At 44.5% G+C, this 1153433-nt stretch overlaps 3 protein-coding genes across 7 annotated transcripts in view; 1 reads left to right on the top strand and 2 right to left on the bottom strand.

The window, feature by feature from the left end:
• Positions 1–381147, bottom strand: part of KSR2 (kinase suppressor of ras 2) — a 1667828-nt gene extending 1286681 nt beyond the window's left edge. For both annotated transcript variants that reach the window (XM_078667119.1, XM_078667120.1), the window contains exons 1-3: positions 379607–381147; positions 137328–137468; positions 44926–45076 (exon numbers count right to left, since the gene is read on the bottom strand). In XM_078667119.1, coding sequence (XP_078523245.1) covers positions 44926–45076; positions 137328–137468; positions 379607–379789 — 475 coding nt within the window. In that variant the 5' untranslated portion in view covers positions 379790–381147. The remainder of the gene's footprint in view (positions 1–44925; positions 45077–137327; positions 137469–379606) is intronic.
• Positions 381148–644326: 263179 nt separating this feature from the next.
• On the top strand, positions 644327–794084 carry RFC5 (replication factor C subunit 5). Its single transcript, XM_078667118.1, has 11 exons — positions 644327–644500; positions 652842–652906; positions 670666–670802; positions 679746–679825; positions 693308–693381; positions 694076–694235; positions 698089–698170; positions 703598–703727; positions 704737–704814; positions 775498–775552; positions 791872–794084. Exons 1-11 carry the CDS (start codon positions 644445–644447, stop codon positions 791966–791968), a joined length of 1014 nt encoding a protein of 337 aa, XP_078523244.1. The 5' UTR covers positions 644327–644444; the 3' UTR covers positions 791969–794084.
• Positions 776513–1143340, bottom strand: WSB2 (WD repeat and SOCS box containing 2). Of its 4 annotated transcripts, none has more exons than XM_078667115.1 (11): positions 1143158–1143340; positions 1134268–1134307; positions 1063203–1063374; positions 1027520–1027743; positions 984224–984355; positions 973089–973189; positions 958929–959101; positions 949464–949580; positions 907648–907755; positions 864108–864292; positions 776513–776527 (listed from the first exon to the last, which is right to left on the bottom strand). In XM_078667115.1, the coding sequence occupies exons 2-10, from the start codon at positions 1134305–1134307 to the stop codon at positions 864130–864132; spliced, it is 1230 nt and encodes a 409-aa protein (XP_078523241.1). In that variant the 5' UTR covers positions 1143158–1143340; the 3' UTR covers positions 776513–776527; positions 864108–864129. The 4 variants fall into 4 exon arrangements, with proteins under 4 accessions (XP_078523241.1, XP_078523240.1, XP_078523239.1 ...); XM_078667114.1 differs by lacking the exon at positions 776513–776527 and adding an exon at positions 853479–853519; XM_078667113.1 differs by lacking the exon at positions 776513–776527 and having other exon boundaries at positions 863264–864292.
• Positions 1143341–1153433: the final 10093 nt, after the last annotated feature.

Here is a 1153433-nt window from a genome sequence, read left to right as displayed (position 1 = left end):
CTTCAGTTGGGCGGCCCAGTAGTACAATTGCAGGTTTGGCAGCGCAATCCCCCCGTCATACCACCCCCTATGTAGTTTCGCCTGAGCTATGCGCGCTGGCCGATTGTTCCACATCAGACCTGACACCATTGCAGACACCCGCCTAAAGTACCCCGGAGTCACCGGATATGGCGTATTTTCTAGGATGTACAAAAACCGGGGCAGTGACATCATCTTGTATAGCGCCGCTCTACCCAACAACGTCAGCGGCAGCGCTGCCCAGAATTTTACGTCTTGTTTCAATCGTTCCAACGGCGGTGCTAGGTTCTTCTGGAAGAACTCGATTGGGTCCCTGGTGACATGTACACCCAAATAACGAAAGGAGGACCCTGCCATTTTCAGGGGAAAATCCTCGCTTAGTGCGGGTGGTGGGCCCTGTAGGACATATATCTCTGACTTAGTCCAGTTCAGTGTATATCCCGATATTCCCCCCTGCTCATCGCACAGTGCTAGTAGCGCCGGTATACTACATTCCGGCTTCATCAGGTATACCAGCATATCAACCGCATATAGGGATATGCGGTCCTCCCATCCCTCTGCCCAGGAGATCCCCTTCAGAAGTGGGGTAGAACGTATCAGCGTCGCTAATGGTTCCAGTGCGATCGCAAAGAGCAGTGGCGACAAGGGACATCCCTGACGGGTCCCTCGCTCCAACCGGAATGCCCGAGAGATATGGCCGTTCGCCACCACCTGTGCCATCGGTTCACTGTATAGTAGTCGGATCCAGGCAGTGAATTTAGGGCCAAATCCCATGTGTGCCAAGACTTCGAAAAGATATTGCCACTCTACCATGTCAAATGCCATCTTTGCGTCAAGCGCCAGTATGACCGCCTGTTCTGTTAATGAGTCCGCTCTGGCCAACACACCGTGCACCCTGCGCAGGTTGAGGGCGGTATTCCTGTGTGGCATAAAGCCTGACTGGTCGGAGTGTATAAGTTGTGGGAGGTGCGCTATCAGCCGGGTGGCAAGGAGCTTCGCCAGGATTTTAACCTCGGCGTTAAGGAGTGAGATGGGGCGATATGATGTACAGTCTTCTGGCGGTTTTCCGGGCTTAGGAATCGCGACGATGGTCGCCGTCCGTTGATCTAACGGAAGCTTAGCCTTCTCCAGACTATCTGTGAACATTGCCAGCATGGGTCCACTGAGTCCCTCCGACGCCGTCTGGTACCATTCTATCGGAATACCATTTGGTCCCGAAGCCTTACCCGACTTTACCGCATGAATAGCCCTTTGTATTTCCTCCTCCGTTATGTCTGTCTCTAGTTCTGTGACTGCTTCCGGTGTCAGTGTCGGAGTGGGGACATGGCCTATCGCTGCACGGGCCGCCTCTGCCGACACCTCCCTGACTGGAGTGTACACTCTCTCAAAATAATCTGCTAGGATTTCTACTATCTCTTCGGGGCGTGTGTGCACTGACCCCTGCCTGTTACAAATCCGCTGTATACCCCTGGTGCTACCTCCTTTCTTGTCTAACCAGGCCAACATTTTCCCTGCTTTATCCCCTATGTCGTAGATCCTATGGGTCGTCTCTACTATTTGAGTCACTGACTGCTGCTTCAAATACTCCCTGTAGTGCTGTTGCTTTAGGAGCAAATCGTGGGACGTGGCAGGAGTAGGATTCTCCTTGTGTGTCATGGTTGCGTCGTGTAGGGCCAGTTCCAGCTCGATAACTCACGTTGTCGTTCCCGTTTATGGCCCGTTATGGATGTTATAGCCTGTCCCCTGAGCACCTCCTTATACGCCTCCCACAGGACAGCAGAAGACTGTACTGACTCAGTATTCTCAGCAAAATAGTGGGATGTCGCCACTTTGAGTGCCTTCCGCACCTTGGGGACCTTAAGATACAATGCGTGTATTGGGTAAATCCTCCTACAGGATTTCTCCTGTGTGGACATTGTGAGCGTGACTGGGGAATGATCTGAGATCCCTCTAGGGTGTATGTCCACGTTATCTACGTGCTGCAGCCCCCCACCCAGCGCCAAGAAATAGTCGATTCGCGACAGACTGTTATGAACCGTGGAGTGGTATGTGTACTGTTTTGTTGAGGGGTGGGTGTGGCGCCACGTGTCAACTAATCCCATTGCTGTCAAGAACCTCTGAAATCTGGAAGGACCATTAGGCTGAGGTGCCTCCGGAAATCTGTCCACCCGTGTATCCACCGTTGCATTAAAGTCCCCTCCGATTAGTATATCCCCATCAGGCAGGTCTAGTAAGAAATCACCCAGTGCTGGTAGCATGACCGAGTGTAGTGCCGGGGGGATATATACCGATACCACGTTCAGGAGCCTCCCTTCCCACTGCCCTTAGAGCGCAGCAAAGCATCCCTGCATGTCTACCTTAGTGCGTAATGTGATGAACTGTGCCAATTTCTTAACTAAGATTCCCGTGCCTCTTGATCCCGTGGTAAACTCTGAGTGTACCGCCATTCTATATCCCTTTCTATCGAGAGCCTTGGTTGACCCCCCTGTGAGGTGTGTTTCCGGGACAAGTACCAGAGCCAGTCCCTGCCTCCTGATCGCGTTTATCACCAACCCCGTTTTAATCTTATCACCCAACCCTCTTACATTCCAAGACATAAGTCGAAGTGGCTCTACCCGTGATCTCAGCACCTCCTCTTCAGCTGTACTCATTTGGGAATCGTGCGTTGATGGCTCTATACTTAAAGCAGTGGAAGTCGGTTCCAACTTCCTGGGTGTACCCGCCTGCTACATGTCTCTCATAGCACATGCTTGTATTCGTGACATTAGATCTAACTTGTGGAATTTTAACAACTTCTAAACAAACCCCCCCTGCCGCCCCCCTCCCTGCCTCCCTGCTTAACGGGCTTTCAACCGCCTGCCTCCCCAACATAGCAGAGTGCTTAACCCATCCCGTTAACAGTTTACTTGCGCGCCGGGGCTGAGTGTCCTTCTGAGCAGGCGGCATCCCTGCCCTCCTCCGAGCTCCCCAGGCCAGTGTCCAAGCGCGCTCACCCTGGAAAGTTCCTAAACGAACAGCACTGCATCAGCCACCGGGGTTCAGGATTCTACTCCCCCCTCCGCTCCTAAGGATCCATGCGTCGGTGATCTGGTCACTCCCCCTCTGCCTGACCTTTGCGATCCCGCCTGGCTGTTTTGTCTGTGATTACGGTCATTCCTGTGTGTGCGGTGGGTTTGTCCTGCAGTTCTCCAGCCTTCAAGCCAGTCCTGAGCCGCCTCTGGTGTTTCAAAGAACCAAACTTTATCCTCTGCCACCACCCTGAGACGCGCAGGGAACAGCATCGAGTACGACAGTTCTTTGGCCCTCAACTCCTTCTTTACATCCAGGAATGTTCTCCTGCGGCACGCCACCTCAGCAGTGTAGTCTGGGAAGAAGGCCACTTTGGAATTTTGTATCTGGATGGCTGGAGTCACTCTCGCTGCCTGCAGAATCGCGTCACGATCGCGAAAAATGAAGAGTCTCGCCAGGATAGGTCTCGGGGGGGCCCCCAAGTTTGGTTTGCCACCAGGTACTTTGTGGGCCCTCTCCACCGAGAAAAAGTGTGAGAGGCCCTTGGGGTTTAATTGCACCTTTATCAAGTCCTCCACATAGAGGTCCAGTGCACCTTTATCTTCCGATTCCGGAACCCCCAGTATTCGGACGTTGTTCCTTCTCGAGCGCCCCTCCTGGTCATCCAACTTGTCCCCGAGCGATTTATTTTCAGCCATCACCTTCTCCATAGCCACTTTGAGTTCCGACACGTCCTCCACTAAGGATTTTGTCACCACCTCCACCTGTTTCACTCTCTCATTCATTTTTTGAAAGTCCGCTCTGATCAGGGTGACTTCTGTGGCCGTGGTTCCCACTGTTGCTTGTACCTGTGCTAGGGCCCGCATCACATCCTCCAGCGTTGCTTTTTTCGCCCCGTCTCCTTCTGGCGTCTTCCCCGTGGAGTGGCGGGGTTCCGCCTGGGGAGGGTTGTTCCTCTCGTAGGCGAACCTATCAAGTTTGGACTGCGTCGAGGTGTGTTTGGATCCCCTGCCCGTCATGTTCGGCTCCGGTCCCTCCTCGCTCCCATGCTGTGCGTTCGCCTTGCCCTGCGAATATTCCTGTGGTTCTCCGATCCTCCTAGCTGACCTCAACCTCCGGGTCGTTCGTGGTCCCTTGTTTGCCAGAGTTAGTTATGGGGCGAGCAGAACCTATGGGACGTATGCAGTATTTGCAGGGTGTGCCTTTCCACGCTTGTTGCGCTGAAGTGGCGATATCGCCTTCACCAATGTCTTACCCTCCGGTCCAGTGCGATGGGGGGGGGCAAGGAGGGGGGGCGAATATCTCAATGTTTCTTTTGATCTGTCAATGTAGGGCCACTAATGACGCCCTCGCGTTGTGTTTCGTGTGGCTGACCGGATCGCAGCCCCCACCCGTGCCTCTTCTCCAGACCCCACCTCGACGTGACCCAATTCCAGTCAGCTCTTCACTGCCCTTTTGACGGATCGCGCAACCAGGATGTTCAGGCCCTCTTTCCCTTTTCTGCAGGCCCTAGTAGTTGGTATCTATGTGTGGCCGTTGATTGTTACTGCTCCGCCTGCTGCATGTTTTCGCCTGATGCTTTTTCACCCCGCAAGTCAATCGGCCCGTTCCGAGTCCTCTGGCTTATGCACTCAGCTGCCTTCATTCACTGTTTGGGGCGCAACTGGTCCCTCCGTGCACCCTCTCCCCACCGTCTATTTTGGATTCCGTGGGGGGGGTTGGGGGGGGGGTGTCTCCGTCGCTTCCTTAATGCGGCTCACTGACCTCCGGCTGGATTTAGTCCTGAAGCCGGCGCTGGTCCCGCTGCCTTTCACTCTGCTCCCGGAGCCCCGCACCGTATGTCTGCTTCTTTGTCGCTGGCAAGCTGCTGTTGCCGCCGGCCTCCTCCGGCAACCCTCCGGTCTTCTGCAGATGACACCTGTGCCCCTCCGATTCCCGTCTTACTCTGGTTCTTGCTTCTTGCGCTGTTGTCCGGCGCCGGGGTCCCGTCGCACCTCCACTTCCGCCCGGCCAGTGCTCGTCCGCTGCTTGTCGTCGCCTTCAGGCCGCACCATACAGGGTCTCACCGCAGCGTTTCCCGGTGGCACGCGGCTTACGGACTTTTCCCGCTGGGCACCACTCGATCACCAACCCGGTTCGCCCTTCCGGAGTAATTATTTTATCGGATTTGAATGCCGGTTTACCGGGGGATGCCGCCTCACTCCTGGAGCCTCGCTATTAGGCTGCGGCCATGATCGGCTGCTAGCCACGCCCCCGAAATAAGTGTTTTTGAGTGCTATTTTACTACATGTATGTTGGATTTTTGTCATTTTGGTCTTGTTGAGTTTAGATAAAGATATTTTATTTTTCTAAACTGGTGTGGTGTGGTGTCCACGTATGGTGTCATCACTGTATTACTGTGTGTTTTGAGTACAAATACTTTGCACATTGCCTTTGGGATAAGCCTGTCTGCCCTTTCCAAGCTACTAAGAGGGTGAGCAGGGGTTATCTAAAGTGTGTATCCCCCTTAACCTGACTAGAAGAAAGGGTCCCTAATTGGACAGAGGTGTACACCTCTGCCAATTAGAGACCCCCAGTTCTAACATTCATGTTTTGCAAAATCGGCCACTCATCATTTCTGATCATAAATAAATAGCTTACTTTTCATGAAAAGTCACTAAGTTCCAAGAAACCTTTCTTAAATTATGCTTTCAAAATGACATGTGGTTTGCTGATATCTCACAAAGATGTATTTCACACGAGCACCCACCACACTTAAAAGAATCCATTAAGATAACTAAATGGACACTCGACTGAAGAGACAATATCTCTCTGTAGGCCCTTCTCTGTGCACACCAGTCTCTTGCATGTAAATATTATGCAAATTTGTGTAATTCAGAATTCTCCTCTTTAAGCAATTTTACAACTTTCATTGGAATAATTAAAATTTCACCTAGGCCTAATCATGAACTTGCACTGAATATGAGGAGGGCCTTCATTCAATGCTGGAGTCTGCTAGGACTGGAATAGTTCAGATAAGCAATCCTTCATGTGCAATCTGGAACTGCAAATTACTCATTAGTACTAAAGCACTGACATATTCAGTCTTCGCTGCACATGGTATGTCAAACTGTCCTCTCTACAGAAAGTACAAAACCTTTTGGCACTCTGACTGGATGGAATGAAATCAGATGTTGTGAGCATCGTGCCTATAGGTTTGCAGTTCGTGGAACAAGTACTACCACAAAGGAGAGACAAAGGTTAAAGGGACATACATAATGCATTCATTGCAAACTTTTGTACATATACCTTGTGAGTTTTCACTTGCACATGTGATTCTTGAACTTGTTTTTTATCCAAACTCAGTGTAAGGGTTGGGGAACATTGTTGGAGTGGTTCTCCTTTATAGGATTAACCACAACCAGTGGTTGTTATTCTTAAAACTGTGAGGCGTACTGTTAACTTCTATTGTTCCTTCTGCGTGTCAGCTGTGCTGTGCTGGACCTTGTGTAAGTCTAAAGATGCAATTGGCTACAATGGGCAGGACTGCAGCTACCTAATGCATAACTGGCAATCACGATGGTACCAGGGTCTCTTTAAAATGCATAAAATTGGGAGCAGTCACCTTAGGAGGAGCGACAAAACGAATTTAGATTAGGTGGCAAAAATACATGTCAACAGGGATGCTGTGAAAAATAATGTCACATCCAGCACTCGTTTTGGAATATATTTGTCTTGTTTGCCATCACAGTGGAAGTGATTTGGATGGGTGTCCGATGTGGAATGTTCAGTTTTGGAGAAGTCTGCACCCGGCCCTCGGCATCGTTTGCAGTTGATAATGTTTATGAGCTGCTATGACTGTTCCATCACCCCTAGGAGTCGCCAGGGGCAGCAGCCTGATCCGTGGCTTTCTCCTTGTTATCCCTAAGATTTCCTTTGCAACCACAGCCTCAGAGTGACAAAAGCAACACCAAAGACAGAAGGCAAAAAAAACAGTTCAGGCATTTGTTATTAATGAGATCTATATCAAACATGAAAAGAAAACACCATGCCACTAAACACGGTGTCATGCTTTCAAAAGCAATTCTATATTGAAAAGAAAATACGAATCATATACAATTTTAATAGAAAACTATGTGTTCTTCCAAGCAGACAAATACACCTAAACAGACAGGTATAGAAAACCTTTTTAGTTTTACTGTACATCACAGGAAAAAATGTTCCCCATTGGAGAAAGAAAAGAAACATTTAGCTCACAATGATTGCATCTGAAAACACATTTTGCAAAGTTGATCAAAATGAGGTGGCATCTCTTCCTAGAATTCAAGGTCACTTGTCATATGAAGTCACTACCTATGATGTTATGTCAGTCAAAGGACATGTGATGTCACTAGCGCTTCCCCTGAAATGTTTCTGCTTGGACGCCTATGTATCCATCCTACCACAATTACCAGGTTGATGAAACTCTCTCTACTCGACCTCTCATTTCGCTTGTAGACCGTAAACACTGGCGCGTGTATATTTTGGGGGGAACTATATGTCTTCAAGGCTCTCCTGTGTGTAAGAGTCTGAATACTTGCCCCAGCTCCCTGGAAAATTTGACTTTGAGGCTTGAGCATAAATGCCAACAGACCTGATCCAAGCGAGAGACATGATTTTTTTTTTTGGGGGGGGGGGGTTGGGAGGGGGTTTAAGATGCTCGAGCGTACACACAGAACCGGTCTCTTTCTCTCTCTCACACCCACTCCTCACCCTTCAGGAATTAAGCCAAACTCTCGCGGTATGCTGTCGTGCCACACGTATTTACTCATTCTTTAACACTTTCACTCGAGCGATACTCCCCAGATCAACTGAGGCGTTCTTCTTCTGAAGGTTTCCCTTTCAGTGTGTTACTGTTACAAAAACCTTTAGTCGTTTTTTATGTGTTTACTCCATAATGACTTGGAGAGGTTAAACACAGAAATGCGCTTGTATACCAATGATCCTTTCTTCACCTTCTATATACGCCTTTTTTGTGCTATAATCATATAACCCTCTGCTCTGTTTTTTTACATCCAAAAGTTAGCCATTCAATGAGAATCACACTTTCTTCGATGAAAAGTATTTAAGCTGTTATACAAAAAGGATTTGTGCATCTTTAGTGCCACCTTCTGTTTATACTTAGATTGCTTGTTGGCTTTTGATACATTCCCACTTCTTCTCCCTTATAATATATATCCACCGGACACATACTTCCATTGGTTTGCTTAAAAACGGGCTAGGGTTTGATGATTTCCATTCCTTCATCCCTCTTTCAAGGATCATCCCTCTTTCCCAACTGATGCCGATTTGGACATCAAACCCATGATTTTATCCAGGGGGAGTCTAGGTTACAAATGCGCATGCATCAGCGTCAATAGTGTTATCAGCTCATTTCTATGATTAATTTGGACTGAAGCTTCTATTAGTCCTGCCACTGTCTCTTTCATTTGTGATCACCTATTTAATTCCATAATACTTAAGATTTTGAGAGCCAGCATTTTAGAACTGTGCAAAATATTTAGCAGCGGGATATGTATAATCTTATTGATTTACGATTAATGAGGTATTCGTGTTTTCAATTATTGTTCATGCTGCCAACATCCTTTTTAAGGCAGGTGCATTCGATAGGTATTCGATAGAATCCCTCATATGATGTCATTGAAATCATTAAAAAGAAGTAATGCACGCCTTTGTTAAATATGATTCTTCTCACTCACATCAGTTTTAATGTAGTAGTATCTGTTATAAATTTAACTCCATTGCCGTTTTCCTTCTTCATATACATTCCATTCTTCTTCGGTTGCTAGAAGAGTAAATGATACCATGCTTTGCTCTTCAATCTTGGGTAGCCGCCGTTTAAAAATGTATGGGGTATCCCTGCCTTGAACTATGTCCTTATTATCGCAATATCTTCGGGCTAGAAGCATTTATCCGTACGGTATACTCCATGTCGGTGGGGTGGTTCACTGCTTCCCACCCTTTGGTGTCTGTCTCCTAAATAGAGGTCGATATCTTGCTTTTTCAATACTGAACATCACATCTATGAAGGTGGCATCTGTGTGTACTGAAGGAATGTGTACATCTTAGATTGTGACTGTTATTATTGAGCTGATCAGTGTGCTCCACAATCGACATTAAACTCCCATCCCAGATGAGAAGCAAGTCTTCGAAGCACCACTCCAGTAGAATAATGCCTACTGAGCTTCTAATATTATTGGAGTTTTATTAATACCTACATCAGAGAAGATTACATTATTGGGCTCCATAGGCAAGGTTAGCAGCAGTGATCACCTCAGCGCAACTGGCATGTGTGCCAGCAGTAAAAAATGCTCTGTCAATGTGGAATGCCCCTATGTGAGTAATGCATAACATCCATAGCTATAATGCCCCTAGCACCAAGTTAATAATATTATTGATAGGTCTTACCAGTGCTGCAGTACTTATCATTCAAATCTTAGCTTTAAGTATATTTTGGAAATCCAGCCATTTTTCTCCACTCATCAGTTTATGAGTTCTGAAACTACAAACATTTTCACCTCAAATACACACATTTTGTTATATATATATATATTAATTAAAGTAAGCAAAAGCTTCTAATTTAGTAGGCTGTGCTCTACACAGGAGAGCTACTTACAAGTTGCTAGAGAACTACCAATAGCTCACAAACTACTTTTTGGAGAACCCTCCCTTAAATCCTTCATACTGTTGACATCACTTCCCATGCTCTTGCTTCCTTGCTTCATGAAATTTCAAGTAGTACTCCCACCCAAAGAACGCCTCCCTGGGAACTTCTTTTAGGGTATAGATTCTTTAGGAACTGTCTATGAAACAGTGACACTAATTCAGGAGAATGGACAAAGGAGACCGGTTCCCATGATCCTTCAGAGGCATCATATCCCTTTCAGGAAATTAGATATTGCAAATACTCAAAATAAATGTGTGAATCTAGGATAGCTTCAAACTCATATTCTTTGACCTATCAACCAACTGCAGAGGAATCAGAGTTTCCCCTTTAGGCACAGCAGGCTTAATGCAGAAAATACGGAACACTTGATGAACACTCCATCTGTTGGGTAGTGTAAGCTATACGGCAGAAGCCCCACCAGTTTTAGAACAGGATATGGGCCCAAAAAAGCTAGGGTGATGTGAACCAGGAAATTATAGATGATTTGTTAAAAACCATACTTTATCTCCAATTTGATAGGTGGAAGCTAATCTACAATGGTGAGCTGCCTGTTCTGAATGGGCAGTCTTTGCCTTAAGAAGATGTTGATGAATGGAGTTTCTTACTTCCCTAATATGTGCTAATAAATTAATAACAGAGGATAGAGAGGTAGGACAGGACGGATGAAGCAGGAAATGTGTGAATGTATGGCAAAACAGCAATAGAAAAATGGTGGATGTATGGACTGAGCTATTATAGGCAAATATAGAAGTCCACTTGCTCCAATCTACTTGATGATCCACCAGAAAGCATATGAGATACTTTTCTATTGCCTGAAGGAGTCCCTCTGTGTGCCTACCCACTTGCAGTGAATGAAAGTGGTTGAGATCAGTTTGTTTCATTAATTCCATCAAGAGGGCAATAAACTGTGACGATACCATCAGGCCAGCTGAACCACTGAGTCTGAGCAGATCCCTTAGGAAGACTTGAAGTATTTTAACCGCTAACCTTGTGAAATAACACACAAGACTGCCATCAGAGAGTCAAATCTTGCAATGGTGGAAACTTCACCACAAAGTCCATTGAAATCATTGGCCAGTTTTGGGATGGCAACAGGAGGGGTTGTAAAAATACTGCTGGTTGGTGAGCATTGCTGGTGAAGAAACAGTCTTATAAAGTTCTTTACAGATATTGACATATTATGCCACCAAATATATATCTTTAATACCCCTGCATCTTTCTCTGTTCAGAGTGTCTACATACAGGACATTTAGGACAACATCTCACAACCTAATTATGTAGGAGAAGATGCAAAAGTCACTTTCTGTACAAAAATGTGTCCAGTTTCTTTCTCTTATCAGGTTCTTTGTGAAACCACTGCTGAACATCAACTTGTTCTTCTCTGATAGTAATGTGCTCATGGAACTTATCCGAGGAATGTGTGGCACCTGTGGTGAAAGATACAATAAGGAGAGCTGGAGAGGGATCTTCTAGTCCTCCTCCTTGTCTTGATAAAGCATCTACTTTGCCATATTGATTCCCTAACTCATTTGCAAGTTAATAATAAAACAAGAGAAGAGAGACCAATGAATGAGTATGTCATGCATTGAAGCATTTAATGGATTGCAGGCATAACAGGCTTTCATTAACAGTCCAAAACAAAATCCTATGAATTGCTCATTCCAATTAATGTCTCTATTGAGCAACCATCACCTCCACCATGAAATCCATCAACTCAGAAGCTCCTTCATACCCGCATCACATCATCAACCTCGGAAACCAAAGGATCCGCCAGAAACTCACCACCCTGCTCAACACCTTTATCACCACTGCAACATTTCCAGATGCCTGCAAACGCACGAAATCATACGCCTACTCAACAAACCCACTACCAAGCCAAGTGAACTCAAAAAAACCACTGGCCAATCTCCTTGCTACTATTCCCAGAGTAGGTACTGGAAAAGATTATCAACAAGCAACTAAGGACACACCTGGAGCAGGACCAGCTACTCAACGCCTCCCAATCCAGCTTACACATCAATCACCGCACCAAAACCACCCTAATCGTAGCCGCCAACATGCACAACCTCCACAACCAAGAAGAAACTCTGATCCTCCTCCTCGACCACCTTAAACACCGTATCCCACAACACGCTGATGGACATCCAAGGGTACATGGTCATATGGATCACCTCCTTCCTCACAGGAGGAACCCAGAGGCTCCACCTCCCATCTTTCACCACTGAACCCAAGGAGATCACCTGCGGTATCCACCAGCGCTCAATCATCAGCCCCATGCTCTTCAATACATATATGAACCTGCTGGCCAACATCGTCAGATCCCACAGTCTCAACATAATTTCCTAAGTGGACAAAGGCGCCAACTCATCCTCATATCGACCAACAACCCCACCAGAACAAACTTCCACAGATGCACAACAAATGTCAGAGACTGGATAAAGAATAACTGGCTGCAGCTCATCTTTAGCAACAGCAGGAAAACACAGAACGACTCCTGGTGGCTATCAGACCTAGGGCCCACAGCCACTCACTCCAACTATGCCAGAAACCTCAAAATCATCATTGACAACAAACTCACCATGAAATCACAGATCAACACTCTGAGTATGCTAAGTAAGATCTTCCAGTAGCTCCAAGGGTGTGGCATGACTATATACCAATGCTCAGGACATATTGCTTGGGGTCAGGGACAACAACTTTCATAATCACTTTCAGCTAAAGATCGATAAAATCAATAGCTTTTTTAGCACAGAGGGGGAATTAAGTGTGGGATCACACAATCCTGAAGATCCCATCTCTCCCCCTTTGGAGGCTTTCAACGCCATCACGTCGGAGCAAGTAAAGTCCTTGTTAGCGCATATAAAATCTGGCTCTCCCCTAGACCTGGCTCCTCCTTTTATTATCTCAGCTCTCGCCCCTGCGCTTGTGGCTCCGTTTACTGAAGTCTGTAATATATTGTTAGCCACCGCTACCTCCCCACAGAAATGGAAAAGGGCTCAAATAAGAGCCTTATTAAAAAAAAACCTGGCCAGCCCTTTGGATCTGAAAAACTATAGACCCATCTCTCTTCCTCCTTTTTTTCTAAAGTTATGGAAGCTCTGATTAACAAACAGTTAACTGAATATCTTGAATGGAACAACTCACTTGATTCTTCCCAGTCAGGCTTTCGCTCTTCGTATAGGACTGAATCCGCGCTAACTGAAGTAATGGATACGATTAGGCTGGCCTTAGACAAAGGGACACCTACTATGCGGATTCTCATTGATCTGTCAGCAGCGTTTGACACCATCTCTCATCGAATTCTAGTGCATAGGCTACAAGAGGTTGGTGTAGCGGAACGGCATTAAAATGGCTTGAAAGCTTCCTGGCTGACAGAACACAACGTGTCCAACTTGTTTAGTTTATATTGCAGACCACAGCTGTAGACAAAGAGGTTCCACAGGGTTCCATCTTAAGCCCCACTTTATTCAACATCTATGTGTCTTCCCTGGCCACTATTATTAGATCTTGTGGGTTTGATACCATCTCGTACGTGGATGATACTCAATTGATAGTTACTATTGATACGGATCCCGTGTTGACCAGAGAAAAATTTGAAAACTGCATCTTAAAAACAGCAGCATGGATGACTGCGAATATTCTACAGCTTAACACCAATAAAACCGAGATTCTGCTGTTCGGGAAAGTAGGGGAGCTCTGGTCCTCAGACTAGTGGCCACCCGGGCTGGGAGAACCCCCTACTCCAAAAAATTGGGTGAAAAATGTGGGTGTTCTAATTGATGATAGAATCTCCATGGAAGAACACGTGAAAGCATCTCAGGCCCATGCTTTGGCCTGATGCGAATGCTTAGGAAGATCTTTTACTGGATCCCTCTTTCAGCTAGAAAGTCCGTTATACAGGCACTTCTAGTGAGCAGACTAGATTATGGAAACTCCCTACTGGTAGGGATCAGGGAAGATCTACTATCCAGGCTGCAGGTTGTGCAGAACACAGCCGCCCTTCTCGCCTCAATAAGCCTGCTCATACCCCTTCGGAACCCCTCCTGCGATAGCTTCACTGGCTGCCCATTAAAATAAAAGAGCAGTGTTTAAGCTTCTATGTCTGGTATTCAAAACACTCCAGGGGAAGGATCCAGCTTACTTGAGGAAGAAGCTAAAACCATATATCCCCTCTCACCAATTGAGATCAGGTGTTCGACAGCTGCTGTGCCCCGTGAGAATTAATAGAGTCAGAATAGGTGGCCGTTCTTTCTCGTATCTCACCCCCTCTCATTGGAACAAACTGCCAGACAACATCCGTACATGTTCCAATCTCTGGCAGTTTAAAAAACTTCTGCTAAACCTGGCTGTTCTGTCTCTAATCAGCGGTCTCTGCTCTGCTTTGTCTGATATTATGGTGCAGAGAGATTCCCATGGGGATGATCCGTTTTGCCCCCAACAAATACAAATAATAATTATTATTTTGTCCTTGGGTCAAGTAGGCCTCCCCTACTTCCCTACTGCAGCACAAACCCCTTGCCTGCCAGTTTACTGTATCACATTATGGATCTGGGAAGGGCTTAGTCTGCAGTGAAAGTAACGTGTATCCATATTTAAATGCTTTTCAGACTTGTATTTATAGTTTGTTAAAGCAAAGTCTTTATTATTATGGTGATCACTCTAGGAAAATGAAAGGGCAGACTGCACTACTTACAATGGTTCTAGTATAAAAATATGTACACACGTTTGCAAAGTTTACCAATATGAGGGTACATATAATGCTCCCAGAATGCCTTCTGATTACCTGCAAATATTTGCAGGAGCTTGAAAGCAAGATTGATGATTCTTTGCTTTCAAAATGAAATAAATTGCACCAAGGAAAACAATGTTTTGCTAAACTGCTGTGAATTTTTTGGGACCATTTCTTTGAAGCATCATTTAGTAAAATGTGTTGATTCATGCTAGCATTTTCTAAAATAGTCATAATGCAAAATCAGCGCAACCACCAGTTTTAACGAGATTATGGGATACACAAAAATAAACAAGCATTTGGCAAAGCCAATCAGTCTAATATTTGTGGCAGACTTTTGGTATTTGTCAATGCGTGCCTTGTTTTGACTTGGTTAATGTAACAAGTTAATGTTGCTGGAGCTGCAAGGCCCACACCATTATAACAAAAATTGGCAAAAATATGTTTTGGTCTCAAAAGGTACCCATTGCCACAATAGTCCCTGAAACTGGAAAAAACTACTTTGTGTGCTGATATGCCCCTCGTGAATGAGTGGAATGCTTTACTCACAGTGAAGCCAGCTGACAGATAGACAGAAAGAGAGAGAGAGATAGAATTTTAATTAAAATAACATTTCTTCTTTAACACCAGATCTAATTAGGGCCCAAGTCTTAAAGAAAGACACAAAAGTGCACTATGGTATATGTTCTTGCATTAGTGCAGATTTATGGATTTCATGAAAGTACAAGAATTTACAGAAGTAGGCCAGGAAATGGTCCATATAGAAAATATCTGTGAACTATATTTAACCACTAACAAATATGCATGTGTAGATTTGCCTATGCGAAAATCTGCTGAACATTTAGAAACTCACTTTTCCGCCAACTTTTTTTTTCACCGTCCTGGAATAAGTTTTACTTCAGTCCTTGTCAGGAGTAAATTTCCAAACTTTCTCAGTGTGGAAAAGATTAGAGGAGAGCTTGTGAAAAGCCCTAATATATGCAAGTCAGTAGGTTTGCACAGACTCAAAAGGTCATTCCAACCCTAATACTATTGCTAACATCTACCTCCCAATATGAAGATCTGCAGGAATGTGGCAAACTCGGTGAATTGCTAGTATTCAAACCATACGGTAACATGAGTCCTGGCAAGATCAGAGAGGCTATTATCAGAGCTCTTTATTGAGATTGCTGCCATACTTTTTCACCACACTACATGGCACCAAAGAGACAAGTAGATTTATTTACAGGGCAAATAGATTTATGAAGCAACCTGTCCCATGGCCAAGTAGATACCTTATTAAACTCCACACCCCCGCCTACACATAAGACCCACCGTGACACAGTCCCTCATCACTAGCCGACTGGACTAAGGCAATGCCCTCTATGTAGGAATCATCACACACCTCCTACAGAGACTTCAGACCATACAGAATGCTGCAGCCAAGCTCATCCTTGGCCTACCGCGAAGGACCCACATCAACCCACACCTCAGGCAACTCTATTGACTCCCCATGCAGAAGAGATGCCAATTCAAGTCTGCTGGCCCGCACACACAAGGCTCTACACAACCAAGGAAATGGCTTCATTAACCACCACCTGAACGTCCACCAACCAGACTACGCTATGCCTCCCTCTCACTTCCCCATACTGCCTGCATCTACCAAAGCAGAAGAGGAAGACGCTCCTTCTCCCACATCACAGCAAAGACCTGGAACAACCTCCCCACGTAAATCCGGAGCATCACCTCACTTTCAGAATTCCAAATGGCCCTCAAGACCTGGCTGTTCGAATAAGCCTCTGGGACCTGTAAGCGGCTGGATACCCTGTAGGGTGATTTGCCTTGCTTTATAAATCCTGATTGACTGATTGATTAAAAACAACTTTTATCGCTAGTAATTCATAACCATAAATACAGTACTTGTATTATGATTAGGACAACATTCCCAAGGCTAGGATGTACAGTCTCTGATTCTGGATTTTGTTGGGACAAGACGGCGCCTGTAGCAAAGGATAATGTATGGGTTTCTACAATGATGAGAAGCTGCATGTTTGGAAGTGAAGATAACAGTAAAGGTTTAGGAGTGCGGCAGCACCTCCGGATATCCTGGTTAAACTTCAAAGGGAGAATAAATAATATAGAAACCATTTTTATTGGTGCATTTACTGTGCATGCCAAAACAAAAGTATCACATGACATGTCACATGACAAAAACTATATTTCTTTTTACATGCAGAGCTGTGTTCATTGTTCTGTTCTCTGACTGCAAATACAGGTTATTTTGTCATTTTAACCAGTGACACTCATGCAGAGGAATAGGTTAAGAGAGAATGTCAGAATAGTCCCAAGATTTCCTAAAATACATAAATAAAAAATATGTGCTGTTTTAAAAGTAAATTGCAAATATCTCAAAATAAATATCAGCAGTGTGGAAAGTTCAGAAAGTACACTAAAGTTTTCCAGTTCCACTAATGTTTGGATGTCTTAAAATTGGGTCAGCGGTGAATGCAGTCTTGGGAATCTGAAAGACTCTCTACTCATCTCCCATGATGAATGGTTGATCTTTCTAAGTTACTTGTGTGATGGAATGCATGACACTATTTATTTTTTATTCATATATTTATGTCCGATATTATTCTGCTAAGGCAAAACAAACAATAATCCATTTAAAAATCATCATCTATTTGAAACAATAAAAACATTTTCGAATGTTTTAAATACTAACACAAATGTCACTAAAACAATACTTCACTTTGCGATTCAAGCAAGCTTTCTAGCACGCTATCTTGTCTAACACTATCATATTTTTAATAGGGGGCCTGTAAAGGTCCCTGCTTCATTAATTTGTGCGCAATAATGTATAATGTGCAATAATACAACTGAAGCAGAGCTCAAAAAGACAAAAAACATCTTAAAATCATGTGCAAAATATATTAAAGTGAAAATATATAATAGCAGCAAAATTCACAAAAAGAGACAGACATTGACCTAAATGCGGTCATCACGCTCAAAGATACATTAATTTCCTTTCAATGGATTATATACTAATCACATGTCCAAGACAGGGTTTGTTAACAGTGTCCTCAAGCAGATCTGTTCAACAGGGATTTTCCCCTATCTTCACAATCCCATTACAGAAAAACGCTAGCCTAGGCAACGATATAATAAAAACAAAATTCCAATATTCCAAACAGGACAAATCTCAATTTAAATTGCATTCCTATCCCTTTTGTTAACTATAAAATCTGTAAAGGTTAGTTAATTGGAAATATTGTAATGTTCCTCCCGCTCTATTGTTTCATAAACACTGTTTAAGAATTTCTCCAGACTATAACACAGACTTAATAAATCAATAAAATCTTTATTTGGCATTTTTAAACCATAAAAGAAAAGTAAAGCAATATATTCATCACAATAATAAAAATATATTTTATAAAATGAGAAATAACTATACAATCCAATAATTTGACCCTATATAAAGTGGAAATACAGCAATAAAAAAATACACAATACTAGAAGTAATAAAAAATACAATCCAGTATAAGAAAGCCTTCTCTTACACTTTACTGCCTTCTGTGTTAAAAACATTATGGCAAAGCAAACATCAATAGATTACAGTTGGTGTGAGAATAGTACAGCTGGTCTATATAAGGTCTGAAAAGATGTTTGTTAAGCAGTGGACTCAGACAGCATATGTGTGATAATGTGCCCCTGTTGAATAATTGTTACAAAGAGTTTTGTAAATTTGGTAACTTGCGCAAAGACTTTCTTCACACTGAAGGGTAGGTCGCTATACAGTTTAGCGACTTGCCAGGATTTTTCCATCCTCGAAAAAAACTTTGGAAAAGTAAATTTGTTGTTTTAATCTAGATTGAATAGACATCACATGGGCAATAAAGAAGATATCTTGAACACTTTAGACGAAAATGTGTCATCATAAACCTGTGTCAAGGTTAGTCAAAGCTCCTAAATAGAATCGCATTCCCTCAATACTTCACATAAGGGCCAATATTGCTTACTATAGTTAGCTCATTCTGTGCCCTATTCTCCTCGCAAAAAGAATCAGAATTATCAAATGAGTCTGGTTTGCCCAATCTCACACACAATTTTTATACATGAGGTATCCAGGGGGTGCAAGCAGCATGGTCGAATGATAGACAAACACACAACACCAATCTGTTAAAGGTCATCTCAGGTTTACACCAATCATCATTCCACAAAAGGAGAAGTTGAAGTTTAATCAAGTCTACCAGATAAAGTAACTTTAATTCCAACTTTAGTGCCATAAACAGAGTGGGGACATGTCCTTGAAGACCTGGGGCCGCAGACCAAAGAACAAGTTTTGCTTAGCTTGATTTTCAAATCGAGATAATCTATGAAAGACATAAAAAATCAAGAAATGTTTTAAGGTCGTTCGCAGTGCTCAACAACACCACTACATCATCTGCATAAAGCAGAACCAGGATCGCACTCTCCCAATTGAAGCATGTCCTGACCTTAGCCACACACCCTTCTATCACTCCTCTCCATATCCTAAATCTTTCAGTGCACTCCCAATTCCGTCTAAAACATAGTCTGGAGATACATACGAAAACAGTTACCTCAAAAACGTAACTAAATGTTGATCCACCCCAATGTTTAACATGATTGACCATAGCTTTGAATGGTTCACTTAGTCAAAGGCAATCCTGTGATCCATTAAAACCAGGTTCATTAATGCTTTTTTAGCCTTTATTTGCCAATTAATAGGTGTAGGTTTAAACACTGTTACTCTGCGCCTCTGCCTTTCTAGAAACCATAATGGACATCTGCCTCGGCAGACTTCTCATTTGCCCAACTTTTCAATCTTGTCAGTAGTATTCGCGCTACAGCTTTGCCCACTGAGTTGAAGAGCAAGATTGGGCAGTGGCATTTTAGTTCTCTTCTGTCCTCTTTTTAAATTTTTTTGTACAATAATAGATTCAGACCATGTTCTAAGAAGACCACATTTGTACATAGCCCTCAAAACATTCATCTGTACAGGCATCAGGAAGTCAATGTTAGACTTAAACATATCCAAAGGAACTCTCTCGGGACCAGGGCCTCACCACTTTGGCTCATATTAATCAATCGCTAGGAGAACCTCAACTTAATCAAAACATGAATGAATTATTCAAAGGTGCATCAGTGATAAGATTATTGTCACTAGGGACAATGAATGAATGAATGAATTAATAGATTTATTGAGGGCGAACAAATGCCTGGAGGCGTCTTGGCGCTGGCTGACAATGTCATATGGAGGGTGGGCATAACTGCCCCCAAAATAATAAATGAAATTATTTGCAGTGATTTTAGCTTCCATAGATGGTACTGAGCCTCCTACATTAATAACCTTCCAAAATGCAGTGGTTTTGTTGCTACCTCTATCGACTGTGGCTCTCATGATTTGAATGGCATTTTTATAATTACGTAGTATCAAGAAAGGACTAGCTTAGTTGTGTTGGGAGACTCAGTGGTTACGTATGTCGGCAAACCAGTTGGTTTGATTATGAAGCCCTCACCCACCAACCTAGTTGGTGGCATGCTTCATCATCGGGCCCACCACAGTGACACCGAATGTGTCCCGGGTGTGCTTCGACTCCAGATTACTGAGGAGCTGGTATACTTGCTGAGTGTGCTGTGTTGTGGGTGTGAAGGTGAATTAAAAGCTATTCAGCGGGTCCCAGTTCCCGAGGGTATATGGATGACTTTAATGTCTGGGCCCCTGCTAGCAGATAAAAAGACTCTACCTTTTATATCTGTCTGTTCGTATCTTTATGTTACGTGTAGAGTAAAGCAGAGGGAATCCCCCTCTAACACCTTAGCGCGTGCGACACTTTTATAAAACAACACTAACCACTTAATATAGTTTATTTTTCACCACAGATACTCATTGGTCCTGAGGAAAGCCAGATGTAAACAAAAGGCCTGGCTGAAACATGTAGACCACACAGGACGTGGGAGCCCATAACTCACTCCACAGCGTCCGTTTGCCTTTTTATCTGCTAGCAGGGGCCCAGACATTAAAGTTATCCATATACCCTCGGGAACTGGGACCCACTGCATAGCTTTTAATTCACCTTCACACCCACAACACAGCACACTCAGCAAGTATACCAGCTCCTCAGTAATCTGGAGTCGAAGCACACCCGGGACACATTCGGTGTCACTGTGGTGGGCCCGATGATGAAGCATGCCACCAACTAGGTTGGTGGGTGAGGGCATCATAATCAAACCAACTGGTTTGCCGACATACGTACCCACTGAGTCTCCCAACACGACTAAGCTAGTCCTTTCTTGATACTACATATAAAGTAGGGGATCCGGACTAGCCTACCTAGTCCTTTCTCTCCATTTTGATTTGCTGATATTTGGCAGCGCACAGCTGCGAGAGATCCTTATATATACGACATGGCAGAAAATATAGGCCTAACCTTCACTGAGGATGATGTCAGCGAAATCCTCGCTGACCCCTCCCTCCTGGCAGATTTCAACACAGCTGCGACCATAGCACAGACTGGGACACTCTCACTGAGAAAAAACGGAACAGGATACGAACAATCTTACATGGTGTCATTCTCGCACAATACCTTCGCACTGACACAGCACCGAAAGGACTTCTGGTCACCAACGCACCCAGAATCTTCCTTGATGACGTCGCCTTCAGAAAGGATTGGGCACAGATTGCCTGGCATTGCACCAGGGATTGGCTCATACTAATTATAAAAACTGCTAAACGTCTTTCGGATGCTATGATCATAGAAATCCAGGCGACAGAAACCCATTTTAGAACTACACTTACGGGTTACAAGAAAAAACTGGATGACCAAAACCGTGAAATGGCTGAATATAAGGAATACCTTACCCAAACCAAGATCAAGAAATTCGAAAAAGACCTCAAGAAATTCAGCTATTCAAAGACCTACTTCTATGCTGATGACAATTACACTGCACCTACAAGAAGCACAGACAGCTCAGGAGACAGCAGCTCTGTCTCTAGCGGTTCTAGCGCAGGATCCACCAAAACCAGAGGGAGAGGACGTAGGGGCCAACATTGGCAGCAACCCTGGCAAGGGCCCCCACAACATCAAAACTTTGGGCCACCGCCCTTTGGACCAATACCATCACCATACTTCGGATATCCACCGCTATATGCCCCGGGACAGATGCCTTACTACCAAAACAACCAAAACCAGAGATATCCTTTTTTAGGCAAAGGCCGCAGACCACGCGGCAAGAGAAGGAATCCCCCCCCAACAAGTACAGTGGGCAACAGAAGAAGATCCGGTGAGTTCCAACACACGGAACAAATCCCGGGAACAAGCAGGACCCAGCAAATAACAACACCTCAGACCAGCAGCCCCCTGGTATTCAACATCTCAGATGTGCCTCTAACCAATGAGGAGACTGCAGTCCTCAACAAAGGAGTGTGCTTCGTCCCCACCACCAGACTGGACACCTTCAAACTCCATGTGGAGTTAGCCGAGTTCTTCAGGAAACTCAAGCTGAAAGCTTTTTTCGAAAAACAGGAGAAAACTGGTGACAACACAGAGAACATCAATGAAACAGGCCTGAGATTGAAGTCCAATTTCACCCCCCCACCAGCTAGCATACCAGTAGAAATTACAACATTCGAACTCGCAGTCTACTCAGAAATAGAGAAACTTCAACACAAAAATATGTTCAACAGCCTCTCCCACCAGGACCGGGAGATCATCAAGCGCTTACAAAATGATCCCACCCGTATCATCAAACCAGCGGACAAAGGGGGTGGAATTGTGGTCATGAATAAAAGCGACTATGACACAGAATGCCGCAGACTCCTGAGTGACACACGGAATTATAAATGTTTGAAAAAAGATCCTACTGAAGAGCTACAAAAGAGAATTAACCAGCTCATCAAAGATGCCAGCGATGCAGAATACATATCCAAACAGGAGGCGGATTACCTCTGCACACAAAATGCCAAAGTACCCTATTTTTACACAGTGCCCAAGGTGCACAAAGGGGTAACTCCGCCCCCAGGCAGACCGATTGTGTCAGGCATCCAATCTCTTCTAGAACCATTATCACGCTTCTGTGATTTCTATCTCAACCCGCTGGTCCAGAAGACACCGTCCTACATCCAGGACACAAAACATCTCCTAAACATCATCAAGGACATCGGCTTCAACCCAGAAACACAACTCCTTGTCGGATTGGACATAGAAAGCTTGCATACAAGTTTACCCCAGGATGCCACCTTACAAGTACTTCATGATGTCCTCATGGAGGATACTTGGCAACATCGTACCCCCCGGCACTTCATTCTTGACTGTGCTGCCCTGGCTTTGAAAGAAAATTATTTCAAGTATGAGGGCAAGTTCTTTCTCCAGACGAATGGAACGTCTATGGGGAGTGTTTTTGCCCCTAGCGTGGCAGGGCTCTATGTTCATCATTTTGAACGGACCCACATCGACACACCAACCAACCCCTACTCAGCAAACATTGTAACCTGGCGTCGCTACATCGACGACATTTTCATCATCTGGGAGGGAAATGAAGACACGTTGAAACACTTCCTGATATGGATCAATAACCGTGACACCTACCTACGGTTCACCTGCACCAGCAGCCCCACTGAACTCGCCTTTCTGGACCTCAACATCAGAGCAGAACAGAATGGCCTGACAACCACCACACATTACAAACCAACATCGCGAAATTCATTACTGCGATTTGACAGTTTCCACCCCAGACCGCTTAGGGAGAACTTACCCTTCGGCCAATTTTTGCGCATACAACGCAATTGCAGTAAGATTCAAGATTACAAATTACAGTCCAAAGCACTAGTCCACAAACTAGAGGACCGAGGCTACCCCACCAGAATCATCACCAAGACCTGCAAAAGAGCGCGGAATCAGAATAGAGAGGCTCTCTTGGAAACCATCATCAAACCACCTGAAACACCAACTCTGACATGTGTTACCACCTACAACACTGCCTCAAATCAAGTGTCCAACATAATCCGCAAAAACTGGAGAATCATCAATTCAGGGACAAGAGAGTGGGAGACCCCACGTTTCGCTTATAAAAGAGCAAAAAATCCAAAAGACCAATTGGTATCTACCAGACCAAGAACAAGCCCCCGTCCGACAGGCAACACGATCCTGAACGCCTGGGGCCTACCAAAAATAACTGGCCACCAACCTTGCAACAACTGCAGCGTCTGCCACCTGACTTCCCCCTCCAAGACACTGGCCCTGGAAAACGGCAAAACCTGGATACAGCGCCAGTTCACTAATTGCAATTCATCCAACCTGGTGTACCTTATCACGTGCCGGTGTGGCCTCAGATACATTGGTATGACTACCCGGAAAGTCAAGACAAGAATGGCTGAGCACAGAAGCACCATGCGCTGTGGTAAAAATATAAGTAAACTGACTGAAGACTTTCTCACCCACAATCACACCCCAAATGATTTTACGTGGACCGTGATTGAACAATTTGAAGTATCCAACTGCAATGAGAAAGCCCTCCTTACTAAAGAACAACGTTGGATATACCACCTCTCCACACATATAGATGGGCTTAATGATTCCATCCCGTGGAATTCGCTGACCACCTGATCAGCCACATCTATACATACCAACCTAGCCTGACCGTTTGTAGTCCTAGCCCCGTTCTGACTCGTGGACTGTTCCCAGTCTGTACCTTACTCCTGTTTAATTCTCCCATTTTTAAATCTCTGTGCATTTTTTAATCGCTGTGTAATTTATTCACTGTAAAATCAGCCACAAAACGGGCTGTTACCTCTAAGCGCTGCCACTATGCATGCGCCTTCGTGGTTCCCCACTAACCTGCAATGCGCATGCGCTGACCAGCACTGATCCCGCACAATGCGCATGCGCTACAACTAGCACTGCTCTCGCACACATGCGCAGGGCAGCAGATGACTCGGCGCTTTTTGCGCGACCGCACCCTCTTTCCCAATCCCTGCTGCAGGTGCTGTGAATCAAACGGGCTACTTAAACCCGACCGAGGACCGCACACTCATACTCGGGACACCGCAGCAGGACGATAGGTCTCAGGAGCACGCAGATCAGCAATTCCGTGAGTAACTATGCTGGTTCACCACCACGATCTAGGTAAGCAGCAGAATCTTTCTCCCTACAGGCTCGGCTCTACCCAATGCCTTTTTAAGATGCTTAGGGTCTTCTCCCGCTGCCAGGTGACCCAGGAAGCTTTAACAGCAAACAGCAAGTGTGAGGAAAATGTATAATACTTACCTGCACCTCACGCTCTTCTCGCTGTTTAGCCCACCACCCCACCCCGTTTTAAATGCTATAAACTACACCTGCCATGCAACCCACATGGCCACGCTCTACCTGCTGGTCTAGGTCGTTCACACACCTTAGAAGCCGGCAACAAGTTGTGTTAAAAGAATACCATTCTTATTGACTCTACCTTTTATGTCTGTCTGTTCGTGTCTTTATGTTACGTGTACAGTAAAGCAGAGGGAATCCCCCTCTAACACGTATAGCACCTTAGCACGTGCGACACTTTTATAAAACAACACTAACCACTTAATATAGTTTATTTTTCACCACACATACTCATTGGTCCTGAGGAAAGCCAGATGTAAACAAAAGGCCTGGCTGAAACATGTAGACCACACAGGACGTGGGAGCCCATAACTCACTCCACAGCGTCCGTTTGCCTTTTTATCTGCTAGCAGGGGCCCAGACATTAAAGTTATCCATATACCCTCGGGAACTGGGACCCACTGCATAGCTTTTAATTCACCTTCACACCCACAACACAGCACACTCAGCAAGTATACCAGCTCCTCAGTAATCTGGAGTCGAAGCACACCCGGGACACATTCGGTGTCACTGTGGTGGGCCTGAGGATGAAGCATGCCACCAACTAGGTTGGTGGGTGAGGGCTTCATAATCAAACCAACTGGTTTGCCGACATACGTACCCACTGAGTCTCCCAACACGACTAAGCTAGTCCTTTCTTCATACTACATATAAACTAGGGGATCCGGACTAGCCTACCTAGTCCTTTCTCTCCATTTTGATTTGCTGATATTTGGCAGTGCACAGCTGCGAGAGATCCTTATATATACGACATGGCAGAAAATCTAGGCCTAACCTTCACTGAGGATGATGTCAGCGAAATCCTCGCTGACCCCTCCCTCCTGGCAGATTTCAACACAGCTGCGACCATAGCACAGACTACAGACTGGGACACTCTCACTGAGAAAAAACGGAACAGGATACGAACAATCTTACATGGTGTTATTCTCGCACAATACCTTCGCACTAACACAGCACCGAAAGGACTTCTGGTCACCAACGCACCCAGAATCTTCCTTGATGACGTCGCTTTCAGAAAGGATTGGGCACAGATTGCCTGGCATTGCACCAGGGATTGGCTCATACTAATTATAAAAACTGCTAAACGTCTTTCGGATGCTATGATCATAGAAATCCAGGCGACAGAAACCCATTTTAGAACTACACTTACGGGTTACAAGAAAAAACTGGATGACCAAAACCGTGAAATGGCTGAATACAAGGAATACCTTACCCAAACCAAGATCAAGAAATTCGAAATAGACCTCAAGAAATTCAGCTATTCAAAGACCTACTTCTATGCTGATGATGATTACACTGCACCTACAAGAGGCACAGACAGCTCAGGAGACAGCAGCTCTGTCTCTAGCGGGTCTAGCGCAGGATCCACCAAAACCAGAGGGAGAGGACGTAGGGGCCAACATTGGCAGCAACCCTGGCAAGGGCCCCCACAACATCAAAACTTTGGGCCACCGCCCTTTGGACCAATACCATCACCATACTTCGGATATCCACCGCTATATGCCCCGGGACAGATGCCTTACTACCAAAACAACCAAAACCAGAGATATCCCTTTTTTAGGCCAAGGCCGCAGACCACGCGGCAAGAGAAGGAATCCCCCCCAACAAGTACAGTGGGCAACAGAAGAAGATCTGGTGAGTTCCAACACACGGAACAAATCCCGGGAACAAGCAGGACCCAGCAAATAACAACACCTCAGACCAGCAGCCCCCTGGTATTCAACATCTCAGATGTGCCTCTAACCAATGAGGAGACTGCAGTCCTCAACAAAGGACTGTCCTTCGTCCCCACCACCAGACTGGACACCTTCAAACTCCATGTGGAGTTAGCCGAGTTCTTCAGGAAACTCAAGCTGAAAGCTTTTTTCGAAAAACAGGAGAAAACTGGTGACAACACAGAGAACATCAATGAAACAGGCCTGAGATTGAAGTCCAATTTCACCCCCCCACCAGGTAGCATACCAGTAGAAATTACAACATTCAAACTCGCAGTCTACTCAGAAATAGAGAAACTTCAACCCAAAAATACATTCAACAACCTCTCCCACCAGGACCGGGAGATCATCAAGCGCTTACAAAATGATCCCACCCGTATCATCAAACCAGCGGACAAAGGGGGTGGAATCGTGGTCATGAATAAAAGCGACTACGACACAGAATGCCGCAGACTCCTGAGTGACACACGGAATTATAAATGTTTGAAAAAAGATCCTACTGAAGAGCTACAAAAGAGAATTAACCAGCTCATCAAAGATGCCAGCGATGCAGAATACATATCCAAACAGGAGGCGGATTACCTCTGCACACAAAATGCCAAAGTACCCTATTTTTACACAGTGCCCAAGGTGCACAAAGGGGTAACTCCGCCCCCAGGCAGACCGATTGTGTCAGGCATCCAATCTCTTCTAGAACCATTATCACGCTTCTGTGATTTCTATCTCAACCCGCTGGTCCAGAAGACACCGTCCTACATCCAGGACACAAAACATCTCCTAAACATCATCAAGGACATCGGCTTCAACCCAGAAACACAACTCCTTGTCGGATTGGACATAGAAAGCTTGTATACAAGTTTACCCCAGGATGCCACCTTACAAGTACTTCATGATGTCCTCATGGAGGATACTTGGCAACATCGTACCCCCCGGCACTTCATTCTTGACTGTGCTGCCCTGGCTTTGAAAGAAAATTATTTCAAGTATGAGGGCAAGTTCTTTCTCCAGACGAATGGAACGTCTATGGGGAGTGTTTTTGCCCCTAGCGTGGCAGGGCTCTATGTTCATCATTTTGAACGGACCCACATCGACACACCAACCAACCCCTACTCAGCAAACATTGTAACCTGGCGTCGCTACATCAACGACATTTTCATCATCTGGGAGGGAAATGAAGACACGTTGAAACACTTCCTGATATGGATCAATAACCGTGACACCTACCTACGGTTCACCTGCACCAGCAGCCCCACTGAACTCGCCTTTCTGGACCTCAACATCAGAGCAGAACAGAGTGGCCTGACAACCACCACACATTACAAACCAACATCGCGAAATTCATTACTGCGATTTGACAGTTTCCACCCCAGACCGCTTAGGGAGAACTTACCCTTCGGCCAATTTTTGCGCATACAACGCAATTGCAGTAAGATTCAAGATTACAAATTACAGTCCAAAGCACTAGTCCACAAACTAGAGGACCGAGGCTACCCCACCAGAATCATCACCAAGACCTGCAAAAGAGCGCGGAATCAGAATAGAGAGGCTCTCTTGGAAACCATCATCAAACCACCTGAAACACCAACTCTGACTTGTGTTACCACCTACAACACTGCCTCAAATCAAGTGTCCAACATAATCCGCAAAAACTGGAGAATCATCAATTCAGGGACAAGAGAGTGGGAGACCCCACGTTTCGCTTATAAAAGAGCAAAAAATCCAAAAGACCAATTGGTATCTACCAGACCAAGAACAAGCCCCGTCCGACAGGCAACACGATCCTGAACGCCTGGGGCCTACCAAAAATAACTGGCCACCAACCTTGCAACAACTGCAGCGTCTGCCACCTGACTTCCCCCTCCAAGACACTGGCCCTGGAAAACGGCAAAACCTGGATACAGCGCCAGTTCACTAATTGCAATTCATCCAACCTGGTGTACCTTATCACGTGCCGGTGTGGCCTCAGATACATTGGTATGACTACCCGGAAAGTCAAGACAAGAATGGCTGAGCACAGAAGCACCATGCGCTGTGGTAAAAATATAAGTAAACTGACTGAAGACTTTCTCACCCACAATCACACCCCAAATGATTTTACGTGGACCGTGATTGAACAATTTGAAGTATCCAACTGCAATGAGAAAGCCCTCCTTACTAAAGAACAACGTTGGATATACCGCCTCTCCACACATATAGATGGGCTTAATGATTCCATCCCGTGGAATTCGCTGACCACCTGATCAGCCACATCTATACATACCAACCTAGCCTGACCGTTTGTAGTCCTAGCCCCGTTCTGACTCGTGGACTGTTCCCAGTCTGTACCTTACTCCTGTTTAATTCTCCCATTTTTAAATCTCTGTGCATTTTTTAATCGCTGTGTAATTTATTCACTGTAAAATCAGCCACAAAACGGGCTGTTACCTCTAAGCGCTGCCACTATGCATGCGCCTTCTTGGTTCCCCACTAACCTGCAATGCGCATGCGCTGACCAGCACTGATCCCGCACAATGCGCATGCGCTACAACTAGCACTGCTCTCGCACACATGCGCAGGGCAGCAGATGACTCGGCGCTTTTTGCGCGACCGCACCCTCTTTCCCAATCCCTGCTGCAGGTGCTGTGAATCAAACGGGCTACTTAAACCCGACCGAGGACCGCACACTCATACTCGGGACACCGCAGCAGGACGATAGGTCTCAGGAGCACGCAGATCAGCAATTCCGTGAGTAACTATGCTGGTTCACCACCACGATCTAGGTAAGCAGCAGAATCTTTCTCCCTACAGGCTCGGCTCTACCCAATGCCTTTTTAAGATGCTTAGGGTCTTCTCCCGCTGCCAGGTGACCCAGGAAGCTTTAACAGCAAACAGCAAGTGTGAGGAAAATGTATAATACTTACCTGCACCTCACGCTCTTCTCGCTGTTTAGCCCACCACCCCACCCCGTTTTAAATGCTATAAACTACACCTGCCATGCAACCCACATGGCCACGCTCTACCTGCCGGTCTAGGTCGTTCACACACCTTAGAAGCCGGCAACAAGTTGTGTTAAAAGAATACCATTCTTATTGACTCTACCTTTTATGTCTGTCTGTTCGTGTCTTTATGTTACGTGTACAGTAAAGCAGAGGGAATCCCCCTCTAACACGTATAGCACCTTAGCACGTGCGACACTTTTATAAAACAACACTAACCACTTAATATAGTTTATTTTTCACCACACATACTCATTGGTCCTAAGGAAAGCCAGATGTAAACAAAAGGCCTGGCTGAAACATGTAGACCACACAGGACGTGGGAGCCCATAACTCACTCCACAGCGTCCGTTTGCCTTTTTATCTGCTAGCAGGGGCCCAGACATTAAAGTTATCCATATACCCTCGGGAACTGGGACCCACTGCATAGCTTTTAATTCACCTTCACACCCACAACACAGCACACTCAGCAAGTATACCAGCTCCTCAGTAATCTGGAGTCGAAGCACACCCGGGACACATTCTGTGTCACTGTGGTGGGCCTGAGGATGAAGCATGCCACCAACTAGGTTGGTGGGTGAGGGCTTCATAATCAAACCAACTGGTTTGCCGACATACGTACCCACTGAGTCTCCCAACACGACTAAGCTAGTCCTTTCTTGATACTACATATAAACTAGGGGATCCGGACTAGCCTACCTAGTCCTTTCTCTCCATTTTGATTTGCTGATATTTGGCAGCGCACAGCTGCGAGAGATCCTTATATATACGACATGGCAGAAAATCTAGGCCTAACCTTCACTGAGGATGATGTCAGCGAAATCCTCGCTGACCCCTCCCTCCTGGCAGATTTCAACACAGCTGCGACCATAGCACAGACTACAGACTGGGACACTCTCACTGAGAAAAAACGGAACAGGATACGAACAATCTTACATGGTGTTATTCTCGCACAATACCTTCGCACTAACACAGCACCGAAAGGACTTCTGGTCACCAACGCACCCAGAATCTTCCTTGATGACGTCGCTTTCAGAAAGGATTGGGCACAGATTGCCTGGCATTGCACCAGGGATTGGCTCATACTAATTATAAAAACTGCTAAACGTCTTTCGGATGCTATGATCATAGAAATCCAGGCGACAGAAACCCATTTTAGAACTACACTTACAGGTTACAAGAAAAAACTGGATGACCAAAACCGTGAAATGGCTGAATATAAGGAATACCTTACCCAAACCAAGATCAAGAAATTCGAAATAGACCTCAAGAAATTCAGCTATTCAAAGACCTACTTCTATGCTGATGACGATTACACTGCACCTACAAGAGGCACAGACAGCTCAGGAGACAGCAGCTCTGTCTCTAGCGGGTCGAGCGCAGGATCCACCAAAACCAGAGGGAGAGGACGTAGGGGCCAACATTGGCAGCAACCCTGGCAAGGGCCCCCACAACATCAAAACTTTGGGCCACCGCCCTTTGGACCAATACCATCACCATACTTCGGATATCCACCGCTATATGCCCCGGGACAGATGCCTTACTACCAAAACAACCAAAACCAGAGATATCCCTTTTTTAGGCCAAGGCCGCAGACCACGCGGCAAGAGAAGGAATCCCCCCCAACAAGTACAGTGGGCAACAGAAGAAGATCTGGTGAGTTCCAACACACGGAACAAATCCCGGGAACAAGCAGGACCCAGCAAATAACAACACCTCAGACCAGCAGCCCCCTGGTATTCAACATCTCAGATGTGCCTCTAACCAATGAGGAGACTGCAGTCCTCAACAAAGGACTGTCCTTCGTCCCCACCACCAGACTGGACACCTTCAAACTCCATGTGGAGTTAGCCGAGTTCTTCAGGAAACTCAAGCTGAAAGCTTTTTTCGAAAAACAGGAGAAAACTGGTGACAACACAGAGAACATCAATGAAACAGGCCTGAGATTGAAGTCCAATTTCACCCCCCCACCAGGTAGCATACCAGTAGAAATTACAACATTCAAACTCGCAGTCTACTCAGAAATAGAGAAACTTCAACCCAAAAATACGTTCAACAACCTCTCCCACCAGGACCGGGAGATCATCAAGCGCTTACAAAATGATCCCACCCGTATCATCAAACCAGCGGACAAAGGGGGTGGAATCGTGGTCATGAATAAAAGCGACTACGACACAGAATGCCGCAGACTCCTGAGTGACACACGGAATTATAAATGTTTGAAAAAAGATCCTATTGAAGAGCTACAAAAGAGAATTAACCAGCTCATCAAAGATGCCAGCGATGCAGAATACATATCCAAACAGGAGGCGGATTACCTCTGCACACAAAATGCCAAAGTACCCTATTTTTACACAGTGCCCAAGGTGCACAAAGGGGTAACTCCGCCCCCAGGCAGACCGATTGTGTCAGGCATCCAATCTCTTCTAGAACCATTATCACGCTTCTGTGATTTCTATCTCAACCCGCTGGTCCAGAAGACACCGTCCTACATCCAGGACACAAAACATCTCCTAAACATCATCAAGGACATCGGCTTCAACCCAGAAACACAACTCCTTGTCGGATTGGACATAGAAAGCTTGTATACAAGTTTACCCCAGGATGCCACCTTACAAGTACTTCATGATGTCCTCATGGAGGATACTTGGCAACATCGTACCCCCCGGCACTTCATTCTTGACTGTGCTGCCCTGGCTTTGAAAGAAAATTATTTCAAGTATGACGGCAAGTTCTTTCTCCAGACGAATGGAACGTCTATGGGGAGTGTTTTTGCCCCTAGCGTGGCAGGGCTCTATGTTCATCATTTTGAACGGACCCACATCGACACACCAACCAACCCCTACTCAGCAAACATTGTAACCTGGCGTCGCTACATCAACAACATTTTCATCATCTGGGAGGGAAATGAAGACACGTTGAAACACTTCCTGATATGGATCAATAACCGTGACACCTACCTACGGTTCACCTGCACCAGCAGCCCCACTGAACTCGCCTTTCTGGACCTCAACATCAGAGCAGAACAGAATGGCCTGACAACCACCACACATTACAAACCAACATCGCGAAATTAATTACTGCGTTTTGACAGTTTCCACCCCAGACCGCTTAGGGAGAACTTACCCTTCGGCCAATTTTTGCGCATACAACGCAATTGCAGTAAGATTCAAGATTACAAATTACAGTCCAAAGCACTAGTCCACAAACTAGAGGACCGAGGCTACCCCACCAGAATCATCACCAAGACCTGCAAAAGAGCGCGGAATCAGAATAGAGAGGCTCTCTTGGAAACCATCATCAAACCACCTGAAACACCAACTCTGACATGTGTTACCACCTACAACACTGCCTCAAATCAAGTGTCCAACATAATCCGCAAAAACTGGAGAATCATCAATTCAGGGACAAGAGAGTGGGAGACCCCACGTTTCGCTTATAAAAGAGCAAAAAATCCAAAAGACCAATTGGTATCTACCAGACCAAGAACAAGCCCCCGTCCGACAGGCAACACGATCCTGAACGCCTGGGGCCTACCAAAAATAACTGGCCACCAACCTTGCAACAACTGCAGCGTCTGCCACCTGACTTCCCCCTCCAAGACACTGGCCCTGGAAAACGGCAAAACCTGGATACAGCGCCAGTTCACTAATTGCAATTCATCCAACCTGGTGTACCTTATCACGTGCCGGTGTGGCCTCAGATACATTGGTATGACTACCCGGAAAGTCAAGACAAGAATGACCGAGCACAGAAGCACCATGCGCTGTGGTAAAAATATAAGTAAACTGACTGAACACTTTCTCACCCACAATCACACCCCAAATGATTTTACGTGGACCGTGATTGAACAATTTGAAGTATCCAACTGCAATGAGAAAGCCCTCCTTACTAAAGAACAACGTTGGATATACCGCCTCTCCACACATATAGATGGGCTTAATGATTCCATCCCGTGGAATTCGCTGACCACCTGATCAGCCACATCAATACATACCAACCTAGCCTGACCGTTTGTAGTCCTAGCCCCGTTCTGACTCGTGGACTGTTCCCAGTCTGTACCTTACTCCTGTTTAATTCTCCCATTTTTAAATCTCTGTGCATTTTTTAATCGCTGTGTAATTTATTCACTGTAAAATCGGCCACAAAACGGGCTGTTACCTCTAAGCGCTGCCACTATGCATGCGCCTTCGTGGTTCCCCACTAACCTGCAAAGCGCATGCGCTGACCAGCACTGATCCCGCACAATGCGCATGCGCTACAACTAGCACTGCTCTCGCACACATGCGCAGGGCAGCAGATGACTCGGCGCTTTTTGCGCGACCGCACCCTCTTTCCCAATCCCTGCTGCAGGTGCTGTGAATCAAACGGGCTACTTAAACGCGACCGAGGACCGCACACTCATACTCGGGACACCGCAGCAGGACGATAGGTCTCAGGAGCACGCAGATCAGCAATTCCGTGAGTAACTATGCTGGTTCACCACCACGATCTAGGTAAGCAGCAGAATCTTTCTCCCTACAGGCTCGGCTCTACCCAATGCCTTTTTAAGATGCTTAGGGTCTTCTCCCGCTGCCAGGTGACCCAGGAAGCTTTAACAGCAAACAGCAAGTGTGAGGAAAATGTATAATACTTACCTGCACCTCACGCTCTTCTCGCTGTTTAGCCCACCACCCCACCCCGTTTTAAACGCTATAAACTACACCTGCCATGCAACCCACATGGCCACGCTCTACCGGCCGGTCTAGGTCGTTCACACACCTTAGAAGCCGGCAACATGTTTTGTTAAAAGAATACCATTCTTATTGACTCTACCTTTTATGTCTGTCTGTTCGTGTCTTTATGTTACGTGTACAGTAAAGCAGAGGGAATCCCCCTCTAACACGTATAGCACCTTAGCACGTGCGACACTTTTATAAAACAACACTAACCACTTAATATAGTTTATTTTTCACCACACATACTCATTGGTCCTGAGGAAAGCCAGATGTAAACAAAAGGCCTGGCTGAAACATGTAGACCACACAGGACGTGGGAGCCCATAACTCACTCCACAGCGTCCGTTTGCCTTTTTATCTGCTAGCAGGGGCCCAGACATTAAAGTTATCCATATACCCTCGGGAACTGGGACCCACTGCATAGCTTTTAATTCACCTTCACACCCACAACACAGCACACTCAGCAAGTATACCAGCTCCTCAGTAATCTGGAGTCGAAGCACACCCGGGACACATTCGGTGTCACTGTGGTGGGCCTGATGATGAAGCATGCCACCAACTAGGTTGGTGGGTGAGGGCTTCATAATCAAATCAACTGGTTTGCCGACATACGTACCCACTGAGTCTCCCAACACAACTAAGCTAGTCCTTTCTTGATACTACATATAAACTAGGGGATCCGGACTAGCCTACCTAGTCCTCTCTCTCCATTTTGATTTGCTGATTTTTATAATTACGCCTACATCTCAAACCTCATCTTTGTCTCTTAGAAACTTAGCAAGGACCATCCGGAGGTTTCTGTGCTTCTGTGAACATGCACGGTCAAACCAGTCTGGTTGATTATCCCTTGAAGGGCATTGCCAACCTGATCTGTGAATGGGGGTGAGTGTCTGAAAAGTTTCAGAACTCTGTCGATCATCTCCTTGTGTTTGCTTTGTTCGCCCTAAGTTGGCAGGGTATGCCCAGACGTGGGTCCTTTGCTCACTTTGCCACTGGATTCAAGTGAGCCTGGCTGATGAGGGCTGTTAGTCCGAAACCGGTCCCAGGATGCTTGTTTCCAGTGCAGGAAATACATGGCTTGGCAGTTAACTAAAGGAGGGGACGTGTCAAAAGATACAGAGTATTTGTGCACACTTGGAAGCAGTAAGGTATAGTCTACAAAGAGAAGACGTCCTTAAACATGACATGCACTCACACAAGGTCTGCCTCCGGTCCCAGGATATGGAACAAGCGGCCTGCACCCTGACACAGGGAAGACATGGCTTGGCAGTTCGGGCTGGACTGTTCCCATGAGGCACAGTGTCAAGACTGATTACCATATAGCTGTGTCTGAACTGGGGTGGTGAAGTGAGCTAAAGAACGATGATGGATTCAACCCAGATCTGAGACTGGGGGTGATTCAAGCTAGCCTGGCTGATGAGGGCTGTTAGCCCGAAACCGGTCCAAGGATGCCTGTTTACGGTCCAGGGAAAACATGGCTTGGCAGTTCGGGCTGGACTGTTCCCATGAGGCACAGGGTCAAGACTGATTTGCAAATGGCTGGGTCTAAAATGGGGTGGCACAGGGAGCAAAAAAAAAACAATGGATTTAACCCAGATCTCTTGATTGGGGGTGAATGTTTCATTTGCTTTGCACTCCACCCATGATCTGTGTGTCTTTTGCTTCCTTGCCCTAAGGGTGCCAGGTATGCTCAGACGTGGATCCCGGACTCACTGTGTCACTGGATTCAACCTAGCCTGGCTAATGAGGGGTGATGCCCTGAAACCGGTCCCAGGATGCTTGTTCTGGTCCAGGGAGGACCTGGCTTGGCACTACTGGCTGGACTGCTCCCATGAGGCACAGGGTCAAGACTGATTTGCCTATGGCTGGGTCTAAACTGGGGTGGCATTGGTGAGCAAAAGAACGATGGATTAAACCCAGATCTCTTCACTGGGGTAAATGTTTGATCTGCTCTGCATTCCTTCCATCACCTGTTTGTCTTTTTCTTTCTTGCCCTAAGTGCGCAGAGTATGCCCAGAGTGGGTTCTGGGCTTACTGTGCCACTGGATTCAAACTAGCCTGGCAGATGAGAGGAGATGTCCCAAAACCAGTCCCAGGATGCTCTTTTCTGGTCCAGGGAGGATCTGGCTTGGCAATTCGGGCTGGACTGTTCCCATGAGGCTCAGGCTAAAGATTGATTTCCATATGGCTGGATCCAAACTGCAGTGGCATAGTGAGCAAAAGAACAATGGATTTAACCCAGATCTCTTGACTGGAGGTTAATGTTTTATTTGCTCTGCATTCCGTCCATCATCTGTGTGTCTTTTGCTTTCTCGCCCTAAGTGCGCAGGGAATGCCCAGATGTGGGTCCCAGGTTCACTGTGCCACTGGATTCAAGCTAGCCTGGCTGATAAGTAGTGATGCCCTGAAACCGGTCCCAGGACACTTGTGTTCGGTACAGGGAGGGCCTGGCTTGGCAGTTCGGGCTGGACTGTTTCCATGAGGCACAGGGTCAAGACTGATTTGGATATGCCTGGGTCTAAACTAAGGAGGCATGGTGAGCAAAAGAACGATGGATTTAACCTAGACCTCTTGACTGGGGGTGAATGTTTGATTTGCTCCGCATTCCATCCATCATCTGTGTGTCTTTCACTTACCAAGAAAGGCATTAACTGGAGGGCATTGAGAAGATGAAGCTGACAGCTGCATTGTACCTGTCTCTTTAGTTTGAGGAGGGCTATCAGAATTACCTGTCTTGTGTTACCTGTCCCTAACATCGTTTTATTTTGAGCAGACTTGGAATTGTGCATCACCTGGTTGCCTGCCATAATATGAGGTCTTGACCTTCAACCTTGGCTTTCAGCCCACGTGATGGCATAAGCAAACAAAGCACGATGCACTCTATGCTGTCCTGTAAAATATATTCTCAGTACAGGCGCTATTACCTTAAACAAATGTTTTTGCACAGAAAATTAGATCCCACATGGATGGTTTTATATTTCCGCTTGCACTGAATGATCACCAAGTTTGTTTTAATGTTGCTCTTTTTATTTTGAAAGCTGTGAACTTAAGGAAAAGTGTCATGTATTAGACTCCTTTGGAAGTATTTTATTGGTTGTATGGTACTAAATTAGGTATGTATCATGTGGATTAGCTGGAATTATTTTAATGTTATGTTAATTTACGTATTTTATGTACTTTCATGGTTGTTTTTAAAATTTGCCGAGCAAAGATAATTAACATGAACTTGATTGGATTTCCAACATATTTTTCTTTGGACAACTGTTTGCTTGACAATAAGGTGAACAGAAACAAATTCTTGTCTCACCGGTAAAAAGGCATGTCACAATAATTTGCTAAACATGGTATGCTTCAAAGACCTCACTCCATGAATTGAACCCACGACAGGGAGGGTAGTCCTCTGTTACTATGAGGTTGCACTTGAAGCAACCCTTCCATTTCAGGACAGAGAGCAGAACCTGTCACTGCCAAAGACTGGCCACAAGTCAATGCACGCACATGGAATTAGTGTGTGGCATGACATGACCAGAAGATAAGACAACAGCCTCTGAAAACGAATCCTTCCTTCTCCAAATGGTTACAGAACAAGAAACAATACAAGAACTAGACATATATCCAAGAGGTAGAAAACACAAGAAAACCAGAAGGAAAATTCTCTTGCACTAAGCAGGCCAATCAGGGAGCAAAGTCAACAAATGGAAGCTGTATTCTGGCACAATTAAATATGAGAAGAAAGTAACCGTAGACAGGAAAAAGAGACAGGCATCCCCAAGATCGAGCAATGAGTTGGCAAGCAAAATTGCAGTGGGCCAAGCACTCTTCCTAGTCTCCTTTAACAGGAGGAAATCTAAGTTAACCAGTGCTTAATTTAAGCCAGTGCTTGCCCGAGAGATGCTGTTGGCACTCATTTTTGGGGACTGACACTTAATTTTCTCACCAGACATTTCCAGAAAGCAAGAGACAGAAAAATATACTTAGGGGATTAAAAGAAAAAGAGTAAGGTGGAAAAAACATCACACATGGAGCTAGCAGGGACCTGCAGGAGGGAGATAAAGGCGGAGGGAGTGTCTTGCACTGGATTAAAGAGGCTTGAGATGGATTCAAGACTACGCAGCCATGCTCTTCGGGTTCACTGACTTTTAATACCTCCAGCCGCTGGCTTCTGAGCACAGCTTTGGGCACCGGCACATATTCTTCTACAAATTAAGCACAACGTTACCCCGTTCCGAAAAAATAGGAAGGCAATTATCAAAAACTAGGCTTTCCACTCTATCATCATTCTTTCTACTGTATGGTCTGGAAACTTCTCTTCCTAGACAAACGTAGGTCAGAAAAGATGACAAGCCATCATGCTACTGCTAAACACTACCACTGAATCCCAAGCCCTAGGTAAACAGATAATTAATAAATTGTTTATTAGGGCAGATTTACATTTACACATTTATTTAATTGATTGTGCTCAGCTAGACATTTGGAAGTGACTGGGCACAGAAAGGGCTAATTTAATGTGCTAAAGAGAGGGGGCTAAAACGTAATTTATTCCTTGTATTTGCAGTGTATATTCAAACTAGTCCTCCCACAAACCCAACTTCACTTTACCAGCGTCACAAGTGCCACATAGCACATCCAGGTAGTCATGTTTGGTACCAACCATCCCAAGTATATCAATAACTTGTTCTTTATATAGTGCCTCATAAAACTACTTTCACCCAATTTCATCAAATTCAGGGCCACATGAATTATAAAGCAGAAGAGAACCACAATAATGTGGCCGGGTTGACTAAATTATCTGGCAAGAAAAAGCAAATTATGGGTGCGTAATGTGGCACATTTTGTGATAGTATTACCTTATTCTTTTGTCTTTTTCACACATGGTTACACTGTTTGAGAAAATACTACACCTTAATAGTACCAATTAACACCCAAATACAGCAATAAGCATCTGAAAGATGACCACTCAACTTTTGCACGTCCTTCCAAAGCGCACAAACACGCCAGCATGTTTTTAGTAACTTTTGATCCGTTTTCGGTAGGAACAACTGCATTTTGTTAAAATCTGCAGATTATGCAGCAGATGATAGATTATGCAGCAAATGAGGCAAAACCATAATAAAGCGGAAAACACTGTGGCCTTAGACTAGCGTAATTCCAGTGGCTCCGATCAAATTCAATTTACTAACCTCAGAACGACGAGGACTGAATTAGCTTTGTTAGATTTTGCGTTGTGACCTGAAAGTGACAATAAAGTCACTAGCAAGCACTGAACTCACTGAGCCATCCTGCTAACTCTCATGTTTTTTAGTGCTGTGCATTCACTGTTGGGCCATACATGTGCTTCCTGTTAAACATCTTTTATCCAAAAGTTACTCTTCCTACTACATCTCCTGCCAGTTCTTCTCAGTCATCAGTGTTTTTGATCATGCATTGTCCCTTCTTTCACTTTGTAAAATAAGGGTGCCTATTTATTTTAAAACGTGCTTATTTATTGTCTAATACGTTCATTGTCATTTTATACGAGGCCTGCAGCCACGCTTTATATTTTGGGTTTTAACTTACGTTTTAAGGACGGTATATCACCATTGTTATGGATGTAGCAGTTCTTTTCCCGATAAAAGGTAAGTCTTTCCAGAAATACATGAAGTATTTTATAATCTCCATTCTTGGATCTTCTTTAAATTCTAGTCGACTACTTAGACCTTATCGTTCCAGATTTCTGGCTAGACCTGTTCAAAGTTTAAGCACCTCTGTTTTTATAGACACTGTTGTTAGACATGGCATCTTTTGCCATGGTTTCTCCTGTCTTTTTGATTTTTGCCCCCTGTTCTTGGCTGTGTGCTGAACTTTGTTTCAGCTAGTTTCAGGACTCTGGGTACTTTACCACTGCTGACTAGTGCTAAAGTGCATATGCTCTATGTCTTACATGTTATGACATTTACTTTCTCTTTGATTGGCATATTTGATTTAATAATAAGTCCCTAGTACAGTGCACTTTTGTGCCCAGGGTCAATAAATCAAACGTCTCTGGGTATTCGTGCACTTTAAAAGATGGTCCATTCATTCAAATACTACCAGTGGGACTGCAGCACTGATCGTGCCATCCACCTAGTAGAGAAGCCTGTTAAACATATCTTAAGTCTGCCACTGCAGAGGCTGTTGTTGCAGTTTTTAACTGCCATGTCGACCTGGAAAGCTCACCTACTTGTCAGGCCCAAAACGTGTCTTTTATTACATATAGGGCACCCTAAAGTTAGGCCCTAGTTAGCCCCATGGGCAAGGTACAATGTTTTTAAAAGGTAGGACATGTGCTATTGATGTTTTCATGTCCTGGTAGTAAATAAATGCTAAATTAGTTTTTCACTACAGCAAGGCCTACCTCTCCCATAGGTTAGCATTGGAGCTGCATTGTAACACTTTACAAGTGTATCTTCCAATTGGGAGCCAATAGAAAGTTGGAATTTTGTGTCGCTGAACTCACAATTTAAAAACACATCTTTTAGTGAAGTTGGTTTTAAAATTGCAGGTCTGAAATTGCCACATTTATAAAGTTGGCATTTTCTTACTTAAACCATTCTTTACATCTGCCTGCTCCTAGAATACACATCCGGTTGGATGACAGCCGGGCTTTGCAAATTCACTCTAGAAAGTCACACACAAAGGGAGCTGAGGTGTGCCCTGTATATCCTGATGGCCCATCACCAGGCTGGTGGTTCTTACTGAGCTAGAGTGGTGAGAGAAGTTGACACTTGAATCTGAATAGGGCTGTGCTTGTAGTGTGTCTGGAGCTAGGGCAGGAAAGGGCAGGGTCTTGTGCACTATTGTGTAATATCATAGCTAAATTAATGCTGACTCTGCACACTAAAGACCCTCTCCTTTCTACACTAGTTCACAATCTTAACCACATAATTGCCCCTTACTATACCAAAATCATTAACACCTCCCTCACCACTGGATGTGTACCTCACTCCCTCCAACTAGGACAAATCACTCCCATTCTCAAAAAACCTCACTGCTGACCCCAATAATCGTAACAATCTCTGACCTATCTCTAACCTCCCTCTTCTGGAAAAATGTGCCTTGCTCCAACTGGACAAACACATAAGCAATTTCAACTTACTTGACTCCCTTCAATCTGGTTTCAGGAAATTCTGCAGTACAGAAACCGCCATGCTGAACATTGTGGATGACATCCACAAATCCCTATATAATGGTGAGGCTTACCTTCTCATACTCCTCAACCTCTCTGCAGCGCTCCATAGAGTTAACCACTCTTCCTTACTTAATTCACTTCAAAACCGCTTTGGCCTTAATGGTGTGGTCCTCAAATGGTTCTCCTCTTTCCTCCAACACAGAACTCAACAAATCAAAATCAAAACCTGCCTCTCTAAGCCTACAACTGTCTTCTTGGGCATACCCCATGGCTCTATCCTCTCCCCCTCTTTCTTCAACCTCTTTATGGAACCACTTACCCTTATTCTGAGACAAGCTGGAATCAACTATCACCTCTATGCTGACGACACCCAACTCTACTACAAAATTAAATACCACTCTGATAGTCTTCATTTAAACAATACCCTGAGTAATATCCAATCCTAGTTCTACTCCAACCATCTTAAACCGAACCCTAAAAAAACTGAAATGTTTCTCTTATCACCTAAAAATAATCTGCTCCCCATTCAAGGATGGATCACAGATCTAAACGCCCTCATTTGCTCACTCTCCCTATCTGACTCGGCAAAATCCCTAGGTTTCACTCTTGACAAAAACCTGGATCTTAAAGACCACTTAAGAAACTCTGCAAAAGGAGCACTCTTCACTCTCCGACACCTTAAGAAAATCAAACCCTTCATTCCTTTAGATGACTTCAAATCGGTCATCCAATCTCTAGTCCAGTCAAAATTGGACTATGGCAACGCTATCCTCATAGGAACCTCAAAAGTTCACCTAGCCCCACTTAGAGCGGTAATCAACTTGGCAGCCAGACTCATCACTGATTGTAAACGCTTTGACCACATCTCCCCAGCCCTTAAAGCCCTAAATAGGCTCCCCGTTGAAGAAAGCTGCTTTTATAAGACTGCATGCATCACACACAAAGCTCTTCACCAACAAACCCTTTTTTACCTAACAAACAAACTCAATAAGGTGGGCTGTACCAGACTGATGAGAAGCACCAGTTCGCTCCTCCTCAGCCCGCCGCCTTTAAAAAAAAAATCCCCTCAATCGCGCTCCTTCTCCAGGAACGCCCCGTACATCTGGAATGCCCTCCCACATGACCTGTTCTGTAATCCCTCCTACCTCAACTTTAAAAAAGACCTAAAACATCACCTTCTCAACTTGTACTGGGGTCCTTAATCTCTCCTTTGACTGTTATTTCTATTTCCCCTGCATCGGTTATCTTCAGTTTCTTTCCTAACCCTCTCTTCACTCTCCTCCTTCACATATTATCCTCTCTTCTCTGACCTTAACTCCTACTCCCATGTCTATTAATTCTATGTTCTTCACCCGCCAACCAACTGGAATTCCTAATCCCCCTTTTCTTACATTGAAATGTACCAGCACGTTTTATTACCCTAAAGAATTGCCAAATTATTTTTGGCCACTTATAACTATATATGTGATGTATTCACTTGCTTTATTTGTTATCCTGCACAACTGGCATCCTTGATTTCCTCTGTTCATGTTAAGAGCTCTGCTACCCCCGGGTCTAGCCAGCGCTATATAAAAGCTTTCAAATAAATAAATAAACTACAAAGACCTTTCTTTGAATTCTCCCTACTCCAAAGACTAATATGGGTATAAGTGCAGGACCTCTGACACCATATACTCAGAACCCGTCTGGACTGAGGACATTCTGCCAGGAAGAAGAGCTGTTGTGCGGTCAAGAGGGATTGCCACTTTGCTGCTTGCTTTTCTGTATTGGCGTTCTGCTTCTGTTCTGAGAGTGAGAGGACTAAACTTCGCTCTCTGCATCCTGCGTTCCAAAGTTTCTCCAAGGGCTTTAGTTGAGCTTGCCTCCTGATGGAAGTCTCAGTGCCATCAAATACTTCAACTGCAGCACTTGGGCTCCTCTGCTCAGAGCCCTACTGTGCCATGTAGTGCCAAATCCAGTTCCTTTGACCTTGGAAGTGAGTTTGCTGTGACAAAAAGAAGAAACCAACCTATTGAATTTGAGTGTCACTTCAGAACTGGCGCCGCTCTTCGACACCGCACTGTTGCCTCCCTGGAGCCATGGTCCCCACTCAACGCAATGAATGTATCTTACGTCGCAGGCCTCAACGCCGCTTCAGCACCTCAGAAGAACCACCACAGCGGGAGTCTTGAGTGCCAAGTCACCGACGTCTGTGGCGGTCGACTCAGCAGCAGCACTTGTGGACCCTTGGTGTGACCTTGACACCATGAATTTGATGCCTTACGGCTTGACCCTCAGAGTTCCATCAACACTGTACCACCATCAGAACAGACACATCACCACAAACGTTGCATCACCTACCCTGTGTCCTGCAACATTCCTGGGTGTCCAAGGCTCAAAGACTCTGCACCCCCTCCAGGAACCAACACCTCACCGGCTTCAGTGGTACCTCACTTCCATTTTGTATGCATCCTCCTCAAGCGTCGATGTGCCAACGACCTGCATAGCAGTAAGGAACTGACGCCGTACCCGCCTCACCTCCCCGGCGTTTTTGCACCATCTTTGGTTCTCAACATTCCCAAGGTATTGTGACTGAGGTCTGCACGATTCTACAGCTAAATTGCGGTTGGCCCAAATGTGTGGATTCACCCTCGGCAAGAACGTCAAGAATTGCCCCAGCCAGAGCTATTGTTTTCTAAGAGCTAAAACTGCATTTATATTGAAAAATTCATATCTTGACTTCAATATGTTGGATCTTTGCTGTTTTGGTCTTGTTCTACTCAGATAAATATTGGCTATTTTTCTAAACTTGTGTGGAGTACGTTTGTAGTGTTTTCTCTGTGTTTTTGTGTGTGTGTGTACAAATACTTTAAACATTGCGTCAGGGGATAAGCCTGACTGCTCTGTGCCAATCTACCAAGGGGGTGAGCACTGATTATCTTTGATGGGTAACTTACCCTGACAAGGATTAAGGGTCCCTCCTTACACAGGGGCATACCTCTGTCAACTAGGGACCCCATTTATAATAACTGTCACAATATCTAACTTGCATCTCCCACTGCTTCATAATTAACACTGTTTTACGCTGAAAATGATTTGCAAACAAAGGACGCGTTGGAAATAGTTTGTCAATCTATTTCCTCCATTTTTGCAGCTGTGATTCAGTTTGTCTTTATTCTATTGGTTAAACAAGCATGAAAATAATGAAAAATGGAGCTGATATTTTTTTCACAAGTGCGACATTCACCAAAACCCCATTCTGAAGTGTAACGAGTGCAGTGGCAAGTTAAAAGTACTTGAATCACTTTTTTTGCAACAAAGTTATAATTATGTATTGAATAGCATCTTTTAAAAGATTGGAAGTACTATTGTTCTAAGAAGTACTTTGCAGAAGTAAGAGAAACTATGAGACGATTTTCTTTCGTTTCCTTCGTTTGTGCTTCGAGGCAACTGTCCTTTGGGGTACAAGAAATACAACTAATGTGTTCTTTGAGTGCACTGAAATCACGGTGTAGGGATGAGAACATTTCGACTGTTTATCGTATTATTAGAATGCCATCAATAAATTTAAAAAACGTGTCACACTCACCTGATTTATGGACACTCCTGAGGCAGGAAAGGGAGGCATTCAACCGTGCACACTCCTCGCTAGTCGCCCCAAACCTCGTTACCGTCTCGCTGACCTGCTCATCTGCCATTTCCAGCAACTCTTCCAGAGTCAGTTGACCAGGGTCAATTTCCTACAGAAATAAAAATAAAAAATATTAATGCTGATAAAGCAATTAATAACAGAGAAGCATAGCCTTGTTAATATACATTTTACTTCTCTTTTATTCGTCAGATATTAAATCCATAAAGCGCTGCTCAGGTGTTGGCCCCAAATATGGCGCTGAAATTAACTGTTGCACTGCTATGGACTCTCGTGCATTTAAATAATGTTCATAGGATTGGTGGCTTTCACCTAATAACATTTTGTGTCCTCCTTTGTTACTGCCTTGGAGCATTTAGGTTTCGCCCTAATTTTTGATTGGTTGAGTCTACCTGTGGTGTTGGGCCTCAGGCCCACATTACAGTAACGTCGGACACAGACACCAGGAGATGTATAGTAGTAACTGGCCACGAGCACGTGCACCCGGGCCATTTTATTGGCGGGGCCACGTTACTCGTGGCAACCATGATGGATGGGTGTGGAGGTGCAGTGTGTCCAGCCCTCAAGGGAGTGATTGTTTCTGTTCGGGAGTGCATTGTCCTTCCTTTTCTCTGCATATATCTGTATTCACCCCCCTTTCTCACTCTCTGCCCCTTCTTTCCCGCCCCTAGACTTTCACACATTGCTTCTCGCTTTGCATCTCCCTCGCTCTCTCTCCTTTACCCCACATCCTGTCCTACACGTTCCTTCTCAGTTGTGCCTAAGGTGTCAAAACAAGGCAGTTGAGCTTTAACTGCACGTTGCAGTGAAGACATTCAAAAAGCCATTAATCACCTGTGAGGTTATAATGTTAGATTTGGGGAAGGCGTCGCCTGATTGTCAACGTTTAGTCCTATGCACAGCACCCTGTCTTACTGTTCAAAGAATGCCTGTGACAAAGCAGCACCCTATTTTTCACAAACATGACAGTCATCTTGAAGTGGATTATATTGGATATGCCACCAATGGAGCATTTAAAAAGAATGTGGATGTTTCGTGTTTTTTCGAGATTAATGTGCTGCATGTTTAGTAGAGCAGTAAGTTATATAGAGTCTAATGCACAAAACACGTGTCCCAAAATTTCTGCGACTCGTGCGGAATTTTGCAAACTGACCTAAGTAATAATAAGCTGGTTTGTAATATTCTCATTCAGAGTGGGTCACAGCGCAGCCTATCTCATGAAAATTAATGAGGGAGGTTACAAATCAGAACTTAATCAAATCGACTGCCATCATCACAGGATAGAGGTCCACTGTGGGCAGCACACTACCATTTCTGTGATCATATTTAAATGAAGTAAATGCTTGTTCTTAAATGAAACCATTTGTTGGAGGGTTGGCAGTGTTCCCCTTGACCACTGCCTACTCTTCAACAAGCTCTTCTTTTAATTCACAAAGGGGACCCCTTACCTTTTTGCAAATGTATTACCAGCCCAACTCTGGGGTCAGAAAATATTCGGTGTTCTGCAACGGATTAAGTTGCATTGCGTTGCAAAGGTAAATAACCGTTACAACGCAACTTTTACAACGGACTACTTTTACAACGCAACTTTTACAACACAGGATCCATTACAACGAAGTACCATTACAACGCATTTTTTTACATCGCAGATACCTTTACAACGCATGCCATTACAACGTAAGTATTGGTAAGTATATAATTATAGTAAAAATGTTATAGGTTTTTGGGTAAATGGGTATTTTTAGGGTTCAGGGCTAGGTTTGGGTTTTTGGGTAAATGGGTATTTTTAGGGTTCAGGGCTAGGTTTGGGTTTTTGGGTAAAGGGGTATTTTTAGGGTTCAGGGCTAGGTTTGGGTTTTTTGGTAAAGGGGTATTTTTAGGGTTCAGCGCTAGGTTTGGGTTTTTGGGTAAAGGGGTATTTTTAGGGTTCAGGGCTAGGTTTGGGTTTTTGGGTAAAGGGGTATTTTTAGGGTTCAGGGCTAGGTTTGGGTTTTTGGGTAAAGGGGTATTTGTAGGGTTCAGGGCTAGGTTTGGGTTTTTGGGAAAAGGGGTATTTTTAGGGTTCAGGGCTAGGTTTGGGTTTTTGGGTAAAGGGGTATTTTTAGGGTTCAGGGCTAGGTTTGGGTTTTTGGGTAAAGGGGTATTTTTAGGGTTCAGGGCTAGGTTTGGGTTTTTGGGTAAAGGGGTATTTTTAGGGTTCAGGGCTAGGTTTGGGTTTTTGGGTAAAGAGGTATTTTTAGGGTTAAGTGGTAGGTTTGGGTTTTACATTTTTTTTAATTCCAATTAAATTACATTAAATTATATTAAATTTAATAACTTAAATTTTTAAAAATATTATATACTTACCAATACTTACGTTGTAATGGTATGCGTTGTAAAGGTATTTGCGTTGTAAAAAAATACGTTGTAATGGTAGTTCGTTGTAAGGGATCCTGCGTTGTAAAAATTGCGTTGTAAAGGTATGCGTGCTAAAAGTATGCGTGGTAACGTCATACATCCCGTTGCAAAGCATTGATACATCTCATACCGATACGCAATTTGGAAGAGAGGACTGCAACAGTCCTCTTCCAAATTGTGAATCTGCATGCCTTCGCAAATCCATTTTAGGACTCAGTAAATGTTTACTCCTAAAATGGGATTAGTACATAGTAAAAGCTTCTTTACAATTGAAAACTCACCTATTGTGAAGCACAGAGTTTATGATTGCAAAATAAGTCTGTGCATCTGCCCTACAGTGCTTTCAATAGAAATATGCTTTGTATTGTACATTTAAAGCATGAGTGGTGCCGTTTTGTCCAAGTGTGAAGCTTTTCAGATGGGTATGCCAAAGATATATTACGTAACATTGCAATCAGAATCTTTTGACTCTAGAATGTAGCTGATTTGTTCACATTAATATAATAACATATAATATGAAAAACCTAAGTTACTTTAAAATGTGGCCTTTAAAATATTGCTTCTTCTATTTCCTTGTCCTTTGATGTTTAAAACATACAAAGATTTGTGTCTTTACAGACTCTGAAGCCACTAAAACAATACAGCATTTGGTGCTTGTATTCTATGCACTCTAAACAAATGAGAGAGTGAGAAAAGACAGGAAAGCCAGTCCTTTGTCCTGTATTTAATGTATCCAACAAAAAGGACAAGCTTGCTACCATGCCATTCAACTGTCATTTATGTCGTTTAACTGACGTCACAGAAAAAATCATTAGCTATTTTAAAAGAACCCTCATCCACCAATGTATTTGGTGGAATGCTTCATCATCGGGTTCCCATCTAGATGCAGAGTGCATCTTAGGTGTGATACGATGCCTGATTACAATGGAGCTGGTTTCTTTTCGGTGATGTGGGGAATTTATGAGTGAGTTTTAAAACTGCCTCCAGGATATCCGCCCTGAAGGGACAACTTTTAATAGTGGATTCTTTAGTCAGGGTTCAAAACAGTGGTTGATGTGCAGTGATAAATTAGTGGTCCCTCACATTCTGGTTTTTGGTCTACATGCTTCAGCTAATAATGCATGTTGATTGAGTCACAGTGGCTTTCTTACAACATGTGTGCATGCAAAACTGGAAGCACTTACCCTGTTGCATGATGAGCATGTTGCATGACACACGCAAGCTGTGCTAGCTCTGCATTACCTTCATCAGTGCTTTTAACCTAGCAAGTTTTTTAACATAATTTCAGTCTTGCTGCATTCAATCTTTTCAGATACTATAGTAAGTTGGGTGAAAATCGTAAGTTATGGAAAAAAAACACACATGCCTTAGTCAGTTTGCGTTCACTGTATAGGGTTTTGTCCCTAGCACCTTGGTCCTGAAAAAGTCACTTTGACTCAATCAGCACGCATTATTGGTTGAAACATGTCACTTAAATACCAGGATGTGAGAAACCACAAATTCCCCACTGCACATCCATCACTGTTTTCAACCCTACCCAAGAAATTTACTATTAAAATGTATCCTTCAAAGGTGGATATCCTGGAGGTAGTTTTAAAACTCACTCGTAAATTCACCACATTACAAAAAAGAAACCAACTGTACTGTAATCAGGCGTCATAGCACACTTACCATGCAATCTGCATCTTAGGTGGGAACCCAATGATGAAGCATGCCATTAACTAGGTTGGTGGGTGAGGGTTTCCTTAAAAAACCCTATGGCTTGTTTTCTATGGCCAACAGTCACTCCATCTCCAAATCATCATGCACCTTATCACTTACACCACAGTACTCTTGCTCCCATCGCAGTTCTGCCTTGCTAGATACCAAACAACCAAAGGAATGTCTGGAAGGACTCAGATGCCCTCCTCTTACTCCACCAAGATGTGGAGCTGCTAGTAAATGGTGACCGCTCCCTGATCTAACTCAATATATTTCTATTGCATTTGCAACCACCTGCTAGCTCCAGTTCAGATCAATTCCCTCTGTACTACTGCCTTCCTCCTGCCCCACACCTTCCTGTACCCCACTCCTGCTCTCTCTCCCTGCTCCTTCGCCACAGCTGAATTCAAATTGTGACCTATTGGCTCTGCCAATGCTTGTTTTTCACTCAACATTGAAAGGAACCCTCACAAAGTAAGTCGGCAGAAGTACATGTAATTAGAGGAAGTTCTGACGAGAAAACATCTAATATTCAATATTTTGTTAATGCTGGTTTCAGAAGCAGAAAGCAAAGTATCAACCAATCGGTTGATACCTCCTTCACAGCAGAGGCGTAACTAAGGTTTCACCACTATCAAACTGTTTGTGGGTGTCAGGTGCAGCAAATCTACTTTTCTGGGACAAAACCACACAGTGGCAAAAAGATGGGCAATGTGGCATAGAAAAGCATGAAACATAAACGTTTTAAAACACAATACACATAATTTATGTCAATAACTTAACCACTAGTGTTACTTTATTCTTCGTTTAGGAAGGCAGTTTGATATTAAATTCAACAAAATCCAAAAGATGTTGCATTGCATTCTTCACCAAAAGCCGGAGCGCCAGCCAGACTGTGAGCTACTTTTGGTGGCCACCCATCATTTGGATTAATTCAGGTTTTCCATCCTGGAGATGATAATCTACATTAAATACATTAACAGACGAGTGCTGGACTCTGTGTACTGGAGGCTACTTGCGAGTAGACAGGATTCAAATATCTCAGGAAGGCAAATTGCTTTCCACGGTAAGCTGGTTATCAGCACTCCAAGTGAGAACTCTTACTTTTCACATTTGCGATTAGAAGAAGCTTGGATAGCACGAAACAGAGAGACGAGCTTTCCCTTGACAGGAAGGATTACCAGCAGGTTTTCTTTTCCATTTGCACAGGGTGCCCGTAAATGTACAGCACAGATATTAGTGATTTCAGGATAAAAACTACTTTTCCCAAAATATTTATTTTTATTGCGTCCTGTCCTCACTCCTTCGAACGCTGTCCTCGCCGCAGCATACACACAAGCCATCGGATACAATAAGATACAGAACTTCAAGACGTGTAGCTTTACATTTCAGAAACAACAATCTCTCAAGAGTGGTAAAGCCAGAAGGACAGAGGTTATTGAAGGGAGATACAGTACACACGTTATTAAACTCTGAGCACAAATGTCAAAGATTTGCGGGCTCCCAAAAGGAGTGGTACGCTGAAAACTTACACTAGGGAGTGGATTAAAAGTTTCAGTTCTAGCAGCTACATTTTAAACTCGGAATTATAGTTTTGAAAAGCAGCTGACCTGAAAACATCTTAGATAAGGTGAAACATGAAACGTAGTATTTGTCTGTACCTATTTGACCAATATACAGGTCAGCCATCCCATACCTGTACTTGAGATTTAATACCTTAAGTGATATGAGATCTAAACTGTTCTAAAGCATAGGCGCTAAAAAGCTCCTTCTGGTAGGTTGTCATGACTTAGTTCAACATAGGAAACCAAAGAAGCATCTCAAAATGTGTTTACATCTGTTCAGACACAAGCGAATCGGTGTTTTTTTGGAAAAGAAAACTCTTCTCTTGCTTTGCTACTGCAGTGCTTTGTCTGTAGTGTGTGTTCAAAAGATGTGGAAGTTGTATACTAAACATGAATATCGAATGCAGAGCTAGTGACAGTGTGACAGGTGAATCTACGTGTGCTCATTTCCTCAGTTATAACGAAAGAAAGCTGCAGATTACAAAAAATGATACTTCACTTGAGTGGCCATATTTGTGACCACAGTCGGGTCCTAATGAGTTCAGTTTGAGACTGACAAAAGTAGATTACCTCTGTGTCATCTTTTTGTCCTGCATTATTTAACTCATCAACAGAGGCTTTAAAAAAGAGAACCCATAATGGAGTTATGAAAATGTGTTAATATTGGAAGGCAGTTAACAATACTGGCCACTTATCCCTTAGATATCTCGGAGTGTATTGGTAAGCACTCGTACGTACTGAGTGACCAATGTAATCAGTGAGGAAGTTGTGGTATCTGTGTAACTATATCGAATTGTTTCATTCTATGTACTGTTTATGTAGGCAGTATCGTTATTGGTTAATGTAACATTCTATTTATTGTGTAAAGAAGCCATATTATTATTGGATAGTTTAATGTTGTGAATTGGAATGTACTTTGGTGATGATTAAATGTCCAGAGCAGTTGGTGGAGTCTCTGGGCCTTTTTCCATCTACACTAATGATGCTTTTGTTACTTCAATAAACTACTGTTTCTGGAAATGTACATTATGCTCCTGTGTGTACCTGATGCTTCAGAATCCCATCGAAATATTATTACACAACCTCAACAAAGATCAAGATATATTTATAAGTCACTACAAGGATGGTGTAGCGTGAGCAGGTGTCATCGACAAATGGCAAATCCTTATGCACTAAGTTAGGAAGTTGCATGAATAGCTCTTAAGCATCAATAAAGTGGCACAGACCACAAAATACATGTCAGTTGTTTTATGGAATAAAAATGATGACAATATTTGCAATAGGGTTTAAGATTCTAATTTGAAGAAAAGTAAAAAACTGAAGAAGAAAAGAGTTTGGGATTGGTTGATTTACACGATGACTATAATCTTAGTGCACATCCAAACAGATATATAGATGAACTGTTGCACAGAATTACACATTCACAGGTAACTGATGTTGGGAGCTGTAAGTGCTGCATTACATAACACTGTCACCCAAATCAATTCCAAATCAATTACTATCATATTTATAAGTATAGTGCCCTAATTTAGTTAATGGAAATCGACAGCACTGTGGTCTGCAGAATGGGCTTCTGTCTAGCGTTTCTGCGCACTTACACTAGTTTGTTGCTTTAATGAACGTTACTAGTGTAATGCTTGAGATTGTCATCACTGAGGCATTACTCAAGATCCTGTATCAGCTGTATCCCAGGAGGGGTATGAGCGATCACCACTATTATAAGCTAGACACGGAGGGTCTACACCTCAGTACGTAATAAAATGGGAAGCACATACCTTGAAGAATGCATCTTGGTATTAGCCAGAATCATATCAACACACCAACTGCTCATTCACACAAATGTAGTCCCCAACGACAACAAAAAATAGTCTCAGACGGGACAAACTTTTAGGGATTATGTTCCACCCCCTTCCTATCTCTCACTTGTGTTGACGGTCTCCCATGATAAAAAGGGTCAAGCACACCCGATTATGGAGATTATGACAGCCACAGTGGATGTGCAGTGTTAACGGGGCGCAAAACATCACCAAAGTGTAGTAAGAGTGCCTTAGGCAAAGTCTCCAAGCATAAGAAGGGCGAGCACACAAATTTGAAGAAATCCTCTATAGAAGTTAGTGACTGCAAGGAAAGAGGCTGTTACGAAAATAAGGAACCACATCACCTGATGGCACCGAAGCGTGATGAAAGAGGGGGCCACCACAATACGGAAAATTCTATCAGCACAGGGATCACAGGATGTTACATTCAGATGTAAGTAATCGCAATGCTGGCCTAAAAATCCACAGTCTCCTGTATCTTTGCAACTACTGATAATACAACAGATGCCAGTATTGCAACATGCTTTCTCGATACCATACTGCTAAGTACCGTTTTGATTCAGTAACATGAAATACTGCAGTTAGACACACAGTTCAGACAAAAGAAAGAAATCTAGATGTGGAAGAAGTCATCTTTATTAATATATTGTACATAGTGAGTATTGTGAGACATTACCCTATCTTTCTGGAATGCCTAGACCATGTGTCTACTGACTTTTCCTATATAGCCTGTTAGACCTGGCATCCTTGGCGTGGTTCCCCCTATCTTTTTGCCTCGACCTCCTGTATTTTTGATGCTGTGCTGGATTTCGTTTTTGCTGGTTTAGATGCTTTGGACACTCTGCCCCTGCTGATCAGTGTCAGAGTGTAAGTGCTCCCTGTGTAAATTGCTATTGTAATTGGTTATCCATGATTGGCATATTTGTATTACCAAGAAGTCCCTAATAAAGTGCACTGAGTGTGCCAGGGCTGGTGATAACAAATACTACTAGTGGGCCTGCAGCACTGATTGTGCCACCCACATGAGTAGCCCTAAAATGGTGTCTCAGGCCTGCCACTGCAGTGCCTGTGTGCAGTCTGTGAACTGCCATGTCCTTCTGGTCAGTGTCCCCACTGACCAGGCCTAACCCTTCCCTTTCTGTGCACATTGGTCACCTCTATGGAAGGCCCAAGGTACCCCCTTGGGTAGGGTGCAGTGTATGTGAAAGGTAGAGCATGTACTTGTGCAAGGGACATGCTCTGGTAGTGAATTACAGCCATTTTCGTTTTTCACTGCTGCAAGCTATCTTGCTCCATAAGCTATCATGGGGGATGCTGGCTACAGTGGCTACCAGCATATCTTCCCATAGGAGCAAGATAGGACATAAAAGTCTGGTATTCCTGAACTCAGAATTTAATAACACATCTTTTAGCAAAGGTGTTTTTTAACTCCTGTGTTTGAGAATAGCACTTTTAGAAAGTTGCTATTCTCTTGTCTGACCTTCCTGTGTGCCTTGGCCTGTTTGTGGGGCTGGGGATTCCCCAGGAGGCTGGCTGAGTCAGCCCTAGGCTGAATGACTGCATTTGCAACTTGAGTGGTGGGAGGAGATAGCACCTGGGCCTGAATAGGGCTGTGCCTGCCTTCCACAATGCTGGCTCCACCTCCTGCTGGGCGGCTGACGACCCTGCCCCTCACTCTGAAAGGAAAGGAGAAGCCAGGAAAAGAAAGTGCTCAAGGAACACCCAGAACTGGTTCAGACCGGGCTCAGGACCCACTTGCACAAAGAGAACAAAGACTTTTAAGGGTATAAGTACAGGACCCCTGACAACAGAAAATTAGATCATCCTGGAATCAAGAAGGAACCTCTGCCAAGGAGAAAGCTTAAACTGAAGAAGGAAGACTGTCCTAGTGTTGCTCTGCTGGACTGACCTGCTGTTGCTTTGCTGCCAAGGAGAGGGAAATGATTTTGCTTTGTGCTGTGTCCCCTTGCTTGAAGGAACCTCCAAGGGCCTGAGAGAGAGCTGGCTCTCTGTTATGAAGTCCCAGGAACAAAAGGACTTCGCCCCAGCTTCCCTGAACTCTACTGAGAGAGTTCTGTCCTTCCTGGAGTGCGTGGCCCATGTGTGGTGCCTCTAGAAGTTGTACCTGTGTTAGGAAGCTGGAAACCAAGCTTTTAAAGAACTTTCTCCAAGTTTTGTCGCAAACCCGGCAAAGCTAGGAAATTCCCACCGCTACGAAGACCAAGATCGTCGCATCGCCTGTCGCCGCTGCCTGAAAACGTCGCCAATTTCGTTAGCGGGAAGATTTCCGCCGCTGCGAACATCGTCGCAGAGCCTGTCACCGCTGGGTGAGATGACCACATCACGTCGCTGCGAGAATTGTAGCAGAGCCATCGCATCGAGGAACTGCGAGAGGAAGATTGCAGCTGAACCGCGCATCGTCGCAGCCCCTGAGAATCATCGCATCATGCCTTCGCGGGAGAAAACTTCCTACGGACCCTACGCACCTGAATCCATACAAGCCATCGCCTTCCTCTCCATACAGACCGGATTCGTCGCAACACATCCGCTGTTGCAGCGGGGCTGTCGCTAAAACCTCCCCAGGGTCTCAGGAGCAATGCATCACTTGTTTTCCACCTCTACAGCTTCTGTGCTTGGAACTTTTTATCGCTAACAAAGGTACTGTGGCTAAACATGACGCAACTGTGATCTTTTCACGCAACTGTGGATTATTTTATCGCTAAACCTAAGAACTCTTTTGCAACCATATTCTTGAACTGTGTATGTTGGATTTTTGTCATTTTGGTCTTGTGTAGTTTAGATTAAGTACCTTTATTTTTCTAAACTGTTGTGGAGTCAGTTTGTGGTGTTTTCACTGTGTTACTGTGAGTGTTGGTACAACTTTATACATTGCTTCTGATAAGCCTTGGCTGCTCGTGCCAAGCTACCTAGAGGGTGAGCAGGGGTTATCTCAGAGGGTTTCCTCCTTACACTGACTAGAGCCCCTATTTGGACAGTGGTACCTACCTCTGCCAACTAGAGACCCCCAGTTCTAACATAGCCCATAAGTGCTTCCCTTATATTCTTGCATTCCTGCCTCAAAGAAAACACACGTTATGGTCTTGCAACTAACAGCTTTAGCTCTCTCTTGGGGGCAGCGTTGTGCTCTTACTTTAACATTTACTGTACTTAAAGTAGTCTTTGAGTTTGTCCCTTGCTCAAGATTGACTAGACTTCTTTTCTATTACAATTCCCTGTCCCAATTCATTGGTATTCCTTCCTAATCTTGTGCATGCCCTGCTCCTTTCTATCAATCTCTCTTTCTCTCTGTCCACTCCAGTCATCCCCCTCCTCCACTTTCCCTTTGACTATTGCCACACAGAGCAGTGCTTGTAGAATTGTGTGCTGCAGCTAGACATAAAGTGACACCTCACTTGCAGTGTTTTTTTAGCGATGTTATTGTAAATTGTTATTGTGACACCATTCCACACGTCTAGATGCAAATAGAAGTAATCAGCAAAGAATACAAAATGATGCTCTGAGATAGCTGCCCACTGCTATTGACCTGTGCTGCAAATCTACAATCAATGGCAAAGTCGATGCTTGCAACATGTATTAGAGATCACACTAAAGATTGAAGCCTGCTCTTCCATTGAGAATTACCTGTACAACGTATGTTTCAGTTTCATAGATACTGCACCTCAATGTAAGTCTCAGACTTGGCAAAGTAAGGCCAATTAACTTTGCCTGTGATGATTGTGCTTCATAGATCAACTATATATTGCAGAGGGGGTCAATCAATCTACTATGTATGATTACAAAAATAGGCCAACTTGATGGCAGTCTTGAGATAGCCAATGCATCTCAAAGTAGAAAGGACTGTGATGAGGCAGAGAAGAACATGATATAATGAAGAACACTAAATGTACGTTGAAAGGGAAAACACTTTGTCCAAAAAGACTAGGCACATTTCTAACAGCTCCTTATCTTGGATAGTGGTAAACAGAACCAACCAGAAGAATCAACTCATGGATAGACAAAGACTCCCACAATTTATGGAGTGAGTACTGATGAGGGATGGCTAAACCGTGTCATAACACGAAAACATAAAAACAGTTATTGATGATTTCATCTCTGGGAAGCAGAAAGATTGATAGGGTGCTCGAAGGTGCTACATCAGGTGATGGTGAAGTCAATGTCGAAAAAAGCTGATAATGTACCAGTCTTGATGAACTTCTTTAGAATGGGTGCCAACTGCCTATAAAGCTCTCTTCTGGGACTATTTGTATGGAATATCAGGAAGAGACATCAATTAAGAGAAAGGGGTGCTCTGCCTACTGATCGGTATAAAGAATGTTGTTGTGCGGTTAAGTAATATTTAAGACCACTGTGAACAAATAATGTTTTAATGACTGACAGACGCAGAACAGGTGGTCCTGAAATGCCTGAGGAACACATTTTGATTAAAATGGTCCCTTCTAAATCAGAGAGTACATTAGTGTGGTCTTCAAGATAGGTGTAGGTGTGCATTCTTCTGCATTCGTGATGCATTAATAATCCACATTTGTAAAGCGCGAACAATCACCCGTAAGGATCTCCAGGCGCTGGGGGCCGTCAGGAAGATTAAGCAAGCTATTGCCCAGAGTCACATGGTGCTGGGCTAATCTGCCACCGGTGCCGGGGATCGAACCGTGATCTCCAGATTCCAGCGTCAGTCGCCCTGGCCGGGGCGCAACATCTCTTCCCCCGCAGCACCACACCTCTTCCCATTAAGCTAGAAACAAGCTTACACGTTCCATACTTCTTCTATTAAAACACAAGCCTCCTTTTTAGGTCACGCCTATGCAGCATGCATGCGCTGCATAGGAAAAAGACTTTTAGCCATCGCTACACTTTTGCAGGCAAAAACGTGCATGCATTGCATTGCTTCCAATGGCAACACGCGCACGATTGGTGATTCCCTTGCGGGAGCGAGCAGCAGCGCCTTATGTTATCAATTATCACGCCCTGCTGCTCGCTCCCACAAGGGAAACAGGTGCAGGCCCCTTCCTCTGTCCCCTCCCCCTTGTGCCAGCGCGAGGCTTGCACGCTTGTTTTTTCTGCTGTTGGAGGTCGACTTACTTCGCAGACCTTACTGGGGCCTAGTGCGCTGCAGTAGGTTACCTTAAGGTGGCGCTGTTCACCGGCCCCAACAGCTTTCCTGATGCTGCAGGACTTGTGGGGCATCTGGGATGTCTGTGTAGTGCTAGGAGCTTCTAATGTGAAGCGCTGTTGGCCCTGGAGATGACGGTGTAGGTACTGGTCGGTGTTGGCCGCTCAGGTTATTTTCGTTGTGAAGGGCCATTCACACGCTGCTCACAGCAGTTTTCCCGGGCCTCGGTGTGGTATATTCTTCAGTGCTGCATTTCTCTTGCACCCACTCTGGCTTCTGCTGGAACGTCCTCTCTTACCCCTGCGTTGAGAGAGGCGAGGCTGCTCACGCAGTGACTCAGACCGGTGATGATGAGCTCAAAAGCTCTTTGTTGTCTCGAGGGGCATTGCTGGCTCGTTCCTAATGCCGGGCAGTGTGTCATGTTATAAAACTGTGGAAACCTGTCGGCGCCGCTTCACAATAGTCCCTGTATATCAGGTGAAGTATACTAAAGCAGCTGTTAGGTGGTGCTGCTCTTTCCCTGATATGGCAGTCTCTCAATGAGCGCTGGGCTGGAGATGCAGGTGCAGGTAGTATTCACAGCAGTGCTGCAGCTACTCATTTCCCGCCGCTGCAGTCTCTCAAGCACTACAGGCCACGCAGGGCATAGAATTGCAGGTAGGGGGGCAAAGCTAGTTTTGGGTCGGATCGCTGCACACAAGTCCGGTACTTGCTAAGGTGCAGGCAGCGAGTAATTGCTAGTTGTCACTGTTGCCACCTCAGGAGGCCACAGCATCTTTCTTCCAGCTGCAGGCTATATTGCTTAGCTCTGTTGGACTTGCTGCAGGGTTGCGATATCTGCTCCTCTCACCTGAAGGCACTTGTGCTGCTGTATGGTGGAAAAAGTCTTCTCGCCCTCACGAGGGCTGCAGAGACAGGTGCAACCTCACGGGCAGCACGTTCACTTGGCAGGATGTTATATGCTGGGTCGCAGTAGTTCTCCGTGCCAGCTAACTTCTCTCATATGACCAGTTAAGAGATGATGGGGTGAAAAGGCGGTCACCACGGAGTTGCTCAGAGCCTCACCTCACTCATTTTTGGGAGCATTCTCCCACTACATTTGGCAGCCTGCCTTCAGGGGGTGTTCGAGCACAGCTTCCTCGCTTGAGGGCCTCTCCGTAGGGTGCAACTCTGTCACTTGCCTCCTTTCTAGAGATAGGGACTATGCTCAGAGCTATGTGCAATGCATTTTTACCCTCAAGACCACTCTCAGTAGTCTGCCGGAATGAGAGCAGCTGCAGGGATGTCAGCTTTTAGGCGACATCGTTCTCGCTTACAGGGTAGCCATATTCTTGCCAATGCTTTAAGTGGGATGAAAAAACTGGGGTGGGGGTCTCTCAATGCAGCGTGGCCGATATAATTAAGAATGTGGCTTGAAACACGTAAGTTAGAAATCTCAGTTTAGTATTATGTGGCGCACGACTTGTATGTTGATGCTTTTTTCTCACTTTCCATCCAGATATATAATTCAACAAGAAACATTACACCTGCAGAAAGCCAGGCCCCAGCCCACTTAAAGCCCTGGCCTTGCCCAGTTTCGCATCTGATGTTGCCATGCAAGCAGTGGGTGCCTCAGGCTATACTTCTCCCACTAGGCAGAGCAAAGCGGCAGGCAGCCCCGCTGGGGTCAGACCCGCTTTTAGCCATTGTAAAGGTATGTGCTCTTGACCCACATACTTAGTAAGAGGTTAAGACAGACATGGGGTGTGTGGTACTAGAACTGGTCCCGAGCACGTGCTCTCGGATCTTTTTTATTGACAGGGTCACCTAACCGGTGACGCCTGTGTTGGATGGGTGTGTAGTGGGTGTAGGGCCAGCCCTCAAGAGAGTGGCTGGTATACTAGTGTCTGTTGAGACACTAGAACGTGTACATCAGGACACTACAATTATGAACTATGAGAAGGCTTTTATCTGTATTAAATAGGCCTTACTTAAGGTCTGTGTTGGATAAATGTAATAGCATGTACTTTTCAACCACTTTAATGGGAGTCGTGCTTTGGCATCATGAATGATCACGCTATAATCCTCGAACAACCCGGTTGCTTTTACTACTCCCAGCATTCCTATTCATGTACTGATCTACATTAAGTTTAACTGAGCATCTTAGAATAATGTACCACTACCATCTTGCCCAAAAAAATGCAATTGGTTTCCTCACTGAGTCGGACAGGTCTGTTATTTATCATTTTCTGCAAATGGTCTAAAAAGACAGGAACTCAAATAGATAGTCAATTGTTACAGCAGGAAAGACAGAATTGAGTCTTTTATATGAAACTGACCTTCCTGTTGTGACATATTACCCCTAACATAGCTTTCAAAACTCTGAAACCCATATGTCAATGATAAAACTTGAGTCAGAAGGTAAGGGTTTTAAAGCAAGCCCTTATTTTGCACACCTGATTGAGAATGCCATGTCTGAATCAATTTGAAGTTTATAGTTTGGCTGTTCCAGATCCTTATAAAACTATCTCTTAATTCTGCTTTCTGGATATATTCTTAAGCAATTTGATGTTTACCCAATCCTGTGCCGTACAGAAACCAAATCGTGGGCATCATTCGTCATCATTCATTCAGCAGCTTCCTCCCTTCTTATCCACTCATTGTTTGGGGGGAGCTCTATGTCCAAGGTTCATGTCTCAGTGTTCGCTTGGGAGGCTCTAAGTATAATCTCTTCACTGAGGGTGAATGTTTGATTTGCTCTGCATACCATCCATCATCTGCGTCTTTCACTTTCTCGCCCTAAGTGCGTCGGGTATCCCTAGACATGGGTCCGGGGCTCACCATGCCACTGGATTCAAGCTATCCTAGATGATGAGGGGTGTTACCCTCAAACGAGTGCCAGGATGCTTGTTTCCTGTCCAGGGAAGACCTGGCTTAGCACTTCGGACTGGACTGTTTCCACGAGGAGCAGGGTCAAGGATCCTACTTCCCCTAATCTTCTCACTGATGTTACAGCCACAAGTAAAACAAGCATTGGCATAGCCAAAAGGTCTCGCCTATGGGACCTAATAAGTGTTTAGCCATGCAACACTTGATGTTGTTGCACCAAGGATATTGTGCTGGATAATTAAACACTTATAAGGTTCTGAATGCGAGACCTATTGGCTATGCCAATGCTTGTTTCTGCATGTCCCAGTTTTATTTAGAACTGGTCTTCAGATTTGGATTTGCTCTATATCCACATGTATGGCTTTAAAATAATCTCTTTCCTTTAAGAGAGAACTCCGCAGAACAGAATTATATATCACTCATACATAAACGTAAATGTTGCGCTAGGAGGCACTCTAAGATTCAAGGCATCCAACCTTAAAAAGAGAAGTAAAATGGGACCTTCCTGTACTTTGACTCCCCTATTGAATAACTGCGCCTCTGAGAACAGTGCTTCTGTGGCAGCACACATTTGAATAAATAATGAGAAAAAGCATTTACATGACAAAGTATCAATCAATATTTCCAATATGATCTATTTACATTTAAATATGTAACTAGGAAGATTAATGCTATTTGGGCAATATTTTCAATTCATAATTTTTCATTCCTGCATACTTCACTCAAGAATTGTAAGGTACCAGTTAACATTTGCAAAGTGCCAAGCAGAGCTATGCACTGAGAGTGCTTTGTTTCTTTAGTAACTTTAGATCCTTTTCAGTTAGAAACCAATTTTTTTTAATTAGCAAATTATGCAGCAGATGATGGATTACATGTATTTGGGTTATAATCATAATTATTAATAAAACGCAGCAATAAAAAAATTGCTTAATTACTGCGATCCTGTGTATGAAGCACACTTTAAAAGTCCCAGAAGCATATGATATTCTTTATTTTCTTACATGTTGCACGGCAGAGAGTAACTGCTTCTTGGTAATGTGGAAGAGAAGGCACATTATTTACAATAGTGGAAGGAGCGTGTGTGGTTCTGAAATTCTGGACCCTACTGTTGTCCCGGTATCGAGGTCCGATACCCGTGTCCCGAAACATCAACGTACCATGACGAATTTGGTGTCGACGAACCGATAATGATTAGGACATCATTCCTATGCATTTGCGTCATGATCGAGACATGCTAACACCCCTGAATCGTAGTTTCCGTCCCGACCCCTCAGGCTCCATTCTGTAAACGGTATCCATCTTGTGTCTTGCCCTCATGATAAGTCAATTAAAGGTCGAGCTTGATCTAAAAGGACACGTCCACCTTCCCTGACTCACCCCTGACCTGTCCCAACTGACTCCATTGCCTCCAGCCGAACCTGTTTGGGCAGCTCCTCGCCCAGTGGCCTAATACGATAGCATCAATGCATAACATGCCACAAACCATTCACTACATCCAGATCGTGTTTTCTACACACACGCCTGTCCGCGTTCCCTGTTTATGGCCAGTTTTATGACTAGGAGGTGCCTTCTTTTATTGGGGCTTCACCGATATCTGATGGGAGTTCCGGGCTTGGCTGGGTAATCTATCACGAATTGGACATCTAAAATACGGGCTTGCCTACATGACTTCGCTCTTTTGTATTATTGTAGAAATATGTGTATAGCCATATCATAAACTCAAGAATTCTTGCTTGCAGCTATTATTTCTGTATATAAGGAGAAGGCTGGTTCTGTAAAAACGAACAGTCTCCTGAGAACACATGACCCGTGTTTGTCGTGCTTCTAGGACACCTGTTACTTGGTAGCTGCCAATAAAACTTGATCTCTGACTGCGACTAGAAGACTCCGTGTTTCTGTGGTCCAGAACAGGAGAACTCAGAGGTCTTCGGGTGTTATCCCCTGGCTCCAAACGGGTTCCTAAAAACCCGTTACCTCAGTTGGCGCCCAACTCGGGGCGGTATCAAGCGGCGACGGTCCAAGCCAGATGTTCGTGAGGAGCTTCGTGTGAAAATTCCAGAGGACGGCCAGCCACTTCAGCGACCCCTGTATGTCGACGTGGTTCCGAAGGTCTTTGCTGCGAAGTTCCCCGCGTCCCGACGGCTACGAAGGACTGCTGCCCTGACTATCGCCTTGTTTTGGACCCAGTGATCCTTGGTAGAGCGAAACGATAGACGAGTCTTCTAGCGACGTCACCGATCTTCAAATACTTCAGTTAAGTATAAGTGGAGCGTCTCCCAGTCCTTAGTTTGTCCTTAGTTTTTGGTATCCTTGAGATACGCTTTGATTTGGTACTTGCAAGCCCCAAAGCCGAAGGACTTGTGTATTCACGAGAAATATCGTAACAGATAATCCTTTGAAGTTTGAAGCTAGACTAGTGAGCAAAGATGCCTGGTTTTAGCAGACTTGGAAACTTGTTTTGTCTTGGTTATAGTAAGGACTCCCGATTAGAGGATTCCTGTCCGGTTCCTCCGATTGGAACTCCAACATATGAGCTCTATGTAAAGCACGGCGTAGGTCCTATCACATATAATGAAGTGTGGATAAAATACACCCGCAAGGATGGTGTTTTAAAATGGCCCCAATATGGTAGTTTCGACTCAGAAATATTAGATAACCTAGAGGTCAAATTATTTAAGAGAAAAGCCCGGCCGGCGATGTTTGACTCTTTCCGCTTATGGCGCAAAGAAGCCAAACAGAAAGAAATAAAATTAGCAAAAAGGAATAAAAGAGGTATGTCAATGGTGCAAGCTGCCGTTGCATACAGGGATAACGAGGAAGAGCAAGAAAGCGAACAAATACTTAGGAGCAAGAAACTAGCAGTAGATAAATGCTACCCGATGTTACCAAATAAGGGACAAGGTCAAGAGGAGAGATCCGAGAAAGATCCATTAATGTCCCACTTATTAAGCTCACCTCCACCGTATGCGTTAGACACTACTACAACGCCAAAGCATTTTACTATACCGTGCCCCGGCGCACGTAACCCAGCTCTTGCACGAACGCCAGCTCCTCTTCAGCTGGTTTCTACTTCTCCGGCGCAGCCTTCTCAAGGGCCGCCATCTTTGCTACCTACTCCATCTACTTCTACGACTTTGCCTACAGCTCCAGCTATTGTCTATGATACTACGTCTGCTACTACTTCAACTTCCTCTGCTATTGCCTCTACTTCTTCTTTGCCTCAGCCTGTTTTTTCCGATGCACTTGCTCCTCCGGAAGGTTCTCCTTCTATTAGACAAAGAGTGACAGGTACCGTCACTGGTCTGCTTTCACCTTTCTTTGGGTCGCCTAAAACGACCCCTAGAACAGAAGATAGACAGTTACGTAGTCAACTGCCTGATTACGAGGAAAGAAAAGTGCTGAATGAACTAGCCCGTAAATGGATTACGGATACTGTTAGATATGATGTTCAGTCTGTTATGGAAGTTTTTCGTCAATGGAATGCACCCACTCAGAGATACGTATTTGAAGAAATGTGTGTATATCTGGGCGAAGATGTGAAGACAAATGATCCCAAATACACAATGAACGAACTATGGCGTACACGCTTTAAGTTCTATGAAGGTATGATTATAGGTGCAGATGTTGAGAAAGCGATAGAGTTATTGCTCTCTTATAGGAGTAAGGGAAACGTCTCTAGATCATGTCACGAAGACGATGCACCAGGCGGGAAAAGAGCGAGACAGTACCCCATGAGAGAGGTTCCTCCGGTTTGGAGGGAAGGTGATGCAAATGCGAATCCACCAATTCTGCCTCATTTCCAGCGTGTATGGGTACATGTCCCCTGGAAAAGATCCGATGTCTTAGCACTCAAGCAGACACTGCCTGATCCTCGTAAAAACCCGACTGGGTATTATAGGGAGTTATCACAAACTGCAAGCTCATGTATAATGAATTTAGCGGATATCGACATGTTGTTTGGGAACGTTGTTCCACATCCTCTATGGAGCAAAATACATCATACGAACCATGACCAAGAACTAGGTGACTCATGGGCGAACATTGCCGCTATAGATGCTAGACAAATTGGTGGTTCTAAACCTGAGCCGTTAATAGCTGAACTTCCCGGTAGAATTATCGCGTACATGAAAACGATAATGCCTGAAGTACGCGTAAACTGGGACAAGCTATCTGCGTGCAAGCAGAAGAAAGATGAGAATGTGTCTGACTTTTTCACAAGATTTGAGGAGACTTTCACCGATCATAGTGGTCAGGATATGGCTACCGAGGGTGGTCAAAGATTGTTTGTAGACAAATTCGTACATAATTTAATCCCTGAACTGTGTAATAAACTGAAAGATTCAGAGAGTGCTTGGGCTGTCTCTACGTCAGCGCAAATTTTAGCTACAGCCCAGTACTATGAAAATAGGCGCAAAGACGAGCTAGATAAAGTCGACAAAAAGACAAAAGATTTAAAAACTAAAGTTCTTCTCCAGCAAGCCTATCCGCCTCGTACGACTAGTCAGCCCAATTACCAACAACAACAGCAGTATTCGAGAAACGCGCAAGGAAACGAGTTTTCCCATCAGCGTATTGCTTATGGCCTGAATCAATGTGCGTATTGCAAAGAAGAGGGTCACTTTAAAGGTAATTGTCCGGCTCTTGCGCGACGTTCGAGCGGTGCTTCAGGTGTAAGGGGAAGAGGTGTTCAACATGCCCCTAGAGGTAGGGGCCGTGGAAATTTCACCCAGAATACAACTTCCTTTCCGCCTCAGAATTCGATGAACAGCTTTGACCAACAGAATAATGCGTCGTCCAGGTCAGCTCAGTACTATGCTGACGACTATTACACCGAACACGAAAATGAGGGTAACGATTGCTAGGACAGCCATGGACAAAGAGAGGGAGTTGTTTCAGTTCCAGTAGATCAGAATGGACCTTATGTCAAGGTAATTACCTCAGGAGTGTCAGAGCCATTTCTGCTGGATACTGGTGCTACAAAAAGTTCTATCATGCACTCGAAACTTCCTGGCGCACCTTTGGCGAAATGAATGTTTCAGTAGGTTTCTCTGGCGCCCCTGTTAGAAACCCGATCTCCAGTCCTATATCTCTTTCTATTGGCCCGTGCGAATTAGAAGCACCCCTCATTCTTACAACAGGTTGCGGTGAAAATTTGTTAGGTTTGGATTTGCTAAAAAGGTTATATGCGACTTTGTACTGTTCCCCCTTGGGAGTACAACTTACTTTAGGTAAGAAAGTCATTTCTCCAATGTATTTGTCAAAGGACAATATTCCGACTGAATTGTCATCACTTCCTGATATACTTTGGGCTAATGGCTCTAATGATGTAGGTCGTTTGGAGATAGCACCATATGTCATAACATTGAAAGCCAACGTTAGGTTGCCACGTATTCCCCAATACAAAATATCTAGCGAATGCGAAAATGCATTATTGACGATTGTTTATGACCTGATTGATAAAGACGTCATCGAAGAAACAACAGGAAATGTTTGTAACAGTCCAGTTCTGTCCGTCTTAAAGCGTACTGATCCTTTACAACCGCCTGTGTACAGGTTCGTGATCGACCTCAGAGAAGTGAACAAGATAGTTATCCCACAGTTTCCAGTTGTCCCCGACATTACTGCTTTATTGACGATGGTTCCAGCTTCAGCAAATTGGTTCTCGGTGATCGACCTGAAGAACGCTTTCTTCAGCATCCCGATTGCAGAGGAGAGTAGAGATATTTTTGGATTCAATTTAGGAGGACGAAGCTTCCGCTTCAAGTGCGCTCCTCAAGGCTACTGCGAAAGCCCATCAATATTCAGTCAGGCCCTGAAAACACAACTAGACACGATTATTCTACCGAATGGTTCAACTCTGATTCAGTACGTAGACGATCTGCTGATCGCTGCAGACACTGAAGAGATTTGCAAGAAAGCTACGTTATGCAAAGATACAACATGGTCAGTTAGTTAATGAACTCCACGAGTCACTGACCTTGCCACTACAAGTTGCAATTGTAAAATGCAGTGCACACAAAAAGATTCAGGATGATGTTGGCCGCGGGAATGCATTTGCAGACGAGGTTGCGAAAGAGACTGCAAGGAACACAATGAGTCGGATGTATGTTGTAGGTCCCACTAGATGGATTACTGATGTGGGAATGTGTGAGGACACCATCGAAAGCGTGAAATCTATACAAGCCGAGGCAACTGAGAAAGAGGTGAATGAATGGAGAGAAAGTAAGGGTAGGTTAGATGCGAATGGTTGTTGGGTCGAATTGTCAGAACACCAGCGATGGCTATTACCTAACGCCTATGTACTTGCAGTAGTAACAATGGCTCATGGATTTGCGCACATCAATTCGAGAGGAATCTGTAAAGTATTGGCCCCAGTATGGCAAAATAGCAATATCCCGAAATATGCAGAGAATGTGGTCAGAAACTGTATGGTGTGTTTGAAGTACAATCCCGGTAGGGGAACCCCAACTCCAGCTGGTCATTTTGCGCCTCCAACGTATCCGTTCGAGGTTTTGCAGCTCGATTTCATTCACATGGAGAGATGCAACAATCTGAAGTATGTGCTCGTTGTTGTTTGCGCTTTCTCCAGGTGGGTGGAAGCATACCCCCTTAAGGACAATACTGCCTTGTCAACTGCCAAAGCCCTTGTCAAAGAGTTCTTCCCGAGATTCGGCATGCCTAGAATCGTCTGGAGTGATAATGGAAGTGAATTCGTAGGACGCGTGATGAAGAGAGTGTGTGAGTGTTTAGGCATACAACAAAAGTTTCACTCTGCGAATCACCCCCAATCAGCTGGATTAGTAGAATGCTACAATGGCACTTTAAAGCTCAAATTAGCCAAGATCCAAGCCTGTACAGGGCTTAAATGGCCTGACGCCTTGCCCCTAGCACTCTTGTCAACCAGAATGACCGTCCATTCCAGGTTAGGACTTAGCCCCCATGAGATAGTGTTTGGCCGCCCAGCCAACGTCTGGGGCGTGCCAAGGCCAAAGAAACTCAGCGAAATAGAGCACCCCGTACTGCTTGACTATTTGTGCGAATTAACAACTAAATTGCGTGTTTTACACCAACAGGTTCACAGTTCCTCTCCGCCAGCCTCTGACGATCCAGGTCACTCCATCGAACCCGGCACGTGGGTCTTGGTGCGGAATTTCCAGCGCACAAACAACGGACAGCCGAGGTGGACCGGACCGTACCTGGTACTTCTTTCCACGAGATCAGCTGTTCGGGTGGAAGGCAAAAAGAACTGGGTGCACGGGACCCATTGTAAACGGGTCCCTCTGCCCCTTCCATACGACTGGTGGGTCAACGAAGGAATTGCCGACTCCGAGACAGAATCCATACCTCGCTTCATCCCTTTCAGCGATGCACGTTTAAAAGAAACTAGTACCGAAAAGGAGAGTGATCATATTTTACAAGGACTTGTGCCACCGTCAATGCAGTTGGACACTACCGAACCTGAGACATTGTTTGAAGACCACACCGTACCTGGGAAACAACAATATAATCTAAGGTCAAGACAAAGAGACTAATAAAAAGCAAACTAATGTGATTTCCCTTCCCCCAAGAACTATTTTTTGATTTTTTCAGCTCTCCCACTCTCAGGAAACTTGCTCATTTTTGATTTTCGAACCGCCATCCGGTTCTGCTGCTAGGGTCGCGGTTGAAGTCTGGGGAGTGCAACTGGGGACGTCTAGGTCAACGGTTCTGGTTGGTCCAAGGGAGTTACCCCGGACTGAACAGAGCGCACTCCCTGGCAGAACCAACCTACCACCGCGGGCAGCAACTAGAGGATGGAGTTTCCTAGGGTAAAGAGACCTACCAGACTCACGAACTTTGAAAGACAATTATGCACTGTACTGGCCAAAAGAAGGTTTTTGATAACGTGTATTTTAATGTTGTGTAGCATAACGATGTTTTTGACTGGTTATACTCTATTCGTATTCCAAGTTACTTTTTCAAATGACACCCGGCCACCGCCTCCTCCTACTATCTCTCCACACTACTTTCACCCTCTACCTGAACACGAGTCTGCCAGAAGACTCGAATTTGTAAATAACTCATTCATTCAACTTCTACACCAACACCAGTCCATAATGAACACATCGAACTGTTGGATATGTGGACTCATGCCACACACAACGGATAAGGGTATCCCATACTTCATCCTGCCATTCAGTTATTATGGTTCTCTGTGGGCTTTCCAGACCATGTTCCTATTCGCCCTAGAACCATACCCGACCCGTTCTACTGAGAGTGATTCCAGTAACAAGGCACTAGTAGCAGGGATAAGAAATATGAGTAGAGAGTTCGACACCTATCTTACGATTCCCAAAGATGAACTCACTCCGTACACTCGTTGGAACGTAACTAAATATGGGGTTTACCTGAGTAAGAGCCAGACAGCAAAGAAATCCCGCCCAGTTTGGATAGTACCCAACCGAGGTCACTTATGTTTACAAGGTATCGGCAGGGATCCCAAAGCACAATTAGGAAAGAGTATATGCACGGAAACCTATGTGTTCGCTTCCCGAACTTCCCCTATACTATTAGCAGCCAAAGGCACGTATTTCGTCTGCCATGACCAAGCTTACACCTGGTTGCCCCCTGACTTCTCAGGTACATGTTTTATCTCATTTCTGCTGCCTCCCACCTACACGGCCAGAGCAGATTACCATCGGACAAGGACAGCTAGAGGGGTCGTGAGTAAAGACGACACCGCGGGTCAGGAATTCGCTGGCTTCGCAAAGGGTTTTCTGCCATTTTGGGGGCCTATGGTGAACAGCGGGAATATTCGCCAGTTATCGAGGATAGTTGAATCCGCCGTGATTACAACGGCCGGAGCCCTTGGCAATTTGACGACCGAACTTCAGTCGGATCGACTTATGACCCTTCAGAACGGAGTTGCCCTAGATATCATACTCGCCGATCGTGGTGGTGTGTGTAGAGTGATCCAATCCAGTTGTTGCATTTTCATCCCTGATAACGCACTGACAGTGTACCAGGCCATCTCTAAGCTACACGAGATATCTGGTTCCCTTCACGTAGAAAAAGGGGACTGGTCCTTACTAGGGTGGTTCTGGGAACTGATCGCTACCTGGGGATGGAAAACACTGATCTTCATTGGGATGATCTTAGCACTTCTGTTTATGTTCTGCCTGTGTGTACAGTGCGCTCCTGCACTATGTGGCCTCTGTGCTACCTCATGTGTACGGAAGCCTGTGTCAAGGGACAAACTGAGCAACAGAATGATGCTACAGCAGCATCTCCACGAATTCCTTCATACAGACTTAGACTCGGATTAACATAAATTATTGCCTTATGTGAGGGCAACAGGAGGGTCTGTGGTTCTGAAATTCTGGACCCTACTGTTGTCCCGGTATCGAGGTCCGATACCCGTGTCCCGAAACATCAACGTACCATGACGAATTTGGTGTCGACGAACCGATAATGATTAGGACATCATTCCTATGCATTTGTGTCATGATCGAGACATGCTAACACCCCTGAATCGTAGTTTCCGTCCCGACCCCTCAGACTCCATTCTGTAAACGGTATCCATCTTGTGTCTTGCCCTCATGATAAGTCAATTAAAGGTCGAGCTTGATCTAAAAGGACACGTCCACCTTCCCTGACTCCCCCCTGACCTGTCCCAACTGACTCCATTGCCTCCAGCCGAACCTGTTTGGGCAGCTCCTCGCCCAGTGGCCTAATACGATAGCATCAATGCATAACATGCCACAAACCATTCACTACATCCAGATCGTGTTTTCTACACACACGCCTGTCCGCGTTCCCTGTTTATGGCCAGTTTTATGACTAGGAGGTGCCTTCTTTTATTGGGGCTTCACCGATATCTGATGGGAGTTCTGGGCTTGGCTGGGTAATCTATCACGAATTGGACATCTAAAATACGGGCTTGCCTACATGACTTCACTCTTTTGTATTATTGTAGAAATATGTGTATAGCCATATCATAAACTCAAGAATTCTTGCTTGCAGCTATTATTTCTGTATATAAGGAGAAGGCTGGTTCTGTAAAAACGAACAGTCTCCTGAGAACACATGACCCGTGTTTGTCGTGCTTCTAGGACACCTGTTACTTGGTAGCTGCCAATAAAACTTGATCTCTGACTGCGACTAGAAGACTCCGTGTTTCTGTGGTCCGGAACAGGGAGAACTCAGAGGTCTTCGGGTGTTATCCCCTGGCACCAAACAGGTTCCTAAAAACCCGTGACCTCACGTGAAGGTACTTGTAGTGATCGCCTTGCACTGCATATCCTTATTTCAGTTAATTGTACTGTAAAGTGCCTATTATCGGAATATCGATGTAATAGGCTGACATATTGCATTCACCAAGTTATTAGAAAGGAATGCATGTAAAGAAGCAACTAATTTTAGTTGTGCCCTGAAATGTATTACGATAGAGTTATTAAGTGGTGTTAATGGCTAAGATGCAGCTGCCTCTTCTACTCTTACACTTGCTTCTGGACACACTAGTAGGTTGCCTGTGAGAATTGAACGGGTTTGAAGAGAAGGTAGGTAGGGTTTAACCTTCGCATGAAGGTTGGTTGGAACGGATGAATTGCTCTCCCTAGACAGTTAACCAAGGTATGGAAACAGGTGCTTGCTATTCCCTTAAAGCCTATTGCAGATCGTAACCCAAAATCGAAATATAGACCTATCTCCCTGCTTCTGGCCCCTCCAAACATTCTCAACTCAACTTAGCAGCTTTCTGCTGACCTTAAAGCTCCAACTGCCTTGACCGTGTGTAGCTTCTCGTTGTGCTCTTGCTTGGTTTTTCCCATAATCAGAATGTCATCCTGGAAAAACTGAACACCGTCCACCTTCCGAAAGAGTCTGTGCATCAGGTTCTGGAATACCGCTGCGGCAGATGCCAGTCCGAACAGCATTCTCACGAACTTGTAACACCCAAAAGGTGTTATGAAGGAGGTTAAGTGGTTGCAGGTCGGATGCAGTTTCACCTGGTGGTAGGCCGACGACAGGTCTATTGTCGAGAACCATTTGACGTCTTTGGTCATGGCAAGCATTTCATTGATGCGTGGGAGCGGGAATTTGTCTACTAAAATGTTTTTGTTAAGCTCCCTGAGGTCTACACATAGCCTCACCTTCCCATTTGGCTTCTGAGCTACCACCAAGGGCGATAACCATTCTGCGCTCTCGATGTCTTGAATGACTCCGCTTTTCTCCAGCCTGTCCAACTCTTCTTGCATCGATTCTCTGCAGCGGAACGGTATGTTCCGTACCTTGTGGATGACGGGCTTCGCTCCTTCCTTTAATCTTATGGCGTGTTTAAACTTGGCCAATTCTCCTATTTGTCCACTGAACACTTTTGGATATGCCTTGTGCCAAACTTCGCTTTCCTTTCCGCCTTCCATGTCCATCAACAGTACCTTTTCAATCCCTCCTGGATTCAGCTGTATTCCCAGGGCGCCTTGATCCTTCCAACTGAGTACTGATGGTCCTTGTTCCGCTACATATAGTTTACACTGTGCTTGTCTTCCTTTAAATTCAAATAACAGTGGACAATATCCTAGCATGGGTATCCTCTGTCCCGTGTAGGTGACTGGTCTCACATCCATGGGGCGTAGTTCTTCCTTAACTCTGGTCATGAACTTCTCTTCCCAAATTTGTTGTTGCACGATCGTGATGGGGGCACCCGAGTCTGCTACTATTTCAATCGGGATACCTCCCATATGCATGTTGAGTCTTGGCTTGTCCGTTTCCTTGCAGCCCACATCTAGGACTTGGACGTCAATGTAGAGGAGTTCTTCCGGGTCGTCTTCTTCCTCTTGCGTTTCTTCCTCAGCCTGGCCTTCTTGGTCTATGTATTTGACCGTGGCTTCCTTGGTCTTTCTACGACACACTTTCTCATAGTGTCCGAACGCGCCGCAGAATGCACACTTCGCCCTGAACGCTGGGCATACTTTGTCGTTGCCTAGGTGCGACATGCTTCCGCATCTGTAGCAGCATGGTCTTCCTCCTCTACCTGTCTTCGGGTATGCTCCCCCAGTGGGTTGGCTTCTTCTGGTTTCTAGGGCTTTTGGTGGGTCACGTTGCCTCTGTTTATCCCCTTTGTTCTGTGTCATGATCTTGCAGACCGTTTGCGTGTTCCCGCTGTCCTTTATAGCGGCTAGTGCGCATCGCTTGGACATCTCTGCCTTCTTCACTAAGGCTTACACTTCCTTCAGGGGAGCGTCCCCGTTGACCCACAGTTTTTCTTGAACGTGGGTGCTAGTCGTGTGCATAATTATCTGGTCCCTCACCAAATCATCATGGAGGGTCCCGAATTTACAGGTGAGCGCTAACTTCTGCAGTGCTGCCACATATTCGTCCACCGTTTCTCCGCTGCTCTGTTTTCTCTGGAAGAATTTGTGTCTGTCAATGGCCACGCAAACCACTGGCCTGTAGTGCGCGTCCAGGTCCTCCAGGGCATGTTGGAAAACGTCCGTATCCGTCGCTGCCCTCGGGCTCTTCACTATGGTGTCGAGCACCCTCAGTCCTTCCGGGCCCAGATTATGTAATAGTATCTTCCTCCTTCTCTGGCTCGTGTAGGCGGCCTCACCTTCTTCTTCCAAGGCCTCCAAGTAATTTAGGAAGTAACGTTTCCAGTCTTCCCAGGGCATGGAGGGGTCTCCCCTCTTTGGGAGGAACGGCACCATGTGGGCCAGGGAAGTAGACGGCGTCGCCATCTTGATGTTGCCCCGTGGAACAGCCCGGGCGGGAACCACGTGGTTGGGCGGGCTGCCAGGCGGTTGTCGCGCTTCTCCGCGCTCCTCGTCGTCCTCTCTGCTGCCTGCACCGTCGTTCGCGCCACCCGATACTGAGGACACCTGGGGTCTGCCTCTGGTTGCACTGCTGGGCCCTTCGGCTTGCCCCTGCAGATCCGCCAGTTTGCTAAGGCCGTGGGATAGGAGTGCACTGCTCTGTGCTGGTGGCTCTGGGCTGCGTCTGGATAGGGTGGGGAGTGTGTGTCCTCCCTGTTCGTGATGGGCCCCTTTCACTTAATGTTCACCTTTGTGGCCCCTCGTCCCGTTCACACCGCCTCTCACCTTCTCCTGGGGAGCAGGTTCTGTGTAGATCCTGCGAGGTTCCTGCCGTGCGTCTCGCCGACTTTGGTGAATGGAGGGTGCTGCTCTGTTCCTGGCCTGCCTGCCGACCCTCGCCCTCTGCCGCGCTCTGTGCTGGGTTTACTAGTGCTCTTTATAGGGGTGGCCTGTGGGTTCTGCACCAGCCTCCTTTTTTTTTTTCTCGGGTCACTTGTCGTTATTGTGGACTCCCGTCCCGCCTCGTCGCCATTGTAAAGCTGCTGTTTACCCCCTTGAAAGAAGCACAGACTCAGATCTTGTGTGAATAAGTATTTATTGCCACGGAGCGCCGGGGATGTGCGTGCGCTCTGTATCGCCGCGGCCGCTACACAAAATGGCCGCCTTCCGGTTCCGGTCGGGGACTTCCGGTTCCGGCGCACCTCCCCAACTACTAGAACGTCACCACACATTGTTTTGTGCGGGAAGGTGTCCCTTCCTCCCAAAAATAATCCTGCCTGTAAAGGAGGCACACTTGTACTATGGTGCAAGGGTGCCTGCATCGATGATATGCTGCACTTAGTATGCTAGGGCAGAAAGAGAACATGAATGTACATATTTTATGGCACATTTCGGCTCTAGCCATTTGGCATAGTGCAGCGTAGTAAATTGTCTTGCTGCATTGGGTTGCGTCATATGTTTGTAAATCTGCCACTGTATTTTTAAAGCCCTTTGTATCCGTTTTTAGAGCCCCTTTTGCATCTGTTATCAGCATCCCCACTCCACAGGTCAAAGCTACATTCAGTGATAAAGACTCGGATTTGGCGGATGCTGTTCTGTACAAAAGGCATAATCTGGAATACCAGCCGTAACGGTCCACAAATAATTTCCTATTTTTTAAGTAAAAATTAAGGTTATTTACGAAAAACATGATACATATAATAACAACAAATAACATAAGAATGGCAGAACTATACTCTACCACTGTCTTGTGTCTTCTCTGGACAAAGGAAATCATTTCACTCATTTTGTTTTTTAAAGAGCTAAAACTAATAAAAACTGAGAGCGACATCTTTGCGTTACTCTACCGCCATCTTGTGTGTTATTTAGGAACTACGGTTGTTTCCTGAATTATACTCTTGCACAATTTATTATTTAAAAAATGTATTTCATGCTGAGCTTTGGAAAAATTCTTAACACGCCTTAATAGCCGAATAGTTTGGCAAATATTTATTTACTAGATGTTTTCGTATAGCACGATCCTAGCAACATTGGCAATAGAACTGTACGTGAAACAAGAACTATGTTGGCTTGGATGAGTTCGGCAGTCCCAGAGTAATCAGAGGTTGTTAGCCTCGGATTGCAACAAGAGGTGCTTTAATTTACTTTCAGATTCTTTGAGATTTCTTTAAAGCATTTATGCAAGGACACAGTCTCCTTCTATTTTCTCCCTAAGGCAGTGGCAAAAAATGGATTGGAATAAGCTATGGTTGCTTCTTAATCACTGATCTATCTGCCACGGTGTCAGCCAAAAGTTACTGAGCGGTCCCCACAACCCTGCATGCACTAGTACTTTTAAGTGTGTGGTTTGCAGGGATCTCCCACATAGTTATGTCATCCATGGCTCGGCTGCCGTATTTGCCCTTGAGTGTGGCCGCCACTGACTAGATCGTGACAGCCATGACGTGGTGCAAGCCCTGCCGTTTGCTGCGATGCTCTTTCAGAGGTGCGGTGCTTTGCTGGGCAGCGCTTCCGGAGCGAGGAAGGAGAGGCAGCATGGGACAGGTAACAGACGCCACCTTTGCTCCCGCTGGCCGGGAGGAGAGAAGTCCTCCTACCCGGTTGTCTTCTGGCCCAAAGCTCAAATGCGCCTCCCAAACATTAGAGCCCTCCACAGTCACAGTAGCGATCAAGCGGAGACTGGAACCACTGAAGTGTGGGCATGATTTCCTTTCTTGCGCCTCACCATCCTAGCTGTTCTTTCTTCTGGAGGTCGAGCCACCGAATATGGTCACAAGATTCCTTGATGCCAAGCACTAAAAGGCAGATATCTTCTAGAGCCAGTAAGAATAAGGTATCATTAACTATATGGAGGGTAGCTTCTTCTGTGCAGCATTTGTTTGGAATCCACATTGGAAAGGGGTTAGCAGGTCGTCGTTCAGTCTCTTGGAAAGAAGTTGTAGATAAGTAGCTTTCTCTAAATGTTTCCCACGGAAGGTGTATTTAGAGAATGGTGTCAGTTTTGGAAGTCATTGGGACTTGAGTTTTTTTAAAGTAATTGATCTTTCTAGATTTCTTTGAAGAGAAAAAATGCGCCTTTTTGTATTGATGAGTTGATGGTACTAATGATTAGTGGGACTATATCTAGGGCACGAGATGTTTTCAGGTTTGCTGAGATGGATAATACGTATATGATTAAGGTTCATGGTGGCTGTAGTTTGCAAGAATGAGTCATTGTCAAGTTCCTTGCATTTCGACTAGAGTATGTTTCTATCCGTCTTTAAACTGTTAGAATTGTGTATGAGCTCATGTTGTATATTGAGTATATATTCAAAAAATAATCTATTGATATTTGTTGATATGGTAGTTGAACCTATGGTTTTTGATTCCTGAGTTGGGTTAATGCAATGTTTGATGCTTTTGGAGAGGGTCTTTGGATGGTAAAATACCTCATTCATCTTTTTTAAACAGTTGACTTCGGTGAGAAAAATTAGGTCATTGTATATTTTAATTTGCTTTGTTAGATTTGAAGTGAATTAGGAGTTTGATGTTTACTACTTGTCTGATTGTTCTGTTGCTAGGGTTGAGTTCTTTGGTGTGGCAAGTTGAGTAGTGGTTTTCCTAGATGGAATGTTGTATAAGTAAATAATAGTACTATGTTTAAAGCACATGGCTACTCCAGAACGTGGTGTCCCAGCGCTTGGGAGTTGACACAATAAGCACTAGATAACCCAGTTTGATAGGGCGCTTACTCTAAACAATAGAAATAGGATTTTAGTTTCTTTCGGAACTGAAGTTCGAAATACGCCTGCCGAATTTCATAGGTAGGGCATTCCATGCTTTAGGAGCCAAATAGGCAAAATAACAACCTCCCACTCTAGCCCTTTTAAATTTTGGGACAGAGTTAAGTTTGGCTGTCACTGATCTCAGGTTTCTGATGAGCACAGATAAACTCCCCATTGAACAAAGGTAGTGAGGACCATTAAAAGAAAATGCCTTAAAGCAATAAGAAAGGGCTTTGAAAAGGACTCTATGTTTTATTGGAAGCCAGTGTAATTTCCGCAACGCTGGTCTCATGGAAGCCCTGCTGGGAAGCCTCAACAGTGCCCAAGCCAGCACATTGTGGACCCATTGTAATCTTTTAAAATGGGTCTGAGCCACACCCAGATAAAGGATGTTGCAATAATCCATCCTGGAGATCACTAGTGATTGGATCACAGTTTTCTGGGCGGCCTCTGGTAGGAAATGGAGGATTTTCCTCAGGGATCACAATATCCCAAAACATTTCCCAGCAAGGGTGGTGATCTGAGCATCAAACAATAACTTAGCATCAAACCAGATGCCTAGGTTTTTAACCTTACCATTGATTACATAAGCAGGCTTAGTTGATTGGCCCACCAAGCATTAGACCAGATGTGAATGTGCTTGCCGAAAACTACTACCTCAGTCTACCCCACATTAAGTTTAAGACATTTAGAGTCCATCTATACTGCAACTTGCAAGAGGAATTTGCATAGCGAGGAGGCCACCATATTGCAATTTGTTTACAGTGTTAGAAACGGGGGTCTCACGTTGGCACAGGTATGTATCTTTGTCCAAGTAGGAACCCTTTCTTCTAGTCAGGGTAAGGGGGATACACACTCTAGATAACCCCTGCTCACCCCCTTGGTAGCTTGGCACGAGCTGACAGGATTATCCCAAAGGCAATGTGTAAAGTAGTTGTACTAAAAATACACCATAATACAGTGATAACACCACAAATGGACACCACACCAGTTTAGAAAAATAAAGTATCTTTATCTAAACTCAACAAGACCACAACAACAAAAATCCAACATACATGTCGTAAAATAGCACTCCAAAATAGTTCTTTCAAGAACAAAGCTTGTAGAAAACAGATAGCCTTACCTAGGGTCATTACGACGTCATGACAGAAATAAATCCAAATACGACGCCGACCGCGAGGTGTGAGGCGTCGGGCACCGAGTCACATGGACCCCCAAACAAACGGTACCTTTGGATAATGAAGACTATGACGATGCACGGCGTCATGGAGATGAGGCATCGGTGCCGAGGTTGAGACCGGCTCCCTGGCTTCCATTGGGGAGGCAAGGCATCATGTCTGTGAGGAGGAGATGTGTCGAAATCAGGACAGGAGAAATCGGTTGTGTCGGCGGTGAGGCATCGGTTCTGGTGAGACGATGCAAAGTCGGTGAGTTTGTGGAGTCACTCTCGGCGGCTATTGGCGCCTCAATAACAGGATGCAGGTGCTGGCGATGACGGAATCAGTGTGAGCGCTGGTGTCGGGAAATGCTGATAATTGGGGGCATCGGAGCTGCGGTGCAGGCCAAGTGGTGCATCATAAACTTCATGAGTGGTGCCCCTGGCTTTGGTGCAGGTTGCAGCATCCCAACAGTGTCACTGACAGCATCAGAGACAGGTTTTGCTGCTTCTTTCAAATTGCTTCCAGCTCCGAACAGCAGGAACAACCTCCAAAGGCTCAAAACTGGAATATGCACCTCCTGGCAGGTCAGAACTCTCAACAATAGAGTTCAGGGGAGCTGGGCGTGAAGTCTTTCTGTCCCTGAGACTTCAGAAGAGGAGGCCAGCACACATAGACCCTTGGAGATTCTTCTTCAAGCAGGTGCTCAGCAAAGTTTCAGTCTTCATCCTTTCCTTGGTAAAAGCAGCAACTACAGGCCAACCCCAAGCAGCAAACTCAAAGGGGCAGCGCTCTCCAGCTCTTCTCCTTGACAAAGGTTCCTCTTGAGTCCAGAAGTGATCTAAAGTTCTGTGGTTTTAGTTCCACTACTTATACCCCATTTTGTTTTTGTTCTTCTTTGTGCAATGGTCTCTGAGCCCAGTCCAAACCAATTCTGTCCTCACTGGTGCAGTATGACAACAGGGGGTGGAAACAGCATTGTGCAATGCAAGGAAAACTCATACCAATACTCTAAATGCAGCCAATTTCTGCTCAGCACTGAGTCATCCAGGAAGGGCCAGGCACACCTCCCCCCCCCCCCCCAGTTGCTGTCTACGGTGAATTCACATCCCCAGCCACTGTCACTCCAAAACCAGGCAATCAATACACAAACAAGCAGAGGTAAACACAATGGTTAAACAAGAAAATGACTACTTTCCTAAAGTGGTACAAAAGGGGGTGGTGATGGACGGAGCATCTGAACCAATCAAACACTCACACCCAATCAAAAGAGCTGGGTTTAATCCATCACCGTTCTTTAGCCCACTCTGCCACCCCAGTTCAGACATGGCTATATGCAAATAAGTCTGACCCTGTGCCTCATGGGAACAGTCCAGCCCGAACTGCCAAGCCATGCCTTCCCTGAACCGGAAACAAGCTTCCGAGGACCGGTTTCTGGCATTACAGCCGTCTTCAGCCCGGCTTGCTTGAATCCAGTGGCAAAGTGAGCAAGGGACTCACGTCTGAGCATACCCTGCCACACTTATGGCGGCCAAAAGCGGTACAAAAGGGGGTGGTGATGGACGGAGCATCTGAACCAATCAAACACTCAACCCCCGTCAAAAGACTGATTTGCATATAGCCATGTCTGAACTGGGGTGGCAGAGTGGGCTAAAGAACGGTGATGGATTAAACCCAGATCTTTTGACTGGGTGTGAGTGTTTGATTGGTTCAGATGCTCCGTCCATCACCACCCCCTTTTGTACTACTTTCCTAAAGTGGCATTTTCAAACACACAATTTAAAAAACATCTTTACTAAAAGATGTGTTATTAAATTCCGAGTTCAGAGAGCCTAAGGTTTATTCATCTATCTGGTCCCAATGGGAAGTTATACTTGCAAGATGTTATAAAGTATCTCCCATGCTGTCCTACAGGACAGATAGCTTTTCAATTGTGAAAAACGAAATTGGCAGTATTTCACTATCAGGACATGTCACACACACCAGTACATGTCCTACCTTTCATATACTATGCACCGTGCACATTGGGGTACATTGGGCCTAGCTGAGTGGTGTCTTATATGTAAGGAAAGGGAAGGTTAGTGCCTGGTAAGTGGGAGAACTTGCCAGGTCAACATGGCAGTTACAAACTCCGTACGCAGACACTACCGTGGTAGTTCTGAAATACATTTACAGAGCTACTCAGGTGGGTGGCACAACCAGTTCTGCAAGCCCACTAGTAGCATTTGATTTACAGGTCCTGGTACTCTTAGTGCACTTTACTAGGGACTTACCAGTAAATCAAATATACCAATCATGGATAACCAATTACAACAACAATTTGCATAGAGAGAATATGCACTTTAGCACTGATTAGCAGTGGTAAAGTGTCCAGAGTCCTAAAGCCAACACAAACAGGTCAGAACAAATAGAAGGAATAAGCTAAATGCTTTTGGATAACCCTGCAAAAAAGGCCCTTTACAACACAGGATAATGACAATTTGTGTGTCATCTGCATATGAAATGATCGAGAACCCATACCACTTGATGACTTCCGCTAAGGGGCGGACAAACACATTAAAAAGTATCAGGCTAAGTGAAGAGCCATTTGGGACTCCCTGCTGCAAAGGGGGGTACCGAGCACGGTTTCTGAGCGACCTGAAAGGAACGAAGACAGCCAATGCAGTGCAGTTCCACCAATCCCGCAGGTCGAAAGCCTCTTCAACAGAATATTATGTGACACTGTGCTAAAGGCAGCACTAGGATAGACGCGGTGACACCCTCATCCATAATCTGACGCACTGATTTAGACGTCAGTAGCAGGGTGGACTCAGTGCTATATAGAGGATGGAAACCCAATTGGGTCCCATGCAATAGCTTGTTGGTGACAGCTTCTTGATGGTGTATACAGAGTCATTGTTGTAATAACTGGAAAGGTATTCAATGGAAATGGTCGAAGATGTTGGAATGTTCTGGAGAGCCGGTGCACTGAGAAGTCTCATAATGGTCGTTTCATGATATTTTCTTCATAACTATCAATTTTAACTATAAAGTCTTGGCATATGAAGGGCAAAATGGCTCAGCCAATAAGGCTTGAACTGTTTATCCATTTAGGGGATGTTTGTTGGTGAAATTATAAGAGCCAGGTTCTTACTCTGTTGTGGATTGACAAGGAGACTAATTGTGAGAGACCACGTAATGCGTAGGTTTATTTTAATTTAGATAACAGGGTTGTTGGTAATATTCTAATGGATGTTTTATTTGTATAGAATAATGTTTCTTTTATCACATCTTTTTATTCAGTGCTTCACAACAGGGGAAATATTAGTACAACAGATATTATCGGGCTTTTGTGGGCCCAAACATTTGAGACAGGAACTCCTACAATAAGTCATCATCACTACAGACATTTGTGACCACCCTTCCGCCCTTAGCAACTTTAGAGGACATCATTCCAGAGGTGGAACACAAACCACCCCAGTATTCATTCAAGTGACCCCAAATCTTTTCCCATTTATGGGGACAACTGCGACCTCATATATCACCTTTTCCGCCACCATACACTAGTCCATATCACGTTTCCTGTCCCTGTTGCTGTGGTGGTGATTCCGCTCCACAGAATCTAACTATATTCCTTTTAGCCACCATGGGGCCCAGGGTGATCCCTGTTTGTTCCATGTGGTCCAGATCTGTGGCCTCTCACACATTCAGATGGCACCACTTTGCCGGGGGAGACAAATCCCCAACTACAACACTGTTTATACAGGTCACTACTGAAGTCCAATAAGTCTGTATAGCTGGACAGCCCCAGAGCACATGGTAGACGGTACTTTCCCTCTCACATCCACACAGGCAAACTAAATCAGGTCTCCTGCTCATCTTGACCAATGTGTTGCAGGAGAAATATGCTCTGTATAGTGTCTTGAGTGGTATATGACAAAATCGTGATCTAGTCGCCACTTCCTTGGGAGAGATTGGGGCTTCCAGCCAGTCCTAGAATAATGTTGATTGAATATTATGTTGACTTGAAAGAAATACGTTTGTTAATATTTTCAAGTAAGGTAGTGGTGTCTTTGTGGGGAATGGTAAATTAATAGGAAGTAGATAAAGGTTTTGTTTTGATTTGATCTCGTGGTTACAGAAAGATGATAGAAGAATGGGAATGTTGGAGAGTCCACTGTTTTGCAACACCACGTTAAGGGCTTGTCATCCACCATTTGTGTGGGGTCTGCCTTTATAGAGGAATGTGTAGATGAGCTCTGTACCTAGGATTCACATGATGTTTAAGATGTGTGGGAGAGCCAGTTATGGAGATAAAACGAAGACTCAGAACCTGAGATATACTAAAGTCGTCAAGAACAAAGCCATGTAGATCTCACATTAATTACCATATGTTTTAAGGAGGTATCTTTGAGAGGTGATGTGTAAAGTGGAGTCATCAGACGAAGAGCGTCTGAAATACCCACAAGCTATCGCAGATGCACTCGCAGCCTACTACTCACAAATATATTTGTTGACTGCATCAACCTCGGAGCAAGACTCCTTGACCTTCTTGCGGATAGACCCCTCCTGGCCATATCACCAGATGAGGCTGCACTTCTAGAAAGTGACCTCACGGAGGAAGAAATCAAAAAGTCCATTCGATCACTACGGCTGGGCAAAGCGGTGGGACCTAATGGAATGCCAGTGGAACTGTACAAACTTATGGCATCCACCGTATGACCCTATATTCTGAAGATGTTTGAGGAAAGTCGGAAAGCAGGCACTCTTCCTGAGGAACAGCGACTGGCCTCAGTGATAGTAATTCAAAAAGAAGGTCGGCCCCCAGATCAAAGCGCCTCCGACAGGCCCATATCCTTACTCAATGCTCAGATGAAAATACTCGCCAAAACCCTGGCACTCTATTTGGTTCCATTAATGATGAAACTGGTTCATCCTGATCAATCAGGATTTATTCCTGGCCAAAACACTAAGTTAAATTTACGACGACTCCACGGAGTCCTTGAGCGAGCCCACAGAATAAAAGAAGATGCAGTGATTCTGTCACTCGACACATGCACAGCCTTCAATACGGTTTAGCGGCTATATCTTTTTGCTATTCTCCAACATACAGGTTTCATCCCAAACTTCCTCTCCAGGTTGCGACTATTGTATTCGCAGCCCATGGCACATGTGGTGGTTAATGGCAGGGTCTCAAGGGTTTTTAACCCCAACAGAGGAACACAGCTGGGTTGCCCTCTCTTCCCCCTGATCTTTGCCCTGATCCTCGAGCCACTAGCGGGATGGGTCAGAGAGGGTCCTATGATCCGGCGCTTGCGTTGGACAAAGGACAGGGAAGATAGAATATCACTGTATGCTGATGACATTCTCCAGTACATCGCCTCTCCCGGGTCCAATGTCCCCAGGCTAATGACCATTCTTGCAATTTCTGGTGAATACTCCGGGAATTTAATAAATTGGTCTAAATCAATGATGTTGATCCTCCACGGCTCAATGCCCCGCCTGCCCCCGGAATACAAGTTCCAAATGGCCGGGGAGAGTTTTCGGTACCTGGGTGTCCATATGACCACTAGGGCATTTATAGACAAAAACCTGAAGGGCCTCCAGGAGTGCCTCAAAAAGTAATGTTCGATACTGAAGATTCCTCCCACTCTACTTATTGGGAAGGGCAGTGCTGTTTAAGATGATAGCACTGCCTCGTTTCCTTTATATCCTACAGAGTTCCTCCTTTCCGATGCCAGACACCTATTTCAAAGCAGTTAATAGCGAACTCAGGACCCTGCTCTGGGATGATGGTTCCCCCCATAAAGCCATGTCAAAACTGACCCGGGGTTGGTACAGCAGCCCAACGGTAAACTACTGGGCCCATTATTCCAGAGATGAACTTGCCTATTTATAGATCATCTGGTCCTCGGCGCACGGGGTTACAGCCTTGCGCTATATACCAAATCACATCATCTATCCCTGGAGGGACCTACTGTCCTAACAGTGGCTCTTTGGCAAATTGGGGTGGGAGAGGATCACATGTGCTACCCCTTTATGGGATTCAGAACTCCTGGACACAATGGCAAATAGACAGGGTTTTGACAGGTGGGATCTGACAGGGATCATATGCACAACTAGAGGTGTGATCCCATTTGCTGATCTGCCAAACACATACGAATTGGCCCCCACAGAGACCTTCCGTTACTTACAAATCTGGTGCGCACTCCCAGCAGTACTTCCTTCCGATGAAGCCCTGCCAGAATCGTCTCTGAAAGATAGTTTGTTGGAAGAATGCTTCTCCACCAAGGCAACCTCACTCACTTACTCTGAACTTATAAACAACTCCCCAGACACTCTTACCCAGCCCAGAGAACGCTGGAACACAGATTTAGAAGACCTGCAAGAGGACTGGGCTGAAACCCTTGCCTCTCAGAGAGTGGTTGCTGTATGATTACGCTTTCGTTTAGTACATCTAAAATTCCTACACAGAGTCCACGTGTCCTGTACTACACAGGTCAAAATGGGCAGACACGGGGTGCCTAAGGGAATGAGGCCAACCGGGAACCTTTTTCAACATTTTGTAGGAATGCCCAAACATCTATAAATACTGGAACAGGGTGTCAACATGTATCAGCGAGGTCACTGGCACTACTATAGGACTATTGGCCAAACTATGCCTGCTCAATATTTGGGAGGCCACAGACTTGACCCGAGCAGACCAAACTTGGGTAACGCTGGGCATGATGGTAGCTAAGCGCAATATTGCACAAAAATAGGGGGCGACGGTGACTCCTTCCTTGAATTACAGGAAAAAAGACCTGGACTGGTGCATGGTGGTGGAGAGATCAGTATATGAGAGGAGGGGGTGCCCCAAAAAATGGTAGAAGGTCTAGGGTAGGTTTCAGACATCATTATTTAGCGATTCATTGTTTTGCACTATCGGCTGTTTAGGGGATGGCATTTGTATTGTTTTCCTTCCTTCCTTCATTCTTAGCGTTATTACAAGCTGAACACAGGGTTACGTCTTTGTATTATACGTTGCTTCCTTGTCATTGTTTTCTTTCTGGTCTCAAGAACTAACGGCACCGCCTACCACAAATGAATTATCAGCAGGCACGGCAACGTTGAAGCTAACTACACTTTATGTTGCACAAATGCAATACGAACAACCATATTGAATTTGACGAATATATGATGATACAACGAATTCGGTTGCAACGCATGCCTTTACCACGCATGCGTTACAACGGAATTCGTTTACCACGGATAAACTTTTCCTTGAATAATTGCGTGGTGACGTCATACGTCGTTAAGAGAAAACAGCATTTTTTTCCGATTTCTCTTAAACGACGCTGACGCCGACGTGACTTATGGTGAGTTGTTTTATTTGGGGGGGAGACCCCCCCAAGCCCCCCTTTTTTTCTTTTTACCTTTACCACATATGCCTTTACTACAAACATCGTAGTAAAGGTATGCGTGGTAAAGGCATTAGTGGTAACCACGCATGCGTTGTACTGCATGCGTGGTTAAAGATTTCGGGGAAACGGCTTCGTTGTAAAGGCCGTTTCCCGAATTTGACACCTTTGCATTATGTGTGTATCGACCACTCTAATACATAAGAAAATGTCATGTTGATTTGTTTTCATTTTAGATTCACCCCTGAAGATGGGACCTAAGTCCCGAAATGCATTGGGCACTTTGGGCCGGATGTAGGTCGCCAATTACCGGTCTGTAACGGCCGATTTTGGCCTTTACCGACCGGTATTTGGGTTTTGCTATGTAGGGGGCTGAAAATTACAGAATCGGTATATTTACCGATTCGGTAAAATTACCGATTCGGTAAATTACCGAATCGGTAAATATACCGATCCTGTAATTCCAAATGTAGGTGGCACAGTTTACAGTGCCACAGGCCCTTAGTAATTCGTTATTTACCATGTAATACTGTTGCATGGTAAATTACGAATTTCTGTGTACATGCACATCTGTGCATGTACACCTGTGCAATGTGACACACAGACATGCCCTTAGGGCATGTCTGTGTGCCACATTGCACACAAGGCAAAAACTGGGGTGCTACAGGGTGTCAAAGTCACACCCTGTCCTCCTTGGCAATTCGGTATTTTTACCGATTCTGTAATTACAGAATCTGTATTTGCCAGTGATTCCTATGGGCTTCAAGGCCCGTAGGAATCAATGGCAAATACCGATTCTGTAATTAAGGAAATCGGTAAATACCGAATCATACCGATTCGGTATTTTTTACCGAATGAATACCTACATCAGATTTACCGATTCATGAATACCGAATCGGTAAAATTCGGTATTTATGAAGCGGTAAATCTGATTTACCTACATCTAGCCCTTTGTCTGAAATCACAGAATGTCATGATTTGTGTTTTGTTGAAATGACACACGACTCTTTGCTTGCATTGTAGATTGATAAAAATTGTTTGTTCTGCTTGAATGAGAAAACGATTCTTGAAAGACCGTACTAAACAGTGATTGATTGTCTATTCATTTATTTGATAATGCGACTCAGTGCGATGCAACTCAATGCAGGACCCCGCATCTCTCATCAGCACTGATGCTGCACAACACATCTCAACAAAGGACTTTGCATTGCTCCTTGGATCCTCCGCTGCTCAATGCCCTGCATCAAAAATATAAGGTACCATTTTCAGCGGGCCTACCCTAATTCCTATTTATGGCCCATGCTCCATCGCGGTCGACCCTAACTTGTGACTATGTCCTGGTTCAGCATGATCAGATAACCACACTTGGGGCATTGTGCTTGTAAGCACTATTTTTAACTAAACCTTTACATTTTATATCGCTGATTCTACTAATTGGATTTTTGTCATTTTGGTGTCAAATAATTTATTAAACCACAAAAGTCACTTAATTAACCTGCACTTAACCCTTTGGTAGATTGGTATAAAAGCAGTCAGGTTTAACTTAGAGGCAATGTGTAAAGCATTTATGCAGCAGACAAATAGTAATAAAGTGAAAACATAACACAAAAAAATACCACACCATCTTAGAAAAATAGTTTACATTTTAAGAAACCAAATGATATCAGAAGACAAAAATCCAATCAGTAGATTCAAAGATATGCAATTTTAAAGAGTTTAGTAAAAATAGAACTTATGAGGACTAAGCGCCAACTGAGGGAATCTGATCGCATTTGATCAAGACAAAGTCAGAAGTTCAGGCCAACCATGATGGGGAGCAGGTCGGGCATAGGACCAAGTCTGGCCCACTGAAAGTTGTACCTTATGTCCTTGCTGCAAGATCTGCATGGCATTGCTTTGAGAGCCTTTGTGTCACTTTGCGTTGGTTCCAATTTAGCTTTCAGCTGTGCAGTAGGGCTTTGCAATGGTTTGCATTGTTTTGCAACAGATGTGAAAGAACCTAAAGTTAGGCAAGGAGGTGTTCTCTCTGACTGGTGCCAAGCAAGGGTCCAGGAACTGGGTAGGATGCTCTTGAGGATCAGGGACTCTCCCCAGCAGAGGCCAGCAGGGTTCATGCACGTCCAGTTGCAGGTCCAGGCAGGCCCGATGAGTCAGGTTGGCTGGGCAGTTGCAGGGAGTCCTTGTAGTTCAGAACAGGAGTAAGCCACCTGATCCTTGGAGTCACTTAGGTTATCCTGGGATGAAGGGATCAGGTCAAATCTTTCTTCTCAGAGAGCAGAGCAGGCCTCAAACAGCATGGCAGTCATGTGGGGTAACTAGGCTGGCCTCAAGCAGCAGGCCAGTCCTCTCGGAAACACAGCAGTCCTTCTTCTGTAGTGCACATAGTTTCAGGAGTGCACTGAAGAGGTAGTTCAGGAGGCCCAGTATTTATACCTGGTACCAGTCTTTAAACTGGGGTTGTGTGAGGAGGAGCCTGCTTTTACCCCCATCATGACCCCTAACACCGACTCACGGGCCAATCCGTCAGCGGTTATATGGAATCAAACCGAAAGGCAAGAGTTAACTAACTCAGACTCCTCTTCTCAACAGGAACGCCCGAGGAGAAAAAGAGCCAATGGAAGGAAGATCCGGGACATGGAAAGGTGGGACTTCCACCACGCGAAGAGACCCCGGAAGACGCCGTGAGTGAGGAGAAAGGCAAGCAGAGACCGGACGAGAGGAACATGTGGAAGGTGGAAATAGAAGATGTAAATCTTTACCCACCGGGATGCGAGAGGGACCGATCCGAGGCCGGCGCCGTCAACAAGGAAGAAGTGGACTACGTGCCTGCAGAGCCCGAGACCTGGTCTGAGGACTGGTGGACGCCCCCGAAGGACACCTTTACGCCGCCATAACTGGAGAGTTACGGCTCCCGCGGTACATGGTCCGGAAAAGGGAGTGAAAGGGGGGGGGGGGTGTTGGGTACGGGTGCACTGGGGTATCGGGACCGTTCTTCCTTTGGTTGTCTGGGGAGCACCAAATCTAGTATTTTTTTCACTCTCATTTAAAGGACTTCTGCCTTTAGGGCCCCGAAGGGCTAGTCGCTCCTTAGCTGGTGCCCACATGCACACCTTATGTTGTCTATGCTGACCCGGCAGCGTTTGTAGTGCCATTATTCTTTGCCCATTTTCTCGCAACCTGAAGTTAAGGGGCGAGAGTGTACCTACTCTACTTTCTTGTGAGCACATCCTTTTTTTTTTTACCCTTCTCTCATCCGGCAGTTTACCCTTACTTGGAGCACCCAATGTTTTCCACCCCTAAACTTGGTGACGGTAGCCTTTTCCCTTCTTTATGAGCTTACTTACATTCGGATAGTCAGATTTACCGCCTTTTTGTTTCTTCTTTTCCCAAGTTACCCGGGGAACGTTAACACCACTTACCTGGAGACAAAAGGAGGAAAGAAGGACACCAATCATCCGGAAAGAGAACCTAAAGACATTTACCTGTTTGTGTTCATCAATAAAATCACGCCATCACTGATCTACGCATAAGACCTCCTCACTTCTTTTTCTGCCCATCCCTCTCACAAGGTGACATACAGACTACCCACACATCTAGTTCTTGAAAGTTCTTCACTTCCCCAGGCAAACACTGGTGTCAGGTACTTTAATGTGTGTGCTGTATGCTGCCCTTTCAAATGTAAGTAAGGCCAGGAATACATCTTCCCCAACCATCCTGGCAGGATGGCTCATCCTGCCAAAGCTTAGTCCCCCTGTTAGAAATCGGGTTTCTGGTTGACAGAGGTATGCACCCTGGCTGAATAGGAACCACAATCCTAGTCAGGGTAAGTGAGATACACACCATAAATTTAACCTGTGTTCACCCTCTGGTAGCTTAGCACGGAGCAGGCAGGCTTAACTTAAGAGGCATTATGTAAAAGTGCTTGTCAAACACTTCAAACAGTAAAGCTTTGAATACACTACACAAAAAGATACCAGACCTGGTTAGACAAATAGAGCCTAGTTTAGTTAACAAAACAAGACCAAAACCGCTAATATCCAATACGTATTACCGGAGTTATGAATTTTTTAAAAATAAACTGAAATGTAGTGCTTAAAAGCATAAAGCACCAACCAGGCTATCTGTTTGAGCTGGACCGGGGCAAAGTTATGAGTTCAGGCCGACCATGAAGGAGTGTGGGTTCAGATGCAGGAGCCACACAAGGCCTGCTGAACAAAAGTACCTGGATCATGGTCGCAACAGTGAGATGTGGGGTGAAGCCGAGCAATTCATCATGTCGATCCCCCAGTTGAGGTGTATGTATGTATGTATTTTTATTTTTGTATAGCGCATAACTCACCGTTTGGTCTCAGAGCGCTCGCGAAGGACTGGGCTATAGAGGACTGGCGAGGGATTTAATTTCAGTTAAAAAGCCAACTTTTAAGGTTTTTACGAAAAGTTTTGTGGTTTGGGTCCGTTCTAAGAGATAAAGGAAGGGTATTCCAGGTGGAGGGGCCTATTTTGGAAAAGCTTCTGTCCCCATTTCTGACTGTCCTGACCTTAGGGACCTTTAAATAGTGTTTGTTAGATGAGCGCAAGGTTCTCCCTGGGCAGTAGCCTTGGAGTTTTCTCTGCAGGTATTTAGGTCCGAGACCATTGATGGATTTATGTACCAAACAACATATTTTGAATAAGATTCGCTTTCTTATTGGGAGCCAGTGAAGGGCCTTCAGGCATGGAGCTGAGGGGGTGCGAGGAGGAAGATCAAGTGTCAGCCTTGCAGCTGAATTTCTTAGAGTCTGGAGTTTGGTTAGAGCGCTATCATTTACATCAGCCAGTAGCGCATTACCATAATCAAGGCGGCTGATTATGAGACCCTGAATAAGAGGTTTACGGGAGGCAAGTGGGAGCCACTTGAAGATCTTCCTAAGGCTTCTCATTAGCCCTATACTGGAGTGGACAACCTTATTTATGTGTGGGGACAGGGACAATTTATCATCAATGATGACTCCCAGATTTCTGACTGAATTTTTTGGGGTTGGGCATAAGCCTAGAGATGGAGGCCACCATTCCTCTGTCCAAATTTTGTTTGCCATGCCAAACAGCATGATTTCCGTCTTTTCTGCATTTAACATTAAATAGTTGTTTGTCATCCATTCTTGGGCATCATGCACTGTTGGAATCTCAATTTGGCATCAGCTGGATTGGGGCCTAAAGTTATCAGAATCTGGGTGTCGTCGGCGTAGGATACTGTATCAAAGCCATATGTTTTGATCACCTTCGCCAGTGGGGATAGATATACATTAAATAATGTAGGGCTCAATATGGAGCCCTGTGGGACACCTTTGTCGTTATCCACATAGGAGGAGGAGAATGAGCCGATCTTGACCTGTGACCGTCTCCCTGATAGGTAGCTCTCAATCCATCTGTGCACACGACCTCCGACACCAATCTCCCCCAGCCGTCTTAACAGGACGCTATGGGAGATGGTGTCGAAGGCCGCCGACAGATCTAATAGGATCAGGATGGCAGATTGTTTAGCATCCAAGGCTAGCCGAATGTTATCAACTACCTCCAGAAGTATTGAGTTAGTTGTTTGTTTATTAGGGACTCCATTACTTTTCCATAGAGTGGAAGAAGGGAGATGGGGCGATAGTTAATAGGTTGCTTAAGGTCAGCATTATTCTTTTTTAAAATAGGTCTAACAATTGCTCTTTTCCATGACCCGGGAAAGATGGCCTGGGCCGTCGACAGGTTAAAAATTACTGTGATTTCGGTTAGCATGGCAGGGGCTATTTTTACAAGGATCTGGGCAGATGCTGGATCACTTGGGGAGCCTGATTTAGCTTTCTTTAATTTGTCGCTAACTTCCTCCTTAGTAAAAGTATTGAATTCTAAAAGGGACCTCGACATAGGAGTTAGTTCCGGAGTCGGTGTATTAAATGTGTTTATGACATTTTCTGCCCTGGTAAGTTGTTCAATCTCTTCAGGGAAGGCTTTGTGAATAACCTCTATTTTATCCTTAAAGTAGGTAGAGAGTTTATCGGCCCACTCCTGGGACTCAATAAAGGGGGCTGGCATGAAGGAGGATTTGAGAATTCCTTTACTATGGAATACAGTTCTTTATGGGAATTGCCAGCTTGTTCAATTCTCGTTCCTAGGTAATCTTCCTTAGCAGCGGCTATCTTACACATGTATTCCTTATGTGTAGATTTATACTGTTGTTTGTCCATGGCGTCCTTGGATTTTCGCCATTTACGCTCGGCACACCTGGGGGACCTCGTGTTTGGACGTTTAGTTTGCTGTTTTGGGGCAATATGATCTAATGCCTTAGTGATCGCTTTATCTAGATCTAATACTGCCTTGTCTGGGTCTGTATTAGAAGTCACAGGGGAAGGTGAGAATGCGCTAGCGAAAGAATCAGGGTTCATTTTATTCCAGGGCCTGCTTAATTTCATCTCCTTTACGTGGGCAGCTTTAATCATCTTCACACTAATGTTGAACTTTATTACCATGTGGTAAGACCATATAACTGGACAGAGTTCAACAATCTGAATACCTTGAGAATTGGTGCAAAGGAAGTCTAAAGTGCGGCCGGCATTGTGTGTGGGACCAGTTTCCAGTAACGTCATGCCCAATGCATTTAAGCTATCCATAAGTTCTAAGGTGTGAGTATCTTGCTGTAATTTAATATGGTAGTTGAAGTCGCCTATTAGCAAAAAATTATTACAGGCTAGAACATGCGGAGCCAGGATCTCCAGTAGCTGGGTCGCGAAGTGAGTTTTGTTTTCAGGTGGTATATAGACAAGCGTCAAAGGTGATGCATTGATTTTCTCCATGCAATGATGGCAATGCGCTGGTTCCAAAGACAAAGTGCCAGTTCCGAGAAGCGATGGTTCTGAAGCGGATGTGACGGGTTTCTCCACGCATTCATGGGGGATCAAATATTCACCCCCCAGTCATAGATCTGGGGAAAATTCATCATTTTTTTGCTCACCATTCCATTCCAGTTTGGACCCAGCCATATGCGATGGATTAAACACAGATCTGTGACTGGGGGTGAATGTTGATTGGTTCAGCATTCTGCCATCATCTGTTCTTTTTGCTTTTGTCGCCCTAAGTGGGAAGGGTATGCCCAGACGTGGGCACCTAGCTCACTCTGCCACTGGATCAAGCTAGCCTGACTGATAAGGGATTATACGCTGAAACTGGTCCCAGGATGCTTATTTCCGGGCCAGGTAGGAACTGGCCTGGCAGTTCGGGCTGGATTATTCCCATGGGGAGCTGGGTCAAGACTGATTTGCATACAGCTGGGTCCAAACTGGGGTGGAGAGGTGGGCAAAAAAATGATGGATTAAACCGAAATCTGGTAATGGGGTGAATGTTTGATTTGTTCAGCATTCCGTCCATTATCTGTTCTTTTTGCTTTTGTCGCCCTAAGTTGGAAGGGTATGTCCATATGTGGGTATGGTGCTCTCTGTATCACTGGAGTCAAGCTAGTCTGATTGATGTGGGGTGACACCCAGAAACCAGTCCCAGGATGCTTGTTTCTAGTCCAGGTAGGGCCTGGTAGTTCAGACGGGACTTTTTCCCAAGAGGAACAGGGTCAAGACTGATTGGCATATGGCTGGCTTCAAACTGGGGTGGCGTGGTGAACAAAAAAACAATGCATTAAACCCAGATCTATAACTGGTAGTGAATGATCAATGCATGATAATTGTCCATGCCTAAACCTTCCTTTTTAATACATGAAAGTCACCTATATGTAGGCCCTAAACAGCCCATAGGGCAGGGTGCATTGTATTTAATCATAATTCAGAAAGCAGGAGGGTGGAGGAAAGAGCTTTGGGGAAAGACCACTCTAAAGCTGTAGGGTCTAACATTCATGGGAACAGAAACCATTATAAAACATGCTGAACCCTGTAAATAGCCATGAGGATGTCCACAAAGCATTGGTCATAAAAAATAGGGAAAAAGCAGACAAATAATGAGACCACTAGAAACATGTTCCAATACAAAAAAACAACATGCATTAACCTCACTTACTTCTTTCGAATCACATTATCTCGAACATATTTGAGGAACTGATCTTTGCAGCTCTATTATTGCTGTAATTTTAAGGTGATTTAACACAGCTTTATGGTTAATGAAAAATGATTAGATGATTTTGGTGAGTTCACACAATGATAAGGGATGTGAATTAATGACTAGAGAGGCCAATTTTGAAGCTGGGGAACTAGATTTGAGTCAGGAGGAAGGCGCAAGCACCCTGTGATTCTGGGCAAATCACTTAATCCCCCCATGCCTAAAAATTTATGTGCCCGCCTGTAATGCAACTGGTGCTCATGTAAAGCACTCTGATACCTTAGGGTCGAGTTTACGCTATATAAAACTGCGAAAGAAAAGAAAATTAAAATGTTTCGAATTGCAAATCCCCTCTATCAAAGCATGAGGAAAGTGAGGCTATCGATTTGCTGTAAAACTGAAAAAACTATCAAATAATCTAGAAATTCTAAAAGAAGAAACGTCCCTTTCTTTTTGGATAAAGTTTGCAAGATGTGATCTCCCACCCTGCTAGCTCAGGGCACTTTGCTGTTTCGCACTGGTGTGCTGGGACGATATCATGTACCCTCCATCTTTTATTAAACTACTGAGACACTGGTAAAATTCCATCTCCACCATCCATTTCAGTATACATCAGAAAAGCAACTTTGGGGTTTGTGAAAGAGCACACAACAAATGAGTGAGCTGACTGTATTGTGGTAGCCTGTGTTCCTCGTTGGTAAAAACATCAAGGTGTGAACCACTGAGTGGTCAGTGGCACTTAGAAATGGGTCACGGTAAAATGTGTATGTAAGTGTTCTCCGAATTTCCACTCCATATTGAAAAAGCAAATCATAATATGGTAAAACTTCCAAGAAACTGTTAGTCTTCTAGTGATCACATGAAGTTGCAGTGTCATTTAAAGATCACTTTAAGAGGTAAAATTGCCTCATGGGCTTGATTCTCACCAAGATGAACTGGTAGTAGACGCTGTGCATTAACACGGAAATGTGTTGTGAAAATGTTGTATTAGTTGGTACTCGTCTTCAAACATAAAGAGACCTTCCTTTGAAGCGAATCCTCGAAATGAATATGAATATATAGTCAATCAAAGAAAAACCAAAGGTGATGATGGACGGAGCGTTGACAATACAAACACTCACCCCCAGTCAACTGATCTGGGTTTAATCCATCACCGTTCTTTAGCTCACTCCGCCACCCCAGTTCAGACATGGCCATATGCAAATCAGTCTGACCCTGTGCCTCATGGGAACAGTCCAGCCCGAACTGCCAAGCCATGTCTTCCCTGGACCGGACTCAAGCTTCCCAGGACCGGTTTCTGGCATTACAGCCGTCTTCAGCCGGGCTTGCTTGACTCCAGTGGCAAAGTGAGCAAGGGACTCACGTCTGAGCATACCCTGCCAACTTAGGGCGAACAAAGAAAAACCAAAGGTGCTGATGAACGGAGCGTTGACAATACAAACACTCAACCCCAGTCAACTGATCTGGGTTTAATCCATCACCGTTCTTTAGCTCACTCCGCCACCCCAGTTCAGACATGGCCATATGCAAATCAGTCTGACCCTGTGCCTCATGGGAACAGTCCAGCCCGAACTGCCAAGCCATGTCTTCCCTGGACCGGACTCAAGCTTCCCAGGACCGGTTTCTGGCATTACAGACGTCTTCAGCCGGGCTTGCTTGACTCCAGTGGCAAAGTGAGCAAGGGACTCACATCTGAGCATACCCTGCCAACTTAGGGCGAACAAAGAAAAACCAAAGGTGCTGATGGACGGAGCGTTGACAATACAAACACTCACCCCCAGTCAACTGATCTGGGTTTAATCCATCACCGTTCTTTAGCTCACTCCGCCACCCCAGTTCAGACAAGGCCATATGCAAATCAGTCTGACCCTGTGCCTCATGGGAACAGTCCAGCCCGAACTGCCAAGCCATGTCTTCCCTGGACCGGACTCAAGCTTCCCAGGACCGGTTTCTGGCATTACAGCCGTCTTCAGCCGGGCTTGCTTGACTCCAGTGGCAAAGTGAGCAAGGAACTCACGTCTGAGCATACCCTGCCAACTTAGGGCGAACAAAGAAAAACCAAAGGTGGTGATGGACGGAGCGTTGACAATACAAACACTCACCCCCAGTCAACTGATCTGGGTTTAATCCATCACTGTTCTTTAGCTCACTCCGCCACCCCAGTTCAGCCATGGCCATATGCAAATCAGTCTGACCCTGTGCCTCATTGGAACAGTCCAGCCCGAACTGCCAAGCCATGTCTTACCTGGACCGGACTCAAGCGTCCCAGGACCGGTTTCTGGTATTACAGCTGTCTTCAGCCGGGCTTGCTTGACTCCAGTGGCAAAGTGAGCAAGGGACTCACGTCTGAGCATACCCTGCCAACTTAGGGCAAACAAAGAAAAACCAAAGGTGGTGATGGACGGAGCGTTGACAATACAAACACTCACCCCCAGTCAACTGATCTGGGTTTAATCCATCACCGTTCTTTAGCTCACTCCGCCACCCCAGTTCAGACATGGCCATATGCAAATCAGTCTGACCCTGTGCCTCATGGGAACAGTCCAGCCCGAACTGCCAAGCCATGTCTTCCCTGGACCGGACTCAAGCTTCCCAGGACCGGTTTCTGGCATTACAGCCGTCTTCAGCCGGGCTTGCTTGACTCCAGTGGCAAAGTGAGCAAGGGACTCACGTCTGAGCATACCCTCAATCAGTCAGTCAGTCAGTAAAACTTTATTTGGGTTATTACAACCATAAAAGTATACACTATACATTTATAAAACTTTATAAAAACACGAAATCTAAAAATATATAAAATTGCGGTTCAGTCTTTTCCCGGAGGATAACCCCGACAACTTTGTTTCTAACAGTATCCTCCTGGGATGTTAAAATCACAAGGGTAAACATGAGAAAACATATCTGACTAGGCCTTCCAAACACAATACATACATTAAAGTACAATCTCGATAACATACGCCTATACCTCTGTATTCTGGAGAAACCCCCTAACTCGAATCATGTATTTCCCCAAAGCGCAGGCTATATCCAGGTTTCCCATCCCCACCAGGAGTTTTGCAGCTTGCTTCCTATTCGTAATCCTGTAATTTTTGAATAACGGGCCTAAAATCTCCTTACGTATATCAAGGGTCCTCCTACAGTCTAATAAAACATGAGTAATGTCACAGGTGGAACCTAACGTACATGTGCAATTGCCATTACTATTAATCATGAGGTTTTTAACCCTGGTATTTACATAGCAGGGATTTACACCCATTCTCAGTTTTAAAACCTCTCTTCTCAATTGCTGATTCGGCAACCTATCCAAGTACGGGTAGGGATGATCTTCTGAAATCCATACTTGGATCATATGGGACACTGATATTTTTTGCCGAAGGTCATCATGATCACATATACGGGACACCTCCACTCCCAATGACCGTAGTTCTTTTTTGCCTATATTGGAGTGTCCTAACTGGGTATCTAGTTCTATTCCTAACTTCCCATAAGCTTCCTTTAATGAGAGTCTTGCTTCTTTAGCCCAAGATAACTCACTGGAGGCAATTTCCTCTCTACACCACTGTGATATTTTTCTGGGCGCCTCCCCTGTCTCCAGAAGCTGCCAAAACCGTATTAGTGCCATCCTGGTTGTAATTGCCCAGGAAGTGACTCCTCTCCAATCTTGCTGCCTGTACCATAGCTGATTTAGGCAACGAGAATAAGCTTTTCAGGATCATACCCTCCTCTTTATCCCAACATTTTTTCTCACTGAGGAGGAGAACCTCTGATCCATATAGGAATTGCGCGGGGACCATTGCCAGGTAGGCCTATATAACCGGCCCGTCTGACACGTCTCCATAAAAGCTATTAAACCTTTTTACGCCCTTTATAGAAGCTGTTGCCCTAATTTTTAAAGCTTCCAGATGGGTGGTCCAATTCAAGTTACTCATGAACCATACTCCCAAATATCTATATTCTGTTACCCTCTCAAGAAGTTCCGTACCTAAATACCAAGGGAACCGGGTCTTACTTTTGCCGAAACATAGGATTTTGGTCTTTTCCATATTTACTACCAGTTTTTTATTTAAGCAGTATTTATGGAACATATCTAGTTTCCTCTGCAGGCCTATCTCCATCTGGTCCATGATCACCAGATCGTCTGCATAAAGCAGAAAGGATATATGGTTACCCCCTAGCTTTGAGCTCGCCCCTCTAACCTCTTTTAGATTCCAAGGTAGGTCCGCTTAAAACAGAGAAAAAAGCAACGGGGCCAATACGCACCCCTGCCTCAGGCCATTTCCAATCTGGATCCTACCAGATAATCCACCCTCCTCATCCAGGACTACCTGGGCCCAGTTGTCTGTATGCAAGGCCTGGATAAGGGCTAGCAGGTCTGCATGTAACTTATAGCCTTTCAAGGTAGACCATAGTTGCTCCCTGCTTACAAGATCAAATGCCGCGCGGAAGTCCACAAAGCAGCAAAACAGGTTACCCCTTTGCTCTATAGACTTCCGCGCTACCGCCCAGAGGGCAAAGCAATGGTCCACAGTTGAATGACCTTCTTTAAAACCCCCCTGTTCAGGAGGTACTATACCATTATCTTCAGCCCAATCTTTTAGCAACCCCAAAATAATTTTAGAGAAAACTTTTTCCCCAATGTCCAAGAGATTTATCAGGCGATAATTTTTGGGGGAGTTTACATCACCTTTTTGTGTATGGGTCTAATGATAGCCCCTTTCCAGCTATCTGGTAAAGTTCCTGTTTTTAGTATACTTAAGAACGTCTTTGCAAACAAATCCACCCATCAATCTATATTTGTTTTTATAATAATGGCGGGTAGATTGTCTGGGCCAGCAGCACGTGTTAAGTTTAAGGTGGCTATCACAATTTTAATGTGACCTAGGGAGAACTGCTCCATTACTTCATCCCTCACTCCTGGCCATCTAGATGGTTGTATTGCCTCCCTCCTTGGCCAATTGCCGTAGATCTCCTCAAGGTAGATTACCCACTTATCCTCTGGAACAGAACATTGCATGGTCCCTGCTGTTTTCCCTGTACATTCCTGTATCAGTTTCCAGAAGCCTTTGACATTTTTTTCTTCAATTGCCACTAATAGGCTCTTCCAGCAATTTTCTTTAAAAGATCTTTTTTTATCTCTAATTAATGCCTTATATTTTATCCTTAGTTTCGTAAGGGCTTGATGTTCTAATTTGTTATAGCTACGCCTGAGGCTTCTTTCACTCTTTCTAATAGCGGCCTTTGCTTTACGGCAAACTACATCAAACCATGGGTTACTAGTAGCATGAAATGGGAGTTTCGTTGTCAAACTGTGCTTCCCCCGTTTAATGTTTATTCTGAGGCATTCTACAAGTTGTCCTATCATATCCTCATACCATGGTAACTCTTCCCCCTTTATTAGGTTTTCTAAGTCAGCTACTATCTGAAGGTCCTTCAGTTTGTTTAGATGTTCTTCACTTATCCGAGTTGTAAGTCGCTTGGGATATTCAACCTCAACATTCAACACATTTTGTCTTGGCAGAGCCTTATTTACAATCATTTCTAACAATAATGGGAAATGATCGCTACCCTCTACTTGAAGTATTTCAAAATGTTGAATTGAGTGGAAGCACCAGGCCTGAATAAAAACATAGTCAATCAGGGACAATTGCTGTCCTATTTTAAATGTCCGCTTAGCGGGCCGATCTCCTTCTTTCCTACCATTCACACAAACCAGACCCATGGCCCCCAGCAGCCGTCCAAGCTCCACGTCCTGATTTGAGAGCTCTGTGCTGATGAACATTGCAGGCTCTATGTTATACGCTTTTAGTATGTCACTATTCCAGGCATCCGTTTTTAGGGGATTCAATCTATGATTAAAATCCCCCAAAATTAAAATCACATCTCCTTGGTAGAGTTCTTGTAAGTTCTCTAAATCCTTTTTTAAGCGATCCAGCTCTGCTTTATACTCATGTTTTACCCCTTTCTGTATGTACACGTTGATGATACAAAAACCTTCACCCCTTGTGTTGTTATTTAGGATTGACACTCTGCTCCCCAATGCCAAGATACATGTTAAGTTGAGATGGAGGATATCTCTCACTATCCTTGTGGAGACCAGCGTCACCTGACCACCTGACGCCCTACCCATTTTATTCTTTCTTGCAGGTTTTATGTGACTGGCAAAACCTTCCGTAACGGGGGTTTCGTCGCACAGCCATGTCTCCTGTAGGCACAAGATATCAGTCTTTCCGAGGAGATTTCTGAAAATCTCTTGAGGCCATATTCTTTTGTAGCCATTAATATTCCAAGACAAGATACGCAGGCTGTGCGACGACCCAATATATAGTCACGATGGTGATACTCTGTTATAAAATACACTCTTTAAATCAAATGACCAGCTGTACAAACGATTTTTGCACTCACATAGACTGCAGTGTGCTAAACACAAGTTTTATAAAGTGCAAACCCCCCAATCATAATGCATTAGTGAGGCTCAGTGAGTCACAATTACCTCTGCAAATCGTAATGTCTTGGGAATGGCTTTTCACTCTGATGAGGCTTGAACCCCTAGGGAGGCACGCCTCTGGGTGTTTGACTTTTTGGAGGCCAGTCCTTCTGGAGGTACTGACACCTGGAAGCATAGCTCTCATTGATAAGTAATCCTTACATCGGTAGCTTAGCTAGCAAGTTGACTCAGTGAGTTAACACAAAGATCAGACGTCTGGAGTAATCAGTCGGCTCAGCCACATATTTTTCTGAGGTCAATACATTGAGTATCTTTAAATTGGTGAATAATATTAACACCTGTTATTTAACAGTGCTTTAATAGAAGAAGTGTGGTATGTAGGGTGTAGGATCAGGAAGCCCCTGGAGCAGTAGCATGTGCCAGCCTGCTCCTCATGTACTGATTCTGACCCACCTTATACGTTTTTTGTGCTGGAGTCTACTGAGGGACATAACGTGTGACAAGTCTATTGCTCTTTAGTTGTACGAATACTGGAGAATTGCCATGGCAATAAGCTATCTGTAAAACGAGTCACTAATACTATTGATTTGTAGCCCAACTAGGTGTCATCTCATGCAACGCGTCATTTTAATTATATAATATATTCCGCTGCCATTATCATTTAGCACTCAGTGCAGACCACACAAAAAAATAAGGATATCCACGACAGATTCCAACACCTAGATGACATTAAAAAGTAAAAGAGGTAAAGTGAAACATACAAATTAGGGTCTTAATGGCAAAGTGCTGTACATTTGGATTATGGAGGTCCTTGGTTATACAGCTCGAGTATAGAGCTTTAAATATCATTCAAAGCAGCATAACAAAAAAGGGCTTAATGTACAACACCCTTTTGAAATTGCACACCTTACGATTTCCAAAATCACACAGGTTTCAACTTCAAAAGGGCTTTTCTATGTGTATAAAAGCCATTGTACAAGTCATAAGATGACTCCTGACTCTAAAATAGAAGGGGGAGGGAAATGGGCATGTCCCTCCTATTTTCAAATATAAAGTTGCAGTTGTAAACCATTGATCAGTTACCGGCCCCGTGTAGGTTGATAACTAATTTGGGAAAGGTTCCCCGAATCATGTTGGTAGTCTCAGGGAAGAAGGCAGTAGTGTATTGGACCACTGCGTGGTTCACCTGAAATTTTCCAAAACTTTTTTGGTATTAAGCAGCACTGGATCTTGAAAGAAACACAAACTACTTTTAAAATAAAACATGCAATCATAGGGATGAGGTCTGCTGTCTCTTGCCACCAAATTTCAACATTCTTAATTAATAATAATTAGGCAGGTCATTCTGCGACCTCCCTATTAATCGGTATTCAGTAACCTATTAGTACTTAAGTAATGGTGCACAATACTAATCCATTCGCAAAAAGTTGGTGCCCAATTTTTCACCACTTTTCGCTAATGGAATAATACTATATCAGGCTCAAAATGAGCAATGGTAGTGTTAATTTAAGCTGGTCTCTTCCAGGGTTTTTGGTTGACTAATCTTAAAGAGTTTAAGAACTGAAGCAGCAGTAGTTTATGACCGTAGGCAGTGTTATATTATTGTTTGACACTGGAACCTTAGGAAAACATTGTTTTGGGCTAAAGATATGGCAGCATATGTTGGCATCTCCTCTCCATAGTAATTACAGAGCACAACACAATATCATAGTACAAAGCAAAATAACAAAACAACATAAACACAGCACCACACATCATAAAACAGTTAAAACATAAGGCCGTACAACAAACACACTACAGCAAGATGACTACAGAGTGCACTAAAGGACAAAAACATGGCATTAGACAATCACATCACCACTACAGCACAAAGCACCATAACATATAAGCATATAAGTTCTAGTCAGATGTAACTACCTCCACAAATATGCTTTCGTAATACCATGGTAAAACTTATTCTATTTACCAGGCAATGTTTAACTTAGCACCAAGGAAACGTAATAGCAACAGTCAAAAACTATGTGCGGTCTGGGCCAGTGTTTCTATCGCTGTTACCAGAAATTTAAATTACATTGCTGATAAGGTTTGGGCGTATTAATATAATACTACAACATAGCCGCTTGGTGGCGCTCATATACCACTGTACTGGCATGAAAGTTGAAAATTCAAGCGCACGACCCGAAATACTCTAAACCTGCTTGTGAGTAAAAGATTGGCGCATGTATTCATTCCCCCTTTTTCAATTACTTGAAATTCAAGGAAACTTCAATTGAAAGGTCTATTCCTACTATGGGGAAACTGCTTTATTGCTGACAGAAGGAAGTCAGCGGAAACGTTTCATAAGAGCAGAAATAAAAAGTTATATCTATAAAATTAAATCAACTGCTGATAGGAGAAGGGATTATGGACTGGTCCTGTTTTTTTGTTTTGTTTTTCTTTGCAGTTCTTTTATAGCGCGAGCCTGGCTGAATGACATTAGTTCGCTTTCCAGAAGAACCAGGACGTTACAGATTCGCAGTTTTTTAATCAGAAGGAGATTAAATGATTTGTCAAGAATCACAGGTTGTTAAACCGAGCTGGATTCGTACCTGGTTCCCTATATTCTAAAGTGGCTCTTGCAACTAGGCCAAGCCCCTTATTACTCAAAATAAAATGTTCTCTTTATCAATTAACGTGCCGGCTCTTGTTAGACGGGTGGGCAGGGGGTATATAAACCCCCTACCGTCCAGTCTGAGTGAATCCAGGTGAAAAAATAGGAATGGACACTTCATTCAAACGCAGCCGCGGTCGATAGTGGGAGTACCTGCCGGGCAGTGACGTGTGGAGGGGGAGGGGCAGGGTGGGGGATAGTAATCTATGGATTACGGAGGTTTACAGGTAAGTAGGAGGAGAGGAGTTGGCCTAACGGCTAAGGCGCTCGACCTCGGACCTGGGACTCTGGGTTCGAGTCTCGGTAACGACGCCAAAACCTCCTGTGATTCTGGGCAAATCACTTAATCTCCCCGTGCCTAAAAATTAAAGTGTGTGTCCTCATGTAAAAACGTAACTTGTGCTATGTAAAGCGCTCTGATACCTGATTCGGTTTGGGTCTAGTTTGCGCTATATAAAACTCTACAAAAAAACATATAAATAAATACAACGAGTTTCGTTGTGCGCACTACAGTGCATTTGGGGATGCAGTGCATGCAACGAAATTCAGCTTGCACAACTCATTACTCCTGCCAGTGCTGCCCGTCACAGCACCAATACAAGAACTAACAATCACACCCCTACAAGCGTGACAATGCAGACTCTTCCAGGACCACACAGCTATAAGAATGAACGGGTGGCAGGTGTTAGTTGTTTTTAATGTATATCGATTTCATAAACTACGGTTGTTGAGCTCATCTCTAAATTAGACAAACAGTGCCGCCATGTGGCAAACTATCATAAGTGCTGTTGTTGACATTTCAATGTTGGTGCTGAGCACTGGAAACCACCGGCTCAAATTAAACACTAGTTTAAAGATGCATTCTTGGTACTTCTGGAAGTCAATCTGCCGGTGGAGGGCTCCTGGATAGAGGTGACAGTTCAGATTCAGGCAGGGCAGGATCAGCAATTCTGACAGGACAGTTGCGTGTGCCAGTTTTGTGAATGGGGAGGGGCTGGTGCTGTGGTGTAGTGGGCCAATTTAGTGGCTGTTTGGACATGTTTTGTGAACATCATTTTATAATGGCTTGAATACAGCAGCAGTCATCACTGTGCAGGTGGCACTGGTTCGGTGGGCTGGGCAAACTGAACAGCGTGGGACAGGCACAAAGTATGGAAAAAGCTGCATCATACAGCATGCAGCAGACAGTGCTTATGTAATTTGAAAACAAAATACCTGCCGTTCTGTCCATCATGACTACCGTATACACTTTCCATGAGTTCTTCAGTCTCTGACTCCAACTCACTTCAAGTCAGTCAATGTGGTGAATGCACCAGTCAATGCCCATTGCCTGATTCCACCTCATGCACTGGCTACAGCTAACAGGCTGGTAAGGGGAGGAGGGGGGAGATTGGGGGGCTCAGTGAACAAACAGGCTACTGTCGCTTGCCTGCAGGGCACAATAGCCACCTGCAATGCTCAACCGTGCTCTGCTCTACGGGGAGCAGCTGTTAAGCCAAGTTCATTTACTGATATTTACTTACTGTTTGTGTGAGTGAGTCAGGCAAAACCCCATTTCCATTTTATTTCATTTGTATAGCGCGTAAATCACCCGAAGGTCTCAGAGCCCATCTGAAACAGTGACACAGGCATGGCTGGTGCTATTAATGTCTCCCACCCCCGCCTTTGTAAAGTTGTAATTTCTTAATTTAAATTATACTAAGGTGTGTTGATTCTAAAGGAAGTGGAAGGAAGAAGTCCTCATGGCAGAAGAGTCTCACAGTGACAAGTTTAGGGCCATAGCTGAATCACTTAGTATGTACGTTCCACATTCAGGGAAGGAAAATATATTCCTACTGTAGGAGAGTAGGGTCCGCTTTCCTATGGTCACCCCATTTATTTTGCTTTTTGCTTCACTGGTTTTCGACTTAATGTGGCTGTGGGCCTGCTAATAAGACCCACAGCCCTGCTGTTCTCTCTCTAAATTCACACCATGTACTTTAGGTACATCACCAATTGGGATTTGGGTCACTCTTATGAGTCCCTGTACAGTGTACGATAGGTACCCAGGGCAAAGGTGCACCCAAGGCCTACCAGGGGCTGCAGCATATCTTTTGCCACCCCTGGCTGGCCATCCAAACTGACACAACTGGCTGATCACTCAGCTGGGGCAAGGTCGTGTAATCACCCCTTGCTTAGATATAGTATTCCTATATCTAACCTTATATCTAGACACATATACACCTATAAGTCAGTCACTCCTATGGCAGGCCTTAACAATCCTGAAGGCAGAGTGCTTGGTTTTATGTGAGATGGTGCTCTAGCATGAGCTGAACCTGTCTGCAGCTTTCGGAACCATGTCCTTACAGCTGTTCTAGGATATTGCCATACCATATACTCTTAAGTGCATTATGAACCTCGTGGTTAAATGCTAACTTTGGTTTGGCTTTATCAAAACATGTTGTGTAAGGTGTCATACGCTTTGGAATACTACCCCCTCGCCAGTCCTGGCGACGGGGCTAGCATTCCACCCTTCTAGAGGGAGAACACATGTTACTTCCACTAATCCCGGTTAAATTTAACCAGAGCCTCAGCATCACAATGTGGAACCAGAATCCAATCTGGGCCTAGTAACACATGTAGATTAGTACTCATAATTAGCGTGGTGTTGCTATTATGCAAATGTAAGGCTTCGAGCACTAATACACTGACACGCAAGATTGTTTTCAGAACTCACACACACCTTATTGCACGTTATTTTAGCTTATACGTAAAGCGCGGGTTGACCCGACAAGCACCATTTTGTGGCCTAGCTCGCTTTCGGCATTCAGCTTTAGAAAAACCCTTTCCAATGCACATCTTCGAGTTCCCTTCCCTTGTGAAATAGTACAACTGTAGCAACCTGCTGTTTCTGCACGTTAGGCCTGTCAAGGTTATAGGTGGGGGTGGATTGGGCAAGCACATTCCCGGGTAGCGCTGTTCGGACTCTCTCAAAGTTAGCAGAAGGGAGTCACCCGCTCGACCTTGCTATAACAAGCTGAGCTATATCTGAGAGGTTTTTGTGTTCCATTTATGGTCTTTCCTCTGCACCAACCTGTACCAGCCTGTCTTTTTCCATCTTGGGTAACAACTTTGAAAATGTAACGGTATATATGTAATGCGCTAACCATGTGTCAGCAGTCTTCTTGGCGGACCTCGTGGGGTTAGGTCGCAAGGAGCTCCTCTGGCAGAGTGGGTTTATTTGTAATAAACGATTGGACCTTCTACACTGCCAACTGACTGATTATTGGTAATTGGTATATGGGCTATTTGTAAGTATGGCTCTATTTGGGTTGTGATTATTTTTGTGGTACTTCAGTTGGCGACTCCGCCGGGACTCCGCGTTGGGGTCGTCTCCCTGTAATCAGGAAAGCTGGATATTGGAAAGGGCGATCTTGACCGGGGGAAAGGATCGGCCGAAGAATTGGGGTCCGCTCCGCTCTCCCGATCAAGAGAGCTCGGCTCCTAGTGACCCCACGCCAGAGTCCTTCGGTTGTAACCCGAGAACGGGCCACGTTGGTCCTCAGGAATTGGCAGTTGAGAACGCCCAATCGGACCAGAGTGCACCAGGTGAGTGATTCATCTTGTCTTATGTTGGATATCCTTTTGGATTTGGTATTTGGAATTTGGTGACTTTTGGTCAAGGAGAACTCGAAAAGGGGGTCTGACGGGGCAGTGTTGAGACTGCATGGGTAGACGCCCCTGCTTTGAATTTTGGAAGTAACTAGAGTATAGGACCAGACGCCTTGGTGTGACTTGTGGAAAACTTTACACCCGGCCGGACTGCTCTCGGAAACGCCGGCGGCTGAGATTGGGTAGCACTCGGACAGATCTGGAGCGGCGCTTGAGAAAGTGGGCTTAGCCAGAATAGTTCGGGAGGTGAGCCATGAAGGCCGTCGGATGGTCTGGAGGTCGGTCAGTGGTTCCGAGGAACCTGTGTGGCTATCTCTGGGCAGTTTAAGGACAAGACTGTTGGATTTCTTTGGGTCTTCTTGAGATTTGGAAAGAGTTCTCCATAGGTGGGAGTCCCCGTGGTAGACGCCCGTTTTCAGGAACAATGGGTGTACACTCCATGGAAGCGGATCGAGGTTCTTGCACTTTGATCGCAATTGCCTGACCCACGCAAGAATCCCACCGCCTACAACAAAGAGCTGACCGAAGCCGCAGCCTCGGCTGTAATGACGTTGCCGACATTGAGTTGTTTTTCGGATTATTGGTACCGGTTGACATATGGCAGCAAGTGCATGACACTGTTCATGGTGCCGAGCTAGGGGGGACTTGGATTGAGTTAAAAGAATGGGACCGAGACCGTAAACCTGGTGATACGCCTAGAAATGAAATTACTACCTTGCCAGCAAAAATCATAGCTTACATGCACACTCTGATTCCCCCACGGAAGGTTGACTGGGATAAATTGACAGCCTGTAGGCAGAAGGACGAAAGTGTTTCTGACTTCTTCACCCGGTTTGAAGGAGTCTTTATCGATTTTAGTGGTCAGGATCTAGCAACGGAAGGTGGGGTCCGGTTGTTTGTAAATAGGTTTGTAACCAATTTAGCACCTGAGATTTCTACACGATTACAAGCCGCCGAAAGTACCTGGACCACCTCTACCCCTCTGTGATACTGAGCATGGCCTAATATTAGGAGCATAGGGAGAATGAGTGCAAGGATAAAGTGGAGAAGAAGGCTAAGGATCTAAAAACTCGAGTATTGCTATGGCAAGTCGTCTCAGGACAAGGAGGGGGAGAGGAGTTCGATGGCCCGTATCCAGATGGGAGGGGACAGTCCGAGGCACAGGCAGAGGCGCAGGCGCAGGCGCAGGCACGGGCACGGGCCAACCGTTAGGGTTACATCAGTGTGCGTACTGCAAACAGGAAGGGCACTGGAAAGCTCAGTGTCCATTACTGCTCGCCCAGAACGGAGCTGTTCGGGGACGTGGCCGAGGACGGAGTGGGCCGGACCGGAGTGATATGCATAGGGAAGAGGCGGCTCAAGGCAAGTCTGAACTGAACCATTTTGACAACTCTCAGAGTAGACAATACTATAATGAGGATTACTCATTTTGCGAGCAACATAGGTATGACCACCCATAGGACAGCCAGGTACAGAGTAGAGGCCAGGTGTCGATCCCAGTCAATCAGCAAGGACCCTATGTGAAGGGGGAATTAATGGGGACTTCTGAAAAAAATTTAATTGACACAGGAGCAATGAATAGTTCGGTTGCTCGATCTTTGGTTCCAGGGGCGGCTCTGTCCGGGCATAACAATGTATCTGTGGGATTTTCCAGAGTCCCAGTGGTAAGCCCCATCTCTAAACCTCTCCCTTTCACGATTGGTCCTGCAACTATTGAATCACCGTTTTTATTGACTTCCTATTGTGGAGAGAATTTATTGGGTTTGGATATGTTGAAGAGATTAAATGCGAAAATATATTGCTCTCTGGACGGTGTTTATTTGACCATACAGCTTTACGCTGACAATATGAAACAATGTTTTGCCAAGAATGAGCCCCTCCCACCTGAATTTGATACTGTCCCTGCAACATTATGGGCCACGGGGGATGAGGATGTCGGAAAATTAGACATCCCTTCCATCCATATTACATTGAAAAAGGGTGCAAAATTGCCACGCATACCCCAGTATAAGATTTCACCGACGGGTGAGCGAGCCTTGCTTTCGATCATCCAAGACTTAATTGATAAAGGGGTGGTTGAGGAAACAGCTGCTAATGTTTGTAATAGCCCGATTCTCCCGATTTTGAAGAAATCATCCGAGTCAGGACCCCAGGGGCAGGTCGATGCCTATCGCTTTGTGATTGACCTGCGGGAGGTCAACAAGGTCGTGGTACCACAGTATCCTGTGGTGACTGACATCACTACCATACTTACTATGATCCCACCAACTGCTCGATACTTTTCAGTTATTGACCTGAAGAACGCTTTCTTCAGTATTCCCATTCATCCTGACAGCATGCAGATCTTCGGATTCTCATTATCTGGCCGAAGCTTTAGATTTTGCCGCGCATCCCAAGGCTATACTGAAAGTCCGAGAATCTATAGTCAGGCCCTTAAGGCCCTGTTAGACGACTTAATATTGCCTGACGGTAACGTGCTTTTACAGTACGTAGATGATTTGTTGATTGCATCCGACACTGAGGAAGGCTGTAAGGATGCCACAGTTAAATTGTTACACCATTTGGCGGCAAAGAGGAATAAGGTGTCCTTGTCCAAATTTCAATATTGTCGACAGGAAGTGACCTACCTAGGTCATCTACTGTCGAAGGAGGGTAGGCGTCTAACTCCTGAACGTATTACTACTATTTCTAACATGTCTGTCCCTTGCACCCAGCGTGAAGTTTGTGCTTTTCTTGGCATCACCTCTTACTGTCGTCAATGGATACCTAATTTTTCTCTTCTTGCTAAACCTTTGTTACAATTAACCACTAAAGATGTGCATGAACCTCTCCCTTGGACTGATGAATGTCAGCTTTCTTTTGACTCTTTGAAATCTGCTCTTTGTTCTGCACCCGTCTTGAGCACTCCTGACTACCGTAAACCCTTTGTACTCTACGTGCATGAGGTCGACGGTTGCTCGCTTTCAGTGTTGACTCAGACATTTGGAGGCAAACAGAGACCTTGCGCGTATTTGTCGGCTACCTTGGATAACGTAGCCAGAGCACTTCCTAGCTTTCTGAGGGCCCCAGCAGCTGTTGCGGTGGCCATCCGACAATCAGATGGACTTGTTCTAAATTCTAGTTTAACGGTGATGGTGCCACATGCTGTGGATGTATTGCTGAACAAAACTAAGACCCAGCACCTTACAAGTGCACGCCTCACTGGATATGAATTAACATTATTTGCCCCACATATTACGATTAGGCGATGTGCCACATTAAATCCTGCCACATTGCTACCTCTCCCTTCGAATGCAAATGTAAATGGTGTCCATGATTGCCTATTTCGGACTGAAGAAGAAACGAAGGGGAGGGTTGACCTCACAGACATTCCTCTATCTGACCCCAAAGGGGAATTGTATGTGGATGGGTCTTGTTTAAAGTTAACAGATGGCACAACAACAGCTGCATATGTAATTACCACATTGAAAACAGTAGTTGAGACATCCCGAGTTCCCTATCGATCAGCTCAAGCTGCTGAACTAGTGGTATTATTACGAGCCTGTGAATTAAGTGAAGGACTAGAGGTCAACATTTACACAGACAGCCAATACGCCTTCGGCGTGGCCCATAGCTTTGGGCGGCTGTGGAGGGAACGTGGTTTCCTCACTTCTCACGGTCAGTGAATACAAAATGGTTCCCTAGTGTTACAATTGCTAGATGCCCTGACTTTGCCTAAAAAGCTAGCCATAGTGAAATACAGTGTCCATAAGGCAGTGGTGGACGAAGTAGGTGAAGGGAACGCTTTTGCTGACCAGACTGCTAAACAAACAGCACAGTCCATGATGTCCAATATGTTTGTAACGTCCTCAGCTAGATGGGTGGAAGAATCTGACCTATTCGATAATACCATAGAAAGTGTGAAAGAATTACAGAAGGAAGCTACCCCAGCTGAATTAGAGAAATGGGAGAAGGAAGTAGGAAGACTGGACGAGAATAACTGTTGGGTTGATTTAACAGATAAACAAAGATGGCTGCTGCCCAATGCTTTGGTACAAGCCGTTGTAACTATGGCTCATGGACCAGCGCATGTGGGAGCAAAAGGGATTTGTGCCTTGTTGGATCCAGTGTGGAATAATCCTAACATACACCGAACAGCTGTCCGGTTGGTACAATACTGTATGATTTGCCTGCAACATAACCCAGGGAAAGCAGAAAGTGTGTTGAGTGGCAGCTTCGCACCCCCAACTCTACCGTTTGAGGTACTCCAGATGGATTATATCCACATGGAGCGCATCAACAACCTAAAATATGTTTTAGCAGTGGTGTGTGCCTTCAGTAAATGGGTTGAGGCCTACCCAACTAAAGAGAACACTGCCCTGGCTACAGCAAAGGCCCTAATCAAAGAGTTTCTACCTAGATTTGGTTTGCCCCGTTTGATTTGGTCGGACAATGGGGGGCACTTTCATGGAGCTCTAGTCAAGCATATCTGTAATGGCTTACAAATTAGACAAAAATTCCATGCAGCCCGACAACCCCAGTCGGCAGGGCTGGTAGAAAAATATAATGGGATTTTAAAGTAAAAGATGGCTAAGATTCAAGAAATTACTGTTTTGAAGTGGCCTGACACCCTACCCTTAGCTCTCATGTCATTAAGAGTTACCCCTCATTCTCGTTCTGGTCTCTCTCCCTATGAGATTGTCTTTGGGCCACCAGCTAACATATGGGGGGTGCCTAGGCCACGATCTTTTTCTGATGTTGAATACTCTATGTTGATTGATTACCTGTATACGTTGACTAAAGACCTTTGTTCTATTCATCAGCAGGTAGCATCTGTACAGCAGCCTCTGCCAGAGGGCCCCGGGCATCGACTGGAACCTGGCCAGTGGGTATTGGTCAAGAAGTACGAACGAGACACCAGCTTGGCCCCGAGATGGTCGGAGCCACACCAGATACTACTCGCAACCCGGACGGCAGTGAAGGTGGATGGGAGAAAGCACTTGATTCATGTCTCCCATCTGAATAAATTGCCGCTTCCGCTTCCCTATGATCAGCTGCAATCTGGTGAGATATTGACCCAGGAAACTGAGCGAGCCACCGCATTTGTTCCTTTTTCCGACGCCTGTGCAACAGAGAAAAGGCAAGAAGAAGGAGTGATGAGATTGGGCAAACCGGTCTCAACTGAATCCGCAAGTGCCCTTAATCCAGCTGTTGATATTTCGGTGGGCAGAGGCTCCAATGAAAGCAAGGTGCCCTCTTTGCTATTCTCTGATCAGGAAATTCCGGGTCATGTGCGATACAACCTGCGGCCAAGAAAACATCCCAGTGCCTCAGACAACACGGCCAGGAGTTAAGGAAAGACTTGAGTAGAAAGGGTTTGCTAGATCTTAAAGTCTGAGGTGCTGAGGGGGACACTGATCTGAATGCGTTGAGATCTGGAACTTTGGTTATTTTGCTCTGTTCAGAAATAAAGACTTGCACTTGAGAAACGGCCAGGTTGTACATCGATTCCTTTGATTCCTTTGATGAACGATAGGAGTCTGCCTGTGAGACTCTGACGGACACAGGGAGAAGAACCCTCTGGCAGGATGGACTGCTGCGCCCGAGTTTAGTTTTGGACTTTTAGTTAGGAATGTACCCTTTTGGTCGTGTTTTGCTTGAAGAAGAACGTCCTATTGCACCGCGTTATTTGCCATTTTATGAACCAATGTTTTCCACTTGGACCATGCGTGTAAAAGTGGCCTTTGTGTTAGTAATAGCCGTGATATTAGCCATCTTTATGAGTGTTTTTATATATCTAGAGTATAAGTACCCTATGCAAGCTATGATACCGTCTACCACTGCTCCGCCTGAACATTTGATGTTCACCTTAGCCCCACATAAACAGAGACACTGCCAGACCTATGCCAAGAATGTATTTGTTGAAATGCTCCAACAAACTCACAGTACCACTAATATAACTGATTGCTGGGTCTGTGGGCTCTTACCGTCAGTAATGCATAAACATGACTTGTTTCTCTCTCTGCCCTTGTCCTACTTAGGAAGCTGTGAAGCTTGGTTTCAAATGTTCTCTGCCATGCATAATCATTATGTAGAAAACCCCAAACACTACATCGAGAAAGACTACGGTATGATCCTAGCGTACATTGAGACACATCAGGGATTTGACCCAGCTGGGAATGGGGGAGAGGGTTAACTGGACCCTGGTGCTTGTATGAATTTGTACACTGCTAATGAGAACAGTACTTGGTTGAAGGACGAACTTTATGATTTTGCTAATTTCAACAATTCTCAGTATTTTCAGCATTTTGTTGCCAGAAATGTGACTAGTGAACGTACTATGCCTGTTCCTATTTTGAATACCACATCCGATTTCTGTGTCCAGGGTATGGGGCATGTTCAGGTTGGAAACAGCATTTGTAATTACACTTACAGAATGAAGATTTTCAGTAGCTCTCCATTGCTGACACCACCAAATTGTATTTCGTTTGTGGGGAAAATGCATACACTTGGTTGCCCCGAGGATGGGCAGGACAGTGCTACTTGTCTTTCTTGTATCCCCCAGTGTATATAGCACCTTCATATTATCACAAGACACACCAGCTCTATAGTACCAATCCAGTTTCTACTAGACAGCGAAGACAGCTTGACATGACAGAAATTGATCAGACCGACACCTCCCTGCAACCGTTCACGGACTTCACAAAAGGATTGGTCCCTTTTTGGGGGCCGATATTTAATAGTAGAGAGATAAGACGTTTGTCCAGGATAGTAGAAAATGTCATTAATATCACCACGGATATCATGACTAATATCACCGTGGAGCTTCAGGCCACGAGACTCGTTTCGCTCCAGAACCGGATGGTTCTTGACGTCATCCTGGCTGATAGGGGAGAAGCCTGTTGAGTGATCGGCAGTTCCTGCTGCGTTTACATCCCAGACTCCGCTCCCACGGTCCATCTGGCTATCCAGAGACTACATCGCATTGCCGCGGAAATTCACACTGAAAATGGGTCATGGTCCCTTTCTGGTTGGTTCTGGGGGTTATTGTCTACATGGGGGTGGAAACTCCTGATGATCGTTGCTGGAGCAGCCGGTATAATATTCACCTGCTGTATCTGTATGCAGTGTGGCCCGGCTTGCTGTTCTTTCTGTGCTACGAGAATGACCGCCATGTTCACCCCCTCTTCTGTCCCCACTAAAACTCAGATGCTCCAACAGGAGATTCGTGAGCTGATGGCCATTGACGAGGAAGTCTTCCAAGATTAGTACTCCCTATTAATTAGCTTCATCACACTAAAAGGAGGGTTTGAGGAACCAGAATCCAATCTGGGCCTAGTAACACATGTAAATTAGTACTCATAATTAGCGTGGTGTAGCTATTATGTAAATGTAAGGCTTCGAGCACTAATACACTGACACGCAAGACTGTTTTCAGAAGTCACACACACCTTATTGCATGTTATTTTAGCTTATACGTAAAGCGCGGGTTGACCCGACAAGCACCATTTTGTGGCCTAGCTCGCTTTCGGCATTCAGCTTTAGAAAAACCCTTTCCAATGCACATCTTCGAGTTCCCTTCCCTTGTGAAATAGTACAACTGTAGCAACCTGCTGTTTCTGCACATTAGGCCTGTCAAGGTTATAGGTGGGGGTGGATTGGGCAAGCACATTCCCGGGGAGCGCTGTTCGGACTCTCTCAAAGTTAGCAGAAGGGAGTCACCCGCTCGACCTTGCTATAACGAGCTAAGCTATATCTGAGAGGTTTTTGTGTTCCATATATGGTCTTTCCTTTGCACCAACCTGTACCAGCCTGTATTTTTCCATCTTGGAAATGTAACGGTATATATGTAATGCGCTAACCATGTGTCAGCAGTCTTCTTGGCAGACCTCGTGGGGTTAGGTCGCAAGGAGCGCCTCTGGCAGAGTGTGTTTATTTGTAATAAACGATTGGACCTTCTACACTGCCAACTGACTGATTATTGGTAATTGGTATATGAGCTATTTGTAAGTATGGCTCTATTTGGGTTGTGATTATTTTTGTGGTACTTCAACAAAATGGATGCTGCTGCCACAGACACAAGTCTGACCTCCTGCTGCTGGGAGTCCTTCCAGCAAGGGAGGCTTGGACAATAGGTTTCCTGTCTTGGGAGGTGCTAGCACCACCCCAGACAGGCTATAGTGTATTGGGGCAGGGAGGGCTGAATGAAATGAGACACTGCCTGGGGCACACAAGGTGTCCCATGCATAGTCCAGTTCAAACCAGTGCTGGGGCACTCCAGCCCCAGCTCTGGGGCGAAACTGGACAAAGAGAAAGGGGCGTAACCACCCCCTTCCTGGGTCCTACCCATAGGAGGGACCTAGCAGGTAATCCAGCCCCTAAATTTGGTATATAGGTAGGAGCTGAGTCCCGAGACTTTAGATTTATCCTGACTGAAACTCTGATACGAAACTCTGGACCTTCAACATCCTACTCGACATAGAAGACTGAAGAATCTCCCTTGTGGTCAAGGAGTGACCATCCTGCACAAGCAGGCACCATCAAGCGATCAACGCTTTGCTTTGTCGACGCTCCCGCCGGAGCCCGAGCACAGAGCCTGACAAGACCTGGACTTCCAGACTTCCAACAGCCCGATCCACAGTCACAGCAGAGCTGAGACCCATGGAGGCGTCAAGAGACGTGGGACCGGCCATCTTGGAAAGCCAGCGAATTGCTTTCCGTGCAACTTCTGAGGTACCCTCGAAGTTGTGCATTGGGGATTGAGAAGCCCCAGCCCCGAGCACCAACTGCACCTAAGATCAGCCCTCCACACTCCACGAGTTCTGCGTGGGGCCCTTCTGCATTATCATGCTTGACGCGTCTGTCCGGTCACTTGCCCGTTGGCTAGTGGCCTCTGTGACGACAAAATCTTTGAATTGCGCCACTGGTCTGGTTGCTCCAGACTGGTCCTTGCTCCCCTGAATAGGAGCAGCCCATCAGACATTGCTGGTGTGATTAGGAAGCATCTTCCTTTTCTGTGTTGGTTGCCTTTGCCAAGGCTTGTTGACTCCAATCTGGAAGCCGACACCGCCGACAGCGAGATCCTCTGTGGGACAGTCCGTGCCCAGCTCCTGGTTGTCGTTGACACCTCCTGGTCCACGTGGCGGCAGAGACAAGCTTCATGACATCACCTGATTGCTTCACGACATCGCCTGGTTCCTTCCTGGATCCATCCTGGTCACTGGCTAGTGACCCAGACTCTGTCCCCTCTGCATACAGGTACTCTTCATCCTCGAGCCGCCCTGGGATCCACCCGGACACTTCTCTCCTGGTCGCCTGCGGCATCTTTCTCCGAGGAATCAGCGACGAAACCTGGCACACTTTGACACCTATGCACCCGCTTCCTGTGGGTGAGGTAACGCGAGTATTTTGGTACTCCTGTGGGTATTGACTATCCTAGTGTCCTAGTTTCAAGTAGCTTTTCCCTAGTCCATCCGGAAGTGTCCTAAAAGAACTAGTTTCCATTTCTTTTGTTCCCATTCTAACCCTGTTGTAACTGGCGTGCATGTAAAGACACTGCACGCACATCCCGTGGGCCTCCTGCTCTCCATCCATTGGTAGGACAGTGTAGCCCCAGCGATTCTCCAGGCCCTAGGCCTTTCCTTTGTTCGTGACGTGGTTCTTATACCACTATTTTAGTATATAGTTCGAAGTGCCCCTTGGGCATTACTGTATTTTTTTGCAACTTATTGAATTTTAATTAAGTATCTTGTATTGTGCTGGTGCCTCTGACCTCATAAAGAGTTCAGAGGATTGTGTTAGAAATAAATACATATATATTTTGATATACAACCTGTGTGGTGTCCTTTCACCTGGTATTAAAGGGATTGCATATGGTAAAACAGCTGGCTTCACCTGCCCTCTTGAGTTTAGCCTAAGACTGCTTTGTCCATGCTACCACTAGGATAGCTGGTCTATAAAGTTGACTTTACAACCATCACCATAAGGGTTGTTTGGACTGATACAAGGTGCCCACTAGAATAGTGGACATCACATATCAGGCCAACTTCTCACACCTACTATTTGAAATAATCTCATTGTCTGTGAAAAAAGAACGCAGGGTTATTGTAAGTGTGGATGAAAATCTAGGAGTAATTGATAGTGCTGCAAAGCTGATAATGCTATGGTGGCTCATTTCGTTAATGCATCCACTGCAAGGATCTGTGTTCAACTTCATGGCCGCAGATTTGAGGCCCAGTAGAACCTCTCACTGTTTCATAGCCTGGAGGTCAAAACAAAGAGTACCATCGAGATTTGTGACGATATACTTCCGTTATTCAATCAAGGTGCGGAGTATGCCTTGGTCTAGGGTTATCAGTAGTTCTTCCTTCACATTTAGTAGTGTTGGTTCAGTGCCCCTCAGAGATCTGCTTATAGATTAAATTAAGGTTTATTTAAATTTAAGTATATAGAATATTGATGACTGCCTAATGCTAGGTGTGTATTTGCAGCACAGGATAAGCCAGAGATATCCCAGGTTTTATTAGCCTATTGGTGACATTGCAAAGGGAGGCAGGTTTCCAGTTTTTTAAAATTCTGATATTCCAATAGTTACCCATTAGGGAAAATCGCTTTCATAAAGTCAATATATTCAAATACAATTAATGACAGGACTGTTTCATGAAAAATCTCAAGATTTCTATATAATCATCAGTGACTGGTGATAATATGAGAAAATGGGTAGAACAAGCAGAGAGATGCTCTCTCTCTCTCTCTCTCTCTCTCTCTCACTCTCTCTCAGAAACATTCTTTTTGAGCAGAAGGAATGGACGTTGTCATGCAACTCTTTTGAAGACAGCTAGAGGCTTGTGTTAAACTAGAGGATGTCATCTTCAGAAATATGTAAATTTCCTTTGGTCGTTATCGCCCTTAGAAATGCAGGACTGACATTATGCTTTCTTAGGTTGGGTGCAAGCTGAATTGTAGCAGGCTGGAGGGCAAGAGGTGCAATGACATAGCAATTTTGATTTATTCCAATTTCTTCCCTGCACTGTTCCTTGAAGTTTCAATTGGGGAGGCCTATCTGTCTTCTATCTCACAATGCTAATGTTCATTGTAATAGTAGGCTTGTAGGTGGACAATGAGGCATGAGCATCTAATACCAAGTTACTTTCTTTTCAAGATGTACTAGGATTTCATTAAGTGTCTACAAATGGTTGGCTGATTAATCCAGAATCAAGTAGGTGTGTGAAATTAGCAGATTTGAATGTATTTATATCCCTGTGGAATGCAGTGTGTTATTGGGTGGCAGGGGGGGAATGATACATTTGATTTTTTTAACCATTCTGTCTGCCCATCAGTTTGTGGGTGATAGGCAGATAAGAGTTGGACATCAATGTCTAATGATGTGCAAAACTGTGCCAAAGTCAGTAAATGAATTGCGGCTCCGCTATCGGAAATGATGACCAAAGGAAGTCCATGCAATGGCAAGATTTGTTGAATAAACAGCATGGTGAGTGTATTGGCAGTGGGTATTTCTTATATGACTTTTGGAACAAAAGTGTGCCAACTTGGAAAAAAGATTCACTACAACCCAAATGGTTATATAGCCATTGGAGTCGGGGAGGTCAATAAAAAAAGTCCATAATTATGGTATGCCTGGGCACAGGCAAGGTTTGTAAATATTCTGATGGGGCAGAATGGGATGCCTTTTTTTGAGAACATATTGGGCAGGCATGAACATAGTCATGCACATCCTTGAACAATATGGGCCACTAAACCCATCACTGATAGTTTGTTATGGTCTTTTGGATTCCTGAAAGACCTGCTAATGGAAAGTCATGACACCAGGTAAAGGCTTCCTGTCTTAATTTTTTCGCGGGGACCTATAAGGTGGTGCCATGGTAAGGAAGCTCATGTGTGTACATGATTATCTTTTTCATTCATCCAAGCATTTATTTATTCTTGAATCATACTACGCCTGACTTTATCCAAGAAACTATCCTGGTCACAGCGCCCTACGATGTGTTCAGAATTTACAATGTTCTGTGGTGTTTGTCTCTGAGCGTCCTGATTTGTGTAACCCCATCTAGATAGTAGATTGGGCTTAGGCATTTAAACACTTGAGTAATTGTAGATTCTTATGATCAGTATATTTTGTGACAATATGCTGGGCCCCTAAAAGGTAGTGTCCATTTTTTAAAGCGTAGTTTGATTGGCATTAACCCCTTCCATGCTCATGTGCTCATGACGAGCTGAGCTCGTCATGGACTACGGGGATTTAAGGGGCACCAGCACCGGGGGAGAATTGCTGTAGCATTGAAGGTGTTAACTCTTGTTTGGCAATTGTGTAATTCTGTTCCCCTGGAATACCTTTTTGGAAAAAAAAGTCACTGGGTGCATGTGTCCTGTTGTGTTGTCGCATTGTGATAAAATACTTCCCACAGCCAACTTGGAGGCATCCACCTCTACGAAGAAAGGCTGCTTGGGGTCTGGATGTCTGAGTACTGGGGCCATTGTACATTTCTGATTAAATAAGTAAAAGGCACCATTGGCCTCCTGGGGCCAATCAAAAGATACCTTCTTTCGAATAGTTTAGTGATGGTGCTTATAGTTTCAAAAGAATGGGTGATAAATCTTCAGTACAAATTTGAAAAACCCATTAAATATTGTACCTCGTTTACCATGGTAGGTGCTGGCCAATCTAAGATTGCCTGGGCCTTCTTTTTATTCATTGTCACACCCTATGGGGGAAAGATATATCCCAGGAACTCAGCAGACTGGATATGAAACATGCATTTATCCAAAGTTTTAAAGTGCTACTTTAGAGGGCGGTGCAATGAGTGCCTCAGGTCTATTAGTAGCATTTCGTTTACAGGTCTTGGGTATATGTAGTACCATTAACTGAGGATTTACAAGTAAATAAAATGTGCCAATTAGGTGTAGGCCAATTTATCATGTTTGAAGGAGAGAGCACATGCATTTTAGCACTGGTTAGTGGTGGTAACATGCATAGAGTTCTAAAGCCATTAAATCCCAATTTAGCAAACAGGGGCAGTGAAGGCTGAAGGTTTGGGGGAATACCATGTCAAGGTTGTCAGCTCATCACTTTTTTGTTCGGGCTGTGAGCTAAAACATGAATTGTGAGATATTTTGGGAATGATTTTAGAGAGACTGACAGTGTTGCCCAGCTTGTACATGGGCTAAGATAACTGCAACCACTAGTGACCTACCCCCAATGGCTACCCACACAAAACATTTCCCAATGATCCAAACAGACTATAAACAACTCTGACCTACTGACTTTATCGTAACTTTTAATAATATACTTATCAGGTATATAGTTGTGATCATTGGCATGCCACCATAATCAACTGAACCCTGCAATATTGAGAATAACATTTCCCACAAGGTAAAAGTGCACCTCAAGCACCCTTTGTCAGTGGAAGCACAACTGTGCTGCCCAATCAAATAATGTACTCCATGAGTAACATGTGGCAGAGCAGAAGTTCATTTTTCAAAACTACTTCTGAAACAATTTTTCAGTTTAGATAAGGTGTGACAACAGCTATGCTGGCAACTGAAACCTAAAACAATAGCACCACTGGAGGGTCAGTGACAAAATGCTACTTGCAGAAATGTATTATATGCCCAATCTTTATCTGCACAACCTGAGATATGGAAACAGGTGGTGACTTGAAGAACTATGCCACAGTAGAAAAAATTGATATATTAATAGAAAGGGCAGTGTGGTTGGTGTGTGTGTGTGTGTGTATGTTTGTATGTGTGTGTGTTTGTGTGTGTGTGTGTGTGTGTGTGTGTAGGTGTGTGTGTGTGTGTGTGTACGAGTGGCACATGTCTGTGTGTGTGTGTGCATGTTTGTGTGTGTTTTTTAAACCCAACTCTTCACTTCTTTATCAGTCCATTCCATAACACTGGGCTTCAATGCTTTATCAGTTTATTCCATAAGAACCTTTAGCTCTGCCCTGTTTTATTTACATTTCAACATAAGCAGGCGACAGCAGCACAGAAGGAGTTTTTAGAAACGAGGACCAGATTACATAAAAATTATACCCATAAATATTTTATAAGGTGTCCTAAATTATACATGTATAGCAGAATGTATATATATTTATATACATATGTATTCACTGAAAAAAAAAGCTTACAGGGATGTTATAATTAGGTAATAGAATAAAATAAAACTAGTTAGGCTTAGGTTTCACTCGTACAAAACCAGTGAAATTCAGCAGTTACAACTACTGAATTTCTTTTTTTTTTTTTAAATGTTTTTATTGTTTGCAGGCATACAAGGAATAAGTACAGTAAGGCATAAATAATTAATTTTAACATACATAAATAAATTATTTCCATATAAAGCATAAACAAATGCAACTAAGTCATGAAGTGTTATTAGGGGGTAAAAAAGAGGAAAGGAAGAGAATAGATAAGCAAGAAGATAGTATCAATTTCTTTTCAACGATAATACAGATTGCGTAGTTCAGTCTATTTTCTACACCCCTCCCCTATATCGCAAAGAAAAAAAGAAAAGAAGGAGAAAAAATAAGGTGAAACATTATTGATCTATAAAGGTACCCCAAGTTTTTTCATGCTTTTTCAATGCTTGTAAGCCCCTGATCTTTGCTAAAGCTAGTTCCATTGAATGTATCTCGATTACCAGGGCCCACCATTCCCAGACCTTAGGTGTTTCTGGACTAATCCAAGCTCTAGCCAGAGTTAGCTTGGCGCAAGACATTAATATCGTGGCTAAAGCGGCTTGTGGGAAAGGTACCGAGTAAATGTCTAACAAAACAGAAGTAGCCGTAAGTGTAGGCAGCTGGATATATTTCAGTTTAAGAACATTTTCAATATCATGCCAAAAAGTTTTAAGATTCGGGCAAGAAAATAAGATATGTACCAAGTCAGCTGCTTCGGTAGAGCATTTAGGGCATTTTGTACGATCGCTGTGAATGTTATTAGAAGACCATTTAGAAATTCTTTCCGGGGTGTAATATAGCATACAAGTTGTTCTAAATTGTTGTAATCTGAGACTTGATGATCGTACTCGTTTATTGATATTTATTAAAGAATTCTCTATCTGTTTTGGTGTTATATTTGATCCCATCATTCTGCTCCATTTGTCAGCCAATTTGATACAGTCATTTGATTTAAATCCAACAAGAAGCCTGTATGCTTCGCTTATTGTCGATTTATTTTTGGATGAGTATAGACATGTCCAGATATCACATTCAGTGACCGCCAATATTTGTTTTTTATTAATCAAGTAGTTGTGTATCTGTAGATGTTTATATCTCATATTTTCAGATAGATTATATATTAATTTAAGGGTATTGAAATCTAGAAAACCTTGTGTTCCGTAAAAATCCCCTAATCCCGTGATACCCAATCTTAGCCAGCAGCTAGTATTAGTGTCGGAAAAAATATTTGGAGGCCCGGATTGCCCCATAGCGGGAGCTTGGGGTGAAAAAAGCTGGTGTTGCAAAAAGACAGTATGTTACCCCAGATCTTTGTTAAGTCTCTTATAGTTTTAAATCTAACCCTTTTGTAGTAGTTGGGGTTGTTAGTTCGGAACAAAAACATATTTGAATCGGATTTTAGCGTAAAAGAGTGAAAAAACAAAGTCCTTCTTTCATTTAATAAAGAGCGAAGACGGATGACAAAGGCAGACCAAAAGTATAATTTAAAATCAGGAAAATTGAGTCCGCCATGGTTCGTATTATTTTTCATAAGAGCCAGTGATCTTCTTGCCTTTTTATACCCCCAAATAAAACTGCTAAGTATTCTATCAAGTTTTTTAAAGAATTGATTATTTAATGCTAATGGTATAGACCGAAATAAATATACAAATTTGGGCAAAACCTTCATCTTGATTAAATTAATTCTGCCAGTTAAGTTCAGAGGTAATCTGTGCCATTTTTTTTAACAATAAGCTAGTTGATTTAATAAGTTCATTGTAGTTTAAATTATTGATTTCTTGTAGTTTAGCCGTAATTTTAACCCCGAGATATGTGGCAGTGTGGCAGATCTCAGGCACAGCCACTGCTGGTGTATAATTAGTTATTACTTGTGTTTTTAATAGATTTAGTTTATAACCCGCCACCTTACCATATTTCCCGGCTTCTAATGTTATTCCCTTTAGTGCTTCTACAACATCTTCAGTATAGATCGCGATGTCATCTGCGTATGCAGTTATTTTTAGTTCTTGTGTTCCCGATCTAAAAGGTACAATCTGATTTTGAAGTTGAAGGGCGGACAGAAAAGGCTCCAATGAAAGGGCAAATAACAGAGGAGATAGAGGGCATCCCTGACGGGTACCTCGTAAGATTAGAAAGTCTGAAGATATCAATCCTCCATAGCTGGTATATGCTGATGGTTTATCATACAGTGCTTGTATGCTCCGCAGAAATTGTCCTTTAAACCCTATTTTAGACAGTATGCACCAGAGAAAGTTCCACCCCACTCGATCAAAAACTTTTTCAGCATCTAATAGGATCATGCCAAGTGGGGTGGATTTCGTCTCTGCTACATCAAATGCAGTTATTGCCATATTTACATGTATAGTAGTGTCCCTGCCAGTTATGAAACCATGTTGTTGTGGGTTAATGATTTGGGGCATAATAGGAGCCAGTCTTAATGCTAAGATTTTAGCAAAATTTTGGGATCTGTATTTATTAAAGAAATGGGGCGATATGGCCCTCTCTCTTCCTTTAGTTTGTCCTTTTTCAGAAAGAATATTATTTTTGCCCGATTCCATGACCTAGGTGTCTTGCCTTCTAGGCCTACAAATTGTATGACTTTCAACAATAGTTGTTCAAGCTCTTCTAGGCAGAGTTTATATATTTCTAGGGGTATGGTGTCCTCACCCGCCGCTTTTCCTGCGGGTAATAGAGCTATCGCTAGATGCAATTCAGCCATTGTTATGTCCTCAGACAATGAGTCTATCTCTGGGCAATTCTGAGTATCCCCGGTATGCTCTTCCACATATTTATATATGTCGTCTAAATTATAGTCCACTTCTGGGGTATATAAGTTTTTATAGAAGTCGGCGAATTGTTCTAAAATATCTTGAGGTTGGGTGTAAATTTTATTGCCAGCCCCCCGTATGCTTGTAATGGTAGAGTTGGCTCTGTCCTCCGCAACTTTGTAAGCCAAAATTTTCCCAATTTTATCGCCCCCCTCATATTGTGTTATTTTAAATTTATGCAAGCTGTTTGTGCTTTTCTGAATACATTTTGACTTCATTTTATTTTTAATTGAGCAGAGTTCAAGGCCAATTTCTATACCTTTTGTTGCATTGTGTCCGAGTACTGATGATAGTTGTTCTTCTAAGGCTGTTATTTTCGTCAACAATAGATCGTTGTTTTTTTTGTTTTCATAATTTTGCCTAATTACGTAAGCCTGAGTGAAGCCCCTGATGCTTGCCTTACAGGCATACCAAACCATATCAGGTGAGGCTGAGTTGATATTAATGCCTATAAATTCAGTAAGATGTGATTTTAATTGCGTCATGAAGGATGTATCTGAAATCAGATGTCTCGGAAAGGAGAATAATCTTTGTTATTTTGATTGTCAATAGTATTGCGTTATGGTCCGATGATATTCGGGGACATAAAGCCATAGAGCTGTTTTTCAATAGATTTTCGCTTGCTAATGCCATGTCGAGCCTAGAGCATATTTTATGCGGGGCGGAATAATATGTATATCCAGGGTTATTAGCATATAAATGTCGCCACGCGTCTTTAATATTGTGTACACGGCATAGATCGAGGATTGATGATCTCGTTTTATGCATCCTTTGATATCGCCCAGAGCTGGTTGTAACAATTCTGTAATCCATGACGCAATTAAAATCTCCCATAATGATAAGTTCTCCCTCCAAACCCAAAAGTTTAACATTCAAATGATCAAAGAGGCTAGGCTCATCTATATTACAACCATAAACCACACAAAAAACGTATTTGACATTTTCGCACCTTATCTGCGCTATTGCCCATCTGCCATCTTTGCCACAAAAAGTCTGTATTGTCTCGGCCCTGAATCGCATGTCTTTAAGTATAACCACCCCTCTTGTAGATTGTCCAAAAGCAGAGCAAACTATAATGTCGTACCCCAGGTGTTTAAGAAGTTTTTTATCTTTCCCCGCAATGTGTGTTTCGGATAATAAAATAATATGGGGGTTATGCATTTTCAATTCCTCTTTAACCAAACACCTTTTATTTTTACTATTGAGCCCGGCTACGTTCCAAGCTAAGCATTTTATTTCATACATCTAGAAAAATAAAAAAATTAATTCCTTAGTTTTTAAGCATGTCTTACATTTTCCAAAGTAAATTTCATGATATCCACATAGCCTCATATATAGCATATTTTTAGTAAAAACAACTACTGAATTTCACTGGTTTTGTATGAGTGAAATCTGAGTCTAACTATAACATCCCTGTAAACTTTGTTTTTTACATTAAAATAAAAAAGAATACAGAGTATCCCACATATATATGTAGTTTCTATCGTGGTGGGAGAGTGTGCCACCAGTTGGAGACGCGGTTCACCGTATATATATATATATATATATATATATATATATATATATATATATATATATATATATATATACATATACATATACATAAAAAAATATATATATACATACATATATATATATATATATATATATATACATACATATATATATATATATATATATATATATATATATACATATATATTGCAAACAAACTCCTTCATGGAAAGAGGAAAGGCCACACTTGAGGAGGTTGGCGGAAGCGCTTTAATGTACTGCCCACACAGAGAAAATTCTGACACCCGTAGTGGCGGATGCATTTCGGCGATGTCTGCCTCTTCAGCGCCGGGTGGAAAAGTGTTCTGAGGGAGGGGATTGAGTGAAGGTTAAATGTCCAGCCTTCCCCTCATTCACGGACTGCAGCCACTCCCACCTCGATAATGTCACGTGCATATACTTCCTGTGGTCAGCTGGAGCCCCAGTGCCTACAGGTATATATATATGTGTATCCGGGAAACCGCGTCTCCACCCAGCACAAACAATTTCACCGAGAAAGAGATAGCACGGACACGGACCAAGTAAGTGCTGATGATTTATTTGCGCAAATTCAGCCGCATGACGTTTCGGCTCCGAAGAGCCTTGCTCACATGACAACATTCCCAATGCAAAAAACGCTCATTTAAAGTGCCAGTAATTAGTTGTAACAGTGTCACGTGTGAGGGCTGGAAATAGACATGGACAAAATAGTAGAGTTTAATTGACTCAGCAGAGATATTACACAAGTTAGTATCGACATTTTTACAATATTTAGCATAATGTATAAAGCTTGTAGTCAAATACTGTGGCTTCGATCTCTGTAATAGTAAAACAACATTTCATGGATTTAACAAAATGTATGGGCAAATTTCAAAAAAGGAAATCACGGTAAAATACCCGATGGTGTCTGCACCAATCAATATGGTTCGTGCAGCGCTGTGTAACGTTCAGATCAAATAAAGTTATATCCATCTAGTTGGCAGTTTAGTGAAATTAAGGTGCTACATCTCAGACTAAGTGCAAATCACTCAATAGTGCAAATTCTTCATCCTCAGATAATAAATCTCCTTGGATTTTTGTGCAAAATACGCAGCTGTGCAAATAGCTTTTCCTGTTCATATTAACAGTTAAAGTGCATATAATAATAGGTCTGTGCAAAATATGCAAATTTCACTTATTGCTAGTTATGTACAAATAACATTTCTAGTGGATAAAACAGCTACAAAGTTTTATCAAAATATCGATAAAACATCATAAAAGATTTCATCCCATATTTATATCATATATATATATATATTCACTGAAAAAACCATAGGTTATAGACCATATATAGTTAGGAATTAGCATTTACAAAACCTTGAAAATTCACTGAAAAAACCATAGGTTATAGACCATATATAGTTAGGAATTAGCATTTAAAAAACCTTATTTTACTCACACAAAACCATTGAAATTCCATATATAGTTAGTTGCACTAACTATATATCGCGCACCCGCAATCCACTGCTGATCATGTCACATATTACATCATTCATGACATGGTCAGTGACATCACTGATGACATCACTGATGACATCTCAAATGACATCACTGATGAGATCACTGATGACATCTCATTTGACATCAATGACCACATCACTGATGATATCATTCATGTGACAATACAATGCATCTCCTCACATTTTAATATAACCTCTGTTTCACCCAGTGTTAAATACAGAGTATAATTTTTGAAACCATTGACACACCAATACTAGTTACTACATACGTACTCACTGATTCCTACGTCTACACACACATTCACTCATTCACCCATACAATCATTCATACATACAATCACTCATCTTTACAACACTATCATATGCACTCATACACCTATACAGACACTCACACTCTGCCACTCATCCATGGAGTTACTCACACACCCAGTCAGTCCTGTAAAGAATCAATCACACTTAAACATAGAGCACCTTACATTTTCAAACATATACTAACACATACTTACTTTCTTATACAATCATTGATACAAGTACACATTGATCTGCACAGAGTCACACACCTCCCAGCCAGCCACACACACACTCAGTCTCCCATACAAATACTTGGACAATCAATCAATAACCCATATAGTTAATCATATAGCTACTGATCAACACATGCAGCAGTTTACAGAACAACAGACATAATGATGCACAAATTAAGACAGTTTAGTCACTAACCCATGCACTCAGTGAGCCACATTTAATCACTCACTCATACATTCAGTCATGCACCTACTAAATCCTTCGTCCAGACACTTATACATCTACTCATTCTTCAATATGTAAAACATATTTAAACTTTACAGAAACACACAGTCACTGGATGATGTCATCAGTGATCTCATCAGTGATGTCATTTGAGATGTCATCAGTGATGTCATCAGTGATGTCACTGACCATGTCATGAATGATGTAATATGTGACATGATCAGCAGTGGATTGCGGGTGCGCGATATATAGTTAGTGCAACTAACTATATATGGAATTTCAATGGTTTTGTGTGAGTAAAATAAGGTTTTTTAAATGCTAATTCCTAACTATATATGGTCTATAACCTATGGTTTTTTCAGTGAATTTTCAAGGTTTTGTAAATGCTAATTCCTAACTATATATGGTCTATAACCTATGGTTTTTTCAGTGAATTTCAATGGTTTTTTAATAGCAAATATCATAAGCTGTCGAATGTCAAGTACGTGGTAAGTGAAAACATTTTCGTGTTTATGCACACTGATCTGCTTTGAATGGTGCCCCCCCCCTCATTTCTATTAGGAGTACTCTCTCTTTGCACATAGTGAAGGGTAGTTAACGCAGGCCTTTGCCCCCGTTGTAATACGTCGTGCCTGCTTCTCTGTCCATTTGATTGATTGTTATCCAAGTATTTACTGTTTTAGAATTGGTTCTCTTTGGTTCATTCTCTATTTACAAACAAACACAGAGTCGCAATACTCTGTTTAGTCTTCGCAGATAACGAAAAATCGTGTAAAAAAAAAGAAAAGGAATCGAGCAAAATCAGTAGGCCACTAATGGGATCTCTTTTTGACCTCGCTAAAATAGAAACATTAGGAACAACCCCTCATGACAAATACAAAACTAGTGAGATGAACTGAACTCCACACAATGATGGCTGCAAAACAGCTTGGCTCCGCCACCCACCCCGCCCAAAATAACGATAAAGAGCGGCTGCCATGATTGGTTGCGGAATGGCCACGACGGAGCTACGAAATGGTGCTGCTCTCATGCTAACCCCAGCTTCAGTCTGAATATCCAGAAACACTGTAGACTACCAATTCGATCAGTTCCGGTAGCGCCCCAATGTAACCCGGTAGAGAAGAACTAGCCCTCCCCTCTTTGACTGATGGTTCTTGTTGCCTGTCCCTTCTGTTGTCATTTAACAGAACTATTTAGCCTGCTGAAAGGGGTTGTGTTCCAACCGCTGGTTGGTGGAGACATTTTGACTATATTCTGGACCTGCGTTGTCGCGTAATGCGTCATATGACGCGCCGCGTTAGCGCATCCGGAAGTCATCCGGGGCGCGCAGCGCGTAACGTAAGCATAACAAGTCATGTGACTTGTTAATAAAACTTTTCATTGGTTCATTTTACTTTTCTTATTCTAATGATGAAAGGCTTGGTCATATGACCTAAAAATTACGCTTTTTATTACTTCCGAACATTATTTTTTCTTAAATATATGTTATAATGTTCCAGGCTAATGTACTTTCCCGGAAAATTTACAACTGTCCTGCAAGTAAAATATATTCTTTTTTCGAGAAAAAGAGCGTTTCTTCGTCCCATGACGGAGCCGTTGAGCAAAAGAGGGTCGACCTGCTGTCTTAGTCGCCGATACGCCTGAATATGAGATTCTTATCGATCACTTTATGTTGCAGGAGTAGAAAACACAACAGCCCTTGACCATTTATCTTTACTGCGTTCCTTCGAATTATACCTTTTACCCTTCATGTAATTGGTCTGCTTTATTTCACTTGCCTTTTACTGATTCTAAAACAGTGACTATTATTAAAAACTTTACCAATGTATATACTACTACCATGTTTTCTTTTAAAAACCTTTATTGTGAAAATTTCATTATACAAATACGAGCCTATAACCACGTGGGCCGGCCACGGAGCAAACTGTAATCGTATATGATGAGTAGACATTTACACTGTAGAGGAACGTAACGGGCGGGCCATTAGGTTGCAAGAACTAAGGTGTCTAACAGTTACGGAATCGGTGGACGTACATTTTATAATTAAAATACGACAGGGCCAGTTACAATAAAATTATCTAGATATACATTTGCGGGCAAGTACCATGGGTGACGTTAATTCGAACTTTCAATAGTACAGTAATCAATAACACATCAGAACTTAATATCAATAGGGATGTCGAAATATTCAATCAATTCTCGTCCCCGCCCGCCATGTGCTTCAAAACTGCATACGTATCTCGTGATTTCAAGGTTCTGCAACCAGTACACAACAAGGAGTTACGAGTCCCATTTATTCCGGCGCCATTTTGGGCGAGGACGGGCAGGTCCAAGATATAGTCAAAATGTCTCTACCAACCATCGACTATGATGATCTTCATATGCTGTATTTATTAGAGTAACACTCATCTGTCCACATGAAATTAATTTGCCACAATCTAAACATGTCATTTTAATCTTTCCAAAGTTCTTCTAAATATTTGAGACCGTTTCCCTTGCCTCTGATGCTGTCAGTGCCACTTCTTTGATGAATGTACTAGCAGGTCAGGGGTTCTCCTCCAAATCTCTCTTTTATGCAGCACTATAATTAATTGGTGCCACCTCTCCATATGACGATGCATGGTATAGTTACCATAACTATATTTTTTTTCGGTTCCTCTGGAGAGTTCATCGTGGCAGATGAAGCGTGTAACGTACCGGGCATTTACCTTTTTTTGCATGTACAGGAAAGGAAAAAAAAAATCGAGCGTCCGAGTTCTAAGGTGTCCCAGGGCCATTTTAGTGGACCAGGCCCAAATCCAAAGAACAGGCCGCCATTTTGAGAGTCCTGTTGCAGCCGCCTGTCGCTGTAGCATCAAGAGCAGCCGAAACTCAGCTGAATGGCAACTGAAACGGTAAAGGGGCGCCCCACTACAGCAGACGAGCCTCCACCTAGGAAGGCCCGTTCACGCCGCCTCCCCCCCCCCCCTTCGGGCACCCCACGCCGTTATTCGGAGCAGTATTGTAGGATGGCCACACCAGTGCGGCAACTTGCTAGACATCACCTCGGTGGTAACCGAATCTCAGCCCCTTGTGGTGTCTCCTCTTCAGAAAATATTCTTGCGCTACCTTTGCCCCATTCACACATCGGTCCGCTACTGACGCCATCTCACAGGCTAATGGGGCGCCCCACGCCGAGTTTCAGCATTGTAGGATGACCACACCAGTACAGCAACTTGCTAGACATCACCTCGGTGCCATCCGGATCTCGGCGCCCCACTGCAGATGAAGTACCTCTCAACTATGAAACCACCACGGTGACATCCGGATCTTGGCGCCTTGTGCTGGTTCCGGCCTATTCACACATCGGTCCGCTACTGACGCCATCTCACAGGCTAATGGGGCGCCCCACGCCGAGTTTCAGCATTGTAGGATGACCACACCAGTACAGCAACTTGCTAGACATCACCTCGGTGCCATCCGGATCTTGGCATCTCAACGCCTAGTGGTATCTTCCATACAGAAAATATTGTTGCGCTGCCTTTGGCCCCATTCGCACATCGGTCTGCAACTGACACCATCTCACAGGCCAACAGGGCGCCCCACGCCGACTTTTACCATTGTAGGATGGCCACACCAGTACAGCAACTTGCTAGACATCAACTCGGTGCCATCCGGATCTTGGCATCTCAGCGCCTTGTGGTGTCAGTCAGAAAATATTGTTGCGCTGCCTTTGGCCCCATTCGCACATCGGTCCGCTACTGACACCATCTCACAGGCCAACAGGGCGCCCCACGCCGACTTTTACCATTGTAGGATGGCCACACCAGTGCCACAACTTGCTAGACACCACCTCGGTGCCATCCGGATCTTGGCATCTCAGCGCCTTGTGGTGTCTTCTATTCCGAAAATATTGTTGCGCTGCCTTTGGCCCCATTCGCACATCGGTCCGCTACTGACGCCATCTCACAGGCCAACGGGGCGCCCCACGCCGACTTTTACCATTGTAGGATTGCCACACCAGTGCGGCAACTTACTAGACACCACCTCGGTGCCATCCGGATCTTGGCATCTCAGCGCCTTGTGGTGTCTTCTATTCAGGAAATATTGTTGCGCTGCCTTCGGCCTATTCGCACATCGGTCCGCTACTGACGCCGCCTCACGTGCCAACGTATTTTCTCCGCATTTTATACCCTATGCCGCATAACAGGTCATGTGACTTGTTTATAAAACTTTTCATTGGTTCATTTTACTTTTGGTTTCCTAATGATGGAAGGCTTGATCATATGACCTAAAAACAACACTTTTCATTGGATGAAAACTTTTTTTTTTTCCCAAACGATGAAAGCCCCACCTTGTTTCTGGATGTTTCAGACTGAAGCTGGCGTCAGCATGAGAGCACCACCATCTCGTAGCTCCGTCGTGGTCATTCCGCGAGCAATCATGGCAGCCGCTCCCCACCAGAAGCCTACAGGAGTCGGGGGCCCCCAAAACTTTTGATGAATCCTCAAGGCAGAGGGGACGCTTTCGAGAATGGGGTCCAAGACCTAGCAGACAAGCGTCCGATTTCCAAGGTGTCCCAGGGCCATTTCAGTGGACCAGGCCCAAAAAGGAAACAGCCTGCCGCCATTTTGAGAGTCCTGTGACAGCCGCCTATCGTTGCACCGCAAGAGTGGGCGCAACTCAGCTGAATTGCAGCTTTTGACACAGTGGACCAAAAGCGGACGGAATGGCAACTGAAACGGTAAAGGGGCGCCCCACTACAACAGATGAGACTCCACCTGGAGAGGCCCGTTCACGCCGCCTCCCCCGGGGCGCCCCACGCCGTTATTCGGAGCAGCATTGTAGGATACCAAAACCAGTGCGGCAACTTACTGGACATCACCTTGGTGCCATCGTTCTGCTGCCTTGGAACTATTCGCACAACAGTTTGCTACTGATGACCCACCCCCCGCGACGCCCCACGCCAGAAATCTGGACGTTGTGCTGCGTTGGGACTATTCGCACAGCCGACCGCTACTTCGTTGTTTTTCCCTAAAAATGTTTATATGTTATTACTGTTTTTGTTTTCTTGTATATATTTATAAGTTATTAAAGTTTTATAATCTTACTACTTTGTTGGAGTGCTATATATTTTTAATGTGACACATAATTGTAAAAACTTTGATGTACAAAGAGTCATCCCTGGAATCTTCCGCTTCAGGCTCGGTCCCCTCCCCAATCACAATACAGGATGGTTTTCAGATAATAGGAACGCGTCTGCTGTGACGGATCTCATCGAGTGTGGGCCTTGATCTACTATAACTCCTTTGAAGAGGGGTGATTCTTTACAGCTGGGGCCATAAACTACATCTGCAGGGCTAGCTGATACCCTAGGACCGGCCTGGACAATCGGACACAGAGGAAAAGGAGTGTCAGAGGGTGCGGTAGTGAATAGGGCGAAAGGGAGGTGTCGGGCGGGCACAGGGTGTGATTCTCAGGGAAGAGCAGCGCAGATGGGGGGTGGTTTATTACCCATGCATAAGACAGAGAGCGGGGGTGACCACTGCCTGGGGGAGATGCTTGCGAGGGTGGGGAGTCATGCTAAGGATCGACAGCGTGCACAGAGTGGGTCTGGTCAAGGCATCTAAAATGACTGCCGTGCACGACAAAAGTGTGGCATTTGAAAAAAGGCAAGATGGCGCAGACAATGTTTTTCAACACTTCCTGATTTCCTTCGAATCGAACGTTAACAGACGTTGGGGCATATTACCAAAGTTAAGCGATATTTATCCCTAACGATGCTTAGCAACGATTTTTTTACCGCTAAGCATCGTCAGAAATTATCGCAGATAAACCTTGCTATTATCAAGGTTTATCGCAAATACGATAAAAAACGACCGCAATGCATTAATATCGCTGAAAACTCAGCGATATTCATGCATTACCGAGCTAATGCTCTTAGCCATGTTATCCACCTCCCATTGGATAACATGCCTTAGAACTGCTCAGGGCAGGTGCTAGCTTTTGGAGATATTCACGCTTATCGCGAATATTTCCAAAAGTTGATAATAGGAGATAGCGATGTTAGCGACTGTTTCCAGTCGCTAACATCTTGGCATGCCCACTTTGCATGTCATTAGTGATAAATATCACTCACATGCAAAGTGGGGCCCAAGATGGTCGCTATCTCCTACTAGCCGTCGCTAACTGGTGTTAGCAACAGCTAGGTAATACAGATATAATTTTATCTCCGCGAAGCGGAGCGCTGTTACAGATATATATCTTTTTTTGAACGTTAATTTCTCAAAATCCACTGGAGCACATATATTGAGACCTAGCAAAGGCACATCGGACTACCAGTCCCTACAATTTTGCCAAGTTTCGTGCAAATCCATTCAGCCGTTCGATTATTATTATTTTTATTTTTTTTGCCTCGCGGGGCCCTTTTAAAACCTCCACATCAAACCTAAGAGGTCAAGGAGGATCTACTATGCCCCCTTATGGTCATTTGCCCCTTCGCTTTGGCCTCCTCTTGTCTCTCGATCCTACCGAGAGACAAGATGGCGGCCGCTACGGACTGTTTGCAATGTTTACAGACGCCGGAGAACCAATCAGCTTCGCAAACCTCCGTTACGCGAAGCGGAGCGCTGTTACAGATATATATCTTTTTTTGAACGTTAATTTCTCAAAATCCACTGGAGCACATATATTGAGACCTAGCAAAGGCACATCGGGCTACCAGTCCCTAATATTTTACCAAGTTTCGTGCAAATCCATTCAGCCGTTCGATTATTATTATTATTTTTTTTTTTGCCCCGCGGGGCCCTTTTAAAACCTCCACATCAAACCTAGGGGGTCAGCGAGGATCTACTATGCCCCCTTATGGTCATTTGCCCCTTCGCTTTGGCCTCCTCTTGTCTCTCGATCCTACCGAGAGACAAGATGGCGGCCGCTACGGACTGTTTGGAATGTTTACAGACGCCGGAGAACCAATCAGCTTCGCTTCACAAAGCTCCGTTGCGCGAAAAGTACGCGAACTGGAGCGCTGCCCGGTCCGCTGTTACAGATATATATCTTTTTTTGAACGTTAATTTCTCAAAATCCACTGAAGCACATATATTGAGACCTACAAAAGGCACATCGGGCTACCAGTCCCTACAATTTTGCCAAGTTTCGTGCAAATCCATTCAGCCGTTCGGGCTAAAAGTGAGGCCAACCGCCCTATGGAAAACTCAATGTTAAAAACATGTTTTGGGACCCCCCTTTTTTCTCGGCCCCCCCTTGACGAACCCCCCCCAAATTTTCAAGGGCTGCTCAGAAACAAAATGTGCCATTTTCCTGAAAATTTCAGCCAATTCCGTCCACAAACGCCAAAGTTATTAGACATAGAATTTTCAAAAATCCCATAGGGAAAAAATCCTAACTATATATACCTACTGGCGACCGCCAGTAGGTAATATATGCGCAAAAGACTCCCAACAGCAACTCCCCATCCGCAAGTACTAGCAAGCAGGAGACAGACCACAGGATCTGATCGTAGGTCTTTATTCGGTCCGATATAAAAGACAGCAATGACGCGTTTCGGGCTCGAGAGCCCTTGATCACATGCAGAGAATTGCGGCTTCAATACATTTTAAATAGTGCAAAGCATAAGTGTTCTCCCAAAACTCCACCTCTGCTCTGGTCATGTGACCAAAGACATAGAAAACATCCCCATAGAAAAAGTAACATTACTTAATTCCTAAATCCGCATATCAAATACATAGATAGATGTATAAATATATAGTTAAATATATGTTATCCTAAAATCACGGCATAAATACGCCTAATGTCATATGTATAAATACATTTTACAACAGAAAAAACGCACGATAACTGATTCTTCCTATACTTCAATGTACTGACTGAAAAGACATTTATAAAAAAACATTTTATAAAATCAAATTCTAGGATAAATCCTGGGGCTAGAAGAGGAATCAGTATATATCATGCCTTAAAACATTCTGGCAATTGTTATACCAGAAAGAAAGGGGAATTCGGGATGAATGTGGGCAATACTTCATAATAAAGTGCTACTAACAGTGCCATAATTCATCAACAAACAGTGCAAAGAGCTGTACAATCTAAAGTGCTGAGTATAGAGGTAAACAGTGCATACCCTTATGATAAAAAGGTCAAAATGCATATGTATAAATATTGCTTTCATAAAAAACTGGTCAAAACCATATTTTCTATATAAAAAGTCAATTATAAAACATTACATTAAAGACAACAATTTCATCATATTTACACGTGGTGCAAACCTAATGTGGGATACAATTAACCATCTAAAAGAGAGGACCAACAGATGGATAGTCATGTAAAGAGAGGACTGAGGAACTGCTGAACATGGGAATAAGTAACAGGGAGCCTGACTACCTATGTAAGCCGGAATAGGCATCAAAATCACTTAGTATAGCTGAGGGGTAACGGAAAACCCCCCACAGGTAACAGGGAACCTGACTACCTGAGGGGGGAGGCCCCCCGCGCCCTCAAGGACAGGACCTTCTCCAATGTGAATCTAGATTGGATTCTACAGTTCATCTCTAAGGCTAATAAACCATGCGGGCGGCAACAGGCAAGGCTAGTCCCATAAGGAACCAAGATCAAAAAGGTTCTTATAGATATGTATGCATGTCCTCGGTATTATTCAGGCCATTTGGCCACTTACTATCAAACTCGAGTATCATGCGTGCTTCAAGCTGCCTGAATAATTGTTCCCTGTTGCCACCCCGTCGAGGCTTGAGGACTGACCCTACCACATAGTAAGAGAGACAGCTCACATCTTTATTATGATGTTTCATGAAATGGCGAGCTGCTGGGTAAGCTGCATCACTGTGCAATATAGCTCTCAGATGTTGCAGAATCCTGACGTGCACCTGCAGTTTGGTGCTGCCTATATAATTTAGGCCGCAGGTGCACGTCAGGACATAAACGGCGAACTCTGTCTTGCAAATGTGGTTGCCTTGAATTGGGATCTCAGTGGGGCTAAAAGGGGTCAGGTAATGTGTTTTATTGATCCCAAATTTGCAAGCCCTGCAAGTAGAACATTTGCGGAACCCTGCCATAGGTTGCAACCATGTGCTTTTTTGTTTCAATTCAGGACTGGCTCTGTCTAGGACAGACCCCATACTTTTAGCCCGGTGAGGTTGACTAGGTAACGATAAGCTTAATATGTTATCGGTTAACACAATGGGCCAATTTTTCTTCATGATAGCCCGAATTTTGTCTTCTTCATCGCTGAATACAGTGATGAATCGCGCGCAGTCATTGGGTTCCTTACCAGTCATAGTCTGTACGTCGATATTGTCAGAATGCGGAGAGTCTGAAAAAAACAGACTCTCCCTAGTTCTCAAATTAGCTTTAGCCAAAGCTTGACTGAAATTAAGGTCAGAATATCCACGTGCCTTGAGCCTCACCCTGAGTTCTTCTACACATAGATCAAAGTCATAAGTGGAACTACATATTCTCTTAAGTATCTCACCATAGGGAATACTATGAATGGTGTGTTTCGGATGGAGGCTGGTGGCGTGTAAGGTGGTATTACCTGCCGTGGGTTTTCTGTAAAGGGTGGATTGTATTCTGGAATTGGCAACATAAACCTTCACGTCTAAAAATTCTGTTTCTTTCCTGCTAATGTGAGACGTGAACTTCAAGTTAAGGGAGTTGTTGTTAATTTAATTTATAAATAGGATGGCTTCCTCTTTCTCCCCTTGCCACAGAATAAAGACATCATCAATATATCTCAAATATTTTATGATTTTTTCTTTGACCCACACCTTATGTGTGACGTTGAGAACCCGCTCCTCCCACCAGCCTACGTGAAGACACGCATAACTGGGGGAGAAGCAGGATCCCATCGCCACACCTCTAAGTTGCCTCCATGTACCCTTTCCAAAAGTGAAGTAATTATTGTTCAGACACCATTCAATTAGGCTTAGAATGATCTTATTATGTTCATAATAATCTGCCGATCTTTTACTCAGAAAGTGTTTGACAGCATTTAAACCGTTCGTATGGGCTATGCTTATATATAAGGACTCAACGTCCATAGTTATTAATAACATGTCATCTTGCCATTCCAAGTCACTTATTTTTTGTAAAAAGTCACTTGTGTCACGAACGTAGCTGGGTAAAGTAGTTACCAAGTCCTGTAGGAAGAAATCTATACATTCTCCAACATGTTCGCTTACACTCTTAATAGCAGAGATGATCGGTCTGCCTGGTATGGGGGTAATCCCCTTGTGAACCTTAGGAAAAAGGTAGAACACTGGCAACACAGGATGTTCGTTATGCAGGTATTTGAATTCATCCCCTGAAATTAGACCTTCTCTACGACATTTGTGTAACAATTTCAGGAGTGTTTCATTAGCTTTCATATCATTTTTATGCGTAGTTTTTTCATAACATAAATTATCCTGCAATTGTCTGTAAGCCTCCATGGTATAACTTTCTTTGGGCCAGATGACAGTGTTCCCTCCTTTATCAGACATTTTTATCACTATGTCCGGGTTGCTGCTCAATTTTTCATAAGGTTATTATACTATATATATATATATATATTTCTGACTGTAACCACACTTACTACATTTCCATCCACCCACAAGCGCTTGCTTTTCTGCTTTGGTTCTAACAATTCAGATGTCAGTGATATATGCATTTATTGTGAATATTCATTAGTTTACCTCCATGACTTCCTTGCGAATATCTGCGATCCTGAACCAGTGTGTAAGCTGCGGAAACCCTTCCAGCTCGGCATTGCGCTCTTGCAGGGCCACTTTCCGTTTGCAGGATAGCTGGCGACTGAAGTACTTTACCAGCTTGCTCTGAAAAATAAAAAGAATGTCATAAGGAACAGGGTCATGCACGCTCAACACATTCACATGGCTTTATTTATCAATGTTAATCAAAAATATTTTATCGTTTCCAGAAGCGACAAAACAGAAAAACTTGAGTTGGGATAATAACTTACACGCAAGGACACAAACCCCTGACAGTAAGCACTAAATAAATACTAAGGGGCCAAATTCACAAAGATCTTCCTCAGTCGTACCGGAGACTCCCCAGTTGTGGCACAGTCTCTGCACTCATGGAGGAATCTCCGCAATGAGAAACTGCTGTGCGGATATTACGCTACAACTGCAGAGGCTCTTTTTCAAGCGAACCCTCAGTTATCATTCCAAGTTGAGTCATGGAAAGCAGTTACTATTAATTAATATGAGCATTCATTTCTTGAGCTGCATCTTTATCCTATTCCTTTGCATTCCAGTAAGTCAAATTATCAAAAATACACATCATTTTATAATTTGTAAATTTAACTTCAACAAAGATTTCATTAAATCTTGACAATCAAATGTGCATATTATTAAAAAGTTTAGTCTCAGACTATATTGTCCTGTGGGCTCAATGATACAGAATGATAGAACGTAATGGTCCAGTACATACTGAAGATGAAACACCACTTCCGTAAACATCATGTACTTAGGTGATATTTGTAGAACACTGAGCAGTTCCTCATTCATTTATTGTGCTTAGCTTTTTAAAGTAATCTTTGTTAAGCCCACTTGTAGAGCTGGAGTTGGAATGAAGTAATAATGTTAACCAGTTGTAAAATCAAGCATTCAAAATTAGCTAATGAAGATAATGGAAAAGAGCTAGAACGAACAGACAGGATATGTAAACAAGCATTGGCAAAGCCAATTGGTCTGGTGTGGCTGCGAGTCTTGTGGCAATTCTTGTTTTGTTTTGTCATGGTTTTTACAAAACTGTATTGTTTTGGATTTTGCCAGACCCTCATCAATCAAAGAAACAAAAAACATTTGCAACAGGCAAAATTTTTCTGGTCTCATAGTACACCATGGCACCGAAGGGAACTACTTTGTTAGTGCATGTGTTCCTTGTGAAAGGGTCACCTGCCTCAACTCATGGTGAAGTCAGGCAATGGCTGAAGTGAGCTGATTCATTGCCCTTAATGGATGTTGGAGTGGCTGGAAGGGAAATATGAATATCACCAACCACCAACCACAAACTAATGGATGAATTCTGGCTGAAACCCGTATAAATAACTAAATATATATATATACTTTTATTAAAATCAAAAGATTTTGGATAACACAGACCTAAAATTGTCAAGAAGCAAGGCATTGGTTGAAAACCTCTTACCTGTGAGAAAGAAAGAGAGCAGAGAAGCAAGAAAGCAGATAAGAAAAAAGGTAAGAAAAATGTACGAGAAGGAAAAAGTAAGAAAGAAAGAAAACGAAAAAGAAAGAGGAATTTGTGTACATTTGTCATACTTTTGAAATCAGCTTTATACATGAAATAATGTTCATTAACTGTTATCCATCAGATAAAAAGTTTTATAATTCTTCTCTGGTTCTTGCGCTATGTATCGAATTATAACATTGTAGCCTGATTCTGTGGTATATGATCATTCAACGCCATCCCTCAAGTTATGGGATTTGAGACTGAGTGAGTTGCAAACTATTGTCAATCCATATTTGTAAAAAATAACAACAACATAAAACTTCAGAGTACATATATTTTCGTAGTAGTAGGTTGTCCTACAATACCAAAAAAACAAAAGACTCATCGATGTCATATTGGCAACCAAGAGGCAGCACACACTGGTTCTTATGCTAAGCTAAGCAGTAATCATATCTATAATTTCAGCCTCCTCCATCCCTCCAGAGAACATAACAATGGTATCACATAATGCAATGTGGCTTCTTCCAATGTATTGTTGATGAGTTAGGGAGAAGTAGTATTGGTCCCATCATGGGCCCTCTGGGGTGTATCTGGTGTGTCAGTTTGCAGGGGTGTAGATAAAATGAATTGATGTGAAAGGGGCCCATATATTTATGGGTTTGGATGCCGATGGAAGGAATGTAGCATCTAAATCCAACTGTTTGTTGCAATAAATTAGAAACTTGATCCAGGTCTTATATTTGGGTAACCTCCCATGCCCCCAGCAGCACGGCAGCAGTATTTTCACCTGTAGCAGAGCCAGGGCCATATATTTCTTATAAGTCAGTGGAATTTCTCACACCAACCCCAAAACCGCAACTTTTGAGTCCATGAGCACCTCATGGTCAGTCATTGCGGAGAGTGCCAAAAGCACCTTCTTCCGGTATAATTGACATGTACTACATAACCACGCCGGATGGAGGACGTTCACAGATGAAAGACCGTATCAGGTGCCTTTGGAGGACTCCGCAGGCCAAGCCTGTGCAGGGACAACAAAGTGTAATATGCCCGCTGTGAGAACTTGTAATATGTAATGCAAAGTCGGCTGCTACTATTGTAGGTGTTTTTCTGTGCCTTGTCAGGCTCAGGTGAGGAAAGGGATTAATAAATCCATGGAGACTTTAGTTTTTGAATTCTGTGGCAATCCATGGTTTAGTCAATACTAACTATATACACACAATTATGGCCCGTCTTGGGAGAAGCAACTGCCATTCAAATGCTTAGCTGTGGTCATCCAAGGACAACAAATTCTAGCTCTGGGATTCCAATTTTTATATAATTATTTTCCGGTTGGGACTGTACGTGATTCAATAGAAGCAAATCAAAAGTACAACTCCGGTGATGCATTATCGTGTTCAATAAAAGCCCAGGGTTGTAGTAGTTAGTTTCAGACGACTTTGAACTTGTATTAACACGAGTGACGTCGGGATGCATCCCATCAAATTCCTCAACAGCTATAACCATATTCTGAATCAGGTGAATAGGGCACAGCATACCTCAGCAGAGATTAGGATGTCATTGAGGTACCCCCAAGGAACAGATTTTGCTTCACAGAAGCAGGTTCGGCATTGAGCCTGAATGTCAAATCTTATGTGCATTATTTCCTCAAATGGCAAAGCAACGACCAAGCCATGAATGGTATAAAAGGATGGCCTTGCCCTCAGAACCACTTAGGCTACTGAGTTGTAGGAGTAGGAGAATTCTATTAAATGAAAAAGTAATCTCATAGATTTTGGCCAAAAAAGTGTCTGGCAGTCAATTGAGAACTGGTCCAATTTCAATGACAAAAACAAATCAATTATTAAAAGAGAATAATTGGTTATTTATAATAAGAATACTTTCCCTACAAAAAACGAACAGCAAATTCAAAGACACAACTATCTGAGATAAAAAAAGAATAGATTCCCAAAAAGTAAATTGTTTAAATAAAAAAAAAACATTAACACTGAAAAAAAGAATTATACCAAAAAAAAGAATCAAGATTCAGAGATCTAAATCTAGAAGGTAAAGATTCCTGGGAAATCAACATGCTCAGATTTTTAGCTCGATTCGAGTTCATAGAGAAAAAATTAAACATCCATGAAGGCCTAGTCAGATCATATTTTTATACTAACTATGCACTCTATCCTCGTGTGCTTTTCATATGCAAGCTATTCGATTCCTGTTTGTGTATAGCTATAAAAAATAACAGTATGGTTGATATAGGGCAATTACTTTCATGTGGGCATGTGATACATGTGATTAATGTGGTCATGTGATTCATGTGGTACAAGTACATTAGTCTGCATTCAATATATCTATCTCATTATTTATTTTTCTTCCTGTCTGTAGGGGTCACATTTTAGCATAGGGACTTCTAAAACATTTCTTGTATTTTGAAATAGGAATGGCTATCTTTGTTTTTATATTATAAGTGGACTCTAATAAGAGTATCACAGTACCTCTGCAAGCTACTCATCTACAGAACACTTGGGTTTTTCTAGTTACAGTAAGTTGGCACAACACCCTCAATGAGGGTTCAAAGAGAGCTTTTATCATACAAATGTTTAGGAAAAAATGGGACATAAACAGGGTCGGCTCCTCTGCTATGGCACCCACTGCTTTTAAGCAGTGAGAAACATAAAATGATAATAACTTGAAGTTATTATCATTTCATGCTTTGTTTCCTGCTATTGCAGTGGGCGACTGGGCGAGGCTGCTCTGCTCTCCCAGCAGGGAAAGAGAGGTCTGATTTTCCCACTTCTAAGTGTGCAATACTGTTTGGTTGGCCCTTTCGGAACACCCAAACCAGTCATGCGCACTTTCCCCCTTCTCCATGCAGGCTGCATTACAGCCTGCAAGGAGAACAAGCGCACCCCTCCAGCCCCTGGCTGAGCGCCGTAGCATGGCGCTCAGACCAATCACAATGCTGCACTCCTTAGGGGAGGGAGCCTGGCTGCCTGCTTCCTGTTCCTGTCAGTGATGGCGGCAGGAGCAGAGAAGACGCAGGACCTAGCCTCAAGGTAAGGTTTTTTGTTTTTATTCCGACCCCACCACTGCGCGTGACACCTGATCCTCAGCGCCTGCCTCACCACCTGTGATACATGCCGGTCGCCACTGGACATAAATGTGCATTACATCATAACTGAAATATAAACTCACTAAAAAGTTCACATATTGTGAAGTGAAAGTCTCAGCATATTCCAATATTTTCATGCTGTGCAAAACTATTGGGAGGGAACACCTTACTCAAGAAAACAATTATAAGACGATGGCTTCAGGTTGCACTTTTAACCACAATTTCCCTAAATATTGGTTCACACTGTGATTACGATCTTTCTTCACTTTCCCGTTCTATTTCCTTTCCTTTTTTCATGTTGTCGCTTCCAAGTAGATTCCTTGTCATATATTATAACAGAAAACCTACTTTGTAGGGGCAGGGTAAATGCTGCACACATCTCATACTCTTAGGCCATAGACAGCAGAATTGACAACTTTACATGCACACACTATCACACCAAATTGGTATCACTCAGGGTACAATGCCATCATGCAAAAGTAATGACAATATCATAAACAATTTTTATAAATATAGGTGGTGCAATGCCTTCAAGTGATTCGTGGGATAACAGTTATAGATGGGCGTCTCCTCTAGTAGTAATGAAACAACATAAACAATTTGCTTTCCAAGTCATTATGAATTTTCGCTCCATCACCAACCAGAAATATGTGTCGGAAATGCAATTATTTTCTTCTCAAACATCAGGGAGCCAATTTCGGAAAATAAATGCATGCTGCTATTAAAAAGAAACTTATTGTTTTGAATGAAAAACTCCACAATCTCACAAACAAATGATTATCATTTTTAAAATGGCTGGGTCCAAACTGGGGTAATGTGGCGAGCAAAATAACAATGGATTACACCCAAATCTGTTACTATGGGTGAGTATTTGAAAAGTTTCAACACTCCGTCCATCATTTTATTTTGTGATGTTGACATGGGGCACACACACACATGGAAATGTGCGGTTTTTCGTTCATGCTAATATAGTCTATTGGCTCTTATGTGTGTTGAGCTCGATACAGATTTCCTTCCTGGTAAACAAATCTTCTGCTACTAGAATAAGTTGTACAGTACACTAACCGATAGCCCCTCAGAGTAAAAGCACCAGTCAAAATATAATGTTGCCAATAATGTCCGAGTAGACTTTAGGGACACAGGGCCTAATTTTGAGTTTTTGGGAGGGGTTAATCCACAACAAACATGATGATATCCCATCTGCCATATTACAAGTGCCATAGAATATAACACACTTGTATTAAGGTGGACAGGCTATCCACTATTCAATCAATCAATAAGTATATATAAAATGCGCTAATCACCCCCGAGGGGTATCCAGGCGCTGCCTGTGTCCACCAAACTAATAATCCGGCTGGTAATTTGGAGGAGGTAGGACCCAAAGGTGGTGAGATGCAGGCCTTGTTAGCCTTCTTTGCAAAGACAATGTTGTGCTCTCATTTTTAAAGTTCACCGTGTGACATTCAGTATCCATTGCAGCTGGTGCAAGGGGTAATCAACAGCTAGAGTTATCCAGCTGAACACTGCTGACCGTTCAGAACCAGAGAGGATAGCCCCTTCTGGGAACTATAAACTCAAACCCAAAGGACATTTAGTGAAGGTGTTTAATTATTGGCTTTGGTGATCTGCAAGGATCTTATTCTGTTTCTGTTAGGATTACTGTACATTTTTGTGTAAGAAATGCAGTGCTCTATTGAAGTGTCGCCTAGGTTCACTCTTTAGATATATATATAAAACAAATAAATAAAGAACCAGTGTCAAATTCACTTCACTGTATGTACAAAGTAGTAATTAAGCAATGCTCATAGTCAACTGATATACGGCATACTCTGCTTATTGCAACAGTCTATCATGGCCACGAGGAAATTATGGGTTTACATACTTTTCATAACGAACACACATTTTTTAACATTATGTTTTCCAATCTAATGATCAGATCCGGTAACAAAATATAAGAAATTTTACTTTAAATTCTACATTACATGTACAAGACAAATGTCTCTGAACAATATGAAACACTCACATTAGCATTTCACGTTGTTTGTGGTTTAGCACTGTGCTGCAATTGAGATTCCTAGAGGGTCCATAATCTTTAGGGCTAGCTAGTGCCAAATTAACTTGATGATATGTAATGCAAACAAATCCATCAATCTACAGGATATATTTATTAAAACACTATTACTCACACAGTGGCAGCTGTTCATTGTAAGGATACTGATGTTCTGAATCTAATACATGAAATATCACCCCAACTAAAAACTGAAATTAAGCCTTTTTGGATAAGTATTTCTGAAAAAAACTCACAGAAACTGTAAAGATCTCACCAGGCATTGGATCAATTAAGGTAACGCGCACTTATCAACCTATAAATATTGTGTTGTAATCTTTTGTTCAGTATTATGCATCCTCCTCATTGATGTTCTGTTCTCTGCTGCTCAGCAAGTGAGTGAGGTCATTAGAATGTTGATAGTGCTTGAGTTTGGATACTGTCAGCTGGAGTGGATGGACTGAGCAGGAAGGATGCTGCACCTGGTGGGGCTTTACTTCTAACCTGTAACCAAGTTAAATAAAGCTATATTTATAACTTACAACGATCCATCTTCATTGTAATACCACTGAGACAGATGGATTGTGGCTGGTTTGGAGGAGGCTGTTTTACCCTTTGGGCGATGCAATAAAGAAAGTTATCTTCATAAAGGCATGGTGTTCACTCTCTTAACACTTGCGATGAAACAACCCTGCAAGCAACCCTGAGGATTTGGAAAATGAATTTCGTTTGGGCAACAAGTCAGCAAAAAGGATGTTATGTTTTTCCCATCACAATTGGTGAACTGCGTTGGTAAGTGATTTCCTCACAAGCGTGTGGTTCCTGGTGCATGTATTGTCGAATTTTGGGTTGAAATTGTGGTGTAAAACCATATCCCATTTTACAGGCCGTTGGGCAGCAAGCCACCCCATCAGCATTTTTAAATGATGCGGAGCATGTTGTGAAGCCAGCAGGCATGAGGATTCGCTGCAAGAAGGGAGGTGCACATTCCATCTGTGGCTGGCAGGCAAATGTTGAAGAGCTTGCATTGTTTCGACATTCCTGGATGCATGTCAGAAATGTGTGCACAGCGTTCTACGTCATAGTAGGAAGCTAGTGCACGCACCCGGGAATTGTGGCTATCAGAAGAGTTGTGTGGCAGAGTAAGTGCTCAGCTAGACGCACAATGATGGCTGTGGAGAAAGTGTCAAGGAGACACACAGTGCGCATTTCGGTTAAACTAAATTTGAATTCGGAATCAGGATTGAGCGACACTGAACTACATGGCCCCATACTATGGGTAAGGGTGCCAGCTCCTAACAACCAGGAGTGGGAAGTTGGTTTGTATAGTGATGCAACCAGGAAACATGTTTTGGATTTTTTGGTGAAAGGTTGGGCAAGTATTGGCAATATGCCTGATGATTCATAAGCTTTTTGGAAAGTGTGGAAGGAACTGAGTATTGTCAATTATGAACTGTTCAGGGGCGAGAGATTGATACCTCCTGACGATTCATAGCAAGAACATCAATTTGGCTCTCGAAGGTCACCTGGGCCAAAACTTAACTAAGACTAGAGTGAGAGAGATGTACTGGTGGCCAGGAGTTGACAAGCAAGTGGAAGGAGTTGTTAGAGATTGTTTATTATGAGCTGGTAATGAAAAATCTAAATCAATCCCAGCAGTGCCTTTGTTCCTAGTAGAGATCCCCGAGGAGCCATAGAGCAAATTTGTGCTTGATATTGTTGTGCAGTTCCAGTATAAATGTCTTGGAGTTTTTGAGGGAGGTTTTTGCTAGTGAAGGCATTCCCAAATCTTTTGTCCTGTTCATTTCTCAAAAGATGAAAGAATTTCTGAAGGATTTATTCATCAATCACCAACGCACTGCCCTCTTTCCACCTCGATTCAATGGCCTTGTGGAAAGCATGAATCGTTTGGTAAGGGCATGTGTGCACACTGCTGTGGAATGCAGCTTGTCCTTGAAGGGGATTCTGCAGGAAAAGTGATGGGCACAATATAACATACCTAACAGTGAAACAGGGTTTTCGCCTTTCAAGAGACTCAAAGGAACAATTGCTGGCTCAAAATTGAACCCTGTTTGGTTGAGTCGTGGTACTGGCTTGGTGAGTCGGTGTTCACAGAAGGTTAGGAATTATCAAGAGAAATAGAAGGTGTGTTTTGACAAGAAGCATGGTGCTAAACATAGCAGGTGGTAGGTTGGTGAGATGGTGTATTTAAAGAAACCTGTTTGGAAGAGAATCCTTGAACTAAAGAGGAATGTTGATTTGAAGGGAGGTGATGTGGGGAGTATGTCAAGGTTGTCCAAATACAATTGGAACGGCAACCAGGGCATAACAAGTGAGAAGAATATCCAGGGACGTCATGAGAGTCATAGGTCTGGAATCAGCGGTGAGGGTCTGGGGTGGGATGGCACGAGTGGGTCATGGAACACGCTCAGACCGAGGAGGCCACCAGCTTGTCTAAATGATTACATTGTGGAATAAGGTTCTTATTCTGGGGGTTATGTTGGCCTGAGTTAATGTCTGCAATTCTGGAATTGAATGTATACAATTTTTCTTTTTACCCTTATCCTATTTCTTTGGATAATTAGAATTTTTGTTTTCTTTTGGATATTAGTATTTCTTCTTTGTTCCTTTAACTAAGAATGAATTCTGTTCTCCATCCTTGTTACCCTTCCCTATCATATTTGTTATATTGCATTGTTGGAGGGAAAGATGTGTTGTAATCTACTGCTGCCTCTTTAACCCTACAGATTCTTGAACATGCTCTAACTTGGTGCTTATCACATGGTGCATGTGCCTGGGATATAGCTTCAGCCAGCTCTAATTTAGGGCTAATGCCATCCCCCAAAATGCTTTGTCACATGTAGGAGACTGTGCCAACCCTAAATCTGCACTTTTCACTTTGAAGTGTCAGTCCCCTCTCTCTGAGCCTGGTAAGGACCTTTTTGAGTATCACATCATGACTAAGTCTGTCCTTGGCATGCACTAAAATGTCGTCCTGAAAGTACAAGACTGAATTGATTCCTGACGAAAACCTCTTTCATCAACCTCTCGAAATATGCAGCTGCCAAGTCCAAACCAAAAAGGCATTCTCAAAGACCTGAATACTCCCAGAGGAGTGACAAAATAGGTTAGTGCTCAGAGTCCTCATGTAGCATTATCTGATGGTAAGCAGCCAAAAGTTCCATCACATGGAACACCTTTGCTCCCACTGGTGTTGCTAAAGCCTTACTAATGTTAGGTAGAGGTTGTCGAACCATGCATATACCCTGGTTTAGGTCCCTCAAGTCCTCCCACATCCTGATTTTGTTACCACCATCCTTCGGGGCTAAAACAACTGGTACCATCCATTCAGAAGATTATTCAATCTCTTCAATTACTCCCAGACACTGTAGTGTGACTAGTTCCTCTTGGAGGGGTTTTAGCATGAGGTTGGGTACCCTCCTTACTTTGAGAACAATAGGCTTAGCCCTTGATTTTAGGATTTTTGGTGTTTGAATCCTTTCAATAAATGTAATCTATCTTTGAACACTTCATGATTCTCCTGCACTACATCAGTGTCCTTATTGACATATGCTACCAGCATGACGTGCTCTGGTGAATTTGGGTTAAATGTGATGCCAAGGTCACTTTGATGGTTCCAACCTAAAAAATTGTCATCTCGTTTTGCCATGAACACTTTGACAATTGTTTCCCTGTCTTTAGATTTAACGGTCAACACAGTGTAACACAACAGATCAATTTTCCGACCACGAAACCAATTGGATTTATGTCACGTTGGTTTAACACAATAGCCTCCAACCCAAAAATTATTTCCTAATTGATATCGCCTATTAGAGTAAAAGGTGGTCCACAGTCTGCTAAGATTGGTACACTTTTGCCACCAATGGCACAATCACATTTGGGCATATCATTATCCACAAGTTCTGCACTTTCCATCATTCAAATACAATCAGATACATGCAAAATTGCATGTTGATGCAATTTTCGGTCACATGCAATACTGTTTACTTTCTGCTTTTTACACACACATGCACAGTGTCCCCTTTTCCTGCAAATCCTGCAGGTGGTTTCTGAGCATAACAATTTGGATCATTTGAAGAGTGATTTGGACTACCAAACTTGAAACACTTGAGCTTAGTGTCTTTGGTTCCCCCCTCGTTAGGCTTCTGTTTATCCATTTTAGTACATACTTTATGCCCTGTTTCCGTGTGTATATTAGTCTCACTATGCTCACGCTCATAATCAACAACCTCCACCACACAGGAAGGTGTCACATTAGCGGTACCCGGTGGTTTGCACATCTCCCTCACCCAGCAAGAAGAATGTGCCATGCTTTCAACAATGACAATTCTTTGAGGGAAGGATTCTTGGCTAATAATTTCTCCTGCACTTTGGGATTGTTTGTGCACTGCACAAGTTGGTTACGAATGAGGGAATCATTGATTGCAGCAAAGTTGTAATTTTGAACCAGGGTCTTCAATGCCACTACATAATTATCAACTCTTTCTCCCTTGGCTTGTACCCCCATGAAACATTTGTGCTGTTCCATAACCACATTGATGCGCTGCCCAAAGTGCGTTTGTAGCATAAGCACAGACATCTCATAGATGTCACCAAGTTCACCCTCACCATTACCCACAGCTATGGGATTCAAACTCTCATAAATATTGCGACCCTCTACACCTAGGTTGTGAAGTAGAACTCTTTGTCACCTAGCAGTGAAAAACATTTCACCTCCTTTGGCCAAAAGAACGAATCAAACAAGAGTTTCCACTTTTTCCAGGGCAACAATGGTTCGCCCCTCTCTGATAGAAACTGTGGAGGTTGACTAATACTGGCTACCATTCTGAATTTGTTGCCCAGGTGTATTAGCATATTATGTAGGTGTGATGTGCTGCATTTCCAGTGGCCAGTTGATTTTGTGGAATGCTTTTGTGTGGATATGATATGATATTCGGGTGAGAGGTCACTCACCTGAGTGGGGGTTTCTTGGGGTGTTACTAGAGTATATGTTTTTAATGATGGTTGTATGCTGTGTTGGAATAAACAGTTGCAGTGGTTTATATCAGTATTTACCATGTTTAGTGTTACCTCTGGTCCTGTTTGGATGCAGTAGAGGGGAAGAAGTGAGTATCTTTTGGTCCTGAGATGATACTGTGTTTAGTCAGTCCTTCCCAAGGGGTTAAGGATGTGGCGGCAGAGTGTTAAGCCCGGAGTAGGATGTAGGGGCAGAGTGTTAAGCCCAAGCATATAGGGGCAGTGTGTTAAGCCAAATGTTTTAGGGGTTTTGCGTATTACATCCCAGAGTTAGGTCAATCCTTCCTAAGGGGTTGAGGATGTGGGGGCAGTGTGTTAAGCCTGATGTGTTAGGGGGTATGTGGTTATGCCCCAAGTGCAGTAGAGGGTAGAAGATGCCCTGGTCCTGTCTAAGTGAATTGTGATTGGTATGCGTGTGATGCCCCTGTGCAGCAGAGGGTAGGAGAAACCTTGGCCCTGTTTAAGTGAGTTTGCATTGTGTGGGGAACATGGGGTTAGTTTCCCCCGTGGTATGACCAGGAGAGGATGCTGTGAGTCCCTGGTCCTACCTAGAGTTCTAAAGTGTTGTGGGGAACGTGTGTTTAGTTTTCCCTGATGGATGAGTAGACATGTTTGGGGTTACCTATTTGACCGTTTCCTATGTATTTCTTTGGTGTATGATTTATAGATTTTGTGGGACGTAGTACTTGGGGATCTTGCCATTTCACGTCTCATCATATTTTCTATAATCTCTATAAGGGGGAGATGTGTTGTAATCTTCTGTTCAGTATAATGCATCCTCCTCATTGATGTTCTGTTCCTTGCTGCTCAGCCAGTGAGTGAGGTCCTTAGAATGTTGAGAGTGTTTGTGTTTGGATGCGGTCAGTTGGAGTGGATGGGCTGGACAGCAAGGATGCTGCTCCTGGTAGGGCTTCATTTAGAACCTTTAAGCAACTTAAATAAACCTCTATTTATAACTTACAAGGTTCCATATTCATTATAACAGATTAACTTTTTGATTCCTCTTTCCAGTTCTTTGCCAACTGCTCTACAACTGTAGACTCCAGGCTCATTTGCTTTTTTACGGTTTAACACTGAAAATGTGGGTAATGTAGCAAACATCTGCAATTCTTGATTTTTAAAGGTCAAAAACATTAGCCATACAGCATATCCATCAGAAAATCCAGTACGCTACTAATGTTACTCAGGGTGTGAAGGTTTGACAAATTACATAGAAGACAGATGAGTGAAAAAGGTGGTTTTCTCTTTGTATGTTCTGTTTAGTTATGTATATGACGGCTAGCTACCGCCTCATAATGTTATCTGAAAAGCTGCATGTTAATGCAATTCGGTATACTGTAACTGAAGAAAAGTTCTGGTCTCGAAAACTAACTCAAAATGTTTTAAACATCTGTATATTATTTATTCGGATCCACTATGAAGTATCTTAACCTCCATAGAATCCACTACTAACAGTGCATAAACACACGTTCGCCACTAGATGGTAGCACAGGATGTACAATTAAAAGCTCTCTCCCAACATTAATCGTAAAACGGCCAGGTGTGAAAGACATAAACCCATATTTAAGCACATCAAAAATGTACGTCTGACACCTTTCGGTAATCGCGAAGATGAACTTCAACAAACAGATACTCAACCAGTCACCACACTTAAAATTAGTCAAAAGCTATTATGAAGCTGTGGAGCAAAAAAGTTATGTAATCCCAAAATATGCCATGGTCCCAGTACTAATATTTAAATAACACACCCCCAAAACAAGCCCATCAACACAATATCAATCAGCATTCCCATCCCAGTGGCATTAGTGTTAACATGACAAAATCCAGTCTCAAAAGAACTACAGCAAAAGAGAAACTGCAGAGGTCAAAATGCAATTGTAAAGGCAAACACTGTGCACTTGAAAATGATACCAAGATAAAGTACACAAAACGCACATGCATTGTAAAACAAAGAAAAAAAGTAATCATAAAAATGTATCATTAACATCAATGGCACAGACGTGTACATGGTATAGGAACACAACCGCAAACAAGAGATAGCAAACAGACAGCTTAAAGGCAAATCATGAATAGTCCCTATAGACCAAATCTCCCACCACGGTCCACACACTGGTTCATATCATATTTCCTCGTGACAGCTCCCCTTACGAGTGTTCTCCTGTCCAGCTTGCCGGCAGTCTAATACCCTCTGCTGCTAGTGTGCCTGCTGCCCTCTTTTTGCGCTTCCTCTGCCCATCCTTTCTGCTCATTTTCCTGCTGTTTTACGTTTTCTGCTCATTTTTCAGCCCTCTATTTTGCCTTTCCTGCTTGTTTTTTTGCCCTTCCTTTTGCCTTTAATGCTTGTTTTCCTGCTCTCTGTTTTTCCATCTTCTGCTCAGTTTTGCCTTTCTGCTCGTTTTTCTACCCTTTGTTTTGCCTTTTCTGTTAGTTTTTCTGTCCTCTGATTTGCCATTTCTGTTCGCTTGTTTTTCTGCCCTCTGTTTTGCCTTTTTCTCCTCGTTTTTCTCTGTCTTTTCCTCAAGACCCGGCTTTTAAACAGTGACCTCGCACCCCAGCGCCCAGATACCCCCAGGGGTGACCGTGCTGTGCTATACAAATGCTGATTGACTGATAATTATAGTCATACAACTTATCAAATCTTCCAAATAGGTTGATTTCAACATCCCGGGCTGTACCTATTGTGGGATAGTGTGCCACACCACAGCGCAGATGCTGGTATTTACAGACAGTGCAATCCTGATGGCCCAAACAGAAAATGCATAACTTACCTAACTGGGACGTTTGAGAACTGATGCAGAAAGGAGAGGTTGGTCATTAATTCAGCAAAATCCAAGGTAATTATAATTTACTCTAATTATTCCTCTAAACATCCTTTGCAGGTAGTGGGTGAAAACTCGGAGCTATTTAGCTCTGTTGAGTATCTGGACATCAAGTTCTCTACCACAGCCTCCTGTACCACACACTGGGTAAGGTATCATTGGCAAGAGGGATAGATGGGACCTTAAAATTCGACTATCGCTTTGGGAATTGTTCTGTCTCAAATGCCTAGGCAAAACCTGTTGCAGCTCCATGAAGCAGAACTATGGGGCCATTCACAATGTGGTGAAATAATGATACCACAAAGTAGGTGTTTACGATCCTTGCAGGACATAGAGCCAGGGGCCCCAATTGGATTACCGAAGATGGGCTTGGCCAAAATAGATTTGGATCAGTGCATGGCTTGAACCCTCTATATTTCTGGGTTAGCGTTGTATTGAGCTACCATACAAGTATTCTCATGCTCCACCCATAACGCTCCTTGCCCATTCTCAGAGTATGTACCTTTTAATATAATTTCTAGACTGTGGTTGAATGCCATAGTCAGGTGACACAGTACTGGATTAAGGATTGTCTCTTCTCAATAGGATTCTTAGCTTTGCAATAACTAGGGGCGATCTGGCAGACTGACACTTAGGGGCCCATTATGATGTCGGGCGGATTGCCCCCGCCAGGCTGGCGGTAGCCACCGCCAGCCTGTCAGGGGCAATCCGCCCGACATCCACACTTGTTTTCCCCCGCCATATTAGTATGGCGGGAGGGACCTCGGCGGACGGAAAGACCGTCCGCTGCTTTTCCGCCCCGGTCACCTTGCGGCCGGGGCGGAAAAGGAATAATATGGTGGCGGCAATGCCACCACGGAAAGGCATGCGGTCTTCACTTTGGGGCCCCCTTGCGGGCCCCCAAAGTGAAGGAGGGGTGGGGGGTGCCAACGGGGGTACCTATGGTACCTCCCTGCATTTGCATATACAATGCGGTAGGAACTGCGCGGGGCCTGCCGCATTGTGTATGCAAATGCATACATGCATTTATGGCATTGTGGCGGGTGGTGCAGAGAGCACCGCCCACCACAATGTTATAAATCCACTGTGGCAGCCGCATCCTAATGCCACCCACTTGACCCCCGCCCTTATGGCGGGCGGTCCCTAGTCCCGAAAGGGTGGTGGGCGAACTAAGTCCGCCCGTCATCCTAATGACCCCCCTAGTGCTTTATGCCATATACATGTGAAGTGTGAACAGGAGAGTAGAAAGAAAGTGCTGTTACCTCCTGTTAGGAGGCATCTTTGTGCTAGTGTGCTGTCTTACAGTGCGGACAATACACTGGGCAAGGAAGTAAGAGTAGGAAGAAAAAAGGGTGCTCCACCCATAAAATCGGCACTGGGGATGAAAGGATTTGTGTACAGCAAGGAGTATCTTTTCAAAGAGGAGAAAGGTGGCAAGGGAAGCATTCAGTTAAACTAAAGGCGCATTCTTAATGAGGAAGAGTGTGTGCTGAATTGAGAGCTTTTTCAATGTCGTGCAACATTGGTATAATGGTGGAGAAATGATCCATGACCATATTATTATAAATGTTAGAACAAATAATTACAGGAGCAGCTTTGGTATTGAAGGATGCTAAACTATATGGTGCTGTTGATATTGCTCAGGCAATTGAGCAGTCAGAAAAAGGATGAAAGTTGTAAGAGAAAATAAGGAGGGAAGGAAATGTTCAAGTACGTGTAGTGTGGCTAACTGAGTAGCAGAAAATGGAAATTAATTCTGGGGAATTAAGAATAACAAGAACTACACAAGTAATGCAGAGCAAAGTTACCCACTCTTTACAGGTCACAAATGAAAAATGCTAACATGATACCTGACACACAAAATGAACGTGCACTTTGAACATGAGCCTTACATGTCATAATGATTCATGCACACGTTGCATCTGACACTGCTGTTGTAGAAGAGTCTTTACTGTAGAAATTACCGTTTTACTAATGTCAAAATAAATATATTTGATGTTTAACTTAGGAACCATCTTCATTAAATTAGAGATGCATTTAATGTAAATGAACTAGCAAAAAATCATTTGATGTTGATTAATAAAGTGACAGATGTGTAACAAAAACATATATGCTTCATTATAACTAAATGGATTTACAGTTATAATGTTCTCTATTACAAATATGAATATTAGAAACGTTTAACCCCTTCCCATGCTCATGACGAGCTGAGCTCGTCATATCGGCCGCAACGCTCGCATGCGGGGCTAATTACCCCGCTGTGCTGAGCGTTCCAAAGAAACGGGTGTGGCTGTGACAAGCTCAGCTCATCATGAGCACAGCGCCACCGTGCTGCATGACGAGCTGAGCTCGTCACGAGCACCGGGGCGCTGTGCACGCCCCCTCCCCCCCGCCTCCCAGCACAGCGGGGGAATTAACCCCACGGCCAAGGGGTTAATACTCTGTTTCAAAGACAGTCCTCTTTACTTGATTGCTGAAGCTTCCATCATGATTCCTAAATGTGTAACTGTTAGAGACCTCGCTATTAGCTTTAAATTATTCATATATGCGCACAATCCTAATATAGGTCAAACGACAAGTTATTTCATGTGTGCATTAATGTTTCATGTATGTACTTTCAATCACTGTTCCCTGTCATACTTACTACTGTGCAGTTTGATTATTCATCATATGATGTACGCAATGTGAAGTAGATGAACTAAAGAAATATATTCATATATGTTTAAAAGCGCACAGGTATATTGAATGTGCACTCTTTATTTAATGTGGCAGGGTATGCTCAGACGTGAGTCCCTTGCTCACTTTGCCACTGGATTCAAGCAAGCCGGGCTGAAGACGGCTGGAATGCCAGAAACCGGTCCTCGGAAGCTTGTTTCCGGTCCAGGGAAGACATGGCTTGGCAGTTCGGGCTGGACTGTTCCCATGAGGCACAGGGTCAGACTGATTTGCATATAGCCATGTCAGAACTGGGGTGGCAGAGTGGGCTAAAGAACGGTGATGGATTAAACCCAGATCTTTTGACTGGGTGTGAGTGTTTGATTGATTCAGATGCTCCGTCCATCATCACCCCCTTTTGTACCGCTTTTGGCCACCAGAAGTGTGGCAGGGTATGCTCAGACGTGAGTCCCTTGCTCACTTTGCCACTGGATTCAAGCAAGCCGGGCTGAAGACGGCTGGAATGCCAGAAACCGGTCCTCGGAAGCTTGTTTCCGGTCCAGGGAAGACATGGCTTGGCAGTTCGGGCTGGACTGTTCCCATGAGGCACAGGGTCAGACTGATTTGCATATAGCCATGTCAGAACTGGGGTGGCAGAGTGGGCTAAAGAACGGTGATGGATTAAACCCAGATCTTTTGACTGGGTGTGAGTGTTTGATTGATTCAGATGCTCCGTCCATCACCACCCCCTTTTGTACCGCTTTTGGCCGCCATAAGTGTGGCAGGGTATGCTCAGACGTGAGTCCCTTGCTCACTTTGCCACTGGATTCAAGCAAGCCGGGATGAAGACGGCTGGAATGCCAGAAACCGGTCCTCGGAAGCTTGTTGCCGGTCCAGGGAAGACATGGCTTGGCAGTTCGGGCTGGACGGTTCCCATGAGGCACAGGGTCAGACTGATTTGCATATAGCCATGTCAGAACTGGGGTGGCAGAGTGGGCTAAAGAACGATGATGGATTAAACCCAGATCTTTTGACTGGGTGTGAGTGTTTGATTGATTCAGATGCTCCGTCCATCACCACCCCCTTTTGGACCGCTTTTGGCCGCCATAAGTGTGGCAGGGTATGCTCAGACGTGAGTCCCTTGCTCACTTTGCCACTGGATTCAAGCAAGCCGTGCTGAAGATGGCTGGAATGCCAGAAACTGGTCTTTGGAAGCTTGTTTCCAGTCCAGGGAAGACATGGCTTGGCAGTTCGGGCTGGACTGTTCCCATGAGGCACAGGGTCAGACTGATTTGCATATAGCCATGTCAGAACTGGGGTGGCAGAGTGGGCTAAAGAACGGTGATGGATTAAACCCAGATCTTGTGACTGGGTGTGAGTGTTTGATTGATTAAGATGCTCCGTCCATCACCACCCCCTTTTGTACCGGTTTTGGCCACCATAAGTGTGGCAGGGTATGCTCAGACGTGAGTCGCTTGCTCACTTTGCCACTGAATTCAAGCAAGCCGGGCTGAAGACGGCTGGAATGCCAGAAGCCGGTCCTCGGAAGCTTGTTTCCGGTCCAGGGAAGACATGGCTTGGCAGTTCGGGCTGGACTGTTCCCATGAGGCACAGGGTCAGACTGATTTGCATATAGCCATGTCAGAACTGGGGTGGCAGAGTGGGCTAAAGAACGGTGATGGATTAAACCCAGATCTTTTGACTGGGTGTGAGTGTTTGATTGATTCAGATGCTCCGTCCATCACCACCCCCTTTTGTACCGCTGTTTCAAAGACAGTCCTCTTTACTTGATTGCTGAAGCTTCCATCATGGTTGCTAAATGTGTGCTTTATTGTCTGTGTAACTGTTAGAGACCTCGCTATTAGCTTTAAATTATTCATATATGCGCACAATCCTAATATAGGTCAAATGACAAGTTATTTAATGTGTGCATTATTGTTTCATGTATGTACTTTCAATCACTGTTCCCTGTCATGCTTACTACTGTGCAATTTGATTATTCATCATATGATGTACGCAATGTGAAGTAGATGAACTAAAGAAATATATTCATACATGTTTAAAAGCGCACAGGTATATTGAATGTGCACTCTTTACTTAATGTTCAGTCAGCAACTTTGCTCTAAAGGCCTATATTTTCTTTTCTTACTCCTGTATTTTGCTGACTTGCTTTCCTTGCAGGTGGTCTCATGCTTTGCTAGTTTAGAATAGGTACATTTCTTGTAACAGCAATAGATACATGTCTGAGAAAGGAATTTAACTATGAGCTCTTGGGAAACCTGTGGACAAATAAAGGACTAATGTGCTCCAGCTTGAGCGTGTGCCCAAGACGGTGTCCCCATGTCTAGTGTGGGATTTTTCTTTACTGTTGCAGTGTACAATATGTGAACTCACATAAGGATTGAAACAAATACAATAGACTACGATTGATGATGCAACCAACGGGAAGTTGCCAATGCACTCTATCAATTATAAGTTATCGCTTGCCCTGGTTTATGCACGCAGAAGACTTTGGACTTTCTTGCAGACCGTATGCTGAACTTTCCTGCCGAACTCCTGCTGTAGACCCTATGCAGAACCTTCCTCAGACTCCGACCTGAACCATTTCCTTAATCCCCATTACCCTTGTTCGGACTCTGTAAGACATTCTCCTATGTCACATTGTCTATCTTCTAAGGGTGGTGTAGACTGACACTTATTACCAGTCTACTGGAGACTCTTGACCGAGCTTCTGCAATGCTACTGCTGGTGTTGCTCACACTCTTTTGCCTTATCCCTATTGTTTTGTACAGGGCTCTTTGATTTTTGAATTTGATCATTCCTGTACCTTGGTCTGTGATTGGAAGACTTAGGGCCTCATTTAGATCTTAGCAGATGGGTTACTCCATCACAACGGTGACAGATATCCCGTCTGATGAAATATGAATGTCTGACAAAATATCGACGGACAGAAAATTGAATTACAAAAATATCGACACAAAAATATCAAAGTCCAAACTACATAAAGGTACGTACAAAAATATTGAGAAAAAATATATATTGTTGTCAAAAATATTAATGTTAAAAATATTGTTTTTCTAAATGTTTTAACAATAATGTAACGTTAAGTAAATAATACATATAATTAAAAGAAATGTAATTATAAATATTAAAACATATTTAAAAATAATAACTAATACATATAATGTTAACATTAATTAAACATATACATAGAAATTAATATATATACTTAGTCCACATATTTCAACATTAGGGAAAGCATTGGATAGCGTCAGGGTAAAAATTACTATTCCCATTCCAGTGAGTGCAACATTAGGGAAAGCGTTGCATAGCGTAGGGGTAAGCATTACTATTCCATCTCTAGAGAGTGCAACAGTAGGGAAAGCACTGGATAGCGTAGGGGTAAAAATTATTATTCCTACTCCAGTGAGTGCAACAGTAGGGAAAGCACTGGATAGCGTAGGTGTAAAAATTACTATTCCCACTTCAGTGAGCCCAACAGTAGAGAAAGTGTTGGATAGCGTAGGGGTAAAAATTACTATTCCCACTCCAGTGATTGCAACAGTAGGGAAAGCGTTGGATAGTGTAGCTGTTAAAATTGCTATTCCCACTCCAATGAGCGCAAAAGTAGGGAAAGCGTTGGATAGAGAAGGGGTGAAAATTACTATTCCCACTCCAGTGAGTGCAACAGTAGGGAAAGTGTTGGATAGTGTAGGGGTTAAAATGACTATTCCCACTCCAGTGAGTGCAACAATAGGGAAAGTGTTGGATAGCGTAGGGCTAAAAATTACTATTCCCACTCCAGTGAGTGCAACAGTAGGGAAAGTGTTGGATCACCTCCTCCCTTAACTCCCCCTGGGAGCTATTTAAGATTGTGGACGCTCTGTGTGCCCTTCAATCACCTGACCCTATTGAGACCTCACAGTACCTCTGTGATCAAATCTCTACTTACTTCCACGAGAAGATCTCCAACATTTATTCAGGCCTAGAAACTCTTAACCATGACCTAGGGCCCCCCTCTGACCTGGAGACTTTTCTACCAGCTGCAACCTCTAGTGCACCACAGGGTGGTTATTTCTCTGACTTCCCTCTACTTACCCTAGAACAAATGAATCTGCTTTTGGACAACCTGAGGTCGGGATCTCCTCTTGACCCCTGCCCTCTTAAAATTTTTAAAGAATGCAGGGATGCCCTACTCCCTCCTTTCCTAGAGGTGATTAATCGGGCCATCCTCGAGGGAGTCTACCCGAAGCCCTGGAAATTGGCCATTGTTAAGCCCCTCCTTAAGAAACCTACCTTAGACCCTGGGATTCTTAAAAAAATTTCACCCAATCTCCCTGCTTCCTGCCCCAGCGAAAATATTGGAAACCCATTTAAATTTTCGTCTTAGTGCTTTTCTAGATCACTCCAGTCTTCTTGACCCATCCCAACACGGCTTTCGTAAAGCCCACAGTACCGAGTCCGCCCTGACAGTTGTCGCTAACTCCATACGTGCGAAGGTCGACAGTGGCCAGACTACCTTGCTGGTCCTGCCCGACCTGACCGCCGCTTTCGACACTCTGTCTCCTGCCATTCTGGCTGGGCGTCTGTGGGAAATAGGAGTGGACGGTCCGGCGCTTAGTCTCTTAACATCTTTTTTGACTCAGCGCAAACAAAGGGTCAAGTGGGGCGACCACCTCTCCCCCGTCAAGCCTGTGCAGTGTGGGGTTCCCCAGGGCTCGTCCCTTAGCCCCACACTCTTCAATATATATGTAACACCGCTTGCCAGGCTTGTCAGATCCTTTGGTCTGGAAGTCGTATGCTATGCTGACGACAGATCATGGTCTCCATCCCACATACCGCTGACATCACTGCCCTTAATTTCAAAGCCTGCATGAAAGCAGTAGCGGAGTGGATGGTAAGAAACTATCGGAGGTGATCATTTTTGGAGGAAAGCAGGAGATTTGGTCGGCGGACTGGTGGCCTTCCGCTCTTGGCACTTGCCCTACACCCACTCAGTCAGCTCGGAATCTGGGCATTATCTTTGATTCCTCGCTTTCCTTCGATAAACAAGTCAGCAGGACGGCCTCAACTTGCTGCGGGGTATTGCGAATTCTGAGGAAAATTGTACATTACTTGTCAATTGAAGCCCGTAAACAGGTCACAGTAGCCCTCATTGCTTCCCGCCTGGACTATTGTAATGTACTTTATCGGGGAATTTCCAAACATCTTGTCCAGCGTCTCCAGATCCTGCAAAACGCGGCCGCAAGGTTCGTTATGGATGCTCCTAGGCACTCATCAGGCTCAGCCATTAGGAAAGACCTGCACTGTCTTCCTATGCAAGCCAGGATTGACTTCAAGACCTTGTGCCTTACTCATCGTACCCTTCATGGGCTTGGGGCAGAAGACATTAGGCCTCTTGTGTCCCTCTATATCCCTGGTAGGGTCCTCGCTCAGCAAACAAAAACCTTCTCGCAGTTCCCAGAATTCTTAAGGCAAGATGGGGCGGGCGAGCTTTCTCCTCCCTTGCTCCGAGGATGTGGAACACCCTTCCTGCAGAACTTAGGGATCAGCCCTCTCATTCTCAGTTCCGGAAGGCCTTGAAGACCTGGCTTTTCAGGGAAGCCTATCTCTAATCGGCAGTTTTCTTTTTCCTCACATTCAGCTTTTCTTTCCATCCCTAGCGCCTTGACGCCCTCGGGTAAAGTTGCGCTATACAAGGCTCTAATCATCATCTAATCATCATCATTGGGTTAAAACTACTATTCCAACTCCAGTTAGTGTAACAGTGTGAAAAATGTAGGATAGCTTAGGGGTTAAATGGACATACTTATCAATTAAATAATTAAAAAAAATAACATATTAATAATTAATTAACAAACAAATTATTAATAAATACCAATAAAATTACAATAATATTTTTAAATAACATTAAATTACTTCCCACACTATTCCCCCTTTAACACACTACACATAAAACAAGCATTTGCAATGCAATAGGTCTTGCGTTTTCAAAACTTTGACCTATTGGTATTGTTATGTTATGTTATGTTATGTTATAAAGCTTTTATATAGCGTACGGCTACTCGGTTAGAGTGTCCCGACGCTTTCCACCAAGATCAGAGTAAAATAACACAACACAGCTAAAAACAGAAGACATCAGAGAAAATAAATAGAAGCAGTAAGCAGTGCAACAAACTAAGAGTTAAAAAGCCAGGTCTTCAAGCCCTTCCTAAACTGGAGCAAGTTGACAGTGCTGCGGAGTGGAAGTGGAAGCAGATTCCAAAGCTGGGGAGCTCTGCAACTAAAAGACCGTCCTCCCACACGGGCCTTCCTCACCCGCGGGACCACAGCTTTAAAAAGGGATTCCGAACGGAGGGAACGGACTGGACGGTAGAAAGTCAGTCTCCGCTGCAGATATCCAGCTCCTGATCCATGCAAAGCTTTATGCATCAGGGTCAAGGATTTGAACTGGATCCGCTTCCTGATGGGGAGCCAGTGGAGCGTCTGAAGCAACCCGGAAGCTCGAGCTCGTCTGCCTAGGCCAAAAATCACCCGGGCCGCAGAGTTCTGCACCACCTGAAGGCGCTGGACCAGATAATCAGGGAGGCCAAGAAAGAGGGCATTGACATAGTCTAGCCTTGATCCGACAAGAGCCTGCACAGTAATCCTCCTATGCTCCTCCGACAGCAGAGGCAAAAATTTGCGGAGCATTTTTAGGATTCCGTAGCAGGTGCCGGCCAGGCCAAGAATATGAGTTCGTAGTGACAGCTGATTGTCTAGCTTAACGCCCAAATTTTTGGCCACCAGGGAGGACTGTGCTGGAGGGTTCATGTCGGTCGGCCACCAGTGCTGCCACGCCGGATCGGCAACGCAACCAAAAAATAAAATCTCAGACTTGCCCGAGTTGGCCCTCAGACTGTTCCGCTGGAACCAGTCGAAGACCAGCGCCAGGCAGTCCCGGATTCTCTCTCCATCAAACTCTTGATCTTTCCCGCATGTGAAGAGGAGTTGCGTGTCGTCGGCATAGGAGACGATCTGGGCCCCGTAAGCCTCCACCAAGGCCGCCAGAGGGGACATAAAGATGTTAAATAACGTGGGGCTCAACACAGAACCCTGTGGAACCCCAACTCCCAATGGCGGCATCTCGGCGGAGCTCTGGGAGACCCAGACCGTCTGACGGCGGCCTTCAAGGAAAGAAGTAAACCACCTGAGCACCGTCCCCCTAAGGCCGATGTCATACAGCCTGGCTAAGAGCGCCTTATGGGGGACGGTGTCGAAAGCCGCCATTGTAAATGACAATGCCTTTTATTATTGCAGGTTTTTTAAACACAAATAAAAGGCATTGTCATTTACAATGCCAATAGATCAAAATCTTGCAAATGTGAGACCTCTTGCATTGTGAAAGCTTTTTTATTTTGTTATATTGTTTGCAAATAAAGTTGTGAAGTGTGAAATAACGTACGCATTAGTTTGTGATTTAGAATCATCCAAGGGTCTATGAGGTGTTTTTCCACTAAATAAATAATCAATTCTTTCAAAGGAGGCCGGTTCTGCTTAGCTGTAACATTAAGTCACGTAGGTAACACGTGGTTGTTAACAGACTTAACTGGTAGCGCTGCCATAGCACAGAGGTCTGGCATGTCACTTCCCCTCAACCACTGTTTCCCTCTGCCATAGAACCAAACAAAGAGCACTCTTCTAAGCCGTGGGGCAAGCTTTTTTGTAATTAGGTGAACTGATTGCCGCCATGACATTTCTTGGTTTGGAAACAAATGAATGGGAACACACAGAAGACTGTTGTTCTTGCAACAAATAACTTACAAGTGTCAGGTGATGGAAAATATACTCCGAGCTTTACAAATCTGAATCAGATTCAACAGGGGCCTTCTCGGGTAAGGGAGGAAGGTCTCGACCGGACACCGGGTAGCAACTAATTGACACAGCTTGAAGGCATGCAAATAAAAGATAGAACCATATACAGCTATTTTGTTACGTTTTACTCTTTTATAAAAGCTGAGCATGGTAGGTGGAAAACAAGCCCACAGAGCTTCCCGGCTCTACCCCGCCCCCTCCAGCAAAACTCGATCAGTTGGGGGAAGTGCTCAAAACACTGGTGATTGAATGCCCGTAGTATAAAAACACTGTCTAAATGAAAGTGGTATCATCTGAGCGGGATCCATGGCACTTTACTTGCAAATGTAAAATGCTCATGATTACAATTGTGTAATTGCGCCTAAAGTAGCATTAACCCAATTAATTAGTTCGACGTCACATAATATATCCCCCAATTGTTTGTAGTCTGTAATACCTACAAATAAAGACTGCTGCTCCAAGGCTTATGAATTTAAATTGAGAGCACTTGCCGGCAGCAGGCGGAAGCTATCTGAGGCAGCCTGCTCTGGTTACGCCCTGCCTGTCTTCTGTGGGATTCGTAGCCGCGGGAAGAGGTGGAAGAGACTGTGGGCGCTGTGCTGCGGTTTTGTGGTGGTGGGGAAAGGTGGAAGGGGCTGCGGGCTCCAAGAGGAAGGATGCTGTTCTAGGCAACCTGCTCGGTTTGCGCTGCACCTGCTTGCTGGGAAGAGGTGAAGGCAGCGGGCGCCGTGCAGAAATGAAGGTGCGCATGCTGTGATAAAGCGCGGTACTTGTAACTGAAATTAAATGCCACACTATAAAAAAACAAGGAACAATAAAGCAATACAACTAAACGACACAAAACAACACCAGGTCCAACAATTAAAACCACAGACTCGGAATGCATTCTACGTTTAAACAAGAGGACTTGGCACACAGGGGATGTAAAGCGGGAGCACCCGATTTGTTATCCCAGAGACTCTAGCACTCGTATGCCTCCTACAGTGTTTCACAGCCTCCCCTGGGGCGGGACTTCCGCGGGAAGCCTGCGCCCACAAAGTGACTGGACAAGAAGGGCAGAAGGCGGAAGTCCCGCCCCAGGGGAGGCTGTGAAACGCTGTAGGCACGTAGGAGGAGCAGAGGCCGCCAATGCAAGTGAGGGAAGCGCCACGTGACGGAGCCTGTAGCCCGGTGAGTGGGGCGGATGGGGCTTAGTTGTAAGGGGGGTGGGTGTGCGTGTGCCTGCGTGTGTGTGTGTGTTTGTGCCTGTGTGCGTGTGTGTGTGCGTGACTGTGGCTGTGTGTGCGCGTGCGCGGTTTATATGAAAGCGCGTCAACGGACCCTAATCGGCTCGTGCACCGTTCTGTATCACTTGGAAGGCAAGACAACCACAATAAGTCTGGCTGGCGACAGCGCTTTTGCGCTGCAATGCCAGGCGAGACCTAAAAATCAGTTAATTATCAATTAATCAAATAATAAAGATGAATAATAAAATTATTATTATTAATATAATTATAAATTACCCAATTAATAAAAATTCATTACCAATTAATAATTCATTAACAAGAAATTAATAATCAATAACAAGAAATAAAAACATATCCATTTAATGTAATTACTTCCCACTCTATTCACCTATAAACCCACAACCCACTACACATACAAAATCACAAAATTAATGTAATTAATAATTATTCACTTAATAAAAATACATCACCAATTAATAAGTAATTAACAATTAATTAATAATAAATAAAAATATATAAAAACATTAATTAATTAATTATAATTAAATTACTTCCCACCCTATTCCCCTATAAACCCACAAACCGTTCTGATACTACAATGCAAAATTTACTTTAACAAAATTGCTAATTTCTAAACATGTATAAAAAAATTATGAAAATACAGTACAAAAAAATTAAACATGCATATAAAATACCTAACACTAAAAGAAATTTCGATATTATTGACAAAAATATTTTTGCTAACGATATTACTTGCTTCGATATTACTTACTTCGATATTAAAAAAATGATATTACTTACCTTAAGGTAGATATTCTGGTCAACGATATTCTTTACTTCGATATTCTGTCCCTACAATATTAAAAACTTGATATTAAGGTAGGTCAATATTTAAAAATCGATATTTTGACTGTGCACCATGAAATATAAATCCCATAGAATATAATGGGGTTTATATCTCAGCGGATGAGATATCCATCCCCACTGTGAGGGAGCAACCCTTCCACTAAGGTCTAAATCAGGCCCTTAGATTGCTAATGTATAGAAAGGACCAATTGATATTGTTTTCCAAACACCAGGTGCTTATGTTGCTATTTTGTACAGCTGCTGTTCCCAGATTTCCGCGAAGTTACATGAAAACTCAGTAAGATTCTTCAGAGTTCAACATTGGCCGAATTGGCACAGTGCGCTGCTTGTGCTGACTTTCAGCACCAGAAACTTGTTGCATGCTGCAAAATCAGCATGAATGGCACCTACCAAAATTGTCTCAATTTGAATCTGAAGATTTAAACGCAGAAATAAGAATAGAAGAAGTAGAAGCAGCCCTGAAATCCTTGAAAAAAGGGAAAGCCGCAGGACCTGACGCCTTACCAAACGAACTCTATTTAGCCTTAAAGGACACTATATTACCACCAATGACGAGATTATTAAACAAGATCTATTGGGAAAAAGACAGAATTCCCGATACCTGGCATGACGCTAACATCAGCCTTATTTTAAAACCAGGGAAGAACTCGACAATCTGTGAGTCATATAGACCCATATCCCTGCTAAATTGTGACTACAAAATCTTCACAAAAATAATAGCAGGTAGATTAGCCAGGGTAATGCCAAAATTGATACACCCGGATCAGAAGGGGTTTATAAAAGAGAGGCAAATATCACAAATCACCCACAAACTTTTTTCAGCTATCGATATAGCAATTTGTGAAAAAAAAAACCTGACAATAATAACTTTTGATGCTGCGAAGGCATTTGACCGGGTTAACTGGTCCTTTTTAAACAGAGTCATTAGCAAATACGACCTTGGTCAAAACTTCAGTCATATGATATCTGAGACCTATAGAAACCCAAGAGCAAAGATTCTAGTAAATGGGTCTCTCACAAACAACTTTGCAATACAAAGAGGAACAAGACAAGGGTGTCCGTTGTCTCCCCTGCTGTTAAATCTCTACATAGAACCTCTGGCAGACAAAATTAGAAACAATGAATCAATAATCCCTTTCAAACATCAGGAGTGGACCAAAAAGGTGGCGCTTTACGCGGACGACCTAATGGTTTTTACAGAAAACTATCTAAATTCCTCCTCAGCAATAACCAAGGCAATCGCAGAATTTGGAAAGGTATCTGGTTATTTGACAAACGAAGCAAAAACTGAGTCAATGAGTTGGAACACGCAACATAATACTCCATATACAAAAGAGAAAATAAAATACTTGGGTATAACCATAGTAAAGGATCTCGAAAAAATACCACAACTGAACCTCAACAGGATCTCTCTAGAGACAAAAAAGCTTCTTACGGTATGGGACAAACTACCTCTAAACATGATAGGAAGATCTAACCTGGTAAAAATGTCGATTCTCCCTAAATTTACATACCTCTTCAATACTATACCTCTAGAGTTCAAAAAAGACAACCTGAAGAAAATTCAAGGAGATATAACGGCTTTCATTTGGGCCTCAAAAGGTTCAAGAATTGCTTGGAACAAAATAAGAAGGAAAAAACTGCAAGGAGGAATAGCTAGTCCAGACATTGTGGAATACTACAGAGCTTATCAATTCAAGAACGTAAGACCTCTCTTGAAAATCTATGAGCTTTGCCCCCAATATTTCCAAACATTAACCAACAAAACTGACCACTTTCTATTCAAATTCGGACATCCCAAATTCTTTAAAAAAATAAAACTAAAGGTACTAAAAAATTCGGCAAAACTCTGGTACCAAGTAAGAAGCTTATTAAATATCCCCTATTATAGCTCCTTGGCCCCAATATGGGACTCACCAGGCACACCTGAATGCTTAAAAGATGCCCTAGCAACCCCCCTAAGAACGGCAGGAATTAACAACTGGGGACAATTGATGACAGAAAATTCAATACTACCTTGGCAACATCTCACAGAAATCACTAACGGGACACTTTCAAAATTTAAATATTATCAACTCACAAGCTGGGCAAGTTCTCTGAAGGAGAAAAAAACCGGAAACCTGGACATAGAGAAGGAAATTACCAAAATATCTCCAATAAAAAAGGAAATCTCAACATGGTATTGGGCTATAGTCACCTCTGGAGACGATAAAGTCTCAATATCTGAACAAATTTGGAGTAAAAGCATCATAGACCCAGAAATTTCTAACCTATGGCAGAAATCATGTGGAAAATGTTGGTCTATTATTAAACCAGCTCGTTTAAAAAGAAACCACTTGTTTACACTACATCGGGCATACTGGACACCCAAAAAATTGTCAACATTTAAAGGAGCAACCGTAAAATCCTGCCCTAAATGTGGGCTAGAAAAAGCAGACGACGTACACATGTTTCATAGATGCCCATATCTGGATTCCTTCTGGCAAGAAGTAGGTAACATGTTATGTCGGATACTGGGAACAAACCTAAAAGTGAGTACAACATTAATTATTTTTGGGATATGTACCGAGTTTAATCTAAGTAATAATAAGCTAAACAGAAAACAAGAAGATCTATTATTTGTTTTGATACTCCTGGCTAGAAGGGAGATTTGTTCGAATTGGGTTAAATCAGTACCACCCTCGCAAACGGAATGGCTAAACTCCATAATAACAACTCACAAACTAGATAGAAAGGGACATTGCTCCAAAAAAATTAACTTCTGGGAAATTTGGGAAAACCACTGTATTAACAACATGTAGGGGAAATTGATTAGAACACCAATATGTCCAATGATTAAAGCGATGACAATAATTCAGACGGGAATAATTTCCCGCCGAGTAGCCTAAGAGGCTAGCTCACTCCCTTTTCGCTAAGAATTATTGAATGGTAAAGGATACAGGAGAACTGAAATATGACATTTCCACCAAAGGGGTACTCTAAGTGGTCGACAAAGTACAAGAAAAGAGTGAAAGAATAAAAGTGGATGTCTAAAAGTTCCCTGCTATACTCCTTTTACACTTCATACGCAAAATGAGGATTAAAAAAAAAAAATAAAAATAAAAAAAAAAAATAAATAAATGAATGGCACCATGTGGTGCGACAGAGTGTGCTGCTTGTCTGCTGCCACTCGAGTAGATTTTCTACTTAAACAGCAGGTTTCTCCCCAAAAACGGTCGCAATCACCCACGACCTGATGCGTCGAGAAGACATCTCACTTGGTGCCATCCTGGTGCCTGAACATCATGCTATGGGACGCCAATACTTCCTTGTGCTTGCAAACTTATTGTTGGCAAGCTGCTTGAGGGGAAAACCATGGCAGGCTTTTGCTGGAACTCCGCCTTACAAGCATAAAGCGGAGTGGGCAAACCTCCGTGAATTATGCCAGCAGAGCAGAATTTATCGCCCACCCCTAATCAAGAGGCACATGCATTGGGAGAGGCGGGCTCAAATCAGGACAATGGCAAATAGCTACTGATGCCCAGTAACATGACAGAATGAAAAGAAGCCATGGGTTCAATACTGACAATTGAGCAAATGGCAGTATTACTAATGCTCAGAGAGGACCAAAAAATATCCCTTTGCTAAAGTTTGAAGTATGGCTTGAAGGAAACACTTGGCCAGCTAAGGCTATCAGTACATGGAACATACATGCTTCACGCCGGGCAGCACAGCACACATATGAAATGTTATTCTAGAAAGAAGAAATCCATTTTCTGGCAACTGGTGTTACTTTTGCACTGTGCTCTGCATTGATACACAGTCTCAAAATCACTGAGTTGCAAATTCTTTACACTATTCTGAAAAAAAAGGCAGTGTCCAAGCGCACAATATGTAATACATTGTATATTTGTGTCTGACATCTCTCTTCGACTGACTGAAGACAGCATATTAAGACTCCATTAAAACTTTTAAGCAATTCTGAACCCTAAAGTCAGGGATTGCACTTTGTCAAACTGGTTCAACAACTTTCCCAGAGATTTCCAATGTGTTCCAAATTAGCTGTTGGGTTGCAAACAAATCAACTCACATAGTAAGTCATGAGAGCTTAATTGACTATCCCTGATAAGACAAAATAGGGCAAAGTGGGTAACTTGGCTATTAAACTGCAGGTCAGAAGTACCTGAAGCGCCGGACATCAGTGTTAAACAACATTAACTGCTAGGTATAATGGTCACACTTCAGAGAATTGAACAGTGAATGTGTCTCTAGAATGTATTCTACCCCCAGGAGTTCTGATGCTTAGCGCTTTTCATTCGCACAAAAATTGTAGCACTGACAAGCTCCCCTCATCTGCTTTAAGTTACACCCACTAGCAATGAGGGGAGCCAATGAGGTCCTTGTACACTGAGGCACTTCAGATTTGAAAGTGTCAGGATCTCAGCACGGATGGGAGCAGGAACAGGGTATGTCGCGCCTCATATAGGAAGAGGTCATCACATATTCATTCTTGAAGGGAATCATAGAATTATCCAATAGAGATAGCTGGGGTTGGTCCTAAGAACATCTAGATCAGTAACTACTGTTGGTTGGAAATTCCTAGTGTGAGAATCTCTTAGTGGTTAGTATGAGCACACTGTATTAGAATCGTCTAGTGATTAGTGTGAACACACCTTTGCAAACACCATTGCAAACATGGCTTAGTGTCTGACAACATCTTGTAGGTGTATTAACTAACCACTCCTGCACAATTTGTCCACTCTGCCTTGCATTCCAACACCTTTCTTCTGTTATTCCCTCAGTTCTCCGATGGTCCAAAACCTGCCTTTTGCTTGTGGATTTGCCTCTATTGTTTAAGGATTATTTTTTGTCTTTCAACTTGCTGCTGCTGTTGTTCTGCATTGCCTGCTCTCTGCATTCCTGGGGATTAGCTCTGATATCCTGGTTGATGTCCAGACTCAAGATTGTGTCATCTCTCTAGGAACAAGGTAGGATTATTGCAATAATCTTAAATGGCATTATAGTATCTCATACCTGCCTAATTCCTAACTTTCTGATACCTATCATCCTTTTATCAGTACCTACTCCACTATTAACCTTCATAAGGCAGGCAGCATATCGGCCCGGAAGCCAACGCCAGTCCAGTACGGGTTTTACCAATACAATCAAGCAGTTGCAAGTGCATATGTTTTTCTCGTACCCCACTGCATTTCCCTTGTCTACCTCTGCTGGGGTGGATGTGTGTTCAACCCCTCTTGAGAGAGACAGACAAGACTGGGGTTTGCACAAATTCATGTCTCATTCCAAAGAAGGAGAGGAAGGAAACGGCTTATTATTTCTTCCTGGTAATGACAGCATCGCAGATTTCCAACAGACACAACAAGCTCCACTTCTCCAGTAGATGCACATGCAAGCATCCCTAACCAACCCCAGTCGTAAAAGTGCCATGACATGTGAACTGGGTAAGTTGTTTTCAATCTCATTGACCTGGATGAGCATCAACATTCTTGATTATTGTAATATTGGCTACAGTTGGTTTCAACACCAATGCATGAAACTGAGTATGCCATAGAAATTGAAATCAACATGGCATGCAAGTCAGTGAAAGAAACTATGAGGAGATTGTAAAGGTGTTGGAGGTGCAACTGTTGAGTCATCAGATGCAGTGGCCCAGAAAAGACCTCAACATCATTATATGTAGAGAAGATGGAGAACAGCACAGTGGAAACTGAAAAATACAGGGCACATGCTTCAACGGCACAATAAATTAGTTAAACTACACCAGTACATATAGCATTGGCCTTAGTGAGTAACCATTCTAGCTCTGTTCAGGGAAAGATCTATTAAGATCTTCCAAGCACAGAAGCAGGTGTCTGGCTATAGCAGCTGTTACAACTTCGATTCTGTCATCTTTATTGTCTTCTCCATCGTTAATTTCTTCAGTTCCTATCCCTCTTGGCTTTTATATTTGTTTGTGCTGTTGCTGCTCTGTTTTCTTTCTTTTGGATATCTCTGTCTTTCATTTTAATTCAGTTTTTGGGTAGGATGTTGTTTATAGGCAAAGCACATCTGCAGCAATTATTGCTCTCACCCTGCAGATCGTTGCCTAACAAAAACAGCTGCATCAGGAAAGGTAATGCTATCTTAAACAAACTCTTGTAAGTCTACTGACAGAACAAGAAGATAAAACCAAGTGTTAGATTCTTCTGTGGTATACTGTCAGGAATGAATGAATATAGGCTTTATAAAGCGCGAACTTAGCCCAGGGGCATCAAGGCGCTGCGGAGAGGGATCAGGATCAGAGATGTCCCTAGGTAAAAAGGCTTACAGATTCAAGCTGGTGAAGAGCCAGGTCTTAAAGGCCTTACAGAACGACAAATGAGTTTCCAGAGTCGAAATTGAAGGAGGGATGGAATTCCACAGATTAGCTGCAGCCAGCGAAAAGGCCCCCCTTCTGGCCCCCCCCATCTGGATTTCCTAAACCTGGGAACTGTCACCAAATTCTTGCTGGCAGATCTTAGCTGCTTGCCGGGGACATATCTCCAAAACAGCTTTTTAATGCCTTCCGACCCCATATTGTAAAAGGCCTTGTGCACCAGGCACAGGGCTTTAAACACAATTCTCTGATCCAATGGAAGCCAGTGCAAGCTTCTGATGGTAGCCGATACAGAGTGAAATTTAGGAAGGCCCATCACCAGCCTAGCAGCGGCGTTCTGCACAAGTTGAAGTTGATGTAGGAGCCCCTTATTTAACCCCACATAAAGGGCATTGCAGTAATTTAATCTAGATAGCACAAGGCCTGTTTCCATAAGGGGAGGGAGAGAAATTGAAAGATCTTCTTGAGATTCCTTATCATCCCGAAGCAGGTAGAAACTGTTCTATTTATTTGGGGGCCCAGGGAGAGGGAGGTGTCCACTATGATGCCTAGATTTTTGGCAGTGACGCCAGGGCGAGGGCAGGGTCCAAGCATATCAGGCCACCAGGCCTCAGACCAAATCTCCTGTTTGTCTCCGAAAATTAAGATCTCAGTTTTATTCACAATGAGTCTTAGATAGTTCTCTACCATCCATGAAGCCACTACCAGCATGCCGTTTTTAAAATTTGCTGCTGACGCTTCGACACTCTCAGTGATGGTAATCATGATTTGAGTGTCATCAGCGTAGGATAACACTTCTAGGCCGAAGATCCTACAACTCTGGCAAGCAGGGCTACATTTATATTAAAAAGGGTAGGACCCAGTAAGGATCCCTGGGGTACCCCACAGAACAACTGTTTAGGAGCGGAGAAGAATTGGCCCATTTTAACTCTTTGTTACCGTTCCATAAGTAAGGATGTAAGCAGATTAAAGGCAAGGCCCTCAATCCCTGTTTCCCAGAGCCTCCCAGCCAATCTAAGGGGAGAGATGGTATAGAAGGTGCCGTCAGGTCCAGAAGGATCAGTAAGGTGGTATGACCAGCGTCAACCTGTTGTCGAATATTGTTAACACCGTCTAGGTACTGTGCTCACTTCTGAGCCATTGCTGCGAGCCATCGAGCAACTGATGATCCCCCAGATAAGTACTAAGATGGAGGTTCAGATGTTTCTCCAAAATTTTAGCCGGGACAGGCAACAGGGAAATAGGCCAGAAGTTATTTAGTTCCGCAGGGTCCAGAGAGGGCTTCTTTAAGAGAGGTTTGCCCACTGCAGTTTTCCATGCGGTGGGACACTGGCCAGAGGTAATGACAGCATTAAAGATTGAAGTCAAAGGTGGGGCAATAGCCTCCATATCGGCATCCCGGTCATTATTCATCATTGTTTAACATAGTCAGTTTTTATGGAAAAGGTGTGAGTAACATTCAGTCGTATTGTAGGCATCTACGTCCACTATAGCTTTCGCATCTATTTCGGGGCACACACATCCATGGGGATTGAGATTAACAGCGCACTTCATATCCCACCATTCTTGTGGCACACGAACCTCCCTAGAACTCTTTAAATTGCTGTATGGTATCCTTCCGAGGTAATCTACCACTACACCGTCAGTCAGTGTCGGAGATTGGAGCTGCTTCGATAGCAGGTACGGGGCTTATACTATTAGACACGGAGACTATTATAGTATCATTTTCGCTTTGTACGATATAATGGTAGTGATATTTTTGTGTCATTTTATGTTGTAGATTTTCCCAGAGTTTTTTCTATCGATGGCTATATTTTACTCCCAGCATTAAACCCGTTTAGTGAATGCTCGAATCCTTGAGGATTTAACCCCCAAATTATTGATCTTGGTTCAGTCAGTCTGCTTTTGCAGGTATGTGTGGGTTTATCCCTTTCTCACACCAAAGTAACGATGAGTTTTAGCCCGCAGAGCATTTGTAGACATTTGTGTTTTGTATTATTTATAGCTCAAGTAAACGTCAGTAAGATGACTTTCTTCCATATCGGCATATAAACGAAGTAATATTTGGACCGCAGGAGTATTACACCAAACGTTAGGTATGGGCAGACTTCCACCCGTTATTTTCGAGGTATGCACGAATGATGGTTACACTTAGTAAGGACAGTTTCTTCTCTTTATTTATGCAGTATTTGAACTATACATCGAAAGAAACATCACTGGACTTATTGTTTATATCTCAGCATATTGCTACTTAGTGGATTGTTCGAATCAGCTCCTCCTGAGGTATTACATTCTTTTATGTATTCGTGTATATAACAGTTCCTTCACAGTTTATCTTTTATCCGGCTTATTCTCATTTCTTCTCATTGTTTAGCACTGACTGCCAATCGTTCATGACTTTATTCGTACTGTTTACAATGCACAGTCTATCAGCAAGTAAGTTTATCCACTATATATACAGGATTTATCTCTAGCTTATGAGTGAGTACTTGAGGTTTCCAGCCACTAGCAACACTTACCATTCTATTTATGTATGAATATAGAGGTTCACCAATGAGCATTCTGAGGCTATTAAGGTGCAGTTCGATACTGTAGTTACTGGACATTAGAATATGCAGCCTTTTTTCGTTAACAATGATTTGCACAGGTTATGATTTTTGTTTATCTTAGGTTATGGAGCAGAATAGTTCATAATAATGCATCCCCTTTTGACTGTCAGATTGTTTTATTAAGATGTGCAAAATGTTCTACCAACATCCTCCTGAATAGTTTTTTTGTATATTTTAGGATTCCGCCCCTGAAGAAGGGTACCTGAGGGTCCCGAAATGCATTGGGCAACGCAGCTACAAAATTATAACTGTTCTTTGTAATATAATGTACATAGCAATGCCTTGAATTGTGTTTGTTACCACATCTGATTGTGATTGTGTACAAAAACAGGGATTTTGTTTGAAATAATATAATCCAATAGAGCATTGTATATGAAAAATTAGGTGTTAAATAGGTGAATAGGATTGATATATTCACGTTTTATTTGTTGAATGTATATACTTTCTGTCGTGAAAACTAGAAACTTTATTGCTTAACAAAAAATTGACAATGGCTTAGTTATTTTTGGAAAATGGAATGTTTCCACTAGGAACAGTGCTCACTACTTGTAGATCTTGATCTACTTTTCTGTTTGTTCACACATTATGTTAGCCAACATAATTTAGCAGTGAGCACCCTTTATTTAATTGAGTTTAGCATCTCAAGAATAGGATTTATCAAGAGTGCACCCCACTTACCCCCCTTTTTTGGCAATAGCCTCCATACCCAGTTTCAAGATCTTCAGGGGACAGGGCTCCAGGGGGAACCAGACCTAATTCCACTTAGCATCCACTCAGTGTCCTCTTGAAGTATAGGAGGAAAGGATCAGAAGATCTTTAATAACCACAAAACAGAGGAAAGATGAGTTACTGTATTGTGCTTTTATTGTCAGAAAACAGGGAATGTTTTAAAAGATCGTCAACAACTTTAGTGGGAAGCTTCGGGCCAGCAGTAAAGGATAAACCCCAGTTGAGTCCCAATCAAATTCAAAGTTCACCCCAATCTTGCAAGAATTTTGAAAACAATTTCAGCTATCTGCACAACTTAGAATGCCTCCGTGTCCCCTAACCACAATCGTTTTAATGTATTGCAGGGATTCGTTTGTTGTATGGTTCAACCCTGTTATAACCATTATCATCTGCCTAAAAAACAATGGTAAACACATGACACTATTGTAAACATTGTTGGTAAATCTTTTCTTTACAGAGGTGTTTCCTGGGAAACACCATGTTTAGAAATGGATCTAGAACGTGGACATTTAGAAACAATGACATTTTTTACATCATTGATATTTTTGCAAACTCCTTGGCTACATAAACATAATATTTTAATCAGCTAAAAAGAACAGACCATTATCACCAATTCCTCCACAAGTTAAGCTCAGAAATGTTTTCTGTTACATGTGGATATTATGCATGAGCATGACATGCTTGTTACATTTGTTCTTATTCCAATGTATGTTGTAACTCTTGTTACATGAGCGTGGCTGGTCCTTGCGTGTTCGTGACGATTCTCATATGAAGCATCTGGGGTTGTTCAATAGATTGCGCATCCTCGTGGGGCTATGTGTATTTAAACGGGTGGCTGTGTATATAGGGGTGGGGGTTGGCTGTTAAGATCATCATTTAGTAACATACTTGAAGAGATTATATCTGACTATGTAAAATAACTATGTTTCCTGGAAATCATTTACTTTGCAATGTGGCTCATTTCCGGAGAGTGGATTCCTTTTGTTACACTGGCGGCGAGCGGGTACGGATCGATGAGGGAGTTCCTTGTCCAGGTTATCGATAGTATTTGCATTTTCAAGTATCAGTGGTAGCTTCTGGCTGCTTCCATCACTGCAAAACATTGGTGCCTCTCACCAGTGTGGATTGCTATTGGTTTAATCTATTTTGGCATTGCTGATTAGTGGACGCTCATTTGTTTCGGTTCTGCCCATTTGGATATCGACAGCTTTTAATCATTTTGATTGGTTGGTGCCAGGAATTGAGGGAGTGGATGCTTTCACCAACTAGTCCAACGGTGCTTGTATGCGAGTTAGGGGTTGCAGTTACTAGTGAGTTCAACATGTGTACAACATACGCAGGGAGACTCAGATGGAGGGTGCCTCTACATTGTTTTTGTGTACTCATCTGCTTATTCTATATGTGTGTGGTGAACTATGTGAGAAATATACAGAGGGTGTTTTACAGTGTTTGCACGTCTTCTACAGTTTTGAAGTGCATCTTCACTCGGTGACGCCCACATCTTCAGGAGAGTGACAATGGTGACTACTTAAGTTGGTTATGTACAAGACGACGGTGACTACTTTTGACCTTTTATTGTAACAGCTTTGCATAATTTCTTGTGTGTACCTTGGTATTGTGTATAATAGTGGACGTTTAAAGGGAAAATGTCTGGTACTGTGCCACCTCTTTCGTTTTTCCCAGTACCAGGTGAACCACCTATGGTCTGGGAGGCAGTTTTCCTGGCATATGTGGAGATTTTGGAAGGAGATGATTGGGAACCTGAGAGGCAATAAGCATAATTGAAGCATTGTTTTGGGGGTTATAGGATTCAAGATGTTAAAAAATGTACCAGTATTAATTAATCCTGGAAACGTTAATGTGTATCAATATGCTTCTAAACAATTGAGTATATGGTATGGTAGGAAACTAATGTAGTAATGGAGAGGTTTACATTTTAATCTAGAAAGCGATGATCAGATGAAACCATAGAGGATTGTGTATCGGTGCTTAGATCTTTGACTGTGACATGCTATTTTGAGTTTATTACATATGGGCAGGTTTTGAGAGATCAAATTTTGATGAGAACTAATAACAAAAAAAACAAGACATATTATTGACTACAAAAGATATATCACTTCATGCTGGCATTGAAATTGCTAAAGCCATTGAGCATTCAAAGAAGTTTCTCCAGGAAATCAGAGTGAATTTAGAAAAATATGTTCATGTAGTGTCAAAAACTAATGGGGATAAATCCAAGCACAAAGGGGGCAAAATAATGAGATGAAACCTACATGGCAGGGTTAAGGGGTCAAAGTTTTGACTTAGGAGCCTAGGGCGTATTTTCAGGGGGGTGTATATCGTGGAACATCCCCCTACTCATATTTCAGTTGGGTCACAGCCGTTCAGCTGCTACAGTCTGGTCAATACGGGGATGCTGATTATTGGCAGGGTTTGTAATGTGCAGAAACGGCCCTGTGGTAGCCTAGTGTGGGTAAGGTTACTGTTAAAGTCGGGCACTGCTCTGCTAATATGACCCCAGTGATCCAGACTGATGCCACCCCACATTCCCACAGTGGACATGATAGTATAGCACCCGATGTACTCATTTCCTCGTTCTTGCTGCTGGAGTCGGGGCTCTGGGTAGACACTGCTACAATAGGCCAGGTTCTAGACTGCTGTTCCCCACTGCGGCACTCGCTCTCTTCTCCCTCCCCCTTGTGTAAAAGTAGATGTTGAGAATAGCCGAGCGCTGCTACAAGACAGCCAAGAATTTAATGAAGAAAAGAAGAAACCCACTGCGTCTATGCACAATACAGTACAGTGCGCCAGCCTAGGCCCATATTCCGGCAGACTGCTTCATTGCATGGTGTGCCCATTGCTCCTAGAGGCTGAGGAAATGCAATAAATAAACAAGCTATGGTAAATGAATTAGGTTTCACCTATGTGTTTCATAATAAGCTGTTCTCGTTGTTCATTGTAGCTTGGTGAGCAATTCTGCAATATAAGTTACTGAAAGTCAGCTAAAGTGTTATGACTTGTTTATTGATAAAGGTAATATATTGTGCTGGACACAGTGTCTGGAATGGTCAACATTTTGGCAGGGGCAGCTACCATAATGCTATGTGTGGACACATTTAAGCTATCATTATGCCAGAGGTGTACACCTCAATTCCAGCGAGAAATGGCTATATTAGGCCAAGGATGTACACAGTGTATCACAAATTTGTATTATCATGCCTAGGATAGATCTCTTAATGTCAAGAATGCATAATAAAATGGCAAGCATGACTATCGTTGTTCCAAAGATGCACAGCTTGTTCCAGGAAGGATTACAATTAGGGCTAGAATGTTCTCAGCATGCCAAGGATTGCAGCAAGCATTCCAGAGTTAGGTAAAGAATGCCTAAACCACGCCAGGAATGACCGCGATTAAGCCACTGGGCCACCATTATCCCATGAACGTCCACAATTCTGACAAAGATGAACCCCATCTGCGGAGGGGGAACCAGGGATTTCTGGTATTTTCAGATAGCAGGTATTGCTGTAGAGAGCGAAACAACCTGCTATGGGAGTGAGGACGTGGAGAAGGAGATACAGGGAGTCTGAGGGAAAGTGGGGCGCGCAGGTAAACAAAAAAGTGTTAGGCAATATTTTAAAAAATAGCTGCTGCCAATCTTCTTGGAAGGAGGAATGTGTGCACGGGATGGGGTGCCTTAATAGTTTTCGGGAACATAAACATAAGTCCAAAATTATGAAATCCACTTGAAAGTAAGAGGTTGAGCGTAGAGTAGTACAGAGTCATAGACAGTGCAGACAAAGATCTTGACTAAAGATAGTTTAGGCAGAAAGTGGTCCTGGAATGCAGAGAGCAATATTTAATACTATTGATATTGTGCAGAGACCAAACTTGATTGTCTTTAAGTGTAGCGCCAAGATTAAGCGTGGTCTGCTTATCCGCCTCTAATAACCATTCAAACCCCCTGAGTGAAAAGTGCATCTAATATTTACAAAGACTGAATGCGACTCACTAAGAGCTGTTAAGATGATATTGTCAAGTGTAAACTGTTAATACTTAATAAACTAACCTCACTTTGTAGAGAGGAATTTATATAGTGTTTACTACTCCTGACGAGGCTGCACTTCATGGGCTGTGTTTATAAGGAGGACTGTAAAACTACAAGTACCAGAATTCAAGGGTGTATAAACTTAAATACTAGAATAAACATCTCACCATCTAACGCAAGACCATCATATACTACTGAACCTACTATCTGCGTTTCCCCCAGATAACTAGATGGGTTGACATTGTCATGTTGTGTATGTTTCAGCATTTGAAAATGGTAGCTCCACTTCCTGGGTTAACATGTACGCCAGATTTTATTGAGAAGTTTGGGGCAGTCCTATGCAGTGGAGTGCTATGACATTGTTGGACCTGGCCCTTTTGGCAGGTTCACCCCGAAACTTTTAGCTTTTTCCTAGCCTATTTCTGTAACTTGGTGTTGGTGATGTTAGGCCTCTACGCACTTTTTCACTGTGTTACAGTGTAAAGTGCGTGAGCTCTCTGTGTATGTGTGGTGAGTGGCCTGCCCTCCAATAGGAATGCATGGGGAATATGTGTGACCATGGTAGTTCCTGATGTGTGGGGAGTGCAGGGTCGAGTTTGGTATGTGCGAACTCGTGAGATTGAATGCTGCGCGATGATGTGTGCGGCTTTAATGTGTCTAGTGTGGAAGTGCCACTTCTAGAAGTTGGTGTGTCTGTGCAGTGAATGTGCTGGCTTGTGATTGGCTGGAGCTGGCTGGTGTGCCTGGCTCCAGAAGTCAGGATGAGTCTGCCCCGGTGGAGAATGGGAGATCTGCATGATTGATGTGAGGGAGGAGTACACCTGGGACCTGAATAGGGCTGGGCTTTCCCCACACAATGCTGGCTCCACCCCCTGTGGTGCGACTGATTACCCTAGCCTGACTAGTGAATGGGAAGAGGGGCTGAGCACAACACAGTGCTCCAAAACCTGTTGCATCTGGTTTTCCCTTCACCCTGTAGCCACAGACAAAGGATTTTGCTGTATAAAAAGGGGGCTGTGACCCCATGAAAGTGTTCTTGTTTTTCCTAACTTGAAACAACCAGGGTCGTGCTGCTGCTGGGGCCCAGGGGAAGGCTTGCCTCCCTGGGCCCTGCCCAGCCCCTGGATACTCTGGATGCTGATGGACTTTCCTTTGTTGGGAGCTGCTTGCTCCATCTTTTTGAGATCCAGGACTTTGTGGGACCCTCCTGCCCTCTTCGCCTATGGGGGCTGTGTTTCTGGGACCCTTCTGGTTGTAGGGGTCATTCCTGTGGGCTTGTCTATGCCCCCAGCGCCTTGAGAGCGCTTCATTCTGCTTTTCTGGGCAGAGCGCTGTCGTTTTCCCTTGGAGGGAAGTGCTCCTGCCCTTTTGTGTGCCCGCATTTGTATTTTTTGGCTCGGGTGCCTACCCCGATAATGGCCGCTATTTTTATATTTCATTTAGAGGGAGCCTACCCCTCGCGTTTGACCCTGAGAAAAGAAATCACCGCTGCAGCCCGTGGAGCACCGGAAGTTGGAGTCCGGCCCGCTGCCTGGTTGTGGGCGGGCCGGTGTGGTGATTTCCGCTTCCCCCCTCCTATGGAGGGAAGCTGTGTCGCGTTGAATCTCCCGGGGAGAGGGAGAAGAAGCATGGCGGTTCTGGAGGGCTCCCATGAGCGGAGGGAGCTCTGCGGCATGGAGGAATTGACCCCACGGTGTCTAGAGGAGTCCCGGGTCCCAGGAGGGGGCCTGGGTGACGCCACGTACTGCCGCCTCCAAAGAGAAGCCGCACCAGATGAAGAGAAGCCCCCCCCCCCCACCAGGAGGAGCAGCCGGTGAGTAGATGCGGCTGAGGAGGCGGGCTCTGGGTGCACAATAAATGGTGCCTGACCGAGGCACCGTGTCCGGCCTGCATTTTGGGCGGCCCTGCCTGGCAGTGGGCCGCTCCAATGGGGTGACAGCTGTACAGTTACCCTTAGAACCTAGAAGGCTACAATGTGGCCAGATATGCTACGAGGGCCCGCGGGGGGTGGGAGGGGTCCCAAGGCCCCGTGGGTCCATGATGCCCCTGAAGGGCATTTGCTCAGCTGCCCCATGTTGGCAGGGGTCAGCTGCGACGAGGGGACATACCGATATTCCTGAGCCTGTGTGAGCTCCAATTGGAGGGCAGGTCCTCGTCAAACCCCGCAGGGGCCAGAGGGCACCGTGGTGTAGTGCCCTCATTCTTGGTTTCCAGCTGCCCCATGTTGGCAGGGGTCAGCTGCGATGAGGGGCATGATTGATTAAGGAGCCAGTGTGCTCCTAGCGGCATATGTTGTTTTCAGAGCCAGAGGGCTCCAATGTGCGCAATCATTTCCAGAGCCTAGTTGGCTCCAGCATTTGGCGCAGTCTTTGTCCTAGGGGCTAGTGAGAGCCCATGCCGCAGTTTGAAGTTTACAGCTGCCCAGCATGTAGTGGGCAGCTGCACCGTTTAGGCGCAATTTGAGTGAAAGTCCCTGGGAGGGACGGAGATGGCACGGAGGTGCCAGGCCTTCTACAGCTGCGCAGCACTTAATGCCAGCTGCAACGTTTAGGCCCTGTACGTGTTCTCAGCTGCCCAGCAAGTAGTGGGCAGCTGCACCGTTTAGGTTTGTGCCGGTGGCGCACCCCTGACTGGCGCTGTGTTGGCAGCGCGCCCTGACATCTGGACACAGGGCATTTGAGCCCCTTCTTGGATGGCCAGTTGGCCAGGGGGGCTGGTATGTGGGTAGGGCACAAGACCCTAATGTGATTTTTGCGCATTGTGATTTTCTACTATGAGTGTGATGATAATTGCCTTAGGTGATTTATGGGCTAGAGTGATGTGGTGCTAGGAAATGTATTGTTTATAGTATGTTTGGCGCACCCTGTATCTGATACCTCTAAAACTTTGGTTTATGATTATGAGGTTGTTTTACCTATGTAGGTTTATGCTATTGAGATGTTTTCACTCTGTGAGTTACGCCCCTAAATGTGAAATGTGAGTTATTGTTAGGGGGTAGGGTCTAATGTGTTTAGACTAGTAAGGAGATTGCCTACTGTATTTATGCTAGTTAGGCCTAATTTGATTGCTGCGTAATGTGCTTTGCCTTTATGCTTGTGTTATACTTCTAAATGTGCTCATGCTTAGAAGTTTACTTTGCCTAGTATGTTATACTAGTGAGTTTGTGTCCCTGTGTGATCTAGGCCTATGGTTATTAGTATTGCGTAGTGTGTACCTACCTTTACCAGTGGTGACTGGTGGTGTTCTACAATTGTCAGTTTGTGTTACAGTTATTCTAAGTGCTAGTTCTACTAAGTGCTGATTCTGACAGTGGCCCATGTGGCCCTGCCTGGTGTAAATAATCCCTTGTGAATATTGCCCGTGCCAGTTGGCACAATGTATATTGTGTGATTACTATCTGATGTGTTTTGACAATACAAAAGTTATTTTTATATAACCTTGTGTGGAGTTCCTTTTGTGGTGTGCCTGGGATGTTGTTGCTGTGTGCGTGCGCAAATGCTTTACACATCGCCTCCGGGATAAGTCTGTCTGCTCGTGCCAAGCTACCAAGGGGGTGAGCAGGGGTTATCTTGGCGTGTGACTCCCTTGCCCCGACTAGAATGGTGGTTTCTGCCTGGCTTTGGCGCAAGCCTTAGCCAACCAGAAATCCCAGTTCTAACAGACATCATCTGGTGTTCATGCAACCACGCATATATAACGCCTCTCCACTGTTGTAAATGTGTTGAATACAAAGTAACACTAAACAAACTAACAGTTTAGATGAAAATATTGTTGCTTCATGCCTTTTATAAGGTGGTGTAATCACGCAAATTGTTCCCTAACAGAACACACCTGGAACTCGTTTACACGCCAACGGTGCAGGCCTACAACCTTTCTGGCTCAGCCAATTGTTTTCTTGGTTGCTGGTAAACCACCGGAAGGTAAGGGGGCATTAACCCATCAATGAGGTAGTATTATATTTTTTTGTGTGCTAGGCAGGGCGTGCCGTGGATTATAGAGGCTGGTGGATGGACACTGTAGTAATTTTAAATAATGCTCACGTTCTGGCAATAGTTTCAATTTCCCTTCACAGAAGTAAGTTTAAAGTAAGGATTCTAAGTTAGCTGGGTGGTGGAGTTGAATTGGGAAAACCATGGCAGTGCTGGTGGAAAGTGGTAGAGTTAGTGCAACTCTAGCAATAATGGACCCGCATAAACTAATTGCAAACTGCCCGCTGGCTGTCCGGTCGCCTGAGGAAAGCACAGCTGTGGTACATATGTTTATTTTGTTTTTCAATTGTGTTTGACAAAGTAGATTGCTTGGTTGCCAGACTGGATTGAAAGCTAATTAAATGTGTACATTTTTGTGGTTTTCCGTAATTGGTAGCAAATCAAGCAACTTGGTATGAAAACGCCTGCCTGTTGTGATGCATTGTGATACGCTTACCATGCCATGAGAGTTAGGCTGCATGGGATAAGGCAGTTAGATGGTATTGGGGGAGATAACAAAGTGAAGCAAATCTTACCTAGGTAAAAACGCCTACAGTCACTTAATGCCGTTCTTCAAGCCACGCCTCTCTGGCAGCGCCTCCACGCGTATAACCCAGAGCAAGGCTCAGGGATGAAAGCTAGGCTTGGGGAAAGATTCATTCCAAGCCTTGTGAGCAACAACAAGGGGAAGTGAAACAAAGCCTACCTGGTAAAAATACCCACGTCACCCAATGCTGTTCATAAAGCCAAGAAGCGACCTGAAAAAACAAGCATACTTATTTACTTAAAATCAGGATGAGCCTCAAAAAACAAAAAATTGATGGATGTTTCTCTGGTGGTGCCACCATAAGCTTAAAAAAAGAGTCCCACAAAGCAGATAGAATAGTTCATGGGACATGGGAGACTGATAAGAAAAACACACAGAGGAACAACAGGAAATTGTATGCTACAGCCAATAAAAAATGAGTAAAAGTAAGTGGCAAGCACACCAACCAATGAAAAGTGAGGGCGGGATGTAAGCCATTTTAAGATTTGTATTAAACACAATAAATTTCACAAGCACTGCGCAAGTGCTGTGCAGGCAAAACCTAAAAAAAGGAGTATATTTAGGATGCTATAAAATTAACATGGTTTCAAATGAGAATTGGCTTTTGATTTTTTAAGCTGACATATGTATGATATGAAATGTAGCACTGATTGACAAAACAATTAGCTTTTAAATAAGTAGTACAACTCACAAATAGTGACACAAATTGAGCATGCATTCTCCCATTTGAGGGTGTGCCAGCCACACTGTTTTGGGAACTGAAGGATATCCCCTCAACACCCAGTGCTCGGTTGCTTGGCACCTGAAATGACTGATGTCTTCAAATGAATTTGCTATATGGATCAATATGCAGTTCTAAATTAGGCTTTTTGGTGACCTTTCAGGCTGTGACCCAATCCTTCACCTCTGAGAACCCAAAGCGTTCCCCTTAGGCTCTTCAAGGGCAGCCTACGTGACAGTGGAACCAGGGTTCTGATAATCTCAGCACAATACTAAGGACCCTATTCCCCCCTAGAGACCGGTGTATTTGCATTTAGAAGTTGGCATTTGAATAATTCGTTTTGACTGTAGCACTTCATGCCATAGTATCACCATGAAGCACTGTAATTAATGTTTGTTCCTAGTTCTATGTAATTTAATGCAATTTCTGGCATCACAGCTACTGTGGTCACAGACTGGTGTGTAACATCTTGTTACATGTCTGAATCTTCATAACATGTTTAGACGTTTAATGTGTCTGCTTCAGTGCGTTCCATGGAACCTTAAGTCACAGATTTGTAGTCTAAGACAGGCATGCCAGAGGACTAATTCCTTTGTTTAAGGTGTCCTTTTAGATTTCCTTATGGAAATCTGTGACACTCGTTATCTATTAGCCCCACATGCTAATCTTAGTTAAATAGTTCACCAATACTTACATTATTCAACATTTAGCCCTTTTATCAATTGGGGGAGGGATGTGTGTGGGGGGTATGATTCAGACCCAAAATGACACCAAGAGAGATAAATAGTATGACGTAAATGATGTCTGTATTTACTCCACTTACATCTCTGTTTAAGAGCAAAAATGTCTATCTATTCAATGATATAAGTACCCCAGTAGTTGGCAAGTCAGGCATACATTTAAAGGTATTGGACACTTCTGCTATGGCAACTAGCTGTAGCCTCTTGGCAGATTCATGCACATCTTTACAAACACTGTCTGAAGTCTCTAAAAAAGTCTTTGGGAAAAGCAGCTGTCGTCAACTTATCAGTAAGCATGGCAAATATGTATAAGAAAAGTGACTATCTCTGAATACAATGAGGGTAAGAACTGTATGAGTGGGTGCACAGTTTGACTGCTGGCCCTTTGAGAAACGCTCGCTGTATTGCTTGATGCCTTTTTCATGGCTGCCTCTCCTGGTGCACTGGGTATTAGGGTGGTGAATGGTGGAGGTTGGCAGTCTCCTGTGGTATGGTGCGGTTCATCGAGTTGCTGATGGTACACTTTAGAAGAATGTGAACTCCTAAAATCGTACTACTTTTGAAAGGGCTAACCCAAACAGTGATGCTGGAACACATTTCAGAGGGGAGGTAAAGCTATCAATTTTACAATGCTGCAGTCATAGGGATTGTGAAAAATCCAAGTGTCTCTCACACAGGTTCAGCAAGAGCAGGTGAAGCAAGAACAGTTGAAGCAAATGAGCCACACTCATTCAGGAGGAAAGTGGTAAGAGTGTAGTATTTAGCTGGTGGCGCATTTTAGACGACACTAACAAATATATTGCTAAAGCATGGTATGGCAGCACACTGTTATTTATAGACAACACATTTTCCGTTGAAATGGCCACTAAATTTCCAGAGACCTGTAGTTGTACTGAAAAAACTATATTGCTCACAAAATATAATTTCACTTCAACAAGTAAAGTGTCTTGATTTGATTTTATCATATTAAAACCTTTGTATCCAAAACGCATCAGAATTGCAAAAAATGTTTGCTTAATATGTACTTTCCTAACTGCTATTTAAAAAAAAATATTTGTACAGTTCATTTACATATATTTAAATATTGCTGTGTGTTATAAAATTATATAATTTACCCTAGCGTTTTACTCTCCCTGTACTTCAAAAAGATTGTTACATAGTTCCGTTTACAAAAGCCTCTCAATTTGCAGTCAGATGAAGAAAAGTAGATGCCAATTTCCCTGTTAAGGATGTTTATTTTGGGGGTGCTGTAGCACACCCAGCACCCCTACTGTCAGCGCCTATGAAACCAAAGGAAGGGAGTTTCCAATCATTTCACCTAGCAAGGTGACCTCCCACAGCTCCTGTTGGGACCTGGTAAACCCAAACCTCTTGACTCTGTATGTATACATTTTTCTACCTCACAAACTTCCTAGAATCTTGCTCTTTCGATATGGGAGGGATGAGGAGTTATGGAACTTTTGCACTTCTGGAGGAAAAGTTCCTGGGTATGCCTGCCCAGCGGGTTGGTCCCTCATCTCTGGTTTCCATGCCTTGAATGCACCCCTTTTAAAAGGACAAGCAGTGTCAGGTTGTTTATTTAATCAATGCTTGCTTATGTTTTGAGCCTAACAAAATGACTGCTGTTGTTTCAATGCATCTGCGACCATGGAGATTGCATTTCTTCTCCTTATGCTTCTCTCCCATAGGATAAACCCACATCCAGCTGATCTTATGATCAAATGCTCCACACCAGCAGTGCACTGTAGACACAACTCCAGTCACCAACCTGCACAAACCCAGCCCCATGCCACCCCTGGCTAAGCATTTGCCTGTCCAGATAAAGATATACTCATACATCACCCTGCAAAGAAAGTACATGTTAGACACATCTCATACAACATGGTTCCAAGCCATATAAATAGCTGAGCATGTGCCACCTCAAAAGCAAATCCAGATTAATCCACACTTGCACACTGTATACAAAAAAACACTTTCAACACTACTCCTTGCACCTCATGCACACAACACATTAAAATTCATATAGTTGACTAAGCCTTCTCCACTTCAAAAGTACATACATTCGGGTTATAGTGACTCATTTATAGTCTATCACAAATCTACGTATAAGCCATCATAAATTAGTAAATGTAAACCTGCAAAACCCACAAACAGTTACAATGACAACAAAGACATATGTACGTTAGAAACATGCTGGCCACTCTCCAATATAACCTACCATGACTATGAGTAAATCCATGGCATACGGCACACACGGTAATGCAAAGCTATGCAGACAATGTTGAAGGTGTCTTGTTGTCTGCATGATACAGCTGGACAAAGTGGGGACAGAAAGCAGATGCCACCAGGAACCATGGTTTTCCAGCTCGGGGATAGGTGCTGGAGCCAGAATCTGCCTGGTTTGTACTCATTCTCAGAGCTGAGTGTTATCACACTACCCCAGTTACTCAATCATAGCACAGTCATGCATTCCATCTGTTGCACCAACTTACAGTTGCCCCTAGCCCCTACCCCCAGATTAATTCGGAGCAGGTTCCACCAGCACTTGCTTTTAGTTCACATCATGTTGTTTTTCCTTGTTTCGGAGTGTGTTCCCTTTTGCCTCTAAATATAGTGAAAAACCTAGAATTTCAAGTCCCAGAATGTAAAGTGCTTGTGATTTAAAAGGAAGCTCAGACACGAAGCCAGCCGTGATCCTCCTCATATACTGTAGCCATCTTTTCATTGTCATTTCAATTGTGTCATTCTTGTATGTTCATGATAAAACGTTCATTTTCAAACAGTCTGGTTCAATTTTCACTTTAGTAATCTCTTGATATCATGATGTTTGCAGCTCCCATTGCCAGTGCTCTGCATCATAGGGTTACTTCCTCATTAAAACTGGTAGCAGGGTATTTTGCAGTTTAAATTGTTCTGCACCACCTAACAAGGTTAGGTCCATTTGAAGCAGCTTTATAAATGTGATATATTGTGATTTAAGAACAAAATCTCAGTGAAAACAATTATGTTACAAGTAATGCCTCAACATCAAAATGAAATCTGCAAAGACTACATCTACCACAATGCTATGGGGCCAAAGTCAAGGAAGACTTATTAAAATAACACATCTGTAAAAAGTGTCATGCTGCTTTGCAGGAGTGCTGGCACAATCAGACCACGGACCGTTTGCAAATCTGACCTGTATTGCTTCAAAGTTTATTAAAGTTTAGTAGAAGTTTATTAGTGCAAAAAGGTATTGTCTCTCCTGCTTGAAAACCACAAAATGATACGGTTATATATATAAATGAGCAGTAGCGGCTCATGGAGAGAGAGGTGCGGTGCGGTGGGTTGGGGTGGGATGGGGCGGGGCGGGCGGGGATCAGGGCAGGGTGGGGGGGGAGTAAACTCAGGCTCACGGCCGACCGGAGTAATGTAAGTAAATAAATAAAATTAGTTTCATTGAGCGCGCTGAAACGCCAAATGCGTTTCAGCGCGCTCAATGAAACTAATTTTATGCAATTAGCTAAACCTTGTTTCACAACAAAGGTATTTTACTGGAGCAAATGCTATTCCGTTTCTTCAAAGCCCTCGAGCCCACACTGACCCTCAGCCCCAGGGCTGCTTTGATCCATATGTGAGTTTTGAGCGTCTAGGCAGTCCTTTGACCTCTTAAAATACATTTTGAGCAGATCAAATACTTACTCAAATCACCAATCATATTCAAAGTTTACCCCAAAGTTTTGGTGAGAGCCATGAGCTCATAGTGCATTTTCAATTTAAGATGGCACATCATCATAGCAACCAGTTTTAATTGATACTGTTCTCCTGGGGCAATAAATTCAAATCATCATTGTCCTTGTCCCTCAAAAAACATTGTTAGAGGTCAGTAGGCTAGCCTTGATTTTTAGTTATATCTTTGCGAAGGTGTTGTTCAACATGAACACAATTTGGTCTGCCTGCACTGTTCTAGTTTGGATTGCTAAGCAATGTAAGGATCCTCTTTTTCTTTTATTTCATACTGGAAAGTGCAGACAGCATCTGAACATCATCAACTCTATGGAATATAAATGTAGGTGTCCCATACATATGGGGTGTCATCATCTCAAGTACACCACTTCACATTTCTCAAACACTATTTTAGATGATGCTCATTCAATTGGGAGGAAGAAGGGCTCCAGTTATTAACTAATAAATGGATCTATGAAGAAAAGAAAGCAGGAATTCTCCACAAAGAGATGAAGGCAAAAAGGGCAGGTAAACCCACTTGTATAATCATCGGTCGCCAATAGTTACGCATGCCATAGACTGGTCACTAAGTCAGCAGCCACCCATGTTCAAGGGAGTTCTATTTAGATGGATCCAAAATACCTAACAGCATTCTGTTGGCCAGCATAATGCTAAAATCAGGTAAACTAGTAACAAAGGTTACTAGCACAAGAAACATTTTGGACCGGCCAAAATGTAAAGAAGAGAAGCGCGTTGCCCCATGGACTCTGTGCAAGGGGCTTTTGCCCCTACACTGAACACAAGGAATGAGTTGTAAGACGTACCATATCAAGCTAATTAATCAATAATCTTCACATTAAGCAAGCATAGCATTAAAAACCATTAGGCTGCATTAGCACAAGATACCATATTACCCAAAGGTTCACAATGAAGACACCGAATGTCCACAATTCCTTATCTCCAACCACTCTTTACCAGAATTGGGAGAGCTCCTTAATTCTACTTCCATTGCTTTCCATGTAATTCTATTTCACGTACTCGTGAACTATTCCTTTGTTCCAGGATAGTTACTGGAGAAGCTCTTGGGATTCTTGTTAAACGGCCATTTACTGGCTCACAGACAGCTTCCATAAGCAAACACTTCAAAGGATGTCTTAATAAGCCCAGATATGCACATATATTGGAATGTACCCTGTCGGTTTCTAAAAATGAAAAAAGTCATTTTTTCATGCTGCACAATATGATACCGGATTACTGAAATTACGCCAACTAAGAGTGCTTTTATAATGCCAAACACAAACCCTAAAGGTGTGGGTCATATAGGCCTACATCTCTTCTTAATTCTGATTTAAAGCTTTTTTCAAGCAGATAGACTACACAAATAAACTCAACACTAAAAGAAGTAATGGGCCCAGAGCAACATTGATTTGTACCTGGCTAAGAAGTGCATAACCACATAATATACCTCATTACATCAGTTGTAATAGCGGAAGAAAAATAAATCATTTCTATCTGTGGCTTTCACTAATCTGAAGAATCCAATATGAAAAGATTTCCATTCTGCCCTAAGTACAATTTGTAATGCAATAAGTACAGCTAGGAATTCCAAAAATATATTTCTGAAATGTAGAACAATGAATTACTAGGTTTTTATGGCGAAATAAGACTGCTCGAAGTTCACATCAATCGTTTAAAAGCAAAAGGGGCCAGGTGCATTTGCGTTTCTTAACTTTTTTTTTTAAACTTTAAAGCTTTTAAACTTTTAGTAACAGCAACCTTTAATACTATTGCAATCACCTTCTTAACAGATGGTGAAGGTACTAAAGAATCCCTCTACAAAGTACTGCATCACTACTCATATTCACTCAGGTGTAGAGCTGGTATTAAAGGGAGATAAAAAGCAGATGGAATGTACTAGTACTCACCGAAATGGGGAAGCCCTGTGCTACCCGAGGCTTTCCATGACCAGCAGGGCTAAAAAATATTCAAGATGGGCTATTTATTTATTTATTTATTAATACAATTTGTAGAGCGCATACGTATGCCCGTAGGCGTCTTGGCGCTAAATTACAACATAGGATCTCTGAGTGGTAGCAACATACAGGCAAAGGGGTCCTTACTGGTTAAACAACCATGTCTTCACCTGTTTCCTAAACTGGAGAAGAGATTGGACCGATCTGATTGTCAGCGGAAGAGAGTTCCAGAGTCTGGCTGCAGACACCGTGAAACGCCGGTCGCCCCAGGTAACCGTTCTGGTGCGAGGTACTGCCAATTGATGTACTTGCATTGATCTCAGTTGTCTTGAAGGACAATAGATTGAGAGCTGCTCTTGCAGAAACTTTGGGCCTTGATTGTGAATCGCTTTAAAAGTTAAACACAGTGCCTTAAATTTAATGCGGTTTTTAATTGTTAGCCAGTGATATCTCTTAATTGTGTGACTGACTGATTTAAATTTAGGGGTCCTGGATAGTAGTCTAGCAGCCGCGTTTTGGATCATTTGAAGCTTGGAAATCAGTCGGGATTGTGCATTGGTGAATAGGCCGTTACAGTAGTCCAGGGAGGACAGCACAAGTGTGCTCACCACAGTTTTTCCAGCGCTATCAGAAAGAAATGGGATTATTTTCTTTATCAGTCTGAGTTTATGATGCACATTTGCTACTGTCTGATTGGCATGTGCTTCGAAATTAAGCTTCTCATCAAAGATTATACCCAGGTTTCTGACCTTAGCTGATGGAATTGGTAAAGCTCCCAAGGACGAAGGCCACCACGCTGGAGACCATTGTGGGGTGATTTTGCCAAAAATGACCACCTCCGTCTTTTCAGAGTTCAACCGCAAGCAGTTAGCGTGCATCCAGTCTTTGACTGCCATCATACCTTCTTGAAACAGTGCCGCTACCTGTTCCCCATCATTATTGATAGCGAGCACCAGCTGGGTGTCATCAGCATATAAGGTAAGGCTCATGTGGTAGGATTTAATCACTCTCGCCAAGTCCAACACGTAGATATTAAACAGTGTTGGACTTAGCGAGGATCCCTGGGGGCTCCACAAGGTAAGGCAAGTTCCGGTGATTTGAAGGATCCTAGCGTAACTGCCTGAGTTCTACTGGAGAGAAACGAGGTAAGCAGGTCCCTAGCGCTGGATCGGATGCCCAGATTTCCGACACGGTGAATCAAGATGGAATGATTGACCGTGTCGAAGGCCGCCGATAAGTCCAGCATTATAAGGACAGCTGTCCCTCCATGGTCTCTGATGGTTCTGATATCATCTGCTGCTTTGATGAGAGCTGTCTCCGTACCATGGAGCTTTCGAAACCCAAATTGCGTGTCATCCAATAATTTGTTTTGCTCAAGATAGTCGGCCAACTGCGTATTCATTACTCTTTCAAGCACCTTGGCAAAAAATGGGAGACTGGCAATGCGTCTGTAGTTTTTGAGCAACTCCTTGTCTAAAGAGGGGTTTTAAAAATATAGATATTTATGGAAAGATGGTGAAATGTACCCTAGAAAACACCGAAATGGGGAAACCCTGTGCTACCCGAGGCATTCCATGACCAGCAGGGCTAAAAAATATTCAAGATGGGCTATAAAAATATAGATATTTATGGAAAGATGGAGAAATGAACCCTAGAAAAGAATCTTATAAATGGGAACTAACCACAACGTAATATACATAGTTTCACTCTTTTTTTTGCCCCGAGGCTGAGAGGACTAATGGAACACAGAAACATGGTTGAAGACAGTTTGCCTGTAGGCTTCAACAATAAAAGATAACAAAGTTTTGATACTACGAAGTTATGCACTTCTACACCAACTAATGTAAGAGAAGTAATGGCATCAAGTTAGAAATGGATTACAAAAATAGGATAGGAAGTAAACCCATAATAATTGGATAAAATAGTCTATCTGCATTTGGAGGTCTGCAATATTGCTATGCAATGTACTATATACACTTGAAAAGAGGTTTAGAATTACATTTAAACAAATCAGACACCTGTACAAGATGTTAAACAGATTGATGAACATTGCTGCATGCGATTGTATGGAATGAAAAACATAATGAAAATCAATTAATAAGTACTTAAAAGACCTCTATCCTTCTAAGCAGGCCCTTCTAGGACAATAGTCCCAAGTACGAATCAACACTTGACCAGCAGTTAAGCAAGAAATAATACTGAAGTGGATACAAGCTGACAAACTGCAAGTAAATGCGCAGTGGAATACATTTATCAGTATTATGCAATAGGAACAGGTGGCGTGATCTCTAAAAGAAGTATGCCCAAAAAGAGGAAAATTGGTGAGATATGTTAGCTGAGGTGATTTAAGAGATTATTGAAAAAGCAGGAGAGTCACAAGGATAGGGAGACATTTTTTTGTTTTGAATAGTCTTTTAGGTTTAATAAAATTTAAATAACAAAGAAACTGTGCCATACCCTACTGTAAGCTGTTCCAAATAAATCCAGCAATAGCACAATGCCGTGCGGCATGGACGAGCATGGTCCTATAGCTGTATAAGGATGGAAAAAAGTAATTTGAGGGGATATAAAAACTAGCAATACTAATTCGACCATATCGGTCCAGGAATAACCTGGCCCCTTGTCCAACAACCAAACTGCGCTTCTTGGGATGGACGCACTTGAACTAAAACCAGTCATAACCTGTGTGCACTATAGCAGTCATTGCTAATGCAATGCATACATTGCGAGTAAGATGTTGTCACCGCATCCTATAAAGGTGGCTACCAGAGGCTCTAACCTTTGTGTATTTATTTCCTGAAAGTGCTACAATCTGCAACCATTAAGAGTTTCTCCTGGTTCATTTTGCCCCACATGCCAACTGATTTCATACTATTCTCGCAAGGGCATTGTTAGTCTGAAGAACAAAGGTTTAGGGATCCCAGAATCCTCTCTAAAGTTGGCAGCCATCCCTGAAAGGTTGCCAAAAGCTTCTTTTTGAAGTCCCCACCGAAGTCAAGAGCGGGAGGCATCAACTGATGAGTAGAGTATCTTGGTGAAACAGAATGACAAAGACAGAATACTCCTTCTACTGTTGCCTGCGTTTTAGAAAATATAAAGGCGGACTAGCATGGCAGTACTGAAAAAGGTAACGTGGACTGGCAAAAGAATAGGGAAAACCTACTGTATGCTCTAATGAGATCATATTGGAATCATCAAGAATTCTATGTGCTTTGTGTGTATTGACCTGTTTATGTTTTGCTTTAGAACTCTGGGACCTCAGCTGTGGGCGGATACCTGTTAAAAAGACCTCAGCCATATAAGCGCTACTAAAATCGCATACAAATGTTTGTCCAGTGCAACCATATCTTCCTGTCACTGTCTGTCAGGGTCGCAGGTTCAAAACTGGCAACAATGCCATATTATTGAGTACCCCATTGTAAGCCCCCAGTAAAAGTTAATGCCACTCAACCTGTTGCAGCCTAGTCAGTTATGGAACTGTGGAGTAGGATATGTTCCCTTCAATTCAAGGGGAATGTCATGAATCTTAGAAATCTGCAGAGACCATCCTTCAAAGAATAATTTAAAATATTTCCTAATTTAGATACGAGCGAATGGCCTATATGGCCATTAAAGTAATTTGCAAACGCTGCCTGGTGGTGGCACCACAGAAAGTGGCAGACTAGTGTGTTATATGATCTATTATGCAGACCTATAAAGTATGATAATGGGAGCATTATAAGCATTGCAATGCTAAAACTCCAGTGGAAAGTGCTTTTTCATCCTAGTAAGTTTCTTTCATGTAAGGCAGGTGTCTGTTTTCCAACAAACACAACCAATCGTCAAATAAACCTCTACCTCCATAAAGTGGTGTTTTAAATGCTAATGTATTTTGAGCAATGTTACTAGACAAAAAAATGAAACTGCATAAATTCACACTAGTTTTACCTGAAGTTGCTGAGACGAACCTTTGATTCCCCCATGTGAAAAGATCTTTCAACCCTAAAAGCAATGTTGCTGGAATAATGTGTTTTACATCTACTGTTTGCCACTAAATTCCCAATGCGCTTTTTTGGGGGGAAAAGTCCCAGACCTTCTTTTAAAACGGTATTTGGATCCAAAAAGGTGTGGCCATTGTTCTGAAAAGGTTGCTGACCCCTTACTTAAAGAATCTGAACACCTTGTGTTGTCATAATGTCATCCAGCATCACTTATGGTAAAACATCTCAAGCCAGCCAATGTTGCATCACCTGCTGGAGCAGAGGGCCTGTTGGCAGTGTACTTGGTGGAGGGGGGAGGGGGAGGGGGAGGGGGAGGGGGAGGGGTTCTGCTTCTGTTTTTGATGGTCCAGAACTGCCATCTCCACTTCCAGCTCCACTCTACTCTCTGTGTCCACGGTTCTCTTTTTCTGGTTAACCACGCCATGCCATGACCTTTGATATCAGCTACTGCTGTTCCTCTGCCCCATGAGCACTACTACTAGCACCAATGCAGCAGGCATCAACTTGGAGAAATTCAGCTTTAAATGCATAACCTTTAGAAAATGTTAATCGTGTAAATACGAGTGTACATTTGTGCCTTGCGCAAAAGCTCACTCACCTTCATGATATGCCCCAGAGCTCAGAAACAGAGAGAGGCAGACGCTTCTCACTCTTTTGGAAAGGCGGGGCCGACATCGGCCCCGCCGCACTTATGGCGGGGCGCACCGGCCCCCACTCGCCTCCGGGTTCCCTGGTGACCCAGAAGTGATTATGTCACTTCCGGGCCACAAAGGGAACAAAGGCCAGGCCGGTTAGATCCGGCTTGGCCTGCGAGGGGTTAATATGAATTAATATGTTAGTTTTGCATAGGAAATACCTTGTACTAGAAATATGTTAAGGTTAGCCATCTGAATACCTGTATATATCAATTTTAACATTTTCTGAGTAAATTGTGTAAATATTGTTTATTTCAATTTTGATTTATTTTGTATATTTTAATAAATACGGCCGGGGGGTCGAAAGATCCCCCGCCTTCCAAAGAAAGCCCTCTCATGTCCTGTTAATAATGTTATGTTGCTTAACGGAAGGGTGGGGGTCCTCCGGCAGTCCCTGGCCATACTGAACGGTGTGTCTGCGGCGCATACACTAACTCAAAGACATTCCCATTCAAATATATGTGTCCTACAAAGTGTAAACAGCATGCCTGAGTCCTGAGCGAACATGTACTTCATTGTTGCAGCCACAGGAATTTCAGCCACTGTGTTTAATTGGCAGTACATGTTAGGAAGAAACATGACCCAATGAATTGAATCTATATTCCTAAAAGTTGAACATCAAATTTGACGGATGGAGTGCCAGTCATGCCAACAAGGTACTATCAATACCTCACTTAGAAAGAACGCAAAACATCAACCCCCGTTAGAACTTAGTAACTCAATTAGATGAAGTTAAATAGGGCATTCTAGGGTGGAATGCATACTGGTGTTTTCACCTTCTTCAGTAAATAAGGCAGACATTTTAATAGTGCAGGCTTACAATGTAAATGTAAAAAATGTAAATGTAAATTGATACTTGTATAGCGCACTACTCACCCGCAAGGGTCTCAAGGCGCTTGTACGAATACCGCTGTGGAACCCATCCTGGCTTTCCCTGTGAGGTGTCCACTCCTGGGCACCCCCAAGGTGGAGGCCAGGCATCCTTAGCGTTGTGGGGGCCGTTGTGGAAATTAAGCAATCTATTGCCCAGAGTTGCAGAGTGGGACTCCATGATTGGAATAGGCACCGAGGCGAGAATTATCAGGTCCATGGAATTTTGAGCCCAAGACCTCTGCATCAGGGTCTGCCGCTCTAACCATTGAGCCACACTTCTCCATCAATGTAACATACACTCAGACACCTGGCCTTTGACCCTAACCATCAAAGATGGAGGAGCAGAGTTGCACAGTTCATGCTGCTGGTGTACATTTGCCTCACACGGAGTTTGCCCCGTCATGTCTGCAGTGGAACCTGACGGAAGTCCCGCCTCTTTCCCGGCTCGACCCCTGGCCCTCGCAGCTGCAGGTAACGTCCCTGAGCTCCGAGTGATGGGGATGCTCGCTGCGTTGGCTGTGCCTTGGAAAGTGCTGACGGTACGCTTTTGGCTACTTTCTGAGGAAGAGGAAGATATTATTTACAGAACTGAAGACAAGTCTGCATTAAACAAATTGGCTATTACCTACAATGTATGGTGCAGGCCCGATCAATGGAGGCATCTCCCTGCCAGCCATCTGAGGCCCCGGAGGGGCCATCAAGTAGAAAAGATGAATGAGGCAGAGCAGTGGATGTGACAATCTGTGTTTTCACTAATTCGTTCTGAGTAATTTACAACAATATTAAAAAAAAACACAACCTGACTGCAAAATCGTATTTTTTTATGTTTACAATAGTCACTAATATTTGAAAGGCTTGCGTTTTCCGGCACAATAGCGATGTAATCGTTGGCAGGTCACAGAATTCAGGAACATGATGTAAAAGGCAAAATTGCCTCCGATGGGGCAGAACGGCGCCCTCGCCTTTCAGCCATTCTTCCACGTGCCCTGTCCAGTATATACATATATCATTCTAATGTCTCCCTTGGGTATCTTAGTGGAATTCCTCCTAAATTCTTCCGACAAGAAAGCAATAGTACTTTATCTGCTGAGGGCACCCTCTGCTACCCTTCAGGCAGCATTAGGGTCAAGTCGGGCGTTTGCACAAAGTTCATCAAGAGCCGGCCTCAGCAGTCCCTATCGCTTCGCAGAAAATGTGTTCCTGTTCTCAAATTGCTGAACTGTGGCCTTGGTTCCATAGCCAGAATCCAACGGGAGCGTACCTGTCACCATTAGGCTTGTCACAGGAACTATGATATTTGACAGTCTCCAGCAGCAGGCTATTGGATTACTCAAAGCACATCAGGCACTGACGTTCCCTTTCCAAGCAATGATAAGTAGACCAACTGGCCTTCCTGTGCACCGCCTCTCCCAGAGGAGGCCTACAAGCCCAAAATGTCAATTTTGCCAGTGCAAATTAGCTCACAGGGGCTTTAAGCTGTGAGAAAGTAGTTATTACACGTGCCCTTTCCTTAATATTTATTACATAACCCAACGTTGCCATCACATTTTAATAAGTCACAGAATTGTTTTCTAGTGTTTCCTAGCCACATACATTATTATTTAATTTAATAGTGCATCCCAGTGTTTTTCTATGGAGCAGCCATCCTTGCTACAGTGAAAATATGTTTTAGGTGTCAGTAATTATAAAGACATGTTTAACATTAATTTCTCCATGCTGTACTTTTAAATACCATGCACCCTACTTTATGGACTATAAGGCCTACATATGGGTGACATTCAATCAATCAATCAATCAATCAATCAATCAATCAGGAAATTTGTAGAGCGCACTACTCACCCGTAAGGGTCTCAAGGAGCTGGGGGGTTGGGGGGGGGGGTGCTTCTACTGCTCGAATAGCCAGGTCTTGAGTAGCCTCCTGAAGGTTAGTAGGTCTTGGGTCTGCCGTAGGAGGATGGGGAGGATGTTCCAGGTCTTGGCGGCGAGGTAGGAGAACGATCTGCTGCCGTCGGTCGCTCTTTGGATGTGAGGGACGGTAGCTAGGGTGCAGTCGGCGGAGCATAGCTGGCGGTTAGGGGTGTAGAAGCTGAGTCGTCTGTTGAGGTATGCTGTGCCAATGTTGTGGAGTGCCTTGTGTGCATGGGTGATGAGCTTGAAAGTGATCCTCTTGTTGATGGCCAGCCAGTGCAGGTCACTTAGGTGGGGTGTGATGTGGCTGTGTCGAGGGATGTCGAGGATCAGGTGAGCATTAGTATTTAAAGGAACATTTTGACCTTTCAAACAAGTTCATCTTCAAAGTATGAAGTTAAGTGTTTACACTTCTTTAGTCAGGTTACAGTGGTAGGTCTGAAGCCTGTTTACACTGTCACTATTATGGATGGCACAATAGGTGCTGCAGTGCACAAGTGGCATTTAACTTACAGGTCCTGGGCGCATTTTGCGGTAAAAAAAATAGCACTAAAGGCCACAAGACACAAACAGAAGGACCCACCAGCTGCTCACACTATGTAAGTTAGTTGTTCCTGTGCCCCTGCAGAGGATGTTTGACCCCAAATTACTCTTAATTACTCAAGCTGGCCTAGTTGCATAATTTCAGCAATATCACATCACAAGAGTAATGTGTTTACTCCAAATACCAGGCCTAAGTGGGAGTAGACTGGGCTGAGGGGTTGGGTGCAGGGTGTGGCCAAAAACCAGTACCTGCTCCAGCACCCCACTGCACACCGCCGGAGGTAGAGGTTGGCGGCCCAAACTCAGCAGCCGACACTGCAGTGCACATCCTTGTTTCATAGATTGTGACTGCAACAATATATTACAACTATTTAGCAGTGGCACCCACCCAGATATGCGCTATCAACAGAAGCTTTGGGCTTCCTCACAGATTTTTGCTGCCACAGTCTTGGGCTTTACCCCATAACCGACTTTGAAACATAACTCTTCAACCTTATGAGATATCCTCACCCTTTACCTTGTTTAACATGGAGTGCTATCAGCATTCCAAACTTCAGTGATTTGCAAATGGTGCACCATATAACTTTAAACATGTTTAGACACACTTGCCTTTATAGCTTACGCTGTTTCCATGCCATGCACCCACATATGTACACACAGTAACTCTATGGGGCCGATTCTGATCTCAGTCGGAAGGGCACCGATTTGGCATTAGCGGATCGGATTTGGAGGCTGAACTTCCGTCTGGTTCGTACACGGGTCCGGACGTAGAAGTACGATGCGAACAAGCGTGAAATCTCCGTCCGAATAGTTTCCGGGTCCGAACCGCTCCGTACGTCTCGGCCGTAAGCTAACCGTTGCGTGCAAGGGAGGCGAATTCCAACCAAGCCAGTACGATGCTCGATTCGGACAGCCGGATCGAGTCGGAGCTCCCGGCTCGCATTAGCTCCCGGAGTCGGGGTTTGGGGGTCCGCATCGGACTCCCTGTTACCCGCAGCCTTATCGCAGACACAGGGGGACACTCTTGGGTCACCCCAACACAGGCATGTACACTGCGGATAGCACCAACGAGTACCCACTGTTGGGGGCGCACTTGTCCGCAACCTACCCATGCAGTCAATGGGAGCCCATGTATGCATCGTACGATTGGCTCCCATTGACTTCTTTGGGAGTCCGACCGCACCGAGTCCGACAGCATACGGCCGCATCTTACTCGCTCGGTCGGACTGCAGGAGTCCGGATCGGTTGGAAAACACCCCGGATCCGGCTCGGTCGGAGTGCTTTCCAACCGAGATCGGAATCAGCCCCTATGCCGTATATGTCTATGGTGTTATCAGTGATGTAAACAGTGAAGTCATTAATTGTGTCATTTGCAATGTCATTATACCTGATGTCATTTAACATGTTGTGAGTGATGTGATGGGGCAGGTCCTAAGCAGTGCATAGCAAAGGGTGTGATTTTTAAATAGCTCAAAACACTATGGGCCAAATGTATCAACATTCCGTTTTGCGATTCCTAAATAGCGATTTTTAAGGAATCGCTATTTAGAAATCGCAAAACGGTATGTATGAAGAAAATCGCTTCTTGTTAGCGATTTCTAAAAATTCCTTAATTGCGATTAGCAAATTGCTAATCGCAATTAAGGAATAATTTCCCATTCATTTCTATGGGCCAGGAGGCCCATAGGAATGAAGGGGAAATGTGCGATTCGCAATTTGCTAATCGCAAATTGTGAATATTTTCAAGGGTGCAGGGGCGTCCAAAGGACACCCTGTTGCACCCCTGAAAACTGCAAGGGCATGTATGTGCGTCACATGGCACTTTGAAAAAAGAAAAAATATGCATATTGAAAGGAATTCGCAACTTACCACCAACTAGAAGTTGGTGGTAATTTGCGATAACTTAAGGCCAATTTGCTATGTTTTTTAAGCTTCTTACATTGCATTTAAGGAATCACAAAATTTGTGATTCCTTACATGCAATCGCAAGATAAGGAATCACATATTTTGCGATTCCTTATTTCTCAAGCAGATTTGCTTGATGCACACCATTAGTCCAAATTGCATTTGCAAACGCCGAAATTCTGCGAATTTCGGCGTTTGCGAAGTCAATTTGGCTTGATACATATGTCCCTATAACTCTTAAATTTCAGTTTAAAAAAAATTAAAACATTTGTTTTTAATTTATTTCAACATCTAACTATAACATCACTTTAACCTATTATTTTTTTAGTGAATTAGTGGGTGCCTGGACAAAATATTGAGTTTTAAATATTGAAAAACATAAATATAGGGGAAAAAAGTATCATGATTCATAAATAACGTTGTATTTATTATCAATGTCAACAATACATTTTTGGGTAAATAACATAATTTTCATTAATATTCTGGTTTTTCGCGTAGTTTTCATTAATATAGTTGTAAAAATGTTTTTTTATTTAATTATTTTAATTTGTTTTAGTTCATTTATTAATTTTAGGTGCTACTAGTGGAGTGGTGTGGCTCACTGGTTAGAGGCGGCAGACCCCGAAGCAGAGAACGGCCCGGGAACAGGGTTCAATTCCCAACGCGGCAGGGTCGTGGACCAGGGTCAGCGGACCCGATAATTCTTGCCTCGGTGCCTACTCTAACCAGGGATCACACTCGGCAACTCTGGGCATTAGCTTGCCTCATCTCTACAACGGCCCCCCACATTCACCGGGGATGCCTGGTTTCACCTTGGAGATACCCAGTAGGGACCATCTCACAGGGATAGCCAGGACGGGTTCCCCAGCGGTCTACAGCACCACGACGTCTCAGGGCAGCAGTGCGCTTTACAAGACACATACATTTACATTTACATTTTACTATTATTGCCACAATTGTTAATACGTTTATACAATAATAGTTTGTAATTTTGAGTGATTTAGTATTTATTTTAAATATTATTAGTAATTTATAGTATCAAAGCAGGGTGCTGGGTTTGTAGGGGGCTACCGTGGGATGTTATTTAAATTAGAAATATTTTAAATGGAATGTTATTGTTGGGTTTTTCATTAACTATTATGTACATGTGTTATGTTTGGAATTTAAATTTGAGATTTCAAATGTTATTTTAGTTTTATTTTGATATTAGTATTCTATATGTTAGTAGTGGGCTTTTGAGTTTGTAGGTGTAGAGGGTGGGAAGTTAATTATAAAAATTGAAAATTAGTATTAATTCGTATTTAATTGGTAATTCTTTATTTAATTGTTTGCTAACTCTGTGAATAGTTTAATACTGATTTGTTTAAGTTATATTTTAGTTGTGAGATGATTGGTTTATAGGGAAATAGGGTGGGACATTAAATAAAATAAATGTATTTTAATGTTATGCCTATTTTGTAAAATAAATATTAATTGATTATTAATTATATAAATTACCTAATTTATTACTTATTCTGTAACATTTGTACTGTTTCATTTCATTTAATAAGTTTTCTGTAATATTTATATGTTTATTATACATGTATTTGAGATGCTGTGTTTAATTTTTCACAAATTGTAATTTATTAAATTGTAAGAGTTTGTTAAATTTTGTTTGTGCAATGATATTTGTTATTTACATTTTATTTGTTTTTTTATGTATTAACCCGTTACTGCGGCGACATTCGGCCGCAGTGCGGGCGTTCTACACAGTGGGCGGGGCTGCGTCAGCCGTTGGTCGTGCGCAGCACCTGGAAGGTAGTGCTCGCGTCGGCCGTTAGGACAGAACGGATTAATTGAAATTACATAAATAAGTAATGATTTCATAATGTTATTTTATTTGGTAGTTAGGAAAGTTGATATTATTTTTTCCTTATTTTTTTATTTGTATTGTTAATTATATTATAATTGTTATTATTCTTGTTAAAAAATATATATTTATTGCTGTATACTGAAATGTAATAATCTCTTATAGGAAGTGTTGGCATTTTTTTACGAAATAATTGGGCGTGTATTCACAAATGTAATTAATTTGAAGCCAACCGCTTTCCCTACTGTGGCTTAGACTGGTAATAGTAAATTTAACCACTCTGAAGTCCAACATCTTCGCTACTGTTGCTTAGATTGGAGTAGGTATAGTAAATCTAACCGCTTCAAATTCCACCAATTTCCCTACTGTTGTTTAGACTGGAGTGAGAATAGTAAAGCTAATTCCTCTGAAGGCCATGGCTTTCTCAACTGTTGCTTAGACTGGAGAGGGAATAGTAAATCACAATCCTCCAAAAACCAACGCTTTTCCTACTGTTGCTCAGGCGGGAGTAAATAGTAAATGTAACCCCTCAGAAGTCTGACATTTTCCCTAATGTTGATTAGACAAGAGTAGGCATGGGTATAGAAAATCTGACTCCTCCAAAATTCCAACGCTTTCCCAACTGTTGTTTAGATTGGAGTGGGAATAGTAAATGTATTGCCTCCAAAGTATAACATTTTCCCTACTGTTGCTTCACCTGGAGTGGTAATGGTATATCTAATGTTTCCGGAGTCCAACACTTTTCCTTTTTAGTGGTGAAATGGAATTTATATTATTATCAGTTTTTTATGTTCTGGTTCATTCTCATCTTACTTTTTTATGTTTTTTTTTATTTTTATTGAATGTGTTTTTCAGGGTTTTCATATTTTAGCATTTTATATACTGGTGAAATTAATTAATATATTTTGTTATTGAATTGTTCTTATTTTTATGTTGTTTTATATTTGAGTACGTGTGTATGTATACAAATATATATTCTTTTTATAATACTAAATGAAAAATATTTAAAATTAATAAAATGTAAAATACATATTTTTAGTGTGTTATAATATATAATCATGTACATGCATATATATATATATATATATATATATATATATATATATATATATATATATATATATATATATTTATTTATTTATTTATTTTTTTGGGCGCAAAAGGAGCGGCACACCCAGGATATTTTCAAAGCTTTTTATTAGAGCTTCACCCCACCAACGCGTTTCAGCCTCAACAGGCTTTGTTACTATTGTTGCGCAAAACATTTACATTTCATGGAGACAAGGCAGACTACGAGAGTGGCCACATTTTTACGTTTGCGAAAAAATATAATTCTATCAAATTTTCAAATTAAGTGGAGCATGCGATGCCAAATCGAATGCAGTGAGCAACAGTGGGAGACATGCAGGCTCCTCTACTTCGGATTTAAGCTCTGCCCTGGAGATTGAAACCAAATTAGACTCCAGAAATATCAGAGGCACGCAAGTTCCATCAAAACTGTCACTAGAAGAAGAACTTGATTTTTTTATGCTTGGAACGAAGACAAACTTTACGACCTTGACCCCAGCAGAACAGAAAGGGAAAAAAAGAACAACCAAGTGCAGGGAGAGGCGAAAAGCCAAGCGAAGGAGAACGAAAAAGACAAAATGTGCGCAAATGGAAATTCAAATAATGATCGATACAGTCTCCGACAACACAGTAATTAATCTAGCTAACATGAATCTTAATAAAGCAGAGAAACAGTTACTGTCCCTCGGGCTTTCATACTGTCCTGAGAGCACATTTAATAATGCAGCAACGAGAATGGACATTTTCAAGGGGGTACAAAAACTCAAACTTAAGAAATTTCATCTACTCAGGGAGAAGGCAAACAATGATACACAGACAAACTTACATATTGAACTGCCACAACCCTCACCCCCACATAATTTAACTGTTTCAGACCTGCCAACATTAAGGGTTCTACAGGAACTGGCCCAAGAAAACATATAACAGGGAGTGGAGGGCCCAATACCAACAGAAGATTTAACCTATAGCAGGAATGAACAACAGGCCGCAACCACCACTTCCTTCAAACCTAGATCAACATTTATCCCAATCATGGCAAGAGACTCAATCGACATATTTCAGTAACAAAACATAGCAGGAATCAAACGGCTCAACTACAAAGTAAGAGGAAACAAAAGAGAAAAACACAACAGAGGTCCAATACCAACAACTCATAGCGAAATTGAAAAACAACACCCAGAAATGCAGACAAAGAAGGAAATCTAATTATCTGGGGAAAAAAGAGTACATAGAGGAAGCCAGGGAGACTAATAAGACTGTAATTGCTACCACAAGTGTGACATACTTTCTCTAAAAGCAACCTACAATGCATACTACAATAAACTACTAGCATGTAAAAGCGCAGGTTTGCTAACAATGGAAGAATACACATTTATTTTAAATGACACACCAACAACACAGGTCATCTATTTCATCCCTAAGCTGTATAAGAAACCCCACAAGCCCCCAGGATGACCAATAAGTTCTGCAAGAAACAGTCTGACAGAGAAAACATCACAATATGTGGACCACTTCTTGCAAGAGCATGTTCAGCTATATAAAAGATACTGGAGACGTTTTAGCCAAAATTCAAGATTTTCAGTGGCAAAATGATTTTTTATTAATATCTATGGACATAACGGCACTCTACACACGCATCAATCACAAAGATGGAATAAGGGCTGTTCAACACTATCTTAGAAAAAGACCAGCCCAACATGAGCAGCACAGTAACATGCTCATTGATATGATTGACTTCTGCTTGAACAATAATATCTTTCTATTTCAGAGTGCCTTATACCAACAGCTACGAGGGGTCGCTATGGGGGCCAGCTTCTCCCCTAGCTGTGCTTGCTTACACATGGGTTGGTGGGAGGAGCAGGTCCTACAAAAATCTTTTGAGGAGATTATGCACAATAATGTAAAATTGTGGTTAAGATTTATTGATAATTTGTTTTTAATTTCGCACAGGACTGTGCCAGATGCACAAAGTTTTATAGATGATCTGAATAAGAATGACATTAATCTGCAATTTACAGCAAATATTAGTGCAGATACAGTAACCTTTCTTGCCATTCAGGTATATATCAAGGATGGCAAAATTGAAACAAGGGCACATAAAAAACCCACGTCCGGCATCTCGGTGTAGCATGTAGCCAGTGCCCATCCATGGAATCTCATTCAAAGCATCCCCTACGCGGAAATGATTAGGCTGAAAAGAATATGTAGCAACCAACAAGATTTATGGACAGCACAGCAAGCAAGCAAAGCCAGATTTCTTGAGAGAGGGTACACCATCAAGTGCATTAATGCAGCTATCATCAAGAGCCAGGTGCTGCACAGGGAAGACCTACTCAAACTCACCCAGTGCCAGGCATCCTCTAGGGCACCCACAGCAGCCGACAGGCCAGACACAGAAGGGGAACTTTAGAATAATAATTGGGTACAGTAAACAAGAAAAAGCAATAAATCACATTATTGACAGAAATTGGCCAATAGTAATAAACAATCCAATGATTGGCCACCTGCTACCAGCAAAACCAGCCATTACCCACAGTAGAGCCCCCTCCATGAAAGATTATTTGGTGCAGAACAACCCTGTTAGTAGAACTCATGAGACATGGCGGGCCCAAAGAAAAGGCTTTTTTAAATGGAAATCATGTAAAGCCTGTCATCATGGTACCAATGGAACAACCTATACAACACCATTCAGCAAACAGGAGCACACTATCAATAAGGCTCTCACCTGCAAAACCGACTATGTTGTGTATGTGCTTGAGTACCCCTGTGGTTTGAGGTATGTGAGAAGTACCAAACTACAGGGGCACAAGAGGATATTGCAGCATATTAGAGCCATAAGAAATCAAGACCAAACAACCTCGGTGGACCGCCATTTTGGTGAAATACATCAATATGACCCCAGAGAACTTAAATATTTTCTGATTGATGCCATGCAAGCTAACAAAAGAGGTGGGAAGAGAGAGAAGGGCCTGCGCAGATGAGAGACGCAATACATCCTGGAGTTGGACTCCAAACATCACTGAGGATCTCTGTACATGCCTATAGCAGAAACCAGGGGCCCGTAGGGCAAACCTCTATTTATTTTTTATTTTATTTTAAGAATTTATAAAGCGCGAACTGTCACCATAGCAGGCATCCTGGCACTTACAGAGTCTGAGAGTGAAGCGAGAAGTGGACCAGGTGGGGGTAGGCTACCCAGGGAAAAGCCAAGTTTTAACCTTTTTTCTAAACGGTAGGAGTTCCTTAATGTGCCTGATCTCGACGGGGAGGGAGTTCCAAAGTCTGGCGGCAGCCACCTCAAAGGATCTACCTCTGGCTCTGACCTTCCTAAATCTGGGAATGACTACCAGTTTAGCATCAGAGGAGCGAAGTTGTCTGGGAGCGGCATGCCACGCAAACTTAGATTGAAGGGGGGCTGGACCGGAACCATGGAGGGCCCTGAAAACAATACAGAGGGCCTTAAACTGGATCCTCTGTCTAAGAGGGAGCCAGTGCAGTTGTGCCAAGGCAGATGGTCCGTGAGATCTTCTTGGCAGCCCCAAGGCCAATTTTGCGGCCGCCGATTGAACCCTTTGGAGCCTATCCAACAGAAACTCAGGAGACCCAAGCAGGAGGGCATTGCAATAGTCCAACCTGCTCAGGATGGTACATCTAACCACTTGGGCACGGGCCTGAGTGGGCAGAAGGGGCAAGACTTTCCTAAGAGACCGTAGGATGGCAAAGCAGCAGGCCGATGTTTTTTTAACGTGGGTCTCCATGCTAAGCCTGTGGTCAAGCATGACACCTAGATTGTGGACAGAGTCTGCAGGCTGTACATTGGACCCTGTTTCCGGGGGCCAGAAGTTATTGGGAAACGGTCGGGGGATCCTCGAGCCAGTGTTAAAAAGCACCTCAGTTTTGCCTGCATTAAACTGAAGTGAGTTGTCCTTCAGCCACCTTGATGTTTCCCGCAGGCAATTGTGTAGGACCTTTATAGAAATAAAATCCTCCCCATCCAAGGAGAGGATCATCTGTGTATCGTCGGCGTAATTGATGGTTTTAATGCCGAAACGTTTGATAAGAAGGATTAGCGGCCTGAGGTAGACATTAAAAAGTATTGGGCTGATGGCAGAGCCCTTGGGGACTCCATACGTTACCGGGGAAAAGGCTGATTGAAAAGGAGGCAGAGAGACTGCCTGCTGCCTGTCCTGCAAAAAAGAGTGAAACCATTGCAGTGTTGTGTCCCTCACTCCTGCCTCCAGCAGCCGCCTCAGTAAGATCTTATGATTCACCGTGTCAAAGGCGGCAGACATATCAAGCAGTATCAAGAATGATGCCTGTTTTCTGTCTGCCCGCCTTTGAAGCTCGTCCATGGCGGTGATGAGGGCTGTTTCGGTTCCATGGGCAGGCCGAAAACCTATTGTCATCTCTAGATTTAACAAATAGAAGTATTTATACAATGAATGTTTATAACCCAAGGTAATTTCTGGGAAACTGCTGCCACGCCAATCGATAACACAGTCAAAAAATCATTTAATTTACCATATTTATATTTTTAGCTGTTTTAGCAATTTTTCACAGAGGAGGTTTTCAGCACTGACACTTTAGACAACAAATTCAACACTTTGTCACGTTAGTAGTCGATGTTTGTGCAAGCACCTTCAGGGATTCAAGATGGGGTCATCTAGATTACCCAGTCTAACCAGTACTGTATTTGGCAAATGTTTGCACATTTTTGTATTTTACAGTGATGTTCTTTTAGCACAGTTTTTCAGGCAATGTACAGTATAATTGTTTTTATTGTAAGGCATGTTAAACTGTTGATAGGCCAAATATGTTTTGAATAACTGGTATTTAAACCATCATTGATTTAGTAAATTTACGAAGTCATACTGATCATATAAGGACATCGCAATATTTGTACTGTATGTGTATATACTGCATTAGTCGTGATATAAAAATGGTGGCGCTTGCAACTATGTATACATACAGTATTTTGTCTGTGTTTATGGCTACATATCTTTTCAAGCACTTGTCACTTTAAAACTGGGGAAAAAACGGTATATAAATTAACTGTTGACTGTTATGCGTGTCATGTGATCAAGGCCCTCCAGAGCTGAAACGCATCGTGGCTGCCATGTAATGGACTAAAGAAACTACCAGCACTTACTCTGTGGTCCGTGCTCCATTTTTGTGAAGAAATCGCCAACCGGCGGGTGGAGTGTTTCTGATATATCTATATATATATATATATATCCTTGTCCGGGAGCATTCAGGCTTCCCCTACCCCTGCGTCCCCTGACATTGCCCAGCAGCTCGTGCCCCCACCCGCCCCGTCCCCCGCCTGCCCCGACCCCCGCCTGCCTTGTAGTCTGTTGTGTTGTAACTCCCCATCCCCCGCCTGGCCCGACACCCACCTGCCCCGATATTAACTCCCACGTCCCCCGCCTGGCCCGACACCCGCCTGCCCTGACATTAACTCCCCGTCCCCCGCCTGGCCCGACACCCGCCTGCCCCGACATTGTCCCCGTAGCCTTACCTCATCCGCCGCTCCTCAGTTCACTGCTCCTGGCCGCTGTGCTGCTCACCGCCTGTCCGCCGCCGCTCCTCCCCCGCGCCATGTCCGCCTCTCCGCTGCTCGCACCGCTGCTGGCCTGTCCGCAGCTCCTCACGTCACCGCTCCTCCCCCACGCCATGTCCGCCGCTCCTAGGACGCCGCTCCTCCCCGTGCTCCTGACGTGAGCACGCACGTCGCGTTCGGCGCTACTTTGGAGGGACTACTTTTTTTTAATATAAATTTTTTAAATAACGTTTATTTTTTATATTTATATAGCCTATAACCATCTACACACCCTGACGATTTCAACGGTGTATCGGGTGTGTAGATTGGCGCTGTGGTTCCCGAGTTTACCCGCCTCAAAGCCTGAAAGTTCTTACTTTATTATAGTAGTATAGATATATATATATATATATATAACCTGCATTTACTGTAAAATAATTGAGAAGTCAATACAAATCACACCAGCACTTTATATTTATTATATATTTATATTTATTTATTTATGCACTGTTGCACAGATTCCATCCCACTTGTATTTGTACTGGTAAAAAAAGAAAAAAATCACAAAGAAAACGTGAAAACTACCAAATGATGGCAACATATAAAAAATATGGGGTACTAAACACCTAAAACTAATAGGCCACGCTGATTGAATTGAAAATAATCGGATTTATCCGGGAATAATTTTGTATGGGCGCTGCAGCTATATAGGCAGTCTTGGATTTATCCAAAGAGAATCTTAAAATGAATTATATTTATTGTTTTATAAAAACTATGACACTTAAGCACTTTACATGTTTTTTAAAATTATTTTAAACATGTGTATATATATATCTAATGTGTCATGAAATATTATTCTGTCTATGGGGTTTAAACTACGAAATGATTGTCTTGTGGTTACCTCAGTCTGTTGTTTATGCCCATCTAGATGTGACCTATGATGTCAGAAAGTGGGAGTAGGGTCATTTCACTTTAAATAACAGATGGTGTTTTTTTCCACTTTTACACGTGAACAAGGGCTTACGAGCTTGAAACGCGTTGTGTTGGGTCACTGAAATAAAACCACACTTTTTGCCCATTAAACCTCGGAGGTCTGCGTCTCTTTCCTCGCCTAACCCGCTGTCGGCGGAATCAGGAAGTGGTTCGAGTTTCCAGGGGATATATATATATATATATATATATATATATATATATATATATTCCACAAGTTGTTGCTCGAAGAGATTCTGTACAACAAAGAGCCGACCCAAAAGAATGCTGGTGCAAATTCAAAATTTAATTCCGTGAAGCCAGCGCTGCCGCCATGACGCGTTTCGCCTCCAGGGAGGCTTGATCACATGACAAACTACACATGGTGTGTAAGGCTATTTAAAGTGACAGTGCAATTGAGATACATCATAGACATAGAAAATAAACTATGAAATGAACACGCCGCTAATGTGCAAACTGATCCAACCAATACCAATGGTACAACACAAAATGTATGTAAGGCTGACCGAAGCACAATCCATAAAGTCTAATAAAACAGAGTTCATGGAAACAGAGCAAGTTAGTCGGGCAAAAGGTACAACTTAAACAAATGAAGTATTTACATGATAAACAGTGTTACCCATGTAGCAACAATATATGTTTCCAAGATATTTGTGTAAAACACCCTTAGACAAGTTGCTCAAAGATAGACAATAGCAGCGTTTTTATCTAATGTCCTATGAAACTGATTCACAAGAATAAAGCCCAAGTGGGCAAGTCACTTCGAAAAAACTTTAGATAGCCAACAAAGTGCAAGAAGCAATAGTGCAAATATTCATAAAGTGCTGATAGTGAGAATATATAACGAGTGTTAAAATAGTTAAAAACAAATACCACAATATTACAGTATGTAGTAGATTCAATTCATCAATATATACAATTTTGCAGTGCTGAAAGGGAGCATAACAAGATCAAATGGAAAATTGCTATATCCGGACAGGTCTTAGATATTCTAAACTCCAACAATTCTAAAGACAAGTGTAGAGATCCTCCCTATCATTGAGGCCATAGGGGTTCTTGGTGTTGAGCTCCAAGATGTATCTTGTCTCAAGGAGGCGGAGTTTGGCCTCGCGGTCACCTCCCCTCCTTGATGGCTCAACACAATCAATCAAGAAGAATAGGAGTTTGTCAGGGACACCGAGATGTTTCTCCTGAAAATGCCTGGCAACCGGATAGTTCTGATCATGTCCCGTCACTGCCCTTATGTGTTGGAGAATGCGCCTGTGGGCGGGCAGCTTAGTGCTGCCCACATATTGAAGCCCACACGGGCACTCCAACACATAAATGGCGAACTCAGTTTTACAGTTCAACCATTTTGTAATGGCAGTAGGATGTTGTTGGAAGGGACTTTGGAAGTGTGTTTTATTGATGCCATAACGACAGGCTTTGCATTGAGGGCATGTTTTAAAGCCCTTCTTCAATGCCCCCCAGGTAGAGGAAACCTTGGGCTCTAAGGTGTTGCTCACCAAGGATTTTGACATGGACGGAGATTTCCTGAAAGTCAAGATTGGTTTCGTGCCTATTGTGTGACCATTTATAGGGTCGCTACGGACCAAATTCCAATTCTTGTATACAATCTTGCGTAAGGCACCCTGTTGGCGATTAAAGGCCAAAATAAGTCGAGGTGCACTCATTTCGCCCTTGTCTGATGTTAAACCCGGGTGGTTCCCTCTTTTGGAGTTGGGGATTAACGCTTCTTGCCTGCTTATGGAGTTGGAACGTTTAATAGCTTTCATGATGGTTTCTAAAGAGTAGCCTCTTTCAAGAAACCGTGCTTTACATGCCTCCTGTGCGATAGCACATTCGGCATCAGTGCTGCAAATCCGCCGGATTCGAAGCATTTCCCCAAAGGGAATGCTTCGAATCAAATGGGCAGGATGTTGACTGTTGGAATGCAATATAGTATTGCCAGCACTGGGCTTACGATAAAGCCGGGTATTCAGGGCACCGTTATTAACAAATATCTCCACATCCAAAAAACAAATCATTTCAGAACTCAAATTAGCAGTAAAATTGAGATTGACATTGTTTACATTGATCAAGTTCACAAAGGCCATGGCACTGTCCTGATTGCCTCTCCAAATAATAAAAACATCATCAATGTAGCGAAGATAAAGGGCGATGTGATTGCCTATCAATTCCTGGTGCTCTGTGGCGAGGACCTGCTCCTCCCACAGCCCGACGTGTAAACACGCGTAGCTGGGTGAGAAGCAGGCCCCCATGGCCACACCCCTTATCTGCTGATAAATCACGCCATTGAAAAGAAAGAAATTCTGCTCCAAGCACATTTTAGTCATTTCAATCAACATCTTGCTATGTGCTGTTGGATTAGGCAAATTGCTGTTAAGGTAAAGATCCAAGGCCTTGAGACCATCCACATGTCTGATAGAGGTATAGAGGGATGAGACATCCAAAGTCATGAGTACCATATCATCCTCCCATGTGAAATTAGCGATTTTATCCAGAAAATCAAAAGTGTCTTGCACAAATGAAGTCAAGTTCCTAACATGGGGCTGAAGAAAAAAATCAATGTACTTGGACTTATATATATATATATATATATAAATATATATATATATATATATATATATATATATATATATATATATATATATATATGAATATATTTATATAAAACACACAAATATGTGTGTTTATATAGGTACAAATTCCAAAGTTCCTCAGACAAAAGGATTTAATGCGCACTCGGAAGGAGGGTAGAAAACACCAAGTTTTATTCTTTGTAGTCGCTACGCGTTTCGAGACCCACCGGTCTCTTGATCACACAATACTCTTTGTCTACCGCTACATGCATAAATAGAGTTTACAAGTGATTGAGTGAATAAACATAAAAGAGGCATTTGTAACCATCTGATGTTAACTGAAACCATGGTGGCCATCTTGTAGTGGAGTATCAATAGTGCAAAGCTTGATTTGACATTCATGGTCATGAACCTATTACACCTTTACATGATTGTATACTTTTGCAAGTCTTCTTGTCATCATGTTTAAAAAACTATGTACATAAAAGTGCCTGAATCAACAAGTGTTCATATTTATACACGTAGGCAATTATATACAATAATAATAAGAAAATAATTGTGTAAGTTATTTTAACCACAAGAAATCCCTGTGACTTACGGGAATCTGGCAAGTGCTTAATCGCCTGCGCTTTTGTTCCACCTTCAGAACTTTTGAAATAATCCATATTTCCTGTATTCGGACTAGTGCCCGTGATTGCTATGCTTTAGGTCTAGTGCCTTAATTTCCAACTAGAAGCCGCTTGGCATGAAAGATATTATACCAACAAAAGCTGGTAATGGTACAATTTACCTCATTTCTTATGTATGAAATTTTAGAAATACACCCATGATGTGATGATATTGTGATTTTTAACATATATTAAATTATATTTTTCACATAACTTGAAAAACATAAATATATAAAAAAGGGGGAAAAATTAACGAATGTTCTAATGGTGTATTATAAATTGATAATAGCCTTTTTCTTCTTATCCTGTACCTTTTCGCCGGTCTAGTCTTATGAAGAAAAAGGGTAGGAAGCCGTGCATCTTATAAAGTGAGTTGTGAGAAAAGCCCCTTCCTTTTCCTCCTATAAATTAAACAGAAAGGAAAATAAGTATGTTAAAACCATGTTAAAAACCATATATATAGTCATATATATCATCAATTTTCATTTAAACAGACTTGTTTATAACAACAGGAATTCAAATTTTGTCATGTGTCATGTAGGTGGGTTGCTAGCTCTTCATCCAAATCTCGTCTCGAGCTCCATTATCCAGCTAGATTCTCTTTTTCTCAAGGCCATAAGTCTATTGCCCCCTCTGCCACTCGTATGTACTTGTTCTAAGGCAAAGTATTTAAGTAGAGCATTATTAGACTGATGATGTGTCTGAAAATGACGTGCAATGGGATAGTTTTTGTCAACATTGGTAATGGCCCGAAGATGTTCTTGGACTCGTTTTTTCGCCATGCATATGGTACTTCCCACGTATTTCAATTTGCATGGGCATTCCAAAACATATACCACAAAATTACTGCTACATGTTAGGAATTGTTTTATGTTGTGTTTCCTGTTAGAGCCTGGTATCTCTACTTCTTTCATCATGGTGCTAGATTTACATGCACGACAGTGTCCACAGGGATAAAACCCTTTCAAGTTATGTGAACTGACACTGTTTTTTGGGCTAATATCCCCTTTCACAAGGATATCCCTTAAGCTTTTGCCCTTTCTATAGGTTACAGAAGGTCGATCCCCTATCTTTGTACCAATGATGTTGTCGCTTTTCAGGACATTCCAGTTGTCAACTAATACTTTATTCACCTTTCTAGAATCTTCATTGAAAGTGGTGATAAGCCTTGTGATTGATTCTGTCTCTACTTCGGGAATTCTAGGTTCTAGGGTGCTTTCCCTTGTTCTCTGACTTACTTTGGTGACTGCCTTGTTGAGAACCCATTCTGGGTAGCCTCTCTCTCGGAATCTATTGAGCATTGTGATTTTTTCCAACTCATATAGATTTTCTTCGCTACAATTACGTTTGGCTCTTAGGAGCTCCCCGTAGGGAATGCTCCATTTGAGACTCTCAGGGTGGGCACTTTGGGCGTGTAGTAGGCTATTACCTGCGGTGTCTTTTCTGTACAGTTGGGTCGAAAGACGACCATCTTGTATTGTAACTTTGGTGTCCAAAAACTCGATACTTTCAGTGCTAGTATTCAGAGTGAGTTTGATATTATATGGGTTTTCATTGAGTTTTGTGACAAAATTCTGGGCTTCTTCCTCGGATCCGTTCCATACTACGAATAAATCGTCGATGTAACGGATCCATGTCCGGACCTTACTGAATTCCACATCGAGCTGACGATCTTTGCGAATCTCCTCCTCCCATTTGCCAAGGAACAGATTAGCCAGGCTCGGCGCAAAGCTCGAACCCACGCACCTGCCTATAGAGATCGCCATTAAACATAAAGATGTTATTTTTTAAACATATTCTTAGCATCTCCACAATCATGTGCGTATGGTCAAGGTATGATATGTCCCTTTCCTGCATGAAATGTATGCATGCCGTTATACCCTGCTCGTGATCAATTATGGTGTAGAGCGAGCTCACATCCATAGTCATGAGTGTGAGCCCTTCCTCCCATGTTATGGTGGAGATTTTACTCAGAAAATCCTTAGTGTCCTCAATGTGTGAAGGCAGTGCACTGACATAACCTCGTAAAAAATGATCGATATATTTAGAGATGTTTTCATTTACGCTGCCTATCGAGGACACTATAGGTCTCCCCGGTGGTCTCCTAGGATCTTTATGTACCTTCGGCAGAAGGTATAGAATGGGTAACTTGGGGTAATCTTTTTTTAGAAAGCAGTACTCATGCCATGTAATGAGTCCCTCATTCTGCCATTTCTCTAAATTCTCCCATGTGTTAGTGATACATTGGTTGTATTCAACAGTGTTACTTTTACAATAATAGTTGGCATCATTCAATTGTTTGTGAGCTTCAGCAATGTACATTTCACGTCCCCAGAGTACTATATTCCCCCCTTTATCAGAGGGCCTAATGACAATAGTATCATCTTCTGCTAATGATAAGATAAAATCTCTTTGTGATTTTGTTAGGTTGAAATTATGTTTACTGTTATTGGCAGTTTTATGTTTCTGTTTTATAAGCTCTTTAGTCACGACCTCATGGAAGGTATCTATACTGTCATGGGGCATGATAGGGCAAAAAACAGATTTAGATCTAAAGCTTGTATGTGCTGCCATATCAGTTCTTAGTACACCTGGAGTGTGTGATTCCGAGTTACTGTTATCTTCGCATGGTACATCACCTAACTCATATACAGTATGTAGCATCTCATTATCGCCCACAGTGAGTTGTATTGATCCAAATAACTCAGACTCTCCGTCTGGTGGTTTTCTATTGAACATTAAGTGCCATTTCTTCAATTTCAATTTTCTTACGAATTTAAAAATGTCAACTCGAGTATTGGAATAGTTGAACAGCTCAGTGGGACAAAATGACAAACCTAAGCATAATGTACTTTTCTCAGAGTCACTTAAAGGTCTATCAGATAGATTAATGATTGTTCTGTTTACCATATTGATATCCATCATTGTTTTCCCTTTTTGGAGCCACCACGCATGTTTCCCACGGGCTTTTTGTTTGTTGTTTCTTTGTTTTGCTTTGAGGCGTCTCTTTTTGGAGCGCCCCTGCCTTTTGGTTTTCCTCTTGCTCGACCCCGTTCTTGCATTCTCTGTGGTGTGTTGTCCCTGGTTTGTGTTAGTTCCTTTTTCCGGCGGGACCTGAGGACTCTGAACTCGTCTAAAAAAGTAGCTGTTTTTTAATGACCACTATGTCAGACATTGTACTTGTTATTTGAACAGATCCCTCTGTATCCGAGTCAGTGACTGATATTTGTTCTTGGTGATCTTCTCCACTTTCTACCGGTGAAGCTTCACCATTTTTGTCTTTTTGTTGTTTATACAAGTGATCGTATTTCGGACTGTATGTTAAAATCCTCCCGCTCTCATAATCTACACAATCTCTGTATAGTTTCCTTTGTTTTCTGTATTTTATATCATCCTCATATTTTTTCAATCTACTTTTTAATTCTTCCCGGAATTTTGTAATCTTGTCACTCTCTGAGCTTTTTTTCCCACTCTTCTTCTATTTCCTTTAATTCCAATAGTATTTTTTCTCGATCCTCCCACGCATATTTTATCAGGATACACAACATGTTTTTTGAGCTGTTTGATGAATTAGCCGCCAATCTTGTAACATTTGTGGAGTCATTGCTTCGTGTGAGGGGGTAATATAGATTCGCAGACCCCGTGGGACCATTTCTTTGTCCACATAATCCTGTAGTGAAATGGCTTCCCACCATTTTGATGTTTCTTGCTTTTTTAATTTTTCATATCTTTTAAATAACACAGTCACTCTCTGGTTGTTCTGATATAACTTTCACTCCTGTTGTTTTGCCAGGTGCCCTACGGGGAGCTCCTAAGAGCCAAACGTAATTGTAGCGAAGAAAATCTATATGAGTTGGAAAAAATCACAATGCTCAGTAGATTCCGAGAGAGAGGCTACCCAGAATGGGTTCTCAACAAGGCAGTCACCAAAGTAAGTCAGAGAACAAGGGAAAGCACCCTAGAACCTAGAATTCCCGAAGAAGAGACAGAATCAATCACAAGGCTTATCACCACTTTCAATGAAGATTCTAGAAAGGTGAATAAAGTATTAGTTGACAACTGGAATGTCCTGAAAAGCGACAACATCATTGGTACAGAGATAGGGGATCGACCTTCTGTAACCTATAGAAAGGGCAAAAGCTTAAGGGATATCCTTGAGAAAGGGGATATTAGCCCAAAAAACAGTGTCAGTTCACATAACTTGAAAGGGTTTTATCCCTGTGGACACTGTCATGCATGTAAATCTAGGACCATGGTGAAAGAAGTAGAGATACCAGGCTCTAACAGGAAACACAACATAAAACAATTCCTAACATGTAGCAGTAATTTTGTGGTATATGTTTTGGAATGCCCATGCAAATTGAAATACATGGGAAGTACCATATGCATGGCGAAAAAACGAGCCCAAGAACATCTTCGGGCCATTACCAATGTTGACAAAAACTATCCCATTGCACGTCATTTTCAGACACATCATCAGTCTAATAATGCTCTACTTAAATACTTTGCCTTAGAACAAGTACATACGAGTGGCAGAGGGGGCAATAGACTTATGGCCTTGAGAAAAAGAGAATCTAGCTGGATAAGGGAGCTCGAGACGAGATACCCGGGGGGCACAATTTGGATGAAGAGCTAGCAACCCACCTACATGACACATGACAAAATTTGAATTCCTGTTGTTATAAACAAGTCTGTTTAAATGAAAATTGATGATATATATGACTATATATATGGTTTTTAACATGGTTTTAACATACTTATTTTCCTTTCTGTTTAATTTATAGGAGGAAAAGGAAGGGGCCTTTCTCACAACTCACTTTATAAGATGCACGGCTTCGTACCCTTTTTCTTCATAAGACTAGACCGGCGAAAAGGTACAGGATAAGAAGAAAAAGGCTATTATCAATTTATAATACACCATTAGAACATTCGTTAATTTTTCCCCCTTTTTTTATATATTTATGTTTTTCAAGTTATGTGAAAAATATAATTTAATATATGTTAAAAATCACAATATCATCACATCTATGCACAGTGGTTAATCTCGTGGGTGTATTTCTAAAATTTCATACATAAGAAATGAGGTAAATTGTACCATTACCAGCTTTTGTTGGTATAATATCTTTCATGCCAAGCGGCTTCTAGTTGGAAATTAAGGCACTAGACCTAAAGCATAGCAATCACGGGCACTAGTCCGAATACAGGAAAAATGGATTATTTCAAAAGTTCTGAAGGTGGAACAAAAGTGCAGGCGATTAGGCACTTGCCAGATTCCCGTAAGTCACAGGGATTTCTTGTGGTCAAAATAACTTACACAATTATTTTCTTATTATTATTGTATATAATTGCCTACGTGTAAAAATATGAACACTTGTTGATTCAGGCACTTTTATGTACATAGTTTTTTAAACATGATGACAAGTAGACTTGCAAAAGTATACAATCATGTAAAGGTGTAATAGGTTCATGACCCTGAATGTCAAATCAAGCTTTCCGCAATTGATACTCCACTACAAGATGGCCACCATGGTTTCAGTTAACATCAGATGGTTACAAATGCCTCTTTTGTTTATTCACTCAATCACTTGTAAACTTTATTTATGCATGTAGCGGTAGACAAAGAATATCGTGTGATCAAGAGACCGGTGGGTCTCGAAACGCGTAGCGACTACAAAGAATAAAACTTGGTGTTTTCTACCCTCCTTCCGAGTGCGCATTAAATCCTTTTGTCTGAGGAACTTTGGAATTTGTGCAAAATTTACCGGCGCTGGGGTCCTGCCGGCACATGCGCCACCTGACTACGGGAACCATTCAGGAAGGATCCTCTTGTTTTATGGGTGTTTATATATGAATATACTTTTATATGTCTTCTATGTTCTTGCAATTTTAATTGTTTTCAGATCACATGTTTCCGGGGTCGCAAATGTTATTTTGTATAGAGAGTAGTTGTAAATTGGGTGACATATATTTTGCTTTATATCACTGTAATTCTGATATTTTATTCTTTTTGTGTAATATTTTGTAGGGCCTGATCAGATGTTCCTGTCCTATGGGCGTCTGAGTTGCGGTCCATCTATGGGAGAGCTGAAGTATCTCTTGTTTTTTCTTTTTCTTTTACGTATGCTTTTGTGTTTATCACTTCTATTTGAGTGGTAAGCATAATACCTACCTTTGTCCACAGGGGCTAGACTCCCATGCCCAATGGGGCAGTATCCTGTGGCTCTTTGAGTAGAGCATAGCACTGTGTAATCAGGAGTAGATACTATAATATATTTTGTTTATTTTTTCCTATCATTTGATTTTTATGCATATATTGAAAAATAAGGTACAGATTGTACTATTTAATTGTCTAAATCTAGGAATCAAGAGCTAGATTATTGCTGAATTATGCCTGATTTGTTGATGAGTAGAATGCAAACTGCACTGTGTACCTTCTCCAATATTTATTTTGGTGGTACTTTAATTTTGATAGTATTTTAATTTCAATTTTGGGATATATTGGTAATAGATATACTGTTTGTATTAGATATGGTGTCTATTGAAATATAAGTTGTTCGGAGGCAGGGTCCAATAATAACAAAAAAAATTATACGTAGTAATGGCACGAAAAATCATAACATTTTTGTTAAGAACGGTTGATGTATATTGTGCGAATTGTGATTTGTGCAACTTTACGATCTATGCCAGTGTATTTGTACACAGATTTACTTTATTTACAAAGGAGGGTATTAGAACATATTCATATTTTTTTCCGCTATAAGATGGCTGAAAAATGAGGATTTGAGTTTATATACCAAACAGTCACCCGTTTTCTATGTCTAGCACAATTACGTGTATACGTATATATGTTGCCTGGTAACCTATTGTCAGCGTCGTGACAAAGGCTCAACGTCGAAAGGCATAGACGCTTGAAACGATTTCTTTTTTGATGGAATAAAATTCACATCCTGATTTGAAGCCCCTTCGAGTGCCGCTTCTCTTCTCTTTTCGAGAGGATGAGATCTTTATATATATATAAACAAGCAAATGTCCCAAGCGGGTGGAGCGGCTTAACAGCTGGTGCTGGCGGCGAGGTTTGGGGCATCCTCGCAGAACATGCTTGAGCAAAAGACCTCCAATTTAATGAAGACGCCACACACCACTTCAACGGTTTAACTTCGGTTCTTTATTCCCAAAGTTCCTCACCTATGCGTTTCGAACAAAAATGTCCCTGATCACGGTTTACAAACTTGTTTTTTTTTGTCCGAAACGTGTTGAAGTGGCGTGCGGTGTCTTCATTAAATTGGAGGTCTTTTGCTCAAGTATATATATATATATATATTAAAGCTCTGCCTTGCCTCGTGTTCCAAAGAAAAGAGAAAGCACTCTCAGGAGCGGGTTCACAGTTTTATTTTCAAAAACCCACAGCGACCAGATGCGTTTCGGCGTTTTGCCTTTATCGATGGTAAAATGCGCGTCTGAGGCAGCCATGTTTATTTTACAAACACACGTGATAATATTAGACACAGAGAGAGGACGAACTGCAAGAAGTATAAGCGCCATCTTGGCATGGTCATATACAGTCATTCACATCCAACTGTCCACAATGATATCATTACAGACGAACAAAATTATCGTTCATTCTACTGATTCGTAAACATCACATGAAATCATCGCAATGTTTCAGTACGTTACAGTACGTTACAATAATGCCCTGGATGGGCTTATGACCAATTTATCCTCTCAGCATTGGGAAGGACAAACAATGCTGAGAGGATAAATTGGTCAAAAGCCCATCCAGGGCGTTATTGTAACGTACTGAAACATTGTGAAAATAAAACTGTGAACCCGCTCCTGAGAGTGCTTTCTCTTTTCTTTAGAACACGAGGCAAGGCAGAGCTTTAATTTACGGTGGGTGGCACCGCCCGGGAAAGCACCCGTCCCTTGAGTGCGTGAAGTAGGTGCAAAACGAGGCAGCTTCAATTTACGACCTCACGCACCACCGCCTGGAGAACCGTAACAATGATGTGAGGCACAACCAGCGGAACGGTGGGACGAAAGGAGCCGAAATTCGGAGGTAATCCGAACTTCCAGCGTACTCATTGGGAGAACTACTGAGTTACGATGTGCAGTAACTCGGAGCGTTGTGAGGCGGCGCTTGAAGTCTTTAAAAAGAGACCAACTACGAGTGTGCCCAACACACAAAAAGATGATCGGACTGTAACCACGCTGGCCACTCGATTTTTGGCATTGGAAAGGCTGAATGAACGCGAAATCCGCAAATGGTGGGAGGGCACTTCCCTACAAAACTATGTGGAGGTCAACAGAGTGCCGAGAGGCTTCCGCATCTATACCATTCCAGCCTACAAGAATCCTGATCCTAAATTGCTGGAGGAATGAGCGGAATTCACAGCTCACTCATGCAAAGGGATGCTATTAATTTTGATCAAATTCGCGTGGAGCGATCATGAACAAACAAAAAAGGATATTGACGATTTGGAGACGGAAATCGCCAAGGATGAAAATAAAGCAAGGCAACAGGAATTAAGGGAAGAAATGATCAAACGCCTGAAAAATTATGAAGGCAAAATCAGAGCGAGGAAACAAGAAAAATTCGAACGGGACGAGCGTGACTACGCACAAGGAAGGATAATCACCTTCGCCAAAAGGTATGATGCCCCACGGAAAGCGCTGCAGGAAAAGGCTAAACAGCATACAACAGTGCAACCCGAAACATCAGAGTCAGAGGTAACAACTCCAGAATTATCGGAGGAAGAAAATGTGGATGGCCAGGAAAACGTGACCAAAAGTTTTCCTTTTCAAGACGAGTTTCGTGTGATGTGACAGTCATTCCAGAAAACAAGGGGCAAACCACCAGACCAAAGAAACGCAGGCCAACGAGGAGGGGCAGCTACTGGCGAAAAAGGTCGACAATCTCCACCGGTAACCAGGAGCAAGAAGAAGCTCCACAAACGCAGGTGAACGGTGATGAACAGAATCAAGGTGAGAACCTCACTATTATCAATTTGACCTCGCGATCATTATCCCCAGTTGAAGAGAAAGTCCTAAAGTTGGGGTTTTCTTTTTGTCCTCAGAAGAACTTAGAGTATACACAGACTCGTATTGACCTGTTTAAGTTCGTAAGGAAGCTCAAACTTCATAAGTTCTTCAAAATGAAGCCCAGAAGGGATAAGACCCACAAAGAAGTAATCCTAGCAACAGATTTACTGGTGGGCCATGACCTAGCGGGTATGCAAACACTCGAAGATCTGAGAAATGAAAATGAATTAGACACAGAACAACAGGCGTCTGTAGGAATAGTGGGGGTGGAACAAGAAAGCGCCCTAACCATGTTTAAACCTGTATCCACATTCCAACCACAGATGCCAATAGACATTATTGACACTTTCTCAGATGTGGTTACGAAAGAACTTTGAGATACAAGAAACGGGTAAGACCTAAGAGACGTAACATCACTTATGAACAGATCCAGGCTTTGGAAGGGCTAAAAAAGGACAATACGATTGTATACAAGCCCTCAGATAAGGACGGCAACGTAGTAATCCAAACCTACGAGGCCTACAATACGGAAGCCCTGAGACAATTATCAGACGAGCTGTCATACGAGAAAACTAATAAAAGTGTATAACTTATGAGCATCAACAATTGTCATGCGTTACTTAAAAACTGGTATGAAAAAGGCATGATTGTTACAGATGAATATCTTTTTCTGAGGATTTTGAATCCAATTGTCCCATGTTTTTATCATCTACCCAAGGTGCATAAAAATACACTAGAACCACCAGGGAGGCCGATTGTCTCCTCACAGTCGAGTCTTTTAGAGCATGTTTCTATTTACATTGATCATTTTCTTTCAGAATTTGTGATGTCATTGAGGTCTTATGTGAAGGACACAAGGGACTTTGTTCAAACTATTGATGCTATGCAGTGGAGGGAGGGTGAAGTAATGATTGTAATGGATATCACCAGCCTATATACGTGCATTGCGCACACAGATGGAATTGAAGCAGTGAAGTACTTCTTGCAGAATAGACCGGTTAAGTTTACAACACATAACGAAATGGTCTTACAGTTTCTGGAATTCAGCCTGAATAATAACATCTTTTTGTACCAAGGACAATACTATCGCCAGGTTTCGGGGACCGCGATGGGCACCTGCTTCGCCCCCAGCTATGCGAATTTATTCGTTGGCTGGTGGGAGGAGCTGGTGGCCTGGGCGGAGACCAACCACAATTGGACCAAAAATATTGTTACCTGGCATCGTTACATTGACGATCTCTTTGTGATCTGGAGGGGGTCGATAGAAACAGCCTTAGAGTATGTAGACAGACTTAATGACAATGTGGTACATTTACATTTCACTGCTGAGATGAGCACCTCCTCAGTACATTTCTTAGACTTAGAGGTATGTGTAACAGATGGTGATATCCATACCAAATTGTATCGCAAGCCCACAGTGGGCAATTCTATACTGCACGCACAGAGTAGTCACCCCCAAAGTTGATAAGGAGTATTCCGTTTGGGGAACTCCTACGGATCAAAAGGAATAACACCAGAGAGATTGACTATCTGAAACACGCACAGGAATGCATCAATAGATTTAGAACACGCGGCTATGAGGAACGCACCTTGCAAGAAGCCTTTTGCAGGGTTAACAAAGTACCTAGAGAACAACTTTTCAAAGAGAAAGATAAGAGAACTGAAAATGGGAAATTCAGAATGATCACTACTTTTTCTGAAGATGCAGGGGATCTAAGGAAAATCTTTAAGAAAAATGTGAAATCTTATAAATATCTAGGGATCACGTTTGATGACGGTTTGATATTTAGACAACATTTTAATAACCTTGAAGCCAGGGGCTGCTCTCTTGCATTTGCTTTCAGGAAATTAAGAGACAAATTATTATGCCCTAATTATGATCATCTGATGAAGGTGATGAGAGCAAAGTTAATTCCATCATTGGACTATTGCTCAGTCATCTTTCGGGGCAAAGACGCGAAAGTGCTCGATGACATAGAAATTCGAACTTATAAAGCTGTTTTTTAAATCCCTAAATATATAAGTCGAGCAAACATAAGATTGGAATTTGGATTGAAAAACAAAATTGTGGCGCGTCAATCAGCATTTCTGAAGTCCTTAATATCATTAGCCCGCTCGGAGGAAGGATCTTTAGCAAAGCTAAGTTGGCTTGAAATTTCAGAAGGGGAATACTCAAAAAACTGGCAGCTGTACTTAACTGAATGTTTAGGTAACTTTGATTGTCCTAACTTAGAAGATGAAATGAGGAGTAAAGTAGTTTTTAAAAAAGAAATGAATCAAATGGCCACACTACTAACGATCATAGCTGACAAAGAAGAATTAAGGAAAATAAATTATTTCTGGACAATTGCTAATTCCTTTGGTAAGCTGACGCCCCAACCCTATTTAGCATATCATTTAAAACCAAGGTTTAAGAATAAATGTATGCACTTGAGGTTGGGAAGATATCCGACTAAGGATGGCATACCGAAATGGGAGAACCAATGGTCATCGAGGATTTGCAGGCTTTGTGACAAAGTGATGAATCAATAATTCATATAGTAACTTTATGCCCAGCTTTGGCAGACGCTCGGAAGACCATTCTAAAACCGATCTTTAATGAATTAGGAATTAGAACATGTAGACAAGCACTTACTACCTGTATGAGTGGAGCGAATATTAAACTTATTTATCTTTTTGTTAAGTTTATCATCATTGCAGAGAATAAACTTAAAGGCTTAGAATGGGTAAACAATTATATTGCGATATAAAATACGCAAGGAACATAATTTAACGAACATTTTATGAATGCAAAGTGTTAAGCTAGCTTAAGGTTCTGGGAGTATATTTTAATGTAATTAGGCACATTGCACTTTATTATCGCTTGCACATGGAACACAGCTAAAATTTGTTTTTTTTAACTACAACTGCCAACTGAAGTCACTTTATGTAAACGCTGCTATAATAGTTCTTGGTGCAATTATAAGGCATTTTAGTAAGCTTTATTTATTTATTTATTGCATAATATATTACTGTTGTACTTTACGCTCGCCTGTACATGAAATACTGCAAACAAATTGTATTTGTAATTGCATCTGTCAACACAAGTCACTTTAAAGTAAATGCTGCTATAATAGTTATTGGGGCAAATCATAAGGCATAGTTGGTTTTAAGGATTTTAATTATTGTGCATTGTATGAACGTTTTGATGGAATGGTCAACTACCAACGTATTATTGGAGTATCACTTTATGATGTTAATAGCACTGTGTATAGTATATGCTTGTTTAATTCGGTTGTTTTATCTTTCCTTGTTTGTAATGATTTTAATTAATCAACAAATAAATACTTTACTTTAAGAAAAATTGGAACCTGCTAAAGTTAGACCCAGTGATAGGTCAGGATATTCCCTCACAACCACTACTGACTTTTAGAAAGGCGAGGTCATTGAGGGACACACTTATGAGTAGCTATCAGGGTAAAAAGCTCTCTGCCCAGCTATCCACGAACCTACAGGGGTTCTTTCTCTGTGGAAAATGCAAGGCATGCGCTAGCAGTAAAAAAGTCTCCTCATACAGGGTCCCAGGGATGGACAAACCAAAAAAGATCAGACAATTTTTGACTTGCAGTACTCCATATACGGTATACTGCTTGGTCTGTCCCTGTGAACTTCAGTATGTTGGAAGTACCATCCACGAGACCAAAAAACGGGTCCTTGAACACTGTAGGGCTATACAAAACTGTGACATGACTTACCCGGTAGCCCGTCACTTTCAACAAAAACATAACAGTGACAGGGAATTGCTGAGATTCTTCATATTGGACCAGGTCCCAGTACCTCCAAGGGGAGGTGACAGATTAATGATGTTGCGTAGACTGGAGTCTCGCAACATCATAGACTTACAAACAAAGCACCCGGAAGGCCTTAATACCCATGAAGAACTGGCGGTACATTTGGGAAAATAATAGGTTCCTAAGTGAAATAGGAAACATGATTGTTTGTTGATCAATTTAACAATAAGAGAATTTAGTGAAAACTGAAACAGATATGGAATGTGATCATGTAGTGTTTGTACGTATATGTGGGCATTTTTGTAAATAGTGACACAAAAGAATTATGTAAAGACAGGGCCCATTCAGGGCGAGATTGAAGGACAAACAATGCTGAGAGGATAAATTGGTCATAAGCCCATCCAGGGCGTTATTGTAACGTATTGAAACATTGTGATGATTTCATGTGATGTTTACGAATCAGTAGAATGAACGATAATTTTGTTCGTCTGTAATGATATCATTGTGGACAGTTGGATGTGAATGACTGTATATGACCATGCCAAGATGGCGCTTATACTTCTTGCAGTTCGTCCTCTCTCTGTGTCTAATATTATCACGTGTGTTTGTAAAATAAAAATGGCTGCCTCAGACGCGCATTTTACCATCGATAAAGGCAAAACTCCGAAACGCGTCTGGTCGCTGTGGGTTTTTGAAAATAAAACTGTGAACCCGCTCCTGAGAGTGCTTTCTCTTTTCTTTGGAACACGAGGCAAGGCAGAGCTTTAATTTACGGCAGGTGGCACCGCCCGCGAAAGCACCCGTCCCTTGAGTGCGTGAAGTAGGTGCAAAACGAGGCAGCTTCAATAAATATATATATATATATATATATATATATACATATATACATAAACCAAGCTGCTTATATATATATATATATATATATATATATACTTCCCCACGGAGCTGGATGTTTGAGTGGCCGTCCTGCCACTGAGCAGCACCACCCCGAACCCAAGGGGGACACGGAGCGCGTGTGAAGCGCGTTCCTGCAGTGGAGTGCAAGGAGGGATTTAAGGCAACCGTGGCTTCTCGGGCTCATGTGAGAGCCTTTGTTTGGCAAATATTGAGGTGGCATCCATGCAGGACTTAAAGAGGACTCCATATCCCATAAAGCAACGTGATAATAATGTTGTGCTCATTGGAGCACACGATCAAGTTAAATGACGGTGATTGGAGGTCTTACATGCAACTTCTTGACTTGTACCCTATGAGGAAGATACACTATCGAAATGCGTCAGGCATTGTCAGGTGCCTTTAATTGACAGTAAGCACGTCTTGCCTATACCAAATAAAGCATTGGGGAAACGCTACTTGAATTCGAGTGAGGCTCAATTTTTGGACACTTCCCACGGAGCTGGATGTTTGAGCGGCCGTCCTGCCGCTGACCAGCAACACCCCGAACCCAAGGGGGCCACAGAGCGCGTATGAAGTGCATTCCTGAAGTGGAGTGCAAGGATGGATTTAAGGCAACCGTGGCTTCTGGGGCTCCTGTGAGAGCCTTTGTTTGGCAAATATTGAGGTGGCATCCATACAGGACTTAAACAGGACTCCATATCCCATAAAGCAACGTGATAATAACTTTGCGCTCATTGGAGCACACGATCAAGCTAAATGACGGTGATTGGAGGACTTACATGCCACTTCCTGACTTGTAGCCTATGAGGAAGATACACTATCGAAACGCGTCAGGCATTGTCAGGTGCCTTTAATTGACAGTAAGCACGTCTTGCCTATACCAAATAAAGCATTGGGGAAATACTACTGGCATTCGAGTGAGGCTCAATTTTTGGACACTTCCCCACGGAGCTTATATATATAAGCACCCTATATCAGAAACTAGAGAACACCCTTTGGGTAATATTTAAGTTATGTGCAATAATTGAAACCACTTAAATTCCTTCCAGTTCAATGCCCAGGCACCTATGTATATATTAACAGGAGATCAAAGGGTACTAAACCCATGATGTTGCCCAAGAAATGTTGAAAGAAAGCTGTGAAATGATCAATGTCTCAATACAGTAAACAGCGTTTCAACTTTCCACAATAACTATGACCAAGCTGAGTGAAGCATAAATTGTTTGTTTATTGTGTCGCAAACAATATGTTTATTTATGATTTAAATTGTGAAACGGGCTCTGTGTGATGTTGTAAACACAGAGCCTGTCTTTCATTTTCATTAAAATGACAGTGTTTGTGCCTGAGATTCGGGACCATGGTCATGTGACCAACAGTTAGACCCAGTGATAGGTCAGGATATTCCCTCACAACCACTACTGACTTTTAGAAAGGCGAGGTCATTGAGGGACACACTTATGAGTAGCTATCAGGGTAAAAAGCTCTCTGCCCAGCTATCCACGAACCTACAGGGGTTCTTTCTCTGTGGAAAATGCAAGGCATGCGCTAGCAGTAAAAAAAGTCTCCTCATACAGGGTCCCAGGGATGGACAAACCAAAAAAGATCAGACAATTTTTGACTTGCAGTACTCCATATACGGTATACTGCTTGGTCTGTCCCTGTGAACTTCAGTATGTTGGAAGTACCATCCACGAGACCAAAAAACGGGTCCTTGAACACTGTAGGGCTATACAAAACTGTGACATGACTTACCCGGTAGCCCGTCACTTTCAACAAAAACATAACAGTGACAGGGAATTGCTGAGATTCTTCATATTGGACCAGGTCCCAGTACCTCCAAGGGGAGGTGACAGATTAATGATGTTGCATAGACTGGAGTCTCGCAACATCATAGACTTACAAACAAAGCACCCGGAAGGCCTTAATACCCATGAAGAACTGGCGGTACATTTGGGAAAATAATAGGTTCCTAAGTGAAATAGGAAACATGATTGTTTGTTGATCAATTTAACAATAAGAGAATTTAGTGAAAACTGAAACAGATATGGAATGTGATCATGTAGTGTTTGTACGTATATGTGGGCATTTTTGTAAATAGTGACACAAAAGAATTATGTAAAGACAGGGCCCATTCAGGGCGAGATTGAAGGACAAACAATGCTGAGAGGATAAATTGGTCATAAGCCCATCCAGGGCGTTATTGTAACGTATTGAAACATTGTGATGATTTCATGTGATGTTTACGAATCAGTAGAATGAACGATAATTTTGTTCGTCTGTAATGATATCATTGTGGACAGTTGGATGTGAATGACTGTATATGACCATGCCAAGATGGCGCTTATACTTCTTGCAGTTCGTCCTCTCTCTGTGTCTAATATTATCATGTGTGTTTGTAAAATAAAAATGGCTGCCTCAGACGCGCATTTTACCATCGATAAAGGCAAAACTCCGAAACGCGTCTGGTCGCTGTGGGTTTTTGAAAATAAAACTGTGAACCCGCTCCTGAGAGTGCTTTCTCTTTTCTTTGGAACACGAGGCAAGGCAGAGCTTTAATTTACGGCAGGTGGCACCGCCCGCGAAAGCACCCATCCCTTGAGTGCGTGAAGTAGGTGCAAAACGAGGCAGCTTCAATATATATATATATATATATATATATATATATATATATATACATATATACATAAACCAAGCTGCTTATATATATATATATATATATATATATATATACTTCCCCACGGAGCTGGATGTTTGAGTGGCCGTCCTGCCACTGAGCAGCACCACCCCGAACCCAAGGGGGACACGGAGCGCGTGTGAAGCGCGTTCCTGCAGTGGAGTGCAAGGAGGGATTTAAGGCAACCGTGGCTTCTCGGGCTCATGTGAGAGCCTTTGTTTGGCAAATATTGAGGTGGCATCCATGCAGGACTTAAAGAGGACTCCATATCCCATAAAGCAACGTGATAATAATGTTGTGCTCATTGGAGCACACGATCAAGTTAAATGACGGTGATTGGAGGTCTTACATGCAACTTCCTGACTTGTAGCCTATGAGGAAGATACACTATCGAAATGCGTCAGGCATTGTCAGGTGCCTTTAATTGACAGTAAGCACGACTTGCCTATACCAAATAAAGCATTGGGGAAACGCTACTTGAATTCGAGTGAGGCTCAATTTTTGGACACTTCCCACGGAGCTGGATGTTTGAGCGGCCGTCCTGCCGCTGACCAGCAACACCCCGAACCCAAGGGGGCCACAGAGCGCGTATGAAGTGCGTTCCTGAAGTGGAGTGCAAGGATGGATTTAAGGCAACCGTGGCTTCTGGGGCTCCTGTGAGAGCCTTTGTTTGGCAAATATTGAGGTGGCATCCATACAGGACTTAAACAGGACTCCATATCCCATAAAGCAACGTGATAATAACTTTGCGCTCATTGGAGCACACGATCAAGCTAAATGACGGTGATTGGAGGACTTACATGCCACTTCCTGACTTGTAGCCTATGAGGAAGATACACTATCGAAACGCGTCAGGCATTGTCAGGTGCCTTTAATTGACAGTAAGCACGTCTTGCCTATACCAAATAAAGCATTGGGGAAATACTACTGGCATTCGAGTGAGGCTCAATTTTTGGACACTTCCCCACGGAGCTTATATATATAAGCACCCTATATCAGAAACTAGAGAACACCCTTTGGGTAATATTTAAGTTATGTGCAATAATTGAAACCACTTAAATTCCTTCCAGTTCAATGCCCAGGCACCTATGTATATATTAACAGGAGATCAAAGGGTACTAAACCCATGATGTTGCCCAAGAAATGTTGAAAGAAAGCTGTGAAATGATCAATGTCTCAATACAGTAAACAGCGTTTCAACTTTCCACAATAACTATGACCAAGCTGAGTGAAGCATAAATTGTTTGTTTATTGTGTCGCAAACAATATGTTTATTTATGATTTAAATTGTGAAACGGGCTCTGTGTGATGTTGTAAACACAGAGCCTGTCTTTCATTTTCATTAAAATGACAGTGTTTGTGCCTGAGATTCGGGACCATGGTCATGTGACCAACAGCCTGTGCGCTCGAAACGCTTCTGTTTTGCACGAAAATAAAACTTGAATGATAGTACCTGATCGGTGTGGCTCGATCTTTTCCTGATCTGGAGAAGCCTTTGTGGATTTTTGTGAGCGGTGGCACCCGTTCGAGAACGAGCCCCAACCCGACACGGAAGGGAGGAGAATCGCGCCATTGTGTGGAAAGTGACGTGAAGTCAAGTAATCTCTGCCTGCCGGCAGCTTGGAGATTGCGCCCGAAAAGCAGTATTGACCTTGCTCTATGCCAAGCGGACTTCGCAGAAGGTGAGAGGAAGAGCTGAAGGGTGAGCGGCTGCCAGGGCGCACTGGAATACTAGGATTAAAGCGCGATCCAGTACTGACACGGTCCAAGGACCGAATTGCATCTGGGCGATGGAGTTCTTGAAAGGGCGGGAGGCCTCAGCTGAACTAAGTTTTTAAAAAGAATACACAAAATGAAAGCGGAGAGAATGGATCTAGAGACACTGCACCTTCTGTTTTAACATCCTTGAAGCAAAAGGGAAACGCACTAGAAAGACTGCACAAAAAAGAGTTGAGCCGCTGGTGGGAAGCGACATCCCTTCAGAATTATGTGGAGGTGGTTCGCGTCCCCAGAGGATTACGCATTTTCATTGTGCCCACATTGAATAAACCAAAGCCAGAAGTACTAAAGGCATGGCTGGAGAACACGAGTGCATGCTCTAAAACAATGATGCAAATACTGATAAAAAATGTGTGGGAAGAGCACAACGAATTGGTAAAGGAAATACAGGAAATCCTAGATGATCTAGCCAAAGAACCTAACCAAACTGATGTCACAAAGACTTTATCAGCAGTCAACGACAGAATAGAAAAATTCGAGAAAGACATAATTGCCAGGAAGCAATGGAAGTTTGAGAGAGACGAGCGAGGTTATAGGTCTGGGAGGATCCTTACATTTGCCAAACAATTTGCCAAATTATGTACATCCCTGGTTAAAGACAGAGCTCTAGGTGCAGCAGATTAAGACAGATGGCAGTCTGGGACAAGTTTAAGCTCCGAAGCAAGCTCTGTTGAAAGCAATGTGCAATGCCCCACTGACGTAACATTTTTTTCCGAGGAGATGCGCCTCATGTTGGAGGCAAACGAACAGTCCATACACGGAAGAACACGATTTCAAGGCCAAGGTGGCAGAACAAAACCGAGAGACGGCGACAGCGGCGGAACAAAAATGAACAATACTGGAGTGGGAAACAGAAACCAGACACAGAAGACCAAGTAATGGAGGAACAAACACCAGAACTTATGGTAATGAACTTATCCAATAGACCCCTGTCCCCTATTGAGGAAAAGGTTTTAAAACTTGGACTGACTTTCTGTCCTGACTCACCAATAGACTATACACAAACACGTATAGATATGTATCTTTTGGTAAGAAAATTGAAATTGTATAAAGTACATTGTAATAGAGTTCAAGATCCGCAACTGCAGGACACTAGCGATAGACAGTCCCAATCAGAAAGTGAACTGTTAAGAGTACTAGAGAGCTTAAACAATGAGGAACCCCCAGATATAACCCAAACTCTGAACACACAGAACCCTACTCAACCTATTAGAACCTCAGGACCGGCCACATTAGAGACCCTAGGTGAGAACCCAGTTGCACTGAGCACAGTACCAACATACTTTAGAGCAAAATCTAAATATAGACCCCAATTACCAAGAGACAATATAGATGTCTTCCATGACCTTGTAAACAACGATATGTTACAACTCCTAAACAGACCGATAATAAGACAAAACCTAACCCCAGATATGAAAGCTGCACTTAAGAAATTGCAAAATGATGATACAATCGTCATCAAACCTTCAGATAAGGGTGGAAACATAGTGCTCTGGGAAAAGAAAAGGTATATACAGGAATCAATGAGGCAGCTATCTAACACCACATGTTACAACAGAGTAGACCACTCCTACCTTAAGAATCTACAGAGTAGGGTACACGAACACCTTAGGGGCTGGGCAAATGACGAACTATTAAATTGGGATGAAACCAAATTTCTCATCAATGAGAACCCGACGACACCCACCTTCTACCTTCTACCGAAGGTTCACAAGGAACCCCTACAGCCCCCGGGCAGGCCAATAGTATCCTCCATCAACAGTCTGCTAGAAAATGTCTCACATTATGTGGACCACTTTCTGAAAGATTATGTGAAAGACCTTACGTCACACATTAAAGACACAAAAGACTTTTTGCAAAAAATAGAAAATATCAACTGGGAGAAACACTTTTGGCTAGTCTGTTTAGACGTCGAAAAGTTATATACTAGTATTTGACACACTGATGGACTGAGAGCTTGTGAATATTTCCTGAAATCTAGGAGTATACACCTTGAAGCCCACTCAAAGATGTTGTTACAGATGATTGAATTTTGTCTGGTTGAAAATGTCTTCTTGTTCAATGGGGTACAAAAGGGGGTGGTGATGGACGGAGCATCTGAACCAATCAAACACTCACACCCAGTCAAAAGATCTGGGTTTGATGCATCACCGTTCTTTAGCCCACTCTGCCACCCCAGTTCAGACATGGCTATATGCAAATCAGTCTGACCCCCCCCGGCTTGCTTGAATCAGATGCTCCGTCCATCACCACCCCCTTTTGTACCGCTTTGGCCGCCATAAGTGTGGCAGGGTATGCTCAGACGTGTGTCCCTTGCTCACTTTGCCTCTGGATTCAAGCAAGCCAGGCTGAAGACGGCTGGAATGCCAGAAACCGGTCCTTGGAAGCTTGTTTCCGGTCCAGGGAAGGCATGGCTTGGCAGTTCGGGCTGGACTGTTCCCATGAGGCACACGGTCAGACTGATTTGCATATAGCCATGTCTGAACTGGGGTGGCAGAGTGGGCTAAAGAACGGTGATGGATCAAACCCAGATCTTTTGACTGGGTGTGAGTGTTTGATTGGTTCAGATGCTCCGTCCATCAGCACCCCCTTTTGTACCACTTTGGCCGCCATAAGTGTGGCAGGGTATGCTCAGACGTGAGTCCCTTTCTCACTTTGCCACTGGATTCAAGCAAGCCGGGCTGAAGACGGCTGGAATGCCAGAAACCGGCCCTCCTCGGAAGCTTGTTTCCGGTCCAGGGAAGGCATGGCTTGGCAGTTCGGGCTGGACTGTTCCCATGAGGCACAGGGTCAGACTGATTTGCATATAGCCATGTCTGAACTGGGGTGGCAGAGTGGGCTAAAGAACGGTGATGGATCAAACCCAGATCTTTTAACTGGGTGTGAGTGTTTGATTGGTTCAGATGCTCCGTCCATCACCACCCCCTTTTGTACCGCTTTGGCCGCCATAAGTGTGGCAGGGTATGCTCAGACGTGAGTCCCTTGCTCACTTTGCCACTGTATTCCAGCAAGCCGGGCTGAAGACGGCTGGAATGCCAGAAACCGGCCCTCCTCGGAAGCTTGTTTCCGGTCCAGGGAAGGCATGGCTTGGCAATTCTGGCTGGACTGTTCCCATGAGGCACAGGGTCAGACTGATTTGCATATAGCCATGTCTGAACTGGGGTGGCAGAGTGGGCTAAAGAACGGTGATGGATCAAACCCAGATCTTTTGACTGGGTGTGAGTGTTTGATTGGTTCAGATGCTCCGTCCATCACCACCGCCTTTTGTACCTTCTTGTTCAATGGGGCACTATACAAACAGATCGAGGGCACGTCTATGGGCACCTGCTTTGCCCCCAGCTACGCCAGTCTATTGGTAGGCTGGTGGGAGGAGAAGGTGCTTAGGAGCGATGCCTGGAGCACTGGACCACCAGGGTTAACCTATGGCTCAGATATATAGACGATGTCTTCTTTGTCTGGGAGGGCAATGAGAGAGACCTTCTGAGGTTCGTCGAACTACTGAACCAGAACAGTCTCAAGATGAAATTCACAATGCAGCACAGTCAGGAGAGTGTAGACTTCCTGGATATAAAACTAAAAGTGATTACCAACAGAATAGAAACAGAGATAATCAGGAATGAAACCGCTGGAAACTCACTACTGCATGCCTCAAGTTGCCATCCCCCCAGTTTTAGATGGGCCATTCCTTTTGGCGAATTCCTAGACGCTAAAAGGATTTGCAGCACTAAAGAGACATTTGACAAACACAAAAAGGAAATGCAGAAAAGACTCGAAGCTAGAGGATATCATGCTAATATGCTTAAGAAAGGAGAAGAAAAGGTTGAAAGTATTGAAAGAAGGGATGCACTGTATAAAGCGCCAAAGATCCTCCAGAAGAAAGTTGACTCACCAATCAGACTTATAACCACCTACAACACACAATCCCCTCAGTTCAGTCAGATCGTGAGAAAGAGATGGGATATTTTGTTGCAAGACAAAATCCTTAAGACCAAACTAGGACCCCATCCAGCTATAACCCACAGAAAAGGGAAGTATTTCAGAGATCTGATCGTAAATAGCCACCTAGAGAGTAAAAAACAATCTTGGCTGACAGCAAGGGGAGGAGTCCACAAATGTGGAAATTTTAAGGCCTGTAGCCATAGTGTGAACGTAAGGGAGGTGTTACCGAACAGAATCAATAAAAGGTGGAAAATACAGAAGAAGATCCAGTGCAACACCGACCATGTGGTATATGTCGTGACATGTCCCTGCGACAAATGGTACATAGGGTCCACAACCTTCCCCGTAAAAAAGTGGATACTAGAGCATTGGCGTGCTATTACCAACAAAGATTTCTTCTTTAGCACAGCAAGATATTTTCACACACATCATGATGGAGATTGGACACAGGCACAATATTTTGCACTGGCCTCAATCCCCAAGAATCCTAGAGGAGGTAACAGATTGATGGCCCTACGAAGGGCAGAATCTAGATTCATTCTCCAAGCAGGGACTGTCACCCCAATGGGGAAGAACATCGATGAAGAGATGTATATACATCTGTGATAGAACTAAATGATTTGTCTCCCGCTACCTGTTAGGAACCCGGTTCCGTACTTTTTGTAACTTAATCACTGATTTTTAAAACAACCCTTTTGCTTGGTCAACTTTATGAATTTATGGTGGGCTGTCTCTCTGTAAAGTACTGATCAATGTAACTGGATGGATGCAATTTATGTGATTATCCGAACTATGTGATTAACTGAATACTTGTTGGCTAGCTCTAGAATTGATAGGATGCTATTTACTAGTATTGTGAGATGGCACAACTTGTTCTACATGTTTTTATTCTCTCTAATCATGGTTGTCTCTCTCTCCTTCTCCTTATAGATTATTCCGGTTAATCAATCAATCAATCATGCCATTTGTATAGCGCACTACTCACCCGGGAGGGTCTCAAGGCGCTTGGGGGGAGGGGTATGCTACTGCTCGAACAGCCAGGTCTTGAGTTGTTTCCTGAAGGCGAGATGGTCCTGGGTCAGCCGAAGTTGGATGGGGAGGGAGTTCCAAGTCTTGGCAGCAAGGTAAGAGAAGGATCTTCCTCCGGCGGTGGCTCTTCGGATGCGTGGTACGGCTGCGAGGGCGAGGCTGGTGGACCGTAGCTGGCGGGTGGGCGTGTAGAAGGTCAGGCGGTCGTTGAGGTACTTGGGGCCCAGGTCGTGGAGAGACTTGTGTGCGTGGGTGAGGAGCCGGAACGTGACCCTCTTGTCGACGGGGAGCCAGTGCAGGTTCCTCAGGTGGCTGGAGATGTGGATGCGTCGGGGGACATCCAGGATGAGTCGGGCGGAGGCGTTCTGGATGCGCTGGAGTCTTTTCTGTAGCTTGGCTGTGGTTCCGGCGTAGAGGGCGTTTCCGTAGTCCAGTCGGCTGGTGACGAGTGCCTGGGTGACAGTCTTCCTGGTCTCGGTCGGGATCCAGCGGAAGATCTTGCGAAGCATACGCAGGGTGTTGAAGCACGATGAGGAGACGGCGTTGACTTGTCTGGTCATCGAGAGGGAGGGGTCCAGGATGAAGCCCAGGTTGCGTGCGTGGTCGGTTGGCTTGGGTGCGGTGCCCAGGGCTGGGGGTTATGATGAAGTAAATGAGTCACACATCAGCAATATGAGTTATGAGCATGAGATGTTGAATCAAACACTATCGATAAGAGATATGAGCACGGAGTTGGGTGATTTGGGTTACACAAATTGCACTCTCCTTTGAGATTTTATTTTGAATTTACTCACATGTATGATTCTTGAAACAAATGACTCGAAACAACTACAAGACTGTATGAGTATGTAGTAGGAGAGTAGTGAACGGAGCACTTATATGAGGCACAAACGGTTGGTCAGACACCATTAGCAAGGGTACTATACCCATGAATATAATTTTGAAAATCAAATTTTGAATATAAGCACCCTATATCAGAAACTAGAGCACACCCTATGGTTAATATTTAAGTTATGTGCAATAATTGAAACCACTTAAATTCCTTCCAGTTCAATGCCCAGGCACCTATGTATACATTACCAGGAGATCAGAAGGTACTAAACCCATGATGTTGACCAAGAAATGTTGAAAGAGAGTAGTGAACGGAGCACTTATATGAGGCACAAACGATTGGTCAGACACCATTAGCAAGGGTACTATACCCATGAATTTAATTTTGAAAATCAAATTTTGAATATAAGCACCCTATATCAGAAACTAGAGCACACCCTATGGTTAATATTTAAGTTATGTGCAATAATTGAAACCACTTAAATTCCTTCCAGTTCAATGCCCAGGCACCTATATATACATTACCAGGAGATCAGAGGGTACTAAACCCATGATGTTGCCCAAGAAATGTTGAAAGAAAGCTGTGAAATAATCAATGTCTCAATACATTAAACAGCTTTTCAACTTTCCACAATAACTAAATGACCAAGCTGAGTGAAGCATAATTGTTTGTTTATTGTGTCGCAAACAATACGTTTATTTATGATTTAAATTGTGACACGGGCTCTGTGTGATGTTGTAAACACAGAGTCTGTCTTTCATTTTCAATAAAATGACAGTATTTGTGCCTGAGATTCGGGACCATGGTCATGTGACCAAGAGCCTGTGCGCTCAAAACGCGTCTGATTTGCCCGAAAATAAAATTTGAATCATAGTAACTGATCGGTGTGGCTCGATCTTTTCCTGATCAGGAGAAGCCTTTGTGGAGATATATATATATATATATATATATAGGAACAAGATATTGTGGTAAATTATATTTCTGACACAATATTTTTGTCAATTATATTGTTTTCTACAATAATGTGTCATTCAACCAATTTGATATAAGCTAAGATCGTAATATTGTTCATTACTATTACATCAGTTTAACATTTATTTGACTCTACCTGGTTCCAGGTTAGCCTCTCTTCTTTATGGAGATAACAATACTAGTATGAATATAGCTCAGGGGCAGAGTAAGTCCTCTGAGTACTCTGCAGAGCACTCCCTTCTTTGGCCATAGATAATATGGAACTGGAACGGCAACGGGGGGAGTAGGGTTACATTTTCATTTCATAAAACTAACAGATAAGAGACGTGTAGACACTGTCTGAAATTGTAGAAACGATTTAGGGTGGCTCTTTAATCAACTGTTTTTTCCAGGCTGTTCTCCAGAGACAGCCTTTGTGTAGAGTGATGCTTCAAACAGCAAGGTAGGACCCACAATAGAGGCATGAAGAGTGAGGTTTCTGTACCTGCCTGCCATCAACCCAACTGAATGAATAATCATGGAAAAACAAAAGGGCTGGCATCACCTAAAGATTTTATCGCTTCACACAACTGAGTCTGCAGTCCTGCCCTTCACCCTACCATCCACCAAATGGCAGTGTTCATGAAGATGGATCAGCAGCTCCATGCTAACAGAAAGACCTAATCAAATATCTAAAGAAGACCTACCACCACTCCCTTCACTTGTGTCTATGTGTCCTCCCTCCAGCTTCTGGAATGTCAGCAATACAATTCCACTGTCTGGGAATACAACCTTCACCTCCATCTTGTGAAAGCTGGACCAGATGCATCTAAAACAAATTCTAATCTACAATGAAAGCTACAGATGAAAATGTTTCCATAATTTACCCTTTTACCCTAGTAATTTTCAAGTGTTTTCCCCCCAACAGTTAGTTCCTATAGGAAAAAACCTTGAGGAATCTAAAAAAATGACCCCTTGTTGAATTCAGAATTTTGTCTACATTTCAGAAATGTATAACTTTGCAGCAAAACCCATGGATTTCACACCTGTTTCTACCACAAACTGGTTGAAGGAGTCTGAAAGCACAAGAATACAAGAATTAGGACAAATGGGCTAGCCCTTAGAAAAATGTCAAAACTGTGTTATAGAGAATGTTTTTTTAATTCGGCTTAGCACCTTCCTTACATCTGGCGATTTTAACACAGCAACCCTTTGGTTGATGCCATTTTTAGGAGAAATTTTTTTTTTCTGGCACAGTTCTTTTTCTAATCCACATATTTTGCCATATTTAGGCTAATTTCTCGATTTCCTCCAGGGGAATCCACAGACCCTGGGTACCCTTAGGATTCCGATTATGTTGGGAAAAAAGGGCATAAATTTGACCTGCGTGGCTTATGCAGAAAAAAGTTATGGAGGTATAAGCGTTTAAGTGCCCCAAACTGCAAACATAAGGCTCAGCACTTGGGTGCAAAAGCCTCAGCAGGTAAGAGGTTAAGAAGATTTTGTTACACTAAAATGCACTGGGTTACCATTTGTTAATATCACTCGCCAAAAATTATTGCCAAGACTTGTGAAAAACCTAAACAATTTAGAGATATATTGGAAGTTTTGTTGATAATAACTTGATGTTGACAACACGGAATGAACCTTGATATTAAGAATTACATCAGTAAGTTATCAAATGGAAATAAAGAATAATTTCACACAATCAGAGTGTGCTATGTATGTGGTGTAAAATGACATTATCTTTGTGTGGGCACTATTGTTATGCCTTGGATTGGTCTGTGAATGGTCCACACGTAAGAAGAGTTTTAAACTCATGTGAAATTGAGTGTGAAGAAGAAGAATAGATTTGAAACCTTGGTTAGAGAGCAACTGGCTCCAGTTTTTTGCTCACTTCTCTATGGCTATTGGCTGGTCCCTTAAGAGAAATTAATAGGCTAGGCCAATTAATAAATATAGTCTTTACTATTTTAAAACAACTCCACTAAGGTTCTGACAAAAAAGGTGCCTGATTTGAAGGTATCTAAACAAATTCTTACAGGGTATATGATATTGTTCTTTCTAATTGGAGAACCTTTACAATTCTCCTTCAGAATAAAACTGAGGCACAAACTGAAGTTGACTACTCTTTCACAGTTTGCTGAGGTTAACAGCAAAGATTGAGCGGAAACAATTACTGTCCCATTAGGCTTATTAATATGTTTCTTAGTGGTTTTAAATTTTCGAAGTGGGTCTTGCCATATTCTATGAAATATTTCATTTGACTGAAACTCATTTTGGCGATTTCAAAGAATACACTTACCCAACAAGAGTTACGGTTAACCAATATCATAAAAAATACTGTACCAGAAGTAGTTGGGAGCATCCAGCCTCAACATGTTAGTAGCCTATTGACCTAGTTATGTCCAATGATAAAATTAGGCAAGGCTCAGCCACATTGAATGCAGGGCAAAAATAAATATCTCAGAGCATGCCTCATAACATTATGAATCGCTGGGTGAAATACACCTGGCTCATCTTCAGTACTTTGAAAAAGTGCCTGTGTAAACAAACAGCCTCCTGGAAACGAGGAGACTTGAGTAGAGCGCTATATCTGTGATCAAATTATCAGCACAGACACATCACCAGTGTGAAAAGCAACACTATCCCATGTTACACGTATTCATACCTCTAAGTCAATGTCTGAGGGAACAGCGTTGGCCCGAAGAGGTTTACTCAAGGGATTTGTTATTCTAGCACGGGGAAACAATGAGAATGTATAATTCCGTACAGGATTTTTAACACTTTCACTACAGTGGTATGCGGTAGTTTACAAATTCACCCTTGAGGTCAACGTGTATTGACTACTACATCCTAAGCGCATTAAATAGGAATACAAACAGTACAAAGATATGCAAGTAATGTGTATAAACCTATTGATGGATGTACTGTAAAGTTTCATTATCTAGATTATTGGAACAACTAAATATTTGCACACAAAAGATTGTCTCCAGTCCACAAATCAGATACAACACATGAAAATTCTTTAGAAACCCAGCACCAAGTACAATGTCCGTATCTCAGAGTGCGAAGTGTAAAATCATGGGGGCTCGCGCTGTGTTGCTCCACTTAAACCAGTGAGACTGTCCCTGTGCTATGCCACAATTGTCATCACGTTATTGTGAACATCTAAATTTAACAGAACAGCAGTAACATAGGATGTGCACCAAGGAGATCCAAGTGGAGTAGGTCAAAAAGTAATCTTTATCCACGCCTGTGTCTGGGTCCACCTTGCCTGCTAGTAGGGCACTATAGTCCTGTAAGGGGACACATCATGTCTGCTTCCTGCTGATAATTCCTTTACATAATGTGTTTTCCCTCTGTATAAAGTCAGCTTAGATATGATTCTTTCAATCATTCTTACTATGCTACACTTATCATGCCTTGATTGAGAATGACTGTATTTAATATTTTCTTTATGAAAATATTGTTATGATGAACATGTTATCACTGATAACTAGAGTGTATATAGGCAGGGGGTCAAGAATGTAATTTGTACTTTGAAATAACTGTTTGATTTTCGTCTTGTCCAAGAATAGGAGATAGTCTTGCTGATAGTTGGTATGTCTATCTTGTGTCTTTTTAGATTAGAGTTTTACTTAAAAAAAAAAAATTGTCATATAGTGGATACTAAAAGATATTTATCTAATTGTTCTTACAGCCCTGATGAAGTCCTTATCAGACGAAACACATTGCCTGGGCTGATGCATGCATTCTTACATCTGACTGTGAAAATAAAATGACATAAATGAATACAAGAACTTTCAAGACTCCTGTCTTCACATGTTTTTTAATTATATGAACTGAAAGATTCTAATTGAACTTAACATTGAATTGGATAGATCTTTATGTTCTTTGTGTGCACATGTACGTGCATATGTGTTTGTATGTCGGTAAAGAAGTTGTTATGGCATGTGGAATGTTGGTCTCCACATCTTTCTAAGTTGAATACAGAAGCTGAACACTTCAGCTCTCAATGGATTTGGCACTTTGTAGGTCTTACTTAATACAGTGGAGACATCTAAAGGATTGCATGGTGTGTACTATTGAGAAAACCACCAGTGCTTAAGACACAGGACTGGTCGCACTTTCTAGGGCTGGCTAAGTACCATGCAATGTGTTCAAGAAATGTTGCCAATTGGTTGATATGAAGATGGAGTTTACATTGCGTAAGAGGTGCAACTAGGATATCTTTGAAAGACTCAACCAAGGGCATGGGTAAAGCACTATTTTAGTGTAAGTTTGTTCCAAGGCATGTGTGAAGTACCACCACAAATGCCAGTTCTTATGGAGCAAAAGGGCTGAAATGACAACAAGTAAAACCATCCACAGAAAGCTGCCATCAAATATTGAAATGGGAATTGCCCACAGAGATGAAAGATTAGAATGAATGGAAATGAAAGGGAGGGGATTGATAGTGCAAAGGAACTTGATTACATCAATAAATTACTGCATACCGCGTACAGGCACTGGGGCACAGGCATGGTTTTTCAAAAATATTTCAATAATTTTTCAGAGAAGAAAATAGGAAATAAAGCAGTGTGCAAAGGATTGAAAGTTGCTTAGAAGTTGACGAAAAGACCAAAATTAGACTGCCTTTGGCTTATTTAGCTGGATGCCCTTAAACTTAATATTGAGGGGATTGTGAAAAAGTATAGCTGATATGTGCAAGAATCAGATGGCAGAAAATGAATGGCTTTAAGCCCATCACAGATGGATCAGGGAAATAGAGCAGTTATGAATGACATTTCTCTAGAGTCTAAGTATAAACAAAAAAGAAAGCTGTTCTGATTACTGAATGTGCAAACATATCAAAGCCCGGGTGCTGCTTGAGGTCTAATTTTAATACTCACTTTGGGATCACTCCAGAGGAAAAGCATTTATGTGATGTCTATGAAGAATGTTTACTGAAGGGAATGGTGCATGTCTCTTGTTGTGGAATCATCACGCCTGTTGATAAAAGGGATAGAAAATGCTCCATAAACTTTCGAAATTATTGACTTATTGGATTTGACTGGAAACTTGTTTTGCAATGTCTGAATAAACGGGCGCTGGAAAGTAATGTAATCCAAATAGAGCATTCAGGTTTTAGACACTAATGTTGAGGAACGTATAATATATTAATATAACCTGCTATTATGAAGAAACCATGGAGCAATATAGTGGATGCCATTAATATGGAGTTTATCAATAAAACAAGTGCATTTGATAGTATAACACTATTCCAAAAAATCACACGAAGGAGATTCTCATGGGCATTGCTGAAACCTTTTTATTGCAAGAATGTTAGTTCATGTTTTATTGGATCTCATCAATTGTTATCAAAATAACAAAACAGAAAATGTTTTATGCAAAGGCTCTATATTAGGAAGGAAGAAACTTTGGAATTACCATGGACTCCAAGCCATCAATGAATGCCCAAGTGGACAAATTAGCAAGATCAAGCTCCATTACAATGAAAACTATACAACGCATCTTCCCCCAGCTGGGATTTCCACTCAAGGTCCAGGCTACTCTCTCTCTCGTACTATATAAACTTGATTACGTCAATGGCCTCTACAACGAATAAGCTTCATCAACTATGAAAAGACTACAACGGATGCCAGAGTGCTCCTACATGTAAAGCCACAAGCCCACATCTCCCCTGCCTTGACAACCCTACATTGGTTATCGGTTGCCAGAGGATCCACATTCAAGCTGCTTTGTATTACCCACAAAGCAATACATGGAACAGGGATGCTTTTCATCAGGAAAAAAAATCACCCAATACATTTAACAAAGTACACCCGCTCCGTATTGGCACCTTGCCTCATAATCCCACCATACAAGAAAAAAAACATAGGTGGCACATCCTTTTCTGTTCAAGCAGTCAAACTATGGAACTCACTACCCCAAACATAAGATCCACGGATAACTATCTTATCTTGAGAAGACTACTCAAGAGTTGGCTCTTTCCTCCATAACCACTATACTCAAACACAAATGTACAGCATATCCCTGTGTATATAAGCATTTCATTTGATTACATGTATGTATGTAGATATGGGGTGGAGGAGTGAGCTAATGAATGATGATGAATTAAACCCAGATCAGTTGACTGGGGGTGAGTGCTTGCATTGTTCAGCACTCCGTCCATCATCACATTTGATTTTGCTTTGTTCGCCTTAAGTTGGCAGGGTATGCTCAGACGTGGGTCCCTTGCTCACTTTGCCACTGGATTCAAGCTAGCCTGGCTGATGACGGCTGATTAGCAAGAAACCGGTCCCAGGATGCTTGTTTCCGGTCCAGGGAAGACATGGCTTGGCAGTTCGAGCTGGACTGTTCCCATGAGGCACAGGGTAAGACTGATTTGCATATGGCCATGTCTGAACTGGGGTGGCGGAGTGAGCTAAAGAATGATGATGGATTAAACCCAGATCAGTTGACTGGGGGTGAGTGCTTGCAATGTTCAACACTCCATCCATCATCCCATTTGGTTTTGCTTTGTTCGCCCTATGTTGGCAGGGTATGCCCAGACGTGGGTCCCTTACTCACTTTGCCACTGGATTCAAGCTAGCCTGGCTGATGATGGCTGATTAGCCAGAAACCGGTCCAAGGATGCTTGTTTCCGGTCCAGGGAAGACATGGGTTGGCAGTTCAGGCTGGACTGTTCCCATGAGGCAAAGGGTCAGACTGATCTGCATATGGCCATGTCTGAACTGGGGTGGCAGAGTGAGCTAAAGAATGATGATGGATTAAACCCAGATCAGTTGACTGGGGGTGAGTGCTTGCATTGTTCAACACTCCATCCATCATCCCATTTGGTTTTGCTTTGTTCACCCTAAGTTGGCAGGCTATGCCCAGACGTGGGTCCCTTGCTCACCTTGCCACTGGATTCAAGCTAGCCTGGCTGATGACAGCTGATTAGCCAGAAACCAGTCCCAGGATGCTTGTTTCCGGTCCAGGGAAGACATGGCTTGGCAGTTCGGGCTGGACTGTTCCCATGAGGCACAGGGTCAGACTGTTTTGCAAATGGCCATGTCTGAACTGGAGTGGCGGAGTGAGCTAAAGAATGATGATGGATTAAACCCAGATTAGTTGACTGGGGGTGAGTGCTTGCATTGCTCAACACTCTGTCCATCATCCCATTTGGTTTTGCTTTGTTCACCCTAAGTTGGCAGGGTATGCCCAGACGTGGGTCCCTTGCTCACTTTGCCACTGGATTCAAGCTAGCCTGGCTGACGACGGCTGATTAGCCAGAAACCTGTCCCAGGATGCTTGTTTCCGGTCCAGTGAAGACATGGCTTGGCAGTTCGGGCTGGACTGTTCCCATGAGGCACAGGGTCTGACTGATTTGCATATGGCATATGGCATGTGTCATACTGTTTTTCTGACTAGTCTCACTGGGATCCTGTTAATCAGGACCCCAGTCTCTGGGCTTCCTTCCTAAATTGGCTATGGTCAGTTCCTTGGTACATTCCTAATTGGCTGCTGGTGTACACTAGTAAGTCGCTCATATACGGTACTAAGGTGCCTGGGTCTTAGGTACACCAGGGGTCCCCCATGGGCTGCAGCATACAAGGGACCCTCCAAACTCTGACTACAGACCTGCCATTGCAGCCTGTGTGAGTTGTTGCTTTCACCTCTCACAAAACACATAAGTTGCCTTATATCTAACAGCACTGCACTTAAAACCTATAAGTCATCCCTCTAGTAGGCCATCCAGTCCTAAAGGCAGGGTACTCAGTTCTAAGTGTGAGGGTGCACCTGCATGAGCAGGACACCCCTGCAACCTTCGGAGTCTATTCTCCCGGGTTGTCAGTGCATAAGCGATTACGATATATAGAGTGGCCATAAATCATTACGCGATGACCATCTCTAAACTGGCTGTAACGAACCCTGTCATTTTTGGTATCACACATGTTGGAATCATACCCCCACATTGTAAACGGTGTGAGAGGTATAATTCCAGGCACTGGAGAGTTAATTCAGTATGCCCTCAGTGCTCCTGCTACCAGTCTTCCAGAACCGGAGAGCAAGCTAGGGCTACTGCCGACCTGAGACATGATTCTGCCCTCCTGCTGCTGAGCCAACCTCAAGCAAGAGAAGGCAGAACAATAGGTATCATGTCACAGAGAGGTGTGACCACCTCCCAGACAGGGTTTAGTGTATTAGGGCAGGGTGGGGCACTTGCCAGTGCCAATCAGGCTGCTTGAGGGGCACATTTGGTGCCCTCCTTGCATACTCCAGCTCAAACCAGTTCAGGGAGCTGTTTGCTCCTGTTCTGGTGCAAAACTGGACCAAGGACATAAGAGTATCCCCCCCACTGTCCAGCCCCTCCTCTGGGAAGGATCCCTGAATCATTCCAACCCTTTCCTTAGGGTACTTAAGGGCTTACCTGAAGGTGGATCCTTAAAATAGTTGTGGAATTCGATTCAGATCAAACTCTGCGTCCTCTTCAACCATCTGGACATTCCGACCAAGTCGTGCAGACCACATTGGACAGACCACATCTGACTTTGTCTGCTAAGCCTGCTGCACTGTCAGTGTCCGTGCTCGATACAGGTCCCTTCCAGGTCCTGTGGACATCCAAAGACACCCGAAGGAATCTCCCTTCGAGTGAAGGAGGTACTCCCCTGCATTTGCAGCAGTGCAACATAAGCTGATCGATTGCTGATCCTGGTGTCCAACTGGGTCGGTAACACAGGTGAGGCTTCTACAACTTCCTCGAGGTCTTCAGAGGAGTCTCGCAATTGAAAACCTGGCAATTCGCTAGACTCAAAATAGTGCAGGTGAACTGCAGGTTTAAACCCGGAGTTAATGTCACTGTATTTTCAACGTCATCAAATTTAACAGATTTCATATTTTATCCTGTCTGAGGGCACAACAGCTGTAGTGGGAGGCATAGGTAACTCCAGGCTTGAGAGCTCCCTTGTCCCTATTAATAGCTGCTTTTGATAAATGCCACAGTGCATTTTCTAGGTAGCCTGAAAAAGAGAGACAATTACTCCAACATGAGGAATAAGCTAAACTGGTCAGCTGTTTGCATTGGATTGTGTTTAAAATTGTTGCTAATCTGTGTAAAGCTCTACGTATAATGCTTGTCCCTTTAAATTAAGGACAAGAAGAAATTCCATGCCCACAAGAGACCCTCAATGTAGCTATGTAGGGACTTTTGTGGTTTCCAACTTTAAACTCACCTTTCTGGGCTAAAGAAGTTTATAAACTAAAGCTGCTACTCTCGCCAACAATACATCTCCAAGGTACAGGCACAAACAAAATCCTCAGACTTCCAGAAAATAACTAGGGATTTTGCGGTTCAAAGCATTCTTTATGCTGAAGTTTTGCTCACATGTGCTCCCTTCAGTACTCTAAACTATTTTTTTCGTGAGAAACTGTGCCAACAAGAAATCTTCAGTGAGTAATGAAATAAAATGAGGAATTTATAAAGCGCTACAAAAACCTAAAGGTGTCTAGGCGCTAAATAGACAAGCAGGCAGTGGTCGAATTGTGAAGGTATGTTAGTAGAGCCCGGTTTTTAAGCGCTTCCTGAATTGAAACAAGTTAGATTCATTTTTGAGAGGAGTGGGCAGGGAGTTCCAGAGTTTGGCAGTGGTGTAGGCAAAGCTTTTACCATCCCATTTTACTCTTGTATCTTGGGGATGGACAGGTTGCCACTGTCTGATGATCTCAGTGATCTGGCTGGTATATAAGGTTTGAAAAATGGTGACAGTTACCAGAGACCCTTGCCGCGTATAGCCTTGAATGCAATACACAGAGCTTTGAACTGATTGTGTTTGCTGATGAGCAGCCAATGTAGCTCTGTGAGAGCCCTGGAAGCTTAATCATAGCGGGTGAGCCCGAGCAGGACTCTGGCAGCAGCATTCTGGGTCATCTGGAGTTTATGTATACTGTGCTTGCTCGCTCTAGTGAGAAGGGCGTTCCAATAGTCTAGCCTAGAGCCAATTAAAGCTGTGACTACTGTTTTCCTGAGTTCAAATGGGATGAACGGAGGTACTTTTTTCAGGATTTTAAGAATGAAGATGCAAGCCGCTATGGTGTGATTAAGCTAGGATTCAAAGGAAAGCTTGAAGTCAAAGAGAACTCCAAGGTTCTTTACCTTGTTAGCAGGTGTTGGGGGAGCACCCATGTGATTGGTCCACCAGCTATCTGACCAGATGATTGCTGTGTTGCCAAAAAGCATAACTTCCATTTTTGATGTGTAGAGTTTTAAACAGTTAACCTGCATCCACTTCCCTATGTGGCTCATGCAGTCTTTAAATCGAAATGCAGTATCCGTGGACGAGCTGTTGAAGGACACAATTATCTGTGTGTCGTCCGTGTAGGACACCAGCGTAAAATTGAAGGTTCTTATCAGCTTGGCCAGAGCGGTAATGTACAAGTTAAAAAGGGTTGGGCTCAATGATGAGCCCTGTGGGACTCCACAGGGTAGTGAGAAATCCAGAGAAACTAATGCATCATGTGCCACTGATTGTATTGTGATTCCCAGAGAGGCAAAGCGCTCAACCAACACATCGTGGTTGACCGTGTCAAATGCTGCCGAGATCTAAAAGGATAAGGGCAGCGCTCCCCCCTCTGTCAAGAGTTTGCCTAAGTTCCACCGTGGCCGTGATTAGCACCAGCTCTGTGTTAAAAATTAGCGCGGATCCAAGTCTACTCATCAGACCCCAGACCGCCCTCTGACCGCCGGACTTCGACGGCACTCAGACTTCCTTTCTATAGTGTCCCCACCGGGAGAATACAGTGGATCTTTTGACCCTGCTAATTTTTAAATCATCGACCCGGCCGGAACGGGACTCCGTTCCCATACCTTCCAAAAGCTCTCTGAACGCTCCAAACCCCTCGACTGAGCCACCGGACCGGCTCCCGCAGGCTGTTCCTACTTCTGCCTCCACCTTTGCCGTGACGGGGCTCCATCCACTCGCCTATACCTCCTTCACACGACACCCATCACCGGAACCATATACCGGACTCATCTCTCTTCACTTACAGGCCATAACGGGGCTCTGTTTTTGCGCCTGCCACTTTCTCACTCCCGTTAATTGGCAACCCGGTCCTGATGAAGATCCTAAATCAATAGGATCGAAACGCCATTGACCCACATTACAGCGCAACTCATGGCGTATTACCGTCTTCGGTTCCCAAACTAACAACAATTACCCATTCACAAAGGAGGAACCAACAATTGTGTATATATTGTTCTCATTTTGTCTTTTTGTGGCTACCGCTGTTTTCATCCATATGTCACTTGCACCATCACCGTTTGTTTCACTATCACGTAGTGCACAAAGTCCCCTTGGGTTGCCACCACATTACATGCTTCAAGTGCTGTTTCTCCAAACTGTTGTTTTGAATGTCTTGCAAAAACTGCCCTTTAATATATGATGCTATATGCACTTTCAAAAACTAAAATCCTGAGTCTCTCTTCCTTTTTGTTCAGATCCTTTGTAATGTCTTGTACATGCAAATATATCTGTTGCTCAAGTGAACCCAATTGAGATATTGTTGTTTTCTGATTTAGTCTGGGCATCATTTTCTCGCCTCCATTCCCTTTCAAGTCTTCTACAAATTTGTTTTTGTGCCTTCAATGACTCATTGAACCATGGTTCAGAGGGAGACTGCCTGACTGATCGCCGACTGAGACAACTGCTGCCCAGCAAGGACAATCCAGGAGAATAACTCCTCGCTGCCTCGTCCAAATCCACAGGGGTGGACTGAAGAGAGCGTATGAGCATCTTGTTTAGCTCTTCTCCCTCAACCTTTGCCAAGGTTGAAAACTAAGAATTTTCTCATATACATTAGGGGGCCTTTTAGGCGGCAAAGTGATTTTTAAACATTATTGCCTTGTGGTCAGGCCAGATAAGTGACAGAACTCTGTTCCATTATAGATTACGATGGTCAGAGAAGATCCCGTCCAGAAAATGCACAGCCGAGGGCTTTGGTGTCTTTGTCAGCAGTATTTTCGAGGTGAAAGTTGAAATCACCTAAAATAGTGAAGTTGGATTGTTTTGCATTCAGCTCCAGGAGCTGACCCATAGATTTAAAAAAGTTGGATCTAGCTGTTTGTGGACGATAAATAAGTGTGCCACTGAAGGTATTCTGACGTTCAAGCCTGATTTTAAAGGTAGCTACTTCATTCTCTATGTAATCAGAAATTTGTTTAAACTGTATATCAAAACCATTTCTGGCTATAAGTGCTATTCTTCCTCCCCCTTTCCCAACTCTGTCTTTCCTGTAAATTGTAAAGCCCTCAGGAAGAGCCCCCAGGGGGTCTGGTTCAGAGGAGGAGTCTGCCCAGGTTTCTGTGACGAAGGCATGCTCCTCCAAGAGGTCGTGAAATGGCAAGGAATTTTTAATAGGAGATCCAGTGTTGAGGAGTACACAGTGAGTTATGTTCAGTCTTTGATCTGGGATTCTTTGTTTGAGGTTCCAGCGTCTCGCTGGGGATAGTGAAAGACTGTAAACCACAGTGGTACTGTGGGGGCAGTGTTTTTTTCTGAGATTGAGTGAGGATCCAGGCGAGCACCCAGGCAAAGGTTGCCTGTAGGTCTAAGACTCAGTAAGGCTTCCCTGGAATACTGTATTAAAAAACTATTAGGGTCATCTGGGTTAAAACTGGAATAGTGGCTGGCGTTGTGCGCGGTCCGTGCGAGGATGGGCACAGACGGGCTTGCCTTTGGCGTGCCTTCATTGCACCGGCTGCACGCCTGCTGCGCGTCCGCTGCAGCATGAGACTCAAATAGGGCAGGTGCCGTTAAAAGGCTAGACCACCAACTTCCGTGAGTGGAAGTGTATGCAGAAGTGAGTGTCAAAATTAGGTCCCGCCCTCCACTCAATCGGCACCACAGTACAAGACTGAGGCTATGTTTCACAACAAAAGCCTGTAATGTAACATGTCTTTTTTAGAATTATAGAACTCAGTGTTTGCTGATCTAAATATTCTTTTGAGAAAACTTGAAGGTTGGAGTCTCCTAACATTTACTTTGAAGAGTATGGTATTGGCTAGCTTCATTATTTTCTTCCTATGAAATTACACCATCCAAACTTTTCTTAAATTCTATCTGATTCTCTACCGCACTGGTACCCCAGATTCAAAAGTAAAGTATATATATCCCTTTATACATCAATGATCTGTCCATCCTCAGTATTAATATTTCAAACATCTGTCAGCTATCCATCTGTGAAACTTTCGAACATTACCTACAAAAAGTAATTGTACATATTTGAAATAGCATATCCATTCCAAGTTGTATATCATTAAGTCCTTCATTCTTTGGCAAATCAAACATTATCACTAAATTATTTCAAAAGACACATATCTTAGTGGCTGCACATTTTCTCCCTGTATCAATGGAAACATACCAGTGGTGAGCAAAGTTTATTTTTCTCAAGCAAAGTTTTGTGAACGTCCCCGTTTGCAGTTTTTTTATCAGCAATAAGCATTGCAAAGATTCACAGTTTAATTTACCAACTTTTTTCATATTGCAAAATATTTTCCACCTCATTAGGAGATAATCTCCACTATGATCAAGATACGACAAGCTGAAAAGTGTATGTGGAATTTTTCTCTGTAAGTTTTACTTTTGAAAGGCATTTTTAAACACAATGGCATTATCAATGTGCAGCAGTCGAAAAAGACCGAATACAATGTTATTACTTTCATTAACCCCTTCCGCGCTCATGACGAGCTGAGCTCGTCATGAGTTGTGCCGCTCGCACGCTCATGACGAGCTCAGCTCGTCATGTAACGCGGCTTTTTGAAAAAAGCCGCGCAGCGCAAAAATAGCCGCCGCACGCATGCGGTAATATCATTGCTGAACCAATGACAGATCATGTACAGAAGATCCCCGGCTATGAACATTTTTAATTCCCTACTGGACCAGACTTTTACTGTCATGATATTTGTAGCACATTGTTTGGAACACATAACACAATTGCTGGTAGCCATACACTGGTTGTCTATCAAAAAATCCTAAATTGCATCACTAAGGTTTCCCAACCCATACATAAATAAGATGACTGTAGATGTCCTTTGCTGAAAATGGCCATCTTTTGTGTTATCCCAGCCCAGATTTATGCCTTGACTATTTCTATTGGCACTGCACATTTTACCCCTGCTACCCAATTGAAAAGTGCCTGTGATCCCCCTTTTCAGTATGATGAAACTGGCATACCCATGATTGGAATATTTTACTTGCCATAGTGTAAGTTGAATGTCACGAGTGGCCTGCAGGACTCAGTGTGCCATCCACTATAGTGGCAGTGTGTGACTGCACGCCTACCACTAGTAGCCTAGTGGTGCAGGTTTAGACTGCAAATTTGACCTGTCAAAATAACTTCTTTTGACTGTGCCCAGGAACTTAATTCTCTTCAAAGAGGCCTTACCTGCCACAGGCAAATGTAGCCAGCCCCTTCTGTTTTTTTCCTAAGCTAGTCAGGCACCAGGCCCTGTGGGAGAGGAGTTACCCCAGAACCGGTTTTGAGTGACCACAGAGGAGAACACATTTCCTTGGCCACGCGGTAGGGTGGGCACAAGAGCACTGCATAGGGGAAGAAAGATTTTCGCATATTGGATTTGGGCAGAGAAGGGTAGAAGACGGTGCACAGACATAATATCAACTCCACAATATCGAATGGACAAAATATCGAGTAAAACATATCGAACATAATAAAATATCGAGAACAAAAATATCGTTGTTAAAAATATCGATTACAATAATGATAATAAAATATCGAGTCCAAAAATATCGACTCAAAAATATCGACATGACAAAATATCGATTAATAGTCAAAGTAAAAAATATCGATAATATGTTGAAAAAAGGTAAAAAATATAAATAAATTGTAATACTAATATAAATTGTAGTTAATGTTTAGGAGCGGGATGTTGGGTTAATAGGGGATAAGGGTGGGGAGTAATTTAAAATAATTAATTAATTTATACATGTTAGTAAATATTTTTATATTTTAATTAATTGGGAAATAATTAATATTATTTAGTTAATTAATTTATATAAATTTCTATAAAATTGTATTAGTAATTAATTGGTAATTAAATAATATTAATTAGTTAATTGGAAAATAAATCATATTAATTAGTTAATTAATGAATATAATTGGTAATAAAATTTTATGTAGTAATTAATTGGTAATTAATTATTATTAATTAGTTAATTGGAAAATAATATAAATTAGTTAATTAATTAATATTATTGGCAATAAAAATTTATGTAGTAATTAATTGGTAATTAAATATTATTAATTAGTTAATTGGAAATAAAATATTATTTATTTAATTAATTAATATAATTGGTAATAAAATTTTATGTAGTAATTAATTGGTAATTAAATATTATTAATTAGTTTGGAAATAAAATATTAATATTTATTTAATGAATTAATATAATTGGTAATAAAATGTTATGTAGTAATTAATTGGTAATTAATTAGTATTAATTAGTTAATTACATTATTTAGAGTAATTGATATATATATAATATTTTGTTATAGTTCATAAAAAAATTGGGGAAAAATGTATTAATAATTACATGAAAATAATTACAGTTAATGTGCTAAAATATTTTCATCTTTGTTATTGGTATAAATTGTAGTTAATGTTTAGGAGCGGGATGTTGGGTTAATAGGGGATAAGGGTGGGGAGTAAATAAAAAGAAATAATTAATTATGATATGTTTGTGATTAATGTAAAATATGAATTAATTGGTAAAGAATAAATATTAATTTGTTAATTAATTCATATAATTTGGTACATATTTATCATTAGTAAATAAATAGTAATTAATTAATATTAATTAGTTGATTTAATTATAAATAAATAATTATTTTTATCATATTTTGTTATTATTAAATATTTGTTTGGGAATAAATATTATAAATAATTATATTTAATTAATTACAGCTATTTTGCTAATATATTAATTTCTTAATTATAGTTAATTAATCATTAATAGTTAATTAAATAATATTAATTAAATTTGGGTACAGGAGGAATTTTAGTGTTCAGGGTCAGTTTTCTCTCTTTAGGTAAAGGGGTATTTTAATGTTTCAAGGTCAGTTTTCAGTTTTAGGGTAAAGGGGTATTTTTTGAAATCAGGGTCAGTTTTCAGTTTGTGGGTAAAGGGGTATATTTAAGGTTCAGGGTCAGTTTTCAGTTTTTGGGTAAAGGGGTATATTTAGGGTTCAGGGTCAGTTTTTAGTTTGTGGGTAAAGGGGTATATTTAAGGTTCAGGGTCACTTTTCAGTTTTTGGGGAAAGGCGTATAATTAATGTTCAGGGTCAGTTTTCAGTTTTTGGGTAAAGGGGTATTTTTAGGGTTCAGGGTCAGTTTTCAGTTTTTGGGTAAAGGGGTATTTTTAGGGTTCAGGGTCAGTTTTCAGTTTTTGGGTAAAGAGGTTTATTTAAGCTTCAGGGTCAGTTTTAAGTTTGTGGGTAAAGGGGTATATTTTTAGGTTCAGGGTCAGTTTTAAGTTTTTGGGTAAAGGGTTATATTTAATGGGTCAGGGTCAGTTTTAAGTTTTTGGGTAAAGGGGTATATTTTTGGGTTCAGGGTCAGTTTTCAGTTCTTGGGTAAAGGGGTATTTTTTGGGTTCAGGGTCAGTTTTTAGTTTTTGGGTAAAGGGGAATTTTTAGGGTTCAGGGTCAGTTTTGGGTTTTTGGATAAAGGGGTATTTTTTAGGGTTCAGGGTCAGTTTTCAATTTTTGGGTAAAGGAGAATTTTTTGGGTTCAGGGTCAGTTTTCAGTTTTTGGGTAAAGGGGTATTTTTTAGGGTGGAGGGTCAGTTTTCAGTTTTTGGGTAAAGGAGAATTTTTTGGGTTCAGGGTCATTTTTCAGTTTTTGGGTAAAGGGGTATTTTTAGGGCTCAGGGTCAGTTTTCAGTTTTTGGGTAAAGGAGAATTTTTTGGGTTCAGGGTCATTTTTCAGTTTTTGCCTAAAGGGGTATTTTTAGGGTTCAGGGTCAGTTTCCAGTTCTTGGGTAAAGGAGTATATTTTTGAGTTCATGGACACTTTTCAGTTTTAGGGTAAAGGGGTATTTTTAGGGTTCAGGGTCTGTTTTGTGTATATAAAGTGTGAGAAAATGTTTTCTAAATATTACAAAGATTTGAAAAATATTTGTGAAAAATAGTTGCTCATTTTTATGCTAATAATAATTTTTTGAACTACTCAGCAAAAAATATACTACTAATATATGTTAATAATATTTATAAAATATATATAAATATTTGACAAATTTTACACTATAACATTATACTAAAGTAGCTATTCTAATTTATACATGGCCAGTCTTCACCACCTTTCCAGATATTACTTTCACTTGAGTAGGAATAGTAAATAATAATTGGTAAGTGTCCAGCAACTTCTCTGATAATACTTTGACTGGAGTAGGAATAGCAATTATTAATTGGTCAGTGTCCAGCACATTTTCATATAATTTTACATTAGTGTGTTATTATATTACAAGACAATGCAAAATGGATGTTTTCACAAAACTTTATTACAATTTTCCAATTTTTTCATGTGTAATACAATACAATCACTATCAAATATAACATAAACATTTTTGGAAATGTTGTATTTGCAGAATAACACATTATCATTTATGTACATGTTTTAATTTGTCACACAACATTTTTTCACAACATTTTTTATGTCAAAACAAAATATTATTATCAATCACTTTGTGTAACAAGTATTTATATAGAAAAAAATTAAAATCAAGTTATTTTTCTGTTTCTTCCATTTATATGTAATAATGTTAATATTATATATTAATATTATTAAATATTTAATTTTAATATATACATTTTTATAAAGTAACATGACAATTATTATATTTGCTCAAGATATGGAAATAGTAATTAAGACATTTTTTTTCACATATTTCTGACAATGTTGTTTTTAAATTATACATATAAATATATTATGTAGTTAACTTTATAACTGTAGAGGGGAATAATATGTTTAATAATAATATCTGGTATTGGTAAAAGATTATTTATGCAATTATATACTTTTATAATACTTAGACATTATTATAAATTTTTTTTAATTAATAAAAATAATAACAAATATATTTATTATTATTATTATTAATTAATAAACTTAAACATTTATTTTTTCTTTTCAGAAATATATACATTCAAAGAAATAAAAATACATTATTTAAGGGCATTATTTATATAGTAAATGGTTATAACTTTTATATTAATAATAATAAATAAGTTATATTATTTATTATTATTAATTATTTACAAAACAATTAATAATTTTTTGTTATAAACAAACACAAACTTATTCCTATAAATGTACACAAAAATAAATTTTTTACATATATTATTTCAAGTGTTACATACTTATTTAATATTAATAATATATATTAATTACTATATATTAATTAATATTAAAGAAATTAAAAAAAATTTAACAATTTAAATTATAATGAGTCTACTGTATTAATTTGTTACAATAACAATGTGTATGTATTATATTTTTATACTATAACATTGTATTTTCTATGATACCTTTTCAAAATTGGTTTAAGGGGACTACTTTTTTACCGCGTAAGGTTATTGCGCTTCATTCAAGACTGGAGAAGCTCGCGGTTGGGAGTTGCTTCGTGTGGAGAGAGGTAAGGTAAATTTTATATACCATTTATGACTGAGTGGTAATGTTTGAGGGTATATTCGAATTGTGTAGTGTTTTTGTGTGTATGTATGATTTGTTAATGTAGCGTTTAGGTGTAATGTCGTCGTTATAGATGCGTTGTGTATGTTTTAGTTCTAGTGTTATTTGAATTGTTAGGAAATGTCTTCTTACATGGTTAATGTTAATTGTGAGTGTATTTACAAATTTTATGGGCTATTTGTGGGTGGGTTTCGTTATTTATGTTTTTTAACAGGTTCCGGTTCCTCGCATGAAAACTACATGGAAGGAAGCGTGTTTTTTTTCGGAGATACTAATGTATGACTTATTATGGTTATATTTTTACGTGTATCTCCTATTTTTCGTGTTTGCCAGGAGCGGATTTTAATAATTTTAACCTTTTTTCTGGATTTTTGACGGTTTCGTATTGGATTGATACATTGGTATGCGTCACCGTTTTTTTTAAAGTTGTGTGTATATCACTTTAAATACTAAAGTGTCCACACTACTGTTTTAGGGATTTCCAGGAGCGTTTATTTTATTTTTACATAATTTTCGGGTTTTTGATGGTTTCCCATATTGGATTTTTCTTACTTTGTAATGGATTGTATGGATTGTATTTTGCTTCATTACGTCTCTTTCATCTACAGAAATTGTAAGTATTTTTATATTTCTATTTATTGGGTGGGAAATGTCGATCTTTATGTAATGTGTATGTGTGATGTAATTATAAATATTGCATATTTGTTCAGAAATATTGTGCAAAATTTTGATAAGTTTGTAAAACAAATATGTATTATTTATAATTGTTTAGAAATGTTTATGATGGTTATATGTATCATTATTGTAAGAAGATATTAGTATATTTTGTCGACATTTTTATAGTAGGGTTTTAGCTATTATTGACAGATATTCTAATCCTCTAGTTGTAGGGTATAGTGTGACTTGACTTTGCAGTAGTCGGAACATTTGTTTAGTTTGTTTACTTAGTTTTGGACCAATTTGGGTCACAGATTGTTCCATTCTTAGTTCTTGATAGCTTTGTTCTTTTATCAAAGCTTCTAGTAGGTTATGGAATGTGGGTCTTGTTCTGCTTGTGGTAGCTTGGAAAGCATTATGCCACCCTTCTACACTGTTGTTAGTTTTAGACTCTTGGTTTAAAGTACTAAGATAGACATTCCACCAAGGGATTTGGAATTTGGGTTGGCGTCGATGTCCAGACCTGTGCAACCTTCCCACCCAAGTAGCTTCGAAATAATCCAGTAATGGGGTTAGTTTATCTTCATTCCTCTTGTAATATGTGCTGTCAATTAATAAATTATAGTGTTCCGCTACATCGGTAACAGGAACGTAGGCCAGTGCTATCAATTTTTTAATTTGATAGGCAAAGGTGCTATCTGTTGAGTACAAAATACTTAAAGTTGATTTTTGGAGATGTCTCCATATGCTCTGATTGAAATGATAGTAGCAACCCTGGATTGCTGTGTGGGGAAATATTTTCAAAATGCTATTAATCATAGCTAATTCGAAATCAATAATTATTTTTTCTGGAAAATAATTATTGATTTCATTTTTGAGAACATTTAATATTTCTGTGTAAGTGTTTTGCTGTTTGTTTGTTAGCAAACAGTAAATGAAAGGGATGTTATAGTTATGGTATAATCCGTGGATGGAATATAGTTGATAAAAAGGTTTTGGGCATGGTTTAAATGTTCCATCCATCATCCATTGGGGACACTGTTGGATTTTTCTTAAATTACTTGCAGTTGCAAACATTATGATTCTGTGTGTACTGCTTTCATTGTCAAAAAGGATAAATTTGTCTTTATTGTGTGTGATGGACATTTCTGGTGAAATAATAATTTCCTCAAAAGTAGTAGGGTTGGGTGGGGTAGTGGAAGTGTGTCTTTTAGTGTATGCAATTGTGCGTTTTAGTGAGTCAATAGAGGGTAGTTGACCTGAAGCATGGGCTGGGACTTTTAACAGTTCCTCTTTAAGGATTTGTGTTGTTGGTCTATCACTTTGTGTGCTAGCAGTCTTTATACTTTCTAAAGCATCTCTTATTTCAATTTCTGTGACATTGGGGGGATGATTGTGTTCCCTGGTAAATAGCACATTTGTTTCCTCTGTAGTAGCCCTTCCATAACATTTGTTTGAGTAATATTTTGTACATTTCCCAAAAACTTTTCTACCACTTTGTCTTTCCTGGCTATAAACATAACCCATATAACATAACAGTAATTTATTTTTCTGTGACATAACAAATTCTGCACCTTCTGTCATTTTGTTTTACTTGTTCTAGGAAAGAGTAGAAAGAAACAAAATCAAATAACATATATTTCACTTAGTGGTGCTAACATAATTAATATTGTATTTATACTTACATTTACTAAAAGTAGTAATCACAAATGCAGAACTGTATTTTGAAGGAATTTCTTGTATGTATTTCTTTATTTACTGTTGGTATGAAAATATAGAAATGCTAAATTAATGTTTATACATAACAAACGTTTTTCCTAGGAAAAAGCAGTTTTTTAATTTGCTTAGTACTACATTTGATGTGAACATTACATATACTTACTTGTTTAAATAGTTGAGTTGTAGTATTTGGTGGAGTACATCAAGGTAGTAAAGTTTAGATCTGTAGAGAAGATAGAATAAATACATGTCACATATGATAAAAATTATTTTGAAGCGTTGGGAAATTGGAAATATTTAAAACTATACTAACTTCTAAATATGTAATTTTCTTTGCTGTAGGTAGAATAGATGTATGATGTATTCACAATATCTGTAGAGGAAATATAAAATACATAACATGGTGTTAAGAACATAGTTCTTGTTTTTATATGAAGTTTTAGACAAATTGAAGTATACTTACATTTTTTACAAGGGTAGTCTTGTCTTTTGGTATAGTTGATGTAGGATGTTTTTATTGGATCTGTAGGGAAGATGTAATATGCAAGATATGTTGTTTAGAAAATAGCATTTTGAATATTGGTTGTTTACTAACAAAAACATATATACTTACATGTTTAATTAGTGTAGTTCTATACATTTGTAGTGTTGAAATCGGAAAATCGCTGAATATCTGTGAATAAAATGTTTTAAATTAAGTATGAATCTTGTGAAATAATGTTTAAAAACAGCTGTTGTTGTATAACAGACCATTAATATATACTTACTATCTTATTTTGCAGGGGAAGAAATAGGAGCATGTATTAGGAATTTTTTTGTAGTAGTTTCTATCAGAAAAGTAGGAGGAGATAAAAATTAAATAAGTGGAAGAGTTAGGAGATATAAGTAAAATAATAGACTACTATTTTAGATTTTTAAATAATGGAATGTAACTTACTTGAATGATTAGCTAGTGAGCTGGATCTTTAAAGATGTTTGTTCAGGAACAAAATCTTCAGAGTGTTGGCATCTTCTTTCTATGGAGTTAGCAGCAGCAAATGGTAGAATGCATTTATCCCTTTTATAGTATGTGTATTTTGTGTGCTTGAATTTGATTGGTTGTAGGATGAAAGGAATGATTGTATAGGCTAGTTTGAATTTTTTTTATGTTAATTGGTGTGTTTGTTGATGTGAGAATGGTGGCATGTGTTGCTTTCCGCATTAAAGCAGGTTAGTTGTTAAATAAAATACATGTGAAAGTGTAAAAATATTATGACAATTTTAGTTACATGTAAAGATTCTTTTTAAAATGATAGAACGCATTTAATATAATATATAGCAAATGATGATAAATAGTAATGTTATAAAAGTCACAGGTATTATATGTAAAATGTTTTTTGTATAGAGCAATGACTTTTATAGACCATTAATATGGTATTTTAGACATGAAAGGGTACAAAAAATAACTCGATATTTGTTTAGAGACGATATTTTTGTACTCTATATTTTAGTAGTCGATATTTTTGTAGTGTTAGGTGTAATTTCATGAACAACCATATATTAGTAGTCGATATTTAATAAGACGATATTTATGTACTCGATATTCTAAATACTCAATATTTTTTAGTCGATATTTTTGTATTTTGTGTAATAAGTATACAAAGTCGATATTTTTGTAGTCGATAATTATTCAACGATATTATTGCTAGTCGATAATGTGACCGTCGATAATATTTCAGTGATCCGTAGAAGACACATTAAGTGCAGCAAAAGTGGGTAGGACTACGCCTGGGAACTTTTACTACATTGGTAAGCGAGTGGCCAGGAGTTCTCCCATCCACAGGCTGGTACTGGACATAAATGTGGCACCCTTAGGACACTCCCTCATATTACACCTGGACGTGTGGAAGAACAGACAAGTATTGGGCCTGCTGTCTGGGACCTGGGAAAAACCTTGAAGAATGGACCCGGTCTCCCCCTTGTGCCCAGGATAAAGAAGTGGGCCCAAAGGATCATAAGGGTGACCATAAGGGTGACCTCGTATTTGTGCTACAGGGACACAAGAAGCTTCAAGGGGTCTTATCCTGGATTCCAAGGTGAGAGACCGAGACGAGGCTGGCATGTTGAATAGATAAAGGTACATTGCTTCTGGGACAAAGATTAAGGCTACTCGCACTACTTTATTCCCCACAGCAGCAAATTCAGTTCAGCATGACCTCACAGAGAAGTTATCCAGCCTCGTGGAGCCCTCTTCGGCTACTGAGGTAGCTTTGCCATGCTTGAAGATTCCAAGCTCAAGTGACTAACACCAAAAGTAGAAATGTTCACCAGGGGAAGGCACAAAAATTATCAAGGCTACAAAGTACCTTCTCTGGGCACATAATTCTCATTTCTCTCACTTGTAGCTTTCCCGACAAAAATCAACATCAATAAATAAAACTTTTTTGTGTCAGTTGTCTTTCACTGTCTCCTTTCTTGGACGCTCTCTGAGGTCGTGGTTTAGCTGCATGTTCTCCACGTACTCTAAACTCTATCCCTCCTCTATACTGTTAAACAACAGTATAGAGGAGGGATTGGAATGGTAGGAGGTAAATAAAGATTCCAAAACTTTCTGAACTGAACAAGAAAAAGTTGAGGCAGGACCTAAATGTTTACTTAATGTTGATAAAAAAGAGTATTTTCTGAAGAAGAGAAGTTTGTGAGAAAATGTCAGGTTGCAGAGAACTCATATTGTAACAGCAAACCTGTAAAGGATTGGGCAATTACCTCTTCTGATGTCAGAGGTGCTAGTCCTCAGACATTTTTTGCTTATCAAATCACTAGAACTGCCAGAAATGTTTAACGTTTCTAAGAGGTAATTAAGGGTGTTGGCTTGGGTAGCTTAGCAGGAAGACAAATATCATTGTTACTTAAAAAAGAAGTCAGTACCACCAGCTCCGCTCACTCAAATAGGCCTGCCAGCTGTTGGACATCCCAGCTGAATTCTCAGAGCGGTCCCCACCGGCGGGTGGGGCGAGCGCAGGCAGGGGAGCTCGCAGATGGAATACCGTAGGCCGCTCTTCTGCTCAGCTCAGCCCAGATCCAGAGACAATGGCAGTGTTGGGATTCCTCCTCGAGGACTCCTCCAACTCGGCTCAGCCCTGATTTCTGCCACATCTCCCAATCACTGTTTCTGACATAACCTTGCTCTCCCTCTGCCCTTCTTTCTCTATCTTTCTGAACGCGTGGTGGGCCTGGGCAGGACAGGGGTGGAGTGGGGTGTCGCTGGCCTCTTTCACCTCTCTCATGGTATTCTTGCCCAGGACATTGATAATGTTTATTTTGTTGTGTTGAATATTTGGTGGGTTTCTATCGGGATGTTTGGTCTCCCTCAATCCCTGGGTTCCCTCATGGCTGTTCCCTCCACTGACACACCATTGTGCCACTTGCTCCATGGGGTCAGGGTCTCGATCCCCGGCCACCAAATTTAGACAGATAGCAACATCATTTAGATTCAATATATTGTCCCCTTGATGACCCCTGACCTTAGGATCACCACACTAAATTTGAAGGATCACATTAACCCTGTAAAGAGGGGCGCCATTCTCTCTTACCTGGAACATTCTTGGGCCCTTATATGCCTTCTGTAAGAGACCCACCTCCTCGCTGGCAATACCCATAGGCTTTGATCTTGGGGCATTCCCTCACTAGCTCTTCACCTCACTTACCACCAAGTCTGCGGGGTTTGCAATCCTTGTCTCCTCCGACTTCCCCAGGAAGGTTGGTCCAAAACAGGCAGAAATTAGGGGCAGGTTATAAGCTTACTCACTCTTGCTGGGCTCAGACACTTTTACAATGATTGTACGCCCCAGGCGATGGTTAGGAGAACTTTTTGCACCAGACAGCGGCAGTAGTCCAATTGAATGTTCTCTTAACACTGGACTATGGAAACTGATTTCTAATGGGCATTCCCAGAATTCACCTAACCCATCCAAAAGCATGCCTCAACTCTGCTGCCTGCTTAGTCTCCAGCACAAGATGATCTGATCACATCAACCCTGTCCTGGCCACACTCTAATGGCTCCCCATTGAAGTACCTTTAAACTCCCTGCATCATCCACAAAACCTTTCACAAAGGCTCAGTGAATTTTCTCACAAATCGACTAACTATCTGAGGAGGCTCCTACTCTCTCCGAAGTTCTGACTCCCTGAGACTGGAAGTCCCTGCCTTCAGAAAGTCTAGAACTCTGAAACAAGCCTTCTCAAGCTCTGCCCTCAAGATATGCAATGCCATCCCACCAGCCAACTGGCCCTACCCCTCCCATGTTTTCTTAAAAAAGAACAATGAATCCTTAACTTTTAACAACATTCCCCACCTTAAAAATTATAAGAACTACTAAACATTGAGTATGTTAATTCACATGTGTTCTTCAAGAAATAAGATTGTAATCTTTGTAATGAATCATATTGTAATACTATATTTTTGCTGATGACCTATGTAAGGTACTCCTATATCCTCTGGGGTCAGTTTGTGCTATATAAGACCGGGAACAAATAAAATAAATAGTATATCTGATTGGTAGAGAGCCATTGTGTTGGTTTTGTAGAGCCATTTAAAAAGCTGGATGGCTACATATTTTTAATTGTACAGTGTTGTGGATAGTTGGGCAATACATGTAGTGGAATTAAAATGTATTAGACTTTACTGCCCATAGAAACATAACGGTGTCAAAATGCAAATTACAAAACTGAACAATAACTTCTTAAGTGTGTTAGAATCAATCATACTACTTCGAAGGAATGTATTTAAAATATATAATCCAAAATAAAAAACGGTATTGCTGAAAACAGGGACTATTCAGAATTTCTTCCACACATAAGAAAAATAGGGCAGCATCAATTACTACCATGTGAGGCTAATCTTCATAGTGTATAATTCCGTAGTTTTATCTATGTTGCCTTACAAAGCAGACATGAAAGCATAATGTATCAGTTCAGTCGGTTTGTGTGATTCAAAGGGACATTTTGCAAAAATATTGTCACCAAATTAAACCATTTGGTGTGCACACCCTAACTGAAATCCTCACTGCAGATATTAGGAGAAGGCACATTTACCAGGTAATTCGTTACACGATTCTTCGTACCGTACAGAAATTTACCAAAGATTATTTTTTCTCGATAGTTTATTTATCAGCGAATGCATTCTGCTCCAGTAGGCTCTTTGAATCTTTCAAGACCTGGCTATTTAGGATTGCTTCTGGATCAAAATGCAAGCTATTTCCTGGCATAAAAGCTAAAGTTGCAGACACTGGATCCTTGGAATTTAGGATTGAATCATCCTGACCTTGGAGTTTGATCTGAGTTTCTGGGCAAATGACTTAATATCCCTGTGCAGGAAAATTGGAAATGTGAAGAGTGAAGTGCATTTGTATAATCCTTACTTGATGTACGCATTCCCGTAGATTGTTTATCATTCCCCTGAGTAATGTATAGTGTGCACTGTTGCTCCCTAGCTAGGTATGCCATATAAATCACTGCATACACACATCATCACTTCTTGAATTCTATCATGTTTTTAAGTAAGAGCTTTTCTCACTTTAGCCATAGATGTCACTCAGGATTAAGATTTGTTATTAAGCGCCAAGATACCCTTGGGTGAACATGCGCTTTACAAATACACGTTGTGTCGTATTAGGGGTCACTTGGTGTCACAGCAGTGACTCTTGGCTTGTTCCTTGCGACCTCTAGCACTGGTTTTGCGACCCATTGCCTCAGAGATCACAAAGGCAGTGTTAGGAACAGAAGGAAAACGGGGCTCAGATGACCTCGGTTTACATTATGCAGCTCCGCCAGAACTGGAATGTTTTATTTCATTAAAGTGTGTATCCCACTTCTGAATGTTTTTATTTTGCAAACAAAAACATTCTGAAGCTTGTGTAATGCACGCTCTAATGTATTAAAATGTTTCTCTACTGCAGGTTTATTATAAAAGCCTCATTTCATTTTACGGGTACGAAGAGCAACAGAGTCACTTTCACCTTCTCTGCTAATTTTTGCATGTTCTGTTTCATGGCCTCTCCCTGCAGGAGAGGAGAGAAAACAAAATTCTAGGTGTGACCGGGAAGGTTATACCGCCAACACATCGGCATATGGTCAGACATTTGGTTGCCTGCCTCTGTTCTGCTGCTGCCCACGCGATTCCTATTTGTATGCCATAGAAGCTTGATTGTGCCTTTCTTTGGAAGCTCTGTAGAAGAACTGAAGGCTGTGTGTGTGGGTACTGAGCAATGTGTCCGGCCCTTGACAGGGCCTGGGCATTTTGAGCTGTGTCTTGACATATAAGCCAGCGTATAGGCATGTGGGGATGCGTCATGCTGGTTGCATCTGGGTAGATGGCTACTGCATCCCAATTTAATTGTCTTATTCTACTTATCTTGTACATGTTTAATCTTTCATTTAGCGTTTTTTAGGTCTCGCCTAGCGTTGCAGCGCGCACGCACTGTCTCTCTGCTAGGCATATTGTAGGATGGTATGTTTTAGGAGTGGAGTTGAAGCCCTGCCCATCTTTTTCATTGGCTGGTGTCATTGTCCATGGTAAATGCTGGCTTCTGATTGCTAACAAGGCTTCTTAGTCCCTCCTTGTTACCGCCCTGTCTCCTTTTGTGACCGCTCATCAGGTTTGGATCTTTTACATGCAGCGTTACACTGTCTCCGTCATTAGTCAGTAGCCACAATTTTGTTCATTCGGCTTTGGCAAGGGTGCCTGCGGGCATCACTTCACGGAACGCCATGTTCATAAGTTAAGTATGCACGGGTGCCGAGCTATAGCACAACGCTTGCCTGTTTTAAAAATTGTCTGCTGCTTGTTTTTCCATTAATTTACTTTATTTCACGTTGGCGGCACACAAGCTTTACCTTTAGCCATGTTAAGCTAAAGCGTGGGTGCCGCGATTGTTGAAAAAGTAAAGAAATGGAAGTGGAAAGGTGCTAGCAGAAAGCCTCCTGGCTCTGGAACCTCCGCCGTGACCCCGGTTGATGAGCTCTCAGGGCCTGCTAATAGCATCTAACCAGCCCCTGATGGCCCTGCCCTGCAGCCCTCATGCAGCCCTCTCAGGGCTCTTAACGATCGGTGATAAGAGGCAGGTGAGACAATTGTGTCCCGGGCTCAGAAGACGAGGCCGTGGCTCATGGCCCTAATGTGAGAAGTGTATTGACGTCACTGAGAGTGATGTGTCCGGTGGGGCTCCTTGAAGTGGGGTGCTTCCCGCCTTCCTGTGGCCAGCGGTGGCCTTTACAGAGGCAGCACCTCCCCAGAGGTGAGACGCTAAACCTGCGGGGCTCCTTCAGGGACAGCTAGGTCCTTTCTTGAAAGCTCAAAGTCTCCGACTGAGCCCGGTGTGGATGCCCCCCCACCAACACAAACATGCCCTATTGCTACCTAGATAAGAAGGGGTGAAGGGCAGCGCTCTCACATTTCTAAATTACCTTTACCCCAGACATGGTACCCCCTCCCTCTGGCCGACTCATCCTGCACTCGCTTCGGAAGAAGAAAGAGTACATATTTTGTCCTGGCTCCAGACACCTGAAGCCTAAAATAACCCACCATCTGGGGCCTGTCATTCATCCGCCCTACCACGGCTGTACATGGTATCCAATAATTCAGTATTTATTGGCTCAATAGCGCTATATTTTCTACCCAAACGCGTGTCACACAGACTGGCAAATGTCAACCTCGCATTTATGATTTGCATTTGCGAGATTACCGCGTGCCTTTAATGATAACCGTCCGTGGGCGTTTACCTCTCACTTTCATCGTCCAGTCGCCTTTCTGCCTGTATTATATATTTTGTTATAAACTACACATGTGGCTAATATTTACCAAAGTGACACAGATCATACACTGTGGAGTTTGCACATTTTATTTAAAACTCCTTATCTTGTTACCGGTTATGTAGCTCCTTTTCTCCTTTGTACGGCCTGAGAGCACTCTGGGCAGTCGCGCACGCTTTACAATTACGTGTTTTTTGTTCCTGTTCTTACTGGCCCGAAATTTTCAAATTCAGCATTTGAGCCCGCAATACCTGCCCATCTGGTCATTGTGCGCCTCGATGTCCGGGAACATGCAAATGCAGCGCTAATCTAGCCTTGCTCTTCATGACCGTGGCTGCCACTTGCCCATTGTGGGCAGATTTTGTTTGGAGAAATGACCCTCCATCCTCCCAGGTGTGAGGATGGTCTACATCCGACCTATAATTCGTTAAGTGTCCGCCTGTGTCCACCCTCCCTTCATACCTTAATGGGGAGAAGCTTCAGTCACAAAGACCCGTGCGTCCAACTCCCAAATGCTCCACAAACACAAACGCTTGTGCAAAAAAGACAAGTTCCTCAGTGGCCGGCGAGTTAACCAACCTACGGCACAATACGGATTTCAGAAAGTCAACTGCGGGCTAAGACTATATTCATTAGGTTTCATGTGTTAGGCGGCCATGCTGTCACCAGGTCACAAGGCGACCAACCTCAGAGCACAGGGTGTTTTTCCTAGGGGCAGAGGGTGGCTTTCTTAGAAATACAAGGTGACTTTCCTAACGATGTACAACTACCAAATAAATATGCGAATAATGTCAAATCGTGCAAATTCACTATGGATAATTCACTCAAGGGTTCAAGAATAATTTTGGAAATATTCCAAGTAAAATTGTTCAGGAGAAGCAGGCAGTAGATTCAGGAATCTCAGAATTCCCCTGTTCCCTTACAGAGAGCTTCTAGAAGACACACACATTTGCTTAGGTTTTCTTGGGGGTGTTTATGATCCAAGGTGACCTTTTGTAATAACGAACACCCTGATAAAAGTTATTCAAGGGTACAAATATCATTAAGATTTTTCTGGTATTCCTAAAATAAACACCTCCAATAGTCTAAAAAATGCATTTCTAAATTGTTTTTGGAAGACAGCAAGCCTCTTTGACATCTCTTACATTACATTTGTTTTAATCCAATAGCAGAATTCTTCTTTGTTCTGGTGTCACCTTCGCCGCCAAATAGATTAGCCCAAAGCCCTGGGTAAAGTACATTTTAATGTGTTTAAGTTGGTGTATCAGCCTAAGAAACGTCTGAATCGCTGACGTCTGTTTAAAAAAATGGACTGCGCTTGATTTAGATAACACAGGTGTTTTATATTCCGCACTCCTTTTCTCGTTGCATGACAGGGACGGCAGCATCTTCGAGGCCGGATCCTCTTTGGTATAGAGCCCCGCCCCCCTCTGAGGCACTGCATGTAAAAGGCATTGTCATTTGCAATGTGAATAGCTCAAACTCACGTAAATGCGAGACTTATTGCATTGCAAATGTGTGTTTATGTCAGCTGTACCACTGCCTTAAAGTCATTAGGTCAATGGTCGTGTGACAACATTTTCAAACACCAGCAGGGCTAAAAGGTCATGTGTTTGTCACTTCTTGTAAGGACATCACCAGCTTAAAATGTAAATGATGTCACTTCTGCTACCCCTTGCATCTTAATGAGTTGACATCTATGCTTTTTGCATAAATCAGTTGGACAATCTGCAGGCACTGAATGGTTAACTTGTCTGTATAACCAAGATAAAAGTGTATACTTGCCACTTCATTTAATAGCACCAGGGGGCACAAACCCAGTGTGAGGCAAAGTTTCTCAACTCCAACTACGAAAGGCATAATTGGAGCCCTTTCGCAGAGCATGCCCTAAAAAGATATTAAAGTCTGGGCTGCCTTAAGACAAGTCCTGATAGACCATAAGTAGCAATTAGGGCACCTTTTGCCAAACAGGCCTTCACTATGAGACTATTGATAGTCATGGATAGTGGATCACCCTAGTCAGAGGAGCCCCGCTGCTGCGCTGCTTATTTGCACGTTTTTAACATTGTCTGTATTTTTAATTTTAAGAGAACTGCTGTGTGCCTTTTCTCGGGGAATATTTTTAAATACTGTTTATTCTTAGTTCTCGCCGCATTTTATTGGGGCATTCTTTTTACTTCTGCTCGCTGGCTTGGGGGTCTGCAGTGGGTCTTTGCTCCTTCTCTGGTCCACCACGGCTTGCCGATTGTGTGGAGGGAAGTGAGTATTTCACTTTTGCTCCTCCCTACCACTTCCTGCCGCAGCTCTACGGGCGGTGCTCTAGTTGTTCCAGGACCCCGCTATTTAATCGGCATGCTGGGCTGGACGCGCTGCGGATAGTGGATCACCCAGGTGAGAGGTGAGAGGTGCCATGCTGCTGTGCTGCTTATTTGCACATGTTTTTAACACTGTCTGTATTTTGAATTTTAAGAGAACGACTGTGTGCCTTTTCTGGGGGAATATTTTTAAATACTTTTATTCTTGGTTCTCACCGCATTTTATTGGGGCATTCTTTTTACTTCTGCTCGCTGGCTTGGTGGTCTGCAGTAGGTCTTTGCTCCTTCCTCGGCCCAACACGGCTTGACGATTGTGTGGAGGGGAGTGAGTATTTCACTTTTGCTCCTCCCCTCCACTTCCTCCCGCAGCTCTACGAGCGGTGCTCGAGTTGTTCCCAGTCCCAGCTATTTAATCGGCATGCTGGGCCGAGCGCGCAGCAGAAGCGCGCCAAAGGCAAGCCCGTCTGCGCCCGTCCATGCCAAGTTTGTGCCTTGTGCCAGAGATTCTGGCCAATTCATCTCAAACTCTGGCAAGCCCCTGGTTTATTCCAGGAACAGCTCCTGGAGCTTCAATCACAAAAGTGCTCGCAGTGTAGACCAATGAACTTTGAGCCTCCGGCTGACTTTCATATATATGATTGTGCCAACTGTTAGGCAGCTATCTTGCTGGGTGCAGCCAAGAAATCCCTTGAGGATAGCTGTCAGCCCCATCCCCGGTTTCTGAAACATTCCTTTATGGGATATCTCCTTAATGCTAGATCTCTGATCAAACATACAACAGAATTTATTGACTTTGCGTCCCTTCGAAAGCCCGATTGGGTTTTCATTACTGAAACCCGGGCCAGAGACTGTTCAGGACAAGATTTAGTGGAGGCCATTCCTTCCGGTTATTTCCTGTCTAGACTTGATAGGGAAAGGAGGATGAGGATGGGTGTAGGAGTACTTTATAAATCCATCTATTGGTGCTTCACCGAGGCCCTCACTTACCCCTCGGATCTCTATCAGGCCCTAAATTTCTCCTTGAAGGTCTTATCCACCAAAAGTTTCATTGGAGTTGTCACCTCTCGACCTCCTGGACCCAGAGTAATGTTCACTCAGAATTTCAGTAATCGAATAGAGCCCTATTTAGCTAGATCTAATGTAACGCTTTTGGGTGACTTTAATTTCCATTTGGAGAAAAACGCTGTGTACTGAAACGCAGGTTTTCTTGGAAACTATGGACTCCTGTGGTTTCCCTCAGTTGGTGAGGAGCCCCACGCATATGGCAGGACACATCTTGGATGGGATTTTCTCTAATGACCCTAGGATAGAGGTGATGGATCCCATTTCACTCTCCTGGTCTGATCATTTTGCCATCCCATTCCTTAAGGAAATGCCAGTATCTCACTCAGACCCTAATTTTAAGAACAGGATCTTCTTAATAAACTCAGCAACTATTGCTGACTCCCTCATTCGGATGTCAACTCTATCTATGACGACTTCTCCAACTGGCTGTCGGCGGCCTTGGACTATCTTGCCCCTCTCAAGAAGCACTATGTGGCCAGAAAACACCCCTCGGCCCCGTGGTTCTCTGAAAGGCTGAGAAAGCTCCGACAGGTCTGCCGACATCAGGAAAGAAAATGGCTTAGTGATCCTACCACAGTCGAAAGGGACCTGCACAAACTCAGGCTAAAGGAATTTACTCAGGCCATTAACGAGGAAAAGGTCACTTATTATTCCAAGATGACGGAATCCATTAGATCCCCAAGGGAACTTTTCACTATGATCAACTCCGTCTTCGCTCCCATGGCCACTGTTAACAACGAGGTTTCTCAGGATCTCTGTGATAAAATGGCATGCTTCTTCTATGCCAAAATCAAGGACATATACTCCTCTCTGGAGGGGTCCAACTCTGAAAAATTTAAGTCAGACCTTCTATTGGATCCTCTGGAAGCACCTCTGAAGGATTGCCGCCTGCGCCCCGTTCCTCTTATACTTCAGGAGGACACTGAGCTGATGTTAGGTGGAATCAGATCTGGGTCCCCCCTTGAGTCTTGCTCCCTTAAGAGTCTGAAATTAGGAAAGGAGGCCATTGCCCCACCTTTGACCTCCATCCTTAATACCGTCATTACCTCAGGCCAATTTTCCACCGCATGGAAAGTTGCAGTGGTTAAACCTCTTTTAAAAAAGTCCTCTCTGGACCCTGCGGAGTTAAAGAACTATCGGCCTATTTCCCTTTTACCCGTCCCAGTCAAAATCCTGGAAAAACACCTGAACCTCCACCTCAGTACTTATTTTGAGGAATATCAACTGCTCGATGGCTCGCAGCATGGGTTCAGAAGTGAACACAGTACGGAGACTGCGTTAACCATTGTTTTTAACAACATTCGACAACAGGTTGATGCTGGTCATACCACCTTACTGATCCTTCTGGACCTGACAGCAGCCTTCCATACGATCTCCCCCCTTAGATTGGTTGGGAGACTCCGGGAAATAGGGATTGAGGGCTCCGCCCTCAATCTGCTTTCATCTTTCCTCCTGAGCCGCTCACAAAGATTCAAGATGGGCCAATTTCTTTCCGCCCCTAATCAATTGTTCTCTGGAGTTCCCCAGGATCCTCATTGAGTCCTACCCTTTTTAATATTTATGTAGCCCCGCTTGCCAGCCTGGTAAGGTCTTTTGGCCTAGAAGTGTTGTCCTACGTTGATGACACTCATATCATGATTTCTATGACTGAGAGTGTCGCAGCGTCAGCAGTAAATTTAAAAAACTGCCTGCTGGTGGTGGCTTCATGGATGGTCGAGAACTACCTACGACTCAATGGGGATAAAACTGAGGTCCTAATTTTTGGAAACAAGAAGAACATCTGGTCGGAGGCCTGTGGCCGGACACGCTTGGATCCTGCCCTTGCCCTGGTTTTAGTGCCAAAAATCTAGGCATCATTGTGGACTCTTCCCTTTCCCTGGGCCCACAAATAAATAGAACAGTCTCTACCTGTTTTGGGATGATACGGATCCTCAAGAAGATCTTCCGATTTCTCTCCCTACCCTCGCAGAAACAGGCAGTTATGGCCCTTGTGGTGTCTAGATTAGACTACTGCAATGCCCTTTTATGTAGGGTAAAATAAGGGGCTCCTACACCGACTTCAACTTGTGCAGAATGGCGCTGCCAGGCTGGTGATGGGCTTTCCTAAATTCTACTCTGTTTCAGCCATGATCAGAAGTCTGCACTGGCTCCCTTTAAGGAGGAGAATTGTGTTTAAAGCCTTATGCCTGGTTCACAAGTCCTTCTACAATATGTGTTCAGAAGGCATTAAAAACCTGCTTTGGAGATATCTCCCCGGCAAGGAGCTGAGATCTGCCAGCAAGAACCGGGTAACAGTTCCCAGGATTAGGAGAGCTAGATGGAGGGGAGGGCCTTTTGACTGGAGCTTGTGGTTCTGAAAAATATGGATCCGTAATAGTACCGGACTCGAGAATAAAAAAACTTCGTCGAAATAGGACGAATTTGGTATCAAAAGACCGGAAATGACGAGTACATCAAGTACATGTATTTTCGGCATATTCGAGTGACAATTTCACCTCGAAATCGTCATTTACCTTCTGAACCCTTAGTTGCATGTTGCCCTCTACATAGGCCTTAATCCAGCCGAATTTGATTCCACAAGGACACATACTCCTTAATCGACTTCTTCCTGACCCCAGTACAAGTTAGAACCATTGCCCCAGGCCGAGCTCGTTAGGTCAGTTCCCTCCCAGTGGCCAAGCAAGATAATATCTAGGCCCAACCGGCCATAAAGCCATTTCAGCACGCACACCTGCCATATCTCGCTCACATCTTTCTTCACTCCTTTTTCTCTCTTATTTTATGGTGGGGAGGTGACCATTTTTATTAGGGGTCCAGCGATATCTGATGAAATGTTGGGCCTTGCCGGATGATTTGTTATGGGCAGCACGACGTGAAATATGTACATGTCATCATGACTCTGCTTTCTTTTTGTAATCAGTAACCATAAATGAAATACCACGCACCCAAGGAATGTTTCGCCAAAGGGTAAATATTGTGTATAAGAAGAGAAGCCTAACTTTGTGAAAGTGTGCAGTCTCCTGAATATACTTGTATCGTACTTCTAGGACCCTGTCACCTTGGTTGCAGCCAATAAACGAATCTTTGACTTCACCTGGAAGACTCTGAAGTTTCTGTGGGTCTGACTCAGGAGAACCCGAGGTCTTTGGTGTGTTGATCCCCTGGCACCGCTGGGTTACCGGTTCGGTACCGGTTCCTAAAAACCCAGTACCTCATTTGGCGCCCAGCGTTGGGGCGATTCCAGTGGTACCAATCAGCCTGAAGATCGTGAGGAGCTTCGTGTGAAAATTCCGGAGGAGGGCCCACCACCTCATCGACCCCTGCATGTCGTCGTGGTCCGAAGGTCTTTACTGCGAGGTTCCCCGCTTCTCGACGGCTACAAGGACTGCTGCCCTGGCTATCGCCCTGATGTTGGACCCTTGACATTTTCGGTAGAGCGAAACGCTGAGACGAGTCTTCTGGTGAAGCCATCGATAATTTTCAGTTAAGTATAAGTGGAGCGTCTCCTAGTCCTTAGTTGGACTTACTTTGTGATATCTTAGAGATACATAAAGGTTTTTATTGGTTCTTGCAAGCACCATAACCGAAGGACTCGTGTTTTCACGAGCAATATCGTAATCGATAACTCCTTTGAAGTTTTGAAACTAGACTAGAGAAGAAGGATGCCTAGTCTTAGACTCGGGAATTTGTTTTGTCTTGGTAGTAATAATAGGGACTCCCGATTGGAGGACTCATGTCCGGTTCCTCCAGTTGGAACTCCGACTTACGAGCTGTACGCTAAACATGGGGTAGGCCCCATCGTTTACAACGAGGTATGGATTAAATACACTAGGAAAGACGGTGTTTTGAAATGGCCCCAATATGGTAGCTTTGATTCTGAAATCTTAGACAACCTTGAAGTTAAACTCTTCAAAAAGAAAGCCCGGCCGGCGATGTTTGACTCTTTCCGCATAGGGCGCAAAGAAGCCAAACAAAAAGAAATTAAATTAGCTAAGAAAAATAAGAGAGAAGAGGGACTTTCAGTAATGCAAGCTGCCGTGCAGTTTAAAGATAATGAGGAAGAGCAGATAAATGAACAATTGCACAGGCAACGTAAAATGGCAATAGATAAGTGCTATCCAGTTTTGCCGTCTCTTCAGCAAGGGACAGCAAAAGAGCGTGAAAAAGACCAATTAATGTCGCAATTGTTAACTTCACCACCGCCCTATGCGCAGAATGCTACAGCACCCCCGCAACCTTTAGTTGCACAAGCTGCGCCTCTGGCTCTTCCACAGCACCCACCAGCTGTTCTTCAGCTGGCTCCTACTTCTTCGGTGCAGCCTCGTCCAGGCCCACCGACCACTTCTGTTGCCCCTGTGTTTTCTACGATCTTGCCTACTGTACTTTCTACAAATGCCCCTTCTATGATTTTGCTTAGTACCACATCTATTATTCCTCATACCTCTTCTGCCATCTCTGCACCCGCTTTACCTCACCCCGTTCTTTCATCTGTTTGTTCTTCCGTTTCACCTTCCTTTCGGCAGAAAATGGCCAGTACTGTTACTAATCTTCTTTTGCCACTTTTCGGGTCGCCTGCTACGACCCCTAACATAGGAAGAAGACAGTTGCGAAGTCAACTGCCCGATTATCAGGAGAGAGATTCCCTGAATAGTTTAGCTCGGAAATGGGTCATGGACACTGCAAAATATGATTTACAGTCTGTCATGGAAGTTTTCCATCAGTGGGAAACAGCGACACAGAGATATGTGTTCGAACAGATGTGTGTTTTTCTTTGCGAGGATTTAGAAGACAATGATCAGGATTGCCTCCCACAAGAGATGTGTCGTATAAGGTTTAAGTTTAGTCTGGGTATGATTGTAGGTCCCGATGTAGAAGAAGCAGTTGAAATGCTATTATCACATCGAAGTAAGGGAAGTAGTTCTGGGTCACCATCAGAATCTAGTGCATCTAGTAGGAAAAAGGCACGACAATACCCTATGAGAGAAGTTCCCCCACAGTGGAGAGAGGGTGACGCGACAGCTGTCCCACCTGTCCTGCCCCACTTTCACCGAGTATGGGTACATGTTCCATGGAAGCGAGCAGAAGTTTTAGCACTCAAACAAACACTACCAGATCCGCGTAAAAATCCTGCAGGCTACTATAAAGAATTGTCGCAAACTGCTGGATTATGTATTATGAATTTAGCCGATATCGATATGTTATTCGGGAACGTCGTTCCACAGCCTTTATGGGGAAAAATTCGTCATGAAGATCATGACCAGGAATTAGGTGACACGTGGGCTAATATTACTGTTGCAGACGCACGACAAGTTGGTGGTGCCAAGCCTGAGCCCCTGATAGCGGAACTACCTGGTAGGATAGTAGATTACATGAAGACAATAATGCCTGCGATACGTGTAAATTGGGATAAGTTATCTGCATGCAAGCAAAAGAAAGAAGAAACTGTGTCAGATTTCTTCACCAGATTTGAAGAAACATTCATTGACTACAGCGGTCAAGATATGACCACAGAAGGTGGCCAGAGATTGTTTGTCGATAAATTTGTGCACAATCTGCTTCCAGACTTGTGTAGAAAATTGAAAGATTCAGAAAGCTCTTGGGCAGTCTCATCTTCAGCCCAGATATTAGCTACCGCACAGTACTACGAGAATAGAGACAAGGATGAGAAAGATAAAGTAGAGAAGAAAACTAGAGAACTCAAAACGAAGGTTTTGCTACAGCAAGCCTATCCTCCACGTGGTGGTGGTAATAAAAATAATAATGGTCCGAATCACTGCCGGAACACTTTTCAGCAGCCTCAGAGAAACTTGCAGAGATTCGATTACAATCAAAACCGCGTAGGTCCCAATCAGTGTTTATACTGCAAACAAGAAGGTCATTACAAATATGACTGTCCTGCCCTGCCACAACGAACAAACAAATTTTCTGGTGTAAGAGGTCGTGGTAGTCAGCAAGCGCCTAGAGGTAGAGGGCGTGGAAACACCCCTCAGGACGCACGTCCCCTTCCACCACAAAACTCTATGAACAGGTTTGACCAGCAAAATAACGTATCTGACAGGACAGCTCAATACTACGTCGATGAGTATTACACAGAAAATGAGCAGTGGGAGAATAACGATTGCTAGGACAGCCTTAGACGAAGAGAGGGAGTTGTTTCAGTTCCAGTAGATCAGAGTGGACCTTACGTTGAGGTGATTACATCGGGTGTGTCAGAACCTTTTCTGTTGGATACTGGTGCTACAAAGAGTTCTATTATGCACTCCAAACTCCCTGGCGCACCTTTGTCTGGCGAAATGAACGTTTCCGTAGGTTTTTCTGGCGCCCCGGTTAGAAATCCGATTTCTGACCCTTTATCTCTTTCTGTTGGTCCTTGTGAATTCGAAGCACCCCTTATTTTGACAACAGGTTGTGGTGAAAATTTGCTAGGATTAGATTTGCTAAAAAGATTGTATGTGACTTTGTACTGTTCTCCCTCAGGAGTACAACTGACTTTAGGAAAGAAAGTGGTTTCTCCCATGTATTTGTCGAGAAATACGCTTCCAACAGAATTGGCACTTCTTCCGGATATTCTTTGGGCTACTGGTCCAAATGATGTAGGTCTTTTAGAAATTCCACCATATGTTGTAACATTGAAGCCGAATGTCAAAATGCCACGAATTCCCCAATACAGAATATCCAATGAGGGCGAAAAAGCTTTGCTAGCGATTGTTTACGAGTTAATTGAGAAAGACGTAATTGAAGAAACACGAGGCAATGTTTGCAATAGTCCTGTTCTGCCTGTTTTAAAACGAACTGACCCTTCTCAGCCACCTGTGTATAGATTTGTGATTGATCTTAGGGAAGTAAATAAGATAGTGGTGCCACAATTCCCAGTTGTCCCCGACATTACAACATTATTGACTATGATTCCAGCATCCGCATCCTGGTTTTCGGTGATTGACCTGAAGAATGCTTTCTTCAGTATCCCGATTGCTGAGGAAAGCAGGGATATTTTTTCCTTTAGTTTAGGTGGTCGCAGTTTCCGCTTTAAACGTGCTCCTCAAGGCTACTGTGAGAGCCCCTCAATATACAGTCAAGCTCTGAAAAGTCAGCTTAACGCAATGGTTCTGCCCAAAGGTGCCACTCTCGTACAGTACGTGGACGATTTGCTCATAGCCGCGGATACTGAGAAAATATGTAAAATGGCCACATTGGCACTACTGCGTCATCTATGTGATCTACATCACAAGGTGTCACTTTCCAAGCTCCAATATTGCCGACAAGAAGTGACCTACTTAGGTCATCTCTTATCGAAGGAGGGAAGGAAACTGACCCCAGAAAGAATTCAGGCAATAGCGAAATTAAATGTGCCAAGAACGCAGAGAGAAGTACGCGCTTTCTTGGGCATTACATCGTACTGTAGACAGTGGATTCAAAATTTTTCGTTATTAGCCAAACCCTTGGTGGCTTTAACGTGTACAAATACACCCAATCCCATTCCTTGGTCCGATGAGTGTCAGAAAAGTTTTCTCGAATTACGCACAGCATTATGTTCGGCCCCTGTGTTAGGTAACCCCAACTACAGTAAGCCTTTCACATTATATGTCCACGAGAAGGAGGGCTGTGCATTGTCTGTGCTGACTCAGTTATACGGAGATAGACAACGGCCATGCGCCTATTTTTCGTCAACTTTGGATCCGGTAGCACGAGCATTGCCAAGTTGTCTAAGGGCCACAGCAGCAGCAGCTGTTTCTATTCGACAGTCTGCAGGTCTAGTAATGAATAATACACTAATCGTGATGGTTCCGCATGCAGTAGACACGTTGTTAAATAGGACTAAGACACAGCACTTAACTAGTGCTCGACTGTCCAGTTATGAATTGACGCTACTAGCAAGCCATGTGCACATCAAAAGATGCAGTACTCTGAACATAGCCACATTGTTACCAATTGCTGAGGAATCGGATGTTTCAGAACAGCACGATTGTTTCCTCAGAACGGAGGAGGAAACCAAAGGGAGAGTTGATCTATTCGATACTCCTCTCGCTGAATGTGATGGTACATTATGGGTGGATGGGTCATGCTTTAAACTCCCAAATGGTAACGTGACTACAGCATATGCTGTCACAACTCTGCACACAATCGTTGAAACTGCGCGAATACCACATGGTTCGGCTCAAGCCGCCGAACTCGTGGCGTTAACAAGAGCATGTGCGTTATCAAAAGGAATGAAAGTGACTGTCTATACCGACAGTCAGTATGCTTTTGGAGTGGCTCATAGTTTTGGTCGATTATGGAGAGAGCGTGGGTTCCTGACTTCGCATGGAGCTAAAATTCAGCATGGTCAGTTGGTGAATGAGCTTCTTGAATCACTGACGTTGCCCCTGAAAGTAGCAGTTGTAAAATGTAGTGCACACAAGAAAGTGATCGATGATGTTGGTCGTGGAAATGCATTTGCTGATGAAACTGCTAAAGAAACGGCAAAGAATGTGATGAGCCGAATGTATGTTGCGAGCCCAGAAAGATGGACTGGTGATGTTGGAATATGTGAAGACACAATAGAAAGTGTGAAGTCCATCCAAGCTGAGGCCACGGAGAAAGAGTTAAGCATGTGGAAAGAAAGTACAGGGAGAATGGATGCAAATGGTTGTTGGGTTGAATCTACAGAGCAACAAAGATGGATGTTACCCGATGCATATGTGCCTGCGGTGGTTACAATGGCTCATGGGATGGCCCATATCAGCGCGAAAGGGATTTGCGAGTTGTTGGCCCCAGTGTGGAAGAATTCAGGGATTCCCAAGTGTGCAGAGAATGTTGTCAAGAATTGCATGGTATGTCTGAAACACAATCCTGGTAGGGGAACCCCAACTCCAGCTGGTCATTTCGCACCTCCTACGTATCCGTTCGAGGTTTTGCAGCTAGATTTCATACACATGGAGAGGTGCAACAACTTAAAATATGTGCTCGTGGTTGTTTGCGCCTTCTCAAGGTGGGTAGAAGCCTATCCCCTAAGGGACAATACTGCCTTGTCCACAGCGAAAGCCCTTGTGAAAGAGTTCTTCCCCAGATTCGGAATGCCTAGAATGGTCTGGTCGGACAACGGAAGTGAATTTGTGGGTTGTGTGATGAAACGAGTGTGTGAAGGGCTAGGCATTAGTCAGAAGTTCCACGCTGCAAATCACCCCCAATCAGCTGGATTAGTGGAATGTTACAATGGCACGCTTAAACTTAAATTGGCCAAAATCCAAGCGAGCACGGGTCTTAAATGGCCCGACGCTCTACCCTTAGCACTCCTATCCACCAGAATGACTGTGCATTCGCGAATGAAACTCAGCCCCTATGAAATAATCTTTGGTCGGCCAGCCAACATATGGGGAGTGCCTAGGCCCACGAAGTTTAGCGAGCTGCAACACCCCATTTTGCTCGACTATCTGTATGAATTGACGGCTAAATTGCGTGTTTTATATCAACAGGTCCACAACACCTTGCCTCCGGTTTCCGAGACACCGGGTCACTCCATTGACCCTGGCTCCTGGGTTCTGGTCAAGAATTTCCAGAGGACAAGAAACGACCAGCCCAGATGGACCGGACCGCACCTCGTCCTCCTGTCTACAAGGTCGACTGTTAAAGTGGAGGGAAAGGCCAATTGGGTCCACGGGATCCACTGTAAGAGAATACCTTTCCCTCTGCCACATGACCAATGGGTCCGGACAGGAGGCACTGACTCAAAGCGTACAACTGATGAACGTGTCAAAGAAGTTAAACGTGATTGTAACAGTAAGGACATTTTTCAAGAAACTACGCCGCCATCAGAACAATTGAACTCTGTGGAACCTGAGCTACTATTTCCGGACCAGACAGCACCCGGGAAAAGACGCTATAATTTCCGACCGAGAAAAACAGACTAAAGTAAAAGTGATTTATTTTTTTGATCCGAGAGAAAAACCTGTGGACTAATAAAATAATAAGTTTTTCCTTCCAAAATGCTATTTTGAAAATGCAGATTCTCCCATCTAGGTAACTTGCTTATTTTTGTTTTTTTCGAACCGCCATCCGGGTTCCGCTGCTAGGGTCGCGGTTGATTAAAGACTTTTGGGTGCAGCTGACAACAATAGGTTGCTGGTTCCAGTTGGTCGAAGGGAGCCACCCTAGACTGACGGAAGCATCCTTTAGCAGAAACAACCTACCGCCGCGGGCAGCACCTTAGAGAGGATGGAGTTTCCTGATGTGGAGAGAACTGCCAAACAAATGAACTTTAAGCAGAGACTTTTGAAAACAATGAGAAAGAATTTTTATAATGATGTGTATTTTTATGCTATTTAGCGTAATGGTGTTTTTGATAAGCTATGTTTTATTCTCTTCTCATATGACATTCACGCCTACTACATCGCCCATACCTCCCCCTACTGTTTCCTCTCATTCTTTCCACTCTTTGCCTGACCACGAATCAAATAGGAGATTAGAGTTCATTAATAACTCCTTCGTTCAGCTATTACACCAACACCAACTTGTAATGAACACAACCAACTGTTGGGTGTGTGGTCTCATGCCCCACACCACGGATAGAGGTATCCCCTATTTGGTCCTGCCATTTAGTCACAATGGGTCAGTATGGGCATATAGGACAATGTTCATATATGCACGAGAAATCCAACCCCTACGTTCTGTAAAAGACAACCTCAAGACTAGCGCCCTAGTGAAGGGTATAGTTGACATGATCAAGGAAGTGACTTCTTACGAAGATACCCCAGATGATGAGATACTTGCATATGTAGGTTGGAATGTGACCGGATATGGCGCTACATTGAGTGAGAAACAGCAAGCCAAGAGATCGTCCCCTATCTGGATCGTACCCCATCAAGGTCACCTGTGTCTGCAAGGTATTGGTAGGAATACCAGAGCTCAGCTAGGGAAGAGTGTCTGCACAGAAACGTATGTTTTTGGATCTCAGACTTCCCCTGCCTTCTTAGCCGCAAAGGGTACTTATTTTATCTGCCATGATAGAGCCTATACATGGTTGCCCCCTGACTTCTCGGGCTCATGTTTTGTTTCATTCCTGTTACCCCCCACCTACACAGCAGCGGCGGATTACCATCGGACAAGGGTAGTTAGAGGTGTTTTGAGTAAAGAAGACACTGCGGGTCAAGAATTTGGTGACTTTGCAATGGGTATTCTGCCGTTCTGGGGAGCCATGGTTAACAGCAGAAACATAAGGCAATTGACAAGGGTAGTTGAATCCACCGTGATTGAAACTGCCGGTGCCCTTAGTAACCTGACTGCTGAGCTCCAGTCGGATCGACTGATGACCCTTCAGAACCGGGTCGCTTTGGATGTAATACTTGCGGACCGGGGTGGAGTATGCAAATTGATCCAGTCCAGTTGTTGCATTTTTATTCCAGATAATGCTCCAACAGTGTACAGGGCCATCTCCAAACTACATAAGATTTCCGAATCTATCCATGTGGACAAAGGAGATTGGTCATTAATGGGATGGTTCAGGGGGCTGATATCTGCCTGGGGATGGAAAATTCTGATGGTCATTGGGATGGTCTTAGCCATTCTTTTCCTGTTCTGTCTATGCATACAGTGTGCTCCTGCAATATGTGGCCTCTGTGCTACATCATGTGTAAGGAAGCCTGTGTCAAGACACGAACTCAGCACTAGAATGATGTTGCAGCAACATCTCAATGACTTTAGGAATATAGATCTGGACTCAGATTAACATGAGGATAGATTAATTGCCTATGTAAGGGCAAAAGGAGGGTCTGTGGTTCTGAAAAATATGGATCCGTATTAGTACCGGACTCGAGAATAAAAAAACTTCGTCGAAATAGGACGAATTTGGTATCAAAAGACCGGAAATGACGAGTACATCAAGTACATGTATTTTCGGCATATTCGAGTGACAATTTCACCTCGAAATCGTCATTTACCTTCTGAACCCTTAGTTGCATGTTGCCCTCTACATAGGCCTTAATCCAGTCGAATTTGATTCCACAAGGACACATACTCCTTAATCGACTTCTTCCTGACCCCAGTACAAGTTAGAACCATTGCCCCAGGCCGAGCTCGTTAGGTCAGTTCCCTCCCAGTGGCCAAGCAAGATAATATCTAGGCCCAACCGGCCATAAAGCCATTTCAGCACGCACACCTGCCATATCTCGCTCACATCTTTCTTCACTCCTTTTTCTCTCTTATTTTATGGTGGGGAGGTGACCATTTTTATTAGGGGTCCAGCGATATCTGATGAAATGTTGGGCCTTGCCGGATGATTTGTTATGGGCAGCACGACGTGAAATATGTACATGTCATCATGACTCTGCTTTCTTTTTGTAATCAGTAACCATAAATGAAATACCACGCACCCAAGGAATGTTTCGCCAAAGGGTAAATATTGTGTATAAGAAGAGAAGCCTAACTTTGTGAAAGTGTGCAGTCTCCTGAATATACTTGTATCGTACTTCTAGGACCCTGTCACCTTGGTTGCAGCCAATAAACGAATCTTTGACTTCACCTGGAAGACTCTGAAGTTTCTGTGGGTCTGACTCAGGAGAACCCGAGGTCTTTGGTGTGTTGATCCCCTGGCACCGCTGGGTTACCGGTTCGGTACCGGTTCCTAAAAACCCAGTACCTCAAGCTAACCTGTGGAACTCCCTTACTCCCTAAATTTACTCTTTGGAAATACACTCCACGTTCCGTAAGGCCGTGAAGACCTGGCTCTTTACCTGTCCGAATCTGTAAGCCCTGTTAACTATGGACATTTCTGATCTTGATCCCTCTCCGCAGCGCCTTGATGCCCCTGGGCTAAGTTTCCGCTTTACAAAGCCTATATCCATTCATTCATTCATTGTATAAGCTCCAAAATGACAATTAAAGCGATAAAGTCCCATCAATGCTAACATGCCTTGGAGAGCAATTGTTGGACAGGGTCAGTGAATAAAGACAGCGCCTATATATTAATATAGTGTAACATTGTTGAAATTTAGACTGCTCATTCTTCAAGTAAATGGATTTTTTCTTTAACCAAATTGACCAAAATGCATAACCTTGATTTTAGTTGTTAAGGTAATGAGTCTATTCGCTGTACAATAATTTTCTAAAGCCGCCAACTTTTTCTGCAGTGCAGTCTGTGTGCAGTCATGGATTATATTTGTGTACAGCAAGAAATGTACTTGTGGGCTGTCTAATTTTGGAAGATTACCATTGGCTTTCTTTAAACGTGAAGACAAGTAATGTAAGAACATCAGGGTGGAAAGCACATACACATGCTTACTGACATCAACCCTTCCTTTCATTCCCCATCATAGAACACATTGACCTGTCCCTATGCACTCATATCTAGGCCAACTCAAAATGTCAGTAACATATTCAGCAGGTTCTTCAGAGCCAATTTAGACCTAGGGAGCTGACAATTCCCTATAAAAATCAAAACAAATATCTAATCTAACCCTTATGTGGAAATTGTTTTGCAGATCATATCATGGTGTGAAAAAATTAGGTGAAAGTCATCAGGTCAAGATTGAGCCCAACTAGTTTTTTAGAAATGAAGCCATTGATGCATGTCTAGTCTTTATCTCTCTCAATAGCAAAGAAGCAAACATGTTTGCCGGTGGCGGTCCCCTGTTCAAGTAATACAATTTAAAACTTATTTTAGGGTTTAGCAGAAGTGGGAGGTGTTCAAACCTAATTAGGCTTGTCTTGATAATTGGATGTTGTTCTAGCTTGTTTTATTTTACAGTAGTGTGTAAGTGTATGGTATCGCAGTAGGCTTTTTAGGGAAATGCATGTTTTATTTCTATTTTATGTGTATTTGTATGTTTAACATTGATTTTAATGCTTTTCTTGCTGTACTTTTATCGTAGGGTTGTAAGTCTATTTTGGGTGGGTTTGCATGTTTTTTCCTTTACAGGATTTTATTTTCGGATGTCTAACTTTATTTTAAACCTGGATGCACTTAACATTATTTTTAAGGAAAAAGAGTTTGTCATTTTTTAACCAAAATAATGTTTTATGTTTTCCTTGAAAGTTTTGTCTTTTTCTGGGACATTTATATATTTTTTTCAGTTTATTTTACTTATTTACTGGAATATTGGATTAATATTACATGTTCTAATTTTATCTCGTTTATTTTTGCATTTTTAGGGGTTCTTTGTTATCAATTTTTTATGGGAGTTAAATTTTTTGGATCGTCATTTCACTGACCACGACTTCAGCTACTTAATAGTGTTATCCTATTTTATTTATTTATGTTAATGGAGGGCAGTGTTAATATTTTGATGTGGTTTTTTATATATTGTTTATGTATGTGATTTTTATGGAGTTAGTTTATTTTTGTAGTTGATATAAAAGTGTTTTTAATTTAAAATAAAGGCATTATTTTGCACTGTATATTTATTTTTGTCATATATTTATTATAGTAAATGTTAATTATAATTCTGACTTTGTCTTTAGATTAATATTATACATTTACTTTAACAATGTTCAGAAATAAATATGATATTAAAGTATGAGTGTGTTTTAGGCTAGTTGCTTTGTGTTGCTGTCTGTGTTTTTTTTAAGCTGAGTTCTTTCTAATGACTCTAAATATGGTAGTTCTTGGTTGCTAGCAAAAAGTTGTACTTTGCATGCTATGAATTCAAGCATTTTGGAGATTTTTCAGTTAGATTGGTTTAGCGATTGTGCTATTCATAACTCCTTGTAGCTTTGTTATTTTTAAAGTATTTCTAGGAATTGGTAATGTGTAGTATGGCCTCTTTCAAGTTCTCCTTTTAAGGACCTGTGCCAATCTTCTACTGGGTTGGCTTTGATTATTGGATCAAGGTACTGTCAGACATTCCATCATTTGAATAAGATACTTGGGTTGGTGTCTGCGGCCTGATTGTTGCAGATGACCAACACAACTATCCTCAAAATAATTAATTAGTGGAGTTAATTTTGTTGAATGTTGTTGGTAGTATGGGGATTCAAATAACATTTCATAATATTTAGTGACTTCTGTTATAGGGACATATGATAAAGCTATTAGCTTTTTATTTCATGTGCACATTTTAGGTTAGTTGCATTTTCTATGTTCAGGGTTTATTTTTATAGGCACTTCCACATGCCCTGGTTAAGTGAGAGTTGCACCCCTGAATTAAAGTGTGCAGGTAGATACAAGTATTGTCTAAATATGTGTTTCCCAAACTGTGGGTCATGAGCTGTGAAAGTCCAAGCAATAAATAAAGATGCCTTTAAACTCTGTATTTAATTTGTCACATTTGCCAGTTCTTCCAAAACAAAGTTCAAATGTGAGGTTATGTCATCTGAAAAATTCCTACTTATTTATTTTCTAAAGGAATGGTGTTTAATTTCCCTTCTCTGACTGCACAGTGAGATGAGTTTTTAAAGTGAACGATGTGACAATCTTGCTGGAGTACAGGAAGGATGAAAGGTAAGGCTGTAAGATGTCTTGTTTTATGCAAAGCACAACACAATGTCCTGTCTTTAAATGACAATGTGCTACAACCCGATGCTTTAGTTACATTCATAAATCACCCCTCCTCATGGCCATTAAAGGTTAGTGGGTCACAAAAGTCTGTTGTTCTAAAAACTAGATTGTGGTTCTACAACATTCGAGAATCACTGGCCTACATCATTGCCTGTTCCAAAATATATGATGATCTTTTTGAGTAATAGTTGTATGTTAATATGTGTTGGCATTTCATTGTAAGTTGCACTTTGTTTGGTAACAGTGCACACACTAATGAGATGTTTGTATTTTGATATTGATCATGTATTCTGTATATATCTCTGAATTTTGGAGGAGAGGACTCAAAAGTGCCATCTATAATCCATTTGTTACATTGCATTAATGTTAGAAAATTGTTATTGATAGCATGTGCCGTCTCACATCCAGTGCACGACAGTATCCAGGAAATGCAAACATTTTTATACCACCTCCTCAGAGAACAAAACATTTTGGCCCTCTGTGGAATCTGGGTTTTAGACACCACTTGAGCCCTCTCACAGCCAGTGCACAACCGAGTCCAGGAAAGGCCATAAATCGATAAATGTCATGTCACCTGCTCAATGAACAAAACAGTCAACACTAGAGGTAGGTACAATATTGTGATTCATTCACTCCAACAAGGATTGTGACACTTTTCGGTGTGCCAGACTTTCTCAGAGAAGAAGTCACCCGTTACTCCTTTCAACATTTTTCAACAACAAACATGAAAGACATACTAATGTTCTTTTCAAACTGTTTACTCCATCATGAACGAGAACATGGTATAATGCATATGTATATATAACACTTCAAGATGTATCAAACAAAGGATTTGAACTTTGATACCCAAGTATACAGTGAGATGCCATTACCATTATACTAACCGTTTCCGCTGACGTGTTGGCCACAGGACGTATTGTTTTTTAAGGGGGGGGGTCAATGTGCCCCCCTCACAAGCCCTATTAGGCTCCTGAGACTTCATCCCCCAGGTCATCTTTTCTTTTAAGGGGAGGGCGGCCAGCATGACCCCCACCCTAAATCTTGTTTGGCCCTGGGGACACCATTCCCAAGGGCCACTACTAAAAATGAAGGGGAGGGGGCCACACAACCCCTTCCTGAGCCTTGTTAAGCCCTGGGGAGCCCATCCATAAGTACCCTTTTAACAAAATTAAAGGCAAATGGCCCCCCTCCCCAAGTCTAGTTGGGCACTAGGGACCTCACCCCACGGGGCCCCTTTTTTTTTTTTAATGAAAGCCACATTGCCCATCTCCCTGAGCCTCTAAAGGCAACGGGAAGCCCAACCCTAGGGCTGAAATTATTCAAAATGGGGAGGGTCTGTGCGCTCCCCCTCCCCGAGCCTTTATAGGCCCCAGAGGCGCTATTCCCTGGGGTGTGCTCTACTAAAGGTGTTTTCAAAGATCCTATCGGCTGGTAGGAAACTTTGTGTTTGCTCCTGCTTGGTGGGAGAATAAACAATGCTCCCAACAAACAGGAGGAAGCACAGTTTTTCCTGCCCGCTCTGCTGCAGGCAGGGAAACCATTATGCCCTGGGGGTGCGGTTGCCCTGAACATAGCATGCGAGCAGGCCCTAGGGAGTTGGAGCCTAGTGTCCATTAATGGCTCAGGAAGGGGGGCCGTGCAGTAATGTCAGCCCCAGGGGTGGGCTCCCCGGGCCCTTTAGAGGCTTAGGGAAAGGGGCCATTAAGCCCCCCTCCCCATTTTGAAAAATGTCAGCACTGGGTTGGGCTCCCCAGGGCCTGATATGGTTTGAAGAGGAGAGCTATATGTCCCACCTCCCCTTTTGCAATGATTTAAGCCCTGGTGGAGATCTCCCTGGGGCCTCTGATTGCATAGGGAGGGGGGCTGCTTGCCCCTCTTCCCACATACACTGTTTTCAGCCATGGGAGTGGGCTCTCTGGGACCTCTGATGGCTTGGGGAAGGGGTTGCATGTGCCCCTCCTGATATACATTGTTTTTATCCCAGAAGGGCTCTCCAAGGCCTCTGTTGGTTCATGCACCCCTCTCCCCATATATATTCATTTCAGCCCCGGGGTGAGCTCCAAAGGGCCTGTAGAGCCTGCAGGGGCCACACGTCCACAAAACAAAGCAGCCCAAGCCACCATTTTGTATTTTTGTGTTTATTACAAGAGTGTCTTAGGATTGCATCAAGTTTTGCCACTTTCGTTTTCTTTTTTTTTGCCCCCAGAGGGGTCCTTCTGCTCCTGGAGGCTAATTTGCCTGGCCGCAGCTGCCTTGCCATTGCTTGACATTAATGAGGTGTTAAAACTGCTCAATATGTAGAACAGTAGCTTATGCCTAGTGACGATATTGGCTGGGTATGGAGGAGGTCACCCATGTCAGCTCTGGAAGTGTAGCTGGAGATGTTTTGGGAACTTTATTAACTTGAAAGGGACAGAGGTGAAGCCTGACCATTCATAATAGAGTAAGGAGACACCACAGCAATGGGAAGCCTTTGCTCCATAGACCCAGCATAATCAATTGGGCACTAGCCCAGAGGGAGGTAGAGCTGGTCCCAGGAAAGGTTTGAGGTAGCTTAGGAGGCGACTACTCAACCCCATCAAACATACCCCTGTCAAGTACACATGCTCCCTCCAAGGGTACAAGCCCTGTGCCATCTTGGAATTCACCTAGAATACTGCATTTTGAGTCAGCTTCCAGTAAAGTAAACAGGATGTTCTATGAAAGTGGGTAGGGTTGCCCCAGGGACTTTTTCCCCATTGGTTAGGGAGTGTCCAGGAGTCACCCTTCCTGCCCCTCCACTGGTTACTGAACTACACAAAAGTCAACCTCACCACCGAATCCTCAGAACACTTTCTGGACCTGAGGAAGAACAGAAGTAGGATTTCACTTACTGTTTGAAATCTGTGAGGAGATCTGAAGGGCATAACCTACACCCAACTGTACCTAGGACAAAATTAGTGGACTCCAAGGATCAGTTGGCTGACCTCCTGTGGGGCTACAGGGACATCACACGCTACAAGAGATATTTTTCCTGGAGTAACCAGTGACCAATTGTAACTGAAAGAGGACTGGACACTCCTGGTGGGCTCTGCTGGAATGGGTCCAGATCCATAAGTGTTGTCCTTACGGTTCTGGCAGCCTTTGTGGTGGCAAGAAGAACTTAAAGAATGAAATCAGTGGCCCAGGATCAACCACTCAAGTCAATCCTACCAAAGAGCAACATCATTGGATAAGAAAATTAAGTTTGGCTCACTCATAACATTTTGCCCATCGAAAAACTTGTTCAGCAGACCCTCACTACAGGCCTATTCCATTTTACAACCTTCCAGAAACAAAATGCAGCGTTGCCCTGCTGGACGAATCTGAGCTCCAAAAAAAAGACTAATGAACAGATGTACGACCACCCAATTTGCACTTTGCAAATTGCATCGCAATTGCGAGTCGTAATTTGCAATTCACAAATTGGGATGTACAACAGTTAGCTATTCCCAATGGGGTTGCAAAATGGCAGGCTCATGAATATTAATGAGCCACTTGCAATTTGCAACCCCATTGGGAATGGCAGGCCATCCCAGGTATGGTGGCCTTCTGGGCTCAGCAGACCACTATGTCTGGGACTGCTTTTAAACAAAGTAGGGTTTTTTTGGGATGCAGCCGTTTTTCTTAAAGGAAAACGGGATGCATTTTTTAAAAAAATGTAGCGTTTTTGTTTCATTTTTAAGGGCAGGTAGTGGTCCCTGGGACCCCTGCCTACCCTTAAAAAATATTTTCAGAGCCAGTCACAAAGGGAAGGGAATGCCCCTTCCTAATAGCAAGTCGCAAAACCTATTTAGCGAGTCGCAAATAAATTGCGACTCACTAAATAGGCTTTGTACATGGCCCATGGAATTTTTGCATGAACAAAAGGGTCGCAAACATGTTTGCACACGCAAAAACAGGTCATACATCTGGCCCTAAGTTCTATCATAGATATTTTGACTGAGCAAAGGCGGCAAAAGTTTTTTACTAGAGGTAATTTGCTCTTTACCTGCTCTAAGTAGGGGTGGGCGGAATTTGCGTACTTGCGCTATGCAAAGTTCTGCGAAACGGCAAAAAATCTCAGCAAGCACGCAGAATTCCGCGAGCTTGTGGAATTGCTTGTGCCGCCATAAGAAATGTTGTCTCCAGTGACCATGTGTGTCTGTAACTTTGCCACTGCGCAGAAAAGCGATGGGGTCCCTTGAGTGAGTTGTCCATCATAGTGGGTAAAGGGCGGGAAGACTTGCATACCGCTAGTGTGTGTGTGGGGCAGGGCTTCAATGCAAGTTCACATGCCTCTTGTTTATAAGCCGTCAGAGACAGATCAGAGCAGTAGATGAGGAGAGAGAACCTCCTGGTCACACAAACAACACAGGGATTGCACTCGAGAAAGTCATGGATGCAAAGACCTCCATCAAGCATCACAGCTAGGTTTTGATGTTAGAATGCAGGTATGGGGAGAAGGAACACCTCCCAATCCTCAACCGAGCGCACAATTTTTTTGGGCTGATTAACGCGTTACCGAATTTGAGCTTTAACTCAGGCCCCTGCTTTATATCTGTAAGTGCTTCCTGTTGAGGCTTCATTTTTGTGACATGTGCACTGTGCCAGAATGAATCCTGCCCAGCATATTATTATCCAAGAAGATGCCACGGTTTTGAGCAAAACCTCTACACAACTGGAGTACTACTGGCTAATCAGTAAGTGCTACCTCGTTGGGTAAATGTATAGTGCCTTTCCCACACTACAGCTGCATAAAGGGCCACAAGAGTTGTCTCCAGTGACCATGTGTGTCTGCCATCGTGCCAGAATTAATTCTGCCCAGCATATTTATTTATCCAAGAAGATGCCACTGTTTTGTGCAAAACCTCTATTCACCATGCCCACAAACCCCGCTACGCCATGGATTACGGAATTTTCGGCAATTCCGCCTTCCAAATTGCCGAAATTTCACAAATTCCGCAAGCGAACCGAATTTACCACCCAACCTTAGCTCTAAGCATTTCCCACCAAAAACTAACTTCATTAGGACCTCTTCCAATGGCTATCCGGTGTCTAGAGTATTCCTTCACATAGAGTTTATAACTTTGCCACTGAGAGATCAAAAGGTAAAATCTTTGAATGGGATGAATCGTCTTGGTGTGTCCCAACCACAGTGCATCATGGTTGGCCTTAAATAGTGCTAGGTGCTTGTCATTCATGAACAGTACCTTGCTTTACAGCTTTACCTTTTCTTGGGGCATTTTTTCTTAAATCTTAAAACAATTATGTCTCCAGTCCCCCTTATTGGATTTTTGCCATATTATTGTCCTTTTGGCAATTACTTTTTTTGTTTTTATAAATTAGAGTGGAATTTTTGTTGTGTTGTCTTTTTGACTTTTTAACTGATTTGATGCTTCTGAATGCTTTGCATATTTTCTCTAAGTTAAGACTGTTTGCTGTGTGCCACAGCCATAAGGGTTTGAGCTCAAGTTTAACTTATTGAAATCTTTGCCTGGACCTACTAAGTTAGTGATTTTCCTACTTTTGGTAGATTACAATCCACCCCAATTAATAATTCACTTTCTTTAATGGGGTTCATTTTGTAATACAAATTATGGGTAGTGATCTAAAAAAGATAAACTGAGGACACATTTCCTTTCAATTCTTGAATATCCTCCTCATCAATATCAGAAAAAAAAAGTCTAGATGCTGAGGGAAATATGATTTAAAACACCAGCAGCATCCTTTCAATCTAATCCTCTTGTTTCTACTGCAGTTTAACCACAGTGGTCAAATGAACAACTAGACCGCCAACATTCTGTATTTATGACAAACATGTGGCACATCTGAATCCAATCTTGATGGAATCAAAGCTATAAAATTGAAAACATTTTCTTTAGAAATTAATGAAAAGAGGAGAATTGCTTAATTTTAGAAGTTTCCCAGCACAAGCATGAAGTGAAATTCATGAATTTATGCAAATTAGGCCAGTGTACAGTAATTTCACTGAGGCTTACTGAGGACACATTTAGCATAAATGTTCAAATATCTCCCACATCAATTTGAGAAAAATAGTCTGGTATACTGAGTGAAACGTACATTCTAACAACAGCAGGAGCCTTTAAGTTGATTTCTCAGTTTTCAAGAGCAGCTTCTTCACAGTGTTATAATGAACAACAAACATGCTAAAATGCTGTATTTATGTCAAAAGTGGCACACCTGACTGTCATCATGATGGAATCAAAGCAATAGAACTGAAAGCATGTCTTATAGGTGAAACTGCAGTAAATGAACAAAATGTGGAGGTTCTTTTTGTCACAGAAATTATGGTTAGTGCTCTAGAAAGCTAAAATCAGGACACATTTTATAAGAGTTATCAATTAGCTTCCTCATCCACGGCAGTAAAACATTCTAAAATGCAGAGGAAAATATGTACGTCCAACATCTACAGCTGGGCATTAGCCAACTCCCATTTGATCAAATGAAGCTCCACAACAGAGTTCTAAAGAACGACCATAGTGCTAACCTTTTGCATTCAAGATAAAAGTGAGGTATTCCTAAATGTCATTTTATTGGAATTGTTGGAGCGGAACTGTTGAATTTGAAGCCTTTCCTGGGGAACAGGCTGAAGTAAATGACTATGGAGCTGGTAATGCAGGTGTGAAATTAGTGGGTTAAAATGTGAGGGCAAGTGTGGGTTTCTAGTAATTTGAGCAATCATGTATATTTAAAGTGGCTAATAATGTTTATTTTATCTCTGCGTCCATTGGGAAATATCAGATACTTTCAGCAGGAATCCATTTACTATCAGCAGCATAAATGCACAAATAAAACGTATTTCTTTATAGTGGACTAGATGGATACAGAGTATTTCACTAACATAAGTCCTTAGTGTTAGCCGATGTTTCTCTTTAAAATGTCCAGATGTAACCGCTTCTTCTAACATAGAAAAGCGCAATCATGACGAGCTTGGTTCTTGTGAAAAATATACAAACAATGTACTCAAATCTGATATGCACTGTATTCAAAATGATTTATAGTACCACTGAACAGCAAAGTAATAGCACAATTTATTGGTCTCTATGGCTGGAAACTGTTGTCTGCTATGGATGAAGAAAGGTCTTGAAAAGCCTGCCACACTTTGCAATTTCATTTGTACCAGATGGGTTTTCTATCTGTTTAGCCTTTGGTAATCCAAACTTTGGTAATCTAGTCATGTAAGACTTGTCCATAATATGTAACCCCTTGAAGACCAAATTTGGAATATGAAAAGAAAAGTACTTCGGGACAAACGTGCATGCTTCATAATCACAAAGAATGACTGAACTATAATCAACTTAAGATAAAAGCTTCTATCTAAAACTAAGCAATAGCAAAAGTGACTTTCCAAGTTTTTCGGTCCAGAGCGTTCTCTATCATTTCCCAGAAAGAGAAAAATTACAATGTTCATCTTGGCATTCACAAGAAGCATTTATTATGCGTGATTGAAAAAATGACATTTGGTAGCCACCTGGTCCAAGAGCCACTAAAAGCCTAAAGACTCGTATCCAATATCCGTCATTCCAAACACCAAAGGGGAAACCTCCAATATTGAAACCTGACCACTAACCATCACTAAAAGTAAAGTCATTCAAGAGAGAAGAGCTATTGTTTGTGGTTGCAGAGCTACAGACAAATTGGAAAACCCGCAAAATTGCCAGGTAGCCATACTAATCAGAAGACATTTTCAATGAGTTCATTCTGGTTCTATGTAGGAGAAGACAAAGAAGTTGTTGAAGAATTAAATAATGTCCAAAAAGGAAGCATACTTATTCTTATTCCATATCTAGTAAGTAAATAGGTCAGTGGCCATGTTGAACTGACAAACCCACGCCCCAGGCCATGTCCATCCATTGACAGATTAAAATGTAATGAATGGTTTACCTCTGCTACTCAAAAATGAGGTTAGGCATGAACTTCCATACCCCATGTCAGTTATTTTAACACTATGTAATAAAAATGACCAAATCAACAAGCATCCCTTGGAAGGAAACTTTGTGAGTGAACTACCATGATACGAAATGGAATATAGTCTAGCCTTAAAAGTAGGAGGGTACAAATTATCTGACTAGAGCTATCTGGGTGACCCCACAACAAATATGAACTATTTTTCTTCTGATTTGACAGAAGAAGTAGCTTTCGAGGAGTTTAGTGCTGGCATCGATCAAGAACATTAGTCTTCAGAGGGCACTAAGGCTTATCTATAGTACATTGACAAAAAGACTAAAAGGGGGTACATCTTGATACTGTGGATCAAATCACATTTTGGTGCATGTTTCTATTTCTGCATTGGGTTTCAGTAGTATTTTCTGTCAAGTAATAGTAGTAGGCCAGAGTGTAAGTCAAATTAGGCTTGTTTGACTGGTGATGTGATTCACTGAGTTGGCACACCCATACTTATCCACAGGCTGGATCAGACATGAAAATGAAACATCACTGGTGACATTTGTTCTAAGATGAAGAAGCCGACTAGCTAACTGGTGGACATCTTTAAACCTGGCAAACCCTTCTGGTTGGGAGGCCTCTCTGTCCCAGACAGAATAAGAGGCTCTGCCTGCAGGGTAGCAGCACCGACTTGCAGGGACTGAGCCTCCCAGGTGAAAGCCATGGCTTGGCCAACCACTCATAGTTTAATCCACAGGAGCCCCAGACTTCTCCACGGTTCAATGGCAGTCTTCCCCTGGATGGAGGTAGCCCTGCCCGGTGCCAGGAGCAGTAGCCTGCGGAGACCGGTCCTCACAAGCAAAAGAGGCACCAGCAAGCTTTTCCGGGATGCCATAAGGGCACCTGTCACTACCACTCATGGTTCGGGGATCTGAACCCGGCTTCCTTTCGATCAGCTGAAGGCAACAGAGGCCATTATAAGCAGCACTCACCCATCTATTAGGACCATTTGACTCATGTTCAACTACTTTTCACATGAAACCCTTCTCCATTTAAGCCTAGTGGCCCCCAGGGAAAATGATCAGAAGACAACGGGGCCCCTTCATACCTTGATCTTTTTTATCTGTAGGAAGGCTACCTGCCTTTCTTGTAATCAGTGCACACCACGTGACAGAGAAGGCGGTTGGAGCAAGCACATCTGAACTCCTGGAGCCCTGACAGGGCTTAGAGAATCAAATTAGTCTCCAGCTGAACTTTAGGGCAGCCCAGTCATCTGGTCATGCCATTCATTCCTATAGCCCACAAAAACGGATTTTTGGGCTCGCGGCCTGCAGGACCCTGTCCTGTGTACTTTGCCCTATTGTAGCCTGGAGAATGGAGCCCAGGACAGGGAGTTCTACCCCTGAGCCAGCTGGAGCTGTGGCCAAGGGCACTGTGCAGGGCTTCTTCATCCAGAGAAGCAGGAGAGCCCCTTCATTGACCCCGATGCTTTGCATAGCAACGGCCTAGAGACTGGAGCCCAGGACAGGGATGTCCATTTCAGGTCTCGCCAAAGCTCTGACCTGGTCCTGAACCCTGTCAGGCCTTCTTCACTCAACCAAGCATGACAGTCTGCCCAAGGATTGCGGGGCTCGTTCCAGGACATTTGCAACAAGGAGGGCCCAGGATCCTCACCCTTTACCCACCAGAGTACTACCCATTCTTGTTATCCGTAAACACAGAGTGACAGTGGAGGACATTCAAGAGAATGTATCGGCTTCCCTCAAATGAGACGTCATTGAGACTTCCAGGGCATCTCGAAATTCTGAACACTTTTATTTTGTGATTTTTATATATATATATATATATATATATATATATATATATATATATATATATATATATATATATAGATATATATATATATATATATATATATATATATCTATATATATATATATATATATATATATATATCAACAAGTTTGCCTGCTGAAAGGAAGCCACAAACAGGTAGGTTTGATTTTCCCATTCTTTATTCAAATGGAGGAAAACAGGTTTCAGGCGGCTGCAGCACCTCGCTCAAAGTTATATGTCCTGCCCTACGCGTTTCGTGATGGAAATCACTTCATCAGGGGCTGTGGGCATTCAGCAATGAAACTCACAACAGTCTAATCGCACTCACTTTAAGTTTCGTTCTCCCGCCCTAGTGGGAGTGGCCACACCAATGGCCTGCTGGATCTTGGAGTGCCTTAATTTTTCCCAGTGGATCATCGTGTAATTTCATGAATCTGCCAAAATCAAATCTCCTCAGTGGGTTGCAACGTGACAGCAGATGACTGTCCTGTTTATGACATCCTCCATGGGTCAACCTGTTCCTTAATCTACAACGTCGTTTGGCGCTGCAGAGGACTGCACGACGCGCAGCAGGGCACTCCTCACGGCTCAGGCGGGGCCGCAACAATATCCATCAACAAGTTTGCCTGCTGAAAGGAAAGGCAAGCCTGCTGAAAGGAAAGGCAGCCACATCGCACCCCACCTGAGAGGCCTGCACTGGCTCCCAGTCAACAAGAGGATCGCCTTCAAACTCCTCATCCATGCACACAAAGCACTACACAACACTGGACCATCCTACCTCAACAACCGTCTCAGCTTCCACACCCCTATCCGCACCCTCCGCTCTGCCACCCTCGCCCTCGCCACAGTTCCTCGTATCCGGAAAACCACCGCCGGCGGCAGATCCTTCTCCTACCTCGCCGCCAAGACCTGGAACGACCTCCCTGCCAGCCTACGACAGACCCAGGAACTGCTAGCCTTCAGAAGACTTCTCAAGACCTGGCTCTTCGATCAGTAGCAGCCCCCCTTGCCCCCCCAGCACCTTGAGACCCTCACGGGTATGTAGCGCGCTTTATAAATGCTTCATTGATTGATTTATGGCATGGTATATGTTTACTATGCTAACGGAGCATACGTAGTTTGTACTAATTCACACTCTGCAAATTGCACGTAGTACAGCATAAAAACTGTACTTAATCATGTAGTGTAGCAGTTAAATCAACAGCATCCTGCTTTGATAAAGCAATTTTACATGCTAAGAAACATATAACCAATCCACAAAAGTGAACTTTTTCATTTAAAACATTAGTCAATGAGAGAGGTGATGGTTTTGGGGTCCCCCTAACCTAGGGAGAGTACCAAGCAGATGCCTTGAAAAGAAAAAGCACATCTTATTGAATGATTCGGTGGTAGTACCATCCTCTTAGGACCACCCCAAGCACAGTTATTGGCAAAAAAACAATCCCAAACAAAGGCCCTGCAAATCATTATGGGATGAGATTAGCAGTGGGCAGTGAATATTATATAGTATCCAATATCAAAATAATTCTACAAATAGCTGCAGTTCAACTGGTGGTTACTAGATGTCCCTCACGAGTCAAATGCAAAGCATTGAAATTATTCGAAACCAAGCTGCAGTTCCACTAGTCGTTACTAGATGTCCCTCACGTGTCAAATGCAAAACCATTGAAACCCTTTCATCAAGCATTTGCATTTGACTCGTGAGGCACATCTAGTAACCACCAGTTGAACTGCAGCTCTTTGTAGAATTATTTTGACATTGGATACTATATAATATTCACTGCCCACTGCTAATCTCATCCCATAATGCTTTGCAGGGCCTTTGGTTGGGATTGTTTTTTGCCTATAAGTGTGCTTGGGGTGGTCCTGAGAGGATGGGACCACCACCAAATCATTCAATAAGATGTGCTTTTTGTTTTCAAGGAATCTGCTTCGTACTCTCCCCAGGTTAGGGAGGATCCCAAAATCATCACCTCTCTCACTGCTTGCTAATTTTTCAGTTTCACTTTTGTGAAAGTACTAAATGCTCTTTAGCATATAAAGATAGAGATTCTTATTTTATCATAGGTGGCACTGTGCAGGATGCCATTTGCAATTATTTCACAGTGCAGACAAGTACACAGTGCTATCAGCTACGCTATGCAGTACTACGTGTACTACGTGTGGTTCAAAGTATACACTGTGAAGCTACGTGTAGTGCTGCTACGCAAACTATGCCCAGGGTTAGTTCTAATACGCTTTGCTGATGAGTGTTCCGGCAGACAGTTGTTGAAATTAAGTTCCTATATTGCTATAGTGGCTCTACTAGGTTTGCTGGGGCTCTTTCTTTGATTTTGCAAGGTTAAGGAAGGATGGGGAAGAGGGTGATGTAGTGGCAGTGTGCCCATTTATGAATCGCTTTATGGTATGGTATCTGAGGATCCCCAGAGTTAAGAGAGCCCGCATGGGAGGTAGGTCCTTTAGATGCCTAGCGGCATATAATTGGAATAAACTACCAGCGGACCTGCGCCTGGAACCGGAGGAAACGAGGTTCCGAGCTAAACTAAAAACATTCCTTTATACCAAATAAAGCTCATGTCTGCTCAGTTGTTGTGTCCCCTGCACGATGCCTCTCCCACTTTTTAGCGCGTGGACACGCCGGTGTGCGTAACGCAGCGCTTTATAAATGTCCCTAATAATAATAATAAAGTATGGTATGGTATATTTCTGGCAAATTCCCATGTTTTAATACCTTTTGGTGATGAGTGTTCCAACAGACAGCTACACAAGTTACACAACATTTCTGTGGATAACAAATCTTCGTGCTAAAAGACACTCTTGCACTGTGGTAGAAGGCTGCCAGCATTGAGGACAAATTATGAAACTGGTGCCATTGTAGATTTCAATGGAAGCTTAGACTATTTCTTTGTTACTATGGTGTAGTCAGGGTTTTAAGTGGGAAAAAACTGGCGGTGCTCTAAAAGGGGGGGGCAAACCTCTTAAAGGGGTGTGGGCTATGCAAGTAGGGGCTTGGTCTAAATCAAGATAAGCAGCATTGTGTGCTTTAGAAAATCCCCTCCAAATATCCTACTTTCGAAAAAACATTCTTTAAAGGATTTCCCTTCCTTCTACAACGTGGCTCACCTAGCATGATGACTCCAGTTCTCAGTAGTGAGCAAAATGAGCCTGCATACATCCATGTACATGCTCTGCAGTGACTATCTTTGCAAGGGCTGAAAATAGAGTCCAATAGAGACCCGTTTGGAGGCTCTCTGAAAATAAGTGCCGGTCCTCAAACCCGGCCCAATTAAAGCCCAGCATCCATCTATCCTAAGCACAGCGCCCTCCAACCATATTTTAATTGATGCATGCATTCCTACTTATATACATACATACATCTATTCCTACACTTATCTTAAGCATCTATGAGCCCACTCTCCTATGGTAAGCACTGTGCCATTCATGCAACCATACGCCTATATATCCATAGATACATCTGTCCCAGAACCAATCCTAAGCATCTATCAGACCACCCGTCTATCCTAAGTACTGGTCCATGCATTAATTCATCCTTCCATCCATCCATACATTGATACATCCATCCATTTACTTATCCATTCATCCATCTGGCCATACATCCACTCGCCCTGTATTCAACTATGCGTTCTTATTTCTGTGCACCCTCCGCCGCAATCCTAAATACGACATATTATACTCATCCACTCAGCCTCTTAAGGGGTCGAAAAGGCTGGCAATAAGCATTGACAGGCAGATGTTTCTTATAAAGAACAACAAAGCTTTGAGTTGCTCTTTGTGGAGCATACTTCACCACCCTTATCTGGTGGTGTATTAAACAAAGGTACATCTAGTGAAAGAAATGTAAAGGAGCATTTCAGTGTAAGATGTTAATTTAGAAACATAACGTTTTGTCGAGTTGTATATAGGAACACTGCTTTAAAGTGGCCGTGACTAACAGATACTGAATACCTGTACTTCTTACAATTGAGAAAGTATACCAGAGAGCTAATTTGGGGTGGTGAGAACCTGCAGTTCTATATTTCCACGTGAAGCACAGTATAGGAATATAAAAGTAATTGCAAAGCTTTTATCTTTATATTAAAGAGGGGGCGTGAGAACTAAGTGAGCCAGGCAAAGCATGTGTTTTCGTCGCACTAAAACAAGACAGTGTGTAAGGTCCAAGCTGGGTCGTGCGGGAGTTGCCTGCTTGTGGTTGTTTCCGGAGGCGCAACCAGAGCGAAATGTCGGGGGATCCTAATTCTTTGAGCAATAGGCAGAGTGGGGATCTAATGGCTGCAAAAAGGGGTGAAAAGAACAGAGTCTCATTTACAAAAAAAAGGTCTTCTGAAGACTTGTGAAGTACTCAGGTGCGGGTCTGTGTGTGCGCCCGGTAAGCTGTCTCAGAGAGTCCGGGTCAACGGGCGTTGCGCACCTGGTGGTCTGTCTGCTAATCACCCCACGATAATGTTGCTCCTGCGTTGCAAAAAGAGAACGGAAATCCTTAGAGAAAATGGCTCTCTTTAAAGGATTTCCCTAGTCCTACAATGCGTGTCACCTGGCATGATATCTGCACTTCTCAGTAGTGAGCAATGTGCATGCTCTCACAGTCTCACTGCAGTGCAATAAAACATTTTTAACGGATTATCTTTGCAAGGCCCGAAAATAGAGCCCCATAAAGACCTGTTTCAAGGCCCCCAAAAACAAAGTGCTGGTGCTCAGACTCCCACAGACACCCCTCCACTTAAAAACCCTGGGTGCATTGTTATGTTTGCAAAGTTGTAGATAAAATTGTTAGGCTAATAATGGTAATTTTTGTGTGTGCCGTTTAGTTGATAATATCATCCTAAGTACATAGATTACAATTTTTAAAAATACTATAAATAAAGTTGTCTGCGGTGGGTTTCAGGGGGAGTGCTGTGGGGTGGTGGGTTGCTGCGGAGAGATAAAAAGTATGAGGTAGTGCAGTTACATATAAATTGTAAAGGTGTATGTAAATAATTAAATAAATACTTGCTGTATGTTCTATGGCACTACTTGCCATCCTAGTGCTCCTCTGTCGTGCTCCATCACGTTGCAGCACTGGGTCTGGAAGTCTTTAGTAGAAGTTTTGTCATTGTATGTTCAAATTCAAATTCAAAAAAGCTTTATTCGATTTTCAGAATTAAAATCATGAAAGCATACATTAAAAAGTGCCGTAAACATTGATTATACGTTGTGCAATTGTAACATTCGCCAAGATTAAAAATCTTGTTAAACAGTACCTATCATATGTAAGTTCGTATACATTTTTAAAAGCCTGATGTTCCAATAAAAACAGGAAAATCTAAAAATAGGGTTAATTCTCATGGTTATTACAATTGAATTCCGGAACTTAATTTCTAGTTTTAAAAAGCTAGATACAGCATAGATGACAGAATCATTTTCTAGCTGTTGTAGCCTAATAATGCTAGTCTGCAAGTGCGAATCCCCCACGCCCTTAAAATTGGTTTCAGAAAAGCTCCCCTTGGTACCAGGTAAAATTTGCAAAATAATATACAGTGAATATCAGATTGAACAGAAATATCATCGCATGGGCATATTAAGTTTTCCCTTGACCAGTTGTTACAAACTGGAAAGGTGGTCAAGTGGAAAAAAGTACCAAGCCTAAGACGGGTCAGTAGCATGCGAGCGTAGCAGCTTTGTTGAGTTAGAAGATACCGTTGAGGCCCTTCAGAGATGGTAATTTGCTGCTATCCCATAACTGTGGTTTTGGCTTTTTCTAAGCCCCACCTCTTGTTAGCTAGATGGTCAAGGGCCATCTTTTTTAGTGACTTTCTGGCCACCACTTCCATGCTTAATGGCCTCGTGAAGTATTCTGGATGTCCAATCTCAGTTAGCATATTCTTTACATAAGTGAGCCATTTGATATTACTTGCTCCATCGAGTTTTAGGCAATCGGTGATTAAGTCTCTATTTAGTGATGTCTCAGGGGTAACCCATTTGTGCCACAGTAGTATGGGCACGATTTGTATGACGTCCGAGATATATGGTAGGCCTAGTTCGATGTGTGCGATGTAAGTGGCTGTTGATTTGGGGGCCCCTAATAAGTATCGAAGGTACTGGTTTTCACTTTGTTGGACCAGTTGTGCATTTTCAATCCCCCAAAGTTGTCTGCGGTGGGTTGCAGGGGGAGTGCTGTGGGGTGGCGGGGTGCGGCGGAGAGATAAAAAGTATGAGGTAGTGCAGTTACATATAAATTGTAAAGGTGTATGTAAATAATTAAATAAATACTTGCTGTATGTTCTAAGGCACTACTTGGCATCCTAGTGCTCCTCTGTCGTGTCCATCACGTGCAGCACTGGGTCTGGAAGTCGTTAGTAGAAGTTTTGTCATTGTATGTTATTATTTTAACATAGTGAACAAATGTGAAAAATAATTGAAACTATTTTTTGTTTTTCAGAAAATCATTTCGTTTGGATTAAAATTTGGAAATGCCTAGAAGAAGTGAAAAAAAAGAAAAGAGAAGAAAAACATATAATTGACTAAAAGGAAAGATCTTGAATTAGAAAAAATGTGAGTAGTACAGAAACAGTTTGTTCTACTAAAAGCAGAAGACAATTTCTGAAAAAAATATTGTGAACATTTACTGAAAAAAACATCACACAAAGCAAAAAGAAGAATTTTTCAAGTAAGGTGAAGCAGAGTTCAATTTCAAATTCCAGGAAAAGGAAACATTATAAAGATCTGTTACTCGGAGACAAAAGCCATTTCAAGAAATTCGTCAGATACTTTTTCGAGCTACAGTGATTTAGAATTTAATGAACACATGTTGCAAATATAAAAGGAAAGTGTTGCAATTCAAAGAGAAGCAGCATATTGAAAGTATAGTGGATACTGCTTTCAATTTAAAGCAGAAGTTATTCATTCTGATTTTGAACAGAACAAACAATTGGATAAAATAGTCAAATTGTTGAAAGACAAAATTAGAAAAAAGAGACTTGTGAACAGGACCAACTTTTGCAAAATCTTTAGTGGACATTGGAGACATACTTCTACTAGTGATCCTTTTTTTAATGAGGAAAGTTACTTCCAGGAAAATAGTTTACCATTTGCAGTTGATACTGGAGGTCGTTGCTATGAAGTTCAGGATGGTTGTCCTCTTCCAAAGGAGGAAATGGTTGGTAAAAGTGCAGAAGAGTTAATAGCTGAAGAAGTGCAAGGGAAATGCCCACAAGCTCCTGTGTATAAGTGGGGTTGTAGTAGTCTTTGTAGCATTCAATGGGACACTATTGATATAATGCAAATTTGCTACGAGAAAATACACAGAAAAGTATTAAACAGAAGATTAAGTAGTTACAAGGACTAGATCCATGTAATGTAAGTAAATATACTAGAAAGTATGGGCATTCTCTGGCTTGTCTTTCAAGAAAAGTTTGTAAAAGTGTTTTTCATCACTTGAGGATGTTAGCAGTACACCATTCAGAAATACAGAAGTTTGTAAGGAAACTGTACTATGTAAAAAGTCCTGCATTATGTTTAAGTGAACTGAACACATGTCTTTTATATGGTTCTTTATCAGATGTCCCAAAAAAGTGTGATGATATTGAAATGCGATATTTTGGTTCAGAAGAGCAGTCCGTAAAAAGTGAAAATTTGACAATTACAGATGTTGGAGGAAATGGAAAAGCGATTAGCACTAATCAGTTTGAAGAAGAAATTGTAAAGTTTAATGTAGCATATTCTGAAATACCAAACTATGTTTGTGTTTGTTGTCGACGTACTCATTATAAAAGTCAAAGTAGGAATGTTTTTTTTTTAACAATTCTTTTTATTGAAACAAAGCATTAGTGAAATTCACAGTACAGAGGAATATTGTCATATCAGATATAACACCTTCGGGGGTACAGGACATAAGAATACACACAATATCAGGAACTTCACGGGGATGTGGGTACATCAAAAACAGCATCCCTGAGTGGCACATAGATCTCTCCTCTATATCTATTCAGAGGACCCCATATCAAAGCCCACTTTCAAGGGCGGCCTCTTGCCATGAAAACAGTCGTCTCCCTAAACATACTCCAGTCAAAGTTATTTTTCCAAACCTCTAGGGTGGGAGGCTGTTCGGCTCCCCACAGCTGGGCAATATCCCTTTTCGCTATCATGAAACCCCATGTAGCCCAATGTGTCTGTGCAGATTTGAGGTCCGTAGGCTCCCATATGTTAAGGAGGCATCTCCTCGCTTCCGGCAGCAAGGAGACCCCCAAGACCATGTATAGTATTGTGAATCTTACGCCAGTACTCAGTGATATACTGATATTCCCAGATGATATGAAGGAATGTACCCACGAGACCACACTTCCGTCTACACAATCCTGTATCAGACAGACCCATATGTACCAGGCGGGGTCCCGTGACATAGACCCTATGTAGTATTTTTAGCTGAACGAGCCGCAGCCGTGCAGGAATGGCAGCCACCTTAGGAGAGGACTCAACCGATTGCCAGTCCTCATCATCCAGTTCTATTCCATCACACACCCACTTATCCCTCAACTCCCCCAGTAGATCAGCTCTGTGAATAATTAGCTTCTTATAGATCAAGGAGATCATTTTTTCGGGGAGGTGACCATCCAAAATTCTATCTTCGAGTGGCGAAGCCTCCGAGAGATCCGCGTCTACGGGCAAAACTGCCAGGAGTGAATGTCAAATTTGTGCGTAGCGGAAATACTCAAATCTCGTCAGCTCGAATTCAGCCTGCATTTCCTCGAAGGACTTAATCTTCCCCTTACCCCAGATGTCTCTGATGGTGGAGATCCCAATCAGGTCCCACTTATCAAATCCTTTTGTCCTCCAGAGCTTACCCAACTGCTCCGAGTCAAAAAGTGGGGTGGCCAACGTCAGTTTGTCCCTCCATCCCAGAGAACTCGTAGCATCATGCCAGATCCGAACAGCATGCTTAGTCGGCCCTTTCAAGTCCAGCTTAGTTGGCTTAGAGTACAGCGCCCTATTGTATCTACCGCCGGGGAGAAGCCATTTATCCATGGCATAGCCGGGATCGGCGATGGGACCATACGTTCCATGTTTGATCGTAACCAGCTGGGAGGCCCAATAATAACGATTAATGTCCGGGAGGGTAATGCCTCCATCATACCAGGGGAGCTTCAGCTTAGCTAAAGTGATACGGGGTCTGCCCTCCCATAAGAGACTCCGCTGCAACCCTTCCACCTCACGGAAATAGCTGTCTGGCACTACATCTAGGGTATTCTGTGGGGAAATAAGGAAACGAGGCAGAGCCATCATTTTAAAAAGAGCCGCTGGCCCCAACAACGAAAGCGGAAGTATCCTCCAGTTCGCAATATCACTCCTAAGCCTCTGCAGAGGGGGAAGGAGATTCTGGGCATACCTGATTGCTGGGTCAAGAAAGATGAAAATCCTCAAATACTTGAACCCATCCGTATTGATTTGAATGGGACAGTGCCGAGGAGGGACCGGGGGTTCCCCCCTAAGGACAAACAACAGGGATTTCCCTCAATTGATGGAGAGCCTGGAATTTTTACCAAAAGAGGCCAAGATCTCGCAAACGACAACGAGGGACTTCCAGGGAGAGGTTAAATAAAGCAGAATATCATCTGCGTACAAAGAAATTCAGTCTTCCCAGTCAGGGGACCACCGAATGCTCCGGATAGATGGTTCCCAGTGCAACCAAGCCACTAGAGGTTCCAGGGCCAGCGAGAAATGAAGGGGAGAGAGAGGGCAGCCCTGCCGAGTGCCCCGACCACGCTGAAAGGACGGCGAGACCTGATTATTTACAACTATTTGGGCAAGCAGCTCTGTATATAGCAACCGCACCCAGTCAATAAACTCGGGGCCAAATCCAAATTTAGTCAGGACTGCCCACAAATAGGCCCGTTCTTAGTATCAAAAGCCATGGTTGCATCTAGCGAAACAAGTATGGCTGGTTCCTGCAGAGTGTGGGCCCTGGCTATCACACCATGCAGTCTACGTAAATTTAGGGCCGTGTTCCTGTGGGGAATAAAGCCCGACTGACCCGGGTGGATCAGCCTGCTAACCACTTTCACCAGCCTATTAGAAAGAAGCTTGGCCAGAATCTTGGGCTCAGCATTCAATAAAGAAATGGGCCTATAAGAGGCACAGTTGGTCTTGGGCTTACTCACCTTATGAATTACCACCACTGCCGCAACTCTCTGATCACTGGTTAGAATCCCTTTTTTCCGGGCCTCAACAAACATGCATTTAAGGTAGGGTGCCAGCTTATCGGGTCTGAGCTTGTAGACTTCAATTGGGAGCCCATTAGGTCCCAACGCCTACCCGAGTTCAAGGAACGGATAGCTTGGGCTATTTTGTCAGCTGTTAAAGCACTATCCATAAAATCACGGTCTTCAAGGGACAGACACGGGAGCTGTATATCACGAAGCAGCTGATGAGAGTCATCCTCTGTTCGATCGGAGACCGAGGTTTAAACAGTTTGGAAGTGCGCAACAAAGCTATCTACAATGCTCTGTGGGTCCGTAAGCAAGGCACCCTCCTCTGTAACAAGTTCTGGGACATGCGGTCAGCCCAGTCCTTTTTGTCCAACCAAGCGACAAGTTTCCTTATCCCCTAGGTCGTAAAGCCTGCCCTGCTGCTCCCTACCAAGAGCCCTGGCTCGATCAGTGACCGGTGATTTATAGTCATACTGCTTGAGGCTCAGAAGATGCAATTTCTCCTCTGTAACCTCATTGTCCAGTTCCCCCTCTAGCCGATTAATCTCAGTTTCTGCGTCAACAACCTCCCTATTTCTCTCCTTTTTAGTTCCCGATATCAGTGACAAAGCCTGACCCCTAATGACTGTCTTAAAGACCTCCCAAAGGGACATGGAGGAGGACACGATCCCTCATTGTCTGTAAAATAATCATCTAGAGCCTTAATGAGGTTCTTGCGAAGTTTGGGGTTGTGTAGATACCAAGGGTTAATGGGGGCCACCCTCCCCGCCGTCCCCGGAGTGATACACAGCCAGAACCACAGCGGAAAGTGATCAGAGATACCCCTGGCAAGATGAACAGCTTCAGTGATGTAAGATGCCTGAGCCACCGGGACCAAACAGTAATCCAGGCGAGAGAGGCTGTTATGGGCGCCAGAGTGAAATGTGTATTGCTTCTGACCAGGGTGGAGCAATCTCCAGCCGTCTACGAGACCCATTGCGTCAATAAAATCGGGCACCCACCTCATAGCGCGCCCCATATCTTGCGGTGGATGCCTATCCATAACTCCAGAGACAACAGCAATAAAGACACCACCCAGGATCAAGAGCACAACCGGCAATTTGAGCAGAAGCCTTCCCAAGTCAGCAAATGAGGTGCACTGCATGCCCGGGGGAACATAGACAGACAAGAGGGTAAGAACATGCCCTTCCCACCGACCCGTAATACCAACATATCGACCCCTGTCATCCTCCCACGTGGAGTTTATCACTAACGGGAACGTCTTCCGAATTAGGATGCCCAATCCCCTGGAGCCAGACGTGAATCCCGAATGGTCCACAAACTTGTACCCCATTCTGTGCATGACCTTACATGAGTTCGATACTAAGTGAGTTTCCTGAAGCAAAACCACATCTGGTGCCTGTCGCTTAAGATACTGAAGGACCACGCTATGTTTAATTTTGTCCCCCAACCCATTTACGTTCCAACTCAAGACCTTTAGTTCCTTACCCCCATCATCGTTTGTAAAGAAGAAGTGACAAACCTCTGTCTGCTGCATACCACTCAAGTACAATATGCTGATGCCATCAACAATCCACCAAACTGGTGAACAAACTTCCCTCCCCAACACCCCCCAACCCCGCTGCCCTGCCCACTAGCCTTAGAACTGCCCATGGAAAAACGCAGAGTGCCTGTCGCCCTTAACACTCAAAAGAAAGAACAAGAAACAGTACTGAGGGGGATAGAGCATAAGAGCTATGTTCAGTGCCCAAACAGTCATAATAATGAGTCCGTAGAAAATACAATTATGCAAATGCTATACCTCCCACCCCCCCAATAAATCCAAGGATATGTAACGTCCCACCCCCCATACACACACACACCCACCATCCCCATACACAGCTAAGACATACGACTGGACATCCATTCAGGAAGGCCGAGTCTCTGAGCCATCATCTCCTCCCCCGTCCGCTTGAGCTGGAGAGCCCCGAAACTCAAGCCACTCCATCACTGTCTCCGGTTGATCAAAGAACCATGCCGACCATCCGCCTCAACTCTAAGACGGGCCGGAAACAACATAGAGTACTTTATGCCTCTCTCCCATAGGTCACGATTCACTGACAAGAAGGATTTTTGTTGTTTCTGCATGCTTTGCGTGAAGTCAGGAAAGAAGGCAATAGTAGCATTCTCATATTTAAGGAGAGTACTGTCCCTTGAGCACTGAAGAATAGCATCTCTGTCCCGGCAGTTAAGGACTCGGACCAACAGGGGCCGCGGGGGAGCGACCCGGTCTAGGACGGCCGCCCAGGACCCTGTGCGCCCGCTCAACGACAAAAAACGTACTGAGGCCCTTCGGCTGCAGGTGCTTGAGGATAAGATCTTCAACAAACAGGTCTGGGGCCTGACCCTCCGACTTCTCAGGCACACCCAGGATGCGCAGATTGTTACGGCGGAGGCGGCCTTCATAGTCATCCAACTTGAGGTCGAAGGCCACACGTGAATCGCGCAGCTCAACATCCTCCTTTTGCAACTGGGAGATGTCCTCAATGAGACTGGAGGTGGTAAGTTCCACCTGTTTCACCTTTTCGTTCAGTTTACCCATATCAGCACGAATGAGGTTAATGTCTATGGCCATTGATTCCATCTTATGCTCCAGCGAGGTTTTGACCCAGATATAGCATCCATGACGACCCTAAGAGAGAGCTCAGGTTCCTCTTCAGTCAGCTCCCCCTTCACCTTGTCCTCCGAGAGCCTTCCTTTTGGCATATCCTTAGTGACTGTATACCTGTCAAGCTTATTAGCTTTAACCGGCTTCAACACCCTGGCCCTGGTGCCCTTCACATGCTCCATGTCCCGATGGACAGTGCGCAATTAGGAGCGGCCTCAAGAGACAGCCAGATGTTACTACCAACTCAGCAGCTCAGAATGCGGGCCCTCTACAGACCACTGCACCAAGGACAGGCAACACAGTTCATCAACAATGCAGACGCTGAAAGGGGCCTTATGAGGGCATGCAGCGTCAGGGAAATAGGAACACAGTCAGTCCACCACCGCAGGGGGTCACCTGCCGCACCCCGGCAGCACCTCCAGATATCAGTCAGCTGTGCCTCAGTGCCGACTCTCCGCCCACACCCCCGGCCTAGCCAGCGCTTTTAGCCAAGAAAGTTTAGCCCACAGTCCTCATAGCCCACAGTGCCTCCTGAAGAGCAGACAAAGGAGGGGTGCAAAAGCGCGGGGGGAGGCTCCACCACCAATTCGACAGGCGCCCAAAAGAACAGTGGTGTGTGATCCGGGCCCACCTCTACACCGCCCCTCAAAGCTGCAACATACCTCCAAGGGAGAAGGCCCCCACCTCTTGCATGAAACCCAGCCCATGCCTCTGGACTTCACAGGCGATGGTCTCCATGTGCTACCAGTCATAGATTGCTTCTCAGCGTAGCGTTCCAAGGGCCCCGCCTGGAAGGGGGGGCACCAGCACAGCAGCCATTTAAAGGAAATGTCCCTGGGGCCAGCTGTCCGCCCCGCACCTCCTGGTACCACACAATGGCAGGTTAAGATGCACAGCGAAGGTTCACACTATCATGAGTGCGATCGGCGGGGGCCCTAAGAAGCTGCCGTTTGTCTCAGCACCTTTGTGCTAACGAGGTTTCCAATAAGTCACAAAATGGCCCCGATGATCAAGGAGAAAAAAAGGGGGGGCCAGTCCCCACAATCACCGCCTCACCACCGCCATCCAGGGTCCACAGGGGGGGGGGAAAGGACAAAGGGGACCAATAGCCAAAGGAGGGGGGGAGATCCACTCTCTACCCCGGGTCCAGCACTCAATGGCTGGAGCGGCGTCCGCTTCAGCCGCGGCCGCCGCAGCTCTCTTGCGGCCGCTGCTCCCTTTCCAGCTCCGCACAATCACTCGAGGAGCATAGAGCCACACAGTCTAACGGCGGCACCGGATAACGGTCCGATCGACCACTTCTCGCGCTGCGGCCCCACCTTCCGGCCGCACCGGAAGTTGCTTCTTGTCGGGCTGGAGCTCCCACTGTGGGCCCCGGCTTGAAGATCCGCACTGGGCTGTCAGCAAACCGCGGCCGCAACACCCCCGCAGGGACTGCAAACAGCTCCGGGACCGGCGGCCAAGGCTCCACTACACTTCCGGCACCAGGGGAAGCACTTCGGACATCAGGATGGGAAATGAGGATTGAATCAGGGCTCACCGAGCACGGAGCTCAGAGTCTATGCGGCCATTCCGGATCGCGCTTGGCCACGCCCCCCAAAGTAGGAATGTTGATTTGTATTTGAAAAGTGAAATTGAGAACAATGGTAAGTGGATAGAATTTGCAACTTACTTGTTGGTGGAAGGTCATTTTGAGTTAGGTAGTGATCAACATATATGTAAATATTGGAACAACAAATTAGAAAATAACAAAATGCCTGCTAGAGCAGTACATAATAAGTTAGAATTAGAAGTTATTCCCAAGGAACTGGCAGAATTGAATACATATGAGTCTGTTCTAATTCAATCTGTTTATTCTTTTCAAACTATAATTCGGTTGGAGCTTAAAACGGGTAAACTGCCACCAACAGACTTGCAAAGAGGGCTGAAAGGAAGAGTGGTGTACTTACCTTTGGATTTTAAGAAACATATTGAAACTATTGCATGAGAGAAAGAGGAAAATGAGACAGTAGTTATTTTAGTAAATGGTGTACCAACAAAGAGTCCGAAAATATGGCAGGAATTTGTGGATGTTAATAAAGTTGAAAAGGCTACCTTATATCTTATAGAGAACAATATTTATTACAAAAATGTAAATGTGGATGAACAGGTAATAAGTTTAGAAGATGAATCTGGAATTTCAAGTGGTCAAATAGAGAAAGTGGACAAGTTTAGGACTGAAGAGATTTTTATGAACATTACACAATATGTCCTTTGCATTCAAAAGAAGTAATAGGAAGTAGCATTGAGTTATTTCAAATGAAAAAAGCACAGGGAACTCCAATTAGTGTATGGGAGAAAAGCTTGGAAGCTCGTTATTTTCCACAGCTGTTTCCTACTGGAGACGGTGGAGGATATGATGACCGGCCTGTACGGATTCCAGCTTCAGAATATCGGTCAACAAGATTATATTCTGAAGATTATATTTTGACAGTGCATTCCATACATATTTCACCTTTTGTCTTCTCTGTCGTATGCAGTGAACCACATAATTAAAACTGGAGTTCATCAATCACTTCTTTCTGCGAAAGAATTTGTGGAGAAAGTTCAAGAAACAGCTGAAAATTTAGAAGCACAGTTAATCAATTTGATGGCATGTCAACGTGAAACAAATGAGTATTGGTATCGTCATCATGGAGAACTCACATGTGTATTATGGAACTTAGGTACACCAACATGGTTTGTCATACTTAGCTGTGCAGAGTATGCATGGGAAGAATTGCTTGAGTTTCTAAGAGAAGCGAATTCCAATATAATCAATGTTGAAATAAAGGCTCCTAGTGAACTGTGTTCATTGGATCCTGTAAATGTGTGCAGATATTTTAATCATAGGTTTCAAGCTATGATGTCTTTTATCTGCAATAAAAATAATCCACCTCTTGGAGAAGTTACCGATTTCTTTTGGAGAAAGGAGTATCAAGCAAGAGGTGCACCTCATATATATATGCTACTATGGATCAAGGATGCACCTAAACTTGGAAATGATTCTGATAAAATAGTATTGTCTTTTATCGAACAGTATGTGACATGTGAGATTCCAAGAGTAGGAGGAGATAGAAGCTTGAGACAGCAAGTTTTACGTTTCCAAAGTCATCGTTGTGGAAAGTTTTTCAGAAGAAAATACAAGTCTAAAGGAAAATTTTACACCAAATATCGGTTTGGTTTTCCCCATCCAGTCAATTCTAAAGGAAGAGTACATTTTTTCTTCTGTAAGGCAAACAATAACTCGTAAATCTCCAAAGAATACCTACAACTTAAAAAGAACAGTGTCAAAGTATATCAATGACTACAATCCAGTCATTTTAAAAATGTGGAATGCGAACATGAACATCCAGTAATTTCCAGATAACTCAATTGCTGTTGCACGTTATGTTACATTGTACATAACAAAATCAGAAATTGCACAAGAGAAAAACCTTAGCAAAACATTATACAGCTTTACTTTGAAAATGCTTTCCCACCCAGAAATTGGATCCTATGAATGTTCAGACCACTTCTTGTGCTTGTCAAGTTTATATTTAAAGTCATGAGGAATAATTTAGGTAAGTTTAGGTCTTGCCTGCAAACGAGTGCTGAAATCATTGGAAGAAATTGAACAATTAGCAGCAAATGAGCTAAACAGTACATACATTCTTAAAACTAATATGTTGGACACATACTATCCGAAAAGGAGTTGACATCTGGAACAGCTATGTCTGTATGAAGTACTTCAACTTTACATCTTCAAAAGAAATGTTTAACAGAATTATTTAAAAGAAGGAAAGTTTGCAGTAGTTGGATGTCAGGGTAATCTTATAAACCACAAGAAACTTAGTTATGAAACTCCAGATAAGCGAGAATTTTACTATTTAGCACTTCTACAACTGTTTAAACCATGGCGTAGCAAAGGTGAATTACTTGGAGAGTTTGACTGCTACGAAGATTCTTTTAATGCATGTAAAGATAGCATTGGATGTACAATTTCCCCTACATATTTAAAAATGTTGAATGATGAAGTTGAACAGGAAAACACTATTACAGCTGAGATAGCTCATCAAAGTTCTCAAGACACTCAAAGTAGTGGTCCATGTAGTCAAGATCCTCTTGGACAACCAATGCTGGAAAATGAAGCAGCGATTGCTATGCATGAAGTAGAAATTGCAATGCAACAAGCACACTAGGAAAATATTACATTGGAAAACTTAGAAGAGCAAGTAAATGTTGAACAGAAAGAAATATATGTGCAAGTGAGAGAACGGATAGAACATGGTTTGTTACATGGAAAAATAATGTGTGTGTTCATCTTTTAAACCTCTTCTGATGTACATTAGTGGTCAATCTGGGACAGGTAAAAGTTTTTTAATTAAAGTTTTGACCAGTTATCTTCAAAAAACTACTGGTTCACATTTATGTTGTGTGGTAACAGCTCCAACTGGATTAGCTGCACACAATGTTAAAGAAGTTATTTTGCATAGATTATTGATGTTACCAGTTGAGCATGATAATAAATTAGAATATCAGAAGTTGTCCGGAGAAGCTTGTTATGAAGTGTCAAGAGTGGTGAAGAAAATTAAACTTGTAATTATTGATGAGGTGATCATGGTCTCAAACTTAATGCTGGCTTTTGTACACTTAAGAATGCAACAGGTATTAAAAACAGATTACGATGTTCTCTTTGGGGGAAAACATTTAATTGTATTTGGAGATCTGCTACAACTAACCCCTGTAAAAGGAGAACCAGTGTTTAAAACTCTTCTACATACAATATTTGATTATAATGCTGCAAGCTGTAGACCAAATGGAAGAAATGTGGAAACCAAAATTAAAAGTTTTGTTGCTAGTCAAGTTTCTATTTTTGGAAGAACTTTTGCAACAGTTGCTATTGTTTTCCATGCTGGAAGTACTACTATAAGTGGACATTATACTGTTTATTTAAAGTGTAATAATGGATGGAGTCACTGCAACGATACACATTTGGAAATGAAACCGAGATTGCCTTATGAATTACCCAACTCATACTTGACATTTCTGAAACAAAGATTTTAGATACACCATTCTGGTTTGTGGGAAAGTGTAAAGGTACTTTAAGGAATTCATTCTGGATGCTTTCAAAGTGAAATTTGTGATACATTATTTGGCGTATTCGGAATATGTGCACAGAAACTACAAAGTAAAGGTAAGATTTAAAGATTGAAAATCCGTGTTGATTTTGTATTATATTTGTGAGAATTAGGGATATGTTTTTTTTAACAATCTAGTTGATTGTTTTTGTTCCCTGCTGTTTATGATGAAACTATTCTGACATCACTGTGAATAGTGAAGTTAAGTAGTAGCTGATGATAGCAAAAAAAGGGAGAAAAATTGTTATCTGAATGTTAAATTATTTTGTATTATTCAAAAAGTCATTGTGCTTTGTGAAATGTATTACATTACATAGCACTTTTGCAGTTTATTTTATGTAGTTGAAAAGTTACAAAAAACAGTACTAATGACCAATACACAGTCGTAGTTTGATATTTAAAAACCTTTGAAATTCACTGAAAAAAACAAAGGTTTTACAGACGTTATAGTTAGAAATTAGCATTTAAAAAACCATAGAAATTCACTGAAAAAACCATAGGTTTCAGGCACGTCATAGTTTAACTTACCCCCTCCGTAATGCACTGCTTATGACTTCACATATTACATCACTCATGACACGGTCAGTGACATCACTCTTGACATCTCAAATGACATCACTGATGCCATCACACAAGACACCATTAGTGAGTGGAAGTATTTTGTAAGAGTTTATGATTGCCAAACATTTATACTAAGGTACTACAAAACTTAAAGTAGTATAATAGGTGTATTATTAATGAGTGATACTACTTTTAATATATAATATGTGACTGGCTGCGTGTCTGTATGTATACTTGTGCATATCAGTGTTTGAGTGGCTGTATGGGTGTATAAGTGGTTGTGTAAGCAGTTGTGTGGGTGAGTGAGATGCTGTCTGAGTGTACTGTTGAGTGAGTGGGTGTTTCATTGGATGTGTGGGTGGGTAAGTGACAGTGTAAGTGGCTCTATCAGTGGGTAAGTGGGTGTGTAGAGACTGTATGGGAGACTGAGTAAGTGACAGGGTGTGTAAGTGGCTGTATGGGTAAGCAAGTGGCTATTTGAGGAGGTGTATTGTTACGTGACTTCATGTGTGAGTGACTGTATTGGACAGTGAGTGTGGCTGGCTGATGGGTGAGTACATGAATCTGTGAGTACTTGTATGGATATCTGAATGGGTGGCTAAGTGGTTGTGTGAGTGAGTGTATGAGGGTTTCTATGGGTGAGTGAGCAGCTGTGGATGACATCATCCAGTGAATGTGTGTTTTTCTGAAAATTAAATATGTTTTATATATGTATATCTCAAGGTCGATGGAAGAATAAATGGGTATCTACATTTTATTTTTTTGCTGAAAAATTGATTGTATAACGGACTGATTAAGTGTATCTTAGTGAATACATGGGTAAATGAGTAATGTTTAAATATGTAAATATCTATATCCGTCTCACACTTTGTGTTTAAGTGGCTGCATGGGTTGGTGAGTAGCTACATTAGTGTCTATATGGGTTATTACTTGTTTTTTGAGTATCAGTCTTAGTGTCTTAGTGTCTGTATGGTTCAGTGGGGGGGTATTACCTAGTGCATAGATGCACGAATGAGTGCATAACTGTATGTTTTGAAGACAGTATGTCTGCAGGGCAGTATGGGTGGATGAGTGTGTGTGTATGGGTGTGTAGGTGAGTGAATGACTGTCTCAATAGTGTCTTTATAAGAAACTACATATATTTTAAACTAGTATATGTGAGTATTAGTGTATATAAGTGAGTATATGTGAGAGTGAGAGATTGGAAGAGTTCCTGTTGAATAAGTATGAGTTTCTATAAGTGATTGTATAAAATCAATCAATCAATCAATCATTTGTAAAGCGCACTACATACCCGCGAGGGTCTCAAGCCGCTGGAGGGGTGCTACTGATCGAACAGCCAGGTCTCGAGGATCCTCCAGAAGGTCAGCAGGTCTTGGGTCTGTCGTAGGCTCAGTGGGAGGGTGTTCCAAGTCTTGGCGGGGAGGTGGGAGAAGGATCTCCCACCAGTGGTTGTTCTTCGGATGCGCTGGACGGTGGCGAGTGAGAGGTCAGCGTAGCGTAGCTGGTGTTTGGGGATGTAGAAGGAGAGCCGTATGTTGAGGTAGGCTAGGCCAGTCTGGTGGAGTGCCTTGTGTGCGTGGGTGAGGAGCTTGAAGGATACCCTCTTGTTGACGGGGACCCAGTACAGGTTTCTCAGGTGTGGGGTGATGCGACAGTGGCGTGGTACGTCGAGGATCAGTCATGCTGAGATGTTTTGGATGCGTTGTAGTCGTTTCTTGAGCTTGGTCGGGCTCCTGCGTCGAGTCTGCTGCTGACGAGGGCCTGGGTGACTGTCTTTCTTGTATCTGTCGGGATCCGTCTGTAGATCTTGCAGAGCATGCAAAGGGTGTTAAAGCAGAAGGAGGAGATGGCGTTGACTTGCTTGGTCACTGAGAGCATTGAGTCGAGGATGATTCCCAGGTTGCGCGTGTGGCCAGTGGGTGTCGGGGCTGCCCCCAGTGCCGTCGGCCACCAGGAGTTGTCCCAGGCTGAAGGGTTGGAGCCGAGGATGAGGACCTACGTCTTGTCCGAGTTCAGCTTCAGACGGCTGGTCTTCACCTAGTCGGCGAAGACCTTCATTCTTTTGTGGAGGTTGGCTTTGGCGGTGATGGGGTCCTTGGTGAGGGAGATGATCAGCTGAGTGTCGTCGGCGTAGGAGAATATGTTGAGGTTGTGCTGTTGGGCTACATGTGCGAGCGGGGCCATGTCAATGTTGAACAGCGTCGGGCTGAGGGAGGATCCCTGGGGTACGCCGCAGATGATCTCAGAGGCTTTGGAACAGAATGAAGGGAGGCAGACGCTCTGGGTTCTGCCGGACAGGAAGGAGGTGGTCTAATCCAGAGCCTTGTCTCAGATTCCTGCAGCGTGGAGGTGTGCGCGTAGTGTGTGGTGGCAGACAGTGTCGAAGGCGGCAGAGAGGTCTCGGAGGATGAGTGCTGCGGTCTTGCCGTTGTCCAGCAGGGTCCGGATGTCGTCGGTGGTGGCAATGAGGGCAGTCTTGGTGCTGTGGTTGCTGCGGAACCCTGATACTGAGTAGGGTCCAGGATTCTGTTTTCTTCTAGGTATCGGGTTAGCTGTCTGTTGACAGTTTTCTCGATGACCTTGGTCAGGAAGGGGAGCAGAGAGATGGGCCGGAAGTTCTTGAGGTCCCTTGGGTATGCCTTAGGTTTTTTGAGTAGAGCGTTGATCTCGGCATGTTTCCAGATCTCTGAGAAGGTCGCGGTCTTGAGGGAGAGATTGATGACGTTGCACAGGTGGGGTGCGATGGAGCTGATTGCTCTGTTGAAGACGTGGTGCGGGAATGGGTCTGAGAGCCGGAGTGGATTGTGCGCATGGTCTTGAGGATGTCATCAATGCTCACGCTGGCACAGGCTAGCGGGGGGTCGTGGTCGATGGTGTGTGGAGGGTCTGTTGTGTTGCTGTCTGTTGGGGCTGTCTGGAAGTTGAAGCTGTCGTGGATGTCTGCTATCTTGCGGTGGAAGAAGGTGGCGAGGGAGTCACACAGGGCTTGCGACGGCGGGATGTTGTTGGTGTTGGAGCTGGGGTTGGAGAGTTCCTTCACGATGTTGAAGAGCTCCTTGCTATTGTGTGCGTTGTTGTCCAGGCGGTCTTTGAAGGAAGTCCTCTTGGCCGCCCTGATGATGTGGTGATGGTTGCGGATGGCGTCCTTGTGTGCTGCGTGGCTGTCCGGAGTTTGTTCACTGTGCCATTTCTTCTCTAGTTTCCAGCAGGCTTGCTTGGAGGCTAGGAGTTCTGGGGTGAACCAGCTGGCCCTCTTGCTGGTGTCTCTGTGTGGGGGGTTCTTTAGCGGGCGAGGGTGTTGGCGCAGTCCTCGATCCAGCGTCTGAGGCTGTGGGCAGTGTCATCGGTGTTGGAGGGTTCGGTGGGTGGGCTGAGAGCGAGGTTTGCGTGTTGTTGGTCTTCGGTGATTTTGCTCCAGCAGCGGCAGGGGATCTGTTGGGTGCGGTGGTGTGTGGTGGGTTTCTGGAAGGCAAAGTGGATGCAGCGGTGGTCAGTCCAGAGGAGTTCGGTGGTGTGTCTGACGGGGACGTGCAGGCTTGAGGAGAAGACGGGGTGGAGCGTGTGGCCGGCGGAGTGGCTGGGTGTTGTGACGGGTTGCTTCAGTTCAAGGTTGGGGAGGTTGTCGATCAGGGTTGTGGAGTTGTTGTTGTTGTTGTTCTCAAGGTGAAAGTTCAGGTCTCCGAGGAGGATGTAGTCGGTGGTGGACAGGGCATGCGTGCTGATCAAGGCACCGATGGAGTCGCTGAACTGGGGGCGAGGTCCGGGGGGTTGGTAGACGAGGGTGCCTCTGAGGGTGGAGTTAGGGTCTGTGTGGATCTGGAAATGCATGTGTATGAGTACATATGAGTAAGTTTACGTATGAGTGACTGTATAGGACTGTTGGTGAATGAGTGGATGTGTATGTAGATCTTGGAATTACTGAATAACTTGTTGTAACTGGTATTGGTATGTCCATTGTTTTTAAAATTGTAGTTTCTTTTTTTGAATGTGTGTATCAAAGGTTATAATAGGGTGAGAGGAGGTCTGCCACTCTGTCACAAGGATGATGTCATCAGTGATGTCATCAGTGATGTCATTTGAGATGTCATCAGTAATGTCATGAGTGATGTCACTGACCATGTCATGAGTGATGTAATATGTGACCTCATCAGCAGGGCATTGCTGGCGCACGAGTTATAGTTAGCTGAATTAACTATAACGGGGGAATTTCAATGGTTTTGTGTGAGTGAAATGTCCAGCTAACTATAACGCCCATGAAACCTGTGTTTTTTTCTGTGAATTTCTAAAGTTTTTTAAATGCTAGTTCCTAACTATAACGTCCCTGAAACCTATGGTTTTTTCAGTGAAATTCGAAGGTTTTTTAAATGCTAATTTCTAACTTTAATTTAACTGAAACCTATTTTTTTAAGTGAATTTCAAAGCTTTTTTAAATGCTAGTTTCCAACTATGCCTACAGAGGTAGGACATGTGAAGAAAGAAGAAACAGCACACAGAAAGAAGAAAAACAAATGCAGAAAGAAGCAACAGAAGTCCTCAAAGATGAAGAATATTTCAGGAAGTAGGAAGACGTGCAGAAAGAACAAACAGAGGACCAGAAAGAGGCCTTGTTGCAAAATCATTCTGTACCCTCAACTTTTTCAGATGGGTACTGGTGGTAACTGACTCTGACTAACCAGTCCTAGAGCCAGTGCCATGCTAAAACACACTTAGAATATAGTTAAAACACCTACATACACTAGGGAACACTATGCGTCGGGGTACCCCTGTTATTAGCATGACCTCCTCTGTAAGCCCCTAATATATAATAGCGCAGGGGGATTAAAACTACCTCTTAAAATGCGCCACAGGGCGCGTTTACACACTGGTGAAGGGAGGGGGGTGGCTGAGCTGACGTGTGCAAACATGCCCTGGGGCCGTTTTAATTTGAATCCTTAGTGTCCCTTGGGTACAACTAGCCCATCAGGTATCTCTAGTTAGCACCACAGAGCTGCGTTGCAGAGAAAATGGGCACGGCCTGGGCCATCTCTCTGCAACGCAGCGCAGTGTCGCTTACTGGAAGCACCTGGTAGACTAGTTGGCCCCCATGGCCCTCAGGATTGAAGGGGCATTATTTTCCCAACTTAAAACGCGCTAAAGGGTGTCTTTGCACACATCACCTCAGGCCCGTCCCCTCCCTTCCCCACTGTGTAAACATGCCCTGTGGCCGTTTTAAGTTGGGAGATTAACTCCCCTTGAATCCTGAGGGTCCCTAGGTGCAAACCAGTAAGCACCATTGCAGAGAGGTGTAAAAAGAGGTACGGCCTGCACCACCTCTCTGCAACGCAGCGCAGTGGCACTTCCTGGAAGTACCTGGTGGGCTAGTTGGCATCCAGGGTCCCTCAGGATTGAAGGGGAATTATTTCCCCAACTGAAAACGCGCCACTGTGGCCGTTTTCAGTTGGGAGATTAAGTCTCCTTGAATACTGAGGGTCCCTAGGGTCCAACTAGCCCACTAGGTACCTTCAGTAAATGCTACAGAGCTGCGTTGCAGAGAGGTGTAAAAAGGGGCCCGGCCTCTGAACACATCTCTGCAACGCAGCTCCCTGGCGCATACTGGAGGTACCTGGTGGGCTAGTTGGACCCTAGGGACCCTCAGTATAGAAGGATAATTAATTTCCCACCTTACAACTCACCAGGGGGTGTGTTTGCACAGTGGTGAAGGAAGGGGGCGGGCCTGAGGTTACATGTGTGCAAAAACGCCCTGTGGCGCGTTTTAAGTTTGAGCCCCCCACATAGGTTTTTTCAAAACACAAGCCCAGGAGGGAGGTGGTGGTCCCTGGGGCTAGGGGGGGCCTTTGAGCCCCCCACCCATTTAATTTCAAAGCCCCGGGGGTTGGCAGTCCCCTGGGCTGGAGGGGCTGTGAGCCCCTCCTACATATTTTTGCAATGCCCCAGGGGGTGGTGGTCCCTGGGGCTTTTGAGCCCCCCACCCATTTAATTTCAAAGCCCCCCATTACAATATAACAATTGCCCTCGGGACTTGGCCCACACGCATTTCACCTTTTTAAAAAACAAAATCTTTTTTTGGCCCTGGCGGTCCTTGTGGGACCCCCTAAGCAGGACTAGGGGGTCAGGTGTTTCTACCCCGCCCCCTTTTCTTTTTTTTGGTGTTTGTTTTCCTGATTTCTTGTGCCTCGGTTCTACCGAGGCATAAGATGGCTGCCAACACTTCCTGATTTGGAGTGTTGACAGCCAATTAGCATGAAGCTCGTAATCTGGAGAGTGCACGGATCCTCCGAGGCCATAGATATTAAAACTTTCATAATTTTGATTTTCTCAGCAACTACTGAACGGATTTACACCATTTAACAAAAAGGGATCTTTCTGAATCAAGGGCTACCTTTTCGCCAAATTTGGATTAATTCCGTTCAGCAGTTCGGGCTGTAGCCGTGTCTAAAGTTTCCCATTGGAAATTGCATGGGCAAAACATGTTTTGGGACCCCCCTTTTTTCTCGGCCCCCCCTTGACGAATCACCCCACAACTTTCAAGATAGAAGCGGACCTGAGCAGGCCACCAGTTTTGAAAATTTCTCGAAGATTCGTCAATCGGTGCCCAAGTTATTTGGAATAGAATGTTGCGATTTTCCTATGGATAATAGGTCCTAACTATAACTACCTAGTGGCGACCGCCAGTAGGTAATATATATATATATATATATATTTTTTTTCTATCAGCATTTTTTTGCAGACTGCAGTGTAGTATATGTATTTACACACTTAAGCTGCAGTTACCCATTAGGGGATAATTGTCGCCTTCATTCCAACATGAATTTTTGTAAATAATAATTTTTATAAACATTTATATCTGCACTTTTTCAACACATATATAACACCTGATTGCACTATCCATTTTATAGCTATTTTTATAATAATGGTTTTTAGAGTAATTTTATCTCACAGGTTTTTACGGCTGTAGAACCAGGTATTAAAATTGCTAAGTTTGCACATTTGCACTAATGCACTTTACGTGACACGTATTTGAGGAGAAGGAGCCTAAGCCCACTGGGGTAATATCATTTACATAGATTTAGCAAGGGATCTATTTGCACAACCGAGGAGGCAGCCTAGCTATTTATTATACTCTTAGGAAACAGGTAGAAGCAATGTATATTATTTTACTAACTTTATCAACAGTATGGTGGTTTCATAATGACAACATTGTGGTCAATATAATATGATATTGGGGTTTGTAAAAGAAAAAAATTAAATGTTTTTTATTGAACATGATAAATATTTATGTATTGATATATTTATTTTTATGATTATGTATTTATACTATCATGCAAACCTATAAAGAAGATGTGAATTGTATCATTAAGGTTTAAGCTGGAAGAGAACAGACTGCGTTTTGGTTAATGAATGTGCAAATCTCTTCTATGTCCTTGCCTCAATTTCAATATGGTGTAGACGTAGCAGCAAGGGTGACTATAAAGGGTTAAAAAAAAATGTTCCAATCCTGTCATGTGATCAAGCCCTGGGATCAGGGTGAAATGCATATGGCGGAGGTGCGGGCAAAATAAAACAGCTTTAGCACTACTTTTGGGTCTGCATCCTTTCTTGCTGGAAAAGTGGATTTGGGAACAGAGGGAGCTGCCATTCCAGAAGCTCCCTCCGTACAGCAGCAATGCCGGATCCAGCAGGAGGCTGGGAACCAGGTGGGACCTTGGGTCCCTGAGGCTCCCCCCGTGGTCCCAGGTAAAAGAGAAGAAAGAGGCAAAATAAAGGTCATAATTAGCAGACAGAGGCAAAATAAAGGTCAGCCATGAGGTCAGAAACGAGCAAAAAGAGGCAGACAAAAGGTGAGAAACGAGCAGCAAGAGGCAGAATAAGGGTGAGAACCGAGCCCAAAGAGACAGAATAAAGGCCAGCAACGATCAGAAAGGTTGAGTAAAGTTGAAAAATGAGCAGGTAGAGGCAAAAGAAAAGTCATAAACAAGTAGACAGAGGCAAAATAAAGGTGAGAAACTAGCAGTAAGAAGCAGAATAAAGGTAGGAAATGTGTAGAAAGAGGTCGAATATAAAATAAAGGTGAAAAACAAGCAGAAAGAGGCAGAATAATGGTGAGAAACGAGAAGAAAGAAGCAAAATAAAGGTGAAAACGAGCAGCAAGAGGCAGATTGAAAGTCAGAAAGAGGCAGAATAAGGGTCAGAAATTAGCGGAAAGAGGCAGAATAAAGGTCAGCAATGAGCAGAAAGAGGCAGAATAAAGGTGAAAAACAAGCAGGAAGATGCGAAATAAAGGTCAGAAACAAACAGAAGGAGGCAGAATGAAGGTCAGCAATGCCAGAAAGAGGCAAAATAAAGGTGAGAAATGAGCAGCAAGAGGCAGAATAAAGGTAAAGAATGAGCAGAAAGAAGCAGAAAAAGGTCAGGGTTGAGCAGAAAAAGGCAAAATAACAAGCAGAATTAGCAGAAAGAGGCAAAATAGAGGGCAAGAGTGAGCAACGAGCAATAAGAGGAAGAATAAAGGTCAGAAACGAGCAGCAAGAGGCAGAATAAAGGTGAGAAGGGATCAGAAAAAAAGCAAAATAAAGGTGAGAAGGGAACAGAAAGAGGCAGAATACAGGTTAGAAAAGAGCAGAAAGAGGCAAAATAGAAGTAGGGAACCAGCAGCAAGTGTCAAAATAAAGATAAAAAACCAGCAGAAGGAGGCAAGCTAGAGGTCAGAAACCATCAGTAAGAGTCAGAATAAAGTTTGAAAATGAGCAGACAGAGGCAAAATAAAATTCAGGAGGGAGCAGAAAGAGGCAAACCAACATGCAGAATGAGCAGAAAGAGGCAAAATAGAAGTAAAAAACAAGCAGAAAGCGGCAAAGTAAATGTCACAAGGGAGCAGAAAGAGGCTGAATAAGGGTCAGAAGGGAACAGTAAGAGACAAAATAAAGGTCAGAAACAAGCAAAAAGAGGCAAACGAGGTTTCGAAACCAGCAGTAAGAAGCAGAATAACGTTTGGAAATGAACAGAAAGAGGCAAAATAAAGGCTAGGAGGGAGCTGAAAGAGGCACAAAACATGCAGAATGAGCAGAAAGAGGCAAAATAGAGGTCAGAAATGAGTAGCAAGAGGCAAAAGAAGACAGAAAGAAGCAGCAAGAGGCAGAATAAAGGTCAGGAGTTAGAAGTAAGAGGCAGAATAAAGGTCAGGAGGGGGCAGAAAAAGGCAAAATAACTGGCAGAGGAGCAGAAAGAGGCAAAATAGAGGGCAGAAGAAAGCAGGGAAAGCACAAAACGGAAGACAGTAGAGGGTAGTGAACTGTCAGCACGCAGGACAGGAGGACCATTACATGGGGACCTGGCATGAGGGCCAGTTCCCATGAGCCATCCTGCTTTTTTTACTGCATCCCACAGACAGACCCACTCATACACTCATGCACCCACTCACAGACCCACTTGTGCTCCCACTCACAGACCACTTATAGACTCATGCACCCACTGACACACTCAGACACTCATGCAGTCACTAACAGATCCATTCAAGGAGTCATGCAGCAACTCCCAGATACACTGAGAGACTCACACACCCATTCACAGACCCACTCAGAGACTCGTGTACTCAGTCACAGACTCATACACCCACTTACAGACTGACACAGACACTCACACTGATGCACAGAGCCACTCAGATATTCTTGCACCCACTCACAGACCCAGTAAGAAACTCATGCACCCACTGACTAACCAACTCAGATACTCGCTTTCCCACTCACAGACCAACTCAGACTCACACAACCACTCACAGACCCACTCAGTCACACACCCACTCACTTTCACACTCAGAGACTCATCCATCCACTCACTCACCTGCAGAGACACTCATGCATCTCCCCGCAGACCCAAAGACAGACTGGTGCATTGACTTACAGACCCACTTAGCCACTCATGCACCCACTAACAGGCCCACTCAGACACTCAAGCATCCAATCACAGACCCACTCAGACACTCATGTACTCACTCACAGACCCACTCAGACACTCAAGCACACACTCACAGATCCATAGAGGCACTCATACACCCACTTACACAGCTATGTACACACTCATACAATTACTCACACACCCACACACAGACCCATACAGTCACTCACACATCCACAAAACCACTTACACACCCATTTAGAGACCTACACAGTTACTCACACACCCACTCTTAAAGACTACAGGTTACAGTTAGGAAATAAATTAAAAACATTGAAATTTACTGAATAAACAAATGGTTACAGGGACGTTATGGTTAGAAAATAGAATCTAAAAAAACATAGAAATTCACTGAAAAAAACAAAGGTTACTGGGATGGTATAGTTAGGAAATAGAATTGAAAAACATCCTTAGAAATTCACAGACAGAAACAAAGGTTACGGTGATGTCATGGTTAGACTAAGATTTCACTCATACACAACCAGTGAAATTCAGCAGTTATAAGCTATCACTCATGACATGGTCAGTGACATCACTGATGACATCTCAAATGACTTCACGAATGACATCACTCATGACACCATCCACAGAACCACTCACACACCCACTCACAACCCCACAGAACCTCTGAAACACGCAATCCCACTCACACATAATCCCTCACATCCCCATTCGCAGACCCATACCAGTACTCATACAACCACTTGTACAACCATAGAGCCATTCATGCAACCCCTCACTCATACTACCACTCACACACCCACTACCTCAACCATACAGCCATTAATAAACTGACTCACTCAGCTATATAGCCACTCACACATCCAATCACAGACACACAGACATTTACACACCCACTCATATACCCTTAAAGGTTACTGGGATGGTATAGTTAGGAAATACAATTGAAAACAAACCTTAGAAATTCACAGACAAAAACAAAGGTTACAGGGATGTCATGGTTAGACTAAGCTTTCACTCATACACAGCCAGTGAAATTCAGCAGTTATAAGCTATCCCTCATGACATGGTCAGTGACTTCACTGATGACATCTCAAATGACTTCACGGATGACATCACTCATGGCACCATCCACAGAACCACTTACACACCCACTCACACCCCCACAGAACCTCTCATACACGCAATCCCACTCACACATAATCCCTCACATCCCCATTCACAGACCCATACCAGTACTCATACAACCACTCACTCAACCATAGAGCAATTCATGCAACCCCTCATTCATACTACCACTCACACCCCCACTACCTCAACCATACAGCCATTAATAAACCGACTCACTCATCTATATAGCCACTCACACACCCAATCACAGACACACAGACATTTACACACCCACTCATAAACCCTTAAAGCCAGTCACACTCCCACTCAATCTCCGATACAGAAACTCAAACAGCCACTCCCTAACAAATACAGGTACTCACACACCCACACGCTAACAACATAGCCAGTTACACTACCACTCACTCACCAATTCAGCTATTGATATACTTACTCACATACCCATACAGCCACTGACCGACCCACTCACATACCCACAGAACCACTTACATACCCATTCACACATCCATACAACCACTGACAGACCCACTCACTAATACTTGCAGCCACTCACACAGACATTCAATCTAAAAAAAAGCCACTCTCACCTATACACACAAAAATAAAAACAACTGCTCACTTACCCATACAGCCACCCACGCAGCTACTCAGTCACATATACATATACAGCCACACACACTCCCACCCATATACCTATACAGCCACTCACACAGCCACTAACTCAGCCACACAGCCACTCACACACCCAATTACTCTCCAAAACAACCACTCACTCACCCATACAGCTACTCAAATACCTACAAACACATCCATACAGCCACTCACACACCCATTCAGCCACTCAGAAATCCATTCACACACTGATACAGTCAAACAGCCACTCAGGTGAGATATATTAGAATACGTATGACTAATTACTATAATAGAAATAATCATAATCTACCTTATTCTGTAGCTATTATAGGCAGAGGATATAATCCTCAAACAACTTATGATCACCCCTCATTATTCCGTAAATCACAATGAAAGCAGTTCCATGTTGGTAGACTTGTGTCCGCATGCTTCCCAGAACCCACAAATTAAATTGTCACCCATACAGCTCCTCAAATACCTACAAACACATCCATACAGCCACTCACACACCCATTCAGCCACTCAGAAATCCATTCACACACTGATACAGTCAAACAGCCACTCAGGTGAGATATATTAGAATACGTATGACTAATTACTATAACAGAAAGAATCATAATCTACCTTATTCTGTAGCTATTATAGACAGAGGATATAATCCTCAAACAACTTATGATCACCCCTCATTATTCCGTAAATCACAATGCAAGCAGTTCCATGTTGGTAGACTTGTGTCCGCATGCTTCCCAGAACCCACAAATTAAATTGTCAATGTGTAGGGAATTAAATCAACACAGCAAACTGTCAAACAATGTCACAAAATTGACATCTCTTTTTTACAAGAACCCATTTAAATCACAGTTTGCTGACAACATTTGCCCTCAAGTGAGGTCATTTAATATCATTTTCCTCCTATAAAACTAGTTCGAGCAGAGTAGCAGCTGTAATGTGGAAAAATACAAATTTTCAATTGTTAAACACATTGCAGAAGAAAAGAGAGGCCATTCAATAGTTCTGGGTAAACTCAAATATTCTCAAACTCAAATATTCAAGGCAAATAAAACCTTTTCCATACAACATTCCTGATATACAGAGGTAATTTCAATATTATCCTATACACAAACCTTGATAGATCAAAACAGAATCCTATGCCACTAATGCATGCTGCCTAAAAAATCAAGCGAAGAATGCAAATCGAGGGATATATTGAAGTACTGGGTGTGCTACATTCGACATGAAACAATTTGCCTTCTACTCACTGGTCCAAGACTCTAGTTCACGCATCAACTACTGGTTACTCAACAGACAGCTAGCATCATGGGTATCATACATAAAAGTGCTACCCTGAACATTATCTGGTAACTCTCCAATGCTAGTTAGATTAAGGGTCCACCTGCCGCACCAGTTAGCTTTACCTAGTACTCCCGAGCAGATGCGCTACAGGACCCCACCTCTAAAATAGAGGTTCATAGAGCTATAGCAGAATACTTTCATACAAACGTTGGCTTGGATCAAAGTTCTGCAATAAATTGGGAAGGCGTTCAAAGTCCATAAAGGAGGCATCTGAATTGACAAGTAAGCTACGATGCTGCATTTTTTGACTAGGTTAACCCAGCTTGAGTGAATATATGCTGAAAAATGCTCTGGTCAGACTCTAGCGAAATCACTGACAACAATAGAGAGTTTAGAAACGTTGAAGATCAGGAGACCAATATCTTTCAGACAAGCTGGAGAAAGCGATAGACCTGTACATACACTAACCTTGATGCTGCGAGGACGATGTGAAGAATAGCATATATTATACATTTGAAAACCTAATGAACAAACAACATTTGATCTCACAGAATTCCTATTGATGTTCACAATTTAATATATTGAATCATGCAAAACCAAATGTGCTTTCTCCAAGCTGTATATAGCAAGTACCTATGAAAGAGAGACACTGGCATGGATTGACAGACATTTTGAGGACTATTCAATGCTCCAATCAAAGAAGAGGATATATATTTGGCAATTTAAAACACACCTTCTAAGAAAGTGTGGGGAGGCTCTGCAGATTGTAATTTTGCCACCCACTCTCCAGGAGGCATTTATCACAGTTTTACTTAAACCATTGATGGCAGCCTGAAATGTTATGCCACAAGAAGCAATACATAGAGAAAAATAGTTCCCAATTTAAGAGCCAGATTTGTACTATAGAACACCTGTAAGTTGTAGATAAACTTGTTTTAAATCTGCTATATGAAATTGGCAAATCACAGACAAAAACAAGACAAGCTGACTATTTTAGCCAAATGGTGTGCTTTTATGGACAGCTGTTTTTCAGCTTATCTGTATTTTGGTTCAGTATTGGTAATGGTTCAGTGGTGGTAATGTCATACCCACTGCAGGCGACCAAAGCAACATGATGATTTATCAGGCTGTAGTCACAGGAGATTGAAAATAGCTGCAAATTGTTTACCCCTACTCATCACCCTATACAGTAAATCAGCTGGTGAAAAAGAAGCTTAACTGCAACTGTTAATAGAAACTAACAACTTTCTTCCATGCCTTCTTCCCTCTACCTTGCTCTAAAGATAGAAAAAGTGACTATAAAAGAACTGCTCCCCCTGGCCTTGCCCAGATTGTAACACAACTACAACCTCCTTGGCAACTAGTTTGCAAAATATCATGACTCATTTTAGGGGACATTCTCCAGTAATGGGTAATCTGAATGGACTAAGAAACGTAATGAGAACTTAGGGCCTGCCTCATACTAGCTTTCAGAGGTTTGATCACATTTGCCTTGTGAGGGGGATAAAACAGAAATTACTATTACTGCTTACATCTTCTCAAACACAAGACAGACACATTTGATGGGTACTGTAGTAGGAAACATATTCTAAAATGACCAATGGTCTTTTGAGAATTGCACTCAAAAACGAGATTTCCCAGTGTAGCTCCCCCAATAAAGTGGTGATATTGCAATTCTAGTCAAAAGGGCTTGAGAGGTGATGCCTCCATACCAAATAGCTTGGCACCAAATGGTTTAGTGAAGACCTAGCTGCAGGTGCGCAACTCCCATAGGGCTCAAAGGACTTCAGCCTCCCCATCGTGTGTGTCAGCCCGGGCTTCCCGAGCACACACACAGACAGTTTTTTAGCTTATAGCAGACGCACCCGAGTACTTCGCAGGTCTTTAAAATACCAATTACATGTTAACAAGGCTCTGTTGTTTGTTCTCGCTGGGGCAGCGGCTTGAAGAGGAGTGACTGCCGGACGAGTGAGTTGCCACGTTAGTAGAGGGGTGTGTACTTCACATTCCGAATGGGGAATTGGTGTGTTTATATTTGATGCGCGGACTCTAGCATCAGAATTGAAGTAATAGCAAAGCGGTTCCAATTTGGGATTCATCTCATATTATTTATTTAATACGCTTGTGTCTGTTATCTGCTTTACATCATACAGGCATCTTTAAACACTATGCAGAACTTTAATCGACTGCAGCTCCAGTAAATGTTTGGCAAAGGTAACTCCCCAATAAGGAGAGGGGAAGTGAGGCAGAGACCATTCTCTGGAACATTATCATTTGCAGGTTTGAGCACCAGTATGTCAGAAGAAGAAACTGAGAGAAGAGCGGCTGCTCTCACCCTCTTTTGCAGGAAACCAGGTGGCGCAGGCAGCACCGGGAAAGTCACTGCTTCTGATCCAAAAAATCAATCTTTGGACGACAAGATAAGAAAATTAGAAAAACTAAAACGTTCTGAATTAGCCAGTGTATTATTTAACCAAGATGAACAGATAGCTCCTCATCCTTGTTAAGACCCAACGGTTGAACCGTGTCATATTTAATTATCATCCTAGTTTTTATCCTCAGAAAAACAATGAATTTATCGAAAAATCACAAAGTCTTCACTATCGAGAAACATCTATCTTGCAAATCTGACTATTGTGTCTATGCACTTTGCTGTCCATGTCCCCTGGTATATATCGGTAGCACGATACACCAAGTAAAGAAAAGAATCCTGGAACATACTAGGGCTATTACCAATGAGGATAAAAACTATCCTATTGCCAAACATTTTAAAGACTTTCACCAGAAGAATGTAAAACTTTTACAGTTTTGCGCCCTTGACAGGATTCCAATTTCTGAGAGGGGAGGCAATAGACTCAAACAGCTCAGGCAACTTGAATCTAGGATGAAAATTAAATATGACACGGTTCAACCGTTGGGTTTTAACAAGGATGAGGAGCTATCTGTTCATCTTGGTTAAATAATACACTGTCTCAGCCCACTTCAAATGTAATGATCTGAACACTGTAACACTCGAAATTGTTATCAGTTTTTATCTGTATTTCAATTTTAGTGATTGTATTTTCTTTGTTTATGTTTGTAGGAGACAAGTTGTCCATAGGCAGTCGGAAAGTGGACCTAGTGACAGCCCATTGAAAGGAAATGGAATTTATTAAGATGTCAAATTAAGAATACTGTGACAATTGGTGATGACATTGGCCCCCTTGGGCAGTATCCAATAATTAGAATAATCAGAACATCATGTATGACATTGGACAATGCCCACTGGGGCAAAACACAGTACAATTCAAACTTGTTTTTGAAAAACGCCCACTTGGGCTAAATGTTGGTGAACTTTTATGAACCTAAATTGTATTTAATATGAATTCAATTTGCAACGTGAATCAGTTCTGATGCTTAAATATGTGGTTATAATGTTAAGCATTCATTGCCTTGTTTCACCAATCTAAAGAATACATAATAGTGACATTGGTGGATTCCAAAAGACATTCAAAGATGGCCGCCACTTTCGGTCCTCAATTTAACCTGCTTTGGACTGGTAGTCCTACTTTTACTTTACTTTATTGTAATTTGAAATCACTTTATAAAAGCACTAATGTACAAACTGATGTTACCCGTGACCAAGGTGCGGCTGCACCGAAACGCGTCGGGCGTTTTGACCATTTTTGCTTAATTAAAATTCATCACGCTTATGCATTTGTGGTTCGAGTTTCCTTCTTTGAACTACGAAAGTTGGGGTGAAGAAATATTTGAGTATCGCCTCCTCACTCGAGCCCGCCGCCAACAAGCAGGCTGAGGGATTGGCGAACTTTGTTTCTTGAATATATATATATATATATATATATATAGTTGCCCCTGTGAGGATGCCTCCCAGAGTGCTGTAATCCTAAACTGGACAGTTGTAGCAGTGTCCATGCCCACATTCAAGCTAAAATCTTGGCCCAACGTGTTTCCAGCTTTCGCTCTTATTCACGAGCCATACACAAAAGACACCCAGCAGCCGTATCTTAAAAGCACCTGCTTTTAATCTTGAAATCCCGCCCTCAGTGGGCGCATCTTTTAAATCATTCATGAAGCACCCCAGTGCATTGTGGTCATAGCAGTTCAAGATAAGTTCAAACCTCAGTGGGTGGCGTTGTCGTGTCCACATTCATGAAATTACACCACAGTGGGTAGACGTAATATAACCACGGCATCCGATGCATTATTGACACTCCTCATGGTGGAGTACTCCGCTCCCTTTGCACTGGCATCAAAATCCTCTGAACGCCAAAGATCCACTGTCTTGTGGAGAGCCACCCTCGCGGCTGAGCAAGGCCGCTACGAATCCGAAATCAAGAGTTGCCCCTATGAGGATGGCCTCCCGGAGTGCTATAATCCTAAATGGGAGACTTGCAGCAGTGTCCGTGCCCACATTCAATCTGAAATCCACTGAGGACGGGTTTTCAAGAGCACACACAGCCACTCATGTATGCAAACAGTACACCCACCTGCTCCACCCCCACACATCTACTCACACAACCACATACACACCCACACAAACACTCACACACCCAGTCACACAGCCACCCACAGGCACTGACATAGCCACTCACATACCCACACAGCCACTCACACATCCACTCACAGAGCCACAAATTCACTCATGCACCCACACCCACACACATAACCACTCCCACTCGTAGACCCACATAGCCACTCACACACCCACTCACACAAACACATACCCACACAACTACTCACACACCTGGCACACCCATACAGTCACTCACACACTCATTCACAGACTCACAAAACCACTCACACATCCACTCAGACCCACACAGCCACTCACACACCCACATATCACTCACACATCTACAGAGCCACTTACCCATTTACTCAAAGACCTACAAAACCATTCACAGACCCACTCATAGTCCCACACAGTCACTCACACACGCAAACACCCACCTGCTCTACCCCCACACATCCACTCACACACCCATACAGACACTCACACATTCACTCACAAACCCACAAACCTACTCACACACCCACTCAAATACCCACATAGCCACTCCCACATACAATCACGCACCTACTAACGCACCATATAACCACCCAAAAACCCACTCATACTGCCACTCACAGACCCACTCACAGACCCCCACAGTCACTCACACACCCATATAGCCACTCACTGTCACACACACAGGCAGTGATAAACTTATAGAAATTGCAGTAGCATATGTTTGTATTAAATGTGTTGGTGTTTGAGTATTGACTGTGTGCTTTTGGTTGGAAACAAATCTGCGTATCCAAAGAATGATTTTTTTTTAAACGGTGCATTGTATTTATAGAAAGACTACAGAAGCCATCTTACCTTATTTTTTTATTTCAATATAAAACCAGACTGAATGTGGGAATAAAATATAGTTATACACATGTGAAATGTATTTAATAAACTGAACTTATGAGTTAAATCGTAGTACAATTTATATTTGGAAAAACAATGAAATTCACTGAAATTTCAAAGGATACAGGGAATTTATAGTTAGGAAATAGCATTAAAAAAGTAGAAATTCACCAAAAAAAACAAAGTTTACAGGGAAATTGCAGTTCGAAATAGATTTTAAGAAAGTCACTGAAAAAACAAAGGCTTCAGTTATAGTTAGGTTCAGATTTTACACGCACAAAACCATAGAAATTTATCAGTTATAGTTAGCTGAGCTAACCATAACTAATAGTCGCTGCAATGCACTGTTTATGACCTCACATATTACACCACTCAGGACATGGTCAGTGACATCACTAATGCCATCTCAAATGATATCTTTGATGACATCATCCAGCAAAGTAAAGTTCAATATTCTTCATAAACTACCATTTCATTTTTTTTTTTTAAATAAGAAAATGAGACAGGTGGGAGATATACAACAGAGAGCTCACTGTAACCGTATCAACTACTATACTCACTAATCACCCAGTCTGAACCACTACTCTAAACACTAATGACCAAAGTAAGACGTGTAATCATACAGGTTATTCTATTGCAAACCACTATAACACCATTTGTCAACCTGGAAGGAGGTTTTAGTGCAGGTGTCCGTTTTACACAAACCACTACAACACACACCAAGTACAGAGGTCTTAGCAGACAGGCCACTGTGTCACAAATCACCATTAAAATTACTCTTCGTCCGGGTGACAAGTGTCAGCAGAGAGATCAGTCCATTGCAAACCACTAGTACACTGAGCCATCACCCTACAGAGAGGTCTAGTGAAAAGATGAATTTATTGTAAACTACTAGTACTACATTCATTCATCACAAAGGTGAGAGGTCTAAGCAAAGTGATCAGTATGTTGTGAAACACAACTATATTCAGCCATTACTGTGGAGTGAAATCTTAATGAACAGCTTGGAATGTTGCAAACCACTGCTATACACATACATCAGCAGGGGACATGAGTCAGCGTGGAGACTAGTTCACTCATGAATAGTACACCTACTTTAAAAGCAGGATTATAGTTCAGGTGCTATATGCTGGAAATACTAACACTCAGTAGTACAGAAATTATATTAATTTAACTTATGCAGCGGGTTATATATATATATATATATCTTTCAGTGTAAGAAACTTTTATGAAACCAGCCCTGGTCCCGTGGATCAGTTGACTAATGCAGGGACCTGTCTTCGACCTCATGGTCACATGTTCATATCCTAGCGGGTCCACTCAGCCTTTCATCCATCTGAGGTCAATAAAATGAGCACCATTGAGCTAGGTAACAAAAAACTCAGCACCAAAATACCTGAGGGTGAACGTGCGCTTTACAAATACACGTTATGTTATGAAACACTCACACTCACTGGCTGATGTCATTAGGGATGTCATCAGTGATGTCACTGACCATGTCATGAGTTATGCAATATGTGAGGTCATAAGCAGTGCACTGTGGGGGGCATCAAATATAGTTAGCTCAGGTAACTATAACTACTCAATTTCTATGGTTTTGCGTGTGTAAAATCTGAACATAACTATCACGTCGCTGTAGACCCTGTAACCTTTAGTTTTTCCAGTAAATAACTATATCTATCTAGCTATCTATACTATAGATATATATATATTCTATATATATATCTATATGTAAAATATATACATATATATAATATTCACTGAAAAAAACATAGGTTTTAGGGGTGTTATAGGTAGCTGGACATTTCACTCATACAAAACCATTGAAATTCCTCCGTTATAGTTAGTTGTACTCACTATAACTCACGCGCCCACAATCCACTGCTGATGATGTCACATATTACATCATTCATGACATGGTCAGTGACATCACTGATGACATCTCAAATTACATCACTGATGACATCATCCAGTGAATGTGGTTTGGTTCGATATTTAAATAAGTATTGTATATATAGCAATCTGCATTGAAGACTGAGTGTATGTATAAGTGTTTGGATGGAGGATTTAGTAGCACTGTGATTGACTAAGTAACTAATTTAAAGTGTCTCATTAAATATATGGGATAGTGATTAAATTGTGTGAATACCTGTATCACTCGTTCTCTTGTGTAAACTACTACATAAGTTGGTTACAAGCTATGTGAAAGTCTATATTAGTTATTAATTAGTTAAGTGAGTATTTGTATGGGATAGTGAATGTGTGTGTGGTTGGGTAGGAGGTTTGTGACTGTCCAAAGATGTGTAAATAGTTGCTTTAGTAGGTATATGAATTAAGACTGTATGTGGAAACAGTTGTTTGGGTGAGTGAATCTCTTTATGGGTGTGGTGAAGAGTAAATATATTTCTCAATGATACATGTCCAACAAACTAGAAATATAAAAGGCAGTGTATTTGAAAGTTGTATATAAATAAGTATGCATAAGACTCGGTTATTGCATGAGTGACTGTATAGAAAACTGTATACCTATAATAGTGATTTTATCACACACTTAGTATGAGTTACTACCTATATGAATATATTAGGTGGTGTTTGTATAAGTGTGTAGCTTAGTAAATATAAGTATGATCAATTGTTTGTATGAGTGAATAGGATGGCTGCATAACTGAATAGGATGTGTACTGGTGTGTAATGTCAAAGTAGGTGTATAAGAATATTTAATAGTATTCTATTGATCTTTGTTAGCATGTATGAGTGAATGTATAGGTAAGTGTTTAGATGTGTGTGTAGATGTAGGAATCACTGAGTGGGTTTTTAGAAACTTGTATTGGTTTGTGAATTGTTTCAAATATGGAAGTCCATATTTTATAATGAGTGCTGAAAGGTTATACTAGTGTATGATGAGATGCATCACATTGTCACGGGAATTATGTCATCAGTGATGTCATCAGTGATGTCATTTGAGATGTCATCAGTGATGTCATCAGTGATGTCACTGACCATGTCATGAATGATGTAATATGTGACATCATCAGCAGTTGATTGCGGGCGCGTGAGTTATAGTTAGCTCAACTAACTAAAACAGGCGAATTTCTCTGGTTTTATATGAGTCAAATGTTCAACTAACTATAACGTCCCTGAAATCTATGGGTTTTTTTGTGAATTTCAAAGGTTTTTTAAATGCTAATTCCTAAAACCATAGGTCTGTAAAACCTATGTTTTTTCAGTGAATTTCGAAGGTTTTTTAAATGATAATTTCATATTTTAATGTTTCTAAAACCTATCTTTTTTCAAATATTTTTTTTATATTTTGAAACTCTATTATACTTCTTTTTTTAACTTTAAAAATTATGTAATGCTTTATATCTTCTTAAAAAATATGTATTTTTTTTTGGGGGGGGGGGGAGAAAACTACACTCCCATACTGGTAGCGTACCAAGCTCCATCACCACACGAATCCTACTCGCCATATTGCTAAACTCATGCATGAAGTCACCCCATATGCTACTTTGGTGTCCGACGGGTACGCAGTACCAAGCCACACATTACGTCATGTATGTATGGGGTCGCGCCTGCTGCGCTTTGCGTATGCGATGAGTACAAGCTACCAGGCCCTGTGTTATGGCACAGGCGTATAGTATCGGGCCGGGTATGCCATTCCCTTTTTTTTTCTTAGTTTCTAATTGAAAATTTCATACATACCAAATTAAAAAAGATTTATATATCTGAGAAGCTTGGTTGGAGCCACCGTGTTTGTTTTTTTTAAATATCTTTATTCAGCTGAAACAATAAATACAAATAGAAATGAACCCAAATGGTATCTATGACACAAATTAGAGATGTAATTGAAATTTCTTTTTCTCTTTTACTTGCCTGTAATTCCTTATATAGGTTTTTAGTGCCACTCTCTGGATTAAGATATACCAAACTGAAAGAGGTTGTTAAACAATGGCACAATATATTATTTCTTGCCACCCTCTACTAATAATATCTTTTTAACTATACAGATGGCACCCTGTTGAATTGGACCCCATAGAGATGCCATATGAGTATATCTGATGTGAATTATAGAGAATATACACTAAAAAATGGCCACAACACTGAAATTGAGTTAGGAGGTAGAAAATTTTACTGAAATAAAATGCTATTATTGCCTTTAGATACAAGTCTGGAGGGATCTTTCTAAAAGAAAAAAAGATAAGAACCTGACCATCAAGCACTGTTGTAACTCTACTGAGATAGAGAGGTAGGGTGATATTGTATGTTAAATGTGTAGATATAAGATGATATATAGTGTAGAAGGTTATTAACTGTAAATGTCAGCAACTCGGGTATGTCATAATAATTCAAATATTCTCCATTCTCTAGAAAACTGTCCTAAAGAAGGTGAACATCAACTGATTATCACTGAAATGCCGCGTCGACAGTTGTTTTCTAATAAATTGTGTATTTATTGCCTATGTTTTTATGAATTTTATGAGCAAATTGTATTTTAATCTTTATATGTGTAATAAATTGTACAAAATGATTTTTTGACATATCAAATTTTGGGTCTATTTGAATTATTCCGATGTTAGCTGACACAATGAATGGTTAGTTTCTTTCAACTGTTTAGTGTTTATGTAATGTGCCTTTTTGCTTAAACTCTGATGACAAATCCGTGTTTTTTCCTTTTGGGACTTATCTGATCTTGCTGTTGTACTTACCCAGTCCCTACTGTGAGTAGTAGGGTACCTCCCTCTTTTTGTGAACTGTTAACTGCACAGCTTGTTAGCTGGGGGGTCAGTAAATACCCCTTACATAAAATCAATGGAAGGGTTAAAAACATATGGTTTTTCTGAGGACCATTTCAATAGAATCATAAATGGCACCTCAAAGAATATTTCCACTGTAACCCTAGAAAATACTAATGAGGAACAGTGGAAAGTACTGTGGAAAATGAAAAAAAAAACATTAGAACGGAACTCCACGCGGACTTTTTGATACAATATTGTAAAAAGGGCATAATCCCGAAAGGTCTCCAGGTCACAAATGAACCAGGAGTTTTCATAAAGACTGCCAAATTTATAGAAAATTGGACATTCATCGCCAATAGGTGCAGTCGCGATTGGATGTTGCTAATCATCGAGACTGCCCAGGAGGTATTAATAATAGAAAGAGAGGAAATAGAGGAAATGGAAGGTAAATTGAAGGACATGGGTGCGTTAGATGAGGCTAAAAAGAAATTGGAGGAGATTGAAAGAGACATCACATGATATAGTGAATATATGGTAAATAAAAAAAAAAACAAATTAAGAAAAGATATCAACAACTATAATACAGAAACTGTATATCCATACCTCCAGAATGATTTTTATGAGAGGCCGAGGGACGATAGTAATTATAGAAAACCTTGGCAACATCAAACAAGAAATTTCCCGAATAAAAAGGTTCGTATTTTTGATACTTCGTATACCAGCTCAGATTCAGAAAACAAATCACACCAAGAACCCCAAAAAAATCAAGATAGGGAAATGGGTCCAACATCAAGTAGGGAGTCTTTATCTTTTTTAGATCAGCGTCCAAAGAATTTTGGTCCCCCAAGAGGCAGAGGGAGAGGGAGAGGCAACTTTGCCCCACAGAACCAATTCCCTCAACGTCCATATATGAACACCAGAAGTCAAACGAAATGGGACTGATGGAGAAAGCACCAATCATTAATCTTTCACATAGAGATCTCTCTAGTGATGAAAGGAATTTGTTAGAAAAGGGACTAGGGTATGCCATTGTTGAACCAGTAGATAAATACAGCCTAGAAAGGGATCTTCAAAATTTCTATAGAAAAGTGAGACTCAATGCATTTTTTGAAGGGAAAGAGAATAATAAAACAACACTCAATAAATCAGGCCTCAAATCTAAATCAACATGGACACCCTCAATCTCACAAGTAAATAAGGATATTGAGACATTTGAACGCAGTGCAAGAGCATTGAAGACCTTCTAAACAAAAAGTTGTGGCAAAATAGGAACTTAACTAAAAATGAATATTTAGCACTTAAAACTCTAGATTAGGACACGACCCTTACTGTCAAACCGGCAGATAAGGGAGGAAGCATTGTGATCATGGATACAATAGATTATAATGATAGAATGTATAAAATGTTGGATAATTTAAATCATTACCGTCGATCCAATAGATCGGAATGGCTTGAACTTGTTAGAAAGATAAAGGATATGCTGATTTATGCTAGAGATGATGAAATCATCTGCCATGAAGAATTTAAATACCTATTAAATGAAAGTCCAGGTATTCCGGCATTGTATGGACTTCCCAAAGTCCATAAATGCATGTCTGATCCCCCGATGAGGCCAATCGTATCGAGCATAAATTCCCTTACCGAACCACTAAGCCAATATGCAGACATTTTCCTACAAACTATGGTGAAGGAGCAAAAATCATACATAAAAGATACAACTGCAATGATTAAAAAGATTGAAAAAATTAATTTTTGTCCGGAGACACAATGCCTCGTTACATTAGATATCGAGGCATTGTATACAAATATTCCCCAAGACAGTACCATTGAGATGATCAAGAGATTAGTAACCCATAATGATGAGGATCCATCTGCACATGCAACTTTTATTATTGAGTGTGTCAGCATAGTACTCAAAAAACATTTTTAATTCAATAATGATTGTTATAGACAGGTGAAGGGGGCCAGTATGGGGGCCACTTGTGCCCCCAGTCTGCCATGCCTCTATGTAGCAGCTTTTGAGGAGATCCATGTTTTTAATGAGTTGACACTGTTTTTTGAAAACATCTCAGAATGGTCGCGTTACATTGACGTGTTTTTTATCTGAAGGGAAGCCGAGAGCTCATTGCAGACTTTATAGAGTGGTTGAATCTTGGAGATGTTAATCTCAGATTTACATCCAACATTAGACAAAACAAATGTGAATTTTTAGACATTTTAATCAAAAATGTGGAAGGTACTCTCAATGTTGAACTTTTTACAAAAAGCACTGATAGAAATACTATGCTGCACTATGGTAGTAACCACCCAGCAAGCCAGAGGGACAATATCCCTTTTGGCCAATTTCTTAGATTAAAACGAAACTGTACTGATATTAAAGATTATAATAGACATGCAGCCAACCTCACTCAAAAAATTTTGGAGCGTGCCTATCCGAAAAATTTGTAAAACGTGCATACAAAAGAGCAAAGTACTTCAATAGAGATAGTCTCTTTGAAGATAAGATAAAGAAAACAGAAGCGTCCAGACCTATTACTTTTGTGACAAATTTGTCTAACCTAAGCAATAAAATCAAAAATATTGTAAATAGGGGGGGGCGTGGCTAGCAGCTGAAGATGGCGGCAGCTTAGAGGGCGAGCTCCGAGGTTGAAGCGGCCCCTCTCATAAATCCGACTAGTAATCCGTCCACTGCAGCTATTCTGCGGTAAGGCACCGAAGCCCGGGACCGGGCGGCACACCCGGCAGCAACTGAAACGACGATCCGTTTGGGAGAAGCGGAGTAGGAAACGCTACTCGCCTGGGCTGCAAGGGGAACTGCGGCCGGGAGGCGGAGTGAATCCGGGAGCCGACAGGAAGTGCATCGAGCCGGGATCTGCGGCGCCGGAAGTGACCGCTGGAGGTGCGGCGCCGGAGACGAGAGGTTCACGCAGGCCGGGGTGGAGATCGGAACCTGGACGCCTGCGGCGCGGAGGCCGTCTGCCGCAAACAGAGACTAGCTGAGCCCCGGGATCTACCCAGCGCCACATAAAGAGGCAACCGGACCGACCTCGCCGGAGTACAGCTCCGCCATCTTGGACCCGGCTGGAGGTGGAAGGCGGCGAGTGTGCAGCCGTTATTAGTGAGGGGCCCAGTGATACCGTGGAAACCGGTAAGGAGTCCCTGCCCAAACCCCGGGAAGACTGGAGGGGGGGTTCGCCGAGGCGCCACTCCGGCCCCTTCGCCACAACAGGGGAGAGAGGTCCCGACGGGGGCCCTATCATCCGGGGCCCGTCACCACTTGCCCTGCACTGTATGCTGCCGCGAAACTGCGGAGCCATCACCCCACTATCTCGCCCGACTGCGGAGTGGACTGTATCACTGGGGTGGCCGCAGCGGATCGAGGCGACGTGGGGCCGTTGGCAGCGGCGGCCGGTGGGCACGTACCTACGACGGTCAGAGAGACCCCGACCGGGGCCGCATTGTTAACCGGGGTGAGAGGAGCGGCGTGTGGACCCAGGTCATCGGAATCATTACGGCCTGCACTGACTCATTTTCCGGGAGTGCCACACGACGTGTCTGCCTTCGGGGAGGGGGAGACTGTCAGAGAAGGAAAAGGGTGCACCCACCGGCAGGGCCCACACGTATCTATAACCCTCTGGACACTATAAACCATTGCCGGGCGCCCCCTACGCGCACTGCTCCTGTCATTTGTTCTCTGGAGGTTTCCCCCGGCGGCACCGACCGAAATGGCGGGTAAGGGGACAAAAGGTGGAAATACGCAGTCAAGACTCGAAAAGTATGCCTTTGAAAAATCGCAGTCCTCCCCGACAGACGCGAGAGTACCGGCTACCAAGACAGCCGACACGGCGGTAGGGAAGAAGGCGACGCTGGAGGATGTGATGCGGGCCTTGACGCAGGTCCAGGCGACAGTGGGGTCGATCTCAGCTGAGATAACACTAATAAGAGCAGACTTTCACAAGATGTCCGAAAAGGTGAAGACGATGGAGGTGGTAACTAAGTCGCTAGTAGAAGACGTCTCAGAACTACAAATCAGTATGGAACGGATCTCGAAAGAAAATAGAGAACTGCGTGACAAGCTGGACGAGCAGGAAGGGCGCTCAAGGCGGAACAACATCCGTATAATAGGGATTCCAGAATCGGAAGACACTAGAGCTATGGATCTGTATGTGGAAAACTTGATTCAACAAGAACTTAAGCCCAAGGGTCTCTCTGCATTTTTCTCGGTGGAGAGAGCACACCGAGTCCCTGGGGGCCGACCGAAAACAGGAGCTTCCCCAAGACCAATCATTGCTCGACTCTTCAATTTCCGAGACAGAGATGCGATCTTACAGGCGGCAAGAACCTCACCCCCAATTAAGGTCCAAAACTCCACACTGGCGTTCTTTCCAGACTATACGGCCGAGGTCGCGCGCAGGAGAAGAACCTTCTTTGAAGTTAAAAAGGAACTGCGAGCGAGAGAAATCCCATATGCAATGCTCTTCCCGGCCAAACTACGCATAGTGGCGGATAATAAAACTTGGTTCTTTGACACCCCAGGAGCGGCTCACGACTGGCTGGAGGGCTGGAGGACGACAGGACTGCCTCGCCGGTCCAATAGACCGCCCAAGCACCGACGCCAAGATGCACGGCCAAGCTCCCAGATATCCGGGGACGATGCGGAACGGTATCCACCACTGAGCGAGGTTCCAGAACATGCAGACAATGAGGAACAATGAACTCCTGCTGATCCACTTGTAATTCTGGCTGGGTGGGCCGCCGAGGACACTGGGCGGAAGTCCTCCGTGGACTGGATGAGGGGCCGCTGACTCCGGAGAGTCCTTCCCCCAGCGAGCAAGTACTGTGTTTTTGGGTTTGGGTTAGGCACTCTGCTGAGTTGGGGGGGGGCGGGCAGTTCCAAGTCCGTTTAGCAGGGAGGCAGGGAGGGGGGAAGTTGTGGGGGGGGGACCGCAGGTTGTTTTGGGGTTCGTGTTCGGGGCCAGTTGGTCCTCAGGGTTCAAAGTTTGACTCATACTCACACTAGACACAATGACAAGCTTAATACACACTGCCACGGGACTCGCCTACAGGCCCACGAAAGTGGATGTGCACTCAAGAGTAATTACATGGGCCACATGACACCTCACCGCTATGGCCAGGATAGATAACCTCGCCCCGATGACCCCATTGCACATCGTCTCTTGGAACGTAAGGGGACTGGGCGACAAGATCAAGAGAGGCCTGGTTATGCAGAGTATCAAGAGGTTGAGTCCTGCCCTGGTCCTGATACAGGAGACACACTTAGTGGGTACGGCCACACGGGCGTTGGATAGAAGGGGCTACCGCATGATTGCACACGCAGAGTTCACCTCGGGGTCTCGCGGAACCGGCATACTGTTACGAACATCCTCCCAATACATTGTGAAATCCGTTACGACTGATGACCAGGGCCGCTTCGCGGCGGTACATGGCCAGTGGGAGGGCAGGCCATTGAACGTGGTGTCGGTCTACATCCCGCCGGCGCTACACGCAGTAGCGTTGCCGGACCTCGGCAAGTTCCTCTTGAACCTCCCTGCGGGAGATTTAATCATTGGGGGAGACTTTAACATGACACTGCATGACACGCATGATAGATTCCCAACTCGACCACGCACGGGAGGCCCCAGTAAGTTCCATAGCTTTTTGGAAGCGCAAGGGTTGACAGATATATGGCGCCTGCTACATCCAGACCAGCGACAATACACCTACTACTCGGCCACTCACAATAGCCTCTCACGGATAGATTACTTCCTCACATTAGGGAGCGGTCTCTTTACCATAGACAAAGCGCAGATACATCCGAGGGGCATTTCGGACCATTCACCGATTACTTTAACTATATCTAACTCCGGGACATTACGCAAGAGGGTCTATCCAATCTTTCCAGGATATCTTAAGGTTCCGTCTATTCGTACTGACTTAAAGAAAGCTACCCGATATTACTTTGAAGAAAATCGATCTTCGGTACAATCGCCTTCGATACTATGGGAGGCGTATAAAACAGTTTTTAGGGGTCAAGCCATAGCAGCAATCACACACCATAAGAGAACGCAAGGGAGGGAGACCTCAGAATTAGACCTAAACCTAGAAATGGCCAACACCGCACATATGGCTGATCCTTCAGATGACACACTACACTCCCTGCAATTGCATCAGCGGCGCCTCGATGACCACCTGAGGCGCTTAACCTTGGCAGATATTGAAGCCACCAAACATAGGGTGTACGAAATCGGAGATAAGGCGAGCAGACTCCTGGCATGGCTCGATAAGAAACAGGGGGGCAATAGGAACATTTTGCAGATTACAGACTCACACGGAACAGCATATACCAGGCCGGACGACATTGTTCGTGTGTTGGCCGATCACTTTTCTGAGGTATACACCCCCACGATACTCGTGACAGAGGTAGAGGCTTGAGAGGCCCTGAACCATATCCCCGTGCCCACGCTAACTGAGGAGGCGGCAAAAGACCTCGATGCCGCTCTCACGACTGAGGAAGTTCGGTTGGCTATAAACGCACTCCACTCAGGCAGGGCTTTGGGCCCAAATGGGCTACCCATTGAATGGTTTAAGGTGATGTGGGAGTCCCTGAGCGCCCCCCTTCTCCGGATGTTCGAGGAGAGTAGAAGGGAGGGACCATTGCCCCCAGACCAGCGGATGGCAACCATAGTGGCCATTCCGAAACCGGGTAAACCACCTAATGAAGTCACGTCATATAGGCCTATCTCACTCCTGAATCCCGAAGCGAAAATTCTAGCGAAACTATTGGCAAATAGGCTCCTGCCCTGCCTTACCCAGCTGATCCACCCGGACCAGTCTGGATTTATGCCGCACCGGAGCACGGCATTGAATCTTCGTAGAGTGCAGGGAGTATTGGCCAGAACCCCACTGCTGCGGGAACCGGCGGCAATACTGTCCTTAGATGCCAAAATGGCGTTTGATATGGTGGAATGGAACTACATGTTCGCAGTGCTCACCCGCATGGGATTTGGGCCCACCTTTATCGCATGGATCAAACTATTGTATAAAGACCCAGTGGCACGGGTGGTGGCCAATGGACACATATCGCGGGAGATCAGTTTGGCGCGAGGGACGAGGCAGGGCTGCCCGCTCTCGCCCCTCCTTTTCGCATTGGTCCTAGAACCTCTGGCAGTTGCTATTCGAGGGACGCACTGTTGAAAGGGATTAAATGGGAGGAGAGTTGGGAAGACAGGGTGTCGTTGTATGCGGACGACATGTTGATATACCTCACCGACCTGGAAAATAGCCTTCCGAACCTCCTCGCGTTGTGCGATTCACACGGACGCCTGTCCGGTTACACTATCAATTGGTCAAAATCAACACTCTATGAGCTTAGGGGACCGCTCCCAGCCCTCCCGGAGACATGTCCTCTGGCGCTGGCGGGCGCCTCCTTTAAATATTTAGGAATACATGTCACCCGGGAGTCCGCCGACTTCATCACTCTTAATCTACAGCCCCCTCTTGTGCGGCTGCGCAGCGACGTACAACACTGGAAGGAGCTTCCATTAACATTGCTCGGCCGAGCAGCTTTATTTAAAATGATGGCGCTGCCTCGTTTTTTGTACATACTCGAAAATACCCCAATGCTTGTGCCCATCAGCTTCCTCCAGAAGGTGACGGCGCTGATTTCGACTCTGTTGTGGGGAACTCGCCCAGCGCGAATAGCTCACGCGAAGCTCAACAGGAGCTGGTTCGATGGCGGGATAGCACTGCCTAACATACAAATGTATTACTGGGCGGCCCAACTAAAGGTCATCAATCAGTGGATGCACGCCCCACAAAATGACCCGGCGTTCAAGGCGGACAGGATACAACTAGGAACCCATACTCTACTGGCACCACTGTATCACAGAGGGGTTGCAGCAAAATTGATAGGGCCCACTAAACATACCGTGCAGATATGGTACAAAGCTCACACTAAACTACGTTGGGAAGGGATCATTACGAAACTTACTCCATTGTGGGACTCCAAAGCGCTGGGGCACCTGAGGCACACGAAGGGCTTTACTCAATGGGATACCATCGGGATTTCTACGGTGGGAGACATGTGGTCCAGGGGGGGGGGTAATTTCATTTGCGTCCCTTCAGGACCAATATAAATTGGGAGACAATGAACTCTTTAGATACATTCAAATTAGGCATGCCCTCCTGGCAGTGATCCCTCAGGATTCTACACCACCAGAATCCTCACCACTCGAAGACCGCTTACTTACAGATTTTATGCAAGAGAAAGCGACATCATTGACCTACCGTAAGCTACTCCACAACATATCTGACCCCTTGGAGAAACTGAAAGAGAAATGGATGGAGGAAGTCGGCGATTTTGACGACTCTGAATGGAACGCTGCTATTGCCTCCCCACGGGAGGCTGGAATATCAGCTAGGTTCCGCCTGGTACAGTTGAAAATCCTGCACAGGATATACTACACGAGAACCACTCTACATAAGTTACAGAGGGCAGATCACCCATATTGTTTAAGGGGATGCGGTGAGGAGGGTACTTTCTTCCACACACTCTGGAGCTGCACTAGCATTGTAAGTTATTGGCAGCGAGTGCTCCGCACCATCACACAAACACTTAACACCTCACTAACACTAGACTCACGGGTATGCCTGCTCAATGTATGGGGGCCAACTGATTTGACTCTTTACGGGAAGTTGTGGGTCACGATAGGCCTCATGACAGCCAAACGGGATATCGCACAGAAGTGGGGGTCGGCTGAGCTCCCCACCCTGACACAATAGAGCAGAAATAAGGACATGCTCATGCTTACGGAAAGGACAGTATACCAATCACGAACTAGTCCGCGTAAATGGAATGGTATCTGGCTGCCCTGGAATACCTACAGAGGAGACATTTGTGATCCTTTGCCGGAGGATGACCTTGATAGTTCAGAGGGGGAGGAGGACCTTGAGTGATGATCAGAGGTTGTAATTAAGGCCAGGCATGATGGGTAAAGACTTTTCCCGATGCAATGAGAACAACAGGGGAGGGAGATCGGAGGGAGGTTTTGGCTTTTGTTGACTGATGGGAGGGACACACACTGGAGTAGCGTCTTGAGTGCAATGTGGGATGCGAGTTTTGTGAGATACGAATGAGTCATGTTTTTAGTTTATTACAAGTTGGAAGTAAAATACAAAATGCAAGATGCAAGATTTCAGCACACACTCAACTACTACCACCGTACGATACCCACACAATGCCTAATTACTCCTTTGCTACATGCCTGACTGAGGTGGACTGTAGAATAATCGATTGTAATAACGATGCTTTTGTTATGCCGGCCTCAGGGTTGTAGGCACATTCGTAAATACTTGGTTGGTATTGACAATATATGTTCTTGCGACAATAAAAGAAATAAAAAAATATATATATATTGTAAATAGAAACTGGCACTTAATATCTGATCGAGACAGAAAAGGATTACCTAAACCAATGTTCTCCTTCAGGAGGAATCGCACAATCAGAAACTGCCTGGTACATACCTATAGGGAATCCAGGAAAAGTGATCAATCCCACATATTTAACACTAGTTTACCAGTGGGTACGTTTGCATGCTGTGGCTGTAACAATTGCTCCAGTATCATAAAAGGACCATTGATAGCGGTGAATGAGGTAAAACATACTGTTAAGAACTTTATGAATTGCCACTCAAAGAACCTAATCTATCTAATCATGTGCCCGTGCCATCGAGAACACATAGGTGAAACAGGTAGGGAAATAAAAATAAGAATTGCAGAACACAAATCGGCCATACGAACCAATAAGAAAAACGCACCATTGGTCGAACATTGGCAAAACCAGAAACACACTGTAGACGAACTTAAATGGTGTGGGATTGAGGCTATAACAACCAGCTTCAGAGGAGGCAATGAATCTATCAAAAGGAAGAAACGTGAACAGTACTATATGTGTCTGTTCAATACAGGTAAAAGAGAGCTAAATAGTAGGGAAGATTGGGAAAGATTAATTCATTAATTCACTAAATCATATCTGAAACCTGAATATGGAAGTCAGCAATATAGGAGAATTAATTTACACCAGGATTGAATAATGTAATTCCTTATATAGGTTTTTAGTGCCACTCTCTGGATTAAGTTATACCAAACTGAAAGAGGTTGTTAAACAACGGCACAATATATTATTTCTTGCCACCCTCTACTAATAATATCTTTTTAACTATACAGATGGCACCCTGTTGAATTGGACCCCATAGAGATGCCATATGAGTATATTTGATGTGAATTATAGAGAATATACACTAAAAAATGGAAACAACACTGATATCTGCACATTATGGTGGCAGTATGGATAAGACAGAAGGAAGCAAGAACAGCACTGTTTAGTTTAGATTAGAGGGTATATAAATGAGGAACCATGTGTCCAGTTAATAATTGAGGCATATTTTCCCATGTAGATATACTTGCTGATCCACATGAACCACGACATACGATTGTGGTCAAACGTGGGTTAAATAGAACAATTAATAAATTCATCTCCAGTAGTACAAGTATAACTGAAATAAAGATGTAATTTATGCGCCTGTAGACAGACAAGTAACCCAATACTATGTAATAACATAGCGATATATTTAAAGATTAGACATGGTAAGAAGGCCGCCGCTATTACGCAACAATAGCACCAGTGTCTTAAAAATACTAGTCGAAAAAATAATACTGAGAAATTCCTTTACAAAAGATCCCCCGAATATATCAAGGGAGTGAGACATTAATGAAGAAAACACCCGATACAGAGATAGGTATAATCGATACCTGGGGTCACTATCGAGCAATAATAGTCACGTGACATGAAACGGAGATGGCTACTGCCATACTACATTACTTCATCATAGATCAAAAGAATAAAACACTAAATAAAACACTAAATGAATTTGAAAAGTTTGAGACGCTGATTCATTTGTTAAAAATAAGGGATACTAATCAGTGAGGTTATGACCTTTAACCTATGCGCCATGACGTAAATAGGACCCGACCGAGCACTCGGGATCATGAATCGGATCGGAATGCTGGTTGGATGCAGGGAGGCCGTATGACACAATCCAGGTAAGAAACCGAGTGCGAGTCAGTCAGTAATTAGAAGGGGGAGACTTTTACTGTAGCTATAGGGAGATACTTTGACTGTAGTTATCGAATGTCCAGGCAAACTGTCTCTTTTCCCCCCGGTCATAGTGTATTTCTGCCCGACTTACTTTAATTTCATCATAAGGAGTCGCGAGATTTACATATCTATAACCAATGATGACACATGAGATAAGAGAGCAGTATCCCTTGAGGGTGTATATATATATATATATATAAATAAATGAAGGTAATGAATAATGAAATAGGAGGTGGCCCATTCCCTAACATAGTTGAGTCTAGAAACCATCTAGTAAAGGGCATTAATACCCTTGTGTGTGAATATGAAAGACATAAATATACCACAATTCCTTTTATAATTACAGGTCCCCTAAAGAAAGATACATACACTGTCTTTCGCCTGCACAGATTGGTCTACTTAATCACAGGACCAGGTAATATGAAAAACCTTCTCCGTTGGGACAAGTAGGACATCATTACTGTCAGAGAGTTCAGGTTATAAGCAGCGCCCTACTTAAACTTATATATATTATTCTCTCTAGTAAGAAACCTCGATGAAAATTACACATGACGGTACCTCGAGTGGTTGGCAACATCTGAATGTGACTAGCAAGTAGACCCTATCAAGCTTCTTCATAAAGTTGTTGCTCTTTTAGGCAAGTAAAAAAGAAAAAGAAATTTCAATTACATCTCTCATTTGTGTCATAGATACCAATTGGGTTCATTTCTATTTGTATTTATTGTTTCAGCTGAATAAAGATATTTAAAAAAAAAAAACACGGTGGCTCCAACCAAGCTTCTCAGATATAGAAATCTTTTTTAATTTGGTATGTATGAAATTTTCAATTAGAAACTAAGAAATTGAGTTAGGAGGTAGAAAATTTGACTGGAATAAAATGCTACTATTGCCTTTAGATATAAGTCTGGAGGGATCTTTCTAAAAGAAAAAAAGAAAAGAACCTGACCATCAAGCACTGTTGTAACTCTACTGAGATAGAGAGGTAGGGTGATATTGTATGTTAAATGTGTAGATATAAGATGATATATAGTGTAGAAGGTTATTAACTGTAAATGTCAGCAACTCTGGGGGCATGGGGTCTGGGGGCATTGCTGGGAAGGTCTAATACCGGATAAAAGTATTTTTGAGAAAATCCATGGTGAAAGCGTTTTTCACTTTTCAGAGTTTTTGCTCACTTTCGTGTTTTCGGGGGCCTGCTTGGGGGGGTCCCTGGTGTTTGGTGGGGTTGGGGGGTCTTGGAGCAACACTGGCTATGTATAGTTTTGATTGCAAATGGGTTGAAGAAAATCCATGGTGGCAAAGGGGAGTTTGGGCCTAGCTGCAGAGCGCGCATGGAGTGATTTTGGAACTATGCCTAAATATTTCTAAGTCCCCGTTTTTGTCTTTTTGCTTTTTGCCTATTTGGGGGTCTTCGACTTTTTTGCGGGTGGGTTGGCGGGTCATGGGGCATTGTTGGGAAGGTCTAATATCGGAATCAAGTGGTTTGGACAAAATCCATGGTGAAATTTTGTTTCAGTTTTTGCTCACTTGCCTGTTTTTGGGGGGCTGTTTGGGGGGTTCCTGGTGTTTAGGGGTGGGTTTTGGGGTCTGGGAGCACTGCTGGCACAATCTAATTTTGATTGCATTTGTTTTTAAGGAAATCCATGGTGGAAAAGGGGAGTTATGGCCTAGCTGCAAAGCGCGTTTGGAGTGATTTTGGAATGAGGCCTACATTTTTCTAAGTGTGAGTTTTTCTGGTTTTGCTTTTTGGCTGTTTGGGGGTGTTAAACTTGTTTTCGTCTGGGTTGACAGGTCCGGGGGCATTGCTGGGAAGGTCTAATACCGGATAAAAGTGTTTTGGAGAAAATCCATGGTGAAAAAGTTTTTCACTTTTCAGAGTTTTCGCTCACTTTCGTGTTTTCGGGGGCCTGCTTGGGGGGGTTCCTGGTGTTTGGGGGGGGGGGGGGGTCTTGGAGCAACGCTGGGTATGGATAGTTTTGATTGCAAGTGGTTTGAAGAAAATCCATGGTGGCAAAGGGGAGTTAGGGCCTAGCTGCAGAGCGCGCATGGAGTGATTTTGGAACTAGGCCTAAATATTTCTAAGTCCCCGTTTTTGCATTTTTGCTTTTTGCCTGTTTGGGGGGGTTCAGCTTTTTTGCGGGTGGGTTGGCGGGTCTTGGGGCATTGCTGGGAAGGTCTAATATCGGAATCCAGTGGTTTGTACTAAATCCATGGTGAAAAAGGGGTGTTAGGGCCTAGGGTTAGGGTTAGGGTTAGGGTTAGGGTTCTAAAATCGCAGTTTACACTTTACACCTAGCTTGAGGGGAAAGATCCGCAAATTTCGCCCACACTTATTTATCCTTGAAAAGGAGACTCAGAGTACGCACTTTCGAAATGATGCTTGTATGTTTTGTAATACTGTCGACTCTGAAACTGAAGGTGTTATTTTTGCACTACACAGCGTACCTTATATTTTTTTTAACTGGTTCACTTACTGTTTTTTCCCATCAAAAATTACAGGACGGCTTTTACTATGTGCCATGGAACAAATCCTGAACTCAGACGCAATCCGCAATTACTCATCAGGCAGCCAGTGGACAGTGTGTCTGGTCACCAATATTCATCGACGGAGCGTAAGATGGAATGGAGGAGTATATCGCGAATAAGAGGAATGGCAGGATGCATGCAACTTCACCAATTCAACAGGACAACTACAACATAAAGTTACAGTATTCTCTCTTAACTTCTCCTTATCTTTTAATGTTATTGTTGTAAAATTGTTTAACTTCTACGAATGTGACTAAGTGCGTTTCTTTGTTCTCTGCTTCAAAGTCATCTCTCCAGCTATTTCATAAATTTCTTTGCTATTTTTATGCAGTAGTGCACTACCGTTATGTCCTATAAAAGATTTATGGATATCTTTGAATCCAAAAATGTGTTTCTCTTCATTTGTTGTTTGTCCATGAAGTGTTTTTTTTTTCTTCTCTCCACAAAACTTTTCCTAAAACACCCCATTCCCATCCAATTTTCAAAAACCCTAACCCTCTTCACCCGGGCTGTGTGGTTTTTCATTGAGGTATGACTATGACAACAAGAAATTCCGCACACTTGCAGGGGAGGATAAGGTCTAAGCAGCACCAGAAACATGTTGGGAAATGGACTTTCATGTGCGACATCGTGAATTGAGCATCAAATATCATGCTCGTACACATGACGAACCAAATGGTTAATTCTTATGTTTAAGTATCCTTTGCCTTCATAATATTTCTTATAGTAGGCATAGTCCACGAAGCTAGTAAAGTTACATTTAGAATACTTTAGCACTGCTTAGGCTACAATTTATGGCACTGTTCTGTAGCGTAATATCTATCGTACTATTTCTAATGATACGCTCAGGCCACTCAATGTTTCATTTCCTTTTTTTTCATATGCTGCTACTGCCAGTGTGTACCACTACTACTATCAGCACAACAATGATATTTCATCCGTCGAGGATACATGTCAACAACCAACCTTAATCAACATTTGCCATGCAGGCAGCCCTGTGGCTACCCCTATTCTGAAACACGAATCACAGGTAAGATAAGCATTTTGGAAATGTAGAATAATGGGCTAGGACTGGAGGAGAGCAGAGACTGGCAGTACTACTAGTAAAGTACTAGTAGGGCTACTGATTTTACTAACTTGGTTACTGGCACTTTGGTACATTTCAGGACTAGATGTTTTATTAATGCTGGTAAGTTGGAAGAAACCAAATGTCCAGTAACCACCGCTCACCCCCACACAAAATAATATGAACGCGTATACTATGTTTTGGTTTGAAAAATAATTATTAAGAAATATATCTATGTAGTCATACAATAAAATAAATTAACCCAACTCACCCCCCCAACCCCAAGCAATGTCCAAAATTCCAAAAGTCCCCTTTCCCAAACACCCAATTCCCACCCCCCCAACAGTCTTTAAAAAAGGGGCAAGGGACAGTCACTTCCTCCGGTGGCATAGTGTGGACAGCTGTTGCTGCACGTCCCGCAGCTCTTTGCGGAGGTCCCGGAGCAGGCGCTGTTGTTTTTCGGCCATCCGCTCCAGGTACTCCACTCTCTTACGGAGGCGGCGCTGACGTACCATCCAGGATCTGGGGGGGGCAGCTGATCGTGTTGCTGCTGTGCGGCGGCGGCGGGAGACTGTCGGGCCACGGCTCCGTTTGGCTGGAGGCTTCTGGCTGGTGGGCACGGGGGCACTGGAGGAGGATGCAGTGGTTGCTGTCTCCTCCTCCTGCTCCCGAGCCCACAGGCCGACGATACTTGGAACAAATAGCCTCCAGATTACGGGCCCTGGCCCGGACAGCCATCTCCATTCTGGTGAGCTTTGTTGGAGTAGCATCTATATGAAGAAAGAAAGAAAAATACTGTAGCCAATAGTCTTTAACATAAAGTCAAAATAATTTTACTGAAAGTTGACTCTCAGTAACACCAGCAAGTAGCAAACACAGTATAACATTTTGCCATGTATCTTTCCGCTGTCTTAGTAGGCCTGTGACATTACTGGGAGTTTCAGGAATTCCACTAGCAGGACTATGGATGGACTCACTAATACATTACATACATAGTCAGAGAGTACTAAAAAAAGTCTTCTGTTTTTTTCTCTTGTTTTGCAAAAGAAATTAGTGGTACATGAAATTGTGGTAGCCGGCATGGCAGCTAACTCAGCCATGATGACGCAGACTCGCAGTACTTTAAGCAGTACATGCAGGTGGGGATAGGAAGCTCATACTTTTTTATAGGGGTGGCTCTGCCACTGGCCATACTCGGTTACATCAAGGGCTACTGCTCAATGTAATGATATCTTTCGCACTGCCCCCCCGGGCCTTCACTACAACAAAAGAAGAATGAAGATAATTCAATTCTGATCATATATCATTATCCTGCCGATCACATGATCTTTGGTTATATGATGTATGCCTTTAGGTGCTTTGTTTTGATAGATTGAGTGAACTACAGCGATAGTCCACCCATGACACAGCTGAAATAAAATTATTACATAGGGAGTGAGTGTGGAACCCATAATTGGCGGAGGAAGGGACTTGACTTGATATAATGTTGTCAACTATACAATCCATACACAATAGATGCTGCGCTTGCAGAGTAAAGTACTGTACTGTTAGTCAAGGCAGGGAGTATTTGTGATCAATCACAAATTCTAGTATTTGGATTTCCTCAGCTTTGCTACTCTGGCACGGACATGCTGTTCAAAGTAACAATCTTTATCCACTCAGCATCTGCTCTACTACATCATACACCTCTGCTATCGATGAGGAAAAAGAAGATAACATCCAGGCTTCCAAAGTACGTCTATCATTCTTCTTAATGTCTCAAATGTCCTAAGTTTTCTTTTTCTCAACAACCAACTAACACCCTTTTCATTATATTTTGGAAACCACCGTCTTCTTCTCTTGACTTGCATTCAAAAACACCATTCTTTGCAGTCATCAATCAATCAATCAATCACACAATTTCTATAGCGCGCTACTCACCCGGTGGGGTCTCAAGGCGCTGGGGGGGAGGGGTCCGCTACTGCTCGAAGAGCCAGGTCTTGAGTTGCTTCCTGAAGGAGAGATGGTCTTGGGTCAGCCGTAGGTGGATGGGGAGGGAGTTCCATGTCTTGGCCGCTAGGAAGGAGAAGGATCTTCCTCCGGCGGTGGTTCTGCGAATGCGTGGTACGGTGGCGAGGCCGAGGCTGGTCGATCGTAGCTGGCGGGTGGGCGTGTAGAAGGGGAGGCGGTAAATGTTAAGACTCGCTCGTCCTTCGTTTCACCCTTCTTTCACTTTTCGTCTTCACATCCCTAAAGTACATCTGATATGACTTGGCTTCACGATAAAAGTTTGCCAGCTGAGTTGAAGTCAAATAGAGGGGGCCATTGCTTACCCGAGAAGTACCGCCGCTAATGCTATTACAAGTCAAGGTTGACTGTCTTCTCCGTGATAGCCAAAAAAGTAGTTCTAAATTAGTAACTGTTCTTAACAGTACAGTGTACTTATAATAGTGTAATGTACAGTACATCATATACTCGTTTGCGAGCCTACTCAAAAATGTCAATAAGTAAGGAGTATAATAACTTACCACCGTCTGCCGCCACTGAGCCTTCCCCCCCCATCTCCTCCTGGTGGCGCCACCGCATCCGCCCCTAGAGTGGAGCCCTCCGCAGTGCTGGCCCCGGCACTGGTGGTCAGCTATGCCGCATCAGATGTTGTGACGTCTGGAAAAAATATGTCATATTTTAGATGCCATACACAACCCCCTATTTCATCTCGTAATGGAAGGAAATGTTACATAACACATTTTTTATTACTGGAATTGAAAAATAGTAACGGTTTAGGGGAGGGTTTTAACTTTTTATATGCTTATTCCATTAAATGCTACACTTCTTAGGACAACTGAAGAATGCTTGCTTAACGTGCACCATTTTTCTAATTACAGAAAGAAGATTACATTGCCCTTCTCCCAAAAGGACGATTCACCAACTACTAGTAAGTCATCACCAGCAGTACCTTAAGTACTTTAAAGAAGGTGGTGGCTCCCGCACAGTTTTTCTAATAATTTCATGTGTCTGTTAACTATTACGTTAAAGTAATTTGATTCATGGGAATGTTGTTTAAACTTTAATGTCATCTATCAGCAGTGCTCGCTCCGAATACTACGCTATTAAAAATAAAATAAAATAAATTTTCATTTCTTAATTGAAAATAAAACTTTAAAACTAATAAACACTGTGTGGTTTTTGTTCACGAGTGAGTGAGCGAAAGGGTTTGGACTACTGCACTTAGATAGGCCGGGACTCGGCGGTAGTCTTCTTCTGTTGTTCTGGGTCGTAAAATCATTAGTCAGACACACTACATAGTTGGTCAGGGGATTGGGGGTTCAATTTCTGTTCTGGGTCAGAGTTTTGTTTAACACCGTTTGCCGACTGGGCAAGCTTAGCTTCCTACACAGACCGACTCATAATCGTAAATAGTAGTAGCACAGAGAGTGATGGTAGAGGCAGGATAAGAATGTAGAAAGTAGTCTAGATTAGAAGAAGATCAAAGACTATTTTGTAAAAAATAGAATTAGGAAACCGTTTGTAATGAATAGGAGCTGTAAAAGTTAGGGAAGTATAAGTATTAATATAACAATAGAACAACTTACTGAGGCCAGCAGAAGAGCCTGCAAGGGACTGCTGTGACTGTCCACCTTCTTCCACCAGAGTCACAATGGTGCTGCTAGTCGCCTTGCCCCTGGGAGGTGCTGATGATCATGAAATAAAGAAACACAACATGGATGATTGTTTTTTGAAACATTTGATTTCTTTGACCACAATCTAAAATTATCTCGGGGAAACAAATTAGCAAAAATTGCACTACATGTATTAACCTATCTGATCTGGTCAACTAGGAGGATACTACTAGTACAGAATTGCTGGATTCGCAGGGCGTGCACTTGGAAAGTTATGTAAATCACCAACTAAACCAACAACAAAAAGGTTCTACTACGAGTGCCAGCACTCAGCAGCACGCGACGTGACAGACACAGTCCGTCATCATGATTGCAGAGCACTAAAAAATGTCCTACTACTAATAACAAGACATAATATACTCAACCTATCAATCCATCACTATCTCTTCTTATTAGTGGTAGCAGGAGTATAAAGGAAGGACTAGACTTGAGTCTCTAGTCTCTCTAGCATTATGCAGTTCTGCTCAAATGAGCACAAAGTTGCAAACAAGTAAGCATTGGAGCAACGCCACTGAGCAGGCGAGCACCTGCAATCACAGAAGCTATTTAAACATTAATTTACTTGCAATGTAATCGAATCTACAGCATTCTTGCTCTTCGGGAAAAACATATATTAGCAATATAATAAAGAGCAGAAGAAAACAAAGTAGTTATTAAATAGCTACTCACCAAGGCCAGGGATCGCCACACCTAGCAGGTGGAGCAGGTCCTGCTCCCGGTCGAGGACGTCGGCCCACCGGTGCGTCGCTTGGTCGTAGGTGCGCCGGACCCCCGACTCCCTCCACATGGCCCGGCACACCTTATCCCACTGCTGGCGATGCTCCCGGAGGCCATACCCTTGACTGGGCCTGCCCCCTGCTGCCACGGTCTTAGGGAGGTGGCGCAGAACAAAAAATACCAGGGCGACCACCTCCACCGCGGTGAAAACCTCCCTGGCCACTACATCAACTCCCCTCAATCGCCCGCAAGGGAGCCGGCTACGGGGTGCAAGACCCTTCCCCTTTGATTTGCCAGCTCCCTTTGCCATGGTCCTGGCCGAAAGAAGAAAAGAATAGTGGGAGTAAAGAAAAAAAATGAAAGAGAGAGCTAAACCAAAAAAGGAGTTATAAAGTAACAAAAAGTTGAAAAAAAACACAGAATATAGATCTAGACAAATAGAGAGATGGATAATGAGCAAACAAGAGCTAAAAAAAGTTCAAAGAAAGAAAGGATGGCAAAGATTCAAGCAGGATTCAAAAAGCATGCACAGGACCATAGCAATGAATGAAAAACAAGATTGCCGCGCCCATTGAGGACCGCGTGGGTAAGTTTGCGTGATATTTCCCCCGGGAGCACGCAAAAACAGGCGCAACACTGTCAATAGCGCCCAGAAATGGAAATACGCAACGCGCACATGATGGCCGCGCCCATGTACAACCGCATGGACAACCTCGCGGTCGGTGCGCTGCAGGCGGTCCGCGAATAAGCAAAAAGCCCCGCGAACTCGCGAAAATTTTTTTGCAAGAATTTGCGAATTTTGCGGATCGCGAATTCGCTTTCGTGCGATTTCACGGACCGCGAATTCGTAAATTTCGCCCATACTTATTGACAACGACATGTTATGTCCACCATTCAATCTTTTCAAACACCATCTCATTAACGATAATTTCCGCCCTCCCAACACATGCTAGACTAATATCAATTGCACACTCTGCGAGGTCAAAACTACAAAAGAAACACACATGAGCACACTTCCTGGCCAGACAGGAACTGAACAACGCCCAGGTCCCCGGAATAATTATTCACACCCCTACGTTGGCCTGTTGTACGCAAGCCCAGCTCACTTTGTGTACGTATATATAGGATAACCACGACACCACACGTCCCTCTTCTTCCACACTACCTGAAGTGATATGCCGCATCCACCTCGCATATCACAATACGCAATAAAAAAATGAAATGGATCCATGAGGTGTATACCATCCTGGCAATCAACACGGGCTCCAAATTGTGAGCCCTACTGCCCGTCGTCTACGAAAGGGAGCCATGAGGTGTACACTCTCCTGCAATCAACACTCCATCCGAATTGTGAGCACTGCTACTCGTAGTGTTTGCTCACACAACAATGACAGCAGGTAAGCAGAGCGGCCTGGGTGCACAGGTGCACAGGGCCTCCAATTGAGCGTGGTGCAGCGGAAGGGGTGGGGTGCTTTAGCCTGGTTATGCAGGTGCGAACAAACGATATTGCTGTGCATAATGATGTGATCTCTGACCTTATTCAGTCTCATCTCTGTCTCATTTTAAAGACCTGCTGGACCGTACTGTAGACCTGAGCCAGCGGGCAGCACTGCCCTACAGACACCTCTTGAGCGCGGTGCTGAGGGAGGGGTGGGATGCATCGGCCAGAGTGTGCATGGGCAAATAAGCGATATTGCCATGTGTAATGATGTGATATCTGATTTCATTCAGTCAAATCTCTGTCTCATTTTAAAGACCTGCTGTACCATAAGGTAGGCTTGAGCCTACGGGCAGTGCTGCCCTACAAACACCTGTTGAGCGCGATGATGCGGGAGGGCTGCGGTGCATCACCCTAAGTGCGCATGTGCGAAAGAGCGATGTTGCCGTGCGTAATTATGTGATCTCTGACCTCATTCAGTCACATCGGTCTCTTTTTAAGAACCTTCTGGACCGTACTGTAGGCCTGAGCCAGCGGGCAGTGCTGCCCTACAGACACCTGGTGTTGGCTTTTAGGACACTGTAGTGAGCTCGTTATTAAGTGTACATGCACACAGGCTCCCGCCACTGAATTACACACGCACATTATGCTTCTAGCATGCGCTCTGTTCCTTAGTATGTGAATGTTGGTATAACATATTATTTAACCTTGTGTATTCTCGTGCACTCCAACTCCTCTTTGAACCACGATTGCCACTAACAGTTGGTAGATCGTACTTCAAAAACGAAGGATGCACTCTATCAAGCTTGAAATAAACCTTAATTTACCTCCAGATGTTTCCACCATTAAATGATTTCTCCCTTTTCAGACATTCCATTGATTGCTTCAAGAAGGGCAGAGTGGTAGTTGACCCCGCAATGATGCCCTGGGCATCATGACACCTTCCAGCGTGGTATCAAGACACCGTCCCCGACCGGAGACCTGGTCTACTGTACAAATGTACCCCGGACTAGGAGCTTACAACAACACGTCGTGGGACACACTAGTGTGGCAGGTGAACAGTGAAGCCTTGGTGTGCAAGACCTACAATTGAGCCCAGTGTGGGGGAAGGGGCTGGGGTGCAGCACCCTGGGTGCACAGGTGCATGCAAGCAATTTTCCCGTAGCTAATAATGTAGGACTATATTATCAAAGAACGGCAATAGCATTATCACCAATTTAGTGGCAGGAAACTGCCACTAAAGCGGAGATAAGGGGTTTATAATATGCCCTTGTGAATTCCCATAGAAACCCAGGTTCACACCAGAACCTGGGCTTCTATGGGAATTCACAAGGTCATATTATCTACCCCTTATCGCCGCTTTAGCCGCAGTTTCCTGCCGCTAAAGCAGCAATAATGTTATCGCTGTTCCTTGATAATATGGCCCATAATCTCTAGCCTCATGTGTTTCACTTTAAGGGCTTGCTAAACCACGCTCTTCCTCGCTGACCCCAACGTCCAAGACAAATGGGTGACGGAAGGCTAAACACTAAGGGCTGAGTGCAGTAGGTCGATGCTCTGTCTCCTCCTTCCTCTCTTCTTTTGTCTCTCCCTCCCCTTCTCCCTTCCACCCACTCCCCCTCCCTTCCATTCTCACTATGGTCCTTTCATTCGGACTACCTTTCCTTACCTCTTCCACATAGCACCCATACTTATGTTTCATTTTTGTCTTGCAGGTTTTCCACTGGAGTCCAACCCACATTTTTTTTATTATACTCTTTCTTCTATTAAAGTTACGTTTCTATTTATTTGTGTTTTAATAAAGGTTACTTTTTTTCGAATAAATAACAGTGTATAGGTCTTCTTTTTCTGACAACACTTGTCTATTATTTATTGCGAAAATCATCTGTTTATAGGAGATTTTAAGGACAAACTTATTAAATATTAGAGTGCACCTACCAAACATAATCTAACTGACTATTAGACAAATGAAGCCTGTGTAATTGTACAACTGCAAGAGTTCTATGAGTGTATCACTTTATAACACCATAAGTACTGCCTGTGTGATTACAGAACAAATAAGGCACTGCCTAGGACCACCGAGGCTTCAGGGACTGCCGAGGCCCAACCTGCATACTTAAATAAAGCCCCAGAGTGTGGTGATCCCCGAAATTCAGTTGGCCTTGAACCCCCTGAACAAAAAGAGGTGGCGCTCCCCTAGGCTGCAAAACATCTCTGTGCCCTTCCACACCTAATTTACATGTGACATTAAGATCCCCAGTCCTACAGAGACCCCGCAATAATAATTGGATTGGCCATGGAACATTACCCACCCGGGGCCTCATTTAAAAGGTGGAGGTTAAAAGTACATCAATTTTTTTAAACCTAACGATATTTTTTTGCAACATTTTCTTGAACATTTACCGGCACGTGCAGGTTAAAAGTTCACGATTGTTTTAAGTTCGAACAGTGCCTTCCAAATGCAAGTAGCAGGTGTGGTTGAGTTGAGCAAATTTTATCCTATAATATCCATGTGCAAACTGCTTTTTCTTAACCAATCACAAAGATACTTTTCCACAAAACGAATGTGCATCCTACCTTTAAAAAACAATGCTTTTCATCTCTCAAACAGGCACCGTTCTGTATGCAAAAATAAACTAGTTCCCCATCTTTAAACATATCTCTTATTCTTCGAAGGAACTGCATGAGCTACAGACATATTTCCATACCTTCCAGCCATAACTTCAAACTGCTAGTGTGGATCGTAGGACATAGCTATGTTTTCTGGTGTAAGAGGTATACAGAACAGAGACATATTGACTTAGAACGTGGTTTAAAAAATGTGAACATTAAATGGTTTGGACAGAGAGGATTAAAGTGGCACCAATTGTTGCCTTTGGTTAGAACCTGTTTGCATCTCCAACACCCTGACCTCATGATTGTGCACTGTGGTGGAAACGACCTAGGCACATTGACTTGGGTAGGTTTGGAAATGCTTATGAAGGACATCTTTGGACAATTGATGTTACTTTTGCCTCAAACTGTCTTTGTATACTCCAATATATACCAAAGACAGTAGTGGAAATGGTCCAAACACTTTTGTCCTCAGATTGAAAAATCTCGTAAAAAAGTAAACAAAGCTGTATCTGCATACCTCAGAGATCACAAAATGGGCTCCATCTACAACAACAACATAGGTCTTGATATGGCAGATATAGACAGAAGTGATGAAGTACACTTCACAGATCCAGAAAACAGAGTTTTCCTGAATAACTTGAAGCTGAGCATCCGCACTTATATGTAGCTCCAACTAATGAACACATGGGCTCTTTTTAGAGCCACCCTATAACTTACAACTTGGGCCCGCTATTTTAGGGCCATATAACGGCAACTCCCGGAACCTCGCCAAAATGTATTCTCCACACAGCTGTGGCACAGCGACCAGACAATCTCACTTTGCAGCACAGACCTCTCGTTTTGATCCCCAGCTCCACTCACCCATAGGGGTGAGTAGTTTGCGCTTTACAAATACTGTATTGATTTACCTTTGCACTCCCAATACAACACCACCTAAGCACCATACACAAGCTACAATGTTCGAAACAAAGATTTATCCAAGTAGCTATAACTACATGCTGACACTACTTGCACAGATGTGGCACAGCGGCCAGAGCACATGACTTCACAACATATGATACACAGTTTGGGCTCACGCTTTAATCCCCGACTCCGGCAGCATCTCAGCTTAGCAGCATGAGACTCTAGACAATCCCTCACATATATTCCGTACCCCAGGACTTTCAGACCAGTATGGGTCAGTTGTTCGTCCTAATAGTTATAAACACAAGCTGACACTACTTCCACAACTTTAGTGCAGCGGCCACGGCACATGACGTCACAGCATAAGACACACAATTTGGGCTCACACTTTAATCCCCGAGTCCCACACTAGCTCACCTTACCCGCATCAGACTCTACGCAATACCTCACTTAATTTCCGTAGACCACCACTAACACACCGGTAGGGGTGAATACTTCGCTTCGCACCCCCTCTATAGCACACCCTGAACACCCCAAAGAGGGTACAGTCCTCCTGCGCTCCTATTTCCCACTTTTTTCCTCCTTTTTCCCCCCTTACTTGTTTGAACAGAATCACAAAATGGCGGCCAACACTTCCTAGTTGCAACCGCACGCAGTGCTCGCAGCCAATCAATAGCAAGTTTGTGCTCGTAACGCCTCAGCCAATCCGATGGCAGAATTCCCAAATATCGATATCTGTAAATTTCGATATTTCTCAAAAACTACTGAACTGATTTACACCAAATAAACAAAAGCATGCTTTCTAGACCAAGACCCTTCTCCCTGCCAAATCTGGGGTAATTCCTCTCACCCATTCGACCTGTAGCCTTGTCTAAAGTTTCCTAAGGAAATTAACATGGAGAAAACACGTTTTGGGACCCCCCTTTTTTCTCGGCGTCCCCTTAATGAATCACCCCCAAACTTTCAACATAGGAGCTGATATCAACAAAGAATTAGTTTTGAAAATTTCGCGAAGATTCGTCAATCGGCGCCAAAGTTATTGGTAACAGAATGTTGCCATTTTCCTATGGTAACTAGGTCCTAACTATAACTACCTACTGGTGACTGCCAGTAGGTAATATATATATATATATATATATATATATATATATATATATATATATATATATATATATATATATATATATATATATATGCCACACCCCTAGGGACACACTTCTAAAATTAAAGAGGAGGGGATCCGCGTGGCCCCCCTTCCCGAGCCATTGTCGGCCCTGGGGACCCCCTCTCCCGGAGCACGCATTTCTTAAAGGTGGATGTGATGGTGTCCACCCATGGCGCCCATCATGCATTCATTGGGGGCCATGCAGAGAGCCCCAGGGCCCCCGTGGCCCCAGCCACCTCCACACATGCAGCAGAAGCCGGCATTGCTCAAGCCCACCAGAAGTAGCTGCTATTGCTGCTTCCTCCAAGCGGAAGCAATGTTTTAATTTGTTTCCCTGCCCACTACAGTGCAGGCAGGAAAACAGATCAAAGGCCTGCTCCCAGCCAGAAGGAGCATTTTCAAAGCTTCTGCCAGCTGGAAGCAGTGTTTGTGTGTCAAGCGGGAGCAAACATAGGTTTCCCTGCCCGCGTCCAATGCAGGCAGGGAAACCGTTATGTTCCGGGGGTGGGCTCCAAAGGACATATCTAGTGAGCTGGCCCGGGGATGGGGTCCCTATGGCTAATAAAGGCTCAGGGAGGGTGGCTGTGAGGCCCCCATCCCATTTTAAAAGTTTAGCCGTTCTGGGGGAAGGGGTCCCTAGGTCTTTAGAGGCTTGGGGACAGGGGCCGCATGGCTTTAAAAAAGTAGTGGCCCCCGGAATGGGGTATCCAGGGCCAAATATGCTCTGGAGAGGGGGGTCACACTCCCCCCAAAACAAACTTCGGGCCCTGACGGATGTGGTCCCAGGGCCGCAAGCGGGACCAGGACTTCTTGACTACCTTCCCTTTGAATTGTCTAGGACGATGAACTCTATACAAGATGACAATTTTCTGTAGGTTCTTGTACCTGCTGTAGAATTGCCCATTCATGCTCGCCTCTCCTTCTTTACAGACTTTCAGTCTATGTCGAAAAGGATTTACTGGGCAGGTAAGTCACTCAGAGTATTCACACATTAAATGGCTGGTGAAGCTGACAGCGCAGACCCTCCTGTGGGAGGGGACGTGGCTGAAGCAGGTAGCTCGACTGGAAGGCTTCCAAGATTGGGACCGAATAAGGATCTCAACATTGGGAGAGATAGGGGAAACAGATCACATTGTTTCCTTCAATCCCCTTAAAGCTGAATATAACCTCCACCATTCATAATTCTTTAAATATCTTCAGTTACAACATGCCCTTGAGACTCACAGAGAAATACTTGCAGATGACCCTGAGATGAATCTATTAGAGACTAAACTAATGATTGGCCCCCTGGGCCGCAAGTAACCTCCTGGTTATATACATACCTTCCACTCAATGACCCAGGCCCCCTTTTAAAGCTCTGAACAAACTAGCAACTGACTTGTTGACGACAACTGGCGTAAAGGAGAAAATGGCCTCTCGAGTCCTGTCCATTCCCTCCAACCTCAGACTAATGCAATTTTATTATTTTCACTGACTATATTGAAGCCAAGATAGGCTATGGAAGATGGGGCAAGAGAGATTGCCATGATGCCCCGCTATTATGACCAACTGGACCTCGATCCATGCTCAGATTGAACAAACATTACACAGTGCAGCAGAACTAAGCCCCAAAGGGGCGCTCTTGGGGATCATGGGCGGATGGGCTGACAAAGCTCGTCGTAGAACATTTGCAGGTATATGAATTTAGTAACCAAGCGAGACATTGCCCAGAACTGGAGATTACCAGACCTCCCCCTCCTTATCCACCTGGTGCAGGGGAATAGACTTCTGCTGTATTGCAGAAGCAGAGATATTCAAATGGTGGGTCAGTGCCAAAAAAATCGGAAGATCTGGGGCCACTGGACCTCGAACTCCTTATAAAATATTAACCAACAAGGCTCTACTCGGAATTGTACTGTGATATGTTTACTACTTAATGCTTGGGTGCGATACTCAATGTCATTCTGACAGCTACTGTCAACAAATATATTTATGTAACCTTTCGCTGTTGATATACCTATATTTCATAAAACCAAAAAAGAGTCCTAACAAAAAGAGGCTGATTTGAAATTTCTTTCCAATAAATTATTCGAGGATATACATACCTTGATTTTCAACATAATAAACTAGTTTATAGAATAAACCCTACTCACACATCAACTTAGTGAGGGCCTTTAGATTCAACATGTCTATTGCTCTTGCCTCCTAAGATATAATATCTAGCTGTAAATGTGTGCCTTTCGCTGCATTTTTCAACATCGCTGTGAGTCATCAGGGCATTTGCAAAAGCAGAACTATTCTGCATGTATTACAACAGCTATGATTTGTCGGATTTGTCTATGCACCACACCTCTCATCCTTTACACAATCCTCTCCCATAAAGCATATCAGTATATGAAACAGACCCTTCGTATTTCCTTAATTTACCATATGTCTCATTTGCATCCTCCCCTAGCCCCATCACTTCACTAGGCCTATAAAAGGAAAAATGCCTCATATAGACTACTTGTTGTTTTGTCTGACACGTGGACCAATCTGTGGTCTCACCATTGACTAATGTTCTGACGTAATAGACTTGCCTGAGCTCAGCTACACCCAGATGTGCAGGATAGCGAACAAAAAAACCTGTAAATCCAGGTAGATTTGGAAAGGATGCAAAACCTCTGTTGACTATAGTGCAGCCTGGGGTTAGAGGTGTGGTGTAGTTCGGTGGCACTATGTGTTTTTCCAGCTAGCTTGAAACAGGTCATCAGTTTTAAGTAAGTCAGTTATATGGCAGGGCTGTCTGAAGGGCCTCACTTCAGTTACCAAAGATGGGGTTGAAGTTGCAGTCCATGATTAAGGAGGCCACTAGTGAGAAATCTGCAATTGACATGAAATTTTGATGTGTCAAGATGTAGATAGTTGAATCAACTTCCTCTCAATCGTTAGTATAAGAGGAGAATTGGAAGGAAAGTAGTTTGATTCCAAAAAGCGTGGTATGTCACATGTTGACGCATGCCAGGTAAAACCTGAAGTTCCCTTTAGTGGAGACCGATATGACAGACAAGGACAAAAAATGTAACCCCAAAGTGCAGCTCCTATCCTTTCAGATGCCTGGTTATCACTCCACCCAGAAGCTGGTCATGCGAGCACACAAGCAGTGGTAGATGATCATCTTGCTTACATTTATGTCCAAAGCCAACCCGTGAGGAAAGTCCACTCATACTTATCATGCATAATACAGGGCAATTATATGCTGCTAAATCTGATGGGGAGAGCTTCAAAAGCAACCAAGTACATAATGCTGCGATGTCCCATTGATAAACTGGTGGCTGTATCTTACAGATAGCGTATGCCAGTTTGAATACATACAACATCAATACAATGCCCTTATATATGGCCTACATCTTTGAGGCCCTACTTAGAGACAATTTAATGTAGCAATTCAAGAGGAATCAACTGACTGTGCAGAGGAGCAGAGATCCTTGAAGCATTAGGTGTAATGCATGTCTGATGTGGCACTTCACTCCATCAGGGTGGTGATGCTGATGAGCGGTGCAGGAGAGGCTGAATACTGAGTCACTTGAGTTACAGAATAGCATAGAGATTTCAGCTGAAAAAATATGTGCCTACACAAGTCACTCTCTAACCAGGCGCCTTAAGGATGCATAGTGAATGCATCAGTGAAGAAGGCACTTTAAGATTATAAATAAATAAGGGGAAATTCTGAGTTAGATCGTCAAAGTTCCCCCTCAACAAAGCTGCAATCATACAAGTAATCTGGAAATTCTTCAAGTAGAATGAGAAGCATGTTCATGTCAGATGTCTGGGTAACAAGATTATCTCAAAAAGGTAGCAGATTGATGTTTCTGTATCCCCATGGGAAATAGCTCACAAGATGACACTATGGTCAATCAAGACAGATCAGTGTGCTACTTTAGCAAAATATATATGAGACCTATTGAACAGGCAGTTATGTTGGTACCAGAAGCATAAAAGCGTTTTGGGTGCTTTTCTTTAGTTTTTCTGGTGGAGAACACATCTAGGGGCTTCACTTAGATGTGGCTTTGAAAAGAGGGATTCAATTTTTAAGTTTCACTTCAAACTGCAAACCTTATAGATAATTCTTTAAGTGCAATGGGAAGAAAACCTGCAGTATGAATATGGCCTATCCTGATTCAGCCAGTTTACTAGAGATAACTCCAGTTGTTTGTGCAATACTGATAATACCAGTATGTAGTCCTGTAAGTTTAGCTTGTACGTTGTGCCAAGTGTTTTCCAACTGCCAGTGCTTCTTAGCTTGAGTTTATCTCAGTAATTGGTTAATTCACTTCTCCTTGTGCAGCCAGTCATTTGAGTTTATAAAGAGTTTGTGAACCTTACAAAGTTTTGATTTTCATTGAGCCTAAAAATTATGGAAGATTACTTTTAGATGGGTGATGAGATGGTATTTCCGTCTATGAAGAGAAAAAAGAATGTGTAAATTGACTTTCTTATATTAACAGTGAGTGTCTGGTAGCACCTGGCTTACCTGGCAGGGGTATTTGGTAGCTCTGAAGCCCTGGTTTCAAGGTCATCAGTCATTTGAATTATGACACAGAACAACTAATCAGAAGGAACTATAGACTCAATAGTTGTGTGGCAATACATCAAAATCCTTACTAACACACTCCTGAGTTAAAGGTAATAACCCATTATCAATTGCATTCCTCATCTCATTAAAATTGATTTTTGTTAAGTTGGCTCAACTTACTGATGAGCTTTTAAAGGGGGATTATGAGTGCTCTTTCAGAGCTAAACTCTCTATGAGCTGTTTTTTTCATTTTACAGTGCAGTATCTCATTGCTTCTTACATATGTAAGTCTGGTGGGGCCTTATCATTTACAATTGCATTGAGGGAAACTAATACCTTCCTTTTTATTGGTGTCTCTAGGAGGCAAACTTAAAAACAAATGATTCTTGCTCACAAGGTTAGAAGAACAGGTCTTAGGAAATGAACTCCCACTATTAGAACAAGGTGGTTTTTGTTCAGGGCATTCGATCACGGACCACGGCTTTGCATTATGGGCTTCAATTAAACAATCTTTAGAAATAAACCAGAGTTTGTGCTGTTGTTTTGTAGATTTCAACACGGAATTTGATAGGGAGGACAGTGGAAAAGTATTAGTTAAACCCTGCAGTTGGAAGACCTCGAGGGACCTGTTTCACTGATTCAGGCATGGCATACCGCAAATTGGACACAGGTGGAGATGGAAGAGTCGGTGGATTAACTAAAAAATAAAAATCAACAATGGCGTTCGACAAGGCTGTGTGTTAGCCCAGATCCTTTTCAGTCTTTATGCAGCTGATCTCCCCATACGTCTGAGTAAAAGAAACTCTTTTTTTCCTCCAAAATGGGAGCAATTCACATTTCATGCTTGATGTATGTGCATGACCTCGTTATTCTAGATTATACTGCGAGAGGTCTCCCGAAAAAAACTGGAGACTGTGACAGAAGCTTGTGCAATAAACCACGTGAGAATGAATTTGGGCATCACAGAGGTCTTTATTTTTTTTAAAACATACCCACTTTTTGGGGGTATATTACTAACATGAAAATAGAACAAGTCACATCCTATAAATATCTGGGGTTGTCCCTTAATGCCAAACTGAAATGGAACCGTCATGGGCAGGATATAAGTTCAAGAGCATTGTACAGGCGGGTTTTTTTCTTTCGTTTTTCTCCCGAAGTTTTATATAGTGCAAACTTGACCCGAAATCGGGTATGGGATCGCTTTACATGAGGACCAGTGTATTACATGAGTACACATTCATTTTTGTTAGGCACGGGGAGAGTAAGTGATTTGCCCAGAATCACAGGATGTTGAGCGTCATATCCGAGACTCGTACCCAGTTCCTCAGATTTGAGGTGGACCGCCCTCACCGTTAGGCTACAACCTCTCGTATGGGAGTCCATCATTTTCACCACTTTTAAATACATTTTTGGACAAGATCCCTCCCTTAGCTTTGTACTTGACCGAGATAATATGTATAGATAAGGGAGACATTTCAGATCCTTTGGAAACTGTTTGGATAAAATGTGTTTAAATCTCCCAAAGTGTTCTGAATTTAAGTTGACCTCTGAGGCATAAATGTCAAAAATATATTTTTTTTAATTTTTAAATAACCTCACTCGGCCAGATATTCCAGAAAGAATAGGTTAGGTATGCTGGATTGAAGCCCAGCTTTTTTTGCATGTTTATATAGAGGGAACTAGACTAAACGGTATCAGAGTGCTTTAAATGAGAACCAGTTGCATTACAGACGGGCACATTCATTTTTAGGCAAGGGGAAATTAAGTAATTTCACCAGAATCATAGGATGTTTGAGCCTCCCGCCAGCTTCAAGGTCGGCCGCTCGAGCTAAAATGGGCTGGAGCTCTCAAGAAGAGAGTACAAAAACTCAAAGATCATATCTTACCTGCAGAGGTTTTTGCCATTTGGGAGCTCTTTCCACGCAATAAGTTATTTCGGGAAGCAGCTTGGATTCTGTCCTATCAGAAAGATAAGGAGTATCTATCTCAGAAATCCTCAATCCAAATACCAGTGTCTTCCCTGGGTAGCCCAGATACATACCCATATCTCTATCACTAGCCGGATCCTTTACTTCATATGGTAATAATAAAAATTACATCAGGCCTTAATCCTTTCATAACTATTTCTTTTCTGGCTGAAAAAATAAAGGGAAACAAGAGATACTGTTTGTGCACTTTATAAAAGAAACGTAGTATTCTTCATGTATTGGTTGTCCTCTTCTTTTATTTAAGAAACAGACATTTTTAAGACTTTTATTTTTTAAATATGGTGCATTGTTTTGTCCTCTTGCAATTGACGTTATAATGAGTATCCGCTCTCTTGATGAAATTGTGGGCATGGAGCATGTTTTATGATCCTTGAGAAATTTGGTCAGTCATAAATTAAGATTTTTATATAAGGTGAATGGCATTTACCAACTCCAGCATAAACAAGCTTTCTTTTGAGAAGGTAGTGAGGATGAACGTTTTATTGCCACCGTAATTGCCAGAAACGTTGGCTTACAAGAATGACTAGGTAATTCACGACATCTTGGGTACCAAGCTATTAGAGTTTGTGTTCATTACTACTCGAGCTTTATAAAGTTTTAATTGGTGCCATCATAAGTCTCAGCATTATTGAAGATTCCTTCCATATGAGTGTTGGGATACTGGAGTACAGAATCCCAGGACTACGAAATGATAGTCTGTGTGACATCCATGATGCATGAAGCATTCCAATGTTGGTGTCGGTCATTAAATCTTGAGACAGGAGAATTTTTCACTACTGAAGGTGGCGATTACAGATGGTATGAATCCTAGCTAGAGAGAAACTTTGGAGTTTTTTGTCAACCTTGTTGGTGTGTTTGATTGGACAGGGCAAAATCACCTACCTGGAAGGGGCTGGAGATGATGGGCCAGTCATTATTAAATCTACAGACAAGATTGTTGGTGGAATTTCATGAACACTGTGAGAACGTTATGCCAACAATGAGGTGTAAAGGCCACCCCCTCCCAGAGGACTGGTCAGCCCATACTTAAAATGGGTTGATGTTAGCTTGTTGTCTCTCAAAAGTGCCTCCATTTGAAGGGTGAATAATCAGGTGCTGGACCATGTCAGTCATGTTTCCCGAATCCTGCAGGATTTTTTTTTCTAAAAGCAAGTGTTTCAGGGGATATGCTGGATATTTGGGTCCCCACGATGGATCACTTTGCCACCAAAAATGTTCTCTGTGTTTTGCTCTTGGATCCTGAATCTTATGCTTAGGGATGAAGGCCAGAAAGTGGTCAGTCCCAGTTCCTCCTACTACTATTTAAGCTCTGCTCTCCGGTTAATATTTCTGAGATTCAAATTTACTGACAAGGTTGTTGCGCCATAAAGGAATACAGGGGGTCTATTACAAATTGAGTTTGCATGCATATGTTGTAATTTGTGTATTCAATAAACCTATTGAACCTTCTACTGGATACTTCGTAATAGCATATCTATATATATATGTTTAGACTTCATGTTCAGGAATGAGAACAATATTTATGCTTGGCTTACACTAGAATCCTGTATTTTTTGCTCATTTGGATTCACAAATGTTTTGCATTAATCTGAAGGTGTAACAGGTAGCAACGTGAGCATTTCATAATACTTGGTAAGGTGTAGATAATGATGTCGGAACCTCCACTGGAGACAATGTGAAGAGGCTTCGCTTTAAATTCCTTTTTTTACAATGTAATTTTAGTGAAGTTTTACAATTTATAGAACATACAATACAATCCCTTTGACTCATGCCATGCCTTTCACCATACACATATAAAATAAACGTTTGCACTTTTAGAGCACGCACCCTGGATGGAGGGGAGCCACCTTGTATCTATAAGAGACAATATTGTTAGTCTTATGGAGAAAAGTAAGCTTGGGTTCCAGTCTCAGTGGCCAACCCACAACTTGTTCAGTATTGATAACACTCCATGCCAAAAGCACTTCAGTACAGGACTCCACCGAATGGTGTGTAGGAAATCACCCTCCTACCCAGCAGCAGGTAACAGTGGTGGGCAGTGAGGCTGGGTGGGGGGGGATTCGAGGGACGATGCCGAGGAGAAATTAAATAATTAATTAATTTTCCCTCGCCATCGTCCGTCGGAATCCCCCTCCACCCAGCCCCACTGCTGTTACCTTCACGCACTGCGGCTGCTCCTACCACTTGTGCCTAAGGCAGTCAGGGGAAGGGACTCTCCCAAGGCACATCATCCTAAGGGGAGTGACATAAACCCTGTACGGTAACCTCAACTATATAAATTTAAATTGCATTGCAATGACTGACACTCTGGAGGCCATCCTCGCATCCCTCCTATTATCTTCTGACAGGGGTCAGTGATCACTCTCCTTTGCTAATCCGAATAGATCAAGAGTATCAGACAAGTTATTCACTATGGTATGATACATTGAAAATATCTGTTTGCTCCCATTCTTGTCCGTGATCAGTTGAGCCTCCAAGGGGTTGGACTCAGGGAGCTCCTTCCTTCTAGTTCCTGATAAGTGGGTCCAGGGCATATAGTGGTAGTATTGCTGATTATGCAAATGAAAGGAGGTCTGCAACGGTTCAAAGGAGGCCATATGGGTTCCCTGCATTTCATGCCCCAGCGTGGAGACACCTACCAAATCACAACCCCAAAAGCCTTAAGGGTCGCAGTGTCCCCCAAAGCAGCACCCGGCCGGCCCACAGCGGAGTCCCCCTGTTAAGTCTCTTGTGCCACGTGAGGTCCCCGGGTTCCAGAACCTGTTGTGTCACCAGAGAAATCAACGGCGGAATACGGCCACTGTATAGATAATGAAGAAAGTGAGCATCACCCATGGTCCACCTCCCAGTGGCAAAGTCAGAGTCTGTTGGCAGGGAACATAACCAATAAGCTGTCACTGAAGGATAATGTGCTACCCCATAGCCCCCATCAGTCACTTATCTCACTTACTCATTACAATCCCAGGTTACCGGACCACAGGAAAGCTCCAGATCAATGACATTATACTTCTGAAGTAGGGGCGAGGGATTTTGAATGGGTAATGTTGCAATTGCTCAATAAGCCATGGGAGTGACACTATTTTAAAAATGGCTTCGAAGGGGCGACCAAAATGAGAGGTCAGCCTGCATCCCAGAGACCTGATTCAGGATGTTATGTTCCCAGTTTCTACTACCATCAACAGTTATGTTCGAGGCAAGACATTTAAAACTATCAGCTGACATTAATAAAGTCACATATGTTGCCATTGTCATTGGTCTCACCTCTTGGCCTACAACTTTCAAATATCACCACCATGGGACCTCTAAATGGCACTCTCTCAAGCCTACTGTCGAACAGGAACCAATGCTCTACTATCCCTCCACTATCCTTCTCAATCCAAATAACTGACTAACATATCTACCACTCAAATTACTTTCATATTTCACTATACTTTTTTTTTTTTTTTTATATTTTTTTTTTTGCATTTGAGATTTATAAACAGCATTACACCCCCCACCCCTGCAGTACAGGTAGCAAAATCTTACATTTTATTGATTATAGAAGATATGAGGGAAGGTATATACATTTGTTCAGTGAGCATGAAACTGAGCTAATAAAAAAAAGAAAAGAAAAAAAAGGGGGGAGAAGAGGAACAGTAAACATAGAACCTAAGTAAATCAAACATTTCATTCCTCTTGCATCCAGTCTAGCAGAGGTGCCCATATCATCATGCCCTTATTCCGCTTAGTCCTCCCTTTGTTTCTATAAATCGACACTTCCAGGTTGCAAGTTGCAAACAGCCTGTTTCTCCATTCTACAAAAGAGGGTGCTAATGGATCTATCCAGGCTGATGCAATGCACAATCTTAGAACAGCCATAGCCACGAAAATAAGCCCATGCATAGAATGTGGTCGTGGTATGTTAGACGTACCTAATAATATTTCTTCAGTTGATATATTAATACGGCAATTTGCGAGGTTGGAAAGAAAGTCAGAGATTGTCGATATGATATTCCCTAATATAGGACATGTAGCAAACATGTGGGTTAGATCTGCTGATGAAAGTGAGCACCTAGGGCAGTGTGTTAAATTTCTGGTCCCCCATTTTGCAATTTTTTCTGGGGTGTAATAAAGTGAAAAAAATGTTTTATAAAATTGTACTTGGAGTTTCATGGACATTAGGGTTTATATTGACATCTCCAAAGCTTCCATAAGCCATGGGAGTGACACTATTTTAAAAATGGCTGCGAAGGGGCGACCAAAATGAGAGGTCAGCCTGCATCCCAGAGACCTGATTCAGGATGTTATGTTCCCAGTTTCTACTACCATCAACAGTTATGTTCGAGACAAGACATTTAAAACTATCAGCTGACATTAATAAAGTCACATATGTTGCCATTGTCATTGGTCTCACCTCTTGGCCTACAACTTTCAAATATCACCACCATGGGACCTCTAAATGGCACTCTCTCAAGCCTACTGTCGAACAGGAACCAATGCTCTACTATCCCTCCACTATCCTTCTCAATCCAAATAACTGACTAACATATCTACCACTCAAATTACTTTCATATTTCACTATACTAATTCACCACTAATCCTTCATGGGTTCCGGAGTTGTTTGCTACGCGCCGAAAAAGCTATTCAACAACCCATCAGGGGTAGCATGCGCTACATAAAGACAATTACAATACAATACAATTCAAATAGTTTTGATCACCATTGATGAAAAAGCTACCAGGATACCTTAATCATGATTACTATTCTCAGCACCTTGAGAGAGAGGCTAAGGGTGGTGCTTCAAGTAAGGAAAAGTCTTAAAGCATCCAGCTGTCCTCATTCTTGTGTTACACTAATCGGCATGGTCCCTCTGGGCATCGTCACACTGTAAGCAACAACAGAAGTTACAAATTGCATCATGTATACTTTACCCCAGGACATCACACATCACGGGACTGACCTCAGTTCCAGACATCATCCTATTTGGTACTTAGGGGCTAAGTGAAGGGTAAGGAGTGGAAATTACAAAACGTTAGCAGGGCCCTGTCTACACTGTGTTCTTGCGCTGCCTACATGATGACCCTTAAGACCAAAGGTAGCAAGGGCCGTTCCAAAGGAACAATATTGCAAGCCAGCACCTGCTACCCGACTAGAAATCAGTTGCAGACTTCAAAGAGAAGTTAATGACAACTAGAAAAAAAAGAATGTGCACCCTGGGATGGTAGTGCCCACTAAATAGCCGTAATGAACACAACCATAAACAGACCACAAAACAAACTGCCTCTCAGATATGTAATACTCATGCTCTCCGTGTTGATTTATACCTTAAGCACTCCCCACCCCACTTTCCTTTCTGCTCCAGAAATGCTTACTTGCTATTTCCACCGATCACGTTGAAAATTAATTTCTGTAATGCAACTACCATCCACCCCCGACCCCTTTTCTCTCTTGTTTTTAATACAATGACTTGCAAATCAACGCCGGCGAGGAACCTCGTGGTCTCACGCTGCCAACCCCAGGCTCCTGCATATCTCGTGGAAATGTAAACGCCTCTGCCAGCCTCCCCACCTCAGGGACGCGATGGGGGCGGAGCACCTTGCAACCACCTGCAGAACGCGTAGCCACAGTCCAGCCACTGCAGCTGCTTCACTTCTCAGAGCCACGCCACACGGCTGCATATAAACAGACCGGCATCCAGGCGGGAGCAGAAAGGCACCGCATGGATTGAGACACTGAAAAGGAAGCACAGAGGAGGGGGGACTGGGAAGGCACCACTCTTCCATCCTGGGAAAATTACCGCAGGACTTAGGTGTGGAAAAATGACATCATGCACGGGGACTGGCGAATTGTCACCAGTTTGGCGGTATAGCCAAACTACAAGAGGCATGGGGGTGCTGGTGTGGTGCCACGCCGTTGATTATAGGAAGGTTACAACAGGTGCGGGGGCACTGATTTATTATCACTAGTGTGAGGTACTGGCAACCTTAGCACCAGAGGGGGAACTGGGAAGTACCTTGCAGTTAATACTGAGTAAATTACCACAGGAAAGGGGGTACTGGCAACTACCAAGGGTGTGGCGGTATGACAAAAATGTAACAGGCACGTGCATAGAACTGAATTATCATTACTGTGTTGTAGCATTTACACAGCACTTCATACCCCCCATTAAGTGCTCTGAAGCGCATTTTCTGATGGGTAGCAGGTTATATCGTGGAGGAGTGCTTGGTTGGTACATTTATTGTTTATTGAGAAAGATATTCTTTTCTTGTCTCGGGGCGCAAAACTATCAGTGTGATGGTGAGGTGTGACAGACAGCTGCACAAATTACATTATAGTAAGAACTAAGACATATAGGCAACTAATATGCATCACCAGCCTAGCCTTAGGGGCAGCGGGGCGCTGTGCATGTTTACACCAAAGTAAGGGGGTAATCAAAGACGGCCCCACAATCCATGTGCCGAAATGCACACTGTAGAGATATTTTCAAATAAGTAAAATGGTGTCAAATGGGCAAGAAGGGGGGTTGATGATATGAGGAGGATCCACACACCTTGTTTAAAGGCAGAGACACCGCCTACTGCCGTACAACTAAACCCCACACATGGGAAAAGAAGTGGAAGTCCAAGGGATTGGTATCCTTATCAGAAACTGCACAGTCTTTAAAAGGCCCACATTCCATCTAATCCTGCTAGACCGGAAGAAGACAACATTTTGAGCAGGACTTTTTGCTCAAGCCCCTCTTACACTTCTGAATGGTCTTACAGGTTGGCATGTCTAAGGCGGGTAATGACTCACAGCCTGGCAACCTATACATGCAAGGGTGCAAGACGAAGTGCTTGGAAAGCTGCTGCCCTGGCTCCGCAAAAGCGAAACAGTATGTCCCATGTTATCTTTCTGTCTTCACACTTTCAAGCAGTCCCAATACTTTTCTCTGATCCCAGAGACTCTTGCTCATTCTATTGTACATGAGCAGGAAACATGCTGTCTGTGGCATCTGGCCCTATTTGCAGGGTCTCCCCATGAGTTTTTGCATTCTGTTGCTGAACCTGTTTTTGTTGGGAGTAGGACTCTGTGCACTTTTCTTTTTACCTGCTAACCAGTGGTAAAGTGCTTGTGCTCTTTTCCTAAACATTGTCCAATTGGCATCTTCCTGATTGGTACATTTAATTTACTTATAAGTCCCTAGTAAATGGTAGTACTTATACCTAGGGCCTGTAAAATAAATTCTACTAGTATGCCTGTAGCATACATTGTGACAGCCACTAAAATACCCTTTTAAAAAATGTCTCAGGCCTGCCACTGCAGCCTGTAGTGCAGTTTTAATCTGCCAATTCAACCTGGCAAAATACACCTTTTGCCAGGCCTAAACCATCTTTTTTAATAGTTATAAGTCACCACTAATGTAGCCCTAAAGGCTTATAGGGCATGGTGCATTGTATTTAAAAAGTAGGACGTGTACTTTGGTTGTGCATATTCTGGTAGTGAAAACACTCTTACAGTCGTATTCACTTCTGTGAACACTAGGTTACCGTATTACATTTAATAAGTGATAAGTTTAGATTGGGAGCAGGTAGAAATATACTATTTACACTCAAAGGAATGTAATTTTAAATCCTCTTTAATGGTGAAGTCGGATATTAAGTCACAATTATGAAAATGCCACTTTTAAAAAGTTTGCATTTCCTTGACCTAACCTTTGTGCCTTCCAGCAGCGTCTTGGACTAGGAATGACTCTGCTGTTGGGGTTAGCGTATTCCTTCCAGACAGTGACACAAAGTGGGATTAGGTGTGGACAGGATGAGTCACCCTGACAGGATGATTGGGAGGTGCTGCACCCAATCATACTTGCACTTTAAAGGACTCTGCCTCTCACACGCACAAAGTAATTTGATGCTAGTCATGTCCTGTCTTTTATAACCCCAGACCTCTTGGAGCTTTGACAGAACCAGATATTGGGGTAGTATAGGGAATCCCCCCTCTTCAGAGGTTGGCAGCAGGTATAAATATTGGACTTCCAAAGCCACTCATCGTAACACTCTAGGACCTATGGACATTACAAAAGGAGTGGCCTGCTACCAGAGGAGCATCCTGCTGCTACCAAAGAACTACCCTGCTGCTTGAAGGTTGCCTTGCTCTCTGAGAAGCAAGACTAGACTTGCCCCCTTCGCCCCAGGCTAAACTGAGGGACTCCAAGGGTCAGTTGGATGACCTCCTGCCTGAGTGTTAGGGTCACAGCAAGCTCCAGAGGCCTCCCTGCAACTGCCCAGTTGGCCTGCTGCACTGGACCTGCAACTGGACCTGCCTGGGCCCTTCCTGGCCTCTACTGAAGTGAGTTCCTTATCCACAAGAGGTGCCTCCTCAGGTCCTGGACCCTTGGCTGGCATTAATTGAGCTCCTCCTAAGAAGAAAGGTGAAATCCTGATGTTTTGGCTCTTCAAAACTGCGACTTGGCCAATTCACATGAGACTCTGCCACCAGTGACAACCGCCAATGAGAAGCTCTAGTGAAGCTCAATCTTCGAGTTACAACGCCAGCCTGCAACGTCAGTCAGTGAGAGATCTGCACCTCGAGCTACAGAAATGACAGCCCACGGTGACCGCCTACCTGAAGGTCCAGGAATGACCATCTCTGATGCCTGATCAGTTCTTCGCACTACTGTAATGATAGCCTGTGCCACCCGGTTTGCTCTTTACGCAACAGCAACGACTATCCGTTGTTGCCTCACGGCCTACTCCACCACGAACTGAACTCTTCCCCCCAGACTTTGAGAAGGTAACTTTTTCGGCGGAACTAACAGGTCCCTTTATCTAACGTGCACTTCATCACAGTCAACCTGGATTTGTGGCTTTCCCTGGTCTAGCACAACCAGATGTTTTGTGCTTTTCGGTGCTATATCTACTTAAGATATTGAAATTGCACAGCTCCAGTTTTACTAATTGGATTTTTATCGTTCTGCTATCATTTTATTTATTAAAATGTACTCTATTTTTCTGAATTGGATTGGTATTTTTCTTGTGATGGGTTTCCACTTTATTATTGTTTGTGTGCTGCATTAATACTTTACACTTTGCCTCTAAGTTAAGCCTGACGGCTTAGTGCCACTCTACCAGAGGGTTAAACAAAGGTTAATTTAGTTACTTTTGTGGTTCACCCTAACAAGGATTGTGGTTGTTGCTTGAGTGAGGTTTCCATCCCCCTCAATCAATAACTCAATTTCCTACACTATCCTTCTAGAATTTCCTCCCGGGCAACTTCCACTTTTTTTTAATAATAGTGAATTACATTTCAGGGTATAAAAAAGGCAATGTAGTGAAAGGCTATTTACCCTGCTTCCATTGCTTAGACTAGGAGAGCTGCATGGAACAGGGCAAATTACCACAGCTGAAGGAGTAGCTAGAAAGGACCCTAGTGTTGGGTACAGGTTAGTAGGTACCGGAGAAAATGCCACTGTAGTAGGAACTTGGAAAATGGCCACTTGAAGGGGTCACGTGGAAATTTACCACTGATGAGCTGAGTAAGATAATAAATAAAAGGCAAGGAGTACAGATAAAATTACCATTAGCCAGAGTTGCTGGGATGATTTTACAGAGGATGTGGGGTACTTTGAAAATTAGCCGAAGACATTGCTAACCCTGGAAAAGAAATAACAGCAAAGAAGGGTTGGCAAAATAAAACATATCAAACAAGTAAAATGTAACAAACAAATGCCCCATAATCAAAAGTAAAAAGATGCAAAAGCAATCACGCATTTAAAAAAATAGGGAATAGAAAAAATAGTTTAATGGAGAAAAAAAGTTGATGAATATGTCCTGGAAGGTGGGAAAGGTTGATGTGTGTGTCATAAGGCAAGGGCCACATGGTAAATATGAGTAAAACAAAGAAGTGATAAGTGGAGTGCTTGGTGTAGTACAACCAGGGATAATTACTGCACACCATTGCACCTTAAACAGGACCCACTCATATACAAACCAGCCTTGGCCCCGTTCCAATAGAAACAGCCTATCCCAAACTGCAAGGCCAGGTACCCTCAGAACCGGAACACAAGCAAACTCATGATACATATGCTACAGGAAAAACGTTATAAGCAGAGAAGTGCAGTCAAAATGTGTGCTGCATATGTAAAAACGTACCAAGAGTAAAGGGTGCAAGGAAATGGGTGCTAAGTGCAAAGAATGCACTTTGTGAAAGAAGTGCAAGGATCTACGCTGCAAATACGGGGATCAGTAAAAATGTCCTTCTTCTGTACCCTACAGCGAAGCACTGCGTGTAGGGTGAGCAGCTCTAAAGAAAGAGAAATACATTATATTCAACTATTGGTCCCAGAGTGCAAATAGGGTGAGAGCCTCCCCAAGTAAATAAAGGCATTATGAAACTTCAGATATCCAAATTCTCAATAATACTAATAACAATAATATAATCACAAATCTAAAGAACATTATATCAAGTGAATCACTTCATGACACTTGTAATGGGGATAGCTGCATCCTTACACACTGACGTCTCTTTTGACCCAGACACCCACAGCGCTGCATGTGGGTGCAGCCAGCAGATGCGCAGCACTCCAGGAGCACATGTTCATGGGTTAGGAAGGTGGAGTAGGGTGGCCAAGCCATGACGGGGCTTGTGCTCATCACCTCATGTAAACTTTCCTTGTACTTTTGCCTTTCATAGCCCCTTTGCTTGATATTGAACAATGTATTCGAATAAAATGACTGATGCCCAATGCTTCAAATGGTTTGAGACTTGAAACGTGAAGAGTGGATCTAAAGAGGATATTCTGAAAGAAACATGGTACACATCAACATCAACTTTCCATTTATTCCGGCGACGAACTTCATAATACCATTCACTTTTCGGAGAACGCACACCACTGACTTGCATCTTGGTATTCAAATGACAGGTAATTTGTATGGGACCCATTGCATTGCTACTCGTATCGACCGCAGTATGATGAAAAGCGGAGTTAGTTCTGCAAGTTTTCGAACTTGTACCCTCCAATGTGCACCCAAATCTTTGTAGCAGGTGACCAACACACCAAGTTATTCCCTAGCTTCAGGGGCAGACGGTGTGCAAGTAAGTCCGACAGAGCGCCAAGTGTACAGCCTAGGTGTCGTGTCTACCTGTGATATAGAGGCTGTGTGTGCAGAGGGTAGCCCCATGCAGTGCCACGAGTACATGTAATATAGGCTTAATGAGTGATGAGGGTGGCCCCAAGTCGCCCCACGATCACTTGTATAGCGGGTCGATGTCATGTGTGTGCACATAAACCAGTGCAGCGCTGCCAGTACTTGTGACACAGAGGCGCTGAATCTGCAGTGGGCACCTCCATGAGGCGCCAAGAGTACTTAGGCGCGCTGACCTACCTCTAAGGTGCGGATCTCCTTCTGGGTCAGGTCGTTGGAAGTGGCACACTTGGTCCGCAGCCCCTCCAGGTTTGAGATGCTGATGTCGATCATGTTCTGCACAAGCTCGCACTGCTGCAGGGCTTTCTGCAAACTCAGGGGCTGTGGCAGCTCCTCACTCCGAGGCAGGTTTTCGTCGTCCATGGCTGGGCCCGCGCCGTCCTCGGCCACCCAAGTGTCCGCGCCGTTCTCACCCACCCACGGGCCCGCACCGATCTCGCCCACCCAGGGGGGCTATAAATACAGTGAACGCCAGATATGCTCCTGACAGCCCTTAGAAAAGCTCCATATAACAGGCCTCAGTGCGAGCAATTCAAAACCGCAGTCATAAAAGGGGAGATGTGGAGGAAGCGCCCCCCTGCATGCAAGTATCCCCTCCCCAGCCGATGACACTACCCCTCTCCCGAAGTGATATGAATTCCAGTTAATTATATGCGCCTTTTCAAGTGATACCCGCTTCCCTAACTACTGATGATGATGCTCCTCCCCTTTTAAGAGATGCTGTTTCAGTCTTGCAGGTAGTGCTGCCCTCCCCCTTTCCAGGTGATGCTATCCCTAACAGAAGATACCGATTCACTTGGAGATTCTGCCCCCTCGGGGGACGCTGTGCTTCTCTGACAACGCAAGCTCACCTTCCCTGAGACCCTGTGTAAAACCAGACCCCGCCCCCAATTGACGCAGCGCCCAACAGGTGATGCTCGCCTTTACTCTGTACCCCTACCTCCCGGGAAGCGCTAGGACCCTGGAGCAGTCTGTTGCTCCGATGATGTCGCCCCCTCGGTAACCGTGCCCACCTGGTGTTACGGAGGCCCCTTAAAATAATGATGCCTTTCAGTGGCCCAGGTGATGCCCCTTCCCTTTCACGTGATATTACCCTCTGTGGCCACAGGTGACAGCCACCTCCCCCCGGATGATGCCCCTCTATGCCACAAGAGTGCAACTGCACCCCTTTCAACAGATTCTGCTCTTTTATACGCCAGGAGATGTTAAGCCAGGACAGAATATGTAATGTTGAGCTCCTGTGAGAAGATGCTACTCTATGTGCTCCAAGTGATCTGCCCACTCTATGTACCAGGTGATACTGTGTTCTGTTCAGGTGCTGTCCGCCCCCTGTAACGATGCCCACGCTCAGTGCCCCCAGTTGGTGCTGCCCTACCACCCCGGTGCCCCAGGCAAGACCCTCCCTCCCAGGTGATGCTGAGTCGCCCAGCGACACAAGTGCCCCTTGTTCCAAGTGATGCTGCCCTCCTCAATTGTAATTTCCAGCCCTCCAGGTGATACTGCCGCCACCTTTCTAGCCCCAGGTGATGCCGTGCTCCCTCTCCGGTGGTGCCCGGCCCCCTCCTCCCTTCGAAGACGCAGGTGGCGCTGCCGGTGCTGATGCTGCGGGTTGCTCGCTCGCCTCTCTATTATTCCCGTGCCCGCCGCTCCGAGGGCTCTTAAGCGCCCGGTCTGCCGGTCCCAGATCTCCGTCCTGCGTCCCTCATCGCGCCGCCGCCGCCCGTCGGCCGTCCCCGGCTGCCGCATCCCTCCCCGCAGCCTCTCTCCTCCTCACCGACATCTTGCCTGTCAATCAGGGCGCGCGCGCCCGGCTGAAATAGAGCGAGCGGCACGAGCCTAGCCTTTCAGTACGGTATCGCGCGCCAGGTTAAAGCGCGCGCCGCACAGGGCAGTTAATGCTGAATAGGGGGAGTGGGCCGGTAGGGACGGGGGTGGGAACAACGTGCGGAGGGGTTCGAATAGGCTGCGCGCGCCCGAACAATTCACTACTGCTCCTAGGCGCAGAGCAGAGAGATGCGGGGGGATCTCGCGAGAGCGGAGGCTCCAGTAGAAATAAAGGCAGGTGATGCGCACACAGCAGGTGTAATGCTTGTGCCTAGGCAGGGCAAAGAGCCCCTTCGCTGCTCACTATTCCCTTTATCGCGTACGGGTCCAGTGAACTCATATACGTTGAAACTGTACATTGCGAGCAGTTGAGCTCTCATTTGAATGTTATTTGTACGGACAGCGGGTAACGATTTCTACTGCACCGTATTGAGTATTAGATAGGAAAATGATTGAACCAATGTATGACAAAAAGGGCTTCTGTGAGATATCAGGAGCACTGTATTGAAAACACGTATTCGTTGTGTAAATTTAGCCTATACTTAGAAAAAAGTGACTAGTGAAGAAGCAATTGTCATAATACAGCGATATGGCCGTTAGTACTAAAACGAAGGAGCTTCGTCGTCATAGGGCAAGGAGCATTGCACTGTAAATCATACAAATGCAGAGTCTCACATGCCATACAGTTGGATCATCCCATGCCCCCATCGTTATATGCCAACACATAATCATTAACACACCCGAACTGCCACCATTTAACAATGCTTTACAACGTCGTTTCAAAAATTAGGCAAGCCATCAGAATCTCTGGAGTTGGAGAACATTTACTCCGGTAACCCATACATTTAGGGGCAAGGTGTGGCAGAGAAAATGGTGGGGAGACACGAGGGACGGAGTTTGAAAAGCAGAATCTGATAGTGAGTCAAGCCTATATCATTATCTGCTTACTGTCGTGGGTTCCTTTTCTCTTCAATAAAGCAACTTTCAAGAAACACATTTGGAGTCTTAGAAATTCCTTTATTGGAGCATTCTACTTGAACTTACACATAAAAAAAATCCTGCTGCACAGAAAATGGCAACGAGGACAAATGTGACAGTAAAGTCATAATGAGACTGTATTTTAAAAGATCTTACTTGGTTAAGGCACACGCTGCAGAGTTCTTTGTGTGCTCAACAATTTTAAAGGGATTATAATAGCAGTGAGATAACTCTGGTGGTTAGTTCAGTTCAGGGAGAGTAATGTGTATTGTCCAATCACTGTTTTAACTCATAAAGTAGTATAAAGGGTTAACACGCCTCCTGCAAAGAACATCATGTAGCATGCAGATCACAAATTTGCATTTTATGTAAATAGGTAAGTGGGCCACTGCTTTTGACGCAGGGATCATTTTGTTGCTTCCAGTTCATTAATTTCAATCCCTTCAATATATTACAGTGATCTATTTACCAGCATCACGTACATGCATGCAAACCGTAAGTTAAGAACTCCTACGGGAAATAATAAAGTCTGGTTAGTACAAACAACCTCATACACAGCGTTACATTTTATAACTTGACTTTGTGTTTTTTTCCGACCAGTCGCTCTTAACATAATGTCTACATGTGATAGGTTTCATTTTCCGATGCCCCGCCCACTTACACTTACGCTTATGAGTTAGCATTATGTGTCTAACCAATGATATATTCATTCATGTATTTACGTTTATATTCTCTCTATTTCAATATTCATTTTTGCGTGTGACATTATTCTGTTTTCTTAGCTTAGCTTGTGTGCCACCATTTTGGAGTGCTTCTCTCTGCGTGCGAGTCGCACTTGCTCACCCCTCCCGTAGGAATAGAAAAAAACCCTGAACGCAGCAGTTTTCGTTTCTTGGCTAACTGTGATCGAAACCAGAGTAAACTTCTAATCAGTGCTGTTCTCATGTGTTGGAGACGCTGAGGCCTAGCTCCGCGGCCTTGGGCCGAGATAAGAAATGTTGCCATCGCAGGTGCAGATGCCTCTTGTGTGAGGCCATTGTTTGCTCTTTCAGGGGTCCAGTACTTTTCCAGACTGGGCGTGTTTTATCCTAATGTATCCTGTTATAATGTATTGCTGTGATGAGATGGGTCAGTCCTGTCGGCGCACTCTTAGGGGTGAGGTAGGACAGGGCCCTCTCATATGGGAGTTTGTGGCCTAATAAAATATCTTATTTATTCTTCTCCACTGTCCGGCTGACTTATTACTTGGTAATTATAGGTGAGTGTGGTAAGTCACTTGGGTGGATTTGAGCCACCCTTATCAGATGGCGCCCGAACAGGTACCCCGCGATAAGGATCTTTCTCACCCGTAAGTGGGTAGCAGAAGGCCGGGGACCCTCTGGTCGGCACGGTGGGTCTGGGTACCCACTTTGATTACCGAGCTTGGTTCTCGCAGCGCTGCCCCACCCTGCTGATCAGGAGAGGTCCCGGTTCGTGATCCTGCGCCGGGGTGCGGAAGGCGGAACTTTGGAGATGACCGTGTTGGTCCCAGCAGCCGGTGGTGGAGAACAGTAGAGGTCGGTACCGCGTATAGAAGGTGAGTGGTCCGACTGTTGATTGAGCGAGCTGGGATGCTCCATGAGACCGGTGTGTCTCTGAGACCGGTGCGTCTCTGGTGATTGGAGGAGCCGGCGTGCTCTTGGGGCTAGTGTGCTCCGGGGAACTCAGGGTGCGAGTGGCGCCCTGACAGACTTGGTGGAGATTGGATGGACGTTTGTTTTGTCATCCGACCGGATGGCACTGCGGTCGAGGCGCGGCTCACTGCGGACGGATTCTGGGACTTACCCGAACCCCTAGGGTGTGTGGTTCGTTGGACATGGGTCCCGGATCTCACGTGGTGTAGTGCACAGCGATCTGTAGTGCCGCTCGGGAGGCGGATGTGTTCCCCAGTTTCAGAACGGTGCGTGCACTGTTCGGTCTGCGGTAGGGTCCAGGTTCCCCAGGACTTGGTCGACGGGCCTTGTCCCAATCTGGTAACACGTGTTTGGTAGGGATTGATTCGACGTACAAGAAGTGTGACTACGTATGTGTGTTTTGTTGTGATTGTGTGATCTGGGAATCCATGAGAGGACGAGTGAAAATTTCGTGTTGGTGTGAGATTGTGTGAGTGGAGATGCCGTGTTTTAGTAAGCTGCGGTGTCTTGGGTGCTGCTGCGGCACCTCAGACACTAGATTGGCCGAGAGCCAACCCGCCCCAGTGGAAGGCTCCCCTAATTTCGAGATGTATGTCAAACATGGACTGACTCCGATTTTGTTTAACAACTTGTGGCACAGATACACGAAAGGAAACGTGGATTTGCAGTGGCCCTTGACTGGTTCCTTCGATGTGGCAAAATTAGATTATTTACAAGACAGATTATTTGCTAGGCGCAGTTGCCAGAGCATGTTTGATTCCCTAAGGATGTGGCAGAAGGAAGTAAAGGAGCGACAGCTGAGAGAGCAGAAGTTAGCTCAGAAGAGAGCGGTGCAGACGATGGCGCAGAAGGCGAGGGAACATACTAAGAAAGAGAATGAGCAGCGCATTGAGCGCGCAGACAGACTTTATAGGTTGCAAGACAATAAAAGTTATGTAGTAAGGGAGGAAGCACAAGATGAGATGGAGGACATTTTGAATGATCGTCCCCCTCCCCCGTATGCCCCGCAGCCATTGTACCCCGTGCTGACGGGTTCTGCTTCCTCTGCAGTGGTTTCACTTCCACAAACGGGTGCCCTTCCCTTGTCTGGCACACCCACCTCCGCCTCTGTTTCAGCCCCTACCTTGTTGAGAGATGTTGAACAAGCCTTGTCTTCTGTCACTTCTTCATTGACCGCGCCCCTGGTCTCCCTTTTGGCGGCGAGCTCACCGGCCCCCTCGGTGGCCTTTCCTGCACTTCCTACTGTTTCTGCCAGCGCTACCCATCAGGGTGGGTTGGTGACTCCGGCCCGAGGTGCGGGAAGTGGGCTACTTACTCAGGTATGAAAGTTGCTTACGCGTTCCGCTGTTGGGTTGGATGAGAAAACGGTAGTGGCTAATCAGACTTGTCAGTGGGCTAGGAATAATATTTATTCAATTGAAGACATTTGGTCCACGATGAAAGATTACGAACCCCTGATGCAGCAGCATGCTTTATGGCATATGTCAACTACACTAATAGCGTTGTGGGAACAGGGCTATGGTGGAGCGGCACCTGTGGTTCTTTATGGCATTAAGAACAGAGCCTATAGGGATAATACTGGAATAAAGGATGTGTTGCAGAGTCTGCGGTCCTTGTTAGAATACAGAAATGAGTTGCCGACGGCAGGAGAGCCCCGTTATCCTGGGGTGCACCCAATGCGTGAGGTACACCCTATTTTCCATCCTGAAGTGCCTGAAGTGGTAGACCCAGTAACTCAGAATATTACTAGGGCTCGTGTGGATGCTCATTTCCAAGAACAGTGGGTATACACGCCTTGGAAAAGGAGCGAGGTTCTAGCCTTGAAGGCTCAGTTGCCTGATTCAAGAAAGAATCCGACTGCATACTACAAGGAGCTGACGGAAGCAGCCTCCTCGACGGTTATGACTTTAGCTGACATAGAATTGTTGATGATGATGATGATGATGATGATGATTTGTAAAGCGCGTTGGCTACCCAGGGGCGTCCCAGCGCTATAGAAAAGAGTGAGTTGGGCTGGAGAGGCTGGAGTAAGAGAAGCTGAGTGAAAAGTTAGATTGGAATTTTGCTGAAGAGCCAAGTTTTTAATAGTTTACGGAAGGTGAGAAGGTTAGGTTCTGATCTGATAGGGAGGGGAAGGGAGTTCCAGATCCTAGCCAGGTTATAAGAAAGCGAGCGGCCTCCACATCTGGCCTTCCTAATGCGTGGTACTGAGGCGAGGTGGGAGGTCGTAGATCTGAGTGGGCGGGAGGGTAGATAGGCTTTCACCAGGGGGGAGTTAATAGAGGGGCCTGTACCCCAGTTGGATCGGTGTGCGATGCACATGCTCTTAAATTCAATTCTGGATCTCACCGGGAGCCAGTGAAGATCCTTCAGTCTGGCTCTGACTGAAGTTCGGCGGGGGATATCCAGGAGGATTCTTGCCGCACAGTTTTGAATGACCTGGAGTCTGTTAAGTGTAGATTGTGGGGCCCCCAGATATAGGGCGTTTCCACAATCGAGACGGGGGAGGATCAGGCCTTGAACCATAATCCGTCTTGAATGGAACGGAAGGAGGGGGAGAATTTTGCGGAGAAGTCTCATCAGCCCGAAGCAGGTGGCAGCAAGCTTGGTGGCTTGGTAGTTGAAGGTTAGAGTGTGGTCGAGCCAGATGCCTAAGCTCTTGATTTGCTCCTTGGGTTGCGGGGGGCTTCCTAAGCAGAGAGGCCAGATGGGATTGATGGATTTCGAGATGTTATTTCCAAGGAGCATTATCTCTGTTTTGTCCCCGTTAAGTTTGAGACAAGAGCTAGACATCCAAGCAGCGACGGCTTCAAGGCAGATATGTAATCTGTGATGAGAGTTCAGGGGGGGTCCAGTGCTACCACTAGCTGTGTGTCGTCCGTGTAGGTGACAATTTTCACCCCGAATGGGCGGACGACATCAGCTAGGGGGCGTAGGTAGACATTAAAAAGGGTAGGGCTCAGGGAGGAGCCTTGAGGCACTCCACAAGTGAGGGGTTTACTGGCTGAGGGGAAGTCCCTTTCAAAGACCTGGAAGGATCTATCCGTAAGGAAAGACCTCAGCCAAATGAGTGCTGTGCCTGACACTCCTATTTTGTTAAGCTGGTGAAGTAGGATGTTATGATTGACAGTGTTGAAGGCGGCACTTAGGTCGAGTAGGACGATGGCTGTGGACCCGCCATCGTCCAAGATTCTCCGTGCCTCCTCCGTCACAGCAATAAGTGCAGTCTCTGTACCATGACGGGGCCTGAAGCAGGTCTGAGAGAGGTCTAGTATGTTGTTGGCTTCCAGGAAGTCAGTGAGAATGATGTTTACATGCTTCTCGAGAAGTTTGCTAAGCCATGGCAGAAGGGATATAGGTCTGTAGTTAGCGGGGTTGGATTGATCCAGATTGGGCTTTTTTAATAGAGCTCTAACCATTGCCCTTTTCCATGGAGGTGGAACAGTACCAGTCTGGAGGGATGAGTTGAGCAGGTCTTGTATGGTGGGCGAGATCAGATGGGTTATCTGGGTGAGAGCGCTGGGAGGAGCTGGGTCGATGGGTGATCCAGATTTAATCTGGCTCATGAGTTTTTCCAGTTTGGTAAGTTCTAGTGGGGGAAAGCTATTGAGAACGCAGGAGGGAGCCATCATGTGGTCTATGTTGACGGAGTCTGAGAACAGGGTAACGGTGGGGGGAAAAGAGGAGTTGATGGTTTCTATCTTTTGGTGGAAAAACTCAGCTATTTCCTCGCAGTGGGTCTGAGTGTTATTGTGATGTTTTGGGGCCTCAGGAAGTTGCAAAAGGGATTTTGCTATCTGATAAATCTCCCTAGGTTTGGAGGCTGCCTTCTCGATCTTGAGTTCAAAGTATTTAGCCTGAGCTAGATGGATATTTGCTATGTAGTTTTTGATTGCCGTTCGATAGCTTGCTTTGCCTGCTGGAAGGTAACTGAGGCGCCACTTCCTCTCGAGTCGTTTACAGACACGTTTGGCCTCACGTAGATCACTCGTATACCACGGGGCTGTAGGATTGCCCCTTTTAGGATGGGAGTTTTTTAGTGGTAGTACTGTGCCTAGGGCACTGCTGATCCAGTTGTTGTAGTTCTCATTGTCTAGAGTGGGAGCGGAGGTGTTAATGGGTTTAGTGCCTTGAAGGAGATCCTGCCACTCAGTTAAAGGGAGTTTGGACCAGTTGCGGGAGCGTTGAGTTGTCGGGGCTTTGGGGGGGAGCTGAAGGGGCAGGGTCCAGGTGAGTGGGATGAGGAAGTGGTCAGACCAAAGAAGGGGGGAGGGAATTCCAACATGGAGGTTTTTGCAGTTGCTAAAGACCGGGTCTAAAAGGTGTCCTTTTGGTGGGTGGGCCCAGTTGCTGTAATTCGAGGGCGATTAGGCTAGAGGAAAGTTCTCTGGCTATAGAGTCATTTGGGTCGTCTAGGTGGATGTTGAGATCGCCTAAGATAGTAAAGTTGGCAGAGCTGACTGCAAGATTTGCCGCTATTGAGGCGAGATCCGAAAGAAACTGTCCTTGTGGTCCTGGCGGACGATATATAAGTATACCCGAGAAGGTATGTGTGGCGCTGAATTTTATAAAAAACGGAAGGCATTCATAGTCCGGAAAGTTTATAGGGGTGCTAGTAACAACGTAATCTGATTTATGTATTACTGCCAGGCCACCGCCAATACCCTTTTTACGGTCTAGGCGAAGTAGTTGATAACCGGGTGGGAGCGCTTGAACCAGATCAGGTTCAGAGTGTTCCTGAAGCCACGTTTCTGTGGCGAAAAGAACATCTGGGCTCTTCTCCTCCAACAATAAAGCGATTTCCGTGGAGTGTTTGGGGAGTGAGCGGCAGTTGAGCAGTAACATCAGAATTGATGTGGGTTTCTTTATACTGTGGGTAAAATGAAATCCACACTGATTACGAGCGGGGTGCTGGATAGCCGGGTCCCACGTGTGTAGGCAGGGTGAACTAACTGTCTGGTTTAATTGGTGTAGGAGCTGTGGGTGGTAGGTGATGGGCTGGCATGTTGGATGAGCAGGGGGGTGGCCCCTGGCCCCGGTCGGTCGCTGACGGGCGCAGACGGGCTTGCCTTAGGCACGCCTTTGGCGCGCAAACGTCGCGCCCGCTGCGCTCGTCCGCTGCGCGACCGAAATATGCACATGATTTATACTGTTCTTTGGGTTACTGGTTCCGGTGGATGTGTGGAGACAGGTGAAGGGGATGGATCATGCAGAGGAATTAGGCGGTACGTGGGAGGAAATTAAGGATTGGGACAAGGAGCGGAAGCCAGGAGAGAAGCCGAAGGCTGAGATTTTAGCATTACCAGGACGAATAATAAAATATATGCACTCCCTTATTCCTCCAAAGAAAGTGGATTGGGATAAGTTGACTGCATGTAGACAGAAAAAGGATGAAGCAGTTTCAGACTTTTTCACCCGTTTCGAGGAGGCTTTCATGGACTTCAGTGGTCAGGATCTATCTCAGGATGGAGGCTTGCGACTTTTCGTTAATAGATTCGTAACAAATTTATTACCGGAAATATCGGGTAGGTTGCAGGCGTCGGAGAGTACGTGGACGACGTCTACCCCCTCTGGTATTCTGAGTATGGCTCAGTACTATGAGCATAGAGAGAATGAGAACAAAGACAGACAGGAAAAGAAAGCTAAAGACTTGAAGACAAGAGTGTTGCTGCATCAGGTGTCGAAGGGACGGGGACGTGGAGCCTCACCCATGGTAGTGGGTCGAGGGGGAAGTAGTTACGGAAGGGGAGAGAAGAGAGAATGTTTAGGTCAGAATCAGTGTGCAAACTGTAAGAAGGAGGGACATTGGTGGAGAGATTGTCCGGAGCTCCGGTCCAATGCTGGGTCAGGCAGAGGTAGAGGTCGGGGTGACTTTCGTCGGGATGACAGACAGTTTGATGAAGGCAGGAGGCCAGGGAGAAATTATTTTGACAGAGAGAAGGATCGACAACACTTTCAAACGGAGGGTGACGCTGGTAGAGACAGACAATACTACAATGACGCCTATGCTATGGACGATTTGACTGGGTTTTCTCATAACTAGGACAGCGTAGGACAGAGCACGGGACCGGTTTCTGTGGATGTTGATCAACAAGGACCCTATGTGACGGCGGATTTGTTGGGGTCTTCTCAGTAATGTTTGGTGGACACGGGAGCTATGAAGAGTTCTGTGGCACGTTCTCAGGTCCCCGTGGCGGCTCTGTCCGGCAAGAATAATATCTCCGTAGGGTTCTCAGGTACCCCGGTGATTAGCCCCATTTCCTAGCCTCTTGCTCTTACAATTGGTCCCTTTACGGTTGACTCCCCCTTCCTTCTGACTTCCAATTGTGGTGAAAATTTGTTGGGTTTCGATCTATTGAAAAGATTACATGCTACAATTTACTGTTCTCCGGACGGTGTGTATCTCACGTTGGGTCCTACTGTCGCACATGCGCAGCAGTGTTTTTCGAAAGACGAGCCTCTCCCGGCTGAGTTTGTGGGAGTCCCAGAGACTCTGTGGGCCAGTAGTGATACTGACGTTGGAAAAATGGATATAGTCCTGTGTCCATCAAGGTTAAGGTGGGGGCCCGGTTGCCACGGATACCCCAGTACAAGATATCTAGGGATGGAGAGAAGGCTTTGCTACGGATAATACAGGATTTGATACGGTCAGGTGTAGGGGAGGAGACTCTAACAGTTGTAATAGCCCTATTCTCCCGATCCTTAAACGACACTCTGCCGATACTGCCGATGGTGCACCTGACGTCTATCGATTTGTGATTCACTTACGCCACATTAATAAGGTGGTTGAGCCCCAATACCCTGAGGTCTCTGATATTACTACCATTTTGACAATGATACCCCACACGGCCAAATATTTTTCTGTTTTGGACTTAAAAATGCTTTCTTTAGCATTCCTGTGCATCCTGATAGCCGTTTCCTTTTTGGATTCTCATTGGCTGGCCGAAGTTTCAGATTTTGTAAAATTCCCCAAGGCTATACTGAGAGTACCACCATTTACAGTCAGGCTTTGAAGGCTCAATTAGATGACCTAGAGCTTCCCAAAGGCAATGTTCTTTTGCAATACGTAGATGATCTTCTTATCGCGTCTGACACTGAGGAGGGGTGCCGAGAAACAACGGTTAAATTACTGCATCATTTGGCTCACAAGGGACATACAGTGTCCCTTCCTAAATTCCAATACTGTTGACAGGAGGTTACCTACCTAGGTCATCTCCTATCGAAGGAGGGGAGGAGGTTGACCCCGGAGCGCATCAAGGCGATAACTAACATGGCTGTACCTAACACGCAGCGAGAGGTGCGTGCATTTCTGGGTATAACATCGTATTGTCGCCAGTGGATACCTAATTATGCCTTACTAACCAAACCCCTTCTGTATTTGACTACTAAAGAAGTGTGCGAACCCCTACCCTGGACTCCGGCATGTCAAGAAGCATTTGAGTTACTAAAAACAGCTTTGTGTTCTGCGCCTGTTTTGGGAACTCCTGATTACCAGAAGCCTTTTGTGCTTTATGTACACGAGGTGGAAGGTTGCGCGTTGTCTGTCCTAACTCAATGTTTTGGTGGGAAACAGAGACCGTGCGCTTACTTTTCTGCTATGCTTGACAATGTGGCGAGAGCATTGCCGAGCTGTCTAAGGGCTACAGCAGCTGCTGCGGTCTCAATAAGACAATCGGCAGGGCTCGTGTTGGGTTCAGAACTCACAGTGATGGTACCGCACGCTGTGGATATTCTACTGAACAGAACGCAGATGCAGCATTTAACAAGTACTCGTCTTACTGGTTATGAGATGACGTTCTTTGCACCCCATGTGACGATTAAACGATGTGCCACTCTGAACCCGGCCTCGTTGATACCTATCCCTTCAGATGAAAAAGACGATGAAGTTCAGGATTGTTTGTTTCGGACAGAGGAGGAGACAAAGGGAAGGATAGATTTGACAGACACTCCCCTAGATGATCCTGACGGGGAGCTGTATGTTGATGGTTCCTGTTTTAAACTTACGGATGGTACCTCAACTGCAGCATATGCAGTCACGACATTGAAAACAGTGGTGGAGACTTCTAGGATCCCGTACCACTCAGCTCAAGACGCAGAAATAATAGCATTGATGCGTGCGTGTGAATTGAGTGAAGGACTGGACGTGAATATTTACACTGAGAGCCAATACGCCTTTGCCGTGGCTCATAGTTACGGACGACTGTGGGCAGAGAGGGGTTTTTTGACATCACACGGACAAAGGATTCAGAATGGTCCATTGATACTACGACTATTGACAGCATTGACGCTTCCCAAACGACTGGCAGTGATCAAATGTAGCGCGCACAAAGTGGTGGTGGATGATGTAGGACGGGGAAATGCATTTGCAGATCAGACAGCTAAGGAGACGGCTAGGATAAAACTCCCACGAATGTTTGTGGCAGGACCAGCTAGGTGGGTACCGGACGTTAATATGTTTGCCAACACTGTACAAAGTGTGCGGAACATACAGGAAAAGGCAACTGACGACGAGTTGAGGACATGGAAGAATGGTGGGGGGCGGTTGGACTCGGATGAGTGTTGGACGGATGTGACAGACAAAAGACGATGGTTACTCCCGGATGCGTATGTCCTTCCAGTGGTGACAATGGCTCATGAGCCAGCGTATATTAGTGCAAGGGGGATATCCAAATTGTTAGACCCAGTGTGGAGCAACAAAAACATTTCCAAGGTAGCAACCCATTTGGTGCGACAGTGTATGGTTTACTTACGACATAATCCAGGCAAGGGAACACCTGTTCCAGTTGGTAATTTTGCCCCTCCTTCTTTCCCTTTTGAAGTGATCCAGATGGATTATATTGAAATGGAGAGTGTCAGGAACCTCAAGTATGTTCTAGTGGTGGTATGCTCTTTTAGTAGGTGGGTGGAGGCTTTCCCAACTAAGGATTGTACAGCTATTTCCACAGCTAAGATGTTGATCAAGGAGTATTTCTCCCGCTACGGATTGCCCCGGGTGATCTGGAGCGACAATGGCACGTCTTTTAATGCTGAATTGATGAAACAGATATGTAAGGGGCTGCAGATCTCCCAAAAGTTTCACGCAGCACAGCACCCCAAGGCTGCGGGTTTGGTAGAGAGGTTCAATGGGACGCTTAAATTGAAAATGGCCAAGATACAAGAGAGTACAGGGTTGCGTTGGCCAGATGCACTTCCCCTGGCATTTCTTTCCACTAGAGTGACAGTCAATTCCAAGACAGGTGTCTCACCACATGAGGTTATTTTTGGCCGCCCCGCCAACGTGTGGGGCGTCCCTAGACCAAAATGTTTCTCCGAAATTGAATATCCTTTGTTGACAGATTACCTGTATGTAGGCTGTCCGGTTTTCGGTTAAAACCAAATCTGCCCGACAATACACTACCGGTGTGAAAATCAGCTAACTCGGTTTAACCCGAGTGTCACTGATTTTCATTGCTATTGCACCACTTGGCCACTTGATGGAGCCAGAGCATTGGAAGCAAAGCTCCAATTTAGGACAAGAACAAAGCAGTTTGGAATGTGTGTCACCCCCATTGAATTCGGGGAGACACATTATTTGGCAAGGTTGGTGGGGGGGGCAGGTCCCATTGAAAATGCTGTCCGCACTTTGTCTAGCCCCACACACCGCAGCCCACTCCAGTCCCGCACGACGACAAGAAGACGACCAGAGGAAGACCGCCAGTGCTGCAAGAGCTCTAAGGCCCAGCCGGTAAGTGGAAGTGTGTGTTTTGTCACACTTTAAAATTGTTACAGAATCGTCAGCTTTGATGCCCCATGTACCTTACAAGCAGGGGTAGAATAGCGGAGGGAGGACAGGGTTGGCCTTTTTGTTATAGTACTGACGAAAATTACGGCGCTTCTGCAGGCTCACCTCCTCGTTTAAAAAAATTGGTATTTTATGGGTTCTGCAGGGCCCTGCCGTCCCTCACCCCGCGCTCAGCATACCAACCCACGCGCCGATGCAGCAGTCACCAGCGCCACACCAGCGAGTCCGCGACAGTTTGCCCCTGGTAGGCCTCCAAGCACCCGGCAGAGCGCTGCGCCCCCTCGAGTCCCCACTGCCAGCTCACCTTCCACAAGCATTGGTGAGCAGGACCCCGCATGCCGCCTCAGATCCGTATTATACATTTTTTAAGGGGGAGGGTTTTATATAGCGCACACAAAACCCAGAGGTATCACAGCGCTTTACATGAGCGCCAGAGTGCAGGGGGTGAAGAAAGACAAAAGAATGGGGAGCCGAGGTGTGAAAGGCTTTCTCGTGTTTCACCCCTTCTTAGAGCTTAGTGCCACCGGACAGAGTCAGTTTTGCACAGTTAAAACGTGCCTAGGTGTAAATTACAGCGCCTCTGCAGGCTCACTTCCTCGTTTAAGAATGTTTTATTTTATGGGTTCAGCAGGTCCTGCCACCCCTCTCACCGCGCGCTGAGCATACCAACCCACGCGCCGATGCAGCAGTCACCAGCGCCACACCAGCGAGTGTTTGTTGCAGGGACTTGGCAACTATGTGTCGAGGCGTCATTGTTCTTTTTATTTCAGTGCCATGTCCTTGAAGTAAAAAAAAATTCTCTTGTTTGCCACATCTGGAACGCTTATTTCCGCCATATGTAGTCTTTGTCAGAACAAAGCGACTCCGGTGGCTTGCAACCCAAACGATGATTTAAAATGGCCATGTGCGAACTCTTCATTTGCTCGAATTATCAGCTCGTGTGGCTGGGGCATTCCTTTATGGGGCGTGCAGTCGACTATGTGTGAGGGTGAGTCTTTATTCTTTCTGGCCAATTGTTAGATATAGCTTCTTTAGCACCGCCCGCAGCATGCCAGTGAGTTTACTCTAGCTTTCCAATTGCCACCCGGCACCCTCAATTTCTGAAGTGGTTCATAGAAGTTAAGGTCTTCGATCGTGAAACCGGGGACAGGCGGTAAGTGTTGCGTTCAGAAATCTCCCTCCTGTTGTGTACCGTGGTTGAAGCAGTGGTGATGATTGTGTGCAGTGCACTCTGACCAATCTATTCTGTATCGTTTTCCTTTATTTCCTATTTTGCTGATGTTCGCACTTTCTTTGTGCATTTGCACTCGCATTAAGGGGTATGATTGCTGGCATGCCGGGACACTCTAAAGAAGTTTGATTTATTGCTGAACGCTTTCAGTGTCAGGGTTTCACAGCACTTGAGAATTGGCAGCACATTCTTATACAACAAGTCTAAAAAATCAGTGGCGGATTATTAAACATTTTTTAGGAGAGGGTTTTATATAGCTCACACAAAACGCGGAGGTATCAGAGCGCTGTACATGAGCGCCAGAGTGCAGGGGGTGAAGAAAAACAAGAGAAAGGGGAGCCGAGGTGTGAAAGGCCAAAGGGCCAGAGAAACACCAGGCCCCCCTGCCTGGCTCACATGTTGGGGGAGAGGAGCTATTGTGTTCTAGCGTCTGACTAACTGCAGCCGCACCTAAGTACTTCACAGGTCTGTACAAGACCATTTTACTTATTGAGGCTTTCTCGTTTTTCACCCCTTCTTAGAGTGGGGAGCTTAGTGCCACCGGACAGAGTCAGTTTTGCACAGTTAAAACGTGCCTAGGTGTAAATTACAGTGCCTCTGCAGGCTCACCTCCTCGTTTAAGAATGTTTTATTTTATGGGTTCTGCAGGGCCCTGCCTTCCCTCACCCCGCGCTCAGCATACCAACCCACGCGCCGATGCAGCAGTCACCAGCGCCACACCAGCGAGTCCGCGACAGTTTGCCCCTGGTAGGCCTCCAAGCACCAGGCAGAGCGCTGCGCCCCCTCGAGTCCCCACTGCCAGCTCACCTTCCACAAGCATTGGTGAGCAGGACCCCCCCATGCTTTTAACCACTTATAAGCCACTTTTTTTTGTTTGTTCTTGCATTAGCTCAGCAAGGTCTAGCAGTGGATACATTGAAAGGTTATCTGCCTGCTCTTATGACCTATCTGTGTTTGCCCGAGCAACCACCATCATTCAACTGTGGGGCTGATGGGGATGCAAGGTGTATTGTGAGGTTCGAAAGGGCACAATGTCAGCCTTTCACAGCACTTGCAGATTGTCAGCACATTCTTATTAAACAAGTCTAACAAATCAGTGGCGGATTATTATACATTTTTTAGAGGGGAGGGTTTTATATAGCGCACACAAAACCCGGAGGTATCAGAGCGCTTTACATGAGCACCATTTGCGATACAACCTCTTCTGACATTGTTTAGTGTAACACAGAGTGCAGAGATGCGTGGCGACCCAGCAGTGGCAGTGCTAATCACATTTTGTGATGCAAAAAATGGATGGTACAGACATACCATCATGGCAGATCTAGATGTACTGGAAACATGCAACGCAGTGTCACTTGGAATGCTGCTGCAGAGAGTTCTTACCAAGTTTAACAAAGATTGGAGTGACATTGTTTGTGTTTGCAGCGATTCAGCTACATATATGAAAAAGTTATGTGATGACCTGTCAAAAGCAATACCTGAGCTGAAGTGTTTCCCTGTAAGAGATCCGTGCCACTTCTAGATGGTATGTTGAAAGCATATCTACAATCTTCTGAGCTAAGGAAGAATGCTATTGATTTTGTAGTCCATTCAGGTGCACTGTTTCGTTATGAGCGGGAACTAAAACGCTAATATTTCTCATTTTGGGTTTTGTTTGGCAGCAAAGAAAGAGTCATCCCAACTGTGTCATTTAGTCGTTGGTTCTCAGTACTAGAGGCCGTGAATGCAATATTATCTATGTGGTGACCGTTAACTGATTTTTTGCTTAGTGATGATGCAAAAGGCAAGAAATGTCAGGATCTTCAGGTGCATATTGATAGTGATGTCAAAAAAAGTACACTGTACTGCATTCTTAGATTTTTACAGGAAAACATGACTGCTGTGGTGGGCATAATAAAAAAACTCGGGTCAGAAAACACCCTTGTCTACCAAGTGTTCAGCATAATTGGTGTAGATGTGAAACATCTCCTCGAGAGTAGGCTAGGCGACACTTTTAGTGACTTTGGCACTGCAACATGTTCCCTGTTAGAATGCTTGCCACTTGGTAAGCAAAGAAGTGTTGAGGACCAATTCAGGAAATTTTACTTTACAATGCATGAGAAATGGCTAGCTATGATGCATAGAAATGTCCCTTCACCAACCATGGAGTTTGAAGCCAATGAAGCCTCACTTTGGTACTCTGCGCAAGTGTTAGACCCCTTCCGTAAAGAGGAATTTTCTCCAGACTTTGAAAAGTACCGCTTCATTTCTGACCGCTTTAACACCGATGAGGGCATATACACCCAGTTCAACGCATATGTTTCAGAACCGGGCCCAGAGAATGTCAACCTTGAGGTGCACCAGTATTGGCATAGAAAGCTACGTCAGTGGCCAGAGTTGGCAAATTGTGTACTGTCTGTTTTGGCGTTGCCAGTCTCAAGTGCCAATGTCGAGAGGGCCTTTTCACAAATAAAAGTGTACATGGGAAGGAAAGAGAGAGCGCGAATGACCAAAGATTCACTGAAGAAATATTGTATGGTGTACTACAATAAATTTGACTTGTAAAAATGTATTTGGACCTCATATACACTGTACAAAGACTGTCTATATACCATGCACCAATTAAGAAAGCAAGCAATAATAAAAGCAAAGCGTCCCATAAACACCGGTAAAACACCGTTTCAGTTGTTTTTTATGGCGCGAAAATGAGTAACCACTGAAAAGCACCGTTTTTTTGAGGTATTGAAATCACTGGAAAACACTGAAAAAACACCACCAGAATTTACCAAAAATAGAAACTGAAAACAGGAAAGCCTACCTGTATGCTTTGACTAAAGATCTCCGTTCTATTCATCAGCAGGTAGCAGACACCCTGAAGCCGCTGCCGGAGGGGCCAGGCCATACCATACAACCTGGGGACTGGGTTGTCGTGAAGAAGTACCAGAGGAAGTCCTGTTTGGAACCCAGGTGGTCAGAGCCGAGGCAGGTGCTTCTGACCACCCCACCGCACTTCGGGTCCAGGGTCGGAAGGCATGGACGCACGCTTCACATGTGAAGAGGGTACCATTGCCGTTGCCATATGATGAATGGGTGAGAGACGGCGTCGCTGATCAAGAGTGTGAGACGGTTCCTCGGTACATCCCCTTCTCGGATGCTTCATTGAGGGGTGAGGAGCCGGATAAAAGAGCAAAGAGGCCAGTTCTGATTGCAAGTGGCGAGGCTTCTTCTGATCACAGCGAGCAAACAGCAGAGGATACGTTTTCTGCCATTGAGTCCCCCATTCTGTTCACAGATCCAGAGGTGCGAGGGAGCACTCGTTATAATTTGCGGCCCAGAAAGGAGAAGAAAAAGTACTGAGCACTGGAAGAAGGGCTGAGATAGGGACTAGATGAGGACTGTGTTGCAGAACAGTTCAGTGATAGGGATGGACTGCTGGTAAGAGCCCTGGTGCACTATCGAGATACTGTTGAATGGGACATTAGGATTGCGCCTGGGCCCAGATTTAGTGCTCCTGAGCTGCAAGACAGTGCGACTCTGTTGTAGGATTAGGGAACGAACAATAGAAGTCTGCCTGTGAGGCTTTAACGGACACAGGGAGAAGGTCCCTTTTGAGGGTGAAGAACCCCTCTGGCCGGCTTCAGAGTGACTGGGACTATTTGAGTATCTTTTAGTTTAGTTTTGGACTTTTAGTTAGGGAAATATGTATCCCTTTGGTCGCCCCATCCCTGAGGAGGAGCAACCCTTTGCAGCTCCCCGTAGACCAGAACCCGATTCTCCATGGCTTGCTCTATCACGGAAGGGGAAAGTGGTGGTCATAGTGATATTGATCATCATATTTTTGATAATTCTTGGAATACTGTTTTTTCTTGATGAAGCTTATCCTGTCCATAAGTTCGTTCCTACACCTTCTGCTTTGCCCGAACATAATATGATTACTGTTGATTATGGTGAACAATGCATGCGGAAGGGCTATCGAGATAATGTTTTTATGAAGACTCTACATCATGCTCATGCTGTGTATAATGTGACAGATTGTTGGGCCTGTGGGTTGCTCCCCTCTGCTGCATATAAAAAGGATAGATTGCTGGCACTTCCTTTAACACCAGTGAATAGTTGTGTGGGTTGTTACACTCTAATTGGCATGGTTAAATTCTTTCAGCCTGATTTCTTGGACCCCCGACTACCTGGTACAGGACCGACGTTGACAATGCGAGTACGCCCTTTGCCCACCTCTTCCCTTGGACGGTTGTTTACTGACGGACGTTTTGATCAAACATTTTTGGAAACATGCTTGAGGAAGGTAGAACGATATGTGACACCCAACGACACTGACAAAGTGAGGGAGAGTTTTCTTCAGTTGAACTCTTCCCTAGCCTATAGACATCCTCCTTCGACAAATAGTAGTGGTCGTTCCTTGGTGCCCCTAGCGGTTGTTGGGCCTTCCCCTTTCTTCTGCATCTTAGGGAGGGGTCCTATTAAGGTGGGGGACAGCTCCTGCAATGTGACTGCTTCGATTCGTCTGCCCCTTAGTCCTTCTTTAATGACTCCCCCGAATATTTATTTTGTATGCGGGGGAAATGGTTACTTGTGGTTGCCTGAGGGTTGGGGTGGGGTCTGCTATCTGGCCTATTTACTCCCCCCTGTTTATGTAGCACCCTCAGATTATCATAAGACTCATCGGTGGTTTGCTATAAAGCCTGGACAGCGTAAAAGAAGGGCACTCCAAGTTGAGGATGTAGATCAGACTGACTCTTCTTTGCAACAATGGACAGATTTCTCTAAGGGTTTACTGCCGTTTTGGGGTCCTATCTTTAACAGTAGGGCTATTTGGAGACTGTCGAGGGTGATGGAAAGGGTTGTGAATACGGAGGCAGATATTGCAGCCAATATGTCTATTGAGATGCAGGCTATGAGATGATTTACGATCCAGAATAGGATGGTGCTTGACGTCATCCTCGCAGACAGGGGTGGAGCCTGCCGCGTCATCGGGACGTCTTCTTGTGTATATATTCCTGACTCGGCCCGACTGTTAACTTAGCCGTACAGAAACTCCATAGATTGGCAGCTGAACTCCATCAGGATACGGGTACCTGGTCATTAAAGACATGGTTGTGGAGTGTTTTCTCCTCCTGGGGCTGGAAGATTTTGATGGGTGTTGTGGGAGTTGTGGGTATCTTGCTGACCTGTTGTTTATGTGTTTATTGCCTTCCCCCCTGTTGCTCCATGTGTGCCAGCAATTTACGAGTTCCTCGGCGACCAACACGCCAATATCCTGTTTCAGATGATGTAGAGCTTCATGATATTTATTGGTTAATGCTTATTGATGATGATATTTTCGATTGATATGATGCCCCGCCCCTACCATTTGATGTAAAGGCCCTTTTTTGAGCTAATAAAGGCTGCACTCATGTTAGCCACATCATGCTAAAAGGAGGGTCTGATAGGTTTCATTTTCCGATGCCCCGCCCACTTACACTTACGCTTATGAGTTAGCATAATGTGTCTAACCAATGATATATTCATTCATGTATTTACGTGTATATTCTCTCTATTTCAATATTCGTTTTTGCGTGTGACATTATTCTGTTTTCTTAGCTTGTGTGCCACCATTTTGGAGTGCTTCTTTCTGCGTGCGAGTCGCACTCGCTCACCCCTCCCGTAGGAATAGGAAAAAACCCTGAACGCAGCAGTTTTCATTTCTTGGCTAACTGTGATCGAAACCAGAGTAAACTTCTAATCAGTGCTGTTCTCATGTGTTGGAGACGCTGAGGCCTAGCTCTGCGGCCTTGGGCCGAGATAAGAAATGTTGCCATCGCAGGTGCAGATGCCTCTTGTGTGAGGCCATTGTTCGCTCTTTCAGGGGTCCAGTACTTTTCCAGACTGGGCGTGTTTTATCCTAATAAATCAATCAATCAATCAATCAATCATGCCATTTGTATAGCGCACTACTCACCCGGGAGGGTCTCAAGGCGCTTGGGGGGAGGGGTATGCTACTGCTCAAACAGCCAGGTCTTGAGTTGTTTCCTGAAGGCGTGATGGTCCTGGGTCAGCCGAAGGTGGATGGGGAGGGAGTTCCAAGTCTTGGCAGCCAGGTAAGAGAAGGATCTTCCTCCGGCTGTGGCTCTTCGGATGCGTGGTACGGCTGCGAGGGCAAGGCTGGTGGACCGTAGCTGGCGGGTGGGCGTGTAGAAGGTCAGGCGGTCGTTGAGGTACTTGGGGCCCAGGTCGTGGAGAGACTTGTGTGCGTGGGTGAGGAGCCGGAACGTGATCCTCTTGTCGACGGGGAGCCAGTGCAGGTTCCTCAGGTGGCTGGAGATGTGGCTGCGTCGGGGGACATTCAGGATGAGTCGGGCGGAGGCGTTCTGGATGCGCTGGAGTCTTTTCTGTAGCTTGGCTGTGGTTCCGGCGTAGAGGGCGTTTCTGTAGTCCAGTCGGCTGGTGACGAGTGCCTGGGTGACAGTCTTCCTGGTCTCGGTCGGGATCCAGCGGAAGATCTTGCGAAGCATACGCAGGGTGTTGAAGCACGATGAGGAGACGGCGTTGACTTGTCTGGTCATCGAGAGGGAGGGGTTCAGGATGAAGCCCAGGTTGCGTGCGTGGTCGGTTGGCTTGGGTGCGGTTCCCAGGGCTGGGGGCCACCAGGAGTCGTCCCAGGCGGAGGGCGAAGATCCCAGGATGAGGACTTCCGTCTTGTCCGAGTTCAGTTTCAGGCGGCTGTCCTTCATCCACTCGGCGACGTCTTTCATCCCTTCGTGTAGGCAGGTTCTGGCGGTGTCGGGGTCTCTGGTGAGGGAGAGGATCAGCTGGGTGTCGTCGGCGTAAGAGATGATGTTGAGGTTGTGCTGGCGTGCGATGGCTGCAAGAGGTTTCATTTAGATGTTGAAGAGGGTGGGGCTGAGTGAAGATCCTTGCTGGACGCCGCAGATGACTTCGGTGGCCTCGGAGCGAAACGGGGGGAGGAGGACTCTTTGTGTTCTTCCGGCGAGGAACGAGATGATCCACTCCAGTGCCTTCTCTTGGATACCGATGTTGCTGAGGCGCTGGACTAGGGTGCGGTGGCAGACCGTGTCGAACGCAGCGGAGAGGTCCAGGAGGATGAGGGCCACTGTTTCCCCCTTGTCGAGCAGGGTCCGGATGCCGTCGGTGGCTGCGATGAGGGCGGTCTCGGTGCTGTGGTTGGCTCTGAAGCCAGACTGCGAGGGGTCGAGGGATCCGTTCGTGTCGAGGAAGGCGGTCAGCTGTCTGTTGACGATCTTCTCGATGACTTTAGCAGGAAAAGGGAGGAGCGAGATGGGGCGGAAGTTTTTGAGATCGGTGGGGTCCGCTGTAGGTTTCTTCAGGAGGGCGCTGATCTCGGCTTGCTTCCAGCTCTCCGGGAAGGTGGCGGTGTTGAAGGAGGCGTTGATGATGTTCCGGAGTTGGGGTGCGATGGTGGAGTCGGCCTTGTTGAAGACGTGGTGTGGGCAGGGGTCGGTCGGTGATCCGGAGTGGATGGTGTTCATCGTGCGGGCTGTGTCTTCGGTGGTCACCGTGGTCCAGGTGCGAAGGGTGGCGGTGGGGGGCGTTGGTTCGACGGTTGGGTGCGTGGGTGGGGCGCCGAAGCTGTTGTGGATGTCGGCGATCTTGCGGTGGAAGAACGAGGCGAGGGAGTCGCAGAGGTCTTGTGATGGAGTGATGTTGTTGGTGCCGGTGCTGGGGTTGGAGAACTCCTTGACGATAGTGAAGAGCTCTTTGCTGTCGTGGGCGTTGTTGTCCAGTTGTTCCTTCAGGGATTTCTTCTTGGTGGTGCGGATGAGCTGGTGGTGCTTGCGGGTAGCATGTTTGAGGGCGGTCATGTTGTCGGTGGTCCGGTCGAGGAGCCAGGCTTTCTCGAGGGTGCGGCAGATCTTCTTGGAGTCCTTGAGGTCGTCGGTGAACCAGGATGCCTTCTTGCTTCTGGGTCTGCTGGGAGGGTTCTTTAGTGGCGCGAGGTCGTCGGCGCAGGCAGTCAGCCACTGTGTGAAGTTGCGGGCTGCTTCGTTGGGGTCCGTTGTGTTGGCGGGTGGGCTCTGGCTGAGGGAGGTGGTGAGCTGGTCTGCGGTGATCTTGCTCCAATTCCTGTGAGGTACCTGTTGCGGGTGGTGGTGGGTCGTGGATCTTTTGAAGCTGAAGTGGACGCAGCTGTGGTCGGTCCAGTGGAGTCCGGTGGCGTGGCTGAAGGTGATGTACTTGCTGGAAGAGAAGACGGGATCAAGCGTGTGGCCGGCGTAGTGGGTGGGGGTGTTGACCAGTTGCTTGAGTCCGAGGTTGGCGAGGTTTTCCAGCAGGGCGGTGGTGTTGCGGTCCTTGTTGTTCTCCAGGTGGAAGTTGAGGTCCCCGAGGAGGATGTAGTCAGTGGAGGGGAGGGCGTGCGGGCTGATGAAGTCTGTGATGTCTTCGCTGAATTGTGTGCGTGGTCCCGGGGGTCTGTAGACGAGGGTGCCTCTGAGGGTCGTCTTAGGGTCGGTGTGAATCTGGAAGTGGAGATGTTCGGCTGCGGCGAAGGAGTCGTTGGCGTCGGTCGTGATGCGGATGGTGTTCCTGTGGACGATGGCGATGCCACCTCCGGTCTGGTTGATGCGGTCCCTCCTGATGATCTTGTACCCGTCCGGGATGGCGATGGCGATGTCGGGTGCAGAGGAGGCGTTCATCCAGGTTTCCGTGAGGAAGGCGACGTCCGGTGATGTAGCGTCGAGGAGGTTCCAGAGTTCCACGGCGTGTCTGTGGACGGAACGGGTGTTGATCAGGATGCACTTGAGGTGGTTGCTGCTGGTGTTTGTCTTGGCGGGTGCGGGGCAGGTTCGGAGGCAGGTGAACTTGCAGGTGCAGCAGGTGAAGGGTCCGTGGGTGCGTCTCGGGGTGGCTCGGCAGCAGGCGTGGGTCCGGCCGGCATTGAGTGCGTTGAGAGTGGCGGCGTCGTAGGTCAGTCGGGTCGTCTTGCCTCGGCGGGGAGGGCCAGGGGTCCTGGCGCTGGGCGCGGGCCAGGCGCTGACGGGCGCAGACGGGCTTACCTTTGGTGCACCTTCGGCGCTCAATCGGCGCTCCCGCTGCGCGTGCCCGCTGCGCGGTCGCTCTGGGGGCGTCATAAGTAAGGAGCCGGGAGGGAGGAGCAGCTGGGTGGCGGGAGCGGGGCGGCGAATGGAATCACAGGGGGCGGGGCCGCAGGGAGGCAGCGGCGGGAAATTCCAAGAAGCAGCGGGCAGCGGGAAATTCCCAGGAGCAGCGGGAAATTCCCAGGAGCAGCGGGCAGCGGGAAATTCCCAGGAGCAGCGGGAAATTCCCAGGAGCAGCGGGCAGCGAGCGAAGGAATCTGCAGGCAGGAGGCGGCAAAGGCAGGCAGGAGCGGCAGCAGTGAGTGGGGCGACCAAGCCCTGTGGAGGGCTGAGCGGTCCTAATGTATCCTGTTATAATGTATTGCTGTATTGAGATGGGTCAGTCCTCTCGGCGCACTCTTAGGGGTGAGGTCGGACAAGGCCCTCTCATATGTGAGTTTGTGGCCTAATAAAATATCTTGTTTATTCTTCTCCACTGTCCGGCTGACTTATTACTTGGTAATTATAGGTGAGTGTGGTAAGTCACTCGGGTGGATTTGAGCCACCCTTATTCCTACACCTTATAACACAGATTTTTTTAAGGAACATTTCCTATACATTCATTTACACATTTGTATGATTTATTGTGTCTCTGTGTGTGATGTAAAGTCATCTGTAATCATACACTGGGATGAGAAGCGCTATAAAAGAAGTAACTAAAAATAAACTAGAAGGTGAGGTGCTGTTTAAATCATTATCAATATAATTACTCATACACATTGCTAAATCTTGTTTTCTTGCATTGCATGCACATCTCTGACAGAGAGGGTTGAACAAAGTCAAAAACCTGCCTCCAAGTCATAGTACTTGTAAAGTGGGAATCTATGTGCCTTTATTTTCTTCTATTGCATTGGCATCTGGTTGTTAGGCTCCAGATGACTCCCATCCAGGATGATACTTAAATAAAAGAAGGGCTAATGGCCCTTTAAATCAGGCCTATGTTTGTGCCCGGCTGGAAGTGAAAATAAGAAAGCTCACATGCTGCCTGCAGGTCGCTGCACCGGACAGAAAGTAGATAATGTGCGGGTGCTACTGAATTGTGTCCCGGTGTCGGAAAATGACACCAGAAAAAATGCAGTATATTTTCATCGGTCAGCCAGATCCCAGATCTAACCCAGAAATTTCTGCTGAAACTGGTATCTGGCACGATTCCCCTACTTTCCAGCATTGGCCATCAAACAAACCTGGAGATGCCTATAAGAAAAAAATATGCTTGTGCTCCGCTTTGGTGAGGACCTGGCCTGGCAATTCGGGCTGGACTGTATTCATGAGGAGCAGGTTCAAGACTGATTTGCATATGCGCGGTCCAAACTGAGGTGGCATGGTGAGCAAAAGGAAAATGGGTTGCGATGCTACCCAGAGTGATTGCCAGTGCTTAGATAAATTGCAAGCATTCCTCTCATTACCTTTGAGTGTTTCATGTACTGCCCTGAGTGGCATGGGCAGGGACGTTACTTCAGGGCGTGTGTTGGAGGTGCGACAACACCACCACCATATAAGTGCATTTTCGGTTTGGTTGTTAGGTTTGGGGGCCCTAAGTTGGGTTTGCTCTCTCTGTTTTGGTTTTCTTGTCCAAGAATGAAAGAGAAAATAGTGACTTTTGATGTAAACAGGAGAGAGAAGCAGAGATGCCATCTGGAGGCTGAATTTCAAAATGTCAAACCAAATATCCTGGAATCAATACTGGTGTCCCTGCTTGTCCAAAATGCATGATCCTAAGCACAATTGTTTTCACAGAGACTTCATTTTTCTTTGTTATCATATAAGAACACTTTTAAATACTTGAGTTCAGGATGTGTGATGTACAAGCACCTCTTATATTTGATTTAATAGACTGTAATGTTGATCCATTTATAATAAAAATCCATGCCACATTAAGGGTTTACATGACTACTCACTTGCCTCTTAGCACACTAATGGCATTGGCTTTGGGGTGTGAGCCATTAATGTTTCTAAACACTTTTAATACATTTTTGTCTATGCAGTTATACAATATGATGTACTAAGGTGAAGCGCTTTCTCATGCTAAAGAAATACACTTTTTAAAATGTTAAAGACATTTTGTCTTAATTTTATATTATGTTTGTTGAACGATATACATGCCAAAAGTTACATGGCTCAGCTTGTGCCTGGACTCGTAGAGCCAAGCCAGACCAATGGATTGGCTCTGGCTCGGCTCGCCCTATTTGCCTATGTGCCCTCCTCTATTTGTAACTCGGGATTAGTACTTGGGACCATGAATCACGTGATAAAATGATTTGTAAAAGGAGAACACTAGAAACATGGAGGCCTGCCCACATGCACTGATTTGACAACGCTATCATCAAGGGTTTTGTAGCAGAGATTAAGAAGAAAGAAGACTCCATACAGTCACGATACGTTTAAAATAAGTGTTCCTAGGGCAGGGCGTCCCGGGCATTGTGGTGTACGTGGCCATAGTTATGAGATTCCTGGAACACCTACCAGGGTCAGGTGGACGGGAAGGGGCATAGCTTCAGCATGGGTTTGAGATGTGACACTCCTCCAATGCATTCTTGGTTTGGTAGTTGAGCATGGGGTCTCGGAGTCAGTCCAGCTATGTCTGTGACAGTTTTTCTTGTTATTCTCATTACACTAAGAGGTTTTAGCTAGTTAGAGTTTTGAATCAGGATCTTTTACACATATAGTGTTCAGTTTACCAAAAAGAGGTAACACTGCACCCATAGAGTGGGTGCAAATGTACTACTTTTTGGATTGCACAGACATTGACAGTAGTAGTCTAAGAAAGATGTACTAGTCTCACATTTCTAGGCATACTTCTGGCAATCACATACCCAAAATGTAATGGGATGAATGCTTGCAAATAGGCTAACTAGTGGCAATCGCTCAGGGTAAAATTTCAACCCATTGTGCCACTCTAGACAGAAGCCCATTAAATGTAAATCAGTACGGACCCTATTCCTCATAGAAACAGTCCATTCTGAACATTGGTCATCCCACTCCTCCAGTCTGCAGCCCATTGTATTTTTACTTGAAAATTTGAGACTCACATCCCCGAATCTCACTAACCAAGCTACGATCCTGGGCATGGGTATGACCAGACATGGGCTCCTTGCTCACTGTGTCACTGGAACCAAGCAGTACCCGGCTGATGAGCCCATAATTAGGGCAAAACTGGTCCTGGGTTCCTTGTGTCCCAGTTCATGGAGGACCTGGCCTGGCAGTTAGCACCGGACTGTTCCAATGAGGAGCAGGGTCAAGACTGATTTGCATTTGCTCAGTCCAAACTGCGATGGCATGGTGAGCAAAAGAACTATGGGTTTGGATAGTGCCCTAAGCGTTTGCCACTGTTTAAACAAATTTCAAGTATTCCTCCCATCGCCGTTTGTTTTTTATCATGTGCAGCCCTAAGTGGCATGCGTATGTCCATACGAGGGTCCCGTGCTCATTGTGTCACTGAAACCAAGCTGTGTCCAGCTGTTGAGCCTATTACAAGGGCGAACATCGCCCTGGGTTGCTTGTGTTTACATTCAGGAAGGGCCTGGCACTTCTGGCTGGACTGTTCCCATGAGGAGTAGAATCAGGACTGATTTACATATGGCTGGGTCCTAACTGAGGTGGCATGGTAAGCAAAAGAATGATGGGCTGGGATGCTATCCTGAGGAATCACCAGTTAATAGACAAATTGCAGCCTTTCTGCCATCAACTTTTGTGTGTTTCATGTACAACCCTAAGTGGCATGGGCATGCCCAGATGTGGGTTTCATGCTCACTGTGTCACTGAAACCAAGCTGTACCTGGCTGATTAGCCCATAATTAGAGTGAAACCAGTCCTGGGTTGCTTATGTTCCGGTTCAGGTAGGCCTGATCCCAGGAGGAGCAGGGTCAAGATTGATTTGCACATGCCTGGTTTCAAACTGAGGTGTCATGGAGCAAAAGAACGATGGGTTGGAATGCTATCCCGGGTGATTGCCGCTGGTTAGACAAATTGCAAGTATTCCTCTCATCACCATTTGAGGATTTCATGAGAGGTGCATAAATGCAAGGAAACTGTAAGGACACTCCTGAGAAAAAAAGCACAGAGTTCAGCACGTGACTCGTGAGTCGAATCCGACTCACTAGCTCGCCAGAGTCCATTTTAAGGGCTAGATTCAGCCACCATTTAGTCCCTGACTTTCGAGTCAGAGCTAACTTGTGAGTTTCACTTATTGTTAAAAAAAGCACAACCACAACTATTACACTAAAATGAGTGTATGGCTTTTCTTGGATGGCAGGAGTTAAGGAGCAGGGTCTGACTGCAAATCAGGCCCTGTGCCCAACCTTCACTGAGCAGTGCCCTCCACAGTTTAGGTGCAATGTCTGGCTGCAGGTCAGGCCTTGTGCCCAACTCCCACTGAACAAGACCGAATGTTTTGTGCAGCGTAGGTTGGGTGGAGGGCCTGGTCGGCATTGAAGTTCAACAGTTATGGTTATGAGCACACACACCTCAGTATATAATGCAGAGTATCCACCATGCACGAAACAGATTTTTGTCAGTTGCACAGACACAGTAAAACAGTTGTCAGGAGAACATCCTGGCAGACTCTGAAGTATCATGCGATGTGTGTCCACATAACTATAATTGGTGAGTTCAGTGCTTTTAGTGTTAGAGCCATATAGGTTGTTAACTGTGGATTTTCAGTGAATATATTTACACCGATGGACTCCTGGTTATATCTTACAGACAACTGGGTACAAGTTCAACCACAGGGTGTTGGTACATATTGAAGTAAGATCCAAACAAACAATGGGCTTAAACTGTGATATGTTTTGGCCCCAACATTATTTAACATTAAAATATCATTTCCACTAGAATTACTGAAATCAGTGTAATGTTAACCACTAAGTTGGGTTTTCTATTCCCATCTGGAATATTGTATGCAGAAGATTTTATCTTGATACTCAAAGAGCTGTTGGTTTGTAAAGACTCTTGGATTCATTACAAATATACAAGAAACCTAATCATCCAACCATAAACCTAAAGAAAATTTTAAAAATTGAATTTTGGGAAGAGTTATAGAAGATACAAATGGCGGCTTTTAAAACAAACACAGAGGTGATTATTGTTATTTAGGCACTGTTATGTTTTGCCTTGAAACAAGGAGAGGGGCTCTAAAAAGTCCAAAGGGACAGAGCACCTAATAACAATTAAGTTAAATACAACATTTCCCTTTGGAGCGATTCTCGAGGAGTTGTCTCTAGGAGCTACTATGGCTCTATTCACCCCAGTCAGTCATTCAGATCATGCGCACATATACACACACAATACAAATGCTCTACTTAGAATGTAAAAGTACTTATGGACAAGTTTAATAAGTCAAATGACAATAAATGACAATTAAAAAAATTCATTAACAATTAAGTAACATCATAAAAATGTTGCGAATCAATAAAACAATGCTAAAAGTTAAATGAATCCAAATTCATACAATAACAGAAACCCTTGGAAAGAAAAAGATACATAAGACAGAAAGATTTTGTCTTCTCAATCGTTAATTTGTATGTAGTCTTGACAGCAACCCACATGGTGAACAACTTTCCTGCCTTAATGGCTGCTGCCACACAACAAATTTAACAAGACCTCTGCGTCGACGTGTTTCGGTGGTAAGGAGTTAATTAAGCCACCTTCTTCAGGACAAATAATAATCTTTTTTCCTCCAACTTATCATATGGTGCACCATTTCCCCCAGTGCCCAGCACTCAGGTCAGTGTAGATTCTATAACTTATGGAAGTTCATGCCAATGTCTTTAGTTTATGGCTTTATATTATTCCTGCAGTTATTCCAACTCTACTGTCAGTGGATGAATAATCTGTTTAGACTAAATGCCTCCCTCAGTCTTTTAATATATATATAGTTTTTGAAGGGATAGTAGCTCTGCTCTACATTAATCAGACCTGACCCCGTCTCTGGTCACCGGAGAACTTTTCGGTTGACTTAATGGTTTAATCCCGAAGGTACAGGTAAACGCTGAGAATCACTCAGACTCACATGTATGCGAAGGACAACGGGATGATGATAAATGAGACAAAAACTAAGATCATGGTAGTCACAAAAAATAAAAAAATCAAGATAAGATGCAAAAGTAAATGGTTCATGGACAAGACACAGCTAGAACAAGTAGAGGTATATAAATACTTGGGTGTGTTATTCGATGAGAAGGGAAATTACCAACTACAAAAAAAGGACATTCAAAGGAAGACTAATGCATTGACGGCAGCGTTCAGAATTGTACAGAAGTCACTTTCTAGTTTAACTTATGGCCCTCTCCTGACTATCATAGGAGCAAGACTCCTACCAACCATCACATATGGTAGTGAAGCAGCAATGGGAAAGGATACTGAAACCTTGAACAAAGCCATAACAAGAGCATATCGGGCCCTACTTCATCTCCCAGCAAATGCGTCACCCGCACAAATAAGGCTGGAGTTCGGACTAACTAATCAACAGTATGTAAGGCAAGGTCACTTTATAAAAATCTGGAACCAAATAAAAAATGACCATGACAATGAGATATCACAGCTATTATGGAGGGAAATAAATAATAACTCAAACTCAACCGCATGGCACTACCTTAAGGATGCGATAAGGGAGTTTGCAGTCACGCCTATTTTGGAAAATAATACAATCAAGGCATCGTTTAAGAAAATAATTAATAAAACGGCAAACCAACTATCTGTTGTAAATGATAAAGCTGTCCTTACAAAGAGAAAACATGCCTGGACAATAATAAATGGGTATAAGAAAAAGGAAATACAGCAATATTTGGAAACACCCTGGACGGAAAGAAATAAACAGGTGTTCCTCAATGCAAGATTTGGAATATTGCCAGGCCTGTGTCACCGACCACCGTGGGAGAAAGTGGAAACCCAAACGTTATGGAGACTGTGTAACAACGGTGAGGAGAACATTCTCCATCTATTATGTACTTGCCCGGAGCTCTTACAGGAGAGAAGAGAACTGCTTAAGCTACCTTTTAATGTACGTGGCATAAGGTCATGCAGGCAGGCCCTTATTAGGTGCCTTCATTCGAACGATATAATTTTGAATGCTACCTTTGTAAAGTTCTTATTGACAGTTAAGAAGAAATTAGGTGAATAACTACTTTTAATATGTAAATTATTACGCAACCCAAATGAATTTATATAGATGTAATGGTATTTTATGTGATTTTATTTGAACATAGCTTTTATAGTTTTCTAGTTTTAGATGTGTAATATTGTAAGATTTTAAATAATCAACACAATAAAGATTACTTAATTACAGGTAAACACTGGACTATGCGATCGGTTTAAACCATTGAGTCAAACGAAAAGTGCTCTGGTGATCAGACGAGAGAAGGTACTTATTGCCCTCTTCTCATTCCGATGTGGGTTTGCTGCATAATACCAGGACAACTTAGACGGGGTCCGGTTCGGTTAATGTAGAGCAGAGCTACCATCCCTCCAAAAACTATATATATTAAAAGACCAAGGGAGTCATTCAATCTAAACAGATTATTCATCCACTGACAGTAGAGTTGGAATAATACCAGCGTGAAGCACTGCTTTGCATTACTTAGCGTCAAGGGGGCATTCCATGGGTGAGACACAGGCGTTTGGATGTAACCACCCATGGCTTTTTGACACAATACCCTATCTATTAACAATAGTAGGCAGGGTTTTGCGTAAAAATTGAACGCCAATTGAAAGCAGGCATTAAAAGGAGAAATGTTTTCCTGTCTCCTTTTTGCATGCGGGCTGCACTGTACAGCACACATATAATGTAGGAGAAATTTTACAAGTTGTCAAGGCATAGTATTTTCTACTGGAAGGAAACTCTTCCAGTACAAAATTTATGCTAGACTGATGCACACACCCTTGAACTATGGCGCAAAGGTGTGTGTGTGGCGCTCAGCAGCAAGATTCTGTGCCAACGCTAGAGTGATGGGAGGAGAGTGCCATATCTCGGTAGATATGATGCTTTCCTGCTCTCCCCCTGTCATGCAATGTAGCACTGCATTTTTCAGAGCTGCGCTTTGTTGGGTGTCACTTTGGTAAATCTGACCTGTAATGTCTCGAATTCCTTCTTTTAAAGTACAACCTTCATTAATTATGGTCTGATCCCTCTGTGAAGTTTAAAACTACAGCGATGAATATAAACTGCTATAAAGAACTCAAATTTCGAACATTAAACCTTAATTATTTGAAAGTTTTAAAGAGCTGTAAAGACCTAGTATATATATATATACTACTATACTATCCAAACCACAGTTTGCCTGGAATGAGTCAGCCCACACAGGTGCGAGGAGTAACCTGTATTTTATTCAAAGTAGGAACGGCTTTCCAGCCTCAACGCAAGTGCTTCGCTGAAATCGATTCTGTAGTGCCCAACATGTTTCATGGCTGGCGGCATTTCATCAGGGGCTGCAGACAGGAAACAGAAGTCACAATACTGCAATGGGCAAGTCCCTTTTAAATTTGATAAGTCCCCGCCCTGATGGGCGGAGCCACTCCCGTGGCCTTCTGGATCTTGAAGTGCTCACCTTCAACCTCATGTGAGTTGCTGATGTGTTCAAAATTATCCACATGTAAAACCCCAGTGGGTAGCGATCGTCCTCCTGCGTGATGTAGAGGCACATGGTATGTTCCTACTTGCAGGTGCACCCGTCCCTATGCTGCGGCGTAGTTTGACACCACAGCGGGGCTGCACCACAGCACAGCAGGCTGACTCGCGACTCAGGCTGCGCCGCATACTATCCAAACCACAGTTTGCCTGGAATGAGTCAGCCCACACAGGTGCGAGGAGTAACCTGGATTTTATTCAAAGTAGGAGCGGCTTTCCACGATCAACGCAAGAGCTTCGCTGAAATCGATTCTGTAGTGCCCAACACGTTTCATGCCTGGCGGCATTTCATCAGGGGCTGCAGACAGGAAACAGAATTCACAACACTGCCATGGGCTAGTCACTTTTAAATTTGATAAGTCCCCGCCCTGATGGGCGTGGCCACTCCCGTGGCCTTCTGGATCTTGAAGTGCTCACCTTCAACCTCATGTGAGTTGCTGATGTGTTCAAAATTATCCACATGTAAAACCCCAGTGGGTCGCGATCGTCTTCCTGCGTGATGTAGAGGCACATGGTATGTTCCTACTTGCAGGTGCACCCGTCCCTATGCTGCGGCATAGTTTGACACCACAGCGGGGCTGCACCACAGCGCAGCGGGGCTGACTCGCGACTCAGGCTGCGCCGCATACTATCCAAACCACAGTTTGCCTGGAATGAGTCAGCCCACACAGGTGCAAGGAGTAACCTGTATTTTATTCAAAGTAGGAGCGGCTTTCCACGCTCAACGCAAGTGCTTCGCTGAAATCGATTCTGTAGTCCCAACACGTTTCATGCCTGGTGTTGCTGATGTGTTCAATATTATTCACATGTAAAACCCCAGTGGGTAGCGATCGTCCTCCTGCGTGATGTAGAGGCACATGGTATGTTCCTACTTGCAGGTGCACCCGTCCCTATGCTGCGGCGTAGTTTGACACCACAGCGGGGCGTCAGGCTTTGGACGTTTGACTCCTGTGCTGCTCCAGCCTTTATCCTTCAATAAATTATACCTTGGCAAAGAACCTATCTGTAGTGCGGCTGTCTCCTTAACAGGTAAAACTTGGTTTTATATATGTATATATATATATATATATATATATATATATATATATATATATATATATATATATATATATATATATTGATAACGGCTTCTAGTAAGCCAAAACGCGTCTCTCTCTTACCTTGGGGTTGAGGGTGACTTGAGACAATAAATATTGCCGTAATCTGAGCAGCCTCGAGTCTGTGCCTTCTTCTGTAGTTTTGCTGTAGAAGTTGGAGTGCTTGTTCATATATATATATATATATATATATATATATATATATATATATATATATATATATATATATATATATATATATATATATATATATATATATATATATATATTCACCTGGAAAACAAAGGTTAAAGTAATGTTATAGTCAGGTGAATTTGTCACTGACACTAACGTTTTGAACTATAAAAAAACACAGAACTTCAACAGTTAGAGTTAGCAGCACTAACTATAAGATGCGCCCCCGCCATATACTGATTATGGCCTCACATATTACATCACCAATGGCTTGTTCTATGACATAATTTATGGCATCACTGATGATATCTCAAATAACATCATTGATAACATCACTGGTGTCCCAAGATGACTGCCAAGGCTTCCTTGTTGAAGTGTTGCAGTCAAATAGATCTCTGCATGAGATCGGTCTTATCCGGGGAGGATTTGCGCTCCTAGATAACTGCTGAACGGATTTGCACCAACTTACAAAAAGGACTCTTTCTGGACCAAGAGCTAGCTTTCTGCCAAATTTGGAGTAATTCCGTTCAGTGGTTTGGGCTGTAGTCCAGTTCAAAATCCCTATGTGAAATTGAACGGAGAACATACATTTTTGGGCCCCCCTATTACTCGGCTCCGGCTTGAGGAATCACCCCAAAATCTATCACACAGCAGCTGAAGTGATTGGCGTACTAGTTTTGAAACATTTGATAAATATGGTTTGTCTATGGAGACAAGGTTGTAACTACAACTACCTACTGGGGAATGCCAGTAGGTAATACACTCACACACACGCACACACACACCCACATGCACACACACACACACACACACATATATATGTATGTGTATATATATATATATATATAAATACAAAATGACGATGCAGTGTGCGATATCTTAGTTCTTTATTTAGCCGCTGCCAAACGCTTTTCGACTGCCAAGCAGTCTTGCTCACTGGACAATAGGAGTTTAGAAAAAGCGGCCCTTTTAAAACATACAATGTCGTTAGTTAAAACTACATGTCGATAGACATAAAGAACAGACTTGTAGTTCAAATACATTTTCTCCGAGTAACATCGTAAACCACACACTTATTTACAATTACAGTGCATTGAGGTCTGAAATACCGTGTATTAAAATCAATATTATATTTACATAGTAAGGTATTATTTTAAAAACGTGTTAATCACTTTGCTGCGAGCGCTTTATTTATAAAGCTCAAGTGAGCTTGTTCAACTTTAACATTGTCAAAAAACTTTATTGACAATGTAGCCTATGCAAGATGATTTTGATAACTGTATAGTACGCAGTGCGGACAAAGGGGGCAATGTGGTCCTGTGGGACAAAGATAAATACCTAATAGAAGCATACAAACAGCTCAACAACAAAAAACGCTATATAAGAATAGGGATCACTGAAATAATATCGACTACCAAAATATCGACTACCCAAAATATCGAGGAAAAAATATCTACAACCAAAATATCGAGTTTGTATGTACAAACAGGTAAGTACAAAAATATCGATTACAAAATATCGTTGACAAAAATAGAGTTGTAAAAAATATCGACTTTAATAAAAACAATGTTTAATTACATTAATATAAAAAATTAATTACTAAAATATAATTAACAATACTTAAAATAACTTTTAATAATTAAATAATTAATGAAAGTAAAAAAATAAAAAAAATATAATCATATTTCTTAAAACATATATATATATAGTAACAAAATTTAATTAAATAATAGCCAATATTATTAACATACAAATACAAAAGAGTAAAAATTACTATTCCCACTGCAAAGAGTGCAACAGTGGATATATGACGTTACAATGCAACTTTTACAACGCACTACCATTACAACGTAAGTATTGGTAAGTATATAATAATTTTTTTAATTTAAATTATTTAAAATTATTTAAATATAATTTAATTTAATTTCATTTCATTAAATTAAATTAATGTAAATTTAATTTTACTTTATTTTTACACTGTACCCCTGTACCCCAAAAACCCAAAACTGACCCTGAACCCTAAAAAAAACCTTTACCCAAAAACCCAAAACTGACCCTGAACCCTAAAAATACCCCTTTACCCAAAAACTAAAAACTGACCCTGAACCCTAAAAATACCCCTTTACCCAAAAACTAAAAACTGACCCTGAACCCTAAAAATACCCCTTTACCCAAAAACTAAAAACTGACCCTGAACCCTAAAAATACCCCTTTACCCAAAAACCCAAAACTGACCCTGAACCCTAAAAATACCCCTTTACCCAAAAACTAAAAACTGACCCTGAACCCTAAAAATACCCCTTTACCCAAAAACTAAAAACTGAACCTGAACCCTAAAAATACCCCTTTACCCAAAAACTAAAAACTGACCCTGAACCCTAAAAATACCCCTTTACCCAAAAACTAAAAACTGACCCTGAACCCTAAAAATACCCCTTTACCCAAAAACTAAAAACTGACCCTGAACCCTAAAAATACCCCTTTAATTTAACATAATTAGCAATTAATCAATGAAATTAAATTAATTACCAATTAAATTTTAAATAATTAACACATATTATTTAATTACCAATTAATTAAATATTACTACCAATTAATACATTTACATATTTAATAAATAATAATTAAATTACTTCCCACCCTATTCCCCTATAAACCCACAACCCGCTACAGGAAATACATTATTTTATTTTACATAATTAGCAATTAATAAATTAAATTAATTACCAATTAAATTTTAATTAATTAAAAAATATTATTTAATTACCAATTAATTAATTATTACTACCAATTAATAAATTTACATATTTAATTAATTATAATTAAATTACTTCCCACCCTATTCCCCTATAAACCCACAACCCGCTACAGGAAATACATTATTTTAATTTACATAATTAGCAATTAATAAATTAAATTAAATTAATTACCAATTAAATTTTAAATAATTAACATATATTATTTAATTGCCAATTAATTATTACTACCAATTAATAAATTTACATATTTAATAATTATAATTAAATGACTTCCCACCCTATTCCCCTATAAACCCACAACCCGCTACAGAATAAAATTACACAATAATTTAAAAAAATCATTAATTAAAAATAATTATAACATAAAATGACACTTTTCACACATATTATAACATAAAAACACTATAAATAATTACATATTATTTTAAAAACGATATTTTTTACTATCTAGATTATATACTTGGATATTTTCACTTTCTATATTATTTACAGTCGATATTACTTCACTTACCTTAAAAACGATATTTTGGCTGTCGATATTCTGTCCTGTCGATATTTTCTCCAAACGATATTTAAAACTCGATATTCTGTCCAAACGATATTTTGGAGTCGATATTATGTCTGTGCACCATAAGAATAGATGAGAAAGTAATGTTTGAAAGTAATTTCAGATCAATTCAATAGTGAGCTGAAGGCATGGTATGATTTAACCCTCTTAAGTCATGATGAGTATATGTTCTTGAAAATTGACCAACCGGTCACTGCAGCATTTTACATAATTCCAAAAGTCCACTAGGACATCAATAATCCTCCAGGTCGCCCAATAATTTCCGCTATAGGTAGTGCTCTGGAGCACACCTCTAAGTATGTAGATTCCTTTCTTAACCCTCTGACCAAAACACTTCCTTCTTTTATACTAGATACCGGAGATTTTCTTAAGAGGATTTATGATATTCCTTGGGAAAATGACTACCTATTGGTAACAATAGATGTGGCTACCTTGTACACTAGTATAAGACACACATTTGAATTTGTCCTTTACGAGCACAATCAGCAGTGAAAATGTTTGTTTCTTGGATTTGACGGTATACGTAGAGAATGGGAAATTGCAAACCAAATTGTATAGAAAACCTACGAGTAGTAATACTCTATTACATGCACATAGTTTTCACCCTACAGGTTTGAAGTGCAATATTCCATATGGGGAAAGTTTGAGAGTCAGACGCAATTGTAGTGTACCAGAAGAGACAAAAAGAGAACTGAGTGTGTTGTAGCGAAGATTCAGGGACAGAGGATACCCTGATAATTGGATTGACCAAGGTATCAATAAAGCAACGAAAAAACAGAGGGAAGAAATCCTATTTGCTGTAAAACTGCAAAAAAATTAGAAGAAGGAAGATAACCAGTGTAGATTTATAACGACATACAGTAAACAGCAAGTTGAGGTGAGAAGAATACTCAACAAACACTGGCATATTATCAAGAATGACCCTGTACTGGGGCAGAAAGTCACTACGAGACCACAAATCACTTTTAGAAAAGCTAGATCTTTCAGAGAATCCCTTGTGAGCAATGTGCTGAAAAAACCCAAACCAAAAACAACATGGTTGAACAAGAAGGGTGGGTTTATTAAATGCTTAAAGTGCAAAGCATGCACCCATGGTATAAACTGTGACAAATACAAGGTAGGCCTATCAAATAAGATGGAAAAAATCAGAGGCAAGTTTACCTGTAAAACTGATTATGCTGTCTACGTGCTACAGTGCCCTTGTGGCCTGCGGTACGTAGGCAGCACTATCCATGAGGTTCACAAACGCATCCTTCAGCACCTCAGAGCAATCAAGAATGCGGATAGATCATATCCGGTAGCGAGGCATTTTGAGCGAACACATAACAGAGACACCAAAGGTCTTACCTATTATGTGATAGATTCAGTGTTAGCAAACATAAGAGGTGGAAACCGTTTGAAACAGTTGAGGAAGCTCGAATCACGCTACATTATCAGATTAGATTCTAAGCAACCGAGGGGTTTGAATGTTGAAGAAGATCTACACACACATTTGTAAATAAGTATCAAATTGCTTGAAATCGTGCACAAAAAGAGAAAAAATATAAAGTATTATGCACATGATAATTCTTGGAACAGACTGTTTAAAAATGAGTATATAAAAGAGATTATATGGAGGTCCGAATGCGTGTAGCTCACATGAGCTCAATACCAACACTGTAGGTGATAACGTTGCAAAGCAGTTTATGGAATTGGAATTGATAATTGCTGTTTTTTTATTTCATGAGCCTTATAAGTTTTAATTATGCATAGAATAGAGTATTGTCAAGGTTGCTCACATGAGCATGATTTTGCTGCTAATATGAATTGCAGACATATAATTGACAAAGTATACATGGCAATAATTTGGCTGTGTATGCTCACTTGAGCTTTACAAAAATCATCTTGCATAGGCTACATTGTCAATAAAGTTTTTTGACAATGTTAAAGTTGAACAAGCTCACTTGAGCTTTATAAATAAAGCGCTCGCAGCAAAGTGATTAACACGTGTTTAAAATAATACCTTGCTATGTAAATATAATATTGATTTTAATACACGGTATTTCAGACCTCAATGCACTGTAATTGTAAATAAGAAGTGTGGTTTACGATGTTACTCGGAGAAAATGTATTTGAACTACAAGTCTGTTCTTTAGGTCTATCGACATGTAGTTTTAACTAACGACATCATATGTTTTAAAAGGGCCGCTTTTTCTAAACTCCTATTGTCCAGTGAGCAAGACTGCTTGGCAGTCAAAACGCGTTTGGCAGCGGCTAAATAAAGAAGTAAGATATCGCACACAGCATCGTCATTTTGGATTTGTAAATTGAGACTCAGCTCGAGGAGTCTTTGCAGGCGACGCAACTCTCGCTAAGGAGGGGCAGCGGATGCTCGAGTAACACGCCGTTATATATATATATATATATATATATATATATATACACATATATACATATATATGTAGTCATTACAAAAACAAAGATTAAAGTAGCGTTATTGTTGGATAAAATGTTCAGTAACAATGTAATGTTTTAAACTCTAAAAACCACTGAAATTTACCAGTTATGGTTATCTCAAGTAACTATAACTCATGCCCTCAGGCAAAGGCAACTCGCAACCCCTCCATCCACAGTTTTCTCATCAATAATTTTAATGCGAGTGCTGCAGTGATATTATCAATGATGTCATAAAAGAGGTTATGAGTGATGTAATATGTGGGGCAATTAGCATTGCGTGGAGAATGCGCGTGCGGCCAACCCACTGCATACAGCCAACATCACGCTGTGCACGGTCTTCAGCCCTGTGCAGTGAGGGTTTAGCCACAGGGCCTGGCCTGAAACCAGGCCCTGTAGCCAACTCCCACAAAGGCAGCCAACCTCTCACTGCACACAGCCTTTGCTCATGCAGGGAGTGGGATTGGCCACAGGGCCTGGCCCTGGGTTCCCCATCCCCATGGTCTTTTTTTTAAAGGGGGGGTTGAGGGCTCCCCTCTCCAACCTATTTTTCCCCCATGAACCCCATCCCCCTGATCCATACATTTTTAAAATAGAGTTATCTAACATGTCCATGTCTGCAGAAAATCTATTGGAAGAGGAACTGTCCCATCTAAACACAAGTGAAGGAGGGAAAACCAAAGGTGCAACCATAGCAATGCTGACTTTACCCACATGATCTGGAGCTGCACGACTGTGAGTAGATTTTGGTGTGAAGTTGTGGAGCTCACAAGGACAGCAGAGGGGTGCACGCTTGAGCCCACGATTGAGACCTTTTAATGCTGGGACTTTTCCAATGGCTACCCAAGCGGACAGTAGGTGCTCGATTTATAGATCCGACATCAATTTTAGCTCAAAGGAGAATAGCTTTAACATGGAAAGCGACAAGCGGTCCTGCAATAGCTGACTGGAAAAGAGATGTGATACACTGGGCAGGGGCAGAGCAAAGGGTTTTGGCCAGGGAGGATGCCCGAGGCCTATGTAGACATCCAATGGCAGGCCCCTGGAGAGAGATCTCAGAAAATTGGGAACACTCTGAAAGATACCATACCATAGTAGAGGAGGCTGAGTCCAGCTCCCACTAGGATATTCCTAGCCATATAGATTTGTAGAACAGGAGTGAAAACCTCACTGAACTTGCCCCCTAAGCAGTAGCACCCCCAGCTTTGTACAAACTTGGAAATGCCGCCCCTCAAGTTGCGCCAATAGTCGGATACCTATGCCTGAGAGTTTGGGTCCCCCCTGGCCTGGTTTCCCCCACCCCAATGATACGCCTGATTAGAGACTGAATTGGCATATCAACCTGCAAAGTTACTTAATTTAGAGATCTCTTTCCTTTTTCCCTATTTTGTTTTCCCATTGACTCACATCAAGAGGCCCCTACTCTTATATGCCGCTGCTCCCTCTCTCTTACCAGACTGTATCCGTTAGTAATAGATAAACAGCGAGTGAGCCTTTGGCTCTCCTTATCCCAGTGTGCCCTGATGATTCTACTCAAATGCCCACACTTCTAAGGCACTGATATTGTTGAGTTGAACAAGACTTTGATCTGGAAATCACTAGATGCTGCACGTTGGGTTTGATAAGTTAATGAGTGACCGATAGTTGCTCACAAATGTATTACATGTCAAAATATGAGCTAGTAAATGTGCTGATTGTATACTCAAATGCTAATAAAATATGTTTAAAAAAAAGTGAAGGAGGGGTAACCACATTTCGAATGAATTCAAGATATATTCCACAAATGGCGAGAGATAAAACTGATACATTTTCTGAAAACATGATTAAAGAAATAAGAATGATACAAGCAATGAAAAATAAGAAAGTTTAACAGAGGAGAACTTGGAATATGGAAATCCAAAAACATTGAACAAAATTGCCAATATTAATAGTATCATAGTGAAACCCTCAGACAAATGATATAAATTGTTATTGTAAGATAATGGAGAGGGAATATATACAATTGAATGAGGACTTTTCCTCCTTATTGAAGGAGTGGACTGAAATTTGGGATTAATATACCTATTTCAAATGGCCTAACCCTAAGATACCAGTGTTTTACATTATTGCAAAGTTATCCTGTGCTCTGGGCTCCCCCTCTGTGCTGACTTGTACTGGTGGTAACTGATTCTGGCTGACCCTGGGCTCTGCCTAACCAGGTCCTGTGCCAATGCTATGCGGAAAGAGACACTTAGAGTACAGTGAAAACACCTACATTACACTAGGATACGCTATGTGGTAGGGTACCCCTATGATTGGCATGGCCTCCCATTTAAATCCCTAGTACATAATAGGGAACGGGGACTGAAACTACCTTTAAGTCCCTAGAATAGAATAGGACAGGGCAGTTTATAGGCCAGCAGCCTTTTTCTGCACTTGCATGTGTGCACTGCTGGAGCATGAGGTCAGTTTATAAGCTGCCTTGTGTTCCAGGACTGCTTTTAAAATGCAAAGTATGCCCAAACTCGACTTTGGTGTTTGGGGCACATAAAAACGAATAAACTACCATTTTTGGGCATGGTAGGTACCCCCGGGTCTCTCCTAGGTGTTCCAGTGGTGAGGGGTCAGGTATGTATAAGGAAAATACTTATAAAAAGGTTTTTATATTCCCTGAGGTTAGTGAATTACACATTTCACTCCCCATTTTGTAGTAAAGTGCATCCTAAAATTGACTTTTATGCAGGAGGCACTGTGAAATGAGGATCTGCAATATTTTGATATACTCAGGACTCCTAAAGTATTTCCTAGGGGGTCCTGCAACTCTCCCCTTAGACCCCAGCCAGATGCTAGGCTTAAGGAAGGAATGAGCTGATATAAATTGGAGAGACTATGGAGATTAGCCATCCTGGGGGTGTGTTCAGCCAGCTCTTCTCTCCCTGCTGAAAATTCTGACGAATAGAATTTTGGAGGAATAGTGTTTTCTGGGATATCATTGTGTCGCACTTTGGAGGAAGTGGTCATGCTCTGGGGGAAACAACCTTTACAACGCAACTTTTACAACGAACTACCATTACAACAAATTTTTTACAACGCAAAAACTTTTACAACGCATACCATTACAACGCAGCATTTTACAACGCAAGTACTTTTACAACGCATACCATTACAACGTAAGTATTGGTAAGTATATAATTGTTTTTAAAATATTATATGTTTGGGTTTTTGGGTAAAGGGGTATTTTTAGGGTTCAGGGTCAGTTTTCAGTTTTTGGGTAAAGGGGTATTTTTAGGGTTCAGGGTCAGTTTTCAGTTTTTGGGTAAAGGGGTATTTTTAGGGTTCAGGGTCAGTTTTCAGTTTTTGGGTAAAGGGGTATTTTTAGGGTTCAGGGTCAGTTTTCAGTTTTTGGGTAAAGGGGTATTTTTAGGGTTCAGGGTCAGTTTTCAGTTTTTGGTTAAAGGGGTATTTTTAGGGTTCAGGGTCAGTTTTCAGTTTTTGGGTAAAGGGGTATTTTTAGGGTTCAGGGTCAGTTTTCAGTTTTTGAGTAAAGGGGTATTTTTAGGGTTCAGGGTCAGTTTTCAGTTTTTGGGTAAAGGGGTATTTTTAGGGTTCAGGGTCAGTTTTCAGTTTTTGGGTAAAGGGGTATTTTTAGGGTTCAGGGTCAGTTTTCAGTTTTTGGGTAAAGGGATATTTTTAGGGTTCAGGGTCAGTTTTCAGTTTTTGGGTAAAGGGGTATTTTTAGGGTTCAGGGACAGTTTGGGGTTTTTGGGTAAAGGGGTATTTTTAGGGTTCAGGGACAGTTTTGGGTTTTTGGGTAAAGGGGTATTTTTAGGGTTCAGGGACAGTTTTGGGTTTTTGGGTAAAGGTGTATTTTTAGGATTCAGGGACAGTTTGGGGTTTTTGGGGTACAGGGTTAATTTGTAAAATTATATTTAAATTAAATTAATTAGATGTAATTAAATATAAATTAATTATATTTTAATAATTTAAATTAATTTAAATTAAAAAAATATTTTTAGGGTTCAGGGTCAGTTTTGGGTTTTTGGGGTACAGGGTTAATTTGTAAAAATAAATTAAAATTATATTTAAATTATATTTAAATTAAATTAATTAAATAAAATTAAATAAAATTTAATTATATTTTAATAATTTAAAATAATTTATATTAAAAAAAATATTATATACTTACCAATATTTACGTTGTAATGGTATGCGTTGTAAAGGTACTTGCGTTGTAAAATCTTGCTTTGTAATGGTATGCGTTGTAAAAGTTTTTGCGTTGTAAAAAATTTGTTGTAATGGTAGGCGTTGTAAAAGTATGCGTTGTAACGTCATACATCCATGCTCTGGGGGTGTTGTCCTACACCTCATTGGACAGGAGTGCTCTCCTGCTTGACTCCAGAGAACACTGAATAACTATATGAGGGAGTAGTGCCTCTCAGATCTGCTTTTTGAAACCTAAGAGAACAAGAAGAGTCCACACTGAGGACTTTAGTGTGCATTACCAAGGCCCTGCACTCTAAAGATTGCGCCTCTTGCATCTTCTGATAATCCAGCCCTGTGGATCAAACCTGCATTAAAAGGACTAAAGAGCGGACTCCCTGAAAGCTACAGGTTAATAGAGCTCACCTGGGCCATCACCACAAAGAATCCTCTGCCCAGAGAACTACCAGTGGATTTGTAAGGGTTTTGTCCAAGTGGATTGTGGGAACTGGAGTCCCATTCTTTCAAGGACCCTCTTAGAGATTCCAGACCCTTGGATTGTGTATTGGACACTTTGGACCCACAAGAGGAACTTCAGGGCACACGCCGTAGTACAAAAAATAGACATTGCATATATCCCTGCACTAAGTGGCAGGTACCATGCGGTGCTTGCCACATGGTGAAGGAATATTTAGGGGGGCCCAGACTTGAGGGCTAGGGAGAAAGGGGGCCTACTATGGGCCCCCAATGTCCCTTTCTGCCAGCCCTTCATCACGGGTAAACCTCCATGAAACGGCCGACTTGGAGGGACATCGTAATCCCTATGGTGGTGCCTGGCAGGCACCCCCACTATTATAGGGATTGAAGTTCACTCCATCGGACCCGTGGTGGTCGGACTCTCTGACTCTCTGGCAGCCACCCATCCACCCGCCATCCTAATGTGGCGGATGGCAATCTTCATTGCGATGGTGGTGGAACCGCAACCGACGTGCTGTCAGTGTTGGTCTCACCGTCATTGTAATCAGGTCCTAAGTCTCTACACATGTACTAATTACCACAGTAAAAAACAATGATGTGAAAAACTAATAACAAGATAAAATAAAAATGAATGTGGATGAATTGACAAAAACGAGGTTTGATTGTGAAGCATCATATTTGTCTCTTCAATGCACTATTGTGTTTATATGACCATTACATGATGGCCACCAAATGCAATACTTGAAACAATGCCATACATATGTTATCTATGTCTGTCTTTTATGTTTACACACAGTAATGAATTGTATAAATACTCAAAAAATCCAATATGCCACTTATCGTGAACAAGGTTACCGAAATGTGTTAATGTTTCATGCATGCCAAATAAATGGATAAACATAGCCTTTAACTGCTGGGAGTGGTGAGTCCTTGTTGTGAAGTGGATGCAGGATGCTGGTGATATATAAATATATACTCACTAAAAAAAACAAGGGTTAAAGAAACGTTATTGTTGGATACAATATTCGGAAACAACGTAATGTTTTAAACTCTAAAAATCACTGACATTTACCAGTTATAGTTATCTCAAGTAACTATAACTCATGCCCTAAGGTAAAGGTAACTTGCACCCCTGCCATCCACAGTTTTCTCATAATTAATTTCAATGCAAATGTTGCAGTGATATTATCAATGATGTTATCATGATCATGAGTGATGTAATATGTGGGGTAATTAGCAGTGCATTAGCAGTGCATAGAGAAAGTACACACGGCCAACACCCTGCATGCAGACAACACGTTGCACACAGTCTTGAGCCCTGTGCAGTGAGGGGTTGGCCACAGGGCTTGGCATGCAACCAGGTCATGTAGCTTACCCCCTCAAAGGTAGTCAACCCCTCACTGAACACAACATCTGGCCATGGGTGGCAGGGGGTTGGCCACAGGGCTTGGCCCTGGGGACCCCATTACCTAGGTTTTGTTTTTAAAGAGGGGGTTGAGGGCCCCCCTCACCAAACCTATTATGGCCCTGTGGACCCCATCCCCCTGGGTCATATATATTTTAAAGGGGAGGGGGCCGCTTGCCCCCCTTCCGTGAACCTCATTAGGCCCTGGAGATCCCATTCCTCAGCGCTTTTTTATTAAGAGGGAGGGGGCCCTGTAGCCCCCCTCCCAGAGCCTTATTAGGCCCTGGGGACCCCATTCCTACTGCCATTTGTTAATCAAAGGGGCGGCATGGCCCCCTGTCCAAGCTTTATTAGGCCCTAGACCCCCTTCCCCCATGGCCCCTCCATAAAATGACCCCCCTCCTGAGAATTATTAGGCCTTTGTGACCCCATCCACCAAATTAATTAAAGGGGAGGCGGTCTCTTTGACCCCATACCCGAGCCTTGTCAGGCCCTGGGTACCCCATTTCCCAGGGCCATTGTTGTAAATGAAAGAGGAGGGATCCACCTGCCCGTCCTTCCTGAACCTTGTTTGGCCATGAGGACCCCACCCCAATACAAAAAATTAAAGGGATGGGGGCTACGGGACCCCTCTGAGCCGTCTTCACTCCCCAGGACCCTATCCACGGGGTCTGCACTTCTTAAAGGTGGGTGCCACGGTACCCACCAAGTGCACCCACCATATACTCATTGGGGACTGCAAGAGAGCCCTAATACCCCCACTTCCCCAGCTGACTTCCCGCATGCAGTGGGAGCCGGCATTGCTCCTGCCTGGAGAGAGCAGCTACTAATGCTGCTCCTTCTGGGCATAAACAACATTTTGAATGGTTTCCCTGCTTGCATCAATGCAGACAGGGAAATAGATCAAAAGCATTTTTGAAGCTCCAGCCGGCTGGAAGCAGACTTTGTGCTTGCTCTAACTTGGCGGGAGTTTTGAAAAATTCTCCCACCAAGCGGGAGAAAACACAGGTTTCTCTGCCCGCACTACTGTAGGCAAGGAAACCTCCATATCCTGGGGGTGGGCTCTGCAGGACATAGCAAGTAAGCTGGCCCTGGGAGATGGGGTGGCCTGGGCTATTGATAGCTCAGGGAGGGGGATGCATTTACTAGTTCAACAGACCCAGAGATGGGCCCTTGGAGACTCAGGAAGGGAGCCATATAGCCCTCCTCCCCATAAAAAATATGCCTAGCCTGGGGGGATGGGGTACCAAGTGGCCACAAGCAGCCAGGGTAGGGGTGACATGTGCCCCCTTCCCCTTACAAATACGTTGGGCCCTCGGGAATGGGGCCCCCATGGCCAAAAGCAGTCCAGGGAGTGGGGCTGTGGGCCCCCTTCTGCTGAAATAAACTCCGGCCCCTGAGGATTGAATCACTGAGGCAGAAAGAGATCCTAGGGTGTGGGCCACATACCTCTCTCCCCCTAAACAAGATCTCAGACCCCAGGGAGGGGTCCCTGGAGCCAAAATCTGCCTGGGAAGGGGGACGAGGCATGCGGCTTTCCCCCAAAAAATAAACCCCTTCTACTCTCTGTTCCTGTTTTTTTATTTCACCGTTGATCCCCTGCAAATTTGTGGCAAAATGTAAAAATAAAAAATGTTGGCCCGGGCCTGGGGTTCAGGGTATCAGAGTCCTAAGATGGCTGCCAACACTTCCTGGTTGAGGTGGTGGCAGCCAATCAGATCTCACCTTGAGATATGACCGGATCAAATGAGGCTCCGCGTCCCTATATACAAAGTTTTAGAGCATTTATTGTTCAAAAACTACTGAACGGATAGACACTAAAACATTTAGGACAATCTTTCTGCAGTTGATCTGTGCCAGCCAGATCATTCATGCCCGTCACTTACGCATGCTCGTGAGCTGCATCTGTACTCCGACGGCAAGCCTGTACTTTTCTGGTGATTGTCATTCACTTTTGGAGCAACAGATGCTAGCCCTTTTATCTCCAGACAACCTGGTTGGTTTTAGCCGAGTGGTAATATCACTGCCATGTTCTGTTCTGAGCCTTACAGTCATGTGAGATGGTTCCTTATCCTGTTGGTGCCAGCCGATATGTACTACAACTTATTTTACACATGTTTATATTTGGTGTGGCATGCTAGCCCTGGACCCTCCTATGTGTTCTGACAATAATGTTTTCTTGGACTGTTTTATTTGGAAATAATTACAGGGCATTTGTGCAGATGGTTTGTAGTTTGTAATATACAATCATGTATTGACAGACATTATGATCGACAGACTATTTAAGATGGCCGCGGTATTAGACACTTACATTGTTGTCATTGTAGTCCACTTTCTATTGCTATACCTTGGTTTTGGCGTGAAGGGGTGTTTTAAATTTGCACTGTTCAGCCTCCTCGTTTGTCAAGTGAGCAAGGACACAGCCTCGTGTCCGAAACGCGTCTGAGGCATGCACCGTTCCACCTATTTTTGAAAAATAAAGAAATCTGATTCTGGCTTAGAAACAAGTCCGTGTTCCTGTTTGTGTGCACCAAGGCCCTGGGAAAGTTTGGAGTGGAGATATATATTTATATATATATTTTTTTTTTTTTTTTGTTTACTCCAAAGGCCTGAAAGTTTAAAGATGCACACACAGCAGCTGTCACCAACAGGCTTTATTCACTTCTGGAGACCGGGATTTCATTTCGAGTCACATTTCATTTCTTCAGCCTACGCGTTTCGAGGACACAGCCTCTTCTTCCTGGGCTGCTCTGCAGAATCACACAGGTGCTCCAAATTCGTTAATTTAAATACATGCAGTTACCCCCAATGGGTCGTGCTCAGTGCGCTTGCATGCTGGGACATTGAGTCCGATTTAAAGAAAGTCATTACTTGTAGTGAGTCCCTTTTGTGAATACTTATTGTTCGAGCAATAATGAAGCATTAAAACACCCTCCAGTGGGCCCCCAAATGTCATTCCGGTATATTAACTCACAGCTGCTGCGCTGCACGGCTTTGGCACAGTTCCTGGTTCCCGCGCTGCCTCTCCTTCCATTGTTGGGATGGTGCAATCTTTCACGGCAGGGAAGCCGTTTTTATTTGTTTACTCCAAAGGCCTGAAAGCTTAAAGATGCACACACAGCAGCTGTCACCAACAGGCTTTATTCACTTCTGGAGAACGGGATTTCATTTCGAGTCACATTTCATTTCTTCAGCCTACGTGTTTCGAGGACACAGCCTCTTCTTCCTGGGCTGCTCTGCAGAATCACACAGGTGCTCCAAATGCGAGCCTTGCGAGCCCTGTTTATGTGGTACACTCCTGCCAGAGATCTACGCTCGTCCTCGGCTTGTCTGGTAAAGGTACCCAGATTTAATAAAGCCAGAACAGGGGGAAGATCCTTCAGGGTTGCAGCGGCCAAGCTGTGGAACAGCCTGCCCACTGACATACGTCAGATGTCCCAGCTTCTTCCGTTCAGGAGACGTATCAAGACCTGGCTTTTCCCTCAATAACTGTCCGCTTGACTATCTCCCCCGGTTATTCGCTAACAGAGTATTCTACAGCGCCAGGAAGCCTGCAAGGTATCAGTCGCGCTCTACAAATTCCCAAAATAAATAAATAAATATAATGAGCAACTAGAGTGCTAACATTCAGAATTTATGGCAAATGTGTGAATCCCTTCTTGATGGAACCAAAGTAAACAAGCATTGAAAATGCAATAGATCTCGCCCTCGTTTAAGTTAAAGCCATTCTGTTTGTAATGAGGTGGCTTTTTAGCTTTGCTTTTAATAGTGTTTTTCAAACTTTCATTGGATAACATGCATATGTATGCATATATGCATATGCATGCATGCATTTATATTTGTATTTATATAGATATGCAGATTATATATGTTTATATATGTATGTATATATATATACACACATACATATATATAAATGCATATATATGCATATATATATATATATATATATGTGTGTATATGTGTGCGTGTAGATAGACCGAGGCACAAGAAAGCAGAAAAACAAACATGAAGAACACAAAAAGGGGGCAGGGTAGATACACCCTGACCCCCTAGGCCTGCCCAGGTGGTCCCACAAGGACCAAAAAGGCCCACATTTCTTTTTTTAAAAACCTGGTCTGTTTTTTTAAAAACTACCCCCCGGGGGGACCAAATCGCGGCGGCATAGTGATAAAGAAGTGTGGGGGATCCACAATCCCCCAACACTGCCCCGGGGACCGCCGCCCCCGGGGCAAAGCAACACAGCCCCTTGGCGCATACTGGAGGCTCCTGGTGGGCTACTTGGCCCCCAGGGACCCCCAGTCTGCAAGGGGAATTAGTTCCTATTCTGCAAACACGCCAGGGGTTGCGCTGCAGAGAGGTGTAAAAAAGGGTGTGGCCTCATTACAGCTCTCTGCATTGCAGCACCCTGGCGCATACTGCAGGTTCCAGGTGGGCTAGTTGGCCCCCAGGGACCCGCAGTATGCAAGGGGAATTAGTTCCCCCTCTGCAAACACGCCCGGGGGCTGCGTTGCAGAGTGGCTTTGTTTGAAAAATTAAGCAAACGGCAGATAAATAAGTGGTGGGAGGTCGCATCCCTAACAAATTATGTGGAGGTTGGCCGAGTCCCAAGAGGACTACGAATTAGCATTGTTCCAACATATGATAATCCAAACAAAGATCTATTGGAAGAATGGGCAAAATTTATGGCGAAAACCTGCAAAGGAATGCTTGAAATGTTAGTAAAGTATACGCAAGTCGACTTGGAGCAAGCAAGAACCGATTTGGCGGCACTGGGTATTGAATTAGAAAAATTTAAAACAGACAAGTACTTAGAGGACTTCATGAAAGGATTGCCAAAAAGATTGCAGGATTACGAGGAAACCATAAAAATGAAGAAACAACGAAAATTCTTAAGAGATAAGCGTGATTACGCGGAGGGGCGAATTCTAACCTATGCCACAAGATATGACTGGGCACAAAGAAATCTAAGAGCCAATCTATCAGATAAAAGAGCAGCAACAATCTCCACAGGATCCAGCTCAGACACAAGCACTGACTCAGAGGACCGCGGAACAGGGATCCCCTTAGGGTCGCGGCCCTTGACCTTTTACCACGAATTTCAAATTCTGAAACAGAACAAGGAGCAGACCACCCCAAACAAACCTCAAACAAGGGGACAAACAAGGGGCAAAGGAGTGAAGAAAGGAAGAGGAAAAGGAAAAGGACGCGGCACAGCACAAGAAGAAGAAGATTAAAAAGACAGCATAAAAAGGTAAATATGGGCAATTTCTCTAAGATTGAGACAGAAGAAAACAAAACTGTTGTTAATCTGTCCAAGCGTAATCTCACCGAGACTGAAATCACCCTACTGCAAATGGGACTATCTTTCTGCCCCAGTACTGTGTTGGAATATACCGATACAAGAATTGACCTTTTTCTGTTTATCCGGAAACTCAAATTAATGAAAATTTATGAGGTACGATCCAAACCCAAGCCAACTATCAGAACTAATACTGACCCCAATGAGGTGAATCTTAATGTTAGAGATATGGACCTATTAAAAGACATGTATCATTTGGAAATAGACGATATGAAAGAAAAAAATGACTATGTGGTTCTCAGAAAATGTGGCGTCATGGACAAACAAATACAACACAGTGGTGTTAAGTTAAAGACCAAGTACAATCCCAACGTACCATATGACAATATCGAGGCCTACAATATGGCAGTTATTTCGGAATTAAAACGAACACGACATAATTTCAAGAATACGAAAAGGGAGAATTTATCATGTGATCAAAGAAGAGCATTGAAAAACTTGGAGGAAGACTGTACTATTGTAATCAAGCCCTCCGATAAGGGGGGCAATGTGGTTATTATGAATCTCGAAGACTACAACAGTGAAGCCATGAGGCAGCTAATGGACTCAACCTGCTATGAACCCATAACATGGGAAATCTACAGGAAAACTATAACGGACTATTACACACTGTTGGGGGGTTGGTATCATAAAGGCCTCCTAGATACCGATGAGTATAAATTCCTAAGAAAAGATCAACCACGAATACCATGCATCTATTTTCTTCCCAAGGTGCATAAGGACCCCATTAGACCACCAGGGCGTCCGATAGTATTCTCCAATGCAGGATTGTTGGAAAACACCTCTTTCTTCTTAGACCTCTACCTATCTGAATATGTCACCAGTTTGAACTCGTATTGTAAAGACAGTTCTGATTTTTTGAAAAAAGTGCATGATATTGAATGGGAGGATGGGTACTTAATGATCAGCATGGATGTCTGCTCGCTATATACATGCATCGACCAGAAAAAGGGAGTTGAGGCTTGCATGTATTATTTGAAAAGCAGACACATCGACCACTGGAGCCACAATCAGATGTTGGAAACCATGATGCTTTATTGTTTGCGAGAAAATATTTTTCTCTTTGAAAAATCTGTATTCCGTCAGCGGTCCGTTACCGCGATGGGAACTTGTTTCGCGCCGAGTCTAGCTAATCTCTTTCTAGGCTGGTGGGAGGAACAATATGTGTGGTCACATGAGTCCGAGATGTACACTGACCACATCATAATGTGGGTCAGGTACATCGACGACCTCTTTCTAATATGGAATGGTCCTAAATCCCTAGCAGAGGAATATATCAAGATTCTGGGAGTCAATGATTTGAATCTCCGCTTCACATATACAATCAGTGATTGCTATTGTGAATTTTTGGACATTGCAGTTGAGATTAAGGACGATAAGATCACCACCCGCCTGTTTCGAAAATCGACGGCAGGCAATGCTGTCCTCCATTCATCAAGTCAGCATCCCATTCCGTTAATTAATAGCATCCCGTACGGTGAGCTACTGCGAGCTCGCCGCAATTGTAGCACAGACAGTGATTTTGAGAAAGAGAAGGGAGAAATGATGACAAGATTTAGGCAAAGGGGGTACTCAGAACGGACTCTGGAACAGGCACAACAAAAAGTGAAAGGCCTTTCACATGAAAATGCCCTGTTCAGGAAGTCAGCAAGTGCTATCAGAAAGGATATACAGAGCACAACTAACGAGCCCAATGCTCCCCGGATGATCACTACCTTCAGTAGAGGGGCTTGGGCTCTAGAGAAAATAATGAGAAAGCACTGGAACCTACTCATGGCTGATCCCATTATAGGAACACGAGTAGGGCTGAGACCTAAAGTCACTTACCGCAAGGCCAGATCACTAAGGGACAGACTAGTCCATAGCTATCCTACTGATGCTAAACAGACGGACTGGCTAACCAAATCCAGAGGCTTTTCGACCTGCGGGTCATGCAAAGCTGATAAAAATGGGAAATGCTGCAAGGTGTATATGACTGGCGCAGGGCAAAAAAGAACAATAACTAAAATCATCAACTGCAACAGTGATTTTGTTGTCTACTTACTGGAGTGCCCTTGTGGCCTCCGGTACGTAGGCAGCACAAAGCACCAATTAAAAGTCAGAATGCTACAGCATTTACGTGCCATAACGAATGTAGATGCAAACTACCCAATGGCACGTCACTATGCTGAAAAACATCATAGCAATAACGCCAGCCTTAAATTCTGTGGAATAGATAGAGTCCCCAAACATGTGAGAGGCGGGGAACGAGAGAGCAAACTAAGGGTCCTAGAATCCAGGTATATTATGGATCTAGATTGTAAGATGCCGAAAGGACTGAACTGTGGGGAGGAGTTATCCTCACATATCGGAATCTAAATGTATGTTTAAGATGTCCAGCCGCTCTATGAATGAATGTGTGTATGATTTAAGCAATCGCTTGGTTTTAAATTTGTCACTAATTTTATCTGTACAATGTGCCTCCGTAATATCCAACCTTAGAAAGGTGTGCATGATACCCACAATTGTGGCATCGCACCAATGAGCATGAATGTTCTTAATGGGCATCCTGTTGAGCACATTTACATTATGTATTATTCATTCCTGCCTTAAAAAAACAGCGCAACTTTCACCACACACTTCCTGTCCCGTCCTTCCATTCACACTTTAATGCACTTTAAAACTAAAGTTGACCCCATAATGTTTGCTGCACTGGCGATCTACTATAATCCCTATGTACTAGTCCAACGGGAGCGCCCGTTTACCGCAGAGCAAACGTATCTTAAATTTCTCAGCCTGGGTTTACAGCAATCATATATTACAGGGCCGCACTGCCACGTCTGGTACAATTGTACACCCACTGCTATGAGTATGTGAGGGCTTATTCCCTTTTGGGTCATTAATATTTAACGGGAGCTCCCGTGTTTGAGTTTTGTTCAAAATTCAACCTCTATTTCACATTTCGTGATCCCCCACTACTTCTAAGAGCCAGTCACAGGCTTGCGGTCAGGTGGAGTTCTATTTGGTTTTATACCGAATCGAATGGTCCTTATCTACACACACGTAATAGCGCAAACTACTGTAACCAGAATGCAATGCGCCCACATGTTGTGCAATGCGCGGCTGAGTGCGGGGAGACCAAATCCAAATCTTAATGTTGTGCAGCATCCTAAATTGCCGTACATGTATGTCCCTGATACACTATGCAATGGAATCAATTGTATGACATGTCACTATTTTTGTATCGATTTAAAAAAAATACGAGACATTGTGTTTTTTCTATGTTTATTATTGACATGGTAGAGGGGACTTAAATATGTGCAAAAACAAAATGGGGGCTACTTGAGAAAGGCTTAACGCCGAAACGCGTCGTCTTTAGTTTGTGCACAATAAAGTTTTTTGTGCTGGATTTACCTGGTGTGCCGTGTCATTTCCTGGCGATACCTCTCACGGCTGTGAGCAGGAACGGAGGAGAATATATATATATATATATATATATATGGCGGTTTGACAATAAAGGATTATTTGCAATCACACACAGCATCATCATCTTAGGTTGAGGAACTGGAGATAATTATTACGGACCAACTCTTGTGAGGTCCGTTTGACGATGCGCCATTCGGTCTGGCGAACGGCGAGCATCCGCAAGAGATTATATGGAAGCATATATATATATACATATATATATATATATATATATATATATATATATATATATATATATATATATATATATATATATATATATATATATATATATATATATATATATATATATATATATATATATTATAGGAGAAGAAAAGGGTGCCCCCAGGTAAGCCGCACACCACTCCTGTGTGTGCGGCGTACCTGAGGGCACCCTTTTCTTCTCATTAATTGCGGCCGGCCCGGTCGCGAGCTGCACTGCCGATGATGGAGCCGATCCATTGCTGGTGATCGGCTAGGATTTAAGGAGCGGGAGTTGTGTGGTGGCACTGGGATGAGCACCTGACTGAGTAACTGAAACGATTGTTGAACTCAGAATGCAAACTGCCATGCGGCCCACTTGGGAAATGATGTTTGGACTTCCAACCCCATAATGATTGCCAGATGCTCAACTGAGCGTGCTTGTAACTTGAAATAAAGAAGGGTATGCACTGGAACTCTGTCTTGCTGGTGGTTTGTAGAGCATGACCCCTTGATGAAGAGCGCCTGCTCGAAACGCGTCGGGGACGCGATGGACTCTGCCTACTCTCCCTGAAATCCATGCTTTCCTCCAGTGTGTGTGGCTTACCTGGGGGCACCCTTTCTTCTCATTAATTGCGGCCGGCCCGGTCGCGAGCTGCACTGCTGCTGATGGAGGGGATCCGTTGCTGGTTAGCAGACAGTATTTAAGGAGCGGTAGTTGTGTGGTGGCACTGGGGTGAGCACCTGGCTGAATAACCAGAACGATTGTTGAACTCAGAATGCAAACTGCCATGCGGCCCACTTGGGAAATGATGTTTGGACTTCCAGCCCCATAATGCTTGCCAGAAGCTTAACTGAGCGTGCTTTTATCTAGAAATAAAAGAAGGGTATGTACTGGAACTCCGTCTTGTTGGTGGTTTGTAGAGCCTGACCCCTTGATGAAGAGTGCCTGTTCGAAACGCGTCGGGGAGGCGATGGACTCTGCCTACTCTCCCTTAAATCCATGCTTACCTCCTGTGTGTGCGGTTTACCTGGGGGCACCCTTTTCTTCTCATTAATTGCTGCCGGCCCGGTCACGAGCTGCACTGCCACTGATGGAGCGGATCCGTTGCTGGTGATCGGCCAGTATTTAAGGACCGGTAGTTGTGTGGTGGCACTGGGGTGAGAACCAGGCTGAGTAACCAGAACCATTGTTGATTTCAGAATGCAAACTGCCATGCAGCCCACTTGGGAAATAATGTTTGGACTTCCAGCCCCATAATGCTTGCCAGATGCTCAACTGAGCGTGCTTGTAACTAGAAATAAAAGAAGGGTATGTACTGGAACTCTGTTGTGCTGGTGGTTTGTAGGGCCTGACTCCTTGATGGAGAGCGCCTGCTCGAAACGCGTTGGGGACGCGATGGACTCTGCCTACCCTCCCTGAAATCCACGATTACCTCCTGTGTATGTGGCTTACCTGGGGGAACCCTTTTCTTCTTATATATATATACATATATATAGGGGAGCAGCGTAGAAACACACTGACTCCTAGGCCTGCTCAGGAGGTCCCACAGGGACCCAGAGGGCCAAAAAAAGCATTAAAAAAATTTGGGGGGGCCGGATGCACGTAGGATGCGTGAATCCCACCGGAAAAAAGCAAACAAAGATCGGTGTCCTGTGCTTCGTTTAAATAACCCGCCGGGTGGGCCTGGTCCCGGAGGCAATATAGCAAATATATGCGAGGGCCGCGCAGGACCCAGCAGCCCTGGGAACCACTGCCTCTCTGGGGATTTATTTAAAATAAAAAAACATGGGGGGGCTCCTGCCCCCCATGCCGCCCTGGGAACCACTACCTCCCCAGGGCATTGCATATTAATGGGTGGGGGCCTCGCAGGCGCCCCCCAAGCCCTGGAGACCTCCACCTCCCCGGGGCTAGCTTTAATAATGTGTGGGGGGCTTGAGCCCCCCATACTGCCACGGGAACCACCACCTCCCTCGGGCTTCAATTTATTAGGTGCGGGGGGCCTTGCGGGCCCCCTAAGCCCCGGGGACTGCCACCTCCACAGGGCTACTTCTAAATAACAAGTGTGTATGGGCTTGAGCCACCCCCCCCCCCGCACTGCCCCAGGGACCACCACCTCCCTGGGGCATTGAATAATAAAAATACATGGGGACTACCGCCTCCCCAGGGCTTTAAACACTAAGGGAGGGGGGTGGGCCGCCCCCCTCCTGGAGCCTTCAATGGCCCTGGAAACCGCCACCGACAGGGCCAGCTCCAGCTCCAGCTCCAGCAATGTCCCAGGGTGCCCACCAAGGGGAAATTGCAGTTTGTAATGGAAGGGCGAGAGCACTGCAGGGCTGGAGCACTGCTCCTGCCCTGCCATAGCAAACGTCTGCTTTGCTTCATGGTAGCAAGAGCAGAAAAACTACTCTTGCTTCCATGAAGCGAAGCAGAATTGCTTTTGGACAAGGGGAGCTGAATGTTTGCAGCTCCCCTTGTCCAAAAGCAATGCCGGCTCCCGCAGGAGGTGGGACCCGGAAGGAACCACGGGGCATTGGGGCTCCCCCTCCGTCCCCAAAGTGAGGTCAGCCCCCCTCCCATTAAATTAAAAATAACAAAATAAAAAAAGAGGCAAAGCCCCTGGGGATGGGGTCATCAGGCCGATAAGGGCCTCAGAATGGGGGCCACGCAGCCCCCCTCCTTTAAATGTAGTTTTTTTTTAAGTGGCCATGCCCCATGGGATTGGGTCCCCGGGGGTGAAATCGGCTTCGGGAGGAGGGCTGCGCTTCTGCTTTCCCATTTTTTTTTTTTAAATGGCTCAGGCCCTGGTGGATGGGGTCCCCAGGGCCCAAAAAATACTAAGAGGAGGAGGGCCACACAGCCCCCCTTTTAAAAAAAATTACAAAAGGAAAGCCAGCATCTCGTAGGAGGCCCCTCCCCCTCCCTGCACCACTCTGCAAACGCGCTTCCTGGTACATTCTGGGTTGAGGGATTAAGTCCCCTTGAATTCTAAGAGTCCTTAGGGGCCAACTAGCCCACCAGGTACCTCCAGTAAGCCCCACACAGTGGGATTTTTGAGAGGTGGTCCGAGGCCATGCCCCTTTTTACACCACTCTGCGAATGCGCCTCTTGGTGCACTGCTGATAGAGTGATGAGGTCCTCTTGTGTTATGAGGACCTCAAGACTAAATTGGACTTCATCCCCAGAGCAGCAGTGAGCCAGGAGGCACGTTTGCATAGTGTTGTAAAAAGGGGGCATGGCCTCGGACCACTCTCAGCTATCCAGCTATGTGGGGCTTCCTAGAGATAACATGAGGGGCAGGTGGTCCCCTGGGACCTTCCGGAGGCAAGGGGACTTCATCTCCCAACCAAGAGCGCGCTAGGAGGCGCGTTTGCATAGTGGTGGAGAAAGGGGGGCATGGCCTGTGTTCACCTCTCAGCAATCCCAGTATCTGGGGCTTACTGGAGGTATCAGCTGGGCCAGTTGGCCCCTAAGAACCCTCAGGAGGCAAGGGGACTTCAATGCCCATCCAAGAGCGCGCCAGTGAGCGCATTTTCAGACTGGTGCACAAAGGGGGCCTGGCTTGCTAGGAGAATTTACCAATGTTGCTGTGTGGGACTTACTGGAGGTAATAGGAGGGGTGGTTGGCTCCCAAGGTTGTCCTTGGGGGCCAAATATCCCTCCTGTTACCTCCAGTAAGTGCCAAACAGTGAGATTGCTAAGAGGTCTTCAGAGGCCACGCTCCCCTTTCTCCACCACTCTGCAAATGCACCTTCTGGCCCACTACGGGTTGGGGGATGAAGTCCACTTTACTCCTGAGGGACTTTGGGGGCCATGAAGCCCTCCTGTAAGTCCTACACAGTGGAATTTGTGAGCGTTGGTTGGGGGCCTAGTCCCCTTTCTCCATCACTCTGCAAACATGATTGCTAGTTAAACAAGCATTGGCAAAGCCAATAGGTCTCGCCTTTGTGAGGTATTGGCTTTGCCAATGGTCTTTAGCCCAGATGCACAACATCTACAATGCTGTGCAGTGTGTTTAAAGTTTTTGTTTTTTTAATTTAAACACATCATTTTGTTGTTGTGTGAACCACGCATGCACTCACCTACATGAGACTGGATCTTTTTTTTATTTAGTTACAGAACCAAGTTGGATCAGTAACTAAGACAAAATAAAATATGCAAACAATTTTTTTTATACTGTGCGGAGGGCTGAAGCAACACGAGGGAAGGTATGGGATGACGGGTAGTTCAAGAAGTTACTCCCAAAGCAATATGGGGTTGTGAAAACAACAGATGGTAGGACTGGAAGGGATGCAAAGGCAACACAGGGAGTCTAATCAAGAAGGTACTGTTGTAGATTTTACAGGGTTGTCCTAAACAGTTTTTTTTATTTTTTATTGGCCTAACATGCGGGTCTAGAATTGTTGGGCATGACTCAACTTGGCATTTGTAAAATTCTCTATAAACCCAAATAAGCTGCCGTGGGTGATATCTGGTAGTGTGTCATGGAGGTAGTGGGGGGCGGGGCTCTGTTTCAGGAGCTGCAGGGTGTCCCCAGTGGAATGTGTAGTAAGGCCAGCAGAGGGTTAAATATTAGGCCGTATATGGTACCTTGAGCAACACCCCCTCAGAGGGAACCAGCTCCAGCTTGAGCAGCTCCACCAAGCCTTCTTGGTGCTGTGGGTCGGAGCTCAGAATCAGGGTACCGCTTTCAGGCAACTGTGCGTGCAGCAGTGCTACAGTGGTCTTCTCTATGCCCAGGTTCAGAGCTACCAGGAAGCGATAATTCTGGTCCCAGACACGCAGGTAGGCGTAGACGTCGGGGGATGGCGGTGGCAGTAGTGGTACAATGTCCCCATGCAGCAGCAAACGCTCCTTCACCTTCCACCCACTGAGAGCCTTGTAGATCAACAGCAGGAGTGCTTGTCGGTGCTCTCCGCCTGCGAGGAGGAAAGGGTAAGAGATGTCAGTCAGTCAGTGACCAGCAAGGCACATTACACAACATCTTAATTCTGCAACGCTCCTTCAAGAGACAATAACGTGGTAGAAAATCCGTGTGGATCTACAAACCACATCTTTAGAACAGCTTCGACCCTAGGATCCTATCGGTTCAGAACAATCGTGAAGACCAAACTTTTTTTCAGTTTCATATAGCGTGAACTCGGCCCAAGAGAAATAGAGCGCTTTATGTGAGCACTAGGCTACAAGAATCACAGGATGTTGATATGATGCTAGGACTCAAACCTGATTGCTCAAGTTGAAAGAAGGCAGCTTTTCAGCTTTCTAGACAAGCTTTTATTTAAGTCTAACTAAAACTATTGAGGAAGCGACAGAAGCATGTCGGAACTGGGCTCATCCAAAGCATCCGGATGAAGTTTCATGACTACTTTTTTTGTTTCTCTTTCATCAGTCCGAGGTAAAGTTTAACACTTTTTTAAAACTCCTCAATAAAAAAGCATTTGAAAAAAAAAGCGCTCTATTCATTTAGTAACCTGACCACGACCTGCGCACTGCTCCTCGCTCCCGAGAGCAAAACGCCATGGGAGTGACACATTGGAAAGGAGGTGGGACATGCACCCGCCTTTGGTCATTTGCGTGCTTTTATTATTTAAAGCCACACGCAAAGGCCAATCCAATGTGTGGGAGGAGTCGGTCCCGCAAGGAGAAGTTTTCAGTGCTCACAAGAGCAGCACAGGCGCGTTGCGCTAGGCTCAACTTAAAAACCATAGAAATTCACTGAAAGAACCACAGGTTTCAGGGACGTTATAGTTAGAAATTAGCATTTAAAAAACCTTAGAAATTCACTGGAAAAAAAACAGGTTTCAGGGACATTATAGTTAGAAATCAGCATTAAAAAAACTTTGAAATTAACTGAAAAAACCACAGGTTTTGGGGATGTTATAGTTAGTAATTAGCATTTTAAAAACCTTAGAAAGTCACTGAAAAAACCCACAGGTTTCAGGGACGTTATAGTTAGGCTGATGCTTCACTCGTACAAAACCAGAGAACTTTGGCTGTTATAGTTAGCTGAGCTAACTATAACTTGCAGTAGTGACTGGCAGGGGCGCAAGTTATAGTTAGCATGCCAAGGTGTATTGAAGAATGAGTGGGTGTGAGTAGTGTATATATATATATATATATATATATATATATATATATATATATATATATATATATATATATATATATATACTTTGTAATCCAAATTGCCCTGAAGCAGCAGGAGGGCACACGACGGTACACAGCAACAGCTTTCAAAGATGCAGCCTGTCTTTCTCCTCCACCTCATAATTAATTCGCCAACGCGTTTCGGGGACTCACACCCCCTTCTTCCTGGGCCAATAACCAACACCTGAGGCTCACATTGCATTTCTTACTTCCGTTTTATTTGGTAAATGTCGCTTCCCCCAGTGGGCGTGGACTAGTGCACACACAGTTCAGTGCATGGTGGGACATGGAGTCCTAATGCAAGCATCGTTCGTCACTTTTAGTAAGTTCAGATGTAAGTCCTTGGAACAATCGGGACAGTGTCAGCACGTTGCTCTATATGCAAATTAAGCCCGTTTTTTTTTCACCACTACCTACTATAGGAAATAATGAATTTTAAATGAATGACTTACATCTGAACTTACTAAAAGTGACGAACGATGCTTGCATTAGGACTCCATGTCCCACCATGCACTGAACTGTGTGTGCACTAGTCCACGCCCACTGGGGGCAGCGACAATTACCAAATAAAACGGAAGTAAGAAATGCAATGTGAGCCTCAGGTGTTGGTTATTGGCCCAGGAAGAAGGGGGTGTGAGTCCCCGAAACGCGTTGGCGAATTAATTATGAGGTGGAGGAGAAAGACAGGCTGCATCTTTGAAAGCTGTTGCTGAGTACCGTCGTGTGCCCTCCTGCTGCTTCAGGGCAATTTGGATTACAAACTTTGTACACGGCATCCTGGCCGTGGGGAGGAGCTCCATCACCTGCTGGGAACGAAGGGGAAAACCAGCGAGGTGAGGCTGCAGTCCTTGGAACAATCGGGACAGGGTCAGCACGTTGCTCTATATGCAAATTAAGCCCGTTTTTTTTTCCACCACTACCTACTATAGGAAATAATGAATTTTAAATGAATGACTTACATCTGAACTTACTAAAAGTGACGAACGATGCTTGCATTAGGACTCCATGTCCCACCATGCACTGAACTGTGTGTGCACTAGTCCACGCCCACTGGGGGCAGCGACAATTACCAAATAAAACGGAAGTAAGAAATGCAATGTGAGCCTCAGGTGTTGGTTATTGGCCCAGGAAGAAGGGGGTGTGAGTCCCCGAAACGCGTTGGCGAATTAATTATGAGGTGGAGGAGAAAGACAGGCTGCATCTTTGAAAGCTGTTGCTGAGTACCGTCGTGTGCCCTCCTGCTGCTTCAGGGCAATTTGGATTACAAAATATATATATATATATATATATATGATGAAACTTTCCGCTTGAAGGACACCATGCCGAGTGAACAGCAACGAAGAATCGACCCAAAAGTGCTGGTGCAAGGTGGTTTTAATCGAATAAAGCCAGCGCTGCCGCCATGACGCGTTTCGCCTCCGAGAAGGCTTGATCACATGACAAACTGCATGACAGTAAGCAGAACTTTTAAAGTGACAGTGCTTGAAAACGTAACATGAAAATGGAAGAAATACTTTGTAATGAAAACGCTGTAGTGTAGTTCCTATCTTCCCAATAGGCTCTGCGCATTGGAATAATACCTACAGCAGTAAAGGCCTAGGCCAGACGTTAACTAGGTCTACTACTGTCGATACTAGACTTAAAGTTTTGGGTTTGCCAGCGTAGCTCAGAGTTCACTAGAAACTTTCTCGAATGTTCAAGGAGGAATTAACTTCCCTGATTAGACAAGAAGGGATTTAGTTTCTGACAACCATAGAACATGACAACTTTGCTCTCCCCTAATCAAGAGTCAATCTCGAGAGTCGTGTGAACAAAAGGCAAATTATTTTACTCAGTCAGTACGTGCATTCTTAGTCTCATCAGAATGTAGAGAAAAGGAAGAGACGGGCGTGTTCAATAAAAAGGTGTTATTTATTGATCAGTCTCTTTTCTCATACAAGAGAAATGGATCGATATTATTGCAATACTTATAGTTAAGTAAAGTGCATACATTAAAAGCAATAGTATAAAATAATACTGTAAAAACATTGATATGGTTTCTAAGCCATAAGATGTTTTAAAATGAATAAAATATATTATATACACATATACATTTGACTAAACGTACTCAACTGGTGTTTCTAGATACGCCTACCCCGTGTACCTGACCTAAGTCTAATACGTGGGCGGGAATAGATAGTTACAGGTTAAGTTAAGTTTGTTTTTGCCAAGTGAATAACTAAAGAATTCTCTGTGAGGGGTTATTCAGTTCTGTACCTGGAATTAAGGATGAATGAGGAATGGTATCTCTCTCTCTGGTCTCGATATTCCAGGCTGCCTGCGAGGGCTGCCCAGAAACGCCGGTGCTGGATTCTCGGCAGGAGAAAGCAGCGCGTCTCTCAGCGCGTCAGAAAGGCGGGGCTGCGCCAGCGGGGTCTGCTCTGCTCTTCGCTTCGGCAAGTATGGCTGCTCCGTCTCGTCACCACGCGTGTGTTTGCATATGGCAAGATCGGTAATATTTATACCTTTAAGGTGCCGAGATTGACGTAAGGATGGACATAGATACGTCAATAAAGATGTCATACAACTTGCTCGTTAGCACATTCTTTTACTAAAGTTCTCGGTGAAATCAAAACAATGGCCGCAGGGTTTTGCCCAGGTTGTCATAGGTTTGATTTGTTATGAGAACTCCGTATGCCTTATCAGGGGCTGGAGGAATATCGCTTGTCTAATTAGATCGCAAGCGTTATGACCTAATCAGATAACACGTTCCTGTGCCGTAGTGTGACTGCGTCAGATAACGGTATCTGCATCATGGGGGTTTTCTGCCTCATGGGCTGACTGCTAGTTAACTTGTTGGGTTGTTTAACTAGAATAGGGTCAGGAATAGGGGGATCGATTCAGAACCTATAGGAATACATGACAACGCTACATTATTGCAATCAATCAAGAATATATGAATATATCATCATAAAACATCAAATTCTAATGTTTCATAGTTGATAAGGTTCAAAATATACAAATGTCAAATACAAGAGCATATTTACAAGACACAAGCCGAGTACAAAAATAATAATCATAATGTATGTACAGGATAAAAATTTCATCTATGTACAAGAGCATTGGCCCAAATACTAATATTCGGTTTGTGCAAAGAGTAAGGTTGATATATGCATGTTCAAAGTAGCAACATTAGTCCAAATTCATGAAACAACATAACCAAAAACTCTGAATGGAGCCCAAGTGGGCTAGTCACAATGTCTGCCAAGAATATGTAAAGTGCAAATAGTGATTGTGCAAATTCTAAACAATAAAGTGCTAATATTGAGACAAATGATTCCTAAAATACAACCTTAAAAAGGTTTTTCTTAGAAAAGTTCATTTTGTTAAAATCCAAATATATACAACGATCTATACAGAGTAGGAACTACTGGGGGGGAACAAAAATTGTTTAATATATCCGGACAGGACTTGTGGGCATACTGATTGATCCTAAAGACAGGTATAAAGATCCTCCCTGTCATTAAGACCATTAGGTATTTTTTGTATTAAGCTCCAAAATGTATCTCGTCTCAAGAAGACGGAGTTTGGCCTCACGGTCACCTCCTCTTCTCGAGACTTCGACACAATCAATTAGAAAAAATTGGAGCTTGTCAGGTATGCATTGATGTTTATCTTGAAAATGCCTGGCAACCGGATAATTCTGATCATGTCCTGATATTGCGCGTATGTGTTGGAGTATCCGTTTGTGGGCGGGCAGTTTGGTACTGCCCACATATTGGAGCCCACACGGACACTCCAACACATAGGTAGCATAATCAGTTTTGCAGGTAAGCCACTTGGAAATGGCAGTGGGATGATCATGAAAGGGGCTTTTAAAGTGCGTCCGATTGCTGCCAAATCGACAGGCTTTGCAGTGTGGACACGCCTTGAAACCCCTCTTTAAAGATGACCAAGTGGTTGAGGCTTTAGGCTCCAAAGTATTTCTGACTAGAGCTTTAGACATCGAAGGGGATCTTCTAAATGTCAATACTGGTTTGGTATCCATTTTATGACCAATCACTGGATCACTGCAAACCAGATTCCAGTTGTTATTTAAGATCTTCCGAAGAGCCCCATGTTGACGATTATATGTCAAAATGACACGAGGGGAACCGGTTTGAACCTCCCCTGTCAAAGACACATCTGAATTGATGTTTCTAGTTTTAGGAATCAAAGCCTCCTGCCTGCTGACTGAGTTGGAACACCTGATCGCTTTAGTGAGATTCTCAGGCGAGTAACCCCTAGCCAGGAAACGTAACCTGCATGCCTCCTGTGCAGCCGCACATTCGGCATCCATGCTACAAATTCTTTTTATTCGGAGCATTTCTCCAAATGGAATGCTCCGAATTAAATTAGCCGGATGTTGGCTGTTAGAATGTAGGATAGTGTTCCCTGCACTGGGCTTCCTGTAGAGTCTCGTATTCAAAGTGGTGCCCTGCACAAATACCTCGACATCCAAAAAACAAATAGAAACAGAACTCATGTTAGAAGTAAAATTTAAATTAACATTGTTCACATTAATTAAATCAACAAAGGCCCTGGCACTGTCATGGCTACCTCTCCAAACAAGGAAAACATCATCAATGTAACGTAAATATAAAACAATGTTGTTGGAAAAAATATTGTGGTGTTGGCCGACTAGGACCCGCTCCTCCCATAGCCCTACGTGTAAACACGCGTAGCTAGGCGAGAAGCAGGCCCCCATCGCCACACCTCTAACCTGATGGTTAATTACGCCATTGAAGATAAAAAAGTTTTGTTCGAGGCACATTCTGGTCATTTCCAGTAGCATCTTGTTATGTGCCGTTGACTGAAGTAAATCCTTATTCAAATAGTAGTCCAAGGCCTTGACTCCATCGCAATGTCTAACCGAGGTATAAAGGGATGAAACATCCAAAGTCATTAATACCATGTTCTCTTCCCAGGCAAAGTGTTCAATTTTTTCTAGAAAGTCAAAAGAGTCCCTAACATAGGAATTGAGACTCTTGACATGGCTTTGTAAAAAGAAGTCAATGTACTTGGAAACATGTTCCAAAGAGATGTCAATGGCCGAAATGATAGGACGACCCGGTGGTATATGAATATCCTTGTGAATCTTTGGGATCAAATAAAATGAGGGAATAACAGGATGATCCTTTCTTAAATATCTGAACTTGTCATGTGTGATTAGTCCAGCACTCCTCCAAGCTTGTAATTTCTGATGTTGTTCCGTCCACGTATTCTTGACAATCTGGATATTACTTCTGCGGTAGCATGAAATATCATTAAGTTGTAATTCCGCTTGTTGGAGGTACATGTCTTTTGGCCAAAGGACCACATTTCCGCCCTTATCGGCCTGTTTCACAATGATGTTATGATCTTTTTGTAATTTGGCGATCAGTTGCTTGAAACATCGATTTTGTTTGGACATGTGAAACGTCTTCTTATTTGTTGTGGTGTACAGTTGTTTCATATCCCGAACCACACTCTCCTGAAATTTATCCAGATTGTCACGAACCATAATAGGTTGAAAGGTGGATTTAGGCTTGAAAGGAGTGACCTGTTGTCCCGTTGGATCCAATGGGACTTCTCTTGTTGTTTCAGAGGCTGCCTCATTTTGTAGGTCCCAAAGAGTATCAAAAGTGGCCTGACTCTGACTGCTGGTTAAAATGGAATTCAATGTTGTCTCAGGTGGAATTTTCTTTTTGGGATGTTGTTCAAAAAACTTTTTAAGTTTCAGTTTCCGTGTAAATCGATATATGTCCATGCGGGTATCGGCATAGTTCATATTGCACGGAGGACAATATGATAATCCCAAATTTAGTACAGCAGTTTCTGCCGAAGTGAGTTTCAAATTTGAGAGGTTGACTACTGATTTTGTTTGGTTTTCCGTGTTTTCCTTTGATTGCGTTTCCAGGACCCCTGTTTGCCCGCATTGCTGCCGTTTGAGGTTCCGGGTACGCTGTTTCCGGCGGTGCCAGCGTTTGTCATTCGCCCGCTGTTTCTTGGTGCGTTGGTTTTGTGAGATCTTAAGGTCTCTCGTCGATCCTGGCACAGGCAATCCACCTCCTGTGCCAGGGAAAGTTTGGTAAACCCCAAAGTAGCTTCACGACTCAGGTCTCCTTCTAAATCACTTTCCACCGCAGAGCTAAGGCTAGAGAAGGAAGTTGCTGGTACTAAGGTATCTTCTCTCGTATGCTGTGTCACCATGTTGGAACGTGCTGTCGCCTTTACACCATCATATCTTTTGGCGAAAGTGAAAACTTGTCCATTTAAGTAGTCCATTCGATCCCTCTCAAATTTAAAAGTTTTTCTTTTCTTAATAATCTCTTCTTCTTTGGTTAAACGAGTCATCGTATTGGCTCTCATTTTAGTAATTGAATCAGTGACTTCTATTTTGGACAATTCATCCTCCAAAGCATCAGTCTGTGTTTGCAATTTAATGCGATCACTTTCAGCGTATTTCACTAAAATGCGCAAATATACACTGGAACAGTTAAGATTGGCTTCTGCCCATTCCGCCAACATAGCAGGGTCTGGGTTTTCATAACTGGGAGCGATGGTACTTCTCAACCCCCTACGCACCCGACCCACCTCTAGATAGCGGGAAAGAGAACGATGTTCCCACCATTTTGACTGTTCGGCGCGCATGGCGCGTTCCAATTTTTTAAATAAATCCTTTGTGGTTGTAGTTCCTGTTTCCTGTATAGAAGATGTAGTAATGGAAGATCCCCCAGCCGGGGAATCGAGAAACATGGAATCTGCTGCCTGTGCTCGATTGCGCAGTCTGTCGGCGGCCATTATTGGGAGCGCTTGATTTGTGGCTAATATTATAAATGCAATAAAACGGCAAACTGATAATTGGAATGAATGTCCTACCAGTTGCCGCGCACACTTCCCTCTGCCGTTTCCCTGGTGTTTTCCGGGGTTCAAAACTCAGATCCGGTCTCCATGGCACTGAAGACGAAAGGCTCTGGTTGCAATCCCGCTGAAACACATCAACGGTAAAGCAGGGGCGTCGCAGTGTTCTCCTCGCCGGAGATAGTATTTAGTCCCAGAAAAAATCCGGAGCAGTAACTTCCTGCCGCGTTGCCCTCAATGGGAAGGGGTTCTACTCGTACCTGGAAAGCGTAAGTACTAAATTTATGATGAAACTTGCCGCTTGAAGGACACCATGCCGAGTGAACAGCAACAAAGAGTCGACCCAAAAGTGCTGGTGCAAGGTGGTTTTAATCGAATAAAGCCAGCGCTGCCGCCATGACGCGTTTCGCTTCCGAGAAGGCTTGATCACATGACAAACTGCATGACAGTAAGCAGAACTTTTAAAGTGACAGTGCTTGAAAACGTAACATGAAAATGGAAGAAATACTTTGTAATGAAAACGCTACATTAGTGCAATCAACCAAGAATATATGAATATATCATCATAAAACATCAAATTCTAATGTTTCATAGTTGATAAGGTTCAAAATATACAAATGTCAAATACAAGAGCATATTTACAAGACACAAGCCGAGTACAAAAATAATAATCATAATGTATGTACACGATAAATAATTTCATCTATGTACAAGAGCATTGGCCCAAATACTAATATTCGGTTTGTGCAAAGAGTAAGGTTGATATATGCATGTTCAAAGTAGCAACATTAGTCCAAATTCATGAAACAACATAACCAAAAACTCTGAATAGAGCCCAAGTGGGCTAGTCACGATGTCTGCCAAGAATATGTAAAGTGCAAATAGTGATTGTGCAAATTCTAAACAATAAAGTGCTAATATTGAGACAAATGATTCCTAAAATACAACCTTAAAAAGGTTTTTCTCAGAAAAGTTCATTTTGTTAAAATCCAAATATCTACAACAATCTATACAGAGTAGGAACTACTGGGGGGGAACAAAAATTGTTTAATATATCCGGACAGGACTTGTGGGCATACTGATTGATCCTAAAGACAGGTATAAAGATCCTCTCTGTCATTAAGACCATTAGGATTTTTTGTATTAAGCTCCAAAATGTATCTCCTCTCAAGAAGACAGAGTTTGGCCTCGCGGTCACCTCCTCTTCTCGAGACTTCGACACAATCAATTAGAAAAAATTGGAGCTTGTCAGGTATGCCTTGATGTTTATCTTGAAAATGCCTGGCAACCGGATAATTCTGATCATGTCCTGATATTGCGCGTATGTGTTGGAGTATCCGTTTGTGGGTGGGCAGTTTGGTACTGCCCACATATTGGAGCCCACACGGACACTCCAACACATAGATAGCATAATCAGTTTTGCAGGTAAGCCACTTGGAAATGGCAGTGGGATGATCATGATAGGGGCTTTTAAAGTGCGTCCGATTGCTGCCAAATCGACAGGCTTTGCAGTGTGGACACGCCTTGAAACCCCTCTTTAAAGATGACCAAGTGGTTGAGGCTTTAGGCTCCAAAGTATTGCTGACTAGAGCTTTAGACATCGAAGGGGATCTTCTAAATGTCAATACTGGTTTGGTATCCATTTTATGACCAATCACTGGATCACTGCAAACCAGATTCCAGTTGTTATTTAAGATCTTCCGAAGAGCCCCATGTTGACGATTTTATGTCAAAATGACACGAGGGGAACCGGTTTGAACCTCCCCTGTCAAAGACACATCTGAATTGATGTTTCTAATTTTAGGAATCAAAGCCTCCTGCCTGCTGACTGAGTTGGAACGCCTGATCGCTTTAGTGAGATTCTCAGGCGAGTAACCCCTAGCCAGGAAACGTAACCTGCATGCCTCCTGTGCAGCCGCACAATCGGCATCCGTGCTACAAATTCTTTTTATTCGGAGCATTTCTCCAAATGGAATGCTCCAAATTAAATGAGCCGGATGTTGGCTGTTAGAATGTAGGATAGTGTACCCTGCACTGGGCTTCCTGTAGAGTCTCGTATTCAAAGTGGTGCCTTGCACAAATACCTCGACATCCAAAAAACAAATAGAAACAGAACTCATGTTAGAAGTAAAATTTAAATTAACATTGTTCACATTCATTAAATCAACAAAGGCCCTGGCACTGTCATGGCTACCTCTCCAAACAAGGAAAACATCATGAATGTAACGTAAATATAAAACAATGTGGTTGGGAAAAATATTGTGGTGTTGGCCGACTAGGACCCGCTCCTCCCATAGCCCTACGTGTAAACACGCGTAGCTAGGCAAGAAGCAGGCCCCCATCGCCACACCTCTAACCTGATGGTAAATTACGCCATTGAAGATAAAAAAGTTTTGCTCGAGGCACATTCTGGTAATTTCCAGTAGCATCTTGTTATGTGCCGTCGACTGAAGTAAATCCTTATTCAAATAGTAGTCCAAGGCCTTGAGTCCATCACAATGTCTAATTGAGGTATAAAGGGATGAAACATCCAAAGTCATTAATACCATGTTCTCTTCCCAGGCAAAGTGTTCAATTTTTTCTAGAAAGTCAAAAGAGTCCCTAACATAGGAATTGAGACTCTTGACATGGCTTTGTAAAAAGAAGTCAATGTACTTGGAAACATGTTCCAAAGAGCTGTCAATGGCCGAAATGATAGGACGACCCGGTGGTATATGAATATCCTTGTGAATCTTTGGGATCAAATAAAATGAGGCAATAACAGGATGATCCTTTCTTAAATATCTGAACTCGTCATGTGTGATTAGTCTAGCACTCCTCCAAGCTTGTAATTTCTGATGTTGTTCCGTCCACGTATTCTTGACAATCTGGATATTACTTCTGCGGTAGCATGAAATATCATTAAGTTGTAATTCCGCTTGTTGGAGGTACATGTCTTTTGGCCAAATGACCACATTTCTGCCAAGGTGTATTGAAGAATGTGTGGGTGTATGAGTGTCTGAATGGATGATTTAGTAGGTGCATGACTGACTGTATAAGTGATGTCATCAGTGATGTCATTTGAGATGTCATCAGTGATGTCACTGACCATGTCATGAATGATCTAATATGTGACATCATCAGCAGTGGATTGCGGGTGCGCGAAATATAGTTAGTACAACTCACTATATAGGAGCAATTTCAATGGTTTTGTATGAGTAAAATGTCCAGCTAACTATAACACCACTAAAACTTATAGTTTTTTGAGTGAATTTCAAAGGTTTTTTAAAAGCTAATTCCTAACTATATAACTCCTGAAACCTATGGTTTTTTCAGTGAATATCACTTACGTCACCTCTGATCTTGTGATACTGCCCTGGATGGGCTATTTCAATGCAGATACAGTCTGTGACATAATTATATACAGATACGGAAACTTTACTTTCATTCTAGCTGCAAGGAACAGTTTTGAGGGGGTTACATATTCCACTCTAGATCATCTTCCTGTGTAGTGATCTTGTGATCAGAGGTGACGTAAGTGGCACAATGATTGAGGCAACAAAACTGTGAACCGAAATGTTAAATTGAGAAGAATATATTTGTGATTTGAACAAGCCAATGCCCATTCAGGCCGAGATTGATGAGGCTATCCTGTAGAATAAATAGGACATCGTTAATTGCTGGTAATGAATGCAATGAATTTGCATGAAGTATAAAATATGATTTGCTATGCTGAGAAATAAGCAAAATCGCAATAGTTTCAGACACTCCAAGATGGCCGCCATATATCAATGAAATGAATTGATGTGCCCTTCTTTTATGTTTTGTTTTTAACCATGTGACAATGTTTTGAAGAAAACTTTATTTAAATTAAAAATTAGTCTGACTCAGGCAACACTGACGAAGGCGGCAACGCCGAAACGCGTTTGTTGAACTGAATGAGTGTGCACGCAAGAAAATAAACCTGGCGTAAAGACTACAAGATTTCTGACTGGAGTGTCCTTAATTGCGAAGCAGTCCGTGGCTATGGGAACTGTGTGTTATTTGTTATTTTATATATTGACGCATTCCACCGTGCGGTAAGGAGGCACCCGAGGGGAAGAGGAGCAACAGTCGGTGGCAGAGTGTTTTTGGATTTAATATACTGTCTGCCCCACCGGTGTTGAGCGAGCCGCAGAAAAAAGGGCATCGCGCACAACTGTGAGACACTGGGAGAGAAGCTGGACCACTTACCAGAAGAACGCGAACCAGCCCCGAGGAGGCTTCCGAGGGTTGCAGGACGCGGGACGGGTAAGTGGACTCCGCTTTTAAATTTGAAACCCGGTTAACCTCGAATAGTCAGGAAGGACAGTCCCTGCCAGGCGTGGACTACGGTGTCTGCACTGGAGAATGTTTACAGATATGGAAAGAGAAGAAGCTGCAGGGAGCCTCTTCGTGTTAAAAACAAGTGGAAAGAGTAAAGAAAAAACACAGGAGAAAACGATACCTGGCACTATCAAGAATTTATTTTTCACTTTAGAAAAGACATACGAAAAAGAAATTCGGAAATGGTGGGAGGCAAATAGCCTCCAAAAATATCTGGAAGTCAGGAGAGTCCCGAGAGGACTCAGAATATTTATTGTCCCCTCATATGAAAGCCCGAATAAGGAATTGCTCCAAGAATGGTCAGAATACATGACAGAAGTGACCCATCGAATGCTGAAGATGCTTGTTAAACATGCATGGAATGATAGGGCAAAATTACAGGAGGAAATAAAAGACATCGAGAAAAAAATCAGCAAAGACAAAGATCTAAAAACGAGTGAAGACTTGCATAAACATATGAAACAACGACTCATAGATTATGAGAACGTAATTAAATTGAGGAAACAAGCAAAGTTTATCAGGAATGAGAAAGACTATGCGAATGGCCGAATTTTAACATTCGCAAAGAAGTTTGATGCCCAACGTAAAAGTCAACAATTAGCAAAGACACAGTCACAAATAGTGTCTCAGCCCAGCACAGAAGAATCGGAGATATCGGAAGACGAATCTGTGCGAGGAGGCAAACAGAAGGGTGCAACAGTGTTGGATGAGGAGAGTAATGGTGGTAGAGAGAAACAGGCATCCACCTCAATCTCCTCTCCTTCTTCTTCTTTTTTTCAGGAATACGAACTGATACGGGGCCTGCGACAGAGACCAGCTGCACAAACTCACCCTCCGGAGGCCATAAGAGGAAAACGAGGAGGGGTAAGAAAAGCAGAAACGGGTCGTTCCACCCCGGTGGTAACACGCAGCAGACGCGGGGGCAAATGGAACTAGACAATATGGAAACACTGAGCAATATGGATGAAAAAACTATAATCAAGCTCTCAGACAGGGCCCTGTCTGAGGAAGAGCAAAAATTATTAAAATTGGGACTAACATTCTGCCCCACCCCAAAATTCAACTATTCACAAACGAGAATAGACCTTTACAAATTTGCAAGGAAAATAAAATTAATGAAAATACACAAACTTCACCCGAAAGAGAATGTTGTCACAACAACAGAGGAAGATGTCGGATTTGATGCACTAGTAGGAAGTGATATGGAGGCACTTATCACAGCACGAAGTCTTTTGGAAGAAACGGACTCAGATACTGACCCCACCATATTCCCTATGCAATTTTTGGAAGAGGGAGGATTTACACAACAAGGATGTAAGAGCAAAATGACCATCAAATCTAAATTTATCCCTAGAAGCGCACATAATGCTATTGACACCTTTCAGGAGGTAGTAATTGGAGAGCTAAAGAATCTACAAAAACGAAATTCAATGGTGCAAGAAGGAATTTCAACAAACCCAAATGGGATATAATTAAAAGCTTGAAAGAGGACAACAGCATAATAATCAAGCCAAGCGACAAAGGGGGGAATGTCGTGATTTTGAATAAACAACAATATGAGGATGAGGCATTTTTCCAACTGAAAAGACAGGATCACTACACCCCCATAAAGAGAGAACAATATGTAGACAGTATAATGAGGTTTCATGCGCTTATTTTGGACTGGAAAGATAAGGGCATACTGGATATGAAACATTGGCAGAATCTGAAATGCGAGTATTCGCAGTTGGCTACCTTTTATCACTTACCTAAAGTGCATAAAAGTAAAATCTGGCCACCAGGACGTCCAATTATGTTGGCAATAGACAGCCTACTGGAGAAAACCTCAATATACATTGATAACTTTATTGCACCACTGGTGAAAGATCTAAGCTCGTATCTGAGGGATACACAAGATCTTTTGAGGACCATCGAAGGGGTGATATGGGAGAAGGACTTATTGCTAATAACATTAGACATTACAAGCCTCTATACTTCCATACGACACGATGATGGCTTAAAGGTGATGGAGTACTTCTTGGGAAGACGGTCATTGAAGTACAGAACACACAACCATATGCTCATAGCTCTCACAGACTTTTGTTTGAAAAATAACATTTTTTTTATTTGCAGGACAACTTTATTTGCAGCTACAGGGGACCGCGATGGGCACGTGCTTCGCCCCCAGCTACGCGAATTTATTCGTTGGCTGGTGGGAGGAGCACATGGCCTGGGCGGGGAAAAATGAGGAATGGATGGAAAAAATAGTTCTGTGGACCCGCTACATTGATGATCTTTCATCGTGTGGCGGGGAACACAGAAGGAAGCTGAAGAGTACATCAAGATCTTGAATGAGAATCAGCAGAACCTCAGATTCACAAGCCACATTAGTAAGGATGAGGTTTTTTATTTGGATCTTAAGGTATTCATTCAAGACAACAAAATCCAGACGGCCGTTATATATACGAAACCTACGGCAGGACACACTATCCTGCACGCAGGGAGCTGTCACCCACGTAGTGTTGTGAATAATATCCCATTGGGAGAGTTCCTATGGATTAAGCAGAACTGCTCCACTGAGGGTGAATACACGAGAGCTAGAAATGAATCCAGGAAGAGATTCGAACTAAGGGGATACTGTAAAGGTGTTCTGGATGAGGCGCAAAAAAAGAGTGATGCGAGGCCCAGAAGTGAACTACTTGTAGACAGGATAAAAACAAGGGACAGCAAAGTAAGGCTAATCACCAATTTTAATGACAAATCTCCAGAGATGTTCCAAATTCTACGGAGAAACTGGAACATACTGAAATCTGATGGGGTGGTGGGTGAACTTTTATCTGACTACCCACTTGTTACATATCGAAAAAGTAACTCCCTTAGAGACCACCTAGTAAACAGTCACTATGAACACAAGAGAAAGAAAAAGGCCCCAGTTCTGGGTTTCTATCCGTGTATGAAATGCAAGGCCTGTAGAAATTCACAAAAAGTGAAGGAGTACGAGGTGCCGGGGATACTCAAGAAGGTGACGATTCCGAAATTACTTAATTGTAATTCTGATTTACTGTGTACTGCCTGGTATGCCCCTGTGGTAAAAGGTACGTGGGAAGTACCACGAAACAAACCAAACTCAGGATTTTAGAACATATGAGAGCGATTAACTCGAAAGATCAGAGCTACCCCGTGGCCAGACATTATGAGAAAGCTCATAATAGCAACAGTAATTTGCTAAGCTTCTTCATTTTGGACCAACTGATAAGAACAGAGAGAGGGGGGGACTGGGTTAAGAAACTGAGAACCTTGGAATCGAGGTACATAATTACGCTCCAAACAAAAAATCCGGGAGGGTTAAACAATGAAGAGGAAATGTGGGTGCAATAGGGTGAGGTCACTACACAGGAAGATGATCTAGAGTGGAATATGTAACCCCCTCAAAACTGTTCCTTGCAGCTAGAATGAAAGTAAAGTTTCCGTATCTGTATATAATTATGTCACAGACTGTATCTGCATTGAAATAGCCCATCAAGGGCAGTATAACAAGATCAGAGGTGACGTAAGTGGCACAATGATTGAGGCAACAAAACTGTGAACCGAAATGTTAAATTGAGAAGAATATATTTGTGATTTGAACAAGTCAATGCCCATTCAGGGCGAGATTGATGAGGCTATCCTGTAGAATAAATAGGACATCGTTAATTGCTGGTAATGAATGCGATGAATTTGCATGAAGTATAAAATATGATTTGCTATGCTGAGAAAGAAGCAAAATCGCAATAGTTTCGGACACTCCAAGATGGCCGCCATATATCAATGAAATGAATTGATGTGCCCTTCTTTTATGTTTTGTTTTTAACCATGTGACAATGTTTTGAAGAAAACTTTATTTAAATGAAAAATTAGTCTGACTCAGGCAACACTGACGAAGGCGGCAACGCCGAAACGCGTTTGTTGAACTGAATGAGTGTGCACGCAAGAAAATAAACCTGGCGTAAAGACTACAAGATTTCAGACTGGAGTGTCCTTAATCGCGAAGCAGTCCGTGGATATGGGAACTGTGTGTTATTTTATATATTTACGCATTCCACCGTGCGGTAAGGAGGCACCTGAGGGGAAGAGGAGCGACAGTCAGTGGCAGAGTGTTTTTGGATATATATATATGGCTGGCTAACGAAGAAGACCGCCTGGTCGAAACGCGTCGCCAATAAACGTTTTTTTTTAAACACGGACCCTGGAGTGGGAGTCTTCTGTGTTTCCTGTGATTACATCGTGCGGGGAACCCTTTCTGACATATATATATATATATATATATATATATATATATATATATATATATATATATATGCAAAAAAGAAGGAGAGAACTCTGGGTAGGTCTCAGTTTAGGTGGAAAGCAGCTCCTGTTAGAGCACTCTCAACACCAGCGACACTCTAGATCTGCTCACCTCAAATGTCTGTTTTTCTATCAAAGTTTTTAAGCATAGGATTAGACAGTGCTATCCATGCCCAGATAGAAAATGACAAAGTCTTTTGCCATTTAAACAGCAAAGTCTTTAAGAATAGGACTAGTACAGTGCAGTCCTTGCCGAGCTGTCAAATAACAAAAGCCATTTATCACTCCAGGCACAATATTACAGCTTTGAATTGGTAAAATACCAACTCAAGCCAACCTGAAATGAATAAAAACAACCCCTGACACAGTGTTTCGCTCTAATTAGAGCTCTTCAGAGAGGTATAGCTTTGTCCAGACACAAGGGAGCACCCAGTATTAAGTAAAAACAAAACCCTTTCAGGCATAGAGTGACGCATAAATTATGCAAAAAAGAAGGAGAGAACTCTGGGTAGGTCTCAGTTTAGGTGGAAAGCAGCTCCTGTTAGAGCACTCTCAACACCAGCGACACTCTAGATCTGCTCACCTAAACTGAGACCTACCCAGAGTTCTCTCCTTCTTTTTTGCATAATTGTTTTGTGTCAGGGGTTGTTTTTATTCATTTAAGGTTGGCTTGAGTTGGTATTTTACCAATTCAAAGCTATAATATTGTGCCTGGAGTGATAAATGGCTTTTGTTATTTGACAGCTCGGCAAGGACTGCACTGTACTAGTCCTATGCTTAAAGACTTTGCTGTTTAAATGGCGAAAGACTTTGTCATTTTCTATCTCGGCATGGATAGCACTGTCTAATCCTATGCTTAAAAACTTTGATAGAAAAACAGACATTTGAGGTGAGCAGATCTAGAGTGTCGCTGGTGTTGAGAGTGCTCTAACAGGAGCTGCTTTCCACCTAAACTGAGACCTACCCAGAGTTCTCTCCTTCTTTTTTGCATAATTTATGCGTCACTCTATGCCTGAAAGGGTTTTGTTTTGATATATATATATATATATCTATATATATATATATATATATCCATCGAAACAGGAACCACAAATTTGACGGAAGCCTCAGAAAGTAATAACATCAGCTCATTTATTTTCATCAGGCAACTTGCTGGCATAGCACTTGCAGGAAACAAAGTCACACAGTGAAGCGCCGGACGCGTTTCAGGTTTAAAACTCCCTTCTTCAGCGGCGAATTTTCAGCATGTCTGATGGCGCTATACATTGCACTTTTATCTTCTCAGTCCCCTCCCAGATAGGCGTGGCCTAACGTAGGCCTTGTGGGATCTGTAGTGCATGTTCGTAATACCTCAGTGGGCGCGCTGTCAATGTCTGCTGGGTGCATCAGTTAATCCCAAGTGGGCTGACTTGTATTCTGGCATGCTAATGTCGTGCTTTGTAGTTACCTTCTTGAGCTTGAACAGGCAGCTCCCTGCAAAGGCACCTGCTCGACTTTCTCCCTCAATTCCGACATCCCAGTGATGTCAGAGCGGGTCCGCACAGCGATGGGCCTCCGTACAAGACTTTGGGCAAGCCGTTATAAATCCATCGAAACAGGAACAACAAATTTGACGGAAGCCTCAGAAAGTAATAACATCAGCTCATTTATTTTCATCAGGCAACTTGCTGGCATAGCACTTGCAGGAAACAAAGTCACACAGTGAAGCGCCGTTCGCGTTTCAGGTTTAAAACTCCCTTCTTCAGCGGCGAATTTTCAGCATGTCTGATGGCGCTATACATTGCACTTTTATCTTCTCAGTCCCCTCCCAGATAGGCGTGGCCTAACGTAGGCCTTGTGGGATCTGTAGTGCATGTTCGTAATACCTCAGTAGGCACGCTGTCAATGTCTGCTGGGTGCATCAGTTAATCCCAAGTGGGCTGACTTGTATTCTGGCATGCTAATGTCATGCTTTGTAGTTACCTTCTTGAGCTTGAACAGGCAGCTCCCTGCAAAGGCACCTGCTCGACTTTCTCCCTCAATTCCGACATCCCAGTGATGTCAGAGCGGGTCCGCACAGCGATGGGCCTCCGTACACGACTTTGGGCAAGCCGTTATAAATCCATCGAAACAGGAACCACAAATTTGATGGAAGCCTCAGAAAGTAATAACATCAGCTCATTTATTTTCATCAGGCAACTTGCTGGCATAGCACTTGCAGGAAACAAAGTCACACAGTGAAGCGCCGGACGCGTTTCAGGTTTAAAACTCCCTTCTTCAGCGGCGAATTTTCAGCATGTCTGATGGCGCTATACATTGCACTTTTATCTTCTCAGTCCCCTCCCAGATAGGCGTGGCCTAACGTAGGCCTTGTGGGATCTGTAGTGCATGTTCGTAATACCTCAGTGGGCGCGCTGTCAATGTCTGCTGGGTGCATCAGTTAATCCCAAGTGGGCTGACTTGTATTCTGGCATGCTAATGTCGTGCTTTGTAGTTACCTTCTTGAGCTTGAACAGGCAGCTCCCTGCAAAGGCACCTGCTCGACTTTCTCCCTCAATTCCGACATCCCAGTGATGTCAGAGCGGGTCCGCACAGCGATGGGCCTCCGTACAAGACTTTGGGCAAGCCGTTATAAATCCATCGAAACAGGAACAACAAATTTGACGGAAGCCTCAGAAAGTAATAACATCAGCTCATTTATTTTCATCAGGCAACTTGCTGGCATAGCACTTGCAGGAAACAAAGTCACACAGTGAAGCGCCGTTCGCGTTTCAGGTTTAAAACTCCCTTCTTCAGCGGCGAATTTTCAGCATGTCTGATGGCGCTATACATTGCACTTTTATCTTCTCAGTCCCCTCCCAGATAGGCGTGGCCTAACGTAGGCCTTGTGGGATCTGTAGTGCATGTTCGTAATACCTCAGTAGGCACGCTGTCAATGTCTGCTGGGTGCATCAGTTAATCCCAAGTGGGCTGACTTGTATTCTGGCATGCTAATGTCATGCTTTGTAGTTACCTTCTTGAGCTTGAACAGGCAGCTCCCTGCAAAGGAACCTGCTCGACTTTCTCCCTCAATTCCGACATCCCAGTGATGTCAGAGCGTGTCCGCACAGCGATGGGCCTCCGTACACGACTTTGGGCAAGCCGTTATAAATCCATCGAAACAGGAACCACAAATTTGATGGAAGCCTCAGAAAGTAATAACATCAGCTCATTTATTTTCATCAGGCAACTTGCTGGCATAGCACTTGCAGGAAACAAAGTCACACAGTGAAGCGCCGGACGCGTTTCAGGTTTAAAACTCCCTTCTTCAGCGGCGAATTTTCAGCATGTCTGATGGCGCTATACATTGCACTTTTATCTTCTCAGTCCCCTCCCAGATAGGCGTGGCCTAACGTAGGCCTTGTGGGATCTGTAGTGCATGTTCGTAATACCTCAGTGGGCGCGCTGTCAATGTCTGCTGGGTGCATCAGTTAATCCCAAGTGGGCTGACTTGTATTCTGGCATGCTAATGTCGTGCTTTGTAGTTACCTTCTTGAGCTTGAACAGGCAGCTCCCTGCAAAGGCACCTGCTCGACTTTCTCCCTCAATTCCGACATCCCAGTGATGTCAGAGCGGGTCCGCACAGTGATGGGCCTCCGTACACGACTTTGGGCAAGCCGTTATAAATCCATCGAAACAGGAACCACAAATTTGACGGAAGCCTCAGAAAGTAATAACATCAGCTCATTTATTTTCATCAGGCAACTTGCTGGCATAGCACTTGCAGGAAACAAAGTCACACAGTGAAGCGCCGGACGCGTTTCAGGTTAAAAACTCCCTTCTTCAGCGGCGAATTTTCAGCATGTCTGATGGCGCTATGCATTGCACTTTTATCTTCTCAGTCCCCTCCCAGATAGGCGTGGCCTAACGTAGGCCTTGTGGGATCTGTAGTGCATGTTCGTAATACCTCAGTGGGCGCGCTGTCAATGTCTGCTGGGTGCATCAGTTAATCCCAAGTGGGCTGACTTGTATTCTGGCATGCTAATGTCGTGCTTTGTATTTACCTTCTTGAGCTTGAACAGGCAGCTCCCTGCAAAGGCACCTGCTCGACTTTCTCCCTCAATTCTGACATCCCAGTGATGTCAGAGCGGGTCCGCACAGCGATGGGCCTCCGTACACGACTTTGGGCAAGCCGTTATAAATCCATCGAAACAGGAACCATAAATTTGACGGAAGCCTCAGAAAGTAATAACATCAGCTCATTTATTTTCATCAGGCAACTTGCTGGCATAGCACTTGCAGGAAACAAAGTCACACAGTGAAGCGCCGGACGCGTTTCGGGTTTAAAACTCCCTTCTTTAGCGGCGAATTTTCAGCATGTCTGATGGCGCTATACATTGCACTTTTATCTTCTCAGTCCCCTCCCAGATAGGCGTGGCCTAACGTAGGCCTTGTGGGATCTGTAGTGCATGTTCGTAATACCTCAGTAGGCACGCTGTCAATGTCTGCTGGGTGCATCAGTTAATCCCAAGTGGGCTGACTTGTATTCTGGCATGCTAATGTCATGCTTTGTAGTTACCTTCTTGAGCTTGAACAGGCAGCTCCCTGCAAAGGCACCTGCTCGACTTTCTCCCTCAATTCCGACATCCCAGTGATGTCAGAGCGGGTCCGCACAGCGATGGGCCTCCGTACACGACTTTGGGCAAGCCGTTATAAATCCATCGAAACAGGAACCACAAATTTGATGGAAGCCTCAGAAAGTAATAACATCAGCTCATTTATTTTCATCAGGCAACTTGCTGGCATAGCACTTGCAGGAAACAAAGTCACACAGTGAAGCGCCGGACGCGTTTCAGGTTTAAAACTCCCTTCTTCAGCGGCGAATTTTCAGCATGTCTGATGGCGCTATACATTGCACTTTTATCTTCTCAGTCCCCTCCCAGATAGGCGTGGCCTAACGTAGGCCTTGTGGGATCTGTAGTGCATGTTCGTAATACCTCAGTGGGCGCGCTGTCAATGTCTGCTGGGTGCATCAGTTAATCCCAAGTGGGCTGACTTGTATTCTGGCATGCTAATGTCGTGCTTTGTAGTTACCTTCTTGAGCTTGAACAGGCAGCTCCCTGCAAAGGCACCTGCTCGACTTTCTCCCTCAATTCCGACATCCCAGTGATGTCAGAGCGGGACCGCACAGTGATGGGCCTCCGTACACGACTTTGGGCAAGCCGTTATAAATCCATCGAAACAGGAACCACAAATTTGACGGAAGCCTCAGAAAGTAATAACATCAGCTCATTTATTTTCATCAGGCAACTTGCTGGCATAGCACTTGCAGGAAACAAAGTCACACAGTGAAGCGCCGGACGCGTTTCAGGTTTAAAACTCCCTTCTTCAGCGGCGAATTTTCAGCATGTCTGATGGCGCTATGCATTGCACTTTTATCTTCTCAGTCCCCTCCCAGATAGGCGTGGCCTAACGTAGGCCTTGTGGGATCTGTAGTGCATGTTCGTAATACCTCAGTGGGCGCGCTGTCAATGTCTGCTGGGTGCATCAGTTAATCCCAAGTGGGCTGACTTGTATTCTGGCATGCTAATGTCGTGCTTTGTAGTTACCTTCTTGAGCTTGAACAGGCAGCTCCCTGCAAAGGCACCTGCTCGACTTTCTCCCTCAATTCTGACATCCCAGTGATGTCAGAGCGGGTCCGCACAGCGATGGGCCTCCGTACACGACTTTGGGCAAGCCGTTATAAATCCATCGAAACAGGAACCATAAATTTGACGGAAGCCTCAGAAAGTAATAACATCAGCTCATTTATTTTCATCAGGCAACTTGCTGGCATAGCACTTGCAGGAAACAAAGTCACACAGTGAAGCGCCGGACGCGTTTCAGGTTTAAAACTCCCTTCTTCAGCGGCGAATTTTCAGCATGTCTGATGGCGCTATACATTGCACTTTTATCTTCTCAGTCCCCTCCCAGATAGGCGTGGCCTAACGTAGGCCTTGTGGGATCTGTAGTGCATGTTCGTAGTACCTCAGTGGTTGCGCTGTCAATGTCTGCTGGGTGCATCAGTTAATCCCAAGTGGGCTGACTGTGCATGAACTTGAAGCGCCACTTCCTGTCACCGCTAATGCCACTGATGAAAGAGCTGGTGTTCTGAAACGCGTCTGGCAATTTGAGTGAAGGTGTGTGTTCTAAGAAGTGCTCCTGCTGGCAAACAATCATTAAAAAAGCGTATTTTACCTCTGAGCAGCCCTATTCCGAATTGGGTTCCTGCTTTTGTTAGATGTAATGACGGCCTTCCAGGTCGTGGAAGAAGGCTCACTGCTGTGCGGGTCCGGCGCAGCATCACACGAAGCTGCGAACTGCGGAACAGATACAAGCTGGAGCCTCTAGCAGGGGGGAGCCAGTTTGAAGCTTGATGGTTGCTTTCAGGCAGGGCAGGTGCCTTCGTGAACTTGGTGCACTGAAAAAAGGTTTATTTGGACAGGAGGAGACGCACCCACTTGGGAAGAAAATTGCATGCATTACAGAAACCAGAATGCCGTGGGGCCACGCCGCCTGGAGGAAGGTGTGAACAATTATGACTGTGCATGAACTTGAAGCGCCACTTCCTGTCACCGCTAATGCCACTGATGAAAGAACTGGTGTTCTGAAACGCGTCTGGCAATTTGAGTGAAGGTGTGTGTTCTACGAAGTGCTCCTGCTGGCAAACAATCATTAAAAAAGCGTATTTTACCTCTGGGCAGCCCTATTCCGAAGTGGGTTCCTGCTTTTGTTGGATGTAATGACGGCCTCCCAGGTCGTGGAAGAAGGCTCACTGCTGTGCGGGTCTGGCGCAGCATCACACGAAGCTGCGAACTGCGGAACAGAGACAAGCTGGAGCCTCTAGCAGGGGGGAGCCAGTTTGAAGCTTGATGGTTGCTTTCAGGCAGGGCAGGTGCCTTCGTGAACTTGATGCACTGAAAAAAGGTTTATTTGGACAGGAGGAGACGCACCCACTTGGGAAGAAAATTGCATGCACTACAAAAACCAGAATGCCGTGGGGCCATGCCGCCTGGAGGCAGGTGTGAACAATTATGACTGTGCATGAACTTGAAGCGCCACTTCCTGTCACCGCTAATGCCAGTGATGAAAGAACTGGTGTTCTGAAACACGTCTTGCAATTTGGGTGAAGGTGTGTGTTCTACGAAGTGCTCCTGCTGGCAAACAATCATTAAAAAAGCGTATTTTACCTCTGGGCAGCCCTATTCCAAATTGGGTTCTTCCTTTTGTTGGATATATATATATATATATATATATATATATATATATATATATATATATATATATATATATATATATATATATATATATATATATATATATATATATATATATATATATATATCCACCAAAAACGTTTCCCTTTCTCTGACTCCACGGCGCTGCTTCGGAGGGTGCTTCGCTTACGCGGTTGAACCAAACCGCCAACAATGTCCAAAAACGCTTCCAAAGAAACGAATTAAGCCACACACCAGCAGTCTTCTTTCAAGGTTTAATTTATCCTTAAATCAATTGTTATAACCAGCACAGGGCCAAACCACGCGTTCCGGTATCCTCGTATACCTTGTTCACGGTTCGTTTGTTACAAACGAACCGTACAATGTCCCAGGGTGTGCATTCGCCGGACATTTATGTTTGCTATTACAGGGCAGGAGCATGGCTTCCACCCTGTGATAGCAAATCCTTGTTTGCCTTGTTGAAGCGAGAGGAGGAAAACCTCATATCGCTTCAATAAAGCGGATCTGGATGGTAAAAATTGAGAAAAAAATTAGCCCCCTGGTGGCTAATGTTCCGGGGCCAATCCTATTATTATATTGCGGGGTCTCTGCAGCACGGGGGGCCTTAATCTCACATGTGAATTAGGTGCGGGAGGGCACATAGACGTTTCTCTGCCTAGTGGATTGCCACCTCCCTGGGTATTGTTTACTAATTGTTCGGGGGGCTTCGAGGCCAACTCAAGCCCAGGGATTGCCACCCTCCGGGGCTTTACTTAAATATGCAGGGTGGGCCTCGCCAGTCCCTGAAGCTTTGGTGGCCCTAGGCAGTGCCTTATTGGTTCTGTAATCACACGGGCAGTACTCATGGTGTATAAAGTGATACACTCATAGAACCCTTGCAGTTGTAGAATTACCCAAGCTTCATTTATGTAATAGTCTGTTGGTTTATATTTGGTAGGTGCACCGCAAAATTACAAAGGTTTTCCCTCGTAACCTCCTATCAACCGCCAAATTGCACAATAAACTACAGGCAAGTGTTGTCAGAAAAAGAAGACCCATACACTCAATTATTTATTGGTAAAAAAAATAACCTTTATTAAAACAACACAAATGAATGGAAACTGAACTTTATTCGAAGAAACAACAGTATAACATGAAATAAGTGGGTGGGACTCACTTATCACCTCCCGTCACTTGTGTGTCTGGGATGCTGGGGTCTGTGAGAAAGAGTGCGGTCCAGAAAGTCCTTAAAATGAAACAGAGATATGAATGAGGCCAAAGATTACATTATTATCTACGGCAACATCTCTTGCCTGTACCTGTGCACCCAGGCTGCTGCACTCCACCTCCTTCCCCCGCACTGTGCTCAATTGCAGCTCCTGTGCTCCGAGGCTTCACTGCTCACCTGCCATCACTGATGTGTCTAACGACGTGCCGGTGTGAGCTCCGACTCTGGGGTGCCTCTCTCAGGGTGGTACAGCAGGTCTCCGGTCAGGGACGGTGTCTTGAGACCATGATGGAAGGCGTCAGAATACCCAGGGCATGATCAGGGGCTGAGCACCCGCTGCGTCCACTTTGGTATAACTAACCCAGTGTCAGAAAAGGGAGAAATAATATAATGCTGGAAATGTCTTGAGGTAAATGAAGGTTTATTTCAAGCTTAATAGGGAACACCAGTTGAGTGCATCCTTCCTTCTCGAAGTACAATCTACCAACTATTAGTGGTAATCGTGGTTCAAAGAGGAGTTGGAGTGTAAGAGAATACACAAGGCTAAATAATAATATGTTATGCCAACGTTCACATACAAAGGAACAGAGCGCATGCTAGCAGCATAATATGCATGTGTAATGCAGTGGTGCAAGCCTGTGTGCATGTACACTTAGTAATCAGCTCACTACAGTGCCCCAAAAGCCAACACCACGTGTCTGTAGGGCAGCACTGCCCGCTGGCTTAGGCCTACAGTACCGTACAGCAGGTCCTTAAAATGAGACAGAGATGTGACTGAATGAGGGCAGAGCAACCAAAAACAAGAATTTACGTGCCCAGCAATTTCAATAAGGCCCTAGGAAAGGGTCCTGATACTAGCGAGTACACATCGGAGCGGACCAAGGCGATTATCAAAAATCATCAATTAATTTGACCTTTTTATTCAAAATAGATCATAATTTTTTATTTATTTTTCATATTAGCAAAAAACATTTCATCAACTTTTTGGCAAAAATAGATAAAATACAAAGACAATCTTCTATAAAACATTAGTACATTAGTCATGTCCCACACATCATATTCACGTATCACAATCATACTATCATCCATTCCTGAACTCATCATCATTTATCCAGCATAACACATACACATCACATCAAAAAGTGCATCAGAGCAGAAAAAACGGCCACAGGATGATCGGATGACAGATTTAAAATAATCATCCAGGGGGTAGGGGAAGGTACAATCCCGCTACCCACAACAGTAATAACGCCAACGCGCGTTTCGGTGTCTAGCCCCAGCCGGGGCTACACCTTCATCAGGGCAGGGATGGACGAGTGGTGTGGGACAGCACACCTAAAATCATGAGAGAACATATGAGAAGACACATACATTCATCGTAAATTCATGTACTTTCAACATCAAAATTCTTCATTAAATAAGATGCTCATATGACTGCAGAGTCAGCTCCAGGGAGAGGACAATTTATTGAAATAAGAAAAACCACGCAATATCATTAAACTGGAATAGAGTGCATCATCACAGTTGGAAAATAAGTGAGAATAGGTGAAAATAAGCTGAACCCGCGCCGCCTCAGAGTCATGGCTAAGGGCAGGGCTTATTTCAGAAACCCATACTGACAGGTCAGAGATAGCTACGGAAAAAAAGTTTAAAAGAAGCATAAGGAACTATATAATAAAAGAGAGCCCACAAAAGGTAACAAAATATGGGGCAGCATGGTCTGAATAATTCAAGGAGTCGGGTGGCAAGGCTCCTTAAGTCACCCCTATCCGAACCCGTTGAATAAAGGAAGCCCAGCATGGGAAACTCGGCGCACTGCCCTATATGCAAGTATAGGTCCCCGAGCAGTTTCTCCCGCTTACCTCGATATCGGGGTGGAGTACCAGCGACGGGCACTTCCTAATGGCTCCAGCATGGCCGGCCATCCGCAGTTCAAAAACGTCAGGCAAAAGAGGAGCCATGTCAATGTTTCACACGCTGTGACAGGGGGAAGCAGGACGGACATATATCTCGTGCTATGCCCCAAGGACGTGTGAACAATGCAATCTCCCCTCTTTTTATGCAGCAACCCGAGTACTGGAGGCTGGCGGACACGGCTGTAGCATTACCAGACCCGGAGAGTGAAGGGGAACACTGTTTCTTTAATTGGGCCGAGCTCAAACAGAGCCACGCCCACAAAGGTGACGCGGACAAGGTAAATACCGGAAGACCCGTCCTGTCAGTGTGATTTACACCCGGAGGTGGAGAAGGAGACGGCGGAGGAAGTGAAGGCGTGAGCGGAAGAGAAGGAGGCTGCGGGGGAAACGAAATCGAGAGCGGAGGAGACGGCTTGGAGAAGGAGGAGGTCGGAGAGGACTCGGGAGCAGAGGCGAACCGTCGACCACAGAAGCCAGGAGGCCAACGTCAAGGCGCTTCGCCCAGCCACGCTTCAAGGGAAACGAGGCTCTCCCAGGTACGTAATCGTATCGTAGACTGGGCGGGTAGAAAGGGTTTTTAACCACCCTGAGTCCGCACTCGACCGTTTCCCAGGAACCCCCTATCCCTCACGCTATTCGGCACTCCGGAAGAACTTTTGTTTTCTCTTACTAATTGTGCACTAGTGTGATACCTCACTCCCTTCCCTGTCACTGTATAAAAGTAGCGCACCAGACTGAAGCAAGTCTATTTTTCCTTTTTTGGTTTATCTTTGGCGGCAACGACGGCCGGTCCGGCGCCCACATTCCCCAGAAGCACCCTGGAGAGAAGGAGAGCAGGACTGGAGCTGTGGAAGGAGCGGCTCTCCTCAACCGAGAAGGACATTGAACCCCCTCTACCATATTACCGCAGTATAGTATGCCGACGGCGTTTACTCAAATCAATAAAACCGGCACTACCCTCTCCTCGTATTCCAGTGAGTCATTTCAGCCCGCAACAAGTGGGGAGAATGCGGGCACTGAAATAACCATCTGTGAAACTAAGATGGAGGACCTATTGCAGCATCTTGTTAAAGGACAAGAACAGTTAGGTTGGGCGGTAGAGCAACAATTGAACTCAGCCCAAGCCGACCGAGAGACCTTCAAGAACACCATAGCAGCCCAGATAGAGGGGTTACAAAAGCTGATAGGGGACCCCGCCTCCCCTACCATTAGGGAGCCCCGAAGCACTCACCCAACTCCATCGGGGATCTCCCTCCAGAAATATATACCCGGAGAAGACCCCGACGCTTTTCTGGTTAACTTTGAGAGAGTTGCCTTGGCCTGTGGTTGGCCTGTTGAGAAATGGCCGTTTTTTTTGGCGCTGCTTTTGACCGGGGAAGCCCAAGCGGCCTACCAAGTTGCCAACGCCACTGGACAGGCCCCATATGCCATGATTAAAACAATCATATTGGACCACCTAGGTCTTGACGCAGAGGCCTATAGGGTGCGATTTAGAAAGGAGCGAGGAACACCCAGGGAAAACCCAAAGACTCTGTTTTTCCATCTGAAAATGGCCGCTGACAAATGGCTTAACCCCAACCTCTGTACAAAAGAGGAAATAATGGATAAAATCTATTTGGAGCAATACCTGGAAGCTTTGCCCTATGGAACACAGAAGTGGCTAAGGCAGCACTCCAATTTAAACACAGTCCAAGCCATGAAGATGGCGTCCACATTTGCCTGAGCACAACCCTGTTTGCACCCGTGGCAACCTGAGAAACCTACCAAATCTTAACCTAGGGTGGAAAGGAAAACCCGACAGCCAACAGACTTTCCCATGCCATGTCCTATAAAGCCTGAGATCCCTAGCTTCAGGGGTCCTCAATGTTTTGAGTGCGGCACCTGGGGGCACATCGCGCGGTTGTGCCCTCAGAAAAGAAACCCAGAAGAATCTATGGATGTCGGTTACCTACCCAAACCGGTCCTATACTCTGCTGAACTAGGAGGAGCATATCATGTAAGTGTCTGGGTGAATGGTGTGAAAATAAAGGCCCTGCTAGACTCAGGTTGCAAGCAGTCTGTGATGCAAGTGGTCTTTGTACGGTCCCATCAGATAGTTCCAGACACAGTGGTATATATCAAGTGTGGACACGGAGATATTAAGAGCTATCCGGTAGCCTACGTGGCCCTGGTTACAACGGAGGGAATAACCCTTGTAGTCAAAGTAGGGGTTTTAGAGACACTCCCAGAGGAGATAATTATAGGGACTGACAATCCTCACTTCCTGGAATTATTCACCCAGACCCTAAAGACAAACCTCAGATAGAACCCTCCCCTATCCCAGCTTTGACCTCCCCGGAACCTTAGACAACAGACAGAAGCTTTAGATTTGCGCAACCCAACGATGCTACACTTTTTAATGCATGGGAACAGGCACATTATAACCAAACTATTCTGGACCCCAAATTCCCTAGATTTGTGATTAAGGATGAACTCCTGTATATATCTCTCGCCTAACTTTCCCAGCCAAAATGCTGGAGAAATGGATTAACAGGCATCTGAGCAGTTATCTGCAAGACGCTGAGGTGCTTGACTGTACGCAATACGGCTTTCGGGAGGGCCACAGTACAGAAACTGCCTCTTAAAATCTACTGATGAGATTAGGAAAACTCTGGATCAGGGGGGTAAAACAGCAATGATCATGCTGGATCTCTCTGCAGCGTTTGACACGGTCCATCATGATCTTCTGATGGGCCGTTTGTCAGCCTGCGGAGTAAAGAACTCCATGGAAGGTCTTAAGGTGTTTCCTTTCTGACCGTAGGCAGATAGTAGCCCTTGGAGAGTTTTGCTCGGCCCCTTTTCAACTTCCCTGTGGGGTCCCTCAGGGATCATCATTAAGTCCAACCCTATTTAACGTGTACGTATCGTCCCTGGCTCAATTGATAAGATCTTTTGGATTCCACCTTACCTCCTATGCGGACGATACGCAGATAGTGGTATCCCTCCTTCCAAGACTAGAAGGGGCGGTTAGCCACAAGCTACATGATTGTATGGAAGCAGTTGGATCATGGATGGCCAGTAATTGTCTTAAATTAAACTCAGACAAGACTGAGGTCATTCTATTTGGTAATGATATTAACATGTGGACCCCAGAATGCTGGCCGGACTCCTTGGGACCTCTGCCTGTACCCTCCACACAAGTGAAAAACTTGGGAGTGTATTTAGATGACAGACTGGACATGAGAAAACAGGTTAACGCTGTGGTGTCATCCACGATGTTCACTATCAGAACTACTAAGAAAATCCTCCCTTTCCTGCCTAAGGAGAGTCGACAGACGGTGGTTACGGCACTGGTCATGTCAAGACTTGACTATTGCAACAGCCTCTATTTAAACATCCAAGAGAGGCTGTTGCATAGGCTACAGATGCTGCAGAACACAGCTGCTAGGCTGATTTGAGGCATTCCCAAATTCTCCCCCATCTCTAGTGAAATCCGCAAACTTCACTGGTTGCCTGTAAGACAACGAGTACACTTTAAATCTATGTGCCTTGTCTTCAAATCACTTCAGAATCAGGGACCACGCAACCACAGGACCAACTTCAATGGTATCTACCTACCAGACCGTTACGCTCATCAGCTCAAAAATTAGCAAGAGTGCCATCAGTGAAAAAAGCCCGTTGGGGCAGTAAAAGCTTTGTGGTGGGCGCAGCAAAACTATGGAACCAGCAGTGGTGGTGCGTCCATTGGGGCGCTGGGGCGTTGCCCCACTAATGCCACATGCCCCCATTCACGCGGTGACTGGCCAATTCCTAAATGTAAAGGATCATCAGCTCACGGCGCTAAATTGCACCGGGACACGCCCGAGGCAATCGGAGCTGAAGGGGGGTGGGGCCGCGCCAGCAGAGGGTTTGAGTGACAGGCAGGCAGCTGGCAGCAGCAGAGTGCGCATGCTTGAGTTAGGCTAATCCTTTTTATTCCTAGCTCAAACATGCGCACTGTCAGCCGTACTACTCCCCTTAGGAGAGCCACAGAGCCAGGGGCTCGACCAGCAGCCCGGGAGGGGGGTAGGGAGCACACCTGCTCTAGCCAATCCTGGTGCTGCTAATGCAGTGCCTGGATTGGCTGAAACACCGCACAGCCTTGAGCCTGAGGGCAGGCATAAAAAGTATTGGGTGGCGGGTCCGCACGTGGGTGGTTAAAACTGTTATGGTCACTGTGGCTTATGTGAATGCAAGCAGACAGTGATTGGCCACTTTGTTCGTGACGTGCCCACTGCCTCGCCCTCGCTCGTGTGACGCAGCAGCAGCCTGCAGACATCACTGCGGGCTCCAGAGAGACCTGTGTGGGTGCTGGTGGTGAAGTTCATGGCACTTCTTCGAAGTTCGGATCATCATCACATCATTGATCATCATCTGAATTGTTTGATGAGATCATCGTACGGGTTCCACAAGAGAGTTAAAGTAAGAGAACTGAGAAAGTCAGTCACTGTCTGAGAGCCACAATGGTCGATTGACTGGTACAAAGTGAGCCAGAGAAGCAAAGGGTCTTGTTTGTTTTGTTCGTAAATAGGCATAGGACATGTTTTCGAGTTGTATGTTATTAATATGAAATGCTCGAATCCCGTCAGAAAGTGCTGAAAACAAGAATCCGGAGTCCGCCGCTCGGCTGGGTGGGGGCGGCGTGGGCCCTTAATTAAGTTTATAAATTATTTTCCTGGTAGCATAGGGTAGGGCCTAGGGCGATTCACTAATTTGCGGAGAATAATCCGAGTGCAAACTGTGCAGCGCACTCAGTGCGCACCTATCTATGCAGTTACCTACACAGGCCTCACTCAGCCAGGCAGGAGAGCGCTCGTTGAACCCATTCATTGCTGTGGGGAAAAATGATAAAAAATACTCTTTTTTATCATTTTTCCCCACAGCAATGATTGGGTTCAACGAGCGCTCTGCTGCCAGGCTGAGGCACGGGCCTTAATTGTAAGCACTGCCGACTGCAGAACAGCTACATTCTGGAGGTTGCAGTGGTACTACAACCAGTGGTGACGTTCAGCCAGGGCGATTCATTGCGGTGAATAATCGGAGTGCGCACTGAGCACCTATGCCAATCAGGCGCCGCCAGAGCCCAGAACGTACCTCGACACCTCCTGCTGCTGCTGGCTGCCAGTGCCAGGCCTGGCTGTAAGTTACCGAAAACGTCTCATGTTTGTGACTAAGTAGATACTTAAACATTACAAAGGCAGGTTGAAGTCTCTGTAAACTCTCATTTGCTTAGCGGTAAAAGTGGTATAAGTAAACTATGCGGCCTTGCAGTTTTGTGTTAGGCTTGATATGAATAGATGTGCACCAACTGTCCTCCATGACAAGGGTCGTTTTACATGCCAGACATTTACCTATCATGGTGGAATTGACGTGGAAAGTTCTGTGCAGTGTACAAAGATAAACAGTGCTACTTTATAAATTCATTTTGTTTGTGTATTCCCAGAGACACGTTCATCAGCACGGATGGCACAAGTGACTCCTTGTGAGGCACTGTCAGCCAGAAAAAACCTTTTAACCAATATGACTTTGCGAACTGAGGTGTTTAGTTATCGTATTGACATTCTAAGTATATGATTACATTTTCCACACACAATATGTTGTTGACTAAAAATACAGACCTGCCTTAAGGTGTGACAAGCAACAAAGGCCCACTTGGCAGCTGCAGTGAACTGAAGTGTGGGGCACATTTTTGGCTTGATGTTTTATAAGGACATCATCTTTGTACTATGCTCCTCCTATTTATTGTGCTCTGGACAGCTATAATTTGATCTTTGGAGTAGCTGACGCATGCTAATCAGATCCTGCTACCTATGCTCTGCCTTGAAAAAAATATTTTAGCTGGGAAGTCACATAATTGACATCACGGTAGTCAATTGCAATTGTGTGGAAAGGTTTTGTGCAAATGGATAACGTCCCTTGTATCAGTTGTGGTCAGAGTTTCAATATTTAGATACTAACAGGCAAAGCCAGTGGGTATTACCTTTGGAACCTTCCGGCTTTGCCAATAGTTTTTTGTGCTGTTTTTTTTTTATTAGCGATCCGAGATTGGTTAAAAAAGAATCAGTATCATGAACATTTTTATTTTCCATTAATCTTTAAACTGAGCAGCGGACAGGAAGCAGAGAGAACAACATGAATCAAAGCAGCTCAACAGGTGGGGTGCTGGAGGGAAGAGACACAAAGGATGAGAGAGGAGAAGCAAACCATAGAGAACAACATGGGTAAGAGCAAGCAATGTGGAGCACGAGTGGGAGAGAGAAGCACATTGGAGAGCAACACTGAGAGGGTCAAGGCAAAGAAGCACTCGGGGAGAGGAATGTGAGCGCGGGGGCAGACATGATTAATCATATTGCTTTATTAACCTTCCTGCTTCCTCAAATTTGCTTAAAAATGTGCCGTTTGTCCACTCTGTTTTTCCAAAAATTTCTCGGAGGGAGAACCCCACCCAAACTCTCGTAGGTTGTTTGGGCTCACTCGCCGTGATGGAGCGAGGTGGCAAACGCAAAATTTTGTGTACCCCTCGTAAAGTTAATTTCCCATAACTTTAATATTTACTGATTGCATGTTTTGCGAAAATAACCAACCATAGAGTAAGATGCACACATTATTTTATAATTACACATGGGGAGAACTAACTTGCTTGCATGATGCAAATAAACCCAGCTAATATGTACTGTTATTGTGTTGTGAATTAATGCACAGCTTGGAAAATAATCAAAAACGCAATTTAAATGTGCTTATTGTATTCATTTATGTGGCGGAGAGGTCGAAATGTAAGTATAAAATGCATTTATGTGGCTTATTTGCAAGAATGGGTTTAAATTCAATAATTAACATAAATCTGTGTTTGTTTTTACGATAGTTCCAAAAGTGGCCTCTGAGGCCTATGCAAAGATGGACGCTTGGGTAAACTGTGAGCAAGAGCTGAACTGCGCAGGCGCGCCAAAACCTGCAAGTCAGAGTGAACTGCCTGTGCTCGAGGAGGTTCAAGGCTACCATGGCACGGAACCTAGGATGGGTGCCAAGCATGGAAGATGTAATGCTTAAAGCCTGGGAGAGTTAATGCATGTTACCAATGCAAGGAAGCGCCTAGGCCATGGACTGATTTAAACAAAGACCCATTATTTCTTGCTGACACGTTGTGAAAATGATGCTGTAATGGTGAAGAGATGTTCACCCACCCCGATTTTGTCCAATCACAGCCCAAATAAGTGGTGTTAGTTACATTTTAGATAGATTAAGTTAGGGATTTAGGGTATAAAAACCCCTGGTTTTGTCTAGTTGGGGTCGCCTTTTCAATTTCTATCGGAGTTGCTGCCCGATTGCTGACCGATTCCTGAATGTAAGAACTTTAATGTTTTTTACATGTTTGCTTTGCAGGACTGAAGGATAAGATGAGGGTGTTAGTTAGGGATGTTAGGAGAGAATGAAATTGGAACTATCTATTCTTTGCTAAACTTTAACTGTTTTCTAAATAAAGCGATTTTTCCTTGAGCTCTAAATAAAATGATAATTTTGAAATAAAGTTTAAGTTTTACTCAATAAAGATTTACTAATGCATAAAATGTCAGATATGATAACGTTTTTGTTCTGAATAAAAATTAGATAAATGAAGAAGTAAAAGCTAGTCTTTGATTCTTCCTACGCCTAATTTTCATTCTAGTAGATCCATTGCTACTATGGTGGTGTGTCTGAATAATTAAAGTCTGAATAAAACCATGGTAAATGTTTAAATCTGCAGGTGTAAATAATGAATAGTTAAATAGGTTTAGACGCTCCACCTAAATGTTACAGCGTTTCTCCATTGCAATTCAACAGAGCCTTGAAGCCGAGTGTAAGTGAACAGGGTAAATGCGCAGTGTTATGGGCCCCACTGATGCATGATTTGGGTGTTTTAAGGTTTCAGGGTAATGGTAAGTGTTAATTAGAAATGATTTCTGGAGCCGCGCTGAAGCAGCCGCAGTGCAGTTACGCCCTACCACTTTCAAATGTCACCAGCCACCACTGGGAACCAGCTCCCCTTTTATCTGAGGAGTTGCACGGAGTTGCTTCCATTCAGAAAAATGCTTAAATACTGGTTGTTTTAGAACCACCTCCGGACCGTGCTACTCATCTTTTCTCCTCAGGATAGCAGATAGCGCCAGGACACCCACGGGTAACAGACGCACTCTATAAATTAATTAACATAACATATAGGCAAGGGAACCCCGAAGATCCCCTACAACTCTTAGTCCCTACTTCTTTTAGGGAACAAATAATGTTCTATTCACACAAGCATCTTCTGGCAGGACACACCGGTTGCGAGAAAACCACTCAGAATGTCTTAAGGTATTTTTACTGGCCCGGGTGTATAAAGACATTAAAATCCATTGTCAGGCATGTGACGTATGCCAAAGAAAAAACACACATAGACCACCCGCCGTTCCGTTACAACCCCTCCCAATAATAGGAACGCCTTTTGAACGGGTAGCGATGGACCTGATAGGACCCCTTCCCAAAAGCCGCTGTGTATTTCAGTATGCCTTAGTCATAGTAGACTACGCCACTCGGTTCCCTGAGGCTTTTCCCCTAAGAGTCCCGACGTCCAAAGCGATAGCAGAAAAGTTCCTGGAGCTGTTTTCCCGGGTGGGCTTCCCAAAGGAGGTCTTAACAGACCAAGACACCCCCTTTATGTCCCGACTAATGCGGGAGGTGTGCCGTCTTTTGGACCTTCGGCAGATCCGGACGTCTGTGTACCATCTGCAAACAGACGGATTAGTAGAGCGATATAATGGAATCCTCAAGTCCACCCTTAAGAAAATGCTTTCTGTGAATGGGAAAGAGTGGGACCTCATTGTACCCTTAGCCCTATATGTAATCCGGGGGCAGACACAAAGCAGCTTGGGGTGTTCCTCCTTTGAGATGCTATATGGGAGACAACCAAGAAGCCTACTCGAAATGACCAAGGAAGCCTGGGAATCAGAACAACAGGCGGAATCGAAAAGCCTACTGGAGTACAGCCAGACCCTGAAAAACAACCTAGGGAAGATAAGAGACCTGGCCTACTCCAACCTCGAAACCAGCCAGAAAAAGCAGAAGCAGTGCTACTACAAGGGGAAGAAATGGAGAGATCTCGAGGTGAACGATTGGGCTCTAGTGCTCCTAGCCTCGTCTACAAAAAAATTCCAAGCCGAATGGAAAGGTCCTTATAAAGTGGTTGACACCATTGGCAACACGACCTACAGGCTACAAATCACTTCCCGAAAAACTCAAACCTATCATATCAATGCCGTAAAGAAGTGGATTGGACCACCCCCTATAGCACACCACCTCACAATTCCCACGAGAGCCTCATCGTCTTCAACGTTAGACGAACTAGTGATAAACGAAGATTTACCACAAACTGAACAAGATGACTTACAGAACGTACTGGTTCCCTTTTCTTTACTGTTCTTGAATCTACCTGGAAAGACTACGCTGATAGAACACCGAATAGAAACCCCAGATGGGACTATAGTCAAGCAACGGCCCTATCGAAAACCTGCTGCCAAAAGACCAGCTATACAAAAGGAAGTCCAGGAAATGTTAAAGCTGGGAGTGATCCGACCATCCCAGAGCGAATGGTCTTCGCCCATCGTAATGGTGCACAAGCCTGATGGGAGTACAAGATTTTGTATGGACTTCCGTGCCGTGAATTCGGTTTCATCCTTCGATGCATACCCAATACCAAGAATCGATGAACTAATCGAGAAACTTGGAGACGCACAATATATCTGCACACTGGACCTGACCAAGGGCTACTGGTAGGTGCCATTAAGGGAGGAAGATAGGAAGAAAACTGCCTTTGCGACACCCAATGGCCAATACGAATTTAATGTCCTTCCTTTCGGACTACATGGTGCTCCCGCGACGTTTCAGCGCTTGCTGAACGAAATCCTGACAGAACACCAGGCGTATAGCTCAGCCTACCTGGCCGATATTATAATATTCAGCCCCTCCTGGGAGAGTCATCTACATCATATACAGACCATTCTGGGAAGACTGCAGGAATCTGGATTACCGCATTGTAATCTCCTGATTTAATATTTTCCGGCAGACCCATTTTGATGGAGTCGGTCAGGAATTATTACAAACAGTAGTTATGAATGGCTGACAACGGGCTCGGAGAGCCAGTGCGCCATTCGGAAGGCCTTCAGCAAACCCTCAGCCGGCTCTTTCCAGCCGTGGGATTACAATGGCAGTTTCTCACTGCCTTTCTGTGCCGGCCTTTCCGACACTCAAAGGCATTGGGAAACTGTCTTTGGGAGGCCCCAGCAGGGTCCTCATGGGTGCACGGCCACCGAATGCTGCCAAGGGAGCACATATGGTGTCCCCCTGTTGATCCCTGCACCCAGTGGCAGGGATGAACTGCACCCCTGCTCTTTTCTATGAGAGTAAGCATTCTGGAATGCATGCTCTCATAGCAAAGTATAGGAATGCGACAGAAGAGGGGTTGGTCGTGTCCTAGTAGCTGGGCTGGAACAAACGATAGGAGGTCGTTCAGTTCCATTTCCAGAGCGATGTCAAACGGACTCCGGTCCGTCCGACATCGCAATTGGGCCCTTAGTTGTTAATTAATATTAATTAATTATGATAATTGTGTAGTTTTTTAATTGCGGGTTGTGGGGCTAATTGGGGTCAAGGGTGGGAAGTAATTTTTTTGTACTTTATAATTAGTTGGTAATTAATATGAATTAATTAATTGATCATTCATTATGGTAATTATGTAAAAAAAAATAGGTGTGGTGTTAATTGGGGCAAAGGGTGGGAAGTAATTTATTTCTAATTAATTAATAAATAGTTGATCATTAATATTAATTAATAATTGATCATTATTATATTATTGTTTAATTGTTTAAATACATTTTTGGGGTTAATGGGGTTAAGGGTGGGGAGTAAATAAATTTTACTTAATGATTAATTTGTTAAATAACAATAAAATTAATTTTTATTGTGTAAATAATGTTTTTAAAGTTCAATGTTACGTGTGAGTTGTGGGGATTACAGGGGTGAAGGGTGGGAAGTTAATTAATTTTAATTAATTATAATTTGTTTTCTAATTATTTATATTTAATTGATAATTAATTTTGTTAATTGTGCAAAGTTAATTTATTTTTTTACATTTTAGATGTGGGTTCTGGGTTTACTAGGGGTATGGGATGGGAAGTAAATCAATTTAAAGAAATTAATAATTTAAAAACAATTTAAAATATGTATTAATTTAATAAATAATTGTGTTGTGTGTTTTGCGGGGATACATTGTGGGAAGTACATTTGTTATAATTTATTAATAATTAATGAAAATTAATTTGTTGATGAATATTTATACTAATAGTGTAAATACCTATTTAGTTGCAGGTTGTGACTTTTGTGGTGTTATAGGGTGGGAAGTAAATAAACTAAATTTATGTAATAATTATTGTTTTTGTTAATAAATATTTTCTAAATAAAAATATTTATTTGTATGAAAATAATTTTTGTATTTTATTTATAATACTATTTGTAGGTATTTGTGATATGTATTTAACATTATATTATGCTGTTTTTTAAAATATATTTATTTTTCCCTATAGTTATATATTTGTTCATTTGATTCGTTTTTAAAATATGTTTATTTTATTGAAGATATTTTGTTTGTTTTTAATGTTGAACTGACTCCAGGTGGGAATAGTAAATGATACCACTTTGCTACCCAACACTTTCCCTACTGTTGAATTTACTGGTGTGGGTATAGTAAATTTTACCCCTCTGCAATCCAAAACTTTCCCTACTGTTGTACTGACTGGAGTGGGTATAGTAAATTGTACCCCCTCCGCAAGCCAACACTTTTCCTTTTGTTTCCCTTTTGTTGTACAGACCAGAATGGGAATAGTTAATTGTACCCCTCTATAATCCAACACATTCCCTACTGTTGTGGTGACTGGATTAAGAATAGTAAATGTTACCCCCCTGCAATGCAACGCTTTCCATACTGTTGTACTGACTGGAGTGGGAATAGTAAATTTTACTCATCCGCAATCCTGCGATTTCCCAACTGTTGCATTGACTGGAGTGGCAATAGAAAATATTACCCCTCAGTAATCCAACGCTTTCCCTACAATTGCACTGAACGGAGTGGGAATAGTAAATTTTACCCCTCCGTAATCCAGCACTGACTGACAAATGAATAGAACATTTTACAACTCCGCAATCCAGCGCTTTCCCTACTGTTGCACTGACTGGAGTGGGAGTGAACTGCCTCCGGAGGCGGCTGTGACGGGACAACCTCCTATATTCACTTTTTTATAGGTTCTTTAGAGCTTGAAGTTATATAAAAAAGGTTACTCTCTCTTATTGGCCCTTGTTGGGCTGCCTGATGTTACGTTGTACTTCCTACTTTTCATGATGGGGCATTATATTGCCGCACACAATCGTGCCCCGCTCAGGGAATTCTTAAGAAATTAGTCCCTGATGTGGCAGTGTCCTTGATTTTTGTAGTAAGGCGAATCCTGCATATCTGTTTGAAGTCTTTTACTCTTGGGTCACCTTTCTGGCGGTTGAAGCAGACGACAATGTGTTTCATGGATACACCACCATGGCTATTCCGGTTGCGTATCAACCCTATCGGACCCTTGAGGTTCCCCTCACAGCTTGGCAACACCGAATTTGGTTTGTTGCCGCCCTTCTGTACACATTTACTCTGGTCCGTTTAGGTTCTTTATTAATAGAAGGGGCCACATGGCTGGTGTTAGCTGGGTATGCACCACACCCACGTGGGTTAACAACAGCTTTGCTCGATGTGTTGCGGGTGTTGCATACTTCTTTAATTTGTGTACACAGAGCTTTTATACAGTACGTGTTGCATGCATTCCAGATGGCTCCAACCTACAGGGGCTGGTGGGGTGACTATCAGTCCTGTTATGGTTAATTCGGTAATGGGCAAGCGCCCAAAAAATAAGGATGAATTGCCTTATTGGCTTGCCGAGTAATTTGGACAGCTTGAAGCTGTTTTTCCTAACAACTCTCCTGTAGAAAAACACAGAATTTTAACTAGTGGTTTGCCTAAGGATTTGATTCCTGAGTTATCTGATTGTAACACCTGGGGAAAGGTGTTTTCAGCTGTGCATACGAAGTGTTTCGGCACACCATCTATGACTGTCCTCCCCTCCGTGATAAAGCGTGTTCAAGATGAACACGGCGCTGAAGCGGCTGTGGAACTGGGGATAAGTCTGATGGGAGTGTTCAACGTGGTGGTTGATATGAATCTTGCCATTGTCAAGGGCGATGCTGTGAGCTATCATGTCGCTAACGGCTTGGCAGCAGTCCCTGAAGTGGACAAACCACGCAAATTACCAAAAATGATTGCAAAGGCTTTTAAAACCATTGGCTGGAATAGTTTGGGGAAAAACCTTTTACTCAATCACAAACACAGGATCAAACACAACCTAAGGTGCCACCTGACACAGATGGATGCCAAGTCTTTCCTAAAAAGAACTGGAGAAACAAGTAAAAGGGGCAACAACAACCGAAACAGGGGTCATGTGCTAGTTCCCCAACTCATAAACCTTCTGATCGTACTATTGATGTGCGCGACAGCGCGAAAATTAAGACTCCTGATAGATTTCAAGTCCCTGATCAGCGTTCTCCTCGTTCTTCACAGGACTCATCCGGCTCACAAGCTGGTGGTGGGGATCCCCAGGATCATGGCAAGAGTCAGCCAGTTCCAAGGGGACCTGATCAGCCTCGTCAGTTTGACGGCAATGGGAAGCAAGACGAGCAACCACATTTCCGGGCCCCTTTTCACAAGAAAAAAGTTGCCACTTTGACAGCGAGATATGCCTCAGACAGTGAGAACACAGCCACTGGATTGGACTTGGGCTGTAACCCTGGTAGACAGCGCAGCAGAAGTTACAATAGTGCGGGAGGCAATGCGTCCTTGTCTGGAGGTGACAGGAACTGAAACTTTCATTACTGTGGAGACAGCCGACACCCGGGTGTCCCCCCTGGATCGACTGTACGACATAATTTTCCGTATAGTGGATGACATTGAGTGTGTAAGCACTGGGATTTTTTGGGAGAATCTGACCACTTCCTATGACATTTTGCTAGTGGAGGCAGACTGGCCCCCACCTTTTGTTCTAGCCGCGGCTCGCGGGGAGGACATGATACTTCCTAGTTTTTCACATTACATTCCCAAGGAGCATGCAGAGGCTTTTGCAGCTGAGTGGGCTTTGGCCCTGGCACCAGCTCTGTACGGTAATCAAGATGGATAGGATAAAGATTCACCGCCACATGATATGCCATTGCGGTTGATGCCTCAACCACAACCCCAGTATCCCATTCGAAGGGAAGCAAAAGGTCCTGTCGCTGATATTCTGACTCAGTTGGAATATCATGAAGTGATCACAACATGTGTATCACCAATGAATAATAAGCTCTTTACTGAATCCAGACCCGATGGGTCTTACTGCATAGGTTTTAAATACCGGCATTTGAACTCCCATTGCCGGACCTTTGCAGTACAGAATACCCATAGTTCTGCTTTAGTAGACAGCATAGTTCATAAAAAATAAAACAACGCTTGATATTTCCAATGATTTTTATAGCTACAACCTGTCCCCTGAATGCAGTCAATAGACCGCATTCACGACAGGTTGAAAACAGAATAAATACTGCCGTTTGCCAATGGGGTACAGCCCGGTGTTTTTTCAGCACGTGTTGTCTCTCTAACGGACAGCATAGACCCAGATGCATATTCGTATGTGCATATGCGTATGTGGATTATATCTCCGTCACAGACGACGAATTATGGCTGCATCTGTGCTGAGTTGACCACATAATTCTGCAATTTGCGGGCTACGGTTACAAATTTAATTTTGCCAAGTATCACATCGCTTGTTATGCAGTGCTCTTCTTGGGCTATGAGCTCAACAATGAAGGTCGAAGCCTGGCTCCCCACTTTCTGGAGAAATGCGCACGGCTGCAATCTTCAACCACACTGAAAAAACTTCAGTCCTTGTTGGGAATTTTACATTTTGGGTGTTCTTATATTCCCGAATATGCCAAGTGTATCAAGCGACCTTATGTCTTGATACAACCTACATTTTTAAAAGCCAGCTGGTTACCAGAACATTCTGCTATATTACTCTCTTTGCACAATGACTTGCTAGAATCTAAGTACTTGTTGACGCGTGATAACCACACTAACCTGGTGATACGAATCGTACCAAGCGCAGTGGGTTTCACTTACTTGACATATAATGAAGGGGACACAGTACCAATTGCATACAAATCAGATTTGTACATTTCGGCCGAAATTAGGTTTTCGACTGTTGAAAATGTTTTGACATCTGTGCGAATGTCGGTCATAAAGGAACGCACCCTGGCACAGAGAAAACGCATTTTGGTGATTACATCTTACCCTGCCTTAGAAGCAGTAACGAAGGCAAGTGTGCCAAACTCAAAAGCTTTGCATCCCTGTTGGATTAATGGGCTACTTCTTTAACGTACCCAGATGTCACCTTTATCTTTGAGCCCTCTCTTCAGACACAGGAGTTCTTGCAGTATGAACACGTTCATCCACCTTGTCTGCCTTTACTTCATTTGGAAGAATATGCATGTATTATTTACACCAATGGTTCAGAGCAACCGGGTTCTAAACATGCTTACTCAGCAGCTTGTGCTATCGTGGCCAGTACAATGGTGAATGGAGAATTCAAATCTTCCATAGTGCACACTCAGGCACTGGGAGACTGTACTGCACAATAGGCTGAGCTTACTCTCGAGTTTGCTGATCCCAAGGTTTCAACTGTTATTGTCTGCGACTCTTATTTCTGTGTCCAGTCTTTCAATGACAACTTATTCTTTTGGTCTCAAAATAATTATCGAGATTCTAAAGGCAGAGCAATTAAGCATAAAATCAAGTGGGCTCGAGTGGCAGATCTTCAACAACATCTGCCGCTTACACCTGTTATACATACTCTTGGCCATCCGCGTGTGGGAGCACACACTGTTGGGAATTGTCTGGCTGATGGAGCAGCCAAATCTGCAGTAGCCACGTGTTCCATAGCAGCCGTTACAAGATCCAAAACTAAGATTGATAATGACATTTTGGCAGCAATACAAAGGAGGGCCTCAATTACATGCAGGGGTTTCCTTCGAAATATTCTTATCAGTTAACTCCCGAACAAGTTCATTTTTGCTAGAATACCAGACGTTAGAGATTGGCTGATCCCCAACGCAGAGAGCAGACGCACCTTAATCAAAACCGCACACAAGGGCATGGCTTCGGCCAATGCCGGAGTGTCTGCGACTGTTTCTATTCTGCAGCAAAGTTATTGGTGACGTGGTTTATATAAACAGACCCACAATTATGTACCTTCTTGTGAAATCTGTCAGCAAATCAAGCCTTCTGCTGTAACACGTCCACAACAAACACCGCCTAGCATTACTATTCAGCCTTTTGCTTGTGTGTATCTTGATCGATGTGGTCCTTTTTCTTCAGATACTGCATATAAATATATTTTAGTGCAGTAGGTTCATGCACTAGATTCCTTTGGGTGTTGCCTCAATGCAGTGCTGATGCTGGAAATGTCATCAGGGATTTGTGTGTCTTTCTAGGGATTTTTGCCTGTGGCACCTTTCATTATGACCAAGGTCTGGCGTTCACCTCTTAGGCGTACAAGGATGCGATTAAGTCTTTGGGGGTGCTGGTGCAATTTTCGTCTCCATACAGGCTTGAGGGCAACTCAATTGCGGAGCGAATGAACCGTGACTTAAAGCAATCCTTGATAGCTAGTGTCCTAGGTACTGGCAGGAACTGGTTAGCCCATTTGTATAGAGTCCAATGTGCATTAAATAATCTCCCTAGAAGACCTCTGGCATCAAAATGTTTGTGCCAGACCTTGATGGTCTAGACTTCGCAGCGGCTGCCGCAACCTTTGATGTAGATAATTATTCTGCTATGTTACAGAACCTACAAGAGACCTGTGCCAGCCTTGCTATTGAACATTTGTACTCAGCAACTGACGCAGCACTTCAGATTCTGGTGGTCGGCTGGCTTCCTAAAGTTGAAGATCTGGTCCGAGAAAAGGTGGAGAACAAAAAAGAATTTGGTCCCTCTTATCGTGCACCAGTTCCAGTGCTTGGCCTGAAGGGTACTCAAACAGTCATTTTAATTTATCATCCAGGTCGCAAAGACAACTGATACATCTCAGTGGACAATGTCAAGCCACAACATCTGGCCGATTCTGAATAGTGTGATGCCTGCTGTTTCGTGTCCTACAATTTCGAGGGCTCGAGAGGATATAGCATCTTGCAATTCGCCTCACAACACTGTCATTGAGATGGACACTGTTGTGGACCAATCTTATGTCCCCTCTGCTTCCTCCTGCAATGCAGAGGCTAAACCCACATATCCCACAAGTGAGTCTTTGCATGATTTGCCGGATAGTCCGTTGCACCATGGCAGTTTTTATTTCTTATGACTCATCCTCCACCTCCTCAAGGGACCCAACAAAGTTGTCAATTTTTTTTACCAGGTTTAAACAGACGTATTTGATTCCTCCATGGACATACATCTGGTTGATACTAATTTAGATTTTTCTTTTTATGTCAATTGGATTTGTTACTGTATTTTTCCTACTCATCAATGGTCACTACTTTCCTGAACGCTCTGCTGTGAACTCTGTTGATGGTATTTTGGCCCCCCATTCCTCTTCACACATCATGAAGTGTGACCTGACTCTTGTTAACATTTCAGCGTTCCCAGTTTGGGATGGTATCATTTGGGATAAAGTGGATTTTCAAGTTCATGGTCCGACAGAGCTGATTAACGTACAGTATATCTTTAGAGTCTGTATGGGTGATGTGGTCACACAAGACATTCGTTCTAATGATTGGGATGTGCATGCGATGCAAGCTATGTTTTCAGATTTAAAATATTATGCTGCCTTTGATGGTGAAGACTTGTATATGAATTCTGCAAATTATGCTGACCTATTCTGTTATCAACATAATGGGAATCATTTCATACACAAGACCAATACATTATGTCCTGTCGTAAATTATACTCGGTGGGAACATTGCCCTACACCATTAAAAGGCATCTCAATAACTCTTAAGAAAAAGTTTACATACTTTACAGATTTTGATCAATCAAATCCTGAATCGTTCTATTTCAAATTGAATAGCCCCTCCTCTCAGAAACTCATGTTAACCCATGGTAATTTAATACATTCTTCTTCCTTTCGCCATGATCTGTCCATAAAAGGTTATGACCGTTGGAAGGAAACCATTGATCTAAACCAATTTGGCAAGTGCGAGGCTCTGAGGCCCTACATCGTGCCTGCCTCATCCCAACTCAAATTTTGTTTTTAAATAATACAGTACACCATACCATATGCTTTGGTTTGGCGACTGCTAGGAAAATGAATGCCCCAACCATTCCAACATTAGCGGAATATAATATTTGGCGCACACACGCAAATTATACCATTGAAGCTTAACAGAGTTTGTTTAAAAATATTTCATTTAATGAATCTGCCATGGACCCCCTAGGTTGGCTAGTTTGGCCATCTAGTTTGAATGCCTGCCAACTTCGTTTCCATAACTCTAGTTTACGTTTCACACAAGACAGACCCGACCCTAGATTTTCTGATTTGCATACTGTCGCAACCTATTCTGTTGGTAAATTGTGTCAACAATGGTTACAGGACTCTACACTCTTGTCTGTTAAACAACATTTATCTTTGTTGTCCAACAATATTAATTTGGCCGATTTTGTCTTAGGACATAGAGCTCCTAGAATAAAACTATGGATATACACTGCTTACAATAAATTTGGAAACTTTCTCAAGTTGAAGCAGCATCTTGTTTGCGGGAAATAGACCAGGCAAACGTAGAAAAAGTTTTGGCTGTTGTCTACAGTATTAATACACTGTCTTCCCGCATTTATACATTAGATAATATTGTTTCGTCTGTTATTGTCATTGTGCAAGAAGATGTGTCTTTGTATATCATGGTCAGAATCAATTGCTTTCTGTAATGCAATTTATATAGACTTTGCAAACATTGAAAATGGGAAAAGTGCCATGGGATTATTTGAATGCAACTGCTTTGTTTTCTCCATTTAAATTGACGGACAAACAGCAATGTATGTTCATGAAAGATGCAACCTACACTCTTTTACATATTGTAAAAAAAAAGACCGTTGTACTTTTCTGTAGCAGAGTCTGACTCTGCTGTTTGATTGATCCATTGGGGGTTATATCTTTGCCTTTCTCTATGTTTCATTTTAGCTTCTATATGAAACATTACCATGTAGGCCACTTTGAAGCCCTTGGAAGTGCTTTTTTACATGAACTGTAGTTCTTGCCTTTCACTTATCGATGTTTAAGGGAAGACACTGAGGTTTATCTTACCGGGGAGGATTGTGATTCCACAGTAGGACATTCCCTGGTATGCAAAAACATACAGTTACAGGAGCGTGTAATCTTTCAGCTCCCAACCTTGCTAGTGTTTTAAAAGGTGCCTGCCGTAATTCCCACGTTCACACTGCTTACTAACGGTAGCTATCTTATTATAAAGAACCAGGAATGCTGCGGCTTGCGGCATACCTTACATTGTAACACTTTCCCTGCACGTAATTTGTTGCAATAATGGGCTTTTTCCACCCACGCGTGGGCCTCTGAATAGTTCAGTTTGGCCTTCAATACCAACTTTGAAAGCAGATTTCAACAAGCTGAGCAGATTAAAGGCGCTTTTAAAGCAACAAGAAGTTGCATTGACTTCCGCACGAGAAACCTTCACCCTACAGGCGGTTAGTGCGGCCATTGAAATTCAAACGCTTTTAAATACTAAACCCAACTACATTTTGGGGAATTGTTTCATTGCATATTCAATACATTGAACACTCAAGGCCTGGCTCATTTTTTTAAACATGTGTGTTCTGGCCTCGTGTCTTCTTTTCAGACTATATTTGGTGTAACACCTGCATTCAATTATTTGATTTTTTTCCAGCATCTTTGGCGGTTTTCCGTTACTATTGGCATTCTCAGTGGAAATCCTGCTTCTGCTGTGCCTGCTATGCAATGGCTGCTCCTCTTGTGGTACTGCGTAGCTCAGGCCGGCTGCAACTGCTTCATGACCGGATGCATGAATGCTTTGGTACACTGCCTCTTGCGACACTCAGTGTGTCCTATGGATTATCCTTCCGTTTTGCGTATTTCACTTGTGTGCAACCCGTGTTTTCTTGCCTCCGCTGTGAGTTTACATGGACATTAGAGTTATGCCTCACCAACACGTCATGGCCAGTCCCGCATTTTGATCGGATGATGGGTCCCTTAGTTGCTCATGAGCAGGAGTGTACTGGGATTGGCTTAATGGTGCTTGCTGCTAAACTTAGAATTTTGGCACAATGGGATATGTTATGTTATGTTATATAGTTTTCTATAGCGCTCGGCTGCCCCAGCAAAGGGGTGTCCCGGCGCTTTCCACCAAGGAGGAGAGAGGACCGCTGCGGATATTGGTTGCAACTTACATAACATAGTCATTTTATCAGAAGTGGTGGGTTTTTATAGCTGTCCTAAAAGAAAAAAGATCGTTCAGACCGCGGATCTGGGGAGGTAAGGCATTCCAAAGCTTGGCTGCCAGGTACCGGAAGGATCGGCCGCCCATCCGTGCCAGCTTGACACGGGGGACGACTGCAAGTATCTGTCCTTCCAAATGCAAAGTGCGCCGAGGTGTATACGGTGTTAATAGTGGGCTTAGCATGGGTGGAGAAGCGGTTTTCAGGATTTTGAATGCAAGACATAAGGTCTTGAAGTGGATCCTCTTCTCTACCGGAAGCCAGTGGAGTTTGGTTAACGTACTTGCCACTGATTGATGTCGAGGAAGACCAGTCAAGGCTCTTACTGCTGCATTCTGGACTCGTTGCAGTCTTACTGTCTCAGCTATGTTTACCCCTAGGAGAAGCGAGCTAGCATAGTCCAGCCGCGAGAGGATGGCTGACTGCACTACGAGTTGGCGCATCTGAGGGTCGAAGAACCTAAGGATCGGCTTAAGATTCCGTAGGATCCCAAAGCACGTGGTAGCATCCATTTTGGTCTGATGGGTGAAGTTGAGGGCGGAGTCCACCCATACTCCAAGGTTTTTCACATGACTTTTAGGGTCGGGCAGTTTGCCAAGTGACTCCGGCCACCAATTGTCGCCCCATGCCGCCGTCTCTTTTCCCACCAACAATACCTCTGTCTTACCAGCGTTAAGCTGAAGGTAGTTAGATGTCATCCAGCTGGTTATGTCGGTGAGGCTCTGTTTGAAGTTCTGTGCACTCAGCCCACCTTCATCCCTCAATGTCACCACTAGATGGGTGTCGCAGCATAGGATACCAGCGACAACCCCCATCTCCTGGCTACCTCCGCTAGTGGTTGGACATATAGGTTAAATAAAGTAGGGCTGAGTGCCGAACCATGGGGAACTCCTTGTCCGATGGAGCGCTCTTTAGAGAGGAACGGGGGGATGGACACCCTGAATGATCTCCCAGAGAGGAATGCTTTAAGCCAGGGGTACTCAAAATACGGCCCACGGGCCAGTGGCGGCCCGCCTGGCCTTCCTTGGCGGCCCGCGGACCTGCTTTCCATTATACCAACGTTTTTCCCAGGAAGTTAGTAAACCGAGAAGATGGCCGCAGGAACATACGTATTGAATACGTATACAATACCTATTCACTACGTTTGCTCCTGCGGCCATCGTCTCTGCTTACTGCTTGCCTCTAATTGGCCTGCCTCTGTGACGTCACATACGGCACCCGGCCGGCGCGAACCACAGGTCCTTTAAAAGTCAGCTGTAACTAGCGCTTTTACAGCTGACTTTTAAAGGACCTTTCGGAAGCTTCCTGGATCCATGGTGACGACGTCCTTGCAGCCCGCAGCCCCGGAGAATCTTTGCAGCAGCCTTCTAGTCGGAGAATATTCAGAGTTCCTTTACCCGCAGGTACGTGTTCTGATTCTTGCCGCCCGCCATGCTTTTGAGCCCCTCCTCGGTCCCCTTGTTTCCACCTCCCCACCCACACCCACTATCATTAGCGGTGTTAGAAAAACAAATTGTGAGCATGGGGGTGTCTGTTTTGAGGCACAAGCCAGCCCTCGCCTGTGTGAAAGGTCTTTCTACGGAGGTCGCAAGGGCCTGGCTCGTGCCTGGCTCATGCCTCAAAACAGACAGACACCTCCATGCTCACAATTTGTCTTCCTAACCTGCAGGTACGTGTCCTGAGTCTTGCCGCTCACCATGCGTCTAACCCCGCATCTTCTGTGACCCCGCATATTCCTTGTTTCCCTCCTCGGTCCCTTTGTTTCCACCTCCCCACCCACACCCACTATCATTAACGGTGTTTTGAAAACAAATTGTGAGCATGGAGGCGTTTCCCACCTCACGGGGATGCCGAGGTAAACACCGCAGCCACCAAGACAATGCACACTCCTTCCAGCCGGTGTTAATAGCTTCTTCAAAGTTTTTATTCTTTTTTCATTGTTTTGCTTCTCAATTGGACTGAGAGCAAATAACAGTGCATCAGGAAAAAAACGACTGGCGCTTTTCGGCCAGAGGCCTTCGGTCGTCTCATAGAATGTAAAGTGCAGAGTGTATTAAAAGGGGCTTAACCAACCCCTCCCTCCACCATCCAAGAATTGTTTTTAACTTTTTATGGCTTTTTTGTTAGAGTGGTGATAGGGCAGAATTGGCAGATGTTCCTATTCTGCAAACGCTTCTGTAAATTGTGGGTTTTTCATTTGGGTAGATAAAAATGTCAGTGTAGTATCTGCTAAAATAAATACGTATTAAATATTTTACTTGCTGAATATTCATGGCATTGCATTGTTCAAATAGTTGTAAATTAATCTCTTTTGCCCCTTAATCCTGAGTCGGTACCAAAGTCTGTTCTTACAAGATTGTCGTTCTTCTCCGTCAAAGTCCTTTTGAAGTTGAGGTGGAGCTGTCACCCCTGGCAACTCAGCTGATTTGATGCTTTTTTTTGTTACAAACTTTTCTCTGCAAGGTCCCGGGATTCCTCTTCAATCCATTTTTAAATAGCGCTGTGTCCCTGCCCTGTACTCAAATTTCTTTCAGGAATGTAGATGTATCTTTTATTCTCTCATTACCTAGGATGGGTTCCAAATGGTCCGATAAAGGTAAGCCAAGCAAGTGTTGCTTTGTGGGCGTTTTAGCTCTCTTTAGCAGGCTATACCTATTCTTAGGTAGCGCTATTAGTTCTCTTTGGTCACCTGGCCCCTAGAACCGTCTTTGCCGGCGTGGGAAAGCAGCAAGCTCGAAGGATTGTCACCTCGGAGTGGTCTTGCACAGAAAGGCTAATCCCTGTCTGGCCTTCCCAAAAAAATAAAAAGGGCGTGGGCACAGCATTTTTGATGGCTCCCTAGATAAATAAGTGAGGGAGGGGCTCATGTTACACCTTCTGTAAACAATGCAGTCTGTTGAAGTCTCCCCCCCTCTTTCCTCTCTCCATATCCCTCCCTCTCTCACACCTCTCTCTCTCCCCTCTCTCCCACCTCTCTCTATCCCCTCTCTCCATATCCCTCCTCTCTCACACCTCTCTCTCCCCTCTCTCCTCTCTCCATATCGCTCCCTCTCTCACACCTCTCTTTCCCCTCTCTCCTCTCTCCATATCCCTCCCTCTCTCACACCTCTCTCTCCCCTCTCTCCTCTCTCCATATCCCTCCCTCTCTCACACCTCTCTCTCCCCTCTCTCCTCTCTCCATATCCCACACTCTCACACCTCTCTCTCTCCCCTCTCTCCTCTCTCCATATCCCTCCCTCTCTCACACCTCTCTCTCCCCTCTCTCCTCTCTCCATATCCCACACTCTCTCACACCTCTCTCTCTCCCCTCTCTCCTCTCTCCATATCCCTCCCTCTCACACCTCTCTCTCTCCCCTCTCCTCTCTCCATATCCCTCCCTCTCTCACACCTCTCTCTCTCCCCTCTCTCCTCTCTCCATATCCCTCCCTCTCTCACACCTCTCTCTCTCCTCTCTCCATATCCCTCCCTCTCTCACACCTCTCTTCCCTCTCTCCTCTCTCCATATCCCTCCCTCTCTCACACCTCTCTCCCCCTCTCTCCTCTCTCCATATCCCTCCCTCTCTCACACCTCTCTCTCTCTCTCTCCCCTCTCTCCTCTCTCCATATCCCTCCCTCTCTCACACCTCTCTCTCTCCCCCTCTTTGTTCTCTCCATATCCCTCCCTCTCACACCTCTCTCTCCCCCCTCTCTCCATATCCCTCCCTCTCTTGCACCTCTCTCTCTCCATATTCCTCCCTCTCACACCTCTCTCTCCTCTCTCCATATCCCTCCCTCTCTCACACATCTCACACCTCTCTCTCCCCCCTCTCTCCTCTCTCCATATTCCTCCCTCTCTCTCACCTCTCTCTCTCCCCCTCTCTCCTCTCTCCATATCCCTCTCTCTCTCATACCTCACACCTCTCTCTCCCCCCTCTCTCCTCTCTCCATATCCCTCCCTCTCTCACACCTCTCTCCCCCCTCTCTCCTCTCTCAATATCTCTCTCACACTGTGCACACGGGGTCTGGTGGCTCAGTGGACTAATGCGTCCACTGCAGGGGCCTGTGTTCTAGCTCATGGTCACAGGTTCAAATCCCGGCAGGTCCTGCCTTTCATCCATCTGAGGTCGATAAAATGAGTTGGGTAGCAATAAACATCTGATATTCAGCACTAAGATACCTATGGGTGAACGTGCGCTGGTATATACATGTGTGTGCATGCCATTTATTTCAAATCCCTATTGAGTGACACATTTCCTGCATAAACCACTGGCTTTAGGAAAGCTTCCTGTTTTTCATTTGCAGGCTTACCCATTACTTTGCTATTCAATCCCACTTAAGATTGCCCTTGTCGGCTAATAAAAATATATTATAAACATGTGCTGCATGTAGTTACATCTGCTTTGGAAATACAGCATTGTCTAGTAATGTTTTGAAATGGCATACATTTTTTTTTACCCCCTCTAGCCCCACCCCCAATGACCCTGCCCCCAAATGACCCCGCCCCCACCGGTGCGGCCCTCGGCCACAAACCACACTGTAAATTCGGCCCCCGAGAGAAAGTTTGTGAGTACCCATGCTTTAAGCCAATTCAGGACCTGTCCCGATATACCTGCCTCCTCTAGCCTGAACAGCAGCGCCTCGTGTGAGACCGTATCGAAGGCAGCACTGAGATCTAACAGAATCAGTGCTGCCGTCTAGCCAGAATCTAATATGGCCCGGAGATGTTCCGTCACACTCAGGAGAGCCGTTTCGGTGCTGTGGCCAGCACGGAAGCCATGCTGAGACCTGTCAAGAATGGAATTGGTCGCAAGGAATTTTGTCAAGATGGTGTTGACATGGGACTCCCCCACTTTAGCTGGCCAGGGAAGCAGGCAAGATATCTGTGAGGCCTCACAGAATCTTCTACTTCAGAGCTACATTGAATATCACGCAAGTTATCCTGTAATGCTAATGGAGGCACCCAACTATGAAGAACATTCTTGTTCCTTCACCTTGCTGAATTAAATAGCATCTCACTTTTCCACTGAACAAAATAATGTCCTTCTGGAGGGTATTGCATTCTTTTGCACTTATACCTTGATGGATTAATCAGGTACATTGCCAGTAGGCATCAGCTGGGTTTCTGGATGTTTTTTTACTCTCACTTCCTTCTCTCTTTCTTGTCTTTTGACTTCTTCCAGGACTTGGGTTTTTACACAGACTTTCGTCTTTGCTTTTTCCAAATTCATGGACATGCCTATTGATCTCTGCTCACACTTTTTTAACTTTGTTGTCTTCTTGAGTCTACATACGATAGACATATCAGGGGGAGGGTGTAGTAAGGCTTATAGTTCCATTGTCGACATTTGCTAAGTTAGCATGAGCTTAGCTGCCATGAGGTTGCTTTTGCGCACAACACTGCATGCATATATTGCACAAGACTCTCTTTGTGCTCTTTCACATGAGAACTGTCTACCTTGCAAGTTCTTTGCTGTGCTCTGAGGTTAAGTCTGCACACGATGTTCAAGGTTAAACAACAACGCCCCTTGTTATTCTGCTATGATCAGTCCCTCGCACCTAGACATTACATGCTGCACTCCTGGAAATCGTGTAGTTTAATATTGCATCTACAACCTGTTTTTGATTCACGTGGAGAGACACCTTTCCGGAAAGAAGAGCTGTGCTTGTCCTGCGATGTGAACATTGCATCTAGGCCTTGAGGTATGGGGTCTGTTGCTGACAAAGCCCAGAGGTCTTCTTTTTTATAATAAACGATCTCTTGTCACAGGGAGTGTGGTTAGGTCTTCCAGTCCTTTTCCACTGTTTTTTATAACATGATATCCCCGTTTGTATTTTATGCTATTGTAACAATGCTGACTATATTGTGTTTGTGCATTTTGCTACTAGTATTGGCTTGTGTACTGCACCATAGAGCGCGTTAGTTGAAATAAACATTTTAAACTATACCGCTTCTCTGATTACTCGCATTGTGGACACGTATGAGTGAGTGTGGGAAAGAGTGTATGGCTCCCACAATTGCCACGATACAGTGAGGTGTTCTGGGTTGTCTAATCATTGGTAGCTTCGCTGGAGACGGAGAACAAATGAGACACTATAGCTAGTTGGATTGGGATTTTGGGTACGGATGTGGTAGGTTGGTATACCACCTATTCACTGAGGTCCAGTGTGTCAATCAATCAATCAGGGAAGTTTAAAGCACACTACTCACCCGCAAGGGTCTCAAGGCACTGGGGGCAAGGTGGAGCAGCTCCGGTCAGTCAAAGATCCAGGTCTTGAGGATCTTCCCGAAGACCTGCATGGTGGGGGTGCGTCTGAGGTTGATCAGCAGCTCGTTCCACTCTGTAGGAGAAGGTTCTTCCCCCGTTCTTGCTCTGCGGATGAGTGGGGATTTGGCGACGGCAAGGCCAGCGGATCGGAGGTTCCTCTTGGTACGAGAAAGGATATTCTGTCATTGAGATATCGGGGTCCGGTGTTGTGGAGGCATTTGTAGACGTGGGTGAGTATCTTGAAGGTTACTCTTTTCCCGACGGGGAGCCAGTGGAGGTTACGCAGGTGCTGGGTGATGTGTTGGTGTCGAGGGATGCAGAAGATGAGTCTGGCTGTGTTGTTCAGTATGGTATGGAGTTCCCGGCGTACAGGACATTTCCGTAGTCCAGTATGCTGGTTATGAGTGTGTAGGTGACAGTCTACCTTGATTCGGGGGGGATCCATTTGAAGGCCTTTTGGAGGATGAGGAGGGTGTTGAAGCAGGTGGAAGCGACGGCTTTGACCTGTCGGGTCAGGGAGAGGGAGGAGTCGAGTACGATACCGAGGTTTCAGGCGTGGTCTGTGGGGGTGGAGGGTCTGCCGAGGGCAGTGGGTCAAAGATGTTGTCCCATGCAGAGGACGAGGGTCCGAGGACGAGGACCTCTGTCTTTTCCGAGTTGAGCTTCAGGCAGCTGCTGCTTATCCAGGATACAACATCCTTTATTCCTTCCTGTAAGTTGAGTCTGGTTGTTATTGGGTCCTTGGTGAGAGAGAAGATGAGCTGGGTGTCATCGGCATAGGAAACTATGTTGAGTCTGTGCTGTCTGACGATGGCAGCGAGGGGGCCATGAAGATGTTGAAGAGCATGGGGCTGAGTGACAATCCTTGGGGTACTCCACAGTTGATTTCTGTGGGTTCGGAGCGGAAGGTTGGAAGTCTGATTCTTTAGGTTCTACCAGTGAGAAAGGAGCAGAGCCAGTCGAGAGTGGATCTCTGTATGTCGGCTTTGGGAGACAGTGTTGAAGGCTGCAGATGGGTTGAGTAGGATAAGGGATGCGGTGTGTGCTTGGTCGAGGAGGGTGCAGATGTCATCTGTGGCAGTGGGTAGAGTGGTCTCAGTGCTGTGGTTGCTGTGGAATCCGGGTTGGGAGGGGTCTAGGATGGAGTTTTCTTTGATGAATTTTGTTATTTGGATGTTGATGGTCTTCTCGTGACTTTTTCTGCGAAGGGGAGGAGGGAGATGGGTCTGTAGTTCTTGAGGTCCGTGGGATCTGCTGAGGGCTTCTTGAGTAGGGGTCTAACTTCTGCGCATTTCCAGTCACCTGGAAAGATGCCGGTTTCGAAGGTGGCATTGAATGTACACCGTAGTTCTGGAGCAAGCGCGGTGGAGGCTCTGTGGAAAATGTGTGGGGGGCAGGGGTCGGTGGGGGCACCTGAGTGGATGCCTTTCATGGTCGATGCGGTGTCTTTGGTAGTGATTGGGGTCCAGGAGGAGATGGTGGGCTGGCTGGCGTTGCTGAAGAGGGCAGTGGGTTCGGAGTCAGGTATCTGGTAGTTGAAATTGTTGTAGAGGCCCTGGACTTTCAAATGGAAGTAGGAGCCGAGCATGTTGCAGAGTTCCTGGGAGGGGGTGATGTCTGTGGTTTCACTGGGGGGGTGTTTGGTGAATTCCTGGATGATGCTGTAGAGTTCCTTGGAGTTGCTGGAGTTGGCGAGGATCTTGTTCTGGATGAAGGTCTTTTTGGTGGCTCTGATGCGTTGGTGGTATTCTGTCATGGCGCTCTTGTAGGTGGTGCGGTCCTTCGAGGATTTGCTGTTTCTCCAGTTCTTCTTGAGACATCTACAGGTGCATCTGGTTTCTTGGAGGTCGGCGGTGAACCATGTGGCCTTCCTGGGGCATTGTTTGTCAGGGTTACGTAGGGGTGCGAGCTCGTCTGCGCAGTTGGAGATCCATCTGTGGAGTTCTTTGGCTGCGAGGTAGGTGTTGGTTGAGGGGGCGGAGGCATCGAGGTTGAGGGTGAAGTTGAGCTGCTCCTCTGTGATTTTGCTCCAGTTTCTTCGTGGAGGGCAGAGTGCGGGTTTGGGCGCTGTGGGTTTGTCTACGTGTAAGTGTACGCTGTGGTGGTCTGTCCATGGGGGTTGTTTGGGGTGGTTGTAGTGGATGTTGTTACCTCCTGCGAAGATAATGTTGAGGGTGTGTCCTGCCTTGTGGGTGGGGGTGGTAACGAGTTGGTTCAGTCCAAGGTTAGCGAGGTTGTCTATGAGGGTGGTGGAGTTGGAGTCCCTGATGTTGTCGAGGTGGAAGTTGAGGTCCCCGATCAGTATGTAGTCCATGGAGGTGATATTGTGGGGTACGATGAGGTCCGTGATGGTGATGGTGAAAGCAGTTCGAGGACCAGGTGGTCTGTAGATGAGGGTGCCTCTTAGGGTTGTTCTGGGGCTGGTCTGGATCTGGAAGTGGAGATATTCGGTGGTGGGCGGGCTGTCGCTTGAGCTGGAGATCATGAGACAGAGGGAGCTCTTGTGTGTGATGGCAAATCCACCTCCTGGGCAGTTGGGGCGATCCTTCCTCTGGATCTTGTACCCGTCGGGGATGGAAGTGGCGATGTTCGGGGTGGAGTTGGAGTTGGTCCAGGTTTCTGTGAAGAAGGTGTCGTCTGGTGAGAGGGTGTTGATCTAAGTTGATTCTGACCATAATACAATATAGACTCATAATTTTGTACAATATTAATAACAGGAGATACAATGTTGTCCAAAGTATAAATACGAGATTATTGTATAATACTGTTATCAACAGCGGCAAGAACTTTATCCAGATTGTATTGATCTGTTTGGCGTACGCGTACAGCAGCTTCCAATTGTGACAATTCCCAAAATTCATTATAAGCAGCATAAACAAAACATTTAGCACGAGGGGGCATTGGACCCAAAAGGAAGTCAGCAAGGTCATTTTCTCTTGATAAAAGCAGAAGATGTTGTTTCACAGAAGACAGTGTGGAATGTTCTAACCGTTGTTGACAAAAAAGCGTAGATCTGGTCTATGTAGTAAGAACCCTGGAGTGGTATTCATGAAACAAAAATTACAAGCATTTGTGGCTGTTGGCCATAAAGCCCACCATAGTGGGTTTACTGTGCAAGAATTAAAGGTACCATTTGTTATCAGAGAATTTAGTTTATCTTCAGTATAATTGGTCTATGCCTGCCATGTCTCATAGAGGACCAGGGATGGGTTATTGGGAGTATTCAAAGCCTTAATTGTAGCCAATTCCAGATAAGTCGTTTGTTGGACCGTTTGATTAAGAAATTTTATTTGAGTCGGTATCATACATGCAGAGATCAAGGACTCAGTACCTTGCACCTGCCAGAATTTAGTGCACCATACTGATTTTAACTCAACAATATCTCTCCAATAATCATATCCTTTCTGTGCCAAGTTGTCAATAAAAGACGAGGACTGAGCATATCTTTTTTTGAAGTTGTTGGAATTAATTTAAAATAATATGAGGCTGGGTGAGAGAGGTTATGATTATTGGAGAGATATGTATACTTCTGTTTTTGTGTACTAGAAATACCCATAGGCGGAGTAGGGCAATGTTCCCATTGTGTATAATTAAAATGGGGACGCTGTCCGCTAGTTCTATGCAGAAAAAGATGTCCATAATGTTGGTCACAAAATAAATTGGCATAGTTAGCTGAATTCAAATACAAATCGTCTGTATCAAAGACAGTGTAATACTCCAGTCGGAAAACAAAGAATGGCACTTTATCCCATAGAATCCCATCAGCGACTGGAACTGCTGAAATGTTAACAAGTGCTTGGTCTCTCTTCATTTTATGCGAGGAAAAAAGTGGGGCCAATACCCCATCGACCAGTTCCACTGCAGAACATTCTGGGAAGCAGTGGCCATTAAGCAAAAGAAAAAACCCAGTTACAAAAACAATTGACATGAACAGGAACACCATCGAAAACAAGATACAGATATATGTCCAAGGTGGGATCAGATGAGTGCGTTTGAACCAAGCGATGAAAACACAAATCCACACAGGTGGTGGGGTGAGAACTGAAGACAAAGAAGAAGTGTCCGATGAAAAATTATCTTGATCGATGTAGTAAACACTAGAACTCAGCTGAAAAAATGGGGGCTGTAGTTCCGGACTCAGACTTGAAGCTTGCTCTTCCACCAGGGGTTTTTAAGAGGTGGGGTAGCATAAGCAATTTCCAATGTAGAATATGTAAAAGGCAAAACTGAGAACTAGTCAACTGAAGACTCAGCCTCCCCTTCTGGCAGACGAGGAGAATCAGAAGAAAGGGCACCTACAAGTTGTAACAAAATATCCCGACGTGGGCCGCTTCTAGGCAGACTATTGCGTATCGGCCATATGGTGTAACTTGACATGTTCAATTGAAACAAAGCGATTGTCTTTGTATCATCGCCACCTTTTCACGAACCAGATCACCACATTTTGGTAGCCAGCCAGAAACAGGAATCAGCACTGGACCATCCATTGGCAAGGGCGAGGGCAAATGGGTTTTTGCCAGCGCGTCACAACTTTTTTGTAGATCCTGTAATACAACGCAGTGGTTATCTACGTCAAACATTGTGTCAGCCACCACAACGTCTAGACCATCAAGGTCTGGAACAAACATTTTAATGCCAAAGAGCATCTCATAGGTGGTCCGCCCACCCAGAGATCTTTGAGAGAGATTGTTAAGAGCACGTTGAACCCCATATAGATGAGTTAACCAGCCATGGCCTGTACCTAATACCCTTGCTGTTAAAAACTGCTTTAAGTCACGGTTCATCCACTCCACAACAAAATTGCCTTCTGCCCTATATGGAGATGAGAAATGCACCTGTACCCCCACGGACTACACCAAATCACGGTAAGCCTTAGAGGCAAAAGCCAGACCTTGGTCTGAAAGAAAGGTGCCACAAGCATAAGTCCAGACAAAGACATGCAAATCCTTTATAACAGTACAAACATCAGCAGAGCACTGCAGCCTAACCCAGAGGAACCTTATGCATGAATCCACTGAAACTAAAATATATTTGAAAGCATAAGATAAGATGTTAATGGACCGCAATGATCAAGATAAATACACCCAAATGGATGGTTAGAAATGAAAAGATGAGACTGTAGTGGACACAGTAGAACTCCTAATTTGATGACAAATATCACAAGAAACCACATATTTGCAAGTCTGCTGGTATAAACCGCACCACCAATAGCGTTGCTGTAAAAAATTAACCGTATCCTGCACTCCTGCATAAGCAGAAGCCATGCCTTCATGGGCACCACAATGAGCGAAAGTCTGCAGTCATCATTGGGAATCAAGCGATCACCAACAGTAGGAATAGATACAAAAGGAACTTTATCAGTAGTCATCTGATAAGTATAACGGGAAGGGATACCCTGGGGAAACAGAGTACCCTCCTTAGTTGCGGGGATAGCCGCCAAAATATCATCGTCAATTTTATTCATGGACCATGTAATTGCTGCTACTTTAACTGTGGGTACTGCAGATTTGGCTGCTTCATCAGCCATAGAATTACCAACAGCATGCCCTCCCCCACGTTGATGTCCCACACTGACCTATACCGTATTATGCTTGATTGTGCTACCTTTAGAATCTTGAAAATCGTTTTGTTTCCCAAAATTCAAATTGTCATTAAAAGACTGTACATAGTAAAAAAGAGTTGCATACCACAAGAGTGGGGAACTCAGGATCAGGAAATTTAGGAGCTAAAAGTAGAGCTTGCAACTCAGCCAACTGTGCTGTGCAGTCCCCAAGGGACTGTGTGTGATCCAAAGAAGACTGAAATGCTCCATCTACTATTGTACCTTATACAATAGCACAGGCTGCAGAATAAGCCTGTTTAGAACCAATGGCCAGTTGAGCCTAAGCATCAGTGTAAATTAGGCATTTGTACGGATCAAGAGGAAGAACCAAAGAAGGGAGAGGAGGATCATGTTCATACTAAAGAAATTCCTGTGTTTGTAAAGAAGGATCAAAAACAAAATCAGCCGATGTCAAGAACGTAGCCCATTGTATACAACGAGGATGGAGAGCTTTAGAGTTAGGCAAACTAGCCTTTGTGACTGCTTCCAAGGCAGGCACAGATAAAATACAAAAATGCGTTTACCCTGTGCAAGAGGGCGTTCCTTCAGAATCTCCATCTGCACTGCCGTCAGTATTTTTTCAGTGGATGAAAAACGCAACTCTGCAGGAGAATACAGATTCGATTAATAAGCTATGTGAACTGTGTCACCCTTTTTAAAAGTCACGTAAGTGAAACCAATGGCTACAGGTAAAACCCGGATGACCAAATTGGTAGAATTCAATCTAGTTTGTAAGTACTGTGTTGCAAGCAAATCCGACTGCATAGAGCGCAGCACTGCGGTGTGTCCCAAAAGCCAACTGGAAGATGAAAAGGAAGGATGTAACAAGCGTAAAGTGGCTTGATATGCTGAGCATAATCAGGAATGTAAGTCCTGCCAAAATTCAAGAAGCCCAGCTGTGGAGGATTTCCCAAGGCGCTCCCCTCACCCGAACAGGAGTGTGGCGAGTTTTCCAACATGCCGCCAAGACATCCCTCACAGGAAATGGCAATGGCGGTGCAGACTCTCGCGGACAACGTGAGGAAGCTCCACCCCCTAAGGAGGGTAAAAACCCAGGAAGGGAGGAAGACGCGGCGTTGGGGGAAATTGTGGAGGAAGATGCGGAAACCAACATGACCGGCGAGGAGAAGGAGAGCAGGCATTCCAGTGAAGAAGATGACCCTGGACTACAGGACGGCGGCGGAGAGGTGGAGAAACACAGAACAATTGGAAAACGCCCCTAGAGCACCACGAGTGTGATTGGCACTCCGAAAAGAAACGAGGAAGCGGGGTCTCACCTTACCATGGCCCGGAGGGTGGTGTGCTCAGGCAAGTGCCAGCTGCAAGTGTCTTTACCTTAAAGTGCTGGTAGTTAGGGTTAAGGACCACACCGGCGACAAAATGTAAATCCCTCACTCAGGCACAGCACAATTAGGGTCACTGGTGAAGGTGCACTTGTCCGTCCCCCATTGTATGTTCAAAGAAGGCAGTAGCCTGAAGTTTTCTTTCTATTTTATTCTTTCTTCTGCAACACCTATTTAGTAAAGATAAATAAAAACCCTCAAACCTTACTAACGTCTGTGCTTCATATCCACCAGGGGAGGAACCAAGATAGCCCAACGAGGTCACGTGACGACAGTGGTGTCAGAAGTGGGATCTGGGTCTAGCCACGATGACCCAACCCATCCCGATGGAAGCCATAATTGCACAGATGGCCGAGGGAGAATGCCACCTACAACTCGTCCTGGAACAACAGACCAAATAGGCCCAAAAAGAACGGGAGGCACTGCACACTGTAATTAAGGACCAGGCTTCCCTGGTAACCAACAGGTGCAGAACACTTCCATTTTGCGTCTCACTGATGCTATCTCAAGTGCTCGGGTACATCCCAACATACCTGGGTCTGTTCTACAAAAATTCAGAAACAGAGATGATCCGTATTATTTCTTTGGTAACTTTGAACGCATCGCAACCATCGCATCCTGGCCCCCGGAAAGATGGGGTCAATAAATAGCCCCATTGATATCCGGAGAGCTACGAGCGGCCTACCAGGCAGCCAACCCCGCCGGAACAACCAGTTATGCTGACATAAAGAAAGCCATTCTGGAACGTCTGGGCTGCACCCAGGAGTACTACCGCAGCCGATTCAGAAAGGAAAAATGGACAGTAGGGGACAACCCGCATGCACTGTACTACCGCATAAGGGTCTTGGGGAACCATTGGCTACAGCCATTTGTGTCCTCCCTAGAGGAACTCACTGAAAAGGTCTACCTAGAATAATACTTGGAGGCCCTTCCCTTTAACACCTGATCATGGATCAAACAAAACCCCAACCTCTCAGTAACACTAGCGGTAGATCTGGCACTGTTCGGCAGACTTCAAGGCCCCTTCTTATCGTGCTCCCTTACCTCAACACAAACCCACGAATATGACACCCCTAACCCAGATGCAAACCATGGGTCCCTTCTTCCCAAAACTCCCACCAAAATCACCCTCCTAACAAATCCAGCACAGGGACCACAATGCTTCCACTGCGCCAAGTGGGGACATATAGCCCGACATTGTCCTACACATACTCCACCCCCAGAACCCATGGAAGTAGGGTACACACGTGGGCGGGTGTATGTCACAGGAGATGCCCTTATACGGTACAAGAAACAAATGCATATGAATGGAAAACCAGTGATTGCACTACTTGATACCGGTTGTTATCATACCATTGTCTCTAGAGAGCTTGTACCAGAATCCCAAATAGTAACAGGCAGGAACATCTAGATTATATGCGTCCATGGAGAGAAGAAGCTGCATCCCTTGGCCAAAGTCATGTTAGAAGTCGACAGGGAACTCCTATTGAGGAAAGTCGGGGTTATCCCCTCTCTGCCTGAAACAGTTCTTTTAGGAACCGATCTTCCTAGAGTCCATGAATACTTACAGTCCCTTGGTTCTCTACCGCCCCTGATAGAATGGTTAGAAAGCGCCCCCTTCCTTGGTGATGAATTGAGCAAAAACATAGGGAGAAATGAGTGGAGAGAGCATTGTATAGCCAAACCTGTCATACTCTACCTGGGTGGTCATTATGGGAAAGAACAGACCGTCAAATATTTGCTCGAGAAGTTCTATTGGCCTGGTGTGTATCAAGAGGGAGTTAGGTTCTGTGTCTCCTGTGTTAGGTGCCAATTGGTCAATACACCCACCCTACTGCGCAACACTCCAACCCCTCCCAATCATTGATGTTCCCTTTCGTAGGGTAGGGATGGACCTAGTTGGACCCCTTCTTCCTTCTGCTAGGGGACAACAATATATACTGGTTCTCGTGTATTATTCCACCCGATACCCGGAAGCGTTTCCCTTGACCACTGCTACCACTACAGCTGTAGCCGAGGCTAAGTTCACCTTCTTTTCCCAAGTTGGGTCCCCCATGAACTCTTAACTGATCAGGGCACTCCCTCCATGTCCTGCTTAATGAAACAGGTATCCGAGGTATTAAAACTAAAACAAATCAGGACAGCCGTTTATCACCCTCAAACAGATGGCTTGGTGGAGGGATACAATAAAACTATCAAAACAATGCTGAGGTAAAGCATAGACAAGGCCGGGAGAGATTGGCATAGACAATTACCCCAAGTTTTATTTACCAACAGGTCACACGAGCAGAAGTCTATGGAGTTCTCGCTGTTCGAGCTCTTGTTTGGAAGGAAGCCCCGTACACCCTGTCCTTTACCTCAGTAGAAAACTGTTCCCAAGGGAAATAGGTTACGCTACCATCGAAAGGGAATGTTTAGCGCTTAAGTGGGCTGTAGAGACACTACAATATTATCTCTTGTGCCACCACTTTCTCCTGCTTACTGACCACACACCTCTTACCTGGCGTTGTCTTCACAGGGATTCCAATCCTAAAGGACTCCGCTGGTTTCTTGCGTTACAGCCTTTTTCCTTCACAGCTATACAAATTCCTGGGAAGCTGCAAACCAACATGGATTTCCTGCCGCGATATCCTGTTTCAGAATGACCCACACATCCATTCCAATGGGGAAGGCAATATGGTAGATTTCTCGAGGCACTGCCCTTACCCGACTAGGAGTGGGCGAGTTTTCCAACATGGCCGCCAAGACACCCCTCACAGGAAATGGTGATAGCGGTGCAAACTCTCGCAGACGGCGCAAGGAGGCTCTGCCCCATAAGGGGGGGGTCAAAACCCAGGAAGAGAGGAAGAGGTTGCATTGGGGGAGATGGTGGAGGAAGACGGGGAGACCAACATGAACAGCAAGGAGAAGGAGAGCAGGCATTCATAGAACTCTTTGTACTTGTCATGTTTAAGAATGAGATTATTCTTTACATCAGAAGAAGACCAACTCACCTCCCGCAACGTTTAATCCAACTTGGCTCTGGGTTTCCTACCTCTTATGAGCTCGAAAGAGGAAATTTTGTAGAGTCAACAACAGAAACTCTATAAGACCAAATAGTTTTGAACATTTGTGACACCCAAGGAATGTTATTCTTAAAAGCCAACTGAATGGCACCCTTCAAAACTCTATTGTACCTTTCAGCCAGACTGTTGCCACTAGGGTTGTACAGCGAGGTGGTTTTGTGTTGTATTCCACATTTAGACGAGTACTGGGTCATCCTAATCGAAGTAAACTGTACACCATTATCACTAATGATCAGAGCAGGGATGCCCTCACTAAGGAAAACATCATTAAAAATGTTTATCATGGTGTCAGTATCTAATCTTTTGATAACTTTGACCACATGCCACTTAGAAAACACATCTATCATAGAAATGAAGTACTTTCCAGAACCGCCAACAGGGCCCAGGCTATCCGCAGCAAGGTGCTCCCAGGGAGATTCTGGGCACATAAAATCGCTCATGGGAGGTCTTAAAGTTTTAAAAGTTTTGTCAGCAAGGGAACACAAACCACAATCTCTAACAGCTCTCTCCACCTCAGTGTCCACACCAGGCCGCCAATATCTGCTTTTGACAATACACTTTTTTAAAAACACAGATGTCCATCATGGCATAAGGAAATAATTGTACTTCTTAGATCAATTGGAAGAACTAATTTATCACCTCTCATAAGATTGCCATCCAAAGAAGATAACTCATTTCTGACTTTCCAGTAAGCTGTTAAATCGTTAACTGACATTTTACGGGGCCAACCACTGCACAAAAATTCCAAAACTTTCTTTAAAGACTCGTCTTTGGTCAAAGCCTCATTCCACTCTTTTTTTTTTTAAAAGGAATCAAAGCCATGGTTCCACAACCAAGCAACTTGAACACCATCCATGAGATCATCATGGTTCTCAACCATCAGAACAGATAAACGTGAAAGAAAGTCAGCAACAGCGTTCTTCTTACCAGGTAAGTATTCAATTTTGTATAGAAAATCTAATAGCCGCATGGATATGCGTGCTAATCTGGCAGAAACGTTGACCATAGCAACATTGCACAACATTTTAACCAAAGGTTTATGAGCACATTTAACAGTGACTTCATTGCCCCAAACAAATGTACGAAAATGCTCTAAGGCCCAAGCACAAGCGAGTGCTTCACTTTCAATTACAGCGTATTGCACTTGGCAGAAGAGAAAGATCTAGAGGCATATGCAACAATGGATTCAAAACACTTTTTGACAATCTGTGATAAAACAGCACCGATACCAGTACCACTGGCATCCGTAGTAATTATGTTTTTTCCACAAGGGTCAAACCCTTGAAGGGCAGGTGCAGAAGAAATTGTGTTTTTAATGTCAGAGACTTCTTCATGACACAAAGCAGACCACACAAATTCGGTCCTCGATTTAAGAAGTTTCCTAATATGAAAAGTTCTGCTAGAATTTGTTTTCACAAACTTAGAAAAGAACTCAACAAGTCCCAAAAAAGATTTGACTTCATCCTTATTATTTGGACTATGGGCATCTGTAATGGCAGAAGCTAATTTAGCTTTAGGATGGATGCCAACAGTGCTAATTTCATGACCAAGATAACTTACACTATTGGTTGCAAACTTGCGCTTAGAAAATTCGACATTTAATCCAAACTTGTTTAATAGGGAAAGTACATGAAGGAGTTTCGTTTTTTGATCATTACTGTTCTTACCCATGACAAGAATATCATACTGGAAGATGAGATCATAGTCCAGATGGCCAAAAATCTTGTGCATCAAACGCTGGAACACAGAGGCTGCCTAAGCTAAGCCAAATGGCATTCTGGTGTACTGAAAACATCCAATGTGAGAAATTATGGCAGTGAGATTTTTACAATCATTAGAAAGGGGAATCTGGTGGTAAGCTTGGGATAGATCAATGGTGGAGAAAAATTCCATACCTCTAGTTTTGGTAAGCATTTCATTGATTTTTGGAAGAGGGAACTTAAGATGGTGCAAGTCAATGCATAACCTAAGCTTTCCGTTGGCCCTCCAGCGCAACCAAAGGATAAACCCATTGGGAAGATTCAATAGGTTTGATTACACCATCATTGGCCAACCTACCCAATTCCTTATCCACTTCATCCCTAACAGAAAAAGGGATATTGCGAAGTTTGTGGACCTTGGGAGAATCATCCGGTTTAAGGTGAATGTGGTTTTCAAAGCCTTCTAATCTGCCCAAAGTGCCTGAGAAAACACCAGGAAAATTATGACATAAAGTCTTACCTAAGTGTTCACTTTCATCTAAAACAAGAACTTGTTCTATGCCATTAGGATCAAGGATAATATTGAGTTTCCTTTGATCTTTCCACCCAAGAACAGATGGACCCTTCTTGGAAACATAAAGTTTGCAAAGTGCACTTCTGTTCTTCAACCTAAAGATAAGGTTCCGAAAACCAAGCAAATCAATAGGTTCACCAGTGTAACTCTCCGGAGCAATATCCGGTTGAAGTAATTCAAGACCAAGTTTTTTAACAAATTTGTCGGACCATACAGCTTCATTCACAATGGTGAATGGGCAACCTGAATCAGCTGCGATATGTAGATTAACTCCTCCCATGAACATTAAACACATCGGTTTGTTAAAGTAATTTCTGAGTGAAATAGTGAGGACCACATTGCCCATGGAACTTGAAGCAAAACAACCTTCATCATCACTATCCTCATTGGGGGAGAATAAAAGACCATCCTCAGTGCATTTGACTTTATCATTGCTAGGTTTTTTAGCATGGCAAACTCTGCTGAAATGACCCATTTTCCCACATATTGTGCTTTTTTTCTGAGGGCTGGACACTTCTTATAATTAGCATGATGATATCTACTGTCACATCGGTAACATTTGAATTCTTTACGACTGGAACTTACACTTCTTTTAAGTACGGATTTTCCAGCAGAGTTGACTTTGGATTTGTTGAAGAGAACTGTCAACAGTTTCCTGTTGCACATTATCAGAATTCTCTTTCTTGAGGGCTTTGGCGCACCTACCAGACAACTTGGCTTTTCTAGCAACAGCAAGAACATCTTTAAGAGAGTTGTCACCATTAATCCATAACCTATCTTGTATGGAAGGATCAAACGCATGCATGACAACTTGATCTCTAACTAATTCTTCTTCAATAACACCAAATCTACAATCAATAGCAAGTTTCTGAAGCGCTGTAACAAAGTAATCAAACTATTCATTTTTAAGTTGTTTTCTTTGAAAGAACTTAAACGCGTTACACCTATATACACCTTAGGTGAAATGTCGTTATCTAAATTAAGCATGGGCTTAAAATCCGTTCCGCTCGCGGAATTTGCGGATTTTCGGCAAATTCGCAATCCGCGAACTCTAGCGAATTTGCAGAAAGTCCGTAAATTCGCAGGCGGCGGATTTTTTTTCTTGGTGATACAATTTTGCGCGCGAGCGGCGTTCACTTACCGTCATTCAGCGTTTGCAGAGTTGTTTTTCTCGATATTTTGCGAGTGCTGCGCCATTTTGGATCTTGCTGCGGGATCCCGCGGGAGTTTGTCGACCGCGATTACGTCATCGCGCCTTGCCACCTTGCACAGCACGCATCGCGAGAGTTCGCGATTGCGAACACGTAGGTGCGGCGGGCAGCAACAATCTCGCACTCGCGAAATACAGATTTTGCAATTCTGCACAAGAAATCCACCAGCAAACAGCATAAACCTTCAGAAAATGATGATTTTTATCAGAATCACTCCTCAGGTTGACATTTGCCTGCACTTTTTTTTAGCAAGGAGTCCATTTTGGAAGGAAGTGCCTCACAGTCTCCAATTTCCTGTTCCTGTCCAGCAGGCTCCTCCCAGTGCTTTCTTCATGTGCTGGTCACTTTCATTTGGACCTTGACCTGGAAGGATTACTCTTTGTGGATGCTGCTGGATATTTGGATTTAAGGCCTTTTTGACTTTCTTTGGATCACTTTTGGATTAGAAATCAACTTTCACAAGTAAGTTTGTTTGGGGCATTACAGTTGCTGCAACTACAATTTTGGAACTTTTTCAGAACATTAAATAAAATATATTGTGGGTAGCCACAGGATCCAGTAGGACCAGGGTTAGTTATGGGTGCATGATACAACTGTTTTGTTGAATTTAAACATCATTGAGGCCATGGATGGGCTGGGATTGTGCTGAATTTTGTGTTTTTTGTCGATTTTTCTGGGGCTGCTGTTGTGACCTTTTGCCCAGGGGTAGTGAGTGGTGCATGGACTGAGTCTGCCTGTAGGGTCTCTTTAATGTAAACATCCTGGATGGCATTGGATTGTGGTGATTTTTGTGTGTTTTTCGTTTTTTTGGGGTGTACTGTTGATGTGGACTGGCCATGTGGGTGGTGGTGGCCATCTTGAGTGCTGGTACAGGCAACATGTGCTTGGGGTGCACCCATTTTGCATAACTTTCATCCATTATGCCCAGGGGTAGTGAGTGGTGCATGGGCCTAGTCTTTCTGTGGGGTATCTTCTTGAATTTAAACATCATTGAGGGCATGGGTGGGCTGGGATTGTGCTGAATTTTGTGGGTTTTGTCGATTTTTTGGTTTGTATAACTGATGGTTCTCTGTCTTCCATTGCTTTTAGGTGCACAAGAGAACCACCAGTGCCAGGAAGAAGTCCTGCTGCGGTGTGTGCAGCACAACGTCACGTGTGGCCACAGACAACTCTGCAACTTGTGCAACTGCGGCCTGCTGTTCTGAGTGACATTTGAAGAAGATGGCCCCAAAAAAAGTTCCCCGTAGCTCCTCTAGCCAGAAAGATGCCAGAAAGGAGCAGAAGAAGCAAGTTACCAAGCAAACTGGTGTGCCGCCCGCCAAATTTTTTGGGAATAAAAAAAAAGTACGCCTGCAGCAGCAGCGGGATCTGCTGGGGACCAAGCTGGGAGCAGCACCCCCGCTCCATTGGGCTCAGTGCCACCACCCCCACGCCAACTTAAGTCCAAGCCCTTGAGTGCTGCAGAGGCAGCCAGTCTACTTGTTCAATCACCATCGACCAGTGATGTAGGCTCATCGCAAGAATGTAGCAGCAATGTCCCTCAATCAACACAGGTTGTTGTAACTCATCTGACGAGTGTTGAACAACCACAGCCGCAACAACAATCACATGTGCAAGTACAAGCCCAAGTACATGTGGAAGGAGAGGCGGCGCAAGGAGAGGAGCAAGCAGAGGTGCACGGAGGGGCACAACAAGTGCCCACAGTAGTTGTTCCTCCAGAAGTAGGGGCACATCTGGAAATCGACAATCAAGCCGAGGTATCATTCGAGGAAGCCACTCCTCCTGATGATCATTCATTGTCTTCCATATCCCGAGCAAGGAAAAGATCAAGGGTGGTGGTGTCTACATCTTCTTCAAGCCCACCTCCTTCTGATGATATGGATCTTACTTGGGAACCAGCACCACTGCCGTCTGAGAGTGAGGCTGAGGCACACCATGATCTGACAAAGGTAGCTAAGCGTAAAAGGAAGGTCGTCGAAACTCTCATAGTTATGGAGTGTGATGACGCTCAACAAGAAGTGGCGTATACTCCTGCTGCTGAAGACTCTCACGACGACGACGCAGTCATCACTAACGTCACTGAAGCCCCAGCGGGCATGCAGCAAACAGACATTTTGACCCTAGCCCGACAAGCTGCTGAGCGTGATGATGAAGTCGACGAGGAGGCAATGGGAACACCACAATCATTGAAGTTAACTAGTACACCACCACCTACCGCTTCCATATTTCTTCCTCGTCAGAAGGGACCTCCATCCACCTCGACCTCAATTAGTGGTGGGCAAAGTGCACAACGTAGTAAAGTTCAGCAATACGCATCCTCCACTTCATCTGGCGTTAGCAGCATGACCACCACCAGTATCGCCTCCTCTGGCCCCCCAGACATTTCAAGTCCGCAGTTTGGGACTTTTTTAGTATTTGCCCATAAAAGGAAAACCTAGCCATTTGTAGCATTTGTAAGCTTGCAGTTAGTCGTGGTAAGCTTGGTACCAACTATGGTACCGGAGGCCAGAGAGGTCATCTTAAGAGACAGCACCTTGTCCAATGGTTTGCGCACCTAAAGAAGATCAAGGAAGCCCGAATTGGAAGTCAAGAAAACGTTGATGTTCCATCTGATGATGACGAGGAGGAAGAAGCGTCACACGCTTCACTTACACCCAATACCCCTGTCAGCACACCCCCTGTGAGCCACACTAAGAGTGTGGGACAGAGTGAGACACCAATGCGAAAAAGTTCATCAGCGAGCGTAACTGGGTCGAAGAAGTCATCATCATCATCCCGTAAAATGGTCCAGGGCAACATTAGAACCATGTTGTTTTCAGACGCGCCATATGAACGCAACCACCCAACGGCGCGTCTGTATAACACTAAGCTGGCTAAAATGCTAGCGCTGGTTCTTCTCCCTTTTTCTTTTGTAGAAGGGGTTGGTTTTCTAGAATTAGTGGCAGCGCTCTGCCCTAAATGGAAGGTTCCAAGCCGGTTCTATTTTGCCCAAGTTGCGGTTCCAGCACTACATGAAGATGTGCTGGAGGTGATTGGGGCAGCTTTGCAGAAGAGTGCTGTTCACACTATACATCTGACAACAGACATGTGGAACAGTGGCGCAGGCACTGATTACATGTGCATCACTGCACACTGGGTTTCTTTTTCAGGGGTTAAAGCAAAGCTAAACGCAGGTGCTGACCTGGACCAAGTTTTTAAAGCTGCTCGGAAACATGCAACACTAGCCATGTTTGGCTTGGAGAAACGTCATACAGCAGAAAACATTTTGAATGAGTTTAACACAAAGGTCTTTCACTGGCTATCCCCCAAAAAACGCGAGATTGGTTATGTTTCCACGGATAATGGCGCCAATGTAGTTAAGGCCATGGATCTGAGTAACTATTTCAGAGTGCCGTGTTTGGCGCACTGTATAAACTTGGTTGTTAAAAAATTCTTGGATAAAGACAGTCCAGCATGCGAGTTAGTGGTCACCTGCCGAAAAATGTGCAACCATTTCAGCCATTCTTTTAAGGCCCGGAAGCATCTGAGGCGCCTGCTACATGAACGTCGAATGCCAGTGAAAGCACTCATCCAGGAGGTGCCAACACGTTGGAACTCAACCTTCTACATGCTTGGGCGTCTGTATGAGCAGTTTACGGTACTCGATCAGTATTTCCTTACACTGGGTACAGCTGTGAAGGACCTGAGGTTACATGCGGAGCAATGGGAGCTAGTTAAAAGCCTGACAGACATGCTTCGTCCTTTTGAGGTCTTCACGCGTGCAGTCAGCAGGGAGGACTGTAATTTGGGAAAAGCTATCCCATTGTTGCGCATGCTGGAGCACAAACTGAAGGCGGTGTCTTCTAAGTTTCAAAAAGATGAAGAAAAGCAAGAAGCTTTTGTTTTGGCGGAGAAATTATTAGAGCGCCTACTTGGCGATGAACGTCTTCAAAATATCCACTCAGAACAGCATTACATTTGTGCTACTATTCTGCATCCACGCTACAAAAAGGCGCTGGCAGGCAGTGCATTATTTCCTTTTGGTGATGAAGATGTTACAAAGTACAAACATTGGCTAGCCTTGTCAGCCATGAGGTTTGAAAGAGAACGGCAGCAAATTCAAGGAAGAGGCAGTACATCAGCATCAGCAGGCCATCCCCAGTCAAAAGACTCCACTTCTGCACCTGTGGCTGTGGCAGAAGTGACCTCTCAGCCGGTTAAAGACACCGGCAACCGGATCATCTGCACCAAACACAACAGAAATATCGGGTGATGAAGAGGATTGGGTAGCTGAGCTTGGGTTTTGTTCTCAAAAGGTCTGAGCAAAAAGTAATCAAAGTGGAGGAAACGTGGAGAACCTTGAGTCGATGGTGCAGGACTATCTGAATGACTCAACAGAGGTCTATGTTAAAGCTGACCCATTGGCGTATTGGCATGGGAAAAAAGAATTGTGGCCAGAGATCACCAACCTGGCTATACATTACTTGTCTTGCCCACTCGCAAGCGTGTCTTCTGAACGTGTTTTCAGTGCTGCTGGTGGCATTGTAACTTGCAAACGGACCCGCCTCTCGCCCAAAAATGTGGAGAGGTTAACAATGGTCAAGATGAATACCACCAGATTACAAAGTACCAGATTGCACGACGGAAGAAGACGAGGAGGACAGCAACTTAGATGAGGGAATTTCTTCTGTGTTAGGTGACACTGACCTACTCCTGTCTGAATTCGCAGAGTATGAGGACAAACTCTTCTTCCCTGACACCGAGCCCTGAAAATGAGCCAATGAATCAAAAATTTTCTTTTTCGTACTTATTCACTTTTATTCCTGTGTTTCTGTCTTTCTTTGTTTTGCACAGTTAATATAATTAAAACTTTAATCACCTGTACTTTTGCTTTTTGGCTGTTTGGGGGTCTTCTACTTGTGTTCGCCTGGGTTGACGGCTCTGGGGCCATTGCTGGGAAGGTCTAATACCGGATAAAACTGGTTTGGACAACATCCATGAGGAAAAAGTTTTTGCATTTTCTGACATTTCGCTCAATGTAGCGTTTTCGGGGGCCTGTTTGGGGGGCTTCCTGGTGTTTGTGGGTGGGTTTAGGGGTCTGGGAGCAACGCTGGGTATGGATAGTTTTGAGAGCAAGAGGTTTGAAGGGAATTCATGGAGGCAGAGGGGAGTTAGGGCCTAGCTGCAGAGCGCGCACTGAGTGATTTTGGAAATTTTCAGGAAAGTGACAAAGTCCACATTTTTGTACTTTTGCTTTTTGGCTGTTTGGGGGTCTTCTACTTGTTTTCGCCTGGGTTGAGGGCTTTGGGGCCATTGCTGGGAAGGTGTAATACCAGATAAAACTGGTTTGGACAACATCCATGAGGAAAAAGTTTTTGCATTTTCTGACATTTCGCTCAGTAGCATTTTCGGGGGCCTGTTTGGGGGGCTTCCTGGTGTTTGTGGGTGGGTTTCGGGGTCTGGGAGCAATGCTGGGTATGGATAGTTTTGAGAGCAAGAGGTTTGAAGAGAATCCATGGAGGCAGAGGGGAGTTAGGGCCTAGCTGCAGAGCTCGCACTGAGTGATTTTGGAAATTTTCAGGAAAGTGACAAAGTCCACATTTTTGTACTTTTGCTTTTTGGCTGTTTGGGGGTCTTCTACTTGTTTTCGCCTGGGTTGAGGGCTTTGGGGCCATTGCTGGGAAGGTGTAATACCAGATAAAACTGGTTTGGACAACATCCATGAGGAAAAAGTTTTTGCATTTTCTGACATTTCGCTCAGTAGCATTTTCGGGGGCCTGTTTGGGGGGCTTCCTGGTGTTTGTGGGTGGGTTTCGGGGTCTGGGAGCAATGCTGGGTATGGATAGTTTTGAGAGCAAGAGGTTTGAAGAGAATCCATGGAGGCAGAGGGGAGTTAGGGCCTAGCTGCAGAGCTCGCACTGAGTGATTTTGGAAATTTTCAGGAAAGTGACAAAGTCCACATTTTTGTACTTTTGCTTTTTGGCTGTTTGGGGGTCTTCTACTTGTTTTCGCTTGGGTTGACGGCTCTGGGGCCATTGCTGGGAAGGTGTAATACCGGATAAAACTGGTTTGGACAACATCCATGAGGAAAAAGTTTTTGCATTTTCTGACATTTCGCTCAATGTAGCATTTTCGGTGGCCTGTTTGGGGGGCTTCCTGGTGTTTGTGGGTGGGTTTTGGGGTCTGGGAGCAATGCTGGGTATGGATAGTTTTGAGAGCAAGAGGTTTGAAGGGAATCCATGGAGGCAGAGGGGAGTTAGGGCCTAGCTGCAGAGCGCGCACTGAGTGATTTTGGAAATTTTCAGGAAAGTGACAAAGTCCACATTTTTGTACTTTTGCTTTTTGGCTGTTTGGGGGTCTTCTACTTGTTTTCACCTGGGTTGACGGCTCTGGGGCCATTGCTGGGAAGGTGTAATACCGGATAAAACTGGTTTGGACAACATCCATGAGGAAAAAGTTTTTGCATTTTCTGACATTTCGCTCAATGTAGCATTTTCGGTGGCCTGTTTGGGGGGCTTCCTGGTGTTTGTGGGTGGGTTTCGGGGTCTGGGAGCAACGCTGGGTATGGATAGTTTTGAGAGCAAGAGGTTTGAAGGGAATCCATGGAGGCAGAGGGGAGTTAGGGCCTAGCTGCAGAGCGCGCACTGAGTGATTTTGGAAATTTTCAGGAAAGTGACAAAGTCCACATTTTTGTACTTTTGCTTTTTGGCTGTTTGGGGGTCTTCTACTTGTGTTCGCCTGGGTTGACGGCTCTGGGGCCATTGCTGGGAAGGTCTAATACCGGATAAAACTGGTTTGGACAACATCCATGAGGAATTTTTTTTTGCATTTTCTGACATTTCGCTCAATGTAGCGTTTTCCGGGGCCTGTTTGGGGGGCTTCCTGGTGTTTGTGGGTGGGTTTCGGGGTCTGGGAGCAACGCTGGGTATGGATAGTTTTGAGAGCAAGAGGTTTGAAGAGAATCCATGGAGGCAGAGGGGAGTTAGGGCCTAGCTGCAGAGCTCGCACTGAGTGATTTTGGAAATTTTCAGGAAAGTGACAAAGTCCACATTTTTGTACTTTTGCTTTTTGGCTGTTTGGGGGTCTTCTACTTGTTTTCGCCTGGGTTGACGGCTCTGGGGCCATTGCTGGGAAGGTGTAATACCGGATAAAACTGGTTTGGACAACATCCATGAGGAAAAAGTTTTTGCATTTTCTGACATTTCGCTCAATGTAGCATTTTCGGTGGCCTGTTTGGGGGGCTTCCTGGTGTTTGTGGGTGGGTTTTGGGGTCTGGGAGCAACGCTGGGTATGGATAGTTTTGAGAGCAAGAGGTTTGAAGGGAATCCATGGAGGCAGAGGGGAGTTAGGGCCTAGCTGCAGAGCGCGCACTGAGTGATTTTGGAAATTTTCAGGAAAGTGACAAAGTCCACATTTTTGTACTTTTGCTTTTTGGCTGTTTGGGGGTCTTCTACTTGTTTTCACCTGGGTTGACGGCTCTGGGGCCATTGCTGGGAAGGTGTAATACCGGATAAAACTGGTTTGGACAACATCCATGAGGAAAAAGTTTTTGCATTTTCTGACATTTCGCTCAATGTAGCATTTTCGGTGGCCTGTTTGGGGGGCTTCCTGGTGTTTGTGGGTGGGTTTCGGGGTCTGGGAGAAACGCTGGGTATGGATAGTTTTGAGAGCAAGAGGTTTGAAGCGAATCCATGGAGGCAGAGGGGAGTTAGGGCCTAGCTGCAGAGCGCGCACTGAGTGATTTTGGAAATTTTCAGGAAAGTGACAAAGTCCACATTTTTGTACTTTTGCTTTTTGGCTGTTTGGGGGTCTTCTACTTGTTTCCGCCTGGGTTGAAGGCTCTGGGGCCATTGCTGGGAAGGTCTAATACCGGATAAAACTGGTTTGGACAACATCCATGAGGAAAAAGGTTTTGCATTTTCTGACATTTCGCTCAATGTAGCGTTTTCGGGGGCCTGTTTGGGCGGCTTCCTGGTGTTTGTGGGTGGGTTTCGGGGTCTGGGAGCACTGCTGGGTATGGATAGTTTTGATAGCAAGAGGTTTGAAGGAAATCCATGGAGGCAGAGGGGAGTTAGGGCCTAGCTGCAGAGCGCGCACTGAGTGATTTTGTAAATTTTCAGGAAAGTGACAAAGTGCACATTTTTGTACTTTTGCTTTTTGGCTGTTTGGGGGTCTTCTACTTGTTTTCGCCTGGGTTGATGGCTCTGGGGCCATTGCTGGGAAGGTCTAATACCGGATAAAACTGGTTTGGACAATATCCATGCGGAAAAGCCTTTTGGCCCTTTTTGTAAGGTTATCCCTAGCAGCAGGATTGCATGTGTTTCGGGGTGTTCTTGATTTTTGCAACTGAGTTCTGGGGTCTTAGAGCACTCGTGGGAATGTGTAATTTTGGTTGCAAGTGATTTGAAGAAAATCCATGGTGGGAAAGGGGGGATCACTTACTCTGTGAGAGGCACTTAGTGTTGAAAACATTTAGCCATTGACATTTAAAGGAAGAAAATGACACAGACTTAAGTTTCAGGAAAACAAATTTACTGTTAAACCCCCACCCACCAGACTCAAAAGCAGTAAAAAACAGGTATGCTCAGATAAAGTTTCAAAAAGTATATTTGTGTAGCCCTAACAAAATAATCTCCCGCAAGACCCTCCCTAACCCCAACGATTGTCCTTCAAAAGTCCCAAAAAGAACCCAACTCCCAATTCCCACCCCCCAAAAGTTTCTAAAAAAGGGGCAAGGGATACTACGGCAGGATGCTGTTCACTGTAGCAGCCAGGGCATCATACTCCTTGCGGAGGGTGGCATGGTCGGAGCGGAGGCCCTCCACCAAGTTCTTATAAGTTAAGACCTCCTGCTCCAGGTAGGACACTCTGAGGCATAAGCGGCGCTGGCGTGCCTTGCAACTCCTGTGGGTGGCAGCTGATGTCTTTGCTGCTCGGCGGTGGCGGTTGGTTTTGGTAGCCCGGCTCCGTACCGCTGGAGCACTGCGCTGGCTGGCTGCCCGTGTGGGCCCAGAGGAGGATGCAGCTGTCGCAGTAGATGTACTAGTAGACTGAGTGTCCTCCTTCTCCAGGGCCAGCAGCCGCCGATATTCTGCGACAGTGGCATCCAGCCTCCGTTGCCGGGCCATTCGAGCCTGCTCCTTCCTTGATGGTTTGTTGGATTTGGAAGGAGAAACTATGTAAAGAAAGAAAGACATAGTCTGTAACCAATGCTCTTAAGATTAACACAAAATGATTGAGCAGAAATTTGTGTCACAGTACAACTAGCAACTTGAAAGCACAGTACATAACTATTGAGGCCAGTATCTATCTAACCTCCCACTTCTTCATCCTTGCTCTAACATTAGTGGGAGTTTAAGAAACAAATTCTATGAGCACTATGGACTTCCATTACAGTCAACTATGACAGTACACCAGTCTTATTCTTCTTCTTCTCTCTTGTTTAGGAAAATTGGTACGTTATCTTCTGCAAGCCGGCATAATGCCAGCGCAGTGAACTTGCACCCGAGAAAAACAGACGCACACCATGATGAGTGAGACAGACTTGCGTTACTGTACCGGTACAGTACATGCAGGTGGTGAGGCTCATATTTTTCTATTACAGGTGGCACTGAGAATACTCTGTTAAAAGGGCTACTGCTTAATTAATTTAACTTTCACCCTACAGTGCAAATGAGTACTAGAGAAGGAAAAAGAAGAAACTAAATAATCTGATTATCTATCACTTCACATGGGATGTATTTGATTACATATGGGATGACTTTAGGTGCTCTGCTTTTTATTGAGTGAACAGTGATACACCCACACATGAATGACGTACTACTACTAAACTAAAATTATTAAGAGAGGTGGGGAGTGTCCACCGTAATAACCGGATATATGCTGTGCTTGTAGTTGCAATACAAACTACTGCTACTATTCATGGTAGTATTTGGACAAAATTAAAACTTCTTTTCCTTGCCTTTCCTACACTGGAACGGACGTGCGGGTGCGGTGTTACATGCTCTTCAAAGTAACACTTAGTTCATCCAGTGACCATCTACTCTCTCTAGATACACATATGCTATCTAAGAGTCAGATAGTACCATGATCCAGGCATCCATCCATTCAAAGTATATGCACACATACAGTTTCTGTTTCACCCACCAAGGCTGTTCTCCTTCCACCCATCCTTGCTTCATCATTCACCCAGCCATGCACCATACCATATTCTTTCCTTCCCAGCCACCTCGGGGACCAAGCAAACACATAGCATTCTTCTTTGCCAGTCATCATTACATTTCTCGTCCTTCCACACTTACTTACACCCTTCTCTTGCTTTTCGTTCATCCCATCCATCAAGTTCATCTCAGATCTGATTGGGATTCTTCTCGCCAAAAACTTCACAGCTAAGTCGAAGTACATTTAGAGGAGGCTACTACCTGGTTGATTTATAATACACCCGTGCAGAAAGCACACTCTGCAGTCTTCAATCTCAATAAGTAAGGAATATATAGCTTACCTCTGCCCGCCACCACCGTGTGAACCCTCACAGGCACATTGGTGTCATCCGGCACTTGCACCGCCTCCTCCCCAGAAGTGTCCTCCTCATCCAGTACCACCACCTCCGCGCTGGCCCCGCCACCAGATGTTCCACCTACAAAGTACATTTAAGATTGTTAGAATACACCACTCACTACTATATAATATTTGGTCTAGGAATAAAGAAATGTGAAAAAAAACAGAAAACAATGTAATAATTTGTGACTGTCTAATCTAAAGTAAAAATGTTCCTTTTTCCAGGGAAGGCTCAGTGCATAGAGCTATTGCTGACTAGAATGGGAGTCCAATGTAATTGCCAAATGTACAATCTTAGTTAGCTACATAGACAGACTAATAAGAATAATCTAGTAATACCACAGGGAGTCATAGTCGAGGCAGGATAAGAATTTAGATACAGTCTACAAGACGATCAAAGACGATTTAGAAAAAATTGAATGAGGAACGCTAGGAAAAAATAGGTACTCTATATTAAAATGAAAACTTACTGGGGCCAGCAAAGGAGCCCTCGCCTATCCGATCCTGGCCTTCTACAGCAGCAGCAGCAACCACCTCCTCCTCTGTCCTCTTGCCCCTGGGGGGAGCTGATGTACAACATGAAAGAAAGAAAGACACGAAAACATGGATGATTGTTGTCAACCAAATCAAACATTTCAAAAGAACAATAACAAAATATTTTGGCGAAATAGCAAATAGACAACTATTCCACGGGATATATTGACCGATCCCATGTGGTCTACTACGTTATTAGTATTGCTTGATTTGCGGACCGTGGACTTGGAAAGTTCTTATGTAACTCACTAAACAAACTACTATAAAGGTTCGCCTAGGACTGGCAGGCAGCTGTCTGCAGCACGCAAAGTGACAGACAAAGTCCATCGTGATTGCAGATCAGCGACAACACTAAAAAGTTTCCTACTACATTAACCAGTCATTAAAATACTCAAACTATCAATCCTCCACCACTATTTCTTCTTATCGCCATGTGTACAAAGGAAGGACTGGACTTGAGTCTGTAGGGGCTGATTTAGAAGCCCCTTGCGGCTCTTTTGCTCCATTGTTGCGTGACTTTTGTGACGCAGCGGCAGGAAAAAAGAGGCGCCATGGTGCGGCGTATATTAACAACGTGACGCATATGGGAGATGCATCACGTTGTAAAGCCCTGCGCCATCAGGGGGCGTTCCGGGCGCAAGGGAGGGCGTGCCTGCGCAGGAACGCATCCTAAAAGTGGCTGAGTGACATCTACAAGATTTTAATCCGTCACTTTGAGGACAATGATGCGTGACTCAAACCCTGCGCCTGCTTGAAGCAGACGTACGGCTTGACGCAGCATTGGGGAGATAGAGCACCCCAGAGCATTGCTGGAGCTGCACCATCGTTGCGACGCAACTCCAGCAATGCACCGCCTTTACGGCACAGAAGCGTAATGCTTCGGTGACGTTTTGGGCACATGGTGCGCCGCATTGTAAATACGGTGCACCATGGGTGGTGGTGGCGTGGCGCAAAATTACTGGCGCATCCCTGCTACTTTGCAGGGATGCGCCGGTAATTAAATATCTGACCCTTAGTGTCTAGCATTACACAGTTCTTTAAACTACACTCATGCATAATTTCACAGGCCAATGAAATGAACACAAAATCGAAAACAAATAAGCATAGTAGCAGCGCTACTGAGAAGTAGAGCAGTGCACCTGAAATGCACAGAAGATTTTGAAATATAATTTACCTACAATGTAATCAGCAGCATTATTGCTCTTGGTAAAAAACTAAAATTTGCAAGATAATAACACACAGAGCAGGAGAAAACAGAGTAGTAAAGAAATAGCTACTACTACTCACCAAGCCCGGGGATCTCAAGGCCGAGCAGGTCCAGCAGATCGCGTTCCCGGTCCAGTATATCCGTCCAACGGTGGGTGACTTGGTTGTAGGTGCGCCGGACCCGAGATTGTTGGTACATGGACCGGCACACCTTCTCCCACCGCTTCCGGCGCTCCCGGAGCCCGTAACCGCTAGCGATCTTGCCGCCTGCCATGATGGTCCTGGGGAGGCGGCGCTGAACATAAAAAACTAGTGCGGCCACCTCCTCCGCGCTGAAGGTCTCCTGGGGCGCGACATTCTCCCCCCTCAAACGCCCGCACGGGAGCCGGGCACGGGATGCTGGACCCTTCCCCTTCGCGGGCTGCTTCCCGACTCCCTTTACCTTGGTCTGGGCAGAAAGGAAGCTAAATAATAAAGAAGAAATAGAATAGGGAAGAAGAAAGGAAAAGAGTTTAAAAAAGTAGTTTAAAATTAACAAAAAGTAGCAGAAAACACAAAAATATAGAGCTAGACAAATAGAGGGATAGATAATAAGTAAAATAGATTAAAAAAAACTTCAAACAAGCAAAGGATGGCAGAGATTCAGAGAGGATACAGAAAGCATGCCCAGAACCATAGCAATGAATGAGAAACAAGATGGCCGCGCCCGTTCACAACCGCGTGGGTAAGTTCGCTCGAGATTTTCCTCGCGATCACACGCGAAATTGTACTAGCAAGCCGCACACTTTGCGAGATTACACATAGCGCCCGGAAACGGAATTACGTCACGCAAACAAGATGGCCGCGCCCATGTACGACTGCTAGGGTAACTTTGCAAACCTGTGATTATGAACCAGACGTAGAAACAACATAGTCGCGGCCGTTGCGAACCGACAAGTAAGTTCACAATTGCGAACTGGTACACAAACCTCGCGAACTGGCAGAAACCCTTGCGAACACAAAAAAAAATCCGCAAATTCGCGGGAGTTCGCGGATTTTGCGGATTGCGAATCCGTAAATACGCAAGTTCGCGGATTGCCAATCCGCAAAATCCGCCCATGCTTAATCTAAATGTCTAATAGCTTCGTTAAAAACATTTTCATCACCAGACACAGTATCCTTATTCAATTTACTATATATTCTGAACCATTCTGGATCTAAACTATGCATCAATAAAGTTTTCTTCCTTTCACCTGATAACTTATTACCATGGTCAATAGTTAAAAGGTAATTAATAAAATATTATTTCCATTGTGCCAAAGGAACAGGAGGATCACCTGGAGTGCACATAAACTCTTTTGGTGGGTTGACCGTAATATTGACTGTTGGAGCAGACATGGTATTCCTGCCAATTGAGAAAAAAAGACTGAGAGAATAAAGCTGTGAAAAAAAACTTTACACCGTTCGCAATAACACTTTAAGATCCCAAAACCTAGATTACACAGAAAGAATGTGATGTGAACACCAAGGAAAACTGTGAGAATCCGCGTCTGTGGATTCACAATGAAAAACAAAAAAAGCAAAAACTTGTAATAGTGACAACAGAATTTTTTTTAAAAATGTGCACACTGGAAAGGCAGTGCGAATCATCATATTAGATCTCGCAGTGAAACTTTGAAAACAATGTCAATAGTATCTGCCAAAGGTAAAACTTGTAAATAGTGACCACAGACTTAAAACTTGTACATTGGGAAGTCTGTGCGAATCAGCGTAAATAGACTTGCCTTGAGAAAACCTTGAATTAAATGTCACAGAACTTTAAAAGTATGTTCACACTGTGAAAGTTGTGTGAATCAGCGAAGTGAGCATGTAGGAAGAATGGCCATGAATACACAGAGCCATAAAAAACTTGCCCCAAGTTAGGCAGGCACACCTAATAAAATAGGTCGGATTGCGTAGCTGAAAAACAATTGTTCCTTGAAAAACAAAGTTTCACCTTGAATGAGTAGAGTGGTACTTTGGGAAACTCACCAACGCAACACATCAATATCACCCCTTCCATGGAGAATCCCAGGAGGATGAAGGTTGACAACAGCTTACTGAGGAGAGGGGAGATGATGGCATGTCTTGCGATCTTCTCGTAGATAAAGACGAAGTCTGGGAAGTCCCACAGGGTTAAGGAACTGGGAGAGATTTGTGTGTTAGAGGCGGAGTTAATGAACCGCAGGCCAATGTAAGCAGTCGATGTGGAGACAAAGAAACGCAGGCCCAAAGAAAACAGTCAAGGTGGCGGAAACCAACAGTCTCCGGATCCAGTGGATGCAGACGACATGAAACAGGAAGAAGACTGCAGAATGTGTGGGCTCAGTCTGGCCGTGATCGTCACCAAAATTTGTGTAGTGAAGATCCGGACTACACAATGTATAAACCTCAGGTTTAATGGGTACATCGGCCAGACAACGAACAGTAAACCTCCAGGAACTACAACTTCAGTTAACTGACTCCGCTGCACCGTTACTGACATTCAAAGGTAAGCCTATTATTACATCCCCACAGTTCTAGACTTTCTTCGTGGAGCCTCTCACACATGAGAGCCCCCATGAGGGAAGAACAGAAACACTACACAAAGTCTATCTGGGTAGCTATGCAGGTGTCAGCGGTTTCAACAGTAACAAATGTGTCAGTTGGTCTCGCCTCCAGAAACTGGCAGTGTGTCTGCCACACTACGGTAACTTCTGCCATGCTGTCTAGGAGAGTGACCACCCAACTCCTGTCCAGGAGGCTTCTAACCGTCTGGGGCATAGTTCGCTGGCAAGGTGGCACATTTTTTCTTCTGAAATGGAGCATGATATGGAGGTGATTCCTCCCGGTTGACTTTCACGTCAAACTGGTGCAGGGGGTCTCGCTTTTGTTCAGTGGACTCGCCTTGTATGTGATCCTGTTGTCCACCGCTACCAAATTTTTGGTCTGATGATTCCTGCAAGGAACGAGGAGAACGAGGATCAGGACTGGAACACCTCAGGAGTTTTAATTTTAGAGCGATCACATATATCATATCTACGTTCAGAAGCGTCAGGTGGTAATAAACCAGCACGAGACCTAGGCTTCTGTTGCTGCTTATTTTTGTCCCATGTCTTTGCTGGAAAGACTAGATGTCCCTTCTTGTCAGAACGGGGTTTACCCTGAGACTGGGTAGATGGTCCGACCCCTAGAGTATTGCAACCCTACGATGTATAAACTTCAGCAATGATAATCGGCAACTCATGTTCCCGATCAATGTCAGCCACCGCTGCAAGGTGATGGCAAACCTGTAAGCAAACTGTTTTGTCCTTAATATTACAAAGAATAATTTTCGCGACAACAGGAAAAATACCCACTAATTTCATCCCCAAATCCAGGACTGGACCAGCCCCGTTTTCATTCTGTACTTGCTTCAGAACACTCGGAATAACACTCATGGAGGGAGGGCCAAAACAAAGTGTATACACTGAGGCACACACCATCCCCCAGGTCTTGTAGTCTGCTAAAGGAGGAATCAAACTACTCAGTAAACATATAGTAAGGATCCTGTGTTTCTCCACAGGTCCCATGTATGGAAAGACAGCATCAAGCTGTTCAATCTTCTGAGCAATCCAAAATGGAAGGTCCTCATGATTCTGAGGAAGTTTGCCCATCAACGAGTTAATAAGAACTGGACTAATTACAAGTCCATCAACTTGCACATGTAATGGAGGTGCAGCTCCAGGTGGAGCCACTCGAAAAGCACGAGAAATAAATTGAATCAAGTTTCTATAGAGAAGAACCACCTGCCCATACAGTAAACGTACATCTGCCACATAGCATTAAGATAGTTGGGATGTGGTGTAAAACCGGCCAATACTGGCCATATGGCCCCCTCAATACTTAGGGAGCCCATAGGAACACATGAGATAGGATGGGGAAGGGTGCCATTAAACCAGATCTGGTACTCCCAGGACATAAGAGGAACTTCAACCACCGCATAAGTGCGATACGCTGCTGGCACAGCTGCTGCCGTATAAGCATGAAAGGAATTATCATTTGCATCCACTGCGGGAAATGTGACTAAGGAGTAAAAGACTTCGAAGCGATATGCTGGATCTGCCTCGACTACAAAAACAACCGGAGACCCTGCACTGAGGACCCCATGCTGTAACGAATGATGTAACCGCTGCACGGAAATGTGCCAGAATTGCAATAGGGTAAGGCATGATATATAGCAAAAAGGGACCAAATGGCAGCACAAAACAGGTCAAAAACCCTTTTAAAATTCAAGCTTGAAAAACCTACTGCAATAGGTGAATCCTACAAACTGAAGAGGCAGCCCTCCCACCATGGATGTCTCCGGGAACCAGTTTGAGGGTATCGTGGAAAAGCACAAGCACTACTCAGGGGTCTCGCAAATAAGTACCAGATCAAATGTTGGGCGCCATGTTGCAGGGATTCTGTGTAATCACAGAACTATGCTTGGGATTATGGGACTTTAGTAGGCAGGGACTGAATTATCCTATGACCTTAGTACCCCCCGGGACCGACTATCTATAGGGCCTCCCTTGCCCTCCTACTTTCTCACAGAGGAACAAGTGATCAACACCCCAGAACACAACATTCCTGACCCTCTCAGGTATCGCGGTTGCAAGACACACCCATTCGCTCATGCTCTTGTACTCGTCCACAATAAGATTTAACGGAGACACGAGAAAAGTTTAAAATGTTTATTTTAACTAAGGTGCTCTAGTATGCAGTATAAGTGCCACTACAAGTGAAAAAAGGCCTAACACAAATACGGTCAGCATAGTAAGTAGTCTGTAATTCATTAAAGGAGCTGTCATGATATACAACAGAGTAGCCGGGGAACAACGTTTACAACGCTGTCATTACATCGTGCTACTATTACAACACGGTCGTTACGACTGTGTTGTTAGTACGCAATGCATTTACATCGCAAGTCATTACAACGACTTGTACTAGGGGGCACTGAGTTATTGTAAATGAATTCCAACACCTTCCATACTGTTGCACAAACTGGAGTAGGAATATTATTTAATACTATTCCTAAGCCCAGTGGGCCCCCTAGTGCAAGTTGTTGTGACTTGCGATGTATTGGCATTGTGTACTAACAATGCGGTCGCTGTTACGACTGCGTTGTAAAAGCATGTGATGTAATACATCGCTTTGTAATGAGCCATATTCAGAGTAGCCTAACCTCCCTCCCCTTGAATAGAAGCAAAATGATTATATATTAGAAGATCTCTGGGTGTTAGCAGCAGACCTCGTACCTTAGTCTTATAGATGGAAGATCTACATCACAGGTGCTGTCACGCGCTTCTCCCTGGAAAGATTCCTCTCCCAGTGTGTGTCCCCTATCCGTGTACCTCCATATGACCAAAGTACATGGTCCCAAACAAATGCTGCATCTGCGTGTTTTGTCTAGGTGCTAGAGCCTGACCAGGCCTCAACAATATTATTATCTAATATTAAAGGGGAGGCAGCATCAGTGGCGATCTGCCTACGCTTAAGGGAATTTGATGTAACAGAATATCAACATGAACTACCCAGAATAATTAAAAAACCTTATGCAGAAAGAGACAGTTTGGGTGGAAAAGCTTTGAAGCCAAAACTGTTGGAAGGTCCTGAGAAGGACTCTACTACACAAAATCCTACATCTTCTAAAAAGAAGTGGGAAAATAATAAACAAAATTCTAAAGTGAAAAGTTCTCAATCCCAAGGTAGGTCTCATCAAAAGGAGCCCTCTGAAAGGAGGTATAACCTCAGAAATAGGGATAATTTAAGAAAACCTGACAGGTATCAGGATATTGATACACGTTCCTCTCGTACCTTTCAGATATCGTCACAGACATCAGAAAGAAGAGGATGGTCAGTTCACAAAGAAGAACGTGTGAAGTCTAAAGATGATCAACATTGTTGTTCGACCTTGCCTACAATATTCAAACTAAATCCCAGGAAAGAACAGAGTGCAAAAACAACATCATGTTCTATGTAAAGTTGCAGCATTGCACGAAGCAAAATGGGGTTGTGTAGTAATGTGCTCAAAGCAGGAAACAGTCTACAACGTGCTCATGCTAACACAGGGAAGACGACAATGCCCATATGCGCCATATGACAAGATAATTGCATTGCAAAGAGTCCTTTTGTCCCCAAGACCCAATTTATCACATATCTAAATGTTCTATCTTCTTGGTTGGAGAGTGAACCCACCCACTCACTTCTCTTAGTTAATATGATTGTTAAAAGAAAAATGATACTGTATTGCAAAATTGGATGGTGCATCTGCATTCTCCTCAGGAATGTTCACTCTTTGGAGCCTGTCTGCAGTGGTCTGGTAGGTAAGCAGGAGTATTGCTAAGCTCAGCTAGCTTTTGTCTTACGTTCATGAAGAAAACTAGAAGAAGGCCTGCAGATTGTAAAAGAGAAACTTTATTTTAGAGTCAAGGAGAAGGACAGAAGGAAGGTAAGCTTCATGAGGAGTGTATCAAGAAGACTCAGAGGCAGAGCAAGCACAAAAAACAAAAGTGGGACTCAGAGTATAACTCTTTCCACAAGTCCAATAGACACACACAAACAACAAGCAGCATTTCACAAACACAGATCTCTCTATTCCAAACAGCTAAGTACTAGGCCTCAGACTCTTGGTTTACCTTTTGAACTGAAGTCGATACTCAATAACGTCTTGCTTCTAGCTGTTGATGAGATAGTCCAGCAGCTCCCGCCCTGAGTTCGTCCATGATACTCCTCCTGACTCCAAGTAACGCTGTCCCAGACCGGTCCCAGAAAAAAGGAGAACATCCTGCAATTAACTCTGCCTAAGTGAAAAAAATCTGATCACCTACATAGAAACAAATGAGCGTCCATCACTCAAGCCCCAAACAATGCAAATCAATAATCATCTCAAAAAAATTCCCATATTACTGTTCAACACACCCTCCCTCACTGTCTGCCACCACATGAATCATCAATCAAATTAAATCATCACTCACGCAATCATTCATTCACCAATAGCTGAAGTTACCTCATCCAATCCAAGCACGGGTAGTTCAGGTAGGTATTCAATCATCTTTGATGCAGGCAACACATTGGAATTTGGTACTGGTAGGCAGTCTTGTAGATAAAAGAAAAATTGTGGGGCAGTCCTTCTGGTGCTAAGTGATGTAAAAAGGAATAGGCATTAGGTTATAGGCATGCAAGGGGGAAGGCATTGCCCCCAATGTCATGAAGGAACTGTGGAGGCTTTTTCAATGCACACTGGGTCAACTGCAACCCAGCAATATATATATGACTAACAAAAAATGTGAGCCAGCCTAAATCTGACACAAAAATAATAATGTTCTTCTAGCTAATGTTCTTCTAGCTAATTCCTTTTGTATTTTGTTTTTTTGCAAAGAAAGAACTAAGTTCAATGAGAAAATGTTTTACAGTTCCATGGGGGCACCCGCATACTTAGTCTGGGAAGTAGAGTTCATCTTCAAACTCAGGTGATTCGCCCAGAAGTTGGCCAGCTAACATATTTAATTTAATTTTGGACCAATCAAACTCCTCCTCCTCCTGTAATGTTGTTTCAGGAATTGTGTAATTGTGTGGTTTAAAATGTTGGTTCATTTTGATCATAGTCAATCTCTCCATATTTTGAGGTGAGAGACTGATCCTTCTCACTGTGACGACCACACCAGCTGCCCTTAACAAACAATCAGCAAACACACTGGCGACAGGACAAGGCAGATACTTTATTGCCAGCCTGTCAGCTCTGGCCAGTGGTGCATCTTCCCATACCAATACATCAATGGATTTTTATCCACGTAGACCTCTTTTGGATCATCCAGATACTCCTGGAACATCCTTTGGACGGTCATTGGTGCTGCTAGTTGCTCAACCTGTTTTACCATTGTCTCTGCACTGGACTTGAGCCCTGCCAATTGAAACCAATACAATGCAGATGTTGGGTCTAGTCCTTCTGTGTTGTTGCTGGTGTTCAGTTTGATGGTGTTGGCTGCTGTGAGACAGGACTGCCCTCTCAGGAAGTTGAAGGCGGCACCCCAAAACTTTGGGGTGGGACTTGAAGTTCCAGCCATTATTCTTCCAAGTCTCCATCTTGCTCTACAATCCAACTCTTGTATTTTAAAACATCCCCTTCAGAAAAAGGAATGAAAGTGGGGATATTTTGTTTGTACCGTGGTTCAAGTAGTGTGGAGCAGATGTACTCTTTGGACTTGATGAAGTCATTTTGCTGCCTTACATTAGAAGCCAAGCGAAGAACTGAGGTGTTTCCCAAGGCATGTGCTTCTGTGTTTTCATTCACACCTGCTGGGGCAAACTTATTAGACTCCATGTTTATCTGCTCTTGTAGGAGATGCAACAATTGGATAACTTAGCCCATCGTACTATTCTCCTTGCTAACTTCCCATGTGAAAACCTCAAAAGTGAGTAGCATCTGTGTCGGGCATTTGACTAGGCCTCATTTGTCCGCAACCATGGTCATATATTTCCCAACTACATAATCTTCTACTCGAATGACATAGTCATTGATCTGTTTGTACTGCTCAAACCGATGTTGCATCATGTAAAAGGTGGAGTTCCAACGTGTTAGCACCTCCTGTATCAGGGCTTTAACTTGTGCTCTATTATTACGCTGAATAATCTGCAGTTGCTTCTGGGCTTTAAAAGAATGGCTGAAATGTGGGAAGATCCTTTTGCAGGTTGGTCAGTATGTTGCTGACTATGTCTTCCCTTTTGAAGAAGGCTTGCATCACCAGGTTGATGCAATGGGCCAAACACAAGATCCTGAAATAGCCTAAGTCTGACATGGCCTTGGCTATGTTACTGCTATTGTCCGTGGCAACAAATCCAATTCTAAGACCTCTGATTGGCAGCAATTCATACAACTTGACGTTAATTCCTCCAAGATGTTTAAAGCTGTATGTGATTTTTACATCAAGAACATGGCCACTGTTGCATGCCACTGAATGTTCTTAAAACCTTCTTCATGGCCAAGACTTGAAGATATCTTTTGCTTTACCCCAGCAAAAGCGATCCAGTGTGAAGTGATGAACATGAAGCAGTCACCTGACAACCGGTCTACATGTCTGTCATTAGGTGCTTGGTGTGAACAGCACTTTGCTGCAAAGCTTGTCCAACTAACTGCAGCACACCGTGATGCTCCTCTGGAATAGCCACTCTGGCAAAATAGGCCCTACTTTGTAGTTTACATTTTGGGAAGATGGCTGCCAGAAATTCTATAAAATCCCACTCCTTCCACGAAAGAAAAAGGGAGGAGGTCCAGTGCTTTTTTGCCAGCTTCCCATCGTACAAGCATGCGTTTGGGTGGTTTCGCTTGTAAAGCCCTTCCTGCCTAAACATGCCAGTAATAGTAGCCTGGATTTTCTTCTTTTCTTGGGGAAGTGACACAGCCCTCTTTTGAGAAGTAGATGCTAGTGGTAGACTCAATGTGCATCGTGGTGGTGGGCAGTCACTTGATGCCGTGGTGTCTCCATCTCACTCTGAGTCTTCTCACGCCATTGTGAAGTCGCTAAGGTGGGTGAATCTGCTGGCACAATGCTAGGGACAGGGCCGCTTTGCATGAAGATGTCACCCTCTTCCTCATCATCACTTTCCACCGTGATTGGATTTGTAGCTGATGTTCCCTGGCTCTCCCCACCACCATGACCACTTTCAAGGAATTTTTTAAGATGCTGCTCCCCCTTAATTGTGTGGTGTTTTTTTCATATAGATCGTATGGCCTCCTGTACCATAATGTGTATCAGGCTTACCTCGACAAACATATGTGTGGCAAATGATGCATACTGCAATGTCCTCTCCCTCTTTGCTAAAGGTTAAAAAGTCCCAAACTGGGAAGGAGTATCTCTTACTGGACCACTGCCAATGCCTGAATAAGAACTGGAGGTAGGTGGGCATATCATTGATTGCCCTTCTTCTTCTCCTGAGGCAGGGGTTTTTGCAGGTCTCAGCATGGGCTTTGCAAATATGAGAGCTGGTGGCGGTGCTACCTATGCCAGATCCCTCGGAGCTGGTTGATTAGGAATGTCAGATTCCTGTGTGTCCCCTTCCACCATGACTACCTCATCATCACCATCATCCTCTTCATCCCCTTCCATAATTCTAAGTCTTCCTGGAACTTTCTTTTCCCTTGCCTCTCCTGTTGTCTCCTGGTCTCTGACGGGGTCCACTCCATGTTCCTATCATCATCATCAGAAGTGGTGTTTAGAGAAGATGGTACAGTAGTACCCTTCATTTTCCTTGCTGGAGATCTGGGAGCCAATGATTCTAAAAGAGGAGGTACAACTTCTTGCTCAGAAGGAGGCTCAAACTCCTGTTCTGCTCCAACATTAGACAAATGTACTAATGCAGGCTGCAGCTGCTGTCCACTTTGCTGTGCTTCCTGAAACGATTGTATACTACTTTGCTAAAGGGAAAAATCCAGTTCAACATCACTGCTCGTCGGCGTTGACATGATTGCACTGGCTGCCTCACTGACAGACATGGTCCTGAGCTTAGGTTGGGGGGGAGGTGCTGTTGATGCAGGAGTGCTGCTCTCAACTTGTTTGCCGGAGGCTGGTGCGGCAGACACAACTTTCCTGAAAAAGGTTGTGGTCAGCACGCCAGTGGTGGAAATCTGCTTCTTCTGCTTCCCGCTAGCCACTTTCTTGGCTGCACCTTTCGGGGCCATCTTGTAGCTGTCAGTTGGCAGTGACACTTAGCCTCACTACAAGCTGAAGAGATGAACGAATTGCGCAGTTCGTCACGCATCATGTCATGCACAATGAAGGCTGCTGTGCAGTGCACCTATTTCCATCATGGGTTGATGCCAGATGTTAGGAAAATGGAGAATATTTTTTTTTAGATCAAAATAAAAAGGTTAATTAAAATATTTTACATTAAACAAATGAAAATAACAATGTTTGAAGATTTTTTTAAGGTTTAAAAAAATGAAAATAAAAAGACTACTAAAAATGTAAATTAAAAAAATCAAAATACATTTTTTAAATATATATTTTTAAAGAAATTAAAATGAAAGAAATGTATTAATTCAAATTAAAATAAAACATTTTTTTTAAAACTAAAACCACAAAAATTCAAAAATGCAAAATAAAAAAAGTCAAGATAAGTGAAAATATCCACAAGCATATTATTTTATTAAACTGCTATCATTGTCAACCATCTATGCAAGCCTACAGCAAAAGGCCACACTGGCTGGACGCCCAAAATTGCTGCCAGCCAGTGCAACATGGTCATCAACAGCAACTAAAACTGAGCAAGGAGGCATGGTCACTATTTCAGAGAAGACACGCAGGCCTATAACAAAAGCACACTGGCTAGCTACACAAAATGGCCGCCAGCCACATGGTCAGAACAATAACAACCAGCAAGAAGGGATGGCCACAAACAAAGAAGACATGCAGGCCTATGGAGAAAGCTCACTGGCTGGCTACACAAAATGGCCGGCAGCCACATGATGACAACAACAACCAGCAAGATGGCATGGCCACAAACAAAGAAGACATGCAGGCCTATGGAGAAAACACACTGGCTGGCTACACAAAATGGGCGGCAGCCACATGATGACAACAACAACCAGCAAGGAGGCATGGCCCCAACAAAGAAGACATTCAGGTCTATGTTAACACAGGCTGGCTACACAAAATAGCCGGCAGCCACATGATGACAACAACCAGCAAGGAGGCAGTCCCCAACAAAGAAGACGCTCAGGCCTATGTCAAAAGCACACTAGTTGGATACACAGAATGACCGGCAGCCACATGCTCAGAACAATAACCAGCAAGGAGGCATGGCCCCAAAAAAGAAAACTGCAGGCCTGTGGCAAAAGCACACTAGCTGGCTACACAAAATGTCCGGAAGCCACATGGTTGCAAAAACAACCGGCAAGGAGGCATGGTCACAAACAGAGAAGATATGCAGGCCTATGGCAAAAGCACACTGGCTGGCTACACAAAATGGCTGCCAGCCACATGGTCAGAACAACATCCTGCACAGAGACATGACCACAACAAAGAAGAAATGCAGGCTGATTGTAAAAGCACACAGGCTGGCTACACAAAATAGAAGACAGCCACATGATGAAAACAACACCCAGCAAGGAGGCATGGCCCCAACAAAAAAGACGTTCAGGCCTATGTCAATACAGGCTGGCTACACATAATAGCCGACAGCCACATGATGACAACAACAACCAGCAAGGAGGCCTGGCCCCAACAAAGAAGACGTTCAGGCCTATTTCAAAAGCACACTGGCTGGCTATACAAAATGTCCACCAGCCACAAGGTCACAACAACAACAAACAGCAAGGAGGCATGGTCACAAACAGAGAAGACATGTAGGCCTATGGCAAGAGCACACTGGCTGGCTACACAAAATGGCCACCAGCCACATGGTCAGAACATTAACAACCAGCAAGAAGGCATGGCCACAAACAAAGAAGACATGCAGGCCTATAGAGAAAGCACACTGGCTAGCTACACAAAATGGCCGGCAGCCACATGATGACAACAACAACCAGCAAGGAGGCATTGCCCCAACAAAGAAGACATGCAGGCCTATCGAAAAAACATAGTGGGTGCCTACACAAAATGGCAGGCAGCCACATGATGACTATATATATATTAAGGCTCCCGGTCCCACTTGGTCAGTCGGGGCACTCGCGGGTGGGTGCAGTCTGCGGTAGTAGGCTCCCGCAATAACATACAGCTCATAATCCTTGGAAATCCATCAGGAAAACAGCACTCGTAGACCTGCTGATGCTCACACTCGTGTTTATTATCACAGAGTCAACAGACGCGTTTCGGCTCCAAGCCTTCATCAGTGTCAGTTACACCGCGAAGGCCAGCCATGGATTTTAAGTGCTGTCACGTGTTAAGTCAAACATAGAAAGTGGACTTGCAACATCATTGCATACAGACGCGCCATCTTTCAGTGAGCGAATTTCCCCAATTCCTAACAGTGTAATATTATTTACACAATTTTCGCTGTATGCGCACTTTGCAATGTTGTGGAACTTAAGTGTATTGCCGTGTATCGGCATGTCACCCCGGATAAGAACTTACATCGGGGGCTTATGGGGTCGCGTAGTCTCGCATGTACTTAAAGTGTTCCATTCAGCATAAAGCTACATTTTGTATTATGGAATTCAAGCATCCTGCCGTGGATCGGCATGTCACCCCCGGCTAGAACCTCTACCGAGGGGGTATGACAGTGCGAGACCCCGCCCATCTCCGGAGCTATTCCACTTCTTGTTAAGCCATAAATTGGCCTATGTCCCTTACTTCCCATGCAGACTAGAAATAACACATTGTACTAAACTTCAAATTGTTCTGTTCTTATGGCGTAATCAGGGTTTCATTTGATTAGAAAACAATGCAGCACATATTCTACGAGTGGATTCAACAAAGCCAGATTATCTTCTGCAAAGCCAGACAATTCATAAGCTTCTATACTGTCCAAATTCAGAATCAGATTCAAATAGTCCAGGTACAATCCATATCATACGAAAATTTCTCATCTCAGATTAAATTAGTCAAAACAGACAGAAAACACAGATATACAGTATTTACAACAAACCCAGTTCTCGATTTTAGTGGTTCATATTGGCAGTAAGACATATATTTCTCCACATTGCACTATCTGTAGCAACAGCTATAGACTATCGCACATTGTTCAATACATAGCTAGATGGATAGTGAGTGACTAGCCTTTCTGCCTATTTGCCTAAATGTGCAGCCAAGTCTTCCCCACTATTAAGCCCTAGTGGTGCCTTGGTCATCAAGTCTATTATGTATCTGGATTCCAGACGTCTTAGTTGTTTTAGCCTGTCGCCCCCTCTAGCGCTTGCTGGTATGCTGTCCAATCCAAAATATTGTAGTTTGCTCCTATCTCTGTTGTGCACCTCATCAAAGTGTCTTGCGACTGGGTAGGAGGGATCTACTTTATCAATAGCTCTTTGATGCTCCAACACCCTGATCTTTAATTAGTGAATGGTGCTGCCTACATATCTTAGGCTGCATGGGCAAACAAGACAATATACAGCATAGGGTGTACTGCATGTGAGAAATGTCTTTATAGGCTTTGTTATTTCTGCCCCAGGCACCCAGTACGATAGGGTCTATAGGGTCTTCCTACTGCCTGCGCAAGCTTTACACTTGCCGCAGGGGTAGAAGCCCCTCATTTCAGTCAGTGTGCCTTGCTTGGGTTTCTTCTTCTCAAAATGAATTCTTACAAGTGCATCTTTTAGTGATCTTGCTTTTCGGAAGGTTACCTGGGGTTTAGATGGAATATCCCCTTTGATTACAGGATCAGGTAAGAGGATATGCCAATTTTTAGCAAATATTCTCCTAAGATTGTGGGATTCAGTGGTGTACGATGTTATCATCCGAAATTTACCACCTACATCTGATCCTGTCTTTTTAGGTTTAGTTTGCAATAAACAAGCCCTTGGGACCTTCCTTACCCTCGTCAGTGTTTTGGTAAGAGAGTGTATGTCATACCCTCTCTTGATGAATCTTTCAATACTGCCTTTAGCTGCTAGCTCAAAATCCTCATCCATGCTGCTGTTTCTTTTCAGCCTGAGTAACTCCCCATAGGAGATACTCTGTATGAGTTTCAATGGATGGTTACTGTCTGCCCTTAGAATGGAGTTTCCTGCCGTGGGTTTGCTGGCTATACAAAATGTTCAAAAATATTTGTGTAACCTGCACACCACTATTATTTTTACAAAAACTTCAATGAATTTTAATTATCGGTGCAGACCTGCTACCTGACTAACCCCTGTCAGGTTCCTATAATAACTGCACAATCAGACACAACTATGTCCCGTGCAGGAATGCACTGTTCGAATTGGCTCAGGTGCCAAGATTGTTTAACCACTGCTTTTAATCATCCTGGTATGCATATGTAATTAAACCTTCAATAAATCACAGAACATCAAAGAACAAAAGCACAACACTTGTCATGTTCAAAACCCTCTGGTTTTTACTATTGTTTTCCAAGAGTATATGATTGTTCACGATTTTTCACTTTTTTTAGCGTTTTGCAAACATATTTACAATTAATTTTCATTGAAAATATAATACACTTTTTCAAAACAAATTGTCAGCATCATACTAAATGTGATACAGCAATTCTATCAGAACTTGCGGCGACTCCCTCCCAATGCATTTCGATGCCGGAGCATCTTCGTCAGGGGAATTACTGTACAAGAGAAATATACCATATAAGACAAAATAACATAACAAAACATGTTTCTCAAATGTTATCTTCAATCTTAAATTTGTGCTCATGCGTCACATGCTGAGGGAACACACTACAGATAATTTACCATGCAACTATAACCAATGTCGGATGTCGGTTAAAGCATATGGAGTAAGAGCTGTGTTTTGTTCTGTAGACGGTGCAGCTGATACAATACAAGGTCCATGTGGCGTGCGGTGACATTGGGAAGTAAGTAGCTGGTGTTTATTAGGCAATAGAGGCTTTGGGCAAATTCACATCACTGGATACATGTTTATCCGTTTTTTTGTTTCAGACACAGTTTTTCAGTAACGGAGCTTTGGGTACAACTACTCAGTACCCTAGTGGAGAGTACGTTATTTTATTCATTTTTACTAGCATTTGCTGGTTTTGGTCACATTTACATTTATGTCACGTGTTAACATAGCGCATACGTTGGGTGCACTAGTTTAAAACCTAATGGCATGTATAGGGTATACCACAGTATGCAGTTTTACTGTAGTGCTTGAGATGCTGGTTAGCTTGGTTATAGTTGCATGGTAAATTATCTGTAGTGTGTTCACACAGCATGTGACGCATGAGCACAAATTTAAGATTGAAGATAACATTTGAGAAACATGTTTTGTTATGTTATGTTGTCTTATATGGTATATTTCTCTTGTACAGTAATTCCCCTGACGAAGATGCTCCGGCATCGAAATGCATTGGGAGGGAGTCGCCGCAAGTTCTGATAGAATTGCTCTATCACATTTAGTATGATGCTGACAATTTGTTTTGAAAAAGTGTATTATATTTTCAATGAAAATTAATTGTAAATATGTTTGCAAAACGCTAAAAAAAAGTGAAAAATCGTGAACAATCATATTCTCTTGGAAAACAATAGTAAAAACCAGAGGGTTTTGAACATGACAAGTGTTTTGCTTTTGTTCTTTGATGTTCTGTGATTTATTGAAGGTTTAATTACATATGCATACCAGGATGATTAAAAGCAGTGGTTAAACAATCTTGGCACCTGAGCCAATTCGAACAGTGCATTCCTGCACGGGACATAGTTGTGTCTGATTGTGCAGTTATACAAAATGTCCGCCAGCCACAAGGTCACAACAACAACAACCAGCAAGGAGGCATGGCCACAAACAGAGAAGACATGTAGGCCTATGGAAAGAGCACACTGGCTGGCTACACAAAATTGGCCGCCAGCCACATGGTCAGAACATTAACAACCAGCAAGAAGGCATGGCCACAAACAAAGAAGACATGCAGGCCTATAGAGAAATCACACTGGCTAGCTACACAAAATGGCCGGCAGCCACATGATGACAACAACAACCAGCAAGGAGGCATTGCCCCAACAAAGAAGACATGCAGGCCTATGGAAAAAACATAGTGGGTGCCTACACAAAATGGCAGGCAGCCACATGATGACAACAGCAACCAGCAAGGAGGCATGGCCCCAACAAAGAAGATGTTCAGGCCTATGTCAACACAGGCTGGCTACACAAAATAGCCAGCAGTCACATGATGACAACAACAAGCAAGGAGGCAGTCCCCAGCAAAGAAGACGCTCAGGCCTATGTCAAAGGCACACTAGTTGGATACACAGAATGGGCTGCAGCAACATGCTCAAAACAACAACCAGCAAGGAGGCATGACCACATAAAAAGAAGACTGCAGGCCTGCGGTAAAAGCACACTAGCTGGCTACACAAAATGGGTGGAAGCCGCATAGTCGCAAGAACAACCGGCAAGGAGGCATGGTCACAAACAGAGAAGATATGCAGGCCTATGGCAAAAGCACACTGGCTGGCATCACAAAATGGCCGCCAGCCACATGGTCAGAACAACTCCTGCACAGAGGCATGACCACAACAAAGAAGACATGCAGGCCAATTGCAAAAGCACACAGGCTGGCTACACAAAATAGAAGGCAGCCACAGGATGACTCAAAAAAAGAGGGAGAGGCCCTACTATCCAAGGGGCAGGGTGCCAATGTAATGACTTTAGTGCAAAAGGAATTTCCCCTTGGAATCAACTAACATATAAACCACAATCATTTATCCAAAATGAGCATCATTATCACAAATATATATCAACAAGAGGGGAACCCAACACAATTATAGACTTACAATAAATCATATAAAAACATCAAAAAGATTATTTCCCATTAATGTACACATTCATTAGAGACACAAATTGCTAAAAACACAAATTCATAAAATATATATGCAATGAATCAAAAAAAAGAGACCATGACAAGTGATATCTTAAAAAATCATCATAAAAGCATTAATTCGATTGAATCTATTCCAGTTGAGTCATGACCACATAGGAAATTCCAGACTCAATAGTTCCTCAAATTTAAAACAACAAAGACAACGACGCGTTTCAGTGTGCTGCCAAATAATGCACCACCTTCATCAGGACTTTCCAGGGTAAGTGTCTCTTTCACAGAACTATCATAAAAACACTGTATTAAAACTATATATATATATATATATATTGTAGTTAATGTATCTGCTGCCAGTATTGTTGCAGAGGAGACCACTTATGACTGCTATGTATACTATTATATATATTCAGATCAAAAAGTGCAACTGTAATTACATGTATTCATACAGCAAGATGTTTTCTATCTTTATTGTTGATATAGGAGGGGCTAATTGTTTTCTATGCACTATTTAAGACAGGCCTCTATGTTGGCACGTCATGTGATCAAGACCGGGGTGACCCGGTCGAAACGCGTCATGCTAAGGAGGTCGTGGTGAGAATAAACACCATCTAAAAAATTTCACGAGCCAACCTGTGGTCTGTACCTGTTTTTTCTTCGAGCCTCGAGGGGATACGGATGATTGTTACAGGACTTGGTTGCATCTCTAAATGGGAGGAAGTACAGCTGTCTTCTCCCTTACGGACCCTCTCTCCATCAAGCAGGCTGTCCGGTTGCAGTCGGCGTCGCGGAAGCGATTTCACAAAGTAACCCGGAAGGAGTATCCCCAGACAGCCCGCCGCCAGCCACAGAGATGGAGAGCAGTGCATTGGCGGGTGCCGTGTGAGATCTGAGATAGCAATCGCGGAGCCGGAGGACGCCGCTGAGGCTGGATCAGCTCCACTGGGGTAAGCCAAGTGCACTCTTTGAACTGGGCATTGTCGGGTGGAGAGATTAGGCTCATACACATCAACAGTACACGTACGAGGCAGACGGAGGATTGTCCGCCTCAAATGTAAAGTGCTATATTATCGTTTCGTCACATTCTCTATTCACCATGGCCACCCAAGCTGACGTGCAGAAAAACAGGGAAGCAGCGGCGGATGCCATGTTTTCAAATTTACCTGATGTCAGCAGCACTACAACAGGGATTGCAACGAGCAGTGAGGCACCTAAAGACAATGACACTAAAAAGCTACTTAAACAACTAGAAAAATTGCTACGCAACAAGTTCACCAAATGGTGGGAGCGCAAGTCCCTGGAAAAATACGTGGAGGCAGGGAGAGTGCCGCGAGGATTAAGAGTGCTCATAGCACCGTCATTCGAAAATCCCAACCCGGCAATGCTGAAAGATTGGGCCTTCAACAATCTCGAGGCCTCAATGAATATGGTCAAAATCTTACTAAAATATGCCGCCTGTTAGCAGATTCCAGCCAGTTTCCACAGGAACGAAGAAGAATCCCAAATACCTCCAGGACACAGAAACAAGAATGTGATAGGGAACACACTCCTGCCAACTGTCCCCTAAAAGTATGAGGGAAAAACCCAAGGAGTGTCCACCACTCTCCTCATATGTTGGGTCAGCACACAGGAAGGAGTACTTCAGGTGGTGGTCCAGGCTAGGGGAAAAAACAGGAAGTACTCTACTATACAACACACACTAGATATAAATGTAACCACTCAAAACATTGACATGCGTTGTATGTCGCAAAGAAATCTTACCCCAATGAAGTCCGTGATGGCTTTAAAGTTGAGTTATTTGTAGATAGAATATGACCTGTGAACCAGGATACCAGGCCAGGAAGGGCAGAACTCAAAGAAGGACTCACACACCTCATGCACTCAAAATGGAAAAGAAAAAAGGGGAAGGAATGAGGTGCACTGGCCGGCTCTCCAGGGGGCAAAGAGAGCGGAGCAGTCACACACCCAGGAGGAGAGACACCCGGCCCAGAGGGCTAATCAGGGCGGAGCGCTCTCTCTCAACAGGAACAAAGCAAGAGGATTAAGAAAGAGAGCAATACCGCTCACAAGCCCTGGGTTTTCAGAAACACCCTCGGGCAGAGCAGAACGCCCGCTAAATGCGTGGGGGATGGTAGGGTGAAACGCCAGAGCCCCACCGGTACAGCGAAGGAATTACCGGTACAGCGGGTCTTGCACGAAGTGAGGCAAGGGTAGAAGTCAGGGCCAAGAGAAGAGCTCCCAAAGCAGGTTTCCAGGAACAGAAAATGCCGAGAGACGCCAGAAGGATCAGCGAACGCTGAGGCAACGCGCGTCTCGGAATCAGGAAGTAGGAAGGGGGTGTGGTACCGGAACAGTAAGCCAAGCAACGGCTACGTTCCAGCGCGTCTCTTTACGGGCGCCAGGGAAGGTCTGTAAAGCTTCACTATATTAGAACTGAAGCAGGTAGGGATCATGTGTAATTACTGAAGGGATTTCAGGACAACACGCATGTCAAGGCTTTCGAGTCAGCCCAAGTCTCTGCTTCCTAACACCGCCATTGACCGCGTTGAAATAGTAAAACAAATTGAGATACTGAATGAAATACTGGGGGCAAGTGATGACAAGGAGATGATCAAAAAATAGCAGAGACGAAATAAATGCAAGGCTCAGCAAACATGAAGAAACAATCAAAACAAGAAACATTTACAAGTTTGCAAGAGACAAACAAGACTACGAATGTGGTTGAGTCTTCACCTTCTCTCGCAAATTCGACACAGTAAAAAGAAAGGCTATAGCAGTACAATCAGAACAACCAGAGTTAAATTGTACTACTAATCAAGATGGTTCAAACACGGACCTGAGCTCAATACCTAGTTGCTCAGACTCTGAAGATAATACCCAGGCAAGGCAAAACTCTCTAGTACCTATTAACTATACACCCTCAGAGGAGCTTGGTTTTTTAATCGAGGACCACCAGACTCTGTGGCCGAGACCAGTTAAAAAAAAAACAAGGAGAAGGCGAAACAAGCGGCAAAAACAAAGGCGCCAACTTAGGCGCAAGCAAGAAAAACAGGAGAGGCAAAGCCTACCACAAGAATTAATCCACAACAAGCCAGGTACCATTACTAGCACTAACAATACTGTCATCAATTGGTCGAACATTAACCTTGATAAAGCTGAACTACAACTTCTGTCCTTGGGTTTGTCCTATTGCCCTATAAATGACTTTAAATATGCACAAACACGCATTGACGTTTATAAATTCATTCGTAAGTTAAAACTAAGAAAAGTTTTCAAACTTAACAGTGCAGCAGAATCGGCCTCTACCATAGCAACAACCAACCAACCGAGCACAAGATTTCAGGTATCTGACATCTCTACCCTCAGAACAGCTCACTTACTCAATTCTAACAAGGAGGATTCCATTCTTGATACACAATCTGAGCTCCAAGAGATGGGTGTATCCTGAAACAGTGCTATTGGCAGTCCCTTTCGTCCAGCCTCAACTTTTGTCCCTACGATGCCCAAAGACTGTATAGATACATTTCACGATGATGTCACAGCAGAGCTTAAAGTTTTAAGCAAACAAGTCTTGGGCAAGACAAGGAGACATATATATAGTGATATTCAGTACTCTAAACTCATGTGTAAACTGAAGAAAGCAACAGATGTTATAATCAATAAAGCGGACAAAGGGGGCAACATAGTCTTATGGCCAAGACAAATGTATATGATAGAAGCAGCACGCCAATTAGCAGACACAGCGTGTTATGTCAAAGTCACCAGCAAAGCCATTACAGACACAAAGGAATTAGTACATGGGAAATTGGCACAATGGAAAAGAGAAGGACTTTTAAGCAAAAACAAACACAAATTCTTAAAGAATGACCACCCCATTACTCCAGTGTTTTATTTGATACCCAAAATACACAAGAAGGAAACACCGGTACCAGGGCGCCTGATTATCTCTGCACAAAGGAGCCTCTTGGAAGCTACGAGTAAATATGTGGACTTCTTTCTACAAGAATTTGTAGTATCACTTCCCTCCTATATTAAGGACACTGGACACTTCTTGTCAAAGCTTAAAACAGAAGGCAAAATGATTATCTCTTTATTGTAATGGATATCTGTTCATTGTACACTAGCATCAAACACAGTGACGGACTTAAAGCCATCAAATACTACCTTGGTTCTAAGAATGTCCAATGCTACAAACACAATGCCATGATTTTAAGAATGATTTAAATCTGTTTGTACAATAACTTATTCCTATTCAACAAGGAAGTGTACCGACAGGTGCACGGGGTGGCTATGGGGGCGTGCTTCTCCCCCAGTTATGCATGTTTACTTGTTGGCTTGTGGGAGGAGCACGTTCTCTGACAGACCCACGGGCAGTTGTATGGTGCACACGTTGTTGAATGGTGGCGCGTTATTGATGACATCTGTATCATATGGAGAGGGTCTGCTCAATCAGCACAGCACTTTATAGACACCATCAATGTGAATGATTCCAATCTCCAGTTCACAGGACACATCAGTGAGCAAAAAGTCCAGCTTTTGGTTTTTGTGGAAGTGTACATATGCAATGAGACCATACAAACTAAGTTACACAGAAAGATCACGGCAGGTAACTCTATTTTACATGCCCACAGAAGTCAATCCCGTCACCTTATAGGGAGCATTCCTTATGGCGAATTCCTTAGGATTAAGAGAATTTGTAGTCTTGAATCAGATCGTGACACTTGCCATACTGAAGAATTTGAGAGATTGTTACAGAGAGGTTACAAGGCTAAGGACCTCACGGCAGCACTTGCTAAGGCCAACACTGCAGAATCCAATGTGAGGGAAACAGACCTTGTGCCACTGAACCCATAGACTACAGAGCCCAATACAGTCAGGCTTATTACCACCTACAGTAATCAACAACATCAAGTCAGAAAAATCATTCTTAACAACTGGCATATCATTAAAACTGACTTAACACCCTCTCAAATATTACCAGATAGTCTCTCAATTGCATTCAGAAGGGCTCCGTCCATGCGGGACACTCTGGAAAAAACATGTCCAGAGGTGATTGAGGCACCTACCAAAAATGGTTTTTATAAATGTAATGTATGTAGGGCGTGCAAATTCGGCACAAACATAACAGAATATATCGATGCTTTCCAATCGCAACCTGTCAAAATTAAAGGTCGATATACGTGCCACACTGAATGTGCAGTTTATGTTCTAGAGTGCACATGCCACCTGAGGTATGTGGGAAGCACCAAACTGCAAGTGGGGAAGTGGAGAAGTGTGGCTCAATGGTTAGAGCGGCAGACCCTGATGCAGAGGTCTGGCCCGGGACCAGGGTTCAATACCCGTCTCAGCAGGTCTTGGGCTCAATTTCCTCGAACCATGGGTCCTACTCTGCAACTCTGGGCAATAGCTCGCTTAATCTCCACAAAGGCCCCAACAGCGCTGGATGCCTGGCTGCACCTTGGGGGTGCCCAGGAGTGGACATTTTACAGGGAAAAGCCAGGAAGGGTTGCATAGCGGTATACGGACAGCGCCGGGACACTTCCGTTGGAGGTAGCTGTGCGCTTTACAAATGCTGCCATTTACAACCGCATCGAACAACATTTAAGGGCCATCATCAACACTGATCACAATTATCCAGTAACAAGGCATTTTAACCTAGTACACCACAACAACTTAAATGATCTAACGTACTATGTTATTGACGCAGTTCCAAAATTAAAAAGAGGAGGTAATAGAGAGAGACAATTACGTCAGCTTGAGTAGCAGTACATCCTGACTCTAGACACCAAGATGCCTAATTGAATGAATACAGGTGAAGATTTGCACAACTACCTGTAATACACTACATGGTTAGTCTGTTGGTTTATTTATGATTGGATTTTACATGGATTTATATTGTATTTTAACATGTTTTACGTAAGGCAGTCTTTTTAAGTGGTGGTTTTAGCAATCCTTGTATTCCGGTTATTTTAAGTCACAGTCCTTATCCTATTTTTACAGTCTTTTAGCCTTTTGGTTTTTAGCTGTTTATGTGGGAGATGGATGGTTTGGCTTTTTATCTGGTTTTATGAAGGTAATGCGCTTCTTCCCCACTTTTAGAGATTTAGGGGGTATTTATTTGTACATATAAATTTTGTATACACCTTTATACCTGTGTTTAGCCTTACCAGACCGATGGGTCCACTTCATCACATGTTTACATATGCACATCTTTTTAATTCATGTGCACATATTAAGATCCTATTCATGAAGGATAACCAGTTTCACCACATTACTGTTATTAGTGAAATGCCTAAGATGTATGGAGACACAGAGACTCTGTAATGTTGCCTTAATTAGCATATTTTTGCACATCTTGCACTTAATGCTCTTTTTTGCATATTTTGTACATTCTTACTGTCTGGCAGATTATAGCTAAGCATTTATGCGGGCACAGAACTCTATAGTCCTGCGGTTCCCCTGCCTCGAGCTCTCAATCATGACCATGTAATTTTGTGACCGGTGTCAAGATATTATCTTTGTAGCAACCACTAGTAATTATACATCAACATCATGAATTTTACTGACATCAATTCAATTAGATTCATCTTTTGATTTTTTTCTATTCGTGTACTCTGGCACTATGTCATCGTTTACCGCCAAACTGGTGCTTCCCACAATCATTTTTTAACATATAGTCTGTGTCACGTTTTTTGCACAATATAAGCACTTGCACTTTTTTAGCCAATAGTCCTACATCACTGACTTAATGATTTAAATTAACTTGCTCATGCATACATTGCAAGCATTTTTGATAACATTTCTCTCCTCTAGCGCAGATTATTTGAAGCCACTAGACCTTATTTTTTGCACTTTATTGTAGTTAATGTATCTGTTGCCAGTATTGTTGCTGAGGAGACCACTTATGACTGCTATGTATACTAATATATATATTCAGATCAAAACGTGCAACTGTAATTATATGTATTCATACAGCAACATGTTTTCTATGTTTATTGTTGATGTAGGAGGGGCTAATTGTTTTCTATGCACTATTTAAGACACGCCTCTATGTTGGCACGTCATGTGATCAAGGCCGGGGTGACCTGGTTGAAATGCGTCATGTTAAGGAGGTCGTGGTGCGAATAAACAGCACCTAAAAAATTTCACGAGCCAACCTGTGGTCTGCACCTGTTTTTTCTTCGAGCCTCGAAGGCATACGGATGATTGTTACAGGACTTGGTTGTATATATATCTATACTAATATAATAAAGAGAGAGCCCAAACCTTTGAGGCGGGTAATCACAGGAACCACAGCACCAATCACAACACCCAATACAGCATTGGAAAGGACAGTTGCAGCAGATGGACATAGGCTATACAGCTGGCCACCATATACATTCGATGGGTAAAAGAACCTTAGGGGCAAAGTAGTCCCATGTGGGTGTGGGCGTTCGGCTCGGGGCATTGTGCTGGGGGCGTTTGCGTGTGCGTTGTGGTGGGGGCGTGGCCATACAGCGATGGGCGCGGCATTCGCTACGTGTTAGTACTTCCTTGTGGCCGTGTGCGTTGTGCTGGGGCGGAAATCACAGAAATCAGGTAAAACAAGCGTTTGCAGGGATCCGTTGTGGGCATGTGGAGGCGTGGCCAACGCTATGTGTTAGTACTTCCTTGTGGCCGTGTGCGTTGTGCTTGGGGCAGAAACCTGGGGGCGGAAATCAGGTAAAAGCTGGGGGCGGAAATCAGGCAAAACAAGTGTTTTCAGGTATCCGTTGTGGGCATGTGGGGGCGTGGCCAACGCTACGTGTTAGTACTTCCTTGTGGCCGTGTGCGTTGTGCCGGGGGCGGAAATCTGGGGGCGGAAATCAGGTAAAACAAGCGTGTGCGTTCTGCTGGGGGCGGAAATCTGGGGGTGGAAATCAGGTAAAACAAGCGTTTACAGGGCTCCGTTGTGGGCATGTGGGGGCGAGGCCATACAGCAATCGGCGCGGCATTCAGCGGCCATTCGGCAAAAAGGGGGCGTTGAAATCCTGCAAAACAAGCGTTCACAGGACTCCGTTGTGGGCGTGTGTATACCCGGACAACGTCGGGACGGGCTGCTAGTATATATATATATATATATATATATATATATATATATATATATATATATATATATATCCCAGCCAAGTTTTTGGCGCTAAGCTGTGTTGGCCCCTTACAGCGGCGGGCTTTGGACGGGATCGCCAGTCCCTAGATACTCCAACCTTTCGTCCACGCTTCAAAGAACGACGTCCAAGCCACAAATGTAATTCAAACTGGATTTATTTCACATCCCACTCGACGCGTTTCGGGAATGGCCTTCCCTTTGTCACGAGTACATTGGTCTGTTACAGAATATGTGTGACAGTATGTTTCATGACGCGAAAAGAAAGCTGGCAACTCACTGTGATTGATTACTCTCACGTAAGAGTCAAGATTCAAGTATGATTTAATGAACTTTAAGAGGAGCACTTATGCCCACTGGGGCTGAATCCCAAATTTAAGTATGCTGAATGTGAAGCACAAACCGTTTTCTTAGCATGAGCCTTAAACCCCTAAGGTCACTGTCAAGCAACTATACCGAGAGGTAAAAGCGACGCTGTGAATGAGTTGGAGCGTTAGCTCAAGCGATGGCGCGAGCGCACAGCAATAAACAGTGAAAGCTTGACCAAGGGTTCGCAGCTCCTATTTGACTCGGGCGAACAGATAAATTATTTTTTGAAAAAACGGGTGTTTAAACAAATGTATTTAAACAGCGAACTAAACGTTATGATTGTTTTTTATTCCATGCTGTAACGAAACCGAGTGTCCTTCGGCATGAGCGTAATAAGGGGCAAACACGCATCAAATGTAATGTTTTTAAAGTGCTTCGTGACAAACTTTCGTCCAGCTCATATCATGAACAACAATGATTGATAAAATGCATTTAAGAGTTGTATTATGATTTATACATACTAGAGCATAGTATTCTGAAAATAAGGCGCAGTCCATAGCTCCAGACATATGATTTGTTGGTAGTCTGTTGGCTATGTTTATCATGCAATTAAGTCATGTGATTTTCTTTAAATGAATGGATGTAACAGACCAATGTACTCGTGACAAAGGGAAGGCCATTCCCGAAACGCGTCGAGTGGGATGTGAAATAAATCCAGTTTGAATTACATTTGTGGCTTGGACGTCGTTCTTTGAAGCGTGGACGAAAGGTTGGAATATATATATATATATATATATATATATATATATATATATATATATATTCCTTTCCATTTGGTCCACAGGGCGGGCTTCCAGGTGCTCTATGGCGGTGCACACGGAGTGCGGTAGAACCAAGCCGCGAGTAAATCAATTCCGGTTTCCCCATCAGGGGAGTTAATTCTCCATGCACTCCCGGGTATTCTTTTCAATTACAGCCATACACCAAAGTTAGTAGATCGGTTTCAATTTGTTTTCATTTATCAGCAAGCCAGCAACACCAAACCGGAATTGATATATATATATATATATATATATATATATATATATATATATATATATATATATATATATATATATATATATATATATATATATATATATATGTATATATATATATATATATATATATATACATATATATATATATATATATATGTATGTATATTACCTACTGGCGGTCGCCAGTAGGTATATATAGTTAGGATTTTTTCTCTATGGGTTTTTTGAAAATTCTATGTCTAATAACTTTGGCGTTTGTGGACGGAATTGGCTGAAATTTTCAGGAAAATGGCACATTTTGTTTCTGAGCAGCCCCTGAAAATTTTGGGGGGGTTCGTCAAGGGGGGGCCGAGAAAAAAGGGGGGTCCCAAAACGCGTTTTTCCCATGTTAATTTCCATAGGGCGGTTGGCCTCACTTTTAGCCCGAACGGCTGAATGGATTTGCACGAAACTTGGCAAAATTGTAGGGACTGGTAGCCCGATGTGCCTTTTGTAGGTCTCAATATATGTGCTCCAGTGGATTTTGAGAAATTAACGTTTAAAAAAAGATATATATCTGTAACAGCGGACCGGGCAGCGCCCCAGGACGCGTACTTTTCGCGCAACGGAGCTTTGTGAAGCGAAGCTGATTGGTTCTCCGGCGTCTGTCAACATTCCAAACAGTCCGTAGCGGCCGCCATCTTGTCTCTCGGTAGGATCGAGAGACAAGAGGAGGCCAAAGCGAAGGGGCAAATGACCATAAGGGGGAATAGTAGATCCTCGGTGACCCCCTACGTTTGATGTGGAGGTTTTAAAAGGGCCCCGCGGGGCAAAAAAAATAAAATAATAATTATCGAACGGCTGAATGGATTTGCACGAAACTTGGCAAAATTGTAGGGACTGGTAGCCCGATGTGCCTTTGCTAGGTCTCAATATATGTGCTCTAGTGGATTTTGAGAAATTAACGTTCAAAAAAAGATATATATCTGTAACAGCGCTCCGCTTCGCGTACTTTTCGCATTACGGAGGTTTGCGAAGCTGATTGGTTTTTCGGCGTCTGTAAACATTCCAAACAGTCCGTGGCGGCCGCCATCTTGTCTCTCGGTAGGATCGAGAGACAAGAGGAGGCCAAAGCGAAGGGGCAAATGACCATAAGGGGGCATAGTAGATCCTCCCTGACCCCCTAGGTTTGATGTGGAGGCTTTGAAAGGGTCTCGCAGGGCAAAAAAAAAATATACAGTTTTTTTAGTTTTTTTGCGTGGAGTGCGCCCGGTTCGCGAACCGGGAAGCGGTCTGGGGAGCGTACTTTCTTGAAAATTAGTGAAAAAAGTTAGAGTAAAATAATAATTGTGAGTGATCAGATGTAGGGTAGCTCTGAGAAGAGCTTTTGGGTTTATGGTACATTTAGGTACTTATAAGTAGGTACCAATGCACAGTCTTAAATTCAGAGTGAAAACTCTGTTGCCCTCATCTGAGAAGTGAACTCCATCTCCTCTGTAGATATCTTGCATGTAGTAACGCAAGTTATTGTTGTACAGGGAGCCCATTCCATGGTCTCTCATGTAAGCTGAAACAGATTTGTTTACATGCTTCCTCGATTTCTCAATTTGTGGACAAAATTGGTTCGACCACCTCCATTTCTGTCTTTGGCATATATTTGAATATACCAAGGCAGTCTGAGGAAAAAGTGCCATCAATTGCTCAAAGGTGTCCTTTAAAAGCATTTCCAGACCTACCCCAGTCAAAGTGCCCAAATCATTACCTCCACAGTGCACAATTAACAGGTCAGGTTTTGGCAAATGCATAAAGGTTTTCACCAATGGTATCAATTGGTGACATTTTAATCCTCTGTGGCCAGACCACTTAATTTCCACATCTTGTAAATTGAGGTTAGGTAAATTCCTGTTTTCAGCGTACCTTTGAGCCCAATAGATGTAGCTATGTCCAACAATCCAGACAGAAAACATGGCGAGAGAAGGTTCTCCTGCAGTCAGATGAAGTGTGGCAATGAAATGGCAGTTGAAAAAATGAGAGTGTAAAATGAAAAAAACTGAGGAGTTTCTGTGTTAATGAAGCAGTAAGAGTGATTGGTGGATTTTGATTGCTGAAAACAGAAAGTTAGTGTGCATGGATGAGTTCGTTGAAAGATGTATTTTGAGTGGCGAAAAAAAAATCATTAAATGAAAGAATGCTCTGGATATGCAGGTGCACTGAGAGTTCAGAGTTCAATTGCAACATTGTTGTGTGAGAGGTCTTGCAAGAGGTGGTTGCTATGCAGAAAAAGCAGAGAGGGGGCAGAGGGGGGAAGGGTTTTGCTTTGAAAAAAAGTGAGGGAAGAGTTTTGATTGGGTGACATGAGAGATATGTGTGAGGAATTACAGCATTTCTGTGCTTTTGATAGCTGCAGACTCTGGAGTGCATACCTTTTGCTCTGCTGAAGACAAATTGGTGTGTTTCTGAGACTGTTTTGAAACTCAAAGTATTTGCTAAGGTGAGAAAAAATTTCTTTAATTTAGATAGAAAATAGTGTGCTTTAAGGAGAAAATTATGAAGAAAGTTGTGTTTTTCAAATGTTGCTTTGTCTCAAGTGTTTCACAAATAGACTTTGTTTCTTTGAGAAATTGTAATTGGAGAAAATGTGAAGTATTAGTACTGACAGGGCTTTTATGTGCATAGGAGCTGTGGAGTGTTTTCAAATTATGACTTGTAAATCGTTTTTGAGAAAAAGCAATGGTTTTAATATTGATGAGAAGGACATAATGGTGTCTGCTTCTTTATAAGGTAATTGAGAGTCTCTGATGTTATTTTTCCCATTTCAATGTAAGAAGTTTGTCTGTGGAGCAAATTGCTTGTAAATATGCTCCCACCTGTGCATGGCAAATTTAGATTTTGAATGTTTCCGTTACATAGGCATGTTAAAGGTGACTGAAACATGCTGCAAAGGCAATCAAAAAATGCTTTTATGTGTCTTAAGGACATTTTAAGTCATTTCCCCATGTGCAGTGTTTTCAAATTATGAGTTGAAAATCGTTTTTGAGGTAAAGGAATGTTTTCAAAATTTATGTGCGCCATATGACCCCAAATTTCTTTTTCAGGGGTGCAGCAGGGTGTTCTTGAGACACCCCTGCACCGTCGGAAAAATTCGTAATTTGCGATGAGGTAATTGCTAATCGCAAATTGCACCTTCATTCCTATGGGCCTCCTGCTGCATGGAAATGAATGGGTAATCTTGCTGAAATGCAAAGTCGAATCTGTATTTAAAAGGGTCTGCACCTCTGTACGGGTGTTCGCTATGTGAAGCACGAAAGTTTCACGGGCCGAACTCAAGGCCACCTCTCTCTGAGACAAAAGAGCTCTTATTCTTGCCATGCCGTTGAAATGTGCTCCCAAGGTTGGTATTTGTGGCCAGATTGAAAACTCCCTATGTTCATGTGTGGGAGGAAATAGAACATTTCTGCAGCAAATAACCCGTTCATTTACTGTTACGATAAAATGAATACTTTTAATTAACCCAGAACAATCTTCATTATTGAGCATCAAATAACTACCATTTTCCAAGAACTTGAACGTGGGGATGATAGCAGGAACTGGTGTGCCTTGCAACACGCAAGCCATATTTGGTCGGTGTTTGTTGCATGAACCGTGTAACTGTATATGCCTACACATTAGTGAATGATCTGGCGTCTCAGTGCATTCCTCTCCATTCAGATAAAGTTCTTGATCATCTTTGAAAATCTGTATGTGTATGGAAGCGACCAGACTTCATGAAGAAAACCACTACCTAAAGGTTAATAACGACCTATTGGTATATATTTCATACAATTTGAAAACTTATATAAAGCAAAAGGCAGCGTTATTAAACCGTGGATAAGGCACGTTGCCAAAGCAGTCAACCTTTTGGATTTATACTGGAAATGTTAAAGGAAGAATTACGGAGTAGGGCCTGTAAATCTTTAATAGACAACGAGTAAAATTACTCCAACCATCATATTCCTCTAACTCCGGGATAGTAGGGGTGTTTAATTTTTTAGAAGTAGCCAATCCAAAGCATTTGGTCTGGGAAATTGTTTCATTCACAAACAACATATGTTTTGGGATGAGACATGCACGGTGGAAAGCCTCAGTGCCTTGTACCTGCCAGGTTCGTGAACCCCAAACTGATGTAGATCCTGGATATTTTTACTCTGTATTACGTTAGCATGGTCTCATTACTGGTTTAAACGCCATTTTTCCTTTTTTGTAACTTCTGCACACGACACTTAGTTGTTGCTTTAGCTTTCAGCCTACCTGCGTCAAGATCTATGCCTGCTTCAAGCAGGCGCAGGGTTTTGATGTAGCTTTGTCCTATCTGATTGTAAATGCGGCACACCGTGGGTGGCAGAGCAGCGGTGCACGTTAACTGGTGCATCCTTGGGGATGTGCTAGTTAATATAAATCTGCCCCTTTACATTTAATTATGTGCAGGGGACACAGAGTAGGTGAGGTTTATCCAAGGTTAAGAAGAGATGAGTCCTGTTCAGTGAAAAATTGGAGATAGGCTTCAGTATATTATATACTTAAGTAGTGTGTTAATGACTGTTATTAATTTACTGTTGGGTAATAGTGGTTAATAACATTTTTTATTATATTTTACCACAGATTCAACTGCAGATTATTTCAAGATTTTAGGATGCCTAGCAAAGAAAGAGTAAGAAAGGCTGCAAAACGTCAAAGACAGCAGGACCATGGAATCAGCGCCTTGAGACCCTACGGGTGAGTAGTGCGCTCTACAAATGACCTGATTGATTGATTGATTGAATAATGCAGCAGTCCTCTAACAAAAAGATTTGTCAAGTCACCAAGAAAGCACCGGGTAAGAGTCGAAAAACAGTCATAAGAAATATGTGTAGTAAAAAAAATATTACTACAGAAAATGTTTCAGTCCAGAAAAGGAGAAAGAATTCAAATGGTAAGGAAAGGCCAATGAGAAATGTTACTGCTAGAGTAAGAGATAACTCTATGCATGAAAGTAGAAGGAAACAACAGTTTAGGGATATTTGTAAACGAATGTTCCGCAACAGGATAATTGGGAATTTGTTAAAAAATATTAAGAAAGGTCAGCAGAAAGTGGTTTTTTATAAGAGAAAAAAAATAGTTGAGAAAGTTATTGATCAGGCATTTGAAATTAAACGTAAGTTATTTATTTTGACAATCAATAGAATTAGGAAGCTAAACAAGGTAATTTATGATTTCAAAAGAAATAGTAGATGGAAGAGAATAGTTAATCGTAGTAATTTTTGTGAAGTTTTTTCTGGAGAATGGATGCATAGTTCAAGCTCTGAGGCATTTTTTAATGAGGAGAGTTATTTCCAGGATAATGATTTGGTGCATGCAGTTGACACCAGTGGTCGAGCTTATGAAGTGAAAGATGGTTGTCCAGTTGAAAAAGAAAAACTTGTGAGAACAGAGATAGAAGAGGTGTTAGGTAATGAGGTTTTAGGGAGACGTCCTAAGGGTCCTGTGTACACCTGGAAGTGTAGTAGTATTTGCAGTGTACGACAGGATTCCATCAATTTGCTTTGTGATTTTATACGGTCATTTAGTAAGAAAAGTTTGAAGCAGAAAATGAAGTTGTTGCAAGAATTAGATCCTTGCAGAGTGAGAGAAGTGATAGGTTTGCATGGTCATTCACTGGCTTGTCTTTCCAGGAGAGTATGCCAGAGTGTTTTTCATCATTTCAGGATGCTAGCAGTGCATCATAATAAAGTGAGGAAATTAGTTAGAATGTTGTATTATGCTAAGAGTCCAGCAATTATGCTTAAACAATTATGCGCTGCTCTTTTGCATGGTTCTGAAATAGATGTGAAGAATATATGTGAAGAAATTGAGTTTTGTTACTTTGGAAGTAAAGAGGAGAATGTTGAAATTGACCAAGAAGAAGAGAGTAATGTGGAAGATAGTGTACAGGTTTCCAGTACAGATAATTTCCAGAGGGAAATTGCGACGTTTGAGGTGAAATCAAGTGAGAGGCCAAATTTCACTTGTGTGTGTTGTCGACGCACTTATTATAAGAATCAGACTAAGTTAGTGGATTTATATGGAAAAAGTGAAAGGGAAAATAATAGTGAATGGAAGGATTTTACAACATACTTGATGGTAGAAAATTGTTTTGATTTGGGATTGGATCAACGTGTGTGTACTTATTGTTGTAACAAATTAAATCAAAACCAGATGCCTGCTAGAGCAGTTCATAATAATCTGGAATTGGTTGAGATTCCTTCTGAATTGAAGGATTTAAATACTTATGAATCTATTTTGATTCAAAGTATCCATCCCTTTCAGGCTATTGTAAGAATGGAGCCAAAGACAGGGAAATTGCCTCCATCAGATTTACAGAGAGGATTAAAGGGAAGAGTTGTTTATTTGCCTCTAGATTTGAAGAAAAACATTAACACAATTGGAGTAGAAAAAGTGGAAGAGGAACCTCTTGTTATCTTAGTTAATGGGGTTCCGACAAAGAATAAGAAAATATGGCAAGATTTAGTAGATGTTAGGAAAGTCAAAAGGGCAACATTGTATTTGAAAAAATATAATAAATACTATAAAAATGTATATGTTGCAGAAGAGGAAGTAAGTGAGGAAGAGGATAGCGATTTGTGTGCTGGTCAAATTGAGAAAGTAGAACCCTGTACTAGTGAAGAAATATATGAACATTATAGTGTTCATCCTTTGCATTCCAAGGAAGTCATGGGGAATGCTATTGAGTTGTTTCAAATGAAACAAGCGAAAGGGAGTCCCATTAGTGTTTGGGAGGAAAGTTTGGAAGCTCGGTGTTTCCCACAGCTTTTTCCAACAGGTCAGGGAGGAAGATATGATGAGCGACCTCATCAAATTCCTGCTTCTGAATACCGGACTTTGCGATTGTATGCAGGAGATCCTAGGTTTCGACAATGCATTCCTTATTTGTTTCATCTCCTGTTTGAAAGCGATCTGTCTGGACTGTCATATGCAGTGAACCACATCTTGAAAAGTGGTATACACATGCAAAACATCTCGGCAAGTGACTTTATGGATAAAGTCAATGTCCAAGACAGTATTTTGGATTCTCACCTGATTAATCTCATGGCGTGTCAGCGTGGTACTAATGAGTACTGGTACCGTCGTCATGGTGATTTAAAATGTATGCTGAGGAACTTAGGAACTCCCACATGGTTCCTCACTTTGAGCTGTGCTGAGTATGGCTGGGAAGACTTACTTGAATTTCTACGAGAGGCAAATGCTAACGTGGAAAACATCGAATTCAAGACACCCGGAGAAAGGTGCTCTTTGGATCCAGTCAATGTATGTAGGTACTTCAATCATAGATTTGAAGGTATGATGTCTTTCATCATGAATAAGAAGAATCCACCTCTTGGAGAGGTGTTGGATTTCTTCTGGAGGAAGGAGTACCAAGCAAGAGGTGCTCCTCATATACATATGTTGCTGTGGATCAAGGATGCACCTAAATTTGGAACGGATGCAGACGACTCAGTGATGAGTTTCATAGAACAGTATTCTACGTGTGCTGTTCCAAACGCAAAGGAGAAAAAAAGCCTAAGAGAAAAAGTTCTACGTTTCCAAAGCCATCGATGTGGAAAGTACTGTCGTCGTAAATTCCGGAACAAAGACAAGTTCTACACCAAATGTCGTTTCGGCTTTCCACGATCGGTGATTTCTAAAGGAAGAGTGAACAGTTTGATGTCTTCGCTGCGACATAATGTGATGAAGAAATCACCTAAAAACACATACAATTTGAAGAGGAACGAAGAGTCTAAGTACATCAACGACTACAACCCGGTGATTTTGTCCATGTGGAATGCTAACATGGATATACAGTTTGTGGCTGATAACTGTATGGCTGTGGCTCGGTATGTGACATCTTACATCACCAAAAAAGAGAAGACAGAATTGAAGGATATGTGGGAGGACATTTCCCATGAAAAGAGCCTCAGCAAGAAGTTGTACAGTTTCAGTCTGAAGATGTTGTCGCATCGAGAAATCGGAGCTTACGAATGTTCTGACCGGTTGTCTTCAGCAAGTCTCTATGCCAAGCCCAGGAGTATCGTTTGGGCGAGTGTTGGTCTTGCTGCAACGCGTAATCGAGTTCTGAAACCTGTGCGGGAAATTGAGTATTTGGCGGAAAAGGAGCCAAACAGTACCGACATTTTGAAGAGCAACATGTTGGATACATATTATCCAAATCGAAGCAGTCACCTCGAGAATGTTTGTCTGTATGAGGTTCTGCAAAATTACATATTCAAGAGGAACATCAAAGAAGATACTGAGAAAGGAGTGTATGCTGTAATAGGAAGTGAGGGATGTCTGGTCAAGCAAAGAAAATGCCACTTGATAAACCATCGAAAATTGAGTGGCGAATCTCCTGAAAAAAATGAGTTTTTCTATTTAGCACTTTTGCAACTTTTTAAGCCTTGGCGTGCAGAAGAGGAACTGCTTGGAGATTTCCTTTGTTACGAAGACTCATTCAATGCTGCCAAGGAGACCATAGAATGTCCTGCTTTTCCCAAATATGTAGAAATGTTGAATGTGGAAATTGAGCAGGAAGCAACGATTGCAGCCGAGATTGCCAGAGACAGTTCTCAGGACAGTCAGAGTTCTGCTTCATTGAGTCAGGATCCACTAGGAGGACCTCTTATCGAAAATGAAGCTGCCACTGCTATGAATGAAGTGGAAAGAGCCATGGCACATGCTCAGGAGGATGTGGTTAACTTAGAAGAGTTGGAAAGACAACTCAACGTTGAGCAGAGGAAAATATATGACGAACTTACCATGCAAATTGATCATGGATTAAGTCATGACAAGAAAGAGTGCTCATGTACGTCGTTGAAGCCTGTCCGACTGTACGTGAGTGGAGAAGCGGGAACTGGAAAAAGTTTCCTTATTAAAGCAATTTCATGTTATTTGCAGGAAAGGACAGAGTCATCGCTGTCTTGTGTTGTCACCGCTCCAACTGGACTGGCAGCACATAACATTAAAGGGATTACTTTACATCGTTTACTGATGCTGCCAGTGGAGCATGACAACAAATTAGAATATCACAAGCTATCTGGAGATGCTTGTTTTGAAGTTTCAAGAGTCTTGAGGAAAATGAAACTTCTTATCATTGACGAAGTAAGCATGGTTTCCAATGTCATGCTTGCCTTTGTGCATTTGAGAATGCAAGAAGTTCTCAAAACAGAGTATGATGTGTTATTTGGTGGCAAACACATCATTGTTTTCGGAGATCTTCTGCAGCTGACACCAGTGAAAGGGCAACCTGTGTTCAAAATGCTCACGCATGAAGATACCAGGAAGTGCTTAGGGAGTATTGGCAACGTCAATATATGGTTAAACTTCAATTATGCTGAACTGCATGAAAATATGCGTCAGGCAAAGGAGGAAGTTTACAAGACTATTCTACAAGATGTTAGAATTGGAAAAGTGACCGAGCATGGGAAAGAAGCTTTACATGCACGATTACTGACAAATTTTTATCCAGACGAAGATGTTGTGCCTGAGAATATTTTTCAGAAAGTTACTGAGAAAAAATCTGGAATATGTTTGATGCCAACTCTTGCAGAATGTGCCAAATTCAACAACAAAATGTTGCATTTAGAAAAGCAAGAGATTGTGAAATTGGAAGCTATTGACAGAGTAGAGCATATGGGATCAACAATTATTTTGTCTGAGAATCTGAAAACAAAATTGGATTCATTAGAGAAGAGTATATCTAAAACTGCGGGTTTTGAAAAGACTCTGAATGTGTGCTTGAACTGCCGTATAATTTTAAGAAGGAATTTACATGTTGAAAGAGGTCTGGTAAATGGATCAATGGGTAATGTTGTTGATTTTGTGAAATACAGAAATAGAGATGGAATTGAATTTTTAAAAATTAAATTTGATGGCATTGAGGAAGTACAGCTAATTGCTCGTTGTTCTGCTAGATTTTTGCTTGTAAAAGACTTATATGTTCGTCGTAAGCAGTTTCCTGTTTGCTTGGCATATGCGGTGACAATCCATAAATCGCAAGGTTTAAGTGTAGACTGTGCATTGGTGAATATTGGCAGTTCTGTGTTCAAGGAGGGTATGGCATATGTGGCATTGTCACGAGTTAGGACTTTATCGGGATTGTACTTGATTGAGTGTGATGTCACAAACATTTGTGCGGATCTAGATTGTGTTAAGGAATACAATAGGTTGAGAAGAGAGTATGCGCCACATTTGCCTCAGTATCCTTTGTTTGAGAAACGTGTGGTAGGCCGGAAACGAAGAAATGTGACCAATACTGGGGAGGTTGTAGCAAAAAGACGAAAAGTCGATGAACCTGAAATTATAAGCAGAAACAAAAAGGATTCTGTTGAAGATGTTGTTGGTTTTCAATTTGAAAACAGTTCTGGTGTCAACTGCTATGCTAATGTAGTGGTTAATGTTTTGTTTTCTCTACAAAATGTAAAAGAAGAGATTGTGGTCAATTCTGATCAAAGATTTTGCAGTTTGTTAAATTCTGTGTTAGAGAAATGTAGCACTGATAGAACAAACATAGAAAGTGTGTCTGAAATTCGAAATCTGTTAGACAGATGTTCAGGCCAAACACAATTCTCTCAAAATAGTCAGCAAGATTGTCAGGAGTTTTTAATGTATATGCTTGATGTATTGTATGCTGAAGGTGTAGATGTAGATCATCTGTTTGGGCTTTCTTATCAATGGCAGCATGACTGCGAGAACTGTAGGGTATCAAGTAGTACTAGTGTAGACTCAGAAAGATTTATATATTTAACTTTGCCAGACAGTAAATCAGTCTCTTTTAATAAGCTAGTAAAAGCAGCTGATCACAATATGGAGTGTAGGCAATGTAAATCTGAAATGATGTCCACATTATTTATACGAACATATGGCCAGTATGTCATTTTAATGTTCCAACGATGTAGGCCTGATGGAACAAAATTGACAACTTTAATTAAAAATTTTGTGGCTTCACAGTTGTCAATATCAGGAAGGACTTTTGTAACTGTAGCAATTATATATCATGATGGTTCTTCAATAACATCAGGACATTATACAGCTTATTTAAAGTGTAGAAATGGCTGGTCATTCTGCAATGATTCTGTTTTAATTTTCCCAAAAAAATTGCCATATGACCTTAAAAACTCTTACCTGGTGTTTTTAAAACCAAAATTTTAGGGAAAGAATCTCGGGATGTGCTCTGAGGAATTTCAAGAAGTTCTCATGGCTCCTACACTATTTGGCCTTGAAGATAAGTGTAGTACAGAGACATAACTTTTTACCATGACACTGGACGTTATTGAGAAATACGTGCACTTTGAATGAGTTCAGAAAAACTATTTCTTTTTATAAGCTAATTGAAGCAGCGAATCAAAACATGGAGTAGAGGGAATGTAAGTCTGCAATGCTGTCTACTGTTTTACATTGCTTTGTGATTAAAAGTGATGTAGAGAATTAAATAATTGTACTAGTCATAAAGGTAGTGTAAGTCTGCTTCATAGTAAGCAGTATCAGTGTGATAGGAAATGTAGAACATGATTGAGCAAGAAGGGGAAGATATTACTAGTCCAGGATTGTGTAAATGATCTTCAACATTTTAATTCTGAAAGTTGCGGAAATGCGAAAAGACGGGATTGGCTAACAAGAAATCCAAGAGTTATACATGGCTCTGACAAGATTTGGCCTTGTGGAATCTTGTGGTAGAGAGCAAGAAGTCATTTATTGTATGTAACATGTTTTTGAAAACGATGGAGGTTTTCTTTCAGAAAGTGGCGGGTTGAAAGTAATAACAGCACAACAGAGTGTAAGCTGTTCATAGGACATCCTTGGCCGTCATGGAAAGTAAGTTAACTTTAAGGAGTTCTGAATTCTGATTTGTAATGTTGTATGGGTTTTTTAAACACAATCATTTTGATTGTGTTTTTTTTCCCCGCTGTTATATGATGAATACCTTCAAGTCACTGTTTTAGTGAAATTTGATACATTCTGAGAACAGCAAAAATAAACCATTTAACATGTATAATTAATTCTGTTCTGTTTGCATTTATGATGTACATGTAGAACTGTGTAGGAGGCATGGAGAAGGTGAGGCTTCTGTAAGTGTCAAAGTTGTTGCATACAGTGCTCATATTCTACGTAGTCTTTTATATTTCATTACTTTCACTGTTTCTGACTGATCTAAAAAATTTTTTTTAAAAAGAACAGTAAGTATAAGGGAAGGAAACAGACAGTTATGTTAAAAGAAACACAGCTATAGGGAATAAACTAGGGATACTGTTACCCGCAATCCTCTGCTGATGATGTCACTGAGCATGTCATGAATGATGTAATATGTGACATCATCAGCAGTGGATTACGGGTAATAGTATCTCTAGTTTACTCCCCTATAGCTGTCTTTCTTTTAACATAACTGTCTGTTTCCTTCCCTTATACTTACTGTTCTTCTTTTAAAAAAAAATTTTTTGGTTCGCTTCCGGTTCGCGTACCGGGGAGCGAACTGGGAAGCGAACTAAGAGAAATAGAGGTTGGCACAGTTGCAAATATTGTACCAATTTTTTAATAACGGGGAGGTAGTTCTGAAAAGAACTTTTTTTTAAATTGTTTTTGTTGTTTTATATTTTTTTTATTATTTTTCTGAACATTTTTTTACTTTTTTTGAATTTTTCTGAACAGTTTTATATTTTTTTTGGTTTTTTTTCGGAGGGGGCAACGAAAACGATTCATTGTAAAGGGCTCAACAGGAGCAAGAAAACAAAAAAAAATAATTTATTGTTTGGGGAGTTTCGGACAAACATGAGCATGATTGTCAATAGCTCTGTTGATCAGAGTGATGCTACTTTCTCCGTAGCAAATGAATCCACTGCAATGTACGCAGACTTGTTTTACTTCACGAAATCTCGTTTGTATATTTGGCACCATCTCCCTGCCCTCTGGTCCCGTTACTTCCGGTACAACAGATCTTCTGGCCATAATAGGGAGATTATCTAGGTCGTCCTGTTCCTCTTCTTCCTCTTCTTGCTGAATTATAACTTTAGCAGGTGGTCCACTCTTCCTTGGATGTGGTGGAGGTGGTGGGGAAGCACCAGCTGAAGCTAGTAAAGAAGCCATTGCTCACTGGTAACAAAGGGTCTTTCTCTCACAATGATGAAAGTCAGAGTGAGGAAAGAAGGAGGGATTTTCACCATTTGGGAAAAAAAATAGTTCTCAACCAATGAAAAGTGTTCATTTTAGATCATATAACCTAGTCTTACATCATTAGGAAACCGAAAGTGAAATGAACCAATGAAAAGTGTTATTACCAAGTCACATGACCTGCTGTGTTTACGTTACGCGCTTTGCAGGGCCTCCCGGTTTGCTTCCAGAAACCTGTGCTTTGCGACTCGGTAAGCGTACGAGTTCGCTAACGTAGCACGTCATATGACGTATCACGCGACAACGCGAAACGTCATGCAGACGGGAGGCGTCACGATGTTGTTTTCTAACGCGGCAGTTGCGGTAAAGAAACGTTTACCGGCTCGCGGTCTATTTCGCGGCATCAAGGTCAGCTAACGGGAAGCTTCCCGATTCGCGAAGCGGGAACGAAGAAAAAAAATATTAAAAAAAAAAGTTATTAATAAACATATAAAATATATTTTGGGATTTAAAGAAGAATACATTTTACAGCTACAGATATTAGCTGTTAAAAAACCAATGAAATTCACTGAAAAAACCATAGGTTATAGACCATATATAGTTAGGAATTAGCATTTACAAAACCTTGAAAATTCACTGAAAAAACCATAGGTTATAGACCATATATAGTTAGGAATTAGCATTTACAAAACCTTATTTTACTCACACAAAACCATTGAAATTCCATATATAGTTAGTTGCACTAACTATATATCGCGCACCCGCAATCCACTGCTGATGATGTCACATATTACATCATTCATGACATGGTCAGTGACATCACTGATGACATCACTGATGACATCTCAAATGACATCACTGATGACATCACTGATGACATCTGATTTGACATCAATGACCACATCACTGATGATATCATTCATGTGACAATACAATGCATCTCCTCACATTTTAATATAACCTCTGTTTCACCCAGTGTTAAATACAGAGTATAATTTTTGAAACCATTGACACACCAATACTAGTTACTACATACGCACTCACTGATTGCTATGTCTACACACACATTCACTCATTCACCCATACAATCATTCATACATACAATCACTCATCTTTACAACACTATCATATGCACTCATACACCTATACAGACACTCACAGTCTGCCACTCATCCATGGAGTTACTCACACACGTAGTCAGTCCTGTTAAAGAATCAATGACACTTCCATTTTCTTGTCTATACAGTTAAACATAGAGCAACTTACATTTTCAAACATATACTAACACATACTTACCTTCTTATAGAATCATTGATACAAGTACACATTGATCTGCACAGAGTCACACACCTCCCAGCCAGCCAGCCACACACACACTCAGTCTCCCATACAAATACTTGGACAATCAATCAGTAACCCATATAGTTAATCATATAGCTACTGATCAACACATGCAGCAGTTTACAGAACAACAGACATAATGATGCACAAATTAAGACAATTTAGTCACTAACCCATGCACTCAGTGAGACACATTTAATCACTCACTCATACATTCAGTCATGCACCTACTAAATCCTTTGTCCAGACACTTATACTTCCACTCATTCTTCAATATGTAAGACACATTTTAACTTTACAGAAACACACAGTCACTGGATGATGTCATCAGTGATGTCATCAGTGATGTCATTTGAGATGTCATCAGTGATGTCATCAGTGATGTCATTTGAGATGTCATCAGTGATGTCATTTGAGATGTTATCAGTGATGTCATTTGAGATGTCACTGACCATGTCATGAATGATGTAATATGTGACATCATCAGCAGTGGATTGCGGGTGCGCGATATATAGTTAGTGCAACTAACTATATATGGAATTTCAATGGTTTTGTGTGAGTAAAATAAGGTTTTGTAAATGCTAATTCCTAACTATATATGGTCTATAACCTATGGTTTTTTCAGTGAATATATATATATATATATATATACATACGTACATACATACATACACATATATATATCCGATTTTGTTCCTCAGGAAGGGCCACACAGCGCCAGGACACCTACGGGTAGCAGTGCGCTCAATAAATGTTATGAATAAATAAATATTCTAAAAATACACAACCAGTATTTCACATTGTGATAGCCGGTGATGCCCCAGTTGCTTACCTGTAATCGTCAATATTCCAAGTTGCGTCCACTTCAGCTTCGCAAGGACCACGGTCCACCACCACCAGCAACAGGCTGCACGCAGGAACTGGAACAAGATCACAGCCGACCAGCTCGCGTCCTCCCTGAGCACGAACCCTCCCACCAGCACAACGAACCCTAGCCAGGCGGCCACCAACCTCAGGCGCAGACCACCTCTCCCTTAAAGTTGCTTCAAACGGAGTTTAAAGAAACGCCATCACACCGATAATCGTGTTGCAGTGAAGATTTATTTTGCAGCATTGACAGAGCAAGTGCTCTCCTTGACGCGTTTCGCTCCGCGGACGGAGCTTGGTCACATGACGCGTCAGGAGTAGGTGTTGCATTTAAAGTGTGTTAAAAGCCATAACAACCCTAAAAAACGGATGAAAGGCAAAAGTAAATGTGATGGCACAGTAGCTAACATAAAATGAGGATGACAGGTTATACAATACATTTAACAGATAGATGTAACGCAAAAGTGTGAGCATAGTGCTCATATTTAGATCTTACTTCAAGGAACAAAAGATGAATTTATATATGATGGGCGAGAGTAACAAGGCAAAGTTACACATAAAATATTATATTCATGGCGTAATATGCAACAATTCATTTAGAATAAAGTGCAAGTGCAAAGATTTTTTTTGCTCCCTTTTTACAAAAGACTATGTAGTTAAAATATCTCACAACATAAACTCTATGCTGAAGTTAAGTGCAAGTGCAAAATACATTAGAATAGGTACAAGAAATACGCTTGAAATTACAATCAAAATAAAGTAAGATGCAAATGTACTCACTATAATCTTCATTTCCTAAAGTCCCTGATTTTTTCAATGTATATATATATATCCTACTGGCGGTCGTCAGAGGGTAGTTATAGTTAGGAGCTATTTTCCACAGGAAATCCGCAACATTCTATTTGGAATAACTTTGGCGCCGGTTGACGAATCTTCACGAAATTTTCAAAACTGGTGGGGCGCTCCGGTCCGCTCCCATCCTGAAAGTCTTGGGGTGATTCGTGAAGCGGGGGCTGAGAAAAAAGGGGGTCCCAAAACGTGTTTTCCCCATGCAATTTTCCATAGGTATCGTTCATCGCGGCTACAGCCCGAATGGCTGAACAGAATTACACCAATTTTGGCAAAGATGTAGTCCTTGGTTCAGACTCGTATCTTTTGCTTATATGGTGTAAATCTATTAAGTAGTTTCTGAGAAAATTACAATTAAAAGCACATATATATCTATGGCCTCTGTGGATCCGCGCATCTTACGTGGATTATAAGCGCACCGTCCCGATCACGCGCTGAATGCTGATTGGCTGTCAAGTGGTTGTCAACATTTGAAACCAGGAAGTGTTGGCAGCTATTTTGTGCCTCGGTAAAAGCGAGGATCTAGAAATTAGTGGAACAAGTGTTCAAAACATATAAAGGGGGCAGGTAAGAAATATTTTGACCCTCTAGACCTTTTTTTTTTTTTAACGGAGAAATGTGCGCTGGGTGCATTGATCCGCCGTAAAAAAAATAAAAACGAAGCACGGGATCCTGTGCTTGTTTAAAAATTAGCTACGTGGGAAGGAGAAATCCCGAGGTCTAAAATATCGCATTTGAAGTGGGGGCCGAGAAAAAAGGGGGTCCCAAAACGTGTTTTCCCCATGCAATTTTCCATAGAAACTGTTCATCGCGGCTACAGCCCGAACGGCTGAACAGAATTACACAAAATTTGGCAAAGTGGTAGTCTTTGGTTTAGACTCGTGCCTTTTGCTTAAATGGTGTAAATACATTCAGTAGTTCCTGAGAAAATTACAATTAAAAGTTGATATATGTCTATGGCTTCGGTGGATGCGCGCATCTTGGGCGCAGTCTATGCGCTCTGTCCCGATCACGCGTTAATTGACTGTCAAGTGGTTGTCAACATTCAAAACCAGGAAGTGTTGGCAGCCATTTTGTGCCTCGGTAGAAGCGAGGATCTAGAAAATCGTGGGACAAAACGTATAAAGGGGGCATGTAAGAAATGTTTTGTTCATCTAGACCTGACCCACAAGGACCCCTATGGTCTAAAAAATAAAATTTGGGGGGGGGGGGGGGGGGGGGCTGAGAAATGTGCATTGGGTACATGGATCCGCCGTAATAAAAATAACAACAAAGGGGGGGCTCCTGTGCTTGTTTAAAATTTAGCTACATGGGAGGGCAAAATCCTAGGGGTTAAAATATTACATTTGATGGGGGTCCAGAGGGGCCCTGTAGCCCAGGGATCGCCAGTCCTCAGTGCTAAAAAATAAATGTGGGAGGGAGCTCAAAGGTCCGTCTAAGCCCCGGGGATTACCACCCTGCGGGGCTTTTTATATTTTGGGAGGGGGACCACGTGGTCTCTATTCTGGAGCAGTCGAAAACCTTGGGGAACACCACCTCCCAGGAGCGGCTTCCTGCTGTGTCTCGGGATGTCTACCCCTGGGACACTGCTGTTTGCTATGGCAGGGCAGGACTCGAGGATCTCGCTGTGTCATAGCAAACTTGAGGGCATATTAACAAGTGCCATTTCGCCGCAATTTTTTTTAAAAAGCCAAAAATTCAGTGAAAATTATATTGCCCTATTTACTAGGTGACGCTAAGATGCATTGATGCATGTTAGCAGCTGGTTGGTTAGGGCTCGCCTCGTATCTCCAATGAGTTGCAATGTAGGTGTTCTCAGTGGCAAGGTAGGTGTTTCTATGAGAATATAAAAAGGAAGAGGGAGGTATGACAATAGCGTTGTATTTACAAGGCGGCCCTGGATTTGAGGACCGATAGCAAAACTTGCTAATTGCGGTTTATGTCGGATCCTAACATCTGTTCAGAAGTAGACTTAAGCATGTTTAATATACAGGTGGATTGATATGTTAAGTCCACAGTCTTATATTAACAAGCTTTTCACTTGCAAACATAAATTATTGCTGTATTTCTCGCAATATTGGGGGCACATTTACAAGGACAGCGTTAAAATTATCGTCGCTTTAGCGTTAGGAAAGTGTCGTTAAAGCGACCATAATGGCTTAATAATAGGCTTTTGAGAATTTGTGAGAATTTAAATAGAAGCCCAGGTTTACACCAGTTATAAGAAAAGGGGTGGTCGATTACAAAACAGTTAAACATATCATTACTTAAACATAAAGGTACATCCACCAAGTAAATGTGATTTAAATTGCATTTAATCCAACTATTCGCAGTGATTTTCTGCAGTTACGCATATACTATATTTCATATTCATACAGTACATGGTTAATTACATTATAATTCTTCAAACAGTGCTCGGTGATTGTCAGATAAGAAAAGGGATTTTAAAGGAGGGTAGGGTGTGTTTGGAAAAGAATGAGGGACAAAGAAAAGGAATTGTGTCCTATAAACAATTCTGTCTTAATTCAACAGAACATTTCCAGTCATATTACAGATCACAGTTGTTCCCAAGAGGTACACTATACACAGGAGTTGAGTTTATCAAGTTTTCGGCAGGGCGTGTATGTGTTGGTGGTGATGTCGACGTTTCGACCCCCAAGTTAAGGGCGGGTGAGTCCTCAGTTTGGGGTCTTCCTCAGGACAATTAAAAACAGTGACATTGAGCACCTAGGGAAACAGAAATGTGTATCACTAGATGGAATCCATTAAAATCTAAAAAACAGGGCAAAAGTCAAGGGGTACCTACATGTGCAGGCGATCGAGTTGTATCCCGTCTGAGTTGGGACTCGCGCCTGTGGAGTTATTCTCTGGAGGAAATAGATTGCGGTTAGGAAGGATACAGAGGGCAGGTCAGGGTAAGTTAGACCAAGCAAGTAAAACACGACTTACTATGTACGCCCGTTCATTGAAGAGCAAACGTCGTGGATGACGATACTAGGAACGGTCTATCCGTGGGTGAGGCAAGCGTCCTACATCCAGCGGGCGGTAGAGTACAGCGTGTAGATAAGTTACACAATCTGGAAGGACATAGAGATACTGTAATGCTTCGCATGTCAACTCATCGTGGTAGACAAATTTCTATAGGGGTGTAATGGAGGTTCTCAGTCCGTCCATCGTAAGGGTGGACCAGAGCTACTACCGGTCGGGCACAGGACCAAAGCAAAATATGGGGGACCCGGAACGGGCCGCTACCCCGTGTGATTAGTAACCAAACAGTTCGGAATGGAAAACAGTCATCCATAATTATTGGTAAATAGGCCAGCCACAATACTGGTTGGTCTCCGACTCAGGAGGACAGATGGGGCGCCCAAACTCTAAAAGGCGTGTGGTCCCATGCTAGTTGAAAGAAAAGACGATTTAAAAGGTAAAGGCTACATTTACTACATGACTAGAAGAGTCGCGCTGCCTGGGTTAGCCAGGGTCGTGAGCGCTTCTCCTCGGTATCTGGTAGGACGGGCCGCTACCCCGTGTAATTTGTAACCAAACAAATCGGAATGGCAAACAATCATCCATAATTAATGGTAAGTAGGCCAGCAACAATACTGGTTGACCTCCGACTCCGGGGGACAAACGGGGAACCCCATTCCCTAAAAGGCGTGTTATCCCAGGTTGGTTGAAGGAAAGACGATTTAGAAGATTAAGGCAACATTTACTACATAACTATACGAGTCGCGCTGCCTGGGTTAGCCAGGGTCGTGAGCGCTTCTCCTCGGTATCTGTTAAAAATGCCCTAGTATTTTCGCAGAACAACGCGGAGCGAGCATACCTGCATGACTGCTGCCGACTCTTTCACAGTGACAGCTCGCAGGCGCCCGTCAACCCGTACATGTAACAGGCGTAACTAAGGAGCGTCTCTAGGGGGCGTGTCCCGGCACCTCGCGGTGCTGCCGCTGGCTGCTGCGCGGCTGGAGGGCTGCGTGGGGCGCATGCGCTGGGCTTGAAACACTGACCCCCATCAGGACGCGGGAGGACTATCTGAGTTAATATACTGTACCAAAGGCCAAAACAGTAGCGAGCGTAAGGACTCTGCTCTATTCACATCGGTGTCTCGGACATCCAAAAAAAGGGAATGTTGACACATAGCTCCTCTGGTGAGAAACACAGTAAAGGTTATGGATGGAATCCCTCTTGTCACATCTGTGTGTATACACACGGAGCCACGGGCATTGGCTAAATGTAGTTAAGGGGCTGGTGGTGGAAATTGTTCTATCGGTAACCTCATATGCAACGGGGCTCAATGTGCATGGGTACTCCGGAGCAAGATAGCATTTGTACATGTATTTCGGGACCCCTGTTGATATTATACCAGTATTCGTGTTAGTGCACAAGTATATGTCAATCCTCAACAAGGGAGAGGATCATTTGAAGATATAACACGTTATTCTCTCAGTGTGGATCGCTCATCGCATTATCGTCAACATATTGATACAAATATACAGTTCAACACAGAGTCCCTGTCCTGGATATTACACACATTATGTTTTACCATCTTACTGGTCGGGTACAAGTCCAGCTAATTGCGAGTAGGTGGCATCAAGTTCATTCAGGCCATTGTCAACAGTGTCCAAAGTGTACATCCATTTGCACTCCCTAACATTTAGTAGTGAATTCAAATTCCCACCCCTGGGTCCCACCGTGATTTTTTCAATCACCAGCCATTTGAAGGATTCAGGGGTGTGTGATTTCAACATGAAGTGTTCAACCAAAGGGGAGCCCGGTGTTTGGCACCTAATCCTGCTGCAATGTTGTAAAATCCGCTTTTTGACATGTTGTTTAGTTTGTCCGATGTATACCAGATCACAAGGACATATGATGGCGTAGATAACGTCACTTGTGTTGCAGTTAGTCATTGTTTTCAAGGTGACTGTGTTGTTTCGATAGTTCCAAACCTTGGTTTCCATTGCTTGTGGGCACGCTTTGCACTTCGTACATTTGAAATGTCCGACAACTTGGGGAAGGTTCCATATGCTTTGCAGAGTGGGGGGTGCCGGGGTTCCTAGGTATGAAGAGACCACTTTGTCCCTGATGTTTTTAGCTTTCTTGAACGCATGCATCGGCAGTTGTTCATGGTTGATCACATCCGATACCATAGTCCAGTGTTTGTTTACCGTCTTCTTAATCAAGTTACTCTTCGTGCAGAAAGTGGTAACGCAGATAATCCTTTCGGGATCCACGGGACGTTCTCTGGGCTTCAACAGGTCCTCCCTCGGGCTGTACCAAGCTCTCTTTCTTGCTCTTGTAACCAGTCGTCTTGGGTAACCTCTTTCCATTAGTCTCCTGATCAGGAGATCAGATTCTCGGAAGTAGTCTTCTTTGAGTGAACAGTTCCTCCTTATCCGGAGAAACTGACCAAACGGTAGATTGTCCCGTAGGCTTCTTGTATGGTGACTCGTGTATCGTAGGAGGCTGTTCCGTTCGGTGGGTTTTCGAAAGAGGGTGGTGTGGAGGTGACCACTCTGGACCTTGATGCTGATGTCTAAGAAGTCCACGGAGGTCTTACTCATACTCATGGTGAACTGAATGTCCTTAGACTGGTTATTCAGCCATGTGAAGAATCCGTTGAGTTCCACTTCACTTCCAGTCCATAGCATCAGCACATCATCAATATACCTGCGCCACATCCAAATGTTGGTCTCATATGGATTAGTCATAGTCAGGATATGGTCCCGTTCGAATTCCGCCATATACAGTATAGCTAGGTCAGGAGCAAAGGCTGCCCCCATCGCTACTCCCTTGCTCTGGAAGAAGAATTCATCCTGAAAGATGAAGAAATTCTTCTTCATCGCCACCTCCAGGAGTTGAATAATGAAATCAGTTGGTACCTGGGTTGGTTGGGTTCTTCTGTCCAATGCCTTTCTCATGGTTTCCAGAGCCGGGTCCTGGGGAATGCTCGTATATAATGAGACTATGTCTAGTGTCACCATTATTTGTTTATCCTGATCAAAGGCAATTTCATCTACTTGGTTAATGATCTGCATGGTGTCTCTGACATAGGTAGGGGTCCCAGTTGCTAGGGGTTTCAAAAAAGTATCTATGTATTTACATAGTGGTTCCAACAGGGAACCACAGCCCGATACAATAGGGCGTCCTGGTGGTTTAGTCATATCCTTGTGTATCTTAGGTAGCGTGTAGATCGTAGGTGTTCTTGGTTGTGCGACGTTCAAGTACTCATATTCTTTCTGGCTCAGGAAGCCCTCATCACGGCCTTTACCTGTGATCTCTTGGATCAATCTCCTAATCTCCCTTGTAGGGTCAGCGTTGGTTGCGGTATAGCTCACACCATCCCGAAGTTGTGTATAGATCTCATCTTTGTAGTTCTGGACATCTTGGAGGACTATCGCCCCTCCCTTGTCCGCAGGTTTGATCACCAGTAGTTTGTTCTTACTTAAATTATCCAAGGCTTGTCTTTCACCTTGTGTGATGTTGTGTTTAACATAGGTACGTGTGGTACAGATGTCCATCACCTCTCGCATCACCATGTTCTCATACGCAAGGATCCGATGTGGTGTCTGGTGAGTTCTGGGAGTGAAGGTTGAGGGAGGTCGTAGTCCGGTTGCTGAGTTTGTAGTGGGAAAGGGAGAGTGCAGGAAGAAGTGCTTCAACCTGATTTTCCGAAAGAAACGGGTCAGTTCCGATCTTATGTTGAAGTGGTTCGGGTAGGATGTAGGTACAAAAGATAGTCCTTTATTCAGCACGCTAGATTCCTCCGGAGTGAGAATGTGTGACATATACTTGTGCACTAACACGAATACTGGTATAATATCAACAGGGGTCCCGAAATACATGTACAAATGCTATCTTGCTCCGGAGTACCCATGCACATTGAGCCCCGTTGCATATGAGGTTACCGATAGAACAATTTCCACCACCAGCCCCTTAACTACATTTAGCCAATGCCCGTGGCTCCGTGTGTATACACACAGATGTGACAAGAGTGATTCCATCCATAACCTTTACTGTGTTTCTCACCAGAGGAGCTATGTGTCAACATTCCCTTTTTTTGGATGTCCGAGACACCGATGTGAATAGAGCAGAGTCCTTACGCTCGCTACTGTTTTGGCCTTTGGTACAGTATATTAACTCAGATAGTCCTCCCGCGTCCTGATGGGGGTCAGTGTTTCAAGCCCAGCGCATGCGCCCCACGCAGCCCTCCAGCCGCGCAGCAGCCAGCGGCAGCACCGCGAGGTGCCGGGACACGCCCCCTAGAGACGCTCCTTAGTTACGCCTGTTACATGTACGGGTTGACGGGCGCCTGCGAGCTGTCACTGTGAAAGAGTCGGCAGCAGTCATGCAGGTATGCTCGCTCCGCGTTGTTCTGCGAAAATACTAGGGCATTTTTAACAGATACCGAGGAGAAGCGCTCACGACCCTGGCTAACCCAGGCAGCGCGACTCGTATAGTTATGTAGTAAATGTTGCCTTAATCTTCTAAATCGTCTTTCCTTCAACCAACCTGGGATAACACGCCTTTTAGGGAATGGGGTTCCCCGTTTGTCCCCCGGAGTCGGAGGTCAACCAGTATTGTTGCTGGCCTACTTACCATTAATTATGGATGATTGTTTGCCATTCCGATTTGTTTGGTTACAAATTACACGGGGTAGCGGCCCGTCCTACCAGATACCGAGGAGAAGCGCTCACGACCCTGGCTAACCCAGGCAGCGCGACTCTTCTAGTCATGTAGTAAATGTAGCCTTTACCTTTTAAATCGTCTTTTCTTTCAACTAGCATGGGACCACACGCCTTTTAGAGTTTGGGCGCCCCATCTGTCCTCCTGAGTCGGAGACCAACCAGTATTGTGGCTGGCCTATTTACCAATAATTATGGATGACTGTTTTCCATTCCGAACTGTTTGGTTACTAATCACACGGGGTAGCGGCCCGTTCCGGGTCCCCCATATTTTGCTTTGGTCCTGTGCCCGACCGGTAGTAGCTCTGGTCCACCCTTACGATGGACGGACTGAGAACCTCCATTACACCCCTATAGAAATTTGTCTACCACGATGAGTTGACATGCGAAGCATTACAGTATCTCTATGTCCTTCCAGATTGTGTAACTTATCTACACGCTGTACTCTACCGCCCGCTGGATGTAGGACGCTTGCCTCACCCACGGATAGACCGTTCCTAGTATCGTCATCCACGACGTTTGCTCTTCAATGAACGGGCGTACATAGTAAGTCGTGTTTTACTTGCTTGGTCTAACTTACCCTGACCTGCCCTCTGTATCCTTCCTAACCGCAATCTATTTCCTCCAGAGAATAACTCCACAGGCGCGAGTCCCAACTCAGACGGGATACAACTCGATCGCCTGCACATGTAGGTACCCCTTGACTTTTGCCCTGTTTTTTAGATTTTAATGGATTCCATCTAGTGATACACATTTCTGTTTCCCTAGGTGCTCAATGTCACTGTTTTTAATTGTCCTGAGGAAGACCCCAAACTGAGGACTCACCCGCCCTTAACTTGGGGGTCGAAACGTCGACATCACCACCAACACATACACGCCCTGCCGAAAACTTGATAAACTCAACTCCTGTGTATAGTGTACCTCTTGGGAACAACTGTGATCTGTAATATGACTGGAAATGTTCTGTTGAATTAAGACAGAATTGTTTATAGGACACAATTCCTTTTCTTTGTCCCTCATTCTTTTCCAAACACACCCTACCCTCCTTTAAAATCCCTTTTCTTATCTGACAATCACCGAGCACTGTTTGAAGAATTATAATGTAATTAACCATGTACTGTATGAATATGAAATATAGTATATGCGTAACTGCAGAAAATCACTGCGAATAGTTGGATTAAATGCAATTTAAATCACATTTACTTGGTGGATGTACCTTTATGTTTAAGTAATGATATGTTTAACTGTTTTGTAATCGACCACCCCTTTTCTTATAACATTGTACTGACCCAGGTCGATGAGGTAAGGGTTTACCCCATTATTACCTACCACAGGTTTACACCAGACCATTTTAAACCTCTCCTTGATAATATGCCCCCAAGTTTGCTATGGCAGGGCGAGAGCCTCTGCTCTCACTCTTGCATAGCAAACAGCAATGTTGAAAAAATCTTCCGGTAAGATAACAAAGGATTTTGAAGTCCATTATTGCCGTTTTAGTTGTAGTTTGCTGCCGTTAGAGCGGCAACAATTTTAACGCCGTCCTTGTAAATATGCCCCTAAGTTTTCTAATGTCGACAATCCCGTCTCCCATTTAAATAGGCACGAAGTATTTAGTGAAGTGCATTGTGAATCATGAAGCAACACTGTCTAATTGTGATCGATAAAGAATTCGAAGAGTTGTGTACTTCTTTTGCTCGTAATGTACATAGGGGCAGATTTACAAGTCCCTTGCGTCACTATTGCATCACTTTTAACATGGGAAAAGTGACGTGAAAGTGGCGCAAGGGGCTTGTAGATCTGCTACACAGTGTTCTGTCTTAGTTTCCTTTACTCTCTGTCATGTAGAGGATCCTGGGTAAATATAACAGTTTCTGTACAGCCAGTACCTTTCAACCCTACCCCCAAACTGCTTAGTGCCTGTTACCATAGTAACAGTTCATGGAACACATAAGTGAGCACACAGGTTACAAGTTCACCACACAATGGTGCTAATCCAAACAGTTACTGTGCTGGAGTTTTTAAAATGTTCCATAGGAACCGTTAATCGCAGCTACAGACTCTGGTAAAGAGCTGGTAAAGAGTTAGCCTCAGTATTATACTTCTAGTTATAAACATAATTTCTATTTTTAATAGTTTAATGTTTTCTAAGCATATGATTATCACACTAAATAATAGTGAAATGTCAGAAAAAGACGTGTATACTTTTTTTAATTAACTTTTATTAAAGCAACAATAAATAACTAGAAACGTAACTTTAAGATAACAATATAATAAATAACTAGAAACATAAGTTTAACAAAACAATACAATAAACAAAATGTGAGATGGACTCCAATGGAAGGAGAGTAGGTAACCTGCAAAATAATAATGAAAATAAGTGTTTAAAATTAGAGTGATGTGACTGAATGAGGTCAAAGATCACAAATTAAGGTAACAATTGGCAATACTTGGTTATTTGCACATCTGCAGTGTGCCTGATACATTCCACCTCTCTTATAGGCTCGCGTTGAAGAGGTGTCTCTAGGGAAGTGCCTACTGCGTCAGATTTACAGTATGGACCAACAGGTCTTTAAAATGATTCAGAGATGAGACAGAATTAGGTGAGAGATCACGTCAATATGCAGGACAATATTGTTTATTTCGAACGCATTTAATTTGAGGCATTGTGTATCTAGGTCGCTCTGCTTACCTTGTGTAAACACTGTGGCAAACAGACTTCGCAACTTGAATTTTGCTTTGGTTCTACACTGCGGACTGTATTAAATTCAGCCTTGATTTATATTTTTTCGGCAGAGTGGACAGCAGCATCCATAACTTGAAAAGAGAAAGAGAAATCATGTGAGAGAGAGGAGGGAGAGAGAGAGAGAGAGAGAGAAAAAACGACATTAAAAGTGTGAGAGAGAGAAAGTAATACATGGAGCAGGAGAGATAGCGTTAATAGTAGAGAAAATCTTCGTAGCTCACCTTTTTGCCTCCGTTGTGTGTCCAAGCACGTGCCGGTTCATAGTGCACCCTCAAGTTTAGTGATCTGAAAGATAGTATAGAGTTAGTAATAGCAGAGTACATACAACTGCACAAGTATATTTCTGATTTATGCCTTTGGACATTCAGGATACTGTATCACATCAACTTCCACTGCAAGGTGGTGTCTGTGCACTCTTTTTCTCCCAGAGTACTATAACCCAGGCACTACCACTGCATAGCGGTGAGTTCTCATTACTGCGAACCCAGACTGTTGCACCCCATTGACTCCCAGAGTCCGGAGGTGAGTGCCTTTTCTTGCGCACTCAGAGTGTTCCAACCTATCCATTCTCACTGCCTGGAGGTAATTGTACATTCCTATGCAGTCAAGCTGCTGCAAAGTACCCACTCTCTCCACACACAGGTAACTTCTGGTTGCTTCGGAAACAAGCTTCTTTGCTCACCTTGTGCCATTGGCGTGATTCAAAGAGGGTGCACTACGTGTCGAAACAGCCTTCTCAGACGTTGTTATGATGTCCACGCATCATCGCAGAATCCTCAAACGTTGAACTTTGGAGGTGTTGGAGGGGCGCCAATTTGTGAAACACAACCTGTTTGATAAAGAAATGATGCACAATGTTATCTTCCTTTTTATCTAAGGAGAGAGGAAGTGAGAGAGTGACTGAAAAGAATATTCGCAGCTCACCTTTCTGTCACCGGTGTGTCTTTCACCACATGCCAGGACATAATGCACCCTGAAGCTCTACATCTAAAAGATAGTCAAAGAAAGATGTTATGATTGGTAACTGTCACTATCTTATTGCGGAGTAGAATTACATTGCCCTTTCACACACCTTCCCTCCCGCATTCAAAATACAACTATTTGTACAGTTACAACTTGTTTAATAGGCTTCGATTTATGAACAATTGGTAGAGTAGTAATGTTTTCCATCCGGTTGTGAAAGCAAGTGGTGCGCAGTGATACACGTGGTTTCAATCATCACGAGCGAGGGACATTTGACCGACAATAAAAACTTTCCTGATATTGGAAAAAAAATACAAATGCAATGAGATACGGTATATAGGACTGTGTCCGCCTAAATCGCTGCAACACCTTTTTGTATCCAGTCTGCTGTACCCCATCTACTCCCTCCGCTGTGCACCCAGGCCTCACTGCTCACCTTTTCGTGGACAGGGCACCTTCTACATCATACAGTCCCGCTCTGCCACCAAGAAGTCTCACATATGGTGCTGTGTCTTGATATTTCTATGGCTAAGGACATAATTGTGCTCCCATCATCATCGCAGGTTGCTCACCTGCTCAGTCCTTGCGGTACCACTAACTCAGTGACCAAAGAGGCCACGCACATAGTGGTGGGCCCCCCTGCTCAGTGGTTTGGGCCTGCATGAGGCGTCCGAACCACTAGGACGAGCCATCACCGCGCTTGCGATGGGAGCAACTCTAAAATGGCGTAGAGCATGTGCGCCCCGTCTTTTTTATTGGTAGGCTCACATGTGTAGTGACGTATGTGCTGGATGGGTGTGGTGTGGGTGTATACCATCCTGAGGGAGTGTGTGTGTGCCATTCTGACAACTAGTAATATAGAGTTTGAAGATGACAGCAAGGGATTTTGTTTATGATGATAATTTCCAGATTTCAGACTTGTATCTTATTTTCAAACAATAGTCTGGTCAATCAAATTGGTATATGATATGCTTACAATCAAACTATCTAACAATCAATTAGACAAAAAGACCATTCAAACGATATAGTCTGGATAAAGATGAAAAACACGGGGTATCTTTTTTTGAAAAAATATATTTCTTATTTATATCAATCATAGATTTATAGGGTACATATCAACAATTCACGTTGATTGCAATGCTTACAAATGAAGAAGAAATTGCTGAATTCTTCCTATAGTTCATTTAAAAGGCAAGTCCAATCTAATAATAAAACCAGTAAGTGACACCTATTTATTCTCAAATTAAAGGTCACTTGGATAATTAATAACAGATGGAAAAATGGACTCTATAGTTGACGTTTCGGTCTTCAGTTGTGTAAATCCTTTAGATCTTCTTTAGGACAACACAGTGTGCATGTTGCAGTGACCCTTCATGAATGAATCCAATTATGACTTCAGGATCCAATATGGTCAAAGGACTCTCAATAACCGTCCGAGTTATTGTCTGGTTTCTATCGTCTTCCAGACTGATCTGCGAGCAGATTTATTCTTTATTGAGGACCAATACTTATTTTTTCTTCCTTATGTTTTGTTTCCAATTTGTGAAGGTAAATTATTGACGTGCAACGCCGAAACACAGAAGCCTGTCGGATTGTGACGTGGACGTATTTCGAAGTCACGTGAGGTCTGACAACTAGACCTGGAAGTAAGAAATCACTACAATGGAAATCTGGGCCATGTAGCGTTGTTGTGTTTTCCTAGAAGCGTAAGCGGAGTGGGCTGGCCTGACGTATGCCAGTGCTGCGCGAGGCTGTGAACGATGACTCCGGAGCTATGGGCGTGGTTCCGTCATGAGCTATATGAGAAATCAACTGATTCGGGTGTCCGTGTTGTAGTGCTGCTGTCACCCAGGTCTTACACGCAAATGTGTCATTATGTCTGTGAAGTCCAACAACATGGCCAATGTGGAAGGTACGGGGTATCATTGACCTTATATTCATCCATAGTTGCACACACAAAAGACATGACGCATTTCTGCGAATATGAATGTTTGTTGTACATTCAGTGGAGTGTTGTAGCTGTAGTAATACAGGGCTGTGAAAGGTTTAGGTTGCAGTTTTTGGCACATGAAGGGCAGATAATATATATATGTATGTGGTCATTCAGGTATACTGTCGAACTTGGTGCTGGAAATCAGTGTTCGAGGCTCGGAGTCGCGTCCACATCCTGTTATTGTAGAGTAATGACGTAATCTACACGTGCCTGAAAATGTACTGTAAATAGTTGATATAGTTTTGGGTCGACTTCGCGCTATATAAATAAGCTAAAAAAAAAAAAAAGAAATAGCACACACTTATACATTGACTAGACAGTTTCCTTGCAGTATTGTAATGATCCACTTTGAACGTTCGTATTTGTAGATTGAGCGAGAGACAGTTATAAAATCAAAGTTTTTGTTATTGGCAGAGGTAAGATGGTTGAATACACTATTTACAGAACAATATAATGTGGTAGGGCACAGGAGCAGTATTTTACAAACATAATAAGTACCCTGAAACATATAGATAGTTTAAGTGGGTACGGGCATGTGTGCTCGACTCCATTTTATTACGTTGCTGTTGGTAACAAGTAGAATAGTAATCATGATATCATACACAGATATTCAATCATAAACAGTTTATGACTTCTGCTGTACAAAGGTAGGAGCACTATATGTGAAATAATACACAGAAGATTCTATCGTAAAGGGTTCATGAGTTGTGGTGCACTAAGGTAGGATCGGTTTGTGTGGAGCCTGTGATGATGCGTAGTTCAGGCAGAGCGCATTGGTAAGATTGTCTTTTGACAACTGAATTTTACCTTAATAAGGCCGTGTGGTGATTATTTATGGTGCACTGAGTTAGTGGTACGTCTGGTGCTGAGTGTGAGCTCACCCTGCGATGATGCGCGGTTCGAGCGGTCTGTACTCAAAGCATTGACTGTTGCATACTGGACTGCATGAACTTTGAGGGGGAAAAAAAAATACCATCAATGGTTATCAATTGCTCTGCAAACTAGGTCTACTGATTGCTCCCCACAACAAATTAAACAACTGCATTTCACGCAGTGCATTCTAACTTTCTCAAAATGGGGACTTATGTCTGGTGGCGATGTTAAAGGTGATGCCCCAGAGGTACTTGGTATTGCCGGTGGTGGAGGTACATTTTGGCACTGTGTTCTACATTCCTTGTGAGCATATTTCACAGGATGCAGGGATTAAAGGTACTTGCGCATACTAGCAGTGCCACAAGCGTACTTTTTTGTCCCTGCCTTAAATAAATAAATCAAGGCTAAATTCTCTACTGTCTGTAGTGTAGATACAATGCTGAATTCAAGTTGTAAACCCTGCTGTCCGTAGTGTAGATCTTAGGCTGGACTGCATTATCTGTAATCACGAATGAAATAAAAGATGAAATATGTATTGAATACATTGTCGAAATGTGTATGTTTCAGGGACATTATAGTTCAAGTTGTGACCTGTGCTGTCCGCAGTGTCGACTGCCATTGAGTGTGCCTTTTCACTTGTAGCGTGAATTTAGTTTTTCAACTAAATCTAAAACTGATATAAAAGAAGTGTAAGAAGGAAGGCTACTAAAGGGATATTGTATAGTGTTTGATAGACGTTTTACTTTGATTGGTACTGCACTCTGCAAATAATGAATGAAGAGTCAGTTGAATTCTGCCTGAATACGGCCACGTGGTGATGAATTATGGTGCACTGAGTTAGTAGTACCTTTGAGACTGAGCGTGTACGTAACCTGCGCTGATGCGTGGTCTGGGCAGGCCGCTCTGGGGGTAATGTTTTTGACTACTGAATTTTGCCTTAATAAAGACTCATGGTGATTATTTATGGTATACTGAGTTAGTGGTACATCCGGTGCTTAGCATGTACGTACCCTGCGATGATGCGTGGTCAGGGGAGGGGTGAGACACAATAATTGGAGTAATGTCTTTTGTCGATTGAATTCTGCATACATTCTTATTAAAAGTGATACTATGCCTGACTGTGACATAAAACTGTTCACTCTTCTTTGCGATGATTTATGGTGCACTGAGTTAGTAGTATCTTTGGCGCTGAGCTTGTATGTAGCCTGCGATTTTGCATGGTCCAGGGGGGCCGGACTGGGAGCAAATTTTTTTGCCTAATAAGGCCAAGGGGAGATGACTTGTGGTGCAGTGAGTTAGTGGTACCTGAAGAACTCAGTGTGTGCGCACCCTGCGATGATTCCTGGTTCAGGTGGGTCGCACTGGTACAATGTCTCTTGCCTATTAGAATGCGTCATGTGCAATCACCATACCACCTGAATTGTGAGGCCTTACAATGTAGATCGAAGGCAGTAGTCAGTACAGACATTGAGGAATGTTTTTTGTTGCATCCTTTAACAAAATCTGAGGACATAGAGTACAATTGTTTCTGCCTTAAAGAAAGCAAGGCTGAATTTCATGCTGTCCGTAGTGTAGATCCAAAGTTGAATTCAAATTGTGAACCCTGCTGTCCTCACTGTTGATCGAAGGCAGTAGTTAGCACAGACATCAAGAAATTATTTTTGTCGTATCCTTTTACAAAATCTGAGGACATAGAGTACAATTATCTGAGCTTTAAATAAATCAAGGCTGAATTTCATGCTGTCCGTAGTGTAGATCCAAAGCAGAATTCAAGTTGTGAAGCCTGCTGTCCGCACTGTAGATTAAAAGCAGTAGTCAGCACAGATATGGACGAATGATTTTTGTCTCTTATTTTAACAAAATCTGAACACATACAGTATGATTGTCTCTGCATTAAATAAATCAAGGGTGAATTCCCTACTATCCGTAGTGTAGATGCAAAGTTGAATTCAAGTTGTGAACCCTGCTGTCCGCAGTGTAGATCGAAGGCAGTAGTCGACACAAACATCGAGGAATATTTTTTTGTCACATACTTTAACAAAATCTGAGGACACAGTACAATTGTCTCTGCCTTAAATAAATCAAAAATGAATTCAATGTTGTCTGTAGTGCTGATGCGCTTCTGGTATCAAATGGTGAACTCTGTTGATCGCAGTGTACATTTGAAGGCAGTACTCAGTACAGACATTGAGGAATGTTTTTTGTCGCATCATTTAACAAAATTGCCTCTGCCTTACATAAATCAAGGCTAACTTCAATGCTGTCCGTAGTGTAGATGCAAAGCTGAATTCAAACTGTGAACCCTGCTGTCCACAGTGTAGATCCAAGGCAGTAGTCAGCACAGTTGTAGATGAATGCTTTTTGTCACATCCTTTTACAAAATCGGAAGACATAGAGTACAATTGTCTCTACCTTAAATAAAGCAAGGCTTGATTTAAAGCTGTCCGTAGTGTAGATCCGAAGCTGAATTCAAGTTGTGAATCCTGCTGTCCGCAGTGTAGATCGAAGGCAGTAGTCAGCACAGTTATAGACAAATGCTTTTTGTGACATCCTTTTACAAAATCGGAAGACATACAGTATAATTGTCTCCGCATTAAATAAAGCAAGGCTTGATTCAATGTTGTCTGTAGTGTAGATCCAAAGCTGAATTCAAGTTGTGAACACTGCTGTCCGCAGTGTAAATCAATGGCAGTAGTCAATACAGACATAAGTCTGCGGTGCTGTGGCATTGAGTTCGGAATGGGCCTGTATCAAGGAGGCACGTGGTCAAGGCGGCAGCCACATGGCAGGGTGAGGACAATCGCTGTGGCAGAGTCTTTTCTCTTTGCAAAAGTGAACCACGCCCAAGGCGTAGGCTAATTATTTATACTCTTACGCTGAAGATGCATATGTTGGACCAGCCCACTCCGCTTTTGCTTGAAAAGGGGGAAGGGGAGACAACACAGCTACATGACCAAGATATTCCCCAAAGTCTGAGTTAATATGGTTGCGTCCAATGTGCAGTACACTACATGTATCAATACTATATTTTCACTTGGAAAAGTTTTTTGTTTGTATAGTGAGTTGTGTATAGCATATCACCAGTACACTTGGAATTCTGTAAATTATTGTTGATGTGCAAATTTAATCCCTTATACATAGTTGGTTGCCACATCTCTGAACATTCAGCTATTGTGCATGTGCATTTAAGAGGATATCGTATCTTGGGAATGTGCGTTGTCCTGTTTTGCGGTGCCTCTGAGGTAGTAGGGGGGAGGGATCCGGGAGGGTGGTTGTGATGGTGGTGGAGCTGGGTGTTGTGAATGTGTTGTGTGTTGGAGGTGCATGATTAGTACCTCTATCACATATTCGTCTTTAAATATGGGTGTGAGTTGGGTGTAATTCACGCAGTAGATAGTCGACCTCCTTCCACCAGTTAAATGTTGATGTTAATTTGTTACTCGTAAGTGAAGCTATCGCCTGTTTTTTAGTGGTTTGTGGCAATTTTGTTGGCGGAAGGAATCAATAGAAGAGTGGTGATATTTGCAGTTTTTACTAGGTTGAGATTGGGATGATATTTAAAAAAGAAAGAAAAAAACAGATATGCTTAATGAACATTATAATTAGAAATTAGCATTTACAAAACCTTAGAAATTCACTGAAAAAACCATAGGTTTCAAGCAGGATATAGTTAGGAATTATCATTTAAAAAACCTTAGAAATCCATTGTAAAAACCATAGGTTTCAGGGGTGTTATAGTTAGCTGGTCATTTCACTCATACAAAACCATTGAAATTCCTTCGTTATAGTTAGTAGTACTAACTGTAACTCTCGCGCCCGCAATCCACTGGTGATGATGTCACATATTACATCATTCATGGCATGGTCAGTGACATCACTGATGACATCTCAAATGACATCACTGATGACATCATCCACGTGACAATCAGATACATCTCATCATATACTACTATAACCTTTCAACACTCACTGTAAAATACAGAGTACCATATTTGAATCCATTGACACAGCAATACAAGTATCTAAAAACCCACTCAGTGATTCCTAGATCTACACACACATATCTAATCAATTAACTATAGATCCACTCATATATGTTGTCAATGATCAATAGAACACTATCAAATATACTTATACACCTATATTGACATTACACATCAGCACATATCCTATTCAGTTATGCAGTCATCCGACTCACTTTTGCAAACAATGTATCATATTTACATTTACTCAGCTACACACTTATACAAATAGCACTTTATTTATTCATATAGATAGTAATTCATACTTAGTGTGTTATGAAATCACTATTACAAGTATACAGTTATCTATACAGTCACTCATGCAATCAATGAGTTTTGTGTATACTTATTTACATACAACTGTCACATACACTGCTTTTTAATTTTTTCTACTTTGTTGGACATGTACCATTGAGAAATATATTTGCTCATCACCACACCCTTAAAGATATTCACTCACCCAAACAACGATTATAACATTTAGTCTTAACGTCATATACCTACTGAATTAAATATTCACATATCTTTGGGCAGTCACAGATTCTCCCACCGAACCACACACACATTCACTCTCCCATACAAATAGTCAGTTAACTAATCAATAACTAATATAGACTTTCACGTAGCTAGTAACGAACTGGTGCAGCAGTTTACACAACAACTGACCAAGTAATACAGATATTCACACAGTTTAGTCACTATCCAATATATTTAGTGAGACACTATAAATTACTCAAGTAAACAATCAATCACACTGCTACTAAATCCTCTATCCAGATATTTATATATCCACTGATTCTTCAATACAGATTGCTGTATATATAATACATATTTAAATAACAAACCAAACCACATTCACTGCATGATGTCACCAGTGATGTCATTTGAGATGTCATCAGTGATGTCATCAGTGATGTCACTGACCATGTCATGAATAATGTAATATGTGACATCATCACCAGTGGATTGCAAGCACGAGAGTTACAGTTAGTACAACTAACTATAACGGAGGAATTTCAATGGTTTTGTATGAGTGAAATGTACAGCTAACTATAACACCCCTGAAACCTATGGTTTTTTCAATGAATATATATATATATATATATATATATATATATATATATATATATATATATATATATATATATATATCAACCAACAAATATATTTGTGTCTCAATTTAATACTCCTACATACATATTCTAACAACAATCCATTCTAACAATAAAACCATATATGCAGAAAGAATACATTTTCATCAAGCAATAAACCCACCCCACTCCAAAAGTCTCATAATAATTGTTGGGTTCTCCAAAGTAGACAGAAGTTCATTCACATTATTCAATCATCCAACAATCATGTTTTGAGTGGAGAGATTAAATTAAATGTTTTTCTTTCATGTCCCATGTGTCCTGACAATTAAATGGGTTGGTGGCATACTCGCCATCTTGTGATTTTAAGATCTACCCCAATATAGCCTCCATCAATTAACTCATACCTTGCGGAGATGAACGAGATAATGAAGGTGTAGAAAAGCCTTTTCTAATATCCACTAGGATTCTTAATGAGACCTTTGGAGTGGGGTGGGTTTATTGCTCAATGAAAATGTATTCTTTCTGCATATTTGTTAGAATATACATTTTATTATTTTGTGTTTTTAGCAATTTGTGTCACTAATGAATGTTTACATTATTTGGGAAACAAATAAAGTCTTTTTGATGTTTTTATATGATTTATTGTAAGTCTATAATTGTGTTGGGTTCCCCTCTTGTTGATATATATTTGTGAGAATGATGCTTATTTTGGATAACTGATTGTGGTTTATATGTTAGTTGATTCCAAGGAAAAATTCATGTTGCACTAAAGCCACATGATGACAACAACAACCAGCAAGGAGGCATGGCCCCAACAAAAAAGATGTTCAGGCCTATGTCAACACAGGCTGGCTACACAAAATAGCCGGCAGCCACATGATGACAACAACAACCAGCAAGGAGGCCTGGCTTCAACAAAGAAGATGTTCAGGCCTATGTCAAAAGCACAATAGTTGGATACACAGAATGCCCGGCAGCTACATGCTCACAACAAAGACCAACAAGGAGGCATATCCACAACAAAGAAGACAAGCAGGTCTGTGGCAAAAGCACATTGGCTGGCTATACAAAATAGCCGCCAGCCACATGGTTACAACAACAACAACCAGCAAGGAGGCATGGTCACGAACATAGAAGACATGCAGGCCCATGGCAAGAGCACACAGGCTGGCTACACAAAATAGCCGCCAGCCACATGGTCCGAACAACAACAACAACCAGCAAGAAGGCATGGCCACAAACAAAGAAGACAAGCAGGTCTATGGGGAAAGCTGGCTACACAAAATGTCCGCCAGCCCCATTGTCACAACAACAACAACCAGCAAGAAGGTATTGCCACAAACAGAGAACACATGCAGCGCTAATGGCAAAATCACACTGGCTGGCTACAAATAAAATCCGCCAGCCACATGGTCACAACAAGAAGCAGGAGGCCTGGAACACAAAGAACACATGCAGGCCTAGGTTGGATACTGATTATACAAAATGGCCCCTGGCCACATGACATGATAAACAACAAAGGCAAATGCTGGCCTATGGCAAACACACATACCCACACACTGGGCAGACAAAATAGGCATGGTAACACATAGAACACAAAAAGACCAATGGATGGACAGAATGCTACACAATGTCATACATTCACCCTAGTACATAGATCTGGGCCTAATTCCATTGTTTTTTACTCCCTGTGCCATTCCAGTTTAGACCCAGCCATATGCAAATCCGTTTGACCCTGTTCACTATGGGAACAGTCCAGCCCGAACAGGCAAGCCAGGTCCTCCCTGGCCTGGAACAGGCATCCGAGGTCAAGTTTTGGGGTTTCACCCCATATCAACCAGAATAGCCTAACTCCAAAAAAGAAAATGAACAGGACTAAAAATGTTTACCACAATACAAATCCATCAAAGCCTTTACCCCAACTGTATACTGTTTGCAGAGGGGGAAGGGGGGAGTGAAATACCAATAAAAAACACATTTTGTATTTTAATCCAATATCATCCATGGCTTAAATAATGTTTCAATTCAACAGACACCACAGAAATAGTTGTTTCATGCACCCATGAATAGTAATTAAATCGATATTGCAAATATATAAAACAATGGAGAGAAAATGTAGTAAACTGTGCAACCTTTTTCTTCACAAAAGAAGAAAAATCAATGCCAGAAAATAGCTCGGCCCCTACTAAAACGTCAGGCCTTACACCACAATAAATTTAAAAAATAAAATAAAAGTACAAATAATCCAGGTGCATGCCCCCAATCAAGCAAACAACACCCTTATACACCAGTTTTTCAACTTACTTGTGATATCTCAAAAACAATGTCCTTAAATCCAATGGTATATATGCAGCAGACAAAGAGAGTGGTTCTTCCAGCTCCAAATCCTAATGAAAAGTGACCAGCAGAGAGACAAAGCACTGAGAGGAGCCTGCTGGACAGGAATAGGAAGTTGGAGTCACTGGGGATCTTCCTTCTAGTTTGAAAAAAAGTTTTAAAAAATGGCTTCTCATATAAGAAAAAAACTACTCCAATGACCAGTTTGAGAATAAACTTCACTCTAAATGCCACTCAGCTGCATTCTCAAGCAGAAAAAAGCTGCTCGACCGCTCCGTTTGCAATCGCGATCAACACTAAGAATGCTAGATTGGCACCATCGCAGCCAAAAGCCGTGTGAGTAAGCGCAAAACCTCGCGGGAGCTCGCTAGCGGTGTGCTAATTTCGCACGCGCTAGCAAATGGCTGGAGACTCTTGGCACTTGCAATTGAGAGCCAAATGAAAACTCGAGCGTGTGAATGGAAAAAACTCTGCTTCGCTCCCGAATGGCAGAATTCAGAAATTTCGTGTTCCTCTGCGGAGTACCCGAATTCCACAAAGTCTGTGAGCGGAGCGGAGTTTACCGCCCGGGCTTAAACTCCTAGGTTAGGAAGGCAGGCAGTTTTATATGAAAATAGTTGAAGTCACAGTCCCAGCCCTAGTTCCAGAGCCCAGTGCATTCTAGCAGTTTGTGGTGAAGTGGTAACAGTGGAGGAGTGAGTATTAATAGGGTTGTGCATGCACAGCTTACGTTTAATTTGCAGTGTTATGATAGCCGGGTGATGTTTAGCTGAGATATTTTGAATGTCGTGTCAATGTAGTGTTTTATGTAACGAAGTTGTTAACTGGTCCGACGTGGCCTAAGATCCCAGGATGATACTAACATGTGTAGAAGACACTGTATTGTAATTGTCTGCTAGAATTTTGTGGGGTCTGTCATAAGACGTCATTGACAGCCCATATGGTTATTGTATTTATCTTTATGTGTGAAAGTCAGGTATGATCAGTGTGGTGAAACTTTTGTGCTGAGTTAAAATGTACTGACCAGAGTGATTCCCCGCAGGTCAAGGTTTCATTTGGATGTGTGTTAGGGTAGATCAAAACATTTCTTGTGTGATTGAATACAGTTGATTTCCTTAGTAAAGCAGGCAACTGTTATTTGTTGCTATTTGCATTGTTTTTGATTGTAGTGGGTTGTTGTAGCAATTGTGTTTGTCAAAATTGTAAAGTAGGGTGAATTGCTGCAAGGAGTAAGACTGACGTCACAGTGTGGCGCACTGGGATTAGTTTATTGGTGTAAAGCTGTGCTGTTATTGGTAGTTCACATCACAGAGTGCTGCCCTTATACTGGTTGTTGATTTGGAATGATGATTGTAAGTCAATTGTTGGATTCTGTTTTGAAATAAACAATTCTAATTGTGAATATTGATATCTTATGGGAAAAATTAAATGCTTTATGGTTATACAAGATCTGGTATGGGGAGATGTGATGATACCTGTTAGGGAGGGAGTAGACGCACCACCTCAAGATACTGCAGGTCATTCATTATATGGGGATAAATGAAGGACTAAACGCCTGTATTTAGCTAAAACAAAGGCACAAGATCATTGAGAAAGAATGGCTCTAGAGTTTCCCTGTTATTATACATTTAATGTGTGAATCATTGATAATTTGAGGAGTAGTTTTATGAGATGAAACCACAGTCTCGATCCGCACAGTTTGAAGCACTCAATGCTGCAGCTCTTGCCAGAGAGAAGGAAAGATATCGGGGAAGAGCCAGGAAAGCAGGGCACACTTATGCATATGCAAGCTGGGATGCAGGTCAGAAGAGATGGAGGACGGACAGATAGAGGGAACTAAGTTTTATCCAGAATAGACTGGAGAGGAGTGTGAGAAGGGTAGACAAGAGAAAAAAAGGAGGGAAATAAGAAATGAGATAAAAGAATCAGCTGAAGGAAGTGAAAGCTGTGAAAGTAATACTAGTGATAGTCTTGTAAATGTGTTGTTGGCGGAGCATCCACCCCCATATAATGAGATCCAAATCAGGAAAGATGTAAGCACTAATGATAGCCTACACTCTGGAATTGCTATGACCCCAGTTACTGTGAGCCCTAACATAATTGGGACCACCCGTGCTACAATGAATCAAACTTCAGTGAGAGGGAGTTTGGGGATTTGTGGCCCCTGCCCTTCTATAGTTCAGAATGTTAGAGCTGCTTCTAATGTTCCTGATGCTCTCACTGTTGCGATTACTATTGTACCTGTGGTACATATATATAATCCTAGCCCTACTGGAAGTGTTACACATAATTTGGTTGTTTCAATTGTCTTGAGAACCCCAGAGAAGGCTTCTACAAATTTGAATTGGTCCCAATGAATGATAAGTTCCCATTGTGGTGCAAGTGCAGATCCATCAGTCAATTAGATTGGATTTGGACCTTTGAGGTCATTCCGAGGGCTGTCAGATTTGGGTTCACTTACTTTGAAGCCAGCCCTGGATCGGCATTGAAGTACCCTTAAAGAAGGACCAGTACCTCAAATGTTCAAGGGGAGCATATACTTGATTCTCTGCTCAGGAGCTAAATAAATAGATAAAGGGTCGTAGTGCTAATCCAAATAAAAGCAAAAGCAAAGAAATAAGTCACGTAACACTTTAGTCAACATTGAAAGTAAACTTGGTGGATGTAGCTAAATTAAAACTGGAACTGGATGAAGTGATAAGTGGAAGTCTTGAAATGGCTCGAAAGCACTTAAAACAATGAGCTTCTGTTTATTAGTAAGAATGTTACAAGGAGAGCGAGGCAAGTTTATGATAATTTTCTGAAATAGCTCAGAAATATAAAGCAGATTTGGAACGGACAAAAGCTTTGCATCAAACCCACCGACTTTCCTTCTGTGATCAGGATTTAGAAAATATGAGAATGCCGGGTTGCAAATTCGGGAATTCATTCAAAGTAGGGGTGGGCGAAGAATTCTGCTCCGCTGGCAGAGTTTGTGGAGTTTTGCCCACTCTGCGCTCTGTGCGGAGCGTGGAGTTATGAAAAACTCAGCGAAGTGAGACAGAGTGGAGTTTTTTTCTTGAGCTGCTCACCAACTGTAAGTTGGCATGCACTTGCGAGAAAAAATAATGGGCTAGACCTCCTCCTGGCGAGATTTTGTTTTGTGGGCTGTCGCAGCAGGTTACGACCGCTCACGTTGAAAAATCTGCCATTCACGTTGAGGAAGCTACCACTCAAGTAGAATGTCTACTTGAGCGGCAGAAAGCAGCGCCCTCTGCGCTAAAAATCAGTGTGAGCAGGAGGACTTAACTGACTTCACCACTCGCCAAACTCCGCGGAGAGCGGCAGAGTTTTTCTGGCACTTCACGGAGCTCTGTGGAGTAAAACTCCACGAACTCAGAGCAGGATTAATTCAAAGCATCTGAATTTGGAGTGCACTGGATAAGTGGGAATTTAGATGGTTGAAAATGAAAAGTCCCAAAAAGTCAATGTGCACCCGCCTCTTTCTGGAGAGGATCAGGAACTGCAATTCTACTTTTATGAGAGGTACCTAGTAGAGGTTATGTTCATGTTCCTTGGAGTAGGAGTGATCTTGCATCATTCACTAATGATTTCCCTAGGTTGATAGAGAGACCTATGGAATGGTACAAGCAAGTTAAGCAGTTTGTAAACATTAAGAATGTTTTGAGTATAGATTTGAATACTTTTTTGACATAGTGGTTCCAATTGACTTATGGACAGCATGTACGATAGCTATAGAATGACCTGAGAGAGAACCAACAAGGGATCCTTTGAATAATGTAGAAACACACGAAAGATACCAAGGGTCTTATGAAATTATTACTGTGCTCGGTACCTATTTATGGTATACGAGCTCGAAGATACCAGATGGTTATCAAAGTGACATAGGAGAGAGAAATAAGTGATCTAGACAAAAAAAGAGAAAGAAACCCATCAGCCCACCAGTTGGCGGAACTTCATCATCTGGGTTTGGTGGAGAGAAACAGTATCCGCTAGACTCCTCCTCAGTGCATTCATTGAGGACTGCTAGAGTCGGATCATGAGAAGGAAATCATCAACCAGAAGATGAGTTTTTTTGAAGGCTGATAGGGTAAGTTGCAGTGCTCAAAAAGTGTAAAGAATACAAACAAAATTAGTGGTGATGTAAAAATGCCTGTTTTGATGTCTAAAGAAAACTTTTTATTGGGTGCGACCATCAAGACGGCATGTTTAAAAGCAGAGTGAAAATAGTATGTAAAAAATATTACTATTCATCAAAGATATAGGTTGGTCGACATGTTTCAGCCCCTCCGGGCTTTCATCAGGACCTATGATGTGCACTACTGCAACACTTACCACAAAATGTGATAAAATAGATTGTGTAGACCTACCAGTTGTATGGTCTTTTATTCCAGAGTATCTCCTATGAAACAGGACACAGAAAGAGGAAATATACACAAAACAAAGAAAATATAAAAATTAGACAAGTACATTTGATGTGTTATGCTCAGTGTATCCACATAGGTATAATCCACTCACCCATCATTGTAGGGAGGAACGACCTCACCTCGCCTGGCACTCGCTCAGGACAAAGAGGCCACGCACTAAGTGGAAAGAAAATATATCCACTATTGTATGTAACATGTAAACATGTATTGACTATGTACCTCTAGAAATCAAAATGAAAGCAGGTAGGCAGAAAAGCAGGTTCATGGCAACCATGAACAGAGACTCCTTGACATATCCCCACAAACTTAATCATGGATTACAGTGAACAATTGTTACAAAGACCTCTGTCAATGAGTTGCCTGCAGGTACAACTTGGAGGCAAGGTATATCAAACTGCTATCTTCAAAATCTATCAAAATGAATGTTTGATGGTAATGTTTTTAAAATAGCGCCTCCAATTCAAGTAGACCTACTTTTAACTATAGAATGGCCAATTAAACTAGTAAAACAAGTAAAACAACTACAAGCAGCTCTCACTCACCTCTCCGTCGTTACCTCGGTCTTGCAACTGAGCCGAGGGGAAGGTGGTGAGGCTGCGTGCCGTTGTGGGTTAAGAATACCTGATGCGGACCTGATAGAAAGCTCGTTTTGAGGTCGGCTATTTCCTGGTTTTTGAAGAGCCTGTAGCAGCACGGTTGTAATGTACTAAATATTGCTGGCAACGATGTGAGGGCTGCTCTGATTGGAAGATAATGTCGGAACCGGAAACTAAGGCCCAGACCTCCAAAGACCCAATACGAGCCGATGTAAAAGGTAAACATCGCTCCCTCTGTTAGAGAGTTTCTAATTGGTAAGTGGCCTATATCAGAAATGCGGAGCCATAGAGGGAGTAGTCTTTCGAGCATTGCGTGATAGACCTGAAAAGGAACAAAGAGCGGACCACCACGGGAGCTCCATTATATGGTATACTGTGTCCCAGATTGGTTGTGCTGAAATGGAGACGCATGCGCAAAGACATGCTCAGCAGACCGATTTAAGAAAAACAAACTGATTTGAGAAAAACAAACAACAGACGACAGACAGCAAAATGTCTCGTGTGTTAACATCCTGTAACTTGTAAGTGTACTTTGGTACAGTAATCGAGGTGTCACATGCAATGACCCTCTATTGCTAGTAAATGTACTCAAAATAGCGAGAACTCTCTATAGGTGTTGTCCAGTCGTTGCGTATAGTCAGACACGCATCAGAGAGATATTATCCCCTGCACTGTTCAAGATGCGCCACTTTTGTCTGATGATCTTTTGGATCCTCGATGAGACAGTACTAAAAGAGGTCACACACGCTAGTCTGCTTAGAGGTGGTTTTTCATGAGTTAACACACAATTGCCAAAAGAGCGACTATTCCTCTTATAATCCTTCGTCACATGCCTTCAGGCTTGCGCAACTCTCTGATGCGTGTCTGACTATACGCAACGACTGGACCACACCTATAGAGAGTTCTCGCTATTTTGAGTACATTTACTAGCAATAGAGGGTCATTGCATGTGACACCTCGATTACTGTACCAAAGTACACTTACAAGTTACAGGATGTTAACACACGAGACATTTTGCTGTCTGTCGTCTGTTGTTTGTTTTTCTCAAATCAGTTTGTTTTTCTTAAATCGGTCTGCTGAGCATGTCTTTGCGCATGCGTCTCCGTTTCAGCACAACCAATCTGGGACACAGTATACCATATAATGGAGCTCCCGTGGTGGTCCGCTCTTTGTTCCTTTTCAGGTCTATCACGCAATGCTCGAAAGACTACTCCCTCTATGGCTCCGCATTTCTGATATAGGCCACTTACCAATTAGAAACTCTCTAACAGAGGGAGCGATGTTTACCTTTTACATCGGCTCGTATTGGGTCTTTGGAGGTCTGGGCCTTAGTTTCCTGTTCCGACATTATCTTCCAATCAGAGCAGCCCTCACATCGTTGCCAGCAATATTTAGTACATTACAACCGTGCTGCTACAGGCTCTTCAAAAACCAATCAGGAAATAGCCGACCTCAAAACGAGCTTTCTATCAGGTCCGCATCAGGTATTCTTAACCCACAACGGCACGCAGCCTCACCACCTTCCCCTCGGCTCAGTTGCAAGACCGAGGTAACGACGGAGAGGTGAGTGAGAGCTGCTTGTAGTTGTTTTACTTGTTTTACTTGTTTTACTAGTTTGATTGGCCATTCTATAGTTAAAAGTAGGTCTACTTGAATTGGAGGCGCTATTTTAAAAACATTACTATCAAACATTCATTTTGATAGATTTTGAAGATAGCAGTTTGATATACCTTGCCTGCCTCCAAGTTGTACCTGCAGGCAACTCATTGACAGAGGTCTTTGTAACAATTGTTCACTGTAATCCATGATTAAGTTTGTGGGGATATGTCAAGGAGTCTCTGTTCATGGTTGCCATGAACCTGCTTTTCTGCCTACCTGCTTTCATTTTGATTTCTAGAGGTACATAGTCAATACATGTTTACATGTTACATACAATTGTGGATATATTTTCTTTCCACTTAGTGCGTGGCCTCTTTGTCCTGAGCGAGTGCCAGGCGAGGTGAGGTTGTTCCTCCCTACAATGATGGGTGAGTGGATTATACCTATGTGGATACACTGAGCATAACACATCAAATGTACTTGTCTAATTTTGATATTTGCTTTGTTTTGTGTATATTTCCTCTTTCTGTGTCCTGTTTCATAGGAGATACTCTGGAATAAAAGACCATACAACTGGTAGGTCTACACAATCTATTTTATCACGTTTTGTGGTAAGTGTTGCAGTAGTGCACATCATAGGTCCTGATGAAAGCCCGGAGGGGCTGAAACATGTCGACCAACCTATATCTTTGATGAATAGTAATATTTTTTACATACTATTTTCACTCTGCTTTTAAACATGCCGTCTTGATGGTCGCACCCAATAAAAAGTTTTCTTTAGACATCAAAACAGGCATTTTTACATCACCACTAATTTTGTTTGTATTCTTTACACTTTTTGAGCACTGCAACTTACCCTATCAGCCTTCAAAAAAACTCATCTTCTGGTTGATGATTTCCTTCTCATGATCCGACTCTAGCAGTCCTCAATGAATGCACTGAGGAGGAGTCTAGCGGATACTGTTTCTCTCCACCAAACCCAGATGATGAAGTTCCGCCAACTGGTGGGCTGATGGGTTTCTTTCTCTTTTTTTGTCTAGATCACTTATTTCTCTCTCCTATGTCACTTTGATAACCATCTGGCATCTTCGAGCTCGTATACCATAAATAGGTACCGAGCACAGTAATAATTTCATAAGACCCTTGGTATCTTTCGTGTGTTTCTATACTGTTGAGTTGGGGGACAAGATACAAGAAGGTCTATAAACATTATAAATTCCCCTGGGACCCTTTTCTCCACATTTAGGTTTCTGTTATCCTTTGACTAATGGTCTGTCACCCATAATAATGAGGAAGTATAACCAGGTGATGACGTAGTTGAAGTCAAAAGTGTCACATCAAGATGTTGCCTGGGCCAAGATTGACCGTATGACCTAAAGAGACAATTCATGCATATTATGAGAGATTGTTGCAGGTGTTCAAACAGTACAGTGCGATGGAAATGATGGAGCCTAAAGACAAGGGACATTTTGTGTATAAGTTTGTAATAGGATTGAGACCTAAGATTGGTATGATTCAGCAGCATTTGATTTGTTGGCAGAATAAGTTGATTGATGAAATGTCGCGATACACTAAGTATTGCAACAATGAGATTGACATGAGGCAGAAAACAATTAAAGGAGACGCTCATAGTAGCACAGATGAAAGCTGCTCAGATGGGAAGTCAAGGTCCTCCATTTGTTGGGAATGTACCCCCTATGCAGAGAGTATACCCGCAAGGAGCTCTGGCTGTGCAAGCTGGAGGTGGGTTTCAGTCCCAATTTATAAGGTCCAATCGATCTAAGTGCTGGAACTGATTTAGCCACATTGAAAAAGTCTAACCAGTGCCATTATTGTAATTGTTTGGGGCACTGGAAGCGAGAATGCCATCTGAATCCTGCAAATTAAGGTCAGAATAATAATCCTATACAAATGCAGACTGTACCTATACCAAGGTCACAAAAAAATTAAGCCCCAGTAATGCAAGTTCCACAATTCACGTTTTAACAGCAAGTTGCCTCTGGTCGCAGATTTGTTTCGAATAAAGTTCCAAATGTGAATCAGAATCCTTATAGGGGTAGCATACCTTACCAGCAATATCCCATGTTTGAGACCATTGATAATATTGGTGCCTGAGAGGGAGGAAGATTGCATGCTTGGTACAGTATTAGAGGTAGACCAGAGTGGCCCATATGTAAATGGTGAGGTAAATGGCCATACTGTATAATTTTGGGTTGATACTGGTGCAAACCACTCTACTGTGCGAACAGTGGAAGTTTCTAACCCTCTCAAGAAGAATTATCCAAGTCGTTGGAGTTGCTAATCAACAAATGATGAATCACAGTACTGAGGATGTGCATGTGAGAATAGGACATTTTAAGAATAATCACCAATTTTTGGTCTGTGACTCAAGTCCTGAGAGTTTGTTAAGATGTGACCTGTTGTTCAAGCTGCATTGCACCATTTACTGCCCATCGAGAGGCATGGAGTTTCAGATGTGGCTTTCAAAACGTTTAAATAAAACCCAGTGGTTGTCTTGATGGCCAGTGAAGAATTAGCCTAGAATCTTAAAATCACTGTGATATCTGAACTTTTTGGATTTTTCAAAAAAGGACACTGGACTCATTAAAGGAGTTGAGCCTGCCCATATAAAGATAAATCCACATGTAGAATATCCTAGAACACCACAGTATAATCTGACCACTGAAACGATTGCCAAAATAACTCCAGTATTGAGACAATGATTCAACAAGACATTTTGAAAGAGATTATGGGGAGTCCATGTTACTCACCCATGATGTGCCTGCAGAAACCTAGTGGTAAGTTCTGCATAGTGCAGGACCTTCGCAAGATAATTAATATAGTAAGCCCTTGTTGTCCCATGGTACCAAATCCTGCTGTGATATTGCTTCCAATTCCATTTGAGACTGAATGGTTTTCTGTTATTGATTTTGCCAGGCTTTCTTCTCCATACCCTTGGATGAGGACCGTCAGTTCCTCTTTGCGTTAAGACTCTGCAATTGTGTTTTGGTATGGTGCTGAGTCGCACTAGGGTATAGGGAAAGTCCTTCCATTTTTAACCAGATCCTTAGAAATAATTTGGAGTCTCTGGTTATGCCCTGTAACTGGACTGGTACAGTATACTGATGACCTGCTGGTTGCATCAAATATTCGAGAAGCTTGCAAAACCAACACTATTACATTGCTAAACCATTTAACTGAGAATAGACATAAACTGTTCCCCAGCAAGTTGCAGTACTGTTTGACAGAAGTCTTTTATTTATTTATTTATTTATTTATTTATTTATTTATTAATCTTGTAAAGCGCGACAGCTACCCGTAAGGGTTTCCCGGCGCTGACTGACAGTGACAACGTGATTGATCCTGAAAAAAGAAGGATTATTGGGCAAACAGCCAGGTCTTTAAAGCTTTTCGAAAACGGAGATGGCACTGCTCCATTCGTAAATCCATGGGAAGAGAGTTCCACAGTTTGGGTCCCAGTACAGCAAAGGAACGGCCTCCCACTCTGGAAAGCCTGAACCTAGGTACGCAGAACAAATGTTGGGAAGAAGAGCGGAGTGAGCGTGTGGGTAAATAAGGCTTGACGAGTGCTCGAAGGTAAATGGGAGCAACATCAATTTTAATCTTATGCATAAAGCACAATGCCTTAAATTTTACACGATTTTCAATATTAAGCCAGTGAAGTTGCTTAATGCGTTTTGTGATTGGATCATATTTCCGGCATCCACACAGGAGCCGGGCAGCAGCATTCTGAACCAATTGGAGACGACGCAAGATCGCCTTGGTAACCCCCAGATAGAGCACATTACTGTAATCTAATCTAGAGGTCACCAGTGCCGTCACAACAGATCTTTGGGTGTCAGATGGCAGAATCCAGAAGATCTTTCTCAGCCATCTGAGAATAGTAAAACAGGTGGCTGAGACTTTATTGACTTGGTCTTTCATCGACAGATCCCTGTCAATGAGAACACCGAGGTTCCTAACACGTTCAGATGGAATAGGTAGAACGCCCATGGTTGACGGCCAGTGTCTCGGACTCCAAAGGTCAGGCTTGTTGCCGAAGACAAGCACCTCCGTCTTTTCGCTGTTAAGCTTTAGAAAATTACGGCTCATCCAGCGAGAAATGTCACTAAGACCGGATTGCAGAGAAGATGGTGAAGAAGGGTCAGCTTGAGATAAGGAAAATACGATCTGAGAGTCGTCATCATGTTAGGAAAGGAGTCAGAAAGGTGTTGCAAGAGAGAATCTCTGCAATTTTGCAAGTGAAACCGCCAACCACCATGAAATAGGTCAGGATGTTTTTGGGAATGGTGATCTACTTTCGTCAGTGGATACTCAACGATTCCCTAGTGTCCAAGCCTTTACAGAGGCTGATACACAAGGATATGTTGGATCGGTGCCTGACAGTGATTGTTTGGTTGTCCTCCAAGAGTTGAGAAAAAGTCTTAAACACGGCCTGGCACTAGAATTGCCTGGTTACAACAAAGCGTTTTAGCTTTTTTGCAGTGAGGGTTTGGGCTGCGCTCTCTCAGTGCTTACACAAACCCACAGAAGTGCCCATAGACCTGCAGAATATTTTTCAGCTACCTTAGATCCAGTAGCAATGGAATTGCCTGGATGTCTCAAATCTGTGGTGGCTGTGGTTGTCAGCATTGAGAGGTGTGAAGGCATTGTCATGGGTCATCCTTTGATGGTGTATGTGCTCCACTCTGTGGAATTACTATTGACGCGTACTCATACATAGCAGTTGACAAACAGCCACCTAGTCCGATATGAACAGATCATACTGGTGGCTCACATTGTAACTTTGAAGAGGTGTTCTGTTTTGGATCCTGCCACCCTACTGTCCCTTGCCGAGACTGACAATGATGAAAATTAAGTGGCGCATGACTGTATCGATGTTACTGAACTATGCACCAAGTGGAGACCAGATATTCAAGATGAGCCACTACCTGAATCTGATTTCGGATTGTCTATTGATGGCTCGTATTGGTAAGACCATGAAGGTAAATTACAAGCTACTTATGCGGTCGGAACAGTTTCAGGAGTAGTATAAGCATTGTGGCGCCAGGGAGTGTTCTCAACACAAGTGGCTGAGCTGACTGCTTTTACCAGAGCATGCTGTGTCTCAGACCAGCAGAGAGTGACTATTTTTACTGATAGTCAGTACCGCTTTGGTGTTGTTCACGATTTTGGACACTTGTGATCCCAGAGGGGTTTATGGCATCTTCAGGCTTGCCCATTGAGAACAGAAAGCAAGGTTGAAAACTTCTTTCTTAGCAAATGCCTGCATAAATTGCTGTTTTTAAGTGTGCAGCACATTGTAAGGGGGGTGATTATGTGACCGTGGGTAATATATATGCTGATGAGGTTACCAGATATTGTGCTTTCAATGCTTGTACATTTAATGTAGAGTATGCAAAAGAAGGAACAGAGGAACAGACAAGACAAACTATAACCTTTTGTTGACTACAGCAGATACTTGGGAGGAAGTCAAGAGTTTTCAAGAGGAAGTTTAAGTGGCAGAACAGCAGAGTTGGGTCAAAGCAGGTTGTGTTAAGCGAGATAAGGATGAGATTTGGGTTTCAGGAAATGGGAGATGTGTTGCCTAACAGTCTTTTGCCCCCAATGGCTAGACATTTTCATGGTCCTACACATGTGGGAAGTAAAGGAGCTGGGTTCCACATTCCAGATCTGCTCTGGAACCCCAGGTTGATGGCTCTTTCTATCAGCATGCCAGTGTGTAGAGGAGAGAAATAGTTAGCAAGTCAATCATTTCAGTTCCAATGTACTATGACTCCAAAGAATCACAGACTCCCAATTAAGTTTAGTTAGTTTATTACAAAGCTAAGAACAGTTGGAAATACAGGCACCTCAAGGTGAGGGCACAGAAATTCATTGGAACTAATACAAAACCAAACCTACAGATGACGTTAAGGGGGTGCAATATGCACAGGATTATCAGTTTGAGAACCAGGATGCAAAAGATAACGGCACAGATATTCAGATTCCCCTTCTTGGGGCTCTTGCACTAGCTGATTCTGATTTCCCACATTCTAAGATCTGGGCCTTGTCACAGTGTTTATTGCATCGGGCACTTGTATTATCTCTCCCTCTTGCAATTGATTTGCTAGATTTGCTCGACACTCGCGCTTCCAACACCCAATTTTGTGACAATAATGAAAAGCAGTCCTTTTCTTTAACATGGCAATGTCTATACCTGTTTTGGGATCTGTAGGAACATCCTTCTCTTTTCCCAGTACAACATTGTTCAGGGCATTCTTAACCCCTCCTTGTTTACTTCCCTGATTTCGACCTGTGGTTCCCCCATTTGTCTGCCCCATATCTATTCTGTTAGCCTTCCTTATCTGGACCAACATCAATGTGTCCTTTATCCTCCTGTGCTTGGAATCCACCTAATCACTGCAATACCTGGCATACCGTAGAATTTCATCCAGAGACTTGTTTTGCCAGTAAATTAAATGTTGTTGAATCATAACACTAATTTCTGGTCTCAGTCCCAGCACAAATTTGGAAATAAACTGTCCCATATCTTTCAGATTTAGAGTTTCTAACCCACTGTATTGCTTAAAGACTTACAAGAACCATTCATAGTAGCATGTAATGATTCTTTAGGTTCCTGTATTGTTCGATCTATTTTAACCCAATCGATATCTTGTGGCGCTATTTTGGACTGTAACCATGTAAGTACCTGTTCAAACTTTTTCATAACCAAATGTGAAGGACCATGAGTTATAGGATCCCTGTCTGGTTCAGTAGAAGGCCAATCAATAGCACTTTTGCAAGCGGAAAATAAATCACTAGGAACAAAACAATGTGTTCAAATCAATCCACAACACCTTCTAAATGTTTAGAAAGCAATCAACTTGCTTGTATCATTCAGCAGGTTTCTCCCTCAGCCAAGGAAAGTCACTCGTGAATGCAGCTAAATAACCCAGGCTCCAAGATACATGCACATACCCTCCACTAGGCACCTCTCGCACTAGGTAAGCCTCAACTCCTGGTGTTCCTCCTCCCGGAGGTGGCGCTTCTCCCATCACCTTCCTAACACTCTTTCTTTGGCCATCTTTCCTCCCATTTGTCAAGCATGCTTCATGCATGTATCCCTATGATCAGCTCTCGAATGTGGGTTTTGAATCTTGTTACCCTTTTCTCTTCCAACTCCTGGTCACTGTAATTCAACCTATGTTTTCCCTGTAGCATTTTTATTTTAGAGGGGTCTACATCATATTTTTGAGCCAACTCTGTCAATTTCTCATGTGCTTGTCTCGCTTTACGGGTGCCACAAACAACAGCTCATCCTGTTCATAGATCTGTATCCTCTCCAAAAGTAAGTTCCCACTGATTATTTCATTAACCTCAGTCTTCAATCTCACTACATCCAATAACTTTGCTTTTACTGCAGCCTTGATCATGCCCTGACTCAACGCGTTATTCTGTCCTTGTCTATCACTGCTTCTATTCCTTTGCCAATTCTCTAAATGTGTGGTCTCTAATGCACGATGATTTCCAGAGGATCTCGTTCCTGTGCCTACCTCTTGGATCCTTCCCATGGGTCCTCTGACTTGAGCTTCTCACATCCTCAAATCTAAATTTGAATTCACCAATGACACAGATCATATGGTACTAGATCCAACACGTATTCCCGAAGCATCTGCAGTTGCTGGCAAAGGGGTTCTAGATTCTACAGGCCCCAGAAACAGATTATTCCCACTCATGGTTACATTTTATCCTGAGCTGGTCCTTCTTCTAACCCTGACTGTTGCTGACTAGAGTTTTCCACTTAGCTCGAGTCATACATGGAGACTACAGGTCTGATGGTAACTGGTACTGTAAGGGCTTCCGGCAAGTGTAAAGCAGCATTAGCTCCACTTGACCCTGCACCTCCTACGCCGATATCCCTGTTCCTTCTAATCCTGTTGAAATCCTTCCCACTACCCCTGCACTAGGGACTCTCTGTGCTGTTACCGCTCTTTCCGCATTTTACCTCCAATCAAAATGATCCATAGCGTGGAAAAGCCAGTTCTCCCTCTTTTTCAGTGATTTTGTGCCACTTTTGAAGCCAAATTATAGTATGGAGTCCTACGTGTGTTGCCATATAGTGTGCCGGAGTATCCTTGGGTGGTGCTTCCTCACCCAATTGAGTAACCACTACCTGATCTCCCCTGAACAACTTTCGCAACACCCTAAAGCATCGAATGATTAAGCTAATATTTCCCTTCAACAGACAAGATTTTCTCAATTACAACTTCCTGATGACTACCAACCAATCTGTTATATTCTCAGTCACATGTAATATCTATAACAAGACTCTGTATGCTGGTGCCACTACATTTATGATGTCATCGCATCTGGCTCTGTGTAGAATGTTATGTTTCAACACTGGGAGCTAACTGACTGACTGGAGCACAGATGTGACTGACAGATGATTAGCTGTGTAGAGCTGTTTCAATTAAATCTATTTTATTCTTCAACCTACTTCCTGCCTCCTGGATTTACTACAAATTTTGGCGACGAAGACCTACACAGCTGAACCTACGCCTCAAGATTTATCAACACTTCATGTTTTCTATCATCTGTTTCTACTGTCACATTATCAAGGATCAATTTCTACTTCAAGTCTCAAACCTTTGCACTAGAACATTTGATGACATCTTTTTCAACCAGATAAGTCTATTTCATCTATTTGAGTTTATAAGTCAAATAGATAGTGGATAGTATAATGAACTCCTAAGGTGCTTGACACCACTTGACTTAAGGAAAGTTTTAAATTCATCACATAGAGCTTCACCCTGAATCACGTTCCTTGACATCTTTTGTCTCTCCACTTGGAACTTTCCGCTACAAGAGAATACCGTTCGGTTTGGCCTCTGCGGCGTTGGTGTTTCAAAGGGTGATGCAAAACATGTTGAGGGATGTAGAGGGTGTTTTGGTTTTCCAAGATGATGTATTGATCTGTGCTGAAGATGAAGAGACACATGATAATATTATCAGGAAAGTTTTGGGGTTATTAAAAAAAATGGAGTTGTACCTAAATCTGAGAAGTGTAAGCTTGCATGCAATGAGATAGAGTACCTGGGCCATTTATCCCAAGAAGGTATCAAACCTAGGCAGGGCTTGATTGATGCTATAATGAATGCACCTGTGCCTAAAGATAAGACAGGGGTTAAGTCATTATTGGGATTGTTGGAGTTCTATTCTAGATTTATTCCTAGTTATGCATCAATGGTAAGACCCATTAGCAATCTTTTAAAGTCTTCTACTAAATTTTAGTGGTCAACAGATTGTGACCGTGCATTTGTGGAGGTCAAGAATGCTCTGAAGAAAAGTAATGCTCTTACACCTTTCAATTCTGAGTTACCATGCTTTATAACTGTGGATTCAAGTAAAGTTGGTTTAGGAGCCATTCTCACTCAACGTTCTGATAACCAAGAACACACGGTAGCGTTTGCTTCTAGGGTTCTTAGGAGTGCTGAAACTCAGTACTCTGTTATTGAGAAAGAGCTTTTAGCTTGTTTATGGGCTATTGATAAGTATCGACCTTATGTTTGGGGAAGACGATTTAACTTAATTACAGACCACAAGCCACTGGTATCGATTTAGTCTTCTGGGCCAAGCAAATGTTGTACACCCATGATCACTAGGATGGTTAGTAGGTTGCTTCAATATCAAGTTGAAATCACGCACATCGCTGGTGGAAAGAACACGCCTGCTGATTTCTTATCACGTCACCCACAGAGTGGTGATCTGAGTGAAGGGACAAGTTTTCAAGATTTAAATGAAGAGGATGAGGAAGATTGTTTTGTGGCATCGGTAGATGTTCCTATCTAAGCAGTTGGGTCGGAGAAAGATTGGAGGTCGTTTCTTTTAAAGGACAGAGTCTTACAAGAGGTTTTTATGTTTATCAAGAATGGTTGGCCCAAGGAAAAATCTTTATCTTCTGAGTTGCAACCATATTGGAAAGTTGAATCAGAAATCACGATTGAGGATGGTTTAATTATGAGATGTGAGAAGTTAATACCACCTCATTCTCTTAGACATATTATTGTGAAAGAAGCTCATGAAGGGCATTTAGGAGTTTCTCTTACAATTCGTCGAGTCCGGCAAGACTTTTGGTGGCCAATGAAATTAGGACATTCATAGAAAATTGTCCAGTGTGCTCCTGTTCTGAAAAGTCGCTTAAGGTTGTTGTCCCACCTTTGTCTCCAATTGAATGTCCATCTAGGCCATGGGTCAAAGTGGGCGTTGATATCATGGGTCCATATGAGGTTTTACCTCTAGGAATGAGATTCATTTTTGTTTTGATGGATTATACATCCAAGTGGCCAGAATTAAAAGTTGTTAAAGAAGCTAGTTCTTCTAGCATCATCAAGTTTCTTAAGGAGGTGGACAACAACCTTAAGCAACCTCCAAGCCACCTCCTCGTAGGTGATTTTCCACTAGGCAGCGATGCTCCGAGGCCTTGGCGAGATCACCTTGATTCCCAGGCTTGCTCCAATGAGTAAGTGCAACAGTTCTTCATTGTCAGTATCAATGCTCAATGTATCCTCTTCTCCCTGAACCTAACTCCTAAAACAAAAGCATTATTCTAGTTAACAATGGTGAATTCTCCACCTGCAACAGAAACGTGAGAAAGAACACATCCAACATGCACATGAAATTCAACTATTAAATCTAATGCAAGAGATTCCAGGGAAAATATATTTCAGACCTACAGAAATTGGGCAACATAAGAAATTGCACAAGAGCCACATTAAATTACCTATAAAATGAACACGATTTACTGTGCATTTCTAAATTAACACATTACAAAAGCCCATCAAATACGTGGATTCTTGTCAGCAGCAACGTACGAATTCTGCATGTTAATGTTTTTTGCTAAACACATCTAGTTGCAACATTAATCTTCTCATGTTTACATTGAAAATATTCCTAACACGTCACCCTTCATGTTATTACAGTTCACGTTCTAATGTCCTAGGTTAATAAAATAAAAGAGTATATGTGGGTGCGGACTACCGATGATTATAATGCACCCCTACAAATGAGACAACAAAATCTGCGCTATATCAGAAGAGATGTGATGGTCCGCTTGCATAGGCATACCTGGTTTAATCCAAGGTTTAGGTTGATGGCTGAGGCATTGTGCCACAGATGTGTTGTGTGTCAACAGAATAATGCAGGAAAAAGAACTGCAGTAACAATGAGTCACATAGGGAGCTCAGGAGTTCATTTCATAAGGATGCAGTGGGATTTTATTGCAATGCCTTTGTGCAATGGATTGAGATATGTGTTGGTTGTTTTGTGCATCATTTCACGAAGAGATGAGGCATAACCCTCATGGAAGAATGACAACCTCCCAATAGCAAAGCTTTTGTTGAAAAGTTAATACCTAGATTTGGCTTCCTGACTTCTTTGGAATCTGACCGAGGTACCCACTTTAACAACGAAATACTGAGGATGCTGTGCGATACTTTACAAGTTGAACAGAGATTGCATTGTAGTTACACACCTGAGGCTTCAGGTCTGGTGAAGCAGGTCAATGGGCCTTTGAAATCAAGGCTTTCAAAAGTGGGTGCTTCCACGTCTTTGAAATGGACTGATTCATTGTGGCTTGTGTTGATGAGCATACCTTATCGAAGGACAGGATTGTCACCCCATGAAATCATCGTGGGCATGGCAAAGAGGTTGCCAACCGTGCAAGAAAATGAGCTTGTGAACATTACCAATGATATGATACTTGATTATCGCAAAGGACTGGCTGATGTGGTACATTCTGTGTCTCATCGGGTTGAAGCTACCACAGCCCACCTCACTCACTCAGTGCCATGACCTCAGCCCCCCTAACTGGGTCTTGGTAAAGAAAGATGTCCGAAAGAGTTGTCTGGGGCCTCATTGGCGTGGGCTGTACCAAGTGATTCTAGTCATCACGACTGCTGTGAAGTGCGGAGGTCTCCCCAACTGGGTGCACACTGCCCACACTCGTTGAGTTCCATGTCCCCTTGATGATGCAACAGCACCTTTCCCGGAAACGCAGTGGTGGTCGAGAGGCCACAGGAGCAGGTTAGTCAAGCTGTAGGGTGACCAGCAAGAATCTGAATCAACACTTGTGCAGCCTGAAGGGGGTCTTGAAGGGTTATTACCTAAGCTGAAAACTAAGGGTCTATTTCTGTGGTTGTAACTGAATCAGACTTGGACCCCGACGAAGAGCCTAGTGCTGGCAGCTGGAGAACGTTGACCGAGAAGGTAAGAAAGGGAGAGACTAGTCTTGTAGGTAGTAGGTGACCTCCCAGTCATTCCGAAGGATACTGAGAAGTCTGATCTGAGTGAAGTAGGAGAAGAGGGGAACCCACTCAGAAGGTCAAAGGGAGCAAGAGTGTCTTGTTAAAGGTACTCTTCCATAAATGGACTTACTTCCTTGCAAATGCCAGAGAGAACAAGGTTTGGGAGTGCTGGAATCACTGTGAAAATTCAATAGAAACTATGGGAACTTTATCTTCAGTTTCCTCTTACATTTTAACTTCCTGTTAGTGAAATTGAGTGCCTTGAGACATCTTATCTTGGATGTGGCCTAGTTTCCTTTCTTAGATGTGAATGAGTTTCCAGTGCTAGATGATGAACTGAAACACTTCATCCTGGAACTGATGTTGGTGAAATTGAACCCTTTATCATTAGAGACATTAACTAGACTTTGTAGGGAAGAAAGAAGAGTTACAAAGACTTTGCAATTGACTCTGTTGCATATTGCATGAACTTTGGTTTTGCTGTTTACCCAGGTGGAAACCGACAGAAAAGACTCTATAGCTGCTATGTTCCACCCAACGATTTTGAAGAGAAGAAAGCCAATTCTAGTATTAACAGGCACAGATACATCATAGCATGCAAACTAATAGCCGTAGTATTTGTATTAATAACAGTGCTTGGAGGATTATATCCAGCTACATAGAAATCAGTAGAAATTAAGCCTACTGTTGCTTATGTTACACCACATCCTGCTGATAATAGCTTACAGTTGTGGGGGTTTAAGAAACTGCACAAAGAGTTATAATAAATAAATTTATAAAGCGCATGGTTACGCCATCTCGGCGTGTCCCCGCGCTAAGTGAGAGGGAGGGCAGACACGCAACAGCAGAGGAGACTATGTTTCCAATGCGTATTTTAGATTGCTGTATGAATATATTGACACTATAAATGCGAGAAACTGTTATGTGTGCACCCAGTTGCCTGCGTCTGTTGCAGAGGGGATCACCTATCACTATATCCCTTTGACATGTGGAATATCTTGTAGTCTTCTATTTAGCTTATTTTATAGACAGGGTAGTTTCCAATATTATTTTTCAAACTATGATTTAGATCTTTCAGAAGTAATACAAAAGGGGATGATGTACGTAGCGTTTGAACAAATCAAACACTCACCCCCAGTCAACTGATCTGGGTTTAATCCATCACCATTCTTTAGTTCACTCAGCCACCCCAGTTCAGACATGGCTATATGCAAATCAGTCTGACCCTGTGCCTCATGGGAACAGTCCAGCCCGAACTGCCAAGCCATGTCTTCCCTGGACCGGAAACAAGCATCCTGGAGAGGTTTATATGAAGCCTGGCTGATGAGGATTATGAATCCGATCTTTCAGAAGTACCCATCTGCAAACATTTAAATAAGAATTTCAAAGGTGTTGAGATTGCAGTATGTTGCATCTCCTACGTCAATGGACTCTGCATACACACATAGACACAATCTGACTTGTTCTATGTCTGATATGGAGGAGAAACTTCTGAACTTGGTGGAGGTCAGAAGGAGAGATCTAGAGTCCAATTCTGAAACTGATAAATATCTTAAGAAACACCATAGGTGTGAAGAAGCTAAACATCAGGTGAAGGGAAACCTACGTGCCCTGTCCTTAGATTGGCAATATGCGGGAAAGCTGTGTATACACATTGATCAAGTTATATAGGCACGTTATTTTTCAGGCAGAATGACTGTGAACATGTCCTTGAGGCGAAAGGGAAGAATGATATTTATTTAGAGGGACAGGATCCTGTGATTCCTAGTGTACTTTATTTGAGGACAGTATGCATATTTTAAATTGCAACATGGATGGCATGGTACATGTTATCTTGGTATAGTGTTCCCGAACATTTACCACGTGGAAAATTTCAATGATCCTTTGTGGGAAGAGAAGTCCAGAAATAGAAGAGGTGTTAGTGCAGCGGAGGTTGTGGGGGATATTTTTGGGAAATATAATCCTGTCTGTAGGTGTTATTCTGAATGATCTGAAACGTAGAAAGCTGTCTATAATACTGGATAAACTGGTTACTAGTACTGCCAATTCTTTATTGCTTGTAAATACTGAAACGGCTGCGATAAGGTCTATTGTTTAACAAAATCAACTTGCGTTAGACTTATTCGCAAAAGAGGGCAAATTCTGTGGGATGCCCAAAGTTCAGCAAATGCTGTACTTATATTCCTGATGAAAGTCAAGATCTGGAGACGTATATTTGGAATATATTCAGGTTGACAAAGGATCTGAAAGAGTTAGAAGCAACAGGAGCATGGGAAGCCATTGGAAATAGATTGTCTGCCGTAAGTAAAGGGTTTGGAATCCTAGGGAGTAAAATATTGTGCGCAATCTTGAAACCCCTTTTGCTAATTGCTCTTTGGGTAATATTCCTACTCATGACATTTAAGGGATACAAGTACGCACAGGTTAGAAGGGGAGCGTATAGGAAGAGGGCCAATGTAGAGTCAGAGGAATGTCAGAGTCAGTACTATGACAACATGAAAAGTTTAAGGTATTCTAGACGAAAGATGCTGAAGAAAACCAGGTTTTAGGTAGTCTAATCCTTATATCATAACTGTATATGTACTTGTAACCACGCATTTAAATGTGTATTGAAGTGCTTGTTGAACTTAAGTTTCGCAATGTTTATTTTTAACATGGATGCTTGCTTTAAGTGCGATGTTTTTCTCTCCTCTGAAGGTGGCGGAGAAGTGATCTCATGGTGGAAGAAAGGTCCATTGTATGAAAGAGATAGTAGAGTCGAAAGGAGTATCTCTTGGCAAGGATAAGAAAATTAACAACGGAAGTGAGGACTGCTGTCCGAGAGGAGTGCCATGACTAGGCCTGGGTGTCAAATTCCACTCCACTCACAAAGTTTGCGGGGATTTTCCCGCTCTGCGTAGACTGGAAAAGCCAATTAATCTAGAGTGATAAGAAAACTGTACAAATTCTCATTCTTTTGTGTAAATTGTATATGGCTTTGTTGCAACAATTCATTGGTTTCAACTGAAAATAATTGATATATTTTCTTTCTTGTTTGTTTGTCAATGTAGTGTTGTATATAGTGTATCGTATGAAAGAGGCATGCTTGTTGTTTGAATGCTTAATAGTTGTGATATAATTTTGTAAATATATTGTTGTGTTGTACATAAGGTCGTAAAATTGTAAACATTGGTTTAAATAATTTTGCAAAAAAAGTTAAAAGTGAATAATTGACTCAAGATAACTAAAATAAAAAGTGACTATTTGCACAAAAACATTGGTTTCAAGTCAGATGTTTTAGCCAAAAGAATTCAGGCAAAAGATAAACGATAGCAGCACGTGCACTCTGTTCTGTTTACAAACAAAATCAAATAGAAGCATTAAACTCTGACCTCGCTCAATACACTAAGAGAAGTTGCCATTGAATGTGAAAAGAAAACATTAAATTTGTGGTGTTGCAGTATAAGTGATATGATTATTACATTTAGCTGCAAATGGTGGTGGGTTTCAATGCCTAAATTGTCCCAGGGGGTTTGGATATCAGAGTTGTAACTCTGTGGGCTATTGTTGAATACAGTTTGAAAGGCAAGCAGGTGGCAATTGACCACGTATCTTTTAACTGTGCTGCAGAGAATAAGAGCAGTCTTAATAATAAACAAGGCATGTGGCCTTCTATTTTTATTTTATTTGTTGTTTCGCAGCAGTTTCAATGCACTTTTTATTGTTTCCTATTGCTCAAAAGGAAGTCATTTATGTTATTTATTTCTTTACATGGATGTTATTGCTAGTTTTTTCCTCGTGAGAAAGTATCACTGAAAGTGCCAAATAATTGGCAGTAGGATGTCACTCATACATACGATGAAACGGTGTGCAGTCATAATATCGAGTTTTTTATTTCGACTGGACAGAATATCGAGTAAAAAACTATAAAATGGACATAATATCGACTAGACATAATATAGACAACAAAAATATCGACTAGAAAAAATTAATATCGAATAGAATGGACATAATATCTAATCAAAAATATAGAATGGACATAATATCGACTAGACATAATATAGACAACAAAAATATCGAAATTAAGGTAAGTTAATATAATTTTTTATTTTTTGTGTAATATAATTCTGTAGCGGGTTGTGGGTTTATAGGGGAATAGGGTGGGAAGTAATTTAATTATAATTAATACAATTTGTTAATTTATTTATTGATATGTATTTATAATTAATTGTTAATTAATTATTAATTGGTAATTAATTAAAATATAATTGGTAATTAATTATAATTGATTAATTGATAAATATTTTAATTTTAGTGATTTATTTTCTGTAGTGGGTTGTGGGTTTATAGGGGAATAGGGTGGGAAGTAATTTAATTATAAATAATTAAATTTGTTAATTTATTTATTGATATTTATTTAAGAATTAATTGTTAATTATTTATTAATTGGTAATTAATTAAAATATAATTGGTAATTAAATATAATTGATTAATTGATAAATATGTTAATTTTATTAAATTATTTTCTGTAGCAGGTTGTGGGTTTATAGGGGAATAGGGTGGGAAGTAATTTAATTTTAATTAATTAAATATGTTAATTTATTTATTGTTAATTATTTTGAATTAATTGTTAATTAAATAATAATTGGTAATTATTTAAAATATAATTGGTTAATAATTTTAATTGATTAATTGATAAATATGTTAATTTCATTAATTTATTTTCTGTAGCGGGTTGTGGGTTTATAGGGGAATAGGGTGGGAAGTAATTTAATTATAATTAATTAAATATGTCATTTAATTTATTGGTATTTATTTAGAATTAATTGTTAATAAATTTTTAATAGGTAATTAATTAAAATATAATTGGTAATTAAAATTAATTGATTAATTTTTAATGTGTAAATTAATTTATTGTTAATAGGTAAATAATTAGTATTAGTAGGTAAATGTTATAATTAAATAATTTTAATTTGTATTTTTAAATAATTATTTAATATATTTTATACAATTGTAAAATATTTTAATTATTTTGTAATTGGTATTACTATTTATGTTATTTATATTTATATATGAAGTATTTACTTTCCCTAATATTGCACTCACTGGAGTTGGAATAGTAATTTTTACCCCTACACTATCCAACCATTTCCCTACTGTTGCTCTCTCTGGAGTTGGAATAGTAATTTTAACCCCTTCGCTATCCAACGCTTTCCCTACTGTTGCACTCTCTGGAGTTGGAATAGTAATTTTAACCCCTACGCTATCCAACGCTTTCCCTACTGTTGCACTCTCTGGAGTGGGAATAGTAATTTTTACCCCTACGCTATCCAACGCTTTACCTACTGTTGCACTCTCTGGAGTGGGAATAGTAATTTTTACCCCCACGCTATCCAACACATTCCCTACTGTTGCACTCTCTGGAGTGGGAATAGTAATTTTTGCCACTACGCTATCCAACGCTTTCCCTACTGTTGCACTCTCTGGAGTTGAAATAGTAATTTTAACCCCTACGCTATCCAACGCTTTCCCTACTGTTGCACTCTCTGGAGTGGGAATAGTAATTTTTACCCCTACGCTATCCAACGCTTTCCCTACTTTTGCACTCTCTGGAGTGGGAATAGTAATTTTTACCCCTACGCTATCCAACCCTTTCCCTACTGTTGCACTCTCTGGAGTGGGAATAGTAATTTTTACCCCTACGCTATCCAACGCTTTACCTACTGTTGCACTCTCTGGAGTGGGAATAGTAATTTTTACCCCTACGCTATCCAACGCTTTCCCTACTGTTGCACTCGCTGGAGTGGGAATAGTAATTTTTACCCCTACGCTATCCAACTCTTTCCCTACTGTTGCACTCTCTGGAGTGGGAATAGTAATTTTTACCCCTACGCTATCCAACGTTTTCCCTACTGTTGCACTCTCTGGAGTCGTTACAGTAAATTTAAAGCTCTTGCTATCCTACGGTAAAAATATTGTATATGTTTTGTTAATAATGTGTATATATATATATATATATATATATATGTATTAAAAATAAATTATTTTTTTAAGTTATATTAATTATTTTTTAATGTTATGTTTATTTAAGTATTTTAAATAAGTTAAAAATAATTTTATTTATTATTATATTACTTTTAAATTACTTTTAAGACATTTAAAAAATTTGATATTTTGACCGTCGATATTTTTTACACTCGATATTTTGGAGTCGATATTTTTGTACTTATTTGTTTGAAGATAGGAAGTCGATATTTTGTAGTCGATATTTTGACCTTGATATTTTGTCATCTCGATATTGTGACTGTCGATATTCTGTCAGTGATCCGATAAAACCAATGAAAGATCACACATAAGCTGAAAACTTTGCAGCTGTGGTAATAACTATTCCCCATTAAATGCATATTAACTTTAACACACCCTTTTCGCAATAAATACAGCAGCTGCCATCCTTGGATTCTTTTACCCTGTTCCATTCCCCACAATCTGTTCATTCCGCCTGACCCAACACATCCCCCTTTCTTAAAAAAAAAACAACATCGTACCTGGTAAAAAATACAATAACTTCCAAAGTGCAATATTCGTTAAACAAAAGATAGTTCAACAATGACAGAAACATATAACATATACAATTCAAAAAAACAGCAGCAAACGATTGTACAGTCTACATCACATAGCCCTTAAACTTAACTGGTAAGGACTTGGATGTCACCTGTTTGCAGCAGCTAACTTAGGGGTCGATTAGGATGGCGGACGGAAACGAGTACCGTCCGCCATGGCCGTGGAAAAATCACTCCCGCCCGCACCGCGGAGAATCCGCGGTTGCGATTAGGATATCCATGTCAAGAAACTCCGACCGCGGCGGACGGATCACATCAAACACCGTCCGCGGCGGACGGAACACATCTAACACCGTCCACGGCGGATGGAACCAAAAGATCACCCACCGCCGCGGACGGACATGACCGCGGGAACAGGCCCAACCGCCGCCATACCTGCTGAGGGTCCGTCCGCGCGATTAGGATAATGCCGCCATTCCAACGGAACTCACCGCCGTGCTCCGCCGTCGCGGAAACAATACCTCCGAAAATTGACCATGACTGCGGAAGTACCACATAAACACCATCCCTGCCGTCAAACCAATTACAAAATGGCAGACGGAAGTAAATAGAAAATACATTAAACCGAACACCCAACCACCAGAAACAACTACCCCCAGCAACTACACGCCCCAATGACACCCCCCATCTCCGAAAAATGCACAAAAATCACCACACCCACAGAACACCTGATTGCCTACAACCATTGGGACACCACCACCACACAGAGTATAAAAAGATACCCTCCTACTACCACAGTCCTTTGCATCACAGCATAGCTGCAAGCAAGAGCCACATTACCACGAACAGCAGACACACACAAACACACATACTACCTGCTCCCAAACACACACACCACACAACCCAACCCAACACCATCCCTACACACCACACACCTGCACATCCCACCCCACCACACCAACACCTTGCACATCAAACACCATGGCACCCAAGAAAAATCCTAAATTCACTGACACTGAGTTGAAGGTCATGGTGGATGAAATCATCCGTTTTGAACCACAGCTCTTCGGCAACCTAGTCCAGCAGACAACCTTGGCAACCAAAAACCACAGGTGGGACAGGATAGTGACCAGAGTGAATGCGTCAGGGACCGTGCCACGCACCAAACACGACATCCAGAGGCGGTGGCACGACCTCAAGGCAAGGGTGAAAGGCATCAGGGCGAAGAACCACCTGCGGGCAAACCACACTGGCGGCGGCACTCCCCCGGAACCCTTACCATTTGCTGAATGGGAGGAGAAGGTGCTGGGCATACTGCACCCTGAGAGCCTGGAAGGAATCGAGGAGGGGGAAGAGGCTGGTAAGTACAAACAAATGACCACGATCACACTGCCATGGTCTGCCATGCACAACTGACAAGACACATCTCCCTGGCCCCAATCCATGTATGTGGACCACACAGTCACCCAAATGTGAAGTCCTCAGCTCAAATGCACCCACCATACCTACCACAAATGTTGCCTCCTACGTTCCCATGCTTGCATGTTGTCAGAGCAACCAACACCACAACTCCCAACAGGCCCCCATGTCCACAGGGAGGGTGGTGGTGGGTGGGGTGTGTGAGAGGTGTGTGGGGTGTGTGGGAGACCAGCACTACAACTCCCAACAGGCCCCCATGTCCACATGGAGGGATGGCGGTGGGGGGGGTGAGAGAGACCAGCACTACAACTCCCAACAGGCCCCCATGTCCACAGGGAGGGTGCTGGTGGGTGGGGTGTGTGAGAGAGGTGTGTGGGGTGTGTGGGAGACCAGCACAACAACTCCCAACAGGCCCCCATGTCCACATGGAGGGATGGCGGTGGGGGGGTGAGAGAGTCCAGCACTACAACTCCCAACAGGCCCCCATGTCCACATGGAGGGTTGGCGGTGGGTGGCGGGGTGAGAGAGGTGTGTGGGGTGTGTAGGAGACCAGCACTACAGCTCCCAACAGGCCCCCATGTCCACAGGGAGGGTGGTGGTGGGTGTGAGAGAGGTGTGTGGGGTGTATGGGAGACCAGCACTACAACTCCCAACAGGCCCCCATGTCCACATGGAGGGATGGCGGTGGGTGGGGGGTATGAGAGAGGTGTGTGGGGTGTGTGGAGACCAGCACTACAACTCCCAACAGGCCCCCATGTCCACAGGGAGGGATGGCGGTGGGGGTGTGTGTGGGAGACCAGCACTACAACTTCCAAGAGGCCCCCATGTCCACAGGGAGGGATGGCGGTGGGGGGGTGAGAGAGACCAGCACTACTACTCCCAACAGGCCCCCATGTCCACATGGAGGGATGGCGGTGGGGGGTGAGAGAGACCAGCACTACAACTCCCAACAGGCCCCCATGTCCACAGGGAGGGGTGGCGGTGGGGGTGGGGGTGTGAGAGAGGTAATTGATTAGTAATGTTGTTACCAAATTCATGTCATGTCCACAGCATTGATCATGATAATCTTGTCCCTCAAGTGATCGCATCTTGACTGGCGCAAGCACCAACCGCCAGCACCAGTCGCCCCCCTCACAGCACGGACTCTCTGGGGACGAGCCCATTGCCAGCTCAGACACAGAGGACGAAGCGGGACCAAGCAGACTTCCAGGGCCATCAGGCTCACAGGACATCACTGCCTCCACCACCACGGCCTGTGTCACCACACCATCACCTGTCATAGTGAGCTGTGCAGCCACCACCACCACTCCTGCCTGTGCCACCCTGCCAGACCCATCAGCCGATGATGGGCCATCTACATCCCAGGCAAGCAGGGAGAGTGGATGTGAGAGGACACAGGTGAGGGCACAGCACACAACCAGGAGTGCAGTTGTCCGGCGAGGTGGGGAAGGACACCCACCCCATCCTGCGGCCGAAACCCTGGAAGCCATTGCAAGAGTCAATGCCTCCTATCAGCGGGTGCAGGAACAGTCTGAATGGGCCCACCAAGACTCACAGGAGAACAGCAATCTGTTGCGGTCCATAGATACGCGCATAGGGCAAATTGTGGACATCATGGGCCAAGCAACTGCTCTGCGGAGGGACTGGCTATCCCGCGCAAGCCCCCCAACCCCCTCACCCTAGTGCCCAGCGGGACCGCTCCCCAACACCACCGCCGCCCACACCTGAGCCCACGGACATGGAGGTGGCCCCTGACCAACCTGCCCCCACAGCTGTCTCCGCTCCGGCTCCAAGACGGAGGGGCCGTCCGAGGCTGGATGCAGATGAGAACAGTGGTGTTGCCCCATCTACCTGCTCTAAGAGGGGGCGCCAATGACTTCACCCTTGTCTGAGCCTGCCATTCACCCTGAAAACTATCCTGTCCCACATGCCAACCATTGCCACATGTCTGTTGGACTAGCTGGACATCACACATTGTGGTGTCCCCACGGTGATTTCATCTGCCATGACCTTCAACTCTCACTCCCCCACCAACACTTCTTTGTAAATATGCACCAACAACAATCCTCAACCTGTAAATAAACATCACGTAGACACTCAATGATGTGTTGCCTCCATGTTTTATACACATGAATGTCTTATAATCTAACGTTACCAGGTGCAGGGATCAATGTTGTTGAGAATCATGCCTCTGTGGGAGTGACCTAGGGATAATGAGAGAACAACAAACACAGGTCATGAAAGAGATTCACACCCATCACAACACACTGTACAGCAACATCCCACAAACCACACTCATCCCCAATTAAGTGGATCACAGGACACACATCAGGGAGCATACCATGTACCCCATCTAACACACACATTTGCAAACAGAACATACCAGAACAGGCTGCATAGACACACCACATCCACACTCCACCACCAAACATACATCACGCATTGTCTGGCTGTACAAGCGGTAGTTACTCACATTCAAGGGAAATAGCGATCAATGAGCTGACGCCTCTGGTCCACACCTTCTTCCTCACCACTATCCTCATCAGTCGATATGGTGGGATGGGAGGCCGAGCAAACTGTTGGTCTTCACGGTCCATCATCAGTTCTACGTTATTGCGCAAGGCCAGGTTGTGGAGCATGCAGCAGGCAATCACGATTTTGCATACTTTGCCTGGTGAGTATGGCAGGGCCCCTCCGGTTTTATCCAGGCAGCGAAATCTAGACTTCAGCAGCCCAAATGTACGTTCTATCACTCGACGTGTCCTCCCATGGGCATCATTATAACGCAATTCACCAGGGGTAGTAGGATTCCTGATGGGGCTCAGCAGCCACGGCCTGTTTGGGTACGCCGAGTCGGCTAGGTGGAGTGATGACAGACACAAATGTCATAACCATGAATTGTGGAAACACCATGCCACACATACAACACAATTGTCCCCACAACACACTGACAACACAATTGTCCTTTCAGCACACTCACCTACAAGCCACGCACGTTCTGGACGCAGATTAGCCATCAGTTGGGGGACAATGCTGCTCCGCATGATGTGGGAGTCATGGGCGGAACCGGGAAATCTGGCACACACATGCGAGATGATGTTGTCAGCCAGGCACACCACTTGCACGTTGATCGAATGGTAGTGCTTTCGATTCCTATATACAGCTTCACGTGCCTGGGGTCGTATGAGACCAATATGTGTATGTTGGACCTGGGACAACCAGTCCACATAGGGTAGCCTGGCACAGAGTAGGAAAGTCTAAACTCAAAGGCAATTGTGTTGTGCTTACATCATTCTCTTACAGTAATCCAGCGCCCACCCACTAAAAATAAATGACACTACACCAGTTTAGAAAAATATGAGCTGTTTTATAAAACTCTCTGGTTTCTCTTTGTTTCTTCAGCAGTATTTAGTTCCAGCACATACAATAGTTTTGCATTTGGTTATTGGCATTTGCAAGTTTCGCATAATAGTAATCACACTTTTCTTCTCCCCCCTGAAAGGGCTCAATATTAGTTCCTGTACCTCAGGTAAATAGTGTATACTCCCCGCTTCTGGTTACGATATTCAACAAGAATACAGTTTCTTTACAATGATGCACGGCAGTACATTACCCTTGAGTACTCAATGTTTTACTGGCAGGAAGATACAGGCTTTCAGTAATTATTCCACTAACATCCCACTAGTATCTTGGCTCAACAGCGGAATATCTAAATAAAGACAGGCAAGACATACTTGTTACTTCACTCAGCTTGGTAATTTGCTCTAAAACACAGTGGCTGGACAGGGGATCCCTGTGACATTTATAGGCTCTGGCTAACTTTGCATAACATGAGCAAACCTCCCCCACCATCAATGCTTTACTCTACCTAAACAACCCTGGTAACACAACTTCCATAAGTGGTAAGTCCCACTTCATTCCGGGATCTCTCTCCCATATGCAACTTTAGACAAGTAGGGAAAACTTGGTAAACACAGAGTCAGGCTCTCAGAGGGTAGGTTTACTGGCGCAAGCAACCAGAGGTAGATTTTCCTCTAGCCGTGGTGTTCTCTTAAAGTCACCAGTTACGGTCAGTTAATCGGTTTTATGGAGAGCCGGGAATTTCTGATTCTCCCCTCTCGCCGCAGCTCGGCAGAACAGAAGGGGGCCCACTCAGAACTCTGAGGCCCGCGCTACACTACAGGCCTTACCGGATTTCTGGAAACGGGTTCCGGTCACCTCACACGATCGCGCTACCTGCGCTGTCCCCACGGCAGCTACTCGGTGAGATCTCCCGGCCCCAGCGCTGCAGGCTCCTCGCAGCTGACTGGGCCGGACCTTCACTCTGGTTCCCTCGGTGCTTCGCTCGTCTCCGTCGGCAGGGAGGGAGGCACTGGGCGGTACAGCTACTTGCGAAACCCGCCCCCTTTTCCTCGGCGCTCCTGCGTCAGCCTTCCTTGACTTCCGCGACTCCGCCTCACAGAACCTCGGCTCCGCTCATGAAAACCGGGCCCTCCCTGCAGATGCCCTGTGGAGTACACTAGGTTACTATAGAGTGGACGCAAGCACAGTTCTCATCCCACTGCTGGACACCAATTATGTTGGACCTGGGACAACCAGTCCACATAGGGTAGCCTGGCACAGAGTAGGAAAGTCTAAACTCAAAGGCAATTGTGTTGTGCTTACATCATTCTCTTACAGTAATCCAGCGCCCACCCACTAAAAATAAATGACACTACACCAGTTTAGAAAAATATGAGCTGTTTTATAAAACTCTCTGGTTTCTCTTTGTTTCTTCAGCAGTATTTAGTTCCAGCACATACAATAGTTTTGCATTTGGTTATTGGCATTTGCAAGTTTCGCATAATAGTAATCACACTTTTCTTCTCCCCCCTGAAAGGGCTCAATATTAGTTCCTGTACCTCAGGTAAATAGTGTATACACGTGTTAGACCTGTCAGCCCTTTGGGTGGTCCCTCCTAATTATTTATTTATTTTTGTCCCCTTTTTGCCCTCAATCTTTTTATTTTCATGTCCACTGAGATTTTTAGGTGCTGTCCTGAGGGGTTAGGTACTCCTTGACCCTATAGCTCCTCATAGACTTTGAAATCCCTCCTTTTCTAGGGCAAGTTTAGCTACCAAATCTTTTACCTCAGAAGTTTTGACCCATAGGACTACACTGGGAAGGCTCTAGAACCTTCCAGCTGATTCCAGTAGCCAGGGCCAATCTATAAAAGGGCCAGAACCAGGGCGGCCATTTTAGAATGACCAGAGAGCCAGGGCAGAACCCGGTGTGGAGTGAAGCAGTAGTGTGGGGAGGAAAGCGCACTGAAAAAGGGGTTAGATCGTCCCGTGGGTCGGCTACTCCATTTGGCTGATGTGCCCCCCTGCCTAGTGACTAAGCCTGTTATCGTGGGGTCGTCATTAACCCTGAATTCCTGTTAGTGCCCCGGTTAAGGATGTCCCTGAGCTGCCTGTAAAGGACTGTAAGCAACTAGCCTGGGTATTCTACCGGGAGCAGGACCACAACTGTCCATAGCAGAGACTATCCAGTATTTTCCATCCTCTCATGACCTCCTCTGAACTAACCCCATAGGGGATGTGGGGGGAAGACCCGGAACCTCACCGCTATTGTCACGGAGGGTAATCTATGCCCATAAGAACGGGGGAAGATCCCTACCTGAATGCGGTTGGTGGCTGGGATCCCTCTCACTGCATTGCCGCCATCTGACCACGGGCCCCTGCTGAGGAGCATCTGCAGGGAGGGCCCGGTTTTCATGAGCGGAGCCGAGGTTCTGTGAGGCGGAGTCGCGGAAGTCAAGGAAGGCTGACGCAGGAGCGCCGAGGAAAAGGGGGCGGGTTTCGCAAGTAACTGTACCGCCCAGTGCCTCCCTCCCTGCTGACGGAGACGAGCGAAGCGCCGAGGGAACCAGAGTGAAGGTCCGGCCCAGTCAGCTGCGAGGAGCCTGCAGCGCTGGGGACGGGAGATCTCACCGAGTAGCTGCCGTGGGGACAGCGCAGGTAGCGCGATCGTGTGAGGTGACCGGAACCCGTTTCCAGAAATCCGGTAAGGCCTGTAGTGTAGCGTGGGCCTCAGAGTTCTGAGTGGGCCCGCTTCTGTTCTGCCGAGCTGCGGCGAGAGGGGAGAATCAGAAATTCCCGGCTCTCCATAAAACCGATTAACTGACCGTAACTGGTGACTTTAAGAGAACACCACGGCTAGAGGAAAATCTACCTCTGGTAACTTGCGCCAGTAAACCTACCTCAAGAGAGCCTGACTCTGTGTTTACCAAGCTTTCCCTACTTGTCTAAAGTTGCATATGGGAGAGAGATCCCGGAATGAAGCGGGACTTACCACTCATGGAAGTTGTGTTACCAGGGTTGTTTAGGTAGAGTAAAGCATTGATGGTGGGGGAGGTTTGCTCATGTTATGCAAAGTTAGCCAGAGCCTACAAATGTCACAGGGATCCCCTGTCCAGCCACTGTGTTTTAGAGCAAATTACCAAGCTGAGTGAAGTAACAAATATATCTTGCCTGTCTTTATTTAGATATTCCGCTGTTGAGCCAAGATACTAGTGGGATGTTAGTGGAATAATTACTGAAAGCCTGTATCTTCCTGCCAGTAAAACACATTGAGTCCTCAAGGGTAATGTACTGCCGTGCATCATTGTAAAGAAACTGTATTCTTGTTGATTATCGTAACCAGAAGCAGGGAGTATACACTATTTACCTGAGGTACAGGAACTAATATTGAGCCCTTTCAGGGGGGAGAAGAAAAGTGTGATTACTATTATGCAAAACTTGCAAATGCCAATAACCAAATGCAAAACTATTGTATGTGCTGGAACTAAATACTGCTGAAGAAACAAAGAGAAACCAGAGAGTTTTATAAAACAGCTCATATTTTTCTAAACTGGTGTAGTGTCATTTATTTTTAGTGGGTGGGCGCTGGATTACTGTAAGAGAATGATGTCAGCACAACACAATTGCCTTTGAGTTTAGACTTTCCTACTCTGTGCCAAGCTACCCTATGTGGACTGGTTGTCCCAGGTCCAACAGTGTCCCATCAATTGAACCCACCACGTGTGGTAACTGGGCCAGGGCATAGAAGTCCCCTTTGACTGCTGCCAACTGTGTCTGATGTGGAAAATGGATGTAATCATCCTTGTAATGCATCATGGCATTCAGGACATCCCGCAGAACCATGCTGAACATGGATTGTGACATCCCTCCCGCATGACCAACGGTGTACTGGAAAGTGCCAGTCGCAAAGAAATGTAGTGCCGCCATCACCTTTGCTGTGGGTGTGAAAGCTCCAGGATATGTCCTGCGTGGCTGCAGATGAGGTGACAATTGTGTGACAAGCTCCTGCAATCTCAGTCGGTCAAGCCGGTATTTGTGGATCACCTCCTCGTCAACCATGTCCTCCAGCACAGTGTATGGTCGATGCACATTTGGAGCCCTCCTGTGTGGGAGTAGATGGCAGCAGATGTCAAATGACCAACAACGCATAGCTGTGCAACACTATCACATCTTGAGCACCACAATGCTAATAATACATGTTGCAGACAGTGATGATATGTGTGACCACCACAATATCTCAGGAAATAGAGCTGACTACACACAATGTACAGCCACAAAGAACATCCTGTGGGCTAACATGTACAATGTAACGTGCACACATGTTAAAACATCTTGCAACAACACATGACTGAGGGCCCATATGTGGACAAGCGTCCACACAGAGACACATGTACGTGCACAAACAACATGAAATTGGAAGACACCCTACTTGTGTTCATGCACCCATGAACACACAGACAATGCCCCCTCAGCTGACATGCATGGGCACACTACAACAGACACGCATACACAGAATGCATGTACACACACATCATTGTTACTTGCACACACAAACAACACACTCACAACAGATAATGAATGTGTGTACACACCCTTGCGGTACTGTGTAGATGTGTAGAAATGAACACATGTGTCCACAAGACCAAAACGTCAACATGTCGCAATGCACATCTGACGCTACTTTGGCCCACAACACTAGCCTTTGTTAACCACTGGCAAGGTCTACAGTCTGAGCAGACATGCAAAAAATGGACATGAATGTCGCACGTAGACATGGTCCATAGAGTACACATCCAAAATCTTACAGTATTCCGGACATGTCCTGACACACTCGTACAACTAAGAAGATTACATGTGTGCGGAGACATGCAGTGTGTGTACATACGCCATCTGGGGACGCCTTCCACCAACACAGGAGATGACCGATTACACCCCAAATATGCATGACATATGCTGTATGGTCAATGACCATCCCGGTTGCACCCCGGTAAATGCGTGTGCGCACTACCGCGGCGGTGCATCATTTGAAATCTGTCACTCACTGGTGCCGCTATGGCGGTGCACGCCTTCCGCGGTGGCAGTGCAGGCAAACACATACATTTGATGATGCAATCTGAAATGGCAGTTGAAACAACCCCTTACAGTGTTATTGCCTCATCCACCGCCAGTCCATGCCGGTCACCCACCGCCAGTCCAGGCCGGTCACCCACCGCCAGTCCAGGCCGGTCACCCACCGCCAGTCCATGCCGGTCACACACCGCCAGTCCAGGCCGGTCACCCACCGCCAGTCCATGCCGGTCACCCACCGCCAGTCCATGCTGGTCACACACCGCCAGTCCAGGCCGGTCACCCACCGCCAGTCCAGGCACCACCCAGTCCTGGCGGTGGGTGACCGGCCTGGACTGGTGGTGGGTGACCGGCATGGACTGGCGGTGGGTGACCGGCATGGACTGGCGGTGGGTGACCGGCATGGACTGGCGGTGGGTGACCTGCCTGGACTGGCGGTGTGTGACCGGCATGGACTGGCGGTGGGTGACCGGCCTGGACTGGCGGTGGGTGACCAGCCTGGACTGGCGGTGTGTGACCGGCATGGACTGGCGGTGGGTGACCGGCCTGGACTGGCGGTGGGTGACCGGCCTGGACTGGCGGTGTGTGACCGTCCTGGACTGGCAGTGTGTGACCGGCATGGACTGGCAGAGGGTGACCGGCATGGACTGGCAGTGGGTGACCGGCCTGGACTGGCGGTGGATGACCGGCATGGACTGGCGGTGGGTGACCGGCATGGACTGGCGGTGGGTGACCGGCCTGGACTGGCAGTGGATGAGGCAATAACATTGTAAGGGGTTGTTTCAACTGCCATTTCAGATTGCATCATCAAATGTATGTGTTTGCCTGCACCGCCACCGCGGAAGGCATGCACCGTCATAGCGGCGCCAGTGAGTGATTGATTTCAAATGATGCACCGTCGCGGTAGTGCGCACATGCGGTTACCGGTGTGTGAACGTGACGGTCCGTGCACATGTAGCCAATGGGAACAGGTTACGCGTTGCGCGTCAGCGCATTCAATAATTACGGAAGACGTGCTCCGCCACAACAATGTGAGTTATTGGCTCTTTTTGAATGAAGCATCCAGGGAAAACCAATTGCTGCAGACGTGTGCCACTGGAATGATCTCAGGGCCCTATATATGTGTGAAGATCTCCTGCACACATTCACTGCTTCCAGCCACTGCTGCCTGCGACCGTCACCTCGACCTGCTGCTCCTGAGCTATCCAACAACTGCTGCCTGCGACCGTCACCTCGACCTGCTGCTGCTGAGCTATCCAACAACTGCTGCTGTACTGCCACAGTCGTGAACCTTGCCATGCAGGGAGTGAGAGAGACCCGGTCTCGGCCCTTCACCGCAGCGGAGCTGGATGTCCTTGTGGACGGTGTGCTCACCCACTATGAACGGCTCTACGGTGCCCCCGGACAGGTGGTAAGTGAAGTGGGTAACATGTTGGTGGGCATGAGGTGGTCACTGACTCCTTGCTTCTGCAAGCTTGGCGGTCTGCTGTGGGACCTTCACATGTGTTGTACTGCGCATGGCTGCATGAAGATATGTGTTTCTGCAATGTATATGATTGTCAAACATTCCACTGACGTTCCCTTCGTGTCTCCCATCCTGGTAGGTGAAGCTGCACCTTCGCAAGGCCGTATGGAAGACCATAGCACGTGATGTACGGGCAGTGGGGGTGTGCAATAGACGACACACACACTGCCACAAGCGCTGGGACGACATATCCAGGCTCAGCAAGAACGTTGCAGAGACGACACGGTCGATCATTCCGAGAACAGGCTGCCTTGAACGACGCACCATGACACCTCTAATGCACCGCATAATTGCTGTGACGCATCCTGACCTGTCCACCCGGCTGAGAGGGGATCAACAGCAAACTAGCGGTAAGCAGACTGTATGTGTCTGTAACTTGTGAGTGAATGCATGTATCCGTGCTCAGGCACAGTAGTGACATCCGTGGTGCGTATCTTTAGCACATATTGCATGTTGGTGGCATTAGCGGAGTGACCGGTAGCACCCATGTCCGCCAGGTGGACATGCCAGTTGATTTGTATTTGAGGGTTCAAGGACATGTCGTTGAGGTCTGGTGTCCCATGGCATGACATGTGTGGGGGTCTGCATGCACTTGGCCTGTTTGTATGATGTACAGGTTTCACATACACCCACGGATCTATGATGTGTGTATGTGTGGTAGGGGTGGTTCGTGTACAGGATGGGTGCTACATGTCAATCAACTGTACGGAACGGTGTGACTTTGAAACCTTCAGTACGTGAGTGTGTCACTTAGGTTCACATCTCTTCCCTCTCTCTTCCAGCTTTGGCCGAGGGCACTGAGATACAGACGACGGAGATGAGTGGTGGCAATGCATCCGGATCCGAGATGACACACATGTAGACTGACACTGAAGAGGGCAGCCACGGAGAGGGGGACAGAACCGTCCCTGAGGACTCACATGTGGAGACACCATCGCCCTCATCCTCAGAAAGTGTTGGTGAGTCAGCACTGTTGTCACAGACAGGGAGTGGGCAATCGACACCTTCAGTCGGGACACAGCACACAGGGCCCACACTGCCACCCACTGCAACATGTACTGCTCGTGCTCGCCAGAGGAGGGGGAGCAGAGTTGCCTTTGGTGCAGGAACCGCTGCCCCTGCACCTGTGACACAAAGTGCACTTTGTGCAGAGGCTGTTGATCTGCTGCGACAGCTGTGTGTAGGGCAGACCAACATGATCAATGCATTCCAAGACCACGATAGGAAGTTGGGGCAGGTGGTGGCATTCATGGAGGGATTCACATGCTACACAGGCATCCCCCACAAAAGGGACTCCCAAGGAAAGGGCACCTCCCAAGAGCAGGGACACTCCCAAGGACACGGACAGTACCAAGGAAAGGGCACCTCCCAAGAGCAGGGACACTCCCAAGGGCAAGGTAGCTTCAAAGGAGAGGGACACTACAATGGACAAGTCTGCACCCAGGGACAGGGCACCGGCAAGGGATCAGGGACATTCCAGGGACAGGACACCTCCTACGTCCAAGGCACATCCCATGGGCAAGGGTTCTCCCATGGACATGAGCACCATCGAGGACAGGCATATATCACCCCTGGCTGCACTGAGGATGATGTTTAACGAACGTACATCACATGTGTCAGCAGTGGAGTCCCGCCATACCTCTACTCCCATCCACGCCCCGCAGAAGCAGAGGAAGGAGTACACTGTTGTTGCATCCCCCATTACACATGATGCAGAGGGCAGAAGGCAGGCCCACAGCAAACGGCAGGCAGGGTCCAGCACGTCCCCAGAGAGCAGACCACCACAAGCACATGATACACCTTTGATGTCTGATGATGCCACTCCACTTACCAGTCCAGTCATGTCCGGGGTGCCCCTACTTTTCACTAAGAAACGGAGACACGCACCAGTGAGACCTGACCACCCCAATGTCGCTCCAGTACAGCTCTCCCCAGCTCCCAGAGCCACCCTGCCTCCTGGCCCATACAGCCCTGTGGCTCATCATTTCAGTGGTCCTAGTGGCTCATCTGCAGTTCACTCTCATGTGTCAGATAGTGGCACTGTGTCTATTGTTCGCTGTCATGCATCATCTAGTAGCACTGTGTCAGTTGTGCCCTCTCCTGTTGCAGGTACTGGCACTGTGTGTGTCCGCCACTCTCATGTGTCAGATGCAGGCATGGTATTTGTTGGTCAGTGTACAGGGACATGTCCTGGCAGTGTGTCTGGGTCTATGGCTCATGTGTCAGTCAGTAGATCTGTGGCTGTGTCTCACACTCCTCTTTCTGGTGCTGGCGGTGTGTCTGGTTCTAGGGCTCATGTGTCAGTCACTACAGCTGTGGCTGTGTCTCACACTCCTGTTGCTGGTGCTGGCGGTGTGTCTGGGTCTATGGCTCATGTGTCAGTCAGTAGATCGGTGGCTGTGTCTCACACTCCGGTTGCTGGTGCTGGCGGTGTCTGGGTCTATGGCTCATGTGTCAGTCAGATCGGTGGCTGTGTCTGACACCCCGGTTGCTGGTGCTGGCTGTGTGTCTGGGTCTATGGCTCATGTGTAGCTGTTCTGTGCAATGGACTGTTGATGCACTTAGCCCCTCTCATGTGCTGCCAATGATGTAGCTGTTCTGTGCAATGGACTGTTGATGCACTTAGCCCCTCTCATTTACTGCCTCTGATGTACCTGCTGTGTTGGCCACAATGCCCTGTTGCTGTTCTGATACTGCATTCTGCCCTCTCACGTGCTGCCTCTGATGTACCTGCTCTGTTGTAAACACTGCCCTGTTGCTGTTCTCATACTGCATTGTGCCCTCTCACGTGCTGCCTCTGATGTGCCTGCTCTGCTGTAAACACTGCCCTGTTGCTGTTCTGATACTGCATTGTGCCCTCTCATATGCTGCCTCTGATGTAGCTGTTCTGTGCAATGGACTGCTGATACACTTACCCCCTCTCATGTGCTGCCAATGATGTAGCTGTTCTGTGCAATGGACTGTTGATGCACTTAGCCCCTCTCATTTACTGCCTCTGATGTACCTGCTGTGTTGGCCACAATGCCCTGTTGCTGTTCTGATACTGCATTCTGCCCTCTCACGTGCTGCCTCTGATGTACCTGCTCTGTTGTAAACACTGTCCTGTTGCTGTTCTGATACTGCATTGTGCCCTCTCACGTGCTGCCTCTGATGTACCTGCTCTGTTGTAAACACTGCCCTGTTGCTGCTCTGATACTGCATTGTACCCTCTCATATGCTGCCTCTGATGTAGCTGTTCTGTGCAATTAACTGCTGATGCACTTACCCCCTCTCATGTGCTGCCAATGATGTAGCTGTTCTGTGCAATGGACTGCTGATGCACTTACCCCCTCTCATGTGCTGCCAATGATGTAGCTGTTCTGTGCAATGGACTGTTGATGCACTTACCCCCTCTCATGTGCTGCCAATGATGTAGCTGTTCTGTGCAATGGACTGTTGATGCACTTAGCCCCTCTCAGGTGCTGCCAATGACGTAGCTGTTCTGTGCTATGGACTGTTGATGCACTTAGCCCCTCTCATTTACAGCCTCTGATGTACCTGCTGTGTTGGCCACAATGCCCTGTTGCTGTTCTGATACTGCATTCTGCCCTCTCACATGCTGCCTCTGATGTACCTGCTCTGTTGTAAACACTGCCCTGTTGATGTTCTGATACTGCATTGTGCCCTCTCACGTGCTGCCTCTGATGTACCTGCTCTGTTGTAAACACTGCCCTGTTGCTGTTCTGATACTGCATTGTGCCCTCTCATATGCTGCCTCTGATGTAGCTGTTCTGTGCAATGGACTGCTGATGCACTTACCCCCTCTCATGTGCTGCCAATGATGTAGCTGTTCTGTGCAATGGACTGTTGATGCACTTAGCCCCTCTCATTTACTGCCTCTGATGTACCTGCTGTGTTGGCCACAATGCCCTGTTGCTGTTCTGATACTGCATTCTGCCCTCTCACGTGCTGCCTCTGATGTACCTGCTCTGTTGTAAAAACTGCCCTGTTGCTGTTCTGATACTGCATTTTGCCCTCTCACGTGCTGCCTCTGATGTACCTGCTCTGTTGTAAAAACTGCCCTGTTGCTGTTCTGATACTGCATTGTGCCCTCTCATATGCTGCCTCTGATGTAGCTGTTCTGTGCAATGGACTGCTGATGCACTTACCCCCTCTCATGTGCTGCAAATGAAGTAGCTGTTCTGTGCAATGGACTGTTGATGCACTTAGCCCCTCTCATGTGCTGCCAATGATGTAGCTGTTCTGTGCAATGGACTGTTGATGCACTTACCCCCTCTCATGTGCTGCCTCTGATGTAGCTGTTCTGTGCAATGGACTGCTAATGCACTTACCCCCTCTCAATCAATCAATCAATCAATCAATCATGCCATTTGTATAGCGCACTACTCACCCGGGAGGGTCTCAAGGCGCTTGGGGGGAGGGGTATGCTACTGCTCGAACAGCCAGGTCTTGAGTTGTTTCCTGAAGGCGAGATGGTCCTGGGTCAGCCGAAGGTGGATGGGGAGCCAAGTCTTGGCAGCCAGGTAAGAGAAGGATCTTCCTCCGGCGGTGGCTCTTCGGATGCGTGGTACAGCTGCGAGGGCGAGGCTGGTGGACCGTAGCTGGCGGGTGGGCGTGTAGAAGGTCAGGCGGTCGTTGAGGTACTTGGGGCCCAGGTCGTGGAGAGACTTGTGTGCGTGGGTGAGGAGCCGGAACGTGATCCTCTTGTCGACGGGGAGCCAGTGCAGGTTCCTCAGGTGGCTGGAGATGTGGCTGCGTCGGGGGACATCCAGGATGAGTCGGGCGGAGGCGTTCTGGATGCGCTGGAGTCTTTTCTGTAGCTTGGCTGTGGTTCCGGCGTAGAGGGCGTTTCCGTAGTGCAGTCGGCTGGTGACGAGTGCCTGGGTGACAGTCTTCCTGGTCTTGGTCGGGATCCAGCGGAAGATCTTGCGAAGCATACGCAGGGTGTTGAAGCACGATGAGGAGACGGCGTTGACTTGTCTGGTCATCGAGAGGGAGGGGTCCAGGATGAAGCCCAGGTTGCGTGCGTGGTCGGTTGGCTTGGGTGCGGTGCCCAGGGCTGGGGGCCACCAGGAGTCGTCCCAGGCGGAGGGCGAAGATCCCAGGATGAGGACTTCCGTCTTGTCCGAGTTCAGTTTCAGGCGGCTGTCCTTCATCCACTCGGCGACGTCTTTCATCCCTTCGTGTAGGCAGGTTCTGGCGGTGTCGGGGTCTCTGATGAGGGAGAGGATCAGCTGGGTGTCGTCGGCGTAAGAGATGATGTTGAGGTTGTGCTGGCGTGCGATGGCTGCGAGAGGTTTCATGTAGATGTTGAAGAGGGTGGGGCTGAGTGAAGATCCTTGCGGGACGCCGCAGATGACTTCGGTGGCCTCGGAGCGAAACGGGGGGAGGCGGACTCTTTGTGTTCTTCCGGCGAGGAACGAGATGATCCACTCCAGTGCCTTTTCTTGGATACCGATGTTGCTGAGGCGCTGGACTAGGGTGCGGTGGCAGACCGTGTCGAACGCAGCGGAGAGGTCCAGGAGGATGAGGGCCACTGTTTCCCCCTTGTCGAGCAGGGTCCGGATGTCGTCGGTGGCTGCGATGAGGGCGGTCTCGGTGCTGTGGTTGGCTCTGAAGCCGGACTGCGAGGGGTCGAGGGATCCGTTCGTCTCGAGGAAGGCGGTCAGCTGTCTGTTGACGATCTTCTCGATGACTTTAGCAGGAAAAGGGAGGAGCGAGATGGGGCAGAAGTTTTTGAGATCGGTGGGGTCCGCTGTAGGTTTCTTCAGGAGGGCTCTGATCTCGGCGTGCTTCCAGCTCTCCGGGAAGGTGGCGGTGTTGAAGGAGGCGTTGATGATGTTCCGGAGTTGGGGTGCGATGGTGGAGTCGGCCTTGTTGAAGACGTGGTGTGGGCAGGGGTCGGTCGGTGATCCGGAGTGGATGGTGTTCATCGTGCGGGCTGTGTCTTCGGTGGTCACCGTGGTCCAGGTGCGAAGGGTGGCGGTGGGGGGGCGTTGGTTCGACGGTTGGGTGCGTGGGTGGGGCGCCGAAGCTGTTGTGGATGTCGGCGTTCTTGCGGTGGAAGAACGAGGCGAGGGAGTCGCAGAGGTCTTGTGACGGAGTGATGTCGTTGGTGCCGGTGCTGGGGTTGGAGAACTCCTTGACGATAGTGAAGAGCTCTTTGCTGTCGTGGGCATTGTTGTCCAGTCGTTCCTTCAGGGATTTCTTCTTGGTGGTGCGGATGAGCTGGTGGTGCTTGCGGGTAGCTTGTTTGAGGGCGGTCATGTTGGCAGTGGTCCGGTCGAGGAGCCAGGCTTTCTCGAGGGTGCGGCAGGGTCTCTTGGAGTCCTTGAGGTCGTCGGTGAACCAGGATGCCTTCTTGCTTCTGGGTCTGCTGGGAGGGTTCTTTAGTGGCGGGTGGGCTCTGGCTGAGGGAGGTGGTGAGCTGGTCTGCGGTGATCTTGCTCCAATTCCTGTGAGGTACCTGTTGCGGGTGGTGGTGGGTCGTGGATCTTTTGAAGCTGAAGTGGACGCAGCTGTGGTCGGTCCAGTGGAGTCCGGTGGCGTGGCTGAAGGTGATGTACTTGCTGGAAGAGAAGACGGGATCAAGCGTGTGGCCGGCGTAGTGGGTGGGGGTGTTGACCAGTTGCTTGAGTCCGAGGTTGGCGAGGTTTTCCAGCAGGGCGGTGGTGTTGGGGTCCTTGTTGTTCTCCAGGTGGAAGTTGAGGTCCCCGAGGAGGATGTAGTCGGTGGAGGGGAGGGCGTGCGGGCTGATGAAGTCTGTGATGTCTTCGCTGAATTGTGTGCGTGGTCCCGGGGGTCTGTAGACGAGGGTGCCTCTGAGGGTCGTCTTAGGGTCGGTGTGAATCTGGAAGTGGAGATGTTCGGCTGCGGCGAAGGAGTCGTTGGCGTCGGTCGTGATGCGGATGGTGTTCCTGTGGACGATGGCGATGCCACCTCCGGTCTGGTTGATGCGGTCCCTCCTGATGATCTTGTACCCGTCCGGGATGGCGATGGCAATGTCGGGTGCAGAGGAGGCGTTCATCCAGGTTTCCGTGAGGAAGGCGACGTCCGGTGATGTAGCGTTGAGGAGGTTCCAGAGTTCCACGGCGTGTCTGTGGACGGAGCGGGTGTTGATCAGGATGCACTTGAGGTGGTTGCTGCTGGTGTTTGTCTTGGTGGGTGCGGGGCAGGTTCGGAGGCAGGTGAACTTGCAGGTGCAGCAGGTGAAGGGTCCGTTGGTGCGTCTCGGGGTGGCTCGGCAGCAGGCGTGGGTCCGGCCGGCATTGAGTGCGTTGAGAGTGCCGGCGTCGTAGGTCAGTCGGGTCGTCTTGCTTCGGCGCGGAGGGCCAGGGGTCCTGGCGCTGGGCGCGGGCCAGGCGCGGACGGGCGCAGACGGGCTTACCTTTGGCGCACCTTCGGCGCTCAATCGGCGCTCCCGCTGCGCGCGGTCGCTCTGGGGGCGTCATAAGTAAGGAGCCGGGAGGGAGGAGCAGCTGGGTGGCGGGAGCGGGGCGGCGAATGGAATCACAGGGGGGCGGGCCGCAGGGAGGCAGCGGCGGGAAATTCCAAGAAGCAGCGGGCAGCGGGAAATTCCCAGGAGCAGCGGGAAATTCCCATGAGCAGCGGGCAGCGAGCGAAGGAGTCTGCAGGCAGGAGGCGGCAAAGGCAGGCAGGAGCGGCAGCAGTGAGTGGGGTGACCAAGCCCTGTGGAGGGCTGAGCGGTCACCATGTGCTGCCAATGATGTAGCTGTTCTGTGCAATTGACTGTTGATGCACTTACCCCCTCTCATGTGCTGCCAATGATGTAGCTGTTCTGTGCGATGGACTGTTGATGCACTTACCCCCTCTCATGTGCTGCCAATGATGTAGCTGTTCTGTGCAATGGACTGCTGATGCGCTTACCCCCTCTCATGTAATGCCAATGATGTAGCTGTTCTGTGCAAAGGACTGTTGATGCACTTGGCCCCTCTCATATGCTGCCTCTGATGTAGTTGTTCTGTGCAATGGACTGCTGATGCACTTACCCACTCTGACGTGCTGCCAGTGATGTACATGATCTGTTGTACCCAATGCCCATGCTCTTGGATATTCTGACATTATGCACCTATTATGTTGAATAAAGCTAATAAATCATGTTTTGTGGTTTGTCGTTGTCATTCCTGGTTGTGTACTTCAATTGTGTATGTTATGGTGCGATCGTCAATGTATTTCCTGTGACATGACACTCCCCCTTCCAACGTCACTGCCCTGCCAGGTACTCCCCTTCCATCAGCAATTGGTGAGTTGGCGTACCTGCGTCGTTGTCGATGATGGTCCATGACTTGCTGGTGGTGGAGCACGAAGAGTATCGAAAATGCGCGCAGCGCTGGGTCCATGACGGCGATCTGCTTGTGGTGTGTATCTCCGCTGTGGTGATTCCGCCGTGTTCAGGCAGGTTGTTTTTCCGCAGCTAATTTATGTGTGTTTTCCGCCATCGTGATTTGGAGGACGGTCGGAGACGTCATTCCGTACGGCGGTGTGTCTGGATTGGGTGTGTCCGCTGCGGGGTCGGGTGTACTTCCGCGGCGGTGCACGCTCTTCTGCCGCGTACGTAATTTGACAGTGTTTCCCATCCTAATATGGCGGACGGAGTGTCAGCGGCAGGCGGACGGAAAAAAGGCTTTTTCCGCCTACTCCAGGACAGCGGTCGCCCTTCCGTCCGCCATCCTAATGAGCCCCTTAGTCACCAACCGATGTTGGCTCTCCTCCAACATTCAAACTTTTCTGCGCACAAACAGACTTTGAATTTGGAACCATAGCAAACATGTTTTTATTTCAAACGTTGCCATTTTCCAAAACCACCAAATGATTTCTCACATCCTTGACCATAACTGGTGCAGAAAACCTGGAAGAACCCTTCATCTCATGACGTTTTCTATTATCTTCAGCCAATCCCCAACTTCAACTAGAAGTTCCCTACCAGACTTCCCTACATACTGTATCTTTGCACCACACCCCCTCACATCCATCACCTGTTCGACATTTCGAACATCCATTGTTTTCCCACCCAACCATTCCTTATTCAACCTAGAACCTGCCACCCTTTCCCTTAACAAGGAAAAAGGCAACATACCAATGCTAATATGCGGTGTAGTTCTAAGAGCCCGAAGCATATTCTGAATGGCTTCTTTCCATTCCAAGCCATTAGCTAGCACTAACTGTAACTGGTCCTTGATGGTGTGATTTAATCTTTCAACTAATCCATTACTGCAGCGGTGATGTAAAGAATTTTTTATATGTTTGACACCAGTAAACTTAAAAAGTCACACATTTCCTTTGAACCAATTGGTTTCCATTATCCGTCATCAATTGCTCTGGATACCTACCCTCACAAACACATCTTGCAAAAATTCTTTCAACACAGTAGTGTTTACATTCGCAACAAATCTTAAATCAGGCCATTTAGACATCTAGGGCCAGATGTACGACCATTTTTTGCCGTTCGAAAAGGGTATTCAACGCTTTTGTGACTGCAAAAATCAGTGGTGTTATGTACCAACGCTATTTTGCGACAGACTCGCAAAATATCGTTTGCAACTCGCTACTAGGAAGGGGGTGCCAAGAGTGTCCCTTCCTAATAGCGAGTCCAAATGATATGTACCATTGTTTTGTGACCGCATTTACGGTCGCAAAACACTCGTAGTTTACCACCTACTCCGAGTAGGTGGGAAACAATTCACCACCGGGAAGGGGTCCCCAGTCGACCCCTTCCCCTTAATGAATGGGTGTGAAAATATTTTTTAAGAGCAACTGCCAGCCCTTAAAAAATTAAACTGAAAGTTTCATTTTAATTTTTTTAATGCATCCTGCTTTCCTTTAAAGAAAACAGGCTGCATTTAAAAAAATGCTTTATGTAAAAAGCAGTCCCAGACATGGTGGTCTGCTGACTGCAGCAGGCCACCATTCCTTGGAGGTCTAGCCATTCCAAATGGGGTCGCAAATTGCCCTCGCCTTATGAATATTGAAGAGGCATGCAATTTGAGACCCCATTGGGAATCGCTAACAGTGTAAGTGACACTGTTGTACATTGCATTTTGCGAGTCGCAAATTGCGAGTTGCTAAGCAATGCAATTTGCGAGTCGCAAAATGTCAGGGTTGTACATCTGCCCCATAGTCTACTAAAACCAAAGCACACTTGGGACTACCTCTTAAGCCTCCAAATGGTCCAGAAATATCAAACCCCAATTTGCTCTGTGGTACAATGGAACACTCGACAGGAGTAATTGTACTTGGGACCATTGCCTACATTTTGTCACTCAAAATGCATGCATAGCGCTCCCTAACGTAGTTTTTAATGTCCTTATCTACACCTGACCAGCAAAAATAATCTCTTACATTACGCTTCATGGTACATATGCCAACATGATCCTCACGAGCTAGGTTCAACACTTTACACTCCAAAAAAGGAACTATACTATCCTGCATGTCCTTAGATGATGGTCATTGTCCTGACAAGAAATGTATGACTAACTGCATCACATCAATGTTCTCCACTGCTTCCTTCCACTGTTCCTCAGATAATGCGCTGTTTGTAAGGGTGTCCACAGAGCAAACTCTACCTCATCAATGTTGCGGTCACCCTCAGCCAATTGGTCCACTTAAGGCAATCTAGACAAACAATCCACAGCAAAATCCTAGTATACCTGCTACATACTGAGTTCCATACTGAAATTCTTGCAAACAATATTGCCAATACAGGGACTTGCTCTACTACAACTGGGCCTAAATAAATCAGCCAATGGCTTATGATCTGTACGTAAAATACATGAATTTCCCCAAGACAAAATTCTTAAAGTACTGAACCCTCCACCGCATACAAAGGGCCTCCTTTTCAATATAGCAATACTTTTGCTCCACACCCTGCAAGGCTCCTGAGCCAAAAGCAACAATCTCCTTTGTACCCGTACTCCTTTTTCGCAAGAGTACAGCCCTCAGGCCATGGTTGCTAGCATTGATGGTCCTGATGCTCAATTCACCAGTGGACCATCTGAAACTATTTCACATTTGACAGAGCTAAATGGCATGTCACAATCACTAGTCCAGTCATACTAGACATTTTTCTTCATAAAGATCATAAACAGATGGTTTTAGCAGAAAAATTACTCCCAAATGTGCCCCAAAAATGCGTGCAACTGGTATTTATCTATAGGTGCAACATTCAATTGCTTTTAAAATCTTAATCTCTGGTTCTGTTCCTTCACTAGATATATGATGACCCAAATAATCCACACCCATTTAACTGAATTTACATTTAGCCTTAATGAGTGTCAAGACATACTTCTTAATGACATCCAACACACACTGATCCCCGCCGTACATGAGGATATGGTCCTGGAAGTAAATTACCCATTAATTGCTGAAACACAGCTGAAGCAGATGCTGGACTGAATGGCATAGGCACATAACGGTGCACACGCTCTGGTGTTACAAAGATGTTAGATGTCTTGAATCACTGCTTAATTCCACCTGATGGTAAGCTGCTGACATGTCCAGAGATGTGAAAACCTCTGCCCCTTTAAGAGTGATTAAGATCCCATATATATTAGGAGGAGGTTGGCAGTCCACGCAGATGTTGGATTTCAAATCACACAAATCCATACATAATCTTGTGAACTTGTTAGCTCTACGTACCAAAAGTTCTGGTGATAACTATTCGGAACCCTCAAAGGGTTCTATTATCCCTTGGGCACACAACCTATCCAGCTCAGACTTCAATTCCAGCCTCAACACCAGAGGCACCTTGAGTACCTTGTGTACCACAGGGCAAGCATTCTTCTTCACAACTATACTATGTTGGAAACCTTTTAACTTTTTCTTAAGTTATGAGTAAATACTTCAGGATATTGACTAATCCATGTACACTCATTTAACTGACACGTCAATGCAAACACCAAAGAGAAGTCTCTCTTTAGACACTACTTGATTGCGATGATTAGGGTCCAACACTATGTTAAGATCCCCTTGCTCATACCAATCTAACAGGTTTGACCCATTCTTGGCTACATAAATCAAACCCTTTGTGACATTCTCCTCAATCTCCAATTCAGCCTTAAACGTTCCCAAAACATCCACTCTTTTGCCCCCATAAGAAAAACGTTTAATTTGCAATTCCTGAGATCACATTTTTGAACATCGATTAAATTCACCCTCACTCATCAAAGTGTATGGAAAACCTGAGACTGCCATTATTCTCACTTCCAAACCATGAATGGCGATGTCACAATGAGGTGACCTCCCTTTTCTAGAACCTTCTATAGATGCTATTTCCACAACCTCCCCATCGTCAGCATTCACTGCAGACAACTTCAACACAAGATTACCCTATACCTCTGATACATTCTCGTCCAATATTTTTACTGTCTGGTCTGTCTCTTTGTGACCTGGTCTTGATTTGCACACACAAGCAAAACATTTTTTTCCACACTTGAAACATGACATATTTATTGCTATACCACTCTTGCTGCTGCCCAAATGCATCTTGCTCCCCCAACAGAAACAGAAAGCTTCACCTTCACCCTGTATCAGCTTGTCATGAACCACAGGATCACAATACTGTGACTTGTCACTCTGACTTGTACTATTTTGCTTTTCAGATTGCTTTGAAATCTGTTTAACTTCTCGTGCATCAACACCAATACTCATTTCCTTCACACACAATTGCGCATGTTCTATACTTCTTGCTGAAGCAAGTGGTGTTTCTAAATCCAGATCTTCCATTAACAAAAGACTATCCTGAATTTTCTTATTAGTTTTTTTCAATTGGTTGATCCTGGATTATTTCATATTTGAATTTGCAATCGTTGCACACTGCTGCAAGTGTACATAAAGCTGCAACATATTCATCAATAGATTCACCTGGTATGTGTTATAATTTTTAAAATGTTTGACGATCCAAAACAGTGTTCTTTCTTGGACTGAACCTTTTGGCCAAAGTTTTGGTAACAGAAAGGCATTCATCAAGTGCCTCGCTGGCATCACCATCCTCATGAATGCCAGTACGAACATTTACTATCTTAATGGAAGAGTTTTCAAGACACTTCTGCCTTCTGGGCCCAAAGTACACACCAACAAAGCTTGTTGTTTGTTTTGATGTGAACGTGTCACCATGAATAGCTTCCAAATAAGCCTCAATCACCTCCCACTAGTGTTCCCAACATAATGGGGGAGATTCGAGAGCCGACCACAATTGTGGCAGTGCAGAAATTCTTTCCATATTTGTTGGTCTTGGCCCTCTCTGCAGGGTCACCCCCAAACTTCTAGCCTTTTTCTGTCCACTTTTTGCTGAATTCATTTTTATTGGCCTTAGGACTTTACCACTGTTAACCAGTGCTAAAGTGATTGTACACTCTTCCATAAATATGGTTTCATTCGCGTACACCAGGTTGACATATTTAATTTACTTGCAAGACCCTGGTAGAGTGGTATGGCAAATACCCTGGGCCGGTACATTATGCTACTAGTGGGCCTGAACCACTTATTGTGAAAATCACTTAAGCAGCACTTCAAAACATGTCCCAGGCCTGCCACTGGAGCCTGAATGCAGTTTAAACCTGCCATGTCGACTTGGCATTTAAATCCCCTTGGCAAGCCTTAAAATTCTGTTTTGTTATAAATAAGTCACCCTAAGGTAGGGCCTAGGTAGCCCATAGGACAGGGTGCTGTGTAAATAAAAGGTAGCACATGCATTTAAGTTTTACATATCCAGGTAGTGAAAAACTCCTACATCTGTTTTTCACCACAGTGAGGCCTACTCCTCCTATATGATAACATTGAGGATTCCTTATTACATTTAAGTTGTCACTTCCAATTGGGAGTAAGTAGTCACATCATGCTTGGTGTATTGGGAATTTGTTAGACCTGACAGCCTTAGAGTGGTCTTCCACCAACTTTCTGCCTGCCTCCCTCCATTTTTCTGACCTCGTTTTTGCTGGTATTAGGACTTGGCGCACTTTAACACTGTTGACCAGTGCTAAAGTGCTTGTGCTCTCTCCCTCAAACATGGTAACATTGGCTCATACCCAATTGTTATATTTAATTTACTTATAAGCCCCTTGTTAACTGCACTACATGTGCCCACGGCCTGTAAATTAAGGGCTACTAGTGGGCATGCAGCACTTATTGTGCCACCCACTTCAGTAGGTCTCTGACCATGGCTCACACCTGCCATTGTGTGCAGTTTACTCTGCTACTTTGACCTGGCAAGATAAACATCTTGTCAGGCCTAAACCTTCCCACAGGACAGGGTGCAGTGTATTTAAAAGGCAGAACATGTACTGTTTAATTTTACTTATGGTGAATGTTAAACCTGGCATCCTTGGCATGGTTTCCCCTGACATTTTGACTCATGACTCTCCTGGCTCTTCAATGACGATGCAATGCCAAATCAACGACGACACGCGTCCCGACTGCGAGGCTCGATGACGATGCAGCGCTGATCCATGGTCATTCCTGCGTGGCTCTACGATACAGCGCCAATCCTTTCACACCATCTGCTAAGCTCAATGTCAACGCAGTGGCCCGACTACATGAATTAGAACCGATACATCATGTTCTCAATGTCATTGCTATGCTCCATACAAGGTACTTTTTCAGCAGACCCTGCATGGGTTCTGTAGTCAGCCTGCCCTCCAACGCGTTCGGCCTGACCTTTGGATTTGTACCAGTCCCCCGTGACTTCAAGTAACTTTTTGACCGCCTCTAAGCACTATTTTTACTCTTAATCCTTACAAATGCATATCTCAACGTCTACTTATTGGATTTTTGACGTTTTGATCTTCTTTTACTCATAAAAATATTCTCCATTTTATTTTAAACTGGTGTGGAGACTTTTTGTGTTGTTTTCACTGTGTGAGAGTTTTAAGTGTTTGACAAATACTGTACACATTGCCCTCTTCAGTTAAGACTGCCTGCTCTGTTCCAAGCTATCAGACTGTGAGCACTGGTTCATTTATGGTGTACTCTGACTAGGATTGTCGTTCCTGCTTGGACAGGGTGCATACCTCTGCCAACAAATAACCCAATTTCTAACACCAGGCTTAAGCCTTCCCCTTTTATACATATAAGTCATCCCTAAGTTAGGCCCTGTGTAACCCACAGGGCAGGGTGCAATGTATTTAAAAGGCAGGACATGTTCTTTTAAATTTTACATAGCTTGGCATTGAAAATCCCCCAAATTCATTTTTCACTATCTGCACCTACGCATGCTGCATGCTTATAAACTGCTGATCAGCAACCAAGCATGCCACTGATACAGCTGATACCATCTTAAATCATAACAGGGACATCTGCTTTTTAACTGAAACCTGGGTAAACAACCACTCATCACCTTACATCGACCTCATCTCCCCAACAGGCTTCTCAATCACTCATAGCAACTGCGAAGGGGGCAGAGGTGGCGGAGTGGCCATTATACACAAATGAGATCTCTGCTTAACTCCCTTCAGCACTGCCAAACACCCTACCTTTGAATATCTGGGAGTTCAGCTTTCCTCCAATAGACCCAACCCCATCAAAGTCCATGTCATCTATCAGCCTCCTGGCAAAACTTCACAGTTCCTCAAAGACCTAGCTAGTCTAATAGCACAAATCTCACTAAAAGACAGCACCAACATTATATTAGGAAACCTAAACCTGCACCTGAACAACACTAAAGCACTAAAGACCCCACTGTTCAAGGACTGTCAACCCTCCTTGATGCAAACGATCTCACACAACACACAACAAGGGCCAGCCTTGACCCAATAATCTCCAAGCACAACACAATATCTCTAGCTCTATCTTACCATCCAACTGGTCAGATCATTATCAAATTCTCTTCGATCTCAATTCAATCAACCATCGCTCTCACCAATGCAGCCGTCCTAAGCACTGGGTAAGAAACATCTACCAAATCCCCCAAGAGGAGATGGAAGCATTAGTCAGCATCCAAATCCTACCTCCTTCTAACCTATCATCTGCCGAGGACCTCACTGTCCACTACAACTCAAGAATGACAGATCTCATGGAAACTATTGCCCCCCTGAAACTCAAGAAATCAAGAAAACACCCCTCTAGATCTTTGTTCAACAAAGACCTGAACAATGAAAGGCAACATCTCCGATTAGCTGAAAGAAACTGGAGACAACAACCTTTGGAATTCAACCTCTCGATCCTCCGGGATGAACTCCTAAAAGAAAAATATGCCTCTTTCTGAGATCAACTTGACTGGTCTAGGAACAGACCAAAAGACCTATTCAACATCATCAAACAGCAAACCTCCTCCTTCCCCCAGAATTCAAGTAACATCTACTCAGAGCTCTGTGAAGAATTTGCCACATTTTTTGCTGATAAAATATCGAATATTTAACTATCTTTTGAGCTACTTACCTCCCCATCCTGCACTAAGTATGCCCCATGCAGTAAGTGGTCACCTGTAACCCTACCATCACTGTGTAGATGCCTCCCCCTCTCTCCATCACAGCTCAACAACCTTCTCCCCCTGCAAATGAAAAACAACACATCCTGGTCTAAGTTTAACTATACCCATGAAGAAATACTCGAGTTACTCTCAATCATGAAGTTGGCATATCTGACCCCCTCCCTGCTGCGATGGTGACAAATCCGAGGCACATAATTTCTCTGATTTAGACGAAAATTATCACCTCCTCCCTATCTAGCGTCGCTATGCAGGTTTACCTCAAACTCGGCCAAGTCACCCCTCTCCTAAAAAACTGGACGCTGACCAGAACGACCTGAACAACTTGCATCCTAGGGTAACGTGTCAGTACCTGTTTAGAATCCAAGGTATCTATACAGTGTTGGCTGCAGGTATCCTAAGCAGTCAAATACGGAGGGGTTGTTAAACCTCACTCTCAGTAGTACAACTCTGTTTCATAGGTAGGATATTCTGTAAGATGCATAAAATAGCCTTCCTGTAACAATACACAATAGTTGATTCCCATCGCGGTACTCTCAATATCAAGAACAATAAAGAGATATTACCTCCAGACCTCGTAGTATTTACGCTCAATGGTAAACAGAGATGGGCCGCAGTATGTCTGTAAGAAATTAAAGAAATGTTTCAGTGCTTCATACTTGTTTAAATTGTGAAGGACTATTATTAGTAATAGTTAATCCTATTTACCTTTCAATTAACATCAAGGATTCCTCTGCCTCTGTTAGCATGTGTATTGTATGTCTGGTTCTGTGAGTGACAGGGGCTGGGGGGCTCCAGGAGACAGGATGAGTCAGCACTAGGCTGAATAGACATATCTGGGAGTGGTGGGAGGAGTAGCACCTGGGCCTGAATAGGGCTGTGCCTGCCTTCCACAATGCTGGCTCTACCCCCTGTGGTGCGTCTGATGACCCTGGCCCACATTGACAAAGGAAGAAGGTGTGCACTGGAGAATGCACACAGAACTGGTTTGGACTAGGTACAGGACCCTCTGCCTTCAGAGGACAAAGGATTTACTGGTATAAATATTGGGGCCCAGACCAAGGACTTTAGATCACTTCTGGAAAATCAAGAAGAACCTTTGCCAAGGAGAAGAACCAAGGAAGCTGCAGGAGATTGGACTGCCCCTCTGCCAGTGTGCTGTTTGCTGGGTTGGCCTGCAGTGGTTTCTATATTACCAAGGAAAGGAGAAGGAACTTTTAAGGAACTTTCTGTCAGGTGCTGAGCTTAGGTGCCTACGAGAACAATTCAAGAGGGTGATGTGGAACTACATCTCCCAGAATTCCTGTTATTGGGGGGCAGGGCCTAGGGATTATCTCCCAGCAAAGCGATCAAGGCGGCATGCGTAATTCTGGCTTTTTCTTAGAGTTGTGTGGATACGTGGCTACTGGTCTCTTCCTGTTCTGAAGATTGTCCTTCGCGCCACCCGAGGATTCAGTGGCATTTCCTGTTGAGCTCCGCTGAGCTTCGCTTGCCTTATCCACTGAAGTGGAAGCGGGGTAGAGGTTTCTTCCTTGCCGACGATTGGGAGTGCTGCATTTAGCTTGTTTCTGTTTTCTGGCAGGATCAAGGCACAGGGTGATTCCGGAGTCTCCTTTCTCCTGTTCTTCGAGGCTTCATCTGAGGCTGGATTACAAGGCTACTCGGGCTCGAGTAGCGGGCAATCTTTGTGGGAAGGTTCCTTGCACCTAACTTTATTCAGGTATCACATTTTCTGTTCTAGCTGATGTTCTTTACCTTCCCTTGGATATTACTTCCTGTGACTTTGGATTGAACATTACTGATGTCGTCTGTGGCGGCGATGAGGGCGGTCTTGGTGCTGTGGTTTTTGCGGAAGCCTGACTGGGAGGGGTCGAGGATGTTGTCTTCTAGGTAGCGAGTGAGCTGGGTGTTGACGGTCTTTTCGATGACCTTCGCCGGAAATGGAAGCAGGGAGATGGGCCGGAAGTTCTTTAGGTCGCTCGGGTCCGCCTTGGGTTTCTTCAGTAAGGCGTTAATCTCGGCGTGTTTCCAGCTCCCAGGGAAGGTCTCGGTCTTGAATGAGATGTTGATGATGTTGCACAGGTGGGGTGCGATAGAGCTGTTGGCCTTGTTGAAGATGTGGTGGGGAAGAGGGTCGGTCGGGGCGCCTGAGTGGATGGCACTCATTGTTGTGATCGTGTCCTCGGTGGTTACGCTGGTCCAGGCGGTGAGGCAGTTATGGTCGGTGGGTGTCGGTGGGGCCGGGGTGGTGGGGTTGGCGGGGTCCGTCTGAAGGTTGAAGCTGTCGTGAATGTCGGTAATCTCGCGGTGGAAGAAGGCAGCAAGGGCGTCGCACAGGGCTTGTGACGGGGGGATGTCGTTGGTGCAGGAGCTGGGGTTGAAGAGTTCCTTCACGATGCTCCTTGCTGTTGTGTGCGTTGTTGTCGAGGCGGTTCGTGAAGGCGGCCTTCTTGGTGGTCCTGATGAGGTGGTGGTTGCGGATGGCGGTTTTGAGAGCTGCGTGGCTGTCGGGTGTTTTCTCGTTGTGCCAGGTATTTTCCAGTCTCCGACATGCGCGCTTGGAGGCTAGGAGCTCCGGGGTGAACCAGCTGGCTCTCTGACTGGTATTTCTGTGGGCGTGTTGTCTTGTCGGGGCTAAGGTGTTGGCGCAGTCTTCCATCCGGAGTTTGAGGGTGCGGGCTCCCTCCTCGAGGTCGGTGGGGTTGGTCGGGGGGTTGAGTGTGAGGTGTGTTTGCAGTAGTTCCCTGGTGATTTTGCCCCAGCGACGTCTAGGGATCTGTAGGGTGCCGTGATGTGAGACGGGTTTCCGGAAGGTGAAGTGGACGCAGCGGTGGTCGGTCCAGGTGAGTTCGGAGGCGTGGCTGAAGAGAACGTGGGGACTGGAGGAGAAGATAGCATCGAGCGTGTGGCCGGCGATGTGGGTAGGTGTCGTGACGATCTGTGTCAGTCCGAGGGTGGTGAGGTTGTCGATCAGGGTGGAGGAGTTGCTGTCGTTGTTGTTTTCCAGGTGGTAGTTCAGGTCGCCAAGAAGGATGTAGTTGGTGGAGGTCAGTAAGTGCGTGCTGATGAAGTCGGCGATGGAGTTGCAGAATTGGGGGCGGGGTCCTGGTGGTCTATAGATGAGGGTGTCTCTCAGGGTGGTCTTGGGGTCCGTGTGGCTCTGGAAGTGCATGTGTTCAGCGGTGTTGAGGGTGTCGGCGGTGTTGGTGGAGACCCTGATGGTGTTCTTGTGGATGATGGCGATTCCTCCGTCGGCTCCGTTGGTACGGTCTCTGCGGGTGATCTTGTTTCCCTCGGGGATGGCCACTGCGATGTCTGGGGCGGAGGCGTCGTTCGTCCAGGTCTCGGTCAGGAAGGCGATGTCAGGTGATGTGGAATCGAGCAGGTCCCAGAGCTCGACAGCGTGTTTGCGTGCGGAGCGGGTGTTGAGCAGGATGCAGCGGAGCTGTTTGGGTTCCGTTGTGGCGGTCGTCTCGGTGTCTACGATGCAGGAGAAGCTTCAGTTCTGACAGGTGAAGGGGCCGTGGGTGCGCTTAGGGGTGGCCTTGTGGCAGCTGGAGGGTCGTCCGAGGTTGAGTGCGATGAGGGTGTTGGCGTCATATCGGATGGCGGCAGCCTGGATGGTGCTTGGTCCAGGGGTCGTGGCGCTGGGCACGGTCCAGGCGCGGACGGACGCAGACGGGCTTGCCTTAGGCACGCAAGTGGTGCGCCCGCTGCGTGCGTCCGCTGCGCACATCCGCTGCACGGTGTCGCAGCGGCCGCCATTTATGGCGCGGAGGGGAGAGAGGCTCACCTGGGAGGCGGGGGAGGTGGTAAGGGACGACGAATGGGGAGCGGGGGGCGGAGCCGCAAGGGAGCAGCGGCTGGAAGCCTGGAGACCGGGAAAGGAGCGGAGTGCGAGGGAGGGGGACAGTGGGGAAATGGAGAAGTGGAGCAGGCCAACAACCGGGAAAGGGGAGCTGGAAAACGGCAGGGGATTACGGCGCAGGCAGTCAAAGAGCAGCAGGGGATCCAAAAGGAAGAAGGGCTGGTCACAAGCAAGCAGGCAATCAGGCGGAGGATACACAAGCAGGAGCAGAGGTCGCAGGTAGACAGCGGCGGAGCTGCAGAGGGAGAGGAGCGACCTACCGGAGGGTCAATCTGGCAGGAGGTCTGATCAGGGGGAAGTAGAAGTCTGTGGAGCAGATGTCCGGAAGAGGACACAAAAGGGATCCATGAGAAGGACCAGAAGAAGACGGTTGTGACACCCATCAAGAACCAGAAGTAAAACAGTCAAAGGAAGAAGGTTGCGGCGACCGGTCCAGTCACAGAGTGGAAAGAAGACAGTGTCATAGAGCCAGAACAAGACCAGAGGGAAACGGGCGGAGTGCACGCCGCTCGGAGAAGCCTGGTCAGGAAGACAAGAGCAGCAAGATGACTGGACCGCGTTGCGAGGAAGAAAAGAAGACAGGAGTCGAGTGGCATGGTGCCACCAGAAACAACAACGTCCAGGGAGATGGAAAACGAGTGGCACGACGCCACGAACAAAAGAAAGGAAGAAAGGAATCGAAGGGCATGGTGCCACCAGAAATAACAACGTCCAGGAAGATGTGAAGAGGTGTGGCAAGCCAACACACACCAAAAGAGAAAGTGACATGTGCCGCAACATCGAGGACAAGGACATACATGTCCAGGGGAACATCGGTAGCACTAGGAGAAGAACAGGCATCTACTTACAAGTCCTCTGACAACCTGTCGACTGCAGGAATGAACAAGCTGGACCATTGGCAACACCTACCTTTGGGATTGAGCGGAAGTCTGGTTGGGGAGAGCGCTCAGACGTCCGGCAGAAGCAGAACGGACCACTCCCCACCAGCCCGTGGATATCCAAGGGGCAAAGGCCTCAGGGACACCGGTGGCAGAGGGTCCCGACAAGAGAGATGGATCCACCGCCGTCTATCCTGCACGTCCCAGGAGGAAGAGGAACTTGTGCACAAAGGCAGGAGCCAACAACCACCCTCCAGGTGGAGCTACGGACTGTGAGGTAGTACTCTCATCGCCTCCTCCATTCACACGCAGACTGTGGAGTTGGAAAAACGCTGCGGAGAACACCCGGCCCAGTGGAAACCTGATGAAGAGGGCCTCCGGGATATCTCATGGCAGGGGAACACCCGCGAGAGGGGCATCCTAGTGAGAAGGATTTCTTTCAACTACGCCCTCCTTTGCAAAGTGAAGCCCGCTGCCGCCAGTGAAGAAACCAGACGGACTGGTAGAGAACAACATCCATCAGATCTACCATCTTGGCATCTGTCTGTCGTCACCACAAGAGCGAGGCTGAAAGTCCAGAAGGGCACATCCACGGAGCACCAGGACGTAGTGCCCATGTGAACCAGTAGTTCCAGCAGCAAGTTTCCATCATCGTCATCCATCAAGCAGCTGAAGAGACTTTTGTAAAGGTGTGAAAATTGTATATTTTGTGTTTATTTTCTCCCGCAGGTTGGGACTTGGTTCCTTTAAATTTTATTAAAGTTTAGGAGGAATGTAGTGTCCTGCTGGACACGTTCTAGTCTTTTTGTAAATGCAGCCCACACTGTACACCCACCCACCACCGGCGTCACGAGTCAGGTGACCCGGTCAATAAAGGAGGCCGAGCGTGCGTGCTGGTGTCCCATTAACCAACCCACTATCCTGGTGTCTGCGTCCACTTCATTTACCTAATGCGGGCCTAGGGCCCAACATTACAATCACCTCATGGACCTGCAGTTATAGATAGAGCAAAGCAGCCAGCTGTTGGAATCCTGGAGCTTAGTGTCAATAGCAGTCGTCGTAACTGAAAAGATGATAAGACAGAGTTGGTAGATGTGAGAGTACATTTATTCTCAACCATGAACACCAACACCCAGGCAGTAAATGCCGTCCTATGGTTATTTTATTCTCTCAATATTCCCAACATTTCATTCATTTCTTAAGGTTCTTTTATTCTCTCAATATTCACACCATTACATTAATTTCTATCAGGCACAAGTTTACTACCGTTATAATACGTTTTCATTTCTATCAGGCTTAAACCCTTTTTATGGCTTGCACCATCATAGGCAATTCAGTCCTGCTGTCTTGAGTATAAGCTTTGAAGCAAGCCAAAAAGTGCAATAAAAACGCTTTTTTCAGTGGAAGCACACAACGTTTGTCAAATCAAAACCTGTATTCAGATTAACCGACCTGTTAGTGATGCCTAATCTTCTCTCTCAATAGTACTCTGAAACCTCGTTTTTTTGTTGATCACATAGGGTCTCAACAGCAGCACTGTCAAGCCAAAGCAGGAAATGTAACTAGACAAATTTAATAGCAACAAATGTGCAAAGGAGTTGGCGGCCAATCGGTTATTTTTGTTAATTTAAAATTGTAGAATGCCATATATCATTAAACACATTTTGAAAAGGGGTTACGTCACGTGTTAAAACATTCTGAGCATTTTACGATTCCTCCAGTTGGACTAAACTTTCGTATTCGCTCCCTCTTTATAAAGAAAGTTGGGGTAAAGAATGTGCTGTACGGCCAGAACTGCAGAACTGGAGAACCAGATTCGGGTATCAGGGTCGGCTCAACGTGCGATTCTGGGCAAATCGCTTAATATCCCCGTGGCAAAAACAAGATGACCATGTGCAATGTACTTAGAGCTCGTGTAGCGAACGCTCTATAAAATTGAAAATATAAGTTAGCGGTCTAGCACTCAAGAGTCTGTGGGCGTCATTTTCTTCGTGAGTTTGTTTTAGGTTTTTTTTTTTTTTTGCTGACCGATCTTCCCGCCTACTTCCGGAAACTTAAACCAATAGCACGCCCAGCTAGCTAAACTCACCGATCACTCACGCAACTGCTACTTCAGAAGGGGCGGGATATTATGTTTGGCTATTGTGTCTAGACTCGCTGAGTGGTGCCTGATTGTCACGTGACTCGAACGTATTCGTGACGTCTACTTTCGGGTGTGGAACTTCTGCGCTGGCGCGGGATAGTTGCTTGAGCCTAGGGAGGGAAAAATCTGAGTGTGAACCATGGAGAGTGCTGGGCGAGACCAGGAGCCTGCTGCGCAAAAGAGGAACCTTCCCTGGTAGGATAAAAAGCGTCTGTACTCCTGTTTGTTGCACCGTATATGCCAGCCCCTGACATTATGTTGCAGGTTGCATATTGCTTTCCACGCTTGCTTTGTAGTGGATGCTGGCTTGCACATTTCATAGTAGTTTTGGACTTGCTCATATGCTATGACATGCTGATTAATCAGACGGCCTAGCAATAGACTTGTCCCTATCGTTCCATAGTCCAGTCTCTCTAATAGACATGCAGTCAAGCACGTGTACTGTTTTCGGGCAGTTCACTTGCACTCATTTTATCTATATCAGGTGGGTAGGGTGACCAACTGGCATGGGTGCAAATTCAGGACGGTGAGTGTAAAAATTCAGGACAGAGGGTTAAAATTCTGGACAGGAGGTCAAAATTCTGGACAAAACTTTGGGACAAAAGGTAAGTTTTACAGACACATCAGAGGAGGTAGCACAATAGTATATAAGTAAATAGACAACCAACATAAGTACAAGTCAAAATAAGTTTATATTAGGTTGAGACAATTGTGCACTTCACAGTTTTTTGCGCAGCTTTGAGCAACTGTGCAGGTCTTTTTGTATCTTGATCTATTTATATGGTTACTGCACTGGGTGGTCCAGTCTGATATTTTGTTTACAGTTCATGGTCCTGAGAAGACATGTTTGGTGACAGAAGTGGTCGGGATGATCTGCTCGGATAGACTTTGTTACTAGCATCTCATATCAGAGTGTTATTGTCAGATGTAAAGCAGCACACTTAGAATGCAGCTAATTGGTTCCTGCAGTGCTGGACTAGAATGCTGTTTTCACACTCACTTCTCGTACTTGGCATGATTCGCTTTTGTTGGCTTTTAGCAGTGGTGAGTTGCCCTTGAATAGAAGCTTGTGCTTATATGACCAAAAACAGCAAGAACACCAAGATATTTCTAGTCCTTTACACATTTCAGTTATTGAACTTGTTGGAAACACACTTAACTTTTTCTGTATTCAATTTCTTACAGCCATGACTTTCGTTTTTTTAAAATTTATTGTCTTGCAGTTGTTTATCGGGTAGCTGAAGAGTTTGTCAATAAGATGTTGTAGGCCAACATTGTCCGCGTACAACAAATTAGAAATGTGTAAACATCCTAACTTAGAGGCACAAGAATTTACCTCATTCAGAGCTGGGGATATGTTGGTCAAAAACAAATTAACTATGTGCGGTGCCGGCACAACCTTTGATTTAGGCCCCGATTGGTATATATTTTCTTCGATAGAGAAATGCCATAACTGATTTATGTTCATATCCATGTTTCAGTGCAGAGCATCTGTATTGCTTTTAAAAGGCATGGAGGTATTCCTTTTAAAAAGCATGGAGGTATGCCCAAAAATAACATTCCAAAGAAGGTTGCGTTGCACACAGTCGAATGTGTACTTGAAAGCCACAAAGCACAGATCTGTTGGTTACTTGTTGTCATCTTGTCGATTATAATAGAGCGCCAAGATATTTGTGGATGTGTCTGTACTTTGTGGAAAGCCATTCTTTAGGAGGGTGATGAGCCGGTCATTTTTGGGTTGTTGCTGGTCCTCTCCTTTCAAAAAGCGGGCTATTTATAGAACCCTTCCAAGATTGCAGGGCACTGTTTAAAACCCTTATCATTTTATTAATCCAGAAATTAGGGTTAAAGTGAGATTAATTTTATACAGGCCTGTTCTGGTGGCTTAGTGGACTAATAGGTCCACTGCAGGGGCTTGTGTGTGACATCATGGTCACAGGTTCTAATCCTGGAGGGTCCATTCATCCTTCTGAAATAGATCAAATATATGCCACTGAGTTGGGTAACAAAAAAAATCTGTTATTCAGTGCAAAGATACCCATGGGTGTACGTGCACTTTCCAAATACATGTGTTATGCTACAGTGCCTGGTGGATGTCATTTGGCCTTGGAGTTCTATTGCATTGACTCTCCAGTGTCACCTTGTGTATTTGCCCTTGAGTGAAAATTAGAGTTTCATCCCCATTGGATCGCCTCAAATGGGTTGTGGAGGTTACACTCACTAGCCCAACCTCAGGATTTGCCTTTTCATCCTGTGGTGGTTCAGCAACAGGAGTGAAAGGATCGTTCACAATGTGCCCTCTTTACACAGTTACACATCAGAAGCTGACAAGTGATGCTTTATTTGCCAGGAGATCTTCTGAAGTTTTTTTGCTTCAGGTATATTGCGTGTGTGCCCTTTATTAACCGCTCTTAGTTGCACCTGATCTTGTTTTTCTCTTGCTATCTTATTAAGGACTAGTTGTATTTTGGTGCGCAGTCTCGGTGCTACTCCTGCCCCAGAGTTATAGGATCGGCAGTGTCCTCCTGCTGTTTGCAGAAATGCACACCTAAGTAGTGTGCCCATCTTGATTCTGTAATGTTTGAATTGTTTATATTATTTTGGTAATTCACCAGTTTCTAAACATCCATTGAGTTTGCATTCCTGCTGAGATATAAAGACTTTGCTAAGGTAGCCTGTTCTGACCGCCATCTTTCCTCCCACAGAAGCTTCCTGTAGGTTTTTAGGACTTCACAGGTTTTGTTGGAAAGCAGATTTATTTGGGTGGTGTCGCAAGTTCTGACCTTTGTTGAATTTCCTCTTTGCAACTAAACATGAGAGGAATCAGAAATATGCTTCTTAATTATCGATTACTAAAATGCTAGTACCTTCCGTCTGCTTGTGAGGAAAGTACTGTTTTCCTTTTCTTGTCAAGAAGATGGGACTGTTCGTATTGGACCTGATGCCTCAGGGCCAATGAAAACAGCTTTAGGGTACCCAGACACTATTCTGCTGGACCGTGATGTGCAGAGCACGTTTCGAGCCTTTCGTTTTTGGCACATAATACAATTAGTGTTCCTTACGAGTTGACTCATATGAAATTGTAACATTTAACGTTATGTATATTTGTATTTGTACATAACGTTAAATGTTACAATTTCATATGAGTCAACTCGTAAGGAACACTAATTGTATTATGTGCCGAAAACTAAAGGCTCGAAACGTGCTCTGCACATCACGGTCCAGCAGAATAGTGGCTAGGTACCCTAAAGCTGTTTTCATTGGCCCTGAAGCATCAGGTCCAATAAGAACAGCCCTGCAGTGGACCAGTGAGCTCTAGGATTGGCTGATGGCTTTCAAGCCAATCCTAGATAACTTAGTTTGTTCTCAGCAACTTTTGGTCATTCAAAAGCACCATATGAATAGGTGTCACCCAAAAGAAGTTAAAATTACGGACAAATGGCGTTCGTTAAAGAATCCTTCACGGACAAACAGCCGAATTTACGGACTGTCTGTGAAATTTACGGAGGTTGGTCACCCTACAGGTGGGAGAAAAGTTGAGTTGTCCATGACTGAAACAAAACCTGCAATCTTCTGGCAATATAGAGCTTATTAATAAGGAAGGGAAGTAATTCACTGCAGTCGATGATCCAATGGGTGTTGACAATGTCATCTACTTATAGTTTGTTATTTCAAGCCTGGTCTGGGCTTGGAGGCCACCTGTGACTAAAGAACTACATTTTACCTGGGTAGTAGCGATTTAGCCAGCCGCCAGAAAAACAGTGGAGTTTTATTTCACAACAAATAGAGGAACTTCAGTGCCAAAATAGTTTAGATTCTACACAGGGCACAGGTCCTAAAAAAAGAAGTGGGGGGATAACCAAGTTAGACAGTATGCAGGTGATATCATGGCCTGGGACATTGCTCGGGGCATCACAGGAAGTGGCATCATAAGCCATGGCTTTACAGAAAGTCACATCACAAGAAGTGACATCCGATCTTAAGACCTCACATATGTTAGCCAGTCTATTATGAGTCCATTTGAGCGCATTGAGTATACAAACAAACACTCCTGATTTAGGCAAGCGACTCACACTTTTGTAAGCTAAACATAAAACAATGTTGCCTTTTGTCATTGTAAAGCTTTAATACTTAAGAATAAAGTATATTAAGCTGGTTTGCACCTGGTTCTTCCTCCCCTGACCCGGAAGTGAAGTGAAAGTGAGTGAGGCTGCCAAACTGACGACTGCTCCCACCCTGGCTCGGATGCGTGGTCTGCTGTGAGCGGTGTGCATCGGGCGTCTGCCCGACTTTTACAGGCTCAAGCAGGAGAAAAACTCCCTGCAACTTAGGGGAATACAAAGGCCTGACTTGGCTGGATCAGAGCTTGAGTGAGCAGCGACGTGAGCAGGGAACCAGTGAGGTGGAGAGAGGTGCTAAGGCAATAGACTGCGTGCACTTCGAGTCGCGCGGACGTTGTAAGGCTGTTGCGGCTTGTGCCTCTCAGAGGAGCCCTCTCGCACCCTCAGCCTTACAATCACATGCTACTACATGTGAATAGGCGGTGGAAGTTACACCTGGTTCTATAAGTGTGATAGAGCGCGCAGGTCACCCGACCATACATTTACCATACTCACCTGGGCCCAAAATCAATTACACAATTCTAAAATCAGGTAACCTTCGCTCTACTACCAGATATTTTACCTACTAGGTCCTATACCATTGACATACCAGCTCGTCATGAGCATGGAAGGTGTTAAAGATTATTTGGACTTCTGGACTAACAGCAATATGTACAATATAGAAGACTGTTTGCTGTCCCAATTAGGCTGAAATTTAACATCTCCAAACTAAACCTGGTGTTGGGTGCTAAATGAATATCATATTGTTTATAACTAAAAACAAGTATACTAAAACAGCTTCTATGGAGGAAAATACAAGAGCCTAACTCTGAGTGGGGTACGTTCCTAAGGAAGTCCATTCAAGTACTGGACATGGAAAATGTCAATTTCAATCCCTCAATAAAGTTTATGGCAAAACTAGTAATGAACACATAAGCCCTATCGGTAGCCGAACACCGAAGGGACTTAGGGAACAAGACGCAAGGTAGCTGGGCCTCAAATCTGTACACTCCTTACCTGAGCTTGCTGCTCCCCATTAGGGCACAAACTAGCCTTATGAGATGGCTTTGTGGCTTGCTACCATTCTAAGATGGTACTGGTATGGTAGCCAAAACAGAGATTTGAGCAAGCAATGTAGACTATGAAGTAAATCAGAGGAATCACTGCTGCACGTGATCTGCATCTGTGAGAGTCTAATACTGTTGAAGTTTTGGCTAAGCCCGATGTTTCGCTCTATGAACATTCAATTTTGCAGGAGTGCAATTATTTGTTGCTTAAGAGGCAAATCAAGCCAGCTTTCTAGCCACTTTGTACGGTACATGAAAGTGGTCGCAGACCTACAGCTACAGGCTGGCAATCCTGACATTTAATGCGCAAGGAACTAAAATGAACAATATGCTGTTTGAAAACCTGATACACTCCATAATTGCGGGGGTGCATCAAGCTCTTATTGGTGAAGTAAATATGCGCTTTTTTTTAACTGATGGCACCGATGAAAGGAGGAACGGGGGGCATGGTTCCGGGAGTATGGTGTAAAATACTTCAATATATCAAGAAAGGGGCCCTTTAAGGTGAACCGGGTATCTTGCCTATTGAAGGATGTCTAAGGCTTAGAGGGGAGGTGTGCAATAATGGGAATAGTGCAATATTCAACAAAGGACTACCAGGGTATGGTATGCTTTAGCCAATCTTGTGTGTAATTTCGGAATAACGAAATCTGAGTAATTACCACAGTAGGAAAACTAGGGTAAGTATGTTGCCAGCTGCACACGAGTGCAATACCGGGGAAGAGTGCAATTTCTATTATAGCTGCCAAAATGCTGACTCAGATGTAAGCGTGCCAGCAACCCTAATGAGATATGGTAATGTTTAAAGTAAAGTGGGTAGTTTTTAGGTCTCGACCTCTGCCAATGCGCTTGCGCATTGCAGATGTCGAGACTTATAGAGGTGGATCCACAAAGCTAAACCAGGCGGATTGCGCAGAGTCATGTGCCCGTGCACTCGCTTACCATTTGCTTCCCGAGCCGCCTGCCTCGCATCATTGCATCAGACCCGCCACAGCAATGCCGAGAGCTTCACTTCAAAGGGATCCGCTCCCCCGCCCCCTGCTTCACACGTCAAAGGAATGCGCCCCTCGCCCCCGCAATGCCGAGAGCATTTCCCGGACGCTTTTTAAAAAAAACTTTCGAGGCACGTGCGCTAGCATTCACGCGTTTTGGCCAGGCTTTGCCAATGCTTGTATTTGTGGCAGTTTTGTGTAGAATTGTATTTCACTGCTAAAGATAACCACTTTATAGATATAAATCACTTAAATGCACGAAGTCTTTGCTATAAAAGCCCGTAGTATTTGCTCTCTCGCGCACCCATTCTCGCCCCCTCTGAATTCAAAACCAAACACTGAATAGAACATCCAAGCTCCTGCCTGCCTTAACGTGGACTCGTCTCAAACCACGCGCATTTCGTGCGTGCGCTTTCAGCTCACCAGGCTGCACACTCCCTCGCTCGCCAATGTCCCTCCCACCCTTGCCTTGATCTTGCCGCGAGTTCTTGCAGGCTAATGGCCCTCCCCCAGCACAGAGCGCGCATAGTTTGTTTTTAAACTTTCGAGGCGCGTGCGCTTGTATTCACTAGTTTTGACCAGGCTTGGCCAATGCTTGTATTTGTGGCAGTTTTGTGTAGAATTGTATTTGATAGTTTTATTAAATTGTTACTTCAGAGCGCTAGCGCCGGGTAATGGAAGAAATGCGCAGTACTTACATGACAGCAATCCTGTTTGCATCACTACTAAAGAAAACCACTTTATAGATATAAATCACTTAAATGCACAAAGTCTTTGCTATAAATGCCTGGAGTATTTGCTCTCTCGCTCACCCATTCTCGCCCCCTCTGAATTCAAAACCAAACACTGAATAGAACATCCAAGCTCCTGCCTGTCTTAACGGGGACTCGTCTCCTAAGAAACCCCAGTCTTAACAGAGTGCCTCTAACAATGCCTGGCAACACAGAGACGGCCCACACAACCACACACACACCCAACCACACACACACACACACACCCAACCACACACACACACCCAACCACACACACACACACCCAACCACACACACACACACCCAACCACACACACATACAACCACATACAACCCCACACACATACAACCCCACACGCATGCAACCCCACACGCATGCAACCCCACACGCATGCAACCCCACACGCATGCAACCCCACACGCATGCAACCCCACACGCATGCAACCCCACACGCATGCAACCCCACACGCACGCAACCCCACACACACGCAACCCACCACACACACAACCACACCGTCAGTGCATACTTTCACCAGGCACAGACACCATCAGTCGTCAGTGCACGCTTTCACTGGGCACAAACACCACCAGCTGTCAGTGCACGTTTTCACTGGGCACAAACACCACCAGCCATCAGTGCACGCTTCCACCGGGCACACACCACCAGACGTCAGTGCACGCTTTCACCAGGCACACACACACCACCAGCCATCAGTGCACGCTTTCACCAGGCACACTCACACCACCAGCCGTCAGTGCGCGCTTTCACCAGGCACACACCACCAGCCGTCAGTGCATGCTTCCACCAGGCACACACACCACCAGCCGTCAGTGCATGCTTCCACCAGGCACACACACCACCAGCCGGCAGTGCACGCTTCCACCAGGCGCACACACCACCAGCCATCAGTGCACAATTTCTACAGGCACACACACCACCAGCCATCAGTGCACACATCAATTGTTAACGCATCCACAATTAACTATTGTAGCAATCGCAGTATGGCGCACTTTACTTTTAAACATATACATCTAAAGCGCAGCATGCCACCATTGCTACAAAAATAAATAAACATTTTTTTGGCCTACAATTTATAGACTTTTGTTGCAATTGGTGTTGCAATATTTAGCAAAGCCAATAGCTCAAACATAATGCGAGACCTATTGCATTGCAAATGCTTGTTATGTGGGGGAATCATAGTATTTTTAAATGAAGGATAAGTAACCACCACAAGTGATTTGATTTACAGTTTTTGGCCTACAAATTAAATGTGTAAACAAGTTTTTTTGTTAAAGAATGTGTAAGGAGGTTTTCCTCTGTAAAATGTCACTGGGTGGGAGGGGCACATGCTATTTCTTTAATGATTTTAATTAATCAAACAGTTTAATAAATGTAATCAAAATTAATCTTAAGTATTTCATAACGTGGTTCTCCCATGATTATTTTGCCAGCTGGGTAAATAGCAAGAAAGGTGTAATTCGGGCTGGCGAATAGTCTCTCTTCATTGTTTTGCTCTCATTATTTCTGAAAGACATCCTGATGGCGAGACATATATCAACTGTTGTAGCACCTGTTTCCATCAAACGGAGTTATTGTTTTCTAAGCACTGTCGTATTATTGCAGGGTTGAAAAATATCGCCCACAGACGCTGAATGATCTAATTTCTCATCAGGATATCCTAAGCACAAGTAAGTTGGAAAAAGAAAAAAATAAGATAATATAATATATTTCTTAGTTTAGTTGTTAAATAACGTGCATTTGGTATTATCAGTGGTGACATAACAGTCGCAGGACATAACCATAGCAGTTCAGGAGCTTCTGTCTTATATATTCCTCTCTAGAAACAGATGCTAAATGGAACACATGTTTTATATCGAAGGTAACCATGCATCATTGATTCTTTGAGACTTATATTTTGGCCCATGACATCCACGTACTATATGCAGGAACATGGGGTGTTCATGAACTCTTGTATTGTTGAACAAATAGGTCTTGCGTTTGCGAGAGTTAGAGCTATTGGCATTGTAAATGAAATGTCTTTTACCCATGTGTTCTGGTTAAGGTGGATGTATGTGATGTGCAGTGGAATTATCTGGGTTGGATTGAAATTATTAGTTGTGGATTGTGTGGTGTGGAATCGTGTAGTGTGGTCTGGATTTGTGTAGTGGAATTATGTGGCATGGTGGATAGATAAGGGTAAGAGCTGCACAGAATAGATAAACTGGAAGACAAAGATAAGCTTCACACCCATACAAGTATCATTTTTCTGAGAAAATAGCTATGGGCCATATGTACAAAACCATTTTTTTCGGTTGGAAACTGCCCGATGCACAGAATCAGGAAGTTTCTGACAGCAACAATGCTTTTTTATATGTACAAAGTGCAAATTGTAATTCGTTAAGATAGACTACTTGGTCCCTGCTGTGTGGGAGGAAACGAAAGGGCAAAGAGGAAGGATTCACCATTAGCAGGCAAGCATTTTGGAAGGACAATCCAAGTAACAAATTAAAAAGCAATGTGTGGGGTGTAAGCCCTCCAACTGTCAAACACCACAATACATCACTGCTGTCCAAATTTAGTCAACGTGGGACCGACCCATACATGGTTTTCAGGTTGACCACCAGTAGAAGATTCTCATTTACATTATTTTTATATAAATATAAGCCATATGGATATATACTATTAGAACGGGCATGTATTCATCTGGTATTGGGTGTCCTATGGTTGCCAGATTTACAGGAAAACCACAGATCTTGTAAATGAGTCACACTTAGGTGCACTGGAGATAAATGTATCCCTTCAGTAGATAAAACAAACATTGGCAGTGCCAATAGTTCTGTCGTAGTAATGCAGTCAAACCAGATCTAAAAATCTGTTTGTTAATGATGGCCCCTTCGTACCTGTGAAGAAAACACAGAATGCGCACAGTTCTGTTTACACCAATGTCAATGACGCCATACTGCCAAGAATTTCAGTGCTGGATAATGCAGTACTCCAAGCTTCAGCCTAGAATTCATTCTCCTATCACCCCTCGACGCAACACATTTTTTTCCCGTAAAATGTCGACTGGAAAGATTAAATTTGAAAATCATTCAGATAGAGCATTTTTTGAAGATAAATGTAAGTCTGTTATTTGGGGCATCTAGCTGGTTAGAATTTTTGGGGAAACTCACAAATGCCTCTAATTCCTTGATTCATTGTTTTAATTCAATATTATCTCCTTCTGCATCTTGTCTTATTTTCAGGCTTTTGTAAGCAAAAGGAGAAAATGACAGAGTTTCAGAAACCTTCCTGCAGTGTTGGTAGATTACATTTTCTACCACTGATTGATAAGCATGGTTTGGTACTTTCAGAACCAAGTGTTCAGAGATCAGCTTGGTGGTTTTTGACTGCAGTATGTTATTATTGTGTGTCATTTGTAAAGTCAAGTGCCTGCCACTGGATTACCTTTTGGCATTGCTGTGTGACTAAACATGCAAATTGACCACTGCAATGCTGTAGTAGTTGGGCGAACTATTATTTCCCAGTACGGTGGTTTTGAATGATATGTTAATATCTGTCAAAAGTATTTTAGCCATCGGGTACAGATCAAGCTGTCAAAAGCAACTTTAGCCATGTATACTTTCTCGGAAGCATTATATCCATTCTTCAGACACAGTGTATGGCCGCAATTATGACAATGTAAGAACATGTAGGGCGATTACAGAAACATGTGAGCAGAGGGGGGGCGCTAAAGGGCGCCAAGCAAGATGACCCCACTCGCGTGAGGCTCTTGTAGTTCGGGCACCCATCTTATTAATATCCTGACCATCCCGGCATTCTAACCTAGCACAGCCGGCCACATATGCACTGGAAGTAAACCGGAGACTACCTGGGCTTGAAAAGACGGCTGTTCCCTACCTGGAGCCGCACTTTCTGCAACAACGGATCCTGAGCTCGCGTTTCCAAAGATGGCGGTGGAGCAGACTGCCTGAGACGGAGCTGCCGAGGCGAGCTCTACTGCTGACAGTCTGTGACCTGCCCAGGACCTGCTGCCGAGCTGGGGCCTACTGAACTCTGAGTGGTGGCCGAGGTGAGCTGCTCCCCCTCCCCCTGTCAGTCCGGGGCTGACCCCGCGGACCTCCGGCCTGCTGCGCTGCTCCCTCGCGTGCTGCCTGGCGGCTCTGAGACTGATTGCTGTGTGGGGCAGGTGGCAGAGCAAAGTGGCCGCACGGGAGCTGCTGAGGGGAGGTCGTCCCCTGCTGACCTGGAGAGGGAGCGCAGATCTAGTAGCCCTGCCGCCGCTGTGGAGGTGAGTGGGAGGGTTCTGGACTGCGAGGCCCGTGCGCGGAGGCCGGTCTCTGTGGCCTGCTGTCTTCTCCTGCTGGTCACTGAGCCTGGCGCGCTCCTGACCGCCCGTCGCGGCCTAGGCTGCGCTGCGGGCGGGGGGGCGGTGAAGGTATGCATCGGGGAGTGCGGACCTGGTGGCGTGGCCTGCCGGCTCCCCTTTGACCAGCGGTGGCTGAGTGATCTGTCCTTCAGGCGAGGGAGCCCAGACCCACAACCTGCCGTCTCATAGGGGCATACATCTTTGCATCCTTCGCTGAGCCCACTCCGGGTGACTGCGGCCCCGCCGCCCCGGTGAGACTCTCTGCGGCCTGCTGTCCCCTCCCGCCTCCGCCATTTGCTGGGCCTGACATGCTCCTGTCTGCCCGCTGAGAACAAGACTGCCGTGCGGGCGGGGGGTCGGCAGACTTCCACTTTGCGGCACCGGCATTGCAGGGGACTCTGGTCTAGCAACGCGGCCTGCTGGATTCCAGCCACATTGCAGCAACCACTTAGCCTGACCCTCAAGGTGAAAGGCCCTTACCCATGACCCGTCAACCCACACGTACACACAGTTATACCTCCTTGGTGTAAAATTCAAACCAGAACAGTGGATTAAGGCTACTCTGCCCGCACTGGAGACGAAGTCCCTAAAGTATACCAATGTTTAGGTGCAGGAGGTCTGGGACACAATCCCCTGGATCCCAATAATAGAAAGCCAAGAAACTTGGTTTTCAAATTACATAATAATGACCCCACACCCTTCAACAGTTAATAGGGTAATAGTACAGTTTCAATAGTATTATTCACATAGTTCAATTGATTTTCCAGTCGTTCTCCCAATTGATTTTCCAGTCGTTCTCCCAAAAATTCCAAAGTCAGGTTCTTCAGCAAAAAGATTCTTTATTCTCAAATGATGATAAAACCAATAGCCAACGCGTTTTGTCCGAAACTGGACTTCTTCAGGGCTTATCAAAATTCTCTATATAGCAAGGTTTTACAGCGGTCTTCACACTTGAGGTTCAGTTAATTTCAAAGAACAATAAATAATCATAATTCCATGATATCAGAAGTTCCCATTTTTTGATGAATAAAAACAGTAAAGGCTGTAAAAAGAGTGTCGGCGTGTCGTGAAGCGTGTAGTCATCTGGTTCGGAACCAGATAACTACACGCCTTACGACACGCCGACTGACTTTGGAATTTTTGGGAGAACGACTGGAAAATCAATTGAACTATGTGAATAATACTATTGAAACTGTACTATTACCCTATTAACTGTTGAAGGGTGCGGGGTCATTATTGTGTAATACCTCCTTGGTGTGCCAGCTCTACATACCTGCACTCCTGGTGGGGCGGTGTTGCCCTGAGCTGACGGAGCGCATTGGGACACGCTTAGACACTGGGTGCCTCCGAGCTGGCGCAGCTGCTCACGCCCTACAAGACGTGCAACCTACACACGTCATCTACCACCTGCGACCGCTTGACTGGCGCTGGGGGCCTGGCGAGGCCCGGTGGAGGGGCGAACGCGATAGGTGGCAGCCCACAGCACAGGGTGTGAGGAGCTAGACATACCCACCAGCGGCACAGCTAATACCCACGTAAGAAGCCACCCATTCTGCGCCCACAGAACTGCACCAGGAGGAGAAGACACGGATCCCTCCGACATCCCACTAAATCGCAGATCCTTCCGCCTGACCACGATGGGGAAGCCGGATAGCAGGCTGCCGAAGCTCACCTTTGACACCAGGAAGATTCACCGATCCCAGACGGAACCAGACGAAGAACAGGTCGAAACCTCGACCACATCAACTGCGGACCTAAAGGAACTGCTGCTTGCGATGCAATCAAGCTTGACTTCCATTGAATCTAAAATGGACTCTGTCGGCCAGGATGGACGGCCTCACGCATAGGGTGGAGAAACACGATGATCGATTGACTGAAGCGGAAAGACGGATATCTGACCTGAAGGACACGACCACAGCCACAAATACTCGTACACTTGAAATTGATAAAGTGCTGATGGTGATAGCTACCAAGAACGAGGAGCTGGAATCGCGCTCAAGGAGGAACAACCTCCATATCTTGGGGACACCGGAGTCTACTGCAACCGGGAAAATGGAGGCATATGTGGAACGCTTACTTATAACACTATTTGGCAGAGAATACGGTATACGGACACCCTTAGGAAGGAGAAAGCCACATGCAGAGCCCTAGAGAGGAGATGGAGGAAGTCAAAGTATAACACAGATGAATCAAAGTACCGAAAGGCCCACAAATTTTACCTCCGCTGCAATGCAGCAAGAAGGTCACACTAGGAAATTCGCATCACAGAAGCAAAGAACTCCTCCAGGGAACTATATAAGATCCTGAAGGAGTTTACGAATCCTAAAGTTGAGAATGTCACCCCCCGCCACCCAGGCACTTTGCGATGAGCTGGCCAGCCATTTTATTCAAAAGATCGATCTGATCTACCAAAATACTAACATGGAGGAAGAGGAACTAGTTGAGGGACAACCACTTAATGCTCTACGGCCAAATGGAGAGCCCGTTCTTGGGCTCAACTCTTTCCCGAATAAGTGGAAAACCGCACGTGTAAAGCCACTGCTAAAGAAACCATCAGCAGACCCGAATGAGCTGCAGAACTACAGACCGATCTCGCTCCTTCCCTGCTGCTCAAAGATCCTGGAAACCTTAGTGAACCAACAACTATCCCTCTATCTGGAACAGAACAACCTCTTGGATCCCTCGCAGTCCGGCTTCCGTGCCTCACATAGCACGGAGACCGCACTGTTGGAGGTGACGGATACCATAAGGATGACTCTGGATAGAGGAACCCCAGTGATCCTCGTCCTCCTTGATCTGTAAGCAGCCTTTGATACCATCTCGCATAAGCAGCTGCTTGACAGATTAGGGGGGATTGGAGTGAAGGGTATGGCCCTTAAGTGGATAGAAAGCTTCCTGTCGGGCCGTACTCCGAGCATCCAGCTAGACACATTTGTATCGCAAACCACCGAGTTGGACAGGGGAGTCCCGCAAGGGTCTGTCTTGAGTCCTACCCTGTTCAATGTATACATGACCCTGGCTGACATCATCAGAGGCTATGGCTTTGCGACCATCTCTTATGCGGACGACACGCAACTCATCGTCCCCATTGAGGAGGACATCATGGCAACTCAATTAAAATTTAGGAGCTGCATGTCCAGCATCGCCAATCGGATGAGGAAAAATTTCCTACAACTGAAAACCTCAAAAACCGAGATTCTACTGTTTGGGAAGGCCAATACCATCTGGTCTCCAGAATGGTGTCCCTCTGAGCTGGGCGAAGCCCCCCCTCCCCAGGAGCTGGGCCAAGAACCTGGGCGTAAAAATAGACGACAAACTGTCTATGGAGGAGCAGGTCAAGACTGTGGCCGGGACCTGTTTTGGCACCATGAGGATGCTCAGGAAGGTTTTCCCCTGGGTTCCCTTGTCTGCGAGAAAAATCCTTACCCAGTCACTCCTGGTGAGTCGGCTGGATTACGGTAATTCGTTGCTGGTGGGGGCGACGGAGGATCTTCTATCAAGGCTCCAGGTGGTGCAGAATACGGCGGCCCGTCTTGCCCTTAACAAACCTGCACGGATGCCCTCTGCTCCCTTGTTGAACCAATTACACTGGCTCCCGGTTAAGAAGCGTGCCATCTTCAAGATGCTCTGTTTGGCTTTCAGATCATTACAAGGTAGGGGCCCGGCGTACTTCAGAAATAAAATTAGTTGGTACCAGCCTGTGCGACAACTAAGATCTGGTAATGCGAACTCCCTGTGCTCCTACAGAATACATAAGGTAAGGATGGGTGGTAGAGGCTTTTCCCATCTGGCAGCCAGCCACTGGAACAAACTACCACAGAACATCAGAGCCTGTAACGAGCTCACCATGTTCAAGAAACTTCTAAAGACATGGCTCTATTAGCTGAATTTGCCCAGTATGACCTTCTCCTCGAAGCGCCGAGAGATCCCTATGGGGATGATTCGTTGCGCTATACAAATCCACAAGTAAAGTAAAGAGAAGAATTCTCGACAGTCTTCGTGGTAGAAAGAGCTCACCGCTCGCTGACAAGTTGTCCTCCCCCTGGGACTCCCCCTCGTCCCATAATATCTAAAATGCTAAACTATCACGAAAGAGACACTGCCCTCCGCCTATCTAGAGAGAAAGGCCGCCTCATTCATGAAGGGACCGAGATCTCCATATATCTGGACTTTACCATTACTGTGGAGGAGCAGAGGCGTAAATTTCTTTAGGTTAAAAAGAAACTTCAGCAACTCTGAATCCCCTACGCTATGCTGTTCCCAGCTCGTTTGAAGGTCACAGCCCAAGGGAAGCAGCACTTCTTTACAAACCCGCAACATGCTCAAGACTTCAAGACCCTACCGAAAGCATCCAGAGGTCGCCTCTCCCCTATGAGGCGGGAGGAGGATAACAGAAGTGCATCGGACATTGAGTAACTGGCCCTACTGTAACACACTGTCAGGCCCCTCTTTCGGCTGGACACGCCCGCTAGACAGATTATCAGGCTCCTAGCTGAGATGGCGGTGGCCACACACATACTGAAGACGATGGGCATGACTCCCCTTCTCATAAGATACGAACCTTATCACTGTGGGAGCCCATAACAAGGAGCCTAGACATGTAATCCTCTACCCAGTGACAGTTTGGTAAATCCCGAGCCTGACCTGGCATGTTAGCTGTGTCTCCTACACTGCGAACCTTCTACTAGCTTAGGGTTGCGAACCCTACCATTTAAACTGCCCGAATGAACCTAAGATTCTATGCCCCAACACCCTCGCCACCGCGAGGAGGACCGGGTTTGCCCTCTGGCCGCTACCCACCAGGTGAACCCTAACACAAGACTTTGTGCAACGTGGTTGTAATGTTTTTTCACTGTACCCGGTTGGGACTGGGACTTGAGGGATTGTTGGGGTGGGGGGGCACAGCAGGCTGGGTTTGCTGTTGTGGGAGTAGGGAGGGTTCGGGGATTGATTTTTATGTTACTTTTTGTTCTGGCATTGACACGATTCCTATGGCCTATCACGATCTTTTCTATTGCGAATATGTAAGAGACCCGTCCCTCAACGCTCAAATATAACTTCCTATCATGGAATGTGAGTGGCTTAGGAGATCCCCGGAAACGACATCATATCCTTGCTTATCTGGATCGCCACAGCATCCACTGCGCTGTGCTGCAGGAAACACACTCCTCTCCCAACTCATCCCCTACCTTGCCACTCGCTGAGCTAGTCACAGGGGCTTCTCGGTAATTTCTCATATGCCCGAGGCACTTCTGTGTTGCTAAAACACACACTCCCATTGGCTCCTATGCAGACCCGCAAGGGAGGTATAACGTAATGTGGGGCAGGCTATCAGGGCAATCCATTACCATGGTATTGTGTTATGGCCCAAATTCGGACGACCCAGAGTTTTTCCGGGTGTTGTGGGGAAAGGTACAAGATGTAGACACTACACACCTGATATGGGGGGGAGATTTTAATGTCACACTCAATCCTAGCCTAGATGGGTCGCACCCGCAATCACACCAATACACAGCTGCGCTGCGAGCCCTCAAGGACATTGTGGAGGAAAATGGCCTCGCGGACCCGTGGCGAACTCACCACCCACTGACACAGCAGGGCTCTTGCTACGCTTCCGTTCACGCTTCCTGGTCGCGCATAGATTACTGGCTGGTCGATAGGGGACTGGCAACTTTGACGGCACGCACCACTTATTTACCACGCACATATTCGGACCACTCTCCTGTGTTGCTGACTCTCACCCTGCTGCAAAAGGAGCCCCCTTATTTAGCATGGCGCCTTAATCCGCAGTCACTGCTTGACCCCGTTTTTAAAGACTAAACGGAACAAGAAATATAGGACTTCGTCTTTCGTGACAGTGGCTCTGTTCCTCTATACTCTACCATATGTGAGGCTTTTAAAGTCACCATAGAGGGCATCTGCCCAGCAAAAAGTGGCGGGGTATTGAAAGACATAAGACATGCTCCACAAGTTAGAGGCAGAAATCAAGCAAATGGAGTCTGATCTCCAGACCGCGCCCTCTCCCACATTGCAGGCACAACTGCGCGCGCTACTCAGTGACTACCAAGAAACTGAAGAACGCAAGTGTAAATTTATGGGCAATATATCACAAAGTTCGGCAGTACGGGGAAGGCGAGAGACCGGGTAGAGCTCTGTCCGCCCTCCACGCTTCACCAACACGGTATTTGAAATTGAAGATGAAGACGGACTGACACATAGAAACTCCTCGGATATTTTAGCCGCGTTTAAGCAATTTTATAAAGATCTGTACTCCACCCACCGCCACTCTCCAGTAGATTTTTAATCATTTTTTGAGGACACTGCCATAGCCTGGCTAGGAAATATCCAAAGAGAATTGCTTCTAGCCCACCATGAAAATGAGATAATCTCAGCCATCATGCAATTGCAATCTGGCAAAGCTCCGGGGCCTGACGGCCTACCGGCTGAATTCTATAAATTGTATAAGCATCTCATTATTCCGGTGCTGAGGCCCTTGAGACCGGCATTTTGCCTCGTACAATGCATGAAGCTCTCATTATTTCATGGCCTAAGCCAGGTAAATCGCCCACTCAATTAGTATCGTACAGGCCCCTCTCTCTTATAAATGTAGATGGCAAAATTCTCGCCAAACTAATTGCTAACCGCATCAGCCCCCTTATGCCAGTGCTGGTCCTCCCGGACCAAGCGGGATTCGTCCCGACTAGGAGCACAGCCCACAACTTGAGAACACTATTCGCTTTACTTCACGACATTGACCCCGTGGAAAACGCGGCCACCATATTCCTTGATGCCACCAAGGCATTCGATTCCCTGGAATGGGATTATCTTTCCTTTGTCTTGGTGCGCATGGGTTCCTCCCCCCCCCCCACCACTTCTGGCCTGGATATACTTTTTATACACTGGACTCCGTGCCACCGTAATGGTAAATCGGTACAAAAGGGGGTGGTGATGGACGGAGCATCTGGACCAATCAAACACTCACACCCAGTCAACATATCTGGGTTTAATCCATCACCGTTCTTTAGCTCACTCTGCCACCCCAGTTCAGACATGGCCATATGCAAATCAGTCTGACCCTGTGCCTCATGGGAACAGTCCAGCCCGAAACCGTAATGGTAAATGGCCTATGCTCTTCCTCATTCCCATTGGCGAGAGGCACCAGGCAGGGATGTCCCCTCTCCCCTCTCTTATTTGCATTGGCTATTGAACCCCTCGCTGCTAAAATCAGACAACCCCATCAAGACCACGCCATCATCTACCCAGAGCGGCAGATTCTCATATCCTTATACGCAGACGATATCACTTTATACTTATGGCATCCTGACATCAACTTGAATCCCATACTCCGCTAATTTATTCTGTTTGGGCAACTATAGGGGGTCAACATCAACTGGTCCAAATCCCAGATATATCCTCTTACTGAATCCACCATAAGTTTTACCCCTGATTTCCCCCTTAAATGGTGCGATGACACTCTCACCTATCTGAGTATCACTGTCTCGCGCTCGCGATTAACTCATGACAGCTAATTACGGACGCACATTAGACTCCATCACTGATAAAATTACAGGATGGATAACGCTATCCCTATCCATGGCTGGTAGAGCAGCATTAATTAAAATGGTCATTCTACCCAAACTCCTGTACTTATTTGTCAACATCCCATATGCCCTTAGCCGTCACTTTTTCCCTGCCATTAAGACTCAACTTATACGACTAATATGGCGTGAGAAACAGGCCAGGCTCAAATGGGACACACTCACGCACCATTTCAACACGGGTGGGTTTTTAGCACCAGACATCAAATTATATTTTAGCTGCGCACAGGCACACTATGCTACATACTGGATAAAGCCCCCCCCTTCATGTCGCATCGGGAGATTGAAAATGGCTACATGCACCCCATTCCTAGCACCGCCTATCTCAGCGTCCCCGCGATCCCCAGACATATTACATCTACCACCGTTCAATGTACCATCAGCGCATGGCACGACCTAGCCAAATTAACTAACTGTACTCTCCTCACCTGCCCCTTTTCGGGTGACAGGACCTCCCAGTCACGCAGGAGGGCGGCTGTCGCCAGCTCCTCCGCAAACTCTCTATACACACCTGGGGACACCTTTATACTAATGGGAAGTTCAGCACCAGCGACAATTTTTTTAAAAATGTCAACCCCACTCCCCTAGACCGCTTCTACTACATCAGACTCCGACAAGACATGAAAGCTGCTACACCCACTTTCAACCTGGAACCCCCAGTGATGCCCCCGCTACATATACTGCTGCATCAGGATGCCCCTGCACATATACTATCGAAATTGTATCGAACCGTCCAAACCAACAGAGAATACGACCCGCCATCAGCCCAAGGCAAATGGGAGCAAGAACTCGGTCACCCTATAACCGACAAACAGTGGACATATTGCTGTGTACAGACAGGGGAAATTTCCACTAGCTGCAGATTCGGAATAATACATTACAAATACCTACACCGTTTATATTATACACCAGCGCAACTGTACAGGTTGAAGCTACGTGACAACAATTGCTGCGACCGCTGCGGTAGAGAAGGGGCTGACTTTAGACACTTAGCCTGGGATTGTCCACCTATACAACGCTACTGGGTAGAGGTACTGGCTGCATTAGATCTCATGACAGGCCTGCATGTCCCTACAGACCCCCTTACTGCCTTGTTGGGCTACACTGAACCCATTGCCGCAAAAATGCGAAAGTACACCTCCATGGCACTACTATTCGCCAAAAGGAAAATTGCCTGGAAATGGGGGAGAGGGAGAGCGCCGAAATTTAAGGACGGGCTCCAGGATCTTACATATTGCCAGGAGCAGTTACACACCTATGCAGAGCTCCTATGCAGAGCTCCAACCCCCATCATCACGCCCAAGGGATATCTGGGGCCTGTTGCAGACTTATTTATTGGAACATGCCACAGACAATAATGCGGAAACCTCATGAGGAATATCACCCGCCCCCTGACGATAACCCTCCAGCAGAGCACGCACCTATCACGCACTGGAAGACACTGAACAATGTGTCATCGCCACATTATCTATATGCCGAAACACCCCTTCATTGTGGTCATACTTCTTTAGTGAATAACACATTAGTGGAATTGTTTTCTTAATGATGCCACAGTTGTTTGCTAATGTTTTTGTTATTATATGAATGCAATGATAATCCTGCCTCCGTAGCCAAGCACTCCAACTAACGCGGCCTGACCGAAGGGAGTGTAGGCAGCTTGCTGTGTACTCCCCTGCCCCCATATTACATCCATCTTACACATTCGCAATGTCGCTATGCCGGCCAGAATACGGTTGTAGGCAGTAAGCGGAGATGTATAACTAATGTTGGTATTCAATAAAGGTTATTTTTAAACTTTAAAAAAAAAAAGCTGTGAGCAGATTGCATGCCAAAGGTTTGAGCTATGGTAGGGACATTTCACTATTTCATTCTTGTGAAATACATATTCTGAATGATTTTCTACAATACCTAATTTTAGGTAGCAGCTGCACGCAAAACCCCGTTTGTGGAGTGCACGTCTAAATGGTTGAAGGAAAAAAAAGACCCACGGATATATTTGTGCTTTCTGGATAGCCATCGAGCAGAAAGCCAGTAATGTAAGGAATGTAACTACAGACGAGATTAGTAAAACCACAGAAAAAGTGGAGGCAATTATGTACCACATTAGACAAAACTTAAAAAAGGGTATAAGTGTTTTAAGAAGAACAAGGGAAAGAACCTGAAGTATTTATACTAAATTAATGTGAAATTGCTATCAAAAAATCACTTCTGTTATACATTAGTCCTCCTTTCTGTGACTTTGGGTTCAACCAGGCATGTACTGCTCTTAAGCCCTGAGGTCAGACACTTGTCGTTTTTTCACAGACAGGCCCTTCTCTATGCTTTGACAACGACATAACAAGAGTCCCAGAGCTGCACTGTTACATCTTTACTGTGACAAAACGTGCACTTTTAAGAATAACTGTTAATCGTGTATAGAAGGGGCCGCTGCCCTTTGCAGCACGGCGGGCATATTTTTAGGGGCTACTGTTCAACAGAGCTGCGGTTTGACATTCACAGGAAGCAATTTTAACTTGGCTAAATGTGAGGGACCAGGTCTTCTGTTATAAGTAACACTATGGCGGTCCTTAATGTAAGGTTCTAGTCGCATTATTACCACGTTTCCCACAGATTGTGAAAAACACAAATTTGCCGATTCCAACATTTCACAGATCAAACAGAAGAGATTTTGAACGTTCGCTTGTATTTACCATCTAATTTATACTCTTGCTACCCAGTCCACATCAAAACACGGACAGTCAAGAGTGTAATTGAGAGGACTTGGAGTTTCAAGAAAGGATGCCTCGACGAATCATTCAAGCTTCTCTTAATGGATACGGCAGGGAGTGTCTGAAAAACCTCTCCTTGCCAGGGAAAATGTGAACAAGGCAGGCACCTTTAATGCCTTGAGTGACATGACCTAATTGCACAGATCTTATTGATTCTCTGACCCCTCACTTCATCCTTTCAAAGAAAATACCCACCCACTGGCGTCAAGCCTCGCTCCCCACCCTCTGCAGTTTCAAGTTTATTTAGTATTGCTTGGTTAATTAAAACTTTTACAATGATAAAACCTAGTTAAAAAAATTCCAATAGCGATGCCACCAAATAATAACCGGGTTGGAATCAACACATTTTCCTGATTGAGTCCCTATGTGCTGGGTTATAGTTTAGGCTTAGGACATAATGTGGCATCGAGGAGGAAGTTTAAACACTTAAAGTGCATTTAGGTGGTCATTCCGTACTTTTTAAGGAAGTGCAGAGACATTTAAGGATACCTATGTGCGAAATAGAGGGATGTTTAGGCCAAGGGGTCTTTGCTCCACCAAGCCTGGATGAACAATATTGTTACAATAGCAATTAAAACGAATCTGTGGTGAGATCGTCAGGGGCATGGACATTTAATCTACCAGTGTGCAAAATAAGCAGGTTTCCAATGTAATTAAAAAGCCATAATGGCCTGGCATATCTTTTAAAGGTACTTTGTGGCTTGTGGTGCAAGTAGGCCTGGGGCATAATGGGACTTCGAGGAGGGAGTTTAAAAGCTTAAGGTGCAATTAAGCAGTCAGTAGTGCTTTTTGGGGGAAGTGCAAAGAGAAGTTGCCTATGTGCAAAATAGCAAGTTGTTTGGGCTACGTGAGCTTTGCCCCACCAACCTTGATTAACAATGCTGTTACAGCAGCAATTAAAACGGTGAGATAGTCAGGGCTAGTCTGATTGAGAAGGAGGATTGCATTCTGGTGTTTGAGGTAACCCATGTACTCGGTAGTCATTTCTGTTGCATTCTAAAGTAAAGAAGAGAGGAAAAAAGGGGTTGCAATGGCATTCGTATGTCCTTATGTTCAAAAGAGCTCTAGAGTGGTACCCCTCATGTGATTTTATAATATTAATATTTATTCTTAGAAACCACAACTGCATGAACCGGTTTGCCCCTGCACACTTTTTTTCACTTCCACAATAAAGCACATAGTAACATTTTGTCATCAAATTACTGCACTTGGCACATCACATTAAGGTGCCTGCCACAGGGTGCAGCGATTAACAGAGGAGCACCATAGGTGCCTGTGGTGTCTTGAACATGAAATAAGAAGACTGGAGAACGTGAAGTAAGTAGGTGGGTTTATTTGCCTCAGCCACCAACGGACACTTGGTCAACTCGCCAACACAAATCATGTCATTCGAAATAGAATACAGAACAAAGGTTCTACAACCTTAAAGAGATAGGCAAGAAATACGGAGAAGAAAGAACACATTATCACACATCTTCCTTCCTAACAAAATAGAAATAAAATAAGGAAGACCAAAGAAAATAAGAAGAAAAATGAGAACAACTTTTCATGTGATAAATCTTCACAATAATAATTAAACATAATCTCTCAAGTAGACTGGAGTCCTGTGTGCTCTTTGACTCCTTTTGTATGACAACATGTTTGAGCCACTACCAGAACTATTGTTAATGTGATGAAAATTACTACTTGAATCATTGTCATGTATAGATGCATCAGAAACTAATAATTTAGAACTGACCACTATAACACGACTCTTAGTCCATATCCTCCCATCTCCCGTCTTAATGGCATTCCTAAAAACCTTAATGACAGGTCTGACATCAGTGTATTTAGACCAGGGTTTGTGTCCTACAGGTGTCTTAATTTTTACTAAATCACCCACTTTGACCTCATTATATTTAACACATTTTTTGTTATCAAAGTAGTCTTTACGGGCAATTTGTTTTTCTAGCTCTTTGTTTCTCCATTCACCTACATAGTTATCCACCAGACCTTTATTCCTTTTCATCCACCCAGGACACCATAAAGTATTTGGAACTCCCCCTTTGAATAATTCAAAGGGAGACCTCCCAGTAGAAGAATGAGGAGCAACACGATAAACATTGATCCTGTCTTGAAGAGTGACTTTCCAGTTCAAACCAGAAGACCTAGCCAACTGAATGGACTCCTTAAGAGTCTTATTGACTCTTTCTACTGCACCATTAGACTCAGGGTGATATAAAGAACACCTTTTATGTACAATACCACATTTTCTTTAAGAAATCAGCAAACACACTAGAACAGAATTGAGGCCCATTATCAGATAACAAGCTATTCGGAAAACTTTCCTTGTTGAAAATCCTTCTAGGAATTTGATGACTGAATCAGAGGTAATTTCTCTAACCGCACTTACTTCAATCCACCGTGAATATAAATCAATTAGAACAACCAAATATGGAGTATCTGAAACACCAGACAAAGGACCCAAAATATCTATTGCAACTTCATCCCAAGGGTGATTAGGCAACACTCTATTAACCATAGGCATTTGTTTAGCCTTTAAAATGTTGTCACTTGCACAGCATTCTACGCAATCCCTGACCAACCTCTCTATCTCCAAATCCATACCAGGCCACCAAAATTGCGTACGAAGAATCTCTTTCGTTTTCACAATTCCCAAATGACCACAATGAGCATGTGACAATAACTTTTTCCTAATTCCAAAAGGAGGAACAAGTTTCGTACCACAAGTTAATAAACCTTCAGTAACTGAGAGTTCACCAGAGACTAATGACCACGGCTTCTCCAAACGAGAATTGCCTTTCAAAGAAGAAATAACTCTACATATCTCTTCATCTCTCTCCAATTCCTTCATTCATTCAGACTCCTCTATTGCTCCTTCAGTGACTTCACACACATTGATATAATCATCCATCTCACTCAAGTCATCTTCAAGAAAATTTTCCGTATCAACCAATCTTGATAAACAATCAGCTGACTTATTTGCCACACCTGGAATATACTGTACTTCAAAATCAAATTCCTGTAGCGAAACAACCCATCTTCTGATCCTAGAAGATATAGCATCTAAACCTTTCTTTCAGAATACTTCTCTTAAAGGTTTGTGATCAGATAGAATGCACACTTTAGAACCCCAAATCAGATTTCTAAACTTTCTTAACGCCCAAAAAATGGCAAGAGATTCTTTCTCTATAACAGAGTAATTAAGTTCCGAACCTTTAAGACATCTTGATGAACAACAAATAAGAGAATCTTTTCCATCCTTCTTCTGAACAAGAACCGCACCAAGACCCTTGTCACTTGCATCAGTAAATACAAATGTAGGAAGACCAGGAACAAACGCATGAAGAGAGGGAGCTTTGTTAAGCTCTTTTTTGATACTCATAAATTCACTCTTGCACTCAAAGGACCAATCAAAAACAACATTCTTGGCAGTCAACCTCCTCAAATTATGCGTCTTGTCTGCAAAATTACAAATAAACTTCCCATAAAATTTAACCATTCCAAGAAAAGAAAGTAACTCCTCCTTATTAAGAGGTTCTTGCTATTTTTCAATAGATTCAACCAAATCCTTCTTAGGGAAGACACCCTCACCTGTAATGCGATGTCCCAAATAATTAACCTCTTCTACCCTAAACTTACACTTATTTTTTTAAGAGACATTCCAGCCTCATTTAAACGTTTCAAAACAGCACACACACGTTTATTATGTTCCTGAATATTATTGCCATAAATCAATAGATCATCTTGATAACATTTTGAAATAAGAAGACTGGAGAACGTGAAGTAAGTAGGTGGGTTTATTTGCCTCAGCCACCAACGGACACTTGGTCAACTCGCCAACACTAATCATGTCATTCGAAATAGAAAACAGTTAAGGTTCTACAACCTTAAAGAGATAGGCAAGAAATACGGAGAAGAAAGAACACATTATCACAGTGCCCCCTTGGCCTCCAACTAGAGCCCGCGCACACAAGTGGGCCCTGCGAGCGGCCCCCATACTCGCTCTCCAAAAGGCTTTCCTTGTCGGAAAGGCCTGCATGGAAAGCCTGCTGGAGGCAGAGTATCGTAATCCCAAGGGTGGAAAGACCGCCTTTTGGGATTACGGGCACAATACCAATTCAGCCTCTTTGAGCCCGTCGAAAACCAGACGGAATGCCCGACCGGTTTAAATTCCGCCCGTCTGATTTATAATCAGCTGGTCGGAATTGAAACAGACAATTGCGGTCCATCGTAATAAGCTACATATTATAGTCTTTCCTGTCCTTTCCATCACATGCCATGGTCTGATCTGCAACTCAAGAGCTAAACCATATGCCCAGGCCCGTTTGCTTCCAGACCAGATACTGTGAGCAGGCCCTATCGCAGCAGCTACCTCCTTATTTGTAAAATGCAGAGAATTTAACAGTCCCACCGCAGTGGAGGAGGGGGGGGGGTGTTTCTCTGTGCCCCCTCCGCTCCACTTGCACCAGCACATCCTGTTTTGTGGCAGGTGAGCCACAAAGTCATTTATCTAATGAGGGGATGCACATAGCTGCTTAAGAATCAGAAGCCACAGGAAACAAGAAAAGACTTTCAAAATGCCCTCAGTTAGGGCACTCGCAGAAGAATCATCCCCTCTCATCACAATTCCGGTCTCTTTGTCTTGTATTTCATGGTTGCTGCTCTGTCTTCAAACTTACTGGCATGCGACTTTTCTTTCTTCCGCATAGTTCAGAGGTTTATCAGTGAAGATAAATTGCCTCATTTGATGTTCTATGGCCCACCTGGAACAGGAAAAACGTCTACGATCCTTGCCTGTGCCAAGCAACTCTACAAAGACAAGGAGTACAACTCTATGGTTCTGGAGGTATGTTTCTTTTCTGAAATAGTGCATTTATAAGTTTTAAGACCCAGGCTGAATTGGTTTTGATTTTGAAGTGTGTGTTGTTTCTGGAGATATTAAAGCTTTTTATAGTATTATAGATACTAGATATCATTTGTTGGAAGAGTACAGCTACTTGGTTTTAGTGGTATTAAATATGTCTGCGTCGGTACAACTGTGGATATGTGTAGTTGAGATGTTTTGTCTGGAAAGAGTAAAGTACTGCTTTAGAGCTAAAATATTTCATCTCTTAAGAATCAATGGCTTATTAGGGGAAATGAACATTATTACTGACATGAATGACCCTGGCCTCTGACGTTGGAGATCTAGGATATAATTTTTGGGAAGCATTACAGATTTGTGCCACCTTGCGTACAGAAGGTCTTGCTTACTGAAAATCTGCTATTGGCTTGCAATTCTTGAAAGCCCCATTGCACAGTGAGGTAATAAACCCAGTAAGAGGTACATGAGCCAAGGATTGTGGAGATCTGGGTGCCACAAGTGGTTCACCGGATGAAATGAGAACGAGTAGGCACAGAATCAGTGCGGTGCCCTGCCAAAAAATGACATCAGTGAGGTTAGAGGAAGATGAGCACTCTAACATTGCTGTACCAGCGTGGTAAGAAAGAAGCTGAGATCCAGAAGTACACAAGGAATGCCCTGTTGGTAGTCAATTGTGGCCCGGTCATGTTGTACGCACAGTGAGAGCCAGGAACACTTGTAGGGCTTGCTTGCTGGAGTTTTTGTTAGGATGCCCACTAGAGGAAGCATGCTGTAGTACACCAAGGCAGTGGCAACAGAGACTCAGCCACACCCTAATTGGATTAGTGAAACCGTCAAATCCTACTCCCATGGTAGTTAAATCAGTCTGTGACCTGAGAATGCCTTAACAGAGCAAAAGTGGTCAGAAACAGAAAATGTTTTCAGGAAAAGAAATTAAGAAGTAATGCAAAATATACTTATGCGCTTTCAATGCCCCCAAGGGGGTAACACTTCATCGAGCACACATGTGGGAATTTCTTCTCAAAATAGAGCGCAACATTACTATGCTCAGCAATACATATGGCTGGCTGAACAATCTTGTAGGAACAGTTATACAATTAGAGTAGTAAGCAAAATATGGAGGATGCTTGGTCAAGCTGATACACTACAATTGCTATATTTGTTACTTTATGAAAATATCAAAAACATGTATAGTTTTCTAAATAAATTATACTGTAGTGCAGCTGGAGAATAAAATTAGCTAGCTGGAGATAACACAGTACAATGCTAGGGACATCACCAGGCCCCAGTCCTAACTTTCTATAGTGAGTGAGTGTATAGGACTTGTTAGACCTGGCATCTTTGGCGTGGTTTCCCCTGTCTTTTTGGCCTCTACCTCCTGTATTTTTGATGCTGTGCTGGATTTCTTTATTGCTGGTTTAGATGCTTTGGACACTCTGCCCCTGCTGGTCAGTGTCAGAGTGTAAGTGCTCCCTGTGTAAATTGTTATGATGATTGGATGTACATGATTGGCATATTTGTATCGCCAATAAGTCCCTAGTAAAGTGCACTGAGTGTGCCAGGGCTGAAGATGACAAATGCTACTAGTGGGCCTGTAGCACTGATTGTGCCACCCACATGAGTAGCCTCAAAATGGTGTCTCAGGCCTGCCACCGCAGCGCCTGTGTGCAGTCTGTGGACTGCCATGTCCTCCTGGTCAGTGTCCCCACTGACCAGGCCTAACCCTTCCCTTTTCGTGCACATTGGTCACCCCTATGGAAGGTCCAGGGTACCCCCTTGGGCAGGGTGCAGTGTATGTGAAAGGTAGAGCATGTACTTGTGCAGGTGACATGCTCTGGTAATGAATGTCAGCCATTTTCGTTTTTCACTGCTGTAAGGCTATCTTGCAATGGTAAATAACAAGGACCACCTGATTGTGGATCAATTTCCTGCAATATAATGACAAGTGACAACCCCAGGCAAACCAAAATTCCAAAGTGCAATGAAAACCAGCAAATTAAAAGTGACACTTTACTAAAAAACGATTTTTATAAAAAATCATCAGAGTATTTAATAATTTTCTTAATACAAATTACACAAAAAATGCACGTATTTTCTAAAAAAAAAAACATATACATAATATTTAAAACAGACATGAACATAAAGTTTAAAAATGATGGTAAGGGTGAAGTAGTGACGGTTTCTTCAACGCGTTTCGACACCAAGTGTCTTCGTCAGGAAAGTACCATCATATAATTAATCTGAAAGATTGGGCTTACGGCACTGCACCGTCAGGTTCTGATTTGTCTTAGTCATATTTGTGGTAATTGAGCAAGCGTGTCAATCACCATGAAAACGCTAAAAATATTGGTACGGAAATTCCGCTGTTAACGGGGCTGATCGGACATTCAATTGTGCAGCACTCTGGCTGTCGTTTTAAAAGAAGGGCACTCATCTCTAATAGGCCAAATAGACCTTTGGAACTTATATATATTGCCGAAATAACAAGGAACTGCACAGTGATAAATCGCGGTCAGCCTCACTGTTAGCAATTTCAAAGCATATCTTCGAGGGGCAATAATGGCCTCCTGGTGATTCCTCTTCTCTGGTCAGTGCCGGTCCAAAACAGACCGCCACCAACCAGAGAAGAGGAATCACCAGGAGGCCATTATTGCCCCTCGAAGATATGCTTTGAAATTGCTAACAGTGAGGCTGACCGCGATTTATCACTGTGCAGTTCCTTGTTATTTCGGCAATATATATATAAGTTCCAAAGGTCTATTTGGCCTATTAGAGATTTGTGCCCTTCTTTTAAAACGACAGCCAGAGTGCTGCACAATTGAATGTCCGATCAGCCCCGTTAACAGCGGAATTTCCGTACTAATATTTTTAGCGTTTTCATGGTGATTGACACGCTCGCTCAATTATCACAAATATCACTAAGACAAATCAGAACCTGACGGTGCAGTGCCGTAAGCCCAATCTTTCAGATTAATTAAATAATGGTACTTTCCTGACGAAAACACTTGGTGTCGAAACGCGTTGAAGAAACCATCACTACTTCACCCGTACCATCATTTTTAAACTTTACGTTCATGTATGTTTTAATTATGTATATGGTTTTTTAGAAAATACATGCATTTTTTGTGTAATTTGTATTAAGAACATTAATAAATACTCTGATGATTTTTTTATAAAAATCGTTTTTTAGTAAAGTGTCATTTTTAATTTGCTGGTTTTCTTTGCACTTTGGAATTTTGGTTTGCCTGGGGTTGTTACTTGTCATTATAGCAAGGCTATCTTGCTGCATAGGCTATCATGGGGGATGCTGGCTACAGTGGCTACCAGCATATCTTCCCATAGGAACAAGATAGGATATAAGAGTCTAGTATCCCTGAACTCAGAATTTAATAACACATCTTTTAGGAAAGGTTGTTTTTGAATCCTGTGTTTGAGAACAGCACTTTTAGAAAGTTGCTGTTCTCTTGTCTGACCTTCCTGTGTGCCTTGGCCTGTTTGTGTATTGACTGTCTGGTTTGAGAGTGACAGGGGCTGGGGATTCCCAAGGAGGCAGGCCGAGTCAGCCCTAGGCTGAATGAATGCATTTGCAACTTGAGTGGTGGGAGGAGATAGCACCTGGGTCTTAATAGGGCTGTGCCTGCCTTCCACAATGCTGGCTCCACCTCCTGCTGGGCGGCTGACGACCCTGCCCCTCACTCTGAAAGGAAAGGAGAATCCAGGAAAACAAAGTGCTCAAGGAACACCCAGAACTGGTTCAGACCGGGCTCAGGGCCCACTTGCACAAAGAGAACAAAGACTTTTAGGGGTATAAGTACAGGACCCCTGTCAACAGAAAATTAGATCATCCTGGAATCAAGAAGGAACCTCTGCCAAGGAGAAAGCTGAAACTGAAGAAGGAAGATTGTCCAGCTGTTGCTCTGCTGGATTACGCTGCTGTTGCTTTGCTGCCATGGAGAGGGGAAGGACTTTGCTTTGTGCTGTGTCCCCTTGCTTGGAGGAATCTCCAAGGGCCTGAGAAGAGCTGGCTCCCTGTTATGAAGTCCCAGGCACAAAAGGACTTCACCCTCCGCTTCTCCTGAGCTCCTCTGAGAGAGTTCTGTCCTTCCTGAAGTGTGTGGCCCATGTGTGGTGCATCTGGAAGTTGTACATGTGCTGGGAAGCTGGAAACTAAGCTTTAAAGACTTTGCTACAGAAAAAGTTGTTGCATCGCTCGCTGCGGAGCGCATCCCCGACAGTGCGAGGAAATTCCCGCCGCTACGAAGGCCGAGATCGTCGCAGCTCCTGTTGCCGCTGCCAGAGCCGTCGCATCCTTCCTTAGCGAGACGCACCAGACCCGTGCGGGAAGACTACCAGCGCTGCGAGTGTCGTCGCAGAGCCTGTCGTCGCTGGGTGAGATCGCCGCACCGCTTGCTTCCGGACCGCATCACGTCACTGCGAACATCGTCGCAGAGCCATTGCATCGAGGAGCTGCGAGAGAGAGATCGCGCATCGTCGCAGCCCCTACGAGATCGTCGCATCGTGCCTTTGCGAGAACAAACTTCCTACGCACCGGCATCCCTACAAGTGGCCTTCCTCCCCATACAGATCGGATTAGTCGCAACACGCCCGCTGCTGCAGCGGGGTTGTCGCATTGCCTCCCCAAGGTCTCAGGAGCAACGCATCGCTTGTTTTCCACCACATCAGCTCCTGCTGTTGGAACCTTGTCGTATCTAAAGGTACTGTTGGCTAAACGTGACGCAACTGTGAACTTTTCACGCATCTGTGGATTATTTTATCGCAACGTTAAGAACTCTTTTGAAACAATATTCTTGAACTGTGTATGTTGGATTTTTGTTGTTTTGGTCTTGTGCAGTTTAGATTAAATACCTTTATTTTTCTAAACTGTTGTGGAGTCAGTTTGTGGTGTTTTCACTGTGTTACTGTGAGTTTTGGTACAAATACTTTACACATTGCCTTTGATAAGCCTTGACTGCTCGTGCCAAGCTACCAAGGGGGCGAGCAGGGGTTATCTCAGAGGTTTCCTCCTTACCCTGACTAGAAGCAAGGGTCCCTATTTGGACAGTGGTACCTACCTCTGCCAACTAGAGACCCCCAGTTCTAACAGGACTGCTTGAAAGATTCAATGTTTTGGCTAACTTTGACAAACTTTTAAATGGCTGGAAGCGATGAGCAAACCTATTTACTTTTGGACATGCGAGAAGGTGAGTGGGAAGAAGAACCAATTGCTTTTCTTCCAACAGTCTTTTATTGAAAACAAAATACCCTGTGCTTGAGACAATGAGCAAGAGGAACCAGTGAGGTTTAAAGGGAGGATGCTGTAGAAACTGTGACCATATTAGTGCTTGGCTACATGAGAGAATTGATCCTGATGGCCACCAGAAGAACGGGTAGGGAAACAAGAGAATATACTCCATCACTTTCTTCCTAAAGCTCTACCCAGCCTTAGAGCAAATAAGAAAAAGACTGGAGAAAATAGCTTACTGAAGCGGGATCACAGGATACCCATCATATACGCTTATGGACCTCTAGGGATAGTTTAGAGTAAAGGTGTGGATATTTTGGACCAAGTGGTGCAGAATCTAATTAAATTCCCTAGTGATCCAAGTAGTGGCAACACAATATAATTAATCCATCATGGGAAATGAAAGTGAGCAGCCTCACAGATGCACTCCTCAGGAAAAAAAGAAACATACAGTACCATGTAAATGAGGTAATTGGAAACTGTTGCTACACAAGGAAGAATGAGCAGAACATAACCTGGCGCTGCAAGTTATCATACTGAACTTTGTCGGCTGGACCATGTTACCCCCTGCTGAGCTTTCCCTAATAATAAATATTTCTTAAACATGCCCAGTTTAAGGGGTAATTGTTTCCTCTTACGCCTCCTACTAACCCATCCTCCTTGGTTAACTCACTGACTCGGTTACTCCCTACTTGTTGTCCCTCTTCTTTAATATCAGTGCCTCGTATAGTCGAAGACCCTTCTGGGTTGCTCAGCAAATACTTTTTCCTGTGCCTCCCACATTGTAAGAGTAAGGAGTGCCACATGGATGACTACTTTTGAGGTTTGCCACCAACATGTTTTGAATTTGGATTAACTGAATTGTGACAAAGCAATAGTAGAGTTACAGTCTTGAGAAACTCAATAAGGATCCTCATTCATATCTACCCAAACAGAACCCAGCTTCCTTTTGTTAATGCCATCAGTTTATTGTAAATTAAGTAAATGTCAATGTTTGAATCTTTAAAAAAAAATCTAATTCAACATTGAAGCAAAAATAGCTGCAGATACCACAGCACGCTGTAGGTTAGCAGGTAAGTCACAAATACCTCTGAACCGAGCAATACAGGATCTTCCCTTTCATAGAAGAGCAATAATTTAGGAACACATTCTCTATACCAGATGACTAATTTACTCTCGACCATATTGAAGGTTTGAATTGCCTAGAATGGATCCTGGTGTTTCTGTGTGTTTTAAAGAGGTTCTAAACAAAGATTTCAAACTTCTACAACACGCAACAATACTTTGGAAAAATATATTTGAGTTTGTGCAAAGTCTGGCAGCTATTTCACAACGCATTAACTCAGCCAAGACCAATCTGGTTCAATACCCTGGCACTGTATTAGTTTTAGTTGTATCCAGATCTAGTTCTTCTGCTAACTGCATTATTCTTATAAGTCATTCATATTTTTTAACTATGTACAACCCACATGGAAAGTATGTGTGATGCTTCCGTGCCTTTGGTTCTGGACATCCCATCTCGAGAGACTTAATTCCTTGGCACACCTGAAGCGTTAAGATACCTTCACATTATTGTCCCTGTTTCACCGCAGAATTCTTTGCCCAATCTTGTACATTCTGTTTTTCCTCCCTTGAAGGCTTCCCCACTGTCACAGTACTTTTGTTCATATGGAACGTCTTCACTCCTTAAAGATCATTATATTGAACCTTACTTCCATCATTTAGGGTTGGAAGATTCTTTACAGTTTTAAGAACACAATAGTCTTCTTTATCTGTGCTCTTGCTATAGATATTTTAACACCTTTCCTGTCCCACCTACACATTATCGTCCTGTCTTGTGAGATGCAGATGATTGCCTGGATATGATCATTCACTTTATTGTGTTTTCAATTAATCTCATTGCTCTTCTTGGTCTTTCATCCCCTCAGCCTGTCTGCTGACACATGTATGTGTCCTGTTTCTCATTACGTCCACCCGACCTCAATAAATTGGCTGCTTAAGTTATCCAGCACTTCTAATTCACAAAATCTGAAAGTTACTAGTTCCCTTCTCAGATTTTTGGATTGGAGTGTAATATGTTGGATTAACCACCCCAGAAACCTAGCGTACACTGCCTGATATGTTGTAGTATGATGTACACTGCAGCCAATCCTGTAATCCGAAATGGCCAACAACAATTTACAGGCACAGCTCAAACAAATGGATTTTCTTTTGGTTGTCTGCATGCAGAATACTTCGCTTGGACATGTGATCCATCTTTTTCCTCCCAGAATCGGAGTAGTAGCATATTGTACAGTGGTGAATTACAGCACATTTAGTGCAAATTAGAATGGAAACCAAAAGGGCTTACTAAAATGTGATGCTTGAAACTGTTAAGTTTGAAAGTTACTGTAGTCCGTGGAAAAAAGTATTATCCAGGCGCAACTTGATATCCCATCTCCCAAGACTTAACTAAATTCCAGACTTCATAAAAAAAATTTCAAGCTGCAAGACGAAGACCACACTGCTCCCATTAAGTACAACACATGTTATCAAGATATTCAAAAACGCCAATAGAGAACTTTCCAATGCTGGACCCATCTTTCCTCACATGCCCCAGTGTAGTTTTCAAGTAACATGTATGTTGTGCTGTACTAGAATTCTTCCCCAGGCCTTCCAGTTCTCTCAGTAGTGTGTGCTTTCACTCTCAACTCTAATGTTGAGAATGAGAGTAACTGCTAGCAGCACTGTGCATTTTGTGGCTAATCAGTAGGGCCACAAGTTGAGCTATACACTTCAGATAGGGCAAAAAAACTCTCTCAATGTCAGCTAGGAGAATTGTGTCTTTGAAACATTTTTAGATCCTTACTTGTATTTCACAAGAATTTCAAGGTGCTTGGTTTTCTTTGTCAGTTTATATCCCAAAGTTGTTTCAAATGGTTATGTTGATGAAAAGTCTTAGGTTTCATCTCCTGCTTAAAGACTCTTCACAAACCGTGTTTAACTTGCGTTTAGATTCTGAACGCGATTCATTAGAAAGAGTTGACTCCAGGTGTGTCCCCTTCTGTCAGTTCTGCTACTGCACTGCCCTGCAAATGCTTTCCTGATTTTTCATCTCATTACTCCACCCTACTATAGCAATGCGACATTGCACCCCAAAAAGTGTTTGTGTAAAAGCATCTGGGGCATTTCTTAGCAGTGTATAATAGGGGCGATAGTTACAGCTGCTTCCGGGACTAATTTTAGTACAATCTTTAAGTATTAATCCTCAGAATTCCTGGTTTCTGCATGTTACTCACTTAAAATTAGTCTTATGCATTCTTCCCCACCCACGTTCTCATATGCTTAATATGTTCATAACATGTTGGGTATGTGAAAAACAGGTAAATAGAGCATACAGAATACCACAGTTTCTAGAATAAATAATTTAAATTAGTAACTGTACAACTCTTTATCTGTAGACTTCATTACAAAAGTATACTCTCACTACGGTTTGTCCAACTTGCTTCATTCAATGTTCTTTATGGGATCATAATGTGTGGCCTATAGCTTAAGTCAGTGGCACATCATCTGTCATTGTTCCTGTTTGTTTTTGAATTGGGAAATTTAGCTTTGAGATCATTATGTAGCTCAAAGACTTAAGTTGTGGCATGCCTACTTTTCAATTATTTATTCACCTCGAATTCATTTCTCTCTTCCTCTAGCTGAATGCCTCTGATGACAGAGGGATAGACATTGTTCGTGGGCCTATTCTCAGCTTTGCCAGCACCCGGACTATTTTTAAGTAAGTATTGTATTACCATCTGTTTGAAATATCTCAGGCGGGAAACGGCCTTTACAACGAAGCCGTTTCCCCGACATCTTTAACCACGCATGCAGTACAACGCATGCGTGGTTACCACTAATGCCTTTACCACGCATACCTTTACTACGATGTTTGTAGTAAAGGCATATGTGGTAAAGGTAAAAAGAAAAAAAGGGGGGCTTGGGGGGGCCCCAAATAAAACAACTCACCATAAGTCACGTCGGCGTCAGCGTCGTTTAAGAGAAATCGGAAAAAAATGCCGTTTTCTCTTAACGACGTATGACGTCACCACGCAATTATTCGAGGAAAAGTTTATCCGTGGTAAACGAATTCCGTTGTAACGCATGCGTGGTAAAGGCATGCGTTGCAACGGAATTCGTTGTATCATCATATATTCATCTCAGGCATGTCCTATTTTTTTGGGAATGTGACATAACGTCTGGTTATTTATACAGAGTAGATTATCCAACCTCATGCCTTGTAGGTTCTTAGCTAATGCTGCTTGCGCCAATCATGGCAATTTGTTGCACCTGGTGTTATGCGAGATGGTAGGGGGGATTGATATGTAGATTTGTTTCGTAATTGATTGAGACCGAGGTAGCAAGCACCGTAAGTCAGGAATGGCTTTTGATTTTCTTACATGCTAATGCATTTTCTTTTTTAGGTCGAGCTGGCGTTGGAGCGCGAAGCGCTCCCGCCAGCGAGACTATAGTCACCTTCCTCCCTGTCAAGGGAGTAACAGCTGTGAACGAGCCCGATACAGACCTGGGCACGAGCCGACCCAGGTCTGTGAACGCGCTTCAAGGTTGAGCAGCTTGTGCACGTTTGTTGGACGTCAGGCGCTGCAAGCCCGCCAGACCAATTATCCCAGCATGAAACTCTACTTCCTGAGGCGCCACAAGACCAATTATCCCAGCAGGAGTCTCCACTTCCTCAGGCGCCGCAACAATTATCACAGCATGAGACCCACTTATCACAGCATGTCAACAGGCGCCCCAGGCTGCTGGAGCACTCAACTATAATTAATGTGCAGTTGAGTGCTCCAGCAGCGTGGGGCGGCTCTCTGCATGCTGTGATAATTATATCTTTGGGGCCTCATGCTGTGATAATTAGGGCGGCATGCTCTATTTGCAGCACTGAACATTTTCAAAGAAGGCCAAGCAGTGACATTCATTGGAGACACTCACCCTCAGCCCTCACCCCCTCACACACCTCCTCACCCTCACACACCTCCTCACCCTCACCTTCACACCCCCTCACCTTCACACCCCCTCACACACACCCTCACATACCCTTACCAGCACAGCAAAACACAACACAGCACAGCACAGCAAAACACAACAGCACAGCAAAACACAGCACAACACAGCAAAACACAGCACAGCACAACACAGCACAGCAAAACAACACAGCACAGCACAACACAGCAAAACACAGCACAGCAAAGCACAGCACAACACAGCACAGCACAACACAGCACAGCAAAACACAGCACAGCAAAACACAGCACAGCAAAACACAGCACAGCAAAGCACAGCACAGCAAAACACAGCACAGCACAGCAAAACACAGCACAGCAAAATACAGCACAGCACAGCACAGGACAGCAAAACACAGCAAAACACAACACAGCACAGCAAAACACAACACAGTACAGCACAGCACAGCAAAACACAGCACAGCACAGCAAAACACAACACAGCACAGCAAAACACAGCACAGCACAGGACAGCACAGCACAGCAAAACACAGCAAAACACAGCACAGCAAAGCACAGCACAGCAAAACATAGCACAGCACAGCAAAACACAGCACAGCACAGCAAAACGCAGCACAGCAAAACACAACACAGCACAGCAAAACACAGCAAAGCACAGCACAGCAAAACACAGCACAGCATAGCAAAACACAGCACAGCAAAACACAGCACAGCAAAACACAGCAAAACACAGCACAGCAAAACACAGCACAGCAAAGCACAGCTAAACACAGCACAGCTAAACACAGCACAGCTAAACACAGCACAGCTAAACACAGCACAGCAAAGCACAGCACAGCAAAGCACAGCACAGCACAGCACAGCACAGCAAAACACAGCACAGCAAAACACAGCACAGCAAAACACAGCACAGCACAGCGAAACACAGCACATCAAAACACAGCAAAGCACAGCAAAGCACAGCACAGCAAAATACAGCACAGCAAAGCACAGCACAGGACAGCACAGCAAAACACAGCACAGCAAAACACAACACAGTACAGCACAGCACAGCACAGCAAAACACAGCACAGCAAAACACAACACAGTACAGCACAGCACAGCAAAACACAGCACAGCAAAACACAGCACAGCAAAACACAGCAAAGCACAGCACAGCACAGCAAAACACAGCACAGCAAAACACAGCACAGCAAAACACAGCACAGCACAGCAAAACACAGCACAGCACAGCAAAGCACAGCACAGCAAAACACAGCACATCAAAACACAGCAAAGCACAGCACAGCAAAATACAGCACAGCAAAGCACAGCACAGGACAGCACAGCAAAACACAGCACAGCAAAACACAACACAGTACAGCACAGCACAGCAAAACACAGCACAGCAAAACACAGCACAACACAGCACAGCAAAACACAACCCAGCACAGCACAGCAAAACACAGCACAGCAAAACACAGCACAGCAAAACACAGCACAGCACAGCAAAACACAACCCAGCACAGCAAAGCACAGGACAGCAAAACACAGCAAAACACAGCACAGCAAAACATAGCACAGCACAGCAAAACACAGCACAGCACAGCAAAACACAGCAAAACACAGCAAAACACAGCACAGCACAACACAGCAAAGCACAGCAAAGCACAGCACAGCAAAACACAGCACAGCATAGCAAAACACAGCACAGCAAAACACAGCACAGCTAAACACAGCACAGCACAACACAGCACAGCACAGCAAAACACAGCACAGCAAAACACAGCACAGCAAAACACAGCACAGCAAAACACAGCACAGCAAAACACAGCACAGCAAAGCACAGCAAAACACAGCACAGCACAGCAAAACACAGCACAGCCAAGCACAGCACAGCCAAGCACAGCACAGCCAAGCACAGCACAGCCAAGCACAGCACAACCAAGCACAGCACAACCAAGCACAGCACAACCAAGCACAGCACAACCAAGCACAGCATAACCAAATTGTAATTGTAATTGTAATTGTAAAATAGTTTTTATAAAGCGCATGCTATCGCTCCACGGAGCATCTTGGCGCTGTAAAAACCGTGGCCTAGAATGGTGGGCCGGAAATACTACTCACATCAATTTCAAAATACCTGAAGGTTTATTTGAGCCTAGACTAACTGTTTACTAGCCATGTCTGGTAGGTTAAAAATCCAGGTTTTCAGGGCTTTCCTGAATTCTATTTCAGTGGGGATTTGCCGTAAGCTTTGTGGGAGTTTATTCCAGGCTTTAGTACCAAGGACAGCAAGAGATCTTCCTCCTTTGGTGGCTAGTCTAAATCTGGGGACTGTTAGGAGACACATGTCTGATGACCTCAAGCTCCGACTTGGTATGTACGGCTTGAACCGTGGGAGCAGATATTTAGGCCCTTTTTTGTGGTATGCTCTAAAAGTAATTACCAGTATCTTAAAGAGCACTCGCTTGTGTATGGGGAGCCAGTGTAACTGTTTTAAGGCAGCAGAAGCAGAAGATCTCCTTGGAAGATTAAGCACCAGGCGTGCAGCGGCATTTTGGACAACCTGCAACCTGTGCAGGGTAGATTTATTCACTCCTGCATATATGCTGTTGCAGTAGTCTAAACGTGATGAAATTAGTGCCACTGCAACTGTCTTCTTTGCTTCCAAAGGGATGAAGTTAAAAAACTTTCGAAGACCACGTATGATGTTGAAACACGATCCTGCCACTGCATTCACTTGTTGTTTAAAACAGAGTTTTTCATCAAATCTGACTCCCAGGTTACGTGCGGATAGTACTGTTTTTGGCGGGATTTCCTCATTTGGGGGCCACCATAGCTGGGGGGAGAACAGATTTTGGGGACCCACAGGGAGAATTTCAGTCTTGCCCGTGTTGCATTTCAGATGGTTAGTCTTCATCCAATTAAAGGTAGCGGTGAGGCACTTTCCAAGATTCTCCTCCGCTCTTGTGGATTTGCTGTCTAAGACTAAGATGAGCTGAGTATCATCTGCGTATGATACTGTATTGATGTTAAAAGATGTTATTAGCTCAACTAGAGGTGTCATATATAGATTAAACAGCACCGGGCTTAGCCTTGATCCCTGGGGTACACCTGTTGGATTAGATTTTTTTGCTGATAAATACTGTCCAAGGACAGTAGTCTGTTTCCTGTCCGCAAGGAGATTTTCCATCCATGCCAAGGCCGTGCCCCCAATGCCCACCGTAGTTAAACGGTTAATCAGTATCTCATGTGAGATCGTATCGAAGGCCGCCGACAGATCCAGGAGAACAAGGACTGCCCTGTCCCCCTGATCCATGGCGGCCCTCAGTGTCTCTGTTGTATAAAGGAGAGCTGATTCCGTTGAGTGGGCGGCTCTGAAACCCGATTGGTTGTGGTGTAAAAGATCCTCATCCTCCAGAAATTTGGTCAGTTGTTTGTTTACAACTGCCTCGGTGAGTTTGAAGAGAAACGGTAGTAATGAGATTGGCCGTAAGTTTGATAGAGTGGTGGGATCGGCCATCGCTTTCTTCTGTAGGGGTTTGACCGCCGCTAACTTCCATTCCTGAGGGATTTTAGCTGATGTAAGAGAGGAATTTATTATGTTATTAATAATCGGGTTCACTAGGTCAATCAAAGAGTGTAGTATCTTGGGGGGGGCATGGATCAAAAGGTGAACCGGATCTTCCAGTCAAGATTGCCTGGCGGCTGTCTTCCAGACTAATTGGCAGAAATTCATTCAGCTCCGCCTTTCTGGTATCTGGGTCTGATGTTCCTATTTTATATCTCAACAGTGGTGTGGGGAAGGCTTTTGTGAGATCCTGGACCTTTGCCTCAAAATAGTTCGCAATGGAGTCACAGAGGGTCTGAGAGGGGGGAATGTCTTGTCTGGTAATCTTTGGATTTAGAAAGTCATCCACTATTTTAAAGATCTCCTTATGCTTATTTTCTGCCGACAAGATTGCCTCAGAGAAAAATGCTTTTTTGGCGTTTTTAATCAGCCCATGATACTGATTTCTTGCTTCTTTGTAAATTTGTCGTTCTTCAATTGTGTATGAGTGTCTCCATTTCCTCTCCAATAGTCTGACCTCAACACGCTTGTCTCTAAGAGATTGTGAGAACCAGGGTGCTATTTTTTTCTTTTTCTTAGACATGTTCTTAGATCCTTTAGTGCTAATTTGTTCTAGGCTAGTCGTAATCCAGTGATTAAAGATCTCATTGTCTACCTCAGTGTCCCCCGTCAGGGTGGGTTTGCCCTGTATCATAAGATCCTGAAAGTCTGGGTCCTGACTAATTTTGCTCCAGTCATATTTATTTTGGGGGGGTACAATAAGCTGCCTTTTGTTCGCTGGTTCCTTTGTTATAATTAGTTCCAAGGGGATCAGCGAATGGTCAGTCCATGTCTGGGGGCATGGTTTATTTGCCTTAAGGGTCATTAGATTTGTACAGATACAGTCTAACATATGACCAGCTTCATGAGTAGGGTCTCTGTTTAGTAACGATAGCCCCCACATATTGAGAAGTTCTAGAAACTCCCTAGTGTTAGGGTCAGTAATTGTGTCCAAGTGGAAGTTTATATCACCCAGGATAGTAAAATTGGCATATTTAGGGATGATATCACTGAATGTTTCGGTAAAACTCTCCAGAAACTCCTTATGAGAACCGGGAGGGCGATATATCAGAGCTCCGGAGAAGATATTTGATTCATGTGTGTGAAGGCAAAAACCTAGACACTCTGCTCCTTTTACATCAGGGAGGTCGAAGGTGGTACACTTTATGGAATCTCGGTACACAATAGCAATTCCTCCTCCTTGTTTAATTTGCCTGTCAGAGCGTTGGATATGATAACCCTGTGGTAAGGCGTTGACCACATCGGGGGTGCACCAATCCTTCAGCCACGTTTCTGTGATGAAGAGCCAATCAAGGTCATTCTCTTCGATCATATCGTGGATATGTGCGGCATGTTTGCACATGGATCTAACATTGATTAAGCCTCCCTTCATAGTTTTCGAAGGTCGGGGTGTGGTTTTACAGTTTTCAGGGATTGCAAGCGGGCCGCAGTAACTACACTTAATCGGACCCTGACAGTTGGCAACATTTATGGTATTTAGACATTTCTCATTAGGAATGTTTAATGAGAGTAGCTCCTGTCTAGTATATGGAGTTATAGGAACATATTGACCAGGGGGAGGGGCCCTGTGCCCGGCCGTGACACGGACGGGCACAGACGGGCTTACCTCTGGCGCACCTCCGGCGCGAATGCGGCGCGCCCGCTGAACGTGTCCGCTGCGCGGAGCCATGGCCGTTTGATTTTATACCGGTGACTCACCCAAGATGGCCGCCGTAGTCACTTCCACCCGAGTCCCTAAAATCCCAGCCCTAAAATCGGCTGTAAATTCTGGGGGGAGGCAGCGCTTGCTAGGTAATCAAAACTAAAGTGCAAATGTGCTTTTAAAAATGTAATCTACACCCTTATTTCGGTGCGATTTCAGCGTCGCAATTTAATCGGCGCGCTGATGCTGGGGAGGGGAGCGGACACACAGGGCAAGTGCTATTAATGCAGAAAAGGTTTCAGGTTAAAAGGTTTAAAAGAGAACTGCCCGGCTCAAGCCTCAGGCGAAATAATGCTGTAGTCTAACCAAGCACAGCATAACCAAGCACAGCATAACCAAGCACAGCATAACCAAGCATAGCATAACCAAGCATAGCGTAATAAAGCACAACAAAACATAGCATAACAAAAAATAGCATAACAAAACATAGCATAGCATAACAAAACATAGCATAGCATAACAAAACACAGCATAGCATAACAAAACACAACATAGCATAGCATAACAAAACACAACATAGCATAGCATAACAAAACACAACATAGCATAGCATAACAAAACACAACATAGCATAGCATAACAAAACATAACATAGCATAGAATAGCAAAACTAAACAGAGCATAGCATAACAAAACAAAGCATAGGATAGCAAAACAAAACATGGCATAACAAAACATGGCATAACAAAACATGGCATAACAAAACATGGCATAACAAAACATGGCATAACAAAACGTGGCATAACAAAACGTGGCATAACAAAACGTGGCATAACAAAACGTGGCATAACAAAACGTGGCATAACAAAACGTGGCATAACAAAACGTGGCATAACAAAACGTGGCATAACAAAACGTGGCATAACAAAACGTGGCATAACAAAACATGGCATAACAAAACATAGCATAGCAAAACATATAATAGCATAGCAAAACATAGCATATCAAACACAACAAAACATAGCATAGCAAAACAAAGCATAGCATAGCAAAACAAAGCATAGCATAGCAAAACATAGCATAGCATAGCATAACATAACAAAACATAGCATAACAAAACATAGCATAACAAAACATAGCATAACAAAACATAGCATAACAAAACATAGCATAGCATAGCATAGCATAGCATAACAAAACACAACATAGCATAGGATAGCAAAACTAAACAGGGCATAGCATAACAAAACAAAGCATAGGATAGCAAAACAATACATTGCATAGCATAACAAAACAAAGCATAGAATAGCAAAACAATACATTGCATAGCATAACAAAACATAGCATAACATAACAAAGCATAGCATAGCATAACAAAACAAAACATATCATAGCCTAGCAAAACATAACATACCAAACACAACAAAACATAGCATAACATAACATAGAAAAACAAAGCATAACACACACAACCACACACACACAACCACGCACACATAACCACAACCACACACACAACCACACACACAACTATCGATCTATCGCCCTCACTCTATCTGTCTATCGATCTATCGCCCTCACTCTGTCTATCGGCCTCAGTCTATCTATCTAATCGCCCTCACTCTATCTGTCTATCTATCGCCTTCACTCTATCTTATCGCCCTCACTCTATCTATCGCCCTCACTCTATCTATCGCCCTCACTCTATCTATCGCCCTCACTCTATCTATCGCCCTCACTCTATCTATCTATCGCCCTAACTCTATCTATCTATCTATCGCCCTCACTCTATCTATCTAGCTATCTATCGCCCTCACGCTATCTATCACCCTCACTCTATCTATCTATCGCCCTCACTCTATCTATCTTTCTATCGATCTATCGCCCTCATTCTATCTATTTATTTAGATACTGATCGCCATCACTCTATCTATCTGTCTAGCTATCTATCGCCCTCACTCCTATCTATCTATCTATCTATCTCTATCTATCTATCTCGCTCACTCAATCTCTCTATCGCCCTCTATCTATCGCCCTCCCTCTATCTATCTATCGCCCTCACTCTATCTATCTATCCCACTCACTCTATCTATCGCATCACCACAGCATCACTCAGCACCACCACAGCATCACTAAGGGGCACAACAACATCACTATGCGCTACCACAGGATCATTGAATGCCACAGCATCACTAGTCGCCACCACAACATCTCTCAGCCCCACCACAGCATCAATCTGTGCAACCATTTACCAACAACTGGGTCAAATATGATCTCTCAATGTTTCAAGCTTTATTAAAAATGTCAGAAAAAGAGGTTAGTATTTCACTTCTGTTCTTGGATTTTCGTCACAATAAAATACACTGAACATATTCTTCACAAAAGTTATTTACAAAAGTTTAAGCTATTGCCATTATAAATTACAATAACATTTATTTAAGTATTAATTATTAAAAATATTCAAAGCCATTGTTATTTGTAATATCAATACATCTAAGTCACGTGAATACAACACATATTGCATTACAAATGCTATAGGTGTCACAAGTTATAACTATTGGCATTGTAAATGACAAAGCTATTATTTTTGCTATTTTCAAAACCAACACATATATAAAAAATGTGTCATTTACAATACCAATAGCTCAAACTTTCCTAATGCGAGACCTTATGCATTGCAAATGCTTGTTTGTAATTGTGTTACACTGGCCACTTAAAACTGTGTTTGTACAGAGACCAATTCTATTCAGGCAATGCTTTTGATTTCTACATGGTCAATAGCAATGCGTGATTGTCCAGAGATGGACTATGATCTTGACATTCCTAATTAACAACTTGGAGTGACGGAAACAATTATGCACACAGGGCATTGTAAAACGGTTGTAAAGAATTCTTGAAGTGTTTCCAAATGACTGCCATGTTTAAATTTTAGGATAGGAGACATCAAATACATGTTTAGCACAGTAAGACTATAATTGTGAATGTGCAGCATTATCTTGTAGATTTCCACCCAGCGAAATTGCAGGCTATAATTTAAGGAATAGGAAAATAAGTTTAAAAAAAGGTTATTACATAATGTATGCGGTTTACCATGTTCTTAGTCCTGGGGCTTAATTTAAGAAATGAGTGAATCCTTGGAGCAGTAGTTTTATTTGATTTGATTACCCAGCACATTTGAATACAATAGGAATGCCCAGAGCTGGATACATGCCTGGTGGGTAGAGTGATCTTGTAAATCGCTGTGTCCTATGTTGGCATTAGAGAAATGAATGCACTGAATTTGAGTAATGTTGGTGTGTGATTATGACAAAAAAGAATGGAATGGATAATCAAAGCGCTGTGTTGTTACTGAAACATAATTGTTGCAAAGTGTATGGTAATTGAATGAGCATGCATCCTGAAGTGTTCCTTCACCCAGTAAATGTTATTTCTTTAAACAGAGGTCGAAGATTAGTTAGATATTGTCACCAGTCTATCCTTCACCTCAAATCTAGTTTTCTCTAGAAAGGGTCGACATATTCAGTGAATGAGATCTCTTACTGGTACTCAGCTTGGTCAGAAAATATTTTGCCAAGCTATCTCTCCATAGCGCTATCAAGTGGAGACCTTGCAGCTTCAGCCGCTGCTGGATAGGACGACATTGGAGTAGGTGCACTGGTGTTGGTTTCTTTTTATAAAACCTCATCAATGCTTATCCAGAGCGGTTTCTTGATGTTTGACCACTGAAATCCATCAGCATTTTAACAGCCTCTAGGGCATATGTCCCCTTGGAAAATATGAGGTTTTAACCCATGAGAAGAAGTACCTTGATAATACCTGCATGTGCTATCTTAACTCACTCAGAACATGATGATCCAGGCTGCAACTCTTTTGTTCCATGCACTTTATGGCCATAAGGTAGCAGGAGACCAGGCCCTGCAGGAATATGTCAAGCATCCTCCCTATCTTAGTTCCCTGTCAGGGAATGATCTCCTAAAGGATGTATGACATTACAACGCATGCCTCTAAGTATATTTAAGGTCAGTAAAACCTATATATACTACTAGCAGCCCGTCCCGACATTGTCCGTGTATGAAGTAGAATGTGTGTATTTGGCAAGGGCAATTTATTTTAAAATCTCGCGGTAGACAACATTTTTTGTTTCATTAGAATGGGGACAGAGAAGGCCCAGCTGCAGCCCTGGTTGATGTTAGCAGGCGCGTGTAATTGGTGTAGTGATCCGCCGCCTGAGCCCGGCTACAGCCCTGGTTGATGTTAGCAGGCGCGTGTAATGTCGTTGAATGAGAGTTATCAGCCACGGGTAAATCCGTTTAATGAGAGTTGAGTGACAGCGAGTAGGAGAGGCTGCAGTAATTGTCTCCGCAGACACGCTCATTTGCGTGTTCCCCCGCTTGAGGCCCAGATGCAGGCCTGTTTGATGTTAGCAGGCGCGTGTTCCCCCGCTTGAGGCTCAGCTGCAGCCCTGGTTGATGTTATCAGGCGCGTGCAATTAGTCTACTGATCCGCCGCCTGAGCCTGGCTAGAGCCCTGGTTGATGGTAGCAGGCGCGTGTAATTTCGTTGAATGAGAGAGTTCAGTAACAGCGTGCAGGAGAGGCTGCAGTAACATTATTTACCAGGCCTCCCGGTGAACGTGTTTGTCACGCCCCCAGCACACGGCCACAGCAGACGATCTTCTGATTAATGTACGACCCACATGGCATGAAGGGCGGAACGTAGCACACGCCCCCAGCGTTTCTCACGCCCCCAGCGTGCCCCTTGATGCTGCGCAGCAACGTAATTGGCGCTTGTATGTACGACTCACATGGCATGAAGGGCAGACACAAGCGTTTGTCACGCCCACAGCCCAAGATGTGATGGCCGTACCACACACCCCCAGCGTTAGTCACGCCCCCCAGCCCACGCCCCCAGCACAACGCAGACACGCCCACAAGGGACTACTTTGCTGGCACGGTTCTTTTACCTTTTAAATGTATAGAGGAGTTGGCCTAACGGCTAAGGCGCTCGACCTCTGACCTGGGGATCTGGGTTCGAGTCTTGGTAACGACGCCAAACATCCTGTGATTCTGGGCAAAACACTTAATCTCCCCGTGCCTAACAAAAGTGAATGGGTGTTCTCATGTAATGTAACTGGTGCTATGTAAAGCGCTCTGATACCTGATTCAGTTCGGGTCCGGTTTGCGCTATATAAAACTCAGCAAAAAAGAAAATAATAATAATATGGTGGCCGTCTGCATAGCCTATGTCCTTCTGCTGCAACTGCCCTTTCCAACGCTGTATTGGGTGTTGTGATTGGTGCTGTGGTTACTGAGATTACCCACCTCAAAGGTTTGGGCTCTCTCTTTATAATATTAGTATAGATATCTATCTATCTTTATCCATCCATCCATCCAAGAAAGAAGTGACTAAAACAGATGGATTCACCAAAGAACACAAATATATTTCCCTCCCAGAGCACACTCCAATTGCACAAAAGGAGCCACTATGGCCTTCCGGGGGAATGTTCCATTGGCTGACATTTGCAAAGCAGCTACCTGGTCTCCTCCACACACCTTTAAAAAAAACCTCTTCTGTGGATGTCCTAGCCCACCATCGTTGGACAGGCAGTACTCTGTACAATTTTTCAAACAACTGCAGCACCTAAAAGGTAGCCAACACTTTTGGAGTTCTGCTTTACAGTATATGCACAGCATGTGTATATACAGCCACACTTGCCTCGAACAGAAAATGTTACTTACCCTGTAAGAAATCTGTTCATGGTATGTAGTGCTGTAGTTTCACATGCGTCCACCCCCTCTCCGGACACTTGTGGTTCTTGCAGTGTTTTGCCTTTTTTATATTAGTTTCGTCTTTTTCATCTTACGGTGAAAAAAATCTAAAAATAAAGTTGATACCCTTGCGCATTACCAGCAAGAGGATGAGTCCCAGAACCAAATGACTTGAAAGACTTCTTCGAAGAAAGACAATATGCACACATCCGGGCCAAAAGTAGATGGCAGAAGTATGCACAGCATGTGGAATCTACAGCAATACATGCAATGAACAGATGTCTACTGGGTGAGTAACATTTTACTTTTGGGTAATACTGCTATAAAGAGCATTGATGGGAGAATTTGAAACTGGTCTTCTGCTTACCTACATATTTGATTGTATGTGGGCAGCACCTGCTTCCATTTTTATGACCCCACTCTGCTGCAGATTGCAAAGGTTATTGAGTCTTTATGCTCATTCTGATTAGTGCCCATTGTGAGAGAAATGTTTTAATTGAAAACCTTCCCACTGGGAAGTGAATAAAATACATAAACTTACTTTGAGTGAGCCACATGATCGGCAGGGTGTTTTTGCTTCTGCTGACTTGGTCAAAGTTAAGCTAGTAGGCATTGAGAGAAAAGTTGTGAAAGACCAGCAGGTGAGCACTTAGTGGTCTCGTAGACTGGTAATACACTTAGAAGTTGATGTAAGGAACATATTTCACTTATAGAATAATACCAAATTATGGATACTTAGTTCATTAACTTTTTGCAATACTCCACACAAATATGATGAGTTGGAATAAGAAGCAATATATCAATCTAAAAACGATTTCAGGTGATTTTTCTGTAACGTGCTGTTTTGCCTAGAGTTTGACATTCTTTGCAGAGCTTACTACCTTACGTGATGAGTGACTTTCCAGAGCTTGGCTTGGCAAGCAAGTAGTCTTTTTGGGGTCTGTCTGAGCTGCTTTCATGTAAAGTGTTTTTTTGTTATGATGCATTGGTCTGAAGAGTGATTTTAGGAGCCGTGCTATACTGACCTGGTGGGACGAAGTTTTCTTTTCAGCACCTAGTTAACCGCCTTCGCCAGAGATGCCTCTTGAAAACTTGCAGCCTATTAGCTGAATGCTTAGCAAACTATGGATTGGCTTTTATTGATGGGGTGACCAGGCAATAGAAATATTAGACCTGAACGTTCATACACATCATTGCTTTAATCTCTTTGAACTTTATAGGAAAGGCTTCAAGCTGGTGATCCTTGACGAAGCAGATGCCATGACCCAGGATGCACAGAATGCTTTGCGACGAGGTAAAAACATGTGTGCCCCTTAATACAAGTGCAAACTGAATCTCTGATTTTCAAGAGTAGGGTAATATGAGAGATTTAGAAAGATGACTTCTTAAGGATCCAGAAAATAAAATGCTGCTCTGGAGCCGAATTGCAGTATCAGCTGGCCTGTCATACTTGTGGAGTAATTCAGTCACTGAGTGAAACTAGGGATGTTTTTATGTGTTAAACTATATTAGTTCATTGTTTAAGGTCAACTGTGTGCCGCCAGTCTTATTCCTGTTCTCTCCATGGGTTTTTGCACCAGCTCTGCTTTTGGTAAAACGTCATACTCCTTTACGATCCTCCTGGTCTACAGAGCGACATTTGTCAAACCCTGGGTTCCGAGTTTACAACTTTTGATTCAAAACTGTTCTTTGGTACTGAATTGTTCACATTAACTGATGCAAGTTAAAGTTGGAAATGATTTGCCTTTGAGGACATTATTCATGACCTATTTTTCAAGACATGTCTTTTACATATTGTAGATGAAAAAGTACTATGTAAGAAGCCCTGAAAATACATATTGGATGTCTGAAGTAGTGCATTGATTTCCGTCAGCACATGCCCTATGCATTCCTTTCAACGTACCTCTCTTTGTTCAGTTTTGGTTTTGTGCACATCCTGACTTTGATTATCTATCTGCAGTGCATTATCTTGCTCTTTTCTTTCCCAGTGATTGAGAAGTTCACAGAAAATACCAGGTTTTGCCTGATCTGCAATTACCTATCAAAGATCATTCCTGCACTGCAGTCAAGATGCACCAGGTTTCGCTTCGGCCCACTGAGTTCAGAGCTTATGATCCCACGGCTGGAGTATGTGGTGAAGCAGGAAAAGTGAGTGAGGCTACCAAACAGGGCAGTAGATCTTTACAACCGAATAAGCCACTCCCCTTCATGCTTATGCTTTGTGCCATTTAGGATGTTATGTGTAGTGTCATCCATGATTTCTTGAATTGTTTGAATTTTATTGATTTAGAGTTTGTATGTAGAACGTGCAAGGCTCATGATTATTAGAGCACTTCACTTAAAGTGAAAATAGTAGCAAATATGATTATAATTCATTGTAATAAGATAATTTGAGAGAAAACAACTGCATAATAATGAAAAAATTAGCAAACCTTCACAGCAGAAAAAACAGTAATGTTAATATATATATGAATAAGTGTAGTTCAGAATTGACTAAAAAGAACGTAGGTAGTTCGGTCAAGGTAGAAGTTAGAATCAACAATGATTAAACCTCTATTCAAAGAGCCAAGCTGAGTCATAGATATCTAGGATGCAGGGGGAAGGTGCTACTACAGGAGAAAACATTTTTAAAGTTTGTGTTTGAAAGATGGAAACAAATTGATGGGTCAATGGGGCAGGATGGCATTCTATATTTTGAAGGCACACCGGAAGAAAGCTGGCAAAGACTGATTCAGAGTACGTTTCTTGAGGGAGGCCGGAATTTTCAGGATGAGGCAGCATCCTCCAGACAAGTTGAGTGTCAGAACCAAGCTGTCGAAAAGCTTGGAGTTTTGTCTGATTTGCATCACCCAGGAAGCACATAAATAGCCCTCCCATCTAGAGGAAGACAGTCTAGAGAGCATGGGTATGGGGAAAATGTGTTCAGACCTTCTAATCTCAGCAATCAGTGTGCAACTGCATGCAATGAGGCTTTAAACGGAGTAAGAAGAGTATTAGGAATTCTGATGAGAATGGCATCACAGTAGTCTAGTCTGAAGAGCACTAACGTTTGGGTCACATCTGAGATCGTCTTTGCTCAGAAATGGTTTTATCTGACAAATCATTCCGAGTTGGTAGTTGGCCCTCTTTGCCATTTCATGACTATGATTGTGGAGATTGAAGTAGAGCAGCCAGAAAAAATGGATTGTCAATCCATTCTTGCACCTGAGAATGATCAGACCGAAAGGAGAGGCGAAAAGAAGCTTAGTTTTGTTGTCATTAAGACTGATGTATTGTGCGAGTAAGTATCAAAGGAGGGAAAGGGAAGCATGAAGTGATTTTGACCCCACTCAGCGTCCAAGTGTATAGCAACAAAAATTAAAAGTGTGAAATTGTGTGTTCTAGAGGGATCTCAATAGGAAAATTCTGTAGGACCCTCAACAGCTATTTTCGGTCGGTGGTATATGCTTTGCCACTGCCATACTAATAGTTGGTAGCATCATCATCTGGTCTCATTTCCTCCACCAGGAGGTAATCTCTCTGATTAAAGAGATTGACTGGGATCCACATAAGAATAAGTGATTTAAAATGACCTCTTATCTAGAGAGAAATTATTTAATAAAAGATCTAGATAGGGATAAGGGTAAAATGTAAAATGAAAAATGGATGTGTAATTGGGATATGCAATGTTTCCATCACATCGCATAGTAAAAATGGTCTACATGTTTCAGCCCACCTACACGCTCACCGGGTAGGCGGATTTCATCAGGACCAATAGCAATGGGGATCCCTTGGTTTCCCACGACCGGCGGGACACTGTCCCCTGGGTTTTGTTATTATCCTGGTCAATTCTTTCTGGAAAAAACCAAAACACTGTTCTCAGCTCATTATTGTTTTAAATGGGCCGCATGGGTTCAGGGGGGAGACAATATGGCTGCCCTCTTGCAATGCAGTACATCCCCTTCAGTCCGGTCCCTCCTGTCTTGGATGTTACCTGACAATACTTCTTTATAAGGACTGATACCCCACTTCAATCCTACAGTAAAATCTTCATGCTCCCCTAGTTTATTCTTTTTTCCACCCAATAAATCTACACCCATTTCCAACCATATGGGTTTCTTGGAGTAACACCATGCATGGTTTCTCTGTAGTACTTGAAATAGCACAAAAATGTGGGTATTGTCTCAAATATTGAGGAATTCCGCTTGAGATTTGTGACTTCTTTATGGTTGCTACTCTTCCAGGGTACTTTTATGCCATGTTAAATCGCGTCTTTCCATGCCACACCTGCACCAATGTCTTTGCTTCCCATGACCGCCACTGGTAGGCTTTCCTCTACTGGGACCTAGTTTAGTCAGTCGTTCTGCAACTTCTTGGTCTTCGTCATGCCAGCTGAATCTTCTCGGCTACCAACACTGTGGCGATGTAACCCAGCCCAGGATGCTTACAGCTATTGGTGATGGAATCTGTGAGGCTGGAATCTTGCAAACTGTGCGCCCATCTTGGTTGTAACCCAGCCCACACCCTCAGAAGAAAAATGTCTTCGCACCAGGCTGAAACACATGCCTGTAGCAAGGTGGGCAAGTATAGTCATCTGCGTGACTTTTAGGTTTCAAGTTCACAATGATTCATTGGAAAATAGACTGTAAAATTTGCTAACGATGGATCAGTTATCTTGAAATTTTCTGCAGGGGCCTGTATCTTGGATTCAAGAAAGGGATTGTGGTAGAGGCTTTAATTGCTTTAAGTTTGGAGATGAAGAATTGACTCAACTCTTCACAAATAATTTGAGAGGCAAAGAGAACAGAAACAGGTAGTGGGGGCACTGTTGCCAAGCAGACACAAATGAGACGAGAGGTTGACTTTGGAGATAGTTTCTTTTATTTCATATGATATGTTGGATTTTGCAATACAGCCAATGCGTTTCGCCCGTATCTGGGCTTCTTCAGGGCAAGAGTAAAAACTCCTCGATCTGAAGATTCAATTTAAAAAAACATTATTACGTTTAGTATCCAGATCATTATCATGTTTATATTGTTATCCATAAATCATGTTTGGGATTGTACTTGGCACTTGATACATATTTGTCTAAGGTTCTAGTCTACGAGTTTTATCCGGGCTGTGAGATATTCAACAGAAGGCAACCACAACAGGACACCATGATGCTAGTGTTGCTCGGATTCCAGGGTTAGTTCAGTAGTGAATACTGACCATAGAAGGATAGCAGTGTTCTGTGAAAATGTGAGATGTTATTTATGTGACATATTTCACTCTCTGCCCATGTGGGAACATGTGAAAAGTGTGCCAATCATAAATCCTGTTTGTCTTTTGTCCAGAAAACAAACTGGATCCAACTTCGAAACAAGGTTAAACAACATTGTACCATGTTTTGAAACAGTAATGAATTCAAATTAATATGTCCATCCCTTTCTGATCACAAGCATGTTTGGTGGAGCAGGTCTCCCATACTTGCAAACTAGCGTTTCAGCATGGAGCATTCAATGAGCGTTTAATTTGAAGCATACCCCAATTTCCCTCGAACAGTTTCTGAAAACATTTTTATGTAAGGATCACAGGAAACTGAGTGTACCCTCAATACTTATCGCTGGCTTCTATATATTAGTCTGTCGGAGATTGTCACATACAGCATTTTTTACGCTTCGCACTGGGGATTTGAATCAAGCGAAAACTGGTGATCAGTATACTAATAAATATATTGGTGTAGTACCAGTGATCAGAAGGGTATAGCCATCATGCTATGCTATCTAGATTACAGAAACCAGAGAAACATAAAGATGACGCTTTCTTTAACACTCTGCGTATAAAGAAACCAGCTAAGCTGAAACTGGAAATACAAAGGTATCCCCTAACATGCACTAACAGGTTTGCTATGAAAATATAATAAATGCCTGTAAACCAACCAAAATATAAGGTTGAATAGTAAGAAAAATGCATTTTAAATTGCAAGGTTACATTTTGTGTAATGTTTATTAATTTGGTCTCTTCATACATTTTTTTTCAGTGTTGACATAAGCCCAGATGGAATGAAGGCCTTGGTGACGCTTTCAACTGGAGACATGCGCAGGGCCTTGAATATCTTGCAGGTAATGTGACTAAATGAAAATGTGAGTGAAGCATTTTAGGGACAAAAGTACAGAACTTCCCCATAGATGTTCCATCCCTTGCCCTCAAGGTTGCAATGCATTCTTCCTTTTTGCCATTGTTTAAGGAATTCTTAATCTCTGAGCATCCTTCAAAATGCAGATTAACACCCTTTGGTATGTCCTGAGAATGGACGGGCTCTGAATTGGACTTCCCACAATGCAGTGGGAAAGAGGAAGGACATTTTGGCCCCCTCTGCCAAAAACCTGTCTTGCAGCAGAATGTTTCAGATTTTTGGGACGATTATGGCGTCCTTGTGTACTAACCTAACCATGTAATTTATGTTCAGTGACATGTGACAGATAGTCGGGGTGAAAGTCTTCCTGTTAATAATTATTGCATGTTGTCCACTTTTATTGAAGAAAAACATGCAAGCCGGGAAATTCAAATGTATTTGCCCCAAACCTTTATGAATGTGTGATACAGTTCGGTGTGATTCCCCCATCGAGAGTGAAATCTCGCAGCCGATAAAGAGATCCCAGACTAGTGAAGGCTGTACGCTCTTTGAATACCCTAATTTGTAATTTGAATATCTTTAAGATTACAATGTACGTATCGAGTGTGTTTAATCCATTTAAAAAATCAAATATCGAGGTATTTGTATGTTAACTTACAGGGTAAAATATCATTTTTACCACAAAGAGCTATTTTGTAAACAGTCATTAAAGTCTTTTCACATATAAATCTGGTCAGAAGCTGTGGTTAAGGAGAGAAATTCGCAGAATCCCATGTAGTCATTGTATATATTTTAAAATAAAATCCTTCCCTCCACTTTAACAGCGTGGTTCAGAATTTGGTAAATTCCCCTTTAAAAGTTTGAGGGGTTTATGTAGTACAGTGCATGGGATAAAATCACGTTTGGTTAAACATAGTTGATACTTTGCTGGAGAATGTGGATTTGACAATACCAAACAAGATTCCTCGTCTTCTTATAGGATTCCACACATTTTTTCAGATTATTGAAGAGATAAACGGGATTTGAAAATGATGTTAAATATATTTCTAAGGCTAAGCGATTTTCTTTTCTTCTTTTGTACTACTTTAGTCATCTTGCTGCTTTAATCAATGGGGATACTTCTCATAACTGTCAATGAAATATAATGCTCTCTGTTGAATAAGTGTGTACCTGTAACATTATTGGGAAATTACCTGATAATATGATGGCATATCCCATCATGTATTGCAATAGAGCTTGGCTTGGAATGCTAAACAATAACTCCACCACCTTCCCCAAGAGGCTAGTGAATTGGTGAATCCCTAGGCAAATTAAATCCCTGTGCAAATCTCTTTTACAGGGCAACGGTGCAAGCAGGGTTTACCTGGCCCAACCGTGGGGTTAAAGCATTTTCTTCCTTATGTCCCGGGTTCCGACTTACTATGGATTCTGAGTAACTGGGCCAAAAACCCCTTCTGCACTAATCTCTCAGGATATGCAAGGACCGAGCAGTTCATGGCTCTTGGTGGGGGGTAAGGGCCAAGAAGGGTTTGTGCATGCAGTGAAGTGAACGCTGGTTCACAACTAAAAATATGTGCAATAAATCATTGTCCAGCCAAATACTCACTTTTTACAAACAAACATTGGCAACTCCAATTTATCCAGCCTACGCATGTGTGAAAAAGTTTATTCAATTAGTTGTTTTGCAAATACATGCAGTATTTAGCAGCCGAAGTGGCTGAATGCCACCAATCACAATGGAAGTGAGACAGTGTCTGAAGTGGGAAGATCTACTGCCTCACGCTGTATGTTGTGGTCCGCAGAAGGAAAGTGTGAACGACATTTGAACAGACCAGGTAATGAACTGGATTGATGGAAAGCCTCTTATATATATGTTTTATATGTAATTTGTTACGGGTATTTGGAAAAAATTAGGCTGGTTACTGTCTAGACTGGGCCTAAAAATGATGCCCCTGAAATGAATATATCCGGCTTTGTCATATGACGCAAGATATTGAGAGAGTTGTAGCTTTTAAAGCAACATAATAATAATAATAATAATGTAACTTTGCATTATGGAACTCTGGGTCTCCCCATTCCAGAATATACCAAAATCCAAAGTACTGATGGGTAGAAACTTAAGACTGATCTTATATTATCACACATGACAGTCCGTTTGAGTAATGGACAGGAGGCCACCCTAATTTGCTAATGCACAACTCCAAGGGCAGGAGATACTGCAGCAGAAAGCTGCTTAACTTTCTTGTCTCTACAGTGTAAGAAAAGGTCAGTGAAGAGGGGAGCGAGCGACTATTGACTTTGGCCATCAATGGGCTTATAGCGGGTACAGGAAACTGCAGTAACTTCTGACCCTTTCCTCCAGCAGGAACAGATTCCTGGTACAGCAAAAGCGCTCAAAAGTTGCCAAATATTTTTGCCTCTTGGCAATTCACAAACCTCGCAAAGTTTTAAAAAAGTTTGCAAACGTGCACTTACCCGAACCGTGCAATTTTGCACATACCTGGGTTTTTAAATAGAGAAACTGATTGTTTCCAATCTCATGTATGCTCTTTTTCAGAGGGTCAAATTAGAAAGATGAAGACTGAGGCCATGTTATTGGAGGGTATTTGATAATAAGCGGGCAATACAAAATGACCCTTAAAGAGGAAGCTTGGACTTGCCTTATGAGCTCATGTAAGGAAAAGGCCACTAGAGGCTTTTGTGCTATCGTGAATGGTGAAAAAGTAAACTGAACCCGAAAGTGATGGGCTGGGGCCTATCATCAATACGGAAGGCTGGGTTAACTTCTTTAAAGGTATTTACTCCTCTGACAGCTGCCAGGTTATGGATCTAACCATTACCTGTCCCTTTCCCCTTAGATATCCAGTTTAACCTCGATAGGTAATTACTGCTATCTCCTCCAGCCCTTCTAGAAAAACATCCCGCCAGATGAGGACCTAATTGTCTTCTGTAAAGAGAACAAGGCTTTGTGGCCCCAATAATTACTGACATCTTAAAAATGCTGCGGTTTACTGTAAGATCCCTGCCTCCTGGCAGCAGGTTGTTATTGTCCCAATATTTAAGAAAGGCAATAGGCCTTGCTGATACAGACCGATCTTGCTTTTGGATCAGTGGTTAAAGTGGTCAGCTGTATCATTTTGTGAAGGGTAGAGGCTTGGGTCCAATAGACTGGTGTCCTTACCAAGGTGCAGTAAGGATTTAGAAAGGGACTGGGGACTCTGGAAAAGTGCCCTAACCGTAGCATACTGGTTGGGAAATATTCCATTGCCAAAAAGGGCTCCCTTTACTTTGCCTTCATTGCTTTAAGCAATACTTTTGACCGTGTGAATCGTTCTAAATTATGGCTTATCCTCATCAGGATAGGCAGGCCCCACATTTTGGTGGATTTTTTTTACGAGCATTACACGGGGTTTCAGAATTGGTCAGGTATGGCACGGCTGGAGAGTGCACATCCCCCTCTACCCTTTTTTGTGGCATTCATTAGGGGTGCGTTTTGGCACAGATTTTTGTTTTTAAAAGAAAATATATATTAATAACCTAAACTCATTCCTTACCACTAAAGGGAAAGATCTACCAATGGTTAACTATTCCCCAGTACCAACTTTTACTTTAGAACGATGATGCTGTCCTCTAGATGTGTAGGTAATCCTTCACTGGAACACATTTGTAATTTGTTTAGTTCATTCTTCGCCTTCAGCACATTAGTTTGGCTCACTGCTGTTCTTATTACAGTGCAGTAAATGCCAACATACACTGCTGCAAAAAACTGTTTGAATCTTTGTATTACGGATGTACGAAGAAATTCATTTATAAAAATGTATTTAAGGAGAATTTCCACCTAAAAATGCCTGAGAAATGACACGCATATTCCCTGTTGCATGAAAATGCTGGACTTCAAACTGTCTCTGCAGTTCAACAGTACAATATCATTGCTGTTCTATTTTACCCTTCCTCGCCACCCTCTCAAATAAAAAGTAAGCAAATGGGACAGAACAGTTGACCACAATTTGTCCTCTCTTTTGGGTCGAGCATTCAAGACCTCTTGTATATACTTTAGTATTTACTTGTGTATGTATTTTGTGGGCTCTGGAGATCAACCCTAGGACTTGCCTGCTTCCGCTTAGGGACTTTTTTTTTTTTTTGTTCGACTGCTTCTATTTCACTATCTTAGTAGAAAACGACCAGTAGAGGTCAGTAAAATACCAGAATCACTTTAGCATTCTCTAGATTCCAGTCCATAGAAATTGACTTCTAAGAGCACATGTAGACAATAATATTTTTTCCAAATCTTGTATTTTCAGTGATGTGACCACCGAAGGCCCTGATTTTGTATTAAAAACAGAGCTTTGGACTATACCGTTTCCAGCTGAAAGGCAATATTTTTCTGTGTGTACCCACCTGGTGTGTCACGTGGTTTGGTGCTTAATTTCCCTCCATGTTAAAGAACAGTAGATGTTCAAGCACCCAGGCTAATGTGCTGCTTAGCTGAATACATGTAAGGTCCCAAAGGCGAGACCGATTGCTTTGCAAATGCTTGTTTTCATAGGCAGCTGGGAGAAGACCTGGGGTGCACAAGATGTCCGTTTACAGAAGATGTGAGCCAAACTAGAGTATTCCCCATCATAGCCTGGTTGGCCTTGCAAATGCAGCAAGAGCCTTTGTGAATCATGCAGGATTTGCACATCCTTGCATGAGACCTATAGTGCCGGACCATAATTCATTGCTTACGAAACCTTTCCTTTACGTTGTTCTATGTATAATGACCAATCCAATACCTTTGCAGTTTCTGTTTACAGAAGATCACACCACTCATGCTAGTTCGTGTGTGTCAAGAGTGAAAGATGATCTTAGGCTCTACTTGTGCTGCCTCTGTCATGCTAAGGATAGGACAGATTTCGCAGAAACAGATTAGATTAAAATGCAAAAAATACCCCTTGAAGTTCGTTTCTTCGTTTTTGAAATATAAATCCTCATGAATTAACATTTATGATGCTTTAAATTTGGGGCTGTTGTATATTCTTAATTGCATAACTTAATGATTGTTTCATGAATTTTATCAAAGCTTGTTTAAGGTCATTTAGGTATAGTGAGTGTTGTAACTAGTCAACTGCTGGTGGAGCTTTCTCTCCAACTGCCACTTTTTCCCGTTTGATTTTAGTTTCATTAATTTCCGTCTTTGTTACCTAACTGGGATGTAAGTGTATAAAAATAGTACATTTATCATTGTTTCACACTAATGCATATACACACGTGCATTCTGCATCGTCTTCGAAAGTTATAACGCAGCCATTTTATCTTTCTTTAATGCGATTCCTGCATTCTGTGGCGACTCACACAATTAACTTTTTTTTTGTTTTGTTTCTTTGCATGAATGGAAAATATAAAATGGATTAATGTCCTCTTATTTTTGCAGAGTACTGCGATGGCTTATGGATCAGTGACGGAGCACAACGTTTACACTTGTACCGGTCACCCACTGAAATCTGACATCGCCAACATCTTAAATTGGATGCTCAATAAGGACTTCACATCTGCTTACAAGAGTATCCTTACATTTGCGTTATAGGTCAAGAATTGTGCTGTACATGGGAGTCTTTAAAAAATACATGCACGCATACATACACCTAAGGGCTTTCAGTTGGCGCTGTTTATCCATTGGTCTGTTGCACTGTCATTCACATTTTGGTTCTTCCTCCATGAAGCATACAGAATGGGGCTAAGAGTAGCCAATTCAGCAATTGATTGCCCAGTGTGTGAGTGATGGCTTTCTGTGCAAGAACAATTTCATCACACAGGGAAAAAATAGTCCCCTTCTGTACGAGCGACTGGTGGTTTATTTTTATCTACAAATTGTTTTCCTGTTGTCTTTCTCCAGTTTGTAATCCACTTTTTTAATTTACTTTATGCAAACGTCAAATATTGTCACTTATTGTCTTTTTTTCCACTTATTTTGGAAAAATGGTTCTCAGTTGATCAATTTTTGCAATTAACTGTTGAGTAGCTGATAGGTACCACGATTGCCCCTTAATATATGGTTTTGTTGTGAAAATGCGGGCACTTTCCACCAGATCCGGGGTAGAGGTTTTGAAAAACCATGTTCTAGTTAAAGGTGTATGTTCACTGATCTTTTATAGCTTACCCTGCTCCCCAGCTCCTCCCTGTACTACTGATCTAAAGGTGCAGAGACTGTGAGAACACAATTGAATTGATATCTGGAGCAGCATTTTAGCACATTTGCAAGGAAAGAGTGACAAGCGCCTGTATTGGTGATGCGTGTTTTTTGTGTACTAGATTTGATAACAGTCCGCTTGTGCTGTGTTGTCTAATGTGGCTGGTGTGTATTTGAGGGAAGTATGTGTTTGCCCATGCTATTGTTTGGTGTGCTCCGGCCATTGCACCACTATTACCCCCCCGCTGCTTTAGTTGTGTGTAATGTGGAGTTTGCAATTGCTGTTGCCTTTGTGTGTTTCTTTTAAATTTGGCCTGCAAAAGCTAATTGATCGCCTCTGATTCCAGTCCTTCATATCGTGAATTATCCTTGACACTGTTAAGGTATCATGGAGCTGAAGACTCTGAAAGGACTTGCATTGCATGACATCCTGACCGAGGTCCACTTGTTTGTGCACAGAGGTATGCATACCTATCATTATTTTACTTGGATTGTAGTAAACTGTAATACCTTGCTTTTCATAGAACTGTGGGTGCTGTGTTTGTGTGAAAGACAGGGCAACTATATTAGGAATTACACTATCACCTTAATCTAGCTGTCTGTAAAACGTGGATAAAATGTGAGCTTTTGGAGTAGTTTTCTAGCATTTTGGACATGTGTAGATTCATAGGTCTTATTTTCTACCACAAAAATGCTTTAATTTTGCATTCTCTCATTGGTCTTGGGCTTTTTGGGAACCACACCATGATAGCAGGCCCATTAGTAGCAGCAGCAAATACGGGTAGGACCTATGTAGTAGTACAGTCCAATATTGGTGAGAAATGATCAGCAAGCCAGTATTATAGCCCCGAAGATTGATTTGAGGCAGCAAGAATAAGTTGTAGGCCTCAGGTTCCAATCCTTCGCTCTTTTCAGGGTGATCAGTTGTACAAGGTACAGGTAAAAAGAGGTTCTCTTAACTAAGTCTATTGGGGATCGGACTTGGGTAAGTACACCTATTAAATTTACATGCTATTTCTGGTTTGTCTAAATGGGTGATGCATTTCACTGGTATATCCCACAATCTGTCTGATCTTGAAAACGTGTATCGTAATGCAGCGGAGCTAATAGCATCCAGCTTGGTGGATGTTGGGCTGCTGCCCGCATGTTCCTGTAGTGCTCCAAAATCATATTTCAAACAAACGTTCTACTTACCAAAGTCCTTAATTATTTCCTGCTCTTTATTGTTCTGAACTTTTAAGGGTTTTGTCATGTATTCATGACGCAAGTGACAGTCCATGCTGGGGAGTGTAACAAAGTTGAAATGCTCAACTACAAATAATGATACCTTTGCTAAAAAGTAATACATTGTAGCAATTTTTCTTTTCAGAATTAACTTTCCCCATAAACTAGGTTGTTGGTTGCAGGCATGTTTCCCCAAAGCACGAATACAACTTGTAGCACACATTGGCTGTGATTAAAAGTAAAATCTTAATTTGATTGAAATCCAAGTCCCTTTACGATTTTGTAAGAAACTATGTTAGTATGGTACCTTGACCACGATTTGAGCTACACTTAGACGAGTAAAAATACATCTTCAGAGTTTGTGAACAAATACTGTCAAAGGATATCCATAGGCAAACACTTAGATCATCAGTGTTGGATGCAAATGGTGATTGAATCCCTGAACCCGGGAAGGAACACAGTGCGTTAGAAGTTTTCAGTCAATTAAAGTACTTAAAACGTACACTAATACACATGAACTTTCTATCACTGGAAATAAATAAAAGGCAGTTATGAGTATCACATCAAAGTTGGCAAAACCTATATGTCCTGAGGACATTCCTATATGTTGTGATCAGATCTAGAGCGCAGATCAGGAAGGGCATTACGGTGAGTTTGGCCTAGAATAAACCTAGGCTAGTACATAATTCGGGTTTATACAAAGTAATGGATTCTTAGCAGGCTTAGAGAACTACACCGACGAGAGCAGCTAGGCCAGTAAGGAATAATTTTCTCCTGAACAAAGGACCTGTTCCATAACGTGCCAAACATTGCCGCCAAGAGAACAGCTTCCAGCTCCAAGATTATATCCATAACCCAACATGATGGATTGCACTCCTAAGAGTACACGTGTGCATGACAGTTAAGAGCAGAAAAGCTGAGGATATCGCAGTACATTGATTAATTTTAAGTAAGAGTATCACTCGCACCCCCCCTTTTTTTTTTTTTTTTTTTTTTGCCCGGTCCTGAGTTTATACTCTCCTATATGTTATTAATAGACTGTAGACTTCAGTTTATTGAAACATTGGAATGTTGAGAACTCTATGGAAGTCAATGGAGTGGCACAGGGTTTATAATGGCTGGTATAATACTTCTACCCCAATATTCGTCTTTGTTTCACCCTTTTTAATTTAGAACATGCTACCGTCAGCACTTCTGCCTCAGGCTATACCCGTTGTTAAAGGACATCAACCTCGTTATAGGCCCTCACCTGCGGCTCAGTCTGATAATACTGGTTCAGGACCTTTAACAACCAGAATAGCCCTCTGCAGCGGGTTGTAAGACTATATTTAAACACACAGGGTTTGTGATAAGCTGGCTTTCTTCTCTCCAATTAAATCTTGAAACATTGTTTTGGAGGCTCCTTGTTTACTTTCTCTGGCAGTTAGACCTGGGCTGAGCTACTTGAAACATATGCTTCTGGTGGAATCTCTTGTAACAAACTTGTACATGTGCCTGCCTTCTGACTATAGCCTCCAGATGATATACAAGGTGTCGGAGAGTGTGATAAAAATGAATAGGAGAAGCAAGGCCATGAATCCTAGGACACCATAATGGAAGCATTTGTTTATTCACTGCACTTCACACAGAATTCTTTTTTTTCAATGCAGAAGAAAAAGGTAAAGTTTTCCTCACTTGAAAATGAAACTAAAGAGAACTGTGAAAGTGTGATCTCCATAATGAGTACCTGTGCACTGCACTGGGCTTTTTTCAGTGTCAAATTAAATGGAGGTGTGTTGGGCCCCTGCACCATTTAGAGCTTTGATATTTAAGGTTTAGAAAAAACAATCCATATTTGTTATTTTTCTAAACTGAAATAGGGTATGTTTGAGGCATGTGTGCTGTAGATATACATGCTTTGCATACTCCTGCCATCTAGTGTTGGGTCCGGATGTTTGCATGTTGTTATTCTAAGAAGTCTTTCCAGTCACGAGGTAAGGTGACCCCTCCTTTCGGTGATAGTATGCATGTGCATCGACCCCACTGTTAGATTGTTTTTTTCGGCCATGGGGTTCGGACGTGTATTGCTGTTCTCCGGTTCGAAAACCGTAGTTCGGGTTCCCTTCGGTGCGCAATCCACTCTACACTCACAGTATTATTTCCGTACGGTATCGGAACATTTCTATATGGTAACGCTTCAACAGGTCCTTCCTCTTCTACAGCAAGGCGATTTTATGTCCACACTAGACTTTAAACACGTAGTTTCACATTCCCATTCATCCAGATCGTCGCTAATATGTCAGATTTGTGATGGCAAACACTATCAGTTCAAAGTACTTCTGTTCAGAGTAACTACTGCTCTGAGTGTTCACAAAATGTCTAGCAGTAGTGGCAACTCATCTCGGGAGACAACAAATTCATGTCTACCCGTACCTAGACGACTGGCTCATCAAAGCCAGCACACACCAAAAGTGTTTAGAACACACTCAGACCACAGTACACCTAGAGCCAGATGTACGACCATTGGCTTTTGCGACTCGCAAATGGCGAAAAATTGCAAGTCGCAAAAGCCAATGTACAACAGTGTCAGAAACACTGTTAGCGATTCCCAATGGGGTCGCAAAATGTGAGACTCATGAAAAATAATGAGCCACTCGTAATTTGCAACCCCATTGGGAATGGCTGGCCCTCCCAGGGATTGTGGCCTGCTGTGCTCAGCAGACCTCCATGTCTGGGACTGCTTTTCAAGAAAGTTTTTTTTTTTTTTTAAATGCAGCCCGTTTTCCTTAAAGTAAAACTGGATGCAATTTAAAAAAAAAAAGAAATGAGACGTTTTCGATTCATTTTTTAAGGGCAGGTAGCAGTCCCTGGGACCACTGCCTGCCCTTAAATAATATTTTTAGAGCCAGTCACAAAGGAGAAGGGGTCCCCTGGGGACCCCTTCCCATTTACCATTCCATTTCCACCCTCATGAAGAGGGCAGTAAATTGTGGGTGTTTTGCGACCGCAATTGCGGTCGCGAAACATTTATACATGGCTTGTGAGTTGCTATTAGGAAGGGAATGCCCCTTCCTAATGGCGAGTCGCAAAACCAATTTAGCGAGTCGCAAATAAATTGTGTCTAGCCAAATAGGCTTTGTGCATGACCCTGTAGGTTTCTGCATGCACAAACGGGTCGCAAACTCGTTTGCACATGCAGAAACAGGTTGAACATCTGGCCTCCACTCCATAAATTAGGTTTCACCCATAAACTAGGTTTCACGGTCCATATTCAAAAGTCTCCCCTACTGGTTTCACGGTCCATATTCAAAAGTCTCCCCTACTGTCTTCCCAGATACAATCCTATTTGGGAGCCACTCTCAACACTAACACGGCTCTAGCCTTCTCCAGTGCAGCCAGAATTTCCAATTTCCAAACTCTATTTCTGCAATTCCACACCAACCAAACCTTGCCAGTCAGGACTTTCATACGGTTGCTGGGAATTATGGCATCATGCATTGCAATAGTGCCTCATGCAAAATTATATATGCGTCCACTACTAGACTGCTTAGCACGTCAGGGGAATCAGTCAGTCCGTTAACAGATCTAATGTTGGTAGACAGCTGCACCCATCAGTCTCTACAGTGGTGGGACTGACAACATGTATCAAAAGGGCGGCCTTTTATCGACCCTGTTCCACTAGCCGTGCTAACAGCAGATGCATCTCTCCCGTTTTTGAGAGCACATCTCCATCATTACACAATTCAGGATCTCTGGGACGACCTACACAAACGACTCCATATCAACTATCTAGAGCTTCTAGCAGTATTTCTTGCGCTGAAAAATTTTCAGTCTAATCTTACAGACAAAGTTGTCCTAGTTTGTACGGACAATATGGCAGCAATGTACTATGTACAAAAACATGGGGGGGAACACGCTCTCCAATTGTCACAACTGTCTTAGACAATTTGGAAATGGGCAATCCATCACAAGATTCACCTTCTGGCAGAACAACTCCCAGGAGTGAACAATCAAATTGCCGACCTCCTCAGCAGAAGGAGACCACAAATACACAAGTGGGAACTTCAGCCCCGAGTTTTCCTTCCATGCTTTCAACAATGGGTATATCTTCAAATAGATCTGTTTGCCACAGCAGACAACGCACAATGCCCAAACTTCGCCTCCAGGTTCCCATACCCTCTATCCAAAGGCAATGCCTTGTGGATGGAAAAGCATATTTGCCTATGCTTTTCCACCTCTCCCTCTCCTTCCATTTTTGGTTCAGAAGCTCAGACAAACATCCCTCACACTGATTCTACTAGCACCCACATGGGGCCGTCAAGCGTAGTGGACCACCCTGTTCGAGCTCTCAGTAGTTCCTCATCAAAATATATATCTCACCTCAAGTCTCCTCACTCAGAACCATGGAGGAATCAAGCATCCAAATCCCAAGGAGCTCAACCTTTAGTCAATAAGTTTGAATATTTAAATGTGCCACCAGACTGTATGACAATTCTGAAGGAAGCAAGAACACCTACTAACAGAGCTTGCTATGCAGCAAAATGGAAACGATTTGTTGTATACTGTAATAACCGAATTCTACCTCTGGATGCTTCCGTTCAGAACATTGTTTATTACCTTCTGCACCTACAGCAATGTGGGCTAGCTTACAAATCAATTGGGTGCATCTTGCAGCAGTAGCTGCGTATTTGCAAAATAGTCAGCATTTGTCTTTGTTCAAAGTTCCTGTCATTAAAGCCTTTATGAAAGACTTAGAGATCTATACCTCCAAGAATTCCCCGGCACCAGGGTGGAATCTTAATGTTGTACAAGACTTATGAGTCCATCCTTTGAACCACTACACAAGTGTCCTTTACAGTTTCTCTCATGGAAGGTTGCATTCCTCATTGCAATAACTTCATTAAGGAGAGTTGGTGAGCTACAGGCACTAACATCAGAAGAACTCTTCTTTAAACTCCATAAAGATAGGGTCGTTCGCACCAATCCCAGATTCCTTCGCAAAATAGTTTCTGCGGGCTCTTCATACTCTTTACTTCAGAAGAGCTCTATTGTATTATATCGAAAGAACAAAAGATTTTCGTAAAACAAAGCAACTGTTTGTTTAATTCACACCACCCCACAAAGGCAATCATATTTCTAAATCTGGCATTTTAAGATGGATTGTCAAGTTAATTCAAATTTGCTATGCAAAAGCTAAAAACGTTATTTATACACCTTAGAGTGCATTCTGCTTGCAAAATAGGGGCATCCATCTGTAAAGCAGCAACAGGGTCTACATTTACCAAACACCATTGTGTGGATATATTAGCACGTCAACAGGCAAATGTAGACCAAGCAGTGCTAAAGAAACTTTTTCAGACGACTGCAACATCTACTGGTTAGCCACCGCTTTGGGAGAATATTGCTATATAGTCTATGCAAAGCATTTGTATCTACAGCACACATGCCTTGAAACGGACTGTTACTTGCCCAATAAGCATCTGTTCTTGGCATGTAGGGCTGTAGATTCACATGCTCTCCCACCTCCCTGGACACCTGTAGTTGTTGCATTTCCCATTATTTACATTACATATGCATGGACATCTCTATACTACACTTACTCCATTCTAACCCTCTTGCGGGAAAACAATGGAGTTGATGCCTATGTGCACTATTACCGAAAGGAGGAGTCACCTTACCTCGTGACTGGAAAGATTTCTTTGAAGAAAAACAACTTGCAAACATCCAAACCAAACACTGGATGACAGGAGTATGCAAAGCATGTGAATCTACAGCCCTACATGCCAAGAAAAGATGCTTACTGGGTAAGTAACCTAATCCTTCTTTCTTGCTTTCCTCATTGCTCGAGTGCCCGCCTCAACCTATCATGGGCTCCCTATTGATTTTTCTTCATAACGGGACACTGCGACTTGAAGAATAATGAAATCTCGCAAGATCAGAACCTGTGGTCTCGAGAAGCCATCTTGGGATCAGGCAATCCATGTTGCCACGACCTATGACTTTTCAAATCCAGTGTGCAATGACACTACTGCTTACCCTTGCCACCAGTACTGCTGGCAGCACAAAGGACTGTCTGCTCCCCTAGCAACTCATTCATCACAGCCGCGATCATAGTGAGGGGCAGTTGTTAATATTTTGGTTTAGGTGTTAGTTATCCCCTATTCCCGTGCTGTGTTCTCGTGTATTTCAGTGGCCTACTGCAGCATATTATAATTTAAATATGGAGCTGAATGAAGACCTGTAAACAGGTTATTGTTCATTTTAAAACTTTTTGGGGGGGGGACTTTAAAAAAAGTAAATAACACAATGGAGAATAACAATTTAAATAAGTGACGGATTAACTGGCACGATTTATTTTTGTTCTAGGCAGCTATATGAATAGGTTCCAATTTGGTGCTGGAAATAATAGGACATTTACAAGTGCACAACAGACTGTGCAGTTTGTCTTTATTTTATTTCCAGCGCTAATTCCGCCTCTGTTCACCGTAATGGCTGTGTGCTGGTAATTCCTCTCCCAAGTCTAAGATCAGGGCACTCTTATTACTGGCATTACTTCCAGAGTGCACTTTCATTTGTAATCCTGGGATATTCTCTATTGTACTAAAGGTGTGCTTTTGTTTTGTTTTGGTTGTGGTACAAAGGGAAACCAAATATCCACATAAGGCGTTGAAGGCAGCAAACACTGGCATGCTTCAAACAGGGTACTGTAATTGTATTTATAGGTTTAAAATAATGTAATCTTGGCTCCATTTAGGAGTATATTATGCTTGTTTATTTTGAGCATCCATTATATATTCAGCAGGCTGTAGATGCCAAATCCGCACAAGGCATTCCTAATGCAGTAACAGACAGTTGCTGTTCCTGGGTGCCTGGTAATGAAGAGAGCGTACCCCGTTTTGAAGCAGCCTACTGTGCACCATGGTCCCGGACAGGGTCGAGTAACCCCTATCACATCCAACTGTTTTCAGTGTCATGGGCTCCCTATTGTTAAGACTATTTCTCCTGAGTCTGTTTGTTCAGTCTTTCATGCAGAAGAATGCAGTGGAGTTTGTTTTGAAACATTCAAGGAGTGAGAGTCTACTAAATCGATTTCTTAGGCAACAAAAATGGCTCCATTCTGGAATATTACTCCCAACCAAAATCTAAAAATTTGACAAACAAATGGATCATGAAAAATCGAATAATATCCCTATATCGCATCCTCACAGAACTACACTGGGAGATTCGATAGTCATATAGTTAACAAGCATTGGCATAGCCAATAGGTCTCGCATTTGGGACCTTATAAGTGTTTAGCCATGCAACAGTTGATGTTGTTGCACCAAGGATATTCTGCTGCAAAACTAAATACATATAAGTTCCAAAAAGCGCGATCTATTGGCTATGCCAATGCTCATCTGCACTTTTGCCAAACGTCCTTACCAACCAGCTGAGCGCTTTAACTTCATAAACATAGAAACTTTTAAAGAGACCTGGCTGACTTCAGGGGTGCAGACCCTTTTCCACGCATGTGTCCCCCCCCCGAACAACGAAGAGGGTGGGATACTGCAGAAACTTACCCTAATGGATGTCCAAGCCAACCCCACCAGCGTGGTCAAAGCTGAAAAGTTATCACATGTCATGCATTAGACTCCACGCTGCTTTCAACCCTTCCTCATCCCCCTAAACTACACTGGAGCATGGTGGCGGCTCGACTGCTATCTGCGCGCTGAAAATCGGAGGCCGCTGCTCACAGACGTGCAGTGCCCTTCGCACGTGCAACGTCACCACATGCGCAGCCTGAGATTGGGGGAGGCATGCATACAGTACCCGGAAGAAGCCGAGCTGCGTCACCCAGCTTCAGTCTTTGATTGGCTGAAATTAAATACTTAGAGGAATGTTTCTGTTCATGAAGTTAAAGCGCTCAGCTTCTATGTTTATTAAGTTAAAGCGCTCGGTTGGTAAGGACGTTTGGCAAAAGTGCAGATGATTGCATGAACTCCGCCGTACTACCAGAAGTAAAGACGGACATCGAATGTGTTTTACTCCCGCCGTTTAGATTAGGCCTGCCCTTTTGCTGACGCTTCACGAATAGATGATGTGGTGTAACGACCAAAGCTCCTGGTTCGAGTCACAGTGGCGTCGCAACATGATGATCCCTTAAACTCACTGTGCCTTAGAAAAACAAGCGCGTTCCTCGCTTCATAAACATAGAAGCTGAGCGCTTTAACTTCATAAACATAAACATTCCTCTCCGTATTTAGTTTCAGCCAATCAAACGAGCCCCCTCTTTAGAACGCCAGAGCAGCTCGTCCCGACATTTGGCCTCAAAGCAGCACTAAAGAGCGTCGTGTCAGGAGATATCGCCTGTAGCCGTGGTGTGCTGGCTGCCACCTCACTGCCCCGCACCGGACATCTAGACCAGGCTGGTTGTAACTTTGGACTTTATTCCTTTGTCGTGTACGAGTGGTGTTTGAGAAAATACGGTGTTGTTTACAACTGTATCGGCAAGGTTCTTGCTTGTATCTGGAACGGTGATGTCATCCGAGAAGTGCTGTAGGCTTCGGAGGCACTGGCAGGCCCCTGACAGAGATGTGCCGGGCTCGGAGTGGGGTGCTCTGCCACCCATGATCTGATCTATGGCTGTGATCTGATCAGCACTGAACGTTCCACGCCTGTGACGTCCGAATCAGGCGACTCAGGCAGCCGCCTGTCACATGCATCTTTTGTCCGTGGCCGGTCCCCCCAGGGCGTCAGAGACAGTCTGTGATAGAAGCTCTTACACAAACAGGGACTGTTTTACTCCGGTAGAAGAAAACAAGCGCGCGGCAGAAGGGGGAGGCGCGCAAGCCTCGCGCGGAAGCAGGGGGGAGGAGTGGGGCTGCGCGATTCACTTGCGTGAGCGATAGTTGCTACCATATCGCGGTGCCCGCTCCCGCAAGTGAATCCCCAGATGTGCACGTGTTGCCATTGAAGGCAATGGAGCGCGTGCACGTGTTTGGCTGAAAAGCCGAAGAGATAGAAATAGGTCATTTTGCATAGGCGAGACCTAAAAAGGATGAATATTTTCACATCCATTGTGCTTCAAGCACATAACATTCTGGATAGGGAGCTCCTACTGTTAATAAAGAAGTCACCCCAAGTGCCAGTCAGTGATAGAAGCCTATCATCAGAAAAGGTGTGTCTCTGTATTTGCAGGGATGGGATTGGCTTGTTAAAGCCAGTATCCATAGAAGTTACAACAAGCTTATGAGAAACTCTTATCTTCTATCTATTGGACAACAAGTCAGCCTGACCAAGTCTGTTCTTCTGCCTATCCTCATCATTCAGTACTTTGAGGACACACAAGTTGGAAGGATGATTCTTTCCGTAGACCGATTCCTTCAAATACAATCCTATTGAGGATTCCACCTTCAACTATCAGTCCCCTCTCTTACAGGCAGCTTGGTGCTTTTTATCCTCATAATGCCAAAAGGCTGACTGAATGGGACCCGTTTAAGAGTATGTTGAGCATCAGTGGTGGCACACAGGAGACTGGGAAGTAAGCAGTGAGATAAACCTCAGCACTACTCACTCCCTAGTTTGGCGATGTAGGAGGAAAATCGTGTTATAGGCAGTTTTTTGCAAATCACCTTCAACGTGGACCATTGTGGCTGGTGCTTTCAGACAGATCAGGAATCTCTGTGAACAACCCCTAAACTCCTCTAGGGAAGGGGACTGCTTCAGAAGAGAAGGATAATTTCTGTATGCTGTAGTGAAGAGCTGCCCGTATAGCCGTGAAATCCTTTCTTCCTTTGATGTTTCCATATCCATTTTTCTTGAGGCGAGACTATGATACTACAGTAACACTACAAGCAGATGAAATCCAGAATACTTTCAAAGGGTCACACTTGATCTGGCACTGTACTATGCAAAGGAAATGTTAGTCTTCTCCCACGCATACAAACCTGGAAAACAGATTAACTCAACAGGCACCTCATGAAAGAAAACAAATTGCTGCTGAATGACTTCTTTCAAACCTTTTAGAAGCATGTGAGACTCTACCCGTTGACTTCTTCCAGGGGTGTGGAATGTATTAAAATATCTACTTGTCCATGGGGCAGGTTGCTTCATAAATATATTTGTCCTGTAACAAAATCCACCTGTCCCTTTGGTGCCATGTAGTGCTGCCACAAATTATGGCAGCAATCTCATTATATAAGAGCTCTTATATAGCCTCTCGGATTATGCCAGGGCATATCCCATAGTAGTGTTTGAATACTAGTAATCATTTTATGCTGCCACATTTCCGCAGCTCCACATACTGGGACTGAAGAGGGTTGTAAGCAGTAGTTCCAGGCTTGGTATGCCCTATTGAGTCTGTGCAAACCTACTAACTTGCATGTGTTAGGGTTTTCAACAAATCTTCCCTAATCTTTCCCATACTGAGAAATGTTGGAAATTTACTCCTGAGATTGGCATACGTAAACCTTCTTTAAGAGTGGGGGAAAAGTAGTTGGAGGGAAAATGAAATTTCAAACATCCAGGTTTTTACATGAGCAAATCTACACATGCATATTTGCTCATGCTAAAATGCAGCTCACAAATATTTTGTAGAAGTACAATTTCTTGCCCTACTAATGTAAATTCTTGTGAATTCACGAAAGCCATATGCACTTTTGAGACTTTCTTTAATAATTGGGCCCCTAATTTAGTCTGGCGTTAACCATGACCTTTTGTGTTTATTAAAATTCTTTCTCTGAATCTGCTGGCTTCACTGAGAGTGACAGCATTCTGCTCTTTCACAAGGAGCGTATCGGTACACAAAGTAGTTTTGTACAGTGCCAGTAACTAATGTGGCAGTGTGTGCTTTTTTGAGACCAAAAACAATTTTTGTGTTTGCCAATGTTTGTTATAACGGTGAGGGCCCGGCAGCTCTCCCATCAATAAGGTTTTACAAAAGCCATGCCAAAACAAGTCACGCATTGCCAAAACTAAAAAGCTGACCACCAATGTCAGACCTACTGGTTTTTCCAAGGCTTGTTTATTTATGTTTCCCATAATGTTATTGAAACTGGTTACACGAATTTTCCAATATGAATATTTTTGAGAAATACTAGCATGCATCAACACTTTTTACTAAATGATGCTGCAAAGAAATGGTACCTGAAATTTTACAGTAGTTTAGCAAAATGTTATTTCCCTACTTTCATTTTTTTAGGAACGTTTTATATTGAAAGCAAAGAAACATTAATCTTGCTTTCAAGCTTCTGCAAATATTTGCATCTAATCAGAGCGCATTCTGTGAGCATCATGCATAGCCTCATGTTGCTGAACTTTAAAACTGTGTGTACACATTTTCATACTGGAACCACTGTCAGTAGTGCAGTCAGAACGTACATTTACTTAGAGCGCTCTCCCTAATAATAAAGGCTTTCAATTAATGAACGATAAATACAAGTTTGAACTGCACTAACACATGCACACAAATATTAACTAAACTACAGGCAGTACCCTTCACTGGTCCTTAATGTGGTACTGCAAACTGGCAGCCAAAGGGTTTGTGCTGCAGGTGGTTGGGCCTACTTGTCCCAAGCACAAAATACACATTAAAACTTGTTGCCCTTGACCCCAAACAATATGTCCTGGGCGTCGGGCTATAGGAATTCCACATCCCTGTTCTTCACTAGTTCAGAAGAAGCAAAACAAAATGTAGTTTTCCAGAGACTGAATCCCTGAGGAGTGCTCCTTTAATAGATTGGTCAAGGACATTTTTCTGTGCTTTTTCCTCTAATTCCCCTTTTTCCAAGGTGATTGCCAATCCAAAATGACAGTGATTCCAGATACTCTGGTTAACTGAGGTAATGGCAATATCTTGTGCTGTTTCTTCTGTTGATGACACCTCCCCAGTTTTTCGTCCATATTCATCACCCTATTATGCCACTTCTTATCTCAACTGCCTAGCTCCCTGCAGGACAGCATCCTAAGGATCACAGCAAAAGTATTCTGAGAGGCCCAACACCCATTTAATTAGGTGATTGTACACCCTCTTGTGCAAGAGAGTCTGCATCTGGTGCCAACTGAAAAGTCTGAGTCAGAGGAATTCCAAAAAAATGACAGCAGTGGCATACATTCCATTGTCAAACGTCAGCTTTATTTTTTCTCCTAGTAAAGTGCATTTGGATTATGTGATTCTTTTCCGGTAGTGTCTGCTTCTGCCATCTTTTTCACTGTCCCTGGGATCAAAGATTTTCTTAAGCGCCATAGGAAATCCTTCTCCCCCCAGCTAGGCTTTCTCCCTGGGAGTGGTTCAACCCTTTCTTAACTAATTAATATGGAAGCCAGAAGGCTGAAAGAGCTTGACTGTCCAGTAGATCTTGAATCAGGTGCTGGAATGATGAGGAAACATCACAATATCAAAGGCTTTTCTGCTTGGTAGACAGAAGCTTAGGGTCAGGACTGTAGGTTGCATTCCATGTATTTCTAGTTATGGTTGTCTGGCTGTATGCACTGTATATGTAGGGTGTAGTAGTCATTCATCCCAATGCAAGTGCAGATGTGAAAGATGTGGGCCTTGACTATGCAGCATGGCACACATCAGCCACTGTTATTGCCAGGTTTATATGAAGATGGGGTTATGGAGAGTTTGTTCTTTGCTCATCTTGCAATAATGCCTCCACACAGTACCCGATTCTTCTTGTTTTTGTGAAGGGATCTCATGGTGACACTTGTCCTATGAAGGATCACGGGAAAGGAGTCGCTGTGAATGCATCTGCCACGATGGCTAAAACTTTAATGGCCTTTAATGGTTTCTGTGATGCCAGTGGTGTGGAATTTAATAAAATATCTACTTGTCCACGGGGCAGGTTGCTTCATAAATCTACTTGTCCTGTAACAAAATCCACTTGTCCCTTTGGTGCCATGTAGTGCGGCGACGAATTATGGCAGCAATCTCATTATATGAGAGCTCTGATGTAGCCTATCTGATAGTGCCAGGGCTCATACCATAGTGGTGTTTGAATACTTGCAATCCCCTTATGTTGCCACGTTTCTGCAGATCTACTTACTGGGGCTGAAGGTAGTGGTAAGCAGTGGTTCCCGGATTAGAATGCCCTTTTGAGTTTCTGCAAACCTACTAACTTTGCATGTTTTAAGGGTTTTCAACAACTCTTCTCTAATATTTTCCCATGCTGAGAAATGTTGGAGATTTCCTCTTGACAATGGCAGATGTAAACCTTCCTCCAGAGTTGGGAAAAAAAGTGGTTGTGGGGATAGTGAACTTGCAAACACTCAGACTTTTGCATGAGCAAATCTACACATGGATATTTGTCATGCTAAAATGCAGTTCACTATTTTCTAGGAGTACTATTTCTTGTCCTAATTCTGTAAATCCTTGGGAATTCACAAAAGCCGTATAGCTGCACTTAATGCAAGACATATACCGTGGGTGCACTTTTGAGACTTTCATTAATAATTTGGCCCCTAATATGGTCTGACGTTGACTGTGACATTTTGTGTTTATTCAAATTCTGTCTCTCTCGGTCTATCGGCTGGCTTCACTGTGAGTGACCGCATTCTACTCGTTCACAAGAAGCATATCGGCACACAAAGTAGTTTTGTTCCTTGCCAGTAACCACTGTGACAGTGTGCTTTTTGAGACCAAAACATGTTTTGCTTTTGCCATTGTTTGTTATAATGGTGAGGGTCCGGCATCTCCAACACCAATAAGGTTTTACAAAAACCATGCCAAAACAAGTCATACATTGACAAAACTAAAAAGCTGACCACCAATTTCAGACCTAGTGGCTTTGCCAATGCTTGTTTCCCATAATCTTATTGAAAGTGGTTACACTGATTTTTCCATTATGAATATGTTTGTCAAATACTTGCATGCATCAACACGTTACTAAATGATGCTGCAAAGAAATGGTACCTGAAATTTAATAGTAGTTTAGCAAAATGTTTTTTTTCCTGCATTCATTTTTTCTAATGAACATTTTATTTTGAAACCGAACAATCAGTCTTGCTTTCAAGCTTCTGCAAATATTTGCATCAAATCAGAGAGCATTCTGGGAGCATTATACATAGCCTCATATTGCTAAACTTTGAAAACTGTTTACACATTTTTATACTGGAACTGTCAGTAGTGCAGTCAGAGCTTACAACGTTTATTTGGACGCTCACCCTAATAATAAAAGGCTTTCAATTAATGAACCATAAATACAAGTTTGAAACAGCATTAACGTGGACAAAAATATTACCTTACCTGCAGACAGTGTCCTTCCCTGATCCATATTGTGATACTGAAAACTGGCAGCCAAAGGGTTTGTACTGCAGGGGGTTGGGCCTACTTGTCCCAAGGACAAAATACACATGAAGACTTGTTGCCCTTGACCCCAAACAATATGTCCTGGGCGTCGGGCTATAGGAAGTCTAGATCCCTGGATGCTTTGTTTGGTTATAATGTGTGATGTGCTTTCAAAGATGCCACAGTATAAAAAGGTCATTAAAGGCATGTCTGCTGCGCATTATATTGATCTTATGTCAGGCCAACGTTAATACTTCATTTTAATAGTGCTTACATGTCATTGGTGTGCATCCGGTGTCTACCTCCCCTCCCCCCCACCGTTGAAGTAGTCGGGTAAGAGGTGCCACAAGAAGTCGAAGCGTGCTTCAACATCGACCTGTCCAACACATGGCAAGAAGGAGGAGCCTCGGCGTTCTAGGTCCCACTCCACACAGCGGGCACCTGGGTCGACTCTGCATCTCCCTCCCTTTCCGGGGGTAGGAGCGACCCTCGCCCAACTTAAAGAATTTGACGACGCCATGTGCGCCGTGTGTGGGTGGTCTGACCCTGACGGCACGCCTTTGGGCCCCACAGATCCAGGTGAAGAAGATCCCTTGGACCCTGTGCCTTCGGCCCTGATGCCACGGCCTCCTGTCGGACCCGTTCCCGGGTCAGTACCGGCGCCATCGCACCTCCAGAGCGACCTTCCCAGGTGCCGTGTCCGACGCAGAGGTCGCCGTTGCCTCCCCCATCCTCATTCCGGACGATACGGAGCCAGTCTGGCGTCCACCAACACAGAGGCCGGAGCCGACCGAGCCTTACAGCTTCATACTGTCTAACCTACTCTTTTCTGAAGGTTTAGGGTTTGAGGAAGAGGATTGGGAGGGCGAGCAGGATACCCTAGAAACCCTGCATCCCCATGACATGGACTGGTATGAGGAACTAGGTGATGCCAGTGGCCTGGACACCTCCCCAGAGTCTGGCCTGCTGTCTCCCCCTAATCTAACTATGGAGGAGGGGGCATTGTTTGCTATGGTGGTGTGTAGGACTGCAGAGGTCCTGGATCTGCAGCTTCCTAAAGTGGCGGTTAAGACTAATGTCTTGACTGATGTCCTGCAGCCGGGTGTCTCCTCATTGGAACCCTTGCGGCCTTTTAACAAGGCCTTAACAGGCGTTCTTCTGGGCACCTGGTTCAAGCCCAGCTCATGGGCTCCTGTGAATAAAACGATTGCCCGCTGCCATTGCCGTGCACCGGGCGCCCCAGTTTTCGTCACTGCCCACCTCACCTCCCCAAAGCTTGGTGGTCCATGCTTTAATTTCTCTGTGGCTTGGACACAACGGACTCGCTGGTCGGAGCAATTTCTTCAGTGGCCCTCCGGCGCCTCGCCTGGTTGAGGAAGTCTGGTTTTTTCAAGGGATGTCTTGACAACCCTTATGGACAGGCCCTTTGATGGATCACGTCTCTTCGGAGACCAGGCTGACGCAGCGCTAGAAGGATTTGCGGGCCACGTCCAAATCCTTGGGCCTTAGTGCTACCACCCAGCCTGCTTCTGCTTTTTGCTCCTTTCGTGGCTACGGAAGGGACTTCCAACCATGTCAACCCTATTCTAGCCAGCAGGTTCCGCAAGTTCAGCAGCCTGTGCGTGGCTGTGGTTATTCCTGCCCTTGAGGGCCGGGAGGCCAGAAGTAGAGCCAAGACACCATCCCCTTCTCTACCACAAAACCTTCCTTGTACTTCCTTTCAGGGTCACGAGTGCCCAGTGGGTGGCAGGATACGCCATCACCTCCACCATTGGCATGACATACCCGCGGACAGATGGGTGTTGCAGATCGTCATGAGGGGATACTCCCTCCCTTTGAGACTACCCCTCCTTCTATGCCTCCAACTTACATTTGGCTGATGGAGGATCATGTCGTGCAATGCCGCGAGTCAGGGCTCTCTTGGCCAAGGGAGCTATAGAGCGGGTTCTCGAGCCAGGAATAGGCTTTGGTTACTACTCCCGCTATTTCCTGGTTCCAATGAAGGACGGAGGCCTTCGTCCTATCCTTGACCTCAGAGCCCTCAACTACTTCCTCAAGAAGGAGAAATTCAAGATGCTCACACTGACTCCGGTACAGTCTGCCCTAGACTCGGTACAATGGTTGGTAGCGTTGGGCTTGCATGATGCCTATTTCCACATTCATGTCCTGCCCGCCCATCATCGCTTTCTGCGGTTTATGATGAGACGGAAGCACTTTCAGTTTGCTGTCCTCTCCTTTGGCCTAACCAGTGCCCCGTGGATGTTCACCAAGGTGATGGAGGTGGGCGCAGCTCATCAGCGGAGATCAGGGGTTCCAGTCTTCAGTCTCCAATGCTTGTTGAAGGTGAGCGGGCTTGTACCAAACAGTTGTCTCCCACCTCCAGACTAAGGCGAACCTCCTGCATTCGCTGGGCTTCACTATCAACATGCCAAAGTCACACCTGACCCCCCTCTCGGACGTTCCCTTTCATTGGAGCAGTTCTGGACACAGGACAGTTTCAGGCTTATCCTCTCGAATTGCGAGTTCAGGATAACCAGGCTACTATACCGACATTTCAGCCTCTATCCTGGTTTTCGGTGAGTATGACGTTGAGGCTATTGGGCCTCATGGCCCTCTGCATCTTGCTCGTGAACCATGCACTTTGGCACTTGCGGGCTCTGCAGTGGAAACTTGAAGTTCCAATGGGCACAGCATCGAGGAAATCTCACTGACCTGGTTCAGATTTCGGAGGGCAGTGCTATTGGATCAAGAGCAGACCCATCTCTCTTCCTCACCCAGATATCACAGTAGTGACAGATGCGTCCCTTCTGGGATGAGGTGGCTATCTGGGAGAGGTGGAGATCAGGGAACATTTGTCTCTGACAGAGGCCTGGCTCCATAGTAACCTTTTGAAGCTTCGGGTGATCCGGCTGGCACTAAAAGCTGCCTTACCGTCCATCAAGGGGAGGCCAATTCAGGTGTTTGCGGACAACACGACCACCATGTGGTACTGCAACAAGCAAGGAGGGGGTGGGGTTGTGGACCCTATGTCAAGAGGCTGTGCGTCTCTGGACCCGATTGGAACAGCAAGGCATTACCCTGGTAGTTCAGTATCTGGAGGGTTCCCTGAATGCCAGAGTGGACAAACTCAGCCGAAGGTGCCTAGCAGATCACGAGTGGCGTCTCCATCCTGAGGTGGCGCAAGGACTCGGACTCTTTCAGCGGTGGGGAGAGCCTTGTTTAGAACTGTTCGCCTCTGTAGAGAACGTGCAATGTCAGCAGTTTTGCGTGCTGAAGTTTTCACGGTGGCTCTGGCTCTATTAGGTTTTTTGTCACAAGTAGAGCTCCTGTCTCCTGTACGCCTTTCCGCCCATACCACAAGAAGATCAGGAGCGACCCGAGCTTCTGGCAATGAGCATCAATCCTCCGATCAGGCTGCCCCTTCTGGAAGTTCTCCTGTTGCAGCAGCAGGTGAGGGTTCTCTACCCCAACCTGTCCACTCCACCTCCTTGCGTGGAGATTGAGCGGCGAAAGCTGACCACTTTCGACCTTCCTCCCGAAGTCTGTTATGTTATTCTAGCAGCCAGGCATCCCTCCATGAAGTCTGTATACGCCTGCAGAGGGTTCAAGTATTGTACAGACCGGTCTATTGACCCTCTATCTGCATCTTTATCTGATATCCTCCAGTTTATACTCTCCACGGACCAGCAGGGTTCTGCGCTGTGCACCTGGAAGGTCTTTCGGCCTCTCCTCTTTTCTTTGGATACCTTATCAGCCTTCTCTTTTCAAATCCACTCTGGTGCAGAAATTCTTGAAGGGGTTAACCCACTTGTTTCACCCTTCACCCTTTATTATGCCACAGTAGAACCTTAATTTGGTTCTCACCTTTCTGATGTGTGCACCGTTTGAGCCACTGCACAACTGCCCCATATGGCTGCTTACCATTTAAACAGCCTTCTTTTGGGGCAACCTTTGCCAGGAGGGTGAGCAAACTTCAGGCGCTGTCATCACAGCCTCCTTACCTGACGGTCTTTCTGGATAAATTGGTGCTCCGCACAAAGGCATATTTTCTACCTAAGGTGGTAACACCCTTTCATATGGGGTAGTCGGTTACTCTACCTGCTTTCTATGCAACTCCATACCGTTCCTAGGAAGAGGAGTGTCTCCATCATCTGAATGTAAAAAGAGCATTATTGTTCTACCTCGATCGAACCAAAGAGTTCAGGGTGGATGACCAATTCTTTATAGGGTGCAAAGAAAGGGTGTTTTATCCAAAAGAGGACTATATCCCGCTGGGTTATCCTCTTTATCAAAATCTGTTAAGCCTTATCGAAGAAAGATCCTATTGAAGGGCTTCGAGCCCATTCCACCAGGGTAAAAGCGGCCACCACGGCTCTCCAGCATGGTGTCCCCATTTCTGATATCTGACAAGCAGCCACGTGGACGTCGCTGCCACCTTTGCCAGACACTACTGCCTGGATTCGCAGAGAAAGCCTGTTTGGTGGCTGCGTCTTGCAGGACTTCCTGGTCTAAACCTTTCCGCTGCCCCTCCTCCGGGGATGGTATTGCTTGAGTATCTGTTCAAAGGTAAGGGATCTGCGGCTAGATGTCTCTATCAGATGGACAAGTTACTTACCTTCAGTGACGTCTTATGTCTTATCTGGTAGAGACATGATCTAGCTACAGATTCCTTACCAGTCCACCCACCCTCCCCACGCAGAGGATTGGTTCTAGTGTCCAGGGCTATTTCCTTTCAGGGCCCTAGTTTTTATCACACCACAGTCACTTCATGGCTCCGCGGTTCTGGCGTGGAAAGTCGTAAAAAGTACCGACGTCAGTGTGCCGGAGTGGCAGTTATATTGACGACCTGGACGTCACGACGAATACCACGCCTACGACTTCACGCGGAGTCGGCCGATGCCACCTATCGGCACGCAGGGGTACTACTATAAAAAATCTTCCAGAGCCAGCCTGACACCTGGAAGTTCAAAGGTAAGGAATCTGCGGCTAAGTCATTTCACTTCATGTAGTTACCAAAGGTAAGTACCTTGTCCTTCCAGTTTAGTAAATGCCACTTTTAGAAAGTTGGCATTTACTTGCTCTAGCCAGTTGGTACCTGCTGCCTGTCTCTGTTCAGTCTGGGTTGGGTGACAGCTGGGCTTTGTATATTCCCTCTAGACAGCCACACACACAAGGAGGTTAAGTATGGCCTTGATGTGCCTTCCTTGGAGATGAGAGGGAGGAGCTGGGCTCAGCCTCACACTTACACCTGAATAGGCCGTGCCCTGTCCACACATAAATGGTTGTGTACACTCCCCTTCCCCTTCACCCCAGTAGTGCCTCTGGAGCCAGGGCAGGATGAGAAGACGTTGGTGCACTTAAAAGCTTTCTTTGAAGTCTCCTCAACTTCAAAGTTCCAGCTGGGTATAAGTACTAGACCTCTAACACCATGACTTCTGTACCTGTGAAGACTGCCAGGAAGCAGGGTTGTTGTACCGCTGAAGGACTGCCACTCTGCTGGACTGCTGCTTTCCTGGACTCCTGCCTTGCTGGGCTTCCCTGCTTCCTGCTGTTCCCCTGCTTGGGTGAGAAGGACTCGACCTGCACCACTTGAAACCAGAATGACTCTTGAGGGCTTACTGTCTTGCCTCCTGTTTTAAGTCTCAGGTATATCAAAGACTTCAACTACCTGCGTCTGGACTGTACATGCTGTGAGTCTTCCCTGCCAAGTGGTGCCACCTCAGTCCTGGACCCTTGGGATGAGGCCTAAAGTGCTTCTACAACCAGAAACCATGAATCCTCATCGGAACCTGCAAATATTCGTCTTTGTGTGGGTCGGAACTGGTGCATCTTAACCTCTGTGTGGATTCAAGCCGACGCATCCTCATCGAAGCATGAAACGGAGCAGGCGCATCACCCTCAGAATTTGCTTAGTGCCTTTGGAATCTACGCATTGCCTGTTGCGGGAACAGTAGCCAGTGCATCACCTTACGAACCAGCCCCTCGCACTCGGAACAGACTCATCGCCACCATTGTGTGGAGAACCTCGATGCATCTCGCCCACTGCGTGGCTGTTCACAGACGCAAGCCCGGATCAAGGTACTTTGCTTCAGTGGGCCCAATTGAGTCCCTATATCTAGCACACGTCCCATCTCAGTCGGCCTGAGATTTTAACTTTCTCTCTGCCCTGCGCGACTTGATAAACCCATTTAAGCGCTCTGTGTCTAAGCATTATTTTACATTTATTCTTTAAAAATGCATATCTCAACTTCTACTTGTTGGATGTTTGTTGTTTTGGTGTTGTTTTATCTATAAAATTAAGCTCTGTTTTCCTGGTGTCGAGTATTTTTGTGGTGTTTTCACTGTGTTACTGTTTGAAGTGTTTCGCAAATACTTTACACATTGCCTCTTAAGTTAAGCCTGACCGCTCTGTGCCAAGCTATCAGAGGGTGACCACCTGTTAATTTAGTGTATGTTATGACTTATTCTGATTGCACACCTCTGCCAACCAGAAACCCAATTTCCAATAATGCTTTTTAGGACTTGCGCCTAGCATTGGAGTGCGCAGCAGTGCTCTTGCAGCGCGAGACATTTAGTGGCTAAAAATGGGGTTTCAGAAGCTGACCTATGAATAGCACGAGCGTGTGCGTTTCCTTTAGGGGCACGCTATTAGGCTTTGCTTGCGTCTTGTAATGAAAGAGAGCTCGTAATAGGCCAAAGGCGGGCGCATTGCTCCGCCCATGGCCTATTGGTGTCTATTACGCACACCGGCCGTCATGTGGTTTCAATTATCGTGCCCATACATGGGCGCGATAATTCAAACCACATGTCTCCCTGTGGCGCCTGCGCAGCACTCGCAGGCTTCTTCTGTTTTTGGATTCATTTCACAGGGAAGCAACTAATCCGGAACCCCTGGCTAACGGACCACAAAGGTGCGCTCTGTTTTGTGAGTGTGTCTTTTAAGCTTGGCTACAGTCGGCGGATTCTTGTTAACCATATCTTAGTGTTTTACATAAAGTACAGCATTGAACATGTAGATCGCCCGTACATCACGTACCTTTGGTCACATTAATGCACAGAGTTCTTGGTTTCAGGTATAACTGACTTGTTCATGGGTGCTGGAGAACCCAGCCTTATGGGCCAGTCGGTGCAGGGCACGCCTAAGATCTCAGAGTTCACCTGCCTCGACCGACAGAGACACGGGACACTCTTTTAGGCGTAGAAAAGTAGTTTTATTAGCTGCAGCTAAGCACAGTTATCTAAGAAGTACCACAGAGGTAGGTTCTCAAGAGACTGCCACTTCAATCTGTGGCGCGCACAGTCTATTATACAACACAAGTTTACAATGACAACTCCCAATATACACAAAACTGACAAATAGGAATAGTTCGAAAACAAGCTATCGGATGTCTAACACACACCCTCCTTTCAGACCCCGTGTGCTCTCCTCCCATCAGGTTAATCAACACTAGTGCCCGTAATTCAATTTGGAGGTGGCAAAACATGTGTAGAATGCTTCAAAAGAAGAGCTATGTAACAAGAGAACACAAGAAGAGAATAGTGAAGGCCAGTTAAAGAAGATAAGGTAGAGAAGAATGGTGGGACCCAAACAGTGGAGTAAGTCATGGATTAATCAGTCTAGACATGGCTTTGCGAACTCGGCCAGACCCTGACATCAGTATCGCACACAAGGACAAAGGTTGTTCCTCAACAAAAAAAACATCGAACTGCTGAAAGTGGCAGAAAGATCATTTTTCCGCGTTAGCCGTGCTGCATGAGTGAGGCAACATAAAATGGCGACTAAACGCAAAATGGCGGCTGTAGCGAAGCGGGGCCGAAAACTACGTAACCTCAGACCCTCCTTTTGCCATACTCAGGCAATGCACAAAGGAACCCATGTCAGTCTGAGTCAATATCGATGGTCATGAGGTCACTGAGATGTTGTTGCACCATCATCTTAATGTGTTCTGTCTGCTGTGCTACTGGTTTGGAGACACAGATTGTGGCACAGAGTCCACAAATGGCTGGACCACACTTTAGACAAAGACAACAAGAAAAGACAAGTGCTAAAATCATGCCAAGGAAAGTTAGCACTTTCCATCCCCAAGTGGACAGTAGTCCCCAAAACCATCCCATTACAGACCAATCTCCAGTATCTTGATGAATAGACTCAGATGACATGTAGCTTAGAGATGGCTTGGTATACTGTAGGGGCGTTGTCAGGAATATAAATGCAACAACTAGACCCAATCAGTTTACAAACCCCTCCTTTATCTGCAAGGATTGTCTAAAACCATTCTATTCTGTAAAGTCATAAGTCGATCCGCCTGAAGCTCAGCAGTCAAATTCTTTAATGCTCCAGAAGTTACATTGATTGTGGCATCAACCACATGGATCAACTGTCTGATATTTTTACTATTGGCCATCGGACCCCAAAAAGGGAGAAATCCTTTCAGAAAATCCCCTCCTTTTTGCCCTGCTGTATCTTCCGAATCTACTACTCCTCTAGCAACTCTTTTCTTATGATAATCAGCAGGAGCAGTGTATGTAGGAGGGAGGAGAAAAGCTATATAACACATTCCCGAGAAGTGTGTGGGAAGCCATGTATAAGCTTTGTCATGACAGATGAAATATGTACCTTGTGATGCCACTAGTGGTGCGGGGGTAGAAGGAGTATAGGCATAAGTGTGGGAGCAGTTGCTCCTCTCTTGCTTAGTTTTGGTATTCTGGCCATTTATTTGCAAACACAAACGACCTCTTTGGGGTAATACCCAAATCGGCGTAGAACTCTGTTGCTTGAGCTTGTCAGTGAGACTGAGAGTATAACGAGTCATATTCCACCCATCATACGCTCTCTTTTCGTCTTTGGGAATCTTGATGATATCAGCAATCTTTGCCATCGTTACAATGGCCTTTATCAAGGAACTGTGACTGAAATCCACTCCACCATTATAGGATCCACCAGAAGGGTATCGAAGTAAATTCTGGTATGCATTGGAAAATATAGCCAGATAGGCCCAAGCAGAACCTTCATATGAAAAGGGGAGGACTAGATACAGCATCCCTCTTTGTGTATTATGTGGTATGAGACCACATACCCAACAATCAGTAACATTTACTATCAATTGATGCTGGTGTAACAGTTGAATGAATGAATTGTTAAGATATTCCATTCTTCTCATTTGCTCGTGATCTGGGAGTGAGTAAAATGTATGCGGTGAAACAGTAGTAGAGGGAGTTCGAGGGACAGAAGCGGGAACAGGTACTAACCGCATGACGTGAATAAGCCATCCTATGCATGCTAATAAACTACATAAACACACTAAAACACATAGTGCTACGCCACAACGACCAAATAATAATTTCTTATAATGAGCTCTCTTCATCATTTTAATATCACTTCCTTTCCCTGCACTATCCATTACTCTAAAGGCGTTACTCACGATAATCTTCCTTAATCACTTGGCTGTGATTGTTAGCCGTCCTATGACACTGCAAGTCCTGTTGACCTAGTCACTATTCAGGTCACAGCTCAAGACTCCTACCGTGACCCTGCAACTTGATGGATAAGGGAAGGAAAAACTTTTCTTTATTAACAAAATGAAAAGAAAGTCAAAATTAAATGTCTTTAGGGGATCTTTCCCTCAAATTATATCGTCTCTTTCCAGGCGTTGTCTGGTCCTGGAACAAATGTTCGGGATCTGTAGTGTTGAGTCTCAAATGAACGGGTACAGCTTCCTGTAAGACATCATCATCCTCTTTCTCTGAGCTAGTCCAATCCAGGTGTGCACTGCTGAACGGTACAAAGCGGGGTACCTTCTCACATTCACTATCACCAACACCTTCTCGGACCCATTGGTCATAAGGTAAAGGCAATGGTACCCTTTTGTAGTGCACACCGTGGATCCACAGCTGTACGAGTCGTGAGTAGGACTTGTTTCGGAGGCCCCCAGCGAGGTTCCAAGTTCTTTTTCCTCTGGAAGTTTTTCAGGCACACCCAGTCCCCAGGCTGGATGGAGTGTCCGTGATCGGAAGAGGCCTCTGGTAAAGCGTTTTGGAACTGTTGACGAATAACATGCAATTTAGTGGTGAGATCATGCAAATAGTCAACCAACAGCGGGTATGGAATATCTGAGTACTTTTTGGGTCTGGGGACTCCCCAGACATTAGCTGGATGTCCGAACACAATCTCGTATGGGCTAAGCCCCAAACGAGAATGAACAGTAGTTCTAGTAGAAAGGAGTGCTAGAGGCAAGGCATCAGGCCAAGAAAGGTCTGTGCTGGCCTGAATCTTTGCTAACTTAAGTTTGAGATTGCCATTATAGCACTCTACCAGACCTGCTGACTGAGGATGGTTTGCCGCATGGAATTTCTGTCTAATGCCTAGACCCACACACACCTTTTGCATAATTTGACCTACAAACTCACTCCCATTGTCACTCCAGACAATGCGCGGCAAACCAAATCTCGGGAAGAATTATTTCAAAAGTATTTTTGCAGTGGACAAGGCAGTGTTGTCCTTTAGGGGGTAGGCCTCTATCCATCTGGAAAAGGCACAAACCACCACCAGGACGTACTTGAGATTATTGAAACGTTCCATATGGATATAGTCTATTTGCAGTACCTCGAATGGGTACGTAGGGGGTGCAAAATGACCTGCTGGAGTTGGAGTTCCCTTTCCTGGATTGTGCATCAAACAATGCAATGTTTCACCACATTTTCTGCACATTTAGGGATACCATCATTCTGCCATACTGGAGCTAGAAGCTTACATATGCCCTGTGCATTAATATGGGCTGGTCCATGAGCCATAGTAACTACAGGTAGTACATACGCATCTGGTAACAACCATCGTTGATGCTCTGACAATTCCGTCCAACATCCCGTACTATCCAACATTCCCGTACTTTCTCTCCACGTACTTAATTCATTCTCAGTGACCTCCTTCTGGATTGCTTTCACACTTTCCACTGTGTCTTCACACATACCAGCTTCTGCAACCCATCTAGCAGGGCCCGCAACATACATGCGACTTTCAATATTCCTCGCTGTTTCCTTCGCTATCTCATCTGCAAATGCATTTCCTCGACCCACGTCATTAGTAATCTTTTTTTGTGCGCTGCACTTCACAATCGCTATTTGAGTAGGAAGGGCAAGTGAGTCAAGAAGGTCAGGCTGTATCTTGGTGCCGTGGGAGGTAAAGAATCCTCTTTCCCTCCACAAACGACCAAAACTATGGGCAACGCCAAATGCATATTGGCTGTCAGTATAGACCGTCACTCTTTTCCCTTTCGCCAACACACATGCTCTTGTCAATGCAATCAATTCTGCAGCTTGCGCTGAGTTATGCTGAATGCGTGCAGTTTCGTTCCACTGTGTACAAAGTCGTTACTGCATAAGCAGCTGTGGTTTCGCTATTAGGAAGCCTGAAACAAGACCCATCTACCCATAGGATCCCATCCGGATCCACAAATTCTGTATCCTTGAGGTCTATTCGACCCTTCGTTTCTTCTTCAGTGCGAAGAAAACAATCCTGCTGATCTTGTACATTGTTAACATCCAAAGTAGGCAACAATGTTGCTGGATTCAGAACATTACATCTTTTTATGTGTATGTGACTAGCTAAAAGTGTCAGTTCATATCCAGACAAGCGAGCACTCGTAAAATGCTGAGTTTTCGTCCTGTTAAGAAGAGTATCTACTGCATGTGGCACCATAACATTAAGAGTATGATCTAGCACTAGTCCAGCAGATTGCCGGATAGAAATTGCCGCTGCTGCTGTTGCTCTAAGGCAACTAGTTAATGCCTTAGCTACTGGATCTAATGTTGCGGAAAAATAGGCACACAGCCTTTGTTTGTCGCCGAATTGTTGCGTCAGTACTGATAATGCGCAACCTTCCCTTTCATGGACATAGAGTGTGAAAGGTTTACTGTAGTCTGGAGTACCCAACACAGGAGCAGAACACAAGGCAGTACGTAAATCTGTAAAACTCTTTTGACATTCATCAGTCCAAGGCAGAGGCTGAGGCGTTTCTTTAAGTGTAAGTGCCAACAGAGGTTTAGCAAGAATGGAAACATTTGGAATCCATTGTCTACAGTAAGAGGTAATGCCTAAGAAAGCACGCACTTCTCTTTGTGTGGACGGTACCGGCATTCGTGCAATTGCATGAATACGTTCTGGAGTCAATCGCCTTCACTCCTTCGACAAGAGATGACCTAAATAGGTAACTTCTTGTCGGCAATATTGTAACTTGGAAGACGATACTTTATGATGTAAGTCAGACAAATGTCGTAAGAGCGATACAGTTGCTGCTTTACAAAAATTTTCTGAGTCAGCAGCGATCAATAAATCATCCACATATTGGATAAGAGTGGCACCTGAGGGCAAAGAAAAGGTGTCAAGTTGAGATTTCAAAGCTTGACTGTATATTGAAGGACTTTCACAATAGCCTTGGGGTGCACGCTTAAACCGGAAGCTTCGGCCTCCGAGAGAGAAGCCAAAGAGATCCCTACTTCAGCAATGGGAATGCTAAAGAAAGCATTCTTAAGATCGATCACCGAGAACCAAACTGCTGAAGCAGGAATCCTAGTAAGCAAAGCTGTTATATCTGGCACAACAGGGAATTGAGGAACAACAATTTTGTTGACCTCTCGAAGATCAATTACAAAACGGTACACAGGTGGCTGAGAGGGATCAGTACGTTTAAGAATAGGCAAAACAGGACTATTGCAAACATTTCCTCTAGTCTCTTCAACCACACCCTTTTGAACCAAATCGTGAACGATGGCCAACAAGGCTCTCTCACCATCACTGGATATTTTATATTGGGGAACACGTGGCATCCTAACATTGTCTTTAACAGTAATCACATGTGGTGGAATTTGCAATAAGCCAACATCATTTGGACCCACAGCCCAAAGTGTAGCAGGAAGTCAACGCAACTCGGGTGGTAGCTGTTCTTTAGATACATACATTGGAGAAGTCAACTTATCACCCAACGTGAGGTGTACACCAGAGGGTGAACAATACAGGGTAGCATGTAAACATTTCAATAAGTCCAAACCCAATAAATTCTCTCCGCATCCTGTCGTTAAAAGGAGTGGAGCCTCCAAATCGTATGGACCAATAGAAATGGGCAAAGGACAAGAAATAGGATTTGAAACTGGGGCGCCAGAGAATCCCACAGAAACATTTGTTAAGCCAGACAAAGGTGCCCCAGGGAGTTTAGAATGCATTATGCAACTTCTCATAGCACCAGTATCCAAGAGAAATGGTTCTGTAACACCTAATGCCATAACATTAACATAAGGTCCTTCCTGATCTACTGGAACTGATACGGCTCCCTTACTTTGCCTATGGCTGTCCTAGCTAGTACGAAAATAAACGTCCTCATTATCGAAACAATAGTCATCATTGTAGTATTGTGCAGATTGAGAATTCTGCTGATCAAAATAATTTGTGGAGTCCTGAGGGGGAGAGGGACGTCGTTCCTGAGTCGACGCACCACGACCCCTACCCCTGGATATGGATCGAGAATCAACACGACCCCGTGGCGCTAAAGATCCACCATACCGCTGTAATAAAATTGGACAAGTATTCTTAAAATGACCATCTTCCTTACAGTAAGCACACTGGTTAGGGCCCAATGGAGCTCACGGAACTGAGGGTACTGGCTTCTGCAACAACCTCTGAAACTGTGGGGGCTGTGGGAATTGGGGTTGAGCAGAACGAGGGGGATAAGCTTGTTGCAGAAGGACTTTCGTTTTCAAGTCTTTAGTCTTTTTCTCCGCTTTCTCCTTATCTTCCTTATCCCTATTCTCGTAATATTGAGCAGTAGCCAATATCTGGGCAGTGGAAGAGACAGCCCACGAACTCTCCGATTGCTTTAACTTATGTGATAATTCTGGAAGTAAATTAAAAACAAATTTGTCTACGAACAAACGTTGTCCACCTTCAGTACTCATGTCTTGCCCACTATGGTCGATGAAAGTCTCCTCCAACCGAGTAAAGAAATCGGAGACACTTTCATCCGTCTTTTGCTTACACGCTGCTAACTTATCCCAGTTAACGCGCACCGCAGGCATCAAAGTTTTCATCAAATCTATTATTTTTCCAGGTAATTCCGTAATCAAGACATCCGGTTTGGCACCACCTACTTGTCCTGCATCTGCAGCCGTAATGGCAGCCCAATCACCACCTAGAGCTGCCGCATGATCCTGTCTACGAATCTTGGTCCATATTGCTTGTGGGACTATATTCCCCATAAGTAAGTCAATATCTGCCAAATTCATAATACAAGCGTCAACAGTCTGAGACAGCTCTTTATAATATCCCGAAGGATTCTTACGAGGATCCGGTAAAGACTGTTTAAGTGCCAATACTTCTGACCTTTTCCAAGGGTCATGCACCCATATACGCTGAAAATGAGCAGGAACACCAGGGACATTACCTGCTTGAGGAACCTCATCTCTCCATATTGGAGGGACTTCTCGCATTGGATATTGTGCCGTCTTACGACGAACCGCGGGATCAGGCTCAAGAGAATTTTGAGAGAAAAGGGTAGATCGAAAAGCAACACGTTTCTGAACAGCATGCTCTACAGCAGGACCCACAATAAGTCCCTTATCAAATTGATCCTGTATTTCGAATAAATCCTGAGGAGGCGAGGCTAGATCTACGTCTCCCCATTCTTTAATCAGAGTATTGCACATAACATCAAATGCGTATCTCTGTGTGGGCGCGTTCCATTGAAGGAAAGTATCTAAAATATCACATATACTATACTGTACACGACTCATGATCCAATTATAAGCAAGGGAATCTAATTTAGTCCGTTCTTCCAAATCCGGAAACTGACTACGAGATTGCCTCCTAGACGAGGCAGGAGAGAAGAAAAGAGGTCCAAGATAGGGAGACAAAAGACCTGAAACAGTGTCGACTAAACGCCGTCGAGCTGCAGGGGAATCTGACACTAAAACGGGGGACAACGTATTCTGTAAAATAGGCGAGGCATCTGTAGCAAAGGAAACAACAGATGGAGAAGGCTGAGGCACAGGAGATTGGGGTACCGATGTCGCTGGCAAAGGGGGTGGAGGTGGAATCGCAGACACAGGCAACTGTGCAGGAATTACAGCAGCTGGATTAACAATAGGCTGTAATGGCAGTGCATTAGCACCTAACACATAAGGCGGAGGTAATTTCAACAAATGGGACATAAAAGAATCGTCATCAGGACTTTTACTCTTTGATACAGTGGGTAATACAGGATAGCATCTATCTATTGCCATACGATGTTGTCTTTCTGACACCTCAATCACCTGATCAGCTTCGTCATTTTTAAATTGTTGTGCAGCCTGTAGAATCGACATACTCTGATCTTTCTCATCTTTCTTCATTTGCTTAATTTCTTTCTGTTTGGCTTCCTTGCGCCATAGGCGAAAGGAGTCAAACATTGTCGGCCGGGCTTTTCTCTTGAATAAAATTGTTTCCAAATTATCTAATATATCTGGCTCAAAGGATCCATTTTGTGGCCACTGTAAAACACCGTCTTTCTTAGTGTATCGGATCCATGTTTCATTAAAAACTATAGGACCCAGACCGTGCTTTGAGTAAAGTTCGTAAGTAGGAGTTCCAACTGGAGGAATCGGACAAGAATCCTCCAGTCCGGAATCCCTAGAACAACCAAAACAAAATTTCTTAAACTTACTAAATCCAGGCATTTCGTAACAAACTGGACTTCCTTGCAAACGTCAAGGGATTTTTGGACAATAGAGTCACAGCACAAACGTACTTACCCCTTGGCTTCGGTTAGCGCGCTAATCGAATAACAAAATTTAAAAACAAAGAGAGTGGGCGCTACCCACAAATGCTTAACTAAATGCTTTTCTCACGCCAACAGATGTCCGTCTATCGTCTTGCGATACCAATCATCACTAAAGGGCCAAGGCAGGGTGACAGTCAGGGCAGCAGTCGTTAGCAGCCGCCGGGAAGGAGTAGCCACGCTTCAAAAGACCTTCGGTCCACTTCGACATGCAGGGGTCGCTCACGTGGTTCGCGAAATCCTCCGGAATTTTCTTGCGAAGCTCCTCACGACTCTCGGGCAAAAACTACTACCGCTGAAGTCGCCCCACGGTGGGCGCCAATTGGAGAACCCAGCCTTATGGGCCAGGCGGCGCAGGGCACGCCTAAGATCTCTGAGTTCACCTGCCTCGACTGACAGAGACACGGGACACTCTGTTAGGCGCAGAAAAGTAGTTTTATTAGCTGCAGCTAAGCACAGTTATCTAAGAAGTACCACACGGGTAGGTTCTCAAGAGACTGCCACTTCAATCTGTGGCGCACAGTCTATTATACAACACAAGTTTACAATGACAACTCCCAATATACACAAAACTGACAAATAGGAATAGTTCGAAAACAAGCTATCGGATGTCTAACACACACCCTCCTTTCAGACCCCGTGTGCTCTCCTCCCATCAGGTTAATCAACATTAGTGCCCGTAATTCAATTTGCAGGTGGCAAAACATGTGTAGAATGCTTCAAAAGAAGAGCTATGTAACAAGAGAACACACGAAGAGAATAGTGAAGGCCAGTTAAATAAGATATGGTAGAGAAGAATGGTGGGACCCAAACAGTGGAGTAAGTCATGGATTAATCAGTCTAGACATGGCTTTGCGAACTCGGCCAGACCCTGACATCAGTATCGCACACAAGGACAAAGGTTGTTCCTCAACAAGAAAAACATCGAGCAGCTGAAAGTGGCAGAAAGACCATTTTTCCGCGTTAGCCGTGCTGCATGAGTGAGGCAACATAAAATGGCGACTAAACGCAAAATGGCGGCTGTAGCGAAGCGGGGCCGAAAACTACGTAACCTCAGAGCAAAAAAGGGACTTTAAGGCATAGACAAATTTGTTCCACACATCTGAAGTGTGCACACTTTTGTTTTCCAAGCTTAATCTTTATTGTATTTAAGTGAAAACTTAATACAGCAATTTACAATACACAACACCAAGTTTGTTTGATACTGAAAGTAAAGCTGTTTGGGATGCATCAGACTGAGACTTCCCTGCACTACACTACCATGAGCCTGGCGCGGGTCCTGTGGGCAGTGGGCTTGACATGCTGCATGGGTGAGTTGTGTTTTTCCGTGCATTTCGCAAGTTTTTCTAGGGTTTTTGTGTGAGGATCGGTGGCTCAGGATACCTGCGGCAGTACGAAAACCCAATGGAATATCATTTTCTCTAGGAGTGTATCGCTAAAGTTAATACTGACTTTATTTAAATCATTTTACTTTCTATTATTTTGCGTGCCTGACAACTTCTGATGAGTTTGTCTCAGACAAGCTGCCACGAACGGAACGAACCATGCAATCGGCCCCCCCAACCTTATTTTTTTTTATACTAATCTCTATATATTTTAATGCTGCTGCACATGCCATAATGCAAAACGTGGAGTGCACGAGCTTCTCACGCACAGACTTGGGAACCACTTATCCTAACCCAAGTCAAGCGTATGTGCAAATGTACTCATATCAGTGCGCCAACATCAATGTGAGTAACGGAGAGTAACGGAGAGCTTTCACCGCACTTACATCTATGTGACTGTATGTGACACCTTGTTAATAGTATTTACACCAGAAGTGAGAATGTGCCATCTTTCTTGCATTGGTATGCCCCCACTTTTTAGGTCTCGGCTAAAGACGCGCGGAAGCGCGTCTCCGCCGAGATCTTATGTCACCGAGCGTGCTTCCCAGGAGACAGTCCCGGCCGCGCGCATCCTTCGAGGCGATTTGTAACTGGAACGCGCGCTGTGGCCAGGCGCTGTCTCCTGGGAAGCGCAAGCACCACACACGCATGCGCATACACACACACACAAGCGCCCATGCACGCACGCACATACATACATACAGACACCACCCCTGACACATACACACACGCGCGCACATACACAAGTGCACCCAGGCCCCCCCCGCCGTCACCGTCGCACACATACATACACACACACACACGAGCATACACACACACACACACAAGTGCACCAATCCCGCTCCAGCCTTTTGGAACTTACCTTACCTCAGCACGCGGCGCCCAAACTCCTGCTGGCGCGGCCCAGGGGCTCTACACCGCTCACAGGAGCCCCGGGCCGCGAGACGCAACGACTCTGCCTGCCTCCTCTTCCGGTCTGAACGTGGCCCCGCCCCCGTCACAGGCGACCGTGCCTGACTTCCTGGGCGGCCGCGATACTAAGAGACTGCTGGGGACAAAGTGTGGTCTGTGGAGTTACAATGGTTGCATGCAAGGGGTGAGTGTGAAAGTGCCGACCTTATTTACCTTCTGACCCAGCAGGAGGAGGTGTCAACAATGAGGCCGGTGTTTACACTGAAGTGTTTGTGTGTTCACGGCCTAGGATGAGCAGAGCAGAAAGGAACAGTCAAAATCCGCTTGGAACGCAAACGTGCTTTCTTTGCGTAGACAGTATAAACGCATTTAACTATACATTTAATAAAGGGATGCATTACAACGGAGGTGGGGTACGGGGATGAGGGGGGGGGGTGGCAGGCTCGAGCTCGCTTTGAACCCTTCACTGCTGTTCCTGGGCACAGCACACGCCGTGTTTGGCATCGGAGGAGACGTGCCAGACTCTCTCAAAGGTCAATCTCACGCTCGCCTGCGGAACGGCGCCGCTTCCGGTTTAAACAAGAAAGAAAATCCATATTCCGCCTCATGCTGAGCGCAGGACACGGAGCGAGGCCCGGCTGTGTCCGCTGTTGGCCTACTTTAAGGGGAAGACAGAGCTGGGCTGTGAATCCGGCCGGGCTGTGACAACGCGCATCGAGCAGCGGAAGCTCATTCAGCAGATCAGTGCTGACAACACCTGCCCAAGATCACACACAGCGACTAAAGAAAAAGGCCAGTCGAAGCGGGTGTGCTCGGGACGCAGGGTTGACTTGGCTGCAGTGAATGGTTTACCAGTTCGGGGATGGGTGGTCGATATTATACGGATTAGTTCCAGAATTCATCTTTAATAACACCCTCCCCCCGCCCCCCAGCCCCTCCCCCAATCATACCACCGCCAGTCTGATAAAGGGCAACATTCAGAATACAAGGCAGTAGCGTTGACAATGTGGCATAAGCCTTAGTGCAAGGAACGACGTGCCACCCACTCCCATAGGCTTCTGGGTCCCGGTGCCACTACACCTGCTGCACCAAGGGAAGCCCCGCCCCCGATATATGTATACACCTTTTTGGGTTCTACTGCACCCAGCACGGGTCACGCGCACTTCAAGGTCATGGGTGCCCGGGTCTGTCTGCTGATCAGCACAGATGTATCGATCGCATCCACAGCTAATTTCAGCTTATTGGTATTTCGAGCTACAAGAATGGTGTCGCAGTAAATGCCACGTGTCATCTGCGACTGTTCTCACAACTGCGGGCCCCGTCTGCCCCAAAATTAGAAAGATAAAGACATTTCAGCCGCACAAAACACACGCCAATAACCGCTGATTTGCGTGGACAATTATATTGATCTGTCACATGACAGCAAATTATCTTTCATTCCGACAATAAATGTTACAATTACGTAATATTTAAAAGGAATGTGTAATTCACAACACGGACTATCCTGGCTAAAGGCTGAGAGTGACGTGGGTGTGAGGTCGTGAACGTGCACAACTACTTACTAGTCACACTTCTATTCACCACCAGGGAAAACCACAGCTTAATCCTTCTGAGAGAGAGAACATGAAACACTACTGTCAGGTTGCCAACCTTCCAGAGACATCAAATTACGAATACACGCCCGTCTTCCCCGGAGAGTGGTGAGTGCAGAGTGGTGAGTGCAGAGTGGTGAGTGCAGAGTGGTGAGTGCAGAGTGGTGAGTGCAGAGTGGTGAGTGCAGAGTGGTGAGTGCAGAGTGGTGAGTGCAGAGTGGTGAGTGCAGAGTGGTGAGTGCAGAGTGGTGAGTGCAGAGTGGTGAGTGCAGAGTGGTGAGTGCAGAGTGGTGAGTGCAGAGTGGTGAGTGCAGAGTGGTGAGTGCAGAGTGGTGAGTGCAGAGTGGTGAGTGTGCAGAGTGGTGAGTGTGCAGAGTGGTGAGTGTGCAGAGTGGTGAGTGTGCAGAGTGGTGAGTGTGCAGAGTGGTGAGTGTGCAGAGTGGTGAGTGTGCAGAGTGGTGAGTGTGCAGAGTGGTGAGTGTGCAGAGTGGTGAGTGTGCAGAGTGGTGAGTGTGCAGAGTGGTGAGTGTGCAGAGTGGTGAGTGCGCAGAGTGGTGAGTGCGCAGAGTGGTGAGTGCGCAGAGTGGTGAGTGCGCAGAGTGGTGAGTGCGCAGAGTGGTGAGTGCGCAGAGTGGTGAGTGCGCAGAGTGGTGAGTGCGCAGAGTGGTGAGTGCGCAGAGTGGTGAGTGCGCAGAGTGGTGAGTGCGCAGAGTGGTGAGTGCGCAGAGTGGTGAGTGCGCAGAGTGGTGAGTGCGCAGAGTGGTGAGTGCGCAGAGTGGTGAGTGTGCAGAGTGGTGAGTGTGCAGAGTGGTGAGTGTGCAGAGTGGTGAGTGTGCAGAGTGGTGAGTGTGCAGAGTGGTGAGTGTGCAGAGTGGTGAGTGTGCAGAGCAGTGAGTGCAGAGCAAGTGTGCAGAGCATTGTGTGCTGTTGAGTGCAGAGTGCTGTGTATTGGCAATGTTAATGACAATGCCCATTTATTTTTGATTTAAAGAAAAAAAATGTCATGAGCAATGACAATAGCTCTACCTTTAATGATGCCGAGACCATTGCATTGCAAATGCTTGTTTCTAAACTGCTGATGTGCTTTGACTGAGTGTGCCTGGGCTCCTGCCAACCAGGTACCCAGGGCCTCTGTTCGTTCCCTAAAACTGTGTTTAAACTAAAACCCAATTGGCATCTCTGGCCACACAGCAGACATGTTGCTAGACCCCCTGGGTGGAGAGCCCCCCGCTCTCCTGGGCCTGCAACAAAGCGCATCCTGGGCGAGGTGCTAGGTCTCCTCCCCCAGGATGGACAGGGGGGGAGCTTCAAAGGCATGCCGCCTTGGTGAGCTTCTCCAGGCCACTTGCTGTACTCAGCAACTGACCTCCACCAGTTCTCAACCCCCACTTTGGCGGGAAACCCTACGTCTGGAAGGGGGGGTGCCAGCCTGTGCCAACCCCACCCCTCAGGTGGGAGAGGCGAGGTGAAGCACGACCCCGGGCTCCAGGCCATCTTGAAGATGGGGAGCCCTGCCCAATCACAGCTAGGCTCCTGCCCCCTCCCACAGGAGAGGAGCAGGCTAGGGGTTGTACCCACCCCAGGACAGGGACCTATTGGTCCCTGCCTTATCCCTACCTGTAACGCCCCTAAATTTAGTATTTAGGGGCACCCAGAACCTTCCTTCCTCAGCTCCTGATAAGAAAAGAAGAAAGAAGATCAAGAAGAAAGAAGATCAAGAAGAAGAAGACCCGCCGTGCAGCTGCTCACAACAGGACAACACCCACTGACTTGGCCCCAGCCCTACTGGCCTGTCGATTCTGGAACCTGCTCCTGCTTAATCCCGGCGACTCCTGCGGACAGCAACCTTGGGACACCGGGAGGACCTGCCTGCCTTGACCCTCTTAAAGACTGGGACTCCCATAAGCAGAGGCTCTGCTTCAACAACCAACCCTTGGTGCCAGCCAGGAAGCTCAAGACCTGCCCACTCTGCACCCGCCGAGCCTGGCCCGTGCCCGGGTGATCCAAGACCACGAGGACATCCCCCCCCCCCCGGCAACTGGGACCCTAAGTCCAGTGCCCAAAGACCCTCCTCGACTAACCAGACGACGCCTGCAGCCTCAGAACCAGGGACCCCTCCAACCACGACCAGCCGAGGGTAAGATTTCCCGACACCCCTGCACCCGGCTGCTCCTTGTGCCTCCCTTTGGGGTACCTACCTCTTCTCCAGGATCCCAACTTACCTCTCGAAGTGGTGGTCGCACCTGAAGAATCACCGTCCCTGAGTCTGCAGCCTTTGTTCCCTTTTTACCTTTCCCATTGAATAACATCGAGCGCCCGAGTGCTCAAAAGCCCCCTGCACCCAGCCGCCAGACTGCCTCTGGCAGTGCAACCTTTGCCTTATCTTACTTCCCCATTTTCCCTGAGCAAGTGACCTGGAGCCCAGCTCCCACAGCTAGCCAGCAGCCACCAACCGAAGGCCCCCTGACTCTCATTGGCTAACATTGGGCCTAACTATCTCTGCACCTGGCTGCCCCTGTGCCACTGCGGGTGAAAAATTATACCTACCTGACCCCGGGGGACCCCTGAGTCTATGCCCAGAACCTCAACTTCACCAGCCTTGTCCTCACCTGGAAACCGGTAGATCGCTTACCTGCCATTGGATAACATTGACTGGTTTGACTCGAAAAATCTTCTAAGTGTGAAGTTTTGAAAACTTAAAATATTCCTATAAAATCAGCCAAATTCCGAAGTACTCACCTGTGATCAGGAGAGAAGCCAGTACTGTATCCTGTAGCCCACTACTGAACCGCAAAAGTAATCCTAACTGGGTTTACTAGTAACCTGAATTTTCTCCATAGGAATCCATTATCTGCTTTTCTGTGAGATTTCTTCTGTCTACTTTTGAAAACTTGAAATATTCTTTAAAAATCGTGCTAACTACTGAAACGGAATTACTTACCTGACTTAAGTAGAGATCCCAGTGCTGGACCTAGGAGCCCAGTAATGGATTACAAAAGTAACAAGAACATACTTTACCTGTAAACTTCTCCCATTGGATAACATTGCCAGATTTTCACTGAAAAGTTTCCAAGTGTGAACTTTTAAAATACCTTTTTATTCCTTAAAATTCATTGCAATAACTGAATCGAATTTACTAAACTGTTTCCAGCTTAGACCCCAGGACTGAATCTAGGATCCAGTCCTGGACTTACACAAGTAATCTGCAAAGTAATCCACTGTAAATTGTGTAGGAAAACCCATTGAGCTCAATGCTAAATTGAGTTTAGAACTGTGTTGCCTATTGCAACCCCTTTAACTAGTGTGTTTACGAAGTCAGTGCCTTTTTGCAAAGCAATAACCTGAGATCACTCATCACTGAGAGAAGTATATTTTTATACCTGTTGGTTCTAAAAATAAAACAACTATATCTTTTGATATAAAAACAATTGGCCTGGAGTTCAGTCCCTGAGTGTGTGAAACCTTTTGCTGACTGAGTGTGTACAACAAATGCTTTACACTGTCCTCTGGTACTTCTTACTGCTCGACCAAGCTACCACTTTAGAGAGTACGGTCAGCCCTGACTTTAACCTCTGTTTTAGCTCTGGGGTTTGTGGTCTCTATACACACTGTGCCCAGTACATATAGATCCACTTTCTCACACCAGAATACAGCAATAAGCAAAAGGAAAGTAAGAGTTCCCCTCTGCGAAGGCCTTCCACTGCAGGTCAACATCACGGCGGTGATTACTCTCCATTTCCTCTCCCCCTCCCTTCCCCCAACACACACTCCCGTCCCGGAGTGGGTATCTTTTTCTAGAACAATGGTAAAGGACTTCCCTCCTTATTTGCATAGCATTCTCACTCTGCTCGCCTGTAAATCTTAAGGTGTGAACGCTCCGAACTGCTGCTACCTCCCCCATCTGCTGGATTACATTACTGACTGCCATAGCACACTTTAATGCTCTACATCCCAGCACACCCCTTGCAGATAAGCCTTTGTGTTTTACGCCAGTGGGCTACTGTACTGTGACATCCTTCCTATTTGCTTACTTTTGTTACAGGAATCAGATAAGAGGGCTGCTGGGGAAGAGAGTACCTGCTCTTCATAGTGGTGGAGGGAGCGTCAAATTGTAGCCTGGCTATCTCCACCAATGCACCCTAAGTGAGAGTAGCTGCTTCTGATATTCCTGGGGAAATGCCTTTTCTTAAGCTGAGGGCCCCTCGCCATATTCTGCAGGGGACTGGGTGGGGCATCGTGTTTCAATACCTCGCTGCATATTTGTACTTCTAAAAGACGCGCACTGTGATTTATTTTCTTGTCACACTAGGCAGACAAACAGGAATGGATACTCCCCGTCTGTTTAATAAAACAATATATATATTACCAGGTATATGAAAAACACTAACTTGTAAATGCTCAATGTACGGTAGAAAAGGTATATTTACTCTCTCAAAAAAAGATGTTATAATGTCAAATTGTAGCTATGTGTACGGTCGATAAAATAGGTGAGTTGGAAACTGAGATCTGTCCTTGATATGTATGTTCCAACCTATGCAGGGCCGTCTACAGCTTTCCATTTTTTGACGCGGTGGAAAATACTCCCATCTTTACTACATACTTTATACTATATGAATATTAGTTCAGAGACATTACAGCAGTTCTTAAGCCCATACATAGGATTACTCCACAACGCCACAACCTCGACTCTTCCTTAATGTAATGCGGTAACCTAGACTCTCCCCTAATGTAATGCAGTTTATTGTACAGAGCATAGAACAAGGAGAGGTTCTTTTGGACTTGGTAGGATCCGATTTCGTTTTCAATCAGATGCACGTGCAGCAGTAACTTTGTGCTTAAGCCACTGAGCCGCATTACCGTCAGTAAGCAGTATAAATCTCGAATTTGTTTAGTGCACTGCATTTGGAAATATGGGATTTACTTTAAGTGCGTTGGCAGAAAAGGGCACAGTAGTGTTTATTAGTAAAGGAGACTACCATTTGGTACAATAAAATGCAACGGGTCTGTGAGATGTGAAGCTGTAGCAGTTGCATGTGACACACGGGCTCTAGGCTCAGACAGGCCCAGGCACCTTTTACTGCCAGATCACACTGGTCTCCATTTTTGTTTTCTCAGAACCAGGGACTGCGTGAAGTACCATGGATTCAAAAGTAGCAAGCTAAAAACATCAAATACCCACATTGTGTTCCAAGTGTGAATGCCTTTTGTCCCTAGTGGACACTTGTGATGGGAGGCGGAGGTTCAGGTCAGTCTCGAACAGTGGTCTTCAAACGTTTTAATGCCTCCCACCCCCATGTCCCATCCTGTAAAAATGTCATCACGTATTCCTCAGAATTAAACAGTTTTTACTATTCTACAGAATTGCCAGATCTTAACATTTTGAACAATTCAAACACTGCAATTTTGTTCAGGGATCCCTTTAAAATTGCAAATACATGGTTGACAGCTTTGTTTTGGCAACCTGTCATTCTTAAATTGTAAAACTATCCACAGTGTGATTTTTAGGTCTTGTCTAAGCATCACTTACACAGCTGCGATTGCTTAAAATAAAAATAAATGGAAAAAACATTGCAATGCAATAGATCTCGCATTACTGAAAGTTTGAGATATTAGCGTTGCAAATAATAATGCAACGCCAATAGCTCAAACTTTCAGTAGTGCAAGACCTATTGCATTGCAAATGCTTGTTTCACAAACGTGATCATTCTGATGTTCTTCCTGGTTTAAACTTTTGTTTTTAATTAAATTAAGTATCTTAACTTCACCTAACATGCTTTGAGAATAGTCCAGGTTATCCTTCCGTTCTGTTTCGCATTGTCAAACAAGAACAAACTATTTTTAGGGACTACTCGCCCTTCCGGGTGAATTGAAAATCCTCTATTTTCGGTCACAGAACACAAGTTAAATGTGACGAGATTTAAGGGCATCTTCATTGCTCACAAACTGAAAGAGCAATAAAAATGCCTTTAAATCTTTTTATCTTTAACATTTGCTGGCTTTCAGAGACAGAGGTCAAAAGTCAGTTTGTCTTCCTTCATTTAATAGGTCTTGCAGACCTGCGTTGCAGCGCGCATGCACTGCTCGCGTCTGCGAGACATATTGTGGGTGAGTATAGTTCAGAAAGGGGCTTGAAGCCCCGCCCCTCATTTTCATTGGTTAGCGTCACCATTTATGGTAAACGGTGGCTTCCCATTGAAAATGAGGCTTCTGTGTTACCGCCCGTTGTCCTTTTGGGATAGCCAATCCGGACTGGGTCTCCTGCTTCACAGCTGTCATGAAGCAATCTCTTATCTCAGAGGCATGTTATGTAAACAAGCCTCTGAGATCCAGTCCTGATGGGCCTCCCAAAAGGAGACAGGGCGCTGCGTGTTTATTTTTGCATCGCGCTTTCACTGAAAGTGAAAGCGTAATGCAAATATAAACAGCGCTATGGTGAGCGCTTGTTTTTCAGGCTGAGTGGGCGCCCCTCCTGCCAGTGCAGGCATGCAGTTGTCCTGTGGTTGCTGGGGGCTCACTGATGCAGGGTGGACTTGGACTTCGGCCAGAGCTGCTCCGCTCTCACCCTCGCGTGCTTCTCACTTCGCTCTGAGCCTCACCTTCACCAGCAGAAGAAGCACAGGATTTGAACAATAACCTCTGGCTGACAGCAGAATCCTCTTGGTACGATGAGCTGCAGCCGTGTCTCGAGGGGTACAGGGAGTGCGCAGTGACATGTTTCCTGGGACCAGCCCCCAGAGATGCCGCTTGGCTCCGTCTGTCACCGGTACCTGGTGCTCAGCAGCCCTCCCCGCCTCCCCCTCGTAGCCCTTTCCCGTCTGCTCCAACCTGACCCAGCAGCAGGCATTCAGTAACGGAGCGATGTGACTTTTCACACCAGCTGCCCATCTGCGCTGCCTGGGCGGGTTAAAGACGCTCCCGCCCGCACTGTTCCCGGTGCCTGTCCGGGAGCTGTCGCTCATTTCTCACTGTCACGTGCCCTGCAGTGTCTCAGCCCCGTCCTACAAATGTTCGTGGTCCAACTACCTTTAATTGACACGAGGCGGGCAGTTTCTTTAATGCAACTAAAACATTGTGTGGGAGCGCAGTGTGATTTATAGAGCACACATTTTCCATTGAAATGGCCACTAAAGTTGCACAGACATAGAGCTTTACTGATATAACACAAGCATTTACAATCAAATAGGTCTCGCAGCATTAAAGTTTGAGTTACTGGCATTGTAAATGACAATGCTTTGCATTAATTAATTTCCTAAACTAACAATATGTACAGTGGTACAGCCCATGGCATGGATGCGGCTCATTAGCACTTTTAGTCACGGAAGATAAGGAACACCACTATCTATAGTGTCACCCGCACCACTGTTTCTCAGAGAACTTCGTAGCAGCAGAAGGTGACAAGTTAAAGCTTGCGCTGCGAGTGAGAGGACAGGCAAGCGTTACACAATACCATATTAAAAAGGCACCATATACTTACTCGTCTGAGAGATATCCGAAAACTTCCAGGGATCGGGGTCTTCGCGTTGTTCCAAGCGGATGGCCTGTACTAGATCCCTCACCTCCAAGACAGTCGCATCCTCATCCTGTAACGACTCGCCCAAAGCAGAGTCGAAGCGTTCGAACTCCTGTTCCACTGAGACTTTGTGGGTCTGTTCATCACTCCAATGTTGTGGGTCCTTGATCCCCGGAAGTTCCCCCAGCCCTCGCCAAACGATCAGTAGACTTAGGACTCCGGATTTCTCTCTCCAAGTTATTTGTTACCGGAAGGCAACCGAGGGAGTCGGGAAGGCTCAAGTGCTGCCCCTCCAACAAGGAGCCAAGGCCGCTGTCGCAACAATCCTCTTCGAGCCGTTTCCCCGACATGACTGCGCCAAGCAGCCCTGTCATTTCGCTACCGGATTAAATAAATAAATAAATACATTTTCTGGCTATCGGCCTTCTTCAGCCAGGATAACTTGACTCCAGTGGCTTAGTGAGCACGGGACCCACGTCTGGGCATACCCTTCCCACATAGGGTGAACAGCAAAACACACAAGATGATGGACGGAATATTGCACAATGGCAAAACATTCACCCCCTGTCACAGATCTGGGTTTAATCCATCGTTGTTTTGCTCACCAAGCCACCCCAGTTCAGACATGGCAATATTCAAATCAGTCCAGACCGAATTGCCAAGCCAAGTCTTCCCTGGACGGGAATCAAGCATCCTAGGACCGGTTTCTGGCTATCAGCTATCTTCACCATGAATATGGCCCAGTGTTGTGACTCACTGGGACTCTGGTACGCACTGTCAGCTATCTTCAGCCAGGATAGCTTGACTCCAGTGGCTTAGTGAGCACGGGACCCACGTCTGGCCATACCCTACCCACATATGGTGGCGATAGGGGCTTGTAAATATGCCCCTAAGAGGCAAGGCAGGGATCATGGGTACCCTGTATGTAGGCTTGTTTGATCGATACATGGAGCAAGTGTTCATTCTAGTAGAGTGTTTTTGTACAGCAGAAGTAGTGAACTTGCATATTTGAAGGTGCTCTCTTATGTGATAATAAAGAAACAGGCAGGGGTCGTGGCTTGGCGCACGGCAAGATGGCCGCATTCTAGTGCTGCTCTGCCGGCTGCCCTAAATATCCTCAAATATCCTTCGTCCTCTGTGCCTTATACTCTGGGCCACTGTGCGGACTTTGTAGCCTCCGCGATAAGCTGCTGGACGCAGTCATCATATCTCCTGACGGAGCCTCCTAGATTCGGAAGCGGCGGTGCGGCCGCATCCCGGGCCATTGCCGATGTTGCTGCGACCTGGCGGGGCTGACTCGCGGCGGCCCTATCCTTCGCTCCCGAGAGAGCTGGGTGGAGCGATACTGGAGGAGGGCTCCCTGTGTTGACAGACCGGCGCGGTGACTCTTCGTGCCCGGGGCACGGAAGCCATCAACGCTGACACGAGCCCCGGGGCTCCTGCTGGGATCGCGGGAGCACTCCGACTGCGTGAGCCGCCGGCCTGTGTCGACCGTGTGCGCCCGACAGGCAGCCTGACCAGCGGAGCCGGCGGGCGGACTTCTGCACGCAGCGGGTGCCATCTGCGGCTGAGGAGGCGACCTTTGAGCGAGCTGCGAGTGGGTGCCGCCTGACCCCTCGGTGACCGAGCTAGATACAGGTACGGCGGTGGGAGGTGCGCAGGCTCTGCTCTCGCTGCCTGTGTCCGCTGCTGCGCAAGTGGCGCATTCCATTTATGGGAGCAATCGAACTGTGATGGCGGTCAAGAACTTTACTTATCTGACTTGCTCTGGGACACTGCTTGCTTCCCCTATCCTCTGACCTGTGCGGACGGCGGCCATATTCTTGCTGCAAGCCCTATGGCATATTGGATGCTATTTTGAAGGAGAGCTGCTAAATGAGGTAGTCTGCTGAGCGGAGCTGATCGTGTTCTTGGGCCCATGCTGCCTAGGTGTGCTGGGTGCAACTCTCTGGGGGAACCGCTAGTAATAGTGGCACTCGGTGGACACACAGCGATAGCACCGTGCATAGGAGTGTGTATTGCTGCCCTCTGGGTTTGGGACACGGCCATTGTCAGCCACTGAGCCTCCTCCACTGGGCTGGTTGGCGGCTTGTCCTGGTGTTCACTGGACAATTTGGAGGCGCACACTCATAGTGGTGCCTACCTGACATTGTTTGGCACAGACATATTCGTCGGATGCACGGAGTCCTCCACTAAAATACATTGCACAGTAAGCCGGGGGTGATCTGCTACTAAGGGACTTGGCGCTGCCCCTGGCGGTTACTCTGCTACACCATCGCGCAGGACCATGGGCAAGCCGGAGAAGAATCAGCCTAAACTCACCTTTGAGCTGTGTAAAGGGGGCAAGACACAACACAACGCGGCTTCGGACTCAGAGGTGGACTCTGCTGCGCAGGCCCCGTCCGCACTGGAGAAGACGCTCTCCGCCATTCAGGCCAGCCTGCAATCTATAGATAGCAAGATAGAAGCACTGAGTGGACGGATGGACCACATGTCAGCTAAACTTGATAAGCAGGCGGCGAGAATTGGCGAGGCTGAACAACAGATCTCGGACACAGAAGATGGCCTCCAGCAAGTGGGGGCAAAAACCAATGTTATAACACAGCTCCTGGCAGTGATTCAGGCCAAAAATGATGACATCGAAGCGCGCTCAAGGCGCATCAATGTGCGCATTTTAGGTTTCCCGGAAGCCACAAACGTTGGGAGATTGGAGGACTTTGTGGGGTCAATGATTCGGGACATTTGTGGGCCTGAGAGCCTCTCTTCAATGTTCGCGGTCGACTGCGCGCACAGGTCCCTAGCGCCGCGCCCGAAACCCGGAGCCCCACCTCGCCCCATTATTGCGAGGTTGCTAAACTTCAGGGACCGAGATACCATACTGCGCGTCACCCGGCAGAAAGGCACTATTAATCACCAAGGCAATATCCTGTCCTTTTTTCCGGACTTCACGGGCACGGTGCAGGCAGCTCGAAAGGAATTCCAGGGCGTCAAGAAACTTCTTATGAAGGAGCAGATACCGTATGCTATGCTGTACCCGGCTAGACTGCGGATTGGTGCAGACCGGGAGGCCAAGATTTTCTCGAACCCGAAACTCGCCATGGACCACGCCAAACAGCTGAGAAGAAATCAACGTGCCCCTGCACAGACGTCGGACATTGATGAGTGACTGGAGCAGTTCTTTCTGTCTCACATTATATCCTTTGTTCACTTAAGGTGGTTGTATATTTGCTGATGGCCTCGTGGTTTTTCCCTAGGATGGTATACGTTATGTTTGTGATCTGCCACTATGGCTGGGAAGTGTTTTAATACATGCCATTTGATTTTATGGAACTTGCTGACCAGATGTAATTTTACGCAGCGGATTGTAACTGGCACTGTGCGGCACCCACAAGACCACTTGTAGCACATTGGTGGCGAGGGACAGCATGGACTTCCGGGACGCTACTTCCTCTTGCTCTGATTACTTTACTGGGCTGCCGGAACGTTCTGTGCGGTAGGAGGTTTACAGGTTGCATTCAAGTTGCGCTCGTAGTGTTGGCACAGTGAATGAGTGGGCTAGGGCGATGGATCTCCTAGGGCGGGCCCCTCCCTGGCATTTCTGGGAGTGGTTGCAGCCTCCTCGTCCCCTATTGGGTGCACCCTGCTATGCTTTGTTCTGTAGTTTATGTATGATTTTGGGATATGCCTTTGGCAAGACTGGGTTGCTGGAGTGGGGGGGGGGGTGGATTGGGGAGGGGTTTCTGAGAATTTCATGTATGGGATCAGTTTGTATGTCACGATTCTGTTTGCAGAAGGGTCGCTCAGTGGGTGCGGTTGGCTACTTCCTCGACATGTACTACAGTCTTTTTTTGCAATAGATAACGCTGATGTGTGAGGAATATTGATGTATGACATGGAATGTTCGGGGTCTTAACTCGCCGAAGAAGATAAGGCAGGTACTGGCATACCTGGACAGACAGGCTGTGCAGATTGCATTACTGCAGGAGACCCACCTGAATAGATATACCGACTCCAAGGTGGCCAGTAGGTGGTCGGGTTTCGTCTTGCATCCTCGTACTCCTCTTATGCACGAGGTGTGCTTCTCTTGGTTAAGAAGGGTATCCCTTTTCATCCCACACACACTTACACGGACACGGAGGGCCGCTGTGCTATGGTACAGGGGAAGCTGGGTGTGACTACTCTAACTATTATTAACATGTACGTGCCTGTGGTTGATGGTCCTACTCCCTTTACACAGATGCTTACCATTCTGCGGTCCTGGCCCGAGACAGCGGTGCTCTGGGGTGGAGATCTTAATACACATCTAGAACCTCAGGTAGACAAATCGAACCCGTCAGGGGCCCGCATACTTAAGATTGCCCAGTGTATCCGTGACGCCATGTCGGAACTAGGACTGGCATTGTGCAATGAACATGTTCAGGAATGCACACATAGTTGGTCCCGATTGGACTATTGGTTGCTAAATGAGGGTGCCAACGACTGGGTCCTGCACATACACACACTGCCCCGCACTCTGTCAGATCATAATCCGGTGGTGTTGCGGATGCGTATTCCCACCAACCCACACCACCCGTTCGCATGGCGATTCCGCGCCGAGGCGTTGCTCGATCCGATTTTTAATGAAGCTATTAGATCTGCCATAGTTCACTACTTTGAGGAGAATACGGGCTCTGTGGATAGTCAGGCATCCCTTTGGGAAGCGTTTAAAATAACGATTAGAGGAGTCTGCATTGGCACCTCGTCGGGGATATTGAAGGATACAAGGGGACAACTCTCCATAGTGGAGAAGGAGCTAGAGGGACTAGAGAGGGAATACTGGTCGGCGCCTTCGACTGCACTGCTTGCCCGCATTAGAGAAGTGTTGAAAAATTACAATGCCATGACAGAAGCGCGCTATAGGGGCAGGAGATACGTAGTCGGGGTGTTTGGGGAGGGGGCAGACCCGGCAAGGTTCTGGCCACTAAATTGCTGTATCGGGAGCAACATCATCAGATAGATAAGATTGTAGACTGCAGTGGATCGGAACATTTCACCCCGCAGGCGACCGTAGAACAGTTCAGGGAATACTATGAGGCACTGTACACCACTCGTGGCTGTGAAGAGGAGGGAGCTATGGCAGACTACCTATCGGATATTGCATGCGCGTGGCTCTCGGACATACATTGTAAATACCTCTCTCTTCCTATAGATGAGACGGATGTTAGAGACGCTATCCTTTCCCTTCCAAATGGCAAGGCCCCGGAGCCAGATGGGCTGACATCAAAATTTTACAAGGCGTACACCGACCTCCTTGTGCCCAGCCTTTTAGAAATGTATGCAGAATCACACGAGTCGGGGTGTCTCCCCCCTTCTCTTCATCAGGCCCTGATTGTTACGCTTCTAAAATAAAGATAAACCCTCTACTTCTGTCGACTCATACCGTCCCCTATCGCTCATCAATCTGGATGCAAACATTTTGGCAAAAATATTGGCCACCAAGATTCAACCGCTCATGCCTCTTCTTGTACTTCCAGATCAGTCTGGATTCATACCAGACAGATCCACTTCCCATAATTTGCGCGCTGTATTCTCCATGTTTCATGTCCTTAATCCTGATCTACCTGCGGCCGCAGTAATGCTCGACGCGGCAAAGGCATTTGACTCCATAGAGTGGGGGTACATGTTCCACATACTATGCAAAATGGGGTTCCCCTGTGTTATACTGCAGTGGATCAAGATTCTCTATACGGACATGACATCCAGGGTACGTGTGGGCGGTCACACCTCTGTGCCACTTAACATACAGCGTGGTACCAGATAGGGTTGTCCTCTCTCCCCCCCCTCTTTTTTGCTCTGGTATTAGAACCGCTTGCCTGCATCATTCGCCAAAAGCACAGAGCATCTGCCCTTCACTTCCAGCACAGACCGGTCGGCATCTTGATGTATGCTGATGATATGGTCCTGTTCATTAGACATCCTCAGCAGCACCTGTCCCCTGTCCTGCGCGAATATATACGGTTTGGGCGGCAATCTGGTCTCATGATCAATTGGGATAAGTCGGTCATCATCCCGCTCACCACGATAACATCTCTGGACTATCCCCTACACTGGACAACAGACCCAGTTAAATACCTGGGTGTCTGGGTGCATCGTGACCATGAGGTAGTGGTTAGGGAGAATTATGGCCGGGCACAAGACATGCTGGAGCAGCAGGTGAATAGATGGATGCACTTGCCCTTATCCCTGGCCGATCGCATTGCTGTGAAAAAGATGGTGGTGCTCCCTTGTTTTCTCTATCTCTTTAGCAATGTGCCCATTAAATTAATTCCATACTTTTTTAGAGCACTGAGGTCTCTGCTTCTGCGACTGATCTGGGGCACCGGGCAGCCGAGAATTATCTGGCAGACGCTGACGCTTCCCTATGATAGGGATGGGTTCACAGCACCAGATTTTTATGTGTACTAAGTATGCATATTACTGGGTCAATCCGCATGCCTTTACACCACATGTAGCAGTGGAGGATGGCGATGCCTATCCAACCCCACTAGGCTGCATGCTCACACATGTAGCTAGACAAACTCCCAAGACGGAAATCAATAAAATAGACACGGCGGTTGCGGCTTGGCAGGCGATAGGTGCACGGGCGGGGAAGCTACCGCTGTATGCACCTGCACTCCCGCTGGCTCATCACGCCGCATTGTCGGTAACCCAGGAGGCAGGTCCTCTTAAGTCCCTCAGGGAGGCCGGCATTGCGCAGATGGGTGATCTCTACTCAGATGGGCAATACCTAGCACATAGCGACCTGGAATACATACAGAACCCTACCTCCTTATTTTTGTATACCTGTTACCACCTCAAACGGGCCATACAAGATCACTACCCTGCCTTTCCTGCGGAGCCTCCGACACTTAAGTCTTTGCAGTTGTTATTGGTACTACCCACAAAGAAAAAACTGATTACTAGACTCTACAGAGCAGTCCAGGAGGAGACTAGCAGAGGATCTGACAAGATTCAGGATAAGTGGAAAGAAATATTAGACCCTCACATAACCGAGGATGAGTGGGAGCAAATATGTCGGCTTACAGGCAGTCTTACTCCCAACGGGAATCTACGAATTATCCATTTCAAATTCCTGCATCAGACATATTACACCCCCTCCAAATTGCTCCGAATGGGCCTCGGGGATTCGGATCACTGCAAGCGCTGTAAACAACTAGGTGCAGACTTTATACATCTGGCTTGGAGCTGTGGCCCTGTATACAGGTACTGGGAGGAGGTACTGAACCGTTTACACATCATGACCGGCACACATTTGCCATGTACACCATTGGTATGCCTGTTGCATCATGTCACACACTTTAAGGGCATCATGGGTAGATTCGTCAGGGTCGCCCTCTTGCTAGCAAAACGCCGCACATTATTCACACGGGACAGTGCATTGACTCCAAGCCTGAAGATTGGGTGAAGGATATGGTTTACTGTAAAGAAATTCTCGCAACTTATGCGGAGGAGCTCCCTGTTTTGTCCAGGCCAAAAGACATCTGGGGCCCTCTTGACCAATTTCTTGCTATTCCAGAAATTGTAGATGATGGTGAACCTTTCGTAATGCCGGAGTGAATGATGATTATGGGGGTGGTTGCGCCAATTGGACTGAACCAGCGAGACTTTCATGCTACAGTTTTGATATACACTGATCGTAATAATGTATGTGAACTACTACTACTGACATCTCATGTTTGTTTTGTTAACTGTGTGCTGCCACTGTTGGCAGTGAAGTATCTCATGCTTTGAAATAATAAAAAGAATTTAAATAAATAAATAAATAATGAAACAGGCGGCTTCATGAGACAAAATATTTGCCTAGGAGCTCACAATTTGAGACCAGTTCACAGGTCAAGTACATTATAATTCGATTGAGTAGATTATTAGACCTGCTGGTTTAGTACCATTTTAATGATTTTTTTAGCCCTGGTAAGTAACAATGTCCGTTCAAGCTCTGGGAAGCATTTTACCATGTTTATACCACACTAATCACTGAGAAACCAGTCGTGTTTTTCTCCTTCCACCAATTACTCCCATGGAAACCTGTTAACCCTTTTTTCCCTTCTGGTTCCTGAAACTAAAAGCTATCCGCTGTTACTTCAAAACCTTTTAGGTTTCTTTGAATTTAAGAGCCTCACCTATTACAGCTTTTACGATCACGAGGGATGGGAATCCTTGTAGAGTCTTCCACTAGCTTTACGGCTTTTTTTGCAAGTGGCACGCGGTTTTGTGTTTGATAGTGCCCCTGGAATTTTCTCTCGTGGTCTGTGAATTGTTTTACAACATTAATGTATCCCAAGTATGAGGGGTGAAAACCCGTATTCCAGAGTGCAGTACTATGTTCTATCTAGCCTAAACTGTTATGGGGGTGCACTGAACTTCTCCAGGAGCACCCACTCAACCACACTTGACCATCCTTCAAATATCCTACCTGCTACAAGTCACCTGTACTTTACCGATTTACAATTTGACTCATAGTGCCTAGATTGGAGTGGGTGTTTCACCCAAAATCTATAACATCAGGGGCCCATCAGTAGGGAGTTTCAGTGCTAAGGAATGCAATCACTCTGGTCGCACTAGACCCTGACGGCCTGGGGCCTCTCCCACAGTTCACATTGGAGAGGTCTCGATTCATGCAGCTGCACGAACGTTGCTAGTTATGGGCACGGGCCAGCACTTAGCTACATGGCTATGCAAGTCCCTGCTGGAACACACCATGATCCCTCTTGCACAGCTTCGGGAGTGCTGGGAAACAGTATGTAAGAGTGGGCTTTATGCCTCAGAGTGGTTGCTCGCTCTAGAATATCCTTACTTATACTCCCAGAACGCCAGGCTCAAGAACATCCAGTTGTCCATATTTCACAGGACATATCTTAACCCCTGATGCTCAACTGTGCTGCCCCAGATGTCAGTCTGACACTGTGGATCTTCAACACCTTCTGTGAACCTGCCCATCACTCATGCGGAATAGGCGAGCAGTTCTGGCTGCCATAACAGACGTCATCCACTGCAAGGGATTGGATTCCTGGGAATCTGGCACACTTGGGATATACAAGTGCAGTAACCCTGAAATGGCATGCACTGCAGTCCCCATTATCGTCTTTCAGGTGGAATACGCTGACCTGGTGGGCAGAGGCCGACAGCATGGCAATTAAACGAGAGTCAAAAGGCCTTGCCAAATAACCCTTATTAATTGAAAAGGATACCATGCTGATCCACCTCCAAAGCCCTATAATGGATGACTCCCACCCCCTGTGAAAACACAACTCGACATGGCCACAGTGGTCCCTGCTGCCCCATCCCCTGACCTCTGTGCACTGGACTCCAGTGCTCGAGCACTTCAACCTGGCTCATGTCCAAAATTTGCCTCCAGCCCATTCCATCTGTGCTACTGCACTACCCATACCATTACCCCCCGACCCCCACCGCGCCGCTCCTTGACTCCCTCTGTTAGCAGCGACCCTTCACGTTCCATTGCCCATGGCATTTCACCTTGTTTACTCCAGTGTTCTCTTCTGAGTTTCTATGTTATTGTTATAAAGCAAAACGTTACTTATGTTTCAATACCTACAGTGATCTGCTCATATGGAGTTTGCAGGCTTTCTCATTGATGCTTATTTATCATGGATGACGTTTAAAAGCTACATCAATATTGTTTACAGAGCGTGTAACAAATAATAATAAAAACGTTTACAAAAAATGTTTTTAAAAAAGGTGCTCCTAGGCAGCGCCATTTAGGCAAAATAATTGCCTACCTGGGAGATTTATTTCTTAAGAAGAATACGGATTCAGCTTGTCTACATCGTGTATTAAAAAAAAGACAACACATGTTTGTCCAAAGGCACTGCCATTAGAAAATATTTGAAGGTTTGTGGAGATTGAAAAAAAACGATTCCCACATTGTTTTAGTACAGAATTTAGAGGGAAATTATAAGTGTGCTTAAAATATTAAAACTAGAAGTACTAGGACAGTCATGCTAGAGCATATGCAGATCCTCTAGAACCACCAGCACCCTGTTGCTGAAACCACAGAAAGTCCATAAAAAGAAAACTGCAATAAAGCCTTCTCGGATATTGCCCCAAGAATTTGGAACTCGCTACCGCCTGAAATCAGACTTATCCCCTCAACTGCATCATTCAAAAAAGAAGTTAAAATTTTACTTATGAACAAATATCTGCTCTAGGTCACACTATATGACTGTGTGTATGCCCATGATTATTATTCGAATGTTGGAACTTGTCTAATGTCTTGTTGGCGTGGTCCTATGGAGGTCTTTCCTCAATTTGTAAGCCACCACATACTTGATTATGTTATTTGCTTTCCTGTTTGTGCCTTCCGATCATCTGTAAAGCATTCCAATACCCTCTCGGGTCATGTTTGTGCTATATAACATTTTAGAAAGAAAGAAATAGAAGTTTGATGCTGAAGTTAAGACACGGGCAAATAACTGCATTTATATATTGGAAAAAGAATAAAGATATTTTACAGAAAAAAGGACCCACCGAATTTGCAATTTGACCCTTTTGCAAGACTGGCTTAGATACACGATTGTACTTAATATTTTCACGTTTCGAATTGGAATGAAAGAGACCTTTACTTCCGGTATTTAGAGAACTGCTGATTTTTTTATGCAGGTTAGGTCGGCAGGGGACTGGGATCCTCAGCCTACTAAATTGCCCTTGGTTCTTGCGTAGCACTTTAAAAGCATTTCACTTGCAGAGTTTCGGAACTCGTTTAATGAACTTTAAGGCATTTTTATACATGTCTTTGAGGTACCAGTGTGCTTTCTGAATTTCTAAGAGTCTTGGTTTTTTTTTAATCCTTCAAACACTTAAATGCATCGTTGCAAATTTCTATTAGTTACCTATGCACTTTGTACATTTTAAGCGACTTTTTTTCTTTTTTTTTTCTATCTTACCTCTGTAGGATTTTAGCTCAGAGGGCTATATGAATTATTGGGGGAAGAATGTGGATTGAGTTTAGAACGATGGCTTTATTGTTGGAGAATGGAAAAAACAATAGAATGAATGTAATTTCCCTGTGTAAAGCAAACAAAAACGGTGGTAGGTTTTATACGTTTTTAATGGGTGTGTTAGTATGAATATGTGTAAATATGTGATGATTTGAATGTTTGTTTTGCCTATTTGGCACATGATCAAACATATATGAATATACTTGAAACTACAGGATCCGTGGGCTTGGCTTTACTTTCAACCAGCTACAAAAGCAAACTCCCCTGGCTCCATGACAGAACCGGTTCTAAGCAGCCTAGACACCCTACTGTGGTGTCCCAGGCTCACCAGCCGATGAGGCTGGGTCATAACTCCGTAAAAGCCATACAATTGTACTTCTAAACTCACTGTGACCCCACATTTTATTCCCTACACCTAGAAGGAACCCCCACTATGTTGAGCAAAAAGTTTGGAATTACAATACTTCCCGCACTGCTCTACGGGAGTGTCTCCTTGTAATTTATTGCGAGGCAGGGAGGTGCATACCCCCAGATGCATCAAGCATCCATTTTGCGATCCCTTATTAGCGAAAAATAAGGATTCGCTAATAAGGAATAGCAAAATGCTATGCATGAAGAAATCGCAAAAAAAATGTGATTTCTTAATATTCCTTAATTGCGAGTCGCAAATTGCGAGTCGCAATTAAGGAATACCTCCCCATTCATTCCTATGGGCCTAGAGGCCGATAGGAATGAATGGGAAGACATTCTGAATTTGCGATTAGCAATTAGTGAATCGGAAATCGAGAATGCAATTTCAAGGGTGTCCAAAGGACACCCTGTTGCACCCCTGAAATTAATCTGTGCACATATGTTGCACACACACATGCCCTAAGGGCATGTGTGTGCGCAACATGAAACTTTGAAAAATGAACAAAAGTGCATTTTTCAAAGTTTTTGCAAATTACTATGAAGTTCAACTTCATGGTAATTTGCTCCTCCTATTAGCGAAATCGCTAATTTTTTTACTTTGTTGCATTGCAGTTAAGGAATCTCAATTTGGGATTCCTTAAATGCAATCGCAATTTAAGGAATCTCAATTTAGAGATTCCTTAAATTGTGATTTTTGCATTTGGGATGATGCATCCCAAATGCAAAAATTCCGGTCGCAAAGGGGCAGATTGTGAGAATCTGCCCCTTTGCGACCAGATTTTCCTTTCATGCATCTGGGCCATACTCCACTGTTTCCAACCTGGTTGAATCAGATGTCTGGTGGTAACAAAACCAGTTTAGCGAAAGTGTTGAGTGATAAGTCGGAGGTGGAGAGGATGTCCAACAGGGTATCCGCCAAGCAGACCCTGATGAAGGAAAATGTTGACAGGAAATGTTATATTAGTAGCGGTGATGTGTCAGTCGTTGACTGGGTTTTGATTAAGAAACCACTGAAAGTAAAGAAAGGAGAGTCTAAATTATTGATGCCTGAGTTTATGATCAGGGTCAGCAAGTGGGCTGCTTTTGTTAGGAAAGGGATGGTGGAACAAGAGGCAGCTGGTGAGTGTCCTCTACGCAAGCGGATATTAAGCGACAAAGAAACACGTGTGTCAAAGACGATCATGATTGGGGGCATTGGTTACAGATGGGGGAGTAACAGAGTCCACTCCGAGTCAAGAGGCCACCATCTTGAGTTCTGGTGGTTCATGCAGGGGCCGTGTCATAATGGCACTTAAAAGATTTGAGGACTTTGTTAGATATTAAGAATATGTATTCATGTTTCATAGATATTAAAGATATCTATAGTCCTGTTCCTGGAGGTTAAGAATTCCGTTTCGTTTTATAAGGGGGAAGGTGCTGTAGTGTTGGCCCGTGCATGGAGTGGACACTGACCAGGGTTCGAATGGCATTTAGGCAGTTGCCGTCCATCACCGGGCCAGGAGGTCGTTTTATTTAGTGGGTGTTACTTTTACAACAAACTTCTTCAATATGTGAAATCAGACTACCGTGCTTGCTTCATACACCTATAAGGAACCCCCACTGGGCCCCAACCAGCTGAAGCCTCCACTAAACCCGCAGCACTAACCAACAGATACAGAATGGGGCCTTCCAGCTGGGAAAAAAACCTCAAAGAGGCTGTTACGGAGTAGGTGGGTAGGAAAGTGTATTTTTCTTGTTGTTCCGCTAAACTCTAGCGTGAGTTTTGTGCGATACATTTGGTAGTGCTGCGGGTGCAGACATTCCCGCTGTGTGGGTCTGTTCTCTGTCAGTTATTTGTGTGTGAAAGTTGAATTGCGCTGTTCTCGGTCTCCTGCGGCGCCCGGCCTGATTATGACGTCTGGCGTGAATCCTCCTGGGAGCGCAGGTGGCGTAAACAGTGTGCCTGATGGGCTTGTTATGCTAGACCGAGGGGTTGAAATCCCCAGCGCCGCCCCTGAAAGCTTCATCTACGCACCATGTGTGCTGAGGGGATGCCGCCAGGTCCCCGGGAGGAGGTAATCCTTTGCAGCCCTTTATGATGGTGGTGTTCAGTTCCTCATATTTTCATGCAGCCCGAACAGATACATGGCTTACGTTTTCTCAGTTCCCACTTATTTAACCTTCAGTGCATTCCTTAAAGACACCAAGAAAATATCATAAAAGTAAAAAAAAAATCCCCAAAATGCACCTTCCTTTCTCTTCCAAATGTCCACTTCTGTCTAATTTCAGACGAACCCCACATTTGTTATTGAACAACAGGTTAAACTGTGTTTCATTTCGTAGGCAACACCGTGTTTTGTGACACAATTAAGTCATGCCATGTGCATACTTATTCCTCAACGTTCAAAGATTATTCAATAGCGAGTTAATGCTTTCAGCACTAGGGGTAGATATTGAACCACATTTCAGATCAGAGTGGCGGTTATGGACATAAGTGAACTGTTTTTTTGCATTTTTAATTCGTTGCCCTTTCCTTTGTGTATCGCCCTTTCTCGCGCACTTTTGTGTGTGCACGCGGGAAGGGTAAGGAGGAGGCTCGCCAAATTCTTCGAAGTCTCTCTAGATAAATACGTGTTAACAAGTGTCAAATTAGTCCTGCGCGCTCACTGACAGATGTTTAGTATTTTACTGGAATGTTTCCTCTGCTGCCAGTCATGAGTGGTGTTTAGTACAGAACTGTCCTTCAATTTCCACAGAATTGCAAAGCTTGCCCGTAGCAAACACCTGCCCGAGCACAGCTGTGCCGACCTTCTAAATCACTCGTTGGTAGAGAGCAGAAGTTATCACCTAACCAGCTTTTTAATGATGTAACTTTCTGCTGTTACTGATGGTAGGGACGCTTGCTCCCAGTGGAAAAGCACACCCTGTAATGAGGCGCTCTTTCTGGGGTTGATAGCCCTGTAACTCAAATAGGTCCCCTGTGTACTTATTTCTCAGTCTGATGGCAGTGGCACCCCTTGTACACATGAACGTCATCCATTTTCCAAGGAGAATTGAGATAATTCGGATTTACATGGTGATTTTTGAGTGAGGGGGAGTGGAAACTTAGGTTGGAATTAGGTTGATTAATGACAGTCCAAGAGACACATGACACAACTACCTCTAAGATGGAATCATTATTTATTTATTTATCTTTGTGGCCATTGTGCGTACGGTGATGTTTTGCACATCTGTCTTTAAAATATAAAATGTAAGTGCAGTAAGTTGTCCGTTTTACTATAGGACTCTGCTGATACACTGCCCCACTCCCTACACTTCCAGGATGAACAATCTCACTAGGATTTAAACTGGAGTTCTGCAGCTACACAGTGATGTCTGCAGTATGTTCCTTAGCTGTTTGAGCTTTCTTACTTTGATTACAAACTGCGAGATGCAGGTTACTGTTGCGATGTCTGTAGTATGTATGTTATCTAGCATTTGTATAGCGTGCAACTAATATGGCAATGTAGAGATCTCAAAGTGGGCAACATTGCGAAAACTTGGAACAGGTTATCGGAAGCGCGGTGCGCCCTCTGGGTGCATGCTCTCTCTCTACTCATACTCACGGTGGTGTCTGCTTATTGCTATAGGTGAATGACACTTTGAATTGACCAAAACGAAGAAGTCGGCTTTAAAACCACAGGAGAGATGAGGTCGTTCAATGCCACCTTCTCTGGGTGGTGATGGCCTGGCTTTGCATTTACCATGCTCCTCTTTCTCCACAGGAGAGCAGCATTTTCCTTGCTTTATATATTGCCCAATTTGGCAGCAGAGGTTTCATGGTGGGGATTCTTTCCTTTAAGACCTGTGCTTGAAATGTGAAAAATGGTGTTTAAACCCCATCTTCACCCGCCCCACCTAGCTGGGCTATCCTTCCCTACCTGACCACACTAATATGAGTATTTTGAATTGAATTGAGAAGTTGTCACTGGGCTTGAGAGAGCTATAGCTGTGCACATAAAATCACCCAGTGCTCCGGAGTCGCCTTGTGGAAGTCTGGACTCTTAAAACAGCCAGAAGCTGGGATGCTACTCTTCATCCACCGGGACAGCGATGAAATAAGAACTAGGTCTCAGGACGTTGATGGTTTGAGTGTTAAACTCTTTCACTTAATGAAAAAGAAAGCCAGCAAGCCCCATGAACCTTAGAACGTCTTAAACACACACTCCTAGGCAACCAATGAGTTCGCAGACAAAACAAGCTTTGGTAATGCCAAATAGGACTGGCTTTATAGGAATATTGCATTGTAATGTGAAGCATTGCAAGGGAAAAAGCCGCTGAGTGGATATGTATTTGTGCAAACGAAAAGAACTGTTGAATAATATTGATGTAGTTTAAAAGTTTGCACTGTCAAGCCAGACCTAAAAATCCATGTAGGTAAATGACTGTTGTGCTCGCACGCGCTGCTACCTGAGAGAAACAACATACATAATCTGGTTATCTAATACGCTTAAATAGCATTCCAATGTCGTGTTTACCCATGAAAATTCAAGCTTAGGCAGCTGAATGTGCCCCACGTAGTTCAAGCGTAGGCAGCTTGATTAATAAACAAAATGATCACAGCTGCGTGAAGGGCATTCACTTTTTTGTGAAGTCCACAACTTCTGCTCAATCAAAACATATGCTCCTGCCTCTCAGCATGTGAGGCGAGCCAAAACGCCTCTCTAGTAATACTCACACAATTGTCTGTCAACATCTGCACTATCAAGCCGGAACATAAAAATCTTTCTATAGGAGGAGGAGCTACGCGCGCATCCAGGATGGCCGCGTGAGCACAGGGCTCCCGAGTCCCTCGCTGCCCTCCGCATATATCCTGAAAGATATCCTGACTTTGACCACGGGTACTTGCAGATGAACCTCAGCTGACATCTTAGCGGTTTTCAAATTTTCATTTGGACTTCGGGAACCGCAGATACACCGATCGGAGTTTTGGAGGCCCGCGACACCGGGAGCTGGCACACCAAGACGCCGGGGAGTAATTGAACAACAGCGGCCTGAGGGGTTTCCCCTGTTGCCCTGAGTTGACTTTCGGTTTCGTTTCTGGGCCACCGCTTACTCTGATAGCGTGATTGCCTCGCTCCCCTGTCGGGGTCCAGCCTAACTCTGCTGCCTGACTATACGCCAACTGTTCTGAGGGGTTGGGCTGAGCTGCTGCTTCTGCCCTTTCAGCCCAGCTTCGTTCTTTGCAGTGGTCTGGGGGTGAGCGGCCATTTTCACCAGGTCTCGAGGGCCCCCTCGGGGCTCACCATTCAACATGACCACCAGGCCTGACAATGAGAAGCGGAAGACTAAAACGCCTCTACGCGGGGGACCGATTCAATCCAACGTCATGGATCGCTATACCCAACCCAAGGGGTCCCCCGGTGGTGCCAGTCGCGCTTTGGAGGGCCCCACTGACGATCCAACTGCGTTGGCCGAATTGACTTTGCAGGACGTCATGGGCGCCATTGCCAATATGCAGACTTCCATTGGTCAGCAATACGAGGCTCTCGCTCTCAAAATAGACACTGTAGCAGTTGATGTTACTTTGATCAGAGCTGACTTGTCGAAGACCAATGAAAGGGTCAAGTCTCTGGATCTGAAGACTTCTAGCCTCACGACCGATGTTTCTGATCTGCAGACGGAAGTTGGACGCTTGCGTTCCTCCAACGATCTCATGGTCCATCGCCTGGAGGATTTTGAAAATAGGGCCCGGCGCAACAACATACGCCTTATCCGGGTCCCTGAAACCTCTGGTGCCTCGGCAACTGATCTTCTCGTTGAGGACATCGTCTTGAATCACCTGGCCCCCACGAGCCTGAGCAAATTCTTTGCGGTGGAGCGTGCCCATCGAGTGCCGGGCGGAAAGCCGAAGTCGGGCGCCACGCCGAGACCCATCATCGCCAGGATCTTCAATTTTAGGTACAGAGATATCATCCTACAGGCCTCAAGAGTAAGTGGCCCCGTAAAATTCGAGAACACGACGGTGAGTTTCTACCCGGACTTCACGCAGCTTGTTCAGAGACAAAGGATGGGGTTTCAGGGAGTGAAACGAAGGCTGAGAGACTTGGGCCTGAAATATGCAATGCTCTTTCCAACCAGGCTACGTGTCGAATATGAAGACCGGACTTTCTTCTTTGATCGTCCTGATGGAGTTAGTGACTAGCTGGATACCCTCCCCAAACAGACTGACTCAACCGGGCATCCGGGTGGAGCCGAGGGCGGCGTATCGGAATAAGAGTGACATTATGTTTCCTGATTTCTGAACATTCACGTATTATTCGGCTGGGTTCGATAATTTTTCTATTATTGTGTCTTATTGCTATGTACCCGAGGGTGGCGGGGGGAGTGGGACTCTTTCCTCCTCAGGGGTTTCTTTTCGTAGACTTGTTTAATGATGGGGCGACAGGCACACTGCAAGTTGGGGTGGATTTTGAGTCTAACGCAGGGGTGCAGGGTGGGGGGGCGTTGTAACGGGTTCCTATTGGGGGGAGGTGGGGGGTTCCTGGGTGTTTGTGGGTTTCTTTCAAGGCAACGTATCGTATTTCTTCTTGATTGGGTCATTGTGTTCGTTGTGGGGTGGACTCTGCACATCTTTCTGGGATGGGGGTTAGTGGGTTGAAACTAATGTGTTGGAATGTCAATGGGTTGGGGGACAGGATAAAACGGGGTGTGGTGTTGCAGCTTCTGCGGCGCCTCTCCCCCGATGTTGTGTTGTTGCAGGAAACGCATCTGGTTGGGAACACGTGCCATGCCATGAATCGGCGAGGGTATAATCTTGTGGCACACTCTGGCTTTACCTCTGGTTCTAGAGGTGTGGGTATCCTCGTTAGGTCCTCCCTCCCCTTGGCAATCAATGATGTGCTTCTCGACGATAGGGGGCGCTATGCCGCTCTCACTGGTAGATGGAAGGGGAGGACGGTCTCATTTGTCACTGTCTATGTCCCGCCGGGTCTACAGACCTCGACTTTTGCTGATCTTGGGCGTGTAGTATTGGGGCCCCCTGAGGGCATTTTGGTGATAGGCGGAGACTTCAATTCGGTTGTCTCCGGTGCCATGGATCGCTACCCCCCCCCCAGGGATCTCCCCAAGTCGCAATCCTGGTTGAGTGGGTTCCTGGAGACATTTGGTCTGGTGGACTGTTGGAGGTTACTGCACCCGGATCAGGCGCAATACACCTTTCACTCTGGAGCCCATGGCAGTCTGTCCAGACTCGACTATATTCTGCTGCCGGCTGCGCTGTCCTCCGTAGGGGGGTGAGGCACCTCGCCCGGGGCATATCCCTCCACTCCCCAGTCTGGCTTAGCATGGATACTACTATGAGTAATGAGGGACGGGTCGCCCCTATAAACCCCTGGTTTTTTCGCAATCCCAAGACCCGTACCGAATTGGTGAAATCCCTTGATCATTATTTTGTAGAAAATGTGGGGTCTGTGTCATCTGCTGTATCGTTGTGGGAGGCGTTTAAGACTGTGATACGTGGGCAGGCTCTTTCTTTGATCGCCACCGCCGAGAACAGTAAGCATGAAGAGGTGGTCCGTCTGGAGGCGGAGATAACCGCACTGGAGAGTGACTTGGAGCGCGGAGTGTCCCGTGCCAAACTCCATTCCCTTAGCCTCAAACAATTGGATTATAAGGCCCTGGTTACTGATGCTGCAAAGGTCATGAGCAGGTAACAGCAGGGCAGACTGTATGATGTTGGGGATAAGGCGGGTAAATTGATTGCGTGGCTGGACAAGAAAGAAAGGGCGAGTCGTGTAGTTCCTGTGATTGAGATCCTGGACGGAGTGTGCGTGACTGACCCGGCTGTGATTGTTGAATGCTTTGCGGAACACTTCCAAACTGTGTATACTCCGGTCTCTGACAGACCGGAGGCTGACTCTCATTTGTTGCTTCGCGATATCACTTTGCCCTGCCTGTCTGCGGCTGACAGGGATCTGATGGACGCGGTGCTGTCGGCTGATGAGGTGGCTACCGCCATTCGTTCAATCCGCTCTGGCAAGTCCATGGGTCCTAATGGTCTGCCCATTGAACTGTATAAATTGTGCCCAGACAAACTGGCTCCATATCTTTGTGATATGTTTCTAGAGTCCCGCGACTTTGGCTCCCTCCCACGTGACCAGCGTCTTGCTACTATCGTAGTGATCCACAAGGAAGGGAAGCCATGGGATCGCTGTTCATCTTATAGACCGATCTCGCTTCTAAACGTTGAACCGAAAATTCTGGCTAAGGTATTAGCTAACCGCCTGACGAACGTTATCCGTGATCTGGTCCATCCGGATCAGTCCGGTTTCATCCCGCACCGTAACACGGCGCTCAACCTGCGGCGCTTGCGGTGTTCTCGCGAGGGTGGCGTCTCTTCATGAGCCGGCCATCTTGGCTTCCTTGGATGCTACGATGGCCTTCGATACTCTTGAGTGGCCTTATCTTTGGGCCGCTCTTGTGAAATTCGGATTCGGCCCCGGGTTCATCGGCTGGGTGAAACTTTTGTACGCGGAGCCACTGGCGCAGGTGGTCGTGAATGGTCGGGTCTCAGCCTCTTTTGTTCTCGGGAGGGGCACGCGACAGGGCTGCCCATTGTCACCACTGCTTTTCGCGCTCGCCCTTGAGCCGCTGGCTGCCTGGTTGTGTTGGGAGCCCTCGCTTAAGGGGATCCAGTTGTCCCCGGACTTGGAGGATCGCGTCTCGCTCTACGCGGATGATATTTTATTGTACCTTACGTCCCCTCGAAAATCTCTGAATGTTTTGTTCGATGTGCTCACTTTGTTTGGGAAAAATTCGGGCCTTGTTATCAACTGGGCTAAATCCTGTGTATACGTGCTCTCGGGCGGTCTTCCTCCCTTGCCTCGCAGATGCCCCATTCGGGTCTCTCAGACGGGCTTTAAGTACCTGGGGATTTTTATATCTTTAGACCCTGCGGCTCGCTACGAACATAATCTGCCCCCCCCCCCTTCAAAGATTGAGACTCGACGTTGTGCGCTGGCGCGGGCTGCCGCTATCACCGCTCGGCCGCGCGGCCCTTTTTAAAATGATGGCCCTGCCGTTTTGTTTGTTGGCGCTTCAGAATACGTTCGATATTATTCCGGCGAGCTACTTTAGGGAGGTTGAGAGCCTGCAGAGACGGTTAATTTGGGATGGACGTTCGCGTATTTCCCTCGCTAAACTCACTCTTCCATGGTACGATGGGGGTATAGCGTTGCCGGATATTAGGCGTTACTATTGGGCCTCGCAACTGAGTGCGATCAATCATGCGACATATGCGCCCGCTCCTAACCCGGCGTTCGAGATGGATAAGTATTTGCTACCGGGTGGGGACTACAGGAGGGCGCTCTATTCCAAGACGGCGGGCAAGGATTTATCAGGACCTACCAAGATTGCTGTACGCGTGTGGCATGCTGCGAATGCGTCAGTGGGTTGGGAAGATCGATTGACTCGTGCGACCCCCTTATATGCCTCTGAAAGGTTGGGATGTCTCTGTAAAACGAAAGGGTTTGAAAAATGGGATTTGATTGGTATTAGCTGCATGGGCGATCTTTGGGTCAAGGGCAAAATCAAGACCTTTGCGGCACTAAAGACAGAATATGAATTGAGTGACAGGGAATTCTTCCGATATACACAGATTCACCATGCCTTGAGTTCGGTTCTCCCTGCGGGTACTGTCGTCCCCGAGTCCTCCCCCATTGAAGATAGGATCCTTGACGGTCATGTCCCTGACAGTACCATTTCCCTGATGTATCAGAAGTTGATCAACACCCGAGTGGATCTGTTAGTGCGTCTCAGGGAGGTCTGGACCGGCAATGGATTGGAGCTGGACGACGAGGATTGGCAGGCTGCATTATCCTCTCCTAAGGAAGTCGCGATTCCTGCCCGTCTCCGTTTCGTTCAGCTCAAAATCTTACATCGTGTATATATTACTGGTCCGCACTTGATTCGCATGGGTTATTCCTCGGACGGGTTATGTAAGCGTGGTTGTGGGATGCTTGGAACTTTCCTCCATATACTTTGGGAGTGTCCGGAGGTGGTGCAGTTCTGGAATAATGTGCATGCAGTGATGGGTAGAGTCACGGGAGTGGTACTGCAGCCCGAGGCCAGGCGCTGCCTGTTGAATGTGTGGGAGCCGAATGATTATAGTGTGGCCCAGACGCAGTGGGCGACCCTTGGGAATATGATTGTCAAAAGTGATGTAGTGCAGTTGTGGGGTTCCCAGCGCCCGCCCACGGTATCGGTGTGGAAGGAGAATATGGACTGGTGTATGTTCAGAGAGAAGACTGTGTATGTGGCGCGGGGCAAACCTCGAAAATGGAATAGTATCTGGAGCCAATGGAACGCATACCGTGGAAATCTGTGCCCCCCCGTTCGTGGACAATCACTCTGTCCCTCTGATCCGGCATTCCATGTATTGTGTGCTTTTTGTTATCCTTTAAATTTGTTTCCCCGCTGCCCCCCCCTCCCTCATAATATGTACTATTGATCTGTTGTATAAAATCGTGCCTAGGTGTCCTCCTATGTGAACACATGTCCATGTACACTGTTCCCTTTTTGCCTTTTACTTTGTTTTTTCTTCTTTTAATAAAAAAAAATAAAAAATAATAATAATAATCTTTCTATAGTATGAATGGAGGAGAGTCCCTAAAACGTACTGCTCTACAAAACGTACTATGGGAGCAAGGATATGTACTGGGAAGAAAATCAGAAAGGAGTGGATATGGCCAGTTGGACCACCTCGCCCCAAGTCCACAAAACACGCACCACCTGTATATTTTACTGGAATTAAGTGCTATGGGCCGTATGTGTGGATACATACGAGATATTTGGAAAAAATTACATTTGCAGAGATTTGAAAATGCACTTTGGCATGATATGATGGAAAACCTGTATACTAAAGACTTGTGATTGGCTTTAATTGTATTGGAATGGAATTTAAGATTTTTTCCTTTCAGTGCCTATTGCACAATGGGCCCCGAAACACTAACAATAATGCAACTGATAGATATCTTATGAAAACTGATCAGTTTCCTGGAGGAAGGGACTCTGTGGTTGAGCCGGACTTGCACACTGTAGCGCTACTCACTCTGTTTACACCGCTTAAGCACTTGCATACAGTGAAAGCAGCAGCCGTCTTCCAGCCAGACCCTGAAAGCACTAGTTGCTCAGACCTGATCAATGTTTCCGGCCTTTGTCCCATGGTAGACCAGCCACTGCTGTGACGCAGTACTGCTCCTGGCATGGAGTTTGGCTGAGGGAATATTAGCCCCCAACCAGCCCTCATCAGAGGAGCAGTCAGAAATCTAAGGCTGACAGATATCTGGTTCTAAACAATCCCAAGATCTGTCCATAATATCTCCTTCATTGAGCCAGGGCTTTGAACGACTGAGTCCTTTACAGACTCAATGAAATGACAAAGTCCCTAGCACAAAGGTCATACAGTTACAGGGATATTGTAGTTGTCAGGAGCTCATAAGAAGCATACACATATGCCAACAGTGTCAGAAAAACATATATAAAAAATTCAATGCAAAACATAAAAGGCCCAAAAATGTTTTTGATAAAAATATTTAATTTATTCCAAACATGACAATTAAATATTCATATCATTATTTTAAAAACAAAATCATATTAAAATCGTTTCCAAGAACCAAAAGGTTCAAATGAGAACAGTTGTTGACGCAGCGTTTAGGTGTTATGCTTTAAAACACCTTCATCAGGACCGTTATTCTAAATACAAGGAACATACATTTAATTGACAATTCTTAATATATTTTTTCTTTTTCTTATACATTTCTATACAAGTATTTCTAACACAAACATAGTAATACAGGACGTTTACAAGTCATTGTGGCGTATTATCAACATTACAATTTTTCAAAGAAAAGGATGTACATGTGTTAAAGCTATCTACATAGTTTAAATGACAACTGCAATCTGATCTCTATCTTAAGAGTATTGTATAGTATAAGTATATCTATACATTCTTTAAAGAGTTTATTCAGTATTCCTATATGGGAAATATACCTCAGTATCACATGCAGGGTGTGCCAAAGGGGATGTCCTAAGTTTCTTTCTTTTGTATAATTCTAGTGACATCCCATGTGCACAGCATTAAGGGAAAATAAATCTTCTTATCTGGATGACTGCCTTAGAAGTAAAAAGTGTCACCATCTGGATTTTTAATAATAATGATATCTGAATCTTTATTATATGTAGTTGAATGAATTACCTTTATTCAATCAAGAACCAGCATAAGTTAATATGTGCTGGAGCCACCGATCTCTTCGAATTAAAAACAGGTTCTGAAAATAGTTTGTCAGAAAAAAGACCAATAAATACGGGGCATGCTAGTAATATTGACCTCATTATTATGCCAAAAGGTTTGCAGTTGGAGCCTTACTGGTATAACAAATCTTGGACACGCAAACGATTGCCGAAGGTAAAATTATCGACTTGACAACATGCGTAATATTCAGGGGAAATCCTCCTGAGGGGGGGTCTATTGATGCGACCACCTGTAAACAATATAAACGTTCAATGAATTTATTCCCTCTTTGTCACAGTAGCCTAGCTTTCAGAGCTTTTTGAAATTATCTAATCGCGTGTGTAATGTCACATTGTAAAAAGCAGCTATTTAATCGATTTGCGTATTCATCTTTGAACACTTCGTGAGCGCACTGCTACTCGAGTGTTTTTACCGCGTTTAAAGTAGTTTGCAGTTATTAGATGTAACAGAACAGGACCTTCTCATTTATAACAAGTATTTACTTTGTGTAATAGAATGTCGCTCTGCTCTTTAGCTCTGCATAGCGCGTAATGGCTACCGTTGTCTACTTTATTACAAGGAAACATTTAGAAAACAGTAGCCTTTTGCTTCCAAACTGGCAACCCTGTTTTAATATTCAACGGTTCGTGCACGCTTTGGAAGAGCCCATGTTCAGTGCTCGAGTAGCCGTGCGCTCACAAGGTGTTCAAAGATTAATACTCAAACCGATTAAATACAATGTGACATTACACACGCGATTAGATCATTTAAAAAAGCTTTGAAAGCTAGGCTACTGTGACAAAGAGGGAATAAATTAATTGAACGTTTATATTGGTTACAGGTGGTCGCATCAATAGACCCCCCCCCCTCAGGAGGATTTCCCCTGACTATTACGCATGTAGTCAAGTCGCTAATTTTACCTTCTGCAACAGTTTGCGTGGCTAAGATTTGTTATACCGGTAAGGCTCCAACTGCAAAACTTTTGGCATAATAATGAGGTCCATATTACTAGCATGCCCCGTATTTATTGGTCTTTTTTCTGACTAACTATTTTCAGAACCTGTTTTTAATTCGAAGAGATCGGTGGCTCCAGCACATATTAACTTATGCTGGTTCTTGATTGAATAAAGGTAATTCATTCAACTACATATAAGTAAAGATACAGATATCCTTATTATTATTAAAAATCCTGATGGTGACACTTTTTACCTCTAAGGCAGTCATCCAGATAAGAAGATTTATTTTCCCTTAATGCTGTGCACATGGGATGTCACTATAATTATACAAAAGAAAGAAACTTAGGACATCCCCTTTGGCACACCCTGCATGTGATACTTGGGTATGTTTCCCATATAGGAATACTGAATAAACTCTTTAAAGAATGTATAGATATACTTATACTATACAATACTCTTAAGATAGGGATTAGATTGCGGTTGTCATTTAAACTATGTAGATAGCTTTAACACAAGTACATCCTTTTCTTTGAAAAATTGTAATGTTGATAATACGCCACAATGACTTGTAAACTTCCTGTATTACTATGTTTGTGTTAGAAATCCTTGTATAGAAATGTATAAGAAAAAGAAAAATATATTCAGAATTGTCAATTAATTGTATGTTCCTCGTATTTAGAATAACGGTCCTGATGAAGGTGTTTTAAAGCATAATACCGAAACGCTGCGTCAACAACTGTTCTCCTTTGAACCTTTCGGTTCTGGGAAATGATTTTAATATGATTTTGTTTTTATAATAATGATATGAATATTTAATAGTCATGTTTGGAATAAATGAGATATTTTTATGAAAAACATTTTTGGGCCTTTTTTGCATTGAAATTGTTTTTATATGTTTTTCTGACACTGTTGGTTTATGTGTATGCTTCTTATGAGCTCCTGACAACCACAATATCCCTGTACCTGTATGACCTTTGTGCTAGGGACTTTGTCATTTCATTGCTCTTTCCCCCTGTCCGAGATTGGATAGTAAAGGGGACCGCCTTTGCTTTTTTTCCTTTACAGACTCAACTGTTGCAACAGCGTATTTGTTGATCTCCCTTTCCCTGCCTGACAAAGATTTAACCTTCACTACAACGTCCTATATTCTCCCACCTCATTGCGTCCCCACCTGCCAATCACGGGTTTTAGCTATCACCTAAGACATCCTGGACGAGCTAAACAGGAAGCACCAACGATAACATCTTGAAATCTCACGCACCTTAAGAAGCATTAACAAAGCCAGTAGGTTTGGTTTTAATGTCCTGCCATGTGCAAGTGCCTATGCACTGGTTATTGGAGTTGTGTGTCTGTGCCACCTGTCGCTTTCTGTGCCTCCTATGTCTTTGATCTGTTTTTTTGGTCTCCCCAGAGACCGCACATGCTGTCTTTTCGAGACATTTAGTAAGTGGCTTTTAAAAGTGCTACCAGAGGCTTTTGCTGGCCTCCATCTTGAATTTACGAGCGCGTGTACAGCTGCCATCAGTGTTTTTATTGCTGTAATCGCGCTCCTCTCTCGCTTCTCCCCCTTCGTCAGTTTCATTTGTCTTCCATTGCTGTGTATGCTCCTGCTTCCACCAGGCACACACACCATCAGTCCTCCGTGCACGCTTTCACCAGGCACATACACCATCAGCGCACGCTTCCACCAGCCACACACACCACCAGCCGTCAGTGCACGCTTCCACCAGGTACACACACCACCAGCCGTCAGTGCACGCTTCCACCAGGCACACACACCACCAGCCGTCCGTGCACGCTTCCACCAGGCACACACTCCACCAGCCATCAGTGCACACTTCCGCCGGGCACACACAGCAGTCAGTGCACACTTTTCCACCAGGCAGACGCACCACCAGCCGTCAGTGCCTGCTTTTACACCAGGCACACACACTACCAGACGTCAGTGCACGCTTTTTTACCAGTCACACACACCACCAGCTGTCAGTGCACGCTTTTTTACCAGTCACACACACCACCAGCTGTCAGTGCACGCTTTTCCACCAGGCATATACACCACCGGCTGTCAGTGCACGCTTCCTCCAGGCACACACACCACCAGCTGTCGGTGCACGCTTCCACCCGGCACACACACCCCCAGCCGTCCGTGCATGCTTCCACCAGGGGCACACACCACGAGCCATCACTGCACTCTTCCACCAGGCACACACCACCAGCCGTCAGTGCACGCTTCCACCAGGCACACACCACCAGCCGTCAGTGCACGCTTCCACCAGGCACACACCACCAGCCGTCAGTGCATGCTTTCACCAGGCACCCACACACCACCAGCCATCGGTGCGCACTTCCACCAGGCACACACACCACCAGCCACCGGCACACGCTTCCACCAGGCACACACTTCCACCAGGCACACACACCACCAGCCATCCGTGCACACTTCCACCGGGCACACACACCACCAGCCGTCCGTGCACGCTTTCACCGAGCACACACACCACCAGCCGTCAGTGCACTCTTTCACCAGGCACACACACCACCAGCCGTCAGTGCAGCCGTCCGTGCAGCAGGCAGGCTCTTCTCGGAGTTTCTTGATAAATATGTGTGCGATGCCTGGCTCGGAGTGGGTCGAGTTTCCTTAAACTATGCTGAGTATGCAGGTGCAGTGCATGAACTCCTGTGTGAGTGAGTCATGCTGCCTGGGGCTCACTCACTCCACACTTGCGTCTGCACCAGGCTTTTTCTCATTTGCAAAGTTCGGCGCATGGGCAGCCCCCACACCCCCGGGAATGACTGCTTCCTACAACCAGAATGGAAACAACATTCAGAGCAATGAAAACAAGTTCATTTGATGCAAAGAACTGTTAACAAAAACCATGTCCAGCTATTGTAGACCTGGCAACTTGAATAAAACAGCAACAAAAAACAAACCAGCATTGGCATAGCCAATAGGTCTTGCTTTTTTGACCCTATAAGTATTTAGTTATACAGAAGAATATCCTTGGTGCAACAACACCAACTGTTGCATGGCTAAACACTTATATGGTCCCAAATGCGAGGCCTATTGGTTATTCCAACGCTTGTTTGCCTTCGTTTACAAAGCTGTGGCTATTATTCCCAAAGCTGGCAACGCTGGTGCTACGTTCATATTTGTGTATGCTTCTGTTTGCATGTATTGCCGCATCACAGCCGTACCTGTTGTCATTGCTTGTTTTTTTCTTTAGTTCACGCACGTAAACATTTTGTTGCAAGATAAGTTACTTCATTTAATGTCCAATGCTGCCCTCTTGTGGCAATGTTGTCAATGTTAAAGGAAGGTGCTATAGTTGAAGTAATTTATAAAAATGTATTTTCTGAAATGCAATAGAACAATAGCTTGATTACCCATTTAAATGCCTCGTTTCTGGTTCGTCTGTTACTCCTCCCATTTTGAAACGGGGTTAAAATTAAAATAAATACTGTGCCTGGAGACCAGACCGACCTAAAGTTACCTACATGTTTTGCACATCATTACACAGCTTTCCAACGATCATTGTTTTAGGTTCTATCATTAAGTTGGTATTTACAGAAACGTGAGTAATTTACTATTAATACTGTGTTTGACTGGTGTGGAGATGCAGACATTCAATTGCGACAATTAGGCTATTCAGATTGGACAATGGTATTTTTGTGGTATGTACTCTACCTTTTCTAAACATTTTATTTACAGTTATAACATTTACGGGAACACTTGAATTGTAAAACAGAACTCATATTGTAAAAGACAAGTCAAGTATGCATAACGTGTACATTTAATCTGTCTGCCATAGCAAGAGAAAAGATTGTTCCCTAATGTTCATTTCCGACTTTTTCTTTCTTTTTACAGTTGATTTTCCAGCTTCCGTTCGAATACATTTACTGAGCAAGATGGCAGATATAGAGTGAGTAGTTTTATTTACTCGAACATAATTGAAAGGAAAGCCTAGGCCACTTGTATTCATAATTGAGCTCTAAGGCGATCCTACACTGTTATTCAACTACCATTTATACCATGTTGATGGTGCACTGGAACAATAGCAATAGGGATCTAAGGACACATCCAAACAATGCAGAGGAAACGTCGGAGAAATAGTTTACCTTTTTCGGTCAGTTATGCAGCAGATCTTCTTAGTAGTCGACTTCTAGCCACCATGGATGTGCAACTTTTGGGTGTGTTAGCCAACATGGAATTACAGGAAAATACATTGAAGATTTTCACCTCTGATTTCTTATACATACCATGCCCTTTGTACATGTTTAGGTTCCCCTACAGAAGTACAACTCCATAACGTTTACAAGCTAGCTGGCAAGCTTAGTAAGCATCTCCAGACATATTTTTCAGACACATTATATGTTGATATCTTTTTTTCAGGAGTCCATAACATCAAGTGTTGGCAACCTTGTTTTTGTTTCTAAACTATTGTAAAAGCTACACATTTAGAAGATGATGTATAACTGAAATAGGTTAAACAGTTTAAAATTAAATATATTTATTTTATACCTTAGACCATTTAGTTTGGTGCAAGGTACGGTAGGTGAAGCGTGACTATTTTAAAGAGGAGTGAGAGTTGTGATTCTCCTAATACCATGACTAGAGAATCCGGATTTCATTAAAGACACATAGGCTGACATTATGCATAACACTTTTAATGCAGTCTCCAAGCAGCCGCATACATCATAAAGCAAAGGTTCCAGAACACCAGTAACATATAATAGGCATGAGCCAACAACAATCTGCCTCTTTTAAATGAGATGAAGTAGAGCAAAAGTCCAAACTTGAAAACTTTCAAATGATATAAAATGTCAAAAACTTTAAATCTTCCAAACAAAAGTCAAATGAAGAAAAGGAGGTTGATGATTAAGTTATGAGGAATTACCTGAAAAAGAAAGAAAAATTGTATTTCCGAAAGGAAAGAAAGGAAAATAGAACACGATGCAAATAATAATAAAGAACAATTCATAAACAGGCTAAAATATAATTGGAAGTACATATAACGAAATATGTAAAATAAGGCATAATCAGTAAAGTGTCTTTAATGAATCCAGATTCTCTAGTCATGGTAATAGGAGAATCGCAATTTCATTACATGAACAGAGGCTACATAATGCATGTTGGTAGCTCTGTAAGACTATGTTAAGACATGTGTTCAATAGGTATGCAGTAATGCCTTGCAAAGGTGTTCGTATTAGACCAATCAGCAGCTTTTAGAATATCGTCTAACTTACCTCCAGACCAGAAAGATTTACTGGCCATAGCTCCTTTGATCGAGTGAGCTTGGAACTTCTTTAGATCAATACCTGCTAGATTCATAACAGTTTTGAACCATCTAGCAATAGAAGTTGAAGATATACCTTTATGGAGTTTAACAAAATAAATAAGTAGCTGATTCTCACCTAAGGCACGAAGGATAGACATTCTGCGATCGTATTCTCTCATGCGGTCTACCACACAAAGTTTGGGAAATAAATCAAAACGAGGGTAAAAGATAGAATCAGACATAGTCTTGGTTCTCCTTATAATTAGCTCAAAATTGACACCAAAGATATTGTAGGATCTATTGGAGATTTTAAGAGCTTTGACATCAGAAACTCTTCTGCAGGAAATTAAAAAAAGTAATGTAGCAAGCTTAAAGGATAGTAATTTCCTATTTAGCTGGGAATTATCGGACCAGTTCGAGAAAAGGTCTAGAATTAGTTTAACATCCCAAAGAGAATCATATTTGGGCTTAGGAGGTCTCCTCAAACGAATACTCTTCATAACTCTACAAACAATGACATTCTTGCCTACAGTTTTACCATTCACAAGGGAATGACCAGCAGAGATAGCCGATCTATAACAGTTAATGGATCTATAGGTGTGACCCCTTTCGAATTGTTCAACCAGGAAGTTTACTACCTCAAAGATAGGAGCCTGCAAGGAATCCACATTTCTTTCCACGCTCCAATGTGCCCATCTTCTTCATATGTTGTTGTATCTGTAGTGAGTCCCGGGGGCCCAAGACTCAGCGAGGAGTGTGGCAGCCATTGACGAAAGTCCTGAGATTTGATTGGATCTTCTGACACTATCCAGGCAAGAAGGTTAAAATTCCCGTTCAGGATTAGGGGGAGACCTTGTCCATCTACGTCTGTGAGAAGATAATCTTGGTAAGGAATTAGGAAAGAAGTGTTGCAGGCTAGTTCCAGATTGGTGGGGAACCAGGCTTGGGAAGGCCAGAAGGGAGTTATCAGAACGAGGCAACATTGGTCTTGTATCACTTTCTGAAGAACTCTCTGGATCATGGCAAATGGAGGGAAGGCGTAGGCTTTTATTCCTTTCCAAGACTGGAGAAAGGCATTTACAGCGAGAGCACCCTGGTCGGGCATCGAACTGAAGTACTTCTCCAACTGAAAAGTCAGTCTGCTTGCGAAATGGTATATTTCTAGGGGACCCCCAATATTGTTGAGACCCTGGAATATGGAAATATTGAGTTTCCAGTCGCTGTAATCCAAAAGAAACCTTGAGTTCCAATCCACTGAGATGTTTGACTTCCCCGGTAGATATTCTGCTCTCAGAGCGATCTTGTGTTCCAGGCAGAACATCCAAAGTTTTTTGGCTAAATTTGAGAGATCTGGAAATTTGGTAGCTCCCATACTATTTATGTAGGCAACAGCGGACATATTGTCCATCTTCAGGACAACTGATCTGCCGTGGAGAGAGTGTCTGAAGCTCATTAAGGCGTAAAGACCAACTGTCAGTTCTAAGAAGTTCATGTGGTGAAAGCACTCCTCTTCCGACCAAATACCGCCCTTATTCTGGTCGTGTAGACAAGCACCCCAACCATGGAGGCTCGCATCTGATTCCAAAACAAACTCTGGTATAAAGCCAAACATTGCTTTGCCATTCCAAGCATCTTGGTTCTCTAGCCACCAGGCTAGTTCTGATCTGGCTTCTTGATCTAGGGTAATTAGATCTTCGTACTAAAGGCCAAATCTCGGAGCTCTCGCTTTTACTCTTTGAGGAGCTCGATAATTTAGGGGACCTTGGAAGATAGCTTGAATGTAGGAGGACAACATACCTAGCAACCTCGCTAGTTCTTTTAGGGTAAGATTTTCTTGTTTCAGGACATGTCTTATCTCCTTCCTGATCTTGGTAATTTTCTTTGAAGGTAGAAGGAGACCCTTTGTTTTATCCACCAAGAAACCTAGGAATTCCATAGTTTTGGAGAGAAACAGTATTGATTTTTCTTTGTTTGTTATAAATCCTGGACTTTCTAACAGATCCATTACAGTCTTTAGATCTAGGAGTATCTGAGAATGGTCTTGCGACAAAATAAGGATGTTGTCTAGATAGACAATTAGACGAATGCACCTCTCTTAAGGAAGAAGCAACAGTTCTCATAACCTTGGTGAAACACCAAGGGGCAGACGACAGCCCGAATGGTAGGACTTGAAACTGATAAAGGTTGTTCTTCCACAGGAACTGAAGGAAAGGTTGGTGAATCATGGCCATTTGAATTATAAAATAGGCATCTTTTAAGTCTAGTTTTACTAGCCAATCTCTTTCTAGAAGTTGATCCCTTAACAGATGGATGCCTTCCTTCTTGAAGTATGCGTTATCAAAAAAGAGAGAGGACCAGAAAGCTAGTCCTTATCCCCGGGGTTATATATGATTTAATTAAAAGGAGACTAGCTCAAGTATTTACGAAATTTACTAAAAGTAAAGGACTCTAGTACGTTTCGTCATGGGGTAGGAACACCTGGTGAGTGTGTTCATGAAGCCCTCACCCACCAACCTAGTTGGTGGCATGCTTCATCATCGGGCCCACCCAGTGACACCTAGCTTGTCCCGGGTGTTCTTCAACGCCTGATTACAGCGGAGCAGGTATGTTGCTGAGTGTGTGGTGAAGAGTGTTATGAAGGGGATGTTAAAACGGCTTGGCGGGGGTCCCAGTACCCAAGGGTAAATTAAACTTTAATACCTGGGCCTCCGTCAGCGGTTAAAAATAAGGCTGTTGGATGTTAGAGGCGAGTTACGACCTCCCACATCCGGTGGTGGGTCAACATGTTTCAGCCAGTGCCTTATGTATATGCTGGCTTTCTTCAGGACCTATATTAAAAAGTGAGTGTGATTAAACTAGTGGGTGTGTAATTCAGACTATGTGTATACACGCCCTAAAGTGTTTATCTATGTGTGAGAGGGGGATTCCCTTCTCAAAACACGCTAGATTTAGCAGTTTTTGACCTCAAGGTTGAGAGGTGGCAGGGGGTTGACCAGCTTTTCTGGGCAGAGCCTGCTCTGGACCTGTAGTGCCTCCTTCGCATACCGGTGTGCGAAGGAAGCACTACAGGTCCAGAGCAGGCTCTGCCCAGAAAAGCTGGTCAACCCCCTGCCACCTCTCAACCTTGAGGTCAAAAACTGCGAAAACTAGCGTGTTTTGAGAAGGGAATCCCCCTCTCACACATAGATAAACACTTTAGGGCGTGTATACACATAGTCTGAATTACACACCCACTAGTTTAATCACAATCACTTTTTAATTTAGGTCCTGAAGAAAGCCAGCATATACATAAGGCACTGGCTGAAACATGTTGACCCACCACCGGATGTGGGAGGTCGTAACTCGCCTCTAACATCCAACAGCCTTATTTTTAACCGCTGACGGAGGCCCAGGTATTAGAGTTTAATTTACCCTTGGGTACTGGGACCCCCGCCAAGCCGTTTTAACATCACCTTCATAACACTCTTCACCGCACACTCAGCAACATACCTGCTCCGCTGTAATCAGGCGTTGAAGCACACCCGGGACACGCTAGGTGTCACTGGGTGGGCCCGATGATGAAGCATGCCACCAACTAGGTTGGTGGGTAAGGGCTTCATGAACACACTCACCAGGTGTTCCTACCCCATGACGAAACGTACTAGAGTCCTTTCCTTCTTGAAGTGCCTGTAGACTAGGTATTTGTTTAGGTGTCTGAGATTTATAACTGGTTTCCAGCCTTTCTCTTTTTTCTCTACAAGGAAAAGAGTACTTGTAAATCTCATTGCTTCCAGAGAAACGTCCATTATAGCTCCTTTCTTGAGCGTAGACTAAATCTCCTCTTCTACAATTTTTTGATGGTCTATATCCTTTGGAAAGAAGGATTGAGTAGGGATTTCTGTAAAGTCTATCTTGAAACACTTGACAGTGTCTATAACCCAAGGATCCCGAGTAATTAATTTCCAGTTTTGAAAAAAGAACCTGAGACGCCCTCCCACCTTTTGGGGGAAAGGAGGGATAGGGAGAGAAGGGGTATAATACTCACTTTGTGGGTTGTTTAAGTTGGTGGATCCACGTGATCTGAAGCCTCTGTTGCGAGGGCCTCTCACTCTTTGTGGGTAAAATTGTTGAGGATTTGAACCTTGGTATCCTCTACCAAAAGAACGGACTCCTGATTAGGGCCTTTAGTTGAAGCGGCCGGAAGAAAGGCCCCTTCTTCCGGCCCGTCCAAAAATGTTGGAGTTGGAAACTTTTTCATATTTTGTTTGACTTTGTCCAGAGCTGTAAAAGTGGAAACGTATTTGCCAAGAGACTGGATTAGATCTTTTCCAAAAAGTAACCCTTTGGGATTCTGAGATGGTTCTTTGTCAGCCATATCGGAGAGTTTCGGGCTAATTTTGGTATGGACTACTCTTCTCCTTTCAGCGTTAAGGCTGGCGTTGGCGTTACCAAGAAGGATCATTGCCCTTTGGCTCCATCCCCTAATTAAGTTGGCATCAAGGGGTGTGCTGTTAATATGACTATCTTCGGCAGAGTCGATAATTCTGGATAGAGGACCCAGGATATCTAAAACGCAATCCTGGCAACCTTTCAGTGATCTCTCCATGCCTTTTCTTGGGTCTCTGCCAAGTTTAAAAAGAAATTTGATCAATTCCGGATCTAAGTTAGGTGTTTGGCATGCTTTGTCCGGAATAGTCGGTCTTGAGCATTCAGCTCTGAGCATATTTCTGGTATCCCTTTCCAAAAGGTTTCTCAGCCATTTTCTAATAAATTTAGTCACATGTTCCTGAGGCCACCATTCAGAGCTTCTCCGGTGTCTAATATTCAGCGGAGAGAACATTTCTTCCCCTAAAGGATTGGTGATACTGTCTTTAGAAGATGAAGGAGGATCTGCTTGGTTGGATTGTGATTTAAATTCTTGGTCGATATCGTCATCTAAATCAAGGACATATTCGTCCAGAATGTCCGAAGCCTCTTCGTCATTATTGATATCGTCATTATAAATATTATCATCTCCTATTTTAGGATGATCACTAAGATATGTTGTGCTGTTAGGGACACCACAATAGTTTGTGCCGCAAAGGACACCAAGGGAGTGTGAGGCGCGAAAGCCTCCATTATTCATTGAGGTTCTAAGACCTCCTGAAGCAATAGAGGTGCTAGGACTTCCTATCGTGCTCTTGGTGGTTGGAGGCTCAGTGTTTTTACTTTTTTCTGTCTTTTCCCCCCTTATATCAATCACATCGTCAGAGGTATGGGAGCTTAGTCCCTCAGATGTCTTGATCCTCAATTGGAAGGGATCTGTTAGAAGACATGACTTTGTTAAAAGTCTCGAACATGCTCAACCTCATTTTTCTTTGGATCATTTTCTTCAATACCTCATTATCCATATTGGGAATGGAAGCGACAGCCTCGTCTGAATCCATGTCAGACATTGTATAAAGACACTTAAAAAGTGGATTTAAGGATGAGGTCTTTTTATTTTATATATGACACAGTAGAAGTAGAAGTAAAATGCAGGCAGGAGGAAAGAGGGTTACAGATTAAATCCCACTTATTCCTTTAAATGTTAAAATAATGGGTAAACATATGGTGAAAATTGGCATCTATGACAGTAGAATATTACTGTCTGAGGCCTCACTGCCCTACGTGTGTCTCCTTCTTTATTTCCTTATGATTTTTTTTATATATCTCTCCTTTTTTGTTTCCTTTATATATTTAATGCACAAATCAGTAAAAGAATAAAGCTACTTGCGCAGGCTTCAAATTGGCATCAGCTGTCTTCGATCGGGGAAATGAGCAACTGACGCTCGCGAGCCCTGAAGAGCAGCTGATGCCGGTCTCCCTAGAAACAGGGACCTCCTGCTTGATCGCATAGGATCAGCTGGAGGAAAAGAAGGCATGGGGAGATTAGAGAAATGGCCCTAGGCAAGGCGCGCACAAAGCGTGCCGTTCTCCAAGGGTCATTCCTCTAATACCTTCGAGGAGCCTGGAGACGGTGAGATCTCTCATCATGGAGAGGGCGCCTATCGGAGGCAGTGAAGCATCTTGAAAATTTAAAGGAGGTAATACATTTAGTACAAAAAGTGCGCCACAAGGAAGCGAGAAAATTTAAGAATCGGTCCAAGTACTTGTAATAGAAGTGCGAATTGGGGTTAGTTGAAGGCAATGGTGAGGAAATCTACTGTTACGGAGTTATGAGAGTTGGGAAGAAGTTAATCTCCGAAAATTGGAGATTAGTAGGGAGGCAGGGTGCTAAGGCTTAGGAAGAAAATCACATGTTAGCAAAGTGAGAACAAAACAGATAAGCATAGGTGGCATATTGTGAATATAATCAACAATAAAGCGACTTACAAAAGATAAATAAGGCTCCAAGACAAATGTATAGAGTAGTAAAAAGTGTCAACTTATCTGCTCGGAGCTGCATTTAAAAGAGGCAGATTGTTGTTGGCTCATGCCTATTATATATTACTGGTGTTCTGGAACCTTTGCTTTATGATGTATGCGGCTGCTTGGAAAGTGTTATGCATAATGTAGCCTACGTTCTTTTAATAAAATTTTCCTGTGGCATGGCTTTAATTAAAGCAAATAGTCATACATCAACATGAGCTGATACATATGAAAGGCACTGAGATTTTGTTGCACTCGGTCTAGAGGAGAAGAGCAGCTTGTAATCAGGTCACCCAGTTAATGACAGACTGCTCCTCTCTCGTCTTGAGAACTACCTGTAATCCCTCGTTTGGCTGTGGTGCAACTTTAAGTGTTTAAACAGCCCCTTCCAAGAATCCAGTAATGAATAGAATCGAAGACAGAACGTTTTGTACTGCAGCTGTTTTTGTCTGTTCAAGGATCTTTGGTATCCTCCCTGTATTAGTGCAAAAAGCTCAAAAGAACTCTGATGGTATCAGAGGCAGATTTTCTCTGGTCGTTTGTTCAATTTAAGGGCTTAGGTGGTATTTACAACTTGATTAGGGAGAGCACCATCTTTGTGATTTGGGCACCTCATGGTGTGCGGGATTAGGAAGCGAAGGTATTTCCCTGGAACTTAGTGAAAGGCTCCGCCTGTCTGCCTTTTCTCTGTAGAAACTCGCAATCATGGGGCAGTTGTGTGCTTTCTTCCTCATTCAGTGTTCAGTAGGAATGTGCTGGTGGATTTTCTAATCTCCAGATTTAACGAATGCAGGTGGCAGTTGTTTCAATCCTAATGCATATACTTCCTCCTTCCCTTTAACATTCACCTTAGAGTTCACTTTTGCTTGGTTGCAGCCAAATGTATAACGATATTCCGCATGTGCTTAGCCCACATGCCTTCCGAAATCAGTCCTTTGAATGAATGTATCTTTTTTTTTCAAAACACATTTTATTAGTCTGCACAAATATAAATGCAAAGCCCCGAACCCCGGTTCTGTTGCACACAGCAATGGAATGAGCACAGCAGTGTCAGACATTTTCATACAAAACAAACACCCCCCTAGCTCCAGCCCCCTGTAGTCCGCCCACCTTTTCCAAATCCGAAAGTGCTTACGGGGGCAGCCCCTGGCTAGAAAGATAGGCTGCTCCAGCCCCATACAAAAGTCCATGCCATTCCTCCAGGCGGCCAGGGGCGGGGCCAGAGGTGCTTTCCAAGCTCTAGCTATGTCCCGCTTGGCCAGGGTCAGACCCAGTAGCAACAAATGACGTTTATATCGATTGCCTCCAACCCCCTCCATAACATGCAGCAAGGTTATTTTCGGTTCTCTAGACAGCTCCCACGCCAGCACTTCTGATAGACATCGAAAGACCATGGTCCAGAACCTATGCAGCGCCGGGCAATCCCAAGTTGTGTGCAGAAGTGTGCCTACCTCAGAGCCTCAGCGAAAGCATTCAGGGGACCCTATCATACCCGCCTTCCACAGGCGCTCCCTGGTGAAGTATGTGCGGTGGAGGTATTTAAATTGTATAAGTCTCAGACGTGTGGAAATCGCCGCCCCCCTGGGACTCGCCAGGGCCTCCATCCAGTCTTCCTCCTCTAATTCCCCAACATCCCCCACCCACGCCTCCCGCAACCTCTGTAGGTCCGAGGAACAGTGCTGCACCAGGGATTGGTATATACGGGACAGTTTTTTGTCCGGCAGTTCCCCCATAAACAACTGCTTCAAGTGGGCTAAAGCCTGGAAGGGTGTCTATGTCCGTCAGGTATGGTGTCCGTGCATGTCGGAGTTGGAGAAAGCGAAAGAATTGTGAACGGGGCATTCCAAAGTCATTCTGCAGATCTTGGAACGACTTCAAGATATCGCCCGACATCACGTTCCCCAGAGAGGAGACACCTATGGCGTCCCACCCGTCAAAACCCCTGAGGGTCAGCAATTGGGGCAAACGACCATTGTGCCAGAGGGGGGTCTCCCGAGTGAGAACGTTCCACCATCCCATCCGGCGCAGCGCCTGCCGCCAGACGGAGAAAACCACTTGCGTGGCGGATGGAAGACTCCGCCGAAGCGGTGCCAAGTACAGAAGGGCATGAATGGACAACGAACCCATAAGGTGGCGCTCAACAGCATATGCTCGATTTCCCCCCCTGTCCCCGTACCACCAATCATTGAGGACCAAGAGATGCGCTGCTTGATAGTACGAGAGTATATCAGAGGTAGCGAGGCCCCCATGTACGCGGATCGAAAGCATGTCCGTAGCGCAACCCTGACAGTCCCACCCTCCCACAGGAACCCGCCCAGGGCCGAATTAACTTGTTGAAACCAGCGAGGCAGAACGGGGTAGGGATGATTCTGTAGTTTATATACCAGTCGTGGGAGCGCCACCATTTTAAATATGGCCGACCTCCCAAAAATGGACAATGGCATGCGACTCCATGCCTTCATATCCTCCCGCTTGCGGTCCCAAATCGGGGCAATGTTACGAGCACGGGAGACCCCCGCATCCTCGGACAGAAAGACTCCCAGGTACTTCATTCCTCCGGAGGCCAACTGTAAACCAGCCGCCCAGTCACCCACCGGTCGCCCGCCGCCCAGCACCCACAAGGTGGATTTACCCGGGTTCACATAGAGGTCAGAGGACTCCCCGAAGATCTGTAAGATGCGCAGCAGCCGTGGCCCCGACCGATCAAGATCTGTGAGAAAGAACAATACGTCATCAGCGTATAACGCTATCTTATCCGTAAGGCCCGGGGACCAGCGAAAGCCCCTAAGCTGGGCATCTATGCGCACCCACGTGGTTAAAGGCTCCATGGTCAGCGTGAATAGGTATGGGGAAAGGGGACACCCCTGCCGTGTACCCCTCGGAACCGAAAAGGGCCGGGACAACGCACCCCCGACTCGCACGGAGGCCGTGAGACCGGTGTACAACAGCTGCACGTAGGCCAAAAAGCAAGGGCCTATATTAAGGCGGCGCAGCAGGGCAAACGGGTAGGTCCAACTTAGGGAATCAAAAGCCCGGTCCATGTCTGCCAAGAACAAGGCAGCCCGCTCATCCAGAGTCCTCCAGGCCGAGACCGCCACCTGTGCACGCCTGATATTGTGTCGGGTGGCCCTCCGGGGCATAAAGCCTGCCTGGTCGGGGTGGAACAGGTCCGTAATATGGGGCTTGAGCCTATTGGCTAGGGACTTGGCCATGATCTTGGCTTCCGTATTGATCAGCGATATCGGGCGGTAGGACGCGTGGCTCTCCGGAGGCCGTCCCGGCTTCAGGAAAACCACCACGTCGGCATGTCTCCAATCCTGTGGGAGCACCCCACAGTCCCGCGCCTCCTCGATCACCTGGCGCAGGCGTGGGCCCAGCTGCACATGAAATCGTTTAAAAAACTCGCAAGGGAACCCGTTGGGGCCCGGCGCCTTACCCGGGTTGAGCTCGCCTAGGGCAGAGCCCAGCTCCTCATCCGTGAAGGGCTTGTCTAACAGATCCCAAACCTCATCCGAGACCGACAGCGGGGGGAGATCCTCAATGAACCGCTGAACAGTCTCAGCAGGTAGGCACTCCAGAGGCGCGTACAGTCCCTCAAAATATGCTGCGAAGCTCTCCGCGATATCCGACGGCTCTGAGATCGGCAAACCCGCCGGGTCCAACAGCCAGGGCAGCGGCTGGGCATGGAGTGCCCTGACGCAGGCGGTGTAGCATCTTACAGGACTTGTCCCCCCATTGATACACCCGACTACGAGTGGCTAGCCAGCCCTGCCTCGCCTCCTCAAGTAACACCGCCGTGTAGTGCTGCTGGGCTAGGACCAATTGCCGCCCTATCAATCTACCACTCTCCTCCCTACACCTACGTTCCAGCGTTTCCAGCTCCGCTTCCCGCCGCACCAGATCCCGCCGTCCCTCCGCCCGAGCCGCGACGCACCAGATGTCCACCCCGCGTATGGTAGGTTTGAGGGCCTACAAAAAATGTTGTGAGGAAGGGCACTCCTCATTCAATATCTCTACTTGTTTATATAGAAAATATGTTCAAAGCGTGCTGCGGAGGTGCGCGCAATGTCCTGATTGCGCCTGAAACTTGAAATTATAACCAAGCGTACCCGCTTGTCCTCTGCGCACTGTTGCTCCTCCCAGTTGGGTATACGAAAAGTTCAACAAATATGTATCAAAAGATTCCACACATAGTTAGATTGCGATTTCAATCAGTGTATTTTTTACTTCAATTGTTTACTGAACGTTAATAATCCATTAGAATATTATTCAAATTCATAATATCCGATATACATGTGCATTGCATTCATTTTTGGAGGTCCAATGTTTTAATTTTTTACAAGGGATGCTTAAATGCCCAATGCATTTCGGGCCCCACGGCCCTTCATCAGGGGCTATACCTAAAAAAATAATGAAAATGATACTTTTACTCAACTCATCAAATTTTCAATGACATAGGTTGCAGTGTCAAACATCCTAAATGCATTACTCAAACTCATTCTTGTGCTTAGAATGTGGTATTAAAGAAACCATAAACATATGATTTGTATGCATGATTGACCAAAGGAACAACATGAAAATAATATTCTTGTGCTCAAAACCAAAATTTTGTGCTTTAAAACCAAAGAACTTGTGCATGAAACGCTATCACATCAAATTATTTCGAAAAACTCACACTGTGCTCAGTAAAGAAAGAAAAAAGTCGTGAAAGAAGTGTAACCTGAAATATACTGTATAAAAGAATACTAAATCTGTCATGACTCCTAACCGTGCTCTTATCTCTGTCAATGCCTCATAAGGATACAGACTGCCTCTATGGCCCGATAAACCTTGGAATAAAAGCATAAGTTCACATTTGGCCACGTTTTAAGATGCACAATACCACATATATAAAACATAGTAGAAACTAACTGACATGTGTCCGATAACCCAAAGTTATCAAACGAGTAACTGAAAAACGCTAATGACACACATCACACACCTTGATTTAAAACGGACCATCCAGCGGTGTAAGTTTCACTTGGAGAAAATATACCTTGCTGTTTAACCACGGCGTGTATCGCTGGTCTGTTTAAATAAACGAAGATACACGTAATTACTATGCTGTGTCCAAAGGAAAGTAACACCAAAAGGTGGACCCTCCCGCCTTGTTAAAGTAACCCTCAGTACCTTGATCGGGAAAACTGCTTTATAACCGTGAACTCAGCCGCCCGCCATTTGGCAAACACTCGGTGTAAACAACCATCTTACCCGCTCCCGTTATAACCTAAGATGCATGGATATAGAAATGGGACTTGCTCACTGACCGCAAGTTACTAACAAAAACAAAACCGGCACACCATCTTGTAGTGTGTAAATGAAGTATAATAGCGCTAAAAGAAATATAAACGTGGGAAATCGAAAGTAGAGAGAAAACATGGAAAAGGTGTGATTCATGTTAAACGCACGTTATTCACAATATACATAAAAATTCAATCATGCATAATGGGCGAACACAATTATATCAAGGAACATAATTGACCCATGACTGAGCTCAGCATTGCGTGCTCTCGGGTTCGGGGCAGTATTTACAAGAAACAACCTAAATCCATTCTATCATTGATCCCTTTGGAATCCTGGGTATCTAAGGGCCTCCCAAATGATCGTCTGGGAATCCACTGAGTTATGATTGGAGGTTAAATAACAGTCAATTTCCCGAGCCATATGGTCTCTATAGGGGGCCTGTAATAGCTGCCATCCGGACATGCGCCAACGGAACGGGAACCCAGCCGGGTCTATTCTAAATGTAAGGGCCACCGGCGAATGATCTGACAGAGCCCTTGGTAGGATATCAGAGGCCACAATCCTCTGTGCCTTATCACCCTTAGTGATAAACAGGTAATCCAGCCTGGAGAACGATCCATGCACTGAGGAGAAATAAGTATACTCTCGGCTTGCGCCGTGTCGAAACCTCCAGACGTCTGTCCAGTCCAATCCCGTTGCAAGGGCCCGGAGCTTGGTGGGGGGTCCCTCTACGTCTACATCCGCGCCAGTCGTCCCCCTCTGCCACCGATCCAGGCGCAGGTCCATCACATCGTTCCAGTCGCCCCCAACCACAGCCAGGGTGTCGGGCATGCCACTCCAGAGGGACATGACCTTCTCCACCAGAGGCCACTGTAGCGGCGGCAGGGCGTAGACACTGCCAAGAGTCACCCTATCTCCCCCAACCTTCCCTTGGACAAAGATGTACCTATCCTGTGGATCAGACCAACTCTGCTCATGTGTATAGGAGAGTCTGCGATGTATGAGGACTGCAACCCCCCGGGAGCCCCTTGTAAAGCCTGCATGGAAAACATGGGCGTACCCAAAACGTTGAAGGCAAAGCGCTTTTGTTCCCAGCAAGTGGGTCACCTGGAGCATTAAGACATCAGCCCCGGCTCTCTTAGCATAGCGGAGCACTGCCCCCGCTTCACCTTGTCTAGAACCCCCCGCACATTACAACTAACAATCCGCACTGTGCCCGGAGCTACCTGCCCCCCACTCTGAGCAGACAACATTTGACAATGACACTGTATGAGCCACGAAGGCCCCAACGGTCTAGCATGCATACAACCCAAAATACAGACAGCAGCAGATGAAGCGCAACGAAACCCCCCCCCCCCCCCCAACTCAACCACCAACTTCCACCCCGCACCTTCCAACCTGGAAGCACCTGTCACGGTCGGATCGCGGCCTGGCCCCCAACGGGGAGCCGAGAGCCACCCCCTCCAATGGATCCCCCGAACACACCCCATAACTAGGGAGAAACCCGTCTGCCCCTCATACAACTCTCCCCACCCCCCAACGCCATCCCCACCAATCAAGTTCACCAGAAGTAGGCAGTCCCCATAAATCAGTTCAGCATGTCCCAGGACTGCGGTCCCAAAGGTCTCTATCATTATCCAACATCCCCACCGGACAAATATACTTTACGTTAGCCATATAGTAGTTCCGGAGTCAGGGGTCCGTGAGGTAGGACAGGGGCGTCCTTCTTGTTCGCCGCCGCACCCCCAGATTTGGAGCGCCTCCGTAACCTGGACCTCCAGTTGCTCCGGCTGCGAGATCGACGGGGGGTCTGCCCCTGCGCCCCACTCGACGAAGAATCTGAGTCTCGGCACGGCAGTGTATGCACCCTAATTTTCGCTGTTTCATCAGTCCAGTGGAACACTTCCTCCGGGGTATCAAAGAACAGGGTGCGGGACTGATAAACCACTCTCAGGCGGGCTGGATACAGTAGAGCATACGGAAGTTTAAGATCCCGTAGGCATGCCATTGCCGCCGCAAATGACTGCCTCTGCTGCTGGACGAGCCTAGTATAGTCCGGGAAAATAAGGATCTTGTGATTGTCATACATGAGTGGCTCCTTCTCCCGTGCCTGACGTAGGATAACGTCCCTATCGTGGTAGTTTAACAGTTTGGCGATCACCGATCGGGGACGGGATCCCTCCGGCGGCTTTTGTATAAGGGCCCTGTGCGCCCGCTCCACCACGAAGCATTTGGAAAGGGAGTCAGGCGGGAGCCATCCCTCTAGCCACTGAGTCAGGAACTTCTCCATGTTGCCCTTCTCGCAGCCCTCCGGGAACCCCACGAACCTCAGGTTGTGAACGAATGTATCTTTAGCACGCAAGTTGTTGAACCGATTTGCCGTAGGGGGGCCGCTGGATTTTGGAATCGTTTCATTTACTATTCCAACTCTAGTCTGCACAACAGTAGGGAAGGCGTTGGACTTTAAATCCAACACCATTCCACCAATTCGCCCCCCTAAAGCAAGTAATTGGAACGACTTGCATTCTGAACGAATGAATTCTAAAGACATGTTTATTATATTGCCGGTCCTGTGAAGATACAGCGTTTTATCGACTTCGTCCTAAAGGACATTTCCCCTGCAACCAGTGTGATCAGAAAGGAGATGGGACTCAAAGGTAATAATTCTGCGACTATGCTCCACCTGCAGAAACAGCGAGTTGTAGCATTGTTTCACATGACAGCCTACGAGTCCGCAGCTGGAAGTCTGCAGCAAAGAAGCTGCTTGCACATTCCTTTTTTTTCCAGATAGGTTAGGAAGTCAACTACTTGTGCATTATTGGGGGTTGAGATCCAGCGAAAAAATATGAATTTAATTTGACTTGAAGAGATAATGTATTAAGCAACACATATAGATAGGGCGGTTCCTTGACTGCTTTCTCCAATGCTCTCCCTTGAGCCAGTTGCCACTTTCTTCCACTCTGTCAAGGTCTGGGTTTAATTTAAGGCATCTAGGCCCCAGCATCAGAAGTATATGTCTGAAAGTAGATGCTGAATTACATTTTTCTGTTGTGTGATTTTTGCATCATCAGTCAATTGATGGCCAAATAGCTTACCTGAATTCTCTTGTCTAAGTAGACCTCATTCTGCAAAATTGGTAGTTTGAGAACGTGTTAATCTAGTCTTCTGTAAAATTTGATTGTACGCCTTTAGTGTATGTCTTGCAATTTCAGATGTCTATTCACAAGACTTGTCAAATTAGAATTAACATGTTTTCTATATGGTGTCATTAGGACCGAACAGTTTTTTAAGATTGTGTCTTGTCTTTCCAGGTACAGACTTGCCGCAGGAACTAGTGAGAAGATCCAGCTCAGTTCTCTCATAGCTGCTTTTCAAGTGACTCGTGACATCATCGTTGCTGAAGCTTGACCTCGCTGCCAATGTTGAAGAACATTATTTTGCATGTGTTCAGCGGCCCAAAAACAGCACTCAAACTTTGCAGATTTCTGGAAATAAAAGAACGTTCTTATTTTTGTGAATAGTGGAAGGATCTGAAACAATTTTGAAGAGACTGAAGTGTGATAACTTATGAAACATCGCCAGAAGGACCTCAGTGTTTCCTGTTTTTTTTATAGTTTTACATTTGAACTGTGGAACTCATTTCAAACTTTGATTGTCAGATGTATACAGTAGTCTGGACTTGAATGTTTGGACTCTATTTGCTTTTGCTCAGTAAAGCAATGAAATGTTACTGAAAATACAAGAATGTGTTGTCATACTTTGCTTTGAGATAAGGTCATCAACGAGAAAACAGCTGCAGCCACCAGAGCTTGAACAATCAGAAAATGATTTAAGTTAAGAATGTTTATTCTTCGACTCAAGTGCTAATTGGAATAAGGGAAATATACATTTTAGATTGATATTAGTAAGTATGATACATCTATGAAAAGTGGCTACCAAGGAAGAGTAATAATTAAATTAAGATATCGTATGTGTGAGCGCTATAAAATTAAAGATAAGGCGTACCACGCAAGAGGTTGAAAAAAATGTATAAAGTTTGTCATTAATTTATAGTCTAAGCTTTTACACAGCCCTCTTTATACATTAGTCTGTATTGTCATTCACATTTTACTTCTGCTCACCACATTAAGCCTGGAGCAGTGGGTCAGCTTACTTTATCCATTGGCTATTTTCATTGTGAGGCAGGGCATTTTACCTGTGTACTTATGCAGAGTTACACAAAAAATGAATGAATTGGGGGGCCAAAGTCTCCTTTGATTTATTTTTTCCTTTTATAACTTACACATTTTTATAATTGGTTTCGGGAGGGACCTGACACTGCGACTAGGTCCTCGCAGTCGCTTGCAGTGTACTGTCTCTTGCATGTGCACAACTAGTGATGGCTATCTTGAAAAGCTTTCAGAATAATTCCCAAGATGAACACCCGTGCGCACGCTTGCATGCAAGCACACAGTAGGGCATGCTGGAATGGTTTTTGTTGTAGTTGATGACAAAAAACATTACAAGATTGCCATCCATTCGTAAGCATGCACATATGGACAACTTTGAATTATTTTTCCTAAAATATGGCAAGAAAACATTCAGAGATGGTAGGCGTAAGGAAGTGTCCACTTACCTAATTATTTAGCTCTGCAGTTGTATGCATAGGCTATACATTTATAATGAGATGTGAACACTGAGGCCTGATTCACAAAGGTGAGCTTATACATTTGTGTAAGTTTACACATGCTGTAGTCACTTTACTACTTTTTGGTATTCACAAACTGAGTTTAATTTTACTAGTAGTGAAGCTACTAGTACTAAATGTACTACTTTTTCATATTCGAAAATTACAAGTGTAAAGTTACTACAGCACATGTAAACTTAAACAAAAGTGTAAGCTTATAATGTTAAGTCTGGCCCAGAGGCATGCCACACGGTAAGATGATTGTAATTGTATTTATATAGCGCTAACTACCCCTGACAAGACTTTAAAGCGCTATTTGGTGAGTAGCACGCTACTCCGGAACCCAAAAAGGATTAGTGGTTGATTAGTATAGGGAAATGTGAGTTAATTTGAGTGGTGGGTATGTGAGTCTGATAGTTGGATCGGATAGGCTAATGGAGGAGAGGGATAGGTCTAGAGAGTGGTTTTTGGGAGATCATAGTAATAAGATGAGGTTTGGGATGAGTAAAAGGAGAGATTGAGGGAAGAGTCTCTAGAAATGGATTTGGGAGATTATAGTTTTAAAATGACGTTTGGGGTGATCGAAGGAAGGGAGAGTCAAGTAAGGGTTATTTTGGAGAAACTAGTAGTAGAATGAGGTTTGGCATAGATCAGGGAGTGGAGGTATTGGGTGAGATATAGGGTAGTGCATTGGAGAGAGGCAAAGATGTTTAATTTTATTTTTTCTCCTACATTATGAGTAAAGTAATAAATACATAGATACCGAAGTACATAGAGAGGGTATGCATGTATAAGGAAGATAGTATATCAAGATTTCAGTTGTATTTTTATAAACTCAGATTTTCAAGTGTTGCTGTACTTTAAGCTAATTTATTTGTGTATTTTTTACCTATTTTAACCCCTTGGGCGCGGCCGCGATTCTGCGCCTGTGCGGCGTTTTTCGAAGTGGACGGGTTTATGACGACCCCCAGCCGTCATCAGCACACGAGCCCCGTGATGCTTGACGGCTGGGGGCCGTCATCAGCATCGAAGGGGTTAATGTCCTAAATATTTCAATAGTGAAGCAATTGTAGATAACAATTTTATTTACATATTGTGATAGATAAATAAAACTGAGACCCATAAGCATCTAATAAATTAACTTCTATGACTACTATGTAGAGACCTATAGATATGCGAAGCATAGAATTATATAAGTTAACCAGTTATGTGTAGATTTGTTAAGCAGACTTAAATATATACTAAAAAATAAAATTGATTATTCATATTTGTATAAACAAATACACATATCTAGATACGTACATATAATCATATTATAAATGTTTATGTGCACAGGGATATGCTTCAGATTAGTTTTGTATTGTCCTGGTTATGTAGAAAACCGCTAACTCGTGAGTAGTCTTCTGAAGATAATATAGTTATCCGTGGATCTTATATTTGAGGGCATTGAGTTCCAAAGTTTGGCTGCTTGAACAGCAAAAGATGTGCCACCTATGGGTTTTTTCTTGTATGGTGGGATTTTGAGGCATAGTGCCAAACTGGAGTAGAGGTTCCTTTGTTGAATGTATTTGGTGATTTTATTTCTAATGAAAAGTGGTCCTGTTCCATGTATTCCTTTATGGGTGAGGCAAAGCAAATTGAAGGTGGATCTTCTGGCAACCAATGTAGGACCCTCAAGGCAGGGTAGATGTGGTCTTGTGGCTTTACTTGTCGGAGTAGTCTGGCAGCAGAATTCCGAATCTGTTGTAGGCTTTTCATAGTTGATAAAGATGATCTGTGGTAGATGCCATTGGTATAATCAAGTTTAGATATTACAAGGGAGATAAATTAATGGTTGTATGAGATCAGTTTCACAAATTGAGATCTTGCTGCTCAGAAAGAGTCAAACAGTTTTAGCAATTTACCCTTTATTCCAATTCCTGAAGACAGAAACATGTGGCTGATAGTGTGAAACACTGCCTCAGTATCTGTTGTTGCCATTTAGAATCCCGTCTAGTAGACTTGTCAGTGTCTGTGTTAGGCCCTGTGTGACTTGACCCCAGATTTGCTCCTGTGATCCATGCCTTTGAGCAATGTCTGTGGCAGCACAAAACCTGAGTGCCTTAACCCTAGTATTCCTTTTGTGAGCCCTCTTGCACAAGCATTGTTGATGTCCGGTTGATAACCTATGTGCCTTTGCACCCGACATTCTCCTTAAGATCATCCCTCAGTGGCACCAGCGTAGGACGTTGGCTTTCGTGGCTCCATGTGCCACCCTCCAGTTGAGTGTCTGTCTTTGTTGTGTGATTGGCGCTTGCACATTAATCCCCCGTACAGAACCTGGAAAGAGTCTCTACTGCTTAAACAATCTCTTTCCTGTCTGATGGTTAGGGCTGTATCATCTTTTTTGGATGTATAGTCCGCTGTTCACCATTGAAGCTGAGAGATAAAACTTGTACAAGTCCAGGAAAACAAGCTCTCCACCATTTCTAGTCAATCCACCATAGCTTTTGCTACTCCAGCAATCCTCCTTGCATGAGAAGTCTGCAGAGCTCCGCTCTGCCCCATGAATGATATATCAAAAACTAAGTCGCCTTTTGTCCAAAAATTGGCCATGGAAGTTGAATACTTTTGCATACTTCTGCCCTGGCTCACATGGTTAGGGAAAGATGAAACCAGCGGGATACCATCAGATGGCAATTGTTCTGGTCGCACCATTATTATGGTAACTAAATGTGTGTTGCATTTGCAATGGGCACCTCAGTCGGGCAGTCTTGTAAAAGATGCATTTTTGCCATTTTATCTTAAGGCCAGAATGTCCATTGATAATCTATTGTGAAATGTTTCTTGGTTATCTTTGATACCCTCTGGCAGTTTTCTCAGTGTGCACCATCCTTCTGGTATACCTCCACGGAAGGTCCTGCAGACTACACAAGTAAGGAGATTGACATTCCCTGTGGTGCCCAATGCAAAAACAACAGTTGGACAGAATGCAGAACAATGTACTACATTCACTCCAGTACAGACATCTGGGCCTAAATCCCTATTTTTTTTGCTCACCATGCCATTACAGTTTCAACCCAGCCATATGCAAATCAGTCTTGACCCTGTGCCTCATGGGAACAGTCTAGTCCGAAAAGCCAAGCCATGTCCTCCCTGGACTGGAAACAAGCATCCTAGGACCGGTTTCGGGGTTTCACCCTTCTTCAGCCAGGATAGCTTGGTTCAAGTGGCATGGAGAGCACGGGGTCACTGTTAGCTCTGTTTTGCCATATATGGCCATCAAGTACATTAACTGAACATCAAGACTTGTTTTACTTGTGCAGAATTTCGATGTTTTATTTTGTGTGCACAATGCGTATAATTTCAGCTTGAAGCGAAAGCTTTCTGCTTCCGAGGAATAATTCTACCTGGAGATTTCTCACCTTTTGAATATGACCAGGCACCACGCTGTATTTGGAAATGTTCTGCAATAGTTCTTCTGCACCAGTAAGTGGTAATGGCCCCATCTCGATGTCTGTTGCTGCACATATGTGACTTCACTGGAGCCATGATGTTGGTTCCCTTTTTTCCGTGCACCTTGATGTTGATCTGGAGCTGCTCTCTGAAGCTTTTCCCAATTTCTTTTTAACTTTTTGGTGTGCTTTAGGGAATACCTTTCTCCATAGAATTCCAGCTTTAAGCCCCACTGCTCTTGTCATGTACAAATGTCCATTTCAGACCCTCATTATATCTGTTTATGGTCCTTTGGGGAGAAGCACAACACCAAGTCGTGCAGCCTCATTGTTGTAATCAAGTATAAAGTCAATAAACCCATTAGAGAAAACTACTGGCGTCTATCGGCGCAGGGGGCCCATCAGTCATCTCCCCTTTCAGTATGGCTCTCTGCGCATATGTAGTTGTTTCCTCAAGAACAGCTGACATTACATCGTCAGAAGCAGAAGTAGACTACATTTTGTCCTTCATTTCCGTAAAAAGAACACCGCTGTGGTTCCTATTACAGCTTATTAAGGAAACATACCAGCTGTCAAGGAGTATCGTGTGCATGGGCGTCCGCAGGGGGGGGCAAGGAGGGGCGCTTGCCCCCCCCCCCCCCCGGAGTGACCCTCCTTGCCCCCCCTGCGGATGCCTATGAAAACCGTGACTTCAAGATGGGGTTCTCACTCTTTCCTCTCCTTTCTTTTATTTGCTTCCCTGTGAAATGGATCCAAAAAAGAAAGACGTTTTTGCTGGAAATGTCATATTTTTCTGAAATTTTAATTCCAAAGTGCAGCATTAGGAATAAAAGGCTAAAAATATGAAAAATAGATAAATAACTAAATAAAGCAAGACAGAGTGGTAGCAAACTGGCCAAACTGATTTTATTCACACTGAAACACATTAGCGCCACTTTAGCAGAGTTTGCCAGTGAAGCGCTATTTTTGTTTACTTGTCTTTGTTTTCCCTGGACTTGGAACTAGTGCACCAATCCTGGAGGTACTGCAATGTGTGGATCGGAAAACAAAATGTATGCTGTGGCTCTGCGTCCAGGGATGTGGTCTTTCACCATACTGCTTACGTTTTGTAAGGATAAAAGCAATGGCCACTGAAATGGGTCCATTCAGAGCCCTGTAGTCGTGACCTTAACTTTTCAGGCAAAAGCACTCGCTGATTTCTGAATAGTGAGTGCAAAAGCATTAAGGTAACCATGTTGTTCCTGCTTACATTTCCCATGGTTTGCTAAATTTTGCATTCCCTATAAGTGTTTGCTTTTTCCAGGATGTTGTTACTTTTTTTTTTTGTAGGCCGCAAATTGCTCTTGTCTAGTGCGTAATTGAAATTGAGCCGCATCCAGGTGTTTATAGCGGGCAACAATTGGGTTGTAGTTGAAGACAGTGGGAGTTTTTCTCAGTGGGGCAGTACGGTGTTCAGTGGGGAAGGATGTGGCACTATGGTCAGAGCTGCTGAATTTGGAACTGGGAACCAGGTTCAGCCTTAATAATAAGTCCACCAGACCACTCCTGCGAGAGCACAATCACATGCTAGACCTTAGAAGGCTTCGCAACACCTTAGAAGTCCTGGTGTCTTCGCACCAGCAGGTGGACCCTAGCATGACCAGTGTAGGTTAACCTTCAAGGCTTGTCCACCACTATCCATACTGAAGTTCACCTCCAGTCTTGCGGGAAGGCCTATGAAGCAGCACACCCTAGAACAACAGTCACTGAGGTCACAGGACCCTTGAGAAGGGCCAGCTCTAGGGCAGTGCAACCAGTGTGACCGCACCGGGTGCTGACTTTAGGTGGAGGCATCATGTTTGCAAGTATATTATGGTTTTAAAAAATGCTTGCTGCCTCCTTCCTGGCCTCCAGTAATTTTCGGCAACAATAAAAATGTCATGATGACTCTGGTGATTAATGTTCTTCCTAGAGAGAGATCAGAATTTTGTCTAGTGGAAGTTTTGACTCATGGAAAGGTAGCTCAGAGGGTTAATGTACCGGCTGCAAAGAACATGCGCCATGCAGATCACAAAGTGCACATAATGTAAATAGGTCAGAGGGCTACTGCTTTTGTCAGAGAGACCCTTTTGTTACCCCCCCCCCCCCCAGGTCTTTGATTATCCTAATGTCCTAAAAAGTGTTCTTTTGGACAGAAATCAATTCTGATTATTAAGGAGAACCCCCAACCATGGTATTATGTTTTAAATTCCGGGCATTGTGTTTCTCCAGACCAATCACTATAAAACTATACGGGCTACTAGTATGGTTGTCATGTGACTCCTATACCTTGTAGTCCTTAGTCTTATGTTACATTTTCTATACAGTGATTTACACACATATTGATTCTCTGTGTAATGTGTGTGATGTAAAGTGCTCTGACACCCTACAATGGTATGAGTGGCGCTGTACATCAAATTAAAGGCACCTGGGAGAGAGTGGTTATGTAAATTTGGAGGGCACAGTTAGAGGGTGGTAGTGAGGGAATCCTTGGCAGAGGTGGTCATTGGGGGGGCACTATTAAACATTAATGCACAGGACACCACCAGTGCTATGGCTGGCCCTGCCCTTGAGGCCAGTCTGCCTCACCCATAGGTACCTCCATTGGCCTTGTTTCAGCAGTAGTAGCTGCAACTCACCAGGGATTGGCAATGCACGATTTGCACGCACACCAAACTAAGTTCGGAAACTTAGTCACCCAGCTTCATTCACAAGCACTTTTAACATGTGCTGCCTGCTGTGGGGCCACTGGAATTAATTATGCAGCAAAGGATGACAACATTATGCCGTAGTGTTGACTAAATTATGCATAAAAAAAAGTCTGCAGCGTAATGCAGTATATTTTCAGATATTTTATTATTTTGACATGTGTACACATGCTAACAGTCTCTGGAAAGATTTTACCTTATTAGTACCAGTGTAACATACAAACGCAGCAGTGAGAAAGGTGACCAGTCAACCTTTACAATAGGCCATCCACTCCGCAGCAAAGTCACATTGTATATTAACTTTTGATATGTTTGAGCTACAAACAATTTATTAGTTTAAATGGTCAGATCAGGCAGCAGATCTTGCATTATGAGGCAAATATGGCAGAGCCATAATTTTAGAGAAAATATTTGCAAACTAGGATATTTTGCCATTCATGTTTGAACTTCTGTTGTGGAAAAAGGGAGTAGTGCTGATGACAGAAACTCCATGGCTCGGAGACAAATGGCTTGTGTTTCCACATTTTATCGTATTTGGTACATTCTGTGATTAGAATCATATCCCCCTTTGTGAATATATTTTAACGTCAATAACTCATTATAACCTTAAATAATCATGTGTATCCATTGGTTGATTAAACTGGGCAGTGAAATGCCAAACAAATACTAGAAATTGGGATGTCTGTGCATTCTTGCCATACCTCTGGCTCCACCCACAGATCCAATCCTTGGGTTATTCCCGCCCTTTGATTCTCCGCCCACTGTTCCCCCCTACTTTTTTACCCCCACTTCGACCACTGTGTAAGACTCAGCATCCCTGGACCTGTGATGTGCCGCCGCTGCGGGCGCTGCATGTGCCACACATTTACGGTGCCGGGCTTTCGCATAAGGGAGCTGGCCATTATTGTATCCCTAAATGTGGGCAAGTTGTCAGTTTGACATTGACTACGCGTAGAGGGACTCTAATCGCTAACATTTGGACCTATACATTTTATTTTGTATAAATTAATGGAATGTGTGTAAAATTTAGCAATGCCCGGGGAATTCTAGTAAAGGGAGCACCCATTGGCGAATCACTAGAATGTGTGATTGATGCATAATTTATTACTAACTTTGACGTTGTGCTTTAACTTTGGATAAAAGTTAACATGAATTCTAGCACCAAGAAGCCAATATTGGTAAATGTGTGTGCTACAAATAATCCCTAACATACACTGCTTACAGTATATTTAATCTGGTGCTTTAATCATAGGCTGTTTTAAAGTATTCTGATAAAAATCGAATCGTGCTGAAGACAGCCTGATTGGTGTTGGATCGAGGACCTGGAAGTCTGCACACCTAGCAGACAGAGATAAAGCACCTTGTCAGAAAGTTTAGCGTTTTCCCTACAGGTGGTGTTTGTTGGCCTGTGGCATGGTCAGTCACACACATGTCCTGGATTCCTGGCATTTAATTGAGTCTATCCCAGTTCTGCGCCCCAGTGTTTCTTGTACCCCACCTGGCACACATCATGTCGGAGGATGACGTTAACATTTTGCCCCCCCCCTGGAAAAATGTCTGCGGATGCCCATGACCGTGTGTTCTTTTTCTGTGAGGAATTTATCAGGAGGGAAGCACCAACTGCAGCGTAGTTTCAAGGCGCAAAATGACTTGTACTAGCGGAGGTAGTTGAACGGATTGCGATGTAACTCCACAGCTGAGCCTTGAGGACTGCCTCACCGCGCCGCCCACCCCCTCTCCCCCCCCTTTGTCAGTGTCAATTGCCGATCCTGAGGTGGAGCACAGATGCGGGGAAACTCAGAAGACTCCTGTAGGTGAAATACGAACACACTGTGAAGTAAGCCTCACTCGACGAAACTCCACAGCCGAGCCTTCAGAAGGGCTTCACCGCGTCCCGTCAGTGTCAATTAACGATTCCAAGGTGGAGCACAGATGCGGGGGACCTCGTCAGCAGTCTCCAAGGGGTGAAATTCGAACACAGCTCAACTGAAAATTTCGGGATTAAGTCCAAGTACACCCAGTGAAGTAGCCTTCAGCTGATTTTGCAAGTGTGCTGAGGGAGCTTCTTCATGGTCTCCACATTTCCACTGTGATATCTTCTATGTGCTGCACCACAAGTACAAATTCTTGAGGTACAGGTTCTCCGACCCCTCTTCATTTTACCTTTACTTCAGTCAGAAGTGTGTGCACTCTACGGTGACATGCACACCTTTTTAAGTTAGTTGTACTGCATGTGTATCTACTTTCGATGATACACACACCCCTTCAAGTGTCATTACCTTGCACACCCTTATATTTCTAATTACTACAGTCCGGAAGTGCGTTCACTACTGCCGTTGACACTCACACCACCTTATTACAACAGTGCTGGTGTGTAACCATTCTTCGGGGACACACCTTTCAAGTACTATTTTCTGTTTTGTCTCGCTTGTAGCCTTAGGTGACGCATCTTCTCCATAAATAATTATTAATGGTGTGTGCTTCGTAAAATTGACAATTTACATTTACAGTTGTGCTAGTACTTTACTGTAATTGTCATGGCTGCACCAGCGATGAGCCAACCACCTGCATTCTTAAATGAAATCGTGGAATCAGAGATCCAATGGATGGACTGGGTTAAGCTGTTCGACTCATACCTTATAGCAATAGGTGGTGAACGTTTTTCTGCTATTCATAAATAACATGCCCTATTTCACAACCTATGCAAAACCAACAGTTGATGGACAGAATGCAGAACAATGTCATACATTCACCCCAGTACAGAGATCTGGGCCTAAATCCATCGTTTTTTTGCACTCCACACCACCCCAGTTCAGACATGGCCATATGCAAATCAGCCTTGACCCTGTGCCTCATGGGAACAGTCCAGCCCGAACTGCCAAGCCATGTCTTTCCTGGACCGGAATCAAGCATCCTAGGACCGGTTTCTGGCTATCAGCCGTCTTCAGCCAGGATAGCTTGACTCCAGTGGTGTGGAGAGCATGGGACTCACGTCGGAGCATAACCATCCCACTCGGGGTGACAAATGCAAAACCAACAGTTGATGGACAGAATGCAGAACAATGTCATACATTCACCCCAGTACAGAGATCTGGGCCTAAATCCATCTTTTTTTTGCACTCCACACCACCCCAGTTCTGTCCATCAACTGTTGTTTTTGCTATTTCACAACCTAGGCACTCAGGTCAGGATAATTTATGAAGTTACCTGAACTGGAATGGGAAGAGGATGATGATGCTGATGACCGTGATGAATTCAAAGTTACCCTCATGTTAGAAAAGTACTTTGGTGATAAGATTAATGTGGTCTTGGAACGACATACATTTTTTAGTCGTGTTCAGGGTAAACCAGAATCAGTCAGCAACGACATAGCTGCATTAAGGGGATTAACGAGGTTATGTGAGTTTAGTGAGCTCAACGTCTCTCTTATCAGAGATTAGCTGGTCAGATGTACTAATAACAATAGCATACAAGAAAAACTTCTGGCCAAAAATCCTACGTTAAGGGAGGCTATTGGCATAGCTCGAACCTTAGAACACACCGCTAAGTGCATGAAAAAGATAAAAGCACCCATGGAAGTTGTTGCTAGAATTGGTAATCATTGTAGTTCCCTTGAAAATGATGCTGAAAGTGAAGTATTTCAGGTTAGAACAAGAGAAGTTAAAGTCAATAAACCCATCAGAGAAAAGAGTACCTTAAAATGTTACAGATGTGGTAGCAACAATCACCTTGCGAATAATGTCAATTGTACTGCTCGCAATCTGATGTGTAAGAAATACAATAGGAGAGGACACCTTGACAGGATTTGCAGAGATGGGTAGTTTGACCAGGTCAAAGGGGTTTGCACTGAAGTGGACCAACAACCACCTAAGTATGTGTTCCAAGTAAAAGATATTGAATCAAACTCCTCTCATAGGTATCCTAAATGTACTATCTATTTGAATAATAATCCTCTTATTGTGTTTGCAGACTCATGCTCTCATTTCACCTTAGTTAACCAGGATGACATAAATGATTTGTTTGGCATTACTAACCAGACATCCCACCTGAAGGATACATTAGGGAAACTATACCTTTTATTGGCATGGTCAAAATGCTTATAAACTTTAAAGGGAGATCCACATGCGGCAAAGTTTGCATTGTAAATAAAGGATCCAACCCTTTAGGCTGGCATCATCAAAAAGAGTTGGGTATCATTCTTGATCATATTAACAAGGACCAAGTACTCCTAGTTGATCGCCAGGAGTGAACAAATGAAATTTGTAAAGAATACCCTGAATTATTCTCAGAGAAACTGGGGTTACTCAAAGAGTTCCAACATTGCATAAAAGTCAAACAAGGTGCCAAACCCATTGTGCACAAACCACGCTCAGTTCCTCTCATGTTAAGAGAATCCCTTAAGGAGGAACTGAGTAAACTTTGCAATTTAGGAGTAATACAACCCATAGAAGCGTCAGAATGGATGGCCCCCATTGTCCTAGCCACTAAAGCAAGTGGGAATGGGATTAGGTTGTGTGTGGATCCCCACAGTCTAAATGACAACATATGGGTGGAATGATTTCCCCTTCCTCATATAAATGAGATGCTAAGCACCATGGGCGACACCAAGATATTCTCGGTCATGGACTTATCGAATGCATACCATCAAGTAGAACTTCACCCTGAGTCAAGGCCCCTTACTGCCTTCACAACCCCCTTCGGGGCTTACATGTTCACAAGAATGCCTTTTGGCCTGGCCTCGGCTGCGGCAGTTTTCCAGAAAATAATGCAAAAGATACTATGCGGCATAGACAAAGTCTTCTGCTTACAGGATGACATCCTAGTATATGGGTCATCTGCAGTAGAACATGACCATACCCTCAGAACTGTTTTTAAAAAAGTACTAGACTCTTGATTGACAGTAAAACAAAATAAGTGCAAAATCAAAGTCAGTTCAGTAGATTACCTGGGGCACACTATATCTCAAGATGGATTCAGACCCAAACATAGCCTTGTGCAATCTGTAAAGGATGCCCCGTTTCCTAGTAACAAAGAGGAGCTTAAATCATTTTTGGATCTAATCGAATACTTGGCCAAATATGTAAAACAATCTCTGAGAAATGTGAATGTCTGAGGGTACTCTTAAGAAAGGATATTGAGTTTGCGTGTGGGGCAGAACACAGTGCTGCTGTCAAGCTAAAATATGAGATATTACGATCTCCTACTTTAAGTTCATTTGATCTACATAAAAACCTTTCCTCACAACAGATGCCTCTAATATGGGTTTGGGAGCAACCCTATCTCAAAAGGGGGAACATGGGGAAACCATCATTGCCTTCGCCTCACAATGCTTAATTCCAGCAGAATGCAACTATTTTGCATGTTTCTGGGCGGTCCTACATTTCAAATTTTATCTGTGGGGCATAAAATTCACGATTCGTACTGACCACAAACCTCTCACATTCATGTTCTCTGTTAAAAAAACTCATTGTGGTTCACCAAGAATTTCAAAATGGATACTTTGTTTGGAAAGCTACTCCTTTAAAGTCGAATACCTACCAGGTGGGGAAATATTATTGTTGACTATCTCTCAAAAGCACCTTTAAATGTGGAGGAACCTTTGGATGTTCCTATCTGTGCAATACAATTGCCTGCCATAAATGAAAGAGAATGGAAAATTCAATGTGTAATGATACAAATATGTGCATGCTCAAAGACCTTCCATCATTAATGGATGGCCAGAAAAGTTAAGACGTTGAGGATGAAATGAGAAAATTCTGGTAAGTGAGACATGAGCTAACCATTCTCAATGGTAACATACACAGAAATGACAAAATTGTGCCACCTATTGAGTTTCGAGACAAAATCGTTGATTTAGCTCATGAAGGACACCTGGGAAGAAGTATAATGAAAAACAGAATAAGAAGTACATTTTGGTTTCCAAACATGGACTCGATGCTGGAACTTAAAGTGAAAAATTGTGTTAGCTGTGCAAAGAGCGATAAAACAAAAACCACACCTATAGCGGTGCCGAGTATTCCATGGAACAAACTGGCCATGGACATAATTGGTCCCATGGATTATTTGGGTGCCCAAAAGAGATTCATGATCGTCCTTGTGGACTACACTTCACATTGGATCAGGTACAAGTTTGTGTCCCGCACAACTACAAGTGTCCTCATCGAGTTTTTGAGAGAGTTTTTTTTTTAGCAGTGAAGGTATTCCTGAAACAATAGTAACTGACAATGGTGTCCAATTCACCTCAGTTGAAATGAAATAATTCCTAAACGAACTGGGTATCAAACATGAGAACTGCCCTTTATTGTCCAAAAGCAAATGGCTTGGTTGAAAGGACAAACTGTATGATTAAAGAACACATTCAGCTGGCTGTGGTAAATGGACATGATGTAGAGAAATCTTTAAGGGAATGCATCTAGACGTATCACACCTTCCCCAACCTGGTAACCGGAATTTCTCCTTTTGTCTTCATCAGGGGAAGAGAACCCTGCACTAAAATCAATCCACCATGAGGAACAACACACAGGGTATAAGTGGAAAAATGCAAAGTCATCAATTCCACTACAAAAAGCAATATGACAAGAAAGGACAGCATTGGGAAGTTGGGGACTCTGTAAGGGTCAAAATACCGACCAGAGAAAAGATAAATCACAGCAAATGTTATCCTACACACCAATTAACAAAAGTCATCAAAAATGTTGTTCAGATTGACAATGGTCAATAATGGAGTGGAGACAAACTAGAACGTTTATAATGTCTACCTAGGCATTGTGGGACTATTCTTTTTTTTTCTCTGTTCTTGGTCCTAGGGTTATATCTGATACATGCATCGAGTACCAGCATCTGCATCTCTTCACCCTGCTCGTTTAACCCTGCTAAGTGTCTTGTTCTTTTATACCCATCTGTTTCATTTTGTGCTTATGTTATTTTTCCTACCTCCTTTCAATGACCGCAGGGAGGTGTGTTGTAATCTCATTTTCCTCTTGGTACATTCCATCTCCCCCGTCCCCTGGTACGCTCCACTGAAGTGCACTTTGGAATGCTGACTGATTGAGAGCGGATGACTGAATAAAGACGCATACTTCTACACCTTGTCCAAGCATCTTAACATTATAATACTAATGCATAGAAAGGCAGGCAAGAATCAAAAACTGTTTATCGCGCAAGTATGGGACACCAGGCTTTGCATCCATCACATTTAAGGTCATGATCAAAGTTGCACTTGTTCTCTTCAAACTCCTCTATGGCTAAATTTCACTCATTTGAGAAGTGCTTCTCCCGGAGGCTCTCATTCCCTAGCGGACTATTCCTCCAAGCCAGAATTAGTAACCACTACTAAGCATGGGCGGATTTTGCGGATCCACGATTCGCGGATTTGCGTATTCACGGATCGTGGATCCGCAAAATCTGCGGATTTTGCGGATCGGCGGATTTGGGGCGGGGCTTCCATGCCAGGATCATCGTGCCAGATTGAACCCTGCCCTTCATATTTATTCAAGAAGACGCCACCGTTTTGTGCCATACCTCTACTCAACTGGAGTACTTTCTACTAGATAATCAGTAAGTGCTACCTCGTTGGGTAGATGTATAGTGCTTTTACTACACTACAGCTGCCTAAAGTGCCAGAGAGTTGTCTACAGCGACCAGGTGTGTGGTACTATGCAATCGCGCCGAAGGGCGCAGAGGTCCCTTGAGTGAGCTGTCCATCATAGTGGGTAAATGGCGGGAAGGCGGTGCCCACCGTGAGTGTGTGGGCGGGGCCAAACGGACGGGGCTTCCATGCGAGTGCACATGCCTCTTGTGTGTATAAAAGGTCCGAGACCGATCGAGCAGCAGATGAAGATACAGAAGCTCCTGGCCACAGGAACAGCACGAGGATTGCGCTCGTGAAAGTCAAGGATGCAAAGGCCTCTGTCCAGCATCTCAGCTGATTTTCGATGGTATATTTGGGAAGAAGGCACATCTGCCCGGCCTCCACGACGCTCACGATTGTTTTTGGGCCAATGAATGAGTCACTGAATTTAAGCTTCAACTAGGGCACATGCTTAAATGATATCTGTAAGTGCTTCCGGTAGATGTTTAATTTTTGTGCCAGGACCGTCGTGCCAGAATGAACCCTGCCCTTCATATTTATTCAAGAAGACGCCACCGTTTAGTGCCTGTTGTAACTAATTTACGATGGCGCCGGCAAGCTGCCAGCGCCATCCTAAAATAGTTACTAAATTAGCTTCAACAGGAAGCTCGAATAGATAAAATAAAGCAAATGCACGAGCACCTGCTTGATTTTATCTATTAGTGCTTCCTGTTGAAGCTAATTTAGTAACTATTTTACGATGGCGCTGGCAGCTTGCCGGCGCCATCGTAAATTAGTTACAACAACAGGCCAGGAAGGCTTGAACTTTTGGCCTCGGAATCCGCCGCTCGCGGATTGCGAATTTTCGGTAAATTCGCGAAAGTTCGCGGATCGCGGATTTACCGAAAATTCGCAAAATCCGCGAGCGTAGCGGATTTTGCGCTCATGCTTAACCACTACACCAGCTGAAGATCCAGTGCTGACCACAGACTGTTCATTACCAGCCCTGATTCCAAATCTTCCTCCACTATACCCAGAGTTCTAAGTGCCCAGTCATTTTCTGCAGGCATGATGGCTGTTTTCAGGAACACAGTTTTTCCCTCCAGTGTGTCCCTCAGCGGGAGACATCGTTTACATCGCAGTCGTTACAATGACCGCGTTGTTACATCGCAAACCCTTACAATGCAAGTCATTACAACGACTTGCTGTAGGGGGGCAGAGGGTGTTGGAATTAAAATCTAACACCTTCCCTACTGTTGTACAGACTGGAGTTGTAATAGTAAATTATACTATTCCAACATGCAGCGCCCTACAGCAAGTCTTTGTAACGACTTGAGTTGTAATGGTATGTGATGTAACAACGCGGCTGTTGTAATGACCACGTTGTAATTAACCCTGGGCGAAGGTCGCATAGTAGCACTACGCGAACTGCGTAGCGCGGTAGGGAATGCTGTTTCCAATGATTGCACAGTGCCGGATACTTGTCTGCACTGTGCAATCATTGCAAACGGCATCTTGCACAGTGCAAGCGATCGTTTTTTACCAGCTCGAGTGGATTTGTACTCGAGCGGCAGTTTTCTTAATGCGGACTGGTGGTTTCTCATCGCGAGCGATTGCGAGCATACACGACCACTCGCAATGAGAAACCTGACCTCCCCACATTGAGAATCTCGCCGGGAGGTTTATTTTCCACGCTCGTGATATGCAACTTGATGTTGCTGATCACGAACAAGGGAAAGGTCTCGCTGGGATGTCATTTTGCTTGCTCCCAGTCACCAACTTGACGTTGAGGACCGAGAGCAAGCCAAAAATAACTGTTACGCTACGTGTTTTTGCACTGTGCTACGTGCAATGCGCGTAGTTGTGCAAACTACGGGAGCGTAGCATAGTTTTCCGCCCAGGCCTTGTTGCAATGCCATGCGATGTAACGTCACATATTCCTCTCAGCTCCATGGATCTGACGGGTCTCCTGACTGGAACAGAAATCTTACAACCAGCGTCTAAAGCTTCTGTACTGCTACCTCTGTTTGATAAAGGACTAATGTAGCTTTTCAAATCAGCCGAGGATAAGCCCCCGCCTACTTGGTCAGTAATCTGGCTAATCACCTCCCACTATAGGCTGGTGCTGGGTGGCCCTGTGTTCTTGTCTACCCACCGATCACCAGAAAGCTTGGTGGTCCAGGGCTTGTGCTCCAAACAAAATCTGGGAGCATTTCCAATCGCACCTGTTTGCTTCAAGTTCACAGAACTGGAAGCATGGGAAAGGCAGGTGTTCTCTACGAGGAGTCTTGCACTCTGATCAATGAATGCCGCTTACATGCCAGTGAGGTATATCCCATACATTATGGGAAATTAAAAAAAATGGTGGTATACTGAGTCTGCTTGACATGTGAACAACAATAGCAAAGGCCTTTGGCTCTTTGTTGGCTTTGAGGAGGCATGACTGACCTAGCTCCATAGGCTTTTTGGGCAATGTCCAGGTCTGCTTTATGGAATGGCCTTCCATGGCTCTCAAGTCTTTGGCAATAAAGCAGACTCTGCCCTGGAAAGATTCAAGAAAGAGAGGGTGACACCCTGTTCCTTGGGTCTTGCATCTCCAGGCTGGGATTTCAGACGATATAGGAAGTTTTTTGCCAGTGCCAGTCAGACTATCAAACTAATTCCTCAAGCAGTACAGAGGCTCCGGTAAGCCCAAGTCCAATGGCAGGCATGCCCAGCAGCCTTTCTACTCCGCTTCGAAGCCGCTTTAGTTTCTTTTAAAGGAACATGTTACCTGTCGGGAAGAAGGAGGCTGTTCTTTTATGCAGGCCTGAGAGGTAATTCCCACAGACCAATGTTTATTACAAATTAAAGAAAAGAGCTATGCCCCTACTTTCTAGCAGAAGCCCCCACCCTCCCCTCTTAATTCGCATCATCCTTTTAATTAAAATAGTCATTCTCTGGCAATAGATTGACACTTCATCTGAAATGAGTCGTGGAGTTAATCCCAGTCATGCTCACTTATATTTCTCCCACTCTGCATTGATGCACAGCCGGGTTTGAGAAAAGCCGCAGGCTCCCTGTGCTTGAGTGAGCACCAGACCAGTCACTCAGGCCAATCCAGGTGCTTCTCTCATGCTAGGTTTAGCTTGAGAGCAGCGTCTGAATTGGGTGGGGAGCCTGTGCTGTGGCCCATGGACTGCCGGGAGGAGAGCTGGAGAGGAGCACTGGGGTGGCCGGCAGCGGCAGGTAAGTCTTTTTTTTGTTTTACATTTATTATCCCCTAAACCCCTCCCACCCTGCCCCCGCGCCGCCAATCCACTTTAGATTGGCTGTGGCCCACAATTTTATGTCTGCTTATAGTGGTACCAGCATTGGAACGATCTGACTGACATCATGATCTCCTCTACCACCAGCACTGCCACAGTAGTGAAGAGTGATTGATGCCTTCACCGGAGGGTGGGATGCACTGCTGGAGCCAATTGGAAGTCAGAGACCTCTGATATCCGTATGAACCAAGACTCCACATCCATCTGCTCAAACTGCAGGCATCTTGCCTGGTCTTGAAGACTTTCCTGCTCTCCCTTTGTGGTCAGTCTTTCCAGATCTTGACTGACAGTACAACCGTTACATGGTATGTGAACAAGCAGGGAGGTGTGGGGACACATCTCTCAAACCTTCTGGCAGGCTCCCTCTATATGAGAGTCAACTGTTAATCAGCTACATCTTGACGACCACAAGTGGGGCTTCCATCTGCAGGTGGTTCACAATACCTTTGGGCTAAGAACCGCTCCTCAGGTTAACCTTTTCACCACTTGCAGAAATGCACACCTCCCATTTTGTACTTCACTATGGATGTTACTACTTCTAGTTCTGAGGAAGGTGCACCACGACAGGGCACAGTCATTCTGATTGCTCTGGAATGGCTGAGAAGGGAGTCTCCATGTCCACCACTTCAGCTCCTGTTGAGAACGGACCTTCTCACAGTCTAAGTGAAAGGTTCTTCATTCCATTCTCCATAGCCTCTATGTCCATGCCTGGAGACTAGAATGGGTTTACATGAACAATGGTTCGCAAAGAAATAAATCTCCTTTAGAGAATCACCATCTTAGAACACAAAATGCGTGTGCACAATTATTTATAAATGTAGGCAGTTAATGCACACAGGGTCATCACACATGGATCAGTAGCAGATGAACAGATTTATTGCATAGAATATCCTTTAATTGATATTTACTAGAATAACCAAGAACATGTGCTCATGCTGTTCAGTGAGAGGCAGGTGCAATGAGATGTGATAAAAGGAATAGAAGCCAGTGCATCACTATTTAAAAGACATATGACTCTAGTTGATTTTAACAGTTTAAAAAGAGTGTAAAGTCTAGTTGTCTATGGCATTTCAACCTCTGGTTAGTCTAAGGTTAGCATGAGGACTTGACCATGAGCGCTCTGAATCTAAAGGAAGTTAAAGAAAAATAATATAAGACACTGAATAACCCTACGACATACTAACTTTTTTTAAAATTAAATATATATTTATATAGACCTAATTAGGTCACTTGCCTATATGATTGAAGTAAATTAAGAATATCACTACAGATATGCTCATCAAGAAGTGACCAGGTTGGTCAAGGAAAGCGACAAAGTTTCCTTTAAATTTTGTGCATGTATTTTGTCTTTCTCAGATGGTGAAATTCTAAAGTAGATTTATTTCTTTGTGAACCATTGTTAATGTGAACATATTAGTCACCCCAGGTTTTCTAATTTATGAGGTTACCCTTGTTTTCCTATATCTGGAGACTCAAATGGGGCAATTCAGTAGATTAAAGTGGTTGATGTCAACATTTCGGTACGTCGCCCTTCCAGGAATTTGGTATTACCCCAGATAGAATAATTTAGTTGCCTGTTGCGAATGAGTGTGTGGACGCCCCTTAAGGCTTTCCTGTGAAAGGTGGTTACCCTCTCAGTGTGTCACTATCCACATTTTGATCCCACCAAACAACAGGAGATGCAGCATAGGCTGCACCCATAATGTAGTGGGTGGTGGCAGCTAATACAGCAATAGAAAGAAGGAATTAAGCCCTTCCATGCTGGGCCGATTCTGCTCCTGTGCTGCAGATTTCAGCGCGGGTGCGGTCATGACGGCCCCCAGCCGTCATCAGCACACGAGCACTGTAGTGCATAACGGCTGGGTGCCGTCATCAGCATGGAAGGGGTTAAAGTCTGAGAACTTTTCGTCGGATATGTGGGCAGCAAGAAAGGCAAGGCAGTCCAGAAAGAGGACTCAAGGGCTGATTTAAAGTTTGGCAAAGAAAGTACCATCACAACAATGACTGAGTACCCTCTCCACAAAACTGGACGTTCATCCACCTGATTTAACAGTTGGACGTACCTTAAGTATGTCTGCAACAGAGGTTACTCCATCTCTATTGCTGCAATACTCCGCCGGAGTGAGGGCCGTCGAATGTTTGGACATTTGACCTGCTGCCAGATTTGAAATGGGCAGTCGAATTGCCAGTTTCTGTTCACCCTTCCTACTGTCATGAAAAATGTGGCAATGATGGGACAGTAAAAGTGTTTAAGTAACACCCACACCATCGGAGTAATCTTCCATGGTGTGTGGGTCTGATCAGTTTTGATGTATTCAAAAACAAAATCCCACTCTGGGATTTTTGGGAACATTTAAGTTTGAATAACTGAAATTTCTGTCAAAGGCTAGGTGGCCGACTCCTATAAATGCAAAGGACTGGGTACTCCATCAGTGCGATGGACTATTTTACTCCCATCACCCTAACGGAGTATAGTTTGTACTCCAGACTATAATTCAGACCCCCTGTCTCAGTGGATGTTCTCTGTACTGGAAGGGCTACAGTTGTGATATCTATTTGAAAGGTAAGTGTTGGACCCGGCCCTTTTGGCAGGTTCACCCCAAGACTTTTTCCCTGTTTCTGTGACCTGGTGTTGGTGATTTTAGGCCTCTGCGCACTTTTCCACTGTGGTACAGTGTAAAGTGCGTGAGCTCTCTGTGTATGTATGGTGATTGACCTGCCCTCCCATAGGAATGAATAGGGAATATGTATGCCCATGGTAGTTCCTGATGTGTGGGGAGTGCAGGGTCGAGTTTGGTATGTACGAACTCGTGAGATTGAATGCTGCGTAATGGTATATGCGGCATGATTGTGTCTAGTGTAGAAGTGTCACTTTTAGAGGTTGGCATATTTGTGTAATTTGTGTCTGGCGTGTGATTGGCTGGAGCCTGGCCCCAGGAGTGAGCCTGGGCCTGCTTGTGGATTGACTATCTGGTTTGAGGGTGACAGGGGCTGCAGAGCCCCCAGGAGGTTGTCTGAGTCAGCCCGTGGATGAAAGGCTGCATCTGCTGCCAGGGAAGTGGGAGGAGATAGCACCTGGGAGTGAATAGGGCTGTGCCTGCCTGACCACAATGCTGGCTCCACCTCCCGCTGGGCGACTGTCACCTCTGTCCCTGATACTGAAAGAAATAAGGAAGCCAGGAAGCCCAAGGGCTCCAGCAACACCCAAGAACTGGTTTAGACCGGGCTCAGGGCCCACTTGCACAAAGACTTCAAATACTTTTTTGGGTATAAAAAGGGTGCTGTGACACTCTAAAAATGTTCTTGTTTTTGACTTGAATCCTACCAGGGGCGTGCTGCTGCTTGGGCTCAGGGGAAGGCTTGCCTCCCTGAGCCCTGCCCAGCCCCTGGATACCTGATGGACTGCTGGAGGACTTCTTTCTGGGGGCCCTTTTTGCCTGGCCTGAGGATGGCTGGGGGACTTCACTTGCCCTAGAAGCCTTGTCCTGTAATGCCCTGCAGCTGCTGGGACCCTCCTTGCTGTGGGGGTCCTTTCTGGGGCGTTTTGGTGATTTCTGGGCTCTCCAGCGCCTCGTGGGCGCTTTTTATCCTGATTTCTGGCAGAGCGCTGTGGTTATCCTGTGGGGGAAGCGCTCTTGCCCTTTGTCTGCCCGAGTGCTTAGTGTGCACTCTTATCTTATTGACGGGTGCCACCCCAATTATGGGGCCCTTTGCGAGTGCCCACCTCGCTTCTCTATTTCATTTTAATCTCGAGGGTGCCCACCCCTCGGTTTGCCCCTGAGAATCACTGCCGCGGCCGGGCCGCAAACAGGAAGTCAGGCGGCATCGCGCCTGACTCTGGACGGGACTTCCGGTTTGAAAAAGGAAGTCCCGCCGGCCGCCGTGCACTGATTGGGTGCCGTCCGGAAGATGAGGGCAGCCCGGAAAAAGAGGAGCCCGGAGCCTGGAGGGCTCCACCTACCAAGTCCCGGTCCCGAGATGGGGGACCGGGTGAAGAGGGCGAAGCGGGCGCAGGAGGAAGGCGGGGCTCCCATGAGGAGAGAGAGCCCCGCCAAGCGCTACCGCCGCCCCAGTGAGAGGACTCCCGCCGAGTCCGGTAAGTGCAGGCTGGGCAGGAGGGAGCACGGGGCGCTTTGTCGGCGCCCAGGCGGCCCCACTTGCAAGAGGGCCGCCACACCGATGGGGGCATTCTCGTACACGGAGCTGGGTAGCTCCCCCGCCCCCCCCGATGAGTATTCTGACTCCACGAGGGACTCCAACGGCGGGGGCATGTCCATTGTCCATTTCCGAGTCCCCAGAGGGGGGACTCCGACGTTTGGGCACATTTTTGTTTAAGAGCCCCAGTGGGGCTCCCCACGGCCAGTGGTGCCAATGCCTGTTTGATGAGGGGCATGGTTGGTTAAGGAGCCAGTGTGCTCCCTGGGGGCAATGTTATCTGTAGAGCCTGTGGGCTCCAACGATGGGCATGTTGGCGTCAGAGCCTGTGTGGCTCCAGCAGTGGGCGCAATTTGCTTGAAGGGCTACTGAGGGCCCTGTCGTTTTGTCTCCAGCTGCCCAGTAATTAGTGGGCAGCTGCATCGTTTAGGCGCAATTGGAGAGAGAGTCCCCGTGTGGGACAGAGATGGCACAGAGGTGCCAGGCCTTCTACAGCTGCGCAGCACTTAGTGCCAGCTGCAACGTTTAGGCCTTGTGATTGTCCACAGGTGCCCAGCAAGTAGTGGGCACCTGCAACGTTTAGGTTTTGCGCCGGTGGCGCACCCCTGACTGGCGCTGCATTGGCAGCGCGCCCTGACATTCTGGACACAGGGCTCTTTAGTCCCTTTATTAGATGGGGGCTGGTATGTGATTTTATTTAGGCGCAATGTGATTATTATGTGATGGTAATTGCCTAATGTGAGTTTTGTGCAATGTGATGTGGTGCTAGGAAATGTAATACATTTAATATGATTACGCACCTTGATCTTACACCTCTGAACGTTTTTAGGCATCATGTGTTTTTGCGCTATTGAGTTATGTTCTGGCACCTCTGAATGTTTTTATGCATCATGTGTCTTCCTTGATTTTACACCTCTGAATGTGTTTATGATGCATCATGTGCCTTGTTATTACACCGCTGAATGTGTTTTTATGCATCATGTGTTTACCTTTTCCCTACACCTCTTAATGTTGTGATGCATCATGTGTAATGTGTTCTTGCTGATACCCCTAAATGTATTTTATTCTTAGGTGGTTGTTCTTTCCAGTACAGGTGGTCCTGGTCCCCTGCGTGACATTCTCCTAAGGTGGTTAGGGTTGCGTAGGTGGTACTTACCTGTTACTGGTTGTGTGCTATACTTGCTAATTTGTGCTACAGTGATTTTATATCCTTTTATTCTAATTTCTGACTATCTCTATTTCTAAAAGTATTGATCCTGACAGTGGCCCATGTGGCTCTGTCTTGTGAATAATCCCTTGTGAATATTTCCCGTGCCAGTTGGCACAATGTACATGTGTGATTTCTATCTGATGTGATTTTGACAATACTGAAGTGATTTTTTATATAACCTTGTGTGGAGTTCCTTTTGTGGTGTGCCTAGGATGTTGTTGCTGTTGTGTGCTGGCGCAAATGCTTTACACATTGCCTCCGAGTTTAGCCTTACTGCTCGTGCCAAGCTACCAAGGGGGTGAGCAGGGGTTATCTTGGCGTGCGACTCCCTTGCCCTGACTAAAATGGTGGTTTCTGCCTGGCTTTGGCGTCAGCCTTAGTCTACCAGAAATAGCCAGTTCTAACAGTAAGGAATCTGCAGCTAGAAGCATCCATTACAAGAAACATTTTCTGACCTTTTGGAACAATCTTTCTGGTGGGTACTGTATATGCCTGTAAATTCATCCAGGGGCGACTGATGTTAAAAGGCGGGAGGGGTTTTGCCCTTCCATCCTGGGGGAAAAAGAGAGCGGGTGAAAACTAGTTACGCATAAACCTGAAAACTTTGTAGATATGTGGCAGTGTTTAGCAGGGATGCGCTACATTCTAAAAAAAAGCATTTGTGTGAGCCTTGTTTTTGTCTGGACCTACCTTGGAGGCTATTTGTAGAATGCACTATCACCCTGGAGTGTATCTGGTGCTGACCAGGCGTGAATCTAGCCAGACCTAGGGCCTAGTGGGACAACTCGAAAAGCCAGGTCTTAAGCTTCTTGTGCAATTCAAATGTAAAACCTTTTCAGGGCTCAGCTCCTGCATTGGATCTTGTAGTAGAGCTTAACATGGAACCATTTGGCTACCTACGAGTAAGATGATGTGATGCTGACCATGTTATGTAGTCAGTCACTGACACGTTACAACCAGGCGTAGTGCAACGCAGAGAATGATTTTTATGTTATAGGTAGTGGTGATAATGTGACGCAGCTTTCAGGGAGCTGCATACATTAGGGCTGTTGGTTGATTGTAGGGGGGGATAGAACAGGGTACAGTTGGAGTTTAGGGTGGGAAGGGGCCTAGTAACAGGCTGATATATGGGCTCATGCTGGCTGGTGAGCGGGCTAGAGTGACACAGTTGTACATAGGATCAAAGGGGCACTGGAGCTCATGCTGGCTGATGTCAGTAGCTCTAACGTTAGGTGTGAGTCCTTCAGCTGTCGTATGTTTTCCTCCCTTATGATATACGTTGAGGCAGTTCTAATTCAATGTCATGTGTGTTTGCACTTCATGATAAATAATGTATATAATTCTCTCCAGCTTATGAATAGTATGTTCTAATGCCAACAGACAGTAGGTTGTGTCTTCGAGGCACTCGAAAGGGATCTAACCAAATTTAAGTGCAAATCAATTAGACAAGAACTGGGTTCTCCTATGACATTGCAACCTATGTGTTTTTGGTTTTTTTTTAAATCAAGTTTTCCTATAACAGGTGTGAAAAACTCTAGGTCTGATTTCTGCTTCGACTGAGAACAGAATTCAAGGCAATTCTTGACTCGTGAGGCCTGTTCTGACGAGTCTTCAGTGGCCTGCCCCATTCTGAGTTGACCATGAGTGGACTCTTCTTGTGGTCAGCTCCCTGCTGCCACCTGCAAATATATGAAGCCTGGGTTTGAATGGTTTTCTATGCTCCAAGCCAAACTCCACTCAGAGATCTTGCCACACAGCAGATGACAGCTTGAGCTTCCTATGTTAATTTTTCAGGATTTGTCTTGTATGCTATCACCATCTGTCTTTGCCTTGATCAATCAAAACAAATAAAGAGACTGAGATGTGTTACAAGTAGGAAAACCTTGCTGTGTCTATTTTTTTGGATTGGGAGTTGTACTTGGCTTGGGGTTGTATGGTATTTTGCAAACAGGCCAATGTTATACTTGGGTTATTTATTTGGCCGCCTTATGTTTTCTTGACACTCTTGTTGCAAAATGACCCAACCTGCCATGCGGATTTTAGAAGTAGCTGCGTTAACTACAGCCTTTCTTTCCTATAACTCAGGCTGCTTACTGCTTAGAACGAATTGTTTTAATGCTTGAATTTTCATTCTTCCATTTGCTGTGAGTTCAGGTTTGGTTAGTACGGAGTTTACGCTTTCTTTCCATTTCAGCATTTGTTCTCGGATTTTAATACCTGCTGCTTCTGATTGAGTTTTTGGGTTGTTTCATTTTGTTCACTTCTGGTGGTTGTAAGAAGCGTGTAGCTGGATGGCTCCTGTAATGTGGGCCCAGCGGGGCCTCCTGTGGCTACCAGTGTGCGCGGGGGTTAGCGCAGCGCAAGCAATGACTGAGGCCACACGGGTCTGCAGAGCCGGAAGTATCGCCCCCGAGCGGGCGCTTCCTTTTATTAAGCCCCGCAGGCCACGCCTGGCCTGCGGATGTCGTGCTGTGGTCTAGTCGCAACTAGACCGCTAACTATCACATCCCTATCCAACTCCAGTCGTTGATAAGAAAACAGTTCAAACAGTTCAACTGACAGGCACACAGGTTTTGGTACTTGCGTGGATTTACAGGTGCAGTGGGCAGGTGTCATCAGCAGGCAAAGTCCCGCAGGCGCTGGCTCGGACGAGGGTTTGGTTGCAGACTGTCCCTAGGGACAGCCTTGCAGCCATGTGCTGTCAGGGGCCATGCCATCTGGATTCGGACCGGACATTGGCAAGGTGTTAGTCTCCGGGGTCTCCGCCGCTCCTCGGTCTTCCGTTAAAGGTCTCTTGCACTTGGGTAGCTGTGCCATCTGGTTGATCATTGGAGGGTCTCACGGGGTGTTCTGCTGGGACTTCCTTGAGTCACGAAACATTTCGGGACACCTCTTCCCCTCCTCTTTGTGCGGTTACCAAGGTTCCGTGTTTTGCGGTGACTGTCCAGGTCCCAGGTTCGTAGTTTGTTCTGAACTTCCCTCCAGGACGAAGGCCCAGCAGGAGGACAGTGTCCCCTGTGCGGAGCGTCATTGGTGTGGCATGGTGGCCAAGGCTTACTTGTTGGTTTCGGCGAGTTCACCGGTCTTGCACGCTCTCGGCCTCAAGAGGGGGTGGTGACCACCCCGGGCAGGTGGGAAGCAGATCTCTTCTCGGGCCATAGAGCATCAGTGCCCTCGGGCTCCTTTGAGTGGTGCAGTGGGGAGTGCTCCGGTATTCTCTCAGGAATTCGTGAAGTCTCTTCTCCGGATCCACCTGTTCAACTACTGCTGTGCGGAACATCTTGTTCAGCGTACGCATTAAGCGTTCGACATCGCCATTGGCTTGTGGCCACTGAGGGGTGACTCATCGGTGATGGATTCCTCGCTGTCTTAGAAAAGTGGTAAACTCGGCACCTTGAAACGGTGGCCCATTGACGCTGCTGATCTCGTGAGGGAATACAAACATAGCAAACACTTTTTCTAGGATGGGGCCCACGTGGTTGAAGGCAGTGGCCGCGACTGGCTCCACTATGGGGTACTTCGAGAATGCGTCCATGATTACTAGCGTGTGTTTCCCTCCGGGAAAGCTCCCGAAGTCTATGCTCACCTTGGACCAAGGGACGGTTCACACTTCTTCGGTGATTGTTCTCTCCGGGGCACTTGTCAGTTGACACGGCGGGCAGCGACGGACATATTCCTCAACCATCTTCTCTAGCTCAGGGAACCAAACCTTTTCCCTCATCCGTGCCTTCATTTTGGTTACTCCTTGATGCCCTCCGTGGGCCAGCTGGGTCGCCCTGTGTTTTAGGGCTTGCGGTATCACCAAGCTTGACCCTCTTAACAGGATTCCATCCCCTGTGGCACTGAGTTCGTTCATTATCCGCCAAATCTTTGCTAAGTTTTCGCGATCTTCTGGGCTCCAGGAGTTGGCTTGACGAAGGAAATTAGTTCATGACCCTTCTTGGATGGCTCGCAGGGTTCTGGCATACACTGCATCGGTGGCAGCCGCCTCTTTGACGTTGTCCAGGGTCATATTCTGGGGGCATGCCGCAATGGATACCATGTGGACATAGTGTTCTGCATCTTCATTGTCGTCTTGTGCCTCTGGCGGAATGGGGTGTCTTGACAAGAAATCCGCGGGGTTTTTAGCTCCCGGACAGTATACCACCTCCATTTCGTACGGCTGCAGCTGGACCGCCCATCGCTCGATATGCAAAGGGGGGTGAGGCGCAGTCCCTTCAAAGAGGGGAAAGAGGGGCTGGTGGTCGGTGATCATGGTGAACGACTGCCCTTTTAGGTATAGATGAAAATGGTTGCAGGCCCACTTGATGGCCAATGCCTCCCGCTCGATTTGAGCATATCTCGTTTCTGTGGGTGTTAGGGACTTACTGGCGAATGCTAGGGCTGCCCAGTGGCCAGGTTTGTGTTCTTGGGCCAGCACTGCTCCGAGTCCTACTGGGCTTGCATCGACAAGTACTTCTGTTCTTTTTACTGGATCAAAGTATGCGAACGTGGCTTCTCCCAGAAGAGCATCTTTTATGCCTTGAAACTCATCTTCTTCTTTCTGACCCCATTGCCACGTGGCGTCTGGCCTTGTAAGGGCCCTCAGTGGTTCCGCTCGGGTAGCCAGTCCTGGGATAAACCTCCCGCAGTAAATGTCCATGCCTAGAAAACTACGTACTTCCGATGGTGTTGTCGGCACGGGGCATCTTTGATTGCCTGCGACTTTCTCGGGTCCACTTGGATGCCTTCTTGGTTGAACACGTACCCGAAGAACTCAAGGGATGGCTGGAAGAACTGACATTTGTCCTTATGCAGAGTCGTTCCATGCTCACTGAGGAGTTTCAGTGTGTTGCGGAGATGCTTGTGGTGATCCGCGGCCGTCGCCGAGTGGATCAGAATATCGTCGCTGACTGTTAGGCTCGGGGGTCTCTGGTTGGCACAGGTATGCACTTGTGACAAGCAGGGACCCTCTCCTCTAGTCAGGGCAAGGGAACTACTCCTTCGAATAACCCCTGCTCACCCTCTAGGTAGTGTAGCGCGAGGAGACAAGGCTACTCTTCAGTGCGATAGTTAGTTAAGCATTTATGATCACGCACAGTAAACCCACTGACCCACCACAAATGGACACCAGTCGTAAGGTTGTATCAAAAATACGTAGACTTTATATAAAAGATATACTCCTATGCAGGATTAACACAAGGCCATATAACGTTTAGCGATTTGAGGCCACCAGATTTAAATAGGCAATTAGTCTTTAAATGTTCGTTGTTCAGCAAGGTACGATGACAGGGAAAACAGAACGTTGCGGACCCTGGATCCGATATGAACTCGAGATGGAGTTCAAGTGTACCTTGCTTGTGGAAGTCCGAGGCGTTTCAGGCGCGGCTACTGGTGAGGGCGGACCCGGGACGAGGCCGACGGTTCTCCAGAGGATCTCTCCGACTCGGGCCCCCTCGAGGTGCGAGGTGGGTGAGCAGGACTGTGGAGGGTTGTAGCGATCCGGGGTCGATGCAGCTCATGGGACGAGGCGCCGTTCAGGCCTACGGGGCGTACTACTTCTTAGCACGCCAGGTCGTACTCGTGGATCTGAGAGGGGTGTCGCGTTCTCGGGCAGACGGGTGCAGCACCAGGCCTCTGGTACCAACGTACGGAAGGCCTTTCTTGAGGTGCGGCATGAGCCTTGGTATGCAGGAGGGCAAAGAGAGACAGTCTGGTACGTATCGACGTACGGACCGTCCGAGGCTATGGAATGCTCTCCGTGCAGATTCCGGCTAGAGAAGATGAGAGGCACACAACGCGCTCCGTTAGCAGGCAGGTGACAGGAGAGCGGGCGGCCCGGCACTGAAGCGAAGAGCGACTCAGGGATGAGCGGGGCTCTCTGCGGCGGGGCGACCAGGCTCCGAGCTGTCACGACCTGGGGAGGGGCGAAGGCATCCGAGTCACAACTCCGGCGAGGGAATAAGAACTAAGGCCCAACAGCAGACGGGCACAAGCAGAATAGAACCCTATGGTCCTGGGGTTCCGCTCAGGGGGCAAGCTCGAGATCAAGCCCTTGGAGATTGTCTTAGGCACAAGTCTTCAAAGTCCTATCTGGTCTTTTCCTCTCCTTTCTCAGCAAGGCACCACTGCAGGCCAGAGTTACAGGATACAGACTGGTTTCCGTCCTTCAGCTTCTCTTGGTCCTTCTAGTCAGGTAGAGGTTCGTCGTGCTTAAAACTGGATCTGATTTGCAAGGAGCGGAGCTCCTATATTTATACTGAGATTCTTTTGTCTTTGCAGGCCAGGGGGCCTGAGCCTGGTTCAAACCGGTTTTGGAGTACTCTGTTTACAGGAAGCTGCCGTCTTCTTTCAGGGTGCAGAGCAGGGACATCAGTCGCACCGCAGGAGGTGGAGCCAGCATTGTGGTGGTGGAGCACAACCCTCTCCAGAGTCAAGGACTACTCCGCCCACCCATCCTGGTGTAAGCACCCCATTCACCACCTGGAGCCCCCGACTGTCCCCGGGAATTCCCCAGCCCTGTCACTCACACAAACCCAGACAACAGATACACATCCTGGCAGAGGCGGGCTGAAATAGTTAGGCGAGCAAAGGCTAACTTTCTAAAAGTAGCATTTGCAAACACAGGATACTAAAATACACCTTACTAAAGGAAGTATTTTATTATCCTGAGTCCAGGCATACTAAACTTTACATGCCACCGTGTTCCCTGAGCCTGCCGGGACTATAGCATGTAATAATTCCGGCAGCTCATCTGGCCTAAGAGAACAGGTAGCCCTTCAAAAGTGAAGAACGAAAAGGGCGGTAATTCACTATTAGGACATGCCACACTCTAGGCTTGTCCTTACAATGCACCCTGCCCGTAGGCCTACCATAGGGGTGACTGATATGAAGTTAAGGAAGGTTTAGCGACTGGCAAGTGTGGGCACTTGCGCAGTCAGCATGACAGTTCGAGACTGTACGCCGGGTCTGCAATGGCAGACCCGAGACATATCTTACGAGGCCGCTTCAGTGGGTGGCGCAACCAGCGCTGCAAGCCCACTAGCAGCATTTGTATCTACAAGCCCCGACACTCCGCATGCACGTTACTGGGGACTGACAGTAAACCAAATAAGCCAATCGTGGAAATCAATTATGGATACACTTTACATTGGGAGCACTTGCACAGCGGCATGGATCGGCCATGGCGCAGTGCCCTGAGCAGCGAACACTAGCAAAACATCTGAGACACATCAGCAAAAAGTGGAAGGGAGACTCACGCCAAGGTGCCAGGTCTAACACTGACGTTTAGCACTCCGGGTAAGCCTGATAGCATATCCTGCATCTTGTTTTGGAATACCTCAGCTGCCGAGGATATTCCGAAATTGAGCCTTTTGTATATCCGTAGTTCTAGATGGGTGCTGAAGGTGGTGATGTAGTGGCTTTCTTCTGATAATGGGAGCTGGTGATATCCTGCATTTAAGTCGATCTTTGAAAACCACTTGGACCCATTGACGTCTGCGATGATGTCATCCATTGTTGGCGTGATGTGGCGTTCCCTTCGGATGGCCTTGTTTGGTAGCCTCTTGTCGATGCAGAGGCGTATGGCTCCTGGCTGTTTTAGTTTTTCCGCGATGACCATTGGGGACACCCAGGGTGTAGGCCCCGACACTTTTCCAATGACGCCTTGCTTTTCCAGGGTCTCTAGCTCCTTTTCCACCAGTGGCCGCAGGTGGAACGGCACTCTTCTGTGTCGCAGAGCGACTGGGGCGACTATCTTGTCAATGTGTAGTTTGATGGGGTCACACTTGATGCGCTTGAGCCTTTGGAACAGTTCAGGGAACTGACTAAGTAGCTTCTCTACTTGGTGAGTCTGGATTCTCCTTGAGAAAGAGATGAGTCCGAGGTCCTCTGCCGTATGGCTGCTCAGTAAGGTGTCCGCTTCCCTGTCGAGGACATGTATTGTCGCTGTTACTTCGAGGTCATCTGCCTTGATGGGGACTGAATTTTTTAACGGGACAGGTGTGTCCGCCCCGTAGGCATAGATTCTGGTCTTGGACGGCATCACTGGAGGGCATGGCTGTAGACGGCGATATTGTTGAAGGCCCATGACATTTACAGTTGCTTCAGTGTCGATGACCGCCTTTATCTCTGTTCCCGCCACGTTGATCATGCAGGTTGGCTGAGGCCTGCAGCGTCACTTGAATTCCCGCGCAAAGGAGATTAGGTACACCTCTTCATCATTGTCTTCCAAGGAGTCTTCAGCCGGCTCTTGGTATCTCCTGCCTTTTCTCTGCGTGTTTTCGGATGGCGTTGATTCTGTCACTGACAGTTGTCGTACTGCCCGTGTCGGGGGCCTTTGGTTCTGGAAGTCACGGCCTCTGGTGCGCCTTCGGCATACGGTGGCGAAGTGGTTGGGTATTCCGCAGTTGGTGCATGTCTTTCCATGTGCGGGGCAGTCCTTCATAGCGTATGGTTCGTGTCCACAGTATCCACACCTTGGCTCGGATGTTTCCGGCTTTGGTCTCCTGAAAGAGTCCCCTTTTGGCTTGGCTTGGAGGGCATCTGCTCGCTCGATCTTGATGGTGTCGGACCGTCCCTGGGGCTTGATTAGCGCCTGGTCCATCTCATTCGCTCTGGCTGTGGACAGGTCGTGAGATCTCGCCAGTAACAGCATATCTTCGAGAGCGAGCTTTGGTTGGCGTAGGATGAGGCCTCTCAATGTCTTGCTGCGGCATCCCTGGATGAGTTGTGCCCTGATCTCTTTTGGTTGGTCATCTTCAGTGCACGTGCTGGCAAGTTCACGAAGTCGGGCTTAGAACGTGTTCATGGACTCTCCCTGTGGCGGGCTTGGCTCAGTTTGAACCGTTCGAAATCAGGAGTCAGCTGTGGGTCAAAATGGGCGTCTAACGCGGTCACTGCCGCGTTATAGTCATTCGCTGCTCCTGTGTTGGGCAGGTGCTTGAATAGTTTGAAGATTTAATCCTCACTTCATCTGTCTCCCGGGTTGCGCCGAAATAGTTATTGAGGTGTTCAATCCAAATCTTCCATCGGGGAGACGCCGTCGCAGGGTCTTCCAGTTCACTGAATGGGGGTAAAACCCCTGAGGCCGCATGTTGGAACGGTGTGTGGGCTGGTGCTGCCTCTTGGTCGTTGTCCCCCATGGCACTTGATGGCAGAAGGTACTGGGTATGCTGAAGCAGGCAGCATGCTCCTCACTTGCAAGATGGGCTTAGCAAATGTAATGGCGCCAGATGGCCCATGTGGAGGTATGAATGAGGACCGGTTTCCTTGCTGAGCAGGGACGTGCTTTGGTTGGCCTTCTGTAGTTGATGTGGTGCTTGCCCGTAGGAGTGCAGCTTCTGGGGCATAAGCGTCTATTAGCAGCTCCCCTATGGCCCACACGTGCTGCTGGAGCCTTTCGCGGTGGCGTGGCTTGATTGTGGCTGCAATGCGGGTTGACTCTGGTGAAGGGCGAGCGTGCGGGAGTGCACTAACCTTCCTTTCTGGAGGCTGTTGATGCGGCGCGGCAGCGTGCACTCCACCAGGTTAAGCGTTCATGTGCACCAGTTGTTGTGCGGCTCACGGCCGCGGGTTCCGTGTGCTCAGAAGCGGTGAGGTAATCAGCAGATAGCGAGCGAGGGTCTCGATCCCCCACTCGTCGCCAGTGTAGTGTGGGCCCAGCAGAGCCTCCTGTGGCGACCAGCGTGCGCGGGCATTGGCGCAGCGCAAGCAATGACTGAGGCCACACGGGTATGCAGAGCCGGCAGAATCGCCCCCCCCCCCGAGCGGGTGCTTCCTTTTATTAAGCCCTGCAGGCCAAGCCTGGCCTGCGGATGTCGTGCTGTGGTCTAGTTGCGACTAGACCACTAACTATCACAGCTCCAGCAGGCTCAGCACCTCATAGTCTTGTACAACTAGCGTGCCAATCTGCCAGTTTCCCTGACCATTTTGATTTCAGTGCTACTTGCATACCTTACTGTTGTAAATTTCTTCGGCCCATGTGTGTGTCCTCCTTCTGATTGTTTCAGCTGTTTAATTTACACAATCCTAGACTTTGCCCTTCCCTTTTTCTACAGGTTTTGGTGGCATTTACCCTTTTGTTCCTTGCACATGGAACTCGGTCTTAAACCTGCAACACTTTTAGTTACCCTGCTTTTCAAGGGTTTAACCTATTTTCTTCTGGCCTCAGAGAAATGTTTACAAAACAAGACAGTATGCATAGTGCTCTGCAGAGCTATTTCATCACAGGTACATTTTCCCATGTCAGTCGACCAGTTAGTAGTGGGGAAGCTGATTAAACGATGTAAGATGTCCAAACGGACTAGAGTCAGGAGGAACCTGTGATGTGCATTAAAAACATTGGCTAAGTAAAACTGAATATTAAAACTGGCCAAAGTCATCAGGTTCCTCTGAACAGACTGTTTCAGTATTTCAGATGCTAGTCTCGTTTCCTCTAAAACAGTTAAACATTTTATTTTGAGTACTTTTCCCTAGTCAAAACCGAGCCACTATAATCTTGAAAATGTTCTGTTCAATTCTCCTTGGAAGCAGCAGTTGATCAGTTCAGATCATGGCTCAATCCTGCTTTTGACTCTTCCATTTCTCTTAAAGTATTCAACTCCCATGGCTAACTTCCATCAGCTCATGAACTCAGAGGTTAAGCTCCAGTGCTAAAGGGCAAAAAACATTTGGTGCAATGATTACTCTTCCACCAACTGTGATGCTTATTGTACCATTTTAAGGTCTAATCATGAGGCAGTTGGATTGGCTGGTTTGCTTTGCCAGCCATATCACCTATACTTCCAGCAGTTTAAAGGACATTTTTAAAACCCTCCATTCAGTATTAGATATTGTAAGAAATTGGGTCACTGGTGGACAAGGGAGGAAGCCTCACTCAAATAATAAAACCAATCCTTGTTGAGGTGAACCACAGAAGCTCATCAAATTAATCGGTGCTTAACTCGCTGGTAACTTGGTACAGAAGCAGTCAGGCTTAACTTGGAGGCAATATGTACAGAATTTATGCAGCACTCAAACAGTAAAAAAGTGAAAACGCAAGAAAAATCTCAAACCAATTTATAAAAACAGAGTACATTTTAATAAATAAAACAACGCCAAAAGAAATTAAATCCAATCAGTAGAACCAGAGTTATGAAGGTTTTAGCGAAAAATTGTGCCAAAAAGAACAATGCTGGTATCTGATCACGTGAGATGAGGACAAAGTCACAAGTTAAGGCTGACTGCAATGGAGCGTAGGTCGGATAAGTCTCCAGGTTTGTGGTGGTTAAGAGTTACCTTCAGACTTAGAAGAAATTATGAAGATTTCCAGGAGAAGGTGGAGTCCTCAGTGGGGCAAGCCAGCTGGCTGTAGCAGGAGGAGCCGCTAGAGGAAGTCTTGTTGAAGCCGCTAGAGGAAGCTGTTGGCAATTGCAGTAAAATCTTGATTTTCAGGCTAAGGAAGTTGTCGATGGGGTGCTGGTTGTGGTTGAGCCTGGTAAAGAACTCTACCTTTGACCTTTAGCTTTTTCTGAGCTCGAAATACCCCACTGAGAACTGGCTGCAATCTGTAGCCAAAGAGGGCTCCATGAGGCTAGATAACGTTGTTGAGAGGTAAAGCTGAAAGGGATTTACTGCTGCGGAAAAGAACGAAACAGGAGCTGCAGTGGAGTCAATCCCACAGGCGATGCATCTTCAGCAGATCAATCAGCTTGCAGGTAGGTCCCATTCGCCTGATGGCTCTCAGATCCGTTTTTGCTGACACTTTCTTAAGTCCCATGTTTTGGATTTTGGTAGGAGGAAGCCACCTTAACACCACACCAAGGGTCCAGGACCAGGGAGGCACCATTTGGGGACTATGGCTTACTCCAGCAGGGACCAGCAACATGCATGTAGGTTCTTGGTGTAGTCAAGATACGATAATGCCTGCAGATATTGCTATGTTAGCATGAGTGAACTATATGCTTAGACACCATCTTGCTGCTTTTGCACACAACACTTCATGCCTCTGTTCTCGTAAATAAAACGGCTTGCTTTTCTTCACATGAGAACGGTCTGTTTTTCACAACTCTAGGCTTACACTGCGACCTCAGTCTGCACAGAGAGTTCTAGGTCGAATAACAATATATGCTGTTAATTCATGTTGATCAGTCCCACGCACATAACACGAACGCAGCTGCAAATAACTGAAACTCGGGTGCTTTTAATATTGTATTGCATGCATGAAGGGAGCACTTGGTGAAAACCTTTCCATCTACAGAGAGCTGTTCTTGTCCTGGGATGTGATTCACTTCATCTGATCTTGGAGGCATGGGGTTCCCCATTTAAACCTAGAGATCTTCTATTATTATAAAAGCTAGCTTCTAGCAGGGGGAGGGTGGTAAGCCCGGCGCTATAGTCCTGATTACACTATCATTATAATATGATTTCTCCCTTTGTGTTTTATGGAATTGTAACAATGCTGATTGTATTATTACTATGCATCTTTTTATTAGTAATGGCATAAGCACTGCATCTTAGAGCACGTAGTTAAAATAAACATTTTGAACTATACCGTGTCTCTGATTACTTACGTTGTGGACCTGTATGAGAATTAAAACAAAAGTGCTCTTGATTCCCACTATTCCTGAGAGTTCACTAAGTCACTTGTTCTGGGTTGTCTAATCATTGGTAGCTTCACTGTAGCACAGAGAACGAATGAGACACTGATGCTAATCGGATTGGGGTTCTGGGCACTGAGGTGGGTTTTTGGTACACCACAATACACCGAGGTCCTGGTTTCCTGCACATAGTTCTGTGCATGAGCAGAATCCATGCAACACTGGAACTTGTGTTCCTGAAACTCTCACAGGATGCCATTCAGTTAGCCCATGGAGTCACGCTGGTGGTAATGGGTTAAAGGAGCAGGTCCAGTCTTCCTTCCTCAGGCAATGGGGCAGTCCTTCCACCAGCAGGGCAGGCCACTTTCTGAGTCTTCCACAGGTCTGGAACAGATGTAATTTGGGTTCTGATAATGCAATCTTTTATCGCCAGTGCTAGCCTTACGGTGGAGAATGCCCTCTTTGTCTCCCCTTCCTACTTCCTGGGTCAGGAACATGCTGTTTGGTCACCCCAAACATTTTGGAGCCAGTTTCCTCCCTGAACTGCACCCTCAGGGCAGCAGTGTGTATGGTGGACCCTGGAAGGTAAAGTTTACTATTCTAACTCCAGTCCAACAATATTTTGGGAAAGAGCAACTTTCCTTCAAATATTCCAGGAGGCTTATTTACTATTCTAACTCCAGTTCTGGAATATTTTGGGGAAAGATATAAATTCTTCAGATATTGTTAGGAGAGGTTGAAAAGAAGTTATTTTGAATAGCAGAAGGTGCTGCTCTGAAGGCACAGCTCAGGGCAAAAAAAAAACCTAGGAATCGTGATAAAAGCAAGACCAGGCCTGGTTTCAGGTTCCTTTGTGTGTGCAGGAGGCAAAGCCCTTTGAAGTGTAAGTGAGGCTAGGTACAGCTCCAGCCCAAGCCATCCTAGCAGGCTGGCTTGTCCTGTCCACACCAAGTCACCTTTGTCTCACGGTCTGGCAGTAATACACTGCCCACAATACCATGTGAGAAAGGCACAATGGATTTAGGAACAAAAATACCAACTCTTCAAAGTGACATATTTACAATTGTACCTTAAAATCCAACTGAACCATTACAGAGGATTTTAAATTACAATTCAAAAGAGACCTAGAAGTATTTTTCTACCTGCTCCCAAACCAAAGTTAGCACTTATTAAATGTAATAAGGCAAACCAATGTACGTCTATAGGAGAGGTAGGCCTTACAATAGTGAAAAACAACTTTAGCAGTTTTTTCACTACCAGGACATGTAAAATTAAATCTTAAACCCACTTTTCCTACTTTTTAAATACCATGCACCCTGCCTTAGGACCTAATTTAGGGGTGATGTATATGTATTGATAAGGAAAGTTTAGGCCTGGAAAAAGTGCAGAGAGTCCCAAGGCTAACAAAAACAAATTCAGCAAAACGAGAGGGGGAATGGCAAAATGTTTGCGGGTTGGGTGGCTACCACCTAGGGGTGTGAGCTCTAACAGATACCCTGTTTTAAAAACTGGATCATCCCCTCTATACCAGTCTGCAATGTGCTGTCTCAGTTTATAGGTTGAACCTATAGGCAGCGCGCATGTGCTGCTCTGCGAGGCATGCTGTATTGGAGTATGCATTTGAAGCCCCCCATATTTGTCATTGTCCTTCGTAAATGCTGGCTTTTGATTCGTAAATAGGCTTGTTAGTCCCTCCTTGTCTTAATTTGCAACCTCCCATGTCGACTGGACTGTTTACTTTGGTTGTTACACAGTACTTGTTATTTAGTCTGTAAGTACTATTTTCTTTCAGTTTCTCTTACTGCAGGCAGCACATGGGCGCCCGCTTTCAATTACAACGCAGGCTCCCGCTTTCACTTTATAACACAGGCGATCACTTTAACGCGGGCGTCCGGCCATATCGAAATCCCCCACCCACCCCATCGCTGCTTAATCTCGCTCCGTCTCCCTCGGGTCTGTTTCTCCCCCACCAACCAGACCTAAAACCCCACCTCCTCCACGAGACCGTCTATGCTTCCTCTATCCTTGCTTGTTTTCGATTACTAACAGCATTCAACATCTTTAAAAACCAGCATAAATCATTCCTAACACATACACATGCTCACGAGGTAGATTATGTACACATTTTTGTGGTAAAAATCATATGGAAGTTACAAATGTTTTATTTCACTCGGTCGCTGTACTATAAGAATTATTCACACACTCATAGTTTACGATCATCAAAGTAGGACTCCTCGATGGATTATTTTATCAATACATGTGTGTTTACAAGTATATGCTGGAGCTACACTACATTTTAGGTCACTTTTATTCTAGGATCCCGGGGGGAAGAACTCCTTATTTTGAATTTGGTGGTATGTCCATATACTTTCAGGGACATTAGGGCTTTAGGGTGGTGCGAATGATACAGCTGTATCTGGTTATCTCAGGGGAGCGCTGTGTTTAGAAATAACTTATGGGTTTAAAAGTACCTGCTGGACAAACACCTTGTGTTTTTGGAAATGTGTTTCTTTCACACAAGCGTTCATTCCTTCTACCAATCGGCAAAAGCATGGATTGCGGTTTGTCAAACTCTGTGCCAGATGGCCACTTGTCTGAACGAAAAGCTTTAAAAACAGACTTTTCCCTTCTGGCCTTATAGTCTAGATGCTAGTTTCTATTTCCTGCTGTAGACAGAATGCCCTTGCATTGGACAATTAGCGCGCTTTACAAGTTTGTAAAAAATAGAAAAAGTAGGCATGGATTCTAAATCTGAGGTTTTTTGTTTGGATGTTTTAGAAAGACTGATTACCATAGTGGAGAGAAAGCTCACTCCTCCGTGAGAAGGTAGCTCCAATTCAGGCATGCAGGATCTCTCAGATAACTTTATCTGCCCTATCGAAGTGAGTTGGCATGAGATGGGAACATTGATTCAGTTCTGGCATGCAAAACGTACCAAAACAACACTTGAATCATAAAATCACCCAGTAAAGTAAGATTTAGTGTTTCAAAGTATCAGTTCCTCTGCGCACTTCTCTGTTCTGCTTCTGTACAGTCAGTGTAAGTCCCTGAACATTGCTCACTGGAGAACATTTCCAACTCCAGAAGCACAGCACAACTCCCTGTGTCAGAAGCAGCCTCTTGCTTTCAGTTAGGTTGTACAGTTGCCTTGTACAGTCAGGCCCAGTTCACAGCTTCCGCAGTTCCATCAAACTCTACTGGACAGTTCTTAACAGAGCCAGCTCGAGGTGCGTGCAAGTTGGCCTTGTCACTCACTTTCAAATTCCAACAAAGAAAGACCAGAACCACAAGATCAGCTCACTGAGACTCTTCCAGAAATGCACGTAGTCTTTGGCCTGGACTACCAGAACACTAGCTCTCAGTTCCAGACCCCTCTCCTTCTTTTAAGTTACGCACCAAGAGGCATGTTTATCATTTTTTTCATGCAGCACTATGCAGCAAACCGCCTTGCTGGACTGAAGGAAAGGGCAGGAATATGCCGTATTTACCACTTAACAGCACATTCCTGTCCTTTCCTTGTGCTGGCATGCTTTTGGCTGCCCAGAACCAATGCAGGCACCCTTGTGTCATGGTGCAAGGGTTCTTGCACTGTAGGCTGGATTGTTACTGTGCAGGAAGGGACACCTTCCAGCACAAAAACAATCCGGAGAGGCATTTTCCTTTTTCTATGTGTGCTGTAGGGGGAAACAACTGTTACAACACATGTATTACAATGCATGCTTTTACCCCACATGCCATTACAACAAAAATGGCTTGCTGTAGGGGGTGTAAGGTGTTGGATTTAACTCCAACTCTTCCCTACTATTGCACAGACTGGAGTTGGAATAGCAAATTGTACTATTCCAAACTCCAGCGCACCCCGACAGCAAGTAGGGGTAAACCATTGCATTGTAATGGCATGCAGGGTAAAAGCATGCATTGTAACATCATACAACGGTGCTGTAGAATGCTGCACGTCAAAATCAGAAAAAATTATAGAAATAAAGATATTTCTCCCCATTACACCTCATCTGGGGAGACATAGCATTTTGACGCATTCCCAGGTCTATTACTAATGTTAACCTGGTAAAGCACCAATATCTGTGTGTGGATGGGTTGGAACACCCACACCCACACTCCACCCATGGAAAGCCGTTCTGGGGCACAGTAACAAAAGACAGTGATTTGCACTGCCTTGCATTACTCTAGATTTACCAAGTCATGCAGGGCAATGCAAGCTGGTTATGCGTGGCTTGATAAATCTCACTTAAATTTAGCATTGCCCTTGTACCACTTTGAGTGGCACTAGGGTGACGCAAAAGGAAAGAAAAGTTGCTTAACTGTAAAGTCAAAAGCACTGAATAGTCTCGCCCATGTGCAGGGACCCCAGAGCACTTGTCAATATGTTATCTATCTATGTGAACAGATATATATGTGAAAGACACGTATGTAGTACATTATATATACATATTTATGTGCGAGTGTGTATATAATGTAGCCTAAAGAGGTTAAAAATGTCCACGTTACATTGAATTTTCATTTTAAAAACCACCTAGTCAGAGAATATTGCTCTTAACACCTTCAATGCTACAGCAATTCATCCCTGGTGCTGAACTCTTTAGAATCCCTTTGTTCATGACGAGCTGAGCTCGTCATGAGCACACGAGCAGTGTACTTACTGCATGACGAGCTGAGCTCGTCATGAGCATGGAAGGGGTTAATAAAAAGATGACAACAGAACTTCTGTTACAAACCTTTATTGTAAGGGAAAGGGAATAAGAAATTGTTATCCAATAGGCTGCTGTTCAAAGAAAATGCAAACAAAGAAACTGCCACTGTGCCTTTAAGAGACTTACAGTAACCCCTTGTTCGACCTGGCACCATTAGCGTGGGTCTCCCTTCCATTTTTGCTGTTGCCTCATGTATTTTTTGCTGGTGTTAGATGCTTTGGGCACTGTACCAGTGCTATCCAGTGCCACAGTGCAGTGCTCCCTATTGTAAATTGATCTATTCATCAGTGGTTCCATGTTTGGCTATTTGGTTTACTTGTCAGACCCTAGTACAGTGCACTGAGTGTGCCCAGGGCGTGTGAATCCAAATGCTGGTGGTGGGCTTGCAGCACTGGTTGTGCCACCCACAGAAGTCAAAGTCAAGTCAAAAACCACTTTATTCGATTTAGTTAAAAATCATAAAAGCATTCTACAATCACAATAGAAAAAAAGGGGCATTACAAATTCATGAAGATTACAAAGATCAATAGAACAATTAATATACCGTATTTTCTGGCATATAAGACGACTTTTTAACCCTTGAACATCTTTTCAAAAGTTGGGGGTCGTCTTATACGCCGGTGTCATTTAATAAGCAAGTGAATACAGCCCAAACTCTATATTTTAAAAGGAAAAGTAGGGGGTCGTCCTATACGCCCAGTCGTCTTATACGCCAGAAAATACGGTAATCACAATTTAAAAACAATTAAAAAGAGCATCAAAGGTAATTTGTATCTTCACAATTTTCAATAATAAAAGGAATAAATATTTGGCTAAAAAATTTAAAAATACGAAAAACATTATCCATTTCATCCTTTCATGCAAAACCCTTATGTTACATTTTAAGTCTTCTCCTCCTGATCCGGACCGCAGCAACAAGATAATTGGCCACGCTAAACATAGCCAAAGCAGAATCCAATAATTGGAGATACAGGAGGGCAGGTTTTGCCTGATGAAAGGCTTTATCTTTCAGTAAAGGAACCAGGTATTTCTGTCTGGGCTCAGTAAAAAAATGACAGAACAACATAAAGTGCATATTATCTTGCGTAGAAAAATTATCGCAATTACAAACAGGGGCGTCCTCCTCCTTATACCAACCCTGATTATCACAAAGGACCGTATAAATCTGATTAAACCGAAGTTTCACCAGAAGCCACCTATGAAAAGGGATGTTCACAATAGTAAGATACGGTTGTATAGTAAGGCAGGTAAGGGTCAGAAAATGGGCTCTGACCATGGGTTTAGTCAATTGGCGTTCCTCCCTCTCCACATTTTTCAATTTAACAAAGTTGAGCTTGACCCAATCTAGATCAGATTTCCTTAGACCATGAGGGACCGAAAAAATATCGGGACGACCAAGGTCCAAGGAACACTTATGAATGTATGAGAGCCAAGCAATTTTTTTAGAATTATCCAAATTTAAACAGTCCACCAGTATTTTGTGATTCAAACCTAGATTGTTATTGGTCCAGGTCCTTATCCATAACAAAATAGGAGCCATTAAAAGGGTATCGGAAATATACCCTAGACCCAGTTCCTGGTGAACTGAAAACGTGGCTGCAGATTGGGGAAGCCCTAAAATAGATCGAAGAAACTTATTTTCTTCCCTTTGAATGGATTCGGCAGTCACATAGCCCCACAAACCTGAACCATACCTGGCTATTGCCGCAGATTTTGCCCTATACAAGTTTAGTAAAGCACCAGTTGGTTTCCCACCTAGTCTCCTAGAAAAACTTAAAATAGCATTAGCCGAGCTCCTAACTGCTTTGGTTTTAGCTATAATTTGGGGAGCCCAGCTGCCCTTGGTGTCAAAAATTACACCCAGGTAAGTAAAATTTTTGATATTAGTGATCACGTCACCATTGCAGTAGAACTGTTTAGAGTTATTTTTGACAGCCCCAAAAGCCATGACGTGAGATTTGGAGTTGTTTATCACTAGATCAAGTGAAGACATAAACTCATTAAAAGCATTTAAAAGTCTTTGCAAACCTAAATGGGTCCGAGCTATCAGAGCTGCGTCATCCGCGTACAGAAGGACAGGGATTCGAGTATCCCCTGCACGCGGAATATCCAAGGTAGCAGTTAAAAGAGTCTTTTCTAAAGAATTTATATAAAGAGTGAACAGCATGGGAACAAGAATGCATCCCTGCCGGACGCCCCTACTTGATTTGAACCACGCTGTGCGGTTACCTTCTTGGTCCATTCTAATAGAAGCTTTTAAATCCTTGTGTAGTTCAGCCAAGAAATATACAAGGGGAGGATCAAGTCCCAATTTTAACAACATGGTCCACAGCCGGGCTCTATTAAACAAATCAAAGGCCGTGGACAGGTCCATAAAAGCAACAAAAATTGACCCCTTTTTAACAGTAGTGTATTTCGAAATTATCAAATGAAGATTTAAGCATTGGTCCTCTGTTCCTCTGCCTGCGCGAAACCCGTACTGGGCATCTGCTAGAATATTGTTGTCTAGGGACCAACTGTTAATTCTGGCTAGCAGAACTTTGCCCAAAATCTTCATGGAGGAATCCAATAAAGAAATTGGTCGAAAGCACTTGGGGTCACTTCTTTGGCCCTTTTTGAAAATGGGTACTATGATTGAACATGCCCAGGTTTTTGGCAAACCCCCCTCATGCACACAGTTAAAAACATTGGCTAAAATCTCAGTCCACAACTCAGGGTTAAGTTCATAAAAATCCAGAGGTACCCCATCTGGGCCCGGGGCTTTATTAGTAGCAGAGCCTACAATTGCCAGCTCTACTTCTGCTTTACTGAAATTTAACTTAGTAGGGGAGGTTGGGGAGTGGGGTATTGCAAACGACTCGACTATATCGTTTGAGCCATATATATTAGAAAAATGATTAATCCAGTCTGCTTCAGGGATGTTTATTTCAAGATCCATATTATTTATTTGAGCAAATAGAGGATTATTAATTATGGCCCAAAATTTGGAACTATGTTTAAGAGTTGTAGGATCCATTAAAGAATCCCAAGCTTCATCTTTAATGGCCTTTTTTCGTGATTTAATCGCCATTGCATAATCTTTTCTCAACTGTGCCACCAAAGACCTATCTCTAGGGGATTGTCTAAGGGCTTTCAAAAGAGCCGAGTGTGACTTCGAGCAAGTGCGATCAAACCACCTAAACACTGGTGCAGGACCCCTCCTTGGCTTGGCTGTGAGCTCTTTTTCTACTCTGGCACAAATCACTTCGAAGGCACTAACAACATCCCCCCCCCTCCTCTCTCCATCCCTACATTTCTCAATTTCGGCTGCCATATGTTGCTCAATTAGACCATGAAAGTCCTCTGGGCAGACTTTACACCATTTGAGGCGCCTTCCCTGATCTCTGCTCCTTACATCCCTTGCAGAGGAGGGCCTCAATTCCCCTTTGCATAAGCCAGAGTAGGCGTCCAAAACCAACAACACCGGATTGTGGTCACTGAACCCGCTTACAATTGCATTATAAAACAATACATAGCGTAGAAGCCCCGGGGACATGAAAAAGTAATCGATAATCGATTCACTCCCCCTTGCGTTATACGTGACCACACGATTTGTTGGATCTGAGAATCCTGGTTCATATAAATCATGAGATGATAACAGGTTTTCCATTGCCACACCCTTAGGGCTGTGTTCAAAATGTGGCAACGATGTGTAATCTGGGCCGGTATCATCTACGATGTGGCAGTGAGACTCACACAGGTGAACATTAAAATCACCCATCATAATTAGCTGAACAAAAGTGGTTTGTTTTGACATATAATTTGTTAAAAAGGCCGATAAACCTTCTAAAACAAAATTAGGGGCCCCCCCCTGCATGGAGTTATAACAATTTATAAACACAAACTTGTTCTTGTCTTTCAAATTAATTTCCACCAACTGAAAGAAGTGAGAGGAACTAGGGACTTCTTTAACTGTCCCTGCTATTTTGATTGAAACAAGGAATAGCAGACCCCCTCTATCCCTTCCCGCCGTGGAGCTCTGGGCATTAACAGAGAATGAAATATAACCATCTACCCAGAAACCCTTATCTTTTGACCAGGTTTCTTGTAGGGCAACTATATCATGTTCCTTCAATTGTTGTAGCCAAATCGGGTCATCCTGTTTTGCCCGTAAACCCGCAATGTTCCATGATAATAACCTGATATGCCCCCTGCTCGATTCTAATGGGTCATTTATGGCAGTTTTAACCATGACTTCTGACGGGTTAACCTCTGCATAACCTTGGCATGGGACAGTCAGGTTTTCATACTCAGGCTCTAGTCATTCAGTATCTATTCTATCGGTTAGGGCCGTGTACCTATTTGACAGAAATAAATCATTTGGGGGAATAATCCTTACAGAATTAACTGAGCCACTGCCCTTACAAGGCTTTTTCACCCAATCATTAGCAAACATAGGTGAAATAAGTTTGTCCTCCGCCCAAGTATTTTCAGTAAAATGTGACTTGTTATTCTCCGCAGTACCTGGTCTATGGACTCGGGGATAAAAAAGCCAAGAGGCATCGCCCGAACACCCTTACCTACAGGGTCCACAGGGGAGTCATCCCAGAGGAGGCGGGTGGCAACATTTCTAGATTTAAAATTGACAATGACACAATCACCCACTACCTCTTTCTTGCTTGTGCCCACCCAGTTGACCCTTCTGCTTGTCACAATATTATCTGCGATGTTACTTTCTCCCGTGCAGTTGGCATTACACCATTTTTTAACGTGCTTAAGAAGAGTGTCATGATGTTCCACCTCCCCATCTTCAAGTTTAGGCACGTTAACCAAGATTGCGACAAAAGGTGTTGCCTCCGGGGGTAGATTTAATGGAGGTGTTCTTCTTGCCACAGCCCCCAGCTGACCTCTAGACCTTACAGAGGTATTGACACTGGGAGCAGCCATCGTCGTGGGAATATATATCCCATTGTCCACTTTCCCTTTATTTTGAACAGGATTATCGGTGATCACTATAGAGTTAACAGCCGACCTCATAGTGGATGAACCCCCAACCTTAGGGGCAGAAACCTGCTCAACTGTAGGACATGGCGCCATAGGTATAAGGGAAGAGGTGGCCCGAGTATTAAGGGCATCATTGATGCGCTCACATTTTGCCATAAGATTCTTAACACAATCCCTCAGTGTCTCAGTGATGTCAGAGGCAATCTGGATTAAAGCGGTTTCCAGTCTATCTGTAAACAGTTTTTCCAACAGGGCCGAAATACCCTCCTCAGTAACATAAATTGGCTGTAGCGGCCCCTCCTGGTTTGATGCAGTCCTTCCTACATCCCCCAGGGTCATAGGGAATGATGGTATCACAGTTTCAGGCAAAACCGGGAAAGGAAGAGCTGTGGAGGATTGTGGCAGGGTGGTTCTACAGGGCTCAATAATAACCCTAGGCTCCAGCGGGATACAATTTATAACAGTGGCATTGGATGTGTTAACAGCCCCAGGGCTGGTGGCAAGACCCAACTCGCGCTCTGACTCTGCAATCTGCGTCGATAGCTCCCCCACCTTTGTAGTCAAGTACGTAATAATGCTAGTTGTGTACTTAGGCACCTTAGCGTTTGCTTCACCTGCCGCCGCTGTAGCCAGTTTGCGCTTACCCATGATGAAAGGGATGTGGCCCGACCCGTCCCTGATCGTGCTTGGGCGCCCGGTGTCGTGCTTGGGCGCCCGGTGTCGCCCGCGCGCGTCCCGCGACGCGGAGGGATAGGCTGGGCTTTGTAGCGCCTCCGGGCGCGAACACAGCGGGACACAGGAAGTACACGCAAAGCCCGCTGGGAGCTGTAGTCTCAGGCCGCTCCTGGATGGATGATGGCGGCGAGACCTACAGCGTTCCCAACCCAGGGGCAGGAGCTGCGTGCTGGCGTGCTGTCCGGTGAGTGAACCTGCTGCCGTTTGACCCCCGCTCCACCGAGGGATAGGCTGGGCTTTGTAGCGCCTCCGGGCGCGAACACAGCGGGACACAGGAAGTACACGCAAAGCCCGCTGGGAGCTGTAGTCTCAGGCCGCTCCTGGATGGATGATGGCGGCGAGACCTACAGCGTTCCCAACCCAGGGGCAGGAGCTGCGTGCTGGCGTGCTGTCCGGTGAGTGAACCTGCTGCCGTTTGACCCCCCACAGAAGCAGTCTTGTAAAATGTGTCTAAGGTCTGCCATTGCAGAGCCTGCGTGCAGTCTGGTACTGTCATGCTAACTGGGCAAGTGCACCCACTTGCCAGTCCCTAAACCTTCCAATTTCTTCATATCAGACACCCCTATGGTAGGGCCATGGGCAGGGTGCATTGTAAGTATGAGGTAGGACATGCCCTGCTGTGTGTGGCATGTTCTAATAGTGAATTACAGCCAGTTTCGTTTTTCACTATTGCAAGGCTGCCTGTTCTCCATAGGCCAGAATGGGCTGTTAGAATTGTTATATTTTATAATCCTAACCGACTCAGAGAACATGGTGGGAATTTGAGTTTAGTATGCCTGAACTCAGAATAATAAAATACATCTTTTAGTAAAGTTGGTTTTAATATTTAATATTTTAATATTCTGTGTTTGAAAATACCTCTTTTAGAAAGTAGGTATTTTCTTGCCTAACCTTTCAAGCCTGCCTCTGCTAGGTTGTGTATTCCTTTGTCTGGAGTTTGTGAGTGTCAGGGCTGGGGGATTACAGGATACAGGCTGGGGCAGCCCAGTGGTGAATAGCGAGATCTGCATCTAGACGGGAGGGAGGAGTTGCACCTGGGACCTGAATAGGGCTGGGCATTCCCTCTACAATGCTGGCTCCACCTCCTTTGGAGCGGCTGATGTCTCTGCCCTGCACACTGAAAGAAGAGAAGGAGTCCTGTCAACAAAGTGCTCCAGGGCTGTACTTGCCTTCCACAATGCTGGCTCCACCTCCTGTGGGGAGTCTGATGTTTCTGCCCCGCACTGTGAAAGGAAAGGAGAAGTCTGGTAAACAGAGTGCTTCAGAACTGGTTAGGACTGGGCAAAGGCCCCTCTCCCCTCAGAGAACAAAGGATTTTGAATTAATAAATAAGGTGACCCTGATTCCAAGAAATTAGATCACTTTTGGACTACAAGAAGAAACCTTTGCTGAGGAGAGGAACCTGAAGAAACTGAGGAGAGACTATCCCTAAGTTGAAGTGCTGCTTGGGGGACTGGCCTGCAGTGGTTGCCTGACTGCCAAAGAAAGGAAAAAGAACTTTGAAGGATCTCCAAGGGCTTGGAAAAGAGCTTGCCTCCTGCTGAAGTCTCAGGGACAACAGACTTCACCCACCAGCTCCCCAAAAGTCTTCCTGAAGTGCCTACAGCTGTACTGGACTTTGTGGGGGATTTGTGTTGCAAGGAGCTGGAAGCGCGACTCAAGATCAAGACGTGTGTCGCAGAACTCCCGCTGCACAACACCAAGCCCCCCGCATCCCCAGAGAAGAGAATCAACGTTGCATCAGACGCCACCGCATCTCTGAGAAGCGTGTCACATGGCCTGTCGCAGCTCATTGCCGAAGAGGATCGACGTCGCCGCAGATGCCGCCGCATCACCGGGAAGAGTGTCACAGGGCCTGTTGCGGCTCGCATAGTTGTGGAAGCAACTCGCATCGCCAGTAGAGAGGATCGACGTTGCTGCAGACGCCGCTGCATCGCTGGGAAGCTTGTCGCAGGGCCGGTCGCGGCTCGCATCTTGTAAAGTATCTCGCATAGCCGGAGAAGAGGATCGACGTCGTCGCATCAAGGAGAGAGCATCATCTTTATTTCTTTGCACCAGACCTTTGCCGCATTTCCATCGCTGCAACATTACTTTTTGTGGAAGCGCAACGCATCGTAAGGTACATTGACGCAAAGTGTGGCATCTTAAGAACTGTGTTTTAGTAATCGTTAGCATGTGCACACCGGGTTACGTGTAATTATACTTTTAGAGTAACTTTAGACGTTAATGTGAGATAAAAACTTTTCCAACCAGTATCTTTGAGTGTTAAATCTTTTTATTTTATTATTCTCTCTTTTTAACTTTTTTATATATAAATTGTGAATCTGATGTATACACTTTTTTTTGGGAGAACACTCTTATTTTCTTTTTTACTTTTTATATACCATTTCCATCATTTTTTGTACATATTCTTTTTACATATAACACAAACAGTTTGCTTAGTTAATAAAATATCTACACAGTAAGCAACTTCAATTATCAAACACAGAATCACATCAGATTCACAATTTATATATAAAAAAGTTAAAAAGAGAGAATAATAAAATAAAAAGATTTAACACTCAAAGATACTGGTTGGAAAAGTTTTTATCTCACATTAACGTCTAAAGTTACTCTAAAAGTATAATTACACGTAACCCGGTGTGCACATGCTAACGATTACTAAAACATAGATTACCCTGCTAGGGTTTATCCTAATTTGCAGGGGCCCCAATTTTTCTAAAGAGGCATCTTAAGAACTGAACTTAAATAAGTTAAAACTACCATCTAGAAGTACAGTATTGTGGATTTTTGTTGTTTATTGGTCTTGTGGTAACTATATAAAGTATACTTATTTTTTATATAAAATCTGTGTGGTCTCCATTTGTATTGTTGTCACTGGGTTACTGTATATGGTAACAAATGCTTTCCATACGGCCTCTGAAATAAGCCTGTCTGCTCGTTCCAAGCTACCAAGGGGATGAGCAGAGGTTATTTTAGGAGTGTAATCCCCTTATCCTGACTAGAAGCAAGGGTCCCTATTTGTCACAAGTACCTACCTGTGCCAATTAGAGACCCCCAAATCTAACATTGGCGGTCGGGGGGGGGGGGGGATTCTGGACTTGCATTTGTGACTCATGTAGAGTGATTGGTGAACACTACTTAGTGAGTGCAGACCATAGAGCAACCACATACTTTTTTTTGGTAGAATCCTTTGTGGGATTTTCTATTTTTGGAAGATGCCAAATTCAATTACCATAGAGAAAGCAGAACCCATAGCCTCCGTTGATCTGGAATGGGAAAAAGAGAGACTAGAATGCTACACCTTAAAACAGCTCAAGCATTTCTGCAGAAGATGCAAAGTTTCTACCACTGGTATCTCCAGGAAGGAGGACTTGCAAAGGGCGCTGAGGGCCTGGTTTGAAGCAAGGAATGCCACTGAGGAAGGGGCTGAGAATGCAGATGAGCAGCTGCAAGGTCTATTGGGTCCAGGGGGGAAGAAAGTAGTCTCCCCAGCAGGTAGCAGTGTTTCTGCCAGTGGACTGTCTCCAGAAGAGCTGGAGGACAGGAAAGGGTTGCAGGGTGCATGAAATGGAGCTGACCAAGCTCAAGTTAAGTGGGCAGCTGGAATTTGAAATGCAAACTAGAAAGTTAGCCATAAAGGAAAAGAAATTGCAATTTGAACATGAAAAAGTTTTGAGGGAGTTGGAATTGAAGGCCAAGAGTTTAGAGATTCCTCCCTCTGGTGGCATCACACCGTCAGTGCCTGTGGAAGCTAGGGTGAATATTCCCAAAGATGTGGTGAAAGAGTTTTACACAAATGATGATATTGGGAAGTGGTTCAGAGCCTATGAGGTAGCCATGTCTTCCCACCTGGTCCCTGAGAGAGATTGGGGAGCAGGGTTGTGGTGAAGGTTTCTTAGTTAGGGAGGGGGGGGATACATTGTTAGACTTGGCTTCTGAAGTCCACAATTCATACAGCCACATGAAGGATGTCTAAATGTCTAGGTATGGTTTGACCCCTGAACTCTATAGGCAGAGGTTCAGGTCTTGTAAGAGGATAGAGGACAGTACCTGGGCTGAATATGTCACTTTCTTTTGCAGAGCACTGGATGGTTGGGTAAAGGGCAGGAAATAATGATTTTCAAGGTCTCTTTGATTTGGTTGCATTGGAGCACTTGTCTAATAATTGTTTTCCTGAGCTGCGCCAGCACCTGATCGATAGCAAGTTGACTAACCCTAGGAAGCTTGCTGAGGAGGCGGACCACTGGGTGAGCACCCGGGTCCAAAAGGGTCACATAGGAGACTCAGCCAAAGGTGGGCAGGGTCCCCAGCAGAAGAGTGGGGGGGACAAGTGTAAACAGAAGGAGTTAAGCAAAGGGCCCCAAAGTAGTCCCCAAGGGAATCAAGGAAAGGTTCCCAGCCACTCCCTGAGAGAAAGCAAGGGGTCCCGACAGGTAGTCCGGTCCACAGGGGCCCATGAAATGTTACAAATGTGGGGACCTGGGTTACAAGGCAGGTGATCCCAGGTGCCGCCTACTTGGAAAACAGCACCCACTGATCACCTGCCGTGTAACCCAGGTCCCCACATTTGTAACATTTCAGGGTGGAGAAGAGTACTCACTTGAAGATGGTGGGTCTGCCTGACTGGGCGTGCGTGACAACCCGTTCAATGGCAGCCAGTAGGGGTGCTCAAGAGGACCTGGAGCCCGAGAGTGAGGCCCAGGAACCTGCCTTCGAGAGAGGTGAGGGAAACCGGCACCCGAAGATCCCACGGCCCAGGAGGAGGTAGACCCTGAGGGGGATGCCCAGGAGCCTACTGGGGAACAAGTAGCTGAACTGGGGGACCTGCCTGAGCTGACCCATTGGCAGCAAGAAGGAGGCCCCTCCAGGGAAGAATTCTGCCGGGAGCAGAGAGAATGCCCTTCTCTTGAGGGCTTGCGGCAACAGGCTGCTAGCCAGGCAGCAGGTGATCAGTCAGGATCACATTGGATTTACTGGGAGAATGCTCTCCTGTATAGTGAGCCTAAGGTTGCTAAGCCTGGGTCAGCCTGTGTGCTGGTGGTACCCCAGAAGTTTAGAGACTACTGGGGCTGGCTCATGATGTGCCGTAAGCAGGACATTTTGGGCAGAACAAGACCTTTGAGAGGCTTATCACCCGCTTTCATTGGCCCCAAATGCGCAAGAGTTCAGACACTCATTGCAGGACTTGTCAGACTTGCCAGGCAAGTGGAAAGAGTGGGAGGAAGCTGAAGGCTCCTCTCCAGCCATTCCCTGTGGTCAGTACCCCCTTTGAGTGGGTGGGGATTGACATAGTGGGGCCACTGGACCCCAAGACAGCCATGGGCAACAGGTTCCTTCTGGTCTTGGTGGACCATGCCAGCCGATACCCGGAAGCCATACCTCAGAGGACAGTGACGGTCCCCGTGGTGGGACGAGCACTGATGGGAATTTTCTCCTGAGTGGAATTCCCTTGCGAGGTAGTGTCTGACTGGGAGCCCAACTTCATTTCTAAGTATATGAAGTCCTTGTGGCAGGAATGTGGTGTAACTTACAAGTTCACCACTCCTTACCACCCCCAAGGAAACAGGTTGGTTGAAAGGTTCAACCGGACCCTTAAAGGCATGATAATGGGTCTTGAGGAACCCATGAGGCATAAGTGGGACGTCCTCTTACCATGCCTACTCTTTGCATACTGTGAGGTGCCACATAAATCTCTAGGGTTCTGTCCCTTAGAGGTCCTCTGACTGGGTGTCCATAGAGAAGCTCAGAGTCTGGTCAAAGAAGGCTGGGAGCAATCTCCCAGGAAACCTCCCCAGGATGTATATAGCTACATGCTGGCCTTCAGGAACTAGGCTAGGCATTTCAGGCAAATCGCTGAGGCAAATCTGGAAGCCAGCCAGGAGGAGATGAAGCGCTGGTATGACCAGAATGCCACTCTGGTAGAGCTTCAACCTGGCCAGAAAGTGTGGGTCATGGCCCCAGTGGAGCCTTGCGTGCTCCAGGATAAGTGGAGTGGACCGTTTGAGGTTGTAGAGCGCCAGAGACCAGTTACCTGGTCTCTGGACCAGTTACCTACTTGGTGGAGACCAAGTTACCTACTTGGTGGATTTGCGGTCTCCCAGGAACCCCTTGAGGTTCCTGCATGTCAACCACCTTAAGCCCCACTTAGAGAGGTCTGAAGTGGGCATGCTCTTAGCAACAGATGCTGCAATGGAGGAGACTGAGCCTCTTCCTGACCTCCTGTCTGCAACAGAGCAAGATGGGTCAGTGGATGGTGTTAACCTCTCTACCACCCTGGCCCATGAGCAACAGAATGACTGCCGCCAGTTGCTGGGACAGTTTTCTGATCTGTTCTCCCTGGTTCCTGCTGTCACAGATTGGTGCGTCCATGATGTGGATACAGGCAACAGCTTACCTGTGAAGCATAAAACTTACAGGGTAACTGAAAGGGTGAGGGCTTGCATCAAAGAGGAGATCTCAAAGATGCTTGCGCTAGGGGTGATTGAGTCCTCTAGCAGTCCTTGGGCCAACCCAGTTGTCTTGGTCCCAAAGGCTGCAGCGCCGGGTGCCACACCCGAACTCCGGTTCTGTGTGGACTACAGAGGGCTCTATTCAGTCACAAAGACTGACGCACACCCCATCCCCAGAGCTGATGAGCTCATTGATCGGCTAGGGGCTGCACGGTACCTCAGCACGTTTGACTTAACGTCTGGGTACCGGCAGATCGCCTTGACTGATGGGGCAAAGGAGAGGTCAGCATTCTCCACATCAGATGGGCATTTCCAGTTCTGTGTTATGCCCTTTGGGATGAAGAATGCCCATGCCACTTTCAGAGGTTGGTCAACCAGGTGCTGGTTGGACTTGATGATTTCAGTGCCGCCTACCTGGATGACATTGCAGTGTTCAGTGCCAGTTGGGAGGAACATCTGCGCCACCTCTGGGAAGTGTTGTTGGCGCTGCGGAAGGTAGGCCTCACAATCAAGGCGAGTAAGTGCCAGATCGGGCAGGGTTCCTTGGTGTACTTGGGACACCAAGTTGGGAGCGGCAGGTGGCGCCCATACAACCCAAGACTGAAACCATCCTGGCTTGGGAGCCACCAAAACCCAGACAGAGGTGAGAGCCTTTTTAGGACTCACAGGGTATTACAGGAGGTTTGTCAAGGGGTATGGCAACATTGTTGCACCCTTGACAGAGCTGACTTCCAGGAAGCAGCCCAAGAAGGTGATCTGGACTGACACCTGTCAGAAAGCTTTTGAGGCCCTGAAAGCTGCCATGTGCATGGCGCCCGTGCTCATGGCACCCAACTCCTCAAGTGAGTTTATCGTTCAAACAGATGCTTCAGAGCATGGTGTGGGGGGCTGTTCTGAATGAGGAGGGCCTAGATCAACCTGTAGCCTTCATTAGTAGGAGGTTACTTCCACGGGAACAGAGGTGGAGTGCTATTGAGCGTGAGGCATTTGCTGAGGTCTGGGCACTGAAGAAGCGGAGACCATACCGGTTTGGGACTCACTTCCAAGTTCAGAGAGACCACAGGCCCCTCAGATGGTTAATGCAGATGAGGGGTGAGAATCGAAAGCTGTTGAGGTGGTCCATTTCCCTGCAGGGTATGGACTTTACGGTGGAACACCGCCCTGGTACAGAACACACAAACGCTGATGGTCTGTCCAGATTTTTCCGCCTTAGTGATGAGAACTCCCAGGAGTTCAGCTGGAGGGGACACGTGTTAGACCTGGCACCATTGGTGTGGGTCTCCCTTTCATTTTTGCTGTTGCCTCATGTGTTTTTTACTGGTTAGATGCTTTGGGCACAGTGCCACTGCTATCCAGTGCCACAGTGCAAGTGCTCCCTATTGTAAATTGATGTATTAATCAGTGGTTCCATGTTTGGCTATTTGGTTTACTTGTCAGACCCTAGTACAGTGCACTGAGTGTGCCCAGGGCGTGTGAATCCAAATGCTGCTGGTGGGCTTGCAGCACTGGTTGTGCCACCCATATAAGCAGCCTTGTAAAATGTGTTTAAGGTCTACCATTTCAGAGCCAGAGTGCAGTCTGGTACTGTCATGCTGACTGGGCAAGTGCACCCACTTGCCAGTCCCTAAACCTTCCCTTTTCTTCACATCAGACACCCCTATGGTAGGCCCAAGGGCAAGGTGCATTGTAAGTATAAGGTAGGACATGCCCTGGTGTGTGTGGCATGTCCTAATAGTGAATTGCAGCCATTCACTATTGCAAGGCTACCTGTTCTCTTTAGGCCTGAATGGGCTGTTAGAATTGCTACATTTTATAATCCTAACTGACTCAGAGAACATGGTAGAAATTCGAGGTTAGAATGCCTGAACTCAGAATAATGAAATACATCTTTTAGTACAGGTGGTTTTAATATTCTGTGTTTGAAAATACCACTTTCAGAAAGTAGGTATTTTCTTGTCTAACCTTTCAAGCCTGCCTCTGCTAGGTTGTGTATTCCTTTGTCTGGAGTTTGTGAGTGACAGGGCTGGGGGATTCCAGGAGACAGGCTGGGGCAGCCCAGTGGTGAATAGAGAGATCTGCATCTAGATGGGAGGGAGGAGTTGCACCTGGGACCTGAATAGAGCTGGGGCTTCCCTCTACAATGCTGTCTCCACCTCCTGTGGAGCGGCTGATGCCTCTGCCCTAAACACTGAAAGAAGAGAAGGAGTCCTGTCAACAAAGTGCTCCAGGGCTGTACTTGCCTTCCACAATGCTGGCTCCACCTCCTGTGTGCCCTACACTGTGAAAGGAAAGGAGAAGTCTGGTAAACAGAGTGCTTCAGAACTGGTTTGGACTGGGCAAAGGCCACTCTCCCCTCAGAAAACAAAGTATTTTGAGGTATAAATATTGGGACCCTGATCCCATGACATTTGATCACTATTGGACTACAAGAAGAAACCTTTGCTGAGGAGAGGAACCTGAAGAAACTGAGGAGAGACTATCCCTAAGCTGAAGTGCTGCTTGGGGGATTGGCCTTCAGTAGTTGCCTGACTGCCAAAGAAAGGAGAAAGAACTTTGTGTGCTTTACTTTCAACTTGTGAAGGATCTCCAAGGGCTTGGAAAAGAGCTTGCCTCCTGCTGAAGTCTCAGGGACAACAGACTTCACCCACCAGCTCCCCAAAAGTCTTCCTGAAGTGCCTGCAGCTGTGCTGGACTTTGTGGGGGATTTGCGTGTTGCAAGGAGCTGGAAGCGCGACTCAAGATTGAGAAGTGCGTCGCAGAACTGCCGCTGCACAACACGAATCGCCCCGCATCCCCGGAGAAGAGAATCGACGTTGCAGCAGACGCCGACGCATTGCCGGGAAGTATTTCGCAGGAGAGACGGATCGACATCGCATCAGACGCCGCCGCATCTCTGAGAAGCGTGTAGCAGGGTCTGTTGCGGCAAGGATCGACGTCGCCGCATCACCGGGAATAGTGTCGCAGGGCCTGTTGCGGCTTCCATCGTTGTGGAAACAACTCGCATCGCTGAAGACGCTGCCGCATCGCTGGGAAGCTTGTCGCAGAGACGGTCGCGGCTGAAAGTATCTTGCATCGCCGGAGAAGAGGATCGACGTCGCCGCAGACGCCGCCGCATCACCGGGAAGCGTGTCGCATCAAGGAGGGAGCATCGTCTTAATTTCTTTGCACCAGAACTTTGCCGCATTTCCATCGCTGCAACATTACTTGTGTGGAAGCGCAACGCATCGTAAGGTACATTGACGCAAAGTGTCGCATCTTAAGAAATTAACTTAACTAAGCAAAAACTACCGTCTAGAAGTACAGTATTTTGGATTTTTGCCGTTCATTAGTCTTGTGGTAACTCTATATAAAGTATACTTATTTTTTATATAAAATCTGTGTGGTGTCCATTTGTAGTGTTGTCACAGGGTTACTGTATGTGGTCACAAATGCTTTACATACTGCCTGGATATTCTAAGGTAAGGAATCTAATACTAACCTGTTTCTTTCAGATATAAGCCTGTCTGCTCGTGCCAAGCTACCAAGGGGGTGAGCAGGGGTTATTTTAGGAGTGTAATCCCCTTATCCAGACTAGAGGCAAGGGTCCCTATTTGTCACAACAACCTACCTATGACAATTAGATACCCCCAAATCTAACACCCCTCATGCCCCCACAGGTGACAGTTAGGTCAGGTAATTTTTAAAGTGATGAGGAATCCAGGATGAAGCAAGTGTTGAGAGCTGTAACAGTTTCTGTCCGGGAGGTGGGTGGGTTGTTCATGACTTTGATGAGGATTCCCCTGGAAGAAAACTAGGCTTACAGGAAACTAGGTTCCTTCTCTTCCAGGGGATCCTCATCAATAGTCTTAAGCACTAAATAGAATAGCAAGCCCATCCCACAAGCAGCCAACATAAAACAACAACAGGTCCAACAACTACCAGCAAAGATTCCGCAAAGAAGCCTGTCCTACTAGAGTATCTGCTTTAGAATCTCAATCTAGACATTGCCTTGAGAAAGTAGGTAATGATCACCATGTAGAGGCTTGCATATTTCGGTAATTAGTACATTTCTTAAAAGAGCTGCAGTTGCAGCCTTTCCTCTAGTAGAATGTGCTTTAGGCCTCCTAGACAAGGACCTCTTGGCTAGATGATATGAAAGAAGTATACAGGAAACTATCCACCTAGAGATAGTGTGTTTTGATGATGCCAAACCTGTTCTCACCAGACCATAATTAATGAAGTGGTGCTATGACCCTTCTAATGTCTGTCTTTGGTTTTATCTACCTAGAACTTCAGAACCCTATTTACATCAAGAGTGTAAAGCTTTTCAACTAGAGTAGATGTACTAGGGGAAAATAAAAGCCAGCGATGAGACATTTTGATTAATGTGGAAGTCTAAAACTACCTTTGGAAGGAAGCTGGTATGAGTTCTCCTCATCACCCTATTGTTTTAAAAAACTGTGTATGGCTCTTCAGAGCAGAATACCCGAATTCTAGCATGCTGAAGTGATGGCCACAAGAAAGGTTGCTGTCCATGATAGTTGCAGCAAAGAGGCTACATGAATACTTTCGGCTGGGGGACCCCTTAATTCGGAAATTACAACAATAAATTTCCATGGAGAGTCTTCTTGTGGCTCCGGTGACGTCATACCGAGTCGCGAGCGGAGCCGTGCCATTATGACGTCCTTGTCGACGTGGGAGAGCTAGAAAAAAGTTTCTGTGGAATGCTGGCACAGGGGTAATTCAAAAGGTGAGGAATCCAGCAGAAAGTGCTGAGGCACTAGCGTCTTTCATTTAGGGAGAGGTGTTGCACATCCTATTCCAGAGGGAGTCCATCTGCTTATTGTCCTTATCGGGTGGTACTGTAGAGGACGTTGCCCCTGGGTGAGTCTTCCTAGCCGCTGCCACTATGACTTAACCCAGTGGTGGATCAGTTCTCAAAAAGAGTGGATCCTGGTCTGGTGCTTTGCACTTCTTTGTAATGTGCAATGGTGCAGGCCCTATCAACACTGGTGTAAGAAAGATCTGAAGAGCTGGTTGAAGCAGACCAGGTACCAGAGGAAACGGAGGTCTAGAAGACGACCTGTGACGCTGTGTTTAAAAAAATTACGGATGAGGAGGTGGTTGGAGCAGGCATCTCAATGTTTAGCTTAGCTGCACATCTACATAGGACTTCATTAAATGTGACAAGGTTGTCCACTGGCATAACCCTAGCTCGAGGGGGTCGCAGACAGGGTAAGTGAGTAGTCATCGAACAGACAGTCTCGATGTATCTGTAGAGCAGGAAGAAGACCCGTGTTATTGCCTCCGAGATCTGGACGAGTGGGAGTGATGAAATCTAGGAGGTGATCTTCTGCAAGGTGTCCAAGACCGAGACCTTCTTGCTGAAGGAGAACGTGGCTTTCTTTGAGATCTTGTGGCAGTTGTTGCAGGAGGAGGAGCACCAGTGGTGATTCTGGAAGGTGAATAGGTTTGAGAAAAGTCCAAAGCAAGACCTGGAATTCTCCACTCTTTCCCTCTTTGTAGCCAGCACAGTGAAAGATTAACTGGCAGTGTCGGTTGTTCTCAACTAGGGGATTCCTCCAGAGCAATCTGGACAAGTCTGAGTTCTGGAGAGGATGATGTGCTTCTTGACGTTGACCCTCTAGATCTCGATGCTGATCTCTGTATTTCACTTGCTTGCACTTCTCTCATCGTCGATGGGGGTCTAGTCTTCGGTGCAGGTGAATCAGAAGTCATCTGTGTCTTCGCTGGTTGAGACACGTGTGAAGTCAGAGGTCTCGACGTCGGCCTTCTGGATGCTGAGCGCCTTTGTCTGGACATCAGTGACTGGATGACGGCACGGCCTCCAATGATTAAATCATATGGCCAGACGTATGTCGAGTTTGGCGTTGACCGACCATGCCTGCTTGGTGGTGGGGCTCTCGACGTTGAACGTGTGTGTTCGGACGTTGGTGGAGATCCCGACGTCGACCTTTGTCGAGGGCTTGTCAACATCAACCTGTGAAGTGGCGGAGATGTTCTCAATGCAGACCCAAGTCTAGACTAACGTCGACTTCAGTTCTGGACGCCAGAGTAAGCGGTTTCGACGTAGAATATTTCTTCGTCGACAGGTCTGGTGTAGAATGCCTCAATGGCGATTTCTCCCTTTACGTCGTTGCATGCTGCAGAGGCCTTCCCGTTGATCGGGGCGATAAGAAAACAGGTATTCTCGACCTTGATCTTCTCTCCGCCGACAAGGAGGAGGAGGCAGAGCGTGGTCTTCTTTTTTCCTTTCTGCTCCTGTGCTCAGCTCGCACTTGAGGAGGGCTCTTTGAAAGGTTGCTGAGAACCTTCAAGGCCACTTGTAGATCTCGACTTTTCGCTCTCCTGTATGGCATCCAGCTTGATTCTTCCTGTGTCATGCAGGGTCCTTCTGGAAAATTGTTGACAGTAATAAAACTTGTCTGGTTGGTGAGAAGATGGCAAACACACAATGCAGACAGAGTATGGATCAGAATTTCCCATTTTCTTCCAGACAAAGGACATTTGTTGAACAAGCAGGCATTTCTGACTAAACACTATAGCAAAATAGTCAGAAAAACAGGATAGAAGTACAGATTGCACTCAAAAACTTTGAATGCAGGTCAAAAACAGCTTGTAAATAACAATTCTTGACAGCAAGTCAAAAACCGATGAGCTCAATGCTCCAGGGTCCTCACAGAAGGAGACGGAAAAAAAGAACAGTTCTGTCACCTGAGGGGCATGATGAGAGCATGGAGGTCTTAAAGGAATGGCACCCGCTTTATTTTGCTGTTGATGGTCTATACAGCCTATAGGCTGACATGCCTTCTAAATGCCATTAGATATATATTTATTTTAAATGAAGAATTCAATTTAGCATTTTATCCCTTGGTCTTCAAGGAGATAGATATATATATCTATCTCGGGCTCCAAAACACGTGGTCAATGGACATTATCAAATAGCTTACCTCTGATCAAGGTTAGTAAGCCGAAACATGCCAGAAAATGAGCATGCTGCCTGTTTTATCATGGAATAAAGAGGATGGAATTATCAGCATTTGGGATTCTGCGTCTTCTTTTTGCAATGTTTGATTAACTGCGCCTTCTTCCTGTTTGATTACCGGGCTTTTCTGTGCCCGCTTGCTGAAGTTTCCCATTACGGACGTTTCTTTGATGGAGATATATATATTGAAGTACCCTCATAAAATATATATATTTGAGGGTACTTCGTGTTTTTATTCCCTAAACATACATGTATATATGCATTTTTGGGTATGCTCCGGGGCACCCGCACATAGGCGGGCCTATCAGTGCTTATAACTATTGATGAGTATACGCTGGTCGAGAACGGTTATTATTCTAGCTCTTAAACGCGGAAGAAAGAACTGACCGCCCTGCCAAACAGCATGAGCATTAGGTTAATTTTAAAGCTGCAAGTGATACTCTTAAAACTTCCTATTTTCAAGTCAAAACTGTGCCTTCACAAGAGTGCGGTTACTCAGGGAAACAATACAGGTGATATTCACAAATTTTTTGCAAGCACAGTGACCATAATTCCTGTGCTGCGTTGCACAAGGGGGAAAACGCAGCACAAAGCCATTCCTACCAAGATTGATCTTTAGCTGGCGTCATCCCCTCCCCTGGTGTTCAAACAAACTGACTAAGCAGCCTTCCAACATGGCGAAGGGGTGAGCGTGTGTTGTCTAGCATATGATTTATACTGAGTGTATATCCTTCCAGTACAAATGTCTATGCCCATACAAACTCAGAAGAGCCCCGCAAACTAGATATGCGGTGTGATTTCATTTGAGAGAAATAAACACATTTCCCCCCTATTATCTTCTGCTACAAAGAGTTACCTTAAAGCAGCACAAATTTGTTTTTACACTGAGAAAAAGGGCAGCTTTCCAGCACAAAACATCTTTAGCGCTGGATAGCATATATCTTTGTCAGATTTGGCGCCACTGCCAAGCCTTAATAAATCTGGGCCTTTATGATACAAGAAATAAATCGGGCAGGTACTGCTAGTTCGTAATATCCAGAAAGAAGGCTTGAGTAATACAACCTTGTAAACAGAACATTATCTGACTTGAGGGTCGGGGTTATTATCAAACTATTCTTGAAGGTACATCCCCTTCTTTTTCCAAATAAGGGGAGATACAACTACAGAGAGCCCTAGATGAAGACCATGACAGATAATTAGCCCCATGTCGCCCTGACCCTAAAATATGTCCCTTCTAATGCAATGATCATGAGGGTGCTACCCACACATTTATTTTACACAATTCTACGTAGAAGAGAAACAAAATCACAAAAAACTCAATTCTCAATACTTATACTTTAATTACTTAGTTAAGCGTTCTTAGTGTCGAAAGAGGCGAAGGAATACAGCATTCACACCTGGAAAGAATGACACATTTCCAAACAAAAGTTTTCTCCTCCCATGTTTTTAATGTAGATCAAATAGGTTATCTGAAAGTAGACACAGCAGGAGACACAAGTAAAATACTAAATAAAATATATATTTCACATCTCCGTAAAAACAAACATAAAAGACAGAAAATTGACATTTAATTACAGGAACAAATACCAACACTACAAAAATAAATTATATATATTTTTTTTTATGTATAGATTTTCATGTGCAAATATTTTCAGAATCGGCCTATCTGTATCTTAGGAAAAAATGAAGTGACCCATATTTGCAACAAACATATAAATCATGATTTTAGTTTTTTCAAATTAATTATCAGTTCACGCAAGATTAGGAGCAAAGACACTAATACATGTGTACAAAGATGTCTATATGGCCAATATAGACCTGAAAGTGTAGAGAGAGCGATCTCCCAGTTTAAATCCTGTTTCCGATTTGTAGCAAACCTTGGACAAAGCACTCTTCCAAATGGATAAAAAGTGGGAACAATTATGTCCCAGTTCTTTCCAGGGGAGGACCACACTTGTTACTTGGTATATAGTCATGCAACTGAGCTGGCATAGTGAAGCTTCTATTGCTGTTAGAATGTTACATCCAGTAAGGACAGAATGGAGTCGTGAAACTTTTCCCAAGTGTGAGAATATAGTTGCAGAATTAACCTCATGCAATGCTCGACAGTTTCTGTACACTTCAACTCGAGTTGTCAATCCATGGACTACCATAACAGTCTCTGTGGAAGCAAACGTCGCTGCAATGAGATGTTTAAAACTACAACCTGATGAAACAGTTAATGCAGTCTCTGGGGTTGCAGGAGGATAAGTGTTACACTTAACATTTGAAGGCAGTAGGAGATATTGGAATGAACAAGTCCAAGGTTCTCGACTGATGGATACATAGAAGTCACACAACCTTCAAGAAACCACCTTAAAAAATACATGCAAACAATACCACTGCATTGCGCTTTTTGTCTTTGTTGGCTAACAATGCACTTCTGGATTAAACAGACATTAATATTACCTACTTGAACGGTCACTATCATGTCCTGGGTGTAAAGCTGCTCCATTGTGCTAGGATTGTGACCTATGAACCTGAGAATACAATGATGTTACAAGTGGAATCCTAACTAGCTGATCTACTGACCAGTTTGTACATTGTAGAATACAGTCTACCCAACCCTTTGTGATAAGATACCAAGAAAAACGTTATCCCAATGTACACTTATGGTAACAAGGCACAGATATGAGAATATATTATCACAGATCACATATGATCGCAGTAAATGATCAGAACGTGAACTCTTGAGTGAAGCTTCTTAATATCAAGCATGTGTTTGTGTTACTCATTTTACACAATAAAAATATCTGCACTGCTCTATCCTTCTGTGACGACAAATGGTAGGATAAACCTCTGTTCAAGAATGTTGCTGTCCTTTCGATGATCCAAAACATGGTGTTTTTACTACTGATGACATTTTGTAAAATTATACAAAATACGGTAATAACCCAACTATGCTGTATGAAGTCTTCATTTCCTGGATAACAACTTTAGATCACCAGAGATGTCTCTTTCTATGACCGTTACTCTTACTCTAAGAGAAAAGTTTTCAAATGTGACTATAGGAAACTAAAATGCTCAAACGTTCGATAACCCTCACTCATCTCATAAAAGTAAAGCAGTTCCACATAGCGGTAGAAGAGAACTATGTTTTGAGGGCAGAGCTGCTACCATTTACACAAACACAATACATATGCTCACTATGTGACTGCAAGAAGAGCTCTTCATTTGCAATTCACAGGGACAACAAGAGTAAGGATGATAAACCCAAGATATCAGTTGTAGTCTACCATACCTTCACAAGTGGCCAGTGATGATCATGGTGATTTCTTTTATTTTTCTTGAAGTAAATATATACAAGACGAATTTGAACTGAAGTCAGAGTTATGTGTGACTTGTATGATTCTATTTTAAATGATTCTGTGGTGAGTATTGCCTTGAATTTCTTTGCAGAGAAGGACCGTTTCATTTTATTGTAGCAAGATTGTGTAGTGAGTCATATGTTCATGGTAATAACACCAATTTATCAGAGGGCATTATCATTAAATCATGTCTTCTGTGAGATCATACAATATAGTAGTAAATATCGGGAAATTCGTATAAGTTATGTCGTAACACATGGATGACTACAGTATCCATGTAAGAAAAATTAAATGTACTTATTACAGTTTACTGCAGTATTTTGGGATACTACCTATTAGGCCTATTTAAATCATTCTTACACTCAGCACAGACCTTTTACACTAAAATACAGTGGAATAGAGAATGGGTTTAATATAATCAAGAGAGCAAATAGAACCCAAAGATGATGATAACTGGAAAGGCTGCACTAAGCTGGTTAGGTTCAACTACGGGTACTTTATTCCACGTGCTTAGACAAGTAAACTGCGATAGGTATGGAAGAAAATGGACTTGTTCAATTTTAACAACATTTTAGAACTATGCGATTTACTATCAGATCTAAGATTGTTTTTTATTTCATCACTCAGCAACCCTCATTAAGAGTGAAGGGCTCAATTCTGATTCCTGTGCAAACGTGTTTGGAAAGGGATCAGTATTATGAGTTGTGTTGGGAGTTGTGTGATAATTATCACACCCTCACAATTATCCTCTGATAAATTCCAACAGGCCAAAACTGCGAGGAAGGGCCCATAAAAAGCCAAAACATGTGGCATTCAGTGTATTAAAAAATGATTCCACATGTTATGCCTCACAATCCTTCTGAAAGCTTGAAACAGGAGGAATTTACCACACATGTAAATATATCAATCTAAGATAATGGTATTTACCACGTATAGTAATCCACTCTATTCCGACAAACTTGTAATGAGGGTCGTCAATACATGCACTGCCTAACTAAATTGTGGTTGCACAATCCCCTCTGAGCAGCAGGCACACGTTCTCTATATGTATGCTAATCTGTATCAGATCAAATCCTGAATTTCTCCTACACCAATTTTTCTCTCATTTAAGTTGGACAAAATCAACCCTGTGTGTCAAACCTAAATATATTTACATAAATTGGGTACCACACTTGATACATGAGGCAACAATGGCACAAGCTTAACGATTGTGATATGAGGATACCATTGGCTGTAGATTCTCATCAGTGCATATCTTTAACAACAAGCACCTATATTGCTTTGGTTCTGTGTTGAACGTTAAGTTAAAAGTAGCAGTGCTGTCAGCATACAAGTAAAATGAAGAACAGTACAGCAGCAGTAATTAGAGTTTCTGATGTGGAAAGCCGCATTTATTACTGGACATAAAACCAATATAAAAGTGAGAGAGAATGGGATGTTTGTTTCGCTTCCACACTCATCACAATAAAATAGTGTGAGCATATTACTGTGGTGGTTAGCCACATACTTACACCTAACTTATGTATCAAATCTAGAGTAAAGACTACTCAACATTAGACATCAACCTCGAGAGTTACCAGAACATCTTTAGAGCAGCAGAGGGGGCAACTAGCCACTCATCACAGGGGGCGCTCCAGTTTGTTACCATGTGCCCCAATTTCAGCAGCAGCATTTGAAAAAGTCCCTACCTGAGGTTGGCATGGTCATAATTACACAACGTCCTGCAGTTTTTCAAACTGGTCTAAACCACATCTTGGAAACAAAGCAACTCAAAATCCAGGAATCGCCCAAAGCATTCAGGACTGATGACAGGAATAATTTTCAATGATGGAAAACCTGTGACAGTGCTGCTCACAATGGAACATGAATTTGGTCACAAATTTTACGAAAGTAAAAAAAACAAAAACAAACTACAATGAAAAATGCAGGCGTCGATCCCCAAACAATACACTGCACTGTGTAAACACAACGACATGGTGCTGGTTAGTACATGGTCCGTGTACATCAGTAATGAGAATTGTCGATGCTGCAGATGCATCAGGAGTAGGAGACCGATGCTAATGAATAGGATTGGCTTATGCTGGAGGACTCTGTAGAAAAGAAATACTAAGTCACTGGATAGTTCTTGAAGGTAAGCCACCAACTCTACTGCAGTGAAAACTGGAAATGCCAGGCTATTGTAGACAAATGTAAACAAAATAAATCTTGGGAATCTGCTATTCTGAATTACATTTAAAAATATCATTATTAATCTACGAGGCCTGTGGCTACCCTCGAAAACAAGAGGAAATATAGGGGGGAGGGTGTGCACCCACCATGGTTTACCTCTGTGAAACTATCATGCGATTGGAGGATTGTCGGTGTTCTAAGATCGGATCCAGTGGAAAGATACTCCTTGATTATACTTGTATGTGGATGTTGCTGTGTACTACAAAATGTAATAACATTTGGTTATTAAAAAAAATATATGTATTATTAGTGTCCGCTTTTCCTTGCAGTGTTTAGTTTGATGTTTAGCCTTTTTCGGAAGCAGAAGCTAAGCAGCTTCAAAGACTCTGGTCAGTTACAAGCCGTTATTTTTCACACGATTGCACAGCTTGGAAACGGAACATTCACCTCCAGACAAGGAGCCCGGCGTGGGCTATAATTTTCACCACAAATTCAAAAATGGATCTTGAAAAACAGTTCTGAATTTTAGCTCCTTTTTGAGGGTGCATGATTAAATTAGACCTTTTCAGCATCACACAAGTTTAGAATGGCAATCACAGTTTAACTTTGATAAAACAAACTTTGCAAGAGTAACAGAAAGAATTTGATCCGTTCAAGACAATTTCTTTCATATACTTTTGATATAACTTCCAATGACTCAATCACACTCTAGTGGGATCAGGAACGGTCAACATGGCAGAATCAATCAGTATTCCAGTGGACGACACCATATAGTAAAACTTAGAACGAGTCATGCCTGTCAGAAAAGATAACCTAGACAGAAGAACTGCAGTTAAAAGAAAACACTCAGTGAAGACCCCTTTAGTCCTTGAGTAATGTACTAACAAATGTATGAAATAGGAGTAAGACACTGGATTTTTACATTGATATTTTTCCGAAAGGTTTTCTGAAAACCCTTTTTCTTTTCAAAGGTTCTATTGTTTTTGCCTACGAGGGCACATTTTGGGTGAGGACTTGCAGGCAGGAGTAAATTTTGCATTTGAGTATTTCCGTCTTCCTTTGTGTAGTTCACTATTTGTTGCTGAACTCTGAAATGGAAATGTAGGTTTTGTATTCTCCGAACCAACGGCTAATAAAGTGGTTGGGATGTAAACTCTAGCACAGGAATTTCCCTCGGATTAGGTTTATACATCGGCAGGATAGCCCCCATGTGTGTGACGCTATCTTAAAAAATGGGAAGATCATATCACATCTTTGAGATAAGTTCTGTAAAGTGTACAGAGAAGTACAAGAGGAAGCATATGATGACACGCAGTAGCTATCGCAGAGTCTAGAATTATCTGAAAGGATCTGCAGAAAAAAAATCACAGAGTTAGATGGTACAGCGGTGTTTCAATAGCCATTGTGTGAGCTTTGGGTCACACCCTACAACACGCAAGTGGGAGAACTTGGAAAAAATGAAATAAAAATGAGGATGTCGAAGGCAGTTAAAAAGTGGGGAGGCACCGGCTGGAGTAACCAAATGTAAGGAATTCATTAAAGGAAAGGTTGTGAGAGACTAGCTATGTGAGAGTATTTGCTGAAAGGAAGCGTCTCTGAGTGGAGAGATGCCAAGAGTAGGCAGTAGTAATTTCTTTTAAGGGAGGAATTGAGCCCTATGTTAGTAGCTGGCTCTTCCCCTATAATTCTTTTCTTGGGTACACACACAGGAAGACACTTTCCTTTGGAGTGAATTGCAAACCACCCCCCCACCCCAAAGGTGCTTCATTGACATTCCACGAAGTCTGTCCATGTGATTATGCTGCCTCAGTACCAGCCATGTACCCATTATGTTATGTCTGCACTTCCGTATGGTACATATATGTTATGTTCTTGTCTTTCTCCGTTTTTTTTGCACATTGAAACCCAATTAAATGGTTTAACAAAAAAATTAAAATAAAGGGAGGAATTGAGAGGACAAGGTAAAGCAGTCGTGGTTGAAGGGTTACAGACAGTTAAGTGCCCAAGAAGTGATTGAATCTTGACTCAAGAGTGCTACACTGAAGAATTCGCAAATCCTAACGCCCTCAGGGTGCTCTGATAAAAGAAACAGTGCAGATATTTCTGGTGGTATTTTTCAGTAAAATTTTATGAGCAAATAAAAAAAATAATGACACCTTTCACAGAACGCTTTGTAATTGTTCACTTAACTACTTGATCTCTTTAACTCCACTGCAGGGCACTTGTAAAAATGCATACTTACTCAGCTATGTTTTTCCCTAATGTAAAGTAACTATTCTTAGTTCACTGACAAGTCCAGCTTCCCACAGTTGTATAAATACTGAGATCTCAGTGAGGCGAGGCTAGGCAAGAGCCAGGAGGTGTTAAAGTGTAAAAATAGGACACTATGTAATAAAGAAAATTTGATTGTAAAAGAATCTCTCACTCTTTACTGGCTTTCAGGGCTGTCTACCCTCAGCAGTATCTACAGTAGACTCTCTGATAACGAATGAAGACGGAATCTCATTAAAGTTTTATTAAAGTAGAAAGTGCCATGTGGGTAATCACAAATCATATATATAGTAACCCCCAAACACACTCCCAAGATGGGTCTCCAGGTACTTGTGAGACAAGAAAGAATGAGTGTAAACGGTCCAGCTAGTGAAACCTCAAAAAAGCTTACGGTTCCCTTGGAGGTGGGAAGTAAGTAATGTTGCTGCAATGCATTTATATTGCTGCGGATACACAAGACTGGAGACTGAAAATTGTTATGGCTGGGCACAATTTACTCTATCCACACTAGTAGGAAATGCCTAAAAGATAAAATGACTGACTTGAGTAGGAGTCGGGCCAGGTTATGATACCCACAGTGGAAAACAAATATACTGGTTTGGCTAGACTTGATTGGGAAGTTGTTCTGGCCATGCATCCCAACCATTATGGATCATGGCAAGTGTACTGCACAGTACGGACACTTTAAGAAGACAACTGGACACCACTGCGCTGGAAGGCTTAGCTCTCAAGGACAAGCAGTCAAGCTTTTTGGGATTATGCCATCGATACCTACTAAAGGGATGAGCTTAGTGAAGTAGGATGGATGCTAATTAGAAGACAGCCCCACATATAGAAACAACTAGGTTAAGGAGGTCCTAGCAAAAAATGACGCTTTTGATATTAGAATACCAGTGAGGAAGTGCAGTGAGAGTGTATGCACAACACATTACCTGGTGCTTCTCCCCATTAAATAATTACACTATGCCGTGTTATATGTTAGGTGGGTGCAGTCTGCTATAATCTAGAGGACAGGAAGCTGCAAATTGCATTATTTGGTTAGCCTTGTGACATAGGATAACCACTGAAATAGAGCTGAACTATCTAAGATTAATTCTGCTATTGCTGCACTACGATTTCCGAGCATGGTTTCCTGGGTGGCAGAACACAGGAGGAGCGGTGTTGGAATAGCCACTTGTGAGAAGTTCCTGACTAGACAAACATTTGGATTAGCAATGCGTGAGGGCTTCATAAATAGAATCCATGTAATGTGATGTGGTAAAACAATAATAATGTGGAGGATTTCAGAATAGGTGCTTTATTTCACCATCCCGGCGTTATATCAAGTGTGTAGTAGGCTTTTAACGTGGAATTGACAGGGTGTGACATCCCAGCACTGCCTGATCAGAGAGTCCCACATTAGAATAGGGTTGAAGTTAGATACTAAAACATCAAAGTGTGAAAGCTTTATACAGGGAGTAAGTGCAATAATACAAACAAAAAGCCATGTGTGACAGGCTCCACAAATGTAATGAGGGTGAGCAAAGGGGTTACGAAAATAAATAGCCTTATGTTAGGAGCTTCATAAATGTAATAAGTCTGGAGTGACATGCTAAGAGGCACATGTGAAGGTCTCTAATACAATAAATCTTGAGTTACGTGCAAAAAAAGCCATATGTAAGCACTTTGTGAATAGAATGCATTGTGTGTAACTTTCTAAAGAAGCCATATGTAAATGGCGCACACAGTCTGAAACGAGCAGCATATGGCAACATGTCTTTATAGATCATGGGTTAGGACAATAATAACAAGGCAGAGGTTGGAAAAGCCTTTTGTGTGAGCTTCCAGAATTTAAGGATAGAGCTGAATATACCACATGTAATCATTTCGAGACCGGTAGACTCAACAGACACAGGTTAGAGTGACCTTATGTAAACAAGACTTCCCAAGGGAAAATACCCAGGTACATGCTGCAAGATTAATGTCCGACTTGAAAAGTTTCTGAAATAGGCACGTGTCAAACGTTTTATGCCCTGGAACAGCTGCATACAAAGCCATACAAAAAAAGGAGTTGATCAGAAATCAAAAGCTAACGCTGCGCAGCTTTCTTGAAAAGAAGTTTGGGAAAGTGCAAGATGAGATCCCTGTGGGCTCACTTCTGAAGAGTATAACCAGAAGCTTCAAGTAAATCTTTTCTGTCCCTTTGAATATGGGCGGAGTGCTAAAAAATGTGTGCAAGGGATTCTTTTAAGGGAGAGCAGTGTCACTGCTGAAACGAGAAATAAGGCTCCTTGAAAACTAGTGAACCAAGAACCTAGAAGGCGACTTTTTATAGGAATGTAGTGAGTGTGCTCATACAAACGTGTTGTGGCTCCTTTAAAGGAGTCTTGGTAGAAAACTGAATGCATCCGCAAGTGTTCCATGAAAAGAAGTCCAGGAAGCGTGCTGCAAGAAGCGTAGACATCCGTTTTAGAGGAGTGTTGTAAGTGCTGAAATTGACGTGTTTGAATCCTTTAAAAGGATTCTAGATAGTGTAGGCATAAATGTGTTTGGACAACTGTAAAAAAAATATTGTTTAGAGCAATTTAAGAGGCGTACAAGGGCTTCACAACAAAAAGTGTCCTGTGACAGCCCGGTTAAAGAAATACGAAGGAAGGCATGCCAGAATAGATATATGTAATGTTTTCATGGAAGGTGGTGTATGATCTTAAACAATAGAAAAAAGAAGAAAAAAAGAAGAAACGTCTTTGGTGGAGATTTCTTAGTGACGAATCCCATGGAGATGTGCTGCTACAGCCACATAGGAGTCCCTCGTCAATGGAATACCTCGGAAAGATACTGAAAAAGCAAGCAAGTTGTATTTTTAATACAAGCGAGAGAGGTTAGAATTGTCGAGAGTGAGCTTGAGTACAACTTCTCAGTGGAGTGTATGAAACGGTTTCACGGTACAACCATCTTCCTTCTAATTAGGAAGTATTTTTTAGTTTGGGTGCTATAATATTATGCATACATTATTTTTTTTCAGAGGAGGACGAGCACAAGAGAGAAGTCTTCCCTCTATTTTTCACAAAGTGCCAGGTCGTTTGCATCCACTGAATGGGATTACCACTTTTAGTCTTAAATCCCCAGATCCTTTTGACACTGTACTGTATTTCGCCAAGAAAACGTTTCTCTCATCCTTCTACAAAATTCCTATTTCCTAATTTGAGATACAGAAACTCAAATTTACCATCAAGATTTCACCACACTCCTCTCTCTGGGCCCGTTTTTGTGCACTCTTTAAATTCATCACATGCACCAGGGTCAAGATTGTGTAGCATACCGTCAACTAACTAATCCCTTAGCAAAGTTCTCTTCACTCTCCCAGTGCACACACACACACTCGCAAGAAATCATCGCAAGAAATCCTCTTCTTTTAAATCTAACCTTTTCACAAACACTTTAAAATGATTTTGCAAAAGCCTATTTATATCTGCCTGGAGCAAGACACTTATTCAAGGATCACAATGATAAAGCAATTTAACTAGGAGTCTCATGACTACCTGTGAGACGGAGTCACCATAGAGATTTAATGTAGGCTATATGTTAAGCCTATTCAGTTTAGATATCAAAACAACAGGATCCCCTTCCAGACCACCAATGAAATACTTTAGGGTTTGCAACTATGACCGATACCATGCATCCCTATGTCAATGAAAAAAGTGCCTTCGATGGAACCTCTGCATCTGAATAAAAAGTAGCAAGAGGGGCTTCCACTCCTGCAGGCAAATAAGAGGATCACAATTTGGGCTTCCATCTAGCAATGGCCATGTCTCTACCTCCTACAATAGGTCAAAGGAAACAGAGAAAATTAATATTTAGCCTCCTCTTGAGGGGAACATGAGTTACAGAAGTCAGAGACCCTGAAGATCACTGTAACAAAGCAAACTAGAACACCAGTTGTCCAAAGACCAGACCGCGTGGTAATCTGTCCCATCTTTCATTCTTAAATCTTTAGTAAAGTGGGTGTGCTGATAACAGTTCATGCCCCCAAATGTATACAATCAATAAGATTAAGAAATGCAACTCATTTTACTTTCTTTCAGAATGGAATGGTTGATTTTCATGATTATAACATTAATTTATCTCCCAACCAGCTACATTTCTTATCTTGTGGATACAGATAGCAGCACATCTTTCAAAAACAGACAATGAAAACCTGTCATTAGATCACATGACTTCAAATCACTGTGTTGCATCACATCTGTGTGACTCGTGCCTCTTAGTGTTAATTGAAAGTGTTTTTCTGTACCCTTTGCCCAACACCAATAAAGTTAAGACGTCCGATATGTAAGGAACTCTTTCATCTTCTTGGGAATGGGCAGTGCCAGAACCTGGTAGGTTGTCAGGAAGCGGCGAACAGCCTTGCGGCACATATGTTTCAGTGAGGACAGGACTCGTGGAGCAGTCCAGAACTGAACGTGGCCATCTCTTGTCCTGAAATTCAAAAAGAAGGGGTTAGCCACTGCAACAACAATGCTGAATACTTAATCACGATATGACGAATTCACAAATAAGCAAGTGGTCTCACTGTTCATTAGAGTTGCAAAAAGAATGAAATATGAACCCCATACCCGCAAAAACAAGTATGCCTTGAGCCAGACATGTTCAATACCATTTTTATGAACGAGAAATATTTGTAATGTTTATTAATTGACCCTTAGCAATAAGATAGAAAATATCTACACACTGATCAAATTAAAACCAAGCACCTATTTGTACTGGTCCTTACAGTGCATGAGATTAGTATTTGGACAGTGCGTAACATGGGAAAAAAGACTTCAAGATTAAAGAAACCCAAGAGGGGTCAATTCCCCTAATATTGGACCGCACTGGCCATCCCTGCCAACTCAAAGCTACTCTTGCATCACTTTTTCCGCCTCCACAAGTTGGGTGGCTATATTATGGCCAAGATACTGGCTAATTGTTGGCAGTTATTTGGTATGAGACCGAAGAAGTTGGAATATGTTTCCCATACCTGATTGGTCAATCAATGTAATGTCAATCTTGTGCATTACATGCTGCCAGCAGCACACACAACAGCGTGTATACAAAAATGGAACCTAAGTGTTGAGGGTGAAGGGACGGGAAAGAGTGCAACACAAGTGCTGTCCTGTCATCCACTACTAAAATGAATATTGAATGAATATATGTGGGCATAGAGAACACCTTACAGAGAACAGCTATTTAAAGGCCATTACTTTGGAAAGTTAGATTTATATTTTTATGCCGAGAAAAAAGTAAAATGTTAAAAAGTACAGGTACACTTGCCCCCAGCATGTACAGCACGGCGCTTAAGGAAATCAGATGACAGTTGGAAATCACCACATTCTAATGTGCTTTTTCTCCTACAACAGGTCTGGTCAGTGTAAGCAAATGGGTTATTAGTTGTGAAGGATGTGAGTAAGCCCGCAATTGTCTTAAGTGGGAACCAAGTACCACATTGTAGCACTTGACACTCTCAGGGTAGGGAAGCAGAGTAGTCCAAAGCCTACTTTGGTATGTGGTGTGGGTTGGTGACCCAACCACACTAGTGCACAAAAACACTGAAATTACTGTCCCATCAGTGCCTTTTCTTATAAAAAGGAAAAGTACATTTATTACACACAATACTAAATACTAAGCATTTAATTACAAATAAGCACATTCAGGTAGATGAAAATACCATTGGTGACACCCTCATTATCCATTGCACCCGAGTGGATCTTTAAACTATAATCACAAGACCCCCAACTATACTAGATGCATCATCATAAGGGGGCGTCATTATCAAAAATGTAGGCCTACTGGCTGTCACAACTACAGTAAACACACAGTACGTTATACTTTATCCTTGTAACACCACTGAAATGAATGAAGGGAGTCCCATTGAATTCAATGGAGAAAATGGAAAAGCTACTTACCTTTGCGAATGATCTTTCTGGTGGATATTGTATCTAATCACTGATGCCTCACCTTTTAAATCATTCCCAGACTTCAAACTGGCCCCAGAAACTTTTAGAGCAGTTCTGTGTGCTGCTAGGTGGCACCGTGTGGCTCTGTGCCAACATCATTCCGCTCTCAAAGGGACGAATGGAGCCCCACAAGCACCATCCATGCGCACTTATATCAATTGCTTTCTAGGCAGTCCACACCACCAGCTGCACAGCCCACTGGCAGACTGACATGACCAGTGTGCAGTGGTAGGACCTTTGACCTGGTGGACTGAGTCTGCAAACCTTCCGAAGGCTGCTTTTTCACTAGTGCGCAGCATATCTTTATGAGGAGGACAATTCAACAAGGGATGGTCCACTTTTGTTAATGCCTTACTTGACTTTGCTCTGGATAACCTTAAAAGAGCTGATCACCCACTTGGTGTTCCTTGGTACGATTGATATTAAAGCTTAGTGCCCTCTCGTTCTAAACAATGAAGTCTCTCTTCACCCTTAGAGGGATGAGGTGGAGCAAAGAATGCTGGCGGGTACTAGCTTCACTGACATGAAAAGTAGGAACTACTTTGGGTAGAAATGAAGATCGGGTCCTAGGAACGAACAGGAAACAAGGGGGTATAAGGTGAATTAACACAGAGGACCTGAAGTTCGCTCACACATTTAAGCCAATATTATGGCAATGAGAAAAGCAGTCTTTAAGGTCAGAAGACTCAAAGGGCAACTGTGCAAGGGTTCTAAAAGGGTGCACATCAAGAAACTGACGACGGGTGATTGAAATAACGTAGGCTGATCCATTAACCTCAAGAAGGCCAAAAGAGCCAATAAAGGCTTTTAACAGTTCCCAAAGCAAGTCGTTGCTGGACTAGGACAAAACAAACAATAAAACGTCAGACAACATTGCCTGTAAAGGGTCAATTTGTTGGGTGCCACACCAACCCCCAAATCTGTCCCAAAGACTAGCATGCACTGATCAATCTCCAAGAATGTTGATGCAGTGTGCTGAACTGGTGGCAAGACCCTGCCCTGCTGCTGTGACAGGAGATTCTCCTGAAGCAGCAGCATGATCGGAGGACAGATTCTCAGAAAATCGTGGCACAACACTTCCCCTCATTACCACAGAAATTCCCTGGTGGTCCAGCCACTTCTATAGGCACAGGAACTGATATCACTAAGAACCCACCATGCCCTGGTTAGTGCAGGGCCACGTGGCGGTGATGTTGCCCAGGAACACCTACACCATCCTTTTCTTTGGATGGTGGGTAGGAAAGCCTTCAAAGCAAAGAGAATCACCTTCAACAAGTTGATTTGAAGTGGAGTCTCCACTGAAGACCAGAGGCTTACGATCTCTAACACTCCCAGATAGTCTCCCTTGCCTAGCAGTGATACATCGGTGACCACCCAAGTGAAATCCAGAAGCAAATGCAGAGGATCTTTTGTAGTCTCCTCAGAAAATCTAGAAGCAATACAACAGAGTTCCTTGATGTTGAGCTCACTGGGATCTGAATTCCCACTGCAGAGACTGTATATGCCAACTGGCATTCATCACCAGCTGGATGCAGGAGGCCAATAATCCCAGCAGCCTCTGAGTTATCTGCAAGGAGATCCAGGACAGAGGGAGAAACGTCATGATTATAGCCTGAATGTCCTTTATTCTCCATTCCAGGCGAACTGCCTGAAATTGTACCATATCCAGAATGGTTTCAATGAAAGGGAGTATTTGTGATGGAATCAGGTGTGAATACAGCTCAATGTTAAGAGGTTCACCTTCCTCTTGTCATGAATCCACTTACCCCTAACACACACATCCTAAGATATGTGTTGATACACACATCCTAAGACATGTGCTGATTTCCCCCTTGGAAAAACCCACCCCTGTCCCGTGCTCCACGCACGCTTCTAGTCAGTGTGATTGGGTGCTTACATTTCTTTATCACTTGTTGGTCACCTCCTTAGGTTTTTATTTCTCTTGACTTTGCATGTGCTCCTTATTGCTTGTACACTGCTTTACTGCCTTATATGTTTGTTGAACTTTGCATGTGCTCCTTATTGCTTGTACACTGCTTTACTGCCTTATATGTTTGTTGAACTTTTGGAGCTCAATTTCTGTGCTTGGTAAGCTCCGCTTGTGGCTCTGTGAAAGACAACGCCCTCGCGAAGGTCTTTCAGATCTCTCCCCGCATCCCTACACGCTGCCTTTTGGTGCGCGCTAGCACTGGGACTGCATTCAGCGTCCCCGCGCACGTTAACTGAACGTGACTGGGAGCGGCTGGGTGCGGTCAGGTATTTAAACCACACCCAGCCTTCTGGAAGGCGCTTTGCCTTCAGGTTTTCTTCGGAGAAGGTCGCGTCAGTAGGAGGAACTCACCTGAAGGAGGTTTTCATCCTGGCAGGACTCCACGGCGGTGCTTCTTATTTCCTGGAGATTGAAGTCTAAAGAACTAACTCTGAGCTAAGTACTTTTGCTACTTTTAAGGCGCCCTTCGCAAGAAAGGTTAATTTTTGGAACAATTACTTTGTGAAAGCCTTCACGAAGAAAGAGACTTCGGACATTCAAGGCCTAACAGTATTTTGAGTACTATTTGCCAGATTATTACGTTTGTAAATTGTTAAGAGAATTACAAAGAACTTATGTTTGTGAAATTGTGAAGAGATTTACAAGGAACGTTTAGATTTTGTTTAAGAAATGTGGGATTTAAGAAAGATATCTAGGAAATGGTGTGTCTTTGTTTAAATGCTTCTTTTATAGCACAATTAACAAAAAGGAACAGAAACCCCGAAAACAAGAGACAAAGGTTAATACCAAGTAAGTTTAGGAAAGAGACAGAAAGAATGCAAAGGGCTTCTTAAAATAGTAAATAATCTTTCCTTTCTTTTATGTACATTTTCAGACGTACAAGCTGACATCACATCGGACAACCAACTATCCTAGAGGACATCTGACAACTTAATCACCACAACCCTACATCCCTACAAAGACATACTGGGCGAAGGCCTTCAACTTGCTGATTGCAGGTAGGGGGATCTCTGAACAGCTAAATTAGATTACCGGAGCTCTGATTAGATAGAGATTGTGGCGAAGGGGGCTAGAGAGATTAGGAAAGCTCACTCCTAAAACAGAAAACTAATATCTTGGTGCTTGTTGCTTCGCAGGTCGACAGCAAGAATCAAAGTCTTCTCTTCAACGCCCAGTACCGGCCCTCCTCCCTAATTTCTAGTTTTAAATCTTGCTGTTAATATTTAATTCAGTAAGTTTTGGTTAGTGATTTGGGAAGTTGGTCCCTTGCGTCCCTGCGAAATCATCCACGTCTTCCAAGAGACCTTCGGTCAAGACAAGGTAAGGGACGACGTGGTTAGCTTGGCAGAAGGCAAAGCCCACGTAGATAATTTCGCCCGGACGCAATGGATCAAGTAAATATGCAGGATTTGGCTGCAGTTTTAGAAGCCATTAGGCAGGATAATGCAGCCTTACGTAGAGATTTATCCTCTCTTCAAGACTCTATTCAGCAAAAACCAACCACTTTTCTGAGTCCCTCATCCAGTACAGATACCAAGACTCAGATCCAAGTGGTAACTCCGTTCCCCACTCCTTTAGCCCCACCAGAAAGATTTTATGGGGATTGTAATAAGTTTTCTGTATTTTTACAGCAATGTCACCTACATTTTATAGCCAAGACTACAGCCTTCCCGGACGATTCTTCTAGAGTAGCTTTTATGTTATCCTATATGGGTGGAGATGCTGCTCTTTGGTCGGTTCCTTTAGTAGAAAGGGACGACCGAATTTTGTATAATTTTAAGGATTTCGAGAGGGCTTTACAGAAAATGTTTGCAAAACATCTTTTCGTTCAGTCTGCAGACAATGAGCTCCTAAGTTTAAAGCAGGGATCTTCGGATCTGATACATTACATATCTACCTTTAACCGTCTGGTTTTAGAGGCTGACTGGCCATACGACAAAAGAGTTTCTATCTTTTACAGAGGTCTAAGAGAGGAATTAAAGGACATGATTACTCAGATTCTTGAACCCCCTGAAGACATAAGCGAGTTCATTGACTTAGTGGTAAAACTTAATCATCGTATTTCTGAACGAAAGGGAGAAAGAGGGAAAACTGAGCATAAAGTAGTTTTCTTTAAGGAAAGATCAACCCCGAATAGAGAATCAGGTCCAAGATCAGATTCCGTCGAACCCATGCAAATTGGTTCGATCCGTGGACCCTTAACTAAGGAGGAGAAAGATAAAAGACGACGTTTAAACCAGTGTTTATATTGCGGAAAGACAGGACACTTCGTAAAAGAATGCCCAACTCGACCTAACAAGTTTAAAACCAAGACTTCCGATGTGGCCATCACACAAGAAAAGTCGGAAAACTAGTACACTCGGTAAAGGGAGAGGTCAGTTTATCGGGTGGTCTTTCTAGTTTGGCCTCAACTCTTCCCCCTGCAGGTTTCAGACACTTTTCTATCTTAGTAGAACTCCGAGACTTGCTTCCTAAATCTCACACAAGAAAAGTGGAAGCCATTATAGATTCTGGGGCTACAGGTAATTTTATTGATTCCAAATTTTTCTTACAGTTGGGCTTTCAGTCAGTGTTTAAAGATCATCCAGAAACAGTCAGAGCAGTTGATGGCAAGGAATTGACTTCAGGGCTGGTAAATAGACAAACCGAACTTTTAGAGATGGATTGTTCTCCCATACATCGAGAAAGAATACAATTTGACATAATTGATGCCCCTCAATTCAAGATGATTTTAGGGATACCTTGGTTAATAAAACATAACCCTATCATAGATTGGGTAACCAGGTTAATTACCTTTAAGTCAACCTTTTGTACTGAGCAGTGCTTCCTAATCAATAGGTCCAAGGACATAGTTCAAGGTTTTGATTTCGGAATTGAATCACCCAATGTACTGCTTTTGGAAGGGGTTCCATCAGTTTATAGCGACTTATCTGATGTGTTTGACAAAAGAAAAGCCAATACTCTACCTCCACATAGAGATTTCGACTGTAGAATAGATCTCGTGCCTGGAGCAACCTTACCCTGCAGTCGCATTTATGCTCTTACGGAGGCAGAGAACATTCACTTGAGAGCATACCTTGATGAGTATCTTGCAAATGGGTTTATTAGACACTCTAAATCTCCAGTATCTTCAGCTCTTTTTTTCATTCCAAAGAAGGGAGGGGATTTGCGCACGTGCATAGATTATAGGCAATTAAACAACGTCACCATTAAGAACAGGTACCCCTTACCCTTGATCCCAACCCTTTTGGATCAAATTAAGAAAGCTAAGATTTATACAAAACTGGACTTGCGAGGAGCTTACCATTTAGTCAGGGTAAGAAAAGGAGACGAATGGAAAACGGCTTTCCGCACTAAGTTCGGTCTCTTTGAATACCAAGTCATGCCTTTTGGTCTATGTAACGCTCCTGCCGCCTTCCAGTTTTTTATAAACGAAGTGTTGCATGAATTTCTTGACATCTGTTGCGTAGTATATATTGATGACATTCTCATCTATTCAGACACTGAGGAAGAACATGTACTACAGGTCCGCGCCATTCTTCAAAAACTACTCTCCAATGCTCTTTATGTAAAATTGGAAAAAAGTCTGTTTCATGCCTCCAAGGTGGACTTTCTGGGTTATATAATTAGTCCCGAAGGTATTGAAATGGATCCTAAAAAGGTGGAAGCGGTAACCACCTGGCCCAGTCCAACTTCTGTGAAGCAGATCCAAAGCTTCCTAGGTTTTGCAAACTTTTACCGTAGATTCATCCAGAACTTTTCTCAAATAATTACACCCATAACCAAGTTACTGAGAAAAGGAGTGAAATTCTTGTGGAACTCTGATGCTGAAGAAGCCTTCCAAATTTTAAAGAAGAGATTTACCATGGCCCCAATCTTGTGTCATCCAGACCCCAATCAACCATTTATTGTAGAAGCAGATGCATCTCAATATGCATTGGGAGGGATTCTTTCACAACGAAGTTCCGATACTGGCCAAATGCACCCTATAGCTTACTTTTCCAGGAAATTGTCTGAAGCTGAACAGAATTATGCCATTGCCGATAAGGAATTATTAGCAATAAAGGCGGTTTTTGAAGAATGGCGCCACTACCTGTTAGGGGCTCGTCATCCTGTAACAATTTATACTGATCACCGTAATCTTCAAGCTCTAAGATCTGTGAAAGCTTTGACAGCTAGACAGTTACGTTGGTCTATGTTCTTCAATGACTATACCTTTGTAATAACTTATCGCCCTGGAAAAGAGAACTTGAAAGCGGACGCTTTGTCTAGGATAGGAGATAAAGACCCAGAAAAACCTGAAATTATCCATCCTGTAATCCCGACTTCTTGTTTTCAGGGAAGTTTAACCACTAGTAACATTATTAATGATATTAAGGAGGCCTTGAAAGATACGGATGTTGAGATGCTGAAAAGAGATCATCCTTACCTCCTGGAGAAAGATGATTTGATGATGGTACATGGTTTAATTTACGTTCCTACTGAAAAGATACAAAAAACTATAATTCAGCTTCATCACGATACAATGTTATCTGCCCATCCTAGCATCTTAAAGACCATGGAACTAATAAGACGAACCTTTTGGTGGCCTTTGATGTTCAAAGACATTCAGTTGTTTGTAGAAACTTGCAGTGTTTGCATTCAACATAAGACTTCTCATCAAGCTCCTAGTGGGTTGTTAATGCCTCTGCCTATCCCACCTCAACCCTGGCATACTATATCGCTAGACTTCATAGTTGAACTACCTGAAACCAAGAAGGGATTCAATACAATTTTAACTGTAGTGGATCAGTTCACAAGAATGGCCCATTTCGTTCCTTTAAAGAAACTTCCCACTGCTTTAGAGCTGGCTCATCTAATTATGTCACACGTGATCAGATTACACGGAATCCCATCAGTGGTCATTTCGGACAGAGGCTCCCAATTTGTTTCTAAGGTTTGGCAAAAGTTGGGTACATTGTTACAAATGGACGTTCGTTTGTCTTCTAGTTACCATCCCCAAACAGATGGTTTAACTGAGCGAACTAATCAGACAATCGAACAATATCTCCGATGTATGTTACCCAATGTTCCTGATGAATGGTCTGATCTCTTGAGCCCCCTAGAGTTCGCTTATAATAACTCTGAACATTCCTCTATCAAAATGTCTCCGTTCTTTTGCAATTTCGGTTTCCATCCCAAAAGCATTCCTGAAAATTCTTTAAACTCTGATTCAGTACCTGCAATTTCTGACTATATATCCAAAGTATTTTCTATCCAAGAAGAGGCCAAATTCAACTTGGCTAAGGCGAAAGAATCTCAGAAAGAGACCAAGGACAGACATCGATCTGAACAACCACAATACCAAGTAGGTGAAAAGGTATGGTTGAGTACAAAAAACTTGAAACTTAGAGGAAATCGTAAATTCAATCCAAAATTCATTGGTCCCTTTCCTATTGAGAAGATAATTAACCCGGTTTGTGTAAGGTTGAGTCTTCCTCATAAGTACTTGATACACCCGGTTTTCCATGTCTCCCTGGTTAAGCCATTTCATCCCCAGACCCGCGTCTCCAAATCCCCGTCCCCCATCATGATTGATGATCACCCGGAATTCGAGGTTAAAACTATCTTAGATTCCAAAAGAGTTCGAGGAAAACTGTTTTACCTCATAGATTGGAAAGGTTATGGCCCAGAGGAAAGGTCTTGGGAACCTTTAGACCATCTAAAAAACTCCCCTAGATTGATCCGACTCTTCCATCTAAGACATCCTGAGAAACCAAAGCCCATTTCAACCGTTCTGGGGGGGATCTTGAGGAGGGAGTACTGTCATGAATCCACTTACCCCTAACACACACATCCTAAGATATGTGTTGATACACACATCCTAAGACATGTGCTGATTTCCCCCTTGGAAAAACCCACCCCTGTCCCGTGCTCCACGCACGCTTCTAGTCAGTGTGATTGGGTGCTTACATTTCTTTATCACTTGTTGGTCACCTCCTTAGGTTTTTATTTCTCTTGACTTTGCATGTGCTCCTTATTGCTTGTACACTGCTTTACTGCCTTATATGTTTGTTGAACTTTGCATGTGCTCCTTATTGCTTGTACACTGCTTTACTGCCTTATATGTTTGTTGAACTTTTGGAGCTCAATTTCTGTGCTTGGTAAGCTCCGCTTGTGGCTCCGTGAAAGACAACGCCCTCGCGAAGGTCTTTCAGATCTCTCCCCGCATCCCTACACGCTGCCTTTTGGTGCGCGCTAGCACTGGGACTGCATTCAGCGTCCCCGCGCACGTTAACTGAACGTGACTGGGAGCGGCTGGGTGCGGTCAGGTATTTAAACCACACCCAGCCTTCTGGAAGGCGCTTTGCCTTCAGGTTTTCTTCGGAGAAGGTCGCGTCAGTAGGAGGAACTCACCTGAAGGAGGTTTTCATCCTGGCAGGACTCCACGGCGGTGCTTCTTATTTCCTGGAGATTGAAGTCTAAAGAACTAACTCTGAGCTAAGTACTTTTGCTACTTTTAAGGCGCCCTTCGCAAGAAAGGTTAATTTTTGGAACAATTACTTTGTGAAAGCCTTCACGAAGAAAGAGACTTCGGACATTCAAGGCCTAACAGTATTTTGAGTACTGTTTGCCAGATTATTACGTTTGTAAATTGTTAAGAGAATTACAAAGAACTTATGTTTGTGAAATTGTGAAGAGATTTACAAGGAACGTTTAGATTTTGTTTAAGAAATGTGGGATTTAAGAAAGATATCTAGGAAATGGTGTGTCTTTGTTTAAATGCTTCTTTTATAGCACAATTAACAAAAAGGAACAGAAACCCCGAAAACAAGAGACAAAGGTTAATACCAAGTAAGTTTAGGAAAGAGACAGAAAGAATGCAAAGGGCTTCTTAAAATAGTAAATAATCTTTCCTTTCTTTTATGTACATTTTCAGACGTACAAGCTGACATCACATCGGACAACCAACTATCCTAGAGGACATCTGACAACTTAATCACCACAACCCTACATCCCTACAAAGACATACTGGGCGAAGGCCTTCAACTTGCTGATTGCAGGTAGGGGGATCTCTGAACAGCTAAATTAGATTACCGGAGCTCTGATTAGATAGAGATTGTGGCGAAGGGGGCTAGAGAGATTAGGAAAGCTCACTCCTAAAACAGAAAACTAATATCTTGGTGCTTGTTGCTTCGCAGGTCGACAGCAAGAATCAAAGTCTTCTCTTCAACGCCCAGTACCGGCCCTCCTCCCTAATTTCTAGTTTTAAATCTTGCTGTTAATATTTAATTCAGTAAGTTTTGGTTAGTGATTTGGGAAGTTGGTCCCTTGCGTCCCTGCGAAATCATCCACGTCTTCCAAGAGACCTTCGGTCAAGACAAGGTAAGGGACGACGTGGTTAGCTTTGACACCTCTGGGTGTGATCGATGACTGCCTGAGCCAAAGCTACATACAACAGCCAGTTGTGTGGTAGTGGACAATTGGTACCCTTGATCACCATAGATGTGCTGAGGCCACTGCCACCACTTTGGTGAGCACTTGGGAGGCACTGGTGAGGTCAAAGGGGAGCACGCAAACTGAAAATGCTACTAGGCCATCGTGACCCACAGGTAGTGCCCCTGGCCCTGCAGGACGGTAATGTGAAGATAAGCATCATGCAGTTTCAATTCCACAATACAGTCTCCAGGGTCGAGACAGACCGGGCCTAGGTAAGACGGAGAATCTTGAATTTGTCCTTCCACAGGAAGGCACTGAGGGGGTGCAAATCTAAAATAGGAATTCTGTATAAGAAGTAGCAGGAGTACCATCCATTCTCACTACTGAAGCTGGTAACCTCCATATGACCACTTTGCCCAAAAGAACGTTCACAGATTGACACAGGATGGTCAGATGATCCTGCATCAACCACCATTAAGGTGGTGGAAGGTGCAGTAGGGTAGAAAGGAACGGAAGGTCATAGCCCTGATAGACAGTTTGGAGGACCCTCTTGTCTGTCATACTGCCTGTCGCTATTGGAGGAAATAGCAGATCCTGCCTCCAAAAGGGTGACAGTGTGCCAGCCACTACACAATAAAGTGTTTTTCTGGTTGCGGCCACTGAAGGGGCAGAGGACTGGCCCGCACATTGTCCCTGCTGTCCTCGTTTTGCCTGGAGAACCATGGGCTTTCCTGCAAAAAGGCTGGAGAAGACTGGGTTTACAGTTTGGAAACCTCTATTATAGCCACAGAGAACACAACATTGAAGGTGGAATTGCCTAGAAGGAGCAGAAAGGCATGTCCCAGCAATCAGTCATGTCCATGCCTGAGCTTTTAGTCAGTCAGTCAAAATAACTTTGTTTTACAATTCATAAAACAACCACAGTAAAGGAGTAAAAAACGGTTCATAACATTTCAGCAGCATCATATTTACATGTAATAGTCAATTTTAAGCATCAAGAGATTACACTGGTGCGGAGCAAGACTGATCAAGGTCTTAACTTGTCTCTAATTGCTAGTAAGCATAAAATATAGCACCTGAGAGCAGATATTTGACAACATTTCAGCCCTAGGCTGTTGGTGTCAATTCTGTCGACTGCCCCAAGGGTATATGAAGGGTAACAGAGTTGCTTCAAAATTTTGATGAGGAGGCATTGTTCTTTGTAGATATTTATCTGACAGTTGATGAATTATTGGATCACTTGACCAGGGTGAACAACATCATTTTGGGATTCGCCTCTGAGGGCTATAAATTGAACTTAAAAAAATCAAAAAATGCCCACCTCAATGTCCTATTTTTGGGATATGAGCTTTCAAGTGAAGGGAAAAGCCGGGCAGCTAACTTCCTGAAAAAATGTGCACTTCTCCAACCTCCAAAGACTCTGAAAAACTTACAATCCATTTTAGTATTCCTAAATTTTGGCAGAACATACATTTTAGATTAAGTCGTAGAAAGGTTTTACTTTTTCTGCGTAATCAAACCTGATTTTTCGGTTCACCATTGGACACAGGAGCATACAGAAATCCTTGTTCCTTACAATCTGACATGATAGCTTCCAAACACTTACACACACGTGTGAACACAACAATTTGGTGATCGGTGTAGTCACGGGTCAATCTGGGTACGGTCAATCTGGGTACTCTTACCTAACCTTCAATGAAGGCGAAACTGTACCCACTGCATACAAATCACATCTGTACACAAACGCTAAGATGCAATTTGCATCGACTGAAAAAATTCATACAGTAGTACAGACTGATGTAGTGCGAGAAAGAGCACTGGCACAGGAGAACCGAATAATTGTTGTGACTCCAGTACCGGCCTTAGAGGCGGTTACAAAAACTAGTGTTCGAAAAGCAAAAGTACCGCATCCATCATGGATACAATGGGCTAATTCTCACCACACAAGATGTACACTACAAATTTGATTCTATATCACAAACTCAAGCATTTCTGCAGTACGGACAGGAATATCCTCTCCCGAATAAAATAATGCCTCTAGATCAGTATGAAAACATTATTTACACTGATGGATCTGCTCAGCCTGCTGTAGGAAGTAAAGAGCAATACAGCGCACCATGTGTGATTGTAAAGGGTTGTATGCGGGACAGCAAGTTCTGTCCTAGCAATACGCAGACGCAGTCTCTAGAAGATTGCACGGCTCAGCTGGCAGAACTAAAAGCTCTAGTACGGGCACTAAAAAATACAGATGGAGAATCCCCCACACTTATTATGTGTGATTCATTTTATTGTGTCCAGTCATACAATGAATATTTTCCCTACTAGGGTCAAAATGGTTTTAAAGACTCAAACGGTTGCACAGTAAAGCACAAGTTGCTTTGGGAACAAGTGGCAGAGCTGAAGAAAGGCTTGCCAAGGGCTCACATGATTCATACGTTTTGGGGTGCACATTGAAGGGAATTCATTGGCGGATGAAGCTGCCAAGGCGACAGTGCGAAATGCTGCTGTAGCTGCAATCAGTCTTTCTCGAACTAGGGTAAACGGAGGCATAATGGTAGCTGTCATTGCTTCACACAAAAACAGCTCAGCGTTGCCGAAGGGTTTTCCACTCAAGTACTTCTATAAGATAGATGCACAAAATATTCTGTATGCTCAAATTCCAGGAGTGGGGGATAGAGTAATACCAAACATGGATCACAGATTAGGTTTAATTCTAGCTGCACACGAAGGTCTGGGTTCAGCACACACAGGGATTGCTGCAACAATTTCACTATTGAAACAACGCTATTGGTGGCCAGGTTTAACAAAACAGACAAAAGCATTTGTCCTTAAGTGCGACATCAGTCAGCAGATGAAGGGCTCCACTGTAGCACGTCCAGCGCAAACATCACTACTGATATCAGACAGACCACTCGCTTGTGTCTATTTGGACCACTGCTGCCCCTCACAATCTGATGGAGTTTACAAGTATATCTTGGTGGCAGTAGATTTTTGCTCTAGATTCCAGTGGGTTTGGCCTCAGCGCTCGGCTGATGCCCTAACTGTTATAAAGGATGTGCAAGACTTTATGGGGACATACGCAATTGGCAGATTACATTCTGATCAGGGCCCCGGGTTTAGTTCTCGGGCTTAAAAGGAAGGTATGGGAAGTTTGATTGTTGCATTGCGGTACTCATCTCCGTATCATCCTGAGGGAAATGTGATAGTGGAGGGGAAAAACTGGGACTTAAAGCAATCCTTAACTGTGCGGGTATTAGGCTTGGGTGGTAGTTGGGTCAATCACCTATATGGGGTCCAGAGGGCACTTAATAACATGCCAAGAAGTTCCCTCTGAGGCCGTACTTCTTTAGAGTTCCTATTTGGGACGAGAATGTGGGTACCCGGCCTCGATTGTGGCAGTAGAGTAGCATATGAAAAACCATTTGACATCAATAACCGTTTGGCTGTTTAACAGGAACTCAATGAACTCTGTGCACTACAAAGCAATGTCCAAGTAAAATACACTGCCACTGGGGAAGTAAAATCAGTAACGGCAAGACCTGCCCTGGGTCCCAAAAGTCGGGGATCTGGTCATGGAAAAGATTGTGGAGGAGAAAGAATTTGGGCCATCTTACAGAATGCCTGTACCTGTCTTGGCTGTCGAAGGAACAAGAACGGTACTTCTTATGCCTTTATGTAAAAAAAGAAAAGATTAGTCTCCATTGATCTGATCAAACCACACTATGTGGCCGATACTGAATAGCAGGCCACGTGGGCTCCTGAGTAGCTGCCGATCTCCTCTCGCTACCATACAAAACGTTCAGACAGAATGACTAATAACGTTTGAAGATTCTACTGTATGAAGTAACAGAGTTATCAGCAATAAAATGGAACTCGTACCTGTTGAAATTGAAGAGCAATAAAGCAGAAATGAAACACAAATCTCAATTCAGCCTAATACTGAAATCTATGTGAATATACCTCAAAACGAGTCATCTGCCAGTTCAACAAAACCTGATGAGCTACCAAAGATAGATCTAACTGCATCTGGCTAGTTCCTTCGATTTTGACACCTTCTCTCTGGATCCAAGTGAACCTGAGTCACCGCCAGCTCCAGTTTCCCACCAAAAACAACTTCAGGATTTCTACCTTTGGCTGAAAAAGACTTACCTTGTTTCACCCTGGCTAAGCTTTAGATAGCACTTAATATACTGTTCCTCGTCCTCTGGATAGTTTTAGTGACTGTCTTTTTCTTGCTCATGAATGGACATCTCCCAGAATGCTCCGCAGTATCACAGGTGAACTTGGTCCTAAAACCACATACGTCATCTCACAGTGAACAGAGACATGTCCTTTGTGAACATTACAGCAGTTCCAGTTCCTGAAGGAATAGTTTGGAATAGGGATTCATATGAGGTATTTGGTCCCACTGAACTTTTAAAATACCGCAAGTATTCAAACTTTCTCTGAATTATATCATCACCTCCAGTACATTCTCTGACGATTGGGATTTTGAAACTGTAAATAGTATGCTGTCGGATTTAGAACAATCTGCTGCATTCTCAAAAATGAAATGTATGAGGATACAACTGATTTTGACACTATGTATTGTTACCAACATTATGGTCGTAATTTTTTGCATAAAACAACTACCCCATGTAATGTTTTCACATACCATCCCTGGGAACATTGCCCTACACCATCAAAAGATAGTCCACAAACATTTGCACAAAAGTTTGCTTATTTTTCTGGGTTTAATACATCAGATCCACGCTCCGATTATTATAAGCTCGCACCTACATCTGCAAAGAAAAATATGCTTACTAACATGAAACAGATATACTCTGCATCCTTTATTTCCCGACTGTCTGTATAGGGTTTTGACTTATGGAAAGACACTATAGACATAAAATAAGTCTGGGGGACTCAGGAATGGCAGGTTCGAGGCACTGAGGCATTATTCATAGCGTGCCTCATACCACAGTAGATTATTTTCCTGAACGACATTGTGCAACAGACTTCCGGTCTTAGTCAAGATCAAAGACTTGAACACACCTCGTATTCCCTCACTTTCACACTTTGAGGGATGGCAAAACTATACAGAACATGGTGAGGGTATGCTAGATAACATCATGAATGAAGTTTCATACAATTCATCAGACTCCAATTAGAAGGTCTGGCTAGTTTGGCCTATCAACACATTAGGTGTGAGTAATGATTTAAGGGTAGCACCGAAGGGTTTAGTGTCCATAGGCCTGATCTACGCTATGCACAGCAAGAACATCTAGATGTGGTGACATCATACATTGTTGGGAAGTTATGCCTAGATTGGCTAAGAACCTCAACACTGTCCTAAGTGAAACAACACTTGTCCTTACTCTCAGATGACATGGATTTAAGGGATTTTTTGCTAGGTCTCCAGAAACCACGTCGTAAACGCTTCTTATACGCTATTTGGAAAATCTCTCAACAGGAAGCTGTGGCGAGATTGCGTGAAATGGAAAGAGTCAACGTAGAAAAGGCTTTGGCAGTGGTTGACAATGGAATGACCACACTAAGATCCAGGATGTATTCACTGGGCAACATTGTATCATCTGCTACAGATATAATGGAACCGGATCTGTCCACCCTACAACATGGGCAATCGCAGTTGCGATCCATTTTATTATTAAGCTGGATGCTACAATCATTGTGCTCTGGTTATGTGCCCCGGCGATATATTAATAGTACGTCTCTATTCTACGCATATCATTTATAAGAAAGGCAGACGAGAATGACACAAAGAGATGCAAAATATACAATGCTGCACACTGAAAAACTGGATCAATTACTTTTCACAGTGGAAGAGTCACCGTCCACAGAAAGGTTAATTCATGACCATATAACATTGCCAGTAACAACTTTCCAATTTCAATATTGCCTAGAAAACCAACAGGTAGGCAGATATGAAGCTATGGGTAAGAACTTCATCCATGAATCTTGGGAATTACCGTATAGATTTAGATGCAGGAATGGGGACACTGAAGTACTTCTCAGCAGTACAGGTTGCGAGACTTCATTAAGTGGGTCTCTAATTTGCCAGGATATTATGCTTCATGGGGCCTGTAATGGTTCAGTTGCAAACTTATCCTGTCATTTAAAGGGATCCCTAGCTGCTGTGGTTAATTCAGTGTTCAGGCTGCTCTCGAATGGGAGTTACTTAATGCTGAATAACCATGGTTGTTGTGGGATGCTTCCGGCATCGCACATCTAGTCCCAGTAAGTTCCAGGGTTACTTGTTGTATGTAAATATTGTTTTTACCAACCCACATTGTCAGGGGGGTGCAGTTACAGCTTTCGTTGAATGTTTCCTTTATATGGGTGGACTATGAGCCAACTGAAAGCCATCCTTTTACAGAAGGATGTGCCCTTAACTCAGCCCGAGAGACTTTTGATCTTCAGGTTGCAAGGTCTACAGCTGAGATACAGGAACTAGTACAAATTGCCCTTTCCATTTCGGAGAAATGGTACAGCGTATCTTTAACATATCTGATACAAAGGGTATAGTACACCTATTTAAGTCCATAGGATCTGGACTGTTAAGCACTTTTCAGACAGTCTTTGGAGTTATTCCAGCATTTATACACTTCGTATTGGGAAGCATGTTTGGAGGGCTTCCGCTAATCCTGCTACTGGCAGCGGGTATCCTGATTTGAATTTTTCTGCTAGGCAATGGACATCCCAATCACCAAGGAGATGGAAAAAATGCTCTTGGAGCAGCGCTGCTGTGACCACATGGTACTCCATCTGGGCAAACTTCAGGAGCTAAGCGAGTCTTGGTTCCTATCATTCCGACCAGTCTGGATGACTGTGAATGCATGTTAAACCTCTGTCTAACACTTCCATCGGTTGGGCCTCCAGACGTAGATGTATTGCAGTACACGTTGAAGGCCGTTTAGTGCAGAGTCCTCAGCTTATTCCCATGTTGATGTCGGCGTTCTTAGAGTGACCACAGGATGCTTCAGCTCCTTTTGGATTGGACACCGGCTTTACTGCAGGCACACAGGCTTTGGATGTTTCAAATGCTTCCTCAGCATCGGCTTTGGGAACTGAAGAAGATCACCTTTGCTCCACTGACCTGATCTGCGAGGTGTTACAGGGATCGTCGTCTGCGTAGGAAAGCAGCAGTGATGGTCTTTTCCAAAACAACCGAAATATGAATTTTAAGAACATTTTTTTCATCCTTTTCTTGCTCTTACTGAGCACCATGGCTTTTATACATGAACATATTTTAAAGGACTTGTAGAGTTGTTAACATATATAAATGACTTGTTAAGTTTGTAAGCATTTTTATAACTTTTCGAAATTTTTATTCTGAACATTTAACAATGTTTTTATGATTGATTATGAAGACATCCCCTTTTTATTTTTGTAGTACATCATCCAATCTGATGAGGAGTGGGTGTTATTACTCGCAATGTACTCCAATATAGGCTTGGGTAGTAGACCTCCTACCTTTTACCTACATTTACCCTGCCATTGTACTACATAACATTTTTGGTGCTGACCTTTTACCTAGTTAGGTGCTGCTTAAATGTTGTGTGGTATTCCCCGAAAACTAGCCTCATTTTTTATGCATGAGGAGTCTGAGTCACAGCAGGATTACCATCTTCTGCATAATAAATGTGTATAAGGTTCATCACTAATGTCATCCTCGGCCAACATGACACAGCAAGGTAGAACACCTGAGGATACCTTTTGGGTACATAAGCACCATATCTTTGCTGGGGTAGGCAAAGGAGAAAGACTTCCATGCAGACACACTGACACGAGACTCTGAGGTCCCTGCACGCAGATAATCCAGCACACAGTGGTACGACATCCCTTGCGGGGTGTCTATCTTGAGACCAAGACGGGGTCCTTCGTTCTCTCACATCAGATAATGGTGTTGGCTTTATCCTAGGGGGATTCTTGGCTATACACCTACATACATGCCAGGTATGTCAAGGTACATCTAGATAGGGTTAGCATCTTAAGAGTACACATTACTATTGTCATGTATCTATATACTTTCATATATCCATTGTTATAGTACTATGGTAGAACTCCACCATCTATTTACTCTATTGGTGCTTATAACCGTTTATATCTGTTTCTGTCTTATGGTTGTTGCAGCACACGTATTTTACACTAGAATTACGCTGGTTGAATAAATGCTTTTCGAAAATCTACCCATTGTTTATTCTGTGTATCTCTCTGAGACCAAGTAAGCATGAGTGACTGAGCGAAAAGTACAGTACTGTTTCCACAATCCCTGAGGGGACGGGGTTGTGATGTTCGATAGTTGCCAGAAACTATTTGCTCCCTGGTAAGAGGGGCACATAGTGGCACTGTGAGCTAGATGGTATACAGACACAGTTATCCGGTGGGGGGTCTGAAATCAGTTTGGACACCTGTACAACAGTTTATGTTGTCTAAACACGCAGATCCTATATGGATTTATAGGAACTACACAACAGTAGAAGGCAAGATATGGTGGTAAGCTACAGGCAGCTATACTGAATGGCTGAGATGCAGCTACCCTTGCTGAACTTGAGCAAGAAGGAAAAAGTCAGGTTACTATAATTTCTAAACTAAACAGAACCTTTATTATATTTTAAATCTCAATAAAATAAGGTTCTTAACTTTGGTTCCTTTGTTAGGCACACCTTACTTGATCACTTTTCCCACATTACAGAGATGACCTTTCCGAAATGGGGCTTGGATTTCCTGGCTCAAGCTGGCGAAAATTGCATCTAGCAAGGCAAAGAAGTAAGAAGGCCAAGTTGGCTCAAAGGTAGCCATGTCAAACACGGCAGCAAAAAAGGATAATGCAGTTAGATTTGATGTTCTTTCTTTTGAGTTGTATAATATTTTGCTGCCAGCAGTGTTAAAAACGGATTATCGAGGCAGTAGCTGTGATTACATTAACATTGAAACTTGGTAAAGAATCTGAGTAGACCAAGAATTACTGTCCAATTTATATCTTGAACATTGAAACAAAATGTTTTTCTAACATTTTAGCGCCAAGAGTTTCCACGTATTAATTAATGATACCCAGAAAGATTTTAATTACACATAGCCACATACAAGAGATGTGCACGAATCCAGAGGGGCTATATTAGTCTGATAGAGAACATCCCCCAGAGATAATGGCAATAGTTGCTGTCAAAGACTGTGACATGAAAAATTAGACAATACTGAGGGTGGTGCGAAGTCATTTTAGATTGGAGACTGGTTCAATAATGTAGTAGGATCATTTATAATGCAATTAGGAAGAGAGGTAGCTAATGTAGCCCTACCACAGATTTGATACCCACTGTGATATAATGCAGGAAATTCTTCTTTTTACAGTTTTTTTTGTATGGCAAAACTTTCATTCAATGAGTAAGATAGGAAGAAAGACTTAACTACTTTGTATATAAAGCCTGGTACAGACACATCACACTTGATCCATATAACACTACACTCTATAAGGCTAAGCAAACTATGTCCATTCCAGTCTTCAAATAGAAGGTAGTTGAGCTTTGTAACCAATCTGGCTACACGGTTTATGAGAATAAGTCTGAGGCTTGAGGTGGAAGACAAGCTACAACTAATTACATACTATTTCTTGTATTAAGTACCTGGGAACACTGTTAACTCCAGATTTGGAGAGGTTGGTAGAAACAGAGTATATATAAGTATATATAAACGATTGGTCGACAATGTAACAGCCTCCTCATATTATTACAGGGAATTAACATTATTACAACCAAAATCCTTCAAGTATTTACATTTGCCTTGGATGCTTTCCCCTTGCATACAGATCAATACCATATACTTCGACTACATTCCCATTGTTATTAGAGGGAAGGGGTGGGGGGGGTTGGACATGCCGACATACTATTATTTTGTTAGACCCTCCATATTAGAAATACACACACTCCCTAGGCATTCAGGCAATTCAAGAATGGAGGACATCTCTGATGTCACGATCACTGTGAAGGATGACTTCTTATATAACTGAAGCACTTCAAATGTCCTCATTCAGTACGATTGAGGACTTTATGTTCCCACCTATGATCTATGATCCTGACAGACAATATATGGTTCATCATACTTCTCATAATTTCAAATACTGTTGGGTACCACAGGCATAGCTGTTTGCTAGATTCTTTAAGTATGTCTCTGAGAGGGATTGGGAGTATTCTGCTAGTCAATCAGATGGTATGGACAGGCTACCTTGGTGCAAGATGGAGATGATTTGCAGATGCTCATTAGAAGTAGAAGCACAAGATGCAAGTATATTCAATTCCCTTCGTGGATCAAAAGTCTCAAGTTTAAGGCCGAACGCAAGGCTTTGTTTGACTTTCAGAAACTGCTTTAGTCCCGCTCTGGGAAGAAAAAGGAGTTGGAAAGGATTTATACTTGCTTATTGGAAATGAAATACAAAAAACAGATGGACCCACAGTTATAGAAGTGCTTTTAGGTAGCAACTCTAAGCTTAATACACTCTGGTATCCAGCCTGCCTGTTTAACCAAAATCACTTGTTTACAATGAAAAGGATGGAATATGCTACTTCCCAGTATGCATCTGTTCTTGGCATGTAGGGCTGCTGACATTCATATCTGTGCATAGATCGCCGAGGTGGCTCCTCCCTCGGACTACAGAGTCCAGGGGCATCCTCTCCATCCTCAGATTGTTTTTCGCCATTGTGGCAGAGATGGAGTATAGTACAGAAAGAGATGTCCATGCAAAGAGTGAATGCTGCAGCTGCGACAGGCACCGGGGAGGTGGGTGGGCGATATGAATGTCAGAAGCCCTACATGCCAAGAACAGATGCATACTGGTAAGTAACATATTCCGTTCGAGGCATGTGGGCTGCTGAAATCATATCTGGCCATAGAATGTATAGCAGTATCTCCCTTAGCGGTGGCTACCTGTGTCAGCTGCACCAGTCTGGAAAAGAGTTTTGAGAACAGCCTGTCCTACAGCAGCTTGCTGTTTTGAATGTACATCTACACAATGGTGTTTGGTAAATGTATGTGTGGTTGACCATGTGGCTGTTCTACAAATTTTGTGTAAAGGAATATTACCCAGGAAAGCCATGGATGCCCCATTGCGTGTGGAATGCGCTCTAGGGGGAACTGTTAAGGTGCGTTTTGCCTTTAAATCACATATTTGGATGCACTTAACGATCCATCTGGCTATACCTGATTTAGAAATAGGGTTGCCTTTGTGTTGCGGTGAGAAAGCAACAAACAACTGTTTTGTCTTACGAAATGCCTTAGTTCTGTCTATGTAATATAGCAGAGCTCTTTTGACATCTAGAGTATGCACGGCCCTTTCAGCTACTGTCTGCGGATTTTGAAAGAACACTGGCAGTTCAATGGTTTGATTTATATGGAAATGGGATACTACCTTTGGCATGAATTTAGGGTTTGTTCTGAAAACTACTCTATTTGCATGTACTTGAATGAATGGCTCTTGAATAGTTAGGGCTTGCAGCTCGCTAACTCTTCGAAGCGAAGTAATAGCAATAAGGAAAGCCATCTTCCAAGTAAGAAATTGTAGTTCGCATGAGTGTAGTGGTTCAAAAGATGGTCCCATAAGTCTGGTTAAAACAACGTTTAGATTCCAGACTGGTGAAGGTGGGTGTCTTGAAGGAATTACGCGTTTAATTCCTTCCATAAACGCTTTAATTGCTGGCACCCTAAATAGTGAAAGGTGTTGCCTGTTTTGAAGATATGCTGCTAACACAGCTAGATGTATCCTGATGGAGGAATAGGCTAAATTGCAACGTTGTAGGTGCAAGAGATAGCAAATTATGTTTTGAGTAGAAGCATCAAGTGGGTTAATGTCATTGTTGCTACAGTAATGACTAAACGTTTCCACTTTGCTGCATAACATGCTCTGGTAGTGGGTTTTCTTGCCTCTTTGATAATATTCATGCAGTCTGGGGGTAAGTTTAGGTATCCAAATTCTAGGACTTCAGGAGCCAGATCGCCAGGTTCAGCTGTTGCGGGTCTGGGTGTTGGATTTCTCCATGGCTCTGAGTTAGAAGATTGGGTGTGAGTCACAGTCTTTGATGAGGTACTACTGACAGTTCTAGGAACGTCGTGTACCATGGTTGCCTTGCCCATGTGGGAGCAACTAGGATCAGTGTCAGGGAATGTTGGCGCATTTTGCGTGCCACCAGTGGTATTAATGGAGCTGGGGGAAAAGCGTACGCAAATTTGCCTGACCAGTTCATCCATATCGCATTGCCCTGCGACTGCGGATGTGGGAATCTGGCGGCAAAGTACTGGCATTTTGCGTTTTCACTTGTGGCAAACAGATCTATCTACGGGTGTCCCCACCTCCGGAAGAATGGTTGGAGCACTCTGGGGTGAATTTCCCATTCGTGCATCTGTTGGCTGTGTCTGCTGATCAGGTCGGCTACTTGATTGTCCTTGCCTGGGAGGTGCTCCGCCATGAGAAACATGTTCCTCTGAATGGCCCATATCCACATTGCTTGAGCTAGGTGCGACAGCTGTGGTGAGTGTGTTCCTCCTTGTTTTTGAATGTAATACATAGCTGTCATGTTGTCCGTCCGGATCAACACGGCTTTGTTGCACAAGTGTGTTTTGAAAGCTTTTAGGGCTAGAAAGATCGCCATCAACTCTAGGACGTTGATGTGCAGTTTCTTTTGCTGTACAGTCCAGAGTCCCTGTACTGTGTAGTGTAGGACATGGGCTCCCCATCCTATTAGGGATGCGTCCGCGGTTAACACTATTTGTGGGACAGGCTCTTGGAACAGTTGTCCCTTGCAAAGGTTTTGTGGATTCCACCAATGCAGAGAGTTGTATGCTCGACTGGTCACCAACACTAGGTCCTTTAATTGCCCGTGAGCCTGGTTCCACTGCCTTGCTAGGCACTCTTGGAGCGGACGCATATGTAGCCTGGCATGAGGGACTATGAATATGCACGAGGCTATCATGCCTATTAGTTGCATAAACACTCGAGCTGGTAACGAGTGTTGGGGTCTGAACATTTGGATTAACGCTTGCATTCCCTTGATCCGTGCTGCGTTGGGATATGCTTTTGCTGCCAGTGTATCTATTGTTGCTCCCAGGTATTGTTGGATGTGGGAGGGCTGCAGATGTGATTTTGGGTAGTTTAGTGAAAATCCTAAACTGTGCAGGAGATGGATGGTCTTTGACATGTGGTTGGCACATTGCTGGGCTGATGGCGCGTGTATTAGCCAATCGTCCATATAAGGGTACACATGGATGTGTTGCCTCCTGAGATGTGCTGCCACTGTAGCTAGACATTTGGTGAACACTCGTGGAGCTGTTGTGACACCAAATGGTAGGACTTTGAACTGGTAGTGCTGTCCTTGAATGGTGAACCGTAGGTACTTTCTGTGAGCAGGGTGTATTGGTATATGAAAGTATGAGTCTTTGAGGTCTAGAGTTGCTAGGAAGTCTCCCTGGCGAAGCAATGGTAAGACTTGCTGGAGAGTGAGCATATGAAAATGCTCCGACAAAATGTACAGGTTGAGGGGCCTGAGGTTCAATATCGGTCTGAGAGACCCGTCCTTCTTTGGAATCAGGAAGTATAGGGAGTATACTCCTGTTCCCTGATGTTGTAGTGGGACTGGTTCTATGGCCCCCTTTTGCAGCATACTGATGACCTCTTGTTGCAGTAGCATTATATGTTCCTGTGACATTGGACGGTGCACGGGTGGTATGTTGGGTGGTGTTGAGGTGAGTTCGAGGCAATAGCCATGTTGGATAATTTGCCTGACCCACTTCTCTGTAGTGATATTTAACCAGACAAGCAGAAATTGTTGTAGTCTTCCCCTGACCGGTGTTATATGGTTTGGGGGTAGTGCCAAGAAGTCACTGTTTGGTGTTAGTGGAGGATCTATTTGCATTGCCTCCACGACCCCTTCCTTTGGTGTTATTTCCTCTGTATCCACCCCTGTTTGTGTTTTTGTTGTATGTGGATTGCGTGTTACTCTTGTAGGTGGAGGATTGCTGTGATGTATTATTCGCGCTCCTCCTCTATAATTGGAGCGACGAAAGGAGCCCCGGTGTTGTTGGGAGTGGAGAGCTCTAATGGACTTCGCTGTTTCCGCATCTTTTTTCATTTTGGCCAGAATTGAGTCAACTGCTGGACCAAATAAAAAGTCTGGGTTGATGGGCTGATTCAGAATTGTGGATTGGACTTCATTCTTAAAGCCTGATATTCGAAGCCTTGCGTGGCGCCTTAGCAGCATGCTTGTATTGATGGATCTGGCAACAGTGTCTGCCGCGTCTAGGGCACATTTAATTGAGGCATTGGTGATGAGCTTCCCCTCCTGTATAAGTTCATCTGCCTGCTGTTTGTAAGGATCAGGTAAGTGTTGGAGAATGTCTTCCAAACTGTCGTAGTGCGCCCTATCATATCTGGCCAGCAAGGCCTGTGTATTGGCTATTCTCCATGAGTTTGCTGCTTGAGCTGCCACTCTCTTGCCTGATGCCTCAAAGATCTTTGACTCCTTGTCTGGAGGAGCAGCCTCTCCAGTAGTCTGGACATTTGCGCGCTTATGTGCGTTAGATACCACTAGGGAGTCTAGGGGCAGCTGCCCCCTGATGTATGTAGGGTCTATAGGTGCAGCCCTATATTTCTTTTCAATTTTAGGGTTAATGACCCGTGCCCTAGCAGTGTCCTTAAAAATGTCATTTGCGTGTTTTAAGACGCCCTTCAACATGGGGAGAGTTTTTAAAAGTCTTTCAGATGTTGTTAATGTATCAAAGAGAAAGTCTTCTTCAATAGCATCAGAGTGTATATCTACATTATGGTAGGTTGCTGCTCTATATAGTAAAGAATTAAAGGCCACTGTATCTTCTGTGGGTGATGGCTTAGTTGGGTATACTGCAGGGTCTGTAATGGGCAGAGTCCCTTCAGTATCTGGTTCTCCTCCCCCACCCCATGGCTGTACATTTGGGTCTCCTATTGGGTTTTGTGGATACCCAAACCCCACATCTGCATCCTGATCTTCATCTGGGTTGTAGTCAGAGCGTGCAGGTGATGTTGGGGCATATGGAGTAGTAGGCATAGCTGGAGTGATAGGCTTCAAAAAGTATAGGAGAGGTAGCACAGTCTCTTTTCTTTTTGAGGGGAATCTTAGAAAAGTCTTCAGTTGGCAGAGGTCTTTTCTTTTTTGTGTAAACAGTCACTTTACCAGTTTTGGGGTCAATGTACAGTTTTGACTGGTCTTCTGTGGATGGGTCTGGATGGATGATCTCTTCTTCCACAGTTTTTGGCCTTGGTGCCGTAGCCTTTGGTTTGACTTTTTTCGGGTCGATAGCTTTATTGAGTTCCACCGCTTTTGGTGGTTGGATCGGTTTTTGATGTTTTTCGACAGGTTTTGTCGGTTGAACGTCTTTGGCTGGCTTCACCACCTTTTTCGGACCGAGCGGTTTGGTCGGTTCGACAGTCTCTTTAGGTGTTTTCGGATTTTGTGGTTTTGGCTCGATGCCCTTTTTCGGATCGATGGGTTTCGGCTCGACCGATTTGTTTTCGTCCACCTTCGGTTTCACTTTCGGTTCGACGTTACTTTTGGGCGTAGGTCTTTTGCTTTCGTCGGCTGGTTTTTTCCCCTTGTCGAAAGTTGAGGCTGCTTTGCTCGATTCGACGTGCTTTGTCTTGGGGGTCGAGTCGACGTGCTTTTTTGGTGTCGATTCAACGTCTTTTGGCCACGAGGTTGACTCGACGGGCTTTCGACTTCGAGCTCGACAGCTTTTGTGTTCGATGTCGACTCAACGGTCTTTGGCTTCGAAGGGTGTATTGGGACTGTGGCCTTCGGGTCGACGCCCTTCGGCCTAATCACATTCGGTTCGATGACGTTCGGTCCGAAGACGGTATTGTCGACGAGTTTCCGTTTCGATGGAACCAGTGTCGTATATCGTGTCTCAGAAGGCTCTTTTTGTATGTTCTTAGCCGGGCGTTGTGGCGGGGCTGTAGAACGAGAATGTTGATCTTGGCTAAGGCCTAATATCGGTGTAGTGTCTATATGGGGCGGTGTACTCACGGTTCGCCCCTCGTTGTCATCGGAGTCGTCTTCAACCGCTACGATGTCTTGATCGTATTCCTCGAGATCAACGATTTGTTCCTCCTCTTCGAGGTAATATTCGGAGTCGTGCTCCAAGTATTGTTGTTCGACTTGATCCGAGTATTCGGCGCTAGCTAAGTCTTCCTCATCGTCGAAGAGGTTATCGGGTTCTGGCGCCGACCTCTGCATTTCTTGCCTCGCCGCCCGTCGATTCCGGATAGTCTTTTTTGACCGGAACTGGGCGCAGGTCAGGCAACTTTCTTCGTTGTGATCTGGAGATAGGCATTTGTTGCACACTGGATGCTTATCTGTGTGCGGGAACTTGGAGTTGCACTGCGGGCAGTATTTGAACGGACTTCGTTCCATCGACGGTCGGTCCACGTGGTGTCGAGAAGGCCTCACGGCCCGATTCGACGACCGGGGTGCAACAGATGTTCTAAAAGTGTATCGGTACCGAGCGCTGAACAATACCGACGGATCCGAAGGCCTTTAGAGAAGTTTTGTTGATTCCGAACTTGGAGTGTAGGAAAGTACATCCGAACCCAATGGCGGAAAAAAACAATCTGAGTATGGAGAGGATGCCCATGCGCACTGTAGTCCGAGGGAGGAGCCACCTCGGCGATCTATGCACAGATATGAATTCAGCAGCCCACATGCCTCGAACATACTGGTTCTCAGCAAAGAGTGCAAATCCCTCTCCAGAAGCTCCCAACCTCTGCCCAAGACGTGAGAAGATCAATAAATAGGCTAACTACATGTTCTTCAGTTGTTCAGGCCTGAGGGAATTCTGGGGTATAGCAAGTAAGATACTTAATAATATTACTGGTAAAGTTAGAGGTGAGAAATCACTTGATTGTGTGCCACCAATCACCACAATGTGTTTTGGACAAGTTAATTACCTTCAGCAATACCTTATCTGGTATAGACTCCATCTAGCTGCACACGGGAAACAACCTTAACAACGCGGTCAAAACACCACAGTACATTTAGATCGCTGCTTTTACAACACAAGTCGTTACCACGACTTGCACTGGAGGGCGCTCTAGACTAAGGAATAGTGTGATTTACTATTCCAAAACCTTCCCTACTGTACGTAGGTTGGAGTTGGAATAGTAAATCATACTATTCCTAAGTCTAACGCCCTACAGCGCAAGTCATTGTAACAACTTGAGTTGTCAAAACCGCAATGTAATGTACCGCGAAATAAATGATCACTTTGTTACATCGTACATCCAGCCGCAGACTCCTTACCTTAGAATTATCCCCAGGTGTCAAACTGGATCCAGATTTTTTTTGGGAAAAGTAGCTCTGCGCACCGATGGGTGGCGTTGATCAACTCCACGTGACATCGTCGGTGTCGTCAGCGGCAGAAGTGTCATGTGCAGTGCCTATATAGGTGCAACCCCATTGTGCGGACGTCAGTTACTTTTCACAACTTTCCAAATCAGGAGTGCGGAGCTACGAAGTACATAGACCACCGGTGTGGAAAACTAGGGCCCTGAAAGGGGAAAGCCCGGTCTGTAGAAATCCGTACACACAGGGGAAGGATGGGTGGGTCTGTAAGGAATCTGTGGCTAGATAGCCTCTCTAGCAGATACGTCATTGCAGAAGGTAAGTTACTTCTAGCTGAAGATTCCTTACCTTAGAATAGATATCCAAGCAATACCTCTCCAGAGGTGGTCCTGCAAAACAATTTCCCACCAAAAACTCATACCCAAAAAAAGGCTTGCAAGACTAAACGGGCCAAGTGCCTATCCAGACGGACCAGACTGTCCAGGCAATAGTGTTTTGTGAACGTGTGCCAGGAACCCCACATTGATGCCTGGCAGACGTCGAGACCTGGGACTGAGCACACTAACGCCGTGGTCGCAGCCTTGGCTCTGGTGGAATGAGCATGCAAACCTAAGGGGATAGCTTCTTGGCCAATGCATAGCAGATTTTAATGCAGAGCAGATCCATCAGGAGATGGTCCGCTTCTGCACAGCTTTTCCCTTCTTCGCTCAGACATACTCCACAAAGAGTTGTTAATCCACCCGGAACTCTTTCGTGTGATTAAGGTAGAATGACAACACTCTTTTTGGGTCCAGACGGTGAAGTCTCTCCTCTTCCTTAGAGGGATGTGGCAGAGTGTAGAAAGTCGGCAGAGTGATGGACTGGCCTACATGAAAGGGAGTGATTACTTTGGTAGAAAAGAAGCTCAAGGTTGTAGATCAAGCTTGTCTGGGTAGATGTTCAGGTATTGGGGCTTGGATTACGAGTCGTGAAGCTTCGTCATCCGGGTACATGTTATTGCCACCAGGTATGCAGTCTTGATGGTAAGGAGCATGAGAGGACACATGTGCAAAGGCTCAGAGGGAGCGCACATCAGGAATGTCAGGCCGAGACTAAGGGCACAATGAGGCATGATCAAAGGAGAACGTGAAAATATACATTGTAAACCTTTCAAAAACCTATGTACAAATGGGGGTTTGAAGACGGATGGGTGCTTAGGCAAAGTCAGAAAAGCTGAAGTAGCAGAAAGATAACCCTTTAAGGTGCCAAGAGCAGATCTCTACTGGGCAAGGGAATGAATAAACAGAAGAGCATGGCAAAGAGTAGTAGAACGGGGGTCAATCTGCTTTTCTGCACACCATGCGAACACTTGCCCCAACAGCAGATGTGTACCGTTTTGGTTGAGGGACGCCTGGCTGACAAAATAACATCACAGACTTCGGGCGGGAGGTTGAAGGCTGTTGTCAACTGTCGCTGCTCAAGCTTCACGCAAGAAGGTGGAGTGTTGACAGGTTCGGGTGGAGAACCCTCCCCTGCTGCTGCAACAGAAGATCTTCCCCCGTAGAGGCAGTCTGATCAGAGGACTGTTCTACAGTTCGGGATACCAAACTCTCAAAGCCTAGTCTGGAGCCATAAGGATGACTTGGGCCTGGTTGTTCCTGAATTTCTTGAGAACTGTGACAGGAGTGGTAAGGGCGGAAAGGCATACAGGAGGCCTGAGCCGTGCTCGAAATTAAAATATTTTCAGAGGAAGAGCCGACTTGGAAACTTCAGCGCACAGAACTGCTGACATTGTGCGTTCTCTGCAGTGGCAAACAAATCCAATCAAGGGTCTCTCAACTGCTTTAGCTTTGACCCTAATCTTAAGGCAGATGAATCTATTTACGTGCTGTGGTCTGACCATTACTCTATTCAATGGTTTAGTTATTTTGTTTAAATTTGTTTATTGAATTTTCTTTTTTTAGAGAGGAACGTTTCATGCATTTAAACAGACACCATTGGCAATCAGATGTATGTTGACATTGTTAGAAGAATTTACACGGAGGATGTGATCATAAGCATTACATAGTCGGTGCTTAGTTTATGCAAAGCATTCGGTGTCTCAGGTGAAACAGGGTGCTAATATTAACTAATGTAATAAAAGGGTAAAGCCCAGTTAAGTCAACATATTTGGGGAACAGTATATACAAGCTGCAATGTAACATCGCCCTCCCTGACATACCCACCCTCACACAACCACACTTTGAACACATATTGAGATTGTATGACGCCAACCATTGTTATTTTAAATGATCGTTTGTAAGCTTAGAAATGTACGAGATGCACAATATTTGGGGGGCCTGCAAATCTCCCTAGATGGAGCCCTCTTTTCCATGATGTCTAGTACACTCTGTACCGTTAGTTTGTACATGCGTCCCATCTATCCGTGAGGGGGTCTTCTGCGTTTCCGAATTCCCCTGCCAGGTACTGCGGAAATCTGCTAGTATTGCATCCCATGCTGCTGCCAATGGCAACACACGCCGCCCTATAGTGTCTTCACAACAGAGCGCCACACTTTCTGCCTGGCTCCAACATATTAAGGATTGGGACCAGGTCTTTGTGTTTGGGGGTCCGGGAGATTTCCGGCGCCTGGTGATTAGTCGTTCGGCTACAATGAGTCCTAAGTCTATGAAACAAGTTGTTACTTTGTCTTTTTTAGGTCTCTGATAAATACATAAGAGGCATACCTCTCAGTCCACTATCGTGCGACCAGTGCACTGGGCTAAGAGCTTTGTGAGTGTTTTCCAAAAAGAGACTAAAGCAGTGCAGGCCCATAGCATATGCCGAAGATCACCTCCCATCAGCCATCATATGGGGCATTGGGCATTGTAACGGTTGAAGTAGTGATTAATCTTAGCTGGTGTAAGCTCTGTGTGTTATGAAGTACTGAATGAGTCGGAATCGGACCTTCTGGGAAATATCTGTGGGCCCCTCTAGGATAGCTTCTTATTCCTGTTTGGCACTTGGCCGCTGTAAATCTGTGTTCCAGTGAGCCCTAAGTGATACCCGAGGGAGGGCCGCGTGTGTTCGCAGAGAGTCTGTGTTAGAACTGGGGTTCTCAGTTGGCAGAGGTAGGTACCACTGTCCAAATAGGGACCCTTGCTTCTAGTCAGAGTAAGGAGGAAACACTCTTAGATAACCTCTGCTCACCCTCTGGGTAGCTTGGCACGAGCAGTCAAGTCTTATCAAAGTCAAGGTGTAAAGTATTTGTACCAACACTCACAGTAACACAGTGAAAACACCACAAACTGACTCCACAACAGTTTAGAAAAACAAAGGTATTTAATCTAAACTACACAAACCAAAACAACAAAAATCCAACATACACAGTTCAAGAATATGGTTTCAAAAGAGTTAAGGTTGCGTTAAAATAATCCACAGTTGCGTCACGTTTTAGCCAACAGTTACCTTTAGTTGCGACAAAAGTTCCAGTGAAAGCTATAACGTTGAAAAGCAAGCGATGCGTCACTCCTGAGACCCTGGGGAGGCGATGCGACAACCCCGCTGGACGTAGCGGGCGTGTTGCGGTGACTCCGGTCTGTATGGGGAGGGATGCGATACCTTGCGTGGATTCCGGTGCACAGGTTTCGGTGGAAGAGGCTTGCAAAAGGCACGATGCGTCGATCTTCGGGGCGGCGATGATCTCCGGTGCGTCGATGATGCGCGGCTCAGCGCCGATCTTCTCCTCTGGCAGCCCCTCGATGCGATGGCTCTGCGACGACTCTTGCAGCGACGTGATGCGGTCCACAAGCAAGCGGTGCGACGATCTCACCCAGTGACGACAAGCTCTACGACGATACTCGCAGCGATGGTAATCTTTACGCACCGGTCTGGTGCGTCCCGCAAGCGAAGGATACAACGACTCTGGAAGCAGCAACAGGCGCTGTGATGATCTCGGCCTTCGTAGCGGCGGGAATTTCCTCGCACTGACGGTGATGCGCTCCGCAAGCGAGCGATGCGATAAAACTTGTAGAAAGTCTTTAAAATCTTGGTTTCCAGCTTCCCAACACAGGTACAACTTCCAGAGGCACCACAAGTGGCCCAAGCACTCTAGGAAGGACAGAACTCTCTCAGCAGAGTTCAGGGAAGTTGGGGTGAAGTCTTTTTGTTCCTGGGACTTCTTAACAGGGAGCCAGCTCGTCTCAGGCCCTTGGAGATTCCTTCAAGCAAGGGGACACAGCACAAAGCAAAGTCCTTCCCCTCTCCTTGGCAGCAAAGCAACAGCAGGTCAGTCCAGCAGAGAAACAGCAGGACAGTCTTCCTTCTTCAGTTTCAGCTTTCTCCTTCGCAGAGGTTCCTTCTTAATTCCAGGATGATCTAATTTTCTGTAGTAAGGGGTCCTGTACTTATACCCCTCAAAGTCTTTGTTCCCTTTGTGCAGGAGGGCTTTGAACCCGGTCTGAACCAGTTCTGGGTGTTCCTTGAGCACTTTGTTTTCCTGGCCTCTTCTTTCCTTTCAGAGAGAGGGGCAGGGCGGTCAGCCGCCCAGCAGGAGGTGGAGCCAGCATTGTGGAAGGCAGGCATAGCCCTATTCAGGCCCAGGTTCTATCCCCTCCCACCACACAAGATGCAGATGCAGATGCAGTCATTCAGCCTCGGGCTGACTCATCCAGCCTCCTGGGGGCTCCCCAGCCTCTGTCACTCACAAACCAGACAGTCAATTCACAAACCAGCCAAGGCACACAGAAAGGTCAGACAAGAGAACAGCTACTTTCTAAAAGTGCGGTTCTCAAACAAAGGATTTAAAAAGCACCTTTCCTAAAAGATGCGTTATTACATTCTGAGTTCAGGGAAACCAGACTTTTATGTCCTATCTTGCTCCTATGGGAAGATATGCTAGTAACCACTGTAGCCAGCATTCCCCACGATAGCCTATGGGCAAGATAGCCTTACAATAATGAAAATCGAAAATGGCTGTAATTCACTACCAGAGCATGTCACCTGCACCAGTGCATGCTCTACCTTTCACATAAACTGCACCCTGTCGAAGAGGGTACCTAGGGCCTTCCAAAGGGTTGACCAATGTGCACAGAAAGGGAAGGGTTAGGTCTGGTCAGTGGAGACACTGATCAGGAGGACATGGCAGGGCTACTCATGTGGGTGGCACAATCAGTGCTGCAGGCCCACTAGTAGCATTTGTATCACCAGCCCTGGCACACTCAGTGCACTTTACTAGGGACTTCTTGGTGATACAAATATGCCAATCATGGATAACCAATCACAATAACAATTTACACAGGGAGCACTTGCACTTTAGTTGAGAAGTGTGGCTCAGTGGTTAGAGGCGGCAGACCCGAAAGCTGAGATCGGCCGTGGACCAGGGTTCGTTTCCCCGCCTCGGCGGGTCTTGGGCTCTAAAATAAAAAAAAATTCCACGGACTCGATAATTCTCGCTCCGGTGCCTACTCGACTCACGGGGTCACACTCTGCGACTCTGGGCAATAGCTTGCTTAATCTCCACTACGGCCCCTCGCGGTGGGATGCCTGGCTTTCACCTTGTGGATACCCTGCCGGGGTATCTCACAGGGGAATACCAGGATGGGTTCCCTAAGCAAGCGCTTAGATACTGTGTTGGTGATTTGCGCTATATAAATACATGTACTTTGACACTGATCAGCAGTGATAAAGTGCCCAGAGTCCTATTGCCAGCAAACACAGGTCAGGAAAAACAAAAGGGAGGAAGAAGCAAAATGTTTGGGGATAACTCTGCAAAAAGGGCCATATCCAACAGTCTGCTATCCATCTAGTGAGGTGTCTCCCTGCGCCTAGTTCATGCAGCTATTAGATTGTGAAGTGCGTCGTTAGCTCTTGTGCTATGTCTCCCCAAAATGTCTGTAGGGTCCATGTCAGTGCAGCGTGGAGTAGAAATTGGCTGTGTAGCAGGCTGTATTTTTCGACAAGCATGTCGAATGGCAGGAGCTGCTTATCATGATAAGGGCCCCCAGGGTTTGGATTCTCGCCTCTCTCCATGGGCGGAGCTCTGACGCAGTGGTGCCCGGCGCTGTCTGGGTGTACCAAGCAGGGGTAGAAGAGGGCATGTACGGGGTGGTAGTTTTTGTGATGTTTAGACTACGATGGAAACAGACATATTCCACTTTAGCCAACAATTTACTAGGTGCTGCCTACATTCGTCCAGGGTGAAAGAGGTATGATCTGGGGGTGGGTGTAGTTTGCCTGGTAGTGGTGTCTGCGAGGTGGAGATCGCCAACCCACCGGGCAACCCACTGCAGCTGCGCCGCAAAATAGTAATGCTCCATATTGGGCACGGCCAAATCCCCTCAGCTAGTTGGTAGGTACAGTTTTGCCAGTGCTACTCTGCTGCGTGTGCCGTGCCATATGAATTGTCTCATACCATGTTCGAGCATGCAGAAAAGTGCTGGCTTGAGATATAGGGGAAAGTTGGTAAAGTGACAGAGTAGCCTTGGGAGCACCACCATTTTCAGGAGGGCAATTCGTCCCATTATGGACAGTGAGAGGGTGCGCCAGAACGTCATCTGTGACCTGACTGCTGATATAGCGCGTATGCGGTTTCCCTCCAAAAAGTCCTTTGGCTCTCGGTATATTTGAATTCCCAGGTATCGGAATGCTGCCTGTTGCCAGTATACTGGTGTGTTGTTGATCAACATCAGTGGGTCGGAAGTTGACTCAGCGAAGGCGTACAGGCATGACTTACCCCAATTTACTTGAAGTTCTGATAGGGAGGCGAACTCGGACAGCACTCTCTCTTTCGCTTCGCATGGTTTACTAATATCCAGGAGGTATATCAACAGGTTGTCTGCATACAGAAAGACTGCATGGGGATGCCCCCCAATCTTCTTTTTTCATGCACAGAGGCTCGGCTAGTGGTTCAATGGCCAGTGTGAACAAAAGCGAGGAGAGCGGGCAAACCTGCAGTGTGCTACGCTTGATTGGAATTGGCGGAGATATATATGGGCCTGTCTTGACTCTGGCAGTAGGCTGGGTATATAACAGTTTCACTAGACCTAGGAAGTTGGCACCCAAGCCCTATTTACTTAAAGCAGAAAATAGGAAATCCCACTCTAGCGTATCAAACGCTTTCTGGAGGTCAAGCACTAGGCAGCCTGAATGCGACCAACGTTCCCTCATGTAATGAGCAACCCTAAAGAAGCATTGCCGGTTCAGCGACGTACAGCGGGCAGACACAAACCCATTTTGATCTGCATGAACTAAGTGTGGTACCAATGGGCCCAGCCGGCTCGCCAGTAGTTTGGCTAGTATCTTGTAATCCGTGTTTAATAGTGCTAATGGACGATACAAGCCTATCAGTTCTGTATTCCTGTCTAGCTTGGGCAACGAAACGAGCAAGGACTTGCGCAGTGTCTCCGGTAATATTGATGCCTCCTATGAGCTGTGGTATAATGAGAGTAACTGCGATGCTAAGGATGACTGGTATGCCTTGTAGTATTTGGCTGGGATGTATGACGATACAACGCATGCATTCACAACGCAACTTTTACCCCGCAGGTGCCATTACAACGCATGGCATTACAACGTAGGTGGTATTACAACGCATGCCATTACAACGTAAGTATAGGTAAGTATTAATTTTTTTTATTATTAATTTAATTTTAATTAAATTATAAAAATTATTTAATTAATAATTGTAATTAATATTTACTTTTTTCAAATACATTTAAATTAATATTTTTAACTCCTTGGGTGTGTAATAGTAGGGTACTTGGTGGATAGTGTAGGGGTAAAAATTACTATTCTTACTCCGGGGGGGTGTAATAGTAGGGTAAGTGTTGGATAGTGTAGGGGTAAAAATTACTATTCTAACTCCAGGGGGGTGTAATAGTAGGGTAAGTGCTGGATAGTGTAGGGGTAAAAATTACTATTCTTACTCCGGGGGGGGTGTAATAGTAGGGTAAGTGTTGGATAGTGTAGGGTTAAAAATTACTATTCTAACTCCAGGGGGGTGTAATAGTAGGGTAAGTGTTGGATAATTACTATTCTAACTCCAGGGGGGTGTAATAGTAGGGTAAGTGTTGGATAGTGTAGGGGTAAAAATGTCTATTCTAACTCCAGGGGGGTGTAATAGTAGGGTAAGTGCTGGATAGTGTAGGGGTAAAAATGACTATTCTAACTCCAGGGGGGTGTAATAGTAGGGTAAGTGCTGGATAGTGTAGGGGTAAAAATTAATATTCTAAAATAAATTTAATTAAAACATTTAAAATTAATTTTAATAATTAAATTATAATTAAAAAAATATTAAATGTATTTAAAATGTTATAATTATTTTAAATAAATTAATTTATAAAACAAAAAAATATATATACTAAAATTAAATACTTACCTTACCTATACTTACGTTGTAATGGCATGCGTTGTAATAGCACCTACGTTGTAATGCCATGCGTTGTAATGGAATGCGTTGTAATGGCACCTGCGGGGTAAAAGTTGCGTTGTGACGGTACTTCGTCGTAAAAGATGCGTTGTAAAGGTTCCCCATTTGGCTGGCAGTCCACTCGGGCCAGTCACTTTACCCGTGGCTAATGTCTGCATTCCATGCTGCCCCTCCACAAGCGTGATTTGTTCATCGAGTTTGGCTCTCTGCTCCTCGGTCCCCACAGGCATCGTGAGTGGAGATAGGAAGGGTTCTAATGCTGCTGGCTCTGCGTGAATGGCTGATCAATACACCCTGGCATAGTGAGCGGTGTACTCGCAATGTATGTCATGTTGACGAGTCAGTAGCTGCCCCGACTGGGATCGCAGCTGCAGAACTGGGTGTTGCTTGTGCTCTTGTCCGATTACTCTCGCTAGCAGCCGGCCTGCCCTATCTGCTGCCGCATGCATGCGTGCTGCATGTGCACCATAGTTTAAGCAACGCAGCCGCTCGAGGACCTCGACATGTTTCTGTCACTAATCGTCCAGCGCATGTTGGGTGCCAGTGTTGTGTGCTAGGTTGGTTTCTAAGCTGGCGAGTGTGTCTTCGATGTGCTTTGCCTCGCAGTCTAGCTGGCGACGAATACTCCAGCTGAGTCTTAGACATTTCCCTCAGACTACAGCTGTGCATGCATCCCACAGCAAAACTCTGTCAGGGACCGATCCTTCATTAGTTTCGAACTAAGTGTCTATATCTGTGCCCTGAAAGGGGGCTCTTCCAGTGCTAAAGCCTCCACAGTCTGGTGGAGTGCTCTACATCGTCCCCTTGCAGTCGTAGTATGTGTGGGTTAAGGTCTGTGTGTGTAAGGCTGAGATCGTACGGATCGTACGGATTGCTACCCCACTTTCAGGAAAAAATTAAAAACTGCACTGTTCCCTAAAACAGAATAAACATTAGCCTCTGGTAATTGCTCACAGTTTGCTGCTCAATCTTAGCGCCGTGATATCCTGCCTGGATGAATGTTGCGCTTTAGAAGCACTAATAACATAACATCGTCTATATTGGTGCTGTCTGTCAGTAGTGTTGTATTCCACATGAAACGGTCTATGGGGACATGTAACCCGTGTGGATGTGAGTAGAAGGAATAGCTGCGCGCCTGCAGGTTCAGGGCTCTCCACATGTCTACCAGACCCCAGTGTCGCAGCCACTCCCCCCAGTGTCTTGGCGTTGGATGCAGCAGCAGTTTGCTGCAACAGTGGTAAGAACCTATCAAGGTTGGTGTCCAATACCACGTTGAAGTCGCCTCCTAGCAACCAGGGAATATCTACCAGCGCGACAATATCTCAGATAATGTGTGCCAGAAGTCTCCCTGTTCTGTATTTGGGGCATATATAGAACCTAGTACTATTTGTCCCCCATTCAGGCAGCCTTTTAATAGCACGAAGTGACCATATATATCAATTTCCTTTGCCTCGGGCACATATTGAGACCCTGCCGAATCCAAATAAGAGCACCTCTGGAATATGAGGAGTAGCATGCGGCAAGTATTTGACCTTTCCATCTATGCTGTAACCTGTGGACCTCTGGCTGTGCTATATGTGTCTCCTGCACCAGTGCTATTTGGGCTGCGTGTCTCTTAAGGTATGCATAGACTTAGTACAGGCGTGCTGGTGTGTGCATTCCTCTAACATTCCAAGTGATTATGTTGGTGGGTGGCATATGTCAATTGTATAGAATAATACTGGATGTATGGGGCACGGCGCGTCGGGGAAGTGCGGCGATTGCGGTTTTGCGTGCTAGTCGCGTGCTGTATCAGCGTTGTTCGCGGCTGCATAGTTGTGGTGTGTAATGCACCTAGTAAGGGAGCAAACAATACAATTTGTGACTGGGGTAGAGCAGAGGGACAACGTGTGTCTGCCCAAACAATAAACTGTGCCAACATACAGCTGTTTGAACCGCCGCTACTTTTAGTGGGTGGGGAGCGGGTTGATTCTACAGGTGATGGGGCACGTGATTGGCCCAGTGTCTCTGCTTAAATGAGCACACTGTGTGCCTGCCATCATATATTGTGACAACATTTCGCTGGGGGAGAGCGGGCCGGCTGTTATGGGACATGAGCACAGGACGCAGCACGTCACATGCGCATATGTTAGGGTGGTACGGAGTACTTATGCATATTCAACTAATCATATTAGCAAGACAACTCTATTGACCATCACATTAGATCATCTGCTGTTAGGGGTGTTCCTTCCGGGGGCTGCTGCGAGTCCTCAGTGCCAGGTCACATTTTGGATGAACTGTCCTTGCTGCAGGATCTTTCAGAAGAGGCATCTGTGTTGGGCTTGACAATTCCGCATAGTGTTCGCCGTGTGGAGAGCCTCTCGCTGCTCCTGCAACACAGAGAAAAGCTCCTGCAGTGACCGGGCTTTTCTCACAAAACTGTCCCCTCTTTTGTTCATTGGAGCCAGCTGCACAGGGAGCCAGGTCTGTAGTGTCGATGGCAGCAGTCAGTGGGAAATATTATCGGATAATCGGGCCTCGATGCAGCGCAGCTTCAAAGTGCGAATGCCATCTTGGCTAGTTAGCCCCCTTGATTCAAAGGTTTTATATGGTCCCGTCCCCTCACCGGGTTCCTTGCCGGTGACTCGGAAGGGCTGTACATGGTCTAAATTTAACTAGGAAGCATGGAATTATGTTCTTGACTCCTCCAGACCCGAATTGGGAAGTCATCCTTTATCGGCAAATGATAAATTTGCGGATTAAGTCAAACAGTCTTTAGATCAGGTGATCCCTGTGAAAACTGTCTAAGTTGACTACAAGGGTACACCCTTCCCCCAGTTCATCCCTCACTTACTGACACTAAGAAACTAATGTGAAAGGTTAGAAAGAAACTGGAGGAAGTCATATGATGAGCAGAAAAAATCAGTACTACCGCTTGGCTATTAGAAACTTTTATATAGAAACTAAATCTGCCCGAGCATCCTCATTTGAATCCTAGATAGGCAGGGCAACTAATTTGGCTCAGGAACTATTCCAAATTGTTAAATCTTTAACTACATTGAAATCAGAAAGTATACTTCTAGAGCCCACGGTAGCCTGTTGGTGTATGATTTGGTAATGTTCTTTTAGAAGAAAATCTCCAATATTTATTGAGCTTTCCAAAGTAAGGAAAGTACGCCTGACCCTATCCCAGGGGGAGGATAGTGGGCACTGAACCTTTCCTGTCATCATCCTTGAACTACTTCCAAAGCTGTTTAGTAAAGCGAAGTCTGCCCCCCCTTGACCATGTCCCCCCCTCATATCCTCCTTCAAAGAACAAATGCATTTTTCCTGCCTTGCTAGATCTTCTCAACCTCTCACTATCCAGTGGCTAGTACCCAAAGCCTGAAAACATGCAGTTGTAAAACTGCTATTAAAAAATGATAATCTTGACCCCTTATGTCCAGGGAACTATAGGCCTATCTCACTGTTCCCTGCAGTGGGTAATATTCTAAAAAAGACAAGTAAGTTAGAATCTAGCCTCATTCCTGGAGGAGAATGCCATCTTGCATCCAATTCAGACTGGGTTTCGTCTGCAACACAGCACTGAAACAACACTTGTGTCAGTAACTGAGGAGCTTAAAATGCTGCTGGACAAGGGAGGGTCTGTCGCCATCATTCTCACCCGGTTAAGTAGAGCATTTGATCCAGTAGATCACGGAATCCTTATGCAAAGAATTAGTGAAGCTGGAATAAAAGAGGGTGCTCTGAATTGGCTCACTTCTTTCCTAAATGACTGGACGTTTCAGGGTTGTGAAAAGAATTGTTATTCGAACACTTTCCCCCTGAAGTGCGAAGAGCCATAGTGATCCGCACTCAGTCCCATGCATTTTAACTTTTACATACGCCCGATGACAGACATTATCCTTAATTTGGGCTGACAATTGTTTCCTACGCAGAGGATACACAGACGGGTTTTCCCTTGCACCCGGGCAGGGACAACAGTCTCAACAACTTGCCCCTTGTTTGGAAAAGGTAGCTAGCTGTATGGCGAGCTGCTGCCTCAAGCTCAATGGGGATAAGATGGAGATTATGGTGCTAGTCAACAATCCAAATTTCTAGACAACACTAGGAAGGCTGACTGTCTAGACACAGCACCAATTCCTAATACCCCCATAAAAAGCTTGGGGATGTGGCTTAATAAATCACTTTCAATGGCAGCACAAGCAGGGAAACTTGCAGCCAGCTGCTATGGTCTCCTTAGAACACCCTGGAAAATTCTAGATCTGCTCCCCCTACTCTCTAGAAGGATTGTTGTTTAGTACATTTACAACTGAATTATGGGAACTCCCTATACCTGGTGGCCCCCATGGCATGTGACCAGAAGGTTCCAAGTCATCCAAAACGCTGGGGCTTAGCTTCTGCTTAATGTTCCAAGACGTATCTCAGCTAAGAATGAATGCCCTAGTTTCCCTTCTCTGGCTTCCCGTTCATCAGCGGTTGAAATTCAAGCCTCTATGCCCAGTTAATAGAGGACTTCGTGCAAAAGGCACTCCTCTGCTATGGGACCATATGATGCCATACATACAATAGGGTGGGTGCTCCTTCGCCTATCTCATCCCCAAGCTGTAGAACTCTATGCTTATTAGCCTGCGTATAATGGAGAATTAACTCACATTTAGGAAGCATGTAAAAGCATCGCTCTATTTAGCTTAGTCCTTATCTTTAGAGGGGTTGCTGAGAAGCATAGTTGCCAGTAATGCTGTGAATGCTAGCGCTGGGAAGCCTTTGGGTAGCCATGTGCTCTGTAAATCCTGATTGGATAGAACATAATAGAATGTCTGAATAACTGATCACCCGTTGCCACATGATGTATGCTGCGGAGGGTGAAAGTAAAATGTGAATGGCACAATATTTGATCAATGGCCGAGTGGGCTCACCCACTGCCCCACAATAAATACAGTGCTGGTAGGCAGAAAAACTAAGTATACAAAAAAATTGTTGTATGGAATGCGTGAATTAATCTCAGCCCCTGGTAACTGATCAGGCCGCATTACAGTCCATCGTTTTTCTGCACAGTATGGCACATCAGCTTGGACCCATCTATATGCAAATTGACCCTGCTCTAACACAAATGGTCCTGCCTGAACCGAAACACAAGAATTCTAAATGAGGAGGCATGGTGTAATTACCAGTGGCTGATATCAATTCAAGCATTCTATCCATCATTTGTTTTGTATACTTCAGTGTGACACCCTAAGTGGAAGGGGTATGTCCAGACATGGGTCCCGTGCACATTGAGCCACTGGAACCAAGTGATGAGCTCTACAACAGCAAAACCACTCTTGGGGTGTTTGTGTTCCATTTATTTCAGGGAGGAATTTGAATTTGAATTTAAAACCATTTGTACAGCGCTCGCATACCCAACGGTTTCATGGCGCTAGTGGTGATCAGTGAATGGTGGCAGCAAAAGGGTTTAAGGATAGGCTTGGGCGAACAAAAAGGTTTTAAGATTTTTACGGAAAAGGGGATACGAGAGGGAAGTGCGTAAAGCAATTGGGAGGGAATTCCAGAACTTTGGGGCCAGGACAGCAAATCTCACTCCGCCCGCCCTCTGCTTTTTAAAGCGGGGGATGGTAAGAAGGGCCAAATGGGTCGAGCGGAGTTCTCTGCCTGGACAGTATGGTTTAATAAGAGAGCAGATGAATTTAGGAGCAGTGCCCGCTCTGGCTTGATAGGTAAGACAGCCGAGCTTAAACAGGGCACGCTCTCTTATAGGAAGCCAGTGCAGGGAAGCCTAGCCAGGCTGAGACTGATTTGCATACACCTGGGTCCAAAAAGAGTTGGCATGGTGTCCAAAATAACAATGGACCGGGATGCAGTCAAATGGCTGTGATTAACTCATTCTAGCCATCACTACTTTGTATACTCGCAAGAAAATTCTCAACAGTTTAACTGGAGATAACTAAAGATGAAAGACCTTCAGCATCTCCATGAATGCCTACAAAATTTCATACCAAAATTCCCATAGAGTTAGCTACAGTATTTGGCGATTTGTGAGCCAGCTACAAACATTTTTTAAACTGAGCAACCGGAGAAGTTGCCTGGTGTGACTTGCAGTATGTGTTTGTTAACCTTTACTGTTGTTAGTGTTGGGCCCAGCCATACAAGTAGTGTACTGTTTTTATCAGAGGAAGTGTGGAAACCCTGGGTGGTAGGGACTGTGTGGATCCACGCAATTTCCGTACATTTTCCTCACAGAAATGCAAGGAAAATGTCACTTTAGCAAAGATTTGGTGTCTGGTGGTTATTCTGGGTAAAAAAACGTTGTGGGTTTCGTAGGTTTTCTTAGGTGCCTCTCAAGCCCCGGGACAAATTTCACAGATACCCACATGCCAAAACAAGGGTTGATTTTTCATGCAAGAAATGTGATGTCTTCACTTCATGTTTTGGAGCCTTTAGAATACCTAGGATGTAGGGAAAAAAGGATGTGCATTTGACCTATATACTAATTGTAGGGAAAAAATGTTAGGAAGGTCAAAGCGTGAGGTGCTCCAAACATCAAAAAAGGGCTCAGCACAGGGGAGATGGAAAAGTCTAAACATCTAAGAGGGAAAAAAAGCCAATACAAAAGCAAACAAGTTCGCCAACAGGCTTTGTATATAGATTTGTTTATCTCTGCAGTGAAAGAGAACTGCTATAATACAATGGTTCACAACATTTGTACTCACCCTGTGGCAATAATTCCACCCTTTGGGTAGAACGTACAACACAACCCATTGGTAACAGTTGCAAAAGCAATGGGAGCTTCCAAATCTAAAGCCCAAATCCTCAGAAATCTGCAAATAAAACACATTATAAATAGATCACAGGGAATTAAAAAAAAGTTATATTGTACCAGGTATTAACAACATCCACAAAACCTGTCATTTAAAGAGTTCAACATCGCTTAAATAATACTGACTTTCCAGATAGAAAATAAGTAATTTCTAGGCTTTGGTGGTGGTTTATGAATAATCACACATTATCGATTATAGGTGAATGAAGCATTACTTACTTAGCTGTAATCACAGGTTTGCAGCTTGTTACTCTTGTAAATTGAAATACTGTGCATAACCCCACCTTCCAGGGTGGAGGCCCTAAAGCAAGCAATGCATCGGTACTTGGAATACATATTAAACATTCCTCCTTTTACTGTGTCCACATTAGTGGATTCGATAATCTCATTGTCTAAGTCACAGCAGTTCGGAGGGCCACAGGTACATCTGCTTCAAACACAAGCTTGAGAGTTATCAATAAATAACTTTGCCTGTTTATAGCATGCCACTGTTGCAGATTCACATGTACAACAGTTCACCATGTAATTTAATGTGGTGGTAGGCAAGGACGAGAAAGGGCAAAGTCCTGTCTTGTTTGTCCCCGTATGAATGTTTTTTTGTTCAAAGTGTGGGCAAACGACACAAAGCTCCATTGCAAATGGCAGGTTTTGGTTAAGTTGTCTTACAAAAAAACGGTATAGACCTCTTTCTTGGGGCCATGATGGGTTTGTGGGGTGAGGGGATGGGATGGTGGTGTGAGAGGATGGGAGGGTGATGTGGTAGAAAGCTACCTCCATGCGTGTGCCTATTATGCCTGGATACATCTACAGAACTCCGATTTCAAAATGGCCTTCCCTTTGGGAGGCTGGTAAAGACTGCAAAGGCTCAGTTTGTGACAGAAAATAGCTTTGTGTGCCGAATGTAGTATAGGATGGCTCTTCTGATAGTAAATGAATTCAATGAGAGCTCAGGTGTTGTATCCAGATTTATGAAAAATACGAAATTCTGTCATGGTGAATGTGTAAATTTAATTAATATTTGTCTGTTTCTTCTAATTTACAAATAAGTAACAAAGTATTTGGCCACAAAAAGACCACCATCCAAGGTGGCTCTCTGAGGTCACACCAATGTAAGATGTCAAAAGGTAACATCAGAGTACAATATTCAGGCTCCTAAACTGTGTTGGGACAATACATGCTGGGATAAATCTCTTTAAAACCTTTCATAAATGCCTTAAAGGGATTCAAAAACAGAATGCTGTTCAATGTTTTGTAATAACAGCCATGTGCAATGGAGTAATGAGTCAGTTCAACACATTCCCTTGGCTTGCAATCATGAGCAAATCTCTTCCACTTTAGCATGCTTGAATTGAGGTGAACAACAACAAGCATTTACAATGCAATGGTTTTGCCTTTGTTAAAGTTAGAGCTATTGGCATTGCTCTTGACATTATTTTTATTTATGTTTTTTTTAACATAAATAAATGGCATTGTCATTTACAATGCCACTAGCTTTATCTCTCGCAAATGACACACACAAACACACACAGAGCCCCCCCCACACACACACCCACACAGACACACAGAGCCCCGCACACACACAGCCACACAAAGCCCCCCACACACACAGCCACACAAGGCTTCCTACACACACAGCCACACAAAGCTTTCCACACACACAGCCACACAAAGCTTCCCACACACACAGCCACACAAAGCCCTCCACACACACCCACACAGCACAAGCAGGCAACAGGGGCACACGGAGGCACAAGCAGGCAACAGGGGCACACGGAGGCACAAGCAGGCAACAGGGGCACACGGAGGCACAAGCAGGCAACAGGGGCACACGGAGGCACAAGCAGGCAACAGGGGCACACAGAGGCACAAGCAGGCAACGGGGGCACACGGAGGCACAAGCAGGCAACAGGGGCACACGGAGGCACAAGCAGGCAACAGGGGCACACGGAGGCACAAGCAGGCAACAGGGGCACACGGAGGCACAAGCAGGCAACAGGGGCACACGGAGGCACAAGCAGGCAACAGGGGCACGAAAACGGAGGCACAAGCAGGCAACAGGGGCACACGGAGGCACAAGCAGGCAACAGGGGCACACAGAGGCACAAGCAGGCAACAGGGGCACACAGAGGCACAAGCAGGCAACAGGGGCACACGGAGGCACAAGCAGGCAACAGGGGCACACGGAGGTACAAGCAGGCAACAGGGGCACACGCAGGCAACAGGGGCACACGATTACTGGTGGCTGACATTATTTCATGAAGTCGACCCATCACTTGTTTTGCTTTCCTTAAACAGAACAGGGTAGGAATCGAGTTCCTGCAGGAAACACATTAAAATGCACATGGAGTATTCCAAGCTAGCAGAGAAATGGGGTGGACAGTGATATTATTATGTGTCTTCTACCGTCAACAGAGGGGTGGCTGTCTATTTGTTCTAGAAGTGATAAACATGGACCAAGAAGATTACTTCTGATAGAGGTTTCATAAGCAAGAGCCCTATGAAACGGACAAGCAATGGTAACTGTGTAATGACGGGTAAAATGGATATCCTCAATGAACAGGGACAGAGCACATATTTTCGAATGTAGTTGGCTGACTTGATGGATAGCGTAGATATGATGGATGACTGGAGAGAACTGCATTGCACTGAAAGGGCTTATTCCTTTACCCTCTCCACCTACCCCCTACCCCTCCCCATGGCTCTGACAGTTAGCATGATCATTTCTTTTTTAGTCATGTGCTGTGTGAGGGGAGAATATTCTCAGATCATTTTCTGATCTGCAGGTTCACTGTGCTAAGGGCTTTGATTATTTCACCCATAGCAAATAATAATTGAATTACTTACACCAATCACATGAAGTCTGTGGCTAGAAACGTGTGGTAGACCAATTGCGTTACAGTACACTTTCCACCAGGAACATTTTTCCTTCTCCACCGCGCCGTTTGCAACCATCCACAACCCTTTCCTGTCTGGACAGGTGCCATATGTCTCTCTGTGGTGGCAGGAATTTCCCTGCAGTGCTGGACTCCCTATTCTGTCAGACACAATAGTGCTTCCCCATTACATGCTGGTAACAACAGCGTCTGTCCGGCAACAAGCCACATTCCACCCGCTCAGATGCCAGACCCCCACCTGTCAGAAGATAGCTTGGCCCGCTCGCCCCACCGTTGCCACCTATAGATACCCGTGCTGACGCGCTCCTGACAGGTATTCGAGGCACCCTCCTCCCTGTCAGGTACAGCTGTGTTCATCTGTTGTCTATCCTCCTACACCAGCCCCTTCGCGGATTCCTCCAGCCTCCTACCTCAGTGCTCCTTGTCAGTCTCTCCGGCTCTGATTGACCGGATTTCAACCTGCTCGGCTCTCCGGGTCGGGCCTTCCCTTTTTTCGGCCCTGCAAAGTCCTGGGGAAACACGGACAACTTCCTCCTCCTCCTGCCCCCCTCCCCGAAAAAAACAACAAACACAGCAACTTCCGGTCCGGCGCGAGAGAACTGCATTGCACTGAAAGGGCTTATTCCTTTTTCCTTTACCCTCTCCACCTACCCCCTACCCCTCCCCATGGCTCAATAAAAGTAAAGACACGAGAAAAAAAGCTAAACCTAGCATCTTCTTTCAGCCAGTGGGGCTCTCCTGCAACTCCGGCAGCCGAGGCAGCGGTAGGGGGGCGGGAACGGGGCCGAGGCAGCGGTAGGGGGGCGGGAACGGGGCCGGGGAGACACAGAGAGCGAGGCACCGGTAGGGGGGCGGGAACGGGAGCCGAGGCAGCGGTAGGGGGGCGGGAACGGCCACACACTGACGGGAGAGCGGGAGGGGGGCGGGAACGGCCACGGGAGAGCGGGAACGGCCACACACTGACGGGAGAGCGGGAGGGGGGCGGGAACGGCCACGGGAGAGCGGCGGGAACGGCCAAACACTGACGGGAGAGCGGGAACGGCCACGGGAGAGCGGGAGGGGGCGGGAACGGCCAAACACTGACGGGAGAGCGGGAACGGCCACACACTGACGGGGGGCGGGAAACGAACCAACAGCGGGAGGGGGGACAGGAAAGGGAAGACTCACCTGGACTTCCTCGGCCGGCCTAAACAAACCTCGAGGAGCCCGAAAAAACGCCCCGCCCACCGAGTGAACACGTCTACATGACGTGAGCAGAAAGGGAAAAATTCTCGGGAACGCCCCCGAATCTGGTCCGGCCTTTGACGGACAGATCCGGCTCCCAATGGCTAGCCTCCATTTATGGAGCTAGCCAATGGGAGGAGGGGGCGGATACCCGACCCCACATAGAGAGATATCGAGATATCATTAGATTTTGCTAGCGCATGCGTACTTCGTACGCATTGCGTAGGCAAAACCTAAAAACGGAGGAGCAGTAGTGGAAAGAGTCTTTTCTGGTCTGTTCTCTCTGGTCACCCAAGAGTTCTAGCTTAAAAGGGAACTGGACAATTACTTTTGGATGGAGGGAATGGGAAGACCAGTGAAAAGGAGTTAATTGAATTTAGCAGCCTTTTGCTTTTTCATATGGTCAGGTTTGTATAAAGAAGGAACGAATGCATAACTCTTGAAACATTTATAAAGCTTGAAACTCAGTTCCCGAGTTTGAGCTGCTCAAGAGCGCAGCTGAACGCAAACATATTCTGTATCAGGTTGATTATCAGCAGGAAACAGTAGGACACATCATGTCAGCGTAAGGCTGGGTATAATAGTGGTAAATTGATGACTAGACTAGTTATTACATAGGAAAGCCACAAGACGGCTAGCGCCGTTTTGAAAAAATTTGGTCTGGGTAGATATAATAGGTACACGCGGTTGTACAGAAATAGATCTTTCCCAGAGGCGATTTTCGCGGACTCAACTATGGCAGGCTGGGCTGATAAAGGGACAGTACAGATCGGGGATATCATGGACTTGGTTGGGGTTGTACAGTTCACAGAATTAATAAACAAATACGGTATAGACACCAGGAGTTTTTTTTAAATATTTAAAGGTCAGGAGCTTTTTGAATACTAAACAGGGTGGGCCTGCAGGGTTTGGTAATAACAAAATTCTAGACAAAATAGGGAAAGGGGGGGGGACTGCACGATCCGTAGTTACTATATAAGCTTAGCAGCAGGGAAACCGGATGACTTATGTAAATATGGCGCTAAATGGGCTGAGAAATTGAGTATCGAAATACACTGGTTTCAGGAGTCATTAGACTTGGGTCGTACAATTCTCTGTTCAGCCCCTTTGCAGGCACAGCACTACAAAACACTATATTCTTTATATTTCACCCCAGCAAGGATAGCACAATGGGGTGGTACCTCGGGGACTTGCTATCCACGATGTAATTTCCCAGAAGCAGATACTGTACACATACTTGCTACTTGCCCTTAACTGCATACACTTATTAGAGATTTGGAGTTATTCTTAGATAGATCAATAGGCATTCAAGTAGCACTTACACCAACCTTGATACTATTGGGGATCAGTCCAGACGCCGACATCCCCCAGAGGGAATTTATGTTTGTAGCTATGGCAGTCTATAGATTAGGTATAGCCAGGGTTTGGCTGGATAAAAGACCTCCGGTATTACAACTATGGTTGTCAAACCTTCTGGCTGCCTTTAATTGGGAAAAATCAATCTATGGACGGAAAGGCAGGAGAGGGAGGCAGCTTGGTTTGAGAATCTGGGATCCTGTTAGGAGATGGAAGGAGGGATTGGAGGTGCTCTGTCTGTAATAACTGAATCCTCTGTTGCTTATCGTATATATTTGTTTTTGTTTATCTCTCTTTTGCCTCTTTTCTTAGTTATCTTTATCTCCTCTTTTCCTTTCTTATTATAACAAGAGTGTCTCCAGGTTGGAATGCTCGATCCCTCTCCGATTGTGTTTATATTATTTTAATAGATTGTAATGCCGCTCAATTGCAATTAATTTATACTGTATATATGTTTTTATGGTTTGGATGTACTGTATAAAGCAGTGCTATGATGTATAATCATTGGAAGAAAAAGTGAAAAACTTTTGATAAAAATATATATATATAAAAAAAGGAAAGCCACAAGACAGAAGATCACAGTGTTCAAAATTTGCTGCCTGAAACATAATGGACATCAAGAAATATATAAACTGTTTAAAAATCAGAATGAAAGCCTCTGCTTGTAGACTCCTTTACCAGGCCCTCACCAAATGTCCGACTTACTTGAGATTGCCAAGGTCACCGACTTAGAAATAAAACAGAGATACGAGCTAGAAAGAAAAGTTTGATAAGCAAGTAATGGAGTCAAAAGGCAAATGGGGAATTCAAACTGACATTGATTCCCATCTGAATTCTACCTGATGTACAAGGATGCACTAGCACTCAAATTATAGAAATTGCACTTGTATGCCAAAGACAAGGGCAGACCTAAGGACAACATAAGTGCAGAACTATATCAGCGACCCTATTCATGGTAAATATACTGGAGAAATGCAACTCCCATCAATGAAGAATCTAGAAATTAAGATCCTTTGTAAAACCATGGCAATGCAGATTCACACAACGATCAGCTCTTTAGTGAGTGGGACCAGGTTTAAACCTAGGACACACAGAGCCATTAACCTAAGATGTTAGGGTTTCGCTTCACGTATATGTTGTATATTCTTGAAGGCAGATCATGTATTATACCAGGGCTCAGATCAACTTTTTCATATCAACTTTTTCAAACCTTACAATGGATGACATTTTAACCTCAAGTTTTAGAATGGAACAGATTTCTGTGTAGTGAATCAACTGAAAAGGAAATTAGTGGAAGATAATAATTAGCTAAGATGTGTAACGAAGAACTAGGCCATCTTACTACTGCTTTTATCCTATTTGCTTCGACAAAGGACAATGTGAAGCAGTTTTGGATATTGTGGCATTCTTTTGGGCACAAGCATCCATGTGATTTCACTATGAACGGATTTAAAGCTGCTTTATGTAAAAGACTCTGCAGAGACTCAAACATTAATTCTGGAAAAGATTGAAATATTTACCTCGTTTCTGGACTGTAAATTAATTTTAAAAAGTCACGGTATAGGACACCTTTATAATTTCCATCCTCCCACTCTGATAGGCTTGAGGATGTATTTCAGTAGCTAGGAAGAAACACTTACCTTATAAACAACAACCTACCCACAGGTAACACCAAGGTTTTATTGGCACCTGACCCAGTCCCTGCATGCCTGTTTGCAATGATTTGTTTAAGGTCTTGTTTTCCATACATTTCTGCTAAATCACTAAAGGAATGGCAAGTCTCGCAGGACATCGACATTGCTTTCATCATGGAGACCTGGCTCAACGAGCTCTCCTCATCATGCTTAGACATGCTTGTGCCCCCAGGTTTTTCCATTATTTACAAAGACAGAAAAGACCAGCGAGGGGGAGGGATGGCTATCATTCATAAAGAAAACATGGTCATCACGGAAATAGAATCATGCAAGTACAACACATTTGAATGTCTTTCAACCAACATAAAGACCAAAAAGAATGGAACTTTGCTCTGCCACCTTCTCTATCATCCACCAGGCAACACCTCGGCATTCGGGGAACACAATTATCTGACCTGATAGCTCAAGGTGCACTCGGAACTGCCAACAATCTAATTATTGGCGACCTTAACCTGCAGTGGAATGAAACTAACAACCCGCCCAATACTGCACGGAGGAGACGCACTACAAAGTAGCCACCCTGGATGCCATCATAGCTCAAGGAAACGCAATTACATCAACCACATACTCCCCGAGGACTGGTCAGACCACCACATGATCTTATTTCATATCAACCAACAAACTCTCTCTCAAACGCCTATGCAAGATCCCCACCAAATGGATCAGAAACTTCTCCCAGATTCCCATGGTAGTCCTTGAAGAACGGATAAGCTTGCCTCTTCCCTACACCAACGACCACCTCTCCACAACCAAACTGACCGAGCGTTACAACGCAAAGCTTGTGACCATGCTTGACCAGCTAGCTCCACTAAAGCTGAAAAAAGCCAAGCCATTCCATCCAGGTCATGGTTCAACTCCGACCTCAATTCTGAAAGGAGAAAACTTAGAGCCAAAGAAAGAAGCTGGAGGAATAACCCTACCTACGTCCTCCGTGAACAACTCAAAACAGCCCGTAGGAAGTACAACAATCACATCAAAAACAAGAAATCCAGCTTTTTCCGCTTGGCGCAGGACAGCGTAAAAAATAGACCCAAGGAGCTCTATAGCATCATCAGAAAAAAAACCTCCAAGGCCGCGACTTCCTCTATACAGGCGTCCAAAGAACTCTGCGCCAACTTCTTCAATGATAAGATCACTAAGATCGAACTCTCACTGGACGTCAACAAAACGCACCCCACTAAGAGCATCACATCCGGGACGCTTGATTTCTCTCCCTGTACCTCTTCCAATTCCTGGCTAAGCTTCCACCCCATTCAAGAATCTGAGATAGTCACGCTGATCTCCACCTCCAAACCCTCAGCTCATGTCCTAGACCCCATTCCTCCCCTACTGACCAAAAAACTGAAGCGCGGCCTAGCTCCGCTTTGGTGCACGATCATAAATAGCTCCTTGAAAAATGGACTCATTCCAGACTGCCCTAAAATGGGACAAGTCACACCCTTGCTGAAAAAACCCGGCCTCGACATTACAGAGCTGAATAACTTTAGACCTGTGTCAAACCTCCCCCTTCTGTCCAAAACCCTAGAAAGATGCGTATTACAACAACTATATATAATCCCCAGTACGGTCCAGATGTACTGGAAAATTGATATATATTTTTTTAACAAATGTACTGAATTCTTCATTGCAACTCTCAAAAACTCGAAAATCCGAACTGTAAAAATATTGTCCCAAGTATGACAAAGTCAAATATGTAAGGGTTTACAAGTTCGATGTGGTAAGTAAAATAAATATAGGCAGCATCACTGGCTGTGGTGCACTGTACATTTCATAACATATTGACTGCAGATCCATTGTGAAGCTTTGTTTCCCAATTTTGTATGCCTATGAAATACATTTACAACTGACCAGGTTTTTTTTCTCCATTTTAGTTTATTATTGATTATTTTTGTCACTAGGTTATCAGAAAGGTGGCATTCTTCTAGTTCCCTCATGTAAAGACAGGTCAGTGAGAAACATGAACCCATACATGATTCCCTGCTTGATCCGCAGTGTGGCCCTACAAGGCACGTTTTCTCTGCGTAGGAAACTAACTTGCAAGCAGAATTATCTTATGATAGACCCCAGTAACTGCTCTTTCCCCATTGTATTGAACAGCTACTTGCAGAGTCCCACTAAACCCCAAACGAGATTGACAAATGCTTAGAACTAAATGGTGGGATCACTAAAATCTGGGGCTACGACCATAAAGGGAAATTATGCCAAGCCCACCCAAAGAAGGAATACCACATCCAGAAGGTGGATCAAGAGGGTATGATCCACTGTATAAAAAATAGCAGAGATGCTTCATGTTTAATCTGAAGTCAAAGAGGATGGTAACTAAAGTGGTCTTAGTCTGCGGCGCTAGACAAAAGCCCAATGCTGAGGCTAACAAGACCATCAAATATATTGCAGGAAAACCAAAGAGTTGTGACTTACCACTTATAATATATAAATAACTATCTATATATAGACACACACGAGTGTATATATGGTGATAAAGAGATCAGATAGCCAGACAGTAGTACTCCAATCCACTGTCTTGGTTAGCTGTTTCACTTTTTATAAAAAGGTGGATCTGGTGGACAAGGAGGTATTCATTAAGTTGGTTTTGAGCGGAGTACACCACTAGCGTAAGTAGTTGTAACATGGGGCAGAGCACACATTAGGAGACCCAGCCATTAATGAATGCTGAGAAGGAAATTCTCTTTTAGTGATAACAGGGAGAGCCTCAAGCCTGGAAACCTATCATATTCTACTCATCGAAGAACAGATCAGTGACCTTGTTCTGGGCTTTCTGCTAGAAGTCTGTAGATTTCAATCCTCATGGCATTGACTGAAAATTGCTGATTGTTCTGGCAGCAGGGCTGCGATTTGCTGGGACATCAGCATCGTTGCTTAGCAATCTTGTTACTGAAACTCGGGATAAACGTTCTTCTGGGAGGCAGGAAAGCAGAGTGAGGAAACTTGTGCAAGAGGTGTACACCGTAACTTTCTGTACAAGTCTGACCATCATCAAGAATGTTGGTGGTTCACTGTTTCTAAGAAAACTTTGAAACTGTTGTGGCAAAAGGTGGATGTTATTAGTACACTATTTCTACAAAGTGCCTTAAAAAATATTGGTATTACAGGCAGGTAACAAATCTGTAAAATGAACAAAGCCTCTGACACCATGGATTACACAAGTTATTTTCTATTCACGTCCTATTTATTGACAGTGAATGGTCTTGTTTTTTAGCACATTTTTTAAAAGGTTCAAATGGGTACACATTGGGTGTGAACAACTCAATTTTGATTGTCTCCTTACATCAAAAAATACATTCGATATTGGCAAAAATAGCTTACTGGCTATTAAATTTGAACAACGTGAAACAAACACAGTGACAAAATTGGTGGAAAAACTTAATAAATTCAAATATAAACAATCCACAAATAAAAGAAAGAAAGGTGAGTTCATGTATCAACAGTATCTTATTTACAAATGGTATTTCAAGGGTCCTACTGTAAATCTAAAGGAGATTATATTGATATCCCAGGGGGATGTTATTGGTTTGTCCCTCAGTGGGGAAAGTTAATTGTCCTGTGGCGTGCCAGGGAAAGTCATATATTCCAAAAGTTATTTAATGCCTAATGGTGAGATGCATCTCTCACTATATGTCCCAATGGTTTGGTTGGATCATATGGCATATATTCCTCCTGGCACCAAAGTTGAGCCTACGCGTTTCGACCTTAGAGAAAATCTTGACAGGAAGGGAACTTTATAAAGGTCTTCATCAGGGCTCTTAGTAGGTGATGAGGAGCATCGAGTTGCACCCAAGGGTGGGAAAAGTCAATACTGCATCCGATGAGTACAGTTGGCTTACAGAAGACGAGAAGATGGTTCCTCACACGTCAGTGTGGTGAAGCTGTATGACTGCAGTCTTTTTTTGTTTATTTTGTGCTGCAGTTGTCTGAAGAGTTCTTTATCAGCGCTACAGCGTCGTAGTTGCGGGACGATTTCTCCGCAATATGAAGGAGCAGGGGTACATCACATTCCCGGCGCTACCTTCCTCTGGCGTGTTGCTTCTTTCTCGGCTCACGTTGGAGGAGTTTTGCCCAAACCAAAGAGTTGTGACTTACCACTTATAATATATAAATAACTATCTATATATAGACACACACGAGTGTATATATGGTGATAAAGAGATCAGATAGCCAGACAGTAGTACTCCAATCCACTGTCTTGGTTAGCTGTTTCACTTTTTATAAAAAGGTGGATCTGGTGGACAAGGAGGTATTCATTAAGTTGGTTTTGAGCGGAGTACACCACTAGCGTAAGTAGTTGTAACATGGGGCAGAGCACACATTAGGAGACCCAGCCATTAATGAATGCTGAGAAGGAAATTCTCTTTTAGTGATAACAGGGAGAGCCTCAAGCCTGGAAACCTATCATATTCTACTCATCGAAGAACAGATCAGTGACCTTGTTCTGGGCTTTCTGCTAGAAGTCTGTAGATTTCAATCCTCATGGCATTGACTGAAAATTGCTGATTGTTCTGGCAGCAGGGCTGCGATTTGCTGGGACATCAGCATCGTTGCTTAGCAATCTTGTTACTGAAACTCGGGATAAACGTTCTTCTGGGAGGCAGGAAAGCAGAGTGAGGAAACTTGTGCAAGAGGTGTACACCATAACTTTCTGTACAAGTCTGACCATCATCAAGAATGTTGGTGGTTCACTGTTTCTAAGAAAACTTTGAAACTGTTGTGGCAAAAGGTGGATGTTATTAGTACACTATTTCTACAAAGTGCCTTAAAAAATATTGGTATTACAGGCAGGTAACAAATCTGGGCATGCAGTTTTAAATTGATTATCATGTTTCAAAATGTAAATGGTATTATTCTTCACTTTTGCCTTCCACTTCATTTCGTTTTTTCTTTCAGATAGATTCTCAATCATGTTTTGACCACAAATCTACTTGGAGAGACAGATTGAAAGACCTAAAAATGTACACTAAGCACACAATTTTAGGTCACAGACAGCAGAGCTAGACTTTGCACGATAACAGAGTAGTGCTACTGCTCAGGTTACAGAGACCTTGTAAGTTCAGCTAGTATACAAGTTAAACCAGTGTTATAGGCGCAGCCCTCAGAAGAGTAGTAATAATGTTAAATTGTACCACATCAGATTCAGTAATGTCTCTCTGGTGCGGGGATTCTGCTAAGGAACAAAACTATGCTCGGGCTCACAGACCATCGGCATGTAGGGACTGAGTCATCATACCACCTCAGTATCTATGAGCCAGAGTCCAAATAGCTATAGTGCCTCCCTTGTCCTCCTAACCTTACCAGAGAAACAAGTGAATGGGCACCCCAGAGCACAACACTCTCGATCCTCTCAGGGATCGCGGTAGCAGGATACACCCTTTCATTCTCCCAATCATACTTGCCCACAATAAAAAAAAAAGAGACATAAAGGAGGTTTAGAATATTTATTCAAACTACTGGGTCCTAAAATGCAGTATTTGTGCCACAATTAGGAAACAAATGCATACAAAAAACACCGTTAGCATGGTCAATAAATCATATCTCATAAATGCCCTGTCATGTTATAACACAACATATCCTACACCCTCCTCCCTTCTACTGGAGCTAGATGATTATACATCAAGATCTCTGGGATTAGTGGCAGACCTCGTACCTTAGCATACACAGATAGACATTGTACATCTCAGCTGACGTAGCAATCTTGCTCTAGAACCTTCACTCAAACATGTGTGTTTAAACTCTTGTGCTCAGTTATTTGCCAAGGCATGTGTGCTAATAAACAGCAGCTGCATTCTTCTGTTATGTCTAGGTGCTAGTGCCTGACCAGCGAGAACAAGGGGCATTAATATTTGACCTTGTTTATGATGTTCAGCCTAAGTCCCAGGAAAAGAACAGAACATGAAAACATATGCAGGTTCAATGTGAAAGCACAAGGTGGCACAAAAGCAAGCGTATTTGTATAGCAATGTGTGCAAGAGAAAATGCGTTCTCCAACGTGCACAATAGAGCCAACATAGGGACAACTACAATGGGCGATGCAGGAACATATAACATCTCCATAAGAGCCTCCTACGCCAACGAGGCACAATTAAGACTCTCACTTTTGGATAAGACCCCCAACGCAAGAAACAAGTCACCGCCTGCATAACTTAAGTTGCTAGCTGAATGAGAGGCAACTATCTCCAGTTCAAAATCGACAAGACACAAATAGTGATTTTTGGCAAGAACACCTCACCATGGACCTTCATCTCGTGGCCTGCCAAACTCATACCCACACCCAACACCCACGCCAGGAACCTTGGAATAATCATCGCCAGCAAAGTGGGCATGACCGCACAAGTGAACATCAATTTGGCATCCTGCTTCCACACCCTGAATAAGCAGAGGAAGATCTTCAAATGGTTTCCAACACTAGAACAACTGTCATTCATGCCCTATTCACCAGCAAGTTGGACTAGAGGAACACCCTCTATGCAGGAGCCACTAAGCAACAACAATGAGAAGACTACAGACCATGCAGAACTTGGCAGCCAGACCCATCCTCAATCTCCCACACAAAACTAGCATCACACCACATCTCAGGGAGCTCCACTGGCCCCGATACACAAATGCACTCATTTCAAACTCCTCAAGGCACTAAACAACTTAGGCCCCACCTGCCCGAACAGTCGCATCTCCTTCCACCACTCACCTAGACACCTCTGCTCCTTCGGACTCCTGCTCGCACACATCACATGCATACACAGAACAAGTTCAGGTGGAAGGGCGTCGTTCTCTTACATCACTCCTAAAACCTGAAATGGCCTCCCACTGCACATCAGAACCTCCTCCTCTACATGATTTCTGCAAAAAGCTGAAGACCTGACTTTCCAATTAGGCCTAGGAGCACACACTGCCAGGATACCCTCACGGGTGATACTGCTCTTTGAAATATATATAATACAACAAGTCATGAAATAACAGTCATAGAAGGAAGCACCAGCTGCCCCTAAGTAAACAATAAACGGTTTCCTGAACTCAGCATTAATTATCACTCAAACATCAGCTTTAAAAATATTATACAAATGCAGTAGTTTTGCCCCATAAATCCGTTTGTCCATTTATGAAAATGCACAGACTTTTCATTTTGGACAAATAAACTCACTTCACAAACACAAAAGCTTCTAATTTTCACCAGAAATTATTTTTCAGTGAATAACTGTTTAATGACCAGAAATCAACTAATCATTTTCGTTTGTTTATAAATTAATTTTGTTTGTAAATCACAACATATTACATATAGTGCTACATCATGCCAGCCAAGTATCACGCATCAGGTGTGACGCTCACGCATTTCAGTGCGGTGTTCCGCATCACCGCACTGAAATGCATTGTCACACATTAATGCCACACTGTGAAACTCTGGCTATGCAGGGTGCCAGAGCGCGCTGCCGGCACCTGTGCACCGGCTCTCAGTGCTGCTCCGAGACGTTCTGCTGCTTCAGTAACTTAATAGTTTGTCTACTGTCAGCTTGAGCGGCTGAGAGTGACTGCTACAATGTTACAAATTGTTCTGCCCAGATCAGCAGTCTTCTGTCGTGCCTGGCTGTATATTTCATGTGGCGCTACGAGGGTTTGACACTAATTAGAATCCGGGACGGGGCCTGCACTCAGTGGTTGCTACTGGCTGTGCACACCATGGGGGACCCGGGATAATATGTGACTGAACTAGTGCCTCCTCATATCCAGAGGAAGAGGAACTGAGGTGAGGTAAGGTGGGTCAGAAGCGGCGGGGGACTCAATGTGAGTCTGTCTGCGGTGCCGAGTGCAGCGCCCCAATAGCACTGTGGACACTGCCATCAGAGGCATTCGCTGATAGCGAGCGCAAACTTGTGAGGCCGGGCGGGGGACAAGTCAGTGAGTGTGCACTCAGTGTCTTGGAAGAAGACTGCTGCAGAGTGAATCATGATGCAATGTGCTGCAGTGTGGGTCCCGATGCGGATCATGCCACGGCCGCCTGACGGACCGGGACGACAACGCAGAGACATTCTAGTTCATTAAGTAAGTAAAGTGTTGTTACAGTACTTACTTTGGCCAGCGCGCTGCACTCCTGGCAGAGGATGCCGTGAGTGACTGACTACACATTTAGTTTATTACTTGTGTCTGACAGTGTTGCCGCGGAGCGTCAAAAATACTGAGTGGAGAAGAACCTGCTGGTCTAGTGGTGTGATCTCCGAGTCCGTATCCAGCATCTGCTGCCTAGCACTGAATAGGGGGTGGCGCCGCGCGAGAGGGAGAGGGGTGCGGCGGTGGGGGCGATGTCCTTCAACCCACCGAGATCAGGCTGCGATAAGTGGCTGGGCTCATGGTCTGGCCATCCACGTGGTGAAGGGCTGAAGTGGCGAGCCTCCCTTGGCTGTCAACAGGCCTCCGGGTGGGTGGCGGCTCACCTTGCTGCTTGAGCACAGTGAAGGCCGACAGCGGCGACGGACGTCTGAGCAGTCTTTGGGTGCTCAGAGGCCGAGGTGCTCGAGGCCGCGTCTGGGAGGCCGGGCCGAAGGAGACAGGCCTGCTGCCCTGGCGTCTAGAGGCACAGCAGTGTAGAATCAGTGTGCTGCTGCGGCGCAGGAGGAACTAGTAGCGGCCCACTGGTCTGGGATGGCTCTGTTGCGCTGCTTCATGAGTTGGCCCCTGGGAGCCAGGCTCGGGGCTCCCTACAGAAGACGCTGCAGGGTTGTAGATACGCTGCTGGGGCGAAGCAGCCACAGGGCAGGTGATTGGAGCGTGGTGAGTGAAAGTATGCAGCGCCGTGCAACAGAGAGCCTACAAGCCTCTGTGCAATGTACAGTCAAGACCCAGAACCTGAAATAAGAAAGAATTACAGGAGGATGCTGGATTGATTTAAAGTGAAGGAAGCACAATAGCTGGGGGTTGTGTGTGACTGCTGCGGGGGCAAAGGACAGTGTTGGTGAGGCCCCGGTCTGCCACAAGTGATGTAGTGCACTGAATAAGGACAGTATAGGCTGCAACTTATACCACTAACACAGGGAAGAGAAGAGTAATTACTGATTAATACTAGCGGCGATTTGGTCCACTGCCCTGTTTCAACCAGTGGGGTCTGTTCCTCAGAAACAGTAGATAGCGCATGCCCTGATACCCTTTTTGTAGTCTCAGAGTCTGATAAGAAAAATTAATTCGACACACCACAGCATGATCTGCAGGCAGGGCTGCTCTGTCTCACCATCCTCATCACTGGGCTCCACAGTACTAACAGGGTTTATCACAGACTACCGGTCAGTGCGTGACAGTTTTAGGGCTCTCTCGGCACTGTTGGGTAGGGCGGGGGAGGGGGTCCGTTATGACTCACGTGATTCCTCAGAGGCCCCCTGTCCGCTCTCATGAGGATCACAGTTGCAACTTACTTCACAGCGCGGAGCGCGCCACCACATATTGCAGATGAGCTGAGATCTGTTAATTGAGACACAGGAAAATCTGCAGGCGCAGGGTTGGTCTGTCTCATCATCCTTGAGGTTTACGTGATCTGTAAGATCTGAGATTTCATTTCAAATTCAGACAGTCTCACAGTAATAATCTCAGCACAGGCTGCAGGGCTGCTCTGTCTTGTCATCCTTCTTGGGGTACCAGTACTAATCACTTGAGGGTATTATCTTCAGACTACAGGGTGCCGGTGCGTGTTTTGCCAATAGGGCTCTCTGCTCTATCTGTTGCATCCAGTAGTTGTGTATTTAACTGTGCATGTGGCAGCATATGTACACAGAACTTAATAAAGTACTGCTAATAAAAAAACTTGTTTAATATCATGGTTATGCATTAGTTTACAGTACAGTCAGGTTACAGGGGGGAGCACTAGGGTTAGTGTCCTTCCATTTCTGGTGCTCTGCAGCAGTTTCAAGAAGTTCTTGGAGTTTCTTGTTGCTCAAATGGCTGTAATTTCTGATATTTATAAGTTCCCCTGTCTTCATTGCATAATTTTTGCTCGCGAGAAAGTGTCACTCATAGTCGTTGAAAAATCACTCCATTTTATTGAAATTATAAAACTGTCCCACATGGCAATCTGAAACCTTGGCAGCTATGCTACATACCGCTTACATCACTAAACATTAAGCATTTGGGTGCTTCATTTCAACGCTCTTCTCTCAAATTATTACATCAGTACAGACACTTGCACATTTTCAAGTTATCCAAGACAGCATAAACAGATGCTTTCTTTCAGCTTGACTGCATAAAAAGTTCTGCTGGGTCTACAAAAGTTCTGTTTCAGTTGATCAATTACATAACCTAAAGTGGTTTATCATCTCTGAATAGTTCTGATTTGGCCAATACCACCTTAAATACCAATATCCCTCGTCCACTGGTCTGATGGTCAGACAGTATACTTCTTACCCCACAATCCGCCACTATCCATTTTGCCATATTTAACTCCCACTGTCTCAGTGTGAGGGCAAGTAACTGTTTCCGTCACAAAGCTATCCTTATCGGTAGAGCTACCCTATTTGATGTACTTTAGTTTGCTGCTTCTCCCTTCTCTTTAATGGCACCAGGACTATCCAACACAAACAGATTAGGCATAAAAATCCAAATAGCAAATCCTTAAATCGCCACATACCCCCCTGCCAAAAATCGCTGTATCAAGGCACATGTTCACCTAATGTGTATTAAAGTGACTGAGGTCGATTTGCATTTCAGGTCTGTTTTTTAGGTTGTATCTATTTGAGGTGTTAAATAAGTTCTGCAGACTCAAAAAAATTTAATCTGATTTTCCTAGTCACTGATCTGCTATTAGTATATAATCTTTGCCAGTCAGATTTCTTGAGGGCTTCATCTGCTAATCATTTTCATCAAGTACATAATGGACTATTCCCACACAAACAAATGTTGCCTTCCATGTACTATAAGACACAGTGTGCTCAGTTATGCAATTATGCCAGGGATACGCTCCAGATGTCAAGAATGGCCAAAATAATGCCAGGAAACAGACTCCCTAACCCCACAAATGTCCTCAGTATGGCAAAAATGGGGAACATTGTGTCAGGGATATATACTCCAATACAGAGATTGCCCACAATACGCAGAAGCCAAAAATAGGACAAGAATTTATACCATTATGCCTGGGGTAGACAAGGATGCCCACAAAATGTTAATAAAGGCCACTGTTATGGTAGGGGTAGGCCCCATATCACGCAAGAAACTGTGCTCTGTCCCATAGTGTGAAGGTGAAGATGGCACCAAATGCATTAGGTGGCCATAGAAATCAAGATTAGGTGGGCTTCCAGAGGGGCACTGTCAAAGAGGAAAGGGATATCTTACACACGCACACGTTTGTACACACATGCACAGCCTAACTACCCTTCCAGCAGCTATGGCAGTTTTCTACGTTTTTAGGTCTCGTCTAAGCCATCCTGTAGAGATTGTGGGCGAGATTCTAGTAAGGCTTTCGAAAAGTCTACTCAAACTGCGGATTAGGTACAATTCATGTGAGCTGGGCGCCTCCACATCGGCAGCCAGCCTCGGCATCAGACTTCAAAGGAATCCGCTCCCCCGCCCCCCATCTGACTTCAAAGGAATGCGCTCCCCCGCCACAGCAATGCCGAGAGCTTGTTTTCAGTAGGCACGGGGATTACAGTCGTCAGGACTCGGGGACATCTTTCTTGTTGCAAAGTGCATCATCAATATCCCTTATTTGTCGATTAACAAAATATTTCATTGCTTTTATCTCTGTTTGGGGCCTGAAGCCTGGTTTGACTTATGGGGCTGAAAACATGTATTCCTCAATGCCATATATCCAGAAGAATGGAGATCCCCAGCAGAAGATCTGCATAAGGAAATCTCCACCACGGAAATGCAGAAACTAGCTCAGAATACTTGAGATTTTTTGATTTTCCATCTCCGTGTAAAGGGAGAGCTTATTCTGCACAAGATCAAATCCTGAATGAGTGCGAACATTTTGCAACTAAAGGATTCTAAAACAAAGTCAGGATGCAAAACGGTAGGTCTAAATATGCTGGTCTAAACCTTCTGGCGCCTTTTGGTGTGCAATATACAAAGGCGGATAAAGTGAACCAAAGGCAGCTTGTTTTCACGTTTCGGGGGAAAAGCACAAGTTACTACTTGTGTAACGATATATCTGTAAGAGACATTAGTTAGTATTAGATTCCTTACCTTAGAATATCCCCAGGCGTCAGACTGGATCCAGAAATGTTTTGCGTAGCAGTAACCTTGCGCGTCGGTAGGAGTCGTCTGCGTGATGACGTCGGAGTACTTAGACGCTGCCTCCGCGTGCTGACGTCAGTTCTTAGACACAGCTTTTCCGCGCCAGAAGCGCTGAGCCATGTTAAAAACCAACACTGGTGCCATTGAAACTAGGGCCCTGAAAGGGGGTAACCCTAACCCTAGATATCGGTTCGCAGAACGGGGAGGATGGGTGGGTCGGTAAGGAATCTAATACTAACTAATGTCTCTTACAGATATATCGTTACACAAGTAGTAACTTGTGCATCTGAAAGAGACATGTTAGTATTAGATTCCTTACCTTAGAATAGATACCCCAACAATACCAACCCCGGTGGTGGGTCTGCGAACCAATAATCACACCAGAAAGTCCTGGAGGACAGAACGGCCAAAGAAGCCATCGCTCCGGACTTGGCCGTCCAGGTAGTAGTGTCTTGCAAACGTGTGCAGCGATGCCCATGAAGCTGCCTGACAGATGTCTTGTAAGGGCACTCCCCGGCCCAGGGCAGTTGTAGTCGCCGTGGCTCGGGTGGAATGAGCCCGCAATCCAACAGGGGGCTCCTTTTTAGCCAAGGAGTAACATGCCTGGATACACAAGATGACCCACCGGGAGATGGTCCTCTTGTGCACCGCTTTCCACTTCTTAGCGCCCACGTAACCAACAAAGAGTTGGTCATCCACCCGGAACTGGCGTGTGCGATCCAAGTAGAATGAAAGCGCACGTTTTGGGTCCAGACGGTGGAGCCGCTCTTCCTCTTTAGAGGGATGCGGTGGCGGGAAGAAGGTTGGCAAGGTGATGGACTGCCCGATGTGGAAGGCTGTGACAACCTTGGGCAGGAAAGATGGCTTAGTACGCAAGACCACTTTGTCCAGATGGACAGAAAGGAAAGGTGGAGTACAAAAAAGGGCCTGGAGCTCACTCACTCTCCTGGCAGAGGTGATGGCAACCAGGAAAGCAGTCTTCAGAGTAAGAAGGTGGAGAGGACAGTTGTGAAGTGGCTCAAAGGGAGCGCACATCAGAAACGTAAGAACCAGGTTCAAGTCCCACTGAGGCATCACAAACGGAACAGGAAGGAATGTGTGTGTGATGCCCTTTAAAAATCTACTTACAATAGGGGACTTGAACAAAGAAGGTTGATCAGGCAGCCTTGGAAAGGCTGAAAGGGCAGAAAGGTAGCCCTTGATAGTGCCCAGAGCAGAGCCCTGCTGGGCAAGAGAAAGAAGGAAGAGAAGAACCTCAGAAAGAGGGGCAGAGAGAGGATCCAAAGCCTTTGCTGTGCACCATGCCACAAATCTGTTCCACCTGCAGGCGTATACCGACTTTGTGGAGGGACGCCTGGCTGCCAGAATGACGTTACAGACTTCAGGAGGCAAGTCAAATGGCCTCAACTGTCGCCGCTAAATCTTCAAGCATGGAGGTGGAGACTGGACAGGTTCGGGTGGAGGACCGTCCCCTGTTGCTGCGACAGAAGGTCCTCCTGAAGAGGCAGGCGAACCGGGGGATCGACTGACATACTTAGTAGCTCTGGATACCAGTACCTTCGTGCCCAGTCCGGAGCCACAAGGATGACTTGGGCCCGGTCGCGCTTGATCTTCTTCAGCACTCTGGGCAGAAGTGGTATAGGCGGAAAGACGTACAACAGACCGCAACTCCACTCGCGACGAAAAGTGTCTCCGAGCAAGTGTCGCCTTGGAAATTCCAACGCGCAGAACTGATGACATTGCGCGTTCTCTTCGGTGGCGAATAGATCTAACCAAGGCTCTCCCCAATGCTGAAAGAGGCCTTGCGCCACTTCCGAGTTCAGACGCAATTCGTGATCCATCATGCACCGACGGCTGAGCTCGTCCGCCCTGGCGTTCAGCGATCCTGCCAGGTGTTGAGCCACCAGGGTCACGACCTGGCGTTCCAGCCATTGCTAGAGGCGCAGAGCCTCCGGCAAAGGGTCCACGACCCCACCCCGCCCTGTTTGTTGCAGTACCACATGGCGGTGGTGTTGTCCGTGAACACCTGCACTACACTCCCCCGGACAGAGGGGAGGAATGCCTTCAGTGCTAGACGAATCGCCCGTGACTCCAACAGGTTGATGTGGAGCCGGGCCTCCGCCAGAGACCAGAGGCCTCTGATGTCCGCCTCTCCCATGTGGCCTCCGCAGCCCTGGAGGGACGCGTCAGTCACAACTACGTGCTCCGTTTGGGGAAGAGAGAGGGATCTGCCGCTGACCCAATCGCGGTCCAAGAGCCACCACTGCAGCTGTCTCGCAGTGCCCTCCGAGATCAGGACGTGGTTGCCCTGATGCTGGGCCCACTGAAACTTCAGGTCCCACTGCAGAGCCCGCATCCGGCACCTGGCACCTGGTATGATGCACCAGTAGGATGCAGGAGGCCATCAGCCCCAGAAGCCGCAGCGTCAACCTGACCGAGACCCGGGATAACGGCTGAAAGATGGGAATCAGAGCCTGAATATCCCGGACCCGCTGTTCGGGTGGATAAACCCGTAACCGCCCCGAGTCGAGAACCGCTCCGATGAAGAGGAGCTTCTGAGAGGGGCACAGGTGTGACTTCGGCACATTGATGGAGAACCCCAGCTGGTGCAGGAGATCTGCCGTAGTCTGGAGGTGGCTGGCGACTGTCTGGGACGAGCCCGCCTTCAACAACCAGTCGTCGAGGTAGGGGAAGACTGAAACCCCTAACCTGCGCAGATGAGCTGCGACCACTGCCATCACCTTTCTGAACACCCGTGGGGCGGTGGTAAGGCCGAAGGGGAGCACGGTATACTGAAAGTGCTCGTGGCCAACCGTGAACCGCAGGTAGCGCCGGTGGGCCGGCAGGACGGGGAAGTGGAAATAAGCGTCCTGCAAGTCCAACGCCACCATCCAGTCTCCTGGGTCCAGGGCAGCTAAGACCTGAGCCAGTGTCAGCATTTTGAACTTCTCCTTCCGGAGGAAGCCGTTGACGTTCCGTAGGTCCAAGATAGGGCGTAGGCCCCCTTTGCCCTTCTTGGGTACCAGAAAGTAGTGGGAGTAGCAACCACACCCTACTTCTGGCCCAGGAACGCGCTCGATGGCCCCCTTGGCCAAGAGGGCCGTAACTTCCTCCTGCAGAAGTCGCAAATGATCCCCCGACACACGGTGGTTCTGCGGTGGCATGGCTGGAGGAGTCGCCTCGAAGGGGAGGGAGTAGCCCCTTCGGACGATCTGCAGCACCCACCTGTCCGATGTGACCGTGCGCCAGTGGAGGAGGTGATGGCGAACCCTGCCCCCCACTGGCGTCACATGGGCCTGAAAGCACGGACTAGGAGGGGTTTGAGGCGGATGCTGCGGGGGAAGGTGTGGACTGACCTCGCCGTTGTCCCCGACCGCCACCATGGCGGTTTCCAAGGCCGCCACCGCGTTGGGTATTACCCTGCGGAGCGTGGCTGGCAGCACGTGTGGGTACACCCCTTCCGTGGCCACGAAAGGAATGAAAGGCAGTCGATTGCTGGCGCGGGGCTGAGAGGCCCAAGGACTTGGCCGTAGCCCTGGAGTCCTTAAAGCGCTCAAGCGCATGGTCTGCCTTGTCGCCAAAAAGGCGACGGCCATCAAACGGCATGCCCATCAGTGTGTTTTGGACATCGGCCGAAAAGTTGGCGGACCTCAACCAGGCGTGACGTCTGACCGCCACTGTCGTTGCCATCGCTCTACCTAGTGAGTCGGTGGTATCCAGCCCACCCCGGATAGAATATTTGGCTGCAACCCGGCCCTCCACAAGGGCTTGGCCGAGTTTGGCCGTACCTCCAACTGGGGTACTGGGTTTTTCAGAACCGGTACCGAACCGGTAACCCAGCGGTGCCAGGGTACACCCAAAGACCTCGGGTACTTTCCTGATTCAGACCACAGAAACTCAGAGTCTTCTAGGTGAAGTCAAGGATCGATTTTATTGGCTGCAACCAAGAAACAAGCGTCCTAGAAGTACAACACACGGGATGTATATTCTCAGGAGACTGCTCAAACTTACAAAGTCAGGCTTCTCTTTTTATACAAAATATTGTGCTTTAGGCAAACATTCTTCGAATTTACAGTACACTATTCACATTTTTTCGTTACAAAGGAAAAGCAGAGTCATGATGACATGTCCATATTTCAGTTCGTCCAGCCCACAACAAATCACCCGGCAAGGCCCAACATTTCATCAGATATCGGTGGACCCCCAATAAAAATGGGCACCTCCCCATCATAAAGCAAGTGAGAGAAAAGAGCAGGGACAGGTGTGAGCAAGATTCGGCAGGGTGTGTGCGATGAAATGGGTTTATGGCCTGTTGTGCCTTGATGCTATCTCATTCGGCCACTGGGAGAGGAACTGACCAAACAGGTTCGGCCTGGGGCAATGGTTTCAACCTGCCCAGGTCAGAGAAAAGTCAATTAAGGTGTACATGTCCTTTTGAATTGAATTTAGCTGTATCATGAGCCTATGTAAAGGGCATCTCACAAAATGGCTGCCGTACACAAAATGGAAGCCAAGGGTTCAAGACGAAAATGACGATTTCGAGGTGAAATCGTCACTGGAATATGACGAAAATGCTTGTACATAGTGTACTAGCCATTTTCGGTCTTTTGATATAGAAATCGTAATGCTACGACGAAGTTTTATTCACAAGTTCAGAATTTTCAGAACCACAAACCCTCCTTTTGCCCTTACATATGCAATTTAACCTAATCTCATGCTAATCTGAGTCCAGGTCTATATTCCTAAAGTCATTGAGATGTTGCTGTAACATCATTCTAGTACTTAGCTCGTCTCTTGATACAGGTTTCATTACACATGATGCAGCACAGAGGCCACAAATTGCAGGAGCACACTGCACGCACAGACAGAACAGGAAAAGAATGGCTAAGACCATCCCAATGACCATCCGAATTTTCCATCCCCAGGCGGATATCAGTTCCCAGAACCATTCCATTAAAGACCAATCTCCTTTATCCACATGAATAGATTCGGAAATCAGTTTAGAGATGGCCTGGTACACTGTTGGAGCGTTATCTGGAATGAAAACACAGCAACTCGATTGGATCAATCTACATACCCCACCTCGGTCTGCAAGTATGACATCTAAAGCGACGCTGTTCTGAAGGGTCATAAGACGATCCGACTGGAGCTCAGCAGTCAAGTTACTAAGGGCACCAGCAGTTTCAATTAGGGTGGACTCAACCACCCTTGTCAATTGCCTTATGTTCCTGCTGTTAGCCATCGGTCCCCAGAACGGCAGAAAACCCTTTACGAAGTCCCCACATTCTTGTCCTGCAGTGTCTTCTTGACTCAAGGCACCTCTAACTATCCTTGTCTTGTGGTAATCTGCCGCTGCTGTGTAGGTGGGAGGCAACAGGAACGAAACAAAACATGAGTCTGAAAAGTCAGGGGGCAACCATGTATAGGCTCTATCATGGCAGATGAAATAGGTACCCTTAGCTGCTAAAAACGAAGGGGAAGTCTGGGCTGCAAAAACATACGTTTTAGTGCAGATACTCTTCCCTAACTGAGCTCTGGGATTCGTGCCATTACCTTGCAGACACAGATGACCCTGATGGGGAACAATCCAAATCAGGGAAGATCTCTTAGCTTGCTGTTTCTCACTCAGAGTAGCTCCATATCCGGTTACGTTCCATCTTATGTATACTAGTGTCTCATCTCTCGGGATAGTCTCATAAGAAATACCTTCCTTAATCATGTCTACTATACCCTTAACTAGAGCACCATTCTTAGGATTGTCTGTTACAGAACGTAGGGGGTAGACTTCATGTGCGTATATGAACATTGTTCTGTATGCCCACACAGAACCATTGTGGCTGAAAGGCAGGACCAGATAAGGGATACCTTTATCCGTTGTGTGAGGCATAAGACCACACACCCAACAGTTAGTTGTGTTCATTACAAGTTGGTGTTTGTTCAGCGCTTGCACCAAGGAGTTATTAATAAACTCTAATCTCCTAGCTGATTCGTGTTCAGGAAGGGGTTGAAAAGAGTGTGGGGAAACAGTAGAAGGAGGAGGTATAGGCGATGTAGTGGGTGCAAATGTTACTCGAAAAGAGAATAACACATAACTTATTAAAAATATCATCACACTGAATAACATGAAAATGCACAACATCAAAAAGCTTTTCTTTGTCATTATTTTACAAATCTTGTGTTTAAAGTTCATTTCCTTGGCAGGTCTCTCCATCTCGAGAAACTCCATCCTCTCTAAAGTGCTGCCCGCGATGGGAGGTTGATTCTGCTAAGGAATGCTTCTGTCAGTCCAGGGCAACTCCCTTAGACCAAACAGAACTGCCGACCTAACGTCGTCAGCTGCACCCCAAAGACTTTGGGCAATCGCGGCCCTAGCAGCGGAACCCGGATGGCGGTTCGAAAAACAAAAATAAGCAAGTTTCTCAGATGGGAGAGCTACACTTTCAAAAATAGTACTTGGAGGGAAAAAAGATTTTTTATTTGTCCATAGGTCTCGGCCTCAAATTATAGCGCTTTTTCCAGGGTACTGTCTGATCCTGAAACAGGAGTTCAGGCTCTGTAGTGTTCAATGGAATTGACGGTGATACAGCTGGTTGTAAAAGTTTATCGCTCTCTTGTTCAGTAAGTGTTCCTTTTACTTGTGCATCACTGAAGGGCAGAAAACGTGGCACAGTTTCAGTTTCTGAGTCGGCGACACCCTTCTGGACCCACTGGTCATATGGCAGAGGCAGAGGGATCCGTTTGCAATGGATCCCGTGGATCCAGTTTGCCTTCCCCTCCACTCGAACAGCTGATCGTGTGGAAAGAAGGACGAGGTGCGGTCCGGTCCACCTGGGCTGGTCGTTTTTGGTTCGCTGGAAGTTCTTGACCAGCACCCAGGATCCAGGGTCGATCTGATGTCCTGGAGTCTCAGAGACCGGAGGCAGGGTGTCGTGAACCTGTTGATGCAAAACACGCAATTTAGCCGTCAATTCGTACAGATAATCAAGCAAAACAGGGTGTTCGAGTTCGCTGAACTTAGTGGGCCTTGGCACTCCCCATATGTTGGCCGGGCGGCCAAAGACAATCTTATAGGGACTAAGTTTCACTCGTGAATGCACAGTCATTCTGGTTGATAGGAGTGCTAAGGGTAGAGCATCAGGCCATTTGAGACCTGTGCTCGCTTGAATTTTGGCCAGTTTTAACTTAAGCGTGCCATTATAACATTCTACTAATCCAGCTGATTGGGGGTGATTTGCAGCGTGGAACTTTTGCTGAATGCCTAGCCCTTCACACACTCTCTTCATCACTTGACCCACAAATTCACTCCCATTATCACTCCAGACCATTCTAGGCATTCCAAACCTGGGGAAGAACTCTTTCACAAGGGCTTTAGCTGTGGATAAGGCAGTGTTGTCTTTTAGGGGATATGCTTCTACCCATCTTGAGAAGGCACAAACCACAACGAGTATGTATTTTAAGTTATTGCACCTCTCCATGTGGATGAAATCTAGCTGCAAAACCTCAAACGGATACGTAGGAGGTGCAACATGACCAGCTGGAGTTGGGGTTCCCCTACGAGGATTGTGTTTCAGACACACCATGCATTTCTTGACGACATTCTCTGCACACTTGGGAATTCCTGAATTTTGCCATACTGGAGCCAACAACTTGCAAATCCCTTTCACGCCGATATGAGCCATTCCATGAGCCATTGTAACCACTGCAAGCACATATGCATCGGGTAACAACCATCTCTGATGCTCTGATAATTCAATCCAGCAACCATTTGTATCCATTCTACCCGTACTTTCTCTCCACATGCTCAACTCTTTCTCTGTAGCCTCAGCTTGAATAGACTTCACACTCTCTATCGTGTCCTCACACATTCCAACATCACCAACCCATCTTGCGGGGCCTGCAACATACATTCGGCTCATCACATTCCTTGCAGTTTCTTTCGCGATTTCGTCAGCAAATGCATTTCCACTACCAACATCATCAGTCACCTTTTTGCGAGCACTACATTTCACAATCGCCACTTGCAGAGGCATGGTCAGTGATTCAAGAAGCTAATTCACCAACTGACCATGGTGAATCTTAGCTCCATGCGAAGTCAGGAACCCACGTTCTTTCCACAATCGTCCAAAACTGTGAGCCACACCAAATGCATACTGGCTATCGGTATAGATGGTCACTTTCATTCCTTTAGACAACACACATGCTCTTGTAAGTGCAATCAATTCTGCTGCTTGAGCTGAATTATGTGGAATACGTGCAGCTTCAACAATTGTATGCAAAGTCGTGACAGCATATGCTGCAGTCGTGTCACCATTCGGAAGCTTGAAGCATGAACCATCCACCCATAATGTACCATCATATTCAGCAAGGGGAGTGTCCCTAAGATCTATTCTCCCTTTCGTTTCTTCTTCTGTTCTAAGAAAACAATCATGCTGTTCTGAAGCATCTAATTCCTCTACAATTGGCAACAACGTAGCTAGGTTTAAAGTGTTGCACCTTTTTATGTGCACATGACTAGCTAACAATGTTAATTCGTAACCTGACAATCGAGCACTAGTTAAGTGCTGTGTCTTGGTTCTGTTTAACAACGTGTCTACAGCATGTGGGACCATCATGACTAGCGTATTGTTCATTACTAGACCAGCAGACTGTCGAATAGAAACAGCTGCCGCCGCTGTGGCTCTTAAACAACTTGGCAACGCTCTAGCTACTGGATCCAAAGTCGACGAAAAATATGCACATGGACGCTGTTTGTCCCCAAACAACTGAGTCAACACTGACAATGCACAACCTTCCTTCTCATGGACATACAATGTAAAGGGCTTACTGTAGTTGGGGGTACCCAACACAGGAGCCGAACATAATGCTGTGCGCAATTCAGAAAAACTTTTCTGACACTCTTCAGACCAAGGAATGGGATTGGATGTATCTTTACACGTTAATGCCACCAAAGGTTTGGCTAATAACGAAAAATTTGGTATCCATTGCCTGCAATATGATGTAATGCCCACGAAAGCACGCACTTCTCCCTGTGTTCTTGGCACACTCAATTTCGCTATTGCCTGAATTCTTTCTGGGGTCAGTTTCCTTCCCTCCTTCGATAAGAGATGACCTAAGTAGGTCACTTCTTGTCGACAATATTGCAATTTTGAGAGAGACACTTTGTGGTGCAAATCACACAAATGACGCAACAATGACAACGTGGCTTCTTTACAGATTTCCTCAGTATCTGCAGCAACAAGCAAATCATCCACATACTGAATAAGGGTAGCACCTTCAGGTAAAACAATCGTATCAAGCTGTGTTTTTAAAGCTCGACTATATATTGATGGACTTTCACAGTAGCCCTGTGGAGCTCGTTTAAAACGGAAGCTGCGACCTCCTAAACTGAAACCAAAAATATCCCTACTCTCCTCAGCAATCAGGATGCTGAAGAAAGCATTCTTCAAGTCAATCACCGAAAACCAGGTGGCAGAAGCTGGAATCATAGTCAATAGGGCAGTAATGTCAGGAACAACTGGAAACTGTGGCACAACTATTTTATTCACCTCTCTAAGATCAATCACAAATCTGTAAACAGGTGGCTGGGAAGGGTCAGTTCGCTTAAAAACAGGCAGAACAGGGCTATTGCAAACGTTGCCTCTTGTCTCTTCAATGACATCTTTTCCAATTAGATCGTAAACGATCGCTAGCAAAGCTTTTTCACCTTCACTAGAAATTTTGTATTGGGGAATTCGTGGCATTCTAACATTGGATTTCAATGTTACAACATATGGTGGTATTTCTAAAAGACCTACATCATTAGGACCAGTAGCCCAAAGAATATTAGGGAGAGATGACAATTCTGTTGGAAGTTTGTCTCTCGACAAATACATTGGAGAAACCACTTTTTTACCCAGTGTAAGTTGTACTCCAGAAGGAGAACAGTACAAAGTCGCATACAATCTTTTTAGTAAATCTAATCCTAGCAAGTTTTCACCACAACCTGTTGTCAGAATAAGGGGTGCTTCGAATTCACAAGGTCCAACAGAAAGGGACAAAGGGTCAGAGATCGGATTTCTAACTGGGGCGCCAGAAAAACCTACTGATACATTCATTTTGCCAGACAAAGGTGCGCCGGGGAGTTTGGAGTGCATAATAGAACTCTTTGTAGCACCAGTATCCAACAGAAAAGGCTCTGACACACCTGATGTAATCACCTCAACGTAAGGTCCACTCTGATCTACTGGAACTGAAACAACTCCCTCTCTGTCTATGGCTGTCCTAGCAATCATTACCTTCCCAATGTTCATCTTCTGTATAGTAATCATCAGCATAGTACTGAGCTGTCCTACCAGATGCGTTATTCTGCTGATCGAACCTATTCATAGAATTTTGAGGTGGAAGAGACTGTGTGTTCTAGGGGAAATTTCCACGTCCTCTACCTCTAGACGCTTGCTGAACACCTCTAACTCTTGTGTTTGAAACACCATTCGCGCGCTGTAACAGAATAGGGCAGCTATACTTAAAATGACCCTCTTCCTTGCAATACGAACACTGGTTGGGGCCTACAGGAACACGTGGCTGAGTATACTCGACTCTGTGCGAGTTCCTCTGATACTGTTGAGGCTGCTGATAATTATTCTGATAGTTACTCTGACCACTATTATTTTGACCACCACTATTCTGGCCACCACCACCACGTGGCGGATATGCTTGCTGTAACAAAACCTTTGTTTTCAACTCTTTAGTTTTCTTTTCTGCTCTATCTTTATTGTCTTTGTCCCGATTTTCGTAATATTGTGCAGTAGCCAATATCTGTGCTGAAGAGGAAACTGCCCAAGAACTTTCTGAGTCTTTTAACTTTTTACACAACTCTGGAAGCAGATTGTGCACAAATTTATCGACGAACAGTCACTGACCACCTTCTGTGCTCATATCTTGACCACTGTGGTCGACAAACGTCTCTTCAAACCTGGTGAAGAAATCTGAGACCGTTTCATCTTTCTTCTGCTTACATGCAGACAACTTATCCCAATTTACACGTATTGCAGGCATTATCGTTTTCATGTAATCAATTATTTTACCAGGAAGTTCAGCTACTAAAGGCTCAGGCTTAGCACCACCAACTTGTCGGGCATCTGCAGCAGCAATATTAGCCCATGAGTCACCTAACTCCTGATCATGATCTGTATGACGAATCTTACCCCATAAAGGCTGTGGAACAACATTCCCAAATAACATATCGATATCGGCTAAATTCATGATACATGACCCTGCAGTTTGTGACAACTCTTTGTAATACCCTGCGGGATTTTTACGGGGATCAGGTAATGTCTGTTTAAGGGCTAAAACTTCAGCTCGCCTCCATGGGACATGTACCTACACCCGCTGGAAATGAGGCTGAATAGGTGGGTTAGCTTGTAGGTCCCCTTCCCTCCACTGTGGGGGAACCTCTCTCATGGGGTACTGTCGCGCCTTTTTCCTACCGGATGTGCCATGCTCAAATAGTGATTGAGAAGTGCCCCCCTTACTCCGAAATGACAACAATGTCTCAACCACTCTCTCGACATCGGGACCTACGATCATGCCCTCTGCGAACTCGAACCGCACACGACACAACTTGGGCGGGTTGTATTCCAGATCGTCTTCCAAATCCTCACAGAGAAAAACACACATTTGCTCAAAAACGTATCTCTGCTTCGGTGCTTCCCATTGACGGAAGACTTCCATGACAGACTCTACATCATACCTTACAGTGTCCATAACCCATTTATGCGCTAAACGATTCAGTAAATCTCTCTCTCGATAGTCAGGCAGATGACTTCGCAACTGTGTCCGTTCCATGTTAGGGGTCGTAGTAGGCGACCCGAAAAGAGGTGAGAAAAGATTAGTAACAGTGTTGGCCATTCTCTGTCGAACGGAAGAAGAAACTGACGGAAGAACGGGTGCAAAAACAGGGTGAGATAAGGCACGGGCAGAGGCAATAGCAGAGGGATCATTAGGAGAAATAGAAGGTGCACTAGGCAAAGTCGTAGAAAGCACAGGTGAAGCAGATGTGATCGGTGGGCCTTGAGGAGGCTGCACCAAAGGAACAGGAGCCAGCTGAAGAACAGCTGGTGGGTGCTGTGGAGGAACAGGAGGCACAGGTTGCACAACTAAAGGTTGCAGAGGTGCCGTGGCATTTTGCGCATAGGGGGTGGCGAACTTAATAAATGCGACATTAAGGGATCTTTTTCAAGCCCTTTTGCTGCATCTTGCTGAGGAGGTGGCAAAACTGGATAGCATTTATCTATTACCATTTTACGTTGCCTGTGCAACTGCTCACTCATCTGTTCTTCTTCATTGTCTTTAAACTGCATAGCAGCTTGCATTATCGAAATTCCCCCTTCTCTCTTATTTTTCTTTGCTAATTTAACTTCCTTCTGTTTGGCTTCCTTACGGCGTAGGCGGAAAGAGTCAAACATCGCCGGCCGGGCTTTCTTTTTGAAAAGTTTAACTTCGAGGTTATCTAAGATTTCTGTATCAAAGCTACCATATTGGGGCCATTTTAAAACACCATCTTTTCTGGTGTATTTGATCCACACTTCATTGTATGTGATGGGGCCTACTCCATGTTTCACATATAACTCATACGTTGGAGTTCCAACCGGAGGAACCGGACATGAGTCCTCCAATCGGGAGTCCCTATTATTACAAATAAGACAAAACAAATTTCCAAGTCTGCTAAGACGGCGCATCTTCGCTCTCTAGTCTAGCTTCAAACTTCAAAGGATTATCGATTACGATATTTCTCGTGAATACACGAGTCCTTTGGCTTTGGCACTTGCAAGTTCCAAATTAAAACCAACTAAGGACTGGGAGACGCTCCACTTATACTTAACTGAGATATCGATGACATCACCAGAAGACTCGTCTTATCGTTTCGCTCTACCAAACTTCAAGGGTCCAAATCAGGGCGATAGCCAGGGCAGCAGTCCTTTGTAGCCGTCGGGAAGCGGGGAACCTCGCAGCAAAGACCTTCGGACCACGTCGACATGCAGGGGCCGATGAAGTGGTTGGCCGTCCTCCAGAATTTTCACACGAAGCTCCTCACGAACCTCTGGCTGGACTGGTACCGCTGGTATCGCCCCAAACGTTGGGCGCCAACTGAGGTACTGGGTTTTTCAGAACCGGTACCGAACCGGTAACCCAGCGGTGCCAGGGTACACCCAAAGACCTCGGGTACTTTCCTGATTCAGACCACAGAAACTCAGAGTCTTCTAGGTGAAGCCAAGGATCGATTTTATTGGCTGCAACCAAGAAACAAGCGTCCTAGAAGTACAACACACGGGATGTATATTCTCAGGAGACTGCTCAAACTTACAAAGTCAGGCTTCTCTTTTTATACAAAATATTGTGCTTTAGGCAAACATTCTTCGAATTTACAGTACACTATTCAAATTTTTTCGTTACAAAGGAAAAGCACAGTCATGATGACATGTCCATATTTCAGTTCGTCCAGCCCACAACAAATCACCCGGCAAGGCCCAACATTTCATCAGATATCGGTGGACCCCCAATAAAAATGGGCACCTCCCCATCATAAAGCAAGTGAGAGAAAAGAGCAGGGACAGGTGTGAGCAAAATTCGGCAGGGTGTGTGCGATGAAATGGGTTTATGGCCTGTTGTGCCTTGATGCTATCTCATTCGGCCACTGGGAGAGGAACTGACCAAACAGGTTCGGCCTGGGGCAATGGTTTCAACCTGCCCAGGTCAGAGAAAAGTCAATTAAGGTGTACGTGTCCTTTTAAATTGAATTTAGCTGGATCATGAGCCTATGTAAAGGGCAACTCACAAAATGGCTGCCGTACACAAAATGGAAGCCAAGGGTTCAAGACGAAAATGACGATTTCGAGGTGAAATCATCACTGGAATATGACGAAAATGCTTGTACATAGTGTACTAGCCATTTTCGCTCTTTTGATATAGAAATCGTCATGCTACGACGAAGTTTTATTCACAAGTTCAGAATTTTTAGAACCACACAACGGACACTCTGGCAGCACTTCCGCAACCGTATCCCACAGAGAGTGGGTGTAGCGGCCCAAGAGGCATGCAGTGTTGGAAGACCGCAGTCCCAGACTAAGGGATGAGAAGATCTTTTTACCATACTGCTCATACCTCTTGGATTCCCTGTCCGGCGGAGCCGACGGGAACGCGGTCTGGGAATTGGAGGCCTGGGTAACCAGGCTCTCTGGGGTGGGGTGGGTGGACAGAAACATGGGTCGCCCGGGGCCGGGCGGTGGCGTCTGGCCACGTTCCTATCTACGGGCCAACCCGTAGCGGGCTTGGACCAAGTGCCCAAAAGAACGTCGGATAAGGCCTCATTAAACAGCAGCAGAGGCTCGGCCGAGCATGACTGCGGCTTAAGGACCTCTGTGAGGAGGTTAGTCCTCACGGCCGCGACGGGGAGCTCAAGGCCCAAGGCCTTGGCTGCCCTCATCAACACCACACTGTAGGTTGCCCCCTCCTCCGTAGCCACGGTAGGTGGTGAGACAAAGCCAGTGTCGGGCGAAGTGTCCAGACCACTGGCATCCCCAAGTTCACCTGTCCAGTCCTCCTGGGACTGACATTCACGTGTCAGAGGGTCCTCAGACCCCTCCCAATACTCCTCATCACCCATCTCCTGATAGTCAGGGTCAAAAAATGATGGGGCCGGCTCATGGAAAGTAAACTCTCCGAACGGCGTCTGAAGCGGCGCCGCAACCTGGTCGAGGGAGGCATCAGGGACGGCGCCGCTCGAGGGCGGCGTCGGGGGTGACACCTGGGGGGTCGGCGCCGGGAAGGTCGTCAGGTCCACCAGCGGCGACCCGGATCCGGAACCAGATCCAGTGGGACCTTGCGGCGCCGGGCCCGAAGGCGCCCGTAGGCGTCGGAGCCGAAGCACCCGACGGCGTCAGGACCGAAGCCCCCGACCCGCTAGGCCCCCCAGGCGGGTCCGCTGGGCCCGGAGGCGCCGCAGAGCCCGTCGGAGGAGAGAGGGACCTCATGGCCATGACGAACCGCTCGATCTCCTCTGGCGTCGCGTTAGGCCCAGGGACCGAAGGGTATGAAGCCGAACGCGGCGCCTGCGACTCCGACGGAGCCGCATGGGCGGTGCCACCCAAACCCCCGGCCGCGGGGGCGGGGGGGGGAGTCGGAAGAGCAATGACATCTCTTCGACTTCTTGTGCTTACCTGACGACTTCGAGCCTGAGGAGTGATGTCGACTCCCGGAGCTATGATGGCTCCGCTCCCGCGACGGGTCCCTCAACCTCAGTCCGGACCGGGACCTCTCATGGCGCGGGGCCGACTGCCGGAGTTCGAGTCGATTACGGGACCGCTCCCGTCTAGCTTTCGAAGTGAGGGCCCGGCAGTCGGAACAGGCCTTGTCGTCGTGGTCGACGCCGAGACAGTGGAGACACCGACGGTGAGGGTCCGTTACCGACATCAGTCGGTCGCCCGGCAGCCGGAACAGGCCTTGTTGTCGTGGTCGACGCCGAGACAGTGGAGACACCGACGGTGAGGGTCCGTTACAGACATCAGTCGCAATCCTCACAGGGCTTGAAACCAGGCATCCGTACCGGCACCGAATCGGAGTCGAAGACTCGAAAAATGAGATCAAAAAGATTTAGTCAAAAAGTGACTAAGGTACCACTTTTTCCGGATCTGCGCTGCTGGCGCGGAAAAAAGAAGAACTGCCGTCAGCACGCGGAGGCGGCATCTAAGTACTCCGACGACGTCATCACGGCGCCCACGACGGACGCGGAGCCGCAGACGACGCCTACCGACGCGCAAGGGTACTGCTACGCAAAACATTTCCGGATCCAGTCTGACGCCGGGGGATATTCTAAGGTAAGGAATCTAATACTAACGTGTCTCTTTCAGATCTGCTCTTTTACACAGCGGCAGTTGATATGTAGTGTTATAAGTTAATATGCATCTTTTGCGTTCATGTCCATTGTTTCTTTACCCGTGTTTTTGTTCGGCACCTCCCCGCCCCCGGGCTGTCCCTAAAGTGGGTGATGTACTTCTAGCCTTTTCTTAAATCATTTTGTGTGGGGTGGGTACTAAGTTGATAAACATTTTAAGGGCAGAATCATATTTACCTGTCCACAATAATCGTTCGCGTTTTTACAGTGATGTTCAGGAATGCCATGTCTTTGACAGAATCATTATTTTCCGTCCAGTTTATCATCTGTTTAATTGGGGTGCTTGAAACGAGGAGAAACACTGCAGTCCTAAGAACATGCATATGATTTTCTAAGCTACAGTGATAACATATATAATCATTGTCTTTGATACAATCTAGAGATTTCATCGCAAAGCAGGCGGACCTCGGCTGTCTTTGGAGCTTTGCTTTAGCCTGTGGATCCCTATAACATAGCCATGCTCCTTACCGGCATGCTGCCCTCATTCTTTCGGGGCCGCTGTCGCCATCCTTCCTTCCTTCCCTGATCTCTGATTGTCACCCGCTTCTGAGCTGCCCCTTTTGTGTTCGTGATTCACAGATCACCCCGGTGAAGAGGTTCAGATCGGCGGGTCACGAGGATGACTAGGTCCTTGATGTGGTGTCCCCACCGCTGAGCCCCGAGCAGCTCGGCCGAATTCAGCGGAATAAGCAGGCGGCCCTGCAGAAACTCGCCTCTCGCAGCACACCTGAGGGCGTCGGCAAGACCTGGAGTGAAGCGCCGAGTGGAGAGTTTGTCAAACCCTATTTCACAAAGGTAGGTGTAGGAAAGAGTACTCGCAGGGAGTGTACCTTACAAAGCTGTGGGTAAGGGTATAGGGCGTTTTTTTGCATTAGGGAACCCTGTTTCTGCTCCTAGGATTGTATGGAAGTTCCTATGTTAGTACACTTTGATGTAAGAAGCCTGTACAAGGTACACATATACAGAAGAAAACTCTTGACAGCACCAAATAAGACAGAACATAGTGTGCCTTCCGTGTTTAGGATAAACAGCGAAGGGTTATAAGAAAGATACACAGCAAATGAACACTGTATATACACAAACGCAGTAGATAAAATTACTAAGGCATAAAGAACACATTAAAATTAAACGCAGAATCGAAAATTGGTAATTGAAAAACGCTACCCTATTTCTGCTTCTAGATCTGCAAGCACAACAAACTTCATATTTTTTTTCTTGGATAAAATATTTATCACTCACTGCACTCTTCTTCGCATTAACTCTTTTTAGGTCGAGCCTGTGACAGCACATGCGTATTCGTTTGCGAGAGATCTTGTTTACAGTAAAGGACTTGGAGCCCGCCCATTTTACCATTCGTTGGCTTCATGGTCACTCTTCTTTGCTACCTACTAGTTGGCCAGCACATGCCAAGCATGCTTCCTTTCCTTTCTGTGGAGCTTGGACCAAACGCAGATTGATTCAACTTAATTAGTGCCCATCTGATTCTTGTGCTGTGGTAGTTATATTTCTCTCCCCACCCCATCTTCTGGTGCCCCCACCTCCTTCTTGTTGCTTTTTTAGCACTCAGCTACCTGAGCACCCGTCCAGGGTGTCTCTCTTCTCCACAAAGCCTGCTTGGGGAGTGGGGGGGGGGGGGCAGGGGGTTATCTGTCGCAGGGAGTGTTCACTGGGGCAGCTTCCTTCTCACAGGAGGCTGGCTGGACATCTGTGTTCACCCTGAAGTTTGGTGACGACATAAGTCTCTTCTCTGCCATGATCGTTTCCAGAGGCAACTCGCCCCTTCTCCAGAATTGGTTTTGTTGGGCAGCTCTCTCATCTTGTATGCTTTTTTTTTTGTACATCACGATTTGCTCAGAAGGTCTTTGCTGGGCATTCTCTCTTCTCAGAGGCATTTTGATGGGCAGCTGTCTCTTCTGCCAGGCCCCAGAGGTCTTGCTATGTTCCTTCCAGCACACCCACCTCCTGCATAACACCTGCCCTCACAGGCAGTTCTGTGCGTGATGCAATTACTCTGTGGGGCTACCCTCTAGATCATCATCTCCTGTAAGAAGTACGAGAGTGTCATCCACCTCGTCTCTCTTCCAGGCTATGCTCTCCTGGCTGCTCACCATCGCCCTCTAGCTGCTGACCCTTCTTGTCAAACAGGACCTGCTGACCCTCCTGTGCGGCAACCGCTTGCTTACCTCCTGCCTGCATGCCACAGGTATCCGGATCAATGTGATCAAAACCACACACACAACCACACACACAACGACACCGTCAGTGCACACTTTCACCAGGCACAGACACCATCAGCTGTCAGTGCACGCTTTCACCGGGCACAAACACCACCAGCCATCAGTGCACACATCAATTGTTAACGCATCCACATATTGTAGCAATCGCAGTATGGTGCACTTTACTTTTAAACATATTCATCTAAAGCGCAGCATGCCACCATTGCTACAAAAATAAATACACATTTTTTTGGCCTACAATTTATAGACTTTTGTTGCAATTGGTGTTGCAATATTTAGCAATGCCAATAGCTCAAACTTAATTAATGCGAGACCTATTGCATTGCAATTGCTTGTTTTCCATTTGTTTCTATTCTGCTTCAGGTCCATAGCCTTGTGGTGACTGGTAATGTGGAAAGTTTAGTGCTGCCAATCACAGCAAGTCTAAGCGCAGGGCCCAGGCTATCCCTCCTTTAGGGTGTGGGTGTGCAGCACTCTACTAGCGATTAGAATACTTTGATTTAATGCATCAGTGCCTTAACAGAGTGTTTACTCCTCCCAGAAAAGGACACAGTTCACAGTTTCAATTATGATTTATCAGTGAATCTGTGAATGTGGAGCAGTGAGGCAATGTCTCCGGCCCATAATTTCAGATCTGGACAGTGGATTTTTTTTGGGGGGGCTGCACTCATCACCTTTATGGGCAGGATACCACATACTCCTCTGTATAAGTAAATGTGAATTTGGCATTAATGAGTAACAGAATCTACAATACGAGCAGACTCCTAGTATGCTCTTGGTGTGTACTGGCATCAATCTATTCCTGAGCTCCTTGCTAGGCCTCAGGCACAGGTGAATGAACTGGCAGCTATGGAGACTTTGAAGAACTTATATTATGCTTCCTTTTATCATTTATATTATTTTATTAAAAACATTTACACAGCGTGAACCTAACGGCAAGGGCAGTGGAGAGCTTCACAAGTGATAAGAGTGGTACAGAGCATTTGTCGAAGATGGGAACAAATGCTGAAGAAAGCAAAACCAAAGGGGATGATTGACGGAGTGTTCAACATTGCAAGCACTCACTCCCAGTCAACTGATCTGGGTTTAATCCATCATCATTGTTTAGCTCACTCCGCCACTCCAGTTCAGACATTGCCATATGAAAATCAGTCTGACCCAACAAATGCAGAAGGTAATTATGGGGCACAGGATGAGTGCATCAACAGTAGAAGAGCAGCTAGTGAAGTAGCTGCAAGTCTGATCAAATCTGAGACTTAGCTTACAAGACACATTGACAAATTATGTGTTTCTTTACTCTTTGAGAAGGCTAAATAATTAGAGTGAAGTCCAAGGCACTCAGGTAATTGTTCCAAATGTGTGGGGCTTTACCCATAAGGGTTTAAGGGCTTAGGCTTCTTAGTTTTCGCGATCTCCAACAAGAGACTAAAATTGCCTTTAGTGTTAAGCTGTCCTCACAAAGCGCACAGTTTGTTGTTCACGTAGCTAAGAAAGCCGAGATGCTCTGCGTTATGTGCAAAGCGATACAAAAGGGGATAATGGACGGAGCGCTTCAGCAAATCAAACACTCACCCCCAGTCTTCAATGAACCGGAAACAAGCATCCTGGGACCGGTTTCTGGCATTTCAGCCGTCATCAGCCAGGCTAGCTTGAATCCAGTGGCAATTTGAGCAAGGGACTCACATCTGAGCATACCCTGCCAACTTAGGGTGAACAAAGCGATACAAAAGGGGATGATGGACGGAGCGCTTGAGCAAATCAAACACTCACCCCCAGTCAACTGATCTGGGTTTAATCCATCACCATTCTTTAGATCACTCCGCCACCCCAGTTCAGACATGGCCATATGCATATCAGTCTGACCCTCATGGGAACAGTCCAGCCTGAACTGCCAAAGCCATGTCTTCCATGGACCGGAAACAAGCATCCTGGGACCGGTTTCTGGCATTTCAGCCGCCATCAGCCAGGTTAGCTTGAATCCAGTGGCAAAGTGAGCAAGGGACTCACGTCTGAGCATACCCTGCCAACTTAGGGCGAACAAAGCGATATAAAAGGGGATGATGGACCTCTTTGTTCGCCATAAGTTGTTGGCAGGGTATGCTCAGATGCTCTGTCCATCACCACCCCCTTTTGTACCGCTGCGTTATGTGCAAAACAGCCTAGTTCAAATTTAATTTTGGTTTCATGAGGTACCTAGTGAAGGTCTATCATAATTGCTCTACTGGGAGTGTGAGATGACTCGGGCTAGCACCGCAGACCCCAAGTCTGTGTGGAGAATACACAGTTTAATTTGTTTATGAGGAACAGTTAATATGACAGTGCCTTTGAAAGCTGAAGAAAGCGGGGTATCATCAAGAGGTTATGATATTGTGAAGTTAAATGATCTCAAGGATGAGATGCTTAAGTGTAGTGATTAGAAGTGGAAGTTAGAGAAGGAAATTTTGGGAAGAGAAGTTGTTTCCATGCGGATGAGAAGGAGAATTTATTTTTTGCTGGGTTTGGTTTCAGGGGAGCAGAGGGCACCCATTTCATCAGAGTTTCAAGGTAGGATTTCACAGTTGAGATGTGGGATGGGTTGGTTACTTTAATACGGAGTTGTAGGTAGTCTGCACATTGATGCAGCTGTTCTTTTGTCTAGGAGCACCGACTAATCAGTTCGATATAAACAAATTAGCAAGGGGAAAATATGGGCCCTGGAGGAACCCACAGAACATGAGAAGGGTTGGAAATCTGAAAGGTGTAGTTTAACAAATTGCAATCTAGAAGAGAGAAATGAGTGCTATGCAGCTCTTCACTCAACAGCTCAAAAATGCAGATTTAGAATTAGACTTGAGAGCAAAAAGACTTGCACTGTAAACCTTACATCCTTGAAACTACTGGATAAACTATGCAGAAGAAAACTGGATTAAATCCTCAGGTGTTCAAGAAACGAAAAATACTTGGTCCCCCATAATGTGCTAGTCAAGGACATGGCCTGAGTGCTTGTACAACATGCCTGAGTCAACATGCCCAGAGGGAAAGATACATTTGAATGGCATCACCACACCGTGACAGAGAGCTAGAATTGAGCAGAGGCTGTAACAGTTTCTTGGGTACAATAGAATCAGCTCAGCTCCAGGGTGGTGGAATACAACTATCTGGACAAATTGATTGAATGAAAATAATCCAGATACCAGGGAAAAAAACAGCAATGTTACCTAGTTCTTTCACCCAACTCCATGTGCTGTATATGGTCAGTAAAGGACCTTCATGTGGGAGGTGGCAAATCTTTAGATATGTACTATACTTTTTCTGTGGGTGAGGAGGTACTCATATTTCAACCAGGTTCCAATCACTTATATTTATCCTTGAACCACTTTTTATCAAGTTAATGTCTTGCAATATATAATTACTTCGCTTTCTCTGAATAAACATCAACCGGTTCTTCAGGGCCCTTCTAATGACGACGACGTATAAAGAGCACATTATGGATTCTCACATATGCATAGTGCATGCCAGTGAAACTTCTGCAATGACTACTTTGAGAAGCAGGTTTTGGTCCTGCAAGTATGGAAAAGGAGAGAACCAGGGTGTAGAGTTAGATAAGGTACAAAAAAGGTCCTTTTAAGGATAAGACCGAGGGAGAAGCAGAAAGCAAAACGTTAAGAATAAATAGAACAATCTACAAGGCGATGAGGAGAGTGAAGGAGGAACTATGAAAGTCACCTGGTGCTAGCTTGCATTGACAACTTGAATACCTACAAACTTCATTATAACGGAACACACTCAACGTGGCCCTCATCAAAAGGCATATCCAATGTTTATCAAGAAGCATATGGTAGGACATAAATTCATGCAGCATGGTAAAAGGCTCTACCAAAATGCTCTCACATTTTTAGTTTCGACATAGATTTAGGGAACACTTCTTGAAATGTTGACATATCTAGTTACCATATATCATTGGATTCAAAGGAACAAACAATAATTTTAGCTGGTCAGGTGCATGACTGCATGAATTAGGTTGATCTACCAATCAGATGTAAAATTAAAAGCTCATTTGCTGACAGTGTGTGTGTGGTTATGAATTGGGACCTTGTGCAAGAATGTTTTTCCTGAATTTAATCAGACACAACTAAACAATACTGACTGTGCAACAGATGGTTAAGCCACAATGCTCTGCTTACCGGTCATCTGCCACAGTAGCCAGATAAAGTCCATCTGGGGAAAAGCGGACGGATCGCAGAGAGCTGGGTTGTGTGTCGCGCATTCTGTAATCGAGGGCTGGCTGGAGGCAGTCATGGCTAAAAGTGAAGGAAATACAAAGAGTAAAAAGTATTCAGAAATACAATATGACTCTTAAGTAAGGCTCTTAATGCACAAGTTACTACTTGTGTAACAATATATCTGTAAGAGACATTAGTTAGTAATAGATTCCTTACCTAAGAATAGACTCCTTACCTTAGAATATTCCCCAGGCGTCAGACTGGATCTGGAAAGTTTTGCTTAGCTGTACCACTGCGCGTCGGTAGGTGGCGTTGTGCGGCTCCATGTCCGTCACTGGCGTCGTGTGCGCCAAGATGACATCACGGAGACTACTTAGGGGCCACCCATGTGCGCCGACATCAGTTCTGTACACGACTTTCCGCGCCAAAACGCAGAGCCATGCAAGATACCGACCATTGGTGCCTAAAACTAGGTCCCTAAAAGGGAATGACCCTAGCCCTAGTAATCAGTTCGTGGAACGGGGAGGATGGGTGGGGCGGTAAGGAATCTATCACTAACTAATGTCTCTTACAGATATATCGTTACACAAGTAGTAACTTGTGCATTTGAAAGAGACACGTTAGTGATAGATTCCTTACCTTCGAAGAGATACCCCAGCAATACCAACCCCGGTAGTGGGTCTGCGAACAGGATTACAGCAGAAAGTCACGGAGCACAGCACAGCCAAAGAAGCCGTCTCTCCGGACCGGACTGTCAAGGCACTAGTGCTTGGTAAACGTGTGCAGCGAGGCCCATGTAGCTGCCTGACAAATATCCTGCAAGGGACCCCCGCGTCCCAAGGCAGTAGTGGCTGCAGTTGCCCTCGTCGAATGGACACGCAGCCCCACAGGAGGCTCCTTTGATGCACAGAATGACCCTTCGGGAGATGGTCCGCTTGTGCACAGCCTGTCCTTTTTTGGCACCCACATAGCCAAAAAAGAGCTGATCATCCACCCCGAACTGTTATGTACGCTGCAGATAGAAGGGGAGCGCATGTTTAGGGTCCAGACGGTGGAGCCCCTCCTCCTCCCTGAAAGGAAGCGGAGGTGGAAAGAAGGTAGGCAAAGTGATGGTCTGCCCGATGTGGAGCCCTGCTGGGACAAAGACAGAAGGAACAGAAGAACCTCAGAAAGAGGGGCAGAAAGGGGATCCACAGCCTTTGCTGTGCACCATGCCACAAACCTGTTCCACCTGCAGGGGTATACCGTTTTGATGGAGGGACGTCTGGCTGCCAGAATGACATCACAGACTGCGGGAGGAAGATCGAAAGGAGTCAACTGTCCCCGCTCAATCTCCATGCATGGAGGTGGAGGCTGGACAGGTTCAGGTGGAGGACCGTCCCCTGCTGCTGCGACAGAAAATCCTCCTGAAGAGGCAGACGGATCGGGGGATCGATGCTCATACTGAGTAGCTTGGGATACCATACTCTCCGAGCCCAGTCCGGAGCCACAAGAATGACTTGGGCCCGGTCGCGCCTGATCTTCTTCAGAAGTTGTATAGGCGGAAAGGCGTACAACAGACCGCAACTCCACTCGCGACAAAAAGCGCCTCTGAGCGAGTGCCGCCTTGGAAATTCCAACGTGCAGAACTGATGACATTGTGCGTTCTCTTCGGTGGCGAATAGATCTAACCAGGGCTCTCCCCACTGCAGAAAGAGACCTTGCACCACGTCCGAGTTCAGACGCCATTCGTGATCCATCATGCACCGATGGCTGAGTTTGTCCACCATGGCATTCAGAGAACCTCCCAGGTGTTGAACCACCATGGTAATGCCTTGATGTTCCAACCATGTCCAGAGGCGCAGAGCCTCCTGACACAGGGTCCAGGACCCCACTCCGCCCTGTTTGTTGCAATACCATATGGCAGTGGTGTTGTCCGTTAACACCTGCACCACACTTTCCGGAACAGAGGGAAGGAATGCCTTCAGTGCAAGTCGGATCACCCGCAGCTCCAGAAGGTTGATATGGAGACGGGACTCCGCTGGAGAGCAGATGCCTCTGATCTCCGCCTCTCCCAAGTGACCCCCCCATCTCAGGAGGGACGCATCCGTCACCACCGTGTGCTCCGGTTGGGGAAGGGAGATGGATTTGCCACTGACGCAATCTCGATTTGTGAGCCATCACTGCAATTGTTGAGCAGTGTCCTTCGAGATCTGGACATGATCGGACAGGTTGCCCTGATGCTGTGCCCACTGGAACTTCAGGTCCCACTGCAGAGCCCGCACACGCCATCTGGCATGTGTCACCAGCAGGTGGCAGAAGGCCAACAGGGCCCAGAAGCCGAAGGGTCAACCTGACCGAAACCCAGAATATAGGCTGAAAGATCGGAATCATAGCCTGAATACCCCGGACTCGTTGCTCGGGAGGATAAACCCGAAACAACACCAAATCCAGAACCGCTCCGATGAAGGGGAGCTTTTGAGAGAGACACAGGTGCGACTTCGGCACGTTGATTGAGAACCCCAGCAAGTGCAGGAGATCGGCCGTAGTCTGGAGGCGGCTGATTACTGCTTGGGGCGAGCCCGCCTTCAACAAGCAGTCGTCGAGGTAGGGGAAGACTGACACCCCGGATCTGCGCAGGTGAGCTGTGACCATAGCCATCACTTTTGTGAAGACCCGAGGGGCACTGGTAAGGCCGAAGGGGAGCACGGCAAAGTGAAAATGCTCCTGGCTCATCATAAACCGAGGATAACTCCGGCAGGCCGGCAGGATGGGGATGTGAAAATAAGCGACCATCCAGTCTCCAGGGTCGATAGCAGTCAGGACCTGAGCCAGAGTTAGCATTTTGAACTTCTCCTTCCAGAGGAAGTGATTGACGTCCCGGAGTTCCAAATTGGAGCGCAGGCCCCCCCTTGTCCTTCATGAGGACCAAAAAGTTGTGGGAATAACAATCACTCCCTACTTCCTGACCGGGAACACGCTCGATGGCCCCCTTGAATCATCTGCATAGGTCATGAGGGTAAGACCCACTTTGTCAGCTATATCTGCTAAAGGTTTAACATATAGATTAAAAAGTAAAGGGCTAAGAATTGAGCCCTGGGGTACTCCATGTGGTGAAATAAAGCTTTTTGAACAGGCGGATGCTGACATAATTTGAAAAGTGCGATTTTCCAGAAAAGAACAAATCCATTCAAGTGCTGCACCACATACACCAGTGTTTTTCAAGGTGTTAATCAGCTTTTTGTGCAAGATGGTATCAAAGGCCGCACTGAGTTCTAATAGGATAAGGGCAACTGTTTGGCCATCATCCAGGAGCTTACAGATCTTTTTGGTAACTCCTAAAAGTGCTGTTTCGGTGGAGTTGCCGGCCCTAAAGCCGGATTGGGAGGAGTGGAGGCAATTATTAGTTTCTGTAAAATGTGTTAGAAAGGAATGGACATGTCTTTCTAAAATTTTTGAGAACACTGGTAAGAGAGAGATGGGTCTGTAGTTGGACAGTACCTCGGGATCGGCCATTGGTTTTTTTTAATAAAGGGTTCACCATTGCATGCTTCCAAAGAGTGGGTACAGTAGATTGTAGGAAGGAAGTATTGAGGGTATCGAGGACTACCTCCAGATGGGAAGATTCCATTTGTTTTAAGATATTGATTGGAACTGGATCCATGGAGGATCCTGATCTAATACTATTGAGAATGATCATAAAGTCATCCATTTTAATAGGAGGCCAACAATCTAAAGTGCTGATGGGGGCAGGGACGTTTTCAGTTGCTTCTTGGCTATTGATGACAGGATATGAGCTATTCATTTCCAGAATTAACCTGTCAATTTTCCCTATAAAAAAATTGAGCGAGATTGTCGAACTGTTGCTCATTTAGAGATCGAGGAGTGGCAACTGTTTGGGAGCCTGCTAATTCCTTGACCATATTAAACAAGGTTTTTGATCGGTTGGTCGCTTTTGTGATGGTTTTGGAGATATACAAGGCTTTTGTTTTTATACAAAAAGTGAGATAGATATTTCTTACTTTAGTATATATAGCCTTCTTCTCAGGTGCGTAGTTTTTACGCCATTGTCTCTCCAGAGACTTCCTGACTGAGAAGAGTCAAATGATCCCCCGACATGCGGTGATACCAAGGCGGCATGGCCAGAGGGGAGGACAAAAAGGGGAGTGCGTAACCTTGCAGCACCCACTTGTCTGATGTAATTCCGTGCCAGTGGTGGAGGTGGTGGCGGATCCTGCTACTCATCAGCGTGGGGTGCTCCCTGAAGCTCAGCTTAGAGGCAGAAGCAGCAGGGGTGGAAGTGGACTGACCCACGCGATGGTTACCAGACCCGCCCCTGCAGAATCCACGGCCGCGCTGAGGCTGGTTCTGCACAGGCTTGCTGGAAGAGCGTGCCTGGGTTCCCCTGCTCACAAAAGGAACGAAACTCAGGCATGGCAGGGTTCTTTGTTCAAAGACTTAAAGTCTTGGCCGTGGCCCGAGAGTCTTTAAAGCGCTCTAGGGCATTGTCAGCCTTATCGCCAAAGAGGCGGGAGCCATCAAAGGGCATGTCCATGAGGGAACTCTGGACATCAGGTGAGAACCCAGTGGAACACAACCAGGTGTGGCACCGCAACGCCACAGTTGTGGAAATTGCCCTGACCAACGAATCAGCGGCGTCCAAACCACACCTGATGGCAAACTTCGCCGCATCCTTGCCCTCCGCAATCACTTGGGAAAGGACAGCCTGGACCTCCTCAGAACACTGAGGCAAGACCTCAGCTACCGAATCCCACACTGCGTGGGAGTAACGACCCAATAAGCAGGCGGTGTTAACTGACCACAACCCCAAGCTGGCTGAGGAGAAAAACCTCTTGCCAAATTGGTCTAGCCTTTTAGAGTCCTTATCCAGCGGAGTCGTGGGAAAGGCACTCTGCGACGTCGAGGCTTGAATGACCAGGCTCTCAGGTGTTGGGATGAGTGGTCAAGAAGGCGGGATCACCAGGCACCGGGCGATTACGCCTAGCGACGTTTTTATCCACCGGAGCCCCGAGGCCAGTCGCAACCAAGTGCCCAAGAGGACTTCAGCGAGTGCCTCATTGAAAGTGAGCAACGGCTCCGACAACGTGGACGCTGTCTGGAGCACCTCCGTAAGGAGGTTGGTCTTAAGGGCCATCGTAGGGAGGTCGAGATGGAGAGCCTCCGCAGCCCAACGCAGCACCATGGTGTAGGAAGTGCCCTACTCCATAGTAGGTGGAAGAGAGGCAAACTCCGGGTCAGAAGACACATCAAGCTTGCCTGCATCTTGAACGTCATCCACCCAATCCTGCTCGGAGTCACACTGCCGGGCAAGGGGGTCCTCGGAGCCGTCCCAGTCCTCGTCCGGCTCCGGAGTAAAGAGAGCTGGCTACGGCTGCAAGGTCGGAGCCAGAGCGGGGGCGAAAACGGAGCCTGTCGGGTCGAGCCAGAGCTGAATCCCAATTCGGGTCCTAGGCCGTAACGAAATGGTCCGGGAACCGGGGCAGGGGTGGGATAAACGGCATCCAGGGCGGCGCCTGTGGCGGAGCCAAGGGTGGCGCCGGAGGCAAGGGCGGCGCCGGGGGCCGGAGCCAGTGGCACTGCACCTTGTGGCGCCGGGGCCGGAGGCACAGGATCCTGTGGCTCCGGGCCAACAGGATCTGGACACGGGACCGCAGGACCCGAAGACGTGCTAGCAGGAGCCCGGGACCTAAAGAGGCGGTCCATGGCAGCAAGAAACTCTTGCATCTGTTCGGGAGTCGCCAACGGACCCGGGTATAGCGGGTAGACCACGGGACTCCCCGGCTCCAGAGGAACCGCAGGGGCGGAGCTCCTGTCCCCCTCGTCCATCTCCGGGGGAGCAACGTTGGAGAGCAAACATGCTTCTTCGACTTCTTTTTATGGTGTCACTTACCGGAATCTGAATGCGAAGTCTTGGATCCTGAAGAGCGACGGCTCCAGTCCTGCGAGCGGTCCCACGAACAGCCCCTAAACCCGGAGCGACGGTGAGAGGAGTGCCGGACCTCCAGCAACTTCCGGTGCCCCTCCCGCAAGGCCTTCGGGGCCATGGCTCGACAGTCCCGAGAGTCATGGTTGGTCTCCAGGCAGTAGAGGCGCACATTGTGGGGGTCCGCCACTGACATGTTACGGCGGCACGACCCACAAGACTTAAAACATGGCATCCCTACGTGCACTAAGAAACAAGAAAAGGAGACAAAAAGTAGTAAAAAAATGACTGAGGTACGTGCTCAATCAGGATTTGCGCTTTCGGCACGGAAAAATAAAGAACTCACGTCAGCGCACATGGGTGGCGCCTAAGTAGTCTCCGTGACGTCATCTCGGCGCTCACGACGCCAGTGACGGACGTGGAGCCGCACAACGCCACCTACCAACGCTCAGGTGTACTGCTAAGCAAAACTTTCCGGATCCAGTCGGACGCCAGGGGAATATTCTTCTATCACTAACGTGTCTCTTTCCGATGTTCATTTTCAATGGGCAATGGATGAATGAATGAATGAATGAAATAAGATTTATATAGCGCGATGGCTACTCTGAGGCCTCCCAGCCCTGCGGACGAACACAGAGAGACAGGGAAGAAGAGGATTAGGTAAAGTCATTGAAAATACAGGTTTTTAGGAGCTTTCGAAATATCAGCAGGTAATCACATGTAAAAGTGCACAGAACACAAGTTAGTATGCATGATCTGGAAAACATGAATGTCTCTGTATTAGATTTAAAAAAAATGTCTAAGTTTGTATATTTTCTGTGATCCCCTGATGCATAGGCTAAGCAATGTGTGGAAATCGGCATTTAATGTCACAAAAGAAACCCACATTTTTTATGACTGGGGCAGGCAATATATAATTACATTACGAGTGAGATATAATGAAAGAAATTCATGGAAGTCATTTTTACTGCAGGCAATAAAAAATGATGTGTAAATGTAAGAGGATATAGACCTGAAAGGAGCATGAATTGATGACAATTGTATGATATATGTAATTTGGTTCAACGAGAATTGGATATGATGTTCGAATACAGCATTCATCTAAGCCAATGACTCCAATCATTCATGGACATCTTACTGGTTTCTGTGATTAAAGCCTATGATGGGCAGTGGCAACTTCATGGTAAGAGAAACTGTGAAGGTCTCCTTCACAGCGGCTGAGGTGCTGCTGGGATTATTGTTAGAGTTGCCCGAAGATTATATTAGTTTCATGAGCCCAAGTTAGTCCTAGTAGGAAACAGTGCCAATTTACATGCACACTGTTCTTTCCTAAAGGTGCCTTTCCTTTATCACATCGACTTTTGACATACATTTCCATTTTTGACATTAGGGTTAGTTTATAAGAAACACTGACCTTGCTGACACTAAAGAACTTCAAAAGAACACCAGCACACTGCCTTTGCATTATGGGCAAGGCCTTCACATGTGCGATACAAATGTGTTTGTTATTACGTTCATATGGCGACACAGCTATCTGTGGAATACAAACAATAGTTAGCCTGATCACAATCATGGCCCGAGCCAAGGATGCCCTTTTCTATATATATCCTTTTGTTTCCAAATACAATCAGAGGAGATGCTTCTGCTGACTTAGAGGGGTCCCTACATGCCGAAGCGTCCACCTAGCAGCTGACTAACAACTCTGTGAGGGGTGTCCAGTTTGTGACCAAGACAGGGTCCAACATTCTTACCCATCAGGTAAAGGGGTTAGATCATCGAGAAGGGGGTTCATGAGCAGATCATACATTCACACCCTAGACATGTAGGTTAGGGTTTGCATCATAGGAGTACTCTACACTGTTATAATACTGCATATGCATGCATGTATAAGCTGTCTCATCAAGATGGTGGAACTCTTCGTTTTATGCACTGTTTTGACACTCATCATAACCATCGGTTGCTTCTTTTTACTAACTCGATGGTTCTTAATACAATTATTATAAAAGAACAAGACTCTTGAGTTCCATAACGCTGGTTGAGAGTCTGCACAAAGAGTTGCTAAAGGAGAACTCGAGGTTGGCCTCAGGGCAAAGTCAGAAGGGACAGGGGCCATGCATACAGGGACTTCGCACAGCTTCATTCGCGTTTGGGATGGATTCAGTTCAGACTCACACAGAACTATTGCCTTGACGTCCTACTCCGACGTCGGTGCCCGGCACAGACGCAACAGAAACGAGAGTGGATCATAGTGCCGCGTGTTGGATGGGCTCCGGAATTAGAGCTGGACTCACTGTGGGTTCAAAAGGCACAACCGGAGCTGAAACCACCCATGGTAATCCAGCTGAAGGCCTTAGCGAATCTGTGGGGCCTGACGGCACATCAGAGAGAACTGGTAAGGTGTCGAAGATGAGAAACATAGTATCTTTAAACACCTCATGTTGCTGTCAGAGACAGAAACTCTTGACATCCTCAGGCGAGGGTGTGACGAAGTCAGCTTGGATGTCTGTTTTTTCTTCAATTTAGACTCACCTGAAGACTGAGTCCTACAGTGACCTGCTGCAGAACCGGCCAAATTCAGAGTCCTTGACTTCAAAAGGAAGCAGCATTTTCGAGATTCATTACACTGTTTGGCAATATATAGGTTGACCTTGCAGTGCCAGATAGCCTTTGGATTCAAGGCATACTCTCTGCACGACTTGGGCCCGACCCTAGAAATCAGAGGGACACCATTGTGTTTGTGACAATCCCTTCAAGGTGTAACAAGGGTTAAAACCTGTGGCTTTAGAAGGTAATACATTGGGAAAATTTGGAGAAAAGGACTCGTCGACTGATGAGGAAAAGAAGGAGCTAGCTCTAGATCCAAGTCTGAAAACAAGGAACTGATGTCAGCGTGCAGAGGCACAGCTTATTTGGGACTCCAGAGTAATTTCCAGGGCAGTACGGAGCCACAGCAGAGCTGCACGATATCCCATGCTGGGGTGCAGGAGCAATGCTGAGAAAAATCTCCAGAACCAGCCAGGAGGCATTCGCAAGGTGAGAAATCGGTGGTTCGAAGTATCCATCAGAAGTTGATAATCATGCCAGTGACTGTTTCCTTCTCACATTTAAATTCTACAGTAGATAAGCTCTGCAGTGCCTTGCAAACCTTGGCCACTTTTTATATATTAACACATATTTAAGAGGTATGTTTACCCAGTAAAAAAAAACTATTTAATGAAAACATTTTCCAAACAGGAATAGACTGAGGGTGATATCTTGAGGAGTTGTTAATTGAGCTCATTTTAGACAGGAAGGTCTGAAAGTTGAGATGGATGAGTAGGAAAGGAAATGATGTGGGGAATTTGCCAAAAAGGTGAGTCAAGGTTAGGGGAATTATATGAATGTGGCTACTCTTAGAAAGACCTACTGGGACTTGCATGCACAGGATCTGCTACTAAACACCAAATACTATATGAAGTAACATGGCCCTAATACGAGGAGCAAATTGTAATTTTAGTCCATACCGAAACTCGCGCAGCTTCTCTCCGGTGTAGGGGTCCCACATGATAACACATATATCATAGGAGGCAGTCACAAGCAGAGCCGCATCTGGCGAGAAGTCACATGATACTACACTTCCATGGTGGCCTTCAAGCTTCCGGATTAACGTGTATGATCGTAAACTCCACAACAGAACCTGGAGTGGATGATGGAAATGGTTTGGAGAGGTGAGAAGCATTCAGTAGTGCAATAAAGGAATTTGTATATTAATTGTCATGTATTCGAAGCAACATAATTGTCACGAAATTTCATATTTTGCAAAGGTTGTCAAAAATTAAACTTACTCTACCAGATACAATGAAGGGATTCTTTCATCCAAGACAGTTTAAGCTATTCGAAGTTGCTGACCTGGTATGTAAGGCATGTACTTTTTCTGAGATACATAAAATCTTGAGATGAACTAGTAATCCGAAAAATATTCCACTAACAGTAGACTTTTAATATTGTTAATCTATTTCGAGAGTTCACAGAGACCACCAGCGCTACCCTCGGCCACAGATATTGTTGCAGAGTATTCCAATATACAGAGAACTCCTAGAGAGAAACAGAAAGAGCAATGCAACAAAAGCCACATCACTGAGCAGGAACACACAGTACTACAGTGGAGCAGATGAGAAGTGTTTTCTGCCATGTTTTGAATTGGAAAGCATTTTGGGTTAGGCACCTCCAAACTGAGTTTATTCCAGATGGCATACACAATTCATTATCATCAAGATTTTATTTCCATCAGTCAAGATCATAAAAGCACAGATACACAAAAAACACAATAAAACCAATCCAGCTATACCTACTTGTCCCGTAAATCACCAAAGTGCAAAACATTATACACTTTGGACCACATTTTACAGAGCAAAACATCAAAGAAGTGCCTCAGTTACAGTACAAAATCATATAATACCTGAAAAAAAGTACAAAATCATATAATACCTGAAAAAAAGGACTCATAGTTTAGGGGCCTTTACCCAACGATGTGGGCAAAGCAGCAATGAGCCATGAGGATTAAAGGCAATTTTCCATTTGACCAGTGCAAATGTTCTACTAAAATACAAGGGCACGATGTAGGTCACAAAATACCGGTCGGTAACGGTCGAATTCGGCCGTTACCGACCGGTATTTGGTGATTGAGATGTAGGAGGCAATATTTTGCACAATCAGTAAATTTACCGACTCTGTAAATTTACCGAATCTGTAAAATACCGAATCGGTAATTTTACCGATTCGGTAAATTCCAGATGTAGGTAGCACTGTTTACAGTGCTACAGGCCTTCAGAATTCGGTATTTTACCACCCAATCCTATTGGGTGATAAAATACCGAATACAGGTGTACATGCACATCTGTGCATGTACACCTGTGTCATGTGACACACAGACATGCCCTTAGGGCATGTCTGTGTGCCACATGGCACACATGCCTGTATTTGGGGTGCTAGAGGGTGTTAAAGTGACACCCCCTGCACCCTTGCTGCAATCGGTATTTACCGAATCGGTAAATACCGATTCGGTAATGCCATTGATTCCTATGGGCTTCAATGCCGATAGGAATCAATGGGCATTACCGAATCGGTATTTACAGAATCTGTAAATACCGAATCTCAACGATTCGGTATTTACCGATTCTGAAATACCTACATTCCCCCCCCTCCATTTTACCACTTCTTAAATACCGAATCGGTATGATTCGGTATTTAAGAAGTGGTAAAATTAAATTACCTACATCGGGCTCAAGATCTTCTAAATCTTCTAGTGCAATATAGCAATTAGATATAAAGGTTAAAAACACAATTTTCTGTTTAGTCAATACAAGTATTAAAATGAAGTGCAAGATCTTCTTAAACTTCTGGAGCCCACATATTGAACCTGGACTGTAGCTCTTTATAGGCTCGAAGGCTGTACAAAATCACAATGAACCACGAAAATAATAATTCGGGCTCTACCACAGGCATATCCCTAAATACCAAACAATTTAAATAAAAACACTACTGAAATATTCACTAAATTTAAAACCCAGTGTTAAAATAGCAATCATGGAGGTGAGAAAGTAATCAAAATTGTAAATATATATTGGGCTCATTACAGAGTCTCAACCATGATCTCCCACCTAACTAACCTGACAATTTCTCTTTGCTTGCTCTAATGCTCTTTGAATGCTAGATCTAGGCAGCCATAAGGTATCTCGCAACAGTGAATACCACCAACCTGGGGCCGTCAATCCATAAAATCCTAAATGCCTCAAGGTGGCTCCTGGTGCCCTGACTCCTGCACAGGGGAAATAGCCATTTAGACCTGTGGAGACCATAAGAAGGGCAAGAGAATAAAATATGAAGCATAGTCTCCAGGGTTCCTCTGCACGCTGGATACACTTCACCCATGCAATATCCGTTAGCCCACTTAGCACAAAAAGTTCTAGTAGGGAGGGACCGATACCTAAATTGTAAAAACTGTTTCAGAGCTAGGTGCACGGGGTGGGGCGTGGGGGGGTTTGATCTCAATCGTCCTTTCGCTAACAGGGAGCATTTTAAAGTTAATAAATAAAGTTAATAAATTCATTACATAAAGTACCTCTATTATCGTGGATGGTTTCTTCAGATACATGCTCCTAATATGCCAACTTGATTTCAGTTTTAGTGATGGAGTTGAATTCCTCTGGCCTCACCCTCACCCTCTTTCACCCCAGCTTCACACGTGTGGTTCTAACATACAATAGCCATGGTGTTTTTGGGCACTAGGAAGGGACAATAAATCTCCTAAAGGTACCCTGTAGGCTCCTCGAGCAGGTTATGTCCAAACTATGTGCCAGTATAGCACCGGCCTAAGCTCAATTTCCTGGACATTTTCCTAAAATCCAAATCGAGGTGCAATAGAGTCAAATGTGAACTCATGGAAGGGAAAAAAGGGACTTCACGAATGTATTTTCTGCAACTGAAAGAATATCGCACTTAATGTGGCCCCAAATTTCTGAGCCATAGAAAATGGCTCCTAAAGCCTTCACATTGTAAAACTCAATTGTAGGATTCTTAGAATGTGATTTACAAAAAATCTTCAACAAACAAAGTATAATATTACAAGGAGCTGTGGGATTTTTGGACCTGCATAGATCAATATAAATTTGAAGGAAGTCTTGTCCCTAAATAATCAAAATTAAAAACTTTAACTATGGTGTTGTTATTGGAATACAGCTAACATTTATCATTTTTGCCGGGTTAAATATCATGTCCAGTATGTCCAGTAATTGTAAAGCGCGAACAATTACCCGAAGGTGTCAAGGCGCTGGGGGCCGTCGGGAAGAGTACGTGAGCTATTGCCTTGAGTCACATGGTGCTGGGCAGACCCCTGCCGCCAGGGCCGGGTATCGAACCGTGATCCCCAGCATCCTGCGTCAGTCGCCCTGGCCGCTGCGCCACACCTCTATCATCATGAATTTCGTTTTAGAGCTGTTCAGCTTTTTTGTGGACATCTATATCAAAGTCTATAAAGAGGCCTAGCAACCAAAACGAAACATAGTATACCCCACCTACAGTATGATAGAGGTAATAAAAGTAAATTGCTTTCATCTTCATTTCTATACTAAGGCTGTTGGGGATCCAAGAGGCATTTTGTTTCCAAGGGCTGAATTTGGGTAGCTACCACCATTTACGGCACCTACTACACAAATGGCGTATATCAGATGGTCTCTGGATTACTTATTCAGAACAACAGTCAATTTGGACAGAACCTCAACTAATGCTGAAGACCTCCTGGCGTCTCACTCTATCAAGTGTACGCTTCTGTTGCTGCAGTTTAAATTACTTTAGCACTATGAGAATTACTAGGATGAAACACCATTCACCCTTACCAACCACATAGTGCACTCCAATGAAAAGGTTTAATTCCACAACATTTCAATTAATTTCCCTGGCCATTTATAAATCACAGCACTTTCGATACTATGATTTGAGTGTTTTTATCATCACTTTGGCAAGAAAAGATACAGCAAGTTAATCACATAGACCTTGTAAATTAAGGGTAGTTTGAAAAAACTGTGATAATCACTAAGGGGTTCCTATGGGACAGGCGACAAACCTATTATGGTTGCGCAGCTAAAGATACTGAATTGTGGTCTCGTTTTTGCACATGCGGTTGGATCTAGATGAAGGTGGGGGAATATCTCCTTTTAGAAATAGTGCCCTCACGAGCGAGTGTCATGCGACAGAGCTCTTTAGCAGGGATCTTTTAGGAGGAGCCGCAGTTGTGCATGTGGGTGTGTGAGGCTAAAAAAGTGTGAATGAGTTAAAATTACCTTCACGGTACCCAGAAACCAAGTTTTATTCAAGGATCAGAAGGTAAGATTAGAAAACAAAGGATAAGGAGAACCTCATTCAGGCAAATATAGTAGAGGGATGAGTATTATCCTGCTGCTCTCTTATTCTCGACTGTGATGATAGTGAAATTAGGTCCACGTTTCGCGCTCAGTATAGGTCCCTAGTGGATCCTGGTGCGCTTTTTCAGGACTGTGATGTGAAAATAGAAATAAAAGATAGGAATTAAGGATGGCGACACCCAATATTCCTATGGTACCTAAAGGTAGGTGGGTGTGCGTCTAAGCGCTTATTGGAACGTCTGCTTCGCGTTCCTGTTTCCAACCTGGTAATGAAAAAAGAGACAGACAGGTAGAGACAAACATGTAGGAATAGCGTGAATAATGTTTGAAAGAACTCTCAGAATTTATTTTCTGTAGTAGGGGATATCTGTGTATAGTCATAATCTAGTGAATAGTCCCACCCATGGGCGTGGACCCCTGAGCAATCAAAAATAATCTCTTACAGTGTCGAAAAATGCAGACCTGCACAGACACTTAAGAGAGAATTAAAGACAGATAATGCAGCCTATAACACAGGCTACACTGTCCAGTACTTCAACTAGAAATTCCACCCAAAAAATCCACAAAACAGCAAAGCCTGTACAGATTTCCCTTGCTTCAGCAGCAAAACCCTCTGGAATGATAGAGAGGAGGATCTGGACAGACAAGCCCCATAGGGTGCCATTATGTGGCTCAGAACAGGATACTGTGCCTTTAAGAGAACTTTCCAGAACTTCACAGTATCCCAGAATGCACTGCAGGTCCCATTTACTTTCAGTTCTTTTTTCCGGCTCCTGCAAGCAGGACCCTGGAGCATTGAGCTCTCCCTTTTCAAGGGTTTATTGGTGATTTTTCACTAACTATTTTGTTTTGAGTGCTTCTAAAGTACTTTAGTGCTGTTCTTCTTGGGGTTTGCTCCTTTTTTATGTCAAATATGCCTGCATTATTTGACAAATGCCCGGAGTGCTCCAGGAAGAAGCCCTAATCGGATTCACATGAGGTGTGTATCCTCTGCCTTCCCTCTTCCCATGTTCCTGAGGAGTGTGAGATTTGTCAGGGCTTCTCTGGAAGGACCCTGAAGGAAAGAAATAAGATCAGGCTTCAGGGACTCGAGGAAAGAAGGATGAAGGCACAAGGTGGGTCTGGAGGGGCTCCTTCTACCCATGCTGAGGCCTCTGGGGGGCTCCCCAGGGGCAGGAAGACCAGCAAACGTGCCCACTCTCCGTCTGGGTCGATTGCAGAGACCACAACGTCGAGAGGAATGACTGCGGTCTGTTCCCCATCCCCCCAGGGCTCTGGGGCGGCGCTCGACGTCGAGAGATGTGCACAGACCGCCGTCGACGTCTCCAGTGACTATTTCGTCGTCATCCTCGTCGGTCTGGACGTCGAAGGGCCCGGCGTCGGCGCTCGCCGTCGAAGCGACACCGCCGTTCGCCGTCGGCGAAGAGGAGGAGAACATCGTCGTCGAGGGGATCCTCGTCGTCGAGGAGTGGTCCGACGTCGAGGCGGAAGAGGTCGCCGTCGAGGTCGCCGTCGAGGCGGAAGAGGTCGCCGTCGAGGCGCAAGAGGTCACCGTCGAGGCGCAAGAGGTCGCCGTCGAGGCGCAAGAGGTCGCCGTCGAGGCGCAAGATGTTGCCGTCGAGGCGCAAGAGGTCGCCGTCGAGGCGCAAGAGGTCGCCGTCGAGGCGCAAGAGGTCGCCGTCGAGGCGCAAGAGGTCGCCGTCGAGGCGCAAGAGGTCGCCGTCGAGGCGCAAGAGGTCGCCGTCGAGGCGCAAGAGGTTGCCGTCGAGGCGCAAGAGGTCGTCGTCGAGACACGAGAGATCGACGTCGAGGCGTACGAAGTCTACGTCGAGGCATGGACGACGGTCGACGTCGAGGAAGAGATGCTCGACGTCGAGGGGCCGACGCTCGCCGTCTGGTCACCGTTCTTCGACGTCGAAGAAGCGGGAGAGGAGGCCTGATGCCATGGGAGGCTCTCCGACGCCACAGGCTGGTGGTGGATCACCGGGCTCGGTGTATTCCGAGGTGTATACGCCTTCACAAGTTACGCCTCCGCCGCCATTGCCGAGGGGTCCCCCTCCGAGGGTTCCTACCCCTCCGCCTTTGCCTCCGCTTCCGCAAACCATACCTTAACCTCAGGTGCCACTGAAGCCTCCTCCGGTTCCTCCGAGGTCGTTTTCGTTGCCCAGGTTTCCGACACCTCCCAAAGGGACTCCTAAGCCGCAGGCCCCGGCCAAACCTCAGACGCCCACGCCGGTGGAACCGGCGGATCGCCCGAGGCCTAGGAAGTCACGATCGCGCTCCGGACGGAGAGGTAGATCTAGGAGTCGGCGCAGATCCTCCACTAGATCTAGGCGCCGCTATAGGAGGCGAGGGTCCAGGTCACCCACGGACTCCTCCAGGACTCGATCCTATTCACCGACCTTGTCGGATTCCCCGGGGACAAGGGTGTTTCCGGTGGACGACATCAGCACGTACGTTCTCCTGAGGGGGGCTACGAAATTGGGCATCACGGTGACGGCTCCTACACCTACGACGTCCGTGATATTAGAGACACTTCACAAGAAGCATCTGTCTCGCCCTCTGCTGCCATTGGTGCCAGGACTGGTCTAACCTGCGGAGGAGCTGTTTCTTACGCCTGCGGTGGTGAAGGCCGCTCCCTCCCGACTTCTGGGGAAGTATAGAGCACCGGATTCAGACCCAGCCTTCCTGCGGATGGACCCAGTGCCCGACTTAGTTATAGTGACGGCGGCCAGGAAGTTACACTCTACCTCCCTGTCCTCCACCGTGCCGCCTGATAAGGAAAGCCGATGGATTGATTCGGCTGGGCGGAAGGCTTGTGGAACTTCTTCCACGACCATGAAAGCCTCCAGCGACTCGGCTTTGCTGGGGCGGTACAGCCGTGCCCTGTGGGACTCCCTGGAACAGTTCACGGACCTTCTGCCACGTGACAAGAAGGAGGACTTCCTAGAAATACTTAAGGAAGGGATGCTGGTTTCAAACCAGGTCATCAGCGCGGCTGCGGATATTTCGCTGTTGGCAGCCCATGGTTACTATCACGGGATCAACCAGCGCCGCCATGCTTGGCTCAGGCTCACGTCACTCAAGCCGGAGGCCCAGCAGCGGGTGGCCAATCTGCCCTTTTCCGGATAAACACTGTTCGGAAAACATGCCGATGATGAGATGGCCCGCATGAAGGCGGAGGCGGAGACCCTGACGGCTGTGGGCTTGGAAAAGCCCAAAGAAAAGTCGTCCTACCGCCCGTTCCAGAGACGGTTTGGTGCACAGGGGAAAGGACGAGGCCAGTCTTCGGGACAGCAGCAGCAACAACAGCAGCAGTTCCGGAGACCCTTCCAAAAGCGCCAGAAGGGTAGAGGTGGACAACAGTCCTCTACAGCTAACAAAGGCCCGGCCGGGTCTCGACCCTGAGCGGTTACTTCCCCTTCATCCGTTACCCGCTCCGGTGGGGGGAAGCGTTCAACTTTTTCTGGCAGAGTGGAGAAAAATTACTCAGGACAAGTTGGTGCTGAATATTGTTTGCAATGGATACAGTCTTCCGTTCATCAGCCCTCCTCCATCGATTCCTCCGGTCAGCTCGCAGTATCAACTGCGCGAGCTCCAGGCGGAAGCCGATATCCTGTTAAGGAAAAGGGCGATAAAAGACGTACCTCTGTCTCAGAGAGGAAGAGGTCTGTACTCCCGGTTCTTTCTGGTCCGCAAGAAGGACAAGAACGAGTTCAGGCCCATTCTGGACTTGCGACAGGCGAACAAATGGATTCGCAGAGAGAAGTTTCGCATGCTGTCGTTGCATCAGATTTATCCTCAGTTGCAACAGGGAGATTGGCTATGTGCAATAGACCTACAGGATGCATACTTCCATGTGCCCATTGCACACAAACACAGGAAGTTCCTGCGATTTCAAGTCGGCACCAATCACTATCAGTACACAGTACTTCCGTTCGGGCTGTAGTCTGCGCCCAGGACATTCTCGAAGTGCATGGCAGTGGTAGGAAGAACAAGGTGTCTGTCTACCCGTACCTGGACGATTGGTTGATCAAGGAATCCTCCTTCTCGGAAGCTCAAGCGCACTTCCAGAAGACGTGCGTTCTCTTGAACAAGCTGGGGTTGCACATCAACATGTCCAAGTCTGTCCCGACTCCGGTCCAGTGTATTCAGTACTTGGGGGCCACCATCGATACGAGGTCAGCAAGCGTGTCTCCTTCGGAGGAGCGACGATTATCGCTTCGTCGGAAGGCTCAGGCTCTTCTGACCACTCCTTCTACAACAGTGAGGACGGTGTCTTCTCTACTGGGATTGATGGCCTCTTGTATCTTCCTGACGCCACATGCGCGGCTGCACATGAGACCGCAGCAGGAGTGCTTGGAGGATCAGTGGGACCAGAGGAGAGGATCTTGGGACGACAAGATACGACTGTCTCTGCATGCTCTTCAGTCTCCGAAGTGGTGGTGTTCAGCGGAGAATCTTCTCAGAGGGGTTCCCTTCCATAAGGACATTCCCACTCAGACTATCGTGACGGATGCGTCTCTCCAGGGCTGGGGAGTGCACTCCGGAGACATACAGATTCAAGGGACGTGGTCCCCGACAGAGTTCACGTACCACATCAATTTCCTGGAACTCAGAGCTGTTCACTTGGCACTGAAGGCCTTTCATCCGTCCTTCCAGACCTCTGCTTGTACAGACGGACAATACGACCACGATGTATTACCTCAACAAGCAGGGGGGCTCAAGATGACGCACCCTGTCGCAGGAGGCGCAGGCGATCTGGCACTGGCTTCTGGCCCGAGGACTGACGATAACGGCCACCCATCTGCCAGGTGTGCAGAATGTTCAGGCAGACACACTGAGCAGACTGATTCAGGAAAACCACGAATGGGTCATAAACGACGAAGTACTAGGAGAAGTCTTCGCAGGGTGGGGAACTCCAGACATAGATCTGTTCGCCACCGCAGAAAACAGCAAATGCCGAGACTTCGCCTCCAGGTACTACCAGCCGGGGACGCTGGGGAATGCGTTATGGATCAACTGGTCGAACAGCTTTCTGTACGCTTTTCCACCCATTCCCCTGATTCCGGCCGTGCTCATCAAGCTGTCCCAGTCCAGGGCGCGGATGATACTGATTGCCCCGGAATGGCCCAGGCAGTGGTGGTTCACGGACCTGCTTCACCGGTCTCTCCTTCCTCACATGAAGTTGCCGTGCAGGCCAGACCTTCTCACGAAGTTCGGGGGGCTGATGTTGCACCCCAACCTCTCGTCTTTGAGTTTAGCGGCATGGCTCCTGAGATAGTGCAATATGGCCATCTTAATCTCCCAGAAGATTGCATGGACATACTGAAGGAGGCTAAGCGACCTTCCACTAGGACTTCTTATGCTTACAAGTGGAAGAGGTTTTGTATCTGGTGCAAGTCCAAAAACTATGACCCATCGACGTGTAAGGAAGATGTCATCCTTCCATACCTTCTACATCTGGCGCAGTCTGGCCTTAATGTTCATTCCATTAAGGTCCATCTGGCTGCATTGACTGCCTACAGGAAATGCCCTTCATAGACTTCCTTCTTCCAGATCCCTGTGATCAAAGACTTTTTGGAAGGCTTGAAGAAAGTGTTTCCTCCTGTCAGGCTTCCTTTGCCTTCATGGGAACTGAATGTGGTGCTGTCCAGGTTGATGAAGGAGCCTTTTGAACCTATTCATAAGGCTTTGTTGCAGCACCTGTCCTGGAAGGCGGCGTTCCTCGTGGCCATTACATCGGCCCGCAGGGTGAGTGAAATTCAGGCGTTGTGTTGCCAAGAACCTTATACTGTATTTCATGCTGCTAAGGTTGTTATGCGTACTCACCCTAAGTTTTTTCCCAAGGTTATTTCTGATTTTCATGTCAGACTATAACTTTGCCTACGTTTTTTCAGAATCCTTCATCTCCAGCAGAACGGTCTTTACATTCCCTGGATGTGCGGAGGGTGTTGAAATTTTATCTGGATAAAACCAAAGATATTCGTAGGTCGGACCAATTGTTTATCAATTATGGATCGGTCAGGACAGGTCTTGCTACCTCTAAGCAGTCCATTTCGAGGTGGATTGTGTCCTGCATACAATTGTGTTACCAAAAAGCTAATAAGACCTTAGGGGGTAATCCTAAGGCTCATTCTACCAGGGGCAAAGCTGCCACGACTGCTTTGCTCCGTAATGTTCCAATTGCAAAAATCTGCAAGGCGGCCACTTGGAAGTCGGTTCATACCTTTGCTAAGCATTACTGCCTGGACACTGATGCCAGAGCAAACGCTCAGGTTGGGCAGGCTTCGCTGCGAAATCTGTTTGCACAATAGTGGTGTTATTTCTCGTTTCTCCACCGCCGCTTTGGTGTGGGGGTGGGCTTGCCATTCTATTCACTAGATTATGACTATACACAGAGATCCCCTACTACAGAAGGAGTAGTTTCTGTCCTGTAACTCCAGTTCTGTAGTAGGGGTATCTCTGTTATAGTCATAAGCGCCCGCCCACCTCCCCGGTGGAGAGAGAGAGATTCATGTACGGAATGCTACAGGTCTGGCGTGTTACGCCTTCAAAAAGAACTGAAAGTAAATGGGACCTGCAGTGCATTCTGGGATACTGTGAAGTTCTGGAAAGTTCTCTTAAAGGCACAGTATCCTGTTCTGAGCCACATAATGGCAGCCTATGGGGCTTGTCTGTCCAGATCCTCCTCTCTATCATTCCAGAGGGTTTTTGCTGCTGAAGCAAGGGAAATCTGTACAGGCTTTGCTGTTTTGTGGATTTTTTTGGTGGAATTTCTAGTTGAAGTACTGGACATTGTAGCCTGTGTTATAGGCTGCATTATCTGTCTTTAATTCTCTCTTAAGTGTCTGTGCACGTCTGCATTTTTCGACACTGTAAGAGATTATTTTTGATTGCTCCGGGGTCCACGCACATGGGCGGGACTATTCACTAGATTATGACTATAACAGAGATACCCCTACTACAGAACTGGAGTTACAGGACAGAAACTACTCCAGCTCATTGATACTCAAACAGTTCTGGAACTATTATCTGCTGATTTAATGGGAGCCACTGGAAACATTTTTCAGTAATATACATCCTGGTTTTCTTTTCATAATTTGCAGTTTGCTTTACATATTTTTTTTACTTCTATTCTGGGATTTACATGTGGACAATTTGTTTAGACTGGGTGGACTGCTCAACTGCACATGTTCATGCGTGTGCCAACAAAGTTTGAACATTTTTGCCGTGTCCTAAGCCCATCAACAAAACTAGAAGTTTAAACCCCACAGGCATACCTCCAGGTCTAGCCAGCGCTATATAAAACTAAAGTAAATAAATTAATAGATAAATAAATAACCTTGCAACCGACATCCTGCTATACCGTTCACTGACAATGTTATACTAAGCAATGAAAGGATAATGCAGAAGACCTACATTGTGGACATCCTTCCCAGTTCAGGTCAGAACTCTCCAAATTCCATGTGCGAGTAGTTTATCCAATTCTAATTTTTAGGTTGAGCCTAGCATTGCACATGCACTGCTCTGGGAGGCATGCTGTATCCAGTGAATGTTAACAATACAAAAAATACCTCTGTAACTATAGATGAAATGATACTTTTTAGCCTCAGAAGTCGTTTTTATTAACTCCGAGCTTCATTAATTCATATTCATTTCTCTTTTTTTATTAAAACACACACCTCTAAACCAGTTTTGACATTCACAAAAGACAGTGTGGACAAAACAATATTTACATGACACACAAACAATTGATCTGGTGGTTAGAAACGTGATACATACATGAAAAGATCCATACGCTGCTACACATTTAATACTGTGTTAGGCATGATACACAAACAAATCAAAAAAGGCTCTTCTGTCCTACAAACTTCTATATAGTACCGGAACCTATTGTACTTAGGTCCTCAATACTGCTTATTCTCAAGGTCCTGAAGAGGTCAGAGTACTATTCTAGAACTCTATCTTTGCGCTTATTCAATCAAGCTCAGACTTTACGTTGTTCTATATGTCTTATAGTTACTCTTGGCCTCAAGGTGAAAATGCCAACGCGTTTCGACCTTCACAGTAGTACCAAACGATGATTTAATTGAAGGTCTTCATCAGGGCAGAACACAATTCATGTAGGACACTACAAGTTTCTGAGTGTTGATGTCTTGGTATGCCAATGATGGCGTGGGTGAAGTGAAGAAATCACACTGCATTGTTAAATGGATGTAATTCTTAAGTTTTGATAACCTCAGTGATCGTAATATCTTCAAGCTGACTGCAGTTTCTTTCTTTCCACAGTCCAGTGTGAAATCCAAGGCTCCGGGCTTCTCCGAGCTCAAATCAGTGAATGGACATTCAGCACGCCCATCGCTTTTGATTGGTTCCTTAATGTTCTTTCAAAAAATCCTTTGTTTTAATTGATTTATAGCTTACATTTGTCCCTCCTTTTGCTGGGTTGGTCATAGCCCTAGAGACTGCCCCTGTAACATGCATTACTTCACGATGATCCATATAGGTTAGTGTCGCGCACTACTTGTTTTGTTAATTTCCTGCTCGGCAGCGCGCCCTCCCTGCAGCCTTGCCATGAAGCGCGTCCGTGCTTCACACAACTGAACAAAGGAGGACACATTGTGGCACACTCCCTGTAGCGCTTCTTCCTCCTGCTGCCAGCTAATACGTTGAAGATGGAGGGAAGATTTATATCACAGCTTGTAGCTGATGTTCCTTTCTGTTCTCAAAGCTACCCTACATACTTCATCTTGTCCAGGGAACTCAGTACGTCGCAGATGCTGGGACAGGGGAAGCCTCTATCGTCGCTACCCACAGGACTCGGATTGACTATTTCTATCCCGGGAACCAGGCGTTGCATGAGGCTAGTTGCAGCTCAAACTGAATATGGGTTGTGCCTTTTGGGAACAACAGACTATGCCAAGTAAGGCCATATTGTTGCTGGTAAGATTAGGAGGGTCATGTTGCAGTCACTGTCCTAGATGACTTTTGTTTAGCATGATCCCACACTGCTTTAGAGACATGGCTGTCCACAGAAGAACACATCAAGCATTGTCACCTTGAGAGCTGTGATGGTATACCACTGTGATGCCTGTGTTTATAAAGCGCTCTTTCAAAATGGCGGCCACTTCGGTCATACGGCCCCACCCCATGGCAGCCTACCATAAGCAACGCCATATCACAACACCCAGGTCCTTCATCAAATCGCCCTACGCAGTCTTTCTTCCTGCCCTGCCTAAAACGGCAGGAGAACACAGCGCTCCCCTATTGCCCCACCAAAATTATAAGGGCCACTCTGCAATCTCCCCACCTCCCACTGCTGCCCTTAGATGGAGATGAACCAGAACGTTGGCACGGGAGGAACATGCAAAAACCGAATGCCCCCCCACCCCATCAAGTATGGGAGCCCAACCAGCCAATACACACGCATTTAAACACCACAACAAGTGTGACAATTCCAGATATGCAAGTTCAGACTAACAGTTATACAAAAATAACATTTGGAATATGTATTTCTCAATGTAGTTCTATAATATGCTTATATTTCCTTGTTTAATTTGCATCGTTGGAATATTTTCCTTAATCTATAATGGGACAAACAGGATTACATATACAAGACTTTAAGGAAACCCACAAGACTCTATTAACTACTCTTGTTTAGAATCCGAAACATTTATGAAAACATGTATTATAAGAACAAAAGCGTGATATGTAAAACTTTTTTTATACAGCTACGACCTAAAACGAAGGGCAGTCTCTTACCGAGCTCTCTCCTGCTGCAGAGCACAGCATGCTGCTGTCCGGGGAGACTGAACAGCAGTACACCCACTGGAGGTGCCCTGTTAACACCTGGATCTGTTTACCTGTGAAAGACAAAAAACACCTTCATCTTACCCGAGTGGCAACTTCATCCGACACTTGATTCATCTCGATTCCCATTCCTTCACTCAACTGCAGCACTTCTCCAACTTGCGTGACATCATACGGCGATAGATGCTTCTTACATATTCAACAAGATACACACTTTTGTATGCTTTCTGGCACACTCTGTTTTCAAACACTCTGTAATATGATTTCTTTTAGCCATTGATACACTTTACATTAGTGCTCCTATTTTGCAAAACACATTTACTTTGTCTCGTTTCCTGACAAACGCAATCTATTTATGACCTGTAACAAGTTGCTGCTTTTTATGACCATTCTGCGTCTAGGTCATAATTGTATTTCCTGTTCTTATAAAAAGCTAATGCTCACTTGCCCTGTGAAACGCGCTCTTGCTTTCTGCATGTATGCACTGCTTTTAATTCCTGCGCATATGGGGTGTTTGGCCTCCATGTATGTGCTGTTTTAATTCCTGTACCTATGCAGTGCAATTACTCCATGCATGAAAGCACTGCTTTAACTTGCTGTACCTGTGCAACGCGTTTATTCCCCAGTCCATCGAAAAGTGCGCATCACCTTTACCCTGGGGAAAGCTTATAATCATTGTTCTTTCTGACAGCTATCTAAGTACAGCCTCTATACTCTGCAGCGCTGCAAATATTTGAAATCCCTGCTTTTTAAGAGCCACCGTGTTTCCCTGCATTAATCGACTGCTCGTTTTTCCTGTACACCTAGCATGGTTTAAAGTTCCATATTTATGCACTCCTTCATTTCCCAAGTCTATATACTGCTGCCACGCTCTATGACAACGGACTGCTTTTATTACAATGATATGCACTGTTCCTATTACCTACATCAAAGCACTGGTTTCATTCCGCATTAAGCAACTAATTTACTTTGTGGGTGGCATTATTCCCTGTAAAGGCTTTTACACCTTTATGGATGCAAGGGTTTTGCACTACGTCTCCATGCCCGGCTTTTATGCCATTGCCTGAAATCAAATAAGACTGAAATAAACTCACACTAGAGTGTACCCAAAGACTCATTTAGTTACAGTCTATCAAAGGAAAGTATTTACATTTATTGAGGATCTAAAAACCTACAGGTCCTATTAAAAATTAGCAAATTAGTATACCAACCTAAGAATCCTGTGACAGTTCAAACCCATTTTTATTAGTAAAATGCATTACATTCATATGCCACTGTCATACAAAATCTCTCCGATCAAACAGAAATCTGCCTCATCTGCTTCCAGATTTTCTCTTCTTCAGAACTGGCTTGCTGAAAGTCAACCTTTGCTCGCAATCTGGAATTTGGAGTCTTGCCTTTTAAGTTTTTTTTTCCTTACCCACTCAGAGCAAAATGTTTCCCTAGGAGATGGACCGAATTAGTCTTTTCTGGCGTCCTAGACAAAATCAGATTTGCCAGTGGTGACTTAGGGGCCTTTATTTTATTAGAAGGGTGACAGTATACATGACAGCAGTGTCAGTCTTATAATTTTAGCTTGTGTCTCAATCGTTTTATTCTATTCAATGTAATCTTGGACTTGGCCCCTCATGACACATTTTCCTTATTTAAATAAGTGTATGTGGTGCAATTTTTTGTTTTTTTACTTTAGCTTATGTGAGAAAGTGCCATCTTTCTTGCATGGTATGCACCCACTTTTTGCTGAATTGCTGATGTACTTTGACTGAGTATGCCCTGGGCTCCTGCCAATCAGGTGCTCAGGGCCGGTGTTCTTTCCCTAAAACTGTTTTGAAACCTAAACCCAATTGGCATCTCTGGCCACATGTCAGCCCCTGGTGTACCCAGTGGTACAAAAGGGGGTGGTGATGGACGGAGCATCTGAACCATTCAAACAGTCACACCCAGTCAAAAGATCTGGGTTTGATCCATCACCGTTCTTTAGCCCACTCTGCCACCCCAGTTCAGACAACTATATATGCAAATCAGTCTGACCCTGTGCCTCATGGGAACAGTCCAGCCCGAACTGCCAAGCCATGCCTTCCCTGGACCGGAAACAAGCTTCCGAGGACCGGTTTCTGGCATTCCAGCCGTCTTCAGCCTCAGACGTGAGTCCCTTGCTCACTTTGCCACTGGATTCAAGCAAGCCGGGCTGAAGACGGCTGTAATGCCAGAAACCGGTCCTCGGAAGCTTGTTTCCGGTCCAGGGAAGGCATGGCTTGGCAGTTCCGTCTGGACTGTTCCCATGAGGCACAGGGTCAGACTGATTTGCAAATGGCCATGTCTGAACTGGGGTGGCAGAGTGGGCTAAAGAACAGTGATGGATCAAACCCAGATCCTTTGACTGGGTGTGAGTGTTTGATTGGTTCAGATGCTCCGTCCATCACCACCCCCTTTTGTACCGCTTTGGCCGCCATAAGTGTGGCAGGGTATGCTCAGACGTGAGTCCCTTGCTCATTGTGCCACTGGATTCAAGCAAGCCGGGCTGAAGACGGCTGTAATGCCAGAAACCGGTCCTCGGAAGCTTGTTTCCGGTCCAGGGAAGGCATGGCTTGGCAGTTCGGACTGGACTGTTCCCATGAGGCACAGAGTCAGACTGATTTGCATATGGCCATGTCTGAACTGGGGTGGCAGAGTGGGCTAAAGAACGGTGATGGATCAAACCCAGATCTTTTGACTGGGTGTGAGTGTTTGATTGGTTCAGATGCTCCGTCCATCACCACCCCCTTTTGTACCCCTGGTGTACCCAGGGCACTGTGACCAGAGAAGACCCCCAAGGGCTGTAGCACCTATTGTGCCACCCTTAGGGGCCCTGTACCCCGACACACACACTGCCTTTGCAGGCTGAGTGTCTTGGTACAGAACTAAACAAAGAGTCGACATGGCACTGTGTGCCATGCCCCCAAACACACTTCCCTGGCATACATCAGTCACCCCTCTAGATGGGTGCGCTATGCCAGTGGTGTGGGCACAGGTGCATGAGCCCTGTGCCCCTACAGTACCCAGGGACATTCCTGGGCACTGTAAGTGCAGTGATGCCATTAAGAGTATATGGTGCTGGGAGGTTGTCATTACGAACTCCACAACACCAAACGGCTACACTGAAGTCTGGGAAGATTGATATTAAACCTCTCAGCACATTAAACCCGCACGGATGCCAGTGTGGGATTTGATGCCAAATGCAAGACAGAGGGTATCTTAGAGATGCCCCCTGAAACCTTACCAACTCCTAGTGTCCTGACTGGGTGGCTACAGAGGCTGCCACCACCAGACATGTTTCTGGACCCCTGGGTTGAGAGCCTGCCGCTCTCGGGGGCCTGAAACAATGCACATCCTGGGACGAGGTGCCAAACCTCCTCACCCAGGATGGGCAGGGGAAGCTTCAGAGGCATGCCGCCTTTGTGAGCTTCTCCAGGCCACTTGCTGTACACAGCAATTGGTCCCCACCGGTTCTGACCCCCACTCTGGCGGGAAGACAGGTGGGAAACCCTCTGTCAACCCCACCCCTCAGGAGGGAGAGGCGAGGTGAGGCACAACTCCGGGCTACCGCCATCTTGAGGATGGGGAGCCCTACCCAATCAGAGCTAGGCCCTTGCCCCCCTCCCACTGGAGAGTGGCAGGATAGGGGGTGTACTCACCGCAGGACAGGGACCCATTGGTCCCTGCCCGTGCCCTACCTGTAACACCCCTAAATTTAGTATTTAGGGGCACCCTGAACCTTCCTTCCTCAGATCCCGATTTTGAAATAAAGAAGAGGAAAGAAGACCTGCAGTGCAGCCGCTAACAAGAGGACGACACCAACTGACTTTTCCCCAGCCCTACCGGACTGTTGATCCTTGAACCTGCCCTGCTAAAACCCTGGCGTCTCCTGTGGTCAGCAATCTCAAAAACCCCAGAGGACCTGACTGCCTTGCTCATCTAAAGACTGGGACTCCCATGAGCAGTGGTTCTGCTCAAACAGCAACAACCCCTGGTGCCAGCCAGGAACCGCAAATCCTGCACACTCTGCACTCGCCAAGCCTGGCCCGTGCCTGAGTGGACAAAGACCACTAGAACGTCCCCCCAGCGACTGTGACCCAGAATCCAGCACCCAAGGACCCTCCTCGACGATCCGGACGACACCTGCAGCCTCGCAACAAGGGACTCCTCCAACCGTGGCCAGCTGAGGGTAAGATTTCCCGACGTCAAAAGACACCCCTGCACCCGGCGCCCCACGGCCCCCTGTGCCCAACTCCTGGGTGTCTACCTATCCTCCAAGATCCCAACTTACCTCTCGAAGTGGTGGTCGCACCTGAAGAATCTCCGTCCCCGAGCCTGCAGCCTTTGTTCAACTTCCAGTTCTCCCACTGAATAACATTGGGCGCCCGGAGGCCCAAAAGCACCTTGCACCCAGCCACCTGAGTGCCACTGGAAGTGCAGCAACTATCCTACTCTACTTCCCCACTTGCCCTGAGTAAGTGACCAGGAGCTCAGCTCCCACAGCTGTGTGGTCTGCCTGCTAGCAGCCACCAACCAAAGGCCCCCTATCCTCCATAGAATAACATTGGGCCTACTCACTCTGCACCCGGCTGCCCCTGTGCCGCTGAGGGTGTAACCACTGTACTTACCTGATCCTGGGAGACCCCCGAATCTACACCCAGAACCTTAACTCTGCCAGCCGAGTACTTACCCAAAGACCGATAACTTGATTTTCTCCATAGGGTAACATTGGCTGGGTTTCACTCAGAATTTCTTTTAAGTGTCGATTTTTGAAATTTACAAATATTCCTTAAAAATCGTCCGAACATCAAAAACGATTTTACTCACCTGCAAGCAGGAGAGATCCCAGTGCTGTACCTTTCAGCCCAGCACTGAACCTAAAAAGTAATTATAACCGTGATTTATGGTTAACCCAATATTCCTCCATAGGAATACATTGCCTGGTTTTTATCAGAAATTCTCGATTTTCCAAACGTACAAATATTCTTTAAAAATTGCCTGTATAACAAAAACTATTTCTTTCAACTGTTTACAGGAAATGCACCAGAGCTGAATCCAAGATCCAGCCCCGAGTTAGAAAAACATACCTAAAGTGATTTTATTGCATTTACATAAAACCTTCTATTGAGCTCAATGATATTTTGTGTTTAAACTTGTGTTGCATATTGCAAAAACTGTATCTATTGCATTCAAAAGTCAACTGCTATTTGAAAGTATTCAATTGTAGCTTCTCATTCTGAGAAAGTATTTATGATACCTACTGTGGTTCTAAAATAAAGTAACTATATATTTTTATATAAAAACAAAGGTGCCCTGTGCACAAGGGAGCACTCACGTGGCAGGCAATTCAGCAGAATTAATTTTTTCAGGGGAACTGGCAAGTTTACATGCTGTTTTGTATCTTCTGCCTAACGCGCTTCAGGGCCCCCAGACCCTTTGTCAAAGGCTGCCTGCAGCTTCCGCAAATAACTTCCAAGGGACTCACATCATTTTATAATTTTTTTATTTCCCTCTAGTGGATTCAGGTGAGTATTTTCACAAAGAATGCTGGTATTTGTAGTTTTACCTTGGATTCCTTTCACCCCTTCAGTGAGGTTTGCGAAGTTGCAGACAAATAATGATGCATTTTAAAACCCTCCAGTGGGTCACAGAGTGCTGCTTACTCAGTCCATTTTAAACACCCCTGCCATGTCGAAAAAGTCAAGGAAAGGTTCCTTAGCTCCGCTCCCCACATTTCTTTCTGGGGGGTGCTCTCCTCCACGGCCGGACTGCCATGATAATTATGAAAACAAAGGTGTCCTGTGCACGAGGGAGCACTCACGTGGCAGGCAATTCAGCAGAATTCATTTCTTCAGGGGAACTGGCAAGTTTACACGCTGTTTTGTGTCTTCTGCCTAACGCGTTTCAGGGCGCCCAGCCCCTTTGTCAAAGGCTGCCTGCAGCTTCCGCAAATAACTTCCAAGGGACTCACATCATTTTATAATTTTTTTATTTCCCTCTAGTGGATTCAGGTGAGTATTTTCACAAAGAATATATTTTTATATATACAACAATTGGCCTAGAGTTCAGTTCTTGAGTGTGTGATACCATTTGCTGACTGAGTGTGTACAACCAATGCTTTACACTGTCCTCTGATACTGCCTTACTGCTCGACCAAGCTATCACTTTAGAGAGTAAGGTTATATCTAACTTTAACTCATTATGAATCCGAAACCGGTCCCACGATGCTTGTTTCCGGTCCAGGGAAGACCTGGCTTGGCAGTTCGGGCTGGACTGTTCCCATGAGGCACAGGGTCAGACTGATTTGCATATGGCCATGTCTGAACTGGGGTGGCTGAGTGAGCTAAAGAATGGTGATGGATTAAGCCCAGATCAGTTGACTGGGGGTGAGTGTTTGATTTGGTCAAACGCTCCGTCCATCATCCCCTTTTGTATCGCTAACTTTAGCCTCTGCCATACCTCTGGGGACTGTGGACTCTGTGCACACTGAATCTTACTTTGGCACAGTATATACAGAGCCCCTTTCATACAGCTTGCATTGCTGTTTTTAAACTAATCTTTCATTTATTTGCTCTAGCAATGGCATTTGTGGGCTCCTTTTCTTATTTTTTTGATCTTTGCTGCTGATTATGGTAGAGAATGTATTCCTTAGCTACTTCCATGCCCACTCACTTCAAAGCCTGCTATCTGGAACTTTAAAATCTGCTGTTGGCGCACAGATGAAGGCATTTTGATGACCTATCTGTCTGCACCAATCTGCAGGTCGCCCAGGTAAAGAGTACAAACCTGCAGCCCTATTCCCCTGCTTCAACTTCAACCAAACCTGAAACTCTGCTTGATCTTGAATCTCCTACTAATGCATGTGGCATAGTTGAGGCTGTGACTAGAATTCCCAGCTATAAAATGAGTAGACTAAAATACATTCTTTAGTGCACAGCAATGCCTCAAAACAGGATTACACTTTCTTCCCCACACAATTCCAACTTTAAATCTGCAGAAATATTGGGGTCCAACTTATGATCTCACAAAAATGATCTAAAACAGTAAACAGAATTGCAACAACCAAGTTTATCAATCAATCAAGTAGTACTTGTATAGAGCAGCTTGTCACCCTAGAAGGTATTCAGGCGCCGTACTGCAGGTATCAGTCGAAAAGCCAGGTCTTGAGTCCTTTCCAGAAGAGGGTCAGAGAGGCTGCAGTGGTGAAGGGGGAGGGCGTTCTGGCGGGAGGGATGGGAGAAATATCGTCCCCCGGAGCGGTGGATATGTGGTATCTGGGTGAAGGCTGAGCGGAGATTCATGGTCAGTCGGTGGAAATGTAGACACTGGTCCTTGGGTGTGGAGGGCTTTGTAGGCGTGGGTCAGAAACTTGAACTGGCATCTCTTCTGGACGGGGAGCCAGTGGTGGTCCTTCTGGTGCAGGGTGATGTGTGTCCTCTTGGGCAGGTTGATGATCAATCAGTCTGACAGCTGTGTTCTGGATCGTCTGCAGTCTTTGTGGGAGCCTGGCGGTGGCACCTGGATTAATTTCGTTGCTATAGTCTAGTTGTCTGGTGATGAGTGCCCGTGTCACCGTTTTCCTGGTGCAGATGGGGAGCCATCTGAAGACTTTGCAGAGCATGTGGAGCTTGTTGAAGCAGGCTGAGGAAGCGGCGTTGACTTGACGTTTCATGGAGAGTTCACTGTCCTGAATGATACTGAGGTTGCGGGCAGTGAGTCCGAGCTCCGCCGGACACTAGGAGTTGGTTCAGAGAGCGGTGTGACTGCCGAAGATCAGAACTTCAATTTTGTCCTTGTTGAGCTTCAAGCAGTTGTCCTTTATCCAGGCTGCGATGTTCTTCACACAGTTGTGGAAGTTGGTCTTCGTTGAGAGCGAGCGGATGAGCTGGGTATTGTCGGCGTAGGAGATGATGTTGAATGTCATGTGATCTGGCAATGTCTGCGAGTGGTGTCATGTAGATGTTGAAGAGGGTTGGACAGAGGAACGATTCTTGGGGTACGCCGCCAATGGTGTGCTAGGGTTGCGAGGATAAGGGGGGGTGGGGAGGTAGACTTTCTGGGTGCATTCCATGAGAAAGAATGCAATTAATCTGAGCGCATAGTCTGTGATTCCTATCTGGCATAGTCAATTGATGAGTGTGTGGGGGGAGATGGTGTCGAAGGCTGTAGAGTGGTCCAGGAGGATAAGGGCAGCAAATTCTCCTCTGTCTAGTAGGGTGCAGATGTCGTCTGTTGCAGCGATTAGAGCTGCGTCTGTGCTGTGGTTGGTTCTGAAGCCTGATTGGGAAGGGTACAGTCGGTTGTTTTTCTCCAGGTGTTCAGTGAGATGGAGGTTTATTGCCTTCTCCAGGACTTTGGCAGGGAACGGGGGCAGGGAGATGGGACAATAAATCTTGAGCACGCTGGGGTCTGCCGAAGGTTTCTGATCTCCACGTGTTTCCATGTATTGGGGAAGGTGTCTGTGGTTATGGAGTCACTGAGCAAGGTGGAGAGCTGGTGGCTAATTTGCCTCTCCCCAGGTTGAAGAATTGATGGGGTCATAGGTCATTGGGTGCTCCTGAGTGGATGGATTTCATAAGAGTGGTTGTGATTGGTGTGCAGAGTTTTCCATGCGGAGAGTGGGTGGTCAGCTGTGGTGGTGGTTGAATGGTGGCTGAAGAGGTCGCAGAGTTGGGGAACAAAGTTTCTGTAAATGGTGGCTATCTTGTTGTGGAAGTGGTTGGCGAGGGCGTCGCAGAGCTCTTGTGAGGAGGGGATCGAGTTCTCTGTGACTGACGGGCAGGTGAACTCTGGCGATGGTGAAGAGTTCCTTGGTTGGCACTGGTTTCGATCCGGTGCTGGCGTGGTCCTGGTATATATGGTGTTGGTCGGTGGCGGTGAACAGACAGCGGATGCAAGTGAAAGGTCCCGCTGTGGAGCACAGTGATGCGAGGCAGCAGTTGTTGCGTCAGGGAGTCCAGGGCAAGAAGATCTGTGGAGGAGTATCTGTGGGAGTGTGAAGGGCCAGGGTTACTGGCACTGGGTGCAGTCCAGGCGCAGACAGGTTTGCCTTTGGCATGCCATTGGCACACCCACTGTGCGCGTCCAATGTGCGGCCACACAACAGCCACAATAAGCAGTCCTGGGAGGTGCGAGTGGATAAATTACTATCTATTTTGTGTTCCAGGCCACCAAACTCCTCGATTACGATAATTTAGTTTATGGGCCAAATCAAACATGATACACAGGGTTGCTGACTAGTGCTAGACTGGGTTTACCCAAGTAAAAAGCTATATGTGCTCGGTCTCATCTTTAACAATGCTCAATTACTCGAGACAGACATATACATATGCCTGGGGTGGTTCGGCCATGTTGGCAGTCGCATCCATCTTGCAGCTCGCTGGTTCATAGCTGAACTACTTCCAGTGATAAAACCACGAACAAAAAAAAACCAGAATGAGCATATTGTACATATCACAAAAATAAAGCCAACCTGCTAAATGATCAGTCAGGTCTCAGTATTTTTGGCCCTCTCTAGTGCAGTTAATTTTCTCCACATTATATCAAACAAGGTTCTCCGCTAGACCCTAAAAAAGCTACAGCTTCTGTCCTCGCGGACATCTCTAACATCGCATTGGACACTGTTACTATTGCATTTTATTGGAAGCAGGCCACTGTTAGACCACTACCTATCTTGGCATATTACCATCCCATTTTTTACTCCCTTTTCTTGTAAAGCTCTTTGTAAGTTGAATAAATTCTCAACTTTCCATATGTTTGGAAAAACATTAGAGTTAGGACCAAGTTCAGTTCGACTTACATTTCACTAATGGGTATTGAGTCAAATTTTACTGCAACTCTGGAAAAGCTATGGCGACAATGCAACATTGATAATAGTATATCTTTCTCCCCTGAATTCAATAGTATCCCACAGCTTTTTTGGAACGCCGTTGCCCAGGTCAGACAAGGTTTGTTTCACTGGGAATATATCTCCCACCCCTTAACCAATCATTTATCTTTACTCCCTTCCCATACAAAAATACAATAATTCTTAAATGTTTTTGTGTATGCTTTCAGTCTTTCCAGGATATTCACCCAAAATGTCTCCCATCTCAGTTCTGGAATGATCTTCCTACTCAAGAACATTGACTGCTTCTGCAAATGTGCTGATTATATCCAGAATTGGACTCGCCATTTATGTTCATACCTAGCCCTCATTCTGAAACCTTCTACTAGCTTCTCTCATGTGCATCCCAATTAAGCAGGGTAAAGGCATCTGCTCTTACTTATGGGTGTTCGTCTCTGGAATTTTCTGCTACTGGCTGCAGGCAAACTTGTTTTTAACTTACAGATGCAGCTCAGTACTTGTGTTTCCTTATAACCTGCATTAAGGACTAACCAGCACCATGAAGCCTTATTGGGATCACCTCACAAGTCCCAGTATACCATATAACAATCCCTATATTAATGCACTACCTTTTTCCTGCCTTTATGCACTGTTTGTAATTCATGTATCAAAACCATGCCTACATTCTGTGTTTACACACCAATCTTCTTTTATATTTATGCGTAGATTGTATTATTCCAAGGATCTATGCACCAATGCAATGATCTCCATTTATGGGCCAACTTTCTTTACTCTATCTATACCCTACTTTTTTATCATCTATGTACTGCCTTCGGTCATTATATAAACAACCCTTGTGCGTTTATCTATGAACGGTCTATTGTTTCAATGCTCTCTTCTCAACTATCTGTTTCAACTGATTGCCTCTATTTTCAGTATTATAAATCCACACACCTTAAAATAATTAAAACTTTAAAAGATAACGTTTTAAATCTTTTACAATTACATTTCCATCCCAGCTGACTACCGAGTTGCATTCATCTTTTCCCTAAAGTAGAGTTCTTTTGGACTTTGCCAAACATCCAATGTTACTGTAGCATGCCTCTAATGAGGCACGTGGGTAGTGAGTGAGACTTGAAATTATGGGCTTTTAACATATGGGATCTGCAGTGGTGGGGAGGTAAAGCACAAATGAAGGTGGACTGTCACAAGGGAAAGATAAAAATGCCCTAAAGTCCTCTCATACCATCTTTTTTCAGGTCCCAGATCCGAAGCGTCTTGTCTCGAGAGGCAGAGATGAGAATTCGGCTCTTGTTGGGAATGAAACTTAGATCCCTGACGACATCCAAGTGACCGGAAAGGTTAAATAACAGGCGTCCTATGGAGAATAACAAAAGGATACTGTCATTTCAAGATAAAACAGCAACTTACTTAACAACAATAATCATACAGGCATTTAATTTGAACTAAGAGCATGAGCAAAATGCACACTCTACGAAATCGAGCAAACAGAGGTCAAGATAGCCTACAAGTGAACACATTCCTTGATAACTGGGAATGTAGCTGCTAGAGACTAAGACAAGGTAGGTGTTTAAACCTCAACACCTGTTAAAGAAGGTGCCTTCCATATGTAGTGGATTTAACGGGTGGGGGGACTGGTTAAGATACAGCATTAAGGGTTGATACTGTATGTGTACATAAAATGAATGAGCCTACAAGTATCTCAGAACTTCGTGGTCTTCAGGAAGTGTGCAACTCTGAAAACTATGGCAAGCTGTATTGATACCTATGTCAGTTGATACTAGGTATACCTCCATATAATAAAGCAGTAACTGGAATAAATATGGGAAGTTAAATACTTGGATATCATTCTAACAAATCATTGTGGAAGCCTATTATCAAAAGCAGTTTTTCACAAGCAAATGGCTACACTCTCAAGGCAATAACTGCAACAATGCATTTTTGATTCTCCTGGCAATGTTTAAAATCGGTAAGCCCAGAACACACTTGTTTTACTGAAGGCGGTAGAAGTCTATGGAAGCCTAGGTTTGGCCAGCTTGACACAGGAGATACCTGCCAAAAACAAAAGTAAAACTAATTGAACTGCAAAGGTTTTGAGGCTGGAAATTGTAACCTCAAGCAAATAGAATACCACAGGCCATTAACAGAAGTGTCCCAAGTATCCAATGTGTCTACAGGCGTCTAATTGTTCTTGATTTTCATCCACAGTCCATGTTATAAAGATCTACTCCACATATAAGGGGCAGGTCAGACACTAAAAGCCACTAACACAATATTAGAAGCCAAGAACTTGCATTTTCTATTCAGTTAGTCCAATAAAAGGGGCAACACTGTCTAATGTACCATGTCACAACCACAGTTCTATATAGAACGTCTATGGCTGAAGGCCAACATGCTTTATTCTTCCCCACCACAATGTCCACAATCTCTATAACTAGCTTCAAGTTGGAAAACTATTCACTTTACACCTCCATCTCCCTTGACTATGCCAATAGCCTATACTGCACATCCTCATTCATCATACGCAAAAAACAACTCATCCAAAATGCTGCTGCAAAGCTTCTTCTATGCCTTCACCCAAGAGACTTCAGTCCTGCAATCGCTCCATTGGCTACCTATGGCTAGAAGGGCAAAAGTCAAAGCTCTCTACATCCTCATGCGCACTACTCAGCCAACAACCCAAGAATTGCAAACACCTCATCCAGCAACCTGCTTTCGATATGCAGGTAACCTAAGAAGGGCTAATCTATTGTTTGCCGTAGCATTATATAGTTCTATATTCACATATATAACAGTTATGACCCGCAAAAATACTAAAACCATAATAAGCAACCAGTCAGCAACAAATCATAAGAAAACGAGTTACTTACCTGTAACTTCAGTAATCCAGTATTGGTATCTTTCATGGATTTCTGCCTCTTAAATTCACATAAGACATATCTGCTGGGAGAGTTGTCCAGCAAAAAAAAAAAGCCGTCACCAAATGAACAGGCAGTGAATATCTAAAGAGATCTGGATGATTCGGAGGACTTTAATATAGTCCACCTATGCAGGTGCCTAATATCTATGCAATCTGACCGCTTCTTTACATTTCACAAAGACACTCAGATTATCGATAATCGTACAAATGACCTTTCCAACAAATCTCTTCACTTCTCTCTCCCTCCAACCTCGCCAGCTCAGGTTCACAACTGTACACAAAATCTCAGATAGGATAACCAGGAGCACTAACTAGCTGAGCAGACTACATCACACGAAATACCTTAAATGGGCCTACAGAGCTGTTCAAAGCTACCAGCATACTGAAAACCATAAATCTGCACATTGTCCAACACACGGCTACTCTCTGCATCCCATAACACGATAACCACACCTCGGTGGTCGTCACGCACGACATGGAAACTCTTGCCACATAGGTCAAACATTTTTTTTTTTTTTTTAAAGGACAACAATCTTTTAACCACTCACCATACACAGTGTAGTGTACTACTAACATAAGCAAGCACTACAGTGCTCTGTATAGAGGTAGTAAATGCTCTATAAATACTGCAAGACAATACATTATGCTGTAAAACACAATAGGAGTAGCCATTGCCCCTTTCCCTAATAATCCCTGAAACATAACTGCCATGGTCAGAATATTCCTCAAGAGCCGTTGGGTGTTTTGCTTGGTGGTTACCCGATTGAATGTTCAAGAGTTAAGCTTTTGTTATAAACACTTGAAAGACTGCAAAATACTAGACCAAACTAATTATGGGCAACTGGAGATAATTTCCTCCCTTAACAACTACCATTTCTCTTCTAGCTGGTTGACAGAAACCATCATTGTATTTGTACAATTGAATTTGATTGCTAATATGCTACATTTTGCTTGCTTAACCATTTTATGATAACTTCATTAAAAGAATAAGGAGACTTGAGATATGAAAATACAAAGGTGAAATAACAATAGCATTGGGGTTAGTGGGAAGACAATATCACTTGTATTTCGAAAGTTGTATTATTTCAACAAATGCATTTGTTTTCAGGAATTCACAGGCCTTTTTTTTTTAAAATAATTATTTTTATTGAACAAAGAGAGAACGGCATTTCTTATTGCAAAGGACAGATAGTGTCTCAGTCATAAATAAACAGCATTTCAGTGATAAATCAAAACAATAGGTGAGGGAAGTAGGAACTCAGGGTGTGAGAGGTTCTTCCAGAGGAGGAACGGTAAGTGGGACACATATTCCTCTGTATACATTCCATTTGTCCCAAACTGCAGTCCACTTTTTGGGGCATCCCCATCCTATATACACAGTTTTTTCCCTAAGCATGCACCAGTCCATGTCTGCCTTCCAGGAAGTCAATGTAGGCGACACTCCAGACCCCCACAGTCAGGCAATATTCCTCTTAGCCACCATCAGGCCCAATGTGACCCAAGTTTTCCCCCTGCTATTCAAATCAGTAGGCTACCAGACGTTTAACAGACATCGTTTAGCTTCAGGCCGGAGTCTCACCTCAAACACCTCATTTATACACTTGTGTACCCCCTTCCAGTAGCTCTGGATAGTTAGGGATTCCCATATTATGTGTATGAAAGTACCCTCTTGACCACATTGCCTCATGCACATCCCATCAGACGCTTTCCCCATGCTAACGAGCCTGGCCCTACCCAAACCCTATGTAGGATCTTTAATTGAACCAGGCGGAGTCTGGAAGAGATTGCGACTTCTCTCGGGGATGACAACGCCTCCTGCCACTCTTCTTCGTCAAGTTCTAACCCTTCTCTCTCCCACCGCCCCCTGGTCTGAACGAGTGGATCGGAGATATTGTTATTCGTTTCTTGTATGTGAGGGAGATCGCTTTCGTGGGTATGTGGCCATCCAACAACCTGTCTTCCAGCGGCGGCGATTCCGGGGGCAATTCCCCTCTGGGCAAGTTCAACATTAGTGCATTCCGCACCTGCAAATTGCGGAAATATTCTGAATTGGCTAATTTATACTCTTTGTGCAGGGCGGCAAAGGACAGCACTGCCCCTTCTGCCACAGTTCCCCAATCCTTGAGATCCAGATCAGATCCCAGTTTCCAAACCCTTTTGAGGTCTACAGAGTTCCCAGTTGCTCGGCATCCCACAATGGAGTGGCCTGCGCGAGCCTGCCGTCTCACCCCAAACTTTTGTTCACCGCTCTCCAGACGTGTACTGCGTGTTGGGTAGGTCCAGTGAGTGGGATCTTTTTAGCCTAGGAGTAGATGGCTCTATTAAAGTTACCCCCGGGAAGTTGCCATTTGTCCATCCTATACCCCGGGTCATCCCAGCACCGATTCATGCAATGATTAATTGCAGCCAGGTGAGCAGCCCAGTAATATTTTTTTATGTCAGGAAGAGCTATCCTCCCATCATACCATGATAGTACCAGTTTTTGTAAGGCTATGTGTGGGCAGCCCTCCCAAAGCAGCTCTCGCCGGAGGCTTTCAATGTCTTTAAAATATCGTGCTGGGACTGGGTCCGGGTGGTTCTGTAGGGCATTCAGGAAACGGGGCAAAGCCATCATTATAAAAAGCGCTGCTCGTCCCAGCAGAGATAGCGGGAGCACCCTCCAATGTGCGACGTCCCGTTTCAATCGCTCGAGAGGGGGGAGCAGATTCCGAGCATTCCTTGTCTTTGGGTCTGATGAAATAAAAATACCCAGGTATCGGAAGCCGTAAGGCCACCTGGAGTGGGCAGTTGCTTAGAGGGGTTGGGTGATCACTGCTGAGGAAATAGATTACCGTCTTGGCCCAGTTGATACTGTAACCAGAGTTCTTCCCAAAGTTTGTAAATATGTTAATGGCGTTAAGAAGCGAGGCTTTTGGGGAGACAAGATATAGGAGAATGTCGTCCGCATACAGGGAGATGCGGTCCTCCAATGAGTCTGCCCACTTGAGGCGCCGGATTGTCGGATCTCAACGGATGCATGCCGCTAACGGCTCAAGGGAGAGCGCAAATAGTAGTGGGGACAACGGACAGCCCCGACGCGTCCCACAGCTCTACTCAAACACTTCGGACTTTTTGTTGTTGACCACTACCTAAGCAAGGCTCGCCATACAACAGCTGCACCCACCCAATGAATTGGGGTCCGAAACCTAGCTTTTTAAGGACCGCAAAGAGACAAGCCCATTTGATGGTGTCAAATGCCATTGTGGCATCCAGAGACACCGCCACTTCATGGATCGTGTCGATCCTGCCCAGCACGCCATGGAGCCGTCGTAAGTTCAGGGCTGTGTTTCGATGAGGCATAAAGACCGACTGACCAGGGTGCACCAATTTACTACGAACTGGGGTTCATCAAGATGCCAATAGTTTGGCCAAGCTCTTGGGTTCTGCATTTAGCAGAGAGATAGGTCTATACGATGAGCACCTGTCCCTTGGCTTTCCCTCCTTGTAGATGGTCACTAGGGTAGCTACCCTCTGATCTTACGGAAGTCTGCCCCTCTTCCTACTCTCTTCGAACATTGCACGCAGGTGTGGAGTTCACAGGCGTTCTTGTCCTGGAGAAAAATTCACAGGACACTCAACCAATATCTAAACTGTCCTTAAATGAATTACTCACACTGAGGGAGCATACGCAAATGCCTCTGAGCAGCTGGCCTTTTATGACAACTCACAATCTAGAAAGCAGAAGTATAATCTTGGTGCCCCCTCCAAAACAAACCTATAGTTCAGATATTGGCTTTCAACACCAATTGAAATTCTGCCCGCACAAACTGGTCTATTATTATTTAACTTGTACTGGAATGTCTTAAAATATTCCTTTGTGAAGGGAGGAGCCACGCGCCGGTCCAGATGGCCGCGTAAGTCCCCGGCTCCGTAACACCCGTCCCCCCAGCCCAACTATCCTGTGACGCATCCTGACCTCCTGAGAAAACCATCTCTCTGATCTATAGGAAGCTGATAAATAACATGGAAGATCCCTTGCTTACTGTTAAAAGACACTGGAATGAGGATGGCCTGGAATTAGATGATGAGGATTGGCAGGAGGCGATCTCCTCCCCGCGAGTAGTAGCAAGTCAGATGAGGCTGCGGCTGGTGCAGCTAAAGATACTACATAGGACCTACGTCACAGGTCCCGGACTGGTGCAAATTGGTCGTTCAGAAAGCAGAGAGTTTAGGAGGGATTGCGGGGACCTTTTTCCATATCCTGTGGCACTGCCAACCCATACAAGCGTTTTGGGGAGCGGTCCACCCCATGATGAGGGCAGTCCTAGGGATAGACCTGCAGCCGGAGGCAGGTAGGCGCATCCTGAATGTTTGGGGGCCGACGGATCTCAATGCCTGCACCAAGCAATGGGCAACGTTGGCATTTATGATAGCGAAGCGCAATATCACCCAACTGTGGGGAGCTCGCCATCCGCCCCAGATCGAGAAGTGGGCGGAGGACTTGGACTGGTGCATGTTTAGGGAGAAGTCAGTCTACATTGCCAGGGGATGTCCGGGAAAATGGAGTAGGGTGTGGGGTGCTTGGAACCAAAACAGGGGGGATATCTGTGCTCCACCGGACAATCAGATGTTGAAGCGCAAGAATCCCCTTGATCCACCAATTGTACTAACTGTGTATTATTTTGACTGTATGGAATGTCGTTGAGGATGACGGAAATATTTGTCAGTATCGCTCAATGTGTATTTTGTCGAACTGTTTAATAAAAAGAATTTTAAAAAAATTAAATGTTCTTTTGTTTGCTACTTCTGGTATGTGGCCATGGTTAAAATCATTTACTCTCACTGTATCTGCAGTGTCTCTAGCTGGTTAATAAACACTCAATAAAATATATTTAGAAAGTAACAAAAATTGGGCTGGCACCAACGACCATCATGCTTAAAATGCAAAGTCAAAAGAACCTGTCAGACACCAAGAAGGCTACTCCCAAGAGTCTAAGACAAGAGTCCATCTAAACTGAGATAAGAAGACAGCAAATGGGATCTGCAGCTATTTGTTTAGACAGCACTTCTGTAAATCCACTGAAAGGTGAATTCGTTCAGCAAACAAGCAGATTGACATCAGACAAGCGACTGATAAACAAGGTATTGAACGGGCACATTAAAGGCAAAGTGTCCCTCTGTCTAAATCTAACAGCGTCAATATAAATAGGACGAAATGCGTTGGCTACTGCGAAGAAAGGAGAACAAAATTTAAAGAATAAAGGAATGTGTGATTCACAATATTTGGTGGAACTATTTCTTTACCTTTAATTGATCCTTCACAGTCAGGGTTTCGTGCCGCTCATGGTACGGAGACCGCAGTTATTGAGATAGTGGACAACATTAGGCTCTCCCTGGATAGAGGGGAGTCAGCCATTTTGATCCTTCTGGATCTATCGGCGGCCTTTGACACCATCTCCCACAGCATTCTGAAACATCGACTGTGGGAGATTGGTGTCAGGGGCAATGCCTTAGCCTGGTTCGAAGACTATCTCACCGGCCGCTACACCTATCTCAAAATGGACACCCATGTGTCTGGGAATAGGCCTCTCACTGTGGGGGTACCTCAGGGGTCGATTTTGAGCCCCCTACTGTTCAATCTATATGTGACCCCATTGGCCAATATTATAAAATCCTATGGCTTCTCCACAGTATCCTATGCTGATGATACGCAGGTATTAATCACCTGCAATTCTCAGTGTCCGGACACATGTATCAGGTTCAAGCAGTGCATGGTTCACATTAGCATATGGATGAGTGACAATAAGCTCCAGCTCAATTATAGCAAAACCAAAATCTAGCTATTTGGCTCAGCCAAAACTATCTGGTCCAAGGAGAGGTGGCCTCACGAACTTGGACCCTGCCCAGAGCCAAAAGAAGTGGTACGTGTCTTGGGCATTATGCTAGATAACACTCTTTCGATGAAAGCACATATTAACCAAATATCAGGCATATGCTATGGTATACTTAAACAACTGCGTAAAATCTTTAAATGGCTTCCTCTAGAGGCAAGAAAACCTCTGGTTCAGGGGCTTATTATCAGCCGTCTAGATTATGGAAATGCCACGTTTGTGTCAATCAATGAAAGTGTGCTTACCAAACTCCAAATATTACAGAATGTGGCAGCCCGGCTGGTATTGGGACTACCACCGAGGTCTGCCTCTGTACCTAGCCTAAAAAAACTGCACTGGCTTCCAGTGCGGCAAAGATGTCAGTTTAAAATCCTAAGTCTCACCCACAAACTCCTTTATGGTACTGGCCCCACCTACCTGGCAAAGAAATTAGCGTGGTATAAACCGTCCAGAACCCTACGATCAAGCTCGAAGTCCCTTCTTGTTCAACCTAAGGCGCGTACCTCCAGAAATGGATGCAGGGCTTTCTCCTATCTGGCACCGCAGCTATGGAATAAAATGCCTTCCCATTTGCTGTCTCTCTCTAACCATCTAGCGTTCCGCAGGAGCCTAAAAACTTGGCTCTTTTCTAAGTAAATCTCCCTCTCACCTACTTTTTGCTCCCTGCAATGGTCAATTGCAGATTCTCTGCCAAGCGCCCTGAGACCTTTTTGGTGATTTGTTGCGCTATATAAAAGCTTTTGACATTTGACATATGACAATGTGTGCGGATCAAATTACTTGTGTAATTGTCTGTTGTGAAAGTTCTTTTCACTCATTAGGAAACTAAGGGGTCTTGTTTCCTTTGATCATCGCACCATATGTCGACTATATTCCCGAAATTTAAAGAAGTGCGGTACTGTATCCTAGACCTCCTCTGTGAATCATTAAGGCATTGAACGGTATCCTGATCAATCAGTAAGCCGAAGGCGGCCTGTTTGGGTGCATACCCCTTGATGACCCAGTCATCTATGTAATAGTAAATGTGAATGAACTAGTGGTGTAAACAATTTGTCACTCTCCACAGTCAAACATATGTGAAAACCCTGTGATTACAAGGACAGGAATTACATGCATTTCATACTGTGGTTTCGTTATCTAAAAAGATTTCAGACTGCTTTTAAAAAAGAAAATATGAAAAGTAAGTATACCACAGACTCACCATGCTGAACTGTTACGCCTACAGAACTACTGCTCAGATCTATAATGAGCTCGCTTGTTAAACTTTAAAGATTAAGCACTTTCTAAAACGAGGAACACACCAGTTAGTTTGTTGACGGTGTAACAGTACCTAATTAAGAGTTCTGGTCTTGGGAGTTAGGAGAGGCATATTTTGTAACTGCAAATACATGGAGGTTTTTAGATTTCAAAGTGCATCCCTGAGGTCTTGATGCAAAGACAAAAATCTAAAACATGGGAAAGCCTACAAGCTTTCAGTAGTTCTACAGCTGTCAAATGTGAAGCCCAGCCCTGAGCATGACCTAGAGGGGTTGAACCTCAGGAATGCTGTCTCATGAAGTACACTGCTCATTGCCAGACCCAATAGCAGGGGCCCAGGATTCAATGCACAGTGTGACAGTATGGCTAAGGAAACACAACTCGGTGGAAAAGCTACATGGCAAGTCCGTCATAACGCAGACCACTATCATGTCAGTCAAGTAAGTGTATGTTTGTGCATGTGTGTGAAAGTTTGCCTGTGTGTATGTGGAACACATGTATAACGGAATGTAAGTGGAGAGAGAGAGAAGTCCCCCTCTCTCTTTTTTGATGTCTGGGAAGAATGATAGCTATTGCTGACCTAATTATGACTTCTGTTTGTAAAAGGGTAGGTCTGACATAATTGTGACGCATCTCAACATATTTTGGGCAGTTCTGGAGTAATTGTGCCCAAAGCTGTGATACTCCCTTGCATAACAGTGGCCACTTCTTTTTTATTTATTTAGGTGAATTTATAAAGTGCTACTAACCACCCAGTGAGGGCATAACTATAACCTTGGCATATTTTGAATATATTTAGCCAAATTCTGACACCCTAAGGCATAATGGTGGCATTCCCTGGCAAGCCTGGGCCGATCCGGTAATAAAGATGGCCACAAGTAGCCATGTAGACATCCTTGAGCTAATCACAGCCCAACTGAGCACAACAGTTGCCACCCCAGGCACAGTAAAGGCCATCCAAAATACGCCAGTGGTATCGCTGACCTGAATGTGCCACCATTTGCCACTCACAATATAATGAAGGCCATTGTAAGAAATTGAGTTACTGGTTGAGGGGGGTGAAACCAGACTCAAGTAGCAACAACCATTGTCAGAGTGATGCACAATCAAACGTCAAAATAATCTGGTCTCAACCCTCTGGTAGCTTGGCACAGAGCAGTCAGGCCTAAGTTAGAGGCAATGTGCAAAGTATTTATGCAGCATTTCAAACAGTAATAAGTGAAAACACAACATAAGAAAAATCCCACACCAACAGGGTTTATTTTAATAAATAAAACAAGACAAAATTGACAAAAATCCAATCACTAGATATGGAGATATGCAATTTAAAACATCTAAGTGAAAATAGCATCAAAAAGCACAAAGTGGCAATGGTGGATATCTGGACCCTACAGACTGGGACAAAGTTACAAGTTTAGGCTGACCAAGATGGAGCGTGGGCTAGCTCCAGGGACCTAGTTAGGCTTGCTGAACAAAATTACCTTATGTCCTGGTTGCGGGCCATTGCAAGGTCCCCTGCCGAGTATGCGTTGCGCAGCCAAGGTGATGCATCATTCAGAGGTGCTGTGGAGCTGCGATGCGAGGTCCTGTGTCATCGTCGAGGATTCCGTCGACGAGGGTTTGCGATTTGAAGTCCGAGTGAAGGATGCGTTGCGCAGTCGAGGCGATAAGATGCACTGGTTCCGAGGAGCTGTGAGGCTGAGATGTGACAACCTCCTCTGTCGGCTGCTGTTGATGAGAGATTTGAAATGCCAGGGTGGCATTGAGGTTCACACAGGTGGCAGTTCAGATGCGGGCTGTAAGGTCAATGTGGAGTCCTTGCATAGGGATAACCCTTGCAGCGGAGGGGTTGAATTGGTACTGCTCAGGGTTGCACCGTGCAGCAGAGGAGATGCGTTGGGTTTGCTGGGTCCACAGATGGGCTGGCAGAGCACCTTCAGGTCCACTTTCAGGAGTGGGGTGGCACCTCTTTGTATGGTAGGACTCGCAGATGGCAGAGCCCCGGTGTTGGGATCGAGGTTGTTGGAGCCTTCTGTCCCTAAGGCTCTACTCAGTAGGTTAGCCAAATAGCCCTTGGAGGCACTTTGGGATCCTGGTTTCAACAGATGCAGGTAGTCCTTCTCACCCATGCAAAAGATCAGCAGTGCAGTCGTACTTCAGAGCAGTAGTCCAGCAGAGTGCCAATGCACAACAGTCCTCTTTCCTAGCAGATTATCAACAGGTCCAGAAGTGTACTGAAGAGTTGGTGTCTGGGATCTAATATTTATACTAGAGCCATCCTTTGAAGTGGGACATGCTACTAGTGGTTTCCTTTTGAAGTCCTCAGGCAACCAGCCTTCCCTGTCCTGGCTCCAGACTAAGATTTGCGCTATATAAATTCCTGTACAAGGGGTATGTAGCCCTTTGTGTGGAGGCAAGAGACAGCCTATTCAAGTGTAAGTAGGGTTGTGTCCAGCTCTGTCCTCCCAGCCTGCCAATGATGGCCATTCCAGGCAAACCTAACCTCTCCACTGTGTGTGGCTGATTAGGAGGAATACACAAAGCTAAATGGTCAGCTACACCAAGTCATTTGACCCAGAGACAGACAGCAGGCACTAAATGGCTAAGGCAGGAAAATGCCAACTTTCTAAAAGTGTAAACAAGCAAGGCTTGGGCCCTAAACTACCTGAACTGGATCACTATACTTTTGGAAACAAACAAAATGTCCAGGCAGACTGTTTCATGTACATTCAAAAGGGACCCTGGACCAAACCAAAAATTCTAAGGTTCCAAGCTTTTTTTTAGCTTAATTTGGATTTATTTTCATACACAAGAAAATTCCATTTATTTATACAAGTCTTGAGATAAAACACACGTGTTTGCAGAACACAATACAATATTGATTTAGTGCAGTGTCACACGCTTATCATGACATAAAACACAACATATTTGTGAAAAAAGACGTTACAAAAAAACATTTGTGTTGATAAGTATATATGCAAACATAAAACAGCTAAATCAGTCCGAGGTTTCAGAATATACCTATTATGATGAGCTTTGTGTGAAACTGCACTAAATCAGTTTTGTATTGTATTGTGTTGTGTTCTTCAAACACGTGTGTTTCATCTCAAGACGTATAAATACATGGAATTGTCTTATGTATGAAATAAATAATCCAAATTAAGCTGAAAAAAAACTTGGAAACTTAGAATTTTTGGTCTAGGGTCCCTTTTGAATGTAAATGGAACAGTCTGCCTGGACATTTTGTACGTTTCCAAAAACTTTCTAAAACCCGCATTTTCAAAATTGCAATTTAAAATCCACACATGTAAAATGGTAATACATGAAGCGGAATCTCTCCATGTCAGGCAAGTGTATGTCATTTCTTGATGAGAATAATAAGTTACTGAGGAAAAATTAATTTTTAATAAAAATAAAAACTTGTATTTTTAGCCCAAAGTGGTACTTTTTTAAAGAAAAATAACAGGCCTTTGGTATGGGCAATAAAGTCGTTTTACCAAAACTGCATTTGATAAAAAAAAGTCTGTATTTTCTGAAACTGAAGCTTCTGTTTGGAGACAAAATTACATTTCTGAAATACATTTAAAGCTTATATTTGAATGATAATTCATTCTATCACAGAGATGTGTGGCAGAGGGCACTTGATGTGATGGCATTTATTTCCTGACTTGTGTAGACATTACTGCAGGTAATGTATTTAATTCAATAGTATGATCACTAACTCAATCTTTTCTAATGTGCACATAACTTTACCGCCAATATGTGCTAGTAGATAGGGATGATTATCAATGATTAGAGGCAGTTATAATTGAAGAGGTTGGAAAACTATGAGCTAGGGGGATCATGTGTCCCTTAACCTTACCGTCTTGACATTTGAGATATTGCGCTTGATACTGTGGTATCTCAGCACAATCCATTTCAATGCTACACAGACATGCATCCCTTGTCCTGTAATCAAAGATCATTAGCAATGAGAATACGATTAATCGTGGCATTAGTGAAGACTGAGACATTTACTCTGGTGAGGTGATGACATCTGAAACACCAGAATACATTTGTTTTTGGCAAACTGTTCTGGTGCCTTAGCTCTCAAACCAGGGAGAGCCAAAGCATCAAAGGAGGAGGCAATGAAACTGACTGAGGCTACAAGGAAACCATTTTCTAGGAAGCAGGAAGGGGAAGGGCATCTCTAGCCACTAACCACAACCATAAGTAAACTATACTGGTAACTATGCCTGGTGGGCCAGGTGGGCCTGCTGCCAATGAAAAAAACAAGATAGAAAGATGCACTGGGGACTTAACATAAAAAAAAGATCTGCTGATTTACAATGAAACGTGCAACAAGCAAATATTCTTATGTACAGTGGAAATGCCTAGAAATGCTATAGTTCCTACAGCAACAGGTTCTCTATATTTTGGGTATTTTTTATAACACACATCGGACTGAGGTGCTCAGTGGTAATGTAAACTGGAAACGATAGTCTGCTCAATTTCGCACTTTGTACTTGGGATAGTTAGTTTTGCAAGAGATAGATACCTGGTACTCAAGAGTCCTTTTGAGATTAATAGGTTCTCTGCAAGTGAGCAAAGCGATTGCATCTAGTCTCAAAATGAATATGGACCTGCATTGGGGTACTAGTGTAGTTGACAGTGTGGACTTCATTTTTCTGTGATGAGACTGGCTGCAGCTGAACTGTAAGAGTTTTTGGGTTGCATCAGGATCTTCAACCACGTCAGTGTGGGTTTACAATTGTTGGAAAACATAACATAATAAATAGCTGCTGAGGTCAGGATATTGGTATAAGAGACTCCAGGAACAGAATTTTCAGGGTGGATTCTAAAGGGATGTCATCTTTATTGGTTTTGTCCTTTGGGGACTCAAAGATGCTCGTGATTTGTGGGAGCAATGGGTCCATTTTGTTTTTTACACAGTGGTACAAAACGCCTGCTCAAAATGTTCCTTCACTATTCTGTTTGATTTGGTTTATGAACCACTGCATGATTATGATCAAACTTTTTAAGAGGGTGGGGTACAGATGGAACTGGCAGGCGACTGAGGCAATGCTTGACTGTTTTGAACACAGCCTTCCTTTTATTGTTAGCTTCAGCTATGTTTTGTGTTCAAAGTTGACTTGGATGCCAATGACAAACATTCTGAAATTCTTGCAAAGTTCTTCCAAGTTTGAGTTGGAGGTTAGGAATGTTGTTCAAGATTGTTTGATGTCAGCAAATGGTTCTGTCGCTTACATTGGGGACATGCAAGTACACAAATGTGCTGATGGCTTTAGCTTGGATGTATTTAACGATGGGGAGGAAACTGCAATGCTCACCATGGGTGTCTGAAAGGGTCATTGCAAAGCTGCCATGGTCTTTCAAAAAAAGACCTCAGAGAAAGTTCTTGAATGTGCAAGAGGCTTATTAGGGTGGGTTAGGTTAAGCATGGTTAAGGAGAGTGAATGGATTAATATTAAAAGCAACAGTATGTTATGACCAGGTGGTTAGGGATGTGTGTCTTTGTCTAGAGTAATTGTTAAAGTTTGAGTAAGGGGTCTGCTGAGCGAGGTTCCATTACGTGCATTTGTAAAGCGCACATTTACCGTGACAGGTTGTTTGGCGCTGAATAACATGTTTATTGTTACCAAACCCAATGGTATTCATTTTATCGACCTCAGAAGGATGAAAGGCTGAGTGAACCTGCCGGGATTTTAAACTGTGACCATGAGGTTGAACACAAGCCCCTACAGTGAACGCATTAGTACACAGAGGCACCAGACCCGGCCTAAAGATCCATGGGTTTAGAAGACTTAAAAGGGCACCGTTAATCATCTGAAAGGGGTTAGAATAAAGTAAAATGAAGTTGCCAATGAAGAGGTTATTTGTGTAGGTGAGAGATGAACATTTGGTTAGGTTTTGGTCATTTATGCGTGAGGTATCGTGAACCATTACTTGGCATCCTAATTCTCTATTTAGAGTATCTTCTTTAAATGAAATAAAAATTCTGATTATTTCCGCAAACTGACAATGCTAGATAATGGAACACTTTTTCAAAAAGAAAGGTAGGTTTAAAAAAATATATTTTTTAACAAATGGATATCTAATAGAAAAATAAATGTTTTAAACAATTATTTTTTAAACAAATGGATATCTAATAGAAAAAAATTAACAGTCTTAATTTGAAATAAAACAAGATTTGGGCTGGTATGGTGGGTATTTGTGGTTTCTTTTATTAGGCAAACTTCTTTGTACTCTCCTCTTGACATTTCCAATATTTGTAAACTGCATACTTCTACTATTGCACTATCTACCACACAATTACAATATCACTGTATTTAAGTACTTGGTCTTGGAGGGATACTGCTAACTCTAAGCCTTTGGCTCCACAACTCTTGGCAGAACACAACGTTGCAACCATACGAATACACACTTAACTCCTTCCATTTTCCATGGATAATATAAAGATGCTATCCCTGAACACAAAAGGGATTGGAGATACCTATACACAAAAGGGACTGCCCACCCTGTGAAGAGAGGATAAATACTTAGCACCTTCATAAGTACAAAAGGATACCATATTCTTTCAGGAATCCAAGGTTTGTTTGTGGTAAATCTATCTCCATGAGACACTGCCTGGTAGATGAGGTCACATGCTCACCCACTAAAGGTAAAAAGAATGGCGCTATCACCCTCATTGCAAAGCAATAAAGGGTCGGGGCTATGATGCTAGAGGCTAATAAAGAACGTAAATGGCTTATTAAAAGACTGTAAACCAAAAACTGAGACCTGCTTGGAGTTGTTAATCCCCCAAACTCAGACACCATCAATTCTGAGATGAGGTCAGTAAAAAACTATGGGCAAGCTCACTAGATTTATCGTTATAATGGACGGAAATTTCAATTTACCCACGGATGGGATCTTAGAAGGGCAAATGCAAGTTTCAGCTCTCTAAATCACACAGATGCTTAACATGTAAAAAGATGAGAGCTTAACTTATGCATGGAGGGGAATTAATCTAGATCTGCAAGGTAGATATTTTACATTCTTCTCTCTACATCAGTCACTCACAGTTTGACTATATAATGAGTATCAAAACCCAAATCGCCAACATAGTGGAGCCAAAAGAATAAGTTACTTACCTTCAGTAATAGACAAATCTGAGGGGGTTGTACTGTGCACTCTAGACTTTACGAAATTATGTCCAATTTTTGATAGTTTTATCGTTTTAAACTGAGCGTGCAGGGAGGGAAGAGGATGCTACTCCCCTGGTAATCAAACTAACAGGATAGGTGATTAACTAATCACCGCGCCCTTACTGCACTGCTGATGCTAACCCCTAAGGTTGGCTGCTTTATTTTAAATTTTGTATATGACCTTTTGACTGACAATTAGTATGTTGTAACAATTATTTTCTTCTCATTTTCATCATTTATTTTGTTAAACAAAAAATATTTGTACTTTGCAATTAATGACAATAACGTTTCAATTAATGCATTGCTTATTTGCACAACCACAATATATCAATACAATATATTATTTCATTTGACATTGATATTATCATCTTGTTGTAAATCCCAATGCATTTCGAGATCTCAAGGATCTCTTCTTCAGGGGAGCTGAAATGAAAGAATTTATCTAGTGTAAATGATTTTTTACAATTTTCAAGCAAACAAAGGAGAACAAGGATCTGTATGTAACAATTGGAAAACGAATTATTAGTGATATATGCCAACATGCTTTCATGCACCACTCTAGACCCAGTTAATAATAGTTAGTGTTAGTCAATAGCCAAACACATAGAGACTCAGAGCTTACCACAAATTCAAGATGAAGTTGTCCTGCTCTATTGTGGTCAACAGAGAAACTTGAGACACTCAGAAACTGAGAAAAGTAAGAAATTGCTAATTATAACCGAATCATTTACGGTTTGTACACTCAAATACTCTGGGCACTTCTAGGAACCATACCTTCTGAATGCCAAACGTAATCCAGAAACTGGAGAATGTTACTGCCAGTAAAAATTCTAAAATAAAGACAGATACTCGAAATGTCAAGCTGCTCTCTAACACGCTAGTTACAAATTAATGTCATATAAAAATGACATGAAATACCTGAATTTTTACACCTTTATCTGTCAACGTGCGGCAGATTCGATCGATAGCCGAGATAGATGTTCTGTGAACAAGATGAAACAACATACCGTCACTTGCTGACCTTATTGGTCTGATGCGTTAAAATATCACGCGTTCGCAACACAAGATGTTACCTGTACGAAGTTAATCCGCTTTTAGAAAGTCACTCTGCTGGTATCGAAACACGGAGATGCGTTTCTCGTCAGAGTTAAACGCTGAGGTGAGATAGAAACAGGACTAAACAAACAATACACGGATCGGCCATCGTTGAAAAAGTGCTATGCGATGAGTTAGCCTGTGGCGGCCATGATAGACTGTCTAAGTAGCGAACATGAATGTCTGAACTAATAATAAAGAATTACTCGACGTTGAAAAGCTACGCTACCCGCTGTGGGTTCCAAGAAAATAAATGTCCAAAGTCCTTGGTTAGTACAATGTTAGATGGCACACAAAACGTTGCTATTAAGCAAAACGGAAGACAAACAAATAAAAATTGTTAATAGTGCTCGAAAAGCATTTAGTTCATTAATATGATATCGTGTCAGATTACGAAAACGTAACAGCTGGCATTTAACTGGTTGAGGACACATTGTAAACAAATTGTCGATGTACAGGGATTATCTTTCATGACTGCAAAAACATTAACAGCAATGATAAACAGAGTTGTAATGAATCAACACTTTTATAAGGAATATAATGCAAAGCTGCAAATAATGAGTTTTGTAGATTTCTAAACTCTGAGGTTAGATGTGGCTTACACTAATTCTATGGGATGCTAAGACTGTATTTGTAAAGATCTACCATGGGTGAAATTAACTTTCTGAATTAGTGGAGCCCTGAGGCATGCAACTTGATTATAGGAAGCAAATCATATCTAACTTGTCATTGAGTCCCTTGGGCATCATTGCTTCCATGTATTTTATCCACCAAATCTCTCTTTGGGATAGTAACCGGATATTGTCCCGATCAACTTTTTGGTCAATTATTTCTAGTACTTGAAATCTGAGTTGTGGTATGGTATGTTTAAGTTCATTCCAATGGGTGGCGAGACTTGAGGTTGTGGATTGATTCCTAATGCGGCTCTTGTGCTCTGATATGCATGTTTTGATCTTCCTGTCTGTTTTGCCAATGTATAATTTGCCACAAGGACATTTTATGCTGTAAACAACATGAGTGGAATTGCAATCTGCTTGATGACGTAATTTGAGGATTTTACCAGTTTGTGGGTGTTGTACGCTATTGCTGACGATGACATTATTGCAATGCACGCAATTAGCACACCTTTTCATTCACGGTTGTCCTGAGCTTGGTTGACTAGGAAGTAGTTTTGGTCTAGTTACCATCTCCTTCAGGTTTCTACTTCTGTTGTAGGCAAACAGCGGTTTGTCTTTGAAAATTCCTTGAAATTCTTGCTCTGATTCCAATAATTCCCAGCGTTTATTGATTATTCTTTTGATTTGTGATGATTGTGTGGAGAATTTAGTTACAAATACCATCTGTTGTGGTTTGGTTTTTGTTTTGGGTTGTAGAAGTTGATTTCTTGATATTGTTTGTATTTTGGATTCAGCTGATTGTAGGATTTGTGAAGGATATCCACGGTTAGTGAATCTTTGTTTTTGTAGTGACAATTCTTGATTGAATGCTTGATCCGTGGTTGCAATTCGCTTGGCTCTCATAAACTGTGAGAAAGGTAAATTTTGAAGCAGTGCTTTGGGATGGAAGCTAGTGAATAACAAAGTGTTATTCCGATCAGTTGGTTTATGGAAAACCTGGGTCTCTAATTGTTGTTTGTTGTTCTGCACCAACACGTCCAGAAAAGGAATTTCACAATGATCAATTTTAGATGTGAATTGAATCCGACAATTTTTGGTGTTTAAAACATTGATTTGTTGCTGTAGCTGTTCTTCGGGGCCATTCCATAACAGGAAAATGTCGTCTATGAATCTTTTGTAAAACACTAGGTGTTTTTTCCAACAGACGTCCGACAGTATGAAATCGTTTTCAAATTTAGCTATGAAGATGTTGGCAAAGACTGGGGCTCCGGAAGAGCCCATTGAGGTTCTGCTGATTTGTAAATACCAGTTAGATTTCTATGAAAAATATGAGTGGCTTAAACAAAATTGTAGCAATTCCAACAAGAACATTTTGTTGGCTGGTAGATCCGGAGTTTGTAGAAGAGCCCATTCACAGGATTCCAGACCTTCATTGATGGGTATCGAAGTATATAGAGATGTTACATCTATGGTACATAGGAATAATCTTTCCAAGTCTGTATTGACATTTTGTAGTAATTGTAGGAAGTGTGTAGTATCCTTGAGGTAAGTTGTCCAGTTCTGGACAAACGGTTGAAGAAACTCGTCAATGTACTGCCCTAAAGGGTCAAAAATTGATCCACATCCACTTACTATGGGTCTAAATGGTGGATTTTTTAGATTTTTGTGGATCTTGGGCAACATGTAGATCCGAGGACTTCTAGGTGTTGAGATTGTGAGGAATTTTTTAGTGCGGTCGTTTATCCAGCCCATTTCAACTGCATTCTGTAAGATGGAGTCTAGTGTCTTGACCATATCGTTAATAGGATTTTCAGTTAATTGAAGGTATGTTGATTCGTCTGAGACGTTCAACCACTTTTGCTTCATAGAAAGAGGTGTCCAAAATAACTAAAGCTCCTCCTTTATCCACTGTTTGAATTGTGATTGATGAATCCTGGGCCAATTTTTGGATGATTGTCTCTTCGTGTTTATTGATGTTTTTCCTCGGCTTTTTGTGCCAGTCAATTTGCTGTAAATCCTGTTTGACTAAAATTTCAAAAGTGTCTAGTAGTTTGTGTGATGTGGGTGGCATGAACGTGCTTGGTGGTTTGAATTCCTTGTATTCACTTTCGGTACTCAACAAAGTTTCAGGCAATGTCGGTACTATGTTAGTAAAAAAATGTCTCAAGCGCAAAGATCGCATGAATTTGAACAAACTTATTTCCGTGTTGAAGAAGTTGCTAGAGAATGTACGTACAAAGCTTGTGCCTTTTTGTAGTACTTGTATTTGTTGTTTGTTGAGTTCTTTACTTGAGATGTTTATTACTAAGGTTTCCCCTTGCTCCTTAGATTTGAGCTGACCTGTTCTTTGGCTGCGTCTTGTTTTCGTGAACCTGCTGTTTCTGGAGGTTTGCCGGCTACCGGACCCTTCTCTAAAAAACTCTGCTGTGGCTGTTCTTGATTGCCTGTTGCTTGCGTAGAACTACCTTCACTGGTCGATTGTGGTGTTTGTTTAGTTGGTGGTTGTCGTGATAGAGTTAATTCTTGATCCGATACTATGCTTTCTTGTGATGAAGTTACAGGTCTTGTTGGTGGTTTTCGTTGGGCATACACCTCTGCCTAGGTGTAGACCTCATTTAATTTATAATCAATTGTATCGCGTTTGAATTTGTGAAGTTTTCGGTCTTGTGTATCCTTTCCATATTTGTCTAATCTGTCCTGCAATTCCTTCAAAATTGTGCTCCATTCTTCTGATTGTATTTGTCTTGACAATTCATTAGTTAGTAGTTCAAGTTCTTCTTCCAAATCTTTTATGATTTTTGCCAGGAACTTGAAGGAATTGCAGGACAGATTAGACAAATATGGAAAGGATACACAAGACAGAAAACTTCGCAAATTCAAACGCGATACAATTGATTATGAAATCAGCCCCTGGCATGAAATCGGCTGATTTCATGCCAGACACCTCTGGTAACAGCGCAAATTAGGAAGGGAAGGTTTGACGACCCATATTGAGGGTTGCAGATATACGATGATATTGTCCTCCCGGCTGGTACGAGCTCTGATGGCCGAGTGAGGTTGCAGAGACTAGGGTGTCCCTATGCTGTGGCCTTAATATATATGATGCCCTGAAGAAATTACCAAAAATCACAATGGCAATGAAACATGTCGGCAAGTAAAGTGGTGTTGGTTGGATAGTTAGTAAGTTAGTTAGGGTATTAGTAACCACACTTACTTTTTTAGATTCCACACCCAACACAAGAGCCAGAATAAAATTACATATCTGTGTTGTCGTGTGGTTTATATGTTGTTTTGACAATTTTTGGTTGTTTTGTGGTCTTCTTTCACTGCATATCTTCACAAAATATTCTGTTTGTGCTTTTTGGACACATTTTTCTTCTATGAGCTTGATGGTACCAATGATGAGAACAGGGCAACCCTGGTGAGTACCTGCCAGGTTCCTGTTGGTGGTGCACCCGTGAGGTGCCATCTTGTTCTTACACACTTTTTTTTAAATACCCTTGGCAGGACACTTAGGGCAGGACAAGACCTTTGCCCGGTTGTCCCCCACTTTTATTGGCCTCAGATGAAGGTGGCGTCCGACACTTACTGCCGGACATGTGTGTCTTGCCAAGCCAGTGGGAAAACAGGGGTGAAGCTGAAAGCTCTCCTGGAACCACTTCCTGTCGTTAGCACCCCCTTTGAAAGGGTGGGCATCGACATTGTGGGGCCATTGGATCCACCAACTACAGCTGGTCACAGGTTCATCCTGGTTCTGGTGGATCACGCCACACGATACCCGGAGGCAATTCCTCTGAGGATTATTACTGCACCTGCAGTGGCGAGGGCCCTGATGGGGATCTTTACCCGAGTGGGTTTCCCCAAGGAAGTTGTGTCTGACAGGGGGACCAACTTCATGTCAGCTTACATGCGGGCTATGTGGAAGGAGTGTGGGGTTACCTACCGGTTCACCACTCCTTATCACCCACAGACCAATGGTCTGGTGGAAAGGTTTAACAAAACCTTGAAAGGCATGATCAGAAGTCTGCCTGAGAGCCTGCGGAGGAAATGGGACGTCCTCCTACCCGGTCTGTTGTTTTCCTACAGGGACGTTCCACAGAAGGGAGTGGGCTTCAGCTCCTTCGAGCTTCTGTATGGGCACCCTGTGCGTGGACCTCTCAGCCTGGTGAAAGACGGATGGGAGAAGACTCCCAGGAAGCTTCCCCAGGATGTGGTGAGCTACATGCTGGCCTTCCGGAGCCAAATGGCTAAGTTGTGGAAGCAAGCTTCTGACAACTTGGAAGCCAGCCAAGCAGTGATGGAGTGGTATGACCACAATGCTCACCCGGTGGAGTTGGAGCCTGGCCAGAAAGTGTGGGTGATGGAACCTGGAGAGCTTAGTGCTCTCCAGGATCGCTGGACAGGCCCCTTTGAGGTGATGGAGAAGAAGGGTAAGGCCACTTACTTAGTGGATCTGAAGACCCCCCGGCAGCCCCTGCGGGTCCTCCATGCTAATCGCCTCAAACCCCACCATGAGAGGCCAGAGGTCATCTTGATGATGGTGACTGATGGAGCAGAGGAAGAGGAGAGTGAGCCTCTCCCTGATCTATTTTCGTCTCAGGAAAAGGATGGGTCGGTGGAGGGAGTGATTCACTCCCCATCCCTAACTCCTGAGCAGCGAGAGGACTGCCGCCAGGTCCTGGAGCAGTACTCCTCGCTGTTCCCCCTTGTCCCGGGAAGAACCCACCTGTGTACCCATGATGTGGACACAGGAGACAGCCCACCTGTGAAGTCTAAAATCTACCTGCTGTCAGACAAGATGAAGGCCAGCATCCACAGTAAAGTTATTAAGATGCTGGAGCTAGGAGTAATTGAACCTTCTAGTAGCCCCTGGTCCAGTCCGGTGGTTCTGGTACCAAAAGCTGCCCCACTGGGCACCACTCCAGAACTAAGGTTCTGTGTGGATTACCGGGGACTGAATTCAGTGATCAAAACTGATGCACATCCGATCCCTAGGGCGGATGAACTTATTGACCGGCTGGGAGCTGCCCAATACTTGAGTACCTTTGACCTCACTTCAGGGTACTGGCAGATCTCCCTTACAGACGGAGCCAAGGAAAGGTCATCCTTCTCCACGCCTGAGGGCCACTACCAGTTCTGCGTAATGCCCTTTGGGCTCAAGAACGCCCCTGCCACCTTTCAGCAGCTGGTGAACCAGGTCCTCTCTGGGATGGAGGCTTTCTCCGCTGCTTATCTGGATGACATTGCCATCTTCAGCAGCAGTTGGGAGGACCATTTGTGTCACTTACAAGCTGTTCTCCAGGCCCTGAAGCAAGCTGGCTTGACAATCAAGGCCAGTAAATGTCAGATCGGGCAGGGGTCGGTTGTGTACCTAGGCCACTTGGTGGGCAGGGGAACGGTGCAGCCCCTCCAGACGAAGATTGAGTCAATCATGGCCTGGGAGCCCCCCAAGACTCAAACCGAGGTCCAAGCTTTTCTGGGCCTCACAGGTTACTACCGTCACTTTGTGAAGGGGTATGGCACCATTGTGGCACCGGTAACGGAGCTTACATCCAAGAAGCAACCCCGACGGGTAGTCTGGGCAGAGGCTTGTCAGCAAGCCTTTGATAAGTTGAAACAAGCAATGTGTGAGGCTCCAGTCCTAAGGGCCCCTGAGTTCTCCAAGGAATTCATTGTCCAGACAGACGCATCAGAGCATGGCATTGGGGCAGTGTTATCGCAACTCAATGAAGAGGGTCTGGATCAACCGGTTGTCTTCCTGTCCAGGAGACTGCTTTCCCGGGAACAGAAGTGGAGTGCAATTGAGCGGGAAGCCTTTGCAGTGGTATGGGCTCTGAAGAAGTTGCGGCCATACCTGTTTGGCTCGCACTTCCTGGTTCAGACCGACCATCGACCCCTTCGTTGGCTGATGCAAATGAAGGGGGAGAATCCAAAGCTGTTGAGATGGTCCATCTCCCTACAGGGAATGGACTTCCGGGTGGAACATCGGCCCGGAGTGGACCACGCCAACGCAGACGGTCTCTCTAGGTATTTCCGCCTTAGTGATGAGGACTCCCAAGGGGTTGGGTAGCTCTCCCCACTTTCAGCTGGGGGGGGACGCGTGTTAGACCTGTCAGCCTTTGGGTGGTCCCTCCTACTAATTATTTATTTTTGTCCCTTTTTTGCCTTCCAACTCCTTCTATTTTTATGTCCACTTGACTTTTGGGTGTTGTCCTAGGGGATGGGTGCTTCCTTGTCCCCATAATTTTTCTAGGCCTAGGTGACCCACATAATGGTGGAAAGTTAGTCACACAAAATGGTGGCTAGTTACTGCCACAACTGATCACCTCAGGGAATGGACCCATAGGACAACATAGGAAGACTCCAGAACTTTCTAGCTAGTTCTGGTAGACTGAGGCCAGCCTATAAAAGGCCAGTTTAGGGGGGCCATTTTAGAGTGACATTGGAGGGCTAGCTGGAGTGCAGGCTAGGACATCAGGGAGGTGGAACACTGAGAGGATTGACTTCACTCTAGGGGATGCACCCTCTTTGCTGTTATCACCCATGGCCTTAGATCTGACCCTTCTTAGGCATTCTATATCTGAACACTGCCCAAATATATCTCCAGAGTAGGGGAAACTGACACTTCCACTGAACCATAACTAGTGACTGCCAGGGCCGGTGTCGAGTCAAGAGCACTGCCCTTTTCCGTCCCTCAGTAGGAAGAGCAGTTTATCGTCTTTGAGAGACCCCAGAAAAGTAGGAACGGTGAGCCACTGTCACCCTCTTTCTCCCCCCCCCCCCGTTTCCGCTACAAGACCCACATCTGACAAGGACTGTCTCCTCACCTGCGCTATAGAGCGGTGACCAGCAGCCACTTTCCCCTCCTTCCAGGGACGAGATTTCCAGGGTCCTGGTGAGCAGTGAGGACCCCCCTGTTCTGTGGCATCAGGGTTCGAGGTGCCCGGGTGGGAGACACGTCCCTTCTCCAGATCGAGGTCAGGGGGGAAGACCTGGAATGGTAGCGCCGACGGAGCTTCTGTTGAGCGTGGGATCGATGGCAGAGAGGCAGCGGCCTGGCCAAGGCGTCTGACTCCCGCGCAGGCCCAGCAGAGATCTCGTCAGAGTCCCAGGGGGGCGGCGCTGTGACTCCGACACTTGCTTCCCACGCAGGCCCAGAAGCGCGGCTCTTCAGGGAAGACAGGGAAGTGCCTCGGAGAGTGAACGGCATGAGGAGGAGTCAGCTGATACGTGGAGCGGCAGCGTCTGACTCCCGCGCAGGCCCAGAGAGTGAGTCGGCCTGGCCGGAGAGGGAACGGTCGGTAATGGAAGAGTAGCTAGAGGCACGGTGACGTCTCCAGCTGCTTGTGTCGGCAGGGGCTGAGCAAACAACTAAGCAACCATAAGTAAGCCGGGCTCTGGGGGCTGGTGAGGGACTTGGAAATTGGGAGTTGACGCCACAGGTCCTAGTGGCTGGTCTTCCCTTATAAGCCCCAGTTGAACCTTTGTACTGGTCAAGGGAGCCCGTCCTAACGAAGACGGAAATATTATGAGAAGAGATTTCTAGACCTAGAACTAACGCTGGTTTGACAGAGAAGTGAAACAGGGGCCGTGTTTGGTGAGATCCCGAAACAAATGTATGAAACTGACTGAAACACTTAATTGCCTTATCTTAACAGAGGGGAATAAAACAGGCAGTGCTGTGCAAGCACTTAACTCAACTTAATTGAATGGGATAACCAGACTGTACTATTGCAAGTTTTCGCTAACTGAATTTAATGTTACATGTTTTCTTTTTCCTTTGAATAACTATCTAAGTAACCAAGAAACTGCTTGTAATTTCGAGTAATAAGTGTAATTGTTGAATTCATTAACTGAAGGGCGAGTTGTATTACTGAAACTCCCTTGTTGCAGAAGAATTGATGGGGGAAAGGCTTGATGTACGACCCCATGAGATGATTAACGAAGCAAGATAACTTAAAGAGTTTTTTATAAAACAAGTCGTATTTTTCTAAACTGGTGTGGCATCTTTTCCTTTTAGTGGTGGAGCGCTGGGTTACTTTGAGTGAGAATTATAAGCACAACACATTTGCCTTGGAGTGTAGTTGTTCCTGCTCTGTGCTAAGCTACCCTATGTAGTCTGGTAACCCCAGGTCTAACAGGGGTGTTATAGTTAGCTGGACATTTCACTCATACAAAACCATTGAAATTGCTCCTATATAGTTAGTTGTACTAACTATATTTTGCGCACCCGCAATCCACTGCTGATGATGTCACATATTACATCATTCATGACATAGTCAGTGACATCACTGATGACATCTCAAATGACATCACTGATGACGTCATCCACGTGACAATCACATACACCTTTTCATACACTAGTAAAATCTTTCATCACTCTTTGTAAAATACAGAGTATCATATTTGAATCCATTGTTACAGCAATACAAGTATCTAAAAACCCACTCAGTGATTCATAGATGTATACACACATCTAATCACTTACCTGTAGACTCACTCATACATGCTGTCAATGAACAATAGAACACTATCAAAAATACTTATACACCTAAATCGACATTACACACCAGCACACATCCTATTCACATATGAAGTCATCCTACTCACTTATGCAAACAATGGATCATACTTACATATTTACTTAGCTACACACTTATACAAACACAACTTCATCTATTCATTTAGATAGTAAGTCATACTTAGTGAATTATACAATCATTATTACAAGTATAAAGTTATCCATACAGTCACTCACACAATCATGGAGTCTTATGTATACTTATTTATATACAACAACTGACACATACACTGCCTTTTATTTTTCTAGTTTGTTGGACATGTACCATTGGGAAATATATTTGCTCATCACCACACCCATAAAGATATTCACTCACCCAAACAACTGTTAGAACATGTAGTTTTAACTTCATATATCTAGTGAATCAACTATTCACACATCTTTGGGCAGTCACACCCCCCCCCCACCGAACCACACACACATCCACTCTCCCATACAAATACTCAGTTAACTAATCAATAACTAATATAGACTTTCACATAGCTAGTAACCAACTGGAGAACCAGTTTACACAACAACTGACAAAGTGATACAGATATTCAAACAGTTTAGTCACTATCCACTATATTTAGTGAGACACTATAAATTGGTAAAGTAAACAGTAAATTACACTGCTACTAAATCCTCCATCCAAATATTTATTTTTATATATCCACTCATTCTTCAATGCAAATTGCTATTTATATAATGCATATTTAAATAACGAAGCAAACCACATTCACTGGATGATGTCATCAGTGATGTCATTTGAGATGTCATCAGTGATGTCACTGACCATGTCATGAATGATGTAATATGTGACATCATCAGCAGTGGATTGCGGGTGCGCGAAATATAGTTAGTACAACTAACTATATAGGAGCAATTTCAATGGTTTTGTATGAGTGAAATGTCCAGCTAACTATAACACCCCTAAAACTTAATAGTTTTTTGAGTGAATTTTAGAGGTTTTTTAAATGCTAATTCCTAACTATATAAGGCCTGAAACCTATGTTTTTTCCAGTGAATATATATATATATATATATATATATATATATATATATATATATATATATATATATATATATATATATATATATATATATATATATATATATATATCAAATGAGTATGCTATGTTGCCCTTTTAAAATTCATTCTAAAAGGGGAAAACACATTTAGGTGGGCAGTAACCTCGCTTGAGAGGAATTATTCAGTAAGTCCCATCAGGTAGTGCAGTGTTAGTTTGACTCATTTCACATACATAGCTACATTGGAAACAAGCATTTACAATGCAATAGGTCTCGCAGAATTAAAGTTTGAGCTATTGGCATTGTATATTACAATGTGTTACATTAATTTGTTATCAAACTCTGGATTGTTGTATAAAGAGGATTTGGAAACTGTCAAATGTTGCTGAATAGTAAGCAACGTTGTGAATAATATTGTTTGCTAGTCATCCTTGGGTACCAGAGTACTTCACTTGAGGCAGCTCACTACTCTGCACTCACTACTCACTACTTTGCACTCACTACTCACTACTTTGCACTCACTACTCACTACTTTGCACTCACTACTCACTACTTTGCACTCACTACTCACTACTCTGCACTCACTACTCACTACTTTGCACTCACTACTCACTACTTTGCACTCACTACTCACTACTCTGCACTCACTACTCACTACTTTGCACTCACTACTCACTACTCTGCACTCACTACTCTGCACTCACTACTCACTACTCTGCACTCACTACTCACTACTCTGCACTCACTACTCACTACTCTGCACTCACTACTCACTACTCTGCACTCACTACTCACTACTCTGCACTCACTACTCTGCACTCACTACTCTGCACTCACTACTCTGCACTCACTACTCACTACTCTGCACTCACTACTCACTACTCTGCACTCACTACTCACTACTCTGCACTCACTACTCACTACTCTGCACTCACTACTCACTACTCTGCACTCACTACTCACTACTCTGCACTCACCACTCACTACTCTGCACTCACCACTCACTACTCTGCACTCACTACTCACTACTCTGCACTCACTACTCACTACTCTGCACTCACTACTCACTACTCTGCACTCACTACTCACTACTCTGCACTCACTACTCACTACTCTGCACTCACTACTCTGCACTCACTACTCACTACTCACTACTCACTACTCACTACTCACTACTTTGCACTCACTACTTTGCACTCACTACTCACTACTCTGCACTCACTACTCTGCACTCACTACTCTGCACTCACTACTCTGCACTCACTACTCTGCACTCACTACTCTGCACTCACTACTCACTACTCTGCACTCACTACTCACTACTCTGCACTCACTACTCACTACTTTGCACTCACTACTCACTACTCTGCACTCACTACTCTGCACTCACTACTCTGCACTCACTACTCTGCACTCACTACTCTGCACTCACTACTCTGCACTCACTACTCTGCACTCACTACTCTGCACTCACTACTCACTACTCTGCACTCACTACTCACTACTCTGCACTCACTACTCACTACTCTGCACTCACTACTCTGCACTCACTACTCTGCACTCACTACTCTGCACTCACTACTCTGCACTCACTACTCTGCACTCACTACTCTGCACTCACTACTCTGCACTCACTACTCTGCACTCACTACTCTGCACTCACTACTCTGCACTCACTACTCTGCACTCACTACTCTGCACTCACTACTCTGCACTCACTACTCTGCACTCACTACTCTGCACTCACTACTCTGCACTCACTACTCACTACTCTGCACTCACTACTCACTACTTTGCACTCACTACTCACTACTTTGCACTCACTACTCACTACTCTGCACTCACTACTCTGCACTCACTACTCTGCACTCACTACTCTGCACTCACTACTCTGCACTCACTACTCTGCACTCACTACTCTGCACTCACTACTCTGCACTCACTACTCTGCACTCACTACTCACTACTTTGCACTCACTACTTTGCACTCACTACTTTGCACTCACTACTCACTACTCTGCACTCACTACTCTGCACTCACTACTCTGCACTCACTACTCTGCACTCACTACTCTGCACTCACTACTCTGCACTCACTACTCTGCACTCACTACTCACTACTCTGCACTCACTACTCACTACTCTGCACTCACTACTCTGCACTCACTACTCTGCACTCACTACTCACTACTCACTACTCACTACTCACTACTCACTACTCACTACTTTGCACTCACTACTTTGCACTCACTACTCACTACTCTGCACTCACTACTCTGCACTCACTACTCTGCACTCACTACTCTGCACTCACTACTCTGCACTCACTACTCTGCACTCACTACTCACTACTCTGCACTCACTACTCACTACTCTGCACTCACTACTCACTACTCTGCACTCACTACTCTGCACTCACTACTCACTACTCACTACTCACTACTCACTACTCACTACTTTGCACTCACTACTTTGCACTCACTACTCACTACTCTGCACTCACTACTCTGCACTCACTACTCTGCACTCACTACTCTGCACTCACTACTCTGCACTCACTACTCTGCACTCACTACTCTGCACTCACTACTCTGCACTCACTACTCACTACTCTGCACTCACTACTCACTACTCTGCACTCACTACTCTGCACTCACTACTCACTACTCACTACTCACTACTCTGCACTCACTACTCACTACTCACTACTCTGCACTCACTACTCACTACTCACTACTCACTACTCTGCACTCACTACTCACTACTCACTACTCTGCACTCACTACTCACTACTCACTACTCTGCACTCACTACTCACTACTTTGCACTCACTACTCACTACTTTGCACTCACTACTAACTACTTTGCACTCACTACTCACTACTTTGCACTCACTACTAACTACTTTGCACTCACTACTAACTACTCTGCACTCACTACTCTGCACTCACTACTCTGCACTCACTACTCTGCACTCACTACTCTGCACTCACTACTCTGCACTCACTACTCTGCACTCACTACTCTGCACTCACTACTCTGCACTCACTACTCTGCACTCACTACTCACTACTTTGCACTCACTACTCACTACTTTGCACTCACTACTCACTACTTTGCACTCACTACTCACTACTTGCACTCACTACTCACTACTCTGCACACACTACTCACTACTCTGCACACACTACTCACTACTCTGCACACACTACTCACTACTCTGCACTCACTACTCACTACTCTGCACTCACTACTCACTACTTTGCACTCACTACTCACTACTTTGCACTCAGCACTCACTACTCTGCACTCACTACTCTGCACTCACTACTCTGCACTCACTACTCTGCACTCACTACTCTGCACTCACTACTCTGCACTCACTACTCTGCACTCACTACTCTGCACTCACTACTCACTACTTTGCACTCACTACTCACTACTTTGCACTCACTACTTGCACTCACTACTCACTACTCTGCACTCACTACTCTGCACTCACTACTCACTACTCTGCACTCACTACTCACTACTTTGCACTCACTACTTGCACTCACTACTCACTACTTGCACTCACTACTCACTACTTGCACTCACTACTCTGCACTCACTACTCTGCGCTCACTACTCTGCACCCACTACTCACTACTTTGCACTCACTACTCACTACTTGCACTCACTACTCACTACTCTGCACTCACTACTCACTACTCTGCACTCACTACTCACTACTTTGCACTCACTACTCACTACTCTGCACTCACTACTCACTACTCTGCACTCACTACTCTGCACTCACTACTCTGCACTCACTACTTTGCACTCACTACTCACTACTTTGCACTCACTACTCACTACTTGCACTCACTACTCACTACTCTGCACTCACTACTCTAAACTCTGCACTCACTACTCTGCACTCACTACTCACTACTCTGCACTCACTACTCACTACTTTGCACTCACTACTCACTACTCTGCACTCACTACTCTGCACTCACTACTTTGCACTCACTACTCACTACTTGCACTCACTACTCACTACTTGCACTCACTACTCACTACTCTGCACTCACTACTCTGCACTCACTACTCTGCACTCACTACTCACTACTCTGCACTCACTACTCACTACTCTGCACTCACTACTCACTACTTTGCACTCACTACTCACTACTCTGCACTCACTACTCTGCACTCACTACTCTGCACTCACTACTCTGCACTCACTACTCTGCACTCACTACTCTGCACTCACTACTCACTACTTTGCACTCACTACTCACTACTTGCACTCACTACTCTGCACTCACTACTCTGCACTCACTACTTTGCACTCACTACTCACTACTTGCACTCACTACTTGCACTCACTACTCACCACTCACTACTCTAAACTCTGCACTCACTACTCTGCACTCACTACTCTAAACTCTGCACTCACTACTCTGCACTCACTACTCTAAACTCTGCACTCACTACTCTAAACTCTGCACTCACTACTCTAAACTCTGCACTCACTACTCTAAACTCTGCACTCACTACTCTAAACTCTGCACTCACTACTCACTACTCTGCACTCACTACTCTGCACTCACTACTCTGCACTCACTACTCTGCACTCACTACTATGCACTCACTACTTTGCACTCACTACTCACTACTCACTACTCTGCACTCACTACTCACTACTCTGCACTCACTACTCACTACTCTGCACTCACTACTCACTACTCTGCACTCACTACTCACTACTTTGCACTCACTACTCACTACTTTGCACTCACTACTCACTACTTTGCACTCACTACTCACTACTTTGCACTCACTACTCTGCACTCACTACTCTGCACTCACTACTCTGCACTCACTACTCTGCACTCACTACTCTGCACTCACTACTCTGCACTCACTACTCTGCACTCACTACTCTGCACTCACTACTCTGCACTCACTACTCTGCACTCACTACTCTGCACTCACTACTCTGCACTCACTACTCTGCACTCACTACTCTGCACTCACTACTCTGCACTCACTACTCTGCACTCACTACTTTGCACTCACTACTCACTACTTTGCACTCACTACTCACTACTTGCACACACTACTCACTACTCTGCACACACTACTCACTACTCTGCACACACTACTCACTACTCTGCACACACTACTCACTACTCTGCACTCACTACTCACTACTCTGCACTCACTACTCACTACTTTGCACTCACTACTCACTACTTTGCACTCACTACTCACTACTTTGCACTCACTACTCACTACTCTGCACTCACTACTCTGCACTCACTACTCTGCACTCACTACTCTGCACTCACTACTCTGCACTCACTACTCTGCACTCACTACTCTGCACTCACTACTCTGCACTCACTACTTTGCACTCACTACTCACTACTTTGCACTCACTACTTGCACTCACTACTCACTACTCTGCACTCACTACTCTGCACTCACTACTCACTACTCTGCACTCACTACTCACTACTTTGCACTCACTACTCACTACTTGCACTCACTACTCACTACTTGCACTCACTACTCACTACTTGCACTCACTACTCTGCACTCACTACTCTGCACTCACTACTCTGCACCCACTACTCACTACTTTGCACTCACTACTCACTACTTGCACTCACTACTCACTACTCTGCACTCACTACTCACTACTCTGCACTCACTACTCACTACTCTGCACTCACTACTCACTACTCTGCACTCACTACTCTGCACTCACTACTCTGCACTCACTACTCTGCACTCACTACTCTGCACTCACTACTTTGCACTCACTACTCACTACTTTGCACTCACTACTCACTACTTGCACTCACTACTCACTACTCTGCACTCACTACTCTAAACTCTGCACTCACTACTCTGCACTCACTATTCACTACTCTGCACTCACTACTCACTACTCTGCACTCACTACTCTGCACTCACTACTCTGCACTCACTACTTTGCACTCACTACTCACTACTTGCACTCACTACTCACTACTCTGCACTCACTACTCACTACTCTGCACTCACTACTCTGCACTCACTACTCTGCACTCACTACTCTGCACTCACTACTCTGCACTCACTACTCTGCACTCACTACTCACTACTCTGCACTCACTACTCACTACTCTGCACTCACTACTCACTACTCTGCACTCACTACTCACTACTTTGCACTCACTACTCTGCACTCACTACTCTGCACTCACTACTCTGCACTCACTACTCTGCACTCACTACTCTGCACTCACTACTCTGCACTCACTACTCACTACTTTGCACTCACTACTTGCACTCACTACTCTGCACTCACTACTCTGCACTCACTACTCTGCACTCACTACTCACTACTTGCACTCACTACTTGCACTCACTACTCACCACTCACTACTCTAAACTCTGCACTCACTACTCTGCACTCACTACTCTAAACTCTGCACTCACTACTCTAAACTCTGCACTCACTACTCTAAACTCTGCACTCTACTCTAAACTCTGCACTCTACTCTAAACTCTGCACTCTACTCTAAACTCTGCACTCACTACTCTGCACTCACTACTCTGCACTCACTACTCTGCACTCACTACTCTGCACTCACTACTCTGCACTCACTACTCTGCACTCACTACTCTGCACTCACTACTCTGCACTCACTACTCTGCACTCACTACTCTGCACTCACTACTCACTACTATGCACTCACTACTTTGCACTCACTACTCACTACTCTGCACTCACTACTCTGCACTCACTACTCTGAACTCTGCACTCACTACTTGCACTCACTACTTGCACTCACTACTTGCACTCACTACTCACCACTCACTACTCTAAACTCTGCACTCACTACTCTGCACTCACTACTCTAAACTCTGCACTCACTACTCTAAACTCTGCACTCACTACTCTAAACTCTGCACTCACTACTCTAAACTCTGCACTCACTACTCTAAACTCTGCACTCTACTCTAAACTCTGCACTCTACTCTAAACTCTGCACTCACTACTCTGCACTCACTACTCTGCACTCACTACTCTGCACTCACTACTCTGCACTCACTACTCTGCACTCACTACTCTGCACTCACTACTCTGCACTCACTACTCACTACTATGCACTCACTACTTTGCACTCACTACTCACTACTCTGCACTCACTACTCTGCACTCACTACTTGCACTCACTACTTGCACTCACTACTTGCACTCACTACTCACCACTCACTACTCTAAACTCTGCACTCACTACTCTGCACTCACTACTCTAAACTCTGCACTCACTACTCTAAACTCTGCACTCACTACTCTAAACTCTGCACTCACTACTCTAAACTCTGCACTCACTACTCTAAACTCTGCACTCTACTCTAAACTCTGCACTCACTACTCTGCACTCACTACTCTGCACTCACTACTCTGCACTCACTACTCTGCACTCACTACTCTGCACTCACTACTCTGCACTCACTACTCTGCACTCACTACTCTGCACTCACTACTCTGCACTCACTACTCTGCACTCACTACTCTGCACTCACTACTCTGCACTCACTACTCACTACTATGCACTCACTACTTTGCACTCACTACTCACTACTCTGCACTCACTACTCTGCACTCACTACTCTGAACTCTGCACTCACTACTCTGTACTCACTACTCACTACTCTGCACTCACTACTCACTACTCTGCACTCACTACTCTGCACTCACTACTCTGCACTCACTACTCACTACTTGCACTCACTACTCACTACTCTGCACTCACTACTCTAAACTCTGCACTCACTACTCTGCACTCACTACTTTGCACTCACTACTCACTACTCTGCACTCACTACTCTGCACTCACTACTCTAAACTCTGCACTCACTACTCTAAACTCTGCACTCACTACTCTGCACTCACTACTCACTACTCTGCACTCACTACTCACTACTCTGCACTCACTACTCACTACTCTGCACTCACTACTCACTACTCTGCACTCACTACTCACTACTCTGCACTCACTACTCTGCACTCACTACTCTGCACTCACTACTCTGCACTCACTACTCACTACTTGCACTCACTACTCACTACTCTGCACTCACTACTCTGCACTCACTACTCACTACTCTGCACTCACTACTCTGCACTCACTACTCTGCACTCACTACTCTGCACTCACTACTCTGCACTCACTACTCTGCACTCACTACTCTGCACTCACTACTCACTACTTGCACTCACTACTCACTACTCTGCACTCACTACTCACTACTCTGCACTCACTACTCTGCACTCACTACTCTGCACTCACTACTCTGCACTCACTACTCTGCACTCACTACTCTGCACTCACTACTCTGCACTCACTACTCTGCACTCACTACTCTGCACTCACTACTCTGCACTCACTACTCTGCACTCACTCCACTTGCAAAAAAATGTTGAGCCTCCCACCCTGAAAGACGGCACCAAGGATGTCCTCTGCGGAAAGGCCCTCCCGAAACCTCTCTGCCACATTTAGCCTACCTCCCTCCTTCATCAACACAGCTCTCCCCATCATCAACATAGTTCTCTTACCTCAACTCCCTGCAACTGAAAAATAATTAATTCAACCATGTCCGTGAAGAAATCTGCAAAATACTTGCGAACATGAAGCAGACTACGCACATCTCGGACCCTCTCCTGGCGACATTTGTAAACAAGCATCCACTTTCAAATCGCCTCCAAGGCGATGCGCGCGGCCAGAATTGTCTCCTGGGAAGCTCACATGCCGACAATAGGGGCTCGGCGGAGACGCGCTTCGCGCGGCTAGCCGAGACGTAAAAAGGATTGTAACCATTATCCTATATTCCAATTACCTGGCTTCAGAGAGGTGTATGGTAGATTTTTATGAATGATATAAAGATAATCATGATGGAGAACATGCACAGCTGTCCCTTCTCTATTATAGAAGAGTAATCATGTTCACATTTGCTTCTGTGATTCTGCTGCCTATGGAGACGCTTATTTGTTTACATATAAAAGGAAAAATGTATAACACGGATGTTTAGCTAAGCTACTTTTTAAGTATAACTGGCACTAGAAAAATAATTGATTTAAAATACTCTTCTGGAAACAGAAATTGGGCTAGGAGGGCAAGATGGCGGCTGCGTGAGTGGTGCGAAGGTCACTCCCCGACCACTGCGGATATCGAGTGGCGTTACGAGCAGCTAATACCCCGTTGAGTCTCTGGGATTTGGAAGGATTGTAGCGCGAAACCCCCCCCCCCCCCCCCCCCCCCCTCCGTTTTGGATGATTTCCCTCTTAGGTATCAGCGGCCTCTTGAAACGCGCGGCGGAATTCCGTTTCCGCACTACACGTAGCCGAGCGTACCTGAGTGCTTGGCGGGCCTGGCTGGCCGGGAAGCTGTTGAGGGAGATCGCGAGTCCGAGCAGGATGGCCCCATGGACAGCTGCTCCAAAGGTGGGAGCTACTGGCGCAAAAGGGGCTGTGGTGCCTAAGAAACTGCCTGTTGCAAAGGAATCCGAGGCGACTGTCACCCCAATTCAGGACATTGCGGAGAAGGCTGTGAGCAATAAAGGGACTCCTGATATGGACCCACATCTGCCAGAGGGGGGTGCACGGAAAAAGACCCCCACTGCTCCTGGGATGTTTGCAGGCAAACCGGTAAGCAGGAGACAGGGTAAACAACCTAATCTATTGCCGGTGAGAATTCCCAGCACAGGCACTGGCTCCCGGACTGTAGCTGTTTCTGCCACTGCCACTGCTATTAATAAAAACTGCAACATTGTAGCTGTTCCAGAGGAGTTGGCGACACAGGACTCCCTCTGTACTAGTGAGACTGACAGTGTGCATAACACCCCAGATGCTTTAGATGTTCAAACAGCGGGTTTAGATGCAGAACCTACCTGCAGTAAACAGGAGGGGGCAGGTGTAATGACAATTCTTAGCAAGGGCGATGGCGATTCTCAAGAGATGGGAGATAAGGTGCCAGGGACTCCTAAAGGGGGGAAAGTTATTTCGCTGGCAGAAGAGTGAGATCGAAATAATGTCAGTGACCCCGATAATACGGATATAGACGCCTCAGGGGATGATAGAGATAGCCCCCCCACGACTGCAGATACATTAAGGAGGGCCGCTCATCGTCCTAGAAAGAAAAAACATGCAGGCTCTTGGCATGGAAGTTCTCATTCTGACATCAATGAACATCTTCAACGGGACTATTCTACCACAAATCTGGAGGCGGAAGGGGGGCCAGGGCCAGGATTTCAGGTGGAAAATCTTAGTGCCTCGGGCGAAAAAATGGAGCCTGTTCCTTCAATCAGTCTAATATATTCAACTGTTAAGGCAATGCAAATTGAGGCTCGACAGGAGCATAAAAAGGGTACCACTGGCGACCAGAAAAATCCATGGTGCTATTCCCAAGACAACTAAAGCCTGCTCAGAGGTGGTAGCAAGAACGACTGCCCTAGAAGAGCACGTAGTAGGCTTGGAGGCAGGCTTGGAAATCACCGAGCAAAAAACATCTGCTAACTATGCAAGAATAATGGATATCCTCTGGAAATTGGAAGAGTCTGAAAATAGGCAGCGAAGGAACAACTTACGCTTGCTGGGCATCGAGGAAAAAGCTTAGGGGAGCGACGTGCGTGGTTATGTGCTAAAGCGTTTTAAATCGGCATTTGCAGAATTATCTCAGTGGAATTGGGAAGCAGAGATCCAGTGGGTACACAGATTCCCCCTAATGGTCAAAAGCGATCCCGGCCTGAATTCAAAGCCCCGAGCAATTTTAATATTTTTGGGGAAATTTTTATTGCGGCAAGCGTTATTTGTAAAGGCTAGACCAGACACTAAAAAAACAGCAGAGGGGCAGACTTTTTTCGTCCGGCCTGACTTCTGACACACTACTGTGAAAAGAAGGTGGCGTCTGCGGCAGCTGATCAGTCCATTCCAAAAACATGGATGTGAAGTCTATTTGATGAACCCTGCCCGGTTGAAAGTGATCTATCAGGGGCGGGTTAGGGTATTCACATCCGAAATTCAGGCTGAGAACTACCTAAAGCAGAAAATGATTAATCAATGTTGTATGTTTTTTTGGCTATCGGGAATCTCGAGGATCTGGGTAGGGTTGGGCTGGTCGTTTATTTTTTATAGGGGTTTGGGTTTTTGTGTAGTAGGTTGGGGAGTGACATGGGGCGCACACCAATGCAGGAGGCACCCCTTTCTTGCCCGAGGTAAGGGGTGTGGGGAGGGATCGGGTGGGGGGGTGGTCGGTGGATCCTACTAGGGACAGAGGGAACTTTAGGGGGTATAGGTATAGGTCTGTTTGGATATGTTAAAAAAAATATATATATCTTTTTTTGATGCTCAGGGTTACATTGTACTTGGTTCTGCTTATTAAATATAATGGGGTGTGTTAGGATAGCATCTGTTAATATTTGTGGATTAAATGACCCTGTTAAACGACATAGGATAAGGGAAGACATTCGAATCTTGAAGGCAGATATCATCTGCCTCCAAGAAAAAATGTTGAAGCCAGTAGGAATAAAATTATGGAGCTGGATGGGTTTCAACTGACTGTGTGGACCAAGCAGGAGGTTAAGACAAAGGGTGTGGATATATTGGCTCGTCAGGGTATGGCAAACTTTACTCGCTCCATCTCAGACAAATATGGGAGGTGGGCAATCACGCAATGTACTATCAGTATGTTCACATTATGTTCCATCTACAGACCAGTATTAGGCGATCCTGAAATGTATATTTGCTTGGTTTAGAACTGGTGGGTTGGCCATCCCCGATCATACTTTGTGGGGACTTTAACATCAATTTGGGCTGCGCGATATCCAACCACTCAGAAAATATGTATCAAGGGCGAAAACCGAAGGTTTTTAGATCTCTTAGTCAACTGAAAGAATTGCATGGGCTGGTAGATATGTGGGCACAAGCTGAAGGGAATGACCCAGGGTTCACCTATTTTTCTGCTCCGCATAGGTCACACGCTAGGTTGGATTATTTTTTAATTTCTCACTGTTTGTCGCAGGGCAGTAAAATTACAAAGTTTCCCAGGGTAATGTCTGACCACAACCCTCTGGTTTTGGAAGTGAACATCAAAAGGCAGAAACAAGCAACTAGCTGGACCTTCAACAGGGTGGTATTAACCGACAATTCCTATATATGGACACGTGGATCACTAGGTTCCTTAAGAAAAATAGGGGAAAGTACAGGTATTCAAAATGTTTGAGATATCCTTAAAGCTGGGATCAGGGGTGAGACCACCCAGTTTGGGTGGGAGTCTCAGAACAAAGAGAGGAATAGGACCAAGGAACTGTATGAAACACTGGCCAAAGCTAAGAATCATTTGGTGAAGGTTTTATCTGTAGGTGGAGGACGCCGAATCAGCTCAAACTGGGATTTCCATGGCTAAATCCACTATAACCGAGATTTAATTTGCCAAATCCGCGGGCAGATACCTAGCTTGCGGGTCCAAGCTCTATGAGAGCAATGAAAGGGTGGGCCATATGCTAGCTGTGTGGATTAGAAAAAAAGAAGCACAAAATAGGATTAATGGCATTAAAGATCCAGACCGTGGTTTAGTAACTGACTCTGGGGAAATTCCTTCTGCGTTTCAGAAATGTTATCAGAAGTTGTATTCTGAAGATATAAGTGATAATTGCAGGACACAAGGTGAAATTAAGAGATACCTTGAAGAGGTCAGAGTAGAACCATTATCTTCTGTAGACCAGGACATTCTGGATGCCCCGATTAGCCTTGGAGAAATAACCCGGGCCCTAGACTCACTGCCATCTGGTAAAGCAGTTGACCCTGATCTTCTCCCAGGGGAATTTTTTAAGATCTTCCGGACACAGTTGGCATCAACAATGCTGGAGATGTTTCATATAGTTCAGCATGTGGATACACCACCAGCGTCTTGGCGGAATGCTAAGAGCGTTGTATTTTTAAAAAAAGGGAAAGTGGAGACTGACCCTGGGGCATATCGGCCTATCACATTAATAAATAGTGATACTAAGATCTATTCCAAGATTTTTGCGAACAGATTGGCGTTAGTTATTAAAAAAAAAATGGTATCTCCACAACAGCACGGTTTTGTCCCTGGTCGTGAAACCACAGAGCATATACGACGAGTTATAAGGTTGTTTGATCACACCAAGGTTACAGGAGACCCTATGGCCTTAATTCTTCTAGATGCTGAAAAGGCACTCAAAAGGGTCTCCTGGCCTTTTTTATGGGCTGCCTTGAAGTACTATGGGATTGGGGATGGGTTTGTAAGAGCAATTCAAAGTATGTATAAAGCTCCAATTGCTAAAATTGCTCCAATGGGGGCCCAGTCTGGGGAGATCAATATAAAGCGGGGAACGAGACAAGGATGTCAGTGCTCCCTCTTATTATTTGCCATCTATATTGATTCTCTAATTAGGAAGATTCGGGAGAATCAACTAAAACAACCTATCTGTGCTAGAGGGGGAGACGTAAAAATTCTGGGGTAAGCAGACGATCTAGCTATTACAACATCTTCTTGCCCAAAATGTTATACTGCTTCAGAGCAATCCAGTTAGATATCCACAAAATTTGGTTCCAAAAGTTAGATCACTTTGCTTCGTGGTTCCTATGGGCTGGGCAGCGTCCAAGAAGGGCTTTTAGATACACTAGATAGACTTTATCTAGAGACAGAGGCGGTTGGTTCGTCCCTAATTTTCAAATCGATTATTGGCTTACCATGCTAAAACAGATGGGGGAGTTGTTAAATGGGGCAAATTTGGGATGCTCCGAAAATTCAATGTATCATTTAATTGATGGGGTAGAAGCGTGAGGACTTCTTTTGCGCCATATAGATTTTGCCTACTATAAGAGCGTTAAATTTAAGGTTTTATTAGGGGCTTATAGGGTCAGGACCACGATCAGGAAAAAGTTTGGGATTGGACGGGTTCATCTACATTCCCCTTTATCTAATAATATCCTACTCCCGGAAATGTTTCAAGATGTTTATTTCAGGAATTGGGTCGAGATCGGTATTCAGTGCATAGGAGATCTTATACGGAATGCTGAATTGCTTACTTTTGACGCTATCAAAGATAAATTTGGGATTGAGAATAAATACTTTTTTAAATATTTACAGATAAGGGATTTTTTCGCTAAAAAAACTTAATAATCGGGAACTAATTCCTTTATTAGATTTAATTATCGGTGCCCAATCCACAACATCTACTTTATATAAATGTATTAATGAGAAGATGGGGGATGACTTTGGCCAAACACTTTGTAAGATAGCAAACTAGTTTACAGGCTGGGAAAGGCGAGTGTGAAGACTCCCTTTTGTTCAGCCAAACTACATGTATTTCCGCCAATCTGCAGGTACAACGCTTTAAAACTTGGTGTAATTTGTATATTACCCTGGCGCCTATCCACCTTTGGTGGGGGGCTTTGGGGATACACTGCCCCAGGTGGGGACAATTGGCTGCAGATATCACTCATACGTTTGCCACCTGTCCTGGTCTTTCTGAATTGTTGGTAAAAATCGAACAGCGCTTGGAATCCATATTAAGATACGTAGTATCACTGACCCCACAGGTTATCATGTTAGGGATTTCTAATCAAGAAATGGAGGAAGCAGATCGGAAAATGGTGTACATAGCAATGGCGGTATTTTGGCTTTATCTGGCCATGGTCTGGATCGATCCAAACCCTCCCTCGATACATGTCTGATTTAGTAAACTATTATTTATATACAACAGGGAGATATCTGTGTTTAGAAGAAGGGGGAGTAAGGCAAGAGCCAAAGGCGAAAAGATTGGGGAATCTTTAGCTAAATGGTTGAATAAGGACTAATTTTCAATATGATTTGAAGTACCCCTAGTTTGTTATTTCAGCGTTAGTCGCTATTTAATAAAGTTTTCGTTTTTCTTTTTCTCCTTATGAGGGGATCCACCGTGGGTGGGGCGGGGGTGGTCTGAAAACGGAAAAATGTTTGACTCAGATATGGATTTCTCTTTTCTTTTCGTACATGTGACTATATGTTACACTGATTTGTTTTTTCTCGGTATCTGATGTCCAATAAAAGAAAAAAAAGAAAAAAGGGAAACAGAAATTGGTCTTTGAAAAAAGGTGTTACAACATGCAATGCACAAGAGGAGATATTCTGCCCATGAATATTAAGGAACATCATAGTAAGGGAAATTACAATCTTGTGCTTGAGGACAGGGATGAGCTTTCAAGGAGATTACAAACTCTACTTCTATTCTGGTTTATACTTATACTGATCTTACTAGAACATTCAGTCTAATCCTAGTCTTCAGCGTTCTTTCACTATGTTGGATGTTGTAGGGTTTGGGGATGAGGAAATCCAGGATGTGGGCGACAGTCAGGTTCATGGTATGAAAAGGATGTTGAGGTGGTAAGGATAGTAACTGCAAAATGTGCTGCTTGAAAGACAGCTGAGTGAAACCGAAGGTGTATCAGATTTATGCTTTTTGTGGTGGGTTCGATTTTGCCTGAGGTGCGTGCTTCCAGAAGATGCTTGAATGATTTTTGTGGCGGCATGAGTAGTGAAATATTAGGCACAGAACAGGGAAATACTAATGTTGCTGTGGGGGGACGGGCTGATTAAGTAGGAATTCAGAATCCCGGCCTGTTGTAGGTTCAAAGAGAACTAAACCGGAACCTCAACAGATGTCAGCCTTGATTTCCAGATGTGTGGGACAGTAATGCTCAGGAAGTCCAACTGTTAAAGGGGGTATTAGCCTCGTGGGCATTAGTGCATTTGGCTGATCACCGTAGCATGGCCAGCCAGCTAATAAGAGTGTGGATATTGTCAAGGTGAGAGCCTTAGTGCTGTGAAAAAACAAAAGTGAACAGATCATTCAATATTTCTTTTTTCTAAGACAAAAAAAGGAAAAACAGAAACCTAGAAGAATGATTTCTTTAATACATGGGTTTCACGCACCTGTCAATACCTCCCACACCTTGATGTGACCATCATTCAGGCCTGTGGCCAGAATCAAGCCAGCTAGGCCAGAGTGGGGTCCCCACTTGCTGGATGAGACATCAAAGGCTAGACCCCACACAATCTGTCCACAGTCCAAAGTCTTCTCTTTGGCGCCAGACCCTCGCACTCTGACATCTGCTGCTTTTGCACACAGGCTCTTTTGTTCAAACGTGTGTGGGCTCCTACAAAATAAGAAACACAATTTTCAAAAATTATCATTCCAAAAAAGAAAGGTTATTGAGTGGGTATGAAGACTAAAGAATTCTATGTAGCAAAAGGGATTTCTCAAAAGAGAAGCCAGGGACTAGCACCAGTCTATGTGACACCAAAATCAGATTTTGTGTTAAGTATCTAAACAAGAAATAAATATAAAACCTGGATTTATACACCTGGCCTTCCTTTGTTCTGTCCTTTCATCTCCTTGTCCTTCCAAGTGTATGCTTGTGTGCTGTGTCACAAAAGCCATGGTGTCTGTGATTGTATTTGTGCCTATCTGTTTGTTGTCTTAGCGTCCTCTCTCAAAGAAGTTGGGTTGCAGACACGGGTACCTGGCTCTCCCTGGAATTTCTGTAACAGACCAACAATCCTACATCTTTAGTCCCTGATTTTTCACACCGTTTGCCCCATGGATTAGCCCTCCTGCAATCATCTGCACCCTTTTTTTTCCTCATGTTATCATCTTTAAAGAAAGACTGAGTATCCGTAAATGTGACGGTTGCTCTAGCACACTGTGCAGATTTATACATTGTGTCAAGCATGCAGACTGTATTTATGAGCTAACCACTTGAAATGACAGCTTTTATTAAAGTTCGTGATCAATTAAATGTCATTACTATTTTTGTCTTAGAAGGAAGATGTCATCATGATCTTAAAATTCATAACATGCTAACTCAGTATTTCTCGTCCCTTGCTTCACCTCCATTCCTTCTTGGAGCCTAAAATCTTTACTGACTGGTGCAAAGAGCTGGAATATCTCAATCTTAAAGCAACTACTTTATGGTCAGCCAGTCCTTTGATTTCAGATCTCGTGGCTGTGTGCAATCTCTTACTTGAGCTGTCTGTGACACATAGGTTTGGATTAGGCTGCTCTATGGAAGGACCACAATGCACATACCAGTCTTTGGGATTATTTTGGGACCCTACCTCATTTAAGATGGTCGCTGCCTGTGGACGCCACTGCACTTATTTTAAGGAACTGAGAACGTTTATATTTGTCCAGCGTGCCGCAGTCCCGACATTAAAAAGTAAGCAGCACTGGTAAACATGGTTCTGTTATCTCAGTGGCTGTATCGAATCACAGCCCTACGAGATTCCTGCGCCACGTTGTGGCAGAAATAAAACCTGCAGTTTACAATCTTAAATGATCTTTTTGAACAACCTACAGAAGGCCATGAGGAAAACGGTATGGTCAAAATTTAGGAAATGTACTGCACATACCCATAAGCCTTCAATGGCGGGGATGAAGAAGTGAACCACATCCCACAACTGAACGTGGCCCCTAGAAAGAAAACTAATGTTAAGAGAAACAAAATAGTCCGAAAGAAGTGGTAAAACCGCCGGTCTTCAATAAACAGCAGAGAAGAAAGGTGACGGTTGCTTTGTAAGGAATATCGGCGCAGAAATGAGGGACTTATCATAGTGCCCCAGATGCCGTACTGATTATCTACTACGCGACTAGAACGTTTGCTTTTTACATAGCCCACAAATACGACTCATTTGAGGAATTATGGTACCATCAGCAAAAACGGAGATTGAAGAAGAATTAGATATTACTACTATCAAACTCTGAATGCTGATCCGGCCGGACTATTTCAACTACATCCGTCGAGCCGGCCAACTTCTCCGTATTAACTTTGACAACTTTGAGCCTTGAGAAAGTCACGGTGGTGATGAAACGAGAGTTGGCTGTTTCTCATGTTCTTCACAACAAGGACTGGACTACTATTCACATCATGGAAGAAACGTTATGACTGTGTTAAACTGATATGCTAGTCCTTGCAACTTTTTTCGATTACAAAATAAATCAATGACTGATTAGATAACTGTATTTCTCGTGTCTCCTGTGTTACGAGGAATCTCTCTTCATTCCTTTCTCTTTGGGTTAGATTGACAGATTATTGTCATCAATCTATTTTGAAATACTGTGAGTGCCTGGGTTTTTCTTGTAAACATCTTCAATCAGATGTGAGTGAGCCCAATTAGCATTGCTGTGCAAGTAACACCCACCCACCTCAAGCGTGACGGATCAAGGAACAATTTCTCAAAAATAGAGAGTTTCCCAAGGACCAGAAAGGACTGGGTCAATAGGTAGTATCAAAGAAAAGATTCCTTTCTGGGTAATTATTTCACAAGGTGACCATGAGGCCTATCACTGGTAGTTAGCCGTGTTTAACATTTGCAATTATCAAATTCAGGAAGTCAAAATTTAGTCTCCACACTAGGTTAATTATACTTTTTACTCAAAGTTTATTTAAAAACTCATATTTAGGAATTCATTTTAAATACACATTATAGTTTTACACTGTGGTACTCTGGTACAAGTATATATCTAATGGCTAACAATTCCGTGTTCTAGAGTGTATTTAAAATGAATTCCTAAATATGAATTTTTATAAAATAAACTTTGAGTAAAAAGTATAATTAACCTAGTGTGGAGACTAAATTTTGACTTCCTGAATTTGATAATTGCAAATGTTAAACACGGCTAACTACCAGTGATAGGCCTCATGGTCACCTTGTGAAATAATTACCCAGAAAGGAATCTTTTCTTTGATACTACGGATCAAGGAACTGCAGGACTCACGGTCAAGGAACCAGCGGATGCCCCTCTTTTGGGCCAATGTCATTTAATCCTCGTGAAAAAGGGCCCTCTCTGTCTTGCATACAATCAACTGAACTCTCTGAATTAACACTTGAAGGACCCTCAGCTTCCATCTTCAGAGACACCGCCCATGTAGCAACGCAGTTTACCTTCATCGACCTCTTTGCAGACCCGGTGTGTCCAGCCCCACTGAACCGTGCGTGTCTGCTGGAGGTGTTCCTGGCTATCCCTGCACTTTTTATGATATCCTCGTAGGCAGGCCTGGTGCTAGCGGATGGGCCAGGTTGACCAGGCCCACCCAAACATGACCACGGGTCCTCTCAGGTGGCAGAAGAGGCCTTGAGGACTGCAAAAGATTGTGATGCTTTTTCACTTTGTGTACATTGATTATCAATCTGGAGTAGCACCGTCACCTTTCCAAAAGAAAATACCTGCTATTTGTTGTAGTTTTAAGAGTGTGTACAGGCATGGACATGATACTAAACAGAACTATGAATACAATTGTATGTATACTTTTGTACCACTACTTTTCCGTCTTGTTTTTACTAGATTTAATAGTCCGGAATCTTTGCAGCTCTAGAATTCATTTAAAAGTATTTTCCATTTAGAGTTGCAGTTTGAATTAGGTACAGATAAGGGCAAAAAAGTCTTGCTTTAGGCGGTTTTGCAAATTTTTATACCAGCTGTGGCATTAAAATACAGGTGGTGTGAGCAAAAAATCAGCTAGGTGGCAACCCTAGTCAGGTGTAGTTAAGAAACCTCCAGAACACATTTTTAAGCGCATTGTTTTTATAAATACTGGTCTAAGTATTCACTGTAAAGAGGAAAAATGCCGACTTTGGGTGATTTTCTCTATTTTTATACTGGATGAGACATTAAAATATTCATGTCGGAAGAAAACGGCAATGTGGCAATCGTATCTCATGTCGGAGGCAAGCTTCAGTTAGTCGGTGTCTATCGGGGAGTGGGAACAGGGTGTTATCTGCCAATGATGCAGCAGGTGCAGTGGCATCGGAGTCCATAGCTGTGAGCGTCCTTTTGCACCTCAATTATCTAACATAACATATTTATTTGTAAAATTCACGTTCATATCTTGGCACGGAATAACAGATGTGTATTGATACCCAACTCAATGGTACTCAATTTATTGACCTCAGAAGGATGAAAGGCTGAGTGGACCCACCAGGATTTGAACCTGTGACTAAGAGGTCGAACACAATCCCCTACAGTGTGTGTGGATTCTGAAGGTGTTTATGTATTTTAGTCTGTGTATGATGCACTCAGTAATATATTGCAGGATGTGCCATACATTACATTCCCATAGCGTAGTGCATGCCTCATTGCAAAAGCAGCCACAACAGAATCATAAATATCTGACCATTATCTAAGAATAAATGTGGAATTATCCTCTTCGGATGAACACACATTTTTTCATGTAAAACTAAGAAAAACGATTAATGATCTCCTTTCATATGACGTCAGCACACTAATACAAGTGGTATCTAAAACAGTCATTTTTCAATGAGGTCTTATTGTATGTCATGTTTTATTATAACTTCAGCGATGTCAATTATTTTGATGTTATAAGGGTTAAGGTCATGTGACCACTTCTTAGAAAGATTGAGGGTCAAAGGTCATATGATGTCACTTCTTGTGATGTCATTAAGGTCAAGGATGTGTGATGTCATTTCTGCTACCCGTGGCATTTTGGTGAATTGATGTCCGTGTGTAATTCTAGGGCTTGTAATCTACTTTCAGAATGGTTATAAATTGGGCCCGCATTGGCCCACCCAAACGCACCCTTGGCCCACCCAGATTCAAATTCCTGGAACCGGGCCTGCTCGTAGGATATAAAACTAGTAAATCCAGGTAGCCAGAACCCTGCAGCATTCTAAGCAATGGGAGAGGGTGCGTACAGTGAAGTGGAGTTCTATACACTTGTCACCCCTTAGTTGACCAGTGATAATATAGATTGCCTCCATGTCATGGACCTGCTCCCGCAAAGAAGGACACAATCAGCTGGTATAGTACACGATCATCAAAAGGAATAGTGCGTGGTCTCAAGTGGGCAACAAGAGCCACAGGGTCCTCCTAAAAGGCCCGTAGGCAGTTATAGACTTTAGCCAGGCAAGTTAAGCAACACAAAAACCTTGACAGTAACCAAGTGGAGATCTTCTGCGGTCAGTCACAATTAGACAGGATAAAGGGCCCGTTCTTCAAATAGTTGAAGTCAACCAGCAATGGTTGCAAATGGCTCTGAGAAAATTTCGCTTACATGCCTTTAACGCAAAAAAAGACCCATTCCTGTTTACATCTGCAAGCCCATGGACAGTGCCAACGCCCAAGGTGGAGCAAATGGGATTTTTATCCTGTCATGGAATGCAGCTGGACTACAATCAGAACTCAAAGATATCGATTGGATAGAATTCGTGAGGACAAAACGAGATATGTTGTGACCAGGAGGCGTGGGCAGAAAATATTCTCAGAGCTTTACACGCACCCCCTTTATGGGGTTTGCCATCGAGGGAAGCAAACGATGCAGAGGTAGAGCAATAGGGGGCCTAAATACCTGAATTTCAACAAAACTAGACTCTACAGCAACTAAGATTTCCTCAACTGCATCCCCACTGTACAAGATGCATGTCAGATTGGCCAAAGAGAGGAGGAAATGCAGCATTATGCTGGACATCCTAAATGCGTACTTAAATTAAGCAAATGCAGTAAGTTTGAGGATAAACTTGCAGCCTTAAAAACAATTGTCTGCAGCATAAACAAGGCCCCCAGCAATGGCAAGCATTACCTACTATTCTATGATGACTTCAACATCTATCTGCCAGAAGATCTATGAGAGACCACGAAAAGCGTGGAGGAGAGCAGTTGGGGTATTTTAGTCACTGGAATTGGGTAGTTTTCATCCCCTCAGCAGGTGCAACAAAGGGAAATGATTTAGCAATATTCTTACTGAATTACAGATAAAAAATTTAAATGGTCCATCAATATTGGACAGCCCAGTAGTGCACACATTTCGGAATAGTAGAAGAGCTAGCCTGATCGACTACATCATCTTTCCAAATGCATGCTGGGATTTGGTGCTGGACATGGAAGTACCCAAAGACCTGAGAGCGACAACGACCCTATTTGCTTAAAGTGTGCAGTCCTTATTGAGCAGAAAAAGGATATACACTTCACTGCCAGTATCGCCCCAAACAGCAGCAGACTAGCAGTAAAATAGAACAGAAGAGCAAACTATTCGAACAAAGAGACTTCATTAAAGGGGTGCCTGGAGCATTTTTTTGATCTGCACCACAGACTGCGACGAGCACGAGGCAATACAAACAAAATATAACAAACTCTCGAGGGAACTTACCATCCACTGGTCTACACCATTAGTATAAAGGAGTAAAAGCGGTAAACCTGATAAAATTTGGTATGATAGAGTGCAGAGTAGCTACGAATAAGCTGAAATGGGCATACGAGTGGCATGCCTCCCACGGAGACTAGCAATCCTTTAGGGCTATACGGAGAGAGTACAAAACCCTACTCAGGGACAAGAATCTGAACTACCAGCGATGAGTGCACCAAACCTGATCAAGGCAGCAGAAGAAAAGGTTAGCAAACCCTTTTGAAGGAAAATGGGCAGAATATTTAGAGATGGTCCAGGATCCCAGGACAACCATATTCCTGTGTACACCATTACAGGACCATATATTCCAGTGGCGACCATACGCCAGCCCTGGTCGAATGTAATGTACCCCGCCAATGGAGCAGTTAAACAATCTGTGCCCAGAAGTAAAAAGAGCAATAATAGACCATAAGGCCAATAAATCATCCGGGCCAAACTGTGTTCCAGTTGACATGTTTCGATTAGACTGTTGCCCTGATTAAGATATCTATTGTGGTCCTGAGAGCAAACAATGTCCCATGGTCCTGGCGATCCGCCGTCATAGTCCGACTCAATAAAAAAAGGAAACAAGTTGCTACAATGTAACTACAGGCCAATATCGCTTCTGGACAGTACCAGAAAAATCTTCGGGCGTGTCCTTCTGAACAGACAGCAGGCCTGGATGAACAATAATATTGTCCTCAGATGCTCAGGCAGGGTTTCGCAAGGGCGCATTAGTACCAACGGCCAAGCTATAAATGTATTTATGGTATCTGTCAAATACACAAAGATGCTCAAGCACCCGCTCTATTTGTCCTTTATCGACCTTAAATCGGCCTTCGACCTGGAAAATGGAGTAAAAATATGGGAAACACTCAAATAATAAGGAGTTGAAAAATATCCTTTGCAAGCCATCAATATATTGCGTAAAAACATGCATGCTTGCGTTCGCTCAGGAAGTAGAGGAAAATAGCGATCCCTATTTTGACATCAGCTATGGGGTGCGTCAGGGATCTGTCCTCGCCCCACTATTGTTCTCCCTCATCTTGAAGGACTCAGAAGAATTTTTACTCAACGGGGACATAGACATACCGAGCGGGGCAACAAAAAATAGTTATCCGCCTGTTGCAGATGATGCAGTAATTCTATCCTGCACACAAAATGAGCTGGAGGAGGTTGGGAAGCTTTGAAAACTACTGCAGCTTAAAATAACTCTTTATCAACACGCAAAAGACAAAAGTAAGGCAGCTGGGATTATCTACACCACTGATGAAACCACCAAGAATTGCTGGCAAGGTAGTTAAAATTGTTAAGGTCTATGACTACTTGGGGACCTCTTTTAACAACAACTTGTCCTGGCGTGCCAATGCTGCCGAGACAGCTAACACATTACAGCGGTCTGCCAACGCAATCCTGAGGCTCAAGAACAAGATCGCCTGCCACTCATTTAACATTCTTCTCCAAGTATACAAGCAAAAAACAGTGGCCGCAGCAATTTAAGGTGCAGAATTATGGGAGTATAGCAATAGCAAAGAGCTTCAAAATATGGAATATGTTTCTTGAGATAGCTTCTACATGAAAGTTACGGCACACCGCTTCTTCCCATGTATCTGATTATGGGCCTGGGCCCCATTTCTGAGCTCATAGCTCTAGCCTCGTTCCTGTATTGGTTGCACTTAAACCGCAATCGCTACAGAGAGTCCTATCTGAGAGCAACATTTAAAATGTCCCCTGCAGGGAAAATCCATCATAATCCTTGGGCAACCTACGTGATAAACTGCCTCCAATCCGTGGTCTTGAGAATCTGTGGCTAGAGCCAACCCACATAAACTAAAAGGCATTCACAGGAACCTCTTTGTAGTCTAACCAAAACTGTACTTTGGTTGCGACTGATTTATTCTTAAAAAATTAATATCTCGACTTCTACTGATTGAATTTTTCTCGTTTCGGTCTTGCTTTATTTATTAAATTAGGAGCTATTTTTCTAACTTGGTGTGGAATCTTTTTGTGTGGTGTTTTCACTGTTTGAAGTGTTTCACAAACACTTAAATTCCCTCACGTTAAGACTTACTGCTCTGTGCCAAGTTACCAGAGGGTGAGCACAGGTTTAATTTAGAATGTGTTTGAGACTTACCTTGACTAGGATTGTGGTTACTGTTTGACCAGGGCTTCCATCCCAGTCAACGAGGAACCTAATTTCCAACATTGATGATCAGTAGTGAGGATAGGGACTTGTGTGGTACCATGCAATAAATGGTGTACACCACTGTTTCACATTTAGACCAATTCAAGTTAATTCTTCCAGACAGACACTTTTTGATTTTTCCATACTATCCCAATTCCAACCTGCCTGTTGCGTCTGTGACCTCACCTGAAAAATGGAGCTTCAGTTGGCCAAGCTGGAGAGCAACACTGTGTCCCAGCTCAAGGGGTTTTGTTCTCAGTCTCAGAGAGATGGATCTCAGATCTAAACAGATGGATTTCAACAGTAAAGGAGGCAGCATACTGCAGTGGCCACTGGAAAAGGGAGGGTGCACATACTTAGAGGTTGGTACCCAGTTTTGCTTGGGGGGGATGACATTGACAAATGGTTCACTGCATATGAAGCGGCTCTAAGGTTGCTCAGGGTATTTGAGGAGTCCTGGGGGGTAGCTTGTGGAGGTAAATGCCCACAAAGAACACCCTCATGAAGGCTATACTGGTTAACAAATTTGGGCTGACTCCTGAGAGCTATAGCTAATAATCATAGGAGAATGAATCAATAGTGGCGAAGATCCAGAGTCTCACATGTGTTGTAATGGAAACCCTCAACCACACTAACACAGTGTGCGGTATAAGTTTTCTCAGACCGTGTGGTCAGGTGGGGTGTCATCATCAGGTCGTAATCACTCAAGTGTTTGGTTCTCCAAGTGATTTACCAACCTCCACCAGGAGGGAGACTGTCTGTGTGGTTCGCAGTCGTGAAGCATGACTAGTGCTCAAGAATATCTCCTATCCTGTATAAAGAAATTTTATTGGTCAGGGACATGATTAAAATAATAAGTGGTCCGTAAGTGGATTGGTAATTGGTCCACTGCACCTAGTGAGGGGTCAACATATTTCGGCCTAAGGATTGCTCTTACAAGACAGGTGGCCTTCTTCAGGACCATAGAGTGTTAAGGTGGTCTTCAAATTTTGGCACACCTGTATTACAGAGAGGGTGAGAACATTCACTTACCCTTTTTCGTAAGTGAGCGCAATGGCTCACGGTTTATATTGTCATAGGTGCAGTCTTTATCTATGACTTGACAAGAAAAAAGGAAGAAAATTCATAATGGGCTACATAACATGCCGATTTGTACAGTGTATTTATACAGTGTTAGAGATTCTTCCAAAAAGATCCCAGGTGGAGGCACACAATTGCATACTCTATGGGTATTTACAGGTGTGTTCCTAATTATCAAACGTTGGGTGGGGGGGCTAAGGCACAACCAGTTAGGTCAGAGAATATATTTTACATGTGTGTGCCCCTCAAACCGAACGTAAGGTCCCTGTTGGTGTGAAAGAAGATTTCTACTACGTTAATAGTTGTTAAATGTAGCTAATTCACACTAATTTGTAGTATCTTGGGTAAAATATAACAGAAAAGGATTTTCAGAACGGCAAAGATGTAGCTGCTGAAATTCCCCAAATTGTTAGCAAAATGCGGAAAGATTGGACATCGTGGTAATACATTTATGGCTTAATGTCTGTAATTTTTAGTAGAAGGATGGCCTCCTGTGGTGGAATGGAGGATATATATATATATATAGGTCATTGTTGAGATTTATTTTTGACAATTGTCTTTAGGAGAATACTGCTTGTGTTTACCGATAAATTCAGAAAACCATGTACTAGCCCAACTACGAGTGACCGTAGAAGAAGTGTATATATGCACTATCCTCTTAAGTAAATCAAAATTACTTTATGAAGGAAGCTTCAGTCCTCCTAGGCTGCAAGATAAGCTAGCAGTCCTACGTGGAGTTTTTAGGTCGAGCAACCTATCTCAATGCGCATGCGCATTGAGCGGGAGCGAGATTTACCTAGACTGGCGATTGACTGGCGATTTGATGCTGTGCCCGTGCGCTTTTAGTATGTTAACAAACAAGGACCCCCTGATACGGATAGTTATCCTGGGACAGGGTAAACAATATATGTGAAATAACAATCCCAGGCATATATTAGAGCAACAACCAATAGATTCAACAAAACAAACTAGTGCAGTTTTAGGACATATACATTTTTAATTTGATTAAAAAGGATTCAATAAAAAACAGTGCATTGATCAAAATTGATAAAAGATTCTATAATGATACATGTGTATTCACAAGAAAATTTAATTAAAAAGGAGGTTAGGTGGCATCCGGTCGACGCGTTTCGGCATAAACTATGCCTTCATCGGGACTTAAACCATCCAATTTCTGTAAAAAAGATTATAACAATAGTTTACTTATTACACCTTCTATCATTAAGTGATATAACTGAACTAGTTCTAGTTTGTTACAACATTCTATTGGTATAAACATTCGCAATAATGATATATCGCCTTATATACAAATATTTTACACCTATGCATATACAGATTTCCATACCCAAGCCACACTTTAATGTGTACAGGCAAACACGAAGATGTGGTACTCAGAGTTCAATTATTTGGCAAAATACAAAAGTTTACACATTTTGTCAAAGACATCCTTATATATCATTCTCTTATCAAGCAATGATGCCAGGTTGATCAGATCTAATGGTTCAATTGGTGGTTGTCATCCAATTGACTAGTCCATCTAAGCATTTCAATGGCTTTGTGTTTGCTTAAGGCTTTTACTGAAACACGGTTCCTTATTGTTTCTTAAGTACAGGGAGAGTTATAAAATAGAGAAAATAGAAGAATAAGATAGGAAAGGTTGGAGAATAGAGAAATTCCATATTTGTTACACTATTTCAGTTAGGATCCCTATTTTAGAAAAATGGTGTCTTAAGTATAAGCACCAATTTACTATGATTTTATAGAGGCAACTTTTCCTACATTTCTAATACATAAGTATACATTTCTTACCTAAACTTGTACTGAAGTACAAGAACAGTGCTGTTCTCTAATTATTTAAGCTGCAGAGCGGCTGTATAGATGCTGTATCCACGGATTCAAGGCTGGGTGATTTATTTAAAGTTTTCTAAGGGGACCAAGATGATATGCGCATTATTTTGCCAAATAATTGAACTCTGAGTACCACATCTTCGTGTTTGCCTGTACACATTAAAGTGTGGCTTGGGTATGGAAATCTGTATATGCATAGGTGTAAAATATTTGTATATAAGGCGATATATCATTATTGCGAATGTTTATACCAATAGAATGTTGTAACAAACTAGAACTAGTTCAGTTATATCACTTAATGATAGAAGGTGTAATAAGTAAACTATTGTTATAATCTTTTTTACAGAAATTGGATGGTTTAAGTCCCGATGAAGGCATAGTTTATGCCGAAACGCGTCGACCGGATGCCACCTAACCTCCTTTTTAATTAAATTTTCTTGTGAATACACATGTATCATTATAGAATCTTTTATCAATTTTGATCAATGCACTGTTTTTTATTGAATCCTTTTTAATCAAATTAAAAATGTATATGTCCTAAAACTGCACTAGTTTGTTTTGTTGAATCTATTGGTTGTTGCTCTAATATATGCCCGTGCGCTTTTAGGTCAATGCGCAAGCGCATTGACCTAAAATTCGCGTGCACAGCATCAAATCGCCAGTCAATCACCAGCAGCACTCCTCCCACACCTTTGAAGTGAAGCTTAGCTTCACTTCAAAGGCCCCGGCTGCTTCACACCGTCATGCCGCTCTCCCCGCTCCGCCCCCTCCCCTGCCCGCCGTGTCGCATTTTTCCTCCCCCCTCCCCACAGCAATGCCCTCCGCCGGCCGTACTTTCACTTTGACGGCCGCAGGCCGTCTCTCGTGTTTCTCCTTGTCTTGTTATTTTCTGGCGCTTTTTTGCAGCGTGCCTTTCAAGATCATCCTGCACGTGTCGCTAAATCCGAAATAACTTAAACTATCCGTACCTGCTGTTGCCAGCCCCAAACTACTTCACGGGGTAAGAGCGGTCACTGCGAAATACGCGCCGGTGTTAGTTCCCTTCAGCCAGTTAAAGAAACCATGCTCAGAGCCCTCTGCTGTTCCACTCAGTGTCAGACCCGTTCTTTCTACCGGCTTGTTTCCTGTTCTATGGGAAGACCCACAATGCCTTTCTCATCAATGTCACTTCCTGCTCTGGTTGGCAAATTTCAACCTTGACTTCAAATTTGCTATCCTATTGTGTGGTTCAAGTGTCTCCCTCCGGCTCCATCTCAGAACGAAAAAGCTAGTTTGAATCAAAATACCGAATTGTTTCACTTCTCGTTCAATGGAGTAACTATTGTGTTCGTTACGAACACTGTATTTTTACGTGTTTCTTTGAATGTTAATATCGAATACGTCACATTTGGAATTAAATCTTGCGAGCAAAAATGCGTTTGCTTCATAGTACAGCAGCATGAGCGGGAATTGCGTAACTAGTAAGGGTTGCCGACTTTGTTAGAAAAAATAATAGCCATTCGTTTACGTTTTTGCTATTCTGGAACTGTGGAGGTGGCAGATAAAAAATAAATTGTGAAACATTATCAGGATTTCTCTGGTTGCTCAATAATCATTCTGATACGATTTAGACGGCTAGACATTACTTTTTTTTAAACGGATTTCTTCATGTGTTTGCCGTTTTAGGTGTAGCTTTCAGAAGGGGGAAGTACAGGGTTTTATTGTTTTTCTAATATTTTTACCAGCCTGGACTTAAAATACAGGTCGGATGCCAAGCCTAGCTCTACACAGGTTGTTTTTTCTTTCTTTGAATTCTGGGACTAAAAGTCTTTATTTATTACATTATAAAACCAACACTACACACCACAGAACTCAAAGAACAAGCATTGGCATAGCCAATAGGTCTCACTTATGGAACATTATAAGTATTTAGTTATGCAGCCAATATCCTTGGTGCAACAACATCAACTGTTGCATGGCTAAACACTTATAAGGTCCCAAAGGCGAGACCTATTGGCTATGCCAATGCTTGTTTAAAAGAAACCTTCAATTACGGCTGAAGTTTCTGGAGAGGATGTCAAGAAAGGCTAAGTTCTACAAGGGAGCCAGAATTCTTATCTTCGTTAAGGGCAGCCTTATCAGACAGTGCTGCAGTTTCCCTCGATCCCGAACAGTAAATGGGAAGGGGCAAGGCGTGCCCAAATAGTCAGCAGTTGACCTTCATTGAAAACAATTAGGTCGAACAAGAGTACAAGCTGCAGTGCGTCCTCTCCGTCGTCTTGGTTATCAATGGAAAAAAAACCACAATAGAAATAATACTTTGTAAAATATATGTGAATACATAGTGATTGAACATAACTTTCAGAAGAGTATACTTGAATATATATAGATCACTTAAGTTTATACAGTGGGCATGTATTGTGTTGTAATTGCATTTGTATAGTGCTTACTACCCTGACGAGGCGTCAAAGCGGTTTTTCGGCGAGTAGCGCGCTCCTCCGGGACCCATAGAGGATTAGTGTTGAATTAGTATAGTGAAACATGCAAGTACATTTGAAGTAGTGGCTAGGTTAGTCAGTTATTTGGATTCGGAAGGATAGCAGAAGGATAGAAGAGGAAAAAAGGTTTGTATTTATAGAGCGCTTGTTACCCCTGATGGGGTGTTGAAGCACGCTACTCCGGAAACCCATAAAGAATAAGTGGTGAATTAGTATGTTGAAATATGAAAGTAATTTGAGTGGTGGTTATTAGTCAGTTATTTGGAGTGAGAAGGATAGCGGAGGGCTAGAGGGGAAGAAAGGTTTGCATTCATATAGTTCCTGTTACCCCTGATGGGTGTAAAGTCTGCATGGAAAACTTGTGAGAACCCAAAGCGTTGAAGGCAAAGCGCTTTCGTCCCCAGTAGGTGGGTCTCCTGAAGCATTAAAACATCAGCCACGGCTCTCTTGACATAGCGGAGCACCGCCCCCCCGCTTCACCTTATCTAAAACCACCCGCACATTCCAACTCACAATGCGCACGGTGCCTGGAGCTACCAGCCCCTCACTTTGAACAGGTGACCTTCGACAATAGCACTATATGAGCCACTAAGGACCCAACGGTCCAGCATGCATACAACCCAAGACACAGACAGTAGCAGATTAAGCGCAACCCCCACCCCAACTCAACCACCAACTCCCACCCCACCACCCCCCAACTTGGAAGTACCCGTCGCAGTCGGATCGCGGCCCGGTCCCCAACAGGGAACAGAGAACCACCCCTTCCAATGGATCCACAGAACACACCCCATAACTAGGACATAACCCGTCTGCCCTTCACACAGCTTTCCCCCCCACCCCCCACTGCCTTCCCCAGCAATCAAGTTCACCATAAGTCTGCAGTCTCAATACATCAGTTCAGCTTGTCCCAGGACTGCAGCCCCAGGTGTCTCCATCTTATCCCACATCTCAGGCGATCAAGTATACCTTACATTAGTCATGGAGCAGGTCCAGAATCAAGGGTCCGTCTGAGGCAGGTCAGGTGCATCTTTCTTGTTGTTCGCTGCCGCACCCCCGGATTTGGAGCACCTCCGCACCTGGACCTCCAATTGCCCCGGCTGCGGGATCGACGGGGGTTCCGCCCCTGTGGCCCACTCGACGAAGAATCCGAGTCCCGGCCAGGCGGTGTATGCCCCTAATTTTCACTGTTTCATCAGTCCAGTAGAACACCTCCTCTGGGGAATCAAAGAACAGAGTACAGGACTTGTAAACCACTCGCAGGCGGGCTGGGTACAGTAAGGCATATGGAAGCTTAAGATCCCGCAGTCGTGCCTTCGCCGCCGTGAATGACTGCCTCTGCTGCTGGACAAGCCTACTATAGTCCGGAAAGATAAGGATTTTGTGATTGTCATACATGAGTGGTTCCTTCTCCCGTGCCCGACGCAGGATAGTGTCTCTATCATGGTAGTTCAACAATTTGGCGATCACCGCCCGAGGACGGGACCCCTCCGGCGGCTTCTGTGTAAGGGCCCTGTGCGCCCGCTCCACCACGAAACATCTAGAAAGGGAGTCGGGCGGAAGCCAGCTCTCTAGCCACTGAGTCAGAAACTTCTCCATGCCGCCCTTCTCGCAGCCCTCCGGGAACCCCACGAACCTCAGGTTGTTCCGCCGGGCCCGTCCTTCCGCGTCCTCCACCCTGAGCGCCAAGCCCCTCTGGAGCCCCTCAATGCTGGCCACCTTTGTCTTTAGGATCGCTACGTCATCTTCCACTCCAGTTATCCTCGTCCGCCATGTGGTCTTTAACTTTTGGGCCCTGCTTTGAGGTTCCACCACCACTTCCGCCTCTTGTCATGGCGGACCACGCCGGGAGTCCACCCAAGGTCTGCCAGGGTCAGGCACCTAAGTCGCCGGGAATCTCGGTCGACGTCCACTCCCCTTCCAGTACTCCGCAATGTCCGGAGTGGCCCCGCTCAATCCCGCTTACCGGATCTCAACCCAGCCTCGGCCACTGGGAACTTAATGGCGCCTGCGTCGTCTTCACTCGGGCAGAGGCACCAGAAGGTCCAATCCCGGAGGCCGGTTGCCCCTCGACGTCGCCACTCCTGAGTCCACACCAATGGCTCCTCACTCGCCCTTCCCGCGCGCTCCACGAGCACGCGAGCCTGCAGCCAGCCAAGCAAGTCTCTGTCCAGTCCACAGGTTACTCCGGCCTTGCCGCAGTGTAGCAGGTGTAGCTATGTTCTGGGGTCACCATCCGGCACCAATCCTGCCCGGCACCCCTGGGCTACTGGCCACTCCACCACCGCGGCACACCCGTGGGATCGGCACCCCAATGCCACCACAAGGACCCTCAGATGAAGCCCAAACAGAAAGGGGTCCGCCGCTGGGGGGGCACAAGCCAGGCACACCCAGACCGCAGCACCGGTGCCGCCAGGCCCTATCTCCCTGCCGGGGATCTGCAACCGGGCCCTATGCCTCCTGGGCCTCCCGGCGGGCTTACCCCAAGGTAAAGTGTCCCTGGCGTCCAGCGCCCGCCACAGCAGTACTTAGGGCCTCCGCCGAGGATCGGGAGCAGGGCCGGACCTCCTCGTACCTCCGGGTCCCGCCTCCCAGGATGCGGCCAACGACAGTGTCCCGGGCAGCGCCAAAATCGAGGCCCCAGCTGCGCGGCGCCAAACCAGGCCGCAAACACACACTTCGCCCCCCGGCGTCCAGGGCCCCCCGGGTCGCTGAAGATGCCCTCCGAGGGTGCCCGGCAGGTTCCCCAAGCTCGCCCGCACTTTTGGCAGCGGTAGTAGGCAGGGTACAGGATATTTCGGCAGATGATGTTCGGGCCAAGACGGAGCTCCTCTAGGCAGCGTCCGCCATGCAAGCCCGCGAAGCCACGCCCCCCAGATTGCAATATTTAAAAAATAAAAAAAACAAAAAAAACACACAATCAAATTAAATTCATACACGTTTAAAGGTATTTTAAAAAGAGAAGCGCAACAGCAGCGGTCCGCGCGGCAATGACAGAATTCAAATTTCCCGCGCTGCGAAGAACATTTAAGCCTGGTCCCGCCTCGGACTCCTCTCACCTCGCGGCAGTATTGGCTGAACAATGGAGTCGATGCCCATGTACACTATCACCTAAAGGAGGAGTCTGCTTCGAAGAAAAATAACTTGCCATATCCAGACCCAATTGCCAGGAGTATGTGAAGCATGTGTATCTACAGCACACATGCCTCGAACCAGAGCTTTTTCCTCACTCATAAGTTTCACACCAGTTATAGTTAGCTGGAAGTTTTACTCGCATAAAACCATTGAAATTCCCACGTTATAGTTAGTTGGACTCACTATAACTTGCGCGTGCAATGCACTGCTGATGACTTCACATATTACATCACTCATGACATGGTCAGTGACATCACTCATGACATCACTGATGACACCATCCAGTGAATGTGTGTCTTTCTGAAAAATAAATATTAGTGAGTAATGTTTAAATATTTAAATATATGTATTAGTGTTTCACTTTGTGTATAAGTGGCTGCATGGGTTGGTGAGTAGCTACATGTGTATGTATATGGGTTATTAGATGTTTTTCTTAGTATCAGTATGTGTGTTTCTATGGTTTGGTGGGGGTATTACTTAGCACATAGATGCATGAATGATTGACTCTCTCTTTGTATGTTTTTTGAAGACAGCATATGTGCAGGACTGTATGGGTGGATGAGTGTGTATATGTGTGTGTTAGTGAGTGAATGACTGTCTCACTAGTGTTTTTATCAGTAACTACATATGTTTTAATCTAGTATATGTGAATATTGATGTATATAAGAGAGTATATGTGAGAGTGAGGGATGGTAAGAGTTCTTGTTTAAATTAGTATGTGTTTCTATAAGTGATTGTTTAAAAGAGTAAGTATGTGTAAGTTTCCTTAGAAGTAAAGTGGTAGTGTGTGTATAGCTGTATATGCAAATAAATGGATGTTCAATAGTTTATTTGCATGTGTGAGTATGTGTGTGAGTAACTTATGGATAACTGTCGGTGTGTAACAGGATGTATAGGTGTATCACTACATATGATGAGTGAGTATATGTATGAGTGACTATATAGAACTGTTTGTCAATGAGTGGATGTGTATATAGATGGTGGAATTACTGAATTGGTTGTTGTAACTGGTATGGGTATCTCCATTTTTGGGAAAATTTTAGTTTCTATTTTTGAATATGTGTTTCAAGGGTTACATTATAGTGAAAGGAGGTCTGTCACTCCGTCACAAGGATGGTGTCATGAGTGATGTCATGAGTGATGTCACTGACCATGTCATGAGTGATGTAATATGTGACGTCATCAGCAGTGCATTGCACGCGCAAGTTATAGTGAGTCCAACTAACTATAACGTGGGAATTTCAATGGTTTTATGCGAGTAAAACTTCCAGCTAACTATAACTGGTGTGAAACCTATGGTTTTTTCAGTGAATTTCATAGGTTTTTAATAGCAAATCTCTATAGGTATGAAATGTGATATTGAATTGAATTTTATATTGTATAATTATGTAATAGTTTTTTTTAATTTGTTTATTTTTTCCGGGGTGCGTACCGGTGCGCTCACCGGTAAGCGCAGTGTTACGGCGCACCCCGGGGCGCGTACCGGTGAGCGTCCCGTTAGCGCTATTGCCGCGAACGAAAACAACATCGTAACGTATCGCGTAGCCGCGTCTGCGTAAGCGCACCCGGAAGCACCCACGCGCATACGAACGCGCTACGTAAGCGCCCCGGGGCGCGTAGCGTAAGCGCGTCGGGTCATGTGACCTGAAAATAACACTTTTCATTGGTTGCTAACATTTTTTTTATAAAGAATGAAATCCCCACCCATTTCCTTCACTTCTTCTTTCACTTTTGTGACTGAAAGACCTGCCTGTTTTGCTGTCGGTTCTTTGTTGGATATCTTGGATTATCATGGCTGCCAGACCATCCAGCACTGAAGATGACTCCAATGAATTCATCGATGAAGAGCCTCCTCAGCCAAAATACAAAGAACATTTCATCTGGAATTTATTTTCCATTCCTGATCACCAGAAGAAGGTAAATGCTCCAAAAGTGGAGTGCAGGATCTGTCACACAGTCCTGTCACGGGGTAACCCCAATAACAAATATTCTTTTGGGAACTCCACAATGATTCGCCATGTGGAGAGAAGGCACCCCCAAACTTTTGCCCGGGAAAGTGTCGGGGCTCTGGCACAAAAGGTTCCCAGTGATGGGGCCTCTACATCAACCGGAGGAGGAACACCATCGGTGAGGGGAAGATCACAAGAGCAGGTTCCGAACATTCAGCCTGCATTTAACAAAGGCGCCCTTAAATGCAGATACTGTGATCAGCTACTTTCCTGTGGGGAGCAAAGTGTTCTGCTCATGGTTCGAGCATTGGAGAACCATCACTGCCGTTACCAGCCCTAATTTTTTTTTTTGTTTTTGCTCCTGTTGAGCAGTTTCCATTCCCTGTTTTTGTTGTAGTTCTAAAAAAAAGAAAAAAGAAGAAAAAAAAAAGTTCTTTTCAGAACTACCTCCAATTCTCATCAATGAGCTATATTCTTAAAAAAATGAAAAAGAGTAAGTGAAGTGGAGTGCATTGATAAATGAAAGGAAAATGAGTAAGAAAGAACAGAAAAGTATGAGAGGAGAAAGGAAGTGAAGTAGGGGGACTGAAAGAAGGTGAGTGTTGGGAACGAAAGTAAGGAGAAGGAGAGTGAACATGGGGAATGTGGTTATTCAAACAAAATGTAGAAAAGGAACGGTGTGTGGAAGGATAAGAAAAGATGCATTGCTGGAGTTGCATCATTTTTGTGACACTCTCCAGCAATGCATCACTTTTGCGCTTACAGATACGTCTGAAATACTGACGTATCTAAAAGTACTTGCGACATAATACGTCATATATTTAAAATGACGCATGAGTAGAAGACTGAAGGCCTCATTTATGAGGCCATGCGTCACTTTTACGCCACCGGTGCGTCACTTTTTGTGACGCACCAGTGCTGTTAAAAATGCACCTTATTCAGTCATATTTACAAAGTGACGCATCTAGGTAGATGCGTCCCTTTGTAAACCCCTGCGCCACATTATACCTACGTCAGGTGTAATGTATGCAAAAGGGACGTATTGACGCAAGAAAGGATCGTACAGGTGACGCAGTAAAATCTATGAGATATCACTACGACACTTTTATGACGCTGTTGCGTCCAAATCTTGCGCCTGTTTCACAGCAGGCGTAAGACTGATGCAGGCCCTTTCACATGGGGCCTGGCCCCATGTGAAAGGATGCATTGCTGGAGTTGCATCTTTTTTGTGACACTCTCCAGCAATGCATCACTTTTGCGCTTACAGATACGTCTGAAATACTGACGTATCTAAAAGTACTTGCGACATAATACGTCATATATTTAATATGACGCATGAGTAGAAGACTGAAGGCCTCATTTATGAGGCCATGCGTCACTTTTACGCCGCCGGTGCGTCACTTTTTGTGACGCACCAGTGCTGTTAAAAACGCACCATATTGAGTCATATTTACAAAGTGATGCATCTAGGTAGATGCGTCACTTTGTAAACCCCTGCGCCACATTATACCTACGTCAGGTGTAATGTATGCAAAAAGAGTGCATTGACGCAAGAAAGGGTCGTAGAGGTGACGCAGTGAATGAACTGGGTTTTCCCCATGCTACGCTCCCCGGTGCGCGTATCAGGCGCCCCCCCCCGCGAAAATCGAAATTGTTTGTTTTTTTTTGCCCCGCGGAGCCTTTTATGGCCCCCACATCAAACCTAAGGGGTCAGGGGGGGTCTACCCTGCCAATTTTGGTTATTTGCCCCTTTGTATTTTGCCACCTCTTGTGTCTCAATCCTACCGAGACACAAGATGGCGTCTGCTCCGGACTGTTTGGAATGTTTACAGACACCCGAGAGCCAATCAGCTTTCCGCTCGCGAACTCGCGTGGCGCGCTGGTACGCGCCCGGTTCGCATACCGGGGCGCGCCTATAGATATATATATTTTTTTTACCTAAATTACTCAAAATCCACTGGAGCACATATCTTGAGACATAGCAAAGGCACATCGGGCTACCAGTCCCTACAATTTTGCCAAGTTTGGTGGAAATCCATTCAGCCGTTCGAGCTAAAAGTGAGTTCGACCGCCCTATGGAAATTAACATGGGAAAAAACACATTTTGGGACCCCCCTTTTATCTCGGCCCCTGATTGACGAATCCCCCCCAAACTTTAAGGGAAGGAGCAGAGAGCCGCGAGGCAAAGTTGGGGAACAATTCAGGCAGATTCCTCAACCGGCGCCAAATTTATTCCCAATAGAATGTTGCGATTTCCCTATGGAAAACAATCTTAACTATAACTACCTACTGGCGACCGCCAGTAGGTAATATATATATATATATATATACACACATACATACATATATATATATATATATATAAATATATATATATATATATATATATATATATATATATATATATATATACACACATATACATATATATACACACATATATATATACACATACATATATATATGCAGCGTGACCAAGGGCTTTTTGCTCGAAACGCGTCGCTGGTTCTGTTCTTAAATAAAAATTACCATCTTGCTGATTCTGTTGGTCCGGTTCTCATTCGTTGCTGGCGTGGAGGCGGTGTCTGCGAGCGCAGAGCAAGCTGAGGAGGAGCTTTGTCTTCATATATATATATATATATATATATATATATATATATATATATATATATATATATATATATATATATATATATATATATACACACACACACACACACACTAGAGAACCACAGTGAATAGGTAAGTAATTTGTTTTTTCTCCAGTATTGTATCTTTTAAAGATTCACATGCTTGAATCAGACTAGTTAGCAGTATCCAGTGAACAAAGGCGGTAGGTAAGGTGAACCATCCCGCCATCAGAACACTTTAAGATTACTCTAACCAGGGAACACACTCGGCAACTCTGGGCATTAAGCTTGCCTCATCTCTACAACGGCCCCCCACAGACGCCGGGGATGCCTGGTTTCACCTTGGAGATACCCAGAAAGGGACCATCTCACAGGGAAAACCAGGACGGGTTCCCCAGCTGTCTTCAGCGCCAGGATACTCCATGGAGTCGCAGTGCGCTTTACAAGTACACCCACATTAGACACATCAAAGACAATGATACTGCTAAAAGGCATTACAGATGCAGCATAGCATTAAGGAACAACAAGCAGAAAAATAATTAAAACTGTTAAACAACCATTAAAACAGAATAACAAAGAAGTTCTCATCTGAAAAGCTGCATACCTTATGAAAGAAGACGTCACAGGTGAGCCTGACCAACTGCCACATCTGCCTTACTGCAGGAATCTAGGCAGTAATGCTTTGTGAAGGTATGGGCATTTGCCCACGTTGCCACCCTGCAGATCAGTAGACACACGCTTGCAAAAAGGGCTGAAGGGACGCGGACATGTTTAAAGTTGAGTGAGCATTCACTTTAGCAGCTGCGGATGTCCGGCCTTTTTGTGAAAGAAGACTATAGTTATTGAGACCCAGTTGGCAATACTAGCCCACGATCAGGCTTGGCCCTTTCTTGGAGAATGAAATTAGTAATTGACTGGATTTTTGGGAAAGGTTTTCTTCTTTGCAAGTAGAACTTCGAACAATGCTTAATGTTCAGAGAATGCAAAGCTCTCTCTGCAAGCAAGGATGGATGGGAGAAAAATGGAGACAAAATGATTGGCTCATTGTAGTGAAGGTACCTTCGGGATGAAGGAAGGATTAGTGAGCAGTACTACTCTGTTTTCTTGGAACTGTATGTAAGGCTCTTGGATTGTGAACACCTGAATCTCACTAAAATGCCTGGCAGATGTAATAGCCAACAGAAATGACACCTTCCATGAAAGGAATTTTAATTGGCATTTGTAAATAGGCTCGAGGGGAGATACCATAGGCTGCAATAAGACTGTCATCTGCCAAAGCACCAGTGGTGGCTTGATAAGAGGGTAGGCTCTGAATAGACCCTTCATAAACTCCTTCACGAGCATGTTAGACAATAAAGACAATTGCCCAGAATGTGTCTGTATCTAGAAATTGCCGATAGGTGCACCTTAATGGCTGCATATATAAGACCTGATTGGGCGAAATGTGGTTGATAAGGAAGAATCTGTTCAGGTGTAGATGAGAAAGGATGGTAAGACTGAAGCACACCATGGGCAAAATCTTTTCCACTTTGCGGAGTAGCATTTGATCGCAGAGGGAGAATGAGCTTTATGAACAATTGAATTGCATTATTCTGATATTGTTAGAGCTCCAAATTCAGCATGTTGAGGAGCCCGGCTGACAAACAGAGTGTGAATTTGCGGGTGAACCACCTGACCCTGGTTCATCGAGAGGAGATCCTCCGTCAAATGGAACTGAATGTGTGAGCACTCTGGTAGGCGAAGAAGCTCGGTGTACCAGTACAGTCTCGCCCACACCGGGGCAATTAGAATGAGTCAGCAAGTTTCTCAATTTATTTTCTGTAAGATTTTCGGAATGAGTGGAAATGGGGGAAACACTTAAGCGAACGTCCCCGCCTATGAGACAGTGGAAGGCGTTCTACCAACATCCTGGCTGGGGAAATCTGCTAGTGAAGAACTTGCATTTTTTGTTGAGATATGAGGCGAAGAGATCCAGAGTAGGATACCCCCAAGAATGAAAAAAGTCCCATAATGGAGTCTGGTTGAGCTCCCACTCATGGCATTGCTGATTTGTTCTGCTGAAGGAATCCACATATTTGTTTTGCGCTCCTGGGACATGGTCTATTGTCAATAAGATGTTGTTGGCTACCAATCACTCTCATATCTGTTGTGCTTGGGTTGAGAGAACCTGTGATCTAATCCCTCCCTGCTTGAGCAGATAAAACATGGTGGTAGTGTTGTCTGTCCTCACCAGAACAGACGTGCCTCGTATCCTCAGAAGAAAGGCTTGAAGGCCGAGAAAGACCGCCTTCAATTATAGGAGATTTATGTGATATAATGCTTCCTGACTGGACCATTTCCTGTGAACCTCTAAATACTGCTGGTGGGCTCTCCGTCCTTCGAGGGAGGCATCTGTTGTCATCACCACTTGAGGCATCGCAGGTAGGAAAGAGAGACCCTGGGAGATGTTTGTTCTGAACAGCCACCAGGACATCACAGTTTCCATCGTCAAGGTTATTAAGATCATGTCCTTGAAAGTTCCACAGCATTGTGTCCACTGTACATCAAGCTGCTCCTGAAGAAGACTCATGCAAAGGCAACAATTCAGAATTAATGGGATGCAAGATTACATCATCCTCAGCATAGATTTGTATGCTCTCAAAGAAGCACACTTTTTTGAAGAGAGGGATAGCGAGATTGCCTGTGAGTGAGTAATCCTTTTTTCTGTGGGAAAGGCTTTGACAGCTTGGTATCTAGGATTGCTCCTAGAAACACCAATGATCTGGAATAAATGAGAGATGAGCTTGAGGTTTAGGGCTTGGAAAAGTTGCAGACAGGCCTCTATGGACTTCTTTGCAGACTGGAAAGAGGGAACTTTGATTAACTAATCATCCAGACAGGGGAACACCGGGTGACTGGAAAGTCTGAGGAAAGACGCCCCTTGGCACCATGCACTCGATATATAATCTGGGCGCAGATTTTAACTGAAAGGGGAGCATCCTGAACTGATAATGGCACCCTGCCATCTCGGACCTGAGAAACCTTTGGTGTTTTGGATGCATCAGAACATGGACATATGTGTCCATAAGATCAAGGGAGGAGAGATAGTCTTCAGACTCCATCAATTGCAAAATGTCCTGAAGAGATAGCATGCTGAAGGGTTGCTTTTTGACTAACTTCTTCAACAGCCTCAAATCCATTACCTGCCTCCACTTTCCTGACTTCTTCTAGCTAAGGAAGAAATAGGGATAGATGCCTTGGTTGCGCTGATTGAACACGCACCTCCTCTCTTGCTTTTTTGGAGAGAAGCAATTGGATTTATTTCTTTAGGACGGGAAGATCACGATGTGATGCCTTACGTGGAGCAAGACTTGAAGACCTTTGAAAAAATTTCAGGGTATGACCATGCCGGACTACGTCTGACACCCATCTGTCGGGAGAGATGAGCTTGAATTAATCAGAGAATTTGGAGGACGTGTGACCTAGCTGAAGTGGGACTGAGGTGACATGAGCCTGCATTACTTCATTGTCTTCCGTTAGGATCCTGAGATTTTCCTCCTGCTGTCGGATGGCGGCACCCCAGCTGTCTGGAACATGTAGACTATGTGGTTGGTCTGTAGGGCTGGCCTGGATATTGTGAAAGAAAACCCTGCTGGGAGTAGGGCTGAAACCTGTGCTGGAACTGCGATCCGGTGGTAAATTGGCCTCCACCCTTACCCCGAAAGGACCGGAAACCCCTCTGCTCCAAGCTTCCCAGCGACTTAATAGTGTCTGTATCAGACTTGATAGATGGCAGAGCTAGGTCAACGTGTTTTCCAAAAAGCTTTTCTCCTTTGAAGGACATATCTAGTATCTTGGTCTGTACCTCCGGGCAGAATGCAGTCGTTTTAAGTCACCCTTGGCGTGTCAATACTGCTGCTCCTGCCATATGCCTGAAGGCTCTGGAAGAAACTTCCATGGCCACATCTGCAATTTTGGAACAGGCTTTTCTCCCTCTGTAAAGATTTATTTTTTCTCTTTCTTCTTGTCCCCTGGGAGATACTCTAAAAGAGATGGAATGCCTGACCAGATTTGGCGGTTCTACCGCCCAAGGACAGCCAGAGCATTGGAGGCCTGATTGAAGTAGCTGTAATAGCAGCGACCCTTTTACCTAAATTATCAAGTCTGCTTCCTTCTTTATCCCGAGGAGCTGTAAACGGTGACAAAGGATTTTTTGCTCTTCTCTGCGCCTCTTGCATGATGACAGAGTCCGGTCTAGGGTGACCAATGAGACATGTCGGGGGACCCTCAGGAGCCTTGTACTTTTTTGTCTAGTTTTGGAATAACAGCTGTTACAGATGCAGGGGTCTTAATTATTCTTAGGACTTGCAGCCATCTGAAATTAACAATAGGGATAGCACGAGTGGTGCCCTGAGTTCCCCCCTTAAAATTATACAGGAAACACTCTGTTTATCTGCCATAGGAAGAATGAAGCGCTTAGATGCACTCTCTCAAGCAAGTCGTGGAAACTGCCAATATCCACTGGCGGAGAATCCACTGTCAGAGTGGGAGAAGCTGGCAATGGTGTTACATAATCATCCCACTCTGTATGAACATTACCATCCCACTTGGTATGAACATTAGGATCCAACTTGATCTCTCCCTCTTCCAGCTGCAGGTGACTCACTTTCATGGAAAGTGTCAGGATATAGGTGTGTCTTTTTTAGGCCTAAGTGTGTTCTGAGGAGCAGGAGTGGTGTCAGGGATTTTCAGCCTCGGTGGGGGCTGCTGAGTAGACTTGGCATCAGGGAACCTTTTGTAAATAGTCCCCTAACATCATGCACAAGTCTGCGACCAATGCAATTTGGATGATGATTGAGCGTTCATGTACCTGATGCTGCTCATCCTCTTGCTCCTCATAAGGATTATGCTCCTGGAATGTATTGTATTCTTGAGCAGAATGATGTCCCCTGTCAGAGAAAGAGTAATCACCTCCAAGATAGGCTGACTGATCACGGTCTGTATCCTCATCCTCGGATTCATGACATTTACCTTTTAACTGTGAGGGACTATATGCAGGGCCAAAGAGACACTCATTATCAGATTCCTGAAAATCGAGGAGATGTCCTGGTTACAGGGCTGAAAGTTTTGAAAAATCTTGGGGCAAAGAGGAGGTCATGCCCTTACTGGATAAGGGATAGTTGATGGCACCATTAACATCGATGACTTGACACTGACCGGAACCTATGTCGACAGAACCGGTGGTAATGTCATGAACAAGGAAATCTTCGTCATCGAGGACGGCCTCATCAACATTGATGACGGTGTTGTCGTCACAGTTTGACATAGTGGGAGTCACGGTCTACACTGTAGTTAGTGTGAATAATCTTTGAGACATGGATGCCGTAGACATTAAGGTCTTTGTCGATGGTGCCACCAACAGCCGAGTTTTCTTAGAAAAGGGCTCTTTGAATGGGGTAGGAGAAGCAGATGCAAACGATGTAGCAGACCTGTTATGAGAGGAGTAAGGGCCAGTCGACTCCTTGCTTGTTCTCTTTTGCAAACTGGTCTCGCTGCTGTGGGACCTGGAATTTTTACAGTCTCTATCAGATGATAAGTCCCCCTCTTTCCTCCTCACACTCTAAATCAGTCAGAGATAGACCTTTTTTTTTTTACAGCCACAGAAGTAATTTAGCCTCCAGGTCTTTGACGGTTTTCACAGAAAAAGTACAGCAGTACTTGCATTCTTTCGGCTAATGTTGCGGCTAAAGAGAATATAAGCAATCTTTATGTGGATCTTCAGAATAGAGCCTGGATTTTCCACAAGCCCTGAACACCCTTTTTTAGACTCTTATATACTGTGAGAAAACACAGTCAAACACACTTCCAGACTGTACCTCAGATGTTGATAGGAGGTTTAGAGACGAACTAGAGAAGCGCAGATCAAAAGGTTAACTGTAACACACTGACTGAGCAGGGCTCAGAGAGACTCCCTAACACACAACGTGCTGTAAGTAATCTGAGGTATAGCGGCTCTGCAGAGGATGAGTGCTTCAGAGTCTGTGCTCTGATTGGCTGAAGTTTGGATGTATTAAATCAATGTGAATTGGCTACTAATTCCTATCGTTCTTCAATTAAGTTTAGTGCTAATGCTTTAGCACTGCTTTTATTACGGTTACCGTGGGACGCGAACAGGGAAGATTCTAGCATACAAATCTGTATAAGACCATACTGGAGAAGTTTAATACCACACAAACACAACAATACTGAACAAGGATGCCGAAATATGGAGCATGCACATATTGCAGCAGACAATGCAGTCATGTCAGATAACGTAACCAACATGGCAACGATCTTGAAATGAGAGAGCAAAAAGCATCTCCGATGCCCTGTTACTGCACAGGAACAGTATTTTAACATGTCCCACACCATCATTGTTCCTTGTCCCAGAGACCCACTAATGCCACCCACAGGATCCATTGAAGCCATCCATAACTCCAGTCCCATGCTTGTACATCCAAGAAAAGAAAATAACTTGCAATACAATCAACTGCAATGTGGTTGGCATGGTTTGGGAAAGGATGAATGGGATTGTTTTACTAGATACACTAGGGAGACTAATCTATACATATTCACAATGTGTGCACTAATTAAGTGACTGCTTTCCATGTGCTTTTCATCTGCTGCATTAGTTGGTGCGTCTTCTTTTACCTTAAAAAAAAAAGGCACATAGCGCTTCGTAGCAGGTTGAGAAGCATACAGCATCTAACAATCTTACAGACCTCTTTAGAATATACGAGGGGACTCATATGTATGCGAAAATAATGACATATGGACTTGATTATACAAAAAGCATGATCTGTTGTAGGGATCTATTATTCTGAGCTATTGTTGGTTTACAGATAGAGTCGCCGCCAAGCAGGCAATGGCATCTAGAGTTACTTGCAAGGAAATTAAGGTACAAACATATCACACATTGCTTCCAGTCTATTCATGTTCGCATACACGTATGTAACACCTTGGGTACTCTCTCTATTGGTTCAATGCCATAAACCCATCGGCGTCTATGCAACTGTGATGCTGGCATAGGAGCGTGCGCATGCCTTAGTGTACCATCTTTTACCTCCTTTTCACTTTCCTCGGAAATACAAATAACAAAATTGCCAGGGTACAGCAGTGAATAGTTGAAACAAGGTCCCAATAATACGGTACGCAAGTGTGGAATATCTGTGAGACAAATCATGTGCCATGGAGTGGAGTTCGGAAAGCTATTGGATACAAACGAAGGAGCCATGTTTGGAATGGATTTTCCCTACAGATAAAGTAAGGCAAGGAGCTGATCCAAAGGGTGAATAAATCAAGGTATCAGAACAACTGTAAATAAAAAATGTACTGGAAGTCTGCATCACATCATCTGCATGCTCAACCAGAGTGTACTGGTTCTGCCACAAAAAAATCTGTATCCCTTGTCTTTGGCGGCACCATCTGTATGGGAGTGCAGTGAATTACCCCCATGGCATTTCCATTACACTCTCCAGCATGTAGCTGACGGCCTATTGGAATAGGCGATGTCGAAAGCTACAATGCGTTGATGGAAGCTATTGGTACAGTAGTCAGGACTGATAGGAGCTTGGTAAGTGACAGCATGGCAGTCATAACACTAATATCAGTCTCCAGGTTTTCCTTAATGAAAGTAAATAGGGGCAGTATGGGCAAACCGAAACTTGTGAAAATGTGATGGGTAGTCCTTTGGAATGGATCCAGTCTGGTGTGGTGCGCCTGGTCACATCTCCCTTTCCTCTTCCGGCCACTGACAAGTTGTTTCACGCATTATTGAATGTACTAGAAGAACAAGTTACTTACCTTCGGTAACAATATATCTGTAAGAGACATATATTAGTTATAGATTACTTACCTTAGAATTACCCCCAGGCGTCAGACTGGATCCGGAGAAATTTCTTCGTAGCAGTATCCCGGGGGTCAGTAGGTGACGTCGACTGACTCAGCATTCGTGATCAGCATCAGCATTGTGCTCGCCGGAATGACGTCGTAGTATCTACGTAGATGCCGCCATCACGCGCTGTTAGTAGTTTACACGACATTCCACACTAGAAGCGCAGAGCCATGCAAGACTCTGACCACTGGTGCACAAAACTAGGGCCCCGAAAGGAAGTCCCTTACCCTAGAAGTCAGTTCGCAGAACGGGGAGGATGGGTGGGGAGGTAAGGAATCTATAATTAATATACGTCTCTTACAGATATATCATTACCGAAGGTAAGTAACTTGTTCATCTGAAAGAGACTATTAGTTATAGATTCCTTACCTTAGAATAGATACCCCAGCGAGACCAACCCCTGCGGTGGGTCTGCGAACCAAGTTCACACAGAAAGTCCTGGAAAACTGAACAGCTGAAGAAGCCATCTCTCCGGACTTGGCAGTCCAGGCAGTAGTGTTTTGTAAACATCTTCAGGGATGCCCACGTGGCTGCCTGACAGATGTCAGCAAGGGGGACTCCAGGTCCCAAAGCAGTAGTGGCTGCCGTCGCCCTGGTAGAATGGGCGTGCAGTCTTACTGGAGGTTCCTTCTTTGCCAAGGAATAACAAATTCTGATGCAAAGAACGACCCACTGAGAGATGGTACGTTTTTGCAGGGCCCGACCTTTCTTGGCACCCACATAGCCAACAAAGATCCAGATAGTGAAGTCTCTCTTCCTCCTTTGAAGGATGCGGGGCGGGAAGAAGGTGGGCAAAGTGATGGTCTATCCAATATGGAAAGAGGTAACCACAGTGGGGAGAAAAGAAGGTTGAGTTTGAAAGACAACCTTGTCCAGATGAACAGCAAGGAAAGGAGGCCTAGAAGACAGAGCCTGAAGCTCACTCACCCTGCGAGCAGAGGTGATGGCAACCAGAAATGCAGTTTTTAAGGTCAAGAGTGTGTGAGGAAAACTTTGTAGTGGCTCGAAAGAAGCGCACATAAGGTAAGTCAAGACCAGATTCAACTCTCACTGGGGCATTACGAAAAGAATAGGAGGAAAGTGGTGAGTAAGGCCCTTAAGAAATCTATTTACAATAGGGGACTTGAAAAGAGAAGGCTGATCAGGAAGCAGACGAAAGGACAAAATGGCCGATAGATAGCCCTTAAGAGTGTCCAGAGCAGAGCCCTGCTGGGCTAAAGAAAGGAGGAACAAAAGGACCTCAGAAAGAGGAGCAGAGAAGGGATCCACAGCCTTTGCTGTGCACCATGGCACAAATTTGTTTAATCTACGGGTGTATACCGTTTTGGTGGAGGGACGCCTGCCAAGATAACATTACAGACTTCGGGAGGAAGGTCGAAAGCTGTCAACTGTCACCGCTCAATCTCCACGCAAGGAGGTGCAGGCTGGACAAGTTTAGTTGGAAGACCGCCCCCTATTGCTGAGACAGAAGATCCTCCCGAAGAGGTAGTCTGATCGGGGGGTCGATAGCCATGTGCAAGAGCTCGGGATACCTGACTCTTTGTGCCAAATCTGGAGCCACAAGAATGTTTAGGGCCCGGTCGCGCCTGATCTTCTTCAGCACTCTGGGCAGAAGTGGTATAGGCAGAAAGGTGTATAGAAGACCACAACTCCACTCGCGACGAAAAGCGTCGCCGAGCGAGTGCCGCCTTGGAAAGTCCATTGTGCAAAACTGCTGACATTGCGAATTCTCTTTGGTGGTGAATAGATCTAACCAAGACTATCCCCACTGCTGAAAGAGACCTTGCACCACCCCCGAGTGAAGACGCCATTCGTGATCCATCATGCACCTGCGGCTGAATTAGTCCACACTGGCGTTCAGTGAACCTGCCAGGTGTTGAACCACCAGAGATATGCCCTGATGTTCCAGCCATGTTCATAGCGTCCACGACCTCACCCTGCCCAGTTTGTTGCAGTACCACATGGCAGTGGTGTTGTCCGTGAACATCTGCACTACTCTTCCCCGAACAGATGGAAGGAATGCATTCAGTGCAAGACGAAACACCCAAAACTCCAGAAGGTTGATGTGCAGCCTGGACTCCGATCTCCGCCTCTCTCAAGTGGTCGCCCCACTCCAGAAGTGATCCAGTCACCACTGTGAACTCTGGTTGGGGAAGGGAGAGGGACCCGCTGTTGACCCAATCCTGGTTCGTTAGCCACCACAGCCAATTGATGTGCAGTGCCCTCCACAATCTGGACGCAATCGGAAAGATTCCCCTGATGCTGCGCCCAATGGAACTTCATGTCCCATTGCAGAGCCCACATAAGCCACCTGGCATGGTCCACCAGCAGCATGCAGGAGGCCATGAGGCCCAGCATCCTCGGGGTCATTCTGACCGAAAATCGTGATAGAGGCTGAAAGATCAGAATCATAGCCTGAATATCCCAGACTTGCTGTTCAGGAGGATAAGCCAAAAACTGTGTTGTATCCAGAACCGCTACGATGAAAAAGAGCTTCTGAGAGGAAGCCAGGTGTGACTCGGCATGTTGATAGTGAACCACAGTGAATGCATGAGGTCTGCCATAGTCTGGAGGTGGGCAAGCCTTCAACAGTGAGTCATCGAGATAGGGGAAGACTGGAACCTCTGATCTGCGCAGATGAGCTGCAACCACTGCCATCACTTAATGGTAAGGCCAAAGGGGAGCACGGTAAACTGAAAGTGCTCGTGGCCTACCGTAAACTGTAGGTAACGCCTGTGGGCCGGCAGGATGGCGATGTGGAAATAGGCGTCCTGCAAGGCAAACGCTACCATCCAGTCTCCAGGGTCGAGAGCAGACAGAACCTGAGCCAATGTTAACATCTTGAACTTCTCCTTCCGGAGCAGCGGTTGTCGTCACTGAGATCTAAGGTAGGACGCAGGACTTTGTCCTTCTTGGGTACCAGGAAGAAGTGGGTGTAGCAACTACTACCCACTTCTGGCACAGGGACGTGCTCGATGGCTCCCTTGGCAAGAGAGCCACAACTTCCTGACGGAAAAGGCCAAGTGATCCTCTGACATGCAATGCAATGTAGGTGGCATGGATGAAGGGGGTAGTCTCGAAGGGGAGGGAGTATCCCCTTCGGACTATCTGCAAAACCAACCTGTCCGATGTAATGTTCTGCCAGTGGGGGAGGTGATGGCGGTTCCAGCCACTCACAGGCAACTGGTGGCCCTGGAGGGTCGGACTAGGAAGGTTCGGAGACTGCTGCAGAGGGGGCGCTGGTGGACAGGCCCACCCTCTGGCCCCCAGACCCACAACACTGGGTCCCACGTACTGGTGCGTAGGCTGGGCAGCTTGCGTATGCCTGTGGCTCTGGGCGGAATGTGGTGGGGCACCCCTTCCGTAGCCACTAAAGGGGTGATAAGCAGACTGTGTGGGGCAAGAGGAAGCGAGGCCCAAGGATCTGGCCATAGCCCTAGATTCCATGAAGAGCTCAAGCGCGTTGTCCGTTTTGTCGCCAAACAAGTGACAGTCATCAAAGGGCATGTCCAAAAGAGTCGATTGGACATCGCCCGAAAAGCCAGTGAACCTCAGCCAGGCGTGGAGTCTCAGGGCTACAGATGTTGAAATCGTTCTGCCTAGCGAGCCGGCGGTGTCCAGCCCACACCTTATGGCAAACTTTGCTGCATCTCAGCTCTCAGCGACTGCACAGGAGAGAGTGGCCCGGGCCTCCTCCGGACACTGTGGCAGCACCTGCGCAACCGTGTCCCACACAGAGTGGGTGTAACTGCCAAAGGAACATGCAGTGTTCACCGACTGCAGTCCTAAGCTGGCAGAAGAAAACATTTTCTTCCCAAGATGATCCAGCTTCTTGGATTCCCTATCTGGGGGAGCAGTAGGGAATACACCCTTAGAAGTAGAGGCTTGAACCACCAAGCTCTCAGGGGTAGGGTGTTGGGAAAGGAAAGTTGGGTCGCCCGTGGCCGGGTGGTGGCGTCGGGCAATCATCCACCCACAGGAGCCCCTGTGCTGGGCTTGGACCAGGAGCCCAGAAGCATGTCAGTGAGGGCCTCATTGAACGGCAGCAGGGGCTCCCAAGAGGCAGCTGCCGGCTGAAGCAGTAGTCCGACTGCCACCAAAAGAAGCTCAAGGCCCAAGGCCTCAGCCGCCCTACACAACACCAAAGCGTATGAGGCTCCCTCCTTCATAGCCATGGTAGGGGGAGAAAGAATACCGAGGTCTAGTGAAGTGTCCAGACCACTGGCATCACCCAACTCCCCTCTCCAGTCCGGTTCACTCAACTGGTCTGCTAGAGGGTCAATAGACCCCTCCCTGTCCTCCTCGCCCTCTTCTGGCTGCCACTCAGGGAGATGGGGAATGCCAGGATAGAACAGTGGTACAAAAGTACCAGTCGGCATAAGATCCAGCATCGGTCGACGTCGGTCGGGCTCAGTGTTCAGGTCAGGGTGGAGGCACGGGTTGAATCCGCTGGGACCACAACCTGCATCGGAGGGGGTGGAGGTGTCATCAGTCGATTCGACGTCAGAGGAGAAGTCGTTTGGTCGATCGGCGCTGATCCAGATCCCGGAGGGTCCTGCGGGGCCGGAGCTGCCAGGATTGATGACCTCGAACCCCCAGTCGAGTCCGCAGGGCCCGAAGGCACGCCGGCGGAGTTGAGCTGCCCAAAGATGGAATGAAGGGCTTTGTAATAACTATGAAGTTGGGTAGGGGTCGCTCCGGCTCCCGGAAAAGGAAGGAGGCTAGGAGCTGACCCAGCAGGCTCCATGGGCGGAGGCGCAGGATGACCACCGACCGCATCCCGCATTTGTCGGCCAACAGACGGGGAGAACGCGAAGAGAGAAGATGCTTCTTCGCCTTCTTTTTGTGCTTCGAGTTACCTGAAGACGAAGACTTCTAAGATGAGTGGTGGGGACGACTTTGTGACCCCTCCCGCGACCGGGTCCTTGAGCGGCGCGAGTAGGCTGCCAGGCCTCCAGAAGCTTTCGGGACAGCTCCCGCAAAGACTTTGGGTTTATGGCCTGACAGTCGGAGCACGACTGGGGGTCGTGGTCTCGCTCCAGACACACGAGGCACACAAGGTGAGGGTCCGTAACGGACATCAATTTGTGACAGGCGTCACAAGCCTTGTAATCGGTCCAACGTGACATCCCTACGTGCACCAGGAGTCAAACCGACTTGAAAAGAAGTCCACAAAAGTTGAAAAATAGTCAAAAAGTGTCTGAAGGTTCCGCTCTCTCTGGATCTGCACTGGCTGGCGCGGAAAAAGACAGAACTGATGTCAGCGCACGTGGGTATAAGTAGATACTGCAATGTCAATCCAGTGAGAACACAGATGAAAGCGGAGTCGCCGAACGCCTCCTACCAATGCGCAGAAAAATGTCTCCAGATCCAGTCTGACTCCTGGGGGTAATTCTAAGGTAAGGAATCTATAACAAATAGTCTCTTTCAGATATGGTGTTATATCTTTTTGTGCTACAATGATGTCTATGTATTGCAGTTTTAACCCCCTCTGCTCCTGTAAGGCAGTGTCAAAGAGATGATTCCCTGCTTTTACATTGTGGGTGGCTTCAGTGCAAACATGAGTGGACGGGGCCCTAAGTGCTTCATACTAAAATCAATTCTGAAGTTAGTATGAGCGGACCTCTCACATGTAGTATATGTTGCTGCAATTCTGCTTTTTTTTTTACTGACAGTGTTACCGTAAATGGAGATTCCACTTCTTTAACACACGACTATCTTCACTGCAGTAAAATCGTGCAATAATCTGATTACTACAGATGTTGTCCATTATTGCACTACTCGGAGGAGGATGTGGGAGTTCAGTAATTACCAAGACAATCCTGAATATGGCTCTAATTGGCAGACGACTTTACATAAGGGCAAATTATAGAATTTTACTAAAGAAATGTGCCTCGAAATTTGAGACCGCTGACTGATTCGCACCAAATTAGGCATAAAAATAATGAAGACTGAACCAGGGCAGCCAAATTTATAAAGAATTGATAAATTTACAATTTCTAAAGCCTAATCTCCCGCAGGAAAAAGTAGATTAGGACATGCATCCAAATATTACAACGACTGTCTGAAATAATGTAACGAAAGGGCTCCGTCCTGCAAGTAAAACAGCAAGAAGAAATATGGAGGGAAACACTGTTGAAATAATAGGATGCACTTCAGAGATAAACTAGAAATGCTCATCATTTATTTCAGAGACATTCTAACAAACTGAGGACAGGCACTTACAGATCCGCCTCCTCCAGTGGCCACGGGATCAGTTTGACAATGCAGTGACCCTGAGACCAGGCAAACCAGGTGCCATCGGGGGAAAACGCAACACTCCAGGTTTCACAGCTGGATTTCCAGTCGAATTGCTGGGCTCGCCCAGGTGACAGCTCCGCCAGCAGGAGAGGAGACTCTGATGAAGGAATGGAAACACACTGCGTTACAAAGGAAGCATGTACGAAATACAGGCCCAAAGACTATCAAATCAAACATCAGCTATCTCAGTCAAAATATGGTTTTACTGTTGATCCACACTACTAATGCAGATGCAGCGAATGTTGTCCAATTGGTTTATCGTACTACTAATGCTGATTTTCTTATACGTGCTAGTGCCCACTGTCCTTTTTTTCTCTCGCATGGTTACCTGCCCCTCCCCCCACCCGTCCATCTATTAAATTTATTTAACAAAGACTGCACATCTCTCCTCTAGATTTACAAGGCCACCAATGCCCAAAATACAGAATCATCATCAATCCATGTGTAAAAAGACACCATTTATTTATTTATAAAGTCTTACATAGTGCGAACTTGACCCGAGAGGGTATCGGAGCGCTTCACAGATAGTCGGAACAAACAGGAAAACAAAAACGCAATCGACAACATAATCATGGGAGATGGAAACAGTGTAGGTTCAAAGATTTAACTGTGGCTTATTTAAAATAATCTTAAGAAAGCCTCCAATGGCCGGTATACCCAAGTACATGGTCTCAACACTACATCGCCTGACCACTACCCAGGCAAGCATTGTACCATCACAGTATGCAACACCAACAGTCATTAGAAAAAGTTTATTTAATAAAAAAATAGGGTAAATATAAAATTTAAAAATTAAATTAAGGGGGTGGATGGGCTAAGGAGGCCCCCATCGCCCCCCTCCCCCAACCAAGACAATGCAATGTACCACAATGTAGTGGTACCCTGTATTGGTCATGCGATGAAGCAGCACACAAAGTAAATCAAACCCACGTTCATCTCTTCTTTTTGCCACAATGGTCTTCAAATGGCGACTGTTTACAGGCGCTAATGTGCTGCAATTCTTAAGAATCTGTCTCCTGTGTTAATGAAGCCTTCCAATGTCTGGTCTTCAACAGGTTTACGGAGCCTGCCATGTTGCCATCTATTTCGAGCCAAGGGCAACATATGAGGCAAAAATTTGTATTTGTATTTATTTTACTTGTAAAGCGCTAACATTCATCCTGAAAGGACATCACGGCGCTGAGAAAGAATTGCAAGTGACTTGATGACAGCAGTAATTGGAAATTATTGATCTGGCCTGGGAAAAAGGAATGTTTTTAGTTGTTTCCTAAATGAAAGGAAGCAGTCAGTAGTTCTGAGTTTAGGAGGTAACTCGTTCCACTTTGTTGCGGCAATGTGAGAGAAGGCCCTCTCTCCCATCCTGACAGTCCGAGCTCGGGTGATAGATGCTCTTCCTGAGGTCATAGATCGTAGGTTTCTAGAGGGTTTGTGGAATCTAATCCTGTCATGTAGGATGATGGGGCCTGTATCGTGAAGGACTTTGTGAGAAATACACAACAGTTTAAAAGTGGCTCGCTGTCTCATTGGGAGCCAGTGGAGCTCACGCATGCATTTTTTTGCTGAGTCGTATTTCCTTTTATTACAGATGGCTTTGGCAGCGGCATTCTGAACCAACTGCAATTTGGAAAATAGGTAGTCTGCCATTCCCACAAACAGTGAATTACCGTAGTCCAACCTGCTCATCAGTAGAGCTTGGACTAATGTTTTCCTGCAATCTGTCGGAACCCAAGGAAATAGTCGTCTAAGCATCTTCAAGAGGCCGAAACCTCTGCCGCAAACTATGGAAACATGAGATTTCATGGATAAATCTTTATCCAGTGTTATTCCTAAATTTTTAGCTTTTATAGTTGGGTTAGGAGGCAAGCCCAAATCACTAGGCCACCAACTGTTGTCCCAGACATGTGTGCTTCTGCCGAACAGTAGAATTTCAGATTTGTCAGCATTAAGTCTAAGACAATGGTCCTGCATCCAAGTTGCCAGTTCAGTTAGGCAGTTCGTCAATCTAGTTTTGGAGTCATCATTTTCATCAATGGTAACCATCAACTGGGTGTCATCCGCATAGGAGCACATTTCGACACCCCACTTTTTGCCGATGGTTGCCAACGAGGAGACGAACACGTTGAACAAAGTTGGGCTCAACGATGCCCCCTGAGGAACTCCGTATTTTATAGGTCGTGGGGGGGATGTATAATCACCCAGACGAACTGATTGGGTGCGATCCGCTAGGAACGATTGTAGCCATCCAAGTGCTTTATCTTGAATTCCTTTCTCTGCCAAAGTATTCAATAGTTGATGGTGGGGTACGGTATCGAAAGCCGCTGATAAATCAAGGAGTATCAGAACGACTGTACTACCTTGATCTACCTTGGTTCTAATACTGTCTGTCACCGCCAAGAGAGTGGTTTCGGTGCTGTTATTTGTCCGAAACCCTGTCTGTGATGCGTCCAGCAGACCATTAACTTCCAGAAATGTGGAGAGTCGTCTGTTGACCAATTTTTCCAGGACCTTTGATAAGTAAGGTAACTGGGATATTGGTCTGTAATTGGCCGGATTGTTCACATCTGCCCCGGCCTTCTTTACTAAAGGGGTGACTAGGGCCTGTTTCCATGATGTTGGGAATTCGGCAGAACTGAGGGAGAGATTAAATACTCTGGTAACTACTGGACATATTACAGGGGTAAGCTGGGAGAAAATGTGATGTGGACATGGGTCAAGTGAAGAACCAGACTTGACCTCTAGCATGGCCTTTTCTACTTCCTCTTCTGAAAAAGGACCAAAAGTGTGACAGACAGTATGTGCAGCAGTTGGTATATATTGGTCAATTTTTTCCATCTTTGGTTTTGGAAAAGAGGCATAGATGGTATCAATTTTTTCACAAAAAAAATCATTGAGCTTATTACAATTCTCTTGTGAGGGAGTGAGGTGTGCGGAGAGATTAGTTGGGCTGCATAATTCTCTTACAATTTTAAAAAGTTCTTTTGATGAATTTTTATTCTCGGACACTCTGCGTGTGAAATAGTCCTTTTTTGCCTTTCTAATCGCTCTGTGATAGAGTGCTTGAGCTTTCCTAAAACTATCTTTGGTCTCATCTGTCTTAAATACTCTCCATTTGTGCTCGAGGGAGGTGCAGTTTCTTTTTAAAAGTTTAAGCTCAGGTCCGTACCATCTCTCTGATTTTTTGTTGCCTGGTTTATGACGAGATTGGATGGTCGAACAGTGTTCAAGAGCATTTTTAATATTATTGTGAAGAAGGTCTATTTCCTCCTGGATATTGGTACTTGTACAGGAGGGATGTAAAAAATGATTACTGAATTTATCAAGTGTGAAGGACTTCCAGTTTCTTGTGTTTGCTGTAAATGCACTATGTTTTGTAGTCTGGGGGGTGGGGAGATTAATGCGGAAGGTGATCATATAGTGATCGGTCCATACCAATGGGATTAAAGGGTCGATGTCAATAGATTCGATATTAGAAAATATCAAATCTAATGTATGCCCTGCATTGTGTGTTGGTTGATGGACTCTCTGAGATAACTGCAGGATGGACATATCTTCCACTAATAGGTTCGTCAAGGAGCTACTGTTGTTATCCAGATGTATATTAAAATCTCCAAGAAGGAGGATGTTCTTGTTCTTCAAACAGACAGGCATGATCTGTGTGAGTAACTGTGAACTAAAATTTAATGTACAGCCCGGAGGATTATAAATTAAAATGCCTCCAAATAGCACACTGGTGTTTATGGACACCGTAAATGCCAGAGCGTCATAATTTCCAACCGGTGCAATACTTTCTTGTCTGCATGAGAGATAGTCTCTAAACAGTAGAGCTACACCGCCACCCCTTTTCTTAGCTCTGTTAACATTCAGTATCTTATAGTCCGGGGGAAGGGCTATGACTATGTCTGGGATATTGTGGTCATCTAGCCATGTCTCAGATAAACACACTAAATCTGGTTGTTGTTCATTAAGAAGGTCCCAGATATACGTGGAATGTTTAGGTAGTGATCTTACATTCATATAGATGCATTTTAAAGGAGATGTGGATAGATGTAATGTCACAGGGTTCAGTGTAGGGGTACATTCCCATCTACAGTTGTAACAGCTAAAAGGGCCATAGGTATCCATAGGACCCATGTGAGCACAGTCGTGTGTATTTGTGATCGTCTTACCAGACAAATATAGCAGTTCGCGGCTTGTATAAGTAAAAGTTCCACTTGAATCTGGGGCCTCGCTGATAGTTTGGGCAGGGGTCGTGGCCCCTGGCCCCGGTCGGCCGCGGACGGGCGCAGACGGGCTTGGCTTAGGCGCGGCTTCGGCGCGCATCCGGCGCGCCCGCTGCGCCAGCCCGCTGCGCCGTCTGGCCGGAATACACATTTTATAGTGTGTGAGGAGGGTGGGAGGGCAGCGCGACTAGAGCGCAGCCCCAGCCCCAGCCCTACCTAAGATGGCGCCCACCTCGGCAAACAGCAATTCCCAAAAGACGGCTGGGCGAGGCAGGGCAAAGGAAGTCAAGCGTGGAAGAAGGTGTCAGTGTACCTACATCAATTCCCCAGCTAAAATCACTATTTAGATCCCCCCAATTTAAAATGTTATAAAAACGCTATTTCGCCGTTTTTCCCCGTTTTTCACACCCAAAATCGTCAATACATCTGCCAAAAATAAAATCACTCGCAGCCCTAGTGTCTCTCACTAGGGAGAGCTCTGAAAGGCAGCGAGGGCTTGAAAATACCGGCTCTAAATAGCCTGGGAGGGCGGGAGGGCAGCGCGACTAGAGCGCAGCCCCAGCCCCAGCCCTACCTAAGATGGCGCCCACCTCGGCAAACAGCAATTCCCAAAAGACGGCTGGGCGAGGCAGGGCAAAGGAAGTCAAGCGTGGAAGAAGGTGTCAGTGTACCTACATCAATTCCCCAGCTAAAATCACTATTTAGATCCCCCCAATTTAAAATGTTATAAAAACGCTATTTCGCCGTTTTTCCCCGTTTTTCACACCCAAAATCGTCAATACATCTGCCAAAAATAAAATCACTCGCAGCCCTAGTGTCTCTCACTAGGGAGAGCTCTGAAAGGCAGCGAGGGCTTGAAAATACCGGCTCTAAATAGCCTGGGAGGGCGGGAGGGCAGCGCGACTAGAGCGCAGCCCCAGCCCCAGCCCTACCTAAGATGGCGCCCACCTCGGCAAACAGCAATTCCCAAAAGACGGCTGGGCGAGGCAGGGCAAAGGAAGTCAAGCGTGGAAGAAGGTGTCAGTGTACCTACATCAATTCCCCAGCTAAAATCACTATTTAGATCCCCCCAATTTAAAATGTTATAAAAACGCTATTTCGCCGTTTTTCCCCGTTTTTCACACCCAAAATCGTCAATACATCTGCCAAAAATAAAATCACTCGCAGCCCTAGTGTCTCTCACTAGGGAGAGCTCTGAAAGGCAGCGAGGGCTTGAAAATACCGGCTCTAAATAGCCTGGGAGGGCGGGAGGGCAGCGCGACTAGAGCGCAGCCCCAGCCCCAGCCCTACCTAAGATGGCGCCCACCTCGGCAAACAGCAATTCCCAAAAGACGGCTGGGCGAGGCAGGGCAAAGGAAGTCAAGCGTGGAAGAAGGTGTCAGTGTACCTACATCAATTCCCCAGCTAAAATCACTATTTAGATCCCCCCAATTTAAAATGTTATAAAAACGCTATTTCGCCGTTTTTCCCCGTTTTTCACACCCAAAATCGTCAATACATCTGCCAAAAATAAAATCACTCGCAGCCCTAGTGTCTCTCACTAGGGAGAGCTCTGAAAGTGCCAAAGCCAACAGAACTGGCTTTTCTGTACAGAAAGTACTAACACCTAAATCATACTTCACGCATAGATGTATGTCTGCATGTGTGCACATGGGACCAACAAACACAGAAGCACTTGTGCACAGGCCAACACACACACAGTACAGTTGCACACAGGAGAAATGAAAAACAGGCATCCATAAACACAACCAAATAGACATGAAGATATCAAGACAAACACAGCTTCAGACACAGGCAAACACAACAGACATACAAACAATCCGAACCACATTTAAAACATTTTTTTTAATCAAACCATTAAAAACAGCAGATGCTAGCTTTGTGTAACAGCTAACCTCCACATACAATCGTTGCCACTTGCACGTGCTTTTTTGTCCCATAACATAAAGCACACAATTCCAAAGATCACCCAATATCCCGATGTGCATAACAAAAAGATTCTGCCAACGAAAAACAATTAGGAGAACACTAAGCAAAAGGCAGTGTTTCTCTTTAGGCTTTACTTGGGGAGGGGCATATGCCAAGTGCTCCAAGAATGTCATACCGTAGCTCTGACCTGGTATAGCGCATTTGTGGTATTGGAGATACCCAACAGGATGGGTGTTGAGCGAGGTGGAGGCAGGGTCGGCGGCAGAGCCAGCCTTCAACATGGGCGAGCTGGGCACAACCCACACCAAGGGCGATGGCCTTTCAGAGGGGCACAGGAGCTGACTGCCATATTCTGTGGAAGTGGAAGATTCCTTGGTGGGTGTCTGCATTGTACATTGATTTTGTATTGCAGACAATTGCTGTTCATTGACAGCATGACAGTTGCAAATGTGAGAATTTATTCTCATTTTAAGGTCCATTCTAAAGAAAGCTGTAGCTGTCTCACTAGCCACATAGAATAAAAAAATCATAAATAACATAAATAAAATATATGTACATATATACCTATACAGAGTGGCTTTGGGTCAGCCCTCTCCATCGGTCATTCACATCTTCATTTTGCCCATCAAAGTATACAGCAAGGCTCTGCACAATTCAGCCAATGGGTATTTCCCCGATTACACGCAAATCTGTGTTAAAAGAATTGCACTTGAGTGCCAGGGCTGGTCGGACAATGATTTGTCAGTGCTTTTACTTTCCATTTTTTAATGTTGTTTATTTTATTCGTCATCCTTCCGTGTGTAAACTATGCAAACAGGTTACAGTAATTCTAAACTGTTGGAAATAACCATCTTTTGTATGGTATTACCCTAGATTTTTGCCATCCATAGCTAAACACGCTTTTGTTGGCCACAGGACTGCTAACACTTAACTCCTGCAAACCAGTGGTAAAGTGCTTGCGCTCTCCTGTTTAAAGATGATAAAAATAGCATATACCTAACTGGCACATTTAATTTAATTAATTTACTTCTTAGCCTCTAGTATATGGTACAACATGTAGCCAGGGCGTGTAAATGTTCAGACTTGATCATTTCTTGGTGCAATATGGACCAAGGCTGCTTCATATTCCGAAATCCACCTTGTACAACTCAAAGCTGGGATACAATTGGTGCAGGACAATATTATAAACACAGCACACATTTTGGTTTGGGAACCAGATAAAGTGATAGCCCCCGGAAGAGATACACAGGAAACTAGGCTTTGCGCAGTCGCACACCAAGGAACACTCACGTCACGTGCAGCACGCCAATGGTACCGGACACTTGTTCTTTTTTTGTATTTTTATTAATGCACGTTTCATGCTTGATTAGTCTAACAATGATAATTGAAAGTAAGAAAAATCGTGCTACACCCCGACATTCAACCTCCAGCACACCTTTAAACAAACAGGCAATCGTAAAAGAAATAAATTTTTTTTAAAAATCGGATTCAGAATGAGATGCATTCCCTTGAACTTATAGGTACGCAGAAGCATTCCACGCAGTTACTTTCTGAAGGAGGTTAAACATGCAGCTTGTATCCCCCGTCGGCATGCTTGGAGCTTTCATGTTATTCTTCTCAAATAAGCAGCAATGTTTCCGAGGAGGAGGCGCGCAAGTTCCCTGAAGCATCAGTTGCCAGGGAGCAACGGAAAGAATGAAGGTACTTTCCATAACACAGATCAGTGTTACGGAGATTATGGTGCAAGGACGAGATGTTATGAATAAAGGAGTCAAACAAGTGTTGCCATCTGCCAAGGATTCAAAGGAACAATTTGGGGCTGGATTGCCCTGTTGAGATTAGGGAACACCAGTACCACACCTACTTACGTTGGGTTCGGGTACGTTAGTTGAGCGTTTCCCAAACCGTGAGGCAGGACCCACTGGTGGGTCAGGAGCCGATTTAAATGGGTAGCGAAAGTCCTGGTCTAGATCTATGTAATACTTAAAATGATTAACTCACTTTGTGCAACAGTGCAAAGATGCAGAACTAGGTCTCTAAATACGGTTTTAAAACAACCCCTTGCAAGCAGTCCAAAGCAAGACTCAAGAGTAAACATTCCAGCATTTCTTGCTGCTATTTTACTTAAAGCCATTTCAAAATACGCACCCATACCACTTGTGTATTACTTGTACACATAAATAGAGAAATATGGATGTGTCCTAATGGCCAGAGTTGGCGACTTCGGAGATATATATGTATATATATATATCCATTCGTATCCCTTCCCTATGTATATAGAGATAACTCTAATCACTAGTATATGCAGTAGACCTTTGTACTATCTACCATTCCTATGTGACTCTTAGAGTATATCCATTGGTATCCCTTCCTTAAATGCTCCTCCTTGTGTGACTATAACTTGTACATTTGCAATTTTTTTCTGTTTGTATCTTTTATGCAACGCACGTAATCCTGAGTCCTTATGTATCGCAACTGGTTCTTATGTAAAGCGCTCTGACACCTTCGGGTAATGTTCGCGCTATATAAAATCGCACTGAATGAAATAAACAAGGTTAGAGTCGCTGCATTGGCTAAACATCCTTTGAGTCAATCTGATCTGGTGCAGTGTAATCTGGTCCTCAAGTTAAGTGCTCCAATGCCCTTGGGCCATGTCCTTGCTATATGAAACTGCAATTTTTTAATGTATGTATCTCTGTGTGTGTAAGTATGTGCAGAACGCACCACAGGGGGCTAGTTTTAATACACAAATGTATGAGGCCTTACCCCATGCTCTGCTGCAGAAGTTTTTTTTTTCACAGTTGCTACACACCAAGATTTTTCAGAAGCCTTGTGATTTTAGTGAATAGATGCTACAGGCCAGCATCCCTCTCTGAACAGTGTTGCAGAATTCAGTGCAGATCATCATCTGCTAATTTTATGGGCAGATCAATAACTTGGTCAAAGTCCAACATTGAACGGTGTGGTCAAGATTGTGACATTTACAAACAATGCTTGGCATTACATTAAAAAAAGCGAGTCGCAAACATTTGTTCTAAAAAATTGGGTTGTGGTTCTAAAATGTTTGGTAAGCACCTCGTTAGTTAATCGGTATCTAATATACCTCCTTTTCCCGCATTCTTTTTGCCTGCAGGGAATAACAACGTGGTTGTTACAACTACCGCGTTGTAAGAACGCATAACATTACCCTGCAAGTCATAACAAGACTTGCGGAGGGGGGCGCTGGATGTTGGAATAGTATAATTTACTATTCCAACTCCATTCTGTGCAAAAGTAGGGAAGGCGTTGGATTTTAAATCCAACACCTTCTGCCCCCTCCGCAAGTCGTCGTTCCGACTTGCTGAGTAATGGTATGCGTTGTTACAAACGCGTTGTAATTCCCTGCGGGGAAAAGTATTCGTGGTAAACGATGTTTACCGTCTGTGTCAGTCTCCCCTTTAGCCATTGCTAAAAGAAAATGTCATTCACATTTTGATTAGTCAGTGGAGTACTGGAGTCGAACAATAGTTACTTACCTGTAATCTGTGGTTCTCCAGTATTGGTGTCTTTCATAGATTCACATGCCTGAATCATTCCCAGTCGTCTGAGTGGGAGCCCCACGGTACATAAAAAAAAGCAATAATATGCACTTAGTAACAGAAAAAACTTGGTAATAAACAACCAGGAAGTAAAATAGTCCTAGGCTACCAGAGAAAAACTTCCACACTGGTGACTATCATAGTCATTTTGTATAGTCCAAACTGCAGCCAATCAGGCAACAGCACCCACCACAATGTTCCCCCCCAGAGGCTCAGGCTCTCAAATTTTCAAGCACAGGAGTGAAATAAAACATTATAGCATAAGAGCCTCTGAGGGGAGGTGGGCGGGTTGCATGTGAATCTATGAAAGACACCAAAACTGGAGAACCACAGATTACAGGTAAGCAACTATTGTTCTTCTCCAGTATTAGGGGTGTCTTTCATAGAGTCACATGCCTGAATCAGAGTAGATGGCAGTACATAACCTAATGCTCGTTAGACGCTCCTTGCATCATAATATATATATATATATATATATATATATATATATATATATATATATATATATATATATATATATATATATATATATTCACTGAAAAAAACCATAGGTTTCACCCACGTTATATAGTTAGGAATTAGCATTTAAAAAACCTTAAAAATTCACTGAAAAAAACATAGGTCTCACACATGTTATAGTTAGCTGGACATTTCATTCATACAAAACCATTGAAATTCCCCCGTTATAGTTAGTTCAGCTAACTATAACTCGCGCACCCGCAATTCACTGCTGATGACGTCACATATTACATCACTCATGACATGGTCAGTGACATCACTCATGACATCACTGATGACATCTCAAATGACAATTTAAATATTTAAACATTACTCGCTAATACATGTATTCAGTAAGATACACTTAATAAGTCAGTTATGCAATCATTTTTACAAAAGAATTACTGAATACATGTATTAGCGAGTAATGTTTAAATATTTAAATATCTATCAGTGTCTCATTTTGTGTATAAATGGCTGCATGGGTAGGTAAGTAGCTACATGAGTGTGTATATGGGTTATTAGTTGTTTTTTTGAGTATCAGAATGAGTGTCTACATTGTTTGGTGGGGGGGTATTACTTAGCGCACAGATGCGTGAATGAGTGACTCACTGTATGTGTTTTGAAGACAGCATGTGTGCAGGACTGTATGGGTGGATGGGTGTGTTAGTGAGTGAATGACTGTCTCAATCATATATTTATGAGTAACTACATATGTTTTAAACTAGTATATGTGAGTATTGATGTATATAAGTGAGTATATGTGAGAGTGAGAGATTGGAAGAGTTCCTGTATAAATAAGTATGTGTTTCTATAAGTGATTGTTTAAGAGAGTAAGTATGTGTACGTTTCTGTAGAAGTAAGAGCAGTGGTGTGTGTATAGCTGTATATGCAAGTAAATGGATGGTTTATAGTTTATTTGCATGTGTGAGTATGTGTGTGAGTAACTCTATGGAGGAGTGTCGGTGTGTAACAGGATGTATAGGTGTATGAGTACATATGATGAGTGAGTATTTGTATGAGTGACTTTATAGAACTGTTAGTGAATGAGTGGATGTGTGTAGATTTTGGAATTACAGAATAAGTTGTTGTAACTGGGATTGGTATCTCCATTGTTTTGACATTTTTAGTTTCTATTTTTCAATGTGTGCATCAAACGTTATATTACGCTGAGAGGTCTGCCACTCTTTCACAAGGATGATGTCGTCAGTGATGTCATCAGTGATGTCATTTGAGATGTCATCAGTGATGTCATCAGTGATGTCATGAGTGATGTCACCGATCATGTCATGAGTGATGTAATATGTGACGTCATCAGCAGTGCATTGTGGGCGCGCGAGTTATAGTTAGCTGAACTAACTATAAAGGGGGAATTTCAATGGTTTTGTATGAGTGAAATGTCCAGCTAACTATAACGTGTGAAACCTATGTTTTTTTTCAGTGAATTTCCAAGGTTTTTTTATTGATAATTCCTAACTATAACGTGGCTGAAACCTACGTTTTTTTCAGTGAATTTCAAAGGTTTTGTAAATGATAATTTTTAAATGTATAAATTGTTATTTTTTTATACTAACTTACTACATTGTTTTAAAGTATTTATTTTTAGATATTTTATTTTTTAAATTACATTACATATTTTTAATATAAATTGGAAAAAAATGTTTTTAAAAATATTGAAATTGTAATATTCTTTTTTTTATTTTATATTTTTTTATTTATATATATTTTATATAACAGGCAATGATATCCTATGGAAGGAAATTCAAGTTACTGGTAAGTACAGTTAAATTTACTTTTCAGGAATAGTAGTGAGCTGAAAGATGCAGCACTGAGGTCTCTCCAGATAACAGGTGAGTAAATCTGAATTCGTAGTTCATCTGATTTTTGAGGAGTTTTTTTAAGTTCCAAAACTCCACACGTAGAACATTTTCCAAGTGAAACCAGTCAATGTTAGCCTATGGAAGGAAATTCAAGTTACTGTAACTACGATTAGAATTACTTTTCAGGATCTGTAGTGGGCTGAAAGATACAGCACTGAGGTCTCTCCTGATAACAGATGAGTAAATCGGAATTCGTAGTTCGGCTGATTTTACAGGAATATTTGTACGTTTCAAAAATAGACAAACTTTTCTGGTGAAAACCACACAAAAGATTCCTATGGAAGGAAATACAAGTTACTGGTAAGTACGCTTAGATTTACTTTTCAGGGTCTGTACTCGGCTCAAAGATGCAGCACTGACGTCTCTCGTGATAACAGGTGAGTAAATCGGAATTCATAGTTCCGCTGATTAAAGGGAATATTGTGCTCAATAGTGAAGGAAGGGGGCGGGGCCTGAGATGACATGTGTGCAAACACGCCCTGTGGCGCGTTTTAGGTTGGGGAATTAATTCCTCTTCAATCCTGAGGTCCCCTGTGAGCAAACTAGCCCACCAGGTTCCTCCAGTAGGCACCAGGGAGGTGCGTTGCAGAGAGGTGTTCAGAGGGCATGCCCCCTTTTTACAACACTCTGCAATGCAGCTCCGTGGCGCTTACTGGAGGTACACGTTGTCTAGCAAAAATGGATTCACTTGACACTCCATAAAGAGAGCGCTGACATCACATGTGGTGCGTCTCGGGTGAACGAAGTAAAAGAAGGACTACTCGCATGGACTACAAACGTGACTATGACTACCATAGTCGCATAAACAGAAAGGAGGGGCTTCTTCTGCAGTGAACTGACCAGCAGGGCAGACATGTTCACCGCTGCGTCTAATTCAAGGTGCAATATGAAACACGGGTAAAGGGATCATCAACTCCCACAACCAACATCGCAAATAATATGCAATGCAATTAATATAGAAACAAAAGGAAACGATCCGGAAAGTTTTTAGGGGGAGAGGCAAAGAGGAGAAGTAGAGAGAGTTAGAACCATCCTGACGGAACCTTGAGATAGCTGTCAAGTACACTTTTAACGTGGAATGCGATAAACCTGATTTTGCCAATTGAAGAAAGAACGGTAAGATCTGTTCTGGTCTGGCATGAATTGGATGCAAATTGGCAGATTGACACCAGGTGCAGAATCTTTTCCATTTGAGTTTGTATGTTTTAATTGTGGCAGGTGCCCTAGCATTGGCTAATACTTCGTGACAATCCGCAGGGATATCTAAGTTTGCAAATTCAAGGTGTTGAGGAGCCAAGCTGCTAATCTCAAGGAGGCTGGGTCCGGGTGACAGATGTGACCCTCCTGAATGGACAGAAGGTTCAGTATTGGTGGAAACTGAATGGGATCGCACTCCAAAAGGAGGAGAAGTTTGGTGAACCAGTATTGGCGAGGCCATCTGGGAGCAATGAGAATGAGACGACAAGGCTGTTTCTTCATCTTGCGGATGACTTTGGGAACCAACGGAATCGGAGGAAAGGCATATGTATATCGAAAGCACATTTCCGCACAAGTCGTTGTGGGGAAGCCAACTTGCAAAGTGTGGGCATTCGCGGTTCTGACTTGTTGCTAACAGATCCGGATCCCGAAACACCCGGTCCAAAGTTGGTTGATGGTTCTCCCATTCGTGATTGAAAATTGAAGATCTGCTGAGGGAATCCGCTAGAACATTGGAGATCCCCAGAACATGGACAGCTGAGATGCTGATACCCTGACTCAATGCCCAGTCCCAGATCTCCTGGGCTTGCTGAGAAAGCAGGGCTGACTTTGTAACGCCCTGTTTGTTTAAGTAATGCATACTTGTTGTATTGTCTGTTCGAATTAGTACAGAGGCCTCTTGGATGACTGTTTGAAAGGATTTCAAGGACAACAAAATGGCACGCAAATCCAGGAGATTGATGTGCCACTTCCTTTGTTGCACATTCCACTTTCCGTTGACAGTCATTCCCTGCAGGTGTGCTCCCCATCCCTCGAGAGAAGCGTCCGTGGTGATGGTGAGATTTGGTACTTCCGCCAGGAACGCGCATCCTTCCTGTAAATTCTTTAACTGAGTCCACCAGAGAAAGGCTTCTCGCATCCGAGGAGTTATGTGAATGATGTCGTCGAATGACCCCGAAACCTGCAACCATTGGAGGTTGAGCTCCTCTTGTAAAGGTCTCATTCTGAGATGACAGTTGGGTATCAGAGGAATGCAGGATGAAATCATCCCTAGGAAAGATTTGAACATCCAAACTAAAACGTACTCTTTTTCTTGTAATAGGTGAGCTAGCTTGCAGATCTTGTGTTGTCTTTCTTTTGAGACGAAAGCCTGAGTAAGTTGGGTGTCCAGTGTGGCTCCCAAGAAGGACATCTTTTGTGACGGAATGAGCAGGGATTTCTCGAAGTTGATGGAGAGACCCAGAGACTGGAATAGTGATAGGCATCTTTGAACGCGAGCGCTTGCTTTTGCAAAATAACTCGCCTTGATAAGGCAATCGTCCAAGTATGGGAAGATTTGAATGCCCTCTAAGCGGAGGTGTGCAGCCACCGGAGCTAGAACCTTTGACAAAACACGAGGCGCTGACCGAAGTCCAAAGGGGAGTACTTTGAACTGAAAATCCCTGCCAGCCACTCTGAATTGTAAGAATTTTTTGTGTCTCGGGAGAATCGGCACATGAAAATAAACGTCTTGAAGGTCGAGGGTGGCCATGTGATCCCCCATTGAGAGAAGGTGGAGGATTTCTTGAAGGGTTAACATCCGGAAGGACAACTTTTTCAAGTATTTGTTGAGGGCGCGTAGGTCAAGAATGGGGCGCCATTCTCCTGATTTTTTCTTAATGAGGAAAAACCTTGAGTAAAAACCTGTTCCTTTTTGCAAATAAGGGACCTTTTTGATCGCTCCCTTCCGTATCATAAAATTTATCTGGGTGAACAACTCCTTGATATGAGCTGGAGGTGGGCCCTTGGGAGGAGAATTCGGAGGGATCTTGATGAATTCTAAATTGAGGCCCCAGGCCACTATATCCAGGACCCACTTGTCTGTACTAATTACGGACCAGTTTGAGTAGAAACAGGATATTTTTCCTCCAACTTTTGACTGGGGGAGCGTAGGGATGGTGGCAGGTGGCATGTCTCAGTTTCTTATTGAAATCTCTTCCACGGTAGGAGGATTTTCTTCTTGACTGCATGTAGGAATTACCTCGCTGTCCGTAAGACTGCTGCTTATAGGGCTGGTATCTCTGGTTAGTTTGCGAGGTTTGGTATGACCTCTGCGGATCATAATTTCCTCTGTTGGAATAGGATCCACACCCTTTAGCACCTCGAAAGGACGATCTACAAAACTCAAGGCTACCCAAAGATCTCGCCATCTCCGTGTTCTTCTTGATAGCCTGCAAGGCCTCGTCAACATGTTGGCCAAAAAGAAACTCGCCATCAAATGGCATGTCAACTATTTTGGTTTGGACCTCTTGGCAAAAAGATGTGGATTTCAGCCAGCCCTGCCTTCTCAACACAGCTGCACCCGCTAGCTGCCGGAATCCTGTAGACGCCCCATCTACTGCTGGGTCGATCATCTCTGCTGAGGTAAGTTCACCTTCTCGCAATATCTGCCTCACCTCCGACTTTGCAGGTTCTGGTAACATTTCTACGTAAGGGGAGATGTCGAACCACTTTTGCCTGTCGGATCACCCTAATATCGCTAGGGAGTTCGCGGCACGTACAGTTGTTGCTGCCATCATGGAGACCGTTTTTCCAATAGAATCCAATCGTCTGCCATCTCTATCTGGTGGAGCAGATATAGGCGAAGAGGGGTTCCTGGCCCGTCTTTGTGCCGCTTGGGCGACGACCGAATGAGCCTTAGGTTGTCCTATTAGGCATGCAGGAGATTTGTCCGGTGCTTTATACTTCTTGTCTAACTGGGGCAAGACAGCAGGAAGAGAATTGGGTGTTGCCATAATTTTTAAACCTTCCTTCCATATGAAGTTAATAATGGGAATAGTTTTGACTTGTCTTCGCGGTTGGTCTTTAAAGTCATAAAGAAAACAATCATCTTTCTTCGTTTCCAATGGGATGAGAAATCTTTTAGTAGCTCTCTCCATCAGTAGATGGAAGCCTCCGATGTCTACTGAGGGGAGTTAGCCGTAGCTAGTGCAGAAGGTGATGGCATCTAAATTTGATAATCATCCCACTCCGACAGAACAGATGTGTCATCCATCTCTCCTTCCTCTCTAACTTCATCCGTGGCGTTAGCCTCCTGAGAATGACGAGATGGCGCTGGAGAAGGTGTTCTTGGAGATCTCAAGGTAGATGTGGAGGCCTGAGGCATAGGAGTTGATGAGAGAGACCCCGCCGACTCAGATGGAGGGAAACGACGATAGTAATCGTCTAACATGAACTGCAAATTATTGAGAAGGGCAAAAGGCATCTGTGCTGTGGGCATCGTGGTAGGAGCTTGAGCCACAGGCTGAGAAAAGTGTTCCTCGTCTTGATCTTCTTCCTGATATTTAATGAGCAATTCAGACGGACTCGTCGCAGTGCGGAACCTGTCGTCTACATCAGATTGCTCATCGTCGTCATCAGAATCCAGCAGTTGGTCAGGCAATTTAAGTGGTGATAAAGTTTGCAGTGATGAGCCACGTCTTTCAAGTAAAGAAGCTGTCGTAGACGGTGCGGCAAAGGAGGCTGTAGACGGTGTGGAGGACCGTACTTACAGTTCAGTGCAAGCTGAAAGAAGAGGCGTCGACGGTGCCGTCGAAGGAGATGGTGTCGACGAGACATTTAACTTCGTCGACGGTGAAATCTCCTAAAGGATAGAAATCCAGTCAGAAAAGTGAAGTATTGAGCAGAGCTCAGGGAGACCCTTCACACGACGTGCGGTAGAAAATCTGAGAGCCTGAGCTTCTGGGGAGAACATTCTGGTGGGTGCTGTAGCCTGATTGGCTGCAGTTTGGACTATACAAAATGACTATGATAGTCACAAGTGTGGAAGTTTTTCTCTGGTAGCCAAGGGCTATTTTACTTCCTGGTTGTTTATTACAAAGTTTTTTCTGTTACTAAGTGCATATTATTGCTTTTTTTATGTACCGTGGGACTCCCACTCCGATGACGGGGAATGATTCAGGCATGTGAATCTATGAAAGACACCCAGAATACTGGAAAAATCATAGTTATCTACTAGGTATTAGGTGCGTTAGTCTGCCTGCCTACATATTTTGTCCCATTTCAGTTTATGAATGGAGAAGCAAACTACATATGCAATGCAAAAAGAGCTGAATCTGTGCTCCTAAACTGGTTCACACCCCTGTTGGGGCTGCTCCAATAGTGGTTTTGCACCATTTTGCTTATTGCAAGCAATGAGAAAAAAAAAGACTTGCAAACTAAATAGGATTAATAGATTCCATAAGCAATTCATTCAATATACTAATACATGAGAAATAACGAGCATAATAAAACTTATAAATATGGACTGAAAGGAACAAACAAATCAACCCATCTGCTCAAAGTACTTGAAGGAAATACTACTGCAAAGAAATTAAGTTAAATCATACAATTACTGCGAAAACCAAGCAATTCATCTATTTCACCGAATGTTCTCGCAAAAATGCATCAAACCTTAGCACATTTCTTATACTTGCCCATACAACAGATTACGGTTTTATATTTTTGACATTTACTCTCAAATAATACTGTATTATATGTTCTTAGCTTTTTAAGGGCCACAATCAGGCTCCGGTCCAGCTGCGATTCATTCTTCATGGACAAATCTCAAATCACCACTGTGCCAGAGATCATTTTTTATAGAGCCCCTGTTATTTACCTTATATTTTATGGGGCCAGGATGGACGTTTTCATGGTTGTGTAGGAGATCCCTTATTTATTTAGTATTTTATGGGGCACTGATGGATGGTTTTATCGTTTTGATGAGATTGTTTTTAACATAGTCCCTGTAATCTATCTTGTATTTTATGGGGCCCGGATGAATGGTTTTACTGTGTTTGATACAACATTTTATTTATTCTGCATTTTTTGGGGCTGTGATGATGTCATTTTATTTATGGACTCCGCTTACCTTTTAATATAAGTTTTGGGGATATGATGGATAATCTGTATTGCCTCTTTTTAGCCCCTGATGTAATTTTTAACTGAGTTTGCTTGACTTCTATGGCTTTCTTTGTAAAAACCGAATAAAGTTTTGTTGATTGATTGAATATTTTCATCTAACTCAAACTAGCTAGAACAGATTTTTAAACTGAAGAAAATTAAATAAACATCCACTGGCTGGTAACACCTAGCGCATTTGGAGAGCAACACATGTTTAAAAGTAGCCATTCTTATAGATCAGTGTGATTAGATATACCATGCTCAAGCCACTGTTCATTTCCCACTTTGGTGGCCTACTTGGACAGATTAGGATATTATCAAAACAAGAACTAGGCAGATTGGGTTGTAGGCAAAAAGCCACATCTTCTGAATTTTTAAAGCACTACCTAATCAAACCGTACCAAGATCTTAGGAATACCTCTAGTTTTCTAGTTGCAATGTGTAGATCAAACAGAAATGGGTCTGGATGACACTTCTGCAAGGTGCTTCGTTCTACAGGAAAATTGCCACTAAATCAACTCTTGAAGGTCAAACTAGATCTCTCCTCCTCTTAAACGGATCTTTGTAACTAGGTAATGTGAGAGGGATCACTTGTGTGAATCTAGGTAAAAGTCAGAAACTTCCAAGTGACTAGGTCAAAAGCCTTCTTTGTATCCAGCAGGAGATTCACCAAAGGCACCTTTTTAGTCACTACATAATCATTCAATCCCATTTAATAGTTAGCGTTTGGGAGTAATAAGGCAGGTAGGTATGAATCGAGTTAAGCTCTCAAGAATCACTGAATCATATTCGGGACAACACCAATCAACCTTCTGGTTAAAAATGTCATAAGAACTTAATACATTAATTCACTAGACTAATTGTTTGGTAAGAAGCACATCTTGATGGGACCATCTCTGGTATATGAAAGATTACAAGTCCGATCAGTCTTGATATAAGGCTATGGCCAAATGTTTCATAAAACTTGTTCCCTTGGCCATCTGGTCCAGGTGCTTCACAATTATTATAACTAACCAGCTGCTCTGAAACCTCCTTAATGGGGCTAAGATTGTGGTTAAGTAGATTTGTAGGCAGCTGGACACCTAGCTTGCCACTGCCTGTGGCCTCCAGTTCCTGCTTGTTCCAGATTGATCCAGTGACACTGCAGCTGCCCGGGTTTTCCCGTTGGGGTTTTCCAGACAGTGTTTTCCCAATCACCGTTCTTCCCACCAACAGAAGCTCTGCTCACCACAGGACCTACTTAACACATACCGCAGCACGACCACATCAGTAGGCACCTGGACACCTAGACTGTCACATGCAGGTTGCCTCCAGTTCCTGCTTGTTCCAGACTGATCCAGGGACACCGCAGTTGCATGGGTTTTCCCGCTGTGGTTTTCCCACTCATCATGCTTCCTGCCAACAGAAGGCCTGTGAACCCCTGGACCTACTTCATGAACGCAGCAGAGTGACCAGGCAGCAGATGCGCACAGCAAGGGCACCGCTGGAATGCCTTCGACAAGCCTGTCTGTGCCTGAACCGCACCCAGCGCCACAAGCCCTGGCTCTCCTGCTCTCACGAAGATCCGCAGAGCTCTACACCCTCAACCCCAGACACTGCAACAAACACTGCCAGTGCGCTGCCCAGCGCTAAGTCCTTTCACCTGCACTCACTGCCACTTCTCCTGCCACTGCACACACCAGCTCCACCCCAAACACACCATAGACACCACCTGAACAAAAACACCAACTCACATGCTCACTTCTCAACACAGTCTCACAATGTAAGCATTCCAATGAATTATGGGACCTCATTTCCATCCTCGCACCAGACAGTCTTCTTCAATGAGACCTGACTCAACCCCACATCTGCCCCAGACATTGCCACAGTGATCCCAGATGGATATAAAATCACTCACTAAGCCTGCACCAACAAGCCGGGATGAGTAACAGCCATCATTCAAAAACGCACATACAGTGTACCACCACCACTGACACCACCACCATCCCCATGAAACATCTCATTTGATGACAAGACAACCTTCAGAGGCACCCTCGCATACAGACTTGCAGGCCCGTACTTGAGCTTCTGCATCACCATCAAAGACTTCATTGAGCCCCTAGCCTTAGACTCCAAGGACTACATCTTGCTCTGTGACCTAAATTTCTACATCGATGACCCCAATGACTACAATGTCGCACACCTCCTCGACAGTACGAGCAGCCTCGGATGGACCTGGATCGTCCACGACCATATACACATTGCAGGACATACACTGGACCCAATTTTCACCTCCAGTAACCACATCAAATTCAGCTGTGTCACCGACTTACATTGACTGATCACTCCATCATCTACTTCAGCATCTCCAGCCCCCGCAATGCAACCCCCAAGATGATAAATGCCCCTCACCGGAGGCGGAATACAATCTCAGCGACCACCTCGCCCACAAGATCGCAACCATACACAAAGTTTGAACCACACCTATGGACTTCCTCGACAGATACACCACCACCGTAAACAACATGAGTCACACACTAACTACCTGGAACATCCTCTCCACTGAGGACACCACCTCTACTATGAAATCCATCCACTCGGGCGCTCTCACAGACCCATGCCCGCACCACATCTTCAACCTGGGAAACAAAAGGATCAGCAAGGCGGCCACCACCCTACTCAACACCTATCATTGCAACATTTCCCAATACCTGAAAACACACAGAAGTCAGACCACTACTCTAAAAACCCTCGGCCGACCCCAGCAAACTGAAAAACTACCGGCCAATCTCCCTGCTCCCAATCCTAGTTAAGGTACTGGAAAAGATCATCAACAATCCACTCATGACACACCTTGAGCAGAACCAGCTACTCAATGCCTCTAATCTGGATTCCGTGGCATTCACAGCATCGAACCGCCCTGATCGCAGCCACTAACTACATCTGAACCCTCCTCGACAGAGGAGAAACAGCAGCTTTGATCCTCCTCGACTTTTTGGTAGCCACCGTATTTCACACACACTGATCAAAAGTCTTCACCACAACGGCATACAAGGGGACGCGCTCAGATGGATCACCTCCTTCACCAGAAGAACCCAGAGGATCCACCTATCACCTATGAACCTAAGGAGATCACCTGCAATGCCCCCAGGGCTCAGCCCCATACTCTTCAATACATGGCTGGCCAATATCGTCAGAGCCCACGGTCTCAACATAATTTCCTACGCAGATGACACACAACTCATCCTCTCATTCACAGACTACCTCACCACCAGAACCAACTTCCACAGATGCATGACAAATAGAAGGAAATACTTATCTTTGGCAACAGCAGCAACACATGGAACAACTGGTGGCCATCAGACCTAGGACCCGCACCCACTCCCTCCAACCACGCCAGAAACCTTGGAATCATCATTGACAAGCAGCTCACCATGAATTCACAGATCAACCCCGTCTTCTCCGCCTGCTTCCTCTCTGCACATGCTACATAAGATCTTCAAGTGGCTATCCCTACACATGAGATTCATCATGTCACAAGCCCTCATCACCAGCAAACTGGACTATGGCAATGCCCTCTATGTAGTAAACGCTGCACACCTTCTAGAGACTTTACACCATACAGAACGCCGCAGTCAGACTCCTGATCCTTGGCTTTTCCAGATCAACCCACATCACACCACACCTCAGGAAACTCCACTGGCTCTCCGTGAAGAAAGATGCCAATTAAAGCTACAGACCCACGCACACAAGGCTCTACACAAACAAGGATCCACCTACATTACCCACTGCCTGAACGTCCACCAACGATCGAGAATACTACGCTCCGCCTCCTCTGTTGCCCATACTCCCCGCATCTACCGAAGCAGACGGAGAGGACGCTCCTTTTCCCATATCGCTGAAAAGACATGGAACAGCCTCCTCACGCACTTCCGGCCATCGCCTCGCTTACGGAATTCTGAATGGCCCTCTAGACCTGGTTGTTCAAATAAGCCTCCGGGGCCTGCAAGCATCTGGATACCCTATCGGGTGATTAGCCGAGCTTTATAAATCCTGATTGATCTGCGGAAAACAAATCTGATATCACTAGTGCTGAAAGAAAGATGATCCCTTGATAAAACGTGGAATAACAACATTTTAAGATTTTCATCAATCACTAGCTGACCAGAAGCTAGATCATATAGTTCAGTCCAACAATCCTGATACAGCACCTGGACTCTGCCATTGGACAGTCTTGCCCTGCAAAGTAGTGCCAATCCAGTCCTCAGCCCTTGGAAGGGAGTATAAAGTGCTGCTCCAGCAGAAATTTACAAATAGACGTTGCGCCACTCGAAACCGGTGTATCTCCACTGATGTCAACGCATCGCCGCTGGTGAGTGTAAAGAGTGCATCGCATTACCAACAACACCGTGCATCGCCTCCATTCCCCACACATCTTCAACTGTGTGCTGCTCTGAGCCGATCCATTGCCTACATCCCAAGGGTCAATGCATCACCTGCTTTGATCCTCATCCCTTCCTCGATGTCGAAGCAGCTGCGAACCAAGGTACTGTTTTCAGCAGGCCAAGGCTAGTCCCTGTATTTGACCTGTGCTCCATCGTGGTCAGCCTGAACTTTTGGATTTGAACCAGTCTAGAGCTACCAGATAGCCCCAGTAGGTGTTTTATGCTTTAAGCACTGCATTTCAAGGTAACTCTGATTCTATTTATGGTATCTTTGCTGTTTTCGTCTTGTTCGGTTCAATAAATTTAGCCCTATTGTTCCTACCAGGGTGGTATCTTTGTGTGGTGTTTCCACCGTTTTACTGTTTGAAGTGTTACACAAATACTTTAGACACTGACTCTTAAGTTAAGGCTGACTGCTCTGTGGCAAGCTACCAGAGGGTGAGCACAGAATAATTTAGGGTGCGTATCTGACTTACCCTGACTATGATTGTGATTCCTGCTTGGACAAGGTGCATACTTCTGCCAACCAGAACCCCAATTTCTAACATTTGGGGAGCGAACCAAAGATGATTCTGCTGCCTTCACTATTGTTTCTTGATTTTCAGTTCTTCCTCGCCACTGTTACTTTGCCTGAGATAACATTTCTTGAGGGTCCATCTACAACAGTGTGTGCTGCACCATTTATCAACCCAAGGCCTTTCTCTACAGGTCAAGATTTATCATTCGAATCTGCAGCACGGTTGGCCTGTCCCCATTGTCTAAGATCTCTTTTGTAGCACGGGAAGGGAAGGGCAAGTTACCTGGAACACTGTTAGAATTTTAGTTTGTTGTTTGGGTGAAAAGCAGATATGCGGAGGTCTAAATAGTACCAAACCTGGAAGGTGAAGGGACTAATGGAACTGATGAAAGGATGTTCTGCTTGTGATCAAGGGTCTGATCACCACCTTCTTGTGATGTCAGGCATCCAAGGTGGAGCTGCCTCTACCAAAAAAAGACAGAACACCAGGGAGGGGCTGTTTCCACATTTTGCCTCTATGAACAGACTCATATAGGTCAAAATGCTGCTTTCTCCATTTTTAACCTTCAATTTCAGCTTTCACAGTCCTAATGACCGCTTGAGAGAAAAGTCTCACCCATTAACTGACACCTCTATTCGGCAGGAATGGGGGACTATTCCCTTAGCAATATGCAGAAAAATGCTGACATGTTCTTCCTGGTATTCTCACTTCATCTCCTGCAGCAGATCAGTGTGATGTGAATCCACGCAGACGTCTGCACGAAAGGCTGCCTGCCCATAGTTTGAGGTGGGTGGTTCGGTGCGGGCTGCTGCAAGGTCTTAGACCCTGGTACCTTAATATCCATTTTGCCAACAACAGACCCAAGGCTGATCAGGTCCGCTTTTCAACTACTAGTGGAATAGAGAATCCTGCAAGACCAGCCGAAATGCTGGGAAAACCTGTCCAGGAATGATCACTGCCATGCACAATGCACAATGTTACCTAAGGCGCCAACATATGCCTACACATGAACTGTTGTCTGCCACAAAAACAGGCGAGGGAACAAGGCATGGCACTAGATAGCTGGAGCTCCGGCAGACAGCAGTTGTTGCATGAGTTCAGTGACACCAATCTTCCAGCTCTTTGACTTCTACTCCAAATTGTGATTTTTATTTGAACATGAAATAGCACAAAACTTCTTACTTTGTACCAAGAGTGATTTGCTCCTAAAAGTGATTTTACACCGAATGTAATTTACACTCCTCAAAGTTTTCTACACCCATACTTATAATGCATCAACTGTGATTTTGCAACTCACTGTCCCGTCAACAAAATATGGGTGTCATGCTGAGGTACATCTCTCACACCATAGTGACATCATAGTACTGCATTTTGTCTCTATACTGACTTTGCACCAATGCTGATTTTGCACCTGCGTGTGACTTTTACTTATTAATATGTTTCAGTATCAGAAGTATTTCCACACTTCTATTGATGTTTTACACTGTGATTTTGTACCTCAATGCCATTTTGAAAGCCAAATACGATTTCACACCTAAAGGTGTTTTTTCTCCGCAGAACAATTGGTGCTTTTAAAATGGTTCCCTCACTACAACTGAAGACTATTTCACCAAGGCCGATTTACATCCAGTTGTGCACCTGAAAGTTATTTTTGCTCAGAAATGTTTTTCTACATATGAATGAATGGTATTGCTACCCTGTTCAATGTGTTCTGACAGTAGAGACAAAACTAAAAAGCCTAGATCTTACTTAAATAGCCAAATTTCAGCCTTTGACGAAATACACCGACTGTATTCTAGACGAAGGGGTAGAAAAAGAATGTAAGAACATCCGTCTTTTAAGCAATTATTCTTGGTCGAGGGCGACAGCTGAAATTGCTTTGAAGGCTGCCATATGATCATTAAAAGAAACGGTGAATTGGGTGTCCTGACATATCGCAGGAGAGGAAGCCCATGACTGGAAAACAGAGGCACAAGAGGTGTAACTTAAAAGTTTCAAAAGGTAAACCCTAGGATGCACGTCGTAAATCAGAGTTTTAGAAGAGGAACACAAGTAAGGGAGAAGAAAAGCTGGAAAATAATGGTCCAAGAAATCCAAATCCCAATCTAGAGCAGTAAACCGGATATCTAAAAAGTAGTGGAAGTATATTAACATAAAATGGGAAACAACATCAGACTAAGGTTGGGGTGAGGTGGGGAGTTGTGAGCGTAACACTCACTTCTTGGCTGAAGATTTATACCAGACTATTAATGTGGCAACAAGAAAAAACACAGTGAGGTCAGATCCGAGACTGTCTTTAGGAAACTTGGAGATTTTTTGTCTGCTTTATTTCTCGAGGATTTTTGTTGTGAATTGAAGTAAAGATATGGGTCTTAACTATTTTAGACATTTTACTTGACAAGCTTTTTGTGATAAAAATAGTAGAGGAGTATAAATCTTCTAAAGATTTTCTGAACATTTTTAATGGTTATTAGAACCTCATTTTTGAATTACGGAATGCAGTCTTGTCATCACAGCCGTTCTAAGATTTTGCAGTAAAGCATGAAAGCTGCCAGATTATCTGTGTTTCAGGGTGGAAGAGGAAGCCCACTGAGGATGAAAGTGTCTGAGAAGAGTGATTAAATCAAGTAAGGATTTAATCCAAGAGCACACAATATTATTCATATCTGTAGCAAAGATGGGTGGGGTAAAGGAGGCCTTTAGAGTAATTTTCAGGACAGAAGAGATAACACTAATCCTGATATGTCTGCCTTAGTGTATCCTGGTCCCACATATAAGGCACAGGAGGGTTTAGGCAGAAACAGGGTTGCAGAAGTGAGAGAGCTCCGGGATAAGAAGATGAGATCCAAACTGCAGGGCCATTGATTAACTGAGAAAGGCTAAAACTAGATAAAGAATCCATTTAGGAGGCTTAGTCAAGACAGCAATCCAAATATGGAGGTCTTCAATGATGGAACAGTTGGCCGATTTAAGAGTGCAGAGAGAGATAAATTCTGCCAACGTGGGACCAACGATCTTGACCATCCACGCAGCTGTCCAGTGGGGTGTAAACCAGCAACCAGTGAACGAGGAAGTAGGAATGCCTGTATTAGAAAAAGAAGACTTTCAGAAAATATTACGTAGACAGTGGAAATAAATGAGACTGAGATGCTGGCATGAAAGCTAATATTAAGCCCACCCTCCAATCTTTCTAGGTGGTCCTGGTGCAGGATTTTGAATCCAGGTGGAACAGCCACCACAATATTCAGACAAGAAGAGTCCCTGACCCATGTCTCAATGAGAAATAGGATAGCTAGATATTTGGATTTAGGAGTTCAATGATCTAGAATTTAATGAATGGGTAGCTAATGCAGACTGAGCAAAAAGCAATCGAGTGAAAAAAGTGAAAAGCTCTGTTGTGCTCTCAGACATTGGTAAGAAGGAGATTAGAGAGGTGATCCTGGCAGAAGGAAGAAGACTTGGGGATACTAGTTGTATTGACAACAAGAATATGGCCTCTGAGCTCATTAAGTTAAACTTGTATGAGCTGCCTGGGTAACCTGTACAAATAAGACACTGGGATGCAGGAGGCAGGAGCAGAGAGGATGCTGCCAAGCAAACAACAACAACACATGGAACAATTAAAAGAAACCTTTAAAGAGAATAAGGCGAAGAAAGACTACACTAGAGCCCACTCCTCCTTTTATGCAGGGACGTTTCCATTGTCTGCATGGCTACTGGGAAAGAAAAGAACATTAAAACAAGCATGCCAAATAATCCAATGAAAAGAGAACAAGATATATCAATATGTGTAATTTGTTTGGATTAAAATAATATATCATAATAACTATAGGGCCGCCGTACCAGGTCCCCAGTTAAAGCAACACATAGTGCAAATAAAATAGAAAAGCTAGCCAATGAGTCTTGCCAATCTATCCGTTCAGGCTGCATAATTTGCCACTATGCAGGGAGCAGGAGCCAAGAGCAAGAAGGTCATTGCCAACACCACCGAGTAAGTGGAAACAAAGAAGAAACCATAGAAGGGAGCCTATACTGGAACCCAGCTGCTCCTACCTCGAGAGGAGACTTTCCTACTCTACAAATCTGGTTGAAAACTAAATTAAGCATGTGAAGTAAGCCAATTAAATTACAAAACTATAAAATAATAACAATGCATTTGCAATAAAATAAAGCAACTGACATGGAAAGGTCTTAAAGTAAAAATGTACTAACAAGTTTGTTCAGATAAAAAGCTCTATTTCATTTAATAGGTATTCATTTTAAAAGAAAACCACATATCACACATACAAATTACAAAAATTATAACATCACAATAAACAATTTCAAACCAAGTCTTATACAATTATCATAAAAATAATAACACAAATTATTTTAAAAAATTCACAGTAGGTGGCAAACAATATTCTCTCGACGCGCGTTTCGGCGTTTCTGAAAACGCCTTCTTCAGGAGCCACGATATTACTTCGTTGAGAAACTGGATCTTCGCACAGTATAGTTACTTCATATTCTCTTTCTAATGTGTCTGTTAATGGTAGAAGGGATATACCGTACAATATCTAATTAAAACTTTAAGAGAATCATTAGCGTGTCTTGTGTATTTTCTTCGTTTCAGAATGACCGCTAGATAATATAGTTGTTTTAGGGCGTTGCTTCTCGGTAATTCACCGTAATAGAATCGTTTATAAGAAGGTATTATCGTTCCCTCATTCCTAAATAGGGAAACGGTAAACCGCTTGATATGATCTTCTACCCAGTAAGTCCTTTTTTTGGGGGGGATTTAACAGGTATTTTCTTTAAAAAGGAGATGGAAAATCGATAAAAGTGGGGCCGCGGCGCTGCGAGGAATGGCTGCTGGCGTCTCCCGACCATTGCAAGTGATGTCATCCGCAATAAAATAATACATTAAAATAATTAGAGGACTATTGGGCGAGGTCCCCAATTATAAAGAAAGCAACAAACGGCAGAAAGAAAAGATACATTCAAGCACAGAGCACCACTGGCAGCAGGGCTTATCAGTCAATCCGTTGACATGAATGTGCTTTTGGCACCCGGGAGTGTCTCCACACTCCTGGTGATTTTGAACGTTGTTTATTTAATTAATTATGCTTTTTTAAACAGCGAGCTCCACCCGAGAGTATCAGTGTGTTCTTTCTAATGCAGCTTGGCAAAGTTCAAATACTTAAACAATGCATAAAAGAGCAGATGGTAATCAAGTACAGGTAAATGATTCTGCTAGACAATAAGAATAAGAGAGAAGTCGCGGAGAGGATCAGGGGTGAACTAGGGGACAATATGACAGGAAACAGATGAGCATTTAGTGACAAGAATAAGTGACAATGTTAATTGACAGAGTTCAGGGACAGACATTCCACAGAACAATATAGATCAATCCTGTCAAGCGGAGTGATGCTAGTACACAATAGGAACAAGAATGAATGTGAGGTGAGAGATTGGGATAAACAATGGGATTGCGGCACGGAGATCAGGTGACATTTTGTGAGAAGAAATAGATGGGACAAAGTTAGCTCATGAATGATTTAGTCATTAGAAAGACGTAAGTTGTCAAGATGTTGGGAGGGTGGGATGATGCGAGGAGGTCGAGCACTGGAGAGAAGATTTAGGGAAAGGAGGAGGTGCTGAGAAAAAGAAGAGACAGTAAGAAAGGAGAGAGAAGGTAGATGGGACGAGACCTGCCATAGAGTATACATTTGTAGAGACTGAAGGGAGGATATATTAGATTCCCTGCTGCTCTGCAAGGTTGAAAACGGCTTCACAAATAGACTTCTTTGTGATAAAACTGCAACTAGAAAGAAAAGGATCAGAGATAAATTACTAATTCCTTCTCAGATCACTCAATAGACTCTCTGGTCATATTATTTGGAAAGTCGCTAAGTAATAATGCCAGGTGGCAGTTTGATAAAACTTTGATTACGGATTTAGTGTTTATTTCAGAAGCACAAACGTTTATACAGATTTTTTTTAACCGCATGCGTGCGGGCGGAATTCCGCTCGCACGCTGAGATTTGCGGAACCGCATGTTACGTGACGAGCTGGGCTCGTCATGAGCGTGCGAGGAGGCTACCTCATGACGAGCCCAGCTCGTCATGAGCGTGGAAGGGGTTAAGGAGTATCTAAATATGACCCCCTGCTTTATGGTGTGGGAGCTTTTAAGGCCTCTTTTCAAGGACAGGTTATCTCCTATAAAGCAGGCACCTAAAAGCAGAGGGTACGACAGTTAGAAGTTCTACAAAAGAAATTGTGGAACGGGCTAGGAATGAGCTTAATTTAGGGTGCATATGGGAGCATGAGGAAAAGAAACTTCAGCAAGAACTGGCAAGAGCGAAGGACCAATTAAGGAATTTATTTATTCTAGAAGTGATCACTGGGAGTAAGGCCCGCCAACAGAAAGTGTACGAAGAAAGTCCGCTTATAGGTGAATATTTAGCATGGACTACTAAAGTAGCAGAATAGGCAAATAATTACACAAATAAGAGATCTGACCACAGCAATTATGTTAGAAGATAAAGATAGGATAGCAGAACTATTTCTTCATCATTTTAAATAAATATATGCCGAAGTACAGGTAGTGGACATACAGGATTTAGAAAATTACTTTGCCACATTTCAGATGCCACAAATTACCAGGGCCAATATTGAAGCTATAAATAAGTCTATAGAACTATCGGAAACACTAAAAGGAATGGCTAATGCGAAGGCTAGTGGAAATGATGGCATCCCTACTGAAGTATTCAAGATGTTTTTAGAGGCACTCTCCCCATGTTTAATTTTTTGTTCAATCAAATTATGGAAGGGGTCCCCATTTCTAATAGATTTAACAAGTCAGTTATGATTAGTATTCATAAAAAAGATCAAGATCCAGCCGACCCTAATTTTTATCAGGAGACTTTGGAGAATGCGGAGTGGGTGGAAGTTTTTGGACCATGCAGATTCCAGACTTTCCATCAAAGAAATGTGGGCAAAAGGTGTTTTTTTTTACAAAGTTTGAGGTTTGCAAGGGATTCTGGGTAACCTTTCAAAAATGTATAGGTTTGCTAGGTTTCCCTAGGTGCCAGCAGAGCTAGGGTTTAAAATCAACAGCTAGGCACTTTGCAAAAGAATTGTCAGTTTTCACTGTAAAAATGTGGTGTGTCCATGTTGCGTTTTGTGCCATTTCCTGTCGCGGGCACTAGGCCTACCCACACAAGTGAGGTATCATTTTTATCTGGAGACTTTGGGGAATGCGAGGTGGGAGGAGTTTTGTGGATCCACGCAGATTACAGAACTTTCCATCACAGAAATGTGCGGAAAATGTGTTTTTTGACACAGTTTGACGTTTGCAAGGGATTCTGGGTAACAGAACCTGGTGAGAGCCACACAAGTCACCCCATCCTGGATTACCCAGGGTGTCTAGTTTTCAAAAATGTATCGACAGGCTTCGAAAAATCCACTCGCAATGTTGAGTGAGATTTTATCAGGTCAAACTATTTTTAGCATTTACTCATCCTTGCTTGCGAGTTAATTTAAACTGGAAGAAACAGGTGTTCTGTTCATTCAGAAAGTGAATGAGTAGGAGGCGTTAGGTGGCGCACAACCAAGATGGGCGCGCGCCTGTGAGGCTCTGAAAGCTTGGCAGCAACATCTGTCAAAACTCTTTGCCCTACCACATGAATCCTGCCTGAAACGCCTGCGACTCAATAACTTCTGCAGCGCTGAGGTGCTTTTTGCAACGCTGAGTCCATTGTGTGCGGCTCCAGATCGACCTCTGTGCATCGAGGGGTGAGCGCGTCGACGCTCCTAGAGGTCTGCACGGCTCACGCTACTACGTGAGCATCAGGGATACTGTGTGGCAGCGGGCCTCGACGGTGGCGGCTGATTGCTGAACCCTCTCGCCCACCGATGCTCCGCTTGCCGGCTCAACTTGTTGCAATTGCATAGCATTGATTACGACGTGGACAAGTCGGAGACTCCTGAAATTTGCAGTAAGGCACGAGCTGCAGGGCGCTGAACTGACCGCTCTGTGCGTGAACTTCTTCCCGTTCTGGACTCCCCGCCGGTCGAGCTCTAGTGCTACTCTGGGGCCCCATTCACATCCCGGGCCTCTCGACCCTTCAGCTACTGAGAGCCTCCCATTGCCAGTGCCCACGGGGACTATTCTATAATTGGGCACAGTGGATACCTTGCTTGGCTGAAGCTGGCGGTATGCCAGTTGTGACTCTCGCCGTACATCCACTTCAGAGGTGACGTGCCGTCATTGTAGATTTCACACGTGCGGAGCTTTTGAGGCTCGCCAACGCTGTTCACTGCACTACTCATTGTTTTCCTGCTGCTACTTATGGACAGCCTTTTTTTTCGCAATCGCTGCTTTCTCCTGCCTGTCGCCCCCGCCTCTGGGTGCTGTTTGAGCGCGACCTTGGAGGCCTCCTCCCCGGCGATTTAGACAGTGCAACTTGCCTCTACGCTTTGCCTCCGCTTGCCAGGTTTACCTACTGCGTGCCATGGGAACCCATTGCACGGACGGAGGGACCTTGGCTTCACCTGGATGTGACTTATTTACCCGTATAGTGTCTTCTGCAGCCAGATTCCACAAGAACTGCGCTGCCAGTGTAAAGTGCCGACTCTTTCCAGCTGCCTGGTAGTTGGGCTCCACCAGTGTTGCTCACCTGAAAAACACCTGCAATGTTCCCTTGGCTGCCCAGTATTGTGCCTCGAAGTTCCTCCCGGCCTGAACCTCTAGAATACGCCACTCCCCCAGTAGGAGATAGGGAGACTATTATTTTGGCCATACCGGCGGCTGTTGCAGCGATCTGCTCAAATGCACTTATCTCTGACTTTGTCCTCTCCTCCTGTGTGACCCACTTACCATCCCTCTTGAGGACGCTTTGGGCATGCCTGCCCTCTGCTCAGCTCCTTTACACACTCGCTAGACCGTACTTGTTGGTTTGCAATGGGGAAACCAGATGGACGGCAACCTAAACTGGTTTTTGACTCCAAAAAGGTAGCTACACGGTCCAATCCGGATGATAACAGCCAACAAGGCCCCAGAAGACGAGGTAAAAACGCTATTATTAGCAATGCAACACAGCTTCACTGATCTCTCTGGCAAAATAGATACCGTGAATAGCCGCCTTGATTTTCTTGTGCAGAAAGTGGACAAACTTGACGTGCAGCTTAAATAGGCGGAGCGGCGAATTTCGATACTGAAGATGCAATCTCGCAGATGCAGCTCCAAATGACACAAATGGACAAGCTCCTGTAAGTTTATCGTGGTCAAGAATGAGGACCTCGAGGCTCGCAGTCGCCACAATAATATCTGTGTGGTGGGCATACCTGAAAGCATGAACACGGGCCGCATGAAGTACTTCATCAAGCGCCTCCTATTGAACACCTTTGGCCCAGAATCCTTCTCGCAACTTATTGTGGAACGTGCACATCGCTCTTTGGGCCCTCGTCCCCCTTCAGGCAGCCCTCCCGCCCCATTGTGGCCAGACTCCTTAATTACAGAGATCTGCACTAAAAAAAAGCCAGAGAGCAAAAATCGCGGCACTTTTGAGGGAAATGAGTTCACCATATACCCGGACTTTACTGTTGCAGTTCAGGAGGCACGCCGGAAATTCTTGCAAGTTAAGCAAAAGTTACACAAAGCCCAAATCGAATATGCCCTTATGTATCCGGCTCGTTTGCAATCACCCACCGAAGCAACACCATCATCTGCACAAATCCGCAACAAGTTGAAGACTTTCTAAAGACGCTCAAGCACAGATCTCCATGTTGAGATTCCAATGACTGTGCTTCCAGGTCACCATCCCCTCTAGGCAGCTGATTCGAGAGCGAGATGTCAAATGCCATGCAACTAGATACTGGTTTCAATTTCCTTCCATGTCGACCACTTTGTTCTGCATCTCCTCAGATGTTCCACACTTTTCCTAGACTCGCCGGCAGAAACACTACATGTTGCCTGATGTTTTCACAGTCCTATGATTACTTCTTGACAGGTGTTTCAGGCCTTATTTTTAGGTTTTTCCGCTTTTTCCCGGTAGGTTTGGTTCTCGACTATGTCAAGCACCCTCCCTTCATCGTTCTCCCCTCCTCATCCCCATACATTTGGGTACCTGCGGTGCAGGTTTGGTTGGGATACGGGAGGGTTTCGTAGCCCACGAGTGCCACACACATGGGCGATCCCCCATATTTCGTACTTTTCTGTTGGTGTCTCTTGCTGGGGCCAGTACAGTTGAGGGGTTTTTGGGGTAGGGGTGGGTATTCATGTACCGGAACGATTGGGGTGCTGCTGTGGGTGGCTTTGTTACTGGGGCTTCACTACAAAGTTCCCACGATCCTATGCGGACCAGGAAGTGATAGCAACTAGGTCAGCGTTGGGATGGCGTCGGATTAAGACACTCGGCAATCCGGTCTTCACAAAACGGAAAAAACGGTCACGGTGAAACTCCAAAAGATACACAACGCGCCTGACCCGCTCAAGTAGACAGTGGCGAGCCAGGCTAGTCCAAACGGGTCAACCAACACTTCCAAACTGAGGCTCTAACAACACTTCCAGTTTTCTCTGACGAGTGCGAGATATGGTCCTGATGAGAACTCCGAAATAACGGTAGTTCGAAACGCGTACACTCCTCATAAGCCAAAAGACGAGAAATTAATAATTTACGCAGATAAAATTGCGCACATTTATTTTGTTGTGAAACAAATATTGGCTTTTTGTTGTGAATATCACGATTCCAGCATTTATCGAATCATTTATGTTTTGTTTTTGTTGTTTGTAGTGGTTTGATTGATGTATGAATGAAGACTGAATGTTTATAAGGATGCACTGTCTTGTAAATAAGTACGGTTTTTGTGAGAAAATGTACATTATATTTGTTGTGTATACCAGGTTTTAATATTTGTATAACACATGTAAAATTCATTCACTCAAATAGAAGTGGTCAATTGAAAATCTTAAAGAAAATTAAAAAAAAGTAGAATTAAATCTAACAAACACAGTGTCTCACCCGTGTGTTTGGACCAAACAAAAGTCTGATCTTCAAATAAGCGGCATTGGCACTTTTTCTTGTTTATCACTACAAAGTCAGCACGATTGGGGTGCTGCTGGGGGAGGGGGACTGTTCGGGATTGCGGCATCATTTCATTGAATACTTGTCACACCAGCAGATAACCTTACCAACTCATGCACGGCCTCAACAAATCTCACACATTGTAGCATCACTCCTGCAGCACCTTGTACTCGGTCATGTCTTCACTCCCTGATCAGTTGTGTTTACAATTCCTGGCATGGAATGTCAGGAGCCTTAGGGATCCACGCAAATGTAGACAAATCCATGCATACCTTGATAGGCAACATATACAGGTTGCAATGCTTCAAGAAACACACACTGACCCTCGTCGCTTTCGTTGGTTCGGAAGCAAGTGGTCTTCGGATCAAGTGTTTCCTCCTACCCCACGTATTTGTGGGGCACATTGATTCTAATTAAGAAAAACACCCCCTTCATCTTCGGTGGCGCTCACAGCGACTCTTCGGGGAGAAGCTGCATGCTTTGGGGCATATTGGGTACACAATCCATAACGCTGGTCTTTTGCTATGGGCCAAATGCAGACGACCCGGATTTTTTCACTACCCACTGGGGACGCATTCTCAAGGTGGGGTCCACTCATGTACTGTGGGGAGGTGATTTCAACACTACTTTATGTCCTTCAGCTGATAGATCCAATCCCCTTCCACACCACTACACAAAATCCCAAGACACTTTATCCTGGCTGATTCTCTATCACAGCCTCATTGATGCCTGGTGCCACGTTCACCCGTTTAGGAGGGAAGGCACCTATTACACTAAAGGCATATGCTTCGTGGTCGTGCCTTGACGATTGGATATGCATCAGAGTCGTTGGCCCCTGGAACCTGTCTGCTGAACTTATGGCTCAGACTTTTTTCGACCATGCCCCGGTCTGTATAACGGTCGCCCCCCCTAATCTCCTTGCTATTCCACGCTGCTGGAGACTGGTACCTGAGGCACTACTAGATGCTGTTTTTCAGGCAGAGCTTGGACAGGAGATTTCAGATTTTTTTATTCGAAATGAAGGCACGGTTACACATGTAGGCACGGTCTGGGAAGCATTTAAAGTCACGATACGTGGCACTTGTGTAGAAAGGTAGGGCCGAATTCGACCAAGAACCCTTCAGTATTTACCCGGCGTTAGCCGCCTCTCATACCATTCGAGATTACCAAACAAAGAGGCAGGCGCTGGAGACAGAAGGCAGGAAACAGGAGTTTATTCCGACGGAGCAGAACACGTCAAATCAGACAACAGGGTATCTTCTCGAGGTGCTCTATCTGCATCTCTGAGGCCTCGCCTCTTATACACAAGTTTATTACTTTATTACGTACATTGCATCAATAATGTGTCTTTGAAGTAAAGGAAGACCTCCTCGGAATCCCTGGTTCATGTCCGTTCCCACACACATCTACAGTAGAGTTCCCACCCCGATCTCAGCATGTGATGGCTATCGCGCAGCTGGACATTCCGTTGGGAACGGGAAAAGTGGGCGATCAGTCGGACCTAGGGGTGCGAAGGAATTCATTAATCCCCGCTCCTTTGATGCGGGGTGAGTTCCTACTGTAGGGGCAATAAACTACAGCTGCAAGGCTAGGTGGCGGTCTGGGAACGGTTCGGACAATGGACGAGGGGGAAGAGGTTATCAAAGGCCCGTACGTGTGAAAGAGAGGTAAGGAGTGCGAGGGGTCCGTGCGGGACGCGGCTCTGAGGCAGGGTCGCGCTGGAGGTGCGTTTTTATGGCCCAGGCAGGAGAGATCGGGGGCTGTCAGAGCGCGGGGGATGCTTGCGAGGCCGGGGGGTGAAGGGGGAGACGCGCTGGCTATCGGTAGTGGGCAGAGAGGCCCTGGCAAACAAAAATGGCTGCTGCTTATGCGCACGTAAAAAGGACATGATGGCGCCGATGATGTTTATACCACAGTCTAGATTTCGACAGTCCTCCCTTTTCAACATATCTAGCCAGCTTGTCAATTTACGTCTATCCCCATTATATTTCGTATTTCAATGTCATATAAAGCTTTCATGTGCTCAGTTTCAAAGTCCAGAGTCTTAGGGCAAATACAGTTAGCAAAAAGTGAACACAGAGGTGGCAAGCATTGAATACCCAGGCAGAATCCACATATTACGACAATCGGCATCAATATGATCATGAATAACCTCCACCCCCAGTCCTTTACAGTACTCCAGAACCAACTTCCCAACGACCATTCTTCTAGTTCCTGATGAACCTCTGAGGAAAGTCTATGGAGGTGTTCAATGGCTTTGTAGACTGAGGGTGAATTGTCTGGTACGTAGGTGCAACAACTAGACCCGATGATACGGCATGCTCCTCCGCGATCTGCAAGAACTACGTCTAGAACAAGGTGGTTCTGAAGGGCAACCAGGCGGACCACCTGAAGCTCGGCCGTGTTGTTCGTGAGGATGCCAGCTGTAATGTTCATTGTCGTTTCAACTGCCTGGGTCAAATGTCGGATGGCACGACTGTTCGCCATCGGACCCCAAAGTGGAACAAGTCCTTTCATTGCATCCAGGAATTGTGCTCCAGTGGAGTCGGCCTGTTCGATGTCCTTTGCTCGTCTCTGTCGGTGATGGTTTGCCGGAGCCACATAGGTTGGAGGAAGGATGAAGGCTATGTAGCAGGTACCTCCCCAGCCCTTTGGGAGCCAGGTGTAGGCCTTTGTACCACAGACGAAGTACATGTTTGGAGAGGTGACAAAAGAGGGTGGGTCGGTTGAGTACAAGGTTTTGGTGATGCGGCAAGTGCTGTGGCCCACCATTTGTGTCCCATGGCCTGGGATGCATACGAGGCCTGAGACATTGACGACAGATAGGGCCACAGTCAGGGTGGCAGCCGTTCGTTTCCGGAGGTAGGAAAAGGTGGGTCTGGCTGGATTGTTGAATATTTGCATCTCCACCATTTCTTTAGCGGGGATGTCCATGTGGATAGAGTCGTTGGAGGTCAGAGGGCAGAAGAGAACGGCATTTCTTCCTGTTTTGTTCAGCCAGACCCCATGATAAAAGTGAGACATAGTCTTGCCGGAAGTGGAATTGTCCCTGTAACTCTCTTGCAAGAGGACCAGCCAAGCAAGACAGGAACCATGAATGGAGAAAGGTGAAGGGATGAAGGGGATGGAATGTCCGGTGGCATGTGGTATCAACCCACAGATCCAGCAATTCGTGGCATTTGCAGCAAGGTTGTGTTGGTGCAGTAACTGTACGAAGGAGTTGTTCCAGAACTCCTTACGCCTTTCTTGGATTTGAGGTGAAAGAGAGACCAGGTAGTGTTCTTTCATGGTGGTAGGCTGTGCAGTCGTTAGAAATGTCTTATGAGCCGGTGCGTTCTCTTCCACGATCCAGAAGGTAGTCATGAGGAGGAGGCAAAAGAGAAGAGTGATAAGAAGAGCAATAGTCTTTGAGCTGTGCAACCTGTCAGTTTTCGGGTTCCTGAAGCGGGTCTTCAGAGGTCCGGTTGCTTCCACCATCTTCGTATCGGGCGCTTCCATCATCTTCAAGGTGCTCGGTAGTGGGCAGAACCACAGACTTCGTTTGGCTTCTCTCCTGGCAGCCTTCGTAGTGTTGAGCCGCCGCTCTGAGAATCGTAACTTAGTCAGTGGTCTGCTTAGCCGAAGCTCCCTCCTTTCGTCGCAGGTTATACCCTTCTCTGGATGGTACAGTGGGATCTGGGAATTTTGCCAATTCGAGTGTCTCTGTTTCAGGGTAGCAGCTCAGGGATGGTCGGTCTTTGTTCAGGAGCTCTTCCTGGGTGCTCAAGTCTTCGGTCGACGTCAGGGCCGGAGAGATTTTCTTGCAATGATGTGCGTGCAGCCAATTTCGCTTCCCCTCCACTCGAAGAGCTGTTCGGGTGGTGATCAAGACTTGCCAGGGGCCCGTCCAGCGGGGTTCCAGACTCTTCTCCCGCTGGAAGTTCCGAATCAGGACGAAATCTCCAGGCTGGATGGTATGTCCGGGGCCCCTGGAAGCATCGGGGATGGCCTGCAGCACCGGATGATGAATAACAGACAGTGTTTTAGTTAGGTTATACAGGTAGTCAGACATTAGGACATCCGGGACGTCGTGAATAGATGTCGGTTTGGGTGCGGACCAGATACTCATGGGCCGGCCGAAAACGACCTCGTAAGGGGTCATGTGGTGTTTGGTGGGGGTGGAACGCATTGACAGCAATGCTAGGGGGGAGAGCGTCTGGCCATTTTAGTCCTGTGGTAGCCACTATTTTCGCCAGTTTTAGTTTCAATGTGGCATTGTGCCGCTCGACCAGTCCAGCAGATTGGGGGTGAAAAACTGCGTGGAATTTCTGTCATCCCCCCAGTCCTTTCAGGATGAGCTGGATAACCTCGGCTACAAAATGGGGGTCATTGTCACTCCATAAAATACGGCAAAGGCCGTAGCGAGGGAAGAACTCTTTCAGTAGTACTTTTGCAGTGGCGATAGCAGTGTTGTCACGCGTCGGGTAGGCTTCCACCCACTTGCTAAAAGCGCACACAACAACAAGTACATACTTCAGTCCTTGACATCTCTCTAACTGGATATAGTCCATCTGTAGGACTTCAAATGGATGGTTGGGGACCCCAAACCCTCCCCGGGGTACGACAGTTCCTTTCCCAGGGTTGTGTTGCAGGCAGACTAGACATTGCTGGACTAATCGTTTGGCTGAGTCTGTAATTTTATCGTTATGCCAAACTCGGGAGACAAGTTCGGCCATAGGGGCAGATCTTATGTGTGCAGGGGAATGGGCCATCGTCAGTATGGGGATCAGGTACGAGTTGGGTAGCAACCATTTGTTAGTGTCTTTTGTCCGCCAGCAGCCTTCATCATCCTTTAATCCCACCCGTGCCCATTCAGTCAATTCTTGTGGTGAGCTGGCCGTTTGGATGTCCCTAATAGTTTCCCTAGCGTCCGTCCATTTTTCTGCTTGTGACCTAGTCACGTACATGCGAGTCGTCGTCCTGTTCTCGGCTGTGGTTCGGGCAGTGATGTCAGCCAGTGCATTTCCCTGTCCAATGATGTCTGTCACCTTTTTGTGTGCATTGCATTTGATTACGGCAAGTCGTTTGGGGAGGAGAACCGCTTCAGTCAGAGCGGAGACTAGATCTCCGTGCAGGATGGGCGTGCCATGAGATGTCAGAAATCCCCTCTCCTTCCATAAGAGCCCAAAATGATGAACCACCCCGAAGGCATACTGGCTGTCCGTGTAAATGTTTGCTGTCGTCCCCTTTGCTAGGATACATGCTCGTGTGAGGGCAATCAGTTCTGCCGCCTGGGCGGATCGTTGCGTGATGCGGGCGGTTTCAACTACAGTTCGGGCTGTGGTAACTGCATAGGCAGCTGAGGTGGTGCCGTTGGGGAGTTTAATGCAAGAGCCGTCAACCCATAGCTCTCCGTCAGGGTTTGGGAAGGCAGTGTCTCGGAGGTCAACTCTACTCCTAGTCTGTTCGTCCGTGAGGGTCACGCAGTCATGTATAGGGGACACATCGGGATCATTCTCAGGCAGGGGCAATAAGGTGGCTGGGTTCAGTGTGGTGCATCGTTTCAACGTGATGTGGGGTGCAAGCAGTGTCAGCTCGTACCCAGTCAGTCGTGCGCTAGTAAGGTGCTGTGTCTTAGTCTGGTTTAGGAGGGTGTCAACAGCATGGGGTACTAGAACCGTGAGGGAATTCGAGAGTACGATCCCCTCACTCTGTCGGATAGAGACAGCAGCAACAGCTACTGCTCGGAGGCAGGCAGGCAAAGCTCTTGCTACAGGGTCAAGAGTGGCAGAGAAATAGGCACATGGGCGTTGCTGGAGACCAATGGTTTGAGTCAGGACTGACAAAGCGCATCCCTCCCTTTCGTGAGTGTAGAGAGAGAAAGGTTTTGTATAATCAGGGGTTCCTAGGACTGGTGCTGAACAAAGGGCGTCTCGTAGTTCTTTGAAGGAGGATTGGCATTCAGGGGTCCAAGGGAGCGGGAAAGGAACATCTTTAGCCAGTAGGGAAAGTAGTGGTTTCACAATGAGGCTGTAATTTGGCAACCATTGTCGACAGAAGGAGGTGAGACCTACCAAAGAGCGGACTTGCTTCTGGGTTTTATGGATAGGGGTCTCAAGAATTGCCTGAATTCGATCGGGTGTGAGTTTTCTCCCATCTCTGGACAAGAGGTGGCCTAGGTAAGTGACTTGAGGTTGGCAGAATTGCAACTTCTTCTTGGAGACCTTGTGGCCATTTTCCGCGAGGAAGTGCAGGAGTTGGATGGTGGCTGCGACTGCAAGTGGGGTGGTGTCGGCCGCCAAAAGGATATCATCGACGTACTGTATCAACACCACTCCATCCGGCAATTGGACTGCATCCAGCTGTCTCTTGAGGGCCTGGCTGTAGATGCTTGGACTTTCAGTGTAGCCCTGGGGTGCTCTGCAAAATCTGTATGAGCGGGATTTCAAAGTGAAGCCGAAAAGGTAGCGGCTGTACGAGTGAATGGGGATGGAGAAAAATGCGTTCTTGAGGTAGATTACCGTGAAGGTGGTGGCAGTGGAAGGAATCAGGGTCAGAATGGTGGTGATGTCCGAGACTACAGGGTACTGGGGTACAACCACTTTGTTGACTTCTCGTAGGTCGATGATGAAGCGGTACGCTTTTTCATCTCCCTCACCCTGCTTCTTCACAATGGGTAGGATAGGGCTGTTGCAAACATTGCTAACTACTTCTTCTACCACTCCTGCGTCTACCAGGGACTGGATGATTTTTACCAATGCCTTCTCGCCCTCTGGCGATATCCGATACTGTGGAAGTTTTGGGAGCACTGCGTCCTGTCGAACAGTTATGTGTACAGGGTCTATCATCATGCGTCCTACGTCCGAGTCGGCCTTTGCCCATAGGTACAGGGGTAGGGTGTCGAGTAGGGACAAGTCAGCGTCAGTGATGGAAAACATGCGTTGTGCGCGACAGGACCCGAGTAGCGTTGGGTTGTCGTACAGAATGACTCGAACTCCATCTTGTGAACACCTAATAGTAGCTCGAAAGTGTTTCAATAAGTCAAGTCCCATAATGGCGTCGGGGGTGTTGGAGGAGAGCAAAAACGTAGTGTCAGTGGTGTTATTGTCCAAGTTAAAGGAGATCGGTGTGGACAAGGGATTAGTGGAGGGCGTTCCATCAAAACCTATTGATGTCACATGTGAGCCAGACAAGGGTGCCCTGGGAATCAATCGTTTAGACAACGCACTACGTGTTGCACCAGTATCTACCAGAAATGGAGACTTCGTACCTAGGACCTTAGCGGTGACATAAGGACCTTGCTGGTCAACATAGAGCTCGACTGGATCCCTCCCTTGCCCTTGGCAGTCCTATGCAAAGTCGTGGGCATTGTCATAGTCAGACTGTTGGCACTGAATCTGTCGGGGACGGTCAAACGTGTTCGGTCTGCTCGGTTTGTCATTGCTGATGTCGTTAGTGTGCCCTCCCCCCTGTCCTCTATTTCTTGGCCCGCCCGCTACGTCTCTTGTGTTTTTATTTTTGAGTGCTTCTTGCAGAACTGGACATTGGGATTTCCAATGGCCAAATCCTTTGCAAAACGCACACTGGTTCTCATCGAGGTCCGTTCGTGGAGCGCCGGGTGCGGGTGTGTGGTCTCTAGGGGGTGGATTTCTAGGAGCATTCGACTGGTAGTTCCCTCTATACTGTTCCCTTCCTATAGTCACCCCTTGCAACTGAGCAATCATCACTCTCTCTTTCAAGTCCTTCTTCTTTTTCTCGGTCGCTAGATCGTTCTCGTTCTTTTGTCGTTCATAGTATTGGGCCATCTGAAGGATAGCTGCGGGCTTGGAGGCTGCCCAACTACTCTCACTAGTCTGTAGTTTCTGCGAGACTTCTGGTGTCAGGCCTTTTACATAGTTCTGGACAAACAAGTGATGTCCGGTCGCAGTGGTCATGTCCTGGCCGCTGTAATCGGAGAACACCGTTTCAAACCGGGAGAAGTATTCTGATACGTCTTCCTGGGGTTTCTGGCGACAGGCCGTTACTATCGACCAGTCCACCTTTCTTTCTGGGACTAGGGTTTTTAATTTCTGCACAATCTTATCGGGTAGGTCTAAAATGGCTTTCAAAGGTTTCTGTCCGGGCTCTCGCTGCTTGTCTACGTCACCGAGTTGTGTCCAGGTATGTCCGAACAGCTCAAGGTGGTCGACTTTCCGGATTTGCTTCCACACATCAGCTGGCAGACATAACCAGAAAAACAAATCGATATCCGCCAGGGTCATAATCGTCGACCCCAAAGCGGTGGCTAATTCTGTATAGAAGGCTGTGGGGTTCTTTCGTAGATCAGGCAAGGACTTTCGGAAAGTCAGGATGTCTTGCCGATCCCATGGTTGGTAAACCCAGTTGTAAACTACCCTACCTCTCGCATCTTGGTGGTTAATATCGTCGTGTGTTCCCTGTCCTCTCGGGGGAACCCAATAGGGGGCGGCCTCCTTTATGGGCATCATTGTGTCAATTTTTTCTACTTGGGGTTCAGTCGCTACAGGAGTCGTAGTGTTCGGTTTCAGTTCAGTGAGGTGGCGGAAAACTTCAAGCGTACGCGTGAAGAGGTCCGTCACGTCACACTCGCCTTCATCTCCAATGTCAACTTTTCTGTACAGTGTTGTTAGGTTTTCAGGACCTTTGTCTTGGTACCGGTCTTCGTAAGCATTAAGGGTGTGGTAACAAAGGCGTACGACAAAGTGTCGTCTGTGGCTATTAGCATATGTATTGTACATATCCGTTATATAATCCTCACTTTCCTTTCGCACTACTAGTATCTTTACAATCTTATCGATTCCAGCTCGTTCATCCTTACTTAATCTATTCGATCTAGCAGGGTCTTTCCTCCCAGCTTCGGGGTCATCTGAAGTCGTTGCTCGCGCTGCGCCGAGTACAAGGGGTTCGGTCGGCGCAGAGGCCATGAGGACCGAAGCTTTTGCACTATTCTCGCCTGTCGTTGGGGGTTGCGGGTGTTGCGCTAAGGGTTGGGACGGGGCATATGGAGGGGGCATGTAGATGATCGGGGGACCTAATAGCAAATCATCGTTCGTTGTTTTGAAGGCAGCTCAGGGTAGAGCGTAGAGGGTGTCCTAACGGGACACTGGCCCGATGATTCGGAATCTTGTTTTAGCTTGGTATACTCTCTCTCTTTTATTTCTTCTTTCAGTTTGTTAGCGGCTAGGTGAGCTGCTTTTCGTAATTCCTTTTCTAATCTGACTTCATTTCTCTTTTTCCGCTGTTCTGTTTCTTTGCGCCACATGCCGAAGCTATCTAGCATAGTGGGTGTTGTCTTATTGTTATAGAGGGCTGTTCCTAGTGCGTTTATTTTATCGTTATCAAAGGATCCTATCAGTGGCCACTGACTTTCCCGATCCTTTCTCGTGTATTTATGCCACAGCTTACTGTAAGCCACGGCGACTAGTCCATATTTAGTAAACATGTCCTTATTAGGGGTGCCCTCCAGTGGAGCCGGATGGTTCACCTCTAATAAGCGGTCCGGGCTGTACCAACTACCAACAAACGGGGCAAAAATAGGCATGACGGGTTACAAAGGGGACAAAAGTCTGCACTACCTATCCTTCACTATCCGCAAAGACTAAACAGAGTATGGCGACTCTGTGCTTATTTGTGAATGGAGAATAACCCAAAGAGAACCAATTCCGAACGATCAATGTTCGGTCAAACAATCAATCAAATGAGGGATAAAAATAGGCACGACGGATTACAACGGAGGCAAAAGCCTGCGTTACCTATCCTTCACTATTCACAAGGACTAAACAGAGTATTGCGACTCTGTGCTTATTTGTAAATAGAGAATGATCCAAAGAGAACCAATTTCGAAGCAGTAAATGCTTGGTTAAAAATCAATCAAATGGAGAGGAAACTAGGCACGACGGGTTACAAAGGGGGCAAAAGCCTGCGTTACCTACCCTTCACTATCTGCAAAGACTAAACAGAGTATGGCAACTCTGTGCTTATTTGCAAATAGAGAATCTCTCAGAAACAATCAAATGAGTAATACTAGTATTTTCAAACAATCAAACAATCAATTCGCAATTCGTCGCGTTACACGATCTTACCCGGACCGCATGGACGGTTTCTCGTCTTCCGCTTCCAGCGCCCGATCGTCCTCTATTCTCCGTAATTGCTGTGGCACTCCTGATGGTTCCCAGTCAGGACCGTAGATCACTCGAGAGAGGTCTGCTCAGAACCGGCGAAGTTCGGATGATGGGCTGCCAGACGAGGGTCTATCTGGCAGGAGCTCTTCCCGATCGTTGCAGTCGTTCACTCTGTCGTTGGGACCTCTCCCACTGGATCCACGTGTCGCTGATGGGCCCCACGTTTGGGACGCCAATTGTAGAAAGGTAGGGCCGAATTCGACCAAGAACCCTTCAGTATTTGCCCGGCGTTAGCCGCCTCTCATACCATTCGAGATTACCAAACAAAGAGGCAGGCGCTGGAGACAGAAGGCAGGACACAGGAGTTTATTCCGACGGAGCAGAACACGTCAAATCAGACAACAGGGTATCTTCTCGAGGTGCTCTATCTGCATCTCTGAGGCCTCGCCTCTTATACACAAGTTTATTACTTTATTAAGTACATTGCATCAATAATGTGTCTTTGAAGTAAAGGAAGACCTCCTCGGAATCCCTGGTTCATGTCCGTTCCCACACACATCTACAGTAGAGTTCCCACCCCGATCTCAGCATGTGATGGCTATCGCGCAGCTGGACATTCCGTTGGGAACGGGAAAAGTGGGCGATCAGTCGGACCTAGGGGTGCGAAGGAATTCATTAATCCCCGCTCCTTTGATGCGGGGTGAGTTCCTACTGTAGGGGCAATAAACTACAGCTGCAAGGCTAGGTGGCGGTCTGGGAACGGTTCGGACAATGGACGAGGGGGAAGAGGTTATCAAAGGCCCGTACGTGTGAAAGAGAGGTAAGGAGTGCGAGGGGTCCGTGCGGGACGCGGCTCTGAGGAAGTCGCGCTGGAGGTGCGTTTTTATGGCCCAGGCAGGAGAGATCGGGGGCTGTCAGAGCGCGGGGGATGCTTGCGAGGCCGGGGGGTGAAGGGGGAGACGCGCTGGCTATCGGTAGTGGGCAGAGAGGCCCTGGCAAACAAAAATGGCTGCTGCTTATGCGCACGTAAAAAGGACATGATGGCGCCGATGATGTTTATGCCACAGTCTAGATTTCGACACTTGCATGTCTAAAAGCGTTGTGGTCCTTCGAGATATCTGTCAGAACTTGCGACGTCTCAAAGGAGAGTTGAAACAACTCGAACAGGGTCTATGGAACGAGACATCGGGGACTCAACATACATTATTTTGATAAAAACTCACTGACTACACCACCACGGCTGACCGGTAGGCCAAATTCCGTGGCAAATACTTCATTGCTCGGCGGTATTTGGAGGGGTCAAGACCTGGTAGAGCCCTGGCGACCGAAATCCGGATCCCCCGTTTCGCTAACTACGTAATAGAAGCTGTGGATGGAACTGGGGTCCGCCACCTGGACTCCCTTGAAATCCTGCGCACATTCACAGAGTTTTATACTGACCTTTACACTTCTCAAAGAACTACTCTCCCTGACCTCTCAAATTATCTTGAAGACATTGCTCTGGGCTGGCTGGGAGATAACCAACAGGAGTTCCTAGCAGCCCCATTTGAAGACGATGAACTCTGTGAAGCTATAATGCAAATGACATCGGGGAAAGTTCTGGGGTCAGACGGGATACCTGTCGATTTTTACAAAACATACCTTGACCGATTACTCCCCGTGTTAAAAGGTGTCTATCTTGAAGCCCAGGAGACTCAAATTCTCCCAGAAACGATGAGGGAAGCACTTGTTACTTTGCTTCTGAAGCCCGGCAAACCTGCAGATCAGTGTGATTCCTACCGCCCCCTTTCCCTTATTAACACTGATGCAAAAATCCTGGCTAAACTGTTGGCTAACCGCCTCAGTCTGCTGATGGAAAAATTGGGTTTGCCTGATCAGGCCGGATTTATACCCGGAAGGGCGACGTCTCTCGGCACTTTTCTCTATTCTTTAAAATGTCGATCCACAGTTAGCCCTAGTCGCGGTATTCCTAGATGCCACAAAGGCATTTGATTCGGTAGAGTGGGATTATCGGTTTACTTTTCTTCAATGCATTGGGTTGCCCACAGTTTTTTTAAGAATATATTTGCCTCCTCTACTACCTCCCCGACGGTGAGAGTTCTGATTAATGGACATGTCTCCCCCTCCCTATCCCTTTCCCGCGGCACCCTGCATAGCTGCCCGTTATCCCCCCTATTATTTACCCTTGCTATAGAACCCTTAGCAGCAAAAATCCGGCAACACCATCACGAGAAAGGCCTTCGATGCTACCTTCGCCCAATTCTTATTTCTCTATATGCAGATGACGTCACCTTGTAGGTTATTGACCCAGAGCAAAACCTTAACCCATTACAGCGAGAATTCGTTAAATTTGGCGAGATCTCCGGTATCCACATAAATTGGTCAAAATCTCAGATTTTTCCACTAACCACCTCGGCAACACCATTTGATATTGACTACCCTATCGAATGGTGCGCTAATGAAGTCAAATACCTGTGGGTACATGTTACTGCAGATCGCAAAGAACTGATCAGGCTCAACTACAAGTGGATGTAATGGGTTGTATAACTAGGTGGAACGCACCCCCCCTCAATATGGCGGGCCGCATCTCCCTTATTAAAATGGTAATCCTTGTGAAATTCCTGTATCTGTTTTTCAATATCCCGTACGACCCAGGCCGACATTTCTTCTCCTTACTTCGGACAGAACTGGTCTGATTGGTATGGGGTGGCAAACAACCAAGTATTCAGTGGGACACGCTTGCATGACCGTATTCACAAGGTGGTTTTTATATCCCCAATTTCGAACTATATTATTTGTGCGTCCAGGCACACAATGCCCATTACTGGTTCCATCCTTCAATATACACACCCAGGGCCGGACTGGGAACCAAAACTGGCCCTGGCAAAGTGCCTGGTGCCCGCTATGGCCAGTCCGGGCCTGTACACACCCCATGTCGCAACGGAACACGCCTTGCAAACAGTCTTTACACCCCCATGTGTTACTCCCCGCTGCTACCGCTCACCTACCATCCGAAACAGTCTCTATTGCAAGGAGGAGTATTTAAGAAAGTTAAACTCCAGCGCAATATACACTGCTGGGGGGGATCTTTACCTGAATGGCACATCTCGCACACTCCAACAAACGCCCCTCCCCCCACTGCCATGGAGACCTTTCTTTATGTCCGCTTGCGCTAGGGGATTAAAGACTGCAGCCCGACATACCCTCAAGAACCCCCAACGGTGTCCCCCTTACATCTCACACTGCATACGACCACCACCTCACACCTAGTTTCTTTATACTGACACCGAGTATCCCCCATGCACAGCTCAGGACAATGGTCGGCGGAGCTCGGGCTAGAGCTTACAGATCGTCAATGGGTGTTCTGCTGTGAACAGACGGAATTGGCTTCATCCAGCATTTGGCTACATCTCCTACATTATAAATTTCAGCACCGTGCCTACTACACCCCAGTTAAACTCACAAATTTAGACTGCGTGACACAAATAGGTGTGACAGGTGCCGGGCAGAAGAGGCTGATTGCCTACATTTGGCCTGGGACTATAACGTGGTCAACACTTATGTATGCCATGGTCTGAATATCGCTGCTGAGTTGCAATGTTTGTTGCTACACTTTCTGTATTAAAAGTGGTGATTAATTGCTCATCTCAAGTTGAACTGTTGAGGTTATGCTACAGGTGAATATATCTGTACGGTCTTTATTAATAGGATTGTATCCTATTTTTGCTGTAATCCAATAAGTGCAACAAATAGTTAATAAGTAAATAAAAAAAAAGAAAAAGAAAAAAAAATGAACGAGCAATAGGAGGCCTTTAAATCTTGTTTTTGTCGACACATTTTCGGTCTGTTCAAGGACAGAGGTCAAATGTCAGTTTCTCTTTTTACTAATAGTTGCTTATCTGTTCCTGGAAAATGTGTTTTACTTTTCTTTCTCTTATTATAGTAAGTGCTTTTTGTCAAGTGTTATCTGAAAATAATTGCTAAACAAAAGGCAGTAAAATGTTAGGTTTTTTCTCTAACACAATATTTAAACAGCTTGTAAATGAATAGTAGTTACTTCAAAATATATCAGGAATTATTAAATAACTTTTTTTGCAATTCATAATGTGTGATGCAAAGAGATTTACATAGGAGCAAAACAAATCACACTTTACTCGTTGATGTGCAAATGACAAGTATTTGCAGAAACTCTATTTCCAGACATTGTACACAATATAGTTTTAAAACCACCTGTCAGTGGGAAATTCTGTGGGCATTTTATTGTAAATTCTGCTGACTGCAAATGACAGTGTGCTATTACCTCATGCTATAGTTATTTTATTTTAAAGGTTTTATATAGCGCTGGCTAGACCTGGAGGTATCAGAGCGCTTTACATGAGCATCAGATCATAGTTCCAGGTTACATCGTTACAAAGGTTACACAGTTATTAGAGCATGGCAACATAGTTACTTGTAAGGTCAAGATAAACAATAAGCACAAATACGTAAGGGGAAAAGCAGGCAAGGGTAAAGATTCGGGAGTGGGGGGGAGAAGGAGCTAGGGAAGTAGACAGGTAATGAAGGCGGGAAAGGGGAGGGTGAAGGACATCGCATGGAAAGAGGAGGGGAAGGGCGACGGGGACACAACCCGGTAGACGAGTCAAAGCAACGTCCAAAGTCGAGTAAGCTGTGATCCCAGGGAAAGTGGTATCACTTTCCTATCTCTGTTGCGGGAGGCGCCCTTTACGCAGTGGACTCTCTCAGAGCGGTCTCTTAGACTCCAAGGTCTACATACTGGATCCTTCCCCAAAAAGGGGAGAGGGAGTGCTTTGGCAAGGGGTGCCATACCATACCTCAGCTGTGAGTGGCTCCCTTGGCGCAGTGGACTCTCTCAGAGCGGTCTCTTAGACTCCAAGGTCTACATACTGGATCCTTCTCCAAAAAGGGGAGAGGGAGTGCTTTGGCAAGGGGTGCCATGCCGTACCTCAGCTGTGAGTGGCTCCCTTGGTGCAGTGGACTCTCTCAGCGGGTATGCTAAGACTCCAGAGTATAAATATTGGATCTTTCCCCAACAAGGGGAGAAGGAGTGCTTAGTCAAAGGGCACAAAGGACAGTGGGCTAGGCAGACTAGTAGGCAAGGTGAGAGATTCAGGGGAGAGTGGATAGGAGCTAGGTGCTAGGGAGGTAGACAAAGGGAGAAGGAGTACTAAATGGGAAAACATTTAATTAATGAGTTATTATATAGCGCTGGCTAGACCCGATGGAATCAGAGCACTTTACATGAGGGACAATATGTTGCAAATTACATCAGTTAAAAGTTACAGAAGTATCAAGAAAAGCATTTAAAGAACATAGGGGACAAGCTGAATGGAGCAGGAAGGGTAAGGGGATAGGGTAAAGGGGTAGGAGGAAGACAGGACGTAGAGACGAGGGGAAAATCTGCCCAAGGTCCGGCTGGGTAGGTGACGGCAGGGAGGGGGGAGTCCACAACGCATCTTCTCTTTAGCTATATGGTAGCTCCACCGGGCATCAGCCAAATCGCTAGGTCTCCACAGTCTGGGGTAAGTTGCGCAGGTTCCAAGTCCTGATGAGTAGGCAGGTTAGGGGATAGGTTTAAGGTCTGGTCAATGTCCAATTGTTGTCCCAGGGAAGTAAAACAACGTGTAGGGGACCACTATGGAAGCCATCTTGGGGTCAGCCAGGGGACTGTACTGTACACTGGTACACTGGTGGCCATCCTAAGGTTAGGCATCAGGCAGTTAAAGTCAATATCCAGGACAGCGGCTGCCAGAAAATAACAAATCCGGAGGGCACACACAATCACACGCACAGACATGCACAAGCACACACCAATGTGAGCACACACTCTCATATGCGCACTGACGCACACAGACAAGCACATAGCCAGAAACATCCAAGAACACAATCACACATAAAATCCCATGCTCTAATACAAAAACACCCATATACATGCACACGCAAACACCATCACATGCACAGACAAGCACAAACAAATGCGCTCACTCTCATATACACGGAGACATGCATAAACGCACATACAGAAACTATCAAAAAAACACAAGCACACATACAATCACATGCTCCAGAACAAAAATACCCAAGGACCTACACACAAATACATGCACACACACACACACACCATCACACGCACAGACATGCACAAGCGCACAACAAATGTGCGCACACACTCATACGTGAACAGAGGGCGCACATACAGAAACATCCACACACACAAGCACACATACAATTCCATGCTCCAATACAAAACCACTCAAATACATGTACACACCATCACACGCATAGACATAAGCACACATACAGAAACATCTGTGCGCACAAGCACACATAGAATCACATGCTCAAATACAAAAACACCCAAATACATGTCAACATCATCACACGCACAGACATGCACAAGCACACACAAATGTGAACATAGTCTTTCATACACGCACAGGCGCACACACACATGGGGCGTCCGTGGGGAGGCCTAGATCAGTTCGTGCTGGCAGTCGAATGAGGGGCCTGGTGTAATCCTAGACTGAGGAGCGTTGCGGGTCACGTGGTTTTTCGCAAGGCACACTAGAGACTCGTGGCACCCATCTCCAGCATCAGCTCAGCTCTCCCTCCTGCACAGATAGCAGGCCCTCAGACTTTGTCCCCCATCAGGAGCGGGGGGTGCTTGGGGAGGAAATCTCGTTGGTCAGCTGGGAATTCCCCCAAAGAAAATGCCAGGCCAGCGTAGCAGCCGTTGCTAAGCCGGGTCCCACCCCAGGTAGGATCGTTAATGGCGGGCAGCTCACGGGTGACCAAGATGTCCAATGCGGTGCTCACTGGGATGTATTCAACTGCGTTGGGCGCCAACTCCTGCGCCAGGACAGACAGGCTACTAGTCCGGTTGGTCTCTTGGGCTCTGTGGGTGGCACTCACATGTCCCAAGCCTAGAGGCCTTCAGAGCGCGTGCCCGTCCAGGGTAGCGGAGGAGACAAAATGGCGGGCAAACTGTAGGCCTCCAGCATAGCTGTCGCTGCATCCCCGCACCGCCCAGAAGGCTCTCTAGCTGCAGGCCGCTTCAATCCCTCTGGGCAGCATTCAGTCTGTGTGCTGGTTCAGGGGCTCTTCCTCGTAGCGCCGCTGCGGGCAGCACCCAGGTCCGTCTAGGAGCGAGGCCGCGTCCGCTGCAGTTACCGCTCCAGTCATGCTATTGTCTGTCTGATGGTCGTGGGCTCCTCTGGCAATGTGTGCTTCCTCCCACTCCGTCTCTGGATGTCCCCGAATATGTTCTATGTCCACGCACTCCACCGGGGGATTCCCCGACTCTGGCCTCAATAGAACGTACGTTTCCCCGGGTGCACACACTGTGAAGTTGGGTCCAACGGACCGGGTGTGCCTCTCCAGATCCTTGGGCAGCTTCCACAGCTGGTTGGAGTCCAGAAGCAGCTCCTCCAGGCTGCGGCTGTAGCAATAGGTATCCTCGGGCACGGCCAGCAGCGAGTAGTGCTGCTTGTCGATGGTCTCGACGTGACGGTTGCACCGCCATAGCGGGATACAGTGAAACATCGCCGCCCCTGTGCGGGGCAGGAGGCGGCGGTACGGTCCGAGGGCTCCTAGTGGGGCAGTGCAGGCGCCGCCGCGTCTTCGGTCCCCAGCTTCTGGAGGGGAGCAGAGCAGTGCCTCCCTGACTACATTAAACCCCCAGCCGGGATAGAGCATCGGGAGCCCCAGCTTCCAGACTGGCCCCTCGCTCTAGGCGGCGGTCACACAGCCTGCCCGCTGGGCCCTCAGCTCCCGGTGCGGCTCTGTGTAGCGTCCCTGTGCCCGGCTCCGGTGATCACCGATCCTGGCTGCTGTGCTTCCCCTAGGTGTTTTGTCCACACTATGTATTTATTAAAAGTGACAGTTTTTAAACATTAGTTCAGAAACATTTCTGCCCCTGCACTAATGACAATGCGGTTAATTAACTGAGGCAAATCAACGGTCATGTGTATCCTTTATGTGGCTAGATTTGTATTATATAAGGAGCAAATGTTTAGTCTATTAAACCAAACAAGAGTTTTCCGTACAGCAGATATGCTGAATTCCCATATTTTTAGGTGGTCTCATATGTGATAAAGAAGAAAATGGTGTATCGGTGAATTAAAATACTTGCCCAGGATCTCATAATGTGAAACCAGTTTATGGGTCAAGAGCATTATAATTAGGTCGAGTAGATTTTTTAAATCACTAGACCTGCAGGTATAGCAAACATTTTAGGATATTTCAGGCCTGATAGGTTTCTTACATTTTCCTAGGTGCCGGCAGAGCAAGGGTTCAGAATCTACAGCTAGGAACTTAGCAAAAAAAGGGTCTGTTTTCCCTGTAAAAATGTGGTGTCTCCATGTTGCGTTTTGGGCCGTTTCCTGTCGCGGGCACTAGGCCTCCTCATACAAGTGGCGTACCATTTTTATCTGAAGACTTTGGGGAATGCGGGGTGGGTGGAATTTTGTGGATCCACGCAGATTCTGAGATTTCCATCACAGAAATGTGAGGAAAAGGTGGTTTGTTTTACAAAGTTTGAGGGTTGCAAGAGATTCTGGGTAACAGAACTTGGTGAGAGCTACACAAGTCACCCCATCCTGGATAGCCCTTGGTGTCTAGTTTTCATAAATGTATAGGTTTGCTAGGTTTCCCCAGGTGCCGGCAGAGCTAGGGTTCAAAATCCACAGCTAGGCACTTTGCAAAAAAAGGGTCAGTTTTCAATGTACAAATCTGGTGTGTCCATGTTGCTTTTTAGACGGTTTCCTGTCGCGGGCACTAGCCCTACTCACGCAAGTGAGGTACCATTTTTATCAGAAGACTTTGGGGAATGTGGGGTGGGTAGAATTTTGTGGATATTTTCTTTCTTTTTTACAAAGTTTGAGGTTTGAAAGTGATTCTAGATAACAGAACCTGGTGAGAGCCACTCAAGTCACCCCATTCTGGATTCCTCTGGGTGTCTAGGTTTCAAAAATGTATAAGTTTGCTAGGTTTCCCTAGGGGCCGGCTGAGCTAGGGTTTAAAATCCACAGCTAGGCACTTTGCAAAAAAAGGGTCTGTTTTCACTGTAAAAATGTGGAGTGCCTTTAACGCCGGACACTGGTGGAAGGGGGAAGGCATTATGTGCGACAACTACTTCAGGCACAACAGTCTTGTGCCGCCCTCCTAATGGTCGAGGCCCGCCAAGCTTGGCTGGCGACACGTAGCAGGGTATACCAATGGGGGGACAAGTCTGGAAAGATGCTCCATCTGCTTTGCCAGGGCACCTTCCAAGCCCAGGCCCTTCCAGGTCTTCTGGAGGAGAAGGGGACACTGATCACGGACCCATTCACAATAGTAGAGAGCTTCGCTACCTATTACGCAGATCTCTATGCCCCCCGTGAGCGATTGCCAGCGACTACTATCGATATATTCGTAGCCGACCTGCCGCCCAAAGTGGTGTCAGATGGCGTGCATGACCTACTGGAGCTTCCGCTAACGCACGATGATCTGGGCACGGCCCTGGGAGAGCTTAATACCAGAAAGGCTCCCAGGCCAAATGGGTTCCCGAGCTAATTTTTTAGACGCTATAATACGCAGTTGTCCCCTTACTATCGGGCAGTGGTGGAGGAGGCCCGGGAAAAGAAGTCACTCCCTCCAGATTGGAGGCATGCGGAAGTCGTGGTGTTTCTTAAGCCCGGCTGGCCACGGAACAACAGGCCTCATATCGCCCCATTTCCCTCCTCAATGTGGAGGCTAAGATCTTGGCTAATCGCTTTCTGGCCCACATATCGATGCTTGTACACTGATCAGGCTTGGTTCATGCCGCAGAGGGCAACCAGGCATAATATACGGCGAGCGCATGTCGCAGTGGCGGCGGTTCAACAGACCAAGGAGCAGGCGGCACTCCTGTTAGCTGATATGAACAGGGCGTTCGACTCCCTGAGTTGGGTGTATCTATTTGCATTGTTACGCAGACTTAACCTGGGCCCGTGCTTTCTTTCTTATTTAATGCTTCTCTATACAGACCTGACGGCGACTGTGAGGGTGGCAGGGGCGGCCTCTTCCATCTTCCCAATTCAGAGGGGCACACGGCAGGGATGCCCCGTCTCCATATTTGTTTACATCCATGTGCACAGGAATGGGTGCGCATGGATGCACAGGTCCGGGGTTTTGAGTGGACTTCGGATTTATCCGATAGACGTCTTGTTTTTCCTCACGGCCTTGGATAAAAGGGGGCCGCGACTTCTAGAGATCATGCAGATCTTTGGGGAGATGTTGGAACTATATATGAGCCCCCGCAAATCCACACTGTTGGTTTTGGGAGATCACCCGATGCTGGGCGTTTGGGCGAACACACTCCAGTTAGCGGCTGGGGGGTTGAAATACCTGGGAGTGTTTCTGTCGGATGTGCCGTCCATCTCCTGGGAGCAGAATCCGGTGCTCGTGTGGAAGCGTGTCCGCGCGGACCTCAAGACCTGGACTCGTATGCCATTGACGCTGTTCGGCAGGCCAGTGAGTTTCAAGATGGTGGTGTTTCCTCGGCTGCTATACCAGCTACAGTATCACCCGTACCCAATCCAGCACAGATGGTTCCGGCTGGTGAATTCTGTGCTCGGGCAGTTTCTGTGGGAGGGAGGTAAAGTGTGCGTGGCCCTACGAACGTTACCTATCCCCCTATTATGGAGGACTCGCGTCCTCGGACATCCTTTCATATTATCAGGCCTCGCACCTACCTGTCCTTAATGAGTGGTGGTACAGAGGTAGAAGAGATCCGATGTACGCACTGGAACGACTGCTCATGGGGTCTCATACGTTGCATACCATTTTGTACTCTGAGCCGCTGGTTAGCAAGCTGCCGTCGGCCACACAGATGGTTTTCCCGATATGGAGACAGGCCGTGCGCCGCATGGGTTGGTGGAATACTTTGACTGGGGAGACCCCCCTTTGGAATAATGGGCGCTTACCAGAGCTGGCGGCCCTGCAGGGTTTCCGGGGATGGGATGATATTGGTATCTTGACCCTGGGGGATATTATGAGAGGCACGACACTCAAGTCTTCAGGACTTACAGAAGGACTTCTCTATGTCCCAGTCATAATTCTATAAGTATCTCCAGTTTCGCCATGCCTTGTCCCCTAGCCTAGAAGGCCTGGAATCTCTTCCTGAATTTAGCCTACTGGAGTCAAGAGTTTTTATGGGGGATTTGAAGACCAAGAAGATCTCGCGGATCTATCAATCCCTAGTTATACACTGTTCCACCTCCCTTCAGAAGCTGCAAGGGGACTGGGAGACGGATGTGGGCGTGCTGGAGGAGGAGGACTGGAGGGAGGCTTTGGCAGCACCTAGGGAAGCGGCTATAGCAATGAGTTTCCCCCTCATCCAGTTTAAATATTTGCATAGAATCTATTTTACTTGAGCTCGACTGTACCGAGCGGGATTGGTCGCCTCCCCAGGGTGCCTTAGATGTGGTCCGGAGGAGGGTACATTCATACATACTACATGGCACTGCCTTTGCCTGGATCGGTCTTGGAGGGGGGTGTTTTCTTGCCTGTCAGAGGTCATGGAAGGGGAGCTCCCCCGAACGCCACAGCTGGCTTTGCTCCATGTCATGGAGGGCATAGGGGGTAACATTTATAAATGACACCTAATGCAACTTGGCTTCACACTGGCAAAGCGAGATATTGCCAGAGCGTGGAAGGAAACGTGAGCCCCATTGGTGACCACATGCAAAAACGTCTTAGACTTTTGTATGGGGCTGGAACAGCCAGTCTTTGTGGCCAGGGGCTGCCCACACAAACATTTCAAAATATGGAAAAGATGGGCGGATTACCGGGGGTTGTGGCTGGAGCCGCCAACTGCAATGGAGGCTCACCCATTTGGATAAGTCTGATGTACGCTGGGATGGGGGGCCCAGGGAGGTGTAATTAATTGTGCTGAGACTCTGTGGCTATGTATCGAGGCTGTGACATGGACTATGCGGACATTGTGCGACTTCGGGGGGCCGGGTGAGGGAGGGGGGGGTTGAGGAGGGTTGGTTATATTGTGTCTCACATTTTTTATCATTTTATTGGAGGATACCTACGAAAATCACTTGCTCCTGTAACAATGTGCGGTATAATTCGGCAGACACCTCTGGTGTGCAGAGCTCTGCAATGTGTATGCAATTGACAAAGTATGTTTTAAAAAAAATAATAATAATGTGGATTGTCTGTTGCGTTTTGGGACGTTTCCTGTTGCGGGCACTAGGCCTACCCACACCACTGAGGAACTCTTTTTATCTGGAGACTTAGGGAACACAGAATTGTAGAGCAACTGTTATTACCTGTTGACTTTCGATGCATAGAAGTCACTTTGAAAAATGTTCTATAATTCACATGCTCGTATGGGTACTCATAATTTCGGAAATGTTCAAATAGCTACCGTTTCTAAACTCAATAGTTTGTTCACATTTCAGAAATACATAGGGTCTTTGATACCTATTTTTCACTTTTTATATTTTACCAAATGAATTGCTATATAACCTGCACACAATGGAAAACCATTGCAAGACGCTGCTCAGTTATTGGCTTTGGGTTCCTTGGGTTCTTGGTGAACCTACAAGTCCTATATATCCCCACAACCAGAAGGGTCAGCATATGTAACTGTATATTGCTTTCAAAAATCTGTCATACTTAGAAGAATTTACAGGGGAACATTTTGGCACAAATGGCTGTTTTTTTCCAACTCATTTTCAGTTGATCTTATTTTCCACTGTTAGTATCTATAAAAAACATTGAAGGATCTACACAAATGACCCCTTGCTGAATTCTGAATTTTGTCTGCTTTTCTGAAACGTACAGCTTTCCAGGATCAATTACTTCTTTCATACCCTTTTCTACAACTAACTAGAAAGAGGATGAAAGCACAAAAATAGGCTATGTCCCAGGAAAATGCCAAAACTGTAAAAAACGTGGTTTTCTGACAAAAGACTGTCAGTCCCTGAAAGCTGGGAAGATGCTAATTTCAGCACCACATACCCTTTGTTGATGCCATTTGCAGGGGGAAAAAAACGCTTTCTTCTGCAGCACCCCCTCCCCCCCTAAAAAAATGCATTTAGCTGCGAAAGTGTTAAAAAGCCCGATCCGACCTCTGTCTTTTCTGAAGTTATTGCGACTCTTAAACTGTCCACTTGTGGTGTCCCTTTTTTAGATTCCAGTACCAACAAGTCTTGGATAGAGACAGTTCCACAGCTAAAGGCTCATTTCAGTTGAAACCAAAGACGAAGTAAACAGAATTTGCATTCCGGTCAGTGACGGCAGGCTAACATTCAAGAGATAGCACTATATAGCATTGACTGTGAAGACTTAGGGGTCACCACAGTAAAACCTGGCAGATTTTCATCCCATGCCTGCTCACCTGAAGGCAATGTGCAGTACTGTTATATTACCAACACATAGCGTCACAAGAGTGAAGGAGTCCAAAGAACTGCACTGGAAAGCATAACAGGCTATCTGCTGGGCACTTTCCCCAACTAATAATGGGCACAACGGAGGTTCAAGCAGTCTGGAGCTGGGTTTGTTTTCCAACCTTTGGTTTCTTAATAGAGAAGATGAGAGTCTGGTGAAATGTGGTCCGCCTTCCATCGCGTTCAGGTGAGAGGTCCGGGTACATGGCCAGAATAACCAGCTCATCTACATTCCATCCAAATGTTGATGAGACGATAACTAGCACCTACATGCTGCACACAATTCTGTCTCCTTCATGGTTTTGCATTAAAAAACCTTATAAACCTCCTTATAAAATATTTTAAAACCCAATTTGCTAGCGATAGGAAACTACAGAATGAACAAAGACCACCTCATTAGCAAGCGAATTATGCTGTTACATTGGTGATTCACAAAAGTGGGGAAAGATTTAACAGAATTGAAAACACTGGAAACCCTGGGAAACAGACAAGGTCACATAGAAATAATAAAACTGTCTAGATCGATATAATTGTTAAGTACTTGCTACAATTTGAGGAGCGTATTCATTTAATAGTGAAAAAATCATTTAATATACTGTCACCAGACAACACGTTAATATTCAAGATTTCTTTCAATTTTACAAACATTAAAGAAATCTAGATGCATTCTACAACTCACCATCATTTTTAGCTTTAGCAGTTAGTCATTTTTTCCATTCCAATAACATCCAACAGTTTGTGCAGCCAGTCCGTGTGGGTGGGAGTATGATCGCTGCCCCATTTGGGCAAGATTGCCTGTTTAGATGTGCAGAGTGCCACTGTTATTGCCTTTCACTTACAGGAGCGCAGGGGTAGGTTAGGGCATTAGGTAAACATAAGAGCATGTAGTTGGGTAAGGCTGGTAAGTCTGTATCAAAAATGACATGAATGTCTATGAGAACGCTTCTATGTACGGTTGAAGTTTGAAACATAGCCACAGCAGGAGTGTCAATGTGCCAGTGTGGTTGCAGTTATGCAAGCAGGTGTCCAGACGGGCATTTTTCCATTTTGCTAGCCATGCAGGATTACAGTATTCATCATGCTTGACATTGAGTAGTGCTCCCTGGCTTACGGCACTACGGGGCTGGTGGCGCAGTGGACTAATGCATCCACCGCAGGGGCCTGTGTTTGAACTCATGGTCACAGGTTCTAATCCCGGCGGGTCCACTCAGCCTTTCATCCATCCGAGATCCATAAAATGAGTACCATTGAGTTGGGTAACAATATAAATCTGTTATTCAGTGCTTGAGACCCTTGGGTGATACGTGCACTTAACAAAATACACATGTTATGTTACGGGAGGAGATTAATGCTCTTTGTAGGAGGTCAGACCACTCCTTGGGCGAGAATGAGCGTTCCTGCTCTAAATCCCATCTTTTTTGGGCAAGAGACTTAGTGGGGCTAGCTGTTTCGTTTAGGAAGGCATAAATGTCTCAGAAAATGCCCTCGTTGAGCAACCACTTCTCAAATGGTGTCAGGGGTCTGCCTGAGTGGGGTCTAGTCTTGGGTTGGGTAATCTAGTGTTTGATGACGCTATAGCACCGGGCTTCTGCAGATGGTAAATCGTATCATATTCCTGTTGAAGGTGGAAAGTTTATGTTTCCTGCTGGTCAAATACGTCACCCATCCTTTTGACGTTGGCTTCTTGCCAGGGCTGAAAAGCCTGACACATCCGTGGCTACGGGGGAGAATTTTGGGTTCCCTATAATGAGGTTTTGAAGGGGGGGTGTGGGTGACAAGCCCTTGTTGTGACTTTGTCCCAGGCTCCCAGTGTCTCTCGAGTAACTGGGGAGTCCGTGCTTTTTTCAGAAGCCAGGAACCTTCCGGGTGTGGATCCCAGCAACACTCTGGTCCATAAAGCACCAGTGCTTCTCCAAATCCACCATGTAGCATAGTTTTTCTGTGTGGTAGTGATCGTTTTGTCCGCGGCGCTTGCAACACTCTGCCACAGCTGTTTCTTTGCTATTTGGGGGAATCCTCTTTTTAAAAAAAGTGGGAGAATTATTTTAAAATCTTTATTAAATTGGCATTTTAATTATCTATTTTGTATTGACTATATGTACTACTGTTAGTGACCCACACCTTTGCGCTTACCTTTTGGATCTCTTCATCGCTCCCTTGATGTGCTAGGTGTGCTCGTCTGTTAGAGCGAGCCACCGAAGAGCGGCCACCTTGGGTAGCGGTCTAGTTGTTGGCAGTGCCTCACCTTTTTAATGGAGGCGGTGCAAGCGCGCAGCGGGCGCACCAAAGACGCGCCAAAGCCAAGCCCGTCTGCGCCCGTCCGCGCTAAGGACGCGTGTAGCGTTTGCCACTCTGTCCCTTCTATGCCTCGCCTGGTGTGTTCTAGAGATTACCTCATATCGATGAATAGCCAGAGCAATGGGAATTTGAGCACTAATGCAGACACTATTCAGGGTAAGAACCTCTTTGGTATCTCTAATGTTAAAACTCTTATATGTGGCTTGATCAATGTTAGATCTCTACCAAAACATTATATGGAGATTTCTTATTTACTGGAGGACTGTAATCTTGATATCCTTTTTCTTACTGAAACCTGGACCCGGGCAGATAGTGAAGTGGAGCTCGGGCTTGTATGTCCCCCAGGGTACAAAATCCATCATAAACCTAGAACAGAGGGTAGAGGAGGTGGAATAGACTACATCTATAAGGAGATTTGGAATCCCCCCCCCTTAGTGTAGCAGATGTGCCGGGGATGAAATCCTTAGGTTTTACCCTTAAATGAACCAATGGTGCTCTGTACTCCGGGTTACTCTGCTACAGGCCACCGGGAGGGGGTGCTCTAGTCCATCAACCCCTAATTGATGCGATATACAGTCTATCGCACTCCCACTCTAAAATGTTGATCCTTGGCGACTTTAAACTCTGGAAGAATGGCACTTTAGACAAAGCACTTATTGAGCTTTGCAAGGCCTGTGAGAGTGTTAACCATCATCAACTGGTCTCACATGCCACTCACCAGAAGGGTCATGTACTCAACCTTGTGTTTGCAGACAAAAATGATATTGTTGTAGAGGATGTATTACCCCAAAGCTGCACAGACCACTTTCTGGTTCTCTTCACCTAACGGCTACCGAAGCAAGGTCCACAGTGTAGCCACTCTTCTGCAGCTCGTGTTAGCAGAGAGTGGTCAAACATTCTTAAATTAACAAACCTTCCACAGTTGGTGCATGAAAACTGTTATACAGGATTCAGGGGAGAAAAATGATCTTAATCTTTGTAATCAGATCTGTAATTCAGTGGACCAGTTAGTGCCATTAAGGAAAGCTAAGAATGGCAAAAAGCCTTCCGTCCCGTGGTACAACGAAGAGTTAAGATTATTGAAAACAAGAGTTAAACAAGCTGAAAGACAGTGGAGAAAGAAATATATAGATGAGGATAAGGAATCCTTCAAGGGTATGCTTCTTGCCTATAAAATATCTATTGGCAAGCACAAGGCTAAATACCTTGAAGAGTTAATCCTTAAATCCTCTAATAAATCTCAAACTCTGTTCTCTCTGGTCAGGGGATTATCTAACCCTGACTGAGACAAGTCCTCTATTCCAGCCTCCCAAGTCTTGTGCGATGAGTTGTCCTGCTTTTTTGAGGATAAGATTAATAAAATTCTAATTGGCTTGAAAGCATCAGCTGATGGAAAGAGTGATTCATGTACTGAATATATTAACTGGCTAAAGAGCAATTCACCTAAGAGGGAATATCCATCTACCCTGGAACAATTTGCTATGCCTTCATATGAAGACTTTGTTATAATGGCCGCTGGAGTCTCGTCAGGCTCTCCTAAGGATCCTCTGCCTCATAGGTTTTGGAAGCTGTTTGGAAATGAGCTTTTCCCGTTTCTCCATCACATTTGTAGACAGTCCCTAACTACTGCTGTAGTGCCGGATTGTTGGAAGAAGGCAATAGTTTCTCCTTTATTGAAAAAGGCCTCTTTGGACCCGTTAGTGTCGAGCAACTATAGGCCTATCTCCCTGTTAACCTAACCGGTAACAATATTGGAAAGAATAGTGACTAAATCTCTTTCCAAACATGTGGAAGATAATCAGCTGTTGGATGAAATCCAATTTGGATTCCGCCCCGCACACGGGACTGAGACCGCCCTGGTGGCAGTCCTCGACTACCTACGAATGCGGGCCGACAGTGGTCAGATAGTTTTTTTGGTACTGCTGGACATGTCGGCCGCATTTGATACGGTCGACCATCAGATTCTGATTAGCAGACTGAGGGAAGGAGGGGTGGTGGGCAGGGCCTGTGATTGGATAGCTTCGTACCTTTTTAATAGGCAGCAGGCAGCGACTGTCCCCTTTTTTCTCTCAATATAGAGCGGTTAAACAAGGGGTTCCTCAGGGCTCGGCCATCAGCCCCATTCTGTTCAATCTCTATCTTCGTCCAATCATTTCCCTAATAAGAACTTTTGGAATCAGTGTTATTAATTGTGCTGACGACACTCAACTTGTTTTCACTCTTGAGGGCAATACTGTGGTGTCTAGGGAAAAATTCCATAACTGTTTACAGCAAGTGGGAGTTTGGTTGAAATGGAACTCCCTACAGTTTAACAAAAGTAAAACTGAGGTTTTATGCTGTTCGGCAGGTAGTATTCAAAGTCCCCTTCCCACAAATTTCTGGCCTGCCTCCTCCAATACTTCCTTGGTAACTGCTAAAACAGTACGTAACCTTGGAGTACTGATGGATAGTAATCTCCAATTGGACTCCCAGGTGAATACAACGGTGGGCACCTGTATGTCCCTTTTACGGGTCTTGTGCAAGATTCTACCGTTTTTGCCTTCGGACACTAGAGCTCAGGTGGTTCAGTGCATAGTCCTGAGTAGAATCGACTATTGTAATGCTCTGCTCCTGGATGCTTCGGACTTCTTACTTAGGAAATTGCACAGAATACAAACTATGGCTGCAAAACTTGCACTGAATCGGCCATGGAGAGCGTTCCATGGCCCTCAGGGACCTTCATTGGCTGCCGGTTGTACAGCGAATACAATTTAAGGCTCTCTGTATTGTGCACAGGGCTGTCCATGGGATTGGACCCAGAGTGCTCCAGAGAAAATTTGTATGGTATGTGCCCACTCGAGCACTTCGCTCTTCTGCGGCACGTTTGATCAGTGTTCCCAAAATCAGGAGGGCACGTATGGGCGCCCGATCCTTTACTTTTACTGCCTCTAGATTGTGGAATGCTCTTCCTTTAGAGCTTAGGCAAATTAATACTCTATCTTGTTTCAGGAAGAGGCTGAAGACTACCCTGTTCCCAAGAGCTTAGATTCTGTTCTGCCTTGATGTTTTTCTCCGCCTCTGCTGTTCGGACAATCTTAGCGCCAGGATACCCTTTGGGTGACAGTTTAGCGCTATATAAAATTCCCTTACATTACATTAAAACTCCCAGGCCACCCTCTGCCTTAGGCAGGTAGGCTCTCTTAAGATCCAACTGTGGCCTCTTGCCACCCCTCATCCCATATGTAGGTCTCTATCCTTTTCAGCAGTCTACACAGGTAGTGTGGTGGTTGGGTGAGTGGGACAGTCTGCAGGACATACAGGATCTTGGGGGTGAATAGTCATTTTTACAGCAGCTATGCGACCCAGCAAGGATAAAATACTTTTTAATAATAATTTCAAATAAAACCTGAAGCTAATGAGGTAGGCTAGCCAACCCAATAATAATTACGATTTGACATTTAACCAAATGTTAATAACATGTGCATGTTGAGACAACTGCCTTTTGGTCAATCTGGGAGGGGGTGGGGGGAAATAAGGCCCCCAGTGCTGTCTAAACATGGCTTGGTCCTCCCTTAGAAGATTAATTTTGTGAACCTCTGAAAGCCTGGTTTGGATATCGCTGAGAGGAGTATTGGAATACAGAATTATATGACATTATCAGTCAAGTTTAATACATTTGAAAGTATAATGAAGTAAATGTGGACTCGAATGATGGTTAAACATTAAGGCTTTATCAGTAAATAGTAATGGAAAGACCAACACAAGTGACCATACCATGGATTCTTGATAGGCTCACATATCAGAAATATGTGCTTACGTTAGGATTTTCTCCATACAAGCCTTCTCTCAGAAAGAAAATCCCAACATGTCAGTTCTGTTCTTTTTAAGTAGAAAACAAAATGTGTGTGCCAGAAAAACTGTCTGATATAGCTGCTATTTACCTACCCACAGACTAGATAAAATAACCCACTTCCTGATTTAAAAGCAGCGACTTGCTGCACATTCTAGAAAGCCAATTAAAATCTTATGGTAAACCTGGTTTCCAAAGCTTCCCTACATACCATAATTATCCTTGTACTCAGCCTTGGTGGCCAACTAATATGTCAATCAGCTAGAACCAACAATAATCATCCTCACAGAAGCATACTATTTTCACAAAAACAAGCAAGGACACACTCCTGCTCAAACGACCCAAACTGGAAGCAAAACCCCTTTCTAAAAGAACATTCTGGAATTAGGACTCTCCATTCAAATAATAAAGGCGATCAAGAACATGAACTTTAAGGGTGATTGACAATCGTGCATACAGCCAAAGGGAAGAAACAAAGTGGTCCTACTGCAAGGGCCGGAATGACTACTAACACTGGCAAAAGTGACAAAGCTTTGCTTGACCTCCTGAGGTTTTCTACCAATATTTACACAATCTATCACTAAAATAAAACTTTAATGAATACCGACAACAGAGTACAAAAATGGTCTAGCTCCTCTGGAGCAGCAGGCAATCTCAACTCATCACTGGAGAATTTAGCTCACCAAATACAACCTCAACCTAGGGAATTCTCAAGCGTTAAGCATTATCTTAGTACTCTTCAACTAGCTAAATGCTTTACATGATCTTATTTGTCAAACTTCGAAATTGTTTCAATAAATATGTGGAAAACTCAAATTTCTTTGAAGTGTCTGTTGACACAATCCAATATGGATACTCTCAAACTCCAATCATCAGACAATTGATAGAGGCTAATCAGTGAAGTCTTAACAGTGACAACAAAACAAAAAACAAATCTTAGTATCAAAGTTGTCCACCTACATACTCAAAAATCATTCTCCGTGGCTCCTGCATTAGCCCCCAAACAAAGGTTTAAGCTTTAGGTATCCTTTTTGACTTGAACAGAAAAAGCACATTACAAATCGACAACTAAGCAGCTTGATAGATCTCACAAGTATGAAAAACCCCAAAAAGGACATCATCCAAGAACAATGATATGATAATGGAATTTCTATCACCTCATGGGCCCTGATACATCTGGTTTTTAATCATAGATCTATTCAAGCAACGCAGAAATTGTCTAGATGCATTAATTCTACACACTCACACCTACTCTCACAACAAGCATTTGCAATGCAATAGGTCTCGCAATTGTGATATTTTGAGCTATTGGCATTGTAAATGACAATGCATTTTATTTGTGTGTTGAAAAAACCTGCAATATTAAAAGGTATTGTTATTTACAATACCAATAGGTCATAGGTTTTAAAATGTTAGACCTATTGCATTGCAAATGCGTGTTCTCTTAGTTTTTGTTTATAAAATGCACAGTTTATTTGGATAATGTGGAATATTAATCCCTTTGATGTATTGTTATTTGGACGTCTTTGAGCAATTTACAGTTTACGGAGTGTCTCTCTCACATCTGTGTGAATTGCATGCATGGGACACCATTTTCATACTGTTTATGCTGAAATCGGTCACTGAAACAACAAGCATGTGGTCTTGTCCACGAGCAAGAAACCAGGGGCCAGCAGTGGAGAAAAAAAACTTTCCAGAAGTCCCTTTTGGAGCCATCCGAATGTGCATAGTCACACACTAATTCAGATCAGATTTTCAACCTACTAGACCCAGCTACGCTTTAGGTTTGCAGTGTTCATCCCCACCCACTGTCTAACATTAGCGAGTCTAAATACCAGAACACTAGTGTGAATCTATAAAAACGGCTTAAAATGACAGATATTGCTCATCCCTTTAGAGCACAAAAGCTGCAACATCATACTGAAACAGGTGGTCCTGAAACCAGCATCAGTCCTCCGGCCACCCGGGGGTCTATAGCGATTCGTCACAATAGGGAACAAATAACCACATTAAAAACACCATACAGTGAGTAGGCCCAATGTTTATTTATTTATTTATTTTATAGAGCGCAAACCAGACCCGTGAGGGTATCAGAGCGCTTTACAGTATTAAGGGTGGTGTACAAAGCGATGGGAAGGGAGGGATCAATTGGGCAAAATAGGGGATACATAATGCAAGAAAACACGTAGTCTAAAGTCCCGGCTACATGTGGGAAAGAAATTAAAACAGGTAGATACATTGTACAAGAAGGCACATAGTCTCCACTCTTGGGGGAATGCCCAGGAGTGCAGGAATAGGTATCATCCATAGAAAGATAATAATGTAACGTGTTCATTAGGCGACGTATTTACCCATTAAGAAGGTTTTGGTCTCCTTCTTAAAGTGTGCCAAGGATGGAAGTCTTCTGATGGCAGGTGGGAGAGAGTTCCAAATCCTTGGCGCAGCCCCAGTGAAGGCCCGATTGTAGGTTTTTTTTCCCCGGAAGCTTGCAGGTAGCAGCAGCAGGTCTTTGGCAGAACGGGAGTTTCTGGGTCCTCCTGATATCAAGAGTTTTTGTGCCAGGAATGTAGAGGAGTTGGTATAAAGAGCTTTGTGAGTAATGCAGGCCAGTTTAAATTGGATTCTGGCCTCTAGGAGACGCCAGTTCAGCGCTTTGAGGTGGGGAGAGATGTGGTCGAAGTTTCTTTGAGCCGGTTAGGAGTCTGTCGGTGGTGTTGAGGCAGGCTTTCAATGGGGCCAGAGATTTCTTGGGTAGCCCTGCAAGAGTAGAGCATCCATATTCTAATCTGGAAATGACTAGTGCCTGTACTGCCGTTTTAAGGTCGGACACATCGAGGAAGGGGTTTAGGTTTCTTAGGTAACTCACGTGGAATCTAGCCGTTTTGGCCATCAAGTTTATATGGCCACGCATGTTCAGGCTGCCGTCCAGGGTTATTCCAAGGGATTTCACCGAGTCAACAATGGTAGGAGGGCAGTTTAGTGCTGAGATGGTCTTGATCCATTCCTGGATGTCTGGATTGGGTTTGGGTGGAGAGATCAGAAGAAATTCAGTTTTATTTGCGTTGAGTTTAAGCTGGATGGCGGTGAGCCAGTGGACTGTCGGCTTCAAGGCCTCATTCAGGGAGAAAATGTCCTATGGGGAAGAGATTTTTATGTAGATTTGTGTATTGTCGGCGTACATATGGTAGAAGATATTGGCGGCACGTAGAACCTCGGTGAGCGGTTCAAGGTAAAGGTTGAAGAGGGTAGGGGAGAGAGTTGATCCTTGGAGGACTCCAACCGTAACCGGAGAGGGGGCGGATAGATTACCGTTGATGAGGACTCTCTGTGAGCGGTTTTGGAGGAAGGATCTAAACCATTCAAGGACAGTGTCCTCCAACCCCATCCCGAGTTTGAGGCGTTCAAGGAGAAATTGATGGTTGACCGTGTCAAAGGCAGAGGAAAGGTCTAGAAGGATTAGGAGAGAAGGTTTTGCCTTGGTCGAGGGCTTGGAGAGTGTCATCTACAATGTGGAGGAGGGTGATTTCCGTGCTGTGAACCGATCTGAACACAGATTGGAAGTCATCTAATAGGTGAAATTTGTTGATGTGTAGGCTAAGTTGCTGTCGCACACATTTTTCCAGATCTTTGGCTAGGAGTGGGATGTTAGATATGGGTCTATAGTTCTCAGCGGAAGCAGGGTCCAGCATGTTTTTTTTTAGGTTGGGGACAACTTGGCCAGCCTTGAGCGAATCAGGAATTGAGCCCTGGAGGAGGGAGGCGTTAATTATTGAGGTCCAGGAAGGGATGATGGCCTGAGAGGCTGAAGCTAGGCAGTTAGATGGGAGAGGATCATTGACGTGATTGTTCGGGTTTAAGGAGGCAAGAATTTTCGAGATAGAGTGTTCGTCATAGATTTTCAAATTGGACCAGTGCGCTAGGTTTTTGGGTAAGGTTTGGGAGGACAACGCGGAGAGAAGAGGTAGAGCTGATTCTGCGCAGGGTTTTAGGGTAGCAGGGAAGTGGCGCACGTGCAGGTAACCTTGTCGGTTATTCACAGAATGGAGAACAAAAGCATGTGGTGCTGCTAGGTCAGAGGTAGACCCAAAACCCCCGAATTAGGGAAGAGCTGATAGCCCTTCGCCAAACAAACATGCACAAATCCTGGGCACACATATAGACTCAAAAGTTATTAATTTTTTTTTTACAGTTGACACCAGTGGTTTTCTTAAGGGATGTTTATGTGAAGATGTTCATGAGGAAAACAAAACGCCAGCCGACATGTGTTTCGTCAACAGGTCAATGCCTGTGACTCTTCAGGGCTTAAAACGCGTAGTGCGGGTATTGAAGGACCGGTGATAATTCCAACCCGGTTAGCGGGTTTCGAGACAGCCGTAGTATGGCCGTCTGGTAATGAAGAATTTAAAACGGGAGGGGACGTCTGTATGGAGTGGAGCCTTGTAGTGCAGGGTCCAGGTCGTTGCTCGTCTCTCGCCGAAGGAGTGTATCGGAGCTCCGATCTGGGTCAGTCTCACAACGCGCTGCCAGTTTCTCGTGATCAAGGTTCTTGGTGTCTCTAAGCCATCGTTTGGGAATCACGGGTTGAGGTGTCCATGTCTTGTGGGTCTGGGCAGGTGAAAGGTGATGGCGTGGTGGTCAGCCCAATCACAAGGGTCAATGGAGAAGTTTGACACACTAAACACAGTGTGCAGCTAATCTACTGGGCATTGTGCTAAAGAAGTACTTGTCTGGGCATCCTCAAATATTCTGACTCACTGAGCACCGACTCGTCTCAGACACCCAAATCAAACATAGCACCGTTGACAAAGGTCCCATGTGGACACATCGGTAGACACTTGAAATACGTGGTCTCGATCCAGAAATTTACTTTCTCTGCTACATATTACTAAATACATGCACACTACTGCATGGAATGTCTCAAGACAGGAAAGAACCTTGCACGTTTGCACACGCACTTCAGGAGTGTTCTGTATTTATTCTCTCTAGAGGGAGTGTCAAGTGATCATAATAGTACCTGACTGTGCAAAAGGTACTTTATTTTCTGAGCTTACGTTGCCATGTCCACAGGGAACATGCCTAGGCATGCTTGAATGTATGTTTGTAGGAGAAAAGTGCAGCACCCACATATACGAAGCAAAAGGACTCCCGGCGCTAGGCCAGAGCAATGAGACTCTGAAGGTGCACTCTTAATCATGGAAGAACAATGTTGCAGCCTTGGGACCCTTTCTGGAACTAGGGTTAATGACCAGAAAAGAACACAAGAGCATAAGAAGAGCCATCAAGCTATGAAAGCAGCGCTAGAATAAACCTTTCGGGTTCTTCAGTCATCGGGCTATTACCCCCACACTATAAATTATTTCATGTTCATGGTCCAAGACAGTTTGATTAAAAAACAAGCCCTGCTTATGCCCCTCACCTTGTCAGCCAAGAACTTTGGCGCTACTATTAAAAGTAGTGTGTAGACATTTACAACGTCTGCCGAGAGCTTGGAGTCGCAGGCTTTCAGATACTCCAAATTTAGAGCAAGGGTAGAGTGAACTGCTGGATTGATGCAGTTAGGGCAACTGCGTCATGGTAACTAGGACATACTATAAAAACCTCAGCGCAACACCCAGATGTTTACATCCGGTTATATCAACGCCCATGGGCACAAATAGTAAAATGTGCGCTTCCGGGATGGTGGAAGCTAGCAACATTGAAATGATTTTGAAAACCTTGTGCCTGCGTGTTACCAGGTCACATGATTTCAGCTCTACACCAGCAATGACTAACTGCCAAACGTCTCGTGAAGCCGTGAGCACCTTGACAGTGGAGAAGTCACATGCTGGGCTATAAAAACTCCTAAGACAGAGTATCATGAACGTCAACCCCCCACAAGCTATGTGGATAACCTGAGGTGACTCTTGTGATTCTGGCATGAAGAAGATGCTGAAACTTGTACTTATCGAACAAAATGTAAAACTATTTAAAGAGGTCATATGACCATGTGGTGCAAGCAGGCTCTGCGTCACAGAGCCACGCAGGGAGGTGATTTTCAGGAAACTCACCAGCCTTTTGTCCTTTTCTACAACAATGTGTCATTATCTGATAACAGAGCAGAAACTAATCATTTAAACGGACCACAAATTCCAGGAGGCTTTTAAAGGGCAATTTGTGAATCAATGGCATCCCCTACGAAAAGTGTATTCTTATTTATACACACACACACACAAAAAAAAACAGGGCCCTGGACAAAACAGGCCTTCCCGTAGGGTGCCCCCCAGCATCCGTGGGGTATCTCCCAGCATCTGCGGGGGCCATGGGGTCTTCACCTAGCTGTATCAGACGACGTAGCCTCGGAAATAAAATCCAGCAGTAAACCTGCTACCTGTTTCACAACAGGAAGAAAGGTGACGGTTCAAGTCAATTCTATAACACAGTGTGGCCCAGTTTACATATGTCAATAGATCTCGCAGAGTGAGCACAGCAAGCGCTTCAACGCTAGGCGAGACCTAAAAATGTCTGTCAAAAGCCTGAAGCAAAGTTCAACCTGAAATAAATCATCAAGAGCTTGGGTAGCCTGCATTTTAAGAGCTATATACATAATGCAAGCGTTACAAGCCAATGGAAAAGAGAGTATGTAAAATACATCTAGCATTTGGTAAAGTAGTTAGCATTGTAAGAAGGAATAGACATTAAAATCAGTCTGGGAGAACTACTTTAAATGGGAATTGGGAGTCCCAAATCAAAATGTTCCCTCACATGAAATGAGATTGTGGTAGAAGCATTGCTGACTGATAAAGCGGACCTAGTGGATCAAAGCCATAAATACGTGAGAGAATGTCACACAATCAAAAGACATTAGCAAATAAAGACAACTGTCTAATAGCCCTGCCCGGAAGACTTTAATTACATCATTGTTTGCTTGATTACCTATTAGAGAAATATAGATGTTTTAATGTAAAATCACAATAGGGGAAAAGCACTGTCTAAATAACAGAATGCTGTATCTTTTAAAAATCTAACTGTAAATTGCAGTGTCCTCCAAATTAATATCTAATTTAATGAGTGATCAAAAGACTACAGTATGAACTCACCAGCCGATGGATCACATAATTCTTCTTGAATGAGCTCCATCTGGAAAGACAATCAACAGTAAATGATGGGAACCAAACTCAGCCACTGGAGGTAAGTACATTGAGGGTGGGGGGAGGAGGGTGGGAGTTGAGGACTGTAGTAAACTTTCAAATCTCTCAAACTCTTGTGAATTAACTGTTGCAAGAAGCCCATCCAACCAGCATCTTTCCCAAAACACACCATAAGCAAAACTGTGAAACCCCCCATTAACATCACCCAGTGCCTTGCATGCTGCTCATTAACCACTCTCCCAGCACCCTATACACTTGCCAACCCATTAGACTGCTCACCAGCCATCTGTGTTCCTCCTCGTCACAGTGTCCCACGCTTAGGCCTCAACAATAATAAGGAGCCACAGAGTCAGACCTTCACATTGTTTACTCTGGCCGGACATATCAAAGGCTGAGGGAGGAAATAGAGCTAAGCTCCTGTATCTATAGTTAATCATGTACAATGGTAGGCTTACAAGGCTGAAGAAGGTTGACCCACAGTATCAGTGAAACATACACAGAGAGTTTCTACGGGTAGTTTTCAACTAAGGTATATGACAAGAACAACGGATCTCAGCTGTTCAGGAATCAATATATTCTCCATAAGATAAATCATAAATATATCACAGAATCTTTTAAGTTGGTGAGAAGGACCCCAATTGTGAAACACTGATTAATAAAGAAATGAAGGAATTAATCCATTGTTCAATAATACACAAGAGAAACTATCACCATGAGAAAAAAAAGAGATGCCAGTCCAAACCACTTCCGATAGTGAGGGAATACAATTATCATTTTGGGTATTTGATTACAAAGTTCAGGAAAAGCAAGCTTAAGGGACCAATGGGGCAATGTGTGGGTATTCATTATGTCATTATTGATGACCCCAGTTGATTGTGTCTTTCAGTGACATTCTGATCTGTTATTGTGTTCAACCTCTTTGATTCTGGGTTTCCTCAGGACATGAGACAGGGTCAATACTTTTTCTAAAAGACGAAGGTAAGGGAATCCTTTAAAAACTAAAGAAAGGAAACAAAGAAAGGCACGCAGTGTAAAGGTGTTGTTACCACAAGTGGGAATCACACCTTCGCGATCTGGTAAGAAAGGAATATAAACTCTGATATCAGTCTATATGGAGGAGAAGGAAGTGGTGTTAATGCTGCTATTTTACGTGTTGCAATGGAGAAAGGACACTTTGAATTAACATTTTGGTATGAGTTCTGGTGTTTCCTTCAGGTTGTCCTGTCTGGGTCAGAGAGAAGAGTGTGTTGAATGTGCAACAGGCTGTTAATGCATCATGCAAACTAGAGTAGACATACCTTGCAAACTCCAGTGTTTTAAGAGAGTATTGCAATGCCAAGTGTTTTTGCAGGTTGACAGATGGTTGATTAAAATAAATGGCTGATACGACTGATAATTCTATTGAGGGATTTGACCATATGTGGTGACATAGGATTCTGGGAGATTCCTTCTTTGTAATTTTTTAGGGAAGGGTATTACAAGGAGTTAACCTAGCTCTATTGGAAGCGCTTTTTAGCAACCTCAGCAGGAGCCGCCTTCTTTTCAGTTTTTCAATTAAAAATTTGCCATGTTTGAAGTAATCTTACTTGGTCATACACTTATGATATATGAGATCAAAAAGGGCGCATTGAAGGTTATCCCGGAGACTTCTTTGGAGGAAAGATTTTATAATGAAGTGGAGTTACTGTCTGTCTGTTTTGTGTACAGTGATGGTATCAGGGAATTCTTTTGTGTCTTAATCCAGTTGTCCTGAAAGTTCAATTTGTGCTGATCGGAAGTCATGTTAAGTTTAATGCTTATAGATAGGTCATTCAGTCACATTGAAATGTGCTCAACTCTTGTGTTGTCCGGGTCCAGATGCAGAAAATGTCATTAATATACTTATACCAAGTTGTGATATTGTTGCGGAAAGGATTGATGGCAAATATGAAGCACTGTTCGAATTCAGCCATGTACAGAAGGGGTTCCTTTCACTTCTAGGTAGAAATCTCCACTGACAACAAAAAAATGTTTTTTTAAGGTAGCTTTTGAGAGTGAGACAATAAAGTGGGAGCCATACTCTTACTCTGTTTCGAATCAAATACCCAGAAAGATAACTCTTTTCTAAACTTATTAGACGTTTTTAACATCTTATCACTATATGCACCTCTGTTTTCAACAGGTCACTGTTTCTATTTTCTATTATTGATCTACTCATTAATTCTGGAATTTTTAAAATATTCAGAATTGTGGTCCTTCTCAAAAATATATGTGAAAAAGGATAGGATACATTCATGATGTCTTTTGTTAAAAGTTGACTTGTGGACAATATTTAATTTCAAAACAATCAAGATATCTTTTGTTCTTGAAGTATAACTTTGTTAAAAAAAATCCATGGGAAAGCTTTCTATGTAGGTTTAACTCTTGTATCTATGGGCTGAGCAGGAGGGGATGTAGACCAGGAGAAGAACGTTCAATCCATTACATGTTAACATGTCTAACAGCTGTTGTGGGAGTGTGAAACATATAGCACTACAATTACAAGCCAATGTTAGAGCTTTAACACCCAAGCAAAGCATTAGCACATTAAGTGTAGAACATTTGTTTTGCAGATTGAAAAACTTTTCTTTTTTAAAGTACCAAGCAAGCTTACCTCCCCTTTGTTTTAAAGTGATGTAATTTATAAAAGGTTATCTTCTCCTTAATATGTTATAAATATAAATGGGATTTACAATATGTAAAATAACTATTAAATGCTCTTTTTATTTTCTATTTGTAATTCTCCGTTTATTGCTGTTTTCGAATAACGCTCACACAGTCGGTAATCCCATTCACACAACTATCAAAATCATAACATGATTCTAAACCTCTGTGTTCCCCACAAGTTAAAAGGCAAGTGTGTCTTTATGGAACACGTTGCATAATTATGCACAAATAACTGCATTTAAAATAACATACAACCTAATAAGTTCCAAAAATAAAGACTAGCGGTTTATAGCTTCTTAAAGTAGCAGTAACAGTCTTTGTTTGAGTTTTTGCTTACACCAGGCATGATAATATTTAGCAAATGCATAAATTATATTTTTTTAATTATGCTCAAGTTTTGCATCAAACTTTTACTCCTTTAACCGAAAATGGATATGCAATATGCATTATGCAGGAGAGATGTTAGCGTAAGGGCGAAGTGTACATTTATTTATGTTACATATGAACCCATGTAAAATACATGGCATGTTTGGTATCACATTGACAAAAAAGATCAGTATTACAAATACTGTTTAGATTTACACGAAAAGGGGCATTGAACAAGGCTGTGTTTTAGCCCCCTACTGTCAAACCGGTACAGTGCGGACCTGGCAAGTGCATTAAAAAAGCGATGGCATTCCCATCAAGAATAGGTCCTCATAATATTTTGATTCTACAAAATGCGTGCAACTTAGCCATTTTGGATCTAACAAAAACAGATCTGCAGGGATCATTGGAATAACTTCAACAATACAATTTAAGAAATTTATTTATTTATTTTTATTTATTTATTTTTAGCAATTTTTACAGCGCAAACAAATACCCGTGAGGGTGTCTCGGCGCTAAATTCATAGAACTCACTAAGAGATGTCGGGGGAGTTAAGGCGTAAGATAGTCATGTCTGAGCGGGAGGTTAGGAGGAGGAAAATAGCCATGTCTTGAGGCTTTTACGAAATTTTAGAAGCGTGGGAGCAGTTTTAATGTGGAGCGGTAAAGTATTCCACAGTTTGGCCGTGGCAATGGTGAAGCGTCTATCTCCCCAGTTGGCCCTCTTTGTTCGATGGACTTTCAACAGATAGGCTGAAGAGGACCGTAAAATCCTATGTTGTTCAACTGGACGGAGAGCTTCTTTTAAAAACTGTGGTCCTGTGTTGTTCAGGGTCTTATAAGCTATACACATAGCTTTAAATTTGATTCGGCTCCTGATAGGGAGCCAATGGAGTTTTCTGATGTACGGGGACACAGATGCGAACTTGGGGATAGACAGTAGCGTTCTGGCTGCAGCATTTTGTACTGTTTGTAATTTATTGAGAACTCCTTCCTGCGCATTCAGAAATAAGGGGGTGGCAAGTAGAAATAAATCCAAAGTGATGCCTTTGGAAAACATAAGAACAAATCAAAGCCTTCATAGAAATTTGGCATAGCTCAGATCGCTTATACAACGTCATACTGTTTTCTGGGAATCTGGCTTGCGGATTTGGGTATACCTGTTAGTCACTTAACATCTATTAATAAAAAAGCCAGCGACCTAACTTTCATCCTCTGCCGCTTAAACACAAACTGAACAGCCCTTTTGCAGAGTTCTCCATAATGGTTATAAAAGCAAAGCTGAACTCCACAATCTCATATGGTCATCAAGCCTTCCCAGCTAAATTCGCCCAACGCTAGATAAGTTGCAATGCATTATATGTAGACAAATTTTAAGGCTACCCCAGTACATCTGTTGCGCCCAGATATGAATGGAATTTGGTTTGTAGAATGTAAGTCTTCCTTTATTAAATGCTACTACCAGTTAATGCATGCAAAAGATGGATCATTAAAGGTGGTTCTACAAGAGATTTTCAAGGTGCCAGGTTATGACATGGCTAGATATATAGGCTCGGCTACAAGCGATTTACTTCTGAATCTGGATACCCTCCAACATATCTCACTATCTTACTCTGCATTAAAGTCCATCTTAAAAAGACAAGTTGTGGCACTGGCAAGAATATATGACATAGAAACCTTAGAGCCTTTTGATCAGTTAAAAGCCCATACTTTCTTCTTACAAAACCTCACACATGGAATATAAAGTAGGGCATGCAGGAGAAATATGTGTGCAAGATATTTGCACCTGCCTATCAATTACTATAGAGATAACTGGAAGAACAGCACAATCGACCCAACGATTTGTAGATTCTCCACTTACAAAAACGAATATATAGCTCACCTGCTCTTTTGCTTCCTAGAATGTATGTCATCATGTTGCAGCATGCTGAGGCCAATGTTTTTTTTTTTTTTTAAAAGGAATGTTTAATTGTGAATACACATTTTCACTTTGGTTTAACTCCGGTGATATAATCGAGCTGGCTTGATTTGAAAAATTACTGAAATAATTTTGAGAAGATTTAACTCCTGGAATAATTTCGAACAGTTGAAGTAATTTTAAGGCAATCCACCACATGCATAGCACAGTTTATCAAGAGGGAGGACCGTTCCCACCTGTTCATTTATTGTATGCAGTTCAATGACTGTTAAATAAATGCCTGTTGGGAGATATGGGAACAGACTGTCGTTGATGGTAGTAGGAAAGCGACAGCTTTAACTAGTAGATCTGAAAGGAAATGCGACATGATGAACTAGGGATTTGCAGAGTAAGATTTGAGTTAATTGATCATATGAATTATTTTTGCTAATCTTTATATTGAACATTTCATATGTTATTAACAGGCTTTCACTTTTTTTATTATTACATTTTTGTAATGCTTCCAAGTAATCATTTATGAAATAAGTTCATGTATTCATTCTGTGAATAATTTACATTCTTATTTAATGAATTTTTAAGGATGCACCTTGCGTATGGCAGCAAATGAGGTTATGATATGGTTTTAATTCTTGCCTATACTAATTACCTACTAATCACTCCCAAACGCACCACAGTTTGACACTACTTCCCTGCTTTTCAGGTTTGATTGAGGACGGCTTGGGTGTCCAGAGCAAGATGGCATATGCAATGTTTTACTGCCAGCAATATGCGTGGATTCCACGGTCTTTTCTCTTGACCATCGTTCAGTTAACTCCAGGTGTTATGTTAGGTTAAAGGGATTTTGCTAGACCAGACAGCCTTAGGGTGGTCTTCCTCGAAATTTCTGCCTGCCTCCTGCCATTTTTCTGTACTTGTTTTTGCTGGCATTAGGACTCTGTGGTCTTTACCACTGCTAATCAGTGCTAAAGTGTTTGTGCTCTCTCCCCTAAACATGGTAACATTGACTCATACACAATAGACATATTTAATTTGCTTATAGTTCCCTATTGAAGTGTACTACATGTGGCCCGGGTCTGCAAATCAAATGCTAGTAGTGGGTCAGCTGCACTGATTGTGCCACCCACTTATGTAGTCCCTTAACCATGTCTCAGACCTGCCACTGCAGTGCCCACAAGTATGTATGCTACAGCCACTTCAACTTGGTATTTAAAACTACTTGCCAAGCCTTAAACTCTACTTTTACTACATATAAGTCACCACCAAGGAAGGTCCTTGGTAACCCAAAGGACAGGGTGCTATGTAAGTAAAAGGCAGGATATGCACTTCTGCGTTTTACATGCCCTGGTAGTGACAAACATCTAAATTCGTTTTTCACTGCTGTGCCTACTCCTCTCATAAGCCAGAAGTAGCAATTCCTTAAAATACCTTTATGCTGTAATTCTTGATCAGAAAGGAGAACCTTTTTCCTGTTTCCTATCTTTTGGAAAAGTAATGATAAATCCTCTTTACTGGTAAGGTCGGATTTAACATAACTTTTTTTAGAAATGGCTCTTTTAGAACATGGACATTTCTCTGCACGTTGTGCTCTGTGTGCCTTACAGTCTATCTCTAGCTAATACACATCTGGGCTAGGTGACAGATCCCTTTGTGCATTCCTTCTTGACAGACACAGGCACGGGCTGGGTGTGATCTGCATCTGCCTTCATCTGCATTCCGATGGGTCTTCCTGGGCAGATGGGACTCACCCTTACCCTTCAAAGGGTAGTGACCTGACCCCATACATAGGGCTGCTAACCCCCCACTGTTAGTCTGGAGTGAGGGCTGGGATTAAAAGGGATACTGGTGCACTTCAAAACCACTCTTTCAAGTTTCTCTCACATCAAAGGCCCATATGGGTATAAGTGCTGGGTCTCTAGCTCCATCAAATCAAACAAATCTTGATTTACACCAAATCTCTGTCAGAAGAACTGCAGTGCTGTGCAAAGGACTCAACTAGACTGTTTTTCTGGAAAGACAGTGTTTCTGTTTGTAACCCTACGGCCTGATGCTCTTTGACTCTGCTGGAAGGAGAGCTGGACTTTGCCTTCCCTCCAAAGTGATCTCCAAGTGCTTGTTAGCTTGCCTCCTGTTTCTGAAGTCTCAGAGACACAAAAGACTTCTTGCAGTTGTGCTGGTGGTGCAGTCTCTACCTCCTGAGAATCCTACTCTTGCCTAAGGTGCCTACTCCAAGTACTGGGCCTCCCACGTAAGGCCTCGTCGCACAGCTGACAGCTCTTAGAGCTAATGCCGGACAACGCAAAGCTTTGCAAAGCCTCACCGCACAGCCGCTCAGAACAGACGCCGCAAAGCCTTGCAGACTGCGCCCTATGATCAAGGTACTGTGTTCAGCGGGCCCGAGTTGGTCCATGTACCTGGCCCGCACTCCATTGCGGTTGCCCTTAACTTTGGATTTGCACTGGTCACTCGCGACCTGAAGTAACATTTTTAGCACTACCTGCTTCTAAGCGCTTAATAGCATTTATTTTTTCAACATCCAATAACTCAACTTATACTTGATGGATTTTGATAATTCTGGACTTGTTTACCCAGTTAAATATTCTCTATTTTTCTAAACTGTTGTGGAGTCTTTTAGTGATGCATTACTGTGTTATTGAATGAGTTATTGCACAAATACTTTACACATTGCCTTCTAAGTTAAGCCTGCCGGCTCTGTGCCAAGCTACCACGGGGTGAGCATAGGATAATTTAGGATTACTCTGACCAGGATTGTGGTCCCTACTTGGACAGCGTGCATACCTCTGCCAGCTAGAAACACATTTTCTTACAGATCTGTAGAGCACGCTTATCATCCGAGGAGTATCCAGGCACAGGAGTAGGTGTATAGGCTGATCGGGCTCCTAGTCGAATAGCCATGTCTTCAGTTTCTTGAAGAATTCGAGAAGGAAAGAGGAAGTCCTGACGTAGTGTAATAGATCGTGCCATGATTTGGAGGCGGTGCAGGAAATGGAGCGCCCACCAGACTTGGTCCTTTGGATGCAGGGTATTTACACAAGGAATGAGGCTGAGGGTTGGTGGTGTAAATTGTGGCTGAGGTAGGCTGGTCCTACGTTGTGGAGCGTTTTGTATGCTTGGGGAACACTTGCCATTTCGCTTCGGTGAACCCTGCTCATATAATCGAAGACTGTGTGCCATACCATTACATTGGTGAACCGGATTGCATGCTCACGCTACTTGTTTCCAGCACCTCTTACTACCAACTTTTTCATCATCCCTCCGCAGGCGCGCAACACCCATTGGGCTCAAAGGGCTTCAGCCCCCCTGTTGTGTGTATCGGCCCGGCTGAGACAGCTTCCCGGTCACACACACAGTGGCACCAGAGTACTTCACAGGTCTTTAAAAGACCATTTACTTGCTAACGAGGCTTTGTTGTGTTTTCAACCCTTCTTAGAGCCCCTGCATCTCCACTCTGCATATTGCTGGAAGAATCAGCACCCTCCCCCCCGAATTTTTTTGTAAGCCCCCACCCTCCCGAAATGTGGCTTTAGTTGCGCCTCTGTCCCTCAGCAACCACTTTCCCTCTGCCCACTTCTTAGTAGCCACTCAAAAGTAAATTATCTGTATTCTGTGTCTCTCCTAGAATTCAACTCTCCAGACAGTTCTCCATACGCTACCCGATGTACACTCCTCTGAGGCTTTCTGTAATACCCATCTGTGTCCCTCACAGACTCCACACTCTCCAACAGCTATTTCGTCAGAACTTAGCTTTATACATTTTAATACCAAATGCCTCTATTACACCGTAGCTTGCCGATATTCACTTGTCGGCATGGGTCTATACCTTCTTACCCACATTCCCCCAGCCCCACGTACCTGGACAGCGAAAGGAGGTCAGGTGGCAACGGATCAGTCACTCACATTTACAGTGAAAGATTACTGTCTACCTATACTCGGCATCCATGAGGGCCCCACGTTCAGCTCCTGGCACACAGAGGATTGGGAATCCTCCAAACTATCTTCCTTCTCCTACTGTCCCCTCCTACTGTCACCACCTGCTTCCTGTCAGCTGCTGAACAAACGGCAAGGAAACAAAGAAAGGACTAACAAGCCTGCTTCTTTCATTAAGCCATTAAAATGTTTCGGCCATCTTAGAATAACTATATTTGATTTAAATTCAAGTGAAAACTCGTATTTCGCATATGGACAGCCTTTGTTTACAATACTCTATATAATTACATTTAGTTGTAGTGTCATAAAAATGTGAAATCTCAGGGCAAATTAAAAAAATATTTCCCTTGGTAGTCCTAGGATATTTGGTAACAAACTGGATCGTAATTTCGAAAATGAAATTATCTCGCTTTCAATTTGAACGCATTTGTACTATACATTTGTCAACAATACTATGGGGCAGATTTATGAGGCACTTGCGCCACGTTTACGCCGCTGTTGCGTCACGCAAGGCGGCGTAAACGTGGCGCATCCCTACGAACGATTTACAACGTGACGCATCTAGGCAGATGCGTCACGTTGTAAAGCCCTGCGCCGCTTGTGGGCGTTCCGGCGCAGGGTGGGCGTTCCGGGGCAGGTGCGCCTCGCAAAAGTGGCTGAGTGAAATCTATGAGATTTCACTCAGTCACTTTCAGGCCAATGCTGCATCAAAAGCCTGCGCCTGCTTGAAGCAGGCGTAGGTCTTGACGCAGCATTGTGGAGATGGGGCACCCCCGAGCCTTGCTGGAGCTGCGTCGCGCTTGCGACGCAACTCCAGCAATGCGTCACCTTTACGGCACAGATGCGTCACGCATCTGTGCCGTTTTTGCCCCATGGTGCGCCGCATCATAAATGCGGCGCACCATGGGTGGCGGAGCTGTGGCGCACTGTGGCGCATGTTAACTGGCGCATCCCTGGGGATGCGCCAGTTAACATAAATCTGCCCCTATATTTGTAAAATGGCCGTTAGACACGTTAAAATTGCCGTTAGCCACCATTCATAGCGCTGCCTTTCTTAAACAAGCATTTACAATGCAACGGTTTTGCCTTTGTAAAAGTTAGAGCTATTGGCATTGTAAATGACAAATTTTGTATTTATGTGTTGGCTTTGAAAACAGATAAATAAATGGCATTGTCATTTACAATGCCAATAGCTTAATCTCTCACAAATGCGAGACCTATTGCATTTGCACACACACACAGAGCACAAACACACACACAGAGCCACACACACGCGCGCGCAGGAGGCAAGCATGACTGACAACACGGGCGCGCAGGAGGCAAGCATGACTGACAACATGAGCACGCAGGAGGCAAGCAGGACTGACAACATGGGCGCGCAGGAGGCAAGTATGACTGACAACATGGGCACGCAGGGGGCAAGCATGACTGACAACATGGGCGCGCAGGGGGCAAGCATGACTGACAACATGGGCGCGCAGGGGGCAAGCATGACTGACAACATGGGCGCGCAGGGGGCAAGCATGACTGACAACATGGGCGCGAAGGGGGCATGACTGACAACATGGGCGCGCAGGGGGCAAGCATGACTGACAACATGGGCGCGCAGGGGGCAAGCATGACAGACAACATGGGTGCGCAGGGGGCAAGCATGACTGACAACATGGGCGCGCAGGGGGCAAGCATGACTGACAACATGGGCGCGCAGGGGGCAAGCATGACTGACAACATGGGCGCGAAGGGGGCATGACTGACAACATGGGCGCGCAGGGGGCAAGCATGACAGACAACATGGGCGCGCAGGAGGCGCGCAGGACTGACAACATGGGCACGGGACCCCGGATGTAGCTGTGACTGCTACTGCAATTAGCAAAACCTAAAAAGAGAAACTACACACAGGTACCCGAAGGATACATGAATGAATACCATGTGGTGGGCACATCTCCAGAGCTTTTAAGTGCAAGGTCAAGGGATGACTGAGGCAGGTTTACGCTAGGAGCTGGGAGGGAGCAGCAGTGTCTTTGTGAGCCTCTGCAGTCTGAGAAGAGAGTGTTGAGGAGATGGAGAGACAGACAGGGTCTGAGAGAGTCAGTGCCTTCCGCTTAAAGCCCTCGGCTGCAGTGATCATGAAATCAACCCGATTAAAAGGTGTAAATGTGGAGAGAACCGGGAGAGGGCTGGACGATATGGAGTGACCTGATCCCAGCCCTGCCCGCTCTGAGCCACACTCTGCACAGCAGCTGGGGCCTCATCAGCAGCTGACACGAGGCTCTGACAGCTTCGAGATGGGGAAAGAAGGATGAGGGAGCACAGATGCAAGTAGGAGTAAGATGAAAGGAAGGGTTTGGTACAGCTTAAAGAAACACACTTCCTACACTACAACCTCGCACCCAGCAACAACACTGTCCGAATGAATGAGTTTTCTCATTCAGATGAGCGTGCAGGGGAAGTTCATTTAAATGTAATAAATAATGAAAGTTTAACAATGTAACCCAGCGCGGGGCGATGTACAATCTCTATCCCCGCATCGCCCCCCCCCCCCCCCCCCCCAGCGGCCCACCGGGCAAATGGCCAGTGCCCGCTACGGCCAGTCTGGCCCTGGAAGGAAGGACGCAGCGCCCATCTGAAGGAAATCTACGGTTAACCTGCACTGGGTTTGGCAGTGAAAGGGTTAAATGGGAATGGAGAGCATTACAATGTACACCCTTTAGAGGCAGGAAACTGCAGGGCGCTTGGAAACAGCAAACCTGTCAGAGCCTGGTCTGTGTAACACCGGCTATAAAATATAACTGGAGCCTGCCTGGTTCCCTGATGGCCTCCTTGGGAAGGCTTTAGTTCACTTCCGGGTGTACGGGTCACCCAAAAGTGGCCCAGCACTGCCTGGCATCACAGGTGCTTAAAGATCACAAGCGCCCGTGTGCACTCTCATTTATATAGATGAGTAGTGGTCATTCTCGCCTGGTCTGTGCTTTGCATAAACCTACATTCTCTCATGTGCACAACTGCCTCTCAGAGCAGAAAAGGATTCTTTTGATTTTAAAACAATGGCATCGTGTTTTTGAAATATACACCATGAAATTGAGAAAACAGAGAGGTTACAATGTCATTGAATACAGTCAGGATTGTACCAACATTTTGCATTTGACTATAAGTGTAGAGCGTATCCTGGTCAAAAACCAAAAAGCCGTAGGAGTGTATTCTTGTAGTGCTACTCAAAAAGGCATATGTGGGCGCCGAAAGTGAGAGAGGAGGATGGGAGAAGATAGAGAGGGAAAAAAGAGGAGGGAGGCGCGGGTTCAAGTCCTCCGGCGGGCAGGAGACGCAGCGACGCCGGTGACCCTCCTGCGGGCAGATCTGCGAGGGTAGAGGCGGTGGCACCTCACAGGGAGAGGACCCTCCGGATGAGCTGTGGGCAGGAGCCCTGGGAGCGCAGACGCTATGAAGACACAAGCGCCGCCTCGAAGCCTCCCTCGCACTGCTGCAGCGCTCACTCCACGCGCTCCCTCCCAGCTGCGAGCGAGACTCCTGAAAAAAAAAAAGAGAACAAGCACCTACGAGCACACAAGAGCGGGAGGGGGGTGCGGGAAAGGAAAGAGAACAAGCACCTACGAGCACACAAGAGCGGGAGGGGGGTGCGGGAAAGGAAAGAGAACAAGCACCTACGAGCACACAAGAGCGGGAGGGGGGTGCGGGAAAGGAAAGAGAACAAGCACCTACGAGCACACAAGAGCGGGAGGGGGTGCGGGAAAGGAACGAACAGCGGGAGGGGGGCGGGAAACACGAATAAAATATGCCGCTTACCTGATGCCGATGCCAGGCAGACGTCCCTCATTGCGCGCCTTCCAGGAGAAATGAGCAAAACAACCCCCCCCCCCCAAAAAAAAAGCACCGCCCACAGCCGCATGATGTGGCCAAAAGGGAAAAATTCTCGGGAACGCCCCCGAATCTGGTCCGGCCTTGACGGACAGATCCGGCTCCCAATGGCTAGCCTCCATTTATGGAGGTAGCCAATGGTAGGAGGGGGCGAGGAGGGGGCGGATACCCGACGCCACAGAGAAACATAAGGATTTTGCTAGCGCATGCGTACTTCGTACGCATTGCCAAGCAAAACCTAAAAAAGAGCAGCATCGATCCTCCGCTCTCGGTCCCAGCTGCTCAATTTCCGTCCCAGACCAGCTTCCTCATTTTTCGGAAAGCACGAGTTTTCATTAAGGGGCCAAATTCAGACGCAGCTCCCTGCATTTGTGTGCTCCGTACGTGTTATAATGAATGCCTGCGTTGCAATGTGTTTTTGATGTTTGTCTGTATCAGCCTGCCTGCTTGTTTAATATGCACCTTTAGTGTTTGAGCATGCGTATTTTTGTGTATGTGTGACGTAGTGCGTGCCTGTGTAAGTTGTGGAAAATTGCAAAAAGCCTAAAAAATGTGTTTTACAGCAAGTTCTTCGCCGTAAGGAAAAATAAATTACTGCCCGTGTATTGTAGGTCCCATGTTGGTTCCAAGTGCACCTGCGTGTATTCAAGATTCTCGACCAAATGGAACAGTTTTCGATCTACTGAAAAGTTGTCAATCAAAGAAGGCTAAACACATATATTTATGTGCATACTGTATATTGTTGAGCATTACTTGTGTCCTTGCAACTTGTAGTGAGCTTTCATTACTAAATGAATGTGTGCTCTATTGTTGAATCCTGGTCACGTTCCCCAAGCTGTGTAGTGTGCAGAGCAGCACATCTTCTAAAACACTGGCAGTTTTCATGGATGCGTTTCAAAGCATAAGGATACATGCTTCAAATAACTTAGCCGTTGTAATGCTGGTTCCTTATTTTGTTTGCTATTTGTGTAATTGAAAGGGCTGGTTGCCTGTGGCGATTGAGGTTTACGTCCTATTTAGGAAACGTAGTCCGACGCATTCCAACATCTTGCAATATCTACTTTCGCAAAACTGGCTATCATTCTGGTTTCGTTCCATGTGCATGCAATGTTTTTAACTCGTTTGTATATATTCCAATCCAATCCAAAAATTCTTTATTTCGGCCTTTTGAGACCATAAAAGATACAGTAAAAACATATAAAACACATGCGAACATACAATATAAAAACAATGCAAGGAAGCGAAGGACTAATTAATTCAGTGCATATAAGAATCTGGAACTAATTAATTCAGTGCATATAAGAATCTGGGAAACTAAAGGCCCAGTTAACTACAGTTCATTACAGTTCATTGCACATTTGGAAGTTAAAAGTTACCCTTTCAGTATTTTTCCCCTTATCTGCCACATAGCCATTAGATACTTGGTTACAGCAAAAACAATATAGTGCAGGGTACTTGTCTTCAGGATTCTGTATGATTGTAAATAGTTTCTGAAGTCCAGATTCCTACACAGTGGCACTAGCCAGTACTTTCTCGGTCTTTTGTACGCAGGGCAAAAAAACCAGCACGTGTCGTCCATCCTCCACGTTCGTGCTGCACCCAGGACAAATTTTGTCGTCCAGCGTTGTCCATTTACTTGTAAAGGCTTTAAGGGGCAGTGTGCTAAACCTCCACTGGATAAAAAGTTTCCTTGCAGTGATAGAGACTTGGTAAGAGTATTCTGCATCATTCAGAAACTCTGTCCATCACCACCCCCTTTTCCAAAATCGGTTTTATCCACACTATGTGTGGGAGGGTATACTCAGACGTGAGTCCCTTGCTCATTGCACCATCAGGATTCAAGCAAACCGGGCCGAAGAAGGCTGTGATGCCAGAAACCGGTCCCCGGGAGCTTGTTTCCTTCCCAGTATAAGAATTGGCTTGGTAGTTTGGTTTGCCCTGTTCCCATCATGCACTGGGACAGGAACAGACTAATTTGCATATAGCCAGGTTCTGAGCTGGGATGGTGCAGTGAGCTAAAAAACGGTGATGGATTAAAACCATGATCTCTTGACTTGGTAAGAGTATTCTGCATCATTCAGAAACTCTGTCCATCACCACCCCCTTTTCCAAAATCGGTTTTATCCACACTATGTGTGGGAGGGTATACTCAGACGTGAGTCCCTTGCTCATTGCACCATCAGGATTCAAGCAAACCGGGCCGAAGAAGGCTGTGATGCCAGAAACCGGTCCCCGGGAGCTTGTTTCCTTCCCAGTATAAGAATTGGCTTGGTAGTTTGGTTTGCCCTGTTCCCATCATGCACTGGGACAGGAACAGACTAATTTGCATATAGCCAGGTTCTGAGCTGGGATGGTGCAGTGAGCTAAAAAACGGTGATGGATTAAAACCATGATCTCTTGACTTGGTAAGAGTATTCTGCATCATTCAGAAACTCGGTCCATCACCACCCCCTTTTCCAAAATCGGTTTTATCCACACTATGTGTGGGAGGGTATACTCAGACGTGAGTCCCTTGCTCATTGCACCATCAGGATTCAAGCAAACCGGGCCGAAGAAGGCTGTGATGCCAGAAACCGGTCCCCGGGAGCTTGTTTCCTTCCCAGTATAAGAATTGGCTTGGTAGTTTGGTTTGCCCTGTTCCCATCATGCACTGGGACAGGAACAGACTAATTTGCATATAGCCAGGTTCTGAGCTGGGATGGTGCAGTGAGCTAAAAAACGGTGATGGATTAAAACCATGATCTCTTGACTTGGTAAGAGTATTCTGCATCATTCAGAAACTCTGTCCATCACCACCCCCTTTTCCAAAATCGGTTTTATCCACACTATGTGTGGGAGGGTATACTCAGACGTGAGTCCCTTGCTCATTGCACCATCAGGATTCAAGCAAACCGGGCCGAAGAAGGCTGTGATGCCAGAAACCGGTCCCCGGGAGCTTGTTTCCTTCCCAGTATTAGAATTGGCTTGGTAGTTTGGTTTGCCCTGTTCCCATCATGCACTGGGACAGGAACAGACTAATTTGCATATAGCCAGGTTCTGAGCTGGGATGGTGCAGTGAGCTAAAAAACGGTGATGGATTAAAACCATGATCTCTTGACTTGGTAAGAGTATTCTGCATCATTCAGAAACTCTGTCCATCACCACCCCCTTTTCCAAAATCGGTTTTATCCACACTATGTGTGGGAGGGTATACTCAGACGTGAGTCCCTTGCTCATTGCACCATCAGGATTCAAGCAAACCGGGCCGAAGAAGGCTGTGATGCCAGAAACCGGTCCCCGGGAGCTTGTTTCCTTCCCAGTATAAGAATTGGCTTGGTAGTTTGGTTTGCCCTGTTCCCATCATGCACTGGGACAGGAACAGACTAATTTGCATATAGCCAGGTTCTGAGCTGGGATGGTGCAGTGAGCTAAAAAACGGTGATGGATTAAAACCATGATCTCTTGACTTGGTAAGAGTATTCTGCATCATTCAGAAACTCTGTCCATCACCACCCCCTTTTCCAAAATCGGTTTTATCCACACTATGTGTGGGAGGGTATACTCAGACGTGAGTCCCTTGCTCATTGCACCATCAGGATTCAAGCAAACCGGGCCGAAGAAGGCTGTGATGCCAGAAACCGGTCCCCGGGAGCTTGTTTCCTTCCCAGTATAAGAATTGGCTTGGTAGTTTGGTTTGCCCTGTTCCCATCATGCACTGGGACAGGAACAGACTAATTTGCATATAGCCAGGTTCTGAGCTGGGATGGTGCAGTGAGCTAAAAAACGGTGATGGATTAAAACCATGATCTCTTGACTTGGTAAGAGTATTCTGCATCATTCAGAAACTCTGTCCATCACCACCCCCTTTTCCAAAATCGGTTTTATCCACACTATGTGTGGGAGGGTATACTCAGACGTGAGTCCCTTGCTCATTGCACCATCAGGATTCAAGCAAACCGGGCCGAAGAAGGCTGTGATGCCAGAAACCGGTCCCCGGGAGCTTGTTTCCCTCCCAGTATAAGAATTGGCTTGGTAGTTTGGTTTGCCCTGTTCCCATCATGCACTGGGACAGGAACAGACTAATTTGCATATAGCCAGGTTCTGAGCTGGGATGGTGCAGTGAGCTAAAAAACGGTGATGGATTAAAACCATGATCTCTTGACTTGGTAAGAGTATTCTGCATCATTCAGAAACTCTGTCCATCACCACCCCCTTTTCCAAAATCGGTTTTATCCACACTATGTGTGGGAGGGTATACTCAGACGTGAGTCCCTTGCTCATTGCACCATCAGGATTCAAGCAAACCGGGCCGAAGAAGGCTGTGATGCCAGAAACCGGTCCCCGGGAGCTTGTTTCCTTCCCAGTATAAGAATTGGCTTGGTAGTTTGGTTTGCCCTGTTCCCATCATGCACTGGGACAGGAACAGACTAATTTGCATATAGCCAGGTTCTGAGCTGGGATGGTGCAGTGAGCTAAAAAACGGTGATGGATTAAAACCATGATCTCTTGACTTGGTAAGAGTATTCTGCATCATTCAGAAACTCTGTCCATCACCACCCCCTTTTCCAAAATCGGTTTTATCCACACTATGTGTGGGAGGGTATACTCAGACGTGAGTTCCTTGCTCATTGCACCATCAGGATTCAAGCAAACCGGGCCGAAGAAGGCTGTGATGCCAGAAACCGGTCCCCGGGAGCTTGTTTCCTTCCCAGTATAAGAATTGGCTTGGTAGTTTGGTTTGCCCTGTTCCCATCATGCACTGGGACAGGAACAGACTAATTTGCATATAGCCAGGTTCTGAGCTGGGATGGTGCAGTGAGCTAAAAAACGGTGATGGATTAAAACTATGATCTCTTGACTTGGTAAGAGTATTCTGCATCATTCAGAAACTCTGTCCATCACCACCCCCTTTTCCAAAATCGGTTTTATCCACACTATGTGTGGGAGGGTATACTCAGACGTGAGTCCCTTGCTCATTGCACCATCAGGATTCAAGCAAACCGGGCCGAAGAAGGCTGTGATGCCAGAAACCGGTCCCCGGGAGCTTGTTTCCTTCCCAGTATAAGAATTGGCTTGGTAGTTTGGTTTGCCCTGTTCCCATCATGCACTGGGACAGGAACAGACTAATTTGCATATAGCCAGGTTCTGAGCTGGGATGGTGCAGTGAGCTAAAAAACGGTGATGGATTAAAACCATGATCTCTTGACTTGGTAAGAGTATTCTGCATCATTCAGAAACTCTGTCCATCACCACCCCCTTTTCCAAAATCGGTTTTATCCACACTATGTGTGGGAGGGTATACTCAGACGTGAGTCCCTTGCTCATTGCACCATCAGGATTCAAGCAAACCGGGCCGAAGAAGGCTGTGATGCCAGAAACCGGTCCCCGGGAGCTTGTTTCCTTCCCAGTATAAGAATTGGCTTGGTAGTTTGGTTTGCCCTGTTCCCATCATGCACTGGGACAGGAACAGACTAATTTGCATATAGCCAGGTTCTGAGCTGGGATGGTGCAGTGAGCTAAAAAACGGTGATGGATTAAAACCATGATCTCTTGACTTGGTAAGAGTATTCTGCATCATTCAGAAACTCTGTCCATCACCACCCCCTTTTCCAAAATCGGTTTTATCCACACTATGTGTGGGAGGGTATACTCAGACGTGAGTCCCTTGCTCATTGCACCATCAGGATTCAAGCAAACCGGGCCGAAGAAGGCTGTGATGCCAGAAACCGGTCCCCGGGAGCTTGTTTCCTTCCCAGTATAAGAATTGGCTTGGTAGTTTGGTTTGCCCTGTTCCCATCATGCACTGGGACAGGAACAGACTAATTTGCATATAGCCAGGTTCTGAGCTGGGATGGTGCAGTGAGCTAAAAAACGGTGATGGATTAAAACCATGATCTCTTGACTTGGTAAGAGTATTCTGCATCATTCAGAAACTCTGTCCATCACCACCCCCTTTTCCAAAATCGGTTTTATCCACACTATGTGTGGGAGGGTATACTCAGACGTGAGTCCCTTGCTCATTGCACCATCAGGATTCAAGCAAACCGGGCCGAAGAAGGCTGTGATGCCAGAAACCGGTCCCCGGGAGCTTGTTTCCTTCCCAGTATAAGAATTGGCTTGGTAGTTTGGTTTGCCCTGTTCCCATCATGCACTGGGACAGGAACAGACTAATTTGCATATAGCCAGGTTCTGAGCTGGGATGGTGCAGTGAGCTAAAAAACGGTGATGGATTAAAACCATGATCTCTTGACTTGGTAAGAGTATTCTGCATCATTCAGAAACTCTGTCCATCACCACCCCCTTTTCCAAAATCGGTTTTATCCACACTATGTGTGGGAGGGTATACTCA

The sequence above is a fragment of the Lissotriton helveticus genome, chromosome 11, assembly GCF_964261635.1.
Source record: "Lissotriton helveticus chromosome 11, aLisHel1.1, whole genome shotgun sequence".
NCBI lineage: Eukaryota > Metazoa > Chordata > Amphibia > Caudata > Salamandridae > Lissotriton > Lissotriton helveticus.
Note: the sequence above shows the minus strand (reverse complement) of the source record. Positions and strands in the feature narration are given on the sequence as shown.

Bases quoted from the DNA above. Each gene is read 5' to 3' on its own strand.
- WSB2 (XM_078667115.1), bottom strand. From the start codon at position 1,134,307: ATGGAGCTCATTCAAGAAGAATTATGTGATCCATCGGCTG. The intron at 984,356-1,027,519 runs GTGCGTGAAACC...TATTCTCCATAG, and splicing joins GGTGTGGGAGGTATTGACAG to GACGCCTGTTATTTAACCTT. The intron at 949,581-958,928 runs GTATGGACTAAA...CTTCACTTTTAG, and splicing joins GAGAAGCTGCGCGAGTTTCG to CCATGACTGCCTCCAGCCAG.
- RFC5 (XM_078667118.1), top strand. From the start codon at position 644,445: ATGGAGAGTGCTGGGCGAGACCAGGAGCCTGCTGCGCAAAAGAGGAAC. The intron at 693,382-694,075 runs GTAAAAACATGT...TTTCTTTCCCAG, and splicing joins ACAGAATGCTTTGCGACGAG to TGATTGAGAAGTTCACAGAA. The intron at 694,236-698,088 runs GTGAGTGAGGCT...ATTTTTTTTCAG, and splicing joins TATGTGGTGAAGCAGGAAAA to TGTTGACATAAGCCCAGATG.